The sequence below is a fragment of the Topomyia yanbarensis genome, chromosome 2 (assembly GCF_030247195.1).
Source record: "Topomyia yanbarensis strain Yona2022 chromosome 2, ASM3024719v1, whole genome shotgun sequence".
Taxonomy (NCBI): Eukaryota; Metazoa; Arthropoda; class Insecta; order Diptera; family Culicidae; genus Topomyia; species Topomyia yanbarensis.
The window spans coordinates 436738614-437892046 of NC_080671.1; the positions used below are offsets into that span (position 1 = coordinate 436738614).

General features: G+C 39.8%; 16 protein-coding genes, 5 long non-coding RNA genes and 1 pseudogene across 51 annotated transcripts in view; 13 read left to right on the forward strand and 9 right to left on the reverse strand.

Moving 5' to 3' along the window:
- Positions 1–864: 864 nt before the first annotated feature.
- Positions 865–515985, reverse strand: LOC131685555 (glycerol kinase). 3 transcript variants are annotated; one of them, XM_058969366.1, is made up of 12 exons: positions 515974–515985; positions 36945–37292; positions 19954–20212; positions 19607–19824; positions 19210–19536; positions 18982–19149; positions 18818–18909; positions 2375–2488; positions 2189–2280; positions 1932–2028; positions 1674–1816; positions 865–1597 (listed from the first exon to the last, which is right to left on the reverse strand). In XM_058969366.1, the coding sequence occupies exons 2-12, from the start codon at positions 37014–37016 to the stop codon at positions 1503–1505; spliced, it is 1677 nt and encodes a 558-aa protein (XP_058825349.1). In that variant the 5' UTR covers positions 37017–37292; positions 515974–515985; the 3' UTR covers positions 865–1502. The 3 variants fall into 3 exon arrangements, with proteins under 3 accessions (XP_058825349.1, XP_058825347.1, XP_058825346.1); XM_058969364.1 differs by lacking the exon at positions 515974–515985 and adding an exon at positions 39021–39038; XM_058969363.1 differs by lacking the exon at positions 515974–515985 and adding an exon at positions 37371–38067.
- LOC131685553 (non-canonical poly(A) RNA polymerase protein Trf4-1) lies at positions 51514–113138 on the forward strand. 4 transcript variants are annotated; one of them, XR_009304832.1, is made up of 8 exons: positions 51514–52154; positions 75831–76857; positions 94394–94572; positions 94640–95089; positions 95149–95286; positions 95351–95982; positions 109534–111268; positions 112210–113138. XR_009304832.1 is itself a non-coding variant. In XM_058969362.1 (8 exons), the coding sequence occupies exons 3-8, from the start codon at positions 76769–76771 to the stop codon at positions 110065–110067; spliced, it is 2022 nt and encodes a 673-aa protein (XP_058825345.1). In that variant the 5' UTR covers positions 51515–52154; positions 75831–76367; positions 76615–76768; the 3' UTR covers positions 110068–113138. The 4 variants fall into 4 exon arrangements, 3 of the variants coding, with proteins under 3 accessions (XP_058825343.1, XP_058825345.1, XP_058825344.1); XM_058969362.1 differs by having other exon boundaries at positions 51515–52154; positions 75831–76367; positions 76615–76857; positions 109534–113138; XM_058969360.1 differs by having other exon boundaries at positions 109534–113138.
- LOC131685557 (uncharacterized) lies at positions 113671–115066 on the forward strand. Its single transcript, XM_058969368.1, has 2 exons — positions 113671–113974; positions 114058–115066. Exon 2 carries the CDS (start codon positions 114534–114536, stop codon positions 114900–114902), a length of 369 nt encoding a protein of 122 aa, XP_058825351.1. The 5' UTR covers positions 113671–113974; positions 114058–114533; the 3' UTR covers positions 114903–115066.
- On the forward strand, positions 177763–178641 carry LOC131685556 (uncharacterized). Its single transcript, XM_058969367.1, has 4 exons — positions 177763–177811; positions 177899–178013; positions 178087–178211; positions 178268–178641. The coding sequence occupies exons 1-4, from the start codon at positions 177776–177778 to the stop codon at positions 178592–178594; spliced, it is 603 nt and encodes a 200-aa protein (XP_058825350.1). The 5' UTR covers positions 177763–177775; the 3' UTR covers positions 178595–178641.
- LOC131681018 (queuosine 5'-phosphate N-glycosylase/hydrolase-like) lies at positions 235900–263669 on the reverse strand (annotated as a pseudogene).
- On the reverse strand, positions 358894–363963 carry LOC131681019 (uncharacterized). The gene is made up of 3 exons (XM_058961727.1): positions 363751–363963; positions 360204–363508; positions 358894–359719 (listed from the first exon to the last, which is right to left on the reverse strand). The coding sequence occupies exons 1-3, from the start codon at positions 363961–363963 to the stop codon at positions 358894–358896; spliced, it is 4344 nt and encodes a 1447-aa protein (XP_058817710.1).
- LOC131685558 (uncharacterized) lies at positions 503108–506177 on the forward strand. The gene is made up of 4 exons (XR_009304833.1): positions 503108–503212; positions 503281–503598; positions 503663–503842; positions 503902–506177. It is a non-coding gene; the product is annotated as an uncharacterized LOC131685558 (long non-coding RNA).
- A 144963-nt stretch (positions 515986–660948) lies between the features above and the next one.
- Positions 660949–663321, forward strand: LOC131685559 (uncharacterized). Of its 2 annotated transcripts, XR_009304835.1 has the most exons (4): positions 660949–661094; positions 661158–661450; positions 661522–661622; positions 661685–663321. It is a non-coding gene; the product is annotated as an uncharacterized LOC131685559 (long non-coding RNA). The 2 variants fall into 2 exon arrangements; XR_009304834.1 differs by having other exon boundaries at positions 661522–663321.
- A 13008-nt stretch (positions 663322–676329) lies between these two features.
- On the forward strand, positions 676330–677168 carry LOC131682054 (uncharacterized). Its single transcript, XR_009304017.1, has 4 exons — positions 676330–676446; positions 676511–676799; positions 676875–676990; positions 677055–677168. It is a non-coding gene; the product is annotated as an uncharacterized LOC131682054 (long non-coding RNA).
- Positions 677169–764257: 87089 nt separating this feature from the next.
- On the forward strand, positions 764258–766539 carry LOC131682055 (uncharacterized). The gene is made up of 4 exons (XR_009304018.1): positions 764258–764394; positions 764465–764751; positions 764818–764887; positions 764947–766539. It is a non-coding gene; the product is annotated as an uncharacterized LOC131682055 (long non-coding RNA).
- Positions 766540–788595: 22056 nt separating this feature from the next.
- Positions 788596–790161, reverse strand: LOC131681020 (uncharacterized). Its single transcript, XM_058961728.1, has one exon. It carries the CDS (start codon positions 790159–790161, stop codon positions 788596–788598), a length of 1566 nt encoding a protein of 521 aa, XP_058817711.1.
- Positions 790162–857976: 67815 nt separating this feature from the next.
- Positions 857977–859295, forward strand: LOC131685560 (uncharacterized). The gene is made up of 3 exons (XR_009304836.1): positions 857977–858313; positions 858373–858579; positions 858634–859295. It is a non-coding gene; the product is annotated as an uncharacterized LOC131685560 (long non-coding RNA).
- Positions 859296–874609: 15314 nt separating this feature from the next.
- LOC131685561 (uncharacterized) lies at positions 874610–905864 on the reverse strand. 2 transcript variants are annotated; one of them, XM_058969369.1, is made up of 7 exons: positions 905640–905864; positions 904863–904927; positions 904061–904417; positions 893419–894477; positions 891843–893360; positions 891561–891662; positions 874610–881898 (listed from the first exon to the last, which is right to left on the reverse strand). In XM_058969369.1, exons 1-7 carry the CDS (start codon positions 905713–905715, stop codon positions 880855–880857), a joined length of 4221 nt encoding a protein of 1406 aa, XP_058825352.1. In that variant the 5' UTR covers positions 905716–905864; the 3' UTR covers positions 874610–880854. The 2 variants fall into 2 exon arrangements, with proteins under 2 accessions (XP_058825352.1, XP_058825353.1); XM_058969370.1 differs by lacking the exon at positions 891561–891662.
- Positions 905865–917436: 11572 nt separating this feature from the next.
- On the reverse strand, positions 917437–919573 carry LOC131685563 (constitutive coactivator of PPAR-gamma-like protein 1). Its single transcript, XM_058969371.1, has 3 exons — positions 919404–919573; positions 918496–919336; positions 917437–918315 (listed from the first exon to the last, which is right to left on the reverse strand). Exons 1-3 carry the CDS (start codon positions 919484–919486, stop codon positions 917503–917505), a joined length of 1737 nt encoding a protein of 578 aa, XP_058825354.1. The 5' UTR covers positions 919487–919573; the 3' UTR covers positions 917437–917502.
- A 12959-nt stretch (positions 919574–932532) lies between these two features.
- Positions 932533–933757, forward strand: LOC131685564 (large ribosomal subunit protein bL19m). Its single transcript, XM_058969372.1, has 2 exons — positions 932533–932761; positions 932823–933757. Exons 1-2 carry the CDS (start codon positions 932695–932697, stop codon positions 933695–933697), a joined length of 942 nt encoding a protein of 313 aa, XP_058825355.1. The 5' UTR covers positions 932533–932694; the 3' UTR covers positions 933698–933757.
- Positions 933758–941759: 8002 nt separating this feature from the next.
- Positions 941760–972124, reverse strand: LOC131685565 (zinc finger MYM-type protein 4). 7 transcript variants are annotated; one of them, XM_058969379.1, is made up of 9 exons: positions 971988–972124; positions 960902–960994; positions 960010–960654; positions 956379–959915; positions 956199–956324; positions 956009–956130; positions 955810–955945; positions 955640–955739; positions 941760–942546 (listed from the first exon to the last, which is right to left on the reverse strand). In XM_058969379.1, the coding sequence occupies exons 3-9, from the start codon at positions 960623–960625 to the stop codon at positions 942372–942374; spliced, it is 4812 nt and encodes a 1603-aa protein (XP_058825362.1). In that variant the 5' UTR covers positions 960626–960654; positions 960902–960994; positions 971988–972124; the 3' UTR covers positions 941760–942371. The 7 variants fall into 7 exon arrangements, with proteins under 7 accessions (XP_058825362.1, XP_058825363.1, XP_058825360.1 ...); XM_058969380.1 differs by having other exon boundaries at positions 960010–960657; XM_058969377.1 differs by lacking the exon at positions 971988–972124 and adding an exon at positions 961919–962160.
- Positions 972125–972371: 247 nt separating this feature from the next.
- On the reverse strand, positions 972372–973733 carry LOC131685566 (short coiled-coil protein homolog). Its single transcript, XM_058969381.1, has 2 exons — positions 973528–973733; positions 972372–973321 (listed from the first exon to the last, which is right to left on the reverse strand). The coding sequence occupies exons 1-2, from the start codon at positions 973592–973594 to the stop codon at positions 972969–972971; spliced, it is 420 nt and encodes a 139-aa protein (XP_058825364.1). The 5' UTR covers positions 973595–973733; the 3' UTR covers positions 972372–972968.
- A 21123-nt stretch (positions 973734–994856) lies between these two features.
- LOC131685567 (cysteine-rich hydrophobic domain-containing protein 2) lies at positions 994857–1022079 on the forward strand. Of its 3 annotated transcripts, none has more exons than XM_058969382.1 (4): positions 994857–995190; positions 997166–997982; positions 1020890–1021100; positions 1021175–1022079. In XM_058969382.1, the coding sequence occupies exons 2-4, from the start codon at positions 997861–997863 to the stop codon at positions 1021340–1021342; spliced, it is 501 nt and encodes a 166-aa protein (XP_058825365.1). In that variant the 5' UTR covers positions 994857–995190; positions 997166–997860; the 3' UTR covers positions 1021343–1022079. The 3 variants fall into 3 exon arrangements, with proteins under 3 accessions (XP_058825365.1, XP_058825367.1, XP_058825366.1); XM_058969384.1 differs by lacking the exon at positions 994857–995190 and adding an exon at positions 995237–995546; XM_058969383.1 differs by lacking the exon at positions 994857–995190 and adding an exon at positions 995613–995944.
- Positions 1022080–1041701: 19622 nt separating this feature from the next.
- LOC131685570 (G protein-activated inward rectifier potassium channel 3-like) overlaps positions 1041702–1153433 on the forward strand; it is a 432523-nt gene continuing 320791 nt past the window's right edge. Inside the window, exons 1-2 of one of the 3 annotated variants that reach the window (XM_058969389.1) lie at positions 1041702–1042661; positions 1100477–1100834. In XM_058969389.1, coding sequence (XP_058825372.1) covers positions 1100533–1100834 — 302 coding nt within the window. In that variant the 5' untranslated portion in view covers positions 1041702–1042661; positions 1100477–1100532. The remainder of the gene's footprint in view (positions 1042662–1100476; positions 1100835–1153433) is intronic. The other 2 variants (XM_058969391.1, XM_058969392.1) reach the window with 2 other exon arrangements.
- On the forward strand, positions 1068557–1072126 carry LOC131681021 (uncharacterized). The gene has a single exon (XM_058961729.1). It carries the CDS (start codon positions 1068557–1068559, stop codon positions 1072124–1072126), a length of 3570 nt encoding a protein of 1189 aa, XP_058817712.1.
- Positions 1072265–1072753, forward strand: LOC131681023 (uncharacterized). Its single transcript, XM_058961730.1, has one exon. It carries the CDS (start codon positions 1072265–1072267, stop codon positions 1072751–1072753), a length of 489 nt encoding a protein of 162 aa, XP_058817713.1.
- Positions 1136581–1153433, reverse strand: part of LOC131685571 (serine/threonine-protein phosphatase 2B catalytic subunit 3-like) — a 249870-nt gene continuing 233017 nt past the window's right edge. For 13 of the 14 annotated variants that reach the window (XM_058969397.1, XM_058969400.1, XM_058969398.1 and 10 more), the window contains one exon: positions 1136581–1138646. In XM_058969397.1, coding sequence (XP_058825380.1) covers positions 1136611–1138140 — 1530 coding nt within the window. In that variant the 5' untranslated portion in view covers positions 1138141–1138646 and the 3' untranslated portion in view covers positions 1136581–1136610. Of the gene's footprint in view, positions 1138647–1143062; positions 1143086–1153433 lie in introns of those variants that run through there. The other variant, XM_058969406.1, reaches the window with a different exon arrangement.

The window sequence follows — 1153433 nt, forward strand, 5'->3', positions numbered from 1 at the left end:
TCGTGTTGCAACTTATCCAGAAGGAGGGCAGAAAATTCCACTGCAAAGCAGATGAGAATTTCAAATATAAGCAAGCACCGCTAATTCTCGAAAATTTCAAAAGGAACATTTTTTAAATGCACCCTGCTGTCTAGGCAGTAATGAATTTACCAGCACCGCCAAACGAGAAAACCTAACCGCGGAGCCGTAACATGGATTGTTTGAAAAATACGAAATTGTTAATTATACAATTTTCATGTTTGTCATGTACAAGCATGTATTTGCCCAGAAATAACTTTAATAAACGATTCTGTGCATATAACAATATCAATTTCAAGTGGATTCTAGTGCTATATCCTTCCCAATATTGATTATAGTGTACATTTGCAGCATAAAGTTGACCTAACCCAACTGGAGAATACAATCTCACATTCATTTGTGAACTAAAAGTTGATTCACTTGTGAATGTTTACAATTCAATCTTCCGATTCAATCTGCGAATAAAGAACCACAATCTTCTTCATTCAACATAGTACGTGTCATTCTTTTACCTGGCTCACTTTTTCAGAAGTTCATCTCTACCTACGTTCAGTTGTGTTATTCAGAGAGTTTTAGTCGGATCGTGAATGAACGACTGGCTGCTGTCAAAGCAATGAACGGATCCGCCAAGAATCATGCGAATGAATGATAATTCCCATCTCTGGCTGTAGGGGTGGCTTCTATGGCCCTTTTTCCGATTTCGCTTGCAATTTTGATGGGCTCAGCTCTCGTGGTACCGATAATGCAAAGCCGTTTTGCCTTCTTTTGCCCCTTAGAGCATCCATGATAGTTAACAATAAGGATTTCTTTCTACTTCAAACTTGCGGTTCTCGCATAGACAAACATATATTTAATAAGATAATCCTAGAATAACAAATTTAGTAAAATTTTCAATTGACGTATGTTTAAGTACATTATATTAGAAAGATGTCTTCGGAAAATTCGTCGTTTTCTTAAAACAAACTAAAATAAGTTTTGACACTTTCACTAAAGCTTTGCTGAACATTAGAATAGTTTATAAACGTAACTTCTTAGTCGAAAAGCAAAAATTGTTTTCTATTAACATGAGCTAATCACTCTGACGGAGTGATGTAAGGCTTTAAAACTGTTTACCAATTATACTAATTATACAATATACATTTATGCTTAAATCTACTTTGTAAAAAGGCTGTTTATGCGTCATTACAATTTGTTTCCGTTTTCTTGTAAAATAAACATATTTTCACAATTAAAAAAAATGATTGATACTGACTAGAAAAATAATCAGTATCAGCGTCTTTTGAACTGTACAGACAAACATTCAGTAAGCGAAGTAAACATAACTATACTAATAAATTCAAGCACCCCGACCAAGTCTTTTTTTAATCATGTATGCCGCCTAACGCCTGCTCGCCATTGCTGATAGCCGGCCTACTTATGTACAATAATAATTGCTATTCTAGGCTAACAGTTGAAAATGTGACTCCAACGCCCCCATTGTTTCATCAGCTTGGCCGCGACTGTGAGAACACCAGCATCATGAAGGAAGACAGTAGGAAGAGACTGGCCGGGATCGACGCTAGCAGCGAGTAGCGTTCGTCTGCAAAATAATAATAAAACGAAGAAATCGAATGTTGATCCAGGGACGGTCTTCAAATTGCATCGAAAGCACTCACCAGTCATGGCTTCACTCTTCTTGGTAACGGACCAACCCAAACTTCGCTGGACGGCCATTTTCCACTTGGTGTACCGAGCGTTTCGTTCCTCCTCGGTTGTGGTCGGCAGGAATGTCTCGTGCGTTATCTGCAGCTGGTGGTCTCTGAAAAAAGATGTTATTTTTTAGGTGAAATACTATAAAGGTTACGAGGTATGTTAGGGTAATCATGGTTTTAAAAATTAAAATTATTTTCATTACACATAACTTCGCCACTAACCGATTTTCAGGTTCCATATTGTAGAGATCGATTCCTTTCGCTTGCGCAGCAGCCATTGCCGTACCAAGGGCAGCCGGATCAACGACTTCGGTTTTCACTGTAACGATCAATGTGAAGCCAGACCAGGAAGGAGGTGAATTGAAATTCAAATTAATTCGATGCTTTAGCAATGAAGGAGCTGATGATCGATGCTTAATCAGCAGCAGGGATGAATTCAGGCGATATATTTGTAGAGAGAACCGAACGAAAGTACTTACGCACTGGAATCCCGCTCAGGTCCGCCTGTAGCTGCATCAACAGTGTGTTGTTGGTCATGATACCGTCCGCATGTAGCTTGGTAAGGTTGATGCTGGTAAAGATAAAGAGATAGCCATCAACATAACCGCTCATGTGTGGGAATTTTGTTTTTAATTTGAGGGGAACAGTACCGCGTGTGAACTTACCCACAGTCTTTTTTCATCGCTTCGATAATATCACGTGTCTGAAAGCAGACAGCCTCTAGTGCCGCACGGATGATGTGATGTTTGGTGGTGAAGCTCGTGAGCCCGCAGATAATACTGAAAAAAATAGTTTGATCGTTGTTACTAGTGTGCATAGCTTTAGTGATTCATACGAATAGGGTTTAAGCATTCTAAAAACCTGCTATAACAATCTTGTGATCATTTGACGCGCAATTAGCAGGTATGCGCGATGTCTGGTTTGTAGCCATATACGATATTCCTGGCACGAGTGTTCAGTAAGGGTCACAGACAACAAGAGTTGCTTGATCAAGAACCATTCCCCTCGATGTTTCGGGGGTCGTTTGTATGAAGGAGAACGCTCCGTTATTGACTCATCAGTATGCTGAATTGACCAGTACACATAGTCGTTAAGTCCAATAGTTGTGTTGCCATACAAACAACTGGCCATGAATGAAGTCTCGTTATCATAGAAGCTCTGAAGTTTCGATCTTGTAATGGTATCATCACAATCAGAACTTCTGTACTGAGGGAGCCTCATCCGTGGTCAGCCGTGTGCATGATAACACAAGAAATGTCAAATAGGTAGCACCGAGTTACAACTATTGTTCCTTACAAAATGGGTAAATTCCAATTTCGCCCTCTAACAATGAGAAATATAGCACAATACACTAGAACTAGTTAGAAAGCTGATCTTGTTGATATGGAAAATCATTAGACGCTAAAAATTGATAATTGTTTTTGATTGTTAATCTTTAAAAATCTAACAATTTATAAACACAACTTTATTGATATTATGGTAGCAGCGTTTACACTAAGTTTAACATCTTTTTGTCTGTGTACAGGCCCTTCGTCGCTTCACTTGATTTAGCAATCGATCGAAACGAAAGGGACGGGCGAACTTTGGCGCGATCGTGACGCTAGTATAGTTGGATAAAATATTCGATGTTTTTGTGTTTTCCCGTTCGGGTTACGTTAACGCGGTTATAAATAATAATAATGTCATTAGGTGGCGAAAACCCCCCTATTGCTTGACTAGCACGGCTACTGATCGGTTGGATTTTATTATAAAGCTTTTATCGGGAGTGGAGAATTTGAATAATTTGTTGGCATTGAAATGAACGGACGAGCACATTACAGCTGTTACAATGCGTTACGTGAATTGCGCCTGCGTGCATGCCATAGACTTTCAGTTCAGTTAAACAACAGTTGTAATGAAATTTAGCAGACAAATAATAGACCCAAAAGTACTATCAAAACTGGTAGCGAACGAACAACTAATCTCATACAATTGAGCATTTTGTCATATATTGTCATACGTTCACAAAAATATTGTTTTTATCTTCGTTCTTCTGCTGCTGTGACTTTTTGAAATCTATAAATCTTCACAACCATTTTTTTACTGTGAGGAACATGTATAGCTCAACAAGCTATGTGTTGATTTTAAAATGAAATAATTGCAAATTGTTAGTTTCTGATTTCGTTTTTTTTATAGCAGAAGCACGAAATAAATCTACAAATCGTAAATCATCCGCATTCAGTTCTAAAATTTCGAAAAATTTTATGCTGATTTCGTTCCCTCGTTACCCTTTGATTAACTTGCTATTGAAAAAGAAGATGTGGATATAATTCATAATAAATATTGGAAAACGTATTGAAAAGGAATTTGCCGTGGTGAGAAAGTAGGTAGCCAGTCCGATTTCTTTTTCCGCGATCTCGAATCAAGCCTCTCCCTTTGCTAAAACTACACCGTGTGCATATGAAAATCAGATTACCGTATGTCAATTCTGTGAGCAAGCATCAGACACAACGGAAATTCCTGCGTGAAGGCAGTTAAAAATAAATAAGTTTGTGTATTTATTGCAACCAGTGGGAAAACAAAGATTTGGAAATTCTAAATTGAACCAACAATTATTGGACCAACTAGTAACGTCTGTTCAGTCAGCAACTGAATGGCTGGCGTCTAAAATGGTATACCCAACCTAAGTGTAACACATCCTTATATTCAACAAATTGTTGAATTTCTGGTTGAAATGTCACATGGTTTTTGGTGTTCCAGGAAGCGTTGGAAACTCTTTGTTTCATCTGGATTGACCAGGTGCTGTTTGCTTCGGATTTGTTGCAGATCTTTTTCTTGCTGGTATATTCAGCGGCCTTTTAAAAGAGAAAAAAATATTGTTACGATGACTCATTTTCTTGTAATTAGTGCAATGCTGCATGCACGGCACTAACAACCGATCATGCGGACGATCCTTGTCGAAGAAGACGCAAAGCAGTCTTGCTGGGCATTGTCACTCAAAATCTTCGCTCACTGGAGCAAAGGGTCATGGAAACAGAAAATCCCGTCCTTCAGTAGATCTACGCATGCCAAGTTCGAATCGATAACTACACCATCGATCTCAACTTTGTGAGCGGGCATGTAAACGCGTTAGTTCTTAATAAAAGTTTTTGTCGCTAGTAACGTCAATTGTTTGCTTAAGACAAACTATCACAATCCTGAGCTTATCTAGGCGAACTTTCGAGATATCTGGAGCAGCAGAATTTTTCTGCGGCTTGTGGAGTATTGGAATACTTCTCGGACATTCTTTGATCCGAATGAAGATCGGATACGGCCAAACTCAGTTCATTATGTTTGATTTTAAATGGAAGCTCGAATCTTTGGCGACGAATCAACATTCATTTTAGGATCATTTGGGTCAATTGAGGAGTACATTTAATATACGGTAGAGTGCCAATATTAACTCCGCTAGCGAATGACGTATCTTAATAGTAGCATGTCTGGAATAACCTTGGAACTATTGAGAACCAGAGCTACAGGTCCAAAGCCCAGGTAAATGAGAATGGTTGTGATGATCTGGGCCGCGGTCACCACGTAAAGCAAAAAAGGTCATAACCCCAAGTCCAAGGCGTGAAGCGACCTGTGCCGAGGGATGAGTGATCCAGGGGGTGAAAAAGATGCTCGATCGTTAACGGAGCGTGTGGGGTACCTGGGCAACCCTCACAGTAAACGTCCCTTTCTCGCGCTACTCATGGGATTAATGAGCGAAGTGAAAAATAATAAAAACAAACAAACGGAGGTGCTGAACCTCTTTGCTAAAGGTGGCTTGATGAGGTCTCCCCCCAGTGGGGAAAGTAGTTGAGCGACGGGGGCTGCATCCGACAGCACCAGTGACCACCCAGCAGTGGTAGAAAATAGCCCTACCAACGCGCTGGATGGGCCACTAACCGCGATGCGTAAAGTGGTGGAGCAGCTCGATACTATAATCGAGTTCACTAACGCGAAGCAAAACATCAGCAAGGAGCTGAAACAGAGCCTGCTGGTGCTCCGGAAGGCTGTTCGTGTCGCAAGACAAGAACAGCAGGCTTACGCTAAGAGGGTGGAATGTCGAGAGAAGTCCGACAGAGGAACCCAGACAGTGGCCTCCAAGAGGGATGGAAGAGAGAAGGCCGACATAGGTACCTACACAGAAGCCTTCCCCTTCCCCTTCTATGGAGCAGCCAAGTCTCTCGAAGCGGCGGCTGAGTTCCCCTCGAAGGGCAAGGGCAAGCGCAAGACGACGTCGAACGCGAAGCGCTCTAGGATGTCACCAGGCGAGGGTGCAAAAATCAACACCACACGGCGTGCAACCGTCAAGGCCAAACGCCGTTTGGTCGAGGTAAACCGGGGCGCAAATGACCCCGCCGGGCAGAAAGAAGGCACCAGCAAATCGGTGCAACTCGACACCGGATGCACCGCGGCCCGCGAAGAAGGCCAAGGACAGAGGCGAGGCCTTGTGGTTAAAGACCGACAAGGACAAATATGCCGACGTCCTAAAGTCGATGAGGGCGGCCGAAAGCCTCTCGGGCAAGACGTGCGCAGCGTGAGACGCACCAATACAGGCGAAATGCTGTATTGGTGCTGAAGCGACACACACACAATCCAGTGCAGTCTATAAGGCCTTGGCCCAAGAGGTCCTGGGTGAAGGCGCCCAGGTGAGGTCATTAGAGGCAGAAATGACTCTCCAGTGTAAGCAACTGGACAAGTTCACGACCGCAGATGATGTCGTCGCAGCCGTCAAGGAACAATGCGACGTAACAATTGAGCGGGCCTCTGTGTGCTTGAGAGGGGACCCTCCGGCACGAAAGTAGCCTACTTCAGGCTACTGAAAGCAGATGCAAAAAAGGTTACCTTGATAGGTAAACTGAAGATCGGCTGGTCAGTATGCCCAGTTAGCATACCCCAGCCGCCTTCAGTGGATAGGTGCTATCGGTGCCTTAAATCCGGCCATAAGTCGTACGAATGTAAGGGTACAGACAGGAGCAAACTATGTCGTCGCTGCGGCGAAGAGGGGCATAAGGAGCGGGGCTGCACTAACGCGCATAAATGCCTTATCTGCACCGGGGTGGACCTTCGTGTCCCTTCGGTGAGGCCAATAAGAGGAAGCCGTGAACGTCACACAGCTAAATCTTAACCGTTGTGCAGCAGCCCAACAGCTGTTGTGGCAGTAGGTCTCGGAGTCGAGGACAGATGTCGCCCTCCTATCCGACCCGTGTCGGACGGATCTGGGATGGTGGCAATCTGTACAATAGGACGGTTCCCGGTTCAAGAGGTAATACACTCCTCCGCTGAGGGTGTTGCGATTGCCAAGATCAATGGTGTGTTCTATTGCAGCTCCTACGCCCCACCAAGGTGGCCCATAGAACAGTTCAACCAGATGATCGACAGGCTCTCGTCAGACCTAGTGGGCCGGAAACCGGTAGTCATAGCGGGAGACATTAACGCTTGGGCAGTAGAGTGGGCAGCCGCTGTACAAATAGAAGGGGCCAAGCGCTAATGGAGGCGCTTGCGAAACTCGACGCTGTGTTAGCCAATAATGGCTCCGCTAGCACACTCCGTAGAAACGGGGTGGAGGCATGGATTGATGTAACATTTGCCAGCCCGAGTCTGGTTCCAGGCATGGAATGGAAGGTAGACGAAGGCTACACCCATAGCGATCATTTAGCAATCCGCTTTAGGATCAACTATGATGTGCAGCATCCGAGGGCTGGAGATCCCTGTCAGGTAGGCGGGTGGAAGTCCAATCATTTCGACAGCGAAGCTTTCACCACGGCCCTGGGACTGGAGGCCAACACCGACAGTCTAAGCGGGGATGCGCTGGTAGCCGTCCTATCACGCGCGTGCGACGCCACTATGCCGAGAAAAACCCTGCCAAGAAACGGCAGATGCCCGGTATACTGGTGGAGTGCCGAGATTGCAGCTCTACGATCGGCCTGCCTCAGAGCTAGACGTAGGATGCAAAGAGCCCGCACCGAGGATGCAAAAGAGAACCGCCGTGAAGTGTTTCGAGCTGCGAAATTGGCCCTTAACAAGACCATAAAAAGCAGCAAGGGAACGTGTTTCGACAACCTGTGTGAGAGTGCCAACGCGAATCCGTGGGGTGACGCCTACAGAATCGTGATGACCAAGACCAAAGGGGGCTCTTCACCCCCAGAACGGTCTCCGGACCGGTTGGCGACGATTATCGAAGTACTCTTCCCGTCTCGAGCCGCAAGCCCCTGGTCACCTGCACTACGAGACAGTGCGGCCACGGCCGAAATGGTGGCTCCGGTGACGAATGAAGAACTACTCGCAGTGGCTAATTCCCTAACAATAAACAAAGCTCCAGGGCCGGATGGAGTTCCAAACAGCGCTCTCAAGGCAGCGATCATAGCGAACCCAAACATGTTCAGGCTAGCTATGCAGAGATGCCTTAACGAGTGCCGTTTCCCCGATAGATGGAAAAGGCAGAAATGGGTGCTGTTGCCGAAGCTCGGGAAGCCGCCAGGCGACCCATCGGCGTACAGACCAATCTGTCTGATCGACACGACTGGCAAACTGCTTGAGAGGATTATCCTCAACAGGCTAACCCCGTACGCGGAAGGTACGGACGGTCTGTCAAGCAACCAGTTTGGCTTTCGGAAGGGTAAGTCCACAGTGGACGCTCTCAACTCAGTGATAAAGACTGCCGAGATAGCGATCCAACGAAAAAGGCGAGGCATTCGATACTGTGCGTTAGTGACACTTGACGTGAAGAACGCATTCAACAGCGCAAGCTGGGATGCCATCGCGCTCTCGTTATACCGGCTTAGCCTACCGGTGGGTCTGTACCGGATCCTGGAAAGCTACTTCCAGACCCGCGTACTGCTATAGGAGACAGATGCCGGTCAGAAAAGGGTTCCGATTACCGCCGGAGTCCCGCAGGGCTCGATCCTAGGCCCGATGCTATGGAACCTCATGTGTGACGGGGTTCTGAGACTGAAGTTCCCTCCTGGGGTCAAGATCGTCGGCTTTGCCGACGACGTAACCTTGGAGGTCTATGGAGAGTCAATCCCTGAGGTAGAACTAACTGCAGAACACGCGATCAACACGGTGGAAGAATGGATGAGCGCGAGAGGCCTGGAGCTCGCTCAGCATAAGACGGAGGTAGTTATCGTCAACAACCGCAAGTCAGCACAACATGCAGTTATCCATGTGGGAGAAGTCGTGATCACCTCACATCGGAGCCTGAAGTCTCTCGGAGTCATTATAGACGACAAGCTGACCTTCGGCAGCCACGTCGACTATACATGCAAGAGAGCGTCGACTGCTGTTGCGGCACTATCGAGGATGATGTCCAACAGCTCAAAGGTGTGCGCCAGTAGACGTAGGCTACTGGCAGGCGTTGCCGTATCTATCCTTAGGTATGGCGGCCCGTCATGGTCAAGAGCACTGAGAATAACTAGTTACCTACAGAAACTGGAGAGCACCTACCGCGTGATGTGCCTCAGAGTGATATCTGCCTACCGCACGGTATCACACGATGCATCCTGCGTGATAGCGAGCATGATGCCAGTCGGGCTGGTCATTCGGGAAGATGAGGAGTGCTTCGAGCTACGTGGAAATAGAGGAGCCCGCGAGCGCACCAGGGTGACCTCGGTCGCCAGATGGCAGCGTGAGTGGGATAACTCCACGAAAGGTAGGTGGACCCATCGGCTGATACCTAATATATCGAGTTGGGTGGGCAGACCCCATGGGAAGTTCACTTCCATCTGACACAATTCCTGTCAGGCCTTGGCTGCTTCCGACAGTACCTCCACAGGTTCGGGCACGCGGAGGTCCCCACCTGCCCTGACTGCCCTAGTATAGACGAAAATGCCGAACACATACTGTTTGTATGTCCTCGTTTCGACGTCGAAAGAAGAGCAATGCTTGACGTCTGCGGCTGGGACACAACCCCTGATACCCTTATTCAGCGGATGTGTCAATCGGTGGAGAAGTGGAACGCAGTCTCGGCTGCTACCATCCAGATTGCCTGTAGGCTACAGGTAATCTGGTGAACCGAACAACAGACGACGGGCACGGCTAACTAGTGATTGGTTAGCTGGAGCGAAAAAGGCCAAGCGCAAAAAAGGGAGTGAATGGTCTGTTCATGCCGAGGCAGGTTTGGCGCAGCGACTGGCAACCACGTAATGGGTAAACCCAGCCATCCCGAAGCAAGGCAGAAGAGTGAGTGTATAGGCGTATATGTGGACTGCCTCATGCCAAGATGGGAGGGTCGTAGCGTAGTATGTTGGGACTCAGCTATCGATGCCTCGTGGCGTGGCAGAGGAGCGAAAGGGTGAGCATCCAAGTCAGCCTCACATGGTATGTTAGAGGCTAGCACACAAGTAAGCCTAGCAAGGAATGAAAAAGGTGAGCACACAAGTCAGCATCACATGGAGTGTTAGAGTGTGAATCAGGGTGTGACAGAGCGAGCACCCAAGTAAGCCTCATACAGGATGTATGAACGCGTGAGCGAGAGTGAGTGAGTACATCAAGTACAGCCAGCCCTCCAGAAGCAATACCGAGAGGTAGTCCCATGGGGGAACAATGGCGGTGCCCAATGGAGTTTAGTCATGGCGACGTCACCATGAGAGCCCGACACACCCCAGTACACCCCGTGTGGTAGCACGTGTAGGGGAAAGAGGGTAACAGTGGAACTATGAAAGCGTATTGTTTTCATAGTTCCACTGTTACCCTCTTTCCTCTACTGGGTAAGTACGTAAATTGTATTCTCCATCGTAAAAAAAATAAATAAAAAAAAGAGTGCCAATATTTATGGTCTTTCCGAAATTTCAAATCGGACACACCACCCTACCGCTAATTTAACGTACAGATTGTGTTTTCAAAAATGCGTCATATTGGAATTTTTTTGGGACCTTCAAAGTTAGTATCTTCAGAAGATGTACTTATAAAAACCCGACATAAAAACACTGCCGTAGACACCATTTTTCTATCTCGTTCCATTAAAAAGTTGTTAACGCCCTATCGACTGAATTTCGAACTAATATGAAATGATCAAATAAAGCGCTAGATACTGTGCAACAACTGCCAAAGACACCATAACTCTAAAACGAAATATCTTGAGCGTTTTTTCAAAACGTCATATCTGCAATGAGTTACTCTCTTTGTTTACTTTCTCTTCTGTTAATAATTCGGTCATTTTAACATTTATCCCTCACCTCTTTGCATAATATGCTAGTTAAAACCACCGTCTTTCGATCTGTACTGTAAAATAAGTGAAAAGTGTTATAGTGACGCCGTAAAAATCGAAAGAGAAAGTAAACAAAGAGAGTAACTCATTGCAGATATGACGTTTTGAAAAAACGCTCAAGATATAAGGAAAGGACGTGTGAATTGTGCGTTACCCCCGTTTTTGGCCGTCAGGTACCCTCGGCGTTACCATCCTTCGAATAACGAAATTAATCCACCTAGCAGCGAGATGAGACATTTCTTACACACATCACTGTTGGATAATTCATTAGTTTGCAGAACTGCGAAATAGGCACTCAACTGGAGGTGAGATGGAAACAATTTCTAGTCCTGTGCGAATAAAACCTATGAAAAATTCCTATATGGCCGCAGTACACAGGGAAAATTGGTGGCAGTGTGGAGTTTTAAAGGCAGATTGTACGGTAACCTAAAATCCTTTCAGAAACCTTGTTCTTCTATGCTATCCATTTCGAAAACATGACCTGTAATCACTGAAGCTAGTTTTACACAACTATTGCAATTTGTGACCAATGCGTATGATATGCTAATTCTAATACACGAAACCGCTACCGTATCTAAAGAAATGCGCTGACTCGGTGTATTTTGGTGATATCTTACAATTATTTACTATATGATTTAGGTGTGTAAGATACAATTCTAATGATGGCTGCAATTTTCGGCCGACTACGCTGGAGTTATTACCGCACTTTAGAATTATCCAAGCCGAAATTTTTTCAAGAGCTCTCTCTCTCTCTGGGTATTATATTGATATTTCTAGTTTTCCCAGTGATCACAGTGAAACCATTTTGTAGAAATCTATGAGTAGTATGATTCATTAGGAATCAATTAAGAAAACTTTATACGTCCATCTGCGGTATCGAAAAGGAAGTTATTTCACGAAAATCAATAGAGGATTTCCCAATTAAGAAAGATAGTCCAGTTTTTACCACTATCAAAAATAACAAAATTTCACTTTTAAACCGTTTCATATAGTTTTGTAGTCTGTTTCATGCAATTAATGATGACTCACTTCTGGTTATTGATTCTGCATAGTAATTAAGTTCACAGCAGGACATGAAAGAAATCCTGCAAACTTAATTTATCGTTTTCACAATATATGTTAATACCGGCCACTAAATCGATTGAACGCACCTATCTGATTAGGGATTTTCACACTTCAGAAATCACGCAAATCGCGTCCGTAGTTTGGAAGTTCTGTTAAGCGAATAAACCCTTGTCTACTGGAAGCACGGCTCGTAAATCAGACAATCAATCCACAACACTTACCCCCGGAGATGAAAAAAAAGCACAACCGCAAACTCCGCATGAAAAGTGAACTTTCAGCTCAGTTTTGTATTTTTTTGCTCGATTAAAAACGGTCATTAAAAGTTTAAAAGCCAACCCGTGGCTAGGAACAGCAATCTACCAAGTGTGGAATATTCCCGTCGTTGCGCTGCGGTAGACGTCATCGTCTGTTGGTTAGAAAAGCGCTTGTAGGGGCAAATAATTTTTTAAAGGACACCCTGGTTATCAGTTTTATTAGTTGTTGTTGTTTAAAAATTGTCAAACGGAATACGATTTGCTTAATAGTCATATTACTTGAGGTATCTCTCTCCTTCTCTCATAAAGAGCTAGAGAGCTGATCAGCTGAAAGACTAAGCCACTTTACGATGTAGTACCTACAAGCAGTGTGGAGCAAATATACTATTGTCTGATCGCGGCACCTTTCTTCTGCATGAGAGTACATATGGCAGTTTAGTACCCCTTGATAGCGATTGTAAAAAGTTGGGTACACAATATAATTCGCTGCTTATCATGTCATAAACCTGACCGAGCAGTCTTACAGCATGCCGTCAAACGAGATGGCATCATTTTAAACGACGCATGATTTACGGTGTGAATTCTGGCGGATCTAATTGGATGCGTGATGCTGAGCAATATATTCGCGGGTACAAGTTTCGGTTGATTTTCGAGGTCCTTAGGGCGGGTGGAGAATCTAAGAATTCGTTTTCAAATTCGAAGATACTACAGAAAGTAGCATCCGGTTGTCTGTGAAGCGAAATTGATAAGTTTGTTTGTTTTCTATTTGTTCTAAACCAGTTCCAAAGACCAGTTTCTCTGTTATGATGCGACACATCTCAATGGTTTAGCTTTGGGGGTAAAGTACAGCAAAACTGGATTCGATCGCTGTTTTGTGTTAGAATAACTAGTTCGCTGAAGAAATAACTAGTTTGTGAAACATGTTGGTATTTTTGTTTACTTGAAATGTGTGTCTGATTAGGATGTTGACCTTTAATACATATTTGCAAGAAAATTGATTACGACAGGAAAATGACAGGAGTCTTCTTGAGTTGTATCGAATGAACGGAAAGCTATTTGTGTAATTAGTTTTGCTAAAGGAGCTCAAGCCGTTTAGCATCAACTTGGTCTATATGCAGGTGGTCAAGTTATAGTGGATCAACATGATTTTTTTTTATTTCAATTATTTGACATAGCCAGGTTTTATATCGCTCCTCTAAAGCTTGATGTATGGGAGTAAAACAATCTCAACAACAAAGTAGGCATGCAATAACTTTTCCTCCGTTTGAATCATTCTCAATGTAGAATATCCTTGCCCTTGCCAAATTTATGCTCAGGAGAGAAATGAGCTAACGGAATTATCACGCACACAAAATTTATCATGGGTTACTAGTCTCATCACTTTTTAAATTTGTGTCTGGCATCGTATCGCATGAGCTTCTTCAAAATTTGGAGAGGAGCCACACAGAAGATATCATTTGGTCGGTGTTAAGTCAGACTGGACTAAGTCGCAAAACATAAAAAATAAGATAATGATAGCACTGGATAAAGAATTTCTTCAGCTACATTCGACTTTTGCCAGACTTCAAATAGCTAACAATAAGTAGAAGTTGTGGCGAAAATTAATTTCCAATTATAATGTAAAGGATGCTGCGATTATTGTTACAGAATTGGCACGTAGGAATCTGTTCTTCATATGTACACAGGGTGATTTGAAAATTGTTAACGTCTCTTATTTTGAATTGAAAGTGCAAGCTCTCAGAACACGAACGGAGTTTTGAATGCGTGCAAAAATACTCTAGTTGGCACGCTTAAGAGATTCACACTACCCCTATTCTGCCATGATAGATGGAATACACGTCTTTGTAGTACGTGGGGATAGATCGTAGATCAATTTTGTCAGCTCTTGATTATAACATTGTCATTTTCAATGACGTGTTGCATAGTAAAGTCTTTCGCTATGGCTAAAATATTGAACGTACAGCATTACGTAGGTGGTGGCATTGGATAATGATGACTTCCATAAGCCTGAGTTGAATTCGCACCGTCAATAAATATTCTACTTCAAGAATACTCTGGAAGATCAGGAAATATTTAAAACAAATCATCGGCACCGTAGAATAAAAGTAATGGTGCTTGTCACATTGGCTTGAGTTCAACAGTTGTTTTTCGATTGCTTTGCTTGCTTATAGCACAGGCACGGGTAGATATAGACAGCAGCAGGAATGGAATTCACCTCAGAGCACAAAAAGAATAAAAACGCTGTTTGCACTTTTCATGCGAACCACCGCTCGTCTCTTTTATGTGTGTTGCTCGCACGTGTGCATTCTACTCCGTGGCAGAAATAGAGAGACTCTTTCGTGTACATCTTGGTACCACGCACACGAAAGCAGTGAAAACAACCAAAAAACATGTGAAAAATGTTACAAACTTTATCTGAATTATAGTTTGATTCACCTTCCTCCCTGATTGCCACTGAGGGGAGGCACAAAAAGTGGCTCTTCAAGGTAACTCTTTCTTCATCTCCGTGTGCTGATCTATTTTTCATCGGTGTATTTCGCTCTTTGTGCATATTGTATGAGTAGCTAACAAGCATGGACAGCATACTGTTGGTGGTAGATGAACCTGCATATGTTGGTTCTGTAATATTTATATCCTTAATCGTTATATGTTCGACAGGATACCCGGGTACAGGGCCGGCGGAACCCTTTTTTCTCGTGTGGGTAATAAGATTCGGAGTCATTTCTACCCGTACTGACGAAAGTTCAGATATGACGTGTGTAAGTGAAAATGAAAATTACTTAGCTGATGGCCATTTGAAAACACCCTTTGTTAACGGGCTGTAGACCATCGGCTCAGCGAAAATGTGTTTGTTGGTTACTGATACTACATGGAGCATTTGTGCAGCTAAGCATCAATTACTCCATTCTTTTAAATTTCGTTGCATAATTTTCCATACCCTGCGATAGAACTGCGATTTGGTGGATACTGAAGCCCGCATGACAGTGTTGACTAATGGGAAGGTATCTCCGGCGAGCGATATCCTTTCAGGAATAATGGAGGACGATTTGAATACCGAAGGTAACAATAATGCAGATTAATCTACTTTTCAATACAAACCTACCAGAACAAAGATAAGCCATTTAACATCATCGATATATCGTGTGATCTAACTAAACAACACTCTGGCGTGTACGAAAAAGTATTTTGTCTACGTACCCGCTCGGGACGTAGAGATTTATAGTGTAGTCTCCGAGAGGGGCTCACTTGCGAAATAAGGGGTTAGTTCCTTTCAGAACCCTTCGCTTTAAGCAGTGGAAATTCTTGTATCCAAAAATTGCATTTAACAAAAATGGAGGAGTATAAAAAAACGGCTTAATTTCCATCAGCCTCACTTCGCGCATTTCGCCGGATCTGTTCTTCAAAAGTTGGTTCTTTTGAACGGACATAAACTGCCGTTGTTGCAAATAATGGGACCCTAGAGTTACCCATTGTAGAAACAAGGCACGATGTGTACTATGTGGATAAAATTATGAAAAGTTTTCCTTCTGTGGAGAGACTCTGCATGAACTGTCGACATATCCCGCATATAAATCGAGTTCCTGTACCCAAAACACCCAAGTGTCGAAATCAGTTGAAAATCGCCTTAGTTATTGTCACTTTAGTTTTTTTTTCGTCGGCCTGTTACGTAGTTAAAAATTAACCCAAAACTTGACTTAGTGAAGTTCTAAAATGTTAAAAAGTTCATTTTTCAGCTGTATGTGTATGTATGTTGGTAGCCACCATCCTAGTTTGAGTCTTGCTCTGCATGCGGCTCCACTTCACAATACGCTCAAATTTCGTTACCATTCTGCATTCAGCATACCACTATATGAAGGGCCAAAAGGTGGGTGGCGGACCCGCAAGCAATTACACCTACTCAGTATCCGCGGAAATCAAGGAGTCTCCTTCCAACAATATGATCCGAAAGATTGAATAACGAATTTCGTGATCAAGCTTTCCAGGAGATGGCTTGTTTAAAGAAAAACTCGTCAATATATAATATAATATAATATAATATAATATAATATAATATAATATAATATAATATAATATAATATAATATAATATAATATAATATAATATAATATAATATAATATAATATAATATAATATAATATAATATAATATAATATAATATAATATAATATAATATAATATAATATAATATAATATAATATAATATAATATAATATAATATAATATAATATAATATAACATAATATAATAAAGGATAATTTCGGGGGACGGGCATAGGGAACCTAAAAAGGTACCCGGGTACCCCGTCGGACACATAACGGTTCAAGGTCAGACAAAACGTATGGCCGGCGCGAACAACCGTGGACGGCCTCTCACTCTGTTGTGGGCAGAGGGTGTACGCAAAAAGGTCCTATAAGGGCTTTTTGAACGTCGGATCGCCCAATTTTTTTTCGAATAGACGCGACGTTAGGAACGAAAATGAACATTTTTATTAAAGCTGAAAAAGCGGTTATTGGCACCGGTTCGTCGACGGATTATGGAGAGAAACAATATTTCGACTGGTCACTAGGGCTACGTTGTATATTCGATTCAACCTGGGCGATCGGAATACACGAAATCAAAAATATTTATTCGGCGGCAATAGCATTCTATCCCTATGTGCGGGATTGGGAATCGAACTCACGTGAACTGCGTACAAGGCTATCGATTTACCAACTACGCTATGCCCGCCTCTTTATATCCATGTTGTTTATAAACTCCCTCTCCTTGGAGCCGCCAGTGAGCTGAAGTTATTGCAATTAATATGATTGGATTCTAGCCAGGTAGCGCTACCAGGGCCAGTTTCAGTTATCGATGAAAAATGAAACTTTGGCGGTCGTCAGCTATTTGTGTGGGCGACCTATTTTTATTTGGTGATTCATCAACAGTGCTATCTTTGAAAATTATCCAGCTTGGTTATGCAACTATTTTTTCCGTTCCTATTTTATTGAAAATAAGTAGCAGGCTTCATTTCATTATTTTCAAAATTGCTTATATTCTATCGAATGTAACTTTGAATTTTCTTTAATTTGATGGCATTGTAAGGGAACACATATTCGCCGGTTGATACCAATCGAGCTGACAGTTCTTTGGACAGAGCCAACTAATTTCTATGCTTATTTAGTGTTTTCTTTGACCAACTAGGAAACTAATCCACAGGGCATTAAATGTGCTTGGGGAAAACGCATGGTCTTGTCTGGGTGGAATGATGATTTCAATCGTGTATAAGGGTTGAGAATTGACAATTTGCGAGAAGGATCGAAAATCAGTTACCAATTTTCTTCATATTAGCACGAAGAACAAATGTTTTGTTGTCATGTACCTTGGTTAAATCTCGTACATCATACATTTTTCTCCCAATGTATTGAGTAATGTCACATATTTTTGAACAGAACACGCACTATATTGATTTTTTTTGTTAAAAAGCGACAAAACCAGGAGTCCCATATTTATTTCTTGCATCTTCTGCATTTTCCGGTTTTGGCACATTGTTGTTTTAAATCAGTAAATTAGTTTTTCCTGCTTCCATATCGTAAAAAGCGACAAAAATAGTACTCTCTATACCTCATTTCTTGTATCTTTTAGGATTTCTGATTTTTTGTACTAAATTAGTAAATTATTCGGTTTATTCTTCTTATCTTTTTGTGATAAACCTACTTGATTCACTTTGTAGTAGTTGGGATAATAATAAACAGCCGGGCGTCCAGGGACTCCTAAGATATTGAATCACACGCGAACGCCAGCACAACTTTGAATACCTATCTTCACTAACAATCTCCCTCCTCCCGTGATTCTCGTGGAGAGCGCAGTAGTATGTACGGCCTATAGCAAAAGCAAGTGTCGGACTAACCTTCCTTCCCTTTCCTGCTGCGATCTACGGTCGGGCCTGGCAGGCGTCGGTATTGATCAATAAACAACTTTGGGTTACTAGGAGTTGTACATTGAAGGATGATTTGTTACTCCCAGGTATTATCATCTAAAGGGTGTTTTAATGCTTTTTTCAAGTGGGATCTGACAACTGAGTTGAAGTATGATCTTAATTCTTTTTTTAATTTTCTTTGTAATTTCATTAGACAAAAATATACTTATATAAAATGAACAACGTTGGAATTTTCAATCAAAACGACTGTTCGTTCGAGCAAACTGCTACTACAGCATTATTTTGTGAGACGTGTGCTTAATGGGTATCTAAATAAACAAAATTTCAATTTTTGTTCAAGGCCGCATCGCTCGCCTATTTTTAAATATATTGCAATAAATTGGGAAAATATTGTTCAAATGTTGCCTATATGGGAATTAGCTGATTATACCAACACTATCGCCAAAAAAGTCTTAAAATACATCGTCCAAGAGACTAGTACTGTGCACTCTGACCCGCCACAGTCACGTGCGGATATTCTACTCAGATTATCGCTATATGATGTTGACTAATAATGTCGGAATTTTAATTCGAGCAGCCTGGATCAGTGAGTTACTTGAGAATCAACTCTCATTCCATTGCTTCTTCGTAACCAACATAATAGAATCAAACTGTTACTTACCCTCTTGCATCTTTTCTCCAGTACGGCGCATATAGACCGGTGAAGGCGGGTACGAAGTACACATCTCCAGTTGAAGCCACACTTCCGGCACTCTACAATTAATTGTATCAAAATTAGAATGAAGCATATTTAATGCTGTAAGTATGCAATGGCTACTTTCTCACCTGCTCCGAATCGGTTGGAATGTCCTTCAGCAGTCCCATATTATCTCTAAGCCACTTCATTGCGTAGCCAGCTACGGCAACCGAACCCTCAAGTGCATAAACCGCTGGCTTGTTAGGTCCCATTTTATAAGCTATTGTTGTCACCAGACCGTGAGTGGAATGTACACACTGCAAAATGAAACTGTTTAAGTAAAATAGTCAATTATTTCAACCCTTCAAAGCACCTACTCTCGTTCCCGTATTGTACAGCAGAAAGCATCCCTTCCGATATGTATTCTTCGCCTGTCCTTCCCTAATGCAACGCTGACCAATCAGACTGGCCTGCTGATTGCCAAGAATAGCACTGATCGGTATATCATCCAGTACACTTCCATCCTTAATTTTGCCGTAGATCTCCGACGAACTGCGAATCTCCGGCAGCATATCCACGTGAAGCGAGAACGTTTTGATCAACAGCGGATCCCAGTGCAACGTTTCGATGTTCATCAGTAACGTTCGCGAGGCATTGGTGACGTCGGTCGCAAAAACGCCACCAGCTTTGCCGCCGGTTAGGTTCTGTTTTTTTTGAAGAATTAAATGTATATTTTACGATGTTTTTACAGTGCTATTTTAAATTCGATTTTACCCATAGCAACCAAGTATCGATTGTTCCGGCGTAGCATCGCTTCTCCCGGCAGGCCCGCCGTACCGCGTGCACATTTTCCTTCAACCAGTTGAGCTTGAGAGCAGAGAAGTACGGCGAAATGGGTAGACCCGATATCGATCGGAAGTGGTTGTGATTTTGCTCAGGAAGGCGCGCCAGTACCTTATCTACCGTGGAATTTGTCCTGATATCGTCCCAAACTGTAGGCAGGTTAAAATCAATCGAAAAATAAATCATTTTAATCTACGCACAATAAACCAACCCCGCTTTTTATCTTATCGTGCGGGGGGAATAGTTTCGCCGCGAAGCGGAATTAAAATATCCATTACCGATTGCATTGTACAGCGGTTCTCCGGTGTGCTTATCCCACACGACAGTAGTCTCGCGCTGGTTCGTGATACCGATCGATGCGATATCTCTTATCTGGTAACCGAGCTGCTCAAGCTTGTGGCAGGCTTCGACGGCACACAAGCGTACGGCTTCCAGAATCTCAACCGGATTCTGTTCGGCCCAACCCTCGTGCGGAACGATCTGCGTAATACTGAGCTCGTGCGAGCAGAGTTCTTTGAAGTCCGGTAGCCTGAAGATCTGTGGAATAAGATGGGGGAAATAGAATCGTTAGTACATGGAGGTTCTCAGGATTCATCTCAGATATCAGACAGCAAATATGGAATGTGGCTAGGGCATTCTAAAATATCATTTCTGACAAAAATAGCTATAGTAACTTGACGGACAACAATTATTAGTAGGGTTACCATCTCTGGCAAGCCTTTCACCCGAAAATTTTTACTGACATGGGATAGGCTTCAAGAGAATCATGAGTAAACGCTGAAACCAGACAGAAATTTTAAACTCTTCATGTTATCAATTTAGCACTAGTTGGAAAATTATCAAATTGACTCATATTGACCGTTGAGTGCTTTGTTTTGGCAAAGCACAATGCGCACCACTTGTCGGTACCGTTCACGTTAAGCTGTAAATTGTAAGAAGCCAAAAGCACCACCAACTCTCGCTGTGGAAGATAAACCAAACGAGCATTTCTCTCCTCCAGAGGAGTGTAAGAAGAACAGTGCAGTGTTTTCCGGAATTCTCAGCGGTTATTCGTCACTACGGTCCCTAGCGAAGCTCCAACGAGAGCACCGGAAGAACTCGTTACAAATTCAGTACTATAACAGTACTATTTTTGATGTTCAATAATATCATTTTTTTATTCAGATGCAAATTTCATTGCTTTAAATATTTGGAAATATGGGATAATAATTAGGACTTGTTTGAAATTTGAAACTAATTTTTATGTTAATATCGGACTAAAGGATGCAATAAGAAATATTTTTATAAACTAGATATACAATTTGTAATTTTTTAACAATAACTATTATTTGATTAACAATTTAAACAATGAGAAAGGTGTACCACATCAAATTGCATCACGCTGTAGAAAATAACCCATTGGGTATTTTCTTTTGAAAATTTAGGTAGAAGAAGTTTAGAGTGTATTGTTTACACTGTATTTTTAACGCCGTCAGTTTTTCAAGAAAATGGACAAAATTGTGTCACCCGAAAAGCAACGTTGTTAATTGATTTTGCGCAAGCATCTGAAAAATCCACAACTCTCATATCGGGACATTGACAAACAACTTGGAATCATGCAGTCAGCGGTGAGTCGTGTGATTAAACGTCACTTTCAAACTCTGAGTATCGAACGGAAGCAGAAATGCGGTCAAATTGGATGTTCTATTAGTAATCAGAATCACAATCGTGTAGTGAAAGCGTTTAAGTGGAATCCCCATGCTTCGGTCAGGGAAATGACCAAAAAGTAGAAACTGTCCAAGTGTTTCATTCAGAGAGCCAAAGACGGGGAGGGGCCGCATACGTACAAAGTGCAGAAGGCTCCAAATCGTCACGAACGGCAAAATACTGTGGAAAAATCACGGGCCCTGAAACTGTTCACCCATATGCTGACGAAGCCTCATTGTCTCATCATGGATGATGAGACTTACGTCAAGGCGGACTCCCGGAAGCTTCCGGAGCTACTGTTCTTCAACGCCCAGCACGAGTTTGATGTTCCAGAAAAAGTAGGGAAGCAGAAACTTTCAAAGTTTGCGAATAAATACATGATTTGGCGAGCGATCTGTTCATGTGGTAAACGGAGTACGCCGTACGTGACTACCGGGACTGTATACGGGGAGATCTACCTTAAGGAGTGTCTACATAAGCGTCTGCCTCCTCTGTTAAAGCAACACGAGGGTGTTACGATCTTCTGACCGGATTTAGCTTCGTGCCACTATTGAAAAGTTTGTCCTGGAGTGGTACAAAGCCAAGGTCATGAGCACTTCCTCCCAACGCACCGGAATTAAGGCCCATCGAAAAATTCTGGACGAATACTAATCGGGCACTACAGAACCATCCCAAGGAGGTCAAATCTGAGGAGGACATGAAGAAAAAGTGGGGTTCCGTGCAAAAGGAGCCGCAGTCAGATGTTGTACAGAACCTAATAGGTGGAGTTAAGCGTAAGGAGCGAGCGTACTGTTACGATATTGAAGTTCAATGGAACAAATATGCCAAAACCTTACTAATAGGATATATTTTATTGACTGAAAGCTTGAAAAGGATCAGTCGACTAGGTAATTTTCTATAGCTTCTTTTCGTGATGCAATTGGTGTGGAACACTCTTAAGGCTTTTTGTAAGAAAATAATAGACACAAGAGCAACTGATTCCAACATCAGAGTAGTAGAGACGCTATCACGGAAAGACAACAATGACAGTGGAAAGAAAAAACTGTCACTGGTCAGAACATCATGAACCTAATTGTCGATTGGTTTCCTTGGATCCACTGGGAACTTTTGGTACCCGATTTCCAGGTAGCTATTAATATATCAACCAACAGAGAAGAGATAACTTAATTTGAATATTTATCGTGTATAAAAATATGAATATGAGATACTCTCGGAGTGGAACGAGGCCGAAGGGATTCCACTTAATGTAGGTCTGGCGATAGAACGCTAGGAGCACGACCCGACAACATGTTTACTGTCGCGATGTCGCCACAAGTATATATACCGGTCTCCACGGCTCCAATACACCGGAGATGCGCATTCAATGGAGATTGGACATGACTCGAAATATCACCCGAATGGTGTCACGACCTTTATCCATCTTTTGAACGAAGGTTTACTAGGGTGACCATATCAGACGAGTAAAAAACCAGGACAGTCGAAAGGGTACTGATTCCCCTCGTTACCTCTCAATCGACATTGCCTTTTCCGCATGTGACAGTTAAAAAGTTATGGGGTCTGGCAGGCAGAGCTTGCACAGTAAAAAAGTTATGGGAGTCTGGGAGGAAGAGCTCTGCCAGAAAATCTTTCATCGCAATTCCACAGTGGCAGTTCTTGCTACACCACCATAAGCAAACGTTTAATGCTGAGATGGTCTGTGCAGTACCGGCGACGAGTTTCCAGTACTAAAAACACGACATGGACGTAAATCAGAAACATCAGTGATCCCAAGTCCCTGCGCTATGCCTGGCAATCTCCATTGACAACCATTATATCTCGACTTGAGAGCTGCAAAACCTACCGTTGTTACCACAAATATCTCCGTTTAATCGATTATATGAAAACTGGCGGATAGCTTGGTGTAAATATCAGTTTGAGCCCGAGCTTGAAAAAATTGACATCCCTGCGTGAATTTGAAAGAAAACAAAATTCAATTCATGCACGTCGCGATGAAAGAAATGTTTGGTTCGTTTCCCTCGTTTTCGTTCACGCTATTCTCGCTGTTATTGTTGTATGGGCTTTCACGATTACCTGGTTTGAGTTGCTTGTGGGGCCTACGGGTCACGATCGCGTATCTGTGTTCTTTGTTATTTACTTTAATATCGGTGGTGCTGGCAGTTGTTTGGGAAGTAGTAGGTACATCACAATGATCGTTCACGCTGTGCGTACGTTCTGTTGTTCCAGTATTCGTTGGTGCCTGAGCTGCACTCCGGTGGTTTGTGATTTAGTTGATGTTGATGAAGGGCTGTGTGATGGGTATGGTTGCAGGTGATATTGCTTCGTTAGAGGTTTTGTACATGGTTTCTCGTAGTGTGTCTTCTTGTATAACAACGTAGGACACGCAGGAGTCTGTCCTTCATACGTGCACAGCGTGATTTGAGATTTGGTCACGCGTTTTGCTTTGAATTGAAAGTTCAGATATGAAGGAATAGGTCACTCGCATTCTCACGAAACAAAAACCGTTGGAAATACCTAAATTTTCTCCGGGTTTCAAACTTAAAGGATTCCACCGTTACGTATTCCGACATGATGGTTGTAATAAATTTATTAATAGTACTCAGGTGTTCATCGTGCAGACGCATATCAATCTTATCATTGTCAATATAAATGGGTATCTGGGTCCTAACATTATCATGCTCAACGGCGTATTGCATGTTGTCTTCCATTGCGTAGCTTTCCGTTATAGCCAAAATTTTAAATGTTATCAGTAATGAGTGTAGTGAGCTTGTATAACGACGACTTCCGTTAGTCTAAACTGCATTTGCAAATTTGCTGTTGAATTTTGCTGTTGAGTTTCAAACATCTTGAAATGAATTATCGATATCGTATCGATGAAAGTAACGGTACTTTATTGTTCACACTGGCTTTGGACGAAATTTATTATTCGATTGCTTTGCTTGTTTATAGTACTGGCACGGTAATATAGACAGCAGACTTTAGGTAGAAACATTCGTTTGATTCACTGCACTGTTGACAAGCAGAGCGACTGATTAGGTGCTATTATTCTTTTTATGGAATGGATTTCCAGTAAGACGAAAACAAGCCACTAGCAAGAGAACTCAAGTAGAAGCAGAAGCACTAAAATGCCGATGTGTCTTTTCAGAGGTACCAAAGGGAATTCTTCGAGTCCCGGATTGAATGACGATTTAAGCCAAGGAAAAGCGCTGTTGTTTCATCGATATTGACGAGGTACTCTTGGGAGATTTAAAAAACCATCGAAAGGTACAATTGGGAGATTCGACTATATTAAGTTTTGTTTGTCACATTCCGATTGAGGATGAGTATACGTTGCAGTTATGGTTGCGGTCAGTCGTTACTGCGATCTAGAGCATAGTGAAAATCGAAGACTGAATAGATACAAATATATTAGGCTTACAGGAGAAAAACCAGGACAAATCAAGCATTTTCCTCGACTTCCCAGGACACCAGGACAGACAATGCAAAACCAGGACATGTCCTGGGAAACCAGGACGTATGGTCACCCTAGGTTTACTAATTTTGTGATTAGAACTGCTAATGGTGAATACTAGTCTGATGAAGAAGTTGTACTCAACTGTCTTTTTGACACACTCTTTCCAGGCTGTACTGAGCCATCACTGACGACTGCCCCTTAGTTCTTTTCAGGTAGTTCTGATTCTTAGGCATTTGTTCGTAGAATTGTGACCGAATCGATCAAATGGGCGGTTGAAAGTTTTGCTCCGTATAAGTCTCCGGGAAAAGATGGAATCATTCCAGTTCTACTACAAAGAGGATATGAACACTTCAATCATATTTTGAAAAAGGTTCTTATTTGTAGTCTTGTAATAGGATACATTTCATTAGCGTGGCGGGAAATAACTGTAAAATTCATTCCTAAAGATGGCCGCGTCACTTATGAGGAAGCAAAGATCTTTAGACCGATCAGTCTGACCTGCTTCCTTCTCAAATCAGTCAAACGTTTAATCGATCACTACATTCGGGATGTTAATTTGGGCGAGCACCCGCTGCATACAATGCAACATGCGTATCAGTGGGGACGGTTTACTACCACCACAGATAACAGACGTTTAGGCTCGATTTGAATCGTGTGTAAATACCCGCTACTGAAATTCCGAATAAATCAGACGTCTGAAGCACGTTTGGCACACGTTTGTAGATGGCGCAGTGATCAATACAATGCAGTTAGACTGCAGCTGTCAAACACGTGTAGCAAACAGTTGCGCAGATGACAATAGTGAAACACGGATTTCCAACGTTTATCAATTTGAAAGTTTACACAGGTTTTTGAAGAAATTTTGTTCTAGCCTAAACGTCTGTTATCTGTGCTACCACTCTATTACACAATGCTGGCTACAACATTGAAAAAGCTTTTTCTTGATGTTGAAGGATCTTTTGACAACGTGTCTTTCGAATCCATTTTAGAAGCAGCACGAGGTCATGGAGTAATCACATATATCACGAACTGGATACACGCAATGCTTAGCAACTGACATCTGTGCTCACCGTTAAGTAGAGATGAGGAAACTGAGTGTCAGCGGATGTCCTCAAGGTGGTGTGCTGTCACCACTTCTATGGAACCTTGTCGCCGATGGCTTGTTGAGGAAACTTAATGAGCTTGGGTTTCCTACATATGGTTTCGTCGATGATTATCCTATAATGATCACCGGTATTTGCATCAACACACTTTTTGATATGATGTAATTACGGTTTATTGACTCTAAAATTATTGTCGCAGATCAAGTTAAGTACGATGAGGTAATACTTGACTCAAAGTGTAATTGGACAGCTCCCATTGATTTTCGGAATTAAGAAAGCTTGCATAGCCTTCGGCCAATGTAGACGGCCTTTCGGCAAATCTTTGGGACTCAAACCCAGTGGAAATCTTGGCCCTTGGGGACTCAAACCCAATCTCGCTTGAACGTGTCTGGCAAAATTCTCTCAAGGTTTCCGTCAGTCGTAAAGTATTCCTGGGGGTCTTGCAGGCAGACTTCTGCTAGAATGACTTTCGTGAGATTGTCACCGAGAACTTTTTCGCGGTTCATGGTTTACCACAATCCGCGAAGATTTCAAGCTCATGTAGGAGAAATCTGAAATTCTCAGCGAAAGATGTATTGTGTATAGATGAAATATTTTGATATCGTCTGTGAAGGACCAGGGCGGAGTCTTTTGCATTAAATACACGTTATCGAAGTAATGCAGGCATATCAACGGCTCCAAGTAGCTTCCCTGGGCTATTTCCGACGTTTCTTTGAAAAATGAGTGAAGCCAACATAAGCTGGCTTTTAACTCGGCTAGTTGCCCAGTCAAAAAGCGCAAGCTGCTGGCTAACGGGGGCTATTTGCCAACTCGGATGCGCTAATTGCCCTTCAGTTTGCCAGCAAATTGCTGGAAATTAGGGGGCTATTTCAAATGCAACATTTGGGCGATTTGCCGCCGTCATTTTTTGCCGCCCAACCCGCCCTTAAATCGCCTCCAAATTGCCCGCAGAACGCGCCATTTAATCGCCCTTAATTGCCTAATATGAAAATGTGCACTAGACAAACAAAATACAAAAGAGAACATATCAATTGTTCAAAAAACAATTTTAAGCTTAGGCGAAACATGAACCGCCATGCTTGAAAAACGCAAAAAACAACCAAGTCTATTTCAGCCGCCAGAAAATTTGTCTAAGTATTGAAATTGCCTTTAAATCGCATTCGCAAATAGCATTTGTTTCTAGGGGCAATTAGCACAGGCGAGTTGAGTCAAACGTCAAACTTTTTAAATCGCCTGACTATGCTCGTCCGCACTTCTTTTGACAGGATGCCGACAAATGGCTTTAAGCAACGTTCACATTGCTACGAGCCAATGTTGTTAACGCGTCTTAACTCTTGTCGAAAGCAAACAAATTTTATTTTGGTGTGTTTAACTGGTTCTCAGGTGATAAAAGCGCTCGAATATTATGAGAAAAAATCGATGCCAAAAAAGTATTGTTTTTTCATATCTTAAATAATTATTTTCAATACCACTTTCAAACGATATTGTTCTGTTGAATGTTCATGTGAATAGACCTTAAGCATTCGAAACGTAGCTAGCGCTATTGGCGTTTGGTGACAGCTTCAGGCAACAAACGATATTCACGGGGCTGCAGAATCCTGACAGCACCATTTTGAGAATTTTAAGAGCTGTCATTACCTTGGCGGATATCTGCCGGCTGTCAGATGTTTTTCTAAGTGGACTTCAGCGCACACATTGTTTCTCTTTACCAGTCTTCCCAAATGAACATCGTACACAATGTTCGCTCTGGCTCTGTGCTCATATTAAACGCACGTTTTGCGTACGAACTCGAACACGCTATTTCGTACGAAAACACGTGCACATGTTCGCCTGCACAACCGAACTCCACAGTGTGCGTACACCTTTCGTTCACATAGATTCGTGGCATTAGTTTTCTCATCATCACTAGCGTTGACTCTTTTTGCCTTGTGTTAACCGTTCTCGTGTACGCGCCCGGTGTACGCACACGGATGTTTGAACTAGAGTTTGGGTTCGACGTTCGAGGCGAAAATGTACATCGAGACGAAGCAAGTTTGACGTTGAACGCGTGCACGAAATTTTGTACACAGGCACCAACTTTTCGATGTTCATGGGAAGTCTGCTCTTTACAATTGAGAGTTTGAAAGGAGGTATCGGAGAGATCGGAAATTGAAAAGAGACATCAGATGTGTAGCCCGTCAGGGTGAAAATTTATCACTGGGACGAAAAATATCCAAATTTCTATTGCTCACTCCGCTAAAGTACTGTCCCTGGTCCGAGAATAAGTTTTGTGGTGTCAAGGTCGCCGGAAAAGAAAGCTAAGCGCCAAGGAGTAATTCGCTTCTCTGGCTAATTATAAAGAACCCAGAAGACGTAATTGCACCCTTACTGCGAAGAATCAGCCGAACGAGCCTAGCTCTCCTGTACAGCTAACAGTCATAGAGTGCTCTGGGCGGTCAAAGGAGCCCCCTAAGCAGTACACTGCTGCAACTTCTGGCATCCCTCGCAGAAAGCGAATAGATCCAGTGATTAATTCGTCGCTAGAGATATTTCAACAAAGGCATTAAGCTCACCTCGACCAACGGTAACATTGGGAGAACTTGGCCGTTGTGTCCCCGGCGGTCGGCTGCAGTAGAGACAACCTGCCTTTCCACCAGTGACAGCATCATGCAGCAGAGGCAGTAGGAGAGAATTGGAGGGAATACAGTAAAAAAATGTTATGTTTACATTTATTTTTATTACGAAGATCCCAAATTCTGGTAGAAGCATCTAGGTCGCCCTATCAATAACGGTCTGTCTGCAAATTAATATTATAATCCAAGTAGTGGTCAACCCCTACTTTGTAACACATCAGAGTAACAATTTTGCACTGGGTGGAAATATACCTAATTTTTATTATACACTCCGTAGAGTGCATTTGTTTACGTAAAATTCTGCTCATCGCTGTTTGATTCCGTTCACATTTAGTTGTAAATTGTTGTTCATTTTCGCGTTTGTGACCTGTTTTGGTCGTGCAAAATTTAATTTTTGTTCTATGTTTGTATATTAATAACATAAAGCTTGGATACGTCACCACTCTCCTCTAGCTGCAATAAGTGTGCTGACTATGCTGCGCATCGGGATGACATTTATGAGGCGAGGCGGTTGGACGGTTTGTTTTGGTGTAGTGTGGAAGGCGGCCGTTGTATAATGACGGACCACGGCATCGAACAGACAGTGAAAATCTCCGTCGGAAAGTGCCGACCCGTGGTTCGGGTACTCGTGTGAGTGGTGTTGGTTCGCCGAAGTGGGACAGCTAACCGTAAAGGAGCATTCTCATGTGCCCGGCTAAAACCCAAGGAACCGAACACCGACCGTTCTCGCTATAGAGGAAAAGTCGAACGATCCTACCTCTCCTCTTTAGCTAATAGCCAAGGAGAACGAAGCAGGGCAGACAAATCTTCCCCCTGGGAAGTGCACTGCGGGGACTTCCGGGATCGTTTATGGCGAATAGACGATCCGGCGATTCGTCGCCAACGTTCCAACAAAGGAGCCAAGCTCACCTCCCTAGCTAAATACCAAGGGCCGCTGCCTGAGCAGCCAACGATATTCCGGGAGAACTCGGCTCTTGTTGTCCCGAACCTTTCCAGTTGGTTTTATAACCGGCACCACATTGGAGCACCAATCTGAGTGGGATCTCTCGATTATTCCAATCGATAACATCCTCTCCAATTCATCCGCTACCTTATGTTGCACCTTAGGGGAAAGAGAATATGGGTATTGGCGTACTGGGGTTTTCCCTTCCCATTTTTCGTCAATCTTGATCTCGTGTTCGATCAGAGGGGTTACAGTCAAACCATCCTGGCGGGCACCCAGAAACAGTTCTTTTATTTCTGTGAGCTGCTTTAACTCCGACTCGGTAAACGAGTCTGTGGCAGAAGAATGTACTTCGAGAGTAGCACAGTCCCTCATAGTTGGCCATATCTGAAATTTCTGCCAAAAGTCCATACCAAGTATGCAATCGACAGCTAAAGTTCTAACCACTAAGGTTTGGATTATCTTAATGCGACCTGCGAAATTGAAAGGAATGGAAAGCTGGCCGAGTACTTCTAGTTTTGACCCATTTGCAGAGCGTACCACCGTGGGTCGGTCCAATGGTCTCAGCCTTTGATTGTTAAGTCTACGGAAAACATCTTCATTAATTAAAGTTAATTGGCTCCCAGAGTCTAGTAGACCTTGTGAGGGTTGGCCATAAATCTTGATGTTGGCGTAAGGTCGGTTGTCGTTGGTATCTTTAATAGAAATATTAAGGACCTGATCGCTCGAATATAGATCTTCCCGAACAGGTTCCCAAAACTCAGAAAGGGTAACTCCTGACGGAACCAAATTTACGCGTTTGGGCTCGACGGTCGGCGATTTCTGACCGCCTGCAAGCCGTTTTTTTGGCAGAATGGGCAATTATGCGTTTCGAAACCTTTGAATCCGCACACCATACATAGAGAACCTTTGTAGTTCCTACACTGCTCCAGTGTATGACTTGTTTGTCGGCAGTACAGACACTCATAACTACGGGGGAGGCGATGAGCATCTATAAGGGTCTCTAAAGTACGTGATGGCTTAGAGGGGCCCTCCTTTGGGTTCGGTTCCTTTCCTTGAGCTGCTGGTGGAGGTTGATTTATTTTCTTGCCTTCTGGGCTTCCTTTTGTTTTTTTGTTTGCCTCAGTTGACTTGGTGGGATTTGACCCTTGTTGTTGATTAGGTTTAAATTGTTAATGCCGACTAGCTCACGGCTATACCCACTCAAGGTCGACGTTCTAGCTTGCTTCAGGAGGACACACTTACCTTAACCATCGAAAACATTTCAAAGTAGATTGACAAGAAAGACCCACAATAGGGAAACCAGGAATTTGATCTACAATAGAATTGCACGAAATACAAATTAGGTTAACATATTTATTTAAGATTTACATCGTCGGTTAAGAAAGGGTGGAAGGGAAAGGAAGATGGAAAGGGGGGGGGTTCGTTGCGGCCGTTCTGGAACACATGAGCTTCATGCACGAAGAGGGTACTTGCCACACTCCTACCGTCTGGTTTCTCCTGAGCTGGTATCCAATATCTGGTACAGAGTTCCTGGGTTCCGATCTCGATCGCAGCGTCACGGCGTGTCCAGAATCGTGGTACTGCCTTGAGTGCTTCTTTCGCTGTTGTCTGTCGACGTCCCACGTGCTCGCTAACGGGGCGGCAACGCATCGGATATTGGGCTCTAGCAAGCGGGGGAATTCCCGCCGGACCTCACCAGAACCCTCACCTCCAAAGCTGTGGTTACCGTCCTCCCGCAGCGTGTGACCCAACGTAAACGGGTACTCGTTGGCCACCAGCACGGAGCTCGCCGGCTTAAGTCTGGTTCGGCGTAACACGCCAACCTTTTCCGTCTTCGGTTCGCTTTCGTCGTCGGGAACCTTCCTTCGGTCGACGCAGTATCCGATGTCACTTGGATCCGGACAGGAGTTCTCTCGACTCGGCCCAGCGGACAGGCAGCACGGATGACCAATCCGTCCCATACACGAGGTCTCTTTTCCTTTTTTCGACCTTCGGGCAAACGCACTTTTTCTTGAACTTTCCGACACGTCTTTCTTCGGTCACTGTCCTATACTTTCTGCCAGACTCTCGCTATCTTCTCTCATTCCTCTTTTCTTGCTTCCTATCTCGCAAATTTCTCCTTCTCTTTCTTCCGGAAACGCCAGTCTTACCATCATTGCAGATAGGTGACGTTAATGAGATGTGACGGTAGAGATGTGAAACGTGTATTCGTTCGTCGATCATTTGATCAGGGTTGTAATAAAGGTGGGGTGAAGAGGGAGGTGTTTTACTTTTAAAAAATTATAAGTTATTAATTTACCACTTCCAAATTAAGCTACTATCTGCTATTTTTTCCAATTTTACGCTAGCTCTTTCCAATACCATGGTCTCCATAAAGTGGTCTAAATTTATTGTTAACGGTTGGTTGGTAACAATCATCCCTCCTCCCAATAAAAATAATTACCAAACACGGAGTACGTGAGTTGTAATTTTTTTTCATGGATTGACATTTTCCTGAATCGAGGCCTACGTGAAATAGTGTTCATCGGTTAAACAATTCTCCGGATCCGTTTGTTTTGTTTGGATTATAAACCCTTGCTGCAGATGGATATTCTGAATTTACCTTTCTGCGCTGTAAATCAATTCCAACTGAATTTACTGATTAGGTTGCTGTTAATAAATTTGTCGCATTCCTTTTTTTTTTTTTTATTTATTGTAATCCTGTTTTGATTCTATATTTTTAATTACTTATTCCTAGACGTCGTATATATTTATTCTAATATTCCCGTTCACAATCTCACACATTTGGGTACCCTTTGAACTCTTTCATTCCCCATTCATTCCTCTTTTCATTCATCCTTAATTTCCTAGTCTACCTTAACTATCATCCATCTAGCAGACCAGCGATATCTCCATAGACGCTGCTAATTAGAAGATAAGATCCCTCTTCTAATCCTACGACGAGGCAAATAACCTGCTACTTCATCGGATTTTCACTATTGCAAGTTATGAAAACTTATCATATATCTCACAGACAGAGAAAGTTTTGCATCTGTTTATGTCTGTGACCAAGTCGTTTTTTCCAAACGAATGGTCCCTCAACTTATCGCTTTCCCTTCTTTCTAGCAAAGATGCGAGCCACTAGGTAGTTGCCAAATTTTTAAAGTGAAATAATTAATTTGACAACGCCAACCATGGTGGGAATCAAAACAAATCCTGATTGATGCTGGTATCGTATATACACGTAGGCAAAAGTTTATTTCAGCAATGGAAAATTACCGATTACTAACTCTAAAAGGACCTACTTTGAAGGAGAGAGAATTGCTTTTCGCCAAACCGATTAGAACGCAATTCAATATTTATTTTATATTTTGTCGGTCGAACGAACCCATTGCGGAAAGGGAATAATTGTTACCCGTACAAGTTATTCCATTTCTCAAGTGTAAGCATTGAGTTGGATAGAGTAGTGGTTCGGTTTTAAGCAGGTTTGAGGTGCACGGCAGGCCATACGCCCAGTGATTTGCCATCAAGATCTGCGATCTCGTATGATGATGATCCTATTTTCCGTATTATTGTCGCCGGTAGGTACTGTGGCCCATACTTGGCATTGTAGTTATCTAAAGCGCTTGATTGCTTTAAATTGCGTCTATAGATCATTTGGCCTACCTGTAATGGTTTTCCAAATGCTCGATGCCGAAGGTTATATCGATTGAGGCCTTCCTGGTGGGCTACTTTAAGATTACTTTGAATAAAATTATTAATATTGCCAAACATTTCAGTTTGTCGTCGTGCACGCTCTTCGGTGGATATTTTTGGATCGTCATTACCGAAGCTATGATCAGATCCTTTAATGAACATTTCGTAACCATGCGTCGAAAAAAAAGGGGTTAGTTCTGTCGCAGAATGTTCCGAAGTGTTCATAACAGCTTCTACTTCGGACAACTTTGTGTCCCAGAGTTTTTGATCCGTTTTTACATAGGTTCGTATGGCGGCGTTTACTGTTCTGTTAACCCGTTCGACAGGGTTTGCCTGTGAATGGTACTTTGAGTTTAGCCAATGCCGAATGTCGAACCGGGAGCAGAGCGAACGAAACTCATGAGACAAGAAGCACGAAGCGTTATCCGTAATGAGTACCTCGGGCACTGAATTCCGGTAGAACCAGTGGTCTCGCAATGCCTTGCAGAGGTTTTTACTCTCAATCTTACGGAATGGGATCAGCATTATCCACTTGCTGAAAAGATCTACGATAGATAAAATATATTGATTTTGATTACGACTTCTAGGCAATGGACCTATGAAGTCTAAGGCGATAATCTGCCACGGATGGGATGTAATTCGTTGTTCGCCTAGCGGTGGTGCTAAAGCAATGTTAGGGGCTTTCGTTTCTTTACAGGTGGCACATTTACCTACATATTCACGTACGTCAAGTACCATCCGAGGCCAATGATATCGCAGACGAATTCGACTGAGGGTTCGATCGATGCCCAAATGCATCGAATTATCATGACATTCGTATATGATGAGGTTACGTTCGGCAGGATGTGGAAATATTTTCCAGTCGAACCTATCATCGTGCGGCTCACTGGGATTCGCGACGTACTTGTATAGTACCCCTTCCCGAATCTGAAAATCTACATTTGTGTCTGGTTCCTCGGAAACTTTTTTCAGTAGATCATCATATAACGTCTCGGCAGCGTTGATAGAATTTGCGTTCAGTTTGGTTGTGGGGGACGAAGGAGAAACTGTACTTGCACCGGCGGCGGCAGCGACAACTGCTACACTACGGGAGAGTGCGTCTGCCACCACATTTTCTTTACCTCGACGATGACAAATCGTCATATCGTAATGCTGTAACTCCAGACACCATCGACTGCACCGAGATGCCGTTTTCCATTTCGCCGTCATCATATGAGTTAAGGCTGCTGAGTCGGTCATCACCGTAAAATGAGAACCCTCGATGTAGCCCCAGAAGGCGTCGATGGACAAAAGAACAGCCAATGCTTCTTTTTCGCATGCGTGGTAATTCTTTTGAGGAGTTGTCAGCTTGTGTGAAAAGAAAGCGACCACTCTTTCGAATCCGTCTTGAACTTGAGTCAAGACTCCTGCGACAGCAACATCGCTGGCATCGGTTTGAAGGGTGAATTCCCTTGAGAAGTCCGGACAAGTTAGAACAGGAGCTGAGATTAGCTTTTCCTTAATTAGGTGGAATGCTTCTTCAGCCGATTCGTTCCAACCCAATACCTTCGACTTGGTTTTCAGCAAGTCTGTTAGGGGGGACGTAATTCCGCTAAAGTCCCCTATGAATCGGCGATAGTAATTTGCCATTCCTAGGAACCGCCGAAGCTTAGTGACAGTATTAGGCCGGTCGTAATCCACAATGGCTCGGACTTTGTCTGGGTTGGCCCTAAGGCCCTCGGTTGACAACAAGTATCCTAGAAACGGCAATTCACTAACGCCGAACTTAGATTTTTCAAGGTTTATAGAAAGGTTCGCTTCTGTTAGGCGTTTCGCTACTTCTGTAAGGAGCTGTACGTGATGCTCGAACGTCTCCGATACTATGACAATATCGTCAAGGTATACGAAGACGTTCGGTTCCAATTCACCGTGCCCGAGGACCCTGTCCATCAGACGGGACAGGGTTGCTGGACTGTTCACAAGCCCGAACGGTAACCTGGTGAATTGGAACATGCCCTTGCCCTGGATACTGAACGCAGTGTATCGTCTAGAGCCCTTCTCCAACGCAATTTGGAGAAATGCTTCCGACAGATCTATCGTACTAAGGTATTTGGCTTTTGGAAGCTGTCCAAGAATTCGGCCTGGGTGGGGCAAGGGATATGCGTCACGTACACTCTCCTCTTTAGCTAATAGCCAAGGAGAACGAAGCAGGGCAGACAAATCTTCCCCCTGGGAAGTGCACTGCGGGGACTTCCGGGATCGTTTATGGCGAATAGACGATCCGGCGATTCGTCGCCAACGTTCCAACAAAGGAGCCAAGCTCACCTCCCTAGCTAAATACCAAGGGCCGCTGCCTGAGCAGCCAACGATATTCCGGGAGAACTCGGCTCTTGTTGTCCCGACTGTTCGGACGAAACCGCTGTCTTCCCGCCAACAGCAGCAGATCCGCAAGCAACGTAGAGTGCACCGGCAAGAAGAGGATTTGGAGAAAATAAAGTTGGTAAATTTAGATTTGTTTGTTTACCTTTGTGTTGTGCTACGAAAATCCGAAATTCTGATAGAAGCACTTAGGCCGACCTGAAAAGAAGGGTCCGTCAGGCAAACAAGAACCCGAGTAGTGGACAAAACGCTACTTACATCTTACAGATGATGATGTATCATTTTCTGTGTGTATTAGGCTTTGTTTCTCGTACTTTGCTTCAGAGTGAGTTTACATTGCAGCTCCGGTGCGGCGACCATAACTGCGGCCTTAACAACCATGGAAAAAACGGATACGCAATGACAACAGAAATTTGGGCTTAGTGGAAAAAAATCAGGACAAATCAAGCGTTTTTCTTGACATCCCAGGACGCCAGGACAGTCAGTTTAAATAAGGACACGTCCTGAGAAACCAGAACGTATGGTCACCCTAGGTAAAGAGCTATAGTTTAAGCCGTATTTGAATGACAGTATCTCTGCGGGGGCGTTGTCCTTCTTTTATCTCAATATCCTCTCGGGGGTGTTGATATATGCACTTAACGAGAAGTGTCTTTTATTCCTTTGGGAGTGAAAAATACTTCCGTGTTGTCTATGTTCTCCGTGTTGTTATTTTCCTAATACCTACCACTTCCCCAATCCTTCCCACCAGGAAATGATGAAAAGACAAAGCACGGCGTGACACAAATCCCCGGTCAACACGGGAAACGTGCCATTTGAGCCTGTCGCTGCTGATTCCCAACTGATACTCTCCAATCACAGAAGATGGTAGTGAACAAAATAGACAAGTTGTCCCTAATTTCACTTCAAAGATAATTTTGACAGTTGTCTTTTACGCCGTAATCATATGTTTGTCGAGAACTCTTTCTTGTTGTAGTCATCGATAGCTATATTTCAATTATCTTTGAAAGTGCCTTAAGGTTGTTGTTCGACACTATCAGCGTTATGACAGCGGTTTCTGCCACAAGGGTTAGTTTTTTGACAAGCAACCCAGTAAAAGGTTATGGACTAAGGTTGCTGAAAGTAAGGTATATATATGTTAGGATTAAAAGCACTATCACATAAACTTTGCCGAAACAAGAATCTATATACCCATAACTAGGTTATTAAGCTAAGTTGTTGAAAGTAAGGTGTTCCAAAAATAAGCACGTTTCATTTAAGAATAAAGTGTCCATACTAACAAAGAAACTGTTGGGCTTAGGGTTCAAAGCACCATCATGCAAACTCCACTGATGATAGAAATAATATTCCTAACAATAACTAAAGTGTCTCTTCTACTGTCCACAAATTCCAATAAGATATTTGATACGAACGATTGTAAACTTTGCGTCACTCAACTTACCGCAAATCTCGCTATGCTAGTGCCCTCGTCGATGACACCGACCAGCCTGCTTCGTTCTGTTGTTGAACCCATCCTTTATTTGAAATAATCACAATTTATAATCGCTTACTTCGGTGATTGCTCGTAACCTTCGTAGCGAATTATGCCTCAAAATCACTTCAATTAGTCACTCACTATACTCGCGGGCTCAGCTGGTGCGTCCTTTCAAATGCACAGTATGTCACAGTAACGATGCACTGGTAGTCGGGGATGTTTTGATCATGCCACGTTCTTTTATTTACATGCGTTGCATAATGTTCGCTTTGGATTCACTGCACTGAGAGACTGCGGTATGTGCGGCTCTTATATCTGTGAATGAAACAAGAGTAGGTAAATTAGTGAACTTGAACAAAAAAAAATATATGACGATTTTGTCTAAATATTTACACGACTTGCACTGATCCGAATCGTTTGGGGGCAGGTTCTGTACTGATGTGTTGCGGAATGGGAATGTACTTTAGATTGGGTACTTGCTGTGTTCGGCTGCCATCAGCGTCAGGCAAACATCACTAATTGTTGGCATCGGCGATAACGAACAACGGTGCAGTAAGCGATACCAGCACTGTAATCTTTAGAGCTTTAGAACACATATTTGATCGATGTTCGAAAATAGAAACGCTTCGTTTATTATGCGCACACCAAACTTCACTTGGAATTACCCAGCGAATTACAGGTCACTTGTATCCACCATTTGTCCATTTTGCTATCTATAGTATAGCTTTGTGTGGTGTTATGACGATTGTGTAGTGCCAAGTCCCAGATTGGCATGTGTTCACGAGATAGCAAGACGCAAATGCAGTATTTGTTCGTGAAATCATCACTTCAAATGTTTGACGTCAATAAACAGACTAATATTTGAAAGTGATGCCCGTCGAAATCAGCTAATAAAATCTTTTTACCATGTATTATGCCACTAATACGAAACAAATCTCGGAATTTTTTTTATGAAAATGGCGAAATTCGATCATCTGTGTAAAATAATCTGTGACCAAAAATGATTCAATAATTCTGTGGCATCACAGAACAATCTGTGGACATGGCAACCGTGATAGTTACGAAAATGGATGCAATTCTTTGACTGATAGGAATGATCCTGCTATGAGTTTAAATTTAATATTCATTCAGTTGAAAATAGATCCTGAAATTTTATTCCAAAATAATAATTATTATCGCTTACATTGAGTCAGAAGCTATCATAATTTGCTGTCGCCCGTTCTTTCCGTGCAGGGATTGAACACGAATGATTGCTCTCATTTGAATAGAAGCACGGTTGCTTCGTTTAACGCGTCCGGCAGTCACTTTGAATATTGAAAACGCAGACAGTCAAAACTAATGAATTTTCTTTCCATGACTATTAATTTTAGTCACACTGATTGTAAACTCTTGCGTGGTTTTGTTTGAACTGAAATTGTTATTTGTTTACCAAGTGTTATTAGGACATATTTTGGTTATTAAAACCGGCCTTTTCGTGAACAATTTTTCAGTACCATTCCCTTTACAACCACTATAACAGCACCTAAACCGTCACCATTACTTATGCCCATGCGCAGCACAACCGGCGAGAACTATATATACATATTATTGTCAAAATTCAAACACTAATGCACCGCTAATCCGCGAATGATATTCACTCGGAAGGCGAGCCCCCTTGTACGGTCCAATCACGGCAGGCGAGAAAGCGTTGACGTCATTATTGTGCCCCGAGGGGGATCGACAGCAAAACAACAGGTAACCTCATGGCAGAAAGTTATATTCGAAATGCGCACGTAAATAAATCAATGACCGACACGACGTCGACGGTTTTTCAATGTGCCCAGCAAGCGATGACAAAATTCGACATCACAATCCGGCCTCGTGCGATAAGATAGTGTGTACTTCCCAAGTAAATTGATTGAAAGTCAAAGTCTACTATTCAAAGCAGGTTTAAAGTCCAGTTATTCGGCAACATCAAAATTCCCTTAGAGATAGGAGTAGCAAAAAATTAATTGTCATTCCGGAATACATTCACGTTTGTTTCGCTCAAATCGCGGTACGTACCGTCCCGTGTTGGCACTTAATAATTAAAAAAAATCACTTTTGTTGAGGTCTAGAGCAAGTCCGACTGTTCTGAAGAATATATAACTGCTTACTGAGAAGAACTCAGCTGTTTTTCAAACCGAGACAAAGCCTCACACGCTTATCATGTGCTCAGATGGATCGGCGTAAGAACGTTCTGTGGTAAATTGCGATTTACCTCGTATTTGATTGGATTCCACCCTCTTTGTTTTGTTGTTTCCAGCTGAAATTCCCTACCGATAGTAATCTAGATTTGACCGAATCATACGCTTCTTGGACTGCTACCGTTCGAGTGAGTTGCTCGGCGAGATCAATCTACGACCTGTGAGTAAGATGAGCAGGCCATACTACTGTTCGTTGCGAACTAATGCGAGAGAGTAGTTGATGGAACATATGTGTGAAAAATGTGTATGATAGATATTCAATGCATACCTAATACTTCGTTCACACTACGAGTTAAAACGTGTTTTAACGCTATCTTGATGACCTTTTTCTTGTTGCTAATTATTATAACATGTTTTAACTCTGTAGCGTGAACATGGTATAAATCCGGACATGCAAAAAATTCTACAAAATTTTAATCTCAAATTCTTATGTAATTTATCCTATTATTGTATATAATTGAGGTACACATCAAAACTTTGTATTACGTTAATGTTTTAGAGGCTGTTTTAGAGGTTGTTGAGCACTATTTTCTTTGGATATCTTTTATTAGTCTTTGCGCAGTACCCTTTCCAGCTTCCTGCGAAGCACTGAGGTATTTGAAACGAAGCAATTGGATCGTTGATACTTCCCCACCAAACTTCTTAAGGTTTCCCTTCACAATCGACCAGTAAGCTTCGATCGGGAATAGATTGGGGCAGTTAGGTGGATTACAATCCTTAGGAATATTAACAATATGATTCTCTTCATACGAAGCAATCGTGTCCGTTCTTAGCGTAAGAGCTGATGGCTAAATATGGTCAGAGTAACGTTTTGGTTGCATGATTATTCAGAAGGTTTTGGAAGCATTTCTGCCCAAACATTTCATGCTGAATCTCTCGGACATGTCTTTGGTCGTGCAAGTTTTTTGTTAAGTTTTTCAGTGACATAGAGTGTAATTAATTGGAAATAGAAATCAGATTCATCAGATATTTTCTTGCATTGAGTTGTAGCGAGAATAATGAATTTTCGCATAGAGATAGTATCGTCACTAATCAATTTGACAAGTACGCGCATCAGTCCATCTTCTGACCCCGCACAATGCAGAATCAAAAAATCGCTACACTATAGGCACCAGTGAAGCGAGCCAGCGCTTTGTTCTATATCCAGTGCACAAACAGTATTGTATCGTGCGAAATGCAATGAGTCTGCCAAAGGAAACAAAAGTGCCCCTCCCACGGGATAACACAATTTCGATCGACTTTAATAAAATTCGTGGAACAACTAGTTAACCCTCGGAGCACTCGCGCTGTTGTACTTTGTACAACACTATTCGCTATCATTTAGTTGCAAAGATTTTTCGTTATCATTTTGTTGCAAAGACATTTATCAATGCCAAACCACTATGTATTCCTCAGAAATCATGTTTTAGACAAGATACTCTCATTTTTTGCACTGAAATACCTCAAGTGCAACAATACAATCTGAAATTGTTTGATGAAATCAGACCAATAGAGCGCGTGGTGTGGGAAGTTCGACCAAACAATATTCTGTTCAATATATCTCGTGATCTCGATCATGTGGAGGGTTACTTCCTTCGGCAAACTTGTTCAGAAGATCAAGAGCTAGTCAGTGGAAGATAAAATAGTTTGATATAAAATTCTGCCGCTAGGTGACGCCAGTGAGCATGTTATTTTTTCAGCTTACTATATCTCAAGATCTAGATGTTTTAGAAAGTCAGCATCTTCGAAGACGAAGTTGCTAAGCAGATCAAAATCTATGAGGTAGTATAACGGCTGCTTCAGAAAACTACCGTTAGGCGGCGTTAGTGAGCTTGTCAGTTGTTCAACCTAATGTATCTCAATTTCCCGGTTTTTTTAGCGAGTAAGTGCATTCGGCAAAGTTGCTCACGAGATTAAAACCTTTGAGGTGGTACAACGAACAATATGGGATTCTTCCACTAGGAGGCACTAGTGAACTACTCAAGCCTCTTGTGCAACTATATCGAAGATACCGTCCTGCTAACAAATCAGGAATTTGAGTACAGTAGGCCAAAAATGGCATGGCCACTAGCGCCACATAGTAGCAGAATATCAAACTATTTCGCATACCACCTCGTAGGCTTTGATCACCAGAACAACATTGCCGAAGACACATATCTGCTGAAAAATCTGACACTTTTGATACAGTAGATTGAAAAAAAAATGCTCACTAGCGGTAGAATTCCATCATGTTAATTCGCCCATCCGAAAGGCCCTATTGCCCAAGTTTGCAGAAGAAAATAGTGCTCCAAATGATACGAATAACGAAGTATTCTAAAGACTATCTGTGTTGTACAAAGTACAGCGCGCGAGTGCTCGTGTTACAAAATTTGGCGCGAGTGCCGGAGGGTTAAAGTTAAAATGGAGCTTAATCTCGCTGAAGTTACGTACATTCAGCTACACCACGTCAAAAACTGTGTTTTGATTACGTTTAGAAGTTTAGCATAGGACACATTCTTTCGTGACGTTACGATTTGACGAATCTTCATTCGACAAATATATTATAACTTTATCAAATGAACGTTTACGTCAAAACTTATTACAGATTCAGAAAGTAGATAAAATTTCACGAAAGATTCAATCAACATAAACTGAATATACTGGAAGAGGATTGTTGTATGATCGATAATGTAACGTGACGTTACAAAGCGTTACAAATTAGAACTTTCAACGTATTTCAATAAAAGTCGTGTTTATCAGACTTCAAATGCTCAGTGTTTAAAAACGTCGCTTTCGTGCTCAAAATTTATAGCGTCTAAACCATTAACTTTAGAGATATAGTTTGTTCGGAGAAGTTGTTGCCCTTATGATTGCGCATCTACAGGAGTATATCATTTAGAGATTAATTCACCTATAAGTGATATACCAAATTTCTTTCCTGAGCTAATTAAGATAGAGACTTTGAGTCTTTAGCAAAGTTGTAGCAAATGTAACTACAAAAGAATTTGCTGAAGACACCATATATCTAACTTTAAAAGTTTGCAAGTTATAAAACATATTATATGGAAGACCCCTTAAAGTTAGTTTTTTGGTCGGCAATGACTGGGCAGTGCGTAAGCCTCTTGTACCTGAAGGCATAAAATAGACCCCACTTGCGGTCCTTAGCTTCCTGCCCAGTAACTCCTAGCCCTGGCCTCCTCGTGGCCTCGACTGGGATACGAGTAACCTTAGTGAAGATCGGGTAACCAACCCCGGTGGGAACTTTGGTCGTATGCTGGCAGGGAAGGGGGGGTTACCCTTCTTCGGAAGGTGTAAACCTGTCCTGGTGTCCAGGTGGGACCCTAAGCAGTCCTGGCACGACGGCCCACCGGCGAGACAGGTGGTTGGCGTAGGCCCTATAAGCCGCCCCTTAAAAAACCCACATAACGAACAATACAGAAGAGAATACGACCCAGAATAATCGGCAACGACCCAGGTGACGAATAAAGGATCACGATTGGAAACTCGGAACATGGAACTGCAGATCGCTCGGCTTCGCAGGATGTGACAGGATAATCTACGACGAGCTACACCCCCGCAACTTCGATATCGTGGCGCTGCAGGAACTTTGCTGGGCGGGACAGAAGGTGTGGAAAAGCGGGCATCGAGCGACTACCTTCTACCAGAGCTGTGGTACAACCAACGAGCTGGGAACCGGCTTCATAGTGCTGGGCAAGATGCGTCAACGTGTGATCGGGTGGCAGCCGATCAACGCAAGGATATGCAAGTTGAGGATCAAAGGCCGTTTCTTCAACTACAGCATCATCAACGTGCACTGCCCACACGAAGGGAGACCCGACGACGAGAAAGAAGCGTTCTACATGCAGCTGGAGCAGACATACGACGGTTGCCCTCTGCGAGACGTGAAAATTGTCATCGGCGACATGAACGCACAGGTAGGAAGGGAGGCAATGTACAGACCGGTGATCGGGCCTAACAGCCTGCATTCCGTATCAAATGATAACGGCCAACGATGTGTGAACTTCGCAGCCTCCCGTGGAATGGTAATCCGAAGCACCGTCTTCCCTCGCAAAGATATCCACAAAGTCACCTGGAGATCACCGGACCAAGTAACAAAAAATCAAATCGACCACGTTCTAATCGACGGTAGATTCTTCTCGGACATCACAAACGTCCGCACTTATCGCAGTGCGAATATAGATTCGGACCACCACCTGGTTGCAGTATGCTTGCGCTCAAAACTTTCGACAGTGCATAGCTCTCGTCGAAGCCGAACGCCGCGGCTAAACATCGAGCGGCTACAAGATGGCAGAGTGGCTCAAGAATACGAGCAGCAGTTGGAAGTGGCACTACCAACGGAAGAGCAGCTAGGCGCAGTTGCCCTTGAAGATGGCTGGAGAGATATCCGATCCGCCATAGGTAGCACCGCAGCCACTGCACTAGGTACGGTGGGCCCGGACCGAAGAAGCGACTGGTACGACGGCAAATGCGAGCAGTTAGTCGAAGAGAAGAATGCAGCATGGGCGAGAATGCTGCAACACCGCACGAGGGCGAACGAGGCGCGATATAAACAGGCACGGAACAGGCAGAACTCGGTTTTCCGGACCACAAAGCGCCAGCAGGAAGACTGAGATTGCGAAGCGATGGAGCAGCTGTACCGCGCTAAAGACACACGAAAATTCTACGAGAAGTTGAACCGCTCGCGCAGGGGCCACGTACCACAGGCCGACATGTGCAGAGATACAAACGGGAATCTTCTCACGGACCAGTGTGAGGTGATCCAGAGGTGGCGGCAGCACTACGAAGAACACGTGAACGGCGATGCAGCAGACGACGAGGATGGCACGGTAACGCACCTGGGAGCACGCGCGGAAGACATTACGTTACCGGCTCCGGATCTCCAAGAAATCCAGGAGGAGATCAGCCGGCTCAAAAATAATAAAGCCGCTGGGGTTGACCAAATACCAAGCGAGCTACTAAAACACGGTGGCGAGCCACTGGCTAAAGCGCTGCACTGGGTGATCACCAAGATTTGGGTGGAGGAGATTTTACCGGAGGAGTGGATGGAAGGTGTCGTGTGTCCTATCTACAAAAAGGGCGACAAGCTGGATTGCTGTAATTACCGAGCAATCACCCTGCTGAACGCCGCCTACAAGGTACTCTCCCAAATACTATGCCGTCGACTATCACCAATTGCAAGAGAGTTCGTGGGGCAGTACCAGGCGGGTTTCACCACGGATCAGGTGTTCGCTCTTCGTCAAGTACTGCAGAAATGCCGCGATTACAATGTGCCCACACATCATTTGTTCATCGACTTCAAAGCCGCATACGACACTATCGATCGAGATCAGCTATGGCAGATTATGCACGAGTACGGATTCCCGGACAAACTGACGCGATTAGTGAAGGGGACGATGGATCGGGTGATGTGCGTAGTACGTGTCTCAGGGACGCTCTCGAGTCCCTTCGAATCACGCAGAGGGTTACGGCAAGGTGATGGTCTCTCGTGTCTGTTATTCAACATCGCGCTGGAAGGTGTAATAAGAAGAGCAGGGATCGACACGAGTGGTACGATTTTCACAAAGTCCGTTCAGCTACTTGGCTTCGCCGATGATGTTGATATTATTGCACGAAACTTTGAGAAGATGGAGGAAGCCTACATCAGACTGAAAAGAGAAGCCAAGCGCGTCGGACTTGCCATCAACACGTCGAAGACAAAGTACATGATAGGAAGAGGTTCACGAGAAGAGAATGAGAACCGCCCGCTTCGAGTTTGCATCGGTGGCGACGAAATCGAGGTGGTTGAAGAGTTCGTGTACTTGGGCTCACTGGTGACCGCCGACAATGATACCAGCAGAGAGATTCGTAGACGCATCGTGGCAGGAAATCGTGTTTACTTTGGCCTCCGCAAGACACTTCGGTCGAACAGAGTTCGCCGTCGTACGAAGTTGACCATCTACAAGACGCTGATTAGACCGGTAGTTCTCTACGGGCACGAAACCCGGACCATGCTCGTGGAGGACCAACGCGCACTTGGTGTCTTCGAACGGAAAGTGCTGCGTACCATCTATGGTGGAGTGCAGATGGAAGACGGCACATGGAGACGGCGAATGAACCATGAGTTGCATCAGCTGTTGGGGGAGCCGCCCATCTGTCATACCGCGAAAATCGGACGACTACGGTGGGCCGGGCACGTAGCCAGAATGTCGGACAATAGCCAGGTGAAAACGGTTCTCAATTGCAATCCGACCGGTACAAGAAGACGTGGCGCGCAGCGAGCACGATGGATCGACCAGGTGGAGAACGATTTGCGGACCCTTCGCAGACTGCGTGGCTGGCGACGCGCGGCCATGGACCGAGTGGAATGGAGGAATCTTTTGTATACGGCACAGGCCACTTCGGCCTTAATCTGTTAATAAATAAATAAATAAATGTCAGCATGTTTGTATACTTGGTACAGCTCGTGGTTCATGTGTCGGTGCCATTTTCCATTTTCTACTGCCCCGCCGGAAAGTAACATTTTGGCATTTTTCGCGGAGAAGATCCTTTCTACAAATAATTAAGCTATTTAAACATAACTTCCCATTCGAGAGATTGTCCCTAGTAGAAATTTCGGTACAACCTCAACATAATTTGAAAACTGAGGGTTATGATTAGTTCCTTATTTCGAGATCAGTTTCTATGTAAGTGTTTTAACGTATGTATTCTGTTTGATTCTGATTTGAGATCAGTTCCAAGATCAATATATTAACAATATACATGCGAACAGATGTCTTAGCGGAATATACGTAACACTTTACACAGGCTTTCTACCATGAAAATTCCACTATGTTTATTTATAGTTAAATGAACTTGCACTTCACTATTTAATAGATACCAGTATTTCGAGAAAAATTTATTGGTTTAAAACGTAGTAATATATAGATGTTCAAATTTTCATTTCGACCGCAGACGCCTCTTATGTTTACCCTGAGCGTACTGAAAACTTAAACCGCGTTTTTCTCAGAACCACTTTCGTTGAGCTGACCGGAAATGTAACTCGTCGAAAGTAAACAAAGTTCAGCATACTGAAAACTTAAACCGCGTTTTTCTGGAAACCTCGTTGAGCTGACCGGAAATGTGACTCGTCGAAAGTAAACAAAGTTCATTTCATATCGTCTAACTAGTGCCCAGGTGGTGAAATCGTTAGTATTCAACGGGGTGCTGGAGCGTTGCCAGAAAAATTTTATTTCCCAGATTAAATTTTTGGAAACTTCTCAGTTAAGCTCAGCCGGAATGCTGGCTGGTTCTAATTCGTATTCCGGCTCCAGTTACACAACCGATTCTAGTTAGAATCTGTTGTATCACTGTACGCCGGGCTAGGTAGTCACCGATCCGCCGTTGGAAGCTAGAGAATCTGTGATCCACTCGTTTGCCCGGCTTACTCAAACATAGGGGCTATTCCTAGTTTAAGTCCGACTGAGTGGTAGCGAAGTCGGACAGTACACGCTAAAGCGATGTGGCGTAGCCACATTGGGTGGTGGAAACATAATAAAATTGGCAACGCCAGTAAAATGTAAACATAAATGAACACTCCGGATGAACCTATCGTCAATTGACATTTCGACGAGTTTTGATTCGAGCCAATAATATGGGCCCGCTGTCGCCATCTTGTGAAATTACTTGAAAACATTACTTTTGTACATCACATTTAGTATTATTAATCCCAGTTTAAAAGATCAGATGCGTCGAGATCATTGAGTCAAGAAAAATTTCCGAAATATACCTATTTTTCGTATTCTACCCCTTAACTACAGACACTTTATACACAGACTAGCGAAGTGTCAAAAAGTGCAGCCAAACGGACTGTCAAAAAGTGCAGCCAAACGAGCATGAGGGCTTCGAGAGGGGAAGTACAAGAGGAAGCCCATGCAAAGCTTACGGGAGCTTCCGTGATGCCAGTTTACACTCATGGTTGCTTTTTTACTGTGTTTGTCTCCGCAAGTCTGTTATATAAAGTGTCTGTACACTTAACTTAATCAGCATCACTATTATTATGTCACTGTGCTTGCTCACATGGGCCTATTCCAGGCTTTCCTACACTTTTCCTATCAAAACGGGATTGTTTCGGAATTCATGGCACTTTGTTCACGATTTTGGGAACAATTTTTTCCGTGTAGTTAGATCGATAGCGGAAAAAAAGTTGTAGTAACAAAACATAAGGGCGAAACTTCAATGGTAATAGGTGGAACCAAAAATGGGAAACAATCACCAGGAAGACGATGTGATATTATCTATGCATTTTTTTAAGCAAAAGAGAAATCTGGCGTAATAAAATCGAACACGGTATGAATTTGTGAGTACCGATCAATAATGTAATCACTCTACGACTAGAAAAACCCAAGAATCTTTAAAGAGACAATAGCCACATCCGAAACTGTTCATTTATGATTTTCTTCGATCGGTGTCAGCGTACGGTGTTGTGCAATGTCAAAAACGAACATTTGTATTTAGTTAAGCCCTATTCAAAAAAAGTATTGAATTTGATTTTTTAAATAAACAGGTTAATCAATTTACACAAAAGAGATTATAACTACTAGAGGTCGCATGTCGCTGTTAATACTGAAAATTTATCATCTCGCTCTTACATATGCTAGGCCCATTAGTTTGACACATATTGCTCCGGGTATACACTTGTCAAAGTAATGGAATACAATATGCTAGAGCGAGACCCCATGTTTCAGTCCGTGATCGCATGGAGACAGTAGCGCTTTGCTCCCTCTAGTAGTTATAATCTCTTTTATTTACACGCATTCTTGTTTGACCAAATAAAGTTGGTAGCACACTTCACAGTGCGTTGCCCATTAACCGCGAATGCTGGAAAAGACCAGCTAATGCAAAGTCACCTCACACTCGCTTACTGTATGCAAAACGTGCATATTCGCACAAGAAAACTAGATAGTGACGGTCCAATTTCAAGCAATCTGGAAGTCTGCGATCATTTCTGTGATGATTGGGAACACTTGGATTGTTCGACCACGAATGGAATACTTTTAGAAAGAAGGTTCCGTGGAGTACAATTTGTATATTCTGGTAGCAGTTGAAAATCAAAATATTGAACTTGCGCCTTTCGTTTTTTCCCTATTTGCTGAGTGGGCATCTAGTGTGCATCTTGTGTAAATTTTAGAGAATCGACTTGCCCATCATCTACACCAGTTACGCACGCTGAAAATAGGAGAAAAATCGAAAGGCGCAAGTTCACTATTTCGATTTTCAACTGCAACCAGAATACCTGTATTGATAAAGCGTAGTCCGCGCATAGGGTATCACGAGTATAACGAAAAATGGTATAGCGTGGGATAACTGCATTTTTGTCTTTTTAATTTTGATTTTAATGCCAGAAGAAAAATGTCATCAAATGTCAAACACTTCTTCTTTATTTCAATAATAGTTATCTTAACCTTAAGGTCATTCGCCTCTTCGGGTTAGAAAAATCTGTTATGAAAAATTTATAACCCTATGTGCAGGGTCGGGAATCGACCCCAGGTGCGCTGCGTACAAGGCAATCGATTTACCAACTACGCTACGCCCACCCCAAAAACACTTCTTTATATTGTGGCATGAATATTGTAATTGAATCTGTAATATTACGGAATGAAATCACAACAAAGCATTGCAATCTCTTTATATAATGTTGACCTTCTGTTTCAATGAGCTTCACAGTCACTCTTCAGCGTATGGGACAATTGCAGGATAGTTCTACAATCCTGTTCACACTGGAACACCTTTCTGGATGGGTATCGTCCTCTACACCGACAAACAGTATACAAACAAAAGTATAAACACACTACACTTCACGAATAGAAGAACATCTTGTATCACCCAAAATCAACTGCAACTGTAATCAACCAACCCCTTAAGCCCAGAAGCGGTTTGTTTTCCTCCCAATTCGCCGTGCAAACGATTTGTTTTCGTCCCAATTCAAACGTCAAAACGACACAATACCAACGCAGCTGGATAAGTCTATACTTATTCATGCTCTCTGTAAAATCTATAAAAGCACCCATTTTTTAAAAATATTTCTCTATCGACTAAATCAGTTTGCGTCCAGTTTCCCACCGACTAAATAAGTTTAATCGATCGATTGTTGCACCGACTCTTACGGTACTTTAACATGAGCGCCTGCCGTCAATTAATTGGTAGTCTAAAACTGGAACTAGATTTACAAAGATTAAATCTGGCGATTAATATGTTGACGAAACCCAACGCAGTCGGTTAATTAATCGGTTACCTCGAGGCACTCGATTTCGTCGGTCGACTGAGAAATGTATCAACTGTCAAATTTTCTATGGGAAACGCCTATTTTTTCGCTTGCGCGGGTGCAAAGTTAATTGGCGCGTAATTCGGCGCACGGCCTGATGGCGCATGGTTCAAATGGCACAATATGGGTTTTAGAAAAGATTCGCAATAAATTGATCAAAATATTTCCTTCGTAAAGACACTCATTACACTAAAATTATATTGATTAGTCGCATTTTTAACAGTTAACCCTGCCAGCACAACAGCTTACGGCGAAGAAGTATAAAGTCCTAACATGCAAGTACAATACAGTTATAGGTCGACATCAACTGACAAGCTACATGCTGCAGACATAGATGATTCAGGTAAACAGGATATATGCTGCCTTGTTGCATTGGAAAATTCCATCGGTGACCGGAATAGATGTTCTTGTTATTTTCCATGAACCGAAATATTTTCGATACATCTTACCTCCCTTTTTTCTAATCTTCTACTGACAGAAAAGCAAATAAATCTTTCGTGCAACATTCGCTCACGGAACGTGATCCTTTATTTAGATAGACTTTGCGTCCAGTCATCGGCTAATTTAAGGCTACGGTACATCTCGGGAATTTGAACGCGGGATTTTTTTGGCAGTGAATTTTAAATAGGAGATGGTTTTATATTTTTCCTGCACGGGATAAAGTCTACACAAAAAGAAATCAAGGTTCTCGAAGTGTAAACTGAACCGCGGATTTTGAAAATCTCCGCGCAAAAAATTCAACATGAATTGTTTCCGTCTGGAAAATTGCTGTTTTTGTTATGTTGGAAAATCGATGTCATTTTGAAACAGCTGGTATTTTGTAAAAGCAGCAGAAGTTTTATTTTGGCAGTTCATTCCCGTCGGTAACAATTCATGTTGAATTATTTTCTTTGTGTGTGTGTAGATTTGTAAAACATATTCGTTGACGTTTTGCGCGATTGGTTTTACACTTCGGGAATCTTGATTTTTCCGTTTAGACTTTTCCGTGCCATGGAAAATTCATCTTCCATTTGAAATACATGGGGAACAAACCCCCCCGAATTCCCGAGGTATACAGTAGCCTTAAAGGTTACTGTACACCTCGGGAATTTGATCGCCGGATTTGGGCCGGGATTTTGTGCCGGATTTTGATCACGGAAAATTTTCCGCCATTCTCTCTCCAAACTGTCAAAATAAAACTTCTGCTGATTCAAAAAAATGCTAAAAAAAAATTAAACGTTATGCAAACATCATTTTTACGACGGAAACAATTCACGTTAAAAAACCCGTGAAATTTTCCAGAATCGGGTTCACACTTCAGGAATGTTGATTTTTCCGTGTAGACTTTTTTCCGTCACGGAAAATCGAAAATGCATCTCCCATTTGAAATGGCTGGGGAACAAAATCCCGTCATCAAATTCCCGAGGTGTACAGTAGCCTTAAGGCAACTGTACTCCGCGGGAATTTGATTACGGGATTTTGTGCCGGATTTTAAACATGGTCACGGAAAATTTTCTGCCGTTTTCTCTCCAAACTTTCAAAATAAAATTTCTGAGACTTCGTAAAACTACCAGCAGTTCGATTTAACCTTAATCTGCGTGGCGCCTGCATAATTCCAGGCGATTTTCCAGTTTTTACTCAAAAGTACACGGTTAAGACACAGTCTATAGAGAACAGTTGCGCAAAGAGTGAAGTCAAAAAAGCCTACCTATCGAGCACAATTGGAATCCATCTCTGATACCTCTGCAGCAAAGTTGGATTCTAATTTTGCTCGATAGGTAGACTTTTTTTCGGCTTCATTTTCAGCACACTCTTTGCGTACCTTTATACTAAGGCCTTTGGGTTAAGAGTGTAACTTGACAACAATGTGCAGCGTCGCTTCAAAATTGTGCGTCAAAATGCACGCAACCAAACCGCTCCATTCGCAAGCCAGCAGTCTGCAAAAGATAGCATAAAATTCTCCATCTCATCATGGCTTTACGCGCCATCTCTTTCCCACTGCAGCCTGGAGCCCGTGCCTTCTCTTGTTCGCTGATTTCGTTTCGTATGTGGGTATTGCTGCTGAACCATCACCGATCGCTCAATCATACCGTTGTGTGTATCGCTCGTGGAGTGCAGCAGTAGTGATTTTTTCTCTTTCGCCCTTTCCTGTGGCAGAAATTGTCCTCGCGGATTTTCTTTCCCTCGGTACGGGCTGCGAATTACCGTCAGAAAATTCGTGGATCGCAGATTTCTTCCGTCGTTTCACACCGGGTCGACGTCGTCGCGAGTGTCGGGTGTGCTATAGCTACTAACCCTCCCGGAAGAGAGTGCAAATCCGGTTTTACCGGAGCGTAGGAACGAACATTGTGCTCTCGGTGTGACGTCGCACACCATTTTTCTTTTCGCGTTCGCAATCACATTCGGTCGGTGGCGGAAGAATATATTCCTCGCACATTCCACTGACGAAAAAAAACGTGAAAAACTGGCTGAGCCAATTGGGCCCCCGTGTAGTCGTGTATGACTATAGTGATCCATTCGAATGGTGGATTACGGATTAGAAGTGTCGGTCATTTGTGCGAGAATTGTGGCTCGGAAAAAAGTTGAGCTTGAAAATTTTTTTTCCATCTTTTGTTCGAGTGAAGAGAGTGAGGAGTTGAGCTGGTTGGAGTGAGAAGGAGCGGGAGCTAGCGGTAGAAGAGTAGCAAAGCAGCACCGAATTTACGGAATATACGGGTAAAAAGAACGCGGGTGTTGTGAGAGGGGATTCCTATAATACGTGTCTCTTTTCCTCCTGTGGGCCTTTCTCTTTTGCCCATCGGTTGCGTGTATCGTTGAGTGTGTTTGTAAATGCATGTGCATTCTCGCATGCAGTGTGTGTGGATGCAAAAATGTTGGTGAATGTAGTAGTAAGAAACGTCAAATCGAACGCACATCGTGGCATGGTTGCCAGAATTTTAAACGGGATGTTTCTTAGACGAATTTTTATTTTTTAGAGTTTAAAATTCATAATAATATTAACGCTGAGTAGGTTAACGCCTGTTTATGTAAATTAAATCAATATAATCAAAACGATAACGCTGACACCAACATTTCAAGACGTCGTAATTTATTAGTTCACGGTAATATTTGTACATCGGATAATACATTAATATGAGAAGCTTATGAAAAAACAAGCTTGAAATGATTTGTGTTTTCTTTAAATAGTTGCACGAACTTTCCTTCATTTAACAAGTTTAAGGAAAAACTAAAGATTATTATAATTTTTCTGCAGCTTTTTTGTATTTTCTTCATTGTTTGTTATTTCAGTGATTTAGTTTGTACTAAATTGTATGGAAACATTTGCTTTTGGTTCGAGCCATTTGTAGTTTATTTTCAATTTCGTATCAAGCCGGATTGAGCTTTAAAATTTATAAATAGCAAATATCATGGCTGTTTATACACTAGTTTTTGTGGTTTGAATATGTTAGACTTTTAATATGGATTCATATAACATTTAGTTTAATATTAATTCATTTAAAGTGTTAGAGGGATTTCCGTGAACAGAATAAAATTGTATCAAAAAACACGTTAATGTACATAGTTACTCTTCGTAGTAGCAATTGCACAAGTGTTTTGTATTGAAATTAAAGCACATCAATAGAAAACAGCAATACGAAAGATTGTGTACAAAATCTATTAGCCCCATTGAAAAATTGTCCAGCAAATTAATATTAAACGTCACTCTTTTTAGCGGCTTTTACACGTTCAATATTTTTGTCAATATTGTATTGACGATATTGCTTCAATACGTCAATCCCATTTGAAATGCACATCGTCAATACAAATACTTTCCATCACACGTTCAATATTTTTGTCGATACTCTCTAGTATTGACAAAAACATTGAACGTGTACGGGTTACTTTTGAAAAATAGCCACAGGTACATAACCACCCCTTTTGTTTACTGTAAATGTCAATGAAAACCATTAAAGTTTGTGATTTTTTTTTATGGAATATGCATTTCGACTTCGTCTCATCAGAATCGGACACTAACTTAGTGCCAGGACTAAGCTAGTGCCAGATTTTTTGCTTTTTTTGTGTATAGCAGCATAACATTGGACTTGGACTGTTACTTTACATGTTTCCGGGGAATTTGTTTTGATGCTATGGACCGACTAATAAACGTGATATTTTCATTCGAATCTCGGCAACACTGCAGCTGTGCACGACATTGAAAACTCATCATGTGTCAAATTACAAACGATTGAACTTATAAGCACCATCGTAAGTGTTCGTTTAGGAGAATCTTCTGATAGTCATGTCATGAAAATGTAAAAAAATAGTATCTCAAAAATGGGAAAACCCCCGTCAATGGAGTAATAATTTTTCATGTGATTTAAGTGTATTTGTGTCGCCGTGTGCCAGTGGATGGATGGATTTTTATTTTTTTGAGCGACCAAAATGTGACCATCGTAAGCGCCACCAATTTGATTCAACAGTAAAAAAATGAAAGAACAAGAATTTGAATTACACATCACATGCGACAGACACGATAGAGGCTAGGCTACGACTACCGAAATGGTGATGGTGCGAGTCGGAGCGAAAAATAAAATTCATTAATTGAAGGAACAGAAAAGAGTAACAATTCGCAAGTACTACATGCTTATTGGACAGAACCTTACTCGAAAGAAAAAATAACTCGTTTGACTGTATGCCTCATTGTCCGGCACGCTGAAGAATTCCTCCTTGAATTGTAGAAAAAACTGTCCAAGCAAGTCTATGACGGAGTGATATGGAATAGTTGATGGGTGAGCGAACAACGGAAAGAAGTGACACAAGAAATCGGAAAGAGAAAGGAAGGGAACCGATGTACTGCACATCGGCCGATTTTGGCACAGTGGGTGATATGTGGTGCTCAAAATTATTTATTTACTTATTCAGCAGTTTTAACTTTTGTAGCCATTCTCTGCACAGAATAAATATATAAATATATTCAATTAGCTAGAGATTACTGGGTGAGGAAAGTTATGAAAATTTAGAGCCATAGTACTCTAGTGAGAGCAAGGATGTGAAGTATACAGATCGGAAAACTAGAAGTGGGAGGATCATGGGACACATGTTTAATATCCTACAGGCTTAACTTTTGTCTTCTGCTGGTGGGGATCGAGCTTAGGCAGCATAACTACGAATCACTCAAGTTCACTAACATGCCTCCTGGTAAAGACAGACTTGTCCCTCTTTACCGTGAGAATCAACCTTTTTAAGTGCAATCACCGCAGTCGCCCACCGGTTTCAAAACAGGCTAACTCAGCAGGGGTGCTGGGTAGCAATTCAGAGGCTAATCTCACTGTACCGTTGTACAGTGGGCCAAGTGTGTTGATGATACCGTCCAAGCTTTGACAAGCCAGTGCCAGCTCGTAGAAGTACTCTTGGCGTGGCGTGTACTGATAGTTCGGAGCAATCGTTTCCTGCTTTCATAGTTCTTGTTGAGTTGGCGGGAGTGTGGTTGGAAGGACATCTTTCTGTCTATAGAGTGATTCCCAGAATTCTTGGATACTTTTTGATTGGAATCAGGGTGCCCTCTAAGGTTACTATGTTGCATGAGTCGCAACAGTGCGTTGTTAAACATTTCAGGGCAGTTATACTAAAACTTAACTAAACCCTTGTCACCGTAGAGCTTTTTCCGATGACAGAGAGGACGATATCATCCGCGTAGAAAAGGACATAAATGAGTAGAAAACCGCAAACAAGAATAGTGTCGCCGCTAACACGGAACCTTGTGGCTCACCGTTAGTTCCGCTAAACAGCTCTGATAGATGCCCACCCCGAAGTGCCGATTACTAAGGTATAGCCGGATGAATGCTCCTAAGTTTCCTCGAATTCCCCACCGATGTTGCTGAGTACTCTTTCTATCTAAACGGTACTGTGCGCCTTGGACACATCCATGATTTCTATGTCCGCTTGCAATCCCTTCGTGAAAGCCTCGTTGGGGATCTCCCTATGGGTTCCCAGGTATATACCTTCTCGGAAGGCCAATTATCGATGGTCCAGTAGGTTTTGTTCTTCCAAAAGGTTAGTAAGCCGTCGGTTGACTAGTCTTTCAAGCGTCTTCGCTACGCAGGAAAGTAGCTAACCCGCCTAAAATCACTAGGAAACTTGTTGCCCTGGTTTCTTTTGGGAATTGGTATTACCAATGCGGTTCGTCAACTATCTAGGCAAGGTCCACCTTCCCAGATTTTATTAAAACGCTTCTAAAAGTTCTCATCGGGTAAGCAATACAGTCGAGTGTGGATTTGTTTGCAGAGATGGTTTGGTCATAAGCCTGGTTTGGATCCGGGGTGAAAACCGTGGGCGAGAGTTCCAGTGGCAGCTTTTGTAGCACAAATTTAGTGGAAAGAGCTGCGTGCGAGGACGGAGCTTCGAACTTTTGTCCGATTTCGTTTCCTATCGCTTTGGGGTTGCATATTACCGTGTCATTCAAAGATAGTGCATAGCCGTTTTGACGGCATTTACGATTGACTCTACGCCACAACGCCGCAGTAGAGAAATCCGGGCTGATGCCTTCCAGGAAGCGAGACCACTTTTCTGCTATGGCATCCTTTACTACCTCTCTTCGGAGTTTTCTGAAGTAATGGGAATTGGCTGAGCGCTCGTCCCAGCAAGCATGGTCAAGGCTAGTTATTTTCAGTAATCGCAGCGTTTTCCGTCTTTTCCTAAATATATCGGCTACCTCTGGATCCCACCAGTGTATTGCCCACACCACACCGTATCGATCCGCCTAACGATTCAAAGTCAGTACACACTTGTGACAGACATCGCTCATTTGCTTGAGTTGACTAACACATCTGACATCTTCTAATGCAGACGAATTAGCCAATCTCTACGATGCAGAATCCATGGAAAAATCCTGCAACTTCCAACTTGTTGCATTACTGAAGTTTATACATTTTCCCAAATATGTCACGAAACAGATACGATATATCATCGTGTCGGTCACCTCCACATCAGAGGACTTGATCGGATCCAGTTAGACAAAACGAGTATCACCTCTTCGCTGTCTCGGAAACAAAGGTCGAAGCATCAGCTCCCGTTGGATCTATCCGCGTTCTAGCCTACAACATTATAAGGCACTGATGCGTCTGGCGATAGGACCCGATAAAACTACTACTTCTAATCGACACGCACGGACGGTGATAACAGGAATAAAACAATGAACTGCTGTATACCATCCGCCGACGGCGGTGGCTGAGATGGACTGACAAAAAAAAACTTTATTCAATGCGTATTGTAGGGTTCAATATATCACAGATGAAAGTATTTCACATATTGTTGCGTGGTCGACTGTGTTGAGTTTAGGGGACGGCTATAGAAAGCGTTCTGCCGCAACATAGTCCCCCCCCAAAACCGAAGGTTTTTAATACAGCTACGTTGTGTTTGGATGTCATACGTGATGATATGATGAAGGATACCGTTGATGGTGATTCCTCCATTGCTACTTTGAAGATGTCGAATGATCCTGAACGTTGATCCAGAAGACGATCGAAGAATATCGCCGGAACACTTGCTGGGTTTTGAATACACTCCAGAACGATGCAAGGTGTGCAGTCGTCCTATGAGCCGGATGCCGAAGTGTATTCTGCTAAGCGGCTGCAAATTGGCCCACACTGGCATAGCTCCGCTGGGGGATTTTTGCTAAGCAGCTGCGAATTTGCTCACACCGGCATAGCCGAAGCGTCTCGATATCCACTTGTATCTTCTTGTAACCGTTGCAGCTTTCCGATGGAACGTTCAAAAATCCTGGTCACGGCACCATTATGATGCGTCTGGCGATAGGACCCGATAAAACTACTACTTCTAATCGACACGCACGGACGGTGATAACAGGAATAAAACAATGAACTGCTGTATACCATCCGCCGACGGCGGTGGCTGAGATGGACTAACAAAAAAAAAACTTTATTCAATGCGTATTGTAGGGTTCAATATATCACAGATGAAAGTATTTCACAAATTGTTGCGTGGTCGACTGTGTTGAGTTTAGGGGACGGCTATAGAAAGCGTTCTGCCGCAACAGGCACGTTTTACCATCCGGTAGAGGACCTGCCGAGAAGTCGGAATCTACATCCTTAAAGGTGTAAAAACCAGATACTAAAATCTTCTTTGGATGGCAACATTTCTAGCGTAGCAAGATTTGGATATATGGCGATCAAAGTGTAAACAAAATAACTCTCGTACAGATAGAAGTGTATCAACGATCGATCTTCTCATAAGAGATTTTCCGCAAAGCATTGTAGCCGCCAACATTTCCCCAAACCAGGTGATATAGTTGTTAGCTTGACCTCAAACGTTCGCATTCGTGGACCAGCACCACAATACATTAAAGTGCGCAAGTTCCGTGGTATTAATAAATTGAGGGTGCAAACCGAATTTCTTACAAGAAACAGGACAACTTTTTTTCAATGCTAGAAATGTGGACGTCAAAGCTCAGATGCTGATTTCATAGAACGTCAAGCAACCGAAAAAATGATGCCAAAAAGTTGCAAGACTTGAAAAGTCGTTATAATGAATATATTATAATGAAAGTATTTCGCGGGAATTCGTTGGAATGAGCAAGGAATTGTACTGATAGGAAGCTTCATTTTGAATCTAATGGTAATCCCACAAGAAAACGAAAAAGCATGACGAATAATAATGAAGAACACTTGAGGCTTTTCTGATTAAGCAAGTTGAGTCTTTACAATCGAGTGAGTGAATAAATTGGATCCAAAGATGCATACAATTCGTAACTTTAGAAAGATTTAAAGATTGCTCAAATATTGTGGAGTGTGCTGCTATGGGATGCCATCAAATTGGTGAAAGATGCGTAAATAAAGAAACATGCTCCAGGTATAATGGAGCACTTAGTACATCTGAATACTCTTATACTGATTTAAAATGTGTTAATTGTGCTAAAAGGAATAATGAACGTAAAATGAATGGCATACAACATCCGGCATTTAGTAAGCAGTATTCAGTAAATCGGAGACCGTTAGAATCAAAAAAGCTACTTAAAAAGGAGGCTGTTTGAAATAGTGTATTCAAATATAGTTGGGGTATCTACATACTTTGTCGCAATGCGACATCTTGTAGAAAACAAACATTCATTGTTGGTTTTTCTATCAGAAGCAAATGTAGTTCAAGCGGATGCATTTGTATTCCGGGTAATAATGTTACTTTTTGTCCAAAACTATCCGTAGTGAACAGTGTGTGATACCGGCGCCCGTCGCGGTATAACCTGGACTGACTGAGGGAAATCAACGTCGCCACAACGTACGAGCAGCATCTTAAAGCAGCGCTGCCACCGGAGGAGAAGCTCATCGATGCTCCCCTTGAGGACTGCTGGACCAGGACTAAAACAGCCATAAGCAGCACTGCAGAGAGCGTCCTGGGATACGTACAGAGGAGTCGACAGAACGATTGGTTCGATGGCGAGGGCCAAGAAATACTGGACGAGAAGAATGCAGCACGCGCAGCGATGTTGCTTCATGCCACTTGTCAGAACGTGGAGTCATATCGACAGAAGCGAAAACAGCAGACTCGTCTTTTTCAGGACAAAAAGCGCCGCCTGGAAGTCTGAGAGATAGAGCTACAATATTGCTCTCAAGAAAGGCGGGTGTTCTTCAAGAAGCTGAATGACTCTTGCAACGGTTTTGTGCCACGGGCCGAAATATGTAGATACAAGGAAGGTGGCATCTTGACGGACGAACGTGAGGTGGTCGAAAGGTGGAGGCAGTACTACAATGAACATCTGAATGGTGCGCAGGCGGACAATCGGGCGTTCGAGGAGGACGATTATGTCAGTGTCGCAGCCTACGGGGATGTACAGGCGCTCACTATGAATAAGGTTAACGAGGCTATTCAACAACTCAAGAACAACAAGGCAGCTGGTAAGGATGGTCTAGGAGCGAAACTCAAGGTGGGTCCGGAGAAACTGACGAAAAGCAAACACCGAATAATCGAAAGAATCTAGGACAGAACAGCTACCGGAGGAGTGGAAGGAAGGGGTCATCACCCCGATATACAAGAAAGGCGACAAATTGGACTGTGAAAACTGTGATCACAGTGACAAATGCCGCTTACAAAGTGCTATCCCAGATTCTGTTCCGGCGCCTACCACCGCTGGTAATTCCGGCGCCTACCACCGCTGGATTTGTCGAGAGTTATCAGGCCGGTTTCATCAACGGCAGATCAACAAACGACCAAATCTTTTCTATACGGCAAATCCTTCAAAAATGCCGTGAATACCAGGTCCCGACACATCACCTGTTCATCGACTATGAAAAATGATCGACGAGAACGGCTTCCCTGGGAAGCTGACAAGACTGATTAAGGCTACGATGAATGGTGTAAGGTGTTGTGTCAACATTTCGGGCGGTCTGTCGGGTTCGTTTGAAACACGCAGGGGACTAAGACAAGGCGATGGGTTGTCCTGCCTGCTGTTAAATATAGCGCTGGAAGGTGTAATGCGAAGAGCGGGGTTCAACATGCGGGGCACGATTTTCACGAGGTCCGGACAGTTCGTGTGCTTCGCTGACGACGTGGACATAATCGGTAGAAACAAGGAGACGGTAGCAGATCTGTATACCCGACTGAAGCGCGAAGCAGCACGAGTAGGACTGAATATAAATGTGTCTAAGACGAAGTACATGCTGGCTGGCGGAACCGATCGCGATAGGGAACGCTTGGGCAGTAGTATTACGATCGACGGCAACGAGTTCGAGGTGGTTGACGAGTTCATCTATCTAGGCTCATTGGTGACTGCGAACAATAACACCAGCCGGGAGATCAGAAGGCGTTTTATCTCTTGAAGTCGTGCTTATTATGGGCTCCACAAAACTTTGAGATCCAGGAAGCTACATCACCGCACGAAATGCGCCATGTACAACACACTGATTAGACCAGTGGTTCTCTACGGGCACGAAACGTGGACAATGCTCGAGGAGGATCTGCAAGCACTCGAAGTCTTCGAAAGAAGGGTGCTGGGAACGATCTTCGGTGGTGTGCAGGAGGATGGCGTGTGGAGGAGAAGGATGAACCACGAACTTGCGCGACTCTATGGTGAGCCAAGTATCCGGAAAATAGCTTAAGCTGGAAGAGTACGGTGGGCTTGTGAGGATGTCGGACAACAACCCCACCAAGTTGGTTTTCATCTCCAACCCGACAGGTACAAGACGGAGAGGAGCGCAGCGTTCCCGGTGGCTGGACCAAGTGGAGCAGAACCTGGCGAGTATCGGGCGCCTGAGAGATTGGACACAAGCAGCAGCTGACCGAGTGACGTGGCGGAATATTGTGGAACAGATTAAATCATGTTAATATGATGTACAGTCAGGAAATATATAATGTTACTTTTTGCTTAACCCATTCCACACTTGCTAATGGAGTTGCTATTTACGCCAAAGGTCGAGGCACATTTCGGCTGTGAGTCAGTAAATGCCTGACGCGCAAATTTTCTTAAGCCGATGGAAATAACTGGCAGTGATCAACAGAAGGCTATGAAATTGAACCATGCACAATTTTAAAAAGATTGCTGATATCTACTCGATGACTGTTGGAAGTCACTAAATATAACATAGTTAAGAGCCCCAAAAATAATATCCAAGTTAGCGAACATATCACAAAAGCTGACTAACCATGTTCCCGGTTTCATATCCGTTGAAGCATGCTGAGTGGCCAATATATATATATATATATATCTAATTATACATTCACTTTATTCTTATATCATTTTAGCATTTTTTTATCCTTGGAGGGGCGGAAACAATGAGCAAAAGCAAAGAAATATATAGCTGAGGGAATAGTAGAACACAAATTCTGGGGAAACCGAATAAACTGAAAACAAAGAAAAAACTCAAGGTAGAGTACAAAGAATGACAAAAAGTAAGCAGAAAATGAAAACAAAATAAGGAAATCTAACAAAAGGAAGCTGTATGATCTACAATAACAGAATTCATGAAAAACAGAGAAGTGAAACTAAATGACTAAAAGCTTAGGATCAAGGCATAAAGAAATACACAAAGGAATACTAATAAAAAGGTGGTAAATTCCAGCGTCAGGGTAAATTATGGAAATAGAAATGTAAGAATACATAACGTGCAATAATAATAACAACGATACCAAATGAATTTATTCACATTGACAAAGGTTGTCCTAGTTTTTTTTAAACTTGGGTTGAGGGGGCACGCATTTTAGGTAGGGCAGAATTGCTGATTAGACTAGTCGCGCTCTACACCAAAAGTGTACTATAAGGTCGATAATAATTGATTCTTGGGTATGTCAGTTGAAATAGGCATGTACATGAAAATTTTGCTGTAGTATATCTTTCCCGTAGTTCACGCGATCGACGGGTTTTAGCAATTTTAGAAAACTGATGGGATTTAAGCAAACCTAATGTTTGCGGGCGCTTTCAAAATTTATTGGTTTAGCGATAAAAATTCGAATCAATTGTCCAGTTGGCTGAGTTTTTCAAGTTCAAAAGGGTTAGGAAGTTCACAAAAATTTCCAGATACAGTAGAATATTGATAGGTCGTGTGACCGAGAAGAGGATAAAGTTAAAATTAAGTTCCGGAAAAGATATTCGAAACAAGCCATATCTCATATTCAGTCCGAGAAGCTTGGTTTTTACGGAAATTTAGATAGCAAGGCAGCTGTTCTAACTAACGTGCTGAGTGTAGTTTGTAGTTTGGTTTCTCAAAAGTATGTTAGTTCAAAGAACTCGAACCGCTTATACTCTTTAGTTCTTTTGCGCCTAAAACGTTAATGGGATAAAAAGCACAAGAAATTTTGCAGAAGAGATAGTGAACGTCTTTGTAAAGTATACAGTATACTATATACACACACACGCGAAATATTTATTCACAGGTGTTGAAAACGACAAAATGTGAATATATTCAAAGGAAGATAGATCAACATTAAAATTACAACAAAGAGTTATGGCAAATCCTAAACAAATTGATAATTAGCAGCAATCATCTTTACATACGATCAAAAATACCGTTGATGTACTTAGAGTAAACAATTTTTGTGTAATCAAAAAACATGTTAATTCTCGTATCGTTATGTTTAAACTGTAATTATCCGTGATCTGCTTAACGGTAAAACCAACAGGTTACCGTGCGATTAATATATTTCGGCTACATTTACAGTTTTGAGCGAACCTAGAGTCAATGACGTATTTCATTTTTGCTTTTAGACATGGTACTAGAGCGACTTTGAGCGAAAAATGAATTCAGCAAATTTTATTTTATTATTTGCACATAGAATCATTCATACAATTTCGGTAGTAATAACTGATTATCAAACACTCTTTAAGAAGGTTTTTTTATACATCGAAATTTATGATAAAACCAAAATGTTTAACCATATTCGGAATCATTTGTTTTAAAAAAATTGTAACTTAAGACAACTTCGAACCTAAGAACTACAAATCTCATCTAAGATCTAAAATCGGCTTAGAAGGACTTCAATAAATTTCTTGAAATTTTGACGATCTCGCAATTTCATTTTTTTTATGAAACAAATTATGTTTAGAAAATTGCTTGAATTTGCAATGCCTTATAGAATACAGTAAACGATCATTACGCTTCAATATCGGCACAAGTGTTATTTTAATTTTAGTTAAACTCACCCAGCGGCACTTTTTTGATGCTGTATGGCGTCACAATAATTCAATCACAACTGAGACGGGTCACATTTTATTATAACTTTAAACAATTGAAATAAACAAGAGCACGTTCAAACGTTAACACTATCTATATGCAGTAGACTTTCTTTTGCAGACACCGGAACACCGCTGAACCAGCGCAATCACAAATGTTTTGAAAGTAGTGTACCATAGTTTAAATAAAACCGCTCTCCACCTTTTTTCTGTAGCTCAGGTACAATGCTGTGTTATCCCCAGATGGACTTTGCCTACCTCATCTACCATGCGTGCGTCATGAGGTGAGCAAATTCAGCCAACTGTAGAAAATTAAATTTTGACTGATGCTCCCAAAGGATCTATACGGTCGGGAAAACTGTCTGGTTTTAACATTTGGAGTATTTGGAAATTATTCTGAACATAATCTCTAAAGTCTATACTATTTTCGATGTAACAATAATCTATACTGAATCGAGATATATCGGTAATACTAAATATCGCTTAGAGCCTTTCGATATGAAGGTTACAATTGGAATATAAAAACGTGTTGTCCATTTTCTTATTGGGTAATTGTGCTTTTATTCAAATTTTCGTTAAGATTGTATAATTCAATACGCAAGAAATCGAGAAAATATCTTGAGGTTTCTTGAGGACACCTACAATGAGAAACTATCATTGTTTACTCTCTGTTCTGTTTTAACATTTATCCCTGAGCTCTTCACATACTATGCTAGGTGAAGCCATCGTCTTTCGATCTTTACTGTAAAATCAGTGAAAAGTGCTATAGCGACTCCGTAAAAATCGAACAATACGTAGATATGACGTTTTGAATAAAAGCTCTAGATTTGTTCTTATTGGATATCATTAAATGGATTTCAACTAAACTTCCAGGCAGTGCGAATCTGATTGGATTCTTCTTCTGAAAAATTCTCGACACGTGACCAACAAAACGCGCCGATTTAATTACTAGTATGCCCAAATATCTGATGCAATGTGTAAAAAGAGAATATCTGAAGTTATTTTTTTCCAATGCAAGTTCCTCAGCTACAGTATTTTTATTACTTAGTAATTATAGAATCAAATACTTTTAATTAACATACACTGAGGTTTTTTGCGTGGTGTTTTTACGCGTATTTCGATGAAAACCGCGTATTTCATTTATGCGGATTTTTGATTTTATGCGGTTTTCATTTACGCGGTTTTTGAACTTTACGCGGTTGTCATTTACGCGGATTTGCGAATTTACGCGGTATCCATTAACGAGGTTTCCATCAACGCGGATTCTTAAATTTATGCGGTCCTCATTCACGCGAATTTTTAAATTCACGCGGTTTTTGAAATTTACGCGGTTTTCATTTACGCGGCCTGTATCAACCGATCTGTACACTTCGATTCGTCGGGATGGTTATTTACGGCTTCGAGCATCGAATTCATATTTTTGATACCGGATGTCTTGGGGTGTCGGGATCTAGTGTCGTCTCGAAGCGATTTTTTGGACGGTTTTGGTGTCAGGGTAGGATTTGGGTCTGGAGTTACAGTTTTTGATTTTTGTTGCCTCGGTGGGTGTACCTTTCAGGGAGTTTGGCTCAAGAAAAAGTTGTTTGTATTTCCGGACTCGACTGAGATTTTTTGGGTCTCGGAAGGGGAAGTATTTTCTATGTTTTGCTTACTCATACTCTAGCATTCCATACACTTTGTGAAGATCTCTTTGGTAGTGCAAGTAATAAAATAGAGATTTTTATCTAATCTGTTGTACATGGACTTTATATTTAAGTGAAATAATTTGTACTTTTCATCTTTGATAAAATATATTCTTAATACTTAATATTTTTTTTAAATTTCAGTTTACATTGGTGGTTGTATTTTTTGCCGATTTTATGGAATTATATTTGATCTCCTTGTTAAAACACAGCTAATTTTCCGAGACGACAAAGATATAAATTTGCAAAGCAAGTTTATCTTAGCTAAACTTTTCGTTAAACAAGCAAACGCTAAATATTTTATGATAAAGATTTATAGCAAGATGTGTACCTTCTGTCAAAATCATCTGAAATTAGAAGCGGAGTTGTGATTGATTTTTACCAGAATTCCTGTTAAAACGAACCAACCGATTTCATTAGAGGAGGTTTGGTGGAAACAAGATAGAATTCCGGCTGATTTGCTCGAAATTTTACTTGCCATGATGTATCTCGCATAAATGTGTACCATATGCAAACCATTTTATCAATCGTTTAAAAACTATTTCCAATATTGGTCGTTCAACGATAGAATAACCATTACTTGGTATAATATCGAACACAAGCATTATCATTTTTCCATACTCAACCATACAAACAACGGGTTGTTAAGATCGGTCACCATACCATAATATGATCTTTTCCATATACATTTTAAAATATACCATTTAAGAACAATACAGTTTATGGTGACATGCATATATTAGATCTAGCGATACATAAAATATTATGGTGGAGAAAAATAATCTGTTCCCTTTCACATTTTCAATTCTATCGATAAATGACGTTGTATTTTGTTACATGCCATCTCCTGAAGGAAGCTTGGTTGACACTAAAGGGCGAACACGAAATTATTGCGACACATTCAACAGGACATAACTTTTTTACCATCGGGTAAAAATCAACCAAGTCTTGCACACTTTCTCGTTGACGTGTATTGTTTACATGCTGTCAAACTCGAAGTCGTGTTTTTCGATTCAACGAAAATGGAGGTGAACCAACGCGAGTCGAGAGAACAAATTCTTTCCAAACACCTGGAATTTCCTGACCTGTCGCACCGGTAGTTGGGAAAAATGTTGAACATTCACCATTCAACCGTCTCCAGAGTGTTGAAGCGGTTCCAGGAGCGGTTGACGTTGGACCACGGCAAAGGAGCTGGAAGAAAACCGGGACCGGAGAACAAAAAGACGGAGGGAAAGGTGAAGCGGATGATTAAAGCAAACCCCAACGTCTCAAGCCGTGATTTGGCTAAAAAGATCCGCATGGCGCAGAGCTACGCCCAGAATGCAAAGAAGAGAGCTGGACTACATACATACAAGGTACAGAACTTCCCAAACCGCGATGAGTGGCAACAATCGACGGCTAAAACTCGGGCACGGAAGCTCTACGAGAAGATGCTGACAAAATATGGCTGCTGTGTGATGGACGACGAAACGTATATAAAATCCGATTTAAAGCAAATTCCGGGGTTGGAGTTTTTCACCAGCAAGAGCAAGTTCCATGTGAACGACAAATTTAAGAAGAAGAAAATGTCGAAGTTCGCCTCCAAATATCTCATTTGGCAGGCCATCTGCTCTTGCGGACTGAGGAGTAAGCCTTTCGCAACAAAGGGCACAGTAAATGGCGAGATCTACAAATCTGAGTGCCTCGAGAAGTGCCTTTTGCCGTTCTTGCAGCAACGCGACGAAGCTCCGCTATTTTGGCCAGATTTGGTATCATACCACTATTCTAAAAGTGTCCTGGAGTGGTATGAGGCCAATTCTGTCTATTTTGTTCCAAAGGACATGAATCCGCCAAACTGTCCGGAGCTGCGCCCGGTGGAGCAGTACTGGGCGATGATGAAGCGGGAATTTCGGAAGAGCAAGAAGACAGTCAAAGACGAGAAGGACATGGTAAGAAAATGAAAAAAAAAACTGAGAAACTGGTACCGGATGACACTGTAAAGACTTTGATGGAGGGCATCAAGCGAAAATGCGTTCAATTTTACACTTAAGGCTTAATCGATGGAGCCTTAAGTGTAAAATTGAACGCATTTTCGCTTTTCTTTTGATTTTTGAAGTATATATATGTATAAAACTACCCTAAAATTTGGGTTTGATTTTAAACATAAGAAAATTGGCATGATATTTTTGGTGTCGCAATAATTTCGTGTTCGTCCTTTAAATGGAGTGTCGCTTTATTCAATTGAACCGCTATAGCCGTTATATTTCATCATGTTAATCTACACGTTTTTGGAACGGGGTAAACAGACATACAAATAACAAAGACCACCAGAGCGATATTAGCCTCTGGCACAAATGTACAATGTAGTATACAATTCTTCAAAATAGGATACACGAAAGATATTGGTAATGGTAACTAAAATTAGTATGATAATTTAATAGTTGAATTATAATGATATGAATAGTTTGGAAATAGTTCAAAACGTTTCCGGAATGGAAATTTCTTTATACGGGGATAGTATCTAGTTATCCACATATCTACAGTCTTAACAAGCTGCATTGGTATTGAGCTGTTTCGACAGTTTAATTTGTAGGTAAACAAATTGTGTTTATCCAGGAAATTGGAAGGAAAAAAATAGCTTATGGGCTAACGGAGTAGTCAGTATAGTGTAAAAAGGCGATTGAAACGCTAGATATCTCAGTTGGTGCGTTTGGAAATAACGTTTTGTTCGTTTTTTTTAGCAAAATTCTAGTGACTGAGTGATCAAAATACTTAAGTGGAAGATATAGATGCGTTCATCAGTGCTGTTCCAGCGAAGGAGCTGATTTTTGACAAGGAAAACCAAATCATGAAATCTTATTAGGTTGAAGCAGCATGGGTTGACAGAGTAATCTACAGTTAGCTTAATATACAGCAAATAGAACAAATGGAAAATGTTGTAGTAATATAACTGGATTCAATAATGTGGTAATTTTTTACATTTACGTTTTTATCATTCATAAATCCCAGACAAAGTGGTACTTAATAGATTTTGAAACATTCAACGGCGATTTTAGTCCACATTTGAACGGTAGGTTCTGGCGGATACACTGACGATAAGATCTCCCAAATAGATTGTATTGTGTCACGAATGACATTAAATGCTGTGGAAAAGGCAAATTAGAATTTGGAAAGCTATTGATGCTTGCGGGTCACCAGTACCGAAATTCCTCGGTGCCATTGCCAAACGAATTGCTGGACTTGAAGTACTCACACGTTCCTTGGCAAGCTTTGGACAGACGAGTTTCAATAACTTCTTTTAATTTTCTGGTTATTTGAAAAACAACTAAGGTTTTTTTTTACACGGGGGATAAGTGCCGTGTAGAAAAAACCGCGTTAATTGCGAAATCCGTGTAAAAAACCGTGCTAATTCCGAAAAACGTGTTAATTCCGAAAACCGTGTAAAAAACCGCGTTAAGTCCGGAATCCGTGTAAAACAAACCGCGTTAATTGCGAAATCCGTGTAAAAAACTGTGTTAATTCCGAAAACCGTGTAAAAAACCGCGGTAATTCCGGAATCCGTGCAAAAAAACCTGTTAATTTCAAAACCGTGTAAAAATGCTGCGTTTCATTGAATGCAAAAGACTGAACGATTTTTGAATTTTGTTTGCACGGATTTCGCAATTACATACCACGGTTTCTGCATTCATTATAAGTCTTTTTAAATATGTACAAAAAACTTGGAAGATTTTTGAACAATGTAGACGAATCTTGAAGATTGAAGTCGGCATTTCAAGGATATGGGTGTTTTCAGAACAGGATTAACGCCTAGACGCCAAATGTCGATGCCTGACATCATTTTGAAAACTAAGATGGCACCTTTCGGTTAAGTGAAATTCTCTAAAACCCAATCAATATGGGTATTGTCGGAACGGGCTTGATGAGTGTATAATAGAGATCAATGCCCGAAGATATTGTGATACATACCGTATAAAAAGTGCAAATCACCGCGATAATTGCGGACACCGTGTAAAAAAACAGTGTTAATGCAACTACAAAATGCGCAACAAACACGGTTTTGGGGGAAACAATCTATATTCTTTTGAAGCTCAAAAACTTAGAAAATTAGAAATGAGAGATAAGGACTGGTCTTGGAGATTCCTTTTGAAAATCAAGATGGCGACTACAGGTTCAGCGGAATTCTCAATAATTCGGTCAATATTAGTTCCTTCGGAACGGGATTGGCACGTAGATGCCAGAGATCGAAGTCAGATGGCATTTTGAAACCAAAGATGACGATTTCTGATTTTGTGGATAATAATAAAAAAAGCCTATGAGAATTTTCGAAATGGGATTAGGGCGATGTCTGGCCCATAAACCATTGTTTCTTAAACCAAATAATAATTATTTTATCAATTCTAATGGATTGAATTTAGCCCGGTCCGATTAAGTCAAATTCTTGGGTCTTAATAATGACTGAAATCTTACTTTTATGCATAAACACTAAAGAAATTCAAGCAAAACGTAACAAATATTTGAAAATGGCGAAAGTTATTATGAAAACCTCCACCACTGGAACCGTTCCAACAGCGCTTAGAAAAGAAAAACCAACTTAATCCACCTAGCAGTGAGATGAGACATTTCTTACACATATCACTGTTGGAGCATTTATTACGCGAAGTAGGCACACAACAGTTTCTTGTCTGCACGAAAAAAACCTCGAATAAACTGAATAAACTATCAAAAATCAATAAAACGAACAAAATAAAAAAAGGAACGAAAAACGAAAAAAAGGCTTTCAAATTCATAAAATGAATTGAAAGATTAATATAAATAAAATTAATTAAATACATAAATCAAATTAGATTAGCTCATTAAATGGAAAATAAGGCAATATTTAAAAATAGTTATAAAACTAATAGAATAAATTAAATTGACTGAAACTAACAAATTGAATAAAATAAATTATCATGAAATGAATCAAATGAATCAATTGAATCAAATTAATCAAGTGGATCGAATGAATTTAATGAATCCAGTGAATACAATCAAACAAATGAAATGGATAAAATGAATATAATGATTGGAATGAATGAATTGAATAAAATTAATAAAACAAAAAAAATAATGAATTGAATAGGATGAAAACAAAGGAATCAAATAAACAAAACGAATAGAATTGGTGAAATGCAGGACAAAATGAATTAAATAAAATGAAGCGATGTTAAGAAGTTATAAATTTATAGAAAAAATAAATTGTGTCAAATAAATCATTTCGATGAAATCAATAAAACTGAAAAATAGTCAGATTATTAAAATGAAGAAACTGAATAACATGTATGAACTGGAATAAAAACGAATAGAATGCATAGAATGAAAACAGTGAATAAAATAAATTAAATGAATGACATAAATAAAATGCTCGAAAAAAATAAACCGATCAGAAAGAATCCAAATAATGAAACGAATAAAATAGTTAACATGAACCCAAATGGACAAAATTAATAAAAATGCTGAAGGAAATAAATAATTAACACGCAATGATCATACACTTAAATTATTCAAATATTCAAAATGAATAAAATAAACAATACGAATGACTTCCATGAAATGAAGAAACTGAAAAAATTGACTATTTAGAATGAAATTAAAAATCATTTTGAATAAAGTAAATGAATGAATAGAATTGCACGAATTTGAGAACCCTTGCATCAGAAAATTATGAATTGTTTTTGAAATTCCCATTATCTGAAAAATGGCTAAATAATATAATGCAATTTCAACAATATCATCACAAAAAAGTTTTACTTAGTTTTTTAATAACGTATTTCAACACAAGTCAAATATTTTTCAGAGATGCCCAAGGATTTCCTTAATCATAGTGCACCGCTCAGTATTGAATTGAATTAAATTGGAGTTGATGTAGTTTTCGATTTTTGGTTACATGCCTCCCCATAGTGCAACCTTCGAAGGCATCTTCAGGGGAAAGTAGGGTTTGAACACAAAGTAGATAGTTTTTTTTTATTTCAATTATAGAGGTTTTATAACCTTAAGGTCATTCGCCTCTTCGGGTTAGAAAAATCTCTTAGGAAAAATTTCTAACCCTATCCCGATCAGAATGAAATAAGATTATAACAGAATGCAATTTGCGTAACATACTGTGTTATAAATTTGGTCTCGTTAGTAGTTAAAATAACAGAAAATTATAACAAGTAACAGCGCGAGATATAGTTTTGAAATATTTTTGTTATGTGTTTCTGATCGGGATGTGTGGGTTCGGGACTCGAACCCAGGTGCGCTGCGTACAAGGCAATCGATTTACCAATACGCTACGCCAGAGGCGACGCGTCGGTACGTTCAACCTGTTCATTGAACAGGTTGCCAAGATCATCCAACTCGAAACCCATTTTGAGTTAAGAGTAGCACGATAACTATTTTAAATGAAAGTAATAATATCCAAACATTGAAGTTCGACAATTTCTAGAGAATTTTTTTCAAAACGACATACCTACAATGAGTGACTCTTTGTTTACTTTCTCTTCTGTTATTATGTAATTCGGTCGCTTTAGCATTTATCCCTCAACTCTGCATAATATCCTAGCCAAAACCACTGTCTTTCGATCTGTACTGTGAAATAAGTGATAAGTGATATAGTTACGTCGTTAAAAATCGAAAGAGAAAGAAAACAAAGAGAGTCACTCATTGTAGATGTGTCGTTTTGAATAGAAGCTCTAGATTTGATCTGAACCATAAACCAACTCAGCGTCTCCAGCGAGTAGAATTCAAAGATTTTCTGCTTTCCCATGACCGGTTCAACCAGAAACTTGCACGTACTCTCACCGCATGCTCTGGATGGAGCCATCTTGATGAGCGATGGATGGAATAGCAAGGTGAGTGTCATGGGTGAATGCTTTTTCTATTCTCTTTTGCACCGGTTCAAATCAAATATTGAACCAGCGTGCATTGTTGCGATGTCCACATGGGCGTTTCAGCTGTGTGCAAAACGAGAGCGCTTTATAATTTTTAAACACATTGCGTCATAAGTTCATAGCTGTTGTACGCTTGTTTTCTTAGGTAGCCTAGCAAAATGTTTCTGCCCTTGGGACATACTAGTAAGCGCGTATGTATTTAGTTGGTTCAACGATAATACTGAACCGTCTACTTTTGCTTCAAAGAAATTGTTTGTTTTTTGCATTTACATACTGAAAATATGTCTACTGATGTTATCTTGCTCTACGGTAAATTGACTTTTGTTGAACAATTCATTGATGGGTTTTGACACATTTGTTTTGCTCAGATCCGGGAACAGTTTCCTGTCACAAATTCATTGGTCTTATTCGTTAGATGTTGGATGGAATCGACGACAAAATAAGCATATGATCAGAAAAGTAATGAAATCGAACTAGAGACGTTTCTGATCAGCTGCTTATTTCGTGACGTTTTGAGGGCCTTCGTGATATATTGAACAGGTTGACGGTGGAACCACGCGTCGCATCTGCGCTACGGCCACTCCATAGTTTTCTCATAATACAAACATTTTGCAAATTTTCGCAGAAACCTCACGACTGAACGCAATGCTTAATCCAACGGATAAATACATGAACTCTGGACAAATTTTTGCTTTGAAGTGAATCTGCCACATTATTTTATCTTTGAAGTGACCTCACATATTAATGTTCGAAAAATAAGTAATTTATTATTAAGTAAATTCACGAAATTCTTTCGGAATTGTATTCCTTGAATCACATAGATGTGTTTTCATACCCCGATATTCAAAATTGGTTTAGTTTAGCCCCTAAAACACAACACAGGTAAAGCAATACTCTAATATGTAACAGTCTCACTTTTAGTTAGTGGAAATTGGCATGCGAAATGGCCTTAAACATCTATATCTGACGTCCACTCATCAATCCCGTCCCAAAAACACCCATGTTGATGGGGTTTTAGAGAATTCCATTGAACCGGAAGTCGCCATCTTGGTTTTCAAAATGGCCTCATAGTCTTTGAATAAAAGCAAAATCCGTGCAAAAAAACTTGATCAAAAATCGTCTGTCTTTTGCCTTTAAAAGGACTTAGAACATTTTTGCGAAATCCGTGCAAAAAAAACTTGTTGAGAAATCGTCTAAGTCTTTTGCCTTTAAAAGGACTTAGAATATTTTTGCGAAAACCGTGTTAATTGTGAAAACCGTGCAAAAAAAACCGTGCTAATTGCGAAAACCGTGTAAAAAAGCCGTGTAAAAAAAAACGAGCAAAAAAACCGTGTAAAAAAAACCTTAGTGTACTGGATTCCACTTGAGCTTCATCATGAAGGTTCTGTAAGTACCATGTCGATTTCGAAGCCGCCAGGTATCTCGAATCCAGGAACTTGTTTTTTGGTATACTGGTGCACCTATAATTTAAATCCAATTGGTGAAATTTACCTCAGAATGTGGTTCAACAAATCTTGCATTACATTTTTGTTTTTATTTCAAATATGTGGAAACATGAAGATTTTCTTTTCGTTTTTGACTCGGTTGTACACAAATGCTTTACGATCGTAATACTACTGACAAAGAAAATCGCTGGTAGATGAATGCAAACCTAGTATCGTGGGTCATGTAATCAAGCGTTCTATAAATAGCCGAGACACATCATCACACCTAGGAGCACTTTTTAAGATGCTGGAGGCATTAAATAAAAAAATATGAAAATCCTGTCTAAGTCGCTCAAAAAGTTTTGTTTTAACCTTCTTTAGGTGTTGGGGTCAATATGACCCAAAATGAACTTTCAAACTGCGATAGTTTTTTTGAAAGTTTTGAATTTCCTGACTTTTCCTCTTTTATGGAAGGCAACGATTTTCAATAGAGTTCAGAATTTTCGGACATTCCAAAGGGCTGCACAAAAAAGTTACGAATAAGGTGTTAACGGGTCATATTGACCCCGATTTCGAAATCAGTTTAAAGACCCAATTTCAGTCGAATCTATATGAACTTGTATCCAAATTGTTTGTTAGTGTTTCAATTTTCAGTTTCAGATAAATATTACCGTTTCTGGCCTGGATGATCAGTGGGAATCGGTGCCGGTTTCGAATCAGTGGGAATCGGTGCCGGTGCCGAATCAGTGGGAATCGGTGCCGAACGTCATAAATCAGGTTTATTGTGTAAGTGTGGGTTAACACACTCGTCCAAGCGACCCCGTTGCCAAAACGTTCGTCGTGACTGTGGTGGTCCTGATTAGGAATAGTTGCGGGACCGTCTTCCGACCGGGACGGTTTGGCACGTACTTTAACAAGCCGGGTACTTTAATCGATATACTGTTATACACAATGCATTAAAACTTAAAGCAATTAGCCAAAGTACTCGGATCATACAAATTTGAACCCAAATCTAAAGTAAACATCATTCAATTGAACAATGTATTGAATTTAAAATTTAATTGAACTATCCAAAGTATTGGGACCATATCAAGTCAAATGTTCAAAATGTGCCTAGTAATTTTGAAGAACCATCATCCACGCGAACCAAACCGTCAAATAAAGGGCTATGTTTCCAAATATAAGCAACTTAGAATACGCCCCTCCCGTTCTTTTCTTCTATTTTATTTGTCTGTTTTTGTTTTACTTCTATTAGTCTGGTTTGCCACTACTCATGTAAACCAAAAAATCAGTCATTTTTTTACGCTTCAACCTAATGTTTTCATTTTTTTCTTTTAATTCGGCATGTTCTTTGTCGTTCTATCACTATATCTTAATTAAGATTCATTATAACACTCACTAACACAATCAATTGCGTATGCTCCCATACACATAATATCTCATTCAAAACGTACAAACGCCGCTAGCCTTCGCGATAACACAAACCGAGCCTCAAACGCGAACGTGCAATTGTAATCATCCACACATATTCGCGATCTCGCCAACAACCCACCGCTCGCGCGATCATGAGTCGGTCACGTTAGGATGTCCCTCGTTCTTAACAGCCTAGATGCATTGCCTTCAGTTGGACCAATAAAAAATGAGGCTCATATTCATTAGACAACACATTCCATGGAAACGTGACCGGGAACTCTAGTATTATGGGGGAATTATCCTCTAGTACCTGAACCGTACACTAAAAACCAAGCAACAAACTCACGTTCCGCGCGATCATTCAAGAACACACGCGAATATGCATATGGCCACACAGTTACAAAATCGAATTTATGCACGCGAAATCACATACGTTCTGGCATACGCAACAAACACGTGAACATACAAGCGCTTGAGCTATTCGCGATCTTCCACGCACATCTACGCTTGCGGTCTCACAAACTTGATAAAACCACGGGATAAATTGAACTTTTTAACACTTATAAATTGGCATCACATAATCACAAAATACACACATTAGCTATCAAACCTTATGGAGAAACATATTGTATTTATTTCTGAACAGTACTGTTCAATGCACCTTTTCATCACATTCTTCAGCGCAATTATTCGTCAAGTATACAATACCCCTCCTATCATCGGCCTTGGATTGACTTGCGCTCTCATTGCCCCACCAAACGCTGCAAAATGAAAATGAAAGAAACTGAAAATTAAAACAATTTGGGTACAAGTTCATATAGATTTGGCTTAAAATGTGTCCTAAAACTAAGTTTGAAATCGGGGTAAATATGACCCGCTAACACCTTATTCGTTACAAAAAGTTAACACCTAAAGCAGATTAAATATTGCAGATAGCTACATTGGGCCTTAAACAGTATTTTAGCGTGTCGCATTTTCCGTTTCGTCTGCAAATGTAGTGAGTGATTCTGGCGGGGAGCCCTTCTGAGATACTAGCTCTACTGCTCCAATAGGCCAAAATTTTATGTATTCGTACGCTATTTTGATTCTTAACATTTTTAGCCCAGTTTTTCATCTTTCTAGTTTTCTAGGAAAAAAATTCTATAACTATGTGATGCTTGTTTCACAATATTGGCCTCACTAATTAAGTTTACATTACTTGATGCAACAAGCGGAAACCCCAAATTTTGACCAGCCCACCGAGCAAACTACTCCCACTGTGCCAACAATCAAATGACGACTTCAACTCAACACCGCATCCACTCACATGTTCCAATCTCGTTTTCTTTCAGTGAGGTGCGTATCATCGAATCTGCTCAACACTCAACTCGACGGCAGCGTCAGCAGCACACACAGTAGCAGCGACACCAGCCGAGTTAAAAAAGAGATTACTAGGACATTTTGCTGAACACCACCGACTACTTCGACAGGAAGAATGAACAACTGGTTCTTGGTGTGACCGTAGTGCTGTGTCAAACCGGTATTCCGTGTCATACTGGTAGGGAAGGCAATGTATTGGTGAATCGATTTGAACAATCGCAAATCTCGTGTCGTTTGAGATCAAATAATTATCGCAAAGGAAGAATATTTCGTTTGGATTGTAATAGTTTTTAGTGAGGGGAAGAGGGATCAACCCGGGGAGAAATTATCAGTGTGTGTTATAGTTTGGAACAGAGTTGGGAGTAGTAGCGGACGAAGAGTAAGAGTGACGTAAGTGAAACGGCGAAGCCAAGCCTAGCCTAACCAAGTCGTGCCGGAACCGAGCCGGGCTCAAGTTATGGATCCGGCGGTCGCTTGGTTCCAAGAAGAGCAGGAAGGACCGGCGAAGCGTATGTGGATGAGTATCTGGGAGACAATGGCAGAGCTAGATCCTCCATTGACCGTCCCGGTTGAGAATCTGAAACCGCAGCGGGCCGGCACAGAGAAGTCCAATCGCGGCGGTGGAGAGAATCGACTCATTGGTGGAGGTGGTGGTAATGGTGATGATCAGCATCATCATGTAAACCATCATCATCACCATCACCATCATGGCAATGCGTTAAGTGAAAATAATAACAACAATAATAATACTAATAGTAACATCGGTGGCAACGGGAACGGTAACAACGGGAACAATACGCCGACCGGTGGTGGTGGCGGCACTATTCTAGTCAACAACAACGAGAAAAACTACAATCCGACCAGGAAGAAAGCTGGCAGCACCGTCGACAACAAGGCTAGTACTTACAACATGAACAAGCAGCATATGCGGCTAATTGGAATCCATGGCGGATGCCCATGGCGTCCACCAACCTTCAAGTACGGAAGAGGAATCATTGGGTAAGTTTGCTTTATCGTATTTCGCCTCATTATCACATGTGTCGTGGTGGATATTTGCTGGATAATTTTCGACTCCACCGAAAAAAAAGTGAGACGTAATAAATAGCCTTGCTTTTCTGTTGCGCTGCAACGATAAGAGGAAGGACATACAGCGCGATAAATGAAACCGTGTGTGAAGATAGGGAGCGAACGATTTTGCCGAGTGCAAAAATGTGCATTGACACCTCCCTGTTACCGGTTGTTGCTGTTTTGCCATTCGCTCAACCGCGCGCGGTAAACAATGATCAGTGCCTGAAAATCTGATTATCGTCATGCGATTGGCGTGTTTGGGTGAAGTTTCTATTTTGGTTTACGGCACTGTAGAGCTAAATGCCACATGGTTGTTTTTTTCCCTCTACGGTATCCTGTTTATCGAAGACATGGAGAGGGACGGTGCGGTAGTAATTAGCAGTTTTTTAGGTACGAACAATTCTGACTGTTTTAAGTCTGTTCCATGCAGTTGAAAAGTACAACATTCTAAATATGAGTGATAGTCGTCAAGCCTGTTTCCAGAAGATTTGTTCGCCAAGTCTTTAAGATACACAGTTCCATCCGATATACTGTTGTAACAGGTGTCGCTCATAATATGACGGTTGCGGAAGTAAGACATCTTCACACCGATTACGTTTGTAGTTCGCGAACCCGCTCGCTATACAACACCCTGCGAGTAGATATGTATAAAGGAAAAAAATAAGCGACCATCGGAATATCACCACCAACTGTGCCGGACAACAGGCAGCGTAGGAATTCCCTTACCTCTTTTTTTTTCGGTCGTCTATAATAAACAAACAAACACTCACACAGCCGTAGTTACATATTTAAAATCTGTGATAATCGCCAAACAGCCTTGACAACAAGAACCGAATGAGTGAGCCGCCATTCGGGTGTGTGTATTTTCGCGCCGCAGTTTCTCATTTTTCTTGATCGAGCGGCTAGAACGAGACCTGGCGCACAGATTGGGTTGGGACGTTGAATGAGTATTTTTTGCGAATGATTCTACATTACACGGTCAAAAGTGCGGGTACGGACGTGCGTTTTATGTGACCTAGATCTTTCAAGTCAGTATCATTTCGCGTTGTCATTTTTAGTTTGTAAGAGGCATTGACATTGTATCATGTGGATATGTGTTCTGGATGGTGTACAAAAGTCTGTAGAAACCAATTTGAAACATCCATCAAACTCAACGTATTTATGAGGCTTTCTTCTATAAGAATTTTTTATGCGCATTACGGACGATTTTTTTGTGGAGAACCGGTATACCAAAATTAATAAAGCTCAATTACTAGTCGCACTTAAGATATAGAATGATGGATGAAACATTAGACAATGCAACGATCTCAGTCTCCAAATCTCAACAAATTGGTTTTGTATGACACATGCCATTGCATCAGTAGAATTTCTTTTCATTTGTTTCGTCTGTGGCCAAACGTGTGTTCAACTATTCAAAAATAATGTACAAACTGCGAAAATTCGTATCAGTCTCAACCACATACATTATGTGCGTTTGGTATCAGCAGCAACATTATATAAAAAGTTGATATTTAAAGCTTTCGCCAGCTCACACAAAATTGATAGACGATGACATCTTATCGGTTGTCTGGTTCAAACTTTGTTGCCGACACTGACCGAACTAACAAAGGAATGCACACAACCCAAAACAGTTTACACATCTGAAACATCTGACGTGATGGTCTGTTAATAAATCTTGTACTTCCTGGTAGGACTAGAATAAGATGGCCCAGGGCACATCAGCATAAACAACAAAAAAATTTACACCACCTATTATTCGAATTTATACAGTCTCGTTTGGCATTCTTGAATCCACAATCAAAACACTGCGTGATGATTCAGAGTTTGTTTTTGTCAGTAACTTTCGCAAGGGACTCGTGGCAGATGTGTGTAGACACGTGAATAGATGAAGGTCAAGGGTTCGGGTTGTATAGTTTAGCACAAAACATAAACAAAACACCACGATCAAAACAACATTATGTAGAACAGAAATTCAAGTTCGTCGGTTCCATTTCGGAATAGGCCGGTCCGAATTTTCTCATATATTATGAAATAATTTGACATTGACTATTACCTGTTTGTATGATCGAATTGGGGGTCGTCCATATACCACAGACAAAAAGGAATGGGGAATCTTACTAAAAAATCCACGCTCGTCCATGGGGAGGGAGGAGAATGTGACAAATGTCCTCGTGGTCTTTTTCATGTTATATTTTTTCGACTATTAAACGAACGGATAACAGCTGAAGCAGTGTTGTGTATTAACTATCGATGAAAGAATGTGCTGTGGTTGGACAGGGAAACTTATTTTTCCAAGCGAAAGATGAACCGGATGTCCAGCCTTCCTTTAGCTAAATATGAATGATGGTACTGCAATAATCATCAAGCAATATTACACGTCTAAGTTTATATAAATAATAATTAAGTTTTATAGTTATCCCTATGGTAGAAAAAAAAAAAAAACAAAACATTATCTATTATACATAATTGTTAATCGTTTGCCCTTCATGTTAGGAGCGATTCGAAACAGCGTCTGTTCCGGAACGGGCAACTGAAGATGCAATGAAGTGGCTCGTCTGGTAAATTCAAGATGGTAGCCTCTTAATAAGGAGTTAGGCATCACAGTCCTGGTAAGGCGGAATATCGAATCTTCGACCAATAACCACGAAAAATGCAAATTAACATACAGGATGGAACGGTGGGCAAAGGACACGCCACTTTATAAAAGAAACTGAGAGTTGCAAAAAGTGAATGTGTAGAGTGCAGTCCTTCAGAAAGTTCGATGGCACGGCACAGGCGAACGAGAATTCCGGGCAGTAAACCAAATTGCGAATATCTCATTCAAGTATCACATCTTCTACAGTGGCGGTGAGAAGACAGAGTGTGGAGTAAGATTCGTAAGACTTGGTAAGCAAAAGCGATGAATCATCAGGTAGAGGTCGGTGAGTGCCCGTTTCTGCGTGCTGAGGTTAGAAAGACATAAATTCTTCAACTGTAGCTTGATCAACGCCTGCGCAAACCTGGTTATGTAAAACCTGAGTTCTATGAACGTCTAGACTAGATCCGCGGAGAGTGTCCAAACATGGTGTATCATTCATCACCGAGGACGCAAAAGCCTAGGTCGGAAGGAACACACGATTTCTTCCACTTATATAGTTATAAAGTCTCCACACAACCGCCGACGACCTAAGCTTTATCAATCTCCCTGCAGTCTATTTGTAGCTCCTTTTTTTCTACAAAAATAATATTCGGAAACACCTGGAGCCACCTGAATGGCGAGGCATGCGTACAATCGACCTCGTTTTGGTTTGACGGTCGACATTTCTCCGTAGTGTCGTTGATTTCAGGACCTGTCAAGGATCGAACGTCGACCGTGGTCATTATCTAGTGTGTGTGTGTGTAAAAGTGATCAAACTGAGGGTCATTTGATATAACGGACATTTGACAATTATTTGCATCTTCAGGGCATGGTCATGCGGCCGCTCCCGTCGTACGCAAACGTATCTTGTCTCCAGTTTATGCAAACTTCTGCGCTATAAATTTTTCCATACGCCCGCATCTCTCGCCTGCGAGTTGTCGCTTTATAATACAGCTTTTCGATAACTAAAATTATTTGCTTATTATCCTTCTTTGTATCATGAGCTATTCTTTCAAATACGGTATCCTTTGACACAGACGACAACGAACAGCTTTATCATTACTGGGTTCCGTCAAATTAAAAATAGTCAATTTTTATGTAGGGGAACATGGGGAGACTTGACCAAGCGCTAGATTCCTATATTGGTTTGACGTGCTCTATTAGGTTCTTAAACAATTTTCAAAAATATTTTTATACTTGTTTCGATCCCTTAAGGTGATTTAAAAGTTGGGATGAAAAATCTTTTCGTTAGAGAGTCCGCAATATTCCGTAATTATTAAATTTGCGTTAAATGATGTAATTTTTTATCAAACTTTGTATGGACATATCTACTCGATTAATAATTACTTTAGAAGTACTCGTATATCATCTTATTCCTTATGAAGTAGTGAAATGGTCAAAAAAAATCCCACCTTAAACATCAGTCTATATCTTTCTAGTACCAGTATACAAAGTTATCAGTAATATGGATGATTTCGTAACGTGTGAACATGCAATGTAAGCAGTACAATTAATCCTTAAAAGGAAATGCATTGGCCAGTCGTTCGATTGAAACACAAAATGTGTTTTAGTTTTAGGGGTTTAGAGTCAAGTTGGCGCTAATCTATTCCGACAAAAAGGTTGTGTCGGTTTCTGATGGGACGAAGTCGAAACGCACCCATGACTTTAATGAGTTAGGATCTGTGCCCTTCATGTACAAAGGCTGCTTTCACCAAAAAAGCTTTCGCCCTGGTGAAAAATTTTGGTGTTTAACCAATTTTTCTCCTTAGGGTGAAATATAGCATAATGCATTAAGGTTGGACAGAGAATGGACACAAATCGAAAACCAAAAAAGCAGTTTTTTTTCACACCGTGTGTTAGATCTTAAAAATCCATCAGCTTATGTAGAATGTTGTTACAGTACTGAAGATCTAACACACGCTATGAAAAAAACTGCTTTTTTCACTTTCGATTTTTGCCCATTCTCTGTTCAACTTAAAAAAAATATTATGAAATGCAACCCTTTTATATTTTTTACTGGTTCCTTAGGATCTCGACAATATGAAAAAATCATTACAGTATATTTTATGTCATCGTTTTTTGTTCTGATTTTTCAAAATTCTCTAGGTGAAGTCTCTCCAGGCAGTTGGAGACTTGACAAAAAAAACGTTCACAGAAAAACTTTTATAGCTTTTGAAAAAGCGCATTGAAATTTCTACAAAAAATCATGAATACGCACATATACCTTTGCTCATTACATTTCACTGACTTTTGAAGGATTGAAAACTTTTTTTTAGAGATTTATGCAGGTTTATCTGAAAACCTGGTCAAATCTCCCCATGTTCTCCTATGTAAACCTACTGAGCCAAAGGTTTCCACGGCGAGTTGGCTAGTGGTGGTCTTTCGCTAGCAAACAGGGGATCCTCTCATTTGCCCGGATTATTCAAAACAAAGGGGCTATGAATTAGTTTAAGTCCGACGGAGCGTCAGCGATGTCAGACAGCACTCGGCCTGAAGCGATGTGGGTTAGCCATATTAGCCGTCAATATTAGTTATTTATTCCATTACGTCAGTACACAAATTCTTTACGAATAATAAACTAATTAATTTTGGTTTGCGACAAGTTTGATTATAAATATATGCTGTTGTTAAACAAACTTCCTGTTTTATTAAAATAGGCAGCTTAAAAGATCCGAAAAGGTGCACAGACTCTTAGAATCCGTCCTACTAGATGACAGATTAGATGACCGTACTCGTATGCACAAGTAAACTTGAGATCCACTCGTTTGCTTGTTATGCTCGAACATATGGGCTTTTTGCCAGTTGCTTACAAATGCATATGTAACAACTTATTCCGGCACTAAAATACACACAGGGAAATATTTACCCAAAAAATCCTTGATAACTAATAACTTTATGAATAAATATACCCATACCAAACGACCATTGTTTTCCTGAACATAAAACTGGTTATACTAAAATATTCTTAGCAGTAGAAGGGCTCAAAATTTTCCAAAATGACCTTACTTTTTGCTAAGTTTGGAATTTTACCTGCTTTTCTGAAGATAAAAAAATTACCAAAGGACCTTCACTTTACGCACAATTAGAAACTATGCAAAATGACCGTTATACTAAATGACCATTACCTTCAAGAAAAAAAATGCCAAATGTCCGTTATGCTAAATGACCTTCAGTGCGTTCAAGTCTCAAAATTATGCCAAATGACCATTATACCAAATAACCGTTATGCCAATATAACCTTATGCCAAGTGACCAGTCTTTCTGTCAACTGCGGGTGATACCGATGTACAGAAGCTGGACGAACGATTCGAAAAACAGTCACACATGTGTTGTGTGCACAAGTGGAATTCAGCGGAATGATTGACACAACATTGAGAGCCAAAGAGCGACAAACGTGAATGTTAGCAGCGGCTACCCGCTAGCGCAAGCAATGTCACGGTGAGCTGAGGACAGCCGAGTAAAAATCGGTGTAAGCTATCTGGGCCCCTATTCTCACAGTCACGTCACCTAGTGACTAGAAGGAAATTTCCTTCTAGTCACTAAGTGACGTGACTGTGAGAATAGGGCCCCTGGTACGACCAAACAGTATTCGCGGAAGTAGACCACAGTATTGCAAGAGACGATAAGTGAAAGTGGCATAAAACTTTCAAAAACATGAGAAGGAAAAGCACCTCGGTATCAGTCATGAACAATCGGGGCAGGGAACTGAGATCGTGCCGGAACAGGCTAGTAAATGGAACATTTGAGATATTGTCCAACGAACAAACGAGTAGAAAAAGCACAGATTTAATGAGGATGACGGACACCCACTAGATAAAGCGCAAAAAATTGTAAGGGGAATGACGGAATCGCGGTTGAACTTTTAAATGTCAAGAGTGATTGGCTGTACGAAGCTATCTACCGTGTTATCAAAATGATTGGTGCAAGCAAAAATTTCTTCGGATTGGTTCGATTTTCTCATATTCTGGAACTACAAGAAAAGCCATAAACCCGAATGTTATAAATATCAAGGTATAACGATCCTCGATGCCGCTTATAAAATTTAAGATTTGCTCCTCTATGCTCTTTTTAGAAGACTGCGCCCATTGGCTGATTTTTTTGTCGACAAACATCAAAGAGGGTTTCGAGAAGGACGATTCTCGACATCCAGATGTTTACCCTGCGATAAATCCGGAAAAAATCCGGGAATTCAACTTGTGGACTCCCCATCTGTTTGTGGATTTTAAGCCAGCGTTCGATTCAGTGAAACGAAAAGGCGTACGGCAGATAATGCTTGAACATGGCTTTACGAAGAGTCTGATTAAGTTAATTCTTATGATGTTGGACGGATCAAAACCAAGCGTGACAATAGCCGAACAAACATTCGAATCGTTTGTGACGTTAGATAGATTGAAACTGACCAATGCACTATTCAATCTATTGCTTAATGCACCGCTCGAAAGTACGATACGAAAATCTAATATGCGAAACAACGGATAAATCATCATGAGCTCTTACATGCTTCTTGGCTCTGCTGATGACATTTAACGCAGTGCAATGGAATATGTGTGTTTTATAAAGGAGGTTGCGAGAATCTAACTGGCTACAGACAATACAAAGTACAGGGTAGCTGGGAGCGAACCAGGCGGTCCAAACGGTATCAAGGGCAACAGAGACGTCCACACTCCAGGATAGAGCTATTAGTGATAAGTATCAAGTCCGCCATGAATGCTGTCAGACAAGAAAATGACAAGCTAAGAACGTGGGTCAAAAAACACTGTTGAGCCCGAGGCGAAAGCATAAACAAAGGAAGTACCAGCGATTCTGAAGGTTTCTTGAAATAAACGTTCGATTGGAGAGGAAGCTGGATTGGAAAAACCCAAGAACACCCAGAGAACGATCTGAGGCGATATAGGAATGGCGATAATCGTACACATTATGTCGAAAACAAGAATACAGAAGCAAGAGGAGTTGATGATGTAGATACCCAGAACTCGTCGGGAAGAAACAAAGGTGAACGTTACGATTGTCGAGATGAAGAAATGAATGCCACTACTCCATAAACGGCATTTAGTTCGCTCTTCGAGGTTTCTACACTCCAGAGCTTAACCTATATGACATTCATAAGTGAAGTGTGATGGATGGCGAAGAGCGGTTGTGTGAATTTGCTTTAGAGGTGGTAATACGATCATTGTTGCCAATGCGATAATCATGTGTTTGTTTCTGGGCCGTAAACGTAATCCAGGGATCGCTTAAAGTACTATTCCCGTACCGGTTGAGTACTGTGCATATTCTTTCTTTTGGACACCAATATTCTTTCATGAAGTTCATATGCGCATATTCGCCCTTGCCCTGTCACACGTACCGACCTGCTGGACAAGTGTGAATGCGAGATATAAAATATATGAAGGGACGTTGGTGTCCGTGTACGATACTGAACTGTCACTGAAACGGATCGGAAAGGTGTGAATTAGGCTGAAGTAAATTTTGCTTATAGGGCAATCAAAACATGTTTGCTAAAGCAGATAAAAGATCCCATACATCTATTACAACAGTCATATACAGCATTCTATGTTCGGATTGTATCATGACGTATATGGGGATGACGAATACAAATACTACTCAGCAGGCACAGATTCAATATCGAAAACCTTAAGGAGTTTGGCAAATTTATATCGCCTCAATTAAAAATATTCAATATCAACCATAGAGAGGAAATATGCGTAGAAACCACCACCAAACACCGTATTTTCGGACAGCGGAACCATAACAAAAACCTGTTTCGATCCACCTAGTGGTGCAATTGTGCTTTTCTCATTTGTCCAAACTACGATTCCGTGGCTCATTATGTTCAATACAATGGTGGAAATATATATTGCATATGCAGTACGATTTGCACATTCATGCAATGGATCGACAGCCATGTTTTTGAGATACTATGTGTCGACACTGAAACATCGTCCGGACCCTGCCGCAAATTTGCAACTTGTTAAGAAATTTTAAACTAGTTATAGTTTTAAAGTAGCAACCCCTCTCTGCATACTTCTATCTAAGCCTATATAACCAAAAAAATGGCCGGGATTTGGTTGACGATTTTTAGAATGATTGTATAACCTTTCTATATGGGAAAGACAAAAATGTGCCAATGTCAACAAAGTCAATTTCCGCCAATTTTTTTTTTTTTTTTGAAGTTGCATAAAATCTCAACGCACGCATTTTAAAGTCATTTGGCATCAAAAATACAAATTCGATTTTGAAATTTTCTCTTACTCTCCCCTTTGAGAATTATTCATTTATATTGGAATTTGCTGTGTGGTCGCACTCTGCAACCCGTAACATCGGAACCAGAAGTCCAATTAACAAAAAATTAAATAGCAGCTGATGGGAAGGTCCAGCATCTCTGAGAAAAAGAGGTGACTTTTTTCACATACATACACACACATACATACATACATACATACATACATACACACACAGACATTTTTCGATTTTGACGAACTGAGTCGAATGGTATATGACACTCGGTCCTCCAGGCCGGAATAAGGCTCACAATTTTTAGAGTGGTTGCATAGCCTTTCTACATGAGAAAGGCAAAACGATAGGAAGTTTGTGTTCACAATGTCATCCGTCCAAATGCTTTTATATTTATGTCTAGTCTAGTTTTCCTTCAAAAAGGCCTAAACCAAAGGCCGAAACTTCGAGAAATAAACAAATTTTCATTATGCTTGAACAAGACTGAAACAGCTGTTCAAAATCCTTTAAGAATTATAATTCCAGTCGATCGCAAACATAACCCCAAATATGGTTAACATACAACCACCAACTTCATCAAGAGAGTAATTATGCTCACTACCAACAAATCAATCGATCAGCAAAAACAAGCTATATACCGACATTTCCGGCAGAATAACTATCCAACGTCGTTCAGAAACCGATGAATCACCAGAATCTCTGGCGAACTTTCCATACAACAACAACAAATCGCTCCTCAGCTTCCATGTTCCACACACATCGCCGTTTCGCAGGAAGAAAAACGCAAAGCAAACATCCTTGATTCCTCAGCGCTCACTCAATTTCAAAAATCAACAGCTGTAGATCATAACCGTAAACTCACTTCTTGCTAGATCTAAACAATTCACTCAAAATCGTGGATCGCGCGAGCATTCAAAAGCCCACGCTAATATGCAAGCACACATTTATGCAAACGAATTTATACTGTCAAAGTTGTGTGCTACGTATATTCCCATGTGATCAAACTCACTAACATACAAACGCTTGAGCTTTGCCCGATAATACAACATTGGTCGCAAACGAGAACATGCAATTGCGATCATTCGCACGGACTAACAACCGTGATCTCGCAAATATAAAATCGGCCCCTGTGATTAGGTGAGGTTCTTAATACCTACCATGTTAAGTACGATCATACAAACTCGTGTTCTAGGTCCATGCCCATGTCAGTTGAACCAATCATCAAAAAATAACGCTGATATCCACTAGACAAAACGTTCCATGGCGATACGATCGGGAGCTCTAGTGATATAATATAAAGATACTCGTTCTCTTCTAGCATTTGACCCGTACACTGAAAATAAAATATCAGATTAATTGTCCGCGCGATTATTCAAGAACAACCTGGTGTCATTCACTGCGTATGCATTCGATGGATCCGTTAATGGGCTGTAAACCTGCTATTTTACATGGATCTATTCGCGGCCTTCGACAAAATCAACCATGATATCGCAATAGCCAAGCTAGATAAACTAGGTATTCACGGTCAGTTTTGTTCCTATTTCGATGGAAGACAACTTCAAATCATCATTAGGGACAATCTATCTGCACCATTTCTCGCTAGATTCGGCATCCTGCAGGGAAGCCATCTCGGCCCAGTAATATTTTTCCTCTATTTTAATGACTTCAATGTCAAATTACAATCATTCGCCGACTATATAAAGATTTTTTGACAGAGACGGCTTTCAGCCGACACCGAATTTCTTCAAAATTAGCTGGACAGCTAGAGTACGTGGTGTGATCTGAACAGAATGGTTCTAAACCCGAGAAAATGCTCAATAGTCAGATTTGCGCGGAAACATCGTCCGATGCATTTCAATTATCAACGTTAGAATATTGTTCTGCTCTTTGGAATCCGTACTACCACAACGCTTTGCCCTTCGAAGTCTCCCTTGGCTACCCGATCAGAAATATATAACAACAAGATTTCAAAGCTATATCTCTTTTTATTACTTGTTCTAATTTTCTGTTATTTTAACTACTAACGAGACCTAAGTTATAACACAACATGTTACGAAAATTGCATTCTGTTATAATTTTGTTATTTCCGTACCAACTCTGACGAAAAAATCCGTACGCTCTGCGAACTGTTTGCCTGAACCTTTTGAACGATTACGCTTTCGTTGCGGTATGGTGTGGCTGTTCGGCAATCTATTGGAAGTTGTCCTTCAATGTCAGCTTCTTTCTCCGAACAGCTTAGATAAGCCGTGTAGTGTCGGTAGTGGTTGTGTCAACCGGCTAAGATTTACACTACGGACTACCTGTTCCAGTGGTAAAAATCCACCAAACAGAGAACTCCAACTCCATAGTGTCATGCGACCCGTGCTATGGGTAAAATTGTTGAGGGGGTTTAAAATATTCTCAATGGCCACCGGAGCCTGGGAAGAGTTGGGCGAACTCCCCAGTACACTGCATTACGCAACGGAACGTTCGCTCTACGCACCGAAGTTTTTTTCACCGATGATCCGCTTAATTTTGCCGAATTTTTGTTGGCTGGGGGTTTGCTGAGACTCTCGGCCGATGGTAGTTCGGTGAAGTTTTGTTGAGTTTCGTTTATCAAATTTCGATGTGTACAGATGAACCTGCCCAGAGGCCTTGTGGTATCCGGCCGGAAATTGAGCCACTGGGGTCCTGCTCCCATGTCGTAGAAGGCTACTGAAAGTAGAAGGCCCTAAGTCAAGGTGTAGTTTCGTGCCGACGACTTCATGACTGGAGGGTTTAAAATAGTCAAGCACGGAGTATTTTGAGTTTTTTCCTTATTGTGTTATGCGAATCTCTGACACAGTGGATCATTATTTTTTTTTCGCAATTCGTGGGAATCAAATGATCGTGTCCCATTTAAACCTGATATGGCTCGCTTTATGCGTTAACATCCCAACTCGCTTGGTGTCCTCTAGTTGTTGTGCAATTTCTGTTGGAAATGAAATGTACAGTTCTCTAATCAACAATGGTAAGAATAGCACAAATCAATCTCCAACATAAACGTACAGCAACTATGAATTTATCTCGACTCATGCAGGAAGGTAAAACTTCCATAGCATTGGTTCAAGAACCGTATTTCCATAAAGGAAACTTCTATTTTGGAAAGTTACTTAACACTGCCTTCATTGCTTACAACAAGACAGGCATGATTAACCCACGTGAAATGCCTCGTGCTTGCATTCTTGCAAATAAGGCTGTTGACGCGTGTCTCATATCGGAGCTTACAACTCGCGATATCTGTGTTGTCACAGTTACACTGACTGTCGGAAACGTAGACAAAAAACATTTATATTGTTCAGCATATCTACCGCATAACGAGTCATCTCCTTCTGATGATTTCAAAAGCGTTGTATCATATTGTAGCAAAAATGGGCTTCCGCTCATTATCGGCAGTGATGCGAATGCTCATCACATCATTTGGGCAGCTCAGACACCAATCTGAGAGGCTCTGAACTGATGGAGTACATAAGTAGTACAAATCTCCATATTCTGAATGTGGGAAACCGACCAACTTTTGCGTGGTCTGGGAGGGAGGAGGTGTTAGACATAACACTTTGTTCTGATAAATAATCATAAATATCATAAATATATATGTTTCGATCATTTTGATGTCACCTTCAATGTGGTAACATATTGTAATCCTAAATCTACAAACTTGGACCTCTTTTTGGAAAACTTGGCGACTAAATTTCATGGATATTTTCCAACAATTAGTCAACTAAATGACTTAGATGACGTCGTAGGTACGACAAACTCATTCATATTAGAATACTACGAAGAAGCTTGTCCACTTCGTACTGTTAACTCGACTAGGGGAACCCCTTGGTGGAGGGCTTATCTTGAAAGAATTAAGAAAGTTATGAGAAAAGCTTGGAACCGGCGTCAGCGTGATAACTCCAGGGCTTTCAGGTTAGCTCGTAGTGCATATAAGAAATGTCTTAGATCTGCAGAACGGGTTGCCTGGCAAAACCTATGCACTAATGTCTCTAATCTGAACAAGGCTAGTAGGTTAAATAAAATTCTCTCCAAATGATTTTCAGATAAACTCCTTAAAAACCAGAGATGGTGTTCATGTGACGGACGAAAAAGATGTTCTGAATTGTCTCTTCGACACACACTTTCCAGGTTGTATCGATCCGGAGCTGAACAATGTTCACAGATCTCATTCTGGTGATTCGGACTCGTGGGCGTTAGCACGCACATTGGTTTCCACGGAATCGGTCAAGTGGGCAGTTGACAGTTTTGCTCCATACAAATCACCCGGAAAAGATGGAATACTTCCCGTGCTACTGAAAAAGGGATTAGATATTTTTAAACATGTCTTGAAAAAGATTATGCTTTCCAGTCTTGCTACCGGGTATATCCCGAAAGCATGGCGAGAAATAACTGTTAGATTTATTCCCAAAGGGGAGCGCTCAAGCTATGAAGAAGCCAAGAGTTTTAGGCCTGTCAGCTTAAGTTATTTTTTTCTGAAAGCTGTGGAACGGATAATCGATCATCACATCAGGAACGTTAGTTTAGTTGAATATCCACAGCACAAAATGCAACATGCATATCAGTGTGGGAAATCCACGATCACTCTGCTTCACGATGTTGTTTACAACATTGAGAAAGCCTTCTCGCCCAAGTAATCTAGCTTGGGTGTATTCCTAGATATTGAGGGTGCTTTTGACAATGTGTCCTTCCAGCCTATTCTGGAAGCGTCGCGCGGTCATAGGATAACTGCATGTATTTCGGGTTGGATAAACGCAATGCTTAATAACCGCATACTTTGCTCGTCACTGCGACAGGCTGAGATACGGAAGTTGAGTATTTGCGGTTGTCCTCAGGGCGGCGTTCTGTCACCTTTGTTATGGAACTTGGTAGCCGACGGCTTGTTGAAGAAACTCAATGAGCTTGGATTTTCAACCTACGGGTTTGCTGACGATTTCCAAATGCTAATTACTGGATTTTGCATCGGAATAATCTTTGACTTAATGCAACAGGCATTAAGAGCTGTCGAACAGTGTTGTCGACAAGTTAAATTATCAGTTAACCCAAGCAAAACTTCAATGATTCTTTTCACAAAGAAGCGAATAACAACCGGGGTTGGTCCCTTGCAGTTCTTTGATTCTAAGCTACTGTGTGCAGATCAAGTCCAATACGTTGGAGTTATATTGGATTCCCAACTGAATTGGTCTGCTCACATTGAGTTCAGAGTCAAGAAAGCGTGCATGGCCTTCGGGCAGTGCAGACGAACTTTTGGTAAAACCTGAGGTCTCAAACCTAAATACATCTATTGGATTTATACAACAATTGTACGTCCAATACTTTCATACGGATGCCTTGTGTGGTGGCAGAGGGGAGAGGTGATGACAGTCCAGTCAAAGCTAAACCATCTGCAAAGAATGGCGCTCATGGCGTTTACTGGCGCTTTTTTTTTCGACTCCGACTGCTGCTCTTGAGGAACTTCTAAATATCAAACCATTACACATACACCTCAAACAAGAAGCACTATCATGTGCATACAGACTGCAGGTTACTGGGCTTTGGAACAGTAAGCATGTTGATTTTGCTACCAGTCATACACGATTGTGGTCACAAATGGTTACATGGGGTGAAGATATTCGTGCTCCCCGCAATATTACACTCACATGTAGTTTTCCTTACAGGACATTTCATGTGAAGTTTCCCTCTCGAGAGGAGTGGTTGTCTGGCTATATGGAAAGACAAAGACAAACGCAAGTGGTCTGTTACACTGACGGTTCTCTAATTGAGGGACGTGCTTGTGCTGGTGTCTACTGTCGTGAAATGAGATTGGAACAATTTCACTCAGTACTGTAGTACTGTACTCACCCTCATACTGTAGGGTATTCCAAGCAGAAATCTTTGCGATTATGTGCGGGGTACAATCGGCTCTTCAACTGATTCCTTCTGATTCCTGATGGAGCACGAATTTTTTCGTCATGGTTCGTCAGTTTATCTATGGCAAAACAGATTTAAACTGCCGAGCTTCTAAACCGTTGCCACTTAATACACCTCGATGCACTCAGCATCCGAAGGATCTGTTCTCGAGCCCAATTCGTCTCAGACTTAATATCTGCCAGAGTGTATTGCCCTATAATTCTAGAACGTCTGAATCTTCAAGCCCGCATTAAAGCATTACGACATTTTAGGCGAATCATATACGGTCGCCACAGCGCTGTTACCGAACTTCAGCAAGTTTTCAATAGAGTTGCCACAGGATTTGACTACCGCTGAATTGGAAATTCGATTAAAAATGAGTTTTTGTTTAACCTTAGATGTAACCAGGCTAAGAAGTCGTCGCTGTTGTGCTATCTTATGACAAACGCCATTTTGGGGTGAACTGAGTTAGATATGCAACATTACTAATCTGAAAATTCTCTACAAAATGGCGTTTTCAGAATTTTGAAATTTTGCTTGGTTACTGAGTTATAGCGAAAAAAGTGATGAGATATTGTTAGTTTTTTGCTTTAAATCCCTGTATCTTGGGATTCGCTTAAGTAATGTAAAAGTTTTAGATGTTTTTATATGTAAAAATGTCTGAGGAACACAATGGCATAATAATTTTTAAAATAAAAATACGTGTATTGCGAGAAATATGCAGTTTTACTTTTAAATTGGCAATATTTCATGTTTGGCAACACTGTAATTAAAAATTACTATTTTTTCTAGATTGCTTGCTCAATTTCCTTCAAAATGCATCTCATCGATTGTTTCTAGGCCGAATAAAGCCGAAGATATTAATAAAAGTTAATAATTGATGCTTTTTTTCTATGGAAAATTTTCCATGCACAATTATGACACGCCATACAAATTTTGCCATCAATTCACACCTACGACACGTGTGAGTGCGACTTTTGTTTACATTTATAGTGAAAACTCGCAACATAGTCAAGCGAACTTCATGATATTTGAGAGTTTAATACAGAATAGATTGAAGCATTAATTGTCTTCTTTGAATTGTTTATACCATTTATAAGTTTCAAGATATTCAATCTCAAACTTTAAAAATCGTTTTTCTCGAAATGTGCTAAATGGCGCTTGTCATAAGATAGCACAACAGCGACGAAGTACCATTGGGGCCAAGAAGTCTGTTGATGTTGATGTTCGCACACGAATATGCGAATGGCCACACGGTTATAAAATCGAATTTATATACGCGAAGTTATATACACGCGATCATGCACTTTCCCCTACAAACGTTCTAGCTCTTCTCGATGATACACAAAGACAGACGCGCAATCGCGATCATCCGCGCACATCTATGCTGATGTTTTCGCAACAGCAGACTCTTGCTTCCGCTTTGCTTTTCAGGTAACAATATAATCCAGAGCGTCGTCCGGGCCTGAATAGATCCGTTCATCCGTTCTGGTCAATCAGGTATGACAACCTCAAATGGAAGATGAAAATATTGCCTGACCAGTATGCTATCTGATAGCATGCCGATTAGGTACATCCACTGATAGTGAATGTGATCACGTGCCGAGACAAGGTTAAGAATTATAAGATGCTCCGCAAAATCACCTGATAAATACCGACAGAGTGCATTACGTGCTGCCTCTTTTTTAGTATATATCATGACGTTGAACTGCAATCGAATTGTTTATCATACGATGTACTCTCATCATCTCTACTTTTTAACAAACATTTGTTTTAGTAACTAACTTTTTTACACAATGTGTAACGAGAATTGCCTGTTCCGTCATACTTTGTATAGGGCAAATTCTTCAGAGCTGTTTGATAAGAACGGAACATTCATAGCATTTTTCTTACGGCTAGTGCGATTCGCAGAATAATAAAGACATGCACTTTTGTTTTTTTTTTGGCACGAACGTATCGAAGAGAAACTACACAACATTTCTCGAGTAACTTATGATTATGGCTAAAGTCAACTAAAGTTAAATCCTTTCTCTTTTGTTCAAACAAAGAACAAACAACAATTTCCTCTCAAAGTGATTTTCGACATTTGGCTTTTGCACCCTAATCAAATGTTAGTCGAGACTTGTATCAATCATGTAGCAAACAGGTCTTGAACAATAATCTTAGGTTTTGACATGAAGGTATTCGGTAAGATATACTCGCCAAGTTGAGTTTATCCTTAGATGGTAATGTTTATCCGTACATCCGTGTGACGTGACCCGGTTGTCAGGCATCGTAACGACCGATGGAAACCAGTTAAACGCCAACCCAATCTGAAACATTGTTCAAAAATAGAACGCCCCTCGCAGACAGAGGATATTTACAGCGACATGACTCAAGTCGCCTGCGCTTACCATCAGGTGTCGGCAGCCGCGTCGCCCGTCACGACCGATTTGGAATGTAGTTGTTCGTTTCATTCGAGTAAACTGTCCTGGTAGATGAAACACATAATAGCCAAAATGAGAGAAAACATTGTACCACGTACGAATTCAGTTGTATACCGAAAGTGGAGTCGAAAATTTGGAATATAACACTATGTAAATTTTATAGGTACACATGTGTTACGCCAGAAAGTAAAACTGGTATGCGCTCCTCGTAAATCAACATGTGGTGTTGACTCATGGATCTTCCTAATATGAATTGTCTTCTCTTTTTCGCATGATTTTTTTTCTACAGGTTGCACGAAGAGATTGAACAATTTTACGCCCACATGATACCGACGCCGACGGAGCATGCGCTGAGGGTGCAGGTGGTCGCCCGGATAGAGGCTATCGTGTTGAATCTCTGGCCAATGGCACGGGTAGAAATGTTCGGTTCATTCCGTACCGGACTGTACCTACCCACGAGTGATATCGGTAAGTTTTAAACCCCTCCGATCAATCCCTTTCGAAAGATCTAAATATCGTATAAACTCTCCCACAGATCTGGTTGTCATCGGTCGTTGGGATAAGTTACCATTGCGCACTCTGGAGAACGAGCTGATAAATCGTGGCATTGCTGAATCGATGTCGGTTCGGGTCCTGGATAAGGCGTCGGTTCCCATTGTTAAACTGACCGACCGGGAAACCCAGGTCAAGGTGGACATCTCATTTAACATGCAATCCGGTGTTCAGTCGGCCGAATTGATTAAGGATTTCAAGCGGAAGTACCCGGTTCTGGCTAAGCTGGTACTGGTACTGAAGCAGTTTCTGCTGCAACGGGATCTGAACGAGGTGTTTACCGGGGGTATTTCCTCCTACTCGCTGATTCTGATGTGTATTAGCTTCCTGCAGCTGCACCCACGAGCCAATCTGAATCAGACCACTAATCTCGGGGTGTTGCTGTTGGAGTTTCTGGAACTATACGGTAGAAAGTTTAACTATATGAAGACTGGTAAGTTTTGTTCGCATAATATCGTCAAACCGACACAAACAATTGCATTTGTTTCGTAGGAATAAGTGTTAAAAACGGTGGCCGGTATATACCAAAAGAGGAGCTACAGCGAGAGATGATAGACGGTCATAGACCTAGCTTGTTGTGCATTGAAGACCCTTTGACGCCCGGCAACGATATCGGGCGATCGTCCTACGGTAAGTATCTGCAGTTTCGACGTGATTCATTTCTAGAATAACACATTATTTATTGATTCACCAGGTGCCCTCCAAGTGAAGCAAGCCTTCGAGTACGCGTACATCGTGCTCATGCAGGCCGTTTCCCCGCTAAACAAATTCCTCAACGACTGCAACCGGCAAAGTATCCTGGGGCGAATAATCCGCGTCACCGATGAGGTGATCGATTACCGCAAGTGGATCAAGGAAACTTTCGAATCAAGACTGATAGCGGCTCAAACCATTGTTCCCACGATCCTGAACGATCCGCTCAACCCGCATATTCCACTACACCTCCAGCCACAGCAGCAGCAGCAGCAGCATCAACTGCAACCGGGCCACCAACAACACCCACAGATAATCTACACCCGACGGCGGAACAGTTTATCCAGTGTGGACACCTCCGAGGAAAGCATGGACAGCGACGGGGACTCGAACTCGGTGTCGCGGGATATTTCACCGACGAGCATAAACCGATCGCCGGAATTGGTTCACGATATGCACCATCCGAACGGTACTAGCGGGGGTGGGGGCGGTACTGTGGTGGTGCTTACTTCGCACATCCCACAGCAGCACCCGCACGAGGTGCTCATAGAGGAAAATAATGTGATCAACTTGGCGATGGCCCAGCAGCAGGCTCTGGATGGTATCAACGAGAATCAGATGATCAGTTATAATGTGAGTACCTATGAAGACGTTTCTTTTCGTCTGTCTGAAAAAATTATGATCTCTCCTTCCGTGTGTCTGTTGTTCGTCTTCGTCAGTCTGTCTCACGTTCTCGGAATGCACCGTCTTTGAATACTGCACCGTCTCGAATGACTTTGTTGGTTGTTTCGAGCATATGCGTGGCGGCTAAACTCTTCCATTTTTTCAACTCTTTAAGCTTCTTATTTTGTTGTGCGGTGTTCTGAGCATATCATCCTTCTCTACTCTCTGGTTTAGTTGATCTGCGTCCTTCCAGAAAAGTGAGATTGCTGCAAACATTTATTTTGATAGGCTAAACTGCTTATTTGTATCTCGGGCATTGGCGAATAGTTGGATGGTGATACAATTCTGGCAACTGGATCGGAGCATCGAACACGTGTAAGATCATAATTAAAGTATCCAATGTAGAGCTTCTGGTTCGTAAAGTATTAACGAGTAGAAGCGTGAAGTTTAGACTGATCTTCATGTGTTGCGAGAACATGGTTATGCAGAAAGTCGGAAGGAGCGCAGATGTATTTACTCTTTTCCCGTCTTTATTCCGTGTTATTCGCTGTACACATATCAATCTCTGGGTCGTTGCATAGTATGTGTTTGGATGGACTTGATGGCATTTCCTACAGGCACCATCTTCAGCCTTTACTTACTTGACCAAATAAGCCATAATAGAGCAATTACCTATTAGTAGATCAGTGATTACCTTTAGTCCGTGTTCACGTGAAGCGAGGAATTCTTTAGTTCTTCTCTTTTAGCTTTGAATAAATAGTCTTGATTGCGAACAGAGTGGTATGGCATCAAAGTGTTTGCCTTTCATACCTTGCTTCCGAGCTTTTCCTTAAGATTGATAGGTCCAAATCCAAACGATGGCTTAGGACCTATGAAACGAGAGGAAGTTCGTCAAGTGCGTGAGCAGGTAATTGGTAGCCTTATCCATCAGAATTTGCTGGAAGTAATAGACGATTTTGAAATCAAGGTTACAAGGCCTTCTTAACCCGACTTGGCTATATAGATGAATTAGAATTCCTTGCCCTTTGGGTCATTTCTTAGCAGATACACAGGTGTCAACTGCATATACCTCTGCTCGAAAGACTAACGATAGAGAACCTAAAATCTTGTTAAACCTATAGTAAAGACCACAGCCCCCTGTTCCCACACCACAGTTTCAGTTGAGTCATCAGTATAATACTCTAGGGCGTCTTCAGGAACTGTAACAACCTCGAATGTAAGATCAAAGACTTTCCTTATCGGCATACTATCAATGAATGTGCAACTCTTCCGACACAAGGTCCAATATTTTAAGGTGCCCCGTAAACCCCCGGTAAATACCAACAGAAATTATTCATACGCAAGGCACTATGTGCTGTTTCCTTTTTAATAAGGACATGTAATGGTGCCAGATTTAGCATTGCTTCCAAGGCAATTGTTAGGACCGATTTGATTGCCCATGTGATTGCTAGACAAGCCACCCTGTAACTTCAATAGTTACAAACATACTTTTTTGTTTTTCACTTTGGGTCATCACATCATTAAAGCATATGCAAACCATTGGTCTGATAAATGACGTGTATCATCAGTTCGTCAATTTGGTATGAATCCCAATTTTTCCCCCATAGTCGACAAACCATTATGCATTTTAACGTCTTTTCCTTAGTTCTTTGGATATGCAGATTCCTCAACAGTTTACTCTCTATTATTACCCAAAGAAATGTACCTGCGTAGCAAATTCAATAGTGGTTCCAATAATGATAGATGGTTTTAGTTTGAGTTAAGATTCTCACTTTTGTACCATTTTACAAGTTTAGAGCAGCTTGAGTACGATTCATCCTTGCCCCTAACGGCGATGACAATGTCGTCTGCGTGGAATCCGCTACATACTTCATATCCCAGACCTTCCAGTTCGCTCAGGAATGCGTCCACTATCCAGCAGAAGGGGTGACAGTACTCCTCCTTGAGGACCGCTTCTAGTGGTTGTCATGATTATTGTCACCTTCCAGCGACGCTGTCAAAGTCCGGCAACAAAACATTTCAGTTATCCATTCAACTGTGGAACGCAATATCCTCTTTGATTTAGAAGCACGCTGACTCGATTCGATAGCAGTATTTTCGATCGCTCCCCCAATGCCGATTAGGAGCGATATTGCGATTTCTCGGATTTGCCAGGTTGACAGGCAAATTGTTTATTATTCAGTGGATACCTTCTTATGTGCGAATTTAATATCTCTTCCATACCTTTTAAAAGAAAAGACATAATTCTATTTGGACTGGACTCTCTAGGTTGGTCAACGTTTACCTGCCATTGTTATCGACAGTATCCTAATCCCCCTCTAGCATACTGGCACGTACCCTAAGGCATAACTCCACCGCCAAATTCGTCTTAGATTCGGTAGAGAAATTTTCAATCGTTTTTGAATGAGAGCTGGATATATTCTCTTCAAACCTGAAGATTTGTAGAGCTTGAAAGATTTCCTTGCCCACCTGACCCTGTAAGGTTTGAATACTGCTTATCGCATATCGATACCGACGGTCGTAGCATATGTATTTGAGAGGATTTTCTGATTCCGATTCACTGACCCGTTAAGACATGTTTTGATGGTCGGTATGTGAGTCATTTGGTTTTCTCAGTTTGCCGAGCTCGTAAGAGTGATCTTTGCTGAGAATCACCCGAATACCCCCTCGCAAAAACCACTTAAGGATTTCCTCATAGATTTTCTAATAATTTTATTATATTAGGTCAGATCCGTCTTGTGGATCTTTGTTGATCCCTTGTCCCTGCATATATGGCCGATTTAAGGGGTTACACCACTGTAGAATACGAAAAAATAGGCATCTTTTGGGAATTTTTCTTGACGCAATAAAGAAGTGAATCGAGATGTTGTAAAATGGGATTTATGAAACTAGTTGTAAAGCTCAAAAAATATTTTTTTTAGAGTTATTTTGTCACAAGATGGCGCCTGTGGGCACTTTTTTGGAATTTTCAACCTTGAGTTTAAAACTATTTTTTTTCTCGATTCCTTATAACAACAGCAAGCGAAGTACGAAGGATTTTTTTTCTTGATATTTTGGTTTTTCGCGAAATGGCGCTCTTTTTAGTAAAAAAAAACGCATGTCATAGAAGTCGACACAAAATCGATGATTAAAAAAAAATACTAATAAAAAAGTAAAATCCTGCGTACGTATCTGACGAAATCAATTTTGAATATGCTGTAAAAATTTCAAAGCGATCAAAAATCGTTTGATCGTGTTGTTTCCGGCCAGTTCAGGAAATGTGGTTTCAAGAAAAACGCCGTTAAAGCTTTCGGCACGCTCGGGGTATACATAAGAGGCGTTGCGGCAGAATTGAAAATTTGAATGCACATTTGCCAATTGGTGTCGTCTTCAATTTTTCGTGTATGATTTTCAATTCTAAAGTCCAACAAAAAATTTCGGTTTTTTAAAAATGCTACGATGGTCGAACCCTTTAACTTTACTACACGTAGGCCTCATACTCCTATTCTCTCAAGGTTATAGTTCCACCATAGAATTTATTTTTTCATAGCATGTTTCGTTTGGTTGGTAGACAGCTTTTTTCATACGCAGTTCATAAGTTCCTTTGCAACTTTGTGGAGATCTTTGGAGTCTTTCGCATTTACCTGGATACCCTTCAAACGACGTTCTACTGGATTGCATATAGGTATCTCAATTTATCCTCTTTGGGAGCCCAAATATTTCATCAGTTCTTTTATCGGCCTTTAGATATGTCTGTCATCCGATGAGAACGGCTCTTCAAACACATACCTAACCTAAGAACTGAATTAGGCATATCAAATTCTTAAATTCAGAACCCCTTCCATGTTCAAACCCATCATGCCTGGGGATACTTCCACCCTATGATTTAGAATTCGCCTGCAATATGAATTTAGATATTAAAAAAGATTACCAGGTTCTTTCGCTGTTTTTGCATGCCGCATGATGAGCCCTCTTCTCACAGTCACGTCGCCTAGTGACAAGAAGAACATTTACTTCTAGTCATTAAGTGACGAGTTTTTGTGTCGTAGCCAATGATTGGGAGAATATGCATCGTACAATAGTTAACCAAACTTTTTAGCTCCGGCTGTGGTGGATTTCCTGTATCGTGAGCAAAATGGGTTGAAACGACAACAAACTTTTGGTGTTCTCTCTGTTGAAATTTCTACTATTGCATACACTAGGTCCCTGGAAAGAAATTAAGTTAATGGAAAAAAAAATTAATGTCGTTCGCAAAGAGCTGGGATGGTCTTGGGTGACCTTCTGTCTTTACAGTAAAGCAACCTACATCTTTGCGTTGTAAGTCCTCGAACACGATCTTCTACTGTTCATAGTTCTTGGATAAGTCTATTTCCCTTCGATTTCATCATGAAATTTTTGCTTCGGGCTGCTAAAGAACCTTTTGTATGCTGAAGGTTAATTTGAATGCATTTGATAGCATGACAGTTTTTAGATGGCTTTGAAATATGAAATATTTTGAAAATTGGTATAGGAATTGTTGAATGCCTCGGTTCGCGGATTTTTTGAAGATATTTTTGCTTTCCTGGATTACGGAATCACATGTTTGTCATTTAATCGTAGAACTGTTCGCTCTAGAAGTCCAGTATTTCAAAATTATTTGATTAATGCAATTCACAGCTCTTTCCATATTCCTGGACCAAAGTTTTTAGTTGGGTCTTGATTTCAGAAGTCCAATAATGCAGCTTTATGATTCATACTTATTCATTTCCATTCAGTCTAAAATCGCCGCTTGCTGCATCAGCAAGTCGTCTTTAATTCGCTCGCTTCATAGTTGCTCGCCTCCAAGCGTCCAGGGCATGAATATTGCTTGGTTCCATTTAGCTAGATCGAACTACTTCGATCGCTGCCCGCATCTCCTTCCTGTCTGATTAGCTTAGAACTTGGGGTAGACTTTGTGCAGTTCTGCTTGCTTTATCGTGGATGACGATCGGGATGTCCTGTTATCTGAATTTGCTGGAAGAAATGGTGATAAAAGTTTTCCTATCGGTCACAGAGCTAAATTCGTTATGCATGAATTTTGCGTAGCACGGACTACACTTCTTCAGTTTCAAAACGACTTGTCTTGTGGTCAATATTCGTTCGTGGATTCTCTTCGGTTTACAAGATTGTCATCTGCAGAAAATTACGCATCTGCTAGCATCCAGATTCGGATGGGCTTATTCGATCGGTACTTTATGTCCGTCAATGAGCTCTATCATTTTCGGCAGTTTGGCAACTTGAAGAGATTTCCGAATTCAAAAGGTATACTGTGTCGCTTGAGCCTCGGTTTTCACGTCTTCGATTGAACCACCAGCGACAACATCCACCGATTTACCGATGAAGAATGAAACTTTATAGTTAATGGTGCAGCGTCTTCACATGTCAGCTGCAGGAACGTCGATTTGCTGGGCCTATTTATTCTGATAGTCTTCTATTGCTTGATTCTCTGGGTACACCCCTACTAGCTATTTTGAATTACACCACCAAGCGTTGGAAACTATTATGTGGCAATTGATTGAATGGCGGTGCGTCGAGGGGTACATCGCAATATCTTCCTCGTTTTGAGACAGCGCTTCAATCACAGCCTCTGGATCAATCGTTGATACTCTGATCGCCGCAATGCAAGCTGCGTATCTTTTCGCGTTGATTCGGGTGTACCTGGTTAGCACTGTTAAGCAAAATCAGTCAGTTCATGTTTCAGCGATTTGTGATTTAGGGAAACTTTGCCATGCTACTGCAAGTGGTGGATTTCCTTCAGGTGAACCACGAACTGAGGCATCATGTAGTTCGGACGACGAAGAATCATCAGAACACTCGGTTTGTCCTGATTTTGTTAAATGCGAAAACTGCCGGCAGGCTGCACGCCAAAGAGATCGCTGATAATGTATCAGCTTCTTGTAGTTGGTGCTTGTGCGACAAACCGAAACGTTGAGAGATTTAAACCGCTCACCAATGTATTGTAGTCAAATATTTCCTCTGGTACTCGTAGTTTCCGCCAACCAGATAGGTCCGGCTCATCTCAGCGCATAGTTGACAAGTTTCAATAGTGTTATTCCACGAAATGCATAAACCGCGGAACTTTGCAACGAGGAAACGCGTCGTGGTAGGATTTCTAACATCGACTAGTCTCGATTTGCGATGTAAGTGCTCTAATTGTGGAAATGGCTGCCAAGGCGTATTACTCGATTTGAAATTGATTTAGCAATAGCGGTTCTGCTATCTGCTTTATCAGCTTTGCCAGGCAGTAGACTCGAAGCCAATCTGACTGCTGACGATACAGCGGTGACGGGGTATCTACTTCCTGATGTAGGCCGTAGAACAGGCGTCTATGGATGAGGGTCTGGCCAATATTGAGTGCGGTTCGCCTATTCCACTTCGGGTGATGCGAGCTGATGGTGCGGATAAGTTCTTATTTTACTTTCGCAGTCATTTTTCACCTGTCGGAAGTGCGGATGAAAAGTCATCTTTCAGTCGAAAGTCACACCAAGGATTTAAGGCTCCTTCCGGAATGGAATTGTGGTTCCAGCCAGATTGACTGAGCTACGGAAACCGACTGGGTCTGCCCATCGACTGACAGCTTCAGTCTTGTGCGACCAATCCTTTTTCCAATAGCTATAAGTATAATATTGTCGGTGTAGACAAACACGTGTATACCTTTCGTGAGTGTGCCGAAACGGAAGTCCACCCTGAAACTTCGGTCAGTGAGGTGCTGCTTGATAAAGCAACCAAGATTCCCGCGAACACCTCATTGGTGCAGCTGGCGAAGTACCCCTTCGCGCTATACAGTTGTACTGCCCATAAAAGCATAAGAGTCCCATATGGATTTTTTGTCCAAAATGAGTTATCTGTTGGACTGTATCACCACTGAACCACAATGCACAAATAAGATTATCAGGTTTGTTTAGAAAATATCGAAAAAATACCAAAACATGGTTGTCCCATTCATAAGGCTCAATGAAAATGCAAATCTTGAACAGCGTTTTTCTCGGCTTGCAGTTTTTCAATATGGGACTCTTATGCTTTTATGGGCAGTGTAGGCCTTGGCGATATCTAGGATGGCGATGTCTGCATGCAAGCCGTTGGCTATGGTGTCACTATTTCACCGAGGCAGCCTAGATATTTCCTGTGCTGAGTCTCTTACGGAATGTGAACTGTCGATGGTCGAGAATATCTTGTTGCTCGAGGAGGGTCTTCAGGCGCCTGTTTACCATCCTTTCCATCGTTTTCACAATACAGGGGAGAAGATTGATGGGTCGGAAGTCATGCGAGCTCCCGGTTCCCTCGCAATTCTTCGAAATGGGAATCGTGGGTGCGGCTCTCCAGCTGTCTGGGAAGGACCCACCTCCCCATATCCTGTTGAATCCGCCTAGGAGTGCTCGCTTGCCAACCGGGGATAGCCAACGTTGTTGAGTCCGGCAGAATTGCCCTTTGCAGTACTCAGGATGGCTAGTTCCTTCCCAGAGAAAGCTTTGTTGTAACCTTGGCTAGCATCTGGTAGGAATGTTGTAGGGGTAGCTTCTATGGTCCTCTTCGTTTCGTGAAAGGCTGGTGGGAGGGAAAGAATATCAAAGTGTTGACCGATTGCGAAGGGTTCAAATGTGGTGGTACCCGTTGACCGATAAAACGAGGCCGTTTTGCCTCCTTTTGCCGCTTAGGGCATTGATCCTTCTCCACAGATCCACAGTCGACGAATCGGAGCTGATCCCGTCCAAGAAAGAAGCTCAGCTGACCTCCTTGACTTTTTCGATGGCCTGGTTCGTAAGGGGGGTAAATTCGTCGATCTCTTATCCCATACATGATGGTCAAGGGGGATATTTTTAAGAGCTCGAAGAGATTTTCGTTTATCTTCGATTGCCCTCGATACTTCTGGGTTCCACCAACAAACCGCTTGGCGACGCCGCGATGTCGAAGGAGGCACATGACTACAATCGGGAAGTGATCGCTGTTTCCATACCATCCGCAGGCTTCAGCGATGGAGCTAGATGGTTAAACCCCGAAGCGAATGTGGATCGGCACCGCAGAAAGGTGATACTGCCGTCATTTAGCGTCACAGCGTTGCTGCTGTCAATGGCATCGATGATGACATTACCGCGATGGCAACACCTTCTTGAATCGCACACTGTGTGATGGGCGTTGCAGTCGCTCATGAATAGGAACGGGGTCTGTTGATATTTCTAGCCATTACAATGAGGTCTGTGTCAAATTTCACCGACCCCGATGGCAAGTCAGTTCTGGTTCCTAAATCGACCGTCTGGTAGAGGTTTAGCTGATTGACAAGTGTAACGGCGACTACACCAAGGTGATGGATCTGTGTCGCTGTGTGTCTCTTGGATGGCAAGGCAGATGAGCGCAGAGCGGGCAATGATGCCATGGAGATTTGCTCTCAAACCGTCGATGCTCTATTGGATGGTCAGTATGCAATTTCTTCCATCGGGTTGAAGTTGGATAGGAGCTGGAGCTATTTCTGGCCGGACTGCTGCTGGATACCATTTGGATGAGTTTTCTGGAAGTAGGTAGAACAAGTGGCGACGAGTCCGCTACTCGTGTACGTTCAGAGCGTCTTTGGACTGTTGCTGGTGTTTCTGGTAAGGTACAGCAGTTGGGTTTCTGGTAAGGTACAGCAGTTGGGTTCAGGTGGGTTAAGAGGTTAAAGGGATTTACCCGGGTTACCCGTGCTGGCAACCATTCGGGTTTCATCGGATGTCTCCGGTACATGGAGAAGGAGGCTTTTTAGCTGCACAGTGAGAATGATTTGTTGTGAGCTGTTTTGAAATTGACTTTTTGTTCGGTGACTCTATCACCGCGAAGGTAGAATGCGACTTCAGTGGGGCCGGTCGGATTACGGAACTGCTAGAACTTTACCGGGAAAGCCTCTTGTTCTCCGCATCGGAAACCATCGGGGACTCATCGAGTATCTTCTGGACTTTCCGAGTCAGGGGCGACCCGGGGAAAGGGTCTTCTTTCATGTACGGTGTGCAGGTTTTATATTTGCCTAAGTAAAACCCGAGCCCGCACCGGCAGCCGCCGGGAGTAAATCGGGAGAACCCAGAACGTCCCCGGTCAGAGTCGACGCGATAAAGTTGTTTGTTTGGTTTCGTCTATTGAATGTTTCTAACTGCTGGGTCGAGTGTTGTTGGGTTTATTCAAAGATCAGGTTCAAGTAGTCAACATCCAGTCGAAGTTCTTGGCATAGCGTGTACAGTAGACTGGTTCAATTTTTGGCTTTTAGCTCCACCAGGCTTTTCTGATTCCTTTTATGGCCCTTAGTAATTGTGCAAATTTTGGTACCGATCGGTTGTGTTTACGGGCCCTCCAAAAATTTCAAATTTATATGGAAGTGAGTTTGTATGGAAAATCGGTTAACATTGAAAATAAATTCTTAAAAAATCACCTTATCAATCAAATATTCAGAATACTATATATTTCTAAAGGTATTCTTCAACTGGACACATTCGTGGAACTTTAAAGAAGCAGCATGACTTCAAAACAAGTGGATTTTATTATTAATCATAGCAACTCTGTTTGAATAGCTATATCTGCCATACGCGAGCGGTGGGCGGCAAGTCTAGTAACACTGATATAACGATGTAGCTATTCAAACAGGGTTGCTATGGTTACTAATAAAATCCACTTGTTTTGAAGTCATACTGCTTCTTTTGTTAATAACTTTTCTCAACGAATTTTCATAAACTTGCAATGTTCCCCGAATGTGTTCAGTTGAAGAATACCTTTAGAAATATATAGTGTTCTGATTAATTGAATGATGAGGCGATTTTTAAAGAATTATTTTTAATGTTACCCGATTTTCCATACAAACTTCCATATAAACTTTGAAATTTTTGGAGGGTCCGTAGACACAACCAATCGGTACCAAAATTTGCACAATTACTAAGGACCATAAAAGGAATCAGAAAAGCCTGGTGGAGCTAAAAGTCAAAAATTGAACCAGTTTAATGTACAGTGATGCTGTTGACCTAGAGGGATACCAGGGAATAGTAGAGTCTACGACCGGCTAAAGCTGTGTTATATCGGGTGTAGTTTGGGGTTGCGTTTGGTTCTAGATTTGTCAGTGCCAGTTTTCCTAGTGTCTTTCTCCTTCTGGCGGTTGGATCTTTTAAGCTCCGGTTGGTTGGACAGATCAACGGGGGCTAGTTCGATGAACTTCCCTTTTGTGGGTTTTTCCCGTAGAGGCAATGTCGTCGTAAGAAGTGTTCTCTTAGAAGTGGACAGACGGCTTTTGCTGGTCGTTTTTGTTGTTTGGCACAGTGTTTTTTTAGATGATTAATTGTCCGATCTTATCTTTTCTCTTGGGCCATGAGTTCTTTTTGAGCTGCTAACTTCTTTTGTAGATGGGCTATTACTGTACGCCGTCATCCTTCCTGTTTCCTTCGGTGATCTTGACTTAGCTGGGGCCTTGCCACCGTTTAGTTACTAGAGCTCTTGCCTCTGAGAATGTCAAGTTTTTGATTCTGATCTTTGCGATCTGTTGTCCTCGACAAATTTGGAGCACTTTCTGCTGCGGGTCGAGTATTCTTTTCCGCAGTTGATGCAAAGGCTAGGGTTGCTGCAGGGATTTTCTTAGATGTCTCGTGTCGTTGGCTGTATCTCAAAAGGCGACGGAGTTGGGGCATAAAAGACTGCCCTGCCCGAAGCGACCGCACTTGAAGCACATTATCGGCAGTGGATGGTACGAGTGGATACTAGTACGCAGCAGGCCGATGAACACGTTTTCCGGGAGATTCGAGACGGAGAAGGACCAGGATAACCAGTGGTGTATTGATCGGTTTATCATCAAGCATTTTTGTTGTTATACGTCGAATATTCGTAACCCCCTGAGCCTTGAGCTCTTCCAGAAGTCTGGCTTATTCAATGTTCGAAGCTGGCACAGCGTCTAAAAGGACATGAAGGCATTCTTAGAACGGATTCTAAGCACCTAGATCCTCTAGCCTCCTTCGTTGCGCTCGCTAGGTTTTCTGGGTTGATTCCTAGTACTGCCTGTGCCAATTTCATACCGAGGAAGGGATCAGCTGGAAGGCGTTGTTCGTCGTTTGTCTTGTTACGGGGTGCAGTAATGGCGTCTGTTGGACTATTACGTCCCCAGAATTCATGTAGCCAGGAAGAGATCGTCTAAGGGAGAGTCCCCCCCCCCTCATCCAGGGGAGAAGGCGTGACATTTTTCTTGATGACCGAACTTGTGTTCACTGCCAGTTAGCCAAGCTTTAGTCGGTGGGATTCGTCAAGACACTCTCGTACAGGTTCGCTGCTTCACACGCGTACAAATAGCCGACGGTTGGTAATTTAATGGAGGCGCAAGTTTTTCACAAGATTTGAAAATACAATTTGGTGGAAACTTAATTTGAAAATTGGATTTGGTGGAAGCGTGATCGGATTTAGCGATTTTAAATTTAAAATTTTGGTGGTGGCGCGAGTAGTTTACTTATGAGTGCGAAATTTTTGATGTTCAATTTTCTCGCAGAAAAGCCGTAGTATGGAATATTGCTGATTTAGGTTGGGAACGGCCCTTTGGTGGGACAGAACCGCCGGGAAGCGAGTTTTGATGCACTTGTTTTTCGCACTACTGATCGGGTGAATGAACACTGTATTCGTGTGAACTATCGTCGAGGTAGCGAGATATTACGGGGGTTGGTGTCGAATAGCAGAGAAAGATCTGGGTGGCGTAGGCCGAGCACTTATTTTTCGGGTGATAACGCATCAGAGCGAAAAAAATGAATCCAACCGGTGCGATCTGTGATTTCGTTGATGATGAGTGTTGTGTCGTTAGAGATTTTTGTACATTGTTTCCTGTGGCGCGTTTTCTTGCTGCAGAACTCACACGTAGGGTCACAGCGCAGCGTGATTTGAGATTTGGTAACGCCTTCTATTTGGTATTGAAAATTCGGGTAAGAAGGAATAGGTCTCGTCACTTGCATTTTCACGACTCGAACATCGATGGAAATACCCGTGAAAAATTCTCCAGGTTTCAAACTCAACAGAATTCAGCGTTCCGTACCGCGATACGGATTGGTTGTAATGAAATTATTGCTTGTACGTGGGGATAGATCGTGTGTATCTTGATTCTAACATTGCCATGCTCAACAGCGTATTGCATGTTATTTTTCATAGCAAACATTCCGCCATAGCCAATGTTTTAAACGTTACAACATTACGAGTATGGTGGAATTGAATGACGACTTCTGTAAGTCTAAACTGCGTTTGAACCTTTAATAAATGTCTCACTTCACGAAAACTAGAGCGGATTGAGTGAGTACAAACCCGAAGCCAGGTTGGCTCCCGCTAAAGGCCGATCCTACGGAGGCGCTGAAAACTTGAACTACTTCATAAATTAATTGGAATAAGTCATTAAATAAGTAAAAATCAGTGAGCCATTTTCAGGTACTTTAAATTATTGGTCGAAAAACGAACTGAAAAAAAAACAGCCAATGTGAAAACCAAAGTGGTGCAAAACTAAGTTTCCATCAAAGGTGCTAGAAGAACATGCTACGGCCCTGTCAGTTCCATTAAAATAATTTCAATATATTATGTTCTCAAAAGTAAATCGAAAAAAAAAATATCGTACGTGTTTGAGTTGCACAACACGAAAACTGTAAATTGTGAACTTTATCGCTCTCTTTATCTCATGTAGATTCTCCCCACAATAGGCACGGGATCTAGCATTTCTGATCTTTATATCATCCTAAAAATTCTTTGCGCACTCGGCATTCAAAATGTTCGCTCACTGGAGAAAGGGCTAAACCTTGCAACAATAAACCCCGTGCTTAAGTAGATCTACGCCGGACGAACTCAAATCGATGACCACACCGTCGATCTCAACTTTGTGGGCAGGCATGTAGATGTGGTTGTTTTTTTTTGTGAAATATTTTAAGCCAGTAATGTCATTTGCTTATCTACCAATGCCGCAACTTTCCACAATTTCATTTTCATCTGTACAGGCCCGTAGCATGCAGCTGGTCGTGCTGGCAATAGTCAAGGATGCCGGGTTGAGGAGAGCGCTAAAATCTTTATTTTCTTTTTAAACTTATTGAGGATAACTCACCAAATTAAGTCAGGCTAAGTGTGACATTTCCATGTACACAAATTAATTAGTCGAAACGATTAACAAAGAGGCGCAAAACTGAGACTCTGCCAAGGACGCCAACAGACCACGCCACGGCTCTGATTGGACAGTGTTTAAAACAGACGTCCGCTGTATTGTACTGAAGATTATTCAAATTTTACTGATAAGCTTCAAATATCTTGATAGTATCGGTACTTCATTATTTACGCTGGCTCGGGACGACTGTTATTTTTCGATTGCTTTAGTTGCAAAAACACTGGCGCGGTACATGTAGACAGCAGACTGATGCTAGAAACGTTCCTTTGAAAATCGTTGTAGTTCCCAAGTGTTTGTTGGTCAGAATACTTTCGAGCAAGTCTCCGTCGTCCGCGAATCGTTTTGATCCCCGTTTCATATAAACAAGTAAAAGCAATCAATTTACATTCTAACTCTTCTCTATTCTCCTCCAGATGAACAACCGACGCAGTGCGTCCTCACCGCATCAAATAGTCAGTGGTGGTAAGAACGCTCCGATGAACATTTACACTCCACGCAGCAGTTCGGAGCGAATGGCTCTCAGCGGAAATGGAGGTGCTGGTATCGGTGCCAACAATAATAACAACAACAGCAATCAATCCACCGGTGGTAACACCCTGGTGCGACATAACAGCAAACATCGCCGGTCGGTGATTGGTCTGCTTGGGCACTACATGATCAATCCGAATAACAACGTGAACATGATCAACCTGACCAGCAGTAGCAGTAGCAGCAGCAACAACAGCAAGGACGAGAATCTGCACCAGAGTAGCGTCAAAGAACCGAAACAGCAAACACCGAGCCAACCGTTGTATAGCATGAGCAAAAAGTCGGCACAGCAGGCTGTAAGCACCGCGACGTCCTCCTCCAAGCGCAAAAAGACCATCTCGCCGACTGACAAGAAGGGTGGCCCACTAGGCGGCGGCGGCGGTGGTAGCAACAGTGGCAGCGGCATGGATAGCCGATGATAGCATACGAGGCATCAGCACTGTGCACGGTATGTGCACTACTGCTTCTAGGGGTGAAGAATGTTTGGCCGGAAACCCGGACTGTAGCTTGTTTTTTCCGCAATCGGCGCTACCCAGTTTTATCGCGAAACTACTAGAAATAGGCTAGTACGTGTGTATCAAACAGTGCTGGAACATCGGTGAAGAGTATAGTGATGTAACTATATCATATACAGTTAAGTGTGAAAAGCCAGATAGAAGTATTGTCTTTTTTGCGGAGAGACTCTCTGCCATCAGCAGCATAATTTCGATCTTACTTTTTGTCTCAGTGTACAGTAGCTATTTGTATAGGACTTTCATCGTTATAGAGTACGGATCTTCTTGCGAATAGCAAAATTCATCCATTTCCGCGCGTGTAGTCACTGCCCAAAAGACGACCGGACGTTTATCCCCGTCGGAAGAAAACTAATGAAAAAACATAGTCAGACTAAAGAGAATAGACCTTCATAATACCAGTTATTTAGCTAGTAGCATTAAAATATTAAAAGCTCATACGCGCGTGATAGCAGCGTGTGATTATTGTTTAGCAAGTACCCATTAAAAGTAATATACACTTTTCACTCACCCACTCAAAAAAAAGAAGATAGAACCCATAAACTCACGGCAGATCTAACCGGATAGATTATGAATTAGAATCATCCCCCCGCCCCAAACACTCGTCGTTCTTTGCCACCCGTCGCCAACAAACGGGGCCCCGTTATAACGCGAAGCATTCAAACAGACAGGGATCGATTGGAACGGAAGTTTTGTATTAGATTGTTGGTACTCTTTGCGGTGGCCATTGTATTTATCTGTAAGAAAACACGTAAGCAGCGGGCTACTTTCGCCGAAGTTAAGTACCATGATCATTATTGTAAACCGATTGCTCGCATTTTTTTGTTTTTGTTCCGTTCGTTGTGCTATCCATATCATGCACGGTTCAAGTTTTGGAGGAACACAAACATGTCGCTAAACGTAAGAGGACATAAGAAAAAAAAAGAATACAAGTGGTGAGAGAAGAATGAAGCCTTCTTTGTACGAAGATAAAGTCTAAGCAGTAATAATAATAATAATGATAGTGTGATGATCGAGTAAGATTAAAACTGAAGAAGTAGCAGGTCGAGGGCAGCCTTTCGAGAGAAACTGTTTAAATGTAAGATGAGCAGCCCCCGGCCGGAGCAATGTAAGTATTTATTGGTGTTTTAAATTATCATGTTTAATTGAACTGGTTGTATGATATTTAGTGGAATGTTGAAAAATTTCGAATTTTTATCTGTTGGTTAAAAGATGCATTTTCAGTTTGACATAAAATCTATTTTTGTTTTTTTTTCGTATGATATGCTAAATTGAGATTGAAACGAACAAACCGATTGGAATTGATCAATTAGTTTGGCGGTTCCACTTCACTTTAACACAGTTTCACGTGCATTAGCAGATTATTCTCACCTGGAGGCTCCATGTGTCGCTGCTAGATGCCGAGTATTTGTAAAAAATGCCGTCTATTGTCGGTGTGTCAGTGGTTTTTGATTAACATATTGCTTTTATACAGAAAATCCTGAAAATCAAAAACATTAGTCTAATCCGTTTCGAGCTGGCGTTCCAGAATCTATGTTTCATAATATGTTTACAGTCTATTCATCAACTGCACCCTTTGTTTATATTTTTGAATAAATCTGCCTATTTTTTCTATCCTTTTGATATTCTGGATTGATTTTGAAACAGATTACTCAAGTTTCTCAGTCATTAGATACATGAAGAATTAAATTTGTATTTTGGAAAATAAAGATCCAAGTTGCAGCTAGCAACAAGCTCAACTGCACCATATCATTTTGCACTTCATTAATGTCCACTAAATATCGTAGATTCCACCCCCTTTAAAATGTGCAATATTTCTTGCAATCCTATCTGATACGTGTGTATACTAGTTAAATAAAATATAAGAGCTTCGTATTTATGTACCAGCCAATTATGCACGAACATGTAACTTTTCCAAATATTAAATTTAACAAAAGACATCTCAAGTTTTCATCACCTTTCTATCTGTAACTGTTTGTATGTATCAAGTATCAACTCAAGAAAAAGAAAATGAATAATGGATCCATACCATTTACCGAAATATTTTAGAAATCCAACCTTCGATGCGAACACCCAGAGATGCATTCAGTCGTTAAGTTACAACTTTCCATCTACTAGATATAACAGTTGAAAAACGCATCACCTTGAGATGAATTATTTATATTTGTATATGATTTTGTTAGACTTTTAATGTGTATTTTATAGGATGCTTTTCAGGAATTCATAATTACGTGCATACATACAAGAAAATACACTTTTAGGTAGGGTTTCATTCTCTATATATTTTGTATGTCAAAATAATAAAAAGCAATTAATCTGTACAGCTGCGAAAGTGATTTAACTACGTAAATCAATGGCACGCCTACCGCGTGCAAGTTCAACGATAGTGTCGCAGTTATCATTGTTGTTATTATTACTTCGATCCTCTCGTAAACGTCATAGGGAATAAGGTTTTGCGATTGTGGACAGTACGATGAAAACGTCGATCAGCAGCGGGGACAGCTTAATTTTAATTTCTCTAATCATTTCGCATCTAGTCGACAATCAGCAGAGCAGCGGAGAGCGGCTGGGCGAAATCTATATTTTATCCCCCACTCATCATTACAAAATACGACGCTTGCAACAAAACATCCAACGTAGCTCGTTTGCAGGCAACATCTTTCTCTTACTCAATAGTGATAATGATAAGAACTAATTTACAGCACAGAGCAGTAACATCTTGAGCCGTATAGAAATACAGAAAGAATAGGCGAGGATAGGAGCGGTTCGGGATACAGAACGGGAAAAAAACGATGAAAAACAGTCATTTTGAGTACAAAGTCTTTAATCCAATAGTGGACATGAAAAAAAAAATGTAATTTATCTGTAACATAATATTTAAACTAAAGCAAAGCAAACAAAAAAACGTAAAAATGTAAATAAAGAGAAACGAAAAAAATCGAAAACTACATGGCAGTTCAGCCAGAAACACAAAAACACTCGTCGATCGTTTTTACTACTAACTGGACTAAAACAACCGAACGCATACCCTTTTCTTGTTATGCTTGCTTGCGAAATTAGCCTGTTGTGGGACAAGCAGTGCACTCGAAACCGACTTACTGGTATTGTGCAAGATGTGACAGAACATCATCAAACGATGTTCGCTCGCGTATCAACCGTTTCATCAACTGCAGCATCACTAACGTGCAAGACCTAACGTGTTTTTTTTGAGTGAGTTAGGATTAACGTTTCGACTGTGTGGTCTTCCTCGGGCCCGAACAGAATCCATGAACTGAGACCTGGCACTATAATGCCCGGTGCATACCTAGACAACGGTTTTATGCCTAAACGAGCGACAACGATCAACCTGCTCTCATTCACAACGGTGCAAGCCGATGCTATTTGCATGGATCTATCCGCGGCCTTCGACAAAATAAACCATGATATTGCAATAGCATAGCTTCGCTGGGTCCGATCCTACATATCTCGATGGAAGGCAACTCCAAGCCAGCATTAATGACTATGGCCCTTATTATTGTTCTCACTTACACGTTCACTTTCACTTCGCCTACACGTCACTTCACTTGTTTTTACCTATTACCGTTGTCACCTAAAGTGAAGTGATGAAAATGAACACCGTGAAGTGAGAGTGACAGTGAGGTGATGTTCGGAATAACCATGGCGTGTTATTCATACTTGTCTGCTTCTGTCGATTTCTTTTTTAGCAGAAACTTTGTTTTTGTATTGAATTGTGCTCTGATACCGACAGTGAAGAGGATTATTTGGTAAAAGCAAAAGTTCTTATTTATTTTACTTTAGAGCAATTTCTTCCTAGGTAAGTGCTTTACTTTTAACCATTTGTTTTTTTTATGACTAATTGTACCTAACAGTAATCTTCATTTTTGTTTGCACGGATAGCACATCGCCAAGCTGTCCAGAATGTACGGAGGGACCGGTGCCAATCCGTTGTTCTGAACTCACAATGTTTCCATACGACAGCGAGTGTTTGGCCAGGACGAAAGAGAACTTCCTCGCCCTCGGGTCGGAAGGTCGGGAAGGTTCAGGATCAATCAGCATCAATGAAGGCTTTAGTAACAACATTACCACCAGCTCGCTGCTAAAACATAGTTAGCCAAGCAACGGCAGTAACAGCGACAGAAACCAGCAACAGATAGATTAAACTGGTGGGGCTCTAAACAAAGTACCAGCATGTTTATCCACGTCTCCAATCGACCACCGACTGCGACAATCAATGAGAATGAAGAAACCCAGTGCAGCGGGACTTTTGGGCGTTAGCAGGTCAGTTCTAGTGAACAGCTTGATGTTGAAGAAATTATGCAATCCCTGCTTTACTTTCAACATGAACCACTAAGTCGGGCATTAAGAAATCCGACATGTATGCGGATCTCGAAGGTAGCAACGGTATGGTAAATTTGAACGTTATGTCAACCAAGCTCCGTGGTATGGTGGATGATTACGTGTCCGTTTCCAGCGTAGTGTACAAGGTAGCAATGGTCGTTCCCCCGAAGGATGCAATAAAGATAGTACCAGCTCAAAAGGTGGTACCGAGCGTTAATTCGACGAAAGCCTTTCCCGCACTGTCCGAATCCGGTGGCAAGCCGGATGGTCCCGTTAAACCTGCCCAGTGGTTTGTCGCTACTAAGGTGAATTCGTCTTCGCTCCCACTTGGAGGTGGTGGCTCAGATGCCACTGGTGGAACAGGAACAGTTTCATCGAAAAAGAAGCTCCGGCCTCCAACCTGAAGGAGGAAGGCAACTTTGTGAACTTGAAAGCTCCAACTGGAAAGAAATCTGGCAGGGTGAGGATAGCAAAGACAAGAACGACAGTAATACTAGTGTGATATGAAATAACTGTTATACTTCCAGCTTTTTAAATGGCTAATATTTAAACGTGTATGTCTTCAATAAAATAAAGTAGATAGTAATGTTATGCCCGTATGTTCGTAAAAATATTCATTCGTTGCTTTTTATCAATCAGCGTGATCGTTTTGGTCATCATTACTACCAATTGTTGCTCGCCCCATTTCGAAGTCAAACTTCTGCTTTTTCTATAACTTTTATGGTTTTGGCAGTCCAACACAATTTGCCGTTTGCTTTTCGAAGAAAGCTTTCCGGGAATTTCGTTTGGTTGCTCGTCCTCCTTCTCGCCTTGCTAAATGACTTGTTCCAGGTTCTTCAAGAGCTGCATTGTCATGTGCTGCCTAACTTCAAGGTTGCTTGGATCCTCGTTTTGTTCTTCGTTACAAGAGACTATTGTACTGTGTGATGATGGCGTTCTAAAAACAGAATCTAGATTAGAAAGTGTTACTTATGCTAGATAATTTCCTAGTTGTTCGAAATTTTACCATTGTGATTAACCGTTCTCTCAAGAAGGCGTATTATAGTTTGCTCCAAATCATTAAACGAGTGCAACGTATTTGACCCGCCGCCAGTGACCGTTGATTCACCTCAATTGTGCTGCAACTTACGTTTCAGCTGCAGTTATTTGTCGGCCAAGACCTGGAAAAAACAGCAAGCAAAACAAAAACCAGAAGAAAATAGGGCATTTATGTGTTTCAATCAGAATCATCAATCCTAGCAAATAAATGCATAGAACAAACAATACTATTAAAACTGCCCAACTTACCTTTTGTCAGGCTGCAACGGCACGGGTGGGAGGACACAAGCTATTCAGCGTACTTGTAATAGTCCACCAGAGAGAAGTAACCGATTCCATCGAACTTATATATTTACTTCCTCTAGCTAGCTCGGGATTGTTGACCATAAATCAACGAGGCAGGTAATTTATCGCTTGTTCACTTTTTCCTGCTAAAAAGTGTACAAAGATTTACAAAAATAATAAAAAAAAACAATTCAAAATTCAATCTTTGAACTTACTCCATTCTACGTGACTGCTTTTCACCTTTGAAAATGATGGTGGAAAAAATACACGAGAAGTGCCATTTTTTTCGACAAAGCGGTCGTGGCGTGACGTTCATAATAACACCGAGTTCATTCAAGTTGTCACTTCGGATGAACTCTTACACATTTTATCACGAAGGTGACACCCGGAATAGGGTGTTGATCACTTCACTTCGTTTACACCGTGAAGTGATACCCGTAATAAGGGCCTATATCTGCATAATTTTTCGTTATACCAGGCATCCCGCAAGGCAGTAATCTAAAGTTATTAAAGTAAATGCTTGCAAATGCTCAATCGTCACGTTTTCGTGAAAACTTCATGCGATCCCGCTAAACTACCGTTTGTTCGACTCGAGTATTTTATGCGTGTTTTTTGAAAAGGGCCAATAAGCATACTGTCAAAATTCAATTTGAGAGGAAATTCTGGCCAAACCATCAATCGCCGATTATTAGTGACAGCAGTAAACGAAAGAGAAAACTTTTCTCTTTTATAAAATACCAACGTCCACTCTTGGCTAGTTACGGTTTGTCCAGAATATTCTCTCAAAGTGAAATTTGACAGTATGCTCCCTCCCCTAGGTTGACGGGTTTGACGGTATTGTAAACATCTTCAAGCATATTTCAGAGTCAGTTTTAAAGAAGCTCTGGCAGACAACTGCTTTAAGATGGTTATTGCATTACGCCTCGATAGTGGTGCATCGAGGAGACCGAGAGGGCTTATGGGCCTTTTTTATGTTTTGTGTTTTTTCATACTCTGCACCAGCCCAAACTAACAGCCAACTAAGAGCCTGTGCACACTGGCGTGACCGATTGGCGGGTCGCCGTGGATTGACTTTTTCTGTGGGTTGTGTTTGCAGACATTGTTCAAAAGCTTAACGGCAGTCTTTGTGAGCACGGCTCGCAGTGGAAGTCATTGTGTGTCGATTTATCGGTCGACCTCGTCAACGTGCACAGGCGCATAAAAAAAATAACAGTAGAACCCTATTAGTTGTGTTGTGTTGTAATAATTGTAGTTTTTGGTACTAGTGTACAATTGTGTGCTAGCCGTGTGTCTATCTGTGTATGTGGGCGTCTGAGTATTTGTGACATATGGACCAAGGAATGGATGCAGAACTGGCTTATATGATGGAATAGTTGGTGATCCTTCTTGGGATTCGTTGGTCACTTTTTACTGGTGTTCAATTCGTGCATTTGATTCGATTCATTCGGATTGGATAAATGAAGGTACGATTAATTTACCGACGCACGTCAATCATCCATTCCCGTCCAGCATAGCATGAGAAACTTCTAACGGAGTTAATTGTCATTAATGGTAAATATATATATATATATATATATATATATATATATATATATATATATATATATATATATATATATATATATATATATATATATATATATATATATATATATATATATATATATATATATATATATATATATATATATATATATATATATATATATATATATATATATATATATATATATATATATATATATATATATATATATATATATATATATATATATATATATATATATATATATATATATATATATATATATATATATATATATATATATATATATATATATATATATCATTTTCTGGCATATAGACGATTCCAAGTAGTTTTGCTGCATGGTACATGTGTTGTTCAATTAATATTCAATAACAGCACTAACTCTACTCTTTATTTTATTTTATTTATTTTCGGTCTCATGCGTCATATTCCTCTGATGACTTCTCCGAGTTAATTTAACATAAAAGGGCAACATTGCTGTCAACAATGACTATTCGCTGCCATCAGACGTCGCCAGGTTTTAGAAAAATTGAGATGTACTTTCATACTCAATTGAATCAGATAAGTAGGAACGAACAACAAACTGCAAGTAGCATATTACACATGTCTTATTTTAACATCATGCATATTTGTATTAACATATTATTTATAGGTAACACACATATCTCAACACGCAACACTTCCCATACACACGTAAACATTCACACACGCAAATATACAAATGCTGGACAGGTGACTGGGCCAAGTGCATTCACTCGTAGGATCTATCATTTCGATGATCACCTCGATTCTACGAAACCAGTGCACAATTAAGCTGACATAAGGGATCATCCATAAATGACGTAGCATGATATGGGGGAGGGGGGAGTTTTGTATTTTGTGATGATGTGTGACGACAGGGGGGGTAGGGGGTCATGTCATGCTACGTAGCTTTTTTAAAGAGGAATAGAATAGAATTTTTAAAAAATTTACTGGGAAAAGGGGGGGGGGCAGAGTTACCGTCAAGCTACGTAATTACCAGGGGGGGGTATTTAGAGGTTTGTGACGAAATGCTACGATGGGGGAGGGGGGTGTTAAAAATCACTCAAAAAATGCTACGTCATTTATGGATCATCCCTAAGCTAGTCTCGTCTGGTGAAAGCATGTAACCTGGAAGCTCCAGACACGACAGGACGAGACGGACAGATGACGGACTGGACTCGACGGGGCCTAGTTCAGAGTTTTAGGCATTCTCCAATGCACGGCTAGCGACCTCAAAAAAAAGTGAAATTTGACCATATGCTTATTGGCCGTTTACAAAAAAAAAACACGCGAGATTTCAAGACGCTCACGTCAAGGATCTTGGAGATAACTTACAAGCCTGCAGCAACGGTAACGAGTACATCGGTGGCAGCCCATCTCACGAGCTACACACAAAAGCATCCTACCGTATAGGATCGAAAACCCCCTGTAGGCGAAGATGCGTAAAAGACAGGAGCCGAAGCTTAAACTGGACCAAAGAAGGCCACAGAAACATCGAACAGCAAACAGCCTGCGACTAGCTGACACGGCATTTGCAAAAGCTTTTTTACGCCGGGGTTTCCTTTTTACATAACATGTTACACAAGTTTTCAAGACTATCACGTTTTAATAAAAATTCACTTTCTTATGCTAACACTGAGGATAATCATCATTTTAAATATATTCTATTTTCTTGAATTTCATTGTAAACCTATTGATAGTTTTTCTGTAGTGTTTGTTTATTTCTTTCCTTTATATATGTTATTTGTGTTACTGTTTGTGGGTTCGCGGCTGCTCTCATCCCCCGGGGATTGTCGTTGCGATTCTGGAAGGGGCCTGCTTAGGTCCCAACGCCTGGTATTGACGTTCAGGGGTGGGAATAGAAGGCCTCTTTTTGGTCTTCGGGTATCGTATTTAGTTGTTAGAAAGACTGATTCCTGCCCATTCAATGAATGGTTGTTTTCACGCGGTGTTCTCTAGTGATAGAAGCAGCTTGACATTACGTCTTCTGCTGCTGCGGGCCATCGAGACGCGCGATTGTCTTTTATGTTCAGTGTTTAGTGATTGTCCGACACACGGCCTATGTAGCCCGCGATGACAGTCTATTACATCTTTCAAGGTTGGCCGTGCCAGAACTAGGACTGATTAGCGCGAGACAGGCAAAGTCTATGTTGCTCCTTGTATAGTTCACCGGCAACTTAAGTCTATGCTAGCTGGTATATGAAATTAATGTGTTACATAAGTATGCATGAAATCTATTTTTCATATTCCACTATTGATGCAGAAAAATAAAAATTGAAGCATATCACACCATATGTATTTGGGAAATTGTGTTCCTATTGAAAATAGTAAAATAATGTTAACTAACAAATTGATAACATTATTAAAATGGTTTGCAAAACATCACTAATTACGGACATAGTATATCCATAATTAGTGTAATTATTCTATATGGTCATTGCCGCATTTTCAGAAGTATTATGAATATGAATTGTAGGGATTCTTTAGTCGAAGCCTTTTGGAAAGTGTTTTATGAATATCTACGACCGATTAAGTTAATAGATACTTTATTTCAGACATTCTATGTTGACTGACTGAATATTTTACGTTTATAATTTAAATATTGGGTTGGGGAGTGACTATTGAAACGATTTGAACAGTTGTTAACATTTTGTAAATATATGGTGGGCTCTTCTCCTCACCCATTGGGATTGCATTTTACTACCATTGCGAACAATTACAGTGACTCAGTACGATAATTGAGAAGGAAAAAACGTTTCCCGTGAAATCTGGTACCTCTTAGAGTCGTTTTCGAATCATCTTTTCGCATAATTGGGTGCAACAAACTCAAGCGTGTCTTCGCCAAAAAACAATTTCATGCACTCACTATTTTTCTTGGCAAATAGGATTTTTTGGTAGGAAAGGTTTTAGAATGGTGGATAAATTGGTTTCTGAGATTTCGTGGTCGGTGTGTAAGAACTTTTCAACGCATTTTCAGAATACCTTTATAAAAAAATTGTCATCGTGATAAGAATGTGTAATCCCGACTGAGCTTCATTGCATTGTAAATGCTATAATAAGGGGCAGATTAGTGCAAATGCATAACCGTGGGTGAATGGAGAACAGCGAGTTTAGTTATGTAAGGTATGCAAACTAGGCTCAAAGGAACTATTCAAATCAGTCTTGGATCACATACATTTGGAGCAACACCAGATGTTGCTTCAAGCTGTTTTCAACGGGAGCACGTCGTTTGGCATAAGTTCGTTTGGCATAAGTTCATTTGGCATAAGTTCATTTGGCATAATGTTCATTTGGCATAACAATAGGTGACACATACGTTCGTTTGGCATAATGTTCATTAGGCATACTGGTCATTTGGCATAATGGTCGTTTGGCATAATGGTCATTTGGCATAATGGTCATTTGGCATAATTTAAAAAATACTTTGAATTTTCTGTTACTAGTCGTTGACGCCTAATGTGGCTACGCCACATCGATTTAAACCCGGTGCTGTTCGACATCGCTCCGCTCCGTCGGACTTGAACTAGTTGATAGCCCCTATGTTTGAGTAATCCGGGCAAACGAGTGGATCCCAGGTTTGCTCGCGAGGGGCCGCCGACGCACCATCGGAACCCGGCGGATCCCGCTTCGGATCCTTGGTCTCAGTTATGCAACGATACCAAGGGTTAATTGGTATATAAGTTCAAATAACTGCTCATATTTGAAAGAAGAATCAACCCTTATGTTTAAGTAAACCGGGCAAACGAGTAAATCAACACTTTGCTAGCGAACTTATTAAACATGCAAAGTAAAAAAGATGCTCATGTTTGAAAGAAGGAGTCAACCCCTAATTTTGGGTAAAACGGGAAAACGAGTATATCACCAGTTTACTTGCGAGGGTCATTTGGTATGCAAATTTAAAGAACAGCTCATGACTGAAAGAAGGAATCAACCCTTATGTTTCTGGCAAATATATATTTGGAAATATCGCATAACCGAGGGGTCGAGGTGGTCATCAACCCGCCGTCAGAAGCGGCTACCCCTCACCAGCAACCCACTCGTTCACCCGGGTTACTCAAACATAGGGGCTATCAACTAGTTTAAGTACCATACTTAAGGCGATGTGGCGTAGCCACATTAGGCGTCAACATTAAATATAACAGAGATTTCAATGTATATTACAAATTATGCCAAACGACCATTATGCCAAATGACCATTATGCCAAACGACCATTATGCCAAATGACTATTATGCCAAATGACCATTATGCCAAATGAACATTATGCCAAACGAAAGCATGTGTCACCTGCTGTTATGCCAAATGAACATTATGCCAAATGAACTTATGCCAAACGAACTTATGCCAAACGACGTACTCCCTTGATGGAGTCATCTCCGAACCCAGCCTCTCTGCCGAGGATATACTTAAGCATGGTGTTGGTTGTTTCAAGAACGCCCTGCTTAATAAGGTAAAAATACTCGATTGTAAGCAATTGTACTCAGTATCACATGAAGAAGAGAAAAAAGTTTACCGACCATCCTATTCATTTCGTGTAACTTTCGCTGGGTCTGCTTTGCCTAGCCATGTTCTTATTAATAAAATTCGTCTCCCCGTTCGCCTTTTCATCACTCGTGTGATGAATTGCCTCAATTGTAAACAGCTTGGCCACACAGCCACTTACTGTTCCAATAAGGTACGGTGTGGCAAATGTGGGGGGCCTCATCAAGAGGATACATGCAATAAAAACTTAGAAAAATGTTTATATTGCGGAGAAACTTCACACGAGCTCCTTGCATGTCCCATATATAAATTGCGGGAGGAGAAAATTAAACGATCCTTGAAGGAGAGATCTAAGCGCTCTTATGCAGAAATACTGAAAAATGCTACTCCTGAACCCACGGTCCCAGAAAACAGATACGCTATTCTATTGCCGAAAGAATCTGACTCTGACGAAGCGTCCGAAGGTACATCATTTGTTTTACCTAGAGGATCCAGGAAAAGAAAACAATCCTCTTTTCCCAAACTGCCAAGCAAGGGCCTTAAAATTTCTCCTCCAACAAATAAATTGCGGCCAAAGCTAAAGAATTCCGATGCAATACCGAAGCCAGTTCCTCCCGGTTTTGGTAATGTACAATCCAAACAGAACACCATTACTGGAAATAATAAAACTTTAACTTCCTCCGAGCCTCAACCGGGGATAGGTTTATTGGAATTTTCTGAAATTGTTGATTGGATTTTCAAAGCATTCAATATTTCTGAACCACTAAAAAGTATACTTTCAGCGTTCCTCCCAACAATTAGAACATTTTAGAGCAGCTGATTGCTCAATGGCCCATCATTGCAGCGATTGTATCTTTCAATGGGTAATTCACCTCCTCCAATGAAAGATTCCATCACTGTTTTACAGTGGAATTGCAGAAGTATCATACCTAAAATTGACTCCTTAAAAATTTTGCTGCATAATTTGAAATGCGATGCTTTTGCTTTATGTGAAACATGGCTTACCTCAAACATTAATTTCAACTTGAATGATTTCAACATTATTCGCCTAGACCGAGACACCCCGTATGGAGGAGTGCTTCTAGGAATTAAAAAGTCCTATTCTTTCTATAGAATTAACATCCCCTTGTTTGCGGGCATTGAGGCTGTAGCTGTCCAAACGAATATTAAAGGCAAAGACATGTCTATCGCTTCTATATATATACCTCCCAAAGTTCAAATTGGACAACATCAGATTTTTGAGGTAGTGGAATCCATCGCTGCTCCGCGGCTGATACTGAGAGACTTCAACTCGCACGGAGTATTGTGGGGTTCCAATACAATGTTTGTGACGAGCTCAATATGACAGTTTTAAATACAGGCGAAGCAAAACGCATTCCCAGACCACCCGCACGACCAAGTGCATTAGATCTATCTCTATGCTTGACATCACTTCGGTTAGATTGCACGTGGAAGGTTGTACCTGATCCTCACGGTAGCGATCATTTGCCAGTCGTTATTTCAATTAACAGGGAATTAGGCCTCACGAATTCAATCAATGTCCCTTATGACTTGACACGAAATATTGATTGGAAAAAATACCAATCTTTAATTTCCACTTCTCTTGTTTCGACGGAAGAGCTACCACCTACCGAAGAATATGAATTTCTAGCGGGTTTGATTATTGAAGCAGCAGAACAAACCCAAACGAAATGCAATCCTGGCATGACAATGAATAGCCGGCCTCCTAATCCCTGGTGGGACAAAGAGTGCTCGGATGCATATGAAGCTAAACAAGTTGCTTACAAAGAAATTATGAAACGGAAAGGGTGTACACGTGCGAACTTTGAAAATTCGTCGTGCCAAAAAGTCTAGTTATTGGAGACGTTTCGTTGATGGCTTGTCAAGAGAAACATCAATGAGTACTCTTTGGAACACAGCCAGAAGAATGAGGAATCGAAACGTAACTAATGAAAGCGAAGATTTTTCGAATCGCTGGATATTTAATTTTGCCAAGAAAGTTTGTCCAGATTCTGCTCCTGCGCAGAAAATCATTCGCGATGCTCCCACAAGTAACGATTCCATAGATTCGCCTTTGACAATGATGGAATTTTCAATTGCACTCCTCTCATGCAACAATAATGCTCCGGGTCCAGACAGAATTAAATTCAACTTGGTGAAGAATCTGCCTGACCTAGCAAAAAGACGCTTGTTGAATTTATTCAATAAGCTTCTTGAGCAGAACATTGTCCCGCACGACTGGAGACAAGTGAGAGTTATCGCCATTCCAAAACCGGGAAAACCAGCCTCCGACCATAACTCGTATCGACCGATTGCAATGCTATCCTGCATCAGGAAATTGTTGGAAAAAATTATCCTACGACGTCTCGACAATTGGGTTGAGGCGAACGGCTTGCTATCAGATACTCAGTTTGGTTTTCGGAGGGAAAAGGGAACGAATGATTGTCTGGCGCTGCTTTCGTCAGAAATCCAACTAGCTTACGCAAAAAAAGAACAAATGGCGTCTGTGTTCTTAGACATAAAAGGAGCAATCGACTCTGTTTCCATTGATGTTCTCTCAGAGAAACTACATCAATGTGGTCTTTCACCAATATTAAATAATTATTTATACAACTTATTGTCAGAAAAGCACATGCATTTTTCATATGGCGATTTGGCAACATTCAGAATAAGTTACATGGGCCTCCCACAAGGTTCTTGTTTAAGCCCCCTTCTCTACAATTTTTACGTGAATGACATTGATAATTGTATTGTCAGCCCATGCACTCTAAGGCAACTTGCAGATGATGGCGTGGTTTCTGTTACAGGACCAAAAGCCATAAATTTACAACAACCACTGCAAGATAGTTTGGATAATTTATCAAGTTGTTCTTTGAAGTTAGGCATCGATTTCTCTACGGAGAAAACAGAGTTGGTTGTTTTTTCAAGGAAGCGTGATCCAGCTCAGCTTCAGCTTCAGTTGGTCGGTAGAACGATAGCCCAAGTCATGACCTTTAAATATCTCGGAATTTGGTTCGATTCTAAAGGTACATGGGGAGGCCACATTAGGTATCTGGTAAAGAAGTGCCAACAAAAGATAAATTTTCTCCGAACAATAACCGGATCTTGGTGGGGTGCTCATCCAAGTGACGTGATAAGATTGTATCAAACAACGATACTTGCAGTAATGGAATATGGGTGCTTCTGTTTCCGTTCAGCTGCAAACACTCACATTATTAAATTGGAACGAATACAGTATCGTTGTTTACGAATCGCCTTAGGTTCCATGCAATCGACACATACGATGAGTCTTGAAGTTCTAGCGGGAGTTCTTCCCTTAAAAGATCGATTCTGGGATCTCTCCTCTCGTTTACTTATACGATGTGAGGTTATGAATCCACTTGTAATTGAAAATTTCGAAAGACTTGTCGAGCTTCAATCCCAAACCAGATTCATGACAGTGTACTTCAATCACATGTCACAAGAAATAACGCCTTCTAGTTATGTTCTGACATGTGTTAATATACTAGATACTCCCGATTCCACTTTATTTTTCGACACGTCCATGCAAGAGGAAATTCGTGGAATCCCGGATCACCAGCGCTCTCTGGAGATCCCTAAAATATTCATAAGTAAATACCAACACATTGACTGCCATAAAATGTTCTACACTGATGGGTCACGAATCAATGAGGCCACTGGCTTCGGTATTTTCAACAATAACACCTCGATCTCTTTCAAGCTTGCAGAACCTGCCTCCGTTTATACAGCCGAACTAGCAGCAGTTCACTATAGTCTGGAAATCATTGATACTTTACTTCCGAGCCATTATTTCATCCTCACAGATAGCCTCAGCACAATTAAGGCACTACGCTCATTAAAGTTTGATAATCACACTCCGTACTTTTTGAAGAAGATACGAGAATACTTAACTAAATTAACAAATAAATCTTATCAAATTACCTTAGTGTGGATTCCCGCTCATTGCTCCATACCGGGTAATGAGAGAGCGGATAATTTAGCCAAAATAGGGGCGCTGGACGGTGACATCTATGAAAGACCTATTGCCTTCAATGAATTTTATAGCGCTTCTCGTCAGAGGACGCTTACTAGTTGGCAAACATCATGGGACAATGGAGATCTGGGACGGTGGTTGCACTCAATTATCCCTAAAGTATCAACGAAGGCATGCTTCAAAGGGTTGGATGTAAGTCGAAACTTCATTCGTGTGATGTCTAGACTCATGTCCAACCATTATACGTTGAATGCGCATCTCCGCCGTATTGGGATCGCAGAAGATAATCAATGTGCTTGCGGAGAGGGTTACGAAGACATTGAACATGTTGTTTGGTCTTGCACTGAATATCGTGAAGCCAGATCCCAATTAATAGACTCCTTACCAGCCACGTACCTGTTCGTGATATCCTCGCTTTACGAGATCTTACATACATGAGCCATATCATCATTTCCTGAAAACAATAAATATTCAAATATAATTATCCCCACAATGTTTCTAGTTTTTTCCCTTGCTACCCACAAACAATTTAGATTTCTTCGAAGTTAGTTAAGTTAGATAAAACGATATAAATAAAGAAAAAAAAATAAGCAAAGATTACAGAAAAACTATCAATAGGTTTACAATGAAATTCAAGAAAATAGAGTATAATTAAAAACATTCAAAATGATGATTATCCTCAGTGTTAGCATTAGAAAGTGAATTTTTTTTATAACGTAATAGTCTTAAGAACCTTTGTAACATGTTATGTAAAAAAAAACCCCGACGTAAAAAACCTTTTGCAAATGCCGTGTCAAATAAACGTTCTATGAAAAAAAAAACGACGTGCTCCCGTTTTCAACCCCAACTTTCATGCCGCCACCCACGTTACGGCTTGGTAAGGCCAAACTGGTGTCGAAAGGGGTCAATTAAGGTTATTTGACGTATTCTTGATAGTCACATCATTGGCGTTTCTGCATTAAAAAGGGCAGACGGTCTTCCCGAGCAGAGTCTGACAACGAATTGAAAACTAAACTTGATGTGATGTCCGGAAAATGATTACTCAGGTTGTTGTCGTTTTAACGGTTAAAAGATCAAAATGGAGAGCAACACAATTGTCCTATGACATCAAACAGAAAACTAATTCTGCTATCAGTGAGAGTAAATTGAAAGCTCATTGAGATGTTGAAATTTTTATTGATAATAAAATATGTACTCACTTTGATGTTTTACCAATGTAATATAAACATAGAAAATTCTTCTAAGAAACAAAAATAGCAAAATGATCTCAAAATTTGATGTCATATTTAAAAAAATTAAAACTGATAGCAAAATAAGATTTCAATTTGATGCTATTATCAAAATATGATTTTTTCTTGTTGTAATTTTGATGTTCGACTTTGCTCGGGTTTGTTGATTTTCAATTTAGGGAATATGAATGAAGTGATAGATAGATTCGCTTCAAATAGTTGATATTCGTGCCAGCAGAGTTGCAAAGGGGATGGCGAATTCGATGACAGAGATACCGATTCCATGGGACGATCTACTGACGGTGTCGAAATACCAGAAGAGATGAGCAAGCGTCAACTTCGTATATGTATATCTCGTTTTAAAATTGAAAGTGATACACTACCCCTGAAATGTAATCTGTAAGTAGCACTAACACACATTATTATTCCAGCTCAAACAGTTCAGGGATTGCACGGGATGGCGCTAGGCCTGTGACCTTCGACTGACATGGTCCATTATCATTGGTTCGGATATCTTCATGGCTGGTTGGTAGACGTGTGCTTCTACCTATAAGTGGATACATATTTTTGCTTGGGTAGAGGGATATGTGGATCCTGTTAGTTGTCAACTTTGACCTTGGATATGGGTTAGTTCGGGCAAGAGTACTGGACTGGCTCCTAAGAAATATGTGTTTATTTAATTAGGACTTTTTTATGATTATTTAGCTCGACCAAGCACACCGGCCCTCAGGAATCAGAATATATTGGCTTAAATGGCACGTTCCCCGTATGTAGTCGGGGATTTGTGCCACCGGCCCTTAGAAACGTTAAGCAACCCTTTCGGGTCGATGTGTTCTGTTTAAGTCGAACCAGATCGATATTCGGTTCGAGAAAAATTTATGGGGAATCATGGATAAATATTTCTCATGTCCTTCACGGGCAGAGATTCTTTATGTGAATCTCTAAAACGCCTTCTCCCGTCTAGCTACTCAGCATAACGATGATAGAAAAAATTGAGGATCGTAACATATATGAATATTGACTAGAACAGGGATAGTTGATTTCTGTTATAAGATGATATGTGAAATAGCACAGTCGCAAGAAAAAAATATTCGCGAGTAAGTAACACTGCGACTACTATGTCCATTAATAGCCTATTGATACGCTTCAAATCTATGTTACAAAAAGGAGATCAAAAAGAGACAGAAGCGGATTCAATGCGAAATTTTCCACTATGATGTGGGCTCTAACGCGATGGTTGGATAATTTTCCATAGAATTAAGCAGACTCGATGACACAACATTACACGCTCTCTGGAACAAACACGTCAAATATGTATGTATGTAGGAATGTAAGCTCCTATGTATGAATGTATGCCTGTATGTGTGGATGTGCATAGGAGCAATGTGCCCCTAAGCAACATGGAAGGACAGGCTCTGAGCCGCCATAACACTATGGGAAGCCGGGTGCACGGACATAGGTGCATAAAGCTCTGCACACACTGACATGTGCAACGGTGAGACGGTAGGCGTACAGTTAATGCCCATAGGTTGCAAAAATAGGTCATTGAGACGCACACTGATAAATAACAATAACATTAGTGCAAATATATAGACAATATTGTGCAATGGTTCAATCACCGTTCAATGATCGTTTATTCAATGCTTATGGTTACTTATGTTCCTTGCTATGTTCTGCGCTTGCCATGAAGATAGAGAGTATATGTAATTGCTTAGTGGGAACGCGAATTTCTGTACTACACGCAGAAAAAAAATAGTGAAGATAAACAAATTTTGGTTTCAAATAATTTTCCCGTTTGATATAGTGACAAACAAGATTCAGGTTTGATTCAATCAATGCTGTTGCTTGAAATTACGACCTAAATCATTTGTTGGCTTATCAATAGTTTCAAGAAATATTTCGTTTGAATCAACAAAATCATGATAAGTTTAACCCAACAAACAAGTTCGAAGAAACAAGAACAAATCTTTTGCATTAACCAATAGGAGAGAACAACTCAAATTTAGTTGAAAACAAACAAACAACTTTTTTTAACTGGTTTTTAACAAAGGGGTCAGTTAGATCCAACAATTTTTGTTTTGATTCAACAATGTTTCTATTTAAAATGCAAACAGAAGTTTTTGTTGAACTAAACCAAATGCATGCTTTCGAGAAACGCCCATTTTAGTTTAAACAGTCATTCGTCACGTTTTAGATTCAACTAACCGTTTTGTTAATTCAAAAAGGCTTGTTTTTTCTGCGTGTAAGAAGCAAAAGAAACGCACTAACAAAGAGGTGTAGTGAAGAAGGGGCATTGAACAAGAGAAATGCTAAGGTAGGAGGTAGCCATTAAACAAGTGAGAAATTAAGGTGTTGCGGCGTAACATACTTGTTTTACGCACCCCTCCCTTAAAACTGCAATCCTATTTAGCGTACATCAGCTTAAACGGATGCAGACAACCAAAGTCAGATTATTAGTATATTGGATGAAATGTAAATGGTTCTTTAGAATAAAAATGTTCATTCCAAAATGACCATCGCCATGGGGCGATTGGTTCGGTAAACGCACAAGTTTATTACTTACCCCACAATCGAACTTGTATCCATATCTGGATGTGACCAGAAAATTCGCCGCGTACTTACGTGTTGTTTTGTTCACCGATCTATGCAACCTGAATATGTGTAATGTAAATCGGTTGTCACTTTTCCTGACTAGCGTGCAACACAACGAAGAGCGATTGAAGGAATAAAGATGTCGACAGAAATAAATGAAAGAGGTGATTGCTTGAGGATACTTTTCGAGAGTTTTTTTGATAGTCGGCGCTACTCTGCGCGGCGTGTGACGTGAGACGACTAATCTCACCTCACTCTACGCGACTTTTCTCATCCGATTCTGAAGAGTCACTTCGGGTGACGTGAGATGCCCATTCAGTCGCAATGGGGAATCTCACCTCACCCGAGTCGTCTCTCAGAATAGGGTGAGAAAAGTCACGTAAAGTGAGGTGAGTTTAGTCGTCTCACGTCACACGCCGCGCAGAATAGGGCCCAGTGATTAGCCACGAGCGTAAACCAATCCTCAGATATTGGGAATGAGAGTCCTATATTTGCTGGGTAGTTCCAGTACACGGAAGAAAAGAAGAGAGTACAGGAACGATTTTCTTCGGAGTACTTCCAGTTCCTCCTGGTACTGGAACAAACCTAATGATACGCGAGTTACATATTGTCACGTTACTCCGTTCAAAAAATCCGGTTATAAAATCGGTAATAAAATCAAAACATAAATATCATGTTAGCGCGCAAAGAAACGATCGTGATGTCTGAAAGTGAATTTATGAATGGACATCAATTCACGATAACAGGAAGAGAAATTCCGAAAATCCTTTAAATCATGAGCATCGTTCAATTCTCGGCTCTTTTAGTTTATTTAGTTAATATAAATCAGTGTATCCCAAAATGATGCACTCAAATTATAAAACAAAAATTTGTTTTTATTCACTTAGTGGAGCATTCGAGCCTTTCTATTTTATCTAAAATATGGTCCCAGAGTTTGCTATTTTCAATATAAATTGTGCAATGTCTTAGATTGTTATTACACTTACCATCCAGGGCCGGCGGATAACGTGGGGTAATACTACCCACTCGAAAATATCCGAGTGGGTAATTACCTACTCAAAATATTGGAACAATGAAAAAAGGTACAATTTGCCGCGCGTGTATCTGTTAGGACTGGATCAAATTAGCTGGTGATTGTCTTCTCTTCTCTTAGGATTTTGTTAGGGGAAAGGCTTATGAGATCTTCCGTGATGCCACTTTAAGCACAGACTAACAGACATAACACTATGAGGGAATTCCCTCAAAAAACATCGATCCGACAATTTTCCCAGAACACTAGCTCCACCTTTTATTCACAGTCCCAATCACTCATTTACTGGTGGGTTACCCCTCAGGTTTGGGAACAATTTTTCACTAGTGGTCTATCCCCCATATGCTTGTTCATATATCAGTGGCGCCATAATTTCAAATGTGGCCACAGTCCCAACTACAAATATATTTAAAATGGCCGTTAAAGCGGGCGAAGCTTTGTTTTTGAGTGTTATGTCTGTTAGTCTGTGCTTTAAGTTCATGTTTGCTGGTTTTACTGTTTTTGTCTCCGCAAGTCTGTGTGGATAGGGGATCCATATCAACGGTCACCGCTGTGCTTAACTTCTTGAACAATCATGCAACTCTGTAAGTTCAGCCGAAAAAATGAGTATGACTTCCAACTGACTCCAGCCAGATTGGGTCATTTTCCGGTTGGACTTATGGGAAAGGAGTGAACGCCGATATTGGATTACTTTCGGTTGTTTTAGGACAAGATAAAAAAGGAACATTGACGAGTGTGGTTTTGTATTTTTGTCTTGTGTTTTCGTATTTTTTACTATATTTATTTATATTTACACTTTTATACATTGAAGTGTATTTTTTTGTGTTTAAATGTAAAAACTAAATTATATTTTTTCTTTATTTCTATAAGCTGCTTTTTCACCTTTTCTCGTATTTCGATACAGTTCACGATATTGTTGTTATGGTTTTAAACTACCTGTGTCATTCATTTTTCCATCAAAGTGGCTTAGTTGTATACATAACTACTAATTATTGTTCTCACTTATACAACAGAAAGAATCAAATCAGATGAAGGTTTGTCACTACCATCGAGTTGTGTATATTTTTTTTGTTAAATATGAAAAGTCTTAATAGGGTGATGAGCCTATTTTCACCATACTAAGCAAGGTGCTTCACTAATTCGGTAATTTCTTGCCTTACAATCAATGGAATGCGTAAAAATTGACATCAACCGCTTTGCTTCGTTGTTAAGAACCAATATAAAAACACAAATGCGTTGAAAACAGTAAAATTCTCGTGTTTGAGCACAATGAAAACTCGAATCGAGTGCCCCTATTGTTGCGCTACCATTTGACTCAATGCGTTGAACAAAGATGGCAGACACTGCTCTAACCAACGGCTTCAAATGGGTAGGGTAATAATAGAAACATGGCGCAAATAGGCTCATCACCCTATCTTAAACCTAAATGAAGATAACGTTTACTTGATAAAAGGATATGAAAAAAAGTTTATTAGAACTTTAACCCTATGTATTATGTAATGCTTTACAGAGAACGATATAAAAGAGAATCATTCTTGACAAGAGTGGCAAATGGCTATAAGTGCAAATGAGAGCCTCTTTTTATTTACTTTCTCTTTAGACATCATCATAAAACTCTGAACTTTGTTTCAGTATATATTGCTTGTGTTGCCAAAAACTAGATTCGAATCGCACTGCGCACTTAACACTCTCCTAATAAATTCTTCTCATAGACCGGTTTGTTCGACTGACCTTTCTATGAGAGTACCATCTCTTTCACTTGGAATATGTATTTTGACAGCTCGCAGTTTTCAGTAGCAGTTTCAACACTCGCACTTTAAAAGTGCGCACTATTTAAAATCTTTGATTTCGGCCAAGTGCAAAAGCGATCGAGTTATTAACGGAATAGAAAGTATTGAGAGACATCAGTTTCTAATATCTTCAGTTGAAAGTCGAGGTGATTAATACAAATTTATTATTTGTGATTCATAGAATTCCCCTGTCGAGGCAGATCGAAGTCGATAGAAGTTTCGATGAGACAATTGAGTGGTTCTCGGTGTTCATCACAACAATTTACCTAATAGGTCGATTTTCCCTTCGGTACGATGTGTACGCCCTTAGCGTAACATCTTTATAATACCGTAATGCACGTTATGCTCAGCTGTCATCCCTGTAGCTGGGCATGGCAAGAAAGATAAATAAAAGCAGCTATAGTGCTGCATTCGATTGTTACATGTGAAACAGTGAAGTTTATTTTCACCGAGTTCCTCAGATTTTAATTTAAATTGCAGTGGTTAGTATCGGTGGTGTTTGAAGTTAAGTCGACTTTAAATCAGTGAGAATTGTAGAATGAGAATGATGTTGATTGTTGACTATAGAAAGAGTAATTCAGAAATTTTCTAAATAACTGATTGTTTTTCACGTAATATTTAGCTGCGGTTTGATTGACGAACCAAACCAAACAAACCAATTTGATGCGAAATAGACGATCATAAAGGAAGAGTAAAAGACAGTATCATCCTCCACTTTACACAGACGAGTGAAAACAATTCTAATCGGAAGACGATCATGCACGAGGCCAGTAGTAGACAGCAAAATTACAAATGCCGTGCATACCAACACCTTGCTTGAAGATCAGCAACACCCCGGAGCTAACGAAGTGGCATGATGTGGTTTACGACGGCCACATGAAGAAGGGACGGAACACTACAAGACCATGACCGAAAAATTGTTTTAGGTTCAGAAAATTTAAATGCGGATCAAGATGTATAGTGAATAGAGGAACCTAGAAATTGTAATCACATGGATAAGTTCTTCCAAGTACAAGATCCAATTATATGATTACACAACAATACAAACAAACACCATAAATAAACATTAACCCGCCACCTGCCAACATCAAAAGATGCACCCGAGTCTATAGTAATAGTAGATATCCAAACCCACCCAATAATCTCACGTTCGAGGACAAAGTGATGAGCTACGCAAGTTCCGCCTAACGTGGGAACGACGGTTGCACCGGAATCGCCACCTGACGGAAGATTTTAATTGAGGGTTCTAGTGAAATTTCTTAACTTGTATATATATATTCAAACTATCTACTAGAATCCATATTAGCAATTTGGTAAATCTCAACTTGAACAATTCAGACATTCTAGAAGAATTTACATTCCCATAAAAGAGATATCGATAAAATTCCAGTTGTTAGTATCATTGTTTAACTTTATACCTGATCTGATCCGATAGTACGGTAGTTGGCCTACCAAGGAAATCCAAAAGAGCTAGTAAACCTGGTATAGAAAATGAATTTGAACTTCTGTAGAATCTCTCCGAAGGAGGAATGAGTTGTGCGTATTCTATTTAAGGTAGCCACAAATTAATCGTAACACATGTCGAACGAAAATTATTTCAATACAAGTGGAGAAGGCCTCTTCCTTATTTAGGCATCGTTCGTAGTGGACAATTTTATCTAGTGTTAAAATAACCTACTTCAAGGGCCAATTTCTCCATACGAGTTTAACTTTTAAACCAGGTTTAACATACCGCTTAACCTGGTTTAAAAGCTAAATGTGGGGTGAACAATGGGCCCTAATTATATTTTTGAGTAGTTTCATTTCAGCGTGTATTCAGCGATTTTTTGAGCGCAAGCTCGCAACACTGCTGTCAAATAGAGATGATTTGAATGCATGAAGAGAAGGGCCCCTGTTTGATTCGTTACTCGTTAGAAGCAAACGCATTCATCAGAATTTAAGTTTCGAGTTGAGTAGAATTAGTTCAATTCGTGAGTAACCGTTCAGTTTTCAAACATCTGAAACAAATTTAGTCTCAAGTGCAAGATTTAGTGCCGCAGAAATATAGTTACGTCGTCACCACGAAGAAAGAACCGATGCAAACATTAGCAGTGCTAGAGTAAGTAGAAGGGCAATTGATATAAAAATGCTGCGTAGACTCCTGGCAGTAAGAAAATGGGTTATGGCATCCATGGAGGATAGAAAATTGCATTTTTATTTATCTAAACATTAAAGATAAAAACTCAGTGAAAATAAACTCAAGCAACAAAGTTTAGTGTGCTACAGATGAACAAAAATCTGACGGTAAAAACTCAGTGAAACGAAATAAGGAAAATCCAGCATTATGTGAACTGTTCGATGCACCAGCGAACGTAGTCAGATGGAATCGACACCCTCAGAAAAATCCACCAGCTACAGGACCCGTATAACGTCGAAAAGTTTAATAGAATTGCTGAAATAAACACATCCGGCCCTATTCTGCGCGGTGTGTGACGTGAGACGACTAATCTCACCTCACTCTAAGTGACTTTTCTCACCCAATTCTAAAGAGTCACTTCGGGTGCCGTGAGACGCCTATTTAATCGCAATGGTGAATCTCACCTCACTCGACTCGACTCTCAGAATCGGGTGAAAAAAGTCACGTAAAGTGAGGTGAGTTTAGTCACGTCATTGGTGGGCCTTCAAAAAGGAGGGCGCCCCCAATGGCCTCCTACCTGCGAGTCAAGGTAAGTCTCGAAAACCTTTTAAACACGAACGATTCGGGACAAATGATGCAAGTCCCACTCGACCAGACGACGAACCCTACGGCGCGTGCAGATCATTTACCAAGAATCGATCTGCCGCGATTTACCGGCTCGCCCACTGAGTGGCTAGCCTTCAAAAGCCGCTTTGAAAAGCGCATACTGACACTACACGAAGATGCGGATAAATTCACATTTCTGAACAAATGCTTAGAGCGGTATGAGCCCGCTCTAAATACCATGAAGGCACTCGAAAATTCGGGTGTTAGCTTTGCCGAAGCCTGGGCAAAGCTCGAAGAACGCTTCTACAAGAAACGGGTAGCCTTTGAGGGCTGTTTTTCTAAACTGATTCGCATCAAGAAAGCGAACAACCCCAGTGCCAAGGCAATAATGGCACTTATCGATGCGGTGGACACGACGGTCCATGCCGCAAAGCAAATAACGAACGAAGGCAGCAGGCTCGATTGCGTCGCAAACGGGTTAATCGTCAGTGTCGTCAAAAGCAAGTTAGACGATGCTACCGTCTCAAAATTGGAAGAACGATTGGATATTCACAAGGTCTATCCATGGGCCGAGTTTAAAACTGAACTCGAAAGACGTGCCAACCAGCACTAGAGAAACGCATGTGCTTTAACTGTTTACGCCAAGGACACTCCTTTAGAAGCTGTCAAATGAGACCAAACTGCAGAACAGAAGGATGTACAGCATATCATCACACCTTTCTTCACGTCAAACCAAAAACAAACGATGAAAAACTAGCCTCCCAAAGAGAGGAAACAAAACAAAAAATAAAGGAATCCTCAGGACATTCAAAAGACAACAAGAAAAATTCAGATAAGAAGGAAGTGAAAGAAATAGATGCACAAGCTCCAGCAGCGTCCACAGCATCCACCTCGAAGGAACAGGAAGATGAAGCTGTACGCGCTAACATACACACTACCAAAAGAAATAAAGTCTACTACCAAATACTGCCGGTTACACTTTATGCGCAAGGAAGACAATTAGAAATCTTTGCATTTTTGGATCACGGCTCATCCAACAGTCTAATCCTCGACGACGTGGCCAAAGATTTAGGTTTGCAAGGGTCAGTATCACCATTATGCATAAAATGGACAAATGACTCCGTACACGAAGATAACGAAAGCCAAAGCGTATGTTTCAAAATATCGGGCAACAACAAAATTCGATACCAAATGGAAAGTGTAAAGTAAATAAATTATCCTTACCACGACAGACACTCAACTACAAGGATCTTCATGAAAATTACAACCATCTTAAAAACCTTCCTATACAAGGATACGAGAATGCTGAGCCGACATTACTTATTGGACTTGATCATTCCCGACTTTTAACAGCAACAAAACAGAGAGCAAGCAAGGTCGGTCCGGTTGCCGCTAAAACACCGATCGGATGGGTCATTTACGGAAGGACCCACTCTCGACATCAAGAAGAAATATATTCCTGTATAGTAGAGGAGCAAGTCTCACTACGAGAAGAAATGAGGAAATACGACTCAACAGAAAAGTTTGGCGTAAAGGTTTGCACCGCTAACCAACAAAGTGAGGAGGACAGACAAGCCGAAAAACTGATTAAAGACACAATGACGTATGATGGGAGTCAATACGAAATTGGGCTTCTATGGAAACAAGCCAGATCCATAATGCCTAAATTAGAAAGCTTGAAGGGAGCGTTAAAGAGGTTAGATTATACTAAGATGAGGAAAACCCCTGAGTTTGCCCAATGGTACACGGACAAAATTAAGGAATACGTTGAAAAGGGATACGCACGAAAATTAACAGCAAACAAGATAACACTAACAACCGATAAAACATACTATTTGCCGCATTTCGCTGTCGTAAATCCTAATAAAACACCTTTAAAACCGCGACTTGTATTTGACGCAGCTGCCAAGGTACAAGGATTATCGCTCAACACTGAATTACTCTCTGGTCCCGATAACTTGACATCGCTCTTTGGAATTTTACCGAGATTCCGAGAAGGAAAGTACGCAGTAGCAGGAGACATCCAAGAGATGTTCTCACAAATTAAAATACGCAAAGAGGAGGCTCAACGATTCTTATGGAGGGACGGCAAGGCTTCAAACACCATGGGACACTACGTAATGCAGGTAATGACGTTTGGAGCAACCTGCTCACCTGCATGTGCCCAAGCAGTAAAGAATGCAAACGCAGAGAACTACCGAGATTGCGATCCGATGGCACCGAACGCCATTATAAAACAACACTATGTTGACGATTATCTGGACAGTTTCTCGTTAGCGGAGGAAGCCAGTGCAGTCACATTCGGAGTTATAAAAATTCATGAAGCTACACACTTCACACTAAGAAACATCATTTCAAACGATACCGAAATGCTAGACGTTCTACCTGAACGCAACGTCGCGAGACAATCCACCCAAAAGGAATTTATTGAAAAAACTGCAACATCAGAGAAAGTCCTCGGAGTATACTGGGACACGACCCAAGACACAATTGGGTATAGAATTGCAGACTTCAAGACCAACGCCATACCAACAAAAAGAGAAGTCCTCTCAACAATTGCCAGAATCCTCGACCCTCTTGGATTAATAGCGCATATTACGATTGAAGGTAAATTACTAATGCAACAAGCCTGGAAAGAAGGTATAGACTGGGATGAGAAAATATCTACGAAATTAATGGAAGATTGGACGATTTGGACAAATAGACTATCCACAATATCGCATCTGAGAATTTCTAGGTGTTTCTCTCCCAACATACCGGACGCAAAATCATTGGAATTGCATATCTTTGTTGATGCATCAGAATCAGCGTTCGCCGCGGCAGCATATATACGAGCAGAAACCTTAAATGGATACGACGTAAGCCTAATAGCAGCAAAAACGAGGGTTGCACCAAATAAAGCCATGTCAATTCCAAGGCTAGAACTTCAAGCCGCGGTGTTAGGCACACGATTGAAAACAACCTTTTTAAAGGAACTTCGATTGAATATTACAAGTGTAAGCATGTGGACAGATAGCACCACTGTACTCTCCTGGATACGAAGTGACCATCGCAGGTATAAAACATTTGTAGCCAACCGAGTAAGCGAAATACTCGACGACACAACGATCTCCCAATGGAGGTGGGTACCATCAGGAATGAATCCGGCAGACGAAGCAACACGGAACATCCAACCTACGGAATCTATATGGTATACAGGAGCGACGTACCTAAATACAAAAGTGGAATCATGGCCAAAGGAGAAAGGTGCAGTCATTGAAACTTTAGAAGAAAAAAGGGTTTGCAGCGTTCAAGAAATACAACCAGCGAACATTATTATGCACACAACTTGGTGCTCGGATTGGGGACGACTAAAGAAGGCAGTTTGTTACTGGCTCAAATACATGGAAAAATGGAGGACGAAAGTATCAAACCCCAGATATGATGAAACAATTACTTCTGATTATTATAAGCGAGCAGAAATTCTATTGTTACAACAAGCACAGCAAGAAGCTTTTCCATCCGAGCTAGTGGCTCTGATCAACGGCGAAGGTATTTACCAGAACAGCTCTGTAGCAGATCACGAGCTTGCATTAGATGAAAACCGTCTCATCCGAATCAGCGGACGAATACAAAACATGACTCCAGTACTATTACCAAACAAGGGACATATAACGAATTTGATCATAAAACAATACCACGAGAAATTTCTACACCGTGAAACGGAAGCAGTTATAGCTCAAATACGACAGCATTTCTGGATAATCAAGATTAGGGCGGCAGTAAAAAGAGTGAATGCAAGATGTCAACTCTGCAGAAACAAGAAGGCAAGCCCTCACCCTCCATAAATGGGCACATTGCCAAGCTGCCGCACCACTCCAAATTTAAAACCATTTACACACATCGGTATAGACTTCTTTGGACCAATGGAAGTTACTGTAGGAAGAAGATGTGAAAAACGCTGGGGTGCACTCTTCACCTGTATGGCTACTCGAGCTATATACCTGGAACTAGCAGACGACTTAAGTACAGACGCGCTTCTCATCTGCATAAAAAACTTACAAAACAGGCGCGGCAAGGTCTGCGAAATGTACAGCGACAACGGCACCAATATGGTTGGCGCAAGTAATCAGATGAAGGAATTAGAAACCAGAACAGCGATCGAAGGAATAAAATGGAATTTTATTCCACCATCAGCTCCACACTTTGGAGGAGCATGGGAACGGTTAAAAAATTACTAAACGAGAAGCTATGGCCAGTATCAAAACCCAAGGAGAGCGTACTTAGGAATGCTCTAATCGAGATAGAGCATCTCCTGAACAGTCGCCCGTTGACACATATACCCTGAAGCTCCAACGATGATAACCCTCTGACTCCAAATCATTTTTTGATTGGATGCGCAGGAGGAACGTATCCTTCACTCGACGACACATCTCTAGCCGAGGCAACAAGAGAACACTGGAAAAAGGCTCAAATGGCAACTACTAAATTTTGGGATCGGTGGAGTGCAGAATACCTTCCTAAACTGAACAAACGAGAAAAATGGAAACAGAACGCAGAACCACTCCAGCCTGATGATGTCGTTGTTTTTCCAGACGAACAACGGAAAGGGAAGTTTCATAAGGGAATTATTACCGAAGTAAGGAAGGCGCAGGATGGCCAAACAAGGTCTGCGGTCGTTCGTACTGAAAACTCTAAATTAGTTAGGTCAACTGTAAAATTGGCCAAATTAGACGAAAAGGTAGATACGGTATTCAGCGGTTACATACAGGAAATATCACCAAAACGAAAAGACGTCTTCCCGCAAAATAGTAGCTCAAATGCAAAGGCAAATATGACAGATTGGGGTAAGCGGCAAAAAATCGACATAGAGCTAGTAAAACAGCAAGCAGAAAAGCACAAAGCCGCTCATCCAACCAAACCGAAAAAGAAAACTATTCGAGCTAGGCCAAACATGTGGGCAAAAATGTTCGACACTACAGCAGCAGTACTATCTTTAAATACAACGTCCAGTATGAGCATCAAACCCGTACCAAATACGGGACTTTTATTCAATCACGAAGCTACCTATTTTATACAAACCGGAATTTGGGACACACAAATTACTACAAACATATTGACACGATACACAGAAACATCGAAGACGCTATAAATGGACTAAAGCAGAAAATAAAAAATCCAACACTCGTCGACTTGGCTACCTCGATTGAACAACAGTGTTACGCCGCGAAGCAGGAAATTTTTGGAACCAGTCCGAATAAAAAGAGGACAGGGAATTTTTGGATTCCTTAAAGACATACTACACGCTCATTCAAAACTACTCAAAATTTGAGTCCAGAGCACACAATTTCAAAAGTAATAGCAATATGTCAAAAAATGAGTTTTAATTTGAGTAGAACTAACTCATCCCTGGAGTAATCATTAAATGTTCAAACTTCTGAGTGAAAAAACTACTTACTCTCAAAAAAGTGTGTGTAATCAGGCGTCGACTTAACTAAAAAAGAGTTTGCAATTTAAGACACTGATTGTTCATAAAACTAGAAGGTAAGTTTGATTGAGTTTCGCTTGTTTTCAAATCTAACTCTCAGTTATGTTTTTTTAGTTTCTGCAGTTTCCACAAGATGCCAATCGGCATGAAATGGATGCAGAAAAAGACCCTCAGATTAAATTTCCGGACATCGTAAAAGCCTGGACAACGGACTGGAGGATCAGGTAAATTACATTTGAAATACCAATTCATATTTTTGTAGTTTTATTAAAAATGCAGAATGATTATTTTCCGAATTTGCCTTTTGAGTAAAATGTACTCAAATTTGACATTTATGTCCCAAACTCAAAACTGAATAAACTAAGAAAACTCAATTTTTGACTACGTGCACTTTTTATGAAATTGAGTGGCTGGCAACTCAAATTTGAGTTGTTATCAATGAGCGTGTATTCGGAGGCGATGATCTGACAGAGCAAATCGAGGCTATCCGAATGAACGAAGAACAAAAAATTCATGACGTCACACATAGCATGAATCAGCTAAGGGAAAGAACCCTGCAACAAAACAATCAATTTGAACAACGGATTCACCACGCATTAGATGGAATCAAACTTTTGAATAAACAGTTCGCGATGAACTATGCAGAAACTTTAGCCAACCATCTGATGGACACAATAATGACGGCTAAACAACTGATCGTGAGTATTTTCACACGTCACAGAAAATTGAAACGTATACCCGTCACCATAGAAGAAAGAAACGAATTCATCCAACAAGCGAACCTACGACTTCCTGAAAATCACTACATACCCGAAGATGAGTTTGCAACCCATTACAAACTCAAAATAAAGAATGATTCGTATCAGATCACGATGAGATCTATTGTGATGCTAAGAGAATCATTCGAAAATTTCAAGGTTATAGCTATACCAGACTTTGAAAACATGACATGAAACATGTTGATCAACCGAGAATCGCCATCAATCAGCACAACCAGTATTCCTATCCCTCTAATGAAGCAAGGAAACTGAACGAAACACACTTCCTCTCCTTCAAGCCAACAATACAGATTGAAATGTCATGCGTGCCAGCAGCAATATTTCACAAGCACCCCGTAAGAAACTGCAATATCACAACTTTCGAGAGCCTGCCCACCGATTACGCGGAAGTAATCATATTGTCACAACCGAACACACTACTATACTACGCAAAAGATCCAAATTCAATCACGATACTCTCCACGGTCACAGCGCATTCGAAGACGGTAATGATATCGATATTTGCCTTCGCGCGGTGGCTTGGATAATAAAACATTTGTGCAGAGTTGACAATAATATTCGTTGTTAACATTCTGTACCAAAACAAATCCAAATAAAATCGATTCAAAAATCGATTATTTGTAAATAGCTAGCTTTAGGAAAGTAGGTATATAAACCAAAAAATTGTATAATAAAATCAAGTTCAAAACGAGCAATCGTGAGTAGTACTTCACTCCAGTCACAAATCCTTTACTTCGTGTCCAGACCCTGGAGTTCTTCGTTGGTTTTTCCATCTTGATAAATCCAAAGTCAAATTACTTACGCTCTCCTGTAACTCTTTGATGAGCAATTCGAATCAAGCGTGTAGAGAGATGGAAAGAACAGAGAAATCAAAAATACAGGTAAATATAATTCGACGGTGCTTGTCTTTCCTACCTGGTAAAACTTGCTTATTTATTGCCATCTTTATTGCGAGCAAAGAGAGCCATATTGATCCAGAAGAAAGCCGAAGAGAGGATTGAAAATAACGAAGTATGCGCAAGAGTAGCATGTCTGATCAGTAATACACGCCAATGTTAAAAACCGTACAATGAGGTTAATTGAAAATTGACTGTTTATGCCATTTAATAGTCTGATGTATGTTTGTTTATTATTTCAGTTGCGTTTCACCGGCTATAGCCCGTTTAGTTGGCCACTGATGTTACCAGCTCCATTGGCAAAGTCAGATTCAACAGTGGCGACGAGGGAGTTTGTCTACGTTTCAAGCAGTTTAATTAAAATTCCAGTTGTTAGTATCATCGTTTAACTTTTTACCAGTCTGATCCGGTAGTTGACCTACCAAGGGAGCCAAATAGAGCTAGGAAACCTGAAGCAGAAAATGAATTCCAGCTTCGGTAGAATCTCTCCGAAGGAGGAGTAGTCGATGCGTGTTCTATTTAAGATCTACACTTCAGTGTGTATACATTACCGTTCCTATCTACATCCTGCAACAGAAACCAAATAAACTTTTAGATGCAAGTCAATTTGAATACAGCTTCTCAAGAATACACTATACACTGTTAGTTTCGTAGAAGGTGACTCCAATATCAATATTATCAATGAATTAGACCACCACAGCGAGTTGCACGAAGATCATAATCTTAAACTGAGGATTATCATCATTGGCGTGCACAAGGGGGGGCTAGGGGGGGCTTTACCCCCCCCCCCCCCCCCCTAGTGTTTTGGAATTTTTTAAAAACTTTTATAAGTATGATTATCATGTTCAAGACATAGGAGAAACATATGAAACTTACTGCATAACTCATTTTGTTTAAACAAGCCATGTAATCTTTGAACGCCTCGATAAAATCAACAGTCGTAACAAGTTCGTTGAAATCAGGAATCTCGATAAGAAGATAAGATTGCTGAGAGGAAGCGGTAACTGCAGCAAAGATTTGGTTACCGATTTAAAAATACTAGAGTGCTGGCGATCAATTTAATTTTTTGCTTTGACTAAATTTTTTAAACTTTTTATTGCAAAGGCACATATGGCGTTTCCAGGAGGTATTACATGGAAAGTGATAACAAGAGAAACTTTCAACTTTCTTCTAACAGTAATATAATATTAAAAGAACTTTTGGAATTGTAGATATATGTTACTTGTTTGGATAACAACTTATTCTGCTTCTGTTTTTTCCCTTTAATCACATTAAATTAGCTAGAGATTACTAAGTAGCAAAATTATAAAAATTCTAGTTATGAAGGATTTGGAATATACAGATAGGAAATATGGCGATTCGCATGGTAAAGAAGGATGACTCTGCTGTTGCCGTGAGACATTTCTAGCTTTCCGATCTGTAAATATTTAATCCTTGCTCTCACTTGCGTACTATGGCTCTAAATTTCAGTATCTTTACTTTCATTACTAAGTAATCTCTAGCTAATTAAATGTCGCTAAAAGGATAAAACTGTGCAAGAACTCTTCTTTATACGGTTTTTGTGAAGCATATAAAAAAATGATAGTTTTTATTGTAATTTGTTATATTTTTACTGAAAAAGCAATACAAAATGATGATAAATATTGGGTTATTTGCCCTAGCATAGGGTGATGAGCCCATTATCGCTATGTTTCTATTATCACGCTACCCACCCACCCGCTGCCATCTTTGTTGAACGCATTGAGTCAAATGGTAGCGCAACAATAGGGGCACTCGATTCATGTTTTCGTTGCGCTCAAACACGAGAATTTCACTGTTTTCAGCGCATGTATGTTATTATCTTGGTACTTAACAACGAAGCAAAGCTATTGATGCCAATTTGTACGCATTCCATTGTTTGTAGGCCAAGTAATTAATGAATCAGTGCGGCGCCCTCCTTAGTATGGTGAAAATAGGCACTTCACCCTATAACCCATATATTGAAGTTTCATTTATAGAAAAAAATTGCTTCTGAAACATCTGAAAACATTCCTTTAGGAAACTGAAAAAATACCTATATTAATAAACATAGTTTAATAGTGAATACCAAAAAATATATGTTTATATTTCATATTTCATGGAAAGCATGAGATATATAATTCCGCCTTTAGGACAAAAAGTATTGAGGAACGACCACCAAGAGATTGCCTGATCATAGCGTTGCATCAAATTCATAAAGCGATCAGTTCAGCAGTCATATGACTATCGGATAACAGGCAAGCAAACTGGTTTGATGTGGGGTGCCAACGAGCCACAGATGAGAAAAATCAGACTAGGAGCTTATTGATCACACTGGTTATATGTTGAAACAGTGTAATGAGCTGAAAGCCGCTGAAAAATCATGACGATCATGACAGGGCGCATAAGGCTTGAGAATTATAGACTAGCATGTTAGGGGCAGTGTAAAATTCAGGAGTTGAAAAAACGGCACGAAGTGGTCGCCCACGTAATCTCGATGATGGTTGGAAAAGAAACTGCAATCTGAATGTTGGATGGCCGCATATGGCTTATCTACAGACTCGATTGTGATAATTATAGAGACATAACGCGCCTCAATATCGTTTATAAGGTACTCTTCCGTGTTCTGTTTAGCAAGCAGATTTTTTTTGTGATTACCCCAGCGGGCTACAAGAAGACAAACGACGAACCATTGCCTTATGACGATACTACTAGTGCCCTGGTAATAAAATTAAAAGATAAATTGAAGCATGTACTCGAAAATACGATTCTATACAGTGTACGAAGAAACGAAACCATAATCACATGTATCTTGGTTTCATCAAATACTTCGGAATTGACGTCGATTACAAACTTGTCAAAAATGTAACTTGATATAACTTCTGACAAAATACTACTAAAACTTTATTGTTAAATACTATGATGAAGAAAAGAAAATGGAAAATAACTCCATGCATGCTTACGACGAAAAGCTTTTGGGCATGTAGCGCGCAGAAGAGAGATGAAGACAATCTGAAAGGCGTCGTCGACTTGGGGGGAAAGCGTTGTTCTCGCTGAAGTTATGCAATCGAGGAAAATATGTGTGTGGAGCGTAACAAAAAGTGGCTTACAGAAAATCTCTAATGCATTCTACCACGGCACTATGGGAAGGTTCCATACAACCAGGTGGCGAAAAGTATATTCTTTCACGAAAAGCTTGCTTGAGTTGTTAATGTTGTACATTATTAATTACATTATTACTCATAATGGACGTATCCAGGATTAAAAACCTTAAAGGAGGAAGGGGAAGGGAAGGGGGGATTGGTGTAAAGTATGTAAGTTTAATTTTTTTTCAAAGAAAATATTAGCGATTCAAAGAATTTTAGTCAATTCATTCACTTTCCACATAATGATGCAACATTTGAACAATATTTGCTTAAATTTTCATTGGGCGAGTGATACTGTTTCTTCGAAGGCACCTTTAAAAAAATGCGGTGCGCATTATTACTCAAATTCTACTGGAACAATCGTTTCGAAATTTTGCACAGTTCTTCTTCACATCATTCTCCAGGTAACTACGAGACTTTCGTTAAAATTATTACTATATCTATTTTTACAATAAAATGTTTTTTTTTTAGCGAAAATGGGATTTTTGGCTTTAAAGCGGTACGAAAAACTTAAAAATCAAAAAGTAAAAACTCAGATTACATGTGCTTACCCCTCAAAAAGATAGTGACGAAGAGAGAATGAAAGTCGCGAAAGAGGCAGATAAGTATTTTAATTTATTTATTTACATAGAAGTAAATAGAAAAATGTGTGAAGTGCTTAGGCTATTTGGTGATTATTTCAATGTCGATATGACCAATGGGCTTTAAAGGTAATGTCGCTCTTTCAGGTGATTGCTATGCAAATATATCTTCTTCATATTTATAGCTTGCGATTATTTTTGATTCATTTGGAATTCTTGTTCCGGAGATACAGATTAATGAATCCTATATAAACCAGTATCATGAAAACGAAATAGTTAAGACTATCAGAATGTATTAAAAAAATTCCTGGCCACAAACACTGTTTTTTAACGAATCCGAAGCTTATTAATATAAGCATGAAAAGTGAATTGTAAGTCATGCTTTTTGGTATAATAAGAATTTCAAGTATTAGGACACATTTCGTCGCTGTTCTGCTATCTTATGACACGTGCCATTTATCACATTTCGAGAAAAACGATTTTTAAAGGTTTAGATTGAATATCTTGAAGCGTATAAATGGTTTAAACAATTCAAAGAATACAATTGATTGCGAATTTTTAATATAAATGTAAACAAAAGTCGCGCCAACACGTATCACAGGTGTGTATTGATGACAACATTTTTATGACGTGTCATAATCATGCATGGAAAATTTTCCATGGAAAAAAGTCATCAATTTTTAACTTTTATTCATATCCTTGGCTTCATTCGGTCTATAAACAATCGGTGAGATGCATTTTGAAGGCAATGAGTCAGGGAATCTAGAAAAATTGTTATTTTTGGTTACAGTGTTTCCAAATATGCTATATTTCCAGTTTAAAACTTAAACTGCATTTTTCTTATAATTCGTGTATTTATGTGTGTGTGTGTTTCTCAGACAGTTTTACACATAAAAACATATTATACATCAAGATAACTTGAGCCAATACCCAGACACAGTCATTTGAAGTGAAAAAATTAAAATTTCTCAGCACGTTTCTCGCAGTATCTCAGTAACTAAGCAGAAAGTCAAAATTCAGAAAACGCCGCTTTGTAGAGATATTTTGGACAAGTGATATCCAATTCAATTTACCCCAAAATGGCGTTTGTCATAAGATAGCACAACAGCGACGATTTATCGTGTTAACGGTAACTTGGGGGTTTCAGTACAACTCAGTACCATTTGTTGCTACACAGTAATGTTGTATGGCATAAATGTAGTCAGATCAGCTATCTTTTCAATACATCGGCTCTAATTGTAATCCTCGTTCATTTAATTGTGGAATATGGAACACTCAACCGAAACATGAAGGAAATTAAATGAAACATGAATTATCCTTCTCTGGTCTAGTAGTTGAGACAGCTAATAAAACTTCAAGTGAGGCGTTCTCAGCTTAGGGCAAATTAGGGCAACTAAAATCTTCGCTATTAGTTAAAAGATACCTTGCATCCCCCATCGAAAGTTTAAGGGGGACATTGGAGGCCTTTTTTGCCGGATCCGATTTGTGGATATTTTAGGACATTGAATGGTTATTTTGCATATAACTTCATATCAATACGATATATATGCATTTCTAATAAATTAATCACAAAGCTGGCGTTCTTAGCTTTAAAATGGCATATTTCAACATATGTTTCATCTAAAGTTCAGCAAAGATACGTACAGTTGAGAAAATGCACATGATATGTCTATTTTTCATAATTTTTATCTTTAGACATCCATATTACACAGTAAAGTTAAATATTTTTCCGAGATACTCTTCTTAGCTACAGTTTATATTAATACTCAGTAAAGAATTGAATTAAATTGGAGTTGATGCAATTTTCGATTTTGCCTCCCCATAGTGCATGGTTTGCATCAAATACCCGGATTCTTCGGTCGTTATAAATAGCACTGGTTTACGAAAAAAATTGATTTCTTTCCTAACTATGTTTTCTAAATGTATTTTGGACCAGTCACACCCACCTCGAAAAGTGTTAATATTTTTTTTTCCTACAGAAAGAATATTTTAAACTTGATTCTCGGAGTTGTTCAGAAGTTTTTGTTAGTTTCCATTTTTCTTATAAATACAATAGAGATTCACCCAAACCTATAGATAGAGATTTTTTTATAAAGTATAATTGTAATATTTTGGTGAAAATCTTGGTGAGAATGCACATATTATCCTGAAAGTAAATATCATAAAATAAAATTTAAAAAATTAAAAGTAGAATCAAATTATTTTTAAGCCTAAAGCCTATAGTTGTTACGGAATTTAATTAGCAAGGGACTGGAAGGTGAAGTATATTTTTCAATATTAGCCATAGTACTCAAGGGAGAGCAAGAAGTTGAATGGTGAAAGTTTAGAAAAGCGTGGAAAGGGTCATATGAGCAAGCTTAGAGTTTACCTTTGTCTGCTACCGTAGTAGTCAGGATCTTTTGGCATTGGAAATGTGGATCACCTGAGTCTACGGCATGTCCGAACAAGCTTAAAGTAACTTGTTACTTCATGCTGTCGGAACCGACAGCGATATGTGCAGTGCGAACAGATTTCAAGTAATGTTTGTCTGCTGTCCAGAAGGTGCCATCGTGTTGTCGAAGCGGTGCCGGAAACTGCGTCAGGACTTCATGGAGGCTTTCAAAGCTAATCCAGGACTTTCGGGCATGGATGTGGGAAGTTTTCTTCAAGTACAGGTCTATCAAGCAATAGAACTGGACCGTAAAGCAAAGCATTTCGGCCAAAATCGCGGGTCTGAAAAACGTATGTTCAGGATCTGAACACATTTAATAAATACAAAGGCTGATGAGACGTATGTCAAATTTAACTTGAAACAGCTTCCGGGACAGAGGCTTTATGTTGTCAAAGATCACTGAGATATTCCAAAGGAGTATAAATTTGGTGTTGCGGACAATTGCAGTAATGGCCGTAAAGCTCCAATTTACGAAAAACAAAATTTCAATGAAGTTGAGAATGTGTAATATTAATTTCTTCTAGATTTATAAAATAAATGAAACAACGTAAATTTCAATAACAAAATAAAATAACTGTTTCATAATCAAACTTATACCAGAAATCTAACTGATAATGAAGGTCATAACTGAAAGTTTTGAATCTATTAGACCCCCCCCCCCCTAATGGAAAAGGCTGCGCACGCCTATGATTATCATCTGTTTCAATATTGTACAAGTGCTCGTATCGATTTTTAAGTGGCATAATAAACGAATTAAAAATAAAGCTTTCAGGAAAGGTTGCGCATCTAGCGCTAATCCGGACAAAGTTTAGCTCTGAGATCGAAGAGTGCATTTAGGAGAGGAAGAAGGCATTACGCAGGTATAATCGACAAATGTCGACAGAAACAGAAATGGTGTACAAAATGCGGAAACGAGTGAAAAATTCGCGGTTAGTGGACGGCGAAGATCACGACCAATCGTGCAACTTGGAGGTACAGTGAGTAGTGAAAACATTGAATAACAGTAAGCACCAGCATAGTGCAGTGCGTAGTGAAAAACAGAACAAAATGCCGCGAAAGGAAGAAGAGGTGTTGGAGTTGGTGGAAGCCACTAAAAATCAGCTGTGTGCATTGGAAAATAGCTTGAAAAACATTGCGAACGACGCAAAGAAACTAAAAGAGCTGCTCCACTCTTTGGTGCAGGTGAAAACAACAATCGGGATGTTGGACGGCCTGTATGACCAGGGCTCTGGTGTCCTGCTATAACTGGAAGGACTAGAAGGTCCGCGCGCGCAACCTAGAAGGGAGCCCCTAATGGCCATTTACCTTGGCGCTAAGATAGCATTGGAAGAATTGGCCGAGACACTGAGACCAGCTCCCCCAGGAAACCAGCCTAACGTTCTGCTGGATCAGACTATCCAGCAGCCTCCTGGTCGATCAGACCATCTACCAAGAATCGACTTACCACGGTTTAATGGATCGCCGACCGAATGGCTCTCATTCAAGAGCCGGTTTGAAAAGCGCATATCGGCGCTGAGCGAGGATGCGGATAAATTCGCGTTCTTATGCAAGTGCCTCGAGCACTTCGAACCCGTAAAAAAATCCATCGAAGCATTGGAAAATTCAGGAAGTTCCTTTGCCGACGCCTGGCAAAAGTTAGAAGCGCGTTTCTACAAACGCAGAATAGCCTTCGAAGGTTGTTTCACAAAACTACTGCGAGTGAAGAGCATGACAAATCCCAGTGCCAAGGGAATATTGGCACTAATTGACGCGGTGGACACCACAGTCCATGCCACTCATCATATCAATGGAGGGCGGAACCACGTATTGGATTGCGTCGCAAACGGATTAATCATCGCAACCGTCAAAGGTAAGCTAGACGTTTCCACTTTATTCAAGCTCGAAGAGAGCTTGGATCTTACATATACATGGATAGATTTCAAGGCCGAGTAGAGAAGCGGGCCAACCACCTCGCCTGCCAAAATTTCGAAGATTCTTCGCAGAAGCCCCGCCCTCAAAAGACTGCAGCAGTGATCAAAGAAGGATTCAGCCACAAAGGCTCCAACCCAAAAGGAACAACATAATTGTTTCTCTTGTGGCGGCAAAGGGCACAGCATTTTCCACTGTGTCCCTTTCAACAAGTTGTCCATCAAACAACGTTGGGAGGCTACTACGGCAGCGAGGCGGTGCTACAACTGTCTTTCGTGGGGACACCCTGCACAAAAGTGTTCCTCCAACGTCAATTGCAAAGAATGTGGTGCACGGCACCACACTCTACTACACCTAGAGAGCACAGAGAAAGCTCTAGATCAAAAGCAGAGTATCACCGACGGATCGACTACTCAGGCAACGGCTTCAACTAGCTCTTCGAATAGACTACATAACAATTACGTGTTCCTGGCTACCGCGACCATAAAAGTAAGGGGAGCAAACGCATGGTACCAAATTAGGTGCCTGCTAGATTCCGGTAGTCAGGTCGAAACCATAACCGAGGATGCTGCCCTAATCCTCAACTTACCGTATGAAGAGACATTATTGACCATAAATGGAATAAACGGAGGCATAGCCGCACAACGAAAAATATCGACCTCGATATCATCCAGAGGTGGCAACTTCGCCACAATCATAGATACGATGGTGGTCCCTCGTCTCTTGGAGGGCATTGAAGGCATTGAATTAGCAGACCCCGGTTTTTATCGGAAGCAACCAGTGGAAATTTTACTCGGATCCCGAGTCTTCTTTCAAATTATGGGACCTAGATCTATTAACCTCGGCAGCGCACCCATATTTCAGGTATCTGCGCTTGGATGGCTAGTTGGCGGATTAGCCTCCTTGCAAGCTCCTCGGCAGGCTACCGTGGAGAGATTGTTACAGCCAACCCGAATACAACAAAGATGCCAAACGTCGAATCGATACCGGAGGCCAATGACGACGGTGAGAACCTAGAAGTTCTATTCAGGAAATTTTGGACGCTGGAAGAGGTGACTTCTGCGGAAGCGAAGCCCTGCCACAGCGTGAATATTTGCGAAGACCATTTTCGAAAAAATGCAACCATAGGGCCAGATGGAAAAATTTTTCGTACGCTTACCCCTAAAGCGCGAAGCGTGATTAAGCCAGATTCCACCTCAACCAAGTTGCGGGTAGTTTTTGATGCTAGCGCAAAAACGTCAACACAATTATCACTTAATGATGTGCAACATAGTGGCCCCGTGATTCAGCGTGAATTATTTGATCTGCTTTTGGATTTCCGATGCCACGACAAGGTAGTCACCGCTGACATAGCAAAGATGTATCGTCAGGTAAACATTCACGAGGAGGACTCATGGTTGTAATGCATCCTTTGGCGGGAATCGCCGTCTGAGGAAATTCAAGCATACCGGTTGAAAACGGTAACATACGGGGAAGAGGCATCATCCTTCCTAGCATGCCGAGCACTTGACGAGGTCGGACAGGAAATTCGACCTGAACAGCCTGAAATTGCAGACACCATTCAGCAATGTTTCTACGTGGACAATCTTATGATGGGGGGAGATTCTACAATCGACTTACTGGAAAAACGAAAAGCTGTAGAATCAGCCTTGATGAAGCGAGGTTTTCTCCTGCGAAAGTGGGCATCCAGTGATGCTAACATTCTCGCCGACGTGTCGAACGAGGATCTAGAGAAGGAAATACGAATCGGAGATCATGACATCATAAAAACCCTGGGCTGCAACCCAGCTCGCCAAAGGACGACACATTCCGCTGTATCGCGGATAATCAGGTAAATACAATAGAAAGCATGACGAAACGGCAACTAGCCTCAGAGATATTGAGGCTGTACGATCCATTAGGCATCATGTAACCGATAATCATCATCGCTAAAATACTTCTCCGAGGACTTTGGAAAGTTAAGTTAAAATGGGACGACAAGATTCCTTCTGAATCGCTACATCAATGGCAGCTTAAGAAAACGCTGCCGAAATTGTCTGACTTGGAGCTACCACGCCAAGTAATTCCTAGTAAATTCAGTGCACTTGGAACTGCACGGGTTTTTCGATGCATCCAACCTGGCCGATCTATGCTTACTCCCTGGATGAGCAAGGAAAAGAATCCATGAATTTATTGTGTGCAAAATCGCGTGTGGCTCCACTGAAGGACGTCACACTTCCGCGAAAAGAGCTCTTAGGCGCGAAACTGCTAGCAGAGCTGATGACCCGAATCAGCAAAATTGTACCATCTCGTGCCACAAACACTTGCTTTTGGTGCGACTCACAAATCGTATTAGCTTGGATCCACTCGAACGCTCCCCACAACGAAGTATACGTGCGAAACAGGATCAACGTGATCCAGTCCCTCATTAATTCCAGAGATTGGCACTACATTCCTACAGATCAGAACCCCGCGGATATAGTCTCCAGATGCATCTCTGTGAGAAAATTACTGAACATGAAAAGAGAAATGTGGTTGTATGTTCTTCTGCCAACGACAACATCATCATCGAAGCCGAGGACCTAATAGCAAGGTATCCTCATCAAAATTCATTTCGGCGAACGCGAAAGCACTTTGCCTTCCTTCAGCGGACCTTGAATAATTTCATGGCCAAATCTGCAATTATCCGGGGCCGCGGTATCAACAGGGAGTCCTCGAACGGACCCATAACTGCCAGTGAGTTAGAAGCAGCTGGCGAACGCCTGATCATCAAGCATCTTCAACGTCTCAGCTATCCGGAAGAATTCGTTCACCTTGAAGATAAAGGGGTTCCTAGCGAACAAGGCCCTCTTCAACATCTCAGGCCCGTCATCAAAGATGGACTGATTCGGATCTGCCTCAAAATCAACGAAGTCCAATCCTGATCCCTCGAGAACACTTCCGCGGAAAAATTGTGTTGGACCACATTCATAGGCGAAACCTCCATGCAGGAATGGACACTATCATTGCAGATTTACAGCAGTATTACTGGATGCGAAACCTCAGAAAAACAGCGAAAGCTGTTATCAACAAGTGCATCTTATGCGCACGTGCTAGGACCCGGAAACTTCAACAACAAATGGGCCAATTACCCAGAGCAAGGGAGACTCCATCACCGACCTTTGCACATACCGGAGTCGATCTATGCGGCCCGTTTCAGGTTTTAACAAGCCCACGGGCTAAGACGAGGATGACGGTATACGTATGCATTAGAGTGACAGGAAAAAATGACCCCTATTGGCCCACCCCTGAGTCGATTTCTAGTCCTACCAGGAGTACTTGTTCCAAATTTGAGGCAAATCGGACAAGACTGGCTACCGGACCAACATGCCTGAAGTTTGTATGAGATTTTTCGACAATTTACATGGAGAAAAGCCACTTGCTCACATTTTCGCCGATAGGTGGCACTGTTCGCATCGTATCATCACTGTAAGTGAAAATAAGAAAGATAATTTAATTGTCTACAACTTTGTCGAAGACTGCTAGTGAATCCGGCTTTGTTAAAAGAAGTTATTAAACTTTTAGCGAAGTGATGTCTGAGTCAGTTTTTCATGGGGCCTAGCAGTGCATGATTGTGGATCAGTACTTGATTCGCACGAACAAAACATTTTTGTGAAATAATGGTTAGGTTTAGGTCAACAGTATGTTCGGAAGATTTATGGTAAGTAATACGAGTCATGTTTTGGTTAGAAAATTTTAGTTCCACATTTTACCGCATAGAGCGCGCCAACACTAACTTTTTAACGGAAAGAGATAGAGATTAGGTGTCTTCCACAAAGTTGTATAGCAAGTATTTTTAAATAATTCTTCCGAACATCTCGATATTCTATCTCACTCCTATGAAAAGTTAGTGTTGGCGCCCTCTATGCGGTTACAGGTGGAACAAAAATTTTCTAACCAAAACATAACTCGTATTATATACTACAATTCTTGTGAATATACTATTCAGCTAAATGTATCCATTATCTCACAAAAATGTGTAGTTGGTGGTAATCGTATACCGATCCACAACTATGCGCTGCTAGGCCCCATGCAAAACTGACTCAGACATCACTTCGTTAAAAGTTTAATAACTTCTTGTACCAAAGCCGGATTGACTAACAGTCTTCGACAAAGTTGTAGGCAATTAAATTATTTATCCTATTTTCACCTACAGTGATAATACGATGCATATAGTGCCACCTAGCGGCGAAAATGCGAGTTAATGGGTTTTCTCCATGTAAATTGTCGAAAATTCCCATACAAACTTCAGGCACGTTGGTCCGGTAGCTAGACTTGTCCGATTTGCTTCAAATTTGGAGCAAGTACTCCTGGTGGGACTAGGAATCGACTTAGGGGTGGGCCGATTGAATTTTCAAAATTCGTTATTTTTCTGGGCACTCTAATGCATATTCATATGCTTTTCTACAAAAGCAGTGCATCTAGAAGTGGCGGAAAACCAATCCGCCGATGCGTTCATTTCAGCATTAATGAGATTTACTTCGCTGCGCGGCAGACCAGGGGTAATCTAGTCCGATAACGGAAGAAACTTCGTCGGTGCGAGCAGAGAGCTCACCGAACTCCAGAAAATCTACAACGATGAGAATTTCCAGAACGAATTGGTTGAAACTGCAGCGGACAAGGGAATAAACTTCTCCTTCATTCCACCTAGAAGCCCCAATTTTGGAGGGCTCTGGGAGGGTAATATCGAAGTCGCGAAGCGTCTGTTTGCCGCAGCAGCCCGTGAAGCCTGTTTCAACATTTTGGAGTTGCAGACTGTGCTCTACCAGGTTGCGGCGATAATGAACTCTCGTCCTTTAACCGCGGTCTGGTCGGACCCCAGCGTGCCACAGCCACTAACCTCATCGGGAGACCCATGACGGCTCTACCCATCCCAATCAAACTGATCGAAAACGGGAACCTTTCAATACGCTGGAAGCGCATTCAGCGTCAAACCCTGCAATTTTGGAACAAGTGACAAGATGAATACTTGCAACACCAGCGCTGCGTAGCCAAGTGGACCAAACGGCGGCCTAATTTGGAAATTAGACAAATTTTCCTCATAGGAGATGACAACAACCCCGTAGAAAAGTGGCCTATGGGGATAGTCACTAGTACCCATCCGGGTGCAGACGGAATCGTTCGAGTCGCCACAGTTCGCGTGGGACCCAACGCGTACAAGCGCAATGTTCGGCTATTGGCTCCACTACCACTCGAATTACCAGAAGCCGACATCAGCATCGAACGAAGGCCAGTCAACCAAATATCAGAGCACGAAGAAGACCTTTCACCTCAAGCCAAAAGGGTGGAGAAAATGGAAATAGCCAAATGCAAAACCCATCAGTTGCTGCATGACACGAATAGAAGTCAGCAATCCCAACTTCGCTATAATCGAACCCAGCGACGAAATGCTGGACAAGAAGTCCCAGCTGTTCGGAAAATGTGCCCTCCCGAACATTGTCAGCAAGCAGGCACCACCCAGCAACGATTCGAGCGCATGATCGGTGAGATTTGATCAACGATTTGAACCCGACCCCAGAGTCTACTTCGATTGTACCGCGGCAATGCGGTACTATTCATAGCAACATCAAACAAACAAAAATGTGGCCATTCGAGTCGAGCTCCGATATCACCGTGGAGAACGAAATATCCACACACGAAGCGGCAGGATACACCATAGACGGCCTGCTGGTGCTGGCAGTTATAACTGCCATCATCATTTGGCGATGGAGGCGAAACGCCAGAAGAATCCAGGAACTGGAGGACGCGACGAGGCGAGCTCGCCGAAATCCAAACGTTGTGCAGCGCCCACAGTTTGGCCAGAATCATCCCTAGAAATTTGCAAAGTGATGCAACACGGGAGGTAGGTTACTTCACCAGCTATAGCCTTAAGCTAAACTGATATTCTGATGCAATCGCGCTTTCCAAGCCATATGCTTACGGAAGCGAGTAAACGCTTTGTTTAATTAAACATAAATTGTTGTCGTTAGCCACAGCGGCGACGCGGTTGTAGAAAACAAAGGCTTCCGCGTATGAATCAAAATGAACTAATGATTCATCCACCGGGGGTCCATACTCTCGCGAGCGAGAAAATAATGTTTTGTTTAGGTCTGAGACTCTCTCAGAGAAAAGTCTACACAGACGATATGATAAAAGTCTTTTGGGTCAAATTGTAGGGGCTCAGTCGGTAATTAGTCTTCTGGTTATATACATCATAGAAGATTTGTTCTTGTTAAAAACCTTATAGAGCAGATATTTTACGGAAATACGTTGAAAGTTCTAATTTGTGACGCGTTGTAACGTCACGTTACATTATCAGTTATAAAACAATCCAGTATATTCAGTTTATGTTTATTGAATCTTTAGTGAAATTTTGTCCACTTTCCGAATCTGTAATAAGTTTTAATACACATTAGAGATGGTCGGGTTCGGGTTTTTGGACCCGAAACCCGGACCCGACCCGAACCCGACGGGTTTCGGGTCGGGTTCGGGTTCTGTAAATTTAAGCTTCTCGGGTTCGGGTCGGGTTCCGGGTTTTTTAATTTGAAATTCACGGGTTCGGGTCGGGTCCGGGTTTTTGAAATTTTGGACTTTCGGGTACGGGTCGGGTTCGGGTTTTTAAAATTACAAATTATCGGGGTCGGGTCGGGTTCGGGTTTTGAACAAAACAACCCATCGATTTCATGACACTGTTTGCGTCTATACACAAAACGCAGTATTTTTGCAATAGTGAATTATTCTTCGTAATACGAATGGATGATACATATAATAGTACCAAATGTTAGAACCTCTGAATCGGTAGAATTCGTCGTATTTTCTGGTGCTCAAATATTGTATTTTTCCATTCTTGCATAATATTCCGTCTCTTCAGATTCGCAAACTCCCTGAATTATATATTTTTTTAAAAGAACATTCATGAGAGAGCATTCAACAATACGTGTTTCACATCTAAAATCTCTTTGCGATTTATTTTTCATGATAATTAGTAATAAACCAAGTCAACAGGAATTTATCGGAAAATATCGGTTCAACTTTCTATAATGGAATATAAATTTCGACGGGTACTTTAAAACCGATACTTAGGCCGCGGCGACTTTTTCTCTACGTAAACGGTTTTGTGGGGTACATTCGTACCCCAGAACTAAAATCGCTCTAGTATGTCTAATTTTTATTAAATTTATAATTAAATTAGATAGTTTTATTCTAAAATCATTCGTAAAATAACCTGTTTAAAAATATATGTTTTGACTATTTAATTATGTAATATTTCATTTTGTATAGAACAAGTCTTGAAAATACGTCAAAATTCCCTTTTTTCTTCATATTGCTATAACTCCGGTAGTTTCAAATCGATTTTGACCATTTATACGACGTTGTAAAGCTTATTAAATTTCCTTTTGAAAATTGTATTTTTTTCAAAAACCGGTCAAAAAGTATATTTATTCCGATGCTTTTTTGAAAACCAAACGCCAATACAAACGTTAAGAATACAGCAATATGCAGTAACAGAGATGAAACAGGAAGACGTCGAAGGAATAGGTAGAGCCGGTGCATTGTACGTGTATATAAAGTAAGTATGTTACAGAGCCTGGGCTACAGAAGATAACGAATCGAATGGTACGTCTTGCATACTATATACAGATCATATTCACGAATGTGTTTTGAATCTTTCATCCGCAAAAGCAAAAATTACGATACCGATCCAATCGCATTTTCTAGTTACTTTTCCATAGTGCTTTGTTATACCCAATAACATATACTATTATTCGGCAGAGTTGGAACTTATACAATTTTACACAAGTTTCTCGCTTACTATGTATCGATATTTTGCTTTTAAAAAAAGATATAATATTTTTTTTTGAATTATGCACACATGACAAAACAATAACGCAAACGGTTTTGTGGGGTACATTTGTACCCCAAACAAACTTTAAACAAGCACTGTTAAATTGGTCAAATTAAACAAACTGGTTGTACCTGCCTTCACGGAAGTTTAATAATCAAATTGGTTTATGATAAAGATTGCTTGCAATTAAAAAAAACTGTAACGGAAAAATAAGGATTTGAACTCATAAATTTGGTGATACTTTGGTGTCATTATAGCGGCTCACATTTAAAAAGGGTACATTATTTTTTTTTAAAGCAGATAGTTTAGGCCAAATTTATTTACTTTCTAGAGCCTACCTTTGTTCCATCAAACCTAAACCTAGCTTCACTTCCGCCAGGTTTCGTTGTTCATGACACTCATATGGTGATGGGATAATAGCACCACTATCAAATCAGTGGTACATATATGAAACAAGCACTTTCTGTCAGATTGTTCCCGGGCTGAGCTGCTGCTGATCCGGATTCCTTCATGAAAATACATGAATTTCCATGAACTTAACGAATTGATCGCAAAAATGTGGTGTGTTCTGTTGAAGCCATTAACGGATTTTTAAAAGTTTGGAGTCGTTCCGAGAGCTCCATTGGAGATGACGAAGTATCTCTATTGGCGCGCTTACCGTATAATCTGAAGAATAAAATAACATAGATACCCAATCATAGATCGTCCTAACGCTAATGATGGGACATCAAGAACACATCAGAAAATGATTGATACCCTTCGATACAGGTTTGACTGTTCCAACCAGTAACGTGGGTGACGTAATGTAAACTGTCGAATACGAATTGCCAATGGCCGTAGCTTAATTTAATACATGTAATAAATTATACTAAACTGCCTTGCAGGAATGGTTTCTGATAAAAAATCAGAAATTTTAGTTAAGTACGACGGGTAAGGTTGTTGGAAACTGTGACCATTAAGCTTTCTGTTTCCCAATGAGTTAGCCGCCGATTTAACTTAATTTCCGGTTAAGATATCAACGATTTATAAGTTTCTCAGAACGTTACAAATTTGACGATCAATAATAGTAAATATACTCGGCAGTAATTTGTTTTGCCATATGAAGATATAACTATTCTACTATTCTTAGATGAGTCAAGGGTCCAGCTCGGGTGTCTAGAATTAAAATTTTTCGAGATCTTTGGTTGATTCTCCGTATTAGCAAGTTGGATTCGGATCGGGCTTCTCAAATTTTAAACTTTCGGGTTCGGGTCGGGTTCGGGTTTTCAAATTTTAAAATTCTCGGGTCGGGTAGGGTTCGGGTTTTACAAAATTTTCATTCTCGGGTACGGGTCGGGTTCGGGTTTTTAAGTTTTAAAATGTTCGGGCTCGGGTCGGGTTCGGGTTTTTCAAATTTTATAATTTCGGGCTCGGGTCGGGTTTGGGTTTTTATATTTTCAAGCGCTCGGGTTCGGGTCGGGTTCGGGTTCGAAAAAATTGAAACCCGACCATCTCTAATACACATTTGATAAAGTTATAACATATTTATGGAATGAAGAATCGTCAAATCGTTGTACCGTCACGAAAGAATGTGTCAGCTGCATATTCAAGCGAAGAACGAACCAAAGCACAATGTATAACGCTTTTAAGCAGTCCGTAATTAGTGCGTGTTTCATGTGGTGACAGCGGAAAAATGCAAGGAAGCCTAGGATACGCAAAATTCTGGTTGGTGGCTAGAAAACAAGAAAACCGTGAAGCGGCGGGCGAAGCCATAAGTGAACATTCTGTGGTTGGCATTTGCTAGTGCAGAGCCGATAACCTTCTCAAGGTACAATCCTGGTAAACTTTCCATTTGCATCAAATAATAAAAACTAGATGTCATGGATAGGTTACATCATATGGCAGCGGCCTTTAAACCAAGCTATTTGTTTAACACACGGGCATCGACGTTGTGCCTAGGTCATGTACTTCGAACTAAGCAACAACCGCCGCTGTGTGTTTTAAGATGCTTGCGTTTTCACGGGCGCGACTGTTTATTGTGTCTAAAAGCAAACCACGAGTAACCAACTACTCTCGCGAGTAAAGTGGGAATGTTTTGTTTTTAGGCGTCGTGATCTCCGGGCTTCTCTTGGGGACATGTGACACTCATGTGTACAAGAAGTCACAATGATTTGTGAAGAAGACAGACGGTACTGAGTGATCGCCCGGCCGCGACCGGCGCGTGAAGTAAGTAGAATTTCATCATAAGAAATGCATTGAAATTAATTCGAAGTAGTGAAGAAAAACTAGAGCAGGGAATGTTAGGAAAATCAACGTAGGATGTAAGTGAAGTGTATAATTACATAAGTGTGATAAAGTGAATAATAAAAACAATTAGTAAGCAGGCCGCTCGGTTGTGCTTATTCACTAGTTAACGGAATACTGTTGAATTAATGAGTGCAAAATACGGAAATGAATTGAATTTTTACGGTTGGATAAAAGGCGTTGAAGAAGTGCAGTTTGCAGACCAGTCATAAGCGTGTTGACCTCATCTGGCGTGCAATACCTTTTGGAATTTTAAGTCTTAAGTGCTCCACGGAAAGGAGGAAGCAACAGAATTGCACCTCATCAGTAGTACGATTCGTACAATTAGAAACGGCACAGGGTAAGTGAACCATTTACTTTACTTACACGGGGGACGAACAAACAACGACTGTCAATCAAACGTCATTATCTTTAAGTTTTTAAGGCGGTTTAATTAAAATTCCAGTTGTTATCATCATTGTTTAACTTTATACCAGTTTGATCTGGTAGTACGGTAGTTGACCTACCAAGGGAATCGAAAAAAGCTAGAAAACCTTGAATAGAAAATGAATTTGAACTTTTGTAGAATCTCTCCGAAGGAGGAATGGGTTGTGCGTATTCTATTTAAGGTAGCCAGACTTCAGATTAATCGTGATACATTGCTATCAAACGAAAATGATTTCAGTGCAAGTAGAGAAGGACCTTTTCCTGATTCAGGCCCCGTTCGTGGCAGACGATTTTATCTAGTGTTGAAAGAACCTCCATTCAATGGTCAATTTCTTCATACGAGTTCAACTTTTAAACCAGGTTTAATATACCGCTTAACTTGGTTTAAAAGTTAAATGTGGGTTGAACAATCGACCCTAATTATATTTAGAGTAGTTACATTTCAGCGTGTATTCAGCGATTTTTTGAGCGCAAGCTCGCAACACTGCTGTCAAATAGTGATGATTTGAATACATGAAGAGAAGGGCCTCTCTTTGATTCGTTACTCGTTCGAAGCAAAGGCATTCATCAGAATTTAAGTTTCGAGTTGAGAAGAATTATTTCAATTCCAGTAACAGTATAGTTTTTCAGATCTTGAGCGAAAAAAAACAGCCTCTAATACAAGATTTAGTGCAGCAGTGATATAGTTACGTCGTGACAACGAAGAAAGAACCAATGTAAACATTAGCAGTGCGAGAGTAAGCAGAAGGGCAATAGATACACAAATTCTGGCAGTAAGAAAATTGGTTATGATCACAATTGCACCCACATGGTTCCAGAACCCAAGTTGCCAGTGTAGGGATTGTGAGAGAGAGGAAGCGAGAGAGAAGGACTAAGAGAGAAAGAGAGGAGGAACATAGAGACAAATTTAAGGTTGAAATAAAAGGAGATAAAATGTGTCAGTCTTGTGATTGGCTTTGAGCGACAAAGTGGTGTTTCTCAATGGAAAATGTGAAACATATACACCCGGACACGACAATGGCGCAGTTTGGTAATTGCGTAAGTATACAAAGCAACTTTGATATGGCAAAAAAAATCAAATTTCTTATTCCCCTGAGAGGGCACTGGAAGTATATATATATGGGGTTGGTCGGACTCGCGCATGTGTGCGTGTTGCAGTTTTTGCTTCAATTGTAACGACACAAATAAGTCACCATTCTTGTTCATCAGATTGTGATCAGTAATCTTCAGTGTGAACGATACAGCCGCGTTCCGACGAGCGGTGATTAAAAAAAGGAAACAATTACGCTGGATTCTTCCAATCGGTTGATCTCAACAATCTATCCTTATCTCGGAGTGCAATAGGCTAGGTTGATTAGATTTTTCGGTACTAGCGGCGGATTTCGGACTGGTGAGGGAAACGGTATTTTTCTTAACGTTGCAACGTTGAACAGTACCGGTGGGTTCATCCATTATCCTACGCGCCTTCCAGGGTGCCCTGTGTAGTATCATGTACACTGCAGTTTCTACCTAGCTTGGTGGATAGTTTTTTTAACGGAAAAGGTGGATGTTGTTCAAACCGTTGAAATAGCCTATTTGTGTGTGCGCTGTATGTTGGTATGACACACACTTAGAAAGCGTCTATTTTTTTGGTATTGGAGGGAATTAGTAGAACGAATGTGACTCACACTCAGGCATGAGTTTAAGGTATTACTATTGTTGGAATTTAACAAAACGAGCATAGCTTCCCACAGTACGATTGCTAGGGTGTAAATGAGTAATATTATTCTAAATGGAATTACATTGATGTGAGAAAATCTAATTGTAAACAATCGTGTTTTTTTCCATTTTAGGAACCCAATTCACCTTGTGAAATCGGCTTAGTGAAATGGGTCGAAATGGAGAAACGACACAATGAGCGCTTGAGAACCAAGCTTCGCATGACCCGAAAAAGGAACAGTACGGTTAATGAGTGGATCGAAGAACCATCTGATGTAATCCATAACAGTTTTTTCATCAGAAACTCTACCATGAGAGAACCCGGTAACGATTCATCGATTTTAACCAGCGGATGGTGAGGACGAAATAGACCAGAGGTCTTTTGAACATTGGTGTAATATTCTCGGTGCATCCATCCGGAAGAATCCGTACAGATCAGCGTATTTCGTATGAAAGCTGGCACAAAACTAATGGATGTTTTAGAGAGTACGGTATCAAGTAGTACGGTCCCTGACGAAAAAGTACTTCCTTACTCGAATGTGATGTATCGCTTGAGAGAGTTTTACGGTTCACGCGATCATATACTGCTCCAACGCCAAAAATTACGGTCAATGACACAAAGTCCAGATGAATCCGATGTAAAGTTTGTAAAACGAGTTGCAGCGGTCGCCAAGCTCTGCGATTATAGCAGCGAACAGATGATGGAGACAGTAGCCGACGTGGTTCAATCACATGCACTGAATATCAAAGTGCGAGAAGCCGGTCGAAAGGTGATGCGCAAAGGCGGTTCGATCGCGGAATTGTTGGACAAGGTTCGGTCGATAGAGATAGAACTACAGAGTGAAGAAATATACGCCAAAAACCATCAGCAGCCAGCAGTGGAAATTGCTGCTACTTCATACGCAACCAGTCAAATTTTCAGAGCGAAGGTGGTTTTCAGCGACCCCGCGGAGGATTTCAGTCACGTAACCGAGGCGCATACGTCAACACGACTGGAGAAGGCTACGGAAAACGCGTACCGTGCTGGAGATGTTCCAGTAACTTCCATCGACCGCATAACTGTCACGCAATCGATAAAGTCTGTCGAAATTGCGAAGTAAAAGGTCACATTGCACGCGCTTGTCGTAAGACAGTACCAAACTCAGCCAAACGCTACGGTGCTGAAAGCGCAGGATCAGTATCGCTCTCGCAGAAAGGTTGCTACCATTATAGCTGGAGAGGAAATTTTGTTAGATGAGAGCGATGAGAAGAAAGCAGTAAGTAGAATCTGTAGAATATATGGCCCGCCAATCAGAATCAGGAGAGCATTGTGACCGACTCTCATTAAATTAATTGAACTGCCACCGTCAACTAGATACCCTTGTCTGTAATGTCGTTGGTCAAGTAGCCGGAGTAAAAGTAAGTTTCATGATAGACTCAGGAGCAGACGTTAATACTGTCGGCCTGGACATCCTCGATCAGTTGATGAACAGCGACCCTTTTCACTGCCAGAACGGCCCCTGAAAGCTTACGCAACTTCAACGGCAATTTCCGTGGTTGCGACATTCGTAGCAGATTGTTCATCACGGCGGACCGTCCGCGACCAGCCGCATTGGAAAAGTCAGATACAATAGTGGCGACGAGGGGGTTTGTCTGCGCTAATTCAAGCAGTTGCAGAGATTAAAGCAGAATAACGTAGATCTCTAGAGAAATATTACCCACGTTAGTGAGGTAAGCAAGTGAATTCAGTTTTTAGACGTCACACTCTTTTTGGGAACCAATTTTCAGTGTTCAAAAGCTTTCGCAAATAGAAGGAGCAGTATTACTTGTTTATTTTGAAAGCGGACTTTGGTATTTTGATAGCAAGTTTTCTTTTCAGGTTTGAAAGAAATAACTTTTGTGTTTGATTTAGAAGGAGATTTTCTTAATATCGATTGCAAACAGAACACGCTGGATACAAGTAGACAAGATGTCTACAAGCGCTACACAATTTTCAACAATAACGGAAGTAATTACAACAACGGCAGATCGACAATCTTCTCTTTGGATAGAGAGCTACTAACTGAGGCAAAGGAACGTTTCTAGAGGCCACCTTCAACTTCGTGTAGATCAACCATTGTATTTCAGAGAGGGGATGTGTTAAACTCGTACCCCACCGACCAACTAAGTACTTTACATCGAACAGCTGCTGCCACACCGACGCACCCCAACGGGTTTTGCGCTTGTCGGTGGTTTGCCGTACTTGACGCACTCATTAGACGCATATTAGTACTTCATAAATATTGTGCCTCAAGACGAAGCAAAGTGTCGAAGCAACATACACAATAGCCACAATAGACAGGAAGGAAGACAATCAAGTATTCCCACAAAAAATACTTACCTCGCTTCGACAAATGTTGTCGGAACACCATTTTTGAAAAAAATTAAAGAAAAAAATACTTACCTCGCTTCGACAAATGTTGTCGGAACACCATTTTTGAAAAAAAAAATTAAAGAAAAAATTTTTATGAAAAAAATTTATTATGAAAAAAAACACAATTAAAAAAAAAGACACAACTCGAGGAACACACAAAAAAAATATATTATCCATCTCGAGTCTAAAACAATATTACCAAAAAAGAAATTTACTAAAAACGAGCTATTGTGCTCGTTTTTAGTAAAACAAAGCAAAAGAACTCGAAATTATTAAAACGAGCGAAGTAGCAAAAGATCTCGAACACAAAAAAAAGACAAAAGAAAAAAAAACACATCTGGGGAAAAAGAAGGAATTGGGGGAAACATACTAACCACTAACACTCTTTTTCTTTTGCAAAGAATCACCGACAAAAAAAAAACTAGAAGATTAGGAAGAGTCGGTTTTCATTTTAAAATAAACTATAAACAAAAGTAATTTCACATATGACAAATTTTAAAGATTAAAGCAAATGATTGAACACAAACATAAATTGAAATAATTAAATAGATATAGTAAATTACAGGTTGAGAATGAAGATAACACAAAAAAAATTTTAGTTTGTTCATACGAAATAGCTTACGTAGGACCGAGTCCGGTAAGGCAAGTCTGTAAGGAAAATCCACCCTGCTCCCGTCGTACAAAACCAGTGGCCATCGGCGGCTACACAAAGATAGAGGTAGGTCTAATTATTTCACACTCAACAAATACTTCTCCAAAAGAATCTTTACATCAAAATTTCAACCGCATGAAAAGTACATCTAAGATGAATGAGATACAAAGGAAAATATTAAGTTGTCCTTATTCTGTAATTAGTTGGGATGAAAGGGTTAGAAGCAATTTCATGCTTATAGAAATCACCGCGATTGTCGAGTATCTGGGAAGAAGTCAGGTGGCAGCGTTTTGATTGCAATTTCGGCAAAACTCAATGTGGATGTTATCACAACTATAAAATCAAAAAAAAAGCGAGCATGTGTGGGTGAAAGTTACTGCTATGGCTATTGTGCTAGTATGGGTAAACGACGAAACACTCCCTTTCGCTTCGCTGTATTTTCCTCCAAATTTTGCACGAAAAACGACTTACGAAAAGTTTAATCATTCTGCTGAATGCATTTTTAGTAGGCTATGCCCTTGCAGAAGCAATATGTACAACTAAAAGAGATAGCAAAAAAGTCCATAGCGATTCTCAAAGAAAAATAATGAGAAAAAACTGACAGAAGAAGAATTAGAGAAAGAAACAGAACAACAGAACGGAATCTAGAAGAAGAGGTAGGAGATAGCGTACTAATTGAGCAAATGACAATTCCCAACCTACGACACTACATCCCATCTCAAACATTCCACACGACGACCAAAGTAAATAAACAAGATACGTTATCCGATTTCAACCTACAAGTGGACAAGTGACATGGACACACATAAATACGACCGGTAACTCAGTAACCCAGTAGCTCACGCTCAACTTCCAAAAGACAACCGAGAGAGAATAACCCGCGCACGAGAACGTGACGCAAGAGAATAGATAAACCAACTTAGCCCCCTCCCTTGCACCAAAGCAAATACCCATACTAGCACGATAGCCATAGCAGTAAGTTTAGACGTAAAGAACAATCATGGCGAGGTTTTTTAAGCCAAGCCCGCTAGAACTTAGTTAGCTATCTGATAGGAAAATTAACTTTAACTTTAAGTAGATTAAGTTGGATAAATAAAGATACAGTTTTACAGTTGAGAGTTCACAGTTAATAATTCACAGTTGACAGTTTAACAGTTATAATTGCACAGTTTAAACAAGTGACGTTTCACTATTATATCTACTGTGATGACAGTCTGTCCAAACCATAACCGGACGATGATTAAAGTGATATGAAAATAACTTAAGTGAGTGAAGTGATATGACAATGTTTCATGTTATTCAAGTCACGAACATTTAACATATGATAACAGGTTAACAGTTTGAACCTTGTAGACACGTGCAGCGCCCATAGTTTTCGGCCAGCATCAACCCAGGCAAATTTCTCCAAGTGGTGCACCATGGAAGCTAATTTCCTGGGTTACAGCCTTAAGCTAAGCTGATATTTTGATGGACTCGCGCTTTCCAAGCCATATGCTTACGGAGGCGAATAAACACTTTGTTTAATTAAACACAGTTTGTTGCTGCTAGCAGCAGACGGCGACGCTGTTGTAGAAAGTAAAGGCCTCCGAGTATGAGTCATAATGAACTACTGATTCATCCACCGGGGTCTTTACTCTCGCGAGCGAGGAAATAATGTTTTGTTTAGATCTGAGACTCTCTCAGAGAAAAGTCTAAACAGACGATATGATAAAAGTCTTTTGGGTCACATTGTAATGAGACAGTCCGTAGTTAGTTCTCGCCCGGCCGCACCGCAAAAAAAGTCTGCTGGATTGAACTTTGGGCAACGAATCTGTTTTAACTGTGCGGTCAATAGTTAGTGTTCGATAAGCATTTGTTACATACTTAAACGTGATAGTTGAATGACAGCAATGTGCAATTAGTTATACACATCTCAGGTGGAGTTTCTTTAATAAATAGTTGCAGATGATGTATTTCAATCGAGATCAAGTGTCTACGTGTTTCTTCTAACATGACTTTACACACGAACATTTAATATATAATAAAAGTGACGCGAACTCGGGTCGGCGTAAAACGGTGTGCACCCCGAGGTTGTAGTCGAAGGTAAGTCGCATGCTGGTGCTAGCCAGTAACAGTCATAGTTACAGGTTAGAAGCAATTTCATGCTTTTAGAAATCACCGCGATTGTCGAATATCTGGACAGAAGTCAGGTGGTGGCGTTTTAATTGCAATTTCGGCAAAACTCAATGTGGAAGCTGTCACAACTATAAAATAAAAAAAATCGAGCATGTGTGGGTGAAAGTACATGTAAACGATGAAACACACCCTTTCGCCCCGAATTTTGCTCGAAAAACGACTTACGAAAAGTTTAATCATTCTGCTGAATGCATTTTTAGTAGTCTTTCCCCGGATGTGTCTTTAGTCATTGTAACACATTATTTAGCACAGCAAACAACGCACTACACTTTATTACACGGTACAGCTGTAATTTACACGAGACCTATACAATCGAAACACTATAGACCCAACACGAAGTGATATTATACGCCACAGATTCATGGAAAATAATAATGACGATAAGTGATGAACTTCTTGGGAAGAGAAGCTAAATACCTTGAACGGCTGGCAACAATAACGGAAGTAATTACATCTATGGAAGATCGACAATCTTCCCTTTGGATAGAGACAGCTATTGACTGAGGCAAAGGAACGTTTCTAGAGGTCACCTTCAACTTCGTATAGATCAACCATTGTATTTCAGAGAGAAGATGTGTTATATTCGTACCCCAGCTAAGTACTTTACATCGAATAGCAGCTACCACACCGAGGCACCCCAACGGGATCTGCGCTTGTCGGTGGTTTTGCCGCATGTGACGCACTCATTAGAGGAAGCTAGTAATAAATTTATAGAACATGACGTAGTGCAAATTGCCTAATTTTCTCCGGTTTCAATCCCGGTAATATTTCATCATCATTTGCCCATCTCTTGGATTTCCGATTCCATGAGTTAAGTTGCATCATAAAGACTTAGCCTTAGGCTAAGCAAGTTTCATTGACGCTGCGCTTTGCATACTCGAAGGCAATGTTTAATGATAACAGAATTGTTTGTTTACGCCGCGACCCTACCGTAGCAGGGGCATGGCATTACCTCGGGAAACGACCCATTGTTTTTAATTGGATCGGCTAGCAACCGACAGCTCTAGTGAGAGCTTTAGAAATACTTTCAAAAACTTCGTGCATCTCTCTCAGAGATGCGCGAAAGCGATCTAAATCCGCGTTGTTACAAAAGTCTTTTGCGTACGAAAGTTGGAATCATTCGTTTAAGTCGCCCCCGCCCGGATGCGTTCGGTAGGCAGTTGATTGTAATAGTTCTCGCCCGGCCGCGGCATTACATTTGATGATGGCGCAAAAAAGGCTTAGGCTTAGCCTAGGATGCGCCAGCATTTCCGACTTTATATAGTAGTTCGGCGCAGTTAGAAAGCCCAGGTTGTGATAACAAATTTTAGTGCAAGAAAGCGAAAATATAAAACTAAAAGAGTCCATGTTACATGAGCCACAATTTGACATCGCATTCGGAAAGTGAATTTGGGAGTTTCCTTCTTACCTTGGTGACAGTGCCCCAACCCTCTCCCGCTTCAGTAGATTAGTAGTACATAAATATTGTGCCTCAAAAAGCAGGTGTAGAAAATCTAATTCATTCAACATTTCTCCAAAAGAATCTTCACATCACCAACAGTCGAGAACAGAAATTCTTGTTCTATTGCCAAAAATTTCAACCGCATGAAAAGTGCATTTAAGATGAATGAAATTCAAAAAAAATATTAAGTTGTCCTTATTCTGTAATTTTAGCAACTGAAACTAGTTGGGATGAAACGGTTAGAAGCAATTTCATGCTTATAGAAATCACCGCGATTGTCGAGTATCTGGGAAGAAAACAGGTGGCGGCGTTTTGATTGCGATTTCGGCAAAACATAATGTGGAAGCTGTCACAACTATAAAATCAGAAAAAAATCGAACATGTGCATATACATACACGACAAATCTAAACTAGAAAAGGAAGGCACTATTAAAGAAATTTTTAGTGGCTTAAAATTTATTATAGTTGATAACAAAGTTAAAAAATTAGCTGTCGTTGAAGAAGACCTATGCACAACTAAAAGAGATAGCAAAAAAGCGCATAGCGATTCTCAAAGAAAAATAACTAAAAAAACTAACAGAAGAAGAATTAGAGAGAGGACAGAATATAGAAGAAGAGGTAGGAGATTGTGAACTAGATAAACTAGAGCTTAGAAGGTAATTATTCCATTATTATGCTAAAAATAATTCATACTTCCACAGTGAAGGTAGAGGACGAAATAAGGATGCAACTGCGGACGGAGAAGTTTCAATCGAAAAAGAAATAACTACGATAATCAACAAAGCCAAAATAACTATCCCAATACCAGAAGAAACAACTCCAATAACAGTAGGGGACGTGGAAATTATCGTGGTCGAAATGAAGTAAATTTGGCTAACGCTATAGATACTGCAAATAAACAGGCAGCGCCAAAAAACCATCTCAAACAACAACAAAACTGAAGCATGGTTTTCTGGCATCACTGGTCCTTGCTTTGTTGTACCGGTATCGAATTGACAGATGCAACAGTTTAGCTGTCATGTTGACAGACGAAGAAATGCATCGCGAACGATAGAACCGTCAGAGGACTGAAACATGGGTAAACATGTATAGCAGAAGGAGGAAAGCAATAAAAAAGAACCATTTGAAGGTGAAGTAGATAGTGTACAAGTAAGCAGTGAAGTAAAACTATAAAAAATACACAATAGATCAGAATCTTGAAAGGTTAACGTATGAATACCCTGGCACAAATATAATCGTTAGAAATGTATTCTTCCGCCTTGTATATCCACTTGAGAAAGCATCGCCTACTGCACCAACTAATAACATGTTGTCATTAGTAACATCAGCAACAAATTGTCTCCCCACCATCTTTCGAACATTGAACGCATGACCGTTCACCTATAAAGGTTTGTAACTTGTAACAGCACGGAGAAAGGTATTCCAGCATCGAACGGCTTAATAGACGTACAACCCAGCAGTAGCAGAGGCGAAGCAGTACATCACCCAGCCAATCCAGCAAACGGCGAGCGAACGGGGCGATTCTCGCGTAGTAAGCGAGTCAACTAGTTGCCACTAGCAACAGGAGCACCGAAAAAGCATACCGTACCCAGCGAGCAACCGGATTAGTGTGCGTGCAGTGATCATTTGCTATGGAAGGTCAGCAATCTGGAGTTTCATTTCCGCCGTAGCAAATTAATGAAGCAACCAGAAATCACGACAGACGAGAACAAGATTCAAAACACGTAAGTTTGTAAAATAAAATAAAACAGTGAATTAAGTCAATAAATTTATGACTAGATAAGTGGAGATAAACACTGGATACGTACGAACGCATGTAAAAGCACAGACAAGAAACGTCGCAGCCCGCGAGGTAGTTCTTGAAAACGTAAGAGCAACAAGATACACAAAATCAGAAGAGTAGAAACTGATTTGGCGTTTATTAAATTCCTTGGCATTCTTTTTATCGGCAAACGACCGCTATGGTCCCATATAGTTTCCATTGCAACCCCTGGTTACACTCTTTTGGTCGGCGCTAAAATTTTAATAAAAATTAAAACCGTTGGTATCATTATTAGTAATTCGCAAAGTAGTGATTTGGAGTAATTGTTTTGTATACCAGTTTTCAGATTCGAATGTTTCTAGAAGACAAGCATGACGCTTTAACAGATATTACAGAATCCGAACACAAAACACATGTCGCTTCATAGTTATCTGCCACGATGCAATAATATATGAAGACGAAACAACAATCGAGAGCGAACTTAAAGAATAGGGAAGTGTAAATCACAATAAACAATCGTAAAAATCGCTTATCTAAATGTACTACCCAGATCTGGCTACCCGAGACGAAAAAGATAATATAAATACCTATCATCGGTCATAATAAAAAATCATGCACAGACGAGCAAAAATGCTACTACTGGGGCAAATATGCTCAGTAAAACCTATGCTAGTAACAGCCGAAATGCATTAAGTGCAATGAAAATGGCCATAATTCGATGAGCAATAAATGCCCAAAATGAACCAACGAAGTAGACATCATCATTTAAAAATCGACTATAAAAATTATTCACCAAAGCCCGCAAAATTCTAAACGAAAGAAAGAAACAGAACTACGGAGAACCGGTTAACAAAAGCACAAAGGAAACATTCTACCCAGAAATAAAAAAAGAGTAAAACAGATCAACGAATTAACCGAACATCTTGATGTTAGCATTAAAAGTGAAAAAGAAGCAAACGAAATCGTCAAGAAACTTCAAGAACAAATAAACTGCATGAATACCATACTGGAAAAGGTCCTAAAAGCTTACAACGAAGAAAAAACAGCGCGAAGAAGAGCTGAAAAAGTACACGACTCGATCGCCAATCACACATCCTGTAAGATAGTCCTATCAACCGAAAACAAAACTAAGCATGGTGTTCTGGCATCACTGCCCGTTGCACCCGTGTCGAACTGACAGATGCAACAAATTAGCTGTCAGACTGACAGACGAATAAGTACACGCTCGTAAAAAGTTACTCAGATTCTGAGTACTTTTAACTCAGTTTTAAATGATGTTCGTAAACGTCAAAAATTGAGTTGTCATGTATAATATCTCTGAGTAACTCTGACTCTATTTTTGGGTATTACACAAGAAACCGTTTTGGAGTTACCAAACGGAAAAGCCGTTTCTCGCCAAGTTAAAAATTCCAAGCGTCATCCGCCATTTTCCATTAGTAGGTACACGCTCGTTTAGTTATCGCTCATCACTTTTTCACAAATAAAAATTTGTTCAAATATTTATAATAGTTGAAGCTAGAGTTGTAGTGTGTAAAATACATTTTAATTGAAAGAGTGGATTTGAACAACCAGCATGCAGAAGATTTCGGAAGAGGTGGATGCTGAAACTGCAATGAAGTTGCGAGGTAATATTCACGTTATATTATATATATATATATATATATATATATATATATATATATATATATATATATATATATATATATATATATATATATATATATATATATATATATATATATATATATATATATATATATATATATATATATATATATATATATATATATATATATATATATATATATATATATATATATATATATATATATATATATATATATATATATATATATATATATATATATATATATATATATACTGGAAAAAAAGTGTAAGGTTTCAGGTTTCTCATGCCATGTGCCAAATTGTGGGAAGATGATTCCTGGACACGTGGATGAATTGAAGGAACACTTCCGGTTGGTACACAATTTGAACACCAGCAAAGCAGCCGCTCAACCTTTCCTTTGTTCAGAATGTGGTTCACTGTACCAGAGGTTTAAGAGCTTGAAACGGCACATAGAGAGTGTTCATCCACTAATTACAGAAAATTCTACAAATATTTCATACGACCATGACGCTGTTGAACAAATTCAAAATAATCATCCGGAAAATATGCTCGTAGATGATGATTATCTGTTGAGAATAACGAATACCATATTCTTTAAAACGGCGCCGTCGTTGGATGAAATTACTAAGAAAATTAGTAAATTCGCCACAGATTTGCGAAAAGATGTATCTCTTCCCGAGACAAAAATCAAAAAGTTCTTACAGGTTACCTCGAATCTTATAGAAGATTACGAGTGTTACATGTTGAATCTATTCAGAGAATTTTTGAAATCGAAGTCGATCCCATTAAACGATACCGACGCTTTGAAATTTATAAACGACGCATCTTTGGATGGAATTTTTGCAGACGTAGCTTCTCCAAAAGACAACCTAGCATATTTGTCTGGAGTTGCGGGTTGTGCTGTGCCAAACCCTAGGGAAGAAGTCTTGGGAAGAACTAGAATCACTAAAACTGTCCCTGCGATTACCAAACTAGGCAAAAGAAAAAGTGTACAAATAGTGAAAGACGTTGCTCACTATATTCCACTAACCAGCATTTTAGCACTGGTTATGAAGAATCCCGGAGCTCGCAAGATGATAGCAGAAGAAGCAGTGAATGACGATATCTTGTGCGGTTTTAAAGATGGTCAACGTTTCAAAACACACCCGTTCCTGACACGGTTTCCCGATGCATTACGACTCTCGCTTCATCTGGACGATGTCGAATATCTGAACCCTTTGGGATCACGCAAATCAAAAAAAAAACTTACCAATTTCAGTGTTAAAATTGAGAATCTCCACCCCGCAATTAATTCATCCTCCAACAGGATATATCTAACGCTTACAGTTCGCTCAAGAGATGTAAAAAAATATGGCTACAATAACGTTATGAAACCGCTGATTCAAGATTTGCGTGAGCTTGAATCAGATGATGGTGTTGTAGTACAATATGGGAGTGAAAAGTTTACGATGAGGGCAGTTCTAGTGCATGTTTTGGGGGACACGCTGGCAATTCATGAAATTTTCGAGTTAATGGGGCCCCAATCAAGTCTATTCTGTAGAATGTGCTATGCGACGCGTACTGCACTTCATTGTGGAAACATTGGTGATACCTTCCCTCATCGCACTGAAGAAAGCATACAAGGTGATTTAAATGCTCTTCAAAGCGGAACTAAAACACCTTCACAATGCGGAATCATTCGAAAATCAGCACTCAATGAAGTTAAATATTTCAACATAGCGGAAAATAACACGTTTGATCCAATGCATGATCTTTTGGAAGGCGTCGTCATGGTCGTAATCAAATGTGTTTTGAACGAAGCTGTAAATATCCATAAAGTGATAACGATTAGTCAAGTCAACCAAATTATACAGCATTACGAATACGGTATAACTGAATCGGCTGATAAACCTACCGCTAATTTTACTTGCGAGAAGTTAAAAGCACGTGGACATGCTATTCCTCAGTCAGCTTCGCAATGTTGGCTTCTCCTTCGAGCATTCCCTTTTATGTTCAACCAGATTCTCGGATTTAATTCAAATTTATCATCATTGCTTAGAGCTCTCATGAAAATAACTTATTATAGTTTCTCCAATAAGCTAACATTGAATCAGATTAACGATCTGGAAAACGAAATCGAATGTTTTTACAAGTTGTTCAAATCCTGCTTCCCTGCCATCAACCCTACCAATAAATTCCATCACATCTCTCATTATCCCTACATAATTCGTCAGGATGGGCCAGTTGTTAATCATAGTTGCTTACGCTTCGAAGCGAAATTCAAGGAGTCGAAATCCCAAGCGAAGACATGCAACAATTTCATCAATTTAACAAACAGCTTTGCTAAGCGCCTGAATCTAGCACAGATAACCACTATTCTTGACCATTCATACGAAATTGGTACGGTAGATATCGTTTCGTCAAAGCACATACACAAAAAATCTCTAAATAATTTACTCCTGATCCGGGATCTACCAGATTCAATCAAATATATAAACCATATGAAAATAAATAACACAAGCTTTCGGCCGGGACTGATAGCGAAATACCAAGTATGCAACGAAATGTCCTATGGTTTGATAATAGATATATTGCAATCGGATAATCAAATTGTTTGCCTAATACAGCATCTCGAATGCGAATATTGTTTACAATACAACAGTTACAAACTCAAAACTGACAGTCAAGTTATTCGCATATCACACAAGAACTTGCAAACGAAAAAAACATACAACTTATGGAGTATATACGGAGATTCAGAAGAAAACTACTATATAAGTTTGAAATATGTAGATAGTTAGTAGGGAAATAAACTTGGAAATAAATTTATAATAAAATAAACAACAATCAAGAAGGTAGTGCAAACTACTTGAGATGTCACTTTAAACCTTTATATATACTTATTCGCTCTTTTCAGCCCAAAAAATAAACGATCAGAACCTAGTTCTGCTCAACGATGCCGACCTAGTTGAAATGGGGATAATCGAAAAAGGATCCCGTCTAACAATTCTTAACATAATAAAAAACTATAGTTCTGAAGCTAATCCGACCAAAGATAAAATTGATGAGACTTCCACTAATGTTCAAAATTTGGTAAACTTTCTACTATAATTACTGTAAGCGCTTGTCGTACTATACATATTTAACGTTTTCAGATTAACCGTTCGACATTCGAAGATGACGCAAAACTCCGAATGAAAATTTTGTATCCAATTTTGGATCAAGGGATCGTACCAGATAAGGACGGTTTAAATCATCTTACACGAGTCGCATGCAAGCAAATGGAGACTCAAATAATGGACGGTCAAAGGCAAGTAGAAAGTTTTATTTGTTACTCTACTAGTGCATCAAACTATGAACACTCCTTAAAGTGTGATAGAATGAATTGTTTACATTGAACCGCACGAGTCTCTCCGCTAGAGCAACCTTGCGGCGAAATGCGCAATGCCTATACATATTTATAGGGCTTACGGCCAATTTCTTTATCCTCGCTTAAATTTTAAACCGGGTTCACCAGTACGTTTAAACCTGGTTAAGACGTTAAGCGAGAATGAAGAAATCGGCCCTTAGTAGTCCTTCGAGCAAATATGCAGGTGATCTAACACTGTCTATGAGCAGAGAAAAGCAATGCCTTTCGTTGTGAAGCTTCTATTTCAAAAAACATCGTAGTCAATCAGTATCATGCATTATTACTTCATTGAGCCTATGAAACTATGAAGTATGCATAGTAATGAAGCACGGCCAAACAACTTCACTTCCGATTATAAATATAAAGAAATGTATGAAACACAATACAAACTGCTAGAGGAAAACACATAGTTATCAGTTCTTCGCATCCTGATTTCAATATTGACCATTCTTTTCACATCTTCAATCTGGTTCGATTTATAAACTTCGGCATAAGAACGTACATGCGTCTTTGACGGTGGTACTTAGAAAGCGTAATTCGTCATGTTCCGGCACAAAATTATAAAGACGACCGACGACGACGAATTATAATAACTTAAACATTTAAACCAACAGAATTTAATGGTATACAATTTCTGTTTATAGCGAGCGTGTTTATTTGTTTACATATACAGTTCAATCGTAAATCGACCAAAGGGTCTAACTAAGCCGCAATGTCGTTGAATCGAGCAACAGCGATGCCAGATTTACAGACTGTGGACAGATTTGCTGCACTGAGAAACAAAAATATGCAGAATTAGCATACTTTCATTCCCGTCTCTTTTGCTGTAATTTATTTTCATGCATTTTCTAGCATATACTTCTAGTAAATATTCAATGAGTGGATAGACCGAATACGTCCAATGCACAAAATTTGCAGCAGAAGAAATGAGAGGCAGATCAAAAAGTATGATATCGGTGATTAAAAAAAAGTTCTGCGTATGCCTGGTCCAGACATTTACAGACTTTTAAAACAGTAATAAACTGACCGATTTTCTTCAGAAAATAATAGATGTGTCCCAGCATGCAAAGAATTACGAATCAAATACCGTTCATACTTTTACCATTTAGATTTTTTTTAAGAAATTTAGAACTTAATCTTTCACGGAATCTTTTTGGTCTTTTTCGGAGTAACGAACCAATGATCTCTAAATGCGCAGGTATCCTTCTGTTGATCAACAGCATGCGGCAGCTGTTCAAATCGTAAAATTATTTCCACAACTTAGTAATACGCGAGTCACACCAACTGCTCCTGATGAGGTTTGTTATTCTATGCTTATTTAATTTCTCTAATATAATTATAATTATTTTCATGCTAGTCATTTTTCTTTTGGCGCAACGGAGGCAAGGAAAAGGGTGCTCATACTGGCATGATATTTCATCGCATCCGGAATGTCATCAAACAGCTACCTGCAGAAAAACATAAATATAATCGAGGAACTATGCCTGTAGAAGAGTCCGTTTCAACTGAACTTGTAGAGCGGGCTCAATTGCTCCGAGTAATGCTTGCATCGGCATCAGTAGCAGAACATATTTGTGATGAAATAGACCGATGCTTTCCAGTCCTCAAACTGTTATTAAAAGAAAAGAAACCCGTTAATGATATCTTGGATATGTTTCCACACCTGTGTTCATATGAAGGATTGGTGGTAACATGTTTATTTTTTATTATTTACTATTTCACTTTATGGTATTCACGGAACATATGAATATTTATATCATATCACTTTTTCTAGATTCGTCAAATGTTTGAGAGATTGTATCCTAACAGAACAGAAGGTCTCAAAATCGAGGATGTCTTCTCTCAGTGTCTATCTTATTCACCGTCCAGATTCTCTAGAGTAGAAGATGGTGAGATATATTTTTTTTTTAATTTAGCCCAAAGGTCTGTCATAAAATTTTAAATTTGTAAAACTATTCACAGATCACATTCGAGGATGCTTGAGAATAATTTCTCATATGCCAATTCGCGGACAAAAAAGAACGCTGGTAGGCTGTCCAACTGTAGGCGAAGAACATTCGGCTTCAATTTTAATTCGTTGGATTGGGGTAAATGCAATATAATATACATAAGGTTAGATGTAATGATTTTATATCATCATTAGGAGTGCTTAGATACATACGTGGCATCCCCCGCAACTGATTCCAAACTACACATGGTGTGCGTAGCAAGCCCGATGAAAAGAGGAAATTATGCCGTCATTTGTGAGAAAAAAGTTATATTCGAGACTAACAATTCTATTCATGCAGTGGAAATTTTATTCAAATGCCACGCAGTTCTCGGAGTGGAGGTGCCACCTAATTTTAGAATGTTTTGGGACTTTCTGGCATGTGCCATATATAATATAATTCCGCACAGTCAGAGGACAACTGTGAATAGACTCGTCCAGACTTTTATTGAAGTTTCCCGCGCACGTATTGACAACAAATAAAAGGACAACTTTTTTATACAATACTTACTAAAAACCATAAAATTTAATAAACAGAAGTTTCTTTAATTATTGTTGTAAAAATATTCCATAAGAAAAGAAAGACTGCATTGTGTTGTATCCAAAACAAAATTTTGACGGCCAATTTCTTCACTGGATGTAAACCGGTTTAGTTCCAGTTCAAATGCAACAATCGATCATGAACCAATTTAAATAGGAATCGGTTGTTGCATTTCTTCTTACAGAAACCATTCAGAATTGCAAGTCATAATCCGGATGTTTCTCAGTAAAGTTCAGTCAGAAATGAGCCGGAGTTCCGGCTGGCTCCAGTCAGTATTCCGGCTCCAGTGACACAACCTATTCTAACTAGAATCGGTTGTGTCACTGGAGCCGGAATACTGACTGGAAACAGCTGGAATTCCGGCTCATTTCCGGCTGAACTTTACTGGGTTTTAATGAAATATTGCACTCATAAATTGGGTAATATTCTACCCAAAAACTGAGGAATTACAACTGGCTTTGTTGTCTACTCAAAAATTGGGTAAGCTTCTGCTCATAATATGAGTAAAAATCGATCAATTTTTGGTTTTGTTGAAGTTCTACTGAACCCAAAATTTGAGTAATGTTCAACTCAAAGTCTGCGTAATAATTACTTAATTTTTGGTTTTGTTAAATTTGTACTGAACTCAAAATTTGAGCAATGTTGAACTCAAAATCTGAGTACTAGTGAAGCACTTTTGGGTTTAGTGTAGATAATATTGTACTCAAAAACCGAGTAATAATTACTCAGTTTTTGGTTCAGGCTGGCTTACTCAAATTTGAGTAACTCCGGAATTACTCAATTTAAGGGTTGTTCCACTTTATCTGGAAATGGGTGGGATTAAACTCATTTTTGAGTAACTTTTTACGAGCGTGTACATCGCGAACGATAGAACTGTCAGAGGACTGAAACATAGGCAAACATGTATAGCATAAGGAGGAAAGCAATAAAAAATAACATTTAAAAGTGAAATAGATAGAATACTTTGAAGTAGGAAGAAAGAGTTTGTGCGCAAATTAACTAGATTCGGATACATTTGTGGGCAGTTTTCAGATTTAACTGTACAGATGAAAACAAGATTCAGAACACGTAAGTTTTTGAAATAAAATAAAACAGTGAATTAAAACAATCAATTTATGACTATATAGGCGGAGAGAAACACTGGACGAGTACGAACGATACAGTTGAAATAAAAACGAAGTAAGTGAACGACCAGTTAGCGCTCAATTTTCAAGAGGAGTAGCTACCTTTTTGCTTTCGCTTTGAAGTCGTGCACGGGCTATTTAAAATTCCAAAGCCCTACATTCGTTCAACATCCGGGTCGTTTCGTCTAGTATCGTGATGAGATGTCGCGAAAACACGTTCCGCATCGATTATGCGCATCTTCCGTGGAAGCCATCTTACGAAGAGCTCCACAGCTTCTTTAATACGATTCTCGAGTTGCAGAAGGAGCAAATTGGTCGTATTCAGCCTAGCAGAAGCCTAGGGTGTGCCTTTGTTAAGGTCAGTGAGCTTTCGATAGCACAGACCATCGTTCAAGAACACGACAACAAACACGAAACAGAGATCACAATGCAGGATGGAGCAGTGGAAGTGAAACTATTTGATCCTTCCGAGGACTCTACCGACGAAAAAATCATCGAGTTTTTGCAAGCTTACGGTGATATACTATCGCTTTACGAAATGATGTGGGATGAAAGATACGCGTTCGGTGGTATCCCGACGCGTTCGGAATTTCAAGCACGTCCCCCAAAGGACAAAGAGTGCTCAGAATTGTATAAAAAACTACAAGAGTCAGCCCTAGGTGGCTACACGAACTGTAGCCGTAGGACTACACTACTTAATGTGAAATATTTTATTTCTTAGTATATTTGGATTAACAATAATTCAAATATATTTCTTCGTACAGTTTAAGTATAACCAATCAATATCGAACATTTGATTTGCAGTAGGCGATCGAATTCGATTAAACTTATTTGAGAAAATCTGAAGAAGGAAGACAGAAAACTGCGACCGAAAACCGAACTAATATCTGGAACTGAAGAATGTAAAATAGAAGTTAAGTAAATAGATTAGCAGCAGGTTAAAATGACTTTAACGATTCCACAGACTGGGGAGAGAAAAAATACAACACATTTTTGAAGAAGCTCCTAAGCTTATCAGATGTGACATTGACAACGCCTCACAACACGCCCTCAGATTCCTTCATATGTATAGCGGAGCGCTTCCTATCAAGGAAAGTACTTTGTATGCCACCTATCATGGGGTCTTTGGATGTGTCAAGGTTGATGGTCAATATATCATCCCGGATTCCGTAACTGATACCTCAGAGTCGACCAACAATGCCAATACTGCTGAAACTTTCGACCCTCAGACTGTTCCATTCGTATTCGAGCATTCGACAATCATATTACATCTTATTACATGGCGACCGTGACAGGAAGATCTCAAGAAGCGTTTCTAGAGTGACATTCGTTAAATAAATACAAAAACAAGATGAACGTTTAACTATACTCACAAGAAGTGTTTCTAGAGTGACGGTAACAAGTGGGAAACTGGAAGGATCGCGTCATGCCTATATCGTCGAACGGGCCCATTATTTTACGTCAGAGGTGCCACATACGTAACTGAAACGGAGAACTGGAAGTGACGAATTCATCATGCAGCTGACCACATCAATCAATAACCAAAGGTACAAATTTCTCATTTTTTTTATAACAGTGCTAGGGAAAAAGATTTTAGTATAGATTTTAGTGATTTAGTAGATTTGACCAGTTCTTCTCATCCAATGAAATAGTCGCTAATGCAACAAATAACGAGGCCGAAGACTAATCTGTGAAAATCGTAAGCCCCGGGAGGCCGAAAAACTAATCATAATTAGGACGAAAACTTGCTATAAACGGCTAAGATGGACGACGAAACTGTCCAAATTTTAAAGAATCAATTGGCCGCCCTAGAAGGGAGTCTGAAGAACGTTCTATCGAACCTTGAAAAGAATGCAAACGACCGACCGATTCGGTTGAACTGTGTTGCTATTAACTTTTTGAAATGTCCGGTAAGACCATCGATTCGTGAAGTGGAGCAATTGTTGAAGGTGAACATGAAGCTCAACGATGCAGAAGTTAATGCGGTGCAATTCCACCATTCACGTCATGCGATACTGATTATGTTCAAAAACATTAGACAAGCAGAATCATTTGCTTCGTAGAATAACTTGAAACATGTCTCCGAATGTAATGACATTTTATACAGCATCTCGACATAGATAGACAATGCCACTATTGAAGTTAAGCTACATGACCTGGCATCGCGTACTAAAACTTTCGCTATCAACCAACTCATATCACTGCAGCGCCCATAGTTTTCGGCCAGCATCAAGCTAAGCTGATATTTTGATGCACTCGCGCTTTCCAAGCCATATGCTTACGGGAAACGAATAAACACTTTGTTTAATTAAACACAGTTTGTTGCTGCTAGCAGCAGACGGCGACGCTGTTGTAGAAAGTAAAGGCCTCCGAGTATGAGTCATAATGAACTACTGATTCATCCAGCGGGGTCTTTACTCTCGCGAGCGTGGAAAGAATGTTTTGTTTAGGTCTGAGACTCTCTCAGAGTAAAGTCTACACAGACGATATGATAAAAGTCTTTTGTGTCAAATTGTAAGGAGTCAGTCGGTAGAAGATAATTGTGAGGAGCAGTGATACAACGAAAATAAAGTAATTCACGGTGATCATTCTGGGCCTAAGTTTCGAAGTCGTTCGTAGGATTAGCAGTGATACAACGAAAATAAAGTAATTCACGGTGATACAACTAATAAAGCAATTAATAAAGTAATTCATGCGTAACCGTGGAAAATAAAGCAATTCATCACAATACGGAGAAGTGAATACCGTTATAGAAGATACGTGTGCCTCTGAGAGGCCGAAAAGCTAATCAATCATAAGTCAGATATAAAAAGTGGCGACGAGGGATCTTTTTTGAGATACTCTAAGATTTGAATAGAAATTACAGTTGTTGGTTATCATAGTTTGAAGTTCTGTTTTCCAGAGTAAGAAGTTATTTAAAACAATAGTGCTGGATAGACAATATAAAGTCTTCATCCATCCTAGGATGTTACCTAATCGATTAAGTGTCATAGTTAGTAACCTGCAATGTGGCGACCGTGACAGAGTGTTGCATAGTAAAAGAAAGCGGTTTTTTTTCCCTTCTCTGAAGCACATTCAGTATTTTGAAAATTTTAAATATGCTTAGAATCAGTTCGGAACTGTTACGAGAATCCTCAAACGATGTGCGATTTTATGAACATAATCGAGTCTCGTAAGGATTATGTTACGCTTGAAAAGAATAGAATATTCCAATGGTAAGAGATTACTCAAAGATCTGGTTTTGATAAGCATCGTTACAGTTGAAACCTGGAAAATCCAACCAGCGATAATCGTTTTTTCTCTTGTTTAGTGCTAATCCATGATGTTGGAAGTAGTGCGCTGTATGGCGCATCATTCTATGACTACATTGCACTATTTCCGACTCGACTCCATTGTTTAGAACCAGAGAAAATACGATTGTCGCCGATTGGATTTTCCAGTTTTCAATTGCAACCAGAATAACCAAGAAACCAACCGATATGTTACGCTTAAAAATGAATTATGTAATTGATATTTTCTCAGTGTATGAGTAATATGTATGAATTATTTTCCGTGTAGCGAGCACTGTCAAATGACATGTAATTGGCGATTCTACGTTGAAACCGCTCACAGATAGCGCTGGAAGCAAAGTGTTGCTGATTTGATTCTGTTCTGTCATAGTGCATATATTTTCTGTCAACATTGGCAAAAAAATAACTTTTAAGCACCAAATCACCGATCAATTTGTTGATAATTGTTTATGAAAATGATGGAAAACCATCATTTTATAAGATGATGAGTAAACATCTTGCGAAAAGGTTGTAAAACATAGTGGTTTCTAATATTATTCGCAGAGCTATATGTGTGCTGTTCCAAAATGTAATTTGTTGAGCATCGTAGCCGCCGCAACATCATTTCCAGTTCCTCCTAAGTTAAGCTAAACCTTCATGAGATGGTGTAAATTCATGCAACTCTCCGGATCACGCGAGGAAAGAATATATCTGGTTAATAGGAAAGTGTCAGCTTTGTATCATACACAGCCGATCTTTCTCTCTGATAGTCTTCACTGAATCTCCTACGTAGTCCAAAATATGAAGGAGTTTGACATTGGTACTGATCGGGTCTCGGTTTCAAGTTGGAACTTTATTTATGGAACGATTTTTGATAACCACAATAATACCCCGAATACATTTCGAAGAAATGTATGAGCCAAATAGTTGCAAATGGCTGTTATTTCAGAATAATTGCAAATAAAACTAAATTTCTTACTCATTTCATTCATATCTTGGCAGTGGTAAGCTTTTTCCGAGAAGAAAATGAAGTTTTTGTTGTAGGCTACGACTCACTTGCGGGTGAAAAAAAGCAAACTGTATCACTTTACCAGTTCATGAGCTGAATCATAGGTGTCGCATGACTAATTTTGGTTTTGCCGCAAATCGCCAATAAAAGCATGCATAATGTTTTAGAATTTAGATTTAGTTATCACGCTCTGATCACTAGAAGGAAACTTCCTTTATTTTTATTTTATTGTGAAGATATGAGGAAGCCAGGAACGCACACTTGTTGCTAGGCACCGACTGACTTGTTTACATTGAGAAAAGAATGGATCTCGAAGTGAAAGTTCAAACGCACAAATGAGAGTTTTCGGACATTTTCCTTCGGTCATCTGCATAGTGACAGAAAATTGGAAGGTTTTTTTGTAAACAATTAATGTTTCGCGGGTGTTTTGTGCAGTGGTGTGTGATTAAAGTGCATTTGAAAAAGTGGAATAAATATGAAAAGAACAAGCTTCGAAAAGAAACCCTAAATGAAGAGGGGTGGTATTTTCGCACAAAATAAGAACTACAGATAGCATTCCGTCAAAAACTCGGGTTTATTGTATAGGAAAATGTTCAAGCTTCCTCAAGTAGCAGTTTCGTGGCACACCGGCAAGGTTAGTTGTTGACAAACGTTTTTTTATATGCTCATGTCAGATACGTGGTTAGACAGGGGAGAGGGATGTGTGTGGCGTAGGAGCTATGTTGTGACTCGCTTGAATAATGTCCTTAAATCAGATCGGAGTAAGTCGCAAAACATCAAAAAATGAGATAATGATAGCATTGGATATAGAATTTCTTCAGCTGCATTCGACTTTTGCCAGACTTAAAATATGTTTCAAAATGCAAGCATTATGGCAAAATGTATTTTCCATTATGTAGGGGATGCTGCGATTCAAACTTTACACTCGTTTTTATCGAAATCAATAAATTGTTAGTCCGGTCTGACCTAACACCTACCACTTCCAGTCAGAATCCACTGGATAAAAGCCTACAAGTGTTTAGGCTAAAGACTTCTTGTGTGGCTGGCAGTTGTCTATTTTGAACGAAAAAGAAAAAATTCTCGACGATCTGGTCGTAAATTACCAAGAAACCTCATCAGGGTTGATTCAATATCTGATTTTTACAATTGACCAAAATCGCAAAAAAACCCTAGCTACAATCAGAATTTGTAAATTGAAGTTCAAATTTAGTTCAGTCACTGTCATCACGTAAGATACGTACTTTATGTGCATCTAAGATGTGCATGCTCTCGCCTCAGCCCAACCTTTTCGCCGCATACTGTCAAATGCGCTTTCGCTCACGAAAGAGGAACAGATCAGTCCAAAGAAGAAAAAAAAACGAACAACGCCACATTCATCCGATGCAGTGTGAAGAAAGGAACAAAAATAGTTAACTTTCTCGTTGCTAAGCCGAAGCTCAACAAAAGGAATCCTCAGTACGAGGTAAGCCAAAAATATAACGGTGCGAACTTTGCCGGAAAACTAGCTAGGGCCATTTCTTTAGGACATATTCTTATTACCCTAGAACACGCACCAAAACGAACGACGGAGCCATCCTTTGCTGAGGAGTGAAACGAAAAGCGGTTGAAAAGGGTTCCGTTCTACTAAAACGGGTAGCAATGCCCCTTAAAACGAGGTAAGCCATAACGCATTGATTCAAAATACCTCTGGCAATGAACTGATCCGGATTTTTTAAAGCTTCATTTTTTTAAGCAAAAACTGCGTCAGAATTTTTTGGTGCGGAAATTGAGATTCTTTTTTCGAGAGCTTCGGTCTTTACGGCGCGGGACGAAGAGCATCGGTTTGAAGTTGGTAACTTCGTAATTCGACTTAGGATTGCAGCAAGTTAGGAGGGCCCATATTATTGGCTCTTCTTCTTCTTCTTCACTTCTGTTTGGCTTGTTTGTGAAACAAAGCCCAAAATGGCACAGCATATAACGCTATATTGCCAGTTAATCTTCGTTTATAGTCCAATGGACTTTACTTTCTGTGACTAACCGACGATAAACTCGCAGCGCCACAAAATTGGTCCACCACAGCACGAGTAATTCGCCAAATCAAGGTGAAAAAAGCGAATTATCTAGCACTCGGTGAACACCAACATGTCGACACGTTGAAATTTTCACCGGAAGTGATATTATTGGTTCGAATCATTTCGAAATCGACGAAATGTCAATTGACGATAGGTTCATCCGGAGTGTTCATTTGTGTTTACATTTTGCTAGGGTTGCCAATTTTATTTTGTGTTCACCACCCAATGTGGCTACGCCGCATCGCTTTTGCGCGTGCTGTCCGACTAGGGATAGCCCCTATGTTTGAGTAAGCCGGGCAAACGAGTAGATCACAGGATAGCTTACCTCCGACGGCGGGTCGGCGTCCACCTTGCCCGGTGGATCCTCAGCGGCTTTGCTCCGCTTCGGTTCTTAGGCCTCGATTATGCGGCTAAGCCGTATCGAAATGGTACCCCTTAAACAGAGGTTCCTGAAGCGTATCGGAAGGTTACTGGAACCAAGTAAAGATCAACCGGAAATGAGCCAGAAGTCTGGTTGGCTCTAATTAGTATTCCGGCTCCAGTGATTCAGCCGATTTTAACTAGAATCGGTTGTCTCTGGAGCCGGAATACGAATTAGAACAGGCCAGCATTCCGGCTGATATTAACTGGGAAGTTTCCTAAAATTTAATTTGGGAAATAAAAATTTTCTGGCAACGCTCCAGCACTTTGCTGAACTCTAACGATTCCGCCGTCTGGGAGCAAGTTTGACGCTATGGAATGAACTTTGTTTACTTTCGACAAGTTTTGATTCGAGCCAACAATTTCCAGCCAAGTTAGACTGCGAACGAGTAGCGCTACACAAACTTCATCGTTCAAATTGGCAGTAAACCATTCAGATCAACCACAGGGTCAATACTGAAAAAGGATGGCATAATCGATATTCCATCACCAGAGTATTAAATACTGAACAAATTTTGTTCAATCTAACACTGAAACAAAGACAAATTTTACAACATGTTCTTACAAACTTAATCATTACAGATGAATTTACATCTTTTTGGCGCTACTAGTTTTCCCCTTTAATTTATAATAATATTGATTATAATAATTGGAGTGAACTTTATAGTGGTATCCAACGAAGAAAACAGATCGAAATGGTGAGTTAAGATAAAGCAATTATGTGAAAAAAATCCCACTAGAAGCAGGATTCGAACCTACAACCCTTGGGACTCCAGCCCAATACATAAACCTTTGTGCTAATTCTGAGATATGATGACATCCCAGAAAGAACAAATGATTATCACGTTGGTGATTGGCGACAGTGATCGTACCCAATGCGATAATTGTTAGTTCTTTCTGGAATATAATATCTCAAGGTTTGTATAATAGTTTTTTCATTGGGCCAGAGTCCCAAGGGTTGCAGGTTCGAATCCTGCCTCTGGTGGGATTTTTTCGCATAATTGCTTTCGCTTAACTCACCATTTCGATCTGTTTTCTTCGTTGGATATCACCAAAAAGTGGTATCCAACGGGTATAAGGTATTGGCACCAGAGTTAAAAATAATCGAAGCTCTTTGTTGACGGCTGAAAATGAACCTGTTGGGACTCGCGGTGAATAGAAAAAAATATTCATTCAACTATCCATCTTATTCAGTTAAATGTCGTACAATATATTCATTACACTATCTAGGAAAATGTTTTCAAATGCCGATAAAGCATATGAAACAACAATCATCATCGCTTATATTGTGCCAGGGCCTACTTTGGTGCGTTTGATTCGTTGCTGCACGGTCGCTTCGTGTAATAATCGGAGCCGAATGAAAATCTGCTTGGATGAATGGGCGGTTTGTTCGTTTGACGTTTTCAGCTGCATCACTGAATATTGAAAATGAATCCGGCTGAATATGATCAATTTTCATTCAATGAATTTGAATATTATTAACTCTGATTGGCATTTACGCCAAAAACCAAAAAATGAAGAGCCCCATTCGCACAGTCACATCACCCAGTGAGTGAAAAAAAAATGAAAGGGTTGTGTACAGGACACGACCACGGTGACATTAAAAATTGTAGCTTTTTTCAAGAGCGTGCAAATGTATTTTATCTATCACACATATCGACTCAAGTTTTTGCTCACTCGCCTGTTACAATTTGCTATATACCCTCCCCATTAAAACATAATTTATTGAAGGTCTTTTAACGGTAATCTATTAATTAATCAAGTATCTCATTAGGTGATTGGCATTATTTGGCTGATCCATCTAGTAAAAATAGGCTGATCTGTCCAGAAAATATATTTAAAAGAAAAGTTCCATATTTAGAACTGTGACGAGGAAGCCCACGCCCACCAACGGAAATATACAGATTCTTCATGAAATACGAAATTTAATTTTCCATTTAAATTTTCAATAATGTATTAATGAACTTAAGTAAACAATCTTAAGGTTAAGTATTTCTTAATCGATTAGTGGTGAAAAAAAATGAAATTATTTGATAAATTACATTGTTATGCAACGTTCGCACTACCAGTTAAAACGGGTTTTATGCTATCTTGGTGACATTTTCTCTTGTTGCTAATTATTAAAACGTGTTATAACTCTGTAGTGTAAACATTGTATTATTAAACCAATTCTGCAGCGTTTTATGTTATATAGGTGTTTTATGTGGTAATAGGACTGACATAATTATATCTTCAGAACAGCGGTTTGTTTTGTAATTTAAAACAGATTTATTTTAAAATTTAAATTAGTATACCCAACCGTTCTATTTGTTGTATACTTTAAAACGCAATTAGAACTGTGTTTTAAATACATAGGGCAGGACAGATACTCTGACTGGATAAACTGGGAAAACAATTTTAAGTCCAGTAACGCTTAAGACATGGCTTGAATTTGAATCGAAAAAGAACACCCGCCTAAACTGCTGCTGGGACGGTAAGTTCTGTTTTAAAATTTTCCGTTGTGTGCAGTACGAAACAAAAGTGTTTGAAATTAGAAAACAAAAAGTTCTGCTGAGAATGTGATTGTTTCCGATGCAATTACACTCAGGTTTTTTACGCAGGGGATACAGGCCGTGTAAATGAAAACCGCGTAAATTTCAAAATTCGCGTAAAAAATACCGCGTAATTAAACCTGAGTGTAGTCTCCTATATAAAATACTACGCTGCTGAACAGTGCAATAACTACAGAAGCACGTTGTCAGCTGCCTTACTGATAAAAAACATATAACCGAAATATGAAACATGAAAACTAATAGGCTCTTTACCCTAGGCAGCTACAAAGCGCCGTAAACATAGATTAACAAGTTATAACGCACACGCATGCATAAAAATAAATATACTTTATTCAAACGCAAGACTCTTAAGCAGCACACACCGTATTGAATTAAATCCAAACCACCCCACCCACCCACTTTGCAAATCATTCTGTGACACCGTGCTGGTACCCGAAAAATCCGCACACGGCCACCGCTGCCGAAAATGCATAGCGTATACCGCTTATTGTAGTGCCCAGACGCTGCAGCCATGATGTTACCCGTTCGACATAAGAACAAAAACTGATTCAAACGCGTACGCGTCACCTCTATTTATAAACTAACCGTATATGGTTTAGTCGCTTAGATGCGAGTGTGTGCAAATGCCAACGTTGCCGAAAATCGATAGCGCTTATTGCATCGCCCGGAGACGATGTTGTTCGTATGAGATAAGAGCAACAACTGATTTAAACGGACATGCGTCGCTTCTATTTATGACCTTTCGTCTTTCATTGAGTCACTAAGCTGCCCTCTTTTGACGGCTGTGTCTGAGAAATCTGCCTCACGAATGGTAATTTTCCCGTTTTTCGTGAACTTTTTAATTTTACCAATTTCCAAAAGTCTACTTTTATTGGGGAGATATTAAATTATTACCAATATTTAAGTTAGGTGTTTCTGAATCGGTTGGTGTATGAATGATTAAAATCCATCTAGTAATATCGGAATTATAAGCGTGCAAACCTTACATAGTTTCGTTACATGGGAGATAGTTTAGATTTTAGAATGACACCTAGCCCCAGATAGTGGAGTAAGACATTTTTAATGTCAAAAATTTCCTTCTGGTCGCTAGGTGACGTGACTGTGAGAATAGGGCCCGAATTAATTTTTTTAATTGGAATATTTATAAAAAATTAGAAATCCAAAAAGACTAAAGTAAAAATCATATTCAATAAAGAAATTTCAGCTACAGAAACACTTTCACAATAAATTCAACAAAGCTACACAGCTCCTGAAATAAAATTATCGCCTTGTCTAGATGTTTCACCAGAAAGCTTTATCGAAATACAAAACTTTCTCAAAGTCTTTTTGAGAAGAGAAGAGTTACTAATGTAACTAACGATAGTACATTCATGGGAAAGTACAATACTAGCCAAAATATAAAGGGCCATTCGACACTTGTGGGATTCGTCGAAGTTCCGGCCATCAGCAGCAGTCAATCTTAGTCACACAATGAAATTATTTAAACGTAGTTTATAAATCTAGTGAGTAAAAATTTAACCTTTTCAGTCGCCTACCACGTCAACAGTTGAACCACTGAAACGTGGGGCACGTAACGTCACCACCCACTGAGACGTCCAACAAATTGTTTCAAAATCGTTCAACACGGGTCCAACGATGGACGTTCGTTGAACGGTTATTTGGACGTTGTCCAAATTGGTCCAACGAACGTCCTTCATTGGACGATTTTGAAACCAACCGTTCTTAGAGGGCAACTTGGAGGCCAACCGTCCTGGAAATGCAGAATCAGCTAATCGATTATTATTTCCGGCTAAACTTTACTGGGATAAAGAGATAACCCGGTCAAAAAAATGCGGACGAACATGGTCAGGCGATTTAAACAGTTTGACGTTTGACTCAACTCGCCTGTGCTAATTGCCCCTAGGAACAAATGCAATTTGCGAATGCGATTTAAAGACAATTTCAACACTTAGACAAATTTTCTGGCTGCTGAAATGGACTTGGTTGTTTTTTGCGTTTTTCAAACATGTTTGGCTTGAGCTTTGGGGTGTTCATGTTTGGCTTAAGCTTAAAATTGTTTTTTAAACAATTGGCGTGTTCACACTTGTACTTTGTTTGTCTAGAGCACATAATTTAGCCAACGAATGTGGGTAATAGGGATCTTTAGGGGTGTGCGGGTTAAGGCATATTCTGATGCAGATTAGTACCGTGAGTTAATATCTTAGGTGTTTTTAAATTTTTTGGCCCGAAACTATTGAAAAAAACATTTTTTAGTTTGTTTCCTTTTAGGACAATAACACATCCAAACCTATGTGACTTGCACGACTCTATAGGTTGCCTCACCAGATCTACCATAGTTTGCAGATGAAACTTGGGATGGCAGGCTGCTAGCGGATTGACAAAGTACCAGATCATGCTGTGTGGGGTTCTGTCCCGGTTAACAATGAGGCGAACGAGATATTTGCAGATACGTCATTTAGTAGGACAAGTGTCAGTTTGCTGGTTGAATTTAATTTGTTTTTTTTTTTAATTTAAAAATCAAAAAAGAATAATTAAGGTTTAAGAATGATATGAGTGTACTTGTAAGGACACCCGCTACCAATACATATGAAAAACTGGCACATTTTTTCCAAATTAAAGATCCCTATTGTGGAATCGTGTGTAAGTATAGTAAAACAAGATCTCTGACCTAAAGTCTTAATGAACGTCAGATTGCGATAAGTTTTGGTGTGCAATACCAATTTCACCATTGATTCTTCCTATAATTTGGTGGTGGTTACCTAGTATACTGATAAGTTTATGTGAGTAGATAATGAATCCGAAAATGAGTATTATTATTAATTTTCATATTAGGCAATTAAGGGCGATTGAATGGCACGTTCCGTTAGCGTTTTGGGGCGATTTAAGGGCAGGTTGGGCGGCAAAAAAATGAAAAAATAAATCTTTTCGTCGACGCTGGAATTTTATTAAAAATTAGAAGCGTTGGTATCATAGCTGGTAATTAGCAAAATAGTGATTTGAAGCAATTGTTTTGTATACCAGTTTTTCAGATTCGAATGTTGCTAAAAATGAGAGTAACGCTCTATCTATAAACAGGCACAGCAAAAGTTGGCTATCGTGTTAATAGCCAAAAAATTAGTGCTAACAAGATCAGATACATAAAAGCTATCAAGCAATCTGCAACATTCAAGCGATGCTTGTTTGCGCAACATTCTCGACGAGTTAGTATTTCAATCCATCTTTTGATAAATAAAAAGTAATTTTAAACCGAACAACGAAGAGTATGGCGATCGTGAGCCAAGAATCTATATCGGTTCGTCAAGAAGATCCAATGAGCAGAAAAAAGCGAATGTGTGTAAAGGTGTTTTAATATTATTAACCCATTATAACCCAGCTATGTTAAAACTTTTGGTAATTTTTAAAATACTTCGTGAGCCCTCATATTATGCCGAATTAAGTATGGGAAAAATAAAATAACCACTTTGGAACGTTTTGTTGCGAAAAAAAATAACGTATGAAATTTCATACGCTGGGCTGATAGGGTATCAAAAAATCATTACAGAGGAAATTCGGCTAAAATCTTTATATTCAACATAAAATCGAATAATATCTTCCGATCATACATTTAGAAGCTTTTTTGAATGATTTTAACACTTATCTTCTCTCTCGTGCCGTTTCATCTCATGATTGGTTCGTTGCATTAAACCATCTTTCCCTCAAACTTTGTAATAATTTTAAGAAAAAGAACATTTTCGTACGAGAATTTACATAAAAAATATTCTGGGTGGAACTAGGTATGATTTGCTACGTATTAAGCATTTATTAACCTTGAATGCACTGATTCAACGTTAAAATCAGCGAGAAAGTTATGAATCCCTTCCTGGTCCTAAAGAGGAAATAATTTTGCCCTAGGAAAAAAGATATCGGTTCAGCCTAGCGTATGAAATTTCATACCTTGAACTACCAGCAGAATTTTCGCAATTGTTTCACCAATTTCTTCCATTTTTTCGCACTGAGCCACATCTTTCACACCTCTCATGGCCATTCGTTCACAATTCGAAACAAGAATGAGTGATTTAGAAGAGAAAATTACTAATATGTATTGTTCATATTTTGGTTTGAATTTTGTCCAACTTTGACATTCGAAAACACAAAGGAATTTTATAAAAAAGATTATTGAGCATACACATTATAAACTATAGGGTATTAATTAACGTTCACAGAAGACCAGAAGTTATAAAACGCCTTTATTGTATAACAAGTGTGATCCAGAAATGTGTTGCTTTGCGTTTGAAATTTCATACGCTAGGACATAATGGGTTAATAATTAATTGGTTGCTGAAAAAACTACAAGATTTGCAGCAGTATAAAACCAAGCCGCTAACAACTTTTAAAGTGGAATAGTAGAGAACACTATTAGTGATAAGTCAGTTGGGGCTGACTAGAGTCTGGTTTCTCCTCTTACCCAATTCAGAAGCTAAAAATCGCTCCGCTGTAATAGCAAGGAGCGCAATCAAATCTACCCGTGTGCGGCTTTGTCTATTAACCAACCTACAAATTCGTTCCTTCTACCTAGTGTGTGAAACTTGCACAAACAATGAGTGACAATGCACAGTTAGTTTATTCCTCGATTCAGTTGAACATTTTGAAATGTCCGGTAAGACCATCGATTCGTGAAGTGGAGTAATTGTTGAATGTGAACATGAAGCTCAACATATCAGAAGTTAATACGGTGCAATTTCTCCATTTACGTCATGAAGTACCAATTATTCGCTTATTTGTTGTTAAGCCTTCTCGAGAAATCAATTCAATAGAAGTTACAGTTGTTGGTTCCAATTGTCTAATGGTTTGCTTTTTCAGAGCTCAGTTCACCAAATTCCGATCCGTATAGAACTTAAGATTTTCTGGATGATACTCGACGAATGAGAAAATAGCACAACCGATAATTTTCGAAATCGCTGGTTGGTTCACTTGTGAAGTAAAGTAACAAGTAGCGATGATGATTTTCGTAAGGCAAATAAATGCTTGTCGATACTCATTCGGTCGTACGTCAGGAATCAGAAAGTGTGGCCGCGCAAACGAGTTAATTATTTATTACCAGCTGTGTGTAAGAAATGCATTGCTGCATCACATAGGAAAGTTTGATGTTGATCTTAAAATACCGAAAATAGAATGAAAAGAACGATGTTGGCGTGGATCCAGTCGATCCACAGGAATTATAAGTAATTGGTCTCGCATGGAGTAGGCGAAATATTGAACACTACAAGGATGGACCAATGGAAATTGAGCCCGGTGGATGAAGCGACCATTCATTTGATAAAGTACAAGTCATGGCGACCGTAATGACAGTTAGAAAAATTGTGGTGAAAGTGAAGCAAATTTAACTATGGAACAATGAAACTACCGAACAGAATGAATAATACCGCTCGCGTGCGTGAATAGCATAGTTAACTTGTGAATAACACTCAGAAACAGTTACAGAAACGAACGTCTATCAAAACGGTAGCGATAATAGCAGGCGCGCTATCTGTCATCACACTTATCGTGCGAGCCTACTTAATATTGCGACTATGCAATAAATACAAAAATCAAATTTATGTGGTTGGTATCATGGTAAAAGAAAATGAATGTCTCTTCTCGCTATTACTCCTAAAGGGCAAGTGTAACTGACGAAAGACAAGTATAGATTACAGCTGCCTTCACCTTTTGGAATTTCAGAGTCGATTTGAGAAATTGTGGGAAGATTTCAATATACAATTGATTTCGTTTCAGTTACGAAACTAACTAGTACTTTCTAACGTTGGAAACTTTCAAAACATAACGTAAAGTGAAATTCTGAGCTTCTGTCATAATATGATCCTCTAACACTGACTACTATCTAGTTTCTTAAAACTAAGTTACTTGTTTGATGCGAAGTTTCAGGGTTCCACTCAGTCACCGAATCAAGCAACACAGGATATCTGTAGAATGTTTGCCGGGAAGAACCTCGAACCTTGAGTGAAGCATTCTTTTGAATAGCTTAACCAGTCCGAACAGACGTGATAATTCGATTTTTGTACCACTACGACTAATTAAGATCGTTCGTTTTTCCTGTGTTGACAATGTAAGCCATTAATTCGAAATTAGATCTGTGGTAAAACAATCAGATAGTGAAAGAACAACAAGTATTCAAAACTCAAAGCACCACTCACCATAAATGTGGTCGATTCGCTTGCCCTCGTGCGTTTTTCGCTGTAAGACGGATCCTTTAAATAACTTCCTCTTGCTCCTTCTTGCATGATTGTATTTCGACTGCAATGTCATCCCGAAAAACGGACTTGTATTGTTGAGATGAATGATGATGTTCCAGCTTTACACTACCGCACTTTCTGGCCATTTGTAATGACGCAACATTGCTGCATTTTGTCATTCTGTCCGCCATCTTTGGAATGCCTTCACGAAATTCCACATCTGTGATTAAACCGCATTAAACAATACGGTATATTGCGGAATGTGAACTGTTTGCCATGAAAAACCTCGACTCGTGACTTATCCGCATCATACTTGCTGCGTTATTTAGAATTAAATTGCACTACTACGAATAATGAAGACTTTCGGTTTCCCAGAGAATTCTGATCATTAAAATCACTGAAACGAACTTTGATCTGTGGTATAAACAAATCAAATAAATAGTGAACAAGTAAGTAAGTATTCAACACTCAAAGTAAACTCACCATAAAGTAGTCGAATCATTTGTTGTGGTGCTTCACACTGTTCACTGTAAAACATGGTGATAGTACTAGATTTACCACTTGCAATCGAAAATTGACCGCCGGCTTTCTTGAATGATTTGTGCACTCTTTCGACTATAATGCCGTCCAAACATTCCCAAAAAGGGACTTGTACTATTACGACGGTTTACTCTAGATTTATTCCCGCTAGAATGCTAGCTTTCCACTATCGCACAAATTCAAAACAACTAGCTGCATTGTGGCAGCTGCTCTCATTCTATTCGCCATTTTGGAATGGCTTTACGAAAGTCCACATCTGTTTCGTTTGTCCGGCTGAAAAAGAGGAAGCGAAATTAAAATTTTGCAACATATTTCCCCAATCAGCTTACGATGTAGCTTACCAGTAAGAAATGAAACTTCAACTGAGATGAATAGGTATACAAATGCTGAATAAAATTAACGAAAACAGCAGCATTAATAGCTGCTTTCTCCTCGGTTAAAGGATCTGTCACGTATGATGCTTATGTACAGCGATGGCCGGTAATTTAAAGGCAGTCGCATAGGTAGGTGGAGAGAGATAGCGTTCTTTGCATGTTTTGGTTGAAACCTGAACTGATTTCTATATCGTTTATTCAAAACGTAATATCTCACAAATGTAGACAAACTGAGTTTATTATGCTAAATAAAAGGTAAGCATTGACTCTTTATCGTCCACAACTAATAGAGAAAAATGATAACTCTTTATAGGGTGATGTGCCTATTATGGCAGTAGAGCCTATTGTGACCCTATTTCGTACCCCTTGGTTTCGAACCAAGCATATGAGATAATGACAATATCGATTTGGCTAAAACAGGTGTGCAAAAAAAGCTCAAGTTAATTTCTTTATTTGTTGTGCACATACGTATTCAGAACTATCCACTAAATCCAACTTTTAATTAAAACAAAATCACCTTATTGAAATATTTGCTGATCCGCCTCACTCGCGTAGTGAACCGAAACAGGACGCAACGGCGCTTAGCAAAATAAACACTTTCGAGCCAGCATTTACCGCCTCATATCTCGTTATTCCGGCACAAATATATTAAATATTGCACTGATACATACCTTTATTTTAGCTGGAGAACCTTTTTACGATTATTTCACTTTAAAAGCACTCGTCAAACACTAGAATAGGCCTAGTGTTATAATAGGATAAAACTAAATACGGGGGTTCCTATTATTGGCATGTTTTGCTGATACACTACCACAATCAAAACCAACTTTTTGCATCCATCATACAGAAAAGAATCACCAGTGCGGCCAAACCAAAACATGAACTTGAAAACATAATGTTATGCAATTTCAGGTATAAGTAATCAATTATTTCAAGTTATTCAACTAATTGTTGATCGCAGATATTTTATTTTCATCTGCACATACAATTTGGATCGGGAGGAAGTAATGTGTGATGTGAACTTTATATTCCAGTTGTTAACTTTCGCATGGTTATTTCCTGCATGCGCAGTTCTGGGCGCTCTTCTACTAACAGCTGATGAGTTTCTTTCGTGTGCGTAATGTTTACGTTTGTTTTGATCGGCTGAAAAAAGCAGAATAATTCGTTTTACAAATCACGCGTTGGCGTCCATGATCTGGATACCTAGTTAGAATCGACGCAAATGAAATATGAGGCATTGCGTTTCAACTAGATTGTTTTTCGATGAGGTGGAAATCGGCACACCCATGAGGCGATAATTGGAACGTTCAGGTGGGAATAGATGCACAGAATAGAACATTTATTTTCATTTATGCTGAAAATTGAGACAATTCTGCCAAATAAGCATTATACAGATGTTTAAGAAACAGTACATTGATACTTTATTCTGAAAAAGGTTATAGGTAATATGGCTTCTTTTTAAGTTGTTCAAAAAATAGTGCGACCCTCTCCATAATGGTGCCAAAATAGGCTCATCACCCTATGTTAATTTAATCTAAAGTCAAAATGTCACATATAGTACACCAAGGCTTCGCTAATATTTTGTAGATGTGATGTTTCTTCCAGTCGACTGTAGTTCCAATGTTTTTCCAATGCCAAACCTCATATCTACACCCTCGGTTGCAATACAGCACATGAAATATATCACGACTACAAGCCCGTCTCTCAAAACGTCACAGTAAAATGTGCCATCTACAAACGGTGTTGCCAAGACTACATATGTAAAAGAGCATAATAGTAAAAGTGATCGGCAAAATGTAATAAAATAATAGTTATCGCGAAAAACAATGCTTATACGATCCGTCAATGAGTAAAGGCAGTGGTGATAGTAGAATTAATAGCCTTCTGTGTGCTTTAATTGTTAAATAAATTTGAAAGTTGCAAGGAAATTGTTGCACGCGATTTTCTCCGTTTGACGTTTCTGTTAGATATGATGTAATTAAAAATAAGCTCTAGATTTAGGTTCACTCTATGTAGGTATATGCAAAGAATGAAAGGTAGGCTAAACTCGGGTCGAGTACTGGGTGTGTGGTTAAGTTTTACTCCGGTAGAATGACCAAATTCTTGATCAAAGAAGGCCGGGAAGATATTTTACAGTTATTTAATATATCGGCGATAATAATCCTTTAAATTTAAATGCTGATCACAGATTTATTCTCGTCAAACATATAATTACGGCTTAAAAGCCAACTGTCAAAATTCTCTTTGAAAAGAAATTCCGGACAAACCGTTACTCGACAATCACAGATATTGGTAGTAAGCAAAAGAGAAAAGTTTTCTCTTTCATTAACTGCTATAAACTGTATTTAGCCATTAACGTTTTGTCCGGAATTTCCTTTCAAAGGGAATTTTGACAGTTGGCTTTTAAGCCGTAATCATATGTTTGGCGAGTATTGTCTAAATAATAAAATGATAGATTAGAGTAAAACATACACGAAATAGTATGAGATATTTCACGTTCAAATTCCACGAACAAGCCACCGGCCACATTATTTTCAAGATTCCGGAGACTCATTGGTTATTCTGCCTCTAAGTTTTTACCTATCGTTATTTGCCCTGTTCGTTTCGTTTCACTGAATCATGCCTTGAAATCGGAGGAGGAGGAGTCCGCTAGTCGTATTTTCGAAATTTGTCCAATTTGTAGCAGGGTAAACTTGTGATCCGTCTGTTTTGGTATTCACACAATTCAGCCAACGGGCGCAGTCTGTTAAATAGAACAGGGTGCTCATAGGTGATATTGAAGATTGTTATGCTTAGATATTGCACTTGAATGTATGGTCCTTTTGACGTAGGACTACGTCTTTGTTTTCGATATGGGGGTGCATTTTAGAAATTCTACAAAAATTGTATGCAACGAAAAGTTGTCCAATTTTTAACCGCATATAATTCAGCCATCTTAAATTTTCAAATTTTTGGCATATACCGCCTCGAAATACTTCTAAGAATAGATTCCAATAGATAACTCAAAGATTTTTGATATTATGGTATTAAAAATTTAAATAATGTGCAACCTAGTCAAAATATCGCGCATTTACACACAGAAGATAGCGCTTCCCAAGTCCGGCACGACATATTTGTGTACCTAGCGCGCCACGCTTCTATGAATGACGTCATCATCGACTATTTAAAGAACGGATTTAGCCGGACAAGCTCAGTTGCCTGTTGAACGGCACGCGGAGCAGATCACTGCGCTGTGTGTTTTCACGCTTATAACTCCGCTATTACACTTTAGGCTGCGGTGGAATCGCACACATTTAAACCTATAGACACTTATAGTAATAGACCAGCGAAGGTACTTTTATCGAGCCAAACAAACTGTCAAAATCCGGAGCCAAACGAGCATGACGTCATACAATGCAAACAAGTAGAACAAGTATTGCGTATTTATTTTTATTTATTTAAAAAAAATGTATTTTGTTATTCACAGCAGGCTTCACTTTTCCTGTTCGTATTAGTATTTTACAACGTCATTTAGAAAGATATTAATTGTGTTCACTATAACTGCTTAAAAAGCATGCTCTTTTTCATCAACTTTGTGTTTTTGAAGGAATTGTTTTTCTTCTTTTCTTAATTCCTTGTTGTTCAGTTTTAAACGTATAACTTCTCTTTTGATTCCTATATTGAACCATTTGAAAAATTATTTTGATAAAAACAGATGATCGAATACAGTCGAGCACGTTCGAGCTTGCACATTTTTGGGTGATGCCAGTTTAACATGCTTGTTTCTCTAGTTGCCAGTTTTGCGGTCTTTACATCCGCGAGTCTATTACTATGAGTGTTTATAGTTAAATCGTGTACGGATTTTTCGGGCACCAGTACGGTGTCACGAAATGATTTGCAAAATTGGTGGTGGTGAGGTGATTTGGATTGAGAGTGCGACTTGTGTGTGCTGCTTGAGAGTTTGCGTTTTAAAAAAGTAATTTATTTTTATGCATGCGTGTGCGTTGTAACTTGTCAATCCATGTTTACGGCGCTTTGTAGGTGCGTAGGGTAATGAGCCTATTGGCATACATGTTTCATATTTCGGTTATATGTGACACGTTTTCTATCAGTAAGGCATCCGATAATGTGCTTCTATTGTTATTTATAAAGAACTGTTCAGCAGCGTAGTATTTTATATGGGAGTGTAATTGAAAGGAAAACAATCACATTCCCAGCTGAAATTTTTGATTTATTATTTCGAGCATTTTTGTTTCGTGCTGCAAAAAACTAAAATTTTTAGAACAAGATCTGTCCCAGCAGCAGTTTAAGCGGGTATTCTTTTTAGATTGCCATGTCTTAAGCGTTACTGAACCTAAAATTAATTTTTAAAAGAAATCTGTTTTAAATTATGAAACAAACCGATGTACTAAGGATGTAATTGTGTAAGTTCTAGTTCCACATTAAAACGCTGCAGAACATGCAGTTCATTGTTTTAATTTCAAACTGAAACCGGTTTAATAATACTAAGTTTACAATACAGAATTATAACACGTTATAATAATTAGCAACAAGAAAAATGTCACCAAGATAGCGTGAAAACCCGTTTTAACTGGTAGTGTGAAGGTTGTATAACATTGTAATTTATCAAATAATTTCATTTGTTCGGCCATTAATGGATCAAGAAACACTTAACCTAAAGATAGTTTACCTAAGTTCGTGAGTATATTATTGAAAATTTAATTTCATATTTCGTGGAAAAACTGTGTATTTCCGTTAGCGAGTCTTTTGAATATATTTTCTGGACAGACCATATTTTTACTACATGAATCAGCTAAATAATGCCAATGAGCTAACGAGTCACTTGATTAATTAAAATAATAATATATCCGTTAATTGACCTTCAAAAAATTTTACAATTTGCCGTACACTCCGCATTAAAAGGAGTGTACGGCAAATTGTAAAATGTGGGAACAGGAGCGTGAACTAGAACGTGAATCGATAGTTGTGATAGATAAAATTCATTAGCATGCTCTTGAAAAAAAGCTACATTTTTATGTCACCCTGGTCACAGAGAACAGACATCCATGATCGAACAAAAATATTTAAAAAACGTGTGTAAACATTTGAATTAATATACGTTTAACGCTAGCGCCGCTACACCAACCGGTTCGAAATCCTGAAAGGATGCAGTATGAAATCTTGCTCAAAGAAAACAACCGATTCCGACTCTATCGGATGATACATTTGAGGTGGAATTCATGCTGGAAGTCCGAACCGGTTCCGGACTAGTTTGAATGGGTAGAGGAATAACCGCTGTCAATTCTGTCAAACTCAGTCACAAAAAAACATGACGACAGTAGCACACCTGGTTTGGATATCCCAACTACTTTCGAAACCGTTAGAGATTTTACACAAGTTGAATGCTGAAGATGGACGTCTGTTCTCTGTGCCCTGGTCGTGTCCTGTACACAACCGTTTAATTTTTTCACTTCGGGTTGAACTACAGACCCACTTATAAACTGTTCTGACAAAAAACCAGCTCAGTATTGTGTTATTCTGACTAAAGCAAGCAAATTACGTTACTGGCGACAAGCCTTTTATGAAGGGTTACCGTGCTTACATTCCCGTTCACAACGTTGAGATTGACGGTGCAGTCATCGATTCGAGTTTGTCATGCGTGGATCTACTGATGCATGAAATTGGCTATTTCAAGAGTAAAGATTTTGAATGGAAGTCGAACTGGACGGGAGAATCCACATAACCATGCTACGTGTACAAACAGCGTCCGAGAAATTTTCAGCATTTCCTTAAAATTTGCAGAAATATTAAATAAGAGCTACGCCACTCACCAGGACAAGTCATTATACTCTCTTGGCTGAGGAGAGTAATTCTGATGATCCCCATGTGGGGACATCTTTTACTGCTCACAAGAATTATAACTTAAATTTTTCTCCTGGGAGGCCACCAAATATACCAGTTCGAGCAAGCTCTGACACAAAACAGTTAACAGTTCTTGATCTTAGCAATTTGAGATAAGTCAAGCAGTTTTCGGCGCTTCTAGGAACACCAAAAAACTCAAGTGACATTTCAACCAGACCGGTATCGAGTAGGCTTCAATTCTCACGGTACGCCATATGGTTGTCTTCTCGATTTCAATTGATCTAGCTTACTCCACGATCTTTGCTACAGCTTTAGGGAGAGGGGCTGCTTCATTACCCATGACCACAAATCTATCCCATTATATTTCTATGAAACTGTGTAAATAAGCGATACATTTTACAATATTTTTGCTATATTTTAATTTGAAGTCAGTTTAAAATTTCGTGTTGTGAAACTTGACCACGTTCGTTGTTTACTCTTTTAACCACTTTTCATTTAAGAACAACACCAAATATTATGAATAAATCTGGATAAGACTGACAGGACCGTAGGGTGCGCTTCTTTGATGTTTACATTGTCTTTCTTGTCAGTTCAATTAGTTTCTTATCATTTATCCTCATTTATTATATAAAGCAGATCAGGATTTCAGCGCCCCCCTAAGGTTGGCGTCCTTGGCGGGGGCCAACCCGGCCAACCACACGCTACGGCTCTGAGTATATTATACTTTCCTAAGACACTTTAAGCTACATTTTTTGCGTATATTTTTTGTTTCAGTTTCATCGCCTACCACATTTTCTTTAACCTATATTCAAACCAGCGAATAGTACTATGTTTTGCTTTTAAAATACAACGCTAAATTTGAACTTGAAGCTCAAGTATCATTCTTTAATTTTGGCGTAAAGTAGCCCCCGTGGCGTAAAGTAACCTCCGATGACGGTATATTCTAATTGTAGCTAAAAACTCAAAAATCCAACCAGCGACAATCGTATTTTTTCTGGATCTATGCAATGGAATCATGTTGGAAGTAATGCGCTGTATTCGTACAATGATGCGCTATACAGCGCACTACTTCCGACATCATGCATTAGTACTAAACAGGAGAAAAACGATTGTCGCTGGTTGGATTTTCCAGGTTTCAACTGAAACGATAATACAAACCTCCTGCGGACTATGTGCGTTAACGATACGACAGTTGAAGAAAGAATGTTGATCGTCGAATACTCTACCACAGCGTTTGTATAGCTAGCACACTCCCGTGTGGATATCAAGTTCATTGGTCATCACGCAGTTCCAGTTGGTATTTCTATGGAAATGTCTATTCTTCAAAAAATCTTCTACTCAATTAATAAATTGAAAATCGGTTGAAAAACAACATCGCAGCTAATTTTGTGTGTGCCGAAAGTCCTAACAAATGTTTTTTTTTATGAATCAAGATTTTAAAGGTATATTAAATGGATCAAAATTTGACAAGACCTACCACATTTGCTACATCACTTTTTTTAAATTTTGTGTTGCGCAATAGGGATCTTTAATTTGGAAAAATTGTGCCAGTTTTTCATATGTATTGATAGCGGGTGTCCTTACGAGTACAGTCATATCATTCTTAAACCTTTTTCTTTTATGATTTTTAAATTAAAAAAAAACCAAATTAAATTCAACCAGAAAACTGACAGTTGTTCTACTAAATGACGTATCTGCAAATATCTCGTTCGCCTCATTGTTAACCGGGACAGCACCCCACACAGCATCCCTGTCAAAAAAAATGCGGACGAACATGGTCAGGCGATTTAAAACGTTTGACGTTTAACTCAACTCGCCTGTGCTAATTGCCCCTAGGAACAAATGCAATTTGCGAATGCGATTTAAAGGCAATTTCAATACTTAGACAAATTTTCTGGCTGCTGAAATGGACTTGGTTGTTTTTTGCGTTTTTCAAACATGGCGGTTCATGTTTGGCTTAAGCTTAAAATTGTTTTTTAAACAATTGGTGTGTTCTCACTTGTATTTTGTTTGTCTAGTGCACTTCATTTAGCCAACGAATGTAGAAAATTGTGGGATCGTGTGTAAGTATAGTATAGATCTCCGACATAAAGTCTTAATGAACGTCAGATTGTGATAAGTTTTGGTGGCAATACCAACTTCACCTTTGATTCTTCCTATAAGTTGGTGGTGATTACCTAGTATACTGGTAAGTATATGTGAGTAGATAATGAATCCGAAAATAAGTATTTTTTTTAATTTTCATATTAGGCAATTAAGGGCGATTAAATGGGCGGCAAAAAATGGCGGCGGCAAATCGCCCAAATGTTGCATTTCAAATAGCCCCCTAATTGCCAATTTGCTGGCAAACTGAAGGGCAATTAGCGCATCCGAGTTGGCAAACAGCCTCCCGTTAGCCAGCAACTTGCCCTTTTTCACTGGGATGATCTGGTACTTTTTCAATCCGCTAGCAGCCTGCCATCCCAAGTTTCATCTGCAAACTCTAGGACAATTTTTCAGAAGGGCGTTACAGCAATCGCATGGTTTCGAAAAAATCAACATTGAAGTTTTTCGGAACGTTTTCAATTCTCAGTTTTTAACGCAAAAAGCTAGAAATTTAATTTAAAAGCCAAAACAAATAAGATTTATGAATGCATCATTATGAACATGCATCTCTTAAGAAAAAAATGTTTGGTTCTTAAATAAGGGAAAATATGTATTAGGTCTTTTTTGTATGTTAGTACATCATAACGCCCTTCTTTATCGTCCTTTGACAATCAGCTGGTGTTGCTGCGGCTTTTGACATGAGTCTTGTTTTTAAATTGTGCCGCTCTTACGGCCTCTTATTTTGTTAGTTGATCTTGGCTGAAATCTGGAAAGGGAAATGTCGCAAACACGACGGTGAGCCGACTGTCTTTTGTCGAGGAGACACACGAAAAAGTAGTTGAGATCCCGATGCTGCATTCTCTATAACAGGAATCAGTAGATTGCGTGTAGAGTGATCATTTCGCCGTGGGGATAAGCATAACCGTAAGTCTGTTCCTAAAACGCTTCTTCTGTTTCCAAAGACTTACCAACTTCCATTGTTTTCACTTCCTGCCGATCCCTGACCACAAGATTCAATGCCCCGCGATCAGTCGGAAAAAATTTTGCTGTCGCAATCGGCAATAGCAACATTATGTATTGCTGGCAATGCCAAATTCAGAGGTTCCGTATCGGAGGTGTGGAATGATTCATTCCTGTTCACCGACAATTTGCAGGGAGTCTCTTCAAAGCTAGACTTTGATAGATAGATTGGAAGAGGTGTTGAGGTATGCACATTTGCGAATGAAAAATTCTTGCACTGCATCGATGAGCTAGCTACCTTCTCGAACCAAACAGCTGTTGGCACCGAACACAGGCATCGCTTCAAATCGCTTTCTAACATATTCGCAGCTTCTGAAAATAGTAAACATACTTTTTTTGCTCTCCTATTTAAAACTAAAACATACTTACTGAGTACAACATCCATATTTCCGAAATGCTTTTCAAAAATATATGATGCTTTCCTGTTTATACCTTCCAAAACTAAATGATTAATAGCACGCACGAGAGTGAAAACGACGGGCTTTACAGCATTACATTTACAATTTACGGCGGTTATAGAGAGGCGCATGAATGTTGGCAGATGAAAAACGGTCGGTAAAACAGGGCGTATGGAAGACTAACCGATTATAATGGCCTAAACCGTTCCAATGTTAATATCAGACTAATTACGAAATACATATTTTAATCTATTCAATTTATTAGATTATTAGGTTGCAGTGAGCTTCTACGAGTATTGTTAATTCAAATCAACGTATAATACCTCGTCTATATCGACAGAATCATTAAAGTGAACAGAGAGGGCGTAACAATAATACGATTTCACATCCCAAAAAGTTGAAATAAGCCTTTTTAAAAAATCTTTGTAAGGCGATCCAAAATGCTTTTTTTAGTTTGTATGGTAATTTATAGCATTAGCTTCAATATTAAGCATAAAACCGGTTTGTTTACATTTTGCTCTTATGCCCTTCTGAAAAATCGTCCTAGAACTATGGTAGATCTGATAAGGCAACCTATAGAGTCGTGCAAGTCGCATGGGTTTGGATGTGTTATTGTCCTAAAAGGAAACAAACTAAAAAATTTTTTTTTCAATAGTTTCGGGCCGAAAAATTGAAAAAGGACTAAGATATTAACTCACGGTACTAATCTGCATCACAATATGCCTTAACCCGCACACTCCTAAAGATCCCTATTCCCACCAACCTGGACTCAAAGTGCGAGTGATCAAACTGCTACTGAAAACTGCGAGCTATCAAAACTCAAAAGACATGTATTTCCAGTGATAGAGATGGTACTTTCATAGACAGACCAGTCGAACAAAACCAGTCTATGAGAAGAATTTAATAGAAGAATAGTAAGTGCGCAAAGCGGTTAGAATCCAGTTTTTAGTGCCACAAGCAATAGCACCTTGACACTTCTATAAGCAGTATGACAAGGAAGGAGTACTTGTCGATTTTGGAATACTTTCGGTTGTTTTAGCTCAAAAGTAGCAAAAAAGATGAGTGTGTTTCTCTCATGTAGTTTATTCTCTTTATTTACATTTTTCGGTTTATTATTTGTTTTGTTTTGGTTTAAATATATTGCAAATAAATTCCTTTTTTTCATTTACACTTCTAGCCTATTGTTTTCTTAATTTAGAACAGTTAATGTCATGGTTTTTGGTTTGAACTACATGTTTTATTCGTTTCCCAGCAAAAGACTACACTATGCAATTGTACCAATAATTTCTATTTATTGTTTCGTCAAAAAAAAAAATCAAATGTGCATTAATGTATTTTGAATTGATTGTATATATAATATATATCTCAAAAAGGGCACATATTCAAAAGAATTTGCATATAAAATATTAGTTATAATAAACCCATTACGGGCAATTTTATCCTTAAAAATGCTAATTAACACTCATTTTTCGGTAATTTTCGTCAATTAGTTGGTTTGTGTATCTAATCGCTATGTACCTCTTTTTAATTACGTCTAAATTATCATGTATAAGTGGGCTTTTACTGGTATTTGGTTCGAAATGAGCAAAAACACGCGAGAGATCAGCTTTAGAAAATTTTTGGATTTGGTGAAATCGATTTTTCTTCCAAAATTCCCATTGAAAAACATCGATTTTTTCTAATTAGAAAGATCGATGTATCAAAATCGATTTTATTTTTCAAAATACCCATCCGTTCCCGTACCGTTCGCTAGCAGTTTAAAAGCTACCTAGCCGCCTTTTCGTTTACTGGGAACCCACTGAGACGTGTAAAAAATTGTTTCAAAATCGTTCAACACGGGTCCAACGATGGACGTTAGTTGAACGGTTATTTAGACGTTGTCCAAATTGGTCCAACGAACGTCCTTCGTTGGACGATTTTGAAACCAACCGTTCTTAGAGGGAACTCATTAAATCGAGTCTGAGTTTTCATTAGGTCGTAAGAAAAAATTGGATTTGAGTTAGCACTCACAGGATGCAGCCATGGTTCGGCGATTAACTACTCGCCGAGAGAGTGCGCAGGATTGCGTTTCAAATTAGTAAAAATGAGAGGAAATAGGTGTCGGAACATCGCTATATCAGTAGTTAATTTTTTTTCCGAATGTGAAATGAAATAAGCAGTTAGTGTTAAAATTTACCCATACGATTGGAAAATTCTAGAACTATGTAAGTACATGTTGAACGTAAATAAAAGAAAATGAACAGAAACCATATTGTTTTGTCGTATTGTCGAAATGTGCAATTATGTGGGATAAGCAAAACGACAAACTTGTTGCTTCAGGAATTTTGCGCAATTTATAAGTTAACAACAAATTCCTCGGGCCACTTTAATCACGGAAGCAAAATTCGATGCAACCCCTTTTTCCAGACAACTTTACCGAGAGGCCATGGAGGGGAACAATCCGGAGCGGTTTGCCGACTCAGCATTCACACAGCGCCAATGACTTTCAGACCAGAAGCGACCATGCGCTCACATTGGAAAATTGTACGTTAGGACTTTATGAACCAATCGGTAAGTTTCAATTAATCATATGGAAATGAAATGCTGATTCTAGTTAGTAGTCCGGGTCCGACGGCATAAAGTACTACATCACTTTACGCTTGTAAGGACATGACGGTCTCTTGCTAATTAAATGTCATTACAACTGTTGTCAGATAGTGTTTTCAAAAACAAGAATTGTTTGATTCAGAGCATGTTGGACGTCGAGTCGAACAAATAATTTTACTTTAAGGTTTTGGTACGGCCTTACGCAAAGGTTTGCATTAATTTTTATTATAGAGCTGTCACTCTGACGGCACAACGAGAGGTCTTATTTGAATGATACATGGGAAATCTCTGACCACTCTATCTTGAGTTTATCTTCGCTGTTATACTGTTGAATATGATGAGGAAAGGTAGGATATAACAATTGGCGACGAGGGATCTGTAGTAGATAAGACCAGCATAGAAAAAATATATAAATTGAGCATACAAAAATATCTTTTCATTGAATAAAATAAAAAAGAAAATAGTCATCCCTATTATTTGTAAACGACACGATTCGAGCATAAAGTACGAAGGTGCCACCAGCATAGACGTTGTCCCGTTGTAATGTGTGTGCTTTGTAAAGCGTAATTTCGAAGCTTTGGAAACGAGAGGGAGAAACTGAGCGATAAAACGACAGAGCGATGGGTGTGCGACGGTGTGGGTTGCAGTTGAACATACTTACCTAAGCGAGCTGTCCCGTGCGTCAGTGTGTGTGGCTGACGGTTTGAAATCTTATGGGAAACGAGAGGGAGAAACCGAGAGAAAAATAAAGGTTGATGGATGCGAGAGTGGTGGCGTGGTGGCGTGCTTTATATTGTCAACTGAGCGAAAGCTTTGTCGACGTATATGTTTTTAGTTGTGAAAGTTGGAAATGAGAGAAGGGAATAGTAAATCCTTCGGTTTTGTGTGCAAGTGTGAGTGTATTGAATGTGGCAAAGAAAGTAGGCACGCGATTATTAGGCAGTTTTTCGAGCACAGTTGGTGGGTCAAGACGTTTTGGCCGGCAGTTGCAGAGAAATGATTCGCAAGGAATGCGACAGGATCTTCTTGAGATACTCTAGAATTTGAATAGAAACTACAGTTGTTTGCTATCATTGTTTGAAGTTCTGTTTTATAGCGTAAGGCTGCTGAAAAGATTAATTCTTTTGGATGGGGTCGACTGTAGTAGCAATGTCGACATCGGACAACAGAACACACATTTTCGAATCCTTGAAAAAGGTCCCAAGCGGACCGAAACGTCGGATGAAGACAAAATAGTGTTTTTGTAAACCACAGACTGCATAGTAGAAACACATAACCAAAAATACTAATGCCATAGTTAACAATCTGCAACATGGCGACCGTGACAGAGTGTCACGCAGTGAAAGAAAAGCTTGCATTATACTTTTACAAACTACATTCATTCTTTTGGAATTATTGAATGTGTTAAATATAAAAGAGCGAACTAGACGAACTGGGTGCCTGGTGACGGACTCATATCAGTGAATGGGTTCATTCTGCTCACTCGATGTCATTAGAATAAAAAAGAATAATCTGATGTGGAGTGAGCATAAAACGTAACTGTAATGAAGTCCAAATAATCTAAAAGTGAAATCACCAACAAAATGCAAAAAGATTAAATTTCGCACCATCGGCGTAGATCACCGGAGCGCTTTTTTTCTATTCCAAAAAAAGTAAGTTTCTATCTTGTGGTGAGCAGAGCACCAATTAGCACGAAAAATAGTATTTGCATACTATGCAAGAATGTTCACAAACTAAGTCATAAAGAAAAGCTGAAGAAAATGATGAAATTAAAGGTTTAAATTGGAACAGTTTCGATAAACAAGTCATATATGTAGTATTGCTGTACCATGACTGTACCATGAGCCGAGAAGCTTGATTACAAATTAAGAGCCAGATTTGGAAAAGTCATAATTTGAATAGCGTTAGAACAATGGAACAATTGATATATACGTACTTCACTCCAGCATTTTCTTTTCGCTGTCCCCTAGATGTTATGATACAATTTATGACCCAAGTTACGACCTCAGTAATTGTACAAGTTATGAACAGTCTAGCCGAGGCCCAGGTACGAACCCTACACCTGGCGCAACAACAACAACAACTGGAACAGTCGCTATCCCGCTTAGAGCAGGCGCATGTGGCATAGCATGGGTCAGCGATAAGAACTGGACACCTCAATCAACGTGCGAACCGGCTGGAGTGAGAATTTGCTGAGTAGTGACTTTTGTTAGGTTAGCCAGGCCTCTGTAAAATAAAATTTCAGTTCAGCCGGAGCAACCGGACAGATCATTTCATTTTAATTTTTTAAAAACTCCCTTACTATGATGGGGACCATTACTTACACACTGGGAAAAACTTGTGCGATTTATGGTGTAATTAGGTGTTAAGTGTTGGTATGTATTGCGAAGATTGAGCTAGTAAGCAAAATTTTGCTTTGAATTAGCGCCTGAAAGGCTTTTTTTCGATTTCGCGAGTTTTAAAGTCAGATAAAACAGTGGCGACGAGGGAGTTATTCAGTAACTCTAGGTTTCAAAATAAAATTGCAGTTGTTGGTACCAGATGCCGATCTGAAGAGTGTTCAAGAAAGCATGGATTCGAATGAGCAGAAACAAAGATTGATTGGTTGTTACGCTGGTGAAATCATTTCATCGGTATGTTTACCAGAAGATTGTCATAGAAAGAGGTTGTTACCTTTTCTGAAGCATCATTAAGTAAATTCACACAGTATTTTCTGTATCAGTCTATCTTCTTATCACGCACAGAACAGAAGCTAAAAATTGCTTCACTATAATTATCAGAACAGTTTTGTCCACTGCACAAACAGTATAGCACCGAAGAATTTTTTTTGCGACGGAGAGCAAAGTTGATTCAAAAATGGGAATAAAATGCATTTTTTCTAATTTGATGCAAATTTGTTATCCATTTCTAGAGTCATCTGCCCCTGAATTGTACACACTGGAAAAAAAACTTGTGCGATTTATGGTGTAATAAAGTGAAAAGTGTTGGTATGTATTGAGAAGATTGAGCTAGTAAGCAAAATTTTGCTTTGAATTAGCGCCTGAATGGTTTTTTTTTCTCGATTTCGCGAGTTTTAAAGTCAGATATTACAGTGGCGACGAGGGAGTTGTTCAGTAACTTTAGGTTTCAAAATAAAATTGCAGTTGTTGGTACCAGGCACAAATCCCCGACTATGTACGGGGAACGTGCCATTTGAGCCAATATATTCTGAAACTGTAGAATAAGATACAGATGCCGATCTGAATGGTGTTCAAGAAAGTGATGATTAGAATTAGGTGCTTCCAGCTTCGCAGTGAGATGAGTCAGCCATAGGAAATAGAAGTGCACGTATTTCAGGAAAACACAATTTCGACTGACTTTAAGAATACTCGCCTTAGACGCAGGAGATGAAACAATTTCTAAAAGTGAAAAAAGATGCTTAATCATTAGAAATCTGTTGGTAGCTTGCGTGAGAAACTGTTAATCGATAATGTTCGGAACGATTACTTCATTGCGAAGAATAACATGCAACGCGTCGTCGAATACAACAACGTCATATAGCATACGCTCCCCTACACAGCTACAAGAGAAATGTAAAAAAAAAGAACAAGCTAACCACCCGGTATATAAGGTTAAATCGCTCATAATTTTGATCGTGACTCGGCTATCTAGCCAAAGAGTTTTGTAAACAACCACTAAGTCACAAAATCCAACTTCTTTTCTATTACGACATGGCGACCGTGAAGATGCGAACAGTGCAATAATATCGCATCGGGCAAGTGAAGTGTTTTTTTTCTCCAAATACAATGAATAATTTCTATGCAGCCATTAAACCCTTCTAAGTGCAACGATTCCCAGTCAAAAAAAGACGGACGAGCATAGTCAAGCGATGTAAACATTTTGAAGTTTGACTCAACTCACCTGTGCTAATTCCCCTTAGGAACAAATGCAATTTGCAGATGCGATTTAAAGACAATTTCAATACAAATTTTCCGGTGGCTGAAATGGAATTGTTTGTTTTTCGTGTTCTTCTAACATGGCGGTTCATGTTTGGCTTAAGCTAAAAATTGTTTTTTTAAATAATTCGCCTGTTCTCGCTTGTATTTTGTTTGACTAGCGCACTTTATTTAGCCAACGAATGTGGGAAATTATGTGGAATCGTGTGTAAGTAAGTAAGAACATCCCTGACCTAAAGTTTTAACGAACGTCAGATTGTGGAATAGTTTTGGTGTACAATACCAATTTCACCATTGATTCTTCCTATAGTTCGGTTGTGTAAGTAGATAATGAATCCGAAAATGAGTATTATTTATAATTTTCATATTAGGCAATTAAGGGTGATCAATTGGTGCGATCCGTGGGCGGTCGGGCGGCGATTTAAGGGCGGATAGGGCGGCAAAAAATTACAGCGGCAAATTCTCCAGTAGCTGGCCGGCTACGTCGATTATAGGATTAGCTCAATTTGAATTACCTTCGGAATTCTATATCTAACGTGGCCCGGCCAGTTACATTTGGTGACTCCTGCTAGAGGAGCGAAAACGAACTCACGCGATCTTTAAGCGAAAGCTGCGATCTTCAATTTAAGCAAATAACGGAGCACAAAAAAACATGTCCGTAAACTTTATTGAAAATAAGAAGGCCCATTGCCGTTTGTGCAATGTGCCAGACACTGCTAAAGCAGTAATGCTGGCCTGCGATGATTGTGATCGCTGATTCCAGCTGGAATGCGTTGGTCTGAAGCAACGGCCTATGTTCTGGCATCACTGGCAGTCAAATTGACAGATGCAGCAAAGTAACTGTCACATTGACAGACGGCGAAGTGCATCGTGAATGTAGAACGACAGAACTGTCAGCGGAAACATAAGTAAACAAACAGCATAAGAGGGAAAGCAGAATAAAAACCATTTTAAAAGTGTAGATATAAAATTCGTTGCAGTGGGAAATTAGAATCTGTGAGCAAGAAGATTAATTTCGGATAGTGGATAGATTGCAGATATAGCTGTACAGAAAAAAAAACAAATCTAGAACACGTACGTGGAGACAAGCACTGGACAAGTACGAACGGTACAGTTTCAGGTTAGCGATTCCAGGATAAAACGAAATCAATTGCGACAGACAGCGATAGAGGTAGGAAAAGTTAGGAAAACAAACAATTTTTGATCAGCACAGTAAAAAAGGCGGATTTTCAAAAATCTTATTTTCGCCTGCCGTCCGAACAGCCTAGCAGAACAGAACATTGGATCTACGTAAAATGCTCTGAATACGAAGCAAAACTTCTGTATGTTCAGAAGGAAAATTTTCAACTAAAGAATCAGGTCACTAATGATGCACGATAAATTGTTGGCTGATTTAACTAAGGCCATCAAATCATTGATGGAAAAAACAACAACACAAGCAACGCCAGCAAAGAAGCTATCGGAAAACAAGGATGAAGGCTCAGAATGAGACGGAGGGGAGGATCCGTTAAACCTCGACTTGGACTATATATCTGAAAGGCTAGCATTTTTAGCGCTACCTAAATTTAATGGATCGTCAAAGGAGTGGCCGAAGTACAAAAAAATCTTCAATCAAACGACATGCGAAGGTGCATTCAGCAACCTCGAAAATATGAGCAGACTCCCAACAGGTGTTGGAGGATAACGCTACAAAAAATGTTTCACTAATGTTGGAACCGGATAATTTTCCGAAGGCAATGGAACGATTGGAAGAAAACTTCGGAAACCCAAAAATGATTTACGATCAACTCTTAGGCGAGCTCTCCAAAATCAACAGAGAAAACAGAACAGTAGTTGTCGAATTATCTGATGCCCTGGACAACTTAGTAACAAATATTCAGATAATTCAACAGTATGATCACCGCCTCGTCGAAGACTTACTGAAGAAACTGCCATTTAATTTACAAATGAAATGGGCGGTAGTGTTATCGCAAAACACGGAGGTGCCAAAACTTTCTGATTTTAATGAATGGCTCATACCTCACGTCAAAATATCTCGAAATATGTTATACGCTCAACTACATGAAAAAAAAAATTAAATGTTAACATGCATCAAAACACTCTACGGGATACCCCCAGAAACTGCCAAAGTCTTAAATGCAGCATTTGTTCCGACAATCACAGACCATCGGAATGCAGAACGCTGTAGATCATGAACTCACAACAAAGGTATTATACAATTATAAAAAAAGATTATGTTAAGGTTGTCTAATGGCAAATCATTCTATGAAGAAATGTCGCAGTGCAATGAAATGCGGCATGGAAGGATGCACTAAATATCATCACAGGCTCCTACACAACAGTAAATCGAATGATGATGAACAACTGCCGCCAAAAGACTCGGCTCATTCAGCGGATGGAATCAGGAAAAATTGCAATAGCAGGTGACATTAGGGAGATGTTTCACCAGGTAAAAACAAGAACTGAGGACCAAAACGCTCAAAGATTTCTTTGGTGCGATTGCGACTATACTAAGGCGCCGGAAATATGGACCATGCAAGTAACGACATTTGGATCAACTTGCTCACCATCATCTTCCAAGCGTCATGACACCAAAGGAAGCTAAACACAATAACTGACGACGAGGGATTTCTTCCCGAAATTATGAGATTTTAATAAAAATTTCGGTGGCCGATGTCAACATTTGAAGCAGTCAATTTTTCGAACAAATTAAGTTTCAAAGTTCTAAACTCCAGACGTCCTTACTAGACAGAAAAGCCCAACTCGGAAGCAGCACCAGCCCAAGGAAACAACATTAGGAAAGGTATAAAGTGTTTAAATAACAGTATTATTCATCCATGTTTTCATGTAACTTTAAAATGTTTCACAATATCGCCTTGATGTCAAAGGGAAAGTTGCAGGAAAGTTTACGGGCCTTTTGAAAAACCTATTATTGTTGATGGAGAAACGCGACTAAATTATGAAAAGGTCGTAATAAAACAAAATAATTGTGTTGTTAAAACAAAAGTTAAAATATATCGAGAACTACTACATTTTAGAAAATTTTTATTAAGAGCATTTCGATTTAAAATGGCGTTTAGAATCATATTCAAAAAGAAAATTGTATTTTTGACTGCAAATAGTAAGAATTATAAAAAATGTCAAAAGTTGTTGTTAGGAATAAGGATCCAAATACACTAAAAAAGTTGCTTTTACGTCTTTAAAACGATAAACATTAAATTTTTGACATTTTTTGATGGGGTAACGCGAATAACTTTTAAAAAGAGCATAATTACACGAATTAATTGTTTTTGAAGGAGCAAAATTTCAAATATCTCGAAAACTATCGCATTTTGGAAGATTTTTGTTGAATGCATTTTGATTTTAAATGGTGTTTAGAATTATATTCTGTAATAGAATTACAATTTTGTATGTCTATTAGTATGAAATTTAAAAACATGTACGAAGTTATTGTTAGGAAAACTTTTTTACCGATTTTTTCTCCATCATGCAATTACATTCAAAATGTTTCTTTTCTCTTTAGGTTTTTGGTAACAAAATATAAAAAATTTAAAGAAATGGATTTTTTTGCATTTAAAATTTTTATCATAAATATTTGATTTTTTTGGAAAATGACACATTTTTTTCAGTGTATATTTTTTCAGACAGAAGTATTCATTATAAGATTTTATGGTCACCGCAACATGTTTATTTCATGGACTTGTTGACTTTTCTCGGTGAAAATGAAAACTCCAAATTTTCCCATTACCACACGTAACGTTTCGGCTTACTGGAGAGTGAACGAAAGTGAATGGAGATGCATGATATTAGTTTATGTGAGTTAATTGTACATTGTGTTTAATTTGTGAATGCTAGCTTTGTAATTTTTTGTGAACAAATTGATGTTAACGTTAATGCTAAAGGAAATGTAGAAAACGACCGGATGGGTTATTTTGTGGATTTTCGGCTTTCACGGTCTAGATATTAGAACGGCTGTTGTATACTGCCCGACGTTTCGGCCACTGGTTTTTGGCCTTTTTCAAGGGAAATATCTTATCGTTCTTCGTCAAAACATCGTATACCAACGATATGCAGGTCTAAGAATGTTTTCTTCATAAAGTTTGGCTTGGTGGGTAAAAATTTTTGTTTACACATTTAACGTTTGAGCCACTGTGCACTACACTACTCAACGACACTTTCAAATATGCTAAATAAATGTTTGTAGGCGTCCGACGATGGCTGAAGAGCAGTAAGCCGAAACGTTACGTGTGGTAATGAAAAAATTTGGAAGTTTTCATTTTCACCGAGAAAAGTCAACAAGTCCATGAAATAAACATGTTGCGGTGACCATAAAATCTTATATTCATCAGTTGATCAAGTACGAAGAAGTATGTTAATCGCCAAAGAAATTGCCATTAAATATGGCTACGATGGCAGAAAGTTGATGCAACAGTACCAAAAGGCATCAATTAAAATTGTGAAAGCTAGCAATCGCATGAAGTTTTTGCTGAATTGTAGAAAGTGCAAAGTCATCCCTGCGTGTCTGAACTACAGGGTTGGAATCAACCTGAATAATGATCGATCCCGTCGTGAGCTTGAAAAGGTATTATTCAAGCACAGAATTCGCATTATCAGCATAATGGTGGCCGACACCAAACGAACGCTAGCTGAGTTGAAGAGAACCAAAATGTTCTATTCCAACCGAAGGGAACTAATCTATCAACAAGCCGACGTGCAGCGGGTGAAGAAAATGGTGGAGAACAAGACTGTGGTGGTACATAACTCCTGTAAAACGAGAGAGACACGTAAGATCGAGACACTGAAAAACATGAGAATTGCGACTCTCACTCGCGGTGGACAGTGGATAGAAAACACCACCAATACACAAATCCCGGATTTTCTGGAGAGAACGTTGAAACTGGGTCCGAATTTCAATGTTCAGAATAACAACCACATCCTCTACGTTGAAATGATTTCGGAATTGGAAAAAACGGTGAAACGTAAAGAAAACGCAGATGAAATCAGAACAGGGGTTTCCACTGCCATGATAAATTACATGAATTTCAAAACCAAAAACAACCTAGACACTGCGAAAATGAATGGATAAGCAAGGACATATGCAAAAGTAAGAAATTCTTGGCAGAAAACCCCAATCTGGTTATCACCAAAGCGGACAAGGGAAAAAACCGTCATCATTGCATCTGAGGAGTACGAACAGAAAATGGAGGACCTTCTGAGTGATGAAAGCACGTACAAACAACTGAAATCGGACCCCACATCGAAAGTCCTGAAGAAAATCGGTGTATTGGTGGATGGGTGGCGCGATAGCAAGTACATCGACGCGCGCACAGACTGGAAGATAAAAATATCCAGTTGTAATCCACCAAGAGTCTATGGATTGCCAAAATACACAAACAGGACAGACCTCTCCGCCCGGTGGTTTCGACGATTGGATCAGCAACGTACAATGTGGCCCAATTCCTATCTGGAGTGATTGGAAATATAGTAGGAAAAACTGAGTACCACATTAAAAATAGTTTTGAGTTCGCTGATCAAAAATGCCTACCTTTTCTGCGGCTGTATTTTTTCTGCCTACATTCTCATTTCTCTTTTGACGCTGCTGTCGTTCGCTATTGCAGGACGCCCAGTGCTGTACGGCAGTCTGTAAGCAAAGCAGTAGCATGACAAAGAAATACTGCCCCCAGTACAGCCACCAGACGCGGGCGGTACAGCTTCTCTTTCCTTATTTTACACTTTTTAATATTTTTAATCTATTCAATATTTTCAATCAAAAACGACTACAATAAATGCGGTTCGCCACGCCACGACCGGCATCATCGCTTTCGTCTGTGGGCCTCTCCCTTTGACTATGCAGAGAAAAATGTACAAAGCGTGAGAATAAACTTTACTACGCCACACTCTCACCGAGCAGTCGGAGTACAGCAGCAAAACAAAAATGTATTCTACTGCTCTACGGGAAAATGTACTCGGTATGGCTACCGTTCTGGCATGAGCTGTAGTGATTCGTCGCTGTAGCGGGCTGTACGGCTTGTGCAAATGTAAATATACCGAAAAAAATGTAGTTTACCAGTACCTTTGGCATCCCTGACCGTCGGTACGTAGACGATTGCTTCTGTGTGGGCAAAAGGGAGCACATTCAAGAAATCTTAGACTCGTTCAATAATTTCCACAGTAAACTCCAGTTCACCATTGAAGAGGAGGACAACGGGAAATTGAGATTTCTTGACATGATGCTAACCAGAAACCATGATCGCATCGAAAGAGTTTGGCTACCGAAACAAGCGGATGGTAGATATCTGGATTTCAATTCAGAGAGTCCCTATTCGCATAAATGCAACTCGGCAATTGCACTCGTAGATCGAGCAGTTAAGCTCTCCGACTGTAAAAACCGACCAGCGGCAATCGAAACAGCCAAAAAGATATTGCGAATAAACCATTACCCCTACTGGTTTGTTCGCAAAATTCTGAAAGATCGGGTCCATAGACACTATAATGGCCTACAGCAGAATAAAGATGCGACTGCTGAAATGGCATATGTAGCTGTGCCATACGTCCCGGGACTCAGTGAAAAATTCTGAGGAAACACGGCACAAAACTTGCTTTCAAGCCAAAAGATAAAATAAAAAAAAAACCGAATTTTCTCCAAACTAAAAGACCCGATCCCACCAGGGAAACAGAAGAACGTGGTGTATTCGATTCCGTGTGGAACAGGCGAAGGCAAAACGTATGTAGGACAAACGGGGAGAAGGCTGGAAACGAGAGTAGCGGAGCACAAGAACGACGCGAAGAAAAAAGATGCGAGAACTGGTTTAGCCCAACACACATTGCAAGAAGGACACAGCTTCGATTTCGCCAACACCCGGATACTGGAAAGAATCGAAAACCAGGAGAGCAGACTAACTGCAGAGATGTTTCACATCAAAATTCTCGGCGAGGAAAAAACGGTGAACCTACAAAGAGAATGTGGAACGTTCTGCACAACATACGACGGTCTGGTCACCAAGCTTCGACAGTGTTGGAATAGCGAGGAACGCAGACAGTCGAAAAGTGATCGCCCGCCTAGCGGTGGAGAGTGAACGAGAGTGAATGGAGATGCATGATATAAGTTTATGTGAGTTAATTGTAAATTGTGTTTAATTTGTGAATGCTATCTTTGTAATTTTTTGTGAACAAATTGATGTTAACGTTAATGCTAAATAAATGTTTGTAGGCGTCCGACGATGGCTGAAGAGCAGTAAGCCGAAACGTTACGTGTGGTAATGGGAAAATTTGGAGTTTTCATTTTCACCGAGAAAAGTCAACAAGTCCATGAAATAGAAGTATTCATTCCCTGTAACTCGTTCTCAGATAGTTTTGCTGTATAAAATACAGTAATCGAACAAAAAAAATTTGCAATTCATACACGTAGAAACGTTTAAGCCCTTTTGAAAAGTTGCTCTTGAGTCAAAATAATCTTATTACCTGTGGAAAATATTTAGTCTTGCATGACGGTGAAACGTGTAAAGTTTCATTGGAATCTAAGATGGTCGGTCACGATTTTAAAGATTTTCGGACGGATCTTCGTGGAATTCCTCTACAGAGAAGTATCCTCATTGTAACTAAATATTTCTTTCTATCTTTCCTTATTTAGGCACAGCCCGCTAGGAAACCGTAGTCATAAGTTCGTACTTCCGGCTTATGACTTACTAGATTGTCCTCCGGGTAAAAGAAACTTAAAAAAAGCAAAACTTTGATAGAAATTACAGTGGTTTGCTGTAAGTTTATTCAGAGTAGGAGGTTACCTTAAACGATATTGTTGAAAAAACTGAAATCAAATTTAGTCAAGAAACCGATAACAAAAAAAGGAAACATCAGACAACCATTTTGGCGATTTATGGCCCAAAAGTAGATAGAATGTTATAGATACAGATCTATCTTTTGATCCAGAAGATAAATTAAATATTCACTGAGTTTCCAACTCGATGTAGAACATCCCACACTATTTTCGCTGTAAACGGAAGATTACGGCGAATAGCAAAATGTTTCATTAGCGTAGCACTCTTCAGTAAAATACTCTAGTTAGAGTGCGACCATGAGGAAGAAGAAAACATATAACGGATTCAAACGAGCATGAAATTTGACGTACTTCTATTGTGAGTACGTCAAACTTCGTGCTCTTTTTTGGATACGTTGCTGTACTCGTCACCCACACTACTTTTACAGTAAAAGGGCAAGTTACGGTGGGTAGTCTAGAACAAAGTTTCAATAGCCAACCGATCGCCAGCATCTAGTTTAACGCGCCTAGCCGCCTTATCGTTTGCTGGGCAGTATCTATTTAAATCTGCGCCTACTCGCCTTTTCGGTTACTGGGATGCGTTGAATCTCGAATTAGATCGCGGTTAAGTTGTCAGTAGGTCGTAAGTAAAATAGTGCGTCTGATGCAACTATAGTTCAACTACTCCCCGCGAGAGTGAACTAGATTTTCCGGTGATTTTAAGTAACGACGCTGAATCCCTCTGGATAATGACTCGACACGTCTATCGTTTGTTTACCATTTATCTGTCAGTGTCATTCCAATCGAACACGAGACTTCGTTCCAGAAGGATTCGAAGCTATTTTCTTCGAATTGAGTGTTTTTGAGAGGTCTCGTGCTCGATTGGAATGACACTGACTGTTGCCGCGCAAATGAGTTAATTATACAATGTCAGCAGTGCATAAGAAATGCATCACTGCTACGCGTAAGGAAGGTTGATGTTGATCTTAAAATCCCGAAAATGAAATGAAAAGAACACAGAAAAAGGGATCACTGTCTATTTACCAACCTCCTGCGCCTAATACACATAAGCGTACCATACGCAGTCCGATCAGCTAGCTTTGGTTTTTCCTTCTCACTTACTCTGCGGTTAGGATAGTAATAAAATCTTAGAAAGCGGTACAAATGTAACCGCATATTTTGTGAGCCCTTGCGGGACTGGACTAGGATTGAATAGCAGGAATCAGTATTGTGGTTAAATACGTCAGTCTTGAAGAGGCAGGGCCAAATATATAAGTAAACAAATAGGAATTGCGCCCTTTTAAGGCCATAGGAAATCTACGCCCTATAACAGGGGAATAGGAAAAAACTTAAGGATAAAAAGGGACAAATTTTCCCGTAGCGATGTATGAATCGCGCGGACAACATGTAGCTTTAAGATAACGTTTGTAAATATTTATTGAAAAAATAAGTTTTCAGTTGGAAAGTTCTAAAACTCCAGACGTCCTTCTAAGAAAGAAAACCCAACCACGGCAGCAGGACCAAAGCCCAAGGAACATTAGGAGAGATATAAAGTCCACGGCCTCGCTCTGGTAAGCAAAGTGTTGGGAAAATATTCCCGTAGTTTCATGGTGGCATCCAGAAAGGAACACTGGAGAGCTATAGTTAGAATCTATCGTTGGACCCTGGAACTTCCGGCCAGTCGAAATCTGGTCGTTAACAAGAAACCAATCGTGTGATAAGTGTAACGGCGTAAAGCACGCATATAAAATCGAACCAAAATAGACGTGAATACGTATTAGCGAATAGGGTTGAAAATAAAATTGCAGTTGTCGGTATCAGTGTTTGACGTTCACTTAAAATTTTCATCAATCCCACGCTTGGAGCTACAAGGGGAAATATTGGGTACTAGATTAGCAAACACAGTTCTAATAGAAGCAGGAGTTCCGCTAAGCAAAATAATTGACTGTCTTAAGTTGGATCAGCTCAGATCACAGAAAATATAAACAGGTCGCGGACAAACGCACTAAGATAACCCAATCAGTGCCTCGATACAAAACCGGACCATCGTTTCTGAAAGTAGACGATTTATTAAGTCAAATTAAAGAGAAAATTTAAACGCACAAATAAGACTGCTCCTTCGGTCTTCAACGCAGTGGACCGGATGAGAAAACAGAAGCTGCTGGCTTTCGAGGCCGCCGCGGAATAAACGTATCTTCGCGATCGGAACCAGAGAGGACACCGACGTCAGCAGGAATCAGGTAAGCGTGCACACTATTATTTCCTGATAGCGATTCGGTTTGAATATAAAATTACAGTTTTCGGTATCTAAACTATGCTAGAAATGTGCGCTCGGTTTACTCACAATTTTAAGTGATAGAAGTGCCCGCGAAAAACCCAACAATGGGCAATAGCAATTCCAGAGCCAAAAAAAATCCTTTGTGAACGGACAAATCGAACTGAAAGAATCCGCGAAAAACTCAAGTTCGGTACTACAAATACTAGCAGTAGTCGCGATAACCATGATAGTGATAATAGCCCTGCACGCAGTGTACCGTGCAATAACAAAGCACTAGAGGCTACGCTCCAAAGACCAGGGTCCGCAAGGCAATAAGCCTAGCGACCCTTAGCTCGATCAAAGTGGAACACTAAAACTAGAAAGACACAGTGAAATAGAACAGTTACCCGAGAATAACGAAAAAAGTGTCGTGAAACACAGTCACTCCGGGCGAAAGAAAGGTTACAAACAAAAATACTTAACAATTTAGAAAAAAAATCAATTTAAGGAAGAAGTGCGTAGTTTTGCACCACGTTAGCTACCAACATCGTATCGCATCGGCACCGTCGTCCACCAATTAGCAACGTAAGCATCAGCATACCTCAACACCGGATGACAGTCATAAAACGTTCAGACGAGGTGAGATTGCGACCCGACAGGATGAGGTACAATTATCGAGCACACCGCCGCGACGACGACGGTCACCATTGCACACCGCCTTCTAGCACGATGTTTACATAGGTCCCGAGACGTGATCGGAAATCCCGAAACAGGACATCCCCGCAGCACACACATCAATGACGACGGTATCTGCACCTTATCGGAGCATAGAATGTAAGAGGTGATAAGTAAAAAAAAGATTATTTACTCGTTAATTTTGTTTTGTTTTTAAAAACTCTCGAATTCACATTGATATATGCCACAAAGTCAGATATAAAAAGTGGCGACGAGGGAACCTTTAGGAATATTCTCAGTTTTTGATAGAAATTACAGCTGTCAGTTGAGCAAGCGATTTTCTTCAAACAAAACAAATCAAATGACGCTAGAAACTAATGAAGAAAAAGTATCCGCCTAAAAGTAGATAGAATTATATAATTACGGATCCATCTACCGACCCAGAAGGTATATTAAACTAGAAAAACTCTGGAAAGAGAAACACAGCAGTTTTGGCACCGTATTCCTCGACATTGCATGGCAACGCATCCAGCGCTATAAAGATAGGCACATGTTCGATTGGATTCGTGTTGACTGCTAAACCCGAAGCTGCACGATACAAAATGGAGTCTCCGCAGTTTCAAGCAATCAATTAAGAGGGCGAACATTTCCGCTCAGATTCCGCGTCTTTACCCATTGAGAAGCCCAAAATATTGTTTCAAAATCCTTATTCGGATGTTGCCAAACGTTGGTCCGACGAATGTCGCTCATTGGACGATTTTGAAACAAATCGTTCTTAGGGGGTAATTCCACTGAATCTTAAACTCGATTTTGAACATCCCACACTATTTTCAGAGTAAATGGGATGCTAAGACGTGTAGACAGGCTCGAAGTTTCAAGAGCAATAATTTAAACCCATCTACTCGCCTTTTCGTGCGGTGGGACGTCTTGAAAAACTCATTAAATCGCGCTTGATCTTTCAGTAGGTCGTAAGCGAAATTGCAGGCAAAGTTCAGTTATTCCCCGGGAGAGTAGTGCACTAGATTTTCAGTCGAGATGAAAAAGAAGAAATACACGTAGGAACACAACGTTGTTATATTAGTAATCTTTTTCACATTCTATTTTCCTTTAACGCGCAAGAATGCAGAATCAAATGCTTAAAGCGTGGGAGAAAATGCTCAGTCTGCTAGTGATGTGTGCGGGGACCGTCTGTTGTAGATCAGTGCGTTGTTTTTTTCCGTCTAAATGTTCAAACCAACTTGACTAAGATAATATTGTTCATGTTTTTTGCCCAGAAGATGATGGTATAGACCTTCGAAACGTTGGTAATACACGCAACAAAATATTATTGTAAGAAATCCGTGACCAAACTCCATCTCTCATTACTGAAAACAAAGTGGTCGTTCATCTTTCTATAAAATAAATAAATTTATGTATAAAGGAGATGGTTTTAAGTAAACCGATTGCAGTTAAAAATCGATATGTTGAATTTACGCCTTTGGTTTTTTTTTTGCATTGTCAGTGTGGGTAACTAATGCGCAACTTGTTTACATTTTAGAAAATCAATTAATATTTCGAAACTAACAATATTAATCGTTAGAAACTTTTTTTTTATCCATAGTCGAATATTGCAGCAAATAAGTCGATGTAAATCTCGAACTTGAAGTGCTGTGTTGACCTTTGGAGTCACAATCCGAAAGCAGATAGAATTCAATTGAAGTCCATGAAATAGCTTCCCAAGCGAGAGGAAGAACTAGTTAAGGAAAATAAAATTTGAAATTTTGAGCTGCTACCACTGTAACGAGCGCGATTCAATGAATCTAATTCCACTTAATTTCCATTCATTTCACCTATAGACATACGCGATAGCCTACAGATTTAATTTCAAATATAACCCTATGGAGATAAGATTACTTGCCGCGCCTGTAGAATCATAGAATTCATTTCCAGTTTTCCTTCAATTCCATTCTTGAAACGTAAACAACACAGATTCGGCCTAGGAACATAATTGTTTGCACTTTCTTATTTAGCCAATTTGAGGTACCGTCTAGACTGCGGGAAGATAAAAACAAAATAATAAACAGGCTAATCAGCACAGGTCTCCTAAACAAACTTTGTAATTGCCGCGTCAATCATAGATCTAGAAAGCTAGGGATTTTGTCTCTCTCTATTATATGAACAAACCTTATTAGTTATTAAGAAAATTTGTATATAAATCTTATTTTTTTTAATATACACAGTAGTCCAATTCTAACAGTGGAACGTGCTAGTTGTGTTGTCCGATGTCCGTTGTGCATCCGAAAGCAAGTGTTGAATCTGAAAAGCCGAACGCAGGTGTGTTGTGTCTATCCGAAAGGCCGTAATATAACAATTAACTCAGTCGAATCCCCACGTTCTAAGCGACTATACAACGTCACTTCCGAGGTAGAATGCGGAGGTTTAGGCATTATTTTTTGCCAATAAGACGTAGAAGAAGGACTTTTTTTTCGATTCCGCGAGTTTTAAAGTTAGATATAAAAGTGGCGACGAGGGAGTTTTTCTGTAACTCTAGGACTGAAAATAAAATTGCAGTTGTTGGTATCAGTGTCAACTTAGAATTTTATCAATCCACCGCTTGGAACTACAATAGAAAGAATTGGGTACTAGATAGGCGAACACAGTTCTAATAGAACCGGGAGTTCTACTTAGCAGAATAATTGACTGTCTTAAGTTGGATCAGCTCAAATCACAGAAAACATAAACAGTTCGCGGACGAAGGTAAAAAGGTAACCCCATTGCTTCGTAACACAAATGAACCATAATTTCTGAAAGTAGACGATTCAATAAGACTAAATTAAGATTAAATGGCTCGACTGATTAGAAAAAAAATAAGGAAGCCGAAAATATACGGATTCCTAGATATTTAGAAGCAAAAGATGACGGAAGTAATGTACTTCATGTATTCGTCGATGCTCCGAAAGGAAGCATTTGCGGCGTGCGTATACATAAAAAATCGCAACGATTATCGTATCTGATTACTCTCAGCAAAAACTAAAGTAGCACCAATTAAGCCTCTTACAATCCAAGAAGCAGTGCTCGGAACGAGACTGAACCAATCAGGAATCAGAATATATTGACTTAAATGGCACGTTCCCCGTATGTAGTCGGGCATTTGTGCCTTTAACAGCAGTCTCAGATTTATCAGACGACTTAGATAGTTTGGTGGTCAACATGGAGGCGTTGAACCAAAAAGGGTATCTAAACGACCATCGATTGATAGAAGAAATCGTGGAAAAATTACCCTACTCAATGCAACTGAAATGGGTTTAAGTAATTCAAAGTAATACTTCAAACCCAACATTAATAGATTTGAACATATGGTTAAAACCACACGCAAAAGTTTCTCGCTTGATGCACCTACCACATCAAGGAAAAAATACTCCATCAGAGAAAAAAGGTCGTATTAATGTCCACCAGGAATTAAAATCTGTGATATGCCCTGTTAATCATTAACTGCAGCAAATTAAAAAAAAAAATGAAGGTAGCTGAGCGACAGGATCTGGTAGCTAAAATAGGTTTCTGTTTAAAGTGTCTTGTTGCAAAAGACCATACGATGAAAAATTGTCACATGAAAGGAATATGTGGTATCGACGGATGCAACGACGAGCATAATCGCTTGCTGCATCAAAAAACGGAAACTAAAAATTATAAATCCATGGATAAGAATACAAAACAACGATCTGATGAAGTAACTAACCTTCACCAACAAGGAAGCAACCTACTATATTACCAGATAGTACCTGTGACGATTCAAAATGGAAATCGGAGGGTAAACACATATGCCTTCCTGGACACAGGATCATCGGTCACTTTATTAGATGAAAAAGTTGCTGAGATGCATTAGAACTGGAAGGGCGAGTCGATCCACTTACATTAAAATGGACACAAGAGTAATCAAAAGCATGCATTAGCAAACGTGTTGAATTCTGGATAAGGGGCGTGAAAAAAACCACTAATGACTCGGACAATGAGTGATTTAAGCCTTCCGACTCAAACCTTGGATGTCAACAACCTTGATTACTCGTATCTCAAAGGTATACCATTTAAGGAATACAATAATGCTCAACCAACTCTATTAATTGGTTTAGACAACAGTGAGTTATTACTTGCCATAAAAACAGTTAAAGGTGATGGTCCTATGGCAGTAGAAACAATTAATACAATGATGGAACGATGTTTCTCCATAGAAGATTTTGGAGTTAAAGTAGTCGAGAACTTACCAAAATCTCAAGAAGAGCAAAGAGCGCAAAAACTACTGACCGAGACACTGAAATATAAGGATGGAAGATATAAGATTGGATTATTATGGAAAAACGATATGGTACAATTTCCAGAGAATTATAAAACGACATTGCGTAGGCTGGAGCTCATGGAAAATAAATTAAAAAATAACCATGATTTACAGGAATGGGCCATTTGCACCTTTTCTGCCTATGTGAAAAAGGGTTACGCTAGAAAATTAAAACTTTCAGAATCAATGAAGGAAGTTCCGAGAACATTTTACCTTCCGCATTTTATAGTGCACAATCCAAACAAATTACCTCCAAAACCACGGTTGGTTTTTGATGCGGCTGCAAAAATAAATGGGATTTCGTTTAATTCAAACTTACTATCTGGTCCCGATGCCACAACATCACTCGTAGGAGTATTACTCCGATTTAGAGAAGCAGAAATGGCAGTCTGCGGTGACATAAAGGAAATGTTTCACCAAGTGAAACTAAAAGAAGAGGACCAACATGCTCAGAGATTATTATGAAGAGACTGCGAAACCGAAAGAGATCCCGACATCTACGTCATGGAAGTGATGATATTTGGCTCGACCTGCTCACCATCTTGTGCGCAGGCAGTTAAAAACATGAACGCTGAAAAGTTCCAGAAATCGAACCCAGAAGCCGCATTGGCAAACAACACTACGTAGACGACTATTTGTATAGTTTCACAAATCTACACGATGCGAAGAGGATTACCAGCGACGTCATCAATATACACCAACAAGGTGGATTCATCATTCGAAACTTCATTTCAAATAGTAAACAGCTGTTAAGTGCCTTACCAAACGACCGAGTTCAACCGAGCAGCGTTAAATTGATAGAAGATAAGGATTCATGCGCCGAGAAAGTTCTTGGCGTATATTGGAATACAAATCTGGACCTAATCGGATACCGCTTATTATTAAACAAATTGAGAGGCGATGTGAAGCAAATGCTATACTTACCAACTAAAAGAGAAGTACTAGCATTTGTAATGAGCATATACGATCCATTAGGTTTGATATCAAACTTCACCATAATGGGTAAGGTTCTATTGCAAGAATTACACAAGGCTGAAATAGGGTGGGACGATGAAGTTCCAAAAGACTGAGTTAGCAATGGAAAAACTGGCTTATCAGGATTCGACAAGCTTCAAACGTAAAAATACCCAGATGTATTAGACCAGATGCAGCGGAAGATCGTAGCTCTAGATCTTCCGCTGCATCTGGTCTAATACATCTGGGTCACTGTCGTTGACGCATCCGAGAAGGCATATGCTGCAGTAGTATTGCGGAGCAAGGTAAATGAGAAGATATATGTACGTATATTAGCAGCAAAGGCAAGGGTAGGACCAATCCATCAACTTTTTATTCCTAAATTGGAATTACAAGCAGCTCTTCTAGAATCGAGATTAACTAATACGGTATTAGAAGAACAACGTATAAACATCAGCAAAGTTACATTCTGGACAGACTCGGAAACGACCCTGGTTGCGACCAAAGAACCGGAAATATAAAATATTCGTCACTCATCGAATTGCTGAAATTTAAAAAAAAACACAAAGGTAGATTAGTGGCGATATGTACCTACAAAACTGAACCCGGCAGATGAGGCAACAAAAGAATGTATTAAACCTTCAATATGGTTAAGAGGAACACCATTTCTGAAGAAACCAAAAAATGAATGGTCAGCAAACAAATCTCATATAGAAACAAAGGAAGAAATGAAACTTGCGATTGGATTTCACCCAATGCACCCATTGCACATTGGAATTGAGCGATATTCTAGTTGGACAAGATTGATTCTCCATATATGTATAGTTATCAGTTGGCTGCAGTATAAAATCAATACAAGGAAAGCACCAAATACCTGGCTAAAAGGACAGGTTATTAAAGTGAATACTGCAACCGATGGACAAGTACGATCGGTAGAAATTCAAACTACCAAAGGTGTGATGAAAAGACCGTCGGTAAAAGTTGCAGTTTTGGATGTATCTGGACTGCCTGAGAAAGCAATGGATGCTAAGATTCTAAAGGAAACTTTTCTTCATGCATCACATTGCGAATCACCCAAAGTAGATCAAAAATTTAGAACATTTCCGCTAACAAGTAATGAAATTCAGAAACTTAAAGAAAATATTACAAGCTCGCTACCTGTTGGTTACGTTTTATTCAATCATCCGTCCTCCACTAAATTTGAAACAAAAGTGATAAATGATACTATAATTCTTGTGATGAATTCGATTCTCACTAGCACCGAAAGTTTTGATATATTTCATGTGATAGCCATTCCAAACACCATCTCTAGAACAAAAATCGTAACAACAAATCCAATGATAGCTATTAATTCAAATGGTGAACATTTTTATCCATCTACAAAATTAACGAAATTAAATGAAACACATTCTATGATAAACCTGCCAACCTGAAATTATACGTAAGCCAGATTGCATAGCAGCAACACGCAAAAGAATTGTTCATGTTTCATTCTATAAATTATTTCTTCATTTTTAATCGATAAAAATTCTTTATTGTGAACCAAGGAATTTATTAAACCAAACTTATTTTTTTGGTTAGATCAACCAAAATATCTTTTGAATCAATCTTACAAGTTTTGTTATCTGTGCTTTTCGAGGATCGACAAAATTATTGTTTGTTCCAAACAAATCAGTGATTCTAACAAAAGCATGCAGCTAATTGAAGCACAGATGAAATTTTATGTTAAGAACTTGTATATATAGTTTTAAGAATTTTAAAATAAAGTAGTCGTTTATCGTTAACCAAAGCTAATCAGTCGTTGTGGTTCGTCAGTAAAGAAGTCCCTCTACAAGCACCAGCAGACGCCACCAACTGGAACAGAGAAGTATCCTTTGTCGAATAATCCATTATTTCTATTTTCCTTCCCAATTAGATTCAGCTCCCGATAAGGAAACCGTAGATTGCATAAGTCGTAGTTCCGGCTTATGAATATACTTGTTTGTCCTCCGGGTAAAAGAAACTTAAAACAAAAGCAAAACTTTGATAGAAATTACAGTGGTTTGCTGTAAGGTTATTCAGAATAGGAGGTTACCTTAAACGATATTGTTGAAAAAAACTGAAATCAAATTTAGTCAAGAAACCGATAACAAAGAAAGGAAACATCAGACAACCATTTTGGCGATTTATGACCCAAAAGTAGATAGAATTATACAGATACAGATCTATCTTTTGATCCAGAAGATAAATTAAATATTCACTGAGTTTCCAACTCGATGTAGAATATCCCACACTATTTTCGCTGTAAACGGAAGATTACGGCGAATAGCAAAATGTTTCATTAGCGTAGCACTCTCCAGTAAAATACTCTAGTTAGAGTGCGACCATGAGGAAGAAGACAACATATAACGGATCCAATCGAGCATGAAATTTGACGTACTTCTATTGTGAGTACGTCAAATTTCGTGCAAGAGTACTTTACTCGTCACCCACACTACTTTTACAGTAAACGGCAAGTTATGGTGGGAAGTCTAGAACAAAGTTTCAATAGCCCACCGATCGCCAGCATCTAGCTTCACGCGCCTAGCCGCCTTATCGTTTTCTGGGCATTATCTATTTTAATCTGCGCCTACTCGCCTTTTCGGTTACTGGGATGCGTTGAATCTCATTAAATCACGGTTAAGTTGTCAGTAGGTCGTAAGTAAAATATTGCGGCTGATGCATCCATAATTCAACTACTCCCCGCGAGAGTGAACTAGATTTTCCGGTGATTTTAAGTAACGAAGCTGAATCCCGCTGGATAAAGACTCGACACGTCTATCGTTTGTTTACCATTTATCTGTCAGTGTCATTCCAATCGAGCACGAGACTTCGTTCCAGAAGGATTCGAAGCTATTTTCTTCGAATTGAGTGTTTTTGAGAGGTCTCGTGCCCGATTGGAATGACATTGACAGATAAATAATAAGAAAAAGATGAAGATGGCGAGTCTTTATCCAGAACGACTCAGCGTTTTTAATTTTAACGAGAAAGAGGGGTACGCTGTATTACATAATGGTACATTCTGAGCCCTCGCTCGACTGGAATGACATTTGCTGCGCTCTTTTTTACATGGCTGATCAGCTGTTTTTTTAGAAAACTTGCGCGCAACTGATCAGCAACAGTAAAGAAAGAGCATAGCGAATGTCATTTAGTTCAAGCAGGGGCTTGGAAAGTATCGTTGTGTAACACAGCGTCCTTTGCTTCATAGACGCAGAAATGTAAAGACGTAATATTAGTAATCTTTTTTCACATTTTATTTTTCTCATAGCAGCAAGTATACAGAACAAAATTCTAAAAGTGCGAAAAAATAAACATATTTAAGTATAAAGTAGTATAAAGATTTATGTCGAGCGCAGCACTAGCCTAGTTGTGCATAAATTGCATGCATTAAAAGTTGGCATTGTACTCCTTAATGCACCAACCTATGAAATGCTCAAGTGAGCGCCATGTTGAGATTGGGCGAATTTTCTATCGATAAAAACGTCTCATGATGGCCGTATTTACTCATCGTTTCTCGTGTCCTAAGTTATTCCTATCGACATTTTGGTGGCTCCAGAGAGGAGTGGAGCACAATCTTCTTTAAAATTTTATTAAAAGAATTTGGAATAGTTTTCAACTATTTAAAATAGAGTATTTTAGTTTCCTTCTCTATAATTGGAAAGATTGTTAGAGATCGATTAATAGATACTTCTTAGGAAATATGGTATTCGTGGCGAATCCCAATGGCCATTGTCGCCTTTGCACAAAGAAAGATCGAGCAATGGTCGAAATGATAACCTGCTCCGATTGCGATAGATGGTTTCATGTATCTTGCGTAAAGTTAGATAAACGACCAGCACGTCCAGAAGCGTGGTTGTAACGAACGCGATCGTTACGATTTGTTTAATTTAATTTCAAGTAATTTTCTTTCGTATCCGGTATAGACCTCCACAATAGCAAGCATATTTAATTTCAAATAGAACCCTATGGAGATAAGATTACTTACCGCGCCAGTAGAATCAGGGATGAGAGTTATAAATGCATTTTTTAGTTTTCTCTATTCCTATTCCTGGAACATGAGCGGCATAGATTAGGACGAAAGGGAATTGTTTGCAGTTCCTGCTTTGGGCAATTTTGAGGTGCCGTCTAGACGGCAGAAAGATAAGGAAATAAATAGCAATAGCACAGGTCTCCTAAATAAACTTTGTAATTGCCGCGTCATACATAGATTTAGAAAGCTAGGGATTTTGTCTCTCTCTGTTACATGAACAAACCTTATTAGTTATTAAGAAAATTTGTAAATAAATTTTATTTTTTGAATATAATAAACAGTCCAATTGTAATAGTGGAACGTGCTAATTGTGTTGTCCGAAATCCGGAGTAAGTGTTAAAATCCGAAAAGTAGAAGCAAGTGTGTTGTATCTATTGTTCTTATCGGAAAACCCACGCCTTTTCCGAAGGAAATCCGATTTGAATTAATCTTATAACGACGTAGCCCGGCCAGCTACAGTCACCTTTGCACAAAGAAAGATCGAGCAATGGTCGAAATGATAACCCGCTCCGATTGCGATAGATGGTTTCATCTATCTTGCGTAAAGTTAGATAAACGACCAGCACGCCCAGAAGCGTGGTATTGTTTGAAATGACAGCAGTGGAACCAAGATTACGCTGAAGAAAGACTAGGATATGAAAAGTAAGACACTCCGAGCAGAAGGAGGAAGCAATGGAGCAATTATTGAGCTCATGCAAATACACCAGAGGACAATGTTGTCCCTTGTGACTGCTTTTTAGAATACGAGTATGACAGAGAATTCGTCTAACTGGAGTATATACTTGAAAAGTAGCTTTGCCCAAGTTTAGTGGAATTGCCAGAGAATGGCCTTAGTTTAGAAAGATTTTCGAAGAAACCACAAGCGAATTTTTAATAACTTAGAAAACCTAACCAGTCAGTACTGGAAAATAAAGCGTTAAGGTGCGTTCAACAACTTATGTTGGACCCAGAAAATCTAGAAGAAATTATGGACAAACTCGGTGAGGTGTTTGGCTCTCCCAAATTAATCTACGATGAATTAGTTAATGAACTATATAAAGCAAAAAGAGACGTTGTAGAAATTTCAGATGTCCTCGAAGCCTAGTCTTTTGCAAAAAAGCAAAAAAGAAGGTAATAAATCATGGCTTCTTAAGGTACTTCGTTTAGGCATAATAAAAATGGACATTGTCAACTTTGAACCCGGACTCGGTAGACAGTATAATCTATTGTAAAAAGTTAAAAACTTTTTAAAACTGTCCAATTTAAGAAAGAAGTGCGAAGCTCGGTAACACGTCGTTGCTAAGCTAAGCACGTGGAAACGTAGGAACTAAATTGTATCCACTGATTATTGCAATTCGTTAGTCATTTGCTTTGCTCTCAAATAATTATTCACGTTGAGGATTTGTGATCTGGTGACCCGGTGGGTGGACTGTTCCACACGTGAGAACAACATACCTATGATAGCAGTGAGTGAGAAGGACGGGTAGATAGGACTAAGTAAAGAGAATAACTAATTTTACAGCAGCTAGTGTGTTTTCATCGCAATCAATGGTGCCGAAACCCGGGAATGTTGGAAGCAGTGAACTGATATATTCTGCAAGGTCAGATATAACAAGTGGCGACGAGGGAACTTTTGGAGATATTTAAAGACTTTGATAGAAATTACAGTGGTTTGGTATCAGTTTTTTCAGAGTAGGATATTGTTGAAAAATTGAAATCAAATTTAGCTAAGAAACGGACAACAACAGAAGTAAAAATCAGGCAACCTTTTTGGCGATTTATCGCCTAAAAGTAGGTAGAATTTCACAGATACGAATCCATCTTTTGATGCAGAAGATACATTCTTCTTCATTCTGGTCAGTGTGCTAAGGTTGTTTACCTCATCACACGGTATTTTATGGCGCAGCTGTACGTTAGAACGCTAGTAGGAGATAAATTAAACCAGCGGAATATTTCACCGAATATACAACTCGATTTAGAACATCGCACAATACTTTCGCTGTAAACGGATGAGTACGACGGGTAGCGTAGCACAAGATTTCACTAGCGTACCGCTCACCGTTATCTATTTCAAACCGCCTACTCGCCTGTTAGTTCGCTGGGATGCAAAAATCGCGATTGAGTTCTAGGACAATTTTTCAGAAGGGCGTATGAGCAAAATGTAAACAAACCAGTTTAATGCATATTATTAAAGCTTATGTCATGAATTATCACTGCACATATAAAATTTTTTAGAATAAGGTAACCTGAACCACCAAATTAACATTTATAAAAAGGGCTTATTACAATTTTGTATGAAGTGAAATAAAGTTGCTGTTAAGCCCCTTCTTTAAATTTCAATTTTTGACTATTACTCCTGGAGTTTTGAGTTAGATTCTACTCACAATACTTACATTAGCTTATTACTATCATTTTATCTACTAATGAAGGAGTGTACAGTAAATATACTTCAGTTAGCCTGAAATTACAACTTGAACACATTACGCCGTGTTTATTTGTTGGCCTTCAATACGCCCTGCATTACCGACCCTTTGATTTTTATTATTGTTTTTGCGCCTGATGACAACAGCCTCGCATCGAAACAGAAATGCTGTTAAGCCCGCCTGTTATCTCAATGGGCAGGCATTAAAACTGGATTTTTTCGTTAAAATAATTGTTAATGTGATTATATTCCACTATCATATGTATCAGACGACGTTTCTCGAAACATAATAATTGGTCAACCAATTTATTTCATTAAATTACAGGAAAAGTGCAGGTTAGTATTCAATTGATATTTATCAAGTTGATCTTCGTGCGCCTAATAACAACAAATTCGACGTTTTTACAGGATTTGATTCAAAGTGCATCTGCTACACAAGATATGATTGATTCCAAAGGCGCCTCCGGTATATTTGTGCGGGATAAGTTTACTACAAGGCAGCTGCTGAAAATATACACGTTTTTCAATATTAAAGCGATTTCGCGAATCAGACGGCTATAAAAAAAACTGACTAAAATACCATTCTGCTACAACCAGTGCGCATTGAATTGATTAAAGCAATTGCCTTATATTTCATACACAATGATTATGCTTATGATAGTGCCCAAACAGCATAGAAAGATCGGAAGTGGGCAGACTCAAATCAAATACACGGAATTTAGCAAAACATTTTCGCCAGTCCGTCATTAAAACAAACGTACTAAAACTGCAGATTTTACGAGCGGTACGTTATCTTCCGTTCGATGGGTTGCAGCTAAGGTTTCCGATACAAATAGATTAATTGGACTTTCCGATGCAAATAAATTTAATTTTTTTTTTCTATGTTTAGAATAAGTGTAGAAATTTAATTATTTGTGCAATCCGTTTCATTGTAAGATAGCCTGTCCAAATTGTGGAACTGGTTTACCTATTCATGATGTGATACTCTATCAAACATGTATCGGACTTCCGCAGAGTAAACACCATGAAGTGAACTTATCCAAATATTGAGATAAATCTCGCATCGTTAGCTTCATATTAAAGTATTGTTCTTTGACTTGAATAGTAAAATTTCCGTTCGGTTATCAAAACAGCATTAACTACATAGTGGTGTCTTGGATTGTACTCCGTGCGCTTGAAATATGTTTTTAGGAAAAACCTCTCATATTTCCAACTTGCTATATAGTTACATATATACACCCCAGATTTCTTCTGATATTTGCTAAAACCTATTTGTAATGTAACTTTTTTTTCTTTAAAGATTATAATCGCAACTTTTGTTCTAGTCACTTGGTGACGTGACTGTGATCTAGGGCCCGGTATAGAAACTACAATTGGTTGGCCGTAATAAAGTTGCAACCATGTCTTGTGTTGAGAGTCAAAACATTATGAGCAGTTTTATATATTACACTTGAAGGGAATCTACTCCAACTCAATAGCATGTTTACGCCTGTAATCTCACAGAAAGTGATCTAACAAAACCACATTCACGTGTTCAACCGAAATATAGTTTGCTCGTCCAGCACCAACTCTTTAAGGCGTTCCACAATGTAGATTGAAGCTCCTATAATTTCCATTTCAGGACAAACATTCGGTAGAATTTCATCCGTCTTCAGCGTTTACAAAACTTTGTCCGTGTATTTAATGGATTGAAGTGAACTAACACCTGAGGAACTCGGTAGTCGACAAACATCGCAACGCGATCGATATTGTGGAAGGGTCCGAGACCTGCCCCTCGCAAACGTTCCAATAAATCTCCGATCCAGATCTGGGCTCTTTCATAGATCAATATGCGTTGACCATTATATGTAGTCTCATATAGGAAACAAGATAATTCTTCTACGACTAACTTTAAAAGGTCGACGACGAAATTCGAACAAACTTTGACGTAGTTTTCAAATATTTCATCGTAAAACTTTTCAAACTTCGCGAAGGCATTGCACCCTTTCTTGCAAAAATGAAGCCTTTGTGTTACAATCATCCGATCAGAGTATGTGTCCAAGTTCTTCTAACGTTATTTTTGAACAGTACGTAGGATTGGTAAATATCGATTTCTTTGACATCACGATCAACTGCCGCACGAAGAGAAGTAACCGATTTGACCTTCGACCTTTCACTTTGTGGCATCGCTGGGTGTCCAGAAGCAAAAATTTCGGGTATCAATCAGAAATATCCAGTTTACTGCTTGTAAATCTGTTGGTTTTTGGTGGTATTCATGCTGGGACTACTTATTCACGTCAATTATCTTCGTTCGAATGCCATTTATAACCTATAATGCAAAATTTATCAACTCCGACGATATTTACCGCTGATCATCACTAACCTCTGTCACCAAATTCTCAATTATAGTTTCGTCAACCCTTAAAAAAGCGGCGTTATTCACAATAAATTCACCAGATGCTTTACAAATTTATTAAACTGGAAAACCGTAGCAGCAGTCCAGAAACAAAACAAGTCTTATCATAGAGCCGTAAGAAAAATTAAGTTTGTTCCAGTACATGGAAGTTACTCCCTGTTGCTCCGGAGCAAAAAATTCTTGCTCCTTTTCACTCCGGTTTGCCACCAGAAGAAGAAATAAGAGAAGAAGATTGTACAGGAACGATTTTCTCCCTGTTTGCTCCGGAGTACTTCCAGTTTCTCCTGGTACTGGAACAAACCTATTGCTTCTCCATAAAGGGCTGCTGTCACAGGCCTTAGCAGCATAACCGGTTTTCAAAAGTCGGTAAAGAAGGGCCGCATAATGAACAAACATCTGAAACAGTCGTATTGCACATTTTACCCATTTTAGAATCCGAAACAAACTTTTTCAAGGATATGAATGCTTACAATGATGCATTCACTTATTATGTTTATTTTGGCTTTAAACTTAGGTTTCCAGTTACAGCCGAAAAAACTAGGAATTGAAAGTATTTATAAAATTTTCAAAGTTGATTTTCTCGATTGCATCAAATTGGAGTAACGCCCTTCTGAAATGTTGTCCTAGAGTTGTCAGTACCCACTGAGACGTCCAAAAATTTGTTTCAAAATCGTTCAACACGGGTCCAACGATGGACGTTCGTTGAACGGTTATTTGGACGTTGTCCAAATTGGTCCAACGAACGTCCGTCATTGGACGATTTTGAAACCAACCGTTCTTAGAGGGTAGGTCGTAAAGCTATACCAGCACGCAGCTTGTCATAACGTCAAATATTTGACATCTTTCGTAACATAAATTTGGACTGCTGTGTACAAGAGCACTCTAGTTCCCGGTCAAACCATTCGGAATTTGATTCGGAATCCTGAATTGAGTCAGTATGGATTCCAAATCAAATGCAACAACCGATTCTGAGTCGGAATCGGTTGTTGCATTTGATTTGGAATCCATAATGACTCCATTCAGAAATCCGAACCGGTTCCGGAATGAGTTTAACTGGGTTAGAGTGTGGCCAAGAGTCCATGAAATATCCAAACGAACATGAAATTTGACGTATTGTCAATAGAAATACGTCAGATTTCTGCTCGTTGAGATACGTCAAACGCGTCTTGGCCGCAATCTAACTAGAGTGCTCTACTGTGTACTGGCTCTTCAAATATTTGATTAAACACAGTTTACCACACGGATACGAAAAACTACCAAAAGTTGAGTTCTTTTGACACAATCTCGGGGTATCGCGCATGAAGAATTTTGTTCGAAAGTGAAGTACTATGACTAAACTGTTCAGCGTGATCAGATAAATCGTCCGTACCGTCCATTCCGAAGAAGGTGAAGATGGTTTAGGACTTTGGAGTCCGAAGAAAGAGAAGAAACCAGCGAGCAGAACAAATTAAAGTGACGTGCAAAAACTTTTGTTTGTCAAACAGCGATATGAAACGAGTCCATTATTTAGACAAATGAGCATTATCGAGGAATAGAGATATGTGATTATCGAAATAGAATCAGGTTACATTTACTGAGAAAGATTGGTATACTGCGTCATGACAGCAACTGCTCGGCTGATGCAAGAAGCTCCTGTCGTTATTTCTAAGGATGCAGCTCGTCAGGATATTGATTGGTGTTTGTTTTGATTTAATTACAAGCTGCATATTATGCTTCAAATGAGGTAAAAAAAAGTTATAAATCGAAAAAGCAAAATATGTGCTTCGTATAGAGAGAAATAAAATTCGAAGATGCACTCTGTAGAGGTAGGTATATTGAAAATGTCCACTGAATTTAATCAAATATCCACTTTGCTAATTTCGCTTTTTCATGTAGAACAAATCAACATTTTTAATTCCAATGAAATAATGCAAACGAGCTGCTGTGATTACCATATCAGTGTTGCTCGTAATACAAGACCATTAAAACAAGACGAGTTGGCAAATATCCGATGCTGGTTAACGATACCGAATCTTTTGACAATTAACTGTTAGTATTTATACTTCGCCTAGATCAAAAATTACAGTGGTGGCTCCAGAGAGGAACAAGAGCTATTCATTTCTGGAACAAGAGTGATGTACAATATAATCAACAGGAAAATAAAGTCTATCGTTTAGTAGGTAGTTTTTCCTGTTAAGTTACGTGTTAGTAGGTTGAAATATCGCGAGAAAAGTGTGATTTTGAATAGAAATTTGTCATCGCAACTTTGCCATTGAAGTATGTGAAGCAAGACGCGAAAAAATGCGCCCGTTCGTTCTGCTTAGCGCCCCCAGCGCCGCCTGGACCTAAGTAGCTGATGCAACAATTTCACGGATGGAGGAGAATTATTCACAGACATCTCATGAATTTATTTAATGCAGAGCTTGTGAGAACTATTGGTTACAAAATAATTGCGGCGAGAAGAAATGACTAGTTCTATTGGTTACAAAATAATTCCAGTAACGAAGAGTGTCTGACCAAAGTGAAGTTCGATTTTAAACCAAGTGACTTTTGAACTATGAATCATTTGATTCAACATTTAACAAGCACTATTGCCAAGACAAGACGATTCATTAAGGCAAATCAAAGAGAAAATTTAAACGCACAAATAAGAGTGCTCCTTCGATCTTCAACGCAGTGAAAGAAAATTCCAAGTTTTGTGAATAATCGATTTAAAAGTCAGATACAACAGTGGCGACGAGGGAGTTTGTCTATAATTCCAGTATAATAGTAAGAATTACAGTTGTTAGAATCATCGCTTAATTTCACAACAATGTTTAGTTTAAGGTAGAATAAATCGCTCTGGAAAGGTAATTCGTGTCACTCGCTTATCCGAAAGTTTGCTTTTCGCTAATAATTGCAGTCAGGTTTCGGTTTACACCGTAAATTCGCTCAACTTGCTGCAAAGAAACAAACCTTAAGAACACTTCAAGTCAGTCGCAGATGAGGATCAAAAGGATGTTAAACAAATTATCAAAGAAACAATGAAGTATGACATCGGTCGTTGCGAGATTGATCTGTTGTGCAAAATTCTACGAATTTTAATTTCCAAGGAACAAGACAGTTGAATACAGTAACGAAATAATAAAGGATGATTGAAATCAGTGCTGCCATTTTCTCTATTCTTAATTCTACCATTGAAAACTCTGGCACCGACAAACATTAAAAGAAGAAAAAATCAGTTTTCGGAAGCGAAAGCAATCACGAGCAGCGGCATGAGAGTTCGAATTATCCAGTACAGCTAGTATCGGAGAGGAATCATCCAGAGAAAGATGAATCATCCAGAACAAAAATGTAAATGAACCAGAAAACAATATAATTTTACAAAAAAAATATTTATGGAAGCTATAAAAAGAGAAATTGAAACACTAAAAAAACTAGAGGATACAATTAAAAAGCTTCCAATAGGAGATATAGGACAATAATCTCAGGAAATATAATTTCAAGAGCTATACAATGTAGAGATAGAATAATCGGCACGCTCATAGGCAGGCAGCAGAGAGACCCGTTCAGGGCCAGTGGAAATATAAGCTATAAAACCTGCAAATAGAGCAAAACGCCAGGACTAAAAGGGATAAGGAATCGAATAGGATTTTCGCCGCGGTATATGAATCGCGGCAACAACACGTAGATTTAAGATAACTTCTGTAAATATTTTTGAATAAAGCCAGAGTAGTCTTTGGAAACAGTGCGGCCTTATCACTTATCCGAAAACTTCTTCAAATCTGACGAGAGTTCTTCAGTTTTGATAGTTCTCAACGTTCGTTGTGATAATCTTTTGATTTGAGCCTCGGAGCTTAGATTGAAAACGAACATTATAATTAACTAGTGATCCACACTCATTCCTTAGGGAATTGGGAGTGTCACTGGAAAGAAGTGATTGTACGGATAAATAAGAGTGTGCAATCTCGAGAGAGCATAAAGAAAAGTGTGGAAGGAAGTGATTGACGGATACATAAAAGTGCACGATCTCGAACTCTGGTGCAAGCAAACATCATCACCATTTACGGTTGTGAAAGATTATATATGTAGCGATACACAACGTCACTTCCGAAGGTAATCCAACTTCAGTTAATCCACTAGTCAACGTAGCCCGACCAGCCACAGCATAAAAGAAGGACTTTTTGTTCGATCTCGCGAGTTTTAAAGTCAAACATTACAGTGGCGACGAGGGAGTTTTTCTGTAACTCTAGGGTTGACAATAAAATTGCAGTTGTTGGTATCAGTGTTTGATGTTTATTTGATGTCAAACCAGCGAACCAAAAGTGAATTGTAGTATGAGAATGCTGATGGCGACCTGAGGAATGCACCAATCAAAATTTTATCAATCCCACGCCGCGAACTACAAGAGGAAATATTGGTATTACAGTTAAGTTAAATATTAGTTGGCTTAACGTTGATTAATCGGTGATTAGTGTGTAAGCGCGGGATTGACGACCAGAGGGCGAACGATTGCACTCATCTGATAAACGTCAAATGACAGTGTCAAAAAGCGGAAGCAATAAAAGAAAAGGAAAAAAAGCGTGAAGTTACAAGAGAAAACAAGAAGCCAACGCTCGCGAGGCAGCCGCGTGCGTCCCGGGTGTGTTGCAGCAAAAAGCAAAAGTTCTGGCTTCCAATACACATTTCCTTCGTATGCGCCTTATGAAAAAACAACAGAAGTCGTCGGCCTTCATCGGAATCACGAAACCAGCGGATCTCCGCGTTCGGAACCAGAGATGACACCGACGACAGCAAGAATCAGGTAAGCGTGCACACTATTATTTCGTATTAGCGAATGGGGTTGAAAATAAAATTGCAGTTGTCGGTATCAGTGTTTGACGTTCACTCGACGTCAAACCAGCGAACCAGAAGTGAATTGTAGAATGAATGATGGCGATCTGAAGAATTTACATATCAAAACTTTATCAATGCCACGCTTGGAGCTACAAGGGGATGTATTGGGTACTAGAAAGGCAAACACAGTTCTGATAGAAGCATGAGTTCCGCTAAGCAAAATAATTGACTGTCTTAGGTTGGATCAGCTCAGATCTCAGAAAGAGGCACTAAGATAACCCATTCAGTGGCTCGATGCACAACCGGACCATCGTTTCTGAAAGTAGACGATTTATTAAGTCAAATTAAAGAGAAAATTTAAACGCACAAATAAGACTGCTCCTTCGGTCTTCTACGCAGTGAACCGGATGAGAAAACAGAAGCTGCTGGCTTTCGAGGCGGCCGCGGAACAAACGTATCTCCGCGGTCGGAACCAGAGAGGACACCGACGTCAGCAGGAATCAGGTAAGCGTGCACACTATTATTTCCTGATAGCGATTCGGTTTGAATATAAAATTACAGTTTTCGGTATCTAAACTATGTTAGAAATGTGCGCTCAGTTTACTCACAATTTTAAGTGATAGAAGTGCCCGCGAAAAACCCAACAATGGTCAATAGCAATTCCAGAGCCAAGAAAAATCCTTTGTGAACGGACAAATCGAACTGAAAGAATCCGCGAAAAACTCAAGTTCGGTACTACAAATACTAGCAGTCGTCGCGATAACCATGATAGTGATAATAGCCCTGCACGCAGTGTACCGTGCAATAACAAAGCACTAGAGGCTACGCTCCAAAGACCAGGGTCCGAAAGGCAGTAAGCCTAGCGACCCTTAGCTCGATCAAAGTGGAACACTAAAACTAGAAAGACAAAATGAAATGAAGAAATCGGCCATAAGCAAAATAATATACTTTCTTTTAAGTTAGATAAGCTCAAATCACAGAAAATATAAACAGTGCGAGAACAAAAGAACAAAGATAGCCCAATCAGAGCCTCAGTACACAACTGGACCATCGCTTCTGTGAAGAGACGATTCATTAAGACAAATCCAAGAGAAAATTTAAACGCAAAAATAAGGATGCGGACAAAAAAAATTAACAGAAAAGTATCATTATAATCCAAATATTTCATTCCTCCATTTAGGCAAACCCACCAGGAAACCGTTGCCAGCTCAAGTGCGTACTTCCGCCTTATGCTCTGCTAGTTTGTCCTCCGGGCGAAAGAAAGGTTACAAACAAAAATACTTAACAATTTAGAAAAAAAAATCAATTTAAGGAAGAAGTGCGAAGTTCTGCAACACGTCAGTTACCAACATCGTATCGCATCGGCACCGGCGTCCACCAATTAGCAACGTAAGGATCAGCATACCTCAACACCGGATGACAGTCGTAAAACGTTCAGACGAGGTGAGTTTGCGACCCGACAGGATGAGGTACAATTATCGAGCGCACCGCCCCGACGACGACGGTCACCATTGCACACCGCCTTCCAGTACGATGTTTACATAGGTCCCTTCTATCCGAGACGTGATCGGATAGAATCAGACGACGACGGTACCTGCACCTTATCGGAGTATAGAATGTAAGAAGTGTTAGGTGATAAGTAAAAGTGATAGCTCTTAAGATTTCATTCTTTTTCTGTAACTTGAGGAAACCAGAATAAAGATTATTTACTCGTTAATTTTATTTTGTTTTTAAAAACTCTCGAATTCACATTGATATATGCTACAAAGTCAGATATAAAAAGTGGCGACGAGGGAACTTTTAGGAATATTCTCAGTTTTTGATAGAAATTACAGCTGTTAGCTGTCAGTTGAGCAAGCGATTTTCTTCAAACAAAGCAAATCAAATTACGCTAGAAACGAATGAAGAAAAAGTAGCCGCCTAAAAGTAGATAGAATTATATAATTACGGATCCATCTGCCGACCCAGAAGGTATATTAAACTAGAAAAACTCTGGAAAGAGAAACAGCAGTTTTGGCATCGTATTCCTCGACATTGCATGGCAACACGTCCAGCGCTATAAAGATAGGCACATGTTCGATTGGATTCGTGTTGACTGCAATTTCTAGTGTTTTTTGTCTAAATGAAACCTGCGGAATATTTCACAAAAAGACTCTGAAATCCAAGCAATCGATTAAGATGGCGAACCTTTACGCTCAGATTCCGCGTCTTTACCCATTGAGAAGCGCAGAATATTGTTTCAAAATCCTTATTCGGATGTTGCCAAACGTTGGATTTTGAAACAAATCGTTCTTAGGGGGTAATTCCACTGAATCTTGAACTCGATTTTGAACATCCCACACTATTTACCGAGCAAATGGGATGCTACGACGGGTAGCCGGGCTCGAAGTTTCAAGGGCAATAATGTAAATCCGCCTACTCGCCTTTTCGTGTGCTGGGACGTTTTGAAAAACGTGAAAAACTCATTAAATCGCGCTTAAGTTTTCAGTAGGTCGTAAGCGAAATTGCAGGCAAAGTTCAGCTATTCGCCGGGAGAGTGCACTAGATTTTCCGTCGAGAAGAAAAAAGGAGAAATACACGTAGGAACACAACGTTGTTATATTAGTAATCTTTTTCACATTCTATTTTCTTTAACGCGCAAGAATGCAGAATCAAATGCTAAAAGCGTGAGAGAGAATAAATAAATTTTTCGTATAAAGGGGATGGTTTTAAGTAAACCGATTGCAGTTCAAAATCGATATGTTGAATTTGCGCCTTTGTTTTTTTTTTGCATTTTCAGCGTGGGTAACTAATGCGCACCTTGTTTACATTTTAAAAAATCAATTAAGATTTCGAAACTAACAATATTAATCGTTAGAAACTTTTTTATTTATAGTCGAATATTGCAGCAAATAAGTCGGTGTAAATTTCGAACTTGAAGTACCATGTTGACCTTCGGAATCACAATCCGAGAGCATATAGAATTCAATTGAAGTCCATGAAATAGCTTCCCAAGCGAGAGGAAGAACTAGTTAAGGATAATAAAATTTGAAATTCTGAGCTGCTACCACCGAAAGGAATGCGAAGGTTTAGGCATTATTTTTTGCCAATATGACGTAGAAGAAGGACTTTTTTTTCGGTTTCGCGAGTTTTAAAGTCAGATATAAAAGTGGCGACAAGGGAGTTTTTCTGTAACTCTAGGACTGAAAATAAAATTGCAGTTGTCGGTATCAGAAGAATTGGGTACTAGATGGGCGAACACATTTCTAATAGAATCCACTAGTTCCACTAAGCAAAATAATTTACTGTCTTAAGTTTGATCAGCTCAGATCACAGAAAATATAAACAGTTCGCGGATAAAGGCACAAAGGTAACCCAACCGCCTTGTAACACAAATGAATCAACATTTCTAAAATTAGACGATTCATTAAAACAAATCAAAGAGAAAATTTAAACGCACAAATAAGGGTGCTCCTTCGGCCTTCAACACAGTGGAAGAAGTTTTGAAGTTTCGTGAACAATCGATTAAACGTCAGATACAACAGTGGCGACGAGGGAGTTTTTCTGTAATTGCAGCATTTTAATAAGAATTACAGTTGTCGGTATCATTGCTTAAATTCACAGCAATATTTTTAGCTTAGAGCTGAATATGAATTCTGAACGATATTTGCTTTGCGAACGCTTCTAGACAAGATAATACTTTTTGGCAAAATAAACAAATATTCAAAAAATAATAATATTTACGTAGTTCTGAATTACTAATTATTCGCTTATTTGTTGTTAAATCTCGGAAATCTTAACATTTCAATAGAAATTACGGGTGTTGGTTATTATTGTGTAGTTTTCTTTTATTTAAGAAATGTGTACCTAAAGCTGCCTTCAAGACCCGTAGAAAAAGAACTGTCGAATATGAGTAATGACAAAAATGAAAACTCCACCATTTTGGAGTTATGGCTGATGAAAAGACGTTGGTACGCATATAATAGCAAACACGACGATCCGTACCGAGTTAAAATTTTGAAACGAGATAGATCTAACCAGCGTTTTACTGATTACTATTTGGCACCTGTAAAAGAAGCTTTTGTTAATAGGATACAAAATATTAACAAGCTCCATATTTGAAAATGAGCATCCTATTGTAGCAAGAACGCAGCAGGGATTGCAAATTACAAATAGATAAAAACATAAAAAATATATTTCATGAGAAAGATGTCCTCATTTCCTCACTAGATAAGGAGGAGTGCCATCAATAAAAGGCAAGCTTCCAGTTGCTGGATTGAATACAAAATCTCCGTGTACGTTCGGGGTTATGAAATTTTGAATAGACTTTAAATTGATGTTGTTCGTGGGGAGAAATTAATTAGCATTTTCATGACGACACAAATGTGCAAAATCTATGATATCCTAACGCCGAAAAGCTTCAAATCTAAATATGAATGGAACTGTTTCCTCTCATACCGAAATAGATGATTTTAAAACTAATTTTATCTGTCGTTTTCCGCGATGCCCTATTTAGATACTCTAAAACTGACCTATTTCTAGTTCCTTAAAAGTAAATTACTTGTTTGATACGATGCTTCAATGTAGTACGCCGAATGTTAATGTTCCGTGAAAAAATCTTCCCTTCTCGTTGCAACTCGGAACAGTTTTGATGTTTCCACACCACCACGGCCAAAGATTTTCGATTTCCCGGCAATATTCAGCACTATCCAACGCAGCAGCAAGTCTGCGATAAAAATATAAATTAGAGAAAAGAATTCCCAAGAAATGAAAAGCGCACTTACCATAAGGTGGTCGAACCAGTTTTTCAGTTGCGGTTTCATACCATCGAATTCGAACTAAAACTCCGATATTCATTTTCTTACTGAATAAAGCATGGTTTTAGAATTAAATAATATGAAATGAAAAACACTCACGTTCACTTTGAATTTGTAGGAAGTTCACGATTGGTGAAAATTCACGGAACCTTCAAATGATATTGATTCTCTTTTTTGTATGATTTGTGCACTTTTATCACTGTAATGGCTTGTTCGTTTTCATTCCGAAAACGAACTTTTATCGTTCACATAGTATTTGTTCAACTATGCAACTATTTAGTATTGTTGAACTTACGAAATGTTCCAGCTTTGCACTACTGTAATTCATAGCCAAATACCGCCATTTGTAATAACACCACAGCCTTCCGACAATTTAGAACGCACATAGCTGCACTAAATCAATAAAGCTTATTCTGCTGCTTCTTTTTTTAATTCCCCATTTGTTTTGTTTGTCCAACTGAAAAAGATAAACTAAATTTAGACAATTTCACTTTTTCAAACAAATTCCGATGTTGCTTACCGAAACGAAACGATGCGCTATATGCAGCAGCCGCCAAGTTGTGGACCAAGCGCGGATGACCGGATAGAATAGCGCTGGTTGGAAACTAACCTCTAATATGCCGGTACGATCCTCTCCAGCTGATGGATCTGTCAGGTATGATGCTTATGTACAGCGATGGCCGTTAATTTAAAGGCAGCCGCATAGGTAGGTAGAGAGAATTGGTGGTTCTTCGGATGTGTTGGTAAGACCGAAACGATTTACGTATTAGGCGTGTGCTGTGAATGAGAGGTAGGCAAAAATCGTAGTGCGTAGCGAGTGTGTGAGTGCGACAGCTGGATATTCTGCCTGTACGTTGAAATTCTTGTTTAATGAAAGGCGGCTACCTGGCAAAAGATTATTATGTATTTGACCGATATTTGAAAACTGCGAGAATCATCCTTCGAATACTGATTTAGTGATTTGATATTTATTTTCGAAATAATATTAAAGATTGAGATAAAATTCTAGTGTCTGACGAAATATCATTTAGTTGCTTTTTTTCCGATCGAATTACGACGTATTTGCAATCCAAAGTAAACTGTCAGTTTGTGAATCATCATTCCGGTTACTTTTCTCTTTCAAGGTTGTTTTTCTCCTTTTTCACAGTCCTCAGTCGCTTCCCCATTCGTTTTTTAACATTCCCTTTACATTCTTTCTTTTCAACTATCACATTTTTGCAGTTATCAGCATCTTTGACGAAAAAAATTGTTTAGAGTCACTGTCTCCGACGTAATTATCCAGTCAAAAACGTAATTTACTGGCTAACGGGGGGAGATCTGCTAACTCGGATGCGCTACTTGCCCTTCAATTTGTTGGTAAATTGAGGGCTATTTTCCTTCAATCTATCTGAAATGCAACATTTCTCGACAAACATATGATTACGGCCTAAAAGCCAACTGTCATAATCCACTTTGAATGGAAATTCCGGACAAACCGTTACATGCCAATCACAGATGTTGGTAGTAAACGAAAGAGAAAAGTTTTCTCTTTCATAAACTGTTGTGAACTGTGTTCAGCTAGTAACGGTTTGTCCGGAATTTCCATTAAAAGTGGAATTTGACAGTTGGCTTTTAGTCCGTAATCATATGTTTGTCGAGATTTGGGCGATCCTTATTTTAAAGGATATATGCTTAATTTCGATGATTTGGGTAAGCGTCCTTAATTTTACTTGAAAAAGCCATAACACAAGTCTCAATCAATGGTATATTTGAATTCTATCAGTTCAAGTTCATTCAAGAGAATGAAACATTTCAATCGCCAGTTTAGCAAAGATCAACCTAAGATTACTAGATTCCATACTAACGCTTCACAAATGATGGTCCAGTAACCGTGAAGCGGTGAACTCAATAATACTATGCTTTTGCTGCCCTCGTTAATAGGCGTCGATCGCGTCGTGGCTATTTGAATGCGTTGACAAAATACGATGGTTTCAATTCAAACAAGGTTAGTAAACACGTTGTCGAAATCTCGCGTGTTTTTTGTAAACGGCCAATAAGCATGCTGTCAAAATTCACTTTGAGCGCAAATTCCGGACAAACCGTAACTCGCCGAGAATGGATGTTAACATTTTATGAAAGAGAAAAGTTTTCTCTGTCGTCTACTGCTATGACTTATAATCTGCGATTAATGGTTTTTCCGGAATTTCCCTTCAAAGTGAATTTTGACAGTATGCTTATTGGCTCTTTTCAAAAAACACGCGTGAAATCGTCTTGTAGAATTTGTAAAAATAATCAACTGACTAATATTTATGTGGGATCGAATTACTACAACCACTGCAGGTTGGTTCAATTGCTTCTAATAATTAAAATACCTAGCGGGTAATGCCCTTTTTAAACAAGTAAACAGAGTTTACCGTGCACTTTATTCGTTCATGTGAAGCGATCGATTAAAAGGCGTACATCCAGAACGGTCTCGAACGGTTCGGAATGATTGAGTGCAAACCATCACCCATACCAATGGAACCACACCTGAAGCTAATGAAGGGCAACAAGGATCGAGCTACCGATAAGCCATAGCGTGAACTTATAGGGTGCCTAATGTATCTAACGGTAACCTCGAGACCAGACATTTGCGCAGCGGTGAACTACTTCGCTGGATTTCAGTGTGAAGCTACTGACGAGCATTGGATGCATCTCAAGCGTGTATTGAGATATCTAAAGGGCACCATGGACTATAAGCTGCTGTTCTATCGTAAAGAATCAGCAGAGATGTGTAACCCGTCAGGGTAACAATTTAGCACTGGGTGGAAATATACCCTTTTTTGCGTATACACTCCGTAGAGTGTATTGTTTACGTAAAATTATGCTCACCGCTGTTCGGTACCGTTCACATTTAGTTGTAAATTTTTGTTCATTTTCGCGTTTGTGAACGGTTCTATTCGTACAGATAGGTTAGATAATTTTTGTTTTATGTTTGTGAATTAGTAACATAGGGCTTAGGTAGGCTACCGCTCTCCTCTTGCAAAAATTCGTGTGTACTGGTTATGCTGCTCATCGTTGACAGCTGTGCGACAAGGCGGTTGGCGGTTTGTGATAGTGGAGTGCGGAAGGCGGCCATCGAGTTAGAGAAAGTGACGGACCACAGCCAGGAACAGACGTCCCAAATTTGTTCTTTTTTCGGGACAGTTTCCCGCCACCGTTATAAAGTTCAGTGCGCGCGTGTGACGAGAAGTGAAATCCGTCAGTGTGTCGGTGTGTGGTCCGGGCATTCGGAAAAAGTCTGGTGTCGGGTCGCCGATTTGGAAAGCTAATCGTTAAGGAGCCACTCGCTTCCCCGATTAACCATAAAGGACCCAGAAGACGCCTTTCCGCTCTCGCTGTGAAGGATCAGCCGAACGAGCCTAGCTCTCCTTCACAGCTAAACGTCAAGGAGAGCGAAGCAGGGCGGACAAAGGTTCCCCCTGGGAAGTTTACTGCGGTAACTTCCGGGATCGTTTACGGCGAGTAGACGATCCGGCGATTCGTCGCCAACGTCGCTAGGGAGGTTCCAACAAAGGAGCCAAGCTCACCTCCCTAGCTAAACGCCAAGGACCGCTGCCGGAGCAGCCAACGACCAAAGGAGAACGCGGCCGTTGTTGTCCCGGCCGGTCGGAGGAAACCGCCCGCCTTTCCGCCCGCAGCAGTGAGCCACCAGCAGCAGCAGTGAAGTGGAGAGTTTGAGGACAATAAAATCGGTAAATTTAGTAATTTATTTTGTTTGTTTACTTTTGTTTTTTTGTTGTTACGAAAATCCGAAATTCTGTAGAGGCACCTAGGCCGCCCTGAAAAGAAGGGTTCGCCGGGCAAACAAGAACCCGAGTAGTGGGCAAGCCCCTACTTACATTTGGCGCCCAACGTGGGGCACACTGAAAAAAATATTTTCCTATTTTGGAAAATATTTTTTTCTTCCGGAGTGTGGGGTGCTTCTACTAAATCGAGGATTTTCGTAGAACAGTCGGTGAGGTTTCTTCCGCAATATTGTTCCGCGGTCGTATTATTTATTTTTTTACATTTTTGGTATTGTTTTTCTTTGATTTTTGCATTTTCCTTTTTTGTCCGAATTTGTGGATTGCGTTGTTTGTGTTTGGTCTGCCGGACGAGTAGTTTGAAGGTTGTTGTCATTTATTCGGTTGCGGTGGCCAATCGCCTTGAGTTCTCAATCCGGTTTGAGACATTTTTGGAGCAGCTTGATTTCCTGAAATTTTAAGGGAATCGTTAGTGGGCGAAAAATCAGAAATTTTACCGTATCAGTACTTATATGCTTTGTGTCTTGGTGATTTCTTCCAATATAGCGCAAGTTATGATGGCGTTGGAGAAATTCAACCAAGCGTGTGTGTTCATGCGCGTCGATCATTTACATTTCGATGAGCTGGATTTTGAGTTGCTATCTCGAAGCATTTTTATCTCTCCTGATTCGGATCTTTCGGGTGTACAGCGGCAGCGGCGTCTTCGGGGAATTTTGTCGCATGAGCGGTCGTCTCGGAGGGAATTAGTTCGCAATTTCCGGGGTGACGTGGGTGAAGAAAAGGAGATCTGCCTTGGTAAATTACTAACAATCAAGGAAGATCTCCAGTACCGGTGCCCAAACAAGGAGATTTACCGAACACGGTTGCTTCATTTGGGGTCTAGGCTCCAAGTTATCCGAAATTATGCGGCAGGGGAGGTCAACCAGGAAATTTCGGGGTTGCTGGAGGAAGTTCTAGCAGTTTATGCCAGTCATTTTAATGACGAACAGGCAGCACTTCCTCCCGACAACCAAGAAGGGGAGGATGGAGAGATTTTGGGAGATTTGCTGAGTACAGACGTACCTGCAATTCCACAGGGATCCAATCCTTCCGATAACCAAGGATCTCTTTCTAAACAGCTCGTAGGGGACGACCTGTTGCGTGTCTTGTGCGAGATGAGGGACGAGATTCGACAATTGCGACAGCAATCCGACGATAATAGAGCCCTAGCGTCTCAGGGGTCTGATGCTTTTTCAAAAGCTACTGAAACGCTAATTGGTGGGATTGCTTCACTGACAACCATTTCGTCAGTTTTAAGAAAGACGGTTCAAGAAGTTGTCTCACTTCGTGAATCCGTCAGTGAACTTCGGGCACTAGTACATCAGAAGGAAAGTGCTTCCGAGAAGGATCTGCAGACCGATCTGGAAGATTTGCGTTTGATGGACGTACCCGATTCACTTGATACACCAGAGATTCCTCGCCCAACACTGGCGCCCAGTCCCGATCAATTTGTGTTGAAGGGAGGATTCTCGGGTCAACAAAATATAGGTCCATCACTTCCAATCGAGAAACCGAAACAGAATACCGGATTCACAGCCCCGTACCAAACTCAGAACCAGCCTCACGTTCCTGAATGGACCGAACAGCGGACGGGACCATCCTATCCGAACTTTTCAATATCTACCAACGCGGGAAACGGATTGATGGCAGCCCCAAGGAATTACTCGCGTAACCCGCAACGCGTCGCTGACTGGAAAATTCGGAAGTATGCTGGAACTGATGAAGGAACGGGACTAAATGAATTCTTGGACACCGTAGCGAGTTACGCTGCGTGTGAGCAAATGTGCGAAGACGAACATTTCAATTCTGCGATGCATTTGTTCACTGGCACTGCTTTGACCTGGTATCAGGCTATGCGTGCGCAAAACCGCTTGTTTAACTGGAACCATCTTGTTTGCGAGCTCAAGGTAAATTTTGTTCATCCTGAACTTGATGCTACGCTCAAAATGAAGGCTCTCCAGCGCCGGCAGATGCGTAACGAATCTTTCCAGGAATATTTCCTGGAAATGGAGAAAATATTTCGTGCTATGTCGGTTCCAATGGCACCGAGCGAAAAACTCGACGTGCTCAAGCGGAACCTGAAAGCCGACTATAAACAAATGCTTATCCTCAGGCCAGTGAACACGCTCTCAGAATTGATGAGTCTTGGTAAATCGATCGACGCCTCCAAGACGCCGATTTATCAGAAAGTTTTCGGTTCTTCTCGGGAAGTTGCTGCTTATTCTGATAATCCACCACAAAACAAACAAAAACAAAACAATCAAAACCAAAAGAGAGGTGGACAGAATAACGGCAACGCAAAATCCAAAACCTTTTGGAGCAAGAATGCCAAACCGGCAGGTCTTGATTCAAACAAGCCTCCTGACAACCAGAAAAAGAAACAGCAAGGGAATCAGGATGGCAAGAATCTCGAGGGAAGCAATCAAAAACCGATCGAACCACCGCAGAAACCTATGATGTGTCTGGAGTATTTGGTGGAAAAGCATCGTCCTCCCGTGCTCGGCGTCTGCTACAATTGTGGAGACAAAGGACACGAACATGAGGGATGTCGGAAACCAAAGCGGGTCTTCTGCATCGTGTGTGCGTTTAAAGGTTTTGATGTTTCTCGTTGCCCTTACTGCCTAAAAAACGGGATCAGAACCAACTGAAGTCGCAGTTGGCAGTAAAGCAGCGCTCCAAAGAACAACTAACCATCCATCCCCAGATTTACGACAGTTTTCGACCGGCTTGTGATGAGGACTATGATAATTCGTTGTCTGTCGAAACCATCGTCCTTGACGACCCGTTCGACAACCGTCCATTTGCAATTGTCGCAGTGTACGGCAAATCCTTCAAAGCCTTGCTCGACAGTGGTAGTAACGCCACGATTATGACTAAAAAGCTATACCGAAAGTTTTCGAAAAGTCCCTTGAAAAGGTTGGAACGACCATTCGAACTACGTTCTGCCAATGGTCAATCCTTACCAATCATTGGACAAGCGTATCTCCCGTATACTTTTCAAAATTTGACAAAGGTCCTATGCACTCTTGTAGTAGAGCATCTGACCGTCAACTCCATTCTAGGTATGGACTTTTGGCGCGCCTTTGGGATTTCTCCTGAGATACAAAACTGTGCTCTGTTGAACTCAGGTCAGGAATCGGAAGACGACGAAGAAGATGAAGTACCGCGTGAGTCGATACTCACTTCGGAACAGTTAGCGCGCGTAGAAGAAGTAAAGAAGTGTTTCCAGGCAGTAGAGCACGGAAAGCTAAGCCCAACCTCATTCACAGAGCACAGGATTGTCATCAAAGATGAATTCCAAGGTGCGGCACCCGTTTGCCGATATCCTTATCACATGAGCCCAAAGAAGCTGTCAAAGGTCTGGGAAGAGGTTGACCGATGGCGGTCTATGGGAATTATCGAGGAGTCTGATTCGGATTGGTCGCTTAATATTGTGGCGGTCACGAAACCAGACGACTCAATCCGCCTTTGTCTAGACGCTAGGCCTCTCAATGAGCGTACTGTACGGGATGCATACCCTCTGCCCCACCCTGGGCGAATATTGGGCGGCTTACCCAAGGCGAAGTACCTGTCTACCATAGACTTGAAGGAGGCCTTTCTCCAGGTACCCCTGGCTAAGGATAGTCGCAAATATACCGCTTTCAGTGTTCCCGGCAGGGGTATGTTCCAATTTACCCGTCTACCATTTGGTCTCGTCAACAGCCCCGCTACTCTGGCGCGACTGATGGACCAGGTTCTAGGACGAGGTAAATGGGAACCTTACGTTTTCGTCTACCTAGATGACATCATCGTGGTAAGCGAAACGTTCGAGCATCACATACAGTTGCTCAAAGCAGTGGCCGATTGTCTAGCAAGAGCCAATCTAACCATCAATTTGGAAAAATCCCGTTTTGGAGTCCCCGAACTAAAGTTTCTTGGTTATTTGTTGAATCGGGACGGACTCAAGGTCAATCCTGACAAAATTCAGCCGATTCTCGACTACGAGAGACCGGTTACCGTGACGAAACTTCGTCGTTTCCTCGGGATGTGCGGTTATTACCGCCGTTTCATTGATCGGTTCAGTGAGGTCACTGCTCCCTTGACCGATCTGCTCAAAACGAAAACCAAGAGCTTAGTTTGGAACTCCGAGGCAGAACTCGCGTTCCTTAAAATTAAGGAACTTCTAGTCACTCCTCCAGTTTTAGTCCCACCAGACTTCTCCAAAGAATTCATTCTTCAAACAGACGCTAGTGACGTAGCAGTCGCTGCTGTTCTGGTGCAGGAGTATCCCGAGGGTGAGAAAGTAGTTGCTTACTTTTCGCACAAACTGACCACTCCCCAAAGGAACTATCATGCAACTGAAAAGGAAGGTCTGGCGGTGATAATGGCGGTTGAACACTTTCGAGGTTACTTGGAAGGTTATCATTTTCGACTGGTCACTGATTCGTCAGCGATTACATGGATACTGAAGACTAAATGGAAAACCAGTTCACGTTTGAGTGGTTGGAGTTTAGAATTGCAACTCTACGACATGTCTATTGAGCACCGGAAAGGCAAGGACAATGTCGTTCCAGATGCGTTATCCCGGGACGTAGCAGCCGTTTCCGCTTTGTCCACCTCAGACTGGTACTGTTCCATGAAGTCCAAAGTTATCCAAAATCCTGACGACTATGCCGACTTCAAAGTAGAAAATGATCAACTTTTCAAGTATGTAAACTCGAAAGTTGTTCCGTGCGACTCGCGGTTCAGTTGGAAACTCGTCCCAGCACCCGAGTTCCATCAAGATTTGATTCAACGTACCCACGAAAATTTGCTTCACGTGGGATACGATAAAACGATCCACGAAGTGCAGTTACGATATTACTGGCCTCGTATGGGATCTGAAGTACGAAAGTTTATTCGAGAATGTGGGACGTGCAAGGAAATCAAAGCTCCTTTCGTCCCAGTCCAGCCCGAAATGGGTAAGTCGCGTGCGACTAATGCACCATGGCGAATGGTTTCTGTGGACTATATTGGTCCTCTTCCAAAAAGCAAACGTGGCAATCAACACTTGCTTGTCGTCCTCGACGTCTTCAGCAAGTACGTCATGTTAACCCCCGTTCGCAAAATCGCTAGTACGTCACTATGTACGATACTGCGCGAACAGTGGTTCAATCGCCATGGCAGCCCGGAAATTCTGCTAAGCGACAATGCCTCCACTTTCACCTCGAAGGAGTTCAGTCAATTCATAAAAGAAACCAACGTCAAACATTGGCTGAACTCCTGCTATCATTCGCAGGCTAACCCAGTGGAGCGAACAAATCGCTCGATAAACACCGCAATCCGGGCATATGCTCGAACCGAGCAGCGCAACTGGGATGTCCACATCACCGATGTGGAGCGCATCCTAAATACTACCGTTCATTCCTCCACTGGGTTTAGTCCACATTTCATTATACACGGGTGTGAAATGGCATCTGCCGATGACTTCAGCAGGATTTCCGGTGAGGGTGACCTAGAAACAAGACACCAACAGATAGACAAAATCCGGGAGATTGTGGTCAAAAATTTGGCAAAGGCAAGCGAGGGCATTCGACATCAGTACAACTTGCGTCATCGAAAGTTCTCCAAACCTTTTGAAACGGGACAAATGGTATACCGTCGAAACATGAAGTTGTCGAATGCACTCGAGTCTTACAATGCTAAACTTGGACCACAATACTTACCGGCAAAAATTGTCTCAAAAAAAGGTGTATCCTCCTACGAGCTGGAGGATTTAGCAGGTAAAAATCTCGGAGTTTGGCCAGCAAATCTCCTTAAACCAGCATAAAAACTTTTCCGTGCCGTCTGTGGACTGACGGTATGCTTTTATATGGATTACTCACTTGGGAGTTTTCCAAAAGCAGCCGTCAGTTCCCGACGGCAACAACACGGACTTTGGTCCGAATAAAAAAAAACAAACATTTCTCCGTCTTCTCTATTTTTATTGTGGAAGACCAACTCTGCCGCGAGAAGGTTCTTCAACACCTTCTTGCAATTTTTCAGAGCCACACTCTCGCAGTGTGGTAAACAAACACTCGCACGAAATATATGCTCCGGCCCCGATGACGACTACGGTAGGGTGGAATGCTCTATTAAAAAAAGATGGGTGGGTAATGTCTGCGACATAACCGGAGAGATGTAGAATACATAAGGAACACGTTCTTCAAATATGTTGATATTCATTGGAATTTTCGGACAAAAGGTGATTTGGGCGAGGAATATTTCAAATTATTCTTTACAAAAATGATGGTAGTCCTGAAAAGGACCGTTTTTGTTGGCGTTGTTGGCCTTGGTGGGGGAGATGCGCTGGCTTCGATTCTCGTTGGATGCTTCTAACTTCTTACTATTTCCGGGCTTAGCTGTTGTCCAGGAGGCGATTCTGACATGATTGGTGTAGGTGTAGGTCGTCAACCGGTTATAATTTTTCAAGCGTTGTTTACATTTGAAATTAAACCACTGGATCAATTAAAGAAAGTATTGGTCTGTGATATGAAAAGTACGAAATATATCGTCGGGTTTCTGCATTGCCGTTTTTGACAAATACAAGATCAATGCATGTGCCTGCAAGTGTAGTTGCTTGTGATGGATCAGAGATCAAACGAAGCTTGAGACATTCATTCATAAAATGCACAAATTTCAAATTCTCTTGTTTTGAAACATCTATGTTGAAGTCGCCTGAAACGACCATTGGAACATTCTGATTTCTAGATTAAATATTCTACATTAAAAGATGGGTGGGTAATGTCTGCGACATAACCGGAGTGTCGTAACTACACTTGTGACGTTAATCCAAATCTAATGATATGCAACGAAATTACGTTTGCATGTGACATTTTCAAATGATTCGTTATAATTATGGTTAAAAATTCTAATTGGGAATTCTTTTCCATCACCAACTATTTTTCTTTTTTTCGAATCTACAGCATTCTTTGAAAATATTGTTGAAATGTTATTGATGAAAAACTGAAAATGCGTTTGGCAACACTGCTCACTAAATGGATGGTGGGAAGACGCACATTCGTTTTGATTATGCTAGTATTAGTAGCAGAAAAGAATGAAAAGACAAATGGCCCGAAAACGAGCAAGCGAGAGAGCGATAGTAGTCGAATACGAACTACTATCGCTCTTCTAAACTAAAAAAAAAGATGGGTGGGTAATGTCTGTGACATAACCGGAGCATCGTGACTTCACTTCGAGATGTTAATTTAAATCTAATGATTTATGCAGTTAATCAAAGGAGGCTGCCAAAAAGTTCGAATAAAAGCAAGCGACTAGTGTACTTTGCACGTTCTATATTTTATCAACACTAGAGAGAATCGATAAAATAATTCAAAGTGTAATAGCAACATGCAATTGTGGCAACACTGGCCATAGGATGGTGGGTGAACACGCACATTCGTTTTAGTTATGATGTATTAGCAGCAGAAAGGAATGGAAAAGCAGTGCGCGAAAACGAGCGAGAGGATAATTTAAATTCTCTTTCTATCCACATATCGTATTTCTAACCTACTTGCTGAAAATTGTTATACACCATAAAATGTAAATTTCAGTTTAACTCTTATTAGAACACAATTAATTGGTCCTGTAAAGAACCGTTTATTGTTTTATTGCGGGAGCATAATTCAGACGCACTCCCCGCGGACACGGTGAGCTAGAAAGCACTATTTTGCATTCTCGAACAAACCGACCAAGTAGGCATCGTTGTCTTCTCGGGGCATCATTACGACTGAGCTTTGTAAGCGTAGCTCAACTTTGCAGTCCTGCACAATCTCACGACCCAGACGCTGGAACGATAGCCTACTCTGTTGCCCTTTAGTTGGGGCGAAATTCTTGCAGGGCGACAGTTCCGATGAGTCACCAGTAGCTGGGGCACTTTTTCCGTCCGTCGCTATTGCCAACTGCTTTCCTTCGCTGGACTGGCTGCTTGCTAGTGCTTGAACGAATACGAATGATGAGAAAAACCGAACGACCAATATTCATATATGAACACACGAGAAAGCACTACCATCGCTCGTTTTTGTGCCATTCCTGCGCCTTTCCTTTCCGTTCGGCTACCAATACTAGCATAACCAAAACGAATATTCTGTCTTTCCATCGCCTTCAATCTAGTGGCCAGTGCTAGCAAACTTGCATGTTCAGTTTTTCAATAACAACATTCAAACAATATTTTCAAAGAATGTTGCAGATTTGAAAAGAAGGAAGGAAAAGATTTTCACAAATTTAAATTCTTTCGTGTTATTTGTTAGCGCTGATAAAGGCTATTTAGTTTGCTACTAGCAAGGAGCTGCACAAACAAATCGATTTATGCAGTTAATCAACGGAGGCTGCCAAGTTCGAATAAAAGCATGCGACTAGTGTACTTTGCACGTTCTACATTTTATCAATACTAGAGAGGATCAATAAAATAATTCAAATTGTAATAGCGACATGCAATTGTGGCAACACTGGTCATGAGATGGTGGGTGAACACGCACATTCGTTTTAGTTATGATGGTAGTAGCAGCAGAAAGGAATGGAAAAGCAGTGCACGAAAACGAGCGAGAGAGGATAATTTAAATTCTCTTTCTTTCTTTCCACACATCGTATTTCTAACCTACTTGCTGAAAATTGTTATACACCATAAAATGTAAATTTCAGTTTAACTCTTATTAGAACACAATTAATTGGTCCTGTAAAGAACCGTTTATTGTTTTATTGCGGGAGCATAATTCAGACGCACTCCCCGCGGACACGGTGAGCTAGAAAGCACTATTTTGCATTCTCGAACAAACCGACCAAGTAGGCATCGTTGTCTTCTCGGGGCATCATTACGACTGAGCTTTGTAAGCGTAGCTCAACTTTGCAGTCCTGCACAATCTCACGACCCAGACGCTGGAACGATAGCCTACTCTGTTGCCCTTTAGTTGGGGCGAAATTCTTGCAGGGCGACAGTTCCGATGAGTCACCAGTAGCTGGGGCACTTTTTCCGTCCGTCGCTATTGCCAACTGCTTTCCTTCGCTGGACTGGCTGCTTGCTAGTGCTTGAACGAATACGAATGATGAGAAAAACCGAACGACCAATATTCATATATGAACACACGAGAAAGCACTACTATCGCTCGTTTTTGTGCCATTCCTGCGCCTTTCCTTTCCGTTCGGCTACCAATACTAGCATAACCAAAACGAATATTCTGTCTTTCCATCGCCTTCAATCTAGTGGCCAGTGCTAGCAAACTTGCATGTTCAGTTTTTCAATAGCAACATTCAAACAATATTTTCAAAGAATGTTGCAGATTTGAAAAGAAGGAAGGAAAAGATTTTCACAAATTTAAATTCTTTCGTGTTATTTGTTAGCGCTGATAAAGGCTATTTAGTTTGCTACTAGCAAGGAGCTGCACAAACAAATCGATTTATGCAGTTAATCAACGGAGGCTGCCAAAAAGTTCGAATAAAAGCATGCGACTAGTGTACTTTGCACGTTCTATATTTTATCAACACTAGAGAGAATCGATAAAATAATTCAAAGTGTAATAGCAACATGCAATTGTGGCAACACTGGCCATAGGATGGTGGGTGAACACGCACATTCGTTTTAGTTATGATGGTAGTAGCAGCAGAAAGGAATAGAAAAGCAGTGCACGAAAACGAGCGAGAGAGGATAATTTAAATTCTCTTTCTTTCTTTCCACACATCGTATTGCTTATATTGCTTTCTGAAAATTATTTGTTATGCACCATAAAATGTAAATTTCAGTTTAACTCTTATTAGAACACAATTAATTGGTCCTGTAAAGAACCGTTTATTGTTTTATTGCGGGAGCATAATTCAGACGCACTCCCCGCGGACACGGTGAGCTAGAAAGCACTATTTTGCATTCTCGAACAAACCGACCAAGCAGGCATCGTTGTCTTCTCGGGGCATCATTACGACTGAGCTTTGTAAGCGTAGCTCGACTTTGCAGTCCTGCACAATCTCACGACCCAGACGCTGGAACGATAGCCTACTCTGTTGCCCTTTAGTTGGGGCGAAATTCTTGCAGGGCGACAGTTCCAATGAGTCACCAGTAGCTGGGGCACTTTTTCCGTCCGTCGCTATTGCCAACTGCTTTCCTTCGCTGGACTGGCTGCTTGCTAGTGCTTGAACGAATATGAATGATGAGAAAAACCGACCGACAGAATCGCGCTAATATGCACTACTATCGCTTTCTCGCTCGTTCTCGTGCCGTGCATGAGCCTTTCCTTTCCGTCCGGCTTCTAATGGCCTAACCAAAGGAATATGCCGTCTTTCCCCCACCAAGTGCTCTCGTCAAGCAACCCAATGCGAATAACCATACGAACAAACATGTAGTGGACCTATATATAAACTTTTCATTATTTTATTGTTCGGTTGGTCTACCATAACGACGGCTCTGTGCGGGATGGGCTGAAAATTTTCACTTTTCCGAGTCGTTTTCGAAAGATTTTTCAAAACACATTTTTTTTGTTATTAGTACATGTTATACATACTTCAAATTTTAATACAGCATAGAGGAACATATTTGCAACAAATTGGCCTAAAAATCAAATCATTCTGTTAAGTATGATAAAAGTTATTAACGTTCAAAATCTGACGCGGCACCGCAGCCGATATTTTGAAACGGGACCCCTATATTGAAACCTTAAATGTATTCTACATTAAAAAAACACTAATCTTATACCGTGCCGTTCTCCCGGGCACCGGACGCATCTAAATACACTACCTGTCGTGTTCGGCAAACAAATACAAAAAAATTCTTTTGCGCCCCACTCGCGCAGTGAGGTAACCAAATTATCCACTAATTTGCTTTGCTTTGCCTTTCTTACCAAACCAGTACCAGTGTTTGGAAGAAACAAAACGAACCTATCGTACCGTCTTTTCACCGCCGGATGCATACACATTCATTCAACATAAAATTTTTCAAAAACCCCTTTCTGTGGGGAACACTCGCACCTACGGGTGCACTAAATTATATAAAATCTCCTTGTTTGGAGCACAATCTCACAAGAAAATCACTACTCCCTTTTCCAACAGGGACACAACACTCGCGGAAATGGGTTTCCTGCGCGACTACTACTCCGGAGCCGACCGTAAACGAAAAAAAAACCGCGAATAAACACAGTTTGCTAACCGATTTCGCGAACTGTTTTGTATTTATTTACGATTTTGATGATTCATTCATCATATCGAATGGATCATCGATTTGACACTTTCCCCGATGTTCGCATCAATGCTCTGCATCATGCAGGTGTAGCCCGATTTGGATCAGAGTAGTGTGAGTGGAAGAGCGAATGGGGTAAAAAGCGCCTCGCGTCTTCGATTTCGAATCGAATAAAATTTCATTTCGCATAATTTTGGGTTTGTGGTTAAACCTGGGGTGGTTCGTTTGATTCCAGCGGGAATCATTTTGATCTGTTTAAATTATGCGAAAGACATTCTTTGGTCCCTCTCAAACGTTTCTTTTGCCATATACGAAGCGTTTTGAGGCGAAAAGGGACGAATAAACAAACATTTTGTCCGGAATGTCTGCGAGTGGGAGAAACGATGACGTGTTAAGCGGTATTGTATGTGTGAATGTATGAGTGTGGAATCGAACAGAGTGAATGAATGTTCGAGTGAATGATTAGATAAAGTTGTTTTGGGGTTAATTCGAAGTGCTTATCGGAATGTGAATGATCGAGCAGGCCAGTGATTGAGGATGAATGAATGAAATTGTATGAATGTATTTGGATAGAAACCCCAGCACAAGCGTATAGTACTGGTACCGTGAGGACACGAAAGACATTTCTGGACAGTCGATGAAAAAAAAAACAATATAATGCCGACAACCGTTCCCCTGCAAGTTGAAACATTGAAAATTGTCAATGCCACTTGCAGAATTTTGGGAATATCGGTTGTTTCCGATTTTGTATTCGGATTGGATTTAGGGTTCAACCCATAACCGAATAATGACGATGGCTGATAGCCTCTCGTTTCGCGTATGCTGTCAGTATTATCAGGCAAAACACAGGCAAACTTTTCACCAATGAGTACATCCGGTCGATTAATTTTTTGATGAATTTTGATAAATTGCGGAAGAAATAATTAGGTGTAGTTAGTTTTTCTTTGTTTATTTATTTATTTATTCATTTCGTTCATTATTATTGTATCGGTGTTAGGTGTTAGTTTAGAAAAAAAATTGTTGCCAATTTTTTTCCACCCGGTGTGGGCGAGATTGTAACCCGTCAGGGTAACAATTTAGCACGGTGGAAATATACCCTTTTTTGCGTATACACTCCGTAGAGTGTATTGTTTACGTAAAATTATGCTCACCGCTGTTCGGTACCGTTCACATTTAGTTGTAAATTTTTGTTCATTTTCGCGTTTGTGAACGGTTCTATTCGTACAGATAGGTTAGATAATTTTTGTTTTATGTTTGTGAATTAGTAACATAGGGCTTAGGTAGGCTACCGCTCTCCTCTTGCAAAAATTCGTGTGTACTGGTTATGCTGCTCATCGTTGACAGCTGTGCGACAAGGCGGTTGGCGATTTGTGATAGTGGAGTGCGGAAGGCGGCCATCGAGTTAGAGAAAGTGACGGACCACAGCCAGGAACAGACGTCCCAAATTTGTTCTTTTTTCGGGACAGTTTCCCGCCACCGTTATAAAGTTCAGTGCGCGCGTGTGACGAGAAGTGAAATCCGTCAGTGTGTCGGTGTGTGGTCCGGGCATTCGGAAAAAGTCTGGTGTCGGGTCGCCGATTTGGGAAGCTAATCGTTAAGGAGCCACTCGCTTCCCCGATTAACCATAAAGGACCCAGAAGACGCCTTTCCGCTCTCGCTGTGAAGGATCAGCCGAACGAGCCTAGCTCTCCTTCACAGCTAAACGTCAAGGAGAGCGAAGCAGGGCGGACAAAGGTTCCCCCTGGGAAGTTTACTGCGGTAACTTCCGGGATCGTTTACGGCGAGTAGACGATCCGGCGATTCGTCGCCAACGTCGCTAGGGAGGTTCCAACAAAGGAGCCAAGCTCACCTCCCTAGCTAAACGCCAAGGACCGCTGCCGGAGCAGCCAACGACCAAAGGAGAACGCGGCCGTTGTTGTCCCGGCCGGTCGGAGGAAACCGCCCGCCTTTCCGCCCGCAGCAGTGAGCCACCAGCAGCAGCAGTGAAGTGGAGAGTTTGAGGACAATAAAATCGGTAAATTTAGTAATTTATTTTGTTTGTTTACTTTTGTTTTTTTGTTGTTACGAAAATCCGAAATTCTGTAGAGGCACCTAGGCCGCCTTGAAAAGAAGGGTTCGCCGGGCAAACAAGAACCCGAGTAGTGGGCAAGCCCCTACTTACAGATGTTGGAGGTTTTTCGTGGACGCGGATTTGGGAAATGATCCCAATGACAGGCGCTCGGTTTCTGGATTTGTTGTGAAGTTGTTAGGATCAGTCGTGACATGGGCGACCAAAATCAGTCGTCTGTGGCTTTGTCGATCACGAAGGCAGAGTTGATGACCTTGTGTCAGGCTAGCTGCGAAGTTGTATGGATCGTGAACCTGCTCAGTTCAGCTGTGAAGGAGCCAGTAAACGTGTACGAGGACAACCAACCCTGTATTTCAGTAAAGGTGGAACCACGCAAGCATAAGCGAATGAAGCACGTTGAAATTCAACATTTCCATTTCTTCGTGCGAGAGCTTGTTGAAAAAGGGCGACTAAAGCTAAAGTATCTGCAAACCGAAGATCAAGTGGCGGATGTAATGACGAAGGGGTTAGCTTCGCCGAGATTTCGGAAACTCAGAGATATGTTTGGGATAATCAATTGAGGGGAGATGATAACAGTGTAACTGAGTAAATATCAATTTGAATTACCCAAACTGAGTTTGTTGTGTAACGAGAGAAACGTCAAATAAATGTACAATGTTATTCTTATATTGCTTGTGGCAGTAAAAACTGGATTCTAACCACACTGCGCACTTACTATTCTTCTATTGAATTCTTCTCATAGACTGGTTAGCTCGACTGGTCTGTCCATGAAAATACCATCTCTATCACTTGAAATACATGTGATTTGACAGCTCGCAGTTTTCAGTAGCAGTTTGATCACTCGCACTTCGAAAGTGCGGAGTCCAGGTTGGTGGGAAGTGCGCAATATCTACTGCGAAAAATGCGTTTTATTTTACTCCTGCTAAGAACAAGTACACGCAGAATTTTATTTATGCAGCGATAGCATACTTTTCTTTCTTACTTACGCATGAAAAGTAATTTGTGTGAATTTGAATTTATTTGTCTTGGGAATGGAGAAACATTAAATGGTTTTCTCTAATCAATGGGTTTTGATGCCCGTCCAAAAATTTAAACTTAATGCTACGTCGCACAACCTCTGACCCTACCCTCCCCCTCGTCACGCTTCGTCACAAATTTGGTATACCCTACCTACCCCCCCCCCCCCCCACACCAAATGCTACGTCATTTATGAATGGCCCCTGATGAGATTTAAACATTATTCCGCAGCCGATTTGAATTTCATGAAAAATACACATGAATCAACATCTTTACCCTTGGTAGAATCAATTTCTAATGTTTTCTGGGTTGAAATTATAACAAATTAAGAGAAATCAGTAAAACAAAATATTATTTACAAATCTTATTAGCCCCATTCAAAAGTTGATATGGAGTTTCAGTTCACACACGGTAAAAAAAACTTTACCCATTTTATGTATTCAAATTACCCATTTTCGGAAGTTATTCAAGCTGTCAAAACATGGGTATTTTTTTGTTTCTAACAATGAATACTTTTTATCCATTTCACAACTACTCGATGAGGTAATGTCAATGGGTATATTGATCTTAACAATGGGTGAAAACTCCTTAAGGATTATTTCAAGTAAGTTAACCTGCTAACTAAGGGTCGTAGCAGAACCTGCAAATTATCGGCCTGCATCGGAGTCAGTGATGGAAACGGAACATTTCGGCAATGCTCCGAAAATAATAGCTGTTTAGACTACATTTTTGGAACAGCCAAAAGATCCAGCCATCAAAAATATATCCAGTTGGCGGTTTTATTTTGTTAAGGAGTTTTGGAATAGGATCTCTATCCAGATTCCTATACTTTTGTAAGGAGACAATAATGTGAAATGAGTGTTATTTTGTTTTTCTTTTATACTATGTTCACACTACGAGTTAAAACGTGTTTTAACGCTATCTTGATGAGATTTTTCTTGTTGCTAATTGTTATAACATGTTTTAACTCTGTAGTGTGAACATGGTATTAAAATCAGAAACAATTCTATTGACAGTATTTTTAATTCTGGCGCGATTTTCATAAATGGGTATTTTTACGCATTTTGTTGTAACAATTCTGCGAAAAATAATAGGTAAACTATACCCAGGTTGACGTACAAGGTCTGTACTCATTTACGGGTACAAACTCTTTACCCATTTAATGGGTTATTCCACTTTTATTGAAAATGCGTAGTTTTCCACGCATTAATGGGTACTTTATTTTATCAGTGCACTACAAACGCCCGGTCAAACCATTCGGAATTTGATTCGGAATCCTGAATGGAGTCATTATGGATTCCAAATCAAATGCAACAACCGTTTCTGAGTCGGAATCGGTTGTTGCATTTGATTTGGAATCCATAATGACTTCATTAAGAAATCCGAACCGGTTCCGGAATGAGTTTAACTGGGCGCTGTCGGTGCCTATTCTATGGTGTCTTCGTCGTTACCCACATTCGGGGAACACGGTTAAAAAAAGTACCCATTTCTTAGTTCCAATAGTATTCAGTTTCTGGTTGTATTCCAGCTGTCACGAATTGGGTACTTTTTCGAATAAGCCACTGGGTCAAATATTGCCCATCTCATTATTCGAATTCAGCAAGGAAAATGGGTAAAATAATACTCATAAATGGTTGAAAAACACTTAGTGGTTTTAGAATTTCGCAGAGTCGACAATTTTGGGTTGTATCTCGACAAGCACTGACTGTAGGCTAAGGATAGTAAGGTAAGTGTAAATGTTGTTTACATTTTTCATTCGCTTACCTCTGTATTCTTTCTAGCCCTAAAATGAACTTCACGATGTTCTTCTTTGTGAGATTTGCTCGACTAGAACGACACAGTTCCCGAAATAGAGTACTTCATGAAGGCATACGGTAGCAGTGCTACTATAATGAACTTGTGTCCTATTTTAATATAATAATAAATCATTTCTAGCGAGCGTGATTTCTCATTTATTAAAATCCTAACAAATTTTTTCTAAAATTTCTATTTTTCTGATTTTTTTAAATGGGTATATTTTTACCCATTTTCAGTTTCTTTCAATATATAAAATTGGGTATAAAATTACCCAGTTTTTGACGTAATCCAATTTTACCCATTTTTGAGAATGGTATGTTTACCCGAATAATGAGTTTTCCCAGTTTTGTCGGAGATGGGTAGTATAAAACTCATTGTTGGGTACATTTATTTAACCGTGAAGGCTGCCTGAGTAAAAAGCCTGCCTCATGGCTACCTCACGGCTACCAGGCCCGATTCAGTGACGTTACCTCTTGGATGTCAAATTCGAAAATGACATGTAAAATTCGCCCGCTCCGAACGTGCGAGCGGTTATTAATTTTTTTTCTCCGTCATTGTGTAGTTGCTGGTTGGAAGAAGTTTGCGTTGCATTTTAAAAGTATTTTTTATGCATAGGTAAGCATTCTATTTTTATCTATAAAGATAATATTCTGGTTGCAATTAAAACTGCAAAATCCTACCAGCGACAATAGTATTTTCTCTGGTTATAAACAATGAAATCACGTCGGCAGTAGTACGCATTATTCGTAATGCGCACTACTTCCGACGTCATGAATTAGCACTGATTAGCTACTATATTCGCTTCCAAGCTACTGTATATACTCAGGTTACGCCATCGGAACTGTTTCACTTGACTCGTCGGATGCTAGTACGTGTACTACTATCAGCACCATTAGCCAGAATTTACCTATATAAATATTATAATGTTTAATTTTGTGTTTGCAAATACTCTATTAGTCAATATGAATAAAACGAAAATATTAAACAATTTTTTTTATTTTTTGTTTGGTAAACATAAACTGACAACCAATATACAATCAAAGCAATGAAGAAGAAGAACCAAGAACCGATTCACTAGCGGTTGTGGTCACTCTGGCTACCAGAAGTATAGCAGACGGCTGGCAGCCATGCCTCCCTCAAAACCAATGGGCGAAATCCTGGTAGAAACGGTTGTATCGATTGAGTTGTATATCTGGCAGCCGCTAGGCAGCCATACACCAGAATGTCTACCAGCCATTTTTCGCCCGCTGGCAGGCGTGAGGCAGCCGTCTGGCAGCCAGCCTTGAGCGGGTAGACAAGCCATCGCTGTCACTGCTCGGTGCAACGATGCCACATGTTTTTGTGAAATGTCTGTAGAAGAATAATTAAAATGTCTGCAAAAGTCTGTAGATGGTTGTTTAAACTTTATTTACACTACGTTATTACTTTAAAAGTAGCTTGAAGTTTGTAAACTATTGTGAAGGAATCACTCGTATTCGGATAAAATTATTCAAGTGTAATTTTGTTAAACACTATTACTCTTTTAAAAGTCTGTAAATTTCTGATTACGTCTGTAGGAGACTCCGGCATCGCTGGCTCGGTGTGACACGATTCGACAGCCAAAAAGGGCAAGTTGCTGGCTAACGGGGGGCTATTTGCCAACTCGGATGCGCTAATTGCTCTTCAATTTGCCAGCAAATTGCTGGCAATTAGAAGGCTATTTCAAATACATTTGGGCGATTTACCGCCGTCATTTTTTAACCGCTCTACCCGCCCTTAAATCGCCCCCAAATCACGCAGGGAACGCGCCATTTAATCGCCCTTAATTGCCCAATATGAAAATTACAAATATTAGTTATTTTCGGATTCATTTTCTACTCACATAAACTTATCACTACACTAGGAACTATAGAAGAATCAATGGTGAAATTGGCATTGCACACCAAAACTTACCACAATCTGACTTTTATTAAGAGTTTAGGTCAGATATCTTGTTACACTATATTTAGACACGATTCCACAATTTACCACATTCGTTGGCTAAATGAAGTGCACTAGACAAACAAAATACAAGCGAGAACACGCCAATCGTTAAAAAAAACTATTTTAAGTTTAAGCCAAACATGAACCGCCATGTTTGAAAAACGCAAAAAACAACCAAGTCCATTTCAGCCGCCAGAAAATTTGTCTAAGTATTGAAATTGCCTTTAAATCGCATTCGCAAATTGCATTTGTTCCTAGGAGCAATTAGCACAGGCGAGTTGAGTCAAACGTCAAACTTTTTAAATCGCCTGACCATGTTCGTCCTCATTTTTTTGACAGCTTGTGGTAGTCATAATTGATTCGTAATTATCAAATTTAGGTAGAGTGAATATACCCACTTCTAAGTTTGTGCACTTTTCTGGATGCCTAAATAAATTGTACCTAAATTCCACAAAATTGCACATACTCAATCAATCCACCTAAAATTAGGTAGTTGATAGTAAAATCTTAGCGGATAAATATTATATGGATTGGAATCTATTAGTAAGTAATTAATATATTAAGTTTACCGTGTAAGACGTCCAAAAAATTGTTTCAAAATCGTTCAGCACGGGTCCAACGATGGACGTTTATTGAACGGTTATTTGGACGTTGCCCAAATTGGTCCAACAAACGTCCTTCATTGTACAATTTTGAAACCAACCGTCCCTAGGCAGTCACCAAATTTTCTGGCAGAGACTATTCTGCTAGATTTCTATAAGTCTTGAATTGGCAGCCCTGTCAGATTTCTGTGCGCATCCTGTCAGGTTAGTTGAACTATGGGCGGTTTCATTGCGTTTTCTGGCAAATTTTTCACAGGAACTGAGCAAATCGCTGGCATAACTCGGGAATAAATCGTGCAAAGATCCTGGCAATTCCTACCTGGTAGAATTTAGCACGAATTGAGCAAAACATCTGACAAAGATGTGGCAGGAAGCGTACAGAAATCTTAACCGTACATTCCTGGCTGGAATCTGGCTATAATTGAGCAGCATCGGTTAGTTTAACCGCTTCTGTAAGAAACGGTTGTTGCATTTGAGCGAATTTTTTGCCAGAATTCTCGCACAAATCGCGCAAAATACTGGCAGAAACGCTGCCAGAATCAATCCTCGCGTGTTTTTTGTAAACGGCCAATAAGCATGCTGTCAAAATTCACTTTGAGAGAAAATTCCGGATAAACCGTAGCTCGCCGAGAATGGATGTTAATATTTTATGAACGAGAAAAGTTTTCTCTTTCGTCTGCTGTTGAGATTTATAATCGGCGACTAATGGTTTGTCCAGAATTTCCTCTCAAAGTGAATTTTGACAGTATGCTTATTGGCCCTTTTCAAAAAACACGCGAGAATTTCGCTTTGCTCAACTTTTGCTAACTTTCTGCTTGTCACGGTGACTGGGTACATGAGATGAACGGAATACGCCCATTGCGAATGTTCGGTTTAACGGTTGGTTTAATTGGCTTGGTTGGATTGTGTTGCAGTTTCCGTTCGGCATATCATCAAGCTTAAATCTTTCCTAGGTCTGTGTTCGAATGTTTTTGCAATGACCTCTAGCGGAGATTTTGCGAACTTTTGCGGGAGGGGTTAACCGATTTCGCTCAAATTTGGACACTGTCATTTTTCATGATATGAAACGACGGGGGATGTGTACATTAAGCTGCAACATGGGGAACCACGAATCAGACAGTGTTGAAAGTTGTGGAAAAAAACAGTGGGCCCAGACTGCTGCCTTGTGGCATAGTGGACGGCTGGATGTTGTTGGCTCGAATCAAAACTTGTCGAAAGTAAACAAAGTTCATTTCATATCGTCAACCTGGCGCCCAAAAAAAAATTATTTCCAGATTAAATTTTACTAAACTTCCCAGTTTAACTAAGCCGGAATGCTGGCTGGATCTAATTCGTATTCCGGCTCCGGTGACACAACCGATTCAAGTTAGAATGTTTAAGGGGTACCATTTCGATGCGGCTTAGCCGCATAACCGAGGCCCGGGCGAGGTGGCCACCGACCCGCCGTCGGAAGCAAGCGAACCTGTGATCCACTCGTTTGCCCGGCTTACTCAAACATAGGGGCTATCCCTAGTTTAAGTCCGACTGAGCAGTAGCGAAGTCGGACAGCACGCGTAAAAGCGATGTGGCGTAGCCACATTGGGTGCTGGACACAAAATAAAATTGGCAACGCTAGCAAAATGTAAACACAAATGAACACTCCGGATGAACCTATCGTCAATTGACATTTCGACGAGTTTTGATTCGAGCCAATAATATGGGCCCCATAGTGGACTTATTGACGAAGCAGTGTGGCTCATAGGTTACCAATTTTAAAGATTGATATCATTTTTAGATTGATGTTTTTCGGTGATTATATTAAAAACTTCCTACTGTTTACGTTTCAAACTTGAATTTGTTTCCTCCAGCGATAGCAAGAGGCGAATGGGTTAAATTTCTGAATATGGCTGAAATTAAAAATGAGTAAGCTGAAACGTAAACAGTAGGAAGAGTTTTTAATATAATCACCGAAAAACATCAACCTAAAAACGATTGCATTTACCAATGGTGACCGAAAACAGAAAAGATTGGGAGCGGGAGATGAGATTCGATTTCAGCCAATCCACATATTGTGTGATCGACGCTATCGTAAGATGTTTTGTGGTTCGTATAAATGGTGTCAATTATAATACTTTCGCGATGTAGAAAAACCACCAAAATAGTTTTTATCAAGTTTGATGTGCAAAATGCATCAATGTGCTATGGATGAAACCTTTCCGAGCTGAAATTGACTTACCTTGTTTTGTGACGTGCGGGTGGTAACGATGAACGATGTAATGAACAAGAGAATCCTCGCGGGGGCTATGATACACATATACTTTCTGTGCTGCTAATCATTCAGCTCTAGAAGACTCATTCCGCAAGCAGTATGGCAATTAAGAATGGGATACATTCGTGATTCGGATGTTGGGCCACAGCCTCTGTTTGACTAACGAATTTGAATCGCTAATTGGACCGACTAGCAAATATCAAAAACTGTTCAAAGAAGACATAGTGTAGAAGATTGATAGATAGATTGCCAAAGTAAATTTGACATAAGATTTTGGCGTTCAGATGCTTTTTAGTTGTACAATTGTCCTACTAGCGGAGGCCCAACTTAAAAGCGGCCCAATTAAAAAGGGACCAACTAGCGAATCACGTCTGTATTCCGTAGCTCGATTTTTTTCGGTTGCTTTAGCTCAAATGGAAAAAGGTCATATCAACAAATGTTTTTCTCTCTTCAGTTTTTTTCTTAATTGACATTTTTTCGTATCTTTAATTTCTTTATTTTAGTATAGTTATTGTGTTGCAGATAAGTTGCAACTTTTCATCGAAACAGTTAAAGATATTGTTATTGTTCGGGGTTACCTGTCTGATTCATTTCTCTTATACCTAAGCTGACCAACTCCGACGAAAAAATCCGTACACTGTGCGGACTGTTTCCCTGAACGTAGTGAACGATTTCGCTTCGTCGCGGTATGGTGTACTGATTTTTTCGTCAGAGTTGGTCAGCTTACTTATACCATTTAGTAGCAACATTTACTATGTATTGTTTTGACAAGCAAGCTGTGCAGATAGGGAATCTCTACCTAAGTCTATACTTTTGCATCTCGCCTATTCTTGAATTTCGAGTAATGTGTATCTAAATTATCGTATATATATTCAACAACATTGTACCTAAACATAAATAAATTGTACATTAGTATCTCTACAGATTTGCACATACTGAGAATGATCTTATATTTAAAAATTGGGAAATAACTTTTCGATTGTATTTATCCTCGCTGATCAGTAATCACTTTTCAACACCTTTCGTTTGTAGTTTTTGTATCGAACCATTTAGTATTACCGCGGTGAATGACCCACCGAGGTTAAAGCCATGGTTTTTTTTTTAGTTACATTGTCAACCTAAAGAATAGTTTATTTGTGGAACGTTATTTTCTGGATCAAAATTCAGCAAGAATTGGATTAGTCCCAGAGAAACGGTTTAAGATACGTGTGTAGCGTTAAATATTTCTGGAACAAACGACGTACGGTGTAGTTAAAATTAGCAGACTTGTCACGTATCGGATCGTCAAACGAAATGTGTGAGGATGAGTACATGTCATCATAGTAATTCGTGAGAATTGGTAGCGTTGTCTATATTAGTTTTATGATTTTGTTGTGTGTGGCAAAACCCAGTGAAGAACACTCAAAGTGGGCCACCACAGTGGAAACTGCTGGCAGAAAATGTACGAGTGACAAACTAACCTCAAATACATAGTAGGTGATAGAACCCGACTGAAATAGTCACAACTTTACAAACAGTCTTCGAGAAAGTAGCGAAAAAAATGCAGAGCTCAAAAGAATATGGAACGATACAACTAGAAAAAAGAAGATCCTCCTGTAATAGAAGAGGGAAAAGCCGCATATAAAGAAAAGGAGCCAGGAAGAAATTAGCCACAAGCTTCACGATGTCGAAATGCGTCGCGAACTTGGGCAAAATTGTCATAATTCCCAAAAATGTCAAAATAAACAAAAACAAAATTAAACGAATAAAATACTAACACTCATCCGCAAAACGCATCGTTGTGATTGATAATTTCTCAGTGTTTAAGAAATGTGTATCAGTTGTTTTCAGTGTAGCGAGCACTGTCAAATAACAGCTCTAGGAGAAACACGAGGTTACGATTTTCATCCGTATAAGTGAATGAAATTAAAGCAGAACTACATAAAACGCTAAAGAAATACTACTCAAGATAGTGAGATAAGCAAGTGAATTAAGTTTTAGTTACCACACCCGTTTTGGAAATGAATGTTTCATTTGTCGAGAGAATGCCGAAGGTAGTGATCTGTTTAGAATTCAGTGAAGAATCGTGCTGTGGGACAGTATAAGTGAATAAAGTAAGTTAATGCAAACTCTTTCTCACCAGAATATTGGTCTCCGACACTGTACTCAGAAAATGTTGTTGTTCGCAGATTTATCGAGGCCATGGATGACGAAAACCGGCCTGCCGACTCAGCATGAGACGACGACGACGTTAGTAACTACGCGCACTTTGCGAAGTGCTGCGTTAGGGGTTTAGGGTTATTTTGATAGGTTTCAAGTAATCAATTCATGAACAATAAAGTCAGTCAGTTGTAAGCAGCGTTTTTAAAAAGACCTCTGAAGAAACCAAGGAGTTATCTGGCGCAGTCGGTAGGATTTCTTTAATTTTGTCCGGTAAGGAACCATCCGCGAACGAAAATCGTGTGATTAGAGTCAAAGTTTTAGAAGTCCACGAAACCCTAGGTCGCGAGTGAATATCGGACACACGGAGTAGAAATCTTTACAAGTAAGTCGTTTTAACTATTAATATAAAGGACGATTGGTTGCTTCTTGAAAAAAAAAAAAAATAAAGCCCCATTCCGTCAACCAAAAAGCCCATGGATGACGACAACCGGCCTGCCAACTCAGCATGAGACGACGATGACGTTAGCAATCACGCGCACTTTGGGCAGTGCTGAGTTAGGAGTTTAGGGTTATTTTGATAGGTTTCAAGTAATCAATTCATGAACAATAAAGTCAGTCAGTTGTAATCAGCGTTTTTTAAAAAGACCTCGGAAGAACCCAAAGAGTTTTCTTATATACATTCGTAAAAGAATTAACTAGTATGAATTGTTGTGCAATTAGGTGAAAGCGATGGTTGAGCTAGTAGCGATGAAGAAATTTGTCTCGCCGCTAAATTACAGGTAAGTAATGGGAAAGAAATAATGGGTGCTTTATTTTCAATTAATTGTAAGTTCACTGCACCTATTTTAGGAAAGTGATAAATGCTAAAATATTAAACTCCAATCAATTTCTACTTTGGTTGGTAGAGTTTCGAAAATTTTCGGTTAGAAAATAGAGATTACAGTGATTTTTTCTTCCAATTACTCAATACTGCCCGATATAAATATAGGTTTAGATGTCTAGATTACAATGCTGTGAACCGTTCAAAAAAGGATTTTTTTCGTTGTATTACCGATATGGTCAAATTCGTAGCAATCATGATCCATAATCGGAACGCACATTCGGTTGTGCGGAAAAAGTTCGACCTGTCGGACTTCCTAGAAAACAAATACAAAATCAACATCATAACGGATACACACCAGAGGCAGAGGAGTGAAGGGTGAGCATCCAAGTCAGCCTCACATGGTATGATAGGGGTGAGCACAAAACTGAGCCTCACAAGGTACGAAAAAAGAGAGCATGGATTTTAATCATTCATACACCAACCGATTCAGAAATACCTAACTTAAATATTGGTAATAACTTAATATCTCCCCAATAAAAGTAGACTTTTGGAAATTGGTAAAAACGGGAAAATTACCTTTCGTGAGGCAGATTTCTCAGACACAGCCGTCAATAGAGGGCACCTTAGTGGTTCAATCAAACTCGAAAAGTTATAAATAGAAGCGACGCATGTCCGTTTAAACTAGTTGTTGCTCTTATCCCATAAGAGCAACATCGTCTCCGGGCGATGCAATAAGCGCCATCGATTTTCGTTGGCATTTGCACACACTCGCACCTAAGTAACTAAACCATATATGGTTAGTTTATAAATAGAGGTAACGCGTACACGTTTGAATCAGTTTTTGTTCTTATGTCGAATGGGTAAGATCATGGCTGCAGCGTCTGGACGCTACACTAAGCGGTGGCCGTGTGCGGATTTACAGAAATTACAGTTGTTGGTTTTTTTTGCTTGCTAAGAGTACGAATAGAACCTTCATGCATTCTGCGAAATGGTTTAATCGGTTCAATGTCATAGTCATTAAGCTGTAATATGGCGACAGTAACCGATAATGATATTGAACATAAAGTCAAAACCATCAATTTTGGGCTAGTGATTCACTTTTTTAAAGTCGATACAATGATATAGCTAAGCTTCCATTTTTGGAGCTAAAAACGAATTAGATGAAATAAGAAGCAATTTAAAGTTGCTGAAAGTGTCACAGATTAAAATTCGATCCAGGCGCTACATGCTACAAAATAAACCTTCAAAATTGTTAGATCGGCGGCGGAAATATTGAATTTTCAGTAAGTCGAGATATAGCATGTTGAATTAGTAAACTAAGATAAATACAGCTCACAGATGAGCAATAATATTTTTTCTTCAAAAATATTACCGATTTATTGAAAAAAAACCCCTTGGCATCCCTGGTTGACACACATCAAAACGCGGTTGAGTTTTCAATAGGTCGTAAATATATATTTCCTACACTAATTTTACAGCGAACGGCAATAAGTTACGGCGGGTAACCTAGAACAAAGTTTCAATAGCCTACCGCGATTACCCAGCAAATAGTGCAACCGGCCTAGCCGCCTTTTTGTTCACTGGGTTGCTTTGAGTTGATTTCTCCCATACATTTTTTAGGCAGGCTGGCTAATGAAATTTTGTTTTCGTTTGCCGGTGACCAGTAAACGGAGGGCGAACATCGTAATAGCACAGCCATCATTGGGGACTTGGATTTTTTTTCATTGACTGCCGTTTTTGCTGTTTATTCCGGGACTTTTCATTCAATCTTTGTTCGAACTTATCCGTGACATTATTTTTCGTAAAGTCGGGTCGTATAATCTTCACTTATTGTTTTTCTAGATCGATTATAATTTCCTTCAATTGAAGTACCAGTTTTTATCAGCTATGGCTTCGAAAATAGCAACGGGAGTGTTAATTTTTGCTATTTAAGTTATTGAAGTGGTTGGTGAAATCACAGATAACAGACGTTTAGGCTCGATTTGAATCGTGTGTAAATACCCGCTACTGAAATTGCGAATAAATCAAACGTCTGAAACACGTTTGGCAAACGTTTGTAGATGGCACAGTGATCGAAACAATGCAGTTAGAGTGTAGCTGTCAAGCACGTGTAGCAAACAGTCGCGCAGATGGCAATAGTGAAACACGGATTTCCAATGTTTATTAATTTGAAAGTTTACACAGGTTTTTGAAGAAATTTTGTTCTAGCCTAAACGTCTGTTATCTGTGGTAAAATGCAGTCCTGTTGACTGATAACTGCAGCAGAAAGCTCGAAGCTAAAATATCTTTCCCGAGATGTGTGATGTTTCCGTGCCATAGAAGAACTGCTAGTGGCTTTGAGAAAAGATTTCGCCATGGTTTGAATATTTGCTTTCCTGAAATTTTCGCCTGTTGGTAGGATGTTTCCTTCACAATAGATTAGTTCATGTATGTAGTCGGTCAGATGAGCAGTGTTTATTTATTTTATGGATAGGTAAGCAGATCGGAAATTGTGGTAGCAAGTAAGCTTTTCTCTGCTGAAGTCATAGGGAAACAATATTATATCAAACAAAATGCTAGGCTAGGTTATCACTCTAGTATTTCTGGTGAATTATCGAGAGGGCACACGTGCCAGTCCAAAGTAAGTGGCCACAAGTTGGCGAATGCAAGGTACGTAGTGACAAGTGTTTGTACTTAGTCTGTAATATTGTGAAGCGAATGTAGTCTGTAGTGCAATAAACATATTAGTTAATGCACACTGTATTTCAACAGAATATTGGTCGCCGACACTGTACCTAGAAACTTGCCTACGCGACATATGTTATTCGTGATAATCGTACCAGCCAACAGATGTTTTCCTGAGAAGGCGGTCGACGCAATTCTAAACAACAGCCACTGAAGCCACTGCAGAGGAACACCTCAGTCAGTCCCAGTCAGACCATCAAGTAAGCTAGTTATAATTGTAGTGTAGTGAATAAAAAGTTTTTTTAAAAAATTAAAATATTATAATAAGTTTTTAACTTTATTGGGCTTTGCGTAAAAAGTACTCAAATTTTTATCCCGAACTCAAAACTGAGTAAGCGAGGAAAACTCACTTTTTGACTATGTGCACTTTTTATGAAATCGAAGTTTACCATGTTGGATTAAATTCAAAAGTGAAGGTCAGCCTTTGTAAGCGGCCGCTTTAATTTTTATTTTCTAATAGAAATCACAGCTGTTGGTAGCATTGGTTTAAAATCGTTTGACTTCAGAACATCGGAGTGAGAAGTCATTGTTTTGCAGAATAGGTAGAATAGAATGAAAGTACATCGGTTCTCAGAATGAGTATAGCTAAGGGAAAAATTGAGAAAGAATGACAACAGTCAATATTTTTTATATTGTCAATTTTTTTATGACGCTCATCAACACTGTGCCAAACACGGCTTATACTAGACTTTTTGAAGTAGTAGAGATAGTGCGGTCTCACCAGTTCCGACTATTTTGACGCAGCAATCTAATGTTCTGACTTTTCATCAGGCTAGTAAAATAGAGCACTCTAGTTAGAGTGTGGCTATGAGGAAGAAGAAAACACATGACGTATCCAAACGATCTTGAAATTTGACGTATTTCTATTGTGTATATGTCAAATTTCATGCTCGTTTGGATATTTCATGTGTCTTCTTCTTCCTCATGGCCGCACTAACTAGAGTGCGCTATCGTAAAGTGGATTGCTATAGGATTCTTTGTTTACATGCAAAAAACGTATTGTAATTTTTCACCTATGCTAGGAGAGCTGAAGAATTCGACTTGTCAAACCTCTAAGGAAACTTTCCGGAGGATACTTGAATCGTGAAAAATTGAGCGCATGTTAATCGCCAACCTCGGATAAAAAATCCCATTTGAACGCGTAGAGTGTGAGCCAGTAGCTTTAGGCTGTGCGTCACCGAGTCAACGAATCGTTTAAATTGATGAATATTATGGTGTTTATCCAGAGTGCTGCAGTTCGTCAAAAATAAGAATGGGCACTGCCGCCTATGAGTTAATGCACACTCTATTTCAACAGAATATTGGTCGCCGACACTGTACCTAGAAAATTGTCTACGCGCCATATGTTATTCGTAATAATCGTACCAGCCAACAGACGTTTTCCTGAGAAGCCGGTCGACGCAAATCTAAACAACAGCCACTGAAGCCACTGCAGAGGAACACCTCAGTCAGTCTTAGGCAGACCATCAAGTAAGCTAGTTATGATTAATTGAGTGTAGTGAATAAAAGTTTTTTTAAAATTTAAAATATTATATTAAGTTTTTAACTGGCGCTCGAATAGGGACCAGTAGTGAGTAAAAGTGAAAAAAGTGAAAGTGACTTGTGAGAAAGATCACGGATCTTTTTTCACACTCTTCCCATCGCATAAGCAGCCGCACGGAGAGGAGGCCCAAGTAGACAACAGCATCAAAAAGGAAGTCGCGGTGCTGAGAAGAAGAGTTTCTCTACTGGTGCCACGATCGGATACTCCGGAAAAGGATTAGTGTCCAAAATTAATAGAGCCAACCGTTAGAGGATTTGGAAAAAGTTTCCTGTCAGAGGGATGCTGAGTAAAATACTGTAAGTAATAGAATTAACTAATTTAAGAAAGTGAAAAAAATAAATATAAAAATTAAGTGAAATAAAGTGATTTTTTTTGTGAAAACAACAATACTGTAAATTGAATAATTTGGATTAATTTATTTTTTTTAGACTCAAATACTGGACGACCTAATAGATCAGCTTGCACAGTTACAGTTGAATCAGGAGAACATGGCAGAACAACAACAAATTATAAATTTAATTAATCGCGATGCCGCAATTGAGGCAACTTTAGCGCCTCGTGGGATTATTCCGATCCATCTCTAACATTAGTAACCGAAAATAATGTACCGGTAGACCCTTCAACTATTGAAGCGATACCAGATATTGTAAAAACATTACCTCATTTTTTTGGAGATCCCAACGAATTGAGTTGCTGGATCTCTGATGCTGAAAGTTTAATTAATTTATATAAACCAAATGCTAACTCAACTATCAATCAGAAAAATAAATTTTACGTTGTTTGTAAAGCTATTGGGAGGAAAATAAAAGGTGAAGCAGTACAGATATTAAGATTATTGTACAAAAAGAAGAAATATCTCCTACAGCACCTCCAGAAATCATTGTACATTCAATTCCTGAAAAGAATTCGTATCCAGATATCTCAACTGAGAGATTCATTGAAATACAACAATATTTGAATATGCCCACACAAGAACGTTCTTCGAGACTTTGAGGACAAAGTCTTTTGAAGAAGGGAGAAGTTAATGCACACTCTATTTCAACAGAATATTGGTCGCCGACACTGTACCTAGAAAATTGTCTATGCGCCACATGTTATTCGTGATAATTGTACCAGCCAACAGATGTTTTCCTGAGAAGCCGGTCGACGCAAATCTAAACAACAGCCACTGAAGCCACTGCAGAGGAACACCTCGGTCAGTCTTAGGCAGACCATCAAGTAAGCTAGTTATGATTAATTGAGTGTAGTGAATAAAAGTTTTTTTAAAATTTAAAATATTATATTAAGTTTTTAACTTATTACTTGAGTTAGCTGGTTCACACGCATCGTTCCCAGACGACAACATGTGATAATAGGGACCTTTAATTTGGAAAAATTGTGCCAGTTTTTCATATGTATTGGTAGCGGGTGTCCTTACGAGTACACTCATATCATTCTTAAACCTTAATTATTCTTTTATGATTTTTAAATTTAAAAAAACCAAATTAAACTCAACCAGCAAACTGACAGTTGTCCTACTAAATGACGTATCTGCAAATATCTCGTTCGCCTCATTGTTAACTGGGACAGCACCCCACACAGCATGATCTGGTACTTTGTCAATCCGCTAGCAACCTGCCATCTCAAGTTTCATCTGCAAACTATGGTAGATCTGATAAGGCAACCTATAGGGTCGTGCAAGTCGCATGGGTTTGGGTGTGTTATTGTCCTAAAAGGAAACAAACTAAAAAATGTTTTTTTCAATAGTTTCGGACCAAAAAATTGAAAAAGGACTGAGATATTAACTCACGGTACTAATCTGCATCAGAATATGCCTTAACCCGCACACCCCTAAAGATCCCTATTAACTGGAAGCAGGGCTAGACGACAACATGCGCGCTCTAAGGAAAACGGTAACAACAACAGGTGTTCTGAGAAGCGCAGCTGGTTACATCGCCTGGCTGAGGTTATATATAGGCCGTTAGGGAACATTATTGTTCAGTTCCAGTCAGACTATCAAATAAGCTAGTGTAGTGTAGTGAATAAAAAGTTTTTTAAAATTTAAAATATTATAATAAGTTTTTAACTCTTGCAATAAAAGTATCGTAGTATCAGGGCAAATAAAGTGTTTGATGTGTAAGGACCGCTATTTAGTAAGAGCCACAACGAAAGTAAAACATACCAGTTGCGACGATTGAGTTTGCGTGTAATTCTGACACTTGAATGCAAATTGCGGTAGTTAGTATCGGCGTTCAATGTTTGTTATGCTGCGAACCAACAAACCATGCGTGGATTGTGGAAAAAGAATGCTAACATTAAGAAAAAGAGAGTTGTAGAGTACAAACTGATTGACTCTGTGCTGGAGCCATTACTTCCGAAGTGTGTTCTGAGAAGGGAACAAGAGGTTGGCAGCGTTTCTGAAGCAGTATAAAGGTGATTTTCAGATGTAACCGTGCATCCTTTATACTACCTCCATCCACACGGCAAACAATTGAAACCGCGGGAACTTGACGTGCTACCGATGCAGGAGGCTAGAAAGAAACTTTACGACGAGAAAACAACTACTACACAGAAACGCAACAAGTCAACGGTAAGAATCACCTTTCTTAGAACCGGGACAAGAAATTCACAACCGTTTCCAGGAGGTAAAAATAAAAAAAACCACTATTCCAAAAAGTTACGGCGACCGAAGACCAAATAGAGAGTAATCGCGATGACGATGGCAGAAAACTTCATAAGATTAAGGCAGCTTACAGAGTGGCCGCCAGGAGCTGAACTGGGTGCTGGTACTGACATTAGAGTGCCAGATGCGAGAAACCAATTTGCCAGAGACCAGACAATAAGGACAGAATGGTGTGTTGTCATGAGTGCGATCGTTGGCTTCGCAATTAACATGCTTCAAGCCCAAAGAGAGGCTATTTGTGCCTCTACTAACGAGATGATTTCCACACAAAAAGAGGGTATAAAGTTTTCAACGAATGAAATGTTTAAGTTGCCATGAATGACATATGAAGTTCATTCAAAAACCGAGAATATGCAACGAGAATCTTCTGGATTGTGCTATCCAAATTTCTCAGACTTATCTTCTGACAACCTTCGAAGAAACTGCGAAAGAAGGTGGTTTCTCTGATTTTGAAAATCTTTCAAGACTATAAAACTATTTAAAAGGGGAGATTATTGTTGGATCAACGAAATGTAAAAAAGATGATGGAAATGTTTAAACAATAATTCGGTAGTATACAAGTTATGAACAGTCTATCCGAGGCCCAGGTACGAACCCTACACCTGGCGCAACAACAGCAACAACTGGAACAGTCACTATCCCACTTAGAGCAGGCGCATGTGGCATAGCATGGGTCAGCGATAACAACTGGACCCCTCGACCAACGTGGGAACCGTCTGGCAGTGCGAATTTGCTTAATAGGGACTTTTGTTAAGTTAGCCAGGCCTCTGTAGAATAAAGCTAGGAATAAAAATTCAGTTCAGCCGGAGCAACCGGACAGATAAGTTCGTTTTGATTTTTTAAAAACCCTCCTACTATAGTAGAAATCATTAGTGTTTGCTAGTTAGTACCTGCCGACAACAGTCATCCCCAACGGAATATTGAGGATTTGCGCCGTGAAACCGTGTGCAAAAATAATGATTGACAACTATGAAATGCTTATAACAAATGCATTCATAGATGGACTAAAGGACCTCTACTCCTCCATTACTAGGACATATAGGCCTGAAAATCTTCTCATAGCTTATCAGTGCGCAATGGATCAGGCAAAAGCTTTGATGAGGACAAATTCCCCAACCAAAGCCAATTCCAATCGAGGCAGCAAACCAAACCACATGCTTATCGTAACCCTCAGAATATTTTTTCGAATTCTAACCAAGGACAAACTGGTTTTACACCGAGAAATCTTAACCCTCAACATTACCAAAATCAATTACAACGTTATAAAAATGGACCTAATTTTAATAAAAAAAAGCCAGCGATCCAGAATCCAAATCATCTAAAACAAGAACTTCCATCACAAACTAATTTCAGACGATTTCAGCTTAGCGGACCTAACTTTCAATTCGATAATCAACCACAAGAAGAAACACATTTCGACCAAGACAATTCGGAATATCAAACCGAATATCCGCTGGTCGAAGACGACCAAAATTCACCCGAAAACGATCAACAACCAGTAAATGTTGATGGTTTAAATTTTCATTCGGCAGCAGACCATCCACAAACAACATAGATAATAATTACCATTCATCGAAATGAATACTAGAAAAGGCGTGTTACGATTATTAATTGATACGGGTGCAAATAAAAATTATATTTCCCCAGACATAATCCCAATAGGCTGCCGAAAAACAACCCACACTCACCAAGTTAAAAATATAAATCGATTACACGACATTCACGAAAACACTCCATTAAATGTTTTTTGTAATTTTGACCTCCCCAAGCTAACATTTTTTCTTTTTAAATTTCATGAGTTTTTTGGTGGACTCGTCGACTTTGAAACTCTGAGAAATCTTATTGATACGGGGGCGAGTCATTTCGCCGAAGGTCATTTCGCCGAATGCCGTTTCGCCGAAGGTCATTTTGCCGAAAGTCATTTCGCCGAATGGGTCATTTCATCGAATTAACCATGCCGTATCAAAAGTAATTTCAATGGTTAAATAATATTAAGGGTATGTCACAGAGGAATGAACACGCTCAGAAGAATGAACGACTCCGCAAAATTAACAATTACCTAAGCAATTCAGGATTATATTACTGCTAATTGTAGCAAATTTATTCAATTGAATAATCATTCCCGAAATTAAATATAAAGTTCTATTTACGATGTTTACTACAATCAGATGGAGTCCAACGTGGTTGTAAAACTTTTTGCCAAAACATTCTCTAGAAAATATAATGTCAAAGAAATTTCCCTAGAAATTATAATTACCACACAAAACTATTCTGCTAACATTTTCAATATCCGGAAATAATTCTTCAGAATGTACCTTTCACCAGAAAATCAACCCCGAAGTATATTGCCCTTGATTAATATTTTAAAATTAAATCACATTTATAAAAAGCATAGATAATTAAAGAAAATTAAAATAAAAAAGTCAGTTTGGCTTTTCCATTTTTCGGTTATTACACTGCCCTTGCATGTGCATGTCGCATGCGGCGAAGCCAGTGTGATGCGGCCCAGCCGCATAACCGAGGACAAGGATCCGAAGCGGCGCAAAGCCGTTGAGGATCCGCAGGACGAGGTGGCCGCCGACCCGCCGTCGGAAGCGGCGGCCTCTCGCAAGCAAACCTGTGATCCACTCGTTTGCCCGGATTACTCAAACATAGGGGTTTTTTTTAAATTTAAGTCCGACGGAGCGGAGCGATGTCAGACAGCACTTGACTTGAAGCGATGTGGCGTAGCCACATTAGGCGTCGCTGTTATTTATTTATTCCATTACAGCGGCCAATATGCAACGAAAAAGCTGTCGTAAATATTCCAAACAAGTATATTTTTAACTTTTTGCAAACTAGGTAATTCATTACGCCTACGCCACATCGCTTTTATTCGTGTGCTGTCCGACATCACTCCGCTCCGTCGGACTTGAACTAATTGAAACCACTAAGTTTGAGCAAACCGGGCGACGAGTGAATCAATGCTTTGCGGGTCAGCGGCCACTTCGTTACAACATTTTATCAAATTGTGAATAAAATAACATAAACAACATACAATATAACACTTAGTGATACCATAGTTACCACATTTGCATTTCGGCTATCGTTTCTATATTATTCCTAGCAAGCCATGAAAAGTTCACTAGAAGAAAATTATTTTCGTCTCACGTTCAAAACGAAATAGATCGTATAACATTCTTCACAATGGAAGCCTCACCGGAAATTTTGAAAAGTTCCAGAGGAGGCGATATTCTTCACTGGAAAGGCTTTTTGTACTGTTTAAATAAGCACGTAAGTTAAATACGCCTTTTTAAATGTCCAAAAGTGTTAAAAATGTTTCGTTACTTAGACGGGCGATACTTTCTATTGGGATTGTCGGAACCGAAACAGACGAAATGAAGAACGCAGTAGCTGCACGGCAAGAGTTGTAACGAAGAAACGTCGAACGGCACATGTTGTCATGACAACCGGATCAGATCATTTTCATGCACCGGATCCAATAGAAGTGGAGGCGATTAGACTGCGGATGTCAATAAAGCGCCATGCGGCAAGCGATAGTGGTCCACCAGTGAGAATTGCTAGAACCGCCGCAATTGGGTTATCAAACGAAGTCCAACTGCAGGTTTCTTCGAACGCTCAGAGGAAGCTTGTGCAACGAGCGCGGTCAAAAGTGTCTCGAAGTGCTGATGACGAGAACTCGGGAGATTTGATAATACCTGAAGAGTATTAGCGGACCGTCGACGGAGATCAATTTTTCAGGGGAAAAGTCAGTATCGAAGAGGGCCATGCCATATTATTCGCATCAACCGAAGACATAAAAAGACTGCATCAAGCTCGATACTGGATCGCAGATGCAACGTTTGATACTGTCCCCGGGGATTATAGACAACTATTCTCAATTCATTCAAGTATTGCACCAGTACACACGCATACCATTCCAGCAGTTTACGTGTTGATGACCAATAAGACGGAGGAACTTTACAAAAAAGTTCTCGAAAAGCTAACAGCAGTTGCATCTGAGATAGACATTGAGTTAGCTTCAGAAATGATCCTGACAGACTTCGAGAAGGGCATGATCAATGCTTTTCATCACGAATATTCTGATGCTTCGCAAATTGGATGCTTTTTCCACTATAGCCAGAATATTTGGAAACACATCCAAAAGCTTGGTCTGGTTCCAGTGATTTCGACAAACAAAAATGCAGCACTTTTTGTTTAAAAAGTTGCGTGCTTTGTCTTTTTTACCATCAGAAGCTATTTCTCGAGCCTTTTCTCTCATCCAGCAGACAGCTTCGACAGATATGGCTCCGCTAATAAAGTATGTAGAAGAAACATACGTTCTAGGCCGCAAAAAACAAGGAAGATCTGGAAAACGAAACCCACCACTTTTTCCACCCCAATTGTGGTCCATTTATGAAAACACAAAAAATGGACTTCCGAGGACAACGAATAATGTTGAATCTTGGCATAACCGCTGGACCGCATTGGTAGGAGGACGACATGTTAGCAGTATTCGAATTATAAAGGAGATGCAGTTGAAACAAAAAGCTGCAGCAGGTCGCGCTGTTGCTTTTCTGGCTGGAGGCGGTGGTATAATAAAAAAGCACGTTGAACTGAAGAACCAAAAATTGAAGAAAATTGTACTCAACTACCATGAATATGAATTAATGGATTACATCAATGCTATCTCAAATACAATTTAAATTGTATATTCATTAAAAAGATTGTGCAAAATATTATCTCAATATAATATATTGAATCTACGAATTCTCAAATTTCAAATTACTTCTATTAATTTTTTGTTCTTTTTTTGAGATTTTTTTTAAATTTCTATTTATGTTGTTTGGTATACAGTTACCAGCGAACTGATTGGACCACTACATCACGCCACTACTAACAAATTCGATTTTTTATTTGGGACGATCGATAGTTGTCAAAAACTAACCAAGGAAGATGGTATTAGTATAGCATGGCATTGAAAACATGTTTGATCATTGTCTTTAATTTTTAAAGGCCGATTGATATGCGGTTTTAACAACAGCAGAATCCAACTAGCGTAGTAGTTCTTGAAAATTATTATGCCAAGTATGTATATTTTTACTATATGCCTTGTTCATTGTTCAAAATTTGCGTATTGAATCAATATTTGATCGACTCATATTGTTTTTTTGGGTCAAAAGATTGAATTTACCTTTTATTTATAACCATTGAAATTGTTTTTGGTAAAATATCAGTCAATTAAAATTTAAATCGGCGAAATGACCTTCGGCGAAACGACCTATTCGGCGAAATGACCCAACCTACGACACAACATCAATTGACCCAACCTACGACACAACATCGCATCTCAAACCGATAGTTTCCCACGACTCGAAAATCTTACATCGAACATGACGAAAACCATAGCACACGAAAATTACTGACAGCGCTTAAATAAATCAAACACTCAGACCATGAATTTCAAGCATAACACTTAGCTCCATTGACACAAAAACCCACTTCGTACAAAAGACAACATGTACAGTACCAAACAACTATGTTTTTCACAGCTAGTAATAATCAACCAAACACATTTTTAAAACAGACCTGCATCTTTAGCACCTCGTAAACAGACCTACATTCAAACCGGAAAACCGATCTACATACAAGCCACAGAACCAAACTCACGTCCAAATCTCAAAACATATGCATGTTTCTAGCAGGCAATAAAAAAAATACAACACAAACTTAAACCCAAAACCAAGAAGGAAAACTTGACCGTAATAAATCATGCCTTCCGAACAGTAAAGTCATACCACAGCAAATTTCAACAAACAAAAACATTAAGGCAGGTAGCACCGGCTAAGCTATGAAGGTCAGCTCAAAATACCGATGCGAAGCGAACAAGAGAGTAGAGAGAATATGACGCAAGAGAACTGACTATTCGACTAAGCCCCTCCTTTCTCCATAAACATATACGCACACTGGCGAGACAGCCATAGAAGTAACTTTAGACGTAAGAAACATTCATGGCGAGCTTTCGAAGCCCCGCCTATTAGAACGAAACTAACCATCTGATAGGAAAATTAGCTTTAAGGTTTACATGTATTAGTTAGTATAAGTAGATTAAGTTGAAGAAATATAGACACAGTTGATGATGAGTTTTTTAAACGGAAACAAAAAGTGTTTTTAATATATCACATTCATACTTAACACAAAGTTATTATAACACATGGCGACCGTGAGAAAAAAAACCTGTGATCAAAGAATAAAAGTGTTTAATAGTGATGTGAAAATAATACGCGTGAAAAATGAAATAAAAGCACAATATGAAAAACCCACCAGACAATCAGTGATGTGAAGACTAGTAATGCACATACCAGTGGTTTAGAAATAGGACATCTATTCCCCGTTGTTGTTATAGATAATGGGTTGGTTTTCGGCAGACGAAATCGTCGCCACCAACATCTCTAACACTTGCAGAGTCCCTAATTTCCTCCGGTTTCAATCCACAACAACTTAATTGTATGCGCGAGTACTGAGGCTTCTGCAGTGTGGCTTGGCGATTCCTCGGTTATTTTATGTTGTGTGTTCAACCTAGTGTGACCAGTGTCCTTTCGCTTTAAATCAAAAAAAAGGTAAGTACTCTGGGACCTCTTGATTCATGAATGTTTCTAAGTGTGGTGAATTATTGTGTGAAGAATTAATTTGATTAATGAATGTTACTAAGTGTGGTGAATTATTGTATGGAGAATTAATTTGATTAATGAATGTTGTGGGGAATATGATGGATAAATAAAATAAAATATTGTAAGAACTCAAAACAGTCATCGCTTCACATTCAAATTCAAATTCGAAATATATTCTCAATAAAATTACATTGATTGACTTAATTTTGAATAAAACGATTTAAATAATTGAATAAATTACGTTCAAGAACAGCAAACACACAATTGATCAAAGTGTGCTGCTATATGTTGTTTATTTCATTTAGCAACGAAAGTCGAAAAAAAAAATTTCATTCTCTTGGCAAAGCTTGCAACAGACAGTTGGGAAATTGGAACCCGCAATGGAACGACGGCAGCTCAAGACGAGAGCCAGAAAATCGACTGGTGGTCACGACAAATGTTACTAAGTGGGAGTAGAAGACATTATCGAACAATTTATAAAGAGACGTGTAACGAACACGCTCAGAAGATTACATTTTACCAAAGAGACGCGACATGAATCCGTCCAAAGTACTGATTAAAACATAAATACACATAATGAAAGGCAGATGAGTAGTAATGGCGAGTAAAACGCCCAGATGAGAAATATTTTATGAAAAGGGCAAACATGCCAAAACAAAAAAGTTATCAACAAGTTGCAGTAGAGACAGACACTGCAGAAGAATGTCATTTTCAAATTCATAAGAGTCGCAAATGAGCGTTATATTTTTTTTCTATCTTTCTAAATATTATTAGGAGAATTTCGATTTGGTTTCACAAGTTGCGCATCAGTCCACCTTGGCTATTGTAATTTTCAGGTTCTCTCTAGGATGGATGTAGTTGATTATGGTAAGTAAGTTTTCAGAGTACTTTTCCTTCATAACCGCATGGTTACAAATACCATGTATCTTTTCGGGAATTTAAGTCTTTATTTACAGGTACCCTCCTGGGTCAACCTCAATTGGATAGGGGGAGATGTCGAAGCAACAAATACTTAATAGCCACAATAGACAGGAAGGAAGATAACGAAGTATTCCCGCAAAAATACTTACCTCGCTTCGACAAATGTTGTCGACACAAAACATTTTTGAAAAAAAAAATTTAAGAAAAAAAATGCATTATGAAAAAAAAATTATTATGAAAAAAAAACACAATTACAAAAAAAAGACACAACTCGAGGAACACACAAAAAAAATATATTATCCATCTCGAGCCTAAAACAATATCACAAAAAAGAAATTTACTAAAAACGAGCACAATAGGCAAAAGAACTCGAATTTATTAAAATGAGCAAAGTAGCAAAAGATCTCGAAAAAAAAAACAAAAGAAAAAAAAACACATCTGGGGAAAAAGAAGGAATTGGGGGAAATATACTAACCACTAACACTCTTTTTCTTTTGCAAAGAATCACCGACAAAAATAAATTAGAAGATTAGGAAGATTGCCAATCGAGTCGGTTTTCATTTTAAAACAAACTATAAACAAAAGTAATTTCACATATGACAAATTTTGAAGATTAAAGCAAATGATTGAAAACAAACACAAATTGAAATAATTAAATAGATATAGTAAATTACAGGTTAAGAATGAAGATAAAAAAAAAAATTAGTTTGTTTATATTTTTAATACAATAATAATCTATAGCAGCCAAATTATCAAAACCATACAACAAATAAGCAAATAACGCATATTGACAAAAATAATAATAACTACTAAACATAGGAGATTTTATATAAAGTGGAAGCAGAAGTCCAGAGAAGTGTGTGCCCTGTGGAGAAGGTAGTCACGAGCACTACCCACCGCGTTCGACAAGGATGGATTAAGGTAGCTTTGTTAGACTACCCACCGCGTTCGACAAGGATGGATTAAGGTAGCTTTGTTAGACTACCCACCGCGTTCGACAAGGATGGATTAAGGTAGCATTGTTAGACTACCCAACGCGTTCGATAAGGATGGAACCAGTCGAAGGTGGTGACGGGAACGATTGAGGGGCGCCACAGAAGACAACAAGAACAGGAAACGGAAAGCCGATACGCTACTGGAAGTAAGAAGAAGACGTAGGGAGTGAAGTCGGTACAGCCAATACCCGGCTCACTCCAAAACACGAGAAAAAAAAGGCTACAGCCGGGACATCACAACCCGACTACGGTCATATAATTAACTACAAAGTACTTCGGTAGGAACATTACACTCTGACCGATGATACAAGAACAAGAAGTATGCCGCACAGTCGACACACTACAATTCGACTGATGCTCGGCCAACACATATATATATATTGCCCCAGTCGGAACTACCATAACGTCCGACTGCGGTGAATTACCGAACGAAGACACGACTGGAGAAAATCAAAAGCCCAGTCAGCCGCTCCAATAATGAGGCACTATACGCAGTCGGAATTACCAAAACCGACTTTGCGCCGAAAGACAGCCACCGTCATGTTAGACACTGGTGGTTGGACATCCCGAAGCAAGGCGAATGGAAGGCACAGTCAGAAACACCAAACTCTGACTGGTGCGAATATAAACGAAACTAGGAGGGTGCAGGACCAGAGGAGGTGCCCCGAGATCAAAGTCCCGAAAACCATTATCGACCCGAGAGGAAGCAGCCAGGCAGCACACTGGTGAAAACACCGGTATAAGCATTGGACGAGCCGCGAGAAGGACAGCAGGGGTGCACACTAGGACCATCGTAAAGTTAGGATGTTAAGAAAATGTCAAATAATGATAGAAAATTGTAAATATTTGGTTTTGACAAAAGTAACAACAAATATAATTTTTGTAATGGCAATCTTAGGAATTAAGGTACAAAAGACTTTTTACCTCATTTAAAGGTAACCCGCGCAATTGTCTTGATGATGCGTCTCTCCGAGGCAACATCAAGCTCAATAAGTAAGGGGGCATGCAGAGTCCCTAATTTCCTCCGGTTTCAATCCCGGTAATATTCAATCATCATTTGCCAATCTCTTGGATGCTCGATTCCATGAGTTAAGTTGCATCATAAAGAATTAGCCTTAAGCTAAGTAAGTTTCATTAACGCTGCGCCTTGTATACGCGAAGGCAATGTTTAATAACAACAAAATTGTTTGCTTACGCCGCGACCCTACTGTAGCAGGGGCATGGCATCACCTTATGGAGCAGTCCATTGTTTTTAAATGAATCGGCCAGCGACCGACAGTTCTAGAGAGAGCTTTAGAAATGCTTTCTCAAAACTTCGTGCATTTCTCTCAGAAATGCGCGAAAGTGATCTAAACCCGCGTTGTTAAAAAGTCTTTTAAACCCGAGTTAAGTGGTCAGTCGTAAAAGTCAGTCGTGGTAGCCAGTCGAAAGAAAAGTTAATTAGGGTTCGGAGTCGTTAGTTGTTAGTGACCCTCGCTCGGCGCGAAAGTAGCCTGTTGTGCTTAGTTAGCCGCCCGCTCAGGTTTAGACCGATACAGAAGCTAAAGCTCGATCTTTGCTGAGTAAGTGTCCGATTAGAACGGTTTGATATTAATTGTTTGTGGAAGGTGTTTGGAAATGATTAAAGCTATACAGTGTCTACTTTGTTCTATGAAAATACCAATGGGTGTTTGTGAAATAAAATGACCTAAGGGAAAAAATGTGCTGCTGTATGAGTAGAAAAGTCAAAATAAGCGTAAAATTTCGAATCTTTATTGGAAAAATAAACTAAGTGATGGTAAAATCAACTACCTCTGTAACCATTTATTCAGTGTCAAGGCGTTAAGAGCATACACAGAAAGAATATTAAGTCAGTGTCTCCACTCGAACACGCCAGAAACCATGTTGGCCATGTTATAACTGTGCATGAATTGATCACGGCCCGGCTAAATAACTTAGTAGGCGTCTGTACACATGTAACAACATGCTTCCTAATTTCTCGTTTTACTCTTAAATGTGTGATGTAATTTTTGAATGGCCTAATAAAAGGGTTTTATAGTCGTAAAAAGTCGTATTAAGGCAAGTAAGTGAGCCGCAAGTAGTCAGTCGTAAAAAGTCGTATTAAAATCAGTGGCCACCGTCGGCCACGTCTGTACACACTGAACAACACCAAAGTACCCAAAGTATTGCACTATGCGTCTTAGCAGTGGTAGCAGTAAGCTACGTGATAGCAAAAACAATAGCAAAAGTCCATAAGCACTATACCGAAAAGGTAGCGACGAGTGCCGCCAGAAGCGTCGCAATAGTTTAAAAGGAAAGTAATAAAGAAAAGTAGGGAACAGTGGTCCATAAGGACAAAAATAAAAAAAAACAAAAAAACTTTTACAATGAAGTAGGGAACAGTGATCCACAAGGACAAAAATAAAAGAAGAAATTTTTTTTACGCGAACAAGAGCAATAACAAGAAGAGGATCTTCAACTACCGGAATATGGACGTCATCCCACAGGAGACTTGGGACTTAGTGGACGAGTTCCTGGAGTACGTGAAGACGACGAAAGGTAACGAAAAAAAATAAGGATCAAGAAAACTATATCTATATAAATAAAAAGAAGAGAAAAATGTAGTATAGTTAGTATAACAATTATATTAAATTATATTAAATTATCTAAGGTACAAGTGATGCTCCGTACCCAAAATTTTATATAAATTAGAGAAAATGTAAAAAAAAAATTTACAATGAAATTTTAATAATACTATCATATGTAATAAAAATACATTCTATCTAATTATCAAATTATACTCAAATTATTCTCAAATTATAACAAACCACATAGTAAGTTTTATGGACAGATTAAAAGAAATCGAGAACCATATAAAACGTGAATATAAAAACATATATAAAAGTAAATATAGACTGAGGACACTCCACAGTATAGAACTGAAAAAAACTGAGTTGGAGGAAATATACTTAGAATACAAGAAATTACTAAAAACCTTTGAACACAGAATAAAAGGGAAGGAATGGAATGAAGAAGTTGAGACATTCTCAGCCCTTCAAGTAATTTATAACAAAAGCTTAGACTTATTAAATAAAAGTCGTATAACCGACAAAGAATACGACAGTGATTCCAACATAACTAACAAAATAAAATTTAAAATCTTAGTTAAATTGATCTTATGGTACATTAAGTACAAAAACAAAACAAAAATGGCATTTAACACTGAAACAGCGTCACACTTAGCACAGCTAATCCCAATGTACGATGGTAACCCAGAAGGAGTTAGATCGTTCGTGGATGCTGTCAAAGTAGCTAAAACAATAATACCAGCCGCAAACAAATTGGCTGCAATACAAATAATTATGACCAGAATGACGGGTAAAGCGAGAAATCTTTTTACCAATAATCCAATTGAATACGACGAACTAATAACTAAAATCCAAACAAATTGTACAGAAAAAGGCAACTCGGACCTTGTGATCAGCGACATTAAAAACCTAAAACTAAAACCCTCAGAGGATATCAAAAACTACACAAAACAAATAGATAAACTAGCACAAAAACTCGCTGAAACATATGTACATGAAAACATCCCTGACGAAACAGCCAAGAAAATGGCAAGAAAAAAAGCGATCCAAGCACTTATCAATACCGCATCAAACAGACAAACGAAAATGATGCTAAGAATGGGAAAATTCGATTCTCTAGAAGAAGCTATCAACCTCATGATAAAAAAACGAACAAACCGACAACAAAAACGAAAACCCAATTATACTACATGCCGGACGAATGGAAAGCCAAAGTAATAATCGCTTCCCACGTAGATACCCTACAAATAATTACAATAACAGGTACCAACCTCTACTCTGCCGGTTTGATTTTCTACTCTGCCGGTATAATAACCAACCGTCTGAGTTTTAGTCAAGCCGCACTCGTTCCGAACGCACCTCCACCATCCATCCTTTCGACTGTCACCACCGCGATCACATCAACAGCGTCCTCCATCTCTGCCGCCTTAGCTTCGTCTGCATCAGCCGTTTATCAATCCGTCACATCCGCCGCATCCAACGTCTTCTTCTCCGTCACCCACTTCACAACTGCGACAATTCCCGAGACTGTGAATCCACGATCATGGTGGGTGGTGGTGAGTGAGACGGTTACTGTAACATGTACTTCGATCTACGGTTATTTGCAATCAGCGCCTTTGTTCACGTTCCGGTATCTGCTGTACATAGTTGCATCGTCCGTTTGCTACGTCGTCTCCACAATGTATCGACATCCAGTGACCACAATCGCCATAGCTATGTCTTCCGCATCAGCAATAAAGTTGTACATGAAGAAGAAAGGGTACCCGCATTTCCCGGTCGTCAACACCTTAACCGTAATTTGCATCCCAGCTGGCATTGGACTTGTGACCGCAACTTTTGACGCCTTCTACGATCTGATCCGATTCTCCACGCTAACGTTTTTCCGCGCCGCCAACATCCCGCCACCCAGTCGCCTGACCGTCGCCACCACCTCCATGACCACGGCCGTCGGAGCGTATTTCTTGAATTATACGCCAACCGGTCTGGCCATTGGCGGACGTGTCCGTAGATGGATAACCCGTCGCCAAAAGTATAAATGTGTGTATCTTCCGATCTCTCACGGCGCCACTACCATATGTACGGAATTTCCAAACCAATTCATAGAATTATCTGCCATCGTCTCCCTAACCGAACTTGACGGCTTGCCTGAAATTGACCGCCTTAGACTCGTTCAGGACAAACTACACGCGTATCTTGGTTCTAATCCCAATAAGACCATCGTGCTCAACGCGCACTTCACGGATTACGGTATGGAACTTATTGCGTCATTTTGTCTTGAACCGCATCTTTAGCACCTCGTAAACAGACCTACATTCAAACCGGAAAACCGATCTACATACAAGCCACAGAACCAAACTCACGTCCAAATCTCAAAACATATGCATGTTTCTAGCAGGCAATAAAAAAATACAACACAAACTTAAACCCAAAACCAAGAACGAAAACTTGACCGTAATAAATCATGCCTTCCGAACAGTAAAGTCATACCACAGCAAATTTCAACAAACAAAAACATTAAGGCAGGTAGCACCGGCTAAGCTATGAAGGTCAGCTCAAAATACCGATGCGAAGCGAACAAGAGAGTAGAGAGAATATGACGCAAGAGAACTGACGATTCGACTAAGCCCCTCCTTTCTCCATAAACATATACGCACACTGGCGAGACAGCCATAGAAGTAACTTTAGACGTAAGAAACATTCATGGCGAGCTTTCGAAGCCCCGCCTATTAGAACGAAACTAACCATCTGATAGGAAAATTAGCTTTAAGGTTTACATGTATTAGTTAGTATAAGTAGATTAAGTTGAAGAAATATAGACACAGTTGATGATGAGTTTTTTAAACGGAAACAAAAAGTGTTTTTAATATGTCACATTCATACTTAACACAAAGTTATTATAACACATGGCGACCGTGAGAAAAAAAAACCTGTGATCAAAGAATAAAAGTGTTTAATAGTGATGTGAAAATAGTACGCGTGAAAAATGAAATAAAAGCACAATATGAAAAACCCACCAGACAATCAGTGATGTACCGAAGATCTACCAGTCGCAAAAACGTTCAATGCTTTTCATCAATGTCCTATATCCGATCAGAATCGACCCCCAATAAAACCACCGAAATTACCAGTATATACCACCGATGAAATCTTTGGCTCAGTTTATCATACCGATCTAGGAACCGCCGACCCGCAAAAAGAAACAGAGACCGAGCCAGATTTGCCGCTCATGCCTTACTCGCCCGCCGAATCTCACGGGTCAGTTGGCGTGTTGCAAATCTACTACGATCTACTGTTTCCATCATCTGGATCCACCGTTTATGATTACGAGTCTCTCTTAGTAGAACTAGCATCGTTTGACATTAACATGCCAAAATGTACCATAGTACCAGCCAAAGGTCCGTATACGTTTCCAACCTTTGATTGCCTTCGCCCTAACCTTCGAACACAAATGCCACCCAAGAAGCCGAATACTCAGTTGGAAACATTACTTGGGTTTCAGAAACGCAACGGTAATGTGGCAAGGCTGCACTCTGGTATGGTACCTGAAATACTCGCGAAACAAGTCTACAATCATTTCATCAAAAACGCTGTGGATCCTGTAGCGCGCACGACGTTGCTACGGAATCAGTCTGCCCAATCGTCCCACCTTTCCGAACAAATGGCTTAAGCGCCACCTCTTTCGAGGACCATTTGTCGTGCTTTAGGGTTGCCCGACCAGAAACCCAGCCTCAGGGCGGGTCGATATAGTGAAGGTTTGGAGGAACGACCTAGCAGACGCAACTGAATCGAGAGGTACTCAGTTTCATGCATCAAATTACCCGAATAAACCCAGAGAAGTTCGCTTTCCTATCCCAAAATACCTAAGAAGAACACCACTCGTTTTGTCTCATCACTGGAAGAATGCCTCAAAAACCAAATAACTAAACCGTACAAGAGACTCGAGTGGTGGGGCTAAGATTCCCAAGTAGCCCAACTTGGAGTAAAGAACCAAAAAAAAACTACAAAACTAACACGACGCGAAACATGAGATACCTCTTCAAACTCGTAATTACTTGGGGAACATGACTAATACTATTTCTTTAATACCAACACATTATTCAACAAACTACAATCAACCTTTTAATTTATTCACTTAACCGGCATTTTCATAAACTTAATTTACTTTTTTCCTAACATGGTGTTGTCTATAATTTTACTGTTCCCTACTGTGTGCGGAGAGCGATCGCTATTTCCTACCGGGCTAACGTGCCATAATGTTGCCGAACTTTTGTTTGCCGGGTGCGTGTATCGGCTAAACTTTCACCATGCGCATGGATTTTGTGGTAGGTGTACTTACAGTCTTTTTCGTTGCTTGCCCACTCACTTTCGCACTACTGCGATGACTGTCCTGATGCGGCGATGCGGTGGCGGCGATGTATCTACACCGGCGGTGATGAATCTGCGCAGGCGGCGATTAAGGATGTACCGGACGATTACAGATGTTCCTCTGCGTACAGGATGGATAACTGCTGGCAGTGTCGGAACGCCGGACAAGCTGCCAGCAACAAAATACGTGCACACCGGATGGTCGTGACGTTAAACTTTGCTGTGCAAACGTTTGATGAATCGTCGCACTTCTGGCTTTTCGGTTGCAGCGCCAGAATATCCCAAACTAGCGCGTGGGTCTAGAGCGCGTCGGTGGGCGAAGGGCGGTGTGGCGGGCCGATGAATAGTGCCAATCTAAACGGTAGAATAAAAGCCGTCGCACGGCTATCGACACCGTGAACGCATTGTCTCTTTTTATAAGCACCAATTGTTAATTTACCTTTTTATTCGGTTTTCTAACGCACACAAATTTCCGCACTTCCTACTGCTAACTTCCACGCAACACCTAAGAACAGACAATTACTAATCGGCAAGACATCTCACATTTTTAAGCTAGACAAACCTTTCGACACCGCGGGACAAATTTAACTAACACGCACTCTAGCCTCTTTCACAGTCTAGATTGAAATGGATGAGAAGCTATTCCTAAAACCCTCAGATAAACGATTTTTGGTTCTAGATACCCGGAAGTACGTAATTTTACCGAAGTAAAACTCGTATTTCGAAAAACGAACTTCTTGGACAATTGATTCTGAATCGCTATCTCATTCCCTCTCGAAACATTTGCATCATATCATTACGCGCCAATACCCTCACTTGCGTTCAAATAGTTTTTCTGGTCGGGCGGTTGATAAGACAACGACAACGAGGTCCGTTCGGCGACCGAAACTCAACCACTTGCTCTAGTTTGTGCAATCGTGAGACAGATTGGGAAAGAGAAAAACGTGCGTGCGCGAGCGGATAGTACGTTTTAGCCGCCTAGTGTTCATTCTTCCTCCTACGGAATGGACGAAGTGAACACATATTTGCAACAGGGAACTTGGGTTACCGAATTTGGAAGTTATTTTGACTTCTGATACACGTGATCGCTACATAACACCCCAGCTTATTTTACGAAAATTTGGTTGAAGGAGTAAAACCAAATTTTCGTAACGGTAAACTGTTAAGAAGAAGAAATAACACGTTGAAGACTTACACATTACAAGCAATCACCATATAGTAACTTAAGATTACTATATACAAAATATTTACAAATGATCAGTTCATATATCGTACAGAAATACTGAGTGGGTCTGACATCTGTTTCGTTTCCTTGTTGGCGGTTCAAACATCAAACACTCAAGCACATACAAAATTCCCAAAATAGCATTGAATCTAAAATTTCTCAATTCAAGATCAAGCTTAACCCCATACAATACAAACATTAAACCTCAATGACACACATAACGAAACCTTAAATAACAGGTTCATTCAACCTCGGGACTACTCCAATCTAATGGAAAGGTATCCCTACGTTAAACTCACCGCACTGTTTTGCCTTTGAGAGAACCCCAATAAATTCCTTGGTCAACACTCTCAAATGGACAAAACGCATAACTCCATATCACACAATAACAGGCTCATTAGATTTCGGGACTACTCCAATTCAATGGAAAGGTATCCCTACATCCAATTTACCGCACAGTTTTGTCTTCCGAGAAAACCCCAAAATATTTCTTGGTCAAAAAATCTCGAAACGACAAAACGCAATAACCTCGTATCCGTACCCCTAGCAGTAACTCTAACGCCGAAATGCATCGGCCAGTGAGAAATCTGCCAAAATAATTCCCCAAGAAACTTCATCACCTCATTTCAGCTGCGTAGGCAACGCCGGAACTTGTCCGACCATATGAACACACAAACTGAAACAACATACCCTACATTACCCTACTCCCACTTTACATTATGTTTCTCACGCCGAAATATTTCGGCCACACAAAACTTAACGAAAGTGTAGGTAAAAAGTTGGCAGCCCTATGAAAGCTCCAAAAATATTCACTCATATCACGCACACATTGAACCACCAACCCGGTCGCGACTAGAAATGTCAAAACAAAAAGTAAATATTGTAATCGGTTGTGTTTTAGGTAGATCGGAATATTAATGGAACGTTTCCAGGTAATTTGTGCACAAAACCTGTCCTGCAAACGGTGGATTACACGAAGAACGGTAACTAAATTTGGTTTTGTTTTTATTTATTAGGTAGCTTCTAGGGAGATGGACGGGTGTCGACGGCCAACCCACCCCACAGGAATATACCATACGGGAACTGGTTTTGAAGAAACCAGCGGAAGGAGGGAAGTTGAATTCCGATTGCAGGTGGGTCTATTGAACTGGTTCTAATGGTAAGTTTTACATTTTAGGAGCAACCGGACAGCGACAAGGACCATATTTCCATCCAGAATGACGCCATAAGTTACCATAAAATTTCCCCCGTAAATTTCCCAAATAACAAATATTCTACACCAAAATGAATAACTAAACATTAAATAAATAAATAACATGAAATAACTGAACAAATAAATATTTCACTAATAAATAATTATAAATAAATAAATTGCATGCATATAAATAACAAAATATAAACATGAAAATATTAACATCGAACAAAAACATTAAATAATTCCATTTTAACAAAATATAGACCTAATTAGCAGGTAAATTTCAATATATGTTAGCGTTAGGTACTAACATAGAGTATAAGACTCGATGTAGTTGTAAAAACACTAACATCATTTAATCCGAACGGGAATTATTTACAGAAATACGGGGGAGGGTGGGTGATTGTGATTAGCACAACACCCTATTCGTCTTAGTCTCGGCCCCGGGGAAGATATCGACTCCTCTCTCGACAGGCAGGCCAACCTGTTCGAATACTTTCCCTCTTGAATTTCCTTAAGAAAATACGTAACTTTCCCTCTTCCTAGTTGATACTGCCAGCTCGATTCACTCGGGTTTGCTCGTCATCGACCTTACACTGGAAAGTCCTCCGAGTCTTGCACGGTCATCATCCAAGCATCCCCAGTCTTGGACTCGCGATGTGTTTCCCATTACAGGTACTCCTCTTCAACGCCACTTTGGCTCGGAGTTTCTAGTTTGGTAGATCATCGTTCAGGCTTGCGCCGTGAACTCTCTCTGACTTCTGGTCGAGGGGATAGCTATACGTGCAGTAGTAACTAGTGAGGGGGAACGAAGCTTATTTCCCGAAATTAAATTAACTGTTTCCAACCAGATTTGTAAGGCCTCTTGAGCTTTCGCAAGGATCCCCCAGTAAATTAAAGTTGTTGTGGGGGCTGCAGCTGTGCTAAGAACAGTGCAGAGCCTTACAAACGGTGGAACAGTATTTTCCGCAACCAGAGCTTTCGCATCATGGTGCAATTGTCTCTACTCAACAAGTGAGAGATACATAGCTCGAATTTTTTTAATTCATTTAAGTGGGAGAGGGGGAGGAATTGGGTGGGTTGAGTTTTCTGCGGTATTTGAAGTTAAGTATCTTAGGCCGCTTCCCACTCAAATCCTCAATGTCGTAGCATTGCACTCCCGTAACCCACTTTACAACAGGCAGCACAGATTTAAGTGCTAACATAACAACAAAAAGTTTTCCTTTGCCCGATTGCTCCGAATTGTTCACTGGGGCCCCTTCTTTGGTAGAGAGGTTAGCTTTTAAGCGAAGCAGATTGCTCCGGTTAACCGTTGGATTTTTCGAGATTCTCTTTGAATTATTCACTTTGAGCAATGAATTTCGAAGACGACCAAATTCACGACCGTCTGAAACCAAAACCCTTCGTCGTCGTATTGGACACGACTCGTTCCTGACTAACGACGGAATTCTGCCCTGTTTCTCGACATCTCGATCAATCTTCGCTTTCTCTAATAAGGTGTTTTGCGCTTCGGCGGTTTCACACTTCGAGGGTACAGACAACCCTTCGGCAGATTCTTTGCCGCTTTTCCCCGAATTTTTGCCGACGATCCCGCAAAAACCGTTTTCCTCTACTGTCGATCCTAAAGTAGGGATTAAGTGAGCAATACGGTTACTACCCTCGCTTGGAACCGAACTGATTCCTAACATCAAACCGTCCCATGTCTCCTTGATGTCTAAACTATCACTGAGCCTAGGTTCTAGCACGGGAATAGCGACATGGTTTAATATCTTATCGATACACGAGTATATTTCCCGTCCCTCAAACTTCGTAGAACTCTCAGTCAACCCAGTCTTACATAGTTCAGCAGTGGGACTATGCTCATCGGTACTGCCTTCTTCATTTAGCACTGTATCCAATCGAATTGGCTCGATTACGTTAGTATTCAAAGACCTACACGACTCCCGATCATCGTCGTACTGATTCCGAGCGCGATCTAATTCATCGGCATCACAATACGACGATCCCATTTCATGATGCGTCTCGCACGAGCTCTCGTAAAAAGATGGAGATGGACAATCCGGTACCTGGATGTTAGTTGGGTCCCGTATTTCATAGCAATGGTCATCGTCGACTTCCTCTGAACTAAAGCTATACAGCAAACTATCCCTATCTACACGATCGTCGTTATTACATGGCAAACGCTGCTCTAACCGACCGCTTTTACAGTTCTGGCTAAACACTTCAGAAAAGCGGTTTATTCGCTGTTCATCGCCCGCAATCTCGTACGATCGGCTATCCCCACCATGATCTTCACACCAACGATTGGTCAACCCGTCCCTTTCGAAAGTTTGACCACAACTACTGTGTTTCGATTCCTGCTGATTGGCTTCATTGACTGCTGCGATCTCTTTCTCTAGCTCAGATATTCGGTCTAACAATGCCTGCTCCGGACTAAGTTGGAGAGGAAACTCTTCTGCGGACCGACTAAGCGATCTGGAAAACAAAGGTTCTGACTGCGAATCGTTCGTACCTTCCCATTCTTCGAACTTTGGCCTGTCGAAAACTGCGTAAGCGTTGTGTAACGACCCTTTGCGGTTTTCTGGAAACACGTCCCTACTCTGCCCAACTGGACCCCGTTTCCCATTGGACCTGTCTAATATTGAGCGAATGAAGTTAGTCAGCTCATTTCGCATCCTTACCGACGCATCGTCGGGTGTTTTGCTTCTAGCTACTCTCATCGAGTAATGCTTGAGGCGAGAAACAACCCTTTCATCGTGACATCGATCCAACTTCCTCCCGAAAAAGTCCACTTTCACCCTAGTATAGTCGTATTCTTCGTAAATTGTATTTGGGGAAGAATATTCGCGTTTCTTTCGGGCATCGTTTCGAAACAGTTTCCCTAAAATTTGACATTTGGCCTCCAGACCCCATTTAGTCTCCGCTATCCTACCCCGAATTACCAATTCGTAATCCACCTCATCATTTGTCAGGTGATATGCATTGGGAAATTTGTTTTCCATAATGGACGTTAGAACTTCCCATAAACTAAAAACACTGTATCACAAAATATCCGAACAACTAAACACAAACCATAACTAAGACTTTCACAACACTCAAGTATCCGAACTGTACCATAAATTTAAAAATAGCGGTAGGAAAAACCCATGAAGAATAAACTTTCATATATCCAGTAATATAGTCTAGCATTTGAATTCGCAAAAGAAAGAAAAATCTTGAACCGTATCATTTACCTAAACGAAAACCTACTCCAGAAAAATTTTAACTTCCAGAAATTTCCCAATAACGTGGCCCCACGTTGGGCGCCAAAATGTAGCGCGCACGACGTTGCTACGGAATCAGTCTGCCCAATCGTCCCACCTTTCCGAACAAATGGCTTAAGCGCCACCTCTTTCGAGGACCATTTGTCGTGCTTTAGGGTTGCCCGACCAGAAACCCAGCCTCAGGGCGGGTCGATATAGTGAAGGTTTGGAGGAACGACCTAGCAGACGCAACTGAATCGAGAGGTACTCAGTTTCATGCATCAAATTACCCGAATAAACCCAGAGAAGTTCGCTTTCCTATCCCAAAATACCTAAGAAGAACACCACTCGTTTTGTCTCATCACTGGAAGAATGCCTCAAAAACCAAATAACTAAACCGTACAAGAGACTCGAGTGGTGGGGCTAAGATTCCCAAGTAGCCCAACTTGGAGTAAAGAACCAAAAAAAACTACAAAACTAACACGACGCGAAACATGAGATACCTCTTCAAACTCGTAATTACTTGGGGAACATGACTAATACTATTTCTTTAATACCAACACATTATTCAACAAACTACAATCAACCTTTTAATTTATTCACTTAACCGGCATTTTCATAAACTTAATTTACTTTTTTCCTAACATGGTGTTGTCTATAATTTTACTGTTCCCTACTGTGTGCGGAGAGCGATCGCTATTTCCTACCGGGCTAACGTGCCATAATGTTGCCGAACTTTTGTTTGCCGGGTGCGTGTATCGGCTAAACTTTCACCATGCGCATGGATTTTGTGGTAGGTGTACTTACAGTCTTTTTCGTTGCTTGCCCACTCACTTTCGCACTACTGCGATGACTGTCCTGATGCGGCGATGCGGTGGCGGCGATGTATCTACACCGGCGGTGATGAATCTGCGCAGGCGGCGATTAAGGATGTACCGGACGATTACAGATGTTCCTCTGCGTACAGGATGGATAACTGCTGGCAGTGTCGGAACGCCGGACAAGCTGCCAGCAACAAAATACGTGCACACCGGATGGTCGTGACGTTAAACTTTGCTGTGCAAACGTTTGATGAATCGTCGCACTTCTGGCTTTTCGGTTGCAGCGCCAGAATATCCCAAACTAGCGCGTGGGTCTAGAGCGCGTCGGTGGGCGAAGGGCGGTGTGGCGGGCCGATGAATAGTGCCAATCTAAACGGTAGAATAAAAGCCGTCGCACGGCTATCGACACCGTGAACGCATTGTCTCTTTTTATAAGCACCAATTGTTAATTTACCTTTTTATTCGGTTTTCTAACGCACACAAATTTCCGCACTTCCTACTGCTAACTTCCACGCAACACCTAAGAACAGACAATTACTAATCGGCAAGACATCTCACATTTTTAAGCTAGACAAACCTTTCGACACCGCGGGACAAATTTAACTAACACGCACTCTAGCCTCTTTCACAGTCTAGATTGAAATGGATGAGAAGCTATTCCTAAAACCCTCAGATAAACGATTTTTGGTTCTAGATACCCGGAAGTACGTAATTTTACCGAAGTAAAACTCGTATTTCGAAAAACGAACTTCTTGGACAATTGATTCTGAATCGCTATCTCATTCCCTCTCGAAACATTTGCATCATATCATTACGCGCCAATACCCTCACTTGCGTTCAAATAGTTTTTCTGGTCGGGCGGTTGATAAGACAACGACAACGAGGTCCGTTCGGCGACCGAAACTCAACCACTTGCTCTAGTTTGTGCAATCGTGAGACAGATTGGGAAAGAGAAAAACGTGCGTGCGCGAGCGGATAGTACGTTTTAGCCGCCTAGTGTTCATTCTTCCTCCTACGGAATGGACGAAGTGAACACATATTTGCAACAGGGAACTTGGGTTACCGAATTTGGAAGTTATTTTGACTTCTGATACACGTGATCGCTACAATCCTAAATTGCGACATGTGTTCGACCAGTTCCGCGACATGCCGATTGACATCTCTAATGAAGATTTCGACGCTTGGTTGAAGACGCAGGATAATCCAGAAGTTATTCGAAAATTATCGCAAAGTGACTTACCTATCTCAGATAGGATGACGAACCTGTTTAACTTCATGATAAAGACTGCTGTCAAGCTCGCGATGAAAGACTCCGATTACAACAAGGTAGCCTCTCATAACAGTTTTTGCAACCGACCGAGACGGTTGTGCCTCCAGGTGGAAGGTTTTGTTCTCGAGAGAGTGACGGAGTGCGAGACGCTGTATGCGTTATTGTGGGAGAGAGAGAGAGAGAGACCAGTTTGTTAAGTGTGAGTCGACAGTTGATACGTCGGAGGCGTGGTCAACGGCATCCTCGACAAGTGGTGTTTTCACAGCAAACCGCGGGTAGACGAATTTGCCTACCGCGGTGGCAGAAATCGACAGTGATCGTGCCTGTACACGCAGAAAAAAATATAGTGTATTGGTGTCGTCGGGCAATTCTAATCGACGAGAGGGAAGCGTCACAGGTAGACCCATTTGCTCTATTTGTCTACCGCAGAAGTGGTACGACGAATAGTGGCACCGAAAAGTGCCGCATCGACAGTGGGATTTTCGCAGCAAGCCACAGGTAGCCACATTTGTCTACCGAGGTGGTGGAAACGGAGAGAGCGCGCTTGTGGTGGTGATACCAACGAGCAGCTTAATCGGAGAGAGTTTTGAAGTGTTGCAGGTAGGACTATTTCTCTACTGAAGAAGCAACGCGACGAAGAAGGACAGCAAGTGTCACATTGTCAAACAACGGGCACCGAGTTTACAACGTAACACATGAGGTGTGTTCTACCGGTGTCTTCGTCACCTAATAGATAGTAGATAACAGGTATATTTTTCATTCCTTTTTGTGATAGTTTTTCTTACTAGGTAAAATGGATGAAGAGATGGGAGAACGAGTAACAGACCCTCCCCCTAAGCCTTATGCTGAAAATGTAAATCCGACTAGAATTAAAATTTACCCAGAGTCGTCAACGGGACCATGGATTGTATTTATTAGGCGTAAAGCAAAGGCGCTAAATATCATTCAAATTTCTAAAGATTTGACTTCGCGATTCTCGGATGTAAAAGAGATCGTCAAAGTTAATAAAGATAAAATACGCATTGTCGTTGGTAGTTTCAAACAAGCCAATGCAATTGCTTCTTGCGAGCTTTTTACGCGTGAATATAGAGCGTATATTCCTTCAAAAGAAATTGAAATTGATGGGGTCATCACAGAATCGAGTTTGACTATTGATGACTTAGTTAAACATGGGGTTGGTCGTTTCAAAGACACCATACTTAAAGACGTAAAAATACTTGAATGCAAGCAATTGCATTCAGTATCACACGAAGGAGATAAAAAAGTTTATCGACTGTCTGACTCATTTCGAGTGACTTTCGCTGGGTCTGCGCTGCCCAACTATGTCATTATCGATAAGATTCGTCTCCCTGTTCGCCTTTTTATCCCTCGTGTAATGAATTGCCTTAATTGCAAACAGCTTGGCCACACAGCCACTTACTGTTCCAATAAGGCACGGTGTGGCAAATGTGGGGGTTCTCATCAAGAGGATACATGCAATGAAAATTCAGAAAAATGTTTAATGTGCGGAGAAAACTCACATGAGCTCCCTGCATGCCCCATTTATAAATTGCGTGAGGATAAAATTAAACGATCCTTGAAGGAGAGGTCTAAGCGCTCCTATGCAGAAATGTTGAAAAATGCTACCCCTAAACCCATCTTCTTAGAAAACACTTACGCATCTCTATTTTCGGAACAGTCTGACTCTGACGGAGCGTGCGAAGGTACATCATTTGTTTTACCCGGAAATTCCAGAAAAAGAAAACAGTCTTCTTTTCCCAAGCTGCCAAGAAAGGGCCTTAAAATTTCTCCACCAATAGATAAACTGCGCCCAAAACCGAAAAATTCCGATTCAAAACCGAAATCAATTCCGCCCGGTTTTGGGAACGTACAATCCAAACAGAACACCATTACTGGAAATAATAAAATTTCGACTTCCTCTGAGCCTCAGCCGGGGGTAGGATTATTGAAATTTTCTGAAATTGTTGATTGGATTTTTAAAGCATTCAATATTTCTGAACCACTAAAGAGTATACTTTCAGCTTTCCTCCCAACAATTAGAACATTTTTAGAGCAGCTGATTGCTCAATGGCCCATCCTTGCAGCGATTATATCTTTCAATGGGTAATTCACCTTCTCCAATGAAAGATTCCATCACTGTTTTACAGTGGAATTGCAGAAGTATCATACCTAAAATTGATTCCTTAAAAATTTTACTGCATAATTTAAAATGCGATGCTTTTGCTCTATGTGAAACATGGCTTACCTCAAACATTAATTTCAACTTAAATGATTTCAACATTATTCGCCTAGACCGAGACACCCCATATGGAGGAGTGCTTCTAGGAATTAAAAAGTGCTATTCTTTCTATAGAATTAACATCCCCATGATTGCTGGCATTGAGGCTGTAGCAGTCCAAACGAATATTAAAGGCAAAGACATGTCTATCGCTTCTATATATATACCTCCCAAAGTTCAAATTGGACAACGTCAAATTTTTGAGGTAGTGGAATCCATGGCTGCTCCGCGTCTGATACTGGGAGACTTCAACTCGCACGGTGTATTGTGGGGTTCCCTCTACAATGATAATCGATCCTCTTTGATATACAATGTTTGTGACGAATTTAATATGACAGTTTTAAATACTGGCGAAACAACACGCATCCCCAGACCTCCTGCACGTCCAAGTGCATTAGATCTATCTCTGTGCTCGACATCACTTCGGTTAGATTGCACGTGGAAGGTTGTACCTGATCCTCACGGTAGCGATCATTTGCCAATCGTTGTGTCAATTAACAGTGAATTAGGCCTTACGAATTCAATCAATGTTCCTTATGACTTAACACGAAATATTGATTGGAAAACATACGAAACATTAATTTCCACTTCTCTTGCTTCGACAGAAGAGCTACCCCCTACCGAAGAATATGAATTCTTAGCGGGTTTAATTATTGAAGCAGCAGAACAAGCCCAAACGAAATACAATCCTGGAATGATAATAAATAGACGGCCCCTTAATCCTTGGTGGGACAAAGAGTGCTCTGATGCATATGAAGCTAAACAAGTTGCCTACAAAGAAATTATGAAACAGAAAGGGGGTATACGTGAGAACTTTGAAAATTATTTCATTTTGCAAAACAAATTTGACAGTATACGTCGTGCCAAAAAATCTAGTTATTGGAGACACTTCGTTAATGGCTTGTCAAGAGAAACATCAATGAGTACTCTTTGGAGCACAGCCAGAAGAATGAGGAATCGAAACGTGACTAATGAAAGCGAAGATTTTTCGAATCGTTGGATATTTAATTTTGCCAAGAAAATTTGTCCCGATTCTGCTCCTGCGCAGAAAATCACTCGCGATGCTCCCACAAGTAACGATTTCATAGATTCGCCTTTGACAATGATGGAATTCTCAATTGCACTCCTCTCATGCAACAATAATGCTCCGGGACTAGACAGAATTAAATTCAACTTGGTGAAGAATCTGCCTGACCTAGCAAAAAAACGCTTGTTGAATTTATTCAATAAGCTTCTTGAGCAGAACATTGTCCCGCACGACTGGAGACAAGTGAGAGTTATCGCTATTCCAAAACCGGGAAAACCAGCCTCCGATCATAACTCGTATCGACCGATTGCAATGCTATCCTGCATCAGGAAATTGTTGGAAAAAATTATCCTACGACGTCTCGACAATTGGGTTGAGGCGAACGGCTTGCTATCAGATACCCAGTTTGGTTTTCGGAGGGGAAAGGGAACGAATGATTGTCTGGCGCTACTCTCGTCAGAAATCCAACTTGCTTACGCAAAAAAAGAACAAATGGCGTCTGTGTTCTTAGACATAAAAGGAGCATTCGACTCAGTCTCCATTGATGTTCTCTCGGAGAAGCTACATCAATGTGGTCTTTCACCAATATTAAATAATTATTTATACAATTTATTGTCAGAAAAGCACATGCATTTTTCATATGGCGATTTGGCGACACTCAGAATAAGTTACATGGGCCTCCCACAAGGTTCTTGTTTAAGCCCCCTTCTCTACAATTTTTACGTGAATGATATTGATAATTGTATTGTCAGCCCATGCACTCTAAGACAACTTGCAGATGATGGCGTGGTTTCTGTTACAGGACCAAAAGCCTTAAATTTACAACAACCACTGCAAAATAGTTTGGATAATTTATCAAGTTGGGCTTTGGGTCTCTACGGAGAAAACAGAGTTGGTTGTTTTTTCAAGGAAGCGTGATCCAGCTCAGCTTCAGCTTCAGTTGGTTGGTAGAACGATAGCCCAAGTCCTGACTTTTAAATACCTTGGAATTTGGTTCGATTCTAAAGGCACATGGGGAGGCCACATTAGGTATCTAATAACGAAATGCCAACAAAGGATAAATTTTCTGCGAACAATAACTGGATCATGGTGGGGTTCTCATCCAAGTGACATGATAAGATTGTATCAAACAACAATACTTTCAGTAATGGAATATGGGTGCATCTGTTTCCGTTCAGCTGCGAACACTCACATTATTAAACTGGAACGGATACAGTATCGCTGTTTACGAATTGCCTTAGGTTGCATGCAGTCGACCCATACGATGAGTCTTGAAGTACTAGCGGGAGTTCTTCCTTTAAAAGACCGATTCTGGGATCTCTCTTCTCGTTTACTTATTCGATGTGAGGTTATGAACCCACTGGTAATTGAAAATTTTGAAAGACTTGTCGAGCTTCAACCCCAAACCAGATTCATGACAGTGTATTTTAATCACATGTCACAGGAAATAACGCCTGCTAGGTATGTTCACACATACGTCAATACACTAGATATTCCTGAATCCACTTTATTCTTCGACACGTCCATGCAAGCAGAGATTCGTGGAATTCCGGATCATCTACGCTCGCGGGAGATCCCTAAAATATTCACAAGTAAATATCAACACATAGACTGCCTTAAAATGTTTTACACTGATGGGTCACGAATCAGTGAGGCCACTGGTTTCGGTATTTTCAACAATAATTTTTCAATTTCTCTCAAACTTGCAGAACCCGCCTCTGTTTATATAGCGGAACTAGCAGCAGTTCACTATAGTTTTCAAATAATTAATACTTTACCCCCGAACCATTACTTTATCCTCACTGATAGTCTCAGCACAATTGCAGCTCTACGCTCAAAGAGGATTGATAATCACGATCCATTCTTTTTGGGGAAGATACGAGAATCTCTGAGTAACCTGACAAGAAAATGTTATAAATTTACCCTAGTGTGGCTCCCCGCCCATTGCTCTATTGCGGGCAATGAGAAAGCTGATAATTTAGCCAAGATTGGTGCACTAGATGGTGAAATATATGAAAGACCCATCGCTTACAATGAATTTTATAGCGCTTCTCGACAGAGGACACTTACTAGTTGGCAAACATCTTGGGACAATGGAGATATGGGACGATGGCTACACTCAATTATCCCTAAAGTATCAACGAAGGCATGGTTCAAAGGATTGGATGTAAGTCGGGACTTCATCCGTGTGATGTCTAGGCTCATGTCCAATCATTATACTTTAGATGCGCATCTCCGTCGTATTGGGCTCGCTGAGGGTAATCATTGTGCTTGTGGAGAAGGTTACCATGACATTGAGCATGTTGTTTGGTCCTGCACTGAATATCGTGAAGCCAGATCACAATTAGTAGATTCTTTACAAGTCCGAGGAAGACCAATCCATGTTCCTGTTAGAGACATCCTGGCGTATCGCGATCCTCTATACATGGAACTTATCTATCATTTTCTAAAAACAGCGTCTGTCAAAATTTAATTAAATTCGTCTCCTCATACTCTCATCCAAGGCTAATCATTCACCAATTAAAGTGTCCTAGAATATTTAGTTTTTAAATTTAGACAATAACAGAAAAAAAAGTAAATAAATACACCCGAAAATACTGGGTTTGTATGAAATACAACAATGTAAGGAAAAAAGCAAACAATAAAGTGATTTCAGTGTTAGTTTTAGACAAAGTACTAGTATAGTTAAAATTAGTCTTAAGGATTTTTGTAACGTGCTATGTAAAAAAAGAAACTGGCGTAAAAAGCTTTTGCAAATGCCGTGTAAAAAAAAAAAAAAAAAAAACAAGGTAGCCTCTGTACAAACTATAGCCGCGGCTTTGAAAAATGTCAATGCGATATTTTGTCCCCTCTTCGTACGACTGAAACGACGTTGGTTGTCGGTGATGAAACGCAAGTATGTTTACCTGAGGGACGTTCCTACTGACGAGTTTGCGACCACCCTGAATCAACGATTTTCAGTCCTAGAGTACATGATCGCGACACGAATCGAAAATGACATTGCGAAGTATGACAAATGTATGCGTTTGTGGACATTATTATTCGAAATTTTGATGTACAAAGCCTTGGGCCTGCCTGACTACTGTTACGTTTGATTATTATGTCGGCACAAAAACACATTTGAAGTTAAGCCAGCAACTCAATGTATCGATACTAAAAGCAGCACGAAATAAAAGTACCACAGACAAATAGTTGTAATAGCGACTTGAAGAGCCCCTCGCACAGACAGTTCCAGAACATCGCATAAGACAAGCACGACAACACCTTAACACGCACTTCCACAGCAGACCTTCCTCAAAGTGTATCCGTCACCGCAGAACGAGACAAAAAAGGGAAACAAAGCATCTCATTTCTCGTGGACAAAGACATTGCTTTTCGCTGGCAAAAGGTGGCAAAAAGCACACGCGGATCAGTGCAGGTCGGTTAGTCAGAGTGGCAGCAAGTGCAGGAGAGCAAACCGCTTCAACCGTCACAGAAGACACACGCAAAGGTGGGCTAAATTGCACCCAACGAACGGAACGTCTCCCAGTAGAGGTAGGAAAAGACAAATTCATTAAAAAGGGTCAGCAACATCATGTGATATTCCTCGACAGAAAGCCGCTGTGCCTAGTCATCCAACCGATCTCACCCGTGGTTGGAACGGCACGAAAGTGGAACGGCAAGTGGTCCACCACGGCAGAACCGACAGGGTCTGGAAGAGGGCGGAACAACCAAATCAGGTACACGCAATTCTTCGGGATTTAGCAAATGTCATCTGAATACGATCTTTCTGCAGGGGCGAAACACAGACAACGCCACTGTTCGAGGAAAAGCATTGCTGGCAGGTCAAAGCCCACAATTGTCACGTGCAACAAGCAACGATCGAACAACGAAGAATCAACATTAATCGTGCAGCGCTTCATTTCATTGCACAATCACAACAGGGGATCGACGAGTAAGTCCGGTTGATCGATGAGTTTGGCGAGACATAACATGTGCTCTCTTATTTAGGGTTCCCTGTTGTGCCGGACCTAAGAGTCGACGAGAACAAACTGCTGTTAGGCACGCCATCCTCTTCAGGACAGTAGGGACGCCCAATTGTACGGTTGAGACGAGTGAGAGTTGTAAGGCGGTGCGGGAACCAACGGCACGTGGGAAGTCGTCAGCAGACGCGGCGAGCCGAGGGGAGAAAGCGAGGACGGTGAAGATGTGCGAAAAGTGGAAGTCCGGGAAGTCGTGCGAGGTGGCATAGAATAGGCGGTGACCGCACGGGGCCGAAGGCCCGCTGTGAGTACATAGAGATTAAGAATCAAGTGCACGCAATAATAGGGACCTCAAGATAGATGAATAGGAGAGCAGGATCCCTGCAATAAATGTTTGAGATACAATGATTGAGTAGTTTGGTTCTATTTGATTTGGTTTTTGGAAGTTAGCACGTCCCTTTGTTACGCTACCTTGCACTAATCTGGTATCAATCTCATGTTTTGTCGCGGTTTCTGGATTCGATCAACGGATTCTCAACTTAAGTCGAGTATCAACGCCGGTCTGGTGGCGCATCCACATTCTTCGGTAACACATTAGTAAACCATGCAGTCGCTTTGGCCATCTACGCCGACTACGAAATTATTGGTGGTATATTTGCAGGTGACGACAATCATATATGGGGCTTAGAATCAATTAAAGAAGACGTATCACGCATATACTCAGACATATTCAACTTTGAAGCAAAAACACTAGTCAAATATAAATATTCATATTTTTGCGGCAAATTTATATTAGCAACCGACGACGGTTTTTATCTAGTTCCGGACCCTATTAAACTATTAATGACACTAGGACGGCGCGATTTGCGGAACTGGGAGCACGTGTCACAATATCACATCTCATGTCGGGACAACATGAAAATTCTCAATAACGCCTTAATATACCCCCATTTGTCATTAGCAATATCCGAAAGATACGAGTCTACCTCAGCAGATTTTAGTGGTTTGTTTCATTCTCTAAATTTTGTCTTGTCATCAAGTAATGAATTCCAGAAGTTATATTATTCTCTACCTCACGATAAGCTTTTGCTCGATCCTAGCCTCCCCTCTTTGGAATTGTAAATCAAAATCAAAACCGTATCCAGCACCCGTTAATCTTTGCATCTTCTATTGTCCTGATGAGTTCGGTATGCCTATACCCGCCGCCTTGCACCGTATGTCCTTGCCCTATTCATTACACGGATGGTTTCCTGCCAAACTATCCTCAGCCTTAGAACCATTGCCTTACGCGAACTTTACTGCCGACTTTAGACCTTATCATTGTTTTATAGATTCAACTACACTTAAGAACGAAATCGGATGTGGACAGTATCGAGAGTATTTGAAACATGGAGCACGTTCCGGGTACACCTACGATCAATGGTACCACGCTATCGACAACTGCGTTACGCCTCGCTACCACATAAACAAACGTCAATTGTCAAAAAATGTTTAATCGAGAAAAACCAAAACAAAACCTATAAAAAATTGGTAAAGGAAAACAGGAAACTAGAAAAACATATTGCGAAGATTAAAAAAGTCGAACATTATTGAATAGATGGTGAAAATAATGAAAAATCGATAGGAAATTAGGAAAAAAAAATTAGAATCAATGAAAATGAAAAAAAAAACTATTAAAAAGAATACAAACATTAATATAAAAAATGCATAAAACTGAAAAACTCGATAAATCAAGAATAATATTTTTTTTAACATTAAAAACAAGAAATATTTCAAGCAATAGAAAAAAAATAAATAAAACGTTAAGAAAGCATAAAACTAGAGGAGTATTTGGAAAAGACAAGAATAAAATAACCATAGAAATTAAAAAAAAAATGGACGAGCCAGAAAATTTTGAAAAACTGGAAAAGTTTAAATGATGAAAAGACGAAAAAATAAAGAAAATTGGAAGTATTGAACAAAAACGGAGCAAACAGACAAAATAGAAAAATAGTAGAAAAAAGCCATACTATAGAAACACGAAAATGAAGATATTAACACGAAAAAAATAATAAAATGAATATTGTTTAAAGAATAGAAAATGCACTAGAAATGAAATTTGAAATAAATTCAATCAACGAACTAAATGTAAAATTAAGAAAAAATGCGCATAGTATCAAGAAAAGATAAATCAAATGTTTTTAGGAAAATAAAAAAAATTAATGTTAACGCATAGGAAAATGGTCAACTGAAAAAGTATTTTCAAAACAGGTTAAATGGACAACATGTAGAAATAACAATAACGAATTAAATCTTAAGAAAAAGGTATACAAAATTATATTAAATAAACAATTGGAAAAAATAAAACTACGATAAACGGAAAACTAAAAACTAGAAAATGAGGAAGAAAATAGGAGAAAGGTAAAAAATTAAACAATAAGACAAATTAGAATGAATTTGAATAAGTAAAATTGCTTTTAGAAACGCAAAAAATACGAAGAAAAGGAAATAGAAAAAGGATATGACAAGTATAAATGTAGTAAATAAACAAATTCTAAAAATTAGATGGAATGACAAAAGGAACAAATAAAAAAGCAGGGTATTAAAATATGAAACAATAAGAAAAAAATAAAGAAAGCAGAATTTTCTCGAACAATTGCGAATAAAATTAAATAACAGAGAAAAAAACTATAAATTAAAGTAAGTGATAGTGATAGCAATAGAAAAAAGCAAAAGTAAGGAACGTAAAAAGATACATAAAATAAAAGTATGCAAACAGATAAAAAAGGCAGAATCTTACAATTGTAGAATCCACAACTTGTATGTAATCCACAACTATAAAAAAGATCGATGAAATTTTAACAAAATAAAAAAAATCCACGTAGGAATAAAACAATGGAAAGAATATGAATGATTGGTTGGATTTTACGCTATGCTGGTTTCGAAAACATTCATAATCCTATAAAACATGAATTATTCTTTAGCACACCTTAAAATATTTTATAAGAATGTTGTAACTGATTTCTAGAAAATAGTTCAAAAATAAAAATAAAATCGTTACGTTCAGGAAGCGACATTCAAAATCTCACGCTCACTCCTCCAAAACGAAAAGATTTTGTATGCGGATTTAACTTGCTACATTAGTTAACTAATCTTGCTAACTAGTTGGTTTAGTTTGGAAGTAGAGTTAAATTTTCTCTTCGAAATCAATCAAACACAATTTAGCAATTTAGTTGCTTCTTAGAATCATTGGCAGCAGCAGGATTGTGAACTGAGAGATCTTCTCTTCATTCTCCATGACATATAAAATTTAAAACAAAACTATTAACACTATACTTGTCATGAAAGGGGCTTGTTTTGTACGCAATTTGTTGTTATAATAAAAATGTTGACAAAAGGCCGTATTTGAAAGAATTGTAAAACGTATTTATTTTTTTTTTCATCCCTGGCCTCTTTGCTAGGGGGAATTGGTAGTCGAAAATCGCCGAAAAAGCTGCGTCATTTGAGTATGACCTATTTACAAAAACGTTCGTATCTGAATATGATTTTTATAGATTTTGTATCAATGAACGGCAAAACAAATATATTAAATTTCAAATTTAAATTTTTGGATTAATTTCGAATTCTTTTGGTATATCAAGAGTTTTTGATGACTCATTTGACCAATTGAGCTCTCAAATAGAGGAAGGGTTACCGCCTCTAGTGGTACTTTGACCAGCAGAATTTTATTGAGCAGGGGATAGACTTCGAAAGACACATGGGTATGCGTTGAAATCAATTCGAATTCCGAATTAAAGTGATCACTCGACAGAATTTTGGAGCGCTTGCATTGCTTTTTATTGTATAAAACGCTTAAAAACAAATAAATATGTACTGTTTTATTTCTTATGTAGCTCGTAGCACTACGAGGAAAAATATCTTATTTTCTTCACATTAACCGTAGAGTGTAATGTTTTGGTAAAGCACTCCACCTTTCTGTGACGTTCACATTAAGTTGTATGTTTTTGCATTTGTTAACAGTTTTGTTGATTTAGTTGAATGTAGTGAAACAAAGAATCCAAAAGCACCAACCATTCTCGCTGTGAAGGATAACCCGAGCGAGCTTTGCACTGCTCCTCAGTAAACAAACACGGGGTGTGAAATTAAACTTCAGTTTCTTTCGATAATCTTTGTGAGGAACATAGGGCCTGCAACCCGAGGATGTTGTTTATGGGGGCTGGGTGCTGGGCGATTCCTGGTAAAGAAAAATTGCAACGCAAAATTGCAAAATAATCCAATGGATTCTTCCGGGCGAATTCAGATTTATCTGAACGAAGACACGGAATTCGCCTCAAAAACCGGTGTGGCAACCCTGAGCAGGGTTTTTTCTTTCAATAATTACTTTCGATACTAATTCAGCGCTTTCGAAGATTGGAAATTCAATAAATCAAAAAAATCGATTTCAAATTGGCGAAATTTGAAGACAACCTCATGACTTCTAATCAAACCATTTAATTGTTTAACCCTTACAAGTCTAATCATATTTTTGTTTCGATTATAGACATTTCAACCTTAAGGTCATTCGCTTCTTCATTCAAATTAGGAATTTTCCTATAACAAATCTCTATTTCTGTGTGCGGGGTTGGGATTCGAACCCAGGTGAGCTGCGTACATGACATTCAATGTACAAATTCCGCTATGCCCGCTCGAGTCTTACGTTGATATAAACATAATTGATATCAAATATGCAGTAGTTTAGAATTTTCGCCATTCTAGTTACCTCATACACAAGATATTGAATTTTTAATTGTATTGTCAAATAAATTTTTGTCGAAAAAGTATTTGTCAAAATGTTGGTTTCTGTTAAAAATCCGGGCCCCCTTCAAAACTCCGGGCCCGGGGGGAAACACCCCGGTCCCCCCCCCCTCTCGGCGGCCCTGCGCTTTGGCCATCTACGCCGACTACGAAATTATTGGTGGTATATTTGCAGGTGACGACAATCATATATGGGGCTTAGAATCAATTAAAGAAGACGTATCACGCATATACTCAGACATATTCAACTTTGAAGCAAAAACACTAGTCAAATATAAATATTCATATTTTTGCGGCAAATTTATATTAGCAACCGACGACGGTTTTTATCTAGTTCCGGACCCTATTAAACTATTAATGACACTAGGACGGCGCGATTTGCGGAACTGGGAGCACGTGTCACAATATCACATCTCATGTCGGGACAACATGAAAATTCTCAATAACGCCTTAATATACCCCCATTTGTCATTAGCAATATCCGAAAGATACGAGTCTACCTCAGCAGATTTTAGTGGTTTGTTTCATTCTCTAAATTTTGTCTTGTCATCAAGTAATGAATTCCAGAAGTTATATTATTCACGATAAGCTTTTGCTCGATCCTAGCCTCCCCTCTTTGGAATTGTAAATCAAAATCAAAACCGTATCCAGCACCCGTTAATCTTTGCATCTTCTATTGTCCTGATGAGTTCGGTATGCCTATACCCGCCGCCTTGCACCGTATGTCCTTGCCCTATTCATTACACGGATGGTTTCCTGCCAAACTATCCTCAGCCTTAGAACCATTGCCTTACGCGAACTTTACTGCCGACTTTAGACCTTATCATTGTTTTATAGATTCAACTACACTTAAGAACGAAATCGGATGTGGACAGTATCGAGAGTATTTGAAACATGGAGCACGTTCCGGGTACACCTACGATCAATGGTACCACGCTATCGACAACTGCGTTACGCCTCGCTACCCTCACCAATGCAGATTTGACGGGACTCGCAACGTCGTGCAGACACTGTCAACCTACCCCATGGGATTGGTTGGTTGTGCCAACGCGACATTTGTCGATCATTGCCGGTTCCTCTAATCCAGCACAACACGACTCCACGAACCCATTTCACGCACACAATCACAATCAACCAAATGATCACACACACTACACATACACATCAACACGTAAACGTAACATCACACATCTCGCTTGAACGACTGCGAGTAATATACGATGAGTTTCTTGGTCGTTCTTCTCATCACCAAAGATATCACAGCTTCATGGAAAACGCCGGTCCAGGCCCAAAATTATTCAGGAAAAAAAAAAAGAAAAAAAAAATTCGCGACACCGGCGGCAGCGACCGCCGGCCAATACAATTGACATACAACCGTCAACCCCCACAGACGACTCGTCGACGAAGATGGATGACGGACCAGGCCAACTGGAAAACCTTCCAAACATCGGTCGAAGACCTCCTAGACCCCCAACTGCAATACACAGTAGACGAATTCGAGAAAATAATCTCCCGATCAGCAGGAAAAAGCATGCCGCAAACCAGTGGCAAACCACCTCGTAGAGCAGTGCACTGGTGGAACCCGGAGGTGGCCACTGCTATCAGAGAGCGAAGGAAGGCTCTCCGTTCCTTTCTTAAATCTACACCTGATGATCCAAACAGGGAGGCAAAGGTCAATAAATTTCGTATAAAAAGGAACATCGCGAGGGCCGCGATAAAGAAAGCAAAAACCACCAGCTGGCAAAATTTCCTAGACGGAATATCCCCTGAAAACAACAACATCTGAACTTTGGAGGAGGGTAAACGCTTTAAATGGCAAAAAAAAGGCACGAAGGCTTTACAATAGAGGTCAACGGGTCAACCACATCCAACCCCCGGGAGATAGCGGAAAACTTAGGCCAATACTTCGCATCCCTATCAGCGGATTCTGCCCTCCCAACCACCTTTCTTAACAGAAGGACTACGCTGGAAAACCCCCCGGCACACTTCCCCACTGGAGATGGAGAACCCTACAACCATCCCTTTTCAGGACAGGAGCTGTCCTTCGCAATCGCCGCTGCGAAAGGCAAATCTGCCGGTTCAGACGGCATCAGTTACACACTGCTGCGGCACCTCCCGCCTATCGGCAAAAGGTGTTTGCTTGACATATACAACAAAATATGGAGTAACGGCACCTTCCCAGGTGAGTGGAAGGAAGCACCCATCCCAAAAAAATGTACCGGGAAAAGGAAAGCCAGCGACTTTCGTCCAATTAATATGATCTCCTGCTTAGGGAAATCCCTTGAGCGAATGGTCAACCGAAGACTAACAAACTTCCTGGAGGAAAACAATTTGCTAGACCACAGGCAATTCGCCTTCAGGCAAGGAACCGGAACGGGTTCCCACCTGTCTGCTCTCACGGACACAATTCACCGAGCAATGGAAGACGGACTGCACGTGGATATACTCACTATCGACATCTCCAAGGCCTTTAATACCGTCTGGAGGGGCGGTGTACTGAAACAGTTGGCAGACTGGGGGATCACCGGCAACATGGGCCGGCTAATACAAAACTACCTGCAGAACAGGAACTTCCGCGTCTGCATCGGAGGCACAGCCTCCAACCTCTTCTCGGAAGCCAACGGGGTCCCCCAGGGATCTGTCCTAGCGGTGACCCTATTCTTAATAAGCATAAACCCAGTATTTCGAAACCTCCCAAAAAACATCTACATTTTCATATACGCAGACGATATCGTCGTTGTAGTCGCTGGTAAAAGTATTAAACTCACCCGCAGAATAGCTCAAGCTACAGCCAACGCCATAGAGAGATGGGCCACATCTGTAGGCTTCACCCTATCGCCAACAAAGTGTACGATCTCCCACTGCTGTAACAGAACGCACCGACCCACCGGCACTCCCATCAAGCTAGCCGGAGCCATCATACCCTTCATAAGGGAACCTAGGATCCTCGGCGTGATTTTCGACAGCAAGTTATCCTTCCTCCCCCATTTTCGACACATTAAATAGGACTGCGAAAGCCGTTTACGGCTTGTGCGATCAATCAGCTATGGACATCCAAAATGGAACAGAATCACAGGAATAAATATCAGCAAGGCCCTGATATGGAGCCGAATCTTTTACGGAGTCGAAGCTACCGGACTCCGCCGCAACGACCTCGTCACAACATTGGCTCCAACCTACAACCGTTCTATTAGACTGGCATCCAACCGTCTTCCAAGCACGCCGGCCAACGCCGTCTGCGTAGAAGCCGGACAACTCCCCTTCCGTTGGCAAGCTGCAATCTCCATCTTCCGCCGAACCCTTGGATGCCTTGAGAAAACTTCAGGACAAGACTGCACGCTACTTGAAGTAGCCAGGGAGCTACACCGATCTTACACCAGAGAAGAATTACCACAAATAGCCCGACTGCACACAGCGAGGAGAAAACCCTGATACAAGACAAACATACCAGCAACAGACACCCGCCTCCACGTGATCTCCCACCGACAGCAGCTAGAGCCAGCTTCTGCGAACACATCGGTAAAAAATACACCAACCACCACCACATATGCACCGACGGATCCAAGACAACCATAGGAGTCGGTATAGGAATTACAAGCCCAGAATCCAACATATCGCTGGAATTGCCGAACAAATGTTCCATATTTTCCGCTGAAGCAGCCGCAATAGCATGGAGCCTCTTTTCCAAGCCACCAAACCAGCCACAACACAAATCCCCGACTATGTACGGGGAACGTGCCATTTGAGCCAATATATTCTGATTCCTGAAACCAGCCAACGGTGATTTTTTCCGACTCTTTGTCGGTAATCACCGCCCTTCAAGCCAGAAAACTGCCGCCATCCATTCATTCGAACGCTACAGCGACACAGAAGTCACCATCTGCTGGGTACCAGCCCACTGCGGCATCCAAGGAAATGAGACAGCTGATCGTTGGGCTGCCTTGGGACGATCCAGCACCCGAATACCCCATCAAGAAACCCCAGCAACAGATATAATAAAAAATTTCACCAGCAAAGTAACCCAACACTTTGCCAGACTATGGACAGCATCCTGGGGTCACACTCAGAAGATCAAAGAGGACACTGCCGGATGGATCGACCGGAATTCCAGAGAAGAGCAAAGGGTTCTCTCCCGACTGAGGACCGGTCATACCAGGATAACCCACGCCCACACTCTCACCAGAACTGACCCACTAACGTGCGAAACCTGCAATGTCATGGGAAAGTATTACGGTAGCCAAAACATAAACACCCGTTCGTGTCACTTGCGGGGATCATCGAAGTTCCAACGATTAGCAGCAAGTCAGTCCCAGTCAGACCATCAAGTAAGCTAGTTATGATTGTAGTGTAGTGAATAAAAAGTTTTTTTAAAATTTAAAATATTATATTAAGTTTTTAACTTATGTGACCTTACTGGTAATCTACCAGTCAGGCTACCACTATAACTATAGCTACAACGTGCGAGTATAGTGAAGATCAGCCAAGATGGTTTATGGCGACCGTGCAAATGCAAACCAGAAAAAATGAGAAAAAACAACATTGAATTAAATTGTCATAAAATGGGCAACTCCGAATCAACCACGAAAACGGAGCAGAATAGTGATAGTAATATAAGTATCATAAACACGCAAGATGTCCATACTGAATTCCATCTCGGACACGAATTTAAGCTATGGCTATTAATTGCACTCGTGTCAGTTCAACTAGTGATCACTATTTATAAGATAATTTCCAAGCGCGAGCGTAAAAAGGCAACGAAGTTTATGGCCAAATCGATGGCTAATCTTAGTGAAATCATAACTGAAAAGTGACAAGTGATAAGATACTGGTGAGTTGTGAACTCAAAACGAAAATGGGAACCCTTAAGGTGAAGATATGTGGAAGCCAGAAACCAAAATTGTAATGGTATTCGTGTATCTACATTTTTTTTTCATACAGTAATGATATTTGTGAAAGATGAATGACACTATCAATACAGTTTTAACACGACTGCCGATAAAGCTGTGTAGTACTACTAATACTAAATCACAGCATGCGTGTTGGTAGGCACCGTCGCGTTTGTTTACATTACAGAAACTGAAAACTGAAGTGAAAATTCAAACGCACAAATAAGAGTTTACAGACGCTTTTCTTCGGTTATCTGCACATTGGAAGAATTTTGAAGTTTTGGTAGTAATCGATTAAAGTTTCACGCATGTTTCTTGCTTTTGTGTGTGATTAAAGTGCATTTGAAAAAGTGCAGTGAAAATGAGAAGGAGAATAATAAGAGTGTTTCGCAAAGAAAGCCTAAGTCAAAAGAAGAACTACTGATAGTATGCTGTCATAAACTCGGGTAGAATATATAGGAAAATGTTCCAGCTTCCTCAAGTAGCAATTTCGTGGCAAACTGGCAAGGTTAGTGCACTGAAAAAATTATTTTTATATTTGCTCATGCCTGCTACATGATTAGTCAGGGGAAAGAGGGGTGTGAGTGTGGCGTAGGAGCCATGTTATGGCTTGCTTGTATAATGTCCTTAATACCCTTAAAACTGTGCTTCATAAACACGAAATAGCAAAAGAAATTAGTGCCGAAGTACCATTTACAAACAACCAAAATGTTAAGAAACTGCTAACAACTTTTACAAGAACAAAACCTGGTAAAAAGAGTGGACATTAATGACAACAATATTTCTGTAAAAGTAGACAAAGAGGCGTCAAGTTTCGACGCCTTACCATAGCTAGTGACAGTGGGTTTAGTGTGTACCTTAGCCGCGATCGGTCGACTGTTTTGGAGCTCCTCGCTAGTCGGTCCAAAACCGTAGTTTTTCGGTACGGATTATCAAACAAAAGTGTTTTTAAATACGAAGAACGACTCGGTGGACAGTTTTCGTAAATCGGAAGTTGAATTCAGTGATTTTTCATCCCGGCGTAAAGTGATTCAAAGCCACACAGCATTAGTGTCAAAAGTGCTCCCCCCGCAATACGGACCGTCTATTCCCGATGCGGGGAAGAAAAAAAGTGTTTTAACAACGTAAATAATAATAGTGGAGATCAAAAACTCACAAAAAAGTGTTTTTTCCCAGTGATAAATCTTTCCCAAAAAGTGAAAATTTTTCGGCGTCACTTGGTGAAAAAAGTGGCGATTCCAAATTATCAGCTCGTCACCCGTAGCTATCGCCCGATAGGTGTCGCACCAATTTCTTAGTTCCACATTCAGAAACCTGCAGGTCAGTTTTTGTTTTTCTTCCGACATTTTCCAAACCTTTTTCGGGTCAGGACCACGTGCGTGGCCAGTGTAGTCTTCTGTATCTGCTGCATACATACTGTTGTTGATAAATTGCGCTGTACTTGCAAACGTGAGAAAGAGAAAGGATTGCTCGGGCTGTTTGATGCGTGAGAAAGAAGCTGGAGATTTTGAGGATATCTGGAGAAGGTTTGGAATGGGACGAAAAAAGGAGTGCAAGTATCAGTCACTCGCGTAAGTAGGAGATGAGGAAGGAAATAGAAAAACTGGTATATTTTTCTACAGACATTCTAATTTATATGTACAAAAATCAAATAAATACACTAAATACGCGTCGATTTCTTACCTCATGTAAGGAATCGAAAGTCTTATTGTAATGTTATAATCCATTTGATACAAACATTATAGTAAGGCGGGGCTCGTTGATGGAACGATGACCTCGGAACATGTCTGGCGCTGTACACGGAATGGGTCATCGGAAAGTCAATTGAGCTAACACCTACCTAAATCCTTGAACCAAGTTATTTGCATGGATATGTTAAAATACATGCAAACATTTTTTTTCTGTGAATCACTACCAGCTAGTGGGAGTTAGGATGGTTAACACACACACACATTACCACAGCTAGTGACAGTGCGAAGGATAAACCTTCTACAAATTGCAATAAACTTAGTCCCGACTAGTACGGGACATGTGCTTTTATTTACGAGACAGGGAGTTATGTCTCATCACGAAGCCCTGAGCCACAGCGTCGGAGGCCAAATAATTGGTGTGTCTTATTGAAACATTAACCAGCAGTAATAACAGTGCAATAAGAAGATGCAGCAGAAACATTAACCAACAACAGTAACAGTGCAATAAGGAGATGCAGCAGAAACATGAAGAACAATAAGACAAGTTATAATTCTCCGTTCAGTTAGTAGCGCCAAACCTACAGCAGTTTAGACGTGCTAGTTGTTTGCTCAGCAATAGAAATAGAAATTCCATTTTTCTGTTATTTTTCGTGATGTTGGTATTGTCAAATGACAGATATAATAGTCAGATGGTTTAGATTAGTTATCCACCAAGGAGAGAGGAGCGGAGAGAAATGCAGACAAAATGACAACCTTCAAATCCATAGAACATTGCACGAAAATGTTTAACCTCACTTTTCTAACAGTTCAGAGAGCAAGAAGTCTATTTGGTTAGGCTAGGAACTAGTATATTAGGCCACATATTGTTAATAAAGTTAGAACATTTCGGTGGTCGCTGCAGAGAGGTCTTGGTATTGGTAGTGGTGTGCTCGGTCCCCTAAAAACGGGAGTGAGTCGTGGAATTACGCCGTGGTGTGCTCGGCACCTTTCCCTCTTGAAGATTGGTTTAAATAACCATCATAAATCGTGATGTGCTCGTTACTCTTAAGAACGAGCGTGAAAGAGTGATTGGAAAAAAACGATCAAAAAAAGAACATACCACTTGCTCTACCTGGATCATTTAGGAACGAGTGATAAGCAGTGGAAACAACGATATCAAGAATGCAGAAGTTCATTAGAAACAAGAATGGGTACTGCCGTTTATGTACTGAGCCAGCTACGAGGCAGCTGTGGCATGTGTACCACACATCCTATCCTTTTCCAACAGCGATCACCGATCGCCATTAAAATAGAATCCATATGCGGCTTCAAGTGTCTCCCGTAGGCAAATGTAAGAAAAAGGAAGAATGAATAAAACAGTCTCAACCAGCGTTGAGTCGATATGATTTCAGATGACAACCTAAAACTTACGTTACATGGCGACCGCGCCAAGTGACCGAGGCCTAAACAGGCAATTACAATAAGAACAAAAGTGATATAATGCACCGGCAATTTTGCTAATGTACCCGGAAAGAGCGCTATGGTGCACCGGAAATTTTGCGTGAACGCTAAGAACTAAAAGTGATAAAGAAATGGGCTCAAGATCCACGAAAAATACAGTGAACAATGGTGATCTGCAAGTGCAGGTTGTGAACAACCTGGAAACACACACCTCATATCACGAGCAGCACCCAGTGCTGCTGATGATAATATTAATAGTGGTGTTAGGGCACCTTTTTATTACCGTTCGCGGCGCGTTCTATAGCGCAACTACAAAAAGTGTAAAAAAATTACAGACACAGTGCCGAACCATACAGTGCACAGTTAAAGATCCTGAATAAATCGAAACTTAAGTGAAAAGTTAGATTAACCCAACCCATTACCCCAACCCGCACCAATGCATTGGAACAAACTGCTCGGAAAATTGATGCAACAAAATCGCTGGTCAAGGAAGGATTAATTCGACCAATAACACCCCGGAATGTTAGTGAGTAAAATTAAAATTATATATAATTTAGATTGAACTAGAGCAAATGAAAGAGAACTATAACTACCTAGCAGAGATTTTCGCTGAACTTAAAGGAAAATCAAACGTTAGATGCTCAAATCGTTTAATAACCAAACAATTTAAAAAAAACCAAAACTTTGTTTAGGCTTATTACTGAAGAAACGATAAATAAGTTACCGTACAGCGTACATGGCGCCACTGACATATGAACAAGCATATGGGGGATAGACCACTAGTGAAAAATTGTTCCCAAACCTGAGGGGTAACCCAGTGGTAAATGATTGTTTGGGACTGTGAATAAAAGGTGGAGCTAGTGTTTTGGGAAAATTGTCGGATTGATGTTTTTTGAGGGAATTCCGCCATAGTGTTATGTCTGTTAGTCTGTGATCATACCACGAACTTTGTCGTACAGTTCGGGGTTCCTACTCAGGCGCTTCTCCAAACACTGTAAACGTTTCATCTCCATAGGGAAGCTGTCGGGAAAGCTTGTGTCATCCTCCTTCCACAGCAGACCCGTTTCGAAACGATCACCTATCCTCACCATCGTACTCTTCAAGATCTCGTTCGCTCTCCTGTCTTCTTCCGATTCAGGAAGCAAGGCTACGGAGATCCCTGACTCCTCCATCGTATAGTGGCTCTTCATGAAGTCATGAAGCTCTTGATTTGACACGGCACTGCATTCATGGTGCCCAATTAATCCTGCGTCCGAGTGGTGCCCGTCGGTCCGTAGACAGTCCAGCCAAGCTTCGACCTAACTGCTATTGGTTCTTCTGGTCGACCTATTCGTGATTCGATCGGTGCATACAAGTGTATATCCCTGAGCCCGATCAGAATCTTAGGAGCTGCTTGCTGAAATTCGGCAACTGGTAGGCCACGAAGATGAGAGTACTCCTTTGCCAGCTTCGAAACATTTAGCGTGTGTTGTGGAAGCTTTAGACTTTCCACCGTGTGTGCACCTTTCAGCGGAAAACGTTGCTTTGATCCTCGTGCCGAGATGCAAAGGTTCACTCTTTGAGAGTCCTGCTCGAGTCGTGAAACACCGGCTGTCCATGTTACGCGAAGCGGTTGAGTCACACCCTGAACTCCCAGAACGTTCATTAGTGATTTCTCCACCAGCGTGTACGATGATCCTTCATCCAAAAATGCGATCGTACCCACTGTGCAATTTTTTATTATACAGTGTAACAGGCATCATGCGAAAGATCCCAATCCCCTTGGCATTGCTGCAGGTTGAGAGGTTAACTGTATTAAATGTCTCGTAATAACGTAATCTTTGAAATATCTGCGATACTCGTGCTTTAGTGTCCCGTAGGCATTTGTTAGGCCCCCTCCCTCGCTATTGCTCGGTTATTTCGCTCGAGCGTGCTCGCCAATGCGACGTGCACAGCGGCGATGAGTGATAGGCGTTGCCTTGAGATTCGAACTAGTATGGGAATGGGTTCGTTCCCTTAATTGTATGCGCGAGTACTGAGGCTTCTGCAGTGTGGCTTGGCGATTCCTCGGTTATTTTATGTTGTGTGTTCAACCTAGTAACTAGTGCCCTTTCGTTCTAAATCAAAAAGGTAAGTACTCTGGGACCTCTTGATTAATGAATGTTTCTAAGTGTGGTGAATTATTGTGCGAAGAATTAATTTGATTAATTTGAGAGATCAAAGCAAACATCGACTGCAAATGGACGGGTATTTTTCTTGCGTCACATTTTTATTTATTAGTTTTCATTTCGAATTTTATTAGTTTTCATTAGAAATTGTTGGAACTCTAAATAAGTATATGGAAAATAGCATTGTAAGTTTAAAAGTGGAAAAAAAAGCTTCTTAAGACGCACTCGCTCTGCCACCATCCTAAGGGAGATATATGAGAGTTACTAGAAGAATCACCGGCTGTGCAACAATGAACTTTCAGTTTCTGAAGCATCACATAAAGATGAATTTTACAGAAGAACTTAGTAGCAACAAAAATTGGCGAAACCAGAGGAAAAACGCCCAACTGGTATTACTTTTGGAATACCTCAAGAAGTGCATCGTCGTGGATTTACTATTTTTATTGAAACACGAGCGGAATTGTCTCAACCATGTCCTTGCGAAGATTTGACTGTCAAATCCGGTGAGAACGTTCCTTATCTTCTATTTATTTATTAATCCTTGTCTTCTGCCAAATTAACTACCGCTTTACAACGCTTGTAATTATAATTATATGCTGACACGAGTGCTGATTTGCGATGAGAACATCTTTAAAACAGCCATTAACAGCGTGCCTATATTAACAGAATTATCCGAATGGTTTTAAACCATACACCAAGACGAGTAGAGACTGCACGCAATGCCACAACATCGCAAAAGGAAGGACAGAATAAACCTTCACGAGAAAAATAAGACTGCATGTATAATGTGTGAAGAGTCCCATAACTTATTTAAATGCACCAAATTTAGGGCAATCAACCCTGAAGGATGCTACGAGCTGATCATGAAGCATATATTATGCATCAAATGTTGTTGAATAATGAAATTGATAATTTCTCAGTGTTCAATAAAGTTACAAGTTGTTTTTTCAGTGTAGCGAGCACTGTCAAATGTCAGTTAGGAGAAACACGTGGTTTAAATTTGTGTCAATACAAGTGAATGCGATTAAAGCAGAACAACATAAATTGCTAGAGAAATATTTTCCAAGTTAGTGAGGTAAGCAAGTGAATTTAGTTTTTAGGAATCACACTCTTTTTGAGAAGGAATGTTTAATGTCCAACAGCTTTCGTAAGTAAAAGGAGCAGTATTGCTTGTTTGTTTTGAAAGCAGTCTTTGGTATTTTGATTACAAGTTTTCTTTTCAGATTTGAAAGAAATAACTTCTTGTTTGTATTTGATCTAGAAGGAAATTTCCTTTTGATCAATTGCAAACAAAATCCGCTGGATATATGACTACAAGTATTCAGGCAGGAGCCTTTCTACTAAATACTCGTATGTTAATAACTGCACAAAAACATCCCGCTAAGAAACTACATAAAAAGCAAAAGAGAAGAACGAGGACCATAAAGTGACATTCATCAGGGAAGATGAATATTTTTTACCAAATAGTTCCAGTTACACAATGGAACGGCGATCCCAAAATCCAAACATATGCTTTCTTCGATCCCGGCTCGTCACTGACTTTGCTTGACGAAGAGGTATCGGAAGAACTCCAGCTGAAGGGTGAATCGGAGCCCTTGAAATTGAAAAAGGACTCAAAACTATTCGAGAAAAGAAAGAGGAAGCAAATTTGTGCGACTACAGATAAGTGGCAGCTCATCAAAAAAGATTCTCGTTGAAGGAAGTAAGGACGGTAAAAGAGATAAATTTACCCGTTCAATCTGTTCAATACGATGAGCTGGCTCAGAAATTTGCTTATTTGCGTGGTCTTTCAATAAATAATTATCAGTATGCCAAGCCGACAATATTGATTGGATTAAACCACAGACATCTATTAGTTCCGTTGGCAAGACGACCTGGAGGAGAAAATAAGCCAATCGCAATCAAAAGATTAGGATGGCAGATATTTGGTAATTTTTCAGGAACGGTGTCAGGCGAACATGATTATTCAAGAGGACGACCATTAAATGAAAGATATGATGTAGAGATATTTTTCTATTAAGGATTTTTGAGTAATGATACCAATCATTCCTCTCGAATCCAAGCAGCTTACCAGAGCCAAGGAAATCATCGATGAAACATTATCATGCACAGACAAAACAGTTATGAAATCGGTTTGCTCTGGAAGGGAGACGATTTTCAGTATCCCGATAGCTACAATATTGCTCGGAAAAGACTCATCAGTCTGGAACAAAAGGTGAAATCAGATGCCGAATTGAAAACGTGGACAATCAATACCATTCCTGAATATGTTACCAAAGGATAAACTAGGAACGTGACAGCAGATAAAATTCTCGAGTCGAGTCGGGTGATATGTTTTATCTCCCTCGGTTTATTGTTATCAATAAAAATAAAACTCCACCAAAACCGCGTTTAGTGTTTGAAGCCGCTGCTAAGGTTAAGAGAGTTTTCTTCAATTCAGCATTGCTGCCAGGACCTGATGCAACTATTTCCTCATACGATGTAATTATTAGATTCCGAGAAGGGCGCGTTGCTATAGCCGGAGATATTAAAGAAATGTTTAGCCAAGTTGGAATAATAGCTTACGACTGCGGACATCCGGAAGTTAATTTAACCAGCTATTCATTCATTGATGGAGGTACCGATACAAGTGTTGCAGTGCAGCACTAAGGGATTTGTGATGGTATATCAATGTAAGGTCATAGTAAAACGATCTATAAGGTATTGCGGAATGCATTGTCATACTTTGGATTATGAAAGAAGTTACCAGTATATAGTAGAAGAATTCACATCAGAGGAATGCGGGAACACTCACGTGGTCGGAGCCGTCACATTGACTCATAATAGTATAATTCGTGAACAGTACGACTAGAGGCGAAATTCTCATTGTGGGCCATGTCTCTCTAAGTAGCTGCAACGGGGGAGTATACAGCACTCGTAATATACATGGAAAAACGCGTTAGTGTATTGCAAATACGCGTTGTACAACTATCTTGCGGCAATTGACAATGAAAATGATCAGATCATCTCACAACACGGAGTTTCGCGCGAACAGTCAACGAGTGCGGACGCCTCTCCAAGCGCTCCGCAAGTAATTTATTAATTAGTATTTTTTACCTACGTAAACAAACATCGCGCGCGTGCCTCGTAAGTTACAGTGCTATTGAACTTCAAGCAATAGTAAAATAATGCAGTGCGGTGTAAAAACTTGTAACATAAACGACGACCGCTTCCTCTGGAAGTGTGAATTTTGCATCAGATCGTACCATGCTGCCTGTGTAGGTGTGCAGCGTAATCAGGAAAATTTTATCCGGGCATTTATGGTGCCTGTGTGTGCGGACTGCCAGCACATTATTAGGACAGAGGTCGATACTCGCAAAATGATCTATCTACAAGATCAGCTGCTAGAAATGATGAAGTCGCATACGGACACACAACATCGAACCACAGCTGACCTAAAGAGCCACAGTCTTGAATTGTTCGGTAGCATCGAACAATTACTTAACGACGTAAAGCAGTCAATGCAAGTCGTCCATAAAAAGAACGAAGACATATGCAGCAAACTAGGTCAGCATTTTCATTCTTGTGACAATTTGTTACAAAATTCGATCGACATCATCAGCAAATCGACCAAAACAATATCGGACAATATGAATCATAAAATTGACGAACGGCTATCACACCTTGAGAACGAACTGCTTTCCACTAAATGTTCTGAGCCGTACCCTCTCGTCAATTCCGAACTATTGGAGGAATTGAAGGAAGAAGTGAAAGATATTTCCATTGCAATCTCCAACATGACAAAACCAGAAAATGGCATGAATCAATCAAAATCCCTGGCTGAAGAATTAGCGGAAAAATCACACGCTACAGTAATCGAACAGAAAATAGATCATACGTCTCCAGGCTGGCGATTTTTGGGCGATAAATGGCCATGGAAGCAGGATTGGACAAAATATGACGCCAAACAACGCATTCGACGACTTCAGGAGAAAGCTGCTGATAAGGCAAGACGCAACCGAAAACGTCGTAAGCAGTCAAGTCAACGTGACAACGATAGCGCTAACAATCGTCATCATAACGACAGTGGTAAGACGTCAGACAAATTACTACTTGCCACGGCGAAAAAACTATTTTCCGTTCCTCCCACAACCAAATTTCATAAACTTTAAAAAAGGCGACACCATCAACCCGTACCGTTCAGCTAACGAAAACATTCAACCCAAACAAATGGAAGTGACACCTACCAGCGGCGAAAATAGTTTAAACACATTGGCAACCACATCTCAACATTCGAACACAGACAGCCAATTTGAACTGGACCCCTTGCGCCCTCCAATCGTACGCCTCACGTCACAATCAACTGTAAGTAATTTAAATATTCCAAAAACTACCTCGCATCCACAACAGAATTCGACTGAAGTTTTAGTCTATTGCCAAAATTTTAATCGAATGAAAAACCCAGCCAAAATGAAAGAAATCCAACAAAAAGTAATTTCATCTTCTTTTAATATAATTCTTGGAACAGAAAGTAGCTGGGATAAAAGCGTAAGAAGTGAAGAAATCTTTGGAAATCAATTTAATGTATTTCGGCATGACCGTAATTTGTCTCTTTGTAATAAAAAGTCTGAAGGAGGAGTCATTATAGCCATAAACGCAGACTTTCCTTTAGAAGAAATAGAAACCATGAAACATATAGAATTTGAACATATATGGACAAAAGCAGTAATATCAGGAGAAGTGCACATATTCTCCTCTGTGTACTTTCCACCTGAAAATGCTCTTAAAAAATCATTTGAACTATTTTTTCAAACTGTAGAATCTATCATGTCAAACATGGAACCTGAAGTAAAACTATTGACATAAAAATCTACTTCGTAAAAGACAACATGTACAGTACCAAACAACTATGTTTTTCACAGCTAGTGATAATCAACCAAACATTTCTAAAACAGTGTAGTAATTAGGCAAAATCTATAGCATCTGGTGTCCAATAAGTCAGAAGCGCAACATTCAAAACTGCGGAAAATCAGTAAAACTGGCATCCCGCCACACGTCAATAATTAAACGCACGCAGCCAGCATCACGCACACAAGCATGTAATTTCTGCATCACACCTTGGAGAAAGGTTGGCTAGAGAACCGGAGCCCTTAAATCGTCACGTCATTCGGGTATTGTTGGTGGTATAAGGTAGCCGGTGCAGTTTTGGTTGTGCCAAATCGTTTGGTACGGCGGACATTTTGTCCTTGGTACAAGCACATCTTGGGAAAACCTGCGTCCCGTCAATCGTATTGACCGTCGTTGTTTGAAGGAATTTGTAAGCACTAAAGACACAATCTAACATATAGCCAATTATCCAAACCTCCCGGTACGCAGGCAAAACAAATTTGGACCTTATTCCACGGCGTCGCTTAGAAACCGAAGCTGATAGCAGACCGGTTCCAGAAAAGCAGTAACGGTGAAATCAACACACGGGGGTCGAATAAATGAATCGGTTCGTCCAGCAAACGGACGAAAAGGACATTCAACGAGCACGCTAACACGTATTTCTGCCTTTTTTGGCTTTGTGTATTTTGTTGGTGGCATTTTCAGTCCATGCTAGCCGGTGCCGCTGAGGCTTTTGCCAATCAGCCAAAGCGAAGTCCATTACAACAGACCTGCATCTTTAACACCTCGAAAACAGACCTACACCCAAACCGGAAAACTGATCTACATACAAGCCACAGAACCAAACTTACGTCCAAATCTCAAATCATACCCACGTTTCTAGCACGCAATAAAACAACACAAACTTCATTCGTAACCCAACTTTGTACCGGGAAACAAGTGCTTTTTGTTCTCTCCGGTGTGGTTTAGTTTTTTCGGTAGTACGAAGGTGCTTGCTGTGGCAGAGGCTGCAGTAAAGCATTAGTAATAAACAGTCCCGCGAGTGATAATTATTACCTGCGATATCGGTGCAGTGAAGTTACTAAACAGTTTTCTTGCCTGAAAGACGGCTTTATTTAGACGAGCTATATCAGCTCTATTGTGTGAAGGTCACACGGGTGACGGATAAAACAAACGAAGGATCAATTCACCTACCAGCTCGTCAGGAACCAACTGGTGAAGTGTTTTGTTTTTTACTTTTCTTATCGATTTTTTTTTCTTTTTATTGCTTTTGATTTTTTATTTTGATTTAAGTTAAAAAGTGCGGTCGAGCGTGTTGCTCCCGCAACAAAATGGAAGAAACAGAAGGATCACCCTCCGAAGACGAATATTATGGGGAAGAAGAACATATATCTGATACTGAGACAGATAATGTTATGGTCGATCCACTTCCCCCCAATGTCTCACAGCCCCCCCGAGTCAAGGTTTACCAGGATGGATCCGCTGGTCCTTGGGTGGTATACTTTCGGCCCAAAAATAAACCGTTAAACAGCATAACTGTTGCACGGGAGCTGACAAAACGTTACTCGGCCGTAACCGAGATTAAAAAGGTTCAGTCAGATAAACTGCGCGTAGTCGTTACTGACTTGAAACAGGCCAATGATATCGTTAGCAATAGCCTCTTTACGCTGGAGTATCGCGTCTACATCCCTTCTCGTGATGTGGAGATCGACGGTGTGGTAAGTGATGCGGGTCTAACTGTCGATGATCTGATGAATGATGGGGCTGGCCGCTTTAAGGACCCTAACCTTCAACCAGTTAAGATTTTGGAGTGCAAGCAATTGCACTCAAAGTCCATCGAAGATGGTAATTACTATCCATCAGACTCGTTTCGCGTAACCTTCGCCGGATCTGCACTTCCGAGCTACGTTGAAGTGGGATGAGCTCGTCTACCTGTACGCCTGTTTGTACCGCGGGTCATGAATTGTTCCAACTGCAAGCAGCTAGGTCACACGGCCACCTACTGTAGCAACAAGCAACGGTGCGGTAAATGTGGGGAACGCCATGCGGATGATACTTGCAGTAGGCCCGCTGAGAAGTGTGTTTACTGTGGGGAGAATCCGCATGCACTTTTGACATGCCCAACGTACAAACTTCGCGCGGATAAACTGAAGCGATCCGCCAAAGATCGCTCCAGACGCTCTTACGCAAAAATGCTTAAAAGAGCTGTTCCACTTATCTCCGAAAACCCATTCGCTCTCTTGCCAACTGACGATAACGCCTCTAACGACCCTTGCGAGGGGCATTCTTTGGCTCCGCTTGGAAACTCTAGGAAAAGACCTAATCAAAACTCACCTGAACTTCCTCGTAAGGGTCCTAGGTTGTCCCAAACAAGGGTACAAAATAAAAATAATTCATCAACTGGAAGTGCTGGTACAAATCCGAAGATAATACCTCCTGGTTTTGGGAAATTGAGATACAACCAGGAGTTCCCAGCACTCCCCGGGGCACCAAAAATCCCAAGTGCTCCAATTTTACAGTCAGAAACTCACCCTAAAACGGGATTCCTTAAATTTTCTGACATTGTGGACTGGATATTCACAGCTTTCAACATTACCGATCCTATGAAAAGCTTGCTGGTTGCTATTCTACCAACAGTAAGAACATTTTTAAAACAGTTGACTGAACAATGGCCCCTCCTTACAGCGATCGTATCCTTCGATGGCTAACTTATTAGACGGAATCAAGGATCTGATCACTGTTTTACAGTGGAACTGCAGAAGTATTATCCCCAAAATTGATTCATTAAAACACTTGCTAAATTACAATCGTTGTGATGCATTTTCCCTATGTGAAACATGGCTAACTTCTAATATAAACCTCAACTTCCACGATTTTAACATTATCCGCTTGGATCGAGAAGACTCATATGGGGGGGTACTTTTAGGGATCAAAAAGTGCTACTCCTTCAATCGAATCAACCTCCCTTCGACGCCAGGCATTGAAGTTGTCGCTTGTCAAACAACAATCAAAGGCAAAGATCTTTGCATTGCTTCTATTTACATTCCTCCTAGGGCCATGATGGGATATCGAAGATTCTCCAACGTGATTGAACACCTTCCCTCGCCCCTCCTGCTTCTTGGAGACTTTAACTCTCACGGTACGGGGTGGGGCTGTCTATACGACGATAATCGATCTTCGACAATTCAAGACCTTTGTGACAACTTCAATATGACAATTCTGAACACAGGGGAAATGACACGGATCCCTAGACCACCTGCGCAAGCAAGTGCACTGGACATATCTTTATGCTCGACATCACTACGGTTAGATTGCAAGTGGAAGGTAATATCTGATCCCCACGGTAGTGACCACTTACCAATTGTAATTGCAATCACCACTGGTTCAAGACCATCGGCACCAATCAATGTTCCCTATGACCTCACACGAAACATTGATTGGAAGAGCTACGCTGCTGCGATATCCAAAACTATCGATTCAACACAGGTACTTCCCCCGGAGGAAGAATATAAGTTTTTGTCCAACTCGATTCTCGATAGCGCGATTCAAACTCAGACGAAACGAGTACCCGACGTGAACACCCAAAAACGTTCTCCCAACCCGTGGTGGGACAAAGAGTGCTCAAACGTGTACGCGGAGAAAGCTGCCGCGTATAAAACCTTCCGGAACGACGGGTTAGTTGCTAGTTATCGAGTGTACGCGATATTAGAAAAGCGAATGAAAAATTTAATGAAAGCTAAGAAACGCAGTTACTGGCGCCGGTTTGTCGACGGGTTAACAAGAGAAACATCGATGAGCACTCTTTGGGGCACGGCCCGACGTATGCGAAACCGAAACAGTACTAACGAGAGCGTGGAATATTCAAACCGTTGGATATTCGATTTCGCCAAGAAGGTTTGTCCGGATTCCGCCCCGGCACAGAAAATCTACCGCGCCGCGTCGCCTTACAATATCGCGAACGAAACACCGTTTACGATGGTGGAGTTCTCACTTGCTCTCTTATCATGTAACAATAAAGCCCCGGGGCCAGATAGAATCAAATTCAACTTGTTGAAGAATCTGCCAGACTCTGCCACAAGACGCTTGTTTAATTTATTTAATAGGTTTCTTGAGGGTAACATTGTCCCACATGACTGGAGACAGGTGAAAGTCATCGCCATCCAAAAACCAGGAAAACCAGCCTCCGACCACAATTCGTATCGTCCGATTGCAATGCTGTCCTGTATCCGGAAGTTATTCGAAAAAATGATCTTGTTTCGCCTCGATAATTGGGTCGAAACAAATGGCTTACTGTCAGATACACAATTTGGCTTCCGCAAAGGCAAAGGGACGAACGATTGCCTTGCGTTGCTCTCAACAGAAATTCAAATGGCATATGCTAACAAAGAGCAGATGGCATCAGTATTCTTGGATATTAAGGGGGCTTTCGATTCAGTTTCGATCAACATTCTTTATGAGAAGTTGCACCAGCATGGTCTTTCGCCAATTTTAAATAACTTTTTGCTAAACCTGTTGTCTGAAAAACAAATGCATTTCTCGCATGGCGATTTATCGACATCACGATTTAGCTACATGGGCCTTCCCCAGGGCTCATGTCTAAGCCCTCTCCTCTACAATTTTTACGTGAATGACATTGACGAATGTCTTGTCAATTCCTGCACGCTAAGGCAGCTTGTAGATGACGGTGTGGTCTCTATTACAGGTCCTAAAGCCGTCGACTTGCAAGGACCACTGCAAGATACCTTGGACAATTTGTCTGCTTGGGCTCTCCAGCTGGGTATCGAGTTCTCCACGGAGAAAACTGAGCTAGTCGTATTTTCTAGAAAGCGTGAACCAGCGCAACTACAGCTTCAATTAATGGATCAAACTATTGCTCAGGCTTCAACATTCAAATATCTCGGGGTATGGTTCGACTCTAAAGGTACCTGGGGATGTCACATTAGGTATCTGAAACAGAAGTGCCAACAAAGGATCAACTTTTTCCGTATAATAACTGGAACATGGTGGGGTGCCCATCCAGGAGACCTAATCAGGCTGTACCAAACAACGATATTATCAGTGTTGGAGTACGGATGTTTCTGCTTTCGCTCCGCTGCGAACATACATTTCATCAAACTGGAGCGAATCCAGTATCGTTGCTTGCGTATTGCCTTGGGTTGCATGCACTCGACCCATACGATGAGTCTCGAAGTGCTGGCGGGCGTTCTTCCTCTGAAAAATCGATTTTGGGACCTCTCATATCGATTACTCATTCGATGCGATATTCTGAACCCATTGGTGATTGCAAATTGCGAAAGGCTTGTCGAGCTTAATTCTCAGACCCGATTCATGTCCTTGTACTTCGATTACATGGCACAGAACATCAATTCATCTACGTATAACGTCAACCGTGCTCATCTCTTAGATACTTCTGATCACACTGTATTTTTCGATACATCCATGAAGGAAGAGATTTGTGGAATTCCGGATCATATTCGCCCACAAGTGGTCCCAAATATTTTCTATAACAAATACCATCAAGTCGACTGCGCCAAAATGTTCTACACTGACGGATCAATTCTCAACGGGTCCACAGGCTTCGGTATCTTCAACGAAAATCTTGCTGCCTCATTCAAACTCAATGATCCTGCTTCAATTTACGTCGCAGAATTAGCTGCCATTCAGTATACTCTCGGGATCATTGACACCCTGCCCTCAGACCATTACTTCATCGTTTCGGATAGTCTCAGCTCCATTGAGGCCATCCGTGCGGCGAAGCCTGGAAAGCACTCACCGTATTTCCTGGGGAAAATACGGGAATATCTGAGTGCTTTATCTGAAAAATCTTACCAGATTACCTTGGTTTGGGTCCCGTCACATTGTTCTATTGCGGGCAATGAGAAGGCGGACTCTTTAGCCAAGGTGGGCGCATTAGAAGGCGACACTTACGAAAGACCAATTTGCTTCAACGAATTTTTCAGTATCTCTCGTCAGAGGACGCTCGATAGTTGGCAAACCTCATGGAGCAATGGGCATCTGGGACGGTGGCTACATTCCATTATCCCGAAGGTATCAACGAATGCTTGGTTTAAGGGGTTGGATGTGAACCGGGACTTTATTCGTACGATGTCAAGGATCATGCCCAACCATTACTCGTTTGACGCGCATCTCCGTCGTATAGGGCTTGCTGAAAATAATCATTGTGTTTGTGAGAACGGCTATCACGACATCGAGCATGTTGTTTGGCTGTGCGCAGAGTACTGTGTTGCCAGGTCCCAACTAATAAATTCCCTTCGGGCCCGAGGTAGATCACCCTATGTGCCAGTCCGGGACGTCCTGGCAAGCCGTGACCACCCCTATATTTTTCTTATCTATATCTTTTTGAAAACCATTGATGTCCAAGTTTAATACATTTTCCCCTCTCTCATTCACAGTAGAATCTCACCAACCTATCCCTGTATCTACAATATGGCATTGCTTCACGAGTCTTCGGTGCATACCCTTCTTGATAACCGTCTACCCAGAACATCATGACATACCTCACATGCAGATGATATAGAGAACATCATGACAGTATCAGAGTGCCAATAATTATCCGAAATATCGACCCTCCCCTCGCCCCTGCGATTACAGGCTGGAAACTACAACACTACAACAAAGTGTGCATATCCGCCACAATGATCAATCAGCAAACGACGATGTCAATTACACAATATGTATCCCACTTCCTACCTTTTTCCTTTACTTACATAAGAGGGGAGCAAGCCGCCCCTAAATACGGCTTTCCTTTCCCCCACTAACATGTGACATGTAATTAAAAAAAATGAATTATCGGCCTCGTTAAGCTAAAGCATTTGGGCCTAAATAAACGTATTTAAGATAAAAAAAAACACAAACTTGAGCCCAAAAACAAGAACAAACCTCAAAAACAATTGAAACCCACTGACCGTAATAAATTTTCCTTCCGCAAAAAAAAACACGAACAACGTATCAGCACATTCTACGAAGCAACAAACATAGCATCGACACACATTAAGACAGTCAGCACAGTCTAAGACACGCAGTAGCTCAAGGTCAGATAGTCAGCACCGTCTAAGACACTTAGTATCTCATGCTCATAATGCCGAAGTGGACCACGAGAGAAAATAACCCGCGCACGAGAACGTGACGCAAGAAAACAGACAATCCGACTTAGCTCCTTCTTTTTCCGTAAACAAATACACATAGGGGCCGTACACAAATGACGTAGCTTTTTTTCTGCGATTTTTGACCCCTCCCTCCCCCTTCGTAGCATTTGGTCACAAAATTCTAACCTCCCCCTCGTAAATAACGTAGCATTTACCTACCCCCTCCCCCTCGTCCCATGCAAAGCGCCCTGGGGATGAAAAAAATTGCATATGTTTTTCATTTATTTTTAACCCTCCGGAAGTCGCGCATATGGCCCACTCAACGAGCAGCCTCCGGTTCCCAAAGGCGATTAGCTAGCTTTTCAGAGCAGCATGCACTCAGTGCACCAGCGCGACTGCCGGAAGCTTAATACATGTCCTTTCAAAATGTTTGACGACTTTTATCAACATTTTCATTATAACAGCAAATTGCGTGCAAAATGAGCCCATTTCATGACAAATATAGTGTTGATAGTTTTGTTTTGAATTTTATATGTCAAGGGGAGCATGAAGACAAGTTCTCTCAGTCTATAATCGTGCAGCTGCCAATGATTCTAAGAACCATACGTTCATCTAAATTACTAAATTTTGTTTGGTTGAATCCGAAGTGAAAATTTAATTCAGCTTCCAAACTAAGTCTACTAGTCAGCAACATTAGCTAACTAATGTAGCAAGTTAAATCAGCATACAAAATCTTTTCGTATTTTTGCGAACTTGTAATTTCGCGAATCGTAAAATTTACCTCATGAAAAACCGCATCAAAAATAACTTGTTTGCATTTAAATTGATTTTTCTTGGGAATGGAGGATCATTAAATTGTTTTCTCTAAACAATGGGTACTTAATGCTACGTCGTACAACTTCTGACCCTACCCTCCCCCTCGTCACACTTCGTCACAAATTTGGTATTCCCTCCCTACCCCCCAAAATGCTACGTCATTTATGCATGGCCCCATACTAGCGAGTAAGCCATCAGTTTGTACGCTCGACCAGTGAACACGCATTTCAATCTTTTTTAAAAAGTAATTTCCTAACCCACAGTTCTTAATTGGCAGTATTCCATGCAGTAACTTTAGACGTAGGAAATAATCATGGCGAGCTTTCTAAGCCATTTTTTTCAGTGATGCGTGGACTAGTGATGCACGGACTAGTGATTTGGGAATCAAAAAAAAAGTGATGAACATTCGAGACACAAATAGTGCAAAGTGCGAAACAATTGTATAAGACAATGGGTTGGTTTTCGGCAGACGAAATCGTCGACACCAACACCTCTAGTACAGAGCAGAACCAAAGTGCTCAAAGTGTTGCACTCTGTGTTTTAGCAGTGGTAGCAGTAGGCTACGTAATATCAAAAACAATCGCAAAAGTACACAGGCACCATACTGAAAGGGTAGCGACAAGTGCCGCCAGAAGCGTCGCAATAGTGTGAAAAGACAATAATAAAGAAAATAAAAGAAAATTTTTTGCAAAGAAGTAGGGAATAGTGGTCCATAAGGACAAAAATAAAAGAAAAAAAAATATAAAACGCGAACACAAGCAACAACAGGAAGGATCTACAACGACTGGAAGATGGACATCATCCCACAGGAGACTTGGGACCTGGTGGATGAGTTCTTGGAGTACGTGAAGGCGACAAAAGGTAACGAGAGAATAATATGATTAAAAACCCCATCTGTATCAACAAAAAAGGAGAAAAATGAACAAGTTTATAGACGAAGAGGTAGAGAAAGAGATAAATGACACCGTTGACTTCTTCGACGAGATAACTAGGCAAAGCAAGATAGTCGAAAAAGCTGATGAATTCCAAAACTGGAACAAGTACCCGGTTTCTGCTACATTCAGTCGTGCAATAAATTGGCAGAAACAAAAACCGCGTGTTTTCTTCTGACAATATTTTGGAACTATTCTTAGATCAAAATATTGGCAAAGCCCACTGAACTACTCAAAGACATATTTTGATAATTTTCAAACCAAATTGTCGCTTTATTCTCAAACCATTTGTCAAGATTAGATACAAAAAGTGGCGACGAGGGAGCCGTTTGAGATATTGTATAATTTTAATAGAAATTACAGTTGTTGGTTCAGTGTTTTTTTTTCGGAGTAAGAGGTTATCTTTAATGATATTTACTGGGAAGACTAATAGAACATTCATCCATAGTGTGATATGGTTTAGTCGGTTCAATGCCACAGCCATCAAGCTGTAATATGGCGGCCGGAACAGAGTGCTACATAGATAATCTGAAGTGGTTAATCTATAAACCCATCAATTTTAGGCTAGCGATTCACTATTTCAAAGTGGATACACTCATATAATTAAGCATCTATTTTTGGAGCTAAAAGACAAAATAGACGAAATTAAAATTAATTAAAAGGTACTTAAAGTGTCACAGATTCAAATTTGATCCAAGCGCTTTATGCTATAAAATTAATCATTTAAAATTGTTAGCTTGGCACCGTCATTTTTGAATTTTTAGACTGCGAACCATTTGGCGATTTTTTTTAAACTTTTAGTTAAAATTTGACAGTTCGAAAGTTATTTTCTCTTTGAATGGACAAATTTAACCGAGAGAGCGAACCATTTCAAAAGTTGACATATGGTTAGTTATTTAGAATTGACAGCTGCGATCACCACAAGTTGGTAGAGGTGTGAACATTTGTCGATATTTTAAAATTAGTTTTTTTCTTATTACATTAAGTATGACAGTCATAGCCTCGAAAAGTAAACATCCACATCATGAAATAACCCAATGAAATCTTAACATAACACGCTATCGTTTCCATCTTTATCCCTTAATTTTGTATTGAAAAATATTGACAACCTCAATTAGTTACAGAAAATGTTTCCACCTTTTTATTCTGCATCATGGGCAAAACTTTAATCACAATCCCAGAGTAGGGTTATTTTGCAAATAACTTTCGATGTATCAGATTTTAACTAAAAGTTAAAAATTTCACCAAATGGTTTTCAGCCTTAGTAAGTCGATATGTAGCTCGTTTTATTAGTAAACTACGACAAACACAGCTCATAGATAAGCAATAATATTTTTCCCAAGAAATGTAGACCATCCAGGCAGTTCCGAACTCCTGCGTAATTATTACTGATTTATTGAAACAAAACTTGGCACCCTCCCAGTAAAGTTCAGCCGGAAATGAACTGGAATTCTGGCTGGTTCCAGGTCGTATTCTGGCTCCAGTGACACAACCGATTCTAACTAAAATCGGTTGTGTCATTGAAGCCGGAATACGAACTGAAACCGGCTAGAATTCCGATTCATTTCTGGCTGAGCTTAACTGGGGCTGGTTGACACACTTCAAAACGCGGTTGGGTTTTCAATAGGTTGTGTTGGAGCTAGATTGCTGATGTTCCCACAAGATGGTTATCCCCCATTCATTACATGACAGGTGCCATGCGGAGTGGAGTACAAGCTGTCAACTGGCAGGATGACGGCGGAAGTGAGTCAGTCGAGTTGGAGGCAGCCAAGATACGCACATATATATCTATCGCGTGAATAATGCCATAACAGGTCGTAAATATATAGAATATTTCCCAGTAAAGTTCAACCGAAAATGACTGCTGTCGAGTTTCGAGGTACTCATTATTTGTCCAACTTTTGGTAGAAGAGAAACAATTAAAATATTTCCCTCTTCGTCAGTCGGACTAGCGATACGCATGTCAAATTTCAAGCTGTGGTATAATTGTGCTACAAGCGTGCATTTTCGTTCAGTGTATATTGATTTGACAGAATAGGAAGTATCTGATTTGAGAGCGTTCCGTTCCCAAGACGGATACCGGTGTGCACATTTTTTTCTGTGTGAGAGTGCGGTTGTCATTTTTCTTTGATGAAGCCGAAAAAACAAGATATGAAGAAGAAAACCATAAACGAATGACGTAGTGGGCCTTTCTGTTGCCATGTTTTATTTGTGTTCGATAATAGTTAATTTAATCGTTTTTTTTTCGAGGTAAAAAGTGTCCCTAAGTGTTCTAGTCGGTAGATCCGAGGTGAAGCTCTGCCTTTTTTCACTTTTCATCGTACGCCTAAGAATCAGTCAAATGTGTCAAAAGTGTCAAATGTTGCCACCATTTAATGTAAATTACATTTGCTGGTATCATAAATTGATGAAGAAATAAAGCACAGGGTCTATAGTTATCAGTAGAGGGATGTGCGGCTTGGTTGTAGAAAAAGAACAGAAATAGAGTAGAAATGGAACATTGTTTTCAGTGTATATCCGATGATAGCATTAGAAACGTGCAAATGGTTTTCTCAACGCAGGAAAAACAATTGTAAATAAGGACTAGTGCTAGAGACTGAAGTTTGAAGAATTAAACCGACATACAATCGTAGTTAGTAAAGTATCAGTCAAGTCCTGGTACAGGTGTTTGGCTGTCATGCAAAAAGACAGAGTTCGTTTACCCTATACTCGTCAGCGACCCATAGCTTCTGTGCTTGGCTAACTGAGACATCACTCGGTACCAGTCAGTCGCTTTAGGTGTTCTCATATGTTGGTGTTGTTTGGATATATCGTCTAATTGATAGTAAGTTGGTGTCAGTTACTGACGAGTGGAACACGAAATATTAAAATCCAATTTTTCTAAGTTAGGTTTTGTGCTCTCTTGTGCAAATTGGTTCATGCATTTTTTCCTTTGAGAAAAAATATATGTTGCGATAAACAGTAATCATTTGTATAATCTTCTGTTAACAAAAAATTACGTACTAGTAGAATCTGATACTTCTGGCTGAATTGATATTATTCTGCTACATTTGCAAAAAAAATAGGAAATCAGCTAATAGTTATCTTCAACATTCACCAGCTTTATTGAATTTCGATTCTTTTGGCATTTTTTGTGTATTCTTCCCTTGATTTGAAAACTTAATTTTCAGCCATGAAGAAGAACTCTAAACCTTCAGTTGCTGTGGTTGTTAAGAAAGAACGTAGAAAATTGGTAGAACCAAAGACACGTCATTTTCGAGGATATTCTTCAAAGTTTCGCAGGCCTCATTGCGAAACCAATAGTAGGAATAACTATTTTATTAACAGCAGGTCTTATTCTCACCCATCATTTTTGAAAGTGGCATTGTTGGAAAATGGGCAAAAATGAAAACAATAATTCAGTAGATTAATATGAAGTTTTTAGGCTTGGCTATTTTTTCTCCAGTTACTTTTGATGTACCAAAAATGCATTAAACTGCTCTAGCAGCAAGGGTTATTTTTTGGGTACTTTTTATATCGGGATATTCAGTATATCAGTTCCCTTTCCAAGCAATTATTCTATATGCATTCCGGAAAAGTGCGACTAAAGTGTTTTTAATTTTTGCCGTTGCTGTGGTATTTTATTTTTATATACCAGTTAATAAACGCCAAGAGTAATTGAGACATTTGTTCAGTTAATTCTGGAGCGAAGCTTGTCCCCTTTCTCTCCTAAATAGTGAAATAAATTGTGTAACGCCTATTAGTTACCCCACTTAGTTGTTAATACTAATAAGTACGTAATGTTCGAAATCGAGCAATAATAACCTAGTAATAGACATAAACAATTTGACGTGCATTGATCGTCATAGATGAAAACGTCAAATATCGAGGCAGCGCCTCCTTTGACAATCGACAGTTGTGAATTGCAGTTAGTCATCCGAAGTCCTAGTACACAATTTGTGACTTAAAGTTTAACTAGGGAAGTAGTCCGCTTCAGTCTGTTTCGGTGATTTTAGGGAACATTACACAAATCAGGACAAATAAAGTGTTTGATGTGTAGGGTTCTGAAAATCGGTACGAAGCAAAACCAAAGAGAACCGCTATTTGGTATCGGTCACAACAGAAGTTAATACATTAAAGTGGCGACGAGAGAGTTTTCGTGTAATTCTAGCATGTGAATACAAATTGCAGTGGTTAGTATCAGTGTTTAACGTTTGTTCTGCTTTGAACTAGCGAACTCTACGTGGATTGTGGAAAGGGAATGATAATATTAAGAAAGAGAAAGTTGTTGAAAAGTTTTAGTTTGCAGAATAACATTTTTTAAGGGAGACACTACCCCCGATATACGTCAAAGCCAGGTCGGCCCTTACAAAGAGCATTCGAGCAGAACAACAGGGTGGGAGCAATAAGGATGGATGATATCCCCCTTAATTGGAGTACTCGATGATCCTAGGCTACAGCCGCACGGACCATTTGTTGCGTTTGGAACTATTTAAATTCCATGGATCAACCAGATTTATAAAACAGTATAACACCTCAGCTCTAAGCCGGAATCCTAACGCCGGTTGCTCTTAAAAACAAACAACAAACGTAATAGAGCCCATAGCTCCCAAATATCCCAATAGAGCTTTCAGCTCCCAAAGACTTTTTTCTCATAAGAGTTCTCGGAACTGGATATCAGGTATTCAACAATCTTGTGGCATACCCAGGCTCAGATTAAAATTGTAAGTTCTAATAATAAGAATACCAGACAAATAAATACATTCGGGGCTCAACTCATACTGTCGCGTTCGGTTGACTCTACCAGAGCTCTGCACTGGTAAGTTTCGCTTATACAGCTCCATCATACACGAAATGCAGCACTGATAACGTTCAACGGCTTAGTCGAGATAGATTGTAAGATGTAAAACGAAAGTGAGAATTCAAACGCACAAATAAATGATCTTCTTCGGTCATCAAGGCTGTGGATGCAATTTGAAGTTTGGAGAGTAATCGATCCATTTTTAATTAGTGTTTCCGATTCCTTCGGCAAAGTGAGATACAAAAGTGGCGACGAGAGATTGTCTGTCCGTGATTCTAGGACTCCAATTAGAATTACAGTGGTTGGTACCATTGTTAGAAATTTAACTTTAAAGCAATGTTTGTTTACTTAGAGCTGAATACAAATTTTGAAATTATGGAAATCTCAGAAGGAAAGCTATTCAGTCGAATGACAGTACTGTTCAGTACCGGTTACACCGAGAAGAGTAGTGTTATTTTAGTGCTAGTAATGGCTCCAGTGGTTACGAATGTTGTACAATCTACACAAGAGTGGTCCGCTAGCGAATGACGGATCTCAATAGTAGCATGTCTGTAATAAACTACGTACCTGGAACTATTGAGAACCAGAGCTACAGGTCCAAAGCCCTGGTAAAGGTTGTGATGATCTGGGCCGCGGTCACCACGTAAAGCAAAAAAGGTCATAACCACAAGTCCAAGGCGTGAAGCGACCCGTGCCGAGGGATGAGTGATCGAGGGGGTGAAAAAGATGCTCGATCGTTAACGGAGCCTGTGGGGTACGGGCAACCCCCACAGTAAGCGTACCTTACCACGTTACTGCGGAGCTCTGGCGTGGCGGACATTTATTCTCGCGCAACTCGTGGATATTAACATGGAAGTGAACAAAAACAATAAACAAACGGAGGTGCCAAACCCCTTTGCTAGAGGTGGTTTGGCGAGGTCTCCCCACCGTGGGGAGAGTAGTGGAGCGACGAGTGGTGCATCTGATAGCACCAGTGACCCCCCCAGCAGTGGTAGAAAATAGCCCTACCAACGCACTGGACGGGCCACTATCCGTGATGCGCAAAGTGGTGGAGCAGCTCGATTCAATAATCGAGTTCACTAGCGCAAAGCAAAACATAAGCAAGGAGTTAAAGCAGTCTCCTGGTGCTCCGGAAAACTGTTCGTGTCGCAAGAAAGAAACAGCAGGCTTATGCCAAGAGGGTGGAATGTCGGGAGAAGTCCGACAGAGAAACCCAGACAGTGGCCTCCAAGAGGGAGGGAAGAGAGAAGGTCGACATAGGTACCCAGACAGTGGCCTTCACCTTCTATGGAGCAGCCATGTCGCTCGAAGCGGCAGCCGAGTTCCCCTCGAAGAGCAAAGGCAAGGGCAATCGCAAGACGGCGTCGAACGCGAAGCGCCCTAGGAAGGGTGCAAAAACCGGCACCACACGGCGTGAACCGTTAAGGCCAAACGCCGTTTGGCCGAGGTAAGCGAGGGCGAGAGTAACCTCGCTGGGCAGAGAGAAGGTACCAGCAACTCGGCGCAACCGGGGCAGGGGGCGTAAACCCCTGGACGCTGGTCACCAAGAAGAAGCCGGCACCGACACCGGATGCACCGCGGCCCGCGAAGAAGGCCAAGGACAGAGGCGAGGCCTTGTGGTTAAAAACCGACAAGGACAAATACGCCGACGTCCTAAAGTCGATGAAGGCGACCGAAAGCCTCTCAGCCCTTGGGCAAGATGTGCGTAGCGTGAGACGCACCAACACGGGAGAAATGCTTCTGGTGCTGAAGCGAGGCGCACAATCTAGTGCGGTGTACAAGGCTTTGGCCCAAGAGGTCCTTGGTGAAGGCGCCCAGGTCAGGTCGCTAGGGGCGGAAATGACTCTCCAGTGCAAGCATCTGGACGAGTTCACGACCGCAGATGATGTCGTCGCAGCCGTCAAGGAACAATAAGACGTGACAATCGAGCGGGCCTTTGTGCGCTTGAGAGGGGGACCCTCCGGCACCCAAGTAGCCTACCTCAGGCTACTGAAGGCGGATGCCAAAAAGGTAACCGAGAAAGGTAAGCTGAAGATCGGCTGGTCGGTATGCCCACTACATGATGTTGCAAGATTTAGGGACCAAAACAATAAAAAAATACTTAAACTATTTAAGAATAAAGAAGATAAAATCATTCCAAAGAATTATCAATCATATGAGCCCAATAGTTATGCTTACGAAAAAACACACTCTCATAACAAACGTAAGAGTAGATACAACATTATTAAAATCCGAGAAGATCATGACACATACATAATTGATTCAAACAATAGAAAAATACATAAAGTCAATTTGCGAAAAAATACTAATGAATAAATAATCTTTCCTATCTTTTCAGACTCACCTTCTGCGTGTCTCTACCTTTCATATATAGCAACATACAAGTTCATGACTTCACCAACAATCCTCTAGCCATAATCCCATTAGGAAAAGCACAGATAAAAACTGGGTATATAAGAATATTTCATCCCATAGATCTAGTACAGATAAAAGACACAATAACTAACCTTTTTGGGGACTAGTAGTGTGTAATTAAGCTACAAGTGAAAGTGTAAAGTGAAACCACCAAATAATATCACAACGTTAAAGTGATTGTTTGGAAAAAAGAAGAACGCTAGTTTGTTGAACAACCAGGAAGTAAGCCCTTCGGTGACCGGGAAAGGTTCGTGTTTGAACAGGTGTTAATAGAAATTATAAATGCTGGTACCACCAATGTTTAAAGTACACTGTGGCGAAAGAAGATGTAGAGGATTAGAACAGTGCACCGACAATACATGGACTGTAGGTGAAACGCAGCGAGAGATGGAAATCAAAGGCTGTTGAGCGAATACTACAAACTGCTGTAGATATCCGCCATAATATTAAAGTGGAGTAACACATATGGCGTACGTTTCTGTTCGACAACGAGTTCATGTTTGACGTAAGTTTTCTGGATGGATTAGATAATCAATCTATGACCAGCAGATAAGACGTTAATATGGCGACCGTGCATCAATCGGAAAGGTAGTGACAGTAAACCATTGCTGCTATTTGGTTGATGTGGAGAAAAATTGATTTCAAAGAACTAGATCAAAACAAAAACAGTTTCTAATAAATTCTAATCCATTGGAAATGTTCTAATCCATGGGAAATATTCGATTTACGTAACTTTTTTTACGAACTAAATTCGAAATTACGAACTCTTTTTTTACGAACTAAATTCGAAATAACGAACTCTTTTTGGAAAGTTTGAGTTCGTACATTACAGCATGAAGTTATATACTTATGTATTCTTAGCAGACTTCCCATGAACATGGACAATGTCGTATCTGTGTACAAAATTTCGTGCACGCGTTCAACTTCAAACATGCTTCGTCTCGGTGTACAAGTTCGCCTCGAACATCGAACTCAAGCGAACGATGTGCAAACTCTAGTTCAAACATCCGTGTACGTACACTGGGTGCGTACACGAGAACGATTCGCACATGGCAAAAAGAGTCAGCGCTGGTGACGATGAGAGTGAAAAAGAGAAAACTGGTGCCACGAACCGATGTGTACGCACACCGTGTACGTACATGGCGAACATGTGCACGTGTTTAGGTACGAAACAGCGTGTTTGAGTTCGTACACGAAGTGTGGGTTTAATATGAGCACAGGACCAGAGCGAACATTGTGTGCGATGTGCATATGGGAAGACTGATTCTTAGTTAATTGTTACTAATATAAGTTAGGTATTTTCGAAATGGGGTTGACGAGTGCATGACGGAAATCGATGTCTTGAGCCATTTTGGAATCCAAGATGACGACTTCCGGTTTAGATAAATTTTCTATAACCTCAACAATATGGGTATTTTCGGAATGGGGTTGACGAGTGCATGACGGAAATCGATGTATTGAACTATTTTGGAATCCACTTCTCTATAACCTCAATAATATGGGTATTTTTGGGATAGGGTTGACGAGTGCATGACGGAATGGAACACATATTGTTCGTTATCAAGAATAATGCTCAACCGGCAATCGTCATATCGAACTTGGAAAAGTTTCCATTTTCAGCATCTACTTGTCAAGCCCGTTCCAAAAATACCCATATTATTAGGGTTATCGAGAATATTGCTCAACCGGAAGTCGCCATCTTGGATTTCAAAACGGTTCAAATTGTCCATTTTCAACATCTACTTGTCAAGCCCGTTCCAAAAATACCCATATTATTAGGGTTATCGAGAATATTGCTCAACCGGAAGTCGCCATCTTGGATTTCAAAACGGTTCAAATTGTCCATTTTCAACATCTACTTGTCAAGCCCGTTCCAAAAATACCCATATTCTAAGGGTTATTGAGAATATTGCTCAAACAACGAATATTAATAAGAATGTGAGGCAAACTTTTTTTACGAGCTAAATCCCAAATAACGAACACTTTTTTTACGAACTAATTCAATTTACGAACCCCCGGTTTGGTTCGTAAATGGAGGTTTCAGTGTACACAATCCCCTACCTACGACGTCACATCCCATCTCAAACAGATAGTTGCCCACGATCCAGAAAACCTCAAATCGAACACGACAAAATCATACCACACAAGAACTTCATAAACGACAACAGGTACAATCCCGAACATTGTCAAGAGCCCATGTCTCTCACAGCTAATGAAAAACAAACGAAAACAGGACATTCTGACCCACATCTCAAGTAAAACAATTAAACCTCAGTGCCTAAAACCAAACTTGCCTTCCGCATCGGCGACCAAAGACGTAAGCTTTATCAATCCACACCCGCTAGAACTTGGCTACCTATCCGATAAGAAATTAGATTTTAAGGTTCACATGTATTAGTCAGTATAAGTAGATTAAGTTGACCAAATAAAGATAGATTTGAGAATTAACAGTTGGACATTAACAGTCTTACAGTTATAGTTACAGTTGGAGCTAAAGTTGTGTTATTACTTCGAACCTCCGAAATAACCCGCAACTATGTGAATCTATCCCGATTAAGTTTGTAGTGGCCGGCATAGAATAGCGCTATGGATCTCCCGTTCCGGTGGTATGAGTGCGGGATAACCCCAATCCAAGGTGTGAAGTGACCCGTGCCGAGGGATGAGTGGTCGAGAGGGTGAAAAAGATGCCTGGTCGCTAACGGAGCCTGTGGGGTACCTGGGCACCACCCCACAGCAAGCATCTCTTACCACGTTATTGCGGAGCTGTGGCGTGGCGGACATTTTTTCTCGAGCTACTCGTGGTACCAAAAATGAGTTGCGAAAATATAAAGTGAAGTGGGTAATGTAGGAGATGATGCGGCAACGAAGGAGGTGGTGAACCATCCTTGCCATAAGGGGTTTAGCAAGGTCTCCTCCCAGAGAGGGGGGCAGCGGAGCAACGGTGGCTGCAACCAACAACACCAGAGTCTCTTCAGTGCTGGTAGGGGATAGCCCTATCAACATGCTCGGCGGGCCACTACCTGCGATGCGGGCGGTAGTCAAGCAACTGGATAATATCATCGAGTTTACAAGAGGAAAGCAGAACATCAGCAAGGAACTGAAACAGAACCAGCTAGTGCTCGGGAAGAGAGAAGGCCGATAAAGGCGCTCAAACTGAGGCCTTCTCCTTCCTTGGAGGAGCTACTATGACCCAAGAGGCGATTGATTTCGCCTTGACGGCCAAATAGGGCAAGACTGCGCTTAACCCGACCCAGGCAGTCATCAGGCAAAGGTGCGCGAAGCAACGCCAAACGACGCGCAACCACAAAGGCCAAACGTCGTTTGGACGGTGAAGACCTGGGTGCAAAGGATCCTGGCCCAAGAAGGCGAAAGGCACCAACCGGGCGCAAAGTGCCGGGCCACAAGTGGGTGCCATCGGCACAAGGGGACGAAAATCTTTGGCAGCTGGTCAGCAGGGCTAAGCGGAAGTCGAACGCACCAATCACTTCGACAGCAAAGTTTTCACCGCGGCCCCGGGGACGGGAGGCCAACACCGACAGTCTATGCGAGGATGCGCTGGTAGCTGTCCTATCACGTTGCGTGTGATGCCACCATGCAGAGGAAAACCCTGCCAAGAAATGGTAGACGCCCGGTATATTGGTGGAGTGCCGAGATTGCAGCTCTACGGTCAGCCTGCCTCAAAGCTAGACGTAGGACGCAACGATCTTGCACCGAGGAGGTAAGAGCGGACCGCCGTGAAGTGTTTCGAGCTGCGTCATTGGCCCTTAATAAAGCCATTAAGAGCAGCAAGAGAGCGTGTTTCGACAACCTGTGCAAGGGTGCCAACGCGAATTCGTGGTGTGACGTGTACAGGATCGTGATGGTGAAGACCAAATGGGGCTCTCCACCACCTGAACGGTCACCGGACTGGTTGGTGAGGATTATCGAAGTACTCTTCCCGTCTCGAGCCACAAGTCCCTGGCCACTTGGACTACGAGACAGTGCAGGTACGGCCGAAATGGTGGCACCGGTGACGAATGAAGAACTCGCAGTGGCTAATTCCCTAGCAACGAAGAAAGCTCTAGGGCCTGATGGAGTTCCAAACAGCGCTCTCAAAGCAGCAATCATAGCGAACTCGAACATGTTCAGGCTAGCTATGCAGAGATATGCCTTGACAAGTGCCGTTTTCCCGATAGATGGAAAAGGCAGAAGTTTGTACTGTTGCCGAAGTCCGGGAAACCATCGACGTAGAGACCAATTTGCCTGATCGACACGACGGGAAAACTGCTTGAGAGGATCATCCTCAACAGGCTAAGCCCGTACTCAGAAGGTACGAACGGCCTGTGAAGCAATCATTTTGGTGGACGCTATCAACTCGGTGGTAAAGACTGCCGAGATAGCGATCCAACGGAAATGGTGAGGTATTCGATACTGTGCGTTAGTGACACTTGATGTGAAGAACGCATTCAACAGCGCAAGCTGGGATGCAATCGCGCTCTCGTTACGCCGGCTTAGCCTGCCGGTGGGTCTGTACCGGATCTTGCGAAGCTACTTCCAGAACCGTGTACTGCTATACGAGACCAATGCCGGTCAGAGAAGCGTTCCTATTACCGCAGGAGTCCCGCAAGGCTCGATTCTGGGCCCGGTATTATGGAACATTATGTATGACGGGGTTCTGAGACTAAAGTTCCCTCCTGGTGTGAAGATCGTCGATCGTCGTCGTCGCCGATGACATAACCTTGGCGGTCTACGAGGAGTCAATCCCCGAGGTAGAACTGACTGCAGCACACGCGATTAGCACTGTGTCGGAATGGATGAGCGCGAGAGGCCTGGAGCTCGCCCAACATAAGACGGAGGTGGTTATCGTCAACAACCGCAAGTCGGTACAACATGCAGTTATACAAGTGGAAAAAGTCGTGATCACTTCAAAGCGGAGTCTGGAGATTCTTGGAGTCATATATGACAAGCTGACCTTCGGCAGCCATGTCGACTATGCGCGCAAGAGGGCTTCGACGGCTGTGGCGGCATTATCGAGAATGATGTCCAACAGCTCTAAGGTGTGCGCCAGTAGACGTAGGTTACTGGCAGGTGTTGCCGTATCTATCCTTAGGTACGGCGGCCCGTCCTGGGCGAGAGCACTGGGGGTAACCAGTTACCTTCGGAAACTGGAGAGCACCTACCGCTTTATGTGTCTCTGAGTGATATACCGGGAAAGTGCGTAATTGCATTCTCCATTGTAAAAAAAATGTTTTGTGGTGATTACCTAGTATACTGATAAGTTTATGTGAGTAGATAATGAATCCGAAAATAAGTAATTATTTGTTATTTTCATATTAGACAATTAAGGGCGATTAAATGGCGTGTTCCGTGGGTGATTTAAGGGCGAGTCGAGCGGCAAAAAATGACGGCGGCAAATCGCCCAAATGTTGCATTTTGAATAGCCCCCTAGTTGCCAGTAATTTGCTGGCACATGGAAGGGCAATTAGCGCATCCGAGTTGGCAAATAGCCCCCCGTTAGCCAGCAACTTGCCCTTTTTTACTGAGAATCCATATTGAGTTCGATCATGGATGTTCTCTGTGCCAAACCCGATCATTAACCGTCGATCGAAAAGATCCACTGCAAACAAGCTGGCTCTGTCTACAGGCAGATTGTTGCACCAATGGAAAGTAAGTCCGATAGTGAATTTCGGTGAGTCTAAAAATCCAATAGAAACGAAATCATCAGATCCTGTTCGTGCGTTCGCCTAAAGCGGCCGACTGTCGAGAGCAATGGTTCGCGAGTTATCATTATATAATGGAATACAACACATTTGTTACGAACGGAACGTATGGATGTGTATACCGTATAGTGCCGTGTTCCCAGATGAATATGAATCTAATAATCTAATACAAATTACGCTTGTTGGTAGCATTGCTTGTAAAATGTTTGACTTCAAACCAGCGGGACAGGCAGTACAGTACGAATGAAATAACCCAGATGACATCCCACAGAAGACTGCAAATATGCACGCCCTAAGGCAGTTCCTAATGAGCTTGTCATACTTTAAGAGGTCTTGTAAAATGTGACCCAGATTCAAGCAAACCTTCGATGAGACAACTTTTGAAAGTGCAAGGATGTTTGAAAGGAGGCACACTCCAAGTAGTTAACGCGTATCTAGAATTGGCGACACCTGATCACTAGTATAATTTGTTTGGTTTATAAGGAATACTTTAATGATCAACGTTTAGTCCGTGATTTAGTCAGCAGTTTACCACAGGGACTGCAACAGAAGTGGCTAATGCATGTGAATGAGGAAAAGCCTGTTGTTCACAACACAAAAGCAAACAGGAGACACTTCTACACTGCACTATAACAACGGTAAAAACAGAATTCCCTGTCGATTGATACAATGACCAATGATAAAACTCCACAAATCACGTCAAAAATTAAAAATAACTGTAGCGATTGATGTAAACAACTAATCGGTACGAATACACTGAACCAAAAAAAAATTGTGTAGGTTAAGTACTTGAAAACATCACATTCCGCAAACAGTTAATTCATTTTAACAGCCAAATTCTGCGTTCATTCTGTGATGTATGAAAACGCAAGATGGCGTCTGTTCAAAAACCTTTGTGAGAAATGTTATGTTTTAAATAGAAATGACGGTGTTTGGACAATGATTTTCTTTCGTTCGCTTTTGCATGGAAAGCCCCAGCTGTATGCAAACTAGTTGATAAGTTGGAATAGAAATCACGAGTAGTACACTCCTTACACTATATATTTCGGTAATCCAAAGTTTGATTTTGATTTTTTTTTATTTCGCACAGAACGTGCTCATCGTATTCCGGGCAGTATCAAAATCTGCCGCGATAATATCTATAAAAAAGTTGGCGAAACTTGAACTACTTGAAACTCAAAAGTTGTATGATGCTTCTTGATAATTACAAGAAAACATCACAGCTTGTGATGGGAATGATAGCCTAGTCACAAGTTAGTTTTGAAATTACACTAATCAATTAATGCTCTTGTTGGTTAATATTTGCACAAATAATATCAGGAGTAAAACCACAAAGCAAGATATTAATGTGAGGACGAAGGAGTTTATCCTCGATGCAAAGATAAGATAGTTAAAGATTTTTATGTCGTTATGTTTAGTTAAATATTAACAATATTAAACAGAAGTGAATTTTTTTTATGTGTAATTAAGAGCTGTTTGAACTGGATATTTTTAGAATGAAAACAGACAAATCTTGAGCGTTTTTTCAAAAAGACATATCTATAATGAAAGACTCTCTTTGTTTACTTTCTTTTTCGATTTTTACGGCGTCACTATAGAACTTTTCACTTATTTTACAATACTGACCGAAAGACGGTGGTTTGACTAGCATATTATGCAAAGAGTTGAGGGATAAAGGTTAAAGCGACCGAATTATTAACAGATGAGAAAGTAAACAAAGAGAATGACTCATTGTAGATATGTCGTTTTGAATAAAAGGTCCAGAAATGTTAAAAAAAAATTTCTGGCCGACTTTGTTAGTCAGCAGAAACTGGGTCGAGGTATAGAGTTATTTGTTATTATCTGGTGGAAAGGATCATGCACCTAAACCATAAACAGATAATCAAATTGCCACCCTTGATGAGAATAAACAAAGCCTAGGACTTGTCCTTACTGTCTCTCTCTTGCTGCTGTAATTCTCAGATTAATCAGAGAAAGGGGAAACGGAAAACCATTGTTTACTAAACTAATTTTAACTACACGCATTCCGTCGATATTCAGATTCAAATTGTGGATTTGTATGTAGATCGAACTCTAATATGTGTCTGAGACCAGCACAGTTCACGAATGGGGAATAGTAGTAAAATCTATGCTGGGATTCGTTCGAAAGTACGAACGTTAGTTGTAAATTAACTTGACGATAATGGTTCTAGTTTTTAAATAAACTGCTTCTAATTTCACACTCTCCTAAACACTAAATCCTCATTTTGCCTAAAATCTGACCTATTTACATTCCTTATAAACTAATTTACTTGATTGGTCTGAAGAGCACCAGGGTTCCAATATTCAGCTACATTCTGGCGAAGGACGGTAGAGGTCAATTAGCACGGAAATTGTGTACAATATCAACAGTCCGCCGTCAAAAGCTTCGAACTTTCCTTCGTATCTTGTCCACTAGTCCGCAAAAAAAACATGACGTAATAGCGTCCTTGAATTCAGTCGCACTAACATCGGTACGAAAATAAAACTGCAAAAGATCAACGATGGACTAAGTTAAAAATTAAGAGTATTTTATAGTCAAACACACTTACCATAAATCATTTATTTCGCTCGATTGTTGTGGTCATACTGGTGCAGTTCATCTCTTCCATCCCGTACTTGCAGTATTATCTGCAACCGCATGAAACTGTATGCAATGAAGAATATAAACGATGAAATAACCAAAAATTTCGATTTTGTCGGAATTCCGAAAGCGAAAATCATTTTCAATGAGATAGCTTCCTATAATAGGCTTTTCCATCGTTTCTGGCTGAAGTGCCTTACATTATACTCATTCTTAAAATCGGAAGTACGCTATTTGTATTTTATGCATCTCAGAGAATGAATCCAGCTTTCGATTGCTGTAAATATGGGATGCAAAAAGATCGGTAATTTGACCTTTAAATATCACTACAATATTATTTCAACTCACCATTTCAACTTCCGACAGCAGTCAGCCGCCATTGCCTACTGTGATCGCCATTTTTGACCACCCGCACAGAACTTCTAATCCATTTTGTTTGACCAACTATGATGGAGAAATGGAAAAGTCAAATGTAGCATTTTAATCGACAGATTACGTGGTTACTTACCAACATTTCGATACACGGTACAATCCGCTTAATTTAGTGATCAAATTGGTATGAACGGGTAGGAAAAAAACTGGATAAATTTAGTGTAGAAGTCGCCGGCTAACAGTTCGATCCTCCTCAGTTGAAGAATCTTGCAGATATGATGCTTATGTACAAAGTCGGTCGTTAATTTAAAGGCAGCACGAGTAGGTAGAGAGAAATTCTGCTGTATGCATGTATTGGGGGATACCGAAACGACGAACGTATAAGATACAAGCTGGGTACAGTGAGAATGGATGGTACACTGAGAAACAAAAATGTGAAGAGTTTGCATATTTTCTTTTCCCGTCTCTGTTATGGTGGTATGTTTTTTATGCATTTTGAGAATATGCTTCAAATAAGCAGTCAATGCTTGGATAGACTGAATGTGTCCAAGGTAAAAATTTTCAGCAGAAGGACGACTGGTAGACAAAAAATTAAGTTCTAGCAACTACCCAGTGAGCAAATTTTCTGGCAGAGACCGCTCTGCTAGATTTCTGTGTCTTGGTTTGGCAGCCCTGTCAGATTTCTGCGCGTATCCTGTCGGGTTAGTTGAGCTAGGGCGAACTCGGTTTCGCTGGCGTTTTCTGGCAAATATTGATATGAACCGAGCTAAAACCTGGTATAACTCGGACATAAACTGTGCAAAGATCCTGGCAATTCCTACCTGGTAGAATTTAGCACGAATGGAGCAAAATATCTGACAAAGATGTGGCAGGAACCGTACAGAGATCTTGGCCGTACATTTCTGGCTCGATTGTGGATAAAAGTGAACAGCACCGGTTGGTTTAACCGCTTCTGTCAGAAACGGTTGTTGCATTTGAGCGAAAAATGCTCGCAGAAACTCTGCCAGCATCAATTTCGTTTTGCTCAACTTTTGCTAACTTTCTGCTTGCCATGCTGACCGGGTACAGACCCCGATCAGCGTGGCAAGCAGAAAGTTAGCAAAAGTTGAGCAAAGCGAAATTGATGCTGGCAGAGTTTCTGCGAGCATTTTGCGCGATTTGTGCGAAAATTCTGGCAACGAATTCGCTCAAATGCAACAACCGTTTCTGACAAGCGGTTAAACCAACCGGTGCTGTTCACTTTTATCCACAATCCAGCCAGAAATGTACGGCCAAGATCTCTGCACGCTTCCTGTCACATTTTTGTCAGATGTGTTGCTCGATTCGTGCTAAATTCTACCAGGTAGGAATTGCCAGGATCTTTGCACAGTTTGTCCGAGTTATGTCAGGGTTTTGCTCGGTTCCTGTCAAAATTTGCCAGAAAACGCGAGCGAAACCGAGTTCGCCCTAGCTCAACTAACCCGACAGGATACGCGCAGAAATCTGACAGGGCTGCCAAACCAAGACACAGAAATCTAGCAGAGCGGTCTTTGCCAGAAAATTTGCTCACTGGGACTCTTTACACACAGACTTGAGAAGTGCCCAAAATTTCAGCCTAGCGAACTGCCAAAAAGTGCAGCCAAACGAGCATGTGGCAACCCGCGAAGACATTTCCCGATCAAACGATTCGGAATGCTGCATGGAAGCAGTATGGATTTCAACTGAAATGCAACAACCGATTCCGAAATCGAGTGAGTCGGAATCGGTTGTTGCGTTTGAGTTGGAATCCATACAGCTTCCATTCCGGATTCCGAATCAAATTTCGAATGGTTTGACCGGGTTGTTTGGCAATTCAGCGAAGGGTTTTGTCAACAAGTTTGTTTTGCTCTGTTCCAGTTGGCTATTCAACTTAAAATGTTTGGTAAAACTTGACAACTATCTCAAAATCATCGAAAGTTGGCCTTTATTTTAATCTCCATAGCATCAATCGTTTTTTTAAACTTGTGAAAAAATAATTTTTATCCTTTAATTTTGTATTGAAAAATATTGACAACCTCAATTAGGTACAGAAAATGTGTTGTGACCGGATTTAAAATGCGTAACGTTCTACGCATGAAAACGCAAGCCAAAATCAGCAATAGCGCCAACGGGCCAATGAAAGTAATCGCACTATAACAATTGTCGCCACAAGCACTTGGGAGTCATCAATTAATTTCAGGACACGAATTCACCTTTTTCCTCTATATTAATTCAACACTTGGAAACTCTATTTAACAGAAACTCCAACCTTTATTTCGGTCTTATTCGACTGGCGGTTTTATTCTATCTGCCCCTGACCTGATTTTCTTATTGGCGCGAGTTATAATAAGAATAGCGAAGATGATTCGCATACACGAAGCGATGACAAGTGGAACGATGGAAAATGGTATCTAACAGGGTGTGCCTACATTTGACATTTGATCTGGCCTAAAACATCGCCACCACCTTGAAATGTCAGTTTCAATCAACTTGCGGTTTTGCTCGCCAACAATTCTACTTAGTTTCTAGAAGCTACAAATTTCTTACGATAAGTTTACAACCTAAATCATAATTTCACTAAATCTTAATTGTTATTCATATTTTCTTTTATAGTATCATGATCGGGAACATCGGTGGCCAGTATTGGTTGAGTGATGTCCTTTCTTGTCGCTCCTCCTGCATTAGAGGTTTCCTCACATTGTGTTGGCAGCAGACAAATTTTCACTACCGGACGTTGAATGATGCCCTTAGCAGTTCTTAATGTGACCACTCGAACTAGACCGTCTTGTCCAGGATGAAGGTTTACGATACGAGCCAGTGGCCATTTCAAAGGAGCCTGAAAGTCATCAAGAACGACTGCCTACTGTCCGGGTCTTATGCTTGTGTTCTCAGAATGAACGCTCGTTTCACGCTGTAACTCTTGCAAATATTCCGTACGCCACCTGTGCCAAAATTGCTGATGCAGCAATTGCATTCGCTGGTAATGATCGAGGCGATTAATTGGTATGCTCCGCACGTCCGGATCAGGAATCGCATACATTGTAGCTCCAATGAGAAAGTGTGCAGGAGTCAGCGCGTTGAGATCATTCGGGTCTTCTGTTAATGGCACTAATGGTCGGGAATTCATGCTCGCTTCAATTTGGGATAACACGGTGCACATATCTTCGAAGCATAGTCGCGAGTTTCCCAATTGACGATGTAGATGTTTCTTAGCGACCTTTACTGCCGCTTCCCACAGACCACCAAAATGTGGCGCTTTCGGTGGGTTCAAGTGCCAGGTGATTCCATCACGGGCAAGTTTTGATTGGATGATGTTCGTCTCCTTCTCGTCTTCCAATAGTTGGTACAATTCGCGAAGCTCATTTTTGGCACCTTGGAAGTTAGTTCCATTATCGGAGTGAACATGAGCTGGCAAACCACGACGGGAAGTGAATCTTCGGAAGGCGGCTAGAAAAGCAGCTGTTGTAAGATCCGAGACGAGTTCTAGATGCACCGCCTTCGTCGAAAAGCATATAAATACGCTGATGTACGATTTCGGTGATGATGCTCGTTTGTGTGGTGCTCGGAGGTAAACTGGTCCAGCATAATCGACTCCGGTGACGGTGAAGGGTCGGCTTGCGGTGACTCGGGGTACGGGCAACTGACCAAAACGCTGCTGAACTGGGACGGGATCTGCTCTGACACATCTAAAACATGCTCGTATCACACTTCGTATCATGCGCCGACCATTTATCGGCCAATATTCTTCACGTACGAGGGCAAGCGTAAGTTGGCCACCACCATGAAGCAGTTTAAGGTGGTAGGATGTGAGGAGCAATCGGGTGAAAGGATGAAAGCTGGGCAATAGGGCTGGATGCTTTGCGGAAAAGGATTTGTCTGATAGTCTCAACCTCCCCCCCCACTCTCAGTGTTCCCTTCTGGTCTATAAACGGGTTTAGCAATCGGATTGATGATCGTTTTGACACGCTATTTTCTGTTTTAAAGGCTCTTAATTCTTCGTGGAACGCATCGGCTTGAGCTAGACGGACCAACTGGGAATGGGCTTCCGTTAGTTGTGTTACCGACAAAGTTTTACTGGGAAGCAAATCGGTAGACACAAGTGGTTGAGTGCGTGCCTTTGATCGCACGTTGCAAACAAATCGCAGACAGTATGCGGTTACTCGGACTAACCTATCAAGTGAAGAATAGCGGGTAAACATCGGATTGACACTCGGTTTAGTTTGAACCACTGCGACGAAAACCTTTCTAATCTCTATGTTGTCGCTTAGCGCTGGTAGTACTGTTGGTGCTGGCCATTCGCATTGTGGTTGACGTAGCCATCGCGAGCCGTATTTCCACAGCTCACTCGAAAGAAAATCATCTATTTGCATTCCTCGGGATACCAAATCAGCCGGATTCTCCTTGCCGGAGATGTGACTCCATTGTGAGCCATGTGTGCTTGCTTGTATATCAGATACCCTATTGGCAACAAATGTCTTCCAAGTGTTTGGTGGGGACTGCAGCCCTTGGAGTGTCACCGTTGAGTCGGACCAAAACCGAGATTCGGAAATTTCGAGTTGAAGGGCTTGTACTATATGTGCGTTTAGCTGGGCACCGATGACGGCAGCACAAAGTTCGAGTCTAGGCAGTGTAACGCGTTTTAAGGTGGCAACCCGTGATTTAGACGCAAGTAGCTGAACTCTCACGTTGCCTTGTGGGTCGACTGACCGTGCATAAACACATGCTCCGAATGCTACTTCCGAAGCATCACAAAAGGTGTGCAATTGAATTGATGCGTTCGGAAGGAAGGCATAACGTTCGGTGCGGAACTCAGTAATCTTGGGAAGATCTCTGCAATATGCAGCCCACTTCTCTTCCATTCTCTTTGGAACTGGTTCATCCCATTTACATTGCACCATCCACAACTCTTGCATGATCAGTTTCCCACGTATTACAACCGGTGCTATTAATCCAAGGGGGTCGAACGATTGTGAGATAGACGACAAAATTGATCTCTTAGTTACGATGGTTTCAGATTGCTTCACATTGGAATCGAAGCGAAGCATGTCTTGTTCAGGTTCCCAGATGACTCCAAGAGCCTTGACCGTTTCTTGTGAGGTGAAGGTAAGGGATGATTGCGTTCCTATTTGTTCAGCTGACAATCCCTGTAGCGCTTCCAATTTGTTGGATGAGAATTTGCGTAGACTGAATCCGCCTTTCTGGAGCAGCTCGATTAGTTCATCTCGTAATTGTACAGCTTTTTCAACGGATTGCTCGCCACCTAAGCAGTCGTCAACATAGAAACCTTTTCGAAGAACTTGTTCTGCGGTGGGATAGGCCGCACCTTCATCGTCAGCCAACTGTTGAAGTGTGCGTGTAGCTAAGAAGGAAGACGGTGCGAGTCCATAGGTAACCGTCAGTAAGTCATAAATCTGGATAGGTTCTGTCTTGTCGAATCGCCACAAGATTCGCTGATATGGAACATCCTCAGGTTGTACAGAAACCTGCCGGTACATTTTTTCGATGTCCGCAACGAGAGCCACCAAGTACTTTCGAAATCGCAAAACTATCGACAGGAGGTCGTCCTGCACCACAGGCCCAACACAAAGCGAATCGTTCAAAGAGAAACCGGTCGATGTCTTAGCGGATGCATCAAATACTACTCTGACCTTTGTTGTATTGCTTTCCTCTTTTACAACAGGATGGTGGGGAAGGTAGTACCCTTTGAATCTTTGTTGATCTTCTTTGGATGATTGACGCATGTGTCCGAGTGCGACATACTCCCTCATGAATTTATGATACTCGTCCTTCAATGCAGGGTTTCGTTCGAGTCTTTCCTCCAGTAGTTTAAATCTTCGAAGTGCTGCTGCCTTTGAATCCCCGACTCTAGCATCAAATTCTGGATGGCGTGGCAAACGCACAGTGTATCGACCAGTATCGTCCCTCATGACGGTCGATGCGTAGAAAGTCTCGCAGTAACGTTCTTCAACGGAGTAATCGGAGCGCGATGGTAGCTCTTCCAGCTTCCAGAAACGTTCAAGGCTCTCCTCAAGAGTGACGAGACAAATCGCTGAAACATGACAATGTACCTGGTCTGGTGAATTGGGAATGACCTCGCCTGAACCCACAACAATCCACCCAAACACGCTGTCAACTAATTCAGGAAGGTCATCTGCCAGGTGGACGCGTGCGGCAGATTTGAAGCAAGCGAAGAAATGCGAAAGGCCGATGATCATGTCTATTTCTGCTCGCTTGTTGAAATTTGGATCCGCCAAAAAGAGTTCTTTAGGGACATTCCAGCAATCAGTCGCAACATCACTCTCAGGCATGTCGGCGGTTACACGGGGCAGGACCAAAAACTCTACGTCGCGAGAAAAATCTTCCTTTCTCGAATAAATCTTAGTGAACACTGAGTCAGATGAGCGAACGGCAATACTACCTGGACCCTGAAGCTGAACATTTACCTTCCTTCTTTTGAGCCTGAGAATTTGAGCCATACGATCGCTTATGAGGTTGGGCTGTGAGGCGCAATCTAGTAGCGCCCTAGCGAGATGCTTTTGACAATAAGCATCTACGACGACTAAAACTACGGTGAGCATGAACACGTTGTTATTTCGCGCATGCGGCGCAACTGACGACGTTTGACCCTCCATGGGCGCGATAGACCGTGGCGTAAGAGGTTTGATGATTGACGTTGCAACATTTGTTTGTGTTGAATATTGCGGATGTTCGCCCGCATTATCATGGCCCCGATTCTGATAAATAGGCAAGTTATCCACATAACCAGGGTGTAACAGCGTGTGGTGACGTTTTCGACATATGTGACAACTGGTTTGACATGGACAGTTGCTGACGAAGTGATCACTGAAAAGGCAGTTAAAGCACAGTCGCTTAGTATTTACCAAATTCATCCTTTCATGTAGAGTGAGCTTCTTGAGTTGACCCATGGAAACAGCTGGTCGCTCAATTGAGCGGGCATTTGGAACTTCCGTTATAGCGTGTGCAGACAGCCGTAGTTCGCCTGGTCGCTTGTATCGTTGATTGTTCCCTGAAGCACCAGATCCAGAAGCTGATCCTGAAACATATGGAGTGATAACGGGCGGTATGATATCGTGATTAACCGAATTTGATTCCAAAACTCGCATTCGACGCTGCAAAAACTCTACCAGTTTGGAATAGGATGGCTCTTCCAGAGTAGAGGCGTGATCCTCCCACATGTTTAATGTTTCATGATGCAGTCTTGTGCATAACAAGTGTTCCAATATTGTGCTCCAGGAATCCGTTGGTTCCCCCAGTTGCTTCAGTACCTTTGTATGCCGTTCAAAATCGTCCACCAGTCCATGCAAAGCAGCCGCAGATTCTTCCTTCATCCGTGGTATCTCTAGTAATGCTTGCAGGTGTCGCTTTTTTAATAGGTACTCGTTGGAATAGCGAGCCACCAAAGCATCCCAGGCAAGAGGGTAGTTGGCGGCGCTTATAGTTATCGACTCGATTACCTGAGACGAATTAGCGCAAAAAACGATTCATAAAAGCCAAGCCAGTCTTGATAATCACCAGCAAACTCAGGCAGAGATATTGTCGGCAGCTTTAGACCAGAGAGACCAGAGTGTAGTTGAAGGGGGGGATTTACAGGGAGATCACTTACAGAATTAATTGCTGGCGGCAATTTACCAAGAAGACCAGCTTTTATTGCAAAAAGTTTGGGCTCGAAATCAGACCGATATTGCAAATTTCTCACCATCGATTCATTATCGGTTTCCATCTCCTCGAGAGCCGTTTGAGTGTCTTCGAGTCCCTGCCATAGCACCTCTAAATTTTCCAACCGGATAGCTACTTGTAGTGCGTCCCGGTCTGCCTCGTACCCCCGCAGGAACTGTTCAGCTCGGCTTAAGGATGCAAGCAGTGATGTTCGCCGAATGTTGAGCTGTAGCTTACTCTTCGCTCCATCCATCGTAACACGCGTTCAGCAACGATGGCGAAAAATTGTAGATATTCGGTCTGCGAAAATAAGACCAGATAGCACTGGCGATAGAAATGTATGGGCTTGGAAAGGTACTAACCTGACCAAGGCAAAAAATGTTCCTTGTATTTTCAAGAAATCGCTCCTAACAACGCTGCGTTGAAGATGCTACGATCAGCGTCTCGTGCCAGCGGACGAGGAGGTACCAGTAGAGTTGGGTCTGCAGAGATTATTGGGCCTCAAGAAGCCGTCCTCCAGTATGCGTTGCAAGCAGCACCACGTTGGAAGTCCAGTCAAGAAAGGGAAAACGAATCTAAACGCACCAGCATAGATAATATTAAATGTTGGAGAGCCAATTACCTGCCGCATAGATCAATTAGGCCTTGTAACAGTAATGATCAGCCGCAGTAATGGTGTTCCTTAATGAAGTAGCGTGATGGCGGTGCTTTCTTCTCTGGACCCTTTGTCCTCAGAACGGCGTCCTTTGATGGCGGATACTCGTTGGCTACGTACAATGCCAAACGAACAGTAATGGCGGAAAACCGACGCTTACAGGACGTAGTATCCTGGTCACGGCACCAAAAACTATGTGGTGACCGGATTTAAAATGCGTAACGTTCTACGCATGAAAACGCAAGCCAAAATCAGCAATAGCGCCAACGGGCCGATGAAAGTAATCGCACTATAACAATTGTCGCCACAAGCACTTGGGAGTCATCAATTAATTTCAGGACACGAATTCACCTTTTTCCTCTATATTAATTCAACACTTGGAAACTCTATTTAACAGAAACTCCAACCTTTATTTCGGTCTTATTCGACTGGCGGTTTTATTCTATCTGCCCCTGACCTGATTTTCTTATTGGCGCGAGTTATAATAAGAATAGCGAAGATGATTCGCATACACGAAGCGATGACAAGTGGAACGATGGAAAATGGTATCTAAGAGGGTGTGCCTACATTTGACATTTGATCTGGCCTAAAACAAAATGTTTCCACCTTTTTATTCTGCATCATGGGCAAAATTTTAACCATCGAGCTGTCCAATTTAACTATCGCTCTGTCAATTTTAACCATGCTCCAGAGTAGGGTTATTTTGCAAATAACTTTCGAAGTGTCAGATTTTAACTAAAAGTTAAAAATTTCACCAAATGGTTCACAGACTTAGTGTTCTAGAAAGAAGTAAATCGATCGAAAAATTATGCATATTGAATATTTATGTAGTAAATTTATTCCAAGGGGTGAGTCGCTTAGCACAAATCGAATTGTGCTCACAAACAAACAGCGTGGTAGCTTGTGCTGCAATGTGCCACGCTGTGCCATGGTGTTCAGTAAAACAAAAGCAATGTTTGCTATGATTATTCAACTACACTTGCCTGATTGTGTATTACTGTATCGTTATCACATATCGTGTTATTTTTTTTTTTACAATGGAGAAGACCTTTATGTCCTAGCCCAGTACACGTGCTATTGGTAGGGTCCAATCTACCACACGGGGTGCACTGGGGGCGTGTCGGACTCGAATGGTGACCAGCCATTAATACCGACTAAACTCCATTGGGCTCCGCCATCATTCCTCCCAGGAACTACCTCTCGGTATTACTTCTGGGGGGATGGCTGTACTAAATGTACTCATTCACTCTCACTCACGCGTTCATACATCCTGTATGAGGCTTACTTGGGTGCTCTCTCAATCGCACTTTGATTCACTCTCAAACACTCCCACATGAGGCTGACTTCTGTGCTCACCTTTTACGTTCCTGGCGAGGCTGACTTGTGTGCTCACCTTACTCATTCCTTGCTAGGCTTACTTTTGTGCTCGCCCCCCCCCCCTCGGCGTTTGCCATTCGCTGCGCCAAACCTGCCTCGGCATGAACAGACCATTCACTCCCTTTTTTGCGCTTGGCCTTTTTTGCTCCAGCTAACCAATCACTAGTTAGCCGTGCCCGTCGTCTGTTGCTCGGTTCGCCAGATTACCTGTAGCCTACTGGCAATCTGGATGGTAGCAGCCGAGACTGCGTTCCACTTCTCCACCGATTGACACATCCGCTGAATAAGGGTATCAGGGGTTGTGTCCCAGCCACAGACGTCAAGCATTGCTCTTCTTTCGACGTCGAACCGATGACATACGAACAGTATGTGTTCGGCAGTTTCATCTACACCTGGGCAGTCCGGGCAGACTGGGACCTCCGCGTGCCCGAACTTGTGGAGGTACTGACGGAAACAGCCATGGCCTGACAGGAATTGTGTCAGGTGGAAGTGAACTTCCCCATGGGGTCTTCCCACCCAGCTCGATATGCTAGGTATCAGCCGGTGGGTCCACCTACCTTTCGAGGAGTTGTCCCACTCACGCTGCCATCTGGCGACCGAGGTCACCCTGGTGCGCTCGCGGGCTCCTCTATTTCCACGTAGCTCGAAGCACTCCTCATCTTCCCGAATGACCAGCCCGACTGGCATCATGCTCGCTATCACGCAGGATGCATCGTGTGATACCGTGCAGTAGGCAGATATCACTCTGAGGCACATCACGCGGTAGGTGCTCTCCAGTTTCTGTAGGTAACTGGTTACCCTCAGTGCTCTTGACCATGACGGGCCGCCGTACCTGAGGATAGATACGGCAACGCCTGCCAGTAACCTACGTCTACTGGCGCACACCTTTGAGCTGTTGGACATCATTCTCGATAGAGCCGCAACAGCAGTCGACGCTCTCTTGCACGTATAGTCGACATGGCTGCCGAAGGTCAGCTTGTCGTCTATAATGACTCCGAGAGACTTCAGACTTCGCTGTGAAGTGATCGCGACTTCTCCCACATGGATAACTGCATGTTGTGCCGACTTGCGGTTGTTGACGATAACTACCTCCGTCTTATGATGAGCGAGCTCCTGGCCTCTCGCGCTCATCCATTCCTCCACCGTGCTAATCGCGTGTTCTGCGGTTAGTTCTACCGTGTTATGGTAGATGATACAGTGTGTATGGCACATTGTTCTAAGCGACTCACTCCTTGATTTATTCTAAATTGCGATGTTCGCCACAATTTTTTTGGTTCAATTTTCAAAAAGGTTACTAAAAGCGGTTGTCGGCACCGAAACATGGTCGGTTGTCGGCACTTCGTTTTTTGTAGCAAAGTCTGAATTCTCCATAACCCAATCAACATGAGTATTTTCGGAACGGGTTTGACGAGTAGATGGCAGAGATTGATTTGTGACACCATTTTGAAAACTAAGATGGCGACATACGTATTAGCGGAATTCTCTATACCCCAATCAATATGCATATTTTCGACACGGTTTTTTTTGAGACGATGCCAAAAATCGACGCCTTATGACATTTTGAAAACCAAGATGGCGTAATCTTTATTCTATAAGCACCCAGATTGAAGGTTATCAGATTTGTCTATTGTAAAAATCCGTCATATCTAGACGGCGCCGGTGGTTGAGTGGTAAGCGTGACCGCCACTCATTCCAGTTGGCCTGGGTTCAATTCCAGCCGAGGTCGTTGAGATTTTTCTGAGGTGAAAAAATCTGTGATCACGTTTTCCTTCGGAAGGGCAGTAAAGCCGTTGGTCCCCGGTCCATGAAATTGGTGGATCGATATTCTAGTCCAGGTAGTGGAATCATCTCTCTGACGTCGGTAAAGAAGAAGTATATCCAGATTCTATACTCTACTAACAAAAATATCCTCCTCCCGTGATACTTGTGGAGTGCGCAGTAGTATATACGGCCTTTAGAAAAAGCAAGTATCGGACTAACAATTCCTTCCCTTTCCTTCCGCGATCTACGTTCGGGCCTGGCCGGCGCCGGTATTGATCAGAAACACTTTAGGATTACCAGGAGTTGCACATTGAAAGATGTTTCGCTAATCCCAAGCATAATTATCTACTGATTCCCTGTGCAACTTCAGCTAGTCCCGATCGATAACGGAGTAGCAGCCAGGGGTGGTCGCTCAAGCTATAAAAAAAACCGTCATATCTATTATGAGAGATTTCTACCACTGACGAACCGACGTGCCACATGGAACAACAAATTCGTCAGATGTTATCCTAATTGTTTAAATTACGTTAACGTTAATTATTAATTACGTTACGTTACGTTAAAATTTAAAAATACGTTGTTACACTAGTTACACTACTCGATCAAGCGCAGAATTCTATTATTTACTATGACGTGTTCAATTAGGTATTAGTTTTCGTTTTTCGTACGTTGCTCGAAAGTTATCGTCGATGACGACACTTTTCTTAAGTGAAACGAAACGATTCGTTTTTTGCCAATTGTTTTATTAGTTTTGCATGGATTCATATTGTTACAATTCGAGTGTGGCTAAAACATTTGAAGAAATTACAATCAATCTAACCAATCCCAATCCAATTTTGCACAAATTCTGACCAATTTGATGTAACTGGCAACTTTGCATACTCTATGTTCGATTTTTTTTAATAGTTCTGGCAACAAAATTTATGTTTTTGTTTTGACTTGCTGCTGGAAATGCTTTGTTTTGGTTTCATCGGGTACTGAATCTGTCACAACGTGATTTTCGAGCAATAATTGCTATTATTGTTTATTATTCATTTAATGTTTTTCAAAACATTAATTAGGCAATCCATTAGACGTTTGTTTGACAATTCAGCGATGGGTTCTATCAACAAGTCTCGACAAACATATGATTACGGCCTAAAAGCCAACTGTCAAAATCCACTTTGAATGGAAATTCCAGACGAACCGTTACTAGTCGAACACAGTTCACAACAGTTTATGAAAGAGAAAACTTTTCTCTTTCATTTACTACCAACATCTGTGATTGGCGTGTAACGGTTTGTCCGGAATTTCCATTCAAAGTGGATTTTGACAGTTGGCTTTTACGCCGTAATCATATGTTTGTCGAGAAGTATACTCCTGCGCACAGAAAAACTCGTCCGACAAACAACTTTGTTAGTCCGATTCGTTTGATGTTGGATCGAATCAACGATATTGTCGGACGTCGCATCCCTCGGAGTAACGTCAGAATAAGTAAAGAAGAAATAATCAGCTGATCAGAAACGTCTCATGGATTGCCTAATTGTTTTTCAAATGTGAATTCATTTCAAACTAACTGCCAATCTTTATCAATCCGATCAGAATTATAAATTATAAGACTGTTCGCAACGCTGATGTATTCTATATGGGTTGTTCTATTTTACATCACCGACTAAAGCTGTGAACCAGTGGCGTAGCCAGAAATTTGGTTTGATGGGGGTTTTGATGAAAATCGCAAATTTTTTGAAAAAATGCTAAAATTTAATATGAGTTTGATAAATTATTGAAAACTCAAAAACATAAGTAGTCTAACAGATGTCATTCCAGTCTACAAACAAGAAGGATCAACATGGAACAGTTTTCAAACATCTATAGATTATTTTCTTGTATAATATGTCAATGAAGTCAAAAATTGCGATCTTTTAAAGTGGGATAAATGATCTAAAAAATTTTCAACGTTCAAGATCACCTAATATAATAATCCTTGACTTTGAAGGTTTGACAACTTCGGGAAGTTATCAACATAAAACAGCGCCTGCTTTGATATAGAAATTTTAGTGATTAACTCTCATAGAGGTAATTATGGTGAATTAATTTTTCAAAAATATTAAGACATGGTGCCTTCAGCAAAGTTTTTGATAATGTCATTTCAAACAATTTTGTTGAAACTATGAAGGCTACATGAATTCAACATATAGGAATTTAAATGGACTGGGCCTGCTATATTTCTTCTTAGTGAAGAAAAATTTAGGTGAAAACTATTTTTTTCTGCGCTACGGATAAAATTGTTTGAAACAATCATTGCGAGTTGAGAACACAAAACCTATAACTAAATTATGGATGGATGGAACTGAAACTTGCGTTTCGACTTCATCTCATCAGTATCCGACACTAACTTGGTGGGCGGACTAAGCTAGCGCCGAATTGATGCTAGCTCCTGAAAATGGAATCACTCTTTGTGTTTTTGAGTCCTTTTAATATCTGGGAATTATTTGTTTTAAATCCAGTTCCCTTATTTTTTTGTAAGCTTCAAAGGCACCTTGAACGCAATGTGAATTTATTATTTAATTACCGCAGAAGAGATTTATCAAATACAGTAATTTCAGAATAGCTTGTTGTAAAGGTTTTCTACTACTATATTTCGATACTCTGAATATGTGGGATATTTATGTCTTTGACAAAGTTGTTTGAAATAGCACTTTCGAAAACTTTGCTAGAGACATTAAGTCTCGACCCAAATTTGGTTGAAGAGTAATTCTTGTCTATAATTACTTCTAGGAGGATTAACCATCAAAAATATTCTATCAGCAGATGAACAGTTTTACGTTTTGATATTCTTCAATGTTACTTAACATCGAAATTTGGCAGTTTCGAATGAATGTGATCGTGACCGTTAAACATTTATCGAGCATTAATTTTACTTTTCTTCATTAGTCAACCTCACAACTTGCAGTACTAGTACGTAGCACACAAAATTTTAGTACGCCATTCATTGCATCCTGCTAAGAGGCTATTCATATAGTTGATAATACAACAAAAATCCAATGCTCATAAAACCGATCCTGACCTGCTAGAGACAAAATTACATCAGCTTTCAACTAGTTTCTGAAATGTTATTCTTGTTATTAACCATATTGAATTCTTGTTTAAACTCTACACAATCTAAAAAAATACATTTTCAGCAAATGTTGAAATGTATGTAAGTTTTCGGTAAACAAGCTTATGTTTTATATGCAATCAACCTATTCAAATTTAGATTCCCATTCGAAAAATTGTCTCTAATCCATATTTTGAAGCATCTTTCCAAAAATGAGCTCATAATAATTCAGACAGTTATTTTATTTTACATTGAAGTAATTTGACAACTATGGGATTTTGGCTAGGAGATAAGTTACAAGATCCCCTTCTCACAATTTTCCAAAAGTTCTCATGACGCTTTAAACACAGTTCTCAATGTAGTGATCAGAGAATATTTTTCCAAAAATATTTTGTGGAATATTAAATTAAATTCGTCAGCATCAATTTTTTTTCAATCCAATTAACTTTGGTTTGGGGGGGTTTTAACACCCAACCCCCCCCCCCCCATGGCTACGCCACTGAAGCAAACGAATTCGTCCTGCAAAGCATTGTGGTGGCCGTGTGCGTTAAAGGCGCTGTAGTTGAGGAAACGACTGTCGATGCTTGACACGTACACACTATAGTTACTATATTCATAGTTAGGCGGAGAAACTGAGCGGAGCCAATTGAACATGTCAAATACCGGAGCCAATCGAGCATGACGTCACATAACATGTTCTCTTTGGATGTATATGGAAAAGGTATTGTGATTATGGTCATAACTATTTTACTCTTATCTTGTGTTATCGAGTGTAGAGAAATGAAAAGAATTATTTTTTTATGTAACAAGAAGAGATATTCGCACAAGTATGAAATCATATCAGATATTCGAATTGGTTTCTTTATTCGTGCATGTGAAGTTCTTACTTACGACGACTGTGACCGAACCCGCCTCGATCGGCCACGTAGCGTAAAAAATGCTTCTACCACAGTACTTATTTGGCAACCACGCGGTTAGTCCCCACTCGGAAATATAACCGATAAAATAAAGAAATCTCCCGCGAAATCCCCGATAGTTCACATCGACCTATTCACTTACCGATTAAAGTCGTACTGTCTCCTTGTATCCAAGTAAAGGCGCTCATCTTCACTCTTATTGATTTTGCGGCTAGGGTGGGCCGTTACATCACCCCCTCCCAGCGAATACTATGAATGGCACATTTTTAGTTTTCGCGTCACTTATCATTCCATGCCATTCAGTTCCAGTTTGTATGATGGTGTTAAAGTTTAGGGCCCGGAGACCCATAGAACGGCTTCAACAAGCTTATGTGGAACCGCCCTCTTTCCTTGTCCTTATCTGGATGAGCCAAACAATAGACATCTTCATGACACACCTTGGTAACACGGTACGGTCCCTCATACACCATGAAGAATTTTTTTATTACACCGTCTATTTCTGAGGATACCGGATTTGCTTTCACTAAAACCAGGTCGCCTGCTCGGAAGCTCATAGTTGGTCCTACCAACCTTTTGTTCCGGACCGCCGCCTTCCGTTTCATAGTGGCCTGTATTACCTCTAGATTTACAGCTTCAGAGCTGCTTCCACCCGGTGGGTAATCCAAAAGGCCTCGTAGAGCATCGGTGGGTTTCGTTCCGAATTGCAACTCGTAGGGTGAACACAATGTTGACTCATGAGATACAGCATTGATCATTTCCGAAAATTTCCCCAGCTTATTTGCCCAAGTTCGGTGATTCTCTTGACAATAGCTTCGGCACAGACGGGACAGTTCTCGCATCACCCGTTCTACTGGGTTCGCTTGAGGATGCCGAACACAGGTATGAATCAGCTTAATCCCTTCTAACATGCAGCTGTTCACCCAGTCTTTAGCCGTGAACTGTGTTCCCTGATCACATAAAATCGCTTCTGGTTTTCCGTGGGTACTAATATAGGCTTGCATTCTACGCCATAGGACCCGAGCGGTTGGTTTTCGGATGCTGCACAGAGTCACATATTTTGTAAACACATCAAGGATTACCAAAATGTGTTTCACTCCTGCGGTCCCTGTAGGTAGCGGTCCATACAAATCAATGGAAATGATTTGGTTTTTCTTTTGAGGCAAGATGCTACGGCATGTACCCGTCAATTTGAAGTTTCTGTTTTTTGCTAGCTGACACGTCAAGCACTGTTTAACGAAATTTTTCACATCCTTACGCATGCCTCGCCAATACGCTGATCGTTTAATAGCCTCGTATGTTTTGTACACACCGAAGTGCCCCCTTTCCTCGTGGAAGAACTTCAGAACGTTCAGTACCAGCCCCTTCGGGATCCAAACTCGCCAATTTGCGTCTCGTTTCATGGACACAAACAAAATACCCTCACGAATCTGGCACTTCATGTTCTTTTGAACGATACTTCCGGACTCATCCAGTATGCTCTGAACTTTTCTTATCGACGAATCTGTCTCTTGTTGTGATCGTATATCCCGAATGGCACAGCGGAAACCCTTCTCAGTTGCACTTAGCCGACCAGTCATCAAGGCTATGTGAAACGCTGGACCGGTTTCCCTTTCGTTGATTATAAATTCTGTGGGATATCGTGATAGGGTATCCGCGATAGTATTGTCTACTCCCTTGCAATGTTCTATATCATAATCATATTGTTGCAGGAAAAGGACCCATCGGGTAAGGCGTCCGTTGAGAAGCTTACACTGTTTTAGAAATATCAGCGCCTTGTGATCGGTTATTATTTTCATGTGTCTCCCCAACAGATATTGTCTCCATTTATCCAGCGCCCATACCACTGCAAGCGCTTCCAACTCGGTAACCGTATAATTGACCTCCGCCGGTTTTAAAGTCCTACTCGCGTAGGAAATCACTTTCATGTCGCCCGAACTGGGACGCTGAAAAAGTATCGCGGCGATCCCTTTGGTTGAGCTATCAGTCTGGACCTCGAATACGAGGTTCGGATCAGGGTGATTTAACATAGTATACTTAAGAAACAGCTCCTTCAGTTCATAGAATGCAGTCTCTTGTGGTTTCAGCCACTTCCACGGCTTTTCCTTTTGAAGGAGATCATATAACGGTCGGGCTATCATGGAGAATTTGGGTACAAATCGGGAGACGTAGCTTACTAGTCCCAGGAAACTGCGCAAGTCGTGCAATGTCCCGGGTGTAGGAAAATTGTGTATAGCTGAGGTTTTATCAGGGTCAATTGCAATGCCGGCTGCTCCAATGACGTGGCCCAAAAAACTAACGGTATCACGGAAAAAATGAGACTTTGCCACACTGACCTTTAGCCCTGCCTCTCGCAACCTGACAAACAGACGTCGCAAATGAGTGATATGTTGTCTGAACGTGGCAGAGTGCACCAACAAATCATCCACATATTTTTCTACGAAAGCCAAAATCTCCGGCCCAAGAATCAAGTCCATCGCTCTCGAAAAACTGGCCACGGCGGTGTTCAACCCAAATGGCAGAACATTGAACACATATGTCCTCGAATTGTACATGAACCCGGTATATTTACGATGTTCAGGAGTGATCGGAATTTGCCAATACGATGAAGTAAGATCGATTGATGAAAAGTATTTCGATCCATGAAACTTCTGCAGTATTTCCTGCATATTCGGTGGTTTTTCATGATCCCTGACTAGCACTTTGTTTAATCGGCGTGCATCAAGGCAAACTCGCACATCGCCATTTTTTTTCATCGTGGTGACTAGTGGATTGACATATGGAGTTGGACAGCGGCCAATTACTCCCCATTCCTCCATCTGAGTTAGCGTTTCCTCCACCTTTGCTGCTCGTGAAAAGGGGACTGGATATTGTTTCAAGTTAAATGGCTTATCATCTGTCACTAATATTTCGTGATGATATAGGGTAGTTAATCCTGGTCGTTGTTCTGAGAATATGTCTGCAAATTCTTGCATCAGTTTTTGTAATTCAATGTTTTCAGTCTCGCTTAAGGTTATTCGCGCCCCTGGATTATTTTTTAATTCTGTCTCTATCGGTTCTTCGTCGACAAAGTTGATCATACGTTCGCACAGGGAAATGTTTTCTACGCAATCTTTTCGTCCACTGGTTGGGCTGAAGTTGACCCATAGCTCCTTCCCCTCTTTCACTAAACGGATTCTCTGTTCATCCAGATGGATCCAGACACTTAAATCATCTTGAAAATCTCCACCAAGTATCATAGGGTTAACCAACTCTTGTACAATTACAAATGGGACATCTACCGGCCACCCATTGAATTCCACTGTTAATAAGACTTGTGTTGTGACTCTTTTACTTTTCTTGCCAAATGCTCCTCGTAGAGATATTCCTCGCATGGGTAGTTCGGCCATACTTATATCGCTTCTTTTTAATTGGTTGTACAGCTCTCTGGAAATACACGACAGCTCGCACCCACTGTCTACTAACGCCTGTAGTTGCATATCCCCGACAGTTACAGTAACGTATGGAGACTTCCTCGGTTTTGTTTTTCTAACCTGTTCGTGATCTTCCTCGAGTAACTCATCAGGTCCAACAAATACTGTTAGAACCGAAGAATCCAGTGATCCGGATACCTCTTCTTCTTCCACCACGGCCATCCGCACATTGCTTGAACTGGTGTAATTGTGTCCTCCATTCGGGCCTAGCTGACCCCCAGTCGTGCCTGCCCACGCGGTTCTGTTCCCGTTTCGACCGCTGCCAGCTGATTCACGAGAACGCCAGTTTTGTGGAGTGTTCGAGTTACTATAACGCGTTGAAGAGTTAATGAATCTATCTTCGGATTGTAGAGTGTCGAAGGCCGCTCCGATGTCCATACATGATCCCAACAACTGTTGAACATTTCGAGGAAAATGCTTCGACAAGTGTTGAATAAGTTCTCTTTCAGTCGGAGCAGGAGTAAGAAACCTAGCTTTGGTGACAATTCCCAGAAAATATTGGGCCATTCTGGACCCTTCCTTGGGGACATATGAGCCCCGTGCAATATCCTCTGAAACTTGGCGTTGCGTCGTGGGTCCCCAATATTGATCTCGGAAATAGTGTGTGAAAGTTCCATAGTTCTGGAACAAATACCCAAACCCTCTAGCCCATATCTTGGCTTCACCCACCAAGCAAGAGAGCGCGACAGGCAATTTATCATACTCCCCCAAGCTTTGATGTACGCAATACCGTTCCAGTTCGGTTAAAAATTCCACCGGGTGGAGATCGTCATTTACGCCACTAAATATCGGTCGTGGGAAGAGATTTCCTCGAGAAACATTTCCTTCTGCGGTGGTGGGAACAGCCGAACTGTTGTTGTTTAAAGATGGACCAAGATCTGTGCCCCTCGGCCCAACTGGTCGATATCCATGTGGAATACTGATACCAATTCCGTTGTCGCCAGGCCAGCCGTGTGACATCTGCTGCGGCAATAAATGACCAGATGCATATAAGCCAGACCACCGGCTACCGTGCGCATTCACACTTGCAGGGCCGAACCAGGCAGCGTTATGACTTTGTGGAACGTTAGGGTGAAGAATTGGCGCAACATTCGGCCAATCTATTCTGGTCGTGGGAACAGCGTATTGTACTCCAGTTCCGCTATTTGATGGGAAAACCCGTTGACTGTCCTGCGTTTCGATAGGTCCACTGAGGGTTGGTGGATGAACCAACGCTGGGTTATTTTGTGGAGGTTTAGCCGCAATGTTTTGTTCTAACGCATTCATCCGATTATGCAGTGACTGGACAAGATTCACCAACGTTTCATGACACCTCCTATTCTGTTCTAATAGACTAGCCGTCTCTGATAAACCCTCATTGGATCCTAACGGTGGTCCTGCTTGTTCCGGATTCTCTATCTGCCCTACACCAGGCTCTCCTCCCGGCCCGATGTTTTGATCCCACGCATTGTTCACTACATTTGCATTAGCGGGAATTCCGTTTTCTCCGCCATTATTTAATTGCGAACCCACTATATCGTCTGACCTCGCTGGGTTCGATTGCGGTGTAGACGAAAACTGCACTCGGTTCATTTGACCCTGAATAAACGGCCCAGTTGGGGAAACCAGCCAAGAGGAATTATTCATTTTGTTTATTTCACACACTGTTTGTTCCGATAAACGATCTCTTAATGTTTAACCACTACCCGACTTGCTCTCGATCAGGCAGATACTCGCTCACTCACTGGAGTGTTTGCACTACCACCAATTACCCTTTGCTGGGTTACCAACACATTTTGGAATCACTTCTACATTTGCTGATCGATAACACTCAACGGTTGTCTCCTTCACTGCTCGAATCTGACAACCATTCTAATCACAATCGTATCTTTACTGGTTGTCTCCTTCACTGCTCGAATCTGACAACCATTCTAATCACAATCGTATCTTTACTGGTTGTCTCTTTCACTGCTCGAATCTCGTAACAATTAGCTCCAATCGTATTTTCACCACTTCCTTTGTCCCGAGGAATAAAGCACTATGCAAATTATTACTCCCCGAGCAATTCTTACAATCAATATCCCGGTTGAGCCCCCAGATGTGACCGAACCCGCCTCGATCGGCCACGTAGCGTAAAAAATGCTTCTACCACAGTACTTATTTGGCAACCACGCGGTTAGTCCCCACTCGGAAATATAACCGATAAAATAAAGAAATCTCCCGCGAAATCCCCGATAGTTCACATCGACCTATTCACTTACCGATTAAAGTCGTACTGTCTCCTTGTATCCAAGTAAAGGCGCTCATCTTCACTCTTATTGATTTTGCGGCTAGGGTGGGCCGTTACACGACAATGAAATTATTATGCTAGAGCTTGAACATTTACATGGGATGCCAGTGTTTTTTCCCTAAAATAAGAGCTGCCAGTTTTCCGGGTTTTGTGTCCGCCTAACTCATAGACTGGTTAGTTCGACTGGTCTCTATCACTTGAAATACATGGGTTGTGACAGCTCGCAGTTTTCAGTAGCAGTTTGATCACTCGCACTTTGAAAGTGCGGAGTCCAGGTTGGTGGGAAGTGTGCAATATAAAGTATAGCCTTGCTAAGCGAGTTTCTTGCACTAGTTACAGTAGATTCACTTCGCAAACAATTCTGACAATTAATTCTGGAATGCTTTCGGTTGCTTTAGCTTAAGAAGATAGAGGCCAATTGACGAACGTATTCTTTTGTTTATGTATAGTAGATTATTTATTTCTCTTTTTTACATTTAATATATACTATCTCTCTGTATCATTATCGCCTAATTAATTCTTTAATTTATACAACTAATTTATATTGTATTGATTTGCAACATATATAGAGAATTAAATCTTGTTTAAAATGTTTGTTGCCTCCTTAAGAATAGAATATATTTTTGTATTTTGAATGGTTACAAAATATCTACAACATTTTTTCTCAGCCTTTATTTATTGTGCCTAATTTCCTAAGAAAGTAAACTCACATAGAAGATAATCGATAAAGCTTGATTGGAAACTAGACTAGGATAATAGACAACTTATTATGGTTGGTAATTTTAATATAAACTCACTAGGAACCAATATATTACCTGCAAGAACATCAAGTTATTTTTTTTTACGGAAAGGATTGAACTGTTTTTTTATGATTCCAACATAGCATTGCACTTATTCGTAGAAAATCAATAGAAAAACGATCTGAAGTACTAAGGGTTGGCAATATATGTTGTTACATAGAGAAAATAAAGCTCCATCGATGTATGCAATAAAAGGAAAAAAATCATTCTTCATTTAATGATCCACTTGGAACACTCCTTTTATACTACGTTCACATTACATTGTTAAAACACGTTATACTAATTAGGAACAAGAAAAATGTCATCAAGATAGCGTTAAAACACGTTTTAACTCGTAGTGTGAACGTAGTATTAGGCACCTTTCGCAAGACGTAAAGTTACAAGATTTGTTCTAAGTGTGAAAGTTTAGGCACAGACTAACAGACATAACACTATGAGGGAATTTCTTAAAAAATATCGATCCGGCAATTTTCTTAGAACACTAGCTCCACCTTTTATTCACAGTCCCAAATACTCATTTGCTGGTGGGTTACCCCTCAGGCTTGGGAACAATTTTTCGCTAGTGGTCTATCCCCCATATGCTTGTTCATATGTCAGTAGCGCCATAATTTCAAAAGCGGCCACAGTCCCAACTACACATATATTTAAAACGACCGTTAAAGTGAGCGAAGCATTATTTTCGAGTGTTATGTCTGTTAGTCTGTGGTTTAGGTTCTTATGCTGATTTCGTTTTTATATCCGAGTCGCTCTAGGTTCGACAGTTCAGAACGAATTTAGAGCGACTCGGCTCTAAAAATGAAATCAGTATTACACGGGCTGAGATTTTATGCACCCAACGCAAAATACATTTTGAATTTCTGTTTCAATGAGTAGAAATGTACTTAATTATTGAGATTTTCGATTGATGTGCACCGGTGTAAGTTTTGCACTTTCTAGCAGAAGCGTCAATGGAACATACCCAGTTTTCTGCACTTCTGCTAGAAAGTGCAAAAATGGTGCAGTTCCAGTGCACTCCACTACACCGGTGTCAATCGATCGAAAATCCCATATGTTAATTCTGTGGATTACATCTCGAGTAATCTGACCCTAGTATACACACAGCGCAATCAAAGGAGGCTAACAACTGACAGCTGGTGAATCAGTACGAATGGAAAAAGTTTTAGTGCATATAAGGAGAGTGACGACACTGTTAAAATTGGAACAGTGATTATTTGTCAGTGTCATTCCAAACGAGTCAAATTCATGTATTTTGAGAGGTCGTTTGTTCGTTTGGAATATTACTGACAGATAATCATGACAGTTGTCTTCACTCTCCTTACATACACTCTGGAAAAAGTGCAACTTTCCTAGTGACAGGTGTCTGTGTAAATTGCAGCTTATATTAGACTGGTTTAGATAATTTTAGAGGCAAGAAAATAAACTACAGGTAGCTTCAAAATAGTTTTCTGTGAACTCTAACATACACAGTAATTTGAAGTGGCAGGTACACAGAAATAATCTGGGCGAACGCGAACGCTGAATGTTCTACCGCCTCCCAAGTTGCACAAATAATGTTAAGGGTGGTTTAAAACCCGGTAGGGCCGAGACACCAGACAAACTGATGAAGATTACAATATGTAATGTATATATAGCTTTACGATTTGAAAATAAAGCCAGTCGTCTATCATTAACCAAAACGAGCAGTCGTTTTTCTTTTTATCATCGCCCGCGAGAAGTGTTGTTCCGTTGACGAACAGAAAGGGTAATGCTTGTGTTTGCGTAGAAGTACACAATCAGCACCATCAGAGGACCGTGAATCATCACCTCGATAGAGCACCGGTCAACGTCACCACAGGAATAGAGAAGTATCCTTTATCGTATAATCAATTATTTCTTTCTCCATCCCACTTAGGTGCAGCCCGCTAGGAAACCGTAGGAATCATCAACGCGTACTTCCGCCTAACTAGTATGTCCTCCGGAAAGGTAAACATTAAAAACAAAATTTCTTTAAAATAAAATCAATTAAGGAAGTAAGAGCGAAGTTCTGCAACACGCCGTTGCTAAGCTAGGCCAAGTCGGCTCTAAATCGCATCGAAAAGAACTATATTGTTATTTTATAATATTTTTAAGCGAAGAATGTTTTCATCCGGAAGCCGAATACAATAACTGGCGACGAGGGATTTCTTTTGCAATTTCGATAGTTTAATACAAATTACACTTGTTGATATCTTCGATTAAAGCTAGTTTAGTGTCCTCAAAGCTGAAGCCCAGAGGCAGAGGCGGATCGGTTATACAATAAGATGTGAAATAGTGTAGGGATTAACTCCTACTCTTCTTTAAAATTTTAGTCTAGTTTTAAAGAACTTCTATTTATATTTTATTGTGTTCAGCATCTACTGAACACAACCTGTTTGTGATGTCCTAAACTCTTCGGCAATCGCACTGAGTACACTGAGTGCTCTGAAATTCAAGCGAAATCGTTTAAGAGCTTCAGGCGGATGTCTAAATGAGCAACACGACTGCCGCAGGGTTAGAGACGCTGTTAATTATAATTTAGATGAGATTTATATTTATTTTACTTCCACAATTCGATCCGATAACGATGTTATATGACGACCGTGTTAGGGTAGCTTCGTAATCTCAGAAATATAGTTTTCAAACGTACAAAAGAAATTAATCCTATTACCAATGCTATGAAAAATGAATGCAACTGAAATTGTAGTCCAAGCAGCGTATCAAAATAGGAGATCCAATTCACAAACTGCAACCAACAGTGATAATCCTCTGGTGCGAAATCAGAACCATTTGGAGACTAGCGAAGAGCTGCACAAGATTTGAGAATTACAATAAAGTTAATAAAGGTTATACAGACTATGAAAAGAACATTTGAGACGAGACTTCTCTTGTGTGAATCTTATGAAGTTGTACCACAGTACGAGCAATCACTTATCAACTGCTTATGGAAAATAAAACCATTTTGAAGAGGAGTCTAACTAATCTACAAAACCTAGATCTGAAAGTTTCCCTTTTGCTATGAACAAGTTTCGAGGTACTCGTTATTTGCTCAACGTTTGGGGACAGTCAACTAACGGATTTTTTTTTATGTATGTAAAATTTCAAACGAAAAAAAACGCCAATCGCAATCTAGGAATACATTGGATCGAGAACCCAAATCTAATAACTGGCGACGAGGGATTTTTCTCGATATTCTGAGATTTTAATACAAATTACATTTGCTGGTATCATCGATTGACGAGGAAGTGAAACACATGGTCTATTGTTATTCGTAAAGGGACCGATGCGCGGCTTGGTTATTGAAAATGTTAGGATATAGAGTAGCAATGCAACATTGTTTACAGTGTACGTCCGATGGAAGCACTTCAAAGGTATAAACAGTTGCCTCAACGCAGGAGTTAGTGTTACAGAATGAAGTGTGAAGAAATAACCAGAAGTAAAATCTTAGTAAAATGTCACTCAATTTTGTGATGATTGTGACTGGGATAGGTCTTTATTTTTCAGGCATCCATATTGAACTTGATGTGTATGAGAAATCTCCTACTCCGTTTATGTACATTTGAACTAGAGTTTAATTTGTGCTGATTTAGCCAATATCGATCGGAATAGTCCACATTTCATCCCTTGCAACCGTTGTCCAGCAACCGTAAGAAACTAAGCAAGCTGGTGTTTAGCAAAAGTTGGTTTGGCGCAAGCGATAAGAAAGACTATAGAAGAAATCATTCACACGAATGTTTAACCAAATGCAAATATGTTCATTCGATGTCTATCGACAAAACGACACATAGAGCTGCGCTGCAGTCAAAATGATCTTGTTTGTTAATGGAGCTGTCAGAATACAAGCAAAATATAATTTCCGTTATAAAAATCGTGAATTTCTTTTTAAGCGTATCATTTGCGGATCAAATTCAATCGTGAAAGAGTTAGAAAAGTGTTCTTGTACCGAAAGAAAATTATTAATCGCAATTTAAAGATTATTAATAAAAATGATTTGTTTAAAAAAATATAAGACGAATTTAAAGAATACTAACTTTCTTCCCCATGCCTCCGGTTTTCATTACGATATATTACATATTCACAGCGTAGCCATTGATTTTGTTCGGGAGTTGTATGGTGCTTGTCAAAATTAAAATCATTTTCTTGGTTCATGGTATGAAAGACAAGCGGTGCATGGATAGTTGAAGGTTCGCGTTAGACAGCTTATACGGAATGCACAACACGTTTCACACAACCCTGATAAGTACACTGTCAAAGTGACAGTGTACTGTTACGAATTTTCCCGAAAACTGGCAACGTTAAACCGAAAAACAAATTGAACGTAACGTTACCATAAATACTGTATTTGGTTTAGCTAACAATAGTCTGGTAAATTAAATGGCAGAAATCTGTGATTTTGTTGGTCATAAGACGAAAACAACCCGGGCCCCGTGGTGGTGGAGGAACGCTATGTAGGAAGCTGAGCTGCAAGCAACTGGGCGGGTCATAGGTGGTGGATAATGCTTAGTCGCGATAGCAACTAGTTGTGATTCGCGTCCCGAACCAGTAGCGGGGGCTGACTGCGGGTATGGTGGTAGGACGAGGTAGTGGGCCCTACACGTTCTAGGCCAAAATACCACATGCCCTAAAGCAGCCCTGACAAGGCGAGCCACCGCCGCCTTTAAATAAGCGCTTAGACCAAATCTCTCTCCTCCCGTGATCCTTCAGCGTTACTGCAAGGTTGGCGCAGGCCGAGCTAGCCGCCCATAAAAATAGCATGCTCAGGAAGTTCAACAAGAAATTTCGGATGGACAAAATTGGCACAGACGGACGCAACGGAAACGGACAAGAGACTGGAAACTTGGGACATGGAACTGCAGGTCGCTTAACTTTATCAGGAGCACTCGCATACTTGCCGATATAGTGAAAGACCGTAACCACACCATCTACCAGAGCTGCGGAAATACACACGAGCTGAGAACAGCTTTTATGGTGGTGGAGGAGATGCAAAACTCGGATCGGATGGTGGCCGGTCAGCGACAGAATGTGCAGGTTGAGGATCAAGGGTCGGTTCTTCAACATCAGCATAATTAACGTTCATAATCCCCATTTCGGAAGTAGTGATGACGACAAGGACGAATTCTACGCGCAGCTGGAGCGTGAATACGATCACTGCCCAAGACATGATGTCAAGATCCTCATCGGCGACCTTAATACTCAGGTTGACCAGGAGAAGGAATACAGACCGGTAATTGGAAGGTTCAGCGCTAACCAGCAGACGAACGAGAACGGCCAAAGACTAATCGATTTCGCCACCTCCAAGAACATGGCCATAAGGAGCACCTTCTTCCAGCACCGCCTCCTGCACCGATCCACCTGGAGATCACCGCAACAAACAGAGACGCAAATTGATCATGTTCTGATTGATGGACGGCACTTCTCCACGTAAGGACCTATCGGGGCGCTAACATCGACTCGGGCCACTATCTGGTGATGGTTAAACTGCGTCCAAAACTATCCGCTGTGACCAGTGTAAGATACCGGCGCCCGCCGCGGTGTAACCTGGACCGACTGAGGGAAACCAACGTCGTGACAACGTACGCGCAGCATCTTGAACCAGCGCTGCCACCTCATCGATGCTCCCCTTGAGGACTGCTGGACCAGGACTAAAGCAGCCATAAGCAGCACTGCGGAGAGCGTCCTGGGAATCGTACAGAGGAGTCGACGGAACGATTGGTTCGATGGCGAGTGCCAAGAGATATTGGACGAGAAGAATGCAGCACGCGCAGCGATGTTGCTTCAAGCCACTCGTCAGAACGTGGAGTCATATCGACGGAAGCGAAAACAGCAGACTCGTCAGGACAAAAGCGCCGCCTGCAAGAATCTGAGAGAGAGGAGATGCAGCTGCTGTATCGCTCTCAGGAAACGCGGGCGTATTTCAAGAAGCTGAATGACTCTCGGGCCGAAATGTGTATAGACAAGGAAGGTGGCTGGCATCTTGCCGGACGAACGTGAGGTGGTCGAAAGGTGGAGGCAGTACTACAATGAACATCTGAATGGTGCGCAGGCGGACAATCGGGCGTTCGAGGAGGACGGTTATGTCAGTGTCGCAGCCGACGGGGATGTACCGGCGCCCACTATGAATGAGGTTAACGCGGCTATTCCAGGGGCGGCGAAACACTTTACGCCCGAGTGGGTAGAAAGCATAGGGGAGGGGTCCATTAGTAAGGATTTTTTCCCTTTTCGCAATGCACACGCTTATACGTTCGTTTATGCAAATGGAATTGTGGTATATCGATGTTTTCAAATGTGTGTAGTGAGAGATACATGCGTTGCTTATCTAAATTTTTTGAAATGGTTCAAAATTTCGAGTGGGTAATTACCCACTCGGTTATTTTCGAGTGGGTAGTACTACCCATACTACCCACGCTTTCCGCCGGCCCTGGACAGGACTGATTAAGGCTACGATGGATGGTGTAAGGTGTTGGGTCAAAATTTCGGGCGGCCTCTCGGGTCCGTTTGAAACACGCAGGGGACTAAGACAAGGCGATGGGTTGTCCTGCCTGCTGTTCAATATAGCGCTGGAAGGTGTAATGCGAAGAGCGGGGTTCAACATGCGGGGCCCGATTTTTACGAGGTCCGGACAGTTCGTGTGCATCGTTGACGAGGTGGACATAATCGGTAGAAACAAGAAGACGATAGCAGATCTGTATAACCGACTGAAGCGCGAAGCAGCACGAGTAGGACTGAAGATAAATGTGTCTAAGACGAAGTACATGGAACCGATCGCGATAGGGAACTCTTGGGCAGTAGTATTACGATCGACGGCGACGAGTTCGAGGTGGTTGACGAGTTCATCTATCTAGGCTTGTTGGTGACTGCGGTCAATAACACCAGCCGGGAGATCATAAGGCGTATTATCTCTGGAAGTCGTGCTTACTATGGGCTTCACAAAACTTTGAGATCCAGCAAGCTTCACTACCGCACGAAATGCGCCATGTACAACACACTGATTGGACCGGTGGTTCTCTACGAGCACGAAACGTGGACAATGCTCGAGGAGGATCTGCAAGCACTCGAAGTCTTCGAAAGAAGGGTGCTGAGACCGATCTTCGGTGGTGTACAGGTGGATGGCGTGTGGAGGAGAAGGATGAACCACGTCAACTTGCGCGACTCTATGGCGAGCCAAGTATCCGAAAAGTAGCTCAAGCTGGAAGGGTACGGTGGGCGGGGCATGTTGTGAGGATGCCGGACAATAACCCCACCAAGTTGGTTTTCACCTCCAACCCGGCAGATACAAGACGGAGAGAAGCGCAGCGTTCCCGGTGGCCGGACCAAGTGGAGCAGAACCTGGCGAGTATCGGGCGCCTGAGATGTTGGAGACAAGCAGCAACTGACCGAGTGACGTGGCGGAATATTGTGGAACAGATTAAATCATGATAATATGATGTATAATCAGGAAATATAAAATAAAATAATATAAGAAGAAAACAACGACATAAACAGAGCTCTCGTCAAGCATATGATTACGGCGTACGAGCCAACTGACGGATAAACCGTTGCTCTTCAAACACGGTTGGTGCTTTGTAAACAAAAGAGAAACATTTTCTCTTTCGTTGAATGTTGTGAACTGTGTTTTCGGCTAACAACGGTTTAACCAAAATCTCCCCTCAGGCAGAATTTCGACAGTTGGTTTAAACGCCGTAATAAGCAGCTTTATTTGGTCTGATGAGACGGTTGTTTCTCCATTGTTTTCTTATACAGAAAACATGAAAAATGCAAACTTATACCAGTTGTTTTGAAAAATGGATCAAAATCTCTGGAAATATATGCATTCCTAGATGCAGGCTCGTCTGTGACATTAATAGATGACAGCATTTCCAAACTACTATCACTGGAAGGCAAAAGAGATCCACTCCAACTAAAATGGAGTCAAGACGTCACCAAAGATGAAGGCAGCGGCTTAAATGTCACACTAGGAATCAGCAGCGGATCATCAAAAAAGAATTTCACGCTAAAAGGAGTAAGGACCATTAAGAATCTACTGCTACCAACACAATCATTAAATTTCAATGATTTACAAAAGGAATTTGCACATCTAAAAAATCTACCTATAACGGGTTACGAAAATGCGAAACCAATGATTTTAATTGGAATTGAACGCAGCCATTAGTTGATTCCACTTGAAAAACGAACTGGTAAACAAAATGAACCGATCGCCATCAGATCGAAATTAGGATGGTTCATTTTTGGTAATATATCTACATCGACCCAAAGCATCTACTCAATGATCCACCAAGAAGAGGAAATGACAAATATGATGAAGGCATATTTTTCAACGGGGGACTTCGGCGTCAACATCAGCAAGAATCCACCAATACCAGAGGAAGACAAACGAGTTAAAAATATCATGGAAAAAACACTAAATTATACAAATGGTAGATATGAAGTTGGACTTCTTTGGAAATCAGACAGCGTCACCTTTCCTGAGAGTTATCCGACAGCAAAAAAACGTCTCGAGATAATGAAGAACAAGTTAGAAAAGGAACCAGTACTCATAGATTGGGCTATACAAACCTTCAAGGATTACGAGCCCAAAGGATACATACGTAAACTTTCGCCCACTGAAATTAGAAAAAAACATCACTAAGGACATTCAAACAAGGCAAAACCCCGTCTAGTGTTTGACGCAGCAGCAAAAATTAATGGAATATCCTTTAACTCTGAACTTTTATCAGGACCAGATATAAATGAGCCGATTCAAGGAGTAGCTTTACGCTTCAGAGAAGGAAAAACTGCAATCAGTTGAGATATACAAGAGATGTTCCACAGAGTTAAGATTATGGAAAATGATCAAGACTCACAACGGATTCTTTGGAGGGACTGCAAAAAAGATCAAGAAGCTGACGTATATGTTTTACAAGTTATGTCATTTGGAGCAACGTGTTCCCCATTCTGTGCCCAGTGCGTTAAGAACAAAAATGCAGATTCATTTGAAAACATATATCCAGAAGCTACCAAAGCTATTGTAAGAAATCGAAATAATTACCAGCATTCAATGTAATAATTCAATATCTTGTCTTATTTAACTAGTGTTCCATACTCATTCCTCAGGGAATTTGTACGAATTTAGTTAATTGTAAAGGTTCGTAGAAGTCTCGCGGTGATTTATCACTGTAAGACAATCATACGGAAATTAGTGGCAAGTCCTAACTTAATAAGGTCGCCGCCTTCGCACGACTAAGTTGAACTTTCGAAAGCCACGTTTACACTATTAGTTCGTCTTTTTGTACCTCGTGTGATGAAATCCTGACTTGGAAGAAGGCGCAGTGTGAAGCACAAACATTAAAGTGGCGACGAGATAGTTTTTTCTGCAATCCGAATATTTTAATAGAAATTATGGTTGATGGTATCGTTGATTAAAAACTTCCGGAGGAAGTCATTATCATTGGTTGGTAAGCACTGCAAAAAGTGAGTATAACAATTTTTAGAATGATTCTCTACCATATACATGCTCTTAATTGATATACATTAATAATTACGTCGTCAGTCACACAGAACTAATAATTCAATTTTTTTGGTCTTTTGACTTAAGTGCCAATACCTTATTTAGGACTGGTGGTATCCAACGGGGAAAAACGATCGGAAAAGGTGAGTGAAGCTAAGCAATCATGTGAAAAAATTCCCCCCAGAGGCGAGACTCGAACTCGCAACCTTTGAGACTCCGGCCCAATGCACTAACCCTGCCTGGCAGGGTACGATCACTGTCGCCAGTGGGATAACCATGTGTTATTTCTGGGATGTCACCATACCCAGGGATAGCATAAGGGTTAGTGCATTGGGCCGGAGTCTCAAAGGTTGCGAGTTCGAGTCTCGCCTCTGGGGGGAATTTTTTTTCACATGATTGCTTAGCTTCACTCACCATTTCCGATCGTTTTTCCCCGTTGGATACCAGTAGTCACACAGAAGTTACTTGTGACAAATCTCAACTGCTGGTATTTTAAAGAACTCCCCATTTGCTCTTTCGGACTAGAAGAGCATCTAAAAACAAAGAGTATGAAATTCAAGAACCACACAAAGTAGGCGACAGTATTTCTTGATTTGATGGAATCAGAGTGAATAGTAAGGAGAGTGGGGACAGCTGTCAAAAATGGAACACTTATGTCGACGTCAAGAAAAGGAGACAAGAGAAAAAAATTGCGCGAATTATCCTTTTGACATGTTTTGAATAGGGAAAGAGATGCATCTAAAAATGCATGTGTAGGTGAACGTACGGTTGCACAGTGTTTTAAAACGTCGTTTTCGTGCTCAAAATTAATAGCGTCTAAACCATTGACTTTAGAGGTACAGTTTGTTCGGAGAAGTTGTTGCTCTTATGATTACGCATCCACAGAAGTATACCGTTCAGTGATTGATTCACCTATAAGTGATATACGAAATTTATTTTCCGAACCAATTAAGATAGAGACTTTGTGTCTTCGACAAAGTTGTAGCAGATGCCATTACAAAAGAAATTGCTGAAGATATCATATATCTAGCTTTAATAGTTTACGAGTTATGGAACATATTATATGGAAGACCTCCTAAAATTAGTTTTTTCATGATAACTTTTTTAGACGTTCTCGTAACTTCTTGAAATCTTCCACAAAGTTGTTTGCGGTATCGAAACACATATTTTTGCCGAACATAGTGAATTCCTATATGTTGAATTTAAAAAGATATTCCAAATTTTACGATTTTTTTGGGGTAACTTCCACCTTAAATAATTCGTTAAGGAGCAAAAAGGAGCAAACAAAATCATAACATACTGAAAGTACTAGCTTTTTACTTCCATATAGTGGCCCGATTGTTAGTCGACGCGATTCTCCTCGAGAGTTATGTTCAATACAATATACCATCTCAGTGGTATGAAATGAAATATTCAAGCGTACTTCGACAAACAGCTTCATGTTTTTATGGTAAATTGCATAGAACACGTTCGCCTATAATATGCAATGCATATGGTTTGCCTTTCAAAAATCAAAGTGTTGTTTTGGATGTGTTCAATAAAAAGATAAATAATTTTTTTTAATAATCGTTTTCTCCGTCATCTTCAAAGCTTTCTTCTTCCGCTAGAAGAGCTTTGGCGTCTTCTAAAAATCGTTTTATACTGTTTTAGCCACCCCCGAGCTTCAGTTACGACAGGATCCACATTGTGAACAGGTGACGTTAATCAAGATCCATTATAAATGTCACGAAAGACATTAATAAACCTTCTGGTGAGATTTCCATCGTTTTTTCAAGCTTACCAGTATCCACTGATTGTTTAAATTTCACGTGACACACTTCTCGAACGCACGATATGCTACGTTTCGTACTTTGATCTTGATTGTGGTCAAAGTTCCCTTTTCCTTTTTTGGATATCTATGAATATGTTTTATGCAATTTACCATAAAAACATGAAGCTGTTTGTCGAAGTGCGCTTGAATATTTCATTTTATACCACTGCGATGGCATATTGTATTGAACATAACTCTCGAGGAGAATCGCGTCGACTAACAATCGGGCCACTATATGGAAGCAAAAAGCTATTACTTTCAGTATGTTATGATGTTGTTTGCTCCTTTTTGCTCCTTAGCGAATTATTTAAGGTGGACCCCAAAAAAATCATAAAATTTGGAATATCTTTTTAAATTCAACAGATAGAGATTTACTATGTTTGGCAAAAATATGTGTTTCGATACCGCAAACAACTTTGTAGAAGATTCGAAGAAGATACGAGAACATCTAAAAAAGTTTTCATGAAAAAACTAATTTTAAGGGGTCTTCCATATAATATGTTCCATAACTCGTAAACTATTAAAGCTAGATATATGATGTCTTCAGCAATTTCTTTTGTAATGGCATCTGCTACTTTGTCGAAGACACAAAGTCTCTATCTTAATTGGTTCGGAAAATAAATTTCGTATATCACTTATAGGTGAATTAATCACAGAACGGTATACTTTTGTGGATGCGCAATCATAAAAACGACAACTTCTTCGAACAAACTATACCTCTAAAGTCAACGGTTTAGACGCTATTAATTTTGAGCACGAAAACGACGTTTTAAAAACACTGTGGGTTGCCATTCTATTACAGTAGTTTTGTTTGTTATGGTAAATGAGTTATTGCAATTAGGCTAAAAATGAGGTAGTTCTAATGAACATACACACTGGGATCGAATCTTAGCTCATTCATCTGACGTTTAACTTTGTCCACTGGCTTGAAAGAGATACGCACTCAACTAATTTTCTGCCAATAACGCTCGCGCTCTCGGCTATCAATCAGGGATGCCATTATGCCAGATTTATCTGGTACTGCCAGATTTTTTGGCAGCTTCCAGACAAAAAGACAAACCTCTCATTCTGCCAGATTTTTAAGTTTTAGAAGCTGCTACACACACATTTTGGAAGTTTGGGTAATAATGTCCCAAATTTTACAAAAATTCATTGATGCAGGTTCTATGAAAACTAAAATGTATACCAAATTTCGGTCGCTGTCAAGTGCCAGATTTTGCCAGACATTTTTAGTTGAACTGCCAGATTTTCTTTGAAAAATAGTGGCAACCCTGCTATCAATCAGAAAATGCACATTTCCGCTCCAGACATAGAAGGCGCTGCGAGAAAGTAGCGATGATCGGTCGGAAACAAAACCACGTGTTTTCGGACAAAGTTTCGTTCCTTACATCCCGATAATCGTCACACGAAGGGGACCGCATAAGAAAACAATAAACAAACGGATAGCGAGGTGTAAATCCTAGAAGGTAAGAAAAATTAATTCCCGTTCATTACGCCACGTGCTAATTGTTAATCTTGACAGCTCCGTCATTGGAGAACCGCTTCGACGGCAGACGATATCGGTTTATTTTGAACACGCTGTTGACAGATCCCAGAAACCAAGCAACGCAAGGTGCTTGGGGGGATTCGATAAAAGGAGAACTGTCAAACGTCAATGAAACAGATTGGAATCCCACTTACCCAAGCGACCATACAGGTAACGGAAAGTAAAAAAAAACAGAGGTTAGGGAATGAAAGTATAAAACGGTTTAGCGATATGCTTCGAGAAGGGCTATTAGTTTGTCTTTTTGCACCTCGTGTGATGAATTTCCTGACGTGAAAGAAGGCGCAGTGTGAAGCACATACATTAAAGTGGCGACGAGATAGGTTTTTCTGCAATCCGAACATTTTAATAGAAATTACGGTTGATGGTATCGTTGACTGAAAATATATTCGCAATCGTAGAAAAGCCAGCCGTCTGTTAAGTCATCCGAAAGTCGGTGTCCGCTTCTTCAAGCTCCATTCATCGTAAGTAGTTGTCAATCAAGAAGTTTCGGTAACAGTATCCTGGTAGATTAGATCTCGACCATCTTCCTGAACAGGATAACGGTTTGATCAATCGATACAAGATATTGCGTACTTCGGCGAGCGACAAAAGGTGCAACAGGAGAGTAAGGTTCTTCACCAAGATTAACGACAACACAACCCACCCGAGCATATTTAATGGAAGAATTTGCAATACGAGCACAAATACAAATACAAAGGCGAAATGCAATGCCGATATTCACCAAGATTCACAGATATCTACAAGTTTAAACAGGAATTACGATGGTTGGTAACCATTGTGTGACGGTTTGCTATTCCGGACGCCGTTTGACAATTCTCAGGGTTTTTTTACTATGTCAGTTGTGTGAGTACGAGTGCAACGGGTGCTCATCTGTTCCATTCGAACTCACGTAACTCCCATGTAAACAAACCACCGAGAATTGTTAAACGAAGTTCATCCGGTTCATTTTGTTGGGTTTTGTCGGCTGATGTAAAACCTAATAGTAAGGAGAGTGGGAACAGCTGTCATAAATGGAACACTTATGCCAGTGTTAATAAGAAGTTACAAGAGAAAAAAATCTCACGAATTGTCCTTTCGGACACGTTTAGAATAGAGAAAGAGATGCTTCTAAAAATGTCTGCGTTGATAGACGCGCAGTCGTCATTGTTATCTGACTATTCCCCTTTCGCTTCTAGTTGAAATACTGTTTCTCGGCTACTTCTATGCCACAAGCATGTAGAATCAAGTTATTTAAGCATTTAGAATGGAGAATAAAAACCCTCGCTCTGGCATCACTGGCCGTTGCACCCGCGTGTCGAATTGACAGATGCAACAAATTAGCTGTCGCACTGACAGACGAAGAAGTGCATCGCAAACGATAGAGCTGTCAGAGGATTGAAACATAGGTAAACATGTAGCGTAAGGAGGAAAACAACAAAAAAAAACTATTCGGAAGTGAAGTAGATAGTTAGAATACTTTGAAGTAGGAAAATAGAGTGTGTGCGCAAGGAGCCAATGGATTCCGATACACTTGTTAATAGAAGGCGCATTTAGCTGTACAGACGAAAGCAAGATCTGTACAGACGAAAACAAGATCCAGCTGTAGTGGTGCATCAAATCTATAAACTAACAAAAAATACGAACGATTGCGCGCCGAGCGCGAAATGCAGCGAGCTTTATCGCTTGATTCAATTACGGTCAACAAACCGATATGAACAAAAGTGCAATAAGTGAAAAAAAAACAAACAAAAGCTATACACTCAAGTTTGTATAACAAAATAAAACAGTGAATTAAGGCAATACATTTATGACAAGTACGAACAGTACAGTGGAAATTAGGAATTCCGAGATAAAAATGAAGTAAGTGAGCGATACAAATTAGTTACTAAAACAGGTAAGATGAAAAATGAGCATACTAATTTGTAGATCAATTGTCAAGACAGCGTTGCAGTAATTGCGTGCTACGGCAAAGAAAATAATTTCTCCAGCAACACTTCTAAGCTTTGTTTATAGCAACCATGTTATGTTTACAATTACGTCGCTGCTAGAATAAAATTCCATAAAGTGCGGTTAATTGTTCGAACGGCAGAAGTATATCTCTAGTAAGATATATGAATAGAAATTGCAGTTGTTGGTTATACTGGTTGGTTATTAAAGTTTTCTTTCACAAGCTGTCGCTGATGGAATTCAAGTAATGAACGAAAGGAATCGAGCCCATCAAAATCGATGACAACGTAGTTATCACGGATGATAGCGTGCCGCCTGGCTTAAAAAACCAGTAATTCAAGTGTTCTCGGAAAGTGATGATAAAGTTCGGTCCCTTCTTATACCAGCAAAGGTACAACGCTGAAAATGTTAACTGTCAAGGTTGCAGTTTTGATCTTAGAGCCAGATAACAATACCGATTATTAAGGAACTAACAACGCGAACATCAAGTAATAGCGTTCATCAGGAGATAGACACCATCCAAGTTCACAAGGAAATGGTCGCTAGGAAACGGCAGGCGATCGATAAAGGACTAACGAATTGGGAAAAGAAGGCCACGAATGAAATCGACATCAGATCAATATCAAGCGATGGATTATTTTTTGTCCAGCGCCGGTCTTCCCCTTCTTAAGCGAGGGACCTCGCAGACCAATATACGAAACGGAGTTAATCCGATAGAAGATGTGAATTTCATAAGAAGGGTCCATCATAACCTTACAATCGCTGTCAAGGCAATGGACGATGTTGTCGCCGCGCAAATGATTTAATTATTCTATGCCTTGCCAGACGCAAGAAATACATCACTGCAACGGGTAGGGAAGATCGAATGTTGATCTTAAAACCCCGAAAGTGGAATGAAAGGGACAAAAAAAGGTTCACTCTACCTATTAACTAAACCCCGGAATGTTACATACTTCAAACCGAACACTACAACTGGCGACGAGGGAGTTTTTTGATAAATCTTCCGATTTTAATAAAAATTACGGTCGTTGGTTATGAGTGTCTATAGTTTTTTTCCTTTGCGTCAGTGAAATTTTAGCTGCATAAATGAAATATATTAGAAACAAAAACGGCAGCGATCTGGAGTTACTGGTTTAAAAAAACAAAAACAAAGTTTAGAATTCAACAGTGGCGTCGTGTTAATAACCCACGACATCCGAACATTACAACTTCACAACTGCTCATGAAGTTAAAGTCGAAGCACAGATTTCGATTTAAGCCGAACATAACAACTGGCGACGAGGGAGTTTTTTGAGAAATCTAACTATTTCAATAGAAATTACGATTGTTGAATATCAGAAGATGTTGTTAAAGGAACGAAGCATATTAGAAGCAAAACCGGCAACGCTGGAGTTACGAGTTGCTATAAAAAATATCAACAAAAAGAAATTTCAAATAAAGTTTGTAAACTTCAGTAATCTCAGAACAACATCGGTTGTGAAGAAAATCTACAAAATTGAGAACTCAACAGTGGCATCGCGTTAACGACCCACAACATCTCAAGAGACGAATTCGACACACAGAACTCGATTCAAGCCGAACATTACAACTGGCGACGAGGGATTTTGATAAATCTTCCGATTTTAATAGAAAATACTGTCGTTGGATACGAGTCTATAGTTTCCCTTTGCAGAGTCAGAATTTTAGTTGCATAAATGAGATATATTAGAAACATAAACGGCAGCAACATTTTAGAAACAAAACCGGCAACGCTGGGTTACGGGTTGCTATAAAAAAATGTCAACAAAAGGAAATTTCAAATCAAGTTTGCAATCTTCAGTAATCTCAACGTACAAAATTTAGAATTCAACAGAGGCGCCGACCCATATTTCAAATCGACACACAGAATTCGATTCAAGCCGAACATTACAACTGGCGACGAGGGAGTTTTTTGGGAAATCTCACGATTTCAATAGAAATTACGGTTGTTGGTTACCTGAGTTCAGACGTTAAGTTGAGTAATAGATATAAATAAAAGTGAATAAATTAATAAAAGAAATAGTTCGGTGATCTAGTTCTTCTCTCACAACAATAAATAACCCTTTCAAGCACATGTGAAATGAAATAAAATGTAGTGAACTAAATAAGGTCAGATACAACAAGTGGCGACGAGGGATCTTTTGGAGATACTCTAAGATTTTAATAGAAATGACAATAATTGGAGGAAGTTTGTTCACGATTAGCCAAAGGTTCCTTTTTCTCAGTCAGATTAACTGAATCGATCTTAAAAAGGATGCAGGAAGAAAGTTCTTAGAGCTAAACACGACATCTGAGCATTGGAACTTTATGGTACTGATGAGACAAAGTCGGACCACAAAATCCGATTCAAGCCAAACATTACACCTGGCGACGAGGGAGCTTCTTGGGGCATCTGACTAACTTAATAGACATTACGGGTGTTGGACTAATATAAAGAATCGCAAAGTAAAACATAAAAGTGGCGACGAGAGAGTTTTGCTCCGAAGCAAAAATGGTAATAAAAAATAAAAGTGTTTGGTATCAAGCGACACTTGCCATTAAGTAAGTTCGTCAGTCACATTCGGCTGAAGATTGAAGATTCCAGCACAGAACCAAAATTATTTCAAACGGTTTTCATAGATCAGGAAGGATATTTCTAGTAAGACGTATGAGCTGAAATTGCATTAGCCTACCGATCGCCACCATCTAGTTAACAAAGGAGTTGCTAAATATTGACTGGTTTGCTTGAACTTGAACTGAACATAAACGTAAACGAAATGGCGGTTGGGCGGGTTAAACTAGACTTAAACTAGCTGGCAATCGGTAGGAAGTTTTGTTCTAGGCTACTCGCCATTTGCTGAAGTTTTTTGAATGAATGTAAGTGTAAGCCTTGCTTGAGTCTTGGTGGATTAAAAATGGACTGATACTAACCATATTAAAGTACCATACCATAATCATTTAAAAGATTCAAATTAGCAAATTGTCGAGTACAAAGATCAAGACCCTGTAGTGAATTGAAAACATAATAGTTAGTAACTTGAAACTGTTTCAAAATTAAACAATGCTCTTCAAATAACCTGTGCCTGAGTTAATTGCTATTCTATTGTTTTTCTAATCCAAACTCCTAGTTCTTAAAAATAGATTTACTTGTTTGATGCGATGTCCCAAATTCTCAAGCCTCGATCACATTATTGTGTTTACTTCTAGGTAAGTAACATTGCATCCTTGTGAAATATCCTCTGTTTGCCGTACTAGTATGCCCCGATGGTACTACCGCAAATAAAACAGGATTCGCAAAATTTCAGTCGCTCAACGAAATGCGATCTGTTGACGGAACAATGAAGTTGTTAATGGCACACTTAATAAATTTAGAGAATGCTCACCTGGTCCATAAACATTCATTCACAGGAATTATTAGTGTAGTCACAAACTTGTATAGTTCGTCCTTCGCAGTTTTGAGGCGGCCAAGAATGCTTGAAATTACGGGAATCGCAATTCTTCTAGAGAATTTACTCTCGCTTCCAGCTGTTTCACTGTCGTTCCGGTAATCGGTTAACATCGTGCACGGAACAGAGAATGTTCAGCTTTTCATTACTGCAAAAAATGGCCAAATACTTCCGCTTACAGTAACATCAGCTTGTCTCACTAATCCACAACACACACCCAATTAGTCATCGATTTTAAACTCCACATTTTGTTTTATTTGATCGACTGAAAAAGATTAACAAACCTTTAATTTATAACACATTTTCACTTATTTAGACTACAATATAACTCACCGGTAATTATGCATAAATCGACACAAGAGCTAATTCACTAAGTCTAGGAACTGAATAAATAACACCGTGTAGAAAAAAATGCAGATTAAAATTGTCCCAAAACACGCCGGTTTGGCAGTTCGATCCACTTCCAATGAGGGATCCGTCAGCTATGATGCTTATGTACTGTCATGGCCGTTAATTTAAAGGCCGCCTAGGTAGGTGGAATGAAACGTCGGTCTTTGTGTGTGTTGGTTGTGGCTGAAATGTTTTACGCATTAGGCATACTCTATAGGTACACAGATAGGTGCAAGGAAGACTAAAGTGTCGGGGCATGCAGTGAGTGTGTGAGTGCGGTTGTTGCGATTTTCTGTCAGTATGGGTGGAATTGAGATAGCAAATATCAAAATTAGCGGTTTATTTTCCCGCCAATTTTTAATGAAACGTTTCCTTATTAAAATTATTAAAATAATAACGGGTAATTACATGTAATGGAATGCAATGCCATTTTTTTGCAGATTTTAGTCAATTTATCGATTCATTCGATATCCTTATCTAGCAGATTTCATATATACTAATTTCTTGGACAACAGATTTTCTTACTGCCCGATTTTGTTCTTTGCACTCTTTCGTTCCTCTTCTTTTTGTTTCTTCTGTGTGCCTTCTTCCTCGCTCCTTTTCTGATCCAGCTTTGCTTCGAACGCCTGTCTTGCAAATTTAGCTTTAAGGATTTGGTTTTTATCAACAACAAAGTTTGTGAGCTTGTTGTCAAAGAAACGCACTCCTTTGAGTATGTTCTTTGCGTTATTGAATGTGCTTTCACTGAGGCGGGATCTTTCGTTCGACATCAGACGCTTTGAGTTTGAGAATTTTCTCTCAATTTCCGCATTTGAATGGGACACGCAAACACAAATGTTGAATAATTTGTGCAATTCTTGGTAAGCTCCGTTTTGAAGCAGGAAATCGTAGAACTCGAGATCGGAATTTTCAGAATCAAAATTGTGCCCATTCAAGAAAACGATTGCTAAAACTACCTCCTCGTAAATTTTATCTGCATCAATATTAAAGATAATATACTCCGCTAGCTCAACTGTTGGAATGTCTGACCATCTTTCAACTTTTGGGGTTTCAGGTGGCTGACAAGCCAAAGAAATTTGCAAAGGACGATTTTCTCGAACAAATAATTCGCAAATGTATAATAATGTCTCTTCACCCGTTGTTTGAATTCTGACCACTGGATAGTATTTCCAGCACCATCATAAATCTATAGTGCAGAGATGCCAGATGTGAAGAGATGTCTGGTCCTTGAAGACAAATAGACATATTTTTTATTAAATGTCTCATTGAAAAATATATGTTGTATCCTGATCCGGTCCATCTAGAACCCAGTCAAACACATTTCGGAACAGATTTGGAATCCTGAATGAATTGAGGATGTGTTTCAACTCAAATGGAGCTACCGATTTCTACCCAATCGGTTTCGGAATTGCTTATTGCAGCTACACTGAGAAATAAAAATATGCAGGGTAGGCTTATTTTCTATTCCCGTCTCTTTTATTCTGCTGTGATTTTTATGCATTTTCTAGAATATGTTTCTAGTATGCATTCAATGAGTGGATAGACCAAATAGGTTCAATGCATAAAATGTACAGCAGAAGAAACGATAGGCAGATAGAAGTTCTCCGTATAGAATCCATACTGAATACATTCAGGATTCCGAGCCGGTTCCGAATGCTCTTCATCGACCAGGATTCTGAATCGATTTTTGATAATGAGCCAACACTCTAACAGAAACCAGGCAGACATAAAAAAAATGTCTGGTGATTGATAAGACTGGTGTGAGCCTGCACGATCTATCCCCGCGTACAACCAATAAATTCACTGTTGATGTCGAAGTACGTAACGGTGAAAGTTTGAAACCTGGGGAAACTTTCACCGTTACGAAAACCGACGAATGCTGGAACAACAGAATCTACACACAGCGTGTCCGATCATTGTGATACTGCTTACCAATTGTTGTCATTCGAGATTGCCAGATATAGCGCAGGGAAGCTACTTGGGACCGTTGATGTCTCTGCTTTGCTTCAATGACGTGTATTTAGTGCTTAAAACTCCTCGCCTGTTCCTGCACAGACGATCTCATAATAATTCGTCTCATTTGCTCAATTCAGGATTTCCGATTTCTCCAACAACAGCATGAAACTTTCGCTGGTGGTGATGTAGCAAGAACTTCGCGTGTGTGTGTAAATCCTAAAAAGCACGGTGATCGAATTCCCACGAAAAAAATTCTGGTATAGATCTTTCTCTCAGACCCACAGAGCTTTTTTACTGCCGAAGCTGTCTACCCGAACCAAGATCTTTGTAACTGCCGAAAACCTGTGGAGAAAGCACAGTCGATTAATAGGTAACGGGGGGAGACAGTCCCCTTTCGACTGTCCTGGTTTTTTACTCGCCTCATATGGTCACCCTACAGTTGTCTGAATAGATGCTCCCTCAGTCGCCTTCAAATACCTAGTGTGAACTGATTTTCTAAATAAAAAGTAAAAGATTTGTGGCTAGAATTTACATGAAATGAACGACAGTCAAACATGAATTAAGTAGGGAGTAGGTGGGCCATTTCCATGTACACAAATTATTATTTGAAGGTCGAACTGAAAAAGAAATCCAAAGTAAACACCAAACTGAAGCTCCGCCAAGGGCGCCAGAAGACCACGTTTTGGCTTTGTCCATATTACCCACTAGACTGGTTCAATTTTTATTTCAACTTTTAGCTCCACCAGACTCTACTGATTCCTTTTATGACTTAGTAATTGTGCAAATTTTGGTACCGATCGGTTGTGTCTACGGACCCTCCAAAAATTTCAAAGTTTATATGGAAATTAGTATGGAAAATCGGTTAAAATTGAATATAAATTCTTAAAAAATCACCTCATCAATCAATTCATGAGAACACTATATATTTCTAAAGGTATTCTTCAACTGAACACATTCGTGGAACATTTTAAGTTTATAAAAATTCGCTGAGAAAAGCTATTAACTAAGGAAGCAGCAGGACTTCAAAACAAGTGGATTTTATTATTAATCATAGTAACCCTGTTTAAATAGCTCCATCGTTATACAAGTGCAAACTAGGCTTACCAGCAACCACTCCCGTATCCCTCTAAGAACGGTTGGTTTCAAAATTGTCCAATGAAGGACGTTCGTTGGACCAATTTGGACAACGTCCAAATAACCGTTCAACGAACGTCCATCGTTGGACCCGTGTTGAACGATTTTGAAACAATTTTTTGGACCTCTCAGTGGGATGGCAGATGCAACTATTCAAACAGGGTTGCTATGATTAATAATAAAATCGACTCGTTTTGATGTCATGCTGCTTCTTTGGTTAATAACTTTTCTCAGCGAATTTTTACAAACTTACAATGTGCCACGAATGTGTTCAGTAGAAGAATACCTTTAGAAATATATAGTGCTTTCGTGAATTGATTGATGAGGTGATTTTTTAAGAATTTATTTTCAATTTTAACCGATTTTCCATACTAATTTCCATATAAACTTTGAAATTTTTGGAGGGTCCGTAGGCACAACCGATCGGTACCAAAATTTGCACAATTACTAAGGGCCATAAAAGGAATCAATAGAGCCTGGTGGAGCTAAAAGTAAAAAATTGAACCAGTTTACTACTCACGTTATCCGCTAGCCTTGAAGCAATACACACTGATTTTGGATTACTTTCGGTTGCTTTAGCTCAAGTAGAAATAGGTCTATTCATGTGTATGGTTTTTATTTTGTTTTCTTGATATGTATGTAATTTTCTCTCTTTATTTGTAGTTTCACAATTCTTTGATAACAACGGTGTTGTATGTGAATTGCAATGTTTTATTCAAACTGACCGAAAATACTTATGCCTATTCTTTGCGTTTCTCGATACGATCCCGTACCAAAATCACTTTCACAATTGTATAACTAATTGTTGGTTGTTGTTATGACATACAAAACAAATAGAGAAACCCTATCTAGAAGTTGATTTTTAAGCTGTTGTACTTTATACCTAAGTTCAATAACATTGTCTCTAAGCCTAAGCTAAATGCATGAATGTTCTCAGGCAGTTTTGTCCTTACAGCGATTACAGGTAGTTTTATCTTATTTTCTTGTTTCTGAGCGCTATTCGTTGACCACGAGGAAGAACGTTGATAAAGTCACTTTTATTATTTTTTTAACGGCGCCAACTAAGTGCTCAAACAACATTTTTAAGTTTCACTCAGTATTACTTATTTTCTCATTTGTGTGGTTAGAACATCTGAAGATTTTTTTTTTCATTTTGTCCAATGTGAAAATGAGAGCCCTCTTTTTTCCATTTCTCTTTCGATTATGACTAAACCATAATTTTTTTAAACATTTATCGGTATGTTTGAGAGAGCAGTTTTTTACTAGCTTATTACGCAAACAGTTAACGAGAAATCAGAAGGGTGATCGAGTAATTCGCGGTAGAGAAAGTAAACAAAGAGGTTTCTTCTTTGTAGATTGGACCTATTGAAAAAAAACTTTATTTACAAGATTTTCATTTCAGACATCCATTTAGAAAATGTGCTAATCGCACAGAGAACAGAATGCAATCGTGTGGCAAACTCACGAAGCAGCTCACAGTTGGGTCAAAAAAAATAAACTACAAATCATTCAACATAATTTCTTTCCAGAAATTGACAAAACAACTAAAACGTTTGAGAACTCGTTACACTTTAGTGTGGTTCATCACACTTTAGTGTGCATTCAGCACAACTTCCCGGTCAAACCATTCGGAGTTTGATTCGGAATCCTGAATGGAGTCAGTATGGATTCCAACTCAAATGCAACAACCGATTCTGAAACCGATTGAGCCAGAATCGGTTGTTGCATTTGAGTTGGAATCCATACTGACTCCATTCAGAAATCCGAACTGGTTCCGGAATAAGTTTAACTGGGTTTATGTGAGCAAATTTTCTGGCAGAGACCGCTTTGCTAGATTTCTGTAAGTCTTGGTTTGGCAGCCCTGTTAGATTTCCGCGCAGAGATGACAGGTACTTTTTTCAAATGTCTGCAATAATAATTTTAAAAGTCTGCGAAGAACAAAAATGTCAGGAAAGCTAGTGTAACCAAAAGCCTTTATATTCAAAAATCTACAAATATCTGCAACCAAACTAAAAAATCTGCAAATATCTGCAACCAAACTAAAAAATCTGCAAATATCTGCGTCATCGAAAAAATCTGCAGCTTAAATTAAAAGTCTGCGAATTTGCAGACTTCTCTACAAATCTGGCATCTCTGTTTCCGCGCGTATCCTGTCCGATTAGTTGAGCTAGGGCGAACTCGGTTTCGCTCGCGTTTTCTGGCAAATTTTGACAGGAACCGCGCAAAACCCTGGCATAATTCGGTCATAAACTGTGCAAAGATCCTGGCAACGAATTCGCTCAAATGCAACAACCGTTTCTAACAGAAGCGGTTAAACTAACCGATGCTGTTCACTTTTATCCAGTATCCAGCCAGAAATGTACGGCCAAGATGTCAGCACGCTTCCTGCCACATCTTTGTCAGATGCTTTGCTCGATTCGTGCTAAATTCTACCGCCCTCATTCAAAACTACTCAAAATTTGAGTTCTGAGCACTCAATTTCAAAAGTAATAGCAATGTGTCAAATATGAATTTTAATTTGAGTAGAACTAACTCATCTCTTGAGTAATCATTAAATTTTAAAAAATGCAGAATGAAAAAAAAAACTTAAAAAAGTGTGCGGAGTTAGGCGTCGATTTGAGCTTTAAAAAGAGCAGTTGAAAACGCTGATCGTTCATAAAACTAGAACGTAGGTTTCATTGAGTTTTGCTTGTTTTCAAATCTAACTTCCAGTTGTGTTTTTGTAGTTTCTGCAATTTCTACAAGATGCCGATAGGCATGAATAGTTGTAGAGAAAGACCCTTGGATTAAGTTCCCGGGCATCGCAAACACCTGCACACAGCGAAATTTCGCATGCTTAAACCAACAATATTCATTTTTGATTTAAATATTCACTCTATTATTGATTCAAAACTCATTTATTGTTAAGCATACATTGTTTTATTGTTGAACTAACAATATTATTTTTGTTTCAACCAAATTTTGTTTTATCTTGGTCTTGCATAGTAGCAAATCAGCGTGTATTGTGTATTTTTGTGTGTATTCTGTGCACCGTAGGAATTTTTCTTTATACATGTAAGTAAGAAAACCAAAGCAAAACGGCGGTATCATAACTATTTCTTTACTAAATGTAAAATTTCTGTTTTCACAGATTTCCCAACCCAGTTGCAACATACAGGACAGTTCCGGGCTAGTGCTACAATCATATACTGACGTAAAGGATACTCTCTGGGTAAGTGCCAATATTAACATAATTTAAAAATATTGAGTATTATTATCTTTCTAACTTTCAGAACAAATCGGAAATGATGAAACTTGTCTGACAAATTAACCTGTAAGATATTGGAACATTTTATTATAAATAAAAATTCAATAAAAAATATTTTGTTTTATTTTTATTGAAAATAAATAAACATTTAAATAGGAATTGTTTACCACACTATTTGTTGCTTCAAAATCAGAATATTGTTGAACTAATCGTGCTTACATCATTCAATCAATAATACAATGTCAATTGTTTCAACAATTTTATTGTTGATTCAACCGACAATGTGATTTAAATCTAGAAACTTCAAAACCAGAATTTATTGTAAAAATAACAATATTCTGGATTAAATCAATTATTGAATATTTTTAGCTCTGAGATAATAATAACTATTATTGAGTTTGAACCAGAATATTGTTATATCTACAATATATTTTTCTGCGTGTGGACAATGGGTCTGAAGGATCAGGTAAGCGACATTTGAAATACCAATGACTATCTTTATAGTGTTATTAAAAATGCGGAATGATCATTTTCTGTATTTGTCCTTTAAGTAAAATGTACTATAGTAAAATGTACATTTTTATCCCAAACTCAAAACTGAGTGAACAAGAAAAACTCAATTTTTGATTACGTCCACTTTAAATGAAATTGAGTGGCTGGCAACTCAAATTTGAGTTGTTATGAATGAGCATGTAAATGTCGATCGAACTAATGGTATTAGAGCAGGATGCTGATATCGGTTTTAAATTAGGTACGCTCTAATGTTTACAAAATCCGCATCAAAAAGACAGTGTCGGGCGAACCTAGAGCGGCACTGATCTAAAAATGAAGTCAGCGTAAGTGTCATTTCTTTCTACAAGTATAAAAATTCGAACGTGTGGTTCATTTTGTACCTTGAAAAGTTCTACTGTTCCTTTTTAAGATCTATAGGACGGTGCAATATATCATTCATTTATAATTTGAAAAAATAAATCGTGGATCTTGTTTTCGGTTTCGTGTGCCTCTTGCGAGCTATCCGGAATTGATCGAGGCCTTTTGGTTCCCCCTCGATAGTCATACAAGAATATTACGTCCACGTTCACGCAATCGAGTTAGTTATTTAAAAAGTTGGTTTCCTTTTTTGCTCAACGACAAGAAAGAGAAAACAACCAGCAGGATAAACGCAGACATATACACTGCGAAGCGTATATGTCTGCGGGAAGACGGGGGCTCCGACCCGGTCCAAAAAAAAGCGGACGAACGTGGTCAGGCAATTTAAACAGTTTGACGTTTAACTCAACTCGCCTGTGCTAATTGCCCCTAGGAACAAATGAAATTTGCGAATGCGATTTAAAGGCGATTCCAACACTTAGACAAATTTTCTGGCGGCTGAAAAGGACTTGGTTGTTTTTGCGTTTTTCAAACATGGCGGTTTATGTTTGGCTTAAGCTTAAAATAGTTTTTTAAACGATTGGCGTGTTCTCGCTAGTATTTTGTTTGTCTAGTGCACTTCATTTAGCCAACGAATGTGGCAAATTGTGGAATCGTGTGTAAATATAGTGGAACAAGATCTCTGACCTAAACTCTTAATAAAAGTCAGATTGTGGTAAGTTTTGGTGTGCAATGTCAATTTCACAATTGATTCTTCCTATAGTTTGGTGGTGATTACCTAGTGTAGTGATAAGTTTATGTGAGTAGATAATGAATCCGAAAATAAGTATTATTTGTAATTTTCATATTAGGCAATAAAGGGCGATTAAATGGCGCGTTCCCTGGGCGATTTAGGGGCGATTTAAGGGCGGGTAGAGCGGCTGAAAAATGACGGCGGCAAATCGCCCTAATGTTGCATTTGAAATAGCCCCCTAATTGCCAGCAATTTGCTGGCAAATTGAAGGGAAATTAGCGCACCCGAGTTGGCAAATAGCCCCCCGTTAGCCAGCAACTTGCTCTTTTTGACTGGGGAACTATACGACTACACACCAGGGTTAAATTATGTAATTGATAATTTTCTCAGTGTTGCAGATATATGTAACAGTTGTGTTTCAGTGTAGCGAGCACTGTCAAATGTCAGATAGGAGAAACAGGTGGTTTAGATTTATGTCAGTCAGTACAAATGAATGCGTTTAGCAGAAGATAAATCCCTAGAGAAATATTACTCAAGTTAGTGAGGTAAGCAAGGAAATTTAGTTTTTAGTTATCTCAATCACATGAAAGCGGCCTTTTTGTGGTATGTTGATGACAAGTTTTCTTTTCAGGTTTGAAAGAAATAATTTCTTGTTTACATTTGATCTAGTAGGAGGATCCGCTGGATATACGACTACAAGTATTTAGGCAGGAGCCTTTCAACTAAATTCGTGTATGTTATTCCACTGGCTGCAATCCACTTTGTTTAACAACCAGCACGGAGGATAAGTTATCCGCTGGAAGACGACGGCACGGCCCGTTGGAAGGAAAGTCGACTCCATCGGATTCGTCAGCACCGATCGCGAGTGTGGGTGGTGGAAGTGCCTTCATGGTGAGGCACGAACGGCAGCATGCATCTCCGGAAAGAACGGCGTGGCGGACATGGTAGAGGTGACCCCGCAACAACCATGATTAGGAAGAGAAGACCATGGCTAGGATAAGTAGATAGCAAAGAGGGGAGAACGAAAGGAGTTAGAAGCGTACAATAAGACGCAGAGAAAACAGGGCGATGCAAAGACAAATTTATATTGTGGATCTTAGAGTTTTCGGTTTTGTGTGCCTCTTGCGAGCTATCTGGGATTGATCAAGGTCTTTTGATTCGCCCTCGGTAGTCACATGCAACAGGTACATAAGAATACTGTGCCACTGTCAATGCAATCGAGTTGGTTAGTTAAAAAGTTGGTTTCTTTTGTTGCTCAACGACAAGAAATAGAAAACAAAAAGCGGGTCGAACGAATTCACCTCCGCGCATCAAGTTTAGTCTTAAGTGAATAGTGCAATAAAGAGCGTAAGCTCTAAAAACATATTTTTTTGACTCTCTCACTTAGATAAGTCGTAACTAGACTAGTTGTAGTTCTCTGTGTATTATTGGTAGCATAGAAAAACTAGTATATTTTTCTATAAACATCTTCTAATTTATATATCAATTATATTATATTAGTTAGCTGGTTCACACGCATCGTTCCCAGACGACAACATGTGCTAATTAATTGGAAACAGGGCTTGACGACAACATGCGCGCTCTAAGGAAAACAGTAACAACAACAGGTGTTCTGAGAAGCGCAGCTGGTTACATCGCCTGGCTGAGGTTATATATAGGCCGATAGGGAACATTATTGTTCAGTCTTAGTTATAACGTGTAGTGAATAGTTCCAATAAATTATATTTTTTTATTCATTGTAATTAAGTAAAATTTAACTGGAGCCCGAATAGGGACCAGAGTGAAAAGTTTTCTTAGTCACGACGTTACAGTGCAGTGAAAAAAAGTGAAAACAAGTTCCATCTGACCGCATCCAGCAGCTTTGAAGAAGGACGCCCCGAGTCACCATTGGTAGCTAAAAATTTAGCAACGGAAAAAAGGGATCCCGTCACTTCACGGGAAGGATTGAACGTCACTCTGGTGCCTGACCCCAAGACGAGATTGCCCCGATAAAGGACAGCAACCGCACTTCCCCTGATAGAAGTTGGAAGTTAGAATGATAAAGTGTATATTGTAAGTACCATTAAATATTTTCAATTTGTATATCAATAAAAATTTAACTAGTTAGTAATTTAATACTAAATTAAATAAGGAATAGTGATTGAACAGTGATAAATTAAAAAAGTGGTTCATTTGTGTTTTAAAAATTAAGGTCGAAAGTTTAATTGATAGTTTCAAAAATTTAAAGATTAAAAATATGACAGCACCAAATAATTCATCACAAATAGTGGAAATTTTGGCTTGTTTGTCAGCGCTAGAAGCGGTAAGCGCTTCTTCGGTTGAAATAGATTATAGTGATCCGGTTTTGATCTACCAAAATCCTGATGGATCAATTGCCGATCCATCAGTAATTGAAAGATTACCAGATTTAATTAAAGATATACCAATTTTTGATGGTGAATCAGATGAGTTGAGCAATTGGATAAGGGACGTCGACAATTTAGTAAAAGCGTACCAACCCTCAGAGCAAAGTACGGTTGAACAAAAAAATAAATTTTATGCTATTTGCACATGCATTCGACGAAAAATGAAAGGAGAGGCTAACAACGCTTTAGTCAATTCAAATGTCAACATCAATTGGCATTTAATTAAAAAAAACCCTTTTGAATTATTACGGTGAAAAAAGGGACTTATCCACATTGGACTACCAACTAATGAATTGCATACAGAGAGGCAGACCTCTAGGTGGTTACTTCGATGATATTAATAAATTTTTATCTCTTATTGCTGGACAAATCAAAACTTGCCCTGAATATAAGTTATGAACAGTCTAGCCGAGGCCCAGGTACGAACCCTACACCTGGCGCAACAACAACAACAACTGGAACAGTCGCTATCCCGCTTAGAGCAGGCGCATGCGGCATAGCATGGGTCAGCGATAAGAACTGGACACCTCAACCAACGTGGGAACCGTCTGGAGTGAGAATTTGCTGAGTAGGGACTTTTGTTAGGTTAGCCAGACCTCTGTAAAATAAAGCTAGGAATAAAATTTTAGTTCAGCCGGAGCAACCGGACAGATCAGTTCATTTTATTTTTTTAAAAACTCCTTTACTATGGTAGGAACCATTACTGGAACATTGTTGTTCAGTCTTAGTTATAACGTGTAGTGAATAGTTCCAATAAATTATATTTTTTATTCATTGTAATTAAGTAAAATTTAACTTATTATATTTAGATTCAAAATAAAATTGCAGTTGTTGGTATCATCGTTTGATCATAGACCAGCAAAGACAAAGCCCGCCCATCATTGTCAGTAATCCGCTGGTGTTGTTCATGCTATCCTCCATGTTAATCTTATGTAAGCCCGAAAAATAACTGTCAAAGCAAAACTGAACAAAAAAGTCGTAACAAGAAATTGTCACACAACCAGTACAGGTGGTTGTTGAAACTCGACAATAGGTCTAGTGCGGATCGCTGCATACCGGGAATACAGGTGCCGCATGCAATTTTCTTAATCCCAATAACGGGCGAGTCGCATGATTTGCAACTATGACTCACTGTTGATTTCAAGCCGCCCTATATCCAACTTTTTGATTTCGACTCCCTATGCGCCAAGTTGAAGTGTGGGGAACACTTTCCCCTACTCGCGTGCAGATGGCGCAGTGAGCGTTTAGAGTTTTTGGTGGGCAATTACACGCAGGTCGAAATGTCACGATTTTCCCGTAGGCTGACGAAGTTTTCACAAGGCAAAATAAAGCACTTTTGCACAACAATTTCACTGGTGAGCAGCATACAATTCGAAACAAGAACTGAACTGAAATTCTTTTCTCCGAAAAACGATACGTTTAATACACATAAAATAGATCTTTCACTAGAGCCAGAAAAACGTAAACACGATGTAAACAAACTACTTAATGTAAACAAGCAAGGTAAACGTATACATATAAGCTGCGAAGCAGTAATTTCATTCAGTATATTTTCAACCACGAAGCAGTAGTCAGTAGTAGCAACCTTTTTAACGGTTTATTTTGCTTGAAGTTTTTAGATTCAAAATAAAATTGCAGTTGTTGGTATCATCGTTTGATCGTAGACCAGTAAAGACGAAGCTCGCCCACCATTGTCGGTAATCCTCTGGTGATGTTCACTCTATCCTTCATGTAAGTACATCTTACGTAGGCCCGAAAAATAACTATCAAATCTAAACCGAATAAAAAAGTCGAAGCGAGAAAATAATTGAATAAAATAAATGAAATGATAACTAACACATTATATTAGCTTTGAGTTTTCGTTTAACGATATCATAAGGCTCGACCGTAGCTGCTGCATATGCATATTTTCGCTAGCGGTTATCCTGTCGAATAGTTATGCAGAGTTCAATATAAACAATGGGGTCACTACTGATGTGAATAGAAATTGCAGTTGGTATCATCGTTTGAGGTTCATTTGGCGAATGAAGATCTCGGAGATTAGAACATTGCACCTAAATCAGATGAAGCTACGGTGTGAGCAGTGTATGCGATATACAAACGATATTTTACTATGTGCTTGGTTGGTTCGGTTTTCGGTATGACAAGTACCAGTTACTAAAGGAACGCCAATTGGAGGCGCGGTCTTAATACCTCTTTATCAGACTAATAGCGATCAGAGTTAGTAAACGCATTCTTTAATTGTTAGATCGTTTCGTTTACCGTATTTAAGCTAAATTAAAACTTGTTAAATATCGCCACAGGATCAGTCAGCATAGATGATTGAGTGAGAGTTTAAGCAGATACCGTTTGCCATGAAGTTGGCGTTTAGATCAATCGTTTTGGCTGGATTCGCTGTCATTACGAATGTATACCTTGGAAGGTCCTGTTATCTTCCATATTTTAGAATAATTTTCGCCGGATTTTTCTAGGCCATGGCGAACGCAATTTCGATTCTGGAAAGGCTCAATGATGTAATATTAGAACAAGGGGTCTTAAACAGATTTTAAGGTAACTCTAGCGTATAAGAGTGTTATAGAGGAACAAACGTAATTAGAATTGGCACTAAATGCTTTTAATGTAACCTGTACAGCGCTAATAAAAATAGTTCCAAATTTGAAATGCGGGTTCATAAACTCGGTCTGGAGCGAGAGCATCAGTGACATTGCAAACATAAACACGTACATCAGGCATTTCTTTAAAACAGGGGCACCAAGAGGGTTTCGGACAGCAATCGGAGCAATGGACTCCGACGATAGAACTAGAATTGACGAAAATATGGACAAACTTAGACGAAACGAAGAAAGATTCAACAAAAACAAAGAACATCAATCGTCAGCGATAGACAAAATATATTATTTCGTGAACAAAGCAACGATCGACATGAACAAGGCAGTTCAGACTAATATGGAAAAATTCGAATCACTAAAAACGGAAATCAGGAACACATTTAACAGAACTAATAACATAGAAGTTACCACCGAAACCATGCCCAGACGCAAAAAATAATATTGAACGCGCAAACGGATGCGCGTGTTACCGGCCGGAGCCCTAAACAGGCGACACACACAGTACTGACGCAGCAGATCCGTGGTACCGATACGTGGGAGCAGCGTCAGCGTTTATAGGTTTGACCAGGTTAGCAGTGACGCCTCTGTAAAACAAATTAATCGAAATAAAATCACTTTTTATTAGTCCGTTGATAGAGACGGTTGTCCTTTCTTTAAAAAGAACCTCGTACACGTTAACTTGTAACTGGCGCCCGAAAACGAGACCTTAAGAGAAATAGTATAAGTCCTACGTTAGGACAAAGTGAATCCCAGCTGCCTCCTAGGAGAATTTGATACCCGACGAAGCTCATCGCGGATCAACTCGGCGACTTGCGGTATCAGAGCGCGAAGGATTCTACCTATCCGAGGAAAACAACACGGCCAGGAGTCTAATCGTTGCCGCGACGGAATGACCATTCCGCTCCTTCTACCACTGTAAGTTAAAGAAAATCTTTTTTTGTACATAACACATAAAACCAAAACGGAACTGCTTCCAGTTCGTTCCTAAGAAGATAACCCCTACTCTAATTCAGAGTGACTAGGCCGGACCACCAGGGTGGAATCACTGTATATCACACAAGTGCGCGAGTGAACCAACATAAACCAACAAAAACTTAACCGCAACATCATTAACAAAATACTAGACCAAAACGGACGACCTCATACGACGTATCCAAGACCTATCCTTATCCCGAAACATGGCAAACCCGCCAAACCCAGAACCAGTGCCGTCACCACCAGTGCCACGGCAGCGATACGCAATAGACACAAGCATCAATTTTCATGATCGCGGTCGAATACCAGCGATTGTTTCAGACTTGCCAGACTTGAGTTTAATGGCAACCCGAGAAGCCTTTCTCAGTGGATCCTTGACGTCTAGGATATGCTACGCAGACAAAAGGGATCTGATCACTTTAGATAATCAACTCAACAGCATGAGTCGAGCAAGATCAGAATCCACAGAAACATACTATAGTCGCATGAGGAAAATGGTGACCCTGATTAGCTCAGCGATATCGATGGACGACGAGTGGAGAGGGCACGAGATAGCGCTAATCAAGTTGTACGACAAATTGGCCCTAGACACCTTCATTAGAGGACTAGGAAAGCCACTTACTCATTTCTGCAAAAACTATAGACCACAAAACCTTACCACTATTGTGTGGAATTCCTTAACTTAGATGCAAGAAAGGTATCATTCAAAGGAATGGAGAAACGTCCTATCGCTGCTCCCGGAGGAAACCTCCCAATGAACCATCCTCCACCAAACGTACCACCAAGACGACCAATTATGACTTTTCCGACCGCAACCGGATCTAAACCTCCTCCTCCTGTTTTTAGACAGTTTTTGCAACCGAATTATCCGCAAAGAAATCCGGCTGTTCATCCTAATCCTCAACCAAGAAACGTTTTTGCCCCAAACCGGACCTTTTTCCGAAAGCAAAATAATCACGAACCAAATGGAAGTCGACAATTCAATCAGATCGAGACAGGTTAATTATGGCAATAGGCCCGATTTCAAAATGGCAGGTCCAGCTTCAAGCTCAATGCAACATACTAACCCCGCTCCCAAACGATTCGCAGATCTTGCAGACATTTACCCAGACTTAGAAGAATACCAAACTTGGCTTGAAGAAACTTCCGAAATCAGTAAGAATTACTTTAATGTTCGAGCCGAAAACGATGAAGAAACTAAAGAGGAAACCGTACCTGAAACTTCAGAAGAAGTTAATTGTTTAGAGTATTCGAAATGGGTCAGCGAATGGTTCGAATAGCGCCAAACGCTCTCCCATACATTAAAGTACCGACTAGCAAAGGTGAAATCAAATTTTTATTGGACACCGGGGCAAACATAAATTAAATATCCAAAAAAATGGACATATAATCACGGAAGCTGTAAGGGGAGTGTCTGGCAGTAGTTTGGTTAACGAAAAAAATGTATTAAATCCTTTTCATCCATTGTTATGTAAATGGTTTCAAGTCTTTAAATATAGTATCCCCTATATCCAAATTTTTGATTTCGACTCCCTATGCGCCAAGTTGATGTGCGGGGAACACTATCTCCTACTCGCGTGCAGATGGCGAAGTGAGCGTGTAAAGGTTTTGGTGGTGAATTACAAAAATGGCCGTAGACGATAAATACCCCTTGCCCAACATTACAGAAATTTTGGACAAGCTCGGTAGGTGCCAATACTTCACTACACTGGACTTAGCATCTGGCTTTCACCAGATCGAAGTTCATCCCAAAGATGTTGAAAAAACAGCTTTCGCAGTAGAAGGAGGATTGTACGAATATTTACGAATGCCCTTCGGGCTTAAAAACGCGCCTGCTACCTTTCAGCGCGTCATGGATCCAGTGATGTACCAAATCGGGTTTTTATAATTTTGGGGAAAAAACCCAAGGTTTTTTCCCGGTTAAAACGGTTTTTTCGCGGGAAAATTGGGTTTTTTGAAATTTTGTGATATTTTAGTAATTGAACATTAATGTATTGTTATCCAAACATTTTTATTTTATTTATGAGCATTATTGTCATAAAGTTTTGCATGTATATGAATTCCGAATGGTTCTTCTCGATTGAATCATCGTTATAGCGGTGATCCAACATTTCTTTACAAATATTGTGGTTAAATAAGTGATAAAATTTTTCAACACGTTTTGGGCTAAGTCGATTGCGTTTCTTACTCTCAATCCACCCAAACGTACTAAACATTTTTTCTACTGTTGCTGATGTAGTTGATGCCGAAAGAATTCGGATTGCGATTTGTGAGAATTCTGATTACGGTTCATACTAATGACGAATGTCAAGGCCACTCGCTTTCTGCATATTACTCGCTTTTTCTTTTCACCGAACTAAATAGGTATTTTCTAAATTTTGTGTGCATACCTACCTCATTTAGCTAAAAGTATAGCAACCCCTAAAATGAGTAACAAGCAGAATAAAAGTAGTTTGGGCATTACACGATTATTCTAATTTTCACAAGTTGGAGTAACAATGACTATTATTCCCAGCATTATATTAAACAAGTTGGAAAATGGAATGGACCGAAATTAAAGTCGCAGGAACAGAAAATGCTTCATACAACCCGTTATAAATATTAGAATGTGAAAATTGGATTTAAACTTCAAGTTTCAAAATCGGACAGGAGCTTTTCGATTATGTCCTACAGAATAAAAACTGTAAAAAAGTATACCCGGTTCTTACAAAGGACTTTTCTTTATACAACTTTTAATCTTGAATGTAACGTTGTACGGAATTTCCTGTGAGCGAATTATACTGGAGGTTCATCCTTGTCGACTTTTTCGGGTGAGAATATTCTAACGGCCGATTTCTTCACTGGTTGAAAACCCGTTTTCGCTGAAAACCAGTTTTCGGTTGCTGGTGACAAATTAGCTGAAAACCGGTTTTCAACGAAAATCGGTTTTCATTTAAGTGAAGAAATTGGCCGTAAGCGATTCTCGTGCTCAAGGATCTCTGTCAGATTTTTACGCTTGATATTTATATTCGATTTTTACATGCTAAGATATCTGGAGTGCGTTCTACAAAATATTTTTATCCTTGCTACTTTCATTTTCGGGCTCTCAAATGTAAATGCAAGGTTCTTTAACCGCTAGATTTTCAGAGCAGCGTGTACTCAGTGCACTAGCGCCACTGTCGAAAGGTTAAACAACATTAAATGAACATCATACATTCGATAAAACGAAAAAACCCATATTTCGTCCGGGTTAAAATGATTTGGGAAAAAACCCGGTTAAAACCCAAAAATAAAAACCCGGGAAGATGGAATTTTTCCCATCGGTACATCACTGCATGGATCACGTCTTAAGAGACCTTATAGGTAAATGTTGTCTGGTCTACATGGACGACATTATCGTTTTTTCGACTTCTTTACAAGAACACATCGAAAATCTTGAAAAGATATTTAAAGCATTGGAGAGAGTAAATTTGAAAATTCAGCTCGATAAGAGCGAATTCTTGAAAAAAGAGGTTGAGTTCTTAGGTCACGTTGTTACAGACCAAGGAGTCAAACCCAATCCGAACAAATTAACAGCAATACAAAACTGGCCGATACCCAAGAACCAAAAAGAACTAAAAGGTTTTCTTGAAATTTTGGGCTATTATAGACGCTTCATCCGAGACTTTGCAAAAATAACAAAACCCCTTACTGCGCAACTGCGAAAAGGAGAACACGTTGAGCACACTCCGCAGTTTCTAAAAACATACCACTTGTGTAAGACACTTCTAACGAGCAGCGACATACTGCAATATCCAGACCAGGGCCGGCGGAAAGCGTGGGTAGTATGGGTAGTACTACCCACTCGAAAATAACCAAGTGGGTAATTACCCACTCGAAATTTTGAACCATTTCAAAAAATTTAGATGCGCAACACATGTATCTCGCACTATACACATTTGAAAACATCGATGTACCACAATTCCATTTGCATAAACGAACGTGATTTAATGTGAATGTGATGTAAGCGTGTGCATTGCGAAAAGGGAAAACAATCCTTACTAATGGACCCCTCACCCTATGCTTTCTACCCACTCGGGCGTAAAGTGTTTCGCCGCCCCTGATCCAGACTTTGAACGTCCATTTATTTTAACTACCGACGCAAGCAACTTTGCATTAGGTGCGGTTCTCTCTCAAGGATCCATTGGCAGGGACCGACCAGGCGCGTTTGCGTCACGAACATTAACTAAGTCCGAGGAAAACTACTCGGCTATCGAAAAAGAGTTGCTGGCAATTGTATGGACAACTAAATACTTCCGACCCTATCTATTTGGAAGGAAGTTTACGCTCTATACCGATCACCAACCCCTAACGTTCGCCCTTAACTTGAAAACCCCCAATTCGAAACTAGTAAAATGGAGACTCCAGCTAGCGGAATTCGGCTTCGAAATAAAACACCGACCTGGAAGACAAAATGTTGTGGCCGATGGTTTATCTAGAATCCAAAGCTCTGAGATTAACATAAACGAAACTGATTCAGACGCTAGTTCAGCGGATACTGATCAATCCGAATTCATTGCATGTACTGAACTTCCAACTAACATGTTCTCTAATCAAATCATTCTAAAATACGGAGATAGTGATTCGGAAGCCTATGAGGAAATCTTTCCCCGAACCTTTCGCCGAACGATCACCAAAGTAGCTTTTGGCATCCCCGTACTGATAAGAATATTTCGAGAATGTATGGACTTGAGAAGGAATAATGGTTTGATGTGTCCAGAAAGCCTAATACCGACCGTACAAGTAGTATACAAGAACTACTTAAGCCGTTGCAAAACTTTCAGGATTAAAATTTCACAGAAACTGTTGATCGACATTACAGAAGAACCCGAACAAGACCTTCTCATAGAACAAACCCCTGAAATTGCCCACAGAGGTATAAAAGAAAACAAAGAGGAGATTCTTAGACGGTATTATTTCCCGAACGTAAAACAGAAAGTCAGGAAATACATCATACTTGGCGATATTTGTAACAAAATGAAGTACGAACGGAAACCTTATAAGATAATTCATGGCGAAACTCCCATACCCAAAACACCATTAGACATAATTCACGTGGATATCTTCATTTCCCAACCGTACATATTTCTCTCAACCGTCGACAAACTGACAAGGTTTGGAACACTCATTCCAATTAAGTCAAGATCGATTCCCGATGTCAGGAAAGCTCTTATAAAATACTTTTCCCTCTACGGTTCACCGAAGCAGATTGTATCGGACAATGAACCTGCAATGAAATCTATAGAGGTTAGAGGAATAATGCTAGCAGACCTGAACATTCAACAGTATTTTGTACCCACTAATCGCAGTGAAACTAATGGTATTGTGGAACGCTTTCACTCCACCATTAGTGAAATTTTCAGATTCAACAAACACAAATTTCCAAATCTCACTAATAAAGAAATGTACCTTATCGCATGCACCCTCTATAACAACACTGTTCATACAGCAACAAAATTGAAACCGAGGGAACTGTTCTATGCTGAACGAGACGGCGAAGAGAGACCTCTCGACATGCAACAGATGCTGGAGGCTAAGAACAAACTGTACGACGAGACCGTTGTCCAAATAACTGCCACTGCCAACTGCAGCAAAATGAACAACGTAATCGTCAACGTGAGGAACCACCTTTCCTAGAACCGGGACAGGAAGTTTACAATCGTTGTCAAGGGGTAAAAAGCAAAAAACAACCCCTATTTCAAAAGGTCACTGTAACTGAAGACCAAATAGAGAGTTACCGCGACGACGACGAAAGAAAACTCCATAAGACTAAGATGCGTAGAATTCTGAACTAATACATCTCTATTTCTTAACAGGATTTCACCATGATGGACACCTTGATACTCTCAATCATTCTAACAATTTCAGGAAACCAAAATTTTATGCAAATTCATGATTTACGAAATAAGTGACATGACGGATAAAACAAGAGAGAAAAAATTAATAATACCGAAGCATTATCAGTTATAAACTAAAAGAAGCAACTAAGTATAATTTCAGTAAAACCAGGTCCCAACTGCAACCATCTTACTGGAAAGGGGGAGGAGGCCACACCAATCCAAATGAAGGATACCAACATCTCGCCGAAAGAAGAAATCATCGGTAGCATAGGTAACATTCAATAACATTTAATCACATTTACCACGCACTAACAAACTAAGTTAATATCAACTAAGTTAATATCAACTAAGTTACTAATACAAACTAAGTTAATATCAACATTTCGAAAGCATATTGCAACTTTTATTGCTTCGACTAAAGTTACTACTTCAAAAAGAATAAGACAGAGAAACATAACTAACTAACATAAGATAAGTAACAGTACTCATTATTTGTTCTGAAAAAAACAAAGATTAGATAGAATGCCCAACCAAGAAGATAAAATTTAATAAGAGATGAAAGCAACATAACTAGAATAGGTTTTAAAAAAATGAAAACGCTCAAACAAAATAAAAGTGATATAACAAAGGAAACATGGAGAACCAAGAATGTAGAAATAAATTCCGGTAATTAGAAAAAAGAGGTGAAATCTAAAGATCAGGGACAACAAAAATTTCTTTTTACCCCCGGGAAGCCAACATCACCACATACAATAATAATAATAGTAATACAACTTGTCACCAATGACACAGTGATAAGTATGTTGATGAAGTTATAAACAATTATGAACGTATAGAAGACACATTTGAATGCGCACCTCTGGCTACCGATCTTCGTGGGGTCGCTACAGGTGTGAATAGAAATTACAGTTGCTGGTATCATCGTTTGAAGTTCGAAAGAAGAGTTAGCAGTGCAACGACAACAGATAAACTCGGTGAATCCCTCGGAGAGCTGAAAAACGTCGATTCTGTTCAACGACGAGTTCATGTTTGATGTAAACATTCTACAGGCACCTCACAATCGACCAATCTATGGCCAAAGTGTAGTAGATAAGGCTTTAATATTACGACCGTGCAATACCATACGCCAATGCAGCGTACTGAATGAAGCTAGATAATAAGTCAACAGCCCCCACATCTAAGCCAAACTCTCTTAATAAACCAAATAAACCGTATCAAAACCCAAATTCGGCAAACACCCAAAATTATAATGCAGGGTACTCTCAAAACTTTAACAAGCCTGGACCGTCAGGAAAATTTAAATTGCATAGACAAACCTTAGACGAAGACGTTTCGATGCGAACAGTGAGATCAAAAACCCAAAATCTAAATAACCACGAGGGAGAAACTGAACATCATGAGCCAGAAAATGACAAGTTAACCAAACATCGAATCCAGCCATCAAACGTAAGTGTGGAACCGCCTTGCCAGCAATAAAACCAAGGTACGCTGAGTCAGCACACACGCGCACCGACCAACACCCGTGGGAAGACGTCACCAGCCGAAGAACACTGTCGTCAGGCGTATGCAGCTTAGGTTAGCATTCTGTTAAGAAGCATTGGTGCATATTTTAATTGGAAATAAATTCATTCTAGTGTCGTACTTCGTAGTGAAAGGTTTAGTTTTTTTTTAAGAACTCGTATGTTCCCCATATATTGCTAACTGGCACAGTCAGAGTCTCGCGGAGGGCGAGTGAGAATAACCGAGAGTATATCGGTAGTGCAGTGATTAGTGCAAGACAATATTGAAAATTAGTGCTCGGAAGAATACCGAGAAATAAGATTATACTCCACTCTGCGAGGAACCTACTGGAATCACAGCCGAGGCATACGGCTATTAACCGTAAGTAATTAGTTTAATTAGCAATAAAAGTAATTAGCATAAGACCAGTGAAGTGAATCAGTGAAAGAAAAAAAAAAAAGATGAATCGAAACAACGTTTACGATCAGAATCGCCAAGAACACCCCGAAGATCCTGAAGAGGATTTTCAAATCCTTCGCCAACAACAGGCGGATACCCAAGGAGAACTTTCAAGACTCCGACAGCAGTACGCTGCTCTAGAAACGGCATTGCATAATTTTCAGCAACAAAATGCGCTTGGGGCAATGGTAAACGATGGTACCGCCCAAGAAATCATATTGAAAAACCTGCAAACACCACAGATTATACGAGACTTACCATCTTTCGATGATAACCCCATAAAATTACATTCATTCATCAAAACGGTAGAGAATATAATTCCTCTTCTGCAGAACGCTAGAGGACAACCTATTTATAACGTATGGCTTCAAGGCATACGAACAAAGATAACAGGAGATGCCGACAATGTGCTAGAATTGTACGGTACCAGTTTAGACTGGACCGAAATCAAAACGAACTTAATCACACACTTTAGTGACCGCCGGGATGAGGCGTCACTAACTAGAGACCTTTTTGAACTAGAACAAACCAATAGCGTTGAGGAGTTTTATGGGAACATATCCCATATCGTATCCCTTCTTATAAATTTACTAAATCTCACACACGAAAACCCAGCAGTAAAGTCCGCCAAGCAAACATTTTACCAAGACATTGGACTAAAAGTATTTTTAACCGGCCTGACAGGATCTCTCGGACGCATTGTTAGAGCACAAACTCCAATGTCCCTGAAAGAAGCTCTTAGACTCTGTCTAGAGGAGAGCAACTAGAGTAAGCCACCAGTTAATGCACGCCCTAATTCAGTGCTGCATTCGGTAACCGTAAACAGAAAACCTTCCTACACGGTCGCAAGCACTCATATTAGACTCTCTTTCCGTGCAAGTTCTCACACTGAGATAGCGACATATACTGTCAGTCATACTACGTGAGTGCCTTTGCGGAAAAATGTTCTGTCTTTTTGCTCTTTTGCTCACTTCGTTTCGTTTCAGCTTGACTGAAACCTCTCGATGACAGTCAGTTTCGAAAGTTATTGTCATTAAGTCTGGCAAGGGAAGTTTTAAATTCTGCACGATACAAGCCTTGAATTCAATATTACAGTTCAAATACATTTACCTGTTTAAAAGTGGTTTAGTTGCTAACCAAAGATTGTTCGAGAAAAATTGTATTTCAATTTCCTTCGCCGTTTGGATAAGAGCTGTGAAAGAATTACGCGCATTCATAAATTCATTCGATGTATGACTATGGAACATGCTAAAGCAATGTAATATTTAATAGTAGGTATAATATTCGTGTTGTATTCTATAGGCTTCCCTAATAATATGAAACAGACTTTTGTTTATTCGCAATCGCAGTAGGCAGAGTTAAAATGCAAGGAAAACAAAACAAATAGATTTTTTCGTCATGTTGATGTGTTTGGTTAGTTAAAAATGTGCTCTATCTCTTGATAAATATGTTTACCAGGTCAAAAAGCGTATAGGTATCTTTCAAGCTTAAATATCAGTATATTACTGTTTTCGTTCGAATTTAAGGCAAGTGCAGAAGGGTCAATAAATACTGGCTAGTGATTGTATCATATGGTGATAACGAATAAAAACTACGCTTGTTGAATTTACGAGGTAGACAAAACAGCGCGATGTAAACAAAACTGAAAGAGGAGAATTTGCATTGTGTGCTGACTTGACTCTGCTGTCTGCGCTGCGTGCCGTCATTTTTTTCTCACTCTCCCTCGTCACTGTTGCTGGCACTCACTATGCTCAGTTTTGGTTGCTCAAGTTCTCTCAACTGAAAAAGACGATCATTTTGATTTGTGACCGAAGTTTTACGTACATTTTGATGAAAAAGTGATAGTCATGATTTCGTGCAACTCTGAGTCGATTCCGTTATAGAAAGCAGGTAGAAACAGAACAGATAAAAGCTGGACAGGTCATACAATCAGGGTCAGTTTTACATTCGTATTCGCGTAGTTCAGCTGTCAAGAGAAGGCCGGTTCACTATATTCACTAAATTCGGTCAGAACAAATACAGTCCACCAGTAAAAGTGTACCAGGTCACGTACTGCAGTTTCCTTCGCAAAGTATCACAGGACCTATTACTATTCGGCAAAAACATACGGGTATGGAATAAAAGTGTTGTAATTTGTTTTATTGTATAAAATACATTTACTAGAACCGCTAGTGACGAAATAAATTCTATAAAATCCGAATAAAATAACCTTACAACAGAAATTGCAGTTCCTAGTATCATCGTTTGAGGCGAATACGGCGAGAAAAAAGACCTCGATAATAAGAACAATGCACCTAAAACAGATGAATCTAGAGTCATAAAATCAAAAATAGTTGGCGAAGCAAGGGAAGTGCTTATAGCTTCTGGGAATCCATCGGAGTGGATCGAAATAAAAGAGATCTTACTTAATGCTTTCGGGGATAAACGGGATATAACGTCCCATATCCAATCATTGTTCTACATAAGACAGGGTAAGAAAACTCTCCAGGAATATTTCCAAAAAGTCAAAGCAATTGACACGGCTATTAAAACAACTGCCGCGCAGATGGAGGACTATAAAAAATCCACCGAAGCTGTAAACAAACTTATAAGCTTGATGACCCTCACAAGGTACATCGATGGGCTGAACGGTGAAAATTTAGCAATGTACGTTAGGAGTTACCGACCAAAGTCCTTGGAGGAAGCTCACGACATAACAATTGCTCATTCAAACGCCTCTTTTCGGCAAAAAATGGAAAATCGGCAATCTTCTTCTAGCTCTTTCGGACCAAACCCAAAATTTCAAAACAAAAACTATAACACCAAAAACCAAAATTCCAACTCAGGACAACAAAAAACCAGTTCTGGCAAGTTCAAAAAGACCAATGACGAAGACGTTTCTATGAAAACTCACATTTCGGAAATGCAAATTAACAATAATGAAGGGAAAAGGAACAAATATCCGGAAGAATCAGACGAAGAACCAGAAGAAAACCCAACCGTTGAATGCAAATTTGAGTCCGACGAAGACGAGTATTTCGTAGGGGATGAGATAAATTTTCAAATAGCCGGATCCGAAAAGGCAAAGAGATAAACAACTTTATCCCTTACATAACCATTTCGACTACAAAGGGCGAAATGAAATTTTTGATAGACACAGGCGCTAACAAAAATTACATATCACCCGAACATGTTAATTTAGAAAACGCGAAAAAAGAAAAAGGCCTCAAGGTAACCAACATCAACGGCACCTTCGAGATCAAACAGTCCGTATCGTTTGATCCGTTTTCAATAAAGAAAAAAATAAAATTTTATGTTTTTAAATTCCACCAGTTCTTTGGCGGACTGATTGGGTATGAATCGCTGCGCGATCTGAACGCTCAACTGGACACCGGAAAAAATAAATTAAAAATTGGCAGGAAAACTATTGAATTGAAGAAACGATTTCCTGAAACACAGAAAATTAATCTCAATGAACAGAAAGTACAGTTCATCAAGATTAAAACAGTGAACGAAGGAGATTTTATTATAGGGGAAGAGAGAAACATGGGAGACTTTTCTATCCTGCCTGGTATCTATAACAGTAAAAATAACTCCGCTTTCGTAGCTGTGGAAAATATCTAATCTGGAAATCAACGTCAATGAAACCAGTTTTGAAAATGATGAATTCCTAGAAACTCAAGGACCAAAATTTTGCGCGAAAAACAAATTCAAAATACAAGACGATTCTCTAAACAAATTGGAAAAGGAAGCTTTAGAAAAAATAATCTCCGATAATTCCGAAACCTTATATTTCGAAGAAGAGAAATTGTCATTCACTCATCGGATTAAACATAAAATCAGAACGGTAGATAATATCCCCATTCACACAAAATCATATCGCTACCCGCAAATATTCGAAAGCGAGATGCAAAAACAAATACAAAAGATGCTTAAGGACGGCATCATTAGAGAATCCATATCGCCTTATACGTCACCCGTATGGGTAGTACCCAAAAAGGTCGACGCATCTGGAGTAAAAAAGTTTCGATTGGTCATCGACTATCGCAAACTTAATGAGAAAACCATTTCCGACAGATATCCAATACCGAATATCACGGAAATATTAGACAAACTCGGTAGAGCAACCTATTTCTCTACCATCGACTTGGTCTCCGGATTTCACCAAATCCAACTAGATAAAAATGATTTTGAGAAAACGGCTTTCTCTGCGAGTTCTGGAAAGTACGAATTCACTAGAATGCCGTTTGGCCTTAAGAACGCCCCTGCGACATTTCAAAGGGTTATGGACGCCGTTCTTCGGGAATTTATTGGAATATGTTGTCTGGTATACATGGACGACATAATAATCTTTTCCAGCTCATTCGAAAAACATGTTAAAGATATTAAGAGAGTACTTCAAAAGCTGAAAGAAGCGTGCCTAGACGGGAAGTTCAATTCCTAGGACACACCGTTACCGAAAATGGAGTCAAACCAAATAGCGACAAAATCGAAGTGATTAAATATTGGCCTATCCCGAAGAATGAAAAAGAGCTCAAACAATTTCTGGGAACTATCGGCTACTACCGCCGCTTTATTAAAGACTTTGCTAAAATGGTAAAACCTCTTACACAACTACTGCGAAGTGATACCGACTTCACATTCACCCCAGAAATAATTCAATGCTTCGAAAAATGCAAATCCCTTTTAACCATGGACCCCATTTTGGCCTACCCTGACTTCGAAAAAGAATTCATCCTTACAACAGATGCGAGCGACTTCGCGATCGGAGCAGTCCTATCACAGGGACAAATTGACAAAGACCGCCCTATCGCCTACGCATCTAGGACACTTAGTAAAGCCGAAGAAAATTACTGTACCACGGAAAAAGAACTCTTAGCCATCATATGGGCAGTGAAACATTTCCGCCCCTATCTCTACGGGAGACGTTTTAAACTAATCACAGATCACCAGCCTCTCATTTATTCCATGACCTGCGCGAACCCCAAAATTATACGGTGGAAATAAGACTTAAGTGAATTTGATTTCGAAATCATTTATAAACCGGGCAGAGAAAACGTCGTTGCAGATGCCCTCTCCAGACTTAAACCGACCGATATAAATGCTAATAGTCAAAACAACGTGGAGGACAACGAGAACGAAGATGTAAACGAGAGCGATGGAGAGACAGTGCACTCAGCAGACACTAGCGACAACCATTACATCTGGACAACTCAAAAACCGATTAACATGTTCAAAACCCAACTAATTTTCAAAATCTCACGAAGCGACATCGAAGCTCACGAAAAAGTCTTCCCTAAATATCACAGATTCACCTTCTGTAAACCGGACTATAATGAAGAATCTCTTGTCAAAATTCTTAAAGGAAAGCTCAACCCAAAAGGCGTTAATTGCATCTATTGCCCCATATCACTAACCCAACTAATCCAAGAAACGTATAGAAAACACTTTTCTCATGCTAAAATCTTCAAGATCTTTATTTCACAGGAACTCTTACAGGACGTCAGGTTACCAGAGGAACAAGACGAAATCGTGCGGAAGGTGCACGAGTACGCACACAGAGGAACGAAAGAAAATAAACAACAAATCCTTTCGGATTATTTTTTCCCGGAAATTGACAAAAAGCTAAAAATTTTCATTAACAACTGTCTTATCTGCAAGAAATGCAAATACGACAGGGAACCTCCAAAATTAATACAAAAAACGAATGACACAAATCATCCTTTCCAAAAGATTCATATCGACATTTTTTTCATCAAAGGCAGAAAAATGCTAACGGTAGTCGACGCGTTTTCAAAATTTGCAAACGTGATACCTCTTGAAACAAGAACAATCATTGATCTTAAAAGAGCAATCACGGAGCACATTCGAGTTTTTGGCAGACCGGAAGTAATAGTTTGCGATCAAGAGCCTGGTTTCACTTCAATAGATTTTATCGGTTTTCTCCAGGACCTAAACATTGAATTACACCACGCGAGTTCTAGTAACTCTAACGGAATAGTGGAACGTTTCCACTCGACGCTTATCGAATTATTCAGGACCATGAATTACAAACACACTGACTTGGAACTCAATGACAGAATAAACATTTTGGTCGACTTGTACAATAACACGATACATTCTGCTACAGGTTTTAAACCCCGTCAGGTAATCTTCAATTGCCAGAACAAAACGAACGCTGACGACATATATCAAAAGATCCAATCGGTTATTTTAGTAATGATGGAGAAAAGAAAAAAACAAGTAGAAGAGGAGAACAAGAGGAAATCATTACCAAAACAGCTAGACCAGGGCAAAGACGTATACGTTAAAGTCAGTCAACGAATTACAAAAGACAAAGAACCTTACAAAATCTCTAGAGTACAAGAAAATAACGAGCTAACTTTCAAAGATTCGTTTGGAGTAAAAAGTCACAAAAAAAGAATTAAGAAGTAATTTTCTTGGCCTCTTTTCAGACTTGTACGACTGATTACTGCAACGACTTATCATGACGTATCAACAAAAAATGGGCTACTTACAATCAAACTAGATACAGTTAGGATAAGAGTAGGTTACGAGAGACTTATTCATAAAATTGATCTCGACGATATCAGGCAAAACATCAACTACATAGAGACCCTAGCAACGAAACTTAATATCACAGACCATTTAGAACAAACCCTTCAGTTTAAAATTAGAAAAGCGCACGAAAAGCTGACCGGCTTCTATCCTAGAAGACTTAAAAGAGGACTCGTAAATGCTTTAGGGAAAGTTATTAAATTTGTAGCAGGTAACCCAGATCAGGAAGATCTAGAGTTAATTAATCAAAATTTTGAAATACTGGAACATACCAGCAATAAAATTATAGAAAACCAGTCAAAACAGATCAAAATCAATAATTTACTTCAATCCACGGTCAACAAAGTTTCGAAAACATTGAGATCAATCAAAATACAAATCGATCAAGACAATTTAAAACTTACAAAAGATCTCGAACAGATTAACCTCATTTTGAACCTAGATATATTGATTAAAACACTAGAAGACCTAGAAGAACAGATAGTTTTTTCGAAATCGAATCATTTAAACAGAAACGTTTTGAGCCTAAATGACAGAGAGTATATTTGGAAAGTTTTAGAAAATCAACAAATTAATATTAAATTTGAGGATGAAATCTATAAATTCGTTCAGTCAATCGCCTCTTTGCAAAATAACCACATCATCATACTCATCAAAATTCCTATAATCGAGCAGAAGCAGTACAGACTGATGCAGCTGGAACCTATCAACACAAACGGAACTAGAATCGATACGAATATTCGCTATGTGGCCCAGCATCAACACACGTTTTACGAGCAAAAGGAAAGGTGTTTTATCTGTGACAATAGCTATCCACTGAACGATGAATGCGTCTTCAACATACTCACCAACCAGAAGGCCAGATGTTCAACGTACAATCAACCAGACCAACCAATCATCAAGGAAATTAGTCTCGGAACCATACTTGTCGACACAGACAAGACAGTTTACATCGAGGACTCATGCGGCGACTCACGCATCATAGCAACACCAACAATAATCGAAACAGGTAACTGCACAATTACAGTGCAGAACTTTACATTTAAAAGTAACCCCAGACAGACCGAACAGTATGAAATTCTTACACCAATCTTCGGCAAAGAGATAATAGTAACCAAGCAAAGGACGGACTCGGAAGAGTTGCACCAGATGAATATCAACAATTTGGAGGAAATCAAAAACCTTAAAATCCACATGACCAGCTCCCAGACACTTGGAGGAATATTTATGGCCTCTCTTGTGTCGTTACCACTAATCACCTTCTGCATTCGTAGATACAAAAACCAGAATAGGAAACAACCTCACCCAGCCAAGGAGGAGGACACAGTCACTCTACACACCTCAAGAAGTAACCCGGAGCCAACAGATGAGCATCTAAGGGAAACAATAGCTAACCAGCAGCAGGAAAAATCACCTAGTTTGGCAAAATCATTTTTCCCAACCAAATTCACGTTCATCGACGGATCAACAAAGTCAACCGAGGACGCCTGACACTTAGGGGGGAGACGTTACGACGGTTCCCGCCACCTGCCAACATCAACACATCCACCAGAGCCCATAGCAACAACAGGTATCCAGGCCAAGCCCAGTGCACGCGCGAGGATAAGCGATGAGCTACGCAAGTTTCACCTGACGTGGGAACGACGGAATCACGCCACCCGGAGGAACGCCGATTCAGCAGGTTCAACCAATAAAAGGCGATTGACGAGTTTATTATACTTAGTTTATAAAGTGACAGTGTAGAGTCTAGATTAGTTTTTCGAATAAAAGTTTTTTTATATAAAGTCTCGGCATTAAGGCTTAGCTTATATATATATATATATATATATATATATATATATATATATATATATATATATATATATATATATATATATATATATATATATATATATATATATATATATATATATATATATATATATATATATATATATATATATATATATATATATATATATATATATATATATATATATATATATATATATATATATATATATATATATATATATATATATATATATATATATATACGTTACGAGGAAACTCTCTCTGACAAATCAGAGTATTACTGGCGCAGTCTTCGGAAAAGTGGTGTTAGTTCGCGAGTGAAGTTAAAATTTAGTTAAAATAAATTGAATAGACCTCTCGTAATTCAACGTAAAGATCAAAGATTTAAATTCGTGTACAGAACAACCAATCAGCCGGCGGCAATAAGCCATCATTATACTTTTCAATTAATAAAATACATAAGATTCTCATTGCAGAATTACTCCTAGAAGACATAAGGATGGAAGACCAGCAGGACGAAATTATCCGAGATACCCATAACTATGACCATAGAGGCACAAAGGAAAATAAAAACCAAATATTACAAAAATTCTTTTTTCCACAGCTCGACAGAAAACTGAAAATTTTCGTAAGTACCTGTGATATTTGCAAAAAAGCAAAATATGACAGATCACCGCCAAAATTAATTAGAAAAAGTACTTTCGGCAAAACCCCGTTCGATAGAGTCCACATCGACGTCTTTTTCTAACAAGGTCAAAAGTGGTTAACTTTAGTAGATTCCTTCTCTAAATTTGCAACCGCAATTCATTTGCAAGCAAGAACAATAATCGACATGAAAAGCGCCATAACTGAGCATATACGCCAATTTGGAAGACCGAACACTATAGTCAGCGACCAAGAACCTTCTTTCCGGTCAATCGATTTCATTGGATTTTTGAACGATCTCGGGATCGAGATACACTTCGCTAGCAACTCAAACGCTAACGGGATAGTAGAAAGATTTCATTCTACGCTCATTGAGATTTTTAGAACGACAAAAACCAAATTCACCCATCTCACATTTAAAGAACACGTAAACGTCGCGATCTATATCTATAACAATAGTTTTCACGAATCAACCAAGGCTAAACCGCGAGAATTAATCTTTAACACCCTAAATATAACAAACACCGGAGAAATAACTGAAAATTTCCATAAACTCCAGTCCAAAGCCAAAACCGAACTAGATAAACGAAAAGCCAGACGCGAGGAAAAATACACAAATAAACAAATACCGAAAACATTAAATCCAGGAGACGAAAAATATGTTAAAATAACCCAACGACTAACAAAAGACAAAAACCTGTATAAAATATCAAAAGTAAAACAAGACAATGAACTAACTTTCGAAGATAATAACGAGGTTAAGATCCATAAAAATCGACTAAGAAAATAAACAAATTAAATCTATCTTCATCTTACAGAATAATTACACTCAACCTGATAAACGCTACCACCTGTAAAGAAATAACAAACAGTAATGGGCTACTGGCAATAAGAATCGATTCAGTCAGAATTAAAGTAGGATATAATAGGATAGTACACAAGATACGATTGGCCCGAAATAAAAAAACAACCTTGTAACACATTACAGCGACCGTTGTGACGAGGTTTGTTTAAGTAGGGACTTATTTAAATTAGAACAGAACTCTACCATAGAAGAGTTCTATGGAAAAATTTCACATACAATTTCACTACTCGTTAATTTACTGAACCTCAACAACATTAACGAGCAAGTAAAATTAGCAAAAGATAAACTCTTCCAAGAGATGGGACTTAAAGTCTTCCTAGGAGGACTGAAAGATCCATTAGGACCTATAATTAGAGCACAGTCGCCTAGCACTCTTAAAGAAGCTTTGAGACTGTGTCTCGAAGAAAATAACTATAATCACGGGAGAAACCACACCAAAACACACACTTTTACTCCTATCCTTCCCCCAAAACCAGCTGCTTACATGCCAAAAATTCCTATGCGACCTCCTCCAGGCTTCCTACAACCTCGACCACCTCCAGCCTTCCAACAATTTCGACCTCCTCAGATGTTTTCACAGTATCACTCCCCTCAAAACGTTCAACAATACAGGCCATCTCCACCTATCCAACAACTCCGACCTCCTCCACCTTTCCGACAAGGTCAACCCCCACAATTTAGACAACCTCAGTACAATCAGCAATTTCCCAAACCAGTCCCTATGGAAGTCGATCCTTCCATCAGGAGCAGACAAATTAATTATATGAACCGCTCACACCCGACAAGAGCTAATCATGGTCCACATTATCAACTATAAGTCGATAACGAACCCTATGAGTATTTCTATGACGAATTTGATATTCCTGGCCCTCAGGCACAATATGAAATGCTGAACTCATATCAGCAACCTGAGAATTCACTACCCGCAGACAAATATGCAGGGCAAACTTCTCAAACACAAAACGACAACACTAGTAATAATGAAGAGGGAGACGATTTAAATTTTCTGATGGCTCAAGGTCACCATCCGACGACCTAGAGAATTTCATTCCTACAGAACAATAAACAAGTAATGATCAACGAAGCAATCAGTTAAAGAATTCAGGATATTACAGACATCACAAACCAAGTTCTGACCATTGAAAAACAAAGGCTTAAGAATCACTCGATGGAGGTTAACCAATTAATAATTCTATCAAACTTGGACTCCCTGCAAGATCAAATTGAAACACTAGTAGAAGCAATTTTAATGGCAAAATATGGCATTCCCAGTAGCAAAATATTATCAATGAAAGACTTCAAAATAATTGCAACATTTTTGGAAAAGCACGATATTTACATCACTTTATTTGAAGAGCTAGGTCACGTTGAATAAAACCCATATTGGATACATCATTAAGGTACCCCAAATATCAAATACCTTATATGAATACAACTACGTCGATTCCATAATTGAAAACAATAAGCGCATATTCCTATACCATAATTATATAGTGCGAAATACCACGCATGTATATGAATTAACACATCCATGCGAAGATCAAAACAATATCTACCTTTGTGAAAATTCATTTCTAACTCAACCCACTGAATGTGTACACAAACTAATTCAAGGACAACACTCCAGCTGCCTCTTTGAAAAAGTGTATTCAAAGGGTCTCAACAAATGAATAAACGAAGGCACCATTCTAATAAGCGATGCTAAGGTAGAATTATCAGCCAAATTGCAGCAATACAAGTCAACTCATCAGCGGATCACTTTTGATCAAATTCGAAGAATGTAACCTGTTTATCAACGGTGAACTCTTTTCAAATCTAGAAGCACTCATCCCTGGAAAATCATACCACCCTACAACTGGCTTAATAGTAACAGAGATCGACACGTTGGACAGCCCACCTGCAGAATTCCTTCAAAATCTCACCCTGGAAAGACTACGAACAATTAATCTTCAGAACAACTCATTGAATTGGAAAATCAACCTGTTTGGATCACTAGGAGGATTTTGGGTAATTTCCATAACTATCGCAATTGGAATATTTTGCTATCTTTCCAGAAAAAAAGTACCACAAAATTCGAATTAAAAATGCCTGCCATCAATAAGGAGAAAGAAGAAGTCCCGTTAACCGTTATGACACCATTAGATAAATCAGAAGACAAAATCAACGACATCGAAATCTTTGTTAGTATTCGCACAACCTTTCAAGCTATCAACGAACTTTGAGGACAAAGTCATTTAAAGGCGGAGGAGTTAATACATTTCCTGAAGCGGCCACCCACGCTAATCAGCAGTCAGCATATTCATCCTAGAACAGACCACACATGACGTTAACATAAACTATCCCACGATCAGAATTAGCAGAATAGATTTGCAATATAAACAATCTCGGTCAGTCACAGATAGACTAAACACACATAGCCCTAAGATAGTCTTAGAATCAACAATATTTTATATCTTATAAATAGCCCTAAGTCAAAATTGTAATTCAGTTTGAGTATAAAAGTGAACCAAGAAGGAGCCTTCAGCTCCCAAAAGATATATTTTTTTCAGTTTGCCTAAAGGGAAATTATTAACTCATCGTCATATAATAACAAAACAAGATTATACAAAAAAATATATAATTGACATCTTCAAAAAATTTCTTAACACCAAAGGTTCAAACTGTCTGAAAATGCCAATTTCACTCATCCAAATGGTTCAAGAAACATACAGAAAATACTTTTCAATTAATAAAACACATAAGATTCTCATTTCAGAATTACTCCTAGAAGACATAAGGATGGAAGACCAGCGGGACGAAATTATCCGAGATACCCATAACTATGGCCATAGAGGCACAAAGGAAAATAAAAACCAAATATTACAAAAATTCTTTTTTCCACAGCTCGACAGAAAACTGAAAATTTTCGTAAGCACCTGTGATATTTGCAAAAAAAGCAAAATATGACAGATCACCGCCAAAATTAATTAGAAAAAGTACTTTCGGCAAAACCCCGTTTGATGGAGTCCACATCGATAGAGTCTTTTTCTTACAAGATCAAAAGTGGTATAATATATATAATCTAGATTGAACTAGGGCAAATGAAAGAGCATTATAACTATCTAGCAGAGATTTTCACTGAACTCAAAGGAAAATCAGAGGTTAGATGCTCAAATCGTTTACGTAATAAACAATTTTCCATTGTCATTCAGTATCTGCTGGTGTTGGCAAGAAGCGAAAAGTATTTCGTGTGTTGTCTCGCTTTAACGTTCAGGGAATTACAGTTGTAGGTTGTTACTAGGACTTGAAAAAAGGGTATATAAGACGATGTTAATGAATAAACGCTCATAATTTTAACCGAACAATCGGTTTTAGAAAATTTTAAAAAGTTTTGTTTCCATTTATTACAAAAGTCGCGGTTCAGTATATTCAGTTCAGTTCAGTGAAGGTCAGCCTTTGTTAACTGCCGCTTGAGTTTTTGTCTAATACAAATTGCGGTTGTTAGTACCATTGATTGAAAATCATTTATCTTATTATTATTTATTTATTTATTACAGGCTTTCGGAGAATTTTAGGCGTTATTGGATAAATAAGAATACAGAGTGATAATGTTGAGGTTTGGAATAAATTAATCGAAAAGTTTGTCATAGTAAGAAGGAAATAGATCAATCAATAAAATGTCTAGAGAGAATTATAATTATTGAAAAGAAAGTAGATACGAAATTGAATATAATCAAAGAAAGAAACCTATAGAAGAATTAAAGTAGGATATAATAGTATAGTACACAAGATAGGCTTGAAAACACTCGAAAATAATCTCGATTATATTGATAAAATAGGAAAATCCGTCAAAATTATTGATCATTTAGAAAAAAAAATGAAGTCAAAATCCAGTTAGCTAAAGATAAACTTCATAGCCTTCTACCACGAAGACGAAGGAGAGGACTAGTAGATGCTCTAGGAACAGCAATAAAATTTATCTCTGGAAACCCAGACAACAACGATTTGAATATTATAAACCAAAGCCTAGGGATATTAGGAGAACAAGAAAACAAACTTGCTAAAAATCAAATGATGCAAATTAAAATTAATGAGATTTTTCAAAACAGAATAAACAATATTACAACTATTCTGAAAAGAATTAAAATAAAGCTGTCCAGGGAACTTAATTCATCACAAGGAATTAAAGCAGATTTAGAATTCACAAATCTTCTTTGGAAAACAGAGGAGATAATCCAGTTGATTGGCGACATAGAAGATCAAATAGAACTCTCTAAACTCAATCTTATCAACAAAAACATACTGTCTTGAGAAGAAAATAATTTCATTTATAGCAAACTTAGGAGTCAAGGAATCAAGATAAATTACGTAGCCGAAATCTTCCGTCACTGTACAGCTAGCATAGGAATTAGCGACAACCAAGTAGCCATCCTTACAAAAATCCCCGTACTGGACGACAAACACTACGATCTACTGGAACTTCATACGCTTAATCTCAATGGAACACGCACCAATACGCACAGTCAGCTGGTGGCCAAACACAGAAACCACATATACTCGCAAACAACAAAATGCGATATTTGCAGTAACAACTCTCCACTGGAAGCCGAATGCATCTTCAACCTCGAGTCTGAGAGACCACACAAATCAAAGAAAACTTAAAAGGTATCATCTTAATAGACACCAACATCGACATTAAAGTGTCTGACTCATGCGGAGGACCTAAAAGTAATTGCAGGAACAACGCTAATCGAAATAGAAAATTGCACAATCAAAATAAGCAATTTAACATTCTACGGTAAGCCGGAACTAATCCATAAAGACCTCCATTACCTCATATCAATATACAGCAAAAACCTTCAGATTGCAAGCAATATAACCAGCGAAGAGGAAAACGTTATGACCAGAATCCACAACTTGGAAGAAATCAGCGAAATCTACCTATCACTGCACCAAACTTAAAACAGGGTAACCTATCCTGGTACTAACAATTCTTTGTTTCTCCACTTATCTCTATAGAAGAAAACCACATTCGGCGAAACATACAGTTGATAGGTCGCCAGAATCGGTTTTCAACAACCCAACTAGAAGACACAGCAACCGAACCAACTGCGGAGGCAACCGAAGAGAAAACAGAGAGAAACAAACCACGAGTCATTCCGATACCGAGATTCGAACTCCAGAAAAATCAACCGAAAAGGCTTGATGCTAGAGGAGGGAGACGTTACGAGGAAACCGTCCGAAGCTAGAGCGGACATCGCAACCATATCCGCCGACCCATCATAATCGATCGATGCAACGCAGATATGCTGAATCAGGTGAATGCCACGCGCGATGCCAACGTGGAAGCGGCCAATATGGACAACGTGGACATCGGACGATACTGGAGCAGACTTCGTATTGCTGACTAAGTTAAACATAGTTTAACATAGTTTTACATACAGGCATTGGACAGAAAAATCAAATTAGTCTTAGGCGTGAGTTAAAATCAAACGATTGTAAGTGATTGATGAAGAATAAATGTTTTTTTTATGAAATGTTTATGAACACGCGAACCACGGAACAAAACTTCATTACTAGCAGATTTATCGAGGCCATGGATGACGACAACCGGCCTGCCGAGTCAGCATGAGACGACGACGACGTTAGCAACCACGCGCACTTTGGGTAAGTACTGCGTTAGGAGTTTAGGGTTATTTTGATGGGTTTCCATTAATCAATTTATGAACAATAAAGTCAGTCAGTTGTAAGCAGCGTTTTTAAAAAGACCTCGGAAGAACCCATGGAGTTATCTGACGCAGTCGGCAAAGTTTTTCTGGGTAGTGTAGTGGGTAGTGGACGCGATGCCGCGCATCTTCCGAAAAGTCGGTTTTTTTAGCGAAAACGCCGTCGATTAAATCTGTGGGGTGTTATTTAGCTATCTGTTGGTTTATTATTATCCCGTATTGTGAGGTAGTGAAGCCTAAATTGATTAACAAATCAAAAATTGGTTTTCAGTGCAGTTTCCCAGCCTGGCATGGCTGTGTTATCATGACTGTTTATGCTGAATAGCATGGTGTTGTGTGTGTGAATTGTTGAAAAAGAATATTTCGCAGTGATATACGTACGAAATATTCTTTGTATATAAACAATTTGCCATTCACGGGACGGCAGATGACAGTAAGAACTGTCATACGGAACGTGCTATAAAAAGCTTTGAGATGTCATCTGACAGAACGTCATGTGACAAAAGCTTCAAGTGGGTAAGTTGAGCTTTTGCATATGGACGCCGCGCATGGATGTGTTGTTTACTATAGGCAGAGGGTATGACAGGGTATGGCAGTCAATAAGGGACTGTGATAAACAGTGCATGAAATATCAATCGATATCGAACTATGTTAGCATTATATAACTTGACGAACAAGAATCAAATAAAGTTATCTCAAACCTACCTACAGAAATACTTGGAGTTTTCTTACGGTATTATCAACAGGTTATGGGCCCAGTAGTTAACTGGAACTAACCACCTGGACTATTGTAAAATAGTTGTTTTGGAAGATACACGTTTCGGGTAGAAACGGTCGGCGAGAACCATCGTTCCGGTGGCAGCGGCATCCAGCGACGACTAGCGTTTCGGGCAGAAACGGCATCCGGCGAGGACCAGCGTTTCGGGTAGAAACGGCCAGCGAGAACCATCGTTTCGGACAGAAGCGACATCCGGCGAGGACCAGCGTTTCGGGAAGAAACGGCATCCAGCGAGGACCAGCGTTTCGGATAGAAACGGCCAGCGAGAACCATCGTTTCGGACAGAAGCGACATCCGGCGAGGACCAGCGTTTCGGGAAGAAACGGCATCCAGCGAGCACCAGCGTTTCGGGAGCAAGCAGAGGATGGCAACCCAGCAGCAAGCTGGAGGATCTGCCGAGAGGGTTACTCTCGAGGACAGAAGAGGTGGTGGCTACGAGAGGGGAACTCTCGAGCGCACCGTGCCGACGACGGCATACTTCGGTAGCGTCAACCGCGAATCGATATTCGACGGTTCGGAGTTGCGGTTCCCAGCCTGGAAATGGCGAATGGAACATCATCTTATAAAGATGAAACTCCAGCACACGTTGCTACGAATGCCCGAAGAAGAGGACTTCTACGAACCAGTAGTAGGTGCCTCGGAAGAGCTAGAAACAGCCAGGAAGGCTAAGCTCAGAAAACGGCTTGATGACGACGTCGAAGCATTGGACGAGATTGTCATGATGGTCAACAATGATGTTTTGAATAAACTCATTGGGCTCAACTATGCGAAAGAAGCCATGGATACTCTGGTCAGAACGTACCAAAAGGGCGGTACAGCCGCTATGGTTAATATGCGAGACCGGTTGTATACCATCAAACAAAGACATCACGACAAATTGTCCATGATTTTTGATGAGTACGATCTGATTATTCGCGAGCTAGATCGTATGGGGTGGTTTAAATTAAGTATTTATTAAACCGGCAATTTTATTGTGTGAAGAATCTTTGATTAATTTTCTTATAGATGAGTCTGGTATATTTTTCGATTCCACGCCGTCAGCTGTGTGTACCTGTCGCTAGGTGTATCGATACACTCTTCATAGCCAGTCTCATGTGGTATGGACATATGCCATTCGTACCGCCAATGAGCCCGTTACCCCGCGTCTATTGTGAGGCCGGGTTTTTATGGCTTTTGTTCGCCCATCGCCACTTGTGGACTGGCTTCCGGCCCCTGGTGCGTGAGTTGTGGGCTTGGCTAACCCGCCGCGCCTTGGTGGCGTCCACGCCCGGGCCATTTTTCCCGGAGGAATATCAACTTATTAACGATGAACTCGGGCCACTTGGTGTGTCCTTTGTGGTACATGACCGAGTGGCCCTCTTCCGAAGATAAAACAAAAAAAAAATTAGTTTGTTCATATTTTAGTACAATAATAATCTATAGCAGCCAAATTATCAAAACCGTACAACAAATAAGCAAATAACGTATATTGACAAAAATAATAATAATAATAACTATTAAACATAGGAGATTTTGTATAAAGTGGAAGCAGAAGTCCAGAGAAGTGTGCGCCCTGTGGAGAAGGTAGTCACGAGCACTACCCACCGCGTTCGACAAGGATGGATTAAGGTAGCTTTGTTAGACTACCCAACGCGTTGGATAAGGATGGAACCAGCCGAAGGTGGTGACGGGAACGATTGAGGGGCGCCACAGAAGACAACAAGAACAAGAAACGGAAAGCCGCTACGCTACTGGAAGTAAGAAGAAGACATAGGGAGTGAAGTCGGTACAGCCAATACCCGGCTCACTCCAAAACACGAGCAAAAAGGCTACAGCCGGGACATCACAACCCGACTACGGTCATATAATTAACTACAAAGTACTTCGGTCGGAACATTACACTCTGACCGATGATACAAGAACAATAAGCATGCCGCACAGTCGACACACTACAATTCGACTGATGCTCGGCCAACACATATATATTGCCCCAGTCGGAACAATAATAACAAATATGATTTTTGTAATGGCAATCTTAGGAGCTAGGACACAAAAGACTTTTTGACACAAATTTTTCTAATGACCCGCGCAATCGTCTTGATAATTTCCTGGGTTACATCACCAGCTACAGCCTTAAGCTAAGCTGATATTTTGATGCACTCGCGCTTTCCAAGCCTCCAAGCCTTACGGAAAACGAATACACACTTTGTTTAATTAAACACAGTTTGTTGCTGCTAGCAACAGACGGCGACGTGAAAAGGCAAACGGAGCCATAAGCGAGCAATGCGAGCTATCGTCGGAATCAAATGACTAGTTTCAAGCGCGAGTGATAATCTTGTTCGAAGAAAAAAAAGTTGAAAGAAGGGAAGTAATCAATTTTTATCGAATAAAACCAATTGCAAAAGTGAATAACACGAAAAAAATAACAGACGAAAAAGGGTGCAATTCAGGTAAGTGAACCATTTTTACTTTATTTCTTCAATTAGCTACACACCAAAAAGGAAAAAAACACGGTGGTGATGCTGGCCGAAAACTATGGGCGCTGCAACTGATAGTAGTAGTAGGTTGGAGATGGTTTGCTGGGAAATTCTGAGAACCAAATCGATTACAGAGAAAATACAGCGGTATTTTTGCAGTATCGACGACCGATATTTGGTATTTCTGGCGAAAATTGTTTAAAACTGAAGTATGGCTTCTAAAAAGTCACGGCGAAAGTATATAAACCTAAATCGGTTTAAGCCGAATTTTAATGACAGTATCTCTTCGGGGGTGCTGTCGTTCCGCTATCTCAATATCCCCTCGGGGGTGTTGATATATCCGTTCATCGCGAAGTGTCTTTAGTCCCTTGGGAGTGAAGAATACTTCCGTATTGTCTATGTTCTGTGTGTCGTTTATTTCTTTATCCCTAACCTTACCACTTCCCAAATCCTTCCCATCAGGAAATGATGAAGAGACAAATCATGGCAAGGCACAAATCTCCGATCAACATGGGGAACGTGCCACTTCAGCCAGTCGCTACTGATTCCTGATGACGACAACCGGCCTGCCGAGTCAGCATGAGACGACGACGACGTTAGCAACCACGCGCACTTTGGGAAGTGCTGCGTTAGGAGTTTAGGGTTATTTTGATGGGTTTCAAGTAATCAATTTATGAACAATAAAGTCAGTCAGTTGTAAGCAGCGTTTTTAAAAAGACCTCGGAAGAATCCAAGGAATTATCTGGCGCAGTCGGCAGTGGATTTCTTTAATTTTGTCCGGTAAGGAACCGTCCGCGAACGAAAATCGTGCGATTAGAGTCAAAGTTTTAGAAGTCCACGAATCCTTAGGTCGCGAGTGAATATCGGACACGGAGCAGAAATCTTTACAAGTAAGTCTTTTTAACTATTAACATAAAGGACGATTGGTTGCTTCTTGAAAAAATAAAGCACCATCCCGTCCACCAAAAATCCCTAAAATTCTTACTAATTCAGAAACTCAAGCCCCCATCAGTGGTGAGCGAGAGTTTGTATATCACATAAGTGAACGTACTAAAATAAAACCAAAAAACGTTAACCAAATTAGCCTAACAGTAGTAACTAAACACAAGTGAAAAGTGACAAGTGATTAGCGTTTAGAAATGGAACACCAAATCGCAGAGCTACAGCGTATGCTCGCAGATAAAAATGAGCAAATCACTCATATGCAGTTAGAAGCCATCGGGGTGGCTGAAGCTGTAGGCGCCGCACACAAATCCGAATGAAGGATACCAACATCTCGCCGAAAGAAGAAATCATTGGTAGCATAGGTAACATTCAATAACATTTAATCACATTTACCACGCACTAACAAACTAAGTTAATATCAACATTTCGAAAGCATATTGCAACTTTTATTGCTTCGACTAAAGTTACTAGTTCAAAAAAATTAAGACAGAGAAACATAACTAACTAACATAAGATAACCAACAGTACTAATTATTTGTTCTGAAAAAAACATAGATTAGATAGAATGATAGAATTTAGAAGATAAAATTTAATAAGAGATGAAAGCAACATAACTAGAATAGGTTTTAAAAAAATGAAAACGCTCAAACAAAATAAACGTGATAAAACAAAGGAAACATGGAGAACCAAAAATGTAGAGATAAATTCCGGTAATAAGAAAAAAAAGAGGTGAAATCTAAAGATCAGGGACAACAGAAATTTCTTTTTTACCCCCAGGAAGCTACTCGGTCAAAAACATGCGGACGAACATGGTCAGGCGATTTAAACCGAGGGATTGCCCTTCCTATGATGATTCTCAGGGATAGACCGTTCCAACATCAAATTATGGTCTTGTCAAATTTTGGTCTTGTCAAACTGCAAATGATGTGAAAACCCAAGATGATACCAGATAAGGTATAGGCATACGTAAATCGAGAGTTTTGGTTTTACAATTGGCAACATCTATATTGCGTAAATACTGCTTTACTTCCAGAAAAAAGAAGTTGTTAAAATCGAAATTAATTAAAACAATGTTTTGAATATAGAAACTAGTGCTTTCAGCCTTTTTGAGGTTCTCAAGGCGTTTGCCACCAATAATATTATTGTACACACATGCATGCACCTTATGCAGATTATCTTGAATCTGTTTTGCGCTTGTCAAATCTGCCACTCTTCTTATTCTTATCTGGACACGCTCTTCTTCCCTTTGGGGCAGACCCTCGATTTAAACAGCTTGACGTTTGACTCAACTCGCCTGTGCTAATTGCCCCTAGGAACAAATGCAATTTGCGAATGAGATTTGAAGGCAATTTCAACACTTAGACAAATTTTCTGGCGGCTGAAATGGACTTGGTTGTTTTTTGTGTTTTTCAAACATGGCGGCTCTTGTTTGGCTTAAGCTTAAAATTGTTTTTTTAAACACTTCGCGTGTTCTCGCTTGTATTTTGTTTGTCTAGTGCACTTCATTTAGCCAACGAATGTGAAAAATTGTGGAATCGTGTGTAAGTATAGAGGAACAAGATCTCTGACCTAAAGTTTTAATGAAAGTGAGATTGTGGTAAGTTTTGATGTGCAATACCAATTTCACCACTGATTCTTCCTTAATTTGGTGGTGATTACCTAGTATACTGGTAAGCAAATGTGAGTAGATAATGAATCCGAAAATAAGTGTTATTTGTAATTTACATATTAGGCAATTAAGGGCGATTAAATGGCGCGTTCCCTGGGCGATTTGAAGGCGATTTAAGGGCGCGTAGAGCGGCAAAAAAATGACGGCGGCAAATCGCCCAAATGTTGTAATTGAAATAGCTCCCTAATTGCCAGCAATTTGCTGGTAAACTGAAGGGCAATTAGCGCATCCGAGTTGGCAAATAGCCCCCCGTTAGCCAGCAACTTGCCCTTTTTGACTGGGAATCTGTCAAAATGAAATCAATATGCAAGGATGCCAGGTGCACAGATTCTGACTTACACATATTTTCAATGTGCTGCACATATTTTTAAAACTGCACAGAATTCAAGAAAAACGATTAAACGAAATAAGCGACATGACAGATAAAACAAGAGAGAAAAAAAATTAATAATACCGAAGCATTATCAGTTATAAACTTAAAGAAGCAATTAAGTTTAATTTCAGTAAAACCAGGTCCCATCTGCAACCACCTTACTGGAAAGGGGGAAGGAGGCCACACCAATCCGATTGAAGGATACCAACATCTCGCCGAAAGAAGAAATCATCGGTAGCATAGGTAACATTCAATAACATTTAATCACATTTACCACGCATTAAGGTTAGCACTGCATCGACATAAAACAGATATCATTCAATATCAAGGCCAAGTAAATAATCGAACAGTTTGGATAAACAGCCAAGACCACCCATCATCGATATCTGTTTTGCATCAGCATTATTAGGATCATAAAATAAACTATACATCCGTCGTAGCAGATAAACAGTTCGTGAGAAGTGTCGCATAAAGGGAATAGTTCGTGGGAAATGCAGCTTCTAAATAAACAGTTCCTGGGAAGACCACCCGCATCGATAAGCATTCATCAAGGGCAGGAGTTCCTTATATAAGTTAGTCTTAAAAAGAATTGTAGTTAGTCTTAAGTGAACATTGGAATAAAGAGCACAAGCTCAAAAAAAAATATATTTTTTTGACTTTCTCATTTAGAGAAGTCATAACTAAGTTAATATCAACATTTCGAAAGCATATTGCAAACTATTATTGCTTCGACTAAAGTTACTAGTTCAAAAAGAACAAGACAAAGAAACAAAACTAACATAAGATAACTAACATTACTAATTATTTGTTCTGAAAAAACATAGATTAGATAGAATGCCCAACCAAGAAGATAAAATTTAATAAGAGATGAAAGCCACATAACTAGAATATTAAGTTTTATTTTTTGTGTTTCGAATTCATCTCGTCAGTAACTAGCACCATCTGGGTGTCAAGTTAGACGATGTTTTCAAACTAGTACCCAAATTAGCACTAGTTAGGCACAAAAAAAAATCCAAACAGTTCACACGACACATGTGAACGTTCAAAGTAACTGACTTGTCCCGAGTGATTGATGTCTCGGGAAGCAAGCACAGAGGCTCAGGTTTGCTGACGAGAAAGCGAAAACGAGCTGTTGTCTTTTGTGCACAGATTCTGACTTACACATATTTTGAATGTGCTGCACAGATTAAAAATCTGCACAGAATTCAAGAAAAACGATTAAACGAAGTAAGTGACATGACAGATAAAACAAGAGAGAAAAAAATTAATAATACCGAAACATTATCAGTTATAGACTAAAAGAAGCAACTAAGTATAATTTCAGTAATACCAGGTCCCAACTGCAACCATCTTACTGGAAAGGGGGAGGAGGCCACACCAATCCAAATGAAGGATACCAACATCTCGCCGAAAGAAGAAATCATCGGTAGCATAGGTAACATTCAATAACATTTAATCACATTTACCACGCACTAACAAACTAAGTTAATATCAACATTTCGAAAGCATATTGCAACTTTTATTGTTTCGACTAAAGTTACTAGTTCAAAAAAAAAATAAGACAGAGAAACATAACTAACTAACATAAGATAACCAACAGTACTAATTATTTGTTCTGAAAAAAACATAGATTAGATAGAATGCCCAACCAAGAAGATAAAATTTAATAAGAGATGAAAGCAACATAACTAGAATAGGTTTTAAAAAAATGAAAACGCTCAAACAAAATAAACGTGATAAAACAAAGGAAACATGGAGAACCAAAAATGTAGAGATAAATTCCGGTAATAAGAAAAAAAGAAGTGAAATCTAAAGATCAGGGACAACAGAAATTTCTTTTTACCCCCAGGAAGCCAACATCACAAAAAATAATAATAATAATAGTGATACAACTTGTCACCAATGACACAATGATAAGTATGTTGATGAAGTTATAAACAATTATGAACGTATAGAAGACACATTTGAAGGCGCTGTGCGCACCTCTGCCCGATCAGAATGAAATAACAAGATTATAACAGAATGCAATTTTCGTAACATATCGTATTATAAATTTTGTCTCGTTAGTAGTTAAAATAACAGAAAATTATAACAAGTAACAACGGGAGATATAGTTTTGAAATATTCTTGTTATGTGTTTCTGATCGGGTGGCTACCGCTCTTCGTGGGGTCGCTACAGGTGTGAATAGAAATTACAGTTGCTGGTATCATCGTTTGAAGTTCGAAAGAAGAGTTAGCAGTGCAACGACAACAGATAAACTCGGTGAATCCCACGGAGAGCTGAAAAACCTTGATTCTGTTCAACGACGAGTTCATGTTTGATGTAAACATTCTACAGGGACCCCACAATCGACCAATCTATGGCCAAAGTGTAGCAGATAAGGCTTTAATATGGCGACCGTGCATCAATCGAAGAGATAGCGATAGAAGAACGTAACTGTTCTTAGAATGCTGGGAAAAAGTTCATTTCATAGAACTAGATTTACACTAAACCAGTAACTGGAAAAAAATATTATTTTATATAAGTAGAACGCAATTTGCAGAAGAAAACGGCTAGAGCAATTATTTCCACTAAATCGCGATTAGTAAACCATCAATTATATGAATTCAAATAGAGTTAAATTGAACAAATTCGACCACACGGAAACAATCCAATATCCCATCAGATTCATTTCGAGTGGTTCTAACATAGTTTCAATGAAATAAACTTAAAAAAATCAATTAAGACTAGCTTAAATTGCATTCTGTTCATCAAGAGCACTAGGAAAAATCCGATAAATGTTTTTCTTTTCACTCCCGCTGTAAACAAGCACCGAAAATGTTCGCACAACCTGAACAGAGTGTTTTACCATTCAGCTTAGCGTACGTTAAAATTAGTTTTTAAGACAAAAATGCGAAAGACACACATACAATCAAGACACAGGCCTAGCAGCCGTGACACTAAAGGCCAACAAAATGTTTCCAAACATAAACCACCTTTTCAAACGTTAATTGATTATGCTCATTGCTTTTAATTCGACCAATTCGATGCAACTGGCAACTCTGCATATTCTATGTTCGAATTTTTTAATGATTCTGGCAACAAAAGTTATGTTTTGGTTTTAACTTGTTTCTGCAGGCAATGTTTTGTTTTGGTTTTTATCGAGTACTGGAATTGGTAAAAGATTAACAAACGTCTTTCGTTTAGTTCAACTAGAATAGTGTCAGTATTATATTGCGCACTTCCCACCAACCTGGACTCCGCACTTTTAAAGTGTGAGTGATCTCAAAACAGCGAGCTGTCAAAAAACATGTATTTCAAGTGATAGAGATGGTACTTTCATAGACAGACCAGTCGAACTAACCAGTCTATGAGAAGAATTAAATGGAAGAATGCTAAGTGCGCAGTGCGGTTAGAATCCAGTTTTTAGTGCCACAAGCAATAGTAGAATTAAACGGAAGATGTCAATTGTGATAATACACTAATGTCGTTTTTGCTTGAAGCGAAACTGAGTCAGATTCTAACCTGAACTGCTGTCAAAATGTATGAACTGACAGCGGTTGTGGTTAGAACCTGACTAGGTTTCGGGGTTAAGCCATAAGTCACCCAAAAGTTTTGTTGTTAAAAAGTGTCAAAAGATGACGTTCTAGCTGTTCAATTCAATCCAAACTACCTTCAGTGTTGGCTGAAAATGCAAATCCAATTCAAACCATACGAATACTAATCTCAAATAACTCATCAAGTTCCATAGGTCAGTGCAGTCGTGATTCGCTGGTTGGGCCACACCTCTGTCCAACTAACGAATTTGATTCGTTAGTTGGACCGACTGACAGATGCCAAAAACTCAAAAAAGTAGTGTAATTGCATCTGTTCACATCTCTAATAACTGATTGTCAAAGTAAATTTGACATAAGATTTTGACATTCAGATGCTTTTTAATTGGACAATGGTCTAACAAGCGAAGGTCCAACTAAAATGCGATCCAGTTAAAAAATATCTGTAGTTATTCAGTTTGAATTCTGCTGGTGGTTATTGCACAACCTATTTCATCGGAATATTGGTCGCCGTTACTGTACTCAGAAAATTGTCTACACTCCATATGTTGTTCACGATAATCGCTCCAGTCAACAGATGTTTTCCTAAGAAGCCGATCAACTCAAAAGAAAACAACAACCGCTAAAGCTACTTAAGTATAAGTTTTTTTTTAAGTTACATACTGCATTAATTTTTGTAACTTATGCTGATTTCGGTTTTAGATCAGAGTCGCCCTAGGTTCGCTCTAATATTTACAAAATCCATACAAAAGTGACAGCTCAGAGCGAACCTAGAGCGACTCGGTTCGAAATTAGCATTAGTAAACGGTACGAGTATGAACTTAGAACGATACTTGATGGAGCCTTCGGCTTCGCAAAGAGATCAAGCAAGGCAAAGGTGCAGTAAAATAGCAGACAGTTGGACTACTGCCAAACGCTGCCTACTGCGTTCTAGCTACGCTAAATTGACAATCGAATGGCAGTTTCATCTGCGTGCAATGTATTTTGCGTTGCGTGTAAGACGTCAAAACCCTACAAAAAATTAGCCCTACATTCAACAAAACGTCGAACAAAGTGAATCAGCGTAGGACGTTTGTTAAACAAACTTTTCTGCGAGGGAGTGCAAAGTTGATGCAAAAATAGAAATTAAATGTATTTTTTCTAATTTGATGCAAATTTGTTATACATTTCTAGAGTGATCTGCCACTTTATTCAAAAGCACCCCGATCGAGAAAATATAACGAAACCTCGCGAACAGGTTGGGTTCTGGTGTTGTACGAACAGGATTTTTACGAGATTATAACAGTCTAACACAAATTACGGTTGTTGGTACTATTGATTGTAAAACTTTTGACTCGAGAACAGCGCGACGCTGCAAATTCATTGTTGGAACAAAGAGAACAAGTTTCTAGAGTCATATTTCACGAAGTAATCAATTGGTATACGCGGAGAATTTAAATGACAGCGTACGTAAGAGAACATGTAACGTCCCTACTTAGAAACTTGTTTTGCTCAAATGAAGAAACTGTTAAGTCTCTTGTCAGTCCTTACACTGGCTTTGACAGTGTAAGCGCCGATTTCTTCACCCTTGCTTAACGCTTAAGCCAGATTGAAACGTACTGGTGAACCTTGTTTAAAAGTTAAACGAGGGTCAAGGAATCGGCCCTAAGTAGAGCGAATTTGCGAAAATCTAGAATATTGTCCTATCATGAAAAAGTTCTAAAACCTAATATTATAAACCTTATTGTCTCGCTTAACCTGTGGACTCACTCCCAATTCTTAGAATGGAATGTACCTGCTGCTCTACCATATTGTAAAACTTTAAAGTCTTCTACTTACATCAATCTGAACTATTACATACTTTTAAAAACTAAATTACTTGTTTGATGCGACGCTCCAGAGCTCCAAACTTCAGCCATATTTGTGTAAAGTAACCGTATCAGGTAGCATTTAGATTTGTCAGAACTGTCATCTGTCAACTACGAAAATGTGCGGAGTGATCCATCGAATCTTGTCAAATGTCCATATAAATGTGATATGATAGCATCCTGTGGTCTTCTTCTAGCTAACTTCACTGCGAATTGAATGGTAGATTGGCGGATTACCGGAAGACGGTACATTTTTACGTTGTTAATCGGCAAGCGATCTGAGATGGAAGCAAAGGTTAAATAAATGAGCTTAAAATGTATTTCACTAAAAAAATACTTTGGATTTTTCTCCGGTTCAGCCCCCCCCCCCCTCACACCATAGATCCAATACCTTGAAGTGTTGCCTGTAATGTCAAAGCCAAAATTAGCTCTTTGATATACGTGTCTATCTAAAACACTAACGCTGTAGCAGTCACTGTGGATATTCGAAATGGGTCAGAATTTCTCGGACCGAAATATTCAAACTGTAATCCAACCCTGATTATCAAAATGGAATGATAGCGTTAAATGCTTTATATTAATCTTAATTAAGAACTGGTCAAATAGTCACTTTTGCAATTACACAATTCTATCTCATTAATTCAGTTGTAGCCGCCGTCGCCATTTTAGATCTTCTTCTCACAATTTCACATTAATTTCGGTTGTTCATCTGAAAATAAAAAATGAAGAATTTATTCTGGAAACATATTTTCATTAACCGATTACGATGTGACTTACCAGTATAATATTAAATTAAAAATTTTCGAATAAAGATACTCGAAAGCTGATTAAAATGGGCATTTGTGAAGCCGCTTAGCAGCTAGATCCTCACCAGTTCAAGGATCTGTCAAGTATGCTGTAAAGTACATATTTCTCGCGTTTTTTTGGGAAGGGCCAATAAGCATACTGTCAAAATTTACTTGGAGAGAAAATTGCGGACAAACCGTAAATCGCCGAGAATGGATGTTAACATTTCATGAAAGAGAATTTTTTTCTCTTTCTTCTGTTGCTGTGAGTTATAATCGGTGAATACTGGTTTGTCCAGAATTTCCTCTCAAATTGAATTTTGACAGTATGCTTATTGGCCCTTCTCAAAAAACAAGCGAGAATACTTGTTTGTTATGTTAAACGTAGAAAGGTAGGTGGAGAGAAATTTTGTTCTCTGCATGGATTGGTTGAGACGCAAGGCGATATATAAAGGCGCATCGAAACAGGGATTGAACGGTGAATGTTTTGACGATTCCTTGAAAAATGGGTTATACTATGTTCACACTACGAGTTAAAACGTGTTTTAACGCTATCTTAATGACATTTTTCTTGTTGCTAATTATTATAACGTGTTTTAACTCTGTAGTGTGAACATGGTATTAAGCACATAAGCTGGCGTTATTGCTCGACTAGTTACCAAAAATGATAGCTTTATGCAACGTTCTTATTGCCACGAATCAATATATTGATTCGTGGAAATACGAAATTGTCGATAGAGTTGATTGGACTAAAAACGCTAAAATCGTTAGGATGTAATGGGGGAAACGCGCTGCACGAATAAGACTGCACAGCGGCATTACAACAATTTTCATTGTTACATTGCAGTGAAACGCGTTATAAAAAAATTGGAAGCGCTGAAAAATTTGCAATGAAAATATAAAGAAATTTGATGTTTCTACACTAGACTGGTTCAATTTTTGACTTTTAGCTCCACCTGGCTTTACTGATTCCTTTTATGGCCTTTAGTAATTGTGCTAATTTTGGTACCGATCGGATATGTCTACGGACCCTCCAAAAATTTCAAAGTTTATATACAAATTAGTATGGAAAATCGGTTAAAATTAAAAATAAATTCTTAAAAAATCACCTCATCAATCAATTCATGAGAAAACTATATATTTCTAAAGGTATTCTTCTACTGAACACATTCGTGGAACATTGTAAGTTTGTGAAAATTCGCTGAGAAAAGTTATTAACTAAAGAAGCAGCATGGCTTTAAAACAAGTGGATTTTATTATTAATCATAGCAACCCTGTTTGAAATTTTTTTTCGAGATAACAAAATCTCGACGTTTCATGCATTTTAAAGATGTTTGGCATCAAAAATACGAATTCAATTTCTGAAATTTCATGGGGTCCCCCTTTGAAAAAAAATTTGAGATCCGGCTTACATGGGAATTTCATATGTGACCGGACGGTTTAGTCTATATTTCCGGAACCATATAAGCGACCCAAATAGATCCAAATTTTATAGACATCTGTGGGGATAATATAGCTATCATTTGGGACTAAGTGTGCGAAAATCGGTCCAACCATTTCCGGGAAATTGATGTGAGTTAGTTAATTTTGAAAGATGGCCGCTTTTCCCGGGCACTTCCTGGTGGTCAATGTAGCCAACGAAAGTTTGGTTGGCCGTCGGTGATCTAGAACTGCAAATTTAAGTAGTTTGAGACATTTTAGCGAAATTTTTACCTTTTTTGTTTTTATCGGAGTATCGGTTTGAATCACAATTTGCTATGTGATCGCACGGCACAACCCGTAACTCCAGAACCGGAAGTCGGATCGGGATGAAATTAAATAGCCATTTACGGAGGCGCAACACCTTTTAGAGCAATTGCAATACCTTTCTATTGAGAAAGGCAAAGAGGTAGCTATAAAATGTTAGGATAAAATGTGGTTTTGACTTAGAGTAATTAAATTGTATCTAGTAGTACGAAAGTGAAATTGGAAGCATTTGAAGGACGGTTCACAAAGCAATTCAAATACCGGAAAAAAAAGGTAAAATTTGTTTATAAAAAGTAGACGTGAAGTTGGTAGCGGTTACCACATGGTGGTACGATTATGTTGCTAATACCTCTTGGTAGGTTCCCAGAGGGTCTTTTATTCTTAGCTCTAGATTGCTCTGGAGATTAATCTTTCGTAGGACGACAGAACGTGCCGGGGTCCGGAGCACCGTGCCATTTCGACTTCGTCTTCAACACCACGTGTCGAAAAGCAACCACAGAACCATCCAGAACGAACGCCACACGCCAACCTACCGTCGTTTGGCAACCCTCCGAATCGGCAATCAAACAACCGGTCGAATGGACTCCCGGTAATAGGAATGACCATCACTACACCTAACATCGGGTCCTGAAGCACTCGGTTCCCTTTTCCGATTCCGGCGTCATCTATGGACGCCCCGAATTCACGGCGTGTGTCCTGGTCCAACGCCATCGGTTCCGTATAAGACCGCCGTATATCGCCGCTACTAAACAGCAACCGATACCGTCAAGATCCACCGGGCATGCATGCAACGTTGACAGATGATCCTGCCAGTTTCCGTCTACAACCGATAAAAACCGCAAGTAGCAAGTGACGTCACTTAGGGTAATTTAGTTAAATATAGCGCATTGCGCACATAATAAGTGCGACTGAAAGTGCGGAAACGCCAATAGAACTGCGCTTTTACATTGAATCGTCTTGGTGTCTATTACGCACTTATGTATTATCCAATGAGGAATAATTGCGCCTCATACATGAAAACGATTCAATGTAAAAGTGCACTTTTGACGTAGGACTACGTCTTTGTTTTCGATATGGGGGTGCACTCTGCAAATTCTACAAAAATGGTATGTAACGAAAAGTGGTCCAATTTTAAACGCATATAATTCAGCCATCTCACGATAAATTTTCAAATTTTTTGCACAAATCGCCCCGAAATACTTCTAAGAACAGATTCCAATAGATAAACCCAAAGATTTTTGATATCATAGCATTAAAAAATTAAATAATATTCAACCTTGTCAAAATATCGCGCATTAACACACAGAAGATAGCACTTCCCAAGCCCTGTACGACGGATTGGTGCACCTAGCGCGCAACGCTTCTATGAATGACGTCATCATCGACTATTTAAAGAACGGACTTGGCCAGACACGCTCAGTTCCCTGTTGAACGGCTGGTGAAGCAGATCACTGCGCTGTGTTTTTTACAGCCAGTGTAGCTGAGCTAGAAGTCCGTTACACTGGCTGTGGAGGGACGCTACCCTGTGTCGTCCAACAGGCGACCGCTCCAACTGCTTCCTAAATGCCGCTGTAATGTTGCCAGTAAATTTTTGGTTTAACTAGCACATGTATTTGCTATTTGCGCTTGAAATTAAGTAATGTAGTGGTAGTAATATGCTTCCCATTTTGGTTTAAACGCAAGGACAGTTTTTAAAACAGGATTTGATTAATTAGTTTAGCTCATCTAAGCAATTTTATCAATTCTGTAATTTAAAAGGAATTTTACGGAACTTGGTGAATTTGGCCCCACTTGCAACTGATATAATCAACCTGCACAAAGTGTTGCATAACGCAGGGCTGTTTTTTGGAACAAAATCATTCAGCCCTTCGCTATGCAAAATCACAATATTATGACAGATGGGCTAAGCGCGGCCGTTCCTTTCAATCGGGAAAGGCCGCGTGGAATTTTGGTGAAACGCGCTAATAGTGTCGTGGTGGTACTAGTTGTCTCTTTCGCTCTACCCATCATGATCATCAGCGTTGACTCATTTTGCATTGTGCACTTGGGTTCAATGTTTGGGGCGAATGTGTTGGTAGGTAGAGGAACTGGCGGTAAAATGAACACGTTAAGCAAAGTCATTATTTTCTAACTAATAAGTGAATGAGATATTACAATCACCTTATATGTTTCTTGTTAGACATGTTTTGTACATATCTGGTAAAAATACTTCGTCATAAAAACATTTTTTCAAACATTCTTGATTTCTAAACATGTCCGAAAGTGTGACATGTTAGCGAGTGAGTAAAATGAACATGTGGCGGTGGTAAAATGAACAGTTTCTGGTGACCTGCAAAATGTCCTGTATGTATGCAATGCGCAGCGTTGGAAAGCATTTTCCGATCAATGCTAATATCCCAACAAATTATGAGCTTTGCATACACACAGGGCATTTTGCAGAAAAATAAATTGTCACGGAAGAATTGAATTTTCATGACGTAGGGGAAGATGGGGCAAAATGCACCCCTTGCTTATATCGAAAACAGCTGAAAATTTCTAGAAAACGGTAACACCAGTCGGAAGTCCGCCATAGTATACATACACTGTCAAAGTTTGATAACCGTACATCAATAGCAGCTCGAGAAATAAATAAAAAACAATAACGTGCTCTTCTAATGTAATTATTGTGGCTCGTGCAACAAGGATTTTCCGCTCTTATAAATACTGTTTTACTATTATATTTGAGCATTCTAGTTTTATTTATATCGTTGTTCATTATTCTGTCGCACTACATATGAAAAATCTACAAAATAATTCACTTTTTGCTAAATTGATATCACTGCTCTATCGGAGGCAAAATGCCCTCTTCTCTGATTTTGCTGATTTTTAATCGAAAGCAGAAAAATCGTTCTGAAAACCTACCAATTGCATAACCTACGGCTATTTAATGGCACACTTTTGTGAAATCTCGTCAGAAAACAAAACTACTTGCTTGTTCGCCGAGCATTATGCCCCGTTGTTGTGATGCATTCTACCCCGTTGTTGTAGTGCATTATGACCCGTTGTTATGGTGCATTTTGCCCCCGCACAGGAGCGTTTTGCCCCGCTTATTTTTCAAAAGGTGATTTTAATTGATTTTGAAGAATTGAATTATTTTCATGTTTTTGAATATTTTGCAAAGCGTTATGATTTTGATTACAGAGGAAAATGTTGGCTAAACGATGTCATTAATTAAATTCTCCCAATTGATGTTCTATAGCTTAGTTATGAGCATATTTCCTTAGGGGGTGCGTTTTACCCCATCTTCCCCTAATATTCATCATTTTACAATCCTGTGGCATCGAAACACATCTACAAACTTGGGGTTATCCATGGGTGTTTGAACTTTTAGGATCTGTTTGAGAGAACTAGAAAGCTTGGTCTATACATGAGATGTGATTATATTGTCTAAAATTTGATTTTTCTTCACCGGTCCGGGTGTTTTTTCCCACACACTAAGTACTAAGAAAATAAATATTTTACATTAAGTAGTATAGTCCTACGTCTACAGTTCGTGCAACCCCATAGGGCTGCCCCTTGTAGTTTTATAAGAAAAATCGCACTTTCATGGAGTCCAGTTTTAAATGCCACGAATAATAATAGTGTTAAGATGTTTTCAAACCGGTGTGAATTGTACTGTATAAGCACTGAGCCTTGAATTAGCAAATTTGCACCACGTTTCCCTCTTGCTCGGATTTCGGACTTGAAAGGAGTCGCCAGCCCTCGTCTTTGGTTGTCGGTCGAAAAGATTTATCAGGTCGTAGCTTTTGAGCATCTCCCACGTAAGTACACCCGTTTGCTGGTCTTCGTCTGGTTGCATTGTCTGTGCCATTGCCGGTAAATCACCGAGCAAAATTTACTAATGAAATCCATCAGAACTACTTATGACTTTTCGCCACAAGTAATTAATATGGAAATCATAAGTTTATCTTATGAATCGGAGAGAAAGATAAATTTATAGGCATTCTTATATTTTTCGTACGACTATAGTTATGTTAATCGTTGTCTTCAAATATGAAGTTTAAATGCAAACTGTTATGAGATTCATATCTGTATTATTACATCTGCTGGTAATAAAATCCAATGAGTTTATTTCATCGCATATTTTAAATATTTATATAATATTAATAAATATACATACATCTATATTCAAGAACCCTCCCGTCATTTTTTGGCTGAAACTGGGACCGGCGCTCCAGTGGGAAAGAGTAGAGCTGATGGGAAGCCCAGTAGTTCCAGATTCCTTCTCAATTGGATATTTCAGAAGCTTCTACTGTGTCACAAGATTACCAAGCTGTTGTAAATTATGTAAAAAAAATATATAAAGTAGTGGTCATAATTTAAAAACAAAAACTTACATATATTTTCCATCACTTTGCAACAGACCGCCAGAAATGGTCGGTGTTAGGTCAGACCGGACTAAGTGACAGTGTATTGATTTCGAGAAAAACGCGTTTAAAGTTTGAATCGCAGCATCCTTTACATTATAATTGGAAAATATCAAATCTGGTGAAAGTGGAATGTAGATGAAGAAATTCTTTATCCAGTGCTATCATTAACTATTTTTTTGATGTTTTGCGACTTGGTCCGGTCTGACTTAACACCGACCAAATGAGCTATGACACTTTAACAACATGTAATATATTATAATTTTCTTATGACACGTGCATGAATTTCATCAGGCAAACTAATGAAATTCATATACTGCTTATGGAATGCATAAGTGTCTAATGGAATCAAAATTATACAGGTTCATAAGCCTTGACTTATGAAATTCTTAAGTCTTTTTGCTTCGGTGTTGCAAATGGGTCACCCTCTAAATGAGTGTACCTACCCTCTAAGAACGGTTGGTTTCAAAATCGTCCAATGAAGGACGTTCGTTGGACCAATTTGGACAACGTCCAAATAACCGTTCAATAAACGTCCATCGTTGGACCCGTGTTGAACGATTTTGAAACACATTTTTGGACGTCTCAGTGGGTAATGGTGTGTGGCATCCCAAGATGGAGAGAAAGGTGGGAACATTTGACACTTTTGAGTGTATTAGTATTATACTTGCAAAATTGAGCATGGCGGCCGGGGCCCTTGAAGTAAACATAAACATCCGAACGAGCATCCTGATTCTTTGGCGCACGATGAAAAGTGAGAAAAGGCCGAGCTTCACCTCGGATCTACCGATTAGAACACTTATGGACACTTTTACCTCGAAAAAATCCGATTAAATTAATTATGACCGAACCGAAATAAAACTTATGGCAACAGAAAGGCCCACTACGTCACTTGTTTGTGCTTTTCTTCTTCATATCCTCTTGTTTTTTCGGCTTCATCAAAGAAAAATGACAACCGCACTCACACACAGAAAAAAATGTGCACACCTGTATCCGTCTTGGTGGCATCCATATTCACCACAAGTAAGCATACTTTTCCCACCCTGAGCAGCTCGAGGTAACAAATATTGGATTAAGGACATTATACATGCGAGCCACAACATAGCTCCAACGCCGCACATACCCCACTCCCCTGCCTAACCATGTATCTGACATGAGCAAATATAAAAATACGTTTTTTAATAGACTAAACTTTCTGGTGTACCACGAAACTGCTACTTGAGGGAGCTAGAACGTTTTCCTATATAATCAACCCGAGTTGTTGACAGAATTCCATCTGTAGCTCTTATTTTGTGCGAAAATATTACCCCTCTTCACTTGGGGTTTCTTTTCGAAATACTCTTATTTTTCTTTTTCTCATTTTCAGAACACTTTTTCAAATGCACTTTAATCACCGACGAACCGACATGACAGAAGCATTCGAAAAGTGTCCCATACAAAATAACGATTGTTTTGAAATGAAACGATCGCTACTGTCAAACTACGATAGTTTACTCCTAAGACAAGACGTGACAATAGGGGGGGGGCCGTTTTTGTTCCAATTTTCTGTCAGAATGTTCCAGCTCCGGATTGGTTGATTTTGACAATCAACACCTTATAACGTCAAATGCAAAAGTTACTGCAGGGCTAAGAAAGCTGGGTTTGGCAGTGTTGCTAAGCCTAAAGAAATTTAAAAAAAACATTACTGTTTTCATATATAATTATTTTCGTTCAACAAATGTTTATCATACATTAGACGTTTATGTATCTCGCTGTAAGGAAAAATAATTTTACAAGTCGTGCATACCAATATGAACAATGAAAGGTTTACTATTTTTTCTGCATAGTTGAAGATAATTTATGCTATTCCCTATTCTAACAGGGATTACGTTTGTCTTGTTGGGAACTTTGGATCAGTACTGTAATTGTAAGTTTTGTCAGGTTAGGCTCAAAATAAAGTTTCAGTGCCAATATCGGAAACGTAAGTCACATTTGACCTGCTTTTTAAATTGTATGTGGATTTGCTCCGCCGTGATAAATTTTATCAAAATGAAGTGCTGCGCTATGCACTGTGGCCGCACAAAACATTTTCAACCGAATCTTAGTTTCTTTCGCTTTCCGAAAGATCCAGTAATACGACAACAATGGGTACGTTTTTGTGTGCAGAGCGAAAAAGATATTCCGTTTTTTGTTATCAACGCAGGGACGAGGATTTGCAGCGTATGTTGAAATGTTCAATTTTTTTCAATAAATGCTAATAACATCCTGTGTAGATACATTTTCCAAATGGAAAGAAAAAAATAGATGGAGTCTCAAATGTCCCTTCAATAAAATGCCAATGGACGAGGAACGTGAAGCAGGAAATGTTGAGAACAACAATCTTTTGCTACCTTTAACTTTCGAACAAAATTGTAGCAGCTGCGATGATCTTGATAAATCCCAGCCATTTTCTGCCAACAATAATGAAGGGCACCAGGAACAAGTGTCCAAATTGAGAAGGTAGCTGAATTAGTGCAGGGTTCGCAAACCTGAATTTGAATTTGTAAATCAAATACTGGTTTTGATTACAAACTTATACTTTTTCAGAAAGGCGAAACGCTGGAAGAGGAAATATGAAAAATTAAAAACAGCAAATGCAGCTCGTTTTCAAAAGCGGCCTGAACGAAAAATTTTCCGTTATGATCAGCTCAAATTATTATCCGGAGAAGTTCTCAAAGTTCAGAAATGGTCTGATGAAACCATCATCGACTGTTTGCAGATAAGATTTGCATGTCATGGAGGTTACGATACTCTGATCAAACGAGGCTATCCTTATCCATCAACGAGCACCTTGCTTCGACAGATTGAGGGCATTCATTTCAAAACAGGTACCAGATTAATTATTTATAGCACTATCGGAAATACCAAAAACTTATACCCACGTTCTAAATATTTAATTCACATCATAAGTTATCAATTATTTGTAAAAAATCGTTCCTACATATACCGGCTTACGTAACATTCCAATAGAGATGTGCATGATAACTTAAAACTTTGTATATTTAACATGTATACATAAAGCACTCTGTTTTGATATTTCCATATAACATGGACTACTTTTATGTTTCATGCATGCTCTTCTCAAAATATTCACAGTCCGGAATAGAACACCCTACAATACAGATTTCCCGTCATACCTACTTTTTTTATATCCTTTAAGGAATGCTGGATGACATATTCAAGCTTTTGGAGTGTAAGACACCAATGATGTCCGAAGTCGACAAGGACTGCGGAATTGTGCTGGATGAAATGGCAACGGATGAAGGGAAGCAATACTGTGCAAACTTGAGGCAATTTGTCGGCACCACGACGCTACCTGTTTCTGAGCAGCTAGCTTCCAAGGGACTGGTATTCATGCTCGTCGGTATAGCATCACGATGGAAACAAGTAGTAGCACATGAATACACTGGAAGCTCTATTCCAGGAAATTTATTGAAAGACATGGTGGTTTCGATTATTTCAAGAGCGGAGACTCTAGGTCTTCGTGTGCATTTCGTCACATCAGATTCCGGTTCGGAAAACCAGAGAATGTGGAAATGTCTTGGCGCGGTCTTTAACAAAGACAATTTGCTGTCCGATCTATCTGTTCCTCACCCCATAGATGCTACCCGCAAACTTGAAATAATTCCAGATCCAGTCCATGTTTTCAAAAATACGGTAAATGGCTGGATCAATAATAAGTTTTTAATAGTTCCGAAATGGTACGTGGAACAAAAAAAAACACATCTAATATTGTACATTGTGACCACCTCAAGATACTTGTGGACTACGAAAATGGAAATGAACTTCGAATGTGCCATAAGCTATCTGTGGACGATGTAAATTTCGACAAAAATGTATTATCAGTAGACAAAATGAAGGTGAGTAATTCTACAAAATTTTGCAACCTGGCCGTATCTTCAGCCTTAAAAGTGGTAGCCGATACAACGAACCGTTTAGAATTATACACGACCGCATGTTTTATCGAGGATTGCGCGATATGGTTTGAGATGATAAATAACCGCAAGCAAGAGAAGGTTCTAAGCTTGAATAATGACGAACAATGCCGACAAACTGTTGATCATTTGAACCACATGGTGAAACTAATCTACGATCTCAAAGTAGGGGAAGCAGGACGATGGAAACCGTAGAAATCTGGTATGGCGATGTGCACTAAAGCAATCATCAGGTTAATTAATCAGTTCTTTAGTAGTGGGCACACAATGATATTTACATCCCGTTTTGTACAAGACTGTTTAGAAAGTCTCTTTTCGGTTATACGATATAAACAACGACGACCTACGCCACTTGAATTTTCAAGAAATTTGAAAATTATTACACTATCCCAGTTCATGCAACCAATCCCTAATGCCTCGTATGTCAGCGATGATCAGGAATATCTTTTAGGGATGATGGATTTGATGTCAAATCGAAGAGCGAAGTCCATCAATCGAAAGAGATCGTGTCAGCCAGGTGAAATGTGGTCAGAAGTTGGACTCGTTAGCGAGCAAATGATTGTCGATGATTCGTCAGCCCAAAGAGAAATCTGGATCGAAATTGATTCCTGCGAATCAACGCATGTGGTAACTGCAATCCTAGATTATGACGATTTAATAGAATGCGATTATGAGTTGGTTATTGAGCAGGCGGAACAAACTTTGGAATTGGCGGAACAAAATTTGTTGTACCACATTGCCGGCTACATCATCGGAAAAATCGCTCGAAAGCGTAGGACTTGTCAAATATGCATGAGTCGCTGCTTAAAAATGAGTTCTCCACTATCAGATCGTTCTCGTTTTTCGAGTCTAAGAGCCAAATCAACCAACAAAGATTATCATTTTGTAATTGAATTTTTTGAGGCTATGGAAATTATGTATCGCAGTTTCAAATCGAGCATTACTCCTGAATCGTCAAACTTGCAAAGCAAATTAGAGCAGGAAATGCAAATTTTGACCATTGAGATTTTTCATTGCGTGCAGTTTAAGGAAACCCTGGTGAAGCGATTTGTTGCATTCCGACTGAAATCAGGTGAGAATAGAAAACAGCGAAAGAAAAAATTCAATAGTAGAAGTATGCTTACGTAATATTTTTACAGACTATTATTTTAATGTCCTATTTGTAATGATTTTTGAAATATAAATAAACAACATGCCGCATCAATTTATTCTCTAGACTTATTTCCTTTCACCACTAGTGTCAACCTCGCAGCTCTGCAAAACTGTTCCATCACTGCACCGCAAAAAAAAATTCATTTATGCACCAGGAAAAACTACATAAAACCCTACCCATTCTCGATGTTCCAGATTTAAAAAATAAATGTGCAAACAATTTCGAATTTTCGCTGAGTAACCATTTCAATAATAAAAGCGGCAACACTGGTCGGAGCCCTCAAGTGGCAAAAATTTTTTTCCAGCAGGGATGAAGATAGTGAAAATAAGAATACAAACAATCAAATAAGAAGCCGATTGTCACGTCTTGTCTTAGGTTTACTCTGCCATGTTTGAATCAGCACAGGCTTTTCGATAAGTATATTGATATTACAGCAGGTGTGCAATTCCCTCAGCTGTCTATGTAGTGGTAATATGCATCAAAACTATAGACACTCATAGTAATAGACCAGCGAAGGTACTTTTATCGAGCCAAACGAACTGTCAAAATCCGGAGCCAAACGAGCATGACGTCATTCAATGCAAACAAGCAGAACAAGTATTGCGATTTTATTTAAAAAAATATATTTTGTTATTCACAGTAGGCTTCACTTTTTATTTAGAAAGATATTTATTGTGTTCAATATAACTACACAAAAAGCATTTTACTTATGCTCTTTTTCATCAATTTTGTGTTTCTGAAGAAATTGGATTTTTTCTTTCTTTTCTCAATTTCTTGTTGCTCAGTATCAAACATAGAACTTCTCTTTTGATTCATATATTGAACCACTTGAAAAATTATTTTGATAAAAACAGATGATCGAATACAGTCGAGCACGTTCGAGCTTGCACATTTTTGGGTGATGCCAGTATAACATGCTTGTTTTTCTAGTTGCCAGTTTTGCGGTTTTTACATCCGCGAGTCTATTACTATGAGTGTTTATACATCAAAACGGTATTCAGAATTTATTGAAAAAGCATGTAGTTACTTTTTTGCTTTTAATGGACAGTTTTGTGCAATAGTGCATGCATATGATAATAAAGGGCTGGGAAAACGATCGTTAACATGCAGAAAAGAAAGTTTACTCATTCTAGCATACCTGGTACAACGTCGACACACTTTGGATTGTGCGTGCTGTTGTTTTATCGACGAAGACTACCACGCGAACCATTATACAGATGCCGCTAGTGTAAGAACGTATTTGAATTTAAACAATTAGGACAACTTCTGACGTATTTTTTGTTCCATGTGGCACGTCGGTGCTTTAATCACACACCACTGAAAAAAACAGCCGCAAAACTTTAATCGTTTACTAACTAAACTTCAAATTTCTGCCAATGTACAGATTACCGAAGGAAAATGTCCGAAAACTCTCTCAGATTACCGAATGAAAATGTCCGAAAACTCTCATTTGTGCGTTTGAATTTTCACTTCGATTTCCGATTTGGCGTCGGTGCCTAGCAACACGCTTGTGTTCCTGGCTTCTACATATCTTCACCTTAAAAATACATTAAAGTGCCTTGGTATCCCGTTTAATGGAACTGTAATCTTCAATCAACGTGTAAAATTATAATAAAATTCGCTGAAGAAAGCACGACAAGTTATGTGTATTTGTGGTGGCACTTAATTTTTTCATTTATATTCATGCTCCAGATTTAAAAATAAATTTAAAATTACAAAATATTTTTTTCTGTGTAGGAGTTGTAATTGCTGTAACAGCCCTGTCAAAAAAAAAATGCGGACGAACATGGTCAGGCGATTTAAAAAGTTTGACGTTCAACTCAATTCGCCTGTGCTAATTGCCCTTAGGAACAAATGCAATTTGGGAATGCGATTTAAAGGCAATTTCAATACTTAGACAAATTTTCTGGCGGCTGAAAAGGACTTAATTGTTTTTCGCGTTTTTCAAACATGGCGGTTCATGTTTGGATTAAGCTTAAAATTGTTATTTGCACAATTGGTGTGTTCTCTCCTGTACTTTGTTTGTCTAGTGCACTTCATTTAGCCAACGAATGTGGGAAATTGTGGAATCGTGTGTAAGTATAGTAGAACAAGATCTCTGACCTAAAGTTTTAATGAACGTCAGATTGTGATAAGTTTTAGTGTGCAATACCAATTTCACCATTGATTTTTCCTATAATTTGGTGATTATTACCTAGTATACTGGTAAGTATATGTGAGTAGATAATGAATCCGAAAATAAGTATTATTTGTAATTTTCATGTTAGGCAATTAAGGCCCGGATAGAATTTTACAATAGCATTTACCCTACAAACAATCATAAAACAATAAATATTATAGTTATTACTGTTTCAACATTGTTCGATGCCAAGTTCTCACAGTAGATTTACAATAAAATTTCATGTAACAATAAATTCCTCTGTTCAGCAAAAAACTGATACAGTGCATTCACATTAAATTTTCCTGTTTTCGAGAAAAAAATGTATGGGGAAAAATTGATTTTTTAAATGTTAAGATACATAACCACCCCCCTTTTTCACTGTAAAAGTCTATTTTACATTGAAATTTACTGTAAAAACGTTAAAGTTTATTGTTTTTGTATCGTAGCATAACAATGAAACTTACTGAAAATTATTGTAAAATTACTGTACTGTCACAGTGAAAATCGTGGTTTTGTTACTGTACATTTCTATTCGGGGGGCGATTAAATGGCGCGTTTCGTGGGCGATTTGGGGGCGATTTAAGGGCGGGTTGGGCGTCAAAAAAATGACGGCGGTAAATCGCCCAAATGTTGCATTTGAAGTAGCCCCCTAATTGGCAGCAATTTGCTGGCAAATTGAAGGGCTATTAGCGCATCCGAGTTGGCAAATAGCCCCCCGTTAGCCAGCAAATTGCCCTTTTTGACTGGGAGGTATATTCGGTACATCTTTATCTGGCTTATTTGATTTTGGCCATTTTTTGGTTCCTATACAGCTTTCGAAACGCAAAAAAATACAATAAATTCATGCGAAGAGGAATTACACAACAAGAGAACTGACTCGAGCAAGGTGTGATGTGAGCTCCCGTTATCAAAACAAACAAAAACATCGTTTGCAGAGTTCATTCGTTGCAAAATCTCGCTACAACTCAGTGAAACAATAAACAGCGTAGCTATCAACAACAATTTTAGTTTAGCTCCTGGCCTGCGTTGATGATTGTCTCTTTGGGACCATTCATAAATAACGTAACGCGTTTAGGGGGAGGGGTTCCATATGGGGGAGGGGGAGTAAGCTAGATCGTTACGTAACATGTTTTTACTGAAGAAATTTTTTTTTCGAGGAATTTGTTACGTAATAGGAGGGGGGGATAGAGAAATTTATGACAATTTGTAACATGGGGGGAGGGGGAGTCAATTTTGAGCAATTTTCGCGTTACGTAATTTATGAATGGTCCCTTTTGAGTACGCTCTCAACAGAAACATCAAAGTAAAGCGCCATCAAGTGGTGAGAGTGGTCAAATCTGAAGGGTCACCCATTCTGAATTGTAAAATGAGCCACAATTTTTTAAAACATTCCTCGTACGGATTTTTATGAACGTGTCCACTGGAAAACAGACCGAGAAAGAATGACCGGAACGGTGAGAATGAAGAAACAATGAAAATTCACCTTTTTTATTGGAAACACCGAGAAAAGATATGTCCTCAAGCAGGAATTGAACCTGAAATCTCCCAGTCTCTAGTTGGGTGCGTTAACCACTCCGCCATCGAGGAACTGTGATGATGTCATCACATATTCCCAATAGTATCATGATCACCGCTGCAGCCTCCAATTCCTTCCAATTAACCTATCGACCCCCAATGTCTCCTATAAGCAGATCATCACCTCTCCCCCTCATCGATCGGGCCAAATCTTTCTCGTTATCTATTTTTAGGTCCAGTGGACTGCGCTCAAGGCTTGAGTTAGATAGGGGGCAAACAGTGATAATAAATATCTTCGTCCAGCTTAATGTTGGAAAATACTCTTTCTCCCAATACTCTCACATCAAATCTGCCAGGTACTGCGACCGCTTGTAAACATCACTCAAGACATCCGGCCCGATTCACACCACTATCCTCCATGTGATTCAGACCCTTTATCATTCCACGTAGAAAATGGTTCCGTGTTAGACCTTCGTTTTCGGCTGATTCCTGAGGTACATGGTACGTGAGCATTTCGTCTGTCAATTTCATTCCATCGTTCAAGGCCTTCTTGCATCCTGTACGGTGCGGCTTATCTGCTTCCACGGGGCTATTATTGCAGTTGGGATTGTATTCTCGCAATAACCTTGTAGCGTTCTCAGCTACTATTTCGACTCTGGGGAAATTTTCAAGCTGAATTGAAGTTAAAGTACCTATTTTTGGGTTTGTTTTATTTTTCTACATATCACAGGAAAGGTTTCACTTTCGCTAATGGATGGAATGTATTCAAAACAACTGGAGGTAACAACTGTGTTGAAAGGGAGACAACTGCTTCCCGGATTCAACGACCACTTCGATAAAATTCGACGAACTCACAAGCAATATAAAAAAACAAATAGTTAATCACCCTAATCCTGTTAAATACTAAATAGAAAATACTCCATACCTCATACGTAAATCGTTTCGGTCTCAACCAACACATGCAAATAGCGCAATTCCTCTCTACCTATATATGCCGCATTCAAAACAAAGGCTTTCTGTATAAACTAGTGTCATTTCTGATCGATCCTTGATCTTAGGAGGATCGCTCTGCTAACCGGTATAATTTTGATCACATTCAACAAGTGTTTTTTTTTTTATCTCAGCAATCTGTACTTAGTTACACTCGAGCAAACAGATGTCTTCGTGTTCCGATAAGTTCAATCTTACTGGTAAGTTTACGTGGTAAATGGTTTAAAAAAATCCGATTTAATTTTCTCTATCTTGTTCAGTTGGTCTAACTAAATTAATATGGAAAAGACGATCAAAATGGCGGCCGGTGGACTACATACCGATTAGTAGGCTGTGACTTAATGATACTGAATGTTGTATTATTAAAAGTTGACATTTTCAATCAATTTGCACTAATGCAACGCCAACTACGTTATAACTATGATATGGACGTTTCCTGTTTTGATTATGATGATAAACATGGATCATTGGAATTGGAAACTAAATTCTACTCTTATTAGAAACCATTTCTCTGATATTCAGCCATGTTTTTGAGGCCAAGATATGCAACGTCTTGCAGAAGTTGATCTGCAATCGATACAAAAGAATGCATGTTACACGAATACATGACTATTTTCGCTTGATGTGGTGACGCATCATAGTGTTTGTCGTTCGTCGACAAGGCTCTGCTGCAACTCGTCCAATATTTTTGATCGCTTTCAAACATCAACATGTTAAGTCGTGTACGGACTAGTACGGATCGAGTTTCAAAGAGAACGTGCGGAGCATTTCTGAGCTACCAGTGAGGATCATAATTTGTGTGTTCGCAGCGATATTGCTTTCTGTCACTTCAATGCAAACGATATATACGTGAGGTGAAACTATAACCAGTGAACATTCCGAGTTGTGAAAATCTGATAGAATCCCCACAAAACAGTGAAACCGGTATTTCAGCGTGGGTATGCTCGTTTGCTTACAATGTTGGGTTAAAAGTTTTATTTCCATTTTTACAAATACAGGTACCACTCCAATTATTTGACGTGATTACGTCGATGGTTGAGTGGTAAACGTGAGTACTTATAACTTTAGAAGTTGAAAAGGTTATGATCACGTCTCCCTTTGGAAGGGAAGTAAAGCCGTTGCCCCCGGCCCATGTGTTGGTGGGCTGATATTTGGAGATCAAATGATGGAGTCACTTCTCTGTCATCACCAGTCAACTCACTGCGGGTAGAAGCCTACGGAAAATCAATATGATTAAAACATATATTGGACGTGAGAGTTCCGGTTGGATACCCGTATCGGATAAAACATCCACAAGTGATTTTAACAAATCATGGTAAGTGTCCTTTGAGTTGGTTGAATGTTTTTTAACAGTTTTTTTATGTTCCCAACAGAACACATTACAGTTAACATCCGTATCAATACTGTGTAAATCAGCACTGATGATTTTGAGAAAATCGTGGAATGCTACCACAATATATTTTCGCGGACTACTATCGATATTCGAGGGAATGATTTTTAGTGATCACTTCATAAGCATGCCGCTGTAGTTTGGAACCCTGGAGCCCCGCAACAAACAAGTAACATAGTTTTAAGAAACTAGCATAGCCCCAACTGAAATAGATTAGATTAGGATAAAACGGAGGTTTTAGACCATTTATAGAAAAGCACGATTAGTTTCAAATCTGTTACAATTCGCTTTAAAGAATAGGAACAGTTCAATTGTTGAAAGATTTACTCTCACTTATGTTCAGGTTTGACTCTTTCCGACGTTAGGATGTCATAGATTAGTTTGTAAACTAATACTTTGTAAAATCAAACCAACAATCCCAACGTGGATCAGAACTTCTACGGAAAGTGTGTAGAAAAGGTTATTTTCATTAACAGATCGCCTTTCATCGATTTGTATCTGTGTAAATTACTTGCCTTCTAGGAGTGACAGTAAAAAGAATTGCATCATCGCTACTTTTCTAAACTTTTGATCGTTCTTACCGATAGTGGTAATTTTAAATTTAAATGTTTTACGGTAAAATATCAAATTTTGAATGATAATTCATCATGATATTAACCATGACCGTCTTTACTACTGAAAAGTGCAAACAAATAACGTCATAATTGGCCGTAAATGACTTCGTCGCCACTTTTATGTTTTGTTTCCTAATTGTTTTGAGTGTATTGAACGTATTGCGACGGATATGATATCTGGTCTTTTCTGTACACGCAAGCGCATGCGAACTAGGGAATTTCTTTTTGAACGGAGAAACTAGCTGCTGCGTGTATAGACATTAGTTGTAGTCGTTTTCGGTCTGTTCGCAGATGAGTTCATTCCTAATCCAAACTTAGTAATTTTAGTTGTACAATACGGTCGACTTGATATAACGCAGGTTCGTTAAGGACACTGTTTCGCAGTATGCTGATTTTTAACGAAGAGTTTGCTTGAAACTGTCACTCACTGCTAATATTCACTTTTAATGCTTGGCAATGCACAAGTTTCTTCCTAGCTGATAGCACGGATTCACTTTTTCCAACTGAGGAAGCGGTCCGAAACGACTGCGCCAATTATGAATATTAACTCATCCGAGATACATTGGATTAACCAATTTGCTCATAAGGACCTAACTTGGAATTTAATGTTTTGTGTTCCACTCGTCAGTAACTGACACTAACTTGCTGTCAGTTAGACGATATATCCAAATGAGAGATGGGTGCATCCATAACTATCTGCCGGTCTCAAAGCGTTCAAATTTGCTTGGACGCCCACTGGCTGTTTTTTTCCATACGTTTATTTGACACGGCATTTGCAAAAGCTTTTTACGCCAGTTTCTTTTTTTACATAGCACGTTACAAAAATCATTAAGACAATTTTTACCTATACTAGTAATTTGTCTAAAACTAACACTGAAATCACTTTATTGTTTGCTTTTTTCCTTACATTGTTATATTTCATAATGATATAGTATTTTCGGGTGTATTTATTTACTTTTTTTCTGTTATTGTCTAAATTTAAAAATTGAATATTCTAGGACACTTTAATTGGCGAATGATTAGCCTTGGATGAGAGTATGAGGAGATGAATTTAATTAAATTTTGACAGACGCTGTTTTTAGAAAATGATAGATAAGTTCCATGTATAGAGGATCGCGATACACCAGGATGTCTAACAGGAACATGCATTGGTCTTCCTCGGACTTGTAAAGAATCTACTAATTGTGATCTGGCTTCACGATATTCAGTGCAGGACCAAACAACATGCTCAATGTCATGGTAACCCTCTCCACAAGCACAATGATTACCCTCAGCGAGCTCAATACGGCGGAGATGCGCATCTAAAGTATAATGATTGGATATGAGCATTGACATCACATCCTTTGAACCATGCCTTCGTTGATTCTTTAGGGATAATTGAGTGTAGCCAACGTCCCATATCTCCATTGTCCCAAGATGTTTGCCAACTAGCAAGTGTCCTCTGTCGAGAAGCGCTATAAAATTCATTGTAAGCGATGGGTCTTTCATATATTTCACCATCTAGTGCACCAATTTTGGCTAAATTATCAGCTTTCTCATTTCCCGCAATAGAGCAATGGGCGGGGAGCCACACTAGGGTAAATTTATAACATTTTCTTGTTAGGTTACTCAGAGATTCTCGTATCTTCCCCAAAAAGAATGGATCTTGATTATCAATCCTCTTTGAGCGTAGAGCTGCAATTGTGCTGAGACTATCAGTGAGGATAAAGTAATGGTTCGGGGGTAAAGTATTAATTATTTGCAAACTATAGTGAACTGCTGCTAGTTCCGCTATATAAACAGAGGCGGGTTCTGCAAGTTTGAGAAATTGAAATATTGTTGAAAATACCGAAACCAGTGGCCTCACTGATTCGTGGCCCATCAGTGTAAAACATTTTAAGGCAGTCTATCTCTGCTTGCATGGACGTGTCGAAGAATAAAATGGATTCAGGAGACCCACTGGCTGTTGTTAGGTTCTACACTTCTCAGCTAGCTTCTGTATTATAATTTCTAGAGATTGGAAATAACTGCTCCAGCTTTGTTAGAAAATTTAAAACGATTTGCATTGGCCGCCATGATGCAATCATTTTTTTAATTATAAGTAACAGAGTTTTAATAGCTGCTACCACTGCATTTAACTTATCGTAAGCAGCGATCAACAATGAGGCTGTTTAAATTTTGTCTAGCAATGAATTTTTTTGGATAAAATATGACCATTTCTTGGGTCGTTCTTTGAGCCTGTAATGGTAGAAACTTTGTTACTAATTGTTTCGTTAACGTATAGGCATTCTGCTAAGAGCGTCCAGTACTGCATTCTACTGCCTTTCTCTGTGTTTTATCTTATAAATGTAGTTTTTATGGCCAAGTCACCATCGAAGAACATTGGTATTTGTTCTGAGAATTCAACTTTTCATTCAGCTACTACCGAAGAAGGTGTTGCATGAAATGGACTCCAGCAATGGAAAAGACATGCCTTTAGTTTAAATACTTGTAGTCGCTTTATACATATAAAAGCAAAACTGCTTTTTAATTACCTGAATGATTTTGGATATGAGAGCGTGATCACTAATTCTAAATTCACTACCTCGTGTAATATTTCTCCACTTTTTGTAGTCCTATTTTAATCACATCCACTATGCACGCTTATCCTCAGCTACTCATTGCAACTAAAACGCTTTTACTCATAATTGAGTAAAATTTGTTTGATAGTTCAATATGACCTACTTCGATCAGACATCATATTGAATTATCAAAAAAAAAATTTTACTCAATTATGAGTAAAGGCGTTTTAGTTGCAATGAGTACACGCAGAATTTTATTTATGCATCGATAGCATACTTTTCTATCTGCCTCTCGTTTCTTTTGCTGTAAATTTTATGCATTGGACATATTCGGTCTATCCATTCATTGAATGCTTACTAGAAGTATATGCATGAATATGCCTAAAAATCACAGCAGAAGAAAAGAGACGGAAATACAAAGTATGCTAACTATGCATATTTTTGTTTCTCAGTGTAGCTGAGGATAAGCGTGCGTCTAAACTACGTGCGTATTCTGTCATTTGACAGTACTCGCTACACGGAGGCTGGATGTTGTTGGCTCGAATAAAAACATGTCGAAAGTAAACAAAGTTCATTCCGGGGTGCTGGAGCGTTGCCAGACAATTTTTATTTCCCAGATTAAATTTTAGGAAACTTCCCAGTTAAGCTCAGCCGGAATGCTGGCGGTTTCTAATTCGTACACCGGCTCCAGTAACACAACCGATTCTAGTTACAATCGGTTGTGTCACTAGAGCCGGAATAGAAATTAGAACCAGCCAGAATTCCGGCTCATTTCTTTACTGGATTCCGGCAACCATCCGATTGTAATTGAATTGTCCTCTGAGGTAAAGTATCTGGGATTGATACTAGACAAAAAACTAAACTGGAATGCACACATTGAGCAGGTTATAAGCAAGGCAACTAGTGCTCTTTGGGTGTGCAGTAGAACATTCGGTAAAAAATGGGGTCTCAGACCTAGTATGGTTCACTGGTTATACTCCACAATTGTCAGACCAAGAATAACATATGCCTCGCTAGTTTGGTGGCCTAAAACAAAAGAGACATCAATTCAAAAAAAGCTAGGTTAACTTCAAAGGCTTGCTTGTGGAGCGATAACCGGTGCCATGCGAAGTACTCCATCGCAGGCACTAGATGCAATGCTGTACCTCCTTCCGCTTCATCAGACGATAAAATTAGAAACAGTAAAAAGCGCATTGAAAATAATTCGTCATAAACAATTATTATCTGGAGACTTAACAGGACACCTTGCGGTTCTAAAAGATTTCCCTATAAATAAGCTTGTCATTACAATCGAAGATTGGCTACAGGTAGTGCCGAACTTTGAAACTCCCTACAAAATTAATGAGTCTGAACGGTCAAGCTGGGAACAAGGTGGCCCTATTCTCCGTCCAGGCTCAGTAATTTTCTACACAGATGGGTCTAAAATGAACCATTTGACGGGATCTGGTGTTACAGGACCAGGAATAAACACCAGTATTCCCATGGGATACTGGCCGACAGTTTTTCAAGCAGAAATATATGCCATTCTAGAATGTACCTATGTATGCCTGAAGAGAAGGTACCGGTATGCAAATATCTGCATTTTCTCAGACAGTCAAGCAGCACTAAATGCCCTAAGGACTCCTACATGTCGCTCAAAACTAGTATGGGAGTGCATCCTTGCACTCCGACAATTGGCGGAGAAAAATCAGGTCAATTTGTACTGGGTTCCAGGACATTCTGGAGTTGCAGGGAATGAAAAAGCCGATGATTTAGCAAGAAGAGGGTCTTCCACTAATTTTATCGGACCAGAACCATTCTGTGGAGTCTCATCGTGTGCCCTCAAAGTGGAGCTGAAAAAGTGGGAGATCACAGCTATAAACAACAATTGGAGTACCATAACTGGACTGCGACAATCAAAGAAATTTATTTCACCTAACGATAAAAAAGCCTGGAGGTGCTTAGATTGAATAAAAAAGAACTATGCATCATCACAGGACTACTTACAGGACACTGTCCGAGGAGCCCATATTATTGGCTCGAATCAAAACTCGTCGAAATGTCAATTGACGATAGGTTCATCCGGAGTGTTCATTTGTGTTTACATTTTGCTAGCGTTGCCAATTTTATTTTGTGTTCACCACCCAATGTGGCTACGCCACATCGCTTTTGCGCGTGCTGTCCGACTTCCCTACCGCTCAGTCGGACTTAAACTAGGGATAGCCCCTATGTTTGAGTAAGCCGGGCAAACGAATGGATCACAGGTTCGCTTGCTTCCGACGGCGGGTCGGTGGCCACCTCGCCCGGCGGATCCTCAGCGGCTTTGCGCCGCATGGTTCCTAGGCCTCGGTTATGCTGCTAAGCCGCATCGAAGTATCCCTAAACATTCTTAATTCTTCATTCTTATCCCTTAAACATTCTAACTTGAATCGGTTGTGTCACCGGAGCCGGAATACGAATTAGAACCAGCCAGCATTCCGGCTGAGTTAAACTGGGAAGTTTAGTAAAATTTAATCTGGAAATAAAAATCTTCTGGCAACGCTCCAGCACCCCGTTGAATTCTAACGATTTCACCACCTGGGCGCCAGGTTGACGATATGAAATGAACTTTGTTTACTTTCGACAAGTTTTGATTCGAGCCAACAACATCCAGCCCTGTCCGAGTAAATATTATCTTATGAAGATTGGTAAACTTACAAACGATATATGCCGCATCTGCGGATCAGAAAGTGAAACATCACAGCGTTTGTCTGCGAATGCAGTGCACTGATGCAACGCAGACTTAGAGTCCTCGGTAAAGGAACACTGGAACCTTTTGATATTTGGACTGCAAATCCCAAACAGGTAATGGTGTAGTGCGTAGTTGGGAAGAGTGTGTATTTCAATAAAGACAATCATTCATCAATAGTGATATGTCATAGTTGATAGTACACTTAGATTAAGGAAGGGGCATACCACAATAGATCTAAATATTGGTCGCAGTGGTCCGTCTCCAACAAAAAAAAATCATCCGATGTCCTTCAGGAACCTCTGTTTAAGGTGTACCAGTACAATGCAGCTTAGCCACATAACCGAGGCCTAGGAATCGAAGCGGCACAAAGCCGCGGAGGATCCGACGGGCGAGGTGGCCACCAACCCACCGTCGGAAGCAAGCGAACCTGTGATCCATTGGTTTGCTCGGCTTACTCGAACAGAGGGGTTATCCCTAGTCAGCACGCACAAAACCGATGTGGCGTAGTCACATTGGGTGGCGGAATCAAAATAAAATTGCCAACGCTAACAAAATGAAAGCACAAATGAATACTCCGGATGAACCTATCGTCAATTGACATTTCGAAGAGTTTTTAATCGAGCCAATAATAGGAGCCCACACGGAAGATAACTGACTTATAAGAAAATATCAATTAAATAATTCAACAAACAGCACCCAGTCGATGCCACGACCAAATGTCGTAGATAGACCGCGCGTGGAGACATGAGATAGGAAACTTGTGAGCACTATGCTAACTCACCGTTTGATACCAGCAACTGTAATTTATATTACAACCTATACATTTCGAGAGAAAGCTCTCTCGTCGCCAGTTATAAGATTTGGCTTCTCATCGAGAATAGTAAGAAATGATTAAGAAAATATATTTTTCTCCAGAGCTACTCTGCATTTATTCACTATTGAAATGATACTGATTACACAGGGTCTTAGGGCTAGCTTTCATGCTAAATATTTTATGCTTACGCAAGATAAACAATTCTTCGTCCTGATGCGTGGGTGGTGTTGGCAACCCTGTCGACAGGTCCACTTTCACTACATCTTATTCACTTAACACATCTTATTGATTTAATTACTTACCGTTAGGATTCTGGTAAAACAAGAAAATGCACTATCACTACCGAAATAAAAATACATTTTCCACTCACGAGACGTTCCCGAACGAAAAATTACGTGACATGGCGCGAGCAAAGAATATAGAATAACCAAGGAGGCATCAGGTAGCACGCCAGCGAGCCTCAGTAATCGCTCTTCCAATTAGGGGAACGGACATATTTTCAAGGCAACACTTGCCATGCACGTCCGGCGCGCCCAAATAGAATAGCTGAGCAATAATGGGGGAACACAACCGGAGTTTTCGATGCCCTCAAACACGGGTATCCCACCGCTGCTGTCACCATATGAAGCGCGCGGCAAAAGCATACATTTCACCTGCAATATTCGATTTAATACACACATGTTCAAATTCCTTAAACTTCACAGTGAAAATAATTTCGAAATTAAATTGAACCGAAACACCTACAAGAACTCCTCCGCCAGACTTCTTTTGAGATTCTTGAAGATTTCGGTCGTTTCTGAATACGTCGAAACCACTGACAAATTATTCACTTTTTTTACGATATCGCCCCAGACATTTTCAGTTTCTAAGATAACTAAATATGCTGAACCTAATTTACGTTTATAGATTTCTGTCATTTTTCCTGCACTTTTCACCCGATTAAAATTTTGACAATACATTAACAATTCAGTCACACTCGGTTTTCTTTGCGAGAGAGTAATTGAAAGTCTATCATCTACATTATCTAAATCTAAAGCCACAATTAAACTTTTTTCCTCTGGAAAGTACATCTCTACGTTCGAAAATACAGTCGTCCCAGCATTGCGTCATTTCCCATAGTTGAGCCAGAGCCGCTTCCTCGACAAAATCGAAATCGATGAACTTGAGGTTCGCTTGTGAGTCATGGGTGTTGTTAGTTGGTGGGCAGGAGCATTGATTTTTCGCCTCCGAAAGTAGTTCTCTATCTCACGGTGCACCAATGTAAGGATGATTTCACGATCTCGTCCAAAATTTTTGTTCAACTGCTTTCTTGGCGTATGTGACTGATGTTCTGGTTACTGGTGTTTCTACTGTTGATTTTCCTACATTGGCTATTTTTTCTTTTCCTCTTTCGTTTCGCCTGGTCAGTTGCTTTTTGTTACAAATCACAAACCATCTGCTTTTTATCGTACACCGCCCAATCAAGTTTCCCTACTTTCTTGGATTCCAGCCATCGCAAACTATCTTTTGGTGAATTGGTATGTGATTTCGTTTTCACTAACTTTCGGCTGAGCAACAAGCAAAATTTTGCTCGGTAAAACGATATCAGATTTTTCTTCACATCGAAGAGTACGTGAGAAAATGTTAATCAAGAAACTGCATCCGAAAGCGTTTTTAATTTTCGACGCTATTTGTGGTGAGCAGTTTGTTTTGGTCCTTTGTATGAAGCTCGCTGACTACATTTTATAATGATAGAAAACCACTGTCCATCGTGACAATGACCGTGTCCATGGTTGTTTGTTGGTCTGACTTTAGGTTAGTAAAATCTGGTTCATCAAAAACTGATGACACATACTGTTTGAGCATGTTAAGGTTGGACAGAAAATGCGCAAAAATCGCAAACGAAAAAAGCAGTTTTTTTTCCACACCGAGTGTTAGATCTTCATAAAAATTAATTAGCATATGTAGAATGTAGATACTGTACTGCTGATTAATTTTTATGAAGATCTAACACTCGGTGTGGAAAAAAGCTGCTTTTTTCGTTTGCGATTTTTGCGCATTCTCTGTCCAACCTTAAACGACTCGTTGACACACTTGCTAGATGCTTTCAGTGTGACAAGTTCTGATGCAAGCTGATCGACAGCATCGTTCGTCGTTTTCAAAATTGTCTGGTAATCTCATCATACGATAATTGAGGTCTGCTCTGAGGCTAAATTAGCCCCTTGAAAAAACTCGTCGCGACAACTGATGCAGAGTAGCAGCCCATAGTTGGAAATGTGCTTCTCATAGTTACGTTGCACACCAGCACACGCTACGTGAAAAGTTCGCTTGCACTTTCCATGACAAGTCTGTGGTTACTGTTACGATGTACGCGCGTGTTTAAAGTGCTTGTCACCGGACAAGAACTGAAATACGTCCGCTTCACTCGGCGTAACTTACAGCAATCTCCATTTAGAATAATTCCACACAAAGGCAAATTCTTTCAAATCTGAAAAGAAAGCTTGTCATCATAAATACCAAAAACCGCTTTCAAAATAACACAACAAAGGCGAATGACCTATGAGGTTAAAGCCTTCAATTAAATAAACAAACAAACAATAACACAACAAAACTTCCTTTTATCACCGAAAGCTTTTGGACATATGAAAAATTCGATGCCATAAAAAGCGTGTGGTAACTAAAACTAAATTCACTTACTTACCTCCCTACCTTGAGTAATATTTCTCTACCGATTTATGTAGTTTCACTTAAATCGCATTTACTTCAACTGATGAAAAATTTAAACCCTATGTTTCTCCTAGGACCCATATTTTTGGCTCGAATCAAAACTCATCGAAATGTCAATTGACGATAGGTTCATCCGGAGTGTTCATTTGTGTTTACATTTTGCTAGCGTTGCCAATTTTATTTTGTTTCCACCACCCAATGTGGCTACGCCACATCGCTTTTGCGCGTGCTGTCCGATGTCGCTACCGCTCAGTCGGACTTAAACTAGCCCAGTAAAGTTCAGCCGGAAATGAACTGGAATTCTGGCTGGTTCCAGTTCGTATTCCGGCTCCAGTGCAACAACCGATTCTAACTAGAATCGGTTGTGTCACTGGAGCCCGTGTACGAACTGGAACCAGCCAGAATTCCAGTTCATTTCCGGCTGAACTTTACTGGGAGGGATAGCCCCTATGTTTGAGTAAGCCGGGCAAACGAGTGGATCACAGGTTCGCTTGCTTCTGACGGCGGGTCTTTGCGCCGCTTCGGTTCCTAGGCCTCGGTTATGCGGCTAAGCCGCATCGAAATGGTACGGCTGGATGTTGTTGGCTCGAATCAAAACTTGTCGAAAGTAAACAAAGTTCATTTCATATCGTCAACCTGGCGCCCAGGTGGTGAAATCGTTAGAATTCAACGGGGTGCTGGAGCGTTGCCAGTAGATTTTAATTTCCAGATTAAATTTTACTAAACTTCCCAGTTTAACTCAGCCGGAATGCTGGCTGGTTCTAATTCGTATTCCGGCTCCGGTGACACAACCGATTCAAGTTCGAATGTTTAAGGAGTACTATTTCGATGCGGCTTAGCCGCATAACCGAGGCCTAGGAACCGAAGCAGCGCAAAGCCGCTGAGGATCCGCCGGGCGAGGTGGCCACCGACCCGCCGTCGGAAGCAAGTAAACCTGTGATCCACTCGTTTGCCCGGCTTACTCAAACATAGGGGCTATCCCTAGTTTAAGTCCGACTGAGCGGTAGCGAAGTCGGACAGCACGCGCAAAAGCGATGTGGCGTAGCCACATTGGGTGGTGGACACAAAATAAAATTGGCAACGCTAGCAAAATGTAAACACAAATGAACACTCCGAATGAACCTATCGTCAATTGACATTTCGACGAGTTTTGATTCGAGCCAATAATATGGGCCCAATGGTACCCCTTAAACATTTTAACTAGAATCGGTTGTGTCGCCGGAGCCGGAATACGAATTAGAACCAGCCAGCAATCCAACAAACTTTGCTTGTCAGCTAAAGGGGGATTAATCACCAATCTAATATTCCTACAAAATAGGAAATATTTTATAAGCAAACCTTTACAGAAGACACTAAAGCTCAAAAATCGTCTTTTCGTCCTCGAAACAATTTCGATCGCGTCTTTGTCTATTTGGAAACTATATTTTGAGTAAAAAATGCATGACTATTTGCGGAAAAGTTCTGTTTAAATTAATCTTAAATTAATTAGGTTATGCATTCGGTATTGCCGTTTGTTTATCGTTATTGGCTGTTTTTAAGAAATGTGATATTTACTATAGTTAATTGCTTTTCGACTATTATTATTCTGTTAAAATGACGAAAATGAGTCTCTTCAATTATTAACGATAAGTTAGTAGTCTTGAATATTAGTTTATCGTAATTTATAAGATGTTCTGTATAATGAATAAAATAGTCTAGAGTGTCGCCTGTAGAAAGACCCGTTCCTGAATCGTTATTTCTTTCAGGCTCACATCAGGCCCGTGCGCAGAAAATTCTCAAGGGGGGGGGGGGGGTTAATTTTTTAATGTTTATTTTAAAAGAAACGTACAGAAACCCTCAAACTTTGAAGATTTTTACAGAGGCCTGGACCTAGTCTTGTGAACCAAACGACTCAGCTCAACAAATTGGGTAAATGTTTGTTATCGAGAAGGAGTCATCAAAAGACACCACTGCATAGTGGTCAGAAACCCCAAAAACGTGAGCTTAATTCACTAGAAGCCAAACAATCGAATATATTCACAGAGTATCTTTGGACTAATAGTTCGTAAGAATATTCCTCACAACTTAAAAAAAATAAAATTAGGCCTGGCTTACTACGATCAAACTAAAAAAATAACTTTTTATACTGACGAGGTAGAAAGTTGGTGTCTTCGACAAAGTTTTAGAAATGTTCGTAATGAATAATTTTGTTGAACAACTTGAACTTGCAGGACTTAAAGTTATCGATTTACAAAGCGTTTTCTATAGCAACCCCCTAATTCTGGTTTTTTTAATCCAGCTTTTTACGTGCCATAATGGCGGTCTAAATTGTTTAGTTCGTAATACGTTTTATTGCCCCTTTTTGACAATAATCGTTTACGTCATCCGCCCAGTGAGAGAAAGTCATCCTACGTAAGTCCAATGCGTTGGATGTTTATGCAATGAACGCCCGACATCCTCAGTTGGGCGTTGCTGTCAAGCTGGCGTAAACGATAATTGTCAAAAATGGGCAGTAAAACGTATTACCAACTAAACAATTTAGTCCGCCATTATTGTACGTAAAAAGCTGGATATAACTTTTTCCAGTGTGACTTTTCGTGCAAACCATGTTCCAAACAAATGTGGTGGCTTTACGTTTACATTATATTGTTAAGATTACTGTAAGTAAAAATACTCATACGTTTCTAAATTATTGAAGATTTTAACATTTGTTACCATTAATTACATTTTACGAAAAAAAAACAGATTTTTTTTTGTTTTCGTTGATTTTTATATGGAAAAAGAAAAAAAAACATTACAAAATGAGCTTACCCTATTCATAGGGTTCTAGAGTGCCACGAATCAAACCTTATTATCTTTATTATGCGTCGTCTGAACATTGAAAATAGTTGCTGCTCGTCCAACTTGGTTTGCACCTTACTCTCATATACGCAGTTGAAGTTGGTGTGAAAAAATTTAAAATTCTTCAATAACTCTAAAACGAATGAGTATTTTTACAAGAGGTGTACGCCGCGCCGCCGATTTCAAGTCAAATTTTTACATGCTGTTTTCAACAATGTTATGTGGTTTTAATACCTAATACCCTTGTCTGGAACAAGATTTGCAGGAAAGCTCACAGTGAAAAAAGTTAAACTAAAAAACTAAATTTAAGGGGGTTGCCTTAGAAAATGCTTTATAATCGAAGTCCTACAAGCTCAAATTGTTCAACAAAATTCTTCATTACGAGTATTTCTAAAACTTTGTCGAAGACACAAACTTTCTACCTCGTCAATATTCCTAGTTCTATCATAATAATCCATGCCTCAATTTAATTTTAATCAGATTGTGGCGAATATTCATTCGAACAATTCTCCTTAAGACACCCTGTGAATATATTCCATGGTTTGGCCTCTAGTGATTTAAGTTCACGTTTTCAGCATTTCCGACCACTGTGCGCTGCCTGCTGGCTCGTGGTGGATTCGGATTGATTTGTAGTAGTTAAGCCACGCGACTAAACCTAAACCTCTTGTATCTCGCAATCCTCATCCATCCGGGGCAACCGTTAAGTACTGCTTTGCGTTCTTATTTATTTTGTTTTGTGGTAATCGTTATGTTTATCCACAGCTAATTTTTCTTACTTGCTGTCCAACCTTCGCGATACATCTGACCTTCTCGGGTCTGCTGCAAATATCGTCACCTGTTGGGACATGAACCGATCCGGAGGTGTCAACCGTAAGAATTTACATCTATTTACAACCACTTTCGCCGGGATTCTTATCCTTCTTGGTGCTAGTCGTTCGTATTTATCTGCTAGCTGGTGCTGAGAACTTCTCGGCGGCCGTATTTCACCCTATACCGATACCCATTTTCGCGATCCATTTCACTGCAACTCCACCGGAATAATCATCGGCGGTAAAATTTCTCTAGACAACGATATCCCGATTATCTCCAACGTCGTGTTTTTCCTCGTTAGCTGCAGTTGCTAGCCCGCTGCCCGACATCTGCTGTCTACTCACTACTGTTGCTAATATCGAAGCTTGTCGAACGGACGTGAACCGATCCTTCAGAGAAGCCGTCCATCTTAACATACATCTCTTTCCAGCCACCCTCGCAAAATTTCGTTCTTGGTTTCTGCATTGACTTGCTTCTAGAGTGACTCAAGTGACATTTAATTTGTCCAAACGGTTAGCAGTAAATTTTTCCCTGAACAGTAAGCTAATACATTTTTAAATTCAAAACCTTTATGGGGGGGGCTTGAGCCCCCCCCCCCCCATTGCGCACGGGCCTGAACTTGAGTAGTGTTTCTCTAGCGATTTATGATACTCTGCTTTAATTACAATCACTTATACTGATGAAAATCAAAACCACGTGTTTCTCCTAACTGTTATTTGACAGTGCTCGATACACTGAAAACAACCGATACACATTTCTTAAACACTGAGAAATTAGCAATCATTCTGATCATCGTTAGAGAATACCCAACGACTGCGGGAAATGTAATGGTGTGCGCGTGTCTTGGTATATGTATATAAGGTACCGACCGTGTTGTTTCTGAAGCAAGTTATTTGCTATTAGAGGATTAGCTTATAAGGCTCTGTGATATACCATTTGGTCCCTGTTCGGACGCCAGTTCTCTTCCGTGAACCTGTCAAAAAAATTTTTTTTTACAGGCTTCTTCGTCGAGCATGTTTCTAACTCAATATTTGTTTAAGTCATAATAAATGTACGCACTTGTTTTAAATTTGTTGAAGTAGATAGCATCGGGATGGATTATACTTCAAGACTTTTCCTTCCATCGGGACAGTTTCTTGTGGATTATAGCTGAAAACCTGTGGCTCTATTTGTGGGACTAGGATAATGAAGTAAATTTTAGAGTTTCTATATAATACTGAGGTATTCGTATGCTTGATCTTCGTCAAGTAAAGTTACGTTCTGTTCTTCTAATCTATCCGTAACAAACTGCATCTCGTCTGCTTCTAGGAAGTTTTTTGAAATTACATTCAATTTCGCTAGTTGGATAGTTTCGAAAATTGCGTCAAAATGTGATTTTACTAGTTCTAGATGGTGGGTAATCTTGAACACCTGTCTAAACGCCGTAAAATGCTGGATTTTATGAGTTGGTTTCTGACTCTGTCTTGTCTAGTTAATATGAGCTAAATTTTCAATTATTTCCTGTTGTTGGTTTATGGAGTTTATCATTCTGTCAACCCTACTTTGAAATTGTTTATTTATCTCAATCTGTACATTATTTTCTCTGATTAATTTGTTGTTTGCTCGTCTAAGTTCGGTTATATCTTCATTTATCTATTGTAGGTCATTTTCATCGAAATTGCATGTGATTAGCTTATTTCTTGGTCCTACAATGTTTAGTAATCCTCTTCTAGTACGACCTGTAGTATAGAGGCTCTGAAACTGATTTTCTACGGATTTTTATTTGTCTTTAAGTACGTCCGCTACGTCGTCCAAGTGTGGTAGTTTTGTCAGTTCGTCCAAAGAGATAGTAATTTTGCTCAGCATTGGTCTGCAGTTCTCCAGGTCTATCTCTTGGTGAAGTTTGTGATGTACGGTTTTGTTTAAACAATTTCCAGTCTGTAGTGTCAAGAGTCCGGGAGAATAAAAACTCCTTGATGCGAACTTTCCCCACGGTCGAGGATCTGTTCGAGTTTGGTGAACCGTCGCATAGAAAGTTTCGCGATCGACAGTTTTATGACATGACTTCTGCTATTCATTAAGACAATTTTTTTCCGATGAGTTATTCCGGGGCCAGTATTACCATTTGTCTATCGTTATGGACTGTTTATAAGAAATGTGTGATATTTTCGATAGTGAATTGCTTTTCGACTTTTATTATTCTGTTAAAGTGAGGAAAATGAATCTCTTCAATTATTAACGATAAGTTAGTAATCTTGAAAATTAGTTGATAGTGATTTATAGGATGTGCTGTATAACCAAAATAACACCAGCCTCCTATTCCCATCACTTCAGAAAATAATGAAACACTAATTGACATATATTTCACCAACAAAACACTTAAAAAACACACGTAAATTAACGAAAGTGTAGGGACCCTAAATGACTTGCGTTAACCACCAAAGAGTAGTGCTGCCAAAAAAAAAGAGTTGCTGGAGCTCCATTATTTCCTCTTTGCACTCCAGAGGTCCTTACTGGAGGGTCTTTTCTCAAGTTTGGTACAGGTCATATGGAACCGGTTCCAACATTTTGAGCACTCGACCATCCATTCGTCCGCGCTGTCCTTGTCCTTGCACAGGCGGCAATTCCCATTCGGGTTGTACGCGTATCATCCAGATGCCATCCTTTAGATCCGCTTTTTCTTTCGGCTTGTTTTAGGTTCACTAGTGATATATCGCACGGTGTGATATATATTGTGATATCTTATTCAAGCACTGTTTGTTTTCACCGAATCCGCTGTTGGCTGCGGATACGCCTTATTAACGATTTTGTAAGTGACGCGTATTGCAATGCGTCTTACTGTCCGCTATAAGCTACGGACACGCTGTGTTTCTAGCGTTTTTCCACCACAGTTTGTAGGTGTTCGCTTAATGTTTATGCCTTTTTCCACTACCGTAGCTTGGTCAGTGTAGGACTTAGTATTTTTTCTTTACTTCGTGACTTCTGTGGCGAGAATTGTGTGAGGATAAATCCTCTCTGGAGCCACCATATATCGTTCCGCCGAACGAACTTACTCCGCAGAAGGGGGTGCTGGGTCTAGTTAGAAGCGTCATGCGTTGCAAGCCACTTCTAATTCTAGACTAAGGATAGTTTGTGGCACCTACGTTACAAATACCACACGCTATAGCCTAATAAGCCGGGAATTCCTCTCCAGTTAGTATCGTTCTGCGTAACAAACCAATACTAATTCTGGTCGTAAGACAATTTGCTTCTCCACTTGCGTTACAAACAAGGAAGTAATTTGACTTGGGATTTATCAAAGTGGAAAAACCAACGAAGAACTCCAGGGTCTGGGCACGAAGTAAAGGATTTGTGACTGGAGTGAAGTTGTTGGATGTCGGACCTGTTTCAATCATGTTCGATTTCGAGTCATAGGTTTTACCATGATTGCTTTTTCTTGTCCTATGCATTTCGAGTTCAGCATATTCTAAAACAAAAGCCTGGTTGATCTGTTCACCTGTAGTGTACCGTTTCCCCCCTGAGAGTATCAGAATTCAATTTCTCGCAACAATTGCAACAACAGTCGTTTCAATTTCTCTTTTCTCTCAATATTTAGCTCAGCCCGTCACAGCTTCAATCTTGAATGCGTACGACTGTAGTCCGGAATCAGTCGGAAATTTAACGGGGTCCTGAATGCTACATATTTTTGAAGCACCGCCAATATACTTCGGCCTGAACTACCAGCTAGTTAATTTTCACTTTTGAAATAAAACTTGCGAATAGCGATTCTTAGCGAAGTTATTTCTTTCAAACCTAAAAAGAAAACTTGTTACCAAAATATATAAAACCACTTTCAAAATAAACAAGCAATACTGCTGCTTTTATTTGCGAAAGCTTTTGAACATTGAACATTCGTTCCCAAAAACAGTGTGATGCCTATAAACTGAATTCACTTGCTTACCTCAATTGCTTGGGAAATATTTCTCTAGAGATTTACGTTGTTCTGCTTTAATCGCATTCACTCTTGTACTGACATAAATCTAAACCAAGTGTTTTTCCTAACTGACATTTGACAGTGCTCGCTACACTGAAAAACAGCTGTTCTATATTTATTGAACACTGAGTAAATTATCAATTACATAATTCAACATGTTTTCCCTATCTGTCATTTGACAGTACTCACTGCATGGAAAATGACTGATGCACATTTCTTACACACTGAAAAAATATCAATTGCATAATTTAACAATATTTGGGCTTTGTTACAAGGATCAATAAAAAAATTGATCTTTCTTTCGACTTTTTATAACAAATGTTTTCGCATGATTGCACCTCCACCAACTGGAGGGACGGAGTAGGGTTTATGTACATTGTGGCTTATTCTTGTAAACTTGGGATGAAAAAAGTTTTTGTTCGATCCTATTTCTACTACAATTTTTAATGAATTCTTTAGGTTACTATAGTATAGGAAATATGGTAGTGTGGAATTCCTTCGGGTAATTGTTCGGAGTACTGGTTGTTATTTGCATTTACGTTAAACATTCTAGGTCTTTTTAATAGATTGGTCTACTTCCATGCCATTTCCATTCAGATTCGGTTGATGAATTGTGGATGTTGTTGTTGTTGTTGGAAGGGTTTTGGATATATTTGTTGTTGCATGAATAGTCTACGTGGGATTAGTTGGGGTATTGATCTAGGGGGAAACCTTGGTGGTATTCTTGGTGTAGCCAATGGAATCATGTTTCTGGGTCCTTGTGCTGTTTCTGGAATTCTTGCTCGAGTTAGGCTTTTCCTAATTCTATATTTTGGAATGATATACAGTATGCATAGGCGCAAGCTAGTGAGTCTGGCCTATAGTTTTTAAGGAATTTACCAATTTCACCTTCAAGTCTTTTGACGATATCGTCAAGGGCCTTGTCATTAAAAGTTTCGATCATCACTTTAGAAGCTTCGGGGTGGACAAATCGTGAGTCGCTCTTTATTTGATTTGCCAGTAAGGATACAAGTCTGTTAATTTCATCATAATATTCTTCCAATAATCTTCCTCTCTGTTGGCAGTTCATTAATTGATAATCTAGAGTACCAATGTTCAAGTGTTCTTTTTATCAGTTTCCAATTGATATTGACATTCGATGCAACTAGTGCATCATTTGCTTCACCTCGGATTTTTCGACGTATGGTCTTACAGACCATGTGAAATTTGTTTTTCTGCTCTACGGTACTAGTTGCATGGGGTTTATATAATGAGACGAGTCCCTCGGCGTCGTTTAGCTAAATTGAGATTTCATTTGGGTCGCCGATAAAAATTGGGAGATCCTTGACTAAGTCTGGAATCTTCTCAAAAGAGTCCGGATTTACTGGGGTACCATTGGCGGATACTAAATTCAGAGGTGGATCGAGATAATCATCCTCCGGTGTGACCACTCTTGCTGATTCTAGAGCAGAAATACGGTCAAAAATGTCTTGAACATGAACAACTTGCTGTGGCTTTAAGCGCAGATTTTCTAAATCTTCTATTAGTTCGTCAATCTTGTTAAAAAAAATTATATCTATATTACACTTCTTAATTTCTAGTGTTAATTTACTGGGGATTGCACTTCTTAGATTTTAATGTTTCGCTGCGCATTTTTTTCTTTTGTCTACCTATCTAGTTTGGTGATTTTCTTCTAATTTTCTTAAGGTTACTTACATGTACAGTCTGAACATCATCAGGGGATTCCTGGCAATTGCGGGAGGCGTGATGGTGTGCGCGTGTCCAGTTGTTTTCCTCCTATTATCACTCCTAGTACTGCCGGGTGCAGAGAGATCCAACTAGGATTGGGACCAAGCGTGACTTCCTTCCTTCTTAGTATAATTTACGGATCCTGTTCCTCCAGGAGCGAGTGGTTGGCTGTCCTGTTTACTGGGCGGTGATTTTGTACGACTGCTTTGTGCGATCGGGACAGGTTCCCTTCCTAGTGAATTCGGCATGTGACACTTCTTACAGTTCACCGCTACCGGTGCGGATGTTATTTTTCCAACTGTTGATTCCACTCTTACGTGATCAATCAGAAGGGTGATCTCTAGCACTTTTTCACTATTCTGTACTTTGACTACCTGGTCCCTATTCGGGCGCCAGTTATGATTTCTCTTATGTAGAAACCGAAAAAAAACTAAATCGAAAGGTGCAACGGTTATTTTGAGCAATGCCTCCGCTTTCCCCGGATGGGCGTTTACAAGTTTCTACCTGTTCTCTTATCCTTTCAGCCCGTGTTTTATATTCCTTGGATGATTCTTTCGTACTTTGTCGAAGGGTTTCAATTTTTGAAATAACCTCTTCTATACGCTCTCGTTTACTAAATTCTTCCATTAAATTATGTTTCAATTCTGGCGAGATATCGGTTTCGTTTCCAAAAAGAAGGTTCCACTTGTTTCTCCTGTCATTTGACAGTGCTCGTTACACTGGAAACAACTGATACACATTTCTTATGCACACTCAACGACTGCGGGTAGCGTAATGGTGTGCGCATGCCAACGCGGCACAGCTGTATATTCGAGTGTCTTCATCTTCTTCATTATTCTCTATAATGGTACTGACGTCATCATTATTATTTTGGTATTAAACTCTAATTAAAAACCTTTCCGATCCGGTTCCATCACTGAATCGAATCAAGCTCTATCGGCTTTCTTGATTACTTACGTTGTTAACGCCATTCCCAATCTCAATTGTTCCATTCGTAATTGTTCGTTGTTTGTCTCTGCGAATCTATTCGCAAATTGTCTTTATTTATCATATTTTCTTTCCGTAATCAAATTTATTCCTACTATCCACTTCACTTGCAAATTGACTTCTATTTTGCTTTGTTTACTTGTTTATTGACGATATTTACGCTACCACTGACAACCAACAATTGCTGTACCTCATCGGCCAAACGCAAACGGGCGCAAACAGTCAGTTGGCCAGTGATGCCAAACCACAACTTATCAGCTTGTGTTATAACCGATCCGCAGATGGGGTTTTCTACTGGTCGCCGTGAATTTTACCCGATGTTACCAGCCACTGTAATTTGTATTACCGCCAATAGCGACCCCACAGTTTAAAGCGGGACACTTTATATCCAAAATTTATTCTGATTGCAATTGAAAATCGAAATAGCGAACATAGGTCATTTGTAAGAGTCTAAACTGACCCGATAGCGTTTGATCGCCCTTTCTATCGGTCTGTTAGTGTTAGTAGAACAAATTTGTCATCGATTTAGTTTTGTCATCAATCTGAAAATTAGTGATTATTTACTTAATTTATCACTTAAAACTTAAAAAATGACCTTTGAATGACAGTCGTCACCAGAGGTCTCGCGACAAACAGTTTATCGCACATCGTTTTTATTCTTAGTAAGCCCAACTTTCACCTTTCAAGAGGTTACGAAAAAGTTGTTGACAATGCGGTACGGAAACAATGTCACAACCTTGTGACAAATTAAGCTCAAGAAAAAACCATCAATACATTAGATTATAGAAATTATTTCTCCACATTATTGCAGGTTTTGTTTGATTCTACGAATCAGCATCTACTCGTTGTAGTGTTGTTTCTTTTTGTGGTACTGTACTACGTGTTGTCAGAGGTAACTCAGCATTGAGTGCAGATCGGTTCAATATGGATATTCTCTCATCGCCATCGATAACCTTCGATATTTGATGAATGAATCAGATAGCATAGGTTACACTTGGTTTAAATGATATTTTGGCCTCAATAGTTCTAGCCGGGGTTCTAGTGCTATAAGGCCCGTAACTATAGCTTTAAAATGCTCTTCTCAAGCGTTGGAGCTCCAAAACTGTCTCAACCACCTCGATTGAATGTGGAAAATATTATAGAGTTCATACCGCATTTCTGAATGGATTCGTAGCAATAAAAAAAGGAGAAGGGCGCTTACCAGTAGTTCCGCTGCTTCCTTCACTCTTTCTCAGATTTCTTTGCTTCGTACTCGGCTGGTAATCACTAGAATTGATCTTGCTTTTGAATTTATTTTTCCTTTGTTTCGGCCTGCGACAGAACTTCAGATGTGCAATGAAATCAATGTTGATCAACGTCGAGTCACTGAATGAATTATTCGATTTTGTTTCACTTCGATTGATCTGCATAAAAAAAACCCACAGCTTCTTTTTTTCCTTTGGTCAGATTTGGCGTTTCCGCTCACTATTGTGAATTTCTCACTATGTAGCGGTGCTTTTGCCGCTGTCACCACATGAAGCGTCGCGGTGGCCACTGGTTTTGTACGACGGGAGCAGGGTAGTCGATTTCTCTCGGTCAAACGTAAGCTATTTCGTTTTCTTCTTAATAGACTTTAATCCGACACATCGAGAAACACATCAATTCACCAAACATACATTATTCCCTCTCACTTTATTTCCCTTTTATCGTTAATGTTATTCGATAAAAGAACTAATCACTTCACTCAGAGCAACTTTTTTTTATAAGACTTTGTTTTCTGTTATTGTACACCCTGAACGTGAACTACACTATTTTCACCGAAGCAACCGGTTGCGCGTGCTACTGAAAATTGCCCTGACGACTGACCACCGAACGCGGCCGGGCGAGAACTACTTGAACGACTGACTCTCTAAACTGGAAGCAAGACTTTTTAACCACGCGAATTTAGATCACTTTCGCGCATCTCTGAGAGAGAGAGAGAGAGAGAGAGAGAGAGAGAGAGAGATGCACGAAGTTTTGGAAAGCATTTCTAAAGCTCTCACTAGAACTGTCGGTTGCTAGCCGATTCAATTAATAAAACCAATGGGTCGTTCCCCGAGGTAATGCCTTGCCCCTGCTACGGTAGGGTCGCGGCGTAAACAAACAATTTTGTTATCATTAAATTTTGCTATCGCGTATGCAAAGCGCAGCGTCATTGAAACTTGCTTAGCTTAAGGCTAAGTCTTTATGATTTAACTATCTCATGGAATCGGGCATCCATGGCGTTGAAAAAATGATTGAAATTTTCCCGGGATTGAAACCGGAGAAACTTAGGGACTCTTCACTTGATCTTCGGAAATGGTAAAACTGGTGATGCAACCTGGTTGATTTGCAATCCAACGCGTAGTATTCCCAATTCTTTAGAGGTTTTGTCACCCAAAATGCTTCGCTGGCCAGCAACAACAACGTAGAATTCAGCACGAACGATTTTGTGTCCTACTTCCACATTCGTCGTAAAAACTCCCAGAATCGTCGAAGGATTGTCGTTTGCATAACCTTTCAAAATCCTATTGCTTACCTTTACGCACTGCTGCACAACAACATTTAACCTCGTCTCTTGCGATAAATTTACGTTTAAATCCTGTCGGTTGGCTATAATTCTTCTTACGAAATGAAACCTGCTCATTGTCGATTCTGAATTTTTGCAGATCCATGTCAGCCGACTTAATTCTTCCTCCAAAATCTCCAAAAACTTGTTGATCAACCCCTTCCAATGCAACACCTAAAGACTCGATCTCAGCCAACGACTTATCCTGCTGCAATATTCTACGCCGAAGTTCCTGCGAATAACATCCTTCGATAACTGTGTCAATCATGAAAATCTCCGTCAATACATCCTTTACATCCTCTGGGTATTTATCAAATCCTGCTGCCGCAACCGAAGAATAAAATCAACGAAACGTTCTCCTTCCTTTTGCTTTATCTGGCGCAACCTGTACCGTTCGAGACAATCTTGACGATATGGTTGGAAGAATGCATCCAGGGTGTTGATCGCTACATCGTACCATCGTTTTTCGAGAGACACTAGCGGGAAGCTGTCTCTGTCCGGTAGGTTTTGGAACACACGTTGCAGTTGCGGGCCGCCTAAATGCAAGAGTTTTGCCCTTTTCTGTTTTTGGTCGTCAATTCCATAAGCGTCAAAATAACACTCTCACGCACATTTCCACGATTTCCCTGCTTTGAACAACTTTTGTTTATCAATTTCATCACAGCGAAACTGCGGGAGTGGACGAGCGTCTTCCATCTGAAAATTATAATAAACATAATTCCAAGCTAAAAACAAACATCCAATAGATTTTCTTTTTCTTTTCTTCGTTTCGCCATGCATCAACCTGCATTCATAAATTGACTCAAATTGTCTACAGTTAAACATCAATAAACATTTATTTTACCCAAACTATAGCCTACTTTCTAGGCATTATCCTTAATTGACCAAATAATCCGATTGCCAACATGTGAACACAAGTGCCCGGGAGCTCATCATGCTGCCCACCAGTTATTAAAAACAAGTACGTACGTTCATCAATTGCAATCTCATTTTCTTTTATTTGCACCCGTGAAGTCACCTCCTGTCCTAAAAACAGGTATGACCCAGGACCCGTATTTTTCTCCCCTCCTGTTTACCCAACAGGTGCATTCATGAAGGCTATAATGCAGAAATGGCGATCCTTCCTCCTCTTTTACTCGTCTTCATTTCACTTTTTCATTATCTGAGCATCCCAAATGCATCTATTACAATCGTTTGTATGTTCTTTGTGTATATTCCACATTTCTGGCTCGGAACTCTACCAACAGTCATCACCATCATCAGTGTGTATCTGATTCAACTTATTTAACCAATGCAGTCTCAAATTATGCCACACTACAAACTACTAGTTTGATCGCCTAAGGCGGACTGCCACCGATGTTTTCACTTTTTTTTCCGAATATAATACATAAAGTTCTTACCTCAGGTCCACAAGCTCGTCGCTGATTTGCAGCGGTTTCGGAGACGTATTGATAACACGGATTTAAAACTCTACGATATATTTACACACACCGACTTTAGCATTGCAAACTATCGCCGCAAGATGAAGAGCAAAGAGCCTACCCGTCTCGCTATCGCCGCCTTTTTCTTGCTCGCCAGTGTTACCGCAACCGTCTGAACTGTCGTCAACGAGGGGTCCGACACTGCACAGATGTTTGATCTTGCCTTGATGGAATGCGGGAAACACTTTATGCTACTCGCTTGCAGATGGCGAAATAACCACGAAGTATGTGAAATTTTAGTGGCGCATTGCGCAGAAGTTGACAACCAAAAAACCACTTTTCATTACCGAATATTGAGAAATAATTGTTTGATTTCTGTCATCTCACAACCACAAATCATCAAATCACGGGCTAGTTAGGATTCGCGATTATCACTTAGTCTGAGGAACAAGCAATATTCCTTCTAAGAACATTGAATTTGCATTGAACATTGTGCTTTTCACCGAAGATTAGCATGCGACGGAATCAATTCAAAATAGCGAAAGTTTAGAATAAACATCTAGCAATATATACCTCCTGTGGGTCAGGTATCGGACGGTCATGAATTGACAGTTCATTGATTTATTCACCCTTTCACTACCTGTGAGCGAAAATCGGAAATTATTTGTTACTATTTTTGGTACTCATTTAATTTATTGTTTAGTGTGCCTTTTTGATTCCTAACTCGATTCCTTTGCATCCTCCTAAGTGTTTCCTTGGTTCAAGACCAATAGTCGCTCGAACACTTCATATAAAAATCAATTCAAATTACATTTTTGTAGCCTTGCGGAATTGAAAAGGTTAAATCTTAAAAATGGCGGTTTCGCAATCTTGTCGCTATCTTCTTTTTTCGCTATTTTTGCTAATTTCCAGTGATAACCACAATATCATTTCAAAACCAAGAACACCAAAAAACAATTGAACTGAATCACAACAGTGTTGCCACTTCCATCCATTTTGGGATGTGCATTAACTCTTTAATGTAAAATGTTGTTTTAAAAACAACATTGCAAAAATCGTCACAAAATTATCACATTAACGTATTGAACCTATGACATAGCAGTTCTTTCATGATTTAACATGTTCAAAAATAAGAAAAAATAACACTCAAATATATATTTATCCATCGGGTACGTCACATTCGACATCGTATTGCATATTGGTCCGCGAAGCAAAATATTCTAATTGGGTAATGGTTTTAAACATGATCAGTACCGAATGTCGCAGGCGATAAAATTGCCGTGAGCAGCTTCTGTTATGTTAGGCTTCATTTTCATTTTATCCTCATAGACAGAGTTGCACAAAATCATGACTATCACTTTTTCTTCAAAATGTACGCAAAGCTTCAGTCATAAATCAAGATGATCGTCTTTTTCAGTTGAGAGAACTTGAGCAACCGAAACTGAGTATAGTGAGTTCCAACAACAGTGACGAGGGAGAGTGAGAAAAAAAATGACGGGGCGCAGATAGTCGAGTCAAGTGACAACAAACAATGATAATTTCTCTTTCCTTTTTGTCTACCACGCGAATTCAAAAAGCGTAGTTTTTATTCACTAAATAATCACCATATACGATTCAATCACTAGCCAGTGTTTATTGATCCTTCGCACTTGCCTTAAATTCGATCGAAATCAGCAACATACTGATAGTTAAACTTAAATGATACTAATAGCTTATATGCTCCTGAATTGGTAGTAATGCATGTTGTTTTTTGACCTGGTTTACTGCAAAAATATTTATCGACAGACAGAGCATATTTTTAACTAACCGAACACATCAACATGATCAAAACACAATATATATTTCTTTTTATTTCCTTGCATTTTAACCCTGCCTACTGTGATTGTGTGCTCTAGACTGCGAATAAACAGAAGTTAGTTTTATGTTATTAGGGAAACCCATAGAATACAGTCTGAATATTATATTATTGATTATAACATTACAGGAGCAATTTACGTGGCTTACAACTCTTATCAAAACGGTGACGGAAAATGAAAGACAATATTTCTCAAACCATTTTCGGTTAGCAACCAAACCAATTGTTTAATAGGTAATGTATTTGAACTGTAATATTGAATTCAAAGCTTGCATCGTGCAGAATTTAAAATTTCCTTTGCTAGGCTTAATGACAATAATTTTCAAAACTGACTGTCATCGAGAGGCTTCAGTCAAACTGAGTGAACAAAAGAGCGAAAAGATAGAACATTTTTTCGCAAAGGCACTCACGTAGTATGACTGACACTATATGTTGTTGTCACAGTGTGAGAACTTATATGGAAAGAGAGTCGAATATGAGTACTTGCGACCGTGTAGGAAGGTTTTCTGTTTACGGTTACCGAATGCAGCACTGCTCATAGATATCGGATGAGGCCATATTGATCAGTTCTACTATAATTTTTTGAAAACAGCATAGCTGCAGAAGAGAACCTCTCTTTAATTTTTTTTTCTGTTCATTATATTGGTTTTCTTTCCAGAAGAATGTTACTAATCGGAGTAGCCTAACAATACGAAAATATGATGACAGCTAACGACGCTGAATCCCTCTGGATAAAGACTCGACACGTCAATCGTTTGTTTACCATTTATCTGTCAGTGTCATTCCAATCGAGCACGAGACCTGTCAATGGCCCTCGTTCTAGAAGGATTCGAAACGAATTTCTTCGGATTGAGTGTTTTTGCTCGATTGGAATGACACTTACGGATAAATAAGAAGAATAAGATAGAGATGGCGAGTCTTTATCCAGAGGGATTCAGCGTCTGTAATGACAGCCTATGTGCTATTCGTATAAAAACTATCTAATGTCCATTTTTATTGAAAAACACCGGGGTAGTGGATTGCACTGGTGTTGCACTTTCTAGCAGAAGTGGGAATGAAACACGTCTAGTGGCCTGCTCTTCTGCTAGAAAATGCCACACCAGTGCAATCAACTGCCCCGGGGTTTTTCAATGAAAAACCCGATAACTCTTGACGTCTTTGTGTTCCTGCATAACTCTGAGTAAATTGACAATATTTTGTTACCATATTTCATTAAATTCTAGAGCTTTTCAATAAATCTATTCAACAAATTAGTAGTTTATTTTATACTTAAGAAATATCTATAACAAACTTCAGAGATTTACAAAAATCACAAACAATTTAAAAAGTGTCTTACTATTAACGGTCTTACCATGTTAATTTACTGTCACTTCTACCAGTAACTGAATGCACTACCTACCATATCCCGTAGAATGCCGATAATTAGTAATGAATCTGTACTGTACAATAAGAAAAGAATATGAGAAAGTACAGATAGTTCATAGAATAATCTCGTGTTTATACTTAACCAAATCTAAAAAGTCGATGATTTGTATAAAAGTCATTACATAAATTGGGGATTAAAAACAGAAAATTTTGTACTACTTTATAGAAATATAAAATCACACTTTACAATAGGCTATTTTAACATTTCTTATAATTTTCTTATGATAAAACTACCGAACTTATCCCTGCTAAGATTCCAATGAGCCAATGAGACTCTGGGGGAAAGCTTTCAGAGACTCTTCCGAGATTCATTCGTGAAACGAGAGCTCGTCTAGCTGCACGTGATCCGATAAACACCACTCTTTAACCACACCAAACATGCATTTTCACCTGTTCCTTAAAAAATTCTTCCAGCGTGCATAAAGATTCTGTCAGGTAACATAACAAGCAGTAAAGCGAAGACTCCATATCAAGAAGACTGGCAACTCTGTCCAGAATCCGGAGACAGTAACAGCAACGCCACTTGCGGGTAAAGGTGGTACTTTCCATAGTGATGCACACACACACATATACATTTTTACATAAAGCTTCCTCCCTTTTTCCAATAGAGGCGCTGTAACCTCTGTCGCTTCTCGTTTGTATGGGGGAAGGAAAGAGATATCAGTCTTCTTGATATGGAGTCTTCGAGTAAAGGCTATTCGCACCAAAATCCAGGCTAAGTTTTAGGATTCTAACTCAACCAAACTACCGCTAAATACGATTATTTTTATTGCTCCATAATTTTAAACAGCTATAACTTTACGTTGCCACAAGCTTTGTTTACAAAAACAAGTAAGCATAATAACTGATCATATCACCTTTCATTTGAGCACTAACAGTTGTTAGTATTAGGTTTGTTCCAGTACACGGAAGTCACTAAGGAGTAAACAGGAGCAAAAAATCTTTGCTCCTTTTTACTCCGGTTTGCTACCAGAAGAAGAAAAAAAGAAGAAAAGAGTACAGGAACGATTTTCTCCGGAGTATTTCCTGTTTCTCATGGTACTGGAACAGACCTTTTATCAGTAGAACTGAAATTATTGCAATTGAATTGATTGGATCCCTTTAAAGCAGTGCTGCCAAGCACAGTTTGAAGTGAAGAAAAATTAAGTTTTATTTTAATTTCCTTGTCTTGCAATATTATTGAAAACCTTTCCATTTAGAATGCCTCCGACTACCCTTGTCGTGCAATTGGAGTTGTTAAAAACCGCGCCAACAAACGAACCGTAACGTAAGTTCCGAACGCTCCCCGATTGAGAACTGCCACTCACTCAACATTCACGGAAGCGCAGTATAAAGCGGCCCTTGCACGTTGAATACTTTTGTCAATACACAGTATTCAGTTCGTATCAATCACTCGGAGTGATCGGTATTTTTATCGCTGTGGCTCTGTGATTTCCCGAACAAATCAGCACTCGGTTACGCTACCGGGACATTTTTTTTGCTAGTGCTCAGCCTCCCAGCTCGGCCTCCGCTATCTGGCACTTATCGTCGTGCTACAGTGGTTATACCTTTACGTGAGTGCAGTGTCCCGTAACCCAGTCAGTAGTGTGAAAAACAGGTATACGGGTCACTTCTCGGCGGGTCTCCGCCAGCCGGAGGGACGGCTAGGCCGCCAAAGGCCTCCACAACGACACCGATAAAAAACCCAGGCCTACTAGGGCCTTTTTTGTGAAAAATTGTGCAGCGATAAACGTGGCTAGTACCAGGAGCGCAGATTTTGAAGTAGGTGAACTACTCGCGCCTCCATTGAATTTGAATCGTTAAATCGGAGAATAGATTGCGCCTCCCTTGCGCGAAAATTCAAACCAGGTAAAAAACCATGCGTCCTCATCAGTGCTAACCGTAACTTATATGCGTGATAAGTATCGAACCCCAAACGAGGAAGATCCAAATCGGACAACAGTGTCGGGCACCAGTTATCTGCATGAGAGCGAAATGACGAACCTCAGACGAGTTTGAGACTTGACGACCCAGTCTGGTGGTACAATACCTTTTTTGGTGTAAGTGTAAGTGGAAACCACCCACATAGGGGAGACCGTCCAACGCAGAATCACACAACTTTAAGGTAATTTCTGTCCAAAGAATACAATTTATTGAACAATTGACCTCAAGAGCGCAAACCAGTGGTCACCATCACCCAGTCATGCAATCCCGTCCTACCTGAACTCTGGCGATGACATCTTTATTTATTTATTTATTCTCGTCAAGCATATGTAGACTACATAGAATGGTTTTACAATATTTACTTATATACCATACATTATTTCTACGGTTTAGTTCAGATTTAATTTGTTTTCTAGACATGGAAAGGTCAATTATTACACAATTTTCATTATAATGACGCATCATTCTATCATCTGGGGCTATTTTGAGCATAGTTTGTCCTAAAAGATTGTTCTTGGAATAAATTACGAGTTCTTAGTTGTCGGCTAGGTACATAAAATTTTATTTGCGAAAGTAATGTCTTTCCACATGGTTGCCATTGTCCATTGCATTTACAGTAAATGTTACGAATTCTAAAAGGTTTGATGTTGTTGAGCGGCCTTTATAAAAGCCATGCTGCTTGTTTTTTTTATGATTCGTTTATATGACACGGCTCATAGCGGTAGCTTAACGGAGCCGTGGATCCTTTATATGTTTACAAATGTAAAAATAAAAATATAAACAAATATTATTATAATACTGGATCTCGAGCGCGCAACTTTTTATTGCGAGCGGAGACCTTCTTTCGCGGGGTTTGCTGGCAATCTGCATCTGGACGGTCATTTAATTCTTTTTTGTTTTTCACGTCCAGGTCGAAGCCGGCTTGGTGTCCGTGATCAGATGTTTTTCCTTGTTTCTTGCACTTATTGTTGACCAGCGTGAATCCGTCACTGTTATTGTTATCCTTGCTAATGTTGCTTACAGTTGATTTTGCGGTACTGGATGCTTCCTTTGTGGTTGTCATTATGGTCTGTGCAACTGCTGCTACAAATTTGGCCACCGTTTGTGGTTCAGGCATTGGTATTGAAAACTCTGTTTTGGGTTGGTTTGCCGTAGATGAGTTGGTAATCGGCTGAGATGCGTCTTCCTCTGCATCTTCCGCGCAATGTTGTCCATGATGAGCTGTCTGATTACAATACTTGCACGTAGGAGTTTGCCCCTCATGGGTGCATAGCGTAGTTTGCATAATTGTAGTTCCGTGAGTTTTGAGTTTTATTGTCAAGTAGGAGGGTATAGGCCTTTCAACTCGCATCCTTACTACAAAAACGCCGTTAGGAGTACCCGGGAAGAAGTTTCTCCAAGTATCAGGTGTAACGGATTCTACTTCTCCGTATTGCGACATGCATTTTGCAATTGGCTCAGGAGGGGTGCGAGGCGATAGGTCATATAACCTTACATCTATATAATCATTCTCAATATATACGGGAATCTTAATTCCAACGTTGTCATTTTCAACCACGCGTTTTAAGTTGTTCTTCAAAACGAAACGCTCGGCTTGTACTAACGTGTTGAATGATATTAAAACTGCACTGCGAAGATGATGATACTGAAGGTACAACACTTCCGTAAGTCTAAGTTGCATTTTTATCTTCAGAAGGTATTCCACTTCACTAAAACTCACTCGTTTTAAACAAAATTTAAAGTCAACGACCGCAGCGTTGGGTCGGAGTAGAGCTTTTTCGTCAACTTTACTCATGATGACAAGAATAGTCCGATGTTTCCTTTGTTCTCGAAACAATGCACACTAGATCGAGAGGCCTGTTGTTCACTTGGCTCGATTGTACGTCTGACTGCGGCAGAAGTAGAAAGTAGACTGATGCTGCTTGTTTGTGATTTGATTTTTGATTTGCTGAAATATTTTGTCCTTTACTAGTTTTTCGAATAATTTTGGAATGCATGATATAATGGCAATTCCACGATGGTTTCGGATGTCCGATTTATCGTCAGATTTAAAAATTGGTACTAAAAAGGATGATGTTCGCATACGAAGAAGAATCCAGCGCCTTTTAGCTGTCATCGTCACCAAAATTCGCCAATCATGGACATTTCATCGACATCTTTACCAATGCCCAAAATTAGACCAGAGAGAAGGGTTTCTGGGACAACATGTTTCCGACTGAGCCACTATAAAAGGAGCAATGACAGCATTGGGCAACCTTCTTGCCCGACCGTAAAGTGAAACATCAGTATCATCCGATGTCATAGAGAATATTTTCATAAAGTTTATATTACAAGTTATTTTATTTTGAAATTATATGAAGAACGTTATGTAGTAAAGTGAAGAGAAGCTGAAATATGAAAATTTAGTTTAAATTACCTGCTGTTTGAGCTGCCGTTCCTGCCGAAAGTCCGTCATACCTGCACCGTCGTCATTTACCTGCATCCGCCGTATCTGAAAAGGAAAAAGGGATTACTTACCTGTAAGTTCAACTCCACTGCTTTCGCTGATCGCCGTCAGATGATTTCCATATTTCTGGGAATGTTCCATTTTCCAGTGTGATGTTGAAAATATGTAGTAATGGTAGAGTGAATTCTTCTGCTAGATTTTTTTTTAAATATTGGTGCTATTCCGTCCGGTCCTGGTCCTTTTGACGCGTCTAAGTTGTTTAGTGCAGTGGTAATTTCGTGTTCAGATAGTTCGTGGACGGAAATGTCATTTGAAAATTCAGGTATAAATGAAGTATTTCGGAATATGAAGTATAGACTTCTTGAAAGAATTTTCCAAATAAATTACAAATTTCAGTACTGTTATTTCCTAAATGTCCGTCAAAATGCATTTGGGATGGAAAGCTGCTACTTTTCGATTTCGTTTTCACGTAATTGAAGAAATTCTCTGGAGAGGTCTTGATTTCATTCTCGATTTTACGATTATATTCTTCATGTGCAGTGTTAATAGCTATGTCGAGTTGGGAGCAAATATCCAAATAGTTTTGCCGATTTGTAATGCTGTGTTCTTTCTTGTAAATTTTATGTGCCTCTTGTTTTCTATTTTTTAATTTTTTCAGATGGTGGTTGAACCACACAGGCTGTTGACCGCCATGAGCTCTTCTTCTTTTTACTGGTACTGTTTCAGAGATTAAATTCGTTACAATTAAATAGAATTTAGTCACTGCCCGTTGATATTTCCTTCTATACTCAATACAGTTTGCCAATTTATTCTACATAGTCTTCGTTTGACTTCTTCGAAGTTAGTTTTATGGTATTCCGGCACTTCCTCATACTCCAAGTCGTTCGGGGAAGAGTTTTGATGAATAAAAATTGAATATTCGATTGCTGTGTGAAATACTTCATTTTTCCATAATGGAGTTAAAGATGCATTAACACAGAAATCTTCAGTGCAGTTCGTGAATAAGAGGTCTAAATATGAATTTTGTCTATTTTTTACATGGTTGATTTGGTGCAGGCCAAATTCCGATATTTTGTCAAAGAAGTATTGAAGTGTTTCATTTTCGCCTACGACTGGGAGTAAGATAGATTCGTTTTCAATGTCTACGATGAAGTTGTTGTTACGTTAATTAAAGTTGCCATAAATATGCTGTTTTACTTCAGGTTCCATGTTTGACATGATAGATTCTACAGTTTGAAAAGAATAGTTCAAATGATTTTTTGTGAGCATTTTCAGGTGGAAAGTACACAGAGGAGAATTTGTGAACTTCTCCTGATATTACTGCTTTTGCCCATATATGTTCAAATTCTATATGTTTCATGGTTTCTATTTCTTCTGAAGGAAAGTCTGCGTTTATGGCTATGACTCCTCCTCCAGACAAAGAGACAAATTACGGTCTTACAAAGAGACAAATTACGGTCGTGCCGAAATACATTAAATTGACTTCCAAAAATTTCTTCGCTTCTTACGCTTTCATCCCAGCTACTTTCTGTTCCAAAAATTATATTAAAAGAAGATGAAATTACTTTTTGTTGGATTTCTTTTATTCTGGCTGGGCTTTTCATTCGATTAAAATTTTGGCAATAGACTAAAATTTCAGTCGAATTCTGTTGTGGATGCGAAGAAGTTTTTGGAATATTTAAATTACTTACAGTTATATTTTCTTCCTTTATAGAGGGTGTCGTTACTTCCGAAAATTCGACGTTCCAAATTTATGCGTAGCTTCGCGGAGTTGATGGAAATAATTCCGCACCCATTCCTGAACAAAGTCAAAGGCTTACTTTACGATTTGGACACCATCAACATGAAAACATCGACCATCCTTGAACAGCTAAAGGGTCATAAAGCTTCGACGGATCACCAAAAAGGTTTACGGTAGCCTCTCAAACACTCCGCTTCTGGTACTCCGGATCCCGAGCAAATGCTCATGGTCCAATACACCATATGGGACCATATAAAGACCATACTAAGGTCCACTACAATTAATCAACCCCATAATGCACCATAAATATACCATGGTAAGGTTTTTTTGAAAACAACATGATTGATTTATACCATAAACCACCCATTGCATATTGCAATGATGGTCCTAAAATATAAATATGGCGTGTTAGCACTTTGTAGGATCAGTGCGTCTTGTGGGATATTCAATTGATAATACATAGTGTGAGCACGATGACGGTACACAGAATTGCAATACACCCAGTTTTTTTTGATACGGGGGATTCGTACCGCGTATAAATCCGCGTTAATTGAAAAATCCACGTAAAAACCCTCAGCAAAAGACTAAGAATATTTTTGCAAAAGATAGACTTTTTGCTGAATAATCTATCTAGAATCTTCCAGCTTGTTCCCAACCGAACAAAAATTCGTTCAGGCCAGACATTTCGCCAGATCTTTAAATTTTGCCAGATTTTTCCAGATATTCTGAATTCTACGTTACACACCAGCGGGGACGCCATTTCGCGAGTTTTATCTGGCACTGTCAGAATTTTTTAGGCGTCCAGCAAAAAGTCAAATCTCTTATTCTATCAGATTTTTAAATTATAGAAGTTATTGCACACAAATTTTTGAAATCTGGGTCATATTTTACCATACAAAAATCGATTAATACATGTTCTATGAAGACCAAAATGTATGCCAAATTTCGATGACTTAGAGGTCGCTGTCAAATGACCAGCGTTGCCAGCATTTCTTCAAAAAAAAAAAAAAACTGGAACCTTTCTTGAAAAAAAACTGGATGCTCGAAATAAAACTAAATTCATTCTTGTTTAAACAGTCAACGATTCAATGAACGTAATTTTAAGGAAACACGTATGTTCCACCCCTTTGCTGAAACTTTGAGTTGGCCGTTTGATATTGTTGTCCAAATTTAAAAAAAATAAAAAATCGAATTCAATTGTAATTGCAATAGTTACATTCGAATTTCACTGTTGTGAATTTTTCGATCTTCACATGCACAAAATACTAAATATGAAAATTTTTTTAAACTCGAGTATGCGCTTAAACCGTTGTTGTAATAAAGAATAAAACCTTGACGCAAGGGAATTCAGTCAACAAACGGCCTACCTCTATAGGAACTAGCTGAACATTCAACATTACTTTCTCTTTCGATTTTTACGGCGTCACTACAGCACTTTTCACTTATTTTACAGTATAGATCGAAAGACGGTGGTTTTGACTAGCATATTATGCAAAGAGTTGAGGGATAAATGTTAAAGCGACCGAATTATTAACAGAAGAGAAAGTAAACAAAGAGAGTCACTCATTGTAGATATGTCGTTTTGAATGAAAGGTCTAGAAATATGGTCCGCACCAAATTTTACAACCATAAAAACACCATGAAATGGTTTCAAAAACCCATAAATACACCAGAATATGGTTTTTAAATGGGGTCTTCCGGACGATATGGCATTTTCCTGGGCTGAACCCATTCTAAACACTGTCAAAACACCATTCAGCGGGATTGAATTTGGACCGGGTAGCTACCTCACCAAGATAGGATTGTGGGAAGATTATGGCCGGTAAAATTGTTGCCCACGATTGATCTTTCGAAGAGTTTCTGGCAGGTACCATTTGACCTGCATTGAAGAAATATACATTGTTCAGAGTTTTCGATCGGGGTTTGTTCCAGGCTCGATGATATCGTGATTGCGAGTGACAGGTGACAGGATCATATTCTAAAGCTACAAGCAGTGGCCAGGTGTGTGAGTACAGTCAACCTGTAAAATAAACATCGAGAAACCTAAATTTTCGTTCCAGAGCTTCCGTATCTTGATTTCATTCTCTCTAAAGATGGATTATGACCAAATCCAAATAAAGTCGAGGTTATCGTGAACTTCAAACGACCATCACCGAAACATTTCTTGGGTGTATTCGTGGAGCGACGAGGTGAAAAGTGCGTTTATCGCGCCAAAGGAGCAGCTAAGCACTGCCCCGATTCTAGCGAGCCCTAATTTGGATCGTCCTGTCAAAATCCAAACGGATGCAAGCGACATGGACGATAGGAAAGAGTATGCTTATTTCTCGAGGAAGCTCACAACTCCACAACGTTCGTGGAAGGCAGCGGAAAAAGAATGATTATCTGCGTTAGAATCCATTGAGAAGTTTCGATCGTACGTCGAGGGCATGAGGTTCACATTGTCGCTCATAGAGAACACAAAATGGAAAGATTCTGTAAAGCTCAGCCTAATGAGCAATCAACTATAATAGCTTGATACGCAGGTCAAACATCGGAAGGTATCTGAAAACATTGTCTCAGCTGCCTTGGTCAAAGCTATGGAAGTATTGGAAGTTACAGTAGAGAATGACCGGTACTCAAAAGCTGTTCCGGAAGGTAGCAGTAAACCAGAAAAATTTCGCGGATTTCTGATTTGAAGTAGACACAAATTCGTATCTTTAGCTTCCGATAAACTAGACTACAGAAACAGATGGAAAATATTTCTATCGGACTATTTTGCCGGATTTTTGTTGGCTGGGGGTTTGCCGCGACTTTCGGCTAATGCTGGTTCGGATTTGCTGGTTTTCAATTACAGACGAACCTGCCCAGAGTTTGTGTGGCATCCGGTCAAGAATTGAGCCACTAGATTCTTGCTCCCATGTCGTAGGAGGTGACTGAAAATCCCTAAGCCAACGTGTAGTTCTGTGCCGAGGACTTGATGGCTGGCGGGTCCGAAATATGCCAGTCGCGCACGGAGTATTTTGGGTTTTGCCCTTACTGTGTTATGCGAATCTCTGACACAGTAGACCATTATTTTCTTCGCAAATCGTGGGAATCAAATGATCGTGTCCCATTTAAACCTGATATGGCTCGCTACATGCGTTAACATCCCAACTTGTTTGGTGTCCTCTAGTTGTTGTGCAATATATGTTAAAAATGAAATGTACAGTTTTCTGATCAACAATGGTTAGAATAACACAAATCAATCTCTAGCATAAACGAACAGCAACTATGAATCTTTCTCGACTTATGCAGGAAGGTATACGTTCCATAGCATTGGTTCAAGAACCGTACTTTCATAAAGAAAAGTTTTATATTGAATAGTTACTTAACACTACCTTCACTGCTTACAACAAGACAGGGATGATAAACCCACATGAAATGCCTCGTGCTTGAATTTTCACAAATAAGTCTATAGACGTGTACCTCATATCGGAGCTTACGACTCGCGAAAACTGTGCAGTCACTGTTACTTCGTCTGTCGGTAACATAAAGGGGGAACACGAAATTATTGTGACACATTCAACAGGGCATAACTTTTTTACCATTGGGTAAAAATCAACCAAATTTTGCACACTTTCTCATTGATGTGTATTGTTTACATGCTGTCAAACTCGAAGTCGTGTTTTTTGATTCAACGAAAATGGAGGTGAACCAACGCGAGTCAAGAGAACAAATTCTTTCCAAACACCTGGAATTTCCTGACCTGTCGCACCGGCAGTTGGGAAAAATGTTGAACATTCACCATTCAATCGTCTCCAGAGTGTTGAAGCGGTTCCAGGAGCGGTTGACGTTGGACCACGGCAAAGGAGCTGGAAGAAAACCGGGACCGGAGAACAAAAAGACGGAGGGAAAGGTGAAGCGGATGATTAAAGTAAATCCCAACGTCGCAAGCCGTAATTTGGCTAAAAAGATCGGCATGTCGCAGAGCTACGTCCAGAATGCAAAGAAGAGAGCTGGACTACATACATACAAGGTACAGAGCTTCCCAAACCGCGATGAGCGGCAACAATCGATGGCTAAAACTCGGACACGGAAGCTCTACGAGAAGATGCTGACAAAATATGGCTGCTGTGTGATGGACGACGAAACGTATATAAAAGCCGATTTTAAGCAAACTCCGGGGTTGGAGTTTTTCACCGGCAAGAGCAAGTTCTATGTGGACGACAAATTTAAGATGAAAATGGCGAAGTTCGCCTCCGAATATCTCATTTGGCAGGCCATCTGATCTTGCGGACTGAGGAGTGAGCCTTTCGTGACAAAATGGCGTAAATGGCGAAATCTACAAATCTGAGTGCCTCGAGAAGCGCCTTTTGCCGTTGTTGCAGCAGCACGACGAAGCTCCGCTATTTTGGCCAAATTTGGCATCATGCCACTATTTTAAAAGTGTCCTGGAGTGGTATGAGGCCAGTTCTGTCCATTTTGTTTCAAAGGACATGGATCCGCCAAACTGTCCGGAGCTGCGCCCGGTGGAGCAGTACTGGGCAATGATGAAGCGGGAACTTCGGAAGAGCAAGAAGACAGTCAAAGACGAGAAGGACATGTTAAGAAAATGGAAAAAAACTGAGAAACTGGTACCGGATAACACTGTAAAGACTTTGATGGAGGGCATCAAGCGAAAATGCGTTCAATTTTACACTCAAGGCTCCATCGATTAACTTTTCTTTTGATTTTTGAAGTAAATATATGTATAAAACTACTCTAAAATTTTGGTTTGATTTTAAACATTATAAGAAAATTGGCATGACATTTTCGGTGTCGCAATAATTTCGTGTTCGCCCTTTAGAACAATAAATAATTATTATGGGTCATTGAAATACAGTCGTTACTCTATATTCTTTAAATTTGTCCATTGCAATCATTATTTCATGCGAAGTCGTAGTATGCGACATCGATAATTATTCTATTTCGTTCTTCAAATTTTACAACTGTAAAAATAGTTCCACCTTTCATTTATTATCTTGAATTTGGCAAGCAGGGTGGGCACTATTGCAGCTTCAGTTGAAAAAAAATTATTTGATCTGGTTGCAAGAATTACATTTTGTGCAATGTGTTCAACAGATGTCGATAGTACATCGTGGGCGATGATTTTTTTAGAATTTTCTTCAAGCTGTAACGTCTGTTTGTATGTGCGGCGAAGTCTGTTACAAGAGAAACCGAAAATTTGGGAAAGGAATTGTACTGCCAAGAATTTTTTTTAGTTGCATATGCGTCAATATTCGTCACACCGACACGCGCCGCCGCCGGTAGGGTCCAACGGCGTGACGCCGCCAACGCCGCCGCCGCCGGCCAAATATGTCGCTTACGCCGCCGCCGATTAAAAATGCATCGACGCACACGTCTATACCCACCCATTTTTTTGATTATTTTGCAAAGCGTTATGATTGTGATTACAGAGGAAAATGGTGGCTAAACGATTTTATTAATTAAATTCTCCCGATTGATGTTCTATAGCTGAGTTATGATCATATTTCCTTAGAAGGTGCGTTTTACCCCATCTTCCCCTACTACTGATAACTAGTTTAACTAGACACTAAGATGGTGCTAGTTACTGACGAGATGAATTCGAAACACAAAAAATAAAACTTAATTTCAATCGATATTCTAACTAAATGTTACTTCTGCTAATTAAAAGTAATTTTGATGATGAAAATATGTTTTCTACCTGATGTTTCACAGAAGTTAAATTTCTTATTACTTCACTTAAAAAATGTTCTCTCGGTTTCAGTTTGTACTAAAATAAAATTCGAAGATTGAAATCCGGTTAGAAAACACAATAGTGGGCGCAAATCACTGTAGAGTGCAGATGTTGGTAGTCGAGGTTATTCCAAATTCTTGGTGAACATTTTGCGCATCTCAAACAAGCAACCCAATCTCAAAAATATAAAAATAATTCCTGGTCTCGGTAATTCACAACATTTCCATTAAATGTTTTGGCATCAAACGAAAAAATGAGTGTTTTCTGATCACATGTATTGTCTATCTCGATATAATCTAGCATTTCGTCGAGTTGTTGCTATATGGGAAGCACTTGAGTGCGATCGAAACAAAAACAAACGTCAAAATGTTTTCTCACTCGCACTGATGCAAATTAAATGGGCGCGTAATTCAACGCACGGCCCTGTGGCGCATGGCTGAAAAGTCGCAATGTGGATTTAAGAAAAGATTCAATTTTTTGTAAAACTATATAATATTTATTCTAAAATAATTAATATGAAATAACCATCCTATATCATAAACGCAAGAGTCATTGTTTGGCTGGTACCAATAATGAAATCTAGTTGGCGCATCGAGCAGTTAAGTTTCACGTTTGAGAACCAATACACGCAAAGATCGCAGTTTCTCTCTACCTACCATTGTCGCTTTCTTGAAACGAACGACCGTCTCCGTACGCAAGCTTCATACCTGACAGATCCTTCAACCGAACAGGACCGAACTGCCAACCGGCATATTTGAGGCCAACACTTACTAGTTCCAGTGGATTGCGATATGTGTCGATTAATTTAATATTATTGGTAAGTTAGTTCGTAATCGGTTCGCAAAAATATGAAAGTATATAACGAGATTTAACGCTATTTTTCAGTTTGCTAAACGAAATGAATGCACCATTCTGGTGGTTGCAATCCAAAATGGCGATCGCAAATACAATATGCATCTGATTTTCGATGGAAAATTTGTGAAAATGGGAGCCGGTGTGGCATTATTGATGGATCAAGCAAATTGGATTTAGATATTTTGATACATTTTCTATAATGGGTGTATGCAAAGTGTCTACTGCGGAAGTAATTCGTTTTGTGATATGAAGAGCTTTTCAGTGAAATACGAAAACAAGTACTATGCAAAGAAGAAACAATTTCAATCGATAAGGAAGCCACCATAAAACAGGCGTTAACATTTGAGCGTAAGTTTTTTTTTCATTTTCAATTTAGTAGATTTTTTGATGGAACGATTTTACTTAATCCCAGTAAGTCCAGTCGGAAAATGATCCGTAATTCTGGCTTGTTCTAGTTAGTATCCGGCTACAGTGACACAACTAGCTAGGTAGGGCCAGCTAGAAAATTATGTCATTACAGTATACCCCAAAAATGGATGGCGTGAAAGTTCGAAACGGGTGTCACTAACGTAATTGGGTGATTCGCGTTATGGTAAGTGTTCTTTGAATTTATTAAATTAGGATCTCTTATTGTTTATTTTTTCATCGCAGATTTCATGGAATTTAATTTCCGTTAATCGCCGCTGTGTTTTTTATGAAAGTCAACAATCTGCAGCGATGTTTCTAAAACATTTAAGCAACTACTTACAAGCTTTGAAGCAATGATCCTGTACTCTAACTGTTTTTGTGGCGAGCAGTTTATATTGTGCAATATTTTCGTGACAACTGAAACCTGAAACACTGGAGCGTCGCATCAAACAAGTAATTTAGTTTTAAAAGATCTAAAAAAGGCAGATTTAGATTTAGAAGAAAACTTTAGAGTGCTACAATCGGATAGAAAGGCGTGAAGAGTATTAGTTCGGGTATAATTCCATCATGACGAGAATAACTTAGGATTAATAGAATATTTCCAACATAATGATGCCAATGTTATGCGAATTCGCTGTACTTTAGTGTTTGTACATCCTAAAATTTCGGATTTAGAAATCAGCTTTCTCGCCTGAGCGAAACAAACAGTGAAGTGAAGTTTACTAAAAATTTCACAACTCAAGTTCGAAACTTTAGGGACAGCGTGTACTTGCTATTCGTCGATTGCATGTTCAGTTTTTACTTTTAATTTATACCTTATATTTTATGGTTTTTGGACTACCTGAGATTCAGAACGATTGCCCTTCCCGAGCAAACGAATTACGCAGAGTACCTCAACTCATGGCCCAAATTTACCCCTATTGCCTGGCGTTCTAATAGTGTTTGGAATTAGATTAACCCATGATATCCCCATACCCATGGTCTGGTAGATCCCATTCGAAAATATGTTAGTGTATTCTTGGGCTTTAGGGATTATTTTTTTGGTGTTTTGATGGTTGTGCAATCTAGCGCAGGCCATATTTAAGATCCCGGGCGCATCCGCAGTTTTTTTCTTATTCTTATCGCCTTGATTTCTTCTAGTGATTCAACTCTTATGTTAACTATAAATAATTTTGACAATGGATGCCCAGTAAAATTATTTATAGTATCAATATTCGGATTTGTTTTTAATGACTCGATTCTTTCAGCGTTGTAATTTTATTGGATGAATAATTTCAACCAAATTATTACCTGATTCTTTACAGAAGTTTCGAGTACGATTAACTTTTACTTCAAGCAATACAACAAACAACTATAATTTCTATTAAAATCTTATGTTTATAAAAACGCTCTCTCGTCGCCAGTTAATAAGTTTTTCTTGCTTGAGGCTTGTGTAATATACCAAAACCATTCTCCGGAGTTTCCTCTGTTGATGAGGTCCATCAGAAGCTGATCAGGACAGAATCTGCAAGTGTAATTATTCCATTTGCTACGGATGCAAGATATGTGGGGCTACCCATTATTAAGCATTGCTAGGAAATCACTCGGCACGGAAGTCGACTGACCGGACGAAATATGACTTATCTTGTTAAGTAGGTCGATGAGGGTGCCACATCATTTGACAATGTTGCCAGCTTCGGGCTTAAAAACAGAAAAAGGATTGAGATTTTAACTCACAGTACTAATCAGTATTTTTCGGCGGCGGGAAGATTCTCGGAGAAATTTGTGGGGGTTTATAAAATTGATGTGGATTTATTTTAGGTGGAATTTTTGGAGGATTTGATAAAAATGCATTATTATATTTTGGTTTGATTATAGTTTTTCTATATTCAATATTTTGGTACGAAATGCAATAAGCATATGCGTTCGCTGAAGATTCAGGATCATGATTTTTCATAAAACTTTCCTACGTCTCCATTTAGAACATCAAGAGGTCTGCCTCTCTGTATGCAATTCATTAATTGGTAGTCTAGTGTAGTTGAGTCCCTTTTGTCCCCATAATAAGTCAAGAGTTTTTTTTAATTAAATGCCAATTAATATTGGCATTTGAATTCACCAAAGTTTTGTTCGCCTCTCCTTTAATGTTTCACCGAACACAAGTACAGCGTAATTTTTTTTTTGTTCAACCGTACTTTGTGCTGAGAGCCGTTACGCTTTCACTAAATTATCCACATCTCCTACCCTATTGCTTAACTCGTCCGATTTGCCATCAAAAATTGGTATATCTTTCATTAAATCTGGTAATTTTTCTATAACAATTGATTCATCAGGATTTTGTTAAGTCAAAATTGGGTCACTGTAATCTATTTCAGCCGAAGATGCGCTTCTAATGCTGACAAACGAGCCACAATTTCCAAAATTTGTGAATTATTCGGTGCTGCCATGTTTTTAATTTTTTAACTTTTATAACTATTAATTTTTACTCAGTTTTTAAATCACACTTTTATCATTTTCTATATTATCACTGTTTAATTCCTATCACTTTTTAATTTGATATTAAACTACTAGCTAATTAAATTTTTATTGAAATATAAGTTGAAAATATTTAAAGATTACTTACAGTACACTCTTTATCATTCTAACTTCCAACATCTAACAGGGGAAGTACGGTTGTCGTCCTTTATCGGGGAAATCTCGTCTTTCGGTCAGGCACCAGAGTGACGTTCGATCCTTCCAGTGAAGTGACGGGATCCCTTTTGTCCGGTGCCGAGTTTTTAGCTGTCAGCGATGACTCGGGGCTTCCTTCTTCACAGCTGCTGAATGCGGTCAGATGGAAGTAATTTGATTTTTTCACTGCTCTTTATCGCAGTAACTAAGCAAATTTGTCACTCTGGTCCCCATTCGGGCGCCAGTTAAGTTTCACTCACTTCGCGTGGATAAAAAGTATAAATAAATACTGATTACTTAAACGTTAGAACTAAGACTGAACTATAATGTTCCCTATCGGCCTATATATAACTTCAGCCAGGCGATGTAACCGGCTGCGCTTCTCAGAACACCTGTTGTCGTTACTGTTTTCCTTCTGTTCCGATAGATACTTTTACCTATATTTATTTTATTTTAGTTAAATTTCTCTGTTTCGTGCATTTGAATTTTGAGGCAGAACTTTCCACTTTCCTTAGGTAGTGCAAACGATGGTGACGATGATGTTGAATAAAGTGTACTACAGCCAGTGGAATAACATACAAGTACTTAGTAGAAAGCCTCTTGCTAAAATACTTGTACTCTTTTACCCAGCGGATTATTTGTGGAAATGATCTAAGGGAAATGTCATACATAAGTGGTTTCTTTCAAACCTCAAAAGAAAGTTTCAAAAATACCAAAAACTGCTTGTAAAATAAACCAGCAAATCTGTTTATTTTATTACTGAAAGCTTTTGCGCATATGAAACATTCGTTTCCCAAAAAAGTGCGTTAACTAAAGCTAAATTCACTTGCTTACCTTATAAACTTGAATATATTTCTCTAGCAATCTATGTAGTTCTACTTTAATCGCATTCACTTATGTCATTTTTGCTTGTAGCGAAACTGAGTCAGGTTCTAACCCTAACTGCTGTCAAAATGTATTAACTGACAGCGTTTGGGGTTAAAACCTGACTCAGTTTCGCGTTGAAGCAAAAATGCCAATGTACTAATGAAAATGTAAACCACATGTTTCTTCTGTCATTTGACAGTGCTCGCTCCACTGAAAACAACTGATACACATTTTTAAGCACTGAGAAATCAACAAGTTGGACGTTGTTGGCTCGAATCGAAACTCGTCGAATGTAAACAAAGTTCATTCTATAGTGCAAAACTGTCGGCACCCATGTGGCGAAGTCGTTAGAGTTCAACGGAAAGTGGGAGCGTTGCCAGAAAATTTGTATTTCCCAGATTAAATTTTAGGAAACTTCCCAGTTAAGCTCAGCCGGAATGCTGGCTGGTTCTAATTCGTATTTCGGCTCCAGTGACACAGCCGATTCTAGTTAGAATCGGTTGTGTTACTGGTGCCGGAAAACGAACTAGAATCAGCTAGAATTCTGGCTGATTCACGATACGACCTGCCGTCGGAAGCAAGCGAACCTGTGATCCACTCGTTTGCCCGTCTACCGCTCAGTCGAACTTAAACTAGGCATAGTCCCTATGTTTGAGTAAGCCGGGCAAACGAGTGGATCACAGGTTCGCTTGCTTCCGAGGGCGAATCCTCATCGGCTTTGCGCCGCTTCGGTTCCTAGGCCTCGGTTATGCGGATAAACAGCGTCGAAATGGTATCCCTTAAACAGAGGTTCCTGAAGGGTATCGGATGGTTACCGGAACCCAGTAAAGTTTAACCGAAAATGTGCCGGAATTCTGGTTGGTTCTAATTAGTATTCCGGCTCCAGTTATGCAACCGATTTTTAGTAGAATCGGTTTTGTCACTGGAGTCGGAATACGAATTAGAACCAGCCAGCATTCTGGCTGAGCTTACCTGAGAAGTTTCCTAAAATTTAATCTGGGAAATAAAAATTTTCTGGCAACGCTCTAGCACCTCGTTGAACTCCAACGATTTCGCCACCTGGGAGCAAGTTTGACGCTATGAAATGAATTTTGTTTACTTTCGACAAGTTTTGATTCGAGCCAACAACATCCAGCCACTAACTGTTATCTGACAGTGCCCGGTACACTGAAAACAACTTATTCACATTTCTTAAAAATCTCAGAAATCAATTTGGACGTTGCTGGCTCGAACAAAACTCGCCGAATGTTAACAAAGTTCATTCGCGCCCAGGTGGCAAGTTCAACGGAGAGCTGAGGGGTTGCCAGAAAAATTTAATTTCTAAGAATATGTTCTAGGAAACTTCAGGCATGCTATAAAAAATTATCGCACCGAGAAAGGAGCGGACGCCAGAAACATCTGTGGGAGGCGGCAGCTTAGCAATTTCCTCGATATTTTCTGGACCCGATCGCAGTCCACAGATGTCGATAATGTGGCCCAACCAGGGGATCTGGTCCATACCGAAAGAGCACGAATGGCGAATTCAAATTTTTGGATATGCGCTGTAGTACTGCCTTACACCGGTTTTTTTCGGTTTCGCAACCGACCACGATGTCGTGCAGGACTGGAACGTGACTCCATAGTCGGTTCCGAAAAAGCACCTTGCATCACAATCGGTTCAAAATCAAACAATCTTAAAACCAATGATACCAATTACTGTAATTTTGAATTACCTCACAGAATAACAGAAAAAACTCCCTCGTCGCCACTGTAATGTTTGGCTTAGCCAGTGATAGGCAGGAAATTGACTCGATTAACTTTTTGGAAAGTTTTCCAATTTACCTGATGTGATTGATTGGAAAGAAAACACTTTGTAGATACTCTTTCTTCTGCCGAGTCGGAATCGGCCACTGGTTTTTTTAATACGACTAAAATTCAAAATTTTCTGACGTTTATATGGTGAAATTTTTGCAAACTTCAGCAAATTCCTACTACTAACTATCTATCTCTTTGTTACTCCTAACTCTCGTGTGCGTAATGCGCTCATATTCTCCTCTTTTGTAGACTAAGTCTATAGCTGGCGGTACTTGCGTTACAAATACCACACGCCATAGTTTAATAAAGCCATAGTTACTCGTCCAGTTTTATATCGTTCTGCGTAACAAACCAATACTAATTTTGGTCGTAAGCTAATTTTATTCTCCGCTTGCGTTACAAACAAGGAAGTAAATTACCTTTGTTGTTTACAAGGTGAAAAACCTGCAAAGAACCCCAGTGTGTCGATACGATGTAAGGGGCTTGTGTATGGTTCGAAGTAATACTTTCGAACGCTCGATTTTAACCTCATTTTATCATAGAAATTATTCGCTTATATACCTACTTTCTCTAACGCTAGCTATTTACAAATAGTCAATTTTTGAATCGATTCGTATTTGGTTTTGTTTTGGTACAGAATGTCAATAACAAATTTTATTGTCAACTCTGCCCCAGTCTTATTCTCCAACTGGTAGTCTTTTATCCAGCGGATTTTATTTAGAATTGATCCAAATGTAATTTCTTTCTAGAACAATGTCAGCAGGAATCAGGAATCAGTAGCGTCTGGCTCAAATGGCACGTTCCCCATGTTGATCGGAGATTTGTGCCTTGCCATGGTCTGCTTTTCTTCATTTTTCTGATGGTAAGGATTGAGGAAGTGGCAAGGTTAGGGAAAAGGAAAAGGAAAATAACGACACAGAATAATTAAAAAACAGAGCATTATGGACCCCCGGAAGGATACTGAACGATCTGCAAGTGCTACAATAGCAGAAATAAAACTTCCAACCCCCGGAGGGATTCAGAGTTTTTACTTAAACAGTGAGCAGATATATCAACACCCCCGAGAGGGTATTTACATGTTCCCTATTATAGTTAAATAAAATTTAACAAATCAATAATCAACACCCCCAGCGGGATATTGTAGTTTATATTCGGTTCTATCCGATTTAGGTTTAAACGGTTTAACTATGACTTTTTGAAAGCCATAATTAAGTTTAAACTTTTGTTTTTTCCAAGAGATCCATTGAACGGTTGTCGACACTGCAAAAATACTGCTGCATTTTTGCAGATATCGACTTGGTTCTCAGAACCTCCCAGCAAACTGCCCGTGACCCAGGATTTTGAAAATTTAGTCTGGCCAAAACGTCGGTAATCTAGGTAGGCATTCTTTGGCTTCCCATGGAATGTACAGGAACACCTTGTTCTGATGAAGACTATATTCTGCGATAGCGAATCGAAATTCCCCATCCTTTTCGTTTATCGCCTCCAGTTTCTGTTTCAGCCAGACACGGCTTTGTTCGTTATCCGGAGAAAACCAAACGATGCCGTATCTAAGCCCGAACCCACTGAAACTAGGGATAAAAGAATCTGGAGGGATAGAGAAAGGGCAACTATGAAGATCTCTCAAGAAATCATTTTTTAGCGCGACAGAAAAGTGTCTTTTTTCTAATCTAACCGCACAAGCATTGTTCGACAAGGCATTCTTGCGGTTGCGTTTCTTTCGTTGATTTTTATCAACATTTTTGCCGCTATTCTTGGACTATGAAGGAGTGTCTTTCCTGCTGCCCTCAGTGTTATCAGCTGACAATGTAGGAATTGACACTAGTTCCGCCATAGCGCAAAACAATATTACCGAAAATCCGAAAAAGTAGTAGATGCGATCTGCTCACAATGCCGGTTCGATTCAAAAGAGTGGGAATTTTTTCGACTAAAGAAAAGTTCCCACAAATAAATTGATTTCACACTACTATTGTTCACAGTATAAAAGCAAACACAGTAGAGCCAAAAAGAGTTCCTACGCTGGCTGAAGGAACACAAGCAGAGAGATAAGCACGGTTCACACACACAGCCAATAACTGATCTGTGAACGGACGAGCTTAAGCTGCCATGTTTATTCAGAAACAGATACATAGAGTAGACAATAAAGTACCGAAACACGAAATTGTAGGTAGGGTAGAAATTGTGATTGGCACTCGTGAATGTCCATGAAAGTAGTTCACAAGGGTCAATTACACAATTATCCAAAGACATATAATACACTTACCTCATTCAGATCATGGTTGTATCAATTTAAAAAAAACCATTATAGCTTCTCTCGTTCATATACTCACAATGAATAAACCGTTTGCATACACTATCAGTAATAACTACATGTCGCACAAACAATTGAGCGGCAAAAAGACCCCATCCAGTATACATCCAGCTAACCTGTTTGCGAAGAAGCCAATAATTGACTTTCCTACCTTAGCATCAAACGGAAAACTGTAAACTTAGGCAGTAACCGTAACTCACCAGTGAGATAAAAAAAAATCTCACTCAACAAAACGGACACACGCAACGATCTCAGCCTACCGGTCTGAGTCCATCAGCACACCCCAAAGAAGGGCGCTCATCGGATCACTGACACACGCAATAGGAAACCACTTAATGGGAAAATGGTTGCATGTCATATAAAATGCGAAAATTATAATTGCTTTTTACACCTATAGGGCGGGTATATCATGCACAAAAACACTTCACCCGAATGCACTGTATCACTACAACTCATCACTACTGTATTGACACAATTTATGGATTACACCGAGTAAATATGACATTCACTGGATGCACATCCAAACACGTCCACTACCCATCGATATCGATATCTTCTTTATCCAGCGGATTTTATTTGGAATTGATCTAAAGGAAAACTCTTTCTAGAACATAAGTCATAAGAACTTGTCATCAAAAACACAAAAAATCGCCTTCAAAATAAACAAGAAAACTTCTTCTAACCGAAAGATTTCGGACATATGAAACAGTCGTTTCCAATAAGATTATGTTAACTAAAACTAAATTCACTTGCTTACCTCACTATCCTGCGTAATATTTCTCTAGCAATTTATGTAGCTCTGCTTTAATCCCATTCATTTTTACCGGTGAAAATCAAAACATCGTATTTCTCCTATCTGTCATTTGACAGTGCTCGCTACACTGAAAGAAACTGATACACATTTCTAAAAAACACTGAGAAATTAGCAATTACATAATTCAATAGATCATGGTTATCATTGAGTTACTGATATCGATCATATACCCCAGAACGTTGTGTGTGTGTGTGTGTGTGTGTGTGTGTGTGTGTGGAGATATTGTTCTCCACTGCTACCTCGGGACTGCTTGTAGAAAACGGTTTCTTGCTGAAAAACTGGAGGCAGGGGTATTATTGCTTTCTCCTTCAAGCGGCGCATGGTTTTGCTGACAGCGCACGTTGATTTTGACGTGTAGCTCGGCCATTGGGCATTACTTGTGCATAAGCTTATAGTCTCCCTGTCAAAGGGTTTCCTAAAAACTATTCTTCTTATCGTCGAAGGCTGCTTCACTCGTGACTTTATTTCGATAACTGATTTTAAAGTTTCAACCTAGATTAATTTTTTTTTTTTTTTTTTTTATTTCGATTATAGAGGTTTTAACCTTGAGGTCATTCGCCTCTTCGGGTTAGAAAAATCTCTTGTGAAAAATTTCTAACCCTATGTGCGGGGTCGGGACTCGAACCCAGGTGCGCTGAGTACAAGGCAATCGATTTACCAACTACGCCACGCCCACCCCCATTAATTTTTTTTTTTTAATTTAGCATTGTTTTTTTATTTCTTTTAATTCAACCTGGGTCATGGGTCTGTAATCTAGGGTGGAGAAGGCTATTCAGTTTTGTCAGTATCCTCACTATGATGAGCTACGAAAGTAGGCACCAGTGAGAACCGACAGCTATAAATGCTTTTGATTGCCAAAATTAGACTTACTTCATTATTCTGGACATATGAAACATTCGTTTCCCAAAGTGTGTTAACTATAACAAAATTCACTTGCTTACCTTGAGTAACATTTCTCTAGCGATCTATGCAGATCTGCTTTAATCACATTCACTTATACCGATGAAAATGTAAATTCCGTGTTTCTCCTAACTGTTAAAAAAACGGCCCGCTACACATTTCTTAAAAATCTCAGAAATCAATTTGGACGTTGTTGGCTCGAATCAAAACTCTTCAAATGTAAACAAAATTCATTCTGTAGCGTCAAACTGGCGCCCAGGTGGCGAGTTCAACAGAGAGCTAAAGGGATGCCAGAAGAATTTTACTTCCCAGATAATATTCTAGGAAACTTCAGGCATGCCATAAAAACTTATCGCGCCGAGAATGGAATGGACGCCAGAAACATCTGTGGGAGGCGGCAGCTTAGCAATTTCCTCGATATTTCCTGGATCCGGGCACAGTCCACGGATATCGATGATGTGGCCCAACCAGGGGATCTGGTTCATACCGAAAGAGCATTTTTCAGCACGAATGGCGAATTCAAATTCTTGGATATGCGCTGTAGTACTGCCTTACACCGGTTTTTTCGGTTTCGCAACCGACCACGACTTCGTTCAGGCCCGCAACGTGACTTGTGTGTCGGTTCCGATAGCATCACAACTGGTTCAAAATCAAACAATCTTAAAACGATGAAACCAACTACCGCAATTTTGAATTACTTCACAAAATAACAGAAAAAAAACTCCCTCGTCGCCACTGTAATGTTTGGCTTATTCATTACATCATTACATTTCACTGTCCCGAGGCATTTTCATTAATTTCGCACTTCGTCGTGTGCGTCACGTTTCACTACGGGACAATCATCATTACAATTTCACTGTCCCGAAACCTTTTCATTAATTTAGGGCGTTTCCAGATCGCAAATCTCGCGATTCCGTTGGGGTCTCCAATGGATTTTTGCTGGGAATAGATACCGGAGAGTGATAGCCCGATGGCTATCACGAACCCGGTAACTGTGATACGAGAAAAAGAATACGTTTACGTTCGCTGTCGAATGCAGACTAACTTGCTTTTTATTTCATTTCGTTTACAAAGTTTCGATGTGCTGCCGACTCAAGCATTTTCAGGCGCTTCGTGTTGCGCCGCCACTTCCATATGATGATGACGATCACTAGGATAAAGGCACCGTCCATGGAGTAAGACACCACGTCGTGCGCGCTGACGTTGGTATTAACAGATTCGTCATTTCCGAACGGCCACATGATGCTGTAATTTGATTCCTCGGTCGAACTGCTTAATACTGAAGACTGATTGACTCAAGTCAACGTTTCATTGCTAGGCACCCCGTGGTGCGGTCGTGCAGCGGATGTTTATACAGCATGTTTGCTGTTTCATGCATTTCGCGAAGTATAACAATTCAATTGTTGTTTTTACTGGGTTACATTTTCAAATTCAAAGGGTGTTTACCCATTCCGAATTTGAGTATTTCCACCAGTGATAGATTGGCAAATTGACTCGATTAACTTTTTGGAAAGTTTTCCATTTTAGCTGATGTGATTGATTGGAAAGAAATCACTTTGTACATACTCTTTCTTCTGCCGAATCGGAATCGGTCATTGGAGTTAATAAATTTAATTCACTATGTAATTTAAAAAAAAACATACGCTTTATTCCCTTACACACTATACTTAAACTATACACGTCTAATTTGCTTGAAGTTCTAACTTGGACTGACTGAGGTGTTCCTCTGCAGTGGCTTCAGTGGCTGTTGTTTAGATTTGCGTCGACCGGCTTCTCAGGAAAACATGTTAGCTGGTACGATTATCACGAATAACATATGGCGCGTAGACAATTTTCTAGGTACAGTGTCGGCGACCAATATTCTGTTGAAATAGGGTGTTCATTAACTTGAAGGTTCGACTAAAATCCAAAATTTTCTGACGCTTGTATGATGAAATTTTTGTTAACTTCAGCAAATTCCTATTACTAACTATCTATCACTTTGTTACTCGTGGTTCTCTTGTGCGTTGCTAGCGCTTATAAACTACTAAAAAAAAACAAATTAATCCGTGGTATTTGAAAGCAAAACCAATATTATTATAATCATATGTTATCAACAAATCTATCTTCACATGTATATTGGAAAAGGCTGTGTTTCAATACACTTCAATACTTAGTCTAGCAATTAACGAATTGAGGCAATGAAATTAACTTGACATTTTTTTTCACAACACGTAACTTTGATCCAATAAAATTTATGTAGAACGCTGATGGATTACAATTTAAACCAATCTTGATGGATTTTGAAATAGTCTCTTCTATCTAATAGTCTATGAACGTTAAAAGTTTGCGATGTTATTGGTGCAATTCACTTGCTTACCTCACTATCCTGCGTAACATTTCTCTAGCAATTGGGTGCTTGCAGAGCGCATATGTATTGGTGAGCCGTTGGGCAGGCAAAAATGAAAGTTGCATATAATGTATATGGAGCGGATAGCGGATTTATTTTAAATAATTAATAATTAATGTGAATTATTCACAATATTAAGACCAAATATGAGAAAATGTAATGTATTATAGGAATCACAATTAAACATTCATTGCGTAACATAATGTTTTCTATCGTTTAAACCGGCTACGCGGACAAAATAAGTAAAGCATTGCCAAAGCTATGCTTCATACCCATTCCAAAAGATTTTAGCAGAAAAAAATGGTCTTTATTTCAAATTTGTGAAATATCTTGTTCATCGAGAGTTTATGCATACAAAAAAGCTTCTAGACTTGAATGGTTTTAAGGCCTATACGACTCAAGGGGATGCGGGGTAAGGGTTTCAGTATAAAAAAACAGTTTTTGCGATTTTTTTTAGAAGTTTGAGTGAAGCGAAATATTCAAAACTTGTACATTATAATATTTCATTTCATTAACATGCTGTAATTTTTCTATGCAAAAATATCAACAAGCGAGTCGGAGGTGAAGCTTTTCGTAGAGCGTTTTTGGAAAAACACGACTTGCAGTGTTAACTGCCATTCAAAGACTACTGAACCGATTTATTTCAATGTTTGCATATACATTCTATGTAAAAAATACCTAACCCCTACGTTGAGTCTTCGAGATAATTTTTCCAAAGTTTTGCTCGATTCGCTTCAGTTAAATTTCTAAAAAAATCGCAAAAATGTGTTTTTTTCCTACTGAAACCCTTTACCCGTACTCCCACCCCCTGATACAAGTTTTAAACATGTTGAATTTGGCTTTCGTATCATAAATAGTAGGGTAAAGTTTTATGCTATTTCAATGCATATTTGAAAATGTAATTTGTAAAAATATAAGTTTTATTTTTATTGGTGAACAAATATGATATCTGAAGTGTCAGTAGATTCCACAGGAGCAAACCAAATGTTTCTTACGTTTACATGCTTGGGTTTGGAAAATTTGGTTTGATACCAAGTCGGTCTACTTCAGTGCATTAAGTATTGTACATTTCCCTACGATTGAACCGAGCAGTTCTGGACAATTATCCGCCAGCGGAAAGCGAAACCATACTTCCTCATCACGATTGTCCTTTTTGCAACCATCAACTGCACACGTTCTAAACGCGAGTTTATATGTAAGAATCTTCAAATAATCCTTTGTTTTTTTGCCATATAATCACTGATTATTATCATGGAACTGGGAGGATTTATTGTTGAGAAGAATATTATTTTGCTCGAACATTTAACTTGCTGCATGGAACGTAAACATGCAATGTGTGCCCAACAGATGCTTTGACTGTGTTTGTAGCAAGAGCCCTATTTATGCAGCTCTGCTTTAATAGCATTCACTTATACTGATGGAAATCTAAACCATGTATTTCTCCCATCTGTCATTTGACAGTGCTCGCTACACTGAAAGAAACTGATACACATTTCTTAAAAACACTGAGACATTAGCAATTACATAATTCAACAGATCATGGTTATGATTAAGTTGATGATATCGATCAAATACCCCAGAACGTTGTGTGTGTGGAGAAATTTTTCTCCATTGCTACCTAGGGACTGCTTGCTGAAAAACTGGAGGAAGGGGCATTGTTGCTTGCTCCTTCAAGCGGCGCATGGTTTTGCTTACGGCGCACGTTGATTTTGACGTGTAGCTCGGCCATTGGGCATTACTTGTGTTATGCACAAGTCTCCCTGTCAAAGGGTTTCCTAAAAAACTATTCTTCTTAACGTCGAAGGCTGCTTCACTCGTGACTTTATTTCGATCACTGATTTTAAAGTTTCAACATAGATTCATTTTTTTAAATTTGGAAGTTTTTTTCATTTCTTTTAATTCTATGCTATGATTGTACTAGTTTTGGGATTAATTCTTCGGACAACCTGAGTCATGGGTCTGGATATTTTAACTAAGTAAGATTGTTATTCTTCATCTCCAAGCTGTTTACCATCACCGTTGTTAGATTGGTACTTGATGCGTCTTGGGTATTCCATGTCAGCAGAACGTGTACGAACTCACACCATCGATTTCAGACTTCGTGAATCAAGTTTCAGTTAAGGTGGAGACGATTTAGAACGATTTTGTATTTTAATAAAATTCATTTCTACGGACTAGGGATTCCCAACCGATGGTAGCCCCGATATCTTTGTTTGTTTTAAACTTTTAATCGATTGTTGTTACTCTACGTCTACAACTAAAGATTGAGGTTATGTTACAGTAAAATATTAGATACAACTTTGTTCCAACCAACTTCATTGGCATTGCTCTTTATTATACGCTTTCTCTGTGCTGAGGATGACATTCTAATTCTCGACATATACCGATTAAACTTACTCCGGGAAAAATTCTTAAAACTGGTGAGTTCCATAATATAACAATGGTTGCGCTGTTCTTGAGCCCAAAATTTTCCAATCAACGTGATACCAACAACCACAATTTTTATTCATACTGAGAGGATCCCGAACAAATCCTGCTTTTCACTAACCAAAGGCCCCTTTTCAAGCAACTCAACCGGATCCCGGTGCGGTCCACTGGGAGAATGGGCAGAAACTCCAGCCGCTGCTGCTGCTTCGTAAGGTGATCCGTCCGCCAAGCCGTTCGATACGCGTTTGGGCTACGAGCTGGAACGGCACTGCCGTGTATATCTGAATCGAAGTGGGAAGAAACTCGACCCGCTTACTGCGCTGTCCACTAGCAGAATAAGAAGGAACGCGATCCGCTGCTGCTACGTAGGGCGATCCATTCGCTTTGTCGCGGGGTGGCGCATTTCATATATGTGTTTGAAGATACAAACGTCGGATGACATGCACCAATATATAATAAATGAAATGTAAAATACGGTTTAGAGAGTATGATTGTGAAGGGTTTCATATTCTTACTTATAAATCGGTTTTATTTCCTTTATGTTATTCTCTAAATTTATATTCACGGCCAGGGATGCCAACGGTACCGATAAACTACATTTTTTTTCGGTATATTTACATTTGCACAAGCCGTACAGCCCGCTACAGCGACGCATCACTACAGCTCTTGCCAGAACGGTAACCTAACCGAGTACATTTTCCCGTACAGCAGTAGAATACATTTTTGTTTTGCTGCTGTACTCCGACTGCTCGGTGAGAGTGTGGCGTAGTAAAGTTTGTTCTCTCGCTTTGTACATTTTTCTCTGCATAGTCAAAGGGAGAGGCCCGCACACGAAAGCGTTAATGCCAGCCGTGGCGTAAGTGAGCCGCATTCATTGTAGTCATTTTTGAATAAAAATATTAAAAAGATTGAAAATATTAAAAAATGTAAAATAAGGAAAGAGAAGCTGTACCGCTCGCGTCTGATGGCTGTACTGGGGACAGTAGTTTCTTGTCATGTTACTGCTTTGCACACAGGCAGCCGTACAGCGCTGGACGTCCTGCACTAGCGGACGACAGCAGCATAAAGAGAGAAATGAGAATGTAGGCAGAAAAATTACAGCCGCAGAAAAGGTAGGCATTTTGCATCCTTGTTCACGGCTATTGATGTCTACCTCGAGTTTTTCAAAACCATTTTGTTACTTATTTTGTATTTAGTCAGTAGCCGAGTAGAAACAGCGCCGCTCTACGTTTTACAGATGTATTTTTATCACAATCGGTGCGATGTACCATACATCTCGGACTGAACAACTGTAGTAAGTTTATTTCGCCACTCAGCCACGTTTCCGAACAATATTCCACTCAGTCCTAAACCACGTTACAAGTTTTAACTCTTTCAAGTTTCCTTTTTCGTTTTGATCTTCCGGAATATCTTTAAGATATTTTGGTGACAGCTGATACGCAACACCATGAATTGGGTCTCGGTTTAGTCGGTTTCGGGACTGGGATGTAATAGGTCTGCCCATATTACGCTCTATCCATTGCTACAACCGATTCTACTGCCTCGGCACGTCTTCTAAGGATGATTGAACCACTATTATCTTCTCGAACTCTCCGAATTTTATTTGATCTGTTTGACTACGCTGTTCACACTTCGTTTCCTGGCACTTCTTTCTGGCGTACTACAATCATAGGCGGCTGCAGCCGGTTGACAAAGAGGGGGCACATCTTCCTGACAAAATAGTGTCAAATTTTGGAACCTTACTTTTAAAAGAGTTTGGCGAATAGTTGATGCTATCACTATTTTCTTCTTTACTAATCTTCAGGGAGTCCATTTCGCCTTTGATTTTTTTTTTCTACAAGCAGCTCGTGGTGATTATTTTTGTGTTGTTCCTATTGGTCAATCTGAAGGGTTTTGCTATAGCAGATCTGTTAGTGATACAAATAATTACATCAACTCAATGAATTTTCCATTCACTTTTACTGACTGCACCAATAGAAATTCTGCTTGCAATTTTTCCGACCTAGCACCACAAATAAATTCTGCATCCTTGAAGTACAGCGTGTACAGTGAAGTACCCGTATTGCTTCCTTGTGTGACTCCCGATTTGTTCCTAAACTGGGACAAATGAAATGCCATTCAGTCAGGAGATGCCTGTTCGGTCGAAGTGTATCTTTAAACTTCTATTCTTTGCCTTTCACTGATCTAGGCAAATTCCATATTCCACACACATTCATTAAAGATCCATTCCAATCACATTCATTGAAGATCAGCCTGTTGAGAAGCATTGTTTCTCGATCGTTGGCCAGTTGATTAAAATGTTATCTTACCGCAGATTTTGAATGGTTGGTACCTCAGGCTCAATCTTTGTTGAAATGCCTGTAGATTTCACACAAGCAAGCTATTTAAGACAATTGATCTGTGATTTATTCGTCAAAGACCTATGTTATTATAGTGAAAAAACTGTATGCTGAAATGAGCGGCGAATCATCTCCGAGAAGACTACAAATGCCTATCGGCAGAAGCTAACGATAAATCCAGCCATTGATGGAATTTTATATATTCCTTGTTTGGACGTGAGTCTTTGTTTTTTCCTCTCTTAAGGATTTTTTTATGAACGTCCAAACAAGAAATATATAAAATTCCATCAACGGCTGGGTTTGTCGTTAGCTTCTGCCGATAGGCTTTGAGGGCAGACATCAACATGCCCCTCCATAGCTCTTTCACTGCCAACTGTCTGGTGGCGACTGCGTTAGGAAATGGGAGAAAAAAAGTGATAATAAATATCTCAAGCCTTGAGCGCAGTCCATTGGACCTAAAAATAGATAACGAGAGAGATTTGACCCGAAAACTGTTGGGAACATGTGATGGCATCATCACAGTTCCTCGATGGCGGAGTGATTAACGCACCCAACTAGAGACTGGGAGATCGCAGGTTCGTGCTTGAGGACATATCTTTTCTCAGTGTTTCCAATAAAGGTGAATTTTCACCGCCTCTTCATTCTCACCGTTCCAGTCATTCTTTCTCTGTCTGTATGGTTGTGTTTTGATCGACGAGCAAAATTATAGTTTGTTTTCGCAGATGAATTATCGAAAAAAAATGATTTAGCAAGGAAACTGGAACAAAACCGTGATTGAAGAAGATTTGCGACGGGTGTACCCCATTAGGCATAAATACGTTAGGCATACGGCCGTTTGGCATACGTACATTAGGTATAATGGACATTAGGCATAAAGACTTTAGGCATAATGGACGTTAGGTATAATATACGTTAGGCATAATGGACGTGAGGCATAATGTTCGATTGGCATAATGGACGATAGGCATGAATTACCATGTTGAAGTATCACTTAATTAATTTTTTTTGCGATTATGGCCTCGGGTGATAAGAGTATGAATGTTTGAACTTTTTTGATGTTGAAGAATTATACTGGAAACTGATCAACCTCGGTCAACATTTTATACTGCTGTATATACTTGAAGAAATCTTTACTCAAATAAAAGCATACTCAGATTGCGTAAATTTCTCGGCGTACAACCAATAAATTGCACATGACTAAAATAGTTTCATCACTGTTGTTTAAAATCAATCCCAGATGTATTAACCCTTTCATGTTCATCTTTTTTATAGTGCATATAAGGTTCCAAAATTATTTTTCTTTGAAAAGGGTGGGGTCAAGAAATATGAAAAACCTTTTTTCATAAGGATAGATGCTTCCCTCGCATTGCTGGAAGCCGCTCAAATTTTGTCTTCTGCTCAATACCATTCTGCTAGAATAATTACAACAGTCAAAGTGCGTGGAAAATGTAATTGAAGACAGCCTAAATTAATAGATTTTATCAGTTTTTAATAATACAGCAAAATAACGAAGATATATTAAAATTTCATTTTTCGTCGCCAACTTAAACTGTCCCTGGCAGCACTGATTCATTGGAATCCAATCAGATTAATTGCAATACGCAATGTTTATAAACAACATGAGCATGAAGGAGTTAAGGTATGAATAACGTACATTAACTTAAATTAGCTCTTACATACAGGAATGGTGCAAAAGTCAAAGAAAAAAATATGCATTGAAGAACAGCTCATGAATGAAAGAATGTTGAATTTTATTATTCATTAAACTAATATACGAATATTACAACTTCTATATTGATTATCTCCGATATTATTCAGAATAATGATTATATTCCTGAAGCCATCAAAGAGTTCAAAATAGATTTCTTCGTTACGCACCGTTTTCGGATAATCACTAAACCGCAACGTACGTGAGTCAGTGGCAATACGCAAAAATAGCTGAATATGACTATTGCACCCATATACGAAGGTGTGCTTGACGATAACACGGTAACTAGCATAATTCCTTGAAAAAGGCGCAATACATGCCGTCGAAATGTCGGATGAAAAGTAAATATTTCGTTTGTTAAATACTTCAAAGACTGAAAGCTGAAGGTTAGTTTTTCTCACAATTTCAATATTTTGATACAATTGTATTAATAGCCTTTTTTATTTCGACTAATATGTAGTCACAGTTTCTTTTTAACGACCATTAACGAGCTTCAATTAGCTACAGATTACTAAATAGGGAGAGTTACGAAAATTTAGAACCATAGTACTCAAGTGAGAGCAAGGATGTGAAATATACAGCTAGAAAAACTAGAAGTTGCTTAAAATCTTACGGACTAAGCTTTTGTCTTCTGCTGGCAGGAGTCGAGCTTAGGCAGCATTACTACGAATCGTTCAAGTCTACCAACATATCTCAAGGCAAAGACAGACTGTCCCTCTTTACCATGAGAACCGACGGTATTTTTGCTGTCTCTCGTTAAAAGGCATGGTATAGCGAGCGTAGTGTTTTCTAAGCCGACAAAACGAGTCTAAGATTGAGAATCCTACAATAATGAAAGGTTTGCGGTTTCTCTTACATTTTTGTGAATTATGCCAATCGTCCATTATGCCTAACATCTATTATGCCTAATGTACTTTATGCCTAACGTCGCGCACCCATTGAAGAATATTTTCGACAAAGTCTCTCGACAGGCGGGTAAAAAATACACGCATTTGAAAGTGTCCAATTTTTAAGTGATCTAGCCTCTAATACGTAGTATCTTGGATCTGTCGATTTGTTTGACTTGGAATCGTTCTGAAATATACGAAATTTTATACTATTAATTTTACACTGAATTAGAAATGACTATGAAATAGGGAATTTCAGAAACTGTATGAATTAAATGAACGGGAATCAAACAAAAGTCTGATTTTAACAATTGTGAATTTTAGTACAATGTTAGGAAGTTGTTTTAGAAACCAGCTGATATTTGCGCAATATGTTTGAAAAAATGCACAAACATTCTTGAGATTGCCCACAGGTTAAATGTTTTTCCTTTTTTATCTGTTTCGGACACAATTAAATCCCGTTACGGAAAATCAGTGAAATGTCTTAGTACATAAAATTGTCTAGTTCACTGATAATTTTCTGGACATTTACCACAACATGAGTACTATAACTGGTAGTTTTGCACGTCATCGATTAACAGTAACAGACTTCATCGATTTCAACAAATCATGTATCCTGAAATAACTTAATCTTTAAAATCAGTAATGAAGTCTGTACTAATTCGGCTAGCCAAGGAGTTATAGTGGTTACAGTACCACGCAAAACAACAGATTTAAGATTTTTGTTCAGTGGTACATTGTGCGAAAATAATGAAAAATGTGTTATTCCTGCAATGTGAAACTACACCGTAACTGTTGATGTTAAGTATTGACGTACCCATTCGTCTATTCGGGCTCCCAAATGTTGCATGTTCGAACCATGCCTGGGGCGATTTTTCCACATAATTGCTCTCGTTTAAATCATTAGCAAAATATTGGCACTTGCGTCAAAATATTAAAAAAATGTCAGATTTGATATGCTCAACAAGTATTCTGATCAACAACGCATGTTTAATGTGCCACTTACTTTAGAACAATATTTCGCATTTTACCAGATTTTTCTTCTAAGATGGCGCCTTATTTGATTCCGCGGTTTGGCGCGCTTTCAGATTCAACTGCTTTTTAGCGGAGCTACTTTCTTCGAACTCGAAACATCTACCAGAAACCTCGTTCAACAATAAACCAACAAAGTATCCTCAGTTTGCTAGATTGGATTTTTCTCTTCTACCACATCTCGGGCACAATTCGCTCTACAGCAGCCTTATGCAAAAGTATGGTTTTCCTGATCCTCTCCTTTGAACTTCAAGACTTCTTTCTTTTATGACATTCCGTCCATTTTACACTCACCAGCAAATCGCAATTCTCACCATTCTAAGCGATTCGTTTGTAAAATTATTTTTTAAATCGGTATTCGTTCTTTTGTAGAAAAATATTAGCATATCGAAACAAGAAGTGACGCCAGAAACTAATTATGTCGGCACATACCGAAGAATAGAAATTAATCAGAACTTAGCTAACGAAACATTCTAAAATAATCAAATTTTCCAATCGGTGTAGAACTTTGAAATTTAAAACAAGATCGTTGTAATTATTTTCGACCAGTTAAAATATTTCGTTCAGTACGACGGAAATTATGAAGTGCCAGGGATCTGGTACTTACCAAACTCTGCCCACCGTTATCGACTGTAGGTCAATTTCTTGAACTGAGGTTTCGGCTCTGATCAGTCGACATGTGACATCTTTTCCGTCAACAACACTTACTATTTTCAGCAACGTTTCAGGTCCCACACTACTGGCCGTATGACACTTTCCACTGTAGGTTCTATTAGCTTCCCGATAGCGACTCCAACGAATCAATCTTCTCGTTGATTTCATTTTTCTACGATTTCTTTTAAACAAGTTCACCAAAATACATCATTTGACCAATGTTTCGATGTGATCGCTTTGATGCTTCCAACACCCATGGCTTTACATTTCTTTGTATGGTGGTCACGACACTATTCGCTTCATGTCTGCAACATTCATCGACGTGTTTGCGGATTTCGACTTCAACGTGTTATCTACTATCTTCAGGAATCGGCTGTTAAGAAGTTTTTGGTTTGTCTGAAATTAGATATATAATAATAATATCAACCCTACATTGGGTGTTTTAAAAAACTATGTTTATTATAAATTCGAAAATCACTGCACTTCACTCGAACGTTTCTAATACAAGACTGACTTCTGCTGCTCCTAACACGATCGATTTATTCGATCGTTCTGTCTAGTTTGCAATTTTACGTTGGCCACGTTGTTCAGGGTCCGAATTGATGACGGTGCCGTTGTGTTGCCATGTGGTGGAAGTGCCCGTGCCATGTGGTAGAACTTGCTGATGCCGCGTGGCGTGTTCGGAGGCTTCCTTGTAATTATATTATTAAATTTCTTATTATTTTTTGTACTGCATTGTAATTTTCATTTCTAGCCATTTATTTCTACAAATTGTTGCGTTTTATTGTATTTATTCAGAAAATTGCATACCGTGGCCATTGTGGATCGCTTTTCTACCGCATTTATCTTTCTGGTATGCAGCGATCCGCACTAGACCCGTTGTCTTGTTCCAACAAGAACTTGTACTGGCCGATGTAATGATTGTGCTTGCTGTTTCAACAAGCGGGTACAGAAACCCAAAAAATGTTATACTAAACTGTAGACAGTTGAAACGCAGTCTTCTTAAATCACTTGACACTTACTAACAAGCGATTCCCAGGGGATCTGCCCACTCCAAAATGAAGTCTTAAGAATAATGCGAAAAATAGCGCCACTACAGCCGCTGTCTGTGGTACTAGAACCATTCTGCGAAAAATCCAGTTCCTGATGATCAGGAGAAATTCTAGGTCTATCTAAGTCGTCTCGATCCGACCCATACAGTGGAGGAAATTGTTTCTATGACCCAAGAATGCGACTTGTTCGGTTTGACCAGCTGTTGATAATTTTCATAGGGGTGGGCACTATTTGTTTCTGGGAGTTCTGGGACCAACTGGACTCAGGTACCTTGATAATCCGTCAACAGTCTAAAAGTATTCGCTAGAAATAAAAGTCGGTACACGAAAAGGCCTCAGACTACCTTTATAGTACATCAACAGTCTAAAAATACTCGCTAGAAATCAAAGTATAAGGTATAGTAAAAGGTATAGTAGATTAGCTCTAAAACTTTTTATTATCACAGAAGATCTTCTCAACCACTATCCGTCTCATCGGGGTCAATTTAGGAAACGGCAAAAACATAGCTCCCTACCTAGCGTGAGTTTGACGGTCGTTGCTCTTCCGAATGGTTCACCGGGACCTTTGTAGCTAGTAGACGGGGTCAGACGAATGACGATCGGTGTGACGGGATTCTGTAGGTTCGAACCTACACAAAAACACGAATCCAACGACAGGTTGGTATTAAATCACGCACTGTACTTTCCATTATTTGCACGTTACTGATCCGTTATGCGGGAAGCCACTAAACTATCCCGAGTTAGAACTGGAAAGGGAAAACTAATTCATGGCAAAATTTATGTAGAGAATCTCACGATTAAATTCTTTTACCTATGAAATCAGACCGAGACGACCTCTCCTACCTCTTCCACGATCCAGAACAAAGTGAAAAATCAGATCTTTGAAGTCCACTGAAATTACGCAAGTTTCTTGAAGCCTTTTGTTGTATACGGCATCAATTCCTTTTGAATATCCCCAGCCCTCGATCTTCTACCACCAAACCTCGGGACCTGCCGAATGGCTTTCAAAACCCAGAGACAAAAAGTACCCCTTCCACTATAACTTATTCTGTGCGGAAAGGTCCCACAAAAGGGTTATACGACGCCTGCGTCTCAACCATCCGTCAAAAGTAGTTCGGCTCCGACCACAACTGGATCCGGTGGGCGCTCATCTGATGGTTCATTAGAATGAACTCCTACCAACACTCAATCTACTTTACATTTCAGGAGAATTTCGAGAAGCGTTTATGCTGAGCGGGCCCCTCTTATTGGCTGGATGTTTTTGGCTCGAATCAAAACTTGTCGAAAGTAAACAAAGTTCATTTCATATCGTCAAACTGGCGCCCAGGTGGTGAAATCGTTAGAATTCAACGGGGTGCTGGAGCGTTGCCAGTAAATTTTTATTTCCCAGATTAAATTTAAGGAAACTTCCCAGTTAAGCTCAGCCGGAATGCTGGCTGGTTCAAATTCGTATTTCGGCTCCAGTGACGCAACCGATTCTAGTTAGAATCGGTTGTGTTGCTGGTGCCGAAAAACGAATTAGAATCAGCTAGAATTCTGGCTTATTTACGATACGACCTGCCGTCGGAAGCAAGCGAACCTGTGATTCACTCGTTTGCCCGGCTTACTCAAACATAGGGGATATCTTTAGGTTAAGTCCGACTGAGCGGTAGCGAAGTCGAACAGTTTCTCGAAGCCTTTTGTTGTGGCGTAGCCACATCGGGTGGTGGAAACAAAATAAAATTGGAAACGCTAGCAAAATGTAAACTCAAATGAACACTCCGGATGAACCTATCGTCAATTGACATTTCGACGAGTTTTTATTCGAGCCAATAATATGGGCCCAGTAGGTTCGTTTGTGTTGACGTTTTGCTAGCGTTGCCATTTTTTTTGTCACACTATGTGACTAAGCTACATCGCCAGCGTTGCCATAGTTGCGGATTTTTCCGCAATCCTGCGGATTTTCCGCAACTTGAAATAGAGTGGCGGATTTTTCTGCGGATTTTCTGAATTTGCGGATTTTTTGCGGATTTTTCATGAATGAATCAAATGGCCCTAATTTTTGAATTTTTGAATTGCATGTTTAATCACAATACGTACATTATATTATTTTAATAAATTAAATTATGCAATAATTGACGTACAAGGATGTAAACGACTTTGACTTATAGGGGAACATGGGGAGACTTTTCCGCTAAACCTGCATAACTCTCTAAAAAGTTTTCAATCGTTCAAAACTCATTGAGATATGACGTAGAAAGATAATGTACGTGTTCATGATTTTTTGCAGAATTTTTAAATTATTTTTGCAAAAGATATAAAAGTTTTTCTGTGAACGTTTTCCCTGGTCAACTGCGGGGAGACTTGACCAAGGCCTGGGGAAACTTGTCCAAGAAAAATTGAAATAAAGACATAAAACATACTGTAATCCTTTTTCCATATTGTCCAGATTCTTAGGTAACAGTAAAAAATATAAAAGGGTTGCGTTTCAAAAATTTCGATTTTTAAATGTATTTCCTTTTAAGGATTATCTGTACTGCTTACATTGCATGTTCACACTTACGAAATTATCCATATTACTGCTAACTTTGACTACTAATACTAAAATATATAGACTGGTATTTTAGGTGGGATTTTTGTGTGACGTGATTAACATTAACAGTAGATACCACAGCGTAGTAAATATCAGAAATTTGGTATCCTTCTTCAGATTATTGTCACTTGGTCTAGTCTCCCCAACATTGGTTCTTACGTTCAATGTCGTGTAAATTTTAGTAATAATTCCAATGTTCCGATTAATGTAAAATCGTTTCACTATAAGGAATAAGATGTGATATAAGTACTTTGAATGTAAAATGTAATTATTAGTCGAGTAGATATGTCTATACAAAGTTTGAAAAAAGAAATACTTAAATAATTTAACTTAAATTTATTAATTACGGAATATTTTCTATAAGGAAAGGTATTTTTCATTCCAAACTTTTAAAATTACCTTTCATTCCAAACTTTTAAAATTAAAAAGCATGAATTTTTTTTTGGAACCTAATAGAATTCGTCATAGCCAATTATAGAATTCTGCGCTTGGTCAAGTCTCCCATGTTCCCCTACTCACTTAACTCCGCTAGGAAATTTCCGGAGCGAGTAAATAATTGATTTCGAAACGGCAAAGTAAATTTTGGTTGCTGAATTTCAGCGAAATAGTTTCAGCAACCATTGAGAACTCAATAAAAATACATTAAGTGTTGATTATTTTCGACCGTGTTCCTCATCAGCTTGCTGTGGAAAAGCTAAGGCGGACTGGACTGCCGGACTGGCTGACTAATTGGATCTTCTCGTATCTTGCGAACCGTAGCGCCTCGGTGCAACTTGGAACTACACTCTCGGATCCTTTCCACATTTCATCTGGCGTTCCTCAAGGGAGTCATCTCGGACCTCTTCTATTTGTGCTCTTTGTGAACAACCTCTGCAGTGAATTATCGTCTTCTAAAGTCATGTATGCTGATGATCTGAAAATTTACCGTGTCATAACAACTATGGTAGACTGTTGTGCATTGCAAAATGACGTCGATAGGATCATTGAATGAAGTGACAGAAACGGAATGAGTGTGAATATTCAAAAATGCAGCACAATCACTTTTACACGAGTTGGACTCATCAAACGCAACGCTATGCATTACACTGGTACGCAGTATTCTATAATATGGCGTTATTATTTGGGCTCCGTATCACACCATACACATTAATCGTATCGAACGGGTACAGAAAAACTTTATCACGTTTGCACTTCGTCGGTTACCCTGGCAAAATCTTTTCCAGCTTCCTCCATATGAAGATCGCTGTACCTTCATCAATCTCCCTGCGTTGCGAAACAGACGGATCTTTCTGCAACGACTTTTCATTTTCGACCTTCTGACAGACAACGCAAACTCTCCTGCGCTTCTAGCAAAACTTGACCTCAACGTTCCTGGAAGATCTTTCCGAAGAATTGTTTTTATTCCTACGCTCAACACATTGCACGCAGTACGGCCAGAATAATCCATTGGATGTTTGCTGTCAACTCTTCAACAGTGTCTATCATTTGTTTGATTTTAATATTAGTACAGAATCGTTCAAATTAAAAATAGGTTTAAGTTAGTGTGTGATGTAACTTTTTTTAATCGACGACAATACAATACAAGTGTAAAAGCTCGACAAATAATACTATAAACTGAGATTGTTTCTTCGATCCCGCTTTTCTCGTTGTTTCAACTATTCGCTAAGTATTACTTTAAATTTTTAAGCAGCAAAATTTAAAAACGCTAAAGTTTTAAAACTTTATAGATTTCAAAGTCTATAATTTTGAAAGTATAATGCTTTAAAATCAAATTTATGAATATTTAATTTTTTTGTTTTGAATTTATGAATATTTTTCTTATTGATTTTCAATTAACTAAATTTCAAAATTCTTGGATTCTCAAATTTTTATATTTCCAATTTTCAAATTTTGAGAAGAAATGGAACTTTAAAATGTTTGGATTTTGAAGTTTTGAATGTTTAATTCTTTAAACCTTATGTTTTTAAACTTTTTAATTCCCAAATTTTGATATAATTTTTATATCACAAAATTTTCAATTAACATATCTTCAAATTTTAAAATCTATGAATTTTTAAATTCTCGAATTTTTAAATTTTTTAACAATTATATTTTTAAATTTTTATGCATTTAAATTTTTAAAATAAAAAAATCAAAAATTTCAAATTAAATGTTTAGGCCTGTAAATTTTCAAACTTCCAATTGAACCGAGAAAAAAAAATTATTATATTAATTGTTTATTAGATTTTTAAATCTCCAATTTTTTTAATTTTTGGGTTCTAAATTTTGAACCTTTTAAATTTTTAATATTTTTTTTAAATCTTAAATAACTTTTTTTTTAATTTCATAGTTTTTAGATTTTTAATGTATTTAAATTCTAAAATTTTACATCATTTAACTTGAAATTTTGAAGCATTTTAATTTTTAAATTCGTGAGTTCCTGACTTAGATTGTTTTTATTTCGATTATTGACGTTTTAGCCTTAGGGTCATTAGCCTCCTCTTTCAGGATAGAAAAATAACTTTAGAAAACTCTCTAACTCTATGTGCGAGATTGATAATTGAATCTAAGTGATTTTTCCATCATTTAATTTTAAATTTTTATATTTCCAATTCATGATTTTTTTTAAAATGTACCTTTTTGAAAATATCTGGTGCGCAGAACTAAATATACGTCTGATCGGATTTCCGCAGCTCCTTTAGTTCATTGAGAAAGTGGATTTTCTCCCACATTCAGCGGCGAGTGTGGAAAAAGTTTTCAGCCAAACATTTGAAAATTGAAAAATAAAAGTTATTCATACATAATGATAATAGATTGTAAAAAAGCTTGAAAAGCCCTTAATGGTAGAAAAAATAAAAAATAGGGCTTTTTTGCTTGCGGATTTTTTGCGGATTTTTACGTCAGCCAGTGATATCAAATTTGCGGATTTCCCAAAATAAATAATGGCAACGCTGTACATCGCCTTTTACGCGTGCTTAACCCTAGAACGTTGTACTTGCGTTGTCCACCCTAGAACGTTGCACTGGGGTACAAATGTACCCCACGTCACCGTGGAAAAATTTATTGGCAATTAATTGGAAACCGCTGAAAAAGTATGACACTATATACACCAAAAGTTGTGGATTTTTTTAGAAAATAAAATGCAATTAAATTTGTTCACCGCACGCAACTGTGGCCGGAGATATGGGGCTTTGAAGATCCGGAACAACCGGATTTCATCAAATCTGAGGCCTAATTAAGAAGCCGCTGTAAAAGTACAAAGAATTATACCCTCAAAGTTGCGGAAAACTCTAACGACCTAGATGCAATAACATTTGTTCACCGCACGCAACTGTGACCGGAGATATGGGGCTGTGTAAGTGAAAGTATGGAATTTATTGAATCAATGGTACATAAATTGGTTTAAACAAAAAAAGTAAAAAATCGCAGTTTTGACTTTTCTCACAAAAATTACTATAACTTTGCAAATTTTCAAATAAAATGATTCTAAAAGACTTAAAAATGGTCTAGAAACTGTATAGAATGGAATTTCGATATTTTTGAAAAATGGTAATTATTTGGAAGAGCGAAAGTTTAAAAATCGGGTTATGAAAAATACCACGAAATGGGATAGAAATTGAAATGAAAAAATATTGCTGTCTAGTAGTACATTGGTAACACGTAACGGTACTGTTACAGCAGTTACTGTACGCAAATAATGCTTGCAAACCATTGGTTCGAAAATCTATAAAAAAATAAACAATAAAACAAAAATCACCAAAAATGACTTCTACTTCAAAATTGAATTAAATTAATTGAATGAATGATTAAACACGATTATATAATACTAATTGTTACTTACGTAGTAAAACAACCAGTATTGAAACTGGTATTGTCACGAGCCAGATTTCCACTGACAGCACGAAACCTGACGAAACGCTAACGGCAACCGTACACTGCGGTTCAAATGTACCCCACGCCAACTTTGACACCTGCTTCCCCGAAGGCTATGAGCAAACTGGCTGTACCACCTTTTCCAGCTCTTACTAGAAACTCTAAATTGAATTATGGTTGGGATCCCAGGTCGGTAAATGTCGAGTTCTCGTTTTCAGACGGCTCCAAAGAAAGCGTGGATCACATTTGTACCCCAGTGCAACGTTCTAGGGTTGACGTAGAATTGGGCCCTATGTTTGAGGTTAAGCGGCTAAGCCGAATTGTACTTGTGCATCTTAAACAGAGGTTCCTGAAGGGTATAGAAAGGTTACGGATAGTTTGCTAAAATATAATGTGGGAAATAAAATGTTCTGACAACGCTTCAGCACCCAGTTGAACTCTACACTGAAAAAACTAGATACGTTACCCACACTACCTTTACAGTAAACGGAATGAATTGTGGATTTTATTAGAAACATCACACGAACTGCGTTTTAATTGATTTCCATATGCAATTCGAAGGAAACTTGTTTTGCTTTTTAACATAACAAAGACATGAAAATGATGTTGAATTTGTTATGCTTTTATCGTGTGATTTTTTTTATCAGTGTAACGATTTCGTCAGCCGGGAACGGGCCTATACCCAGTAAAATTCAGCCGGAAATGAATTGGAATTCTGGCTGGTTCCAGTTCGTCCACGGGCTCCAGTGACACAACCGATTCTAACTAGAATCGGTTGTGTCACTGGAGCCGGAATACGAACTGGAACCAGCCACTCAGTCGGACTTATACTAGGGATAACCCCTATGTTTGGGTAAGCCAGGCAAACGAGTGGATCACAGGTTTGCTTGCTTCCGACGGCGGGTTCCTAGGCCTCAGTTATGCGGCTAAGCCGCAACGTACTGGTATACCTTCATCAGAGCTTCCTGAAGGGTATCGGATGGTTACCATGGTTAAAACATTATCTTGGAAATGAAAATTTTATGGCAACGCTCCAGCTCCCCGTCGAACTCTAACGATTCCGCCACCTGGGCGCTAGTTTGACGCTACGGAATGAGCTTTGTTTGCTTTCGACGAGTTTTGATTCGAGCCAACAACATCCAGGCCAGTCTAATCGTACCTGTCATTTGACAGTGCTCGATACACGGAAAATAACTGATATGTTTTTTATCCACTGAAAAAAAATCAATTATATAATTCAGCATAAATAGCACCGGCTGTTTCGAGTGATTTTCAAATCCTGTGTCGCAATAGTCGATAAAAACAGTAATTTCTTACCTTTGACACTTGATGTTTGATCTGTTGAAGACTACAGCCAGTGGAATAACATACAAGTATTAAGTAGAAAGGCTCCTGCCTGAATATTTGTAGTAATATACATATGTAATTACATTAAAAAGATGACCGTTCTTCTTCTGGGTTAAACTGAAAGTGAATTTTATTTCTAAGCAATGTATCTACAAAGGCCTAGCACTCGCTAACCGAACCTAATTTTGCATATGCTGCATACTGCCACTGTCGTTATCGAACTGGGTCATTGTTTACATCAACGTCGAACGACTGATTGCTGCGTAAGAAGCTTTTCATCGGTCGTTGGTATGACCGAGGTTTCGGTGTGGGGTTGTTCATAAGATAGGGCTGCACAAAACTATATATCCAGCGGATTCTGTTTGCAATTGATCTAAAGGAGATCTCCTTCTCGATCGGATACAAACAAGAAGTTATTTCTTACAAACCTGAAAAGAAAACTTGTCATCAAGATACCAAAGACCACTTTCAAAATAAACAAGCAATACTGCTCCTTTTTTTTGCGAAAGCTTTTGGACATTGACTATTCGTTCCCAAAAAGAGTGTGATGACTGAAAACAAAATTCACTTGCTTACCTCACTAACTTGGGTAATATTTCTCTAGCGATTTATGTTATTCTGCTTTGATCGCATTTACTTGTACTTCGATAGAAAGATGAACGACCACTTTGTTTTCAGGAATGAGAGATGGCGTTTGGTCACGGATTTCTTACAATAATATTTTATTGCGTCTATTACCAACGTTTCGAAGGTCTATGCCTTCATCTTCTGGGCAAAAAACAGGAACAATATTATCTTAGTCAAGTTGGTTTGAACATTTAGACGGAAAAAAAAACAACGCACTGATCTACAACAGGCGGTCCCCGCACACATCACTAGCAGACTGAGCAACTTACTTGTACTGACATAAATCTAAACCACGTGTTTCTTCTAATAACTGACATTTGATAGTGCTCGCTACACTGAAAAATAACTGTTACTTATTTATTGGACACTGAGAAATTATCAATTACATAATTCAACACGATGTAGTCCTGAAACCGACGCCGTTGTTATTGATAACTGATAACCTCTCGGTGATGTCCGGCGTCTTCGTGTGCTAAAATTTCTCAGCAGCCAAAATAATTTTTTCAACCACTTCCTAGTCCTCCTTCCTAGTCTTTACACGTTGGAGGCATGAATGGCGATAGAAATACAGCCTCCTGCTACCGTTGATTTACATGTCATCATATTGTTTACACTTCCGTTGTTTATTTATCATAATTAGAATCCTTTAGTCATGATCGAATCACACGGGCAACTTGCTGCCATGATTATTGTTTCTTCTTCTTATCGGTACATTTTCAACAGTTGAAATCTTTATAACAAACCACAACCTACTACTTTAGTTGGTTTTGTCTTGTGTACTTAAGCAATGTGCCAATTGATTGTACATAGTCTACGTTTGACTCTATGCTGCTGAGCAAATTTGTTTTATAACAAAAAAATGAACATTCTTTTTTTATTATTAAATTTATTTAGGCCCAAATGCGGTAACTCGCCGAAGCCGATTGTTCATATTTTTACAATAAATTTAAAAAAAATAGCTAAATCTTATTATCTGGCTCTGTCAGGCGCAGCTTGCTGCTGCGTGTAGAGATCTTTTGTTTTAGGCCACGAAATATTTTCAGTGTTGTCCACTGCAACTTGAGGTTCGATTGGTTTGTTTTCTTTCGCGTTATCGTTCATGTCCATGTCCTCCTCTGTACTACTTACCTGCTGTTCACGGTCAGATGCCAGATTGAGTTCTATTTTCACTTTAAGTAACTGTCCCACTTCCCGAATGGCTGATTTTACTGGACATTTTGCGAAAACAAAAACAACACAGTTCGCGAGTACAAAAATACTTGGCATTGCAGGATTGCAATCAATTGAATTTCAAACCAACATACCAACAACTGCAATTTTAATTAACACCCTACAGTTAGCGACAAAACTACTTCGTCGCCACTGTTATGTCTGACTTTGAAGTCGCGCAATGAAAAAATACATACCATTATTTTGTTTCAATAAAACGAAACAATTTTACGATGTGCAATGGCTTGGCTACACTTGTGCTGACGCGGCTCGTTTCTTTCGCACAATTATAGACCCGCAAGAAGCACTAAATTTCTTTAGATTTGCTTTACGATACACAAACGGTTGAATGTTTCACTTATCTTTTAATCACTAATCTTTGATAAAATACTCTACTACTCACGTCGCGCGTGCGAACGGTACTTACCACTGACTATTTCTGACCTTATTTCCGATTAAGCACACCACTACTCCTCACGATTACCTTCTACCGATTGACTCCTTACAATTAAAAGCAGAAAACGAAGTGGAATTATCCAGCGAAAGCACTTAAATGTGAGAAACCGGGTGTGGTCGTCACCACACTTAAGTGCTGAACCTTCCGCAAACTGTAGTGTGAGAAACCGGGTGGGGTATTCACCACACTACTGTTTGATACCGAATCTGAAAAGCATAAAATGTTTGTCATCAATGCCGTTTCCGGCAATCAAAAAAAGAGCGTTTTAGTTAGCCAAATAAATTGCCCCGAAGGCATACTTTATTACGCCAAACCTGCTCTATCAAAAAGGCGATTTACTCTACCACCGCCCTGGCTACCTAACTGCTGAGAGGCATTCTACTCTAGCGATACATATGTTTATGTGTATATATGAGAAGTGGGCAACGTAGGTATGAGAATTGGCAACATCTGATTCATTCATTCTGCTTGTACTGTCCCGAGTGGCAAGAGATACTACGTCCTATAAATAATATTGGTAAATTGCGTATAAAATATTCTCAATATTTCAACAGTAGCACCCTCTGGTTATCTTTACCCCTTGGACTCGTTCCAGGACAAGCGTGGGCTCTTTCCCCGCTGCTGCGTCCAAGACTAAGATCAATAGTGGTGTCATCCTATTGGGGTAGAAAAGAGAGAGACAAGTTTCGTCGGCTTTCTTTTCGTTCTAAAACAAACTGTATAGGATTGTATACTTTGAGAAAAAAGAATGTATTTTTATTATATCATTTTAATGTAGTCTTATCAGCAGTACTTATGATATGTATGTTTTTGAGTAATACATACGATAGTAGTATTAAAATGTTATTATAATTTTTTCACATTTCCTCTTGTTTATTAAATTTTGTGTATAGAGTATCATTAGAAATTCCTCGTATGTTTTTCATAAAATGTTTATTTGACACTGCATTTGCAAAAGCTTTTTTACGCCGGGGTTTTTTTACATAACATGTTACAAAGGTTCTTAAGACTATCACGTTATAAAAAAAAATCACTTTCTAATGCTAACACTGAGGATAATCATCATTTTGAATATTTTTAATTATACTCTTTTTTCTTGAATTTCATTGTAAACCTATTGATAGTTTTTCTGTAATCTTTGTTTATTTTTTTTCTTTATTTATATCGTTTTATCTAACTTAACTAACGGCGAAGAAATCTAAATTGTTTGTGGGTAGCAAGGGAAAAAACTAGAAACATTGTGGGGATAATTATATTTGAATATTTATTGTTTTCAGGAAATGATAAATATGGCCCATGTATGTAAGATCTCGTAAAGCGAGGATATCACGAACAGGTACATAGGATGGTTTTCTTCTGGCTCGAAAGAAGTCTATTAATTGGGATCTGGCTTCACGATATTCAGTGCAAGACCAAACAACATGTTCAATGTCTTCGTAACCCTCTCCGCAAGCACATTGATTATCTTCTGCGATCCCAATACGGCGGAGATGCGCATTCAACGTATAATGGTTGGACATGAGTCTAGACATCACACGAATGAAGTTTCGACTTACATCCAACCCTTTGAACCATGCCTGCGTTGATACTTTAGGGATAATTGAGTGCAACCACCGTCCCAGATCACTATTGTCCCATGATGTTTGCCAATTAGTAAGCGTCCTCTGACGAGAAGCGCTTTAAAATTCATTGAAGGCAATAGGTCTTTCATAGAAGTCACCGTCCAGTGCCCCTATTTTGGCTAAATTATCCGCTCTCTCATTACCCGGTATGGAGCAATGAGCGGGAATCCACACTAAGGTAATTTGATAAGATTTATTTGTTAATTTAGTTAAGTATTCTCGTATCTTCTTCAAAAAGAACGGAGCGTGATTATCGAGCTTTATTGAGCGTAGTGCCTTAATTGTGCTGAGGCTATCTGTGAGGATGAAATAATGGTTTGGAAGTAAAGTATCAATGATTTCCAGACTATAGTGAACTGCTGCTAGTTCGGCTGTATAAACGGAGGCAGGTTCTGCAAGCTTGAAAGAGATCGAGGTGTTATTGTTGAAAATACCGAAGCCAGTGGCCTCATTGATTCGTGACCCATCAGTGTAGAACATTTTATGGCAGTCAATGTGTTGGTATTTACTTATGAATATTTTAGGGATCTCCAGAGAGCGCAGGTGATCCGGGATTCCACGAATTTCCTCTTGCATGGACGTGTCGAAAAATAAAGTGGATGCGGGAGTATCTAGTATATTAACACATGTCAGAACATAACTAGAAGGCGTTATTTCTTGTGACATGTGATTGAAGTACACTGTCATGAATCTGGTTTGGGATTGAAGCTCGACAAGTCTTTCGAAATTTTCAATTACCAATGGATTCATAACCTCACATCGTATAAGTAAACGAGGGGAGAGATCCCAGAATCGATCTTTTAAGGGAAGAACTCCCGCTAGTACTTCAAGACTCATCGTATGTGTCGATTGCATGGAACCTAAGGCGATTCGTAAACAACGATACTGTATTCGTTCCAATTTAATAATGTGAGTGTTTGCAGCTGAACGGAAACAGAAGCACCCATATTCCATTACTGAAAGTATCGTTGTTTGATACAATCTTATCACGTCACTTGGATGAGCACCCCACCAAGATCCGGTTATTGTTCGGAGAAAATTTATCCTTTGTTGGCACTTCTTTATCAGATACCTAATGTGGCCTCCCCATGTACCTTTAGAATCGAACCAAATTCCGAGATATTTAAAGGTCATGACCTGGGCTATCGTTCTACCAACCAACTGAAGCTGAAGCTGAGCTGGATCACGCTTCCTTGAAAAAACAACCAACTCTGTTTTCTCCGTAGAGAAATCGATGCCTAACTTCAAAGCCCAACTTGATAAATTATCCAAACTATCTTGCAGTGGTTGTTGTAAATTTATGGCTTTTGGTCCTGTAACAGAAACCACGCCATCATCTGCAAGTTGCCTTAGAGTGCATGGGCTGACAATACAATTATCAATGTCATTCACGTAAAAATTGTAGAGAAGGGGGCTTAAACAAGAACCTTGTGGGAGGCCCATGTAACTTATTCTGAATGTTGCCAAATCGCCATATGAAAAATGCATGTGCTTTTCTGACAATAAATTGTATAAATAATTATTTAATATCGGTGAAAGACCACATTGATGTAGTTTCTCTGAGAGAACATCAATGGAAACAGAGTCGAATGCTCCTTTTATGTCTAAGAACACAGACGCCATTTGTTCTTTTTTTTGCGTAAGCTAGTTGGATTTCTGACGAAAGTAGCGCCAGACAATCATTCGTTCCCTTTCCCCTCCGAAAACCAAACTGGGTATCTGATAGCAAGCCGTTCGCCTCAACCCAATTGTCGAGACGTCGTAGGATAATTTTTTCCAACAATTTCCTGATGCAGGATAGCATTGCAATCGGTCGATACGAGTTATGGTCGGAGGCTGGTATTCCCGGTTTTGGAATGGCGATAACTCTCACTTGTCTCCAGTCGTGCGGGACTATGTTCTGCTCAAGAAGCTTATTGAATAAATTCAACAAGCGTCTTTTTGCTAGGTCAGGCAGATTCTTCACCAAGTTGAATTTAATTCTGTCTGGACCCGGAGCATTATTGTGGCATGAGAGGAGTGCAATTGAAAATTCCATCATTGTCAAAGGCGAATCTATGGAATCGTTACTTGTGGGAGCATCGCGAATGATTTTCTGCGCAGGAGCAGAATCTGGACAAATTTTCTTGGCAAAATTAAATATCCAACGATTCGAAAAATCTTCGCTTTCATTAGTCACGTTTCGATTCCTCATTCTTCTGGCTGTGTTTCAAAGAGTACTCATTGATGTTTCTCTTGACAAGCCATTAACGAAGTGTCTCCAATAACTAGACTTTTTGGCACGACGTATACTGTCAAATTTGTTTTGCAAAATGAAATAATTTTCAAAGTTCTCACGTATACCCCCTTTCTGTTTCATAATTTCTTTGTAGGCAACTTGTTTAGCTTCATATGCATCAGAGCACTCTTTGTCCCACCAAGGATTAGGGGGCCGTCTATTTATTGTCATTCCAGGATTGCATTTCGTTTGGGCTTGTTCTGCTGCTTCAATAATTAAACCCGCTAAGAATTCATATTCTTCGGTAGGGGGTAGCTCTTCTGTCGAAGCAAGAGAAGTGGAAATTAACGTTTCGTATGTTTTCCAATCAATATTTCGTGTTAAGTCATAAGGAACATTGATTGAATTCGTAAGGCCTAATTCACTGTTAATTGAAACAACGATCGGCAAATGATCGCTACCGTGAGGATCAGGTACAACCTTCCACGTGCAATCTAACCGAAGTGATGTCGAGCACAGAGATAGATCTAATGCACTTGGACGTGCAGGAGGTCTGGGGATGCGTGTTTTTTCGCCAGTATTTAAAACTGTCATATTAAATTCGTCACAAACATTGTATATCAAAGAGGATCGATTACCATTGTAGAGGGAACCCCACAATACTCCGTGCGAGTTGAAGTCTCCCAGTATCAGACGCGGAGCAGCCATGGATTCCACTACCTCAAAAATTTGACGTTGTCCAATTTGAACTTTGGGAGGTATATATATAGAAGCAATAGACATGTCTTTGCCTTTAATGTTTGTTTGGACAGCAACAGCCTCAATGCCCGCAAACAAGGGGATGTTAATTCTATAGAAAGAATAGCACTTTTTCATTCCTAGAAGCACTCCTCCATACGGGGTGTCTCGGTCTAGGCGAATAATGTTGAAATCATTCAAGTTGAAATTAATGTTTGAGGTAAGCCATGTTTCACATAAAGCAAAAGCATCGCATTTCAAATTATGCAGCAAAATTTTTAAGGAGTCAATTTTAGGTATGATACTTCTGCAATTCCACTGTAAAACAGTGATGGAATCTTTCATTGGAGGAGGTGAATTACCCATTGAAAGATACAATCGCTGCAAGGATGGGCCATTGAGCAATCAGCTGCTCTAAAAATGTTCTAATTGTTGGGAGGAAAGCTGAAAGTATACTCTTTAGTGGTTCAGAAATATTGAATGCTTTAAAAATCCAATCAACAATTTCAGAAAATTTCAATAATCCGGCTGAGGCTCAGAGGAAGTCGAAATTTTATTATTTCCAGTAATGGTGTTCTGTTTGGATTGTACGTTCCCAAAACCGGGCGGAATTGATTTCGGTTTTGAATCGGAATTTTTTCGGTTTTGGGCGCAGTTTATCTATTGGTGGAGAAATTTTAAGGCCCTTTCTTGGCAGCTTGGGAAAAGAAGACTGTTTTCTTTTTCTGGAATTTCCGGGTAAAACAAATGATGTACCTTCGCACGCTCCGTCAGAGTCAGACTGTTCCGAAAATAGAGATGTGTAAGTGTTTTCTAAGAAGATGGGTTTAGGGGTAGCATTTTTCAACATTTCTGCATAGGAGCGCTTAGACCTCTCCTTCAAGGATCGTTTAATTTTATCCTCACGCAATTTATAAATGGGGCATGCAGGGAGCTCATGCGAGTTTTCTCCGCACATTAAACATTTTTCTGGCTGTGTGGCCAAGCTGTTTACAATTAAGGCAATTCATTACACGAGGGATAAAAAGGCGAACAGGGAGACGAATCTTATCGATAATGACATAGTTGGGCAGCGCAGACCCAGCGAAAGTCACTCGAAACGAGTCAGACAGTCGATAAACTTTTTTATCTCCTTCGTGTGATACTGAATGCAATTGCTTGCATTCAAGTATTTTTACGTCTTCAAGTATGGTGTCTTTGAAACGACCAACTCCATGCTTAACTAAGTCATCAACAGTCAAACTCGATTCTGTGATGACCCCATCAATTTCAATTTCCTTTGAAGGAATATACGCTCTATATTCACGCGTAAAAAGCTCGCAAGAAGCAATTGCATTGGCTTGTTTGAGACTACCAACGACAATGCGTATTTTATCTTTATTAACTTTGACGATCTCTTTTACATCCGACAATCGCGAAGTCAAGTCTTTCGAAATTTGAATGATATTTAGCGCCTTTACTTTACGCCTAATAAATACAATCCATGGTCTCGTTGACGACTCTGGGTAAATTTTAATTCTAATCGGGTTTACCTTTTCAGCAGGCTTAGGGGGAGGGTCTGTTACTCGTTCTCCCATCTCGTCATCCATTTTACCTAGCAAGAAAAACTATAACAAAAAGGAGTGAAAAATATACCTGTTATACCGGTAGAACACACCTCATGTGTTACGTTGTAAACTCGGTGCCCGTTGTTTGACAATGTGACACTTGCTGTCCTTCTTCGTCGCGTAGCTTCTTCAGTAGAGAAATAGTCCTACCTGCAACACTTCAAAACTCTCTCCGATTAAGCTGCTCGTCGGTATCACCACCACAAGCGCGCTCTCTCCGTTTCCACCACCTCGGTAGATAAATGTGGCTACCTGTGGCTTGCTGCGAAAATCCCACTGTCGATGCGGCACTTTTCGGTGCCACTTGTTTTCCTTATTCGTCGTACCACTTCTGCGGTAGACAAATAGAGCAAATGGGTCTACCTGTGACGCTTCCCCTCTCGTCGATTAGAATTGCTCGACGACACCAATACACTATATTTTTTTCTGCGTGTACAGGCACGATCACTGTCGATTTCTGCCACCGCGGTAGGCAAATTCGTCTACCCGCGGTTTGCTGTCAAAACACCAGGAAGAATCAATGGTGAAATTGGTATTGTACACCTAAACTATACCACAATCTGACGTTCGTTAAAACTTTAGGTCAGGGATCTTGTTCTTACTTACTTACACACTATTCCACATAATTTCCCACATTCGTTGGCTAAATAAAGTGCACTAGCCAAACAAAATACAAGCGAGAACACGCGAATTGTTTAAAAAATTTTTTTTTAGCTTAAGCCAAACATGAACCGTCATGTTAGAAGAACACGAAAAACAAACAAACAATTCCATGTCAGCCGCCAGAAAATTTGTATTGTCTTTAAATCGCATCCGCAAATTGCATTTGTTCCTAAGGGGATTTAGCACAGGTGAGTTGAGTCAATCGTCCAAATGTTTAAATCGCTTGACTATGCTCGTCCGTCTTTTTTGACTGGGAATCGTTGCACTTAGAAGGGTTTAATGACTCATAGTGCATAGAAATTATTCATTGTACTTGGAGAAAAAAAAACACTTCACTTGCCCCATGCGATATTATTGCACTGTTCGCATCTTCACGGTCGCCATGTCGTAATAAAAAAGAAGTTGGATTTTGTGACTTAGTGGTTGTTTACAAAACTCTTTGGCTAGATAGCCGAGCCACGATCAAAATTATGAGCGATTTAATCTTATATACCGGGTGGTTAGCTTGTTCTTTTTTTACATTTCTCTTGTAGCTGTGTAGGGGAGCGTATGCTATATGACGTTGTTGTATTCGACGTCGCGTTGCATGTTGTTCTTCGCAATGAAGTAATCGTTCTGAACATTATCGATGAACAGTTTCTTACGTGGTGTAGCTACCAACAGCTTTCTCACGATTAAGTATTCTTATAGCGGTAAGCTTGAATCTAGTTGGTACCGCCACACGGTACTATCTTTGATTTTAGGCCCGAGTTTAGTCCGGCCTAAGACGTTAGTACCTGTCATTCCAGAAATGGCTGCATCCTGAAGCCAAATGAAAACAGTGTAAAAGGCCGCCATGTTCCTCTTGCATACATCTCAATAATTTGAATCAAATTTTCGAACTTTATGTGCAATATTATGGCCCATGTTGCACAAAAATCATATGAGTGCAAGTAAGCAAGTTTTATCCCGTACGAAAAACAGGTGTAATCGAATTTTAAATGCATTTTTTTAAATATTCTTTATCGTCCTATATCTAGAAGGTGCTACACGCTCATTTCGAAATGCCACATCGAAGAGTTATATTGTAGGTTAGCAGAAGTCAAATCATATTGAAAAAAGCTGTCGATCGAAATTTTATAATTGGATTCAGAGAGGAAAATTGTTTTCGTTCGTTAGTTTACCTATGGCTATCAAAATGAGTGAAGTTTAATTTGCTCACATTTTTTAGTTATTTTAACACGAGGAAAAGAATATATAATCACAATTTGGTTTATCTTCTCTCAAAGAACACCATAAGCAAGTGAAAGTTTATTTATATTTTTACTGCTTTCGAAAGAGTTCAAAACTAAGATTGAATAAAAAAAAACTGTAAATGAAGCCATGCCATATAGCCTAAGTAACACTTTTAAATATGACGGCAAACAAACTGTTACAAATATTATCATTTAAATCGTTATTTAAATGTTATCGGAACTTGTTTGTATTGTTTCGTAATTTATAATTTTCTAGCATATCTTGAACGATTTGCATTTCCGCTGTAGTACAAATTTTCGTTTAATTCTTTATGATAGAACAGATATGCACAGGGTATGAAAGAGCTGTGAAAGCTGAGACTAGACAGATGACTTGGCAAAATTACGCAAAAAGTTGAATACGGAAAAATCGCTTAAATCGTGTCGGAACTTAAGGGGGGTTGTGTAAGGTATAATCGGCAAAAAATTGGATACTTTAATTTTTTTCGATGCAAAGATTGTCTTTTAAGTCTGACGCCACATCGAAAACTGTACACCATAACTCAAAATCTACTGGACCAAACGTTGAGACATTTGCACAGTTGTTTTTCACAGCATTTCACAAGTAGTCAAGGGAGCTTTTATTTTTTGGTCGATTTTCGATTTTTTCGTATTACTTTGAAACCAAAGTTCGATTATTGCTAAAACAACGATTAACATGTTATTGTAAAGTAATAATATTTAGCAGTTTGCAAAAAGCTCTTGTAGTTGCCTGGGCAATGATGTGAATAAGAAGAAGAACTGTGCAAAATTCAGAACGATTGGTCCAAGAAATTTTGTCTGCATCCAGTATCAGGTTCAATTTGTAAATTTATAATTGTCAATTCATTATCAGACAGATGGCAGACTATAGGAAATAACTAATTATAATTTTTATTAATTAAAATTACTGGACTTTTGGTATTTCAGGCTTGATTGGGTAGTCGTGCTGCTAATTTGAATTACTTCATTTTCAGCAAAGTAGGTCTGCCAAATTCTATATGCATGGTTAGTAGACTAGTTGGGTAGGATGGTATAATAAACCCCACCAGACGAAAATTTCAGATTTCTATTCCATGGACGACATAATTATCTGAAGCAAATAAATAATTTTTCTGGCATTTTTCATGTGTTGCAGAACAGCAACTGATACAAACTTTTCAAAAGATGTAAGCTTCCACTCTTTTCTATAAGCATTTGATTTAATTTGGAACAGTCAGATTTGGCTGAACTGACTACTAAGTGTAATGTTAGAGAAGCTCTTCAAGCCCTTGGAGTGGCTAGCGCCTAACATTACAACTCTATAACGTTCTCGATAGTATGCACCATTATTAGCAAAATAACGTTTTAGTCAATTATGGATCTTAAATAATAAATTGTTTAAGCGGTTACTCCACTGTAAAATTTTAAAACAATCGATTTTTTATTTATTAGTCTAAAATGTGCTTTAGGATGTAAAATATGATATCCCAAACATGGAGAACGAAAACAATTCAAAAATATACAAATCTCGACAAACATATGATTACGGCGTATAAGCCAACTGTCAAAATTCACTTTGAGAGGAAATTCTGGACAAACCGTTACTCACCAAGCACAAACGTTGGTAGTAAACGCAAAAGAAAAGTTTTCTCTTTCATTAACTGATGTGAACTGTATTCAGCCAGTAACGGTTTGTCCGGAATTTCCTTTCAAAGAGAATTTTGACAGTTGGCTTTTACGCCGTAATCATACGTTTGTCGAGAAAGTTTCAATTTTGCCGCAACGCTTCTTATGTATAACCCATGTGTACTGCAAACTTTACCCGCGTTTTTCTCGAAACCACTGGCCGGAAATGTAACTCGAACAAATGATTTTTGGTCGCTTTGAAATTTTCACAGTATATTCAAAATTGATTTCTCCAGTCACGTACGCAGGATTAAATTTTTTTTTGCTTATCTTTTTATTGATTTTGTGTAGATTTTTATGACATTTTCTACGTTTTATCACTCAAAACTGCGCCATTTCGCTTAAAATCAAAATATCGAAAAAATCCTACGTACATCGCTATTGACATAAGGAATCAGAAAAACTTTAGTTTTTGGCGCTAGGTAAAAAATCGCGGGAGATAGATTTCCGAGCATGGACCCCTTCCAAAAAACGCTCATGAGGTGAAAATGCTGCAGAGCCGCCATCTTTTGATGAAATTGCTCGAAAAAAATATTTTATTTGATACAATACTTATGTTATAAATCCCATTCAACAAGATTTCGATTCACCATTTTATTGAGCAATAAAAAAATTCTCGAAATATTCAGACTATTAAATAGCATTAACAGTCAATTTTAAATTAACTTTATTGTACAGTTTTTTAACATAGCCGTGTATTGCTGATCAGAACGCAGCAATGCAAATGGCAGCATCATGTTACCGGAAGAAAACAAAATATGCAAAAATTTGTCATGCTACTCCTGCATTTCGTTATTTTCAATCCTCTCTTCGGCTTTCTTCTGGTAAATATGGCTCCCTTTGCTCGCAATAAAGATGGCAATAAATAAGCCAGTTTATCAGGTAGGAAAGACAAGCACTGTCGAACTACACTAATAAAATAAAATACCAATTAATGCGTCGAAAACTACGCATTTTCAATAAAAGTGGAATAACCCATTAAGTGGGTAAAGAGTTCGTATCCATAAATGAATACAGCTCTTGTACGTCAACCTGGGTATGCTTTACCCTTTATTTTTCGCAGAACTGTTACAACAAAACGCGTGAAAAATATCCATTCATGAAAATCGCGCCAGAATGAAAAATACTGTGAATAGAATTATTTCTGAATTAAAAAAAAACATAAAATAACATTCATTTCACATTATTGTCTCCTTAACTACTTAACAAAATAAAACTGCCAACTGGATATATTTTTGGTGGCTGGATCTTTTGGCTGCTCTAAAAATGCCAAACTTGCGCATATTTGCAACATCCTCAGTAGTTTAAACAACCGTTTTTACGAGCATTGCCGAAATGTTCCGTTTCCGCCACGTACTCAGATGCAGGTACAGGTTCCGCTACGAACCTTAGTTTGCAGGTAAACTCGCTTAAAATAATTCTTAATGACTTTTCACTCATTATTAAGATCAGTATATCCATTGACATTATCTCATCTGCGATGCTATATTGTTTGTGCAGTGGACAAAGCTGTACTGATAGTTATAGTGAAGCGATTTTTAGCTTCCGTTGTGTGCGAGATAAGAAGATAGACTGATACAGAAAATAATGTTGTCGTATCACAACGCACACGTTCTGCCAAGTTTGGCTAGAGTGTGAATTTACTTAATGATGCTTCAGAAAATGTAACAATCTCTTTCTATGACAATCTGGGTCCCTATTCTCACAGTCACGTCAGCTAGTGACTAGAACAAAATTTACTCTAGTCACTAGGTGACGAGACTGTGAGAATAGGGCCCCTGCTGATATACATACCGATGAAATGTTTCATCAGCGAATCAAACAATCTGTTTTTTCTGCTCATTCGAATCCATGCTTTCTTGAACACTCTTCAGATCGGCATCTGAATTCTTATTCTACAATTTACTTTTGGTTCGCTCGATTGGCCTCGAACAAACATTAAACACTGGTACCAACTACTGCAATTTTATTTTGAAACCTAGAGTTACTGAACAACTCCCTTTAATTTGTCATCAATCTGAAAATTAATGATTATTTGCTTGAATAATTACTTTAAACCCCGTATATTATGGTTACCACATGGGCTGAAAGCGAAATATATTGCGAGAGATCCCATATTTTTCCTCTTCATCTCCAAAAATCAAAGTTTTTCCTTAAGAGAACTTATTGATTAAAGTCCATGAGGTTACTAACAAACTTGCCGGCTGTGCTAAAAAGTGATAGCTGTTTAAAATTCGATGGTTCGAATTAGAGGACAAATCTCAGCGTTCAACAAAATGAGACACATGAAAAGTATTAGTTTGTAACTTTTTAATATGAACATAACAGATCAAAGGACTCTAAGGGAGTGATTAACTAAAATGCCGAGTAAAATGTTGCAAATAAAGTGGGAACGGTTCACTTACCTGAACTGCATCCTTTTTCGTCTGTTATTTTTTTCGTGTTATTCACCTTTGTAATTGGTTTTGGACTCCAGACATAAATTTGTTTCCGGTCCGCCAGTTAACGTTTCCCTTAGGGAGAAACTTAAAAAAATATATTTTTCTCCAGAGCGATGCTCTGCGTTTATTGACTACTAAAATGATACTGATACAAAGGGTCTTAGGGCTAGCTTTTATATTAAACATTTTATGCTTACTAAGATAAACAGTTCATTGTCCTGACGCGTGGGTGGTGTTCTCACGTACTAGTTGCAACGGATGTTATGTCTGCGATGGTTTTGTTGTTATCGTTTTCTTCATAATTTATGCTGATACGGACGGCTGCTGACGACGTGTGGTCACGGCTGCATATATTAAACAAATGTTTATTTGTCTGCCCTCGATGATGAGTGTTGATTGATTATGTGACTGTTGTGCTAACTCCTCCATCTTCAAAACTCTTTGTCCTCAAAGTGGCATAGCTGTGCGAAATGGTGTTGGCATGTTGATAAACGTTTCAATTTCTTTTTTCCTTTCTTCTGATAGTTCGTTGGATATTGTATTGAGCGGAATATCTTCTTCGGATGTTGATTTTTTTCAGTCCTTCTATATGAATTTGTTTGTCTTTATTTGGCGTGAATTTAATGCTGACGTTCGTAGATCTTCTGGAGAGAAATAGGAATACTGCTACTGCGGCTGCTCCTGTTATGCTTACGAATCCGAACGATCCAAATAGATGAATTTTCCAAGTGAGTGAGTCATTGACCAGGTGAATTGTTTTCAGCTTGTCTCGGTGTTCCAGGGTAAGGTTTTTCAGGAAATCTGGAGATGGTGCGTCAAGGATATTGATTTCGTATACTTTTAGTCCAGTTGTAGGATGATACGGGGGTCCGGAGATAGTTGCTTCGAAGTTGGTGCGGGTTTCTCCATTGATGCGTAGATCACAATTCTCGAATTGTATCAAGAATGATCCATTTAGTATTTGATTTGAACTACTACAATTTGATGAAATGTCCAAGACTGCGTCGTTGACTAATATGGTACCTCGGTTAATTCTTTTCATTAAGCCATTTGAGTACACCTTTTCGAAAGTGCAATTGGAATGGCTACCTTGTATGAGTAGTTTTATGCATTCGGACGGGTGGTGTAATTTAAAATCTTCGCATATAAAGTTATTGCTCTGTTCTTCGCATGGTTGTGATAATTCGTACATGTGGCTGTTATTTCGAATTAGGAAGTTGGATTTGATGTAGATTCTTTTGTTGTCTTTTACGATGGAGTCAATGTAGTCGTATACGTACGTTTTTGTGGAATACTGTGGTACTTTTAGAATGTAGGCAACGTGTGTGTCGTTTACTGTCACCTGTGCTGTGGATTGTGACAAAAGCTCTTCGAAGGATGAAACATAAATTTCGTGGCTTTGCAGGAAGGATGAGATGAGTTCGAAGTCTCTCATTGAAAGTATTCTGCTACTGGGTATTCCGTGTTTTGCTAGTAAGATGGCCTCTTCTAAAGTCTCAACTTGGTTTTGTAGAGAGTTTAGATTGGACAAAATGACTAGTTGGTTGAATTCCATGGTGTGATTCCTCATTCGTGCTTTTTGTATTACGAGCACTTGATTAGTAATATCAGTGATGTCTTGGATTCTTTTTCCGATTGCTTCATTAAGGAGTATTTGCTTGTTGTTGTTTTTGATGAGGGAGTTAAGCGTACTGTTTATGATGCGGAGGTCGTCGGCATCGGGGCTGTTTTTTCCATCCATTCCATCTTCTTCCAATTGAGTCGAGTCTCTTTCGGCGTTTCACCAGTGGTTTTAATTTTAAAAATGTTTCATATAAATTATAGTTCTTAAGTTGTATCAGTCCATACAGAGGGTTTGGATAAGGGTTTTTTTCTACTTCATCATTGATGTTGGAAATCATGTTACCAATTTGAACTAGGTCTATGGGATGAAAAATTCGAACGTATCCTGTCTTTATCTTAGCATGTCCTAGTGGAATGACTGCTAGTGGGTTATTTGTCAAGTCATGAACCTGTAGTGATGCTTTAGAGATTGACACGCAGATGGCGAGTCTGAAACGAGAATTTTTTATTTCATTCATTAGTGTCTTTCCTTAAATTTGTTTTATGAATTTTCCTATCATTTTGATCTATAACGTATGTATTATAATTTTCTTTGATTTTGATTGTTTTATAACGACTTTTTCTTTTGGATATGTCGTTTCGTCGCTGTTGTGCTATCTTATGACAAGCGCCATTTAGCACATTTCGAGAAAAACGATTTTTAAAGTTTGAGATTGAATATCTTGAAACTTATAAATGGTAAAAACAATTCAAAGAAGACAATTAATGCTTCAATCTATTCTGTATTAAACTCTCAAACATCATGAAGTTCGGTTGACTATGTTGCGAGTTTTCACTATAAATGTAAACAAAAGTCGCACTCACACGTGTCGTAGGTGTGTATTGATGGCAAAATTTGTATGGCGTGTCATAATTGTGCATGGAAAATTTTCCATAGAAAAAAAGCATCAATTATTAACTTTTATTAATATCTTCGGCTTTATTCGGCCTAAAAACAATCGATGAGATGCATTTTGAAGGAAATTGAGCAAGCAATCTAGAAAAAATAGTAATTTTTAATTACAGTGTTGCCAAACATGAAATATTGCCAATTTAAAAGTAAAACTGCATGTTTCTCGCTATACATGTATTTTTATTTTAAAAATTATTATGCCATTGTGTTCCTCAGACATTTTACATATAAAAACATCTAAAACTTCTACATTACTTAAGCGAATCCCAAGATACAGTGATTTAAAGCAAAAAACTGACAATTTCTCTTCACTTTTTTCGCTATAACTCAGTAACCAAGCAAAATTTCAAAATTCTGAAAACGCCATTTTGTAGGGAATTTTCAGATTAGTAATGTTGCATATCTAACTCAGTTTACCCCAAAATGGCGTTTGTCATAAGATAGCACAACAGCGACGGTTTGTCTTTTCATAGGCATATTTGTTCGGTTCATAGTTTTTGTAATGCTTCTCGATTATTTTTTCATCTTTATCTTTATGTATCTTTAGAACTTTTTCTTGGTCTTTATCTCTTTGTCTAGTGAATTCCTCTAATGGAAGATTGTCGGTGTTATTGCCTTGATATATATATTTTTTTGGCGTATCTTTGATTACTGAGTGAATGGAGTTATTGTATCGATGGGCTGCCATTTGTATCAAAGTGTTAATTGAGAAATCTGGATTTAACTGTTTTAGACATCTTGCTATTTCCCTAATAGTAGAATGGCAACGTTCTATCTGACCATTGGTTTCTGATCTATGGACTGGTGTTTTGAAAATTTGAATTCCTAAGTTCCTAATTTGTTGTTCTATCACATTTGATACAAAAGAACTTTCGATGTCTATCACTATATGAGCTGGCAGGTCCCAATCGTGCATTAATACGTCTTTGACGTCAACGATTGATTTTGATTTAATGGTTCTGATTTTTAGAAATTTTGAAAATTTGATTTTGGAGATTGTATACAAAGATATCGATATGAATGATTTCTCCTGGATAGGTAGGAACTGGTTGTTGTTGTTGTTTTTTTATTAACGACACTTTACACCCAGAAGTGGTGCATTCGTGTCGAAAGAAAAATATTTTACCTGAAAAATATTTCAATGCGGTTGTCAGTTATCAGTTACAATTCAAAATACAAGTTACAACATATTAAACAAGTTAGTTTCCTTGAGGAATTTTACCATACTCTCCTCATTTTTCCTGTCGTTGGTCAGAGCTGCTCGCAGACTAGTCGACTCGATATCGTGCTTCCTTCTAACGTCGTCGTACTTTCTGCAGTGGAGGATCACATGGCGGACATCTACAACGACCCCACAGCAGTCGCACACTGGTGGTGAGGTTTTCTTTAGCAGAAAGTCATGTGTTAGCCGGGTATGCCCTATTCGAAGCCGGGTAAGCACTCGCTGTTCGGCCGAATTCTCGCGGTCAGTCCACTTCCCTGTGTCGAACTTAACTTCGCGGAGTTTTACTTCAGTGGACGCAGACCATCGACGGAACCATTGATTTCGGATAGCTGTTTTCATTCGGTTGTTCGCGTCTGCTCCCGGAACGGCTACTTGCAAAGGGGCATTACCTCTGGCTTCTCCAGCGAGGCGGTCTGCCTCTTCGTTGCCATGGATACCAGCATGACCCGGAATCCAGCACAGCTTGATTGGACGGCCTCGTAGCATGTTTTCAATCTGCTGAATCCACGGGTGTTGCGATGTGCCAGCTTCTAATGCCGATAAGCAACTGGCCGAGTCAGACATAACCACCAAATCACTGACCGTGTTATGTGTTGCTAGCGCCGTTTTGATTGCAAACGCTTCTGCCGAGAAGACGCTGCATGACGATGGAAGGCCAACCGATTGTTGGAAGTATTCTCCATACACTCCCACACCTACTGCATTGTCGTCTTTCGAGCCATCCGTGTAGACGATAGTTGAGCGGTTGAAACGACCTGCTAGGAGCTCCTGAAAAGCAGGCCGAACAATTTCCGAGGGGTCACCAGCTTTCACACGTCTCTTTATGTCCCACACGATCTGGGGCTTGGGTTCGTACCATCTTCGTGCAGCTAAACGTGTACGAGTGCAAATAGCTGGAAGAGGGATTCCGATCACCTCTGTCAGACGTTCGGATGCTCGATGTACCAGGGGGAGATCGGCATTGTCCTTGCTTTTTTCCAACGTATGGATGGCCAACCGGGCTATATTTTGAAGAACGAGTAGGTCGAATGGTAGGGCTCCAGCTTCTGCCATTATGGCTACGATTGGGCTCGTGACGTATGCACCGGATGCAAACCTTACCATCCTGTTGTATGTAGGAGCGAGCGTTTGGATGACGGCGTCTCCTCCTCTGCTTACAAGTCCCATACCGTAGAGGAGTCGCGAGGTAACAATTGCGGACCCGATTTGAAGTAAAGAAGCGCGTTGACCACGGGGTAGCTTGGCACCGATCATCTTCAAGATACGCAGCCTGGATTCACACGTCTTCTTCGTCATTTTACAATGCGCTTTAAAGTTGAGTGATCGATCGAGAGTGACACCGAGCGTTCTCAGCAGCGTTTGTGTCGGAACGGCTACACCATCTACCTTTATCGCCTGCATGGGTTCACGGCGTACGTTAGGGCTGCAATAGAAGATGCTGGATTTCGTTGCAGATATCGTAAATCCAACACTTCTCGACCATTTATCGACGGCTTTTACTGCGGCCTGAAGTTTCCGAAGGAGCGACTGTTCTTTCTTTCCCCACACAAGAAGCAGAATATCATCGGCGTACAGCAACACTTGTACGGAGTTCGGGACCACGCGGAAGATGGGTTGGATAGCCACGAGAAACAGAGAGCACTGAGCCCTGCGGCACACCATTTTCCAGCGGATGTGCTGGCGACAAATGCCCCTCTACGTTGACTTGGAACGTTCTCTCTGCCAGAAAGCTGTTGACAATGTTTATCATCCTTCCGCGTATTTGCCATTTCTGCAGTGTTCGTAGGATGCCATATCTCCAGGTGGTGTCGTACGCCTTGGCCAAGTCTAGCGACGCTATCAGACAGTGCTCGTCACGGTCGGGTAATGACCTCTCCAACTCCGCAAAGTATGTGTCAGTACCCCGACCAGATCTGAAGGCATGTTGTCGTTTGTCGAGACGCCCGTTCGACTCTAGCTCGGTGGTTAAACGTCGGTTGACAATTCGCTCGAACACCTTCGCCATACAACTAGTTAACGTGATTGGACGGAATGCAGCTGGACCCGCGTCATCCGAGCTTGGCTTTGGAATTGGTACGATGATTCCGGTTCGCCAACAGGGTGGGAATACGCCACTGCGCCATATTCTGTTGAAAAGTTCCAACATGGCAGTTTTCACAGACAATGGCAGTCGCTGAAGCATTGGATAGCCGATGCAGTCCGGTCCTGAAGAGCCACTTTTTTCTCTGTCTAGTGCCCACAGCAACTCATTCAGGGTGAAGTCCGAATTGTAAATATCATCGCTATCTGGCGAGAAGTTTATGCGGTTTCGTTCGGCCTTTTCTTTCTCCCTCTGGAACAACGACGAATAGCTGGAGGTTGCGGAATATTTCGCTGTAGTGTTGCGCCAGTTCTTCAGCTATTTCTTCTGGCTTATCCGTGTAACCGTTGGACCGCTTGATGACAGTTGGGCGGTGTTGGCGTTTCCCTCTCAACGTGTTCACTGTCTGCCACATCTCCGACGTAGTTGAACTTGGAGATATCTTCGCGACGAAATCTTCCCATGATTTTTTCTTGGCGTCATGGATAGACTTTCTTGCTGCTGCCCGTGATTCCTGGAAGCTTTTCAGTGCATCCGATTTTCGTGGGTCCTCTGCTGGTATACGCTTCAGTGCTCTAAGTGCTTTTCTCCGATTTTTGATAGCTGCTTTCACCTCCGGACACCACCACGGAACCGCTTTGGGGCCGACTCTGCCGGTAGTGCGAGGTATCGCGGTGTTTGCTGCTCTAATCAATCGGTCAACGAAACAGTCGACTCCCGGTCGAATAGCGTTGGCGGTCAATCGCTCGTAGGTTGTCCAATCTGCTTGGTCGTAAATCCATTTCTGTCTTTTCGTTGGGATAGTCGACAGTCCAGGAATGGAAACGAGAATGGGAAAGTGATCACTGCTGTGGGTGTCCGGAAGTGTTCGCCAAACAAATTTCGAAGCCACCGATTCGGAGCAGATCGAGAGGTCAATAGCCAAGTGATACCGGTAGCTGGGTCAATCCGAGTGTGCGAGCCGTCGTTGAGGATGAGTAATCTTTCCAATAGCGTTTTTTCGGCGATGAAGTGGCCTAGTGCGGTAGATTTCGTAGAACCCCAGCAAATATGGTGCGCGTTAAAGTCGCCTAGTACCAGCACTGGACGTGGAAGCTTTTCGAGGAAGTCGCCCAGCTGTTCTTGACACTGTTGAGTATTGGGAGGGACGTAGATCGACACCACCGTCATTTGTTGTGGCAGTTGGATCCGAACTGCGATAGCTTGTATACTGTCGTCGATATCAATTCGTTCAAATGGAACACCATCCCGAATGGCAAGACCTACTCCTTGTTGCCAGTATCGACAACTCCCAGTTTTCAGCAAAAGAGTGTAGTTGTTGCCGATGAAATCTGCTGCGACTACTCGGTTGTCAACTTTTGTTTCCTGAAGCGCTATCAGGCTCGGTCCGTACTCGCAGATCAGCTGTTTAAGCTCGCTGATGTTGGTTCGCAGGCCCCGAATGTTCCATTGAAGGGCGAAGCATCTGCTGTCTCGATTGGCGAAAGTCGCTGACGAAGACGATGTTGATAGCGAAGGTGATTGCCTGCGGGTTCTCGCCGGTGTGTTTCGTTGGTACCGGGACGTGGTTGCGCTGATTTCAACCGGGATATCGGTGCTCTGATGCTTCTGCTGTTGTTGCGGTGTATCTTCGCCGGCGGAAAGCCAGGAGGAGAATTGCGAGGACTGTATATCTGGGAAGTAGGGACAGTCCTCTTCCCCCCGGTCGATCCCTTCATGATGAAGTGGGGAAGCTACTTTCTTCTCTTCTTCCCCAAACCGGTTACTCGTTCGATGCGTGCTGGTCATATCTGTAACGGGATAAACCGCAACAGAATCCGTTCGTGAGTGAGGTGGAATAGGACTGACCTGTGGGACGTCTAGCCCCACAGTGCCAGCCGCTGTCGAAACTACTACACGATTACTTCCAGAATTGCCGACAACGACCGGCACTGGGGAAAGACTTTGTGTAGTTTTCGTTGTCTGCTTCGACGCTACTGTTGTGGTGACAGCTGTTCCATCTCGAAACGGATATCTCGATGGACCTTCTCCGGGCGACAGCGAGTGGTGATGCGGAAGGAGCGTGTCATCGATGTTGTCAGTCAAACCTGGAAGAACATCAGAACAAGCAGTACCTGCAAGGGGATTGACAATTTCGGAACTGACCTGAGGAAGGTCCAGCCCCACAGTGCCAACCGCTGTCGTACAAACTACACTATTATGCTCACGAACACCGACTGCGGTCGGCACTGGGGATAGACTTTGTGTAGTTCTGCTGATCTCCTTCTGTTCGTCGATCGTGGGTTTTTGGTCTGCTGGTTTACAAGTTGTAGTGGTGAAATCGGTGTTCCTATCGGCCACAGAGGTGAATTCACTATCAACGGGTTGGGGTATGACGGCCCGGATAGTTCCTTCATCCTGCTGTGCTTGCGTTGGAAGGAGTACTACACTTTCCTCTCTTCCAAACCGATCTATCTCGTGGTCAGTATTCGTGCGTGGGTTGTCGTTGGTATCCAAACGTTGATGGAAATGAGAATTATCGAAGAGGCTGGCTAGGAGGCGTCTCGGTAATCTCAATTTCATCGTCTGAATATTCCATAGTTTCGTTGGTGGTAGTGGCAGCGGTTCTCTTTGGTGGTGGGCTCAAGTTATCCGGTGAGGTTGTCGTTGGTTTGCTGAACGGGGTGTGTTGTTTCTGTGATCTTCCTCGTTTTGAATCCGCATTTATCGCTGGTGAACTGTTCCTGGATCTTGTTATTGGCCCAGCCGTCTGATTCGTTGGTTTTTGTTCTTTACTGTGCTGTGGTTTTTCTTGGCTGGCGGACTGTTGTTTGATGTACGCCATCATTTGCTCAATTTTCTCGTCCTTGCGTTTGTTCTCTGCCAGAAGTTTAACGATCTGCTCATCCTTCTTCTTCATTGTCTGCTCCAGTTCTTTCAATTTATTCAGGATCTCGCTTGATTGCGCTGCAGCCTGGGCGTAACTTCCAAGATTTTGCTGTTCAGCTCGTTTGCGCGCTTCCGGAAATGTCAAGTTGTCGCGGATTTTTATTTTGATGACCTCTACTTCTTTTTTGTAATTTGGACATTGGCGGCTTGTTGGTTGGTGATCTCCTTTACAATTTAGGCAAAACTGGGGTGCTCGACATTTTTCTTCGCTTTGATGTTCTCCAGAGCAGTTAGGACAACGTTGCGGGCCAGGACAGCGAACACGCGTATGGCCGTATTTAAAGCAACCATAGCAGAGCATCGGGTTTGGGAAGTACGGGCGAGTTGGGACGCGAAGCAAACCGATCTTCATGTATTCTGGGTATGTGGTCTTGCAGAAAGTCAAGATGAGTGCTGGCGTATTCACTCTGTTTTCGGCTTCTTTACGTGTAATTCGCTGCACACGAATCACTCCCTGGCTTAGAATTTCTTGTAAGACTTCCTTTTCTTCCAAGTGAATCAGATCGTAGCAGGAAATAACGCATCTGCCTACGTTCAGATTCGGATGGGATTCAACCACAACATCAGTACCGTCAATTAGCTTGGTCATTTTCATTAGTTTGGCCACTTGGACTGGATTCCGAACTCGAAGGGTATACCGTGTCCCTTGAGCTTCAGTATTCGCACCTTCAATTGGGCCTCCAGCGACAACCTCCACCGATTTACCAATGACGAACGGGTTTCTTGGCAAAGGTACACCGTCTTTACCTGTCAGCTGCAGGAACATCAATTCGCCGAATTTGTTCGTCGGATCCATGTATACCGGCAATCTTCTTTGACTTGACCCTCCCGGATCACCGCTACTAGCAGCCGCCATCTTGGCTTACGCCACCAGACGTTGAAAACTACTATGTGGCACGGTCACCCGATAGGAACTGGTGTTTTTACGGGAATAAATTTAGGTGGGTTTCTTTCGTATTTTTCTGTTTTGCAGATTTCGCAAGTTCTAACGTATTGTTGAATAATTTTCGATAATTTCGGGAAGTAATGTTGTTTTATGAGTTGTAGCGAATTCTCTGTAGCGTTTCTATGTACAAAATTGTGAATCTTTTTTATCTCTTCTAATTGCTGTTCTGGGTCTGATATGTCTTGAACCATTTTTTGGGAGTATCGTATTGTAAGGATTTTCGGATTGTAATTAGAACGGTATATTTCTTGAATTGTGCCCATTATTGGCTCATCTGTCATAATTCCATTCAGAATACCTGGGATTAGATAGTTCCTCATTTTTTCTTTCAGGAATTCGACAGAGTATCTTGGTTCTGTAAAAATGTGTCTCTTATAATTTTCGAAAGGGATATTTAATTCATGACTAGAGTTTTGACCAATTTTGAAAATAAGTTGATTTCGAAAAACGTTAATAGGAGCTTCTGTGGATGGTATAAAGGATGAGTCGTCTTCGTCGGATGAATGTTGTGTGGGTGTCAATGAATTGATCTGAATGCGTGAAAGTGCGTCAGCTACTACGTTTGCTTTTCCTGGTTTGTAATGCATTGTGTAGTTATGTTCTTCTAGAAATGCTTTCCATCGTTTTAGCTTGGCATTATTATTTTTCGGAGATAGTGTAAATGTCAAGGGGAGATGATCTGTATAGATATGCAGTCTTGTTCCGTATATGAAGTTTCTTAATGAATGTAGTGCCCAAACTACGGCTAACATTTCTTTTTCGTTTGTTGCGTAGTTTTCTTCTGTTTTCGAAAGCGTACGTGAAATGAACGTAATAGGTCTTTCTCCATCGTGAAACTGTTGAGATAAGACTGCTCCGATGGCTTTGTCTGAGGCGTCTGTCGTTAGTAGAAAAGGTTTTTCAAAGTCTGGGAATGAGAGTACGTCTTTAGATGATAAAATGTCCTTCAGTGTCTGAAATGATTTTCTAGCCTCGTCGTCTAATTGAATAACATGATTTTTTGATTGATTTTTCGAAATCTGGCTGTGGCCATCCTCTCCTCTTAAAAGTTTTGTTAAGGGTTTTGCTGTTTTAGCATAATCCTTGACGAAACGTCTGTAGTATCCTGAGAGGCCAAGAAATGCTCTAAGTTCTTTTAAGTTCTTTGGTTCTGGATATTTTTGGATGCTCTCTACTTTCTTCATGTTTGGTTTCAGTCCGTTTTCTGAAACAATGAATCCTAAAAATTCCACTTCTGACTTTAGAAATTCAGACTTGTCTGGCTGGATTTTAAAGTTAGCTTTTCGAAGTGTTTCAAAAATAGTTTGCAAGTTCTTCAAGTGTTCTTCGAAAGTTTTTCCGAATATTATTATTTCATCGATATAAACATAACAAATTTTGCCAATATGTTCTCGTAGAACATCGTCCATTACTCTTTGAAAAAATTGATGGAGCATTTTTTAATCCAAAAGGCATGCGAATAAACTCGTATTTTCCGTTGTTAACTGAAAATGCAGTTTTTTCTATGTCCTTTGTTTTCATTGGTATTTGATGAAATCCGGATGCGAGATCCAATGTGGTGTAATATTTGTGTTTTCCCAAATTGGCTAATACTGCTGATGTATCTGGGATGGGGTATCTGTCACTAATGGTTTTAGAGTTTAGTTTCCTGTAGTCTATAACCATTCTATATTTCTTTTCACCTGATGCATCTATCTTTTTTGGTACGATCCAAACAGGGGAATTGTATGGTGATCTAGAAGGTCGAATAATTCCGTCATTTAGTAATTTGTCAATTTGCTTGGTAACTTCTGTTTTTAGAGCTTGTGGATATGGATATGATTTACTGTATACTGCATCGTCATCGGTAGTTCTTATTACGGCTTCAATTTGTGTAGTGAAGGGTAATTTTTCGTCTGCAGGTTGGAATAAATCTTGGAAATTTTCCAAAAGTTTGTTCAAATGAGTTTTCTCCAGTTTTTGGAGATGTTCATCTCTAATGATTATTTTGTTAATTTGTTGGAATTTGTGTTGTAACAGTGGAATAATATGATTATTTGGGAGAATCAGTCTTTCGTTTGAAGTGTCAATTATGGCTTTAATTTCTTTTAACGTATCGTGTCCTATGACTGCATCAAATGTTTTGAGTGCTTCCATATGGTAGAATTTTATTTGAGAGTCATTGTATGGTAAGAAAAATTTACCTTGCGAATATTTAGTTATTGGAATATCTCCACCAACTGACGAAACAGTGAAGGGTTTATTTACATAGTGACTAATCTTCGTAAACCTGGGATGAATAAAGTTTTTGTTCGATCCTGTGTCTACTAAAATTTTCAATGGATTCTCTGGATTACCATAGTATAGAAAGTATGGTAATGTTGAGTTTATCCTCAAAAATTGAATTCAGCTTCTTGTTCCTCTGTATCTATGTCTGTTTCCTGGGTTTCGATCAATTTCAGGTACCTATCCATACCTTGTTTCCAATCTTCAGGGGTTATTTCCGTCGGTTCATATTCATTGGTTCTTTGGATAAGTTCGTCTTCTTCGGGTAATTGTTCAGGGTACTGGTTGTCATTTGTATTTAAGTACTGGTTGTCATTTGTATTAAGGTTAAACATTCTGGGTTTTTTTAAAGGATTTTTTTGTTGGAATGGGACTTGTGGTCTGTTACCATAATTTATTTGCCTTGTCCTTATCGATTGATCTACTTCCATGGGTTCAGGTTTTTGAAAATTGTTTCTGGGGGGAACTTGTGGTTTGAATGATTGTTGTTGTGGTTGTTGGGGAAACGGTCGGTTGAAGAATTGTGGAGGTTGTTGTTGTTGGAAGGGTTTAGGATTAAACATTTGTTGTTGAAAAGGTCTTGAGTAGGTTTGTTGTTGCATGAATGGTCTTCGTGGGATTAGTTGGGGTATTGGTCTAGGAGGTAGTTTTGGCGGTATTCTGGGTGTGGTCAATGGAATCATATTTCTGGGTCCTTGGGGTGTTTCCAGTATTCTTGTTCGAGTTAAGTTTTTTCTGAATTCTATATTCTGGAATGATATACAGTATGCATAGGCGCAAGCTAGTGAGTCTGGCCTATAATTTTTAAGGAATTTGCCAATTTCGCCATCAAGTCCTCTGACGAAAGCGTCAAGGGCCTTGTCGTTGAAAGTTTCAATCATTGCTTTAGAGGCTTCGGGATGTACAAATCGTGAGTCACTCTCAATTTGGTTTGTTAATAAGGATAGAAGTCTGTTTATTTCATCGTAATATTCTTCCAATGATCTGCCTCTCTGTTGGCAGTTCATTAATTGGTAATCTAAGGTACCAATGTCTCGTTTTTCGCCATAATACGTTTCGAGAGTCCTCTTTATTAGTTTCCAATTTATATTAACATTTGATGCAACTAGTGCATCATTCGCTTCTCCTCGGATTTTACGACGTATGGTCTTACAGACCATGTGGAATTTGTTTTTTTGCTCTACGGTACTGTTAGCATGGGGTTTATATAGTGAGACGAGTCCTTCGGCGTTGTTTAACCAAATGGAAATTTCATTTGGGTCGCCGGTAAAAATTGGGAGATCTTTAACTAAGTCAGGAATCTTTTCAAAAGAGTCCGGACTTACAGGGGTACCGTTGGCGGATACCAAATTCAGAGGTGGATCGAGATAATCATCCTCTGGTGCGACCACTCTTGCTGCTTCTAAAGCAGAAATGCGGTCCAAAATATCTTGCACTTGAACTACTTGCTGGGGCTGAGGCTCAGCCATGTTATTTAAATGGAAATTTTCTAAATCCTCTATAAGGTCGTCAATTTTGTTATCTTTTTTTTATAATGTTAGTTGCACTTCTTATATTTTATTGTTAGTTCACTGGGGATTGCACTTCTTATGTGTTATTGTTAGTTCACTGGGGATTGCACTTCTTGTATCTTATTATTTCGTTGTGTATTTTTTCTTTTTGGCTATCTATCTAGTTTGGTGATTTTTCTTCTGATTTTCTTAAGGCTACTTACATGAATAGTCTGGACATCATCAGGGGATTCCTGACAATTGCGGGAGGCGTGATGGTGTGCGCGTGACCAGTTGTTGTCGTCCTATTACCACTCCTAGTTCTGCCGGGTGCAGAGAGATCCAACTAGGGTTGGGACCAAGCGTGACTTCCTTCCTTCTCAGTGTAGTTTACGGATCCTGTTCCTCCAGGAGCGAGTGGTTGGCTGTCCTGGTTACTGGGGGGTAATTCTATACGGCTGCTTTTGTGCGATCGGGACAGGTTTCCTTCCTAGTGAATTCGGCGTGTGATACTACTTACAGCTCACCTCTACCGGTGCGGATGTTATTTTTCCAATTTGTCGATTCCACTCTAACGTGATCGATCAGCTTGGCGATCTCTAGCACTTTTTCACTATTTTGTACTTTCACTACTTGGTCCCTATTCGGGCGCCAGTTAACGTTTCCCTTAGGGAGAAACTTAAAAAAATATATTTTTCTCCAGAGCGATGCTCTGCGTTTATTGACTACTAAAATGATACTGAATACAAAGGGTCTTAAGGCTAGCTTTTATATTAAACATTTTATGCTTACTAAGATAAACAGTTCATTGTCCTGACGCGTGGGTGGTGTTCTCACGTACTAGTTGCAACGGATGTTATGTCTGCGATGGTTTTGTGGTTATCGTTTTCTTCATAATTTATGCTGATACGGACGGCTGCTGACGACGTGTGGTCACGGCTGCATATATTAAACAAATGTTTATTTGTCTGCCCTCGATGATGATAACTCATGTGACTGTTGTGCTAACTCTGTTTAGTGTTAGTATAAAAAATTTGTCATCGATTTAGTGTTAATTTGTCATCAATCTGAAAATTAATGATTATTTGCTTGAATAATTACTTTAAACCCCGTATATTATGGTTACCACATGGGCTGAAAGCGAAATATATTGCGAGAGATCCCATATTTTTCCTCTTCATCTCCAAAAATCAAAGTTTTTCCTTAAGAGAACTTATTGATTAAAGTCCATGAGGTTACTAACAAACTTGCCGGCTGTGCTAAAAAGTGATAGCTGTTTAAAATTCGATGGTTCGAATTAGAGGACAAATCTCAGCGTTCAACAAAATGAGACACACGAAAAGTATTAGTTTGTAACTTTTCTTCAGGCAATAAAAATTTTTTGGCTGAACTAAACTTTTTGAGTCATTAATATGAACATAACAGATCAAAGGACTCTAAGGGAGTGATTAACTAAAATGCCGAGTAAAATGTTGCAAATAAAGTGGAAACGGTTCACTTACCTGAACTGCATCCTTTTTCGTCTGTTATTTTTTCGTGTTATTCACTTTTGTAATTGGTTTTGGACTCCAGACATAAATTTGTTTCCGGTCCGCCATTTCGTTCTTCTTGTCAGGCTTCGTTTTTCAACCCACTACTTACACCCACGAGATGGTTGAGCTCATTAGCTATTCATAAAACTTGAATGTTTTTCTAATCATAATCATATTGACCGCGCTGGATTCAAATTTATTGGATATCACTGAGGTTTAACATGAACTTTGTGTAACATTCATAATGTATTCTACACAAACAATGGTGGTATGATTCATATGACAAATCTAATAAATACAAAAGACATTTTCATTTCTCTGTACTAACACATAACACAACAGGAGAAACGACCTACTAAGCGATTAACTTCGATTTCCTGTTAAATAAGGGAGACCAAAGTATCAAGCCCTGATAAGTATGTGGTTATGGAAGAGAATCTTGCGTCATGCGCAAGTGATGTTCCTAATGCGAGTGACTCTGCATTGGGTTGTAGAGAACTAGATAAGGATTGACGCTGAAGCTGTTGATGATAATCTGGATCTTGGACCGAAAAGATTGGGATGGAGATCTGTGCAGCCCACTGCCTGAGAGACATCGGAGATTTCATCAAGGTAGGAGCTAACTTCCCTGTACAAATGTCCACTCCTCCAACACCAGCTAAAGGCAGATAGCAGTGGGGGGGGTATCAATGTATGTGTCTGAATTGTGAGGGAAGACTAATCCCGTTCCACATTGAAGATACCCTTCTCTTTGAATATTTCCAAATGTGACATTTACTAAAACCATTCCATTATAAAGGCTACCAGGTGACAAACTTATTTCATCAATCGGAGTAGCTAACTTGAAAAATAAGAAACCTTTATCAGAGGTTGAGACAAAGAGAGAGTGTCCTAAATATATTTGGAGATAAGGTCTACTAGAAAGAGGAATTACTGTCTTAGCTAAAGTCAGATGAATATTCTGATCTTGGCATTGAGACATTTGTAAATTTATAATCTCCTTACAGGCCCGTAGCCAGGATTTTGTTTCGGGAGGGGCTTAAAAATTATTGCATAAATGTATTAATTCTGATGACTTGAAACAATCACTGGAAACTGAACGTAATTATGAAAAATTCTTAGTGAAAACAATTCCAAAAATAAGACAATAGACACTAAAAACTCTAATAATATGTTGCCTGTTACAAGAAAGGCTATAGTGCATCGACGAATTAAATTTGATTATTTTTGATTTACAAGTTAGAAATTTCTCTAGTTACAAAAATGAATAGTCAAGAGCTCAAAGTATTAAGGGCTGCTTGAAAATACTACGCTGCATGCTACGCTGCTTGAAAATGCTACACATTCGATACACCTTTACAATTTGTAGAAGACGCTAAATTGGAATGAGTAGAAAAATATCCAAAAACCCGTCTCATGAAACTTTACACGCATTTGCTAATCAGAAGAACGAAACCAACGTCAAGGTTGTCCCCATGAATAGGAATATATCAGTGTGAAATCAAAGTTTACCGTTGCAAAGAATGTCCGAACAAAGTGAATGTCGAAATTTGCTTCAAATCTTCTGATAAGGCAGGCGATTTGTAGATGTAGAAAATAGGTTCAACTCCTATTTTCATGATCAGGTTTCTTTCTACTATTACTAGCTCTTTGACTTCATCCGAAGTTTGCGTTAACTCGACTTTATGAAATTTTCAATTAAAATGATACTGATCATGTCGTAATCAAAACAATCCTGAAAAAACACATGTTTTTTTCATTTGACTCTCATAGGTAATGGGTTAAAGACTATCTTCGACAACATTATCAGGCAACTCAGAATAACTATCTTTTTATCTATTTAAGTTGATTCTTTTTAGGTACTTTTTATATCATTGTACTTATGAATTAAAAATATCGTAGACTGATTTTCCTAGATCCCTAAAACTATAGTAAAAGTCAAAATGTAAAGTGAGTGCAAAAACTACTGATTTCACTACAAAGCAAGAATGCCTTAGCTCTATTGACTTTTGACAATCTTGCAAAACCGTTGTAACTTGAGAAGATTACCTAGATTAAGTAAATAATATATTTGAACATTTTGGTTTTATTTATTTATTTGAAGGTTTTATTTCGGAATTCGTGGGGTTTTGGACAATGTCAAATATATATTTCAATGATTTAATCTACTAATGGAAACTTCCCAGAATTTAATCTACTGAGCGAAACTGCTCAGAATCTATTCACAAATCGAAAGAAAATTACTTAGCACTGATTACTCAATGCTTCTAATTTACATAAAATTTGGTAAATATAACATTGATGACACCACCAAAATAACTAGAGACTATAAACATAGATAATAATTTCAGCATCACTTGCTTCCGACACATGGAAGAGAACACATCGCACTTGCACCTAATTTGCCGAGGCTTTCTTTTAGAGTTGTCTGTTTTAAATTACAGCAAATTATCCGTTTCCTGTAAAACTTTTGCAAAACTCTTTGCCAATTCATTAAACAAATATGAACACTAATCTGTTTAGTAATAGGTTTGTTTGTGAATAAAAATAATTAGCTCTTGATTTTTTTCAATCATCATCAAGATTGGAAGAGATGTATGATTTCTTGAAGAAAGTTGTAATGTTTGTCTGATTACATGTTTGTTTTATCACTATTTGGGAAAAAGTTTCAATTAAAGTTGTTGCACCTAACGCAACGAAGACGAAATGAGAAGATCAGAGCGCAATTCGGAAAGAACTCGTGTTGAGTGTATAGTAAAGATAGAAGAGTGATCTTGAGTCGATTTCGATTGGTTGATTCTTTTCTCTCTTATTTAAGATTATCTCTCTCATTTTATTCCATGAAGAGCAAAAACGGAACGAAAGACTGTCACATACTGAAGACATGAAATCGAACCTCTTATCCCAACTTATTGGCTTACAGATTCAATCAGTCCCAACATTTTAGTCCCTCTTCGTGATTGCCTATTGTTTAACCACTTTTTGCCCGGTCCACTTTTAAAAGAATTTTCGTTTACACGTTTGTTGCAGATCTCACGGATTTACGGATTAACAGTGTATTAGTACGGAACGAATTACTCGTAACAATGAAATGAAGCGTTAATAAAAATGGTATTGCGTTAAAATGACGCGAAATGAAAATTCTATTCTCGGCTCAATCGTTCTCAGATAAATTGAAATACTTTTTGTGTAGCGCAGAGTAGTGTACAGAGAACAGAGTGTACAGTGTGCACTGACCTAATACAGAAATTCAAAATTGTGTGCAATTCAAAAACTTATCATTTAAAAATAACAAACTGGGTCGTGGGTCTTTTATATATTTCCTTATGTAAACAATAAAAATAATGTAACGAGTTTATGTGGTTGTCCTACAGATCTCGCGCAAGCGCTTAGCCATTGCACGTGGAAACCTGTTTACGAGGCGAGGAAATATTTTTTTCCTCACCAACTATGTCTTGGGGGGGAGTAGTTCATTTCTATCTCGCTATTGTACATTTCCGTGTCATCATCGTAGTTGCTGCCTTTATGTTCGCGAATATCTTCCTTGCTTTTCGCCCTCAATAATTGCCCTTCCAAATGGATTCCATTTCTCCCAAATGTGACATTAATCTGCGAGTAAGCGGTATCCGATCTTGTAGCAGAACATTCATTTTCTCATAGTCCATATACAGAAGGATCTTAATTATAGCATTGTCACACACACAACCTTGTGCTTTAAGTTGTGCGAAATGAATGGTTTCGTCTGCACTAATTTGTTGAGCGCTAAATGCCTGCCATGGTAGAACTGGATAGAGCCGGTTTCCGAAAGTCTAATCTCTATTTACACCTTCAGGATGCGAATGATCAATAATTTTATAATCACCGCATTTGGCTGGAGCACCAATTCTTGCTTCTGCTAATCACTAATCTCGACAGATTATTACAGCTACAATTAAAGTAACAGTCTCTTGTATTCTTCAGACAAGGCACACAATATAAAAGTTACTTTTTTGTTGTTCGCTTCGCACTGGCTCGAGCAAAAGCATAAAGCACACTGAATTTCGTGACCATTGCCTTCGGTGGTTAGAAATAGCCTTCTTTAACTTTTTCTCAATAATTTGTTCAAACCAAATAAGCAACAAGTTTTGTTAAAAGTCACCGGTTTTTTAAATTTATTTTTGAAAAATTTCGGGGGGGGGCTTTAGCCCCCTAGCCCCCCCTCTGGCTACGTGCCTGTCTCCTTAACAGTTAAGTTTGCAAGCTCTGTTAGCTGTCCTTGGAGTTCAGAGCTAGTCCATGCAGCTCTTTCAGCAAGGAGATAAACTTGGAATTCCTGAGGATAATCAGCCATGGCTCTTGAAGTGATTGTTCTCTTTAACCGATTCAAATTGTGACCTAATCTGGGAGGAGACCACCTACTAATAGATATAGGCACGACCGATCTCCTTCTTCTACTTCTGGCTTTTAATCTACTAATCCATGAGGGGCAGAGCGAGCCAATTATAGCCTCTCCTCGATGAAGTAAAAAGGAATAATAATGACCTTCTGGACGAAGAAAAATAGGCTGATCATTTTTCCACATCTCCGGAACCATTAGGTTCGCACTTACATTTCCTATAGAGAGGGAGAACCTATTTTTAGGAGAGATTACTCTCAAAAGTATGGGACACTTTCCCGGCACCGATTGGGTCTCAAGTAGGCCCGTCATCACTACAGTTGCTTGGAGAGAAACCCCACGAGGAGGAGACTCCAACCATTGTAACTGTTGGAAATCACTGATTCGACACGTTTTATTTGTCGTTATTCTGAGGCAATTTGTAGAGAGTGCCGGAGTAACTAAAAAATCTTTGACAGACCAGACTTTCTTAATTTGAAGTGCAAATATAGTATTTTCTCCAGTTTTTACAAACCAAGGACAGTTATATACGTCCTGACCGAGGAAGTCAAATTTTTCTTGATTGATTTCTAGATTTTGATAAGTCGTGCGAATCATTCTTAATATTATCTCTGTCGACGGTTGAGGGAGGAATCTATAAGGAACCAAGGATACAGCTGAGATTTGCATCTGGTTATGGAGCAACCAATACTGGCGACACTGTGTTGTAACTCGGACATAGGATACTAAGAATCCTACTCCTTCATTGAGAGAAGGATCCATGTGGTATAGCTGTAATGCAGTTGGAATAAAATCTGCTGTCAACGAAGATTGAATATCATCTCTTCCACATGGAATTAGAGGGGCAGGAGCCATTTTACTAAATGGTTTAGAATCTGTGTCGTCAACAAATCCAGTGACTGGAACTATTTTAGTGTTCTTCATTGATGCTTTTATTCTGTCGTTAATATTAGATGGAACTACACAGGACGATCTTGATAGGCAGAGAGGCCAACATAATAACGCGACTAAGAGATAAAATGATAAGCGGGTTTTTTTCTCTCAACATCATAATAACCAGATTAACGCAAGATTTCTTAGTTTTGTACAACTTTCAAATCGGATAAGATTATTATTATCTATTATTCTATTATTATTATCTACTCTATACTATATTTCACCGCAAAAATTTTGAAAACTATCGGACGAATACAAAATATCCCAATCGATCACAACTGTATCTGGTGTAGTTGTTACCGAACATTTTCCATTACTTTTTGAATTATTTCATCGATATCTTGTGGATCGTCGTCGCCTACTGCTCTAGCTATCCTATCGAGACGCGACAGGATGACCTGAATAGTCACTGTGCAATTGTCATTATTTATTTTTCTTTTGACCTTTTCGTAAATGTGGAGTTTGGCCATAATGCCACATCAATTGTCTTGCCAATGGGGAGAGGACACGGAGCTTTGCACCGAACACAACTTACCTATTCGACGGCACGTAGACGGAAGAGGGAGATTCTCTTCCAATGACGGAAATTAAAAGGTCTGGCAGATAAAGGGATTTGCCTGTGCTAGTAACGCAAAAAAGGTAAACAATCCCGAAGCTACCAGTGAAGACGTCATTGAGTTCCAAAGTGGCAGCAGGCAAACATTAATCAAAACACACGGAGTGACGTCAGCACGTTCCATTTTTGCTATCGGCGATGTAAACAAACGGAAAAATCACATACACTATTAAACATTTCTTCTGCGTATTGGTGAAAGGTACAATCATCTGCCAGACCTTTTGCTTTTAGACATGGATTCTCTTCACGCTCATTGATAACAACTCAAATTTGAGTTGCCAGCCACTCAATTTCATAAAAAGTGCACGTAGTCAAAAATTGAGTTTTTCTAGTTTATTCAGTTTTGAGTTTGGGACATAAATGTCAAATTTGAGTACATTTTACTTTAAAAGGAAATTCGGAAAATAATCATGCCGCATTTTTAATAAAGCTGCAAAAATATGAATTGGTATTTCAAATGTAATTTACCTGATCCTCCAGTACGTTGTCCAGGCGTTTACGATGTCCGGAAATTTAATCTGAGGGTCTTTTTCTGCACCTATTTCATGCCGATCGGCATCTTGTGGAAACTGCAGAAACTAAAAAAAAACATAACTGAGAGTTAGATTTGAAAACAAGCGAAACTCAATCAAACTTACCTTCTAATTTTATGAACAATCAGTGTCTTAAATTGCAAACTCTTTTTTAGTTTAAGTCGACGCCTGATTCCACACACTTTTTTGAGTGTAAGTAGTTTTTTCACTCAGAAGTTTGAACATTTAATGATTACTCCAGGGATGAGTTAGTTCTACTCAAATTAAAACTCATTTTTTGACATATTGCTATTACTTTTGAAATTGAGTGCTCTGAACTCAAATTTTGAGTAGTTTTGAATGAGCGTGTTTTATTACGACGGCAAAAGCAGTGTTGGCAAACCTTCCAAACCTTTGGTATTGTCAACGTCGGTTGACGGCTGGCCGAGGAGTGTACTGCAGCACATGTATAGCGAAACCGTAGGGTGTATTCCACAGTAAACATTATGGCCGTTGCAGCGGCTAATATTACGTTTTTGTTCTACAATATTTTTTATGGCTTGAAAAAGTTTGCAGACGTGTTCGTATGCTCTCTGGTTTTCTTGGTTATTATTTTTCTCAATTGTCTTGGCAATAAGCCTATATATAAAATTTTTGCTCTGTCAAATTGTGTATTAAGTAAACGATTTGAGCATCTAACCCCTGATTTTTCCATGAGTTCGGTGAAGATCTCTGTTAGATAGTTATAAGCTCTTTCATTGGCCTTAGTTCAATCTAGATTATATATAATTTTAATTAAACTCACTAACATTCCGGGTTCATGATGATCGAATTAAGCCTCCCTTGACCATCGATTTTGCTGGTTCAATTTTACGAGCAGTTTGTTCCATTGGTGCGGGTTGGGGCCACTTGCTGTGTTGGTTTACTCGGGTTCTTTAGATGATGATATTTTTTTCCTCTAGGCAGAGTCTTAAAGCTTCTTTCAGACTCTTATTAATGGCCCTAGCGGTTCTCTTAATCCCCCTAGAAACACTTAGAAGCCCATTTCTTGGTAGAGCCTTTTCTTCGCTTGTTTTACATGCTCGTTGTCTTGGCTTATGTTTAGAAGATTTACTATCAGAGATATGTGTGGGATCCTCAATTGTTGAGGTTTGCTTTAGGCGGAACAATTCTCTTGTCAAGCAAACTTTGTCGCGCCTATCGCTGTAATGTGTGGTTAAATTTGTTTTAATTTCGAGCCAGTCAAGGCTAGTTCCGCATAGTTCTAATACGCTGTCTGCGTCGCCTCGGATTTTTGCTCTTATAGGTTGTATCCAGACGTTGCAGACGGTTGTGCCTTTGACACCGTCAAGCAATGGCAGTAAACTGTCTATGCTTCTTTTTTTAAACTGAAGTTTAATGGGATTGCCGTCAAAGGATGAAAAATCCTTAATAATTTGTGGGGTCCGAAGTGATCTTAATGGAGCTGGTTCGGGGATTTCACTAAAGCACCTTAACTTAAACACAAATCTCGCAATATTCACTCGCGGATGGCACGATGCCGGTAAAAATACTTAGTAAAAACCGGTTACGACTGCGCCAGTTAAAACTTAACGAAGATTTTTGAATTTTTTAAAAAAAAACTAAGTAAAATTACAAACTCTTTGACTTTCTGAACACTATCTCGTTTCATGTTGCTATCGGTTGCAATTTTGGCTTTTTCACGGTAATGGTTTGTTAACTTATTTATTGAACACTGAGAAATTATCAATTATTAACTAACGTTAAAGCGGTGTTAATAACACCATGTGCTGGTCCGGTCAATCTAGTTTTAATGAATTTAATAATGTCTACTTCAGCTACTCCTTCTGAGCAGTCTTTTAGTAAGTCAATGGATTCAAAGTATCCCGTTAATTTTTCTGCTTCGCCATTATATTTATCTACTAGTTTTAAAGCAAGAGTTATATCTAATCGGTTAGCCATGTTGTTGCCAGCGTCTTCGTCTGAGCTTAGGCACGAATCTGTTTCTTCAACATCAGAAACTACTTCTTCCTTTTCTTCTGTATCTTTCTCTCCTTCTTCTAAAGGTGTAATGTTGAGCGCTCTCGGACTATATTTTTCAATGCGATGTATCTTTTTCTTAAACCATGAAAATTTTCACTCTGTACATTTAGCACTATGCTTTTTGAACTAATTAAATATTCCTTTAAAACCTTTATCTTTGCAGCTCGCGTTCTACGTGCATGTGGTTTGTTTTTCAAAATTGTCTCTTGCAAATGTTTGATTTTGTCTCCTAGCTCAAAAAATAAATCCATACCTGATTCCCTTTTGTAAAATCTCCTACCGCTTGGTGAACCTAAAACAAGTTTTGTATGTATTAGTTTTTATAATGTTCTGCACCTCCATCAAGTCGAGGGATGTACACGTTCACGGTGACTCTTTCCTGTTCAATACCTCGTTTCGCGACAGGCGCGATTTGGCCACACTGGGATCTCCTATCAGCAACACGTTGACATCTCTTTGAAGTCGAGTTCCACCGGTTTCTGGTTTTTCTTCGGTGTCCGCCACATTATTGACCTAAACTTCACTTTTTGTCTCTTTACTATTACTTATTACGTATCCAACCGCGACGGCTGCGATCCTGCAAATAGCCACTGTTTGTGCGGTGTGATTAGATGCACTTCCTACTACTGGCGCGACGATTTCGTCGGCCCCAGAAGAATCCCATTATAACACTAAATAACTATAATAATCAGCACTGCAATATTCTTAACTATTTCTAATCTAGCTGGATCGCCATGCTAAGTCTCGCTGATTTGTCATATATAAATCAAACTTACCAGTCGACTTCGCTGTTTGGCTGTACCATACGTAATGCATTTATTTAATTCTTTTTACTTTACAGGGGCCTCGCTCTCGGGTGGCATACGTGATTGTTTTTGCTACGGTCAGCATAGTCGTTGTCGCGCAGTAGACTCGATTATGCTGACGCGTTCTTTGATAGCTTCGCGTTGGGATGTTTATGTTCCCAATAATCGCGGGTCGGTATCCACCACACTCTATCGTTCCAATGTTTTCAAGAGATTCACGTGCGGCACCAACCAGACGTGGTTTTAAGTCATAAAATTTTCTTCTGGAACGAGTGGATCGTCTGCACGAAGTACGTCAACATTATCCAACCATGATTGAAGGCTGACTGCATTCCCATCATATTTCTCCACTACTCGGATGGCCACACCTAAATTTTATTTTATTTATTGTCGTCAAACAAGAGTAGACCGTTTTGTTACAACGATAAAATATAGTATACACTTAAAACATAAAATACTAATAACTAAACTAAACACTATCTGGTTTACATAGCACTACTTCAGGATGTTCTTTATAAGCGAATAGAATTGAAATATTTTTTTAATTTGCTTTTTGTCATTGTTAAGTCAATAGCTTCGCAGTGCTTGTTGTAAGTTGCCATCATCTGATTTAATGGTCCAAACTTGGCATAATTTGTACGATAATTGTTTGTTATAAATGTATTTCGGATTCGTAACTGCCGGGAAGGTATATAAAAATTAAGTTTAGATAGAAGTTCGACTGAATCAATACGACACGAAATTATATCGTTTAGAAATGAAACCATTGCATATTCTCGGCGCTCTTTTAGTGTTTGGATGTTAATGAGCATACAGCGAGCTTTATAAGATGGGAGAGGAAATCGTGTCCAACCTATTTTGCGAAGTGCAAACAATAAAAATTGCCTTTGTACTGATTCTATTCTTTCTTCATGTGTGATTGAGAAAGGTGACCAAACTATGCTACAATATTCCAGTATTGACCTTACATACGAGATGTATAATGTTTTAATTGTATATGGATCATTAAAATTGTAACTAAAACGCTTTATAAATCCAAGCATGTTATTTGCTCTATTGATGATTGTGTTGTAATGGTCAATGAATGTTAATTTTGAATCTAGAATGACTCCCAAATCTTTAACTCTTTCGCACTTTTGTACCACTTGATTTCCTAGAGTGATTGAAATGTCAGGTGTATTTCGTTTCCTACTAAAAGTTATTGCATTACATTTTTTTACGTTTAGTTGCAGAAGGCTTTTGTTACACCAGAGGTAAAACATATGTATTTCTTCCTGTAATATCTTTATGTCTTGTTCGTTCCTAATTTCTAAAAAGAGCTTCATGTCGTCGGCATAGATAAGAACTTTTATGTTTTTGAGAATGTATGATATGTCGTTTACGAATAAAATGAACAAAAGAGGGCCTAGATGGGAGCCTTGAGGAACTCCTGATGTGACTTGAATGGGATTCGATTTCTTCCCTTTAAATCTAACTATTTGTTGACGGTTAGTTAAATATGATTCGAGCCATTTGAGAAGACCTGATTCAATTCCTAATTTTTTCAGTTTGAATAATAGCAAGGGTATGTCGATACGATCAAATGCCTTGCTAAAGTCCGTGTAAAGAGCTTCAGTGTAGTTTCCATTCTCCATTGCAATCAATGAGTAGTTAACGAATTCTAGTAAATTTGTATTAGTTGAACGTCCTTTGAAGAACCCATGCTGCATGTTAGTAATTCTGTTTTTGATTTGATTGAATAGTTTTTCGTTAACGATTGCTTCAAAGAGTTTAGGCATACATGACATAATGGCAATTCCACGGTAGTTACATATGTCAGATTTTTTGCCACTTTTAAAAATGGGTACCAGGTACGAGCTTTTCCATAAATTGGGGAAAATGCCAGATTCAAGCGACATGTTAAAAAGCCAAAACAGAGGAGCTGTGAGTTCCAACGCTAAGTTCTTCATAAATACGGGTGGGATCCCGTCAGGTCCAGAACCTTTGGAGGCATCTAGTTTGTTTAGAGCCTCCATAATATCTTGCACACTGACATGATTGACGCCAATGTCTGTGGTGAATTCTGGGAAGAAACCGAAATATTCGCGATCACGATCTTCTTCAGAAAATGTGGTATAGATGTCTTGAAAGAAGGTTGCGAAAAGATTGCAGATTTGTTCCGCGTTGACACCGACATTTTCTTTAAGTTTCATTTTTGAAGGGAAGTTTTCCGATTTTAAATTATTTTTAACATGATTAAAGAAATTTTTTGGGCAAGATTTTATTTGAAGTTCGGTTTTTGAGTTATACTCTTCAAATGCTATTTTAATGGATAGGTTTAGTTGATCGCAAATGTCCAAATAGTTAAATAAGTTCCTTTCATTTCTGATTTTTTTATACTTTTTGTGGACCTTTTGTTTACGATTTTTTAAATTTTTAATTTGCTCGTTATACCAAACTGGATATTTTGTGTTGCCTTGTCGCCTAATTTTTTTCAGTGGTACTTGTTCAACTATTATATCAAACAATTTTGTGTAAAAGACGTCTACTGAATTTTCGATACTTGTTTCATTTCTAAACAACGTTTGCCAATCTATACTGCTTAGTCTTTGTTTTATGTTGTCAAAATTTGCCAATTGAAATTGAAAGGCCTCTTCGTACTCGCAGTCATCGGGTCTTTTGTTATCATGTACAAATACAGAAAACTCTATTGCTGTATGAAACGCTTCATTTTTCCATAGTGGAGTTAATGATTCGGTGACACAGAAGTCTTCAAGAATGTTTGTGAATAATAAATCTAAATAACAGTTTTGCTGATTTCTAACATGATTAATTTGGTTAAGTCCTAAACTTGCAGTTTTGTCAAATATGGCCTGCAGAGTTTCGTTATCCCCAACGACTGGAAGTAGAATGCTTTCATTTTCAGTGTCTGGAAAGAAGTCAATGCTTCGTTGAATGAAGTCACCATAAATATGAACTTTTACCTCTGGGGGGAGCTTGGTTATAATGTCTTCGGCAATAAGAAAAAACTTTTCAAATGTATCTTTGCGGGCATTATTTGGGGGGAAGTACACAGAGGCAAATATATGTGTTTCACCTGCCAGATGGATTTTAACCCACACATGCTCAAATTCTTTAAATTTCCTTGTAGTAATGATTTCTGCATTAAATTTTGATGTAATTGCTATTAAAACTCCCCCTCCTGACTTCTTTTCAGACATATGAATGTCTCGGTCAGCTCTAAACACATTGTAGCTGTTCCCGAAAACTTCTTCACTTCTAACACTTTCGTCCCAACTAGTTTCTGTAGCCAAAATAATTGTATAGGAGCTACTTAAAATATTCTTGTGAATTTCATTCATTTTCGATGCACTTTTCATTCTATTAAAATTTTGACAGTAAATTAAAATTTCTACTGACGACTCTACTTGAGGAATCGAGATTACCTCTTTTTGTTGTCGTTCAAATGGCGTCGAATCTTGGCAAACTGCGGTGTCCTCGTCATTTCCTTCTTCTAGGGAATGCGTCAATGTCGTCGAAAACACGAATGTTGAGAATGGCACGCCTTACACAAAGCTGTTGACAAGCGCTCCGATGTTGGGTGCATTTGCATCGTCGACCGTGGTAAATCATCCACTGGATAGGGATTCAATGTCGGTCCTCTTTGAAACTGAATTGTTGGCCTATAGTTCGTGGGGGGTCCTGAGAAATGATCTTTTGCAGCCGCAAGAAGCACTCTATCCGGTGGCAGGAAACTATTGTTGTAGTGACTACTCGTATGGTTTTTGTTATAGTGGGTGTTGCCGGCCCTAAATGTGATTCTGCGATTGGTATTACTCGTATGGTTACTATTAACTGGCTGTCGTGAGTGGCGCGCTGCTTGCTCTTGATCAGGTCGAGGAAAATTTGTGATGCTTTTGTTTTTTTCATTAACGTTATTATTATTATTTCGCCTCGATCTTTTTTTACGTCTTCTAGCCTTTTCGGCCTGTTTTTGCTGGTTCAGGTTTCTTAATTTGCGTGCATCGTAATCGCTCCAGTCTGCTTTCCATACTTTCCTTGTACCCAAAAAGCGCCAACCTGAGTTATCGATATTTTTGTAGTTATTTAATTCGGCTTCCAGACTGGGGCATGAATCAAGCGATGATGTAGCGTTTTGACTTGCCGTTATGTTTGATGAAAGCGCCTTAAGTTCGTCGAGGATATCAATAGTTAGCGCAGAATTTGTGAAGTTTTGACTGGTGGATATGTTCGCTGACAGAGACTTAAGCTCGTCAAGAATATCAATCCCCAGCGTCGGGTTTGACGTCATAGTAATACTAGCCGCTGTGTCCAGAGACAGTTGATTAAGCTGGTTTATTTCATCATTCATGGTGCGCAGTTCAGCTGATAGCTCTGACGTTACCGTTTTCAGCGTGCTATAGACATTATTTTTCGTTGTCGTCATTGCTGTATCGAATAGCGAGGTAATGTGATTTTTAATGGCAACAACACTTCCAGTCAAACTGCTGTTTTTGTTTATTGCTATCAATTCCTGTTTTATTGTTGTAAGCAAAATTTCTAGGCCATCGATCGCTTCGTGAACTATGTTAGGCTTCTCCAGTTGAAACGCGAGCCGGTGCATTACTTCCGTATTGGCTTGCAGTTGTGATTCCAGAAGTTGTTGTTGTTCAATAAGCCCTTTGAACTCAATCTTGGCCTGCATCAATTCTTGACATGATTCACAGCACGGTAATAGATACGAGTTGATGTCTACCCTCTTGTCCTTCTTCCGCAGTGATCCCCTCGGAACAGTCACTCCAATGCAAGCGGCGTGGAATTTTCTTGGGCAACCTATACACGTCCACATAACTGTATCGGCGGAAGTGTCGAAAGTGCAAATTTCGCAACTCATTATGATTGATGTACACACACGAAAAGCTGAATTAATAAAAAACTAAATGAAATATCGCGCACGGCACCTGGATCGAACGATAAAAGCGTGCGAACTTGACGACGACTTGTTGTGAACTTCTAGCTGATTTACCATGAATCTAGCTTATTTAGCTTATTTACCATGATTACCTGTATTCTTTCCTCCTGGATATTTTCATCTTCTTCTGTTTCCTCTATATTTCCTTCTTCTTCATTATCTAGCTTTTCTTTCTTAGTTTTTCTTTCCTGTTGGCATTTTTATAAATCTAAAAAGAAATTCTTCACAAAATTATTAAAAACGATAAACTTTTCGGTTATATCTGTGTTATCCACTGTTATTACAATTTTTTTTCAAACCGGCAACGCTCCGCAGAATTGTCCCTTTTTTATTCCATAGCTCTGCGTATCAGGTGCGGTAATCATCTTTAATAGTTTACGTATGCTTTCCTCTTTGAGGAGATACTCATCCATGAATTAGCGATTATAAACGATTAAACTATATCACTGCTCCTTATTAGATGACAATGCTCTCTACATGTCGGATTATCATTCACACATTCCTCATTTTCCTGTACACGTTTTTGGTTAGCTCACGTTGCTGCTACTCGCGAACAGTTTTCACTAGTCATTATTTATACGGCTCAAGAACGGAAACGAACATGCCTCATTTGAACAAAAGTTGGTTAACATTTCTACCCTTGTGCGGCGACGCGACGGGCCATTCGCTCAGCCACACGCTCTGTGTGCTGACGATGCAATTTTATTATGGTCCTCACCAGGATGTACCCTACGCTGATCGCTGCCAGCGTCACAATTCCTGCAGCTTGTGCGTATTCTAAATGTGTTAATTTACTTACGGTCTTCCTATGACCGGACTGTCCGGAAAGATCCCAACAGACCCGTCGGTACAATGCGGACAGCGAACAACCTGAGATCCGGAGAAAACAGCTTTAGGGGGAATTTTCTCTAGCACTAATAAACACTTCCGAACGTTGAGACTTGTAAACTGGAATGAGACTATCTCATCATTTATGTCCATCAGGTCAACTGACAGCAGTGTTGCGCGATTGCGCTAAACGATTTGCTGAATACACGCTAAGGTGTAACTAACCACTAACGTGTAACTACAATATATATCAGTGGTTCTCGCTTATTATGGTTGGCCCGACGGTTTCGTCAGCTGAAAACCGACCCATTTTGATTTTGTTCTTGAAAAATATCACGAACGGTGGTCAATTTGCTGCTCTCGATTAATGACTAGCTGGTCATATTGGCTGCCTTTTTTGCACACGACCAGCACTCTTTTTCATTACTTTTCTCCTTGTGTGTGTGTGTGGGACGACTGTACAGCACAACCGTAGCAAACAAAACGTTTGCTTAATTTGTTCTTAAGCTACCAGTACACTGTTTGTCATAACGTCAAATATTTGATATCTTTCGTGAAATAAATTTGAACTGTGTACTGGCTCTTCAAATATTTGATCAAACACAGTTTGCCAAACTTTTTATTCGTGTTTGTCAAGGCGATTATTTGTCGATTTGTCAAACAGTGTACAGACCAGTTTGTCAAAACTTCAAACAGCATAACGCTGCAGTTTGTCAAACTTGTTGAAGGAGAACATGCTTTGCTCTTTCAGGATAGCAAAATACGCCATACGCTAAACTGATTCAGAATTTGTCAAAACGAAAAAAAACGTTAAGGTTTAAAATTCGGCGCTATTTTGATATTGTTGGTATTTGTTTAGGGTACCGCGCGGTAGAAATCCGCGTTGTAGGAGACCCGACTGTAAAACTTTTTTTTTTCAATTGTATGAACTTCTCCGGCGACAAGTTTTTTGCTTACGTTCTATCAAGCCACCATTTGCGATTTTATACATCCTTCATTTCCTTTTCACATAATACCAATGGACTGTACGGAAAAAAAACTGAGAGCCGGCTCTGTATTTTCTGTATTGATCACTGACACATAAAATCTCCCTGCATAATTTCTAATTTGACTTCGAACGAATTCTCCGACATTTTGTCACTGAAATCCGCTACAAGAAATCGATGATGCCGTTAATGATTTCCGAGGTGTTAATTTACTACTCTGCATCAAGGAGCTTTTATTCACAAATGATAAGATTATCTAAAAAGCCATGCGAGCCAAAACATAACTCCTACGCCGCACATGAATCTGACATGAGCAAATATAAAAATGCGTTTTTCAATACACTAACCTTGTCGGTGTACCAAGAAACTGCTACTTGAGGAAGCTAGAACATTTTCCTATACAATCAACCCGAGTTTTTGACGGAAATCCATCTATAGCTCTTATTTTGTGCGAAATATCACCCCTCCTCACTTGGAGTTTCTTTTCGAAACGCTCTTATTTTTCTTTCTTCTCATTATTAGTGCACTTTTTCAAATGCACTTTAATCACACACCACTGCAAATAATACTCGTGAAACTTTAATCGTTTACTAACAAAACTTCAAATCTTTTGCCAATGTGCAGATGACTGAAGGAAAATGTCCGAAAACTCTCATTTGTACGTTCGAATTTTCACTTCGAATTCTATTTTTTCTCAATGTAAACAAGTGCGTCGGTGCCTAGCAACAAGCGTGCGTTCCTGGCTTCCACATATATTCACCTTAATCTAACCGAGGCCTTGCGACGGCGATGGCTACGTGACCCTTTTTGCAGACTCAGCATTCTCGTCGGTCGTCACCCGGATGGCGCGATCGACATCTATGCTGACTCGATATGTTTATGTTTCACGTTCCGCTGAACGTTTCTGATCGGGGGACGTATCCACCACAATTCTCTGATATTTCCTCTACAGTTTTGGCTGTAATTCTTGTATGAATTATTATTTTGGAAGTTATTATTCTGGAAGATATTGCGTCCCCTGGAATCCATTCCCTCGTCCATTGCTTCTAGTTTTATTGTTTCTCTTACTTGGATACCTATAATTTCTTGAGTTATACGTATGTTGAAAAACTTTGTTCGTTGGTATGGGTTCATTTTCTGTGATTTTTTCTATCGCGCATGACAATGAAGAGAATTGTCCAGCTTTTATGATCAGCTTGGACTCCTCGTTTCTAAGACCAGTAGCCAATGCTTTAATACCTGCTTTGGCAGCCATTTTGAATGCTGTTTCAGCTGATATTTACTCTTTCTAGATCTAGTGAGAGCTGTAAAATTAGTTAATTTCGCAATTTTGTCTAACGGCGTTCAATTTCGCTACAACTGTATCTGGTGTAGTTGTGTGTGTGGTTTTTTTTTGGGAGCAGTAAATTTTTTTTCAAGAAAACCCGGAGACAGGGAAAATGTACAAAAACCCAACTGTCTCAGGGAACGGGGCTGCCATCACCTGACCACGCAAAAAAAACCACTACTCTTTCCCGGAACCTGGGCGGCAGCACCACGACTCGGCTCCCTTGTGCCAGTTAGCATCGCAACTCCCTTCTCGTACAATTCAGCGCCATTTACTCGTTAAGCTCCCGACTTGTTCGCGAACTACTCCCCCGGTGTAGTCCCCGACGGTGGACTTAGCCTACTTCGACGAAGAGTTCCCCGGCGAGAGAAGTTCTCCCGAAGCCTAGCCAGCCAGCCAGGTGTCGAGGTCAGTTCGGCAATTCCGGTGGGACAGGGCGTCCGGTTCGCTGGTGCCCCGACGACCCACGACTGGTGGTGTCTCTTCACGGTCTACTCAGTCTAGTCACCGGCGGTGAATCTAGCTTACGCCGACGAAGAGTTCCCCGGCGAAGGAAGCTCTCCCGATACCGATTCTTCTTTGGTTTTAGCACCACAATTTCTTGAGCCCTTTGGCTCCCTCTCGTTCCATTTCGCTCTACTTTCCCGATGAGCCATTCAGCTCCCGCCCTCACTTGTTCGCGAACTACTCGGTCTAGTCCTCAACAATGGATCTAGCCTGTTCCCCTGAAATCGAGCGGTAGATTTCTCCTGAAATCGATGTTCGTTTCTGTGAGCCATTTAGCTCTTCGCGTCGTCCCGATCTACTCGATCTAGTCCCCGGCGGTGGATCTAGCCTACTCAACGGGCCATCTGAGGTCTATCCGGCCATTCCGGGTGGAGCGTAATTTCCGGTTCACCAGCGCCCCAACGACCCACTGCTAGTTGTGCGACGCAGTCTAATCCCCGGCGGTGGATCTAGCCTACTCATGAGCTACCCGGTCGAGATCGGTTCGGCAATTCCGGTGAAGCCTGACGTCCGGTTCACTGGCGCCCCGACGACCCAAACCCGGTACTATATCGCATACTACTCAACTGGTCCCCGGCGACGGACCTAGTCTACACCGTCGGAGAGTTCCCCGGCGGCAGAATTTCTCCCGAAAGCCCCGAAATTTGTGGTTTCCCGGCGGCGTTCTAGCCAATAGCGCTACTTTGTTGGTCCCTTCGCCACTTCCACTGCAGCTCGGAGAGTATACTCGTAACCACTCTGTTGATAGCGTCCCAGATACACTCGTCGCGGCACATCTCTTCGACGATATTGTCCTTCTGTCACACCAGGCATACCCCTTCGGACTTCCTCGAATCTAGGGCATTCGAATACCACATGTTCCGGTGTCTCTTGTACGTTCACACACCCCGGGCAAAGGGGTGACGAAGCATGTCCAAACCGATGCAGGTACTTCCGGAAGCATCCGTGCCCTGACAAAAACTGCGTCAAATGGAAGTTCAACTCTCCATGTTTCCTATGGACCCAAGCAGATACATTTGGGATGAGTCGATGGGTCCACCTTCCTTTTTCCGCGTTCCACGTCCTCAGCCAGAGTGATGCAAATAGGAAACATCCCGGCAATTACACATACCGCCGCCGACGATATCGCGACACGAGCAGCCATTAGGTGAAACGTGCTTGTCAGCTTCGTCCGGTTCCGCTTTGAGTTCAGCGCAGCAGCCCAGGCCGGTACTCCATACCTCAGTATTGAGGACGAGACACCCGCCAGGAGACGTCTCGTGCTGCTTCTTGCTCCTCCGTGATTCGGCATGATCCTTTGCCAATGCGTTAGTTGTACTCGTCGACATGGCTGTTGTAATTAAACCGATCGTCGACCATCACACCCAGGTGCTTCAGCGCACGCATCGATGGGATGGATTGTCCCCCGACGCTGATCTCGACACGCTGGATTCTTTTACAGCACTACCTCAGTCTTATGGTGAGCCAACTGTAACTTGACGTCAGCCATCCAGATTTCCACGATGTCTATTGTCTATGCCATCAACATCTCCACCTCCTCAAGGGTCTCACCGATTATCGTCAGGACCACATTCTCTGTAAAGCCGACGATCTCGGCTCCTCTGGGCAGTTCCAGTGTTAACACACCGTTGTACATTATATTCCAGAGGGTTGGGACGAGTATGGAGCCCTGAGGTACTCCCGCCGTGACCCTAATCGACCTCTTCCCGATGGTTGTTTCGTAGTCCAGTACTCGGTTCTGGAAGTAACATTTCAGAACCTGGCACAGATAGTCCGGAATCCGCATTGTGTGCAGCGCTGCAGCGTAACCACGGCGCAGTAGCGGTTTCCCCTTCTCTTTTGCTTCGACGCTTTCTCCGCGCTCTCAATGACTGTGCGGATGGTGTCCACCGTCGATATCCCTTTCCGGAACCCGAACTGCCTCTGCGATAGTCCGTTCTCACTTTCATCGTAGGTCGTCAGCCTGTTGAGGATGACCCTTTCCAGAAGTTTACCAAGAGTATCCAGTAGGCATACAGGCCGATACGATGCTGGATCTCCTGGTGCCTTCCGTGGTTTTGGCAGCAACACCAGCTTCTGGATCTTCCATCTATCCGGGAAGTAGCCTTCGTCCAGGCATTTCTGTAGGACTATCCTGAACATGTCCGGAAACGCCAGGATTGAGCAGGGTTCGACTTGGCCTGCAGCGAATGCATTCGCTCTTCCAGTGATGTATTCGTCAATTAGCCGATCAAATTCAGCCTTCCCCGGGACGATTTTTGGCATGCCACTCAATGGCCGATCACCACCAGCTAAAATATACAGTTGGAATGCGCAAGAAGCTAAACTTGGGAATTTCTTCACCGAAGCCGCTGCCATCTGCGCATTGAAGCCGAAGTAAAGGCTGCAGTGGCTAGTTCCAGATTAGCAAAGTCGACCGGCACAAATAGCCGAATAAGAGCTCAACGGAAGTCCCGATAACTCGACATGGCTCGAAGGATTGTCATATAGGTAGTGAGACCACTACCAGCAGCCTGGAGTATCAAGATACGAAGGGCAATGGTGTTTTGGGGTACCAAACCTCTATAATGAGCGCTCAATGCTCCGACATTAGTTGCATTCAACCCTCTGATAGAATCGCTTAGCGGTCTGTTCGCCGAGATACACACTAGCACTCGATGTCGGCTCTTTGACACTATCGATTATCTTCAAGTCCAGTAACACTCACCTACTTAACGAAATTGCAACAGTTTCGCCTTTGGTGGTGATAGTTCAATTACCTTTGAATAAGCCTTTATTTTTAAAAACAAATTAAAAGCTCGAAACTGACGACTGTTTTCTGTGGTTAGTTGTGGAAGAGAATACCAACTCATGTAATTTGAAACCATTACCTGATGGAAATAAAAAAATTGCATTAGAACGTATCGTTACCATTTTAATTTTGTTAAAAACCCTTACTAAACAATTCTGCCATTTCGTTTTTCTTGTCAGGCTTCGTTTTTCAACCCACTACTTACACCCACGAGATGGTTGAGCTCATTAGCTATTCATATAACTTGAATATGTTTTTCCAATCATATTCATATTGATCGCGCTGGATTCAAATTTATTGGATATCACTGAGGTTTAACATGAACTTTGTGTAACATTCATATGTATTCATATAAATTCTACACAAAAAATTGTGGCATGATTCATATGACAAATCTAATAAATACAAAAGATATTTTCTTTTCAGTGTACTAACACATAACACAACAGGAGAAACAACCTACTAAGCGATTAACTTCGATTTCCTGTTAAATATACTATATTTCACTGCAAAAACTATTTGAAAACTATCGGACGAACACAAAATCACTCCTAATCGATCACAACTGTATCTGGTGTAGTTATTATAGAACATTTTTCCCTTAGTTTTTGAATTATTTCCTCGATATCTTGTGGCTCGTCGTGCGATTGTCATTATTTATTTTTCTTTTAACCTTTTCGTAAACATTATGGCCGTTGCAGCGGCTAATATTACGTTTTTGTTCTACAATATTTTTTATGACTTGAAAAAGTTTGCAGACGTGTTCGTATACTCTCTGGTTTTCTTGGTTATTATTTTTCTCAATTGTCTTGGCAACAAGCCTATATAAAATTTTAGCATCTAACTTCTGATTTTCCTTTGAGTTCTGTGTATATCTCTGTCAGATAGTTATAATGCTCTTTCATTGGCCCTAGTTCAATCTAGATTATATATAATTTTATTTAAACTCACTAACATTCCTGGTTGATGATCGAATTAAGCCTCCCTTGATCATCCATTTTACTGCTTCAATTTTCCAAGCAGTTTGTTCCATTTGTGCGGGGGGGGGGGGGGGGGGTGTGTTGGTTTATTCGGGTTCTCGGGATGATGATAATTTTTTCCTCTAGGCAGAGTCTTAAAGCACCTTTTAGACTATTAGGAGTCTGAGCACTTATTATTGGCCCTAGCGGTTCTCTTAATCCCCCTAGAAACACTTAGAGGCCCACTTCTTGGTAGAGCCTTTTCTTCGCTTGTTTTACATGCTCGTTGTCTTGGCTTAAGTTTAGAAGGTTTACTATTTACTATACTACTATTCCGACTTCCTTTTCGACGCCATGTTTCTCCGTCTGTTTCCGCTTAAACGAATTTAAGGACATTATACATGCGAGCCACAACATAGCTCCTACGCCGCACGCACCCCTCTCCCCTGCCTAACCTTGTATCTGACATGAGCAAATATAAAAATGCGTTTTTCAATACACTAACCTTGTCGGTGTACCAAGAAACTGCTACTTGAGGAAGCTAGAACATTTTCCTATACAATCAACCCGAGTTTTTGACGGAAATCCATCTATAGCTCTTATTTTGTGCGAAAATATCACCCCTCCTCACTTGGAGTTTCTTTTCGAAACGCTCTTATTTTTCTTTCTTCTCATTATTAGTGCACTTTTTCAAATGCACTTTAATCACACACCACTGCAAATAATACTCGCGAAACTTTAATCGTTTACTAACAAAACTTCAAATTTTCTGCCAATGTGCAGATGACTGAAGGAAAATGTCCGAAAACTCTCATTTGTACGTTTGAATTTTCACTTCGAATTCTATTTTTTCTCAATGTAAACAAGTGCGTCGGTGCCTAGCAACAAGCGTGCGTTCCTGGCTTCCACATATCTTCACCTGAAACTTAGTGCGGTGGCTACGTGATACTTTTTGCTACGCGCAGCATAAATCGCTATCGCATGCTCGCCTGCTGGGTGGCCTGAATATCGATTTATGCTGATTCTTTTATTTATACTTTATTTTAGGTCCGTATCCACCACAATATAAGTTTTGGCAATAGTTGGTGATATATATAATAATCAATTATACCTCAGCGTTGAGGTTTTTAAAAAAATCAAATTTATTCTTATGAGGGTAGAAGTCCGAATGAATCGTTTATTCGTTTTCTTGCTTATGGTAACCTATGCTTGATTCACTGTTCTCGTCAGCTAATTTGTTGGTGTGAATGTGTCGCATGGTCAACGACTCGTTGTAACCTGATGAATCCTGTCTGCGGGCTGGGCACGACGATTACTGCTGACACCGATGTCGGTTGCTGCCATAGGTGTCGGCATGGCACGTTGGCTACTGCTGATAGTATCCTAGTGTAACCAAATATTAAAAGACACCTTTCCACAACTTATTCGCTAATTAAGAAGTATTGATGACTTGTTAGCTTAGTGTCGACTATCAGAGATACTGCTTCATCAGCATTTAACTTCGCAAATTCTGTAGCATAAACACTAGATTGCCCAGAAAAATAATGAATTTTTGAAAACTCAATCGGCCCACCCCTGAGTCGATTCCTAGTCCTACAAGGAGTACTTGTTCCAAATTTGAAGCGAATCGGACAAGCCTAGCTACCGGACCAACGTCCCTGAAGTTTGTATGGGATTTTTCGACAATATACATAGAGAAAACGCACTAACTCGCATTTTTGCCGCTAGATGGCACTGTATGCATCGTATTATCACTGTAAGTAAAAATAAGAAAGATAATTTAATTGTCTACAACTTTGTCGAAGACTGCTTGTCAATCCGGCTTTGTTAAAAGAAGTTATTAAGCTTTTAACGAAGTGATGTCTGAGTCAGTTTTGCATGGGGCCTAGTAGTGCATGGTTGTGTATCAGTACTCGATTCCCACGAACTATACATGTTTGTGAAATAACCGTTAAATTTAGCTCAATAGTATGTTCAGAAGAATTGTAGTATATAATACAAGTCATGCTTTGTTTGAAAAATTTTAGTTCCAACTGTGACCGCACAGAGGGCGCCAGCACTAACTTTTCATAGAAGAGAGATAGAATATCGAAATGTTCGGAAGAATTATTGAAAAATGCCTGCTCTACAACTTTGTAGAAGACATCTTATATCTGTCTCTTTCCGTTGAACAGTTTTCTCCATGTAAATTGTCGAAAAATCCCATACAAACTTCGAGCACGTTGGTCCGGTAGCTAGGCTTGTCCGATTCGCTTCAAATTTTGAACAAGTACTCCTTGTGGGACTAGGAATCGACTCAGGGGTGGGCCGATAGGGGTCATTTTTTTCCTGTCACTCTAATAAACACTCAAGTTAACTAGCAGGATTTTCATAATAACTTTCATCAACTTTAGACAATTCTTATAATCTATCAACCGTACAATGTTCTCTCTATAATGCAGATATGTGCATTGAAGGTATCTTGCTTGAAATAGTATCAAACATGACAACAATGTTCCGTAAATACCTTCTCGTCTCAATGCGACTCCGCAAAACAGATCTTTGTCACACATGTCCATAGCGAACTAGTCCCGCCATTTGATCACATTGTGCATTCAAATTGATGTTCTTTGTGTGTTTCAAACAACTCGAATAACTAAAAATCATATTCGATTTTGTTCTGTTTCCTTTCGTCTTTTTTCCGGACAGCCAGTTTATAAAAGGAGCAAATGAGTTATTTTAAATCTTAGATCTTCTCCTAATACATTTGTGATAACACTATGGACTAGTCACCATCAGATTCGACCAAATCCGTCAAGATATCGAAAATATATATTTTAGCTAATGATCAGCTAATAATTGTTGCTGAAATAATACTAATAATGCTAGAAGTATTATTCGAACAGCATCATCTTGAATATTACCAAACATACTTACCCTATTCTTGAACATCTATTACGAATAAATATTTACACAGCTAACCTAAAAAGGCAACCGTTTGGTGAAGCTACAACCAGAAAAAAGATTTCACGTATACCCCATAGACTAATCCGTTTCCGACTGCGCCAGTTAAGAACTCTGTTGAAGTTCTGAGGTTTAAAAAAAAACTAAATCAAACACTACTGTTAGATTGTAAGAACAATGAAAAGATATTCTTCTCACTTACTTTTTAACTCGGACACTTGTGATATTTCATAAGTATACCACCCGGCGGTTCGCTTGAGAGTGAATTTTATTTTCATTAAACTTAAGCTATAGGTTGGGTCGCTTCAGTGGCTACGTGACACTTTTTGATATGGTCAGCATAATCGTTGTCGCGCAGTAGCCAACGAGATGATTCTATCTTTGCTGGATCCGGTTTTATAACTTCGGATGATATCAAATGACCCAAATAAATTAATTCTTTTTGTACAAAAAAAAATACATTTTAATGGGTTTAACTTTAGGTTAACTATTCTCAATCTTTCAAACACTGCCATAAGATTTCTGTTGTGTTCAGGAAGAGTTTTTCCAAAAATAATTATGTCATCTAAATAGATTAAACACATGTCCGTAAGACCAGACATTGCCACTGTCATCAATCGTGAAAAAGACGATGGGCTTATTTTCAGTCCCATCGGCAATCTTTTCATTTGGTATTGTCCTGTCCCAGTTGAAAAAGCGGTAATTGGACGATCTTCTTTTTTTATTTCGCACTGATAATAACCTTGTGAGAGGTCTAAATGTGCAAAATACTGAGGTACTACCAGAATTGGACTATTCCATTCTGATATGGCATCTTCTATTATATCGTCTTTTTTCATTTGTTCAATTTGTTTATCTATTTCTTCCGTATGACAATGAGGTAGTCTATAAGGTTTGGTATATGCAGGATGTGTATTTGGTTTAACGCTTATTGTTGGGTGATAAATTTGCGTTGTTGTTAGTTTGTCATTTTTTAAGCAAAAAACTACATATTGAACCAAACCTTCTTGGTTATCAGGTCATTTCATTTGTAGTAGGTGATCGAATCCGATTAAACTTATTTAAGAAGATCTGAAGAAAGAAGACAGAAAACTGTGACCGAACTAATATCTGGAACTAAATCTTTATAGCATAAGATTAGCTTGTAAAAACTTTTCGATTGTGTGTGGTAAAAAAACCCGGACCAGTGAAGAAAAATCAAATTTTAGACAATATAATCACATTTCATGTATAGACCAAGCATTCTAGTTATATTTTGTCATTATTGTAACTTTCCTAAAGTACGCATACAAATATCACTGTATTCGCTATCATATATCGAAACTATAAATATACAAGAATCGGAAACAATTTTATATATGGACAAGATGCGTTTTTGCAACGGTTTTTCAAGTGGCAGTGTATTCATTCATAAATAGGCTTTGTAGTATGTACCTATTAGTAGAATCAAAATACTATAGGCTGAGTGGAAATGATTCACGTGATGGGGAAATGAATCAATGAATTGATCGAACGTAAATAATAAACTTTCGTTGTGCAATTTAGTAACAAATTAGATCTGCCTACCTACACATTCGCCTCAAACATTAAACCCAAGCGCACAAAGCAAAATGAATGAACGCTGATGGGTAAAACGAAAGAGACAACTAATACCACGACACTATGTTAACCGTGTTTGCAAATGGAGCACGCATGTACAAACTATTTTGTGTACGAATAATTATACATAAAAGTGTGCTGGAAACGAGCACAACACAAAAGATAGCCTAGTGTTTGAACGGACAAACTCAGTCGCATTCACTTGGTAGCGTACCTCCACAGGCAGTGTAACGGACTTCTAACTCAGCTGCACTAGCTGTGAAAACACACAACGCAGTGACCTGCTTCGTCTGCCGCTCAACAGGCAACTGAGCTGCTCTGGCGAAATCCGTCCGTTTAAATAGTCGATTATGACGTCATTCACAGAAGCGTAGCACGCTAAGTACACAAATCTTTCGTGCTGGACTAGGGAAGCGCTATCTCCTGTGTGTAAATGCGCGATATTTTGACTAGGTTGCTCATTATTTAAATTTTTAATGGCGTGATATCAAAAATCTTTGGGTTTATCCATCGGAATCTATTCTTAGAAGTATTTCGGGGCGACATGCGAAAAAAATTTGAAAATTTATCGTGAGATGGCTGAATTATATGCGTTTAAAATTGGACCACTTTTCGTTACATACCATTTTTGTAGAACTTGCAACGTGCACCACTATATCGAAAACAAAGACGTAGTCCTTCGTCAAAATATCAGACTACTTCGCACATATATTTTCATAATAATGCTTTTTTCTTCTCCATTTAAATGATTCAATGGTACTTCATCCAGAAGTTCCTCGACACGTTTAACGTTATGTCGTGCTACTTCATTCGTGTTTAATATCATATAATTTCTAGCTGGTTTTATGTTAGGTTTCATGTTGTCTAATGTTATATCGGAGTTCCTTAAGCTCATTATTCTAACGGGTATTTTTCCATCTCTAACTCTTGCTAAAGAATTAGCTATATAGACAGATGGTTCGCATTCTTGACTCAGTATAATAACATCTTCATTGTTCTGATTTTCGCATTCTAGATATCTTATAACTTCAGTTCTAGCTGGTAAATTGACCGAGATAGAACTATTTTGGGATAATGGTATATTCAAAATTTTATTATCTCGTTGAAGCATTAGAAAGTGTTTCTGAAAATCAATTTTTGCACCGTATTTTTTAAGAAAATCAGTACCTAGTAGGCCTTTTATATTCGACGGTAGGCTCGGTACAATATGTAATCTCACTTGAAAAATAGTATCTCCAAATTTTAAGTAAGTGTTGATGTATCCAATGGACTGCGATGTTCCATTGATTCCTCGTATCCTTATTTTCTCTTCCTGGTAAATATGCATATTTCTTGGAACATATTGTTGATCAAGTACATGACGCACCAGTGTCAACAATAAATTTTAAATTTACATTAGCTAATAAGAAATTTGCTCATAGAATTGTATTGGTAGATGTTTCTCTTGAATTAACGAAATAAATCGATTAAATTGCTTTCTTGATCTTGTTTTTGTTGTTGCTGGGTTTTTGGTGCTGCCTGCTGATTTGCAGCATCTGTACCGTTGGCCAAATTCACATCATTCCGGCCACGATAACTTCCACGTCCTCTACCGGAGTTGTTTCCTCTGGTATTATGATGGAAATTTTGGTTTTGTTAATTAAAATTTCCCCTTCCGCGATTATGGCCATGGTTCCTTCCTCTACCTCACTCCACTGCTGCTGCAAGTTTTGCAGCGAGTTCACTTATTTCGTGCCCGTATTCGCTAATAGATTTTTTTTATTTTGCTTCACACTGGCCATTTCGGATTCTATGGCCTGTGGACTAAACTTAATCGTAAATTTTTGTTTAAGTTTAATTTTTACGTCATCGAGGGTCGTGGCGGTGTTGATTACACCATGCGCTGGACCTATTAAACGCGTTTTTTAAAATTTAATTATTTCCATTTCCGATACTCCGTCGGAATAGTCTTTCAATAATTCCATTGATTCAATAAAATTGGTGAATTTATCAGCATCACTACTGAATTTGTCGACTAATTTGAGTCCAACGCTCAAATCTAGCTTTGGAGGCATTTTGGTATTATTTAATTTTTTCGTTAGAAGTTCAGAAAGTTTTGTATGGATCTCCCGAAGTCTGCGTTGAAAGTATGCAAATTCGTCCTCAGCGAGCTTGCGTCTTAATTGTTCTAAAATATTAGTCCCTGTTCTAAATATGTTGTTGCAATATTCCTATTTCTTTAAAAGGTTACTGCGAATATATTCCCTTTTGGGACTTTTGTGCAAATTAGTGAGGTTCACTATCAATCGAGCTATTATATGCTGTACGTCTAAGGTTATATCTTCCATCAGACACTGATTCGAACAATTTTACACTTCTAACACTATTCCTACATTTATTTCAGAAATATATACGTTTTTCTTTAAATTAAACAAGCACTATAAAATAGATTAGATTCAATGAATTATACCTCAGTTTTGTTTGTATCGCTTAAAAAGATATTCTTCTCATTTACTTTTTAACTCGGACACTTGTGATATGAATGATATCGTTTATTTCCCTGCTATTTAAACACTTTCTACTCATCCTAGCCGTACGCTATTACTTCCTATCCTACTCTGTCTTGTTCGTTGAACACATGTCGCACAGTGGGACCAATCCAAAAAAGTTGGGACAAAACCTATTTGAGGCCTTAGATGTCATTTTAGAGCCAGCATTTCTTCGTAGGATATATTCACAATATTATTCTGCAACTTTTTAAATAGAATATTTTGTTGTTGGACTAAAGTAGAGTACCCGAGCAAAAAAAATTTTTCAAAAGATTGTTTTAGAGGGTCGATGTCTTCGACAAAGTTGTAGAATATTATGTTTTGAATAACTTCTTCTAAGATACCACAGACATCAGACCTCAAATTTGAGGCAAAATTGTTGTTTATTCAAAATATGATCAAAAAATCAGTTTTTCGATATTTCCATGCTAAAAACCCTTATTGATTAATTCAATATGTTCTACAAACTTGCAGGTAACACTAAAATACAACTTTTTGTTGAAGGAACTAATAACCTAAAATCAATATTTTGGCTTCTAAAACTATTTTTCATATAAATTTACTCTATTTTCATCAAAGATTTCTGTTTTTAGGTGCACTTTTGTGCAGCCAAACTTTGGCTATTCCGATACTCTATTATTCGTAGAATAAAATTAATACTACATAGAAACAGGATATAGTTGGACGCGTTGTTTAGGTGACCATTCATTTACGACGGTTTATAACATAAAATGTGTTTATATTATTTTTAATTTATATACATTATCAGCTATTAACAAAATCTTATATTTTGCACGCACTTACAAGCATGTAAAACATATTGAGTTGATCAATTACGGTTACAGTATGGAAAAGTGAAAAAATAATATAAATTTTGAATTTATACTGCCAAAGAACAACGATTTCGGATTAAAAAATAAATCTACTGTATGTATAAGGTATTTTTAACAAAAATGTTCGAAATTGAATATACACAACTTTGCTGAAGTCCTCAACCATCTAAAAAATAGAAATGATTTAATTATATTGTGAATATTTTTCCACACACATAGGTTCTATAATATCTAAGGCCTCAAATAGGTATTGTTCTACTTTTATGAATTTGTAGAAATAATCTTATTGGTTAAACTAAAGTAGAAATCCCGAACTGAAAAATCAAATTTTGTTTAAATGGTTGAGGTCTTCAGCAAAGTTGTCAAATATTGTATTGGGAACAATTTTGTTGAAAAGACCATTTATTTATTTTTTGAGCCGAAATCGTTGTTCTTTGGCAGTTTAAATTCAAAATGTATATTATTTTTTCACTTTTTCATATTGTAGCCGTAATTGATCAACTCAATATGTTTTACATGCTTGTAAGTGCGTACAAAATATAAGATTTTGTTAATAGCTAATAATGTATATAAATTAAAAATAATATGAACACATTTTATGTTATAAACCGTCGTAAATGAATGGTCACCCAAACAACGCGTCCAACTATATCCTGTTTCTATGTAGTATTAATTTTATTCTACGAATAATAGAGTATCGGAATAGCCAAAGTTTGGCTGCACAAAAGTGCACCTAAAAACAGAAATCTTTGATGAAAATAGAGTAAATTTATATGAAAAATAGTTTTAGAAGCCAAAATATTGATTTTAGGTTATTAGTTCCTTCAACAAAAAGTTGTATTTTAGTGTTACCTGCAAGTTTGTAGAACATATTGAATTAATCAATAAGGGTTTTAGCATGGAAATATCGAAAAACTGATTTTTTGATCATATTTTGAATAAACAACAATTTTGCCTCAAATTAGAGGTCTGATGTCTGTGGTATCTTAGAAGAAGTTATTCAAAACATAATATTCTACAACTTTGTCGAAGACATCGACCCTCTAAAACAATTTTTTGAAAAAAAATTTTTTGCTCGGGTACTCTACTTTAGTCCAACAACAAAATATTCTATTTAAAAAGTTGCAGAATAATATTGTGAACATATCCTACGAAGAAATGCTGGCTCTAAAATGACATCTAAGGCCTCAAATAGGTTTTGTCCCAACTTTTTTGGATTGGTCCCACTGTGTGTCGGTTCTCCGTTGGTTCGTTCCGTCTCCATCCTTTCGCTTACCTTATCTCGTTTCTCGTTGCTATCGGTGGCGACGTTGGCTTCCTCACGGTACCCGGTTGAACACGTGTTGGTTGTTTGCACGTTCGTCTTAGTTGCGGTTAGACCCGCCGTCGGAATCACTCGTTTGCCCGGCTTACTCAAACATAGGGGCTATCTCCCACGCGAAAAAGCGATGTGGCGTAGCCACATTGGGTGGTGGACACAAAATAAAATTGGCAACGCTGGCAAAATGTAAACACAAATGAACGGGCCCATATTATTGGCTCAAATCAAAACTCGTCGAAATGTCAATTGACGATAGGTTCATCCGGAGTGTTCATTTGTGTTTACCTTTTTTTTTTATTCATTTCGTTTATTTGATAGGCACAAATGCGTTAGCTTGGCGGTGCCAAATACTTTTGTTTTTACATTTTGGATATCTTAAAACTAGGAGGTTACAATGTTGAAATATTTTTTTTACAAAGGAAAAGAAAGTTTACAGCTATCTTAAGACTAGAAATAAGATTCAATATACAAGAGAGGGCCAAAAGATTTTTTTATGAAAAAATTTAAAACAAGGGATTCACTTTGATATACAAGAGGGGGAGTAATAGTATTTTACGAAATATTTTACGGTTATCTTAAAACTAACAATATAGTTTAGTACATAAAAGGGGGAACAAATATTTATGAGAAATTTCACAGAAATCTTAAAACTAGGGATTCAATTCTATTTACAAGATGGAGGACAAGAGTTTCAATAAAGAGTAAAAATTATACCTATCTTAAAACTAGGAATACAGAATACTAATTTGAATTTTTTAGCTAAAACTTATGCTTGGTCAAGATATTCAGAGGGTGGCTTATTTCCGCATCAGTGTAGCAGCAGTTGTATCAAGGACAGGGGAGAGACAGGGAAAGAAGAGCAAAACTTGCAACTTTCGCTCGAACGGGGGGGAGGGGGATCAGCGAATCAAATTTGCGCCTCAGTCTAGTAAGTCGTCGAGTACCGGATTGGCTGATGGTATTCTTCGGACCCGCAGGGAATCTTTCAAAAGTCATCGGACCTCGAGTCGCTCTCGCTTCAGTTTCCTTCTATGCAGGCGTAGTGGTAAGGGCGATGGCGGTTACATAGTGGCACTCTGGAGCTGATCGGTTCCACAAGGCAGGAGGAAACTCTAAAAACGAGAAATAAAAGAGAGGGGCTAAATTGGAATATTTATCGTTTTTATGAAGGTATAAATAAGGGACATATAGGGGAAATCACGAGTTGCCAGCATATCTCGGACTGGGACATTGGGTGGTCTACCTCGGGCCCGAAGGGATTCCTTTAACTGAGACCTGGCGTCACAATACCCGGCGCACCCCCAGACAACGTGTTCGATGTCGTGATAGCCCTCGTCACAAGCGCACAGACTACTCTCCGCAAGCCCAATACGCCGCAAATGCGCATCCATGGTGTAGTGATTGGACATAAGTCGGGACACTACGCGAATAAAATCCCGACCCACATCCATCCCCCCGAACCAAGGCTTCGTTGATACCTTTGGGATAATCGAATGTAGCCATCGTCCAAGTTCCCCATTGCTCCACGAGGTTTGCCAACTGTTGAGCGTCCTCTGACGACAAATACTAAAAAATTCGTTGAAGCAGATTGGTCTTTCGTATATGTCACCATTTAATGCGCCCACCTTTGCTAATGAGTCGGCCTTTTCATTGCCCGGGATAGAGCAATGAGAGGGGACCCAAATAAAGGTAATCTGATAAGATTTTTCAGATAACGTACACAAGGACTCCTGTATCTTCCCCAGAAAATACGGGAATTGCTTTTTAGGCTTCACCGCACGAAGAGCCTCGATAGAACTGAGGCTGTCCGAAACGATGAAGTAGTGATCTGTGGGCAGAGTGTCGATGATCCCAAGGGTGTACTGAATTGCAGCTAACTCTGCGACGTAAACTGAAGCGGGATCATTGAGCTTGAATGAAGCGGTTATAGTATTGTTGAAGATACCGAAGCCAGTGGACCCCTCGAGATTTGATCCGTCAGTGTAAAACATTTTGTCGCAGTCGACTTCTCGGAATTTATTATAAAATATATTGGGGATCACCTGCGGGCGTATATGGTCCGGGATTCCACGAAGGAGGAAGAGTCCTTCATGGATGTGTCGAAGAATACAGTAGAATCAGAAGTATCTAGGAAACGGACACGGTTGGGAGTATATGAAGAAGGATTAATGCTCTGTGCCATGTAGTCGAAGTACAGGGCCATAAATCGGGTTTGAGAATTAAGCTCGACGAGCCTCTCGAAGTTTTCAATCACCAACGGGTTCATAATGTCGCATCGGATGAGCAATCGATATGAGAGTTCCCAAAATCGATTTTTTAGCGGAAAAACGCCCGCCAGCACTTCGAGACTCATCGTATGGGTCGAGTGCATGCAACCCAAGGCAATGCGCAAGCAACGATACTGGATTCTCTCCAGTTTGATGAAGTGTATGTTCGCAGCGGAGCGGAAACAGAAACACCCGTACTCCATCACCGACAATATCGTTGTTTGGTACAACCTGATCAGGTCTCCTGGGTGAGCACCCCACCATGTTCCAGTTATTGTTCGGAGAAAATTGATCCTTTGTTGGCATTTCTGTTTCAGATACCTAATGTGACATCCCCAGGTACCTTTAGAGTCGAACCAGACCCCGAGATATTTAAATGTGAAAACCTGGTTGATCGTTGCACCCATTAATAAAAGCTGGAGTTGCGCCGGCTCACGCTTCCTAGAAAAAACAACCAACTCAGTTTTCTCCGTGGAGAACTCAATACCCAGCTGAAGAGCCCAAGCAGACAAATTGTCCAAGGTATTTTGTAATGGTCCTTGCAAGTCGGCAGCTTTGGGCCCTGTAACAGAGACCACCCCGTCGTCTGCAAGTTGCCTTAGCGTGCATGAATTGGCAAGACAATCGTCAATGTCATTCACGTAGAAATTGTAGAGCAGGGGACTTAGACATGAGCCCTGGGGAAGACCCATGTAGCTAAATCGCGATGTTGTTAAATCGCCATGCGAAAAGTGCATGTGCTTTTCAGACAACAGGTTTAGCAAAAAGTTATTTAAAATTGGTGAAAGACCATGCTGGTGCAGCTTCTCTGACAGAATGTTGATAGAAACTGAGTCAAAAGCCCCCTTAATATCCAAGAAGACTGATGCCATCTGCTCTTTGTTAGCATAGGCCATTTGGATTTCTGTAGAAAGCCTCTGCGGAAGCCAAATTGTGTATCTGACAGTAAGCCATTTGCTTCGACCCAATTGTCGAGGCGAAACAAGATCATTTTCTCGAACAACTTCCGAATACAGGACAGCATTGCAATCGGCCGATACGAGTTGTGGTCGGAGGCTGGTTTTCCTGGTTTTTGGATGGCGATGACCTTCACTTGCCTCCATTCATAAGGGACAATGTTACCCTCAAGAAACTTGTTAAATAAATTCAACAGGCGCCTTTTTGCAGTGTCAGGCAGATTCTTCAGCAAGTTAAATTTGATTCTGTCTAACCCTGGGGCGTTATTGTTGCACGATAAGAGAGCAAGTGAGAACTCCACCATCGAAAACGGTGTTTCGTTCGCGGTATCGTGAGGAGACGCGGCGTGGCACGTTTTTTGTACCGGGACAGAGTCCGGACAGATCTTCTTGGCGAAAGCGAATATCCAACGGTTTGAATATTCCACGTTCTCGTTGGTACTATTACGGTTACGCATACGTCGAGCCGTACCCCAAAGAGTGCTCATCGCTGTTTCTCTCGTTAACCCGTCGACGAACCGGCGCCAATAACTGCGTTTTTTGGCTTTCATTAGAATCTTCATTCGCCGACGCGTACTGTAGATAGCTAGCGGGTAACCCGTCTTCCCGGAAGGCCTTATATGCAGTGGACTTTTCCGCGTACAGCTCTGAGCACTCTTTATCCCACCACAGGGTGGGAGACCGTCCATGGGTATTCGCGCTGGGTACTGGTTTAGTCTGAGCTTGATTCGCACTGTCGAGAATCAAGCCAGCCAAAAACATGTACTCTTCCTCCGGAGGAAGTTCTTGAGTGGATTCGATTTTAACGGATATCGCGGTCGCGTAACTCTTCCAATCAATGTTCCGTGTGAGGTCATACGAGACATTGATTGTTTCCGATGGTCTTGAACCGTTAGCAATTGAAATCACGATAGGCAAATGATCGCTACCGTGGGGATCAGGGATCACCTTCCACCTGCAATCTAACTGTAGCGATGTCGAGCATAGCGATAAATCCAACGCGCTTGCGCGTGCTGGTGGTGTAGGAATCCGCGTCATTTCTCCCGTGTTTAAGATGGTCATGTTGAAATTATCGCAAAGATCTTGGATTAATGTTGATCTATTATCATCATGAAGACAGCCCCATACCGTACCGTGCGAGTTAAAGTCTCCCAGAACTAGCCGCGGTGCCGGTAAGGATTCCGTGATATTACAAAGCGTTCGGTGTAGATGGAATGTAGATGGAAGCAATGCAAAGGTCTTTACCTTTGATTAAAACTTGACAAGCGACAATTTCAATGCCTGGTGTCGAAGGCAGGTTAATTCGGTTGAAAGAATAGCACTTTTTGATCCCCAAAAGTACTCCTCCATAGGGGTTTTCTCGATCCAGACGAATTATATTAAAGTCGTGGAAGTTGAGATTTATATCGGAAGTTAACCAAGTTTCACATAATGCGAAAGCATCACATTTTAAACTATTTAGTAAAAATTTAAAGGAATCGATTTTCGGGAGGATACTTCTGCTGTTCCACTGTAGAACAGTGATCGAATCGGTGACCTCGTTCGATGACTTAGCCATCGAAGGATACGATCGCTGCAAGGAGGGGCAATTTAGTAGTCAACTGCTTCAAAAATGTTTGCACTATAGGGAGAAAACGTATCAGAAGGCTTTTAAGAGGATCAGTAACATTGAAAGCTGTGAAAATTAAGTCCACTATGTCAGAAAATTTCATTAGTCCGCTACTGGACTGAGTATCTGTTTGAAAAAAGGGGACACTTGGGGTTTTTGATGTCCCTGGAAGTGGTGGGTACTCCTTGTTAGAATTAATATTTCCAAGTCCTGGAGCAAATTGCTTCGGCTTTTGTGCATCACTTCCGTTGGATTTATTGGTTGTAGATGGCGCACTCTGAGTGGACGACACCTTGGCACCCTTACGAGGCAATGTAGGGGAGACTAGATTTCTCCTCTTCCTGGATTCCCCTTTTTTTTTTTTTTTTTTTTTTTTTTTTTTTTTACAATGGAGAAGACCTTTATGTCCTAGCCCAGTACACGTGCTAACGGTAGGGTCCAATCTACCACACGGGGTGCACTGGGGGCGTGTCGGACTCGAATGGTGACCAGCCATTAATACCGACTAAACTCCATTGGGCTCCGCCATCATTCCTCCCAGGAACTACCTCTCGGTATTACTTCTGGGGGGATGGCTGTACTAAGTGTACTCATTCACTCTCACTCGCGCGATCATACATCCTGTATGAGGCTTACTTGGGTGCTCTCTCAATCACACTTTGATTCGCTCTCAAACACTCCCACATGAGGCTGACTTTTGTGCTCACCTTTTACGTTCCATGCGAGGCTGACTTGTGTGCTCACCTTACTCATTCCTTGCTAGGCTTACTTTTGTGCTCGCCCTACCCATACATGTGAGGCTGACTTGGGTGCTCACCCTATCACCTGATTCACTCTCAATCGTGCCACTCTATTGTACCTTTGTCACTCCCTCTGGCATCCCATGTGGGACATTTTTCTTAGGCCCCACTTCTGACATACCATGCGAGGCTGACTTTTGTGCTCACCTTTTTCATTCCTTGCTTGCTACCAACCTGTGAGGCTGACTTTTATGCTCACCCTTAACATGCAGTGTGAGACTGACTTGGATGCTCACCCTTTCACTCCTCTGCCACGCCATGAGGCATCGATAGCTTAGTTCCAACATACTACGCTACGACCCTCCCGTCTTGGCATGAGGCAGTCCACTTATACGCCTATACACTCACTCTTCTGTCTTGCTTCGGGGTGGCTGGGTTTACCCCTTACGCGGTTGCCATTCGCTGCGCCAACCTACCTCGGCATGAACAGACCATTCACTCTCTTATTTTGCGCTTGGCCTTTTTCGCTCCAGCTAACCAATCACTAGTTAGCCGTGCCCGCCGTCTGTTGCTCGGTTCGCCAGATTACCTGTAGCCTACTGGCAATCTGGATGGTAGCAGCCGAGACTGCGTTCCACTTCTCCACCGTTTGACACATCCGCTGGATAAGGGTATCCGGGGTTGTGTCCCAGCCACAGACGTCAAGCATTGCTCTTCTTTCGACGTCGAACCGATGACATACGAACAGTATGTGTTCGGCAGTTTCATCTACACCTGGGCAGTCCGGGCAGACTGGGACCTCCGCGTGCCCGAACCTGTGGAGGTACTGACGGAAACAGCCATGGCCTGACAGGAATTGTGTCAGGTGGAAGTGAACTTCCCCATGGGGTCTTCTCACCCAGCTCGATATGCTAGGTATCAGCCGGTGGGTCCACCTACCTTTCGAGGAGTTGTCCCACTCACGCTGCCATCTGGCGACCGAGGTCACCCTGGTGCGCTCGCGGGCTCCCCTATTTCCACGTAGCTCAAAGCACTCCTCATCTTCCCGAATGACCAGCCCGACTGGCATCATGCTCGCTATCACGCAGGATGCATCGTGTGATACCGTGCGGTAGGCAGATATCACTCTGAGGCACATCACGCGGTAGGTGCTCTCCAGTTTCTGTAGGTAACTGGTTACCCTCAGTGCTCTTGACCATGACGGGCCGCCGTACCTGAGGATAGATACGGCAACGCCTGCCAGTAACCTACGTCTACTGGCGCACACCTTTGAGCTGTTGGACATCATTCTCGATAGTGCCGCAACAGCAGTCGACGCTCTCTTGCACGTATAGTCGACATGGCTGCCGAAGGTCAGCTTGTCGTCTATAATGACTCCGAGAGACTTCAGACTTCGCTGTGAAGTGATCGCGACTTCTCCCACATGGATAACTGCATGTTGTGCCGACTTGCGGTTGTTGACGATAACTACCTCCGTCTTATGATGAGCGAGCTCCAGGCCTCTCGCGCTCATCCATTCCTCCACCGTGCTAATCGCGTGTTCTGCGGTTAGTTCTACCTCAGGAATTGACTCCCCGTAGACCTCCAAGGTTACGTCGTCGGCAAAGCCGACGATCTTGACCCCAGGAGGGAACTTCAGTCTCAGAACCCCGTCATACATGAGGTTCCATAGCACCGGGCCTAGGATCGAGCCCTGCGGGACTCCGGCGGTAATCGGAACCCTTTTCTGACCGGCATCGGTCTCGTATAGCAGTACGCGGTTTTGGAAGTAACTTTCCAGGATCCGGTACAGACCCACCGGTAGGCTAAGCCGGTGTAACGAGAGCGCGATGGCATCCCAGCTTGCGCTGTTGAATGCATTCTTCACGTCAAGTGTCACTAACGCACAGTATCGAATACCTCGCCTTTTTCGTTGGATCGCTATCTCGGCAGTATTTATCACTGAGTTGAGAGCGTCCACTGTGGACTTACCCTTCCGAAAGCCAAACTGGTTGCTTGACAGACCGTCCGTACCTTCCGCGTACGGGGTGAGCCTGTTGAGGATGATCCTCTCAAGCAGTTTGCCAGTCGTGTCTATCAGACAGATTGGTCTGTACGCCGATGGGTCGCCTGGCGGCTTCCCGGGCTTCGGCAACAGCACCAGTTTCTGCCTTTTCCATCCATCGGGGAAACGGCACTCGTCAAGGCATCTCTGCATAGCTAGCCTGAACATGTTCGGGTTCGCTATGATCGCTGCCTTGAGAGCGTTGTTCGGGACTCCATCCGGCCCTGGAGCTTTGTTCATTGCTAGGGATTTAGCCACTGCGAGTAGTTCTTCGTTCGTCACTGGAGCCACCATTTCGACCGTGCCCGCACTGTCTCGTAGTGCAGGTGGCCAGGGGCTTGTGGCTCGAGACGGGAAGAGTACTTCGATAATCGTTGCCAACCGGTCCGGAGACCGTTCAGGGGGTGAGGAGCCCCCTTTGGTCTTGGCCATCACAATCCGGTAGGCGTCGCCCCACGGATTCGCGTTGGCACTCTCACACAGGTTGTCGAAACACGCTCTCTTGCTGCTTTTAATAGCCTTGTTAAGGGCTAATTTCGCAGCTCGAAACACTTCACGGCGGTTCTCTCTTGCATCCTCGGTGCGAGCTCTTTGCATCCTACGTCTAGCTCTGAGGCAGGCTGACCGTAGAGCTGCAATCTCGGCACTCCACCAGTATACCGGGCATCTGCCGTTTCTTGGCAGTGTTTTTCTCGGCATAGTGGCGTCGCACGCGCGTGATAGAACAGCTACCAGCGCATCCCCGCTTAGACTGTCGGTGTTGGCCTCCAGTCCCAGGGCCGCGGTGAAAGCTTCGCTGTCGAAGTGATTGGACTTCCACCCGCTTACCTGACAGGGATCTCCCGCCCTCGGATGCTGCACACCATAGTTGATCTTAAAGCGGATTGCTAAATGATCACTATGGGTGTAGCCTTCGTCTACCCTCCATTCCATGCCTGGAGCCAGACTCGGGCTGGCAAAGGTCAAATCAATCCACGCCTCCACTCCGTTTCTACGGAATGTACTAGCGGAGCCATCATTAGCTAGCACAGTATCGAGTTTCGCAAACGCTTCCATTAGCGCTTGACCCCTGCTATTTGTACAGCGGCTGCCCCACTCCACTGCCCAAGCGTTGAAGTCTCCCGCTATTACTACCGGTTTCCGGCCCACGAGGTCCGACGAGAGCCTGTCGATCATCTGGTAGAACTGTTCTATTGGCCACCTTGGTGGGGCGTAGCAGCTGCAATAGAACACACCATTGATCTTGGCAATCGCCACACCCTCGGCGGAGGGGTGTATTACCTCTTGAACCGGGAACCTTCCCGTTGTACAGATTGCCACCATTCCAGACCCGTCCGACACCCAATTGCCGTTGCCGGCAGGGATGCTGTACGGGTCTGATAAGAGGGCGACATCTGTCCTCGACTCCGAGACCGACTGCCACAGCAGCTGTTGGGCTGCTGCACAATGGTTAAGATTTAGCTGTGTGACTCTCACGGCTTCTTCTTATTTAACTCGCCGAAGGGACACGAAGGTCCGCCCATAGCATGTTTATGGGCTTGCTTCTTAGAGGTGCAGATAAGGCACTTATATGCCTTAGTGCACCCCCGCTCTTTATGCCCCTCCTCGCCGCATCTACGACATAGCTTACTCCTGTCTAGGCCTTTGCATTCGTAAGCTTTATGGCCGGATTCTAGGCACCGATAGCACCTGTCCACTGAAGGCGGCTGGGGTATACTGATAGGGCATACCGACCAGCCGATCTTCAGCTTCCCTTTCTCGGTTACCTTTTTGGCATCCGCATTGAGTAGCCTGAGGTAGGCTACTTGGGTGCCAGAGGGTCCGTCCCTCAATCGCACAGAGGCCCGCTCGATTGTGACGCCGCATTGCTCCTTGACGGCTGCGGCGACGTCTTCTGCGGTCGCGAACTCGTCCAAGTGTTTGCACTGGAGAGTTGTTTCCGCACCTAGCGACCTGATTTGGGCGCCCTCACCAAGGACCTCTTGGGCCAAGGCCTTGTATATTGCACTTGATTGTGCGCCTCGCTTCAACACCAGGAGCATCTCTCCCGTGTTGGTGCGTCTTACGCTACGCACATCCTGCCCAAGGGCCGAGAGGCTTTCGGCCGCTTTCATCGATTTAAGGACATCGGCGTATTTGTCCTTGTCGGTTTTTAACCACAAGGCTTCGCCTCTGTCCTTGGCCTTCCTCGCAGGCCGCGGTACCTCCGGTTTCGGTGCCGGCTTTTTCTTGGTAACCAGCGTCCAGGGGTTTGAGCCCCCCTGCCCCGGTCGTGCCGGGTTGCTGGTACCATCGCTCTCAACAGCGAGGTCACTCTCGCCCTCGCTTACCTCACCCAGGCGGCGTTTGACCTTGACGGTTGCACGCCGAGTGGTGTCGGTTTTGGCACCCTCTCCTGGCGACTTCCTAGGGCGCTTCGCATTCGATGCCGTCTTGCGATTGCCCTTTCCCTTTCCTGGATTCCCCTGGGTTAATCAATGATGTTCCCTCTTGTGGGTCGTCAGATTCTTGCTCAACGCCAGCCAAAAGAGCAAAGGAATTTTCGGAAGGGACAGATGGCGAAGCATTCTTTAGCATTTCTGCATAAGAACGCCTTGAGCGTTCCTTAAGGGAGCGCTTAATTTTATCCCCGCGCTGCTTGTACGCAGGACATGATTTAAGAGCATGTGAAGGGCCCCCGCAGCAAATACACTTTTCAGTTTCTTTGTCGCAAGAGTCATCCTCATGCTCTCCTTCGCATTTGCCGCATCGTTTCTTATTTCCACAATATGTGGCTGTGTGGCCCAACTGCTTGCAATTGCTGCAGTTCATGACCCGCGGTACGAACAGGCGAACTGGTAGACAAACCTTGTCAAGGAGGATGTAGTTGGGAAGAGAGGACCCGGCGAATGTCACCCGAATCGAGCCTGATAGAGAGTAGGTAGTCTTAACTCCCGCGGTGTTTGCGGTATACAATTGTTTGCATTCCAAGATCTTAATCTGTTCAAGCGAGGGGTCCTTAAAGCAGCCAACCCCGTGCTCCAACAGTTCTTCGCATTTCAGGCCCGGTTCGGACACTACCCCATCGATTTCACAGGCCACACAAGGCACGTACGCTTTAAATTCCCGCGTAAAGCGCTCACAGCAAGCAATCGCGTTTGCCTGGCCGAGATCATTCACTAGAACACGTATCTTGTTTGCCCGAACACGTGTTATCTGAGTTACGGCCGGGTAATTAGCAGTCAGATCTCGGGAAAGTTTTAATATATTAACCGGTTTCTCTCCGGTCCGAAAATATACCACCCATGGCCCAGAGGAACCTTCTGGGTACTGCTTTATACGGGGAGCAATGCGAGTGTTAGGGGGATCAGGGACTTCCATGATTACATCAGATGGTATTTCGCCCTCGGCCATTTAAGCACGAGGGCAGAGCGTTATATAAACGGGAATGTGTCTTATTATTTGATTACAAGGTAGAGTAAAAGTAGGGAAAAGGAAAGAAAGCAAGCGAGGAAAAAAAATAAAGCAAAACTTATCTGCAAACAACGTCGATTGTTCCGCACCAGCGAAAACAATGTACTGGATTTACTGCCGGCACCAGCAGAACGGCAGCTAACGAACGAACAAAGGATGACCTTCACTCACTAAAATTTACACACCGAACACCACTGTGAAATATAACGATCCGTTCCGTTCAAAGGTTGGGAGACGTATGTGTTTACCTTTTGCTAGCGTTGCCAATTTTATTTTGTGTCCAGCACTCAATGTGGCTACGCCACATCGCTTTTGCGCGGAACTAGGGATAGCCGGGCAAACGAGTGGATCACAGATTCGCTTGCTTCCGACGGCGGGTCGGTGGCCACCTCGCCCGGGCCTCGGTAATGCGGCTAAGCCGCATCGAAATGGTACCCCTTAAACATTCTAACTTGAATCGGTTGTGTCACCGGAGCCGGAATACGAATTAGATCCAGCCAGCATTCCGGCTGAGTTAAACTGGGAAGTTTAGTAAAATTTAACCTAAAAAAAAACAATTTTTTTTGGCAACGCTCCAGCACCCCGTTGATTTCACCACCTGGGCGCCAGGTTGACGATATGAAATGAACTTTGTTTACTTTCGACAAGTTTTGATTCGAGCCAACAACATCCAGCCCAAATGAACACTCCGGTTGAACCTATCATCAATTGGCATTTCGACGAGTTTTGATTCGAGCCAATAATATGGGCCCGGGTGTCATTCTAAAATCTAAAATCAAGCGATGTCACGTTTTTGCGTCACTATTTTGATCGCTAATAACTTTGTTATTTATTTATATATATCGCCTTCGAGCAAAGCTCGTACACACTAATGTTAACTACTACTAATTTTCGTAACGGCACAACAACACAAAGCGATCAAACATTATAGCACTACGAATATTTACATTATTTTACAAATTTTCATACACTTAGTCGTTCTTCAAACTCTCGAAAATAAATTCCGTTGGGCCAGCTTGACGGGTTAAGTGCTGCATCTCGTAATCTAACGTCCAGTCCAACTTTGAAGGACACATACCGCATAGTTGATACATCCTTCCATTGTGGTGCAAGATTCTGCACCGAAAGTGTGTCTTCTGTCTCACCAATGCAACTTGACACCATATCGAGAACTTCTTTTTCAGTGACGGTGTTTTTAATTCTCGTTAGAAAAATCCAGCATTTCACCGAATGAACGATTCTGCTACATTTTTCTGCGTCGACCTCTCTCGAACCGTGTAACAGTTTAGTTGATGATAGCGGCGTTGACCGGGACGAAGCAGAAACGTTAAACGTACTTGAGAATTCTGCCAGTGTTTGATGAATTATAGCGATCTCGCTCTTTAAATCGGCAACTTCTTTGTGTAAGTTCGTCTCGCTGTGTTTATCATTCGTTTCGAAGTTTGATTCAGCAGTAGCACTAATAAAGGTTGAGGATGATTGTTTACCATTTGTTTCTAAGTGTGATTCAGCAGCAGTAGTAGTGAAGGTTGAGGATGATAAACTGGCAATATCGAGAAGCTTGCGTTTATCTCGGAATGCCTCCATGTTGCGAACATTTCACGTTATCTCCTCGCATGCATTGCATAGCCAGTGAATATTGCTATTATTATTACAGATAATCGCTTCAGATCCTGTGACATGCACACATTTCACATGGTAAACATCCGACCCGTCCGAACAGAAACCTTTACATTCGATTGTTTCGTCTTCGGGAGCGATTCGAGTAAAGCACTTATTACAAATCATTCTTGTTGTGTAATGTCGGAACAAAGCAAGCGAATCGTACAACCGTTGTTGAGGATTTTTTAATATCGATTTCAGGAACCACTATACGAGATTTCAAATTCGTTTTCATAAACCGGGTACAGAATCACTTAATTAAACTTGTTCAAGCGATCAAACGACAAGAAAACCTTAATTTCACGAGAAATATTCAACGATTTCATAGCACGACGCGGAGACAGCAGCACGACGCAGAGACAGACTACAACAATTTATGAACGGATTTCCGTGTGGTTATCACCAAACAATTCGGAATTAATTGAAATTATGTTTTATTGCTATGGGGTTTTTGTATTTCAATAGCACACTATTGAAAAACAAGCAAAAATGAACAGATCTCGAAAACGTGAAAACTCCCATGCATCAGTCAATCTATCCCCGGCAGAGCCGTCAATAGGGAGCAGCTTAGTAATTCAAACGAACACGAAAAGTTATAAATAAATGTGCTGCGTGCCTGTTTGAATCAGTTGTTTTGTCCTTCCATCAACAATGCGAAAGTGATAAAAGCCGATGTCACGTTTCAAGCTATCAGTATTTCATATTAGATGCTGAAGGTAGTTTCTTTTCATTTTAAAATATTTATCTGATGTAAGTAACGTGTGGCTAGAAGAGGTGGCAAACCCTTTTTTTGCAGCTGACTAATTGTTCCATTCTGCATGTTATTTTTGTTAAACCAAAAGCCCTGAGTTTAGTACTTTTTACTCTATAGCACGCGTGTTTGTGTATCCCACAAATAGTCCTTTTCAGGACTCCACCAATGGTCCTTTTCAGGACCCCACATACAAAAGAGTTAATTTGAATTATTCCCTTGATATGGTTCTTTTTAGGACCCCAAATATAGAACATTTCAGAGTTAATGTTAATTAAACCACCGAGTATATAAAGATACATATGTTAAACTTTCTTCGTTTACAAATAATTAGATTTATGACCAGTTATTTTTCTCTCATGCTTGCAAACATTTAATTTGATAGCAGGTATTTAAAGACAGATGTAAGGTTTTGTTTGTGAGCATCATTAATTTATGTTCCCATTTCGGGAATTTGAATAAAACTTTTTTAAAACTTGAATTTGTCACACTACAAGTTATCGATTTTTATTTAAAAATTCAACAATGATCTCTAGTGAGGAATAGCATGCCTGTGTGTAGTACTGATACAGTCGATGGCATTAAGGGGTTTTAATTTGGCCACGGATGATATTGCTTGCTCATAAAACTGGCTGCATTTTTAATGTCATCGTGGTCGTGTCTTGTACACAACCCTTAAATTTTTTATAGTTCACTTCCACTGTCTGAAAGGTTTCTTTCTTTGATTATATTCAATTTCGTATCTACTTTCTTTTCAATAATTATATTTCTTTGTGGAAATTTTATTGATTGATCTATTTCCTTCTTACTATGACAAACTTTTCGATTAATTCATTCCAAACCTCAACATTATCACTCTGTTTTCTTATTTATCCAATAACGCCTAAAATTCTCCGAAAGCCTGTAATAAATAAATAAATAATAAGATAAATGATTTTCAATCAATGGTACTAACAACCGCAATTTGTATTAGACAAAAACTCAAGCGGCAGTTAACAAAGGCTGACCTTCACTGAACTGAACTGAATATACTGAACTGTTATCATTATAAGGATAAAAGAACTTACCTTGTGAGTATTTAGTTATTAAGATATCTCCTCCGACTGATGAGACGGTAAAGGGTTTTCTTACCGTGTGATAGATTTTTGTAAACATAGGATGAATATAATTTTTATTTGATCCAGTATCAACTAGTATTTTCAATGGTTTTGTGGGATTACCATAGTATAAGAACTATGGTAATGTCGAGTTTATTCTAAAAAATTAAACTCTGCTTCAGGTTCATCTGTATTTGTTTCGGTTTCTTGGGATTCTATTAATTGAAGGTATCTTTCCAATCATCTGAAGTAATTTCAACGAGTTCATTTTCATTAGTTGATTCTATTTCTTCTTCGGTGGTTTGTTGTGGGTAAGGGGTTTCGTTTGTCGCTATGTTAAATAATCTTGGTCTTTTCAAAAGGGGGATTTTGTTGGTGCGAGGCTTGCGGTCTATTAACACAGTTAATTTGCCTGGTACGAATTGATTGGTCAACTTCCATCGGCTCTGGTTTTTGGGAGTTATTTCTTGGCGGAATTTGAGGTTTTGGGTTAAAAGCTTGTTGTTGTTGGAAAGGTCTGGGATTGAAAAATTGTGGTTGCGGGAAAGGTTTTGCATTATATATTTGTTGCTGTTGGAAGGGTCGTGCAAACATTTGCTGTTGTTGGAAAGGTTTTGGATACATTTGTTGGTTTTGCATAAATGATTTTATTGTGATTAGTTGGGGGATTGGTCTTGGACGTAGTCTTGGTGGTATCTTGGGTGTAGTTGAAGGAATCATTTTTCTTGGTCCTTGCGGTGTTTCCGGTATTCTTGCTTTGGTCAATTTTTTTGTAAATTCTATGTTTTGGAAGGAAATACAATAGGCGAATGCAGAAGCCAATGAATCAGGTCTATAATTGTTCAAGAATTTTCCGATATCACCATCAAGTCCTCTGACGAAAGCGTCAAGGGCCTTGTCATTAAAGGTTTCAATCGGGTTGAGTAAATCGTGTGTCGCTCTTTATTTGATTTGCCAATAAGGATAAAAGTCTGTTTATTTCGTCGTAATACTCTTCTTATTTTGGTTGATGCCTTGGACGATCCAGATGACGAGTTGCCAGGATCTGGACTAAGGAAATCAGAGCTTCGCCTTACAATTTTTTCCTCTGAAGGAGCCTGCGACATGCTGGCGTCTCCTCCACCCCGTAGTTGCGATGTAAGAGCTAGAGCTTCGTCACTTCTCGCTGTGATAGAGTGATTACCTACCCACGATCGAGAGGTAATCTGGTTTATATCGTCTCTTGTTTGTTAGGCTCACTCGGAATATCGTCAGAATCTGTAGTGGACCCAGAAGAGTGAGAGCTAGACTGCTTTCTCATTTTGAACTTGATCAACTAATTTGGTAATTATATCTCTCTTATTTTTTCTAAGTCTAGTACTAAAGTTGAATGTAGGTTGTTTAGCAAGAGTTGATGTAGGGAGGCCAGGAAATCATTGTTAATAGGGTCTGGATGATGACGAGGGGGTTCCCTTTGAGCCAGGAGGAGGAGGAACAGGATTTGGTTGGAGAGGGGCGAGAGTTGTTGCACCAAGACGATCTTTCTTGATCAAATGGGCCTCCGCTTCCTTAAGACACTGCAATACTTTTGTCATTAACATTTCACTGAACGGCTTGGCTGAGTCTGTTACTGCGTTTGACCACATAGAGGGGTGGAGAGTTTGGAGCAAAAGCTGTGCCATCGTATACCCCATTGCCATGTCGGATTTAGGAATTCGAGCAAGAGATACGATTCCCCATAAATGGTCATCCAAATTCGGGAGAGAGGTGGAAAGAGTTACAAAACAACAGGTTACAATTGGTTGCCTAGTAGCTGAGAGGTTCAGCAGCGCAGTGTCGCTAAGTAGTCGACAAAAAATCCAAGTGTTATCAGGCATCTTTGACAAGTTGATGATTTCTTTAATAAAGGGCACCATTACAGGTACAGCCAGCGCTCGGCATAGATCTGCAGTTGCCATATTCAACCTTTCTTTGGCCTTTTCAAACCATCCTACGGAATTGAGTCCAGTGTATGAAAGGGCTAAGACACATCCAGATCTCCAAATTCCCTGAATAGATTCAGCTTTAGTTTGTAGATATCCCTCGATCATCAAGATAGATAGTTGTCTAGCCAGAGGGGATGCCTTCTTAACCAGGTGTTGGAAAGCTATAGAGAAATCAGCATTGGGGGGACAAAATGAAGGAGCAGAGTACATCTCTGCATTTGGGATCGAAAATAGAGAAATAATTCTATCCCTTACTGTTCTAATGATCTGCCTCTCTGTTGGCAGTTCATTAATTGGTAATCTAAAGTACCAATGTCGCGTTTTTCTCCGTAGTATGTTTCAAGCGTTCTCTTTATTAATTTCCAATTGATATTCTCGTTTGATGCTACTAGTGCATCATTTGCTTCACCTCGGATTTTTTGTCGAATGGTTTTGCAAACCATGTGGAATTTGTTTTTCTGTTCGAGAGAACTGTTCGCGTGAGGTTTATAAAGGGAGACGAGCCCTTCGGCATCGTTCAACCAAATAGATATTTCATTTGGATCGCCGGTGAAGATAGGTAAATCTTTCACCAAATCTGGAATCCTCTTCTACGGGAGCCGCTCTTGCAGCTTCTAGTGCCGCAATAGGATCCAAAATCTCTTGTACCTGCACCTGGGCCATATCGATATGAAGATTTTCAAGTTCTCTAATTAAGTTATCAATTGTTGGTTAATTTTATTACTACACTCCTCGCTATATATTATGTTGTTACTTGTTAGTTCACTTTAGTTAGGTTATCTGTGTTAGTATGTTTTGCTAATACACTTTTCCTTATACACTATGTTAGTTTTCACTTGTTAATTACTTTTTGGGTTTTCACTTCTTAATTCTATCAATTGCTTTTTTGGTTTCACTTTTTGATTTGGTTCACTTGTATATATATATATTTTTTTCTTAATGTTACTTACATGAATAGTCCGAACATCCTATGGGTATGCCACGAAACTGCGGGATACGTGATGTCCAGTTCCGAAAACTCTTACGTACGGAATTACGTATCTCCTTGGCTCGACCAATTACCGGGTGCAATTGAAACCTGGTCGACGCGGAACCAGCGGTGTGTCTTTCCTCCTCAGCACGTCCTGAAGTCTCTCTTTTTCCGGGTAGTGAGTTCCTAGCTACTCTGGCTACTTAGGTTCTGGAACAGTGCGGCAGCTATTGCGATCCGGATGGATTTCTCTATAGGTGCAGATGTGATAAACTTCTAACGGTTTCACTATCTGGTGCGTTCTTCTTTTTTCCAAACAATCACCTTACTCTAACGTTGTGATATTATTTGGTGGTTTCACTTTGCACTTTCACTTTTACTGTAGATTAATTACACACTACTGGTCCCTATTCGGGCGCCAGTTATGACTTCTCTAAATGAGAAAGTCAAAAAAATATATTTTTTTAGAGCTTGTGCTCTTTATGTTTACGGTAGCTGATCTATGGATGAGAAATCTAAGGAGAAATGCTCTACCGATTAAGCTAGGTAGTTCGTTGCCACTGATGTCGTCGCATAATTCATTGCCTCCAAAGCATTATGAACCGTTATAGTTTCCCTAGCTAAATCATTGATTAAAATATCGATTTCACGTTGGCTCAGAATTGTTTCGTTTACTATTTCTAATTTAGCTAAAAAGATTGTATCAATTACTTGGTTAATTTTTTTTTTGATGAGTGTTTAAATGAAATAAAATCATAGTGGAATACGTTTCGGCTGATCTTGTGTTAAACAAATTGATTGCCTTTTTAGTTTCAAACATTGCTTCCTTCAATTGTAGGTTTATCTCACGCGGTTAATCCTGATCTGCTCATTGTAGGGATTCGGAGATGTACACGAAGGAAAACAATGTATTTATCGCTTTTCGTCACTAATATTTCTTTTCACTTTTACACGCGTTGTCGTTTTCCTGGCACTCCCTGACTTATCTCCTGACCGGATATCTATCTCACTGACAGCTCTCGCTCAGTGTTGCCAACGTAACTCTATTATCAAAAGGGCCTATTCATAAACTACGACCCGACATCCAACCTACACTTTATAATGAAGCACTGTGTTGGTGAGATATTCCTCCAAGTATGTTGGTTTTCGCTGCCTTCGTGACGCTCCGAAAGATATTGATTACTTACCATTTCTGAAAAACCGCCGTTATTCTGTGATTCCATAGCGTTCGACTTCTCTACAGTGAGGTCAGGTGTAGGTTTGTGCTGGTTCGTTAACGCGGTACTGTCCACCAAGGGTTTTAGATGCGCGACGTTCCGATGTATGATTCGGTTGACTCCAACGTTGCATCGGACCCTGTCAGTTTAGTAACTCTGAATTCCTCCGGGCTAAATGTTGTGGATAATTTGTTATCCTTTATCATCCGTTTAGTAACGACAACATCTCCTTCTTTAAGTTCAGACGGCTTCGCGTTTCGTCTTTTATTGGCATACTCTGCATCTTTCAGTTTCTTCGCCCAGTCACGATCTCTAATTTCTTCGTCATTTAGGCGACTCGTACGTTCTTCAAAAGCTGGTAGTTTATCTCGAAGTACCCGCCCAAACATCAGTTGGGAAGGTGCAATACCGGTGGTTGCATGAGATGTGGAGTTATACATTAATAAAAATGTTCGCATATCGCAAACCCAATCATAGCTACCTGCCTCTTGGCTGATCTTCAGGTATTTTAATATTGTTTTACTGGCTCGTTCGACCTCGCCGTTTGTTTGTGGCCAATACGGCGTTGTTTTACGTAGCTCAATTCCGTATTCTTGACAGTAATTTCTAAGATCGTCGCTTATAAATTGAGGACCATTGTCTGATTTAACAGTTTCAGGGATGCCAAATCTACAAAAGGTTTCATGTAGAGCTTGAATTGTGTGCTTGGTTGTAATTTGTTTCATTACCACTACTTCTGTAAATCGGCTGTAATAATCAACCATTACAAACAATGAGTGACCGGATGGCAATGGCCCCATAAAATCTACAGCGATGTCTGACCATGGTTTTATAGGCATTTTAGTTCTATTTAAGGGTTCAGGGACGCCAATAGATGAGACCAACGTGCAGTCTTCACACCCTTTTACGCAATTTTCCGCTTATTTGTCAATCAGGGGCCACCAAACTTTCTGTCGTAGCCGACGTTTCTTCGCAGCAATTCCAGGGTGTGCTTCATGTGCCAAGGCTATAACACGTTCCCCTTGGGATCACCAATCAGTTTCCTCTCAGAAGTACTCCTTCTGCTACACATAATTCGTTCACGTATGGCTTCAATTCCTTCGGAACTTCATCGCTAGCTCCTACGTGTAGCGCAGTTATTGCTTTTTGGATAATCTAATCATTTAAGGTCTCCTTGGCAACTTCAGAAAAAGTGATAGCGATTGGCACAGCTTGAGCCGCTATACTACGAACGTATGCTTCAATCGGTGTATCGAAATGATTGGACTGGGAAACAGACAATCTAGATAACGCATCCGCTAGATTGGCGGTTCCTGGGATATGCTCGATTTCATATCTGTAAGCCTGTAATCGTAGAACCCATCGTTCTATCCTAGCACACGGTCTGGACCTTGGACTAAAAAGAAATTTCAATGCCTTGCAATCAGTCAACAAGGTGAAGTGAATTCCTTGGAGATATAATCGGAATTTTTCCACACCCCAAACCAAAGACAGTGCCTCCCGTTCTGTCTGGAAATACTTTTTTTCAAGTTCAGTCAGGGCTTTACTGGCGTAAGCTATTACTCTGGTTTTGCCACGAGAATCATCCTGCAGGAGTACGGCCCCCAATCCCGTGGGGCTAGCATCGGTCATAAGTTTGTTGCACTTGTTCGGATCAAAATAACCCAAATGGTCTATTTTACAAATAGACTCCTTGATTGCTTGAAAATCTGTTGTTTCTTTCGATGTCAATTTAAATTGCGTTCCAGAACGGAGAAGTTGTCGGAGTGAATCTGTTTTAGACGCAAGATGCGGGAAAAACCTCCCAACGTAACAGACTAAACCCAAAAAACTTCTCAACTCCGACACGTTCTGAGGCTCTCGAAATGTTTCAATAGCTTCGATTCTGCTATCAGTTGGCCGGATCCCTTTAGCAGACAATTCATGCCCCAAAAACTGTAGTGAGTCTACGTTATAGACACATTTCTGTTCGTTCAGTAGTACTCCGTATTGTGGCAACCTTTGAAGCAGCGCCGCAAGCCTGCTATCGTGTTCCTTTTGGCTTTTTCCATGAACGACAGCATCGTCCAGGTATACGACAACTCCATCGAGTCCCGCTACCATCGATTCCATGACCTTCTGAAATATTTCGGGTGCACAACTCACTCCGAACATGAGACGTTTGTATCTACATGAATGGGATATTTATAAAGAAAAATAAGTAATACAATAGGGAACCTAAGTCTACAACGAAGATATATTTATTAATGGGTCACTGATTTTTTTTCTACCTGAAAAGCCCATACTTGGTGATAAAAGTTGTAATCGGTCTTGATCTCTCAGATATCTCTATCTGGTGGTACGCGTCCTTGATGTCAATCTTTGAAAATTTTACTGCCCCTATCACTGAACTTATAAGCTCATCTACTAATGGTAGTGGGTGCGTTTCACGCAATACCACCTGGTTAGTCTGTCGCATATCAATGCACAGGCGGATCTCTCCAGAATCTTTCGTTACTGGAACCATTGGCGAAACCCATGGCGATGGCCCCTTCACACGCTCAATAATGTCTTGTTCTAGAAGACAACGCAATTTATCCTCGATTTTCTTTTCCAATGCAATTGGCGGACGTCTGTATGGCTGTTGCATAGGTTGCCTTTGCGGATCAATCGGAATTTCAACAATAACTCCCCGGATTTTTGTAAATGTATTTTGTTGGCAAGTCTCGATTGCACCAACGTTTAATCCAACTTTAAGGACGTGCAAGTCTTTTGCTGTTTGATCCCCTAGAAGACATTGTTGGCCATTTTCTACGACGTAAAATTTAGCCATGACTTAATTGGCACCAGCCTGAATATCCGCTTGGAACATGCCTGCAATTTTCATCGGCTTCTCAGATGCATACGCTCCCAGGTTTCGGTCAATTGTGGTAGTCATATTAGAAACTTGAACCTTGAACGTTATAATATTTGCATCTGCGCCCGAGTCAATGGTCATGGGAACTTCAACTCCCCCAACTTTAAACACGAAAACGTTTCGGCCCATCGCATAGAAAATATAGTCCTTCGTATGTTCGTGTTCGGCCTCTTCGACTACTGCCCGAATTCGTTTCGGATCTAATCTGCTGGATGGTGATCCATTGCGCCGTTTTGTCCCTTGACCACGAGCATGGCATCGTTTTGCCCAATGACCGACCTTAGTACTTTGTCTGTTTAGCTGGACACTCATTACTTCCTTGGATGTGCCCACGACGTCCATAGCTGTAGCAAATAAATCGGTCATTTTCGTGGCTTTGTAAAATGAGAATTAAGCATGGAAGACCGACTTTCGCCGGAATATCCGCGACGATTCGGTCGTACCGCATTTGTTTCGTGATGCTCCTGTCTTGGTTCGAAGTGTTTACTCAAACTTTTAGATCGCTGGAAGGATTCTGCCATACTCGTCCCCAAAGCGATTATGTCATCTAGAGGACGGTCCTTCTGGAGCAATTTGATGCGCAATTCTTCTAAAAAGCATCCTTGAGCTATGCGATCAGCGATGAGCTCATCCACTACGGATGAATCGTAGTTGCATCTAGCAATTTGCTTGCGGAGCCGCATTATAAAGTCGGTAAAACGTTCCCCAGGGCTTTGAACAATCTGGTGGAACAAATGCCGTTCGAAAGTCTTGCGACGAAACGGTTCAAAATAATCGTCAAGGCATTTTATCGCCACGTCATAATAAGGCGGGTCTGTAGTCACATGTAGCACTTGATTGACTTTGGGCAGATGGCGGAGCAACTCCTGTAGGCCTGGGCCACCTAAATAGGCAAGCTGCGCTCGCTTATGCTATTGTGCATCAATCCTTTGAGCTACAAAAAATTACTCTAAATCGAGTTTCCAAATTTCCCATTCAGCCGGAAGTCGACTGGTTTCTATCGTCACATCGAAAGGTTTAATACGGCTAGGAGTGGTCATCCTGCACGAATAAAAAGATTAAAAGAAACAATTACATCTGCGATTTTTTTGTTTATCATTTTCTATTACTGTCATGCGTTTTTCATGTATCAACCGAGAAATATAATGTTAATAGATTTGGACTGTGAACAAAATATCCTTTCTATTTTAACCCAGAGCACCCTAAGAATCCCCAAAACCCCATTCATGAGCTTTCTTTATTAATGTGTTCTTCCACCACGAATCATATCTCCCAACAAGTATAAGAACCGTATCCACTTACCTTTGTTGACATGTCTTTTCAAATGCATTTCTATTCTTCCCACATAAAATTCAAAATCTTTTTATAAATCAGTATTGTTTTTCTCTATTATCGAATTAATATCATTTCACAGTCAATATGCTTCTGCTCATACTTGGTACAAAACCAACCCCATTTCGTTATTTTAGGTACATAACCAAATTCAGTTTTTTCCGCATCAGATTCTTTATTTCTTTCATTATCATCATGGAATAAATCAAAATTCATCCGTTGTTTAGGTACACAACCAATTCTTTACATAACCAAACCTTCTGTTTTTCGGTACACAACCATCTTGTCATTTCTTGTTCTGGTACACAACCATTTGCTTTTAACTTTTTCATTATACTATTTCTGTATTAATATTAAACCAAATCTCACAACCATTAAATCTGTTTAATGCCCGGTACACAACCATATGCCATTCTTTGCTTCTTTCTGCTTTGAATTTATTTATTGGTACTCAACTTGACCCAAAACATTTGCACACATTTTTTTTGTTATGCTTAAAATATAGCAATTATCATAGCTCCCCATTCCCATACTAATGCTGACATCTCCCATCAAAACATTTTTTCCCATTATACCTCCAAAATACTTTGTTTCCACATTATCACACTCCATTGATCACAGAAAAATGCAACAAGAGATGAAAACATAACCTCTCCGTCTGAGAGAGGCAAACACCTTTTTTTTCTCTGTTGCCCTCAATCAACAATTCGCACTTATCAAGGTTCCATATTTAATTACCTGTGTTGCTTTGGTATTGGAATCAACTCCCTTGTGCTTGGGCGTAATCCCGGCCCTGCTCTGTGGTTGGAGAAACACTTTTTTTCGTCGCAGACAAATAAATCTATCGCCAAATCACTTTCTTAAGTACAATTCACTTTTATCCTCCGTCGCCAATGTAGGGATTCGGAGATGTACACGAAGGAAAACTATGTATTTATCGCTTTTCGTCACTAATATTTCTTTTCAATTTTACAAGCGTTGTCGTTTTCCTGGCACTCCCTGACTTATCTCCTGACCGGGTATCTATCTCACTGACAGCTCTCGCTCAGTGTTGCCAACGTAACTCTATTACCGAAAGGGTCTATTCCTAAACTACGATCCGACACTCATTATTGTTCATAGTTAAATTATTTATGGTAGAATTGATGATCCTCAAATCATCCGTTTCCTACTGGTGGCGAATTTTGATTATTTGAAAAATGGGCCGATTTTTGTTTAAATTTTTTGAAATTTATGCCTGTTGAAGTGTCCTGAACTATCTTAGACTTTTTTCAGCATTTTTTTATTTTTATGGAGATCCTAATGGAGAAGTTTGGTTAGTTAGTTTGTACAAACATTAAATCTTAGTAAAAAGTGAAATTTTTGGTGTTTTTCAGTATTTTTTCTTCAAGACTGTGTATCTACAAAATTTTAAAAGTATAGAACAAACTTTATATAAATGAGCCGAATAAAGGGGTGTAATTTTGCTGAAGAAAGTGTATAGCCACGGCTAATGGGGTATGAGTTATTTAAGTGTTTGTTAGATAATCTTTGACATTTTTAGCAATTCATCAAAAATAATGCTGTTCTAAAAAGTAAATCAGTTCAAATGTGCTTTGACAACACACTGTTTTTCGGAAAATAGAAGGAAAATGATGAAAATTGATGTTTTCTGTACGTCTTTAGTATGTCAGGAAGAGGTTTAATGAGCATCTGATTTTTTTGTAACTTAAATTATAAAAATAATGATAACTTTGCTAATGACGCCAAGTCTCTAATTATTTTTTGAAGAGTTAATTCTCCATAATTATTTCTAGGAGGAATCTCCAACAAAATAATTGTGTCAGAAGATGCACTGTATTCTGTTGTAAAACTTTTTCGAGTTTGCCCCAAATTTTATCGGTTTGCGTAGTGGAAAAATTTTTATTGCTTCCTTCTTTACATAAATTTCATTCATAATATCCCCTCTGGAAGCTACATGTAACAATTATTGTTCCTCCAACAGATCTATTAGCTGTTTAGTGGAACCTCAGTATATAAATTTAGCCTTATTATTCTTAATACGACACTAGCTGAGCTAGTATTTCCTTTAATAGTTCGATAGATTTCATTCTCTCGTTTATATTTATATTATGAAAAGTCTTATCAGTTTTGTAGTCGAAGATGATGCAACTTGATGTGCATTTCATCTCAAGTCAGTGAAGCTACCGATTGTCTAGCTTTTTTGTGTGCTCGCTTCTCTAAAATTCGGCGATTGTATAACTTGTAAATTGCTATTATTAAATGCGCAGTAGAAATTACCAAGTTCCACCATAATTTAAATTAGTGATCATTGTGTAACTCTTCGTGCTGTTCTAATTGGTTTATTATGTTTACTTGAGGGTTTCCACTCGTAGTGGTTGTTTTAGAATTTTTATTGCCCATTGGGCGTCTCGTCCGTATAAAATCTTTCTTATAGAATATTAAATCGAAATTTTTGTTTTCTGGTGGTTCAATACATTAAGTTTCATTCGCTAGGCTATTTTTCCTAAGGCGAAATTATTTCCTTTTTAGATCCCGGAGAAGTTTTAACATTTTCTCACTAATCAGTGAATTCAAGTCTAAATACGCAAAAAAACGTTGTAGTCTAATCTTAAGCAGGGCATGTTTTTTATGTAGATTCTCAGACTAAGTTTTGAGATTAATTGGTATTTAAATGTTCTCACTAGATTGGAGATATTGCTTGAATTTATGCTAAATATAACCATATTTATTTTCTGTGTAAGAATTTTTTCTTTCTTTTTTTTTTTGTTTCTTATTTTCTAACACAGTACCTTAGATTCTTTATTGATGCATCCGTTTCTGCTGCTGGTGCTGGTCCCGATTTTACTCGATGTCTGCTATTCTCCGCCAATTCCAATAAGTCGCTCACTTGTACTAACATCTTCATCAACTTTGTTTCAACTAAAAATCTTCATCCACTTCGTGCGTTAAACTTCACTGGTGATTCGGAATTATATACCGTCACTTATTCTAGTATCAGAAAAAAATCGTTTGTGCCGAATTCGTTACTTTTGTCTTTTATCGGTCTTCACGGAATAATTCGTTTGTTCATCCTCTTAATTAATTGCTTTGCGGCTACTGCTTCGACATTATAGAACAAAACTGCACTGGTGTTTCTATTTCATATACAGTCACTTTTAATTGTAGTGTTTTTGCAAAATTCGTTATTTTTCATATCTTTTATCGGGTTCCACTGAATAATTCGTTTGATTGTCCTTTTAATCAATTTCTTTGCTGCTACTGTTGTTATCACACGCGGGTCGAGCTGTTTTCTTGTCGAACTTTTTTTTCTCCACTTTGGTTCGAAAGTCCGGTCGCCATGAACTAAGTTTATACTTCGTTAACTATGATTAAACTTCGCGGAACGAGACGTTTTACTGGAGGTGTGATAATTGGTTACGAACAAAACACACCAACTTATTTCGTAACTTGATAGGCGATTGTCGGGATGGACGTGCGTCCGCCGAGTCGGGTCAAACCAAACTCAAGTGAGTGTCGTTTATTAGCCAAGTTCTACTTATATACCCTTTTCCGGTTCTAATAATTCTAACTGACAATTACAATCTTCCTTAAAGCTAAAAAGAGACTCGTTGCTCTTGTTGCGCCATGATTGGCTTAAAATATATCTCACATCTGCTTTTTTCTTAATTTTGTTGAAAATTTTATCTAAAACGTTCGCTGGTTTTGCTTGATTCGAAAGACTTTATTTTTATAATCACTAATGAGATAATTACATCTAACACTTTCATTATTTTCACTTTATTACTTAATCGTTAATTAAATATATTTACTTACATGAAGAAGGATCGCATCCTGGGTTAGGCCGTGGTAGGCCTTGATTATTTTCAGGTTTCCTGCGGCTCTGCGGGGAAGAAACAGGCAGGTGCCTCCGGGATGGTCCTTTTTGGTTATCCTACTGGGGTCCCTGGCGCCGATTGGATGATCTCCAGTGTCCTGCTTCGTGGGTTGTTTCGTCGTTTTCCGGTGCTTTGCTTTTTACAACAAAGACTTTTTCACTATCCCTTTCGTTCTTAGTGCATTTATTAAGGACTTTGTAAATTTTCTCGAAACAACACTGCACTTATACACTTCCCGCTGGCAGGTCCCTATTCGGGCGCCAGTTAAGTGAACGGGTTTTCTTTCGACTTTTTAAAAAAGCGACTACACTTCGTTGCTGCTAAATCTAGACTAATTTTATTATAATTGAATCGATACAAGCTAAACCTCACTTGCCGTGTGCACCACAGCACACGCTTCCCTAAGTCAGCACATAATATGCCACGGTACTTGGTGACTGCTGATGTGGCGTCTGGTGCTGTTGCCTGTTGCTGGGCAGCTTGGTCGTTAACTCGCATAAATCTTTATTTGTAACAGAACGAACATTGTTTTAGAAGCTTATAATTTTGGAGTTGGCGAACTGCTTCGAATGGAGCGATTTGGAATTTTTTGTGATCGGAAAATTCAGCAAAGCTCCATAATTTCTCGAATCTTTTGAAAAAAATATTCGAGTACCGGTACTTTACTGGTACTACCGGTACTGGGGGCTTCAGTACCGCATTACCGTTTCTCGTCGAAATGGATCGGTACTACGAACCCTAGTAGGTGAGCAAACGTCAGCTTCTTCTCGCCTACCCAATCTTCCACAACATCTATCGCCACCGTTGCGAGTACTTCTACTTCCTATAGTGATTCGACGATCACTTGGAGCACCACGTCGTCCGCAAAACCGACAATCTTTACGGCCGTGGGGAGGCTCAGCATCAGCACTCCGTCGTACATAGCATTCCAAAGAGTTGGGCTGAGTACACAACCCTGTGGAACGTCCGCTATTTCATTTAAACTTCTTTTTCCGGCGTCAGTTTCTGGAGGCAATGGCAATATTCTATAGAAACGCGACGTGCACGAAACAGGACAACAAAGAGCCCGTCGGGATTCCCGGATTTTCGTAACCGTATTATCGGTACCACAACCCTAGTAGAACTATAATTTGCTTGTTACTAGCAAAAATTCGAAATTACGTTTGTTACCAAATTAAATTGTCTCTTACTTGGTTAAAAAAGTGTTACAAGGAACAAAACAAATTGATCACCTTGTCTCTTTTTACCAAAATAGTTTCTGGTCGAATAGGGGGGCACGTGTCCCCGTGCCCCTCCCTGGAGCCGCCAGTGCTTTTCTTCTATTTATTGAGGATATGCACGCCTGTTAATTATCACTAATTATCATGAATTGTTGCGTATTTATCTGCTTCAAATCCTAAGCACGGAATGATCACTAATTACACGTCTAAGTCACTTTCACTTCAGCGTAATCGTCGGTAAAAAATACTCCTATCAACTGCCTACGCCGACTCTGACTTTCGCACGCGCGCCTACTGCTCGGGCGAACACTAATTGACTTCTTACCACTCTCTGACTTCTGAACTGGACGCCAAAGCATTTTTACCAACGCTGGTTTAGATCACTTTCGCGCATCTCTGAGAGAGAGAGAGACGCACGAAGTTTTCTGAAAACATTTCTTATGCTCTCACTAGAGCCGTCGGTCGCTAGCCGATGTAAATAAAAAACAATGGCCCGTTTCATAAGGTGATGCCATGCCCCTGCTGCTGTAGGGTCGTGGTGTAAGCAAACAATTTTGTTGTTATTAAACATTGCCTTCGCGCATACAAGGCGCAGCGTCAATGAAACTTGCTTAGCTTAAGGCTAATTCTGTGTGACGCAACTAACTCATGGAATCGAGCATCCATTATTGGGATTGGGACTGGGAAAATTAGGACCGCTGCACCTTCACTGAACTGAACTCAAAATACTGAACCACGACTCCTATAATATGGGAACAAAACGTTTTACAATTTTATAAAACTTTTTAGTTAGATGCCGATTGATCGGTTAAAATTATGAGCGTTCTTTATTCATTAATTTCGTCTTATATGGCCATTTTCGGATTCCAGTGACAACTTACAACTGTAATTTCCTTAAAGTTAAAGCGAGACAACACACGACATATTTTTCGCTTCTTGCCTATACCAGCAGATACTAAATCACAATGAACCACTCTTCGCAGGTACGATTTTCTGCCCCCAACAGACGTGGTCCGAATCATGAAAACAGTCTATACCGTCCATTTTCGCTTTATTACCAAAACACACGTGGCATCCGCACTAAGGCAAACAAGCTACTATTAAATCTTTCTCAGTACGATTAGGACGTTATTGCCTTTACTGAAACTTAATCGATAATCTAAAGTACCAATGTCACGTTTTTCACCATAGTATGTTTCAAGTGTTCGTTTTTGTTCGCTTCACCTCGGATTTTTCGTCTAATGGTTTTGCAAACCATGTGGTATTTGTTTTTTCTGTTCGAGAGAACTGTGAGGTTTACACTCTAACGTGATCAACCAGATTGATGATCTCTGGCACTTTTTCACTATTCTCTACTTTCACTACTTGGTCCCTATTCGGGCGCCAGTTAGAACCTCTCTAAGTGAGAAAGTCAAATAAATATATAATAATAATATCAACCCTACATTGGGTGTTTTAAAAAACTATGTTTATTATAAATTCGGAAATCACTGCACTTCACTCGAACGTTTCTAATACAAGACTGACTGCTGCTGCTCCTAACACGATCGATTTATTCGATCGTTCTGTCTAGTTTGCAATTTTACGTTGGCCACGTTGTTCAGGGTCCGAATTGATGACGGTGCCGTTGTGTTGCCATGTGGTGGAAGTGCCCGTGCCATGTGGTAGAACTTGCTGATGCCGCGTGGCGTGTTCGGAGGCTTCCTTGTAATTCCTCCGGGGGGTAAAAAAGCGTGTCCTCACGCGTTGGTGACTTCGTCGGTGTGTATTCCTGATGTGGGTGGCTTTCGATTTTTCCTGCGGGACAGCTTGGTTAGAATCCTGTGAATTTCTTGTCTAAAATAGAGAAGGGCAAATGTTGTTAGGGTTAGGCTGAGCGCCGTTGAGATTGAGATTCCGCTAAGCAGGCTCCAGTTCCAAACATCATGATTGAACTGTTTCAGATGAATGTGATCCAGTAGCTTCCGGTTTTCTAGACTCCTGTTGTCGAGAGTTGTTATGTTGTGTGTTGGTACCAGTTGTTGTTTTATGACTAGGTCATGCATGGCTCCTTGGAAGATTGATTGTTTAATGGTTATGTTTTGGGATACGAAAATTTCCGTTTTGAAATGTATTTTGCAGTTCCAGAAGGAAATGATGAAGTTGCCGTTCAACTTCCGATTGGCGGGGCCACAATTTGATATTAGTTCGTTATTTTTTGCGTTGTTTATGAGAAGTGTGTTATCAGAAACGAGCTTAGCTATTGTTTCATTTTCTGTTTTTGTGTTACATTGACTGCTCACTCTCAAGATGATTGGATAGATGCAGTCATCGTTGAATGGTTTGATGAATGTACTTCGTTGAACGTAGTTGTCTGGTTGTGAGGTTGTGTAAAGATTTTTCCGATCTTTGATGATGAATTTTGGGTAGTCTGTAATGATCGAATTGTTGTTGATTAGCGGGTGAATTTCTAGTACGATGGCTTCCCTTTCTTGTTGTTTTGGCACACCTAATATGTATAATAGTGTGTCCTTATTGAGAGCGATTTTGGGAGTTAGATATGACAGAGCTTGGTCCGGTATTTCGATTTTGACACCCTGTTCTTCTAACATTGTTTTCATAAGATGAATTTCCTTTAGGGATAAGACTTTGTTGCTTGGAATTGAAGCTTTTGCGAGAGTTACCGTTTCTAGTATGTTTTCTGGTATTTTGTTGACTGTTTCTATGTTGATTATTGTGTTTATGAGTTGGATTTCGTTTAAGATGAGGTTATTGTCGTTTGCATTCTCTATTAGTTTGTTAATAGTTTTTGTGACGTCCTGGATTCTTTTACCAAGTTGTGTGTTAATCCGAGTCTGTTGATTATTTCCGTCGACGAGTTTATTGAGCGTGTCGTTTATCAGATGAAGGTCTTGGGCGTCCGGGCTTCCTCCGATCCATTTCCATACTGTTCCTACGGTGTCCCATCTTTTTGGCGATGTGGCTTAATTTGCAAGAAATTATTGTAGAGTTCCTTAACTTTGTATTGAATTATGGTAGATAACTGGGAATTAGTTTTGCTGTATGCTATATTTATCAAGCTGTCTATTGTAGTCTCTATATCTGTCAAGTTTCAATGACATTTCTCTAATACCAATAACGGTTTTTTGTTAAGGTTAGTTAGTTCTAATTCTTGGCTTTTTATTATTGTTAAAATTGTTGTGAAAATTAAAGCTATATGAATTGGTGGGAATTGTCTCATTTTCCTGACGTTTCGTGTCGAGTGAAGGAGTTTGGGGGATTTTAATCTACGGCTTGGGAGTTTTTAGTGTTTATATTCTTTTTTTTTTTTCTCCGTGTGGCTTGAGGACCCTTTGGAATCTGAAAAAGGAAAGTGACAGGTATTATTAGGTGATTAAACTAGTTGTTTTTTCTTAATCTTTTTAGTTTGTTTTTATTGCGCTTAACATTCCTATTAATCTTTATAGTTTTATCGTGGTTTTCCAAGCATTTTGTAGCTATGTATCTGGGGTCGACTTTCTTCCTAGTGCCCTTTTTAATATGAATGTCGCTGTTTACGTTAATATTTGGTGGTTCTTCCTTTTTGTGGTTGTATTTTTTCATATTGTTTTGTGTTTTTTCCAAATTGAGGATTATTTTATCGAATAATTTTTGGGCTGCTTCCGAAATTTCTACCGGGTTCGTAATGTTTCTCTAATTGAACACTACTTCGTTGGGAGTGAACGAGGTAGCTGAATGTACTGTTTCGTTGTACATTGCGTTTACAACGGACATGATTTCTAGGGAGGATAGTTCAGGGTATTTGTGTTTATTGGTATTAAACATTTCTATTATAGTACTGTGGGTCTTTTCTATTTGCCCGTTCGATTCGGATGAGGATGCGAATTCAATATTAATTCCTAAGTTTGCCAGGAAACCTTTAAGCTGAATGCTGGTAAAGGTTGCCTCATGGTCGTACACAATAGTTTTTGGTAATCCGAAATTTCTGAAATAGGAAGTCAAGGCGTTTTGAATGTCCGCCGTGTTTCTTGTGGGTATTTCGATTAATTGTAAGTGCTTGGAAAATGCACATATGAATGTTAGGTAGTTACTTTTGTCCATACCAAAGATGTCCATGTGAACTCTCTGGAAGGGAGATTTTTCGATTGGCCTTGGTGAAATTTTACTGTTGTATGGCTTTCGCTCATACTTGTGTTGCGCGCATATGGGGCAAGAATTGTTGAAGGTTCTTATTTTCTTTATCATGTTGGGGAAGTAGTATGATCTCTTTATTTGTTTTTCTATTTCTTGAATTCCGCGATGGGCCCTTTCGTGCTCTTTTTTCACGATTGCGTCTTGTCTTTGCTCCGACAGGACGTCTTCCACCATGTTTTGTGTGAGTACGAAGTGTGAGGGTGAACCTGAAAAGTGTTCTCGGTATACTTCTTGTATGAGTTGTAGAGTGTCTTCGGGGGCGAGGATAGCGGTTTGCTTTCCATTATGATATTGTTTGATGGTGTTTGTTATCAAATCTTTGTTGAGATTGTCACTACAAATAATGGTTCGGGTATGATGAGGAAATATTGTCTCATGGATAGTTGTGTTGATTCTGGCGTGTTTAAAAATTATTTGATTTCTGTAGATGTTAATTGGTCGTTCCGTAAAGTGTAGGAAGAAGTCTGAAGAGGTGTCTGCAGAGTGGACTGTGCTATCATCGGTTTCTGTCATATTGATTTCTACTTTTCTACTCAAGGCGTCAGCGACGACGTTTGTTCTACCTGTCTTGTATTCTATGGTGTAGTCATAGTTTTCCAGCTCAAGCCTCCATTTCAGTATTTTGGTGTTTTTGTTCGAGGTTTTTATAAATGTTAGTGGTTTGTGGTCTGTCACTAGTGTGAACTTATGGCCGTATAGGTAAGGTTTAAATTTTTCGGTAGCCCAAATTATGGCAAGGGCTTCTTTTTCAATAGTCGGGTAGTTAACTTCATGTTTATTTGGTGTTCTTGAAGCAAATGCTATCGGGTGGTCTTTGTTATCGTGTATTTGCGACAATACGGCACCTATTGCGTAATTAGAGGCGTCTGTTGTCAAAATAAAGGGTTTCTCGAAGTCGGGGTAAATTAATATGGGATCTGATGTTAGCATCCTTTTGCATTTGGCGAAGGCTTCAACGTATTCTGGGTCTTTTGTGTTGAGTATCATTCCTTTTTTTAGGTATTTTGTCATTGGTCTTGCTATTTTTGAAAAATCCATGATAAATTTCCTGTAGTAACTAAGCAGTCCTAGAAATTGTTTTATCTGTTTTTCGTTCTGTGGCAGAGTCCAGTTGAGAATTTCTTTGATTTTATCTGGGTTTGGCTTAACGCCTTTTTCTGTTATTATGTGTCCTAGGAATTCACATTCTTTTCTTAAGAATTCGCACTTATCCACCTGGATTTTCAAATTTGATAGGGTTAGTCTTTCGAGAACTTTTGCAAGATTTTCTAAATGGTGTTTCAAATTCCTGCCAAACACTATTATGTCGTCTAGGTATACGTAACAAACTCTTCCGATTAGGTCGCCTAGTATTGAGTTCATAGCTCGTTGAAATGTCGCCGGTGCGTTTTTTAATCCGAACGGCATTCGTAGAAATTCATAATGTCCTTGATCCGTGCTGAAAGCAGTTTTATTTCTTGAACTTTCGTCGAGTTCAATCTGGTGGAAACCTGATTTTAAATCTAGAGTGGTGAAGTATGTTGCTTTCCCCAAACTGTCGAGTATGTCTTCAATTTGTGGTATGGGGTGTTTGTCTTCGATCGTTTTATCGTTCAATTTACGATAATCGATGACAACCCTGAATTTCCTTTTCCCAGATGCGTCCAATTTCTTGGGAACTACCCAAATTGGTGCGTTCCACGGAGATTCTGAGTGTGTTATGATGCCGTTTTCCAGCATATCGTTGACTTGTTCTTTTACGGTTTCTTTATGAGCGTGGGGGTATCTGTGGGTTTTTGTATAGACCGGGAGGTCGTCAGTTGTGTTAATTTTATGTTTAATTTTCGTAGTTGCAGTAAGTTTTTCGTTTTCTTTAAGTATTACATCGCTATGGTTCTTAAGGGTATCTAGTAGTCGGTCTCTTTCGAACTTGGAAAAATGTTTTGTTCTGATTAGTTCGTCGAATGGGTGTGGTTCCAATTTTTTCATATTCGGTTTGTCTGAGAAGAAACTGCGTGTTTCGAAGTTGTTAACTTGTAATTTTAATTCCGGGAATGAGTTCTGTGAGATTGGTTTCTTGTTTGCTCGAATTACGACTGTGGTTCTATTATTTTTAGCTCTATAGATTCCGAGTTCGATGATTATGTTTTCATTCAATTTTGAAGGTTTAGTTACAAGCCAATCACCGTTTTTATCGGTGCCAAGGGTGAGAAAATGATTTTGTTCGATTCTCGTTGGTTCGATGTTGTATTTATGAACCGGGAATATTGTGTCGCCCACTGTTAGTGTGAGATTCTGATAATTTAATACGGCGTTGAATTTGGAAAGGGTTTCTGTGCCTATAAGACCATCGAACTCGAGGTGGAAATCTAATTCATATAGGGTAATTGGTGGTAATTTTTCACTTAGTACTTTACATTTACCCTTTTTGTTTACTATTCTATTGCCAGTAATGTTTTTAGTGCAGCTAAGATATCATCCATGGTGGGGTGATCAACGGGTTGATCATTAGTGTTGTTGAGCGACATAATGTTTGTCAGCTCGTCAATTTTTCTTTGGTCGATGGGAACGTGTGAATGTCCTCCGGACTCGATGGAATCGATAGATTCTTCTGAAGAGCTCAAATTCCTGCTGCACAGAAATTTGTTTTGCCTTGCGTCTTTCAGTGCTTTTGGCATTCGTTAATTTCAAAGAACGACACCTATCTAGTAGTGTGTTGTTCGAATTAGCGCCTATCTGGTAGTACGCCAATTAGAAGATCGTCTATTTAGTAGTGCGATCTTCTGGTTGGATGAGCGCCTATCTGGTAGTACGCTGATCCGAAATGAGTAATGTTTTTCTTTGAAATTAAAAAAAAACTCACTCACCTGTCGTGGTGTAGGTAGCTGAAGAACGCTGGTGGTGCTCCACGTGTTTATCGGCGGCGGATCCTCGAATCACTCTGGCGGCTGTTGCCTTCAGCCAGCGATGCTAAGTTTTACTTTAGCGGGTATCACTGTTTTTCACTTTGTTAGGATGAAAGTTCACTGTTTTTCCGATAAATCACTTCTTCACTTCCTAATACCGGCTGCGCCAATAATAATATCAACCCTACATTGGCTGTTTAAAAAAACTATGTTTATTATAAATTCGGAAATCACTGCACTTCACTCGAACGTTTCTAATACAAGACTGACTGCTGCTGCTCCTAACACGATCGATTTATTCGATCGTTCTGTCTAGTTTGCAATTTTACGTCGGCCACGTTGTTCAGGGTCCGAATTGATGACGGTGCCGTTGTGTTGCCATGTGGTGGAAGTGCCCGTGCCATGTGGTAGAACTTGCTGATGCCGCGTGGCGTGTTCGGAGGCTTCCTTGTAATTATATATATTTTTTAAGCTGGTACTCTTTTTCCAATCATTCACTTGGGACTATCTATAATTTTCCTTTAGGCTAACATATACAGTAAAGATCCTACCCTTGATGAATGTTTATCGATGTGGGTGGTCTTCTCAGGAACTGTTTATTTGGTGTTGCAATTCTCACTATGCGACACTTCCCACGAACTGCTTATCAACTACGACGGATGCATGGTTTATTTTATGATCCTCAAATGCCGATGCTGAACAGATATCAATGATGGGTGGTCTCGGCTGTTTCTCTTAACTGTTCGATTATTTATTTGGCCTTGAGATTGATGTTTATAATGATGCGGTGCTAACTCAAGTATCTTTACACCTTTAAGTATGGTGTCTTTGAAACAACTAACCCCATACTTAGCTAAGTCATCGACATTAGAAATTCGATTCTGCAATGACACTCGTATCTGCAATTGTAAACTCGGTGTCAGTTGTTTAACGATGTGACACTCAGTACCACCTGCTCTCCTTGTTCGTCGTGTTGCTTCTGCGGATAGACAAATAGCGACACTTCAAATCACTTCTCGTCGATGAGTGCACCACGACTCTAAACCTTCAAACATCGATACTAACCACTGCAATTTTAATTCAAATCCTAGAATTACAGACAAACTCCCTCGTCGCCACTGTACTATCTGACTATAAAACTCGCGGAATCGGAAAAAAATAAGTCTTCTACGTCGTATTGGCAAAAAATAAGCGTATGAACTTACGATTTATGCCACCGTGTCGTGTTACACAAATGTGTCTGTGTCTACCCGAGGTTTGCTGTCGAAACACCACTTGTTGAAGATTCCGTCGACTACGTCAGTTATGACTTCGTGGAGTGAGAATATCAATAAGATATAATCATAGAGATTTGTTTTTCAATTTAGAACACTTTTTAATTCACTGTCCTTAATCTTAGTTGCACAACGCCTAAATTAAACCTTTCCTATCTGTAACTCCAATTCAACTAACTAGCGAGCACCTGTTTCACGAGGTTTTGTATTATTTATGTCCTACTTCTGCTGACTAAGTACTCGCGGTCCCGGTGTGCTGTCTGTCGTCGCTGTGCCGCGTGTCATCCATTGATTGGTTCGGATCGATTACGTGGTATATGCAAAATGCAGACCATGCACTTTTGGTATACTGGGACGTGGCTCGATGTATCGTAACTATATATTTTCAGTGCTATGCTCTATATTCACTGTTAACTTAATACCAAACACGATTTTCCTTAGAACTAACTTATATAGTAAAAGATCCTGCTCTAAATGAGTGTTGATTTTTGTTGAGAAACACGTGGGTATTCACTTTATTCACTTGCTTACCTTACTACCTTGAACAATAATTCTCAAGTGATTTAGGTAGTTCTGCTGTAATAACGTTCGCTTATACTGTTGAAAATCAAACCACGTGTTTCTCCTGTCATTTGACAGTGCGCGCTACACTGACAACAACTGATTTACATTTCTTAAACACTGAGAAATTATTAATTACCTAATTCAACAGGATCAACTGTATCCGGTGGACACGAAGTATTTTACGGTATCGAATTTCTTCGCTCTGGGGTTGGAACTGGTAGAACGATCGGTATCGGCATATTTAGTTGATTGTCAAATTTTTCCTGTGCGCAACATGGTTGCTACGATAAGCGATGCGCTGGTAGGTTCACCACCAGGTGGCAGGGTAATCGTATTTTTTAAATGTATGCGTTACATTCCACTCGCGGAAGCCCAGCGCTATATGGTAAAACCACAGCATAAAAAAATATTCGCTTGCGGTTTATTCTTTACAGGTAGGTATGAACTGGGTGTTTATAACTGTGGGATGATTTTTTTAAATTTGGGGATTCACTTGTTTCCAACTATGGAACAATTCGCGATTAAGAGTGTTCTGTAAACAAAGTTAACATTTACTCTGAAAAACAATGGCAATGCTTTTAAAATGCAACATGCCTCAAACAATTCTTCCAAAAACTGTAATTTGTATTAAACGAAAGACAGCAGTATCAGTTTACGGTTCAACTTACGTTTTATTTCCGTTCAGCCATCCTCAGAATTTTACAATAAATTAAAATTACGATGAAATTTAAAGGTTTACATTTGAATTTGAATTTTCATTGTCATTGTCATTGTCATTTCTCAGCCCACACCCTGGCAGACGTTCATCCGCCCATCTAGACTCTGTCAAGATGAGGACCTACAAAGCCTAACTGTTCGTATGTGCTAGTCCGTATAGCACACCAGTTTCTTCCACAAGCAGGCGCCGGCTGTTAACCAGTCCCACAAGTTTCAGATACATTACATAGAGTAAAGAGATTTTGGTTTGCTGAAACGAGACAAGAAAAGCAAAATAATTCTGATTAGTTTTTTTTTTTATCGGGCAGATGGGACTGCAGCTTAACGTAACGTCAAGTTCTCTATTTTGTCTGGTCCAATGTATCCTGCTCCTAACAACGCGTGCTAAGTCGTCAGGGATGCAATTAAAACTTCGCATTGATTCCGCTTCTATTTTCTTCCTGATCTCCTCATGGGTCCCCTAGGTCAGAAGCGGATCAATCGACTGTTAAGTAAATTAGAGATTTCGCAAAAAGAATCTCTGCCAATAAAGGCATAAGAAATATTTATCCACTATTAACCATAAAGTTTGCTCGAACCGAATGTTCGCCCAAGCACGTCCTGCTTTAGCTGGGGCGAAATCGAGTATAATCTAGTTTCTTATGTTTGTTTCGCCCGCTCTCAACGTCTCTCTTCTATTCTATCCTATAGTTCTAGAATATGAAAATTGATGATTACTGATCAACACTTTTTCACTAGTTTTACCAGTATTCTGGATTTTATTGTTTTTCCACATGATTAATCTATCACTTAGAATGGTAAAAAACTATATTAGTAATTTTATTTAGGACCGTGTTCTCGATTCGGCCGACATAAGGTAATCCGATCTTACTTTTGGCGTTCTACCAAGTGTTGGGGAAGAAGAGACAAATATTTCGGACTGCTCAATTTTGCTCTGCGGTGACATCCACTACTCCGGACCCTATTATCGATCGGGGTAATCCACGGTATCCTCGCTTCTCGCTTTGTGTCGGTATTAACTTGTATGTGGCTCCTTGGACCACCACTTCACTGTTTAGAATTTAGCACTTTTTACTTGGCTCTAGAGACTCTAGGTTGTAGAATTTTCTTCACAAGTCACTCGAACACTTTTACACTTCCCGGCACGAAATGGATCTCGCCGGAGCCTCCAGTTAACAAATTAGGGTTGTTGTAACCATTTTAAAAACATCTACTTCACTACTGTACGGTACTACTGTACTGTTTTCGATGTTTGCCGGTTGACTTGACGTTAGATTGGCTTCATCGCTAACTCGTTCTTTGCTCTCTCTCTCAGCTTTGTATATAGCGAAACATAGCAGTTAACCTGTTGGACTCGTGGTTGATTCTAACCAATATTCTCGTCTCATCGAATCAACGTGGTGTCCACATTCTTTAACATGTTGTGTCAGACCGTTTATGAAAGTACTCTATCTTTACGTAGAACATAAAACAATCAAATGATACCGTCCACTGTAATTTTCATTAGAACCCCAGGAATTTCCTTCCCTATCTGCGTGAAACTTAGTCGAGTGACAACTTAAAGCAGAAACGAAGTAAAATTATCCAGCAAAAGCACACAAGTGTGAGAAACCGGGTCCGGTCGTCACCACACAGAAGTGTTGAACCTTGCGCAAACGGTAATGTGAAAACTGCGTGGTTAGCTAACTACTGAAGCATTCGACTCTAGCGATACCTATGGTTATGGGTATATGTGAGAAGTGGCAACATCTGATTCATTAATTCTATTTGTACTGTCCAGAGTGGCAAGTGATATTACGTCCTATAAATAATATTGGTAAAATGGGCGTGAAAATATTGTCAATATTTCCACAACATGATTCATCGCTATTTAAAAGTTCACTTACCTGGTAATAGTCACGAATCACGACTGTAGTTGCCTGCGGTGTAAGTCGTTGTACTGATTATTTCCTTGTCAGTGAGTAGCAGAAGCTACAAATCTGCTGCTGATATTGACTCGGCAATCCGTGAATTCGGGGGATGACTCGGTAGCGCTCAACCAAACCATTGGTCATGTCCTAAAAAGAAACGGATTTGATTTAGATTCCAATTAACGGATTTATTCGCTTGATAAATGTCAAAAATTCTACCCCTGCTGTCCCTATTATCGGCTCGAATCAAAACTCGTCGAAATGTCAATTGACAGTAGGTTCATTCGTTTGTGTTTACATTTTGCTAGTGTTGCCAATTTTATTTGGCTGAATGTTGTTGGCTCGAATCAAAACTCGTCAAATATAAACCAAGTTCATCCCGTAGAGCCAAACTGGTGCCCAGGTGGCGAAATTGTTAGAATTCAACGAGGAGCTAAAGCGTTACCTGAAAATTTTTATTTCCGAGATTGTGTTTAAGGAATCTTCCGGTAGTAGAGCAAATTCTCATGGGTTCAGACACCAAACAACCCCTTAAAAAGACCATAATCATGGTCTGTGCCAAATTTCACACCCATCCAAACACCATAAAAAGGTTAAAAATGTGGTTTTATATGGGATCTACCAGAGCATGATGATGGTGTTTTTATGGGTTGATCCTATTCGGAATACCATCAAAACACCACACAATGGGAGTGAAATTGGGCCATGACCATGGGGGTATTATGGGCTTTTCAAATGCTCGGGTAACCATCTGATGCCCTTCAAAAACCTCTGTTCGAGCTTTACGAGTACGATGCGTCTTAGCCGTATAACCGAGACCTAGGAACCGAAGAGGCGCAAAGCCGTTAAGGATCCGCCGGACGTGGTGGCCGTCGAACCGCCGTCGCAAAGCAAGCAAACCTGTGACAACAAATCGTTTGCCCGTCTTTATCAAACATAGGGGCAATCCCTAGTTTAAGTCCGGCATCAAAATAAAATTCGCAATGCTAGCAAAATGTAAACACAAATGAACTCCGGATGAACTAGGGCACTCTAGTTACAGTGTGGCCATGAGGAAGAAGAAGACATATGACGTATCCAAACGAGCATGAAATTTGACATATACGCAAAAAAATATGTCAAATTTCATGCTCGTTTAGATACGTCATGTGTTTCCTTCTTTCTCATGGCCAGAATATATGTAAGGAGAGTGAAGACAACTGTCATGATTATCTGTCAGTAATATTCCAAACGAACGAACGACCTCTCAAAATACATGGATTTGGCTCGTTTGGAATGACACTGACAAATAATCATTGTTCCAATTTTGACAATGTCGTCACTCTCCTTATATGCACTCAGCTCATGGCCACACTCTAACTAGAGTGCTCTAGGATAAACCTATCGTCAATTGACATATCGACGAGTTTTAATTTGAGCCAATAGAGTACTTGACAATCTGTAATTGATTAGTGTGTTCAACGGTTTGTTTTCCTCCACCTGTCATAGATGGAGGAAAACAAATCGAAAATAACTTTTCGGTCGGATTATTTTCATGATGGAATAGGACCAACTGGAATTGTACGTCCCCCGAATAAGTTTTACAGCGACATAAAGCATTTCAACACCATCATAAATCCTTTACGAGAGCTAATTCAAATGTTTAATATTGGCTGACAGTTTTATATATGACAGCTGGAGGAAAACAAACCCCCAAGTAGTGTGAGTGAAATCATTTGCATAGAATTTTATAGAGTACTTGACAATCTGTAACTGTATTAGTGTGTTCAACGATTTGTTTTCCTCCACCCGTCATAGGTAGAGGTAAACAAATCGAAAATATACTCTTGGTTGGATTATTTTCATGATGGAACCTGATTAACCGATATTGTACATCTCCGGTATAAGTTTTACAACGACATAGAGCATTTCGTCAGTATTATAAATACTTTAGGCGAGCTATTTTAAATTGGCTGACAGTTTCATATATGACAACTGGATGAAAACAAACCCCCAATTAGTGTGTGTGAAATGATTTGCATAGAACTCTATAAGGCAGCAATATCATTTTACAGTGCTCGCTACACTGAAAACAACTGATGCACATTTCTTAGACTAGATGTTGTTGGCTCAAAACAAATTTCTCTAGAAGAAAATTTTCAATAGGACTTAAGTAACAATGAGAGATTCTCTTTGGGGTCTTTCTCTTCTGTTCATTACTCGGCCATTTCAACATTTACTACTCTACTCTTTGCATAATATTGTAGTAAAAACCGTAGGCTTTCGATATGTACTGGAAAATTAGTGCAAAGTGTTGTAATGACTTCGTAATAAACGAAAGAGAAAGTAAACAAAGAGAGGCTCTCATTGTTACTTACGTCCTATTGAAAATTTTCTCTAGACTTGTCGAAAGTAAACAAATTTCATTCTATAGCATCAAACTTGCTCCCAGGTGGCGAAATCGTTAGAATTCAACGGGGTGCTGCTGCGTTGCTAGAAAATGTTTATTTCTAAGATTAAATTTTAGGAAACTTTCCAATTAAGCTCAGCCGGAATGCTTGCTGCTTCTAATTCGTATTCCGACTCCAGTGACAAAACCGATTCAAGTTAAAAATCGGTTGTATGACTGGAGCCGGAATACAAATTGGTGCCAACCAGAATTCCAGCTCATTTCTGGTTGAACTTTACTGGTTTCCGGTAACCATCCGACACCCTTCAGGAACCTCTGTTTAAAGGGGAACCATTTCGATGCGGCGCAAAAGCGCTGTGGCGTAACCACATTGGGTGGTGGAAACAAAATAAAATTGGCAACGCTAGCAAAATGTAAACACAAATGAACACTCCGGATGAAACTATCGTCAATTGACATTTCGACAAGTTTTGATTCGAGCCAATAATATGGGCCCCTTTTCTAAAGCACGGTGATTGGAATCATATGCCCTGCAAAAACTAACTGCCTTAAAATACTTCAATGTAAATAATGTTGGCTCTGTTTAAATATTCTACAATTTGAATTAGAAAAATTGGTTTTTTCTCGATTCCATGGCTGATATGCGTTACTGTTTCCTCTAAATCTTCGCTTAACTTTTGTTGTTCACATTTCACAACTGTTCCTGCGTTAATGCTTTAGGTCTAGCTTCGTCGAAACAAATTGTCCTGTCACGGTCGCCATGTGGTGCTGGCTGACTTCTTATATTTAAAACATACGCACGGCACTGCGTAATGACTTGAACTGTCTATATTTCAATAGAATTGATAAACAGAAAATTTGGTTAGAAAGTTTGATAAACATCGATGACAATATTTTAAAAACGGATTTCTATATTTACACGTAATCTGGAAACAATTTGAAATGTTTTAAAATAAGGAAAGCGGAAACAGTGATCTGCTGACCAGGGTTACCATATTCACAGATTTTTCTGTAATGACACAGATTTTTTCACAATTTTTGATCACAGATTCTTTTTCACAGATGACAGATTTTTGGCATTTTGATAAAAATTTCATAGATTTTCACAGATTTTTGGAAATATTGTGATTTTTCACAGATTTCTTGGAAATTTATCACAGATTTCCACAGATTTTTTCCCGTTTTAGTCATCACAGAAGGTAAAAAGATTTTTTTGGCCGAAACACAGATTTCAATGTGGCATCCCTGCTGCTGACTGCTATCGCAGCGTGTCATGTCGTGGAATCTAGAAATCGGCGGCAAATAGAATATGCTAAAGTCAAAAAAAGATACTACTTTGAATTTGTTCTTGACCCATGTTAGCCATGTGTACGATATTGCTTCATCTTGTCCAGCGCATCTTTAGCAAACATTGCTACAGCCAACGTAGTTAGTATAGTTCCTCCATACTTTTGAATTTTTGATTCCCTTATAAATTTTTATTGAGATTCATGCGTAATTTTTCAATACGATTTTTTCGTGCTTTCATTTCCATATTTTCCTCAGCTTTTTTTAATTCATCACAACTCAATTGTATGCTCTCTTTCTCTAGGCTAATGTACCTGTTGCTGGGTTGTTAGAGTAGCAAACCGTTTAACAATTTGTGGTCGAGCTGGTAAATTTGCTTTAGCGAGCCAAATATGCACATTCACTGTTATGAAACCATCGCCAGAAGTGCGTTTTCAGTCGCCAAAAATAACATACCGTGCAACTTAACTGGTTCTCTCGGATATAATTCCAAAATAACGGTTGCGGTTCACAAATGTAGAATAAATGTATTTACGTTTTACTTTGTGACACTCACGGTCGCCATATTTCAAATTACTAACTATGATATTTAATCGATTCGGTAATATCGCAGAATGGATGAAGTCTTTATAATCTTTTTCAACAGACTTGTTTTAAATAGCTTCTTACCATAGCAAATAGAACTTCAAGCAATGGGAACCAACAACTGTAATTTCTATTCAAATTTAAGGATATCTCAAAAATCCCTCGTCGCCACTTGTTATATCTGACCTTGCCTCGTTGTATTCAACAGTACTGGAGAACATTATCTAGTTCACTACATTTTATTTAATTCTACATGTGCTTTAAAGGGTTAATTATGTTCAAGAAAAAAAACTACACCCATTTGATCTTTTTATTTTTCTCGCTAATTCGCTCCCGTCATACCTCTGTTAACTGGGCAAGGGACCACCACCCACCCAAGTACGATGGGTAATGAGCTTTAATTTGACACCAGACGATAATAAGAAAAACACGGACCTTGGTTAGTGCATTGGTCCCGAGTCTCAAAGGTTGCGGGTTCGAGTTCTGCTTCTGGGGGAATTTTTTTCACATAATTGCTTCCACATCACTCACCATTTCGATCTGTTTTCCTCGTTTGTTTTGATTTGTTCAGAGTGGCCAGCTCTACCGATTTAACGGTGGTTAGTTAGATTTTAGCAGAAATTCGCCAATAATTTCATTTTTTTTTATTTATTAGAAGTTTTAACCTCACGGTTCAATCGCCTTTTTGGAAATAGCATACATTTCAAAGACACAAAAAATACAATTCTTGACAAGCAAACAAACCAAAATAACCGAATATTTACTCAGCCGTCTATTCTGGACGCACTGCTGTCCGCTCCTTGTGTTGAATCCTATGAGGCCGGTTCTAACCCCAACCGCTGCCAGTTCATAACCTTTGGGGTTAAAACCTGACTCAGTTCCGTTTCAAGCAAAAACGACATGACCAAATGTATAATTTGTCGATCTGCTCATTCTGAAACTAATGGTGGACGCACCGATCCCTTGATGGATGCATACTTTTTATCTCATTTGCAAAGAATCCACACTCAGACTCCGAAAGGATGTTTGATTGCCGTATTTCCTGAAAATAATTAAAAATCTGCAAAAAACAGACTTTATTTAACACTGCCAGAATACAGATTGTGGATGCATTTATGATATTATTACATGGAACGATATGGATTTTGGATACTTACGGAGATAATAGGCATGAAGCAACCTCCTTGTCCTTATAATTATTTCCTTCGAGTCAAATAAAAACAATTGTGTTAAAATTAGGATTAAATTTAAATACATATTACCAGAACGTCTACACTCAATGTTTGTTCTGTCCTTCGCTGTAGCAATTTAACTTCCTCAATGTTCCACAGGCTCTGGAAGGCTACCAGATCGCGAATTATGTGCTGATTGGCACCCGAATCCAAATACTTCACGGGCCTATGCTGAAGTAGCTCTCGAACATGTAGCATAATTACCGAGATTTTCCTTTGCTGTCATGCAAATCGGCTTTCTTTGTATTTTTGACAGAGCGATGATTTTCTTACGGTTCACCTTCTCCAATGGAATTCGAACCATAAATCTTCTTTTTGTCGGGCGATCAGAGCAATGTTCACCGACGAATTCCTTTCATTCTTCTGTTTCATTCGTTTCTTTTTGCGAAACACAAAACAATTGCCACGTTTGTGTCCTGACTTTCCGCACTCATAACAAACGATGCTGTTTTTCCGGCCGTTACCTGACATGGCAACCGAATCATTCTTGTGACATTTGTTGTCAGTTTTTTCCTAGCAACTGAAAGAGCACATAGTAAATGCTTGTAACGCTCCAAGATAGCCACTAGCAACGTATTCAGCTTTTATGCTTTAGTGATTGCCTCTCCCATAAACTCTAATTGTCAGACAAGTTCTTCATGAGCACCGAACAATTCCTTCAGCGATTTAAGCGCGACTCAGACGATACATCAGCTTTCGTCAACGCCAACGGAACGTCACCGTTACGTCAGGATAAGTTAAATACTTTTCTCTTGCGCCCGTTCATACGTGCCGTACGTCAAAACGTTCCGTGCCGTTGATGTTGTGTGTGAATGCCTCCATTTAACTGAATGTAACTTATCCTGACGGAACGGTGACGTTCCGTTGACGTTGACGGAAGCTGATGTATCGTCTGAGTCGTCCGTTAAAATGCAAGTTTTCAAGTGGGTACAGCTCAGAACGAAGTCTCAGCATAGCAACTGCCCCGTTAGCTTAGAAGATTTGCTGCAGCCGCTCAAAAATCTCTACTGACATTGTAAGATTGTCTCGTCATCCACAAGTCGTTACCTTCCTTAAAGCGAGCCTCCAACTGAACAAGATGCCGAAAGTTTTCTTTCGGTATCGTGTTCAGCTGTCGCACCTTCAGCTGGAAGATAAAAATCCTTCTCTAGCGGTGTTCGTACCAACGCGTGAGATAATCCTTTTCCTGCTTCAGATGCTGTTCCATTCTATTTTCCCAAAACGGGAACGATTTTTCGTCCCCTTTGAAAGGAGGCACAGCTACTCTTCGAAGCCAATTTTCCATTCTTCCTATGAAGAAATTTGTTATTGCACCAAACTGAATCAAATCCTAATGTCCGACGGAAACCTACATCCGAACAATACGTACAGGGCAATCAGATTATGAGTCCATAATCTGTTGAACATTTTTTCGAGTCTGATTCTTGTACAACTTTGAGAATCCGGAATTCCTGACAATTTTTGTACTTGATCCTAGGGGAAGCTTGTTCGCGGGATTGAAAGCGATCGAATAGTCTTTCAACAAATCGATGTTTCGCATGTGGAAGCGAAATTGAGATAGAAACTTATATGAAATGAATGGACACTTTTTGCACACAAATACTTCACAAGAACTTTGACTTAAAACTGGTTTTAAGTTACTTGTTTACAACAGAATTCAAACGCGAACATTTGCTTGGGGTTCCTATTATTGGCTCGAATCAAAACTCGTTGAAATGTCAATTGACGATAGGTTCGTTCGGAGTAGAAAAACTCTAGTAAGAGAACTGCGGAGAGAAAAACAGCATTTTTGGCAACGTATGCCCCGGCATTGTATGGCAACACGTCCAATGTTATAAGGATAGGCAATGTTCGATTGGATTCGTTTTTTGACAGCTAAACGCGAATCCAATCGATCCAAAATGGAGTCTCCGCAGTTCTCTTTCTAGAGTTTTTCTAGTTCGGAGTATTCATTTCTGTTTACATGTTGCCAGCGTTGCCAATTTTATTTCGTTCCACCACCCAATGAGCCGGAATTCCGGCGAAAGCCGGTCAGAATAAAACCTCAATCGTAGATAGCCAATAGCTGTAATTTCTATTGCAATCATGATATGTCCCAAAAAACTCACTTGTAGCGAACCCGCGTTGGGCGAGAACTAATTACGGACGACTCCGCCGGGCGGAAACTACTTCAACGAACTGACCTAAACGAATAACTCGGCCGGGCGAGAGCTACTTAAACGACTGAACTCCAACTTTCGTACGCAAAAGACTTTTTAACCACGCGGATTTAGATCACTTTCGTGCATCTCTGAGAGAAATGCACGAAGTTCTTGAAAACATTTTCTAAAGCTCTCACTAGAGCTGCAGGCATGTCCAAACACGCCACGGCACCGCGTGCTGCATTTTACCACCGCAACCGAGTGTATTGAAATGAGCACCCCAAGCCAGTGCTCGATGCGAAGCACCGATACACGATAAACGAAGCACCTGTGTCGGTGGCGGTGTTAAATTTTCGATCCGGTGCTTGGATGCTTCGGAAAACACTCGGGCCGGGTGCTTTAAAATTTCTGAAGCACCGGAGCCGAGCGCTTTCAACTTCGGATAACACCTCGGAAACTCTTTGACTTTGCACCCGCATCAAAGCGAGAATGTTTAAGCCCGCTAGCATATGCACAAAAAGAAAGAAAAAAAGATTTTTCGGTGCGACGGAATAAAAGAGAACAGCAAATATACTTCTATTATCACGGCAGTTTGATTTTTAGTTAAATATGTAATTATAAAATATCCAAACTCGATGCAAGTATAGATCGCGGATGGTGGATTTTTTTAATTTTGCGTCTTGGAAATACTAGTCAACGAAAATTCTATTTCTTTATCTGCTTGCAAATGTACCTATATCTAATTGAAAGCAAAAGATATGAACTTTGCCATCGATAAACATCTTTTTATTTTTTTATGATCCCAATCTATACGGATAACGCACATATGGTGCTTAGCTCAATTTGAATCTATTCCTATTGCCGCCATTTGGGGCACACGTTTCGAATTTTCGATCAATCAATCACAAGTATTTCACAATATTTGGATAATTTTTATTATACGAAACTTTGTTACCAATTTTTAGATATTCTATCTATAGCTGGTCGTAATAATAAAGTATTGAGTCATTTCATGTCGCAAACTCTATTACAATATTTAGCTAAAATAGTGATGAACTGCCTCATAGTGCTTTTTAGGCTGACAAAATGAAGACACTGAAAAAATCTGTTTATCCGGTTACCAGGTTGTTTTGAAAAAAGAATTAATTTCAATTAGAATGTCAAATTACAGTACTAATTTTATCATTGCGGTCAATAAAACGTATTTTCAGAGGAACTAATCTCATATAAAATTGTGGCCCTTCGCTAAAACAAGGTCATGTATAAGGTGATCATATTTCGCAAATATTTCATATTCATTCCAAGCACCTCATCCTGGTAAGTTAAAAGGGAGGGAGGCTTCGCTTTACTCTAATGGAACTGGAATTGTTCATATCATTTGTATCAAGTTACCTACTGCAGAGAACTTCAATTTTCAAAATTACTTGAAACACGTTATCGTATGTAAAGGCGTTAGGGCACAATCAAGGTGCGCCCATACGATTTATTTCCGCCTTATACGTCATTACCAGTGCCATTACAAAACTTTTAACACAGCACAATGCATAGAAATGAATTTTGGCCGGACTTCATTACTTTTCTGGCACATCCAACGGCGTCCGTGTGTTGACGTGCCGTTTGGTTCGCTGTAGGGGAGACTGAGGAGACTTGATCCCTTTTTATTTTTCAGTCCAACTCCGTGGAATGATAAAAAACTATGTATTTTTTTGTAGTTTTATATTGTTTATAGGGATGACTAATAATCATAAAAAAATACATGGAAATATTATACTGGACATGAGCTATGAGCATTTCTGGAAAACAACAAAAAATTGGAAAATTCTTAGATTAGTGGAGACTCGATCCCTAATTTGGGGACACTTGATTCCTTTATGAAAACGTGTTTAAAAGAGCATGTGGGGTAATAAGCCTATTTTTGCCCTGTTTCTACTATCATACTACCCATCTGAAGCCTTTGGTTAGAGCAGCGTCTGCCATCTTTGCTCAACGCATTGACTCAAATGGTATTGCGATAATAGGGGTACTCGATTAGAGATTTTGTTGCGCTCAAACAGAAGATTTTCACCATTCTCAAGAAAATTTTGTTATTATATTGGCTCTTAATAAGAGGCGAATGACCTTAACGTTAAAACCTCTATAATCGAAATAAAAAAATGGACCTTAATAACAAATCAAAGAAACTGAAATAATAAAATTATTGTAGTAATAATGTGGTACCCTTCTTAATAGGGCAAAAACGGGTACATTACCCCATTCAATTTTATAAATGGATTGTAATATTGATTAAATTGTTATGATTAGATATTGTTATTTTTGTTACTACATATTACGCATCTCTCACCTGATTCTTTTACGAATTCCCCAAATCTCCATGCAATTATTTGAAACCTGTCTTTACTATGGCTGAGGAACGTCAAATGTAGGATGAATGGTTACTACGTATACTGTAGTAAACTATTACAGTTATGTTTCTTTACGATGAAGCGTTCATTTTTGACATTTTTTTATGACAACAATGACTCAAATTGTTCTGGTGTGAATTTGGTTATTTTCAGTGGTGTGTATGAAGTATGGCGAAGGGGATCAAATCTCCACGAATTTGAAGGGATCAAGTGAACCCATAGCATCTATTTCAGGAAACTTTAGCAAAAATATAATTGAACAAAGGAATCAGCTCAATCATAACGTATTCATATAATTGACATTCTCCTGTAATTCTGTATGCAAAAGTGGAGTATGTAGTGGGTGATTTTACCAATTTTATAAAAGTTTGAAAATTTGAAAAATAAATCTTCTTCGGTTCTTCTGAGACTTTTTTTTTAAATCGGTAAAAATTCGGTTACACAAAAGTCCAATTTCTTTTTTCTGTGTTAATGAAATTTATGTTTAAATAAAACTACGCAACTTTATAGTATATTCGATTAATGTATTCTGATCCGCCTTTGAGTTACAATGATGGAATCAAGTCTCCCCGGGGATCAAGTCTCCTCAGTCTCCCCTACTATAGACTTATAGAGCATTAATCTAGAAAAAATTTACGTTATCATAAATATCGCTAGCTAGTGTCCTAGTCCTTATCAGTTCTTCGATAGTTATACTATATAAGCTATATTCATTATTCCGCATGTAAACTCAATAAAACAAAGACAAATTTAGTTGACAAGATGGTAAGTGATCAACCAAACCACATTCTGAAGTGATGCAGTTTGAAATCTGAAGACTAGATTTTTGTCTTGCTATATTCTGCATTTTTAATAATTGAACCGATACCTTGTCCTTTTTATATCTATTCTGCTTTAAGGTATAAAAAAGCCAGCTTCAAATGAGTTTTTACAATTTGATCGGCAAAATTTAATTTCTGCATGCATTTTAGATACATAAAATTTTATTTGACTGTCTAAATAGATTTAAATTCTTCCACAGTATAGTGGGGGTGTAGACTTACCAGTCATAGAGAGTATAACTGTACTGGAAACAGTGATCGATGTAAGGATATGCGATGATTTTTGCTGATACGGTCGGGCATCTATAATCGACATAACTTTTTATAGTCCGTCGGAGATGGCAAACATGAGTTGGAAAGTTTGTGAAAACTAAAAGCATATTGACCACCAGACCATCCAGTACAATATTGGTCAATGAAGTTATGCTTTGTGTAAGCACTACGCACAGGAAGAGACTCCTCTCATTTAAACGTCGAGAAGTTAGCTAAAGCATGTAACACCACAACACCAACGAAAAGCTCATTAATTTACTTTATTTTTTTAGTAGTTGAAAAATTAATTGACTTACACCAGAAAATCGAATAACAGACAAATGATTTCCCGGATAATACGACCTGTAATGCATTAAATACACCTCAAGTTTGTTTGAGAATTCATGCACAAATAGCTATACAAAACTGAAATATATCATGAACCCGTTAACAATATATTATATAAATGAAAAGCAACTGAAAAGACAAATCACACCTTGGAATTTTACAAATTGAATAGAGCCAAATTGATACATTTACATTTAACATATTTTATTTTAGATTCGATTACCCGGGGTAAGATTTTTTAAATCCCCGGATATTCGAATCGGATTATTATTTGGAATAAATTTCCCTTTTTCCACAGCAAAACAAAAAAAATATGTGTACATACTTTGCATCTATAAGATGTTAACAACGTTCTTAAGAAATGATACTTGAAATTGGCTTGGTTCGTGAATAGACCATCGGTATAATTTGTGTTGGGTTTGTGTGAGTCATAGAAATTTAAACGCGTATGTAAATGATATGTTCCCACGCGAGTTGACTTTATTCGCTTGCGTATTATCATATGATAAGTTGTTTCTTTTTACTTTTACTGTAAATTTTGACAAATGAACAGTATATTTGATTGAATTTATTAGAATGACAAAATAGGATGATTTGTATTGAACAAAAACCAAGATCTAAAAATTGCAATACAAACTAGTTGGACCCACTACCATTTGCCCGAAAGGTAGACTGAAAATATTGGTCTTAAAGTTTTTGTTTAATTCATACACGGCACTCATGAAGTCATTTGATGGTAGCTGAAGCTGCAACTTTAAAAATTTTACTAAAATACTACAATTTCATGTTTGATTTTACCTATGCGGAAACTAAAGAGAATTTCCACAGATTTTAAATATTCATCTTTCTACCTAGAGTTAAAAACTAAAATGTTTTCTCAATCAGTAACATATTCACTTTCCAGACTGATTTCTGGAAACATAATTTCTTTTTGAAGTTATGACTAAAGCTGAATACTTTACAGGAGACTTAACGACCTTGACTTATACTACTTTTTCAGAAATCATATTTTTATTTATTTTATAATGACAGTACATTATTTTGAGCATTTCGAGACAAATGAAAAATACAACCGTCAAACTGGGAACTTGCAACACTTCTGACTTCCTCTGTTAATGTAAATTAAGCAACGGTAATAATAATTTTACGATTTGGAGTCAAAAGTCTTAAAATTATGCAAAACATATGAAAGGTGTTGACCGAATAAAAATATTTAAAATCAACATTTTTTTCTATCACGCATTCCTATTTGCTTTTCAATTCAATTTAGGCACATATGTATTTCCATACCTGAATAAAATTTTCAAACTGAGCTATTTAGTACTAAGTAGCGGAAAACTTTGACACTTTAGACTTTCAATGATACTTTTAGTAATACAAATGTGGAGGTTACAATCCAATCGCTATTAATCGTTAAATAGTTAGTCTCAAATTTTTTTTTTTAGTTTTTAGAAGAGAATTTTCTCTTATTTTTAAAGAATACAAATGACCGGACGATATTTAAATTTAGAAGTGCAGAAGAATCTTTTTAATTTTGATACTGAATAAAGGTCATTTATGGTCTTCAAACGTAATACTCGGACTGAGGTTGTTTGATGTAAGAGTTGGCTAAGATGTACAATTCGACTTCAGTACCAACGCCAATTTAAATCCATTCATTCATCTATTTATAATTCCTACATGCATACCTACTTAATCCTTCCTTACTGTGTAATGCATTACAGATTCTTCATAAAGTACCAAGCTCGTTCATGCATATGAACGCACAAATTGCTTTGAGCCACTTACCAAGCGACAGCAATAGCGCGGCGATAATCGCTACCGAAATATAAGCTGCCGTGTTTTACGAATTTAAAAACACTCGGTGCGGTGCCTGCCGATGTCAGAAACACCTCGGTTGCGGTGCCTGCCGATGTGAGATGCACCTCGGTTACGGTGCCCACCGAAGTCAAAAACACTCGGGTCGGTGCTTTGCCGAAGGAACGAGCACGGTGGTTAAATATCATGCGCTGGCACCGACACCGTTGCCTTGGTATCGGCGACCGGTGTCTGCTGTTGAGCACCGGTACGGCGTGCCAACTTCAATCCTCTTGGTGGCGTGTTTATTGGTAGAAGTGCCCACCGTGCAGCACCGTTCGGTGCTTTTGCCATGCCTGTAGAGCTGTCGGTCGCTAGCCGATTCAATTAAAAAACAATGGGTCGTTCCCCGAGGTAATGCCTTGCCCCTGCTACGGTAGGCTGCGTAAACAAACAATTTTATATCATCAAACATTGCCTTCGCGTATGCAAGGCGCAGTGTCAATGAAACTTGCTTAGCTTAGCATCACCGGCAGTGATATCTGATTTGACCAATGACAGTTGTGTACCGCCGTTTGTTATACGAGGTTCCGAAAGCGATAGAAGATTAGATGGCTTCGCTACCGAGAAAAAGTACCGCACAGCAGGTCGGAAGTAGAATAACTCTAGAAAGAGAACTGCGGAGACTCCATTTTGGATCGATTGAATTCGTGTTTAGCTGTCAAAAAGCGAATCCAATCGAACAATTCCTATCCTTATAACATTGGACGTGTTGCCAACAACACTGTTTTCCTCTCCGCAGTTTTTCTTGTCAGAATATCTCGAATTAGCCTGTGGAATGCCGAACGGCAATAATATTCATCAATTTAAACGATTTGTTGACTCGCACAGCCTAAAGCTACTGGCTCACACTCTACGCGTTCAAATGGAGTTTTTTACCCGAGGTTGGCGATTAACATGCGCTCAATTTTTCACGCTTCAAGCACCCTCCGGTAAATTTCCTTATCGGTTTGACGAGTCGAATTCTTCAGATCTCCTAGCATAGGTGAAAAATTACAATGCATTTTTTGCATGTAAACAAAGAAGCAGTCTAGTTAGTGCGGCCATGAGGAAGAAGAAGACACATGAAATATCCAAACGAGCATGAAATTTGACATATACACAATAGTAATACGTCAAATTTCAAGATCGTTTGGATACGTCATTTGTTTTCTTCTTCCTCAAAGCCACACTCTAACTAGAGTGCTCTACTTTACTAGTCTGATGAAAAGTCAGAACATTAGATTGCTGCGTCAAAATAGTCGGAACTGGTGAGACCGCACTATCTCTACTACTTCAAAAAGTCTAGTATAAGCCGTGTTTGGCACAGTGTTGATGAGCGTCATAAAAAATTGACAATATAAAAAATATTAACTGTTGTCATTCTCATTCTCAATTTTTCCCTTAGCTATACTCATTCTGAGAACCGATGTACTTTCATTCTACTCTACCTATTCTGCAAAACAATGACTTCTCTCTCCGATGTTCTGAAGTCAAACGATTTTAAACCAATGCTACCAACAGCAGTAATTTCTATTAGATAAAGAAAAATGAAGCGGCCGCTTACAAAGGCTGACCTTCACTTTAGAATTTAATCCAACATGGTGAACTTCGATTTCATAAAAAGTGCACATAGTCAAAAAGTGAGTTTTCCTCGCTTACTCAGTTTTGAGTTCGGGATGAAAATTTCAAATTTGAGTACTTTTTACGCAAAGCCCAATTATGAAAAATAAACGTTCCGGATTTTTAATAATAGTAACAAATGCATTCATCAGTATTTTAAATACCTGCATCTCCAGGTGCTATTGCGATGCTGAAAAATGTACTTTCTCCACTAAGAAAGCAAGCTTCTTAGAGGAGAAAGCAGCTAAAATTCATAGCACAGCTGTTTACGTTATAACTGTTTTACTTGTTGCACTTTTCACGGTTGGGACGACGATTTCGTCCACCGAAAACCAACCCATAATATTGTTTGTCTTTTACACTGACTAGATACTGTTCGCTTACGCTTCTTCGTGAAATATTGTTATTACACACACTTTATCAGTTGCACTGAGGCTGTACTATCTCCACTACTTCAAAAAGTCTAGTACAAACCGTGCCATACAATTTTGAGTGTCAAAATAAAAAATATTGACGGTTGTCATCAGTCTTCTCAAAATGAACATCGTACACCATGTTCGCTCTGGTTCACATGTTCGTCTGCACAACCGAACCCCATATGCGTACAAGATGTGCGTACACATAGGTTCATGGCACCAGTTTTATCTTTCTCACTCTCATCATCACTAGCGTTGACTCTTTTTGCCTTGTGCTAATCGTTCTCGTGTTCGCACCCGGTGTACGTACACGGATGTTTAAACCAGAGTTTGCACATCGTTCGCTTGATTTCGATGTTCGAGACGAACATGTACATCGAGCGAGACGAAGCATGTTTGAGGTTGAACGCGTGCACGAATTTTTGTACACAGGTACAAACTTGTGAATGTTCATGGGAAGTCTGGTTGTCATTCTTTTTCTCAACTTTTCCCTTAACTATATTCATTCTGAAATACCGATGTATTACTGTACTTATTCTGCAAAACAATGCCTTCTCACTCCGGTGTTCTGAAGTCAAATGGTTTTCAACCAGTGCTACCAACCACCGCAATTTGTATTAGACAAAAACTCGAGCGTCAGCTAACAAAGGTTGACCTTCACTTCCAAACTAAACTAAGTATACTAAATTACGACTGTCATCATTGATAAAAACAATCATCATTATTCCCTTCGCCTACTGAGGCTAGATCATATCCATGTTTACTAAGGAATTTTTGCTCCATTGGTGAGCCCCGTTTACACTGGGCCCTATTCTCATAGTCACGTCACTTAGTGACGAGAACGAAATTTTCTTCTAGTCACTAGGTAACGTGACTGTGAGAATAGGGCCCACTATATTAACGGACACTACTGTAGTTATTCTGCAAAACTATCACTTCAGTTCGATGTTCTGAAGTCAAAACGAATTTTCAACAAATGCTACCAACAGCTGTAATTTGTATTAGATAACATAATTTAAATTCTCTTTCTATCCACATATCGTATTTCGAACCTACTTGCTGAAAATTGTTAAACAGCTCAAATGAATATTTCAGTTTAACTCTTATTAAAACTCATTTAATTGGTCAGTTTAATGTATTTGGCCTGAAAGTTATGCGCTTGGCGCACTATTTTGCATCCTCGAACAAACCGACCAAGTAGACATCGTTGGCTTCTCGGGGCATCATTACGACTGAGCTTTGTAAGCGTAGCTCGACTTTGCAGTCATGTACAACCTCACGAACCAGGCGCTGGAACGATAGCCCACAGCCTCTGTTGCCCTTTTGTTGGGACGAAATTCTTGCAGGGCGACAGTTCCTGATCGGTAGTTGGTTGCGATGGGTCACCAGTAGCTGGGGCAACTTTTTCGGACCGTCGTCATTGCCAACTGCTTTCCTTCGGTAGACTTGGTAGTACTTGCTAGAACGAATACGAATGATGAGAAAAACCGACCGACAGATATTTATATAATCGAACTAATATGCACTACTATCGCTTTCTCGCTCGTTCTCGTGCCGTGCATGAGCCTTTCCTTTCCGTCCGGCTTCTAATGGCATACAAAGGAATATGCCGTCTTTCCTCCACCAACTGCTCTCGTCAAGGTACCCAATACGAATAATCACTGCTCGCTCGGCCAAACGGGTATTATTGGCTCGAATCAAAACTCGTCTAAATGTCAATTGACAATAGGCTCATCCGGAGTGTTCATTTGTGTTTACATTTTGCTAGCGTTGCCAATTTTATTTTGTGTCCACCACCCAATGTGGCTACATCGCTTTTGCGCGTGCTGTCCGACTTCGCTACCGCTCAGTCGGACTTAAACTAGGGATAGCCCCTATGTTTGAGTAAGCCGGGCAAACGAGTGGGTCACAGGTTCGCTTGTTTCCGACGGCAGGTCAGTGGCCACCTCGCCGGCGGAGCCTCAGCGGCTTTGCGCCGCTTCGGTTCCTAGGCCCCGGTTATGCGACTAAGCCGCATCGAAATGGTACATTCTAATAGAATCGGTTGTGTCACCGGAGCCGGAATATGAATTAGAACCAGCCAGCATTCCGGCTGAGCTTAACTGGGAAGTTTAGTAAAATTTAATGTGGAAATAAAAATTTTCTGGCAACGCTCCAACACGCCGTTGAATTCTAACGATTTCACCACCTGGGCGCCAGGTTGACGATATGAAATGAACTTTGTTTACTTTCGACAAATTTTGATTCGAGCCAACAACATCCAGTCCTGTGAAGTAGGGCTCTCTATTACTGGCTCGAATCAAAATTCAGCTTGCTCAAATATAGGGACTAGCCCTAGTAGTAGCAGTAGCGAAGTCGTACAGCATGTATAAAAGTGATGGGGCGTAGCCACGAAGGGTGGTGTTATCAAAATAACATGAACACTCCGGATGAACCTATCGTCAAATAACATTTCGACAAGTTTTGATTCGAGCCAATATAATAGGAACCCTTCATGTTTCCATTTTTCTAGCGTTGCCAATTTTATTTTGATTCAACCACACATTGTGGCTACGCCACACCGCTTTTTTCACGTGCTGTCCGACTGCCTAGAAAATCTGCCAGAACGACTACCTGGAATTACGACTCCCTAGAAATTCTGCCAGCAAAAGACCTTTTTGTAATTCGAGTTTGGAGACTCTTCTCGGGTGTAGATACACCTCCAAAAGTAACCTAACGCGGAGTTCTCTGACAACTCAGACTTCGTCCAATTAAACCAAATGTTCTTTTCACCAAGCATGATTATGAGCCATCCTTCGGAAATGCTTGCAATCTTTATTTAAATTAATCAACTTTCGACTGCATTCAAATTCAAAAATTATGTACCGAACGGCACGGCATCGTCATTCTTTAGATATCATGAGTCGAATTAATTAGTATCAGAAAGGATGTTATCCTCTATTTCAATCCGCTCCATTTTCTTTGTCGCATTATTTCATTTTCTGGTTATTATTTCATAATATCCCTCGAACATTTCTGGTGCCCAGAGCCATTCTCCGCGAGCTACTTGTCATATATTCCATGAAAATACCCTGTAACAATTGGTACCACTTCGACTTGTATTTCACTGTACTATCAGTATACAGTAAAATACAGTGTACAGTAAAGTACACGACCATGGATTTCTAAGCGACGCTTAAAAGATGGTGACTGTCGTGAAATCCGATTAGACCCATGCTATTCGCTTGGTAGATACTGCACAGTATTTCAAGTGGCCAAATTGATCATTTTGTATGGCGTACAATCTGCTCATCAACAGAAAGCTCGGGACAATCGTTTCTGTATATGATAAAATAAATGTACCTAGAAAAGATACTAGTGTAACGCACAAAGTTTAGATATAAAAATTACCCACTGATTAAATAAATAGAATAAAAAATCCACGATAGAAAAACTCGTTTAGCTACTAGTAATGTTTTGTACCTATGCCGAACCCTTTCTGGGTAGACGAACTCTCTCAGTATATGAGGTATATGGAACATAGGCATATTGTTGAATTTAGGTACTATTTATAATACTATAGAATTAAGGGCGGTTAGGTTGAGTTTAAATCTTTTTTATTGATTTATATTAGAACAATAAATAAACTGCGAAAGATCTATTAGGGATACGAATAAAAAGTAGCTTACAATAATGACAACCTTACGCAAATTATCGAAATACGAAGGGAAAAGATGAAAGTAGAAGGGCAAGTTTCAATAAAAGAAATTGTAACCAATCTGTTGCTAGATTTTTGAACAATAGCAGAGCAAACAAAGGAACAGACAACTGTGAATTTCATCAACAAAATCTAACATGAGTGTATGTAGCAGTGTTAAAATTTACTCTAACAAATAAAAAGAAAAAAAATACAATACAGAAACACAGCCGTCAAATGGTTTTTTAATTCCCTAAGCTAAGTCATCCGAAAAATTTTCCTAATCGGCGTCAAATTCCGCCAGCCAGCCGAGCTAATCTATCTATTTTTGGGAACACTGCTAGATTTTCATAACTTAAGATTCAACCGAGAACACCTCGAAAAGCGGCCATTTTGGAAAACGAAAAAAGCATTGATTGATTTTCGTGAAGATTTTTGCAACGGTGTGAGAAAAAACTGCTTTTTTCGTTTTCCAAGATGATCGCTTTTCCGTGCTTTCTCAGTTGAACCTTAAGGTTGCCATTTTGTCTGCATTTCTCTCCGCATATCTCTCCCCGGAGGATAACTAGTATCAGGTATGTATACATTGATAAAATCGAAAGGTGTGAACATTTGCCATTTTTGAGTGTATTGTATTGCTAGCGGAATTAAGTTAACTACACCGACGTAAAATAACTATTGAAATCCATAAGAATCGCTTATGACTTTGCGCCACAAGTATCTCATATGAAAATCATAAGTTTGTCTTATGATTTGGCGAAGAAAATGGCCATCTAGCCACTTACGGATTTCATAAGATATACTTATGAAATTCCTAGAACGTTCTTATGTTCTTCATACAAGTATGCTTATATTAATCATCGTGTTCAAATATGAATTATAAAAGAGATTTCTTGTGAAGTTCATGAATGTTATGCGCCTGATCAGAGCTTAAAAAAATTGACATCGTTACCTGAACTTGAAAGAAAACAAAATTCAATTCACGGCCGCAGCGACGAATGAAATTTTTGGTTCGTTTCAATCGTCATTCGTTCGGCCGATGCAGCGCTTTCAGGTACGGACATGTTCGGTTTCAGAAGCAAAGTGAATTTTATTTCTATTCTAGCTCTGAGAGGGATTATTGATCAAAAGTGCACCAAATATAGATTACGCAGTTCCCTTATGCTCGAAAATGTAGAAGATGCTAACTTCTGTCTTGAAACTGTCCACATAATAACAAATGAATGCTTTGGTTGGTGAATGAATTTATATTTCCTCTGCACTCAAGCATTCGATTCTGCATGAAATTTCAGTCAGCTGGAAAGTGAATGAATGAGGGAGGCAATGAATCTGAATGGCGGTTTCGGTAAACGCAAGCAGAAATAGGTAACTGATTTTGAAATTTCGTAACACTGCGCCTGATATAATAAATAAGAAAACATTTTTTTATTCATTTTTTCATGTCTTTTTATTAATTTTTAAAAATAACTATAATTACCCTTATATTCAAAAGTCTTTAATTGGAAAAAGATTACGTATTAGGAAACTAGATGTTTCCAGGTGGGTTCAGAATTGGCCAATAACCTACGGTAGAAACTTCTGTTATTGCACAACATTGAAGAGATACTGTAAAATATTAACAAAAAAAAAATTGAGGCAATAATCATTTAACAAAAAAATACTTACATTTTTTTTAACAGAGCACCATATCAAAACTAAATCCAACAATGTTTTCTTGACTTATGGCATTTTCACAATAATATTTTTATAATAATCTTAGGCCAACTGTATGAATTTTATAACGCGAACTTATGAAATTCATATACATGCTTATGTAATACATAAGCATCTAATGGAATCAAAATTGTACACGGTCATAAATCGAAACTTATGAAATTCTTAAGTTCTTTTTCCTCGGTGTATGGCGTCCGGGCTTCGCGGAATATTTTCAGCAAAATTAATCCGAGCAGCGGTTAGAAATTCTGGCTGCTTTCCGGCGGAACTTCGGTTCAAGTTAGCCAGCATTCCGGCTGGTTTAACCGGGGACGGAGCATGCAAGAATGTGATGCCAAAAGCAGAGCAACTGGACCAGTAAAAGGTAAATATTTACAATAACCAATCAGAACAAAGTAAGGCGCCAGGTAGTTTGCTTTTCTTCTATCCAGCTTTTTACGTGCCATAATGGCGGTCTCAATTGTTCAACTCGTAATACGTTTAATGTCCCTTTTTTACCTAAGAGAAGAGAAGACAATCGCGTAGCCAATTAGATCCAGTCCTAACCTCAATATTGAACCAGCTTCTGATTGGTCGTATTGCCAGTCAAGAGCGTTCATAACATTTCCAAACGGGATGAAAAACAGTGCTGCTGAATTTAATTTGGCTACTTTTCATACACATGAACATTTCATGCAAATTGAATAAATACCCTGGATGACGATATAACTACGTGTATTGTTAAGAGAGACACGAATTAACATAAAATTCAATTTTTAAATGCAACTACTATTGTGAATTCTTGACAGAGGGTCGATATTTGAGGAATAATTATTTTCAGCAATTGTGAAAAACATGCAAATGGAATCTGGCAACGATGGATGCTTGTTGTCTTTAGAATTACGACAGGGCCTGGTAGATAAAATTAAGAAGAGCAAAAAGCCTGTTGTCGTCTCTTCTCTTAGGTTTTTTACAATAATCGTTTACGTACACTGCCCAGAGAGGTTAAGTCATCCTACGTTAGTCCAATGCGTTGGATGTTTATTCAATGAACATCCGGAATCTTCAACTGGGCGTTGCTGTCAAGCTACAAGTCAACCTATTATGAACTGAACAATTTAGACAGCCATTATGGCACGTAAAAAACTGGATAGAAATTTCGTTTTGTATTTGTATCCAAAATTTTCGTTTTGTATTTGTATCCACGTGAATTGGGACGCCATAGAAGTGTCACAATGCCAAACAGCGAATTTATAAAAAAAAATTATTATTCTGCGTACGAGAGTGCAAAAAAAAGTTCGATTACGTATCTTTAACGCCAGCTGTAAAATCAAAAACAGTGTATGGCATAATGACCTAATTGTTTTGCAAATTATGTGCATGTCGAATCAAAGAGTAGATACAGAACACTAGATTAGGATTGTTGCTGGTGTTCCCATTGTTTTCGCTTCGGAACATGTTTGTTTTGCTTCCGATATATATATCTGTCAAAGTATCGAAAGTGTCTATAGTAAAAGTCTTTGGTTCGCACTTTTGGTACACGCAGAAAAATATGGCCTGTAACCACAAACCGTTTAGTTCAACTTCAAATTAGTAAAATGCAAGGTTTGCCTATTTTTCATTTCAGTCTCGTTTATTCTGCTGTGATTTTTATGCATTCAAGACCGAAAACGTCCAATGCATAAAATTTGCAGCAGAATAAACGAGAGGCAAACAGAAAAATTATGTGATATCTGCTATGAAACAAATTTCTATGTGGCATACTATTATAATTTCATTAATTTTCACATGATATCTATGCGTGACAGTTAATTTTTATGTGCTACTACAAATTACAAAAACATATGTGTGATATCAATATATTCAATATAACGAATCTTCTCGGTGTAAATTTTCGACTGTTGTTGTTATGAAATGAAAGAGTTTGTATATACAGGGATGCCAGGTGCACAGATTTATCTGTGTTTCACAGATTTTCAATATGCTGCACAGATTGCAAAAACTGCACAGATTTCCACAGCTTTCTGTTTTAATGCACAGATTTCCACAGCTTTCCTCTACAATGCACAGATTAGCACAGATTTCTCAATTGTTGACCTTGGGCTTAATTTTTGTCTCGCGCAAAACCCAAAAAAAGGCCTCCTGGCAACCCTATACCATCATATGGAGTTTGACAGCGACCGACATATATGGGGCGTTATAGCTATAAAGCCCCAAACAAAGAATTATGTTCGGCACTATGCTCGATATTCAAGCATTCCACACGACGCTTTGCATCTTGTGGGATGATTTAATATCATATCATTCAGAAAATCGACATTTTGTAACTAAATACAGCTTCTAATCATTCGGTTCAAAATCAATGTTTTGCCTTTCATGGCAGTGATGCTGGCTGTACAGAGACGTCGTCCTTGACAGGGGCTGGTGAAAACACAGCCACAGCCAAGAATGGCCATTGTTTTGCTGGCTAAAAGAAACAAAAATGATTAGTCGCTATGAAACGACGATAGAGGATTATTTGTTTGCTGTTTTTATTTGGTCCATTTGACAGGTATATCCCGGAATCAAAACAATGATGTTCCTACCACTGATGCCAGCGACAATCCTAATCTAGTTTTCTGTATCTACTAATCAAAGAGAGCTTGTTTTTAATAACACCTTAAACCACGATTTGACTAAATTCAGGAAAAATTTTGATAAATGTACAATGCTTGTCTCCTCCAAATCAGTCATGAGTAATATTTATTTACTTTGCTCGATTGATCTGCTCAATAAGGTATTTTTGGCTTTACACTATTCGTCTCTCTACCTATTCTCTCTGATAGGGATAACTGTCAAAAATGCTAACTCATTGAGTTCTTGTCGCCCGGTCTCACGAACACTTCTGCAGCTTCCTGGTTGAAAACAATCCCATTTGCTTTTGCCGTTTTTATTTATTATTTTCCACCAGCTAGTGATGTAGTAGTTGTGCCATGTGACGTGTACGTACATTAGGGTGACCATACGTCCTGGTTTCCCAGGACATGTCCTGGTTTTGCATTGACTGTCCTGGTGTCCTGGGAAGTCGAGGAAAATGCTTGATTTGTCCTGGTTTTTCTCCTGGAAGCCTAATATATTTCTATTCCAGTCTTTGCTTTTCACTATGCTTCAGATCGCAGTTACGACCGACCGCAATCATAACTGCAACGTATACTCATCCTCCATTGGAATGTGACAAACAAAACTTAATGCAGTCGAATCTCCCAATTGTACCTTCCGATGGTTTTTTTTAATCTCTCAAGAGTGCCTCGTCAATATCGATGAAACATTGGTTATCAGCGCTTCTTCTCGGCTACAATCGCCTTTCAATCCGGGACCCGAAGAATTCCCTTTGGTACCTCTGAAAAGATACATCAGCGTTTTGGTGCTTCTTTGTCGATACCAGTCACTCTGCTTGTCAACAGTGCAGTGAATCAAACGAACGTTTGTACCTAAAGTCTGCTATATATATTATAAAAGTATTATAAACATGCAAAGCAATCGAATAATAAAATTCGTCCCAAGCCAGTTTGAACAATAAAACACCGTTACTTTCATCGGTGCGATATCGTTCATTCATTTTCAAACAAAATTGAAACTCAACAGCAAAATTCAACAGCAAATTTGCAAATGCAGTTCAGGCTAACGGAAGTCGTTGTTATACAAGCCCACCACACTCTCGTTACTGATAACGATTAAAACTTTTGCCATAATGGAAAGCTACGCTATGGAATACATGAAATACGTCGTTGAGCATGGTAATGTTAGGACCAAGATACCCGTATATATTGACAATGATTAGATTGATATGCGTCTGCATGATCTACACCTGGGTACTATTAATAAATTAATTACAACCATCATGTCGGAATACGCAAGATTTAAGTTTGAAACCAGGAGAAAAATTTTCTAGGTATTTCCAACAGTGTTTCTTTCGTGAAAATGCGAGTGACGGAACCTATTCCGTCATATCTGAACTTTCAATTCAAAACAAAACGCGTGACCAAACCTCAAATCACGCTGTGCACGTATGAAGGACAGACCCCTGCGTGCCCTACGTTGTTACACAAGAAGATACACTACGAGAAACCATGTACACAAACCTCTAACGAAGCAATATCAACTGCAAGCATACCCATCACACAGGCCTTCATCAACATCAACTAAATCACAAACCACTGGAGTTGCAGCTCAAGCACCAACGAATACTGCAACAACAGAACCTACGCACAGCGTGTCCGATCATTGTGATGCGCCTATTACTTCCCAATCAACTGCTAGCACCACCGATAATAAAGTAAATAATAAAGAACACGGATACGCAATCGTGACCCGTAGGCCCCACAAACAACTCAAACCAGGTAATCGTGAAAGCCCATAGAACATTAACAGCGAGGATAGCATGAACGAAAACGATATACCGAGAGAAAGCGGAAGAAGTGATCCACAAGAAACAAGAGGCAATGAAATAAATCGATCTTCAATAAGAAATAAGATCTTTATGCAAAGTAACAAAGCGCGTACACAAGATCGGATGGATACACAATAAAATTCGTTTTTTTTATTTCGATTATAGAAGTTTTAACCTTAAGGTCATTCGCCTCTTCGGGTTAGAAAAATCTCTTATGAAAATTTCTAACCCTATGTGCGGGGTCGGGGCTCGAACCCAGGTGCGCTGTGTACAAGGCAATCGATTTACCAACTACGATACGCCTACCCCCAATTCGATTTATTTATTTTTATATACACATTGATAATAATCAGGTAATGTATTGAGGCGTGGTAATGTCGACTGAGAGGTAGCGGGGGAAGCAGTACTCTTTCGACTGTCCTGGTTTTTTACTCGCCTGATATGGTCACCCTAACGTACATGAGCCGTAGAATGTCTATGTGGTTAAATTCACTGCTTGGGAAGACCGACAGTGTCAAACGAGGACGTGTTTACATTTTCGCATAAAATAAATTAAAAATTATAACTCTGTCGTTCACTGCGGTGTTATTGTCCGTGTTTGAATCACATGGAGCTCTAGTGCAGTTTCATTAGAGTACACTATGTGAACTACAGGTACAACTCGATTATATTAGTTGTTGATTTGAAAGATACTTAATCTGAAAGTACAAATCCTTGAGAATATTGTCCTAATTTTTTTGTAGAGATCCGAGAAATATATCGAAAGCTACAGCGCCTCCAAGCGCGCTTCGTCTACTAAGAGTTGTGGTTACTTGAAATTCTAAACTCGATTTTCTCGAAATGTCGTACTTCCAAAAATAGTTTTTCCGTGATCACGATAGGGATCTTTAGGGGTGTGCAGGTTAAGACATATTCCGGTGCAGATTAGTACCGTGAGTTAATATCTCAGTCCATTTTCAATTTTTACGCCCAAAACCATTGAAAAAAAAATTAGTTTGTTTCCTTTTAGGAAAATAACACATCCAAACTCATGCGACTTGCACGACTCTATAGGTTGCCTTATCAGATCTACCATAGTTTGCAGATGAAATTTGGGATGGCAGACTGCTGGCACATTGCAAAAGTACCAGATCATGCTGTGTGGGTTGCTGTCCCGGTTAACAATGAGGCGAACGAGATATTTGCAGATAAGTCATTTAGTAGGACAACTGTCAGTTTGTTGGTTGAATTTAATTTGTTTTTTTTTTTTTAATTTCAAAATCAGAAAAGAATAATTCAGGTTTAAGAACGATATAAGTGTACTCGTAAGGACACCCGCTATCTATACATTTGAAAAACTGACACAATTTTTCCAAATTAAAGATCCCTATTGCCGAAAAAACGCTCAACCGATTTTCTTAATTTTTTTTAATTGATCGTTATAAATTTTTCTCGTACCTTAACGATTCCTTTTTTATGCATTTATTTTTATTTTGTACATGAGAATTTTTTAATTCATTTTTTAAAGCTTGAAGCAGCGGCTTTTTAGGAAAAACGTCACCGAATGCAGAAAAAAATATTATTTATTCAACTAATTGTTAGGGTATGAGGATTACTCATATACTTATGGATTTTTTTTATGTTTTGGGATTTTAGTTGATCTATTGGTCTTTAGTCGTGATCACCGCAAACCTGTTCAATAAAAAACGGGTTTCGGGGAAAAATCCATAACTCCGCCAATTATTAATATATTTTTATAAACTTATGTTTGTTTTTTTCACTGAAAAATGTACTACCAAAATACTATAAATTTGATGTAATGAAATCATTTCCTTTGCGTAAATTTAAAGTTTCTTGACATATGATTCTACACAAAAATGTTGAAATTTTTCCACATAAATGAAGAAACTTAGCGAGTATTGGCGCTTAAACGAAGGCCTGAGTACCAGCTCTATCGGTTTATGAAATAAAAGACGATTTTACTCTTCATTCAATGGCCCAACTAAATCGCCAGCATCTAGTTTAACCTACAGACACTTTATATAACCGACTTGCGTAGAGAAAATCAGTAAAACTAGCAACCATGAATGTAAACTGACTTCACGGAAGCTCCCATAAGCTTTGCATGGGCTTCCTCTTGTACTTCCCCTCCCAATACCCTCATGCTCGTTTGGCTGCACTTTTTGACAGTCCGTTTGGCTGCAATTTTTGACACTTCGCTAGTCTGTGTATAAAGTGTCTGTAGTTTAACCTAGAAAAACACAAGAAATAGAACTGCGGAGACTCTTTTTTGAATCGATTGGATTCGGGTTTAGCTGTCAAAAAACGAATCCAATCGAACATTTCCTATCCTTATAACATTGGACGTGTTGCCATACAAAGCCGGGGCATACGGTGCTAAAAATGCTGTTTTTTCTCTTCGCAGTTCTCTTTCTAGAGTTTTTCTAGTTTAACTCACCTAGCCGCCTTTTCGTTTTTTTTTTGTGCATACTCCTTACCCTTCCTGAGTTTAGCCTACCTTTTATGCATGATGTACCTAAAAAAACGCAAACCGTTTCAGTCTCAACCAATACACGCACAGACTGCAATTTATCTCTACCTACCAATGCTGCCTTTAAATAGTCGACCATCGCGGTACATAAGCATCATTCTTGACAGATCGCTCAATTGAATAGGATTGAAGTGCAAGCCGGTTAATATTAGGTACATATTAACCGGTTTTTTCTTATACCCAATCGCCACTGATTAATCACTGGACTAAGGCAATGGTGTCGGGTGCGGTTAAGTTTAATCTGCTGAATTTATTCTTACTGGTAAGATACATCGTTCTCTGTTTGTGAAAATATGTTTCCTAATTTGGATGTGTTTTTTCGCAGTTGTTCAAACGAATCGAATGTGAAGCTGGTGTAAAGGTGATTCAAAATGGCGAAAATTGAAACAGCAGCTTGTGATTTTAAGGAAAATTTTGTCGCTATTAAAAGCGGAACCGGCGGACCACAACCAACAGTAAAAGGAAGGGAAACTGAAAAACGTTCCAACACTTACTATGAAGTGAACGTTAACAAATAGTGAGGCTATTCTAGTTCGAAGCGAGTGCGGATTTCACAGAAAGGGAACTGTTCGATGGTGAAATTTCTAATTCAAAACCTTGAAGTGAAAATCATTTAGCGTTAGTATTATCGATTGTACACTGGCGCAGTTTACCACGGATACGGTTAAAAAATAATTACGCCATTTCAGACAAGTGATTGTATATTTGGAATGGAAGTTTGGATTGATCAATTGATCCGCAAACAGGATAGGCATCATTCCAAGTAACAAATGTCCAGAGAAACAAATGTGTTGAGTATTCATAAAGGTTTTCGAATGCTCTTTTCCCCATTGATATTTTTTCCCATGACAGACCACATTTCGTTTCTATACTGCGTAAGGATCGATTTTTCACGAGTAACCGACAATTGGATTCATTAGCAGTACGGTGAAATTAAAAGTATACTATCACGACGTGTCTCTTCGAAGGAAAAAAGAAAATTTTCTTGCTGCTTATCCCACAAACTTGAGTGCGGCTAAGAAAATGTGGAACACTGGAGCATCGCATCAAACAAGTAACTTAGTTTTTAAGAATATGCAATAGGTTAGATTCAAAGGGAAACGTGACTTTTACATCAAATTGTGGTATTTGACCAGTGACTAGCTCAGGTAAAATTAATCTGAAGAAATGAACTAGCCATGCGGAGAATTTGTATTAAATTTAGTATATGAAATTCTAGTTTAGCATGTCAGGTAGTGTTAGGTAGTGATATTTAAAATTTCCGAGCATTTATGAAAAGTTTCAAGAGACTGCTTAGTACGCAACTGTAATCAGCATTTGACTTTCGTCGATTGCATGAGTGTTAAAAGTATGAAAAGTGAACAATGTGCTCAAGAAATTGGTAATTTGAAGCTATTATATGTTTCCTTGGGGATTGAAATCATATTTTTGTCGATTGACTAACTTCAAACATATGCAACGTTTATACTTCCGGATCGATGAAAACCATTAGAAATAATTTCTGTTTCTATGCTGGAATCTTCCAATTCAAGAAGACGAACTTACTTATAGGAAAATGACCACTTTTACTTACTTTCATTTTTTATTGCCAGTTTTGCTTCGGAGCAAAACTCTCTCGTCGCCACTTTTATGTTTTGCTTAGTAATTCTTTATATTTAAACAATCTTATCCAACACCCGTAATGTCTATTAAATCAGTCAGATGTCCCAAGAAGCTCCCTCGTCGCCAGTTGTAAGGTTTGGCTTGTTAGGATTTTGTGGTCTGACTTCTTCCTAACAGTTCCATAAAATTCAAACGTTCTGATGTTGTGGTTAGCTCTAAGCTTTACGACTGATAGTATGTCTAGCCTATCGAAGACTGAAGCAACGAAGCTTCACTGCTGCAGGTTTTTTCGCTGCAATGTCTCATTCTACTTTCTTCCTGCATACTGCTTAAGATTAATTCAGTTAATCTGACTGAGACAAACAAAACTTTCGGGCAATCGTAAAAAAACGTACTTCAATTATTGTCGTTTCTATTAAAAACTTCTATCTGACCTCATTTAGTCCATTGCATTGCATTTATTTATTGGTGTGAGATAAAAGAATTAGATCACCGAACTAATTCTTTTATTAATTTATTCACTTCTTTTAATATCTATTACTTAACTTCACGTCTGAACTCAGGCAACCAACAACCGTAGTTTCTATTGAGATCGTGAGATTTCGCAAAAAAAACTCCCTCGTCGCCAGTTGTAATGTTCGGCTTGAATCGAATTTTGTGTGTCGATTTGAGATGTTCTGGATCGACGACACAGTTGAGCTCCAAATTTTGTATGTTGAGTTTATTGAAGATGCAAACTTTATTTGAAATCACTTTTTGTTTACATGTTTCCATAGCAACCCGTGACTCCAGTGTTGCCGGTTTTGTTTCTAATGTTTCATTCCTCTAATACCATCTTCTGGTATCCAACAATTGTATTTTCTATTGAAATAGTTAGATTTCTCATAAAATTCCCTCGTCGCCAGCAGTTGTTATATTCGGCTTGAATCGAAATCTGTACATCGACTTTGCCTCATGAGTAGTTGTGAAGGTGTAGTGTTCGAATGTTGTGGGCCGATATCACGACGCCACTGTTGAGTTCTAAATTTTGTAGATTTCACTGACCTTCTGACTCTGCAAAGAAACACTTTAGACACTCATAACCAACAACCGTAGTTTCTATTGAAATCGTGAGTGTGAATCGTGAATAATTGCGATGACTATCACCAAACGCACTTGTCGCTGCGATTTAGAACCGACTTGGTTCTTTATAACTTGTTATTATTGTTTACAATGAGCTTTCTGTAATGTTTCTCGGAAGGGGAAACAGACGATCCACTGGTCTTCTGATATCTTGTGTTGCAGTACATCTTTTAGCCTTTAGGTATATAACAATTATCACATATATAATACTTATTAATCCTGTACCCATTAACACATAGCTCAAAATAGGTCGATTTACATTTTCCTCATTAAAATTGTTTGTTATGATAGTAAAATTTTTACTTCTAAATGGGTTTTCCGGTTTGGGTAATTCCCTTGTGTTATTATTTCTAGGTTCAATATTAAAATTTACTTGAATCCTGTCCTTGAAAAACATTTTTGCCTTACTTTCTTCTTTAGCTATGAAGCCGTACATAGTGCTTTTATTACTCTGTATCCTACAATCTGAATCTAATCTAACTACAGCAACTTTGTATGGTTGTGATATAATGTTATTCCGGCAATGGATTATAATGCTCGTTGTAACGCTGGCGTAGTAAAGAACTTGGTCCGCGTCCATGAGTGTCGTTAACTCGGCATATGGTCCGCAGCATTTCATACTCCGTTCTGCTGATCACGATTGTATACATCGCGATTATAATTGTTCCGTTGATCTGATGTGCTTCGTATTTTACTAATGATGGTTGTCGAAGAATTGTTAGTCCCGCTGGTAATGTCGCGGAAATATTATCGGCTGCCGTAGTGAGTTCATCCTCCGTAAGTGGGTATGCTCACATTCTAGTGGGAATGTTGCTATAACAAGTGCGTCTGGAATGCGTCCATCTGGTTATGCAAGTTGGATTTGAAAACGATCGTTCGAGCAATTTACGATCTGTGGGAAATATGAGTGTGGCCTCGTTTCAAGTGGCCTGACTAAAAGATATGTTAGATTTGGGTTTTATGACATGTGACCTGAGAAGGATTGACATTGGTGCATGTAGGGATTGGTTTTTATGATTTGTGGAAATATTTTGTGATGTTATAAAGTAAGTCCGTTACACTACACTTCGTGTACGAACTCAAACAAAACATGTGCACATATTCGTCTGCACAACCGAACCTCATGTACATACACGGTGTGTGTACACGGATGTTTGCACATCGTTCGCTACAGTTTGCACATCGTTCGCTTGAGTTCGAGGCGAACCTGTACATCGAGACGAAGCATGTTTAAGGTTGAACGCGTGCACGAAATTTTGTACACAGGCACAAACTTATGGATGTTCATGGGAAGTCTGGTTGTCATTCTCTGTCTCAACTTTTCCCTTAACTATATTCATTCTGAAAAACCGATGTACTTTCATTCTACTGTACTTATTCTATAAAACAATGTCTTCTCACTCCAATATTTTGAAGTCAAATGATTTTCAATCAATGCTACCAACCACCGCTATTTGTATTAGACACAAACTCGAGCGTCACCTAACAAAGGTTGACTTGCAAACTAAACTAAGTATACTAAACTACGACTGTACTTGGTGCTAACAATGTACTTTTAAAGGGCTCTTTGAATAATACTAAAATTTCCAATCCTTGACCAGTTCTTCCTCGTAACTCGGGAAGCTATCTCAAGGTAGAAATTTAGTGTTTTCAAATGCCTTTCGGATATCGTGAGTTCGGATTGTTTTTGAACTAATAACACTTGTCACAAGAGTTCACGTAGCAACTGTGTACTGCAATAGAGTGATACTGAATACTGATTTATTTTATACAATTTTAGACTATATATACATGAATTCCTTATAACTAATGTTTAACTATACTCTTTCAGCCTACTCTATCTATCTCTGCCTGTACAAGTTTTATTTTCCTTTTCGCTTTTGTGGTGCGCTGATAAAAGCACCCGCATTATCCCTCTTTTATGTTATGACACGTAGGCGTGCCAGACAGACGATCGCATGGAAATTTCGTATATTGTTTTAACCGTTTCCCTATCTGCCAGCTTGGGTAAGAAGTTTTATTGCCTTTTTCCTTTCGTCTGTACAATATCAGTGCATGCCTCACAATCTTTATCGCTATGCACATTTTTGGAATAACAAATTTGAGATACTTTGGCTAGACTGACAGCAAATAAATAATGTTGGGTGGTTCTGGTTTCTAGAGTGATCATTATTTGCTATTCGTAACGACTGTCATCATTGATAAAAACAATCATCATTATTCCCTTCGCCTACTGGGGCTAGATCATATCCATGTTTACTAATGAATTTTTGCTCCATTGGTGAGCCCCGTTTACGGCCCTATTCTCACAGTCACGTCACTTAGTGAGAATAGGGCCCACTATATTAACGGACACTACTGTAGTTATTCTGCAAAACTATCACTTTAGTTCGATGTTCTGAAGTCAAAACAAATTTTCAACAAATGCTACCAACAGCTGTAATTTGTATTAGAAAAAATAATTTAAATTCTCTTTCTATCCACATATCGTATTTCTAACCTACTTGCTGAAAATTGTTAAACAGCTCAAATGGATATTTCAGTTTAACTCTTATTAAAACTCATTTAATTGGTCAGTTTAATGTATTTGGCCTGAAAGTTATGCGCTTGGCGCACTATTTTGCATCCTCGAACAAACCGACCAAGTAGACATCGTTGGCTTCTCGGGGCATCATTACGACTGAGCTTTGTGAGCGTAGCTCGACTTTGCAGTCATGTACAACCTCAGCAGTACAACAGTAGCTGGGGCACTTTTTCGGACCGTCGTCTTTGCTTTCTTTCGGTGGACTGGCTGCTTGCTAGTACTTGAACGAATACGAAAGATAAGAAAAACCGACCGACAGATATTTATATAATCGCCGCGCTAATATGCACTACTATCGCTTTCTCGCTCGTTCTCGTGCCGTGCATGAGCCTTTCCTTTCCGTCCGGCTTCTAATGGCATAACCAAAGGAATATGCCGTCTTTGCTCCACCAACTGCTCCCGTCAAGGTACCCAATACGAATAATCACTGCTCGCTCGGCCAAACGGGTTTCGTTTACAATTTGACTAAAAAATAATAGCGACGTAGCCTACGGTCACAGCAACTAACATGTGCTGTTTGCACTGTAGCTGTATTACTTGGTTGCACTGTTCACGGTTGGGGCGACGATTTTGTCGTTTGTCTTTTACACTGATTATATATTGTTCACATATGCTTTTTCGTGAAATATTATTTCACACACTTCATCGGTGTAAAAAAAACTGCACTGAGACTTCCAGTGTATCATATTTGTTTGTTTAGATTCTACTCGCGGAGGGCCCGAGATTTAGCGAATTCTATAAACTGAAAAAAATTTACACTTATTCCATCCATCCATTCATTAACCCATTAATAGTTATGCGGCACTACATACTGTTCTTTGGTTCATCCGTTTATACTTGCTTCTCAAGCTCTGATCAATACTTTCTAATGAGTGTTTTCTCTACCGAGGCAGCCCGTTTTACTCTTAAAGTACGCAAACTAGTCTAAGAAGACGACAAAAATTACTTTTACTGAGATCAATGTTGACAAATATTGCCCTTATACTGTGAAGCAGGGCTCTCTATTACTGGCTCGAATCAAAACACATCGAAATGTCAATTGACAATACGTTCATCCGGGGTGTTCATTTTGGCTGGATGTTGTTGGCTCGAATCAAAACTCGTCGAAAGTAAACAAACTTCATTCTGTAGCGTCAAACTGGCGCCCAGGTGGCGAAATCATTAGAGTTCCACATAACCGATGCCTACGAACCAAAGCGGTGCAAAGCCGCTGAGGATCCGCCAGGCGAAGTGGCCGCCGACCCGCCGTCGGAAGCAAGCGAACCTTTGATCCACTCGTTTGCGCAGCTTGCTCAAATATAGGGAATATCCGTAGTAGTAACAGTAACGATGTCGTACAGCACAAATAACATTTCGACAAGTTTTGATTGGAGCCAATAATAGGGACCCTTCATGTTTACATTTTTCTAGCGCTACCAATTTTATTTTGATTCAACCACCCATTGTGGCAACGCCATACCGCTTTTTACGCGTGCCGGCCGACTCCCTAGAAAATCTGCCAGAACGACTCCCTGGAATCACGACTCCCTAGCAATTCTGCCAGCAAAAGACCTTTTTGTAATTCGAGTTTGGAGACTTCTCGGGTGTAGATACACCTCCAAATAAAAACCTAACGCGGAGTTCTCTGACAACTCAGACTTCGTTCAATTAAACCAAATGTTCATTTCACCAAACATGATTATGAGCTATCCTTCGGAAATGCTTGCAATCTTTATTTAAATTCATCAACTTTCGACTGCATTCAAATTCAAAAATTATGTACCGAATGGCACGGTATCTTCATACTTTAGATATCATGGGTCGAATTAATTGGTATCATAAAGGATTCAATGTTCTTCACTATTTCAATCCGCTCCATTTTCTTTGTCGCATTATTTCATTTACGGGTATTATTTCTTAATTTCCCTCGAACATTTTTGGTACCCAGAGCCATTCTCCGCGAGCTACTTCCCGCATAAATAAAAACTTTATCTGGAATCCTCCATATTATACAAAAATCATAAGTGCTATGGTAACCACATACGTTAAGGTCTATTTATGATATTACGATAAACGCGTTTTCCTGTAAAATTACAGAATGAAGATACGAGTTATTGTTACAATATAGGGAATGGTTATAATATAATATTGTATGTTAGAAAAGAATTGAGGTGCTTCTGCAGGATTATTAAAAAATATATCGAAACGATTTGAATTGAAGTCACAATGATGGTAGTCGTTTTCATATGGTTCTGTAAGGTTTGCTTTAAAGAAAAACGTGTATCGTTACAATTTCCTTACAATATTACCATAATGTTCACCTCAAGTCGAATCGTTTGGTTACAGTTTTCAATAATTCTTTATATTGAATTGAATGTGTTGTTAAAATGAAATAACGAATCTTTGTTTATTGCACATATTTATTGGGAAAAAATAATAATCTATCCACGGATAAAGTGCTTTAATACTTTATTATTATGTCTTACCAAGTGGAAATCAGATTATTTAGGTTGGATAAAAGAAATTCCAAATTTAATTTTTGGCGCACAGGTTTCGTTTTTGGACAAAATCTAAAGCTTCATACATTTCTGTAAAAAATGAAATGAATCCGCAAGGCTGTCAATAATGTTTTACTCAGCGAAGGTCGATTAGATCAATTCACATTTCTCGACAAACATATGACTACGGCCCAAAAGCCAACTGTCAAAATCCACTTTGAATGGAAATTCCGGACAAACCGTTACACGCCAATCACAGATGTTGGTAGTAAATGAAAGAGAAAAGTTTTCTCTTTCATAAACTGTTGTGAACTGTGTTCGATTAGTAACGGTTTGTCTGGAATTTCCATTCAAAGAGGATTTTGACAGTTGGCTTTTAGGCCGTAATCATATGTTTGTCGAGATTTCATCTATAGCAAAAATTTGTTTATAAGCACATTCAGCAAAATGGTAAAACTAATCATAATCAAATTTAGTATATGGCAAAATATATCACATCGTAACACTGCCGTTTAAGAGGTTCTGTTAGTAGGAAGGAGCTTCACGTATTTAGGATGGACTTCTAAAGAAGTAGCCCTTCTTTAGAAGTCCATCCATGTAGTGCAGTCCTAGCAACTCAAGAATTTCAATCCTCCTCTTATACCTTTTTCTTAAGTGGATCAATGTAAATGTATTACATTTTTCGTATACGTCATGAGTCTTTTTAACAACGTAAGTACACAGCTGCCGGAAGTTGCTACACCTGTCAAGACGAGGAGAGATGGTCAATTCTGATAACAGATGCATCATCCAGATTCTCGATTTGCCTAACCAACCAGATTCAACGGTTTATATATTATATATGAATGTATTGTATCAAACACGCGGCTCACCATCACCGAAAGGCTCACAAACCTCCTCTTAAACCAATTCAAGGAAAATTAAGGGAAAATTTGAATTGAAGTTCCAACCATATACGGTATGCTCCGTAATTATTCAGCTCTTACAATCATGGTCATTCGTAATCATCAACAGTTTATTAGTATATGACATGTCGATTTACCCTCTTCCTAAAGTCGATTGTGGCTAGATTATTATGAAGACCAAAATACGTTCCACAAGATTACAGACATAGCTCAATTGGTAAAAGCGGCAGTACCACCACCATAAGATGTCAACAACCGAACATGGAGGACGGCATGCAATCAAATCACAGATTACCATAAATCGATAGAATAAAAAAAGTTATTCGAACTGATGAGGAGGAGGGGGAAGAGGCTCTTGGGTGAATCAGAAAAAAAAAACATTTATAAAGTTCTTTTTACATCAGCCGCATTTGATAGTGTCGATAAAGTAGTTTATTATACACACTCATCACATTTTGCCCATCGCATAGTGTCACTCGAAAACTATAACTATACTATTCGAGAAATGGTTATCTGTGGTTACAATACACCAAATGATCGAAACGATTTGTGGTATGGCACCATGTTTGTTTTGCGTCACGATTTGTTATATTGTAAAAAAAAACATTAAATGAATTGTGTGTAGTGTAAGATTAGACTAATCGAACAGCATTTCTTCACCATGTTTATGGTAGAATGTTTATAAACTGTAACTGTAACATTATAATGTACCTTGTTAACATAATTATATCCAATAACAATGGAGTACCGCAAAAATGGATTATAAGATCACCATTCCCCTTATAATATGCCCTAAAATTTGTTTGAAGAAATTGGCATTTTTGAATGGTAACGTTACTTAACGACCTATTCGGCAAATGGTACAAGTGGCGCTGACCATACGTGGAATAGTCAATATGATTGCCGGTAGCGTTGGTTTATCGTTTCGCTAATGATAAGAGGAAACTTTAGAGAATGGTTTTTAAGGTCCTAATACCATTGCGGTTATCTTACAGGAATGGTCACCAAATATTCGGGTTGTCACATATTCCATGAAAATACTCTGTAACAATTGGTACCACTTCGACTTGTATTTTACTGTACTATCAGTGTACAGTAAAATACACGACCATGGATTTCTAAGCGACCCGTAAACGATGGTGGTGTCTACTGTCGTGAAATCCCATTAGACCAATGCTATTCGCTTGGTAGATACTGCCCAGTATTTCAAGCGGTCAAATTGATTATTTTGAATAGCGTACAATCTGCTCTTCAACAGAAAGCTCGGAACAATCGTTTCTGTATATGGTAAAATAAATGTACCTAGAAAAGATACTAGTGTAACGCCCATAGTTTAGATATAAAAATTACCAACTGATTAAATGAAAAGAATAAAAAATCCACGATAGAAAAACTCGTTTAGCTACTAGTAATGTTTTGTACCTATGAAGAACCCTTTCTGGGTAGACGAACTCTCTCAGTATATGAGGTATATGGAACATAGGCATATTGTTGAATTTAGGTACTATTTACAATAATATAGAATTAAGGGCGGTTAGGTTGAGTTTAAATCTTTTTTATTGATTTATATTAGAACAATAAATAAACTACAAAAGATCTTTTAGGGATACGAATAAAAAGTAGCTTGCAATAATGACAACCTTACGCAAATTATCGAAATACGAAGGGAAAAGACGAAAGTAGGAGGGCAAGTTTAAATAAAAGAAATTGTAATCAATCTGTTGCTAGATTTTTGAACAATAGCAGAGCAAACAAAGAAACAGACAACTGTGAATTTCATCAACAAATCTAACATGAGTATATGTAGCAGTGTTAAAGTTTACTCTAACAAATAAAAAGAAAAAATGCAATACAGAAACACAAAAACACGGCCGTCAAATGTTTTTTTTTACTTCTCCAAGCTAAGTCATCCGAAAAAATGTCCTAATCGGCGTCAAATTCCGCCAGCCAACTGAGCTAATCTGTCTATTTTGGGAGAACTGCTAGATTATAATTATTTAAGGTTTAACGGAGCACGCCTCGAAAGGCGGCCATTTTGGAATACGAAAATAGCACCATTGAAAATAACTTCATGACAATGAATCAATTGATAGAGTACTATTGATTGATTTTCGTGAAGATTTTTACAAAGGTGTGAGAAAAAACTGCTTTTTTCGTTTTCCAAAATGATCGCTTTTCCAAGCTTTCTCAGTTAAACCTTAAGGTTGCCATTTTGTCTGCATTTCTCTCCGCATATCTCTCCCTGGAGGATAACTAGTATCAGGTATGTATACATTGATAAAATCGAAAGGTGTGAACATTTGCCATTTTCAAGTGTATTAGTTGCTAGCGGAATTAAGTTAACTATGGCGTCCGGGCTTCGCGGTATATTTTCAGCAAAATTTATCCGAGCAGCGGTTAGAAATTCTGGCTGCTTTTCGGCGGAACTTCGGTTGAAATTAGCGAGCATTCCGGCTGGTTTAACCGGGGACGGAGCATGCAAGAATGTGATGCCAAAAGCAGAGCAACTGGACCAGTAAAAGGTAAATATTTACAATAACCAATCAGAACAAAATAAGGCGCCAGGTAGTTTGCTTTTCTTCTACCCGGCTTTTTACGTACCGTAATGGCGGTCTCAATTGTTCAGCTCGTAATACGTTTAATGGCCCTTTTTTACCTAAAAGAAGAGAAGATAATCGCGTAGCCAATTTGATCCAGTCCTAACCTCAATATTGAATCAGCTTCTGATTGGTCGTATTGCCAGTCAAGAGCGTTCATAATATTTCCAAACGGGATGAAAAACAGTGCTGCTGAATGTAATTTGCCTACTTTTCATACACATGAACATTTCATGCAAATTGAATAAATACCCTGAATGACGATATAACTACGTGTACTGTTAAGAGAGACACGAATTAATATTAAATTCAATTTTTAAATGCAGCTACTATTGTGAATTCTTGAGAGAGGGTCGATATTTGAGGAATAATTATTTTCAGCAATTGTGAAAAACATGCAAATGGAATCTGGCAGCGATCGATGCTTGTTGTCTTTAGAATTACGACAGGGCCTGGTAGATAAAATTAAGAAGAGCAAAAAGCCTGTTGTCGTCTCTTCTCTTAGGTTTTTTACAATAATCGTTTACGTACACTGCCCAGAGAGGTTAAGTCATCCTACGTTAGTCCAATGCGTTGGATGTTTATTCAATGAACATCCGGAATCTTCAACTGGGCGTTGCTGTCAAGCTACAAGTCAACCTATTATGAACTGAACAATTTAGACAGCTATTATGGCACGTAAAAAGCTGGATAGAAAGTTAATGTAATCTATCTTAAGATTGATACGTTAACTCAAGACCGAAGGTGTCCGTTTGTATATTTTAGTAGCATGTCTTAAAAAGCCTCATATGCTTGGTCTATAGTGTATTACCACTAAATATTCCTTACTTTTTGCTCTTTCCCCACTTAACACTTTCATGCCCTACTTTTTCCTGGTGCATGTAGAGTTTCAAAATTATTTTACCTTGAAACGGTAGGATTAAGAAACACTAAAAGCCTTTTTTCATAAAGATAGGAGCTTCCCTCGCAGTACTAGAAACTGTTAAATTTTTACCTTCCAATGGTCAATACAATTCTCTAGAATATTTACAATAGTCCAATTGCGTGGAAAACGTTACCAAAGACAATCTAAATTGATAAGTTTTATCAGTTTTCAATAATATTGTAACATAACTGAGAGATATATGAAAAATTCATTTTCCATCGCCAACGTAAACTGCCCGCTTGGAAGAAGATCGGGCAGCCAGCTGAAACCCGTCAGAATTCCGACAGCTGTCAAAATTATCAAAATGGCGTTGCCAGAATTCAGTTATACCCCTGCCAGTTATAGCAGGCAGATTCGTCTCACCAGTTCTCTTTTCTTTAACTTTGTTTAATTTTCTCCATATTAACATTTTTGATATCATGTCGTCAAGACGAATAGTTTTGGCAGATGGAAAACAAAAATTTCGTTTTGTATTTGTATCCACGTGAATTGGGACGCCATAGAAGTGTCACAATGCCCAACAGCGAGCATCGTCCGGAATTTATAAAAAAATATATATTATTTTGCGTACAAGAGTGCAAAAAAAAGTTCAATTACGTATCTTTAACGTCAGCTGTATCAGAAAAATTCTAAAACAGTCTATGGTATAATGACCCAATTGTTTTGTAAATTATGTGCATGTTGAATCAAAGAGTAGATACAGAACACTAGATTAGGATTGTCGCTGGTGTTCCCATTGTATTCGCCTCGGAACATGTTTGTTTTGCTTCCGATAAATATCTGTCAAAGTATCGAAAATCTCTCTAGTAAAAGCCTTTGGTCCGCACTTTTAGCACACGCAGAACAATATGGCCTGCTTGTAACCACAAACCGTTTAGTTGAAGTTGAGTTGAAATTAGTAAAATGCAAGGTTTGCCTATTTTTCATTTCAGTCTCGTTTATTCTGCTGTGATTTTTATGCATTCAAGACCGAAAACGTCCAATGCATAAAATTTGCAGCAGAATAAACGAGAGACAAACAGAAAAATGATGTGGTATCTGCTATGAAACAAATTTGAATGTGGCATACTATTATAATTTCATTAATTTTCACATGATATCTATGCGTGACAGATAATTTTTATGTGCTACTACAAACTACAAAAAAATATGTGTGAAATCAATATATTCAATATAACGAATTTTCTCGGTGTAAATTTTCGACTGTTATTGTTATGAAATGAAAGAGTTTGTATATACTGCATAAGGAAATGAAAATTTATCAAAATTCAGTACAAGTAGTGAAAACACAGTAGCCAAGAATGGCCATTGTTTTGCTGGCTAAAAGAAACAAAAATGATTAGTCGCTATGAAACGACGATAGAGGATTTTTTTTTTGCTTTTTTTATTTGGCCCATTTGACAGGTATGTCCCGGAATCAAAACAATGATGTTCCTACCACTGATGCCAGCGACAATCCTAATCTAGTGTTCTGTATCTACTAATCAAAGAGAGCTTGTTTTTAAAAACAAGCAAACCCATGCGACTTGCACGACTCTATAGCCCAGTTAAACTCATTCCGGAACCGGTTCGGATTTCTGAATGGAGTCATTATGGATTCCAAATGAAATGCAACAACCGATTCCGACTCAGAACCGGTTGTTGCATTTGATTTGGAATCCATACTGACTCCATTCAGGATTCCGAATGGTTTGACCGGAAGGTTGCCTTATCAGATCTACCATAGTTTGCAGATGAAACTTGGGATGACAGGCTGCTATCGGATTGCAAAAGTACCAGATCATGCTGTGTGGGTTGCTGTCCCGGTTAACAATGAGGTCAGGTAAGTCATTTAGTAGGACAACTGTCAGTTTGTTGGTTGAATTTAATTTGTTTTTTTTTTTTAATTTAAAAATCAGAAAAGAATAATTAAGGTTTAAGAACGCTACGAGTGTACTCGTAAGGACACCCGCTATCAATACATATGAAAAACTCACACAATTTTTCCAAATTAAAGATCCCTATTGCCGAAAAAACGCTCAGCCGATTTTCTTAATTTTTTTCAATTGATGATTATTGATATTTCTCGTACCTTAACGATTCCTTTTTTATGCATTTATTTTTATTTTGTAGATGAGAATTTTTTAATTCATTTTTTAAAGCTTGAAGCAGCGGCTTTTTAGGAAAAACGTTACCGAATGCAGAAAAAAATATTATTTATTCAACTAATCGTTAGGGTATGAGGATTACTCATATACTTATGGATTTTTTTTGAGTTTTGGGATTTTAGTTGATGTATTGGTCTTTAATCGTGATCATCGCAAACCTCTTCAATAAAAAACGGGTTTCGGGGAAAAATTCATAGCTCCGCCAATTATTATTATAATTTTATAAACTTATGTTTGTTTTTTTCACTGAAAAATGTACTACCAAAATACTATAAATTTGATGTAATGAAATCATTTCCTTTGCGTAAATTTAAAGTTTCTTGACATATGATTCTACACAAAAATGTTGAAATTTTTCCACATAAATGAAGAAACTTAGCGAGTATTGGCGCTTAAACGAAGGCCTGAGTACCAGCTCTATCGGTTTATGAAATAAAAGACGATTTTACTCTTCATTCAATGGCCCAACTAAATCGCCAGCATCTAGTTTAACCTACAGACACTTTATATAACCGACTTGCGTAGAGAAAATCAGTAAAACTAGCAACCATGAATGTAAACTGACTTCACGGAAGCTCCCATAAGCTTTGCATGGGCTTCCTCTTGTACTTCCCCTCCCAATACCCTCATGCTCGTTTGGCTGCACTTTTTGACAGTCCGTTTGGCTGCAATTTTTGACACTTCGCTAGTCTGTGTATAAAGTGTCTGTAGTTTAACCTAGAAAACACAAGAAAGAGAACTGCGGAGACTCCATTTTGAATCCATTGGATTCGGGTTTAGCTGTCAAAAAACGAATACAATCGAACATTTCCTATCCTTGTAACATTGGACGTGTTGCCATACAAAGCCGGGGCATACGTTGCCAAAAATGCTGTTTTTCTCTCTGCAGTTCTCTTTCTAGAGTTTTTCTAGTTTAACCCGCCTAGCCGCCTTTTCGTTTACCGTGCATACTCCTTACCCTTCCTGAGTTTAGCTTACCTTTCATGCATGATGTACCTAAAAAACGCAAACCGTTTCAGTCTCAACCAATACACGCACAGACTGCAATTTATCTCTACCTACCAATGCTGCCTTTAAATAGTCGACCATCGCGGTACATAAGCATCATTCTTGACAGATCGCTCAATTGAATAGGATTGAAGTGCAAGCCGGTTAATATTAGGCCGGTTTTTTCTTATACCCAGCCACTGATTAATCACTGGACTAAGCCAATGGTGCTGCGGTTTAATTTAATCTGTTGAATTTATTCTTACTGGTAAGATACATCGTTCTCTGTTTGTGAAAATATGTTTCCTAATTTAGATGTGTTTTTTTCGCAGTTGTTCAAACGAATCGAATGTGAAGCTGGTGTAAAGGTGATTCAAAATGGCGAAAATTGAAACAGCAGCTTGTGATTTTAAGGAAAATTTTGTCGCTATTAAAAGCGGAACCGGCGGACCATAACCAGCAGTAAAAGGAAGGAAAACGTTCCAACACTTACTATGAAGTTAACAAAAAGTGAGGCTAATCTAATTCGAAGTGAGTGCGGATCATACAGATAGGGAACTGTTTGATGGTGAAATTCCGACAAATTTCGAATTCAAAACCTTGAAGTGCAAATCAATTAGCGTTAGTATTATCGATTGTACCCTGACGCAGTTTATCACGGATACGGTTAAAAAATAATTACGCATTACATTTCAGACAAGTGATTGTATATTTGGAATGGAAGTTTGGATTGATCAATTGAACCGCAAACAGGATAGACATCATTCCCAGTAACAGATATCCAGAGAAACAAATGTTTAGACTACATTATGGTGAGTATTTATAAAGGTTTTCGAATGCTCTTTTCCCCATTTTTATTTTTTTTTTCCATCACAGACCACATTTCGTTTCTATACTGCGTAAGGATCGATTTTTACGAGTAATCGACAATTGGCTTCATTAGCAGTACAGTGAAATTGAAAGTACGCTATCACGACGTGTCTCTTCGAGGGAGAGAGAAAATTTCTTGCTGCTTAACTTGCCCAGAAACTTGAGTGCGGCTAAGAAAATGTGGAGCACTGGAGCATCGCATCAAACAAGTAACTTAGTTTTTAAGAATATGCAATAGGTTAGATTTAAAGAGAAACGTCATTTTGACATCAAAATATGGTACATATAACGTACGACAGTAATTAGTTCAGGTAAAATTAATATGAAGAAATGAACTAGCCGTGCGGAGAATTTGAATTAAATTTAGTACATCAAATTCTACTTTAGCATGTCAGCAGGATTAGGTAGTGATATTTAAAATCTTCGAGCATCCATGGAAAAATCTTGACTTTCGTCGATTGCGTGAGTGTTAAAAGTATGAATAGTGAACAATGTTCAAAGCTCAAGAAAGTGGTAATTTGAAGCTATTTTATGTTTGTTTGTGGTTTGAAATCATATTTTTGTTGATTTAAACATATGCAACGTTTATATTTCCGGATCGATGAAAACCGTTAGAAATAATTTCTGTTTCTATGCTGGAATCTTCCAATTCAAGCAGACGAACTTACTTATAGAGTAAAAGTAAGTGTCACTTGGCCACTTTTACTAACTTTTATTTTTATTACCAGTTTTGCTTCGGAGCCACTTTTATGTTTTGCTTAGTAATTCTTTATATTACTTTAAACAATATTATCCAACACCCGTAATGTCTATTAAATCAGTCAGATGCCCCAAGAGGCCAGTAGTATTGGTTTGGCTTGTATAGGATTTTTTGGTCCAACTTCTTCCTAACAGTACCACAACATTCAAACGTTCTGATGTTGTGGTTAGCTCTAAGCTTTACGACTGATAGTATGTCTAGCCTATCGAAGACTGAAGCAACGAAGTTTCACTGCTGCAGGTTTTTTTCGCTGCAATGTCTCATTCTACTTTCTTCCTGCATCCTGCTTAAGATTAATTCAGTTAATCTGACTGAGACAATCAAAACTTTCGGGCAATCGTAAAAAAACGTCCTTCAATTATTGTCGTTTCTATTAAAAACTTCTATCTGACCTTATTTAGTCCATTGCATTGCATTTATTTATTGGTGTGAGATAAAAGAATTAGATCACCGAACTAATTATTTTATTAATTCACTTCTTTTAATATCTATTACTTAACTTCACGTCTGAACTCAGTATGTTGAGATTATTGAAGATGCAAACTTTATTTGAAATCACTTTTTGTTGACATGTTTCTTTAGCAATCCGTGACTCCAGTGTTGCCGGTTTTATTTCTGACATGTTTCATTCCTCTAACAACATCTTCTGGTATCCAACAATTGTAATTTCTATTGAAATAGTTAGATTTCTCCAAAAACTCTCTCGTCGCCAGTTGTTATATTCGGCTTGAATCGAAATCTGTACATCGACTTTGCCTCATGAGTAGTTGTGAAGGTGTAGTGTTCGAATGTTGTGGGCCGATATCACGACGCCACTGTTGAGTTCTAAATTTTGTAGATTTCACTGACCTTCTGACTCTGCAAAGAAACACTTTAGACACTCATAACCAACAACCGTAATTTCTATTGAAATCGTGAGTGTGAATCGTGAATAATTGCGATGACTATCACCAAACGCACTTGTCTTCTGATATCTAGTGTTGCAGTACATCTTTTAACCTTTAGGTATATAAAAATTATCACATATTAATCCTGTACCCATTAGCATATAGCTCAATATAGGTCGAATTACATTTTCCTCATTAAAATTGTTTGTTATGATAGTAAAATTTTTACTTCTAAATGGGTTTTCCGATTTGGGTAATGCCCTTGTGTTATTATTTCTAGGTTCAATATTAAAATTTACTTGAATCCTGTCCTTGAAAAACATTTTTGCCCTACTTTCTTCTTTAGCTATGAAGCCGTACATAGTGCTTTTATTACTCTGTATCCTACAATCTGAATCTATTCTAACTACAGCAACTTTGTATGGTTGTGATATGATGTTATTCCGGCAATGGATTATAATGCTCGTTGTAACGCTGGCGTAGTAAAGAACTTGTTCCGCGTCCGTGAGTGTCGTTAACTCGGCATATGGTGGTGCTAAGTATTTGATGTTACAGCGAATTTTTGCGCTACCAGTCCAGAGATACAGTCTAGCTCCTTTTGTACGATACTTGGCTCTACTATAAAATGGGTTTGGTTCATTCGTACCGGGTCTGTATTCGGGTAGAAATATTCCCCGTTATGATCAATCAATATGCGAGTTTCCGTGATATAGAATGATTTTCCGTATGAGGTACTGGAATTATTAGTTTATTAAAGACGCTTAATATTCTCTCTATGTTGTCGTTGTCCACATTCATATGGTTTCTGGTGGCGGACATGTTTCTCCGTATACCCTCTATTAGATCTATATCTTCGGCTGGAGATATCATTGTATTGATATTAGTGCGCCATATTCCTCGTTTCATCAGGCTCGTACCGATGTGATCAAAGAACACTCCGTCCTGTTACAGAACGCGGAGAAAAGCGAATAAATGGTTTGGGTAATGACTTTCCTGGTCTTTACGCTTGTGGAGTGCTCTTATTAGCTACTCCCTTTGTTTCAGTCCATTGATCCTTGAAGATTCAGATATATACATTAGGATATGCTCTGATTCCTGTTTATCTTGCGTCGATTCTGGGACTAAGTCCTTTCTTTCAACGTCCAAAATTGCGAGTTTGGCAATTGCGCGTCTAAAGGTGCCTTTTTTGTTAAGACTTCGACGCCATCGTCGGATGTAATCAATTTGGTGACGCGTCCTTTCAACCAACGTCCTGGAGGTTCTTCGTTATCCACCATTAAAACTATATCGTCGAGTTTAACGGATCTAGAGTCACCAGTCCATTTTTCTCTGGCGATAAGGGTAGATATTCCTTTTTTCATTTATCCCAAAATATCGTCATAGCGTGTTGGATTCTCGCTTGTGATTTCTTGTCGTAAGGTTTTGGGTCGCACTCAAAGGGTGGTGCGTATTTACCTGCCCTTCCCAAGATTGCGTGAAACGGAGTTAAGAGTTCATCATCTATATCCTTCAGGGCTCTATGTATTAGTGGTCTTGAGTTGACAAACCACTCGGCTTGGACTAAAGCTCATCGCAACACCTCACTGGTAGGCGTCCTTACCGACATATCGTCTATCATGGCGTTGAGCGCCTTTTTTATAACTCCGATCAACCTTTCCCAAAGGCCTCCAAAATGTGGGGCTGCTGGAGGGTTGAAGACCCACGAGACTTCCAATTCCGCTGCTTCTTCTTGTCTCATAACTCTTTGGAAACTGAACATCATCATTTTTCCAAAGTAGTCTGATCTCATAATGATTCTTTTTTTTGGAGTGCTTCTTATTATTATACACCACCACCTGATGTCTTGTGGCTGTTGAGGGCATTGCGATCACAGCGGAAGACATCAAATGTTGAACCAAACACCTGGCGAGACAGAGTACGCTTGTCGAGCCACGTCTCGGTTAAGGCGATGACGTCATAACAGCAGCCCGTGGTCGCGAGCAAGTAGCTGTCCGTTGATGAATTTAAGACACCAACATTCTGGTAGTAAATATCGATTTTATTGGATGACCGCTCAGGTTCTGCAGAGAGCGAATCAACTGAATCGCGACCTGTAGCGATCCTCATTGGCGAGAGAAATGGTTGACATCTGGTCACAAGATGTTAGAGCAAAAGACAAATTACTGGAAGCGAAGAATACATCAGCGCTTGAAGTGTTCGGATCAGATGTGTTCTTGCCATTTGTGGCGGGTTGGAAGACCCCTTCTCCACCCACACATACAGGACCGGGACGACTGCTGAACGCTGGCTGCAAGGGCTCGACTGTAGCGGGGGGATCGAGGGCTTCCATTGTACCAACTGCGCTGCGTCCCAGTATGCGATCAGCGTCGACACTCCTTCACAATGGCGGTGTAGCTTGGTATAATGGCATTGCCAATCGTTGCGGAGTCCTCTGTAGGGTTGATGGGCCGGGTTGAATTAGCGGAATACATGCACTATGCTATATTTCACCCTAAGGAGGAAAATTTGGTAAAAACCAAAATTTCTCACTAGGGTGAAAATTTGTTGGTATAAACCAGTCTTTGTACAGGAGGGCACAAATCCTTATTTCATACTATGTTGCGTTTCGGCTTCGCCTCATCAGAAACCGACACTAACGTATTGTCGGAATAGATTAGCGCCGGCTTGACGCAAATCCCTTAAAACTAAAACACACTATGTGTTTCAATCAAACGACTGATCAAACGTGATGTCCCGTTAGAGCAGAAGTTCTGTTTATGCCGATGAGACACAAGTGAAGCCGAAACTTGTCTTGGCTTAGCAGGCCTATGCGAAAGCACTATGCTATATTTCACCCTAAGGAGGAAAATTTGGTAAAAACCAAAATTTCTCACTAGGGTGAAAATTTGTTGGTATAAACCAGTCTTTGTACAGGAGGGCACAAATCCTTATTTCATACTATGTTGCGTTTCGGCTTCGCCTCATCAGAAACCGACACTAACGTATTGTCGGAATAGATTAGCGCATAGGCCTGCTAAGCCAAGACAAGTTTCGGCTTCACTTGTGTCTCATCGGCATAAACAGAACTTCTGCTCTAACGGGACATCACGTTTGATCAGTCGTTTGATTGAAACACATAGTGTGTTTTAGTTTTAAGGGATTTGCGTCAAGCCGGCGCTAATCTATTCCGACAATACGTTAGTGTCGGTTTCTGATGAGGCGAAGCCGAAACGCAACATAGTATGAAATAAGGATTTGTGCCCTCCTGTACAAAGACTGGTTTATACCAACAAATTTTCACCCTAGTGAGAAATTTTGGTTTTTACCAAATTTTCCTCCTTAGGGTGAAATATAGCATAGTGCTTTCGCATAGGCCTGCTAAGCCAAGACAAGTTTCGGCTTCACTTGTGTCTCATCGGCATAAACAGAACTTCTGCTCTAACGGGACATCACGTTTGATCAGTCGTTTGATTGAAACACATAGTGTGTTTTAGTTTTAAGGGATTTGCGTCAAGCCGGCGCTAATCTATTCCGACAATACGTTAGTGTCGGTTTCTGATGAGGCGAAGCCGAAACGCAACATAGTATGGAATACATGCAACTTCCGAGGGCGGAGTCGGTGGGCACCAAATGTTCTGGGTACGGCTATCCTCAAATTCCCTGAACAATATGCCTTGCGGCCATGTGTCAGGGTTAAGAGCTGCTTCACGGTACTTTGGGTGAACTCCAACTTTGATATGAAGTTCAGAGTACTGACGTCTATGCCTTTTTTAACTAGCGGAATAACCTTTATTTCCTCGTTGCAGTTTAGCCCTTCTTTGGACATTTTTTCGACTGTCTCCTTGCTAACGCTGGGATGAAAGAGGGAAAGATACATCCAGAGCAACGGAGTGGGAGGTGGAACCGTGATAATGTTGCTATTATTACCGACAAGAATATTGCTCGGATCAGGGCCATCCTCGCGACGACGTTTCTGAGGTGGTCGAGATGTACCGGAATTTGGCCGGACTGGAGTGGCTGTTGAAACCTTTCTGACGAGGTGCGAAATTTGCTGGTTATTTTTTGATAACTCTGCCTTTAGTTCAGCACAGACGTCATCCGTTTTCCCAGCGATAGCAGCGATAACACATCCAAGCGAGGAAACGGTGTCGCGAAAGCGAGCAAACTTCATCAACTTGACACATTCATTGCACATCCAAAATAAATTTGGGTTTTCGGCAAGTTTTTTTTTCAAGAAAGGCTTGTTGAGTTGTTTACCGCACTGCGTATGCACCACATTTTTGCAAAGTCCCATGCATTCGATAGTCATCGTCCGATTTGACGGTTTTCGCGCAGTGATCGCATGCACTTGTCATAATGCCGATTTCCTACCCGTCCTAGATCCGACTTTTCGTTTTCGTCTCACTGTGCGCCAGGTTATGGTGGGAAATATTTTCCTCTACTCGCGTGCAGGTGGCGAAGTGAGCGCGTGATGTAAACAATCTCGATTTTCACTGGTTTTTTCACGACACAAAAACAAAATTTGTAGGAAACACTTTAAAACTTCACAATATCAAGGTCGCAAACAAAATTTAGAATCGACTGATACGATAAACGATGATTAAACGGCACAAATCACGTCAAATATTAAAAAAATAACGAGCGATCAACACAAACAACTCTCGCGTGTTTTTTGAAAAGGCCCAATAAGCACGCTGTCACAATTCACTTTGAGGGGAAATTCCAGACAAACCATTAGCCGCAGACTATAAATAGACGAAAGAGAAAACTTTTTTCTTCCATAAAATGTTAACATCCGTTCTCGGCGAGTTATGGTTTGGCCGCAATTTTCTCTCAAAGTGAATTTTGACAGCATGCTTATTGGCCGTTTACAAAAAAACACGCGAGAACTAATCGGTGAAAATACACTGAACCAAAAAATTTAATAGCGATTGGTTCATCTGATTTTCCTGATAAATTTTGTTTTGAAACTAACAGGTGACTATGACTCAGTCCTATCAATAGCTTGAATTTATCATACGCGTACTCGGTAAGAGGAATTTTACCTAAGTATGGGTATTTCTCCCTTAGCTTGGATATATTCAGGGATTGGGCGGGTAAGTCTAAATTTTTTATTGTTTTCACATTTCTTAATGAGAACCTTTTCTTACTTGATGCAGAGATCCTTAAGCTTACTGTTCTGCTATCTGTGACGCTTGAAATGTTTTGCGTCGATTTTAGTCGCAGGGTTTCTTTATTACCCTGAAGTTCAAGTTTATCAGCAATTTCTTCGTCAATGAGGGTCAGTGATGATCCGGTATCGAGAAAGGCTAATGTTTTTACTTGCTTTCCTCCGGAGTGGAGTGTAACTGGGTGAATTTGATAGAAATTACCACCTCTTGGTTCTTGGTGGTGATTAATTTCATTCGTAGATTTATTCTCTACGATGTGTATCAATGGATGATGTCTTAGTTTGCATCCATCCCTATTGCAGTTTTTATTTGACCTGCAAAACATGCCGATATGATTAGAGCGCAAACAGCGGAAGCATAATCTAGCTTCTTTAACTATTTCATAGCGTCTCTCTGGCGGTGAGTTTTTAAACTTTTCACAATTCTCTAGATTGTGATCTAATGTGCAGGTTACACATTTCCTTTGGGATTGTTTTCTTATCCCATAATAATTTTTTGCCTGATCTTGATGCAGGTGAACTCTCTTCTCCTCATTGAAAGATCTTGATTTTGCCTGCAGGCAAAATCAAGATCTTTCAATGACGAGAAGAGAGTTATATATAGGGCAACATCACATGTGGCCGTAGTCTTTAACCAATTGCTCAGATCTGTTGCCGTAGGCGTACAGTTCCTCAGAGCATTATTAAGCTCTAAATTTTGAAGATTTTCTTTACGATCGATGTTGCTCTAAGATTACTGAAGATTACAAACTTTATTTGCAAGTTCTCATTTTGACATGTTTTTAGCAACCCGTAATTCCAGCGTAGCCGCTTTTGTTTCATTCCTTTAACAAATCATCTTCAGATAACCAATAACCGTAATTTCTATTAAAATCGTTAAATTTCTCAAAAAACTCCCTCGTCGCCAGTTATAATGTTCGGCTTGAATCGAATTCTGTGTGTCGATTTGAGATGTTGTGGGTCGACGACACAGTTGAGCTCCAAATTTCGTATGTTGAGATTATTGAAGATACAAACTTTATTTGAAATCACTTTTTGTTGACATGTTTCTATAGCAACCCGTGACTCCAGCGTTGCCGGTTTTGTTTCTAATATGTTTCATTCCTCTAACACCATCTTCTGGTATCCAACAATTGTAATTTCTATTGAAATAGTTAGATTTCTCAAAAAACTCCCTCGTCGCCAGTTGTTATATTCGGCTTGAATCGAAATCTGTAAATCGACTTTGCCTTATGAGTAGTTGTGAAGGTGTAGTGTTCGAATGTTGTGGGTCGATATCACGACGCCACTGTTGAGTTCTAAATTTTGTAAATTTCACTCTGCACTCTGCAAAGAAACACTTTAGACACTCATAACCAACAACCGTAATTTCTATTGAAATCGTGAGTGTGAATCGTGAATAATTGCGACGACTATCACCAAACGCACTTTTGAAGAATAGTATCAATTTTATTCAAGATACGTTAGTGAAGTTAGTGAACTTAAACTAGCAGAACACCTGTTGTTGTTACTGCTTTCCTTAGAGCGCCCATGTTGTCGTCTAGGCCTGCTTCCAGTTAATTAGCACATGTTGTCCTCTGGGAACGATGTGTGTGAACTAGCTAACTTACATATAATCTTGGCCCCGCCCCTATGGCAGATCTTCTCTTTTCATCTGCTTATGTTATTTTGTGGTGCCTTCGCGTTGGCTAGACATGACGTCGCCTCGTGTTCGTTATTTCTGCTTCCATCTGTTATAATCTCTGCAAGAGACTAGGCTTCGATGGGTCATTGAACTAGGTATAGTGAGATTTCCAAAAAAATTCCCTCGTTGCCAATTGTAACGTTCGACTTGAATCGAATTCTGTGTCAATTTTGTCTCATGGGATGTTATGGGTCGCTGCACATGACGCCACTGTTAAGTTCTAAATTTTGAAGATTTTCTTTACGATCGATGTTGCTCTAAGATTACTGAAGATTACAAACTTTATTTGCAAGTTCTTAATTTGGCATGTTTTTAGTAACCCGTCATTCCAGCGTAGCCGGTTTTGTTTCCTTCCTCTAACAAATCATCTTCAGATAACCAACAACCGTAATTTCTATTGAAATCGTGAGTGTGAATCGTGAATAATTGCGACGACTATCACCAAACGCACTGAATGTTATGAATTAACTTCAGTCCCGCTTCCCGTAAATCGTAAATATTAGTTGTATGGAGCAAATGGTCAGTAATAACCAGTGTTTCGAATCTTGGTTATCTTGCCAATTTGCGTGGTGTTCCAAGCTATTGATAATATTTATTTGCGGATCTCCGCTTACTGTCGGGGATTTACTTGTTCTAGACCCCATTTTTTCGAAATTTAATATATAGTAATTTAGTATCTAATAATTAAAAATTTAATATACAGTATATAATATTTTAATATCCACCTGTGATATATGCTTTTAGGGTTATTGGGAGAATACTTCAGTTTTGTGTAATAAATAGTTGAAACATGAAAAAAAAACTGTAAAGTGCTAACTATGATTTTATACATATATATTTTTGATTGTGTAGTGTATAAATTAGTTTTTGGTTAAATAGATCATACTGTATGCTACTGAGGCGTAAATCTAGACAATCGATACTATATAGTAATCAAATAACAACCTTTGTATAGCTGCACTTTGGTTGGCTTTGACAGGTTAGTTTTTGTTCTATTTTAATTTAAAGACAATTGGAACAGTACAAGACACAATTTGTGTCGATTCTTTTCACTATTGCACAAACTCTTCATTTTTTACTGCAGCGTATTCACAAAAAAAACGTCTTTTACCGTAATTGCTATCATTGTTAAACCATCTGTTGCAATAATGCTATCAAAATATATCTCCATTTACATCAATTTAAAATCGTTAAATTTCTCAAAAAACTCTCTCGTCGCCAGTTATAATGTTCGGCTTGAATCGAAATCTGTGTTTCGACTTCGTCGACTTTACCCCCGTGTTCGAGAAGGAAATTTTTATTTAAATTCATCTTGGAAGAGAGAATTTTTATTGAAATTTTCAGCACTTACACTATTCGTTCTCCAATTTACCTTTTTTTAATTCTAATCCACTTTCTATCATTAAATACTGTTACACTACGTCTCAATTTTGCATTAACAAAAAAAAACTTATCGCTCAGATTGAACTACTACTTTAAATAGAAAAGTCACCACCGATGTCATTGAAATGACCTACTGGCTTTATACACATCACATACGTGTACCGGTATTTCCATTAGAAATACCGAAATAACTATTTGTACGCTTCCGGGAATACGACAATGTGATTTTGCAGAATTTCAAAATAAATGCTGCCGTATTCACTTTCTATTCGCCTTCACTGCGCGTAATTTGCTGTACACGAGTCATTCCCAGGTTTAGAATTTTTGCTAGAACATTATTCTCTTCCATGTGAATCGGATCGTAGAAGGAAATTACGCATCTGCTTACGTTCAGATTAGGGTGGGTGTCAAGCACTACTTCAGTGCCGACAATGAGCGGGATCATTTTCTGCAACTTAGCAATTTGGACAGGGCTCCGAACTCGAAGGATATACTGTGTCCCTTGAGCTTCGATATTCGTACCTTCGATTAGACCTCCAGCGACAACCTCCTCCTATTTATCAATAATGAACGTTTATTTTTTGGCAAAGTCTTTACCTGTGAGCCGCAGCAACATCAATTCTCCGTATTTGTTCGTCGGGTCCATAAACTCCGGCAATCTTCTTTTGCTTGACCCATCCGGGTCATCGTTACTAGCAGCCGCCATCTTGGATTGTACCACCAGACGTTGCGTCCACTTTGTGGCAAGATCACACGGTGCCAACCTTAACTTATTTGCCCCTTTAACATCGACTATTTTGATGTGTTCTCACAATTTTGATACGCACTGTAAGCAAGCAGAATCGCAGCTACCTTTTGCCCGCTCCTACGTTACCTTCAAAAATCTTGTACTGCACTGCATCACTCTCTTCGCCAGATCAAGGCAAGACCAAAAAAGTTGTCTTTTCTTACAAGCTTTAAATCAATTCTACAGCTCAGAAAAAAACTTGCTTTCAGCCCACTGTCACAGCGAGTGAATGAAACTGGCCAGGGCTGGGCCCATATTATTGGCTCGAATCAAAACTCGTCGAAATGTCAATTGACGATAGGTTCATCCGGTGTGTTCATTTGTGTTTACATTTTGCTAGCGTTGCCAATTTTATTTTGTGGCCACCGCCCAATGTGGCTACGCCACATCGCTTTTGCGCGTGCTGTCCGGACTTAAGGTTGGACAGAGAATGCCTAAAAATCGAACGAAAAAAGCAGTTTTTTTTCCACACCGTGTGTTAGATCTTCATAAAAATCAATCAGCTTATGTAGAATGTTGATACAGTACAGCTGATTGATTTTTATGAAGATCTAACACACAGTGTGGAAAAAAACTGCTTTTCTTCGTTTGCGATTTTTGCCATTTCTTTGTTCAACCTTAAACTAGGGGTAGACCCTATGTTTCAGTAAGCCGGGCAAACGAGTGGATCACAGGTTCGCTTGCTTCCGACGGCGAGTCGGGGCCACCTCGCCCTGCGGATCCTCAGCGGCTTTGCGCCGCTTCGGTTCCTAGGCCTCGGTTATGCGCCTAAGCCGCATCGAAATGGTACCCCTTAAACATTCTAACTAGAATCGGTTGTGTCACCGGAGCCGGAATACGAATTAGAACCAGCCAGCATCCCGGCTGAGCTTAACTGGGAAGTTTAGTGAAATTTAATCTGGAAATAAAAATTTTCTGGCAACGCTCCAGCACTCCGTTGAATTCTAACGATTTCACCACCTGGGCGTCAGGTTGACGATATGAAATGAACTTTGTTTACTTTCGACAAGTTTTGATTCGAGCCAACAACATCCAGCCCATATTATTGGATCAAATCTCGACAAACATATGATTACGGCCTAAAAGCCAACTGTCAAAATCCACTTTAAATGGAAATTCCGGACAAACCGTTACACGCCAATCACAGATGTTGATAATAAACGAAAGAGAAAAGTTTTCTCTTTCATAAACTGTTGTGAACTGTGTTCGACTAGTAACGGTTTGTCTGGAATTTCCATTCAAAGTGGATTTTGACAGTTGGCTTTTAGGCCGTAATCATATGTTTGTCGAGAAATCAAAACTCGTCGTAATGTCAATTGACGATAGGTTCATCCAGAGTGTTCATTTTTGTATACATTTTACTAGCGTTGCCAATTTTATTTTGTTTCCATGACCCAATATGGCTGCGCCACATCGCTTTTGCGCGTGCTGTCCGACTTCGCTACCGCTCAGGGGATAGCCCCTATGTTTGAGTAAGCCGGGAAAACAAGTGGATCACAAGTTCGCTTGCTTCTGACGGCCGGTCGGGAGGTTTCCTAAAATTTAATATAGGAAATAAAAACTTTATGGCAACGCTCCAGCACCCCGTTGAACTCTAACGATTTTGCCACCTAGGAGCAAGTTTGACGCTATGGAATGAACTTTGTTTACTTTCGGCAAGTTTTGATTCGAGCCAACAACATCCAGCCGGGGCCATATCTAGTAAAAATCGGTTGTATTACTGGAGCCGGAATACTAAGTAGAACCAACCAGAATTCCGGTTCATTTTCGTTTAAACTTTACTGGCTTCAGGTAACCATCCGATACCCTTAAGGAACCTCTGTTTAAGAGGTACCATTTCGATGCGGCTTAGTCGCATAACCGAGGCCTAGGAACCGAAACGGCGCAAAGCCACTGACGATCCGCCAGGCGAGGTAGTCGCCGGATGAATCGTCAATTGACATTTCGACGAGTTTTGATTCGAGCCAATAATATGAAGACTTTTTTTTCATTAGGTCCAATCTGCACATGAGAGCCCTCTTTTTTCGCTTTCTCTTTCGATTATTACTGCGAAACCATAAAACTTTTTAAACATTTTTCGGTATGTTTCGAAAGACTAGGTTTTTACTAGCTTATTATGCATACAGTTGACGGAAAATCAGAAAGGTGACCGAGTAATTCGCGGAAGAGAAAGTAAACAAAGGCTCTCTTTTGCAGATTGGACCTATTGAAAAAAAAGTCTTCATATTCACACGGGCAGCCGACTGGATGTTGTTGGCTCGAATCAAAACAAAGTTCATTCTGTAGTGTCAAACTGGCGCCCAGGTGGCGAAATCATTAGAATAATTCAACGGGATGCTGGAGCTTTGTTAGAATTGTTTTATTTTTATTCTTCCGGCAACCATTCGATTCCCTTCAAAGCCTGTGATCGACTCATTTTTCCGGCTTACTCAAACATAGGGACTATCCTAGCTTTAGTCCGAGTAAGCGGCAGCGAAGTCAGACAGCTCACGCAAAGAGCGATATGACGCAACCACATTGGGTGGGGAATAAAAATAAAATTGGCAACGCTAACAAAATGTACACAATAGATTGTCAATTGACATTTCGACGAGTTTTCTTTCGACCAAATAATAGGGCACCGTGATGTCCGTGTAAGTAAATTAAAATCCACTTGTTTCAGCCGTTTCGTCACTGATTTTCACCAAATTTTCAACGGTACACACTTATTTTTTTTCTGCCGAATCTCAGCTTTTTTGCATCTTTTGCCGAAATCTCAACAGCTGAGATTCAGCAAACATTATTTTTTGCTGAGATCTCAGTAAAAGTGACGTTTGAGCTCAGCACTTAAACGTCACTTTTACTGAGATCTCAACAAAAAAATAAAAAAAAACTCGGAAAATATTTCACCGAAAATCAGCAAGCTAATTTCACTTTACTGAGATATCACTTTCTAAATTTGCTGACTACACAGCTGTTGGGAAATTACCGAGCCGAATTGAGTGTGTAGTCACTGCAGAACCACCTATCTCGTCTATTCGCACAAGCTTGGATCGCGGCGATCGCGAAAAACACGCTACAAACACAGTGCAAAGATCGAGAACGAGCGCTGTTTAAATATTAATTATTTAGTTCCAGCACACTTCATGAAAAACAATTTGAGCACAAATCATTTCTCTACACCCTGACCAAAAACTGCATATTAAGGAAACTGGCAACTCTGTCCAGAATCTAGAGCCAGTAACAGCAACGCTACTTGCGGGTAAAGATGGTACTTCCCAAACTTGTACAGCATACTCGGAGGGTGTTTCGGACCAGTGCGCAGTATATTGATTTCAGCGCGTAAAAATCCACAAAATCAACTGTGCTTCGTTTCAGAAAACCCAGTGTTGCAGCCTTCGCCGTTGTTGCAGTGATGTGGTCGGCGAAACGAAGTTTTCTGTCGAACAACATTCCCAAGTCACAGATAGAATCCACCCCCTCGATGACACAGGCTTGAGGGGTATATCCGCAATGCCTTACAATTGCCATGCGCCCGGAACATATCACTTTACATTTATCGACGTTGATCTGCATACCGTTTAGTAAGCACCATTCCTCTATATTGTCTATATCATCTTGAAGTACAGCGCAGTCGAGTCCTGAGGCAATTGAACGAAAAAATTCAGATCATCAGCGTAGAGTAGTTTTGCAGTCTTGATACGGGTGAAGAGATCGTTGATGAATAAGAGAAAGATAAGTTGCCCTAGCTGGCTTCTTTGAGACACACAAGTTGACGTTTCGAACGCGCTTCAACGTGCGGTACCGATTCTAACGAAAACGGATCACTCGGAGAGGTAGGAATGCAGCCATCTAGTTACCCATCCAGGAAAACCCAATCGCTCCAGTTTCAAAAGATAAATGTTGTGGGACACCTTGTCGAATGCTTTCGCGAAACCAAAATATATTGCGTCCACTTGTTGGCGCTTCTCGACAGCTGGAACCAGAAAACTTGTGTACGTCATCAAGTTTGAAGTAGCGGAACGGTTTTTTACAAATCTGTGTCGACATTCGTCAATTATGTTGGAAGATGTTGCGCCCATCGCATTATAAATAAACTTTTCCAGAACTTTAACTGGACAGTTTCATAACGAGATTCCTCCGTAGTTTTCGATGTTGTGGATGTTTCCAGCTTTATAGATGGGAAGTAGAGCAGCTTCTTTCCATACACTTGGAAAAACATATCCCGAGATTGAGAGCAGGAAAATTAGGCTTACTGGTGCAGAGAGAGCTCGGGCACAATGTTTCATAAACGCAGGAGGCAAGAAATCCGGACCAGACCCTTTCAACGGATCAACGCTGGATAGAGCGCTGAACACATCGGCATCATTTACGCTAGGACGAGAAAGGTTGATACTATCCGTTGGTAATGTTTCAAGGAACTGTTGCAATGGATTCTGGCGTTGCCAGAATTTTTAAAATTCCCATATTAGGAAACTTCCGGTAATCATTCGATTCCCTTCAAAAACCTCTGCTTAAAAGGTATTAGTACGATGTTAGACGCATAATCGAGCCAAGAGCAAGCCGATCGGAGCAAAGCCGCTGAGAATCCACCGGGTGAGGTGCCGTCGGAAGCAATCGAACCTGGGATCTAATGCTAGCAAAATGTAAACACAAATCAACACTTCGGAAGAACCTATCGTCAATTGACATTTCGACGAGTTTTGATTCGGCCTAATAATAGGAGTCCCGGGCCGTCATAGCTATGGCTGTTTGTTATGGTTATTTCAGCCGTTTCTTCACCGATTTTCAACCTTAATCACTGCAGAACCACCCATCTCGTCTATTCGCACAAGCTTGGATTGCGACGATGGCGAAATACACGCTAAAAGCACCGTGTATAGATCGAGAACGAGCGCTATTTATATCGTACGGAACAGTGTTTCCAACTCAGATAATTTTCTCTGATGATACCATCGATAATTTTTTTTTTAATTTAAGGTTTTTCAAGGAAAACATCTTTGAGTGAGAAAACATAAACATCCAACATATCGTTTTAAATGGTAGTGCAACAGGGCGGCGATGAATTGCATTGGTTTTGCACTTTCGATCCAGTGTCAATTATTTGTACTTCGCCTCTGAAAAGTAATTCCAACGCACTCCACCATCCTGGTAGGGTTACCAAACATTCTTATTTTGACACGGCGCAATGCGTTAACACAACTGAGCCGTGGATCTTCCGTGTTTTTACAACATGTAAAAATAGAAAAATATCGCTACAGTCTGTTCGTCGGGTCTTGTTGACGCATCTTACTGCTGCGTGTTGAGATCCTCTTCCTTGGTGGTAAAATATTAGGTGCGTTGTCTGCCGCTCCTTGGGGGTCTTGATTAGTGTTCGTTGTTCGTTGAGAATATTCACCTCTCCATATTTCGATATGATTTTTTTGATAACGGAGGAATGAGTACGTGGTGCCAGGTCATGTATCTTTATTTCAACACTGTCAACATCTATATACGTTGGGATACTGTATAAAATGCCAATTACATCGACGACGTGTTTCACGTTGTTCTGGGAAGCGAATGATTCTGCTTGACTAATGTTTTTGAACACAATCAGTACCGCATGACGTAAATGATGGAATTGCACTGCGTTAACTTCTGCTACGTCGAGCTTCATGTTCACTTTCAACATTTGCTCCTCTTCGCGAATTGATAGTCTTACCGGACATTTCGATAAGTCTACAGCAACACAGTTTGCCCGAAACGGGACATACTCTTGCTTTGTATTGTCACTCATTATTTGTTCACGTTTCACACTAGGTAGAAGGAATCATTTTTTGCCTTTGCAAATAGCAGCGGAGCGATTTCTAGCGTCTGAACTGAGCGAGATGAGAAACCGAACTGGGAAGCGTCCTTATTTTACTTCAAATGTCCTAAATTTTAGTCTCAAACCTAGATATACTTCAAAATTTTTCAGGTCAAGTTAATTCGGAGAGAGCGAAACTTTTCAATCATCATTTTAATTGACCCATACCTTCCAGCGCTTTCTATCAATAAAGTTACTTGCATACCCTTCGCGACTCACAGCAACCGATAGATCTTTTACCATGAAATAAATGAAGTTTGCTTCATTTAAAATTCGGACACATTATTTATTCTGTAGCAGTGCGTCTATTGGTTGGATTTGAAAAGTTGTGATACTTGGAAAACACACGTGATTCATTGGTGAAAGTTTCGCCTTGATTTATTCAGTCTTTGAAAAGTTGTGCAAGATGAAAGACAAGGAAACAACATTATTCCTTCACGCTCACTTAAAAAACCCGACACAAAACCATCTTGAATTTGCTGGGCACCTCGTACTGTAGTCAGATAAAATTTTTGTCCAAGAACATGCAGGCACGGGTTTTCTAAATAGGTGTGTGCAGAATCAATTTTTGAAGTTTATATACAGGGGTCCCATTTCTAGATTTCAGCTAATTCCGTAGAATGAACAATTAGTGCAAATAACGAACATAATGGATTTTTTGTGAAAGCAGTGATTATCTGCACCATGATTGGTCCGTACTATTCGACTGAGCGAGCTAACGTTGTTAGCACGCCCCCTTTGTAGTCAAATGAACAGAGACACACATATAAGGCATGATCTAGAAGAAAAGATTATCAGTTTGCTTTTTGAGACCGCAGCAGCTACAACATGATTTCAGTTGCCTGTCAAACGCAGATCGCTCGTTGATTAACCAGAGCCGTCAATATGGGGTGTGTGGCACCTAAGAGACACAATCAAATACGGGAAGTTCTAAATAGAAGTGCCGCGTGTCAGTTTTATATTATTCGTTTCTTGCCTGCCAAACGAGCAACATCATGGCTATGACTGTTAAACACCGTTAACCATCCGTATAGTTTACTGATTGTACCGGTAAAGACAAAGTTCTTATTGTCCTAACATTGTTTAGTTTAAACCTTGTTATTGATGCTCCCTTTATGTGTAGTGTTACGATTCGGCTCTGTGATTCTTTCCTCGATACGTCATGTGTCCATTGCAGATTGAGAGGCTACAATTTCTCCTTCAGACCTAATTCAGCTGCGATATTTTTAACGTATTAACGGAGATCCAAAATTTTATTTCGCTTGATGATGTACACGGAAAGAATTTGATATATTTTTTTTTCCTGTGGTGTAGGAGCCTGTGTTTATAATTAGTACATCCTTCTTTGCCTCATTTCCATCTACTGCGACATTCCTTTATTGTAATGATTTGCCATTAGGCAACCAAATCATATTTTTTCCATTATCACAGCTTACCTTTGTTGTGAATTCATGCTCTTTAGTGTTCTGCATTTCGATGGTTTCTCATTGTCGGTACAAAGCTTCCTAGTTTAACTCGTTGAGTGTTTCTCTACGATAGATGTTGTTTCAACATTACTAAGGACTGAAGTGTTTTTTGCTGTAATGTCTCAACGCTCTAACATTGTTGCTCCCTCTCTTTCTTTCGACAGATGTTAAGATTAGTCAAGAGGAAGAAAACTTTGTGCAATCATAGCCAACAACCGTAATATCTATTGAAAACATTAAATTACCCATAAAACTTTCTCGTCGCCAGTTGTAATGTCCGGATTGAATTGGGTCATTAAATGAGAAAAAAAAACTTTTTAAGTCTCATACATCGATAAAGCAGATTTTCGTCATTACAACAATGTTTTTTTTTCCAACTCAGGAAATGTGAAAATAAAATTTAATATAAAATAAAGAAATATGTTGACAGTCTTTATTTGACACTATCAGAAGTGTTTGACATATCGAATTTCACGACAAATGATGCCCTGTCAGAAAAAAATGAAAACATGTTTTCCTGCAGGGTTATTTTTATTTGACATAACCACCATCCAATATACATAGTTTTTTTCATTTTGTGGTGTTGTCTTGATAGGCAACCGCAGTTTTCGTATGTATGGTTGTGTTTACTAAGCTTTATAAAAAAAAACAAAAAAATCGTTTTTACGTATTACGAGTTTTCTTTTTGAAATAATATTATATTATGTATATTGGACCCAAAATTTATCGAATGGAACGGAAAACTATACATAGCTTTATGACCCAATTCACACTTGTTATAACTGCGCTATCCTGTAACTGTCTATCGGAGACACTTGAAATAGAAGAAAACTAGTACGATAGAACACGAAAGTTAGCAAATGAGAGTTTAATGCCTCTGTAAGGCGATACTTTAGTTTTTCGCGCTATTGTCGTCGATTTGATTTATGCACATAAATCTGTTCGATGACCAATGAAGCTATCAATTGATGACATGTGGGATACACATGTCACAATTCCGTGTTTCGACTTTGTTTGATTAGCAAAGTGTAAAGTTGAACTGTTCGAATTTTTTTATAGTATATCTCATGTAATTGATTGTGTGCTAAAATGGCTGAAGACTGCAAACCCTAAACCCCTTCGCTCCCTTTCTGCAGTTCTTCAGTTTAGTGCAGCTAATATTTTAGCGAACTCCTGAATCTGGAAAGGGAGATTTAATCATAACCAACAACCGTAATTTCTATTACAGTCGTAAGCAGTGCGGTAAAATATCAATTTCAAACGAAATATCAATTTCAAACGTTTCAATTGAAACTGCGAGTCTTTCACTGTAAGCATACCACCACTGTATCAGTTGAGTTCTGCTGCCGTCTTCGTTTGAGTCACTCAGAGTTCACTGTCAATTGAATAACAGGTTCTGGACATTTGACGTTTTTGCCTGTTTAGTTTCTATTGAAAACCTACCTCACATTAGCACGGTCTCTGTTAATGGAAGTGAGCCATTCCAATAAACCACTCACAAATGAATATGAATGAACACTCACTGACATGAAAATAACTCCGCCCAAGATAATAAATACATATAGGGTAAAGGCTATGAAAAGACGAGACAACTCAAGACGGATACAGGTAGGCACATTTTTTCTCTGTATGAGTGAGGTTGTCATTTTTTTCGATGAAGCTGATAAATCAGGAGGATATGAAAAAAAGAATAATCAAATGACGTAGTGGGCTTTGCTGTTAATATAAGTTTTGTTTTGGTTTGGTAATAATTATTTTTTATCAGTAGTTTCGAGATAAAAAGGTAAAACCCGGCCTTTTCTCTCTTTTCATCGTGCGTTTCAAACGAAGGCGCAGTTGGTTGAGTGGTAAGCGTGCCAGCCACCTATCCCAGTTGGTCTGGGTTCAATCCCAGCCGAGGTCGTCGAGATTTTTCTGAGATGAAAATTCTTCCTTCGGAAGGGATGTAAGGCCGTTGGTTTTCGGTTCATGAGTTGGTGGGTCGATATCTAGTTACTAACAAATATCCTCCTCCTGTGATACTTGTGGAGTGCGCAGTAGTATATACTGCCTCTAGCAAAAGCAAGTATCGAACGAACGTTCCTTCTGCGATCTACGTTCGGGCCTGGCCGATGCCGGTTTAGATCAATAAACACTTTAGGATTACCAGGAGTTGCATATTGAAAGATGTTTCCCTAATCCCAAGCATAATTACCTTCTGATTCCCTTGCAACTTCAGCTAGTCCAGATCGATAACTGAGTGGCAGCCAGGGGTGGTCGCACAAGGTAAAGCTCAAGCTCGATGGTTAAAGTCATTTAAACTCTGATGTCGACTAGCTTATTCTGCTAAGAGTTGAGTAACAAATGTATAAACTGCCGAGTTATTAGCGAAAGAGAAAGTAAACAAAGAGAAACTGTCATTTGCATATAGGACCATTTGACATGTTTGGCTAGATATATCTATATTGCTTTTACAAGGGTGGTCAGTAGATGACGGAAACTGATGATTGAGGACATTTTGCAATCAATCCAATATGGCGACTTTTGGTTACTTCAAATCAATAAACCCACCATCGATATGACCTGTTTATAGCATTCATGCCGAGCAAAATCTTTTCGAATTCTTTTGATAGAGAACATCGTCTATTCTCGTGTCTGTAGACTGTGCTCGTAATGTGTTCTCATAGAACCAGTGTGGAAGTGTTTTACCCCTTTACCATGTCATCGGAACAGGAAAATATTGGTAGAGGTGCAAAGAAAATTGCTGAATTACATATTTGATTTTAGCAAATAATTTGACAGCTTCGTACAATAATGACAGCATACTGCGGCTGTCATAATAACTTTTCAAAATTTCTTAAATTCGCAGATTTCAGACAAAATATAATGAATCTAGTAATAACAGCTTGTTGGAACTGGTTGCAATGAAAAACGTATTTGGTAGTACGTTCATCTCTATTATATTTTTGTTGCAAATTTGATTCTGATGAATAGGCTGTTATACTGGCCAAATTTGCTAGAAACATGAAGTATGTGATAAAAATGTTGGATTGATTAGCACCAGATGAATTTTGGCGAAATGTGTGTTAATAAAACGGTCATTATTATGTGTATTATAGCAAAATATCTAAATATGACAAAAAAAATGGCTACACTGCCAACCTTGCAAGCTGCATACACTTATCTGTCATCTGGCACAAGAAAGGCAAGATAACCAAAAACACGAAGCCAGTTGTCTCTTCTTGTCTTAGGCTTACCCGGATCTCATTTGACTGGTGCTCACTGGGTAAATTGAAAGCGGATCTATTCATTTGAGAAGATCAAACGAAGGAGGTTGACTATGCATTGCGACTCATTTGAAAGCGACAGTGAATGAAGAGCCATGAACCGAGCTTTAGATCAACAGCATCTGATGCGTTAAATGAATATGAATGCTACCGTAGATGGCTGATTGACTGCGTTCACTCAGTTTCGATTGAATGAAATGAAATTTTACTGCGCTGGTCGTAAGATTACCTAAAAAACTCTCTCGTCGCCAGTTGTTATGTTCGACTTTGACAATTGGGTCTTTAAATGAGACAAAACAATCACTCTAAATATCGTCAACCCAAAGAGAATAGGGAAAGAGACGAATAGTGTGGAGCCAAAAATACCTTATTGAGCAGACCAATCGTGCAATGTATATAAACATTACTCATGCCTGAGTTGGAGGAGATAAGTATTGTAAATCTATCAAAAAAGAAATTTGAATTTTCGTCAGAATTAAGTGCAATCGTGATTGTAAGGTGCATTCTAGAGTCTATGTATGAGTAAAAACAAGCTTTAGAATTATTTCATCTCTTTGTTTCAAAATGCACATCGTTTGATAAACAAATCCAACGATCGACAAAAGGTTTGTTTTCAAAATATAATAGGAGTCATTTAAAGTGCTGCCTTTGGAAACGGTTGCCAAATTCTAGTGTTGAAATCATCGTAAAGGGAGTGTTGCCGTTTTGACTGATTTGCGTCTCTTTCACTATTCTCTTTGGTCAACCCACACGGCCCGGAGGGCCGAATGTCATATGCCATTCGACTCACTCATGACTTTCAAGTGCATGAAACGTTGAGATTTGATGGAATCTCGAAAAAAATTGACTTTTTTGGACTTTGGCACCTTTTTGCCTTTCTCATATAGAAAGGTTACTCTAAAAATCGTCAACCAAATCCCGGTCCGGCGATTTTTTTTTCACTTTTTTAGGCGTAGGTACGAGTATGCAATGAGGGGTTGCTACTTTAAAATTGAAACTAGATTAAAATTTCTTAACAAGTTGAAAATTTTCGGCAGGGTCCGGACCCCCCGGATCCTCTAGCGATCCATTGTATGTATGTGCAAATCGTACTGAATATGCAATATTCATTTCCACCGTTGTATTGAACATAACCAGCCATGGAATCGTAGTGTGGACAAATGAGAAAGGCACAATTGCACCACTAGGTGGATTAAAACAGTTTTTTTACTACATACATCGATAAAGCTGATTTTCGTGATCGCAATAATGTTCTTTTTCCAACTCAGGAAACGTGAAAATAATATTAAAATTTAAAATAAAGAAAAATGTTGACAGTCTGGATTTGACACTATCAGAATCATTTGACATATCGAATTTCACGACAAATGACGCCGTCAGAAAAAATAGTGCATGTTTTCCAGGTTTTCCCGCAGGGTTATTTTTATTTGACATAGACACCATCCAATGCATATAGTTTTTTTTTCATTTTGGGTGTTGTCTTGATAGGCCAGATGTAAACAACCGTAGTTTTCCTATGTATGGTTGCCAAGTTTACATAAGATTTATTTAAAAAAACAAAAAAAATCGTTTTTACATATTACAACGATTTTTTTTAAATAATGTTATATTATGTATATTGGACCTAAAATTTATCGAATGGAACGGAAAACTATATATAGCTTAATGACCCAATTAAAGCTATTTTGGCTATATCGTCCCCAAGGGAAAACAGTTAGGTTTGAATTTTAGTACAATGTCTAATTTGTAAAATCTACTTGAGAACGTGGTAAAAATATTTGTAGTTATTAAAGTAATAACAATTTCCGCAAAATGTGTCATTCCTCTAAAAGTATTGTTTCTCTTTCTCTTCACTGTTCTTAAATTCAAGGAAAAAAATCTTTAGACAATCGTAACCAACAATCGTAAATTCTATTGAAATCGTAAGATTTCCCACAAACCCTCCCTCGTCGCCAGTTGTAATGTCCGGTTTGAATCGGAGCTTGTGTTTCGTCTGGCTTCGTATTATCAGTAGCGTGTAGTTGTATTGTTCAAATATTGCGTGGCATAGTCCTGGCCCCACTAGCGCACAGTGGCCGGTCTTCGAATAAAAGTCGGACGAAACCAAAAATGTTGCCCAATCTGGTTGCAAATTACATATTAAGGTAATTTTGGGGTGCTGAGCTCATTTTTAATGTCAAAAGCTATAAAAGATGAAATAAACTTTCCCATACAGTGCTATCGAACCTTTCTTATAAGCTTATAAGCATAATCTAATTTTTATGCAAATCTTTTTTTACTAATTAGATATAACTGAAACTAGATATAGCAACATAATAATTGGATAAAACTTCTTTCAATCTCTACAAATAGTGTTTGTTTATGTTTTATTCAGTTGATATTTTCCACTAATGACTATGCTCGTCCATGTCAGCAAACATTTTAAAATGTCGATTTTAAACCCTTCCGGGCAAAAAGGGGCAAAACGAGACCTTGAAATTCGAAAAGTAGAGATGATTTCCCATAGAATGTATAATAAGTGACCGTTCCGAACTGTTTCACCTGATTGTACAGAATACATTTGTGAATAAAGAATTTGCTATCAACCCTCTTAAAATATATTTGAAATAATATTACATTGTTAGAATCAAATTTGGCAAACATGTTAAAATGATCAACAAAATTCTTCAAATGCCCTTTAAAATGAAACAAGTTGTACTTAAATCGGATTAAAATTGAAAGAGTAACAGGTTTTTGAAGTGAACATAGATACTGTGATTTAGAAAATAAATTTCATTAGAATTGTCTGACACAGTGATGTTCAAATTGCTATTAAAAATCTAATTCTCATTCAGTTCTCACAAAATTTGGAGATTATGTCATTCAATACATAGGAAACCCAGGAAAAATAAAAAATATCAATATTTGAAACATAGGTTTTGTTCGGTCTCCGGCGACTGTGTAGCGAGTACCGAACAGTGCATGGTCTCCTTTGATTGATGGTGTGCTAAGATGACTGAAGACTGCAATCCCCGCAAAATGTTTCGTTCCTCTAGCCCCTTCACCCGCTTTCTACAGTTCTTCAGTTTGATACAGCTAAGATTTTCTTGACCTTCTGAATCTGGAACGAAGGAAATTTAAGATTAGCATTACCAACAACGATAATTTTTATTGAAATCGTTATATTTTCCAAAAACTAAAGACACACTTTGTTTTCGAAACACAGGCCTAGCAATCACAACTCACTTTGACACTGCACTGAGCACTGGACACAATAAAAACTGAGCCGGGGAAGGCAACTGCGAAAGCACTAGCACACGTCTTATCCGAGCGCAAGTCGAACAACGAATGTTGGTATCGTTTATTTGGATTGATGTGACCTCCTCCCTCTTTTCTATAAGGTTGTTTCTGGCAGAAGCTGTTGTCCTGAAATTAAACTTAGATGCTTCTTTTATGATTTCGTTTTATTTATTTATTTATTTATTTATTTATTTATAATTCTCCATTTATTTTATTGTTCCCGTGTTACTCTTATTTCCCGTTTCCCGATATGTTATGTATTATCTATTTCATCTTTTAACTCTAATTTCGTATTCATCTCAATTTGGCAACCCATGGTGATCCTATAAAGATACCGTAAAAATATTATTCCCTGGAAGTATGTAAGCTTCCTATTATTAACCCTTCTATTTTTTTTTTTTTGAACTTCTATGATCTAGCTCGCGAATAATCAGATCGCACTCATCAAAAATCATAGACAACTTGTCGTGATGTCTTTGCTTGATCGTATACAACCGGTTCCGCATATTGACCATAGCGGTAGTAGCGCTCTTTCAGTACATTCTGACCAGAGTATCCGTGGCTTCTTTCGCATAGTTGAGCCCAATGAGTTTATTCAAAACATCATTGTTGACCATCATGACAATGCTTCGATGTCGTTATCAAGCCGTTTTCTAAGCTTAGCCTTCCTGGCTTCTTTTAGCTCTTCCGAGGCACCTACCACTGGTTCGTAGAAGTCTTCTTCTTCGAGCGTTCGTAGCAACGTGTACTGGAGTTTCATCTTTATGAGATGATGTTCTCTTCGCCATTTCCTGACTGGGAACCGCAACTCTGAAACAAATATCGATTCGCTGTTGACGCTACCGAAGTATGTCGTCGTCGACACGGTGCGCTCGAGAGTTCCCCTCCTGTAGCCACCACCACCTCTTTCCTCGAAAGTAACCCTCTCGGCAGATCCTCCAGCTTGATGCAGGGTTGCCATCCTTAGCTTGCTCCCGAAAAGCTAGTCCACGCCGGATGCCGCTTCTGTCTGAAACGATGGTTTTTGCTGGCCATTTCTACCCGTAACGCAGGTCGTCGCTGGATGCCGTTTCTGCCCGAAACGCTGGTCATCACTGGATGCCGCTGCTACCGAAACGATAGTTCTCGTCGGCCGATTCTACCCGAAACTTTTATCCTCCAAAAGCAACTATTTTTCAATAGTCCAGGTGCCTACTTCCAGTTAACTACTGGGCCCATAACCTGTTGATAATACCGTAAGAAAACTCAAAGTAATTCTGTAGCTAGTGATGAGCTAACTTTATTTGGTTCTTGTTCGTCAAGTTATATAATGCTAACATAGCATTTGTCACATGACGTGCTGTCAGATGACGTCTCAGAGCTTTTAATAGCACGTTCCGTATGACAGTTCTTACTGTCAAGTGCCCTTCTGTGAATGGCAATATATTGCAATGTCCGGTTTGAATCGAAGCTTGTATTTCGTCTCATCAGTAGCGTATAGTTGTATTGTTCGAATATTGCGTGGCATAGTCCTGGCCCCACTAGCGAGATCTAAGCAGTGCATGGCCTCCTTTGATTGATGGTGTGCTAAGATGGCTAAAGACTGCAAACCAGCAAAATGTCTCATTCCTGTAGCCCCTTCATCCTCTTTCTACAGTTTCCTGCCCTTGACGAATGTTTATCTTTGTTGAGAACGATGTGGGTGGTCATCTCAGGAAATGTTTATAGTGCGCGTCGATTCTCACGAACTGTTGATCGGCTACGATGGTCTGGTCTAGTTTATTTTATGGTCCTCATAATGCTGATGCAGAACAGATATCGTTGATGGGCGATTCCGGTTGTGTATCTGATTACAGAACTAGCACGAGGGGCGTCCACGCAGGGTACGTGCATAGGGTTCTTTGTATGTAGTTAACACATTGGGATGATCTGTCCTCGAAAGGCAAGTAAGACGGTATATGTTGGTTCAGTCCCATTCGCTTAACCCAAACACCGTTGCGAATGCCAGGGAAAAGTTTCTCCAAGTGTCGTTAGATACGGATTCCACTTCTCCATACTTCAACTTGAATCTTTTAATATAATCCGTGCTAGTACGATGTGCCTGATCATGTAGACGTTTCTCCGTTAAATCAAGATCCCTATACATCTTGGGATATTGATTTTGACGTTTTCATATTCGACGTCATGTTGCATGTTGTTCTTTGTTATGAAGCTTTCTGCCACGGCTAAGGAGTTGAACGTTATTAATACTACTTGTCTCGTATGATGTAGCTGTATGTGTGAAACTTCTGTCAGAACAAGTTCGTTTTTCAACTTGATCAACTAGTATTTTTTTGTTTGTATGCTGTTCGCAAGTGGTATGCTTTTTGGCTTCTGATCTGTACGAGATAAGGAAGCGGACTGAAAATGAAAGCTGTTGTTCTGGTGAGTTCTGCTTCTAACCATTATCCTATACAGGAGTGTAGTTGAAATCTACCTCTTGTGCTTTACGGTATAAGAGCCGGTGCTTCTAAAGTGGAATGATTTTTCGACGGTGTCCTCCCGTTGAACTGAATTTTTTATAGATGTAAAATTCATATCACCGTTGAATTCTTTTCGTTGCAGATTGACAATGTCCTTTGCCAGCTTAAGTGAGATGGACTGGTTACACTGCTTACTAATTGTTTTTATTATTCACTTTATAACACTTATGTAATATTTATACACTTCACTTACATCCTACGTTGATTTTCCTAACTTTCCCTGCTCTAGTTTTTCTTCACTACTTCGAATTAGTTTCAATGCATTTCTTATGATGAAATTCTACTTACTACACGCGCCGGTCGCGGCCGGGCGATCACTCAGTACCGTCTGTCTTCTTCACAAATCATTGTGACTTCTTATACACATGAGTGTCACATGTCCCCAAGAGAAGCCCGGAGATCACGACGCCTAAAAACAAAACATTCACACTTTACTAGCGAGAGTAGTTGGCTACTCGTGGTTTGCTGTGGCAATTTTAAAAACAATAAACAGTCGCGCCCGTGAAAACGCTAGCATTTTAAAACACACAGCGGCGGTTGTTGTTTAGTTCGAAGTACATGACCTAGGCACAACGTCGGTGCCCGTGTGTTAAACAAATAGCTTGGTTTAAAGGCCGCTGCCATATGATGTAACCTATCCATGACATCTAGTTTTTATTATTTGATGCAAATGGAAAGTTTACCAGGATTGTACCTTGAGAAGGTTATCGGCTCTGCAGCAGACTCAAGCCGATAGCTGTGTTTAGACTTCGTCTCATCAGTAGCGAACAGTAGTAATGTTCGGTTGCTGTAGGTCATAGACCCGACGATGTGTTTCTCTCGTTTGACATTGTACTAAGACTACTGAAGACTACAAACTTTATGTACATTTTCTTTCTTGGATACGTCTTTTCACCAACTCGCAACACCAGCCTATGCTGAACAAAGTGGACTACAGCCAGTTGAATAACATACAAGTATTTAGTAGAAAGGCTCCTTCCTAAATACTTGTAGTCATATGTGGTCCCGAATGACAATAGGTTGAAGGTACCATTTCAAATAAATAAAATCTAATCTAAAATCTAACTTGTAGTCATATATCCAGCGGATTCTGTTTGCAATTGATCTAAAGGAAACCTTCTTCTAGATAAAATACAAACAAGAAGTTATTTCTTTCAAACCTGCAAAGAAAACTTGTCATCAAAATACCAAAGACCGCTTTCAAAATAAACAAGCAATACTGCTCCTTTTATTTGCGAAAGCTTTTGGACATTGAAAATTCGTTCCCCAAAAGAGTGTGATGATTAAAAACTAAATTCACTTGATTACCTCATTAACTTGGATATTTTTTCTAGCGATTTATGTTGTTCTGCTTTAATCGCATTCACTTGTACTGACATTAATCTAAACCACATGTTTCTCCTAACTGACATTTGACAGTGCTCGCTACACTGAAAAATAACTCACATAGTTAAGCGAAATGATGTCGTTCGACTTTTGACTTGACAACTCCACGGTCATCAATGTCATTACTCGTGACAATTAAGTCAAGGCATGCCGAGATCGATTGATTTTTTTCAAAATGACATTTCGCATATCGGTGCGTTCAATGGCGCTATCCGCGTTGTCAGTCGATACTTTTATCAGGAATCAGTAGCGTCTGGCTCAAATGGCACGTTCCCCATGTTGATCGGAGATTTGTGCCTTGCCAAGAATCGTCTTTTCATCATTTTCCTGATGGGAAGGATTGGGGAAGTGGTAAGGTTAGGGGTAAGGAAAACAACGACACAGAACAATTAAAACAGAGCATTCTGCACCCCCGGAGTGATGCTGAACGATCTGCAGGTGCTACAACAGCAGGAATAAAACTTCCAACCCCCGGAGGGATTTAGAACCTCTACTCAAACAGTGAGCGGATATATCAACACCCCCGAGGGGATATTGAGATAACAGAACGACAACACCCCCGAAGAGATATTGTCATTCAAATACGGCTAAAAAACTATAGCTCTTTACCACACTGGGTTAGGAACAAAAGCATATCCTTAAATTTCAGCTCTCTGTACATAGGTTCATCTATGTATGGAGAACCAAAAATCCGGATGCGCAATTGCATTAATACAGGGCAATTGCATATCAAATGATATGATGTTCCGTAATCGGATTCACAAAGATCACATGAATAATACTCAGCGCGCTGAATAGTAGCCATGTGATAATTGAGTTTGCAATGTCCAGTCAGTGCCCTGACCTGCAGTTGTGCTTGGAAAAATGCAACAAATTTCTTGACATTTTCGGACTCACATCCGACAGAAAAGCCTTTGTTTGAACGCAAGTTTGCAAGCTACGCCAATGGTTGGCATGTTCGAATGCAGCCCAAGAGCGAATCTTGTGCTTTATCCAACTTATTGACAGTGGTAGAACTGGTTCTGGACCAACGAAATCAGTCGCAGCGCCAGCTCTAGCCAATTCGTCCGCCCATTCATTTCCAGTAATACCGGAATGACCGGGTACCCATAGAAGGTAGATAGCATTTGAAATGCTAAGTTCTTCGATTTGAGCTCGACATGCGATTACTAATTTCGATCTCGAATCTGCCGAACTAAGTGCTTTCAGGGCAGCCTGACTGTCAGAGCAAAAATAGATTCTTTTACCGCAAATTCCCTGTTGAAGTGCTTATTGTACGAGCTGTCCAATTAAGTTTTGAGTCGAGAATTACTCCAACGTACTTAACTTGATCTTCGACAATAATTTCAGAGTCAAAAAACTGCAATGGACGAGCTCCGGTTGTAATCCTTCGTTGCGTGAAAAGCACCATTGAGGTTTTATTTGGATTAACTGATAGTCCAACATGAAGACACCACCGCTCAACAACACATAAGGCTTGTTGCATCAAATCAAAAAGTATGTTAATGCAAATACCGGTGATCATTATATGATAACCATCGGCGAAACCATACGTCGGAAACCCAAGCTCATTTAGTTTTCTCAACAAGCTATTGGCGACAAGGTTCCATAGAAGTGGTGACAGCACACCACCTTGAGGACATCCGCAGACACTCAGCTTCCTCATCTCTACTTGTCTTAACGATGAGCACAGATGTCGGTTGCTAAGCATTGTGTGTATCCAGTTCGTGATATATGAAGGTACTCCATGATCTCGTGCTGCTTCCAAAATGGATTCGAAAGACACGTTGTCAAAAGCACCTTCAATATCGAGAAAAACTCCTAAACTTGATTGCTTTTGTGAAAAAGCCTTTTCAATGTTGTAGACAACATTGTGTAACAGGGTGGTAGTAGACTTCCCCCGCTGATATGCATGTTGCATTGCATGCAGCGGGTGCTCGCCCAAGCTACCATCCTGAATGTAGTGGTCGATTAAACGTTCCACTGATTTGAGAAGGAAGGAGGTCAGACTGATCGGTCTAAAGCTCTTTGCCTCCTCATAAGTGACGCGGCCACCTTTGGGAATGAATTTGACAGTTATTTCCATAACTGACATACTTCAACTCGCAGGATGCCACGCGGCCTCTAGGCTGGGTTTGTCCGGAGAAAGATAAAAGAGTTATCAACCTCCTAGTGGACCACAGCCAGTTACTGGGGAGTTCGCCCGGCTCTTCCCAGGCTCCGTTCGCCATTGAGAATATTTTAAACCCCCTCAACAATTTTACCCATAGCACGGGTCGCATGACACTATGGAATTGGGGTTCCCTGTTTGGTGTTACCACCGGAACAGGTAGTCCGTAGTGTAATTCTTAGCCGGTTAAAACAACCACTACCGACACTACACGGCTTATCTAGGCTGTTCGGAGAAAGAAGCTGACATTGATGGACAGCTCCCATAGATGGCCGAACAGCCATTAAACTAAGTTTAAAGTAATCATGATTTCGGTGACCTTGATTCTGGAAAGAAAAACTAGGCAATCCTAACCAACAACCATAATTTCTATTGAAATCGTTAGATTTCCCAAAAAACTCCCTCGTCGCCAGTTATTATATTTGGGTTAACGCTCTACGGTATGAGAGTGGAATAATTTTTATATGAATATTGGCATAATCCTTTTAGCGCTGAGATATGGAGACCTGTATTACTATTACGGATTTCAGAACGGTTTCGCAGCTAAAGAACCTTCAAAACCCTATAGGAGAGAATTTCGGTGCTGATACCATGACGCATCTACTAAGACTAAGCCAACCAAATAGACCTTTTGCATTGATTACTTTGTTTGATAGGCAAAAGTTTCCCGTATGCTCCGGTTCTATTTTTATGTGGTGTTTTCCTAACCCACGCATGGCTGATGATGGCAAGCGCATAGTTTGTTTATATTTATACTTATATTTGAGACTTTGCACATTGCAACGTTTGACTCGTCGCGCGGTAACAGAAGGATTTCGGACAAAAAAATGATTTATTTTGTTTTAAATTTAGGTTTATATACAAAAGTTGCTTCAAATTTTCCTAAACTTCTCTGGTTCCTACAGTAAGAGTGAGATATAAATCACGCCAGACAGCATAATAGAGCATTTTTGAGGCCTGTATCGATTACCTCATCACTAATCTTTGATTCTAATCGACTTTATTCTATGACTCAAGTTGACAGCTGTCTTTAAACTTCGTCTAATCAGTATCGTACAGTTGCAATGTTCGGTTGTTGTGCACCATAGACACGACGACGTGTTTCTTTCGTTTGACATTGTGCTATGATAACTGAAGACTACAAACTTTATTTACATTTTCTTTTTTAAATACGGCTTTTCAGCAACTCGCTACTCGAGCATTACCGGTTTCTTTTCTATTGTCTCATTCGTCTAACACAATCACTTTTTTTCTACAATTTTCAAGTTTCATATGTCGTTAAAATTTCGGTGACTTGCTTACACTGAAAAAGAAAATTCAAGTCAATCATAACCAGCAACAGTAGTTTCAATCAGTCGTTAGATAATCCGAAAAAAAAATCCCTCGTCGCCAGTTGTTATGTTCAGCTTACGAACTGTCTTATATTATCTTCTGTTATTCGGTATAAAAATTGCAACTGTATAAAACTGTACCCGACGGAACTCTAAGTGTCACTTATTATGGTTTGCCGATAGTAATGCGGTTGTTGACGTTTTACTTGTGGTTTGTCTTCTTCGCTGTTCTCGGAAAAGTAAAATCCTCCTCGCAATAAATTTTCTAGAAGTCCAGCTACTACTAATTTCTATTGCTAAGCCTCGCGGATTTTATCGGTACTAAATCAAACTCAAACGAGACTATCTAAATCCAACTTTTGGTTAAAATAAAATTACATTCTTGAAATATCTACTACTTTGTCTCATTCCCCTTAGTGAACTCAAATAGTCAATGAGTTCGTCTATGGTCGTGCGAAAATCGAGCAACGACTGACGCAAACCTGATTGAGTTGCTTAGGTGCTCTCTATTGCCGGCTCTGCCAGGGATAGATTAACTGATGCATGTGAAAAAAATACTTGTAGTCATATATCCAGCGGATTCTGTTTGCAATTGATATAAAAGATTTGATCTAGATCAAATAAAAACATGAAGTTATTTCTTTCGAACCTGAAAAGAAAACAAGTCTTCAAAATACCAAAGATCGCTTTCAAAATAAACATGCAATACTGCTTCTTTTATTTGCGAGAGCTTTTGGACATTGAGCATTCGTTCGCAAAAAGAATTTTGTGCTTCAAAACTAAATTCACTTGCTTACCTCACTTGAGTAATGTTTCTCTAGCGATTTATGTTGTTCTGCTTTAATCGCATTCACTTGTACTGACATAAATCTAAAGCATGACGAGATGGGCCGTGGTCGGTCTTAGCCGTCCTGTAGACAACACAAAAAAAATCTAAACCACGTGTTTCTCCTAACTGACATTTGACAGTGCTCGCTACACTGAAAAAACAACTGTTACATATTTATTGAACACTTAAAAATTATCAAATTATGTACAATTCAGCGATCAACTGGAAAACAAAACTGTAAGACAATCATATCCAATAACTGTAATTTCTATTGAAACCGTGTTAAATTTTTCAAAAAATTCCCTCGTCGCCATTTGTAATGTTCGGCTTAAGGTTGCATAGAGAAAGGGCAAAAATCGAACACGAAAAAAGCAGTTTTTTTCCACACCGTGTGTTAGATCTTCACAAAAATTAATCAGCTTATGTAGAATATTGTTACAGTACTGCTGATTAATTTTTATGAAGATCTAACACACGGTGTGGAAAACTGCTTTTTTTCGTTTTCGATTTTTGCCCTTTCTCTGTTCAACCTTAACGGACTACTTCATAATAAACTGCGGATATTTACTTACTGCATATAATGATTTTGTTGTTATTATACTTGCAGCTGTGCGGAAACGCGTCGCGCGGCCCGCTCCGAGATCCTCTCGGTATGTTGTTTGTGAAATTTCACCACACTTTTTACGAGTAGGTAGCCAACAGCTACCCCCGCGAGAACACATAATGATATCGATTGCGCGTTAGATTGGTTACGGTGGGGCGGTGACGATCTCGTCAGCCGAGAACCAGCCCATCGCCAATTTTTCTGTTATATTAATTGTTCCGAAACGGCTCCTGGCAGGATCGTCATGCCATAATTCACGGAGCATTCAGAAGTATAAGTTGAGCCAGGTTGCAGGGCTAACTAGGAATGATTCTTTATTATACTTTTTTGTTTTACAGAGCGACAGCGTGTGGTGCCTACGTGACACTTTTCGCTACGGTCAGCATAATCGTTGTCGCGCAGTAGACTCGATTATGCTGATGCCTTCTTTAGTCTGGACGGGATCCACCACACCGCATCGTACTGGTACACCTTAAACAGCGATTGCTGAAGGGTATCGGATGGTTACCGGAAGTTTCCTGAAACATAAACTGGGCCATAAAAATTTTCTGGCAACGCTCCAGCACTCCGTTGAACTCTAACGATTTCGCCACCTGGGCGTTAGTTTGATGCTACAGAATGAACTTTGTTTACATTCGACGAGTTTTGATTAGAGCTAACCAAACCCAACCCGTTTTTCTTCTGTCATTTGACAGTGCTCGCTACACGGAAAATAATTGATGCACGTTGTGGATATTCTAAAACGTCTCATACTCTGCAGTTTAAATGTCGGCGATCTTCTGAATCTGGAAAACAAAAATTTAAGAGATTCATTACCAACAACCGCAATTTCTATTGAAACCGTGTGAGATTTTCCAAAAAACTCCCTCGTCGCCAGTTGTAATGTTTGGCTTAAAAAGGCTTTAATGTTGCGCTTTCCATTATTAACTCGCGCGGAGCAAACAAATAAATCTGCACCAGCTTTTCTGCTAATCCTGTTTATATTCGATCAACAACAACCAAGTGAATGGTGGTTTAGTTTTTTCGACAATACGAAGGTACTTACTGTGGCAGAGGCTACAATAAAGTACTACTAATAAACAGTCCCGAAAGTGATAATTATTACCTGCGATATCGATGAAGGTGTTTATCCCAGCAAGGGCTGGAGTATAAACATTATAAATGTTAAATTGTGTGAAGTAGTGAAAAATTAGTGCGGTACTAAACAGTTTTCTTGCCTGAAAGACGGCTTTGTTTAGACGAGCTATACCAGCTACTGTGTGAAGGTCACGCGGGTGACGGACAAAAGAAACGAAGGATCCATTCACCTACCAGCTCGTCACGAACCAACTGGTGAAGTGTTTCGTTTATTACTTTTCTTATCGATTTTTTTATTATTGTTTTTGATTTTTTTTTATTTTGATTTAAGTTAAATAGTGCGATCGAGCGTGTTGCTTCCGCAACAAAATGGAACAAACAGAAGGATCACCCTCCGAAGACGAATATTATGGGGAAGAGGAACGTGTATCTGATTCGGAGACAGATGGTCGATCCACTTCCCCCACTTTCCCCCAATGTCTCACGCCCCCCCCCCCCCCCCGAGTCAAGGTTTACCAGGATGGATCCGCTGGTCCTTGGGTGGTATACTTTCGGCCCAAAAATAAACCGTTAAACAGCATAACTGTTGCACGGGAGCTGACGAAACGTTACTCGGCCGTAACCGAGATTAAAAAGGTTCAGTCAGATAAACTGCGCGTAATCGTTACTGACTTGAAACAGGCCAATGATATCGTTAGCAATAGCCTCTTTACGCTGGAGTATCGCGTCTACATCCCTTCTCGTGATGTGGAGATCGACGGTGTGGTAAGTGATGCGGGTCTAACTGTCGATGATCTGATGAATGATGGGGTTGGCCGCTTTAAGGACCCTAACCTTCAATCAGTTAAGCTTTTGGAGTGCAAGCAATTGCACTCAAAGTCCATCGAAGATGGGAATTTCTATCCATCAGACTCGTTTCGCGTAAACTTCGCCGGATCTGCACTTCCGAGCTACGTTGAAGTGGGAGGAGCTCGTCTACCTGCACGCCTGTTTGTACCGCGGGTCATGAATTGTTCCAATTGCAAGCAGCTAGGTCACACGGCCACCTACTGTAGCTTGTACGGTGCGGTAAATGTGGGGAACGCCATGCGGATGATACTTGCAGTAGGCCCGCTGAGAAGTGTGTTTACTGTGGGGAGAATCCACATGCACTTTTGACATGCCCAACGTACAAACTTCGCGCGAATAAACTGCAGCGATCGCTCCAGATGCTGTTCCACTTATCTCCAGATGCTGTTCCACTTATCTCCGAAAACCCATTCGCTCTCTTACCAACTGACGATAACGACCTTTGCGAGGGGCATTCTTTGGCTCTGCTTGTAAACTCTAGGAAAAGACCTAATCAAAACTCACCTGAACTTCCTCGTAAGGGTCCTAAGTTGTCCCAAACAAGGGTACAAATTAAAAATAATTCATCAACTGGAAGTGCTGCTACAAATCCGAAGATAATACCTCCTGGTTTTGGGAAATTGAGATACAACCAGGAGTTCCCAGCACTCCCCGGGGCACCAAAAATCCCAAGTGCTCCAAATTTACAGTCAAAAACTCAACCTAAAACGGGATTCCTTAAATTTTCTGACATTGTGGACTGGATATTCACAGCTTTCAACATTACCGATCCTCTGAAAAGCTTGCTGGTTGCTATTCTACCAACAGTAAGAACATTTTTAAAACAGTTCAAATGCCTTACATCGTTGAATCCGATGCGAGTTAACGATATTGTGGTCATTGTGCATTCTCGGGCTATGTGATCCGAGATCCTGATCCCATGTGGTTGGAGTAGTTTTAGTTTCGTGAAGCGCTTCGTGAAGCCATGAATACATCATTCTTTTTACATTCGTTGATTGTACATTTTCGAGCTCGTCTGCAATTTTTAAGAAAATGAGTAGCTCCAAGGTAGCCTATGCATAGCTACTTGGCCTTTACAACCTCATTGCACTCTTTTGAAGTCATGTCTTGGAATAGATTGTAATCGGTTATCTAGTGAGTGCCTTCACAGTTTTCACATTTTGGTTCCACTGTTTTTTGTTTTGCTATGTTGATGGAAGTTAATCGTTGCCCTTCTAAGGCTATTCATATTAGATGCTGTAGACTGAAACATCTTTGCGGTCTTGTCATGTGAAGCCACGAATTCATTTAGATCGTTGAGTGTTTCAACTGGTCCGTTGGCTCGACGTTCCTCTTCGCTCCGCTGAGATATCGACGATAGTCGTATTGTTTTCCTTCCTGATTCTTGATAGGGCTGCAATTATATCGTTATATATTGTCTCAGGGCGATCAAAATTGAGTTCCTATCTCTTCAGGATCAGATCAATATTCTCTGCATGTATCCACAAGTGACTAACGCTTTTGGCAACGCTTTCTCCCAAAAATTGCTGGAGTCTGTTTATGTTATCCATGTTCGGAATCGTCCTTCTAATGATGTATTTTCGAATATTTAGACCATTCATTTGGCGATCCCTTGAACATTGGTATTTTACCAAGGTTTGCCTTTTGAGATATTTTATAGTTCTTTCTGATCGTTATCGTTTACTGTGTTCAGCTCCATTTTGATGTTCTTGAATGCGTTGGCCATAATGCTTATTTGTTGAATCGATTGGTTAGATGCTCCAAACCACTTGTCTCAGACTCAAGTTTCTGGTTCAGTTGGGGTACGCTTCAGTTGGAGACCAGCTACTATTAATTTCTATTCTGATATCGATCGGGTGTCCATTTGGAATCTATCTACAATTGCGGCGGTAGAAATCACTCGACACTGAGAGACACATCAGTCTCCTGTGTAAGATTCACCGCTACGAGACTATCTAAATCCAACTTTTGGTTAAAATAAAATTACCTTCTTGAAATATCTACTACTTTGTCTCATTCCCCTTAGTGAACTCAAATAATGAATGAGTTCGTCTATGTAAAGTTTGCCATGCCCCACTTATCGCATCGTCTGGACATTATTGTCCAGGTTCTACTCGTGTGAAAATCGAGCAACGACTGACGCAAACCGCCTCCTCCCGTATCTGATTGAGTTGCTTATATGCTCTCTATTGACGGCTCTGTCTGGGATAGATTAACTGATGTATGGAAAAAAGTATGATCTAAAGGATTTGATCTAGATCAAATAAAAACAAGAAGTTATTTCTTTCAAACCTGAAAAGAAAACAAGTCTTCAAAATACCAAAGATCGCTTTTAAAATAAACAAGCAATACTGCTCCTTTTATTTTCGAGAGCTTTTGGACATTGAACATTCGTTCGCAAAAAGAATGTGATGCCTCAAAACTAAATTCACTTGCTTACCTCACTAACTTGAGTAATGTTTCTCTAGCGATTTATGTTGTTCTGCTTTAATCGCATTCACTTATACTGACATAAATCTAAAGCATGGCGAGATGGGCCGTGGTCGGTCTTAGCCGTCCTGCAGACAACACAAAAAAAGCTAAACCACGTGTTTGTACTGACATTTGACAGTGCTCGCTACACTGAAAACAAACAACTGTTACATATTTATTGATTGTTGTGAAAATTATCAAATTATGTACAATTCAGCGATCAACTGGAAAACAAAACTTTAAGACAATCATATCCAATAACTGTAATTTCTATTGAAACCATGTTAAATTTTTCAAAAAACTCCCTCGTCGCCATTTGTAATGTTCGGCTTAACGGACCACTTCATAGTAAACTCTGGATATTTACTTACTGCATATAATGATTTTTTTCAGCATTCATGTTGCATCTACCGTATTCAATTCGCTTCAATACCTAAAACAAAGCAAGGCAAATATTTTAGAATGAATATAAAATTAATATATTCATTTTGGTAAGGATATCCTGTCCAGAAAACCACAGGCCTAGTACAGATTGAATCCCTACGGCGTTTTCTGATGCTGTTATTTGGTGTGTATCCTCTCGTACTATATTATCGCACGGTACACTGCGTACAAGGCAATCATTACTATCACAGTTGTTTCGACTACTGCTAGTACTTGTAGCACCAAGCTTGAGCTTTTCGCGGATTCTCTCAGTTCGCTTTGTCCATTCACAAATGACTGTACAATAGGTGCGTGACGATTTCCCTCAGCTCTGGAATTGTTATTGTCCATTGCTGCGTTTTTCACAGGCACTTTTATCACTTTAAATTACAAGTAAAACGAGCGTACATTTCTAACTCAGTTCTGCTGCGTGTAAGTATCACGTATCTTTTTTTCACGGGCAAAAAAATCAAAACTCTTCGAAATATAAATTGACGATAGCTTCATCCGGAGTGTTCATTTGTGTTTACATTTTGCCAGCGTACCCAATTTTATTTTGATTCCACCACCCAATGTAGCTACGTCACATCGTTTTTTACGCACGCTGTCCACAGACTTCGCAGACCACACAGTCGAACTTATACCACAGACTATTATTAGTCTGTGCTTATACTACGGATAGCCCCTATGTTTGTAGAAGCCGGGAAAATGAGTAACACTGAGGATCCGCCGGGCGAGGTGGTCGCCAAACCGCCGTCGGAAGCAAGCGAACCTGTGATCCACTCGTTTGTCCGGCTTACTCAAACATAGGGGCTATCCCTAGTTTAAGTCAGCACGCGCAAAAGCGAAGTGGCGTAGCCACATTGGGTGGTGGAATCAAAATAAAATTGGCAACGCTAGCAAAATGTAAACACAAATGAGCACTCCGGATGAACCTATCGTCAATTGACATTAGATTCGAGTCAACAACATCCAGCCCGTTTTTCATTTATCTGTCATTTGACAGTGCTCGCTACACGGAAAAAAACTAATACATATTTCTTAATGACTAAGAAAATACAACTCCGAAGTTGAAGGATATTTTAATATGTTTCATACTTCTTATGTCATCGCTCTCTCTCTGTAGTTTACATTTCAGCGATGGAAAACAAAAATTTAAGACAATCACATCCAACAACTGTAATTTCTATTGAAACTGTGAGATTTTCCAAAAAACTCCCTCGTCGCCAGTTGTAATGTTCTGCTTAAACAGATTTTAGTGTTGCGCTTTCTGTTATTAACTTGTGTAACGTAGGCCGCGGGGGCCACTGGTTTTGTATTTGAAAAACTACCGACTCGATTTGTAAAATAAAACCACATAAACACTTGATCTCAATCAACTATTTATTAAGAAACACTAACGGTAATATCTGCCTTGGCACGATAGAACACAACACCGAAAACTAACTCAAACGAAAAACATAAACGAATCACCACCCCGGACGCGGCCGGGCGAGGGCTATTACAATCAACTGACTCCAACGAAAAGACTTTAACTTTCGTACGAAAAAGACTTTTTAACCACGCGGATTTAGATCACTTTCGCGCATCTCTGAGAGAGAGAGATGCACGAAGTTTTTGAAAACATTTCTAAAGCTCTCACTAGAGCTGTCGGTCGCTAGCCGATTCAATTAAAAAAACAATGGGTCGTTTCCCCGAGGTAATGCCTTGCCCCTGCTACGGTAGGGTCGCGGCGTAAACAAACAATTTTGTTATCATTAAACATTGCCTTCGCGTATGCAAAACGCAGCGTCAATGAAACTTGCTTAGCATAAGGCTAAGTCTTTATGATTTAACTATCTCATGGAATCGAGCATCCATGGTGTTGAAAAATGATTGAAATTTTCCCGGAATTGAAACCGGAGAGAATTAGGGACTCTGCATGCCCCCTTACTTATCGAGCTTGATGTTGCCTCGGAGAGACGCATCATCAAGACGATTGCGCGAGTTACTTTTTAAAATAGGTAAAAAGTCTTTTGTACTCTAATTCCTAAGATTGCCATTACAAAAAATTATGTTTGTTATTCACTATTAGCAGGGGAAAAAACGGAATATTTACAATTTTCTTATCAGTCTTTTCATTTTTCTTTTAACATCATAACTTTACGATGGTCCTAGTGTGCACCTCTTCCATATATCTTCCAGCTTCCAAACGTTACTTCCACTCTCGGTTCCTTGACTCGGTTGCGTAGTGGTTCTCGGAATTCAGATTTCGGGTCCCTCGTGCGGCAGGATACTTCCAATCGGTTGAGAAGTGACGTCCTTCTTTGCCCACAGATTGTTGTCCCCTTGGGCTATGGTTGCTTGCTCCCTGATTCTGGTTAGAATTCCTTTGTTGTACCAGTCCTCGATCGATTACATTGATATCGACGTCCTTTACGTATTTGTCGACAATGATTTCTCCCTCAACGTTTGGCTTATCCGGGAGATTTGACTGCTTGCTTGCTACCTTCAGGCTATATTGACTTGTCTAGCACAGACTTCCCCTGTGAAGTGCTTGTACACTCTCAATAAACCTACACTACCATGCGGCCTACTGTGACCACTTCATCACGTAGTTTACATTTTCTATTTTAAATTCTTTTAAGCAACCCGTCCAATACACGAAAATTACGGATACTTTTCCAATTTCAGTTTCATTTTCATCATTCTTCTAACACTATCGCTCTTTCTCTCTCTATCATTCTGTTAAGATCTCGGCAGCTTACTATGGCGATATTCTGAATCTCTAACAGAATATGTTTAAGACAATCATAACCAACGACCGTAATTTCTATTGAAATCGCGTAAGATTTTCCAAAAAACTCCCTCGTCGCCAGTTGTTATGTTCGGCTTCAGTATATTTTAATTTAAATATTAAATATGAAAATGTTCAGAGTAACATTCATGATTTATTTTAGTCCAAAGTTTAGACTGATTTGACCCCAGGGTACACTAAACGAACAAAATACAAGCGAGAACACGCGAATTCTTTAAAAAATAATGCTTAAGCGAAGCATGTGTTGGCAAATTGTTGTATCGTTACCATACTTGAACGAACCTGTAAAAGGGTTTTCTTTCATGAATCATAAAATATACCGAAACTCAGAACCATACATTGCCTTTCGCACTCTTTATTTGATCAATCTATTGATATCGGTATGATCGAATCAAAGTACTTTAGAGTTACATTACATTGGATCATATCGCTTATGTCTTTATTCTACTCCCTAGTTCGACACCGGTAGATACTCATTTAGTAACTTATAGGATTTACTACAACTAGTTCACTTTAACTTCGTTCGTGCAGGTTCCGATGGAGTTTCAAAACTATGAAGTGTCATCAAAATACCAAAGACCGCTTTCAAAAGAAACAAGCAATACTCCTTTTTTGTTTGCGAAAGGTTTTCGACAATGAACATTCGCTCCCATAAAGAGTGTGGCGCCTCAAAACTAAATTCACTTGTTTACCTCAATAACATGGGTAATGTTTCTCTAGCGATTTATGTTATTCTGCTTAAATCGCATTCACTTGTACTGACATAAATCTAAACCATGGCGAGATGGACCGTGAACGGTCTTAGCCGTCCAGCAGACAACACAAAAAATCTAAACCACGAGTTTCTCCTAACTGACATTTGACAGTGCTCGCTACACTGAAAAACAACTGTTAAAAATTTATTGAACACCTGAGAAATCACCACTTTTATGCATTGCTTTTCACAGACGATTGTGTTTTCATTTTCCCCATGCATGCGGTTTTACCTCAGTTTCTATGAACTGCAGTTTTCTCTCAAATTATCTGGCTCCTACATAGTGTTTCAAACTAGGACACGGGTTAGATGGTAGCTATTACAAACGATTTTTTCTCTGATCAACAAAGCATCAACCACTTCGTTGTGACCATTTTGTGGTAGGCGATTTTTCTCTAGTCTTAGATTCAAGCACTGCCTGATTTGCAAATCATATGCGGTGACCATTTTTTTGTAAATTTATTCTGCTATCAAAAATGCATTAACCATTTTCTTGTGATCATGTTATGTTGGACGTTTGGAATTGAGTTGAAGTAAATTTCCTTCTGGAGTAATTTCTTTCGAAACTGAAAAAGGTTACTGTCACCAAAACAAACCCAAAACTGCATCTAAATACAGAAGCAAAATTGTTTCTTCTTTTCTTTGTTACCTGAAAGCTTTTGGATATTAGAAACAATCATCGTTTTCTGAAAAAGAGTGCTAAATCTAAATTCACTTGCTTATCTCACTACCTTGAGTAATACTTTCTTAGTAAGTCATTATTTCATCACTTTCACTAATATTGTCTATCTAAACCACGTGTTTCGCCTATCTGTCATTTGACAGTACTCGCTACACGGAAATTGACCGATACACATTTCTTAAACACTGAGAAAATATCAATTACATAATTCAACAGAAACGTTATAGTAATAATAAACGTTGCTACCGCTATTATTCGTGTAGAATCTATATATTTACCTTCACTTTTTTTCCTCCGAATCAGAATCGATCACTGGTATTTCTATTTCCGTTACTGAGTAAACAACTAACACGTCTAAACAGCGCAAACAAAAGACAACGTGTAAATGTTTCCTCCATCTTGTAGGTTCGGTGAATCAAGGTATGAGAGCATTGATATTTTCGGCCAGCGTCACGCTAACTCGTTCCGTCCTTGTTGTCGAACAGGCGTTGGGATTAGCTGAGCTAAGTGAGAAGCTGTCTTAGTGGTAGAAGCCATTTTGACTTTGTTTTTGTGCTGAGTTTTATTTTTATTGATAACAATAAACTGAGGGTGATAAAACATAGCACCCGACCACTCGAGAATTTCATCTGTTGTCACTTTCCTAGCATACGCTTTGGCAACATAGTCCGCAATAGTATTAATTGTCCACGTTTTCAATTCGGCATCTGACTTCTCACCTATTGTTCCAAGCTAATGAGTCTTTTCCGAGCCATATTGTAGCTATCTGGATACTGAAAATCGTCTTCCTTCCAGAGCAATCCGATTTCATACCTTTTACCGGTGTATAATAATGTTTCACCGATGATTTTCTTGGCTCTGGTAAGCTGCTTGGACTCGAGATTGGTACCTTTACTCCAAATCCTCAACCGAAAAATATCTTTCATTGAATGGTGGTCCTCTTGAATAATCATCAGATGCTCGCCTGACACCGTCCCAGAAAGATTGCCGAATATCAGCCATCCCAATTTTGCTTTGATTTCAATTGGCTTCTTTTCTCCGCCAGTTCGTCTTTCCAATGGAAATAGCAGATGAGTGTGGTTTAAACCAAGCAGTATTTTAAGCGTAACGTACTGATTATTTTGTACTGGAAGACCAAGCAAATGAACAAATTTCTGGGCCAGCTCATCATATTGAACCGATCGAACGGGTAAATTTATCTCTTATACCGTCCTTACTTCCTTCAACGAAAATCACTTTGAAGCACTTTGTGGTACTCGTTCTTCTCTTTTGCTTTTCATATAGTTTATTAGCGGGATTTTTTGGTGCAGTAATCTATGATGATTACTTTTGCACCCATTTTCACCACACTTACCCTTCATCCAGCAATCCGCTGCTCTATGTGTAGTGATAGTGAGATATTTGTTGAAAAAAGTGAACTACAGCCAGTGGAATAACACACTAGTATTTAGTATCCTGCCTAAATACATGGAGTCATATATTCAGCGGATTCTGTTTGCAATTGTTCTAAAGGAATTCTAAATCAAATACAAACAAGAAGTAATTTCTTTCAAACCTGAAAAGAAAACTTGTCATCAAAATACCAAAGACCGCTTTCAAAATAAACAAGTAATACTGCTCCTTTCATTTGCGAAAGTTTTTGGACATTCAACATTCGTTCCCAAAAAGAGTGTGATGCCTGAAAACTAAATTCACTTGCTTACCTCACTACCCTGAGTAATATTTCTCCAGCGATTTATGTTGTTCTGCTTTAAACACATGCACTTGTACTGACACAAATCTAAACCATGTGTTTCTCTCAACTGACATTTGACAGTGCTCGCTACACTGAAAAACAACTGTTATATATTTTTTGAACACTGAGAAATTATCAATTACATAATTCAAAAACATTTCATGCATAATTTATGCTTCATGATCAGCTCGTAGCGACCTTCAGGGTTCATTGCCCTAAATTTGGTGCATTTAAATAATTTGTGGGACTCTGCACACATGCAGTTTTATTTTCCTAGTGAACGTTTATTTTGTGCTTCCTTTCGCGGTGTTGTGGCATTGCGTGCAGTACTCTGCTCGTCTTGTCGTGTGGTTTCAAGCATTCCTATAATTCTGTTAGTGTTGGTACGCCATCACTGTTTTGTAACTTTCCCTTCTTCAGCAAGCCGCATAACTTACAAATATTCTGCTTTATTAAGGACCGTCATATTGTTGATGAAATATAAATATAAAAATATCAACTACACAATTAACCCGAAACGTGTAGCGACAATAAGCGTCACTTGTAATATTATTCGTGCAGAATCTGTATACTTACTTTACCTTTCCTTCCTCCGAATCAGAATCGGTCACTGGAATTTCTATTTCTATTGCTGAGCAAATAACTAACACGTCTAAACTGCGCAAACAAAAGACAACAAATGAGAATGAATCCTTAATATTACCTACTTTTGAGTTTCCGTGTCTGTAATAATCGAGGGGCAGTTCACTCCCCATTCAAAGTGAATTGAAAATACCCAATTGAAAAAATACACGAGAAATGCTTCAATACACCTTAATACATTTAATACACCGAAAATACGCTAATACACAAAAATACGTTAGTACCGGAGATATTTTTCAATGCGTCGATAACAGTCCAATTCGTAAAGTAATACACTGTTGATACAAGCCATACAAATATTACATTAATTTCATGCCAAATGAAACTAATTCAGAATATTTCTTATTATGACATGGCGTATGTTTTTTTCAAGCTAGATTGTTTACTTTTCTCGGAATTGGGACTCCCAGCAAACGGATTCAGAATCGGTGAATCATTAGAATGACAAGTAGGCAGAAATCAATCAAAATTCTTGTCAATCACATAATCTTTAAAGAAAATAAACATCCCGTAGGATGTATTGTCATCGGTGTCCTGGCTTTTCTCTTTGGTGATTGAAGTAACTGGCTATTGCCACCAGTTGGAAACTATTAGTTCCTGAAGATTTTTTCACTTAGATCACGTAGGGAACTCTGTCGAAAAAGCTGTCTTCTCACGAAGTTTCGGATCCATTTCGATCTGAAGGAATCCAGGTTTCGGTTCAATAGAGGAGAAATATACTGACTTTCCCAGACTATCCATGACTTCTTCAATTTGTGGTATCGGAAAGCTATCGTTTATTGTTTGCTCGTTAAGTTTGTGGTAATCGATTACCACTCATATATTTCGCACCCCGGACGCATCTGGAAACTTCTTCGAGAAATTTGTCCATGATCCGGCATTGATGGCGACGATCTCGTCTGTCGTAAAACAAAGGTTTTTCCACTTTTCTCCTTCTTAGTAATTTTATTTCAATTTGATTTTATTTTCAGTTTTATTTTTATTTCAAATACTTGTTAAATTCGTTAGGTTTCTTCTCGCAATTCTGTACTGCAAAAAAATTCAATTGGGTCATTAAATGAGAAACAAATCTTGTTTTATTACATACATGTATAAAGCTGATTTTCGTGATTGCAACAATGTTTTCTCCAACTCAGGAAACGTGAAAATAAAATTTAAATTTAAAATAAAGAAATATGTTGACAGTCTGGATTTGACACTATCAGAATCATTTGACATCGAATATCACGACAAATTCACGATGCCCTGTCAGAAAAAATGAATACATGTTTTCCCGGTTTTCCCGTTATTCAATGTATATAATTTTTTTTTTCTTTTTGGGTGTTGTCTTGATAGGCCAGATGTAAACAATCGCAGTTTTCCTATGTATGGTTGCCAAGTTTTCATAAGATTTATTTTAAAAAGCAAAAAAATCGTTTTCACGTATTATAACGATTTTTTTTTTGAAATAATGTTATATTATGTATATTGGACCTAAAATTTATCGAATGGAACTGAAAACTATATATAGTTTAGTGACCCAATTCAGACAACTGTTTCCCAAAAAATCACTCTGAATGAAAGTTTATCGAGTTACTAACAAAGATACCAACAACTTTATTTTTATTAAAACTTAACCGTTAAGGAAAAAACTCCCTCGTCGCCACTTTTTATATATTGCTTCGTCTTTGATATTAAATTGTGTAATTTTATCCGCTTATTAATGTTATTATGTAACTTTCATCGCTTATCAAATTATACATTGTTGTTTGGGCATTCAATCTAATCGATCTTCACGTTCGGGTATTCTATCTGATCTATGTTTTTGCGAACAAATGATTAGTAATGTTAGTTATGCTATGTTTTTTTCGTATGGAGAAAATAACCGTTTGTTAGTAATATGCTGTTTTTTTTAATATGAATAAATAGTAGTTTGTCAGTAATATGCTTCGAATTGTTGTGATTAGCTTAGTTTGTTAGTGCGCTGTAAATGTGATTAAATGTTATTGAATGTTACCTATGCTACCGATGTTTCCTTCTTTCGGCGAGATTTTGGTATCCTTTATTCGGATTGGTGTGGCCTCCTCCCCCCTTTCCAGTAAGGTGGTTGCAGGTGGGACCTGGTTTTTTCTGAAATTAAACTTAGAATCTTCCTTTACTGTTTTGTTTTATTTATTTATTCATAATTCTCCGATTTATTTATTTTTCTCTTGTTTCCCGTTTCCCGATATGTTGTTTGTTAGGTGTTTTTGTTATATTATTTAATTTCGTCTTATGAAGTTCCCTGCTGTTGGGCATGGGTTTCTGATTGATTCGTACTCAGTATTATTTATATATTTTACGTGTTTGTTGAAACATTCCTTCAACCATTGTTTTTTTCATCTGTATCCTGTATGTCATTACTCCTTTAATTATTCCCCTCAGACGCTTTTCTTCATTTCATCTTTTACCTCTAAAAATTTTCGTGAAATGTTCTATGGATATGAAGGTCGTCATTTTGTTTGCATTTCTCTCCGTACATCTCTCCCTGGAGGATAACAAATCTAATCTAACAAAAACCACGTATTTCTTCTATCTGTCATTTGACGGTAACAGCTACACGGAAAATGACTGATACACATTTCTTAATCACATTCACTTGTACTGACACAAATCTACACTATACTTGTTTCTCCTGACATTTGACAGTGCTCGCTACACTGAAAAACATCTGTTATATATTTATTGAACACTGAGATATTATCACTTACATATTTCAACAACATTTCAGCTCATAGCGTCCTTCAGGTTTCATTGCCCTAAATTTGGTGCATTTAAATAGTTTATGGGACTCTGCACACATTATACATCCAGTCTTATTTTCCTCGTCAAGGTTTATTCTGTCCTTCTTCTCGCCATGTTGTGGCATTGTGTGCAGTACTCTTTTCGTCTTGGCGTGTGGTTTCAACCATTCATATAAATCTGTTAGTGTTGGTACACCATGGATGTTTTGTAGGTTTTCAGCCCATTTTATTTGTACGCTGTACGGTAACTTATTTACCGTTTCACCAGCAAGCCGCATATCTTGCAGATATTCTGTTTTATCAAGGACCGTCATATTGTTGATGAGATTTTCCAATGCATCGGAAATCTCCGCTACTGCAAACCTGCTTTCCTTTTTAATCTTTGTCAGGTCGTGCAGTAATTCTTTGCAGACGACGTTTGGTCTACCGAATTTTTTTTCCAATCTTTCCATGATTTGAGAACATTTCCTGGGTCTATCATGAGCATTACATCAATACTCTTAGCAGCATGTCCTCCTACGGTTTGCTGTAGCCGATTAAGGTTTTCCATTGGAGTAAATCTTCCTTCCTTTGAAGTTTTGTTGAATATTTTTTTGAAAGTTCGCCAGTCTATCGCTGACCCGTCGAACTATAGCAACTGCATTAATACCTGCCGCTTCAAATATGCGGTCCAATCATCATCGACTTGAACCAGCATGTTGATTTCCATGCAATGCCTTAAGTGAATCTAGCATACCACTCACTAGTGTTTCCATACTCGTTTTCATTTGGGCTGCCTCCATGGATCTCAATTGCTGTTCTATTGCAGAACATTTGAAACAAATCAAGCGCTCTTCCTTGGTTGGCTTTCTATCCAACCCAGCGCATCCGATATGGAACCATCGGTCGCATCCATCGCATGCGACCATATCCTGCGTCGTATTTGGTGCAGTACATAGGCGGCAGTGCCCATTCTTGTTTTTGATGAACTGCATCATTCTGGATACCGTTGTTTTTCACTCGTTTTCAAATAATCCCGGTTACGCAAGTTGTGTACATTTTTATGATTTTTTTAATCACTTTCACTCTCGCTCTTAAAAGTGACGTGCACACCGCTACTTATGATGGTTGTTTAAACCAATCTTTCACTCTCATTCTTAAAGGTGCCGAGCACACCTAGACTTGCTATGGTTATTCCAACCAATTTTCTGCTCTTGTTCTTAAAGGCGACGAGCACACCACGACTTAATTCCACGACTTACGCTCGATCTTAGGGCGTCGCCGAGCACATCACAACTAATTTGAAGAGAGCTCTGACTTCTTCTCTGGAGCCACGAATCGATTGGCAGGCAGAATTCCTTGCGTGGAATTGGTTTTTACCGAAATAAAACTTTTTCCTCTACGATATGAGAGCCGGCGCTTCTAAAGTGGAATAATCTTATATCAATACAAGAACAGTCCTTTTAGCGCTGAGGTAGACATTGAAATCAAAATAGACTAGTATCTCACTGCAAGTGATGTTACTATATGAATTTCAGACCGGTTTCTCAGTCAAAGAACTTTCAATATCTTGTAGGCAAGATTTCGGTGTTAACACGACGACGCATCGATTAAGACTAACCGAAAAGTTCTAACGTTATTAACAATATTTGTCTTTATATACTGGTTCCTAGTCTAACCAAATTGTCTCCTTGCTCTCTGAACTGTCAGAAAAGTGAGGTTAAACATTTTCGTGTAATTTTCTATGGACATGAAGGTTACCATTTTGTCTGCATTTCTCTCCGCACATCTCTCCCTGGAGGATAACAAATCTAATCTAACAAAAACCACGTATTTCTACTATCTGTCATTTGACGGTAACAGCTACACGGAAAATGACTGATACACATTTCTGGCTGGATGTTGTTGGCTCGAATCAAAACTTGTCGAAAGTAAACAAAGTTCATTTCATATCGTCAACCTGGTGCCCAGGTCGTGAAATCAACGGAGTGCTGGAGCGTTGCCAAAAAAAATTTATTTCCAGATTAAATTTTGGCTGGATGTTGTTGGCTCGAATCAAAACTTGTCGAAAGTAAACAAAGTTCATTTCATATCGTCAAACTGGTGCCCAGGTGGTGAAATCAACGGGGTGCTGGAGCGTTGCCAGAAAATTTTAATTTCCAGATTTAATTTTTCTAAACTTCCCAGTTAAGCTCAGCCGGAATGCTAGCTGGTTCTAATTCGTATTCCGGCTCCGGTGACTCAACCGATTCCAGTAAGAATGTTTAAGGGGTACCATTTCGATGCGGCTTAGCCGACCCGCCGTCGGAAGCAAGCGAACCTGTGATCCACTCGTTTGCCCGGCTTACTCAAACATAGGGGCTATCCGTAGTTTAAGTCCGACTGAGCGGTAGCGAAGTCGGACAGCGCGCGCAAAAGCGATGTGGCGTAGCCACATTGGGTGGTGGCCACAAAATAAAATTGGCAACGCTAGCAAAATGTAAACACAAATGAACACTCCGGATGAACCTATCGTCAATTGACATTTCGACGAGTTTTGATTCGAGCCAATAATATGGGCCCTTAAATTTTACTAAAATTCCCAGTTTAACTCAGCCGGAATGCTGGCTGGTTCTAATTCGTATTCCGGCTCCTGTGACACTACCGATTCAAGTTAGAATGTTCAAGGGGTACCATTTCGATGCGGCCTAGCCGCATAACCGAGGCCTAGGAACCGAAGCGGCGCAAAGCCGCTGAGGATCCGCCGGGCGAGGTTGCCACCGACCCGCCGTCGGAAGCAAGCGAACCTGTGACCCACTCGTTTGCCCGGCTTACTCAAACACAGGGGCTATCCCTAGTTTAAGTCCGACTGAGCGGTAGCGAAGTCGGACAGCACGCGCAAAAGCGATGTAACGTAGCCACATTGGGCGGTGGACACAAAATAAAATTGGCAACGCTAGCAAAATGTAAACACAAATGAACACTCCGGATGAACCTATCGTCAATTGACATTTCGACGAGTTTTGATTCGAGCCAATATGGGCCCCACATTTCTTAAACATTCAGAAAATATCAACTACACAATTCACCCGAAACGTGTATCGACAATAAGCGTCACTTGTAATATTATTCGTGCAGAATCTGTATACTTACTTTACCTTTCCTTCCTCCGAATCAGAATCGATCACTGGAATTTCTATTTCCATTGCTGAGCAAAAAACTAACACGTCTAAACAGCGCAAACAAAAGACAACAAATGCGAATGAATCCTTAATATTACCTACTTTTGAGTAATAATCGAGGGGCAGTTCACTCCCCATTCGAAGTGAATTGAAAATACCCAATTGAAAAAAATACACGACAAATGCTTCAATACACCTTAATACATTTAATACACCGAAAATACACTAATGCACTAAAAATACGTTACTTCTGGAAGAATTTTTCAATACGACGATAATACGTCGAAAATACGCTAATACACAAAAATACGTTAGTACCGGAGATATTTTTCAATGCATCGATAACAGTCCAATTCGTAAAGTAATACACTATTGATACAAGCCATACAAATATTACATTAATTTCATGCCAAATGAAACTAATTCAGAATATTTCTTATTATGACATAGCGTATGTTTTTTTCAAGCTAGATTGTTTATTTTTTTCGGAATTGGGACTCCCAGCAAACGGATTCAGAATCGGTGAATCATTAGAATGACAAGTAGGCAGAAATTAATCAAAATTCTTGTCAATCACATAATCTTTAAAGAAAATAAACATCCCATAGGATGTATTGTCATCGGTGTCCTGGCTTTTCTCTTTGGTGATTGAAGTAACTGGCTATTGCCACCAGTTGGAAACTATTAGTTCCTGGAGATTTTTTCACTTAGATCACGTAGGGAACTCTGTCGAAAAAGCTGTCTTCTCACGAAGTTTCGGATCAATTTCGATCTGAAGGAATCCAGGTTTCGGTTCAATAGAGGAGAAATATACTGACTTTCCTAGACTATCCATGATTTCTTCAATTTGTGGTATCGGAAATCTATCGTTTATTGTTTGCTCGTTAAGTATGTGGTAATCGATAACCACTCATATATTTCGCATCCCGGACGCATCTGGAAACTTCTTCGAGAAATTTGTCCATGATCCGAACCTTACGGCATTGATGGCGACGATCTAGTCTCGTAAAACAACGGTTTTTCCACTTTTCTCCTTCTTAGTAATTTTATTTCAATTTGATTTTATTTTCAGTTTTTCAGTTGTATTTTTATTTCAAATACTTGTTAAATTCGTTAGGTTTCTTCTCGCAATTCTGTACTGCAAAAAAATTCATTGGGTGAGAAAAAAATCTTGTTTTATTACAAACATGTATAAAGCTGATTTTCGTTATTGCAACAATGTTTTTTTTTCCAACTCAGGAAACGTGAAAATAAAATTTAAATTTAAAATAAAGAAATATGTTGACAGTCTGGATTTGACACTATCAGAATCATTTGACATCGAATTTCACGACAAATTCACGATGCCCTGTCAGAAAAAATGAATACATGTTTTCCCGGTTTTCCCGCAGGGTTATTTTAATTTGACATAAACATTTCGTTTTGGGTGTTGTCTTGATAGGCCAGATGTAAACAATCGCAGTTTTCCTATGTATGGTTGCCAAGTTTACATAAGATTTATTTTAAAAAACAAAAAAATCGTTTTTACGTATTATAACGATTTTTTTTTAAATAATGTAATATGTATATTGGACCAAAAATTTATCGAATGGAACTGAAAACTATATATAGTTTAGTGACCCAATTCAGACAACTGTTTCCCAAAAAATCACTCTGAATGAAAGTTTATCGAGTTACTAACAAAGATACCAACAACTTTATTTTTATTAAAACTTAACCGTTAAGGAAAAAACTCCCTCGTCGCCACTTTTTATATATTGCTTCGTCTTTGATATTAAATTGTGTAATTTTATCCGCTTATTAATGTTATTATGTAACTTTCATCGCTTATCAAATTATACATTGTTGTTTGGGCATTCAATCTAATCAATCTTCACGTTCGGGTATTCTATCTGATCTATGTTTTTCCGAACAAATGATTAGTAATGTTAGTTATGTTATGTTTTTTTCGTATGGAGAAATAATGATTAGCTTAGTTTGTTAGTGCGCTGTAAATGTGATTAAATGTTATTGAATGTTACCTATGCTACCGATGTTTCCTTCTTTCGGCGAGATTTTGGTATCCTTCATTCGGATTGGTGTGGCCTCCTCCCCCCTTTCCAGTAAGGTGGTTGTAGGTGGGACCTGGTTTTACTGAAATTAAACTTAGATTCTTCCTTTACTGTTTTGTTTTATTTATTTATTCATAATTCTCCAATTTATTTATTTTTCTCTTGTTTCCCGTTTCCCGATATGTTGTTTGTTGGGTGTTTTTGTTATATTATTTAATTTCGTCCTATGAAATTCCCTGCTGTTGGGCATGGGTTTCTGATTGATTCGTACTCAGTATTATTTATATATTTTACGTGTTTGTTGAAACATTCCTTCAACCATTGTTTTTTCATCTGTATCCTGTACTCCTTTAATTATTCCCCTCAGACGCTTTTCTTCATTTCATCTTTTACCTCTAAAAATTTTCGTGAAATGTTCTATGGATATGAAGGTCGTCATTTTGTTTGCATTTCTCTCCGTACATCTCTCCCTGGAGGATAACAAATCTAATCTAACAAAAACCACGTATTTCTTCTATCTGTCATTTGACGGTAACAACTACACGGAAAATGACTGATACACATTTCTTAAACAATCAGAAAATATCAACTACACAATTCACCCGAAACGTGTAGCGACAATAAGCGTCGCTTGTAATATTATTCGTGCAGAATCTGTATACTTACTTTACCTTTCCTTCCTCCGAATCAGCATCGGTCACTGGAATTTCTATTTCTATTGCTGAGCAAATAACTAACACGTCTAAACTGCGCAAACAAAAGACAACAAATGCGAATGAATCCTTAATATTACCTACTTTTGAGTTTCCGTGTCTGTAATAATCGAGGGCCAGTTCACTCCCCATTCAAAGTGAATTGAAAATACCCAATTGAAAAAATAAACGAGAAATGCTTCAATACACCTTAATACACCGAAAACACGCTAATACACAAAAATACGTTAGTACCGGAGATATTTTTCAATGCGTCGATAACAATCCAATTCGTAAAGTAATACACTGTTGATACAAGCCATACAAATATTACATTAATTTCATGCCAAATGAAACTAATTCAGAATATTTCTTATTATGACATAGCGTATGTTTTTTTCAAGCTAGATTGTTTACTTTTCTCGGAATTGGGACTCCCAGCAAACGGATTCAGAATCGGTGAATCATTAGAATGACAAGTAGGCAGAAATCAATCAAAATTCTTGTCAATCACATAATCTTTGAAGAAAATAAACATCCCGTAGAATGTATTGTCATCGGTGTCCTGGCTTTTCTCTTTGGTGATTGAAGTAACTGGGTTTTGCCACCAGTTGGAAACTATTAGTTCCTGAAGATTTTTTCACTTAGATCACGTAGGGAACTCTGTCGAAAAAGCTGTCTTCTCTCGAAGTTTCGGATACATCTCAATCTAAAGTAATTCAGGCTTCGGTTCAGGAGAGGAGGAATATACTGATTTCTCAGACTATCCAAGATTTCTTCAATTTGTGGTATCGGAAATCTATCGTTTGTTGTTTTCTCGTTAAGTATGTGGTAATCGATAACCACTCATATAGTCTGCGTCCCGAACGCATCTGGGAACTTCTTTGAGAAATTTGTCCATGATCCGAATCTTACGGCATTGATGGCGACAATCTCGTCTCTCGTAAACCAAAGGTTTTTTCATGTTTCTCCTCCTTAGTAATTTTATTTCAATTTGATTTTATTTTCAGTTTTTCAGTTGTATTTCTATTTCAAATACTTGTTAAATTCGTTAGGTTTCTTCTCGCAATTCTGTACTGCAAAAAAATTCAATTGGGTCATTAAATGAGAAAAAAAAATCTTGTTTTATTACATACATGTATAAAGCTGATTTTCGTTATTGCAACAATGTTTTTTTCCAACTCAGGAAACGTGAAAATAAAATTTAAATTTAAAATAAAGAAATATGTTGACAGTCTGGATTTGACACTATCAGAATCATTTGACATCGAATTTCACGACAAATTCACGATGCCCTGTCAGAAAAAATGAATACATGTTTTCCCGGTTTTCCCGCAGGGTTATTTTAATTTGACATAAACATTTCGTTTTGGGTGTTGTCTTGATAGGCCAGATGTAAACAATCGCAGTTTTCCTATGTATGGTTGCCAAGTTTACATAAGATTTATTTTAAAAAACAAAAAAATCGTTTTTACGTATTATAACGATTTTTTTTTAAATAATGTAATATTATGTATATTGGACCTAAAATTTATCGAATGGAACTGAAAACTATATATAGTTTAGTGACCCAATTCAGACAACTGTTTCCCAAAAAATCACTCTGAATGAAAGTTTATCGAGTTACTAACAAAGATACCAACAACTTTATTTTTATTAAAACTTAACCGTTAAGGAAAAAACTCCCTCGTCGCCACTTTTTATATATTGCTTCGTCTTTGATATTAAATTGTGTAATTTTATCCGCTTATTAATGTTATTATGTAACTTTCATCGCTTATCAAATTATACATTGTTGTTTGGGCATTCAATCTGATCAATCTTCACGTTCGGGTATTCTATCTGATCTATGTTTTTCCGAACAAATGATTAGTAATGTTAGTTATGTTATGTTTTTTTCGTATGGAGAAATAATGATTAGCTTAGTTTGTTAGTGCGCTGTAAATGTGATTAAATGTTATTGAATGTTACCTATGCTACCGATATTTCCTTCTTTCGGCGAGATTTTGGTATCCTTTATTCGGATTGGTGTGGCCTCCTCCCCCCTTTCCAGTAAGGTGGTTGCAGGTGGGACCTGGTTTTACTGAAATTAAACTTAGATTCTTCCTTTACTGTTTTGTTTCATTTATTTATTCATAATTCTCCAATTTATTTTTCTCTTGTTTCCCGTTTCCCGATATGTTGTTTGTTAGGTGTTTTTGTTATATTATTTAATTTCGTCCTATGAAATTCCCTGCTGTTGGGCATGGGTTTCTGATTGATTCGTACTCAGTATTATTTATATATTTTACGTGTTTGTTGAAACATTCCTTCAACCATTGTTTTTTCATCTGTATCCTGTACTCCTTTAATTATTCCCCTCAGACGCTTTTCTTCATTTCATCTTTTACCTCTGAAAATTTTCGTGAAATGTTCTATGGATATGAAGGTCGTCATTTTGTTTGCATTTCTCTCCGTACATCTCTCCCCGGAGGATAACAAATCTAATCTAACAAAAACCACGTATTTCTTCTATCTTTCATTTGACGGTAACAACTACACGGAAAATGACTGATACACATTTCTTAAACATTCAGAAAATATCAACTACACAATTTACCCGAAACATGTAGTGACAATAAGCGTCGCTGTTAATATTATTCGTGCAGAATCTGTATACAGTCGTGATTCGCTGGTTGGGCCACAGCCTTGTCCAACTAACGAATTTGATTCGCTAGTTGGACCGACTGACAAATGTCAAAATCTCTCCAAAGGAGATGTTGGCAGTGTAAATGCATCTATTCACATCTCTAAATATTGTCAGATTGATTGTCAAAGTAAATTTGACACGAGATTTTGACGTTCAGATGCTTTTTAGTTGGACAATGGTCCAACTAGCGGAAATTTTTGATCAAGAATTCGACATAAACAATGGTTTAATGTTTACCCTAAATAGTGAAGCTCTAAAATCTTGCAAGTTCGAAGTTTACATTGCGATGGATCATTTTGTTTAGATATTACTGATTTTACTGAGAGCATCTCAATTTTATTGAGAAGCATCTCAATTTTTTAAATAAATTTAGATAATACTGCAGTGATTAAATATACTACCGCGTTGCTCAAAAAGTACCATTGGGTAAGCCTAATTAGAATTCAGAAAGCCTAATTAGTTTTCACCAAACTAAAGATAAAGGTTACTTCAATTACATGTTCATCAGCCTTGGTTCAACAGTAGCAGCATATCTGGTGAATCTCCCCACTTCCTGCTTCTCACCAGTAGAAGCACTGAAGAAGTCACTAATTCTCCAAATAATAAAATTTGGCATAATGCTGAATTGTTCGTTAATCTTGAAAAATCACTGGTAATTCCATTTGTACTAATTTTATTATTTGCGTTTATGAAATTATTCTACTTGCATTCTACAATAACATTTAAACGTCAAAATTTAGTAACGTTCGGTTTCAATTGATTATTCAACAAAAATACAATGCGTGCATACAATTGTACGTTTTAGTACACTAATCCATAAGAATTATTAAATAGTTCACCAATACGCATATTACATTTCATTGAGTTTTTAATGCGCTAATAGGTAAGAATTATGAAAAAAATAATCAATACTCATCAATACACAAAATACATGTCATATCGTGAAAAATACACAAATATGTCTCTCAATACGTTAGCCTGAATCGAAAATACTAGTGAGTCGCCCCTTGGTAATAATCTTATGTTGTAATATGCTATCGGTTCGGTTATCTTTGATTCCGAAACAGAGCCTTTCATATATAGCAACGGCAGTCTACCCAAAAGCCCGAAAATGAGCCCGTTTGTCAGCAACTATCTGCCATTTGACGGTACTACCCAGTAAACCAAAAGGCGGCTAGGCGGGTTAAACTAGAAGCTGGCGATCGCTAGGCTATTGTAACTTTGTTATAGGCTACTCGCCGTAACTTTAAGCAGTTTGCCGTAAGAGTAGTTTATGTAGCTACACGGAAAATGACGGATACACATTTCTTAAACACTAAGAAAATATCGATTATACAAATCAACAGAAACATGTTGTAGTGACAATAGACATTGCTGTAACTATTATTCGTGTAGGATGTGTATACTTACACGTCTAAACTCCGCAAACAAAATATAAAGAATACGATTGAATCCTGAACTTTGCCTACGTCTATATTCTTTGTGCTGATACCTTTAATTAGGTTTTAAGTGAAACTCAAGTAACTTAGTTTACAGCTCGTTTGACTAAATATTCGATTGTTGAGCTGGATGTACATCCAGCTGAGTCGGATTTAACCAATAGTTCGATCAGCCTCTCGTTTTTTCTGCTGTAAATTTTAAGCATATTCGGTCTATCCACTCATTGAATGCTTGATAGAAGTATGTACTAGAAAATGCATAAAAATCACAGCACAATAAAAGCGACGGGAATAGAAAGTATTCTAACTCTGCATATTTTTGTTTCTCAGTGTAGGAAATCAGGTATTGCTCCTATCTGTCATTTGACAGTGCTCGCTACACGGAAAAAGACTGATACTCATTTCTTATGGCGTTTTCGATTGACCCTGAAACTGAGTCAGGTTCTAACCCCAACCGCTGTCAGTCCATATATTTTGACAGCAGTTGGGGTTAGAAACTAACTCAGTTCCGCTTCAAGCAAAAATGACATTAATCACAGTGAAAATATCAATTACACGATTAACCGGAAAAATGCTGTTATGACAATAGGCGTTGTTATCAGTTACATTCGTGTAGAATCTGTATACTTACCTTCACTTTCCTTTCTCGGAATTAGAAACGATCACTGACATTTCTATTTCATAAAAAAACATTTATTCTTCACTAATCACTTACAATCGTTTGGTTATAACTCACGCCTAAGACTAATTTGATTTTTCTGTCCAATGCCTCTTATAAATTATGTTTAACCTAGTCAGCAATACGAAGTCTGCTCCAGTATCGTCCGATGTCCACGTTGTCCATGTTGGCCGCTTCCACGTTGGCATCGCGCGTGGCATTCAGCTGGCTCAGCATATCTGCGTTGCATCGATCGTTTGGATCGCTTATGATGATGAGTCGGCGGATATGGTTGCGATGTCTGCTCGTAACGTGTATAACAAAGTGGCAGTAAGGCTGGTATCCACCACACTATTTCTGTTACATCACGTTAGGGTTCAACTTTGCGATTAACATTGCCTGTTGTATTTGCCGGCGGTGTTCCAACGTATCGAGACTATAAGCTTGCAGTGATTATTTATTGGTGGATTATATAAGTTTATAGCTCGAAATCTTTAGAATCTGGAGAGAGCCCTTTTTTCATAAAATATCTTTTGTTCAGTTTTGTAGCAATTGATCTTTCGATAGGTGTGTATTTTCCATATGATTGAGTAAATTTTTCCGAAATTTCTGAGTTTTCCGGGTATAGTGTTAATTCTACGTAGTATTTAGTGCTGGATGTGTCGTGCATCCATTCTTTGAATTCATTGTTCTTTTCAATTTTTGCCTATTGGCGGTCTATCTCTCGAAAGTATTTGATTTGCTCGTCTATTTTTTTAATATTTCGTCTATTTCCGCCATTGTGAGCTTTATTTGGGTTTCGCTTCCTGTGAAGATTATATTTGATGACGCCGTATCGTCGGCTGACAACCAACCCATTTTGCTCTCACAGGTGTTTACTTTGCTTGTTGTAGTTGTGGTTTGTTGTTCACAGTTTACACATCATACAGTTCAGAGAAAACTTTTTCTATTTTTTGTGTTGATGGAGATATTTGACGTCAATCGTATTTTTGCTACTTGGAATTAAGGTTGGTTTCAAGAAAAAATGTGCATGTCCACTGTATGCTATGCGCACCACATTCTTTTTTTATATACACATTGAAAAAGGAAAAAAAGCAATGTGAACATAAAGTAGAAAGCTGATCTTTGACTTGGAAAGCCAATGAGTGCAAACTAAAAAAGATTTACAATTTAGAGCCAATGAGATTTAAAATCTTTAAATTAAGTTAAGCTATAAAGCTAACGTCTGCCTCTGGATACTTTAGACCAAAAGTATTCACTGCAACTATTATTTTAGCAGAAATTCCACCTTCCTTCTCAATCAGCTTCAGTGTAACACGAAAGGTCCGTCTGTTGTCGTTGTCTATAATCCCAGAAACTAACAAAGCTCTAGCAAATGGTAGCACCTTTTGCAGTATATCTCGATTGTGGAGTTGCTTAAAAGCTTGTTTTCCTCAATTAAGTACAGTAGAAAAGCCATTATTAGCTGTGTGTGTACCCATGGATCCTTTAGGGAATACTGCCACTGCTATCACCGTTTGCATTGATTTCGGAAACTCAAGCCCAAAATCAGTGCTTGATAAGGTCACTGCTCTAGGTATAGTAATTCCGGTTGTTGCTATCCTCAATGTGACCAAGGGGAACACAGCAGCAACTCTAGATAGTGTTATCACAGTGTTTCCCCCTCTACCAACGTTATTTACCAGTTTGTAAATCGATTTTAAAGTGTTGATTCTTGTCTTACCAGCCTCATTAATCCTTAGCATCATTTTGTCTATATTATCCCCTCTGCTCAAGAAAATGTTACATCTGCTTAATAACCCTCTCGCTTCCTTCCAGCAGCATCCCCTCTACGATAAATTTATTGAACGATCCCCAGGACATTGAAAAGGGAAGCGACTGGCACGATTCGCCATGTCGCTTTTAAACTTTTCACTTGAAATTTTTTTTCTAAGTCCGTTAGCTGGGACTGCTTTATTGCGATTTGATTTTATATTGACTGTGACTCATGTTTTCTGTGTAGTAATCAGATGGATCACGTCTGAGGTTTTAAATGATGATGAATATGGATGATTATTGATGGGATTGCGTGGTGGCTTTTGCTTAACCGCCACAGCATACACGGCGGAAGATTTAACGGATCACACCACGGAAGATTCCTTAATGCCATCCGGATGAATCTATTCCGGACATGTTCAATTCTAAGGCCCCAAATCAATTGATACCGGCACCAATTCTATTAATTTCTCGTTTGGCTTGAATCCTGGTGATCTGTAAACTGCCCATGATCGCATATCAGTCCCATAAAAATAAGAAATCCCATAGAAAACGGGACAGCTATGGGAGCATGGGTAGTAAAAGTAGGATCAACGGATTCAGGTACACGCATTTTATTATGCTCTGATTCCTGTCATTCGACATCTAAAACCGCGAGTTTAGTAATCGCGCTTTACTTTTTGTCACACCACGGCTTCCAAACTGAGATATGGGTCAGATGGTAGCTATTACAAATGATTTTTGCTTTGTTCAACAAAGCATTAACCGCTTCGCTGTGACCATTTTATGGTAGGCGATTTTTCTCTAGTCTTAGATTCAAACATTGCTTAATTAAAATCATATACGGTAACCATTTTTTGCAACTGTATTCTGCTATCAAAAAAGCATTAACTGTTTTCTAGCGTCTATTTTATGTTGGACGTTTGGAATTAAACTGAAGTAAATCTCTTTCTAGAATAATTTTTTTTTCGAAACTGAAAAAGATCTCTGTCACCAAAACAAACCCAAAACCGCATCTACATAAACAAGCAAAATTGTTTCTTCGGTTACCTGAAAGCTTTGGATTTCCTGAAAGGGTGTGATAGCTAAATCTAAATTCACTGGCTTATCTCACTAACTCGAGTAAAACTTTCTTAGCAAGTCCTTCTTTGATCTAATTCATTTGTACTTACTATCTAAACCATGTGTTCCACGTATCTGTCATTTGACAGTACTCGCTACTCGAAAACTGACTGATATCATTTTTTATACACTGAGAAAATATTGGCTGAAATCAAAACTCGTCGAAATGTCAATTGACGATAGGTTCATCCAGAGTGCTCATTTTTGTTTACATTTTGCTAGCGCTGCCAATTTTATTTTCTGTCCAACACCTAATGTGGCTACGCCACATCGCTTTTGCACGTGCTGTCCGACTTCGCTACCGCTCAGTCGGATTTAAACTAGAGATAGCCCCTATGTTTGAGTAAGCCAGGCAAACGAGTGGATCGCAGGTTCGCTTGCTTCCGACGGCAGGTCGGTGGCCACCTCGCCCGGCGGATCCTAGGCCTAGGCCTAGGAAGGAAACGGTTATGCGGCTAAGCCGCATCGAAATGGTACCCCTTAAACATTCTAACTAGAATCGGTTGCGTCACCGGCAGGCCCCTGCTAGGCAGCCATTTTGTCCTAGCCAACATCTGCCTTTGTTATAATCAAAACAACCCAATGCTATTGCACGGGCGACATGGGCCTAGATCCGGCTAGGCCCACATATGATGACTACTGTCAAAGTCTGTATATTTCCATAGCGGATGACAGGAGTGACACCCTCCTGGTCACCGGAGCCGGAATACGAATTAGAACCAGCCAGCATTCCGGCTGAGCTTAACTGGGAAGTTTAGTAAAATTTAATCTGGAAAGAAAAACCCGGCAACGCTCCAGCACCCCGTTGAATTCTAACGATTTCACCACTTGGGCGCCAGGTTGACGATATGAAATGAACTTTGTTTACTTTCGACAAGTTTTGATTCGAGCCAACAACATCCAGCCGAGAAAATACCAATAACATAATTCAACAAAATACAGTGATAATAGACTATCGTTGCTATCGCTATTGTTCGTGTAGAATCTGTACATTTACTTTTTTTCTCAGAATTAGCCACTGTTATTTCTATTTCCATTACTGAGCAAAACAACTAACACGTCTAAACTGCGCAAACAAAAGACAACGTGACTGTCCATTCAGTGCAGTAAAATTTCATTTCATTCAATCGAAACTGAATGAACGCAGTCAATCAGTCGTCTACGGCAGCATTAATATTCATTTAACGCATCAGTTACCGTTGATCTGAAGCTCGGTTCATGTCTTTTGTCCCTGCTTCAGGGGTGATATCTAGCTTCAGTGTATACTCGCAGACGGAGTAGAGAATGAATTAATAATTTTATTTAACTTAGAATCCTACCACTAACGCGCGGGCCTACGTGACGCTTTGTGCTAGGATCAGCATAAATGACAATCATCGTCCGTTCGTGGAACTTTGGATTGTTTCGCATTTATGCTGATCATGTATAACAAAGTGGCAGTAAGGCTGGTATCCACCACACATGGCTCTTCACTCACCGTCACTTTCAAATGAGTCGCAATTCATAGTCAACCGCCTTCGTTTGATCCTCTCAAATGAATAGATTCGCTTTCAATTTACCCAGTGAGCACCAGTCAAATGAGATCCGGATAAACCTAAGACAAGAAGAGACAACTGGCTTCGCATTATTGGTTATCTTGCCTTTCTTGTGCCAGATGACAGATGAGTGTATGCAGCTAGCGAGATTGACAGTGCAGCCAATTTCTTTGCCATATTTAGATATGTCACATTTCGCCAAAATTTATCTGGTACTCATCAATCCAACATTTTTATCACATACTACATGTTTCTAGCAAATTTGGCCAGCATAACAGCCTATTCATCGGAATAAAATTTGCAACAAAAATATATTAGAAATGAACGTACACGTTTTTCATTGCAACCAGTTCCAACAAGCTGTTATTATTAGATTCATTATTTTACGTCTGAAATCTGTGAATTTAGGAAATTTTGAAAAATAAATATGATAGCCGCAGTATGCTATCATAATTGTACGAAGCTGTCAAATTCATTGATAAAATCAAATATGTAATTCAGCTATTTTCTTTGCGCCCTCCACCAATATTTTCCTGTTCACAATTCCGATGATATGTTAAAGGAGTAAAACACTTCCCCATGGGAACACATTACGAGCACAGTCCACAGACACGAAAATAGTCGATGTTCTCTTTCAGAAAGAATTCGACAACATTTTGCTCGATATGAATGCTATAAACAGGTCATATCGATGGTGGGTTTATTGATTTGGAGAAACCAAAAGTCGCCATATTGGATTGATTGCAAAATGTCCTCAATCATCAGTTTCCGTCATCTACTGACCAGCCTTGCAAAAGTGATATAGATATATATTGATTATGGTTTTCTCTTTGGTGGTTACCGGAAACCGCCATCTTGGTTTTCAAAATGGCCTAATTGGCCTTGGTTTTCAAAATGGCCTAATTTAATAAATTACGAGTACGTCCATCTCTATATTAATTTTCGTGGCAAATTTTATTCTGATGAATAGGCTGTCATGCTGGCCAAGTTTGCTAGAAACATGTAGTATGTGATAAAAATATTGGATTGATTAGTTCCAGATACATTTTGGAGAAATGTGAGTTAATAAAACGGTCATTATTATGTGTATTATAGCAACATTTCTAAATGAGACAAAGAAATTGGCTGCACTGCCAACTTCGCTAGCTGACTGTAATCCGTCAACAATTATTCAGCAGGGTACAAGAAAGGCAAGAAAACTAAAAATACAGAGGCAACTGCTCCAAGATAAAGAGAAAGAAAGGTTCGGAACATTTGTCATTTTTGAGTGTATTTGTTTCATACTTGTAAAATTAAGCATGGCCGCCGGGCCCATGATAGTAAACATAATCATCCAAAAGAAAGAAAACACCGGGTTTCACCTCGAATCTTCCGATTCGATTACTTAGGGACACTTTTATCTCGAAACTACTAATAAAAAATAATTATTACCAAACCCAAAACAAAACTTATATTGAGAAAAGCCCACTATGTCATTGGTTTATTCTTTTCTTTTCCATATCTACCTGATTTAACAGCTTCATCGAAAAAAATGACAATTCTACTCATACACAGAAAAAAATGTTCCTACCTGTATCCGTCTTGAGTTGTCTCGTCTTATCATAGCCTTTACCCTGTCTGTATTTATTATCTTGGTCGGAGTTATTTTTATGTCAGTGAGTGTTCATTCATATTCATTTGTGAGTGGTTCATTCACTTCCATTAGCTGAGACCGTGATAATGTGAGGTATGTTTTCAATAGAAACAAAACAGGCAAAAACGTAAAATGAACAGAGCATGTTATTCAATTGACAGTGAACTTTGAGTGACTCAAACGAAGACGGCAGCAGAACTCAACTGATATAGTGGTGGTATGCTTACAGTGAAAGACTCGCAATTTTCACTTGAAACGAATATTTTCGTTTGAAATTGATATTTTACCGCACTGTTGTCCAATAGTTTTCCACTTTACCTTTGATGCTTGTAGTACTGCCGCCGTTGTTGCTTCCTGGTTCCTTGGGGAGTTTTCTCAAACTTAGTAGACACGACTCAACTGGTTAAACTTTGAAACTTGATTGATTCGAAAAATATTTACAAAGGTTATCTTAAAGCTACATGTTGCCCGCGCAATTTCTATATCGCTACAGGAAAATTTGTCCCTTTTAGTCTATTAGTTTTTCCCTATTCTCCTGTTTAACGGCGTAGATTTCCTATGACGTTAGAAGGGCACAATTCTTATTTATTTACTTATATATTTGGCCCTGCTTCTTCAAAACTTACGTATTTAATATACAATACGGATAAAACGGTCGGTAATAATCTGATTTTTATCGTATCCTATCGATTCACTTACCTTTGATTCTAAAACTGCCAGCCTTTCACCTAGAAAAGGCAAATGAGCCCGTCAGCAAGCAAATTCCCCGTCTTGACTGGGAAACCACGTGTTTCGCGTATCTGTCATTTGACAGTACTCACTACACGGAAATTGACTGATACACATTTCTTATACACTGAGAAAATATCAATTGCATAATTCATCAGAAACATGTTATAGTGATAATAGACGCTGCAATCGCAATTATTCGTGTAGAATCTGTATATTTACCTTCACATTTTTCTTGCGATTCAGAATCAGCTAATCTAATTCCATTACTGACCAAAACAACTAACACGTCTAAACTGCGCGAACAAAAGACAACGAATAAGAATAATTCCTGAACTAATAAACTAACCTGCCTAAATAACGTTAAAGTAACAGGGAAACTAATGTTTTTTTTTAAATTAAGGGAATGCTAGCCACTACGTCTGATTTTAAACACTATACGTCCCTAAACTTTTTCGCTAATCGGAAAATGAACCCAAGCTGTCTTGATGCCTCATCTACAAAAGATGATGTATACGGTTTGAACGTTAGTGCCGAACCCACGATGACTCCGAGGTCCTTGACGTGAACATGTCTTGGAAGGCTCGTGTCGAAGAAATGATAGTTAAACTGAATCGGATGGCGTTTCCGCGTGAACGTGACGATTGAGCATATACTCGGGTTTAAAACCATTCTGTTTAGATCAAACCACGTAGAAAAGCTCTCCAGTTCACTCTGAAGAAACTTTGTTTTATCCCGTATTTATCGAATTTATTATTTCCAAGTGGGGTCCTCGTAATTTGATATTAACGTCATTAAAGTAGAGGAGGAATATCACTGGACCGAGATGACTTCCTTGTGGGATGCCTGATTTAGTAAAGAATGGTGCAGATAGGCAGTCCTTAATGCTGATTTGGAGCTACCTCCCGTTGAGATAGGAACGAAACCATCGCAGGAGTTGACCATGAATACCGAGTTTGTCCAGCTTCGCTATTGAGATATCATGATTGATTTTGTCGAAGGCCGCAGATAGATCCATGTAAATAGCATCGATTTGCAATCCGTCAGCGAATCCATCGAGTACATATGAAGGTTGGTCGTTGTCGTTCGTTTAGGAGTAAAACCGTGTTGGTCGTCTGCAATGTAGTGTTTTCAGTGAAAGAAAATAGGGTATCAACCAACCAGCTCGAATAGTTTTGATACGGCACTTAAACACGAAATTTCCTGAACAAATATCAATGTTCGATTTGTGTCCTTTTTTCAAGCTGCTTTCCAGCAGGAAGAGAATGTTCCAGTAGTGAGTGACAGCAGGAAGACTCGCCGAAGTGGTTCAAGATGCACTTGTTGATAAAAATCGAGGGAACGCCATCTGGGCTCGAGCAACTAGAGAACGAGTTAGATTGGCGGCGGCTGCGACTTGTTTTTGTAAATTTCGTCAGAAAAAAAAACAGTTGCCAAATTGTCTTAGAGTCGGAGCCTAAAACTCCATTAAATGACATACAAGATGGTAAGCCGGATTCTTTTCGCTGCTCGTTCACATATTTCCAAAACGACTTGGGCTTAAATTTCAGCTGGCGCTCGAGGTTTCGCTGGTGTCCAAAAAAGGCGCGTCTGCTTTGATGTTTGTATTCGTGGTTGAGTTGAAAGTAGTGGTTGCAATTTAGCCCTTCTTTGGACATGTTTTCGACAGTCTTCTCCTTGCTAACGCTGGGATAAAAGCGGTGAAGATACAACAAGAGCAACGACGTGGGAAGTGGAACCGTGAAAATGTTGCTATTATCGATTAGCTTTGGACCACCGACAAAAATATTGCTCGGATCAGGGCAGTCCTCACGACGACGACGGCGTTTCTGGGGCGGTCGAGAGGTACCGGAATTTGGCCGGACTGGAGTAGCTGATGAAACGTTTCTGGCGAGGCGTGAAATTTGCTGGCTATTTTTTTTATAACTCGGCCTTTAGTTCAGCACAGACGTCGTCCGTTTTCCCGGTGATAGCAGCAATAACACATCTAAGCGAAGAAACGGTGTCGGGAAAGCTAGCAAACTTCATCAGCTTGACACGTTTATCGCACATCCAAAATAAATTTGGGTTTTCCGCAAGTTGTTTCCCGCACCACATTTTTGCAAAATCCCGTGCATTCGATGAAGTCGTCGTTCGATTTGACAGTTTTCGCGGAGTGATCGCATGCACTTACCACTGTCTCACTGTGCGCCAAGTTGTAATGTGGGAAATATTTTCCGCTACCCGCGTTCAGATGGCGAAGTGAGCACGTAAATTTTTTGTGGGTAATTACACACCGGTCCGGTGATGGAAACAATCTCTATTTTCACTCGATTTTTCACAGGAAACACTTTTAAACTTCACAATATCAAGGACAAAAATAAAATTTTGAACCGACTGATGCGATAAACAACGATTAAATGGCACGAATCACGCCAAATATAAATAAGTAACTGGAGCGATCTACACAAACAACTAATCGGTGAAAATAAACTGAACCAAAGAAAGTATTCAAAAACTTCTAAAGAATAAATTTACGACTACATTAGTGCAGTGAAAAAACTGTTCTATTGCATATATGCTTACAGATGAAAAGTATTTAAATAGTTTTCCGGATGCTGACTTAGAACTGTTTTGCATTAAAATGCAAATATACAGCAACAAGCATCCGAAATGCCAATAAAACGTTACTTTCCTGCTAATACCACTACCGAGTGGTTACCTGGGACGATACCAACTACTTTAATTTGATTCAAATTCAACCGTTAAGGAGATAAAACTATCTCGTCGCCACTTTTATGTATTGCTTCCTGCAGATTAATGCCTTCGTTACAAATGTTTATTTCTAGCTCGGTTGTTTATTTTCCTTAGATACCTTTTAGTTGTTTTTATCACCTTAAATGTCGACGTCAGCACTGGGAATGTCTTACTGGCAATTGAAACTGAGCCGCTGGACTTTTTGTGGTTTAATCTCGGATCCGTAGGCAGGTTCGTTTGGTTATCAGTTTTGCTGTTCCGAAAGGGATGTATTGTCATCGGTGTCCTGACGTTTCTCTTTGGTGATTGAAGTAACTGGCTATTGCCACCAGTTGGAAACTATTAGTTCCTGAAGATTTTTTCACTTAGATCACGTAGGGAACTCTGTCGAAAAGGCTGTCTTCTCTCGAAGTTTCGGATCCATCTCAATCTGAAGGAATCCAGGCTTCGGTTCAAGAGAGGAGGAATATACTGATTTCTCAGACTATCCAAGATTTCTTCAATTTGTGTTATCGGAAATCTATCCGTTTGTTGTTTTCTCGTTAAGTATGTGGTAATCGATTACCACTCATATAGTCCGCGTCCCGAACGCATCTGGGAACTTCTTTGAGAAATTTGTACATGATCCGAATCTTACGGCATTGATGGCGACGATCTCGTCTGTCGTAAAACAACGGTTTTTCCACTTTTCTCCTTCTTAGTAATTTTACTTCAATTTGATTTTATTTTCAGTTTTTCAGTTGTATTTTTATTTCAAATACTTGTTAAATTCGTTAGGTTTCTTCTCGCAATTCTGTACTGCAAAAAAATTCAATTGGGTCATTAAATGAGAAAAAAAATCTTGTTTTATTACATACATGTATAAAGCTGATTTTCGTTATTGCAACAATGTTTTTTTCCAACTCAGGAAACGTGAAAATAAAATTTAAATTCAAAATAAAGAAATATGTTGACAGTCTGGATTTGACACTATCAGAATCATTTGACATCGAATTTCACGACAAATTCACGATGCCCTGTCAGAAAAAATGAATACATGTTTTCCCGGTTTTCCCGCAGGGTTATTTTAATTTGACATAAACATTTCGTTTTGGGTGTTGTCTTGATAGGCCAGATGTAAACAATCGCAGTTTTCCTGTGTATGGTTGCCAAGTTTACATAAGATTTATTTTAAAAAACAAAAAAATCGTTTTTACGTATTATAACGATTTTTTTTAAATAATGTAATATGTATATTGGACCTAAAATGTATCGAATGGAACTGAAAACTATATATAGTTTAGTGACCCAATTCAGACAACTGTTTCCCAAAAAATCACTCTGAATGAAAGTTTATCGAGTTACTAACAAAGATACCAACAACTTTATTTTTATTAAAACTTAACCGTTAAGGAAAAAACTCCCTCGTCGCCACTTTTTATATATTGCTTCGTCTTTGATATTAAATTGTGTAATTTTATCCGCTTATTAATGTTATTATGTAACTTTCATCGCTTATCAAATTATACATTGTTGTTTGGGCATTCAATCTGATCAATCTTCACGTTCGGGTATTCTATCTGATCTATGTTCTTCCGAACAAATGATTAGTAATGTTAGTTATGTTATGTTTTTTTCGTATGGAGAAATAATGATTAGCTTAGTTTGTTAGTGCGCTGTAAATGTGATTAAATGTTATTGAATGTTACCTATGCTACCGATGTTTCCTTCTTTCGGCGAGATTTTGGTATCCTTTATTCGGATTGGTGTGGCCTCCTCCCCCCTTTCCAGTAAGGTGGTTGTAGGTGGGACCTGGTTTTACTGAAATTAAACTTAGATTCTTCCTTTACTGTTTTGTTTTATTTATTTATTCATAATTCTCCAATTTATTTATTTTTCTCTTGTTTCCCGTTTCCCGATATGTTGTTTGTTAGGTGTTTTTGTTATATTATTTAATTTCGTCCTATGAAGTTCCCTGCTGTTGGGCATGGGTTTCTGATTGATTCGTACTCAGTATTATTTATATATTTTACGTGTTTGTTGAAACATTCCTTCAACCATTGTTTTTTCATCTGTATCCTGTATGTCATTACTCCTTTAATTATTTCCCTCAGACGCTTTTCTTCATTTCATCTTTTACCTCTAAAAATTTCCGTGAAATGTTCTATGGATATGAAGGTCGTCATTTTGTTTGCATTTCTCTCCGTACATCTCCCCCTGGAGGATAACAAATCTAATCTAACAAAAACCACGTATTTCTTCTATCTGTCATTTGACGGTAACAACTACACGGAAAATGACTGATATACATTTCTTAAACATTCAGAAAATATCAACTACACAATTCACCCGAAACATGTAGTGACAATAGGCGTCGCTGTTAATATTATTCGTGCAGAATCTGTATACAGTCGGGATCGCTGGTTGGGCCACAGCCTTGTCCAACTAACCAATTTGATTCGCTAGTTGGACCGACTGACAAATGTCAAAAACTCTCCAAAGGAGATGTTGGCAGTATAAATGCATCTATTCACATCTCTAAATATTGTCAGATTGATTGTCAAAGTAAATTTGACACGAGATTTTGACGTTCAGATGCTTTTTAGTTGAACATTATTTCAATTTGATTTTATTTTCAGTTTTTCACTTGTATTTTTATTTCAAATACTTGTCAAATGCGTTAGGTTCCTTCTCGCAATTCTGTACTGCAAAAATTTTTCTATTCAGGCAACTGATTTGCAAAACAATCACTCTGAACGAAATTTTGTCGAGTTACTAACAAAGATACCAGCAACATTATTTTTATTAAAATTTAACCGTTAAAGAAAAAACTCCCTCGTCGCCACTTTTTATATATTGCTTCGTCTTTGAGATTTAATTAGAATTTAGCTAACAAAATCTGAAACGAACGGAAATCTTTCTTTCCATGACCCGGAGAGGTTCATTGATTTGCACCATCTCCAAAAGGTTTTGCTTGGCATTCCAGAACCACACATTTCAGCTCTGCGGGTAATATTAGAAATCACAATGTTTTACACAATTTTCGCACACACGCACTTTCTATTTCGTAACCAATTATGAACAAATTATCAGATGACCATTTGTTGTTTCGGTACAATGCCATCAGGTGCAGGGCTTTTAAACTAACCAATTTTTTAAAAGAACCCATGATTGTATGTACTTTTACCTATTTAACGTAAATTTCTCTTAAAACTTCTGGGAGGAACTAGGGGCAGATCACTTGTGATGCATTTTTAAAAATCAGCGAAATCAAATGCATTTATTTCCATCAAAATAGAAATTGATAATGTATTTTGCGTTGCGTGCAATGTTGTTTGCGTTGCGTGTAAGACGTCAAAACCCTACAGAAAAACTAGCCCTACATTTAACAAAACGTCGAACAAAGTGGATCAGCGTAGGACGTTTTAAACAAACTTTTTTGCGAGGCAGTGCAAAGCTGATGCAAAAAATGCATTTTTTTCAATTTGATGCAAATTTGTTATACATTCTTAGAGTGATCTGCCCCTAGGGGAGGAATGAAAAGTATTCACGCTCTCGATCCTTCTCCGAAAATGTAGTGTAAACTTCTTGGAAGAAAGTTGCAAAAAGATTGCAATTTTTTGTCTGAGTTATCGCCTGCCTTTCCGTCAAGATGTATTTCTACTGAAAAATAATCCGATTTTCATTAAGTTTTAACGTAATTTAAGAAGTTTTGGGCAAGTTTTATATTCAGTTCGTTCAGTTCTTGCATTGAACTCTTCAAACGCACTATGAATAGCAGTGTTCAATTGTACTTTCATCCACATATGCTCCATTTTTTTTTTGATTTTATAGTTGTGATAACTTCTGTATTTAGTTTTGCCGAAACTGCAATCAAAACGCCACCATCTGACTTCTCCTCAGATACTCGACAATCGCGGTGATTTCTTAAAGCATCGTAATTGCTTCCGAAAACATCTTCACTTCTAACCTTTTCGACCCAACATGTTTCAGTTGCTAAAATTACAGAACACGGACAACTTAATATTTTCTGTTGGATCTCAATCATCTTAGATGAACTTTTCATACGATTGAAATTTTGTCGATAGATCAAGATTCCTGTTCTCGACTGTAGGTGATGTGAAAATTCCTTTCGGAGAAGTTTCAATAGGGATCTTTAATTTGGAAAAATTTTGCCAGTTTTTCATATTTATTGATAGCAGGTGTCCTTACGAAAGCACTCATACCATTCTTAAACCTTAATTATTCTTTTCTGATTTTTAAATTAAAAAAAAACCAAATTAAATTCCACCGACAAACTGACAGTTGTCCGACTAAATGACGTATCTGCAAATATCTCGTTCGCCTCATTGTTAACCGGGACAGCACCCCACACGCTGGTACTTTGTCAATCCGCTAACAGCCTGCCATCCCAAGTTTCATCTGCAAACTATGGTGAATCTGATAAGGCAACCTATAGAGTCGTGCAAGTCGCATGGGTTTGGATGTGTTATTGTCCTAAAAGGAAACAAACTAAAAAATGTTTTTTTCAATAGTTTCGGGCCTAAAAATTGGAAAAGGACTGAGATATTAACTCACTGTACTAATGTGCATCATAATATGCCTTAACCCGCACACCCCTAAAGATCCCTATTGAATGTGAATGAGTTAGATTCCCTACCTCCGCTTCTTGAGATACTATACAAGTTAACGAATAATGGCGACGGATTAGGTTTTTAAAAATAAACGATCTGATCGCTACCAAGGTCTGACACTAAGTGAAGTTCTCTTTATTAATTCATATGTTACAGAGGCCTACCGTGTTCGATATTTTCCTGAGCTAGCTATTTTGTGAGTCGGACCAAGCACACTAAATGCTGCACTGGCGTCTGGTATCCCTTTGGGGCGCAGCGGTCTGGCAGCAGCTGTTCGATGTGAAGTACCTGGTCGGTCGGTTGAGTACGGGTTTAACACATCACCTCTCTGGAATACAACCTAACCTAACAGGTTTGAACGAAGTTGAAGTTGGTCTTGTTGGAACCAGCAACAATTCCGAGGTTTGGGCGATGGATACAACCACTCTAATTTCGTATTTAAACTCATTTTAGAGCAGCTCGATCCACTCGAATCCATTTCGGACATCGAAGTTGCTAAATGTGAATACGAGTTTGTGATTCGACTCCATAACTGACTTGTTGAAGGTAAATCGTTTCAGTTCTAACACGAAATACTCGTAGCATATCGGCAGCATGTATGTTAGAATTCTTTGCTCGTGATTCCTCTGAACACCAACCGCATGCATCGATAAAAAAAATTTAAGGGTCTCTGCATTCGGAATCGAGAATAGAGAGATAATTCTATCCCTTACTGTTGTTAGGATGTGGGCTGCTGTGTCGTAAGGGTGCTTAGTCATAAGTCTCATCATGTTAATCATAAGAAAAGCGACAATGTTAACTCCCCAAGTTTTCTTCTGTATGACCTTCTCTGGGGTGCCCGTTGCTTTCAACATCCCATTGATATGATTCATCCAACCCTCGCAGGCCGTAGTAGTAATGGTAATGGTCGTGTTGTTGATCGAAACTTTGGTTGCAGAGGTTGACACTGCACCCTGAGCTGTTACAAAATGCCACGGAACTGTTTTATAAGTAACTGTGTTGGGAGTATTTGCCCCTGCCGTAGCATCTTCTTCGATTACAGAGTCAGGAAGGAGGAAGTCTTTGTCAATCTTAACATGACTCAAAACCCCGTGGAAGAGTTTATACACATTCTCTTCTTCAATTTTTTCAGAGCCATTATAATAAGCAATAAAATTTGTTGCATGCTGTGCCGCAACATCCAAATTAGAGCGTGCATATTTAGTTGCTTCCTTTTTGAAACCCTCGTAGATGTCTTTGTTCCATTCCGTTGGCTCTGGCGCGTTCGAGATTCTTCCCAGTTCGATCTTCCCTTCAAGGCCGCTGATGGGTTCAAATAGGTCACTCATATTTATGGCTGTTGGTATTATTTATTTTCAGCGCATTGTCAACATGCATGATTGCTACTGCTGTTCTTTACGGCCCGAAGTTCGACGGAAGAATGAAGTCGCTCGAGGAATGATATTCTTTAAATAGTCGAGGATGACGCCATTCATACAAGCGTAGTGTACTGGGTGCTCAAATCTGTCGTACGAGACGCTATAGGCACGATGTTATTTGTCTGGCAAAAGAGCAACAACTGATTCAAACAGGCACACGGCACATTTATTTATAACTTTTCGTGTTCGTTTGAATTACTAAGCTGCTCCCTATTGACGGCTCTGCCGGGGATAGATTGACTGATGCATGGGAGTTTTCACGTTTTCGAAATCTGTTCATTTTTGCTTGTTTTTCAATAGTGTGCTATTGAAATACAAAAACCCCATAGCAATAAAACATAATTTCAATTAATTCCGAATTGTTTGGTGATAACCACACGGAAATCCGTTCATAAATAACAAAGTTATTAGCGTTCAAAATAGTGACGCAAAAACGTGACATCGTTTGATTTTAGATTTTAGAATGACACCCTGCCCCAGATAGTGCAGTAAGACATTTTCAATGTCAAAAATTCCCGCAATACGCAATACCCCGCACATGTTCATCGTCGCTGACGGTACAATTATTGATCGCGCACGGCCAGCAATGATAAACAAAAACAATACAAATCAAACCACGTGCGGTTTAACTTAAGCGGAGTAAATGGAAAACGCAACCGAACTGAATTTAATGCAATGGAAGTGCTTACACAATAGCTATTAAATAGTTTCATCTAGAGTCTAGAAGGAATATTTTCAATCGACTTATACTACTTAGACATTTCTTGCTATTCAATTTCGCAATTTCATTCCATTCGCGTTGACGTTTTCCTATGTCATTTGACACTTAAAAGACTTTCTAATCCCTTCGGGTTGATTCTTATGTTATCGATGATTTTAGTCTAAGATGTTTCCGATGATCGTGCTGAAAGGCTATTTTGTTTGTTCATATACAGGACGCAAAAACCTTTACTTCACTCCGTCGGCTGCGCCAGTTAGAATATGTAAATATTTGAAACAATACGCGCTGCTTTCGAACCGAACCTTCTATAATTTTTAATTAAATTCCAATTTCCTTTATGGTTGGTCTGCTACTAAACACCTCATATGAGGAGAATCTAAACAAACCGCGGTGTGTGCCTAGCACTACTCTCTACCATCAGCGGTACATTCCCGTCTGATATCTTTTATTGACGATATAAATATTGTACATAGTTCACAGAGATACACCTTCATTTCATCTGAGTAACATATTCATGATCACGCTTTTGTTGTAGGTTGTGGATGCAACTCGTCCTAGAAAATAGATAAAATATTTCCTTGTGGTGATTAACTCTTCGTCATATCCTTTTCCTAAACATCTAGCACAGACACGTCTTCAGAGGGTATGGTATAGATACCAGATAGTGTTTTGATTTTGACAGACTGTACCTGTGCTCCGACTACGCGTCCCTTTAGCCATCGACCGGAATCTGCCTCCAGGTTTGGTCGCTCGGCTGTTAAGCTCAAGTATTCTTTTCTGAATCTACTCCAAAAATATGTAGAGCCTGATTCCAGTGTTCTCTACTAAAATCCGTTTCAATAATTTTTGGATTGCAACAGAGCACTCTCTAATATCTCCACTTGTAGTCTAATTACCTGGACCTTACCATTAGATTTAGATTATTATTATTCTTATTAGTCTCTACCAGGCGCCCACATTGATTGTTTCGTTATCCCTTTCGTAGCCTCATCTACTGGCTTTAGTTTTGAAGGGATCCATCAGGGAATTGTTATTGTGACGTCCAGTATTCCGCCTATAGGATGAGCTAAGAATTGCCTAAATACTTGTAATCTTTTCTCCAGCAGATTTTGTTTGCAAATTATCTAAAGAAAATCTCCTTCTAGGGCAATTACAAACAAAACTAATTTTTTACAAAGCTAAAACGAAAACTGTCATCGAAAAAACCCAAAATCTAAATCTAAATTCACTTGCGTACCTCAACACATCCAGTAATAGTTCTTTACTGTTTCTAGTTCTGCTTCAATCGAATTCATCTGTACTAAAGAAATGTCTAAACCACGTGTTTCGCCTATCTGTCATTTGACAGTAACCGCTACACGGAAAATAACTGATACACATTTCTTTAACACTGAGAAAATATCAATTACAATGCAGAACAAATGACAGCTGATGGGTTGCTTTTCAGTCATTTGCGCTAGAGCAACTGAAGGCAATTTATTGTACTTTTCCTGATAATACCGTTTTTACCAATTGATTTATCGAAAAGCCCGAGACTTTCTTGTTGCACCAGTCGAACCTGAGAGGTTTAGAAAAAATAGTGATCAAGCGCTAATGAATTCATAGGCAAGAGAAACTTACTATTTGTATTTCTATTTTTATGAACTTCCTGGGAAGGCTTGTTGACGTTTTGTATGAACAGTCCGTTCAACTCTAAAGCGAACGTTTTCGCTAAAGTATTATAATCCTGAAAGACACCGAATTAAACTTTTCCAATACCACCAAAACTTTTTTAGTCCCGCCTTAAACTTTTTTGGTGCGGATCGGACTCAGACTAAGTTTAGAGTGATTTGCCCCTTGGGTTTTGCCCGCATATGTTCGATTTTTTTGTTTCATGGTTTCTATTTCTTCTACAGGAAAGTTAGCATTTATGGCTATAAGAACTCCATCTCCTGACTTTTTCTGACAAAGAGACTAATTTCGGTCCGGCTGCTTCCACTTTCGTCTCAACTACTTTCTGTTCCAGGATTTGATGAAAGAAAAAGATTTGATGGATTTCTTTCATTTTTCCTGAGCTTTCCTTACTATTGAAATTTTGAGCAAAAAGACTAAAATTTCACTGGAATTCGGTTTATAATACTAACCATTTATCTTCCTCTGTTGGAGGAGCGTCTTTACTTCCGAAAATTCAACGTTAGAAATTTATGCATATTTTCGCAGCGATGTTGAAGGCTTGACTAAAATTTTCCATACTAGTCAACGTCTGCTGCTGCTTCGTTTGGCTTCAGCCCATTATCCTGATAGACTTTACTAGATACACTCCGATGCGAACATCAGTGCGGGTGGCACTGGTGGGTTCATTATGTTCGAGAAATAGTAATTCAATCTTGATTTCTTAATGTTGAACACTCTTTTGCTCTTGTTGGATAAAATTTAATCTTGATTCTTTTTTTAAACTTGAACACGCTTTTGCACTTATTGAATAAAATTGAATTTTGGTTTCTTAATATTGAACACTTTTTTGCACTTATTCGTTAAAATTAAGGAAATATGACTTATATGTATGAGAACGGTGTCCTTTATTCGGCCAGCATTTGTCCTTATCTGGTCTGTTTTTTGGCCTCCGGGTTGGGAAGTTAGTCGCTGTACGCTGGATTTCTTCCGGTTTGCCTCCTGGCTACTGAGGATCCTCCTCGTACGAATCGGGGTTTTTTCCACCCCTGTGGCTTCTAGCTGCTTCGTGCTCTGGTGTACTTTCACCTTTATGGTGTGGTTTAAGTAGTCACTGCAAACGGCTCTTCTTCGACCGTATTTTTGTGGTTAATGCGATTTTTTTACACTGAACTAATCAACCAGTAGCACTTTCTTACGAGGACTTATTGTCCCAACACACGCAAGGTCCCTATTCGGGCGTCACTTAACTTTTCCGCGATCGGAAAAGCTTTTTAAAAAATCAAACGTAACTTGCTGCGGTTCTCACAAGACTGATTTTATTATATCCAACTTGGTACTAAGCTACCTAGCTACCTGTTTACATAAATGTCCACTCAGCAATCTGATTACCGAAGGTTGGTCGATGGTGTGTCGATGACTCTGCTACACGTTTCCGCTGTCTGGCTCTGTCAGCAATTCTCCGTGTAGCTTGAATGTTAACTCACGGAATAAACGGTAAAACTACGCGAAAAATAAGTTTTAGTGAACAACTTTATTTTAACGATCTTAATGGTCGGAAAGCACGTTTTAGTTTCTGGGATGATGCAACTCGATAACTGTCAGAGTCATTGGCGTTATGCCAAGGTACGCACATACAACAAAGGTGCTCTCACAGTACTAGTGCGCAAGGTGAGGGACAAGCAGTGCTCCCGTTCCACAGAACGCAGCCACTGTATACTGTGGCGAGCTACTTGGCCGGAATTGGTGTGTCAATTAACTCTCTATCCTATTTCTGCTTGATTCTCTCTATCTTGGTGATATTTTGATCTTATAATTCCTACAACGGTTCCGTGCTTTCCGCATTGCACGTAACTCGGTATGATTCGGTTAATGCTAACAGTTCCGTTAATTTTCAGCTTGATTTGCATCATTATTTTCATTAGTCATTTCAACTTAGGTTGAAAGTTGCAGCGCCATTCTAAAACACTGAACAATGAGGGAATGATCTTGTAAACAGTGAGGGAATGATCTTCTTCGTACTAGAAACCTCTGAGGGCAGATTACGATTCGAGATGTCTTACTGCAGAGATATCCGTGAACCTACTTGGAATCTGCGTGGGTGAGTTTGAATTCAGGAATGTGTTTTGAGGTGGTCGCATTCGAAGACAGGTTAGATTTTTTATTTCCGACGGAGTGACAGAATTATCCTCAGAGATCTAACTTACTTAAAGGTCTAATTCCGACTGACTGAAGTGTTCCTCTGCTGCGGCTTCAGCGGCTGTTGCATACATCTAGGAAGTGGGGGTGCATATGGTATTGGTACCCGAAATATTTGGTTTAACTGTACTAAAATAAATGCCAATACTGCCAAAAACCCATTGCCTCTACCGCTAATTCTACCAACCGAACATTATGGTAAACAGGTTGCTCGTTTGGCATGCAAGCAACGAATGCTATGAAATGGATACTAGTAACCTATATATTTAGAAGCTCCCTATTGACGGCTCTGCCAGAAACAATATTCGTTTCCTCGTCTCCTTCGAAAGATTTTCTGAAGATCCGTTTTTACTTTATTTACAGTAGTCGTACATGGCGTCGGCGTTTTTGGGTCGTGAAACTTCTACGCTCTGGAGAATTCCAAGGGTAAACCGAAAGGATTCTGCTGGTCTGTTGTTCACTTTGTTACTTTGCCATACTTATTTTTACTTTTACTATTCAATTCTATTTTTTTAAACCTACCAATAAAATCACCTTCCTGGTTTTCTGATTTGTCTGCTACCAGCCTTCTGTCTAAAGTTGGTGGAGGGGGGAGGGAGGATTAAGTTCGTTCACCTCGAATCTCGACCATAGACCCTTTATACTACCACTCATGGTTTCCTATTGTATCGCTCTCATGTATTGGTTAACGCCACCCTCCATGATCACCTTGTTCCTTCGGTACCCACACTATTAGGGCGTATTGTTGGCGAGTTATGGCGGGTTGTCAAGACCAATGTTTCAATAGCCTACCGCTCGCCGGTATGTATTTTAATCCGTCTAGTCGCGATCTCGTTTACTGACTGGGTATTGACTAACAGTGATGGGTGGTGGAAACTGCTACCCGATGTGAATGGCTGCGTGCTACCTAGGTGTTGGTAGAGCACTCTAGTTAGAGTGCGGCCAAGACGCGTTTGACGTATCCAAACGAGCAGAAATCTGACGTATTTCTATTGTGTATACGTCAAATTTCATGTTCGTTTGGATACGTCATGGCCTCTTGGCCACACTCTAACTAGAATGCTCTAGGTGTTGGGTGGGCTACTTACCGTCAGATTTTACAGTTATTTTTTTGCCATTAACTAAACATTTATAGAAACAAATTTGGAAACGCTGAAATCTCAACAATCTTGGACGCATCTAAGCCACTTGGTACAAACAAAATAACCCATGTGTTAATTATAACATAAATATAGAACAACTTACCTACTTTCTGAGCTTGCGATATTGGGTACAATTAATTTAGACATGATTTTGTAAAAATATAGAAACAGTTGCAATCACAGATACAAATATGAAAAGGCACATTTTGAAGGATGCGATAATATATAGGGTTTATTTTTCTATACATCATGAACATCAAAACAATAAATAGAAACGACCTGTACTTTTCAACTCGACGATCCTAGCAGGAAAGTAAATAAACCCTTAGTTTGAATCAATAACAACATCCTGAACTGAATTAAAATGCGGAAAGAATAGGTTCTCATGGTGAAAAGGGACAAGTTTGTCTTTGCCGTGAGATATATTGGTAGACTTGAGCGATTCGTAATAACTCAACCGACGCATGACTCCTGCTAGTAGAAGACAAAAGATTAGACCGAATGAGTTTAGGCCTGTTTCTAATGACCCTGCCAATTTTAGTTTTCCGATCTGTATATTCCACATCCTTGCTCTCACTAGAGTACTATGGCTTATTTATAACTTCCCCTACTTAGTAATGTCTAGCTAATTGAATGTCTTTAAAAGTCGCAATAATGTAAGAAAAAGGATAGAATAAGCAATAGTGACATGTGAAAATTAAAAATAAAGCTGCGTTTCGTACCCACGTCAATAAAGAAAAAATATATTTATGTATATAACTTTTCTTGAACCAAACCATCCGAAAGTAATCCGAACAGATCAACTGTATTTAATCTGTATTCAAATTCAACTATATGTTCCTTTCTTTTTGTTCAGAGAAAGTCACTCCACATACTTTAGATATTTGACGTCATTTGTTAATGTTTTAATCACAGTGTATCACATTAATTGCCTTCGAATGGAATTGCTTGCTAGAGTTTTTCTAGACGAATGGCCTTCGCCTAGAAAAACTCTAGCAACATACGCCAAGGCACTGAGAAAATCGTTTCTGTATTCTCTTCTTTTCTTCTTTCTACTGCCGGTAGCAAACCGGAGAAAAAATGTGTAAGTATTTTTTGCTCCGGAGCAACTCCCGTTTTTCGTTTTTTGACAGCTAAACCCGAATCGAATCGATCCAAAATGGAGTCTCCCCAGTCTTCTTCCTAGAGCTATTCGTTGATAAAACATAGCTTTAAAGTGTTTTGTGCGTTTCTATGCTATTGAAAACGCAATGGATTTCACTTTGGTCACATCTAGCACCACATTTGCCTCCAACAGCAGCGCCATCTATAGCTTCAACGTATGTTGAAATATACAGGTAAGAGTACTTTACAATCTGTAACTGTATGAGTGTGTTCAACAATTTGTTTCGTCCACCTGTAACGGGTGGAGGAAAACAAAACGAAAAAAAACTTTTCGGTTGGATTATTTTCATGATAAAACCTAACCAAACGGAATTGTGCCTCTTAAGTTTTACAGCGACACAGAGCATTTGAAAAACATTATAAATGCTTTAAGTGAGCTATTTCAAATATTTAACACTTTCATGCCCAACTTTTTTCTCGTGCATGTAGGGTTTCAAAACTATTTTTCCTTGAAAACAGTGGGGTCAAGAAACACGAAATGCCTTTTTTCATAAAGATAGGTGGTTCCCTCGCAGTGCTAGAAGCTGCTTAATTTTTACCTTCCAATGCTCAATACAATTCTCCTATCATATTTACAATAATCTAATTACGTGAAAAACGTAACCAAAGACACTCTAAATTGATAAGTTTTATCAATTTTCAATATTATTGCAACATAAAGATATTGGAAAATTCATTTTCCGTCGTCAACATAAACTGTGCCTGGCACCACTGTTCCATCGGAATCCAATCAGACTAATTGCAATAACTTCAGTTCAAGAGCTTATTCTTGTAATTGTTAGTACTCAAATGAAAGGCAATACTCGGCAAACATGTCAAATGGTCCTAAGCGTAAATGAGAGCCTCTCTTTAATTACTTTCTCTTTTGACTATTACGGTGTCCTCATAAAACTTGTTTCAGGATATATCGAAAAACTGATTTCTACTAGCATGTTATGCTAAGAGCTAATGAACAAACGTATAAACGGCCGAGTAATTAGCAAAAGAGAAAGTAAACAAAAAGAAACTGTCATTTGCACTTAGGACCATTTGACATGTTTGGCTATAATAGTCACATTTATTTACCTTATTTGTTTTTGTGAGCAGATCTTGCCTCAATCACAAGTTATAGCTGTTTAAAATCGTTGTTGTCAACAAGCAACATGGGCATGAATGAGTTAAATAGACCTTTCTTGTCATACTCAACCCCTATTTTATTGATTTTTAATCCAAAGATGTAATATTTTTAGCTGCAAACAACAACGTGAAAATTTTTAGATACTTCCGGATTTTTTACGATCTTTCAAACTTTGAAGAATTGAGCTCTTTTCGACCGATCTCCCGAGCACTAATTCAGTTTCTTGGTTGAAAACAATTTCATTTGCTTTTGCCGTCTTTGTTTAATTATTTCCATTAAGTTTTGATGTAGTGTTTGTATCATGTGACGTGCACGTACATGAGCCGTAGAAAAGAATGTTGGATATATTGGACATCCTATGAATTTTAAGACACTAGCGCGTGAAATTTATGACAGCTAGTTTTCCTCGTTCACTACTACTCATACAGAATTTTGACAACAACATATGTTGTGCCATTTTTTATCGAAGCATTGGAAATTTCAATAGATTTGTGTGAATATTAAAAAAATGATATCCATAGAATGGCTGATATATTGAGACATTCACCGCAACATACACGCCGAAATAGCTCCTTACTAAAAGTTGCTCTAACGATGCCGCCAATTGTTGGTGTAACTAATACTTGTATATGCTATTTACGGTAGTAATAAGCCTCCAGTTTTGGTTTAACGCCACGATAATTTTAAAAACAGAATTTGATTACTAAGTATAGCTCATTAAACCCATTTTAGCAATTCTGTAAACTAAAAAGATTTTTTTAATTTTACTGAACGTGGTGAATTTGGCACCACTTGCATCTGGTATACTCAATAGACTGGTTCATTTTTTGACTATTAGCTAAAGTCTAGCTTGACTTCAAAACAAGTGGATTTTATTATTAATCATAGCAACCCTGTTTGAATAGCTCCATCGTTAAACAATTCTTGACAAACATATGATTACGGCTTAAAAGTCAACTGTCAAAATTCTCTTTGAAAAGAAATTCCAGACAAACCGTTACTCGCCAGTCACAGATATTGGTAGTAAACAAAAGAGAAAAGTTTTCTCTTTCATTAACTGCTATGAACTGTGTTTAGCCAGTAGCGGTTTGTCCGGAATTTCCTATCAAAGAGAATTCTGACAGTTGGCTTTTAAGCCGTAATCATATGTTTGTCGAGAAGTGTAAACTAGACTTGCCACCCACCGCTCGTGTATGGCAGATACAACTATTCAAATAGGGTTGCTATGATTAATAATAAAATCCCCTTGTTTTGAAGTCATGCTGCTTCTTTAGTTAATAACTTTTCTCAGCGAATTTTCACAAACTTACAATGTTCCACGAATGTGGTCAGCAGAAGAATACCTTTAGAAATATATAGTGTTCTCATGAATTGATTGAGGTGATATTTTAAGAATTTAATTTTTTTCGATTTTCCATATAAACTTTGAAATTTTTGGAGGGTCCGTAGACACCACACCGATCGGTACCAAAATTTTCAATAATTACTAAGGGTCATAAAAGGAATTAGTAAAGCCTGGTGGAGCTAAAAGTCAAAAATTGAACCAGTCTAATACTCAACCTACACAAAATGATACATAACGCGGAGCTGATTTCTATAATATGTATTATTTTCAATGTAGTCATAATTCATTCGTAATTAGGTAGAGTGAGCATATCCACTTCTAAGTCTGTTCCTAAGTAAATTGTATCCAAAAACTGCACATACTCAGCAGTAGGTAACAAAATCCACCAAGAAATTGGGAAGTGCGTTAATCAAATTCTACCTAGAAATAGACAAACATTATAGAGTTTGCAACCAATTGCTAGGTAATTTCTACTATGTTTAATTGCCGCAAAGTTCCACTGTATCGATTTTGCTGGCTATTTTCGGCAAATTTAAGACTAAGAAAAACGAAAGCAATGAAATTGAAAGACGTTTAGGTATTCTAAAACTAATCAGTTATAAACTTACAACGGAAAACTAAGCCCACGTGGTGTATTTGCGAGGGATCGAACAGGGCATATTTTTGGTGATGATACGGGTCAAAAGATCTATTCCTTCCTACGTCATTATACCAGATCTAAGTTTAAATACACCCACGAAGGATAGCTTCCCGCGTGCAAATACTGTAATCAAACGGCACAGCTTGGAAAACCGCAAGCGTTATATACTGAGGATAATACATCACAACCACTACCCACTACGGCAAACCAATCCGAAACACAATATTCATCAATTACCTGAACCAAAAAACCCCTGCCAAATTGGTGGCGGCCGTTCAGGTCATAATGGCCACTGTAGAAAGCAGCATGTAGCACCCCAACATCAACCGCCAGCACAATTAACGAGGAAGTTAATACCAATCGCATTGGGTTGGTTCACTCTGGTGACCCGTAAATAGGAATGGGCGATGTCGATGCGACTTTTTCAAAATCGATTTTTTCAGCTTGATAAATCGATTTTTTGCATTCGATCTTTTCGGTTGAATCGATATGGTGAAATCAATTTTTCTCTTAATATACCCACTGAAAAAACGCGATTTTTCTACAATCGATGTTTTTACCTCGAAAAATCGATGTTTTTACCTCGAAAAATCGAAAAACTTCATGTTGAGAGAATCGATTTTTTCGAAATAAAAGATCGATGTAGAAAAATCGATTTTATTTTTCAAAATACCCATCACTACCCGTATGTGCAAGAGGCAAGTAAGAGCATCTGATCCCCAGCACCAAGGCAGCATTAACAATGATGACATTTCTGTGACATATAAGTATTAAATGACGGAGTCCTGTTTCAAATTTTTGATAAAGCTTGCTCAGGTTTCTGAGAAAATCCTATTCATGTCTCTGATGAAATCTAACTCACGGTGGATATAAAAATCACTTCAGGATTCTGACGGAATTCTTCAACGAGTTATAATGAAATCTTTCTCAGAATTTTGATGAAATTCTGCAAATTGGATGTTTGCCCGCCCAATTAGAATTTTGATAAAGATGCCATCAGAATTCGTAGTAATATTTCATTAAAATCGTGAACAAAAAATATAAACATTCCGAGCAGAGTTCTATGACAATGCTATGTTGAAAGGGTAGTGTTCGAATCGTGAATAAGATTACAACAAAATACTTAACAGAATTCTGATCTACAAAAATTTTGAGATGGACGAGAATTATTCCACAAGAATTCAGAGTAGGAAAACGTAGAAAGAGACAATGCCCTCCTATGGAACGCTAAGACAGATTTCATCAAAAAGAGTTGGAATTGGAAAGGTGCCTCAACAGTATTTCGTTAGAATCACGCGAAACCGAACTCAAATGGTATTTTATGTGTCGAAACGGCAGTTTTTTTCTTGACCGGAAGTTAAAGAATTTTCAAATGAAATTTGTAACCATCTGAGGATCAGATTCTGAAGTTGGAGTTGGACATAAATACTGTTTCAAAGTTGAAGCGCTACCGAAGCATGCAATAAAAGAAGAATTAAATTCTTCATTTATTGATCAAATTAATGAAAAACTGTAAAATACAAAACTATATTTAAATATGGCTGCCCGACCTTCCCCTAATGATGCATTCGTTTGTTTCCCGCCAGATTTGATCATCAATGGTTTCATTACACCACAGAATAACAGACACACTTAAACAATTGTGCGATAGTAATCAAATCCATAACCCAATTTGTTTATATACGTTAAGCTTGATTCGAATTGGCAGTTGTCGTTTATTTGTGGTAAAATTACCCTCCATCTTTTAAATAATTAGAACGCAGTATAAGTAGAGACTATCCATGTTGTGTATGTATGGCTTGTAATTAATTATCTCATCAAATCGAACATTGCGACACAAATCAAATAAATAGCAAGCAAGAAATATAATAATGTAATTAAAAGTTTAACCGGTAAAAATTTCAGAGTCTTGCAATCCCAATTAGCGAATTTCAGTTTTCAAGTGAATGCTGAAAAAGGCGGGAGTTAAATCTGTTGGTGTGATTCCAACCCAACGCACAGAAAAACAGACAACCACACATACTATTACTCAGTCTATAGATTTCTCGCCTTTTTTTGAAAATGGCCAATAAACAAAATTTGGGATTTTCGTTTTATTTCATATTCAGGATCTCTATTCGAAGTATTATCACCTGTAAAAACCCAAATGCCATAAAAAACTAATTGAAATACATATGACTATGTTGAGTAAAAGTCCAATACTCGACAAACATATGATTACGGCCTAAAAGCCAACTGTCACAATCCACTTTGAATGGAAATTCCGGACAAACCGTTACACGCCAATCACAGATGTTGGTAGTAAACGAAAGAGAAAAGTTTTCTCTTTCATAAACTGTTGTGAACTGTGTTCGACCATTATATATTAGTTTGGTGTGCGATAATACATTGGCCGTTAACTTGAGGAAACGGCCAATAAACATATTTGTTTTGTTTTGGTTTTTTGGCCCCTTACTTTTTTCGTTTGAAAATGACTTAAACACAACCAAACATCATTTCTTATTATCGAGTGCTTTATTATAAAACAGAAGAAAGCATTTTTCTTAGCATTCTCTTTTTAAAAATCTCGAACCATCGAAGAAATATGCAAAATATAAAAACGACAATGCATTCAACTACCTAGCTAATTGAATTAACGCTTAAAACACATTGAGTATGTCCATAACTCTTTTTGAGACGTAATAAAATAAGTTTAGTAAAAGGCCAATAAATAATTTGACGTTTCAGCAAAGGGCCAAAAGTAAACGGCCAAAAAGCCACACGATTGAAGTAAAAGACCAATAAACTTTTTGATCGAAATCTATCGAGTTTAATATCCAGTAAGCAATGTATGCTTGTCAAATAAATAAAAAAAAACCGTACAAGGTGTAAATTGCTTCAATATCTTGATTGATAATCAAATTGGGACAAATCAGTAGAACTAGAACTTTTCTTGATCCTGTTTGTCTAATTTAATAATACTTTAATCAAATGCGCGTGAAATTATGCTATGAACATTTTAAATGTTCTCAGAATACTTTCTAAAACACAAAAAACATACATAATAGCCAACAGCCAAAAACCATTTAAAATTTGGCAAAGGGCCAAAAGTAAACGGCCAGTATGCTATACAGTGAAAGTAAAGGGCCAACAAACTTTTTTGAGCAAAAATTCCCTCAAATCAAGTAAAATCTCCAGAAATTATTGCATGTTGTCAAAGTATAGATCAAACTACAACGAATGTGTGCATTGTTTTGACAAAATTCGCCTTCGTCTTCAAATAGCAGATTGAAATATATTAGCAAAATTTCAAACCCATTTTACTCAATTCAGTCATTTTGTTTATTGGCCCTTTTTTTTAAAAAAAAAAAAAAGGCGTGATTTATTCTACCTTCGCAGTGCATACCTATAGATTATATCCCATGCGTGTAAATCATTTCGGTCTAAACCAACACATACAAACACCAGCATTTCCCTCTACCTACCTATGCTGTGCTTGAATTACCGGCCGCCGCTGTACATAAGCTTCATTCCTGACAGATCTTTCAACTGAAGAGGAACGCACCGCCAGCCGGCATATTTTAGATCAATTTTAATTAGCAATTCTGCTCAGTTAATTTTGCTAAGTCCTTCAATGAAGTGGATTCCACCGAGTGACGTCGTTATGTTTGATATTACTGGTAAGCTGCATCATAATTTGAATGGATTTGTTTCCAGGTTTATTAATTTTATCTTTATCCTTTTTTCCAGTTAGCCAAAATGTGGAAATTTTCGACACTCCAAAATGGCGTCCACAGTTGCAGTGGCTGACTAGATGCAAAAAATCATACATTTTGTGATTAGCGAGACAATGTGAAGCTATTTAACCGTTGTTTGCAGAACATAGTCCAAAGCTGGAATGGCCTCTGAAATTAATGCGTGGTGTCCACGGGACTAATTTTTGAGAATGCCGGTAACCACCGGGCATTGCAGATGGAAGTGAGTGAAAAAATGCTACAAATGGTTTCGAAAGGAGACATCATGGTAAAATTTTCTGGGTGAGTGCTTTGACGGCAATTTTTTTTGAGCAAATTGATTTCATTTTTGGAATCATGTCGTTGTAGATTGTAAATACTCCAAGTAATTTCCATGTCACTACCACAATAAGGATACAAGTAATTCGCTCTGATTATGGTGAGTTTTTTTTTAATACTCTTAACTGATTGATGTGTCAATCACAAATCCCATTGCAGTTATATCCACAGAAACGTTGCGTTTTTCAGTGCATCATTTACCGGACAAACTGCGACTTTATTTGCAGTTCGATAATTCCATCAGCAGTGCGAAAATAACCAAAGAACGCTAGACTAGCAGCGAACAAAACGTTTTCACATCCAAGTTTTTCGAGACGGACTGTTCTGGAAGTTCTCGTGTTACCTGTTTCGGCTACTGCATAAGAATCTGCCTGAAGTTAAACACTGGAGCGTCGCATCAAACAAGTAAATTAGCTTTAAGAACTAGAGATATGTCAGTTCCAGATAAGACGGAAGTAGCACAGTATGATAGAACAGTAAGAAGTGTTATTGTTGGTGCAATTTATTAAAAAAAAATCGGAACGTTTTTATCATGGTAATATTCACCATCATGTACGAACAGTTTCGAAACTTTCCAGTGTTAGGATATCGTTATTGATTTTGTGAGTTCGTGCTCATTAAGTAATTATGCAGTGTCAAACCTAAAAGGTGAAATGAAACAAGTTGAGTGGCAGGCGTCCAAAAGTGGGTAAACTACAGTCTCTTCACACACAGACTTGCGGAGAGTAAAACAGTTAAACACGGAAGATCCCATGAACTATGCATGGGCTTCCCTCTATAGTTCTAGACTATACAACTCTCACAAATCCCCTTATTTAGCTGAATTTTTTGACACACAGTCTGTGCGGGTAAACCACCTGAAGTTTCTTGAATATTCTATGGAACTACACGTGGATTACGTCGAACAGTTAAAAATGCAATGTCAATTTTGAAAAAAATGGGTGAATCTTTTTGGACGCCAGCCATTCAATTTGAGATTGAAAACTTCTCTAAATTTGACAACTCGAATTTGAATTTATATGGTAACAGTGTTAGTGTGAACAGCTATTATCTCCTATAGTTCCATTCGTCGAATGTATAATTTTTGATTACTACCCGGCTACAGTTAGTGTGAACGACAATATCTTTTTTATTCGTGGTGGTAATTTAACGTTTTTATTATCACTGAAGCGAGTTTCATACTTCATACGGTTCTTGAGTTAATCAAAATCAGTTCTCTCCGTCCAGTCAGCGTAAACACTGGAAGCAGTTTTGGTTACACTTCACTTTTGCTGGCAAGTTCTTTGCCTTTACGGTCGCCATGTTTCTTTAATGGTTCTACTTTTTGTACTGTACTAATGTTTTGAGCATGAGTTACCGCGAGTTACTGTATCTTTTCTGTGTCATTGTCACTTGTTGAAAGTGGGTCTTTTGGGTGCCGTTTCTGTTTATTATAATTGGTTGCTGTGCCGAATCCGCTTTAGGGTTGTATGTCAACGTTATAACGGACTGGCTGTTCTGATGCGAAAGGCAAGTTTTTTTAGGCACTCGAGTTTAATTGTTTTTGCTGGCTTGAGGTGTTGAGAATGTGGGTCTTGTTTTGAGGGTACGTAGCTCGCTGTTTAAGATTTGTATTAACTGTGAGAAACGTGCGCTCTTGGCCATACCACAATCAATCATTTTTTCTCATTTTATCTACTCATAGCGGTAATCGTTAGGGCTGTATACACTTGACAAATAAAACGCGTCGCTAGTATACAGCCACTGCACACAAAGATACCACCAACCGTAATTTCTATTTGAATATACGATTTAATCGTAATTTTAAAATTCTAAAATTCTTATATTCTATTTTAAAATTCTGAAATTCTAGATTCTTATCTTAAAATTCTAAAATTCTAGAGTTTTATTTTAAAATTCTAAAATTCTACAGTTTTATTTTAAAATTCTAAAATTCAAATGTTCTAAAAGTCTAGAACTTTACAATTCTCCAATTTGTGGTATCCGGACTCGTCCTGTCGCGGTGTGTTTGAAAATCTCTGCCACCGTTTCTCTTCCAGCAGACGCATAATATTCCTGTCTAGGAAGCTGCCTAAAGTCTACCTTGGCGTAAGTTTCGTCATCCTGTACCACGCAATGCAACTTCGTCTGCGATCGTTCACTGGTCCACTTGTTTTGCTTATCGTCACGATTTGACGTCACAACCTTCTTGTAGGTCGACAGTCCGGCTCGTTAATGTTCGTGTTTTGGAACGGCATCTACTCTGAAAGATATGTTACACTCTTAAACTGCTAACCATGACAGTTAAAAGTTTAAACACAACTCTTGAATGCCGATGGGCCGTCAAATACTCTAGTACTCCTATGTTCTTGCATAATCGTTAGAACCCTACCCACACTATTCTTACAGTAAACGGCATGTTATGACGGGTAGTCTTGAACAATGTTCGCCAGAATATATTTAAACCCGCCTAACCGCCTTTTTGTTTACTGGGTAGGCAAATAAACAAAACAAAAAGTACGCAGCCACTGCAAATCAACAATACCATCCACCGCAATTTTTATTTAAATATACGGTATACTCACAAAGCTCCCTCGTCGCCATTTTGTAGTAACCGGATTCGTGAGGGGCACCGGAATCACCCGAAGCATTTCATACTCCGTTCTGTTAATCACGATAGAGTTATAATTGTTCCAATAATCTGATGCGCTTCATATTTTATTAATGACAGTTGTCGAAGGACCGTTAATCCCGCTGTTCATCCTCCGTGAGTGGGTACGATCGCATCCTTCTGTATTTATGTAGCGTGGCATCTATTGTTTCTCTATGAACAATATAATTATCTCGATTAAACGGTCTTCTACGTATTCCTTCTCGCCCAATGCGTATTTCTTTTTCAAGCCATTCGTGTTCTTCATCAGGTTAAAGAATCGATCGTTCGGGGTGCTTCCCATCTCAGCTGTCTGCCCGTTTAATTGGATTAGCAACTCAGATAGCTGATGGATCTTCTCGTTGGCCTTTAATTCGGTTTCTACATCGTTTTCGCCGAAGAGAAAGCTCCATAGAAATCCAAATATTCCTTTGGAACGGCGAGATCGTGATTTCTCGTAATTAATTTCAGAGATCGCATAGTCGCATAGTTTATTGAAAACGTTCCGTTATTCATTTTGTTACGGGCACTTTAAAATTATCTTTCTGTCGGGCTTCGAGTCCTGTCACGGTCGCCATGCGGGGGTTTGATGGTTCACGTACTGTGCGTTTGCGACTATAGAATCACAAGTCCGTGGACCATTAAAACCCCCAAAGACTGCCTTCTAAGTGCATGAGGGTTTTCCTCAGCTCACGAGTTGTTGTTTCCCATCCTCGAATCTTTACCTAGCACTGCTGGAAGCCGATAGGCTGTCAAATGAAACGGTACGTTCCGGCATGATCGGTAGAACTCTCGGCACATAATCAAAAAAGTATTCAGCAACTGCAAAGCAACGATATCATCCATCGCAATTTCTATTAAAACATACGGTTTACTCACAAAGCTCCCTCGTCGCCAATTTGTAGTATCCGGATTAAACCTGTCACGGTCGCCATGTGGTACACGTTGCAGGTAAAGTTATCCACAATGCGTCCATCACTGGGTGATTGATCAACCCTTGTTACGTAAAATGTTAGAAAATCAACAATAGATTTCAATAGCAGTTTTTTCACTTTTATTACTGTAGATTTCACGAGTCTAATTTTACAAACCGATTCTTTTTTTACGATTTTTTTCCTTTTGACTATTATTCCTTTGGCAGCTTGCTCACTCATTTTGAACAAGCCAAACTGTGCTCAAGCGTCTTCATTTATCGTCTGGGCAGCAAATTTTAATGATTAGTTCTATTTATTTTTCTGCAATTACTCAGTTTTATTCAATTGCTCATTGCACTTGGAAGATTTTTGTTCAAATGTTCGTTGTTGACTCTTGGTTACATTTTAATCGTCTGCTCGACAATAATCTGCTTATTTTCTTCAAGGCTCAAAAAAACTAAGTCCTTGTTTGTGTGACGCTTTTTATCACTTCTTTTGCCGTAACAGCGTCTACTCTGAAAGTAATGTTATTCCTAAAACTGTTAAGCATAACAGTTAAAAAATCAAACTCAAATGTTGAATGCCGACGGGCTGTCAAATGACACTCTGGGCACATAAACAAAAACGTACGCAGCCACCACAAAACAACCATACCATCTATCGAAATTTCTATTAAAATATACGGTTTACTCAGAGAGCTCCCTCGTCGCCAATTTGTAGTATCTGGATTAGTCCTGTCACAGTCGCCATGTGGTACACGTTACAGGTAAAGTTATCCACAGTGCGACCATCACTGGTGATTGATCAACCCTTGTTGCGAAAAATGTCAGAAAATCAACAACAGTTCATTCAGTGCTGTATTGGAATTCAGCGCATTTGTTGTGCTTATCGTCACGATTTGAAGTCACTACTCTCTTGTAAGTCGGCAGTCCGGCTCATTTTTTACATTTATTAATACAAATGCGCGGATAACACTCGAGTCTAATTTTACAAACCGATTCTTTTTTTACGAAATTTTTCCTTTCGTCTATTATTCCGTTGGCAGCTTGCTCAATATTTTGAACAAGCCAATCTGAACTCAAGCGTCTTCAGTTATCGTCTGGGCAGCAAATTTTAATAACTAGTATAATTTATTTTTCTTTAATTACTCAGTTTTATTCAATTGCTCATTGCACTTGGAAGATTTTTGTTCAAATCTCGACAAACTTATGATTACGGCTTAAAAGCCAACTGTCAAAATTCTCTTTGAAAGGAAATTCCAGACAAACCGTTACTCGCAAATCACAGATGTTGATAGTAAACAAAAAAGAAATTTTCTCTTTCATTGACTGCTATGAACTGTGTTTAGCTGGTAATGGTTTGTCCGGGATTTCCCTCCAAAGAGAATTTTGACAGTTGGCTTTTAAGCCGTAATCATATGTTTGTCGAGAAATGTTCGATGTTGTCTCCAGGTTACCTTTTAATCGTCTGCGGAGTTTCCATTGTGGAAATAGAGCATTATTTCTGGAGGAAATCAAGTGAAAACACAATAAAAGGAAGCTCAGTAATGCACATCAACAGTAATCTACTTATTTTCTTTAAGGTTCAAAAAAAGACTAAGTCCTTGTTTGTGTGGCACTTTTTAACACTTCTTTTGTATTGTTACACCCTAAAACTTGTCAGCATGACAGTTAAAAAATTAAACACAACTGTTGAATGCCGACGGGCTGTCAAATGACACTCTGGGCACATAAACAAAAACGTATGCAGCCACCGCAAAACAACGATACCATCTATCGCAGTTTCTATTAAAACAAACGGTTTACTCACAGCGCTCCCTCGTCGCCAATTTGTAGTATCTGGATTAAACCTGTCACGGTCGCCATGAGGTACACGTTGCAGGTAAAGTCATCCACAATGCGTCCATCACTGGGTGATTGGTCAACCCTTGTTACGAAAAATGTCAGAAAATCAACAACAGCGCGTTCAGTGCTATATTGGAATTCAGCGTATTTGTTGTGCTTATCGTCACGATTTGGAGTCATCGCCTTCTTGTAAGGCGGCAGTCTGGCTCATTTTTTTACATTTACTGTTACAAATGCACAGTTTATGAACCGATTTTTCTTTTACAAAATTTTACTTTTAGCTTATTATGCCGTTGAAAGCTGATCCAGCACTTTTCACCAAGCCAATATGTGCTCTCTGGTCTACTTTTATCGTCGGCAAGATCATCGTTTCTGAAGAAAATCAAGCGAAAACACAAGAAATTGACAATCTTATTTTTTTCAGAGTCCAAAAAAGACCAAGCACTTGTTTGTGTTTTCAGCTATCTTTCGATAGTGCTTTTTGTCACTTCTTTTAACGTAACAGCTTCTACTCTGAAAAATATGTTACACCCTAAAACTGTTAAACATAACCCCGGTCAAACCATTCGGAATCGTGAATGGAGTCAATATGGATTCCAGCTCAAATGCAACAACCGATTCTGAAACCGATTGAGTCGAAATCGGTTGTTGCATATGAGTTGGAATCCATACTGACTCTATTCAGAATTCCGAACCGGTTCCGGAATGGGTTTAACTGGGACAATTCAAAATTAGGCTGTCAAATAAGGCAGAATGTTCTTGCACGATCGTTAGAACTCTATGCACATAAACAAAAAAGTATGCCGCCACCGCAAAACAACGATATCAACTACCGCTATTTCTATTTTAATATATTGTTCTCTCACAAAGTTCCCTCGTCGCCAACTGTTGTATTTGACTTCAACCTGTCACAGTCGTCCGAGAGAGGCTTGTTGCAGCTGAATTTTGTCCGCCGCTCCACTCTCACTGGTGATAAATCGACCCATGTTACTTTTGAGTGACCGAAAAAAACCAAAATCAGACTCAGTGCAGCCAGTTTTAGCACTATTTCGCTTTGACAAAATGTACGTTCGATGTCCGGGTAGCGTAAAACGTGTCCCTGGAAATTCGTCGGATCATTCCGTATTTGTACATTTTTTAATTGAACTGAAGATTCGTCTTCGGTTTTCTTTTTTAGAAGTATGAACACTGTAAGATTTAAACTCGCCTTTTGTTTCTTAAACTAAAAACTACATAAAATTCTGACATGTTGCGATCAGATGCGAGAGTGTGCTTCAAACTAGACTAACTTACTTCTTATGACTCTCTAGCCACTTCTATCGCAACATGCTATTCATTTCAACAAGGATAAGCACAGACTTAACGGAACAAAAAACGGCTGCGCTATTTAAGTTCACTCGCACTCGCCTTTGGCGAGCGAAATCTAAAATTGGTTCACTTACTGGCGTGTGCAAAATGTGGGAAACACAACTTTTGGATGCTGGCAGTGGGCTGTCAAATGGAAGAGTTAACATAAAAGACAAAATAAAATTAAACAACACTTTGTAGCCGGATTCGTATTGTATTATCATTTCTCCTGTTATATTGAAACACATTGGTTGTGTTTTGTGTTGCTTTTCAGCTTCGTTTTCGGCAGTTTTTTTCACAGCGCTCAGTGGTCCCAAAATGCAAAAAACGGGGGCTTTTTCATTGCGTAAAAACTAGTAATTTTAGCTATGTGATGTCTTTGAAAAAGTTTGTTGGAATGAAATTCCCCGATCGATGATTAATCCCACTCGATTGAAATCAGTGCATTTTTGAAGGTCAGTAAATCTAAAACGGGCAAACCATTCAATAACTAAATAAAATTACCAGGATAATGCTCTAAATGCTAGAAAAATCAGTTGATGTGACGATTGTCTGCCAAACCTTTTTTCGGACTTCTACGGCATTAAAAACTTTTTAACTTTCGAGATGCAACGGATTCGTCAATTGGAATGTCAATCATGCCACATGAGCAGATCGCTTGCTAAATCATGCATTTACTGGCAATCTTTGAAAGTTTCTGCTTCCTTAACTCCTTCCGGAACTACTAACTTGTGCTGGGTGGTGAAGTAAATAGTAGCCCCGGAAGCTGCCGGTAGTCCGCCTTGACGTCAGTCTCGCCATCCATGATGAGACAATGAGGTTTCGTCAGCATCTTGGTGTACAGTTTTCGGGTGCGGCGATTTTTTCACCATATTTTGCCGTTCGTCACGATCAGTAGCCTTCTGTACTTTGTACGTATGCAGTCCCTCCCGGTCCTTCGCTCTCTGACCGAAAGACTTGGACGGGTAGTTTTTGGCCACATCCTTGCCGGAAGCGTTGGGATTTCGCTTAAACGCTTTCACTACACGCTTGCGATCCTGATCACTAACAAAACATCCATTCTGACCGCATTTTCTCCTTCCGTTCGATGCTCAGAGTTTGGTAGTAACGTTTAATCATATGACTCACCGTTGACTGCGCGATTTCGAGTCGTTTTCCCAGTTCCGATGAGAGAGTTGAGGATTTTCCTGGTGCTTGCGCAAAATCAATTCGCTACCTTGATTTTCGTGTGACACCTTTTTTCATACTTTGAAAATCTTACAGCGATAAGAAAAATACACTTTAAACAACTTCTACCCAAATATTCGAGAGAAAATACCCAATGGCTTTTTTTCTACAGCATTTTTTCCGCTATGCAATTTGATGTGACGTTTTTTCCGTCCTCGTTTAACACTATCGGTCTTCTTTGACAGGGAATTTAACCACAGGGGTTCGCAGGTTTGACAGTTATCCCAGCAAAAGGATAGGGATCAAGATAGTTCAGTGGAAGGAGCGGTCGTAATTATTCAATTTCATATTTTTTAAATTTTTAATTTTGCGTGCAAAAAAGCGAAAAAAAAGTTCAACTACGTATCTTCAACGTCAGCTGATGATTAATGATCCAGTTTACACTGCAAATGTTTTGGCAAGCTCTGCTTTTTAGCATTTAGAACATTTTTCATTTTAATTCAGTTATCTAGTGATTTATTAATTTCTGACAATTTTAGAGTTTTTGACTTTGAAAAATGTGCGATTTTCGATCGAAAAACGGGCATATCTCTACAAATACCAGCGATAACAAGTTGATGGAACAAAAAGAAGAGGCTTTTCCAAGAATGTTTTTAAAAGACATGTTATATTGCTAACATAAATAGTTTTGGCGCTATCAAAAAAGCCCCCTGTTTGCTCTTTGGGACCACTGTGCAGCATTAATTATTGTATTAAATAATCTTGTCTTAAGCAATAATTTGGAGACACTTGTAAGTGCTTTTATGGTTACATTTTTAGCTAATTTGGATGCAATTCTGCTATTATTTTATTGCGTTACACTCTACATTCGTCCCAAAGTTTACTGATTGCTTTATCTATCTTACCGACTTTTTACGGCCCACCAAGTGGTCGACTCGGCGGCTCTACTTCTGCTGATTGGAGATATTGCCTCCTTTTTCTCGCGGCAAAGTAGTGGAGAATCATTTAAACAATTAATGAAAACAGCAACTGTAGTTCGTATTAAAGATGCGTCCGCCAGTCGAACTCACATTAATAGACTTAAGGAAAAGATATACGGTCTAAAATGTTTCTTAACACTACGATATTATCCAAATTCTCCTTATAAACCCGTTTTCGTATTCTAGCGTTAGCTGACAATTACAAGTTAACAAATTTACTAATTTATTTAATTTAAAAAAAACTTATACTGCACTACACTACGTCTAATAATCTTAACGTTCCTATTCCAACTGACTGAGGTGTTCCTCTGCAGTAGCTTCAGTATTTTATTTATTTATTTAGCACTAATAAAGGTTGAGGATGATTGTTTACCATTTGTTTCTAAGTGTGATTCAGCAGCAGTAGTAGTGAAGGTTGAGGATGATAAACTGGCAATATCGAGAAGTTTGCGTTTATCTCGGAATACCTCCATGTTGCGAACGTTACACATCATCTCCTCGCACGCATTACATAGCCAGTGAATATTGCTATTATTATTACAGATAATCGCTTCAGATCCAGTGACATACACACATTTCACATGGTAAACATCCGACCCGTCCGAACAGAAACCTTTACATTCGATTGTTTCATCTTCGCGAGCGATTCGAGTAAAGCACTTATTGCAAATCATTCTTGCTGTGTAATGGCGGAACAAAGCAAGCGAATCGTACAACCGTTGATGATGATTTTTTAATATCGATTTCAGGAACCACTATACAAGATTTCAAATTCGTTTTCATAAACCGGGTACAGAATCACTCAATTAAACTTGTTCAAGCGATCAAACGACAGGAAAACCTCAATTTCACGAGAAATATTCAACGATTTTACAGAACGACGCGGAGACAGCAGCACGACGCAGAGACTGTTATTTAGATTTACGTCGACCGGCTTCTCAGGAAAACATCTGTTGGCTGGTACGATTATCACGAACAGCATGTGGCGCGTAGACAATTTTCTAGGTACAGTGTCGGCGACCAATGTTCTGGTGAAATAGGGTGTGCATTAACTTACAATCTTCCTCAAAGCTAAAAAGAGACATAAAAGTTAGAACCCGAAGATTGCAGGTTCGTGTCCTGGCACGGTCGCCATGTGAGGTCGGTCAGTCATCTAGTGAATAAATAGACTTACCTCTTTGAGGTTTGAAACGAATCAGTTTATTGTCAGAAATTAGTTTACACTTTACCTATGGGAGACAATTGAAGAAGAAAGAGATAGTATTACTTACGCGAAGGTTAGTAAGGGAGAGCTAATATAGCTCACCTAATGGAGAAGGCCAAATGTATCGAATGAACCTTCGGTCGATGCCTGTGTAATGCGACACTTTTGTTTGTCGCGCCAGTTGGGGTCATCGGTCTGTTTTATGAATATAAAACAAATCGATGACCAGCAAGGGTATGGGAATTGATGATACGTGTGATTCACATGTCACAGAAGTGAGGACTGAACTCGCTTATCCTGCAATATTGATTTTATTGATTCCATATGTGTTGCTTTTTTAGCCTGAGCGTCGCTTGCACCAAACCAAGCGCTGGGTTGCTTTTTAGCCTGCGCGTCGATTGGACCAAGGCAAGCGCCGGGAAGTAAGCCAAGCGCTGTCTTATTTACTGCGTTTGCATATTGTTACGGTCGTAGTCGTTTAATTAGCTATAGTCGGTTTCAGTGCGTCAAGCCTAAACACTTGGATCGGTCCTTTTTTAAATCTTTTTTCTACTCTACATTACGCATTTTTGAAGAGCGGGTCGTAAAAATTGGTTATGCTTGGGTTTACTACCCACGTTTATTTTTTGGTATCTTTGAACTAGTCGGCATATCAATATTACATTTGACGTTTGCTGGCAGCGTATACACTCTATGGGAAACAGGACTCGACCGACCCACCCGCCTGCGGGCGTTCTGGGAATCAAATGGCGTGCGAACGAACGCAGTCGAAAGTCATACGAATGGCGGGACTATTATTTATAGCAACGAACGCAGCCACCCGCCTCATAAAATTCTAACTGTTCTAACTGTGCATTTTATTTAATTGAACTTGTTTTAATCAAAATTGGTTTCTTTGAATACTACAGTTTAATCTACTGTCCATTCCTTCGTCTGTCACCGTTTTCCGATTGTCCATGATCTTCATATCGTTGCGTTGAAATCCATGACGCGCCCTAAACGGTTGGCTACCTCTTTTGATTTATCAGCAACTTGTATCGCATCGTGCTATTCATTCCAAAAACAATAAGTCCCGATTTTGGATACGTGATATTTTGAACTTTTAGCCTGTACCCTTGTTGGCTGTTTAACGTAATGTGATTTATTCCATTTTAAAATCTTACGAGCTAACCTAGCTAACCTGACTTAAACTATTCTATGTACATCAAAATGGGAGGAGTTAGTTACAATTTCAAAGTACATAATTATGTACGGGTAGCGTAAAAAAGGGAAAACAAATCAATGAATAAGTATGGGTGCATTGGTTGCTATCGGTGCTTTTGTTTGGTTACGCAAGGCTGTTTATTTGTCGCCTCAGCATAATAATGATCTAGTGAGAATGTTGCTATAACAAGTGGTGCGACCCAGAATGGTTTAACTGGAATGCGTCCATCTGGCTATGCAAGTTGGAATTGAAAACGATCGTTCAAGTAATTTACGATCTGTGGGAAAATATGAGTGTGGCCTCGTTTCAAGTGGCCTGACTAAAGGATATGTTAAATTTGGTTTTTATGACCTGTGACCTGAGAAGGATTCATATTGGTGCATGTAGGGATTGGTTTTGTGGGAATAATTTGTGATGCTAGAGAGTAAGTCCGTTACACCGATTTTACGGAAATCGGGTAATAAGTTCGAAAACAGAATTACAAGTCCCAGAAGCAGGCTGCGCTATTTAGATTCATCCGGTCGGTGAATCAGACTGTAATCTTGAAAGAAAGGCTAGCTGACTCAAACACAAAAAGTGAAGCGAAATGCATGAGGAAAGGAAGATACTGTGCAGACTTACCGCTCATCCGTCGTGACTTCCTTGCTCCTTTCCTGGGCACACATCCTGCCACTTCCTCCTCCCGGGTCTCTTCCGGAAACTACTTAAGCGGTAGCGCTACGCCACCGGCCAAAATTATCAAGCAACTACTACTTTCTTATGGTGAATCGGACATTCAACCGTACGATACTTCCAAATAGCGATTACACATCAGTCCAGTCGTTCGCTGGCATAAATCGCACTTCACACGATATCCCGAAAGGCGACACAAACTGCTGGAAGCAAGTGGCACTATTTGCTACCATCCACCTTGTATTAGTTGCAGTTTGGAAGGAAACATGATGCGGCCTCGTTGTGCCGATCCTTTGGGAACTCAACTACTTGTCGTAGGCATCCGTTGCACCGGTCTAAATTCTGAAGTTGGTGCGCGCGTGCCACCGTTCACATTAAGCACATCCGCACTTCGCCGGCTCAAAAAACTTCTGTCCCATGCGGTGTTTTGTTTGACAACTTCATTGCTGCGTGATACCCCCCCCCCTCTAACATCTCATCATTGCACTTATTATTACATTTTACCCACCTTAAACGTAACAAGACAATCACCAATACTTTTTACCCTAAAGTTATTTTTAGTAAATAATAACAATATTTGACTTTGCAGACAGCATATACACGCTTCATCGATTTCGAACAATGATGAATTATTTATCACTCTGTGGAAAGTGGGATGTTCTACTCAACCGGCCCACCCGCCTGCAGGCGACCGGATGGCGTTCAAACAGCAGGCAAACGCCATGCAAATGGAGGCGCTAATATTCACAGCAAAGAACGTAGCCACCCGCCTGGATGTTGCATTTCATTCGTCCGGTCGCTGTGGCCTGCATATACATTGTGGCGAGTGGGGCATCTCGCCTTCCGTTAGCTATATAGTCATCGCCGATAAGCTGTCAAATGTCATACCTATTGGTAAATTGTAGCAGGATTGGAGTTGTATTGTCGTTTCATCTGTAAAATTGACACACGTTGGCTGTGCTTTGCGTTGCTTTTTCAGCTTTGATTTTGGCAGCACTGTCAACAACTAAGGAAACGATTTCGTTTAAATTTGCGCGTTATAATTCAAGAATTATCTTTCCTCTTTTCTGAAAAATTATCAAAACTGTCATGCTGATTTATTGCGTTCAGTTTTCAGCAATTAATTTATTACGTCCTGAAACTAGGAATGCTCGACAAACGTATTCAAGTATTCAAATTCAACAGCCCTCTACATTTGTAAATTGTAAATTTCTATTGGCTATTTTCGTTCTATTTCGATCTAGGAAGGGCGCGCCTCAAACTGTGGGGAACTACGTTTGATTCACTAGCAACTTGTATCGCATCGTGCTATTCATTCCAATAAGTTAGAAAAAAGAATTACAAGTCCCAAAAGAAGGCTGCGCTATTTAGATTCATCCGGTCGATGAATTAGACGATTACCAATGTTATTCATGAAACGTGAATATTTTAAAAACCTCTTTCTAACTGCCGCGAACTCGCGTTGGGCCAGGACTAATTACGGACTGCTTACTTACAATTTGACCCAAAAGACTTTTATCATATCGTCTGTGTAGACTTTTCTCTGAGAGAGAGAGAGAGTCTCAGACCTAAACAGAACATTATTTCCTCGCTCGCGAGAGTAAAGACCCCAGTGGATGAATCAGCAGTTCATTATGACTCATACTCGGAGGCCTTTACTTCCTACAACAGCGTCGCCGTACACTATCTCCTACCTCTTCTTCTAGATTCTGTCCTTTCTTTCTCTAATTCTTCTGCTGTTAGTTTTTTCTCATTATTTTTCTTTGAGAATCGCTATGGGCTTTTTTGCTATCTCTTTTAGTTGAACATATTTCTTCTTCAAGGACATAGCCTACTAAAAATGCATTCATCAATATGATTATGACTTTTCGTAAGTCGTTTTTCGAGCAAAATTTGGAGGAAAATACAGCGAAGCGAAAGGGTGTGTTTCGTCGTTTACATGTACTTTCTCCCACACATGCTCGCTTTTTTTTGATTTTATAGTTGTGATAACATCCACATTGAGTTTTGCCGAAATTGCAATCAAAACGCTGCCACCTGACTTCTTCCCAGATACTCGACAATCGCGGTGATTTCTATAAGCATGAAATTGCTTCTAACCCTTTCATCCCAACTAATTACAGAATAAGGGCAACTTAATATTTTCCTTTGTATCTTATTCTTTTTGGAGAAGTATTTGTTGAGTGTGAATTAATTAGACCTACCTCTACCTTTGCTTCGCCTTGAGACACAATATTTATGAAGTACTAATATACGTCTAATGAGTTCGTCAAGTGCGGCGAAACCACCGACAAGCGCAAAACCCGTTGGGGTGCATCGGTGTTTTTTTTTACAATGGAGAAGACCTTTACGTCCTAGCCCAGTACACGTGCTATTGGTAGGGTCCAAGCTACCGCACGGGGTGCACTGGGGGCGTGTCGGGCTCGAATGGTGACGCTGCCATTAATACCGACTAAACTACATTGGGCTCCGCCATCGTTCCTCCCAGGAACTACCTCTCGGTATTACTTCTGGGGGGATGGCTTGCACTGGAGAGTCATTTCCGCCCCTAGCGACCTGACTTGGGCGCCTTCACCAAGGACCTCTTGGGCCAAGGCCTTGTATACCGCACTAGATTGTGCGCCTCGCTTCAGCACCAGAAGCATTTCTCCCGTGTTGGTGCGTCTCACGCTACGCACATCTTGCCCAAGGGCCGAAAGGCTTTCGGCCGCCTTCATCGACTTTAGGACGTCGGCGTATTTGTCCTTGTCGGTTTTTAACCACAAGGCCTCGCCTCTGTCCTTGGCCTTCTTCGCGGGCCGCGGTGCCTCCGGTGTCGGTGCCGGCTTCTAGATTCTGTCCTTTCTTTCTCTAATTCTTCTGCTGTTAGTTTTTTTCTCATTATTTTTCTTTGAGAATCGCTATGGACTTTTTTGCTATCTCTTTTAGTTGAACATATTTCTTCTTCAAGGACATAGCCTACTAAAAATGCATTCAGCAATATGATTAAACTTTTCGTAAGTCGTTTTTCGAGCAAAATTTGGAGGAAAATACAGCGAAAGGGTGTGTTTCGTCGTTTACATGTACTTTCTCCCACACATGCTCGCTTTTTTTTTGATTTTATAGTTGTGATAACATCCACATTGAGTTTTGCCGAAATTGCAATCAAAACGCTGCCACCTGACTTCTTCCCAGATACTCGACAATCGCGGTGATTTCTATAAGCATGAAATTGCTTCTAATCGTTTCATCCCAACTAATTACAGAATAAGGGCAACTTAATATTTTCCTTTGTATCTCATTCTTTTGGTGAAGTATTTGTTGAGTGTGAATTAATTAGACCTACCTCTACCTTTGCTTCGCCTTGAGACACAATATTTATGAAGCACTAATATGCGTCTAATGAGTGCGTCAAGTGTGGCAAAACCACCGACAAGCGCAGATCCCGCTGGGGTGCATCGGTGTGGCAGCAGCTATTCGATGTAAAGTACAATTATATTTTTTTCTTAAGGCTATTTACATGAATATTCCGAACATCTTATGGGTATGCCACAAGACTGCGGGATACGTAGTATCTAGTTCCGAGAACTCTAACGTTCAGAATTGTGGAATACACGAAGCGCACGTTCGGGATGTCATTAAATGCTATTATCTCGTATCGCTCGACCAATTGCCGAGTTCAATCGAAACCCGGTCGAGGTGGAACCAGCAGCGTGACTTTCCTTCTTCTCAGCTCGTTCTGAAGACTCCTTTTGGCCAGTAGTGCATTTTCAGCTAATCTGGCTACTTGGGTTCTGGAACCATGTGGGTCCAACTGTGATCATAACCCATTTTCTTACTGCCAGAAGTTGTATATCTATTGCCCTTCTGCTTACTCTCGCGCTGCTAATGTTTACAATGGTTCTTTCTTCGTGGTCACGACGCAACTATATCACTTCTGCACTAAATCTTGTACTTGTGGCTGTTTTTTTTCGCTCAGGATCTTAAAAACTGTACTGTTACTTACGAATTGAATTAATTCTACTCAACTCGAAGCTTAAATTCTGATGAATGCGTTTGCTTCGAACGAGTAACGTATCAAACAGAGGACCTTATCTTCATGTATTCAAATCATCTCTATTTGACAGCTGAGTAGCGAGCTTGCGCTCAAAAAAACGCTGAATACACGCTGAAATGTAACTACTCTAAATATAATTAAAGTCGATTGTTCAATCCACATTTAACTTTCAATCCAAGTTAAGTGGAGCGTTAAACCTGATTTAAAAGTTAAACTCGCATGAAGAAATTGGCCCTTGAAGTAGGTTCTTTTAACACTAGATAAAATTGTCCGCTACGAATGAGGCCTGAATGAGGAAGAGGCTCTTCTCCATTTGCATTGAAATTATTTTCGTTTGACCGCAATGTATCACGATTAATCTGAAGTGTAGGTACCTTAAATAGAATACGCATCGTCTATTCCTCCTTCGGAGAGATTCTACAGAAGTTCAAATTCATTTTCTATTCTAGGTTTCCTAGCTCTTTTTGATTCCCTTGGTAGGTCAACTACCGTACAAATAATGATGCCAACGACTGGAATTTTAATTAAACTGCTTGAACCGTTTGAAATTATTATTGGTTGTAGTGCATTTTTACCTTTCCGTTTCCATAATTAACCTTGACGCTGGTATTTACCGATTTCTTTTAGGGGAATGTATAAGTTTGCTTTCTAATATGCGCAATTACCGTTTACGTGCATTACTATTTACAGCTGAAAGATCCGTCCGTCCGGGAGGTGGATACTCTACTTATCACTTTGTAATCACGCACTGCAAAAAGAGACGTCTGACGTCTCGAATGCAGATATTTTTATTTTGCTTTCTGCAAAGATAGGTACGCCAAAAGAGCGTAACCTAATTTAGGGTATAATTTAGTGTTGTACTCATTTATACCCATTTTTGGGTACACAACAACAGCCACCGTATAATCCGGGACTTGTGATAAGTCGATAAATAATTAATTCAATCAAATAGTTGAGTAATGCTCCTGGGCTAGATAGTCGATTGTCGATTGTGCCACTGCGTATGCGTATTGCTGGTATTTAAAGCATCATTAGCCTCACCTTTAATTTTTCTTCTGACTGTTTTAATTAGAAGATGATATTGAAAACTATCTTGTAGATCACTGAAAAGCTCGAGCACATCTTCAACGGCTAGTAGCTATTGGCTCAAATCTCGAAGATTGCCGTTAAAGTCAGGCAAATCTTACGATTTGAGGAATTTTTCCTCTGTCTTCGAAGCTAATGTTTCGATCGATGACAAAGCGAGATTGGGTAGGAATCAGAGTTGCACGAAATCATGACTATCACTTTTTCATCAAAATGTACGTAAAACTTCAGTCACAAATCAAAATGACAGTCATTTTCAGTTGAGAGAACTTGAGCAACCAAAATTGAGCATAGTGAGTGCCAGCAACAGTGACGAGGGAGAGTGAGAAAAAAATGACGGCACGCAGCGCAGACAGCAGAGTCAAGTCAGCGCACAATGCAAATTCTCCTCTTTCAGCTTTGTTTACCTCGCGCTGTTTTGTCTACCTCGTAAATTCAACAAGCGTAGTTTTTACTCGTTTAATTATCACCATATGATTCAATCACTAGCCAGTATTTATTGACCCTTCTGCACTTGCCTTAAATTCGAACGAAAACAGTAATATACTGATATTTAAACTTGAAAGATACCTATATGCTTTTTGACCTGGTTACCTGTAAACATATTTATCAAGAGATAGAGCACATTTTTAACTTTTTAACTAACCAAACACATCAACATGACGAAAAAATCTATTTGTTTTGTTTTCCTTGCATTTTAACTCTGCCTACTGCGATTGCGAATAAACAAAAGTCTGTTTCATATTATTAGGGAAGCCTATAGAATACAACACGAATATTATACCTATTATTAAATATTACATTGCTTTAGCATGTTCCATAGTCATACATCGAATGAATTTATGAATGCGCGTAATTCTATTACAGCTCTTATCCAAACGGCGAAGGAAATTGAAATACAACTTTTCTCGAACAATCTTTGGTTAGCAACCAAACCACTTTTAAACAGGTAAATGTATTTGAACTGTAATATTGAATTCAAGGCTTGTATCGTGCAGAATTTAAAACTTCCCTTGCCAGACTTAATGACAATAACTTTCGAAACTGACTGTCATCGAGAGGTTTCAGTCAAGCTGAAACGAAACGAAGTGAGCAAAATAGCAAAAAGACAGAACATTTTTCCGCAAAGGCACTCACGTAGTATGACTGACAGTATATGTCGCTATCTCAGTGTGAGAACTTACACGGAAAGAGAGTCGAATATGAGTGCTTGCGACCGTGTAGGATGGTTTTCTGTTTACGGTTACCGAATGCAGCACTGGTAGGAATAGGATTTGGTGCAGGCACAGGTTCCGGAATGGGATTTGGTTCGGGGTCCATGTTGAGATTTTCTAATAATTCAATTAGTTGATCTATGGTAGAGGGATAATCACTTCATTTTCACTGAGTTTTACACTGTTTCGGTTTAGGTTAGTGTCGCGCCTGGCTGTGATTTAGTTTTTTTTTGCACTAGCTGCTTGACGGTGCGGTGTTACACTTAGTCTATTTCTTCCGTTTTCACGCTATACTTACAAAAAATAAAGGATGTACATGAGTACAGCGGGACAACGCCTAGGTCCTATAGTCCTATTATTTCCGGGGGTGAACGGTCCTGGTCGCGCTCCGGGGCTGCAAATCGTCGAGTTGATCAGCGATGACTCTAAGTCCGAGCCTCCGAATTCCACTTGTTGCGGGCAGTTACAGATGGCTTTATACTATTACTAACCAAGTCCCGTTTTTCGGGCGCCAGATATCAACTCATGTGCCGGAAGTTCTTTTTTAAAAAAAACAAACCTCTTGTTACATGTGCGACTGTCGAGGGGGAATCAAAAACCTCGAGCAGTCCTGGAAAGCTCAGAAAATGCGCTCACAAAACTGAAAACACAACAAATCTTCATATTCAACATAAAACTTTATTGTCGCTGCTTCGCCCTTCTCCTCAAACTCAATTTCACCTTCATTTTCCTTCTTTTCTCTACTGTTCTCCTTTCTATTTCCTATTCAACTGCATCTCGCTCCCTTCTCTACTCTGTTCTGAAACTTTGCGCACATATTTTTTTACTCACTGCATTCTTCCGGGGCGCCCCTCTACGCATAAACAATACCGCTCATTTCCATTCTTCCTCTCCCGACGCCTTCGCCTACGCACACGCCTTCGCGGCCTATTTCACAGCGTCCCGGTTCAATTCTCCGTTGTTGGCTCACCCCGCCACATGCCGATTCCGAAACTGTACTCCAGCTGCTATAAAAGTGTGATGACCGTCTCGGATTCTTGACCGTAGGGGACGACGTGACTTGTGTGGATTTGTCGGATGGTTACTTGCTGACGAGAATCTGCAATATAAAACAAAAACCCTGCGACGCAAAGCGATCAGTCTCATTGCAGGTGCTCAAGCATGGCGGGAAACTTACTTCCGATGGAAGACTTTTGTTCTTGGTCTAAGCAATCCGCCACGTGATTTGTTCCGAAAAACTTCTCTCACGGTTTGATGAATCGCACGGTGACCTTGCTTTTTCGTGGATGTCAAACTGTTCAGCTGTGGCTAGTTGCCCAATGAGCAGGATAAAATCTGTGACAAATACAAGCGAATGCCTTTATTAAGCTGAACTTTCATCCACGCGCTATGTTCATGCTTACTATTGTCTGCACCGGGTATTCTTTGCCGGCTTCCTTGCAAGATGGCGGCGCTAGCGTCCACACTCCAGACTGTGATTTCTTCTAAGCCGTAAAAGTTGAGTTTAGCACGGCATAAATGCGATCTGGTTTCGCTTACCTTGCCTTCAGTGATTTTACTGCTGAAAATTCGGCAAAGCGGATGCCTTTCTCGCGGACCAGACCAGATTTTCTGCCGTGTCTTTAATTGGCGTCCCTACGAACCGGATGACACTGACCGGCAACGGTCTATTGCGTGCAGCGTTGTGCGCGAACTGGGTAAAACTAATCATGCTCTTGGTCGCAATCGTAGGCTCACCCCTTCGATGAGTCTTATAATGTGTGAGAATGAGCGAATGACGAACGTAAAGCTCTCCGCTCTAGCAGCGGTCTGATGGTCTGATTTCGCTTGCCTCCCTTTGCATCGCCGTACGTGTGTATTCTCTGAGCAAAGGCTCTCCTATTTGCCAAGGTGAGTAAGTGAGAATTCGCAGCATAGATTGACTGAACGAGACAGCCACATGTTTGTTGGTTGACGGGTGAAATGAGAAATCTTTGCGCAGGGTTGTGCGCGATCGGTGTGCGTAGGGATGCATTTGTTTTCACGTTTTGAGTTTACATTTTATTCTAGATGCTAAATATTTTCTAATTATTGCAGCAAACAAACTTAAACGTAACACTCTTGCTACTATGGTCTGATCAAGAATGAATTTATTTCTAACAAAATTATTACAGAGGCCTGAGCTAATCGAACCTGCATTAATGATGACTGCGTCGGCAATTAATGTGTCTTCGTTTCCGGGCTCTGGCGAAATATTTTTGAAGCTCCTGGCTAAGGCCGGTGATAACTTGCAGCACACCATTATGCTGCGTTTAAATTATTGTTGTCGGTCCTGAAATTAATAGTTGAACCGTCACTGAAAATATGGCACATTTCTTGAATTTGAAAATGAAGAGATCCAACCTCTAAACAATCTAATCGGAATGTGATCTAGCGCATTCCTTACATTAGCCTTCCCGTGCCATTTAAGCCAACACATTGAGGCCTGTTCGTCCTCCGTTATATTTCCAGCACTTTGGTGAATACCGACATCGCGGTTCTTCGAAGGAAAACTTCAACGGCGACCTTCTTTTGCTTGACGTTCGATCCGGTGGTGTGACTGTTACTGTGTTGTTTCTCAGCCTCTCCGTGATGGCTTTCACCTCCTTTCGTTACTGTCTCCGTTCCGTATCAGGGGAGTATATAAACGTGTGCTTTACTCACTTCCTACTGGAAGGTTTTTTGCCGTGAACCTCCGACTTCCGGGAGCTTTAAGAATTCGTCCTGCCGGTCACGTCCTTCGGTTGGACGATCTTACTTTCGTCGTTCCGTTCGATTGAAGATTAGCTCTTGGCACGGATCACGCGAATCGATCTGTTCGTAACGGTGAAAACTGGGATTACATATCATCGTTGGATGCATTTGTTTGTAGCCTCAATTCTTCCGAGAATGGTGCTGTCTCACGAGATCGCACCCGAAAATGACCCTATGTCCTGCTTGTCGGGCGCTTCTCCCGGAAACGTTCGATTACTATAAAGGTCAATAATCAGCGTATAGCTTTTTTGTTCTGACTCGAACTATTACCTTCTCAGATTTTTGTTCGATCAACGCTAGGTTTCGCCATCATCTGAATGCTTCTTGGAATGGAGCTGCTGCAGAATTAATTCGAGCACAGTCGAACGCCTTTTAGGTTATGGTCTCCTCGTGGAGATGACAGCTTTCCGTCTGAAATTTACAATCGTTACATGTTGCTTCTCGTTCCGGCTCAAATGTTAGGTTAGGTTGCTCACCTACTGCTATGGGCCGTGCCGACGTTTTCCGTGTAGTTCCGTCGTCGATTGAAACTGATTGTCTCTTCGTTGCGCGCTTCTCTCGGAGAAGTGATTTTTCTGCAATGTAATTGCCAAATTACTCGGCAAACTCCACGTTTGCTCGAGTTTTTTCCTCGCCCGGATGGAAATGCGGTCAATCCTCGAGGCGGAATGTGACGTCTGCCTCAAGTTTTGTCACCAGCACAATGCCAGTAGAATTTTGCCGTTTCCGTTCAGCTTTGGTGATGTCGTACTTATGTGGTGGTGTTGGCAACATTTTCGTTTCCACCGAACTGATGTGACATTGAATTGCTGTCAAACGAGGGGGCTCAGTGATTGGCGATTTCAGTCAGCCGGCAAAGACATTAATTGTGAAGACTGTCCACACTGTTGGTAATGCTAGATTCATGCTTTCACTTAGATATGGTACCAGATTTAAACGTATACGCTACACTCTTCTCAACGTATTCCTTGATTTTTTTCCATATGCCATTGGGCAAATTCAGAATTTTCTCTCATCTTGGTTTCACTATATACTAGCCTCTTGAAGCTTTCTGTTAGGTTAGATTTTCGGACCTCTAATTAGAACCGCTATTTATGCCATGTTCTTTAAGCTGAACGGGAAAAAATATATTTATAGTTTTCATCAAATATAATAATTCATTTACCTACAGTTTGGTCTTCTAAGTAAGTAACCCAACAATTCAATAAAAAATGCTGCTTCTAACTGCCGAAGGTGACTTGCATTAAATGCTTATTTCCCTGTCGATGACGTTTTGCTCGTTGTATCTGATAGAGCTAGTGACGTTTCTGATCGGCCTCATTCGAACGCAGACTAGCGGTTTCCGACCGAGGGGTTCGCTATGTGCTTTGCCGTCAGTGCTGCCAGGTTTGGTAACACTCCCCGACCCGTAACGCACTTCCGTTCCCGGCCCTGACTCCGCGTTACTACTGCCTTGAACCTGCAGCACTGCCAGTTTAGATACTGGACGCCGGAGCACTCCGCTCGTCGTTTGTACTGTTGCTTGTCGGACACGTCCATCGTTTCCTCGAATCACCGACAGGATACGTCCTCTGGTCCATCCGTTGCGCTGGTTCTCGTTGACGATCATTACCAAGTCATTCACCTTCACCGGCTCCACTTCTTCGAACCATTTGGTTCTATTCGCGATAGTTGGGAGATATTCTCTGATCCACCGTCTCCAAAAACGGTCCAGCAGTTGTCTGGCCATGTTCCAATTTGTACGCGAGATCTTCAACGTCTCGGGTATAGTTCTGGGCGGCTGTGTGATTCCGCTCGAGCTTAGAAGGATGAAGTGATTAGGTGTAAGTGCTTCCTGGTTAGGGTTCTCCAGTGGAATAGTGGTTAACGGCCTAGAGTTTACTATAGACTCGGCCTCCGCGACGACGGTCACTAACGTTTCCTCATCTGGATTCCGTTCGACGGTCATTGATCCCAGAGCCGTCTTGACCGATCTCACAAGACGCTCCCAAGAGCCGCCGAAATGGGGAGCGGATGGTGGATTGAAAACCCACTTAGTGGTTGCATTGATAAAAGTCACCGCCTACTGCTTCCCGTTCGCTTCGATTTCTTCTTTTAATTCCCTGCTAGCTCCCAGAAAATTAGTCCCGTTGTCAGACCTGATTTCGTTTGGTGATCCACGGCGTGCTACAAACCGACGAACGGCCATCTTGCAGGATTCCGTTGTCAGTGAATGGACAACTTCCAGATGTACGGCTCTCACCGTGAGGCACGTAAATAGAGCAACCCATCGTTTAGCGCTGCTGCGACCAACTCTAACCCGAACGGGTCCGAAGTAGTCTAAGCCGACATAAGAGAATGGACGCACCGAAACAGCGAAACGAGATTCTGGCAGGGGTGCCATCCTCGGAACAACTGGCGCAGCTCTAAAAACCTTGCAAACTTGACAATTCTTCGCTATTTTTCTAACTACTGTGCGAAGACAAGAGACGTGGAAACGTTGAATAATTTCGTTGTACACCGTCGCGTGGTTGGCGTGTAAATATCGGCGATGGTACCATCCGCCGAGTAACTCCGTTAACGGGTGGTCACGTGGTAAGATAATCGGGAACTTGAAATCATACGTAACAAAGGGCACGGTGCCGATACGACTGGAGACCCGCATCACACCATGCTCATCCAGAAAAGCTGTCAGTTTGTAAACGGGACTTGTTTTCTCGATATTCCCTTTGGAGGTCTCGTTTCGATGCTTAAGCACCGCTACTTCGTCCGAGTATACTGAGCCCTCTGCAATTCCTCTTGATTCAGGATACCCGCCACTGGTGGCTGCTTCTGAATTCGATGACGGCAGTTAACTGCGAAGCGATGGACGTAAGCTACCCCTCTCAGCACACGCTCCCACTTGGAGAAGATGCTCCAACGGATCACGTCATCGACGATCAGCACGCGATGTATTAAGCAAGACCGCAGCTCTTCCTCCGTCTTCGGCGGTTTCTTTGATGTCCTTTTCGGCCATTCCACTTCCGGCAAGTATAGGAAGTCGGGACCGCGAAACCAACGCGAATGGACATCTGTACTGGAACCTTTTCCCCATTTGGTGGCTTCATCGGCTACATTGTGTCGTGAAGGGAGCCACCTCCACTCGATTGCTTCCGTCTTGCTAAGGATCTCCCCTACTCTGAAGGCTACGAATTGTCTGTAACGGCAGTGTTGGGACTGAATCCAAGCCAGGGTTGTTTCTGAATCAGTCCACATTATTCGTCGACAAATAGGAAACGTATGATATTCGCAGGCTGCCTTTGCCAGTCTTGCCCCTAGCAGAGCACCCATCAGCTCCAGGCGAGGTACTGATAAGGTCTTTAATGGTGCCACCTTTGCCTTAGCCGTAACTAGCGTGACGTATACGTTACCGTTTATCACTGCCCGGAAGTAAGCAGTAGACGCGTAAGCTTCCTCGCTGGCGTCGGTAAAGACGTGTAGTTCAATTGGCCCGATTTCTGCGGCTGAAAACCCGGGAAAATATGCCCTTTGTAGTCTGATCCGGCCCACACCGTTGAACAGTGTGATCCATTTTTGCCAGCGTGTCCAAATCGTTTCAATCACCTCGTTGTCCCACTCGGCTTTGCTGCGACAAGTGTCTTGGATAATCGTTCGACCTTGCACGGTAATGTGTGATAGCAGCCCTTGGGAGTAGAACAAGCTCATAACACTGCGCAAGATATTCCGCTTCGACGGAGAGATTCCGTCCAACTGCAGCTCGGCTGTGAAAGCCAGGACATCTTCTTCGGGCAGCCACAGTAGACCCAGCACTCTTTCCGCTTCACTTTCCGCGGCGACGCTTATAACCTTCGCTTGTAGTTGATTTGACTCTCCGACCCGTTGCAGCAGGGTTTTCGAATTCGAATGCCAATTCCTTATCTCGAACCCTCCACGTGTGTGTATCTCCTTAACTTCCAAAGCAACCTTAATTGCCTCTTCTTCCGTGTCGAAACTGTCGAGGTAGTCATTTACATAGTGTTTCCTCAGTACGGCCATCGCAGCCCGGGAGAAAGCGGCTTCGTGCTCTTTAGCATTCATGTTCTTTATATACTGCGCTTGACATGGAGAGCATGTGGCTCCAAAGCTACCAACGTCGATCGCGAACGTTTTCACCGGTAACGATGGGTGTTCACGGTAGAGGAAGCGCTGGCTGTGTACATCTTGTTGGCGTATTCTGAACTGGTGAAACATTTGTTTCAAATCTCCACAAACTGCTACCGAACGCTCCCTAAAACCGCAGAGCACCGCTGCGAGGGGTACTAGTAGATCCGGACCTTTGAGAAGCATGGCGTTCAATGAAACATCTCCGACTTTCGCCGCGGCATCCCACACCAGCCTGATTTTGCCCGGCTTCTTGGCGTTTCTCACTGCTCCCAGTGGTAGATGCCACACTTTTCCTGGGTCAGTAGACTTCAGCTCTCAGGGAGTAACTTCGTGGATGTAGTTGCTCTTCAGATACTCGCCAATTTGGCGCTGCACGCTTTCTCGTAATTCAGGATCCTTGTTCATTTTCCCCTCGAAACATTCCAGGCGGCGCATGGCCATAAGAAAACTATTGGGAAATTGCACTCCGTCATGACGCCACAATAGCCCCGTCTCAAATCCCTTTGAAATCCTTTTGGTCGTCTCTTCCAGGATGTACCGGGCTCGCTTATCTTCCTCCGACTCCGGGCCTTTGTCTACCGACACGCCCACATTTTCGACTGTGAAATGACGCTTGACTAGATTGTGTAACTCTTGATCAGCTGTACATCTGTCTTGATAATCACAAATATGTAGAGTGTAGTTCGCTGAATTATCGCCATCCTCAGTAATTCCGTAGATTGACGCTACGAGGCGGACCGTCGGGTAAGGCGAGGTGTCCGCGATGTCCGAAATAAACGCAGATCGCGGGCGCCACAGAAAGTGACGAGCGATCCGAATGAGGGACACTCGGTCATGTATTACAAAGGATACACCGAGTGGCCCGAGCGCATTGTTGACCAGCTGATATTCCTCCGGATAGAAGGGTCCAGGCGTAGACGCCACCAAGGCCCGGCGGGTCAGCCAGGCCCAGAGCTCGCGCACCAGGAGCCGGAAGCCGGTCCACAAGTGGCGATGAGCAAAAAGAAGCCACAGAAATCCGGCCTCGCAGTAGATGCGAGGTAGCGGGCTCATCGACGGTATAAACGGCATATGGCCGTACCACATGAGACTTGCTATGAACGGGGTGTCCATGCACCTCGCAACAGGAATGCACAGCTGGCGGTGTGGAAAATAAAAATATACGGAGCTCATCTGGGAAATACAATTAATAATTATTTAATTGAGTAGTCGTGTCCTCGTTTGGTAATTCACCGCAGCCGGACGTTATGGTCGTTCCGACTGGGGCAGTTTGTGTTTATTGGCCAAGCATCAGTCGAATTGTAGCGTCTTGACTGGGCGGCCTGCTTCTTGTTCTTGTAACATCGGTCAGAGTTTAGAATTCCGACCGAAGTACTTTTTTAGTTAATCATATGACCGTAGTCGGGTTGTAATGTCCCGACTGTGGCCTTTTCGCTTGTGTTTTTTTGAAGTGAGCCGGATATTGGCTGTACCGACTTCACTCCCTACGTCTTATTCTCCCTTCTTTAATTTTTTTTATCTGTTTCAATTTTCGTTGGTCTTCAGTTATTTACTTTACTCTTTAAAATTTGTAGTATGTGCGATTACTCTTGTTTATAGTTTATTGTAAAATGAAAACCGACTCGGTTTGGCAATCTTCCTAATCTATTCTTGTCGGATATCTATTTCAAGCAAGAACAAGAGTGTTAGTTGTTAGTAATTGCCCCCAATTCCTTCTTTTTCCCCAAATGTGTTTTTTTTGTTCGAGATCTTTTGCTTACTTTGCTCGTTTTACTAACTTCGAGTTCTTTTGCCTGTTGTGCTCGTTTTTGGTGTTAATTAATTTTTGCGTTTGTATTCTTTTGTGTTTTGTTTTTTTTTTCATAATAATTTGTTTCATAATGCAATTTTTTTTCATAGTATTCATAGTTGTGTCGACAACATTTGTCGAAGCTTCGACACCAATACTTTTCATCACAAAAGCTATTTTTCGTAAATACTAACAATATAACATCTGACGTTTGCGCAGACATCGTATACCGAATGCGAATCAATACGATGTGTACTTCCGGAGTACGCTGCTAAAACGGTTGATCCGAATTTGAGATTTTCCTTTTTACTGTCACTTAGTTTGTGAACGTTCTTGCATAGTATGCAAATAGTCTTTTTCGTACTAATTGATGCCCTGTTCACCACACGATAGAAATTTCTTACTTTGTTTTACTCAAAGTTTTCTTAGTATGGGTATAACACGGTCGCCGTCTGGAATAAATACAATGTTATCGTAATCGATATCGGGTTATTTTCCTTTCGCTTTAATAGTTTGTCTAGTTCACTTTTATATATTTAATACATTCAATAATTCCAAAAGAAATTGTGGTCTGGAAGCTTTTCTTTCACTACGTGACGCTCTGTCACGGTCGCCATATAATAGCAAATCGTCGACTATGATATTAGTCTTTTGAGTGGCATTACGCTATAAAACAGAACTTCAAACAGTGATTACGAACGAACAGCTGTAGTTTCTATTACAATCTTAGAGTAACTCAAAAAGATCCCTCGTCGCCAGTTGTTATATCCGACCTTGCCTCGTTGTATTCAACAGTAACTATCGTTCCGCCGAACGATCTTTCGCCGCAGAGGGGGGTGCTGGGTCTAGTTAGAAGCGTCCTGCGGTACAAGCCACTTCTAATTCTAGACTAAGTATAGTTTGTGGCACCTGCGTTACAAATACCACACGCTATAGCTTAATAAGCCGGGAATTCCTCGTCCAGTTAGTATCGTTCTGCGTAACAATCCAATACTAATTCTGGTCGTAAGACAATTTGCTTCCCCGCTTGCGTTACAAACAAGGAAGTAATTTGACTTTGGATTTAACAAGGTGGAAAAACCAACGAAGAACTCCAGGGTCTGGACACGAAGTAAAGGATTTTCGACTGAGTGAAGTGGTACTTTCGACTGCTCGATTTCAACTTGATTTTATTATACAATTTTTTGGTTTATATACCTACTTTCCTAAGCTAGCTATTTACAAATAATCGATTTTTGAATCGATTTTATTTAGATTTGTTTTGGTACAGAATGTTAACAATGAATATTGTTGTCACCTCTGCACAAATGTTTTATTATCCAAGCCACCGCGCGAAGTCAAATATCGATATAATTATCGTCTTCGAATGCGCTGTGACCGGCAGTGGCACCGAAAATGCCGATGAAGCATATATGACCCTTGCGTGAGCGCGCATTGACTCATCGTTGGGCGCACTTGAATGTAATTCGATTTTCCTTCTGCCTCTTTAGGTCAGAACGAACTGTTCTATGTTACGGTGGTTTGTTTTGATTCTGCCGCTGCTCGCTGCGAACAGCTGTTTGTGATTTTGCGTCGGCGACATATTGCCCCCCGTAAGTCTATCCCATAGACCTTACGAAAAACTAGCCGACGCGCCGATGGTCATCTTGCTTGTCGAGATTTTCGATGCCTATCTGATTATAAAGGTTCATATAATATTTACTTTTGTTACCTACTAATGATTTATGTTTTTGGAGCCTAGTTTAATATTTGATAAATGATAACGTTCCTATCTTTTAAGTTATTTTTAATATTTGTTTAAGTTATTAATGCACTTGCTTTAAATTTGTGTCACACTATTTGCAGCTGTTGTTCGTGGAATTATTCTCGGTGGTCGTCTTGGAAGTGGAGTTGGTCTGCTCGATGTTCTAATGGTGTAACGTCGACTGCCTTTCTTATAGTAAAGGGCGCTGATTATCGTGGCCACAATAAGTACTGATGATACCGCTGCTACTATGACCGGAACATGATGATTTATCGCCTTTGTTTCAGGATCGTTGTGATAGGATGAATGGGTTGTAGCTATCGGATCAAGTTCTGTTGTTTCCCAAGCGTCTTCTGACGCATTGAAATTGTCGTTTTTCCATTGAGGTATTTGATCGTGGCGTTTGAAGTATATTTTTTGTTGCTTTGAAGTTCCGCCGATGCTAGCGTACGTTACGCTGTGCTTGGTTCGTATTTCACAACCAGGATCTAATTTTACAACCGCTATGTTGTATGAGGTGAAATTCAATTCCTTATTGCAGAGTATCGTGATTGTATTTGAATCTTTTGCGTAGTATAGTAGTGTGTTTGGTTGTGATAATATGATTACTTCCGCGTAATCGGTGGGCAGGTTATCGAAAGTTGTAATATTGCAGTTTCTTACGGGACGCTTGTGAAATATTGCTGCTGGCACGCATGACATTTCCATCTGTATTGTTGGCTTGAAGCAGAGGAAGTGTGTTTCGTTTAGTTTCCTTGCCTCATTAGAGGGATAGAAATACTGGTTGTGCTGATTGATGGCGATTCTTGGTTGATCAACATGAATTTTTGTTCTGTTTTCAAAGTCTGGTATAGCTATAACCTTGAAATTTTCGAATGATTCTCTTAGTATCACAATAGATCTCATCGTGATTTGATACGAATCATTCTTTATTTTGAGTTTATAATGGGTTGCAAACTCATCCTCGGGTATGTAGTGATTTGCCGGAAGTCGCAGGTTCGCTTGTTGGATGAATTCGTTTCTTTCTTCTATGGTGACGGGTATACGTTTCAATTTTCTGTGACGTGTGAGAATACTCTCGATCAGTTGTTTAGCCACCATTATTGTGTCCATCAGATGGTTGGCTAGAGTTTCTGCATAGTTCATCGCGAACTGTTTGTTCAAAAGTTTGATTCCATCTAATGCGTGGTGAATCCGTTGTTCAAATTGATTGTTTTGTTGCAGGGTTCTTTCCCTTAGCTGATTCATGCTATGTGTGACGTCATGAATTTTTTGTTCTTCGTTCATTCGGATAGCCTCGATTTGCTCTGTCAGGTCATCGCCTCCGAATAGTATGTCTTTAAGGAATCCAAAAATTCCCTTTCCTCTTTTTACTCGAGCTGGTTCCAAAATTTCCTGCTTCGCGGCGTAACACTGTTGTTCAATCGAGGTAGCCAAGTCGATGAGTGTTGGATTTTTTATTTTCTGCTTTAGTCCATTTATAGCGTCTTCGATGTTTCTGTGTATCGTGTCAATGAGTTTTACATCGTCGGTGGGAGATATGTTTGTAGTAATTTGTGTGTCCCAAATTCCGGTTTGTATTAAATAGGTAGCTTCGTGATCGAATAAAAGTCCCGCATTTGGTACGGGTTTGATGGTCATACTAGACGTTGTATTTAAAGATAGTACTGCTGCTGTAGTGACGAGCATTTTTGCCCACATGTTTGGCCTAGCTCGAATAGTTTTCTTTTTCGGTTTGGTTGGATGAGCGGCTTTGTGCTTTTCTGCTAGTTGTTTTACTAGCTCTATGTCGATTTTTTGTCGCTTACCCCAATCTGTCATATTTGCCTTTGCATTTGAGCTACTATTTTGCGGGAAGACGTCTTTTCGTTTTGGTGATATTTCCTGTATGTGACCGGTGAATACCGTATCTGCCTTTACGTCTAATTTGGCCAATTTTACAGTTGGCCTAACTAATTTAGAGTTTTCAGTGCGAACGACCGCAGACCTTGTTTGGCCATCCTGCGCCTTCCTTACTTCGGTTATAATTCCTTTATGAAACTTCCCTTTCCGTTGTTCGTCTGGAAAAACAACGACATCATCAGGCTGGAGTGGTTCTGTGTTCTGTTTCCATTTTTCTCGTTTGTTCAGTTTAGGAAGGTATTCTGTACTCCACCGATCCCAAAATTTAGTAGTTGCCATTTGAGCCTTTTTCCAGTGTTCTCTTGTTGCCTCGGCTCGTGACGTGTCGTCGAGTGAAGGATACGTTCCTCCTGCGCATCCAATCAAAAAATGATTTGGTGTCAGGGGTTCATCATCGTTGGAGCTTAATGGTATATGTGTTAACGGGCGACTGTTCAGGAGATGCTCTATCTCGATTAGAGCATTCCTAAGTACGCTCTCCTTGGGTTTTGATACTGGCCATAACTTTTCATTTAGTAATTTTTTAACCTCTTGTATCATACGTTCCCATGCTCCTCCAAAGTGTGGAGCTGATGGTGGAATAAAATTCCATTTTATTCCTTCGATCGCTGTTCTGATTTCTAATTCCTTCATCTGATTACTTGCGCCAACCATATTGGTGCCGTTATCGCTGTACATTTCACAGACCTTGCCGCGCCTGTTTTGTAAGTTTTTTATGCAGATGAGAAGCGCGTCTGTACTTAAGTCGTCTGCTAGTTCCAGGTGTATAGCTCGAGTAGCCATACAGGTGAAGAGTGCACCCCAGCGTTTTTCACATCTTCTTCCTACAGTAACTTCCATTGGTCCAAAGAAGTCTATACCGGTGTGTGTAAATGGTTTTAAATTTGGAGTGGTGCGGCAGCTTGGCAATGTGCCCATTTTTGGAGGGTGAGGGCTTGCCTTCTTGTTTCTGCAGAGTTGACATCTTGCATTCACTCTTTTTACTGCCGCCCTAATCTTGATTATCCAGAAATGCTGTCGTATTTGAGCTATAACTGCTTCTGTTTCACGGTGTAGAAATTTCTCGTGGTATTGTTTTATGATCAAATTCGTTATATGTCCCTTGTTTGGTAATAGTACTGGAGTCATGTTTTGTATTCGTCCGCTGATTCGGATGAGACGGTTTTCATCTAATGCAAGCTCGTGATCTGCTACAGAGCTGTTCTGGTAAATACCTTCGCCGTTGATCAGAGCCACTAGCTCGGATGGAAAAGCTTCTTGCTGTGCTTGTTGTAACAATAGGATTTCTGCTCGCTTATAATGATCAGAAGTAATTGTCTCATCATATCTGGAGTTTGATACTTTCGTCCTCAATTTTTCCATGTATTTGAGCCAGTAACAAACTGCCTTCTTTAGTCGTCCCCAATCCGAGCACCAAGTTGTGTGCATAATAATGTTCGCAGGTTGTATTTCTTGAACGCTGCAAACCCTTTTTTCTTCTGAAGTTTCAATGACTGCACCTTTCTCCTTTGGCCATGATTCCACTTTTGTATTTAGGTACGTCGCTCCTGTATACCATATAGATTCCGTAGGTTGGATGTTCCGTGTTGCTTCGTCTGCCGGATTCATTCCTGATGGTACCCACCTCCATTGGGAGATCGTTGTGTCGTCGAGTATTTCGCTTACTCGGTTGGCTACAAATGTTTTATACCTGCGATGGTCACTTCGTATCCAGGAGAGTACAGTGGTGCTATCTGTCCACATGGTTACGTTTGTAATATTCAATCGAAGTTCCTTTAAAACGGTTGTTTTCAATCGTGTGCCTAACACCGCGGCTTGAAGTTCTAGCCTTGGAATTGACATGGCTTTATTTGGTGCAACTCTCGTTTTTGCTGCTATTAGGCTTACGCCGTATCCGTGTAAGGTTTCTGCTCGTATATATGCTGCCGCGGCAAACGCTGATTCTGATGCATCAACAAAGATATGCAATTCCAATGATTTTGCGTCCGGTATGTTGGGAGAGAAACACCTAGAAATTCTCAGATGTGATATTGTGGATAGTCTATTTGTCCAAATCGTCCAATCTTCCATTAATTTCGTAGATATTTTCTCATCCCAGTCTATACCTTCTTTCCAGGCTTGTTGCATTAGTAATTTACCTCCAATCGTAATATGCGCTATTAATCCAAGAGGGTCGAAGATTCTGGCAATTGTTGAGAGGACTTCTCTTTTGGTCGGTATGGCGTTGGACTTGAAGTCTGCTATTCTATACCCAATTGTGTCTTGGGTCGTGTCCCAGTATACTCCGAGGACTTTCTCTGATGTTGCAGTTTTTTCAATAAATTCCTTTTGGGTGGATTGTCTCGCGACGTTGCGTTCAGGTAGAACGTCTAGCATTTCGGCATCGTTTGAAATGATGTTTCTTAGTGAGAAGTGTGCAGCTTCATGAATTTTTATAACTCCGAAAGTGACTGCACTGGCTTCCTCCGCTGTCGAGAAACTGTCCAGATAATCGTCAACATAGTGTTGTTTTATAATGGCGTTGGCTGCCACCGGATCGCAATCTCGGTAGTTCTCTGCGTTTGCATTCTTTACTGCTTGGGCACATGCAGGTGAGCAGGTTGCTCCAAACGTCATTACCTGCATTACGTAGTGTCCCATGGTATTTGAAGCCTTACCGTCCCTCCATAAGAATCGTTGAGCCTCCTGGTCCTCTTTGCGTATTTTAATTTGTGAGAACATCTCTTGGATGTCTCCTGCTACTGCGTACTTTCCTTCTCGGAATCTCAGTAAAATTCCAAAGAGCGATGTCAAGTTATCGGGACCAGAGAGTAATTCAGTGTTGAGCGATAATCCTTGTACCTTGGCAGCTGCGTCAAATACAAGTCGCGGTTTTAAAGGTGTTTTATTAGGATTTACGACAGCGAAATGAGGCAAATAGTATGTTTTATCGGTTGTTAGTGTTATCTCGTTTGCTGTTAATTTTCGTGCGTATCCCTTTTCAACGTATTCCTTAATTTTGTCCGTGTACCATTGGGCAAACTCAGGGTTTTTCCTCATCTTAGTTTCAGTGTATTCTAACCTCTTTAATGCTCCCTTGAAGCTTTCTGATTTTGGCATTATGGGCCTGGCTTGTTTCCATAAAAGGCCAATTTCGTATTGACTCCCGTCATACTTCATTGTTTCTTTTATCAATTTTTCAGCTCGTCTATCCTCCTCGCTCTGTTGGTTAGTGGTTCTAACCTTAACGCCAAACTCTTCCGTTGAGAAGTATTTCCTCATTTCTTCTCGTAGTGAGTCTTGCTCCTCTACTACACAGGAATATATTTCTCCTTGATGTCGGGAGTTGGTCCTTCCGTAAATGACCCATCCTATTGGTGTTTTAGCGGCAACTGGACCGACTTTGCTTGCTCTCTGTTTTGTTGCTGTTAATAGTCGGGGATGATCAAGTCCAATAAGTAATGTCGGCTCAGCATTCTCGTATCCTTGAATAGGAAGGTTTTTAAGATGGTTGTAGTTTTCATGAAGATCCTTGTAGTCAAGTGTCTGTCGTGGCAAGGATAATTTTTTTACTGTACGTACACTTTCCATTTGGTATCGAATTTTGTTGTCGCCTGATATTTTGAAACATACGCTTTGGCTTTCGTTATCTTCGTGTACGGAGTCATTTGTCCATTTTATGCATAATGGTGATACTGGCCCTTGCAAACCTAAATCTTTGGCCAAGTCGTCGAGGATTAGACTGTTCGATGAGCCGTGATCCAAAAATGCGAAGGTTTCTAATTGTCTTCCTTGCGCATAAAGTGTAACCGGCAGTATTTGGTAGTAGACCTTATTTCTTTTGGTAGCGTGTATGTTAGTGCGTACAGCTTCATCTTCTTGTTCCTTCGAGGTGGACGATGTTGGAGCTTGCGCATCTATTTCTTTCACTTCCTTCTTATCTTGGTTCTTCTTGTTGTCTTTTGAATGTCCTGAAGGTTCCTTGATTTTTTGTTTTGTTTCCTCCTTTTGGGAGGTTCTTTTTTCATCATTTGTTTTTGGTCTGACGTGAAGAAATGTGTGATGATGTGCTGTACATCCTTCTGTTCTGCAGTTTGGCCTCATTTGACAGTTTCTAAAGGAGTGTCCTTGGCGTAAACAGTTAAAGCACATGCGTTTCTCTAGTGCCAGTTCTCGTCTTTTTTCCACACTCATCTTTTTAAAGACCGGGCATGCTACTATCCAATGTTGTTGGCTACAACAGGAACATTTGGCTTGGGATCTGGATGTTGTTTCAGCGTGCATATTGACTCTTGATTGGCGCTCATTTTTCGGGTTTTCCTTCTCAGATTGACACACCTTTTGTGCAATAAGAAGTGTTGCTCTTTGCTGTTGCGGTTTCAAAAACTCGTGTAATTCCTTTAGTGTGAGTTTTTGCCGTGGTCGTCCTTCTTGCGGAATCATTGCTTCTGCTTCCTTGTCCGCCCATTGTTCTCTTAAGTTCAGTGGTAAGCGGCAAACAAGTTCAGCCATCTGCAACGGATTAGTTAAATAATCCTCACACTGTATCATGGACATGTTGGACACCAAATTTCCGAGAGTCACTACGAAGTCCACCATGCTTTGAGGGTATTCCATGCGTGGGTTCCGTAACTTTGCCAAATCCTTCCATAGTTCGTTGTATATAGCCAACGGTTGTCCGTAAATACTATCCAGAGTTTCTACTACATGTTTCTCGTTTCCTGGATCCATCAGCAAGGCACTTACGTGTACCTTTGCTGCCTTGCCTAGACTTGCCATAAGTCTGTTTATGTTGTCGGTATCGCTGAATTGACCTTCTCGTTTGCTTTGTTCGTAAAGCCGTTTGAAATTTGGCCAATCCTTGTAATTTCCGTTGAAAACTGGGAGGGGTGTTGCTGTTTGCCTCCTCAGTAAGTTTGTAATTTCATCCGGCAATTTGATTGTCGGAGCCATTTGTTGTCCCGCTTCGGGGTCCATTTTTACTTGGTGCATTTTGGTTGCCATCTCAATCATGGCTTTTTGAAATGCCTCATCACGCAATTTTTGGCTTTCCATTTGTGCCTCAAATTGGCGTCTTAGCAGCTCTACAGTGTCTGCTGGTCCGCGTTCCTTGGACACACTCCTGGTAGTCTTCTTCTTTTGATCCTCCAGCTCCTTTCTTAGTTGCTGGAGCTCCATTATTTCCTCTTTGCACTTTGGGCAGTGCCAGAGGTCCTTAGTGGAGGGTCTTTTCTCAAGTTTGGTGCAGGTCATGTGGAACCAGTTCCAACACTTTGAGCACTCGACCATCCATTCGTCCGCGCTGTCCTTATCCTTGCACAGGCGGCAATTCCCATTCGGGTTGTGCGCGTATCCTCCAGATGCCATCCTTTAGATCCGCTTTCTCTTTCGGCTTGTTTTAGATTCACTAGTGATATATCGCACGGTGTGATATATATTGTGATATCTTATTCAAGCACTGTTTGTTTTCACCGAATCCGCTATTGGCTGCGGATACGCCTTATTAGCGATTTTGTAAGTGACGCGTATTGCAATGCGTATTACTGTCCGTTATAAGCTACGGACACGCTGTGTTTCTAGCGTTTTTCCACCACAGTTTGTAGGTGTTCGCTTAATGTTTATGCCTTTTTCCACTACCGTAGCTTGGTCAGTGTAGGACTTAGTAGTTTTTCTTTACTTCGTGCCTTCTGTGGCGAGAATTGTGAGGATAAATCCTCTCTGGAGCCACCATATATCGTTCCGCCGAACGATCTTTCGCCGCAGAGGGGGGTGCTGGGTCTAGTTAGAAGCGTCCTGCGGTACAAGCCACTTCTAATTCTAGACTAAGTATAGTTTGTGGCACCTGCGTTACAAATACCACACGCTATAGCTTAATAAGCCGGGAATTCCTCGTCCAGTTAGTATCGTTCTGCGTAACAATCCAATACTAATTCTGGTCGTAAGACAATTTGCTTCCCCGCTTGCGTTACAAACAAGGAAGTAATTTGACTTTGGATTTAACAAGGTGGAAAAACCAACGAAGAACTCCAGGGTCTGGACACGAAGTAAAGGATTTTCGACTGAGTGAAGTGGTACTTTCGACTGCTCGATTTCAACTTGATTTTATTATACAATTTTTTGGTTTATATACCTACTTTCCTAAGCTAGCTATTTACAAATAATCGATTTTTGAATCGATTTTATTTAGATTTGTTTTGGTACAGAATGTTAACAATGAATATTGTTGTCACCTCTGCACAAATGTTTTATTATCCAAGCCACCGCGCGAAGTCAAATATCGATATAATTATCGTCTTCGAATGCGCTGTGACCGGCAGTGGCACCGAAAATGCCGATGAAGCATATATGACCCTTGCGTGAGCGCGCATTGACTCATCGTTGGGCGCACTTGAATGTAATTCGATTTTCCTTCTGCCTCTTTAGGTCAGAACGAACTGTTCTATGTTACGGTGGTTTGTTTTGATTCTGCCGCTGCTCGCTGCGAACAGCTGTTTGTGATTTTGCGTCGGCGACAGTAACAGAGAACAATATTTAGTTCACTGCATTTTATTTTCATTTACATGTGCTTTAAAGGGTTAATTATGTTTAAGAAAATACATTAAGAAAATTTATACCGATGCTGACATTTTTACTAAGCTGAGTATGTTATTATGGAGACAGTTAAACAAAACCGTTTCACGTGCAAGAATATGTAAGTTTTCCGATCCCTAGGCAACTGGAAGACACCAGTGTGGTGACCTTGCTTAGGATGCCAATTCCTCTGCCTTGCTTTCCACAACCGTCCGTGGCAAATGTCGTCAAGTGAATCCCCAAACGACGCAGAATACATTGCACATCGGTCTGTAACTAACACGATGGTCGCATACACATATAAACATGTCGTCAAGCCGACGACCGGCCGAACCGAAGCTGTCTCTCGTCAGTTCACGTCCACGTATTCTTCATTCGGATACGTACAATCGTAGGTGTGAAGGAGAATGGACGATGGCTTCGGAGTTTCGACAAATCATTTCAACGATGCGACACGTTCAAGGTATTGGTTGCTGCTCGCTTATTCATTGGGATCAAATCGTGCTCTGAACTGAGAGGCATTCGTGGAAGAGAATAGGATAAAATAATAAAAGTAAATTCCGATATGCACCAGGAATAAAATACCTAAACGCTTTTTCTTGCCAGTGCAGTTCATATACATACAATATTCCCCACAACCAGCTTACCTCAACTACTTATCCGAATATCCGGAGCTTCCTCTGTTGAAGCTGGCTGAACCTATCCAGGCAGACAAAGGCGGATCCCAGAAGAATAGGTATAAATACCAAGACTTCGGCTAACGCACTATTTAAAAAAAACCAAACTGCTTCGCTTCACGTCTCGACTAAGAATAATCAGCTTCTCGCTGACGTTTTTTTTTCAATTTACCTTCTGCATGCGTTACTCATCGTTACGTTTTCGTGAAACTATTTTTACACTGAAACAAATGTTATTTTTTGAAACTGTTATACACAACAGAATATAGCACAGTTTTCAAATTTCCTCGTGACCGATTAAGAAATTGCGTCCACTTCCGGTCAAATCCTACTTCTCAGTATAGGAAAGCACTTATCACTTATTTTCTCGGTATTCGACTGGATACAGATCACTTTATTTTGCACGTACAAAGAACTTGCACAAAACGCATCCTCCGTCCAGGAGACAACCTGTCGCGTCTTCCGAATGATCCGCGTTGAAATTGAATTTCTGTCTCTTGCTAATCGGGAAGACTAATTTTGCACAATCTTTTCTCGACACAAATGAAACAAATACAACAAGAATAAAAGGAAAATTGAAAAAATACGTTTCAATTTTGTTGTTGAATAAATGGACGGGCCCCTCTTCATGGTCATTCCGATAATCCAGCTGATCCTTCCTACTTCGGTTGATTTGATGATCGATCGTCCATTAACCTCCATACCACAGCCGAGCTATGATAAGTAGTCCAGTAAACAAACTCTCTTGTTGCTAATACATGCAGCTTTCGCCGACAAAAATTTTCGATAATCTGGCCTCGGGAATACCTTATGGAATTGCGAACTTCCTAATCTTGAAGGCTTGGAGAGGACGAAATAACTTTTCCTGCTGAAGACGGACTAGCACTGGCAGTTTCGCGATCGTGACTTGCTTGCTGATTCGCTTTCGTGACTTGCTTACGATCGCTGGACTTGCTTGCTGATGGAATCCAGCAGAATCGCTCGATCCATTGACCGTGCTCCGAGACCGCGAAAGGCGGAGCTGAGCTGCCTTAGCAGCATACTTGGGCTTCAAACGGCGTGTTGTTGTTGTTGCAAAACATGACTGTTTCCTGCGTACAATAAACGACTCACTGTTTTGGTTAACGATAAACGACTGAGTTATTTTCAGATTCTTAAAGCTATAAATACACATTCTAATCTAACTACCTACTTGGTCCTGGCCACCCTCCCTTCTCTCTTTAAATATTGAACTAACTCACTCGCCTAAATCTGGGCACTTCTTTTGATCCTTGTTACGGTTCTTTCCCAAAAAATACAATTATTTAACTGAGTTCTTAAAAATTAAATATCTCACTGATATTTCCTTTGCGCTGTAAGTTGGCTGCGTCATTTAAGTTCACCAGTCCTTTATTCGCCATTGGCCAACCGAAATCACTAGTCTAAGCGGCTGCTGTTCCAAATATTAACTAATATGATGCAGTGTTTTGAGGCTGTCAACTTTGATTTCGTTCACCAAATGGACACACTCGCCCATTTGGTGAACGAAATCAAAATTTAGTTGGCCTACCGGCCCGAGCGAAATGTGGGTAAATTCTTCTTTTTTGGATGACGATGCGCTGTCGAACGGGACAGTCTACTTTCAAATAAAGTCGTTGTGTTATTTTGTCTCGTAAACTACAGCTCGAGCGAAATTTTCGTATTTTCTGATCGACCCACATGCTAGTCTTTTATTCTGATGGCTAATATGATGAACAAGGTGGACTACAGCCAGTGGAATAACTTACAAGTATTTAGTAGAAAGTCTTCTGCCTAAATACTTGTAGTCATGTATCCAACAGATTATGTTTGCAATTGATCTAAAGGAAATCTCCTTCTAGATCAAACGTAAACCAGAAATTATTTCTTTCAAACCTGAAATAAATCTTGTCATCAATCATACCAAAAAGACCGCTCTCAAAATAAATAAGCAATACTGCTCCTTTTATTCTTGAAAGCTTTTAGCCACTTGGAACAAACGTTCTCAAGAAGAGTGTGATAGAGATAACTAAAAACTGAATTCCCTTGCTTACCTCACTAACTTCGGTAACATTTTTTGGCGATTTATCTTCAGCTACCCAGTGAGCAAATTTTCTGGCAGAGACCGCTCTGCTAGATTTCTGGTAAGTCTTGGTTTGGCAGCCCTGTCAGATTTCTGCGCGCATCCTGTCGGGTTAGTTGAGCTAGGGCGAACTCGGTTTCGCTCGAGTTTTCTGGCAAATTTTTACAGGAACCGAGCAAAAGCCTGACATAACTCGGACATAAACTGTGCAAAGATCCTGGCAATTCCTACCTGGTAGAATTTAGCACGAATCGAGCAAAACATCTGACAAAGATGTGGCAGGAAGCGTACAGAGATCTTGGCCGTACATTTCTGACTGGATTCTGGATAAAAGTGAGCAGCATTGGTTGCTTTAGCCGCTTCTGTCAGAAACGGTTGTTGCATTTGAGCGAATTCGTTGCCAGAATTTTCGCACAAATCGCGCAAAATGCTCGCAGAAACTCTGCCAGCATCAATTTCGCTTTGCTCAACTTTTGCTAACTTTCTGCTTGCCACGCTGACCGGGTAATCGCATTCACTTGTACTGACTGACATAAATCTATACCACGTGTTTCTCCTAACTGACATCTGACAGTGCTCGCTACACTGAAACACAACTGTTATATATATCTTGAACACTGAGAAAATTATCAATTACATAATTCAACATAATATACTTTACCTGGAAGTTAAACACACACCAAAACCAATGATACCAACTGTAATTTTCATTAGAATTTGAGAGCTTTCCTATCCACGGGAAACGTAGTCGAGTGACGAGTTTAATTCAACGGTATTTAAAGTTGACGTGACGAGCGATCCGAATGAGGGACACTCGGTCATGTATCACAAAGGATACACCGAGTGGCCCGAGTTCATTGTTGATCAGTTGATACTCCTCCGGATAAAAGGGTCCAGGCGTAGACGCCACCAAGGCCCGGCGGGTCAGTCAGGCCCAGAGCTCGCGCACCAGGGGCCGGAAGCCGGTCCACAAGTGGCGATGCGTAAAGAGAAGCCACAGGTATCCGACCTCGCAGTAGATGCGAGGTAGCGGGCTCATCGGCGGTATAAACGACATACAGCCGTACCACATAAGACTCGCTATAAATGGGGTTGAAGTTAAACACACACCACAACCAATGATACCAACTGTAATTTTCATTAGAATCTAAGAACTTCCCCTATCCACGGGAAACGTAGTCGAGTGACGAGTTTAATTCAACGGTATTTAAAATTTTACTCGCCTGTATCTACCGGCAATAGTTGCCTGCCGTTTGTACAGCGGTGTGCGGATTATTTCCTTGTCAGTGAATAGCAGCAGGAGATGCAAATCGAAGCTCTGTAGCTGAAAATGACCCGGCAATTGGGTCATTAAATGAGAAAAAAATCTTTTTTTTATTACCTACATCGATAAAACTGATTTTCGTGATTACAACAATGTTTTTGCGAACTCAGGGAACTTGAAACAAAAATTTAAATTTAAAATAAAGAAATATGATGACAGTCTATATTTAACACTATCAAAAGCGTTTGACATATCGATTTTCCCGACAAATAATGCCCTGTCAGGAAAAATGAATACATGTTTTCCCGCTAAGTTATTTTTATTTGACATAAACACTAACGACGCTGAGTCCTTCTGGATAAAGATTCGCCACGTCCATCGTTTGTTTACCATTTATCTGTCAGTGTCATTCCAATCGAGCATGAGACCTGTCAATGGGCCTCGTTCCAGAAGGATTCGAAACGATTTTCTTCGGATTGAGTGTTTTTGACAAGTCTCGTGCTCGATTGGAACGACACTTGCAGATAAATTAGAAGAATAAGATAGAGATGGCGAGTCTTTATCCAGAGGGATTCAGCGTCTTTAAATAATACCATCCAATGTATAAAGTTTTTTTTTATTTTGGGTGTTATCTTGATAGGCCGGATGTAAACAACAGCAGTTTTCCTACGTATGGTTGTCTATGTTTACATAAGATTTCTAGTCTAGTCTAGTCTAGTCTACACATACACAGCCAATACATGTAGGTATCCTGGAAAATTGCAGACGTTCGCCCACAATTTTTCTTGTCATTATTAATGTTTGTGGCACATATTGAATATGACACAAGCATTAAAGCGGCCAGGCCAACTGTGCAGCGTACAAAATAAAGATGATTCAAAATTATACGGCAATCACATTATTCATTTCAACGGATTATTTAGAACCTTGAATAAGGAAGAAACGTGGACAACCGTTTCAATTTGATGGGGGTTTGATAAATCGGTGGGAGTGACTTTGCTAAGAGGGTTAATGTCCCTCCTTTGGTCTTCCTTCCTGGGATGGGACAGAGGTATTTAGACCTGTCCTAGCTAATGCGCCTAGGTTATAACTATGTCTATGTTTACATAAGATTTCTTTAAAAAAAACAAAAAAAATTGTTTTTACATATTGCAACGAAATTGTTTAATCTTTTTGCTTCGATATTCGATTCAAATATTTACTATGCATAAAACCAAACTGGAATTCGAATTACGATAATTGTTTTCTCGATTTGACGTTTGACATGGTTTGATTCAAACATTTATTGTGCTCGAAAACACTATCTGATAACAAACTACGACTTTAAACCCGCGGCTTTAATGGGATTCAATTGAAGTCAATACCTCGGTGTCCAGAAGGAAACTAATTCGTTCCTCATTCTAGTCGTTCTACCGATATCTACTGTACTCTACCTGGACGCAAAACACGCAACACAATCAATGACACTATCAGCTGTTATTTTTATTAGAACCTCACAGATTTTGTTGTTACGGATTGGTTAGATTTATATAACAGTTTTTGTTCATTTTGTATTTGATTTGGTAGGCTTCACATTAAGCCAAACTAAAAGCTTTTCGCTTTTGTCATTACAGTCTTTGATATGATTCACTAAAGAAACAGGTTTTTCACTTTATCTTTACAGTTTTTTTATTTGATAGGCTTCACATCAAGCCTAACTAACAGTTTTTCCTTTTTTGTCATTACAATCCTTAGTTTGATTCACTAAGGTACCAGTTTTCACCGTTTTTGATTTGATAGGCTTCACATCAAGCCATACTAACAGTTTTTCACTTTGTCTTTGTAGACCTTGATTTGATTGGCTAGGCTTCACTAAACTAACTGTTTTTCATTTTGACTTTGTAGGCTTCGGGCCTCTTGACAACGGTCGCCATTTACTGTTTTGTAAACCTTCAATTATTAATTGAATTATGGGCACGGGTCCATGGGTACTGTGATACACTCGGTTTAAAGAAACTAACTTTGTTTCGCTTAGAAAAAAATCCTTGGCTAGACAGCCGATTGTCAAGCTGGATGTACATCCGCCGAGTCGGGTCTGACCAAAATTGTGAGTCCAGTTTATTATTCAAATTCTCCTTATGAACCCGTTTTCGAGTTCTAGCGTTAACTTTAACAATTACAATCTTCCTTAATGCTAAAGTGATACATTAAATGAAACGAGGACTAAACTCGCTTATCCTGTCAATATTGATTTTATTGATTCCATATGTGCATCGCTTGCACCAAGCCAAGCGCTGGGTCGCTTTTTAGCCTACGCGTCGCGTGAACTAAGCCAACCCCCGGGAAGAAATAAATGTTTACCCGCGCGACAGAGATAAAGATAGTCCCGGCTTTCCCGTTTTATTCCTAAGTGTTGTCAATGAAACAAAAATACAAGTCCCAGAAAAGAGCTGCGTTATTTATTTAGCCTGCCTTTTACATGCCATAGGCGGACAAAACTAGGATTTCGTCCGCCAGCCCGCCTTAAAAATATGTGGGTAAGGTAGCATTCTGCGTTGCGGTAGCGCCGCCATATTCGGGGTGTGCACTTTGGCTCTTTCATTCGTACAATATTGTCAATTTTTTTTTACTTTCTTGCCTTTTTATACGCAAAATGTGGTATCTTTGACTTACAGCTGCTATTACGGTAATTTGTTTCTGAGGCTTTTGGATTTCGTGAAAGTGCTTCATAATGAAATTCGACACACAATGGTTTTGAGGCAGTCTTTTCACCTTTCATCTGATCTCCTAAGGCAACTTTCATCAATTATGGGTGACAGTTTTGCAATAGAACCGTTTCCCTCATGTCCAGGATTTTGTTTAAGATCAAACATCTCTTCCTTTGAGCGACCAAAAAATAAAATTGCAAGGACAGAACATGCTTCGTAAAACCCGTTTCAAATACATTAGAATATAAAAATCGGAAATAAACTTCAAGCGCAAAAATCGGACAGAGATCTGATCATAAGAACCGCTTAAAAAGTTCTCACCCGTAAAACTCAGCAAGGTTGAACCTCCTATATAAAAACCGGTAAAAATTAATTAATTGTACGCAGGAGATAATGAAAATCACAAGTCGACTATAAAGAAACTACTTTGTAAGAGTCGGATATCTTTTTTTTCGGTTTTTATATTATTATTAATTTATATTCGACTGTGTCCGACATTTCGATTCGGATTTAAATTTAAGCTGCGCTTGTATAATTCAACCGCCCTTCACTCGCCATTGGCAAACAAAGTCAACAGTTAGTTCACCTAGTTTCCTGAGCAAAATGTGGGTAAAAGCTACTTTGATGGCTGCCGGTAAGCTGTCAAATGGAACAGACACCATGGCAACTAAAATAAACAGTGTGTAATAAAGGTACCTTTCGTCTTATAAAAAGGATTTTGCTTACTCACCTGTTAAACATCAACGATGGTTATTCGCTCTATCGGTAACTTATTGTCTTGTATGTATTTGCATTACTTCTATTGGGGTGCGCAGAATAATGAGGAATACACTCTGCCACTGATTAAGTAATTTGCACTTTATCGAATCACAAAATACTTCTATAAATTCACGAAAAACTCGAACCATGATTTTAAGGTTTCATTTCACTACTTCCTTAAGACAGTCGTGATTCACTTGTTGTCCGACTAACGAATTTGATTCACTAGAAGCACCGCACCGACCGACAGTTATCAAAAACTCCAGAGGAGACGTTAGTCGTGTAAATGCATCCGTTCACATCTCTCTAATTATTGTCAGATAGATTGTCAAAGTAAGTTTGACATGAGATTTTCGAGGTCCAACAGAAAAGTTAAAAAGTGTCCATCCAGCGAATCAAAACAGTATTGAATGCAGTCGTGACTCGCTGTGGGGTCATTTTTAAACTGAACCATTCTTTAGTTGGAGCTCAGATAGTTGAACCTGTGTCCAACTAAAAAGCTTCTGTATGCCATCATCTCATGTCAAATATACTTTGACATTCAATCTGACAGTATTTAGAGATGCGAAGAGATGCATTTAGACTACTAACGTCTCTTTTGGAGAGTTTTCAGCATCTTTTGACTAGTGAATCCAATTCGTTAGTTGGACAGAGAGTCCAACCAACGAATTAACGACTGTAGTGGAAACTGGCCTGAAAATATAATCATTGCTTTTATTTTACAATTAATACCAGCGATCATTAAAAAAAACTTTACAATGCTGGTTTGACGTCAAACAAACTAAAAACAGCGATACCAACAACTGCAATTTTAATTCCAATCCTAAAATACAGGCAGTCTCTCTCGTCGCCACTGTTAAGTCTGACCTTAACACCAGCGAAACTTTAGTCGATTAATGCGTTAGCTTAAAGATTCAGAAAAATATGTTATTCCTACTTCTATACACATCTACTTAAACAACCCTACTCGCGATTCTGTTGCGCCTAATTGTTTTTTTTTCTTCTATTGTTCTAACACTTGAATTGATCCGGGTTGTCGGTGGCCAGAGGTACGCACAGTACATGGGCCGAGCCTTGATCATTCCACAAAAGAAATGAGCCTGTAGCGCGCTTATTTCCGCAAAAAAATCACGCTTACTATCTCTCTTTATTACTCCTGAATAAGCACAACCGAGCGGCCTGCTTACTAATTGTTTTTATTATTCACTTTATCACACTTATGTAATTATACACTTCACTTACATCCTACGTTGATTTTCCTAACTTTCCCTGCTCTAGTTTTTCTTCACTACTTCGAATTAATTTCAATGCATTTCTTATGATGAAATTCTAGTTACTTCACGCGCCGGTCGCGGCCGGGCGATCACCCAGTACCGTCTGAATTCTTTACAAATCATTGTGACTTCTTATACACATGAGTGTCACATGTCCCCAAGAGAAGCCCGGAGATCACGACGCCTAAAAACAAAACATTCCAACTTTACTCGCGAGCAGAGTTAAAAATATTCAAATTCATTGAATGAAAATTGATCATATTCAGCCGCATTCATTTTCAATATTCAGTAACGCAGCTGAAAACGTCAAACGAACAAACTGCCCATTCATCCATGCAGATTTTCATTCGTCTCCGATTATTACACGAAGCGCCCGTACAGCAACGAATCAAACGCATCAAAGTAGTCCCTGGCACAATGTAAGGGATGATGATTGTTGTTTTATATGCTTTACCGGCATTTGAAAACATTTTCCTAGATAAATAGCGAAATGAATATATTGGACGATATTCAACTGAATGAATAACATGGATATTTGAATGAATATTTTTTCTATTCACCGCGAGTCGCATCAGGTTCATTTTCAGCCGTCAACAAAGAGCTTCGATTATTTTTAACTCTGCTCGCGAGAGCAGTTGGTTACTCGTGGTTTGCTGTGGCAATTTTAAAAACAATAAACAGTCGCGCCCGTGAAAACGCAAGCATCGTAAAACACACAGCGGCGGTTGTTGCTTAGTTCGAAGTACATGACCTAGGCACAGACTAACAGACATAACACTCAAAAACAAAGCTTCGCCCGCTTTAACGGTCATTTTAAATATATTTGTAGTTGGGACTGTGGCCACATTTGAAATTATGGCGCCACTGATATATGAACAAGTATATGGGGGATAGACCACTAGTGAAACATTGTTCCCAAACCTGAGGGGTAACCCAGCAGTAAATGAGTGTTTGGGACTGTGAATAAAAGGTGGAGCTAGTGTTCAGGGAAAATTGTCGGATCGATGTTTTTTGAGGGAATTCCCTCATAGTGTTATGTCTGTTAGTCTGTGACCTAGGTACAACGTCGGTGCCCGTGTGTTAAACAAATAGCTTGGTTTAAAGGCCGTTGCCATATGGTCGGTGTTAAGTCAGACCGGACTAAGTGACAAAATATTGATATCGAGAAAAACGAGTTTAAAGTTTCAATCGCAGCATCCTTCACATTATGATTGGAAATTTATTTTTGCCATAATTCTTGTTTATTGGTACATATTTCAAATCTGGCAAAAGTCGAATGTAGCTGACGATATTCTTTATCCAGAGCTATCATTATCTCATTTTTTGATGTTTTGCGACTTAGTCCGGTCTGACTTAACACCGACCATATGATGTAACCTATCCATGAAATCTAGTTTTCATTATTTGATGCAAATGGAAAGTTTACCAGGATTGTACCTTGAGAAGGTTATCGGCTCTGTACTCCTAAGGCTTCTGTACGTAATGGACCCCGCTTCTCTCTATTCTAGCGTGACTCTATTACAATAACAAATTTTCAAAGTCTCTATCTCGTTGCATTTCATCTCTCTGCTTCGGTCGCACTTAACATCTCGTGACTTCGTATCACGGTCGCCATGTAGTGACGGATGAAATTTATATAAGTTTATTGATAAGCCCCACGGCAGTGTTCTGGTGCAGCAAACCAACTCACGTCCTGAGAAGGTGAAAAAGGTATCAGTTAACACGAGGTAACAAACACCTGATGTTTTTCGTGCGTTGTATTCTTTTAACTTCTAATTAACAAATCACCCTTTATTGTTACACTGCCGCTCGCTCTGTGCAACCTATTCTTAATCTGTTTTGCAGTCTCTCTGGACTACAAACTTCGCACCAAAAGCAATTAGCGCCGGTGTCGTATCTTAACACTATGACGAATATAAATAAATTCCAGTCTTCACTAATTCAAACGCCACTGGAGCAAACCAACTGGCACCAAGCCAACCTTCTTCCAGTTAAACTCATTCCGGAACCGGTTCGAATTCCTGAATGGAGTCAGTATGGATTCCAACTCAAATGCAACAACCGATCCCGACTCAATCGGTTTCAGAATCGGTTGTTGCATTTGAGTTGGAATCTAGGGGCAGATCACTTGTGATGCATTTTTAGAAATCAGCTAAATTAAATGCATTTCTTTCCATCAACATAGAAATTCGTAATGTATTTTGCGTTGCGTGCAATGTATTTTGCGTTGCGTGTAAGACGTCAAAACCCTACAAAAAATTAGCCCTACATTCAACAAAACGTTGAACAAAGTGAATCAGCGTAGGACGTTTGTTAAACAAACTTTTCTGCGAGGGAGTGCAAAGTTGATGCAAAAATGGAAATTAAATGCATTTTTTCTAATTTGATGCAAATTTGTTATACATTTCTAGAGTGATCTGCTCCTAGGTTGGAATCCACACTGACTCCATCCAGGATTCCGAATCAAATTCCAAATGGTTTGACCGGGTAGTGGCCTGAGCAGAATGTGGGTATACACTGAGGTAAATTGTTAATAAAAAAATACTGACATTTGAAGTTATTTTATTAATATCGGTAATTTACCTCAGTGTATACCCACATTCCACTCAGGCCACCAGGCGGACAAAAGTTTGATTTCGGTTTCAAGTAGGGCGGAAAGTCAAGAAATATTTGAATTTTTTGTGGAGAAATGAAAGACACACGAAATTCTGCTTTTGATCTTTTACTCGTTATTTAAAAAATGGTGGCATCGAAATGCCGTCGGCCTCTGCACCTGCGAAGCATCATTCTAGTTTGTCAAGTGCAGAACCTCTCGTAGTTAACTGAAATGAGAAATGGACATGATGGCGAATTCCGTAATTTCTATTAAAAATTAAAATTAAAAAAAACTTTATGTGCAGTATAATTAGCACAATTTGGTGAAAAATTCTTGTATCTGTGTATGTATAAAAGGAAAATTCGGCCACAAATTAAAATGATTGTCTTTTCCAGTTGAGAGAACTTAAGCAACCAAAACTGAGCATAGTGAGTGCCAACAACAGTGACGAGGGAGAGTGAGAAAAAAATGACGGCACGCAGCGCAGACAGCATTGGATGGTTACTGCGTATCTATGTCCTTCATTGCTTAGTGAAAATGGTCCTATTGTATCTATTGCAACGATATCAAATGTTTTAATCGGGGTTGAGGCTTTCATCATTTTCTCTTTTACGGCTAGGTAGTGTTTGTATTTCATGCACATTTCGTACGATTTGACAAATTTTGTTACCAACAACTGCAATTTTATTTTGAATCTAAAAATCTCAGGCAAAATAAACCGTTATAAAGGTTGCTACTACTGATTACTGAAAGTAGAAACGAAATGACCCGAGAATAGTGAAAAACTGTATTTGATCGCATTGCATGCTACTTACTTGACAATTAGAGATCACCAAATGAAAATTTCACACGTCTACAAACAAGAACGACAAGTTTTTTTTATTAGAACGATCTGGTGAATGTTTTGAAATGAATCTTTGTGAATGAAGGAATGCCTTCATTTGCGATCCTTTTTGCGTTCATTCAAAACACTATGTATGTGATGGAGAACGAATCGTTGGGTGAACTCTAATATTGCCGTGAGCTGTCATATTTTTTCAGTTTTTTGTTTTGTTTCTCGCTTTCGCATGAACGCGTAACTCTGCACAAGAAGGGTTGCCGAGGTCGGGTTTCACAGTAGGAGTATGTTGGTGGATGATTTGAAATTGATCGTTTCGTGAAATGATTTTTTCCATGCCTGCCTGTCTGGAAGTTTTTTTTTCATAAAACGTTTATTTGACACGGCGTTTGTTGTTTTTACATAACTTGTTACAAAAGTTCTTAAAACTATAATAAAAATTTTTGCACTTCCTAATACATTGAGGATAATCATTTTAAATATTTTTATTTATATTCTATTTTCTTGCATTTACTAACTCTGATCGCCATTAGTCCGGTAAGGACTGGTACTTGTCATAGCTACGCTAGCGAATATTTGCAAATGCAGCAGCTACTGTCGAGCCTTATGATATCGTTAAAAGAAAACTCTAAACTAATAATAAGTTAGTGTGTTAGTTGTCATTTCTTTTATTTAATCCAATTAGTTTCTTGTTACAACTTTTCTGCTCGATTTCGTTATGATAGATATTTTTCTAGCTTACATAAGATTTACTTACATGGAGGATAGTGTGAACATCACCAGAGGATTGCCGACAATGGTAGATGAGCTTCGTCTTTGCTGGTCTACGATCAAACGATGATACCAACAACAGCAATTTTGTTTTGAATATAAAAATTTCAAACAAAATAAACCAATTGATTTATTGTTGCAGCCTTTATTGCGGTCGTCCATTTTTTTGACGATTATTTATGTTCGTACCTTCGCCTTTTTCATGGTCATTGCCAAGCTAATCAACTATTGTAATTTTCACCAGTTTACCTGGTGTCTCGGCCCTACCGGGGTTTAAACCATCGTTCATTGATGGCAACTGAAACTGACTTTAACTCGTCGTGAATCTCGTATCCTAGGGTGGAATTTGGGTTCATAGGATTGCTATTTGCTGTGTCTAAAGACAGCTGACTAAGCTGGCTTATTTCCGTGTTCATGTCACGCAAATCAGCGGATAATTCTGAAGTAACTGTTTTTAACGATTCATAGACACTATCTGACGTTGAATTAAATTCTGTGAGGTAACATGGTTTTTTTATTGCAATAACACTGCCGGCTAGACTACTGTTTTTGTTGATTGCAATTAATTCTTGTTTAATAGTGGTGAGAAGTATTTCTAGGCCTCCGATTGCCTCATGTACTAGGTTCGGCTTGTTTTGCTGAAATGTTAGTTGATGAATAACTTCAGTATACTCCCGTATTTGTTTTTCCCAGAAGTTTTTGCTGCTCGGCGAGTCCGTTGAAATCAATTTTCCCATGTAGTAGTTCCTGACACGAGTCGCCGTCCAAGCTTATCAGCTATTTCTTCGTCAACGAGGGTTAGTGGTGAACCGGCATCGAGAACGGCCAGTGTTTTTACTTGTCTACTTTACTTTTAGTGTCGTGTCATCTTTGCTTCTGACGTAGTCATATTATTGACTAAGCTTTCGATGCCGTCTGAAATTTCCATAACGTCTCTCTTTGCTTTATATAGTTCATTAACTAATTCCTCATAGACTAATTTGGGAGAGCCAAACAGCTCACCGAGTTTGTCCATAATTTCTTCTACATTTTCTGGGTCCAACATAAGTTATTGAACACACCTTAACGCTTTATTTTCCAGTACTGACTGGAGCCTGGTTAGGTTTTCTAAGTTATTAAATTGACCTTCCCTTGTGGTCTATTCGAAAATCTTTCTAAACTTTGGCCATTCTCTGGCAATTCTACTAAACTTGGACAAGGCTACTAGCGCTTGCCTTTTCAAGTATGTACTCCAGTCAGACGAGTTTTCTGTCAATACCACGCTTCTGGGCGTGCTGGTCGTTTATCTAACTTTACGCAAGATAGATGAAACCATCTATCACAATCGTAGCAAGTTATCATTTCGACCATTGCTCGATCTTTCTTGTTGCAAAGGCGACTATGGCAACGAATTCCATATTTGCTAAGAAGTATCTGTTAATCGATCTCTAACAATCTTTCCAATTATAGAGAAAGAAACTCAAATACTCAAGTTGGAAAAAATGTGATCTGCTCTACCACCGCCCTGGCTACCTAACCACTGAGAGACATTCTACTCTAGCGATACATGTGTTCACGGGTATGTCGGAGAAGTGGCAACATCTGATTCATTCATTCTATGTGTACTGTCCCGAGTGGCAAACGATACTACGTCCTATAAATAATATTGGTAAATATTTCAACACTGTCGAGCCTTATGATATCGTCAAAGGAAAACTCAAAACTAACTTAACTTAAAACTTAAGTTAATGTGTTAGTTGTCATTTCTTTTATTTAATTCAATTATTTTCTTGTTGCGACTTTTTTGTTCGATTTCGTTATGATAGATATTTTCTACGATCGAACGATGATACCAACAACTGCAATTTTATTTTGACTCTAAAAACTTCAAACAAAATAAACCGTTAAAAAGGTTGTTACTACTGAGAATAGTGAAAAACTGTATTTGATCACAATGCAAACTTAAATTGAACGCCCTAGGTATCATACACCTCCTACCAGATGCGAGTGAAAGAACACACTGACGCCAAAACTTCGTTGACGGTACACGCATTCTTGAAAGAAGCTTATACAACGGGTAAAAGAAGCGAAAGAGATAGCATGTCGGGATGCCGACCACGTGTTGTGAGAATGGGAATTTATTTCTGCTAACTGCATACCCCCACCATCATGCCAAGAACGAATGAGAAGCAGCGCGACTGACAGATCTGTATGCGTACCGCGCAGTGCTACCAAAAGTAGCTTATCTTAAAACATTTAAAACAGAACAACCATCCAATATCATCAATGCAAGAAAATTCTTTCGTCATCATTTGACTGATACCAATAATGAAATCTAGTTGGCGCGTCGAGCGGATAAGTTTCACGTTTAAGAGCGAATCACAACAGAGAAAAGTCTCTCTTTTACTCACCGAAAAATATCGCGATGACCAATTGTTGAGCAACGGTTGAATTTCGAAACACGCCTAATCTCTTGATGCATAGCAAACAGCTGCTTAAGGACATTATACAAGCGATCCACAACACAGCTCCTATGCCACACACACCCCTCTCCCCTGCCTAACCATGTATCTGACATGAGCAGATATAAAAATGCGTTTTCCAGCACACTAACCTTGCCGGTTTGCAACGAAACTGCCACCTGAGGTAGTTAGACAATTTTCCTATGCAATCAACCGGAGTTTTTGACATCTGTAGTTCTTATTTTGTGCGAAAATATCATTCCTCTTCACTTGGGGTTTCTATTCGAAACACCCTTATTTTTCTTCTTCCCATTTTTATTGCACTTTTATCACACACCACTGCAAAAAACACCCGCGAAACTTTAATCGTTTACTGACAAAACTTCAAACTCTCATTTGTGCGTTTGAATTTTCACTTCGAATTACATTTTTTCACAATGTAAACAAGCGCGTCGGTGCCTAGCAACAAGCGGGCGTTCCTGGCTTCCACATTGTCAATATTTCAACAATTACTGCGTCGTGGTTGAAACTATACTGTGCCGTGCCGTCGTCCTCCAGCGGATAACTTATCCTCCGTGCTGGTGTGACGTAGAGTCTTCGTCGACTACTCAGATCTCCTCACAAAACCGTCTCCATAGAGAATCGTGCCCCGAGCGGATCTCTTCGTTCAGAGCCACCGTCTCCCCATGAAGGTTGCTGACCGAAACCACTGCTGCCATCTGCTTGCCATCCGACATGTCTCCCCATGAAGGTTGCTGACCGAAACCACTGCTGCCATCTGCTTGCCATCCGACAATGTGGGCGAGCTATGTCTTTGCTGGTCTACGATCAAACGATGATACCAACAACTGCAATTTTATTTTGAATCTAAAAAATTTCTAACAAAATCAACCGTTAAAAAGGTTGCAACCACTGATTACTGAAAGCAGAAACGAGGTGGAATTATCCACAAACCGGGTGTTGTGTTAGTGGGGTAGGTTATTTATGAGGAGCTTATTCAACTACAATTCAGTGCAAAATGGTTGTAACTTGCCTTGTTTAGCCCGTATTTACAATAAGAAAATTATTTGGATGAAATATATAAACATTAAAAAAAATATTATATGTAATGTAATGATTATAAATGATAAAATTTGATTACTCGAAGGATCTTCCATACTTAACCTTTCGGCGAATGCGCTGAGTTGTATGACATTAGTAGTACACATTTGTAAACTTATTTCTCAGCTTTGAATTGTGTAATGAGTATCTCATTCCCTCTTGTAAAACTCGCTCACCGCTGCTCTTCTCTTTCGGCATTCCGTCGCCCTCGGTCGTCCGTGTCATAGAATAGATTTCTTTCATTGAAACCTCAATTTCCGTCGGAACTCGTATATGAGACGCTCAAGGGATTCTACAAGCCCCTTCAAGAATACGACAGACAACCTTAATTGACCGCCCTCGACACCAGTTTGGCCTTACCAAGCCGTAACATGGGTGGCGTTGTGAGAGCTGTCGAATAGGAATTGAGGTTTCACAAGATTTGACTGCCTTGGTGTACCAAGGTCATGGATGTAACACTTTTCAACCTCATTGACACTTTAGACGTAGACGGAGTAGGGGTAGGCACCGGAACTTTTCCTGTCTTGAAGAGCAGCTTCTTTAGTGTTCCGCCTTTTGACAAGATCCTTTGTCCCTTGTTCAGCTGATGCCAACATCCTCGAGATTCTCATCTTGACAGTCTCACACTCATCCTTGCGGACCTCAAATGTCCAATGCCTTGGGACTACTCCAGAGGCAAATTCGCATAGTACCAAGAAGACCGCCTTCTCTGCAACTCTACCTTGATTTAAGAACATCTTGACAGTTCTCCGGCAAATTGCCTTCCGCTCGGCGTCCTTGCTGACATCGGATGTCCCTATGATTGCACAGATAGCAGCAATATCTGCCCTCGACTCATTTGGGAGTTTCCCACCATTCTGAACATTCTGAGATTCGGAAATTTGCCAGCTGTGGTGAATCTTGACACGATCTCATTCGGTTTAATGAGAGGGTGTGGGGTTCCATTGATGTACACTGCCTACTTTTCCAAGAAAGTCTTAGTTAGCTGAATAATCAAAGGCTGAATAAACCTTCATTGCATCTGAAGTTGGGCTAGTTCAGCTAAATTATAAGTTAACCACTAATTAGTATAGTGATGTCGTCAAAGCTGGTAACATTTGTCTCGATTTGTAAGATGAGTTCTTCTGAGATTCCAAATGTTTTCTTTACACAACTCCAAATAATTATTTTGGCGTGTTTTTAATTTCAAGGTGTTGAAAAAAGTGGACTATAGCCAGTGGAATAACATACAAGTATTTAGTAGAAAGGCTCCTGCCTAAATACTTGTAATTTCAGCGGATTCTGTTTGCAATTGATCTAAAGCAAATCTCCTTCCAGATCAAATACAAACAGGAAGTTATTTCTTTCAAACCTGAAAAGAAAATTTGTCATCAAAATACCAAAGACCGCTTTCAAAATAAACAAGCAATACTGCTCATTTTATTTGCGAAAGCTTTTGGACATTGAACATTCGTTCCCAAAAAGAGTGTGATGACTAAAAACTAGATTCGATTGCTTACCTCTCTAATTTGTGTAATATTTCTCCAGCGATTTATGTTGTTCTGCTTTAATCGCATTCACTTGTACTGACATTAATCTAAACCACGTGTTTCTCTCAACTGACATTTGACAGTGCTCGCTACACTGAAAAACAACTGCTACATATTTTTGGAACACTGAGAAATTATCAATTACATAATTCAACACAAGGACCGCCTTTTGATTTTGTTTTGACTTTTGTTAATTTTTTCATCGCATCTATACACCACGTGTTTCTTCTAGCTGTCATTTGACAGTGCTCGTTACACTGATATTTTTGAACACTGAGAAATTACCCATTTACATAATTTAACATGACGCACTTTTTGGTGGATTCCACTCAATGTGGTCATAAATTGAGTCGCGGAGCCTTGGGCCAAAGCTTGGGTATGTGGCTCACTTGTTTATGTTCGATAAATCGGATCACTTTTCTTACCCATATACGCAAGGTGACCCGATCACGTCGCACAGTGGTCGGAAACGCCAAAAACGCGAACTTAATTCACTAGAGGCCAAACCATCGAATATATTCCCAGGGTGTCTTTGGAGGAATTGTTCGCATGAATATTCCCCACAATCTGATAATAATTGAAATTAGGCATGGCTTACTATGATCGAACTAAAAAAATTAACTTTTTATACTGACGAGGTAGAAAGGTGGTGTCTTCGACAAAGTTTTAGAAATGCTCATAGTGACGAATTTTGTTGAAGAACGTGAGCTTGTAGGATTCAAGGTTATCGATTTATAAGGCGTTTTCTATGGCAACCCTCTTAAATCTGGTTTTTTAATATAACTTTTTTCATTGTGACTTCTAGTGGAAGCTATGTTCAAGACAAATGTGTAGGTATCAAAACTACATAATTTTATCGAAGACTATGTGTAAAAATACTCATTCATTTCAAAGTTATTGAGGATTTTTACATTTTTTACACCAACTTAAACTACGTATAAGAAAGAAAGGTGCAAACCAAAATGCACGAACAGGTACTTTTTTAACTGTCTAAACTATGCGCAATAAAGTTAAGAAGGTTTGGTGCGTGGCACTCTAGAACCCTATGAATAGGGTAAGCTTGCTTTGTTGTTTTTTGACTTTTTCCATACAAAAATCAGCAAAAAAATTTTTTTTTTGTTTTTTCCGGAAAATTTAGTAGTTAATGGTATGACATCCTTTTGTAAGCATTAAATTCATTGTGACATGTCTATTTGAGTATATAGTAGTTTGGGATCTCCAATGATATTAAAAACTTCACATTTTTGCTCCTACGTTTATAAAATCTCAAATATTCAGATATAAGTGAGAATAATACTTGTAATTGAAAATCAAACCAAGAATTTCATAAATTGGGGCAAAAAAACTTGAAATTTTTTTTTGCTGATTTTTGTATGGAAAAAGTAAAAAAACATGATAAAGTAAGCTTATCCTATTCATAGGGTTATAAAGCGCCACGCACCAAACCTTCCTAACTTTATTGTGCATAGTTTGGACAGTTTAAAAAGTGCCTGCTCGTGCATTTTGGTTTGCACCTTTCTTTCTTATACGTAGTTGAAGTTGGTGTAAAAATTGTCAATAACTTTGAAACGAATGAGTATTTTTACACATAGACTTCGACAAAATTATGTAGTTTTGATACCTACACATTTGTCTTGAACATAGTTTGCACGAGAAGTCACAATGAAAATAGTTATACTAAAAAAAACTAGTTTAAAGGGAGTTGCCATAGAAAACGCCTTATAAATCGATAACCTTGAATACTACAAGCTCACGTTCTTCAACAAAATTCTTCACTATGAGCATTTCTAAAACTTTGTCGAAGACACCAACTTTCTACCTCGTCAGTATAAAAAGTTATTTTTTTAGTTCGATCATAGTAAGCCATACCTAATTTAAATTATCAGATTGTGGGGAATATTCATACGAACAATACCTCCAAAGACACCCTGTGAATATATTCGATGGTTTGGCCTCTAGTGAATTAAGTTCACGTTTTTGGCGTTTCCGACCACTGTGCGTCGGGGTCACCAAAAAATGTTTGTCTTTAACACTTCATCGGCGCGAACCCGGTTTCGAAGTTGGCCCAAACCCAACACCGCGATTTGTGATATTTTGCTCTAACGAGTACGTTTGTGTTTTGTTTGCTTAGCTAGTAGCTCCATCTTTTGCTGCTTCTTGAATCTCTCTGTTTTCCCTTCGCGTTGAACTTCTTCATCAGCGGGCATTTGGTTTGAAAATGCCCAGTTTCGTTGCAACCGAAGCATCGGGTCACCTAGGCTTGTACTTTGAAGACAGCGCGACGTTTTTCGTTTCAATCTGCTTCTCTTCTCCAGCATCAGCATCGATAAACATTCGTTTGATCTCCATGATCGACTTAGCACACAGTTCTTCATTCGTCAGTACCATCAGAGCGCCTTTGACGTGTCGATACTTGTCTGGCATGGAGATCAGTAGAGCATGAACCTTTCCCGATGCTGTCATTTTTGAACCCATACGATCTTGCTCGTGAATAATCAGGTCGCTCTCATCAAAAATCATGGACAATTTATCATGATTTGTCTATCAACTTTTTTGCGTTTTCTAGTAGTAGCTATTTTACTCTACTTGGACGTACAATCACAGACTAACAGACATAACACTCAAAAACAAAGCTTCGCCCGCTTTAACGGTCATTTTAAATATATTTGTAGTTGGGACTGTGGCCACATTTGAAATTATGGCGCCACTGACATATGGACAAGCATATGGGGGATAGACCACTAGTGAAAAATTGTTCCCAAACCTGAGGGGTCACCAGTAAATGAGTGATTGGGACTGTGAATAAAAGGTGGAGCTAGTGTTCTGGGAAAATTGTCGGATCGATGTTTTTTGAGGGAATTCCCTCATAGTGTTATGTCTGTTAGTCTGTGATAAAATATACAACACAAGCTATGATACCATCAACTGTAATTTTCATTGGAATCTCAGAAATTTCCCTATCCGCGGGAAACTTAGTCGAGTGACCAGTTTAAGTACTTAAATTTAAAATGTTATTTACCTGAACCTACCGGTAACAGTTACCGACCGTGACTAACGCGACATCCCGATGCATACCATCCACGTGCATCTCTACCTGGGACTTATCTTGCTGTTTCTTATTCCTCCACTGTCGGCAAAATCGTTGTTTGTGACCTGGCTTACCACAATGGAAGCAAACAATTTCTTTCTTCTGTGGCCTGGTAGGGCACTAACCATCAGACTGGCGAACCCTTTTGGTTCATGTGAGTCATAATCGTATCCACGAATCTCTTTAGTCCAACCAAAGATTGACCACACAATCTTGGAAACTAGTATGATGGTCAAAACAGCGCATGCCCCAACTAGAAAAGCAACCCAAGCACTCACGGCATTGTCTCCAGCTATTGGATCATGCCCTTCTTCACTAATAATAGTAATGTCCGCTAATTTTGATAAAGTTCCTTTAACAATTTGTTTCCACGGGGCCGAGCTCACTGCAATCCATGGTGAAGAATGCATTTTTAAAATCAAGCGACTTGTTCTCCATATTCTCTATGGTAATACGGTAGGGGGTCGAAGTACATCATGCAGGCCAACAGTCTTGTGTCGACACACCACTCGCGGGACCGGTGGGCGCCATCGGCTTCTGGTGCGTAAACGATGAAATCACTGAGAGTTTGTATTGTTTTCTTAAAATCAATCAATCTACTGATTGGTCTTTATTCTACTCTACCTGGACCAGAACCAAGTATACCATCAACCGCAATTTTTATTAGATTCTCAGATATATACTCATTGGAAAGTTTTTAATTTTCTCGACCAAGTTTTGACAATTAGTCCACCACACGCGTTGAATATACTCGACAATTTATGATGACATATAGTGACGACCATACCACGACGAACGAGAAGTAAATGAAACCGTACACCGATGAAGCGAGAACGGACGTAGCAGAATAAGCATTTTAATACATCCGGTTTCAAATTTGTATTTACCATACAAATCCGACCCTGCAAAAGAATAAACATATAAATATATAATCAAAGAGTAAATGAACACAATAGGATACTTACCTTAACCTAAGACCGGCGAAGAAGGGCACGGAAAACCTCCACGTCCACGGGCGTCGCGGACAAAATGTCGGAGACCCACGCTAAGCGGGCTCTCCATACCATGTGGCGGGCAACCCGCCAGGAGGACGCGCGCAACGGCACACAAAAAGTCACGGGGACGTCACACGCCGAATTTAGGACTTTCCAGTCCTCCAAAAAGACCGGCCCCCGTTGGCTGGCCGCCTGGTAGCAACGGACCAGCCACCTCCACGCCTCGTGCAACACGTGGCGCACACCGTGAAGGAACAAACGTTGGTTAACGAAGAAAGAAAAAAAAACCCTGCCTCCGCCACAATGCGGGGCAGGGCCGTCCCTACTGGAAAGTATCGCACGGGTCCGAAATGCATTAGGCACGACAAGAATCTGGTGTCCAAACACCATTCTCGGGACCGGTGTACGCCGCGGTCATTCGGAACATAGACAATTAAAGCACTGAAAGAAAAAAAAGAAAAAGATTTTAGTATCGGCGCTATTATAATTAATCAAAGATAAAAATAACAGTAACGTGTTGCGCGGGAGTAGGCACCGCGGGTAGGTGACATTTGGAACGAAATCCGTGTCTTTCACTATAAACGATTAAAACCAACTGACGAAATCAGAACAGCAAAAGGCGCAAGAGGCGCGTCACTTGGGTTTAAGATAAATGTCCCAGCATACAGCATATCATAATCACCTAGATGCGGGAATGAAAATACCGCCCGACGGTTAGATATGAAAACATATACCCTGCATGGAATAATGCACGGATGAATTCTCGAGAAAGCGGCTAATCGAGAACGAGAACACAATGCGTTTGTTTTAAAGTTCAAATAAAGAATTTATATTATTCCTATTTCTCTAATACAACACTGCCCTAAACTACCCTAACACCTACTATTGATCTAAGGACTTGGCAGCCAAAGGTACGCACAGTACATGGGACCAAGCCTCGATCGTGTTACTTGGGAAAAAACACAAAAAGCCCCATTCTAAATTTTCTTGCTGTTTATATAGTAAAATTTTTGCTTACTTCAGCAAAATTACAGTTATTATCTATCTTCCCTGTTCCGCATGCGATTGACATTATCTTTGTATTAGTGTCGCATGGCTTTCTATCTTTTTCACTCGTATGTAACTTCTGTGTTAATGTATTCCTATCCTCCTCTATCCTAAAGTGACTCTTGCTATCTTCTGGTCTTCCCGAAGATCACCCGAACGTGAATACTTCCTAATTGGTTTGGTGTAAGTGAGCTTTCGGCTCCCGCTAGAAGCTAGTACCCAACAAACAACTAAAGCTGAACAAACCTTTATTAAGAGTGATTAAGCTGAATAATAGCCGTTCTAGCCATTATCCAGCTAAATTGTTTGTTAGGTATTCCTCTGTTCTAACAAAAGCTCTTCGCAAGTACTTGATTACTCTATTTCCCGAACGTACACATACTTATACCAAGCTATGTTATGCATTTGTATAGGTGGGCTCACAATCATGAAAGCGCCACGCCTATTTAAATACTCACTTTAACTAATCCAGACACATTCCATACAATCATAAACAAACACCTGCGGCCCGTGTTCACCACCCTCTAAAGTTGTCGAGTAATCTCTTTGAGCATGGCTACCGTACCTTGCTTCTGCTAAACTTGATCCAACCGAGTCATGATCTCTATTGGATATTTACAATGCAGCACATGCCCCATCGATTCTTCATCTAGTGCCAGCCACTCTGGGCCCATAACCTGTTAGCCAGAGTGTAGTTGTGTGAGAAAACCGGCCGGGGTCTCCGCCCAACTTGAACGAACCTGTAAAAGGGTTTTCTTTGATGAATCATAAAATATACCCGATTCAATTAGTATCGGTATGATCGACACAAAGTACCTTCGAGTTTAGAGTTCCATTACATTGAATTCGATCGCTTATACCTTTAAACTACACCCTTAGCTCGATAGCGACTCATTACTTCACTACACTAATAAGAGCATTGGCATCGTGTAGCTGAGAAACCTAACTTTCGTTCTCCATTTTAAATTCCAGCCCAATATTTCACTTTACTTTGATCTGACCGTCACGGTCGCCATGTGCTGTGGCGGCATGTCGAAATGAAATATTTTTCTATTAGCTACAAACTACCTTTCATAGTCAAATGTTCTTAATTTTTAACTATATTTAGTTTATTGTTATCTGGATATAGTTTCTACGTTTTTTTTTGAAAATTCGATATATTTTGAATTGAACCCTCAACCACAGTCAAAACCGAAGAGTAAGCGAGGGTTAGAGTTTGTTTTGTTTTCTTAAAATCAATCAATCTACTTATTGGTCTTTATTCTACTCTGCCTAGACCAGAAACAAGGATACCATTAACTGCAATTTTTACTAGATTCTCAGATATTTCCATATCCGCGGTAAACGTGGTCGAGTGATCAACATCAGTCTACCGACTTAACAAAGGGAATTTATTTGGGTGTAGGGACTAATTTCAGAAAGTTTATACTCGTCACGCACAACTAAGCTGTTTTTTAGTCACGGACAGAAAGAGAACGATCTTTTCCGAGACGAACTACGAACTGCCCTCTGGACACCAAGGCGTCATTCGCAACTCTCTAGTTAACTCGTTGGCGGTTTTTCAAAGGCAAAGAATTTTGTCTTTTTGTGGCCCTCCTTGTCACATTCGAAACATCTAATCCGAATTTTGTGTTTACTTTACAGTCGAAATCTTTCCCGCGAATGAAAAATTACCTACAGAAATCTCTGGATAGTTCTAACAAAATATTCCCTGGACCCATGTCCTGTTGAACAAAGTCGACAGAGCAAGTGGAATAACATACAAGTACTTAGTAGAAACTCACCTCTCTAAATATTTGTAGTCTTTTATCCAGCGGATATTGTTTGGAATTGATCGAAAAGAAATCCCCTTCTGGAGCAATTGCAAACAAAAGTAATTTCCTTCAAGTCTGAAAAAGAAAACTGTCATCAAGAAACCCCAAAACGTAAATCTAAATTCACTTGCTTAGCTCACCACATCTAGAAATAGTTCTCTAGTGATTCTAGTTTTGCTTCAATCGCATACATTTGCACTAATGAAATACCCAAACCAAGTGACTCTCCTGTCATATGACAATGCTACACTGAAAACAATTGATACGCATTTCGTAAACACAGAGCAATTATCGATTACACAATTCAACAACTCCATCGGCGGAGTAATGATAACAACTTGGCTCCCCGCACTAAATGCTGTCAGTTCGCGGATCAAATAGGCTGACGATCCGAGAATACTATAGAGCTTACCTAACACAGTAATTTGTATTATTGCCGGATAGTGCGCCCGGATGAGCCTTTACACAGCCAATCCACGAATCTACCAATTCTAACGAATAACCGGGGATGAGCTGTCCGAACGGACTAGAACCACTATTTCCTCGTTCAAAGTCAATCACACAACCAACCTGAGCATACCTTGTCGTGATTTTTACACTTTTGGACTTTTGCTCAATTTTTCTGATCTCGATTTTGGCAACGAGCACGTCTTTCTTTTTCTACACTTAACTTCACAGTTCGCTTTTTTTTGGCAACGAACTCGCCCTTTTGTTTCTCCACTTATTTTCGCGGTGAACCCCTTTCGTGTTTTCTTTACAGCTCGCTGTTTTGACAGATTCGCACTTTCGTGAGTTTTTCCTCTCTGACAGTTCACCAAATGTTGATTGGTGAAGCCAGTGTTCATCGAAAGAAATTCGTACTAAACCGTTCTGGCTGGTTCGGGCTTTAGACTCGTCTTTCTTCATCTGAAATGACGTGTAAAAAACATCAATTAATCATCTACCAAGAACCGGAATTTTAATTAGAATAATTCAATCTTAGAAAAAATATCTCGCACTAGTTGTTAAGCTTGTTCTAAACAAAGAAACTAGATGGTCGCAGTTACTTCGAACTGGTGTAACTAGGGAACGGAGTATAATGTTTCGATCGACGAACGAAGATGTTCCGTAATGACGACCAAGGCAGACGAACGGTACGATAAAACTCTACTTAAAGTGAAGACTTTCTGATATTAGCACTTTGTGTTAAAAATCACTTGCCTTGGTGAAAGTCTAGATGAGAATCACCAGCTTGTCATCTAGATGTTTAATCTAGTTAGCCGTCGCATTAGTATTAGTATTGTACACGATATTTTTGACATTCGATTAAGTTAAGGATGGTGCACATTTCTACACTGAACTAATTAAGCTGTTCGAAAGAAAAGTTTTAATATTTACGTTATATATCACACGAATTTTTTTAACGTGCCATTGCGAGAAAAAAACACCGTTCATGCTTCATATCATGAAATCTACTTACGTGTTAATTTTACGAAGAGCGCATCGTTCTTCAGTGATCCCAGCGCTGTCAGCCCTCTATAATGACGATGACGACGATGAAGGCACCGTCCATGGAATACGATGTCACGTCGTGTACGTTGAATGGGTTCTCGATGGTCACGTCATATCTGAACGGTCCCATCGTTGATTCGTTTCGTGCAAATTTAAGTACTGTTGTTTATCGCACCACCATGGCGAATCTTTACTGTGGTTCATTTGTGATGAGTTAGAGTTTTTCCACATGGAATGATGTAAAACAAACATTGATACCATCAACTGTAATTTTAATTAGGATTATCAAATTATGAAAAAAATCCCTCGTCGCCAATTGTAATGACCGAGTTGTTCTCAATGTTTATGTTTAGTCTCAACCGCGCTGGCAACAACCCATCGTAGAGAGGCTAACCTTTGTTAATTTCACAACGCTTTGTAGTACTACCTGAAAGGAATCACCCCTAACGTGCGGGACTCAACTTACCCTATCGAATGTTGATTCGCAAATGAGGCAGAATGTATGCACTACCTTTACTCTTCATTCTCTCAGTGATGCTATCAAGAAACTGCTACTACACCGGGAAGAACCTCTAGGAGCGAACACCAAACAATTCGAACAATTTTAATAGGTTTTCTTTATAACGCATAAGAGGAATATTTATAGTTCGAACTTGTTAAAATTATAAGCAGCCTAAGAGGATGATTCCTCATTCCTTAGCTGTCAGATATTTTATTTACATTTCTGTGTTACACACTAAATATGCGTATGCCATATTTTAGTTAATCTAGTTTGTACTAAAATGTTGATTTTCGTTTATTACATATCCCTTTTGTTCAGTGCAGCGTCATCTATACCTCACAATATTATTTTTCACTCTGTAAATCGCTTGACTGTGGCGTCGGCAGAAAGGAAACTACCAGAAAAAAATAGTGACAAAAGCTGTCTGCCACTTATTGTACTCGGTTGTGGGTTTCTTTGAAAAAGCGTTACAAATGACATATGTATCTTGATATATGGTTATATTTATTGCATTCAAGTGTATTTAATTGCATTTAACTTATTTTCGCATTTTGCCCATTGATTTCAGAATTTTCAATTTCCTACAAGTTACAATGTCAAGCAACTGATGAATAATTAATACTTTTTCAGCTGATTTTTAGCGAAAAAGGTATTCATTCCCTGAGAAAGATCGACCCCTGACAACGACTTTGATGAGCTGGCGATATCGTGAGAGAAAAACTCCACCTTGGAGTTTCACAAGCAGGTGTCGTTGTAATCTGTCTCTATATGAACCATCACTGTAATTTCAATGCAACACGCACCATAATTGACGGCAGTTTCACCTTCTCTACAGTGCTAATCTGTACCATTGAATCACCAAATCCATTCAATTCGCTTGAGTTGATAGCTGTACCATTTCCATCCACACGGGTGAACTGAACCGACGTAACAGTATGATTACATTATTTTCTATCATTTTCTTATTTTCTTTATCAAAATTCATTTCAATTTTATTGACTGTGACAGTAAGCAACAATCGTTGAAGATTTTAAAGCGTTAAGTTCATGTGTTAAACTTTCATTCTCAGATTTTAAATCTTTGAAGTCCGACACTATAGTGTCGAACTTCTCAGACAGGAAATACTTATTACTAAATGCTTAACGCGAAAAACTTGTCTTCACTTGAGGACAGTCAAAACACGAATGATTAACTTTCCTAGCCTACCAGGTCGACTTAGCGCGTTGGCTTCCCTATCTGGTAAACAAACACTCCCAGAGGGCCAGCAGCGCACACTTTGTTTATTTTCATTCTTTTACTTGATACGCTGCCGATATGCAACATAAGGCTCGTCTGGCTTCTTATTATCTTTAATGAAGTAAAAAAAGATTAACGTTTCCTTTTATTTTTGCATTATTCTATCCTAATATTAATAAGTCTATTTTTGTCGTATTATTTTCGTTATCTTTTGTTTGATTTATAATGCGCATTTCGTATTATCTTTTTTTATTGAATGCCGCATTTCTTCGTATATTCTCATGTAGTTACTTTGGACACGATCTGATAGATCGAATGATATCTGCTGGCTAAGGGTTCTAACCTAGCTAAGTTATATTTGATTGGTATTTATATTGCTTCAATTTCCGGATTGCAGAAGTTGGATGCGAACCACTGGTCGCATTAGTTACCATAAAGAACCGTAGTAAGAGTAATTCTTGTAATGTTTATCCTTGGAAAACCAAACGTTGCAATTCAGAATAATATTTTTGTAGAATATTTAACCGAAGCTACACAATTGAAAACACTATTATATTCTTTCCTTTCTCTACCTGTCTCGTGTGGACAGTGGACAGTATCCCTAAAGCTACTCCTTGAATCAGCTCATTTATATCTGGTCCTGATAAAAGATCAGAGTTAAAGGATATTCCATTAATTTTTGCTGCTGCGCGAAACACTAGACGGGGTTTTGCCTTGTTTGGATTTATAACTACGAAGTGAAGTAGGTAGAAGGTCCTTGGTGATGTTTTTCTAATTTCAGTGGGCGAAAGTTTACGTATCCTTTGGACTCGTAATCCTTGAAGGTTTGTATAGCCAAATCTTTGAGTACTGGTTCCTTTTCTAACTTGTTCTCCATTATCTCGAGACGTTTTTTTGCTGTCGGATAACTCTCAGGAAAGGTGACGCTGTCTGATTTCCAAAGAAGTCCAACTTCATATCTACCATTTGTATAATTTAGTATTTTTTCCATGATATTTTTAACTCTTTTGTCTTGGTATGTTTCGTGAAGCCATGTAGCCATGTAACTTCTGGTCGACCAAAATTCTGTTCTAATTTCGTTATGATTAGGTCAATGTTGTCTGCGTGCATTAACAAGTGACTAACACTTTTAGCAGCGCTTGACTGTGGCGTCGGCAGAAAGGAAACTACCAGAAAAAAAAATTGACAAAAGCTGTCTGCCACTTTTTGTACCCGGTTGTGGGTCTCTTTGAAAAAGCATTACAAATGACATATGTATCTTGGAATATGATTATATTTATTGCATTCAAATGTATTTAATAGCATTTATATTATTTTCGCATTTTGCCCATTGATTTCAGAATTTTCAATTTCTTACAAGTTACAATGTCAAGCAACTGATTAATAATTAATACTTTTTCAGCTGATTTTTAGCGAAAAAAGTAATCATTCCCTGAGAAAGATCGACGTCTAGTAAGCCCCTGACAACGACTTTGATAAGCTTTTCGCTGGCGATATCGTGAGAGAAAAACTCCACCTTGGAGTTTCACAACCATCGTTGTCGTTGTAATCTGTCTTTATATGAACCATCACTGTAATTTCAATGCAACACGCACCATAATTGACGGCAGTTTCACCTTCTCTACAGTGCTAACCTGTACCACTGAATCACCAAATCCATTCAATTCGCTTGAGTTGATAGCTGTACCATTTCCATCCACACGGGTGAACTGAACCGACGTAACAGTATGATTACATTATTTTCTATCATTTTCTTATTTTCTTTATCAAAATTCATTTCAATTTTATTGACTGTGACAGTAAGCAACAATTGTGAAGATTTTAAAGCGTTAAGTTCATGTGTTAAACTTTCATTCTCAGATTTTAAATCTTTGAAGTCCGACACTATAGTGTCGAACTTCTCAGACAGGAAATACTTATTACTAAATGCTTAACGCGAAAAACTTGTCTTCACTTGAGGACAGTCAAAACACGAATGTTTAACTTTCCTAGCCTACCAGGTAAACAAACACTCCGCGTCTTTCTAACCTTCTAACGCGTAGTTGAGGGCCAGCAGCGCACACTTTGTTTATATTCATTCTTTTACTTTATACGCTGCCGATATGCAACACAAGGCTCGTCTGCCTTCTTATTATCGTTAATGAAGTAAAAAAAAGATTAACGTTTCCTTTTATTTTTGCATTATTCTATCCTAATATTAATAAGTCTATTTTTGTCGTATTATTTTCGTTATCTTTTGTTTTATTTGTAATGCGCATTTCGCATTATCTTTTTTTATTGAATGTAGCATTTCTTATATTCTCATGTAGTTACTCTGGACACGATCTGATAGATCGAATGATATCTGCTGGCTAAAGGTTCTAACCTAGCTAAGTTATATTTGATTCGTTTTTATCGGAGTTGCTTCAATTTCCGGATTGCAGAAATTGGATGCGAAACACTGGTCGCATTAGTGACCATAAAGAACCGTAGTAAGAGTAATTCTTGTAATGTTTATCCTTGGAAAACAAACGTTGCAATTAAGAATAACATTTTTGTAGATTATTTAACTGGAACTACACGATTGAAAACACTATTATCTTCTTTGCTTTCTCTACCTGTCTCGTGTGGACAGTGGACAGTATCCGTAAAGCTACTACTTGAATCAGCTCATTTATATTTGGTCCTGATAATAGTTCAGAGTTAAAGGATATTCCATTAATTTTTGCTGCTGCGTCAAACACTAGACGGGGGTTTGCCTTGTTTGGATTTATAACTACGAAGTGAGGTAGGTAGAATGTCCTTGGTGATGTTTTTCTAATTTCAGTGGGCGAGTGTATCCTTTGGACTCGTACTCCTTGAAGGTTTGTATAGCCCAATCTTTGAGTACTAGTTCCTTTTCTAACTTGTTCTCCATTATCTCGAGACGTTTTTTTTTTGCTGTCGGATAACTCTCAGGAAAGGTGACGCTGTCTGATTTCCAAAGAAGTCCAACTTCATATCTACCATTTGTATAATTTAGTGTTTTTTCCATGATATTTTTTAACTCTTTTGTTTTGGTATGTTTCGTGAAGCCATGTAGCCATGTAACTTCTGGTCGACCAAAATTCTGTTCTAATCTCGTTATGATTAGGTCAATGTTGTCAGTGACTAACACTTTTAGCAGCGCTTCCTCCTAAAGCTTGCTGGAGTCTGTTTAAATTATCCATATCGTTGAATCTTCCTTCTAACGTTGTGTCTTCGAATATTTTTTTTTAAATCTTGGCCATTCCTGTGGCGATCCTTAAAACGTTGATAATTTTACCAACGTTTGTCTTTTGAGATAGTTTGCCAGTTCGTGGTTGTTCTGGTCTTGTGTTGGCTCAATTTTAATATTTCTGAACGCATTGCCCATAATGGATGATATTTCCTTCATCAGTTGAGTCGAGGTCCCGGTCCGGAACGCCGTATACTTGGCGCAAATCCAAGTTTCTTCCTTGGTTGGCAAGCGCTTTAGCTTCGCACATGTGATGTGATACCATCGATCACACTCATCACATACTACCATGTCGTCTTTGTTGTCCTTTTAGGTGCAAAGCCGACAATGGCCGTTTGGATTTATAATCAATTTGGACATTTTTCTTTCACTCCTCTCTGGAGCCACCAATGTATTATTCAAAGAGCCCTCTAAAAATTACAATCCCAAAACTAAATTCGTCATATCACATTACTGCATTTATTCTATGGAACTCCATTCATTTCAATTATCCTCTTCTACTTCTATCTTTTGTCCCCTATTTCCATCTTCCCTTTCTTCTCTTTCCAATACAATGTTTCTTACTCTATTTACTCACGCTGGATCCGCTTTCCCACCTTGGCAGTACACTACACATCTGTCTCCTTTTGTCGACACTTCTAGCCTCGCCCTGCCGGACTGACACTGGCGCGCATTGCTCTAATCGGTCCGTGCAACCCACCAGTCTGGCCATTGAAGGCTTGTCGGGTGTGCAACCATCGTTTCTCCCGCTGCATGATTCTCTTCCGAATCGCTTCGTGCTCGATCGCAGTGCGTCGGCCTCTCCGCACACAGACCGTCCCGACGTGACTCCGTATCTCATTTTCGCCCTTTCTGCATAGACCGTTCCGACGTGAATCCGTATTTTACTTTCGCAGTCTCCGCATAAACCGTTCCGACGTGAATCCGTATCGCACTATCGTATCACCAACGTCAAATCGTGCCACTCTTACCGTTGTCTGGATCACCGCTGCTGTCACAATGGCCACCCACCGGTCGTTTGTCCAATTAAACGCACTTCCTGCCTCAGATTCCGGATGGTGTCGTACGTGTACTGGCGGGTTCTACCGAAAGCATGGAGCATTAGGCACATCAGTTGCATGTGGTATTACTTCCCGTTATCTGTGTTGCTGTGTTGGCAAGTGCGATTCCAATCTTCCTCATTCACTTTTGACACGTTGTTTTATCAAGTCCCAAGTTCCTTGCGTCCCTTTTTTCTGGGATCTGTCAACATCGTGTTCCACATAAACTGATATCGCCTGCCGTCGATGTGGTTTTTCCAATGACGGAGCTGGCAAGATCGGCAATTAGCACATGATGTGATGAGCGGGAATTAATTTTACTTACCTTGCCGGATTTACATCTTATTTTCTGCTTGTTTATTAATTTCCTTACGCGGTCCACTTCGTGTGACGATTGTCGAGAGGTCAGGAATGGAACTTTTTCCGAAACCACATGCACTGTTTTCCCGACCGAGCGCTACTTTTTTGCTGCACCTTCTTATATGACTTGAGCGAAAATGTGCATTTTCCGTTTGACAGTCGATAGCGGGAGCGTTATTGGCAGTGAATTATTTGAACGCGTATTGTTTTCAAGCCAGCCGCGGTGAAGGTAAACGTCAGATGAATGAGCTAATACTCGATCCCCTAGTGATGCGCTCATACACGTTCATTATAAATACCTCACTTTTAGCTTAATTGCATTAACTCACTTATCTTAATGAACGAAATTACTCTACATGTAACAAACATTTACCCATTTTTTACGTTACCGCATTTAATTTAAAACTAAATTTTGAACTAAACTCAACGAAAGTTTATCATATAGAACGAGTGGCGACGAGAAGCTGAGCTGGGGCTGGTACTGACATTGGAGTGCGATAGATGCGAGAAACCTGCTTGCAGCATATCAAATGGAGCATATCAGAGTAAAAGCAGGCACTCTGATATCTGACCCTTTGGATTGCAGCAAGCAGGTTTCTCGCATCTCCCATCCTTATGTCCGTTTTCAGCCCCAGCTCGGCTTCTCGCGGCCACTCTGTAAGCAGCCTTAGAAAACATATGACAGCTCGGTCATTCGAAAAATGCACTCTGCTTAAATGATTCCCACATCTGAGTAAAACATGTTCAAACAGCTCACTGCAAAATTTTCCATCACTGAGAATTGCGAGGCAGAACTCTGTCTTCCAGCAAACAACTCACTGGAAAATTTTTCCATCAGTGAGAATTGCGAGGCAGAACTCTGCCTTCCAGCAAACAACTCACTGCAAAATTTTCCGTTGGCGAAGTTTGCGAGGCAAACAACGCGCTGAACGTTCTCGAACCTCACTTTTGTAGCAAATTTTTCATAAGCGAAAAGCACCATTTCACTTGTTGGGAAATGGTTCCTTATCTTCCTTCGATAGCGTAGAGCAGGTGGAGGACAAGTTCCCAACGAAATAACTAAAGCCGTAATCGTAGGTTGCGGACTATCCAACGGGTAGAATTCTCCAATCACAATCTGACTAAACTATCCAAAATTAGTCACTATTCGTACATTATTTGGTTGGTAGTCTTCGGATTATTGAAGGTTTAAACTCTCGGTTAAGAGATTTTACATATATTTAAAACTGTACAAATATACATTAAATATAGGGCCGGAGGCCCATTCACTACGACGATCTACATGCCAACTAAAATACAATTTTTATAGACGAATATTTTTCCACAAATGATGATTAGTCTCACTTGATTTGGAGTGAGAGAATTGTTTGTATCTCTCCTTCTCATTACCAAAGTCTCCTTGTAATACTTCTAAGCTAGTTATTTGTGTGCATAGGTTGTGAGATCAAATCAGTGCCAAAGAATCAATGGTGTTGGTATAACGGGTAAAATTGCATACGATACAGGGTTGTAGTCTTGTATCGACGGTGCTCTCGAACAACACTTTTTCAGCCCGATTGCTTTGCTACAGCATTCATAAAATGGCGGACATTGCCAGAGTAGCGTTACCTAGGCAAACAACACGCAACTATTGTATTATCCTAATTCGTTTCTTATTCACCAGCACCACTGAATAATTTGCTTACATCATGCAGGGTGATTCCTTTCATACAAATAAATAAACCAGAAGTAGTTTCCTTCTCCGCAATTCAGCGAAGGTCTAGCAGGATCGCCAATGTGACGCTTTATATTTCTTCTCGAAAGGAATCACCCCAAACGTGATGCACGCAACTTAGCTAGTCTAATGTCGGTTCACAAATGGGGAGAATATGAACATACTTTCGTATCGTGTGTCTGTATTGTCAATTCGTTCCGGGCTGCCAACATTCGACAGATTCCTTCTCAAAATCTTTCCTTCTTCGAACGTTGGCGCCATCTATATCTCACATATCCGCCTATTGACGGCGACATTCTGGTTTACACTTTTACTGTTTATTGTAACGTAATATATCACACGGAGTATACGGAGGACGGTTAGCGACCGAACTTAGAAACTGTATTGTAACGTGTAAAAACGGGCTAACGGAAACGTAATAACGAACGAACTAAACTGTATTCACAAAGTAAAATACTAACGTACTCCTGCACTTGATCTGAAGCGAATTGCCTATTTATAGTCTAAGTACAGTTTTAGATGAACACAAGTGTTCATCTAAAACTGTACTTAGAAACTGAAACTCTTTTCTGACCGGAAACATATTCTGACTTGGCAGTACTGAAGCGTAAATAATCCTCACTGCAACTGAATCTAATCTAAATGGTATGCCGATTACACATAGGCTATATGTACAGTGAAACCCTATTATTCTGACGACGGTAGATTAGAACTAGTTGCAAACGGTAATTTCAATCCGGGACTAATCTGGGTCGCATTTTCGTACACCGCATTCGCAAAGCAAAGTTTATAATAGTTTCTGATATCGAGACTTGCCAATATTTTGGTCAGGTTCACACTTTGTTTTCAGTCAGTCCCAATGGTTTTTTCACATGCACTGTCCATTTAGTTGGTTTTAAATTATATTTTTCTTGTTTGTTTGTGGTCACTGAACAATCATCTTTTCATTTACGCATCGTCGGTTACACGGAATTTTCATTCGACGTACTGTCATTTTTTTCTGCTAAGTCCCTTGGTCGGTACTTAGTTTATGTCACTACTTCACTGGTCAAAATTCTTACTGGATACTTAAATAACTTCGCGAAGCAAATTTCGCGTGACTTTCCACTAGTAATTTACCCGAGACTTGGCTAGAACACGAAGTGGTTGGCACGGTCGCCATGTCGCAGATTCGGAATTTCGGATAATTGAGTTGCATTCGTTTTTGTGGGTTCAAATCATACTGTGTGGTTTATTCAATCGAAATTTGGTTTTGTTTAACTTAGGTTTAACATATTTGTAAGTGTGATTCTTGTCGAGAAGCTTTCAGTGGCTCTGCAAGGGTAAAATAAAGCTCCGATTCGACACCAACAAATATTGCTAAAATGATGAGTGTTAGTGGTTTATACAGTCTTCCCATGAACATCGACAAGTTTGCACATGTGTGCAAAATTTCGCGCACGCGTTCGATATTAAACATGCTTTGCCTTTGTGTACAGCTTTGCATCGACCACCGAACCCAAGCGAACGATGTGCAAACTTAGGTTTAAACATCGTGTACGTGTACACAAGAAAGGCACACATGAAACTTAATGAGAAAGAGAAAACTAGTGCCAAGAACCTGTGTGTACGAACACCGCGTACGTACATGGGGTTCGGTTGTGCAGACGAACACGTGCACGTGTGTTGATACGCACTAGCGCGTTCGAGTTTGCACACGAAATGTGGGTATAAGGTGAGCACAGAACTTGAGCGAACATGGTATTCGATGTTCATTTGGGAAGACTGGGTTTATATCACTATAGTATTGACTCACACTCGATCAAAATGAGCCATCTTTCTTCTTTTGGTTAAGCCCTCCGGAGGATTTCCAGGCAAACACAGAACACCAAAATCGAAATCAGGCAGAATACTTCGACAGAACTAAGATTGAACTGTTCCGAAAAAAGGACTTCTGTTAGCATACGCTATACGCGAATAACGGAAGCATTGCTTTCAGTTTGTACGTCAACTGACGTCTCTCAATGCGTTGCTTCACTTATCAATTACTATTTGCGACTTTTAGTTTCCTCCGTTACTTATTTTGTTCGTCCTCTGACAGTTCTATCTGGTTTGTCCCTCGCAGCATTCGTGATGCACTTTCTCATTTGTCATATGACAGCTACTTTAATGCATCGGCAAAATTGAGCGCAACAGTGCGATGGCAAGTGGCACACTTTATATCTGAAATCTCTCTTCGCATTAAAAAAAGGTACCATCGACCGTAGTTTCACCGAGTGTTTTTTAATAACTCAGTATCCGAAACAATAAAGCATTTGAAGTTTCAACTAATTGTTCCACTTCCTGAATAGTAGGTCTTCTCTCTCCAGGATAGTATCAGGCGGTATTGGTGGTGGCTAAATAAAAAATTTCTGTGGTGCCTTTTCAGGTGTCCCCACAAGTTTGCAGTATTTCCACAGCTTTTGCATCTACCAGAAAGGAGGCTTTTAATAAAAAAATTTCCAAATTTCACTTTTCCCGACCATTTTCTGTTGGATTTCGGGTTTAGACAAAGGCAACCACCAACAGGAACCAACACGGGCTAAAACACGCAAACAGAACGGAAGCGCAAACACGTCGAAACACAAATTATTAGTTCAACCAATTTGAATACACTCTTTTGCACTTTTGTAGTTCGTCGCGGTCGCACACATCGATCTCTCTCACTCTCTGTTTACACTGCAGAATAGAATGGATAGCGAAAGCGAGAAAAGATTATCGCTTTCTAACAATAACTACCATACAAGGATAAATAAAGAAAATAGAAAAAAATACTTTCTACCTTTAAAGAGCGGGTCATAAAAATTTATTACGTTTATTTTGTGGTATGACGTCGCTTTGTGTTCGTTATTTCTATTTCCATCTGTTCTAATCTCTGCAAAATGCTTCGATGAGTCATTGAACTAGTCGGCATTATGACAGCTACTCTGATGCATTGGCAAAATCGGGCGTAGTAGTGTGACAACCAGTGTAACTCAATCGCGAAAGGTCATATTTTTAACTGATATTATATCTGATCTCTATTCGCATTAAAAAAGAGAGACCATCGACCGTAATTTCACCGAGTGTTTATTAATAATTCAGTGTCTGAAACAATACAGCATTTCAGGTTTCAACTAACTGTTCCACTTCACGAATAGTAGGTCTTCTTTCTTCATCAATGTTCGGGATCGCGCCGGTTCACAAGCTTTCTTGTACAGATTATTCATAACTGAACAACTACATAGCCTACTGTTCAACGCTTTTATAGCTTTCTACGACCCTATGCCATACGGCGAGCGGCATAACAGCGAGCCAAAGAAAATCTTATCAACGAATCAAATTATCCCGTAAAGAGTTTCGTTTTTCCTTAATTTACTATTGTCTTTGCCATCTGCAGAAAAGTTATTGCACTACTTGCAAAACCAATATACTAATCTTTATAATCTGGTTCTCGTATGAGTTTTGTGCGTGTCTCGCGGTTCTATACTACATGGCGACCATCACTATTCTAACGTCAGTGACAGTACACTTTTTCGTGACACGCTAGAAAAGATACCAGCCGCTTTAGTTACTATTTCTGCAACTAATTGTAATAAAATATAATATAATACAATATAATATAATACAATATAATATAATACAATATAATATAATACAATATAATACAATATAATATAATATAATATATAATATTAAAACCAGTCTTCTTAATACGCAGATTACAGTATCCAACATTTTACAATCACCCTCGGGAAAAATGACATTCTTCTCTTTCATGGAAATATTTGGCACTGCTTCAGTGGTGGCTATGGTGAATTTGAATGTATGGGAAAGATATTAAAACTTGGGATTTTGGAGAAACTATAATATTGTGGTTGTAAAATGAATACACATTGGATGCAGAAAAAATATGGGAACAGTTTGTAGAAGTTTATTTAGATACTTACTTGAAAATTTTCATATAAAATCTAAAAAAACTGTTTGCGCCCATACATTTTACTCATTGGTTTCCACCAAGAAAAGTTGAAACTCTTTCTCTCACAACTCTCTGTTTCACTCGTTTTGACAGCAGATTTCCTGCTCATCGCAATCGGAATGTTTTCTTTTAGAATTTAAGCGCAAATGTAACAACCGATTCGAAAACCGATTCATTCACGATGGGTTGTTGCCTTCGGTTGGAATTCCATCATAAATCAACCCATATTCCAAATCTCATTCCGAATGTAATTTACTGGGATGAGGATATTTTATGGTACGGACATCTATGTGTCGTCATAAAGAAGCTCTAGTTTCATGTATGTTGCCGCAAGATGTTTAAAATATGGAAAAGCGCACCCTATCATATAACGTAAGCAGAAACGACCTAAACTACTCAATTGCCGAATTAAATTTTACTCTTCGTGCCACTACGATCTGCGGGTTCGTGCCGCTGATTGTGGTCGCCATAATAGATAAAGATGTTACTTGATTTGCTGTTCGATCAATTCTGTTTTATTCAATTTAAAAGTCTTAAGAGCTAACCTATCTAACCTGACTTTACTATTCTATATGTACAAAATGATGAGAGAAGTCAGTTACAATTCCATAGTACATAATTATGTACAGTAAGCGTAAGAGGGAAAACAAATTGCGGATGAGTAAGTATGGGTGCTTCGGTTCCATCGATTGCGACCGACGCTTGTTTGTTACACGAGGCTGTTTATTTGTCGCCATAGCATAGTAATAACCTAGTGAGCATGATGCTATAACAAGTGGTGTGACCCAGAATGGTTTAACTGGAATGCGCCCATCTGGTTGCGCAAGTTGGATTTGAAAACGATCGTTCGAGTAATTTACGATCTGTGGGAAAATTTTCCATCAGTGAGAATTGTGAGGCAAAACTGCCTTCCAGCAAACAACTCACTGAAAATTTTCCATCAGTAGACATTGCGAGGCAGAACTCCATTACACTTTTCAGCCCGATTGCTTTGCTACAGCATTCATAAAATGGCGGACACTGCCAGAGTAGCGTTACCTAGGCAAACAACACGAAACTATTGTATTATCCTAATTCGTTTCTCATTCACCAGCACCACTGAATAATTTGCTTACATCATGCGGAGTGATTCCTTTCATGCAAATAAATAAACCAGAAGCAGCTTCCTTTTCCTCAATTCAGCGAAGGTCTGGCAGGATCGCCTTATATTTATTCTCGAAAGGAATCACACCAAACGTGATGCACGCAACTTACCTAGTCTAATGTCGGCTCACAAATGGGGAGAATATGAACATACTTTCGTATCGTATGTCTGTATTCTCAATTCGTTCCGGGCTGCCAACACTCGACAGATTCCTTCTCAAAGCTTTCCTTCTTCGGACGTTGGCGCCATCTATATCTCACAGTTGCTTCGAGTGAACTTGGACGTTCGTGTTTGCTTCGTTTTCTTCTGCTACTTCTTCTTTGTTCGTTTTTTTTTGTATAACTAAGTTTATTTAGGCCCAAATATGGTAGCTTAACGAGGCCGATAATTCATTTTTTAAGGTACATTGCACGTGTTAGTGGGGGAAGAGAAAGCCATATTTAGGGGCGGCTTGCTCCCCTCTTATGTTAATAAAGGAAAACGGTAGGAAGTGGGATACATATTGTGTAATTGATGTCGTCGTTTGCTGGTTGATAATTGTGGCGGATATGCACACTTTGTTGTAGTATTGTAGTTTCCAGCCTGTAATCGCAGGGGCGAGGGGAAGGTCGATATTTCGGATAATTATTGGCACTCTGATGCTGTCATGATGTTCTCTATCTCATCTGCATGTGAGGTATGTCATGATATTCTAGATAGACGGTTATCAAGGAGAGTATGCATCGTAGACTCGTGAAGCAGTGCCATATTGTAGATACAGGGATACGTTGGTGAGGTTCTACTGTGAATGAGAGAGGGGAAAATGTATTAAACTTATACATCAATAGTTTTCAAAAAGATATAGATAAGAAAAATATAGGGGTGATCACGGCTTGCCAGGACGTCCAGGACTGGCACATAGGGTGATCTACCTCGGGCCCGAAGGGAATCTATTAGTTGGGACCTTGCAACACATTACTCTGCGCACAGCCAAACAACATGCTCGATGTCGTGATAGCCGTTCTCACAAACACAATGATTACTTTCAGCAAGCCCTATACGACGGAGATGCGCATCAAATGTGCAATGGTTGGACATGATCCTTGACATCGTACGAATAAAGTCCCGGTTCACATCCAACCCCTTAAACCAAGCATTCGTTGATACCTTCGGGATAATGGAATGTAGCCACCGTTCCAGATGCAAATTGCTCCATGAAGTTTGCCAACTATCGAGCGTCCTCTGACAAGAGATACTGAAAAATTCATTGAAGCAAATTGGTCTTTCGTAAGTGTCGCCTTCTAATGCGCCCACCTTGGCTAAAGAGTCCGCCTTCTCATTGCCCACAATAGAACAATGTGACGGGACCCAAACCAAGGTAATCTGGTAAGATTTTTCAGATAAAGCACTCAGATATTCCCGTATTTTCCCCAGGAAATACGGTGAGTGCTTTCCAGGCTTCGCCGCACGGATGGCCTCAATGGAACTGAGACTATCCGAAACGATGAAGTAATGGTCTGAGGGCAGGGTGTCAATGATCCCGAGAGTATACTAGAATGGCAGCTAACGACGTAAATTGAAGCAGGATCATTGAGTTTGAATGAGGCAGCAAGATTTTCGTTGAAGATACCGAAGCCTGTTGACCCGTCGAGAATTAATCCGTCAGTGTAGAACATTTTGCCGCAGTCGACTTGATAGTATTTATTATAGAAAATATTTGGGATCACTTGTCGGCGAATGTGATCCGGGATTCCACAGGGGGAGGGGAGCAAGCCGCCCCTGTGAGACATTGTGGGAAAGTGGGGGAAGTGGATCGTCCATAACATCATCTGTCTCCGAATCAGATACACGTTCCTCATTCCCATAAGAATCGTCTTCGGAGGGTGATCCTTCTGTTTGTTCCATTTTGTTGCGGGAGCAACACGCTCGACCGCACTATTTAACTTAATAAAAAAAATCAAAAGCGATAAAAAGAATAAAAAATGAAAAAAAATATCGATAAGAAAAGTAAAAAAACGAAAAACTTCACCAGTTGATTCCTGACGAGCTGGTAGGTGAATTGATCCTTCGTTTCTTTTATCCGTCACCCGCGTGACCTTCACACAGTAGAGAGCTGGTATTGACCATTGTATAAAATGCCTTAACCTCACAAATTTGACAGGTGCTGGTCCTTTTGTTTACAGTTTGGACTTAACAAATGTGGAATCCATTAAAATAAGCTTAGTGCTAATAATTAATTCCCAAGAAATTTTACCGCAAAACTACTTACCGATTCAGAGAACACTAGAAGTAATTGATAAACAAATAATTAGTTCACTTATTTGATCTTGCATATACATTTTCCTACAGTAGGGAATAGGACAATTTAATTGTTTGACGTTCTATAGAACATTTATACTTCCAAAAACATGATTCCCATTATATTTCAAGTGATTCCCAATATATCTTTTTGAGAATATGAATAATCTCTAAGTTCTAGATGTAATCAACAGAACCACCACCTGTCACATTTAGTACATGACGTCACTGTGCAATGACCAATAGCTCGTCTAAACAAAGCCGTCTTTCAGGTCAGAAAACTGCTTAGAACCGCACTACACTGCACTATCTGACACAATTTAACGTTTATAATGTTTATACTCCAGCCCTTGCTGAGATAAACACCTTCACCGATATCGCCTAACTCAAGGTAATGTTACAACAACAAACTCGACTGTATCGAAAGAGCGTTCGGTTACGAATGGCACCTATTGTGTGTTACCAACTTGTTATGAAATAGTTCCAGAAACAAAAATTGCTGCTTGGGTTTAGATTTCACTTTTTTCTTGTTACCGGAATTTATCTTTACATTTTTGGTTCTCCGTGTTTCCTTTGTTTTATCACTTTTATTTTGGTTGCGCGTTTTCATTTTTCATTCATCTTATTGAATTTTATCTTCTTGTTCGGACATTCTATCTAATCTCTGTTTTTTTTCAGAACAAATAATTAGTAATGTTAGTTATCTTATGTTAGTTAGTTATGTTTCTCTGTCTTATTCTTTTTGAACTAGTAACTTTAGTCGAAGCAATAATAGTTTGTAATATGCTTTCGAAATATTGATATTAACTTAGTTTGTTAGTGCGTGGTAAATGTGATTAAATGTTACTGAATGTTACCTATGCTACCGATGATTTCTTCTTACGGCGAGATGTTGGTATCTGTTAGGTGTGATTAATACCTCACCGGCGCGTTATTCCCCAGTACAATGTGTACGGCCTAAAAACGCATATTCGTCATTTATTTTATGAAATTTCCTACATAGAACACACTCTTGATTATATGAAACATGAATAAAAATATAGGTCAGCGGGTCAGTAGGTTTTATTTTGTTTACATGGAGCATAGAGAAGAAACAACACGTAGCCACAGCCTGCCGAGACGCAGAGAGTGTGAGAAGTGCAGTGTCACTCAACAATCTGCAGAAAATCCAGGTGTCCTTTTCATATTTGGAAAGTTTCACCCGACTCCGTCAGAAACGGAACCATTATTGGAACTGTGATTTTATTACAAAGTTCCTTAGTCGACATTCCTGATTTTTCTTTGCATTTTTCGAACTAGTTCATAGAATGAAACACTTAAACTTGACATGAACTGGATTGATAAAACTGAATTCTGAAAATCTTTATTGATTCTGTCTTTTATATGCTACTAATACATAGATAACTTACAAGCTAAATTCTTATCCGATAGTGAGGTTACATTCTAGTGGGTGTGGCTATGAAAGCCAGTCGTATTGGATCTGCGATTCTGACTTACCGAGTGTCTTAAACTGTGCTGAGTGTCTTAAAGTGGGTCGATGCCGTGTTTGTCTTTTCGTAGAATGTGCCGATACGTTGTCGTTCAAGTGCGAAAGGCAGATTTATTACGGTCACTGGGTTTAATTGTCTTTGAAGTTAGTTTTTGTTTTTTTTTAAACCAGTTCTTATTGAGTGTCACTCTAAGCACTGACCGTCTGCGCCAATTACCGGTTACCGACGTATCCTACTAATATTTATCATTTTAAACTATCGGCAATTCTGAATTGTAAGTAGCGCTTTGGCCACTACTCTGGTTCTGATTGCCCGGCAGACCTTTCTTATCTAAGCGGCCTAGATATTACTACCTGTATTTCAAGTTTTCGTATGGAAACAAACAAAAGGGAAAAATAAACTATTTTTTTTATCAACGATTCCTCCCGTGAAGAGTTACGTTTTTCCTTCATTTACTACTGCCCTTACCATATGTAAAAAAGTTCTAGCACTATTTGCAAAACCAGGAATATACTAATTTTTTTTAATCTGGTTTTCGTGTGAGTTTGTGCGTGTCTCTCGCTTCTATACTATATGGCGACCATCACTGTTCTAACGTCAGTGACAGTACACTTGCTCGTGACACACGGGAAAAGATACCAGCCGCCCTAGTTACTATTGCTGCAATGAATTATAATATAATATAATATAATACAATATAATATAATATAAGTAATCAATTATACCTCAGCGTTGAGGTTTTTAAAAAAAATCAAACTTATTCTTATGAGGATAGAAGTCCGAATGAATCGTTTATTCGTTTTCTTGCTTATGGTAACCTATGCTTGATTCAAACTGTTCTCGTCAGCTAATTTGTTGGTGTGAATATGTGTCGCGTGGTCAGCGACTCGTTGTAACCTGATGAATCCTGTCTGCGGGCTGGGCACGACGATTACTGCTGACACCGATGTCGGTTGCTGCCATAGGTGCCGGCATGGCACGTTGGCTACTGCTGATAGTGCTTCTTGATGGTGGCGTGATCTGTTCGGTAACTTATACATAGTTATGGATAATGTCTCATTAGAGACTTTTTAAAAATGGAATTTATTTTAGTTAAGAGGTACATTCGGTTCGAACACTAAAACCTGACTGACTCGTCCTAACTTATTTGTGGCCCTAAACACCTCATGGGTCTAACTGAGAACTGCTGCATCGGTAGATGTCTGGAATCGTCGCATCGATATGTTGGCCGGCGAGGGATGCTTGAACTGCTGATGCAATATATGGTGGACAGCACGTATTGCTACATCAGCGTACCTGTTGCTAATTGTCCGTAGGTAACTGGGTCGCTGATGTCTGCGTATGCAATATTTGACTTATTAATTTATATTGGAATACCTGGGTAGATGGGTGCATCCATAACGGGCCTAGGTCATTTGGCCGAAAGCTGTTTGGCCTAACGCCGTTTGGCCGAAATACCTTCGGCCGAAAGGGCCATTCAGCCGAATGCTGTTTGGCCGAATGATATTTGACCGAAAGGGTCACTTGGCCGAATGCTATTTGGCCGAAAAGGTCGTTTGGCCAAATGGGTCATCTGGCCGAATTGGCCATTTGGCCGAATGGGCCATTTGGCCGAATGGTCCAGAATATTTCAGATCAGATCAATTTAAAATTCAATATACAGGGTGTTTGGTTCATGATTAAGAACCTCTCGAAGGATGATTGATTGTCATATTTGGAGAAAAAAATCGTTCTACACATATCATCAAATCTCAACCGTTTCAGAGTTATTGAATTTTTTGTGAAAAAAACTTAGTTGTCTTAAAATAACTAACTCAAAAGTATACTTTGTATTTCAAATGTTTTAGATCCATTGAATAGGTGAGAAAATTTCCCATTTAATGATGTCCTCACATGTTTCAGCTAATGAGGTTAAGTAACCTTTTCACAGTAATTTATTAAAAATTTAACGATTTTGATCGATTTTTCGTTCATTTCGTGAAAACATCACCATTTTAATATTTCAGATTGTTAGTCTTGAAGAGCTGCATAATTTATTCTTTGACATGATACACTTATCTTTTCTTGTTTTCATGTGTTTGGGTTATTGAACTTGAATTTTTTTTGTTATATAAACAATACACTACGGAAAGAGTACGCAAAAATTGGTATATTTCCACCCAGTGCTAAATTGTTACCCTGACGGGTAACAGAATCAATATGCCGATTGCGTAGATTTATTCTTGTATAACTTCACATTATTGAGAGTGAAAGTAAGCACTGCTGTAAGGATATAATTTTATGCATTATGCAGCACGACTTTACTTACATCGATCGATACGTGTGTTACCTTGTGTCTGAAACAGTCTCAAGTTCATAGCTCCCACGCAATTCGTTGGGAAATTACCACCATTTCTTTTCTTTTCTGATAATTTACTTTCTCGCTACAAATTCATCTTACAATGAAACTACTTATCACTAAACTAACGCTAGTAGTTAGCAGTAGGCTGGTTGTTATATAACAAGTCTAACGATAAATAAAAAAAGGACTGTTTACAGCTTTTCGTAGAAAATCAATTTTGAGCTGTCATAGAGTTGGAAGCACATACTGTTAAATTTAACAATATAAGAAAGGTCAAAAAGAATTTTATTCCTCATATAATGATCCTATTAGCAGGGAAATATTATGCACTCATACATATACTAAGCTAACTCAAATAAAATAACCGATACAGCCGAAACGGGCTGTCAAATAACAACAATCGTGTCAAACGACAATCTGTTTTAATTTTCGTTGAAAATCAATAATCATTTTGTAGTTGGAGGAGTTTGAAAAAATGTTACGTTATATTTAAAAATATGAGCTGTAGCCGATGTATTCAATAAAACAATAATTGTTAGTCTTTAATTATCCTATTTATAAGAATGTATACGAGAAAAACAATATTTTTGGAATCAGTGATATAAAAATTAATTATATACAACAAATATTCATAATATCACACAAAAACAAACGAAATAATCTGAAGTAAATAAATATTTAAAAAAATCAATCGTGTGCTTTATGTTTTACTAAAACTTCCGAAAGTATATTTTATTGTGTGCCGTTGAACAAGAAAAATTCTAACCAAACATGTCAAATGGTCCTAAATACAAATGACAGTTTCTCTTTGTTTACTTTCTCTTTCACCAATAACTCAGCCGTTTACACGTTTATTTCTTAACTCTTAGCATAGTATGCTAGTCGCAATCAGAGATTCTCGATATATCCTGAAACAATATTGAAAATTGATGTGATTGATGACGTCGTAATAATCGAAAGAGAAAGTAAACAAAGAGAGACTCTCATTTGCACTTAGAACCAGTTGACACGTTTGTCTAGAATAATCTTCGCCAAAAGATTTCGATCTTGAGTTCAATTCTACTTGTCACTCGGCAGCAGCTATTTACTAGGAACTCTCCTAAACATCAGCTTCCTTGAATGTTAGGTACAGCGAAAATAAACCAATCTTGACAACCACATGAAATCTGATGACAAATCCTATAGCTTATATTAAAATCAGAACAGCAGGTCGTTTACGTGTGGCAAAACAGGCTTCATTGGCATCCTGATAACATTGGCATTAGCCATTCCAGTCGGATGGTAAAGGGTACGCTTTCTTAGTTATATGGATGGAAGATGAAATTTCGAGTTTTAGAGATGAGTTTCCTGGCATACGTTAAAAGTCTAGGGGCAGATCACTCTAAGAATGTATAACAAATTTGCATCAAATTGAAAAAAATGCATTTAATTTCCATTTTTTGCATCAGCTTTGCACTGCCTCGCAAAAAAGTTTGTTTAACAAACGTCCTACGCTGATCCACTTTGTTCGACGTTTTGTTAAATGTAGGGTTAGTTTTTCTGTAGGGTTTTGACGTCTTACACGCAACGCAAACAACATTGCACGCTACGCAAAATACATTATGAATTTCTATTTTGATGGAAATAAATGCATTTAATTTAGCTAATTTTTAAAAATGCATCACAAGTGATCTGCCCCTAGTTGAGAGTAGTGTAGAATATGGCAAATCAGACACAGAACATATTTAAGATGTTCCTCAAGGAAGCCACTAAGGACTACTCGTATCTGTTTTCTTCACCAATGGTATTGATTCTACAAGCTATAATAAACTAAATAAACACAACACTTCATAATGATTTACCAAAACACGAGAGTGTTGTTTACAAGCACTTTTCTACTGCAATACAAAGGTTTTGCCTTTAATTCCAATTCGACAACTTCAATACCTGATGTCGAGGAGAGTTCGATTGGACTGAAAGAATAGTACGTTTTGATGCCCAAAATGTACTCCTCTGTAAGTCTTCTCGGCCCATCGAATAATATTAAAATCGTGGAAGTCTATTTCTGGAGTAAGCCATGTTTCGTATAATGCAAATGCATCGTATTTCAAATTATTTATTGAAATTTTACAGGAATCAATTTTTAGTATAACACTTCTGCAATTCCACTGTAGAATAGTGATCCGATCCGTGACCTACTTCTATGAATTAGCCATCGAACGGTACAATCGCTAAAGCGAGGCGCCATTTTGCAGTGAACTGCATCAAACATGTTTTTACTGCGAGGAGAATGCTTATCAAAATGCTTTTATGAAGGTCAGAAATATTTAGAGCTGTGAAAATATGGCCCTCAATATCAGAGAATTGTATTAAGCCAGCCCAGATTTCTTTCTCTGGCTGAGATTTGAGAACGCTTGGATTTTTTCATCTCCCAGCAAGCGCTGGGAACACTTTTCTGAGCACAGGTTTCTGAGACAAAAGAAGCTTAGGAGAGGATATGTTCTATTTTCGTTGCTTCTAGGCACAGCAACAGATGCTTTCTTCTGGAGTTTATCAGAGTCACATTCGTCAGTAGATTAGTGGTAAGTGAAGATATAAGTAGTGGCCGGTGGTGTAGCTCTCTTTAATAGGATTTCTGCAAAAGTCCCTGAATGATTCAGTTTCTCCTTGCGCTGTTTGTACGTGGGACATGACGGGAGATCATATCGATTTCCTCCCCGGTAGAGACACTTTTCGACATCCCTTCCACAGGAATCATCCCCATAGTTCTCAGCGCATTTCCCACAAAGAACGTTATTGCAACAATGGGAGGCTGTGTATCCAAATTGTTTGCAACCTTGTCAAAGAAGAGATAACAGTTCAGCATATTCACTGGTTGAAGCAAGGGGTCTTTAAACCAACCCACCCTATGTTTCAGCAGATCCGCGCAATTCAAACTCGAATCGGAAACGACTCCACAGAGTTAAACCCGATTAGATGGTACATATATTCCGTACTCCTTCGTCAAAGGGCCGAAGCCAGTAATTTGCCTGATTTAAACTATTTACCACCACCCGATGGATAATAGGGTTGGATAAAAATTAGATTCCGAATTTGCACAATTGTTCTATAAAACCCAAATGACGCCAAGAAAGTTTCTCGGAGAGAATTTTTTTTTCATGAAACAGTGTTCGACTCTATTGAGTATACCTTGAGCCGGGGAGCCGATTTTGTTTCGACATCCATCTAACCTTGAGGCGAACCATTGTCAGGGGAAGTCATTTTTGCACGGTTTTATTGCCCAGTGCACGTAGAATCAAGATAGGGGACCGTAAATTAATGAATTGCAACTAATCCTGTTCCATCCGCCTCCTAGTTAACGTTGTCGATAGGGGCACGATACGGCTCCGCAATAAACGCAACATCGCACTTCCCCAGTGAGCAAATTTTCTGGCAGAGACCGCTCTTCTAGATTTCTGTAAGTCTTGGTTTGGCAGCCCTGTCAGATTTCTGCGCGTATCCTGTCGGGTTAGTTGAGCTAGGGCGAACTCGGTTTCGCTCGCGTTTTCTGGCAAATTTTGACAGGAACCGAGCAAAACCCTGGCATAACTCGGACATAAACTGTGCAAAGATCCTGGCAATTCCTACCTGGTAGAATTCAGCACGAATCGAGCATAACATCTGACAAAGATGTGGCAGGAAGCGTGCAGAGATCTTGGTCGTAGATTTCTGGCTGGATTCTGGATAAAAGTGAGCAGCATCGGTTGGTTTATTCGCTTCTGTCAGAAACGGTTGTTGCATTTGAGCGAATTCGTTGCCAGAATTCTCACACAAATCGCGCAAAATGCTCGCAGAAACTCTGCCAGCATCAATTTCGCTTTGCTCAACTTTTGCTAACTTGCTGCTTGCCACGTTGACCGGGTCGTTTCTGTGTTCGACTGCCACATCAGTTGCTGTTCAGTGTTGCCATGATTGAGGTTTAACTGGGTCATCTCCATCCCTTCTAGCTCACCATCGCCTTTCTATATCCTGAGAATATGAAGCCTTCCGTCATGTGGTCTTTCCCACCCTCCTGTGCTCTTTCCCTTGCTTCGGGCAGTCTTTTGCAAAGTATCCCTTCTCCCCACATTTTCTGCACAGATCAGATCTATCCGGGCCTTTGCAATTTATCGCCCGGTGACCAAAGCTCATGCATTTGACGCATCTCTCTATTGATGTGAAAACTCTAGGGACAACCTTCAGTGAGCACACTGAGCATTAAACTACGGTCGTGGAACGCCGTATTGACGCCGTGGCGCACAGTGGCTGGAGGCTGGCCAAAACCTCAAAAATTTATTTTTGAAATATTGATATTTTATATTTTTTCCAAATTTCTCATGTATTGAATGATGTATATTCAAAATTTTATGGTCATTGGATAAGAACAAGATTTTTAACAAGAGTTTACGCGTAGCAAAGTCCGGATTTTTTTAATGATTTTCATTTCCGAAACCACCATTGCTCTGTTCACTTCATATGCATGTTGCTCTTTTGATTTTGGTCCGATTTTAGCACAACTAGTCTTATTGTGTAGAGGAACGAAAGAAGTTGGTTAGTGAATAAAATACATTTGGTTAATTTGCTTGGAACTATAACTTTTTAGTTTAAATATGTTTAAGGTGGTCAGATCAAAAATACTTTTTTCACTAATGTATTCTGTACAAATTTCGGAAACATTTCGGAACGGTCACATAGTATACATTCTATGGGAAATAACCTCTACTTTTCGAATATCATGGTCTCTTTCTGCGCCTAGGTGCGCAAAAAGTTTTAAGGAGATTTTGAAGCTTTGTTGCTGATATGGAGGCGCATGGTGTTTTGTGTAAAATAGTTAGACAATCTACAGTAAACCAACACGTTATACAATGGATTTAAAGTAGTGTTCTTCATTTTTTATGATATTGCTGACATTGGTGAACAGTAACGGAAAATCTATCATGAAAACGGAATCATAGTTATAAGAAAGGTTCAATGACACTGTATGGAAAAATGCATTTAATATTTTACGACTTTTGACATCAAAAATGAGCTCAGCACCTCAAAATTAGCTTAAATTGTGATTTTCAGCCAATTTAGGTAACATTTGAGGTTTTGTTCGACTTTTGTTTGAAGACCCGCCACTGTGTGGCGTACCGCCGTACGCCTTCCTCATCCGGATTACTATAGCTGTATCTCCCAGATCACATTGTTCCTGCAGCGCACTTCTCAGACCATCTCCTGTTGTTATTTCGTCCAGGTTTCTGCACTCAATCACTGTCTCGTGGGCCAGGGACCTTACGGATGATTCCTCGCCTAGCGACTTTTCAATGAGTGTCGGGTCCTTCTTCAGTTCGAAGAGCATCTCAACTTTCGGAGTACGACTAATTTTCTCCTCCAACTGCTTCAACTCCGAATCATCTCTCACTTTCCGAGGTAGCTCAGCATACGTCCTTCCTTCCCTCATCTCGGCGATGCATGCTTCGCCCCTATTTTTATTTCGCCAGCCCAAGAACGTAGCAAGCCATAGCCTGGTCAAAAAAATGCGGACGATCATGGTCAAGCGATTTAAACAGTTTGACGTTTGACTCAACTCGGCTGTGCTAATTGCCTCTAGGAACAAATACAATTTGCGAATGCGATTTAAAGGCAATTAAAATACTTAGACAAATTTACTGGCGGCTGAAATGGACTTGGTTGTTTTTTGCGTTTTTCAAACATGGCGTTTCATGTCTGGCTTAAGCTTAAAATTGTTTTTTTAAACAATTGGCGTGTTCTCGCTTGTATTTTGTTTGCCTAATGTACTTCATTTAGCCAACGAATGTGATAAATTGTGGAATCGTGTGTAAGTATAGTGGAAAAAGATCTCTGACCTAAAGTCTTAACGAAAATTGTGGCAAGTTTTGGTTTTGTTTCACCATTGATTCTTTCTATAGTTTGGTGGTGATTACCTAGTATACTGATAAGTATATGTGAGTAGATAATGAATCCGAAATTATTATTTGTTATTTTCATATTAGGCAATTAACGGGGGATTAAATGGCGCGTTCCCTGGGCGATTTGTGGGCGATTTAAGACCGACAAGAAAATGACGGCGGCAAATCGCCCGAATGTTGCATTTGAAATAGCCCCCTAATAGCCAGCAATTTGCTGGCAAATTGAAGGGCAATTATCGCATCCGAGTTGGCAGCAAATAGCTCCCCGTTTGGCAGCAACTTGTCCTTGTTGACTGGGGGGGGGCGCCTCCCCCTAAACTAAACCGTCGTGAAATTATTTTAAAAATGTTCGAGCGCAGTTTCACAATTTGTATGAACATGTTTCTTCACAATCGTTTAGAAGAAACACTAAACCCCTAGCAATTTTTGGTTTTATTCAGTTCAGCTCGTTTGGAAAATTCTACGAACAAAAACAATGTTCGAAGTCCCACGATTTTTTTCCCAAAAGTTGTCCTCAAGAAAATTTTAACTTGATGGTGTGTAGTTGCAGGAAAGGATTACTTAGGTTTACATCGTTTTGATCGTTTTAACGGTTAAAGGGCAAAATCGAAAGTAGCAAATTTGTCCTAAGACACCAAACAGAAAACTATTTCTACTATCCGTGTGATCAACTTGTAAACTCTCTGAGATGTAGAAATTTCGCAAAGTATGTTATGATAGCAAAAATGAAATCAATATTTGATGACATATTTGCAAAAATACTTGAACTGAGATCAAAATAAGATTTTATTCTGTTGCTGAAATACTTGTCATTCCAAGGTGATGACGAGAATCCTCACAGATTTATCCAATTTATCAACCCTTAAAATTTAAATAGTTTTATAAATTTTCTTTATTTTTGTCCTAACTAGGGAGACCCGGGGCTATTAAGACCGTAGGGGTAATTCAGACCCCAGATGAATCTCATTCTGCTAAATTAATGTTACAGAATGGCGCTTCCACGATACAACGTGTCACATTTTTTTTACCATCCTCAAAACCAAAACCATTAAAGTAACAAATAAAAGTGAAAAAATACCAGGTAAGCGTTTTGGAAAACACAGATATTTTCAAGACGCTCATCACATTTGTGCGAAATGAGTGTACGGGGCTATTTGGACCCTCTATTCCATCAACCACCGTTCAGCGGCTTGTGGCTGCGCACACGATTGCACAATCCACAGCAAAGAAAATACATGATGCGCCAATCGGCAGCTGTGACTACAAGGGTTACCATATTCACAGATTTTTTTTCACATTTTTTTATCACAGATTCTTTTTTGCAGATTTTTGGCATTTTGATAAAAATTTCAGATTTTCAGATTTTTGGAAATATTGTGATTTTTACAGATTTTTTGGAAATTTATCACAGATTTTTTCCAGTTTTAGTCATAACAGATGGTAAAAAGATGTTTTGGCCGAAACACAGATTTCAATGTGGCATCCCTGGTGCCTACCCAGATTAATTTTTTTACACGATTTTTTTGCATTTTCAGAAATTTCTCCAATAAAGATTTCATAGGTAAACACAATTCCATTGTAAAAAAAAACTGAAAAAATTGACGGTCTGAATTGCCCCGTAGGGATGTCCGAATTACCCCTACATTATAAAAGGATGGAAAACGTAGAGTTTTGCTTATCGTCGCCTAGCGCTGCCATGGAGCGGTGCAAATTAGTTTTATACCGGAACTGGTAATAATTTAGTGATTCCAACTCGTATAGGGTGATTCGTGCTCCTTTCCCGTTGTTCCATTATCGCATATCCTTGCTAAAAAGGCAACTGGCTAGATCTGGTCAAAACGAAACCACTCTATCACGAGACGTAATGAAAGGTTTAATCTGTTCGTCATGGAACTCCATTTTGGACATTTTCAAGTTAGTAGTCTTATCTGTCACGAAAACGCTGATTTTCTTGCAACATGAACAGATCCCTTTCTAAACTATATTTTTTTTCGTAAAAACAACTTTGAACCTGCTAGGAAACTTACCACGAGAAAGATTTGATTCAAAGTGACTTGCGCATATGATTCATCTGTGAGAAAAAACATCCATTCAGCTTCATCCGCACTTGGTCGTAGCATACGGGCTCTGATTTTGACCACTGTTTGTTGTTTGGAGCTTCGGTCGGGTTGTTTATTTTCTAGGTAACATATGTCGAATTTATGCCAACAGTTCAGCTGGTAGTATTCAGTTTTTTGGCCAAATCATTATCTGATATGTTGAGATCAGCCGGAAAGTCAATTTCTGGATGACCTTAGGTTGCTCGGAAAGTACAGTTAATGATAAACGGTTTCACTCCGACACTTTGCGAAGAGGAAGTTTCCTTCTACTTTTTAATCACTCGACTCAAAGTTCTCTTGAAATAGTCCAGTAGTTTCCTCTCTTGCACACTCGAGAATGAACGAAACAATTTCATTGCTCGCAAGGGAAAATCGCAACCACCATTTTCAAGAAAGCTTTCTTCGCCTGGGAAGCATTCTGCTTGCACAGAAAATGAAGCAAAGCAACCTGGCATAGCGAACGCACATCCCACAATACAATAAATACTTGGATAATCATCTATCGTTTATTGGATATCCGAACTTCGCAGAGCCCCCTCTTTCCACTAGTAGTTTAACATCATTATTATCTTGCCTCACACAAACCCTGCCCTGAGACCGTGTGGCATCCAGCGGCAGAAGTCAAGAATTAATCCACTGTCTTCCTGCTCCCATGGCATAAGAAGCGACTAAAACTGGATCCTCTTCTTAATTTCCTGCATCTTTTAAAACTTTAAAATTTTGTTTAAAAAATTAGTAGTTTATTTTTTATTATTCTTTTTATCTTTTCGTAATGAACCGTGCTTTTCTTTTTAGTAGTTAGTATAATAATAATAGAAGACGCGTACGTGAAATTGCTAGTATGTTTGTCCTGCAAAGTAAGGTTTCACCTAAAGTCAATTCTTATTTTGGGCCATTCAAAATTATTTCATGTTATCGTCGCAAATACAATCGATACCATTGGTGCATTTCATTTTGCTTGTTTGTCTTCTCTAATTTGATTTAAGTATATTGCTGGACATTTTTCCGCTATTCGTCGTTATGATATTCGGAAAACGTATTGTTAGGCACCTAATGAGTCTTCTGGTGGCCGGACGCCAAGGGAATTCTAAAACCGTCGGCTCCGACAGCATAGGTCATTAAATTTACTTTACGCTTGTCCGGACATGCCGCAGACTCAGGTGATTCGCATTTAATGCCAAAAGATCCTGACTACTGCGCTGCAGAAGACAAAAAGCTAAGTAACCGGGAAACTCTAAGCTTGTTCATTGACCCTACTCCACGCTTTTCTAAACTTTCTTACTTCAAATCCTTGCTCTCCCTTGAGTACTATGGCTCTTAATATTTGAAAAATACTTCACCTTCCAGTCCCTTGCTAATTATATGTCGTTACAATATAAAAAAAGGAAAAAGATTGACTCACTATAAGTCGTTAATAAAAAAGGATAAAACCTTAAATCATGCGAGAATTCCAGCACAAAACTGTCTTTCTCCTCCCGTGACATTTCTCTAGTGTGTAGTACTTGTGTGGCACAAGCTAACGCTATGGTGGGATTTATATACCTTGTGCTTATTTCCGGTTTATTATCACAAAGGTTCCCCCACACTGACGCGATTATGTCGCAGCCAGAGATGCCAGGTACTTTTTTCAAATGTCTGCAATAATAATTTTAAAAGTCTGGGAAGAACAAAAAATGTCAGGAAAGCTAGTGTAACCAAAAGACTTTATATTCAAAAATCTGCAAATATCTGCAACAAAACTTAAAAATCTGCAAATATCTGCAACCAAACTAGAAAATCTGCAAATATCTGCGTCATCCAAAAAATCTGCAGCATAAATTAAAAGTCTGCGAATTTGCAGACTTGTCTGCAAATCTGGCATCTCTGGTCGCAGCGACTGCGAAAATTTCGCTTAGCGATTTCGTCGCGCTTCCTGCGACAGTGCGATTCGCATGTGTGCCCACACCGGCGCGAATTTCGCATTACAAGCGACACAAAGTGACATTTGCAAACTATAGTAGCTAGATGGGACAACCTCAATTTTAATCTCATGGTAATACGACGTATGTTGTCCTAAAATTAAAAAAAAAATTTTCGATTGTTTTATCAGCCATTCAGTGAGAATAGTGTATTTGTCCGCGTGTCTTTATATTTAAAACATCTTTGCGTGAAGCAGGTCGTTTGCTCGACACAATCTAGACACAGTAAGAAAACAAACAAGAAGAGAGGATAGTAAATCAGTTCAATATTAATTCGTCAAAAGGGCGAAAGTGTTTTTTGTAAACAAACTTGTTTCGCTCATTAGTCTGCTGCAGTGTGGAATTTCATGAAAAATATGCGTTAATGTAAATTTTTACCCTTCGTAGAAGTAATTTCAATTGTTTTCTGCTTTGAAATTATAGTAAATTAAGAGAAACCATCAAAATAAAAGTTTGTTTACAAATCTTATTCGCCCTTTTGTAAATTTAATATGGAGTTGACTATAAATATTGCATTATTCAACAATCTGTTTTCAACTATAGTATACCAAGAAGCGCAGTGCTAGTTCAGCAACACAGAAATATACCTCAGAAGAATCAACTTTCACCGCTGACCAGGTTCGTGTTCTTGTCCGCGAATGTGACATTCGAGGTCGTAAACTACTGTTTGATTCCAGTGCGGTCGAGAAAATTTCCGGCGAATCCAATGCAGCAACAACGTCCACTTTCAGTACCGCAATACAAAGCGATCCAACAGCGTGGGAAATTTTATCGCAAAATTTTATATCAGCGCAACAGCTATGTATACCAAAAGCGATACCACGTCGATGGCCGAAATGATTTTTGGTTCTGCACCTATAGTCTTCCAGGACAGCAGTTTGAAGGTACATTGATTAAAAATTCGAAAAACCATTGAGTATGCTTACGTGTTTCAGTAGCCAACAGTAGCAGCAACAGCAGTAAAAAAGTATCCACTTCCACCTACTTGGGCTATGAACTGCCAAGTATCGGTCAGAATGCACTATACAACGGCCGACATACGTCGGAAAGTGATCGTAGCTCCATAGGTACAACGTCACTACGGTCGTTTACTGTTACTTCGTCCACTTTGATGTAATATGATACTTCGTACAACCACAGACAAAGGCCACCACTGCCAATCGAGTTTGCGCATTTGGAGCATCTGGCAGATCCGAGACTTTCAACCAAAAGTGGCCTTGACTCAGGGTATGGTGGAACGGAACCTTGGGCGTTTTCATCAAGTCAACCACGCCATCGCACCGAAACAGTCTAGCATCAATTTCTAGTGATTTCGAGTGTTTTCGAAGACTTAGTTTAGATACCAGTATTGATATTTCACAGTCTCTGAATTGCACAAGTTTAGACGACTATAGTCAGTATGGCAGCTTTCATCGAGGTCAATACGACCGGTTCGGTGAACATTAGCAGTCAAGTGACAGCGAGCGATGGTTGCGCCGGTGGTAAAAATCGACGGAATAGTGAAACCATAGTACTGACTAGACAAAAAGCGTTTAGCGGGGAAGTTCTTTCCACTGCAACCAATTATCACGGGAGACCTTTGCACAAAAAGGCACGTCTAGGAATTGTGCTGTGCTGGGTGAGTACCATTGCCCCTGTGAGTGGTTCCGCTTACGAAGCAGATACAGATTGTGCTACAATACAGCGATAGAAGGAGAAGCGGTGCAAACTAACTACCAATCACCCGTACATCATACTGTGGGTCCAATGTAGCTATTTGTATGGAACCGTCGGACACCCGGTGAAACTGTCGAGAACAATGATCTGCAGAAGCCCCCAATTGAGCAATACCATGGATAAAATTCTAAATGAGCTATCTTACTTCGTAAGATGTAGCGAGATCAAGCGGGTTGTCCTCGTAGAGGCTTTCGACGAGTATAAAGCTGAGCAGGCATTCGCTGCGCAAAAGATTATAAATAATTGTTCGCTCCTTATGTTAATTGTTAACTTTAACCAAAAATGCTTTTCCTTGACCTGATGTACAGTGTAAACTAACAGATTTTCGTACGTAATAAAACTGCAAAATAACGAAAAATACAAATTATAGCAACAGTGTCATAAGGTTTGGTGGAAATAACTGTGGAGAAAATAGAGGATTACACAAATCCCCCAGATTCTTGCGATCCGGATCAGCGATGGTTCGTTCGGCAACCACGACCAAAGACTAAACTTCGATGGCTGGTAATGAATAAGTCTTGCTGGGAGCGAACTGGTCGGAGTTACGTCAGACCGGGCTAAGTGACAATATATTGATTTCGAGAAAAGCAAGTTTAAAGTTTAAATTGTAGCATACTTTATATTGTATATACTATTGAGGAAAGGATAACAGTTGACTGAACAGTTCCAGATTGCCATTCGTATTAGTTTCCAGACAAGTGTCCGACTGAAAGTTGGGAAGGGCGTATGCAAGTTGGTTACTTATATGGCTGAAACTAGAATATAGTTATTGCGTTTTTTGCTATAGCATACCATCCGAGAATACACAATTGATAGCTTCATAAACTAACCGGTTCCATGTAATTTTACGGTGCGTTCTCCAAATTGCAATCTTCTTAACAATCTTTTTTTCAATAGTTTTTTACAAATCTCGTACATTCAGTGCATTTTTGTACAAGTAAATTCCATCGTGAATACAACCGGTGGGAGCTTCATGAGATCGATTGAATAGCGGTCTTCAGTAGGCTGATTTGTTCACATCTAGTTGCGTCAGGAACACCCGGTTCTCTTTTTGAATATTTCCCTAGACGTTGTCCTGATTGACAAAGTAGTAAATTCTACTTAAAGGACAGTACGCATCGGAGCTGGACTATTTTTTACCGCTGGTTGGATCTACAAAGTAGAAATCGTTGTTCTCTCGTATAATGACAAAAGTACTATCGCCTGTTAGGAGACTTTGTCCTAAGATAAGATACACATCGTACTCCAAAAAGATGTAAAACAAGGTAATAAAACACCTTAATCCTTCGGCGAAGCTTGGCTTCATAAATATTGTCTATCTTTGGAACCGATTAAAAATTACTCGGTTAGTGGACCGAATTCCAATTTGTGAACATGCGTCCATGTTGTAGTGAATAGGAATTGGCGAAACATATCGCCTATATATCATTAGCTCCACGTTTTCATCGATCACAAAGGGAACGTTGATCGGACCAAGCAGCCTTGTAACGCAGACCCTTTCGCCACTGATCAACATTGCTAGCGGTAGCATCCCCTCCTGGGAAACTCGCTGCGGTACTCCTCTCCTCACAGATAAATACGCACCAGTCTGCTGCAACACCACACACTCCAGCCCGTTGGTGCCGAACTTGGGAGTCTCCACATTCGGTACCAGGATTATAAACAAGGAGATGTAAGTTAACTCTCGCATATACGGCAGATTAGATCCGGTTAGCATAGAGGCGAAGACTACATATTAAGAAGACTGATATCTCTTTCCTTCCCCCATACAAACGAGAAGCGACAGAGGTTACAGCACCTCTATTGTCTGAAGGTAGGAAGCTTAATGTTAAAGTGTATATGTGTGTGTGCATCACTATGGGAAGTACCACCTTTACCCGCAAGTGGCGTTGCTGTTACTGTCTCCAGATTCTGGACAGAGTTAGCAGTCTTCTTGATATGCAGTCTTCGATAGAGGTGTATTCAGATGATTCGTCGTTGCTGCACGTATATCCGACCAGAAGCAGTGGGGTTTTGATTGCGAATGTACATATACTCGTGAGAAATTGAGCAGCTATCAGTAGGTCTGTTCCAGGAGAAACTGGAAGTACTCCGGAGAAAATCGTTCCTTTACTCTCTTCTTCTTTTTTTTCTTCTTCTGGTAGCAAACCGGAGTAAAAAGGAGCAAGAATTTTTTGCTCCTGTTTACTCCGGAGTGATTTCCTTGTACTGGAACAAAGCTAGTGTGAGTATATTTTGATTTGATGTGCACTTGCTCTATTGGGTTATACCGTTAACCAACATACAGAACTTGCTCGACGAGAGGTTGCTATTTATTCGTCCAGCTGAAGAAACATGATTATCATCTGATCGCATGGGAATTCCGATCGAGTCCGTACCCAAGATTTCATCGATTATCTTTATGTTGTGGGGAACTTCAATCTCCCGCTCGATTTGCGGTATGAACTTTATATTCTTATATTTCAGATTGTTATGGAATCTTTGGCATAACATGTTCAACCGTTCATTGGCGTTTTCTTCCCTCAAACAAAATGCTAAAACATCTTCGTTGAACAAGAAATGATCGTCCTTTTCCGGGAGGCCTTTCTCATCATCCGTATTATTACCGACGTTTCGTTTTTCCAATGCTTTCACTAATTCTTCTACGTCGGAATCGTTCGGTTCGTCGAACTATTTTTCGATCAGCTCTTTGGAAAGATGAGTCCGCTTTGGAATATTTTTTATTCTCGGAGGACTTGAAGCACTGGATTATAGTAAATAGCTCTAACCACCCTACTTTCAATTCAATTTTACCGCTCCAGTATTTATTCGATTTACCTGGCTTTTATACGGTATGTAATCTTCGTTTTCAAATAGTTTTGTTGGACTTGGTAGTGGTATAGAAGCGTCCATCAGTTTGGTTTTGAAATTTAGGCGATTTTTTTCGTATAACTATTTTCATTTTTTTCGGAATTCTGGTCAACTTATGTAAAGTTGAGATGCGCCAAATGACAATAGTTGATTAGTCTGCGCCATCTTGAATATCTGGCGAACACCCAGCGACTGTGACACAATGCTCGCACGCAGCGATTGTTCAAAAATCGCTGCAATTTCGCAACAGCCGACGCGAAAAGTTCGCGTCAGTATGGGAGCGCACATCTGTCGCCATGAGCAGAGTTGCTAGCGACAAGTCGCTTCGCGAAATTTTCGCAGTCGCTGCGACAAAATCGCGTCAGTGTGGGGGAACCTTAAATTGGGAGTACTGCTTCGACACGCACTCAAGCGTTAGCGACGACGAGTCGAAGGCCTCGTTGACGACAGTCAACCCGACTCATAGCCTTTTCGCTCCCGACCGCCTTACAGGTAAGACGTGCTCCAGCCTCCGGTATTTACTTGCATTACCGTGATGGGGGAAGCTAGAAAGCTAGTGCAGTGCAATGGCATTTTCACAGTACTACAAACGGCCTCTAGTAACAACAAGTGTCGGGCTAATACTCCTTTTCTTTCCTGCTGCGATCAACGTACGAGCCTGGTTGACACTCTCTAAGCTGGCCAAAAGTTATTTAGTAATTTGTTTCGACGACTTGCTCACTTTTTACGGAGCTGCCAGCACATTGTTTCAAGTTTTCATTTTTTAACGATTTTCTGTAACTTTTCGAATAATTTTCTGAAATCCGCAATAGTTCTCACTGAATTTGTCAGCACTTCTGTTTACATAAACAAACATTATCTGGTAAAATATTGTCTGATTGCTCGGCAAAATTGTACCAACATTACCGAACCTTGTCAAAAACTTACAAAACAGGTACAGCAAATCATCTTTCAAGTCGCCATTTTCAGAGGAAACTGCTGACTGACCAGTATTTTTTGACGTTTCTCATTTACATTTACACATTTTTTGGAATTTGCTAGATGTAGTAAAACCAAATACAAATTATTAACATATTTGTATTTATATTATCGTAGTCAACAAAAGAGCATTGTTTGTAACAAAATAAACGAAAATTGTTCTATATACGAACGAGGTACACTTTTGTTTGCATCAAATCAAACAAAGTGTGCATTGTTTTCTTTTGTTAACTGCAACTGCTGTTTTTTTGATAATATTTCAAGCGATTTTGACGTCAAGCTGACCCCCATCGATCGGTGGAAAATTGATGTTATCTATTGTCAAAATCTGTATGTAGAGATAGGCAAAGAGAATAGGAAAAGAGACGAATAGTGTGAAGCCAAAAATACCTTATTGAGCAGACCAATCGTGCAATGTAAATAAACATTACTCATGCCTGAGTTGGAGGAGATAAGTATTGTAAATCTATCAAAAAAAAATTTGAATTTTCGTCAGAATTTAGTACAATCGTGATTGTAACACGCAGAAAAATAATTTTTAATGTCAAATAATATGAGGGTTGAAATAATAAATTTACCAAGTTGTTCTGTGTTCAATAAAAAATACATGTTTATATAAATAAAACAATTGTTGAAATAATTCTGAAGAATTTATTGGATCAAACATGGAAAATAGTTGGACCAACAAAATTTTTTATTGATTTTATCATAACAACAATCGAAACAACAAACAACTTTGTTGAATCAATGAGCTCATTTTGTTGAATAAAACTAATAAAATATTTGGATCAATGCATGTAAAATGTTCAATACAAAAAACATTTTTGTTAAATCAAATAATATATTTTATTGTTTTAAACATAACAAATATTTGAATCAATGCATAGCAAATATTGAAGCAAAACCAATTTTATTGTATATAAAATATGCCTATTCTTTAATAGGAACCAAAGGCCAACTGTCAAATTTAGAACAAACCATTACTCGCTGACAACAGATAACATCAGTACAAATGAACCTCACAAAGTAAATACTTGCCATTGACTTATTGGCCTTTTTCTAAAAACAGGCTACAAACGCATTAATTTTACGCAGTCAAATCATTCTGGAACCGCTTCGGAATCCTGAATGGCCCAGTCAAACCCATTCCGGGATCGGTTAGGAATTCTGAATGGATTCATTATGAGTTCCAGCTCAAAGGCAACAACCGATTCCGACTCAATCGTTTGTTGCATTTGAGCGAGAATCCGTAAGGGATTCCAAACCTGTTCCGGTGTAGGTTTGCTTGGAATGAAATGAAATTTTATTACATGCAGCGCATACGATTCCAGTCACCGTCCCTTTATGTAGTACCTTTGGCCGTGCGCGTGGTTTATTCCAGATATGCGCTATAATATAGTGCTTCAGAGTCTCGGCTTTTAAAAAAAGATTGCAGAAGGCGCACGAATACGCTGTCTTCCTGTTGGACCAGAGATGGTGAAGTACAGGAAACTGCCCTCTCGAACGGGTATTATTTATCTCTGGTGCGGTGACGTGTTTTCAGTTCTGCGATTGTCGTTTTTAAGCCACACAGGGTGTTTTGTTTGAGTTCTGGAATAGAGGAAGGCACCATAAAACGCACCGTGTGCGTTTCGACTTAATTTATTCACTAACCTTTGTGCGACATCATGATTATTTTCAAGCTGCACTTGCGCCCTTCGAGTCCGGAAAATCTGAGCACTATAAGAACTTACCGAAATCTGAATTCCCTGATTTAAAAATAGCGAATTTCTCCAGCATTGACGCACGTGGAAAAAGTTTTCTTCTTCGTAGCAACTTTTATTATTTATTTGTTTCAATTCAACAAGGACTGTTGATGTAATGCATTTAGTCCTTTTGAATCAATTAACTGCATGCTTTTGTTAGAATCACTGATTTGTTTGGAACAAACAATAATTTTGTCGATCTTCGAAAAGCACAGATAACAAAACTTGTAAGATTGATTCAAAAGATATTTTGGTTGATCTAACCAAAAACTTAAGTTTGGTTTAATAAATTGTTTGGTTCACAATAAAGAATTTTTATCGATTAAAAATGAAGAAATAATTTATAGAATCAAACATGCACAATTCTTTTGCGTGAAGGTGCATTCTAGAGTCTATGTATGAGTAAAAACAAGTTTTAGAATTATTTCATCTCTTTGTTTCGAAATGCACATCGTTTGATAAACAAATTCAACGATCGACAAAAGGTTTGTTTTCAAAATATAATAGGAGTCATTTAAAGTGCTGCCTTTGGAAACGGTTGCCAAATTCTAGTGTTGAAATCATCGTAAAGGGAGTGTTGCCGTTTTGACTGATTTTCACTCTGCGTCTCTTTCACTATTCTCTTTGGAGATAGGGACATCAGTTGCCGTCATTTGAGAAAAAAAATGCTCGAAAAAATGACTGTACAGCGAGCTTGTTTACATGGTGTTAGAATTCGATCCAAGTTTCTTGTACAGGGTGGATTTTCTAAGTCCATGCAAACAAGCTCTCTGAACTGTCAGAAAAGTGAGGTTATACATTTTCATGCAATACAGATGAAAGTCGATAGGAGCAAACATGTGGGCGTATCCACTGAAGCAGAGTCTGATGGAGACGCGCCGTTGCTTATACCAGGTTCCCAGTTACGTATAAATAAATAAATGGCTGTGATAAGTCACTATCAAAAGCAGATCTACGAAAGCCAAGATAGAAGAAGGTATAACTTTTATTTCGATAAATCTTCATATGTATCTTGCACAGGAGAAAAAATGAACCAAGGAAAAAGCTTCATTTACGAGTTATTTTTTAGGGAAAAAGTTACACAAATTGTATTTGCTTTTAGCGCAGTTCCCGCTTATGCAACTATATAAATCTTCCTTTGCTTAGGCACTAATTATTTATGGTGTACAAGTTAAGTAAATTACGGTAAAAATACATAATCATTATTTCTCTACGTTCTGGGCATCATGCTAGTATTTGTATTCGATTTCTCGGACCCATGTTGACCTAAACTTTGGACTGGTCGACGTTACGTTTCTTTTCAATGGTTGTTTTTTGTTTTTGTTGTTATTTGAATGTATATGAAGTTGTTGCTTCGCGTGAGAGACAGCATCTGAAAACGACTGTCTAGGTATAATAGCAATAAATATTTAAAAAACAGAAAAACTATAACATCTATCGGTAAGTATTTTTTCAAACTTACTTCAATTAAATAAAAAAAACACGATTGGTAAATATGGTTGAATGTGTATTGCCTAATCTTTCTCGCGAAACATCTCTCACGGTTAGCCTAAGTCTTAAGGTTTAGGAAAAAAAAAACAATATAATAATATAATTTGCATACGGTACATAGTAAAATCAATTCACCTTTGGTCTCTGCTTCTCAAACACAACCTCCTAGCTCGGGGTATGCTGTTTGGGTTTATGCTGCTTGTACAACATTAATGTTCGTTAAGCGTCTAGGGGGGAAAAACTTGTGCCAGGAGATTCGATTATCTTACACACTAGAAAAATATAGCTCAACATCGGTGTAATTTAACTCAATTTTTGTTTTTATTTGGTTTCAAAAGGCACACTTGATTGCATTCTGGTTTCGCTTGGCAAAATGGCACTTGTGTTTTTTTCTATTCACTTTATTTCATAACAGATTTGCACTAGTTTGCTTCATAGAGCTGCCTCTTCGTTTGAGAATCTTTGTTTTTTTTTCTAATTCGTAATATACGTAGCTGCTGCTTACTGGTGATAAATTCGATAGTTTTTCATTGATTTAAATTTCGATTAAGTAAATAGTGTTCAATTGTCAACGTGCGGTGCTTAACGTGTGTGGGTTGAGTATATGTAAAGGTTTCTATTCGGATTTAACACAACGGAAGACGTTAGAGGTAGGATTTGCTACGTAAATTCATGGCAGAATTTAAATAGACCTTTTCGGTCAAGCCTAAGACCTTCTTTAAAATTTGTCGATCATAGACCCTTTCAATTACTAAGATTGTTTTAGTTTAGACTTGACTATGATTTTTCAAAAATCGTAAAATTCGGCCAACACAAATATTGAAAATAAAAGCTTCGATTTATTTACAGTTCGCCTAGTTCATATGGATTAGAAGTGAAGTTATACTAACCATTTCTGCATAAGTATTTTAGAAAAAATAATGGATACGAGGATATGTTTTACACGGAAATTGCCTATAACTGCTGGGAGCGAGTCTGAATGTGCGGATTTTAATTGCTACGTAGTAGTGTAACAATAAGGTACGCGTATCATAAACTGAAATTTTGTATTTAAACTTACTTTCTCTTCATCATATTTAGGGACATTTGTGGTTGCTTATTTACTGTTGGTAGCTTTATATAGTAAGAACAGCAAACGAACAGGCGGTTTACGCTGGATTAATAGTTTAGAAATTGACAGTCACTTAAAAACGATAAAGCATCAAAATTCGTATCTAAATATCTTGTTTGGCAGGCAATCTACATTTGTGGAAAGCGAGATAAAACTTTCGTCACAAAAAGGACCATCAGCGGTGAAACGGAATGTTTTTCTTTCAAACCCGCTTTTTGACATTTTTGTGACGGCTCAATGGAAAACCACTATTTTGGGCGGATTGAACCGTCTTGTAACTATTACAAGACCCTGTTAAAATGATACGAAACTGATTCGGTGCATGTTGAAAATGAATCCACCGATCTGCCTTGAACAACGTCCAATCCAAATCTATTGGGCTATGATGCGCGAACTCAGAAAGACCAACGAGATAGTAACATTTCTCGCGTGTTTTTTGTAAACGACCAATAAGCATGCTGTCAAAATTCAGTTTGAGAGAAAATTCCGGATAAACCGTACTCCCGAGGATGTATGTGTAACATTTTATGAAAGAGAAAAGTTTTCTCTTTCGTCTGCTGTTGTGATTTATAATCGGCGATTAATGGTTTGTCCAGAATTTCCTCTCAAAGTGAATTTTGACAGTATGCTTATTAGCCCTTTTCAAAAAACACGCGTAATATGCAGATAGTGCGGAAAAAATGGAGAAAAAGAACGATATACATCTGTACAAGCGGATGACGGAAAGCAAAAGTTACGAGAATTTTACCAAACTATCTCCAACTTACTGTGCTTCATACATGTACAAAGCTTCCTGAGTGGCTTCAGTTGAATGAACCCAAAACTTAGATCTAACTTCAGTAATATTGTCCCACCTTCCAGTTTGGCGCCAAGAAAAAAATCTTTGACCATGTTCACAAAAATGGAACTATTCCAGATTTTTTAGCTTGAGATAATCAGGGCAACAACCAAAGATTTGATAAGTAAGGATTCGAGGTTTGGATCGCAAAGGGATTATACGAGAACTGGAATGTGATAATGATTTATCGGTATTTCATTTCTAAAACTTTGTCGAAGACACCAACATTCTATCGCGTCAGATAATTTTTTTAGTTCGATCGTAGTAAGTCATGCCTATTTTTTCCCCCAATCACACCATATGAATATATTCGATTATTTGGCCTCTAGTGAATAAAGTTCACTGAAATATTTGGTTTGGATTATGCGGAAATAGAATGCATTTGAAATCCACAGAATCCTTACGAGTTTGATGCGTTTTTATTGTATTAAAAATAGGAAAATGTACACAGCGTATGTATTTCCCTGAAAAATTTAAAAAAGTTTTATGTTTTGAATGGTTTTTCATAACGCTGAATCTCTGAACTCGACATCTCTTTCTTTTGTTTACCAATTATCTGTCAGTGTCATTCCATTATAGATTTTATGGATTTTATGGATTTGATAGATTTTCTAAATTTTCTAGATTTTCTAGATTTTCTAGATTTTCTAGATTTTCTAGATTTTCTAGATTTTCTAGATTTTCTAGATTTTCTAGATTTTCTAGATTTTCTAAATTTTTTAGATTTTCTAGATTTTCTAGATTTTCTAGATTTTCTAGATTTTCTAGATTTTCTAGATTTTCTAGATTTTCTAGATTTTCTAGATTTTCTAGATTTTCTAGATTTTCTAGATTTTCTAGATTTTCTAGATTTTCTAGATTTTCTAGATTTTCTAGATTTTCTAGATTTTCTAGATTTTCTAGATTTTCTAGATTTTCTAGATTTTCTAGATTTTCTAGATTTTCTAGATCTTCTAGATTTTCAAAATTTTGTAGATTTTTTTAGATTTTTTAGATTTTCTGGATTTTCTAGATTTTCTGGATTTTCTAGATTTTCTAGATTTTCCAGATTTTCTAGATTTTATAATTTTATAGATATTATAGATTTCATAGATTTCATAGATTTCATAGATTTCATAGATTTCATAGATTTCATAGATTTCATAGATTTCATAGATTTCATAGATTTCATAGATTTCATAGATTTCATAGATTTCATAGATTTCATAGATTTCATAGATTTCATAGATTTCATAGATTTCATAGATTTCATAGATTTCATAGATTTCATAGATTTCATAGATTTCATAGATTTCATAGATTTCATAGATTTCATAGATTTCATAGATTTCATAGATTTCATAGATTTCATAGATTTCATAGATTTCATAGATTTCATAGATTTCATAGATTTCATAGATTTCATAGATTTCATAGATTTCATAGATTTCATAGATTTCATAGATTTCATAGATTTCATAGATTTCATAGATTTCATAGATTTCATAGATTTCATAGATTTCATAGATTTCATAGATTTCATAGATTTCATAGATTTCATAGATTTCATAGATTTCATAGATTTCATAGATTTCATAGATTTCATAGATTTCATAGATTTCATAGATTTCATAGATTTCATAGATTCATAGATTTCATAGATTTCATAGATTTCATAGATTTCATAGATTTCATAGATTTCATAGATTTCATAGATTTCATAGATTTCACAGATTTCATAGATTTCATAGATTTCATAGATTTCATAGATTTCATAGATTTCATAGATTTCATAGATTTCATAGATTTCATAGATTTCATAGATTTCATAGATTTCACAGATTTCATAGATTTCATAGATTTCATAGATTTCATAGATTTCATAGATTTCATAGATTTCATAGATTTCATAGATTTCATAGATTTCATAGATTTCATAGATTTCATAGATTTCATAGATTTCATAGATTTCATAGATTTCATAGATTTCATAGATTTCATAGATTTCATAGATTTCATAGATTTCATAGATTTCATAGATTTCATAGATTTCATAGATTTCATAGATTTCATAGATTTCATAGATTTCATAGATTTCATAGATTTCATAGATTTCATAGATTTCATAGATTTCATAGATTTCATAGATTTCATAGATTTCATAGATTTCATAGATTTCATAGATTTCATAGATTTCATAGATTTCATAGATTTCATAGATTTCATAGATTTCATAGATTTCATAGATTTCATAGATTTCATAGATTTCATAGATTTCATAGATTTCATAGATTTCATAGATTTCATAGATTTCATAGATTTCATAGATTTCATAGATTTCATAGATTTCATAGATTTCATAGATTTCATAGATTTCATAGATTTCATAGATTTCATAGATTTCATAGATTTCATAGATTTCATAGATTTCATAGATTTCATAGATTTCATAGATTTCATAGATTTCATAGATTTCATAGATTTCATAGATTTCATAGATTTCATAGATTTCATAGATTTCATAGATTTCATAGATTTCATAGATTTCATAGATTTCATAGATTTCATAGATTTCATAGATTTCATAGATTTCATAGATTTCATAGATTTCATAGATTTCATAGATTTCATAGATTTCATAGATTTCATAGATTTCATAGATTTCATAGATTTCATAGATTTCATAGATTTCATAGATTTCATAGATTTCATAGATTTCATAGATTTCATAGATTTCATAGATTTCATAGATTTCATAGATTTCATAGATTTCATAGATTTCATAGATTTCATAGATTTCATAGATTTCATAGATTTCATAGATTTCATAGATTTCATAGATTTCATAGATTTCATAGATTTCATAGATTTCATAGATTTCATAGATTTCATAGATTTCATAGATTTCATAGATTTCATAGATTTCATAGATTTCATAGATTTCATAGATTTCATAGATTTCATAGATTTCATATATTTCATAGATTTCATAAATTTCATAGATTTCATAGATTTCATAGATTTCATAGATTTCATAGATTTCATAGATTTCATAGATTTCATAGATTTCATAGATTTCATAGATTTCATAGATTTCATAGATTTCATAGATTTCATAGATTTCATAGATTTCATAGATTTCATAGATTTCATAGATTTCATAGATTTCATAGATTTCATAGATTTCATAGATTTCATAGATTTCATAGATTTCATAGATTTCATAGATTTCATAGATTTCATAGATTTCATAGATTTCATAGATTTCATAGATTTCATAGATTTCATAGATTTCATAGATTTCATAGATTTCATAGATTTCATAGATTTCATAGATTTCATAGATTTCATAGATTTCATAGATTTCATAGATTTCATAGATTTCATAGATTTCATAGATTTCATAGATTTCATAGATTTCATAGATTTTATAGATTTCATAGATTTCATAGATTTCATAGCTTTTATAGATTTTATAGATTTTATAGATTTTATTGATTTTATTGATTTTATAGATTTTATAGATTTTATAGATTTTATAGATTTTATAGATTTTATAGATTTTATAGATTTTATAGATTTTATAGATTTTATAGATATTATAGATTTTATAGATATTATAGATTTTATAGATATTATAGATTTTATAGATTTTATAGATTTTATAGATTTTATAGATTTTATAGATTTTATAGATTTTATAGAATTTATAGAATTTATAGATTTTATAGATTTTATAGTATTTATAGATTTTATAAATTTTGTAGAATTCATAAAATTCATAAAGACGGCGCCGGTGGTTGAGTGGTAAGCGTGACCGCCACTCATTCCAGTTGGCCTGGGTTAAATTCCAGCCGAGGTCGTTGAGATTTTTCTGAAGTGAAAAAATCTGTGGTCACGTCTTCCTTCGGAAGGGAAGTAAAGCCGTTGGTCGCCGGTTCATGAAACTGGTGGATCGATATCTAGTCCAGGTAGTGGAATCACCTCTCTGACGTCGGTAAATAAAAAGTAGATCTAACTTCTATATTCTTACTAACAAAAATATCCTCCTCCCGTAATACTTGTGGAGTGCGCAGTAGTATATACGACCTCTAGCAAAAGCAAGTATCGGACTAACCATTCCTTTTCTTTCCTTCCGCGATCTACGTTCGGGCCTAGCCAAAAAACACTTCAGGATTACCAGGAGTTGCACATTGAAAGATGTTTTGCTACTCCCAAGCATAATTATCTACTGATTCCCTGTGCAACTTCAGCTAGTCCCGATCGATAACGGAGTAGCAGCCAGGAGTGGTCGCACAAGCTCAAGCTTATCTGTCAGTGTCATTCCAATCAAGCTCGAGACCTGTCAAATGCACTCAACACGAGAAAAATCTACGAATCCTTCTCGAACGAGGGCCATTTACAGGACTCGTGCTGGATTGAAATGGCACTGACAGATAGTCAGATTCCGAAACGGTTATAGTAATCCTAAGGGATATGCGATGACAGCATATATAACCACCCTAGTAACAATTGTGGTTTTATAATAGTTTTATAGCTGCTCATAAAACTTAGATTGCACTTGTAGAGTGCTATAAAACCTAAATTGTTACTGTTACTGCAGTCAACCCGGTTTTCAAGACATTTGCCAGAAACGATGCTTCGATATACACTGAATTATAGTTTTTGCGAAGTTTTATGTTGATTTTCCAAATATGTCTACATTTGTAGCTGTTTGAATGTGACAAAACTTCTACTCAGAGACTGTACTAGGTATACTGGGAAGACAGTGTTGTGAGCTGTGCCCTGGTTGTATTGTTTCCATACTGGTAGCAGACTGCATTTGCAGGTGCATGTTCTAACAAAATGAAATAAAAAACATGTCCAATAAAGTCCTGCAGACAAAAATTATTATGTAAAATTTTCATTATGCCCAGTGTTGCTAAAGGAACAAGTAAACAAGCATGTGAAAATTCGTCCACTCCTGCGACAGTTGCTGATTGCTGTTGTCACAGAGTAGCCAAAGTGTGAAATAATTTTGAGTGGCCCAAAATGAGCATAACTGTAAATGCAAACTTTACTTTCATGACTTACGCACGCATCGTTTATTATTATTCTAACTACTAGAAAGCATGCTAGTTTTCTACGAGTAGATAAAAAGAATGATATGAAATAATTTACTATTTTAATACACGAAATTAGAAAGTCTAGAAGATGCATGAAATGAAAAAGGGGGTCCTTTTTGTCACTTTTTGCAACATGAGAGTAGGAACGCAGCGAATCAATTCTTGGCTTCTGTCACCGGATGCCACATGGCCTCTAGGTTGGGTTTGTTCGGAGTAGTATGGCAGTGATATCAACCTCCCAGTAAACGCCAGCCAAATTTCAGATATCCAAAAAGTGATAAATGTGGATAATCCAAGTAGGGGAACTGGGGGTAAGACGGACATGTTAAGGTTATACTCAAATAAAACATAGTAAAATCATGTTTTTGCCAACATGAAATACTCTATGTTGTAGCTCCATATGTTGGCTTTCGAGTGCCCAGAGGGATTATGTTACAAAAATCAACAAGTATCTTTTTTGAAAGAAATAGAAAACAAAGAAATATCTGCACTTTTTCCAGACTGCGGGTGAAACGGACATATGATGGGGGTAAGACGGACAAGTCAACGGAAGGATGATCACAATACAAAATATTAAAATTTACTGTTTCTAACGGATGTTTTGGATAGTTTGTGGTTCTTCTTAATATATATGTTCAATTCGAGGTGAAAAATAACGTTTTGTGGTTCAATTTAAATTTGAAGCAAATGATGTATTTTCTAATATCGTTTTTTCCGTTTTCATAAAGAGGCTATACAATCAGTTCTAATGATCAGTCAAATCATTTATACAAAACTGGAAAGTTACATATTAAATACGCAATTGGTAACATCAGTTCCTCGATTACACAATGCCAGAATATGGGACCTGCACAAAGTCTTCTACCTTTTCCAGGTCCTAGAAATTCCGTATTCAGTCTCGGTCACATTAACGTACATCTTGCAGTCAACTACATGTGAGACTTCAGCTAACTGGATGGTTCTCCACGTTTGACTGCTAGAATTTCGTTTCTACACGCGAGACATTCATATAAGGATGAATCAATAGAATTAATCAAGACTGTCCGTCTTGCCCCACCAGTACACATATTTTTTAAACGCGCGCACTTATTTACTCGTATAAGAACTTACCTGTTATTTTCCACGAAGATGTCATTTAAGAGTTACATTATCGAAATACAAGAACAAATCTGCGAAAAAATTGATTTTTTCCTCGATAAACCTTAAAATCAGAGACGTAAAAATTACTTCCGCACGAAGATGCACTACTGATTATCAATGTTTACTTAATTCTTTCGCCTTTAACAATATTCAAGGCCTACTGCGTGCTTCATAATTCAAGGATATCCATAAAGAAAGAGTACTCATATAATGCAATTGAACTTTATATGCTATATGCCTAAAATAACCATATGTCCGTCTTACCCAAGCTGTCCGTTTTACCCATAGTTCCCCTATTCATTGTATTGCTGAAAAATATCTAAATAGAATTGTTTGACGAAAGCACGAGCCATTTGAGAAGAGCCATCCACGCTGGGAATGTATAGAACAACAGGCAACTCATTTGCTTAACTTATTGTTGTAGCTTCGGCTCGGGTGCGTTATCAGCGCCAGGTTGCTTTTCTTCGTTTTACATGCAAGTAAAAAGCTTCATAGGTGAATAAAACTTTTTTGTGACGAACTGTTCAAGACTGACAATGGTTTGGCGAATAAACTGAAAATTTACCGCTTCACTGTCGGCAAATCCCTCTCCGAAATGTGCTACCAATGTTACCAAAATCCGACCTGATACTGACGAAGATCATTACCGTCTTTACGCATAGACGCACTGTATTCGAGAAAAATGGTACATTCGATTGTTTGTAACCCTTTAGTGCGATACTAAAATGATGTTTTGAGCTCCACATATACAAAGTTCAGAAGGGATCGAACCCTGTAGACCTTTTCGTTCAGTGTACCCCTTTCCGAATATTGATTCTCATGATGCACCCCTTTTTGAAAATTTGCTTAATTACCCCAACAGAAAAAAAATTTCCAGTTGCATGAAAACCACAATTTTCCAATTAGAAATCTGTTCTTGAGCACTCTCACTCTTTATAGTGTTACCCGAAGAATGCTAGGGTAACAAGTTACCGATTCCCCACATAATTCACTCCCCTGCAATGGTCTAATTTACCCCTAGGGGTGAATTCTCCCTCGGTTGAAAACCACTGCTGTAGACAAACAGAAAACGATGGCCAACAAATCTGTATCTGGTAAGCGTTCTGCGGACGAAACCCCTCCAAATTCTTCTTTTTTGAGGTGTCACGAAGGCCTGGCACTGTTATGGCCGAATTAAGCATCTTTCTCTATTACCCGACCAGCTTAGGCTGGCACGGAACCAAAAATGTTGTTTTTTGATCCTTTTGAACTTTTAAACAACATGTGTTTAAACATGAACTTGAACACATCAAAATTGCAAAAGGAACGATCTAATAATATAATTCCTAAATTTTGAGGATTTTTTCCCACACAAATTCGAAAGAGTCTCAGAGTGGCAGGGGTAACCATCCTACTATTCATCTGTTTGAACCAATTAAATGATTGAGGCCGCTATGTTCAATTGTGCCCAGGCGTCCCGAGAGGTCTTAAGACGGCCATAATGAAGGTCAATGGGTCCTGCTCACAGAAAAATTCTTGGCAGCTTCAAGTTTGTTTTCACGGAAACAAAAATTATGGTTTGGCAAGGGATCTGTTCCTGTGGCAAGAAAAGCAGCGTTTTGGTGACGGAAAATTTTGCGGTGTTAAAAATGGGGTGCCATATCAAACAGATTTCATCCTTAATTAGGTCTCATGATCTAATTAAGGGTGAAATCAATAGATCGCAATACTGGTCGCAGTGGTTCGTCTCCCTAAAAAAAAATGTCACAAAATTACTAAAATTTACTAAAAATAGAACTCAAGGACTTTTTTGGAAATCAGAAATTTCATTTTGATGCCAATGATTTCAAAATACATGAAATATCGAGGTCTGATGTTAACGCAAAAATACGAGTTTTAAAAAAATGAAAAATTTTGATACCAGAGATAAATGAAAGTCTTGAAATACTAAATTTTCTGAGGACAATTTTTTTAAACTAAAATCTTTCATGGGGCTCTGAACATTTTTCTTGACCATCGAATTTATTTCCAAATGAACTGAGCTGCCGAACAGAATAAAGAAGGGGCGTATGACCCTAAAGTTAAAACCTCTATAATCAAAATAAAAAAGCAGGGGTTTAGAGTTTCTAGACTATAAATCGTTGAGTAAAAAAATGTTTACCACAGGTTTTTAGAGACCGCTAGCTTCGTGTAATTTCTATTTTTTCAGACTCAATTTTTTTTAGTTTGGTTTATTATATTTCCCCTAATTTTTTCTGCCTCTTCATTCATATTGTTTGAATTATCACTTTACACCAGGTCCAGACTCGCACATAAATAAACTCTTTTGAAAAAAAAACAGCTTATCGGTACATGCATGCTGAACAAGATTCGTTTTACAAAAATTTCGATTTCTTATTTAAAATCATACACATTGAATTCGGTCGAAGCAAACAAGCACTACCGCGTCAACATGCACGCGCATGAAGTTGAGATCGACGGTGTTGTCACCGATTCGAGTTTACCATGTTACGGCACGAGCTTTTGTTACGAAATATATCAAATTAGCCAAGATTAAAAACCCATTCAAAGCTGGAGTTCTTGGACTGCGATGGGTCACTGGTTTTTTGAAACGTCACCCGAATATTTCGCGCGAGGTCGCGTGCTCATCGCCGAAAAGTAGAGCCAATGTAGGGTCCGAGCAAATCAAGAGGATTGGAGGAATAATATCTTTTATAAAGGAGAATCAGCTAGAGGATGTTATAAAATATCAAAAGCAAATTTTTAACGTGAACTGTCCACACTATTCCAACTCGAGACGTAGTTCGTAGATGGAAGACAAGTTCATACTAGGATCGGAAAAAATTTTAACTGCGCATTTTCATAATCTAAAGCTGTGAACCATTTGGCGAAATTTTTAACTTTTGATTAAAATCTGACACTGAATGTTATTTGCAAAATAACCCTGCTCTGGAGCATGGTAAAAATTGACAGAGCGATAGTTAAATTTCACAGCTCGATAGTTAAAATGTTGCCCATGGTGCAGAATAAAAAGGTGGAAACATTTTCTGTACCTGATTGAGGTTGTCAATATTTTTCAAAACAAAATAAAGGGATAAAGATGGAATAGGCAACGTGTTGTGTCAAGATTTGTTTAGGTTATTTCATGACGTGGATGTTCACGTTTCGAGGTTATGACTGTCATACATGATGTAATAAGAAAAAAAACTAATTTTAAAATATAGACAAATGTTCACACCTCTACCAATTTGTGGTCATCGTAGCTGTCAATTCTACAATAACTATGCAAATGTCAACTTTTGAAATGGATCGCTCTCTCGGTTAAATTTTACCATTCGAGAGAAAATAACTTAAAAACTGTCAAATTTTAACTAAAAGTTGAAAAAATCGCCAAATGGTTCACAGCCATTTAAATTCCATTTTTCCATATTTTTTTTACATCACTTGTCGAAACGACACCATTAGATCTATCTCATCGACCAGCCGAGCATCTGAACGTATTGGGTGAGGTGTTTTGTCCTCCTAAAATGTTACTGAAAGCTAAATCAATACGAAAGTAGAAGCCGCATCCACCCTCGGTCGCAACCCGTGTTGCTTCCGATGAGTACCTGGAGAATATCGAGAAATTTAAAATGACTGAGTTGAAGGAAAAGGAAAGAAAAAAAACTGAACGAACAATCAATACAAAAGTTCAAGCTAACAAAAAGGCTCAGCTGAAATCTAATCGCCTAAAACTGAAGAAAAAATATGATGAGAAAACAATTCTGCAATAAATTCTATTAGTTTTCACTGAAATTCCCTTATTTACACCAGTGTTTAGTTTATTTTATGGTACATGATATTAGGAATTATTTTGCGCAGTATTCGAAATCATTCCTCTGAGGTGCGCGGTATTAGGCGTATTGACATGTCGTCGTCAATGATTTTTTTCAAGGGTTTATAGCAATGAGCAGTGTCCAACTTTTTACGTGCCATAATGGCACCCTAAAATATTCAGTTCGTAATACGTTTAATGGATCTTTTTTGACAATAATCGTTTACGTCAACCGCCCAGTGAGATTAAGTCATCCTACATTAGTCCAATGCGTTGGATGTTTATTCAATGAACGCCCGACATCTTCAACTGGGCGTTGCTGTCAAGCTGGCGTAAACGATTATTGTCAAAAAAGGTCAATTAAACGTATTACGAACTTAACAATTTAGACCGCCATTGTGGCACTAAACAGCTGGATAACTTTTATTTTCATATAAAATATATTTTATTTGAAGTGAGCTAACGCGATAGTCACAACCATTTATCGAAAATTTAAATTTTTAGACTCACTTTTTACTTGAAACGTTCTTAACCTCACGATATTAGGACATGTAGCGGTACACCACATATCGATGGGGCAGGATTTACCATTCAACTACCAATTACGAATCGATAGCTTCGTGCATTCCACGGAGATCAACCGAATTGATTACATTCTGGAACACATGCATCGTGGGCATCAAGAGCGGGCTCACTACCTCACACAATTACAATACATACAACGTCAAGTGGCAAAAGCCTTCTGATATCTGAGGCCTTTTAGCACATAGAAGAGACGTCCATCTTCAGCATTCAACTTGTGTAAAAATCTCTAGCGTTTTCGAAGGTAGTTGGGATATCCTCACGAGGTGCGCTACTACCTTCATGTTTTTAGTGGCTGCGTTCGAATGAATTGACAGCGGTTATACCTCTACCGAGTCAAACCATTCCGGAACCATTTTTTTCAAGGAATTTGTTACGTAATAGGGGAGGGAGATAGCGAAATTTTTGACAATTTGTTACATGGGGGGAGGAGGGAGTCAATTTTGGACAATTTTTGCGGCCCGTAATTTATGAATGGTCCCTTATTGGAATAGTTTACGACGCCACATTGAAAAACTCATTTGAAATAACATAAACTCAAACTGCTAGTTTTTCTTAAAACTAGATTCACCTCTCAACCCAGTAAATTTAAACAATAATCAGCATTCAAAATGTTGCTTCTTTGACCTGAGTTAAGGAGTATGCTGATAGGTTGTCGAAAAGTTGTTAATAAACAAATACAAATACAAAAAATGGAACAATGCAAAAATAACAATTGCCCTACCAATAAAAAAGAAAAAAGTTTTTGCTTTGAAATTACGCGCCCGGAAGATATTCGTGAATTCCCTAACAGTGATATCAAATTGAGGAAACGTCAATAAATAGATGCTTCATTGTGACCGTAAAACATCTGATAAAAGAGCTCGAGACTAAGCAGTACAAAGAAAAATGTGTAATGAAGAAAGGAAAATTAGCTAGACACTCCCTTAATCTTCAGCCAATAACCACGAAGAATGATAAATATTTTTATCCGAAGGATTTTACTGACAGTTTTGATTCAAATCAAACAGGTTCAAATTCCATGTGTTCTGTTATATGCTCATCGATGAAACCAACTATAATAAGCAACCACGCGTCTCCACCAACCTTCTAGACTCAATGCAATTGATTAATGCCCCTACAACCTACCCTGGTTCGTGAAATCTTTTATTCCCAACCCCACTACCAGTATGGACTCATTCCAGCAGAACGAAAATCAATCAAATGACTAGCAACGATTTAATTGCCAAATAAATGTACAATGAAAACTCGCAGGTCCCGCTGCTTTTGATAAACTGTGCGTGCTATTCGAAATCATTGCAGTGGTTTCCACAATTATCTGTATCCTAATATGTGCTTGAATTTCGCTCCTACAGTGTGTACCTAAACAGTGTAACTCATAGCTGCCACTTTAGAACCATAGAGCGGTTTATCCTAACGAAGGAAAGGATGGTTTAAATGTACGCAGATAAATATAACTTATCTTAGCATTGTGCTTGTGTTCACTTGAAATAGGTAAATATATTGGCCCTAAATAGCAAAAGAGCGAGCGCTTTCTCGCGCCCTTGCATGCACACACACGTAATTCCTATAATAAATATACGTAGATAATAAATAAAGCTACAATAAAACAAACGAAAAAGCCGGAAACGGAACAGAAAAGCATCTGAGTCTTGCTCTTAATTGCTAGAGGAAAAAATTATGCTACAGCAAATAAATATGCAGAACGTAAGAACGAAAACGACATCTAAACCGCGCACATCCCGCTGGACCATTCACCGCGTAACATAATCTCCCGAAACGCTTCCTATCTATCGTATCCCTACTCTCCCACGTCAGTCCACTCCCCTCATTATATCAGCATGATATTCTCTTCCACATTGAGCAGTTTATCGCCAATCTCATTCGAGGAATCGTTCGTCATCAGATTATTCTGCCACTTGAGCTGCTCCTCGTCGAACGACAGTTCAGCATCCAGTTTCTCCTGGATCTGATCGAACGACGTTTTGAACCGCTCCTCGATCAGATTGTACGACTGGATCGAAGTATTATCATCAAACTCGTAGTTCTCAATCGAAATGGTATCAAACAGATTGTCCAGTATCATCTGGTTATCAACTGTTGAGCTATGCGTACCGTTGCTATGCCCACCACTGCTCCCTGGAGGATGCATCGCATGGATACTACTACTGCTTCCCTCACCCATACCGATTGATTTCTTTCTCATATATTTCAGCGCACCATTGCCAACGGTAGTCGCTGTAACATAGCGCACTTCCTGTCCATGTGCATCAACGAGTCGTATTTTCTTACCTTCCTCCCCGGCGCTGATTCGCCGTAAGGTCTCGGCTGTATTGATCCCGTCGATAGGCTTACGTTTCGAACCACTGATCTCATCATTCCTAATCTCATGGCTACCGTTTGTACTACTCTTTCGTTCATCACTTTCACTTACACGGTCACTACGCCGGTCGTTCTGATAGCTATTCAGCATCTCATCCGGTGCCACCCTCGTCATCTCGGCGACCGTCTCCTGCTGCATCACACGTGACTGCTGTTCGACTATAGTGACACAGTTGTCCAAAACATGCTGCTGATGTTGTTGTTGATGTTGCTGCTGTTGTTGCTGTTGCAGTTGCTTCGCCTGCAACTTAGCACACTTGTTTCTAATTTTACGCTCATTTTTGGCGTACAGCTCACGAAGTATTTCCTCATCTTTGACTACCAGTGTGGAGATGAATTTGTTCATCTCCTCCTTCGGAGGGGCCCGTTCCGGGTGGACCGTGTTGAGGTGTTTGCGAACCGACGTTTTTGCCTTCAACGGTGACCGGTCACAGTACGGACACATGTAGTAGGTGCTGTCGTGGATCTCCATGTGGCGTTTCAGCTGGTAGTTCTGGTGAGTGTAGAAAGAAAGAAGGTATCAGAAATGTGTACCGGTGAAATTGGTAAACTGAACAGGGTTTATATATGTTTGAAAGAAACATTCGTTCCTTATAGTAATACTTGTTCCAGTTCAAAGTGATGAGCAGTGTTAACAAGCCGTTTACCAGTGAGACCTTTACAACGCTGGAGCAGATCAAACATCGTTGGGTCTGTGATTCATGAGATAATCTGTAATCTCGTAAAGCTAGCTACAGACAATAACAGTACAACTTCATCTTTCGTCGAACCGTGAAAAAACCGAATCGCTCAATTTATTCCAGCCTCTGGAAATTCCATAAAGCCCCTTGAAAAAAAACGGCAACGAGTTCTCCTCACACAATATCGCTGACTATATAACATCGTCGGTGGGTGAATGAAGAACAGTCAGTCAGGTATGAAAACTAAGCTGGATGGTAGATTCAAAATATATAGCCTTGGATCATATATAATTGGAGCAAAATCAAATGGCGTTACAAGCTGCTCTCAACAGTTTTCACGAGGCCACCAGCGTTACAGCTTGGGTAAGACCAAACTGTTGTGGAAGAGGTTAATAGTGGTTGTCTAGCTTATGGTCACTAGGGTGGGTCAAAAAACAGATTCCAGCTCCGAGCAACTTTTGGGTACCATTTGGGTCCTTTTAGAACATCTGTGCAAATTCTTAGCTCGATCCCTAAAACTATATTTTTACGCCCTCTGTTTAAAGTTTACATGGGATTTTATATGGGAAAATTAGCTTTCACAAATCAATTCCTCCAGGAGTCGCCCATTGCTTCCTAAAAATAAATCGTTATGTGGCTTTTGTAGGAAATTTAGCAAAGAAACAAAGTCTCGAAAACTACGAAACGATCTGACGCTTGAGAAAAAAGTTATTAAGCTAAAACCAATTGATGCTCTGTCGATTGATAAAATATTAATTTTTTCTAGCACCACTGCTTTTGGTTGTCCAATTATACGCAATTTTGTTTTAATTTTCGCTTAAAGTGTCTAAATCATTTATCTATACTGTTTGGCCATTTCGCAAGAGTTTTGAGGGATAAATTGAGGCTTCTTTTGTACATAATTAGAGAGAGTTAAAAATTTTGTATATAATTCGATCGTCAGCAGCAGTCATGCTATGAAAACTAAAATTTTCATTAATCTTCAGGGCATCAATCGGTTTTTGCTTAATAACATTTTCCACAAACATTAGACCGTTTCGTGGTCTTCTAGACTTTGTTTCCTTGTCAAATTTCCAGACATTTATTTTTAGAAGATAACGGACGACTCTTGGAAGAAATAATTTCCAAAGGACGTTTTCCCCATACGAAATTCCATGTAAACGTTAAACCGAAATTTGCAGAGTTGTTCTGGGAGCTAAATGGGAACAAAAAAGTTGCTCGGAGCGAAATTTTATTTTTGACATTGAAAATGTCTTACTGCACTTCTTCGGCACTATACTGCACTATCTGGGGCAGAGTGTCATTCTAAAATTTAAAATCAAACGATGCACGTTTTTGCGTCACAATTTTGAACGCTAATAACTTTGTTATTTATGAACGGATTTTCGTCTGGTTATCACCAAACAATTTGGAATTAACTGAAATAGTGTTTTTGTATTTCAATAACACACTATTGAAAAACAAGCAAAAATGAACAGATCTCGGAAAACGTGAAAACTCCCATACATCAGTCAATTTATCCCCGACAGAGCCGTCAATATGGAGCACCTTAGTCACTCAAACGAATACGAAAAGTGATAAATAAATGTGCCACGTGCCTGTTTGAATCAGTTGTTGGTTTTTTGTCAGACAAGTAACATCGTGCCTATAACGACAGATTTGAGCACCCTGCACACTACGCTTCTATGAATGACGTCATCCTCGACTATTTAAAGAATATTATTCCTCGAGCAAGTTCATTCTCCCGTCGAACGTCGGGCTGTAAGCAGTAGCAATCATGCATGTTGACAATACGCTGCGATGAGTGCTGCATTTAATCACTACTACCGCTGGGGGTGATCCGATGTAAATAGCGCGCGACTGGAAGAGTTGGCAAACCTCAGTTGAAGCTGACTAATTGTTCCATTCTGCATGTTATTATTGTTAAATTAAAAGCCCTTTTAAGGGCTATAACAAACAATAAAGAACAAATTTGAATATTTCCAATCATTGACAGCGATAATCCAATTGCGCAGTTTGTATTCGTTATTTGGTGCTTGCGCGTATATTGACAATCCGAAATTTGCAACAGTCTGTTATTTGTTTAAATGTATCCTTCCGAAACAATACAAAGATGTACAGCTACTTAAAGGTACATTTCCAGGCTGAAATTGGTGAAAACCTGTGATTCATTAAAAATAATATTTCGGAAACAATCCAAAATTCTGCAATGTTTCAGAAAATTGGAGGATGTGGCAACACTGCCAACTAGCGAAAGCCGTGCCAAAAAGAGTTCGTAAATATTTTTTCGTTATTCTGCATGAAGGCAGTCCTTCCATTATCAGTGCGAAAGTGATAAAAGCTGATGTCATGTTTCAAGCTACCAGTATTTCATATTAGCTGCTGAAGGGAAAGGTGGTTTATTTTAATTTCGAAATATTTATCTGATGTAAGTAGCACGCGGCTGGAAGAGATGGCAAACCTTTGCAGCTGACTAATTGTTTCATTCTGCATGTTATTTTTGCTAAACTAAAAGCCCTTAGTTAGTTTAGTACTTTTCATTCCATAGAACGCGTGTTTGTGGATCCCACAAATAGTCCTTTTCAGGATTCCACCAATGGTCTTTTTCAGGACCCCACATACAAGAGTTAATTTGATGGTTCCTTTAAAATGGTTCTTTTTAGGACTAGGCAGGCTCATATGGACATGATCGAAAGGATATGTGAAGAATTCTTTGCCTTCTGCTAAGTAGGAGTCGGGCGTTGCGCCCAAGTCTACCGCATGGTCTATGTGTAGAACATAACTCATCATGTTTTACCGCCGACGCCGGCAAAAAATTCTTCACAAATCCTCGCCTAGAACGACCATGCGATCATTCTTTTATTTTTGTTTAAGACAATAAAGTACCACAAAGTACCCGGACAAACTGGTGTTCTTCTTTCCTAGCACGGAAAACCTTTGTTCAAGCTCCTAATCAAATGTATGTGGAATTTTGGATCAAAACATACACACTTAATCTTGTTCTACCGAATCCCAGCGTTTTTCGCTGCTTTTACCGAGTTTTGCACAACCTTACAGTCACGTCACCTAGTGACTAAAATAAAATTTCCTTCTAGTCACTAAGTGACGTGACTGTGAGAATAGGGGAATGTAATTTAAAAGGGGGTGATCAGTAGAAGACATAAATTAATTTTTGACGCCATTTTGACAACCAAGATGGAGGCTTCCGATTACCACAAAATATTTCAAACCACCATCAATAATGGTGTCCTTGTAAAGCGGGTAGACTGCAAAAACCGGAACTTGGTGATAGACGCCATTTCCAAAGGAACAGTGAAAACCGTCATCAATATGGGTGTCATCTGAAAGGAGGTGGTCAGTAGAAGACAGAAATTGATTTTTGACGACATTTGGAAAACCAACATGACAGTTTCCGGTTACCACAAACAGTGAAAACCATCTTCAATGATGGTGTCATCGTAAAGCGGGTGATCAACAGAAAACGGAAATCGATGATTGACGCCATTTTGAAAACCATGATGGCGGCTTTCGGTCACTACAAACAATGAAAACTATCATCAATATGGGTGTCATTTGAAAGGGGGTGATGAGTAGAAGACATAAATTGATTGTTGACGCCATTTTGAAAACCAAGATGAATGCTTCCGGTTACCACAAAACACTACAATAATGATTTTCTTGTAAAGCGGGCGGACTGCAAAAAAACCGGAAATTTATGATTGAAGCCATGTTGAAACCCATGATAGCGGCTTTCGGTTCCAGATTCGCCTACAATGTTTTTTGTCAATACTAATGTTTGTGGTACATATGGTATGTGACGCAATCAATAAAGCGACCAGGCCAACTGTGCAGCGTACAAAATGAAGATGATTCAAAATTATACGGCAATGAAATTATTCATTTAATGAATGATTAAATCAACGAATTATTTTGAACCTTGAATAAGGAAGAAACGTAGACAACCGTACCGACCGTTCCAATTTGATGGGGATCTGATAAATCGTTGGGAGTGACTTGGCTGAGAGGGTTAATGTCACTCCTTTGGTCCTAAGCTCCTGAAATGGGAGAGAGGTATTTTGCCCTGCCCTGGCTAATGAGCCTAGATTATAGCGCCTTTACTCGCTCTATGTGCATGTAGAAATCTCTTTTTTCTTGACGGCTCTTTGAACTTTACAAAAACGACGCATATCACTGATTGTAACGAGACTTTTCAAACGGGTATTAAACCAATCGGAGGATTAACAGATAACTGTTAAACGAAAAGTTATAAAAACCTGATTATTCGTTGGGTCTTTTATCTCACGAACAACATCATCGGCTATCATTTATTACAATGGCCTGCATTGCGATTGGCTTATGATCTTGTTATTGGAAATGGATTTTCGAACACTTCCGTGGTATGTGTGAGCGAAATTGCTTACCGATCACCCAATTCGTTTTTGGCCCTACATACAGTAACATTCTGAGTATGGTCATTGAGAAATGCCTGAACACATTGTCGTGGAAGGACTGCTCAGTGCTACGGAGGGTACTCCTACTACAATAGGTGGTAGTACCATAACCACCACCACATCTACTTACCAACCCCTTTCAAATGACACCCGTATTAATGAGAGTTTACAATGTTTCATGGTAACCGGAAGCATATTGATATTCGAAATGCCGTCAAAAATCACTTTCTGTCTTCTTCTGATCCCCCCCCCCCCCATTTGATTCCTATTGATGATACTTTTCGCTGTTTTGTAGTAAGCGGAAATCGCCAGCTTGGTTTACAAAATTCCATCAATAACCTATTTCGGTCTTCTACTCTCCATTCAAATGACACCCATTTTCATAATGGTTTTCACGATTGTATACTATTCCCCCGAAAATCATTCCCCAGAAAGCCATTCCCCAGAATTCCACTCCCCAGAATATCGTCCCCCAGAATATACTATTCCCCAGAAAGTCATTTCCCAGAATGTACCATTCCCCAGAATTCCATACCCCAGAATGCACCATCTCCCAGAAAGTCATTCCCCAGAAAAGTTTAACTTTTTTTTCATTGGTTTGATCTTTTCAAACGTACTACAGTCGTGATTCGCTGGTTGGACTTTTTTTAACTGGACCGCTTTTTAATTGGACCTCCGCTGGTTGGATCATTGTCCAACTAAAGAGCGTCTGAACGTCAAAATCTCGTGTCAAATTTACTTTGACAATCAATCTGACAATGTTTATTCGTGATCTAACGCTGGATGTCGACCGCCAGATGGCACGGGAGTGCAATGATGATGTTTTTATTTTCATTTGTCAAAACACATTGGAAAGTAAATTCTGAATTTTATAAATTCAATCAATATTATAATTAAATGTTATTTCTTCTAATGAAAAGTAATATTGATGAAGAAAATATGTTTCCTACCTCTGAAAAATATCCAGATGGTAAATTTCTTGTTACATCACTAAAAATTCGTTCATCCGGTTTCAATTTATACTAAAATGAAATTCAGATATTGAAATTTCGATAGAAAACGCGATGGTGGGCAAAAATCACTGGATTAAAGAGTGCAGGTGTTGGCAGTAGAGGTTATCCACCGATAAATTCAATTTCTAGCCAAACATTTTCCATATCTAAAACAACCAATCTAACCTCAACAATACAAAAATAATTCCGGATCTCAATAATTCGCAATAAAATATTGAGTTCAACTGAATATTTTGATGTCAAACGAAAGAACGAGTGTTTTCTTATCATCTGTAATCAAACTTTCGGTGAAACTATGTGATATTTATTTTAAAACAATTAAAATAGAAGAACCATCCTATATCATAAATGCAAGAAATCTAGTTGGCGCATCGAGCGAAAAATTTTCACGTTTAAGAGCCAATAGACGTGAACAAATGCATTTACACTGCCAGCATCTCTTTTGGAGAGTTTTTGACACTTCTAAGTCGGTCCCCACACTATCAGGGTGGGTTGCTGGCGGGTTGCCTAGAACAATGTTTCAATAGCCTACCGCTCGCCAGCATGTATTTTAACACGCCTAGCCGCCATTTCGTTTCGTCTAACTAGCGAATCAAATTCGTTAGTTGGACAAGGCTGTGACCCAACCAGCGAATCACGACGGTAATCGTTCCCACTTCCATCGAACGACATTCTTCGATTCGGTCACATTTGAAATGATTTGCATTGTGTTGAAACCGGAAGTTAGGATGACATTATTTATTCCGAATTTAAATAAAGAATAGCTGACTTTCCCGAAAAACCATTCCACAGAAACTAAAATACCGAAGTGTTTTCCCCAGAAAGAACCATTCTCCAGAAAACCATATCCAGAATGAACCAATGCTCATAAGTTCATTCCACAGTTATAACCATTTCCCAGACATTTTTTTTGAAGTGGGAAATTATTTTAATGAAAATCAAAACATTTTTTCAGTATGTTGGCCATATTGCTCCTCTCGAAAGGTGCACTGGTAGCAGCATTAGACTATAGCAATATTTTTACTTTTCTTTTAATAATATAAACATACATATAGGACAAATCGCAAAATACAGTACAGGTGTGTTTTTCAGTGCCATTTAACAACAACCATAGAAAGCGGTAGCCCCCTTCCTAGGATCCAAAAGAATGAAACAGTGTTATGTAAGTAAGGTTATTTGGCGAAACCAAAACTTTCTACATTACCTAAGTCAAGGTACTGATGCATGATGCACGATGTTAAGCTGGTACGGATAAGCCGTCGAAAGCGGCGGCTCCTCGCAAAAATGTCGTTGTACCAATTCGGCCAAAACACTAGCTACACCTTTTATAAACGGTTCCAACAACTCATTTACAAATTAGTCAACCCTCAGGCCCAGGAGCAATTGGTATATCCCCCGTATACTTGTGCATATGTCAGTGGCGCCATAATCGGAAATGCGACAGTCCCAACTAGTAATATATTAAATTCAAAGTGATCAGTAACATTGACGAATAATTGTTGTCGAGTATTATGTCTGTAACTCTGTGGTATAAGTACCATTTGGCGTAAGGTATGAAAATAGTTTCAAATGTATTTAGTGCAACCTGTTTGAGTAAACCGAGCAATCGGGTGGATCGTACATTTGTGTACGAAACATTCCCAATACAAAAGAAAGATAAATGCTCTAAAAACCCACGAACCCATTTGTCAAAATATGCATTCATTTTAATATGAATTCAACCAAAGCTCCAAAAAAGGAATCAACATATATGTTTGAATAAACCGGGCAGACGAAAAGATCACAAGTTTGCGTGCAAGAGTTACTTGGCGTACAAATTCAAAGAACTGCTCATGTTTGAAAGAAGGAACCAAGTCCTATGTTCGAGTTGACCGGTTATACGAGAGGATAACAGGATTGCTTGCGAGAGGCCGCCGCTTTCGACGGCACATCTTCAGCAGCTTAACACCGCATAAGTTCCTTTTATTAGGGACCATTCATAAATTACGTAACGCAAAAATTGCCCAAAATTGACCCCCCCCCTCCCCCTATGTAACAAATTGTCACAAATTTTTCCATCCCCCCCTCCCCTGTTACGTAACAAATTCCAAGAAAAAAAATTGTTTTCTTCGATGAAAACATGTTACGTAACGATCTAGTTAACACCCCCTCCCCCCTATGTCACAACTTGTCACAACTTGTCGTACCCCCTCCCCCCCCCCCTAAAAGCGTTACGTAATTTATGAATGGTCCCTTAGGTATGCGTAAACCTTTGGCATAACCACAAATAATGACCCAGCAAACCACTAAGCACTAAAGTAAGCAGCATATTGACTATATAAGAGCTGTCCAATGTTCATAAGCTTTATATGGACTTCACAAATGTTTATAAGCTGTATATCAGCTTTGCAAATGTTTATAAGTTGTATACAAGCTTTGCGAATGTTTATAAGCATTACGAACATTAAGCATTAAAATAGACCGTATATGGGTATATGAAGCTATACTTTAGAGCCTAAAAACCATGTAGTTGTAAGCCGTAAGCGGTAGTCAGCAATGCCGTTATAACGCCGTTAATGGTTGACATTTCTATTAATCAAGAACAATGAAGTCCAAATCAAAACAAATATGAGATGGCGCACTTTGTAAGCACAAAAAAAAGCTTATCGGCTTAGGAGTCATAAACAAATTAAAGGGAATCAAATCTTTGGGCCGTAAAATGATAGGAAACTGCGATGAATAAATTTTAGTTTTGTGTAGGAAAGGAGGTAATTTGAAAAAAAAAACGGACAAAACCATGCTTTTGTTCGTCAGTGAGTGAAATCAACTTCTAATCAAAATCGTTCGATTTAATATCATTCATATAACCAAATGCCCAAATGAATCAAACAGCAAGCGCACTGGAACAACTTTATCCCATAGCTTCTAGAAGCTTATGTTCGAGCCTGGATCAAACGCTGTATTGAAAAAAGGTTAAACACATGTGGCTGATAGATCATGAAAGATAGAAAGAAAGAAAAACAACTTCTCCTCCATTTTTATTTTGTTTTTTTTTCTCAACCAGTACACAAATTGTTTTGACATTCCTCCATAGGTGCGGTAGAAAAGTGGGAGTAGGCTGTATATCAGCCGAATATTTCGCCAAAAATGGCTTTTGAACAGCACTCATGTACAATATGATGCCTATAAGCTCAGTTCAGGCATGAAATACTGACTACATACGGGGAACGTGCCATTTTAGCCAATATATTCTGATTCCTGAAGCTCAGTTACCCTTGTTCTATGCGCGGCTATAGAACCGATAACTTTTCTGGGGAATGGGGCATTCTGGGGAATGGGGCATTCTGGATAATGGTTTTCTAGGGATTGGTACATTCTGGGGAATAGCTTTCTGGGAAATGGCTTTCGGGGGAATGGTATACAACCGTTTTCACTGTTTTGTAGCAATAGGAAGCCACCATCTTGGCTTCTACTGACACCCCTTTTCAAATGCCACCCATATTGATGATGGTTTTCATAGTTTATATCTCAAGAGTTTTCACTGTTTTATAGTAACCGAAAACCGCCATCCTGGTTTTCAAAATGGCGTCAATCATCAATTTCAGGCTTTTGATGACCACCCCCTTTCAAATGACACCTATACTGCCGCTAGAAGCATAACTGTCCCATGTGCTATAGGAATCCCTATACACATGGGACAGTTATGCTTCTAGCGGCAGTATATTGATGATGGATTTCACTGTTTTGTGGTAGCCACCAGATTCTCGGTGATCTGAGAATCGATTTTAGATAATGAACTCGAGCTAAAACAGTTAAGTTTTCGAACTACATACAAATTAGGTATGTTAGGTGTTACATTCTGCGCAAGTGTTCAGATAGTTCATAGCAAAACATCCATGAAAGCACCTCATGTTTAAACAAAAGGGGATTTCAACTATCCATTCCATACAACAAACAGCCAAATATACACAATATCATAGAAGTACTGAAATATATGTACAAATAAAAGTAACAAAACTAAGCATAAGTTACCTTCGGAAACACCCTATCACACTCGTCGCAGGGATAGCTTGTCTGTGTTAGTTGTGCGCTATCGCTATCGCCATCACAGTGATTACTATCATTAGCATCCGCCTAGCAGATTAAAGTGTGTCATTTCGAGCAAAGCAACGTCGATAAAGCAGCCCGCCGAGTCATATTGCAGCGTGGCCATCATGGAAGGAAAAAAAGACAGCAAAAGAATAATAAAAGCAATAGAAACAACGCAAACAAACAGCAATCAAACGAAGCGTTAGTTGGCACGCAAGTACTTACAGAGAGCTCATCCGGGCTTAAGAAGCTGTTACTCATCGTTTCGGTTGATCGTTCTCCGGGTACAGAAATCATCTGCGATGTTTCACCCCCGTTGTGCCCACCAATCTTGATCGGAGAAAGGGTTAACAAATGTGGTTCAGCTCCGACGGAAGTATCACTAAACATGTGATTAGGTTCATCCCCGTGGCCACTGTTGTGACTGGATGCGATACCATCAAGCAGACCAGAGTTGTTGGATCCGGCTGTTGATAGGACCGTGGTTGCCTGGTGGAGCGATGTGATCGGAGCAACCTGATATTGGCTGGTAGGGATCGTCTGGGAAGCACTAACCGCAGGCGGAAGAATAGCTGTCGGAAGTAGAGCTGCCTGCGATTGCTGATGGTTGTGGTGCGGACCATGATTGGATATAGGTACCAGCTTTGGTAACTTGTCGGTTGAGTTTAATACTTTAAGATCTATCTTATTGCCTAGAGCGTTACTGTTTTGGTTCAAAAACAGTTGACTAGTATCGATCAGGTTGTTATTGGTCAGCTCGAGGTTCGAGATTATGATGATGCTGTGAGATTTGTTGGAACTGCTGGCGTTTGATGCCGTGCTATTGCTGACAATTGTTGAAGCTGCTGGCGAAGCCACCTGCATGCCGACCGGTGGTGTGGTCGTAGCCGTTGTTTTAGTCGAAAGTTTCTTTTTGTTATATTGGCGTGGTAAATGGATCGATTGCTCTGGTATCACGACGACACTCGGGCTCTGGTTAGGACTGGTCGTTGCATTCGATTCTTCCAATTTCTTGTTCTTCTGGGTTAGCTTTGTGGCCAACGCCTTAGCGATGGCTGGTTTTATCGGAGAAGTTTTCTTCTGACTAATCTGAGTAATTACTTTCTTCTCTGTTTTATGATCATTCGCTACCGTATAAACGGTGTGAACTTTTCTCAAATGCTTCTCTAATGCGTTCGGGTTTTTAAAGAGTTTAGCACATACAATGCACTTGTAAAGCTGTTTTCCGTTGGCCGCCTGCACGTCAGTAATCATATCCTGACTCGAACAGGTGTTCGTTATCGGAATAGACGGAATGCCGGGCAACACAGCGGTCAAAGTTTGTAGATGCTGTTGCTGCTGCTGTTGTTGATGGTGCATAAACTCAAGCTCTGGTTCCACATCTATTTCCTGTAACTGTATCGGCTCTGTTTCCATCATTATGTCACTACTTTCATCGGCCAACAGCAAAGGTTCATTAGTCGTTCCCATCGGCTCGATACTTGGTTTCAACTCATCCACCGGAGTCGGTTCGATCTCGCCAAAAACCGTCTGCTCTTTCGTATCCACTAATATTTTATCAGCCGAATCTTCCGCCGAAACACTCAACACCGACTCGTTTGGGTCTTTGTGAATCTTCATGTGTCGCTGGAGTGACCAGGAGTTGGAGAGAACCTTCAAACACTTTGGGCAATGTAGATAGGCTGTTTTGGATTTGCGTTCGGTGCATTCGTGATCCTTCAGCTCTTCCGCCATCTGGAACAGCTGTAACAAAACGAATTGAATAAGTTCCCAACATTTATACAACAAAAACACCACTTACCTTCATGCAGAACACACACAAAAACAGATTATGCTTTCGCATGTGCTTGTCCAAATTCGACTTGGTCATATACTTCCGTAGACAAATCTCGCACGGATATTTCTTATCCGTCTCCGGATCAGCGGCAGGCGTGGATACGATGTTAGATGTGGAAGGTGCCGGCGTTACCGCCGGGACCATATTTAAACTATCATTCAATGTAACCAACGAATCCGTCGACGACGAATACCGGCTGTGTAACTTTTCCAATCCCTGACCACCACTGACACTGATACCGGAATCTCCCAGATTGCTACCACTGCTACTGCCACCGTCGTATCCGATCAGATGATTGCTGGCACCGAACGAATCAAAGGGAATATTCATATCGCTAGCTCCCAGCGAGATGTTGATCAAATCAGCAGGGCTGAGAGTGTCCTCCGGAAGCGTTTGAAAGCTGGGATAGGTTGAATGCACCATCTGCTGGTGTAACGTATGTTGCTGCTGCTGCTGCTGCTGCATCTCCACGTTTTGATGATTATGAATTTGCGCCTGTGACGTCGACTGCTGGTGCTGACTAGAATGATGCATTTGCGAAGGTGGATTAAATTGACCGTAATCGTCGCACGGCTGCTGTTGTTGCTGGTGCGCAGGCGTACTCTGCTGGGTAATTAGATCGATGTCGAACATGTGGTAGTGGTTTATGTATTTTGGTGACGTGGTTTTCATAAGGCTATCTATCGGTGGTAGAGAAATTTTGTCATAACTGGAAACCGTCTCGGATGAGCTTGATCCGAGGTTGCTGTTGTTATTAACATCGCTACCGCTCACCATGAGGGCAGCCTGTGACGAATGTACCCCCGAGGAAGACGGAAAGCCTTCCACATAGTTCTGGTTCTGATCAAGATTGAGCCCGTAATCTAGGCTGACCGAGCGGAGAATATTATTGCAGATGTCGTACGGGCTCGGCTCCAGCAAGGTGGCACCAATTTTAGCGGCATAGCTTTGTGAGTACCAAACCCGCAAAATGTCGCCCAGTTCGATGTCCTTGACGGCCGTGTAGTATATCTCGTCATTTTCCTGTGGATGGACGTGATTTTTTTTAACTTATTTACATTCAACTTTATTCGTGACGTTGGCAATGATCATTATTCAGAAAAAGAATAAGGGCAAAAGTGAAGCTTTACACATAGTGTCATAGACTTACAATATAATTATTTCGGTTTTTTACCCAAAATAAAATGTACTGTGCTTTACCTTCAATCGTCAATTCACTTTTCTTTACAAGCGATTACAACACTTGAATGGATTCCCAAAACAATAAGGGTTTTTTTTATTTTACAGCATAGACACCTGACAATCTGATTTTAATAAGAGAGCAGTGTGGTTTGAGCACACGGTGTATCATAAGCCAAATTCACGAAGAATGGAATTACACGGACTAAACGAATTTTATCACATGTACTTCACATTCATATCACGGAATTATAGAGGGATGACGCAATCACTCTGAACCATAACCGAGGCTCGTGGGTACAAGTACCATTCAATTCAATTCGTCGAGATTAGAAAATGTCTGAGTTTTTTGGAGAAGGGGGAATGGTTTCACACGATTTTTTCCTTAATAGAAAAAAATGGTTTTTACCTACACTGTTCTCCACTAAGAAGAAATATAGCATAGACCTTCCAAGCATGCTATTTTGCTAAACTCAACCACTAACTTCTCTTAACAGAGCTGTAGTGACTTCCAGTCTTCGACAAAGTTGTATTTAAATTATGTTCCTCTTTTCACTTGCAGTGATGCATACATTGTCATCTAGCGGTGAAAATGGTAGGTTTGTCCGATTCGCGTCAAATTTGGAGCAGATACTCCTGCTGGGTCTGTGAATCGTCTTAGGGATGTGTCGATTGAATTTTCAAAAATTCATTTTTTCATGGTATTCTAGTCAGCATGCGTCGGATGTAGTTATCCTCCAGGGAGAGATATGCGGAGACGCCTCTTTCTACCTCTTTTTGGAAGCACTGCTAGATTTTATCAATGGAATTGAAGGTTGCCATTTTGTTTGCATTTCTCTCCGTATATGTTTTACTAGAGAATAACTAGTCGGGTGTTGCGGACGGACTCTTCGCAGCTTCCGGAACTGTACATGACAAACACTGATAGCTGTTCCTCGATGAATCTGGTTGTCACCATAATTTCTGGTTTAAACTGTAACTGCTTGGGTTCTTATTCGCTCAGCGGATCCTAATTGTCAGGGCGGCCTAGGCGCCTCGACAATAATTTCGGATTTTCTTACGCAAACAAACAAAAGGGAAAACAAAACAAATAAATAAATTTCCAGACTTTTTTTCCTCCTGAATCCTCACGCTGCTGCTACGATTGTAGGCAGTAAGACAAGTGGTCTCTTCCGACCGGTCGGGACTGCAATGGCCGCGTTCTGCGAAGAAGTTCCGTGGGCTGATCCGATAGCGGTCCTTGACTTTAAGCCAGAGAGGTTAGCTTGGCTCGTTTGTTGAAACCTTCCTAGCGACGTTGGTGACGAATCACCGGATTCTTTGCTCCCCACAAAGAATCCCGGAAACCGCCGCAGTGTTCTTCCCAGGGGAGCCGTTGCCCACTCTGTTTTGCCCTCCTTGGCTGTTGGTTGGGAAGGACAGCAAGCCTCGTTTGGCTTATCCCTCCATCGAGGACGGATTGGTGCGTATGGATACTTTGCGGTTAAACGGTGTCGATTCGCCATTAAGAGGTAAGCTGAACGTAAAGGAGTGTTTTCGCTACCCCGGTTAAATATTAAAAAATCGAATCACCGACCGTCCTCGCTGTAGAGGATAAGTCAAACGAGACAAGCTCTCATCGACAGCTAATCGTCAAGGATGACGAAGCAGGGCAAGATCACTGTGGTGGCTTCCGAGATCACTTGCGGCGAGGAAGTCGATCCGGCGATAGCTCGACAACGTCACTAGGGAGGTTCCAACAAAGGACCCGGACTCACCTCCCTAACTAAACATCAAGGACCGCTCGCTGCTATATCAGCCAACGATACCAGCAGGAGAACACGTCCGTTGGAGTCCCGACCGGTCGGAAAAAAATCGTTATCTTCCTGACATTGTCAGCAGCAGCGCATCTGAGCAACGACCATCAGTAGAGAGTTGTGGGAGAATAAACGGTAAAAGTAATTTATTTGTTTGTTTACTTTTTCTTGTGTTACCGAAATTATGATAGAAGCACCTTCGCCGCCCTGTTCTTTAGGGTCCGCCAGGCAAACCAATAAGAACCCAAGTAATGAAGAAACTTACAAAGGCAAGACGCGTCTATTTTTACCCTTTCGACTAGTATGTAGTCACATTTTACTGTTTACTTTTTCTAGTGGTGATCATAGGTGACTTCTCTTTTGTCGGCTCTCATGGTAAAGAGGAACAAGTCTGTATTTGCCGTGAGACATGTTGGTAGACTTGAGCAATTCGTAGTAACTCTGCCTAAGCTCGACTCCTACCAGCAGAAGAAAAAAGGAATCTATAATTTAGTAATGGAATTTGCGTTTCGACTTAGTCTCATCAGGATCCGACACTGACTTAGTGACAGGACCAGACCGGATTGACGCTAGCTCCAAAAACGAAAACTTCAACTTCATTAATTGTCATCGGCTTAATTTGAATACTTTTCTTTTTCTTGATATCCCATCGTGCAGCACTGGGGGTTTGCTCAGAAACACAAATAGTGTTTTACTTTTGGAGCTAGCGTCAATCCGGTTTGAAATCAATAGAAGCTTAGTCCTGTCACTAGGGTAGTATCGGATTCTGATGAGACGAAGTCGAAGCGCAAATTCCATATCTAATTTAGTTATAACGCGCAAACGTGATTTAAAACAATTTTCTCCTTAGTGGCGAAAAAAAAAGTCTCCACTAAGGAGAAATATAGCGTAGTACTCTCTAGCCAATTGAATGTCACTACAAAGTAAAAAGATACAATTACACGACCTACAATTTCACTGTAGACGTAGAGAACAGTGAGTCTAGTTATGTGAGGTATGCAAACTAGGCTCGTTCGAATTATCCAAGTCAGTCGGCAGTTTTCACACCGCCACCCGCGTTACGGCTTGGTAAGGCCAAACTGGTGTCGAAGGGGGTCAATTGAGGTTGTGTGACGTGTTCTTAGTGGTCACATCATTAGCGTATCTGCATTAGAATCGACAGACAGCCTTACCCAAATAACCACATGCATTATACTGAAACATTATTTTAACATCGATAATGTTATCCCTCTAACCTCCAATTGAGATGAAACATATCAAAGAGAAACCGCTAAATGCTCATTATTTCATCTGCACAATTCGTTGTAAAATACGATTGTGTATCAGACGTATCGACAAAACAGGTGTTGCCTTTTTGCTTTTGATTGGTTTCTCTAAAGCTTTGGTTAGAGTATCTCACGTCAAATTACTTCGGAAACTATCACATCAGTTTAGTTTCAGTCGTGATGCTGTTACTGTCATCAAATCATATTTGAATTCACGTACACAAGCAGTAGAAATAGGTGGAAGTCTATCAAGTCCAATCAACATTTTGTCAGGCGTATCCAAGGGATCCGTTCTAGGACCGCTGTTATTCTCGTTGTTCATAAACGATTTGCCTTCAGTTCTAAAATACTGCTTAATTCATATGTTCGCAGATGATGTACAACTGTACATCTGCTCAACTGATTCCAACTTAGAGGACTTAGCCACACTTATCAGATCGGATTTTTAAAAAAACATTTTGGATTGGTAACGTAGCCCAATATATGCTATAAAGCAGTCTTAAAGAGCCGTAAAACCCTAAATACTGTTATAATGCTGGTATTATGCCAGAAAAGGCAAAATATAGTGCTATTACTGTGCAGAAATTGATAGCTCATTCCTGCAGTACTAATGCTATTATATAGCACCAGCGTACAAATGTCAAATTTGAAAGCCTAATATTGGCACTTTTTATGCTATTAAAAAGCCTCAGTTGGCTGTCATTGTCCGCCATGGTTTTAAAACCATGATTCCTTTCGGTGTTATGAGCAAAAAGGAAAAATTTTAAAACAAAATGTTCTATTTAAAACCGTGATTGACTCTCTTCTAATGCATTGTAATGGATATCCTTAATGGATTTTCGTTCTCACATGATATGAATGTTTTACGAAAATTACCTTTCGTAAGTCTCGAACTGAGGTACCTTGCCTCGTCCTTCACGGTAAGTGCGCTGCGTTTGCTGCCTGGACTATATTGCATATGTTCGATTGAAATGAAATATGCCGAATATAATCTTCAAGAAGAATTTAAGCATAACAAATAAACCCACAGCATTACAATAGCATTATATCGGGTTTCTTGCTCTATAATGGCACTAAATGCACTTGTAAAGCTTACATGCTTTACAGATCCTTGAAGCTTGTACGCGTTATATCAGCTTTATATACGCATATAGAGCAAGCGATAATGCTATATGTCGGCTGTGCATTTATGCATTATAGATGCTAATATAGAGCTTTATTGCATTGTTAATGCTGTAATGGAGTTTCAATGCAACATTAGTTTAAATATATAGCCAATATAGTGCAATGGCTTAATACTTATGGTTATTTGGGAATCTATCTAGATTTGCGGCCATAACCCACTTACAGGGGCAACTATTATGATGTTCTTTTTATTGCTTTTTTCCAATATCGATGCAATGTCACTTTATATAATATTATACACAATGGTCCAAACTATCTCCTTGACAAGTTGCAGTCTTTTAGAAGCACTAGAGTCCGCCACACTGCTCTTATACCTCATAACTTTTCCCATTATAACGTCATTTTTTTCGTTCGTGCAATTATCCAGTGGTATCTGCCTCCAATCCGAATAAAACCTCTCAATTCAGCAACAAGATTTCGTCGTGGATGTATGGCCTGGCTAAATGAAGGGAACTAACTTGAGTGAGATGAGCGACAAATAGTAGAATAGGGTTCACATGTCTGTTTTTAGTTTATAGTTGACAAATTTTTTTTTTTTTTTTGATTTCATATGGAAGATTGTGGTGTGAGCAACGTGGAATCCTATTGTAGAAATTTTATAAGGGTAATGCAAGTATGAATACAAATACAAATACATTCGGTTCGAGCAAACTTTATGGAGAATAGTGGATAAATATTACTTATGTCCTTTAACTAAATGCTATTCCCTCTGCTGTTCGGAAAAAATGTTCCGATATTTCAGCGATCCCACTGGCAAACCTTTCCAATATGTCACTTCAGCAGCAAAAAATTCCTGATGATTGGAAGTGTTCGGTGATGTTTCCGGTGTACAAAAAAGGTGACAAATGCAACTTCGAAAAATATCGTGGGATAACTTCATTGCGAGGCTATGTTCTCAGTTTGCCGACACTACATTAGCACTTGTCAGCACGGTTTCTTCTCCTGTCGATCGGTGGAGACGAACCTGATCTCCTTCACATCCTTGTGTACAGAACAAATGTTCGAACAACAGGTAGACACGATCTACACAGATCTTAAGGCTGCATTCGACCATAAGATACTGTTAACGAGGCTTGATAAACTTGGATGCACTGCCCGATTCTGCCGTTGGCTTCGATCATACCTTGTTCACTGTGAAGTCGTTGTTCAAATTGGTGACAATGTATCTGAGTCCTTTTCCAACTATTCTGGAGTTCCTTAAGGTAGTACGCTTGGTCCGCTACTGTTTTCACTGTTCGTGAATGATGTGGTTTTCGTTTTAATACGCGGAGGGAAACTGTTCTTCGCCGACGACTTGAAAATATTTCTAGTTATAAAGAAAGAAGCCGATTGCCGTGAGCTACAGTATCTCGTTGATATTTTTTACAGTTGGTATAAAAGCAATATGATGGTTCTTAGTGTTGCTAAATGCTTTATGTCAGCTTTCATCGAACGAGAAACATGTTTACTTTCAACTACGTCATTGCTGGAACTCAGCTCCAACGCGTTGACCATGTAAAAGATTTGGGCGTCATCCTAGATGAAAGACCTACACCCATCACTTCTCATCGATCATTGACGAAGTAAATCGTCTACTAGGTTTTATGTTCAAAATATCCAACGAGTTCCGAGATCCTTTGCGTTTCAAAGCGTTATATTGTTCACTGGTACGCTCACAGTTGGAATTCGAAAACGTCGCCTGATACCCCTACCATGCAACTTGGAGCCAAAGAAATGAAGCCGTCCAGCGCAGATTCATAAGATATGCGTTACATCAATTGCCTTGAAATGATCCGCTGAACTTGCTACCATATGAAGACCGTTGTCGATTACTAGGACTGCACACTTTAGAAGATCGTAGATACGCGTCGCAAGCTACCTTCCTGTCCAAGCTTCTTCTGACTGACTATGATGTTTCCGATCTCCTATCACGAATAAACCTTTACGCACCAGATGAATTATTCAAAAGTCTTAGAACAATTTTATGGGCGTGGGTAGTTGAGGAATAGGGTGTAGTTCGGGGCCCCACCTCCGCGGGGGGTTTCAGCATACAGAAATTCGAACTGAAGTATTGTCGAGTTGGAATGTTCAGATGAATTATTTTCAAACATTTGCACAATGTCCTATGCATAATAGTGACGATGAAATGAAACATACTGTATCCCTCTGCATTGAATTATATCAATAGAAGTAAAGTTGATATGTCAGAGATTACGTACTTACCACTTATATCAATGGTAGTTGGATTGATTATATTTCACTTTAATTCGCACTATGATTTGATAGAATACTCTTTTCGATGCTGTTCGCTCACCTGAAGCAAAAATTGCTGTTGAATTGGGGCTCTGGTGGATTGTGCGTATCTGAACATTCCAACTTGATAATATTTCAGTTATTTCAGTTCAAATTTCTATATATTGAAGACCACCACCCACAAACCGCCCCTCACTATGCCCTATTACTCAACTATCTACGTCCATGAAATTGTGCTAAGGCCGTTATATAATTCATCCAAAAGTACCAATGTGATAAAACTAAAATATATGATGTTATGTTGGTATGTTATATGAAATTCCATTGGTACACCCGCAGTGTTGGCAAAAGAAATGATTTTTGGCATTTAATTCGATGTATCGAACTTTGAACAGCTATAACTTGTTTTAGAGACATTCTAACACCATACATTCTTCGGTAAAGTTGTTCAGCATATCCTGGACTACACTTCTATCTAATTGTTGGCCTACTGTAGGAAGAATTGCAGTCAGTAAAATTTAAAATACAAAAAAGTAGGTTTTCCCATACTAATTTCCATACAAATTCAAACGCAATGCGCTACGCCGTGTGAAAATCAATCGACCCCAAATTTTGCACAGGTGTTTGGGACCCCAAATGGAAGCAAAAAAGTGCTGTGCTGAAAAAACGATCATTTTGCCCCACCCTAATGTATGTGTGTGTATATGAATGTAAGTTCGTATGTTTGCATGTATGTATGGATGTGTACCCCTGAGCAACATGGAAGGACAGCCTCTGAGCCGCCAAAATGCTCATGGGAAGCCGGGTGCACGGTCATAGGTGTGACCAAAAAGCACTGCACCCACTGTCAAGTGCAACGGTGAGACGGTAGGTGTACAGTTGATGCATATTAGAGTTACTATATTAAAAGTTAGGCGGACACAAAGGTCGGAAAACTGGCAGCCCTTATTTCAGGAAAAAAAACACTGGCATCCCATGTAAATGTTCAAGTTTTAGCTTAATAATTTCATTGTCGTCGTAAGTAAGAATTTTACATGCACGAATAGAAAAACCAATTAAAAGATCTGATGATATGATTTCATACTTGTGGGAATATCTCTTTTTGTCACAGAAAAAAATGGTTCTTTTCGTTTCTCTACACTCGATAACACAAGATCAGAGTAAAATAGTTATGACCATAATCACAATACCTTTTCCATATACATCCAAAGAGAACATGTTATGTGACGTCATGCTCGATTGGCTCCGGTATTTGACATGTTCAATTGGCTCCGCTCAGTGTCTCCGCCTAACTATGAATATAGTAACTATAATGCACATAGGTTGCAGAAATCTATTAGGCAATCCATGAGACGTTTCTGATCAGCTGATTATTTCTTGTTTACTTATTCTGACGTTACTCCGAGGGGTGCGACGTCCGACAATATCGTTGATTCGATCCAAAATCAAACGAATCGGACTAACAAAGTTGTTTGTCGGACGAGTTTTTCTGTTCGCAGGAGAAGACTTGTTGACAGAACCCACCGCTGAATTGTCAAACAAACGTCTAATGGATTGCCTAATACCTTTTATTCAAAACGTCTTATCTAACAAATGTAAACAATCATAGTTTATTATACCAAATACAAGCTAATCAATTGACTCTTTATCATCTACAAATAATAGAAAAAGAGTGTAATTCTTTACATGTTAAATTTAACTTTAAGTCGAAATGTCACATACAGCATACCAAAGTTTTGCCAATAGATGTGATGTTTTACCAAGTCGACTGTAGTTAGCATCTTTTTCCAATACCAAACCTCATATCTACATTCTTAATTGCAACACAGCACAGGAAATATATCACATCTGCAAGACCGCCTGTCAAAACGTCATAGTAAAATGTGCCATCTACAAATGGGATTGCCAAGACCACATATGTAATTTTCTCCGTATGACGTTTCTGTTAGATATGATGTATTGAGAAACAGCTCTAGAAATAGGTTATTGAGACAGTCCGATTGCACACTGATAAATAACAGTAACAATATTGTACGATCAAATAAAGCTCTAGATGCTATGCAACAACTTTGCCAAAGACACCATAACGAAAGATAAGAAAAGGACGTGTGAATTGTGAGTTACCCCCTTTTGGGCGCCTGGTGCCCCGACTACAGAATAACTGCAGTGTTTTCTAGGATGCTTTTTAATACTGGCTATATGTATGGCTTAGAGTAGAATAAAATAGAACTTCATTCCCCAGGGAACTACAGGAGCTTTTTTCCGCTTTTCAAATTTTTCGTTGCACTTTGAAACTAAAAGCTCGATTTTACTAGAAAAAATAATCATTTAACCTGTTATTGTAAAAAAAATACTAGGAATTTTGTAAAAAGCTTTGTGAAGAAGTACTGTGCAAAATTTCAGAACGATTGGTCCAGAAGATTTTGAGTTGCGGCTCACACCGCATTTTTTCGAGGTGCCTCCTGAAGATTCACTGTCAGTCACCCAATTTTTAATATTTTGCAATGAAAATTTAGGAACATGCAGCGCAAATGTGACATGATTGTATGGAAATTGACTGAATAGACTAACATTTTTTCATCGCAAGAAAAAAAAAGTTAAAGCGATATTATTTCTATCAAAAATACCTCAACCCTACCCTCCCCCCCCTTAAGTATATAATGATCATTATTTTTCGCAAACGCGCTTTTAATGAGAGAGCATCTACCCTACGAAAAAAGGAGATCTTTGGCAATTGTTTTTTTCTTTATACCTATCCTCGAATAAACAAGCATTTATCGTTTGAACCGTTCTTGCACTGACCCCCTTATATGATCATTGCAACGCCACATTACATTACCTAAACAGAGAGAAATTTAAATATTGTGTTTTCTATTATATCGTCGCTCATTGTTAGAACTCCAAACGACTTTCAAACCAGCAACATTAGCCGTTGCGAGCTTCACCCACCTGATAGCAGATCAGATTCTGCTCATTGGAGAACCGTGCCAGACTAACGTGGATCATCCAGTTGCATTTGCTTTCGTTCCTGGTGTCCAGATACACATTTCGCCCATTGAAAAGTGTCTGCAGATCGAAATCGAACTCGTTGCTGCCATAGTAGAACGGGGTAGCGAACAGCACCAGCGGGAAGGGGATGTTCTTAATCGGTGCGTACGATTTTTGCGCCAACAGCGGTCCGAAGCGTGTTCCTTTGGCGAATTTTTGAGACGTCACCACACAGCTGGAGCCATCGGCGGCATCCATTATCAGGAGCCCATTAGGAACCGATGACCTTGATAGGTTAAGCGAGGGCTTATCTTTGATCTGATTGACGACCGTTGGTGATCGAGTGGGTGGTTGCGCAGCACGTCGTATGAAATGAAACAGAGCAAAAATGGATTAATCACAGATTGTTGTTTTGACTGTCGGAACACATCAGGAGGGGGAAAACATCGTCTCTTGGATCCGTCCATTTGCAAAGTGGCTGCTGCAACATGGGGATAAAAATATTGACTTTTTTTCGCCGAGCTGCGCAAAGACTAGCTAATGGCGAACGGACTGCGCACATGTTGTCATGGACATTAAAATGCGTAAATTATATAATTTATTCAGGTCAAGTTGCACTTCCTGTGCTTCGGGCTGATAGGGCTTAGGGCGCCCCACTCGTTGGCGCCCAGTTGAAATAGATTTTCACTCAGCAAACGGTCGGATCCGACAATACTTCCATAAATGGTATTAAATGGCCTGGTGCACACTCGGATCTACTTACATGATCTCCCTTGGCAAACTCTGGACAATTTTGGGTGTAGTGCGATGCTCCACAGATGCTGCATACTAGTATCATGATGGATCGAGCCCAACGGTGGGTTCGGAATGCGTCGTTTTGCGTATAGGTCGGTTCGTTCCGGAACCACGATCAGCAGCACAGGAAATTGACGAGATTCGCAGACGGCAGACACCACCGAGAAACAGAGAGAAAAGATCCAGGGATTGTGTAGTACTCGTTCCAGTTTTTCGCCCGAGGACAGCGAGAGCGAGAGTGTTTTGCCAGAGCCGTACCAGTACCAGCACCAGCAGCTCAGCACTGACGGCACATGGGACCCACACACAGCGCTGTGTCCACCACCCAAACTCGCTCAGGAATGGTGGGTTTTTTTTGGTAGTCGAACGCAAATGACACAGACTAATCACGCTAATGTGTGTGAGAAAACCCAAGTTGTGCGGAAAAATAAGTCAGAAAATGGATACCACTTTTCCCTGTTCGCTTTCCCAAGACTCAGCAAATGAGATGATAAATGAATCGTCTAATTAACCCCTTTCGAGCCATTTTCCACCCACAAAAACATTACACAAACGTTCCAATTGCACTCCAATGCATTCTGATAGGTTCCATTTTGTGTACCAATGCTGCGCTACGTAGAAAGCTGCTACTCCGGAAAAGTGATCGTATTTTCCGACTGTGCCCGTTTTGCTGCTACTGCTGATGCTGGCTTCTGGGGGGTGCCTTTCCTTATAATCACAGTTGTCTTGCACTCTGGCTGCTTACCATTGTCGACCAATTGCACATTGCCACTTAGCACAGATAATGCATCAAAACAAATATTGGTTGATAAGTCACTCATAACTGAGGCCACGGAGCCCGACTTTTCACTACGCCTAATTACACTATTCTTTTGGTACAATCGGATCGCGCAGAAAGCCAATAACCGTGGGTTAAGAAATAAATAAATAAAAAGACTAAAGGAAAAGAGCAGAGAGGAAAAAAGACCGAACTATGGTGAATTCAGCCAAGAAAATACGCTTATACTAATCCATTTTTTCCGCTGTCTCTCGAACCCCTGCCCATATGTAATAACTATGTATACTAAAAACTGATCGAAAGTACAGGCACGCATATATGCATGCGCGAAGGTTTTACTTTTCCATATTTACAGTCAATTAAATGGCCCCCGTCCTATCCGGACACGAGCCACGAGACATGGCACACCTATACATATACGCAAAGCAGTGTCAAAATGCATCTGCGGAATATGCATGAGCGTTACCACCACTAAACGGGAAATCGGGTGACCAGTATCGTCTGCTTACCAGCTGACTTAAAGCTGCGATGGTAGTGGTTAGTAATAAAGGACACGGTGCACTAATAGAGATTGGTATTACTTTTTTAGTAAAAAATGAATGATATTTCTTTACGGGAAAAATCCGTGGTGCTTATCATCGATAAAGAAAGGACAGTATGGGACTGCATGTGATTCTAATATTTGAGATTCAGATTCAATCAACTTCACCATTTGTTGGGCAATTTGCATTATTTAACCGCATGTCGATTGGGAAAAAATGTCGGGCCCTCTGCATATTGAACAGACCAATAAGATTTTGTTTTATTATGTTTCGTATGTACCGGACAAAAACATTCTCAATTTAAATACTAACAAGATTGCTCCAGTACGTCAATTCTATTTTAAGTTGTCATTTAACCTAGCCGTTCGACATTTTCTCGGTGATTTGCTTACATCTATTGCATTCAAACCCAGGTAAATAACTATGTAAACAAACTACACGCAGAATAATGAAGCGTAACTGAAACAATAAAACGTTTAGTTGAATTTCAAACTTGAAGAATGTTTATTTCAAAGTGAAATATGATTGCTTTGGCAACATTAATTTAGCAGAATTAAATAAATTCTTGTTTGTATTTTAATTGAAAGAATGAATGATACAAAATTAAATTTGTGTAGACCAAATTTATCGCTGTGTTAAAAATGAATGTTATATTTGTTTGATGCTAACAAAATATGGGTTGATCTTTTTCGTACGCGTCATTAAAATCTATGCATAATATATTTACATTTTGAACGAACGATTTGGTAGATTCTAACGATAATCTCCTTTGTTTATTGGAACAACTGACTTTTTCGTTTGAAATAATTGCAAAAATTCTATTTCATAAGCAGCTCTTACACGTTCAATATTTTTGTCAATAGCAATACACAGTATTGATGATATTGCTTCAGTGCGTCAATCCCATTTGAAATGCACATCGTCAACACAACTTTTTTACATTTCACGTACAATATTTCGCCAATACTCTCTAGTATTGACAAAAATATTGAACGTGTAAGGACCGCTATACACAAAATTGTACTAATTTGAGGTAAGAAAATGTTTAATTTAATTTAATGCTTCAATATTTCTTATTTCAAACTAAAATGTTCTTGTTGTAAAAAAAAAGATTGGTTGGCATCAACAAATATTTCAGTTTGTTTTTTGCATAGAATCATGGTTGGAACAAAGCATAATTTGTTCAAATCAATCTAATCTCTTAATATAAAAATAATAGAATCTTCATTTGATTTATCAAACAGGAATGCCATTGTGATTTCGATCGATTATTCAATGTTTTTTTTTCGAGAGTTGTCCTACTGGAGCTGTAGAGTTAGGTTCTCAGAATGGCTCCCCGTCAGAACCACACACTACAATTGCAGACGAGGTAGACAACGGCGCCCACTAATACACTGCTTTAGGCCAATTGTAGCGGGCCGTGATTCTGAATGTGATATTTATTGTACGGTTCAGATATGTGCGTGCGTAGGGACTTCGCGATCGCGTGTGTCATCGCGAAGGACTCGAGCATTTGTACGTTAACGTGTTCGATCGCGTGTGCTAAAGGGTGTCAACTCATTTCTGAAAATGAAATTCCCTGATTTTACAGGTTTTTCCAGACCTTTTTAAAAAAATTCCAGAGTGCTCAAACAAATCAAATTAAATTCACATTTTTCAATGTCTATCGTTTTAGCTTACACCATTTTTAGTTAGTTTTAAACCTTTTGTATCTTCCATTTCAATTAAACCACTTTTGGTCTTTCAACTGCCATGTAATTTAAATATTTCCAAATCAAAACAAGTTTCATCCTCTAAAATTTTAAATAAAAATATGTTTTCTAGAGGTCTGATTGTGACGAATCTTGTATCAATGCATTGCATACTCATCGTGGTGCTTATAAGACTCACAGACCAACAGACATAACACTCGAAAACAATGCCTCGCATAATATAAGGGTTATTTTAAATATAGTTTTGATTGGGGCTGTGGTCGTACTTGCGATAAGGCCGTCTTTGGCATATGCACAAGTAAGCTGAGGATAGACCACTAGTGAAAAATTGTTACCAGGCCCGAGGGATGACCGACAAGAAAATGAGTGTATGGGACCGTATATAACCGTGTTCTGGAAAAATTAGCGGATTGACATTTTAGGGATGAATTTCCTCATAGTGTTATGTATTTTAGTCTGTGTGGAAATGGTGATGAGTCTGGGATCTTCCGTTAACCTTCTAGCAGTCGCGCTGGTGCACTGAGTGCACGCTGCTTTGAAAAGCTAGCAAATTGTCTTTGGGCAACTGCGGCTGCTCATTCAGTGGGCCATATGCGCGACTTCCGGAGGGTTAAGTAGGCACCGTTTTAACATACTCTATCATATTCCATATACCCTTGAAGGTGGTGGTAACCCATTCTTAGGTCTGGTTAGATTTGGATTCTTCTTTTTGACCTTCCGGAAGTCATGCTAGTGCACTGAGTGCACGCTGCTCTGAAAATCTAGCGAAATCGTCTGAGCGCACCAGCGGCTGCTCGTTCAGTGGGCCATTTGCGCGTTAATAATGATTGCGTTGTTGATACAAAATAATGCTGCACTTTTTCACAACTTTAAAATAGGGGCATAATTCAAGAAAATGTCGAATAATCACAAGAAAAAACAGACAGGTCTGCGAACAAATTATAGAAACCGGTTTTTGATAAGTTTACTTGTGATTTGAGACAAACAGTTTTTTAGTCTCTCATTTGCCTGCCATTTCCCACCAATTCGTCATTTCAGAAATTAAGTACCTTCTAAACTGCCGTTGAGATCGTATTCGTCCCATGTTCTATGAGATTCCCTCTATACATAAGACAATTATGCGTTGAACGGCAGTGAAAAGGTCAGTTGGAAATTCCATCTTGGAATATAATAAATACAAACAAATAAATAAATAAATAAATAAAGCGATTTTTAATGCAATCTGGCAATAGCAGCACGTTGTGAGATGAGTGAAGCTTCGCAGCAAAAGGAAGGCGAACTTCGGTTAAATACACTATTTGTTGATTTTAAATATTGTCGTATCCGCCCGTCTGTTAGAGGAAGGTGATATTGAAACTGGAGCTTGCGAAAGTCATCTTCATACAGTTCTGTTATATACGGAAACTAGAGATGGTCGGGTTTCAATTTTTTTGAACCCGAACCCGACCCGAACCCGAGAGCTTGAAAATTGAAAAACCCGAACCCGACCCGAGCCCGAAATTATAAAATTTGAAAAACCCGCACCCGACCCGAGCCCGAAATTTTCAAAATTAGAAAACCCGGACCCGACCCGTACCCGAGAATGAAAATTTTGTAAAACCCGAACCCGACCCGACCCCGAGAATTTTAAAATTTGAAAACCCGAACCCGACCCGACCCGAAAATTTTTAATTTGAGAAACCCGATCCGAACCTAACTTGCTAATATGGAGAGTCCACCAAAGATCTCGAAGATTTTTAATTTTAGGCACCCTAGGGTCATCTTAGAATAGTAGAATCACTCGAAGCTGAAGTAGCACCATACGTGTTGAGTTAAATCTGCCTATGGCAAAACGAATCACTGGCCAATAGAATCCCAATTTTTATTTGCTATTATTTTAAAAAGAAAAAAATTGCTATTATTGAACGTCGAATTTGTAATGTTATGAGAAACTTACAAATCGTCGATAGCTTAACCGGAAAGTAGAATAAATCGGTCGCTAACTCATGGGGAAACAAACAACTTAATGGTAACAGTTTCAAACAACCTTGCCCGTCGTACTTAACCAAAAGTTCTAAGTTTGTATTAAAAACCATTCCTGCAAGGCAGTTTTGTATGATTTATCACATGTATTAAATTAGCTATGGTAATTGGCCACAGCAGTACCACCAAATTTGTGATTTCAATATATGGGAATTGCGAAATCGTCCCCGGGCCACAACGCCCATTTTTGTCAATGGTTACAGTTTATTTTAACTGCAAGCAATCTTTATCATAAATCAATTTGATTGTTACTAAACTTCCACTAAAGCAGGTACAACCTATTTGTTGCATTTGACCAACATAACAGTACCCGCTTAAAGTTTCTTTGGGGTACAAATGTACCCCACAAAACCGTTTACGTTAATGTTTTGTCATGTTTACATAATTCCGAAAACATTATTATATCTTGTTTAAAAAGAAAAACATCGTTACATAGTAAGCGAAAAACTTGTGTAAAATTGTATGTTTTAGAAAAAAAACTATCCAATTTAATTATAAAATTTAATAAAAATTAGGCATATTAGAGCGATTTTAGTTCTGGGGTACGAATGTATCCCACAAAACCGTTTACTTAGAGAAAAAGTCACGAAACCGTTGTAAGGTTAATGGCCAATTATTATTCAATATGTAGCAAAAAAGTACTACCATTAAGTGCACTCGCCACACCCACTGTTCGATTTCTCGCGACTGTCAAAACGAGCAATCAGGAGCCGATCAATAGATTGGTTTTTATTGTTTCTACTTCCCGTAGATTTCTACTCGCTTTACTTTAGATACTATTTGCTGTACGCTTTAGCTGAATTTTACGCGTTTACCCTGACCGCGGCCTACGTATCGGTTTTAAAGTACCTGTCGAAATTAATATTTTAAAACAGAAAGTTGAACCAATATTTTCCGATAAATTCCTGTTGACTTGATTTATTACTAATTATCATGAAAAATAAATCGCAAAGAAATTTTAGATGTGAAACACGTATTGTTGAATGCTCTCTCATGAATGTTCTTTTAAAACATAAAATAATTCAGTCAGTTTGCGAATCTTAAGAGACAGAATTTTAAACAAGAATGAAAAATAATATATTTGGGCACCAGAAAATACGACGAATTCTAGCGATTTAAAGGTGCTACCATTTGGTACGGTTATATGTGTCTTCCATTCGTATCACGAAGTATAAAAAGAGATTGGGTTTTGTGTATAGACAGCGTCAAGAAATGGTTGGGTTGTTTTGTTAAAAACCCGAACCCGACCCGACCCCGAAATTTTCTAATTTGAAAAACCCGAACCCGACCCGAGCCCGAAAGTTCAAAATTTTAAAAACCCGGACCCGACCCGAGCCCGAGAATTTCAATTTTGAAAACCCGGAACCCGACCCGAACCCGAAAAGCTTCAATTTATAGAACCCGAACCTTACCCGAAACCCGTCGGGTTCGGGTTTCGGGTCTAAAAACCCGAACCCGACCATCTCTAACGGAAACCCATATCGAAAACGTTGAATTTTTAAGCGGAGTTGAGTGTTTAACCGTTAGGTAACGACATAGTACGCGAGTACCTTTCCAGATTTCATTTAAAATTACAATTTGCTTTCCATAACTAGAACCTGAAACTTGGTGACATCATAGTACATCACTAGGCATAAATTTTAGTGAGATAAGATTGAAGATGTAGTAAATGGGCCTGAGGGGAACGTTTTGGTCGTTTCTACCGCATAGCAGACTGACAGGGTAATGGTCATTACTATTATAATTTTAAACTTATTCAAATATTTGTAGGTGTTTTGGAATCAGGAAGTCATCTATTTTTTTCATCCTGCTATAAGGAATCGTATGAGATCTTGTTTCCGGACACCCGGTCCTGGAGGTGTGTCCCAGCTTTGAAATACTATTTGTAAATTTCAAAGAATTCTAGCAATATGGATGTCAAAATTCGTGGGTTTGCCACAGAGATTGTTAACAATCGTCATGGGACTATCTGATAATTTGACCCCGGAGCGGTCTTCACAACTTTATTTAGTTGCTTAATAATTCTGTCTGTCAGTGAGCGGAGCAGACAAATGACTTCAGCTGTAGACAAAAAACAGTATGAAAGCTGTGCGTTACCTAATGCCACTTCATAAGTTATATAACAGATTTCATAAGTTATATAACAAAAAATATGTTTTGCCTTTCTCAATAGAAAGGTATTGCAATTGCTCTGAAAACCGACTTTTCAACGGAGGCCCGGAGGGCCGAGTGACATATACCATTCGATTCAGTTCGTCGAGTTCGGCAAATGTCTGTGCGTGTGTATGTATGTGTGTATGTATGTATGTGTGTGTATGTGACCAAAAATATCACTCATTTTTCTCAGAGATGGCTGAACTGATTTTGACAAACTTAGTCTCAAATGAAAGGTGCAACGTTCCCATAGGCTGCTATTGAATTTCTAATGGATCCGACTTCCGGTTCCGGAATTACAGGGTGATGAGTACGAACACGCAGAAAATGTACGATTTTAATTAATTCTGCAATGAATGTATAATGGTGAAATTTTTTCCAAAATATGACTACAACTGCTTCGATTTGTAGTATTAGGTCACTAACATCCATTCAAAGTCTATTTGGCCACATTGGCCACCATCATCGGTTCCGGAAGCCCCGGCGGAAGAATCTAAATTCAGAATAACAGTCACATCGGTTTCTCGGAGATGGCTAGACCGATTCAACTAATTCAACTGGTCTCAAATGAAAGGTATTGCGTCCCCGTAAATGGCTATTTAACTTCATCCCGATCCGACTTCCGGTTCCGAAGTTACAGGTTGTGGCGTGCGATCACATAGCAAATTGTGATTCAAACCGATACTCCGATGAAAGCAAAAAAGGTAAAAATTTCGCTAAAATGTCTCTCAAACAACTTAAATTTGCTGTTCTAGGTCACCGACGGCCAACCAAACTTTCGTTCACTACATTGACCACCATAGACGGTTCCGGAAGTGCCCGGGAAAAGCGGCCATCTTTCAAAATTTACGAACTCACATCAGTTTCCCGGAAATGGTTGGGCCGATTTTCACAAACTTAGTCCCAAATGATAGCTATAATATCCCAACAGATGTCTATAAAATTTCGTACGGATCGCTTATATGGGTCCGGAAATATAGACTAAATCGTCCGGTCACATATGAAATTCCCATATAAGCCGGGCACCCCATGAAATTTCAGAAATCGAATTCGTATTTTTGATGCCAAACATCTTTAAAATGCATGAAATGTCGAGATTTTATGTTATCTCGAAAAAAGTTTTTTTTATAAAAATCGACTTTTTGGGACTGCCGATTTCGCACCTTTTCTCAGTTCAATATTACCGTGGCTGTTTTTTCTTTTTCAAAATTTTAAAACTCGAATGATGATTTATTTTCTTGTATATAGTTGTCATGTGATGTATAATAATAAAATGTAATATATGCACTTAAAAGCTTTTAATGAATATAAACAACGCACACATTCTCGTGATTCATAATTGAGAAAGGCACAATTGCACCGCTAGGTGGATTAAAATAGGTTTTTTTTTGTTTTTTTCGGTAAGCTCATACAAAACCAACTTTTTGTAAATAATTTTTTTTTCCATGCATCAAATACTTTTCGAGTTATCAGTGATTGGAAAATGTTCGGTTTTATAAACTTCAAAAGTTAAAAATCTAATAACTTGAAAAAAGTATCATATTCAACCAAAACAAAAAATATGTGTCAATTATTTTTAGGTAAAGAATGCAAGAAAAAAATTTGGAAGTAATTCAAATTTTGGTTGTAAATCTGACGGGGGATGACCCATATAACCATGGTTGTGAGAAGTTGTAATTATGAGATGGATCGAATAATGTTATTCTCCCTTGTATAAAATGTGTTAAAGGGAATAAGTGCGTTCAACCGAATATTTGAGCCAATATTTTCCAGTCGCATTTAAAAAAAATATTAACACCAGGTCGAAATTTCTCCCTGATTTGAACACAAATTCCCTGAAAAATCCAGGTTTTTCCAGGTCAAATAGAATTCCCTGAATTTCCCTGATTTTCCAGGTTTTTTCCAGGAATCGTCACCCTTACGTGTATGTAACTTCGCGTGAATAAATTTTATATTAAAACCGTTTGCCTTTCGCATATTCATGTGTGTTCTAGAGCGATCGCGCGCGGACCGTGAATTTGATACTTAATTTTTCGTGCACGGTTCAGATTCTAGAAGAAAGTGGGTTCTTCCATATCACTAGAGTTCCCAGTCATGTCGCAGTAGAACGTGTGGTCTAGTGGATATGAGCTTTTTTTTTTTATTGGTCCAACTGAATGTTGCCAGAACGGAGGGTAAAGATTTCCGGTCGTGACCGATTCATGATCATGCGCGTTTGCGAGTTCGCTTTTCAGCCCGCATTTGTAGCTTCGTAAGTACTAAAACGTTCACATTGTTACCGGAGTGTTATAAAGTTTGCGCGATCGCGAACGTAAGTGTGCGTAGATGATTGCGAAGAGCTTAAGGTTGCACAGAGAATGCGTAAAATTCGCAAACGAAAAAAGTAGTTTTTTTCCACACCGTATGTCAGATCTTCATAAAAATCAATCAGCAGTACTGTAACAACATTCTACACACGCTGATTGATTTTTATGAAGATCAGACATACGGTGTGGAAAAAAACTGCTTTTTTCGTTTGCGAATTTTGCGCATTCTCTGTGCAACCTTAAGCCTTCGTATGTTGTGTTTGTCGCGTGTGCTCGCGTGCATGTGACTTCGCGTGCATAAATTCGATTTTGTAACCCTGCGACTATTCACATATTGGCGTGTGTTCTTGAATGACCACGCGGACCGTCGTTCTGATATTTAGTTTTCGGTGTACGGATCACATTCTGACAGGGAGTGAGTTACCCCATATCACCAGAGTTCCGGGTCATGAGGCCATGGAACGTTCTGTCTAGTGAATATGGGAGTTATTTTTCTTTCTTTTTCAATTTTACTGTTTTTTGCTTCTTTCTTATTAATTAACATGGACCTAGACTGCTGGTACCGAGGATAGAGACTTCCGGACGATCACGATTCATGATAGCGCGAGCGCTGGAGATTGTAGGTTGACGCTTGAGATCGCATTGGTAAGTTTATGAATGCTGAGGCAGTAGCGAGGGCATGTGATGTAACAATGCCGAGGAGAATGGAACCGAGAAACTACCGGGGTCCGGCGTACTGGTGGAGCGATAGGCTCAGCATCCTCCAGGCTGCCTACCTAAAAGTCACAAGACGCGTTCAGAGAGCAAGATCTGAGGCAGTTAGAGAAGAGTGTAAGGTAACATTCCGGGCGGCCAGGGCCGCTTTTAAACGCGAGGTAGTGCTGAGCAAGTCCATCTGGGTGAGGAGCTGGGCAGAGAAATAGGCGCCAACCCCTAGGGCAATGCTTACCGTGACGTCATGGCCAGGATGAAGGGTCTAATGACGCCAGTCGAAATGTGCGCCGACAAACTGAAATCTATCGTGGAGGATCTTTTCCCGAAGCACGACCCAACCGCATGCAAGCCTACACCGTACGTCGATGCAGATGGTAGAAATGCTGGGGACAATCGAGTTTCCAACGGCGAGCTCCTTATTGTGGTACAAGGGCTGAAAGCGAAGAAAGCTCCCGGAACGGATGGTATCCCCAACGTGGCAAATGAAGACTGCGATGCTGGCGTTTCCGGACATGTTCAGGATAATCCTACAGAAATACCTGGACGATGACTATTTCCCGGATAGATGGAAGATCCAGAAGCTGGTGTTGCTGCCAGGGAAACCACCAGGCGATCCAGCATCGTATCGGTCTATATGCCTGCTGGATACACTCGGTAAGCTCCTGGAAAGAGTCACCCTCAACAGGCTGACGACCTACGCTTAAAGTGAGAACGGACTATCGCAGAGGTAGCTCGGGTTCCGGAAAGGGATATCGTCACAGTCATCGCGAACGCGGAGAAAGCATTGAAAAGGGGTAATCGCTACTGCGCCGTGGTAACGATAGACGTGAAGAACACTAGCTGGGGGACTATCGCCGTAGTGTTGTACAGAATGCGGGTTCCGGACTATCTATGTAAGGTTCTGAAAAGTTACTACCAGAACCGAGTACTGGTCACGGCGGTAGTACCTCAGGGCTCCATACTCGCCCCAACGCTCTGGAATATAATGTACAACGGAGTATTAACACTGGAACTGCCCAGGGGAGTTGAGAACGTCGGCTTTGCAGATGATGTTGTCCTGACGATAACCGGCGAGACCCTTGAGGAGGTGGAGATTTTGACGGCAGAGACAATAGGCATCGTGGAAACCTAGATGGATGACGTCAAGTTGCAGCTGGCTAGCCACAAGACCGAGATAGTGCTGGTCCGAGCGGACTCGTTGGCTAAGTGGCAGCAAGAGTGGGACAACGTTGAGAAAGGAAGGTGGACCCACCGACTCATCCCAAATGTATCTATCTGCTTGGGTGAACTTCCATTTGACGCAGTTTTTGTCCAGGCACGGATACTTCCGGAAGTACCTGCATTGGTATGGACATGCTTCGTCACCCCTTTGCCCGGAGTATGTGGACGTGCAAGAGACACCGGAACACGTGGTATTTGAATGCCCTAGGTTCGAAGAAGTTTGTAGGAGTATGCCTTCTGTGCCAGTGGACAATATCGTCGAAAAGATGTGCCACGACGACATTTTGCGTTTCTTTCCCGGACCTCTAAAGCTGGCATCTGCAGGCATTTCTCAAGCAAATAAAGAATTTAGAGTTCAATGGCAACAAACTTACCCCTCACAAGAACTCGACGAACACATATCTGGTCAGCCACGGTTAAGGCTCGCTGGAGTTCCTCGTTAACGCACGGTTGATGTTTTCTACGTTATCAAGTAGTGGAGATTCGACGATGTTTCTATCCGCCGTACTGCCGAACTGCACTAGTTTCTTGCAATCGAAAAAGGGTGGGGGGGTGCTTCGACGAGAACATTTAACAGGCTTCGTCTTCTTTATTGATGATAACATGCGTCGCTAGAAGCACCATCCTTTGGATGCAATCGTATCTCAGTAATCAGCGTCTAGCCGTCAAGATAGATGATTGTGTATCCGAGGAGTTCTTCGCTTCATCTTGTATTTTACAAAGCAGCCATCTCCGGTCTTTGATTACCCTTCTGTATTTCAACGACGTAAAATTTTGTTTAGAAGCTGCTCGCTTGTGATTTGCTAATAACCTCAAGTTATGCTGCAGAATCAGAATTATTGACAACGCAGCTTGCTTTCAACGTCAACTGGTAATCTTTGCGGAACGATGCGAAATCAACCAATGAAACTATGGCAGAACCTACGACTGACAGAACACTGTCATTATTTCAACGGTGTCCATCGAATTGAGTCATTACAGCGCAGATTTGCATCAATAATCTATAAAATCTGCGTTTTCGTCGTGCCCACGCTTCTTAGGCCAAATCACTCATTATGACAGTCATCATGATCCCAAAACAGCAGAAATTCAGTTAGAATTCTTTGCGTATTTCATTATTTCATCAAATTCCAGGCCGATTTTTTGAACAGGGCAGTTCTTACCCTAAGGCTTTGTATATCCTCCACTCCTGAATATGATCTAGATCGTTAAGCCCTTGTTGCCAATCTGCGTACATATTGTGAAACAAAAAACCATCATACAGGGGATTTTCTTCGATTCCATCCTCTTCCAACCGTAGTAATCTCAAAACTCTAACAAAATGTGTAAAAAATTTGATGAAGATAAAGGCTACATGAAAAGCTCGAATGTTCAACTTCTTAGGGTATGGTATCTGTTGAAAATTATAGGTACTAAAGTGTACATCGTAGGCCACTCGTAATAAGAGATCGGCTTCAAACAATTTGAACATACGGTTTTCAAGCAGATAATAAATGGTAACCACCGTCAACCTGAAAGCTTTCGGAATTCGTTGAATTTGCTGATGGTCAAGTGTACTCGACACAATCCAAACTAATAATCGCATCTTTGTTTCGTACAGGCTAGCGCAAACATCCGGGTCTGCTGACAGTAAATCCAACATTGGAGGCGGTGTAATGTTCGGTGGAAATTCAACCGGGTATTCCTGAAGCGAATAACCGATATCATGATTAAGCTTAAGAACTACACTACACGTAGAGCAACCGGGTAGCATCTGACGGTGATACTGAATGATTCCCGCCTGACGTAAAACTATTTGCAGCGCCATCTGTGGAAATCGTGCCCCCAGCTCAGCCGGGCGCATGTCCAAGAAGAACCCGGTAAGGTTCACGGATTTTCCGATATAAATCTGATACACGAAAGTATCCTCCAAGTTTTTAATTCTTTCTATGACGGGATCATCTGTTGGGTTCAAACTTGAAGCAGGGTAGTTCTGTGGATAAGATAACGTATTTGTTAGATAAAAAAGATCAACGAGCATTTAAAGCTAGTTACTTGAATAAATTTCAGAACCACAAAATTTTAGTTTCAAATAAAAATAGAATGTTCTATTGAAGCTAGCTACATGTTTCAATGAAAAGCAAAAAAAACTTCATCACAACAGACTACTCACCGTATCATAAAACTCCAAGCTCTTCTGAAAGCGATACATCAAATCGTCATTTACGGCTGCCCTTCCGAATGCCCGCGACAAGACGCTCTGAAGGGACTCCCCTCTCGAACATTGCCTTACAAAGTTTGCCAATTTGTAAAACTTTGGCATTTGTCTTGGATTCAACATATTGTGGAATCGACGTACTTCGTCGTACTGGACAATATCGTTTCCACCCAGGGTGGCAAACAAGGGCATCTGTTTGTAGGTTAGCTGTAAATGATTTACCAGTGCGGCGCGATTGTACTCGTACGTAGTCAACGTCTCTAAATTGAGATCCTTAGAAGACCAATATCGCCAGGTACCCTCAAATATCATAAAATCTGTGTCGTTGGATATAACAGCTATCGCGTGGACCGCATTCGCATAGGCGGCCAATTCTTGGTCACACTCGCGCTCTATCGAAGTCTTTAGAGAGCCATACTTTTTCGCCAAACTTTTCACCGGATATGTGGTGCATGACGGGATGCTTGCTTGGAATCGCATCACAATATCCCGAAGATCCATTGATTTTACCGCATCGGTAATTTTTATCATATCTTGATACTTGTTATCCTGGCGCTTGGTCCAGGTATCGTATTTGGTCTGCTGTACCGGTCCATCATAATAAAACACCAAACTCACATCAAGACCTTTTAACCTGGTGTAAAACTGATTCAATAAAAATTCCACCTGATTGTATCGTCCGCCGCATAGCAGCCCAGCGAGATCTCGTTTCGACACCGGTTGGTATAGGGACATTAAATCGACAACGATGACCGGGGCAGCAGGTTTGGTGGATTTGGAAGTTGTGTAGTATTTTCTGTCGGCCGAGAATACATAATAAAGTTCATTAAACGATATTTCGAAAGGAAGTAATGCTTGTTCACCTGATTTCATCTTCGATGTTGATTTTAAAGTATCCGTTGGGAACTTCTTGCCGAACAAATGTTTCTAAATGACGAATACCCATTTTCTGTTGTTTTGATATGATTACTATTAAATTATTTTTTTATTTTTAAAATTGTTTGTTTTGCTAATGCTGATTACACGCTTACACGCCCTTACTAAATTTTAGGAAGAAACACACTGAAACCAAAATTTCAACTGAAAAAAGATATTTGGTCGATGAGGAATACTGGGATACGGACAGTGATGTACCAAATAAGCATTTTTATATTGCGCACTTCCCACCAACCTGGACTCCGCACTTTTAAAGTGCGAGTGATCTCAAAACTGCGAGCTGTCAAAAAACATGTATTTCAAGTGATAGAGATGGTACTTTCATAGACAGACCAGTCGAACTAACCGGTCTATGAGAAGAATTTAATGGAAGAATGGTAAGTGCGCAGTGCGGTTAGAATCCAGTTTTTAGTGCCACAAGCAATAAATTTGGGGATAAATCAAGGTTTTTTCCCGGTTAAAATTTTTTAATAGAAAGATTGGGTTTTTGCTTTTTTTGTTTATATTTTAATAATTGAAAATTAATGTATTATTATCCAAACTTTTTTCTTTATTCATTATTTCCTCGATTTAATTATTGTCTGATCGCCGATACCACATATCTTCACAAATTTAGTAGTTAAATATGCGATATGTTAACTTTCCAACTGTGAAGACTCCTAAACGTGATAAAAATCTTTCTACTGTTTCCGATGTACACTGAGAAACAAAAATATGCATTATTAGCATACTTTCTATTCCCATCTCTTTTATTCTGCTGTGATTTTTATGCATTTTCATGCATATACTTCTAGTAAGCATTCAATGAGTGGATAGACCGAATATGTCCAATGCATAAAATTTACAGCAGAAGAAACGAGAGGCAGATAGAAAAGTATGCTATCAATGCATACATAAATTTCTGCGTGTAGTTGATGCCGAAAGAATTCGGATTGCAATTTGTGGAAGTTCTGATTGCGGTGCATACAAATGACGAATATCAAGGCCACACTTTTTCTACATATTTCTCACTTTAATTTTTCACCGAATCAAGTAGGTATATTTACCTAATTTTGAATGATTTCGTTAAAAGTTGAACACGTTTTAACTAATTTCGTTAAAAGTTGAACAACCCCTAAAATGAATAACCAGCCGGAAATAACACATTTTTAAATTAATTTTTAAAACACATAGTATATATTACCATAAAGTGGTTGAGTTGACTGTATTTTCCGTTATTTTGAGCTATAGTAAATATGAACACATCTTAGCAACCCTGTTTGAATAGCTGCATCTGCCATACTGGAGCGGTTGATGGTAATACCATGTTCACTAGACTGCCCAGAAAAATGATGAATTTTTGAAAACTCAATCGGCCCACCCCTGAGTCGATTCTTAGTCTCACAAGGAGTAATTTCACCAAATTTGAAGCAAATCGTACAAGTCTAACTACCGGACCAGCGTGCCTGAAGTTTGTATGGGATTTTTCAACAATTTACATGGAGAAAACTCCCTAGTTCGTATTTTCGTCACTAGGTGGCACTATATGCATCGTATTATCACTGTAAGTGAAAATAGGAAAGATAATTTAATTGTCTATAACTTTGTCGAAGACTGCTAGTAAATCCGGCTTTGTTAAAAGAAGTTATTAAACTTCTAACGAAGTTATGTCTGAGTCAGTTTTGCATGGGGCCTAGCAGTGCATGGTTGTGTATCAGTACTCGAGTCCCGCGAACTATACATTTTTGTGAAATAAGGGTTAGATTTAGCTGAATAGTATGCTTATAAGAATTGTAGTAAATAATACGAGTTATGTTTTGGTTAAAAAAAATTAGTTCCACCTGTGACCGCATAGAGGGCGCCACCACTAACTTTTCATAGAAGAGAGATAGAGTATCAAGATGTTCGGAAGAAATACTAAAAAATGTCTGTTCTACAACTTTGTAGAAGACACCAAGTTTCTATCTCTCTTCCTTGAAAAGTTAGTGTTGGCGCCCTCTATGAGGTAACATGAGGAACTAAAATTTTCTAATCAAAGCATGACTCATATTATTTATTATAATTCTTCTGAACATACCATTGAGCTAAACCTAACGATTTTTTAGCTCGTGTGAATCGAGTACTGATACACAACCATGCACTGTTAGGCCCCATGCAAAACTGACTCAGACATCACTTCGTTAAAAGTTTAATAACTTCTTTTAGCAATGCCGGATTTACTAGCAATCTTCGACAAAGTTGTAGACAATTAAATTATCTTTCTTATTTTCACTTATAGTGATAATACGATGCATACAGTGCCACCTAGCGGCGAAAATGCGCGCTAGTTGGTTTTCTCCATGTAAATTGTTGAAAAATCCCATACAAACTTCAGGCACGTTGGTCCGGTAGCTAGACTTGTCCGATTTGCTTCAAATTTGGTGCAAGTACTTCTGGTGGGACTAGGAATCGACTCAGGGGTGGGCCGATAGGGGTCATTTTTTTCCTGTCACTCTAATGTTCACACTATAAAGTTAAAACATGTTTTAATAATTAGCAACAAGAAAATTGTGATCAAGATAGCGTTAAAACACGTTTTAACTCGTAGTGTGAACGTAGTATAAGCACAGTTTACACTTGTATAACGATGGAGCTATTAAAACAGGGTTGCTATAGTTAATAATAAAATCCATTTGTTTTGAAGTCATGCTGCTTCCTTAGTTAATAACTTTTCTTTGCGAATTTTCACAAACTTACAATGTTCCACAAATGTGTTCAATAGAAGAATACCTTTAGAAATATATAGTGTTCTCATGAATTGATTGATGAGGTGATTTTTTAAGAATTTATTTTCAATTTTAACCGATTTTTCATACTAATTTCCATATAAACTTTGAAGTTTTTGGAGGGTCCGTAGACACAACCGATTGGTACCAAAATTTGCACAATTACTAAGGGTCATAAAAAGAATCAATAAAGCCTGATGGAGCTAAAAATCAAAAATTGAACCAGTCTACTGTGGAACCAACGACACGACCTGAAACTTCATGAAATCTTCTGAAGAAAAAGTGTCCGATTAATTTACCACCAGTTACTAGTATATTGAGTGACCCCTCGATGCGCCCAAAACAATATTTTTTTCAGCAACACTTCTTTGTTCATTTAATTTTCGGTTGTTGTTAACAACCATACATTGCTTTGCACGAGGCAACCAGCAAGGAAAAGGTAGATATTTGCATTGAACTGCTATAACATGGTGCAGATCCCAATATAAGAAATTCGTAAAATAAAATTCCACTGTATTTGGCAGACTTCTGTATAAAGGCTAGTTTACAGTTCGGAAAACGTGTCACGGGATTTGGGTCCCTGTGTATTTTAAATGGAGCTCGGGATTTCAAATCCCGTGACGGGAAATAAGTCTACACAAAAATGACAGTTTTCATGAAGTGTAAACCCAACCGCGGGAAACATCACGGGATTTTAAAACTCTCCACACAGAAATCCGTCCGGGAACAATTCAACACAAATTGTTTCCGACGGGGAAAATAGTATTTTTATAAAGTTTACAATTCGCTGCAAGTTTGATACTGTTTGTATTTTTAAGAAGCAGCAGAGTTTTTGGTTTGACAGTTTGGAGAGATCTCGGCGGGAAATTTTCCCTGATCAAATCCCGACGCAAATCCCATGTGAAATCCCGCGATCCATTTCCCGAACTGTAAACTAGCCTTAAGCCAGGTGAGTACAGAAAGCTTGAACTGCTGGAAATAGCACGGAAGAGCGTTTATTGAAGCTGTTGACACCGCTGAATGTTAATGGTCGTGCAAGTGACGGCACAAATTCACCCCATTTCATCTGGCCGCCGGCTACAATGGTATACGGGTCGTGCTAATTCTGCTGCAGCATAGTGCCGACGTTTATTTGAAGGCTAATGGGAACTTATTCCGCTGCATAAAGCTGTTGCTTTGGTAGTTTGACCTGACCGAGCTGAGCAGGAACTCCAGAAAAAAATACATGTGAGTAGAAGTTTAAACTATAAAATGTTGCAATATTTTGAATATTCAATACAAATTTTCAGTTGAATACAAGGAGCAATGTGTGATGGATGCTTGTCGTGAGCCATTCAGTATTCAGCCACTGAACAAGAACCCGTACAGTGGTGACACACCATTACATGCAGTAGCTCACTCAGTGTACCCGTGGCGAAAATAACTTCTCGTAATTTTGATTCGTAAAGGTGCTCAGATGAACACAACTACGAGATTATGTACGTGCTTCTGTGTCACGATGCTAAGGTGAATGCGCTCGATGGACTCGGTCAAACAATGTTAAATCGATGCGCTACTGTCGCGCAACATCTATACCAGCATTGTATCCATGCAGGGCCGCCCAGTTAACTACAGAGAATGTGTTGAAAATTTTGCAAGATTCGCCTTCAGATACAGTCGATCAACAAGAGTGCCAACTCTTGGAAGCGACGAAAGCCGACGATCTGGATACGGTTCGACGGATTGTGCTCTCTGATCCTGTGACCCTCAATTGTTGTGATCTAGATGGACGACATTCTACTCCACTGCGCATTGCTGCTGAATATAATCGGAATGGTGAAGTTTCTTCTGGAGGACGGTGTACTTCTGCACCTTCCAACAAAGGCCCTCCTGTGTTCCGCTGCACAATGCTTGTTCTTATGGGCACTACGAAGTGACCGAACTGGTAGTTCACTGTAAATATAAATCTGGTGGAGAATGAACCGGGGTATGACAGAAGTGGCTATACTTACATTCTTAAGAGAAAATGGAAATAAATGAATCCGAGAACCAAACAGGCTAAACCGTCAAAGTGAAAAGTGATAAGAGTGCCAGTTATATCGTCGATATTTTCAAAAGATTATGAGATTTTTAATAAACAAGTTGATGAGGAAAAATTCGACACACACAGATGCTGACTATTGACCAAATAATGCATTCCTAATATTGTACAATCACAAATGAAAATTTAAAATAAAAGCACCAGATGACGCGGTTAGAAAAAACTCAAGACCAATACCACTTTTGATAAGCAGTGGATTTAAAGGGCGAAGTAGATTGTGGCAACCGATTGCGCGTTAACATCAACTAACGTCACAAACTGAAACTTAGTGCAATATCCCTAAGAAAATGCGTTCAAAACATTTACCACCAGTTACCAGTATATTGAGTAACGCTCCGATGCGGACCAAAAAATAATTTCTCCCGCAACTTTTTTTTGTTAATTTCATTTGTAGTTGCTGTTACTGTAAGCAACCATATTTACAGTATAGTGTTTAGGAAAATATCCAGCAACGGATTGGTAAGTTCTTTCTATTATTATGCTATCTCTCTGGTGTAATTTGAAAGCATTTTTGGATTTCGACGCACATTTAATAATTTCATTTTGACTTGTGGAACAGCAAGGCCGCATTATACTGGTGAAATAAACTCCAATGAAAAACTTGTCGCAATGACCATACCAGCGGATTTCCAGGATTGACGATAGCGATCGTCAAAATTAATGTCTGTAAGAGATGAGATTGAAAGCAAATGGAATCAAAAAAGTTACGGTTTCAAAACTAAGAGTTTCTCAATTGTTTCCTGATATCGAGCAACTACAAGTTCTAACAATTAATGCTTCATCTTTTCGTTTCACAGGATCGATCACTTCCTTACGTCACACCAAGAGGTAAAAGTTGGCCGATCGATTGAAAGGAATCGTATTTCCGAGGACAATGTAATTTTTTGCTTCAAAAGCACTGTTGCGGAAACATCCTTCAGAACATCAAGAACAGTAACGGGACCCATCAATTATACCCATATCAGACAGCTGAATACCGAGTCCGCCCGAAATTGTATCATTGTACTTTTTGGCCTTGAGTTTATGAATTTTATTTTATTGATCAGTAGCGAACCAATATAGAGCAGATTGCATGGATTTGAGTTTTTTTTATTGACTTTCATTTATTTTATTTCTTATTTAGTTTCTCGACTGAGGAAACTATTTTTGCGAGCTCCTTGGTCTGATAAATCGACATATCAAGCGCAGTCTGATCAGCGTCGGCTTTCAGTTGGTTCAACTAAATTTCTCTGTTTGTGATCGGCTGTCGATGCGTCGGAACTTACAGAAAGAATTTCTGCCGGAATGATAAGCTTTTTGCAGATGTATTCTGTTGTTATTCGTTATCTAGCTCGAGTATTTAGTTCAGCGCGATAGTCCTGCATATACAGTTCAAATTATTCGCTCTGGTAAAAACGCAACCGGGGCGTAAGTGAACCAACCTTCGGAAGTATGGATGGTAATCTTTTAGATCCTGATCCTGTTACCGTTCGACGGATTCGATCTCGACCGAGGACCACTTTGCATACACACATTCGTGGTAGCTGTTGTAGGAGATATAATTCATCATGTGTAATTTTTTATCCGTTTACAATTAACATTTAATTTCGTACAATTAACTTGGGGCGAAACTCGTGTCTTTTAAATACGCTAACTTTTTCTGCTTTTGATTTGTCTGTTTTCCCCCATTTTGTGGTCAATTATAATGATGAAGATGTATTTCTGGAGAATGCACTTTTTAGGAGCTGCAGTAACAAGTTCACGATCATGGAATAGCTTTTAGTTATTAGTCTATATGACCGGTAATTTCAAAAAAAATAACTAACCGACTTTTGAAAAGCTAACAGGTTGTTGTGCTATAAACTTGTTTTTCCCTGCGTAAAGGCTAGTTTACAGTTCGGGAAATGGGTCACGGGATTTCGCACGGGATTGGCGTCGGGATTTGATCAGGGAAAATTTCCCGCCGAGATCTCTCCAAACTGTCAAACCAAAAACTCTGCTGCTTCTTAAAAATACAAACAGTATCAAACATGCAGCGAATTGCAAACCTTATAAGAATACTATTTTTCCCGTCGGAAACAATTTGTGTTGAATTGTTCCCGGCCGGATTTCTGTGTGGAGAGTTTTAAAATCCCGTGATGTTTCCCGCGGTTGGGTTTACACTTCAGGAAAACTGTCATTTTTGTGTAGACTCATTTCCCGTCGCGGGATTTGAAATCCCGAGCTCCATTTAAAATACACAGGGACTTAAATCCCGTGACACGTTTTCCGAACTGTAAACTAGCCTTAACTAGGGGTTGCAACGGTGTTGCTAGTTTTATTCATTTTCTAACCAAATGTCATATTTGACATTACCAGTTACCTGAGTTACTGAGGGGTAGTCATATTTGCGATACACTTTTGGAATGCAAGTGTCTAGTCGTGTCGTTGGTGGAACCCTGTGCATATGTCTAAACCAGAGCAAAACAAATCGAACATCTCTTTTTCACCTATTATTTTTTCTTTCGTGTGTCATCATACACTCCATTAGAAGACGGAAAGCGATGAAAAATTTAGTTTGTTTACATTATTAAATGCAGTAAATAAAATATCTTCATTTCAAGTCATTTTTCTCCAGTTAAAACATGCATTGACGAATGTTCAATCAAATCAAAGCATGAACAAGTTCCGGAAGCTCTCGTGGAGTATATTGTTTGACCGAGTATTAAGCTGGTGATGGTAAATATTACTGAATACCATGTCAGCAAAAAATATCAAAAGATTGATGAGCTATGTACGGTTGAAATAGTGCCTGATAATGTTAGTCTATGAAGAAAAATAAGCCGTCTTTCACTGTGAAAACCAAGTTAAAAGTTTTATTTAAATATGTGACTATTATGTGTAATACGTGGTGGAACTAGGGGTAGATCACTTGTGATGCATCTTTTAAAATCAGCGAAATTAAATGCATTTCTTCCCATCAAAATAGAAATTCATAATGCATTTTGCATTGCGTGCAATGTATTTTGCGTTGTGTGTAAGACGTCAAAACCCTACAAAAATCATCCCTACATTCAATAAAACATCGAACAAGTGGGTAAGCGTAGGACGATTGTTAAACAATCTTTTTTGCGAGGGAGTGCAAAGTTAATGCAAAAATGAAAATGCATTTAGCATTTTTTTCTAATTTGATGCAAATTTATTATACATTCCTAGAGTGATCTGCCCCAGTGATTTGATTTGAGGCGCAAATCCCCGACTATGTACGAGGAACGTGCCATTTGAGCCAATATATTCTGATTCCCCCAGTGGTGGAACGACAAGAGATTGATCTAGATGTTTTATAGTACGAACAGGAAGATTATGTAGTGAAAAGACAGCGAAGTTCAACAGTATGACGCCAACTATGAAAAGTTTCAATTCGTAGCGGTAAGTTGGGTGGTTTCTTTCTCTGAAATTTTCTTTTAATAATCTCTTCTCGCACAATATAATCTCTTCTTGTTAGATTACCATACGACGTTGGCAGCCGAAACTTATATCTATACTGAGATGGCGAAAGAAGCACAACCTACTCGTAGTAACAATGATGAAACGGAAATCAATCGCCTGTTCGGCACTCAACAAAGGTTACCCAACGTTGCTAGTAAATGCTATTATCCATTACACTTCCTGGAACGCCCGCTGAAATTCAACCAACGGTGACAAATCATAATAATTGAATATTGATCCAATTTTTCTCACCACCTCCAGACGAACTCTACATCTCAGAAAAGCGTGGCGCTGACAAGTCCAGTGATGGAACATCGGAAAAACCCTTCAAAACAATCCTGCAAGCCATGAAGGATGTAAAAGTGGAATCACCCTACGAACTGACAACCAAATCACAGCACAAGAAAATTAAGAAGCTCTGGATTCGCGATGGCTTTAAAAACGTCGGTAAGCAGAAGCGCGAACAGAATGAAGCGAGAGCAGAACCTGCAGGAAGCGAAAAAGGTCATTATCAGTGAAGATGCGTCTTGGTCTGGGGCCAAATTGACCAAGATTAGACAGGGTGTCGAGAAACATGGTATCTGAGTTAAGATTTACGGTTGGGTTCACCGGTTAAGACGGCAGGGTAAAGGATTGATGTTTATAAAACTTCGCGATGGAATCGGTTTCTTGCAAAGCGTTCTCAACGATACCTTATGTTAGACTTACAACGCGTTAGTTCTATCAACCGAGTCCTCGGTTAGACTACTCGGTACGATGAAAGAGGTTCCAGAGGGTAAGTCCGCTCCCGGTAGACTGCACGTTGATTATTGGGAGCTAGTTGGATTAGCTCCGGCCGGTGGGGCGAATTCTATTTTGAACGAGGATGCTAATCCTGTTCGGCAGTTCGATAATACATTATGATTCGAGGCGAAAATACTTTTAAGATTCTCAAGATGAGAGATGGCATTTAGGGAGCATTATCATGAACGTGGTTACACGGAGGTAACGCCGCCGACGCTGGTGCAAACACAAATTGAAGGAGGGTCACTGTAAACAGAGTTTTTTCGCATTAGAAGTATTTGCTCGAACAATAAATAAATTTTTCTGAAGAGACCATTCATACTGCCTCAAAATTAATTGATTAAGTTTATTTGTACAAATCGGTGCAGCCATAAATCGAGTGGCATTATTTAACACATAGATGTGCACAAACAGACATTGAGCGATCTCGACGAACTGAATCGAATGGAATATGACATTCGGCCCCCGAGTCTCAGTTGGAAAAATGATATTTGGAGTGATTGTATAGCATTTCTTTATATGCGAAAAGCACAAAGGTTTAGGGAATTTCATGTGCGATCGCACATTTCAACTCATAACTCCAGAACCAGATCCAAAAAAAAATTCAATAGCAACCTATGTCTATGTTGCACCTTTCATTTGAGTATGACATTGTTTAAATCAACACTCGCATACTTACACGCACAAGCCCAGCGAGCGCGTCCACGGGTGGCGGATGCATGAACGACCAGTGTAGGTTAGTTGCGAATAGCCAAAATAAGCAACTCTGGATGAGCAACGCGTTCAGAGAGCAAATGAGGTGACATTTCGGGCGGTCTGAGTCGCTCTTAAACGTAATATGGTGTTGAAAGTCCACCTGCTAAAAGGAGCTGTGGCCGCACACTGGAAGCAGATGGATATTGACTCTTTCCGTCAAGGCTGGAAGAAGTCATTTCGAATTTCATTTTCCCCTTCAATCTAAAACTCATTACTGAAAACTTGAAAACATTTCCATTTTCACGCATCGGCGTACCCCCTGCGCATTGGAAATGTACAAGACTATTGATTTTCAACGGCCAACAACTTCTCCTTCAATATAAAACTCATTGCCAAATGGTTGGAAAAAATCAATTTTGGCGCATCGGCGGACCCCTGTGTATTGTAAATGTCCAAAACTATAGATTTTGAATAACCAACAATTTCCCCTTCAATCTAAAACTCATTGCCAAAAAGTTGGAAACATTTCCATTTTGAGGCATCAGCGGACCCCCCCCCCCCCCCTTCTGCGCATTGTAAATGTCAAAACTATTGATTTTCAACGGCCAACAATTTCTCCTTCAATCTGAAACTCATTACCAAAAATTGAAAACATTTCCATTTTCACGCATCGGCGGACCCCCCCCCCCCCCCCCCCCTGCGCATTGTAAATGTACACAACTATTGATTTTCAACGGCCAACAATTTCCTTTTCAATATAAGTCATTACTAAAAAGTTGAAAATATTTCCATTTTGACGCTTCAGCGCATTGTAAATATACAAAGCTATTAATTTTCAATGGCCAACTTCAACATTGACCGCTAATATTTGCTTGCAATCCTTTCCTATAGCAAGCGAAATAAGGACTGCCGCACATTCCAATCTTGCAAATATAAGCTATGAATGTCGTTCACTACATTCATTTTGAACCGCAGCTATGAAATTTATTTGCAACAGTTCCAACGCAACGGATGATGAAAGTTAAACACACGGGCCATTCACATACATTCGCAACTGCTAGCGAACGAAACCCAACTACGGCAGCAAGCCGAATAACCGAACTTTCACGAACATGTAACAGGCACGCTCAGCAGCACGAACGTTTTTGCTTTTCTCCCCCTTAACAATGGCGGTTCGGTATCCTCCGTTTGGTGCCTTTGAGCGAGCGAATCCGATCGTCTTGTTGGACAGCAGGAACAATTACACGTTGGTCACAAACCAACGTGTAATTGTTCCTGAAATAATTTATAAACATCATTTTCTTTCTTTAACCAACAGAATGCACGATTGTTTACTAGGAAAGACTTTAATTTACTACAATCGGGAAAATTGCGACAAACTTAGCCAATGATTAGAGTTTTAATATCTAATTGAAAGGTTTCAGATGAACTTGTCCGTTACAAGTAAAGTTCTTCACAATGGCAGCCAATGAATAAATTTTGATACACTTAAAAGCAGTCTATCATTCAATGAAACTTGACCACCACAAGAACTAGGTCACAACATGAATACTCCGCACTCGTTATCAAAACAACTTATTTTTGTCGTCATTTTAATTAGACATATATGTTGTCTTCAAGTTACATTTCTGTACCCATACCAACTGAATAAACAATTTTTTGCTAAGATTTGGAACAACAATGGTACAAAAAAGATTTAACATTAACTTTTTGTTTGTAATTATTTGAAGTTTATCTAATTGCAATAATACATTATCAAATATTGATATTCAGAGTAACAACAGTTAAAACAATGTTGACAGCTCTATGTGGAAACTGTGGAACGAAATGTCAAAGATTTGTGGAACGGAAGATTTTCTTCGAGTTTAACACAACCCTGATCGCGGAACGGAATAAATTTCATTCCGTTTCAGAGTGAGGTGTGAATAGAAAAAAAGTTGCTGTGGAAATGAGATGCAAGAAAATGGAATTCCGTTTCTGAGCTTATCTGCACCCTCCCCGTGGCGGGAAATGAGTCCGCACAAAAATGGCAGTTTTTCTGAAGTGTGAACCCAACCGGGGGAAACATCACGGGATTTTAAAACTTTCCACACAGAAATCCGCCCGGGAACAATTCAACACAAATTGTTTCCGACGTGGAAAATTGTATTCAGGCTGATTCTACTTAGTACACAGACTAACAGACATAACACTATCAGGGAATTCCCTCAAAAAACATCGATACGATAATTTTCCCAGAACACTAGCTCCACCTTTTTTTCACGGTCACAAACACTCATTTACTGCTGGGTTACCCCTCAGGTTTGCGAGCAATTTTTCACTAGTGGTATATTCCCCATGTGTTTGTTCATATGTCAGTTGCGCCATAATTTCAAATGTGGCCACAGACCCAACTACAAATATAATTGAAATGACCGTTAAAGCGGGCGAAGTTTTGTGTTTAAGTGTTATGTCTGTTAGTCTGTGGTTGGTATTCCAACTCCATAGACACAACCGATTCTAACTAGAATCGGATGTACCACTGAAGCCTCAACACGAATTAGAAACAGTCAACTTTGCGGTGTTCATTTTCCGGCTGAACTTAACTGGGCGTATTTAATTTGTATTTAGTTACACCACAGATAACAGACGTTTAGGCTAGAACAAAATTTCTTCAAAAACTTGTGTAAACTTTCGAATTGATAAACGTTGGAAATCCGTGTTTCACTATTGCCATCTGCGCAACTGTTTGCTACACGTGCTTGACAGCTGCACTCTAACTACATTGTATCGATCACTACGCCATCTGCAAACGTTTGCCAAACGTGTTTCAGACGTCTAATTTATTCGGAATTTCAGTAGCGGGTATTTACACACGATTCAAATCGAGCTTAAACGTCTGTTATCTGTGGTTACACATTGTCAAGAGTTAATAGTAATCTATTTGAAAATAAAATAAGGAAGAAATAAAGGCATTGCAACAGTTTACTTTTCAATTTCCGTTGCTACATAAAAACCATCAAGAGAATAAAATTGCCTTCATTAAACTAAACAAGTTTGAATGAACTTGGCAGCAAATACAAATTTATATAATTTTTTATTTGTATTTGTTGGCAGTACAGAAAACCAACCTGGTTAAAATCAGGTTTACTACCCTATATGAAATGTGTACTCGAGAGGATCCTGCTTGGTCAATGAGGCATACATTTTTCTTTCAGTGTTATCTGGCTCTCATATGGTTTTCGTTTGAGGCGAAACTGAGTCAGTTCCTAACCCCAACTGCTGTCAAAATGTATGAACTGACAGCGGTTGGGGTTAGAACCTGACTCAGTTTCAGGTTCAAGCGAAATCGCCATCAGTCTCGCACACAGGCTGTCAAACTAGCATGTTTTGGTTTAAAATTGTGGCGATTTTTGTATTTTAATTGGTAGTCACCTCATAGTTTTGCTAAGTTAATAGTCCCATTTCTGCCCTGGAACATCTTATACCATGAATATCATTTCGAAGCGGTTGACTTCCGGGAAATCTTTCCTGCTAAATTCTGCCCGGCGATTAGGTAAGAAGCCACCAATGTTTACTCCTCAGTGTCCAATCAGCACATGTTATCGCTTTTGCAGAAATCCTCAGCCCATATGGAGTCACATATTCGACAAAAACAAATCCAGACCCGGCTGAAGCGACCGCCCAGCAGCAAGCGCGAGTCCCAAATTCATCTCCGGGCACTACGGAGCGTAAAAGTATAATCCCGCCGGAGTATCGGTTTATCTATCAGGAATTTCTACCGGATCCAAAGATCGAATGGCGTAACCCGATTCGTGAAAAGCTCGAACGTCAAGATATGCTGGATCGTCGTTCGAATATCGACATACCTGAGTTTTACGTAGGATCGGTCCTGGCCGTGACCTGTTCAGATCAGCACGCCGTGGGAAAAACTTCCCGCTTCGTTGGGATTTGCATTTTGCGAGAAAAGTGCGGCTTGAGAGCTAGATTCATCCTGCGCAATGTGGTCGACAACCAGGGAATAGAAGTAAGTTACGACATGTACGATCCCACCCTGCTGAAGATCGAAGTACTGCGACTCGAGAAACGAGTTGATAGTCATTTACTCTATCTGCGTGACGCGCTCGATGAGTACAGTACGTTTAATTTGAACATGGAACCGGAACTGCTACCCGACGGTGCACCTGTTCCGGTCAATGATGTTAAGGTGATACTGAAACCGAGACCCTGGTATGACCGGTGGGAGCGCCATAATTTGCAGGGCGTTGCGAATATTGACGAGCATACTAACGAGAGGAAAAAGAAAAAGGCGGAAAAAGTGGCAACTCCTTGGGAGCGGTTTGATCTGATGAAGGAGTACAGAAGGGCGATCCCGGAGGAGGAACAGAAGGAGGTCTTTGCCGAGGTGTATTCACAGTTGCACCAGCTGGAGCTGACCCGCAAGAAGATGAAAAGGAAGCGCACGTTTGTCAAGCCGACGAAACTAGCGTAGGAGTACATTAATTTAGAGAACCTAATAAAATGGTAGGCATTTCGCGTATAGCAAATTTGAGATAGCGATTCGTATTAGTTAAAAGAAATCCCATCCACATTCGTGCCTAAATGAATTCGGCATAATGAAAGCATGCTTCTAGACTGAAAGAACCACGCGCGTGAAGGCGCATTGATAGCGCAATGACGAGTCTACGTTAGTTAGACTAAAACTTCTTCAAAAAGGGGAAGGTTTTTAGTTTATGTCGTTTCTGCTTACCTTATATGAAAGGGTTCGCCTCTTACCATATTATGAACATCTTGCGGAAAATGTAGGCTGACTTGAGTTAAAAAACAGGACCAACCACGACTCTTTTCTCTGGCAATTAAATCGTCTTCCTAATATTCACTTCCAGTGATAAGGAGCTACACAGCCTTATTCTCTATTACGACGGATAGCTTTGTCAAACCAATGTCATCTGCATTGTCATCATTCGTTATCGAGCACTCAGTCGAGATAGAAGTCTTTTGTCATCGGTCCGTACACTCTATAGCGACAAATAGTGTTAATCCGCGTTCAAGGTTATTGGCACACTCTACGCCTAGTTGAGGTTTCATTATTTTTCCCTTCTTTTGTGTTTTTGTTTCTGAGTACCGTTAGCCGGTCAGTGAAGTGAAGCAGTGTAAGTAAGTAAGTAAGCCGTCTGGATACCGTTACCTACACAAGCTAAGTATTAGTTTTCGTTTCCCCTTCTTGGCTGTCTTAATAACGTGCACTGGGCAATAGGCCCGTGCAAAAATGACTTCCCCTGACGGCGGTTCATCTCAAGGTGAGATGGACGTCGAAATAAAATCGGCTCCCCGGCTCAAGGTATATCCGAGCTCGGCCACCGGGCCATTTGTGATCTTCTTCCGGACCAAAGAAAAAAAGTGTTTAAATCTGTTGCAGATTTCTCGAGTTCTGACGGATCGGTATTCGGCCGTGACAGAAATATCGAAAATTCGCCCTGATAAGCTTCGGGTTGTTAACAGTTCTGCTCAGGCAAACGATATTGCTGGCTACGAGCCCTTTACGAAGGAGTACAGGGTTTATATTCCAGCTAGCAGGGTTGAAGTCAGTGGGGTCGTTTCCGATTCGAGTCTGAATTGCGAGGACCTGCTAAAATATGGGACTGGCTGTTTCAAAGACCCCATGCTTAAGCCAGTGAAGATACTGGAATGCAAACGTTTGCATTCAGCATCAGTCGCAGCTGACGGTAAGAAAATATACGTCAATTCAGACTCTTATCGGGTGACCTTCGCCGGCTCTGCCCTGCCCAATTACCTCCTCTTTGACAAGGTTCGTCTACCTGTTCGCCTCTTTGTGCCGCGGGTCATGAACTGTACTAATTGCAAACAATTGGGACACACAGCCTCCCATTGTAGCAATAAAGCCCGCTGTGGGAAATGCGGTGGGAATCATGCGGATGATTCCTGTGGTAGAGATGTCGAAAAGTGTCTCTACTGTGGGGGAAACCCACATGATCTCCCTTCATGTCCCGCGTACAAACAGCGCGAGGAAAATCTTAAGCGTTCCCTTCAGGGACGCTCTAAGCGATCTTTTGCAGAAATGCTTAAGATAGCTACGCCACCTGTCTCTACGAACATCTTTACCAACTTGTCTACTGACGAAGGCGACTGTGATGAACCCCAGGAGGGAACATCTTCTGCTGTGCCTAGAAGTAGTAGAAAAAGGAAGAACATTTCTTCTTCCAAGCTTCGTCGTAAAGGCCAGAAGGTGTCTCTTCATGGTCCCCCTAAAATAACTACTCAAGGAAGTACTGGTGCAAAACCGAAGCAAGTCGCTCCCGGTCTCAGTAACCTGAGCTCAGAAAAGGAGTTCCCAGCACTTCCAGGAACATCAAAAACCCCAAGTGTTCCCATATCTCAGCCAGAGAAAGAAAACAGTGCTGGCTTAATAAATTTCTCTGACATTGTGGACCGTATTCTTACAGCGTTAAACATTTCTGACCCCCTTAAAAGTATCTTGATAAGCTTTCTCCCCGCAGTAAAAACATTTTTGATGCAGTTCACTGCGAAATGGCCCCTTCTTTCAGCGATTGTATCCTTCGATGGCTAATTCATCGAACGAGGTCAAGGATTTAATCACTGTTCTACAGTGGAATTGCAGAAGTATTATCCCGAAAATCGATTCGTTTAAAATCTTACTAAATAATTTGAAATGCGATGCATTTGCCCTATGCGAGACATGGCTCACTTCAGAAATAACCCTACACTTCCACGATTTTAATATTATTCGCTTGGATCGAGAAGACTCTTACGGAGGAGTACTTTTGGGGATCAAAAAGTGCTATTCTTTCAATCGGATCGACCTCCCCTCGACACCAGGCATTGAAGTTGTCGCTTGCCAAACCAGAATTAAAGGCAAAGACCTTTGTATTGCTTCCACCTACATCCCCCCTAGAGCCTCAGTTAGCCACCGACGGCTTTGCGATATTGCGGAACTCCTCCCCGCACCGAGGCTAGTTTTAGGTGACTTCAACTCCCACGGCACGGCATGGGGTTGCCTTCATGACGATAATCGATCTACCCTACTCCATGAGCTTTGCGACAACTTCAATATGACTATTTTGAATACGGGTGAAATGACACGGATTCCTGCCCCTCCAGCGCGACCGAGCGCCTTAGATCTGTCCCTCTGCTCGACATCGCTGCGGTTAGATTGCATGTGGAAGGTAGTCTCTGATCCCCACGGCAGCGACCATCTGCCAATCGTAATTACTATTGCTAACGGTTCAGGGCCACCGAATACAATCAATGTTTCGTATGACCTCACACGAAATATTGGTTGGAAGAGCTACGCGTCCGCGATATCCGACAAAATCGAGTGCACTCAAGAGCTTCCTCCGGAGGAAGAGTACGGGTTCCTGGCTGGCTTGATTCTCGATACCGCGATTCAAGCTCAGACTAAACGCGTACCAGACGCGAACTCACGCGGGCGTCCTCCCAATCCATGGTGGGACAAAGAGTGCTCAGACGTTTACGCGGAGAAGGCCGCTGCGTATAAGACCTTCCGGGACGACGGGCTGCCAGCTAGCTACCGACAGTACGCGATGGCGGAAACGCGCATGAAGAGTTTGATAAACGTCAAAAAACGTAGCTACTGGCGCCGGTTCGTCGACGGACTAACGAGAGAAACATCGATGAGCACTCTGTGGAGTACGGCCCGGCGCTTACGAAACCGAAACAGTACTAATGAGAGCGTGGAATATTCAAACCGTTGGATATTCGATTTTGCCAAGAAGGTTTGTCCGGATTCCGCCCCGGCACAGTAGATCTACCGCGCCGCGTCCCCTCACAATAACGCGAACGAAACACCATTTTCGATGGTGGAGTTCTCATTTGCTCTCTTATCATGTAACAATAAAGCCCCAGGGCCAGACAGAATCAAATTTAACTTGCTAAAGAATCTGCCAGACTCTGCCAAGAGACGCTTGTTGAATTTATTTAATAAGTTTCTTGAGGGTAATATTGTCCCTCATGACTGGAGGCAAGTGAAGGTCATCGCCATTCAAAAACCAGGAAAACCAGCCTCCGACCACAACTCGTATCGACCGATTGCGATGCTGTCCTGTATCCGAAAGTTGTTCGAGAAAATGATCTTGTTTCGCCTCGATAATTGGGTTGAAGCAAATGGCTTACTGTCAGATACACAATTTGGTTTCCGCAAAAGCAAAGGGACGAACGATTGTCTTGCGTTGCTCTCAACAGAAATTCAAATGGCTATGCTAGCAAAGAGCAGATGGCATCAGTTTTCCTAGATATAAAGGGGGCTTTTGATTCAGTTTCTATCAAAATTCTTTCTGAGAAGCTGCACCAGCATGGTCTTTCACCGACTCTAAACAACTTTTTGCTAAACTTGCTGTCTGAAAAACATATGCATTTTTCGCATGGTGATTTATCGACATCACGAATTAGCTACATGGGTCTTCCCCAGGGCTCATGTCTAAGCCCCCTTCTCTATAACTTTTACGTGAATGACATTGACGAATGTCTTGTCAATTCCTGCACGCTAAGGCAGCTTGCAGATGACGGTGTGATCTCTATTACAGGTCCCAAAGCCGTCGATCTGCAAGGACCATTGCAAGATACCTTGGACAATTTGTCTGCTTGGGCCCTCCAGATGGGTATCGAGTTCTCCACGGAGAAAACTGAGCTAGTCGTATTTTCAAGGAAGCGTGAACCAGCGCAACTACAGCTTCAATTAATGGGTCAAACTATTGCTCAGGTTTCAACTTTCAAATATCTCGGGGTCTGGTTCGACTCTAAAGGAACCTGGGGATGTCACATTAGGTATCTGAAACAGAAATGCCAGCAAAGGATCAACTTTCTCCGTACAATAACCGGAACATGGTGGGGTGCCCACCCAGGAGACCTGATCAGGCTGTACCAAACAACAATATTGTCGGTGATGGAGTACGGGAGTTTCTGTTTCCGCTCCGCTGCGAACATACACTTCATCAAACTGGAGAGAATCCAGTATCGTTGCTTGCGCATTGCCTTGGGTTGCATGCACTCGACCCATACGATGAGTTTCGAAGTGCTGGCGGGCGTCCTTCCGCTGAAAAATCGATTTTGGGAACTCATATCGATTGCTCATCCGATGCGATATCTTGAACCCGTTAGTAATTGCAAATTTCGAAAGGCTTGTCGAGCTCAATTCTCAAACCCGATTTATGTCCTTGTACTTTGATTACATGGCACAAAATATCAATCCTTCTTCATACTATCCCAACCGTGTCAATCTCTTTCATGCTTCTGATTCAACTGTATTCTTCGACACATCCATGAAAGACGAGATTCGTGGAATCCCGGATCACATACGTCCGCAAGTGATCCCAAGCATCTTTCATAGTAAATTTCGAGAAGTCGACTGCAACAAGATGTTTTACACCGACGGGTCAAGCCTCGACGGCTCCACTGGCTTCGGTATATTCAATCAAAACCTCACCGCCTCATTCAAACTCAATGATCCTGCTTCAGTTTACGTCGCAGAACTTGCTGCTATTCAGTATACCCTTGGGATCATTGATACTTTGCCCACCGATCATTACTTTATTGTCTCGGATAGCCTCAGCTCAATCGAGGCTCTCCGTTCAATGAAACCTAGAAAGCACATTCCATATTTTCTGGGGAAAATCTGGGAGCGCCTGCGTGCTTTATCTGTAAGATCGTACAAGATTACCTTAGTTTGGGTTCCCTCGCATTGCTGCATTCCAGGTAATGAAGAAGCGGACTCTTTAGCTAAGGCGGGCGCTTTACAAGGTGACATATATGAAAGACCAATTAGCTTCAGCGAATTTTTCAGTATTACTCATCAGAGAACCCTCGAAAGTTGGCAAACTTCATGGAGCAATGGTGAACTGGGAAGGTGGCTACATTCGATAATCCCTAAGGTATCGACGAAACCTTGGTTCAGGGGGATGGATGTGGGTCGGGATTTCATTCGCGTGATGTCTCGGCTCATGTCCAATCACTACACGCTGGACGCACATCTCCGGCGTATTGGGCTCGTGGATAGCGGTATCTGCGCTTGTGGCAACGGTTATCACGAAATCGAACATGTTGTCTGGGCATGCGCCGAGTACTGTTCTGCCAGATCTCAACTATTCGATTCCCTTCGGGCCCGAGGAAGATCACCCAATGTCCCGGTTCAAGATGTACTAGCAAGCCGCGATATTCTCTACATGTCCCTTATATACACGTTCCTCAAAACCATCAATAAACAAATTTAAATGCCCCTATCTTTTCTCTTATCATTCCCAGAAGTGCCCTCTTCCGCCTACCGTACCCCAACGATGGTTTGATACGACTCCAAGACGAGACAAAACATCTGTCGAATGAACCAACAACACGAGATCTACAGTACAACATCACACGCGCAGCGCGGTGTGTTCCCGATCCGTATCTGAGCCGTACTACGAAATCGTCTGGAGGAACCCCTGCCGGCTCGAGGAAAACCGCCCGGCGTCCCAATACTTGATACATCCGTTCGAATCTGTAATCCTGGCCGTTGATTCCTGATGCCGGAAACTGAAGTTTATATTCCCCCCCCCCCGTTCAGTCTTGTCCACCCTCTCTCCCATGTCTCTGATACACAGATGTATGTCTTCACCCCCTTCTCCCCTTGAATATCTTCCCAAAACATATGTGCCCCCCTATCTTCTAGTTTTAGTTGATCAATCCGTTCGAATCTGTAATCCTGGCCGTTAATTCCTGATGCCGGAAACTGAAAGTTTACATCCCCCCCCCCCCCCCCCCCCCTTCAGCCTTGTCCACCCTCCCTCCCATGTCTCTGATACACAGATGTATGACTCCACCCCCTTCTCCCCTTGAATATCTTCCCACAACTTATGTGCCCCCCTATCTTCTAGTTTTAGTTGATCAATAGTTAATCTCGTTAATAAAAGCACAACAGTACCACTACTTTAAAATAGCCCTAATTAATTCCCCCTAATCTTGAACCACTCTCTCTCTAGTTATTTCTAGTTAATAAGCTTGTAAAATGTTCCGCTTAGTTAATAATTAATTTCTCCTACAATCTCCCTTCTAAAAATCATAAAGTGAATTACTATAAAAAGAACACACAAAATGACCCGTCCCCCAAATTTTACGAATATTATATTATACCCTCTTTTATATGTATAAGTTAGCTGTAAATTTTTTTTTTAAGTTTCATCATATAAAACAAAATAATATTGAAATGTGTAACCCCCTAGTTTTAAGAAATTCAAAATGTAAAACAATGAAAAAATGGCACCTTTGAGCTAACGCATACGTGCCTTATCAAATAAACAAATTGAAAAAAAAATCTGCATTGTCAATAACGACTGCATAATCAAACGGAAGCCTACTTCGATCAAACCACATTCGTTCGAAAATGTGATCATCGCTCACGTTATGTGAGGCGACTGTTGGGTGGCAGTTGCATACAGTGCTACCCAGCGGTGAGAATGCAAACTAGTCGATTTTCTCCATAAAAATTAAAGAAAAATACAAATGTCAAGTACGTTGGTCCGGTAGCTAGACTTGTATGATTTGGATTTGGGTCAAATTTGGAGCACCCCTGGTGGGATTAGGAATTGAATGGTCTTACGAACCCTACGTAGAACCCACAACATACTAAGAACCGTCTGTAAAATTAAGGTTGCTCAGGCGTAGAAAATTGGCCGTCATCGGAATCGCATATTCAGTCAACAGAACCGTTTTGCTATTATTTCATACTTTATTTCAAATATGTACGTTCTCTGATCAGAGGTGGCTTTGCTTGTGTTTGCTGTGACTATTTGTCCGGCTGGAGATATTATTTTACACAGAAAAAATATCCTTCTCTGAAATGTTATTGTTACGGGCCCATTATCGCCATCGAAACTAGAACATTCTTGTTACTGTGTTGATATCAGTTATGCATCTACTATTTCATCATACTGTTCTGCTTTGCTTAGCTCGTTATATTGCCGATGTGTTTTAGATCAGTTAGTTTCGATATTCTCAATCAAAAAAGTACCTTTTTAAACACATAGTGAAATTGAATTTGTCGGCATTATTATTTTATTGTATGTATTTTCTGTTATTTCTAACAATAAAATGTGTATTTCCATTTTCTTTTTCAAATACTCGCTAATGTGTAGGTAGAGTGATTCATATTTCTCTTTCAGTGCCACCTAAAAACTATGTACTCTTATGGATTCACTGACTTTATGGTTTTATGCGTTATCGTTAATGTTGTTTCTTCTTTTTTCTATATTCACCAGAGTGTAGTCATCGCTATCAAGCAGTTAAAGATAATATTTACAAAAAACTCGCAGACTTCCACCGTTCACTCTTCCTCGCTACATTCTTTACCACGCGCTTGCTTCTAAGTGTTCGAAAAAATATAGTCTCCTGCCTAAAAAACTAAAAGCACTTAAATAAAACAATAATCTGATCATAAACAAGATCCTTCTTTTTTCCCGTTCTGCCACGGCCAGAATAAATAGAATCTTTGCCGGAGAAAGTTGACTTCAATCAATTAACAACATAAATTGTTTCTGAAAAATAATAGTATGTATGGAGGCAAAATTTATACTTTTTTTTTGTTTCTCGAGTGGTGCTTTGCACTGTTTTGGAACCGCCATAGCGTATCTCCAAGGATACTTTGACCATGATCACTCGGTTTTCTGATTTTTTTTGTTCAAAACGAAAGCGGATCAACAGCTCCTAACCACCATCTGTTCCCGTGTCTCTGCTGTGTTCTGCTACTTGTAGAAGTTCATAATGCCACTCCAGCGACGGTAGTAATCGTTATAGTAGTAGTCATAATCTGGTGGGGGTGGCGGATGTGTTGTATTGTTGGCCATGAAACTAGCCGGAGGCTGTCCCGTAGTCGGTCCAGAGGGCTGACCATTGTTGCAGTTGCTCTGCTGCTGATAGTGATTTTGCTGCTGGGATACGGCGTTTTGCTGCTGGTGATTCTGCAGCTGCTGAAGCGACGACTGCAGGCTGCGGAATGGAAGCGAACTAATAGCATTTGCTACGTGGTTCATCGTCGAGCAGAAGTTGGCGGCACCACTGGGGCCACCGGTTGTAGTAGTAGTAGCGTTGGAACTGGTGGTGGTATTGCTAGTGTTATCCTCGTCATTGTGGGTCTCGTTTCATTAGCTGGTGAGCAGTGCGATGTTTATTTCCTTTACCATCTTAACGCGGTGCAGCATTTTACTCAGCGAGTCCTTGCTGAGGGCCTGTGTCGAGTACCAGACGGGGGAATCGGGTACGCAGGATCGTTCCGGTTGCAGGTAGAATACGTCGTTGCGGGTTTTGACACTTTCCGGGCTGAAAGAGAAGAATAAATATGTTATATAATTCAAGTTTACAGATCTTTTATGTTAAAGACACAACTATAAACCGTTAGAATTAACCCATATTAATCCATTGATTCCCAACCTACACGCTCTACAGATTATAGTCCCAGGTGTATCCCCATACCACGTGTAGGAGATATCGACGGGTGAACAATCATAGTAGCCATGTTACTATAGCCACCAAAAATCAATCAATTTTGTCACGGTTCTGAACACAGGCGTTTTAGTTTTTTCTCCGATCTACGGCCATTACTACTTGCAATAGTTTACGGGCCTGCCGAGAATTCAATACTTTGTTAAAACACCGTTCCAGTTGCTGTCGTCAATGAGTACTAGGCCATTAGAAGTTTTTTCCCCAACGCAATTGGCCGAATCCACCATGAAGATGGATTAGTTCGGGATTGTGCGTGTTGGTAATGAGAATTACGAAACCCTGTGATCGATTCCTGGCGAACCCTGTGATCGATTCATGGCGAAATGGAGACGCCAAAGCACGAGGTACAATATCGTTATTCGTTGACGTTACACACCCAGACACAGATCGGGAACTGCCTAACAGCGAAGCAAATCTGTGAGATAACCAGTGGCCACCACCAAAAGATGTCTTTAACATAGAAAATTTGCCATTTCAAAACGGATTTGCAACCTAACCTACAACGATGGCGAGGACATAAAGCAAAACCTACACCAGATGGGAGAACTGTACCAGCGACTCTCAAATTTCGGTCTTGAGTTAGGGGCTACCCTGTCCTGACAATGGTTTTAGTTCCGCGAAGCCTCCCTCCGTCATTTGAAGAGTCAGACCCCAGAAGACGAGCTCACAATGGAAAGAATCAAGCAAAATTTCAGGACGAAACAAGAGATCCGGCTGTTGCGAAAGTATGCTGCGAGTTCAAGTCGGGGTGAAAGGTGTGTGCCACCATTTCCACAAATTAGGGCACTTTAAACGCCACTGCCTATCATTGAAGCAAAAGTATGCCGAAATGGAATTTGAGTTTCGACTTCGTCTCATCAGAATTCGACACTATCTTAGTGACAGGACTAAGCTAGCGCCGGATTGACGCTACCTCCAAAAAAATGGAAACATACAATTTGTGTTCCTGAGCAAACCCCTAGTCAAGCGTGATGTCTCGCAAGAAAAGGAGCTCATTTTAAGCTGATGATACCAATGAAATCTTGCGGGACATCACGCTTGACTCGGGATTTGCTCAGGAACACAAATTGTGTGTCTCCATTTTTGGATCTATCGTAAATCCGGCACTAGATTAGTCCTGTCACTAAGTTAGTGTCCGATTCTGATGAGACGAAGTTGAACCGCAAATTCCATAACCAATTTAGTTGAACGTGTTGTGCTCTTCACGCGTGAAGGTTGTTTTAAACAATTTTTTCCTTGATGTAGAAAAAATAATTTGAACCTAAATTATTCTCCATTAAGGAGAAATATAGCATAGTGCGAAGGTGGTGGCAAAGCGTCGAGTGTCCGTTTGCGGTCAGCTCTTCACCAAGTTTCCTGATCTGAGATAAAATATTGGATAATAGATTCCGAGACCGCGTCACCGAGTCATATCAGCAGCGAGAGGCCTTTCTTCAAGGAAGTGGAAGCGATTTCGGGCATGTTCGTCACGCTAAGGCCATAGGGCCGTGTTGTCGATGTCACGGGATCTTTCGGAAACTTGTTTTGCAAAGATGATAAAGGTAAAAAGCATAAAACTATTTTATCCGATGTTCCAGAACTAGACACCTTCCTACACTCAGTGGGCCTCTCATAGAAAAAGCCGTTGTGGCAAAATTCACAGGATACGAATGAATTATAACGTATTACAACCGTATTGCGTCAGTAGCGGTAAAATTCGGGTCTTTGTCATCTCAATTTACCGCGACAGAACCTTGTTACGTTGAAAGTGGGTAAACAGTAATCATAAATGCAATAATGAGGTGTTAGATGGGAGCGTGTAGCACGCAGTCAAAAAGACAGGAGCATGTGAACGCACCCCATCCGTGGTGGGTTGCCAGTCGCGGGATGACAGCAGCACTGGAGCTGTAAAAACCAAAACCGCATGTTTCACAAGTTTTCTGAGCCGGTGGAGTGTGGAGGACCCACTGAGATTCAGTGGTGTGGAGAATAAGGGGATATATTCGCGTGACCGACTGGAAGCTTGTCAGCAGAAATCAACCGCGGAATCACCGCCATTCACTTCGCAAGAAGATGTTGCCACAGTGACCAAGGACAACATCCATAAATGACGTAGCATTATATGGGGGAGGGGGAGTTTTGTATTTTGTGATGATGTGTGACGACGGGGGGGTAGGGGGTCATGCCATGCTACGTAGCTTTTTTAAAGGGGAATAGATTAGAATTTTTTAAAAAAATTACGGTGCGGGAGGGGGGCAGACTTATCGTTAAGCTACGTAATTACCAGGGGGGTATTTAGAGGTTTGTGACGAAATGCTACGATGGGGGAGGGGGGTGTTAAAAATCACTCAAAAAATGCTACGTCATTTATGGATCATCCCATAGAGAATATTAAATACAGCAATACTGATAAAGCTACCGCAAAGAAGAAAGCATTACCAGCGGAGCAAGTGTACAGAGTGCTTGGAACTTCCACCAGCAACAGCGGCAAGATCGTTCGGGAAGTTACGGCTGCCACCGGTAATATTGTACATGGCCAGTATCGGCGACGGCATCCTTTTTTAATTCTGCACAGAAGAAGGAACCGTCATTCTGTAACGCCAATACCGGTGGCAGTGCTGATAGGCTGCCTCACCGTACGCAAGGATATGAATAAAGGGTTCTCGATTTTCTCGAAAGAGGAGCGAGGAAGTGACGACGATTGAGCGTAAGTCTGCACAAATTTCTCTCTTTTCCTCATGCACTTTGCGTGTTTTTCGTTTGTGAGTCAGCTGGCCTTTTTCTCTCAAGATAACAACTAAACGTACCCAAAAGCACATGTTAAGCCCAGTTGGGAATAATTTATAGTTAAAATACAGTTTGAGTTTTGTTAATTTTAGTAATATTAGACTCTGAAGATCTTCATTATGGCGATTAATCCTTTGCATTTAAGCGAGGAAAGATTAAATTGTGCATTGGCGCAAGTTAAAGGATCCGACACAGTCCATCCGGTGAGACAAATGTTCTTGATTGCAGCAAACCATGGAGAAAGACATGAGAACGGGTTGCTTTTATACCGACTTCTCTCAGGTGATGCAAGACTCCCGAAACATAGAAGCTTGTCAATCCGAATAAAAGGCACTTTTAGAAGAAGTGTACGTCACGTTAAATCCGTCAATAGTTAGTCCAGTAAGGGAACGCAGTGAAAACACAATAGTACACAATGACATGGTGGACCAAAGGAGCAACAGTTCCGACCAGAGATGCCAGATTCGCAGACTTAATTTTAGCTGCAGATTTTTTCGATGACGCAGATATTTGCAGACTTTTTAGTTTCATTGCAGATATTTGCAGATTTTTTATTTTCATTGCAGATTTTCACAGATTTTTAAATATAAAGGCTTTTGGTTATACTAGATTTCCTGACATTTTTTGTTCTTCCCAGTCTTATAAAATTATTATTGCAGACATTTGAAAAAAGTATCTGGCATCTCTGGTTCCGACCATCGTTCAGAAGTCAGCGTTCCCAACGTTTTTTTTCCGGAGAGCGCCAGGACAGAACCCAAATCTACCGGAACAGTTTCCAGAAACTCATCATCCCACGGGACACGATTCGAAAGAGAAAGCTGGACCGAGGACTATCAATTGCTTCCTCTCCAAAAGGCAAAGGACGGAGTCGTGGAGTTCGGACAAGATGGAACCTTGCATTACCTAGGTATCATCAAAACGAGGACGATTCAATCGAGTGGGAACCCAACCCCTAGGTGGTAATCTCGCACGGACTGTCACCTCCAGCGTATCGTTTATTTATTTATAGTTAATATCAACAGACACAGTGTGGTCCTAATGATTATTTCTTAATATATTTAGAAAATTAGATTGCAATCCGCAACGTGGAATGTGAAGATCAAACTCAGATGATACTCTGTTGAAAATCCGCTGCAAACCAATGATGGCACCGTTAACTCCATAGTTAGTCCGGCGAACAGGTAATCGGAGGAATATATTATTGCGAAGAGAACGAGTACGAACGTTCATATTTATCGCACTAAGAAGTTCGGGACAGTCGATTCGATCGTGCATAATATCCGAAATCGTCAGCACGGAATAGGTCCCGCCGCACTAGTGTCTAGTCCAATAAGCAAACCACGACTATCGTAACTTGGCAGCTGGTGAGGGTTGTGCCAAGGCAAACGACGAAGGGCAAACCTAACAAATCTGCGCTGTACTGTCTCAATTCGATGGACACCGTTGAGATAATGAGGATTCCACACAACTGAACAATATTCCAGTGCTGAACGAACGAGTGAGAGTAAAGAGACTTCAAGCAATAGATATCGGAAAAGTGCTTAGATATTCTCATAATGAACCCCAAGCAGCGTGATGCCTTTGCGACAATATAGCTGATATGCTGCTTAAACGTCAGTTGTTCATCGAGAAAAACTCCAAGATCTTTGACACAATTCGCTCTGTCAATCGTGGATTTTGCTAGACAGTATTCAAAACGAATTGGCGTTTTTTCCTGGAGAACGTAATGACCGTGCATTTCTTGGGATTTAGGGTCATTCGGTTGATTTCGCACCATTCCGCAAAGGTTATCAGTTGGCGTTGAAGGAAAGCTACATCATCTGTATTCTGGATTCTGTGGTATAACTTGAGGTCGTCAGCGAAAGACAACCGAGGGGTCCTTCTAAACAAAAGTTGACGTCGTTGAAATACAGAAGAAAAATCAATGGACCGAGATGGCTGCCTTGCAGAATGCCAGATGAAGCGAAGAACTCTTCGGATACCCAATCACCTATCTTGACTGCCAGACGACGATTACTGAGATCAAGCATGGGAAAAATCACATCGTGAATCGATCGTTCGCGCTTCGCAAGCAAGCTTTCTTCAGTTGTGATGCATTCTGTTAGCTTCGAAAATGATACCTAGCAACCTGTCGTTACGGACACATGCGATTCAAAGCTATAACAACCAACGAAGAAGCACATCAGTTGTGTTTTAATTCTTTCCTTCCCCACCGCGGATGGCTTCGTTCGCGAAGCTCTTCTCGAGCGGTTCGCGGTTTGCATAGGATTTTCATAATACAGTTTTATTTCATTTTCATATTCGCACAATATAATTAATGCTTGGAAAACCATATACCATTTTAAAACTAGCTGATAATCAATGGTTTTAAAAATTTGCAACAATGCACTGCTAACAAATAGGCCGCAAGGAATTTCAGTAGATCAAATTGCTAGTATTGTATCACAAAACTACCCATAACGCGGTCTGAGAGCGAAAAATCCAGTGCAAAAATAGGTACTATGTTTTAATCATGCATGAAGAAACCTTTGTGAGCTTCGCGAAGCTACGTGACAAACATTCACGAGCGAAGAATTGACGCTGCTCTTAAATTTTTTAAGCTTCACTTTTGATTCGCAGTTTGCCCATCTAGTGACCTGCTCTGAAGTTATTAGACTTCTCACTTCGTGCGTTGATTATGGTTAATTAGTGAGCACAAAATTTTGACTACTTTGTGATCCACAGTTAGCAACAGTCGCGCGAGTGAACGAATTTTCCCATGCCTGACTGAGATACGATTGCATCCAGCGGAGAATATTAGTACCAAAGCCAAGTCTATCCAACTTTGCCATTGCAATAGCGTGATTAATCTTGTCAAATGCAGCTGAAAGGTCCGTGTAAATAACGTCAGTTTGAAGGCCGGCAGACATGGCATCTGTCACATATGTTGTGAACGACAGAAGATTTGTAGATGTTGAACGTTTCGGCATAAATCCATGCTGAGTCTCGGAGATATACTGTTTGCAGTGGCTGAAGATGTGTTCCAGCAGTCATTTGAAACAGCTTAGGAACTGCGCTAAGTGTTGTAACACCGCGATAGTTGTCGACTTCCTTTTTATCGCCTTTTTTGTGAACTGGAAACATGAAGGAGGATTTCCAGAGTTCGGGAAATACTCCGGGTGTTAGCGACAGTCGAAACAGATGACAGAGGTTCGATTAGACCGGCAGAGCATTTTTAAAGAATAATAGTTGGTATACCATCTGGGCCTGCCGAGGTTAAGGTCTTCATTTTGCCAATCGCAAGTTGTACCATATTATTGTCGATATTGATAGAGCTTAAAGATTGGTATGATTGAGGTACATTGAGTGCCGCGCATGAAACCTGGGTCGGTGCCAGTTTCTCGTTGGAGAAAACACTCGCGAACTTTTCAGAGAATAGTTGGCAAATTTCCTGTGAACTAGAGCTCGTATGCCCTCCATAGCTCATCGTTGAAGGCAACCCGGATTCCTTTCTTTGCTCGTTTACATGCTTCCAGAATGTTTTTGGTTCGGACTTCAACTTACGTTGCACGTTTCGCAAGTAATCGGCATGGCAACGCTTCGATGTCTTTGTATAGACTTGGTTAACATGCACATAGTGTTGTCGCAGCACGTAGTCCCCAATGCGGGGTGCTTAGATTGAAGGGCGCTTCTTTTGGATACATAGCGATCGATAACATATCTCATAACATTGGAGAAGGTCTAAACTGCAACGTTGACATCATCAAGAATTCGTTCCAGTGGATATTCGACAGGAAGTCAATAATGCTATTATAGTCGGCTCTTCTAAAGTTATAGCTGACGGTGTCAGAAACATTGCAGTCATGCTTCACACGAAATGCTTCAAGCACTATATGCAGTGGAGGGTGGTGTCTAACACTCTAACACCAGGGGGAACGGTGCTGCGGCAATTTTTTCGCGCGTAGTCAGATTTGCTCGAGAAGCAGAGATCGAGGATTCTGTTGTTCTCATTCACCACATTATTCGTTTGGCGCAACAGATATAGACTGTAGCAGTCAAGCAAACTGGTGGTGCCAGCATGAAAAGATTACAGTTCGGGATCTGCGAACATAAATCCGTCTGAAGCAGAGTGCCATTTTAATCCGGAGAAGTTGAAATCGTCAACAATCAGGATCTCGTCGATCGGGCTTGCTTGAGCGGAGATCCGTTCCAATGACTCGTTCCACAGACTCTCCAAGGGACGGAGGAGGAAGCAATAATTCCACAGAGTACAACCGACAGCGGGATGAGCTGCTTAATCATCTGCTGAGACGTGAACGAAACCAACTCAATGGACCGAGAAATCCAAAAGCAATCCACAACTGGCCGTTCAAATACGTTGTTGTACCGCGTGGAATGTTTCGCTCGTTCTGAGGGGCTGGAGGAGGAAATTTTGCTTGGATCCATCAAGCACCTGTTATTGGACGACGCACTGGATTTGTATAGACGACGAGCTTTTGCACAGGGATCACTGCTGTCGTGGAGGCATTTCAAGGAGAAGAGCTGACGGTAACTCGTGCCCGGTAGCTACACGCAGAATTTTACGCATCGAAGCGAGTTTCCGGTTCCAAGGAACAAACGAATCGTTCGCAAATGGGCCCTATTCTCACAGTCACGTCACCTAGTGACTAGAAGGAATTTTTCTTCTAGTCACTAAGTGACGTGACTGTGAGAATAGGGCCCTTTATCGTGACATTCAGGCACTTTTCCGTTTTGTTAGTCCACCGATGACAGAGGATGAAAAATTCTTTATCGTGAAGAATATTAATGCGGAATACGCGGCAATAGTAGCGGCTGACAGACCACGAACATTACTGGAATTGGTGGAAGTTTGCAACGGGTTTGTCGAAACAAGGTTATTACTGAACCGGCAGCGACGTGAACCGATCTCGCACAAAACTCTACTGAATTCAAACTTTGCGACAGCCGTCATCTCGCAAAGAACATACTCTGGCCCGTAACTCCACAGAGGTTCGGTAGAGTACACGTGATAGGAATACATGAAGCACAAGAAGTCCAATCAGACAGCGATTCAATAGATTCAGCACGTGCCGAGCAGGAAGATCCAGGAATGGGTACAACAGCTGGAAAATCTTTGTCAACTGGTGAATGCGCTGAATAGGCGGTTTGAAAGGAGAGAGCAACGTCGATCCGCAAATTCGTAAGGATTCTAGTACCAGTCGACACAAGAGCGACACGGAGCATCGAACACAGTAAGCGACATACCGCAACCGCTGTCGCAGCAGCAACCCTTGCAGACTCCTATTCACCTTCAAGAACCACACAGTGAATCAAGGTGTACAACGTTATCATGCTGGAACTGTGATGAAGATGAACATCGATTTATGGACTGCCCGAAGCCCCAAGCAGTGTTGTTTTGTTACCGTTGCGGTTGGAAAGGAAACACACAGGCGAGGAGTTAGTAACAGAGGAACCAGTGAATCATAAACATGGATGGAGACAATAGACCTCACGCAAACATGTCGGTACTCGAAAGACAGCTGAAGGGTTTTCTAGACGGCGGCGTACTGTTCGTTAATCGGAGGAGGTACGGTAAGGATCGTCGAAGAGCTAAACATGAAAAAAGTGCTTTCTGCGTGGCTGGGATTTCTGGGACAAGTTTCGCGTGAGAACCGTATGCAAAAGGCTGGACTTAGCGCTGGATGAAGAGATAGGCTGCTCTGAACCGTTGAGAGAGCTTACTTCGTCGACCCATTCACAAGATCAAAGAAGGGAAACACGGTAATCTTTGTAGCAGTAGACTGGATAACCAAGTACGTCATTGCGCAACCAATGCGCGGGGCAGATACAGAGGCCTTGAATAACTTCCTGGAAAAGGAAGTATTCCTTCGATTCTCACGGCCAAGGATCATTCACACAGACAACGACAAGCAGTTTACGTCGTTGGCATTCCGGTCATTTCTCGCGAGGCACAACACCGAGCATATGACCACAGCGTGCTACTGCCCGATGGTGAACAACGCAAAGCGAATAAACAGGGTGTTGATAACTTGCATCAGAGCGCTTTTGGATAAAGATCATCGAACTTGGGACGGAAATCTAGCATCGATCAATATTATGCAACATCATGCAGTGGGGTGAATTTGGACCATGATCATGGGGGTATTATGGGCTTTTCGTTTACTCGGTTAGACTTAGATTTCAGTTGACGATCGACGTCTCGTTGGTGTCTGAAAAAGGCGCGTCCACTTTGCAGTTTATATTCGTGGTTGAGTTGAAAGCAGTGGTTTCGTAGTGCAAGTGTCTTAGGTTTTGAGCATTTTTTAAAAGCGGTTCATTTGGTAGTTTTTAATCATCTAAGGACGGTTGATTATCTGGGGCGTGTTGATTGGTGTTTTGGTATACGACGGTCGACTAGGTAGTTAAGAAAAAATCGTGGACGATAGAACTTGTGACGTCTTCAAAGTTCACTTCTAGGTTACTAGCGAGTACAAGATGTAGTAGGGGGATGATTACACATATGCTGGGACTGTCGGAGTCGGAGCAATGCAGCAGTACGGAGCGTAATCCCGGACACCTACAAGTCAAAGATCCAATGTCCATTCTTCGATGATATTGTTGATTTGACAGAGAGTTGCGGTGCTGTAGCCGTCCAGAATATAACTGGCACTGTTGATAAGCGTAGATTTTTCGATATCCAATCGAGGAAATCCGTTACTTGCCTGGCACCCTGTCAACCCAGAGTTGAGAAGTCGCCCAGTATAACAATTATATCACGAATTCTAGCAGGTGATAAATACACGACACACAGGAACAGATTGCGATCGGTAAGATTCACTGATAACCACACTTGCTCGGAGCTCACCCACCGGTCATCGTTGTTCACGGCGAGCGGCGATAAACACATCATCTACTGGTGTCTTACAGCTGTTGAGGGCGTTGCGGTAGCAGCGGTAGACATCGAATCCATCGAAACCAAACACCTAGCGAGACAAAGTACGGTTGTCGAGCCACGTTGCAGTCAAGGCGATGACGTGATAACAGCAACCTATGGTCGCGAGCAAAAAGTTGTCCGTTGATGAATTTAAACCACCAACATTCTGGTAGTAAATCTCGATGTTGTTGGAAGACGGAACATGTTCAGGAGAAAACGAAGTCATGTTACCGTTTTGAGCGCGTTGGAAGGTCCTTTCGTCAATCCCACAAACAGTATCGGAATGTCTGACGGTCGCTTGGTCGACTGTGGTGGGAGATTCGAGACATCCCGAATCAACTGCGTCGTGCCTCAGAGTACGCCGTTCGTTGTCGGCAAGAGAAATGATTACCATCTGGTCACAAGATGTCACAAGAGCAGAAGGCAAATCACTATAGGCGAAGAATGCATCAATATCTCAATCTGCGTTGAAGCGAATGGAATGGTGCGGGTGTGACATGACGCGCACCATTTTTCACGCATAACATTGCGAGCTCAGTACTGGTGAACTGAGTACCGTTATCGCTCACAAAGGGTCTGGCATACCGATGCGAACAAAAAAACTGTAGGATTCCTTTCGTGGCTGAAGCTGTAATCGATTAGGTTAATGATTGTCACCCATGTAGAGCATGAAAGGAAATACTTAATGGTGGTGCCATGGGTGGACTTTAGGCTACAGATTCACGATTTCCGATTGCATTAACATGTGTAGTTAATGGATCGATAGCCAGTAAACGTAACTACGCGCAATTCATGCGCTGGATTCCAGGATGGTCATGGTGAAGGTGATTTAATCAACGCATTCGAAAATTAACAGGAACCACAGGTCGTTCAGAAAACATAAATTACCCTTGAGCCGTGGAAAGCAAATCTCTTCGATCGAAATATTGCTGGATCGCCTGATTTGTGATGGCCTTTTTGAACTGTGGCCAACCATGTTAAATGAAGTGGTGAACCGTGCTTAAAACTGAAACAGTACGAGTGGCGTGGTGGACTGCTCTGAAACTAAGAGGAAGTGCAACTACATTTATAGCGGTTGACCTTATGTCATTCTTCAAAATAAGGCTGGTAATAACAAAATCAAGCAAGACTAAGAACTGTGACTTTTCGTTTGAGAACCAACTTCTGTAAGTATTATCCAGAGCTGAATATATTGCAATCAGTGCAATTGGATTCCTATGGGGCAGTGCGATTAGGAATACTTTATGTTAACGGTGAAAATTGAAATTTTGATATATCGATCGTGATCCGACAAATGGGCGAAACTAACAAATGTACACAAACAGAGATTTGATTAATATCTGAAAGAGGAGTAAAAATACTTTATAAAAAATATAAAAACTCATTTATAAATATTTCACACTTCATGAAAATCAATAAAAAACAAAACGGCGAATCCGACTTTCGACTGTAAACAAAAAGCCAGGCGGGTTACGACTCTGCATTTCTAAGGTAGTGTATACAGGCGAAATTGACAGCATCATTGTTTACAAGGTCCGTAAACAGACTCGCCCTAAACAAAAACCAAGTGCTTGTTACGCCCAGGGGGAATAACAAATTTTCCCCTCCAGCGAGCACGGCGAAAGCCACATTTGATTTTTGTTTTTTGGCGACACTGCAGGGCGAAATTGAGAGTCGTCAAAACAAGAGGGCGACTCAAAAATGGCCTAATCAACATTTCATAACAACACTCGGCGAAATAATCTGTTTTCAATTTTATCAACGAAAACGTTATTATATAAAACATTTTAGTTATGCTTCCAAAAACTAGTATTGTTTCAAAGTGTTTCAATACATTTGAAGGCGCAGTATGCAAACACTGTTAAAATACGATTTAATTTTCTGAACCGAATTTTCAAAGCTATTTTTCTCGATTCGATATCATTGCGACTACGGCCCTTTGGTCGATTCATGATCGATATCTTCGTTGCCTTGAAATATTATTGAAAACAGATAGCATCTATCGATTTTGACGATTATCGATTACGTTTTCAAAGCAATTGGACTATTGTAAAAATTTTAAAATTGTTCAGCGCATTGGAAAAGAAAAGCTGAGCAATTTCTAGCACTGCAAGAAAAGCATCTATATTGATCGAAAGTTTTTTTTCGTGTTTTTGATTCTGTTTAAAGGAAAAATGATTTTGAAACTCTATATACGCTAGAAAAAAAGTTGGGCATGAAAGGGTTAAACTATTGCCTCGAAACATTTTTTTTTAAATTTCCTTCGAAACGACCACCATACACCAAGAACCATTCATTCTGAAGGTTTGGAGTTGTTCCTTATTACATCAGTGGAGGTCAATAAAAAAGACAAACAGCCACGCAGAGGCCGGATCCTGACAACCTGATTAGTTATTGTCTCAAAGCATCCATTCGCCTGTGTTCCAACGAGTATAAAATTGTCGTTCCCGCCAGCCCACACTACAACGCTGTCCAGTATTATCTCTAACAGGTGATGTTTAAATATTTTACGCACGCACATCGCATTGCCATATTCGCACCAGGTGGTTCAAATGTGGCGAAAATCTAACATAGAAAGAGTGTCTGCTGTGGCGGTACGAGGAAAAATGTTTCAAATGTGGTGAAAAACGCTTCTCCACCAGTCGAGCGTTACAAAAGCGAGCGGAGTTCATAAAGCTGCGGAAAAACACGATCATTCTATCGGTCTTACTAGACAATGGTTTCAACCATAGAATAGGTGGATAGAAATTAAGACAGTTCAATGGAAGGTCTTTCCATGGTTGATTTAATTTCAAAAATAAAAAGGCTCGAAAAAGGTTTTTAAAGTCTGCATAAAAATCAAACAGTACACAAAAATATCAAGAAAAGTAAAAAAAAAATCTCATAAAAAATAGTGAATGCTAGTTCTTCTCGTATTATTATATTGAATTCAGAGTTGAAATGAATCAGTTCTCTTTGACGTAGTTCAAGCGAAGTTGAGTACGTTTTCCAGAATCCTTTTTCCATATAGAATATATGGAATATATAGAAACCAGCAAAAGTTATACGTCAATAAACGCATTAAAATAGAATATTAACAATTTTTTCAAGAAAACAAACAGATTTGGAGTAGAAAATAAAATGATATAGATGGAATTTTCATTGTTATTACTTTCTTTTGAAGTTCTATTCCTATCATTCTTGCTAGTATAAAAACTATTCACAAAAGATTTAAAAACTGGTAGTACTCACCATTTCGATAGATAAAACTCGTACAGTTTTACCGGACACCTCAAGGGATTCTCTTCGTTTTCCTGCTGTTCGTAGACTTTCTTTTTCCTCGAGTTGGCGGCTAAAAGCGAAAGAAAAAAATATTGTCAAGCTGTTGGAAAACATACTTCCTACAATTACACCAATCTTACCAAGCGAAGACTGGGGCGGGTAGAACCGTAGCAGCACATTTCTAGAACCAGGCATTTTTGCACCGCCCTGATTTGGATTCCGTTTCCAGTGTTTCATGATGTGCGAGAAGCTCAGTTCCATGTGCTCTTCGACAGTCTGAATTTTTAAAATTAATAAAGTTTAGGTGGAAAGATTGGATCGTAGATTAATTGAACTTACCGTCAAATTGAAATGTTTCGTGTTGAAGAACATTAGTGTACTGAGTAGAACGTGTGGTGAATGGGCTCCCAATTGCTTGCACTCCCAAAGATGTTCCTCTTCCACTCGGGTTACGATGTACTCTGTTGGATACATTAAGAATGTGTCACATAAATGGAAAGTTGTAGTTAGAGTAATTTGATTAACTTACGGGAATCATTATATAGCACGGAGAACTTTTTCGCCACTTCATCCAGACAATCAGTGAAGCGCTCGTAGTATGGATCGGTGAAGATATTATCGATTCGCCCATTCTCAAACAGATATTGTTGAATGCCTAGCAAAAGATTAATTAGTTTCTAATATTTTTGTACAATAAAAAACGATTTACCTAACACCAGATAGTAGATCGTGTCGGGCGCATATTCGGTTCCATTCGGCTTCCGTACTTCCTTCACAAACAGGCAGAGGGAGTAATTGAGTTCGTCCGCCGTTAACTGCAGGATTTCCGACTTGAAAGGTTTCCTTCGAATTGTACTCTTCTCAAGATCTGCATTTTTCGTGAGCACCCACTGCTTCCATGCATTCACACCGAACGTGTACTTCAAGCACATGTTTGCATCCGGTTTCTCCACCGGCTCCCGTGGCGGTTCTGGAGATGGTTCACTGATCTGTTCTCGTTTGATGCGTTTGTTGGGTGAAATTTGCTGGCGATTGTTGTTGTTTGCCCGAGAGTTTTGCGCTCGCTTGCGTCCTCCCCGTTGCGCGACGGTCTGCGTCTGTCGTTGCTGTTCGAGCATCATTAGCTGCTGCTGGTGATGTAGTTGCTGTTGGGATCCATCGTCGTAGCCGTGGTGAGTGGGCGGTTGAGGAGCGATCGTGTTTGCCTGCATGGCTGATTCTAGATCCACCGGAGGATCTTCAAAATCGTTGGAGGCCATTTTCAGAGCCATCTGGACCAGATCTTCGTTGAAGGAGGTATTGTTTTCAATGCCGTGATCGGTGGCGGTGGCCGTGTACTGATCCGGGGCTTCGTCGTCCGAGTCGGAATCGCTGTCGTCCTTCTTCTTGTCGCCGGCTACCATTTCGGCCATCATGAGCAGTTCGGCTTCGTACGGATCGGTTGGCATCTTGTCTTGGATCTTTTTGATTTCCTTCATGATACCGTTGGCGGAGTTGCGGGAGGTGGGAATGAAAACTGGGACCGGAATAGGGAGTGGTATGGGAACAGGAATTGGAACAGGCATAGAGTACATATGCATAGGTGTTGGTACATAGATGGGCACCGGAATAGGAATGACAATTTTTCTCTGTAGCCATTCTTCGGTTTGACACTCGACGTTACATTGAACTGGTCGGCAGCTTACTGCTTTTGATTGCTGGATTGGCTTACACATTGTGCCAACGTTTGCCACAGAAGGTGGAATAGTCGGAACTGTCACAATTTGCGTCTTCAATTCTACCCTCGGTGGCGGTGGCTCAGGAGCCTCGTACCGTTGCTGCACTGCCGTGGTCAACTGAACACTGAGTGGTTCCAAAGATACTCTCAGTTCGGGAAGTTCCATTGAAGTTGACGATGCTGCCGATGGGCGTCCTCCTTTGGAACGAGTTGACCTGTTAGCACTGGCAACATGACCAGCGAGCGATTGCACTGATGAAATGACGGGTAAATCACCGGAGGTCATGACAGCATTGGCAACAGCAGCTGCCGTTCGTGGAGGTCGTCCTCGTGGTTTTGCTGGCGGTGGTCCTTGCTGAACTAACGGCAATGACGTGTTGGATACAGCTGCGGCGGCAGCCATAGCTGCAGCTGGCAATGCTCCGGTCTTTTTGACACGCTTCGGTAGCCCCGTGGGAACAGGATTGTTTCGAACTTCCTCGGAATCGATCGTCAGAGGGGTCTTATTGAATTGGCTCTGGAAGGACATCACACACTGGTAGGTACAGAAGTTACGAACACTAGCATCACTCATCGTTAGATGATACTGCGGAGTTTTCAATTGTTTGCAGTGATCGCAGTGGATCTGCTTCATGGAAAGGGCATTCACTGACACTTCACACAGAGTTAAACAGTTCAGGGAACACATGGCCATGTTTCCGACTACTTTTTGGATCATATCAAAATTATACTTCTTAACTTTGCACCAGTTGCACGAGACGATCTTTCTGTTGGTGATGATATAGAGATTCATGCATATTTTCGAACAGAACGGAGCACCTTCTGGGCCACGATCTGGGGTAAAGATTGTAAAGGATTCGGCCGATTTCCGTTCGAAAAATATCTTGCACATGGAACACTCATCCGGGTTGACATTATTGACGAACTTGAACGCCGAGAAGCAAGGTGTACTGCAGAAAAAGTGCTCACGATTATCCAGCATGACGTTGATCTTGGTCACCTTCTCGTGGTTGCACACAGCACATACGTGAGGAACCTGCTTCTTACTCGGATCTAATACTTCCTCGTATTTTTTCAAACAGGTCTGAGTACAGAAATCTTTGAAAAGACCTTTATCTCCCACCGGAGCGAGGAATCCAAGGCCTCCGACGGTTATGTCGCGCTGACAGTAGGAACAAACTTTCAAATTCTTCTTGTACTGATCCAAACAGCTGGAACGGCAAAACTGCCGCACGTCGAACCCAAATCTGACGCAGTATTTCCCCAAACTGGTCACCGAAACGGAGTTACTACACATGGCACAATTCGATCCGACCGAATTCTGATATACTCCCAAACATTTCTCGTTACAGAAATCCAACGTTTCCCACTGCAGTGTCTTTTCATTTATCTGAATTAGCGTGAAACATTGAGCACAACGTCTCATATAACTGGCATCACGATCTAAGCGAGCATGTTCGGCTTCATCCTCGGTTCGAGCAACCGCCTTAGCATTTTCAACCACTGGTTCCTGTTCATTTGGAATCCTCTTCGGTAGATCCCTGACCCGGACTGATCTTCGCTTCAAACGGAACAGATCCTGATGTTCCGTCATTAGGAGATTCAAGCAGTCCTCATGACAAATGAACAGCTCATCGTCGTCCTGGGTGAAAAAGTATTTGCAGCTCTTGACGTCGTTACATTGGATGCACTTTACTTCTTCCGCTTCGGTCTTCTCATCGATTAGATAGCGCTTCCTTTTTAGTACATACTTTTCGGCGTTGATTGTAGTCAAATGTTCAACGCATTTCATGTCGCAGACGTACTTATAACGGTTCGGATCATCAGCTTTTCCACCCAAATATCGAAACTTGCAGGTGGTGCTTTTCTCGCAACGAATACAAGTTTGTTCGCTGTCAAAAATTTGTACGATCGGAACTCGCTTCTGAACGAGTACATATTTTCCGGGGTTTTCTGTTCTCATTATCTGCACACAGTCGAAGGAACAGATAAATTTGGCCTCTTCTCCATCTACCTGGATCAAACTATACTCGCAAGGTTTCACAGCCAAACACTTCAAACAGGTCTGTTCCATCGGTTCCGGTACCTCTCGGATTTCGTTAACCTGTGGTGGGGCATCTGCTGCCTGATCCAGCTCGGTATCAACTTCTTCAACGTTGTCAGCTGCCGTTTCCAGGCGAACCTCAGTTTCTTCCGGTGGAGTTTCCTTATCAACATTTACAGCAGGTTCCGAAACTGATTCCGTTTCGTCACTAGCAGCCACCACTGTTGTACCTTTATCCGCCGTTTCTTCTTGAACCGGTGGTTCGCTTTCCTTCGGTTTATCTTCCTCTGCCGTCTTCTCAGCTGGCTCGTCCGCCGCCGGTGTGCTCACGTCCATCCCGTCCTGACTTTTTTCCGCCTCCTCGGCAGCTTCGCGGACAACACGCGCCTGCTCCTTGTCCGCTTCCGACAGTTCCCGTTCATCGTCCGGCAGCAGGCAAACGTTCTCGTCCACACCTTCGCCCTCCGTCAGCTCGTCGACGCCGTCTACGGGAGGAATGAAAAAAAAAACGATGGATTAGATATTGTACGCCAAAATTTAACATGTTGGTGGTGCAAAACAATTAACTTGGAATTCTACCTTCAACTACACTTTCATCTGCGTGTTCCGTCGAATCCGCATCCACTGCACGCTCCGTCGTTTCAGCTGACTCAACCACTTCCGCTTGTTCCATCACTTCTGAATTCTCGGTCGCCTCCGCGACGGTGTCATTCATCGTCGTATCAATTTCCGTCGGTGGAGTCACGTCTGCATCAATAGTAGCTAGCGTCGTATCGCCACCATCTGCTATGCTACTGTCGTGCTGCACCGAAGACTCGTCTTTGGATTGATCGGCATGCTTCACCTGATCGAACGGATCCAAGGTAGCTGCTAGCGATCGATCATGGGACTTGTCCGTTTCGTCCATCGGTTCCCCTTCAGCCACATTAGTCATTTCAATGTCCTCCAGCAAATCACAATCGGTTGTCTTATCCCCAGCAGCACTGTCCGGTCGGTTACTTTCCTCTTCCGTCTGATTAACAAACTGACTTTCTCCCTTCTCCTCGACCGTTTCCAAAGTAGGAGCGAAACTATCACCGTCATCTTTACCCGCCAGTGTACTGCCGCCACCACCATCATCATGTCCACCACTATCACCCGCGACAGGTTCCTGTTCCTCTACCGGTTGCTGCACCAAATTTTCATCCACATCCATCTGTTCTTCTTCTTCTTCCACGTGCTGAGCTACTGCGGGAATGTTTTCATTGCCATCATCTTGGGATTCTTCTTCGCCTCCCGTCGGAACAGAGGCGGGCTGCTGTCCCTCGACCTCATCCGTTCCTGCTACTGAGGAGGACTCCTGGGAATCCTCCCCGGTAGCAGCGGGTGGGATGCCGGCATCGACAGCGTCTTCTGCCTCGGTGCTAACTGTGCTCTCGTCGACTGGCGGTGGCGGTTGATCGCCAAGCTCATCCATATTGACGACGCTTACCTCTCGTGGGGGAAGTCGTATGGATTTAGTTAATAGCGGTGGATTATTTTTAACAATTATTGATTCGAATTGGGATTCAGTGTTGGTTTTTATCTGAAACAGAAGAAAACAGTATATAGTAACCTGCTATAAAAGTGTGATTTTATGTCGAAAGCTCTTTAATTAATAAACGATCAATTTATGTTAAATTTCAATCTAGACTTTAGGACGTTCTGTATAGTTCCTTGGAATTTCCTTTATCAACTACGAGCTTTCAATATTCTGAGCACTAAATTTTGTAATTTATTTATAAGTAGAACGAAAACTTGTCAGTTACAGAAACTTTGTATCAAGTCAATTATTTCCTTGGCCTGATATAAGACAAATACGCTATCGGCTATCGTCACAAATAAACATACAAATTATCATATTTTTAGAAAAATTTGTGGGTTGGGGTGTAACCCAAACTTGTTATTCTATTATCGATTTGATTATTTTCACATAAAATTCGTTGAAACTTCATCGCGGAAAGCACCATACAAAAAAAACCTCATGAAAATTAATGCAAACACCGCACCACCCCTATAATCACCAATAAATTGTATAATCGGGGCACCCCCCGTGCTGCATTCACCGCCTCAATCAGCTAATAAAAACACGCGAGAAAGCAACCCGCGACTGTACACCGTCAGGAACAGCGACAAGGCAACTTCTTTTCTCTCGTTTGCCTTTACCGCGCGCTACCATCAGTCAATACACGAGAGGCAAGCGACGACGGCGAAGTCGAAGAAAGATAAAAAAAAAGCTGCTCCAGCTAAATACTGGCGCGTTCCACTGGGATAATGAGTTTTAAAAGTTGGCTTATTTGCTCCAGAAACCTCCAAATCCAACCGGAAAACGCTGAAAAACGTTCATCCCATCATAAGCATCACTTTCTGAACTGTCCACAACGGCGCAGCTAAGCTTTTTCACGCAAAAAATGATTTTTTCTCATGGCTACCGCAAAACACTTATCACGATCACGGTCGGCAGCATTACCTCTCGATTTTGTGCGCACAATTTCACGTTTCAGCACTTTAATTCACATCCCGTCGGCGGCCGGCAGATTCCATTCACTATTGCGACCGGTTCCGTGCGGGTGCAAAGGATTTTTTCCGCAATATTTTACTTTTTACCGTACCGCGAAACTCTAGCGCAACATTGTGTCAAAAACAAGCGCACTCCATTTTGTTTTTCCTTGCGTCGCCTTCAACACTCGACTCGGCCCTGTGTGCTGTCATTGCGGCGATTTGACACTGCGCCCCGTGCCATGAGATTGCGTGCGGTGTTGCATGTTGACGAGATGCGAGGCGATAAAAAACAACAAGCACCCCTGTGGCTGAGCGTGGATGGAGATAGTGCGTTCTACACTGTACCGAAAATCAAACTAAGCAATGAATAATGATACCCGGAATCAAAATTACAGCATTTATTTTGAATTTGTGACATCAAAAATGTAGTTTTATTATATAAGAATATGTGAAATGGAATGAAATAATAGAAAAAAAATCAGCAAAGCAATGCAATTATGCTCTATCCCGAGCAAACGATGAGCCCGTAATGCCCCATAATCATGGTCCAAATTCACGCCCACTGCATGGTGTTTTGATAGTGTTTATAATGGGTTCAACCCATGAAACCACTATCAGCATGCTCCGGAATCCCATTTAAAAACCATATTCTGTATTTATGGGTTTTTGACAAGGGGTGAGTCGTTTAGCACAAATCGAAATGTGCTCACAACAAACAGCTTGTGCCGCATTGTGCCACGATGTGTTCAGTAAAACAAAAGCAATGGCTGCTATGATTATTCATCGTGTTTTGAATGGTTGTAAAATTTGGCGCGGACAATGTTCATGGTATTTTTTGGGGTTGCATGGTGTTTGATCCAATGAGAAATTTCTCGGAATGACCTCCCCCATAAATATAGAAAAATATGACTCTCATGTTTGAAAATAAAGTCATCAATAGAGATATTAATTATTACAACAAAATGGGTATGGAGAATTTTTTCAAAAGATTTACTATGTACAACAATAATTACAATAATGTAAGTACATTCAACAATAATTTTCACAATCCGATAAAAATGTGAAGCAGTAAAAAGCAAAATCTACTGGAATATGCATGCGAGAGTGATTACACATAACAGTAAATGCGCGCATGTTCACTGGATATGTTGAGGTCGACCCAAAAATCGATTTTTTTTATTCTTCTATCCTATAGTTCAGGTTCTTAAAAATGTTATCTCAATTTTTTATAGAGATCGGAGCAGTAGAAGCAAAGTTATAGCGTTTTTCATTTTGCTCTCTTACGGATGCGTGGCTTATACTTGAAACTTTAAACGCGATTATCTCGAAATCATGTTTTCTCAAAAACGTCTTTACGGTGACTACGATTGCAGAAAAAGTTTTCAACCGATCTCAAAACTTTTTTTTTAACTTGTACGTAATTTAACTGTCGTGTCCTTGAACGATTCCATTTTTTCGGAAAAATTTTATATTAATGTTATGAATTTTTGAGATTTTTTCTAGTGAAAAGTGTTTTCTGGAAAAATCGTGCCCGCTTCCAAAAAGAAGAATTTTTTTAATCAATCGTTCAAGGACACCACAGATGCATACACTAATGATTTTTTTTTGGTTTTATGCTTTTAGTTGAGCTCTTGGACTGGAATCGTAGTCACGTCAAACCTCTTTGAAAAAAAAACGCGTTTTGCGGAAAGTGGATTTTGCAAATTGGATATTGTACTACGCTAGATAATCTTCATCAAAATCAATCAGTAATATTTTACCCAGTGGTAACGATACTTCTCGGTGATTCGGAGGGCCTAGAATGTCTAGTAGATGCAGTGTGTGTAGCAACTGAAAGATGGCAGGGAGATCCAGGAAGTACGACCAGATTTATCGGTAGTGCATGCGATATGATGATCCAGAAAACGTTCGGATGAATTCGGATCAGAGAGCATCTAATCAACGACACGACTAGACACTAGCCTTCCAAAAGTGTATCGCAAATATGACTACCCTTCAGTGACTCAGGTAATTGGTACTGTCAAATATGGCATTTGGTTAGAAATTGTATCAAACTAGCAACATTGAATGTTCCGTTGTTTATTTCACAAAACTTTACTGTTGCAACCCCTGGTTACGCAGAGAAAAAATATTAACAAAACAAACCGCTAGCTTTTGAAAATCGGTAGCAATAATCTAGTGGCAAAATACAAAACTTGTAGAAGTACGTGGAACGTGATGTCGATTGGAATCGGAGAAAATCCAGGCATTTTCTGTGCGCTAATGTATATACTATTTTCAGGAATCTGTAATACACGCTGTTATATGTGGACAATCCAGAACAACAGACTGCCGTCTCTAAAATCGTCCGCTTCCTAAATCGCAAGAACTACAACGGTTGGAGCGATTGTATAAATTTGAGCTTTATTTCAGGAGCCCAATCAAAGTCCGCTAGCGATGATATTTTATTATCCGATGCATATTCCGCCAGTACAGCTCTATCGATTTCTTTTTCGCTTCTTCGAGAAACGGATCGACAAACTCGGATGAAGTTAAGCTAGTTTGAGCAAAGCAAGACAACTGAGATAATATGTAGCTGTTCCGAGTGTGGAACTTTCACACTATATTGAGGAACGTCGGACATAAATGGACAAAAAAATTACACAGCATGCATTTGGTATTATATCATATCACCAATTGCAAACAGAACGGCTCCCTCGGATGTAGCTATCAAGAGTCGAGATCGGGACCTTCGAATATTACCACGGTCGCGAAAAGATTATCGTCATACCAACTATGTATTTGATCATACATTTAAAAATTAGTTCGCCACACCGGGGTTGCATTTTTGCCAGAACGAATCATGTAAAAACCATGTGCAAGATTATAGGGCTAAACTGTCTTCAAATCAAGCTAGTCAACAAACGAAATATCTGAAGAGCTTAAGATTCCAGGCCATATTGTTTCATTTAATTAAGTTCTGATACTTCAAAGGCACTATTGATAAATCCAGCTATATCCTTTTATTCTTTTCGCTCGGAAGCATTTCACTTTGAGTAAGAGACCCAGCGGATAACATGTGATGCTGATTGCAAAGCCTGCACCATAGAGAGAAAGAGAGAGATTAAGTACTTATCATCTGCGCTATGGCATGAAGCAAAATACGTTGTGTTTCATAGCGGTACCGATCGACCGGAATGATATTCGCTGCGTTTATTTACTGTTGCTGCTCGGCTGTTCCCAGGTTTCCAAATAACAGCTGATCAGCCATGTAAACAAAGAGCACAGCAAATATCATTCCGGTCCAGCGGGGACTCGGAAAGTACCGCTATGTAACAGCGCATTTTGCTTTATGGATCTCTGTTTGAGGAGCGGTCTACCAAACGAATAAGTTAGAAGTTTGCTGCTCAGAATACCAGCCAAATGTATCTTGAACTGATCATGTGTACAGCACGAGCACTTTGAAATGTGGTAACATTGCAATCTGTTTCAGCTATTTCAATAAAATTACATGTTTGTAGGAATTTGCACTAGTAGTTATTTTTTGACAAAAACCAATGTTTTTACAACGCAAAAAACTAAACAACAGATTATTATCGCGACTCAAAACAGCCTTGAGTAGCTCCTCGCTAGATAAAACTTCCTTATCGTATGCATATCGTAACATCTACCAATTACTTCTCACAATTTGGAGAGATAATTTACTGTTTCCGCAGAAGTGAACACACGTCCTAGCAGCAGCACATCGCTAGCTAATGCGACATTTTCATTTATTGAGCTCCTCCCAAAATGCTTCCTTGGCTCAGTTCTGATGGATTTTCTCATCCTGTCACTTCCCCTGCAGTCTGACGTCAATTATGAAAGTCTTTTAGGGCTTTCATTTCACTCGATAGTTTTAACAGTGCATATTGAACGTGTAAGGACCTCTATTGAATTCCAAAGAGCGATTAGTTGTGACAAAGCAACTGTAGAAGCAGTGGTAGATTAACCAGATGATGATCTTGGAACACTAATTGGTAATACACTTTGAAACCAGAAGTAGTTGGGTATAAATTTAAATCCGTCTTTCGTGGGAGCGGGGTCAGCTCATCGTCTCACCTAGCACAGAGAAGCATTTTTATTGAAATTACTTGCTTATCATAAGTAGGTGTGCTTACCTCAGAAGCTTTCTCTGTCGGTTGAATGTCACTAAGAACTTGCCGTGAACGTATTCGCACTTGCATGACCGATACCGACACCTATTTTGGTTCCTAGCTGATAATCCATATTAAACAATTTGATCTGATCGGACCGAATCGATGTACTTACCGGTCATATTGATGTCAAGTGTATTTATTGATTCAAACCGAGCCATGCAGTATAACAAAAAATGTGCGGAATCGTTTCTTAATTAGATTTTTAAGGACTTATATTCCAAAAGAAATTTATGTGGAGTAAACATGACATGGTTGCTGCATAGCAACTGACAATGAAAACAAGAAAGTGTTGCTGGAAAACTATTTTTTTGACCACATCGAGGGGTCACTAAATGTACTGGTAACTGGCGGTAAATGACTCGAACACTTTTTCTTCCGAAAGTTTCACCGAGTTTCACGTCGTGTCGTTGATCTAATTGTGCAATTGAAAATGCATCCTAATGTTCCTGAAATTTATTAGTCTTAACGATAGTGGACAAAGTATTGAAATAAAAACTGCAATTTCACTGAAGTATAGGATAGCTAATTTTGTATCTCAGTTCACCTAAGCATAGAGGATACAGTATTTGCTGAGTGTTCTTGGAGCTGAAGGTATGAATATTCCAAAGTGTCGTACTTTACAAGAAACTTCAAAGAAAAAAGTTCCGCCCGATGTGTTCACTTCGAAATTCAAAATATCACTGTAACCTGTGATTTCTTTACGCCAAAAATTAGAGAAAAATGTTTGAGTTTGTAATTTTAATTTAACGCTGTTTTCTAATAAAAACAAAAGATTAGTTGGATCAATGTTTTGCTTTTGCCATAGGATAACTCAAAATTGGATCCACAAGTACTCGAAAACAGTTCTTCACTCGCTTTAATGGTCATGATTTTAATGTATTTTTAATCGAAACTGGTCACATATAGGATGATGGCACCGCTTATATATGCGCATGTATACAAGGGATAGCACTAGGGACGTTGCGGCATGGAAGTACATCACTACTGGTATCACAGGTAAATACTGATGCTCTCGATATGATCGTAGTCGTAGTATCGATACAGTGGAATTTCTCATTAAATCTTCAAATACGATTAGTGTTCCAAATTTTTTATCAACACAAATGCAATAACCCATTCGGACCCGGTTGCGTCGGAAGCGGTAATTGCATTTGACTTGGAATGACTTTCAAAATCGTTTAGAATTACGAATCAAGTTGTTCCACCTTCAATTGCTTCAATTCTTTTCAATATCGTGAACATTGTATTGTGATATCAGTAAAGCATCGCTGAAATATCGTTAATTAATTTTGGCGTAAAATATCCTCCGGTGACGATAGGATTAAGATTCAGTTCTACAGGAGGTTCTCCCGACCAAGCAAATGGTTTATTGTAGAACCTGTATGCGATGATGCCACTTTTTCTGCATAGGCGTCACGGAAGCCATTTCGCAAAAGTTCGAGAGCTGTGAATCCAGAAACTGCAATCTGAAACCGTAGAAAGCAATGAGTCGAACAATTCCATTCTCGACATTGCAAACCATGGTTTCAAGAACAACGTACTGTGGTTGGCCAATGAGAAGCAGCAAGAATAGGAGCACAAACGTGGCGTGGGACTTATGAAGGAGATAGTGGCAAGTAATTTCCGCGGTCAGTGCTAAGAACTGCATCATCTGGCAGGTAACAAAGGGGGTACTCTCACGAATCGACCAGTTGAATTTATCAAATTCGGCATCGGTGAGCAGCAAATTGGCGACCACCGAAACTCGTGAACAAACTTCCGTCCAAAAATAGCACGAGTGCGAGCACTATTAACGAGCTGTAGTGACTTTGGCAACATTTTCGAATTTTTTGTCCCCAATCGAATCGGAAATCCAATAAAGTGACGCTCTTCACTGAATTGCGGCCGAAGCAAAAAGAAGCAACCGGAAGGGCATAACACTCGGAAAGCTGTCGCACAAAAAAGTTAAGCCAATGTATTGCAACGTTGTCTGTCTCATCGAGGCTCTTTAAAATGACCATGACGTCAACTAGAAGCTTTTGTTTTTCTACCACAAAACATTTCGTCAGACAGTATTGAACGAAAATCGATAGAGCTTTTATGGCCCGAAATCGCGAGCGGCAGGTACTGACCATGTTGCGCCAAATTGCCCCGAATAGCACTTTTGTCCGATCAGAGGCTCACTTCGAGGATGCGATCATTTAGTTTCGTGAACATCGACTATTTTGGGTCATTCAATGTAACTGGCGGACGGCGAAATGAAAATCGATGGGTGGCATTGATGAAGTGCTTGATTACTAAAACTCATACACATAGAGGTTGCTCGTAGTCTCACCAGCCAAACGTACACCAAGAAAATAAACAGGATCATGTGTCGTAGAGGAGACCCCCTGGAGCTCTTTTCGGATAATGTGACAAGTTTCCAAGCTTTAAGTAAAGAGTTCGGAATGCTAGTAAGATATGTTGACAACGACTTTGTAAAAGCTTTCATGGATGCACTTCAACCCACCTTAAGCCTATCACAAGCTGGTAGCTGGTTAGATCTACAAAAAAGGCGATGATGGGAGAAGACTTACGGATTAAGTGTTGTTAACTGTTTTGATTGAATCGGAAGACATGATCAACTCGCGGCCGTTGAAGTACATGCCAAGGAGTATGCGGAGATGGAGGCCTTAACACCCAATCACTTCCTTCGAGGACTATCATCAGATGAACGCAAGTTGGAATCTGGCCGTTACAACTGGCAGATGGCTTGTGGTAGAACGAGATAAACTTGCCGAGAATGGTTTGAGAAACAGTTTTACATAAAATGAATGCTGAATAGGAGATTGGATGTGTGTTGATTGGTGGAATTATCGGTTTTGCAGAATAATATTTCGAGAACTTTCGAAATTGTGACAATTTTTCCCATTTTTTTTCCCGCTTAAATTTTTAACGAGGAAGATAAATAGATTAATCTTAGCAATTTGAGTGAAAAGCTAGAAAAAACCGCCATTTTGAGTATTGGAACATTATTGTTGCATGTACGACTAATCCTGCTAAAGCTTTTCTGCGTTTACATTTATTATAATCAGGATGAGTGACCAAAAAAAGCTTCGAAAATACCTGATGGAAGAATTCGCGAATTGAAAGAGATAAGCATACAATTGCACATTATTTTGATCATTCAATGCAAAAACCCGTTATCGACAGCCGAACAAGGACGGCATACACAATCGCATCACCGAGCATCCCGAAACCTTCTGGTAATGTTCCGAACATCCAAGGGAACAAAATGAAGCCATGACACAAAATATGAAAGTGCCGGGATAAGAAACGTTTGTATAAACGATGAAATAACGACATCGGTTTAAAAATTTATAAATTTTTTTGAAACAGAAAGTCGTTTGTACCAAGACGAAAAATCGGATACGGACACTAATAACTGATGGAGTAACGCCTATTTCAGAAGGACGTGGTAAATGGACTAAACTGACTTTGTCTTTCTGAGTATGGCTGGGTAAATAGGCGAGCTTTACAGGATATTTTGAATAGCGCTCAGCAAATAGGCGCATAGGAACCTAATGTACATGAGAGGGCGCGTGTATCTTTTCTTCAAATTTCATGAAAATATCGAAATATTCGAATGTTTATGTGCAACAACCACCGAGTAGACATGATCACAGTAGATATTAATTATCATTTATATCCATATTAAATTTGCAAAAGGGCGAATAAGATTTGTGAACAAACTTTTATTTTGATGGTTTCTCTTAATTTACTATAATTTCAAAGCAGAAAACAATTGAAATTACTTCTACGAAAGGTAAAAATTTACATTAGCGCATATTTTTCATGAAATTCCACTGCAGCAGACTAATGAGCGAAACAAGTTTGTTTACAAAACACACTTTCGCCCTTTGACGAAATAATATTGATATAATAGAACCGCCGTTTAGAGAATAATTTTGTGAATTATAACCATACGCTCCTGTTCTGTCAAAAAATGTTAATTTAGCCTTTATATTCCATATGAGAAGAAGGGCCTAAGTCGAAATTTTAGTCGCATAATGCCATAATAGCGAAAAACGCAGTTTGTTTACATTTGCGATTTAAGCCCTAATGAAAAATCTATGTCGAACTGCTAACGGTCAGCAACAGTTTTTCCAATTTTTCCAATTCTCCTTCACAGAGAATTTCGAAAGTTGGCTATTACGCCGTAATCATATATTTGTCGAGAGTTCTGAGTTCTACAATCCAGTGAAGCTTAGAGAAGCGACAAAGTGAAAAAAATAACAGAAGCAGCATCGCTGAATAGACATCATGTTCAGAATGCCCTGATTAACAATCACCAACTTATTCAAGTTTGATTAATCAACTTTACAACACACATTCAATAATTTAGTTTGTTTCTTTGCCATGAAATAAAATAATCGTTCAAATATTGGCTTGGATCAGATGTTCCTATAATTATTGAATGACTATCCCAGATAGAAATACACAATAGTATTTTCGCTACAATCACAAAACAATAGATATTATAGTTATCGTTTTCACATTGTTCGACAACGAGCTTTCTCAGTGAACTGGCAATAAATTTCATTTGAAAATTAATGTTATCATCCAACTCCTTGAAAAATCGATTTTTTGCAACCAATCTTTTCGGCTCGACGTTTGACATTGATTTTATTGATTCAAAAAAATCGATTTTTCTTTCACTTTTTTTTTATTTTTATTAACGTGACTTTAAATTTTTATTCATTCGTCACGATTTTTCTTTCACAATATTCCCATTGAAGGAGATGCGATTTTTCCACAATTGATATTTTTACCTCGAATAATTTGTAATTTTATTGAGCACGATAACCTGGTAGTACAGACGAATAATCGATTTTTTTAATCCGATCTTTCCAGTTTCGATGCTTAACATCGATTTTTTAATTAGAAAGATAGATGTAGCAAAATCGATTTTATTTTTCAAAATGTTCATCACTATATCCAACAAAAAATGCAGTAAAATATTAAATGTTGCTGTTTCGGAGCAAAAATGTATGGAAATGATTTTGTTTTAATAATAAGGAACATACTCATCCTATTTCTACTGTGAAAGCAGATTTTACTAAAATTCCTTGTAGAAACGTTAAATGTTATTGTTTAGCATTGTAGTAGCATAATATTACACTGCATTGTAAATGAGCGTGATTGAGGTTTTGTTGCGCTACATTTTTCCTTGACTTGATACAAAGTTTATGTAACTGACAAGTTTTCGTCCTGTTGATAAATAAATTACAAATTCTATTCGGGGTGAAACCAGATAGAGGATTTTTGACCAACATTCTGCATTACGACGGATTCATTTTTCCAACGAATGTGGTTCGATCGAATCCGACTCCCCTTTAACTTTTGCTGTCGTTAGAGAATTTAATATACAATCGTTCCAAAAATGCTCTACCTATTACATTACATATTACCAACATATGCATTACACGATTTGTTTCGTTACAATCTTATAGATGGTGTCATATTTTTAATTTTTCCTTGCCCTGGATTTATAGCAATCTCTAACAGGTTACCGTGCACAATAATTGACAATAAATTACAAAACACGAAATTCAAATTATGTATTCATTTTACTTGCAAATTCACAACTTCAGCCACAGGGAAATCGGTTTGTTGTTTTTCCTCACATCACGTTCAAGAAAACTCCTTTTACCGGTAAATTTTCAAGCAAAAGCTCCCACAGCCTGTCAATGAGTTAAATTTTTCTAGCCCGGCCCGCGAGCCGTCGAGGCAGCAGCAAAGTTTAAGCCGAAAATGACGCCTTCTTCGGAGGGGAAATTTTTCCGCTTGGATTTCCGATGCTATCTTGCAAGTGGACACTGGGAAAATATTTGCAACGCTTACCTGATCAGGTCCGGTAAAATTTGAACACACTTTCGATCACTTTGAACGGAACTGTTTGCACAAATTATCACTTCTCACCAGCGGTGACGTACTTACGGACCGACTCTTCTGCTGCAAAACTGCACTGACTCGGCTGACCGCTCTAGCAAGCTGCGATGTCATTGAGAAGGGTGCGAACCGCAAGGAGGCAGCGCGGTTTGACGAGGTTGCGTCAGATGAAAAGCTTTTGCCCGAACATCACCTCCAATAAGAAAATTAAGAGCTTGTGTTGTTTTGTTTGCGAGGGGTATGCCAACGGTAGATTGGTTATTGAAACTGCTTTGTTTTAATTGAATAGTAAAATTCGAACGATTTTGATCAAAAAGCGAAAATTTATTACATCTATTAATCAAAATGAGTGTTTATAATTTGTATAAAACTTAAACAACTAAATATGTTAAAATTAAAATCGAGTTTTAAAACAAATGCGCGGTTATTACCAAGGAAATCTTTAAACCTATAAATACATAACTATATACGAGGAGAAATTGTTCGAACACAGGGTTAAGGATACTAAAATTAATGCCTAAACGACCAGAAAAAATGATGGCTATTTGTCATGTATCGTACAAAACTTCTGAGTAGCAATATACATTAACTAATACGCTTCAACAAACGTTTGCAAATTCGTACCTTGTGTGTCATAATTTGTTGCTTCATACATGTGAAATTTATCTTTTAATAGAGTATAGTTACTTTGATTCTGTATCTAAGGTAGAAATGGATATAACATTCTTTTTTTTGCACATCTTATTGGACCAATTGTCCGGCAATATAAGCGACGTCAACCATTCGGTTGAACGTGAAAGCGTTGAACTATTTTGTTCATCTTTTTTTTTGTTTATAGCACCAGCGCGAAGAAAAAATCTGCAAGTGAAACGAATGCTTCTCTCTTTGGTCTGCGGAAGTTGTTTTCCAAAATTTACCAAACTCAGGGCCGGTTTACTTCTTCTTGGGTGCGGAAGTAGTTGGCTGGTTTTGGTTGGTCGATTGGAACACTGACGAAGCGGACATCAGATTCTCGATGTACTGACCGAGCACCTGATTCTCCGAGCGCAGCTTGAGATTTTCATCCTTTACGCTGTCGACCCGCTGTGACAGGTCGTCTAGTGTATTCTGTAGTTCCAGTACCTGCGATATGAGCCGGGCTCGTTCCTCCTGCTCGTCCGCATCGGGGCCTTCGGCTTCCAGGAAATGACGCGGACTCGAGTTCCCATTGGTGTACGAACTAGCAATCGAGTCCAGTGAGCGGCCGTTTTGCATGTACTTTGAGCTTTCGTCGTCGTTGATGATCACTGCGTGGGAAGAATTTGTTGTGTGTTAATTTCATTGCAGAAAAATATATTTCAAAGAAGTAAAGTGTTCACGTCTTAACTCTGGTTATACATAAAGACCAGATATTTTTTCAATTGTTTTAAGAATAAACTTGCAATTATAAAAATTTCATATCTATATTGAATATTTCAATCTGAATAGCATTTTTGATTCCTTCGTGACTCACCTTCCAGATCATCATCGGCCAGGGGAATATCTTCCGAAGATTTCAACGACATAGCCGATGTATCCATCTTACAGTAGTTACTACACCGAATTTGTATAATTCGGAACCGGTTTGCAGCTGAAAAGCTGCAGATAAAAATTTATGAGGAACAGATATTTTCGGAAAATCGACGTTTTTGCTCAATGCAAAATTATGACGTTTACTCTAATAATGCCAAAATTTGGAAACGAAAACAAAACGCAAAAGGGGCTACCAGAAAATGGACCAGCAAATAACGTTGCGATGAAAATGCTTCGAACGACGGGATTTGACAATGAGTTCGAATTGTTTAGAATATGAATACATTTCATGTGGGTCGTCAACCTAGCACTGTTTTTGGTTTTATTTTCCAATGGAGCCAACATTAAAGAGTGCTGTAAAACTTATTAATTTGCATGCAAAATTATAAATAAAAATTAGTTCGCGAAATTAAACAATCAGGTCATATATTTTATTTTACGGACTTTACACCTACCATTACCAGCAAGTCCAGCCGGAAGTCTGGCTGGTTCTAGTCGTCAGTCACCAGCATGCTTCTTTGCTGAACGGTCTTTACATCTCGAATTGTTAATATCGAAAGTTTGCTCGCGGACTATCCTATACGTTTTATTTGCTCTACTCTCAACGGTACTTTAAGCAGTGTGTTTGCAATCGACGTGTGTATCTCTGCGATGCGGCAAAATCTAGGGGCAGATCACTCTAGAAATGTATAACAAATTTGCATCAAATTAGAAAAAATGCATTTAATTTCCATTTTTGCATCAACTTTGCACTCCCTCGCAGAAAAGTTTGTTTAACAAACGTCCTATGCTGATTCACTTTTTTCGACGTTTTGTTGAATGTAGAACTAGTTTTTTTGTAGGGTTTTGATGTCTTACACACAACGCAAAATACATTGCACGCAACGCAAAATACATTATGAATTTCTATTTTGATGGAAAGAAATGCATTTAATTTAGCTGATTTTTAAAAATGCATTACAAGTGATCTGCCCCTAGGGCAAAATACATTTCGAGTGTACGTTTCACATTTCCCGAAACACCTTTCCCATGACGCGATCGCAAAATTCGTCGGGAAAGAACTTGGTCCTACGCGCAAAAACGTGCTCCAAATCCAGCGAAGGTACTATACAACAGAGGATGTTCCTACGTAAAGGTCAACAGCCTTACTCTGGCTGAGGAAATCGTTGAAGAACACGATAGAAAACATGAATTCATTTTCGATAGAAATTTGTAACAGCGGATAGTCATGGAGGACGGAGCTGTGGAGGTGTAAATTTTAGACCTCCCCGAAGATATCACCAGTGAGCAAATCGTTTTCTGCCTTGCAGAGTATGGTGAGATTTGCAACGTTCGTGACCGCCTGCTCGGATGGTGGTGAAGAAGTTACAACTCGGTTACAAGGGGCAGCAGCAAACCTGTCTACAGTGCTGCGAAATTGCCCACATCGGCATCCCATGTGTATAAAACAAAAAACAGCTCGTGCAGAAGCTCGCAGCCTACCGATCGTACGCAAACGTTCCGAAAAAGCCTGTCGAGCAGCAAGAATCTGCTCCAGTATCTCAAGCTTCAGCTGCTAGCCCAAGCTACACCAATACAACTAAGCTTAACGCCCTTCGGACTTTAGCTCGTTCGGTAGATCTCGACATATTATTCCTACTGCAAGATGAAAACGAACAGCTCACCTTACTCGGTTGCAACGTCGTCTGCAATGTCGATCATGCGAGGAGAGAAACGGTAATTGCTCTCAAAGACCACATTGAATTCTCGCAAGTAGAAAAGAACCTGAATGGGCGATTACACGCCCTGCGTGTAAACAACATTACGCTGTGCAACGTGTATGTCGCGTCGTGAGCTGCTCATAGTGCTGAATGAGAGCAGTTTTTCAACACAACGATCGTTTACTATCTCGGTCACCACATCGCACACGCCACTCTAGATGGTGATTTTAACTGCTTACTACGGTCAAGACACTTGACGGGGAGCAACACTAATCTTGCTCTACAAAGCACTGCTCGGCAGCTACATCTTCACGATGGATAGCAGCATGCGAGGTCGAATACACATACATCATGCACAACCCTTCAACCAGGCTCGGTCGCCTATACGTAAACATAGGCCTTCGAGATCAGTCGCTGTGCATGCCTGCTGTTTCTCAGAACACAAAGCCGTGAGAATTTGCCTTCCTCTCGACAGAGCACATGGTCGCGAAATCTGGTGGTAGTATTGGACTCGCCAGTGCCGAAATTTTCCGTCTTGGATGGAATGGTGGCTGCTGTGTGTTAAACCTAAAATAAAATCTTTCTTCCAATGGAAATCGAAAATTGATTTTGATAATTTCTATCGCGAGCAGCAGCGTCTTCACGCTTTATTACTACAGGCATACGACAGCTACCACTGCAACCAGTCAATGCTGACCACCATCAACCGGATGAAGGCCGAAATGCTCTCACACGCTTCTCTGATATGTTCGTCAGAATCAACGGAACGTACGTGGCAGGTGAGCCGATATCAACCTACTAGCTGGGAGAACGAGAGAGACTACGGAACGAGCGAGTTGAAATCATTGATGATTCGATCACCATACAGGATTACATGGTCCAATACTTTACCGGCCTGAATGCGCGTGGCGAAGTGTAACAACAAGAAGACATCGGCTCCTTCCAGTACGAAAGAGTAATCCCAGAAAATGATGCTGCTAACAAAGCCACTATGAATGAAATACGACGACTGAGATCTTGGTTACCATCCGTACTGGTGCATTAAAATAAATCACCCGGCCCCGACGAGCTGCCGAACGAATTTTATCTGCAAATGTTGGATGGCATCCACCGAGAAGTCAACCTTATTATGAATGATCAGATCTAATTTCCACACAGATTTTGCTAAAAAAATGCGGTGCAGGGAACGCGTGAGGGTTCAGACCAATAAGTTTGTTCAACTGCGACTACAAAATCCTCTCTCGAATCCTTCAGCAGCGACTCGAAAATGTGCTTCGGTCCCACAGTGTGCAGACCCCGACTCGTTAAAAATGTTCCAATTGTACCAGGAATATCTTTTAGGCCATCCTGGCTCTCAAAGAAAAAAATGCACAACCGAAAGACAACAGGGGAACAGGCAAATTAGTGTTGCTCGACCTTGATCACGCATTCGATAGGGTTAACCACCAATTTGGTCATTAAATGAGAAAAAAATATTTTTTTATTACATGCATCGATAAAGCTGATTTTCGTGATTACAGTCGTGATTCGCTGGTTGGGCCACACCTCTGTCCAACTAACGAATTTGATCCGTTAGTTGGACCGACTGACAGATGTCATAAACTCTCCAAATGAGACGTTAGTAGCGTAATTACATCTATTGACATCTCTAACAATTGTCAGATTGATTGTCAAAGTAAAATTGACATAAGATTTTGACATTCAGATTTTTTTTAGTTGGACAATGGTCCAACTAGTGGAGGTCCAACTAAAAAGCGGTCCAGTTAAAAAATGTTAAAAAATGTTAAAAAAACCAGCGAATCACGACTGTACAACAAAGTTTTTTTTCCAACTCAGGAAACGTGAAAATAAAATTTAAATTTAAAATAAAGAAATATGTTGACAGTCTTGGTTTGACACTATCAGAAGCATTGCAACGATTTTTTTTGAAATAATGTTATATATTGGACCTAAAATTTATCGAATGGGACGGAAAACTATGTATAGCTTTGTCGTGTTCGAAGCGGTTTCTCTCCATCTTTTCACGTCCGTGTCATTCACCGTTATTCCGAAAACTGAAAACTAATTCCTTATTTTACAAAAACGATCAAAGTGTGCCAAATACGCAATTCTCTCGCAATATCTCATCATTTCTCTGAGAGTCAAGTAAACACGCCCATCATCCATGGTTACATAAACAACTATTTAAATGTTATAACCGTTTCTTATAACTGTTTTGCAGCTCGCGAATAATCTTCGCATAACTGTTATTTCTCTATGGTTACACCAACAACGAACCAAATGTACCGGATTCTCAATTCTCTCGCATCATCTCGGAGAGTCATGTCGCATATCGAGCTTCTCTAATGAACTGTAAATTCTCCATGGTTACTTAAACAACAATCCAAAAGTGCCCCCTTTCTAGTTACTGTTATGTGGCTCGCAGAGAATCTACTTCGCTCACACATCGTGTTCCTCGTATCACCCAAAATCTTAACTGTTGTCATTGTTTACTGTTTCGCTCTCCTTTTTCATGTTACTGTTATGTGTCTAGCGGGCAGTCTACTTCGCTCACACATAACACTTCTCATAACTGTAATTTCCATGAATACATTTTTGCTCTTCTCTTTCAACACTATACAGCACCAATACAAGTATGTACGATGTGCAAGATTTATGCAGAGTACACTGAAACAAATTACGGAAATAGATTTCTTCAATTATTAAAGTAGTATTGTAAATTCGTGGTTTTCGAAAGTCCAACTTAGTCGTGCGAAGGCGGCGACTTTATTAAGTTGGGACTTGCCACTGACTTACGTGAGATTGTCTTACAGTGATAAATCACCGCGAGACTTCTATGAACCTTTACAATCAACTAAATTCGAACAAATTCCCTGAGGAATGAGTATGGAACACTAGTTAATTATAATGTTCGTTTTCAATCTAAGCGGGAGGATCAACTAGGATGATATATTCTAAACTCCGAGGCTCAAATCAAAAGATTATCACAACGAACGTTGAGAACTATCAAAACTGAAGAACTCTCGTCAGATTTGAAGAAGTTTTCGGATAAGTGATAAGGCCGCACTGTTTCCAAAGACTACTCTTACTTTATTAAAAAATATTTACAGAAGTTATCTTAAATCTACGTGTTGTTGCCGCGATTCATATATCGCTGCGAAAATCCTATTCGATTCCTTATCCCTTTTAGTCCTGGAGTTTTGCTCTATTTGCAGGTTTTATAGCTTATATTTCCACTGGCCCTGAACGGGTTTCTCTGCTACCTGCCTAAGAGCGGCAGCATTTGTACCGCTTTCTACAGGTACGTTATCATTCTGACTATGAGAGGAAGTAGGAAAGAATGGACTTAGTTGCCTGTGTATGTAAATTAAACGTGGGTGAATAAGACGGATAATCCTGTTTAACCTCAATAAGACAGATGATCCTGTTACGCCTTTTCTCTTTATTCTACATTAGTTTGCTTGGTATCAATATCGTCTCCTGATTTGTGAGTTGCGTATGCACTTAGCGCTTAAATAGTTTATCATTTCTAAATGGGGCAAACTAATTTTGATTTAAGTGAGACAAGATAATGAATTATTACATTGAATACTGGTAATTATTTTGATTTCTTACAAGTATATGTAATTCAATTTATTTATAATAATTTATTTTATTTCTTCTCGGCTTATCTCCTACATTCTTCCTTCGCTCCTACTCTATTGATATATGTGATATAAAACCATATCTTTCATCCAATCGGGCTGCTTGACGATTCGTTTTGGATTTCTCAATGTACCCTCTGGCTGCCTAATCGCCGGATCATTGTCGATATTTTCTGCAGGTTCGAAATTTTGTTCTATCGGGTGCGATTCCGTACTCATTCTCCCTTCTTCATTAATGAACCGCTGTTGTTCATCCATGAATGCCCGCTTAACATCCTGAACGTTCCGATTATATTGAACACCGCGTTCGCTTCTGATGACTACCTTGGCCCCTTGCCTTGCCAACACCGTGTATCTTTCAATAGAGAAGCCAGCATCAGTCTTGTTCCTCTTTAGGATCGAAACCACCACTTTGTCTCCGACCGCTATGTCCGACTCTTTAGCTCCTCGATGTGAATCCGCATACTTTTTACTGATAAGTTTTGTAACTCCATCGGTATCTCGTATGTCCGATCTATCCAATTCTGTGGTCAACTTTGATTCCCATAGGCATGGAAATGTGCCACGGTATTTCCAGCCCACCATGAGTTCAAAGGGCGTTACTCCTAGGCGCGAATGCGGTTTCACTGTATTGTGAACATGTACATAATTTTCCAAGGCAATTTTCCAATTACATTTGTCTTGTTTGGCCCCAGCCATAGCCTTAATAAGACCTTGATTCTGCCTTTCTACGGCTCCATTGGACTGAGGGTGAAGTGGGATGGACTTATTTATTTTTACACCCTTCTCTTCCCAGTGATCAATGAACTCCTTACTTTGAAAAGGGGGACCATTGTCACTTTGTATGGTAAGCGGCAAACCCCAAGTGTAGAAGATCTTCATAAGTGCATTGTTTGTGCTTTTCGCATCGATACTCTTCATTTCAATGACTGCTATAAATCTTGAATAAATGTCCACTGTGATCAAGAACTCCCCAAATCCACAACCTGGAACTGACAAGAAATCCACCTGCAAAACCTGCCAAGGACCATCTGGAAGTTTTCGACTTGTTAACGGAATTGGAGGGTTTTTTCTTGAGATAATTAAGCATGTATTGCATGCTTTTACGAACTTTTCGACGTCTTTACTCATACCGAGCCACCAGAAATACTCCCGCATAATTCTTTTCATCGCTGCGCAGCCGATATGGCCCTGGTGTGCCGTAAACATTGCCCTTGAACGCAGTCCTTCGGGTAAAACGATCCTATCTTCCTTGAAAATTGTTGGTCCCAGAGCACGAAGAACTTTAGCTTCCGATTCGTATCGTCGGAGGTTTTCAGGCCACACCCCAGAATGTAGTGCTGTTTTAACCTCAATAAGCTCCCCATCTGATTCAGATGCCATTTCAATATCTTTCCATGTGATATTCATTAATCCACTATCTAAGGCATAGAGGAGGTGTTTGTCATTGTCTTCATCGAAGGCTTCATCCCTTCGTGAGTCTGCTATCAAGCGGGAAAGTGCATCCGCCACGTTCAAGTGACCAGGAATACGCTTCACGACAAAATCGTATGCCTGAAGCCTCAAAGCCCAAGACTCTGCGCGGGAAACTGCACGCTTAGTAGTTCTATGTTCACAGCCGAAAATATATTCATTTGCCTCGGAATCCGTTCTGATAGTGAAGAACTTACTGGTCAAATAAAATGTGAACCTTTCTACTCCCCATACAATCGCCAAAGCCTCTTTTTGAGTCTGGGGATATTTCTTTTCAGCTTCCGTTAACGCCTTAGATGCGCATGATATAATTCTAGGGGTTCCCTTTTCATCAAACTGAATCAACACTGCGCCCAAGCCGATGGGAGAAGCGTCAACGTACAATTCAGTTTCGTGTTCGTGATTGTAGAATCCCAGTCTAGATATTGCTTTCAGTGCTTCATGTTTCAGGAAGTTGAATTCCTCTTCTTCTGTTTGCGTCCAGTAAAATACATCTGACTTCGCTAGGTTCCTTAAGAATTTTGTTTTGTCTGCTCTCTTGAATATAAACCGTTCCGAAAAATTCATCAGTCCTAAAAAGCTTTTCACTTCCAACTGAGACTGCGGTCTTCGAAAATTCTTTATTGCTTCCCATTTTTCTTCCTCGACTCGCAGGCCATCGTGAGACATTGAAAACCCAAGAAACTTCACCGTTTGTTCGCAAAACACGCATTTGACGTTATTTATGCTCACACTATGATCTCTTAGACGGTTTAAAACTGCTTCGAGATTTTTATCATGCTCCTCTTTGGTCTTCCCGTGTACTAATATGTCATCCAAGTAGTTACAAACTCCGCGACATCCGCCCAGAACCGTTGTTTGTAGAATCTCCTGGAAGATATCGGGAGCATTGCATAAGCCAAATGGCAACCTTTTGAACCGATATGTTGCATCTCCAGCGAAAAAGTTAGTCAGGTGTCGTGATTCTTCATGTATTACAACATGGAAAAAGGCACTAGTTAGATCAATGGTTGAAAACCATTTTGCACCATGTAGGTTCGACATTATTTCCTCTAGCGTTGGCATCCTGAATGGTGTTCTAGTTATGAGTTTATTTGGTCCTCTTAGATCTACGACCAAGCGAATATCATCTCTACCCTTAGGGACGACCAGCAGTGAAGAGCAGAACGATTTATTCATTGTATCTGTAACCTGCTCAATTATATCGGATGCCAAGAGATCGTTTATTCTTCGTTCCGTTTCTGTTCTGAAGGCCAAGGGAATGTTGGTATAGATATTCCTAGATGGAGGTTTGGTCTGATCGTATGTCAGCATAACGGGAGGTACGTTAAATTTTGGGAATATTTTTACACCTGACACAGTAAACAATTCTCCGGCGTATCGATTAGGAATGATTCTGTTTGTGAACGTTTCTTGAATCGGTACATTCAGTCCAATCTGTAGAATACTGTAACGAACTGCAGTATTTTTGCTTAACAGTGACTTGGCATTTCGAACAACGTAAAATTTTTCGAATAAGCAGGGCCTTCCCTCAGAAATAAACAACTCTGCAACAAAAGTTGCAATCACCGGAATTTCACCAGGGCTTGCATATGCCTTCAGTGGCCTATCGGAACCTTGTGTAATACAGAATAATTGAGCACTGGATTTTACGTTACTCATGAGCAAATCATAAACGTCTCCTGTAATCGTATTTACGTCAGCACCGGAATCAATAACGAATGTCACGAAAACGTCTGCTATACGACCGACGATAACACCCTCTTGAGTTTTCGTCTGTGGGCAGTGGTCCGTTGCCAAATTCACACGCATTTCGCCCTGTAAAGAAGAACGCTTTCTCTACAATCAAATTTGATATTGTCTCCGCAAATCTTTATTATCACATTTCGTATGCTTGAAGTCAAAGGAACAATAAAAAAAACAAAATTGACTAAATACGTGTTATTTTATTCAAATGAAATCAAGCATTGAATGGAATAAAAACTTCCTGTATGACAAAACATAAATTGCGAAGTAACAATCGTACTCCACTTAAAACCCAGAATTATTCACTTACTGGTGGGATTTCAATTTGATCATCTTCCTTCTTATCAACCGTAGCAATTCTTTTAGTTTTAAACTCCATTTCATCTTCATTGCTGTTCTTGCGCTTCAACGGATTCGGCAGCGGTATCTTTCGACATGCACGTTCGATATGACCGACGTCCTGGCAGTTACGACAAATTTTTCTAATCGCGTGACACTCCGATGGTGAATGATAACGACTTGTACATCTCCAGCATTGATTATGTGATGCTCCAGCATACTTCTCAACACCTCGGTCTTGATAACCATTTCGTACGCGAAGACTTTTCCAGTTACCAGCTGGCCCTGCTCCCCGACGTGCACTTCTCGGTGGCTGACGGTTTGAATTTTGAATGAAACTTGTTTCTGATCGTCCATACGATACAGCAGCAATTTCAGAATGCGCTGCTTTTGGATGCGTTTTCGCAAAGATTTCTTCATTTGCCTTATCTAGCTCGTAACCACGTACCTTAACAATTAAATCAGCCAGCGAGCCACCTTTTCTTAGCATCTTTCTACCTGCTTCACGTACCTTGATGTTGAGCGCGTGTGATTGAATAACTTCGGCTACACTATCAGCAGTTTTACCTTCATCGTAATCACACAGTTTAGCAATAGCAATCACTCGTTTGATGTATGTTATATCTTGCTCTCCATGCTTTTGTGTTGTGGATAACAATTTTTGACGCTGCATGAGATTATACTGACGTGAACCGAAATATTGCTTGAAACGGCTCAACGCGTTTGAGTAGGGTGCTGTTGCTGAATCTGGCGAATCTTGCGACGAAGAAATGCTGTCGAGTAGTTCAAGCAACTTTGGTCCTGCCTTCACTTTCAGTATATTCATTTTTGTCAATTCATCCGAAATGCCAATTAGTTCTATCGAGGCCTCTAACATTTCCTTCCATCTTTCATACGTTTGTCTGTCGATTTCCTCCTCGTTCTCGGCAGGCTTACATTCCGCAATATTGAGTGTAGCTACCGATAAGTTCCCCATCGACGTCAAGAGCAGTGAATCACGTTGGTCCTCATGTGCTGTAGAATGAGCGAAATCCTTTCCAACATTCGCCAAGCATATCGATTCCTCAAGTTGCGTTTTCTCAGCGCGTGTCTTCCTCAATTTCAGCGATAGGCATGAATTTCGCTTCTTTTCTGTCTCCAATGCCTTCTCTAGGGCAACTAAATTCTTTTTCGCGAGTCTGGTCTTCTTCCTATGACAAAAATATACGCAACATTTACTTCTCTGACCAATTATAATCGTAATTAACTAAATTAATTAATTATTATCGTAATTTAGCAGAACTTTACGTGCAACTTACGTATAGTAAACATTTTATCGGAGTACATACCGATCATCAAGTGCATGTTCATATATTAGAGCAAAATTCATACAGAACAGACCTGCGTCTTTGAACACCACTATTACATTCATACATTCAATTTCACATAAATTAATTGCTACCAAGTGAAAATTTTACTTTGTGAAGTAAAAGCTGAAGCATTAATAAGAGTAGCTACTCAGAGCTAAGGTATACCTACACAGAGGAATGTAAGAAAAATTACTCACATCTTCTACCGAACAGAGCCTTTCCCAAGTAACAATTGGAGTTTTATAGCATGCTACAAGTGCAATCTAAGTTTTATGAGTGGCTATAAAACTATCATAAAACCTCAATTGTTTCTAGGGTTATTTCCTCTCGGGGAAAGTTATTCAAAATACTACGTGCCACTCGAGGCTCACGTGCCATTTTATTCCAATTTCTTTTCATTAGAAGATTCGTTCATGCCACTCGAGGCAGAAGCATTCCATCTCGGAGGAAAAAATAAAATTTTCTCGTGCCACTCGAGGCTTATCTCCTTCATTCCATCTCGGAGAAAAAATTATAAAATTTTCACATGCCACTCGAGGCAGAAGCATTCCTTCTCAGAGGAAAGAATAAAATTCTCTCGTGCCACTCGAGGCTTACTTGTAACCGTCATTTTGTTCTTTAAGATAAAAATTTTCTAAAATGTGGCATTAAAATTTAGCGCTGTTCAGAAACAACGACATTGAATTTAGTTCCGCAGACTATCGCTTCATTGCGGAATCTGGAAGTTATACTTACAGTTTAGGAGCGTTTTCTGCGCCAATGTCGTGTTCGAAGCGGTTTCTCTCCATCTTTTCACGTCCGTGTCATTCACCGTTATTCCGAAAACTGAAAACTAATTCCTTATTTTACAAAAACGATCAAAGTGTGCCAAATACGCAATTCTCTCGCAATATCTCATCATTTCTCTGAGAGTCAAGTAAACACGCCCATCATCCATGGTTACATAAACAACTATTTAAATGTTATAACCGTTTCTTATAACTGTTTTGCAGCTCGCGAATAATCTTCGCATAACTGTTATTTCTCTATGGTTACACCAACAACGAACCAAATGTACCGGATTCTCAATTCTCTCGCATCATCTCGGAGAGTCATGTCGCATATCGAGCTTCTCTAATGAACTGTAAATTCTCCATGGTTACTTAAACAACAATCCAAAAGTGCCCCCTTTCTAGTTACTGTTATGTGGCTCGCAGAGAATCTACTTCGCTCACACATCGTGTTCCTCGTATCACCCAAAATCTTAACTGTTGTCATTGTTTACTGTTTCGCTCTCCTTTTTCATGTTACTGTTATGTGTCTAGCGGGCAGTCTACTTCGCTCACACATAACACTTCTCATAACTGTAATTTCCATGAATACATTTTTGCTCTTCTCTTTCAACACTATACAGCACCAATACAAGTATGTACGATGTGCAAGATTTATGCAGAGCAGAGTTAAAAATAATCGAAGCTCTTTTTTGACGGCTGAAAATGAACCTGTTGCGACTCGCGGTGAATAGAAAAAATATTCATTCAAATATCCATGCTATTCATTCAGTTGAATATCGCACAATATATTCATTTCACTAATTATATAGGAAAATGTTTTCAAATGCCGGAAAAGTATATGAAACAACAATCATCATCGCTTACATTGTGCCAGGGCATACTTTGATGCGTTTGATTCGTTGCTGCACGGCCGCTTCGTGTAATAATCGGAGACGAATGAAAATCTGCATGGATGAATGGGCGGTTTATTCGTTTGACGTTTTCAGCTGCGTCACTGAATATTGAAAATGAATGCGGCTGAATTTGATCAATTTTCATTCAATGAATTTGAATATTTTTAACTCTGATGCAGAGTACACTGAAACAAATTACGGAAATAGATTTCTTCAATTATTAAAGTAGTATATGTAATTCAATTTATTTATAATAATTTATTTTTTACGTTTTAACGACATTCAATTAGCTAGAGATTACTGGGTAGGGAAAGTTATCAGAAGGCAAAAATTAAGCCCGCACGATATTAAGCCTGTTCTAATGACCCTGCCACTTCTAGTTTTCCGATCTGTTTACTTCACATCCTTGCTCTCACTTGAGTACTATGGCTCTAAGTTTCATAACTTTCCCTACCCAGTAATCTCTAGCTAATTGAATGTCGTTAAAACGTAAAAAAGAAAATGTGACTAACATAGTCGAAATAAAAAAAGGGAAAAAAAATATAATAATTTATTTTATTTCTTCTCGGCTTATCTCCTACAAGCTTAATGACCCAATTTCTGTTCCACGCCATGCGTGTGCTAGGATTTAACTCAGCGTTGGTAGAGTTGCTTTCCCATATAGCAGCATCATCCTCGTCTAGGCTGCTGAGCAATGGACACCCGTCTGCAGCCATCGCAATACAGAAATCGGTAAGACAGGGCGAATCTGTATAATGTATGTGAAGAATTTCATTTAGGCGAGTAGAACAAGTGTTTGGAGCAGATTCATTTGTTGCGTATGCAGACGCCATCAGCGTCATCGTTAGCAGCGCACAGCAGCTGAATGAGATGCGGACACTATTTCAGCCGTTCGAACGAGTAGCAGGTATGAATGAAACCAAAACGACGATAATCGACGTGGGGCTGACAACGAATCCAATAACAGTGCCGTGGCTTCGAACGGAAATAGCATCAAAATTCTTGCTGTAATTTATGCTAATTGGGTCATTAAATGAGAGAAAAAAATCTTTTTTTATTACATACATCGATAAAGCTGATTTTCGTGATTGCAACAATGTTTTTTTCCAACTCAGGAAACGTGAAAATAATATTAAAATTTTAAATAAAGAATTATGTTGACAGTATGAATTTGACACTATCAGAAGCATTTGACATATCGAATTTCACGACAAATGATGCCCTGTTAGAAAAAATTAATACATGTTTTCCCGGTTTTCCCACAGGGTTATATTTAATTGACATAAACACCATCCAATGCATATAGTTTTTTTTCATTTTGGGTGTTGTCTTGATAGGCCAGATGTAAACAACCGCAGTTTTCCTATGTATGGTTGCCAAGTTTACATAAGATTTATTTTAAAAAACAAAAAAATCGTTTTTACGTATTACAACGAAATTTTTTTGAAATAATGTTATATTATGTATATTGGACCTAAAATTTATCGAATTGAACGGAAAACTATATATAGCTTAATGACCCAATTCAATCCGTTCAATTGTAATCCTAAACTGGGACATCTTAGTGCTGCGCCGTTTGGAGTTGCACCAAAAAGTCACATTGCTGAATGCCATCATTCTATCGAAAGTATGGTATATGGCAGCAGATCTTCATCAAAATTCAGTACGCGTAGTTAAGCAGCAACCATGTGCTCCTACCAGTTCCATGGTACATGTGCAGCGGTACCAATGCAGCAACTGGCGCGCAGCATGTAAGATGGTGGCCTAAAACTGCAACTACCGGCGATAAAGTGCAAAGTACTGCTAATAAATCGGTATCTACACGAAATCGAATACGAAGCAAACAAGCACGGAAAAGCCAAACCTCGGTCCTCCGGAGAAAAAAAAAACGCCAACAGGAGGAACGAGATCGCGAAACGATGGAACAACTGTACTGCATAAACGACACACGGAAGATCTACGAGAAGCTGAACAGTTCGCGCAAAGGCTACGTTCCGCAAGCCGATATGTGCAGGGTCTTAGACGGCAACCTTCTTACGAGCGAGTGTGAGGCAACTACCGCGCGATCACACTACTTAGCGACGTCCTCTCCCAAATTCTTTGCCACCGATTGTCACCATTTGCAAGGGAGTTCGTGGGGTACTGCCAAGCGGGATTCATGGGCTCCCGCGCCACCACGAATTAAATATTCGTTATTCGGCCGGTTCTGCAGAAGTGCCGCGAATACAACGTGCCCACACATCATTTGGTCATCGATTTTAAATCGGCATATGACACAATCGATCGAGATCAGTTATGGTCTATAATGCACGAGTACGGTTTTCCGGATAAGCTAACACGATTAGTCAAAGCGACGATAGATCGGGTGATGTGCGTTGTTCGAGTATCAGGGACACTCTCGAGCCCCTTTGAATCTCGAAGAGGGTTACGGCAATGTGATGGTCTATCGTGCCTGCTGTTCAACGTTGCGTTAGAAGGTGTATTAAAGAGAGCGGGGATAGATACGAGTGGAACGATCTTCAGGAAGTCCGTCCAGCTTCTTGGCTTCGCCGACGACATTGACATAATGGCACGGAATTTTGAGGCGATGTCGGAAACGTACATCAGACTGAAGGCTGAAGCCATGAGAGGAAGAGGTTCTAGAGACAACAATGTGGACCGGAGTTCGGATTGACGGTGACGAAATCGAGATGGTCGACGAATTCGTGTATTTGGGCTCACTGGTAACCGCCGACAATGATACCAGCAGAAAAATTCAGAAACGGATCTTGGCGGGAAATCGTGCCTACTTTGGACTCCGGAGGACGCTTCGGTCCAACAAAATTCGCCGCTGCACGAAGTTGATTATCTACAAGACGTTGATTAGACCGGTGGTCCTCTACGGCCACGAGACCTGGACTATGCTCGTGGAGGACCAACGCGCCCTTGGAGTTTTCGAACGAAAGGTGTTGCGTACCATCTATGGTGGCGTGCAGATGGAAGACGGAAAGTGGCGCAGGCGAATGAACCGTGCGTTGCATCAGCTGCTGGAAGAACCATCTATCGCGCATACCACAAAAATAAATACAGGAATAAGAAGACGAGGCACACAGCGTGCACGGTGGATCGACCAGATAGAGGACGACCGGCGGACCCTTCGAAGACTGCGAGGCTGGCGACAAACAGCAATGGACCAAGTGTAGTGGAGACGGCTTCTGCATACAGCAAGGCTCTAGCCTGAACAGTAAGGTAAGTGCGAAATCGAATCGTGAACCATGCAAATCCACTCTGAACAAATTTTCATTCTTGCTTAAAACTATCCATAAAAGTATTGTAACGCTTTCATTTCAAATCCGCCAATCCGCTGATCTAGTTCAACGCTTCTATTTTGAGCGCACCGACAGAACCGGAACTGAAATTAGACACCCGAAGTGAATTGGCGACAAATAAGGCAAAATATATCTTTCCGTGAGCTGTTGCCTAAGTTACGTAGTATCCAATACATGTGGGTGTGGGTAAATTAAACTTGCACTGGCGCCAATGGAGGCTACAAAGAAAAAGGTATTGAAACTATTGCAATGCTTCGTGAACATAGAGTAGATGTAGATTTTTTGAACTTTTGCGTTGAAATGTATGATTGACAAATTATAATATTAATATCGCTTTTAAGCCAAAAATAACAAAGAAACGTACTTTACAATAAAAAATTGGTGGTTAATTAACGAAAATCAATCAACGATTAATAACGCTATAATCATTTAACAGTCTACCAATTCGTGACGCGGATCGAATTCCAAATTTTAGTTTACACGTACCCTCAGACCTAGGGGCAGATCACTTGTGAAGCATTTTTAAAAATCAGCGAAATTAAATGCATTTTTTTCCATCAAAATAGAAATTCGTGATGCATTTTGCGTTGCGTGCAATGTATTTTGCGTTGCTTGTAAGGCGTCAAAACCCTACAAAAAATAGCCCTACACGGATACGAAAAACTACCAAAAGTTGAGCGCTTTTGACTCAATCTCGGGGTATCGTGGAATAAGGTAAAATTAGGTAAACCGTGTTGAAGGTAGTTTCCCTTTAACCACGGCAAAAATCACAACTCATTGACAGGTTTTTTATACTCAACCTTGAGTCCACGCCTTCAGTGGTCGCTCGATAATGATCTAAAATCTAAAATCATTGACGAATGTGAACGGGAGGATCCTCGATCTTGCATTCGTAAACAACACGGATATCGTAGAGCTGCTTGAACCTCCGACTGCTATTATCAAAGTCGATCCTCACCACAAACCGTTTGTCCAGCGGCTAGATGTACGTACCAACACTGGAGATGATTCATTTCATTCGATTGACGAGCTTGATTTTGACACTGTCGGCTGGACCGACTTAACGTGTTGTAATGAGCTTCACGAAGCAGTCGCGCTGTTTTATGGCAAAGTATATGACATACTCCGGCTAAAGGTTCCACTGAAACAGGAGGGTGGATTTCAAATTTCCATGGTGGAACTCTGAGAATCGCCGTTTGCGTAATGCCCTGCGAAAACAACGCAAGCGTTATTTCCGCCATAAATCAGACGAAAACAAAGTTACTCTTCGACGGATAGAACTGCAATACGAAACGGCCCGGAATTCCGCTTTTCGTGAGTATTTGAATCATGTGCAAAATAGCCTTCGCGATCACCCTGCAACATTTTGGAAATTCGTTAGCAGCAGAAAACGATCTGGTAGTACTCCCACTGACGTTTTCCTTGGAAACGCAAGCGCGCAATCTCCAGCTGATACCGTAAATTTGTTTGCTGATTTCTTTTGCGGAGTGTTTAGAAGCGACTATACCGTCCCTTCGGAAGAGTATTTGGAAACATTACCATCGTACAACATAAATCTCCCCCGTCCCACTGTAAGTTGAGCTGACGTCTTAAAGGCTCTGACTGCTGTTGATTCGTCGAAAGGGCATGGCCCCGATGATCTCTCGCCCTAATTTATAAAAAGCTGCGCCCACGTGCTGTCTCTTCCAGTGTGCATCATTTTCAACCGCTCTCTAACTGAAGGCATTTTTCCTATCGCCTGTCTCTCCAAAGTTCTCGAAAAGCTGGTCTACAACGTCACGTATGCAGCTGCATCCCACATTATCTCGGAGTATCAATACGGGTTTGTCACAAAACGATCAACAACTTCTAACCTGATAGCTTACACTTCTAAGTTGTTTCCCGCCGTCGAGAAGCGTCATCAGGTGGACGCAATTTACGTCGATTTCTTAAAAGCTTTCGACAAAGTACCGCACAGCATCGCAATCCTGAAATTAAAGCGTTTGGGATTTCCCACCTGGCTGACTAACTGGTTGCAGTCCTATCTTCCCAAACGCTCGACATTCGTGAGTATAAAAAACACGCGCTCAAGCACATTCAGAACACCCACAGGTGTCCGACAGTCATCTAGGCCCGCTTATTTTTATTTTGTTTATTAACGATATCTGAAGTCGGATCAAGTCTGGGAAATTGCTATACGCGGACGATCTCAAAATCTTCCGAACTATCGCTTCTGCACTTGACGCCGTAGTGCTTCAAGAAGATATCTGTACTATTCAAGAATGGTGCTCGCTTAACGGAATGGAAGTCAACGTTAATAAATGCAAAGTAATCAGTTTCGGACGCTTGCTTACTCCAGGACGTTATGAATACAGCCTAAAAGGAGAACAATTGAAAGCGTCGACTCGATCCATGACTTGGGAGTGCTCTTCGATAGGAAGTGGAGCTTTTCCGACCATATCACCGCGACAACTGCTAAGGCTTTCGGAATGCTGGGCTTCTTAAAGCGGAACACGGCGGACTTCGATGATTTCTACGCACTAAAAGCACTTTACTGTGTCCTGATCAGAAGTGTTCTGGAGTATGCTGTGCAAGTGTGGGCACCATACCATGCCGTTCAAAGTGACCGACTAGAACGTACCGTGCAAGACCCATCTACCGATCAATTAACAGCGATTTCTACTTCCAACGCTCTTTAAAAAACAATGTTAAAAGGCATTTCAATTCGATCTTCGTTTTCAACTAGAATATTTAATAAACTATCAAAAAAAATTAAAGTGTTGTGTACAGGACACGACCACGGTGACATTAAAAATGTAGCTTTTTGCAAGAGCGTGCAAATGAATTTTATCTATCACACATATCGACTCACGTTCTTGTTCACTCGCCTATATACCCTCCCCATCAAAACATAATTTATTGAAGGTCTTTTAACGGTAATCTATTAATTAATCAAGTATCTCACTAGGTGATTGGCATTTTTGGCTGATCCATCTAGTAAAAATAGGCTGGTCTGTCCAGAAAATATATTCAAAAGAAGCTGTGATGTGGAAGCCCACGCCCGCCAACGGAAATATACAGATTCTCCATGAAATATGAAATTTCATTTTCCATTTAATCTTTCAATAATGTACTAATGAACTTAAGTAAACAATCTTAAGGTTAAGTATTTCTTGATCGATTAGTGGTGGAAAAAATGAAAATATTTGATAAATTACATTGTTATGCAACGTTCGCACTACCAGTTAAAACGGGTTTTTATGCTATCTTGGTGACCTTTTTCTTGTTGCTAATTATAAAAACGTGTTATAACTCTGTAGTGTAAACATTGTATTATTAAACCAATTCTGCAGCGTTTTATGTTATATAGGTGTTTTATGTGGTAATAGGACTGACATAATTATATCTTCAGTATAGCGGTTTGTTTCATAATTTAAAACAGATTTATTTTAAAATTTAAATTAGTATACCCAACAGTTCTATTTGTTGTATACTTTAAAACGCAATTAGAACTGTGTTTTAAATACATAGGGTAGGACAGATATTCTGACTGGATAAACTGGGAAAACAATTTTAAGTCCAGTAACGCTTAAGACGTGGCTTGAATTTGAATCGAAAAAGAACACCCGCTTCAACTGCTGCTGGGACGGTAAGTTCTGTTTTAAAATTTTCCGTTGTGTGCAGTACGAAACAAAAGTGTTTGAAATTAGAAAACAAAAAGTTCTGCTGGGAATGTGATTGTTTCCGATGCAATTACACTCAGATTTTTCACGCAGGGGATACAGGCCGTGTAAATGAAAACCGCGTAAATTTAAAAAAACGCGTTAATGAAAACCGCGTAAATTTCAAAATCCGCTTAAAAAAACCTGAGTGTACTCTCCTATATAAAATACTACGCTGCTGAACAGTGCAATAACTACAGAAGCACGTTGTCAGATGCCTTACTGATAAAAAACATACAACCGAAATATGAAACATGAAAACCAATAGGCTCTTTACCCTACGCTACAAAGCGCCGTAAACATGGATTAACAAGTTACAACGCACACGCATGCATAAAAATAAATATATTTTTTTCAAAAGCAACCATCTTAAGCAGCACACACCGTATTGAATTAAATCCAAACTACCCCGCCCACCCACTTTGCAAATCATTCTGTGGCACCGTGCTGGTACCCGAAAAATCCGCACACGGCCACCGCTGCCGAAAATGCATAGCGTCTACCGCTTATTGTAGTGCCCAGACGCTGCAGCCATGATCTTACCCGTTCGACATAAGAACAAAAACTGATTCAAACGGGTACGCGTCACCTCTATTTATAAACTAACCGTATATGGTTTAGTCACTTAGGTGCGAGTGTGTGCAAATGCCAACGTTACCAAAAATCGATAGCGCTTATTGCATCGCCCGGAGACGATGTTGCTCGTAAGGGATAAGAGCAACAACTGATTTAAACGGACATGCGTTGCTTCTATTTATGACTTCGTGTTTCATTGAGCAACTAAGCTGCCCTCTCTTGACGGCTGTGTCTGAGAAATCTGCCTCACGAAAGGTAATTTTCCCGTTTTTCGTGAACTTTTTAATTTTACCAATTTTCAAAAGTCTACTTCTATTGGGGAGATATTAAATTATTAGCAATATTTAAGTTAGGTGTTTCTGAATCGGTTGGTGTATGAATGACTAAAATCCATCTAGTAATATCGAAGTTATAAGCGTGCAAACCTTACATAGTTTCGTTACATGGGAGATAGTTTAGATTTTAGAATAACACCTAGCCCCAGATAGTGGAGTAAGACATTTTTAATGTCAAAATACGCAAATTTGTAAATGAATTGACAGACAGTGCAAAATAGCCGAAAAGCCCAACAATTCTAGAGTGCCATTCACCGATCACTACAAGTAATAGATATCCATTTGCCGAAAATTCTTGGTTTATAATTTTTTATTACCGACAAATTAGGTCCAAACATGTGTTGCAGACTTTGTTCATTCGGTTTATGTATAGTTCACTTAGAAATATTGTCCTTACACAGCTTTGAGTTAAGAGAAAAAAAGCGGTAAAATGGCAACGGATTTAATACAGCATCCAAATATAATTATTTGGAAAAATACGAAAAGATGAATAATGAAAGTGTATATTATATTGATGTTCTACGTACTATTTTCATATTTCACTTTATTAATTTCTAAATTCCGTGCAATATTCGAGTCAAAACAATTTCGCCGTCAAATTGATCGGTAAATGGAGTCCTATCGGTGGATGGGCTCTGCACGGTATATAAAGATGTTTTGTACGATTCGTCCTCAGGAAACTTCCATGGAATGATCCAGTTGTGTTGCCTCCTTATGCCGATAGATGTATAATCCACTGGAAAGATGTTGCCGCAGATTTAACGAAGCTTCTTCAGTGTATGATTTTAACGTTTCCAAGCATAGATATAAGTTATTAATAAGAAATATATAGCTTTAAAATGTGTCTGTAAGGTGTATACCGAAGATAAGAAATCACCCAAGTAAATATTCCTAAATTTAAGTTGAATCTACCTAATTTTGAGTATACCTCAAACAACTCAAAAGTACCTTATTGCATGGAAGGTCGAATCTCTCTCTTTGTTTTTGACAACACTAATAAGTGCGAAAGCGACGCAAGACTCAAAACTACCTAAATTTAAGTTAAAAGAACTTATTCTGCGGGTTGTTTTATTTTTCCGTGTACATTCAACAAAACATCGAACAAAGTGGATCGGCGTAGGACGATTGCTGCGAGGGAGTGCAAAGTTGATGCAAAAATGGAAATTAAATGCATTTTTTCTAAGTTGATGCAAATTTGTTATACATTACTAGAGTGATCTGCCTCTAGCTTGTATGTCAATTCTCAGTGTGTTTGTTGAGATTTTTATGATGAACCCTTGCAATAACTTTCATGACGAACGTTTCGAACTGAATGGCAATACCTATTTCTAACCATTTTCAACTGGCACCCATTTTTTGACATTCTCCCTGTGCGATGTTTTTGAATACCATCATCAAAAGAGCGAGAAAACGGAAAACAGAAAAAAAAATCCTATCAAACAAAGTACATCAGCGATCGAGTGATTGTGAGTGTGGCGCAGTGCGTGGGTCATCGAGTTTTCCCTTTGCAGTGGTGTGATTTTGTTTCGATGGTTCGTGGCCTCCAAACCCTAAACAAATTCAGTGTTGCCTATACCGAAACTGTCTCTAATTTGGTACGGTTATAAGCTGTGTGCGTACATTTAAATTTCAATTTTATCTCTCGCATAACGATGGCTGGTGCTGGAATCGATATCGCAGGGTACAAGACGTGTAGTAGCGACAGTACTGGAGAAGAAGTTGATGGCAAAAGTCGCTAATCCGTTTGTGGACCTACACTGTGGAGAGGTAAATTATTTTCCTAAAGTCCCCTTACTGTGCGAGTGTTTTTGAATGTGGTATTTTGGTTCCATTGGGAAATCGTGTACAGAGGAATTTGGCAAGCGAGCCAGTAAGCAGAGGAATAGCAAACAAAACCGAAAGCGAAGATTACGAAAGGAGTACGAACGAAACGCACGATGTGTGAAGTGAAGTAATTTTTGGTTCGTTTTGGCTGGATTTGGAGAGCAGAGTGTATATAGCATGCAGAAGGAGCAATAACAGCAGCAACAGCAGTGCAATAATATTTTCGTAATCGACGTCGAGTGTTGTTTCTACTCAAAAAGTACCATCATCAGCAATCATTCAGTCAAGATATCCATCGTGTGAGTGAGGTTTCTGTTTTTGCTATGCGTTACACACGTCGATGTGTGGTGCGGTTCTTGATTTTCCTGTGATGAAACGTAACAAAGGAACTTGAATAGGAATTCGGAGAGCCGTCGATATCTGTTGCTATGATACTCTGGCAGTCAAGTAAAAAGGGATAAACATAAAGGAAGTTTCTAATACCTAAACATTGCCAAGCGCGAAGGTTGCTACGATTTTAGTTTCATTTACCTATTAGCTTGGTGTGAGGGATTTCCATTTTCTTTGGTGGGCTAGCACAGTGAAGCGTAGAACGACAGTGTTGCTGAATTTGCATTCAGGTTGTAAACATTGTAATCATTGAGAAATACCTGCTGCATTACCAACAGGATCACAGCAATATCTGGACGTATCCTAGGTAACATACTGGATTGTAGTTGTCAAGAAGTCTTCCAAAAAATAATCTTTGTTTTGTAGTTTGAAGTTGATTGAATCTCTAGTTTTCAAATACATATTGTAATAATTGTATTATATATTTAAGGAACTACTCGCAAATTTGAAGAAATTTTGAAGAAATAATGCTAATGATATTTGAAAGGTCTTGTCTTCTAGAGAGCTGCCGATCAACTACTACGCCAGACCGCCAGCTGCATTGGTGTTTCACAGGGAAGTGCACTTGGGTAGTAATTCGTTGTACTGTACAATGGAAACTCGCTTTCGGTTAAGCAGGTTGCATAAACAATTCTTTAACGTAAAAGGAAACATACGCTACAGAAGTGGACGATTTATGCTGATTTCTTTTTTGGATTTGCCCCATTGTTGTAAAATCCTTGTAAAAATGAATTATGAGGGAACATCCTGAGCCGGATTCTAAAACAAAACCAACATTAGTTTATGTTTTAGCAAAAGTGGAAGTATTCCCCCACCCCGCTTGATACAGCCAAGCAGATTGAAAAAACCCGAATAGCGGGTAAAATTATGGTAATGCTTTGCGTTGTTTGCCTTCAGGAAAAACTACACACCCTGTCGCTGGATTCTACCAAAAGAAGGAAAAATCATTTTCGCATTCATGGATTAAGAAGCATTGTTAGGACTCCGTGGATACGAATAAATTATGAAGTTTGGTTTTTGTGTTTCGAATTCAGCTAATTAGTTACTGAGCACCAACTGGGTGTCTGGTTATACGATGTATCTAATCCAGTATCCAAATTAGCACTAGACACGAAAAATCCAAACCGTTCGCACGACACATGGCAACGCCTATAGCAACTGACTTGTCCCAAGTGATGTGCCGGGAATTATCCTCATTGGTCCTTGTAAACGTGGCACAGCTAATGGGGCATCCCCAATAACTGCATCGGAATTACAATCTATGAAATCTAGCAACTCTGCTCGATAAAAGCTATTTTGTTGTCTTCTGTTGGTTGTTTCATCCATGGCCAGCTGAGATTGTTGCTTTATGATGAAGGTTCGGCTATAGTTGTAGTGGTGCTGTTTGCTCGGGCAGAACAATCCGTCACGACTCGACAGCATCGTTGTCCGTTCCCATTTCAACTCCTATTCCCAAGGCCTACCATATTGTTCGGAAATTCCTATATATAGCTTTTCTTAAAGGACGTATTTTTCCTCCCGTTTACAGAGTCCATGCCAGCCGGGGAACCACCGCACCGTTCCTGCTGTCCGCGAGAGGAATGCCACAATAGTGCGACATAGAAAATATCGCTCGACTATGTATTTGCGTGATTGCTAAGTGAGGTAAATAAAATAACAAACATTGGCAAGAGTAGGTAATAATGGACTGTGAAGTGCAAGTGTTGTGGTCGTGGCAGTGAGTGGATAAATAATTGAACAAAATGAGATATTTTTCTGCAAAAGGTGAACGAAACCGAGTGAATCCTTTGATAGACAAGTAGTAGGATCCCGTAAGAGGAAGGTCGAGCTGAGTTCAAGGATCAGCTGCGTGTGGTGTGTGTGTTTGCTAGAGGCAGTGCCACGAAAGTAACGAGGACGGAACTTGGGGGGAATGTTTTCCTTTCTCCTTGCTTTGCTGTCGTAAATGTCTCATCATCTTTTGTTTACACAACTTCTACCGAGCGGATATCAGTCACTACTGCGACCAAAGCGGCTAGAAGTAGCTAGTCGGCCGGTGAGGAAAAAACCAGCGTATTGTCGTAGGTTTAATCACACCGTGGAAGGTAGAACCAGCAGGAGTTGGAAGTTATAACATAAGGTGCGATCAGATAGCCGGAGCGAAGAGAGTTAAGAACACTAGTAAAGATCAACGTGCTGTAAAGTTGACTGCGGCTTTTGTAGAACGGTGCAAAAGGTTGGAAGATGGCTGATTTTGATGCGATCTATGAGGAGCAGGAATTGGCCGATCCGGAGGAGCTGGAGGAGGCCCATGTGCAGATGGTACCGGATCCAATTGTCATACGAGGAGCAGGAAATATGACAGTGTGAGTATAACTATTTGTTCACGACTTTTCACTTTGATTATTAGTATTTTATTTGATTCGGGGAATCTAATATAAATGGTTGAGTTAAATGTGACTTGAGCAACAGATGAGATTTATAAAATGAGATAATACTATTTTGTATTTCTACAATTGAACGACTGAAAATAAAAGTCGCAAGGGAAGAACATGCCTTGTAAAACCCGTTTCAAAAATATTAGAATATAAAAATCGGAAATAAGCTTCAACCTTAAAAATCGGACAGAGATCCTTCAGCATAAGAATTGCTTAAAAAGTTCTAGCTCGTAAAACTCGACAAGGTTGAACCTCCAGTATAAAAACCGATAAAAAATAAATAAATCGTACACAGGAGCATCCGTATATCGTGATGTTCAAGTTTAAAAGTCGGCTAAAAAACTACTTTGTAAGAATCGGATATATTCTTTTCCGGTTTTTATACTGTATGTTTTTTTTATTCGACTGTTATAAAGTAGAGCCGCAGTTCAATTTTTATACTACGGTTTTTATATTCTAATATATTTAAAGCGGGTTTTACGAAGCATGTTCTGTCCTTGCGACTTTTATTTTCGGTCGCTCAATTCTGAACCCCTTGGATATCATTTTCCTCGTTATTTCTGAGCCTACCCGGAGACAAAGACACCTCGCCACTGTTGTGCTGCCTTTGGACCATTCATAAATGCTGCAACACTTTTTGGATGATGGGAAGATACGATGTGGTATGACAAAATGTGACATGTTCTGATATATGGGAAGAAGTTATGTTTACTCTGACAATTTTTGGGAGTAGTGTTGCAATGCAAAATTTTGCATTTAAATGGATTTTTAAATGCATTTTTCTTGTAGTATATGCATTTCTATTTTAAAAAGCCTAATGCCTTTGTGTTCCTCAAATAACACAGAACTTCAATTTAATTTTCACCATTTCTGAGATATAGCGATTTGAGCTTGTGCGACCACCCCTAGTTGCAATATAGTTATTAATCTGAACTAACTGAAATTGTACAGAGAATCTATGCATAATGAAGTCTGGCACTAACAAATCTTCCTTCAATGTACAACTTATGGTATTCTCAAGTTGTTTATTCATTGATATCAACGCCGTTCAGGCCAGCCGTAGATAGCAACAGGAAAAGGAATGATTGTTAGTTCGACACTTGCTGGAGCCCTATGCTGCCGATAATCGCAAGTCAGTCCCATGTAGATAGGGAATCCCATAGAACATGGAACTCATTTGCTATTATAGGTAGTATATAGGGTAGACAAGCCCTTATTCATCTCATTGGTAGGAATGTCACAGTTTTGTTGATAATCCGGCCAACTGTGCGCCCAAATAGGTTGTTGCTTCGTTCTTAACAAGTTCAGGTCAGACTCGGATATCCGGGGACTGGATTATCTGGGGATTCGATTGTCCGAGGATTCAATTATCCAGGGAAAATGATTCGATTATCCGGGCGTTTCGAAAAAAAAACAAATTTCAATTAGAATTTCTGATTATAGTGCTAATTCGATCATTACAGTTAATACAGTGAAGACCCCGATTTTGTCTACCCCCGATTTTGTCAGCTTCATATGAAAATTGATAGTTGATAGTTTGATGGGCTCTAACAGACGAACCATGTTGAATTGGAGATAATCCTTTCTTGAGCATTTTTTTTTATCTTGGAGATCCAAAATATGCAAAAATAAAATCTTAGCGGAAAATTAAGCTAAAAAATCAGAAAAGGCTGTAAGGCTATATCTAGGGACTAAAGAAGAATATTTTAAGAGCATTGGTTTCATAAAAAGAAAGAAAAATATATGTCCCGATTTTCTCAATGTCCCCGTTTTATCAGCCTAAAACTCACCATGGAGCCGATAAAAACGGATTTTGCTGTAGAACTTTTTTCGGGGAAGAGGAGGGTTCTAGGGCTAACATACTCTAATTTTGGCCTACCTCAAAAATAGCTTATAAATTCGGGGAAAGTTACAAAAAAATCAAAACATGGAATCGAGCTTCACGGATTGGAACCACTTTTGAAGAAAATGTTCATCTAAACCCAAAATATATAATAACCTAAATTAATGTGTCGTTTGAACCACCCTCGGTCCATGGGAACACTTGATTTTAACAAATCGTTTTAAAAAAAAAGTCTTTTTCTTCGGATTTTATCGCTGGTACAGTTTGCACTAGTAGAATCAATCGGTGAGATAATTTTTGAAGGATTTGTTCAAAGAAGCTAGAAAAAATAATACTTTTTAACGGCAGTATTATCAAATATGCAACTTCTTAGTTTTAAACTAAAAGTACATTTTTTCGTAGTACAGCAGGATTCCGTTTTTGGCAACAATTTTATTTCTTTCAGTTGTCAAAACCGGAACCGTGCCAAAAATGGAACCTTGCTTTTAAAGTTTAGATTTTCAATTTACGATTTCAAAAATGTTTGAAGGATTTTCAATCATATGTGAAATTAAATGAAAGGAAAATATAAGCAAATTCAACTTTATTCATGTTTTTATCAAATTCAGACGTCGTACGGTGGGGCAGAATGCTACTTTCGACGCTCAAAACCTCTAGCACCCTGGGTATATATCGTGGAGGATTAGTGTATTTAGCAAAGTGTCTTAGATGGAAGTGATAATTACTTTGACAACTTTGGTTCTGATCTAGATAAGTAGAAACTGATCTAGATTAGTACTATCTTTTGACAGAGGTGTCCTACCAAAAAACTTTCCTCGGCAAAGTTGTTTGTTTGATATTTTTAACGCATGTACTGAAGACGATTTACGATTTGGTGACTTATGTTGATGCTAAAAAAACACATTTAACAAAATAACATTCGTTTGAAAAATAAGTAAATAAGTAAAATTGTGAAAATGCATAACAAATTTGAAAAAAACTACAAGGAGCAGCCCTATGGGGTTGCACGAACTGTAGACGTAGGACTATACTACTTAATGTAAAATATTTATTTTCTTAGTACTTAGTGTGTGGGAAAAAAAACACCCGGACCGGTGAAGAAAAATCAAATTTTAGACAATATAATCACATCTCATGTATAGAACAAGCTTTCTAGTTGCTCTCAAACAGATCCTAAAAGTTCAAACACCCATGGATAACCCCAAGTTTGTAGATGTGTTTCGATGCCACAGGATTGTAAAATGGTTAATATTACGTCATGAAAATTCAATTCTTCCGTGACAATTTTTTTTGCCTGCAAAATGCCCTGTGTATATGCAAAGCTCATGATTTGTTGGGATATTAGTATTGATCGGAAAATGCTTTCCAACGCTGCGCATTGCATACATACAGGACATTTTGCAGGTCACCAGAAGCTGTTCATTTTACCACCGCCACATGTTCATTTTACCCACTCGCTATAAACATGTCTCATTTTTGGACATGTTTAGAAATTAAGAATCAAGTTTGAAAAAATGTGTTTATGACGAAGTATTTTTACCAGATATGTACAAAACATGTCTAACAAGAAACATACGGTGATTGTAATATCTCATTCACTTATTAGTTAGAAAATAATGACTTTGCTTAACGTATTCATTTTACCGCCAGTTCCCCTACACATTCGCCCCAAACATTGAACCCAAGCGTACAATGCAAAATGAGTCAACGCTGATGATGATGGGTAGAGCGAAAGAGACAACTAGTACCACCACGACACTATTAGCGCATTTCATCAAAATTCCACGCGGCCTTTCCCGATTGAAAGGAACGGCCGCGCTTAGCCCATCTGTCATAATATCGTGATTTTGCATAGCGAAGGGCTGAATGATAACACATTTTGTTCCAAAAACAGCCCTGCGTTATGCAACACTTTGTGCAGGTTGATTATACCAGTTGCAAGTGGGGCCAAATTCACCAAGTTCCGTGAAATTCCTTTAAAATTACAGAATTGATAAAATTGCTTAGATGAGCTAAACTAATTAATCAAATCCTGTTTTAAAAACTGTCCTTGCGTTTAAACCAAAATGGGAAGCTTATTACTACCACTACATTACTTAATTTCAAGCGCAAATAGCAAATACATGTGCTAGTTAAACCAAAAATTTACTGGCAACATTACAGCGGTATTTAGGAAGCAGTTGGAGCGGTCGCCTGTTGGACGACACAGGATAGCGTCCCTCAACAGCCAGTGTAACGGATTTCTAGCTCAGCTACACTGGCTGTAAAAAACACAGCACAGTGACCTGCTTCGCCAGCCGTTCAACAGGGAACTGAGCGTGTCTGGCCAAGTCCGTTCTTTAAATAGTCGATGATGACGTCATTCATAGAAGCGTTGCGCACTAGGTACACCAATCTGTCGTACAGGGCTTGGGAAGCGCTATCTTCTGTGTGTTAATGCGCGATATTTTGACAAGGTTGTATATTATTTAATTTTTTAATGCTATGATATCAAAAATCTTTGGGTTTATCTGTTGGAATCTATTCTTGGAAGTACTTCGGGGCGATTTGTGCAAAAAATTTGAAATTTTATCGTGAAATGGCTGAATTATATGCGTTTCAAATTGGACCACTTTTCGTTACATACCATTTTTGTAGAATTTGAAGAGTGCACCCCCATATCGAAAACAAAGACGTAGTCCTACGTCAAAACGCATTTCATTTCCATTTTTGCATCAACTTTCACTCTTTTGCCGAAACATTTGATCAACAAGCGTCTTACGCTTCGTTCGAAACCTTGTTGGAGTAGAGTTAGTTTGTGGCAAGGCTTTGACGTCTTATACGCAACGCAAAATGCATTTCAAATTTGTATTTTGATGGAAAGTTTTAATTTCGTTGATTTTTAAAAATGCATCTCAACGAATCTGTCCCTAGATTTCGGTACACAATTTGAAGAAAATCTCTGCGAATCTTTATCGAACGAGGACTATTGACAAATCTCGTGCTCGATTGGAATAACACTGACAGTAAATGGTGAACACACTACAGAAATGGCGAGTATTCAGTGTGTTTATTTTAATCTATTGCGCTACTCAACGCTACTGCGGTTGTCAACGCACTGTTACATAGTAAAAACCCCCACCTTTCATTTACCATCCTGGACAGTCACTGTCAAAATAATCAAAACCAGCAAGCTGTGATTTAGTCCAGCATAAAACTTGTCACTCACAACATAGATGCAGAAGTGCCATGATAAACACGCTTGCTATATGAATTGCTCAGTTATAACCGATTTAGAATTATTCAAGTATACCAAGTTTTATTAAAAAAAAATGTCGCCTTGAAGCAAATATAGCAAATTGCAAAGTAAAATTTCTCAAATATACGCCTTCTTGTCCGTATGAAGGGTGCAATCAAACGTTTTGAGACATTTTTTGAAAGAATCTGCACCTTTTAACAAAACATTTAACATTTTTTACTAAAACTTGATTAAGTGTTGTTTCAATATTTGCAGAAAAATATTACCGAATGCTGTTTTTTAGTAGAATTCACGTGGTGCATTTATTTTGCGTTGCTCTTTCGTGATGTTTCACCATAAATCCTTAACGGCATGCCTTCAAACACTCATGGATGTGTTTTGAACAATAATAAAGTTCTTTGATTCATTATTCTGAAAAAAAATGTATACCTTACAATATGGCATTTTGTTCGATGATTGCGGCATCATGCGATGTTAAGGAATAAAACCACGATAAAATTTTATTGAATGCATCTAATCAGTGAAAAAATTCAGGTTAAAACTGAAAGTTCTAATATGGATAGCATAAGAAGTTTTATGGATTTCTTCAGGAATACTTTACACAGTTTTATGTAGGTTTAAAAGCGCTCATATAGTGGTTTTCCACACTGCTAGGTCAGAAGAAGGTTTTATGCTGTTGGTTTAATCGAGGGTCTGCCCCAAAGGGAAGAAGAGAGTGTCCAGATAAGAATAAGAAGAGTGGCAGATTTGACAAGCGCAAAACAGATTCAAGATAATCTGCATAACGTGCATGCATGTGTGTACAATAATATTATTGGTGGCAAACGACTTGAGAACCCCAAAAAGGCTGAAAGCACTAGTTTCTATATTCAAAACACTGTTTTAATTAATTTCGATTTTAACAACTTCTTTTTTCTGGAAGTAAAGCAGTATTTACGCAATATAGATGTTGCCAATTGTAAAACCAAAACTCTCGCTTTACGTATGCCTATACCTTATCTGGTATCATCTGGTATGGGTTTTCACGTCATTTGCAGTTTGAAAAGACCAAAATTTGACAAGACCATAATTTGAAGTTGGAACGGTCTATCCCTGAGAATCATCATAGGAAGGGCAATCCCTCGGGTTTAATATCACACCTAAAGAGTAAAATAGAACTGTAATAAAACTATTTCTCCTATGACAGTTTGCATAACAAGTTCTACCGATTACAATAAAACTGGGTCAATTTGTCATAACATGGGTTTATAGCAGCCTGTAGGAAGTACATAAGACCATAAGGTTAGCATGGGAGGTTTTAAATATTAGTTTTATTAACCGCTATAAAACTTCAATATAACCAAAATTGTTACTTGGGTAGTGTTATATATTCTTTGTATGAAGTTTAGTCACCAGCAAATGAAACGACTAGATGACCTAAGATGAACTATATGAATTTTACTTATTTACATTGGTCGCATCATAATGTTTCGGCAAACGGTGTCTTATAGAGTCGTTTTTTACGAGCGGCGAAATTTTGTTGGAAAATTCCAAATTTTCTCTTAATGGTACGTTTATTTTAATATCACTTTTTAAGGAATTTGATTTCATAATTTGCCCTTTCGGTCCATTAATTTTACATTTTGCAAAAATAAAATGAAAAGCAATTAACCCATTCATGCACATGTTGTTTGTGGACAACAACGTTTTTAAACAGCGATAACTTTTGATTTAGGTAAGATTTGCTCACAAAAACAAGTAAGGCTAATAAATATGACTGTTACCTTTCATTTGAGTATTAACACTTATAAGGATCAGCTCTAGAACTGAAGTTATTGTAATTAGTCTGATTGGATTCCGATGGAGCAGTGCTGCCAGGGACAGTTTACCTTGACGACGGAAAATGAATTTTTCATATAGCTTCGTTATGTTGCAATATTATTGAAAACTAATAAAACTTATCAATTTAGACTGTCATTGGTAACGTTTTCCACGCAAGTGGACTATTGTAAATATTATGGGAAAATTGTATTGAGCATTGGAAGGTTAAAAATGAGCAGCTTCTAGCACGGCGAGGGAAGTACCTATCTTTAAGAAAAAAGGCTTTTCGTGTTTCTTGACCTCACCGTTGTCAAGGAAAAATAGTTTTGAAACCCCTACATACACTAGAAAAATGTTGGGCATGAAAGGGTTAAAACAAACGGCGTGGGCGGCCTACTATCCAGTCTCCGCTGCTTATATGCCACTGTTATAGCATCAGATGAATACAAACCATTTCTCGCATTCAATCAACTACTTATATAAAATAGCCCCTAGAAAAAAAATCAAAACCGTAAAATAACGCATCGAATTGAAACAAATAAAACAAACATCACTTCATCAACTGCTACTAATTTTAAAACCACCAAAATACACATAACTAGGTTATAACGCGCGCCAACTATTACATCAACAAACACTGACCTGCAGCGTGAATTCCGATTCGATACTTGCGGTAATGTTTGAGGCGAGAAAGTGCACGATTTTGTGCAAATCAAGTTCGCTCCAAAAAAACCACACCAAGCCAGTCCCGAAACACGAGGCAATTCAACGAAAATCGACAAGTGAAATGACTATAAAATATCTTCCCCTTCAACACCACACACTCCACGACAATCTTCCCCCAGGGGAAACGGAGCCGGAAGGCCACTGTGGTGGTATGATGAAACGAAGCAGAAAAAAAACACGACGAGTGAGAAAATTAATATTCCAATCAAGGTGATACTCTTCTGTTCCTCACCAACCACACGGCGACCAACCTACCAACCAACCAACCACCCAACTGGCCAAAGTTCCTTCTATGGTTTGATGAATTGAAATGTAGGGCTTTTGCCTGTTAGCACCGAATGAAAATTCCTTTTTTGTCGGTCGGTCCCGGTCTTTCCAACACTCGGCGCTGTGATTTTGCTTTCATGCACCTCCACCCCACCGTCGCTTGCCCCCATTGCGCATCCTGTCATCAATGCGGCGGCTCACCGCAATCCTCTTTGTACGGGGCTAAGTGAAGTGCTTATATAAGCCAATGTGTTATAGCACCACAGGCTGATGTATCCATATAGCGTATGGTGGTTACCTATAATATTCTAGTGTGAGCAGCATGCATATGTAGATCTCCGAGGGCGTAACTTCTCCGATAGCGGTTATTTTATTACCCCGGATTATCGGGTCCTATTACAGTGGTTCGCTTTGGGTTGAATCTTCTCCGAAGCTATCGGAATAAATTAATGTTTTTCAACAACGTTCAGAACTGTAGGAAACAGGGCCGATTACTGTAGCGATTACTGGTCGGGTGTAAAACTATTCCAAACCTATTTAGAAGCATGCAATGTCATTTAATTAAATAATGGATGGTGGGAGAGTTTCGAACCATGCCATGTTGCTAGAGGTAAACCATTTACAACTACTGTCAGATGTCACTATTCCCGATCAGAAACACATTACAGAAAGATTTTAAAGCTATATCTTACGTTGTTACTTGTTATAATTTTCTGTTGTTTTAACTACTAACGAGACCAAATTTATAACACGTCTTACTATGAAAATTGCTTTCTGTTGTAATTGTGTTATTGCTTTCTTATCGGGTTGACATAAGTTTGCATGCTATTGCTGCATCAAAGCACGTTCAAAAACAAAGCACATTCGCGAGCAAGTGAAGTCCTGGTCTAAAGGTTTAGAGGGTAAGGCGCTCGTCGTATGTTCGAGACCCTGTCCTCCTAGTCTTAGTAGTCAGTACACGGGAAAAAAATTGTTCCCAAAATCGTGAATAAAGTGCCATGAATTCAGGAACAATCACGTTTTTACGTTATGAAAACAGGACCAGGACCAAAAATCATGGCTTTTATAATTATGTTCAATTTCCCTTCAGTAACGCCCGCATAACGCTTTCATTTGTGGAAATATTTGATTTTGTTTTGTGAATTTCAGTCACGGTTTCCGCCAAGAACTAGTTCACAACTTTATGAACATTATTCATAAAACCAAAGGTTGACACATGATTTTTTTTTCATAGTTGTAGGAATGACAGTTGTAGGAATGACAGTTCACAACATCGAAATTATCTGGCTATTTTTTCGTGAACTATTTCACGAAATTCGGAATTTTATTCATGAACCCATACACTATACAATTCTCGTGAACTAACTCATGATCCCTAATATATTAGTCCCAATCCAATATCCGTGCTCGTAAAATGGTTCACAAAATCATCAAATATTATTCATGCATTCGTGAACTACTTCATGATTCCTAATATATCAGCTACGATTCAATATCCGTGCTCGTAAAATAGTTCACATCATCACGAATTATTATTCATGTATTCGTGAACCGGTTCATGATACCTAGTATAATAGTCACAATTTACCATTCGTTTTCGTGAAATAGTTCACGAAATCATAAAATATTATTTATGTATTCGTGAACTGGTTCATGATTCCTAATACATGAACTATCTAGTATCTATTTGCGTGCTTGTGATATCCCTAATCATTTACAATTTCATGCAACATGGTAATGAAATTTTTACGTGAACTCCAGAACATGAATCATTCTACTTATGACTAAAATATCACGATAACGTGAATGAAAATTACGAACATCGCGACTAAGATCTTGAAATCATGAACTTTAATCCCGCTAACGTCATGAGAATTCACAAGAATCGCGAATAAGTTCTTGAAATCATGAACAACGTTTGACTATCGACTGTGTATTCCCAAATCAAGAACAAGAATTACAACAAAAACTAAACAACAACAGTAACCCAACCAAACATTCTAATGTAACGCCCTGTATATATTCGGGGCGAACTGGTTTTTAGAAAACATAGATAGTTTCATGAATACGAGGTTTATTAATCATAATTTCAGGAACTGTGTCACGGTTTTCGTAAATCGTCCAGTTCATGAAATCGTGACCTTTTTGTTCATGAATTTATGAACGAATTTTTTTTTCGTGTAGGATCGTCATACTAGCTCTGATTTCGTCGTGCACACTAATAATCGGCGGCATAGTCTTTTGAATCAGAAAATCAATTTCCGCAACGGGGTGAAGTACTCCAACGCTTTGCTTTTTTGTTTCCGAATATGTTGGACAAGGTGTATACTAAGCTGGCTCGAGGTTGCATGGGAAAAAATTAAAATGATCCTAATTAGCGAGCACAGTCCTTTTTGAACCTTTTTCGTGGTTCCAAAAGAATTGTTCAAATTTTGGGAGCGATTGATAGCTCGTCGGATATGTGCATTACGTTTGAAGTTTATCTGGAAAATAGTATGAGAAAATGTACTTTTGTCGTGACTAACGATTTACGTTTCAATATAGGTGCCCCTTTTCAAAAACTCGGAAGAAAAAACATGTAAGTTGTACTGAATATAAATAATCAATTTCTTCAGCATTTGGTTGAAAATATGTGTAGCAATGTTGTATTAAATTTTGAAATATGTAAGGCATGCATTATCAACAGAAGCGTAGTATTTTGAAAAATCTTTCGAAAACGACACGGACAAGTGAAAATTTTCAGCCAATCCCGGACAGAGCCGTCAATATGGTGCACCAACCGAACAATAAAATGACGAAAGGTTTTAAATATAGCTCCGGACAGATTTTTTTCTATTATCATTCGTATTTGACTGCTTGGAGCGAACAGAGGGCTGCACAATATCGAGAAAGAAATATTTGTGAGTTGTACACGCGTGGTTTGAGTCGGTACGTGCTACTATCAGAGACATCATTTTCATTTCCTAAGGTTGGAAGATAGCATATACATGAAAAAACGATTTTAAATCATCTGACCGAAGTTAGTTCGTGATGGGTTCCCGCTAATTTCATGCACCGAACCGCAAATCTTGATAAGAAAGCATAGTGATTTCAGTCGGTTTCAGCAAGTTCATTTGTATGTCCACACCGGGAGAGAAAGTGATTATTTATTAGGATTCATCTCTGTGGATTAATTTGTGCAGCTTTGTGCTAGTAATCAGTACAACTTCCAACAAAAAATTTCCTTCCGGAGAATATTTTCTTTGGCCAACAAATTAGCCCTTATTGGCGCTATCAAACCACTCAAATGAATTAAATTTGAAAATATTTTCATTCGTAAACTAATATTTTTATTTTCAGTGGGTGGAAAGATGCAGACATATGGGAAAACCGATTTTAAAACAACCGACCGAAGCTCGTTCCTGATTGGTACCCGCTAATTACATAGACTGAGCCGCTAATCACGAAGTTTTTGTTCGAAGCTCCTCCTCTTTGTCGATCGAAGCAAACGGGTATCATTCGATGGTCTGCCCATTTGGCTTCGAACGTAAACTGAGCCAAGTACAAAATCGAGGGTCGTGTGCGAATGCAAGCATTATCATCAGCGATGGATAGAGAAGAAATTTTGCTCGACCGACGACGATTACTCATTCCTAATGGGGAAAAAGAAAAAGAAGCAGAGCCTGAGCCCAGCTATTGCAAAGGCCAACAGCTCCCCGGGAGACGATCGCCCCGACGAACGGGAACCAAAAAAGTGACGGCGCCCTAAAGCAATTAAATTCTGCAGCAAGCAAGGAGACAACGATACAGCAAAAGCGACAAACAACAGCGAGATGAATGGTTTCGGAGCATCTTTTCGCGAACTCCTCACGAATTCTTCCTTACCGTACTGGAGACAAAAATGAAGTTACCGCCGATCATGGTGACGTCATTATCATTGGGGAGAACATTAAAGGCAATGAAAACACTCGGAATTGTAGCGGAATTCAAAATATGCGGGATCGGCACCAAGATTATGGTACGCACCAAAAGTGAATTCATAAAAGTTACGGGCTATCTAAAAATGTCCACAGCGGAATTTTTCAGCTACGACATTGCGGCTGAAAAACCGTTTAAAGTAGTGGTAAGAGGATAACTTAAAATAAAAACGGAGGACATCGAAATGGAACTTATTATGGCATTTTCGTTTTTGACAGTGCACTACATCGGTGTAGTCGGTGCTACACTCATTCTAGCTTGGGTGTAATCAGTCTATCTCTTCCTTTGCACTACACCGGTGGAGCACAAAGAAAAATCGAAAACGCTATTAGAAACCATTACAAGCTAATCGTAGTTAGCGTCGTCCAGATGAAACGTCGTGGTAACAATAAATCTTTTCGCGACTGCCTTTATCTGGTAAACTTTGCCAAGGGAACAACTATGCTGAGCGCTTTACAAGCAGTGCGCTTCATCTTAACAATCATCGTTAGATGGGAATCGTATCGTGCATCGAACCGCGACGTCACCCAGTGCCAACGATGCCTAAACTTTGGGCATGGCACCAAAAACTGCAACGTCAAACCGCGATGTGGAATCTGTGGGCGAGGCCACACTACGGTCGACTGCCTAGTCGAAGGCGCTGTCAAATGCAAATGCGCAAACTGCGGGGCCAACCACTAGCTTGGTCAGCAACTCCAAATCCTCCAACCGTAATTGTGCCATTGGGACCACTGCCAAATTGGACAACAATAGACAGCACCAATCAAACACAAACGCAAGCGTCCAACTCCTGCGAAAACGATCTTCCCCACAAGTTTGCGCCAGAGCAGTTAATGACTATTTTCACAGAAATGTGTGGAAAATTGCAGCAGTGTCGAACCAGGCAGGAACAGATCCAGGTCCTGGATCTTATGGTGATCCGCTATGGCTGCTAAACCACTAAAAATATTAAACTGGAGCGCTCGCTCTGTCAGGGGGAAAACCTGGAGCTAGTGGATTTCATTCGCTCCCAAGAGATAGATGTTGCTCTCATCACAGAAACCTACCTTTCGTCGTCCGTCGCCTTCTCGATTATGGAATACTCAACCATCCGCCTAGAAGTAGAGAGGAAGAGTGGCAATCATCAAAAAGGGAATAAAGTTTGCAGTCCTTCCGCATCACGGCACGTCAGTCATCGAAGCTCTGGGCATTGAAATAGAAACAGCATCTGGTTGCATCAAAATCATTGCAGTGTACTGCCCCAAACAGTTTGAGATCAGCAACGGCTCATCATGACGATTCAAAAACGACCTCGCCAAACTCACGCGAGGCCGCTCTAAATTCATTATTGGAGGTGACCTGAACGCCCGCCATTAACTTTGGAAGAACAATCGCCGCAACATTAATGGGAAGATCCTCTTCGACGACGCCCAGCTAGGATATTACACAGTTCATTTCCGAATGAGCCAACCTTCCTGTCACCGTCAGGCACCACGTCAACTTTAGATATTTTCCTGTCCAACGTCGAAGTCTCTAAACCAGTAACCCTTGATGTACTCAGCTCCGATCTCTACCCGGTGGTATGCGAATATGGAGAAAATGCTACCGTATCAGCACAGCATCTACGCAAGGACTACCATAATGTGGACTGGGTGAACTTTCAACGTATAGTGGACTCGCGTGTGGATGAGGCTACTCCACTCAACTCTACAGATGATATACACGAATATATACGAACCTTAATCGAGCCATCGATGAAGCCGACAGAATGTGCATCCGAAGGACATCAGTGCGTGGTAAATTCATCACCATCGACCCTCACACTCAAATTCTGATCCGTCTGAGAAATATACACAGACGCCAGTTTCAAAGGACAGGTGATTTGAACAAAAAAGCTAGTATGACTGAATTGAACAAGTCAATCCGTAGTAAGAGTAGACATTCTCCAAGACGAAGAATTTGCTAAAGATGTAGAAGCCCTAAAAGACTATTCTAAACCCTTCTGGAAAATAACTAAGGTCCTAAAAACCAAACCTAGACCAGTCCCACCCTTGAAGATAAATGGCTCAACATTGTCATCACCTCTAGATGAAGCCAATGCGATTGGTGAGAATTTACAGCACTCTAGCAATCTTGGAGCTACAATAATAAGTCCGCTAGAGCAATAAGTTAGACAGCGAGTTAAAACCCTTGACGACACCCCCTGTATCTCTCCAGATCAGCAAACTACGGTTGAACAAGTACAATCTGCTATAAAATCCACAAAAAATGTGAAAGCCCCCGGATTCGATGGGATCTTTAACATAGTGTACAAAAAGCTGACCCTAAAAGTTGTAACAGTAATCAGTTGCGTTTTTAACAAATGTCTCGGGCTGCACTATTTCCCACCTGAGTGGAAGCGAGCCAAATACATCTCCATCCTGAAACCCGGAAAAGATCCCACGTCTCCTGCGAGTTTCCGTGCAATAAGTTTATCTAAATATAAGGACCTTCACTCTTTTTAGTTTTTATTTGCACTAAGTTCTACTACTAGAGGTTAATTAGTTCTCATGTTAATAATGCACCAATCGTTATGACTACTCAGGATTTGATTTATATAAAAAGCCCGCTTCAAGATGTTGATTACAATACGCCTGGATAGTGGTGTATCGAGGAGGCCGGGAGGGCTGATGTGAGTCTTTTTTCTGTTCTATACCTTTCCTCTATTTGCCATCTCACAACCAACAATCAACCAATAGCAAATAGATAATTGAGAAAGGATGTGCTATTTGGGGTGGTTGGCTATTCAAGTATTAGTAGTGTTTGAAGTACTAATGTATATTTTTCATGTGATGATCATAACTTCCGCTGCATCTTGTACCTGTCTAATCTATTACGTCTCTCATCTATTGTCTTTTATTTCTTCTTTTCGAGTACTATTCTGGCATTCTACACCCGCCTTCAGCTCGGTCAGTCAAAGATGACGCTCAGATCCACCAGATAACACGTTCCATGGCGACATAACTGGAAACTACAGTTGATACGAGAGAACTCACTCCCTTCTAGCATATGAACCGCACACTGAAATTTAGCATCGCGAATATGTGACTGATTCCACGGTCACAGAATCGAGTGTATACACGCGAAGTCACATACACGCGAGCACATGCGAAAAACGCGTTAACATACAAACGCTTGATCTCTTCGCGACCACCCACACACACCTATGCCCGCGATCTCGCACACATGATTACACCTTGGTGATAGTGATCGTTTTAACACTCCTAAATTCTCAAACGCGGGAACCTACAAAAATGCCTTCGCGCACTCGATCACGAATCGGTCACGTCCGGAAGTCTGTCCTCGATCCTAGAAACCTAGGTCCATGCCTTGAGCTGGACCAATTAGGAAAATGCGCTCATACCTATTAGACAGCACGTCTCATGGCGACATGACTGGGAACCCTAGCGATATAAGGGAACCCACTCTCTGCTGGTATCTGAATTTTACACCGAAAATTTAATATCAGACTCACGGTTCGCGCGACCATTCAAGAACACACGCAAATATGTTACAAAATCACGTCAGCATACAAACGTTAGAACCCCTCGCGATTATCCAAGCAAGCTACGCCCTCGAACTCGCAAATGTGATAACACCCCGGTGATAAGGTGAACGTCTCAGCACTCATAAACTTACAAACGCTATCTCAAGCGTCAACCTACAAACTCCCGTGCTCGCGTGATCATGAATCGGGCACGTCCGGAAGTCTCTATCTTCGGTACCAACAGCCCAGGTCCATGTTAATTATTAAAAAAAGAAGCCAAAAAAATTGAAAAATAATGAAGAAAAATAACTCCATTTCCACTAGATAACACAGTTCATGGCGACATGATCGGGAACTCTAATGATATAGGGTAACTCACTCCCTGTCAGAACGTGATCCGTACACCGGAAACTAAATATCAGAATGACGGTCCGCGTTGCCATCCAAGAACACACGCGAATATGGAAATGGCCACAGGGTTACAAAATCGAATTTATACACGCGAAGTCACACACACGCGACAAAGACGTCAACATACGAAGGCTTAAGCCCTTCGCGATCACTTACGCCCGCGAACTTGGTAACACTCCGGTAATAATGTGAACGTTTTAGTACCTACGAAGTTACAAACGCGGTCTCAAACGCGACCCCGCAAACGCGCCCGATCATGAATCGGTCACGTTCGGAAATCTTCACCCTCCATTCTAGCAACTTAGGTCCATACAATCAGTTATATCAATCAAAAAATAAAGCTCATATTCACTAGACAACACGTTCCATGGCGACATGTCTGGAAACACTAGTGATATGGAAGAACCCACTTTCTTCTAGAATCTGAACCGTATACGAAAAATTAAGTATCAGATTCACGGTCCGCGTGCGATTATTCTGGAACACACGCGAATATGCGATAGGCACACGGTTTTAATATAGAAGTTACATACACGTTAGCATACGCGACTTACAAACGTACATGCGATCGATCGCGTTAACGTACAAATGCTCGAGCCCTTCGCGATGATATACGCGATCGCGAAGTCCGCACATACCTGAACCGTACAATGAACATCACATTCAGAATCACGGCCCGCTACAATTGGCCTTAAGCTGTGTTGTAGTGGGCGCCATTGCCTGTCTCGTCTGCAATTGTGTAGTGTGTGATTCTGACGGGGAGCCCTTCTGAGAACCTAGCTCTACAGCTCCAGTAGGACAACTCTCGGAAAAAAATCAATTGCCGAGTAACATTGAAACATCTTCAAACCCAACTTTGCACAGTAAGCCAGATGCTCTGGTTTGGGAATAAATATTGCATTGTTCCAGGCGTTTTGCTCCCTAGTCAAAAGACAAGCGCTCGTTTTTGTTTTTTCGTCAGCAAACCAGAGCTTCTGGCATTGCCATAGCTAATTTGGGTACTAGTTTAGATACATCGTCAATTTTGGCCCCAAGTTGGTGCTAGTTACTGACGAGATGAATTCGAAACACAAAAATCCAACATGCTTCCAGATTACAAAATGTGCAGTAGCGTATATCCCGACGAATTCGTACTAGGACTCTGATGTGGATCAGTAACACACTGAGTTTCGCGTAGGATGTTGTAGGACCAGATGGGACATCACACGAATGAAATTCCGACCCACATCCAATCCCCTAAACCAAGACTTCAAAATCGAAATCTTCGAGATAACAAAATGTAGCTGTCGTCAAAGCAAATTTTCGAGTTTTCTTCGTCGCGAAATACACAAAAATGCGTTGTAGCAGATTGGTCTTTTGTAGATATCATCTTCTAGAGCGCCTACCTTAGATAAAGAATCTGCTATCTCGCTGTCCGGGATGAGGCAATGTGAAGGTTTCGAAACTACGGTATTCTGGTTAGATCTTCAGATATGGCTCGCAGGAATTACCATATTCCTCCCAGAAAGTACGGGAGGTTTCCTCGAAATAATGATCTGTATCAATGATCACTGGTGGCCGTATGTGATCCGGAATTCTAAGAATCCTTTCCTTCATGAACGTGTTAAAGATTGCAGTTGAATCAAAAGTATCTGAGAAATTAGCTTAGTTGTTAGTTTCTGAACAAGGATTGGTGTTCTGGGCCATGTAGTCAAAGTACAAGGACATTTGTCAGATTTGTGACTAAAGCCTCTCGAAATTTTCAGTTTCCGACGGGTTCAAGATATCGCAACGGATGAGCTATTGATATGAGAGATTCCAAAGTCGATTTACATCCACCAGAGCTTTGAAGTTTCAAGTGTGAAGTGAATTCAACCCAAAGCTATACAACTATACAGCTTGATTAGCTCTCCTGTGTGGGTACTAGAGTGGGACACGGTTATATGAAAAAAATAAAATTTTGCTCCGAGTAACTTTTTGGGTCCCATTTAGCTCCCAGAACAACTCTGCAAATTTTGAGCTCGATCGGTGAAACTATATTTTTGCGCCCACGGTTTAAAGTTTACATGAGATTTCGTATGGGAAAATCATCTTTTGCAAAATAAATCTTCCAAAAGTCGCCCGTTACCTCCTAAAAATAAATAGATGTCTGATCTTTGTAGAAAATTTGGGAAGGAAATAAAGCCTCGATGACTGCGAAACGATTTGACGCTTGTAAAAAAAGTTATTAAGCAAAAAAAGACTCATGCTCTGAAGATTGTTGAAAATTTCAATTTTCATAGCATCACTGCTACTGATGGTCGAATTATATACAAAAATTTTTAACTTTCACTTATTATGTACAAAAAAATCCTCAATTTATCCTTCAAAAGTCTTGTGAAGTGACCAAACGGTACATATAATTGATTTCGACACATTAAGAGAAGATCAAAACAAAATTGTATATAATTGGACAACCAACAGCAGTGGTGCTAGAAAAAATGAATGTTTAATCAATCGTCAGATCATCGATCGGTTTCTGCTTAATTACTTTTTTCTCGAGCGTCAGATCGTTTCGTGGTCTTCGAGACTTTGTTTCTTTGTTAAATTTCCTGTAAAAGCCACATATTGATTTATTTTTTGGAAGCAATGGGCGACTTCTGGAGGAATTGTTTTGTGAAAGTTAACTTTCCCATACAAAATCCTATGTAAACTTTAAACCGTGGGCGCAAAAATATAGTTTCAGATATCGAGCTAAGAATTTGCACAGTTGTTCTAGGACCGAAATGGTACCTAAAAAGTTGCTCGGAGCAGGAATCTAATTTTTGTCCCACCCTAGTGGGTACCCATCCATGTTCCGGTTATTGCCCGGATAAAATTGATCATTTTGTTGCATTTGGGTTTCAGATACCCAATATCTCCAGGTACCTTAAAAGTAGATTGATTATTACATCCATTCATAGAAGCTTACAAGCTCAATTTTCTCCCTGGAGAATTCGATACCTAGTTGAAGAGGAGCCAAATTGTCCAAAGTGCTTTGAGATGGTCCTTGCAAATCGATAGCTTTGTATTCTGTAACAGAGGCTACTCCATCGTCTCTAAGGCTACTTAACATATAGGAATTGATAAGTCATTAACGTAGAAATTGTATAGCAGGTATGCTCGAGATGCTTTGAAATTTTCTGTTTCAGATAAATTTTACAAACAGTTGTTTGAAATCGATGAAAGACCATGCTGGTGGAGCTTCTCTAATAGAACGTAGACAGAAACAAAATCAAAAACCCCCTTCAGTATCCTGATGAGATCTGCTTCTTGTTAGCATCGGTCATTTGAATTTCAGACGAGAGCAACGTTAGGCAATCGCTATTTTTTATCGACCCAATTGTCGAGGCGAACAGGATCACGTTCTCCAACAACTGCCGGATACAGGATAGCATTTCAATGGTCCAATACGAGTTGTGGTCGGAGACTGGTTTTGAGATGACGATGACCGTCACTTGTCTCCAGTCATGAGGGACAATGTTACCTTCAAGGAACTATCTAAGGAATAAATCCAACAAATACCTTTTCTCGTAGTCAGGTATATTCTTCAACAATATTGACATTTGATTTTGTCTAACCCCGCGGTTTTATTGTTCCATCATTGAAAACGGTGGTTCGTTCGAAATATCGAAGGGGACACGACGCGATAGGTCTTCTGTATCGGCACAGAGTCTGGGTAGACTCTCTTGGCGAAATTTACGGTTTGAATATTCCGCGCATTCGTTAGTATTGTGTTGGTTTTGCATACGTCGGGAAATGTCCCAAAGAGTGCTCATCGATGTTTCTCTCGGTAGCTCGCCACGAACCGGCGCCAATAACTAAGATTTCTGCATTTCATCAAGCTCTCTATTGACTTCTAACGCCCCGTATTTAATGAAAATATATTTTTTCTGGAATGTTTTATACGCGAAGGTCGTACATGTCTGAGTACTCTTTGTGGGTTAGGGGAGACCGTCTGCGTGAGTACGTGTCTGGTATGCGTTTAGTCTGACTTTCAACCGCTATGTCGAGAATCAAACCTGCCAAAATCCAAATTCTTCTTCCGTAGAAAGCTCTTGTGGAGACTCGATTTTATCCTATATCGCGAGAGCTCTTCCAATCAATATTTCGTGTGAGGTCACACTTTTGCACGCATGGTCCGTATACAGATTGTTGGGAGTCGGTTGGCCGATCGTCATTTCAAAATAGCAGTTTTATTTCTTACACACACTGAAAACTTTACTTGAACGTTAGTTATCAGTGGCGTCAGGTCGCAGGATTAAGATGTATTTAACACAACATATTTTATATTGTCTACATTTGAAAAATATTCTTTCCAAATACTAACCATTGTTTTCAACGGTTCTCGAACTGGCTGTGGTCCACTAGGAGGTTGATAACTCTATTATCTTTCTCCGGACAAAACCAGCCTAGAAGCCGCGTGGCATCCGGCGGGTTGAAGTATGTCAGTTATGGAAATAACTGTCAAATTCATTCCCAAAGGTAGCCGCGTCACTTATGAGGAGGCAAAGAGCTTTAGACCGATCAATCTGACCTCCTTCCTTCTCAAATCAGTGGAACGTTTAATCGACCACTACATTCGGGATGGTAGCTTGGGCGAGCACCCGCTGCATGCAATGCAACATGCATATCAGCGGGGGAAGTCTACTACCACCCTGTTACACAATGTTGTCTTCAACATTGAAAAAGATTTTTCACAAAAGCAATCAAGTTTAGGAGTTTTTCTCGATATTGAAGGTGCTTTTGACAACGTGTCTTTCGAATCCATTTTGGAAGCAGCACGAGATCATGGACACGCAATGCTTAGCAACCGACATCTGTGCTCATCGTTAAGACAAGTAGAGATGAGGAAACTGAGTGTCTGCGGATGTCCTCAAGGTGGTGTGCTGTCACCACTTCTATGGAACCTTGTCGCCGATAGCTTGTTGAGAAAACTAAATGAGCTTGGGTTTCCGATGTATGGTTTCGCCGATGATTATCATATAATGATCACCGGTATTTGCATTAACACACTTTTTGATTTGATGCAACAAGCCTTATGTGTTGTTGAGCGGTGGTGTCCAACGGATAGTCCAACATGAAGGACTATAAGTTAATCCAAATAAAACCTCAATGGTGCTTTTCACGCAACGAAGGATTACAACGGGAGATCGTCCATTGCAGTTTTTTTACTCTGAAATTATTGTCGAAGATCAAGTTAAGTACGTTGGGGTAATTCTCGACTCAAAACTTAAAAAGCTCACATCGATTTCAGGATCAAGAAAGCTTGCATGGCCTTTGGCCAATGTAGACAGGCTTTCGGCAAATCTTGGGGACTCAAATCCAAGTACATTCAGTGGATCTACACAACAATTGTTAGACCAATACTGGCATACGGGTGCCTTGTTTGGTGGCAGAAGGGAGAAGTCATGACAATCCAATCAAAGTTAAACCATCTTCAGAGGATGGTCTTGATGGCGATGACTGGTGCGTTCTCGACAACACCTACTGCTGCTTTCGAGACACTCTTGAACATAAAACCACTACATGTGTTTCTGAAACAAGAAGCACTTTCTTGTGCATACCGTCTTAAGGTTACTGGGCTCTGGAACAGTAACCCAATAGATCGTGTAACTAGCCACACAAGACTGTGGCCCCAAATGGTTACTTGGGATGAATATACACTTGCTCCCAGTGACCTTACACTCACATGTAGTTTTCCTTCTAAAACTTTCAATGTGAGAATTCCTCTTCGTGAGGAATGGCTGTCTGGCTGGATGGAGCGACAACTTGAAGAATACGTAGTTTGTTATACGGACGGTTCTTTGTTGGAGGGCCGAGCCGGTGCTGGTGTCTATTGTCATGAGATGAGATTAAACCAATCTCATTCGCATGGTAGATACTGTACCGTATTCCAAGCAGAAATCTTTGCGATTCTGTGTGGCGTACAATCCGCACTTCAATAGGGAATTTGCGGTAAAAGAATCTATTTTTGCTCTGACAGTCAGGCTGCCCTGACAGCACTTAGTTCGGCAGATTCGAGATCGAAATTAGTAATCGCATGTCGAACTCAAATCGAAGAACTTAGCATTTCAAATGCTATCTACCTTCTATGGGTACCCGGTCACTCCGGTATTACTGGAAATGAATGGGCGGACGAATTGGCTATAGCTGGCGCTGCGACTGATTTCGTTGGTCTAGAACCAGTTCTACCACTGTCAATAAGTTGGATAAAGCACAAGATTCGCTCTTGGGCTGCATTCGAACATACCAACCATTGGCGTAGCTTGCAAACAAAGGCTTTTCTGCCGGATGTGAGTCCGAAAATGTCAAGAAATTTGTTGCATTTTTCCAAGCACAACTGCAGTATTCTGGTCAGGGCACTGACTGGACATTGCAAACTCAATTATCACATTGCTACTATTCAGCGCGCTGAGTATTATTCATGTGATCTTTGTGAATCCGATTACGGAACATCATATCATTTGATATGCAATTGCCCTGTATTAATGCAATTGCGCATCCGGATTTTTGGTTCTCCATACATAGATGAACCTATGTACAGAGAGCTGAAATTTAAGGATATGCTTTTGTTCCTAACCCAGTGTGGTAAAGAGCTATAGTTTTTTAGCCGTATTTGAATGACAATATCTCTTCGGGGGTGTTGTCGTTCTGTTATCTCAATATCCCCTCGGGGGTGTTGATATATCCGCTAACTGTTTGAGTAGAGGTTCAAAATCCCTCCGGGGGTTGGAAGTTTTATTGCTGCTGTTGTAGCACCTGCAGATCGTTCAGCATCACTCCGGGGGTGCAGAATGCTCTGTTTTAATTGTTCTGCGTCGTTGTTTTCCTTACCCCTAACCTTACCACTTCCCCAATCCTTCCCATCAGGAAAATGATGAAAAGAAGATTCTTGGCAAGGCACAAATCTCCGATCAACATGGGGAACGTGCCATTTGAGCCAGACGCTACTGATTCCTGATAGTTATCAGTGGCGTCAGGTCGCAGGATTAAGATGTATTTAACACAACATATTTTGTATTATCTTCATTTGATAAATATTGTTTCCAAATACTAACAATTTTTCCAAACGGTTCTTTTTATTGCAGTTTCGGCTTGACCAACCGGTTCAACGCGCAATTTCCAGCCGGTCTGGTTTCGCGCGTCGCCCCGGAGGAGTTCAAGGCGACCATCCTGCGGATCAACGCGATCCTCAAGAAGACACTTCCTGTAAACGTGAAGTGGCTGTTTTGTGGCTGCGTGTGCTGCTGCTGTACCCTCGGATGTTCCCTATGGCCTGTGATATGTTTAAGTAAGAGGGTAAGTTATTGTTGCAATTCTTCTAATTAAAACAAAAACCGGTAACCTTTTTTTGGCATTTTGTATGATTGCAGGCTCAGCACCACCTGAACAAACTGCTCGAGTGGGAGAATAGTCATTTGTATCACAAACTTGGACTGCACTGGCGGCTCAGCAAACAGCAGTGCGATTCAAACTCGATGATGGAATATGTCCTCTTGATAGAGTTTATACCGAAGACGCCCATCTATCGTCCGGACTAGAGCTTTATTTGATTGGGATACGCAGACTAGTTTTGGTCTCTATATAAATTATAATTATTATTGCTAGTTCAAATACATGATTGTATTATGGCTGTTGTTTCGGGAGGGAACGAAAAGCAAAGTTACTAGCAGACTGTTCAGCTATTTGAGAACTATTTTGCCGATAACGTTCAAGTTCCTCTGATACGAGAGAGAGAGAGAGATGTGAAGCAGGTGCTGAAGCAAATATTTAAAAAAAATGATCTAGATCAAAGAGAAATAGCTTAGTTTTGGAGCAAGATAAATATTATTTAGCAAGGAATTATCTTGTATATAATTAAATAAAATTGTCTGCGAAAGAGTAAATCGTTCTGTGCGCGACAAAGAAGTTTATTTTTGTGATTCGATGAGACAAATTTGTTGATAAATGTAAATCAAACTTCCAGAAATTGCCGCACACGAAAGCTGAATAATTTTGAATAGTGAAAAGCTAACTACGGAACGGAAAGATGAGACGTAATGAAATAAAATTGATTAATAATAACCACTCAAGTGATCTTAGAACTGCAACAGCAAAATGGTGAGTTAAAATTAAAGATACTGATAAAAGGCTTTATTAGAAACCAACCGTAAAGCAACAGAAAAAAGGAACACAAAACAAATTCATCAGAGAGGCGCGAAGTAGTTGTATAGTGTATAGAGATTTGTTTAGCATGTAAGACGAATTCAATAATAAAAATGAAAACAAACTATTTCAAGTCGCGGTGTTTCGTTTTACGAAAGATTTCTATCAATTGAGGTTAAACGCGCGAGTAAGCGACTATATCGCCAAGTGGAATCAGCGAAGATATTGGATTGCAAACAATCCTATTCAGTATCGGTCTGTTCTTTTGTTTACGGAACATAAGGAAACCTATTCCTGATTAAACTCGTTTCGGGTGACCTCCGCCGGGTTGTTCTAGACTGCCGTTTTATGGTTGATTATACGCTTAAAGTTAATATGGCTGGTGATGTTGCCCGAGAATCAATTAAATGAATCGTTTCGTTGATTAGATCGCAACTTTTACTTGCCACTGATTTCGCATCAACATTGGGGACCACCTCGGTGCGAATTTGTTCTACTTTACAATTTATGACAGCCCTAAACGCTGCGTGTTTGCCCGCTGATTTGTTGTTTTGAGAGTGGGAAGTTTAAAAAAACGATGAGACGACCGCTTATTTTCACTCGAAAACAACCAGCAGCAATTCCAACGCAGGAACAACCGTTTCCTATGACAATAATTTGAATGCAATGCGATTTTCTGTGGACGGTGGGACCCTCGGATAAACAGTTGGCAATCTGCACGTGTTATTTTGGATGGCGAAACACCGAGATCAGTACTCGTCGAAATAGATCAAGAGGAAAGTGTATCGCAGAAACAAAAATCATCTCAGGAAGTCAACAGCTGCCATTCCAATACAACCTGATTCGGTTCTGAAGATCTGGGTATATCAATTCCACAACAGATTTCACCGGATTAGCGTTTTTAGAGCATGTATCTCAAAAGGGCGCTTGGTCCTTTTTGGCTTAACACAGGTTATATCAACTTGTAATTTATGTATTAAATTCCAAAAAGGTTATCGAACTACGCTAGAGAAGGAGTTTACAAATAGTTTGAAATGTATGGTAACATAAACAATTCGAACAGTTGGTACTCTTTAAAACTTTTGTGCCTGAAAAGTAAAATGAATAAAAATTAAAAATAATGTTGCAGAACCAATGGCGAACGTCTTTGGAAATCGGATTGGTATTAACTCCTATTTACCATTTCCTAAGTAACTATTATTAGATAATCAGCATTTGCACAGTGACTCATCGGCTCAAGGTATATCCATGTTTGTCCACCGGGCTTTATGTGATCTTTCTCTGCGTCAAAGATACAAAACCTGTTTTGATCCACCTAGCGGTGCAATTGTGCCTTTCTCAATCATGAACACAAGAATTTTTTAGTTGCTTATATTTATTAAAAGCTTTCAAATGTATACATTACAATTTTATTATACATGACTTGACAACTATATACAAGAAAAGAAATCATTATTCGAGTTCCAAAATTTTGCAAAAAAAAACAGCCACGGTAATATTGAATTTAAGAAAGCAGCGAAATCAGCTAAGTCCCAAAAAGTCGATTTTCATAAAAAAAAATTTTTCGAGATAACAAAATCTCGACGACCCTTTGAAGAAAAGAACGGGAAATATTTTCGGCAGTGCAGTCACGTAAGAATTTGCATCGATTCTAACTTATCTTCGCCGACGTTTCGATCCGTGGTTGGGATCTTCTTCAGGGCCTAATTTATTGCGGAAAGTAACTGTTGTATTACATGTATTACACAAATAAACATAAAAACATAATGTTCGCGAAGTGCTACTCACTCGACAATATTCGACAATGTCACGGTTCGTTTTGCATACGGGAAACTGTCAGGTCTGAGAGGGTTAACATCGGGTGTTTTCACTGTGGAACATATCATAGTTTGGGGGATCGTATAGTATGGATTTTGGTAGCTATGAGACAGTATAACTTACGGAGTTTACTCATCGAGTTTGTCGGTCTAAAATCGATTTAAAATCGCTCCAATTGAATAAAATAATTCCCTGAGAACTCGCACTTGGTCACTATAAGCAGTAGTAATGGTTTGAATCTATTTTGTGTGGGTATTTGTGGTGTTTACTTGTTGGAGAGCGATCGTGTTTCGAGTATCGATCTCTCTCATTTTTCTAATGGATTCCAGGATGTTTGCGTAGGCGCTGTTTAGGTTGTCGGTGTCTGTACGGCGGTTGACTGTGTGGGGAGTAGTCGAGATGTGACATATCTCTAAGATAGGGAGAGCACTGGATTTGAAGCTGGTATCAAGACCGTAATAATGTATATAGAAGACTACAACACCAAAATAAAACAGCTACTCACTGATGAATATATTTACCAACCCTTAAAAGCAGATCCAACATTCAAATATCATCGTCAAAATAACAATATAGTCCAGAGAATGTTTCAACTCCACATCATCGACAGCCAAACAAAACATCGATTAACCAGTTACAATGCAACCTGTCCACGAATATGCGGTCAACCCAAAGCGCATAAACCACACCTGCCTTTACGTCCAGTAGTGCCTAACGTGACATCAACTACATACCAGCTTGCCAAACATATCTCCAACATCCTCTACACTGCTTGTACAATGTAAAAGACTCCATAAGTTTTTGTCATTACGTAAATAGTCTAAAAGTACCACCCGAACACCTTCTCGTGTCGTTCGATGTAGTGTCTTTGTTCACCAATATCCCTAAAGACTTGGTCATACACGACATTATCGGTTTGAATAGCAATTTGCTATGTGATCGCACGCCGAAACCCGTAACTTCAGAACCGGATCGAGATGAAATTTAATAGCTATTTACGGGGTCGCAACACCTTTCATTTGAGACTAAGTTTGGTTGAATCGGTCTAGCCATCTCCGAGAAACCGATGTGACTGTTATTCTGAAATTGGATACTTCCGCCGGGGCTTCCGGAACCGATTATGGTGGCCAATGTGGATACATTTTCTGCGTGTAATTCCGGAACCGGAAGTCAGATGCATTAGAAATTCAATAGCAGCCCATGGGAACGTTGTACCTTTCATTTGAGACTAAGTTTGTCAAAATCGGTTCCGCAATCTCTGAGAAAAATGAGTAACATTTTTGGTGACATACACACACAGACACACACACATGCATACATATATACACACATACACACGCACAGACATTTGCCAATCTCGACGAACTGAATCGAATGGTACATGTCACTCGGCCCTCCGGCCCCCTGTTAAAAAGTCGGTTTTCAGAGCAATTGCAATACCTTTCTATGGAGAAAGGCAAAAAGTTGGCTTATATCGCAGATTTCTCGAATTTTGATGGAATAACGCGTTTTTACGCGAATTTTCCAATTAACGCGGTTTTTGCAGAAATATTCTAAGTCCTTTTGAATGCAAAAGACTTTTTTCCGAAACAAATTCTAAGTCCTTTTAAATGCCAAGAACTTTTGGCTGTTTTTATTTTGCGCGGATTTCGCAATTAACACGGTTTTTGCAACCAAGCCGGCGCTAATTTATTCCGACAAAAATTTAGTGTCGGTTTCTGATGAGGCGAAGCCGGAACGCACCCGTGATTTTTGACGCCATTTTTAAATCAAAGATGGAGATTTCCGATTTAGCGAAATTCGCTATAACCCAATCAATATGGGTATTTTTGGAAGTTGTTTTAATTAAACAGTTGAATTTACTTAAATTTAAGCAATATGTTTAATTTGAATACATTCAAACTCTCAACTCACACCACATATGGTCGGTGTTAGGTCAGACCGGATCATTCGTTATTGAGCACTCAGTCGAGATAGAAGTCTTTTGTCATCGGTCCGTACACTCTATAGCGACAAATAGTGTTAATCCGCGTTCAAGGTTATTGGCACACTCTACGCCTAGTTGAGGTTTCATTATTTTTCCCTTCTTTTGTGTTTCTGTTTCTGAGTACCGTTAGCCGGTCAGTGAAGTGAAACAGTGTTCTTCTAGTAAGCCGTCTGGATACCGTTACATACACAAGCTAAGTATTAGTTTTCGTTTCCCCTTCTTGGTTGTCTTAATAACGTGCACTGGGCAATAGGCCCGTGCAAAAATGACTTCCCCTGACGGCGGTTCATCTCAAGGTGAGATGGACGTCGAAATAAAATCGGCTCCCCGGGTCAAGGTATATCCGAGCTCGGCCACCGGGCCATTTGTGATCTTCTTTCGGACCAAAGAAAAAAAGTGTTTGAATCTGTTGCAGATTTCTCGAGTTCTGACGGATCGGTATTCGGCCGTGACAGAAATATCGAAAATTCGCCCTGATAAGCTTCGGGTGGTTGTTAACAGTTTAACTCAGGCAAACGATATTGCTGGCTACGAGCCCTTTACGAGGGAGTACAGGGTGTATATTCCAGCTAGCAGGGTTGAAGTCAGTGGGGTCGTTTCCGATTCGAGTCTGAATTGCGAGGACCTGCTAAAATATGGGACTGGCTGTTTCAAAGACCCCATGCTTAAGCCAGTGAAGATACTGGAATGCAAACGTTTGCATTCAGCATCAGTCGCAGCTGACGGGAAGAAAACATACGTCAACTCAGACTCTTATCGGATGACCTTCGCCGGCTCTGCCCTGCCTAATTACCTCCTTTTTGACAAGGTTCGTCTACCTGTTCGCCTCTTTGTGCCGCGGGTCATGAACTGTACTAATTGCAAACAATTGGGACACACAGCCTCCCATTGTAGCAATAAAGCCCGCTGTGGGAAATGCGGTGGGAATCATGCGGATGATTCCTGTGGTAGAGATGTCGAAAAGTGCCTCTACTGTGGGGGAAACCCACATGATCTCCCTTCATGTCCCGCGTACAAACAGCGCGAGGAAAATCTTAAGCGTTCCCTTCAGGGACGCTCTAAGCGATCTTTTGCAGAAATGCTTAAGATAGCTACGCCACCTGTCTCTACGAACATCTTTACCAACTTGTCTACTGACGAAGGCGACTGTGATGAACCCCAGGAGGGAACATCTTCTGCTGTGCCTAGAAGTAGTAGAAAAAGGAAGAACATTTCCTCTTCCAAGCTTCGTCGTAAAGGCCAGAAGGTGTCTCTTCATGGTCCCCCTAAAATAACTACTCAAGGAAGTACTGGTGCAAAACCGAAGCAAGTCGCTCCCGGTCTCAGTAACCTGAGCTCAGAAAAGGAGTTCCCAGCACTTCCAGGAACATCAAAAACCCCAAGTGTTCCCATATCTCAGCCAGAGAAAGAAAACAGTGCTGGCTTAATAAATTTCTCTGACATTGTGGACCGTATTCTTACAGCGTTAAACATTTCTGACCCCCTTAAAAGTATCTTGATAAGCTTTCTCCCCGCAGTAAAAACATTCTTGATGCAGTTCACTGCGAAATGGCCCCTCCTTTCAGCGATTGTATCCTTCGATGGCTAATTCATCGAACGAGGTCAAGGATTTAATCACTGTTCTACAGTGGAATTGCAGAAGCATTATCCCGAAAATCGATTCGTTTAAAATCTTACTAAATAATTTGAAATGCGATGCATTTGCCCTATGCGAGACATGGCTCAGTTCAGAAATAACCCTACACTTCCACGATTTTAATATTATTCGCTTGGATCGAGAAGACTCTTACGGAGGAGTACTTTTGGGGATCAAAAAGTGCTATTCTTTCAATCGGATCGACCTCCCCTCGACACCAGGCATTGAAGTTGTCGCTTGCCAAACCAGAATTAAAGGCAAAGACCTTTGCATTGCTTCCACCTACATCCCCCCTAGAGCCTCAGTTAACCACCGACGGCTTTGCGATATTGCGGAACTCCTCCCCGCACCGAGGCTAGTTTTAGGTGACTTCAACTCCCACGGCACGGCATGGGGTTGCCTTCATGACGATAATCGATCTACCCTACTCCATGAGCTTTGCGACAACTTCAATATGACTATTTTGAATACGGGTGAAATGACACGGATTCCTGCCCCTCCAGCGCGTCCGAGCGCCTTAGACCTGTCCCTCTGCTCGACATCGCTGCGGTTAGATTGCATGTGGAAGGTAGTCTCTGATCCCCACGGCAGCGACCATCTGCCAATCGTAATTAATATTGCTAACGGTTCAGGGCCACCGAATACAATCAATGTTTCGTATGATCTCACACGAAATATTGATTGGAAGAGCTACGCGTCCGCGATATCCGAAAAAGTAGAATCGACACAAGAGCTTCCTCCGGAGGAAGAGTACGGGTTCCTGGCTGGCTTGATTCTCGATACCGCGATTCAAGCTCAGACTAAACGCGTACCAGACGCGAATTCACGCGGGCGTCCTCCCAATCCATGGTGGGACAAAGAGTGCTCGACGTGTACGCGGAGAAGGCCGCTGCGTATAAAACCTTCCGGGACGACGGGCTGCCAGCTAGCTACCGACAGTACGCGATGGCGGAAACGCGCATGAAGAGTTTGATAAAAGCCAAAAAACGTAGCTACTGGCGCCGGTTCGTCGACGGACTAACGAGAGAAACATCGATGAGCACTCTTTGGAGTACGGCCCGGCGCTTACGAAACCGAAACAGTACCAATGAGAGCGTGGAATATTCAAACCGTTGGATATTCGATTTTGCCAAGAAGGTTTGTCCGGATTCCGCCCCGGCACAGAAGATCTACCGCGCCGCGTCCCCTCACAATAACGCGAACGAAACACCGTTTTCGATGGTGGAGTTCTCACTTGCTCTCTTATCATGTAACAATAAAGCCCCAGGGCCAGACAGAATCAAATTTAACTTGTTAAAGAATCTGCCAGACTCTGCCAAGAGACGCTTGTTGAATTTATTTAATAAGTTTCTTGAGGGTAATATTGTCCCTCATGACTGGAGGCAAGTGAAGGTCATCGCCATTCAAAAACCAGGAAAACCAGCCTCCGACCACAACTCGTATCGACCGATTGCGATGCTGTCCTGTATCCGAAAGTTGTTCGAGAAAATGATCTTGTTTCGCCTCGATAATTGGGTTGAAGCAAATGGCTTACTGTCAGATACACAATTTGGTTTCCGCAAAGGCAAAGGGACGAACGATTGTCTTGCGTTGCTCTCAACAGAAATTCAAATGGCTTATGCTAGCAAAGAGCAGATGGCATCAGTTTTCCTAGATATAAAGGGGGCTTTTGATTCAGTTTCTATCAAAATTCTTTCTGAGAAGCTGCACCAGCATGGTCTTTCACCGACTCTAAACAACTTTTTGCTAAACTTGCTGTCTGAAAAACATATGCATTTTTCGCATGGTGATTTATCGACATCACGAATTAGCTACATGGGTCTTCCCCAGGGCTCATGTCTAAGCCCCCTTCTCTATAACTTTTACGTGAATGACATTGACGAATGTCTTGTCAATTCCTGCACGTTAAGGCAGCTTGCAGATGACGGCGTGATCTCTATTACAGGACCCAAAGCCGTCGATCTGCAAGGACCATTGCAATATACTTTGGACAATTTGTCTGCTTGGGCCCTCCAGCTAGGTATCGAGTTCTCCACGGAGAAAACTGAGCTAGTCGTATTTTCAAGGAAGCGTGAACCAGCGCAACTACAGCTTCAATTAATGGGTCAAACTATTGCTCAGGTTTCAACTTTCAAATATCTCGGGGTCTGGTTCGACTCTAAAGGAACCTGGGGATGTCACATTAGGTATCTAAAACAGAAGTGCCAGCAAAGGATCAACTTTCTCCGTACAATAACCGGAACATGGTGGGGTGCCCACCCAGGAGACCTGATCAGGCTGTACCAAACAACAATATTGTCGGTGATGGAGTACGGTCGTTTCTGTTTCCGCTCCGCTGCGAACATACATTTCATCAAACTAGAGCGAATCCAATATTGTTGTTTGCGTATTGCTTTGGGTTGCATGCACTCGACCCATACGATGAGTCTCGAAGTGCTGGCGGGCGTCCTTCCGCTGAAAAATCGATTTTGGGAACTCTCATATCGATTGCTCATCCGATGCGATATCTTGAACCCGTTAGTAATTGCAAATTTCGAAAGGCTTGTCGAGCTCAATTCTCAAACCCGATTTATGTCCTTGTACTTCGATTACATGGCACAAAATATCAATCCTTCTTCATACTATCCCAACCGTGTCAATCTCTTTCATGCTTCTGATTCAACTGTATTCTTCGACACATCCATGAAAGACGAGATTCGTGGAATCCCGGATCACATACGTCCGCAAGTGATCCCAAGCATCTTTCATAGTAAATTTCGAGAAGTCGACTGCAACAAGATGTTTTACACCGACGGGTCAAGCCTCGACGGCTCCACTGGCTTCGGTATATTCAATCAAAACCTCACCGCCTCATTCAAACTCAATGATCCTGCTTCAGTTTATGTCGCAGAACTTGCTGCTATTCAGTATACCCTTGGGATCATTGATACTTTGCCTACCGATCATTACTTTATTGTCTCGGATAGCCTCAGCTCAATCGAGGCTCTCCGTTCAATGAAACCTAGAAAGCACATTCCATATTTTCTGGGAAGAATCTGGGAGCGCCTGCGTGCTTTGTCTGTAAGATCGTACAAGATTACCTTAGTTTGGGTTCCCTCGCATTGCTCCATTCCAGGTAATGAAGAAGCGGACTCTTTAGCTAAGGCGGGCGCTTTACAAGGTGACATATATGAAAGACCAATTAGCTTCAGCGAATTTTTCAGTATCACTCATCAGAGAACCCTCGAAAGTTGGCAAACTTCATGGAGCAATGGTGAACTGGGAAGGTGGCTACATTCGATAATCCCTAAGGTATCGACGAAACCTTGGTTCAGAGGGATGGATGTGGGTCGGGATTTCATTCGCGTGATGTCTCGGCTCATGTCCAATCACTACACGCTGGACGCACATCTCCGGCGTATTGGGCTCGTGGATAGCGGTATCTGCGCTTGTGGCAACGGTTATCACGAAATCGAACATGTTGTCTGGGCATGCGCCGAGTACTGTTCTGCCAGATCTCAACTATTCGATTCCCTTCGGGCCCGAGGAAGATCACCCAATGTCCCGGTTCGGGATGTACTAGCAAGCCGCGATATTCTCTACATGTCCCTTATATACACGTTCCTCAAAACCATCAATATCCAAATTTAAATGCCCCTATCTTTTCTCTTATTATTCCCAGAAGTGCCCTCTTCCGCCTACCGTACCCCAACGATGGTTTGATCCGACTCCAAGACGAGACAAAACATCTGTCGAATGAACCAACAACACGAGATCTACAGTACAACATCACACACGCAGCGCGGTGTGTTCCCGATCCGTATCTGAGCCGTACTACGAAATCGTCTGGAGGAACCCCTGCCGGCTCGAGGAAAACCGCCCGGCGTCCCAATACTTGATACATCCGTTCGAATCTGTAATCCTGGTCGTTGATTCCTGATGCCGGAAACTGAAAGTTTATATCCCCCCCCCCTGTTCAGCCTTGTCCACCCTCTCTCCCATGTCTCTGATACACAGATGTATGACTTCACCCCTTCTCCCCTTGAATATCTTCACAAAACTTTTGTGCCCCCCTATCTTCTAGTTTTAGTTGATCAATATTTAATCTCGTTAAGAAATGCCCAACAGTACCACTACTTTAAAATAGCCCTAATTAATTCCCCTTAATCTTGAACCACTCTTTCTAGTTATTTCTAGTTAATAAGCTTGTAAAATGTTCCGCTTAGTTAATAATTAATTTCTCCTACAATCTCCCTTCTAAAAATCATAAAGTGAATTACTATACAAAGAACACACAAAATGACCCGTCCCCCAAATCTTACGAATATTATATTATACCCTCTTTTATATGTATAAGTTAGCTGTAAAGTTTTTTTTAGTTTCATTATATAAAACAAAATAATATTGAAATGTGTAACCCCCTAGTTTTAAGAAATTCAAAATGTAAAACAATGAAAAAATGGCACCTTTAAGCTAACGCATACGTGCCTTATCAAATAAACAAATTGAAAAAAAAAAGGTCAGACCGGACTAAGTGACACTGCATTGATTTGCGTTTAAAGTTTGAATCGCAGCATCCTTTACATTATAATTGATAAATAAATTTTACCATAAGGGACCATTCATAAATTACGTAACGCGCTTAGGGGGAGGAGGGGGTTCTACAAGTTGTGACATATTGTGACAAGTGGGGGAGGGCGAGTAAGGTAGAACGTTACGTAACATGTTTTCATCGAAGAATTTTTTTTAAGGAATTTGTTACGTTATAGGGGAGGGGGGAATGAGAAATTTGTGACAATTTGTTACATGGGGGGAGGGAGGACTCCATTTTGGACAATTTTTGCGTTACGTAATTTATGAATGGTCCCTAATTCTTGTTTATTGTTTCATATTTCAAATCTGGTAAAAGTGGAATGTAGATGAAAAAATTCTTTATCCAGTGCTATCATTAACTCATTTTTTGATGTTTTGCGACTTGGTCCGGTCTGACTTAGCACCGACCATATGTCTCTTTCTTCTCTTTTCCATTCTCACCGCACTTTTCTGGATGAACACATAAAAATATTTTGCATTTCGCTGGTTTATGATTAGATCTTATATTTGAGGGCGATTTAGATGATTTTTCATGTGGGAATTTCGGTATATCGGAAGTCGCCATCTAGAATTTTAAAATGGCGCCAAACATCGACGTTTGTCTGCTACTCGTCAAAACCATTCCGAAAATACTCATGTTGATTGAGTTGTAGAGAATCTCGCTAAGCCGGAAGTCGCCATCTGGGATTTGAAAATGGCGCCAAAAATCAATTTTTCATGGAAAACCTTGCCCTTATTTATTTCTGGCACCTACTCGTCAAGACCATTTCAAAAATACCCATATTGATTGAGTTCTAACGAATTTAGCTAAACCGGAAGTCGCCATCTTTGATTTCAAAATGGCGCCAAAAATCTTTTTCTGGCCAAGTCCATTCCGAAAATACCCATATTGTTGGGGTATGGGCCATAAGGAGTCTTGCAGACCCGTCTCTTCCATCTTTCCGAAAATCTTCTAAGTCTTTTGCATTCAAAGGGACTTAGAATATTTTTGCAAAAAAACGCAATAATTGCGAAACCGTGCAAAAAAAAACAAACTTCCAAAAATATAAGTCTTTTGCTGAGAGTTTTTTTTACGCGGATTTTCGAATTAACGCGGTTTTTACGCGGATTTTCCAATTAACGCGGTTTTTACGCAGTACGTATCCCCGCGTAAAAAAACCTGGGTGTGTGTACCAACTAATTGGGTTGAAATCTGTGGGGTTGTCTACGATTTGAGTTTGAAATGCGCGGATCTGCTGGCTCATGGGGCTGGTTGTTTTAGGGACCTCAAACGTTTGCATTCAACATCAGTCGCAGCTGACGGAAAGATAATATATGTCAATTTAGACTCTCTTCAGGTGACTTTCGCCGGGTCTAACTATCTTCTCTTTGACAAGGTTCATCTATCTGTTCGCATTTTGGTGTCGTGGGTAAGGAACTGCACTTATTACAAACAACTGGTACATACAGCCTCCAATTGTAGCAATAAGGCTCGTGGTGGGAAACATGTGGATGGTTCTTGTGGAAGGAATGTCGACAAGTGTCTCAGAGCTCAGAAGAGGAGTCCCAGCCCTTCTTGGGACATCAAAACACCATATCCCAACCAGAGAAAGAATCCAGTACTGGCTTAATGAATTTCTATTATATTGAGGACCGTATTTTTACAGCTTTCAACATTTCTGATCCTCTTAAGAGCATCTTGATAAGCTTTCTCCCCGCAGTGAAAGCATTCTTGATGCAGTTGACTACAAAATGGCTCCTCCTAGTTCGTCGAACAAGTTCACGGATTTGATCACTATTCTACAGTGGAATTGTGGACAGTCAATTTTTTGAAATTTTAATAAATAATTTGAAAGACGATACATTTGCATTATTCGGAACATAGCTTACTTCAGAAATATACCTCAACTTCCACGTTTTTAACATTCTTCGGTTAGATCGAGAATACTTACGGAAAACTTACTTTTCGAGGATCAAAAAGTTGTATTCTTTCAATCGAATCGACCTACCTTCGATACCAGGATTGAAGTTGTCGCTTGCCATACTAGAATTAAAGGCTAAGCCCTTGCCTTGCTTCCAACTACATTCCCTCTAGAGCCTCAGTTGGCCACCGACGGCTTTGTGATATTGCGGAATTCCTTCCCGCATCTTGGTTAGTTTTAGGTGATTTCAAATCGATCCACATCAATCCATGAGCTTTGTGACAACGGGGGTGAAACGACACGGATTCTGGCACCCCAATCGCCCGAGCGCTTTGTACTGGTCTCTCTGCTTGACATCGCTGCCGTTAGATTGCATGTGGAAGTTGATCCCTGATCCCCATGGTAGCGACCATCTGTCAATCGTAATTACTATTGCCAACGGTTCAGGGCCACCGAATTCAATCAATATTTCGCATGATTTCACACGAAATATTGATTAGAAGAGCTACGCGTCTGCAATATCCGCAAAATCTAGTCCGCACAAGAGCTTCCTCCAGAGGAAAAGTACGGGTACCTGGTGGGCTTGATTCTCGATCCCGCGATTCAAGTTCAGACTAAACGCGTACAAAACGTGAGCTCTCGCGTGCGTCTTCCCAACCCGTGGTGGGACAAAGAGTGCTTAGACGTGTACGCGGAGAAGGCCGTCTTGTATAAGACCTTCCGACGACCCACTAGCTATAGACAGCACGTGATGTTGGAAACGCGAATGAAGAGTTTGATTAAAGCCAAGAAACGTAGCTACTGGCGCCGGTTCGTTGACGAACTAACGAAAGAAACATCGATGAACACTCTTTGGATTACGAAACCGAAACAGAGCGGGAAATATTCAAACCATTGGATATTCGATTTCACCAAGATGGTTTGTCCGGATTCCGCCCCGGCACAGAAAATCTACCGCGCCGCGTCCCCTCGCGATAACGCGAACGAAACACCGTTTTCGATGGTGGAGTTCTCACTTGCTCTCCTATCATGTAACAATAATCAAATTTAGCTTGTAAAAGAATCTGCCACACCCTGCCAAGAGATGCTTGTTGAATTTATTTAATAAGTTTCTTGAGGGTAACATTATCTGGTACGGCTCTCTTAGCCCTCGAGGATTGCTTTCCGAGACCCGGAAGAGGAATCGATCTAAACCCCAAGCTACTGGTCAGACCAATGGCAGCCGGCGGGGCGGGCGCGAAAGGCCTCTTTTGGGTCCTCGAGTCCCAGGGTCGTTAAAGAGGTTGTGGGGAGGCGTACGGACTTTGTTAATAACGAGACGGGGGTTAGTTTTAAATGTTCTATTACTCACTCAGAACAAGATGACGATGACTTTATTAGTTGATGGTCGAACACGGCGGCGGCCGTGACGGTGGTGAAATGGGGCGATGGCGGCGGAGCGCAGTTCGTAGCGGAACGGTCACAGACGGTTGGCGATAGAGCGGCTTTGGTCCTTGTCGCGATGGCCACTTGTTGCAAACGACGGTTTTCCTTCACCGTAGCACGCGGCGGGGCAATGCGAGAGCCTAGGTTGGGTAGCGTATGGTTACTTCAAGGTCTTGCGAATCACGACCATGAGGCGAACTGGTTTCTCCAGAGGTACTAATACCGGGTAAGTTGAGGACTCTCTGGACAGTCTATCGCGGTTCGCAGACCACCTCGTCCTTGGCGATTAGCAGATGGAAGTTGAAGCGTGATTTTTCCACCAGGATCAGCGACGACGGTCTCCTTTACTTGTTAGCCGTTCCGGCACAGGGCACGATGACGGCAAGTCTCTTTGTCAGGTCTTCGCTAAACTCCACATTTCCTGTGAAGTGACCGGGGCAGCCTACCTAACGTCCTTATTAAACACTTAGCGCTAAACTTTGACTTTTAGGTGCGTTCACTTCCACGGTCTAGGTATAAGAGTCTCGTTTTCTTGGCTCCAACTAGGCTTTCGATCCTCTCCTTTCAGTCCTGTTCCCCAACCAGCATCCGGTCCACTCGTCTAATTTTCCTCTCATCTCATCTCACTCCCCGAAAGCCACCTGTTGGGGTTTTTAATTTTGCTTCCCACTGGTTTGCATCGCCGCGAGCAAATAGGGTTCTAAAACCTCATCCCTACTCCCGCGCATACCAAAGCGTTGAAAATTGCTATTTTGTTTTCTTGCAATAATTTTGGTAAATTGTAACACTTCATGGTTACAGATTTGAGGCAAATGAAGTTCATCGCCATCCAAAAACCAGGAAAACCAGCCTCCGATCACAACTCGTATCGACCGATTGCAATGCTGTCCTGTATCCGAAAGTTGTTCGAGAAAACGATCTTCTTTCACCTCGACAATTGGGTCGAAGCAAATGACTTACTGTCAGATACACAATTTGGCTTTCGCAAAGGCAAAGGGGCGAACGACTGCCTAGCGTTGCTCTCAACAGAAATTCAAATGGCCTACGCTAGCGAAGAGCAGATGGCAACAGTTTTGTTGGATATTAAGGGAACTTTTAATTCAGTTTCTATTAAAATTCTTTCTGAGAAGCTACATCAGCATGGTCTTTTACCGACTCCAAACAACTTTTTGCTAAACTTGTTGTCTGAAAACACATGCATGTGTGATACCGTGCGGTAAACAGATATCACTCTGAGGTACATCACGCGGTAGGTGCTCTACAGTTTCTGCAGTTAACTGGTTACCCTCACTGCTCTTGACCAGGACGGGCCGCCGTACCTGAGGATAGATACGGCAATGCCTACCAGTAGCCTACGTCTACTGGCGTACACATTTGAGCTGTTGGACATCATCCTCGATAGTGCCGCAACAGCAGTCGACGCTCTCTTGCATGTATAGTCGACGTGGCTGCCGAAGGTCAGTTTGTCGTCTATGATGACTCAGAGAGACTTCAGACTCCGCTGTGAAGTGATCGCGACTTCTCCCACCTGGATAACTGCATGTTGTCCCGACTTGCGGTTGTTGACGATAACCACCTCCGTCTTATGCTGAGCGAGCTCCAGACCTCTCGCGCTCATCCATTCCGCCACAGTGTTGATCGCGTGTTCTGCGGTCAGTTCTACCTCGGGAATTGACTCGCTTTATACCTCCAAGGTTACCTCGTCGGCAAAGCCGACGATCTTGATCCCAGGAGGGAACTTTAGTCTCAGAACCCCGTCATACATTAGGTTCCATAATACCGGGCCTAGGACCGAGCCCTGCGGGACTCCGGCGGTAATAGGAACCCTTTTCTGACCGGCATCGGTTTCGTATAGCAGTACACGGTTCTGGAAGTAACTTTCCAAGCGCCGGTACAGATCCACCGGTAGGCTAAGCCGGTGTAACGAGAGCGCGATGGCATCCTAGCTTGCGATGTTGAATGCGTTCTTCACGTCAAGTGTCACTAACGCACAGTATCGAATGCTTCGCTTTTTCTGTTGGATCGCTATCTAGGCAGTCTTTATCATTGAGTTGATAGCGTCCATCGTGGACTTACCCTTTTGAAAACCAAACTGGTTGCTTGACAGGGCTGAAAGCGAAGAAATGTCCCGCTCCAGATGGTATCCCCAACGTGGTACTGAAGACCGTAATCCTAGCGATTCCGGACATGTTCAGGATAGTTCTACATAAATGACTTAACGCAGGCTACTTCCCGGATAGATGGAAAATTTAGAAGCTGGTGTTGCTGTCAAAACCTGCCTACGGAAAAGCAATAAAACTTTTTGACAAGAAAAAGAATTAAAAGTGGATATAAAATCGAAGCTACAACTAAAGAAATATCGATTGATTTCGCTAGGAGAATATGAAATAATTTTGGGTGGACGAAAATAAGCATTAACGGTACTGAAAACCTTACTTTGTATGACGGACATACTAGCAACTTCACGAGTGCGTACTTTATTAATACCTAACCTAAGTGATATCACCCTTCTAGTGGACACTTGGTCAATACAATGACAAAAACATTATTATGATGCCACATGCCACAAATTGGTAACTGGGCTTCGATTCTGCATCCTACGTAATTCAACGGCCATCATTCCACTCAGACGAGACCATGCGTATTCTTGTCACGTACATTTAATGCCCTGTGGATTAGTTCCCTTGGTCAAATAAACATTAAACAAACAAAGCAATTAGTTTGATCAGCCCAAAGAAATGTTAGCTCGATTGGCACAAACCTGGCGGGTATGTGTTCCCTTACAATTTAATCAAATCAACGAACACTCAAAATTACATGCGACAAAATATGTGCAATTGCGATGATATTAAAATAAAGACAATTTGACCATTTGTAATAATAAAGATCGGACAAATAGTTGAATATCCAAGATGGCGCATTTTAAAGATAGTGTTTTAGTTTAATCGCCCTATGGAAATAGGTGGGGAATGAACGAAAATAGCATACCACCACCGCTCTCATCTTAGCATTTCATTAAGGCCAACTAAATCGGGACGGTGCGCAGAAATTCTCAAGTGGGGGGAGGGGTTCGATTTTTTAATGCTTATTTTAAAAGAAACGTACAGAAACCCTCAAACTTTGAAGATTTTTTCAGAGGCCTGGACCTAGTCTTGTGAACCAAACGACTCAGCTCAACAAATTGGGTAACTGTTTGTTATCGAGAAGGAGTCATCTAAAGACGCCGCTGCATAGTGGTCGGAAACCCCAAAAACGTGAAGTTAATTCACTAGAGGCCAAACCATCGAATATATTCACAGGGTATTTTTAGACGAATTGTTCTTAAGAATTTTCCCCACAACCTGATAAAAATTAAAATTAGGCATGGTTTACAGCGATCAAACTAAAAAAAATTAACTTTTTATGCTGAGAAGGTAGAAAGTTGGTATCTTCGACAAAGTTTTAGAAATGCTCGGAATGAAGAATTTTGTTGAACAACTTGAACTTGTAGGACTTAAAGTTATCGATTTATAAAGCGTTTTTTATGACAACACCCTTAAATTTAGTTTTTTTTTAATATAACTTTTTCCACTGTGACTTGCAAATCATGTTCCAAACGAATGTGTAGGCATTAGAACCACATAGTATTGTTGAAGACTGTAAGTAAAAATACTCATTCGTTTCAAAGTTGTTGATGATTTTAACATTTTTTTCCATTAATTGCAAAATTTTACGAAAAAAAACCGAAATCGTTGATTTTTACGTGGAAAAAGTAAAAAAAAACATTACAAATTGAGCTTACCCTATTCATAGGGTTCTAGAGTGCCACGCAACAAACTTTCTTACCTTTATTATGCGTAGTCTGGACATTGAAAATAGTGCCTGCTCGTCCATTTTGGTTTGGAGTAAAAAAATTAAAATTCTTCAACAATCCTAAAACAAATGAGTATTTTTACAAAAGGTGTGCGCCGTGCCGCCGAATTCAGGTTAAATTTTTACATGAAACCTTCAACAATATTTTTACATTGAACATAATTTAATTTATACATGCAGTCTTCAACAATATTATGTGGTTTTAATACTACAACATTTGTCTGGAACATCGTTTGCACGAAAAGTCACAGTGAAAAAAGTTTTATTAAAAAACTAAATTTAAAGGAGAAAACGCTTTGTGAATCGATAACCTTAAGTCCTAAAAGTTCAAGTTGTTCAACAAAATTCTTCATTATGAGCATTTCGAAAACTTTGTCGAAGACACCAACTTTCTTCATAGTCAGTATAAAAAGTGAATTTTTCTAGTTCAATCATAGTAAGCCATGCCTCAATTTAATTTTTATCAGATTGTGAGGAATGTTCATACGAACAATTCCTGCAAAGACACCCTGTGAATATATTCGATGGTTTGGCCTCTAATGAATTAAGTTCACGTTTTTGGGATTTCCGACCACTGTGCGCTGCCTGCTGGCTCGTGGTAGATTCGGATTGGTTTGTAGTAGTTGTTAGGCCAACCGACTAAACCTAAACTTCTTGTGTCTCGTAATCCTTATCCATCCGGGGCAACCGTTAAGTACTGCTTTAGTAGGGATTGTGTTCTTGCTTATTTTGTTATGTGTTAATAGTCATGTTTTTATCCATAGCTACTTTTCCTTATTTGCTGTCCAACCTTCGCAAATATCGTCACCTGTTGAGACATCAACCGGTCCGGAGGTGTCGACCATAAGGATTTACTTCTGTTTACAACCACCTTCGCCGGACTTCTTATCCTTTTTGGTGCTAGTCGTTCCTATTTATCTGCTAGCTAGTGCTGAGAACTTCTCGGCGGCGGTATTTCACCCTACACCGATGCCCATTTTTGCGACCCATTTCGCTGCCACTCCAACGAAAAAATCATCGGCGATGAAATTTCTCTAGACAACGATATCCCAATTTTCTCCAACTTCCTGTTTTTCCTGCTTAGCTGCCGTTGCTAGCCCGTTGTCCGACTTCTGCTGTCTACTCCCTACTGTTGCTAATATAGAAGCTTGTCGAAACGTGACCCGATCCTTTAGAGAAGCCGTCCAACTTGATATACATCCCTTTCCAGACTCCCTCGCAAAGTTTCGTCCTTGGTTTCTTCATTGACTTGTGAATGAAGAGTGACCGAGCTCAAATGCAGTTTATTTTTTTCCTGAACAGGAAGGTTATAAATTTTTAAAAGTAATGCAAAATCGTCATGGGGGGCTTTGAACCACCAACCCCCCCCCCCCCCCCCTGCGCATGGGTCTGTCTTAGACCATCCTAGGTTGATCGGAAAGAGAATCCGACGTCTTGCCATATCAGAAAGAATCATTAAGGCAATATCCAAGGAAGTAAATCTGTTATTACTACCATCGCAGCGATAATCGAGATTAGTTTTATTATCGAACAAAGCCAACGTAACTCTCCCATCAATTTCAGATTTCGATTACAATAAAAAATTCAAAAGCTTCAATTCAACCCAGTTTCCTATTTGTCCTGGTTAGCAAGTTCAATATCTAGATAGTATCTATCAAACTTGATACTTCACCGAATTAAATGAGTTACTGAATATAAACAATTATTCATTGACGAGCTGAAATTTAAACAAATTCTGTTTTGCTACAACAGTTTCAGTAACGAAAATTTTACACGCTGATTTTACTGTGACATTTTTTAGGCGTGTGCATCTATCGCGTTAAACGAGAATCCAACGTATATGAATAATCTGTTAATCCAAGCTCACTTAATATACGGCAGTTTCGAACTAGAAAACCAGACAGCGTCATTTTGACTAAAAATGTTGACAAAATTAGCATAGTTGAGCTAAACGCCACGGAAGCCCTCAATCGTTACGCCAACTACTCGAATTTGGACACAGCATGTGCAAAATCTCCTATCCAAAGCGTTCCCATTGCATTCAACTGTCGCGAACTCATTCTACCATGCAATCGCGTGCTGCACTCGAGCCAACGCACGCGGCAACAGCATCAAATTATAGAGAGAGTTCTACCTCCACGGGTGCCGCCGAATAGGCGATGATGATTCATCGGTAACTTTGATCGTAGGATCCTTTTTGCCTATCCTCTCTATAATTACATATAAACAGAGCGCGAAGTTGCGATGAGAATCCGGTATAACATTCGAGACGCCGCCGTCGTATTCTCACGGTTTGCCACGCCGCCTGAGAGCAAACCGTTCACCACTGCGCGAACGTACCCCCGTCACAGTTGATGGCGGCACGCGGTATATACTCTCCGTCGCCACAGGCTAGCTGCCGCCGCCACCGGTTAGAGGGGTACGCAAAACTGTTTGCGGGCGTGCGTCATTGAAAGTTTTGTGCTGCGTTGCGATCATCATCGCTGCTGCTTCATCGTCAGTAGCAATCGGACGGGTGCTGTTGCAAAATGTTACAAGTAGATATACGTTAGTATAGGCAGTAGCAGAACAAGAGTTTGTCGGCGGCAAACAGCAAGCAACTGGCAGCAGAGTCAGGAAGCCAACTTTTAGTCGATAAAACGTCGCGATCGCATCCACATCGTTTGTGCTCTCGGGGGTACCCATCATAGGTGGTCCGCTTTACAGCGTTTGGGGGAAAAACACAATCGAATCGAAGGCGAATTGCGCGCATCGAAACGGAACAAAAAGGACAACCGATCGAGGCTAGTGGTGCTGGTGCTGTGGTGGTACGGTTTGTGTTGCGCATTTGTGTGTGTTTGTCTGTGCGACACGCCTGCTTTGTGTTTCGGAAACGCGGCCTTTGCGCTCGCGCGGGTTGGGTGTTTTTGACAGTTACGCCGGGTTGCAAGGCGCGCCGGGCTGATCTTGACGGGCCGTGAAACGGAAGTTTACCGCTGCATTTCGAAAGGTTTATAGGGTGCTTTACATGTCCGGCGAGTGAGTGGCCAGGGTAGTAGTTACCTGTGTGCGGTAGTTAATTAGGTGAAATTTCGCGCTGTCAGATTTTGTTGTTTCCTGTTATAAGGTCAGAGTCGCGGCAGCGTGAGTGTTCAGAAGTTCAAAATTTCCCGTTGATTGAATATATTGGTGATTATTTTATGGATACAACTAGTTGTTGCCATCTGAGATTGTGATTATACGAAAAACGTGCTGTCGACGCATTTTACGTGTTCGTGTCCGGGAGAGTAAGTGTAGCCTTGATCCACAGCTGAGAGTGCGGTGTTTGGTTTATAAATAGTTTGTCGTTTGGTGGTGAATGCGGTAATTGTCCGAAAAGTCAAAGTGAATAAATGGTGATTTAACAACCGCCCACAAGATCGTATTTTATCGAAGGTGAAAATTTACGTGTGTAGATTTAAACGAGTTCAGTTCAGGAGGTGAATAGAAATCGGGCGACGTCTGGTCTACTTAACAGAAGACAGAAACCATCGCTTAACTGGGAGGTGAGTTTCGTTTGTTTACTAACAACTATCGGCGACTTAAGTTGAGGGACATCATCAGCTGGTTGACCTCCCTAAGCACTATCAGCTGTTATGGTGTTGCCAGATTCACTGATTTCGCTTGATGGTTGTCTAGCAACTGATATCCTGTGTAAATGATGGATTTTTGTAAATGTACGCGTGAGGGCGGGAAGCAATATACCCAACAGCATGCTGTGACCTTCTCCTGCTGCTACTGTGATCGCTGTTTAGCGTGATTCAACGTGAACAAGCTGCGCTAATTTCCTTGTGCCGCTGCCGCACTTCTTTAGATCAAGGTTCTACAAAACACGCGAAATAAAAGCGATGATTCGGTTTTAATAAATTAAACCTCCCGCTGTCTTACTGTCTTCTCTCCAGTGGAGCTAGTAGACCGCAGATTGGTGTTTGCCTTAGGCCTCTTGTCAATCCTGAGCAGACTTATCAAACCGGCTCAGCAAACGTCGCCGTTGATATCACCGCTAATCCTAGAGTATACACGTTTGTCTGCCATTCTGATGATGCGGGTAATTAGAATAAACCCCTAACTGGTCGTCGCAAACGAACGGATTTCGGTGTGAGAGAAGACTCGTTAGTTGGTCGATCCGACGAGCACGATAGACGTGGGATGAGAAAACCACAGGAAATCCAATTTGAGGCGATCGTGTGCGTTTCGTACGAAACCGACTTATCTTGATATACGGTTGGAGGATGTTGCGCACTGATGGCAATCAACTAATTAATTTCGGTTATCGCGATTTACGTCACATGCTCCTGGGCCACTAATCTGCATACACAATAAAGCTGATTTATAGTTGCTTGTCATTATATTACATGTTAATCCCTGTTTTTCAGTTGGTTGGAATGATGTTTCACTATTTGTTTTTGGTGTATGCTCCAAGCTTAATATTTATTATGCTATATACTTTGAATATCATAAAAAATGTGATTAAAAGTGCATGATGGCTGAACAATCATAAAATTGCAAAACTTTCCGTAGATCTGTGAGTTTCATGCCTGTAACCGTGCTATTTTTCACTAGTCTTGATAATTAAACGAAAGTTAATTTACTTTGACGAAAATGCTTAAATTTATCAATCTTCGTTAACATGAAATGATAAAATATTGAAAGTTTACGACGAAACGCAGTTCTACTAAACGGGTCTGAACTTGGATGATGTTGTGTACATGGAAATGGCACACCTACTCCCTACTTAATTCATGTTTGCCGTGCATTTCACGTAAATTCCAATCACAAATCTTTTACTGTATGTTTATGAAATCAGTTGACGCTAGATGTTTGAAGGCGACGGAGGGGGCATCTATTCAGAAGGCTATATGTATGGATGGTGGGCGTAGCGTAGTTGGTAAATCGATTGCCTTGTACGCAGCGCACCTGGGTTCGAGTCCCCACCACGCACGTAGGGTTAGAAATATTTCAGAAATGACTTTTCTAACCCGAAGAGGCGAATGACCTCTGTAATCGAAATAAAAAAAGTCTATAAGTTAGGGTGTCAATGGCATGTATGGGAAACAGGTGACCATCGAATTCAATATTCGGACGCACTTCAACAGCATTCGCACCTCAAAAAAGTCTTTGCAAAATTATAGCTCAATCGGACATGATTAAGGGGTTGCGCAAAACGACCAAAGTGGAAAAAATTTAGGATAGTTTTGGATATAATGTAACGTCGCCACCTTGAAATATTTTTTTAAAGATAGCATTGATGGGACTTGAAAAATTCTGGATTTGAGTTGGTACTGGGGTTTGAAAATGCTACTTTTATATTATTTTCTATGCCAAATGTCTTAGAAATGCATCAACCAACGGATCTTGCTTCTTTTTACAATAAAATGGTACCGCTAATTTTTAAACTGAGATTTTCAAAAATTAAAAATTAAAAAAAGCTGTTTTTTTTTGAATTGAAACCAAGTCCCATCTCAATGAAATTTTCTCTTGTGCCGCAAAGGCATTTTTCAACTTTACATCTCGAAAGGTCGCCTAGATAAGCTCAGAATAGTGATATTTAGCAAACAAATGGCGACAAGACTTTTAAGAAGAACTACCGTGCTTACATGCCCGGTCACAAAGGTGAGATCGGTGGTGTAGTATCGATATGAACATGGTATGCGTGGCTCTACTGAAGGACGAGATTGACTGTTTCATGGACCCCTTGCTCCAGTGGGCGAATATTTTGAACGTCAATCGCACCGGACGGGACAAAATGGTGTGTCCCTTCACACTAGTGTCGGCTTTGGCGAGACTGCTTTGCGTCTTCTTCGACAAAGATCGTCTGCATAATCGGTTGTTTGTGCCACGCGTCATGCATACAGTGTTGCATTAATTACAAGCAAATGGGTCTGCTACACAATTTTTTCCCTTGATAGGCGGCCACATAGGGGAGACCGGGTCTAGTTGGCAGTGTTTTCAGTTTTCATTTTTTACCGCTTTGATTTTGGTAGATCTTGCAAAATAGAACACGTTACATGAAAGGGCATACTGTTGGCAACATCACTGAATTTTATGAAAATGATTGATTCGTTGTCTTCATTTCTATAGACAAAAATATGTGACGCGGAAAAGCCGCCAAATTACCCCACCTCCGAATTGCACAACAAGTTTTTTGTGTGGCAAGCGATCTGTAGATGTGTCGAAATAAGCCAGTTTCTTTTTATTAAATCTGGAGCCATCTACCGACAAATATTTATCGACGAATACCTCAAAAAGTGACTTCTTGAGGTCTCATGAAACTATGACACTAGCTTTGTACTACTTTTTCTTTCATAACCGGTGGTCAACATTTGAACACTCCAGAACTTCACTCTGTCTGAAAATGTAGGGTCTTTCTTCAAAACCATCCAATGCAGTACTCTACGTCACTCTTTCGAGTTTGAACTGCCCATATGGTAGTCGGTCTTTGCCCGTGTTGCTCTTCTCCCGTCCATTCTTCTTCTGGGCCTCCGATGGATCAAGAACCCTTGTCGTTGCGTTTGTTATATTTATTATGCATAATAAGCCTGTCGTTTGCAATTTGGCATTTAATTTAATTGTGGAAACGTGTTTGACAGGGAGAGTGGAAATGCCAAATTGTCATTAACATTTCGCAGTAAATTTCTTCACATTCATTTTGGATATCTTTTATACTTTTTGTACGCTTGCTTTTTACTGCAAACTTTAGAAATGATCATTTAATTGTTAATAAGTATTGTACTCCCGATGGCCGGCTGTTCGTAGTTCAAATTGCTCGTTTAAAATTCGCGGGAATTGATCGCGAGCGACTTTCGTACATATTGCTAAGATCATATTGTCTTTAGATGAATAGATACCTCTATTATATTCCTCGCGGCTTTATCCTTTTTATAACGCCCCTCGCCTATTCGAATATTCATATTGCTACTCCAGGTCGCACAAACTTCGATCAAAAATGAAAAGACAGAGCGCGTAAGTACTTAGCTAAATCACAATATCTAACAAGATATATCCTGATTCATTTCCCTACCTACTAATACTAATCCTATCTTGCGACACTGGTGAATTATGCAGAGTATTCCTCGGTCATAATAGTCACAAGTGTTGAACTACTATTCCTCCCATCCCAGATTTGGCCTGCATGGGCATGGCCATCTACGTTATTGATTATACTATAATCTTAGTCTCTTTAGGTTGCACGTTGAGTGTGATGTACTACTCCCAAGTATCATACAATTGATTCAATATGTAATTTCAACAGGCTTTGATCAATCGCGGGAGTTTGTAGATTTTATAGGTCAGTTCTCCAATGAAAAAGGTAATCTTTCGAGAGGTCAAATGATAGTCTTTGAATTGAACCGTTTTCAAACGGGATTGCACGTAGTTTAAAAAAAATCATGTTTTGAGATGAAGTTTCGGGAGCGCTTTCGATGAGTTGTTCGTTGCAGAATGTCGATATTACTTGGAATTATGAGTTTTGAACATCGCTGATTACGAAGTCGGTTATTCGAAATTTAGAATGGCCGGTCCAATGTGGCAGACCCCCACTGGAAAATAAGCGATATTGTTTACAAATTCGAGAGAAAAGATTTTGTGATTTATAAACAAGAATTTGAGTTAGGGGACCGCGGGGCAAGTCCGACGCCTTAAGCGCAATAATTTTTCTAAAATTCCACAAAGCTCCTAAAATTGTATATTCTGTGCATAATCCTTGTTTAGGTGGTTCTTAACAAAATATATTTTTTTCAGCGTTTCAAAAAATTTAATTCATTAAATGGAAAAAATGGAGAAAAATGACATTTTAAAAACGCTGCGCGTAAGACCGACAACCCATAGGGGCTTTTTGTCCCATTTTTTCCATTAAAAATGTATTGTGTATGTGTGATAAAGTGCAATTATGTGTATGTGTGTATGTGTATGTGTGATGCAAACGTTTGCTTTCTGTAGTTTCATCGCGTAGCATTCGAATGCGTGGTGTTATGAATAAATAATGTTTAACGCATGGTTTATACTATGGTACGGGTTTTCTCAAGTAATTCTTTCGAGCTTTATTGCCACTTGTATAGCCATTCTAACGAGGAAGAGCTGTTCTGCAAGCAGATTATATACGGTGTTACTAGGACTCATTCACTTGAAAGTGACGCACGCTTCGTAGTAAGCTATCCGGTTCGTGTTGTGAATTTTCGGAAGACTGTTGATCAATAATCCGACGGTCAATGAAATTTTTTCATCAATATCATTTCAAAAGAGAATGGAATAAAAAGATCAAAATAAAATGACTACGAAAAATCTGAAAATGGACAAGTTATTTTTTAAAGAACTGATAGAAATGAAAATTAATGAGAACAATTGGACGAAAACAGGAACAAGTGGAAATAGCCCAAAACAGACGATAGTGAAATCGTAGAAAACATGTAAAATCAAAATGGTTTTAATGGGTAAAAATGATAATTCTAGAAGAAATTAAAAAACAAAAATATTATCACAAAGAAAAACAAGAGAAAATTAAAAATGGGCTAAAAATGAATAAATCTATATAAAGTAAAAGTGAGAAAAATTTCATGAAATAGAAAACCGAAAACATTCAAAAAATAAAGATAAAAAAATAGGAAAAATATTCCAATAAAATAAGTAACAAAATAGAAAACAGGAAATTCATAATTGTTTAAATGGGTAAAAAAGGAAAATACTAAAGGTAATGGAACATACCAATAAACAAAAATGGAAGAATATTGAAAAAATCCATAACAAAGAAAAGCATATATTTCAAAACTGATAAATAGAAAACAGTAAATTTCACAAAACGAAACAAATTAAAACGAAAGAAATAGAAAAAAAATTAATGAGCAAATGAGGTAAACCTAAAATAAATTTATTGGAAGATATGAAAAAATAAAAAGAAATAATAGATAATAAAAGTTTAGTTAAATAAATTAAATAAATTTAATTAAATCGGTTAAACAAACAAATTCAAAAGAAACGAATAAAACGATAGATAAAACGAAAAAAACATGAAAAGAATGAAACAAATGTAAAAATTGGAGTAAATACAAAAAGTTGGACAAATTTTAAAAGGGAAGCAAAAATGGTTAAAAAAAGAAAAATATGGAACAAAATATACAAAAAAGGTACAATTAGATAGAATGAAAAAATAGAAAGAATGCAAAACCTAGATGAAATGGAAAAATAAACAAACAAAGCAGATATGAAATAAGAGAAAAAAATGGAAAAATTCACTTAAATTGAGAAAGTAAATTATTTCCGAAGTTTTTGTCTCTATCCTTGTAAATAATCAAGGGGGGGGTGCTTTTTTCAATGGCATATCTCGTGTACAACATTCGCGGAAATTCACACTCAGTACATCGGACAATTAATCGTGCTCGGGTGTGGCCCAAAGGGAATAGAGCTTTCGGAAGATTACTAGTGTAGGTTGATGTTGCTGTACTGGCACTCGGAACGTCTTTATCTGTGGGTTCCCGCCCAAAAGCATCGGTAAAGTTTAAAAATTGTTCACCTACAAGCTCGGGACTCGGTAGCCAATTTTTGTTATCGAAAACCTCTGAAGATAATCTGATGCTCTAATGGTACCGGTACGCTGCATCTTTGCTTTTTTTAAATTTGGATAGTATATTTTTTTGCACAGCGTACGTGTTTGGATACAAAATCTTTCATCTCCGGAATGCTCATCACATTAGCCTTGAGTAGATGTTTGGAAAAATCAAGCTCTGGCCACCGATTATTAATCAACTGTTTCAGTTCATCGATCTCGACTGAGGAAGCAGGTTGTTCAATCAACACTTTTTCGTCTTTATATGTTAACCTTTGGAACCGTTCGGTTAACAGCATTCTTGCATCCTTCGTTCCGTCAAGAGCTAGTTGACGAAAATCAACTTCCGGATGCCTCTGCTGTGCATCCCTCTACTGTTTCTTACTCATAAAAGAGCGCACTTTTTTTCGTTACTTCCGAGGTGATTCCTAGCCAATGAAACTCCAACTAATGCAATGCTGGCAATGCTCATAAACCGTTCAGCTGGGTTTATAACTGAAAAATTTGATGGTGTTCGTACAGCAGCCAAAAAACCAAGATCAAGCTCAAAAAATAATGACATGTAGCTTAAAATGATTTGAATTGACGTCACATTATGATCTGGACCTCCATCCATTCCAAAAAACATCATCGGCTTCGAATAGTCGGCAAGAACAAGATTTTTAACAATTTCCGCCGCATCACGGAAAGCATGGTTCAAAAATAGCATCCTTCAATATTATCGTAGGCTGTCCGTGATACCACGAATCGGTGAGCTCTCAAGGCGGAACAAGTTTGATAGTTACGGATGGCACGATGTGCTGCGGGATATTATCGTGATCCATTGCGTTTAAACCCTTTTCGTCTAAACCAGCCATCAACACTTGCCTTTGACGGCGTGTAGCAAAAACCCCACGGGAATAGAAGCTTTATCATCAAGAAAAAAAAAATATCAACGCGCTATCCGAAAACATGCCTGCAAAGAGTGTTTCGTTGTAAATCTCGTAAGAATCTGAATCCTTTTTAACAAACCTGCCATCATTTTCAGATATTGAAACTGCTTTGCTCCGAAATGCTGATCGACATGAGCTTTGTGAAGTGTTCGTTTTTGTAACCCGAATTTAACGTTGAAACGACCATAGTACCGCTTCGCAACTTCAGAGTTGTTGTTACGTGGAACAAACTGTAACCGAAAATACTCATACGATGGTACGAAATTGTGATCAGAATTCGGGAACATTTTCTGCATCTCATTTTCACACTTCTGCATCAAATCTTGGAGTGACACACAGAGAGGTGATATCCATGTTATTTCTCCATGGCGACGTTCCTCGGCGATAGTATAATCGTTGGCAGCTAAAACCTTTTCGGCTGTTTTCCAGAAGTTCGCGAATTTTCCTCCTGATGAAGCTTTTGTTTCGCATTCCAGCTCTAATACCTCGGGTATTTCATACCCTTCTTCCAGTAGTAGCTTGTATCCTGCTTGCAGTGAATTGTCCAGCTCACTGTCGTCGTCTGCAACAGAAGTTGGTTATGTAGGTTGGTTTATGTGACATAAATATGTACTTTAATTTACCTTCTATTGCAGAGACAAATTATTGAACTTTTCTATTTGTTCCACTATACACTTCGGAAATCCGCTTGATTTTATCCTGCTTCAGACGTGATTCGAGGTTCAATTCTATTCTGCTAATTACGATTGCCGAAGCGATTGAATTCTCTTCTTTCGACACTTTCCAAATAAATGTTCCGTTCGGTTTGAACGACCTGTAGAGCTGTACAGGAAAACTTAAACATAGTCCAGCAATGAACTTATGCTTCAACCTACGCTCGGTTGGGGCGAAAAACACAATATTTATTTCCGAATACTCCGGAAGTTCAGACAGGTGTTGCTCTAGACATTTATACCGGAGCCCCGTTAGCTCGTCTCGCTTCCCGCATGGAGGAATGATCTTCAAAACACGATTTTCTCGAGATACTGGGACAGTAGCTTGAGTAGTACCTTGCTGTCAATCGCTCTGGTAATGTGTCGAATGTAGTCCGAAATTGCTTTCTTAAGTTGCAAAACATCATCAAACACGACTTTCCAGCTGTGTGACTGCAGAAAACGCTTCGTCATTAGTTGTTCTAATCTTTCGTCATTAAAGACTAGCTCATTCAGTTTGATTTGCGGGATGGTCTTTTTTTGTGAGTTCCATGGTATAAAACACGGTACGTCTCTTGATTAGGCGGAATAAAGTGTAGCGTTTCCGGAGGTTTCGATACATTCGACGCAACAGAAAATTTATGCCAATGGCCATCTAATTGCCATAATGTCGTGACGACTGTTGTCATGAATGGTTCCATATCTGATTTCTGATATATGCGAAAACCCACTTTGTTCTGCTCCAAATAAACAACGAGGCGATTATAAATTGCCGTTCGACCGTCTTGCTCCGGTCGTTTATCCGGCAGTTTTAAAACCGCGGCACAGTTCATCATTTTATCAAAAACATTTGTACTGGTTCGTCGTTTAGGAATATCTGACTTCAGGATGCACAATACTTTTGTGCAAGCACCAATTGCTGTGATAGAATCAGATATTCTATTCGTGGCTGAAATTTTATACAGTTCTTTAAGTTGGAACGATTGTGCTCCAGCATATACAATTTCTATTTGCTCTGCCCCATGGGTAAATCGATTTCCCGCTGTATTAAATCGAAGAACGATTCGTGTAGCTCAACTTCGATCACAGATTGTTGAATCAGCTTACCATCACGTTCAATTCTGAGAGCAATTGGAACTGTGGTATTCGCGTTCTGTAAAAGAGGTTTAAGCGTTAGTAAACATTAATGTAGAGAGTAATTTTAACTTACCGTATCCATATTGATTAAAATTAATACGATTTTCTCTGCTAGAAGTTGAAATTTCCGAAAAAAATTTATAAATTTACGCAATTAGACGTGCGCTGTACGATGGAAAATAAAAACAGTCATTTTTGCCAGTCACTGTGTAGCGATGAGTGAATGACAGGAACCGCTGTTCGTTTCACACAGTACACGGTTAAATAAAACAACCTGCAGAATAAGTTCTTTTAACGTACTTTTGAGTTGAGCGTCGCTTTCGCACTTACTAGTGTTGTTAAAAACAAAAAGAGAGATTCGACTCAGTCGAGGTCTTCCGTGGAGGAAGGTACTTTTGAGTTGTTTGGGGTGAACTCAAAATTAGGTAAATTCAACTTAAATTTGAGTATAAAAAACCTATCAATGAGTTGTAATTTTTGCCGTGGTTAAATGGAAACTACCTTCAACACATCCATCCCGTCCCCCCTACCATCTCGACGGCCCTGCCGAAATGCCTAAAATAATCGTACTAATAATATCCTGTCATTATTGTATGATTTAAAATTTGATATCTGGGAAAAATCGTGGGGTGTCGGGCTTACCCCCAGTTCCCCTAATGTGTGTCAGGATCAGCAAGGTAAAGATGACGATTCCAATATGGCCGACTAGGGTATGGCTTTGATAGTTTTGACCAACATTTTTCACTATTTTCTGTGGTTGTTTTGGTGATACCTCTACAGATAAAAAAATTAAGCGCGTTCTCGGGACGTGTACGCATATACAGAGTCATTCTGGGAACGTGCATAGCGCCATGAAAGGGTTTCTGCCTGTGGAGAGCGTCTCGGGCCGAGAACGTTGCATGGCGGCCTGGACGCCACTTCGAGCGATGGCTTGTGAAAACTGTTTTGGTGGTGCGCGAATGGAAAAACCCGTTTGGTACTGTATAGTAGACACACACCTTTCAGAAAATGTAACGAATAAAAGTCAATTTTTTGAAACTTTTGAATGAGAATCTCCCCTTAAACATTTTGGCCTATATTACTGTATACTGTATACGTACTTAATTCTTGCTAACATGAAAACACCACAAAGTCTCATGACTAGATTCACAAACCGTTTAAATTTTATTGACTACCTGCACAAGTAATTATCTGTTGTTCATGTTAGTAGCAATCAATAGCGGGCTAGAATCGCTTTTAGAAATTTTATCGCACAGTGTTCTATATAATATCTTCTACAGCATTTTCACGTTAAGATGTTCGAACCAGTTCTGGAGTATTCACTAGACGAAAGCGTATTACAAGATGTTTAGGATTAGTCGAAATTTTGTTAAAAAACTATTTTTTTCAGATAAGTTTCGGGAGGGGCCTTAGCCCCCTAGCCTCCCTCTGGTTACGTGCCTGTAATAATTCCAATTCATTTTCAATCACGTGTTCAAGGTATATCTGGAAAGCGAAACTGAATAATGACAAATGAAAATTTTTGGAGGGAACTATTTTCGTTATTATTTGCGTCTGACTATTCCTCTCAATACCAGGTACTCCAAATCATGACCTAATGTGTTTTAGATTTTCGGGTTACTTGATCTACAGTCTTCTTGAACGCCGCCGCGCGAATATTCCTCGATTGCACACAACCAGCTAGTATGTTGTCTGCCCCGATGTCGACCACCTCTTCCAGATTTGCTGCTGAGCACAACTGTAGCTGGTCTCTCTTCCAACATTCGCGCTACATGTCCAGTCAGCTGTAATCTGCAGAGTGCAGTGTTTTATCAGCCTTCCAGTGTCAGCATGTTTGTATACTTGGTACTGCTTGTCATACGTCTGCGCCATTCTCCATTTTCTACTGTGTCGTTGAAAAGCTGAACTTCCCATTCGAAAGATTGTCCCTAGTCAAAATTTTGATACAACCTTTTAAAGGTGATCCAATCACAATTTGAAATCTGATCAGTAAACTCTTTTGATAATATGGTAGACAAAACAATCATCAATGATATTGTGAAATAATTGAAAAGTGTTGCTGCAATAATCAAAAGAGAAAGTTAAAAAAGAGAATCTCTCTTTCTTAGATACGTCCATTTGATAAACTAGTAGAAAATTAAATTAATCAGCGAAACTATAAATTTTTCTTCAAGCAAAATAATTTAGGTGGGGAGGGGGTGGGTCAAACCCCCAAAACCCCTTAGCTAGAAATGCATTTGATGTGTAAACTTTAGGCTTCGTTTCTTCCTCCCAGGTGTTAACATTATCGAGGGTATATTATATTCTCCAATTCTGAGAATTTTTTTCGTCATTTTCAAACCACTGAGTGAGCATTGGTTGGTTTGGCCGAGAAAATTTCTTCAAGTTTAGAAATAGGTGGTATCACCATCCAAATTTGGGAATGAATTGCACGGGAAAAATCAAAATCGCAATTGGTCGACCGAAACGATGACCCAATTTTTACGGTATTCCCCTACATATTCAAACAGACGTACAACGTACACTAGGTCATTTGAAAAGTCAAAATCACTGTAGCACTCTGTAATTGGTATTCTAAACCGGTCTTCTGCAATTATTGGCTGTTTATTTGCCTTTTTAACCTTGAAGGTCATTTGTAGTCTTCTTCACCTCCCTTCAGTAGTTAGCGCTCATGAGCTAACACATATGTACAGGTATGTGACGATAGCTTGTGAATGATATAAGAAAGATACAAACATAAATTATTATTTGTTTCCCAATGTTAATTATTTCAGTATACCCGTCTGTCCAGCGACCGTGCATGCATACTTGTCAAAGAGCAAAATTTTATCGCGCCTACGTGGGACCATGTTTCGCCGACACTTGCGACACCGCAGCAATGTCAGACAATAATGATTATCCCTCATTTATCAATGATAATCAGTGACCGCCGCAACATCGTTCATCCGCATTGGTTGGATCACCATCAGAACAAAGCGTTTTTGAATGTTCTATATAACTACTCTACTTGCCGGTAAAAATATTTTATTCATTACAGTTACCTTTCCGAGAACAAATTATCCGCCGTCAATAATCATACCTTAGACTGTGTGAACAAAGCCGTTTCTTTTTTATAGTCATTCGATCATTATTATTATTAACCGCTTCCAGCCCATGCAGTTTATAAACAACAACGTTTTAGCTGTGAATGACCCTTGGAACGTAGTAGTAGGCGACGAAACAAATGTTTCTCTGTCGCGAATGAAGCTGTCCATGCGCAATAGCGTGTTGCGTGATCTGTCTGACACACGTTGTTTTTTTATTTTTACTTGTAAATTTTTTAAGGACCCGTTGAATAAACAAACTGAATAAAGCACTTTTTAAATACAGTTTTAACTCTTGGTTTATACAAAATTTAATCACAAGTTCTAGTCACACTAACGAACTGGATTACTGTCTTCAATTTGAGTTTTAATAGATATTAGTGTAATCCGTAGAATCTGTAGTTATCGCGTTTAGTTGGATTGATTTCAGCATGTGCAGTGTTGCCAGTGTCTGCTTCATCTAATTACGAATAATTTCTTTTGAGTGCAACTTTTTTGTTTTCGACTCAATTTCTCACACATTGACGACATTTCACGACAAACGTATGACTACAGCATACAGTGCTGTAGAGAGAAATCACGGGCCCTGGAGGTCCAGCATAAGGGCCCCCTTCATCATTGTATCATTGTAGGGCCCCCTCCATCATAAGTTCATATAGCATAAAACACAGAAAATGCTAAGCTAAGCTTTCGGTTGAGCATCTTTTAATTACTGTCATCAAGTTCTGTAGTTCCTGGGGTCTTGACGATGGCCACTTGACGATGGATCAATAGTCCTCGATTGGGCCGAGCGCAAGAGAGTTCTTGTCCTTGGACCCCCATAGAACCTTATAGGCGTTATACTACCACGTGTCCTCTTTTCCATAATGGCAGTATTCAAATCCGATCAAAATAGCGTGGAATAATCGTTTTGCTTCATGAAAGGTAGCAGACGTTTTTTCATGTACTCTTTCACATAAATTTCCTTATTGACGAGCTCTGTCGCAATGAAAATGTCGCCTTTCAAACCACAGGTACAGGAAGCCTGCCAAACCAGATATTTCTGTGTGAACTTCGACAGCTTCATGTGCTTGAAAATATCGACCACTGTTCCTTCCGGTTACCATTACTTTGGTGACAGTTGATTTGGTCACTTTTAACGGTTTCGCTAACTTGGCGTGCAAGTAATTTGGATTCAGGCTATGCGCGTGCAAAATTTCTCTGTGTTGCTCCTTTTGTTTGGTTGACATTTTTATAGCTGAAGAGCAAATGTCAAATAGAAAAGGCATCTTTCTGGACGCAGACAAATGAGGGATTCGCGGATTTGTAGAACATCGTGGAAAGAAATGCGTCAAGTTTGATCGTAAATTTTAAATGTCTACGAAATTTTTAGTGGCTTTGAAAGAAGCCGATTTATTAATATTTCCATATTCATCAGGATGTCGGTATTGCATGGTTTTATTCCAATCTTTGTCTGGTTGCAACTAGAAATCGTTAAAGAAACACCACATTCGGCCAAGTCGGTGCGCTACAACATTGCCAGTCTCTGAAAATACAACTTCTCATTTGTTACTGATTTTTTTGGTTTCAGGGAAAACTAATTCAGGCGATTTTTGCGAGTTCTTCGTTTATATATTTGGTGCAATATTATTGAACAACTCGTAATTAAAACTTTTCACAAATGGCGAGAGAAAACAAAAAAAGTAACAAACGAGGAAAAACTAATAAATAGATGAAATGGAAAAAACAAGAAAGCTACAAAATGAAACATAAAATAACGGAAAAAATTAATAATATGCAAATAGTCAAAAACCTACCTAATAGAAAAAAATCTTAAACGGAGAAACAACAGAAAATGTAAAAAATTAAGACAATGGAAAATTAAAAAAACTAAAGTACCTAACTATTTGAAGAAAGAGCAAAATTATGAAAATTAGGTAAATATTAAAGAAATAGAAAAATATTGCAAAATAGGTAAAATAATGAAAAACGAGTATGTAACAAAATGAAAAATGAAACATCATGAACATGGAGAGCAGTATAATTGGCAAAAGAAAGAAAAATGAATGCAACAAAAAATATAAAAATAAGACAACAATAAACAGATATTGAAATGAACAAAATGGATCCACTGAGTTAAACGTAAAAATAAAAACTATACAAAATGTTTGAAATGTAAAAAAATAGTAGCAAATTTAAAAAATTAAAGGAATAAAAACAAGAAAATGGGAAATATTAAAAATGTTTTAGAATAGAAGAAATGTACAAGAATGGAATAAAAATATAAAAATAAAATAACTGTGAAAAATCAAAAAAATGGCCGGTAGTTTTTTTTAAAGAAATAAAAAGAAATGGGAATAATTGGATGGTATAGATTGAAGACAAAATAGAAACCAGGAACAAGTGGAAATAGCCCAAAAACAGACAATGATGAAATCATAGAAAACATGTAGAATCAAAATGGTTTAAATGGGTAAAAATGAAAATCCTAGAAGAAATAAAAACAGGAATATTACCACAAAGAAAAACAAGAGAAAACTTACAAAATAATGGGTTATATATAAATAAATCTATATAAAGTAAAAGTGGCAAAAAATCTAAAATTGATCAAATGTAAAACTAAAAACATTAAAAAACAAAGAGCATAACAAAATAATAGGAAAAAATATTTAAATGTAAGAAGTAACAAATTAGAAAATCTGGTATTCAAAATTGTTTAAATGAGTAAAAAAGAAAAATACTAAAGTAAATTAAACATACAAATAAACATAAATGGGAGAATATTGAAAAAAATTCCATGCCAAAGAAAAGCATATATTTCAATCTGAATGGGGAACAGAAAATTTCACAACACAAAAGAAATAGAAAAAAAAATTATTGCGCAATGAGAGAAACCTAAAATAAAAAAAGGCGAATAGAGAAATACTAACACAAGTTAATTGGAAGATATGAAAAAATACAAAGAAATAATAGAAAATAAAAGTTTAGTTAAATAAATTAAATAAATATAATGAAATCAGTAAAACAAACAAATACAAAAGAAACGAATAAAACGATAGATAAAATGGATAAAACGTGAAAAGATGAAAAGAATTAAAAAAGGGCAAATAAAATACAAAATACAAGTGCAAAACTGGGACAGGTTTTAACAGGGATTGGATTGGTAAAAATAGAAAAACGAAAATATGGGGCAAAATATACAAAAAGGTTAAATAAGATTGAATGCAGAAAATAGAAAGAATGCAAAAACCTAGATGAAATGGAAAAAGAAACAGAAAAAGCAAATATGAAACTAGAGAAAAATGGGAAAGTTTCTTTAAACTGAGAAAGCCAGTTAAAGATGATAAAAACATATTTAAATAAAAAATGTCATGTGTCAAAATGTGAATAAGAAAAATTACTATGGATTGCTTTCTTCGTGGATTTTCATATTCTTTTTGATTTGTGGTGTTAATCAGAATTCGTTTCACAAATCCTATTTGAACAATTGAGCATTAAAATTGGTAAAATACGAATCAAAATCATTTTCGAGAGCCCAGCACTTTCTACTTTAACTAGCTCATTTTTTTAAATAGTCAAAATCCATTAAATATTTGTTGTAAAATATGAAATATAAAATAAATATCAGTTTTTTAACACACAATTTAAAAAAAAAATTTATGTTTTTTTGCCCAATGCGCGTAAAAATGCTTTTGAGCTCTAAGCTTCAATGTTTTCTTTTGAATTGTCTTTCATGAAGTATAAACTTTATAATGTAATGTACGATTAACTTTATGATAGAAATTGGAGGACATTAAATCATACCAATATTGAAACTCTAATTGAATTTTCCAATAAATTGTTAGTGAACTAATATTTATCAAAATCATTCCTTCTGTTCAAATTCCGGGCCCCTCCACAACCTCGGGCCCGGGGGAAAACACCCCGTCCCCCCTCCCCTCTTGGTGGCCCTGACAGCATATAAACCAATTGTCCAAATTCGCTTTGGGGGGACAAATCCTGGACAAATCGTTTTCTGCCGAGCACAGTTCACAGCAGTCAACGAAAAAATCTCTTTTGCTTACTGTCAACAGCTGTGATTGGTGAGTAACGGTTTGTCCGGAATTTCCCAGTTGGCTTATACGCCGTAATCATAATTTTGTCTAGATTTTAAGATGAGCATCGGTTAGTAAAATTGATCAGAACTGTTTTTGTTCACAGATGCAGTATTGTGCAGTTTGTTCACAGAACTGACACATGGCAATTTGATTCTCATATGTGTACAGCGTGGTCTGAGTAGTAAGGTGTTATATGAGGCAAAGTTACGAAAGATAAATAAGCGCGGACTTATCGCAGATTCCAATAAGTGCAAGCAAAATAGTGTGCGGCTGTTATTATCTATCTTAAAAATTTGAAAAGATATATCTAGTCGTTTAGTCTCTGCTATTGAATTACGAAACAACTTTTCAAATATCATTACTACGAGTTTTGTACATTTTGTACAAAATTACTCAAATTAGCTAACAACAAATTTACTTTGTCCCACGTATTTGAAATGCCAGTAAATTTTTAAGAAACGTAGTGTTACTTTCAAAACTTACTATCAGCTTTGTAAAGGACAAAAATGAGCAATTATGTTTTGGATGTGAATTCTGTTCAAGTTTACAGTCTCTGGAATGGATTATTATAACTGATTTGTTCTTCAGAAGGTCACAGAAAAAAATTGGTAGCCGAACTCCATCGGTTCGCTTTTAGCATCGATATGAATTTACTGCATCAATGAATAGATGAGAGCAATTCAAACAGCAATTATCATTAGAGTAAAGAAGCACCAATAAAGTCCGAAAAATGTTTGATTAAGTCACTTACAGAAAAAAAAATCGCTTTTGAACATGTAAACAACAGATCTCTCTCCGTCCGCAGCATACATCAAGCCGCGGTCGTCGTTGCCGGTGAATCTGAAATCGTGGGTTGAACTATAGTGGTGTCACCCGGTTGTTGTTGCTAACACTCCCCAGAGCTCATCAGCGCTTGTGGACCGAGTAATGATTGGACCAAAAGAACAGCGACTCGACTCCCACCAGAGTCGAGTCTGGTTATTTCGCAAATCTTCACAGCTCCGAAGACTGGTTGCTGCACTTATCCCCGACAATGATGAAGCACTTCGGCATGGCCAGGTACCTTTTGAAATAATCACAGGTGGGAGCATCACCGTTTGCAAGGTTGAGAGAGTTGGTTTCGGTGCAAAGTGGGCAGCACGATCCCCTTTAAGGAAGAGTGGTTGAAGGTGCAACAGCAATAACCATTTTTTGTTCTGGTACTCTGCTCGGAAGATGATTTATTCTAAATTGTTTTTGCTGCCTTGTTCCAACAGATGCACCCTGGAAAAGAGGGGGCTTGTCTCGGAGTTGGTCTGATCTCTGATTCGATTGGTGTTGGCTTTTTTACTGATACAGATTTATTGGCAAAGATGATTGTGTAGTGTTGATTGTCTGGAAAATAGGCATGCAAAGTGCGCTAAGAGTCTCTCCTGGCATGGACAGGAATAGATTCTCTAGCTATAGCAAATAATTGGAAATGATTTTGCAAAAATTAAAGTTCACATTTGCGTGTAAATAGGATAGAAGAGTTCTTATTCATTCCAGCATTCATATTCAGCTTATCCATTTGATTTCATTAGTTATTGGGTGGATTGCTTGGTTTGACGTTGAGTGTCAAAGAGCGAGGAATGAGAAAAAATCAGGCTACAAGCCGAATGCTTGCAGCGGCTACATGTCAGAACAGAGAGCGATATTGAGCAGCCGCAAAAAAATCTTTATCTGAAGCAAAAGGAAGCTTTGCCAGAAATGACACATTAATGTTTTACAAAACGATCAACAACATGAGGAGAAAAAGCGTCAAGGCACTGGTTATGATCAACGACTGGGGGTTGACAGGGCGTACAGGAGTGACCCCGAGTCAGGTTCCAACCCCAAACGCTGTTAGTTTATACGTATCTGACTCAGTTTCGTTTCCAGCAAAAAAGCACCTAAGTATTAGTTGATAGGTCTTCAAATTTTTCCATATGTGCAATATTGTACGGTCCGATGAATACTATAACCTCAAAAGGTTTGTCATTAATGGCGGTTGCGAAAGGAAGCCCATCTGTAGCGAGCTGTTAAAATCGATTTCTATTAACGGGAATGTGTCAAAATCACACGCGTCCGATCCTAATTTGGCGAGTTATTTAACGGCACCGGGTGTCTATGTAGGTACACTGATCGTGAGTTGAGTCAGTCGCTATTGATTGCTAACTACAGACAAGTAACTTTGTAACTATGTTGAATATTAAAAAAAAAACAATAATTTGTTTTTCCTAGGAAGTATGACAATATATAGGTGATACAAGTTTTAAAGTGGTGCCAAAAGTGCAGTTTAGTCAATTAAAGCATAAAATGAAGAAACAAATCTTCTTTTATTTCATACATCGATGAAGCTCGACTTGCTAAATGTAAATTATTTATTTTAATAACAATCTTAGCTTATACAACCAATAGGCTGTGTGTCGAATTCGTTGTTTGTTCCTTCGTTGCTAGTGCTGAAGGCCGGTTCCGAAGTGCCCGGTACAATCATTGTTTTTTTTTAACATTTGACGTTGGTGATTGGATAGTAGTTTGTGATTTAGCTGAAAAAGGTGAAGTCTGTGTGTTGATTTTGTTTGCAATAATAGGTTGCGTGCATAGCTTTCCGCATTGTACAGTTTGTTCACAGAATTGACACTTGGTAATTTGATTCTCATGTGTATACAGCGTCGTTTGAGCAGTAAGGAGTGATATGAGCCAAGGTTACGGAAGATGAAGAAGCGCTGACTAATCGCAGTTTCCAATAAGCGCAATCAAAATTATGTGCGGCTGTCGATTAGTCTCTGCGATTAATATTCGAAGCAACTTTGCGCTCCCTTTCATTTTGATCGACCCACCAAAAGCAAGGTTCTTGTCGGATTACTTTCGAGAATCATTTTACCGGGTTGTAAGTTGCCAGTCTGGTTCGCCCAGTGTGCTGTGCAAGCGATGGGTGCTTTTTTCCTGTTATCAGCCACCTCGTTTTGTCGCTATCATACCCGGCGGAAAACATAATACGGTATCCAACGGGGAACACAGATCGAAATGGTGAGTGAGGCGAAAGCAATTATTTGAAAAAAAAATCCCTCAGAGCTGACTATCACCCTTAAATGTGTGATGTAATTAATGAATGGCTTTATAATAGAGTTTTATAGTCGTTTTTTGAATATATATTTTTGCATGCAAGAGAAAGCATGCGGCAAATGGTTAGCCCTGGATTTGATATGTTGCTTTTTTGGAACTAAAACATTCGATAACTCCATAGATATAAGAACTTGAAATTAATTTGTATCACAAAAATTGTGTATTTTCTTATTTCGGACAAAATTTTAGAACATTTTGAAATTATAAAAAATCACTAACAAAAGTTATTTTGAAAAAAGTCAATTCATAGAAAAATTCATAAATATCTATTAAAAATATCAGGTAGACACATAGTCTATTCAGCAAAGTTGTTTCTTATGATATTCCCTACAACTTTGCAGAACGCAGTTTTTTTTTATTTTCAAAAATGACCATTTGTCTTTTCTGCTTTAGGAGGATTAATCACCAAACTAATACTTCTATAAAATGGGGAAAATATTCCCAAACAAACCTCGCTTAAAACAAAATAGCTCAAAAATCGTTTTATCGTGGTCAAAATAATTTTGATCACAATTTTGTCTATTTGGAAACACTGTGCAGAGGCAGGATTCCAACCCGCAACCTTTGACACTCGGGTCCAATGCACTAACCCTAATGCTACCCTGGGATATGATGACGTGCCAGAAAGAATATCACATCATCATATCCCAGGGATAGCACAAGGGTTAGTGCATTGGGCCGGAGTCTCAAAGGTTGCAGCTTCGAATCCTGCCTCTGGTGGAATTTTTTCACATATTGCTTATGTGCAATATAATTCGCGGCGTCGGCGGTAAAACATGATGATGAGTTATGTTCTATCAACGACCATGCGGTAAACTTGGGTGGAAAGCCCAACTCCTGCCAGCAGAAGGCAATGGATTCTTCACATTCCCTTCACAATCACGGTCATATGAGCTTGTCTAGTTGTAGTTTTGCGTTCTATGTTTATAACTGATTCGCTCTAGAATGCCTACCCATCCTTAAATTTCATTGCTTTCGTTTCTCTTCATCTTAAATTTACCGAAATAACCAACAAAATCGATACAATAATAGAAATATCGCACGTTTACTCTTTTCACGGATATGGTCGGTCAAAGTATTCATTATGTCGAGTAGTCGTTGACAACCGGGTTGTCAAACATCAATTTAGTTATTTGATGCCAACGCTAATGAAACGCGCATATATTTCATATGTTTGGATAGATATGTAATGCTTTCATTAGTGGAAATATTTGATTTTGTTTTGTGAACTTCAGTCACGGTTACCGCCAAGAACTTGTTCACAACTTTATGAACATTATTCATAAAATCAAAGGTTGACTCATGATTTTTTTCATAGTTATAGGAACAATAGTTCACAAAATCAAAATATTCTGGCTATTTTTTCGTGAACTATTTCACGAAATTCGGAATTTTATTCATGAATCCATTCAATCATCGAAAACTAATGTGAAATGGTTTACAAAATCATCAAATATTATTCATGCATTCGTGAACTGGTTTATGATACCTAATAGTCACAACTTACCATTCGTTTTCGTGAAATAGTTCACGAAATCATGAAATATTATTCATGTAATTGTGAACTGGTACACGATTCCTAATATATTACGATCCAATATCCGTGAAATAGTTCACGAAATCATGAAATATTATTCATATATTCGTGAACTGGTTCATGATACCAAGTTTAATAGTCACAATTTACCATTCGTTTTCATGAAAAAGTTCACGAAATCAAAACATTATTCATGTCGTGAGCTGGTTCATGATTCCTAGTACATGATTTACGATCTATCTAGTATCTATTCGCGTGCTTGAGATATTTAGAAGATATCTCTAATCATTTACAATTTCATGCAACATGGTAATGAAATTTTTACGTGAACTCTATCACAAAAGTATTATTCGTGGAATCATTTTTGTTCCATGCACTTTTTTATGAAATATCCAGCTACTAGCGACCAGTAATAGGTACGAGCAGCAGATATAAAAAACTATTAGAACCTCGAACATCGTTATTTATTTGATAAGGTTCATTGTGATGGTCGGACAGAAAACAAAAACTGCATTGAGAACCCAAAATAGTGTGCGTGATATTGCTCACAGAACCAGATATCGCGAATGAGTCTTATTTTAATGATCCAGGTCATATTGTCACGGTATTCCGAGTAAAAAAACCATTAGTAACCAAAATATAATAGATCACAATAAGGCGAAGAGAATTTACGAATACCATGATAAAACTTCTGATATCATGAACATTAGTTACACTACTCTTTGAAAGTAAGCTCTAAAATAAAATATCACGATAACATGAACAGAAATTACAAAAATCGCGACTAAGATCCTGAAATCATGAACTTTAATCACACAACTCGCGACAAACATATTTAAAATCGTGACATAGATCCTGAAATCATGAACATGAAGCACTCTACTCATGACTAAAATATCACGATAACGTGAATGGAAATTACGAGCATCGCGACTAAGATCTTGAAACCATGAACTTTAATCTCGCTAACGTCAAGAAAATTCACAAGAATCGCGAATAAGCTCTTGAAATCATAAACAATGTTTGACTGTCGACTGTGTATTCCCAAATCATGAACAAGAATCACAACAAAAACTAAACATGCCCAGGGAGCTACAACTAGAGCTTCCATTTCCCGACGGTTTACAGCTTCCCGGGATTCGGGAAATAAATAATAAATTTCCCGGGAATTCCCGGGATCCCGGGAATAAAGAAGAAAAATAAAAAGGCTAATGATTTTCTTTAAAAAAAAAGAATAAATTGAATCGTTTTTAAGCCCGTTTGGTTGCATGTATATCTGTCCTAAAAGCAGTTGTCAGAAAAATGCGATTTGGTGTCCTACACATCATTCAATCATTCGATAACTCGTCAATAAGTTTACGCAACATCAACTTCTTTTGAGTTTTCTTTGCTATATGTATAACCTAAATTTTGGTAATCACGGATACGATTGGGACGATATACTAAACGCAGCTGCTGGAGTTACTGTCTAAAATTGGATTTCGTTGTTCTGATACGATGGATCAATTTAATGCAAAGCACCTTCTTTGGTAATCTTGAATGAAAAGATTGAGCTGCTTCAGGGTATTGTGCAGTTATTTTCGATCAAATGAGAAAATGTGATATATGGAATCCCTTTCTGTCGCAGTAGGATCAGCTTCATTAAGTGTGAATCAAAATCAAGCAGATAATGGACGAACTGTGCAGCGATGGATGAAACCTACCATCAATTCCCTGTTACGGGCGAGTATCTGGATTGCTTGATCTTATCCCTTCAAAAATCCTGCCTTCATCCTTGAAAGCGACATTCGAATAGGTTGGATGCGCATGATATTGGACAGCTACAGCGCTATGTCTTTCTTTCCATACATCCAAAAATTTACAGATATTACAGTTACGGTATAACAAATTAGACGAAATATGCATTCGATGAACCGATCAAATATTTCTGCAGACGTTCTAGAAACATTCTTTATGAGCGTTTGCATTAAGCATGATATCACTACAAACCATCCCAAGTTTTGAAACAAGCACTCATCGATTTTTTAAGAAATTACCGCCATTTCAATTACTAATTTGATTGCATTTATTCAAGAACTTTCATTCAAAATCTAACTATTAAAATAAACCATTAAAAGAACTGTTAAAAAATCTGATCAATCGGCTCATCGGTTGCAGAGATATCGTGCGCATCACTAACGCTATTGCTTCGGTACAACGGCCGGCAAATTCATCCATTTTTGCATGAAAATATCAACATTTTTAGTAGTATTTTGAGTAAGGCTTGAACTATATACCTAAAAAATCATGAAAACATATCAGCAAGCCTAAAGATATATAGTTCAAAGAATTGCAAATCAGTTGGAAAAGCACAATCTGCATTCACTGCTCACTCCAAATGTTTGTGTATAAAGATATTTCCTACAGAATTTCTTTCGCAGAACCTAAACCTTTTGAAATAAAATATAAATCTTTTTTCCCGGGATTCCCGAATCCCGGGAATGAGAAAACACAATTTCCCGGGAATCGGGAATCCCGGGAAATCCAAAAATCCCGGGATTCCCGGGAAATAAATTCCCGGGATGGAAGCTCTAGCTACAACAGTAACCCAACCAACCAACATGTTTTTAGAAAACACAAATAGTTTCATGAATACGAGGTTTATTATTCATAACTTCAGGAACCTGGTCACGGTTTTCGTAAATCGTTCAGTTCACGAAATCGTGACCTTTTGTTCATGAATTTATGAACAGATTTTTTTCCGTGTAGCGCACTGTCTAAACCATGCATATGATATGTATTTACTTAAACATTTATATGTTGCGCAGTTAAACAATTGCTTTGAAACCTACTATTTTTGTCTCGATAAAGTTCAACTTCGAGTTAAACTACAATATATTTCTTTCGTTTCGTTTAAATGACTTTAAATTGCCGAATAGTTTGAATAGTGCTTCGATTTTCGCTTTACCATTTCGATCAATGCGTTGAATTTAATGCATACCGATTTAAAACAACAGCCAGTACGGTACCATGGGGCCATTCATAAATGACGTAGCACTTTAGGGAGTAGAGGAGTATAGCAAATTTGTGACGAGGGGGGATATTGTGACAAAATGCTACGAGGGGGAGGAAGGGGCCGAAATTCGCCGAAATAGAGCGACTTCATTTGTGTACGGCCCCAATGGGTAGGGTTACGATATGGGTCGAGCTAACTAGTGCTCAACATTTACGCACAAATCAATTAGCCTTGATTCTAATCTTTTTTCTTGCGGAACGAGTACCTAAATAACTCAAATTTTTCCGACACGCACCGAAATGAGCAAGAGAGTGTGCCGGTGTAAATAAATCGAGTTTCCAGGTGTTCCACGAAGCTCAAAACAATCGGCTTTCCGAATTTGAGAACCGTCGATTTGTTTTTTGTCGAAGTTTAAAAGCTTGTAGCAAAAAGCAACGCGGTACTAGATTCATCGCAACGGCATGCTCTCAACTAGCACTGACACTGAGTGCCGTAACTCTCCGGTTGTGGTGTGCAAAGCAGTACACAGTATCTGTCGGTTACTGCTATCGTAACCAACGTTCGACCAGAGAATGAGCTCGCCCAAGCAATGCTGAAAGTTATATATCCGAAGATGACGTCATCGGCAAAATCACACAGCCAATCAGAACCATGCAAGGGAGACATCACTAGCGCTAGGCCGCTGTATGCAGGTAAAAGAATGACACGTACGATGTTGAATGAAGAAGATTGTAGTTCTTTATTCGCGGATTGAATCGGAAGATTGTATTGTAAACATTCACAAGTGAATCAACTTTTAGTTCACAAATGAATGTGAGATTGTATTCTCCAGTTGGGTTAGGTCAACTTTATACTGCAAATGCACATTATAATCATTATTTGGGAGTATATTGCACTAGAGTCCACTTGAAATTGATGTTGTTGTATGCAGGGAATCGTTTTATGAAATTATTTCTGGGCAAATGCATGCTTGTACATGACATACATGAAAATTGTATTGTATAGTTGTAAATTCATTACTGCGTAGACAGCAGGGTGCATTTTAAAAATGTTCCTTTTAAAATTTTCGAGTATTAGCGGTGCTTGCTTACATTTGCAATTCTCATCTGCTTTGCAGTGGAATTTTCTGCCCTCCTCCTGGATAACTTGCAACAGAATCTTTTTTTGGCTACAGCGTCGTTTCATTCTAAAAATTGTTTTTTTCCACCTGATCGAGCGAGAAAGGAATTAAAATCTTAGGGAATCTTGAACACCCCGAATACGATCCACAATCTGCGATCAGTGCGATCTCATTCCTAACCACGGTTATTCTTGGCCTGTCTCGCTTCACGAGAGCAGATAGTAAATGGAAGAGGTGCGAATAGGCCTTTTGCTTCGTACTTCTCACGATAGCCGGTCAGCTGTACCATGTACATAGAAGATCAAATCAGATCCAATAAACCGTCGTGTGATACACACGTCTTTCGTTCGCCAAAAAATACGTTTTTTAGTTCTCGCAATAAAGTGTATTTTTTCGTTTATAAAATTGAAAGTGTTTAGAAGTGTCCGAAGAATCCAGACTTGCGCGCGCGAACATTGGTCCTTCGAACCGGATTTCGATCCAGTGAAGTGGTTCTCGGACACTTTCTAAAAGACAGTTTAAAAACGGTGGACAATCTCCGTGATTGAAGTGCGGTCAGTGAACTTTACAAGCGGGCATTGACCCCTATGCGAAGACCGTCAAGTGACATTTGTAAGCGGCTGGTGATAGTGCGCGAAGAAGAGCATCACCATTTTCGACGCTAGTTGATGCCATCGTGAGAAGACTTCGGCGCCATCGCGGATCGGAGCGCGTGTTTCTGCAGCAGCTATTCAGCGGCGACAACAATTAGGCGGTCATCGTGCAACGGCAGATTTATCCCGGACGGGGATTCCGAGCGGAATTAAAGGGAGTATAGCGCATGACATTTGTGTGGTGGCGCATTTGCATGTGGCGCATGTTATGTTGTGTTGGCTGGAAAATAAATAATTAAGATTATGCGAGCATTTTGTTTTTGGCAAGTGTGTCCCTGATAAAAGTTGGTCTCGAAAGTTCCGCTGGATTTTTCGCCTGTTGCTTTCCTCCCGTCTGGTTTCCCTCTGTTGCAGTTTGGCTTTTCTGTCAATTTTCGGTTTCGCGAATTAGTAGTGTGGAACGTCGAGTCGATCAGTCAATTTATTTTTAAAGAGTGCAGTGGCTGTTTCAATTAAACGGTTTGAATTTTGTGAACGGTGTGGTGAGTGCAGGCCAAGTGCAGTGATTCAAAATGGCAGAACTTAGATCTCTTCGTAAGCGGGAACACCAGATAGTGAAGGCTTTCGACAGCGTGCAACATTTTCTCCAGAAATACGATCAGGAGACTGATAGCGGGCAAGTGAACCTTCGGCTGCATGGACTTGAGGAAGATTTTAAGGATTTTCTTGTGGTTCGGAGTAAGCTTGAGTTTTTGCTGGAAGATGTTGAGGTCCAGAAACATGCTAAATCTGACCCAGACTTGAAGCAGGAGGCGTTGGAACATATGGACGATGAAAATGATCGTATTATGCAGGAATTTCGTGATCGATTCTACGCACTGAAGGCGGCGCTTGTGACTTTGCTACCACATTTCCTACCCCCACCAACGCCACCATCACAAAGAGGTCCCCATTCGTCAATTGCAGGAGATGATGTTTTCGGTGTGCACCCAACGCCGACATTTTCAAAAGTGAAGCTACCTGAAATCCGTCTACCGTCGTTCAGTGGTAAGATCTTCGAGTGGGTAACTTTTCGTGACACCTTTCAAAGCCTCATTCAAAACAATCCTCAGTTGACCGACATGGACCGTTTCACCTACTTGAGATCATCGTTATCAGGAGACGCATTGCAGGAGATTATTTCTGTGGGCTTGTCAGCCGTAAACTACAATGTTGCATGGGAAATGTTAGCGAACCGTTATGAAAACAAGAAGTTGATTGTGAAGGCCCATCTAGACGCACTGTTCGCTACAGAAGGGCTCAAGAGAGAGAGCTATGAAAAACTCAACAGTCTCATTAGTGAGTTTGAGAAAAACCTTCAGATGCTGGACAAGATTGGGCAAAACACCTCCGAGTGGAGCACCATTCTCGCATACATGTTGTGTTCTAAACTCGATTCCGCCACGTTGCGTCAGTGGGAAACTCATCACAATTCAAAAGATGTACCCACGTATACTGCTATGCTCGGCTTCTTGCGCAATCATTGTGATGTACTCCAGTCAGTGGCTCCTGCTAAATCCAACTTCGTCGATCATCGTTCCTCGAAACCAGCTGTCTGTCACACAGTGGTGAAAACCTCAAACAGATGCGCATTCTGCAGTGAATCGTGGCATCCTGCTTTCCAGTGTTCTGCATTTCAACGGATGAACGTTCCAGATTGTGTCGAGGCTGTCGCTAAACACAGACTGTGTCGAAACTGTCTGCGTCCAGGACATTACGCAAATTCCTGCGAAAGAGGGGTCTGCCGTCATTGTCAACAGAAGCACCATTCCATGCTGCATGGACTATCCAGATCCTCCGTTCCACACTCGCAGCCGAAACCTCCGACACAAGACGAGCAATCGCGACCGCCAAAGGCTAAGCAACACAATTCGAACCAACACACACACACCACCACTGCCAGCTCGCAGCGCACAAACAACACACCTCCAGCCACCAACACGCCCACCACAAGTCAAAATTATGTCGCACTCCCCATCACACCTACACACAACATACTTCTGTCTATCGCTCTCGTTACAATCAAAGATCGTTTTGGTAGAGCGACGCTGGCACGAGCTCTGCTAGACTCGTGTTCCCAGCACTGTCTAATGACTGCCAGTTTTGCGAGCAAGCTACAGTTCCGTGAGACCCCTACGTATTTGTCGGTTCAAGGGATTGGATCAGCTCGATCGGTTTCCACCAAATTAGTTAGTGCAGAGGTCGGTCCTAGGTCTAGGATCATTTCGCCATTCACTGAAGAGATGCAGTTCCATGTGCTGCCAAAGCTGACTGTGTTACTTCCGACGACGAGTTGCAATCCGGCCGAGTGGGATCTTCCGGATTCGACGTTGATAGCCGATCCCAGTTTTCACGAGCCTGGTCCGGTCGATTTGATTATCGGAGCTGAATATTACATGGACTTGCTGAAAGATGAACGACAAAAGGCTACACCATCAGGACCGACTCTGCAGAATACGGTGTTTGGGTGGATAGTCTCGGGAAGAGTTCCCAACAGTACAAATAGCGAGCCACGTTCGCTGGTTCACGTGTGCTCGACGGCGGAAATCGAAGAGCAGCTCACCAGATTTTGGGAATTGGAGACCTGTCGAACCGCCAGCACCAATTCCGTCGAAGAAACCACCTGCGAACAGTTTTTCAAGGAGACTACAGTAAGAGACGAGAATGGCAGATTTGTTGTGGCACTGCCAAAGAAGGAATACGTTATCAGCAAATTGGGAGATTCAAGGGCAACTGCTCTCAAACGGTTCATGGGACTCGAACGACGATTTGCAGCTAACCCAGACCTGAAGACGCTGTATTCCCAGTTTATACACGAATACCAAACTCTTGGCCACATGAAAGAGGTCATCGATGATACCGCCGCAGGGAAGACATTTTATTTACCGCACCACGCTGTTCTAAAGCCGGACAGTACCACCACGAAACTCCGAGTAGTTTTCGATGGCTCTTGTCGAACATCTACGGGCATTTCTTTGAACGACGGCTTGATGGTCGGTCCCGTTGTTCAGGATGACCTCCTCAGTATCACGTTACGCTTCCGTATCCACCGATTTGCAATAGTAGCCGACATCGCCAAGATGTACAGAATGGTTCGAGTTCAGGCAACGGATCAACCGCTACAACGGATCTTGTGGAGAGATTCTATCGAAGAGCCAATCCGTACTTTCGAATTGACGACCGTTACGTATGGTACCGCGTCTGCGCCTTATCTGGCCACAAAATGCCTGCAAAGTTTAGCCGAGGAAGGAGAAGAAACGCATCCAGATGCTGCTAAGGTGCTCAAACAGGACTTTTACGTGGACGATATGCTCTCAGGTGTAGACGACGTGAAGGATGGAAGGAAGTTGATTCAACAGCTGGTCGAGCTTTTACAGTCAGAAGGATTTTCACTTCGCAAGTGGAATTCCAACAGTAAGGAGCAGTTGAGGGACGATCGGTCGATCCTAGAGTTAGATTCGTCTAGTTCAACCATCAAAACGCTAGGACTTGTGTGGGAACCCAGTACCGACAGCTTTCGATTCACTATTCCAACCTGGAACTCCGCGGCTGTAATCACCAAACGAATAGTGCTCTCAGATGTCTCCCGACTGTTTGACCCATTAGGCCTCGTGGGGCCTGTTATTATTCAAGCAAAAATATTCATCCAAGAGTTATGGAAACAAGAGTGTTCTTGGGATGAACCTCTCCTGCCAGAGCTACAGGAATACTGGCAAGAGTATCGGAGAAACCTTGCTGGTTTGGATAGCCTATCTGTTCCTCGGTGGGTTGGAATATCTAGCAACATTGTAGCAGAGGAGCTACATGGGTTTTGTGACGCCTCTGAAGCAGCTTACGGAGCCTGTATTTATATTAGGACAGTTACAGAGACTGGATCTGTATCAGTGCGGCTGTTGACATCCAAATCGCGGGTTGCTCCACTTGAAAACCTGAAGAAGAAAAAGAAAAGGCAGTCCATACCTCGCTTGGAATTGTCGTCAGCACTGTTGCTCGCTCACTTGTACGAAAAGGTCGTACAAAGTCTCCGCATCTCCGTTAGATCATTCTTTTGGACGGATTCTATGATCGTTATCGTTATGATTATGTTATCGTTATCGTTATGATCACTACCATCGGAAACTATTTCATGCGGGACAGCAGTTGTTAATTTCTGGCCAGTGTACACCAGGAACTTGTTGCGACAGGTAATCCACGAGTGCGTAGCTTGTTTTCGAGTTCGACCAAAGGTTCAGGACCAGATTATGGCCGATCTCCCGGCTGAAAGAGTAACTCCCTGTTCGCCGTTTCAAAGAGTCGGAGTTGATTACTGTGGACCATTTTCAGTGGTCTATCCACATCGTCGTTGCCGGCCTGTAAAATGTTTCGTCGCAGTATACATTTTCCTTACTACCAAGGCGATACACTTAGAGATAGCCGCGGATCTTACGACGCAGGCCTTCCTAGCATCGTTGAAGCGCTTCTCGGCTCGACGTGGAAAACCCGAGCTGATAATGTGTGACAACGCAAAGAATTTTGTTGGTGCAAAACGAGAGCTGGATGAACTTCGCAAGCTGTTTCACAACCAACAGTTCCAGAACACTGTCGCAAAGGAGGCGGCAGACGACAGAATTGAGTTTCGGTTCATTCCAGCACGTTCTCCTAACTTCGGCGGGCTATGGGAATCCGCTGTCAAATCGTTTAAGACACTCTTCAAACGTACGATTGGCTTGCATACCTTGGTTGAGTCTTGAGTCAGATTGAGGCGATTCTGAACTCACGACCGCTCACCCCCGTTAGCAACGACCCAGACGATTTTGAAGCTCTGACACTAGGACATTTTCTAATACAGCGACCTTTAATGGCAATTCCGGAACCAGATCTTGGAGAGATCCCGGAAAATCGGCTGTCCGCCTGGCAAAAGACACAGCGATTCACACAGGTTCTGTGGAAAAAATGGTCGACGCAGTATTTGTCGAATCTGCATGATAGGACGAAGTGGACACGCCAGAGAGACAACATACGTGTGGGCACTATGGTTGTTCTCAAAGAAGAAAATTTACCTCCGTTGAAATGGCACCTGGCGCGTGTGACGGAGATTCAAACAGGTCCAGATGGGAATGTACGAGTGGTTAAAGTACGAACAAAGGATAGTAGCTACCAACGAGCAATCTCGAAGATCTGCGTGCTACCCATCCGCGATAATATTTCTTTACCAACCGAGGAGAACTAGGACTCCTTCATCGGCGGAGGCCTCCGCACACCAGTTAAGTTTTGTATTTCTTTCAATTTCAAAAAGCTAATGAAATGTCTTTTTCCCAGTCACATTCCGTCTTGATCCTTGAGCTTCTGGTATTCCCGTTGCTCCGAACGCTTATTCATGCTGTTCATCATCAGTTAAGGTAACTGTGTTGTTTCGGTGGTGGTTTATATTGCATGCATGCTGCATCTGTTTGTACGAGAAAGTTCCAGTACGGTTGATCTGTCAACCACATCGGCGCTCAGCGCCTGCGCGTGCTCGCGGCCGCGCTTCGTCCGAACAAACTTCTAATTCAAGAAACACGCTTGGCTATTTCGAGGTACATCATCAAATTCGTTTTCGAAGGAGGAAGTGCGCACTTCAATCTTCCCGCTGTATGCCGCGATCGTCAGCGGGCATGGCCAGCTCGCCAGTCGGTCTCACCAACGTAGCGGCTTCGTCGCAGTCGTCGTAGATGGATCTGCATCCTAGTATATCTCAGAGATGCCAAGGAATGTCACCTGAAGAAATCACAAAAACAGATGCAGGTCGTCGTCGCCAAAGGGCGATTGCGGAGGCCAAGGGGCCTCCGTTCCAGGGAATTCTTTTTATTGTAATCATTTTCCTCTTAAAAAGTTCCCTATATATGTTCAAGCATATCACCACCATCGAAGACAACCAGTCAGCCAGTCGGCGGCTCAGACCCGCTGTTCAATCCGATGTCCATCCTGCAAGTCCACCGGTCCATCAATCATACCTGAAAGCAGATCAACGAGATAATCCAGCACAGTTTAATCACCACCGATGATGCACCAGGATGTTTGTTACCCGCGAGCAAGCGGCGATCAAATACACGCAGCAGTTCCAATCCAGTCGACATGTAGATTGTCAACATAGCAGCAGCCGAACCAGTACTAGCGACCAGCAGTCACACGATCAACAGCCAGACACAACATCAGCTGTTTATCTGTGTCAAGGTCATCCAGGAAGCAGAATTAGGCAATCCATTAGACGTTTGTTTGACAATTCAGCAGTGGGTTCTGTCAACAAGTCTACTCCTGCGAACAGAAAAACTCGTCCGACAAACAACTTTGTTAGTCCGATTTGTGTGATGTCGGATCGAACCAACGATATTGTCGGACGTCGCACCCCTCGGAGTAACGTCAGAATAAGTAAACAAGAAATAATCAGCTGATCAGAAACGTCTCATGGATTGCCTAATAGCAAAATCACCATATATAGGTCAGATGCAGACCTCAGCAGCAGCAGCAGTATATAATGAACGTTGAAATTCGGTCAAGGTTGACGGTACCAGAAACATCAACAGAACCAAACACATTATGTATTATCTTTGAACTAGTTGTAAAAATAGTAGCAAACTAGTAGCAAAAATTATCAAACCATAATATTGAATTCATATAGAAGTAGGCAGAATAGGATAGCTATAGTATTGCAATCTAGTAGATTCCAAGGCGGCCGGCATATGATCGAGCGAGAAAGGAATTAAAATCTTAGGGAATCTTGAACACCCCGAATACGATCCACAATCTGCGATCAGTGCGATCTCATTCCTAACCACGGTTATTCTTGGCCTGTCTCGCTTAACGAGAGCAGATAGTAAATGGAAGAGGTGCGAATAGGCCTTTTGCTTCGTACTTCTCACGATAGCCGGTCAGCTGTACCATGTACATAGAAGATCAAATCAGATCCAATAAACCGTCGCGTGATACATACGTCTTTCGTTCGCCAAAAAATACGTTTTTTAGTTTGCGCAATAAAGTGTATTTTTTCGTTTATAAAATTGAAAGTGTTTAGAAGTGTCCGAAGAATCCAGACTTGCGCGCGCGAACACCACCAGTACATTGCAAGCTACTTACTTGACAATTAGAAATCACCAAGTGAAAGTTTTTTTTATTAGAATGCATTCATTTGCGATCCTTTCTGATTTCATTCAAAACACTATATATGTGGTGGAGAATGAATCATTGGGTGAACACTAACATTGCCGGGCGCTGGTGATCAGATTCAGCACTCATCGCAGCGCATTGTCTTGACATGTCTGTCTGCTACTGCTACTCTTTACGGCCCGACGTTCGACGGGAGAATGAACTCGCCCGAGGAATGATATTCCTTAAATAGTCGAGGATGACGTCATTCATAGAAGCGTAGTGTGCTGGGTGCTCAAAGCTGTCGTACGAGACACTATGGCCACGACGCTACTTGTTTGGCAAAAGAGCAACTACTGATTGAAATAGGCACGCGACACACTTATTTATAACTTTTCGTGTTCGTTTGAGTCACGTAGGTGCTCTTTATTGACGGCTCTGCCTGAGAAATCTGCAGAGATATTACATTATTACCAATATTTAAATTAGGCGTTTCTAAATCGGTTGGTGTATAAATGATTAAAATCCATCTAGTAATAGCGGATCTATAAGCGTGCAAATCTTACATAGTTTCGTTACATAGGACATATTTTAGATTTTAGATTGACACCTAGCCCCAGATAGTGGAGTAAAACATTTTCAATGTCAAAAAATTATAATTCAGGAAGATGTTTTTAACAAAATTCTTGAGAAGGTGTGGCTTCCCGGCGCTTGTGGTGTAGTAAAAATTTTAATATTCAAATTTTTTTAATAATTTGAAATTTTTTCAACAATATGGCATTGAGTTTTGTTTTGATGGGTAGTTTGTTGGCAGATGAAAACCAGTTGTTTTGGACATTTTCAATGCACAGGGGTCCACCAACGTGCCAAAAAAGATTTTTTTTCAACATTCTGGGAATGAGTTTCATATTTCGAGGCAAGTTGTTGGCAGTTGAAAATCAATTGTTTTGCACATTTTTAATGTTCATGCGGGTCCGCCAATGTGTCAAAATGGGAAATTTTTCAACTTCATGGGAATGATTTTTATATTGGAAGACAGTTATTATATTGGTTTATATTGGCAGTTATAAATCAATAGTTTTAGACATTTTTAATGCACATGGGGTCCGCCAATGTGGCATTTTTTTCAACTTTATGAGAGTTTTATATTAAAAGGCCTGCTGTTGAAAATCAATAGTTTTGGACATGCTTGGGTCCGCCAACGTGTTAAATAAGAAAATTTTTCATCATTTATATTATTGAGTTTTATATTAAAGGGATAGTTGATGGCCGTTGAAAATCAATAGTTTTGGACATTTTCAAAACTTGTTTTTGGAAAGCACCGCACACTACATTACACTACTGCGTTCACCTATGGAGCCGAATATACTCGTTCGGTTAGTACTCGCGCAAGTGAAGCTGTTCAAACCAGGTCCCTGCTTGGTGGCCATTTTTTCCTTGTTAACATCTGCCTTTGTTAAAATCAAAATAACCCAATGCAAGACCACGGGCGACAACGGCCTAGAAGCGGCTCCACACATTATAGTTTTCCTTGGACTCCTAGGGCGGGGGGTTAGGATTAACCGATTTCGCTCAAATTTGGACAGTGTCACTTTCTCATACTTTGCAATGATGCTGGGGTGTAGGTTACGAGTTTTTTCATATAAATTATTCTCAGCCTGCTGGGCAGTTTTATATTAGCACGCATGCAAGGAAGTGTAAATACTTTTACCTTCTACCATCGAGTACCAGAAAGTACAGTCGAGTTTAGCAGCATGACTAGAGACCTCGAAACAAAACCTGGGAAACAGACAACAAACTTGGTTGATATGAAGGTTATTACCGCTTTTGGAAAGTCATTCCGAGTCATTACGGCACGATATATTCTGTTTAATCCGATATACATATTTGTCCAAGATGGAGAGAAAGGTGGGAACATTTGACACTTTTGAGTGTATTAGTATTATACTTGCAAAATTAAGCATGGCGGCCGGGGCCCTTGAAGTAAACATCAACATCCGAACGAGCATTCTGATCCTTTGGCGCACGATGAAAAGTGAGAAAAGGCCGAGCTTCACTTCGGATCTATCGATTAGAACACTTATGGACACTTTTTACCTTGAAAAAAAAACCGATTAAATTAACTATGACCGTACCGAAACAAAACTTATGGCAGCAGAAGGGCCCGCTACGTCAACTGTTTGTGCTTTTCTTCTTCATATCCTCTTGTTTTTTCGGCTTCATCAAAGCAGTCACACACACACAGAAAAAAATGTGCACACCTGTATCCGTCTTGATATTTGTCTACCTTCTTCTTCTTTGGTAAAAAATGATTACTGAAAACGGTACATATGTGGGGGACGACAGGGTAAGACGGTATGGTGATGGTTTGAAACTTGAAAAATCGCAAATTTATCGCCAATAATTTACTTTACAATCTGTTTTTTCATAATTTCTAAAAATGATTCGTTGTTTTCAGAATTTATGAAGAAAATCGTTTTTTAGAGCAGTTATTGGCGATCTATTTTATGTGCTCAACTTTTTTTTCAAATACAATAATTAGGGACCATTCATAAATTACGTAACGCAAGTTGTGACATAGGGGGGAGGGGGTGTTAACTAGATCGTTACGTAACATGTTTTCATCGAAGAAAAAAATTTTTTTCTTGGAATTTGTTACGTAACAGGGGAGGGGGGGATGGAAAAATTTGTGACACTTTGTTACATGGGGGGAGGGGGGGGGTCAATTTTGGGCAATTTTTGCGTTACGTAATTTATGAATGGTCCCTTAAGCTTGAGCTTATGGTTATGGTTTGAATTCATTATTTTATTCAACCTTTTCTTTCAACCCTAACCATCGTATTGCCTTGTCTCCTCTCTTGGTTAGACATTTTGCCCATCACTCCGTCTTACCCCTCTGTCCTCTAAACTTTTTGTCTTTGAAAACTAACAGATCCAGGTCCGTTTTGTTTTCCCAATTAGCCCCTTATTCGCACTATCATTCAGGCACTTCTTAAAAGAGCAAATCTCTGCGAGTGGGTAAAAACATTTTAAAAAAATCCCAGAGTTAAATCGTTTCTTTCGCTGGTTATCAGATTTATCAAATATCCCGGTCATCATTTCAAGAATTCACATCCATTGCCATAAATTTGTGATTGGAAACGTTTTTTTAAGAACCTGTACAATAACCAATCTGGCGCCTGTTGATGGGACCAAAGTAAATTAGTATTCATGTTTGGGCGAAGACAAAGCAAAACTGATGCTAATGCTGATTTAGTTTTTAGATCAGAGTCGTTCTAGGCTCGCTATGAATTTTGTAAACATTAGAGCGAACCTAGAGCGACTCGAATCTAAAACCGAAATCAGCAAAAAACTTCCATTCGAACCAAAGGCGTTGACCAAAATAGCAGGCGTTGCTATAACTCACAAATTCAAATTGGTAGGAGTAACATTGGGGAATTGGGATCATCACTCTATATAGTTTGCGCTTCGCGTTACCGTTTTCTTTTCATGAATATGCAATTTTTTGGCTAAAAAGCCCACATTTTTCCGGGCACCCAGTTAATCCAAAACACTGACAACTTTCAGCTCGACACGATAAAGATACGTGCTGACTCGACCAATAAGCGACCTGCTCGGCGTAGTTCTGGGAAGTGAACAATAAACAGAAAGCGATCAACCGCACGGCACATCTCAGTCGGCTGATCGTGGTACCTAGGGACCATTCATAAATTACGTAACGCTTTTAGGGGGGGGAGGGGGTACGACAAGTTGTGACAAGTTGTGACATAGGGGGGAGGGGGTGTTAACTAGATCGTTACGTAACATGTTTTCATCGAAGAAAAAAATTTTTTTCTTGGAATTTGTTACGTAATAGGGGAGGGGGGGATGGAAAAATTTGTGACAATTTGTTACATAGGGGGAGGGGGGGTCAATTTTGGGCAATTTTTGCGTTACGTAATTTATGAATGGTCCCCTATACGATAGTTCGGCTGACGGCGACTGACGCGTCGGTGGCTTCGGTAGTTAATAAACCTCTCCGTTTGTTTGGTGTTCCAGTCCGGGCATGGTTCGGGCTGCTGCGATCTTGTTTCGGGCGGTTTTGTGCGGATTATTTTTTGAATATGTTTTTAAAGCTGTCCAACTCGGTTCTTCACATCACCATCGGCGGTAATTTAAAGTCAGGCCACGCACCGGCAGCCGGGGTTTCGGTTGCCACAATTTTTGGCTATTGTAGTATTTTGTCGTGATTTTCGTGTTGTTGCCGAGAACATGGTACAATATGATCTTTGCATTGATTGACACCACTACGTACTACAAATAGATGAAATAGAAATTTCAGATCGTTGAAAGAATACAGATTTATTCGCATCTATATCAGCCTACTAAGATTGACAATATGTGAGTCGATCGTGAAATTAATTGTGTCAGTACCTATTTCAAAATCTTCCATTCGCAGCTCCAATTCTGTATCAACAATCTATCAACGTGTCACTCCAAACGTCAAAACCTATCAGCGCTAAACGTTAAGTAGTTAAGTTGAAGCACTCATCAAACACATTTGAATGCACGGAGTAATTACTAAACCCGCCAGTTCAATTCTCGGGCCCGGTTACGGCAACAGTAGCAATTATATCGAGTAGCTAGCGAAACAGAGAAAAATAAATGGTAGCGCAGTAGCCGGTACCCACTCGTGAACAGTAGTATAGAAATCACGGTTAAGGCTCGGGTTAAGGTTATGGTTGACATTGCGATTCATATAGGTAGGTAGGTATCTATCGGTAAAGCGTATCGATGCGATCGGCAGAGCACAAAAAGCATCGCATCGGCGCGGGAAACCGGAAAGCGGAAAGATCACTTTGAGGTTGTGTAACTGTCATCAAGTTGTTTTCGTTTCGATATATGGACGACTGGACGAACAGAGCCTAAGCGTAGGAACTTGTCCTTTTAGTGCGTACATACCTAGCTGGTTAATTAATCCATTAGAATTAATTGACTTGCAAAGCAATAGTTACGCGGGTTACACGCAGCAAAATGTTTTGTGTTTAAAATAACAAAACATTTGATTGGATTTTAAACTTCAAATTATCTCTGTTAAATAGAATAAAATGAATGATAAAATGGAAGATAAAACCAAAATATAGATTTTTTATTTTACCCAAACATATTTATTTTTCTTGGATACTTTATGCCAAACCTTATTTGTAGGTGTTTCGGTTAAGCATACTCCATTTACAGGTAATTATGTTTCTACATTGATTGTAGTTTAATCATTCTTCTATTTCTTGTTTGTTGTGTTATACATTCCCTTTTATTTTTTTTCTAAACGCTGAGCTCTAATCTTTCATTCCAGTTGGTTAATCATATTTTTGTAGCTCTTCCATATTTCGTACCTTTATATTCTTTTTTACCGATGCTTCAATCTAAAAACCGTGTTTTATCATAAGGAAAATCACTAATTTTCAAATATTGATTATGTTGTTTTGTAAATGAATAAACTAAATTTATTTTTAATGCTCTGTGACTACGAAATACCAAGGATCATGTGATTGGGCTTTGGATGTCCTTATAGTGAATCGTCGGGCTTTGCGTTTCACATCTTTCATCAGATTTTGAGTCCTATTTATTGAATACCGAGCGACAATTTGCATTCAGCTGTTTCTGATTTCTGACCACAACCTGAGTTTTCTTGAGGTTCCGCCTAACGATCGCCTAATCAGGGCCGTCTTAAGACGACACGGGGCCCCTGGGCACTATTGAGCTAAGGGGCCCCACTAATTGAAAGGGTGTAAACAGTAGGGTGCGACAAAAATTAGATTCCTGCTCCGAGCAACTTTATAAGTACCATTTGGGTCCTAGATCAACTGTGTAATTTCTTAGCTTGATCCCTGAAACTATATTTTTGCGCCCACTGAGTTTACATGGGATTTTGTATGAGAAAATTAACTTTCACAAAATAATTCCTCCAGGAGTCGCCGATTGCCTCCTAAAAATTAATTGTTATGTGGCTTTTATTGGAAATACAACGAAGAAACAAAGTCTCGAAGCCAACGATACGATATGATGCTTGAAGCATCATGTTATTAAGCATCAGAAACTGATTGATACTCTGACGTTTGATAAAGTATTAATTTTTTCTAGCACCACTGCTGTTGGTTGTCCAATTAAATGCAATTTTTTTGATCACCGCTTAATGTGTCTATTTCAATTATCTAAACTGTTTGGCTACTTCACAAGAGTTTTGAGAGATAAACTGAGGCTTATTTTGTACATAATAAGAGACACTTAAAATTTTTGTATATAATTCGGCCTTCAGCAGCAATGATGCTATAAAAATTGAGATTTTCGTCAATCTTCAGGGCGTCAATAGGTTTTTGCTTAATAACTTTTTCCACAAGTATCAGATCGTTTCGCGGTCCTTGAGACTTTGTTTCCTTGACAAATTTCCTGCCTATAGATCTATTTACCTTTAGGTGGTAACGGGCGGCTCTTGGAAGAATTGTTTTGCGAAAGTCGATTTCCCCATATGAAATCCCATATAAACTTTAAACTGTGGGCGCAAAAATATAGTTTCACCGTTTGAGCTTAAAATTTGCTGATTTGTTCTGGGACCTAAATGGAACCCAGAAAGTTACTCGGAGCAAAATTTAATTTTTTATATAACCGTGTCCCACTCTAGTAAACAGCTGCAGAGTAGGATGATCAAAAAATGATTCCCAGCATTACATAATTATTTCTACTCCATGTCACCCTGAGGCTCTTTTCTAAATTTGTGCCAAATAAGTCAACCGTGTTGAAAATGTTTTAAAAAATAAAGCGGGACTCAAAATGTATTGAGAACAAATAGTATTGCAGGTTTTCACAACCAGGTGCCGTTGCTGATGTCCAAATCACTAAAAGCGGTGGTGTGAGTTCGATCTCAGGTGACGTATAGTGTAATGGACTCACCAACTACGCAATTGTCTTCCTAGACGAATAGACGATGTAATCTGACTTTCATAGTTGTAAGACGTTCTTTGAAGATTAAAAGTGCCTCAATCAAGAAGGAGCATGGTCTGTTAAACGTCCATTAAACCAAAAACGAAGCACACTGCTGTTCATGATTTTTGGAATACTTGGTGTAGTTTGCACATGTTCATTTACATTGTTTCGTTTAGTGTTGATCTTGATAGCTTCTTGATGCTCTTGATATGATGAATAGAAACAGAGTCGACTACCGACTTTGGAAAAATGCACATTTTTTTCTTTTAATCGAATATTGTGAATTTACTTACAGGTGGTTGAATTCGGGAACCTTTGAAATCAATCTAAGGGCGCGAATCGCCTTGAAATTCATTCATTTTATTCTCATTACTTTCAGCCGGAATAGAAATTACGGTTCTTTAAAATATTATTTATTCATTGTACGAATTGTTGGTGAAGTTGCTTTTTGTTATATATTCCGACAGACGTGTTGTGCATTCATTTATTGTGACCGGTTCGGGGAGGCGTAGCATTTAAAGTAATAATAATAGTATCCCTACTCAACAAATTGGTGTTTTGAAGACTGCTTTGGTGGTTGAGCGGTAAGCCGGAATGTGGGTCTGGGTTCATCCCCAGTACAACCCGTTGAGATCCTTTGATTTGAAAATTCTCTGGCTGCATCTTCCTACGTGGTAGAAGTAAAGCCGACCGGTGTGATATCTAGGGTTCAGTTAGTAAAATCGCTTCCCAGTGAGAAGAGGGACCGATGGAAACGAAATGTGAATATTAACATTAGTATTTAGCGTTTTTAGCGTTTTGGATTCTCCTCGTCAGTAACTGGCACCATCTTGGTGCCAGTTAGATGATTAATCTTAGATGCTAAAACCATCTCACTGGTACCAACATTATGCTAGTTACTGATGAGGAGAATCCCAACCGTTATAACCAACTTTAAGTTAGGTATTGTTCCGTCCGTACAAAACAATTCGGATCTACAAAAAATACTTTTTTCTGCGTCCCAACATTTTCACTATTCAGTGTTAGAAGTATTCAATACTTTAACTTCGTTCGCTTAAAATTGCGTTCAAAACGAAACATAAAAATACTCGAATCTATCAATATCATCTGTATAATTCGTTTTAATGCTTTCGTCATTTGTCCATAAACTGAGGTTTTGAATATAGCAAGGAAAAACTGAATTTTGAAAATTAAATTATTCCAAGAGCACAAGAATGTTCTACTTGTGTGAAACATACTTTGAGGACACACCACAATACTCGAATATTTTTAAAAATATTGACACTAATAAATTCCAAGATTCTACAAATATCCTCAAATGCACTTACATTGACAGTGACACATTTAGTCAAATCTAGGAGAAAGGTAGGTTTGATACATGTAGATACTTTCACCAGGGCATTTTAAACTTCTTTTTTGGGATTTCATGAACGTTTGTCTTCAAAATGGATTAAATGGTTGTGATAGGATGGAGTATACTGCAAAAACAACATTATTGGTTCTGTGCCAGTCTCAGACTGATTGGGCAGAGGGAAACATGCCAAATCCGCCCAAAAAGTGTTGATTCTTCGTAAGACCTCGAGAAGTCTCTTTTGGACGCTTCCATGTGGATTTTTTCGTTGACAGACTCAGATGTAACGAAGCAATATAATTAATATTTTGCCACATCCACAGATCGCTTGCCAAACAAGATTTTCTGGTTGGTTGGCTAACGTCCGGAGCCTTCCAAACTTTTTATAGAGGGTGTACCAAACGTTTCATTACTGTTGTTGAAAATAAATTGAAACTTGAATCGAAATGTTGGATTTACGCTTGAATTGGCTCAATAGGCATGCAGTGCCTCGTTTCCTGCTGCTCTGATGCTTTTCAAACAGTTGCTACTGATCTATTGTTACCCACATATTAAAACGTAATGAACAATTGAGTGCGACTTTTCTTTGAAATATAGTCTACAGAAGGATTTTATATTCATCTTAAGTGCGGGGCCCCCAAAATCCCGGAGCCCCTGGCCCTGGCCCAGTGTGCCCATGCGTAAAGACGGTACTGCGCCTAATATTTATCAATTGAACTCCGGTTAATTTCCTTGGGTACGACTTGCACGATGTATACGATTACTAAACTATTTTCTCAAAGTGACGGGAAGCTAGGTCCAGTCAAAGCCTCGCTTTTCAGCCCGCATGTCCGAATCGCCTACCATATAGCAAGTATTTTTCGGAAACTGAAAACTTTATCTGTTTAAATTTGTTTTGAATCGTTGTTTTCACGAGAGCCATGTAAAATTCTTATCCTCAAATTACACCTTGAAGCATGTTTCATAGTCCATTCCCAAGTAACCAATAAACATTATATCGTAGAATAATATCTGCTTTAGATCTACATATTGGGCAGTAGAGTGGGTCATGGTTATATGAAAAAAATAAAATTTGGCTCCGAGTAACTTTTTGAGTCCCATTTAGCTCCCAGAAAAACTCTACAAATTTTCAGCTCGATCGGTGATATATTTTTGCGCCCGCGGTTTAAATTTACATGGGATTTCGTATGGGGAAATTGTCTTCTGCAAATTAATTCTTCCAAGAGTTGCCCCTTACCTCTTAAAAATAAATAGATGTCTGATTTTTATAGGAAATTTATCCAGGAAACAAAGTCTAGAAGACTGCAAAACGATTTGATGCTTGTGGAAAAAGTTATTAAACAAAAACCGATTGATGTTTTGCAGATTGATGAAAATTTCACTTTTCATAGCATCACTGCTTCTGACAGTCTAATTATATACAAAAAGTTAAAACTTTCTCTTCATATGTACAAAAGAAGCCTCAATTTATCCCTCCAAACCTTGCGATGTGGCCAAATAGTGTAGATAAACGATTTAGACACATTAAGGGTGGATTAAAAGAAAATTGCGTATAATTGGACAACCAACAGCAGTGGTGCTAGAAAAAATGAATATTTTATCAATCGTCAGAGCATCAATCAGTTTCTGCTTAATAACTTTTTTCTCAAGCGTCAGATCGTTTTGTGGTTTTCGAGACTTTGTTTCTTTGTTAAATTGGAACTGTACTTTCAGACCCATTCGACATCACATCGGGTGTACCTCAAGGGAGTCACCTTGGACCTCTTCTCTTCGTGCTCTTTGTGAATGACATCGTGTAAGGTGATGTACGCAGGTGATCTGAAAATTTATCGCATCATAACAACTCTGGTAGATTGTAGTGCACTTCAGATGGACATAGATAGGATCATGAGTTGGTGTGATAGAAACGGAATGACTATAAACATTGAGAAATGCAACATAATCACATTCACACGAATACTTTCGCCAATTACGTTTGAGTATGCAGTGAGCGCTGCCTCAGTAGAACGAGTTTCATCAATCAAGGACCTTGGTGTTATACTTGACCGTAAGCTACGTTTCATCGAACACTTCAATGCAGTAACTGCTAAAGCCTATGCAGTACTAGGACTCATCAAACGAAACACCCAAGATTTTAACGACGTCTACTGCCTGAAGGCACTGTACATCAGTCTGGTACGCAGCATTCTAGAGTATGGAGTTATCGTTTGGGCCCCGTATCACACCGTACACATTAATCGCATAGAACGGGTGCAAAAGAGTCCGGTATGCCCTTCGACGTCTTCCCTGGCGAAATCGATTTGAACTACCACCGTATGAACGTCGTTGTGCTCTTATCAACCTGCCTACGCTACGAAACAGGAGAGTTTTTCTGCAGCGACTTTTTGTGTTCGATCTTCTCGCTGACAACATTGACTGCCCTCTGCTTCTCGCTAAGCTGGACTTCAACGTTCCTGGTAGGTCTCTGCGGAGAATGGACTTCTTTCGGCGCTCTACTCATCGCACGCAATACGGCCAGAATAACCCGGTAGATGTTTGCTGTCAGCTCTTCAATATCGTTTTTCATCATTTTTACTTTAATTTAACTAGAGAAATGTTCAAATTGAAAATAGGTTTAAGTTAGTATAGTATTTCAGTCTGTGCGAAAATTATTAATTCGAAGACAATTATATATAAAAAAGTGAGTTATACATACCAACTTTTTTGCTAGTGCATATATTTAATTATGTCTGGCACAGTTGTAGAGCAAGCTTTTGCCAACAACTTTGCTGAAGACACAAAGTCTTCATCTTTAATATCTTCAACATTATTGCTGGTTGTTTGTGGATGAACCCTTTAAAGCAAATTCATACTTTTAAATACAATTCTGACAAGTTCGGTATGTTCTGTAAAAAGGTTTGAATTATCAAAATGGACAAAATTCTATATAACGACAACGAATTTACATTGCAAAATAATTTAGAAAATACACGTATTTTCTAAATTATTTTGTAATGTTTGAAATATAAAGTGTTTCAAATGTTGTTTGGTTGTTAGCGTGCAAATGGCTGAGTTTACGTCAATAGTGTTTTCGGACTACTTATCAAAAATTGCTAGTTCTGTCATTTGCTGCTGATTTTTGTGATTAATCCTCCTATAAGTGAGATTTTTCAACTCAGTTTCTTTTGGTAAAAAAAATGAGCTATCGTCTTTGAAACAGTTGTGGAGATTGCTTTCATGAATATTTTTTCTCTTCTCGTAATGTGTAAGAAGTTATATTTGGATGACCCCAAAAAACATTTATTTTAAATATCTTGTTAATTATCATTCCTACGAGTTTCATATATTCTACGAAGTTATCTCAATCGTCAAAATACACAATTTTGATTTACGCATAACTTTTCATATATCGAGTAGTTTCGAAGATATTGGACATTTAAAAAAACAATAGTTTTTTTTCAAATCTACTGTAGACAACGGAAGACAAGTGAACTCTATTGAGTTCTAAAGAGTTGTTGTAGCATTTCTAATTGCAACTAGAGTTGGCTGCCCGTTTTTGCCCGTTTATTAGTAATTATTTTTAAAACTTTTGCAAATTTTACCAAAAATTACCCAACAATCTCTAAGTCGCAAGAGATAGACCAATGATTTCTTCTAGAAAGATATGTATCTTGACAAGGCAAACAACTTTCTGGAACATACTGAAGCTTTATCTACGATACTTAAGAAGTTATTTTGAAAAAAAGGTTTTAAGGGGTCATTCACAAACAACGATCAATAACTTCGAGTGTACTGTAAATAGATTTTTTGTCTTCAGTAAAGATGTTCACAAAAACAAGTTCTTTAACATTTCTGAAGACTTCATCCTATTTTTCAAACTTGGAAAAATTTTGTGGCAAATATCTCACTTCAAGGGGAATTAATAACTATAACTATATCAAAAAAATGAAGATCTTGGATCTTCATAAAACATCCTAGAAGACACCATTGCTATACGCTTTACCGTTTTCGCGTGAATAATTTTTCGCACACTTTCGGCGAAGAAAACGACTCTGCATTGTAATGAATATCCTTTAGTAAGTCTCGGCTCACGGCAAGTGAGCAGCTTTTGCTGTCCAGCCCAGTGACTCTCAACCTGGGGTTCGTGGACCCCTGGGGGGCCGTGAAGTCGTTGCTGGGGGTCCGCGAAGAAAAATATATTTCCGAGTCCATATTGAAACTTCAGTTCAAGTCTTGTTTCTTAATACACTGAAAATAATATGTTGATAGCATACAAAATCGATGTTTATCCGCAACAACCCAGGGTGATTTCTAAGGTGCCCGTGGATCGAAAAAGTTTGAGAGCCGCTGGTCTAGGCTATATTGCATATGTTCGAATGAAATTAAATGTGTCGAATGTAATCTTCAAGAGGAGTTAACGAAGAAACCAACAGCATTATGATAGCATTATATCGGTTTTATATTTGCTATATAGTGGCACTAAATGCACATGTAAAACATACAAGATTTGAAGATCTTTGAAGTATGTACGCATTATATCAGCTTTATATACGTATACAAAGCAAGCGATAATACTATATTTTGACTGCGAAAGTATGCATTTATGATGCTAATGTAGAGCTTGATTGCATTGTTAATGCTAGAATTGAATTTCAATGCAACATTAGTGAAAATGTATAGCTAATATTGTGCAATGGCTTCATGCTTATGGTTACTTGGGTTACGACGCAGTTAAGCTTGGTCAACAATATTACGCGCTCTTGCTTTCGCTGTAGTGTTTTGCTTGTCATTTCGATTGGGTGACAGTGTAATCTTGTTCGTTGATATCGTGTTTCTATGTATAGTTTAGGATTTTCGTACTCTAATAACAAGAGTAAATAAAAGTAAACTATAATTTAGCTCTTTCATTTACGGCCATATTTCTTCTTACTGCTTCTTGTTTTTTGTTCTATCTTCCTGCTGCTGCTACTGAGTGGAATTGCGGGGAGGGGTTAGTTTTTTCTCCAACCAACGAGGACTACAACGGCCAAAATCTCTCGGTATTATTGTTGGCTGCTGTGGCAGCGGTTACTTTACAATTTGCTTGAGAAATAAGCAAGGCTTTTTGTTAGAGCCTCCCAAGCGACATGGTGACTAAATCACCGGAACCAGTTTTTCCCCGTGAATAATTCAGGTACACGCCACAGTGAGGTCCCTCAGAGTGAAGTTTTGTCCGTTCAGTTTCGTTTGTTATATATATATCTGACCTTTTCTTAGGGGCCTCTTCCATTGCTCTACCACCTACTGGTTCTCTTCCTACTGTCGAACTCCCGCATCTACGACCTTTGCTGTCTGCTGGGCTGAAAACGATGAAAGGGTGGCGATCACTGGTCCGGCCTTGGTCCTCAGCTAATCATCGCCGGGATACTGGAACAATGGCGTCGGCGTGAGGTAAAGGCGTACCACCAACGGACTGCGCGTCTCTTGCAGCATCAAACTATGCAATTTAAAACAAAACTGTGGGGTCCTGTTGATAACAGAATGCAAACCGTGGTTTAGTAACCTGACGGATTGTTCTTAGTCTTTTTGGGGAATGACCTTATATTCGGACTTTACCTGTTGTCCACTTGTGCTTCTCACGGTTCGGTTGAAACAAAGGAACTGTAAAACTGCTAGAGTTCGCAGAACTCACGTCATCCGGATTGCATTTGGATAACATTCGCCTTTCGCGGTGCAATCGAACTTCTCTCCAGATACTGATAATTCCAAAGAATTAAAAATAGAGTTTAATATTTATCGTTTTTAAAAATGTTAATGAGCGACATGTAGGAGAGATTGCCGCTTGCCCTTACATCCCGAAACGGGCCATTGGGTGATCTTCTTCGAGCTCGACGAGATTCCACATACTGATACCTGGCGTCATAATATTCGGCAAACGGCCAAACAACATGCTTGATGTCGCGATAACCATCACCACAAGCACAGAGTCCAAGATGCGAATCCAGCGGGCAGGGATTTGACATGATTCGGGACATCAGCCGAATAAAATACCGATCCATCCACCGAAACCAAGATTTCTTCCACACCTTCGGGAATGTAGCCAACGACCGAGCTCCTCATTGCTCGGTAAAGTCGAACAACTTATGACGACAAAACAATAACAAAAAATCGTTGAATTGAATAGGTCTTTCGAAGATGCCCCCGTGTCAAATGGAGCAATGCGAAACGACAAATACTGCAGTAATCTGATATGATTATCTAGATAGTGCACACAAGGACTCCAGTATTTGTCAAAGAAAATGCAAGACGCGATTTTCTGGTTAGCCCAAGTAGAGCGTCTCGTTTTGCAGAACAACTTTAGACATGTATTTGAAAGTGACAATGTTGGAGTTAAGATACTTATGAATATAGAAAATGACGCTATAGAGGTAAAGCTACATGACCTATCACCGCGTACTCCTCCTGAGCTAATAGCAATAGGGAGAAGTATAATTTGTTACACGTGATATTTTAAGAAATTTCTTCCCGGAGTATGCCTAACGGAGTTCTTGTGGCTAGGATGTGGGTCGAAAGACCTGTTCCCTCCTACTTGACTATAAAACTCAAAACTAACGGAACTACAATTAAACAATCTATGCTATGCACCCATTAGGGACAAACTCCTACGTGCAAGTACTGTAATCCGACAGCACATCATGGACAACCTTGCGCGGAAGACACGGGGAAGAATGCATCTCAACCGATTGCCTGATCATCTACGGCAAACCAATCCAAAACAGAGTTTTCAATACCAAAACCTGAACCACAAACTGTGGTCAAATTTGTAGCAGCTGTTCAGACCATAATGACAAAAGAAGCATCCAACATCCCAGAATCAATTGTAAACGACTTCAGCAAGAAAGATAATAACAATGACGATGGGTTTACACTGGTCTATCTTCAGTGCAAGAAGCGGGAAAGAACATCTGATAGTGGGCACCAAGATAGCTTCAACGATGTTGACCTGGACGTGAAAAACAAGAGAGTATTAAATGATCCGCCTGACACAGTAGCCTGCCTAAGTTTAGCACTAGGTTGAGATCCTAATTGTTGAGACACTTGGGGTTTTTTGGTATCGACGGCCTTGTTTGATCTCAAGTTGCTAAGACCGGCGCCATTTGCAATGGTTTTGTACTTCCTCGATCTGTTATACTTGGTGGCTTCTTACGGGAAACCTGTTGGCCTTTACAGGGAATCTCAGATGAATAAATATTCTTCCTCTTCCTATAGCTTCTAGACACAGTAAAGATATCTCTTCTTAGAGATTGTTAGTCACATTCTTCCTGGCTCTGTGCCAAGAGAGCATAAGAATTCATTAAAGTCAGTGAAGTAGCTCTTTTTAGAATTTCTGCAAAAGAGTGCTTACAGTGTCCTTTAAGATTCTTTTCGCGTTGTTTGTGCGTTTCGTGATTTGCGCAATAACAACTTTGCTAGACAAAGCAGATCCGGCGAAAATCACCCGGTACGAGATATTATAGACATAGGATTTTATCCCGTTCTTTGTGACTGATACTGAAGGCAATCGCAGATCGCAGGCAATCCAAAAACTTTACTAAATGGAGCTGGTGGGTATTTGAAACAAGCAACTCCCTGTTACACGCATGTTATACTTGCATCGATGACTACACCATTGATCTAAACATTGTGGATGGGTACATAGACACGGCACTCCTTCGTAAGGATCTTGTCTCCAGCAATGCCATTTGTGTGCTTTCCATTGGAAACCACTACCCTGAGCTTAACTGGGCGGTCTTTTAAAATTTCGCTCCTTCGAAAGTACAAGAAGAAAGTCTTCGAGCTTTATCTCTGAGCTGACAAAAGATCACGAACGAATTGACTGAGTTCAATGGGTAAGTTTTCAAACGGGGAATCGGAATCTTTGATGATTATTCTTGTTCGACACCTATTGCGCCATCAGATGGGTGTTTTTTCAACAGAACCCATTTATGCACGGGCATAGAACCCGGAACAAAGTAGAAACGAAAACATTCCGAATAGGGAGGCCGGAATTATGGAAATTAAATGATAGATAAACCAGAGGATGGTAAAGTAGAAATGGCACTTATCTACGTTTGATATGCTGCTGGGTGTATTTTTATCGTTCAACTCGTCGGCGTTGGAGCATCAAAACAGTTACCGATTTACTTAGCAGTTATCACAAAAGTGTCTTTATTTCGCACGCTCAAAGAAGGTGCGTAGAACCTTAAGTAGCAAAATGATACATGCATGTTTGTTTCATTCGTACAAAGAATGTGCCAAAAACTTTGACGACGCAAAAGCACTTCAGCGTCTCTATTGTTTCACACTTGTATATGAAACCTCACTGGGAACTCGTCCGAACGTTCTGAGCATCACAATACGACATAAATATGTGTTAAACAAAATGAATCGCAATTTTTTTCTCCAGAATTCATAGTATCATAAATATCATCGAATTTTCACTATAGCACCCATAATTCTTCATTATTCACCTAAACTCCACACATTCAAATGTCATTGAGTTAAGGGGGAGGATCCTATAGACGGCTTCAATGGAGATTGAAGTTTGCGTGTGGATTAGGAAAAAACAGTTAGGCCAACAATAAACAGAAATGAATCTGCATCGGAATAAAATGAGTAAGATGAAAACTAGAATAAAACGAATGCAAAACGAAATGTGCAAATTAAAATCAAATTGCCATGTAACGAAATTGATATTAAAAAAAGTACAATAATAAAATAAAATCAAAACTAATACGAAACTACCACAAAATGAAGTCGACACAAAAATCAGACTAGAAACCAACCTGAAATACGTTCATTTTAACCGATTTTTTTTCTCTGCGTGCCCCAGATGCCGCAGTGCATCGATGTTGTGCAGGTGCACGCGCCTACTGTTTTCGCTTTCGTTAGCAATATTTAGCATAGTTGCGGGTCACCACAGTAGCGAGTGGTGAATCGGTCGAATTCGCCTCTGGCTGCAAATCCGCTGGGGGATGTGATGTGGTCTAATTAAAATTCAGCTCGATTCCATTCACGGGACAAGTTCAACGTTCTCAGTTCTCCATCATCTGCAGACGATGGTAAACCGGTCGTTCTGAGGCAACGGTTCCGGATTCTGGTTTTATCGATTGGCAGCGGTGATGTAATTTAGGGGTTGTTCAACATTTGCGTTTCTTTACTAGTAATAAATATAATTCAATGGATTTTCAACAGTATTTACATAGCGTTCTGGAAGCGTCACTTCATTAATATAAACACAAACAGGCGGAAGAACTGCTATCATATTCGTTGTCAAGGATACCACAATGTTTACAAACTATGACAGTGTTCCCATATGCTCAGAATAAATTAAAAGTTAGAATGTAAGACAATGTATCGAAAACCTGTTTATTTCATGTAGAATATAGAAGTTGGCTATGAACTTCCAGCGTAAAAAACGGACTGAAGTAAAGAATCGTTTGAAAATTGTTCCACCGAAAATGTCGGTAAGAATGAATCTTCATCATACAAATCGGATAAAACAAATAATTTCTAAACAGTATAAGGTAACATTAGAAATCGGCCAAAATACGACTCAACCGACACCGGATATCTCTTTACTGATTTTTACACTGTAGGTTCTCTCAACCGACTCTTACATCGAAGAGCCCTAGTCTGAATTTGATGGTTGGAGTCAGAGCTGCTAATTTTCAGTTGGTTTGTTTGAACTTGAAAATGGAACAAATCTCAAATCATGCCCTACTATGCTCAATTCGCAGTTGTTCGCTGCATCATTCATTCAAACAACCGAGCTGCTCAATCATTTTCCATTCATTTCAATCATCCTTATTCTTGTTTATGACAAATGCGAGATTCGTTCGAAAGTGGTTTGTATTCGAGATGTTACAAGCAACCTGGGAGTGTCATCTGTAACTGTCCATCGAGCTATAAAACCACTGGCTGGACTTGCAAGAAAGTGGTGACTCCAAATCATGTCAAATCGACCAGAGAACGATTGCGGAAGCTGTACACGAGGATGCTGACGAAGTTCGATTGTGTGGTACTGTATGACGAAACCTACGTCAAGGCCGGGTTCAATAGCTTTCTGAACAGGAATATTCTATGTCGACTGAGGGAGCGAAGGGGACAGAATTTTTCTAACACATCAGGCTGTCGAAGTTCGTAAAGAAATATCTCGTGTAGCAAGCTATTTGCTCCTGCGGTGGTTTGATGAGCGACATTTATATCACAACCGAGACCATCAACCTGGAAAATTATGTGCAGGGGTGTCTGGAAAAACGTTTGCTGTGTTTCCTCAAGCAATACAATTGTTTCGTTCTGTTTCGGCCGGATTTGGCATCTCACCATTTTACGGAAAAAGGCCATGGAGTGGTATGCCGCGAACAACGTCCAGGTGGTGTTCAAGGACATGTACCCTACCAATATGCCAGAGCGAAAGATAGTTGTCAGTGAGATGGTGTTCAAGGAAAACTGCTGTTCTGCAGCGAGGAAAGTGACCAAGGAGGCTGTGCAAAACTTGTATCTCTAGTAGCACGATCGCATTTTGGCCATATTTTTGTAGCGTTTTTAAATCATGACCTTCCTATAAGTCTCGTTATTAGCTCGATGCGTGGTTGTAGACGACACTCCTAGCTTGTTTACGACATCTAGGACGCTTGAAGCCGCAATCTAGTTTTTTCTATTCCGCGCTTTCTGTCAATCGTTTCACCCCTCTTCCAGACTTTCAGGTTGTTAAGAAACGTTTTCAGAATACCTTTATTGCGTTGGTGGTAGATGATTTTGTCATTTTTGTGATTTTGCTTACTCGGTGTGTGGCTCTTCGGAATTTGGCGAATTGCCAGCAAAATTTAAATGTGTGGTTCCTCTTGCTTAGACGCCATTTTGGCTAGTCAATAACAATTAAATTTTTACAGGAAATGGAAAATAATCCGCATTTCTAAATTAACATTGTTTTGATTGATGAAATACACGATTTTATTAGTAGTCTAGAAAAAATAAGATTATTACATGAATTACTTAACTACTACTTACCTTCTAATCTCGCACAAAGCAGAAGAAAAAAAAATCAAGAAATAATTTTCTACTGCTTTGTTGCTTATCCACTGCACAAACAGTACTGTATCGTTCCTCCGGCTGAGCAGTAAAATTAAAATACCACAGAAGTGAAACGTGCCTCTACATTGCGTTTGGCTTTAAATAAATTCGTATTAGACCAAATGTACGCTTGGTGGAACAGTTCTTAATGGTAATAACGGCGATAATCCTCAACCGCAGTGGCTACATCGTGGGCGTAATGTGGTACTGCCAACGTTCACAGAAGTTTAACCGAGGCTGGAAGCGTCATTGAATTTCATGTAACACATCATCGAATTCAACGACGTCGGAGTCAAGATTCCCGTGTACATAGATAATGCTGAAATCAAGGTACATAGATTTGCACCGCTCACTAACTTGGAATCATTTCGAAATAAGAAAAATTGCAATCCATTATTTGAAGAAACTTTTCCCATGTATTCCCAACAGTTCGTGTTGTGAGAATCCATACGACGACTAATATTCCTTTTTGCTTGGTACCTCTAATCAAACAACGCTGATCACAAACTCAGATCAGATCGCTACGTGTCCTATCCGAATCGAGGTTAGGTACCAAGTCGGCATTCGGCTAAACGGCCTTCGGCTAAACGGCATTCGGCTGAACGGCATTCTGCTGAACGGCATTCTGCTGAACGGCATTCTGCTGAACGGCATTCTGCTGAACGGCATTCTGCTGAACGGCATTCGGCTGAACGGCATTCGGCTGAACGGCATTCGGCTGAACGGCATTCGGCTGAACGGCATTCGGCTGAACGGCATTCGACTAAACGGCATTAGGCTAAACGGCATTCGGCAAAACGGCCTTCGGCTAAACGGAATTCGGTTAAACGGCCTTCAGCTAAACGGCCTTCGGCTAAACGGCATTCGGCTAAACGGCATTCCACTAAACGGCATTCGGCTGAACGGCATTCGGCTAAACGGCATTCGGCTGAAAGGCATTCGGCTGAACGGCATTCGCCTGAACGGCATTCGGCCAGGAATGCAATGCACCTCAGAGCAAATAAAGAGAAGAATAAAAAACGCTCTTTGCACTTTTCATGCGAACCACCGCTCTTCTCTTTCACAATAAACCTTTCACTCCGATATGTGTAGCTCCCAAATGTGTATTCTACTCTTTGGCAGGACACCACAAAGAGTAGAAATAAAGAGGCTCTTTAGTGTGCATCTTGGTCCCACGCGCACGGGAGCAGAGAAGGCAACCAAAAAACATTTTAAAAACGTTCTTCCGATCAAACTTTATCTGAATTGTAATTTGATTCGCCTTCCTACCTGCTTTGCAGTGAGGGGAGGCACAAAAAGTGGCTCTTCAAGGTGACTCTTTGAACGAAATTGTGCAGCTCTTGGTGCACAGATCTTTCTCTTTTTCGTTTTCAAGTTTCTCTTTGTGTTTTTGTGCTGCTCTATTTTTAATCGGTGTATTTCGCTCTTTGTGGCACATTGTGTGAGCAAATAACAAGCCTGCATTCGGCTGAACGGCATTTGGCTAAACGACCTTCGGCTAAACGACATTCAGCTAAACGGTATTTGGTTAAACGGCATTCAACTGAACGGCATTCGGCTGAACGGCATTCGGCTGAATGGCATTCGGCTGAACGGCATTCGGCTAAACGGTATTTTGGTGGAACGGCATTGGGTTGAACGGCATTCGGCTAAACGGCATTTGGCTAAACGGCATTCGGCGAAACGGCATTCGGCTAAACGGCATTCGGCTGAACGGAATTCTGCTGAACGGCATTCGGCTGAACGGCATTAGGCTAAACGGCATTAGGCTAAACGGCATTCGGCTAAACGGCATTAGGCTAAACGGCATTAGGCTAAACGGGTTTAGGTTAAACGGCATTAGGCTAAACGGCATTAGGCTAAACGGCATTAGGCTAAACGGCATTAGGCTAAACGGCATTAGGCTAAACGGCATTAGGCTAAACGGCATTAGGCTAAACGGCATTAGGCTAAACGGCATTAGGCTAAACGGCATTAGGCTAAACGGCATTAGGCTAAACGGCATTCGGCTGAACGGCGTTCGGCCAGGAATGTAATGCACCTAAGAGCAAATAAAGCGAAGAATTAAAAACGCTCTTTGCACTTTTCATGCGAACCACCGCTCTCTTCTTTCACAATAAACCTCTTCACTCCGATATGTGTTGCTCCCATATGTGTATTCTACTGTATGGCTGCACACCACAAAGAGTAGAAATAAAGAGGCTCTTTAGTATGCATCTTGGACCCACGCGCACGGAAGCTGAGAAGGCAACCAAAAAACATTTTAAAAACTTTCTTCCGATCAAACTATATCTGCTTTCCAGTGAACGGCATTCGGCTGAACGCCATTCGGCTAAACGACATTCGGTCAAACGGCATTCGGCTGAACGGAATTCGGCTGAACGGCATTCGGCCAAACGGCATTCGGCCAAACTGCATTCGGTTAAACGGCACTCGGCTTAACGGCATTCTGCTAAACGGCATTCGGCTGAACGGCATTCGGCTGAACGGCATTCGGCTAAACGGCCTTCGGGTAAACGGCATTCGGCTAAACGGCATTCTGCTAAACGGCATTCGGCTGAACGGCATTCGTGTGAACGGCCTTCGGCTAAACGGTATTCGGCTAAACGGCATTCGGCCAAACGGCTTTCGGCTAAACGGTATTCGGCTAAACGACATTCGGCTGAACGGCATTCCGTCAAACGGCATTCGGAAAAACGGCATTCGGTCAAGTAACAGACGGCCAAACAGCAATCGCCTCTTTCGGGCAAGTGGCAGTTGGCCGAATAGCGTTCGGTTAAACAGCATTCGGCCAAATGGTTTTCGGCCAAATTACCGCATATTCTGGTATATTATTTGTGAATTGTAATGAAATCGTAACACTATGGATGTTGCAATTATTGGAAATGCTTCAGAAGATTGCATCTCATCGTTATGGGACTAGTTGATGATGTGACCCGCCCATAATGTTCCAGACTAGACTGAAACACACCTCTGGATATCTAGATTTCCGGGACTAAAATCAATTCATCCGGTACCAGCGTCCTGTTAAAGTTTTTGCACATGGTGATTTAATCGCCATGCGCCAATTTTATGGCGACCAAATTTTGATCGGGTCACCCTTTAGAACATGTAATGCAGAGCTTCTCATAATGGCTTGTTCCTTTACAGACATCACACGAAGTTATCTGATGCTGTTACGTGCACTGCGTGGTCTGAGCGTAAGGAGTGCTATGAGTCAGCGTCATGACTGATGGAATAGTATAGGGTAACTGTTTTCATTTTACTAATTTTGTTGTTAATGCTTATACAAAAAATTCTGTAGCCCCGAAAACTGTTGCTTAGAGGAACTTCTTCCTATAGTAATTCCGTCACTAGGATCAGGGAATATGTTTGGAATATAGAACAGTTTTGCAAGGCAAATAGTCAAATAATTTAGTTGCCAGATTTTGAATAAACAAAAGCAACAATGAATGTAAATATTTTTAAAAATTGATGCAAAATAGATTTATTTAAACTACCGGTACAGATACAAACGTGGCAACACTGACTTATAGTGTTCCAAATAAATCTCCATGACAATACAGTTTTGCATTCACCGAGTAAGAGAAAGGCGTGATTTCACTCAAGACTTAAGCGGAACTGTAAATATTGTAATTTGTTGATGTAAACAAAACAATGTCGGTACCAGTTGAAGGGTAAATAAATGATAGCGAAGGCGTATCCGTCTGGTAGAAGGATTAAATCCAAAAGGGCATTCAAATATTGTCGGGTGTTTACGATTGTTCTAATTGAAAGTAATAATTTTTCATCTTTATAACAGTTTCCGATCCGTTGCCGGGCAACGAAAACAAGACTCTCTTACCGAGATCAACACTCATCGAACCGGTTGTCGACTTATCAATCACGACAATAATTATGATCCGGTTGCGGGCGCGCCGTGGTTGAAAGTTGCATTCTCGATTACCCCACCGCAAGCGGGTTCATACTCTCGTAACAACTTGATTCTTCTGGGCAGGAAATTTGCTAAGCTGCCCTAAGCTGCCCGCGCGGTAGAGTAGTACTGAGCACGTCGCCGCGACGTTGTCAGCAGCGAAGAATTTGCATTGTTCCGTTGATGGCAATTTTCTATTATTATTGTTGCTGCCCTCGTTCAGTTTATGAGCTGCGATCGATAGCAAAATGAGAAAGACTCGTATTAATATGCGATGTAATTATATATCTTTGTGATGATTATAGAAAAATGGACACCTTTTAGCCCCTTACACAACCACATACACACGAACGTTTGATTATCGAAGAAAAGATTGTGTTATTATGGAAAGGTTATGATTATGATTGATTGATGAGAGGTAAGGGTCTGAGAGAAAACACTTGCTTTACAACAGCGATGGCGTTTGTTGACAGTTACGATTCAATTATTGGCAGAAGATTTATGATGCGACGATGCCAGCGCATCATTATTTTCCTACACACTAGGTCGCTGGTAACGCCGTTGATGCAGGCAAATGTGACAGCTTTGCGAGGTGTTAATCATCTGCGGTGGTGAATTTTGATTCTTTCAAATGCTAGTCCATTTTTTTCTGTGTGGCTGTTGTTTTACTCTAACCGGAATGAGTGGCATCGATGGAAAGGTGCGATGCGTTGTCATGTGATGATGATCGATGAAACTGTCACAAGTGGTACAGATCAGATTGCTTTGATTTCGACTAGGGGCTCTTGAATGTTGAGATTACATCTGAAAGGTAGGTCATTCGAAAACTGCTGGGTACGGCGGGATTGTTTACATTAACGACTTTTTGCTGAGTTAGTAATTTGATTAATTCATCAAACACATATTTTTCAAACGCCATTGTAGAATACTCGGTATAATAAAATGTAGCGAAAAGAAGGAGCCGGTAAAGTAAACAAATTAAATTTAAATAAACGCCTCGTCTACAAACCAATCACAGCATATTTCGGCTACAATTCGATTGCTGGCAGCCAGTCAGTTTTTGGAATTGGACATGTGTTTCAATTATCGGCGACATAAAAAAATGTAAACGACTACTGTTTTGTAGCCCAAACAAAGTAATTCTTAGACACGCGGGTCAAGGTGGCGAGTTCGTTCCGGTTGCTCATATTTTAAATTTCCTCGGTAATTTTTGCTGCCTGATGTAATTGCGTCTATCAGTTCTGGTCTAGCAGGCGTGGTATATGGCAATAGTACAGGTGTCACGTTCAGCATGACCGCGTCGGGCGTCTGGTTGACAATTCGCGATGCTTCGGCGTCGTTAATTTATGGTCATATCGGTCGGTTTAGCCGATGGCTGCCCTTCGACGCGTTCGTCACGCGTCTAAACGTCAATTAGAGACTTCAACGGGCAGTATAAATAAATGACCTGTGCGGTATTAGGAGATGATGATTGCCTCGCTAATGCTAATGGTGGTAGCTATCAGTTGCCTCAGCGAAACAAATCGACAATGGCGGTTTATGACAGATGTGACGGTGTAACCGAAACGGCAGCAATGTCAGGGAAGTGAATGAATTTTGCATTTGTTGGAACCTGCACTCGGGCGGATGCAGAAGCAATTATTTACGTGACTTGATTGCTAGTGGGTGCAATGCTCTAATTGTTTAGTTACGCGTGTTTGAAGGGCAAAACACGTTGACGCTACCATTACTGTGGGTAACAGTTATCAATCTCATGGCCTACTAACAGTGGTAAATGAATGCAAATGTGATTTTACTTTTATTTTGTTAGCGCGTGTCATCAAGTTGTTTATATTTGATAGGCGAAACAGCCATCTTTGAATCGGTTATTGACAACTAAATTATTTGTTTGGTACGTTGTTTAAATAGGACAGCGAAGAACCGTAATTGTTTCGTAATCGGGAAGCTGAATCAACTTTAGGTTTCAAGTCTTGCTAACCAAGCACAATAGGTTAAAAACTGAGTCGAGAAGAAGAATCAAACCTAAAACTTGTCTTACTTTCTTTCCCTTTGCAGCCACCCCACTGCATGGAAGCAGAAGTGCTCTGAGAGAGAATTTGTAAATATACACAATGACAAAACTGTTTGAAGAAAATCGAAACGATGGCCAGCGTGGTGGTGCTGGTGACGGTGGTGACATGGCCTGGACCAAGCTGTTAGCGGACCAGAACACCCCGAGTCCGGTGATCGTCAAGGCGGATGACGTCGCACGGGATGTCATTGTAACCATTGACCCGGACACGGGCAAGGAGATTGTGACGCAACCGGTGGACGGTGCTAGCGGGCGCCGCCGGGAGTCCATTATCGGATCATTCCACCGGCAGCTGCGAATGTCGCTGAAGGCGGTCAGCGAGGGGCCCGGACCATTTACAAGGTAGGCTTTGATTTTATTTGTTTGTTTGCTTACTTATTCCGGCCGGGGGGTGGCTCGAAGCCCACGGTGACGAACTGCAACAATATGTCTTTTTCATTAGATAAGAATCACAAACAAGCGTTGAAATCCAATCGGTAGAATCGAATTCAGTCACGTTTTTCGCGTGAATTTCATTGCAATGGTTTGTGCAGTGTACTTTGTACGGAACGATTATAAGTGATGATTGTGCATTCTACTTCGAGCTGCCAATTAGACACACCGACTAGACGTGATTTTGTTCTTAGCATGATACCGGAGATATTAGGTCGGTCGCTTCTGGCATATATCTAACACAAAATGCGCAGTTTTGCAAAAATTGAAATTCAATATTTCAAACGAAAACCCGACAATAGCCGCGTTCATTAGACCAATATTTGATAAAACACAGTAACCGGATCGCCACTTTTTTGCCGTTTCGGGAAAGTTTGTTTTGCTGTCGATTTCCGCTCGGCCTACTAATGTGCGACAGCACACAGTCACTGTATAGGTAACCGCTACCAACGAATGACACAAAAAAACACAAACACTTTCACTCATTTGGCACACCGTGAATCATCTCCCATAGCTAGCTAAATCTCCCAAACGCATGGACCAGAACATAATACAACTCGAGACTTGTTTAGTATTTCGTTGGATATGAATCATCTTGAACTGCACAAAAAATAATATAACAAACATCGTCGTGTCGTGCAAAACAGCTGATTCCTATACCTACGTTGGAAATGTGGAGCGAGTGAAATACGATAGAGAAAACTCCCGGTCTGTCACTTTAAAAGGGTAACCAATTATAGCGACCGTGACGTGAGTCGGCGGCGTCGTTGTTAGCCGGGTAGCGTTTTACGAGTGACATTGGCTTAATTTTCCCATGATGTAAGACAAACATTTCGTGCACGAGGAATGCGAACCGTTTCGTGGGTTGAATTATGATCAGATTATTGTTGGAAAGTTTCAAGGTTTCTTTATCCCTCTCATGTGAAACAAAAAAAAAAATGATGACGCGTGGTGTTTCGATGCAAGGCATCCAAAGACAATATGTCACGAAGACTGGCAACTCTTATTCTTTATACAACTGTTTGGCGACATTGGTTACAACATTCGTTAGGATGAGAAGCTATATGTAGAAGTGCCATATATCTCAACGTGTACTACTTGATACTCATATACGCGTTTGGGTACTTAGTACTATGTTTAACCGGTAGAGGTGTTGTTTTTACTGTCTCTAGATGTTCAACAGAGTTGTCAGTATTCTTGAAAAGTCGTCTTTGATGCTACGCTTCGTTTTTAGCTGGATTGAGGTTAAAAGTGGTAATTTGAGACATGGCAGAAAGTGTTTTGCATTATGGATTGTTAGCAGATGGTGGTGATCCTTGAAGCGTGTTCGCTACGAAGTTTTACGTTTTATTGAGATCCATAATTTGTTTGAGCACAAAACAGCAACGCACTAATATGATTTGTAGATCAAGGTCAAAATAGTAATGTTGCAAACTCATTCCTCTTGCTTGATAGTTCATTTCAGAAAACAACACTTATGACCCAGTTTTTCACAAATACGTCATTGATTGGGAGGGGGGAGGTAGGAAACGGAGAAATATTACTTTTCATGCTTAAGGAGGGAAGGGAAACGGTACGAAAATCGAAAACAAGAAGCATTTTTTCCACATCCTGTGTTACATTTTCAGGAAAAACAGATTATGTAGAAAGCAAGTCAATGGCATTGCTGGAAAGAAAATCCTTACGAAGGAGTACCGTATCTACGTACCCACCCATACAGTAGAAATGAATGGCGTAGTCAACAATTTGCGTCTGACGTGTGTAGATTTGCTGGAGTGCGAAGTTGACTGTTTCAAAAGCTTCCAGTCCAGTTCCAGTCAGTAAAGATTTTGCATTGAAGGCGATTGCATTCAGAATCAGTTAGAAAGTGCGAAAAAACCTATGTCTATTCAGACACATACCAGGTAACTTTATAATTAAGCCTTTCGACTGTTTTGGTGTATTTGTTAACGGAAACAAACAAACAAACGATGCGTGTTTATTTTATCCAAGGATAGCATAAATACACATCGTTTGTGTTGCATTACATGACTGAAATAGCCGAAAATCCATTGACAAGTATCAGGTAACATCCGCCGGTTCTACTTTGTCCTCTTCGACAAGGTTAATCTACTTATTCGCCATTATGAACAGTGTTCCTACTGTGAGGAAAGTTTACATGAACTTTCGCCATGTCCCTCGTACAAATAGCTGTAAGCGGGAGGCTCCACGCACTCCTTTACAGAAATACATTAGAGAGCTACGCCACCGAATGTTAGAATCTCTTTTGCTTACTTGGATCAGGTTTAAGAAGAGTGTGACGATGACGATCTCCAAGAGGGAACAACTTCTACTATGCCTAAAAGTTTCAGAAAGAGGAAAAATATTTCCTCACCTTAGATTCCCTGTGAAAACCAAAAGGATTCCCTTAGGGGCGCACCAAATATAACAGATCAAGGAAGCGCTACCACAAATCCGAAGCCAATGGCTTTTGATCACGGGAAATCAAGATCAATGACCTCCCACCACTTCTAGGGACACCAGAAACCTCAAGTGTCTCAATTCAGCTAGATGCTTAACCTAGTGCTTAACTGATAAAATTTTCTGACATCGTAGACTTGATAATTACATCTTTCAACATCTCTGATCCCCTTAAAAGTCTCTTGAAATCTTCTCTCCTTATACTGAGAATATTTCTGAAGTAGCTAACTCTTTCATGCCCAACTTTTTTATGGTGCATGTAGGGTTTCAAAACTATTTTTCCTTAAAACGTTGGGATCAAGCAAAACGAAAAGGCTTTTTTTCATAAAGATAGGTGCTTCCCTCGCAGTGCTAATTTTTACCTTCAAATGCTCAATACAATTCTCCTAGGATACTTACAGTAGTCCAATTGCGTGGAAAACGTAGCCAAGGACAGTCTAAATTGAGAAGTTTTATCAGTTTCAATAATATTGCAATATGACGAAGATATATGAAACAAACATTTTCCGTCGTCAACGTAAACTGTCCCTGGCAGCACTGCTCCATAGGAACCCAATCAAATCAATTGCAATAACTTCAGTCCTAGAGCTGATCATTGTAATTGTTTATACTCAAATGAAGGGCAATAGTCACATTTATTAGACTTACTTGCTTTTGTGAGCAAATCTTGTCTCAATCAAAAGTTATAGCTGTTTAAAAACATTGTTGTCTACAAACAACATGGACATGAAGGGGTTAATTGCGAAATGGCGATCGTATACTTCGATGGATTATTCATCAAACGAGGTAACGGACTTGATCTCCGCTGGATAATGGAGTATCATCTCGATAATCGATTCGTTTAAACTGTTAATAAATAAACCAACCTAGTTTTGGGGATCAAAAGGTGCTATGATTTCTATCGAATTTATCCTTTCTTTGATATCAGGCGTTGAAGTTGTCGGTTACCATAGTGACAGGACTAAGCTAGCACCGGATTAAGGCTAGCTCCAAAAATCGGAAACACTATTTGTGTTTCTGAGCAAACCCCTTGTCCTGCGCGATGGACAAGAAAATGAGTTCGCAGAACTTTGCTTGGAAACGCAAATAGTGTTTTCGTTTTTTGGATCTAGCTTCAATCCGGTGCTAGTTGAGTCCTGTCACTGAGTTAGTGTCGGATTCTGATGAGACGAAGTCGAAACGCAAATTCCATAACTGATTTAGTTATAGATTTTGTGTTCTTCAAGCGCAAATGCGGCTTTAAACTTTTTTTCCTTAGAGAAGAAAAAATTGTTTTTACCTAATTTTTTCTCCACTAAGGAGAAATATAGCATATTACATTTTTCCTAGACACAGGGTTAACCACCAACAGCTTTGTTATATTGCGGAATCACTCCCCACATCGGGGCTTAGGAGATTTCAACTCACTGCTATTTAGTATAGAATTGGGATCTACTATACTTTGTCCACAGATCACGTGCGATAAAGCACTCTCAGGTAACCAGATGGCGGATTCCTTAGCTCAGCTTCAGCATTTCTCGTCAGCGAACGCTCGACAGTTGACCATTCTCGTGTAACAATAGGAAACTTGAATTACACGTTCGATGCGCATTCGCGACGTATTGGGAACTTTGCACTTCGGGCGAGGGTTTTCGCGACATCGAGCACGTTGTTTGGGTATGTGCCGGGTATTGCGATGCCCGAGGTAGACCACCGAATGGCCCAGATCGAGATATCCTGACAAGTCGTGATCTTCTCTATACGTTCCTCAGCTGCCTTTCTGTGAAACTGAGAAAAATCCTAATTTAGAGCTTTTAATTTCATTTCTCGTTCGGAGAAGTTTCTATACTGCGTTTGAGGAGCCGATCCGTACCAGAGAACTACTACTTGAATGTGTTCAACATCACCATTGTTCCTGCCAAAACTGATTTTAAAGTGAAAGTGTCCCAATGAGCCTCTTTATGAAGGATTGTGCCATGATGTCCTGGTACTCAGATGTTGTAAAATATGTTGATCTTCACTTTGTCATAAAGTTACAACCTTCTTGTTCTTTTTAACCTTGTCGTCGTTGTTCACATTTTCCCTTGTTGCTATTACCCCGATGTTGGAGTTAGTCACCCTTCAGGATGTCTTTCCAAAGTGCACACAAAAAGCAATTTAAAATATGTATGTTTCTCCAGTTTTAAATGCTCAATTCAAAAATATCTCTTCTTAAACATGCTAAACTCTATTACTAGTCCAAGAAGATATCTCTAAGTTATCATGGCGATCAAGGGAGGATGAATTTTACTGGTTTTACTGGAGGTGAAGGAGCTATCACTACTGATGTAGCAGAAACCTGAGGCTCTATTCTCAGTCACGTTACCGAGTTATTAGAAGTAAATTGTCTTCTCGTCACTATCTGACAAAACAAAAGTGGTTATTCGTTGACAACAGAATTGATTTGTAGTAACTTGAGCTATAGCTTAGAAGAAATCTCAACTCACCTGACTGAAGAACGGAATGAGCCAAAGAATTCGACGAAGTTTCTATAATTTCTCGAGTAGCTCACCATCTTTCAAGAATGATATGATTGTCTCCTTGCTTGACGGTTCGTTGGCCAAAATGTAGCGAATTGAAGACGGTAGTTAGTGTAGGTTTCGGAGGTGTTGAAACTCTTGACAATCGACTAGGAAATGTTCCACGGTTAGCCTGGTTTGGCATAACAGGTAAATAGAGGGCTCTCTACTCAACCTGTTACCCTGGATCGTTGGGACTAATTTGGTTAGCAATCTTTCGGCCTGTCTCCCGCGAGCTGCCAATGAGTCCGCTTCCTTATTCCCGCTGATCCTGCAGTAACCGGGCACCCAGCATATTGTGCTCAATGGATCGCAGGTGTTCTCTATAGCCTGTATGTAAGGGTGGCGGGAAGTTCCCGCTTCCAGGGCGGATGTGATCGACAGAGAGTCAGACAGGATGACGGTCGATAATCCCTCTGGTCTCCTTTCAATCGTGAGACTGATGGAAGCAGTTTCTGCCGAGAAGATGGAGCCGCTTGTGGGGAAGCGGGAGGCTAGACCAGCTCCTATTCCGCAGAATCCCACTTCGACCATTTTTTTTGCAGCTTGGGAGCGTCAGTGTAGATCCATCAGAAATTTTGCCTGTTCGATCCGGGGGGGGAAACAAAACAAACAAGAACTGCAAATATATATATACGTATACGTTGAAATTAGAGATTTGCTGCGTGCAGGTATGGGAAAAATACATTCGAAATTCATTCATCTGTATTCATCTTCTGATACATCTCATGCTACCAACCGTTGTGTTTGTCTCACGAAGTAAACGCCAGGAAGTATACACTGAGCTTGTCGCAAAGCTCATTAGCGATAGCAGCTGTGCACTCAATTGACTCCCGTTCTAAGTCGGAGAGCCTCTCATTCTCTCAATATTTTCTAATAATGATGTTTGGATGTGAGTGAATCAGATTGGAATATTATTGTTTTGGTTTGCGAGCCACTCGATGAGTCTAATCTTGATTCAATCATCATATCCAATCATTGAATCGTTCAATCGGTTCTCTATCCTTTGTACCCTCTAAGAACGGTTGGTTTCAAAACCGTCCAATGAAGGACGTTCGTTGGACCAATTTGGACAACGTCCAAATAACCGTTCAACGAACGTCCATCGTTGGACCCGTGTTGAACGATTTTGAAACAATTTTTTGGACGTCTCAGTGGGTAGAGATAATATATAGGTAGAAGTGCAAAGGTAAAATAGCTCAAGATGCAGGATTTTTAATTTTTACATACGCAAGCTTATCGTTTAACGGCTAGCGTGACCTACAAGTTACTGACTTTATTTCTTCTGTATCATGTTGAAGTACTTTTTACTATTTCAGTAGGGTAACCGGGGGCAAGACCGACACCCTAAGCGCAATCATTTTTCTAAAATACCACGAAGCTCCAAAAATTGTATATTCTGTGCATAATCCTTGTTTAGATGGTTCTTAACAAGATATAATTTTCAGGTGTTTCAAAAAATTGGATTCATTAAAAATTATTGGTTGCCAAAAGGAGAAAAAGAACATTTTGAAAACGCTGCGGGTAAGACCGACACCCCGAAGTGGCAAGAGCGACAAACTTGTTAGCTTTCTTTTTGTCCAATTTTTTCATTAAAAATGTGTTGTGTTTGTGTGATAAAGTGTAATTATGTGTATATGAGTATGTGTGATGCAAATGCATGCTTTCTGGAGTATCATCGCGTAGCAAGAGGAAAAGCATACGAATGTGTGGTGTGACTAAATAATGTTCAACACTTGGTTTTCCACATTAATCTTTTCTAGCTTTATTACCGCTTGTGAAGCCATTCTAAGAAGTAAGATCCGTTCTGCAAGAAGAATATATCCCCTGTTACTAAGATTCATTCACTTAGAAGTAACATACCCTTTTGTAGTGAGCTATCCGGTTCGTGTTATGATTTTTCGGAACTCTGTTGATCAACAATCCGGCAGAATAGATTAGAATGTGCGGCAAAATACTGGTAATTTTCAAAGCTTTTGTGCTGTTAAAACCTTAAAATGTTTCAACTAAAAATAACATCTAAGTGCGCATCAACTTTGCTTTCGCATATTTTGTTTATTTTGTAACGTTGGATGAATCTATATGGCATATGTGTGTCTCGAAATATTCAAAATAATCGTACTAATGATGATATCCTGTTATTATTGTATGATTTAAAATTTGATATTTGGGAGAAGTTATGGGGTGTCTGGCTTACCCACGGTGTCGGACTTGCCCCCGATTCTCCTATTCATTAATCTGTCTATCTTTTGTGCAGTTAAAATATTATCGTTACAATTGAAAACTGGAAAATCCTATCAGCGACAATTTTTTTCTCTTTTGTTCAATGCTAATTCACGACGTCGGGAGTAGTGTGTTCCATTGCTAAAAACAAAAGAAAATACGATTGTGTCTGGTTGGATTTTCCAGTTTTCAACTACAACCACAATATTAAACAATGGCTTTGGATATCATGACGCACATGACATTCAAGGTTATAAAGTTCAAAAATAGTGTACGAGGTGTTATAACGACCAAAGGGTAAATTTGAAAAAAATACATCAAAGCATCTAAAATGATCCCTACGGAACATACCTGTAAATACTATTAAATCCTAGTCAAACCAGCCACAATCAGTTTTAAATGAAGCAATGAGCCGCGATCGGTTGTTTTATTTGATTCGAAATTCTGACAGAAACCTCAAGCCAGCTTAAATTCTGAAGGTGCTTTACTGGAATGAAACCAGCTTCTCCGGTAACTACCGATCGAGCCAACCGTATATAGTTTAAAAACTCTTTAATCGCGTATAAACACCCTTAATTGCTAAATTGGACAATATCTTTTGACAAACTGAGTTTTATTGGATTCTGAGATGATTATGACTTTCATTGGTTTAGTTTTCGATAAAAATACACTAAAAAATCAGTTTGGACAAGGAAAAGTTTGTTTCAAATAACTTTTTTTTCTTGAAAGCGCCCAACTAATGACTAATTTTGCGAAAATAACTCCTACAACATTTTTTTGTAGGATTTATCATTTTTAGACAATAGCCATTTGAAAAAAAATTGGTTAAAAAAGTTTGGCCCTCTCAAAAGCTTGTCTAGATCATTTTTGGAAAAACAAATAATGCAAAGTTGCTTTTTGTGACAAATTTCTCATGTACAGAAAGTTTCATTAAAATCTGAGAGGGTGCTGCCAACATTTGTTCGAGTTGGCGCGAAATTCGTCATATTATAAATGGATATGTCATAAAAGATGGATGAACTGACCTGACCATTAAAACGTTTCTGTTGGAAAAGCCTTTGCACTCCGTAACACAATTAAAACTACTTTTAGAAAAATACTAAAACAAGGTGGTCTAATTCTTAAGGCTCAATATCATCAATATCAAGTATATCATGTAGAGCTTTTTTTCTCGGCTTGCTTTTTTTCATTGTAGGACTTATCGACTCTCCAAAACAAGGTTATTGGATGCGTGGTAAGCAGTTTTTGAACACACCTTTTTATTTTTACGAGCACTACATTCATTTGCTTTCACACATAAATAACGAGCATAATCCATAACAATAAATCAAAGAGTTAACATGATTTAGTGAAAAAATTTTTGGCGTAAAGTAGCCCCCTTGTGGGGGTGACTTTACGCCAATTTTAGCTCTTTAGATTTCACGTTCAATCTTGATTTTCCAAAAGTTCTTTTCAATGTCTTTGGTGATACTTGTGCCATAAGTAAAACATTGAACAGTTTCAAATTTGAAGTGGCGTGATCGTAGTTCTTGAGTGTAATGTACAAAACGTTCTATTTTTGGCGTAAAGTAATCACCGATGACGGTCTTTCATAACCCACTCGTCAAACTCGTTCCAAAAACAAAGATAATTACAAAAATATTGATATCCGTCATTATCCCGACGAACTAGTTATGAAAAAAAAGTTCAACAGACGTATTTTTGGAGTCAATACGTTTTTATGTACAACGTATCCAACACTTAAATTTATTTAGCGCAGCTCTGTCTACAAATCAATATAATCTTAACAATAGCAAACTTTAATTTCGTTTTTACTCTTAATTTACTATAATAAACAGCTGTGCGATTGCTACTGAGTGAAGCCATGTCAAGTGATCCTCGAATTTTTCGCAAAATCACCGATTTTCATGAGATATATTTTATTGTATAGGGATTATGGTGAATAGCTTTTGGTATAAATATTTCGTTAAAACTCCTTTTTTTCTTTATGATATTAACCCTTAAACTTTATTTCATGATTAAATTGTAAATTTCATATCTAAAAAACTACTGAAGATAATTGAATGAATTTTTGTACACTTATGGAATAATATTTACACTATTCCATAAAAATATTTCTACTGTATAGTTGTGTGAATAACGTTACTTTGCACCTATTTAAAAATGTCAATTGTATTTTTTCTTATGTTCTTCACGCTAGAAAACTTCGAATAGTACGTCAAATTACGCGTTAATCTTTCGCCTTCAATAATCTGTATTGATAATTTATCATTTTTATTCCTATCGAGAGTTATGGGTGATTTTGTAACAGTGCGCTCTTTGAACGCACGGGTCACTTTGATGTAACCCGAGAGAACTTACATATTGGCAACGTCGCATGTCTCATCGTCAGAATGCGCATCGCTTAGGAAAAGCGTATCTCTTGTTCCAAATTGCCATCTCTGATATAAGAGCAAGAAGACAAGCTTTTCTTTACGGATTTTTAAAGGTGAATGTTTTCCGAGTAATTTGCATGGTTTTAGCGTTATTATATTTTTCAGGAGTTATTTGATTTTCTGTCATTCAATGTCTCGACCCGGCGCACTCAGATATTGGCAGCCGCTGTGTCAACTTGAGCATTGGGCATGTTTGAATCTGCATGGGCATGACTTTTTTTTGCAAATTGACGTATTTCACCACTTTTTTGGTCAGTTGCATCTGTCTAGGTAGTAGCACGGTATATTTTCTCGAAAAAAACATTGAATTGTTTTTATATTATCAATTCGGGTCGACCAAACGAATGTTGCATTCCGTTACCTGCTTTTTTACCTGCTACTACACCGGTGTAGTGCAAAAAAGAGACAGACTGATTACACCCAAGTTTGAATGAGTGTAGCACTGACCAACCGGTATTGTGCACTGTCAAAAACGAAAATGCCCTAACAAAGTGTCTTTGAAGATGACAATGACATAAGCGTATTACATAAGTTAAGTTTCGGTTATTTGCGATACAGTTTAATTTCTAGTAACGTCAAATTTTAATAAAAAAAAGTATTCATTAAATAACTATTGTTTTTGTTGTGCATTTCGCAAACAAAAAATCTAAAAGTATCTCAAAATATCCGGAAAACAGTTACCTTTGATAATCCGTATAGAAAAGATTGCTCTTCTGCACCAATCTAGAGATGTGGTTTCATTTAGTCATGCGATGCGCATGCCGCCGTTGAGACATGCGGCGTTGCCAATATGTAATTCTCGTGGGTTGCATCAAAGTGAGTCGTGCATTCAAAGAGCGCACTGTTACAAAATCATCCATAACTCTCGATAGGAACAAAAATGATAAATTATCAATACAGATTATTGAAGGTGAAAGATTGACGCGTAATTTGATGAACTTTCTGAAGTTTTCTAGCGTGAAGAACATAAGAAAAAATACAATTGAAATTTTTAAATAGGTGCAAAGTACCGTTATTCAGACAACTACGCAGTAAAAATATTTTTATGGAATAGTGTAAATATCATTCCATAAGTGCACAAAAATTCATTCAATTATCTTCAGTAGTTTTTGAGATATGAAATTTACAATTTAATAATGAAATAAAGTTTAAGGGTTAATATCTTAAAGAAAAAAAGGAGTTTTAACGAAATATTTATACCAAAAGCTATTCACCATAATCACTATACAATAAAGTGATCGAGGATCACTTGACATGGCTTTACTCTACTACGAAGGGTGAGGAAATTACGCCTGTAGCGGTATAATGAATTTGTTTAATTAAACATCGCGTTAGCCTTTTAAAAGAATTAATTTTAAATTTAACTATTTCTATCGCTTTCCGAATGCGATGATACTATCTCAAATCATTCCCAAAAGCGACGTCGAGTCCTTGCCTATGAAGCAATGATTATTATAGAAGTCTTATGTCACAGACACAGCATTCAAACTGTGCTATATTTTCATGTAATTTCCCGGCTAATAATCACCAAAAGGCTTCCGAGCCGAACAAGAAGTTTAAAGAAAAATCTAATTCCTACAGCTCTGCGTAAACGATATATACAGCGCCTCATACTTATTATTGGAATTACATACAAGGAACCCTCTGAATGAGTCAACAAATGCATTCGATGAGTGAGCGAATTTTGATTCATCCAGAATTGAAGTCCTGCCTGTTTGCTGACGTTCGGTTCGCTTCAAGTATTTTTTTAACCACTCACTTACATAGTGCGTTCGCTGACCGTTCGGTGTGCACAAACATGGTGGTGGAGAAAGGATTCATCGCATTCACTCATGGTTCGTTGCTCCATGCTCACTATGATGATTGTGTGCGGCTGAACCAAGGATGAATGGCTATCAGATGCAATCAAACGAATGAGTGAATTTTCCCATGCCAGGCTGCGTGTTCGTACTCATCGCAATGTAATTCCGGAACCGAAAGTTGGATCAATTAGAAATTCAATAGCAGCGAATCCTTGTACCTTTCATTTGAGCCCAAGTTTGTAAAGAACTCGCTGAGAAATAGGTACGACATTAATTTAGGAACTTGGCCAGTTCCTCGGGGGTCTCAAGAACCGTCATAGGTGGCCAATGTGGTCAAAGCGACTCCTATGGGTCATTAATGATCTACTCACGCAAATTCAAGTAATGTTGCACACATTTTAATATGTACTGCATCATTGGCACATCAGTTTATATGGGAATTTATTGTGTGATCGTACTCCCGTAACTCCGGAGCCGGAAGTCGGATGAAAAAAAAATAATGGCGACCAATGGGAAGTTTGTACCTTTCATTTGTGACTAAGTTTGTGCAAATCGGTCCAACCATCCCTGAGAATCAGTGAGATTAATTTGACATATACACACATACATACACACATACATATATACACACACCTACAGACTTTTTCCGATCTCGACGAACTGAGTCGAATGGTATAAGATATTCGACCCTGTGGGCCTTGGTTAAAAAGTCGAAATTCCGACCGATTGCATAACCTTTCTACATGAGAATTCAATTAAAATCAATTTGATTGTCCATCCAAAATTTTTCTAACCCACCAATTTCCACAACGGACTGCTAGGAAACACATGGAGATAGGTTTTCGATCTTTGGTTGGATGCAGGATGGGCAAACTGAACCATCCTGCAAGCACAGACAAACAGACGTAACACGAGAAGAATTGTCATCGCCCACAGAAAAAACGGTCGATTTAAATTATGTAAAATGCGCCATCTCACCGAGTGTGGCGCTTGTGAAGCGATTTTGACACATAGCCATAATGTGTCACTTCGTTACCACAAGCACCCCAAAACTAAGATGAAGGGAAAGAAAGGTGGGAACATTCGTCACTTTTGAGTGAATTAGTTTTATACATGTCAAATTGAACAAGGCTTCCACGACCCATAAAATATTCTGGTTGCAGTTGAAAATAGAAATAGTGAACTTGCGCCTTTCGATTTATCTCGTATTTTCAGCGTGCGGAACTAAAGCGCAACTGGTGTAGATGATGCGCAAGTTGATTCTCTAACATGTATACAAGATGCGCTTTAGTTGTCCACTCCTCAATTAAATCGAAAAACGAAAGGCGCAAGTCAATTTTTAGATTTTCAACTGCAACCAGAATAAGTAAACATAAAGATCGGAACGAGCATCCTGATTCTTTGGAGCACGATGAAAGGAGAGAAAAGGTCGAACTTCACCATGAATTTTCCGATTCGAACACTTAAGGACACTTTTTAATCTCGAAACTAGCGATAAAAGTAATTATGACTTAATTAATTAATTAATTACTCCCGCACATCTGAACCGTACACTCAATATCACAATCAGAATCACAATTTGCCTTAAGCAGTGTTTAGTGGGTGACAATATATTGTCTATATCCTGTTTCCAGATAAAGTATTAGTCTACTGTCTTATAAACATCTCTATAATGCTTATTTAGCAGAAATATCTCTATTTTCAGCATAGCTGAAAATAAATGTTCTATTCAGTGCATCTATGCTCACCTCAACGATCCAATTATCGCGTCCTGGGCGTGCCAAATTTCACCCTATCGAAAAATAATCTAGTTTAAACGCAATGCTTCGTACTTAATTTGCGTCGATTCTAACTAGGTATCTAGACCATGGACGCAAACGCATGATTTGTAAAAAGAATCATTCTACTTTTTTCAGCCGATCAAAACAAACGTAAACATCACGCACCTGAAAGACTTCCATCACCTGTAAGAAGAAGAGCGCCCTGTATTGCGCTCGCAGAAATAGTAATCATACGAAGACTAGCAACTGGTAATGACTAGTTTTACATCAAACATTGCATTGTCCCGAGCCGAATTTTATGTTCAGATGAAAATAAAATCTCTACAATCAGCAATCAGTTGAATAACTTGAAATAGTTGTTTATTGACATCTGAAATTGCTTTACAATATTCTTTGAAGTTTTTGTTTTAAATAGGCTGCACTGTTGATTCTTCCCTGTGTTCTGGATGCAGAAAGTTTGTTTTGATTGCGGTAGTGTATCGGAAAAAAAAAACATGACGATTATGTATACCACCGTTTTTCCGCATAACCTATTATAACACAAAGACGTATCCTAGCCATAGGCGGCTCCAGCTGGCTGACAAAGGAGGGGCACGCCTTTCTGACAAAATATTATTTATAGACCATTTAAAAAATAAATACATTTAGAAACTTCGAATTTTAGAATAATTTCTTAAAACAGTTCATATTTAGCGATTAACGACTAGTGAATCAAACACCATCCTTGAATGAAATAACTATTTTTTATAATTCATTTATTCGATACGACTCATTGCGGTGACATAACGAAGTCGAGGGTCTTTTATATATTTACAAAATGTAACTAAAAGCAAAACCAAATGTTATTGAGTGTTCGTCGGATTTAGTACGTGCTATACTTACTATAGCTTCTTTCGCAGCGGGGAAACACTTGTCTTGTCGCATGCTGCATCATGAGGTTCATTCACTTTTCACTTATCATTTACGTAAAGATAGGAAATCTGTTCGCGAGCGGTTCAGGAGAACTGGTTCTTCAAATAGAAAGAGTGAACGGGAGTTCCTTTCCAAAGCACAGTAGTAATTATTTAATTTGCTTAGACATGAATTGGCCAGTTCGCCTAGAGCAGATCGCCAAATTCAAGGGATTAATTTTAAGGCGAACGAATGACAATGAACTGACCTACCGTCTCGCAAACTATCATGGATGCTACCTTGTGGAAATTGGAAATTGACGAATAACGACATTCAAGAAGAATAGAAAAATCCCTATCACTCTATTTCTGTCATTTCATCATACACAACTGGCCAACGAATATGTGTAACCGTTCGGTTGGCAAACGCTCAAAGAGAGTTTTCGCTCCAAAATTATACTGCATATGACTTCCGGCCTTTCTAGATTCTGATCTAGAATTTCGACAATCATTCGCTATGTACAATTAAAAATTCAACTGAACGGGAAAATGGTTCATGTGATCTAGTTCTTTTTACAGAACTATTCTGCCCATCTCTAATCGATAATGCCGCGTTCGTGCTCACGATCAGATTTTTTCGTTGCCTTTTGCACTTACAGGCCGCAAAAAGCCGCGCTGAAGGCGCTGGCTGTTGATGTTGGGGTGCTTGATGCTGTGTTTTCAGCTGAACAGTTGCCAGAAATTTCGCAACCTGGTGATTGTAGTTGGATTCATTTTCCATAGATGTGTTGGCAATTGGTTGTGATGTATTCACTTGACTATCTTCCGCTTAAATTTTTACATTATGTCCCGTTTAATTACAGTACTTGCACATAGGAATCTGCCTATCATGGATGCACATTGCACAACGTGGCTTGTTCAATTATAGTTCCGTTGTGTTTGAATTGTATAGTCAAGAGTGGATAGATCTTTGTACTCGCCTTCTCACCGTAAGAATATCATTAGCCATATTCAGGAAAAAGTTTCTTCAAGTATCAGGTGCAATGGATTCTATATCTCCAAATTATGACGTGTATTTTTTATTTGGTTTAAAGGGGTAAGCGTTGATAGCTCATATAACTGTACCTCTAAACTGTCATTTTCCCTATACACGGGAATCTTAATTCCAATACTGTGACTTTCAGCTACATATTTTAAGTTGTTCTGCATTGGATAGGCATTGTTGGATTGGTGAAGTAAGGTGATATTCATAAGCCTAAGCTCAATTTTCACTTCTAGAAAATATTCTGAAACATGTTAATGTAATTTTTTGTACTTTTACGCTCTGCGTTATCCAAAAGAAATTCTTGTTTTTCATTTTCTTGTGAAAACAATTAAATTGAGTACTTATTTTGTTATCATCGAAATATCTCAACATTTTTTTAAATAATTGCTCTCACAGTGCACTGGTAGCAGATCTGTTATTGACAAAGAACAATTCCTTGCTCTCGATTTTGATCTTTTAGCCGTTTACAACATCAAGTTTAGTTTTCAATTTGCTATCAGATTTTACTCAAATACGCTCAATATCAAATATAAATTCCGAATTTCCAAATAACAGTGTGTACACTGTACAGTTATGTTACTATATTGCTTCCGTGTATGAATCCTGATATATTGTTTAATTAATAAAAAAGGAGAAGACCAATCTATCATTTCGGCAAACGAATTCGAGTCACTTTAAATTTGTAGCATAGGAATTCCATTGATTTTGGGCAGATTCCTCGTTCAACGGAATGCAGATACGCGAGAAATTAAAATTTTTTGTGCTCATCTCGGAAAGCTTTTAAAAACCTTTTATTGTTTGTTTACACTTTTGCTTGGCTATTTATTTCACAGTTTTAAACCAACATGGTACCGAGTTATTCCTCATCTAGGAGGAGAAAACAAAAATAACTGTGAATAGTTGCTCGAAAAACCTTCAGCGTCGACTCGGGAACTTAGATTATCCTGAAAGTACTGTGGCTCGAGTGATTAGAAGTACAAGGAAACGCTCACTACTGCCATCCATTCTTGTCAACTGCGGTTGAAGGTCATTCGGAAAATAAAACCTGATAGCTTGAATTATGGTTTGGCGAAAAAATCGACGATGAAGTCTATGGAAATTTCAAACCAATCGGGGTTCAAACAAGGCTCCTGGTCACTGCAAGATTCCTAGGGGATGCAAGTTTGTTTTCGTGGGTAAGTTCACGAAAAAAAAAAGATTTGGCGAGGGATCTGAATCTTTAGCAAGAAAACCGGCTGTTTTGTGACGGATTAGACTATGAATTTCGAAATATTTAAAAGGGAGTGCTCCGATAAACGGGTTTTACGCTTCGTTAATTTTCATGATGGTCCAGCTACGTGTCGGCCAAATCTAGTCAGCTGCCATAACAGCAAGGACGTGCTATTAGGCCCGTGCGCCGGAAATTCTCAAGGGAAGGTAGGTTTTTGATATTTGTACGTTTCTTATAAAAGAAAGATACGAAAGAGCTCCGTGAAGCTAACGCCTTGAGCCGTGCCAAATAAACGAATTAAAAAAAGAAAGATACAGAAATTCTTCAATTCTGAAGATTATTTCCGAGCCGTAGATGGCCGAGTCTTGCGTACCAATCGATTCAGATCAACAAATTGAGTCAATGTATGTTATCAAGAAGGATTCTTCAACAATCATCGGTGCCTGCTAGCTTGTGGTAGTATCGAATTTTTAATGCAGTTGTTTGTAGTAGTTCAGCCTGCCAACTAAATCTAAACCTCTCGTTTACTCTAATCCGCATCCCCCGGATCCATCGTTAGGTGTTACTTCAGGATGGATTGTGCTCCTGCTCTTTTTATTTTATCGTTCATTGCTACTTTTTCTAATTCTTCTTGGTGCGACTCGTACCTATTTATATGCTTGCTGGCGCTGAGAATTCCTCGGCGGCGGTATATCTCTCGATATCGATGCCCAAATTATGGATACGATCGCAGGGGTTCGTCTCCTACAAAAAAGGACACGTTGAATCAAATGTTAAAGCCTGTTGCACCCAGAATCCGACATTTTATTCATACTGTAGCAGCAAATCTAGTGGTTGAATTTGAACAGTTTTAACAGCATATTGTTTGGAAAATCCTCGTGTTTCAGTGGTGAAAGTATTTGTCTTTATTGGATCAGTAAAAATTTGTGCTAGATGGAAGACACAAAAAGAAAATTGATCCTGCACACACCCACTTCGAAAATCATTTATACAGGCTCCCAAACAATCGTACTTTTCTGGCTACAGTGCGAGATCCCCAGCAAATTCAAGCTTGTTTCGGCAATAATTCATTTTAAAAATTAAAAATTGATGACCTGGCAAGGAATTTGCAGATGAGGTCTCAAAACCAAGCTTTTCATCCTTAACATAACCATGGGCTCGAAGCTTTCATGAAGATTTGGTAAGGTATTACAGTCGGGAAGTACTATAGTGGGACAATGAAGTGAATTTATTGATATTGGGCAATTATTAAGTGGAAGTTGAAGAAAACATCTTGCACAACTTTTTTAAGAATCCAAATGCTTCACTTATTTCGTTTTTAAGTAGAAAAGCTTTTGGTTATTGCGAGCCACGAAAGGTATGCATGTAAGTAACTTTATTAACATAAAGCACTGGATCGAAATAACGATGCTTTTTCTCTAAAATAACCTGATCTGAATTTTGGTTTAAGACTAAAATTAAGGACATTGGAGCTAAAATAAAGGACACTTCCCAAAATCGTCGAAATTAAGCACATGTCCTTTAAAATAAGGACGGTTGGTAACCCTATATCATCGCAACTTGTCGAAACAGGAACCGATTCGGAGATGCCGATCAGTTTGACTTACATCCCTTTCCAGCCACCCTGGTAAAATTTTTTCCTTGATTTCTTCAACGGCTTGTTTCTAGAGTGTATAACTCAAATGACATTTTATGATTCAAACCGTGCGCACCTAATTATTCTGAATCCCCGTGGGATGGGTCTGACCCCCAAAACCTTTCCAGTGCGCACGGGTTGCGTGCTACAATTGTTCAAAAGCATAGGAATCATTTCATCTCAAACTAGCGGAATCCGCAAAATTGTTACCAGTTCCGTCCAATAGAAAAATCTTGAGCGATAATGAAACTCGAACTGAAGATTAAAGGAGCAGTCACCAGCGACATCGGAGTCGGTTAGCCGAGGCAGTGACTAAAAGAAGGTGTGCACTGACTGATGGCATTGAAAAATGTATGCATATTTTTAAAAAAACGGATTAATTGTTTCAGTTATTCCCATGAGATAAGCTCTAATTATTTATGTTCCAACCTTAAATAGTTTATCGGTAAAGGGTAAAAAATACACGAATTTGAAAAAATCCCATGCCTAAATGATCTAGCCTTTTATGCATAGCATTAGGTAATGATAACACGGGACTACAAAATAAAAATAAATTGAATGTACTTTTCAAGTGATCTGGTAATGGTAGATCTGCTGAGTGTACCATTTGACTCCCGTTATTACCGGATAGATTTCTGAAGGCGATGGCATTTTGATTCTCGTCAAGTTTTAGCTCTACTTTAAATATATGAAATTGAAATAATTTTATCAAAAGTTCCTAATTATTATTCTCCGTATTTTCGATGCCGGTATTACTGGTACCACATTCCTAATACTTTGCTTATTGCTTGCACAAATTCAAAATTGCTTTTGTTACCAAATATAATTAATTAGCTTTTACTTGGTTAAATAAAGTATAACAAAAGAAATGATCGTCTTGTTGATCACTTCTAGAATAATAACATATTGAAGTAGGGAAATACAAATATCTTTTTACCAAAATAGCTTCTGGTCGAATAGGGGGGGCACGTGCCCCTGCGTGCCCCTCCCTGGAGCCACCAGTGATCCTAGCGTTTAGCGAATGCTTTTCAAGTGAATTAATCAAAAAATGCTAAAATAAAGGTATTATATCAGTACAATGTAGCTGAGTAACGAAATATGAGTCAATCAAGAAGGTGATTTTATTGTGATTAAAAGTTGGTTTTAGAGGATAGCTCTAAATAAATATGTGCACAACAAATAAAGAATATAACTTGAGTTTATTTTTGCACATCTGTTTTAACAAAATAGATATTGTCATTGTCCCATATGCTTGGCTCTAAACCAAGCGGTGCGAAGTAGGGTCCCAATAGGCTCTACTACCGTAATAGCCACTTTATTCTACCTAATAGGTTTCCGATTATATTGTGCTATTAAAATAAACTGTCTACTATGAAAATGGCATTTTGTTTTGCTGTATAATTCAATCTATTATTGCTTTGTTTCGTTCTGAACAGATACGGTTGTTTCTCCCCAAGCCGACACAACAAAAATGTAAACACGGGCAGACAAATTATTAGCATGACAATATTTATATTTAAAACAAAGCAGTATTGTGTTTGAGTTTCATTGTTTTATTTTGCTTCTTTCTTTCTCTCCAATAAACTCTATCACCGCGGTGATCCCATCGCAGAAGGCGTTGATAATGGGGTACCATTCTCGATTGTTGCCCCGCGGCTTGTTTACACATCTGTGTCAAACCAGAAAAGAAAAAAAAACAGCGAAGACGCGAAGATTTACGACCGTTGCAACAAACAACGATACAATTGGTCACATAGAATTCATTGTATGTCGCGAAACGCGACAACGACGCGTTGTCAGCCGGTGATCGAGATAAGTGCCTTCAAATACCCTATCGGCCCAAATAAAAACGATCGGTCAGATGTTTTAGTAGATTTTTTATTTTTCTTTTTAATTATAGGTACATATTATTTTTACTCCACGATAAAATACAATTCAAAAATACATATAATTAGATTATCAAAAATTCATTCATATAATGTATAATAATTTCCATTGTTTTCTTTATGTTTTCCATGTGACTGTGAGTGTGTGTATTTCAGATAGATAGAGAGTGAGAAAGAGTTTGTTTTCTGTTCAGTTCAACTGCTGATTTTTCAATTTTAGCTTGGTAATGTTGTTGACAAACGAAAATTTCTATTGTTTTATTTTTTTTGTTCGTTCTCCAAAGTCAATTGAAATGATATGGAAAATAAAATCACAGAAATTAATTTTTTTCACTACTATTGTTGGTTGAAAATTTAAAAACACCTCTATATATGTATTTTCTTTTGTGTTTTTTTTCTTGTTTCAAGTATGTACTTCCTTTTCACATACTATGGCGTCGTATGAAAGTAGATTAGCGGAAGAAGGAAACGGAAACGAGACAGACTTTGTTCACGCAGTTGTTTTCAAGTTCGCTCACTCATCAAAATGTATAGAGACGATACACAGTGATGGTGGTGGTAGTGACGGTGGTGGCATACGGTGTGAAGGCGGTGTATAGAATAACTGACAGTGTGTGTGTGTGGTATGGTGGTCGCTGCATGCACGACTGTGTTTTTGTTTGTTTTTTTTCATTTGGAAGAGAGTAGGCGAGTATGTATGCGTGTGTCGTAAACTGATTGTTATTCGAAATGAACCGAAAACCAATGGTAACGACACTCGTGAAACGGGTTTGATTCGGTTGATTTGTTTGTATGTTTTGTATTAGCTCTGTCAGTGCTGGTGCCGATCATTGTGGAGTTGAATGGGAAAGATGTGATGTGTGTTTTTGCTGGTGTCTGTATGTGTGTTAGGAGATTAGATTGCGATTAAGAATATAGGTAGTATAGGTAGTTTGGTGCGTGCAAGCGTAATAATTAGTTGTTTTTTTTTTTGGAAAATTTGGTGGTCTTTTGGACGAGTGCAAAAAGTGACACGAATCGCGCAGAGTTGGAACAATGAAACGGAAGCGAAAAAGGGAAGTGTTACAGTCCAAAACGTAAGCGACGTTTAAGTTGTTTTCTTTTTTTCATTTCTTCTCTTCATTGGTGCGCGTATGATTGAACGTGTGTTGGTGGAGATTAGTATTATTTCTTCTGGATTCGACTACTTGTGTATTGTTTTGCTTTGTTCGTGTGAATGTATTTAATAGATGAAAGGTGCAGTTTGGTTTTCTGTCCACTAATGTTTTTTTTTCTTTGTTTTATTCGATACATTCGATAACAGTTATGCTGCTTACTAGCGTGTGGTTGCTTGCTGCGATTCGCTTGTCAAATGGTTGCTTTGATCGGTAGGAAAATCGAACTGAACGTGATCGTAACAATGGTTTGTTTGGGTTACTAGCTGTAATTGTTGATTTTGTTTGTGTTTAAAAAACCTTCAATCGGTACAAGTTTTGCTTGATTTGTTTGCTTTTATTCAATACCTTTTATGGTGAACAACTGTCTGTGTTCCACACTTTTGAAACATCGATACCGTGTGGGTCAGTTAATCTGTGTTTGGTTTCTATCTCTATACATAACGCCACTTTCCTTCTCCGTCGGCTAAAGATTTGTCTTAACATTTGTTGTTTGCTACGTTTGTGTGAGTGATTTTTTTTTGAGGGATCTAAGTAGACTTCTTACAAAGGGGAAATTTGTTTATACGTTAGTATTTGCTTTTAGTTTCGTTTGGTAAAGTACTTTATGCACAAACAAAAGCCTATTTATGTTAAAACTTAAATTTTAACATACAATATGCGATATTTTTTTTAGTTTTTTTTGTTGTTTTGGATTTTTTACAGTGGCCATCATTGGTGAACGGCGTTCGCTCTTACCGTTTATGTTACTCTTAGTTAGGGTTAACAATTTTGTTTGAGAACAAGTGACTGTTCCTTGTTGCAGTGACGGAGCTTTCACAAAGTCATCACTGCAGTCATAATGTTTCTGGTTGTGTATCTGTGTGTATGTTCGTATGTAACATCTGTTGGAGCATTTCTAAATATGATTCAGTTCAAAGTGGTAAAATAGTTCCTTGTTTTTCGGTTTGGGATAAAAATAAGCCATTTCAATAACGTCATTATCAAGGTTAAGATGATGAAGACACAGCTAGAATGAATTAGAATCATTTTCAACAAGTTTTCCCTTTATTTTGTTTTTTAAAATTGTTTAACTAGATTGTAAAGTTTAGAAAGGTTTATTTGTTTTTGTGTTTTCCTTTGTTTGCCTTCTTAATATCGGTGTAATCAATTATTTATAATAACTATCGTAATATTATTAGCAATTATTTTTTCTTCCAATCAAATCGTTTCCTAATAAATTTTCCGAGCTTCTCGTGATTAATAGCAGAATATTCTTCCTCAATCCATCTTGCTTCAATAAAAATATGTGAAAGAAATGTTACACCTAAAAGTACACACGGCACAAGATATTCGTGCGCAAAGAGTTAACGTGAAATGTCATGTCTTCTGCCCTTTCGTTTTCGATCATCAGGGCGCAACGCAGTGTTTGCAAACTCCACTCCTGTGTCGCAATCAGCGCTAAAATGAGTAAGCAAAGAAGCAACCTGGCCACAAGCCTGCTTCGATTCTTCGCCTACATGCATGTATGTGTGTGTGTTTGTTTGTGTTTGTGGATTTGTTGTGTATTGAGAGAATTCCAAGGCAATCGAGCATATATATATATTTGTATAACGCCCGAAGAACTAACGAACGGTACAACCCCTCAAACCCTGATCGGAATTTTTACGCACACTCACAAGCACATACGGAAACAAGCTTCAAACAACGGAACGAAACAAATCGAAACAAAACAGCAATAGAAATTGGAACGGAACCAATACAAGAAAAAAAATCAGGGAACAAACAACCGCGCCCGCGTGGGTTTGTGTGTCAGTGTGTGCGTGTGTGTGTGTATGTGAGTGTAAAGGGGGGGGGGGAGCAGAAAATAAATGAAACAAAAGCGATGGCACGCTTGCTTTGTTTTAGAATAGAAGAACAAATTTTAACTTTTATTATGATTCTTAAAAAGAGTGTGATGACAGAGTTTTTTTTAATGTGATTTGTTGCTTTGATTTTCTTATTAGTTTTGGTTTAGTTTCAACGTCACGAAGAAAGTAGTACAAAAGGTTTATATATGTATAGATTTAGTTGACCAGATTATTTCTTATTCAACGGGGCTGCACTAGCAATGAAATGAAGGGGACTGTATTATAGTTTACACTGTAACAATGCTTTTTGTTTTTTACTTCTGTTTACACATTTCGCACAAAGAAAGAACTAGATTTAAACATAAATATTTCGTTTTTTTACTAACATAACAACAGGTTGAATAAAAAGTATTACTAATGATAAAACTTAGACGTAAAAATTCCAACCAGGATTTAAGTAAAAAGTACGTTTGTAAACCTCTTGATTTTTTTTTTCACTATACCTATGTCGATTTGTTTTGTTGTTGTTTGATGAGAAAAGCGCACGCAAATATTAACACGGGAAGGGAAGTTTATTAATCTTTTTTTTTGTTTCACAATGATGTTTGTCTTAATGAACTATTCTTGTTTTTTTTCTTTGTTTGTTGTTAATTACTATTTCAATTTAGAGAATTGTTTAAAATAATGAAAATGTTTTCACGTGTTTTTGCCGCTACTTGCTTCTTCTTGTTCATAGATTTTTTTTTGTTTTGCAGACGCATGTTTTTTGTTTTTGTTAAATTCAATGCTTCTATATAAGATTCTTGTTTTTTTTTATCTCTTGTTGTCGTCAATGATCATAATAGATTCAATAATATGACAATAATTACTTTCCTCTTGCTATTTGTTATTTTTCTTTTTGTTTTCTTTAAATTAATTCTCGACTTTCATTCGACTCTAGTTTTCGCTCTCTTTTGTTTTCCTCTGCTTCAGTTTATTCCAGTTAAATTAGTTTACTTATCAATTAATCAATTATACACTTACGACTTAACTTGTATTTACTTTGCTTGCTTCGGCGATAATCTTTTCCAGCTTCCGTTGTCCGTTGCGTTTTGCTACAAACGTCATCTGTCAATTTTATTAGATTATTCTTCGACTTGATTTTCATACGGGTTAATAAGTGTTAAGCTTGTTTTCCTTCTTTCCCACACGTGTTTTTTTTTTCTTCCTTCGCATTCTACTTGGTTTATAAAATATGCTTTTTCTTGTTTTTTTTTCTTCTCTTCAGTGCAGGGGACGTAGTTTTGAATCATAGATCTTACTCGAATGATGGATAAATTCGTATCAGGAAATCAGGTTAAACCCAAAACGGAACAGGGAAATTAGTTTCCTATCAATAGAGCGGTACAGAAATTTTATTATTTACTCCATTTGTTGTTTTTCCCCCATCAAATGCTTAATACTTCTGTCCGCTATTATTTTCTTTAGTTACACCTAGTGGTTAGAGGTTAGGTTTTATTCGCTTCACTTGTTTTTTTCGTCTTCACCGTAAATGTTCAGAACTTTTCTCTGTTTTCTCCGGTGAACTATTTTGCTTGCAAAAATGTGCTGATCTGATGGAATGGAGGGTTTCGAAAAGAGTTGGTAGACGAGATTGACAGTTCCAGATTTAACTCTCTTTTGTTTTACATCGGTCTAGTAGAGAGGTGTGCAAGCGGGAATTGAGAAACCTGACAATGTGTATGTGTGTTTTTTTCTGTTACAATATTTAATATTAATATTATTATGGAGGCAATGGTATTTTTTTTCTTTCTCTCGTTCCGGTGTTTTTTTTTCTCTTCAATCTCGAATTTCGCTCACACTTTCTGCTCAGCCGAATTGATTTGTGTGCGTTTATCGATTACAAACTTTTTTCACTGTTCTTTTTCCTGTTGGTGAAAACTGACTGCTGCAAATTTGGATTAATGAAACATTTTTTTCGAGAAAGTGAGTGAAAATTAGTGGTAGACAATGACACAACTCAGCCCGGTGAGTGTCAAATCCGTGTCGTCACCCAAAACCGGCGTGCATTGCATTGCTACTTTCCATGGCCTGCTTGATTCGTTCCATCGTTCGGCACGTGGTGGGTGAAAATTCCAGTACGACAGCAAGGAACGGATTGGTGGAGAAAAGGAAAGTGCATTGCTGGGACATATTTCGGAGGTTGTTGGAAGCAGCTTGCTTTTATTCTCGTTTGTGAGTGTGTGTGTTCTTTTTCTCTCTGTATTTCTTTGTTTAGCTAGAAAACATCAACAATAATTCGAATATTTTTTCTGTTACTGCTTCAACCATTATTCTCTAAAATATTTTCAGTTTTCTGTTGTTTTTTGTCTCGAATTGTTTTGTTTAGCAATTTGTTGTTTGTTTACCTCAAAGCTATAGGAGGGAACGGGCATCGAGCATGCCGAGAGCCGGGAGAAGGCAAACTCAGAATTTTTCATTTTACCCTATTTTTCAATTTTAGAACTGTTGCATTCTGGTTCTATCAAACTTTGTGAGATTTCGAATCTTTGAATTGGCTTCATTTTTATAACGAACTATCTAATACCCGCCGCTCGTTGCTGCGACTTTCAACGAAATAGAAGTAAAACACAATTTGTTGTTTCGAAGCGCCATCTAGCGGGCAGATAATCCCCAACCAATAGCGCACAAACACTTTAGATTCAGGGTTAAGTTTAAACAGGATTAGAATAGGAAGAGCTCGAGAAAAGAAACTGCGGAGACTCCATTTTTAATTGTTTGAATCGGGGTTAGCTGTCAAAAACGAATCAAATACAACTACTGCCTTTCCTTATATTTAGCATTAGACGTGTTGCCATACAATATCAGGGATATAAAAAATGCTGTTTCCTCTCCACATTTCTCTTCCTAGAATTTTTTATAGCTTTGTCCTAAAATACGTCATATTCTGGTTTTATCAAATTCGCGATATGCTGCGATATGGTGAAGTTTTAGAAGAGTGACAACCCTAGAGCTTGAAAGAAATCTAAATGAATCTGGAGAAACAATTCTTCAGTTCTCCGTCCCCGAAAGCCAGTCAATGGAACGCCAAAAAATTTTCCTGCATCTCTTCTGCGATCGTTTCCACTAGCAAAGTTATCAAGCAATCATTTTGCAGTTTGCTGCCTAAATACCATTTTTTTACGCAAAGCTGATTTTTGGTTAAATAGGTCAAACTGAACTGTCTATTCGATATCAGAAAAGTCCAAAGAGAACCTAGAGACTCCAAAGACTAATAAGTGTTGGCCAAGAGTGCTCAAAATTGCGATGCTAAGACACGGCACTATCCTTACAAGATCTTACTTGCTTCTTGGCTTCCAGATGACATTGGGATCAATCGTAGAGCAGTTGAAGAGGCTTGTGTGCCTTTTAAAAGAGATACCAAAACCGGATTGACGATACGCTAGCCGATAGAAACTAGGTAGCCAACAGTGTTGATTCCGACGTAGAAATGGATGCGGTAAATTGTTGTCGATGAGTTCATATATATTGGTCCAGAAGTGACATGTGATATCGCAGATATCCGCCAGACAAAAAGCGGTTTGCGGTTGTACAGGGGATCTTCTGCGGTTTGCGTATTCCCTGCAATCTCTTAGTTTATAGACGTACTCAAAACTTTTCCTTCCCTAATAACAATTCAGGTTTTGTGGTAGTTTTACATCCACTCATAAAACTTGTAGAATGTTATAAAACTTCAAACAAATCCAGCAAAGAGTCGAAAAGTGAGATTCTACAAGCAGCAGACCATTGGTCCACGGAACTGGAGACAAGTAACAGTGACTGTTATTCATAAACCGGAATAATCAGCTTTCGACCACAATTCGCATTGGCCGATTGCATTACTGTTCTACCACTTATAGACAATTCGGGGTCAAGGCAAACGATTTATTATCAAATCTCAATTTGCCTTTCGCAACGGGAAGGGTACGAATAATTGCCTTACACTGCTTTCAACAAAAATTCAACTAGCATACTCTCTAGAGAGCTGCATGCTTGGTCTATAAGAGAGCTTACGATTCTGTAGCTAGGCTAAAATTATCTTTTAAGTCTAATCAAGTATTCGTACAAATTGTTGTCAAAAAGCATATTACCTTTTCGCATAGTGATACGGTAGTGTCATGAAGCGTCATTCACGTTTGTGGGAGATCCGAAACATTTTTGCCAATATGTATCGAAGAGTCCACCAACTTCGGTATCTTTATCATTTTATCCAGCTTCTATAGGTTTAATGATTCCGCTTATATCGCAGAATTAGCTGGTGCGATGGGTTTTTACATTACATTAACCCCGAAGGTATAATCGAAAGCATGATTGGAGAAGTCGAAAGCAGGTCGTGACACCAACACTGACAGTCAACTTTTTCATATCGAACACACTGACAGCGTGTGTTGCAAGGGGTACCAAGACATCGAGCACGTTATTTGGGCATATTGGGTATGTAGCGATGCCTGATCCCGGTCAGAAGATTCCTCAATAGTCTGAAGTAGACCACCCAAATGTCCACATTCGCGATACCTAGGCCCGCCGCAATCTACCGTATATGTCGTTGACGTGTTATTCTTTAATGATCGTAACTGTGCTAATGCGGGAACTGGGATCTTTCTAGAGTTAATTAAAGTCGCAGGCCCAGTACAAAATAGAATCGGTGTTCGTTCTTCTGTATGTAAAGAATAATGTGCAAATCTAATAGAGACATATTTTTTGTCAATTACGATAATACAAAAAATCGTAACTTATCAAGAGAAGATCTTGGCCATAATTGTGTTGTGTCATAAATTGATAATTCCAGCGAAAACTGAAAAGTATTAATTCAGCTTACAGATAGACGCTCCAAAGTTGCAATTCAGCTCCATCTTGACACGAGAAAGCGAATGGGCGCAATTAGTAGAAAATGTACGGGTCTGCCATCAACCTAACGTAGTTTTTAACCAAGAGAAGAGACAACAGGCTTCTTGAGAGTGAGTAACGGCGCTATAACCTAAGCTCATTCGCCAGGGCAGGGCCAAATACCTCTGTCCCATCCCAGGAGCTTAGGATCGAGCTTAGGATCAAAGGAGTCACTCCCAACGATTTACCAAACCCCCATCAAATTGAAACGGTCGGTACGGTTGTCCACGTTTCTTTCTTATTCAAGTTTCCAAATGATTCGTTGATTAAATTCTTCATTAAACGAATAATTTGATTGCCGTATAATTTTGAATCATCTTCATTTTGTTCGCTGCATAGTTGGACTGGCCGCTTTAATAATTGTGTCACATACCATATGTGTCACAAACATTAATCTTGACAAAAAAAATTGGCGAACGTCTGAAATTTTCTAGGATCCCTACATGTATTGGCTGTGTATGTGTAGACTAGAATAGACTAGACTAGACTAGAGAGAAGAGACATCAGGCTTCTTGCTCCTTCTTAATTTTCTCCCCTCCTGCAAAAAATATAAAGATAACAAATGACAATCGTTGGCAGCTTCCCTTTACAAGCTTTTCACTATTCCCAAAAATAATTGTATCTCAAAGATCGCACCTAAACCAAGAATTCACAAATCGAGCTGCATTCAAAAGCTAAATTTTAATTTTATTGTTTTTAACAATGTCCGTAGCTCTATCGTCACTTTTATTTAATTTGCATGAAATATTGATCCAGAATAGATCCGGCAGCAATGTTTTATAGCCCCTTTGTAAATATTTTGAACGCTCTTGATTGACAAAGCGACCATTCAGGAGCTAATTCAATATTGAGGTTAGGACTGGATCAAATGGGTTCTCGATTGCCTTCTCTTCCCTTAGTTTTTTACTTGAGAGTGAAACTGATTCACTTTCGGATCTAACTACTATTAAATTGTTTGACGCCATTTTCGAACCTATGTTATGTGCTGCTGAACTACAAATTGGGCTGGGTTCTAACCTGAAAGCCCAACACAGTACCTTAAAAAAATGTTTGTTTGGAGTAATTAGTGTTGGGTCGTTTTCAGGTTTCAAAATTTCAGATGACAATCTCGTTTCCAGGTTTCAAGTGAAGCCTCAGATTCTAACCCCAACTGCTGTCAAAATGGATGACCCTACCGTCATTTTTGTTGTACTATCGGGTTCTGACGAAGTACAGAAGATACCTTCTCAATGGCGACGAAACCAAAGTAAAGAATGATTGCAGATAGTTCCCCGTAAAAAAGTTTGATCTGGTCACTGTACGTTTTTTCGCCGATAAATTCGCCCGAAAACTGATGATCCGGCAAGAAATTTGCAGCTGAGGACTCAAAACCAAACCCTTTATCACCAATCAAACGATGGACTCGAAAATAAGAGTGGTTGGTCGTGTGTGGTCTTCCAGCAAACGTCGATTGGAAACTTCGGTTCGGTAGCTGAATTGAAAAGTGTTGAGATCGACCAAGGTAAACCCAGCGCTCTCGGATCGGGATGTCGATAAGAAATACGGTGCTAAATGTTGTACCGTCCGGAGGATCTGCGATGTAGAATAATGTAGCAGAATTTTGTGTCCAGAACACGCGTCTGAAGTGGTCTGACCGGGTTCAGAGCATGCCTTCTCGCTGATGACGAAACCTATGTCAAGAAGGATTTCAGTCAGATACCCGTAGTTTTATCTGGGCACAGCATGTTTTTTCGCCAATAAATTCGTCCAAAAACTGAAAATCTGGCAAGTAATTGGTAGCTGTGGATTCACAACCAAGTTTTTCATCGCCAACAAAACGATGGACCCGATGGTTCTACTCAACGACGACGAAACATATGCCACGATGGATTTCAGGCAGATTCTTGGACAAAAGTTTTATCTGGTCGCTCGAAAATTGATGATCTAGCAAGGAATTCTCATCTGCTGACTCAAAACCACACTTTTCATTGTTAACAAACCGATGGACTCGATATCGTATAAGCGAGAGTGTCGTGTGTGGCGATAGTGCGAGGATGCAGAATTTTGTGACCAGAACAGGCGTCCAAAGTTGTACGGTCGGGTTCCGACCAAGTACAGAGGATACCTTCTTATTTACGACGAAACCTATATCAAGATGGATTTCAGGCACTTCCCGGGAAAAGGTTTTATCTGGTCACAGCCCGATTTTATCGAAAAAAATCACCCGAAAACTGATGATCTGCTAAGAAATTTGAAGCTTTGGACTCAAAACCAAGCATTCTCTCGTCAACAAACTGAAGGACTGGATGCTGACTAAACAAGAGTGTCTGGTCTTGTGGAGAGGCTGCCCCAATTTTGTGACCAAACCATGAGCCCGGATGGTGCACAACCTCTTTCTGACGGAGTACAGAGAACACCTTCTCAATGCCGACGAAACTTATATCAAGCTAGGTTTCAGGCAGATTTACGGACAGAAGTTTTATCTGGTCGCAGTACGTTTTTTCGACGATAAATTTTTCTGACGATCTGGCAAGGAATTTGCAGTTGTGGATTCAAAACCAAGCTTTACATCGTCATCAAACCTATGGACTCGGTGCTGTATAAGCAAGAGTGTCTGGTCGTGTGGGGACCCCGAAAATTCAAAGCAAAGGTCGATCTGTAACTTCCGTTCGTTCCAATGAGTTGGAGTTGATCAAGCTAAACCCAGTGCTCTCGGATCGGGATGATGCGAAGGGATACGGTGCCAACCGCTGTACCGTTCAGAGGATCTGCGTTTGCGAGTTTCAGTACATGCCTCCAATCCACAGAGCAAAACGATGAAGCAGAATTTTGTGGCCAGAACATGCGTCCGAAGTGGTATAACCGGGTTCCGAGGATGCCTTCTCATTGATGACGAAACCTATGACAATATGGATTTCCGACAGATTCCTGGACAAAAGTTTTATCTGTCTTTTGGCAATAAATTCACTCGAAAACGGGTAATCTGGCAAGAAATTGGTAACTGCGGGTTCAAAACCAAGCTTCGCCTTAAAACTGGTGATCTAGCAAAGAATTTGTAGCTGTGGACTTAAAACTAAGCTTTTCATCACAAAAACAACAAGAGTATCTAGTCCTCTAAAGTTCTATCCAGAAGCTGCCACTGCAGCTGGGAGGCGCTACAATGTTGTGGCCAGAGCGCGCCCTCGAATGTTGTACGATTCGGTTCTAATGAAATACATAGGATATCTTCTCAATGACGACGAAACGAAGTTGGGTTTTAGGCAAATTTCCGAACGATTTATCTGATCAAGACACTTTGTTTCGCCGATAAATTCGGCCGAAAACTGATGATCTGGCAAGGGCACGTTTTTTCGCCGATAAATTCGGCAAGGCACTTAAAGCTGTGGATTGAAAACCAAGCTTCTCTTCGCCAACAATCCGATGGACTCGACGCTGAATAAGCAAAAGTGCCCGGTCGTGTGTGGTCCCGAAAATAAATTCAAAGCAAAGATCGATCTGTAACTTCGGTTGAGCTGCTTACTTGAAACGTATTGAAGTCGATCAAGGTAAGAATGATGCTAAAAAATATGGTACCAACAGCAGTATGGTTCGGAAGATCTGCGCCTGCGAGCAGATTACTGTTCATTCCAGGCCTACGGCGATGAACGATGATGTACGATTGTAGCCAGAACACCTTAATGACCCCCCTGTGGACTCAAAACTAAACTTTTCATCACCATCTAAACTCGATCCTATATAAGCAAGAGTATCTAGTCCTGTGACGTTCTGGTCAAAAGCTGCCACTACAGCCGAACAATTTACCAGACCACGCGCCCGGTTGTTGTATGATCGGGTTCTGACGACATACAGAGGTCATCTTCTGAATAACCACAAAATTGTGCCAAGTTGGGTTTCACGCAGATTTCTGCACAAAAGGATTATCTGCTCACAACCCATTTTTTCGTCTCTAAATTCGCCCGAAAATGGATGATCTAGCAAGGAATTTGCAGCTGTGGGTGACCCAAAACGAAAAAAAAAACTCGTAGTGTGATCAATTGTCAGAATTATATAAATGACAATTATGTCAAATGACCTTATATCAAATGACTCAAAATTAATCTTTCCATCGCCAACAAACCGATGGACTCGATGCTGTATAAACAAGAGTGCCTGGTTCTGTGAAGCCAGAAGTTGTCACTACCACTTGGCTGGTACTACAATAGTACCACGACAATAAGGTGGGTTTCGTCAACAAGAATATCGATTCGGCAATCGAAAAGTATTCGGCAATTATCAAGCGGATGTTAATGAAATCTAGAAATTGAATTCAGGACGCTGCACAAAGGCTCGATGTTGGGTAAAATGGCCGCTGAGATTGACCTGTCTAGTGTGCAGCACATGATGGCAGAAATTGCAAAAGAAGTACGCGAGATCATCTGTATGACGTCGCAGTAATGTTGTAGTTTTTTTGTGGCAGTACAATGGAATACCATTTGACAACCAACCAATCCAATCAAGTTTTATGTGTTCGGATCCTAAATGAAGCAGAATTTATCCAATATTAATGATGGAAACCTCGAACTGGTTTATTGTTTCATTGAATTGCAGCCTTCTTTGGCATAGAGGGAGCTTTCGACAATGCATCTAATAGTGCAGCGCTACGAGGAAACATCGGTTGGATATCTACATAACAATATTATAAACCATGAAATAACTATCAGCCTTGGAAACACGTCACTGCCTACGAAAACAAATAAGGGATGCCATCAAGGCGAAGTTCTGTCACCCTTATTGTGGTCAATAGTTGTGGACAGCCAATTTTCGCTAATAATGATTATTTTTCGCCGTACGAGCTTATATATCGTCAATTACTAACTTTCGGGAGAACCATTTGTTTATTTCAACGATTTGAATGACGTCGCAGAGAATTGATATTCTCGGAGCAGCAGGCTTTGCCTGGTTAATTTTTGTGCGGTTAAATTTTTTTCATTCCGAAAAAATCCATTCGTGAATCAAATTCGATACGTTGTTTGGCCAATAATGCGGGAAAGAGCGGCGAAATGATCCAACACATCAAGAAATGAAACAACTTGATCACCTATAAGAACAAAAAATGGTTAAAGTTAAGGACAAAGCCAGTGTGCTGCAGTAAGGGCTCGAAAGTTGTATTCGTGAGTTCTGCAGTGTTCGGTTGCATACATTACATACTGATGGAAGACGAGGCTTATGTGATAAAGGACTCTAAAACCCTGTCAGGTGTCGTAGGGGAGTATGTGAACGATACAAACTGGTCGATTTAAGTGAACAAATCTAGTCGAAATAGTAAGCAATATGTCACTGTGGTTTGAAGTCTTCCATTTTATCGATCTGAGTATTTGCAGATGAAGTTTGCTACCTTTGAATGAGAAGCATAATACCAGCTGTCAGCTGTTTTGGCCGAATTTAGCGCTGGCGCACCCTGCCCAAAACAACTCTAAACTGTAAGTCTGTTTCCAGCCACCAACGACACTGGCCACGTTCAAAAGCAGCTGTGGATTGGAATGTCTCAACCTAAGTGCAATGAGTGGACCTTGAGCCTAATTGAGAAAATTTGAATTGCCAGATATGATGTTAGACTCATTCAATTTCATCATGTGCGCAACGTAGTACTGGTGCAGTTCAGTGCTCGTGTCTCAGTAGATCAATTTATCTACAGCAGCAACATGGCACACTTTGTTTTTCATAATAGGGTCTATGTGGAGGATAATGCAGTCAACGTCAAACTTGTGTTTGTGGAACTGCCAGAAAGAGATCTCCTGGTACACTTGATAGCGCAATCCACAGATTCATGCCGCAATATGGCGAAGATTTAAGATGACGTTCGGAGAGATTTCTTCCCTGGCATTCCCATAGGTGTTCGGGTGGTAAGAATGCGACTAAAATGTCCTAGATCTTCTTCTGTGATCCTGGAACATGGCACCTACTATACACAGACAACACTGTGCACATGTGACGAACAGATTGTCACGTGTCAATTCTATGAACAATCTGCACATTTTGGAAAACAACCAAGACAAAACATCATCTCCACCCAGAAAAACCATCCAAATGTCAATGCTCAAAGCTAAAACACAATGATCCAAGCAGTGACACTTAAACAACAAATGAATTTTGAATCAACAACAGCTACATTCCAGTACTTCTGCCGCAACAAACATCACCGCTAAACAAGATGCAGATACCAAGGAGGACACTTTCACGACCGTTGTCAGCAAAACGAAGAAGCATAACAAGGCTATCGATCTTGATCTTCAAGGTGACAGCACCGATGATAGTATGGATGAAAGCGATGATCACGGGAGCAGACCACCTAGGACAAGAACCACCGCTCGCAAAGGTAAATTGCATGCGAAAGATTCAAGGGAAACATATTAAAATGTTGTTTTATTATTTATTTATTTTTGTAAATATATAAAAGATCCACGGCTCCTTCAAGCTCACATATTGAGACTAAACGAATTTAAAAAAAACTCTGAATTGGTACACAGAAAAGGATATAGTTCAACCAAAGAGAAAACTGCAAAATTGTGAATCTTGCATTTGTAAAGGGTGGTCTAATTATTTTGTCTGTCACTGTCTGCCCCGGTATTGTATGGCAACACGTCCGATGTAATAGTGATTGATAGCTATTCGATTTTATCCATTTTTGACGCCTAGATATGAATCCAAATGATTCCATCGTTTCCCTTCACAAGGGAAGTCCCTTTGCTGGGCTTTGTGATAACATTACTAAATAAAAATCTTATTACATGAATGATTTGCTGGCTTTAAATTTGACACTTCAGCCATCTCAAAATAGCGTATTCGTGTATCTCTTGTCACAAGTGTCGTTTATATGCTAGTGGAACTCGAAAGTGCTAGAATTGTGGAGATGATTCTCAAAGTCGGTTCCAATCTAACATCGATGTGATCACTACCCACAGCTTTCTTATTATATTTTTTTTACTATTTTAAGCATTACAACAAACACAACTTTTTTATAACATTCCCCTGAAATATGTTGAGGTTCTGTTCCACTGGCGTACCACGTAAATCGTATCTCTACCGATGATGCAAGCAAGTTGTCTTTATCCATTGACAAAACTAAGCAAGCGCTGTTAAAAGTTGCTGGTCAAATCACTGACAGGTTTGAAAAGTCAGTGCTATCTTGATTCGTTTGAAATATTCAATTTTCCAATTTCTTCGGAAGCACTAACGTTCTATCTTGGACCCTTAAATTTATATGATCAAAACTGTAAGAACTTTAGATGATTGTTTACTATGTTTCAAAACCCTGCTTTGCTTTAATGAACCATAGAAAATACAATAAAAAACTTTCTTTTTTACGGGTCTACTCGCTGTTATTGAACAGCTGTTAATTGAATAAGACAAAAAAGTCAAAGCCTCCTTCGACTACGGTCGAGCTCCAAAGTTCAAGCAAAATCTTCCATACCGTTTCTCTCCGACTCTCCGAATGTCCGGATGCACCGTTTCCCTACTGGAACACCAGCTGTTGTTGGGCTGTTCAATTATTAGAAGATTCTTCCTACCCGTTTCCCATCATTTTTTCATCGAGTTCTTTCCGCACGCTCTCTTATTTCAACATTTTTCCGTTTTGCTTGTTTCCTCAAATATAAGATATTAGTGGATTTACTTAAGGTAATTTTTAATTTTTCTTCCATAATTTATTATAATAGTTTTTTTTTGTTTTTAGTAGCTTCAATTATATTATTCTTTTATATGTATATGTGTTTTTCCCCCTTTCTGTTCTCTGGGTGTAGCTTCCTGCCTCCTACTGGTTCATGTCTGCCCCCTCTTTACGCCCCCCGCTCCCAACCCAGTTACTACTTCCACCCCTTCCACGAACCACACCCCCCCCCCCCCCCCTTACCCGCCCGAAGACATCGCGGAAGCTGATTATTTCGGTGCCGCCAGCGAAATAGTTTTCTCCTCACTCGGCGTCGGTGTCGTGTCCCGCCGCGGTGGCATCCGTTCGTTGATCGCATCCAGCCCCTTGGCCTCGGCGAACGACGTGATCTTGTGGTTGGGCGAGAAGCCCTGCAGGGCATTATGCAGCGACTGTTTACCCCCGGACAGGGCACCGAGCGGTAGAGCGCCGGTCGGCGTCAGTCCCTTCAGCTGTAGCACCGATTCGGATTCTTCCCTCAGCACGGAGAATACGCGGGCCATCTTACCGATGGCACGGATCTTGTTCCGGATGACCTCCTTGCGGGCGTTCGCCTCCTCCAGGGTGTCGTCACCCTCGCAGATCAGCTCGTCGTCCGAGCAGATGTTAAGTACGTTGACCAACATTTCGGTTACCTTCTCGCCGACGAACGGTAGCGACCAGGTGAAGACGTCCATGAAGTTTGGAAGCCAGTACGGATGCGGTGAGCAGTTGAACTGCCGGATGTTCATCACGTTGTTTTCGTACTTTAACACGGCCGCTTTGTTGTTGTAGACGTCCAGGTAGTTGGGAGCGGAGAAGATTGTGATTAGCGAGGGGAAACCGGTCGTGGAGCTCTTTCGGTACATGCGGTAGCCAGCGTCCTGCGCTTCGTGGGCCCGAATGATCGATAGGAGCTTGTTGTTCTGCAGGAAATCACAGCAGGCCTTGTAGCTGTAGAAGTACGAACAACCGCGCACCGTATTGTGCGAGTAAAAGTCCGAATTCTTCTCGTTGCCAAAGTCTTCCAGCGGATCGGACCACAGCAGATCGCACATCGGTCCGAAGGCCGGCGGCTCTTTGAATCGGTCCAACTTTCGAATGTCGTCCAACTCTTGGATCTCCGGCGAGAGGCCACCGTGAACACAAAGGAATTGCTGATTCATTAGTGCCGCCAGGGGCAAACAGTCGAACGCTTCCATACATGCATCGTACACCCGTTCCGAGTACTTAATCTTACACTCCTGCTTAAAGGTAAAGTATTCCGTTAGATGTCGACACTCGTGATTGCCTCGCAGCAGAAACAGTGTGGTTGGATAGCACAGCTTCAGCGCCCACAGATACAGCACGCACTCTATACTAAAGTACCCGCGGTCAACGTAATCGCCCAAAAAGAGATACTTGGTCGAAGCAGGCGAACCACCGATCTCGAACAGTTTCATCAGATCGTAGAACTGCCCGTGAATGTCGCCGCACACCGTAACCGGCGCTTCGATGTCGATCATCGTACTTTCCGCTTTAAGAATGCCCGCGCCCTCCTGAATGATCCGCAGGGCGGCATTCTCCTCGATTCGGCCCTCCAGGATGAAGTGCTGCTTCAGTACGTCCGGGCGGGGTTTGCCGGTGTGTGGATCGAACACCTCGGCCAGTGTCAGTTTGTGCTTCGGCGGAAACAGGACACTGTCGATGATCCGATCGGTGCCGCAGGTTTGACCTGCTGCGGCCGCACCCGACGGTGGTGTTGCATTGGTTGATTGTTGACTTGCTGTTTGCGAAGACATTTTTGCTATAGCTGGGTGTGTGTGTGTGTTGGTTGGTTTTGCTACAATAATCTACTCCGATTTGATACTTATAGACACGTGTTTTTGTTTTTGTTTTGAGAGTGCTTAAATATGCGCGTGTTATGATTAAACAATAGTTAAGTATCTCTCCGCCTTTCTTCTGCTTACACGGGTCAAGTTACTACAATAGACTGAAATTGTCTGTGATGATCTTTCTAGTTTTAACCTACTGTCTATACTTGTTTATGGTTTAGCTAAGTTGTTTCTTGCTTTTTTACTTTCTTCTGTTATCTACGTTGTTGTTTTCTTCTATCGATCCACTCGATGAATTTTGTTATAGCTTTCGCCTTCTTTCTACCCGGGTGCAGTCACCAGCTCCTATAGGGTTACTGCGAGGGTTGCTGCGATCAAGCGTACGTTTAGGCGGGCGCACCGTCTAACTTTCCATCCGTTGTGGGTTCTTGGTTTTATTCGGTAGTCCTCTGGTTGTTTACATCCGGATCAGTCTGAAAAGAAGATAGGAGAAAGAGAATACTGTTAGTAAACGGTTGATCAATTTTTGATGTGGAAATTGAGTTGTAATGTTTCGCTAGAAATTTTTGATTTGTTACGTTCACATCCAATTTGATTTTAAATGTATTAGTTGTTCGTTTCTGCGCTCTAATCCATTAAAAATTTGTTTTGTACTTTTAAACTGCTGGTACCGATAAGTTATTATAAACTTATTGGAAGAAGTTAAAGCCTGATTAATACCCAGAAGCTTAATCATTTTATTCGTAATTTGTAATCGCGAATGAGAAATAAAGGGAGCATTCCTCGAAAAAACGATTCGAGCTACATATAAAAACAGTTATAATCAAGTCTATCTTCTCATCCCGTCCAGAGTTGAAGCTAAAAGTAGTCTCGCTAGTGATGAGTGTCGATACACAGCGAAAAGTAGCGTCACTGCGCGTGAATTGTGTTGTTGTTTGATTTTTCGAAATATCCCGTAAGACCTATTCGGGAGGTGTAATAATTATTATTAAAATTGCAGGTGGAGCTCAATTTAATAGAAGTTGATTTCTTACAATTTCAGTACATTTCACACCAAGCGCTGATTATGTTCAAGAACATAGACCACTCAAATAACCATAAGCATTAAGCCATTGCACAATATTGGCTATACATTTGCACTAATGTTGCACTGAAACTCAACTGTAGTATTCAAAATGCAATTAAGCTCTATTTTGGCATCATAAATGTATACGAAATATGCCATTACCGCATGCTTTATATACTTATATAAAGCTGATATAAGACGATATACTTCAAGGAAATATGCATTTAGTGTAATTATAGAGTAAATATAAAGCTATCGTAATGCTGTGGGTTTATTAGTTATGTAACTCCTCCTGTCCATTTCATTCGGCATATTTCATTTCATTGGAACATATGCAGTATAATACGGTTCTAAACAGTATTTTTATATTTTTCCTTTTTGTTCATCATACCGAAAAGGAAACATAAGAAATCGTTGTAAAACCATTGGGGTAAATGACAGCCGCTAGAAACTTTCTCATACCATGCGTAGTGCCAATAACAGGCTTTCAAATTTGATATTAGTTTACTGTTGCTGTATAATAGCATTAGTAACGCAAAAACGAACTTTCAATTTCTGCACAGTAGTAGCACAATATTTCACCTTTTATGGTATCATATCAGCATTATATCAGAGTATAGAGTTTGACGACTCTTTAGGAGTACCCTATATGTAGATATAAGGCAGATATTAGGGAAAGTTATAATGCTTATTGGTTACTTGGGCAAGCAGAGTCATTCGTTTCGCGGAACAACGGTGTACTGCATCCATGAACGCGGCAACGTTAAAATCCGCATTCCCGTATATATGGACAACGACTCTTTAGAGTTTCGTTTACGTGATTTATTCCCGTGAATTTCTGACATTATGATTAAGAAATTCATGTCAAGATACGGAAATGTGGGTTCCGTCACAGCTGATATTTGGAGGAACTTTTTCTCGAGTGTTATGTGCTCTCTGTTTATCTCTTATGTGCGTGGCCGTCAAAATCTCGGGGTCCCTGGTCCTCGCACAGTGTTCCGATACGTAATGTAACATAAGATTTATAGTTTCTTCAAGAGCTGCAAACTCTAGCTGTCCATACATGAGAAGTGTCAGAATCACACCCTTTCTGATCCAATAATGGTTTGCTCTTCTTAGTATATCTGAAAAGCGACTTTTAAAGGAACGCTTCAGATTCCTCGGGCACTGTTTGTACGCGGGGCATGGCAATAAATCAGGTAGACTCTCCCCACAATATGCATACTTTTCAGCAATCCCCATGCAAGGGTCATACCCATGATTCTCTGCGCAATTGTCACGCCGAGCATTATTGCTACAATGTCCCATTTGATTGTATCTAGTTCAATCTACTGTAATGCATGACGCGCGATACATACAGCCGAACAAACAGACGATCTTTGTCGAAGAAGACGCCACTAAATGCAAACCAGTCTCGCCAAAGGTCACCCAATACGAGTTTGAAGGGACACACAATTCAGTCCCGTCTAGTGCGATTGCTATTCAAAATCTACACTCACTAGAGCACGTGGCCAGCCAACCCCACACATCATGCACACATGACATACTCGAATCGATGAAAACACCGTCGATCTCAACATTGTGAGCGAGCACGTAGACACGGTAGTCCTTTATAAAAAACTTGTCACCAGCAGCGTCATTTGTTTGCTTTAGACAAAATACCATAATTCTGAGCTTATCTGGGTGAATTTTTCAAGATACGTGTTGAATATTACTGCGTCAGTTTCTCAGATTATTTTTAATCAGATATGGTCCGATGGAGTTCAGTGTGTATGATTTTAAAGAGGAAATCGGAGTCTTTGATGACGAACCTGATTCTACCGATTTTCTTAGCAACTAGCACGAAGAACGTGTAAAAACCTTGAACAGCAATAGTCCATAAAAGTATTTTTGTTTCATTCGCATTTGCGAAAAGATGAGTTAGTAATATCTGGGTCATAACCGAAATGTCGTGACGGAACTTGAACTCGAAATCCAATCATACGATGCGTTCTGTAATCAACAATCCACCAGCAAGGTCGCAACTCTTAAAACTTGTCTCCTCATTATACTGATCTTGATGTCCAGTCTCCTGAATAGATACTACATCCATCGCCTTCAAGCACCTAGCGTCAACTGATTTCACGAACATACAGTTCAAACTTTGCGACAGAAGTTTATATGAAATGAGCGTGAATCAAACATGAACGAACTTTGGTGTAAAGAATTCCTTGTTTTACGTAAACCCGAACTATCTGTAATCACTGACCTATTAGTAGACCATTGCTTTCATTTGGTCGAGTTACAGAAGGCTCAAGAAAGTTCCTGCAGGAAATGCCATCAAGCGAAGGAAACATCCAAATACATACTATGCGACTGCACAGCTCGCGCCAAAACCGGTATTAGCTCAACGATCTTTGGTAAAGGATTCCCAGATCCTGAGGAGATCAGATAAGTTTCAGGTTCTCTAGTTCTTTCGAGAGGTCGTCGTCGAAATTCACTCATTCAACCAATTGTTTTCAAACTTAGAAACAATAAAATGCAACATATTGAAAAACTTTTTCATTGTTCATTTCATTCAATTTCAATGCCACACCCTAATGCACGTAACACTGCTTATAGGGTCTTTGGGCTAACTTGTTTTTGAGTGGAATTCATTTCGGAGGATTATGATCCTTTGCCAGGAAATCGACCTCCGTGGCTCCAGAACATCCAATGGCACGACGTCAAATCCGACTTTTAAAACGTTGAACCATCGTGGGACCTCCGTTATGGAAGTAGACACCTTTGAAGACTTTCAAGTACACCTGGCCATTGACCGCTCCGATTGTCACGAACGGTGTGCTCCATTTTCCACACGAGCAAATTGCCTGCCAAATTATGTATTTTTTGCAAAAATTTCGAAAATCAAATTATTCATGCCATTCAGCGCAATAAAAGTTATAAACGTTCGAAATCGTACATACTTGTTTTTCTCAAAATTTTCAGATGAATTTTCTATGTTGAACTCTTAGAAATGCCACAGAAAACAGACGTTTCGGTTCGATTTGAAATGTGTGTAAATATCCCGTACTGAAATTCCGAATCAGTCAGACTCTGAAGCAGGTTTGGCAAACGATTGTAGCAGTGATCGACGCACTGTAGTTGGAGTGCAGTTGCGGTTTGCGTAGATGGCAATAGTGAAATACGGACTTCCAACGTTTATCAAATTTAAAGTTTAAATAGGTTTTTTTAAGAACACCTTGACTTCTAGCTCCATCGCCGGCATATGTGGCTGGTCCACGGCCAACGACACGGCAGGGATTGACCACTTCTACATCGAACTACACATCAACAAATTGATCGAGACCTCACGTACTGGTCGACCGACTTTCGGTAATAATTGTAAACGCGGCTGAAGAAAGTAGTCCCTGAAATTGCGGGTCATCCCCACACCGAGCCGTACTTTGGTGGAAGTCCGGAAGACGCCGCCGCCTTCAAAGAGCGCCGTAAAGTACTCCGTACTTTACAAAAAACATCACCCAACCGCCCCTCCGTGACCAAAGAGCGAAGAACTTTGGGCGCTGAGGAACGCCGCAATCCAAGCGGTTAAGGAAACCAGCTGGACCAACTTTGTGGACGGCATTCATTCGGACTCCCCGTCTACGGAGTTATGGAGACGGGTCAATGCGGAGAGTGTAAAACACCGACAAAACGAAAATTTCCTAGCAGCCAACGACACCACCATCACAGACCCTGGAGAATTCGAGGACCGGATAGAATGCCATTTTAAATCGATATCCGCCGACGAAACTCTAGCAGCCGCATTCGCTCAACGAATAAGAAGATCCCAAGCCGCACCTACCACCTTCTGGCCAGACTCCGAACTCGTCATCGCTCTCAGTACTGCACCACAGGAATGGAAACTGGCCCATGTGGTCCCCATCTCCAAAAGGTGTCGGGCTCTCGTACGGAAAGTGAACCTACGGGAAAAACCGATGGTACACATGAATGGCAATACGGTACTCTAAGTGTCAGTGAAGAAGAGGGAAAAGGTAAAATAAAATTGAAACGAGGTGGATTGATCTACATGTGCCTTAGCAAAAAGATTAATTAAAACTAATTTAATCATTTCGGATTATTATATCCGACGTTTCGGTAGGTTTTTTTTCAACTTAGTTGAAATCTATTGACAGGACCGAATTCAGAGGATCGTTTTAAACCCGAAAAGACCTTGCACGATCGGAACAGATGATCCTGAAAAAAAAACAAATGACAATCGATTGTTGTACAACAACAAATCTGACAACAAATAACAATTATCGAATCCTTGAAAAAGGTCTTAAACGGACCGAAACGTCAGACGAAGACAAAATAGTTTGTTTTAGCTTAAAAATTAGACTGCAAAACCATGACTGGAAACATTTGGAATAGTAGAAACATGGTTCCCGTCCAAATTTGTGTATGTGTCACACTTGTTTGGGAAGACGATAAATTCGAAGTAATTTCTAACTAAAGCTAATATAAATTTGTTACTCCTTCCTTTGTCCGCTTGAAACGATTTTCCGCGTAAAATATTACACACTGAAAATGAAAAGTCACAATTAACCTGGTGACTGAGCGATCACAAAATGGGATGTTAACAGGACTTAAAAACTATACACTGTAAGGTTAATTTGAGTAATTTCCTGAATTGAAAAATCAATTGTAAGCCGTTACAGTTCTAGTACTATCACAAGGAACTCTCGCAACGTATGACCACATTAAGCAATCTGAGGTTCGTACGCAGTTCTTTTCAGCTGACAGCGAAAATATCTCGCAATGTTGGTGTTCCTGGTTGCACGGAAAAAAATTGTTCCCAAAATCGTGAATAAAGTGCCATGAATTCTGGAACAATCACTTTTTTACGTTACGAAAATAGGACCATGAACAAAAATCATGGCTTTTATAATTATGTTCAATTTGCCCTCAGTAACGCTTTCATTAGTGGAAATATTTGTTTTTGTTTTGTGAACTTTAGTCACGGTTTCCGCTAAGTTATTTCTAATTCGATTCTCAGTACGCGAATTCCTAATCATTTACAATTTCATGCAACATGGTAATAAAAATTTTACGTGAACTCTTTCACAAAATTTGGAGTATTATTCATGAAATCATTTTTGTTCCATGCACTTTTTCATGAAATACCCAACTGTTAGCGACCAGTAATATATACGAGCAGTAGATATATAAAAAAATTATTAGGACCTCGAACATTTGATAAGGTTCATTGTGATGTCCGGACATAAAACGAAAACTGCACTGAGAACCCTAAATAGTGTGCGTGATATAGTTCACAGAACCAGAGTCTTATTTTAATGATCCAGTTCATACTGTCACGTTACTCCGAGTAAAAAACCGTTAGTATCCAAAAAATAATAGATCACGATAAGACGAAGAGAATTTATGAATGCCATGATAAAACTGCTGATATCATGAACATTATTTACATTACTTTTTGAAAGTAAGCTCTAAAATAAAATATGATAACATGAACAGAAATTACGTAAATTGTGACTAAGATCCTGAAATCATGAACATGAATTGCTCTATTCGTGATTAAAATATCACAATAACATGAACAGATGTTACAAATCTCGCGACTAAAATCCTGAAATCATGAACACAAATCACACAACTCATTACAAAAACATTTAAAATCGTGACAAAGATCCTGAAATCATGAACATGAATCACTCTGCTCATGACTAAAATATCACGATAACGTGAATAGAAATTACGACCATCGCGATTAAGATCTTGAAATCATGAGCTTTCCGCCAACGTCATGAGAATTCACAAGTTCACTGTCACGTTTGACTGTACACTGTGTATTCCCAAATCATGAACAAGAATCATAACAAAAACTAAACATGTCCAGTGAACAACAACGGTAACCCAACCAAACATTCTAATTTAACGCCATGTATATATTCGGGGTAAACACAAATAGTTTCATGAATACTTGGTCACGGTTTTCGTAAATCCTTCAGTTCACGAAATCGTGACCTTTTGTTCATAAATTTATGAACGGATTTTTTTCCGTTCATAAATTTATGAACGTTGAGCCTATTTATGTCATGGGCAATTTATCGATTGTACGTCGAGAAATTGACGCAAGCTGAGTTTCCGCATGTAGATAATCTCTCATATCTAAAAATACTTAGAATGTTTTTTTTTTAGACAGCCCCTCCAGGGGTCAATTTAGTAAGTTTCCTCGACACGCCGCATCACGAGGGCAATCTTGCTTGGATATGAATTGCAGAAGAAATCAAATTTACCTTCTCCTCATTTCTGTCTAATAATGTTTGAGAAATTACGTGGCAATAAAATTAAACGAGAAAGTCAATCGTAATAAAAGTTCCGTGACATAACCGCTCGCATACCGGAGGGAAAACAAATGTTTGCTACGATTCCCATACGTTTGCCCCTTCTCTCCCCAGCGGACCAAGCAGTGCCTGTTCAGGTGAACGGCAACACTTGCATGCAGCCGTGTACTCGGAATCTCCGCACGCAACAGTTGGGCCAAAAAATCGTATACCAGGGAATGTGTGGATGTGCTTCAAACTTGAATGAAGCCAATCAATCAATCAGCTGAGAAAAAAAAACATGCTTCTGCTGTGTAACCATGCTCTGTGGCTTCGAAGGAGCACGGTCACCCATCATAACCGACTTGGGTAAAAGTTGAAGCAGGCGCAGTCTCTCAGAGCCTACTACAGGATTCGCGCGAAGAGAAGGCAACAATGATGACACGCACTGTCAGACAGGATTGCTTTCGATCGACCGTGCGTCGCGTCGCTTCGGTCCGTCGCCTTTCCGCCTTCGTTTTGCGAGGGGGTGGGTTTTTATTATTGTTACAATCTTTTTCCAACCATCGCGACCATCGCCCTCCCACCTAGCAGTTCGATTACGATCCAATCGAAGTGGGCTGCGGCAATCAACAACCATCACCGGCAACCGTGCGTCGTCGACGACGCCGTGACGATGAGTGGTGAGTGTGAATGGATCAATTCAGCAGTTTATGAGTGGTGAAAAGCAATTCGCTGCTGCATTGAAGGATGGCACTCTTCGGGGCCATTGGGGTGGTGGACAGGCATGGGAAACAACAATACTGAATTGGAAGAATTTATTGCTTGCTTGGGGGATGGGGAGTCTCTCGAGGTAATAGCGGATTTCGTCGATGTGTCATTCGATTGATCACTAAGCGGTGGTGGAAGGGGTGCGGCGATACGGTTTGATTACGAATTGATTGATTAATTTGCGGGTCGGGTCGGGTATTGGTGTTCTTGCCGAAAAGTTCACGGTGGTAGAACAAAAAAATACGAGGGACGCTATTGACGACAGATGCGTGTTAGTTGACGATGTTTGATGGGGCTGGACTTATGGACGTTGCTTGGACAGGGACATGTTTATTGACGAAATGCCGATAGATATGGGTTAGAACTAGATGAGGTCGATTCAGGGATGCTATTTCTTTACACATTGAACACATGACGTAAAACATACCGATGCAAGAGAGAGAGAGAGAGAGAGAGAGAGAGAGAGAGAGAGAGAGAGAGAGAGCAGTACGGTAACACTGCTATGGTAAAATATCAGTACTCGAATATCTTTGTCAAAAAACCGCAAAAAACACTTCAGAGTGAAATTAATCGTTTAAAAATTAACTGTTAGGTACTTCAGTTTAATTTCTCGCCTTGTCCACAGTAGAAGTTAAATATCACCCCAGTATAGCTATCAGTAAAGAAAGCAATCAATTCTTTCTACTGCCTTGTTACTTATCCACTGCACTAACAGGATAGAGTCGTTGCCTCGGCTACGTGGTGCAGTAAGTGGGCCACAAATGAGAAAACTGACTCTACTATGAGTAAATACAAATGCGATTGACTTTAATCAAACTCAGGTCTAAATAGTACGCGAGCTCATGTTGCGGTGATACTAATGGTGGTACTAATAACGTTCGTTTAACCGAACAACATACATCGTGCTGTTTGTTGGATATATGGATGACGATAAAATCCAAATTCACCCCCACTATATGGTGTTTTAATAGTGTTTGAAATAGGTTAAAACCATCACCATAATCAGGAAGACCCCAGGAACTATTTTATGGTATTTTGATTGTTGTGAAATTTGGCGCGACCCGTATTGATGGTAGTTTCATGTGGTTTTATGGTGTTTGAACCCACAAGTGCGGGATGACTTTGGACCAACCGTATTCTTACCACGCACTCCGTTGAAAATAAAAAGTTTCTCCAAGTATGATTTGTAACGGATAACACCGCTCTGTATTTCATCATGAAGGTTGCCATGAACTGTTTTGTATTACACGGTGCTAGATCGTGCAGTCGGACGTCGATTGTATCGTCGTCCAGGAGGATCTTGATTCTAGTCTTGTTAATGCCAGACGAAATGTTACATGTTATTCAGCCAAATGAAGTTAATTTTCAAACGTCTTTAAAACTGCGTATCTCATGCGGTGGAATTGTACATGCGAGACTTCCGTAAACCTACAAAATGCGCTTACTTTTGATTATTGTTGCACCTCGCGAGTCGTAGAACACTGGCAAATCGCTCGGACGTGTCGTTGGGCTCGTTCAATATTTTTCAGTTCAGAGTTCCAGTGATATAAAGTAAATCTAACAGGAAAATGCAGTCAATCGTTTTTTCTGTTGAGTAATGTTTTAGTAGGTTGAAATATCGCGAAAAACGTGTGATTTTACGTAGAGATTTATAGTCACATTTTAATAATTTTGACATTGACGTGTGTGAAGCAAGCCGCCAAAAATACGCCCGTTCGTTCAGCTTAGTTTCTGCAGCGCCATCTGGATCTGAGTAGTTGATGTAACAATTCTACGGGTTGAGAATTCTTCACAGAAAGCCCATAAAGTAATTTATTTAGAGCAACACGCTGGTGAGATCGTTTCATATTATTTTTCAACGCTTATATGTTTTTCCTTTTTGCTAATACGTGTCTGAATCAAAACTATTATTTTTCATTCTGGAAGTGCGAATGTAGTGCAAATATCCAATTGAAGCGTGGATGTATTCGCGCGGGGCTTATTGTATATGAAGGCGGCCTCAGAATGTACGTGTATGAACAGGAATTCTTGAAAACCTTCAATGATAGCTATAGTGAGCTGATTTTTAGCTTGTGTTCCAGATGAGATGAAATGTAGACTGAGAAGGTTTCATTTGCGCTGCAGATCATAGAACTGTTACCAATGAAATAAATCATTTTAAGTCTGATATCGTAGCCACAGCCAAGCTTTTTATCTTGCGACTTACATTATTATCACGTACCATAAATGTTCCATGATATATCCACGTGTCAACAGCCTCTTCGTATTTATTCCCATTTCCGAACGAACAGCCACTTTGTAATGTGGTTTGGCAGTCCGGGTTTTCGAAGCTTCCGTCAAATGCAAAAATGCCACTTGCACTACTCTGCGATCCACGCCAGTGATTTTGGTACAGTCCGCGATGTCAACGAGCATGGGAGATTTCGTTAGGATGATTCGAGTGTTTAGTTGAAAAAAATATTAGTGATTATATCGCGCAAGTTCTTCAATTGACCTCAATTGCAGCCTGGTTGTCGGAGCAGAAGTTAATAACTTTATCGAAAAAGCCCCTTTTGAAGAGCCGATTGTACTTCGCACATGTTTGCTAGAACTTCTGCTTGAAATATCTACCCAGTGAATGTAATTGTTCCAATCCCAGTTCACAGGAATACACACCAGCACGACCCTCCAGCAAAGAGCCTTATCCATGACAACCGACGACTTTGTCTATTAAATGGAACACAGGGTACTTTATAAGCGATAACGAAGAGCGTTATATCTTTACAGTTGATGAATTTAAAGGAACGCTACAGATTCCTCGGGTGCTTTTTTACACGGTGCATGGTAAACTTTTTTCAACAATCGCAATACAAGAGTCATCCTCATGGTTCTCTGCGCAATTGTCACACAGAACCTGATTGCTAAAATGGCAGTGTGCAATGTGGAAATGCATGACACGCGGCATAAGCAGCCGTACAGTCAGACGATCCTTCTCGAAGAAGGCGTAATTAAGCGCAAAGTAGTCCCACCAATACCAGTTTGTAGAAACTCACAGCTTCGTCCCGTCTCGTGCGATGGCCATTGAAAATCTTCGCTCAACGTAGCAAAGGGTGCCTGAAACAGCTAGCCCCCTTGCTTCAGCAAATCCACGTATAACAAACTCGAATCCGTAACCACACCATCGATCTCAATGTTGTGAGCGGACACGTAGATTCCGTATTGCTTCATGAAAGACTTTTCGCCATTGTCGTCATTTGCTTGATTTAGACAGTTTATCGCTATTAGGGGGTGGACTCATGTGTAGTTAGTAAACCTATTGCCTTATACTCGTTTCACCTGGGCTCGATTCCCAACCTAACAGATAGAGATTTTTCTAACCCGAAAAAAGAGGTGAATTACCGTAAGGTTGAACATCTATAATAGAATATCTATGGGCGATCTTCTGAGATATCTGCCATGGCAGAATATTTTTGAGTCATTTCTTTTGAAATTGTTATAAAAGTTTCACGGATTTTATTTGATCCGAAATTTCGAATATGTAAAAATCTTTATCAATAATATATAATAAGATCTTCTTTGTTTTACCAGCATTTGCAAAAAGTGTAATGTTATGTTTGGGACATAACCGGAATATTGTGATGGCACTTGAAGTTTCATGTCGAAAATCTACGATTGTTTACTATTACATTTTTGGTGCTTATGCCAATTTCAAGAAAATCGTAGTTTGCCATGCCAAACAATTAATAAAAATCAAAACAGAGCATCCAATTGTGCACTTGTACGTTCACCTTCGCGTTTTCGAAGTAAATTCTAAACCGTTAATTAAACAAAGTTACCACGGTAAAATTGCGCTCAAAAGCTTAAAATCAATTAGATTTGTGCTGGATGGATTTGGAGACAACAACTAACTGGACATTTTCAACGACCTGGTCGAATTTTCTGCATTGTTATTAGATTTACGTTGATTAGAGAAGTGGAGAAAATCAAATAAACTCTTTATGTAAAGAAAAAAGTCGCCTTGAAAATGACGGTTCTTTCTTTGTTTCGGCCAGAAAGGCGATTTAGGTTGCGGAGGCCTTATTTTTGGTCTTCTTCGGTAGCTGAATGGCGTGGATGTTAGGCAACACTGCACCCCGGGGGCAAAGGTTCCGCTGGAAAGCATATTATTCCGCTCTTTGTCAATTCGAATGGCCTGCAGCATCCTGTTTTTTTTTGCAAACTGCGTTTTTTTGCCAGCTCCTCCAATACTTCGGCGGCGAGATATTCCATTACGGCCCTCAACTACATTAATGATCCGGTGTAGTTGCCCTTTCTCAGCAGACGGTGGATTCGGTCCACAGGGAACTGGAGCCTGGCACCAACCGAGCGGGATTTTGACTTTCGCTTCACTTTTCTTTGTTTACCACATTCAGACATAGGTATGTGTGTGTGCGTATGTGTGGTGTAGTCAGCACGAGTGTAACATACTAATGAAGCCGTACTCGAATTTGGGCAACGGTTTTGTACTCGGTTCAGTTTACGTGTGAACGAACGAAAACTAAATCAATTGAATGGCTGGCGTACAAAAGGGTCTAACCCACATTTTTTTCCCGAAATCGACATTTTTGCATTTTTTGATAGTTCGAAGTAATCGTGGTGTACTGCCGTTCAAGAATTTTGAAAATAATTTTTAGATTTTTTGCAATTAGCATCCAAAGTTACTAGCTCGCGTCCAAAAGGAGCTAACCCCACAGTGAGTCTTATGGAAATTCAAGTTTTCTCGTTCGTTTTCCGAGATTGAAAAAGTAGTCAACCGATTCGCAATCAGTAAATTTTGTGTTGTAGCTCACATATCGGTGAATTCGATATAATACTGTTTTTAGTGGGATTGCATTGTACGTTGACGTTTCGGCCCAAACAGTCGTTCCTAAAGGTAAGGGCCGCTCACACACTTGTTATATATGATCATTTTTTTTTTATCAAATATATATTTATCGTACAAATGTATATTATTGAGCATTTCCGAAAATTCCAGTGAAGGTGTCATGTCTCTACATTGAAAGTTTACCGAGCTATAAGGCATTAGGAGAGAAACGGTACATTGTGGTTGGAATGTTAAAAAACATGGAATCAATTTTTATCTTTCGTTATAGAGTTATGGTGTCTTCGGAAGAGTTGCTGTATGGCACTTAGCGCTTTATTTAGTTGAATCACACTAGGTCGGAATTTAGTCGCAAGAGCGGCGCTGTTATCAACTTTTTAATGAAGCTAGATAGAAATGTGGTGTCTTTGAGAAAGTTTTTGGTCCTATCATTTTAAACATATCTTCTGAAGACGCAAACTTTTTAGATCCTGCATGTTTCGAGATGGAGAAGGTTTTAGCTAAAACATTTGCTTACAGATTATGTTTTCAAAAATGTGCCATATTTCAAAACCTGTAGGACCTACATAGTTGGTGTCTTCAAAAGATTTACTCATAATTACCTGACATACAACTTTTTTCTATCTCGTTCCAATAAAAAGTTGATAACAGCGCCGCCCTAGCGACCGAATTCCGAATTTATATAAAATGATCAAATAGAGCGCTAGATGTCACACAATTACTTTGCCAAAGACACCATAATTCTAAAACGAAAGATAAGGAAAGGACGTGTGAATTATGGGTTAGCCCCTTTTGGACGATAGGTATCCCCATCTTATTTTTTTCTAGACAACATGCGTCAATGAACTGAAAATAATGTATTTTTACAATAATAACAATGTTAATTTGGAAATGCGGAAGTTTTTTCCATTTCCTGTAAAAAATGCAAAATGTGGGTTAGCCCCTTTTGGACGCTAGGGCCTTGCAAAATTTTTTTTTAATTCTCAAAGCTCCCCCCCCCCCTTCTCATATTGTGACAAATGCTCAGATGTCAAATTTCAAAAAAAAAATTGCAATGCCCTATTGGACGCCAACCATTCAATTTATGAACGAAAGCAATTTACGAACGAACGCAAAATGGGTCGGCCATCGAACGAAAACAGCTTACTTCCATCGTCGAAGAGGTGGAGCTACGAATGAAAACTAGTCTGGCATAGAGCAAGTTTTTTAGAGAGCGCAGCGGAATGTTTTTAATAAAAACCATTTTTGTAGTAATTGTACATTCTACGTTGCTTTTCTTATTGTCCATGTGTTATACGTTTGTCACAGTTGGTTGGATGATCCAGAGGAGGGCTAGGGGGTAACGCTCGAAAAGTTTCAGAAAATAGATCATTAAAGAGTCATGAATCTCGACGAATCTCAACAAATTTGTGTTTCGTGAATAAGTTACAAAGAGTTTGACCAAATTGATGAGAAAATGTTGAAGATGAAATTTTATCCTTAATATTATTTTTTATCGAAACTCTCAAAAAATTAGTTTAACAAAACTTGGATATAATGCTTAACCTAGTGCTCAATAATGTTTAAATAATAAGCGATTCTGATGATTATGTTTTCAGTTTCGCCAGAATAAAGTTTTTTTTTATTTAAATGAAAAGTTTTTAAACTGTACGTAATACCTTTCGAAAAATTTGTTGTAAGTCAGCTTCCTGTGCACTTAATAAACACACCAAGGATTCAACATGCCAACATGTTTCCATGCGCAATAGAAAGTTGCGGCACGAGATCCAACGGATAATCAATAATATTTGTTTCTATTTTTTACATATTGTTAACAAATCAGAGATCCATAGCTCCGTTAGGGTACTGCTATGAACCGTGTCAAAGAATGATTTGAAAAAATTCAAATATTTCAAATTTTTAAAAGCATGGCGCTATAGTTTTAAAATGAATAAATTCAACCCCTGTGAACGTAGTGTTTCTGAAAATCGCTATCTTGATGTATGGAGGGTCACCCTAGTAACAATCGAGGTTTTAAAGTAGTCTTATAGCCACTCATAAAACTTAGATTGCACTTGTAGCGTTCTATAAAACTTCAATTGTTTTTAGGGCAGTACACCTAAAATCTACCAGGAACGAATCACAACCACCATTGCATGAATCTCTTGCCAAACAATAAATACTTTGGTGGTGTGGAAAAAAGCCAATGTAGAATGACGGTGTTAAATCCTTTCACGATAATGATCCGATCAAGGCCCAGACTCGCGCTCTTCCACGTCATAAATACGCTTAAAGGTTA

Bases quoted from the DNA above. Each gene is read 5' to 3' on its own strand.
- LOC131685555 (XM_058969366.1), bottom strand. From the start codon at position 37,016: ATGGGTTCAACAACAGAACGAAGCAGGCTGGTCGGTGTCATCGACGAG. The intron at 1,817-1,931 runs GTTAGTGGCGAA...ATCTTTTTTCAG, and splicing joins AATATGGAACCTGAAAATCG to AGACCACCAGCTGCAGATAA. The intron at 1,598-1,673 runs GTGAGTGCTTTC...ATTATTTTGCAG, and splicing joins GAAGAGTGAAGCCATGACTG to ACGAACGCTACTCGCTGCTA.
- LOC131685553 (XM_058969360.1), top strand. From the start codon at position 76,316: ATGGATCCGGCGGTCGCTTGGTTCCAAGAAGAGCAGGAAGGACCGGCG. The intron at 95,090-95,148 runs GTAAGTTTTGTT...TTTGTTTCGTAG, and splicing joins GTTTAACTATATGAAGACTG to GAATAAGTGTTAAAAACGGT. The intron at 95,983-109,533 runs GTGAGTACCTAT...ATTCTCCTCCAG, and splicing joins ATCAGATGATCAGTTATAAT to ATGAACAACCGACGCAGTGC.
- LOC131685557 (XM_058969368.1), top strand. From the start codon at position 114,534: ATGTATGCGGATCTCGAAGGTAGCAACGGTATGGTAAATTTGAACGTT.
- LOC131685556 (XM_058969367.1), top strand. From the start codon at position 177,776: ATGTTTCCACACCTGTGTTCATATGAAGGATTGGTG. The intron at 178,014-178,086 runs GTGAGATATATT...AACTATTCACAG, and splicing joins ATTCTCTAGAGTAGAAGATG to ATCACATTCGAGGATGCTTG. The intron at 178,212-178,267 runs GTAAATGCAATA...TATCATCATTAG, and splicing joins TTTTAATTCGTTGGATTGGG to GAGTGCTTAGATACATACGT.
- LOC131681019 (XM_058961727.1), bottom strand. From the start codon at position 363,963: ATGGATGGAGCGAAGAGTAAGCTACAGCTCAACATTCGGCGAACATCA. The intron at 363,509-363,750 runs GTGAGAAATTTG...AATTCGTCTCAG, and splicing joins AAACCGATAATGAATCGATG to GTAATCGAGTCGATAACTAT. The intron at 359,720-360,203 runs GTTAGTCCGAGT...AGCATGTTTTAG, and splicing joins CGCTATTCTTCACTTGATAG to ATGTGTCAGAGCAGATCCCG.
- LOC131681020 (XM_058961728.1), bottom strand. From the start codon at position 790,161: ATGCTTCTCAAAGGTCCGGATCTACTAGTACCCCTCGCAGCGGTGCTC.
- LOC131685561 (XM_058969369.1), bottom strand. From the start codon at position 905,715: ATGAGTGACTTATCAACCAATATTTGTTTTGATGCATTATCTGTGCTA. The intron at 904,418-904,862 runs GTAAGTAGATCC...GTCGTCAATCAG, and splicing joins AGTTTGCCAAGGGAGATCAT to ATCAAAGATAAGCCCTCGCT. The intron at 891,663-891,842 runs GTAAGTACTTGC...TTAATCTGCTAG, and splicing joins TAAGCCCGGATGAGCTCTCT to GCGGATGCTAATGATAGTAA.
- LOC131685563 (XM_058969371.1), bottom strand. From the start codon at position 919,486: ATGGGTATTCGTCATTTAGAAACATTTGTTCGGCAAGAAGTTCCCAAC. The intron at 919,337-919,403 runs GTGAACAAGCAT...CTCGGCCGACAG, and splicing joins AACATCGAAGATGAAATCAG to AAAATACTACACAACTTCCA. The intron at 918,316-918,495 runs GTGAGTAGTCTG...TCTTATCCACAG, and splicing joins GCTTGGAGTTTTATGATACG to AACTACCCTGCTTCAAGTTT.
- LOC131685564 (XM_058969372.1), top strand. From the start codon at position 932,695: ATGAATATCATTTCGAAGCGGTTGACTTCCGGGAAATCTTTCCTGCTA. The intron at 932,762-932,822 runs GTAAGAAGCCAC...TCGCTTTTGCAG, and splicing joins AAATTCTGCCCGGCGATTAG to AAATCCTCAGCCCATATGGA.
- LOC131685565 (XM_058969374.1), bottom strand. From the start codon at position 960,886: ATGGATGAGCTTGGCGATCAACCGCCACCGCCAGTCGACGAGAGCACA. The intron at 959,916-960,009 runs GTAGAATTCCAA...TTCCTCCCGTAG, and splicing joins AGATGAAAGTGTAGTTGAAG to ACGGCGTCGACGAGCTGACG. The intron at 955,946-956,008 runs GTAAGTTCAATT...TTAAAAATTCAG, and splicing joins CGAAACATTTCAATTTGACG to ACTGTCGAAGAGCACATGGA.
- LOC131685566 (XM_058969381.1), bottom strand. From the start codon at position 973,594: ATGGATACATCGGCTATGTCGTTGAAATCTTCGGAAGATATTCCCCTG. The intron at 973,322-973,527 runs GTGAGTCACGAA...CTTCCCACGCAG, and splicing joins GGCCGATGATGATCTGGAAG to TGATCATCAACGACGACGAA.
- LOC131685567 (XM_058969382.1), top strand. From the start codon at position 997,861: ATGGCTGATTTTGATGCGATCTATGAGGAGCAGGAATTGGCCGATCCG. The intron at 997,983-1,020,889 runs GTGAGTATAACT...TTTTTATTGCAG, and splicing joins GGAGCAGGAAATATGACAGT to TTTCGGCTTGACCAACCGGT. The intron at 1,021,101-1,021,174 runs GTAAGTTATTGT...GTATGATTGCAG, and splicing joins TGATATGTTTAAGTAAGAGG to GCTCAGCACCACCTGAACAA.
- LOC131681021 (XM_058961729.1), top strand. From the start codon at position 1,068,557: ATGGCAGAACTTAGATCTCTTCGTAAGCGGGAACACCAGATAGTGAAG.
- LOC131681023 (XM_058961730.1), top strand. From the start codon at position 1,072,265: ATGGCCGATCTCCCGGCTGAAAGAGTAACTCCCTGTTCGCCGTTTCAA.